At 33.7% G+C, this 1,132,711-nt stretch overlaps 66 protein-coding genes and 5 long non-coding RNA genes across 121 annotated transcripts; 34 read left to right on the top strand and 37 right to left on the bottom strand.

The window, feature by feature from the left end:
• Positions 1-27,133: 27,133 nt before the first annotated feature.
• On the bottom strand, positions 27,134-139,359 carry LOC111427851 (26S proteasome non-ATPase regulatory subunit 1-like). Its single transcript, XM_023063193.2, has 11 exons — positions 139,264-139,359; positions 139,090-139,207; positions 138,868-139,037; positions 137,957-138,809; positions 137,653-137,905; positions 137,413-137,601; positions 136,068-136,283; positions 135,044-135,108; positions 28,028-28,709; positions 27,359-27,974; positions 27,134-27,307 (listed from the first exon to the last, which is right to left on the bottom strand). Exons 1-11 carry the CDS (start codon positions 139,280-139,282, stop codon positions 27,237-27,239), a joined length of 3,252 nt encoding a protein of 1,083 aa, XP_022918961.2. The 5' UTR covers positions 139,283-139,359; the 3' UTR covers positions 27,134-27,236.
• LOC111427853 (5-hydroxytryptamine receptor 2A) lies at positions 37,991-74,488 on the top strand. The gene is made up of 7 exons (XM_023063195.2): positions 37,991-38,172; positions 54,723-55,359; positions 66,598-66,822; positions 67,059-67,347; positions 67,789-68,016; positions 70,268-70,567; positions 71,303-74,488. The coding sequence occupies exons 2-7, from the start codon at positions 54,864-54,866 to the stop codon at positions 71,505-71,507; spliced, it is 1,743 nt and encodes a 580-aa protein (XP_022918963.1). The 5' UTR covers positions 37,991-38,172; positions 54,723-54,863; the 3' UTR covers positions 71,508-74,488.
• LOC111427852 (5-hydroxytryptamine receptor 2B) lies at positions 87,769-124,426 on the top strand. The gene is made up of 5 exons (XM_023063194.2): positions 87,769-88,348; positions 117,752-117,984; positions 118,040-118,250; positions 121,911-122,187; positions 122,561-124,426. Exons 1-5 carry the CDS (start codon positions 88,078-88,080, stop codon positions 123,606-123,608), a joined length of 2,040 nt encoding a protein of 679 aa, XP_022918962.2. The 5' UTR covers positions 87,769-88,077; the 3' UTR covers positions 123,609-124,426.
• A 291-nt stretch (positions 139,360-139,650) lies between the features above and the next one.
• LOC111427754 (zinc finger CCCH domain-containing protein 10-like) lies at positions 139,651-143,268 on the bottom strand. The gene is made up of 8 exons (XM_023063027.2): positions 142,863-143,268; positions 141,646-141,853; positions 141,282-141,577; positions 141,039-141,228; positions 140,918-140,981; positions 140,722-140,859; positions 140,467-140,629; positions 139,651-140,413 (listed from the first exon to the last, which is right to left on the bottom strand). Exons 2-8 carry the CDS (start codon positions 141,831-141,833, stop codon positions 139,737-139,739), a joined length of 1,716 nt encoding a protein of 571 aa, XP_022918795.2. The 5' UTR covers positions 141,834-141,853; positions 142,863-143,268; the 3' UTR covers positions 139,651-139,736.
• LOC111427757 (Cuticle-tanning hormone bursicon) lies at positions 142,151-147,150 on the top strand. Its single transcript, XM_071196360.1, has 6 exons — positions 142,151-142,281; positions 142,343-142,467; positions 142,529-142,682; positions 146,192-146,310; positions 146,373-146,498; positions 146,939-147,150. Exons 1-6 carry the CDS (start codon positions 142,161-142,163, stop codon positions 147,077-147,079), a joined length of 786 nt encoding a protein of 261 aa, XP_071052461.1. The 5' UTR covers positions 142,151-142,160; the 3' UTR covers positions 147,080-147,150.
• Positions 147,151-147,937: 787 nt separating this feature from the next.
• On the top strand, positions 147,938-154,467 carry LOC111427773 (zinc finger MYND domain-containing protein 11). Of its 4 annotated transcripts, XM_023063074.2 has the most exons (11): positions 148,064-148,155; positions 151,806-151,995; positions 152,057-152,132; positions 152,192-152,383; positions 152,444-152,632; positions 152,692-152,905; positions 152,985-153,566; positions 153,633-153,735; positions 153,792-153,906; positions 153,974-154,141; positions 154,204-154,467. In XM_023063074.2, the coding sequence occupies exons 2-11, from the start codon at positions 151,808-151,810 to the stop codon at positions 154,324-154,326; spliced, it is 1,950 nt and encodes a 649-aa protein (XP_022918842.1). In that variant the 5' UTR covers positions 148,064-148,155; positions 151,806-151,807; the 3' UTR covers positions 154,327-154,467. The 4 variants fall into 4 exon arrangements, with proteins under 4 accessions (XP_022918840.1, XP_022918842.1, XP_022918839.1 ...); XM_023063072.2 differs by lacking the exon at positions 148,064-148,155 and adding an exon at positions 147,938-148,025 and having other exon boundaries at positions 152,192-152,632; XM_023063071.2 differs by having other exon boundaries at positions 152,192-152,632.
• Positions 154,468-157,053: 2,586 nt separating this feature from the next.
• On the bottom strand, positions 157,054-158,101 carry LOC111427774 (Ssu72 CTD phosphatase). Its single transcript, XM_023063075.2, has 3 exons — positions 157,621-158,101; positions 157,301-157,559; positions 157,054-157,242 (listed from the first exon to the last, which is right to left on the bottom strand). Exons 1-3 carry the CDS (start codon positions 157,860-157,862, stop codon positions 157,141-157,143), a joined length of 603 nt encoding a protein of 200 aa, XP_022918843.1. The 5' UTR covers positions 157,863-158,101; the 3' UTR covers positions 157,054-157,140.
• Positions 158,102-158,231: 130 nt separating this feature from the next.
• LOC111427942 (D-2-hydroxyglutaric acid dehydrogenase) lies at positions 158,232-178,278 on the bottom strand. Of its 5 annotated transcripts, none has more exons than XM_023063314.2 (7): positions 177,820-178,276; positions 164,408-164,588; positions 163,680-163,830; positions 163,358-163,555; positions 163,113-163,306; positions 158,931-159,555; positions 158,232-158,510 (listed from the first exon to the last, which is right to left on the bottom strand). In XM_023063314.2, exons 2-7 carry the CDS (start codon positions 164,567-164,569, stop codon positions 158,257-158,259), a joined length of 1,584 nt encoding a protein of 527 aa, XP_022919082.1. In that variant the 5' UTR covers positions 164,570-164,588; positions 177,820-178,276; the 3' UTR covers positions 158,232-158,256. The 5 variants fall into 5 exon arrangements, with proteins under 5 accessions (XP_022919082.1, XP_022919081.1, XP_022919083.1 ...); XM_023063313.2 differs by having other exon boundaries at positions 177,798-178,276; XM_023063315.2 differs by lacking the exon at positions 177,820-178,276 and adding an exon at positions 177,441-177,730.
• On the top strand, positions 171,444-173,393 carry LOC139430267 (uncharacterized). The gene is made up of 2 exons (XR_011640730.1): positions 171,444-171,778; positions 172,804-173,393. It is a non-coding gene; the product is annotated as an uncharacterized lncRNA (long non-coding RNA).
• A 10,132-nt stretch (positions 178,279-188,410) lies between the features above and the next one.
• Positions 188,411-192,485, top strand: LOC139430266 (uncharacterized). Its single transcript, XR_011640729.1, has 3 exons — positions 188,411-189,768; positions 189,829-190,656; positions 191,528-192,485. It is a non-coding gene; the product is annotated as an uncharacterized lncRNA (long non-coding RNA).
• A 10,965-nt stretch (positions 192,486-203,450) lies between these two features.
• On the top strand, positions 203,451-222,990 carry LOC111427941 (polyhomeotic-proximal chromatin protein-like). Of its 6 annotated transcripts, none has more exons than XM_023063304.2 (13): positions 203,451-203,887; positions 217,758-218,940; positions 219,180-219,326; positions 219,488-219,671; positions 219,732-219,901; positions 220,020-220,443; positions 220,505-220,707; positions 220,788-221,052; positions 221,188-221,253; positions 221,459-221,800; positions 221,860-222,004; positions 222,064-222,232; positions 222,289-222,990. In XM_023063304.2, exons 1-13 carry the CDS (start codon positions 203,853-203,855, stop codon positions 222,496-222,498), a joined length of 3,543 nt encoding a protein of 1,180 aa, XP_022919072.1. In that variant the 5' UTR covers positions 203,451-203,852; the 3' UTR covers positions 222,499-222,990. The 6 variants fall into 6 exon arrangements, with proteins under 6 accessions (XP_022919072.1, XP_022919074.1, XP_022919075.1 ...); XM_023063306.2 differs by having other exon boundaries at positions 222,067-222,232; XM_023063307.2 differs by having other exon boundaries at positions 220,035-220,443.
• Positions 222,991-225,593: 2,603 nt separating this feature from the next.
• Positions 225,594-232,611, bottom strand: LOC111427667 (Serine-arginine repetitive matrix 1). The gene is made up of 8 exons (XM_023062891.2): positions 232,242-232,611; positions 231,995-232,084; positions 231,672-231,794; positions 231,435-231,605; positions 228,966-229,321; positions 228,393-228,911; positions 228,007-228,225; positions 225,594-227,143 (listed from the first exon to the last, which is right to left on the bottom strand). The coding sequence occupies exons 1-8, from the start codon at positions 232,251-232,253 to the stop codon at positions 225,745-225,747; spliced, it is 2,889 nt and encodes a 962-aa protein (XP_022918659.2). The 5' UTR covers positions 232,254-232,611; the 3' UTR covers positions 225,594-225,744.
• Positions 232,612-232,923: 312 nt separating this feature from the next.
• On the bottom strand, positions 232,924-247,641 carry LOC111427864 (pruning defect 1). The gene is made up of 6 exons (XM_023063209.2): positions 247,443-247,641; positions 244,851-247,187; positions 236,354-236,889; positions 236,080-236,299; positions 235,789-236,010; positions 232,924-235,727 (listed from the first exon to the last, which is right to left on the bottom strand). The coding sequence occupies exons 2-6, from the start codon at positions 247,179-247,181 to the stop codon at positions 235,500-235,502; spliced, it is 3,537 nt and encodes a 1,178-aa protein (XP_022918977.2). The 5' UTR covers positions 247,182-247,187; positions 247,443-247,641; the 3' UTR covers positions 232,924-235,499.
• An 81-nt stretch (positions 247,642-247,722) lies between these two features.
• On the bottom strand, positions 247,723-249,731 carry LOC111427866 (jumonji domain containing 4). Of its 3 annotated transcripts, none has more exons than XM_023063215.2 (3): positions 249,649-249,731; positions 249,046-249,585; positions 247,723-248,957 (listed from the first exon to the last, which is right to left on the bottom strand). In XM_023063215.2, exons 2-3 carry the CDS (start codon positions 249,537-249,539, stop codon positions 248,339-248,341), a joined length of 1,113 nt encoding a protein of 370 aa, XP_022918983.2. In that variant the 5' UTR covers positions 249,540-249,585; positions 249,649-249,731; the 3' UTR covers positions 247,723-248,338. The 3 variants fall into 3 exon arrangements, with proteins under 3 accessions (XP_022918983.2, XP_022918981.2, XP_022918982.2); XM_023063213.2 differs by having other exon boundaries at positions 247,723-248,993; XM_023063214.2 differs by having other exon boundaries at positions 247,723-248,993; positions 249,640-249,713.
• A 262-nt stretch (positions 249,732-249,993) lies between these two features.
• On the top strand, positions 249,994-258,127 carry LOC111427865 (golgi glycoprotein 1). 2 transcript variants are annotated; one of them, XM_023063210.2, is made up of 6 exons: positions 249,994-251,136; positions 254,164-255,249; positions 255,333-255,518; positions 257,010-257,559; positions 257,616-257,725; positions 257,781-258,127. In XM_023063210.2, the coding sequence occupies exons 1-6, from the start codon at positions 249,994-249,996 to the stop codon at positions 257,940-257,942; spliced, it is 3,237 nt and encodes a 1,078-aa protein (XP_022918978.2). In that variant the 3' UTR covers positions 257,943-258,127. The 2 variants fall into 2 exon arrangements, with proteins under 2 accessions (XP_022918978.2, XP_022918979.2); XM_023063211.2 differs by having other exon boundaries at positions 254,164-255,243.
• A 49-nt stretch (positions 258,128-258,176) lies between these two features.
• On the top strand, positions 258,177-264,863 carry LOC111427797 (CTD small phosphatase herzog). Its single transcript, XM_023063101.2, has 4 exons — positions 258,177-258,394; positions 263,414-263,673; positions 263,732-264,067; positions 264,247-264,863. The coding sequence occupies exons 1-4, from the start codon at positions 258,322-258,324 to the stop codon at positions 264,442-264,444; spliced, it is 867 nt and encodes a 288-aa protein (XP_022918869.1). The 5' UTR covers positions 258,177-258,321; the 3' UTR covers positions 264,445-264,863.
• Positions 264,864-270,796: 5,933 nt separating this feature from the next.
• On the bottom strand, positions 270,797-281,353 carry LOC111427812 (Amyotrophic lateral sclerosis 2). 2 transcript variants are annotated; one of them, XM_023063131.2, is made up of 4 exons: positions 280,003-281,353; positions 273,770-275,697; positions 271,583-272,475; positions 270,797-271,528 (listed from the first exon to the last, which is right to left on the bottom strand). In XM_023063131.2, exons 1-4 carry the CDS (start codon positions 281,252-281,254, stop codon positions 271,138-271,140), a joined length of 4,464 nt encoding a protein of 1,487 aa, XP_022918899.1. In that variant the 5' UTR covers positions 281,255-281,353; the 3' UTR covers positions 270,797-271,137. The 2 variants fall into 2 exon arrangements, with proteins under 2 accessions (XP_022918899.1, XP_022918898.1); XM_023063130.2 differs by having other exon boundaries at positions 279,988-281,353.
• A 377-nt stretch (positions 281,354-281,730) lies between these two features.
• LOC111427925 (inosine triphosphate pyrophosphatase) lies at positions 281,731-282,584 on the top strand. The gene has a single exon (XM_023063285.2). The coding sequence runs from the start codon at positions 281,958-281,960 to the stop codon at positions 282,537-282,539; it is 582 nt and encodes a 193-aa protein (XP_022919053.1). The 5' UTR covers positions 281,731-281,957; the 3' UTR covers positions 282,540-282,584.
• An 84-nt stretch (positions 282,585-282,668) lies between these two features.
• On the top strand, positions 282,669-294,448 carry LOC111427924 (myosin-VIIa-like). The gene is made up of 7 exons (XM_023063284.2): positions 282,669-283,323; positions 283,384-283,644; positions 283,699-283,883; positions 284,993-286,439; positions 286,496-287,299; positions 289,399-292,773; positions 294,024-294,448. The coding sequence occupies exons 1-7, from the start codon at positions 283,306-283,308 to the stop codon at positions 294,228-294,230; spliced, it is 6,297 nt and encodes a 2,098-aa protein (XP_022919052.2). The 5' UTR covers positions 282,669-283,305; the 3' UTR covers positions 294,231-294,448.
• Positions 288,651-289,287, bottom strand: LOC139429927 (uncharacterized). Its single transcript, XR_011640524.1, has 2 exons — positions 289,022-289,287; positions 288,651-288,970 (listed from the first exon to the last, which is right to left on the bottom strand). It is a non-coding gene; the product is annotated as an uncharacterized lncRNA (long non-coding RNA).
• On the bottom strand, positions 294,435-295,889 carry LOC111427711 (Alpha-methylacyl-CoA racemase). The gene is made up of 2 exons (XM_023062956.2): positions 295,675-295,889; positions 294,435-295,504 (listed from the first exon to the last, which is right to left on the bottom strand). The coding sequence occupies exons 1-2, from the start codon at positions 295,795-295,797 to the stop codon at positions 294,473-294,475; spliced, it is 1,155 nt and encodes a 384-aa protein (XP_022918724.2). The 5' UTR covers positions 295,798-295,889; the 3' UTR covers positions 294,435-294,472.
• A 231-nt stretch (positions 295,890-296,120) lies between these two features.
• LOC111427712 (RAS oncogene family member RabX6) lies at positions 296,121-297,431 on the top strand. The gene is made up of 4 exons (XM_023062957.2): positions 296,121-296,210; positions 296,263-296,460; positions 296,516-296,760; positions 296,811-297,431. Exons 2-4 carry the CDS (start codon positions 296,281-296,283, stop codon positions 297,007-297,009), a joined length of 624 nt encoding a protein of 207 aa, XP_022918725.1. The 5' UTR covers positions 296,121-296,210; positions 296,263-296,280; the 3' UTR covers positions 297,010-297,431.
• Positions 297,432-300,182: 2,751 nt separating this feature from the next.
• On the bottom strand, positions 300,183-301,848 carry LOC111427710 (Nfs1 cysteine desulfurase). Its single transcript, XM_023062955.2, has 3 exons — positions 301,684-301,848; positions 301,548-301,624; positions 300,183-301,498 (listed from the first exon to the last, which is right to left on the bottom strand). The coding sequence occupies exons 1-3, from the start codon at positions 301,784-301,786 to the stop codon at positions 300,332-300,334; spliced, it is 1,347 nt and encodes a 448-aa protein (XP_022918723.2). The 5' UTR covers positions 301,787-301,848; the 3' UTR covers positions 300,183-300,331.
• A 1,376-nt stretch (positions 301,849-303,224) lies between these two features.
• Positions 303,225-431,427, bottom strand: LOC111427891 (uncharacterized). Of its 2 annotated transcripts, none has more exons than XM_023063249.2 (11): positions 431,112-431,427; positions 406,348-407,054; positions 402,281-402,455; positions 368,990-369,125; positions 346,712-347,037; positions 312,141-312,273; positions 308,431-308,581; positions 308,294-308,363; positions 306,558-306,819; positions 305,018-305,093; positions 303,225-304,728 (listed from the first exon to the last, which is right to left on the bottom strand). In XM_023063249.2, exons 2-11 carry the CDS (start codon positions 407,049-407,051, stop codon positions 304,491-304,493), a joined length of 2,271 nt encoding a protein of 756 aa, XP_022919017.1. In that variant the 5' UTR covers positions 407,052-407,054; positions 431,112-431,427; the 3' UTR covers positions 303,225-304,490. The 2 variants fall into 2 exon arrangements, with proteins under 2 accessions (XP_022919017.1, XP_071052453.1); XM_071196352.1 differs by lacking the exon at positions 431,112-431,427 and adding an exon at positions 419,258-419,374.
• LOC111427892 (uncharacterized) lies at positions 323,389-324,545 on the bottom strand. The gene is made up of 2 exons (XR_002708009.2): positions 324,329-324,545; positions 323,389-324,272 (listed from the first exon to the last, which is right to left on the bottom strand). It is a non-coding gene; the product is annotated as an uncharacterized lncRNA (long non-coding RNA).
• Positions 431,428-448,904: 17,477 nt separating the features above from the next.
• On the top strand, positions 448,905-449,985 carry LOC111428037 (E3 ubiquitin-protein ligase MARCHF3-like). Of its 2 annotated transcripts, none has more exons than XM_023063436.2 (2): positions 448,905-449,155; positions 449,207-449,985. In XM_023063436.2, exon 2 carries the CDS (start codon positions 449,248-449,250, stop codon positions 449,950-449,952), a length of 705 nt encoding a protein of 234 aa, XP_022919204.1. In that variant the 5' UTR covers positions 448,905-449,155; positions 449,207-449,247; the 3' UTR covers positions 449,953-449,985. The 2 variants fall into 2 exon arrangements, with proteins under 2 accessions (XP_022919204.1, XP_071052454.1); XM_071196353.1 differs by having other exon boundaries at positions 449,211-449,985.
• Positions 449,986-450,343: 358 nt separating this feature from the next.
• Positions 450,344-457,882, top strand: LOC111427704 (homocysteine S-methyltransferase-like). Of its 2 annotated transcripts, none has more exons than XM_023062946.2 (6): positions 450,344-450,564; positions 455,501-455,722; positions 456,502-456,663; positions 456,797-457,056; positions 457,310-457,527; positions 457,589-457,882. In XM_023062946.2, exons 2-6 carry the CDS (start codon positions 455,509-455,511, stop codon positions 457,812-457,814), a joined length of 1,080 nt encoding a protein of 359 aa, XP_022918714.1. In that variant the 5' UTR covers positions 450,344-450,564; positions 455,501-455,508; the 3' UTR covers positions 457,815-457,882. The 2 variants fall into 2 exon arrangements, with proteins under 2 accessions (XP_022918714.1, XP_022918715.1); XM_023062947.2 differs by lacking the exon at positions 450,344-450,564 and adding an exon at positions 450,656-450,741.
• On the bottom strand, positions 457,870-458,444 carry LOC111427706 (mediator complex subunit 11). Its single transcript, XM_023062949.2, has 2 exons — positions 458,299-458,444; positions 457,870-458,242 (listed from the first exon to the last, which is right to left on the bottom strand). The coding sequence occupies exons 1-2, from the start codon at positions 458,372-458,374 to the stop codon at positions 457,893-457,895; spliced, it is 426 nt and encodes a 141-aa protein (XP_022918717.1). The 5' UTR covers positions 458,375-458,444; the 3' UTR covers positions 457,870-457,892.
• A 624-nt stretch (positions 458,445-459,068) lies between these two features.
• LOC111427705 (homocysteine S-methyltransferase-like) lies at positions 459,069-460,396 on the bottom strand. The gene is made up of 4 exons (XM_023062948.2): positions 460,095-460,396; positions 459,619-460,040; positions 459,347-459,558; positions 459,069-459,296 (listed from the first exon to the last, which is right to left on the bottom strand). The coding sequence occupies exons 1-4, from the start codon at positions 460,264-460,266 to the stop codon at positions 459,143-459,145; spliced, it is 960 nt and encodes a 319-aa protein (XP_022918716.2). The 5' UTR covers positions 460,267-460,396; the 3' UTR covers positions 459,069-459,142.
• A 241-nt stretch (positions 460,397-460,637) lies between these two features.
• On the top strand, positions 460,638-467,463 carry LOC111427702 (Rho-type guanine nucleotide exchange factor). Of its 2 annotated transcripts, none has more exons than XM_023062943.2 (9): positions 460,638-460,883; positions 461,441-461,514; positions 461,569-461,843; positions 461,897-462,112; positions 462,169-462,367; positions 462,420-462,641; positions 464,127-464,357; positions 464,420-466,235; positions 467,309-467,463. In XM_023062943.2, the coding sequence occupies exons 2-9, from the start codon at positions 461,452-461,454 to the stop codon at positions 467,368-467,370; spliced, it is 3,084 nt and encodes a 1,027-aa protein (XP_022918711.2). In that variant the 5' UTR covers positions 460,638-460,883; positions 461,441-461,451; the 3' UTR covers positions 467,371-467,463. The 2 variants fall into 2 exon arrangements, with proteins under 2 accessions (XP_022918711.2, XP_022918712.2); XM_023062944.2 differs by lacking the exon at positions 460,638-460,883 and adding an exon at positions 460,924-461,315.
• A 1,236-nt stretch (positions 467,464-468,699) lies between these two features.
• LOC111427750 (uncharacterized) lies at positions 468,700-480,614 on the bottom strand. The gene is made up of 7 exons (XM_023063016.2): positions 480,364-480,614; positions 474,952-475,004; positions 474,673-474,878; positions 474,446-474,617; positions 474,201-474,391; positions 473,874-474,143; positions 468,700-473,539 (listed from the first exon to the last, which is right to left on the bottom strand). Exons 1-7 carry the CDS (start codon positions 480,398-480,400, stop codon positions 471,502-471,504), a joined length of 2,967 nt encoding a protein of 988 aa, XP_022918784.2. The 5' UTR covers positions 480,401-480,614; the 3' UTR covers positions 468,700-471,501.
• On the top strand, positions 478,933-571,829 carry LOC111427738 (Schwannomin interacting protein 1). Of its 3 annotated transcripts, none has more exons than XM_071196351.1 (10): positions 478,933-479,050; positions 498,147-498,195; positions 554,452-554,917; positions 555,196-556,223; positions 556,295-556,568; positions 557,857-557,954; positions 566,935-567,046; positions 567,105-567,418; positions 570,185-570,459; positions 570,521-571,829. In XM_071196351.1, exons 3-10 carry the CDS (start codon positions 554,461-554,463, stop codon positions 570,675-570,677), a joined length of 2,715 nt encoding a protein of 904 aa, XP_071052452.1. In that variant the 5' UTR covers positions 478,933-479,050; positions 498,147-498,195; positions 554,452-554,460; the 3' UTR covers positions 570,678-571,829. The 3 variants fall into 3 exon arrangements, with proteins under 3 accessions (XP_071052452.1, XP_022918765.1, XP_022918764.1); XM_023062997.2 differs by having other exon boundaries at positions 478,933-479,041; XM_023062996.2 differs by lacking the exons at positions 478,933-479,050; positions 498,147-498,195 and adding an exon at positions 538,715-538,900.
• On the top strand, positions 499,945-500,940 carry LOC111427787 (insulin-like growth factor-binding protein complex acid labile subunit). Its single transcript, XM_023063089.2, has one exon. It carries the CDS (start codon positions 499,945-499,947, stop codon positions 500,938-500,940), a length of 996 nt encoding a protein of 331 aa, XP_022918857.2.
• LOC111427788 (leucine-rich repeat-containing protein 4C-like) lies at positions 501,899-502,932 on the top strand. The gene has a single exon (XM_023063090.2). It carries the CDS (start codon positions 501,918-501,920, stop codon positions 502,911-502,913), a length of 996 nt encoding a protein of 331 aa, XP_022918858.2. The 5' UTR covers positions 501,899-501,917; the 3' UTR covers positions 502,914-502,932.
• A 1,474-nt stretch (positions 571,830-573,303) lies between the features above and the next one.
• On the bottom strand, positions 573,304-575,422 carry LOC111427904 (growth hormone-inducible transmembrane protein-like). 2 transcript variants are annotated; one of them, XM_023063262.2, is made up of 8 exons: positions 575,164-575,422; positions 574,778-574,983; positions 574,616-574,727; positions 574,424-574,565; positions 574,151-574,366; positions 573,826-574,091; positions 573,688-573,768; positions 573,304-573,621 (listed from the first exon to the last, which is right to left on the bottom strand). In XM_023063262.2, the coding sequence occupies exons 2-8, from the start codon at positions 574,956-574,958 to the stop codon at positions 573,618-573,620; spliced, it is 1,002 nt and encodes a 333-aa protein (XP_022919030.1). In that variant the 5' UTR covers positions 574,959-574,983; positions 575,164-575,422; the 3' UTR covers positions 573,304-573,617. The 2 variants fall into 2 exon arrangements, with proteins under 2 accessions (XP_022919030.1, XP_071052605.1); XM_071196504.1 differs by lacking the exon at positions 575,164-575,422 and adding an exon at positions 575,112-575,128 and having other exon boundaries at positions 573,304-573,768.
• A 424-nt stretch (positions 575,423-575,846) lies between these two features.
• Positions 575,847-577,605, top strand: LOC111427880 (Autophagy-related 4a). Its single transcript, XM_023063237.2, has 5 exons — positions 575,847-576,075; positions 576,124-576,469; positions 576,611-576,690; positions 576,750-577,090; positions 577,293-577,605. Exons 1-5 carry the CDS (start codon positions 575,973-575,975, stop codon positions 577,497-577,499), a joined length of 1,077 nt encoding a protein of 358 aa, XP_022919005.1. The 5' UTR covers positions 575,847-575,972; the 3' UTR covers positions 577,500-577,605.
• Positions 577,606-580,907: 3,302 nt separating this feature from the next.
• On the bottom strand, positions 580,908-582,818 carry LOC111427970 (protein phosphatase 1L). The gene has a single exon (XM_023063351.2). It carries the CDS (start codon positions 582,601-582,603, stop codon positions 581,182-581,184), a length of 1,422 nt encoding a protein of 473 aa, XP_022919119.2. The 5' UTR covers positions 582,604-582,818; the 3' UTR covers positions 580,908-581,181.
• A 283-nt stretch (positions 582,819-583,101) lies between these two features.
• On the top strand, positions 583,102-595,063 carry LOC111428061 (dedicator of cytokinesis protein Ziz). The gene is made up of 10 exons (XM_023063467.2): positions 583,102-583,378; positions 584,537-584,653; positions 584,719-586,094; positions 586,146-586,336; positions 586,394-586,647; positions 588,869-589,198; positions 589,250-591,904; positions 591,957-592,719; positions 592,777-593,068; positions 593,128-595,063. The coding sequence occupies exons 1-10, from the start codon at positions 583,280-583,282 to the stop codon at positions 593,360-593,362; spliced, it is 6,312 nt and encodes a 2,103-aa protein (XP_022919235.2). The 5' UTR covers positions 583,102-583,279; the 3' UTR covers positions 593,363-595,063.
• A 454-nt stretch (positions 595,064-595,517) lies between these two features.
• Positions 595,518-596,425, top strand: LOC139429969 (venom allergen 5-like). The gene has a single exon (XM_071196475.1). It carries the CDS (start codon positions 595,532-595,534, stop codon positions 596,381-596,383), a length of 852 nt encoding a protein of 283 aa, XP_071052576.1. The 5' UTR covers positions 595,518-595,531; the 3' UTR covers positions 596,384-596,425.
• LOC111428030 (transmembrane protein 164) lies at positions 596,415-644,712 on the bottom strand. Its single transcript, XM_023063424.2, has 7 exons — positions 644,552-644,712; positions 603,095-603,492; positions 602,230-602,580; positions 601,629-601,745; positions 598,765-598,843; positions 598,600-598,700; positions 596,415-598,404 (listed from the first exon to the last, which is right to left on the bottom strand). The coding sequence occupies exons 3-7, from the start codon at positions 602,539-602,541 to the stop codon at positions 598,159-598,161; spliced, it is 855 nt and encodes a 284-aa protein (XP_022919192.1). The 5' UTR covers positions 602,542-602,580; positions 603,095-603,492; positions 644,552-644,712; the 3' UTR covers positions 596,415-598,158.
• On the top strand, positions 643,700-752,118 carry LOC111427854 (neuroligin-4, X-linked-like). Of its 2 annotated transcripts, XM_023063197.2 has the most exons (11): positions 643,700-643,955; positions 718,298-718,610; positions 722,488-722,683; positions 722,732-723,052; positions 732,549-732,701; positions 740,796-740,996; positions 741,281-741,443; positions 741,497-741,980; positions 743,913-744,189; positions 750,320-750,466; positions 750,588-752,118. In XM_023063197.2, exons 3-11 carry the CDS (start codon positions 722,563-722,565, stop codon positions 751,199-751,201), a joined length of 2,481 nt encoding a protein of 826 aa, XP_022918965.1. In that variant the 5' UTR covers positions 643,700-643,955; positions 718,298-718,610; positions 722,488-722,562; the 3' UTR covers positions 751,202-752,118. The 2 variants fall into 2 exon arrangements, with proteins under 2 accessions (XP_022918965.1, XP_071052575.1); XM_071196474.1 differs by lacking the exon at positions 718,298-718,610.
• Positions 680,441-683,476, bottom strand: LOC139429971 (uncharacterized). The gene has a single exon (XM_071196479.1). The coding sequence runs from the start codon at positions 683,474-683,476 to the stop codon at positions 680,441-680,443; it is 3,036 nt and encodes a 1,011-aa protein (XP_071052580.1).
• Positions 687,155-691,777, top strand: LOC139430249 (uncharacterized). Its single transcript, XM_071196941.1, has 2 exons — positions 687,155-687,857; positions 687,917-691,777. The coding sequence occupies exons 1-2, from the start codon at positions 687,299-687,301 to the stop codon at positions 691,129-691,131; spliced, it is 3,774 nt and encodes a 1,257-aa protein (XP_071053042.1). The 5' UTR covers positions 687,155-687,298; the 3' UTR covers positions 691,132-691,777.
• On the bottom strand, positions 692,037-697,788 carry LOC139430071 (uncharacterized). 3 transcript variants are annotated; one of them, XM_071196692.1, is made up of 3 exons: positions 697,371-697,788; positions 697,230-697,310; positions 692,037-697,169 (listed from the first exon to the last, which is right to left on the bottom strand). In XM_071196692.1, exon 3 carries the CDS (start codon positions 693,837-693,839, stop codon positions 692,679-692,681), a length of 1,161 nt encoding a protein of 386 aa, XP_071052793.1. In that variant the 5' UTR covers positions 693,840-697,169; positions 697,230-697,310; positions 697,371-697,788; the 3' UTR covers positions 692,037-692,678. The 3 variants fall into 3 exon arrangements, with proteins under 3 accessions (XP_071052793.1, XP_071052794.1, XP_071052792.1); XM_071196693.1 differs by lacking the exon at positions 697,230-697,310; XM_071196691.1 differs by having other exon boundaries at positions 692,037-697,310.
• Positions 699,107-700,369, bottom strand: LOC139429973 (uncharacterized). Its single transcript, XM_071196480.1, has one exon. It carries the CDS (start codon positions 700,367-700,369, stop codon positions 699,107-699,109), a length of 1,263 nt encoding a protein of 420 aa, XP_071052581.1.
• A 2,644-nt stretch (positions 752,119-754,762) lies between the features above and the next one.
• On the top strand, positions 754,763-797,757 carry LOC111427807 (miles to go). 9 transcript variants are annotated; one of them, XM_023063117.2, is made up of 8 exons: positions 754,763-755,157; positions 760,304-760,708; positions 784,885-785,066; positions 792,465-792,929; positions 793,485-794,284; positions 794,347-795,251; positions 795,308-796,095; positions 796,148-797,757. In XM_023063117.2, exons 2-8 carry the CDS (start codon positions 760,330-760,332, stop codon positions 796,490-796,492), a joined length of 3,864 nt encoding a protein of 1,287 aa, XP_022918885.1. In that variant the 5' UTR covers positions 754,763-755,157; positions 760,304-760,329; the 3' UTR covers positions 796,493-797,757. The 9 variants fall into 9 exon arrangements, with proteins under 9 accessions (XP_022918885.1, XP_022918884.1, XP_022918886.1 ...); XM_023063116.2 differs by lacking the exon at positions 754,763-755,157 and adding an exon at positions 755,507-755,540; XM_023063118.2 differs by lacking the exons at positions 754,763-755,157; positions 760,304-760,708 and adding exons at positions 764,059-764,227; positions 778,930-779,291.
• Positions 797,758-797,778: 21 nt separating this feature from the next.
• LOC111427806 (eyes shut) lies at positions 797,779-807,518 on the bottom strand. 2 transcript variants are annotated; one of them, XM_023063113.2, is made up of 10 exons: positions 807,393-807,518; positions 803,556-803,871; positions 803,272-803,502; positions 803,046-803,159; positions 802,604-802,772; positions 801,738-802,554; positions 801,016-801,680; positions 800,178-800,963; positions 799,959-800,122; positions 797,779-799,381 (listed from the first exon to the last, which is right to left on the bottom strand). In XM_023063113.2, the coding sequence occupies exons 2-10, from the start codon at positions 803,830-803,832 to the stop codon at positions 798,072-798,074; spliced, it is 4,533 nt and encodes a 1,510-aa protein (XP_022918881.2). In that variant the 5' UTR covers positions 803,833-803,871; positions 807,393-807,518; the 3' UTR covers positions 797,779-798,071. The 2 variants fall into 2 exon arrangements, with proteins under 2 accessions (XP_022918881.2, XP_022918882.2); XM_023063114.2 differs by lacking the exon at positions 807,393-807,518 and having other exon boundaries at positions 803,556-804,375.
• Positions 807,519-807,536: 18 nt separating this feature from the next.
• Positions 807,537-809,330, top strand: LOC111427809 (MKRN2 opposite strand protein). Of its 3 annotated transcripts, none has more exons than XM_023063123.2 (4): positions 807,537-807,649; positions 808,487-808,618; positions 808,675-808,752; positions 808,803-809,330. In XM_023063123.2, exons 1-4 carry the CDS (start codon positions 807,552-807,554, stop codon positions 809,236-809,238), a joined length of 744 nt encoding a protein of 247 aa, XP_022918891.1. In that variant the 5' UTR covers positions 807,537-807,551; the 3' UTR covers positions 809,239-809,330. The 3 variants fall into 3 exon arrangements, with proteins under 3 accessions (XP_022918891.1, XP_022918892.1, XP_071052729.1); XM_023063124.2 differs by lacking the exon at positions 807,537-807,649 and adding an exon at positions 807,656-807,805; XM_071196628.1 differs by lacking the exon at positions 807,537-807,649 and adding an exon at positions 807,993-808,373.
• Positions 809,331-810,127: 797 nt separating this feature from the next.
• LOC111427708 (U2 small nuclear ribonucleoprotein auxiliary factor 35 kDa subunit-related protein 2) lies at positions 810,128-811,846 on the top strand. Its single transcript, XM_023062953.2, has 4 exons — positions 810,128-810,229; positions 810,336-810,427; positions 810,479-811,451; positions 811,509-811,846. Exons 1-4 carry the CDS (start codon positions 810,222-810,224, stop codon positions 811,798-811,800), a joined length of 1,365 nt encoding a protein of 454 aa, XP_022918721.2. The 5' UTR covers positions 810,128-810,221; the 3' UTR covers positions 811,801-811,846.
• LOC111427707 (Stork-head domain-containing protein knockout) lies at positions 811,837-862,297 on the bottom strand. 2 transcript variants are annotated; one of them, XM_023062952.2, is made up of 7 exons: positions 861,934-862,297; positions 816,743-816,886; positions 816,260-816,455; positions 815,629-815,887; positions 813,869-814,275; positions 813,657-813,811; positions 811,837-813,605 (listed from the first exon to the last, which is right to left on the bottom strand). In XM_023062952.2, the coding sequence occupies exons 2-7, from the start codon at positions 816,872-816,874 to the stop codon at positions 812,157-812,159; spliced, it is 2,598 nt and encodes an 865-aa protein (XP_022918720.1). In that variant the 5' UTR covers positions 816,875-816,886; positions 861,934-862,297; the 3' UTR covers positions 811,837-812,156. The 2 variants fall into 2 exon arrangements, with proteins under 2 accessions (XP_022918720.1, XP_022918719.1); XM_023062951.2 differs by lacking the exon at positions 861,934-862,297 and adding an exon at positions 820,042-820,158.
• LOC139430321 (uncharacterized) lies at positions 824,159-826,898 on the top strand. Of its 2 annotated transcripts, XR_011640818.1 has the most exons (6): positions 824,159-825,104; positions 825,662-826,097; positions 826,150-826,381; positions 826,468-826,572; positions 826,636-826,697; positions 826,760-826,898. It is a non-coding gene; the product is annotated as an uncharacterized lncRNA (long non-coding RNA). The 2 variants fall into 2 exon arrangements; XR_011640817.1 differs by having other exon boundaries at positions 826,636-826,898.
• A 4,605-nt stretch (positions 862,298-866,902) lies between the features above and the next one.
• LOC111428051 (Ten-Eleven Translocation (TET) family protein) lies at positions 866,903-890,896 on the bottom strand. 3 transcript variants are annotated; one of them, XM_023063456.2, is made up of 9 exons: positions 890,566-890,896; positions 887,863-888,555; positions 886,894-887,808; positions 875,563-875,634; positions 873,478-873,615; positions 872,734-872,803; positions 870,200-871,537; positions 869,995-870,134; positions 866,903-869,929 (listed from the first exon to the last, which is right to left on the bottom strand). In XM_023063456.2, the coding sequence occupies exons 2-9, from the start codon at positions 888,214-888,216 to the stop codon at positions 868,073-868,075; spliced, it is 4,884 nt and encodes a 1,627-aa protein (XP_022919224.2). In that variant the 5' UTR covers positions 888,217-888,555; positions 890,566-890,896; the 3' UTR covers positions 866,903-868,072. The 3 variants fall into 3 exon arrangements, with proteins under 3 accessions (XP_022919224.2, XP_022919223.2, XP_071053156.1); XM_023063455.2 differs by having other exon boundaries at positions 886,894-888,555; XM_071197055.1 differs by lacking the exon at positions 875,563-875,634 and having other exon boundaries at positions 886,894-888,555.
• A 1,132-nt stretch (positions 890,897-892,028) lies between these two features.
• LOC111428052 (E3 ubiquitin-protein ligase MARCHF1) lies at positions 892,029-893,908 on the top strand. The gene is made up of 4 exons (XM_023063457.2): positions 892,029-892,616; positions 892,677-892,821; positions 893,062-893,182; positions 893,236-893,908. Exons 1-4 carry the CDS (start codon positions 892,233-892,235, stop codon positions 893,726-893,728), a joined length of 1,143 nt encoding a protein of 380 aa, XP_022919225.2. The 5' UTR covers positions 892,029-892,232; the 3' UTR covers positions 893,729-893,908.
• A 3,104-nt stretch (positions 893,909-897,012) lies between these two features.
• On the bottom strand, positions 897,013-898,284 carry LOC111427748 (charged multivesicular body protein 1). 2 transcript variants are annotated; one of them, XM_023063015.2, is made up of 4 exons: positions 898,148-898,284; positions 898,015-898,091; positions 897,475-897,940; positions 897,013-897,418 (listed from the first exon to the last, which is right to left on the bottom strand). In XM_023063015.2, exons 2-4 carry the CDS (start codon positions 898,034-898,036, stop codon positions 897,295-897,297), a joined length of 612 nt encoding a protein of 203 aa, XP_022918783.1. In that variant the 5' UTR covers positions 898,037-898,091; positions 898,148-898,284; the 3' UTR covers positions 897,013-897,294. The 2 variants fall into 2 exon arrangements, with proteins under 2 accessions (XP_022918783.1, XP_022918782.1); XM_023063014.2 differs by having other exon boundaries at positions 898,015-898,284.
• Positions 898,285-898,778: 494 nt separating this feature from the next.
• On the bottom strand, positions 898,779-903,301 carry LOC111427789 (uncharacterized). Its single transcript, XM_023063092.2, has 3 exons — positions 903,189-903,301; positions 899,770-900,458; positions 898,779-899,236 (listed from the first exon to the last, which is right to left on the bottom strand). The coding sequence occupies exons 1-3, from the start codon at positions 903,204-903,206 to the stop codon at positions 899,074-899,076; spliced, it is 870 nt and encodes a 289-aa protein (XP_022918860.2). The 5' UTR covers positions 903,207-903,301; the 3' UTR covers positions 898,779-899,073.
• A 1,374-nt stretch (positions 903,302-904,675) lies between these two features.
• Positions 904,676-908,831, bottom strand: LOC111427906 (cGMP-dependent protein kinase, isozyme 1-like). The gene is made up of 3 exons (XM_023063265.2): positions 907,426-908,831; positions 907,267-907,360; positions 904,676-907,212 (listed from the first exon to the last, which is right to left on the bottom strand). The coding sequence occupies exons 1-3, from the start codon at positions 907,487-907,489 to the stop codon at positions 905,481-905,483; spliced, it is 1,890 nt and encodes a 629-aa protein (XP_022919033.2). The 5' UTR covers positions 907,490-908,831; the 3' UTR covers positions 904,676-905,480.
• A 214-nt stretch (positions 908,832-909,045) lies between these two features.
• On the bottom strand, positions 909,046-913,638 carry LOC111427905 (Tsr1 ribosome assembly factor). The gene is made up of 6 exons (XM_023063263.2): positions 913,449-913,638; positions 913,124-913,397; positions 912,884-913,070; positions 911,774-912,829; positions 909,652-909,912; positions 909,046-909,601 (listed from the first exon to the last, which is right to left on the bottom strand). Exons 1-6 carry the CDS (start codon positions 913,558-913,560, stop codon positions 909,116-909,118), a joined length of 2,376 nt encoding a protein of 791 aa, XP_022919031.2. The 5' UTR covers positions 913,561-913,638; the 3' UTR covers positions 909,046-909,115.
• Positions 913,639-913,744: 106 nt separating this feature from the next.
• Positions 913,745-958,723, top strand: LOC111427790 (midasin). The gene is made up of 16 exons (XM_071196646.1): positions 913,745-914,051; positions 914,234-914,454; positions 914,507-914,737; positions 914,793-915,318; positions 916,692-920,269; positions 920,720-922,058; positions 923,516-923,644; positions 946,758-946,908; positions 947,100-947,326; positions 947,379-949,489; positions 949,854-950,397; positions 950,447-952,767; positions 952,827-952,989; positions 953,816-955,783; positions 956,960-957,745; positions 957,799-958,723. The coding sequence occupies exons 1-16, from the start codon at positions 913,953-913,955 to the stop codon at positions 958,663-958,665; spliced, it is 15,261 nt and encodes a 5,086-aa protein (XP_071052747.1). The 5' UTR covers positions 913,745-913,952; the 3' UTR covers positions 958,666-958,723.
• Positions 923,696-941,208, bottom strand: LOC111427742 (uncharacterized). Of its 2 annotated transcripts, none has more exons than XM_071196648.1 (7): positions 939,955-941,208; positions 934,012-934,210; positions 929,813-930,144; positions 928,442-928,752; positions 926,443-926,625; positions 924,866-925,087; positions 923,696-924,683 (listed from the first exon to the last, which is right to left on the bottom strand). In XM_071196648.1, exons 1-7 carry the CDS (start codon positions 939,962-939,964, stop codon positions 924,570-924,572), a joined length of 1,371 nt encoding a protein of 456 aa, XP_071052749.1. In that variant the 5' UTR covers positions 939,965-941,208; the 3' UTR covers positions 923,696-924,569. The 2 variants fall into 2 exon arrangements, with proteins under 2 accessions (XP_071052749.1, XP_022918773.1); XM_023063005.2 differs by having other exon boundaries at positions 924,596-924,683; positions 924,849-925,087.
• Positions 958,658-967,933, bottom strand: LOC111427791 (uncharacterized). Of its 2 annotated transcripts, none has more exons than XM_023063094.2 (4): positions 967,522-967,933; positions 963,083-967,463; positions 960,608-961,474; positions 958,658-959,256 (listed from the first exon to the last, which is right to left on the bottom strand). In XM_023063094.2, the coding sequence occupies exons 1-4, from the start codon at positions 967,821-967,823 to the stop codon at positions 958,720-958,722; spliced, it is 6,087 nt and encodes a 2,028-aa protein (XP_022918862.2). In that variant the 5' UTR covers positions 967,824-967,933; the 3' UTR covers positions 958,658-958,719. The 2 variants fall into 2 exon arrangements, with proteins under 2 accessions (XP_022918862.2, XP_071052748.1); XM_071196647.1 differs by having other exon boundaries at positions 960,608-961,477.
• A 2,194-nt stretch (positions 967,934-970,127) lies between these two features.
• Positions 970,128-999,576, bottom strand: LOC111427884 (interleukin-1 receptor accessory protein-like 1). Its single transcript, XM_023063240.2, has 6 exons — positions 999,142-999,576; positions 983,279-983,460; positions 978,972-979,073; positions 978,321-978,417; positions 971,144-971,268; positions 970,128-971,087 (listed from the first exon to the last, which is right to left on the bottom strand). The coding sequence occupies exons 1-6, from the start codon at positions 999,333-999,335 to the stop codon at positions 970,456-970,458; spliced, it is 1,332 nt and encodes a 443-aa protein (XP_022919008.1). The 5' UTR covers positions 999,336-999,576; the 3' UTR covers positions 970,128-970,455.
• A 4,026-nt stretch (positions 999,577-1,003,602) lies between these two features.
• LOC111427961 (uncharacterized) lies at positions 1,003,603-1,004,767 on the bottom strand. The gene is made up of 4 exons (XM_071196649.1): positions 1,004,705-1,004,767; positions 1,004,379-1,004,643; positions 1,004,015-1,004,321; positions 1,003,603-1,003,961 (listed from the first exon to the last, which is right to left on the bottom strand). The coding sequence occupies exons 2-4, from the start codon at positions 1,004,636-1,004,638 to the stop codon at positions 1,003,689-1,003,691; spliced, it is 840 nt and encodes a 279-aa protein (XP_071052750.1). The 5' UTR covers positions 1,004,639-1,004,643; positions 1,004,705-1,004,767; the 3' UTR covers positions 1,003,603-1,003,688.
• Positions 1,004,768-1,009,151: 4,384 nt separating this feature from the next.
• On the top strand, positions 1,009,152-1,058,585 carry LOC111427713 (acetylcholinesterase-like). 2 transcript variants are annotated; one of them, XM_071196349.1, is made up of 4 exons: positions 1,009,152-1,009,232; positions 1,044,650-1,044,797; positions 1,047,397-1,049,244; positions 1,052,918-1,058,585. In XM_071196349.1, the coding sequence occupies exons 3-4, from the start codon at positions 1,047,423-1,047,425 to the stop codon at positions 1,053,046-1,053,048; spliced, it is 1,953 nt and encodes a 650-aa protein (XP_071052450.1). In that variant the 5' UTR covers positions 1,009,152-1,009,232; positions 1,044,650-1,044,797; positions 1,047,397-1,047,422; the 3' UTR covers positions 1,053,049-1,058,585. The 2 variants fall into 2 exon arrangements, with proteins under 2 accessions (XP_071052450.1, XP_022918728.1); XM_023062960.2 differs by lacking the exon at positions 1,009,152-1,009,232 and adding an exon at positions 1,043,295-1,043,392.
• Positions 1,009,167-1,026,382, top strand: LOC111427714 (peroxin 14). Its single transcript, XM_023062962.2, has 4 exons — positions 1,009,167-1,009,232; positions 1,025,123-1,025,346; positions 1,025,411-1,025,934; positions 1,026,028-1,026,382. Exons 2-4 carry the CDS (start codon positions 1,025,290-1,025,292, stop codon positions 1,026,233-1,026,235), a joined length of 789 nt encoding a protein of 262 aa, XP_022918730.1. The 5' UTR covers positions 1,009,167-1,009,232; positions 1,025,123-1,025,289; the 3' UTR covers positions 1,026,236-1,026,382.
• On the bottom strand, positions 1,057,323-1,062,488 carry LOC111427715 (stromelysin-2-like). Of its 2 annotated transcripts, XM_023062964.2 has the most exons (5): positions 1,062,289-1,062,488; positions 1,062,140-1,062,235; positions 1,061,865-1,062,079; positions 1,061,612-1,061,804; positions 1,057,323-1,058,179 (listed from the first exon to the last, which is right to left on the bottom strand). In XM_023062964.2, exons 1-5 carry the CDS (start codon positions 1,062,464-1,062,466, stop codon positions 1,058,172-1,058,174), a joined length of 690 nt encoding a protein of 229 aa, XP_022918732.1. In that variant the 5' UTR covers positions 1,062,467-1,062,488; the 3' UTR covers positions 1,057,323-1,058,171. The 2 variants fall into 2 exon arrangements, with proteins under 2 accessions (XP_022918732.1, XP_022918731.1); XM_023062963.2 differs by lacking the exon at positions 1,057,323-1,058,179 and having other exon boundaries at positions 1,061,541-1,061,804.
• A 110-nt stretch (positions 1,062,489-1,062,598) lies between these two features.
• On the top strand, positions 1,062,599-1,063,708 carry LOC111428058 (matrix metalloproteinase-19-like). Its single transcript, XM_023063464.2, has 5 exons — positions 1,062,599-1,062,822; positions 1,062,876-1,062,981; positions 1,063,040-1,063,147; positions 1,063,200-1,063,414; positions 1,063,465-1,063,708. Exons 1-5 carry the CDS (start codon positions 1,062,751-1,062,753, stop codon positions 1,063,681-1,063,683), a joined length of 720 nt encoding a protein of 239 aa, XP_022919232.1. The 5' UTR covers positions 1,062,599-1,062,750; the 3' UTR covers positions 1,063,684-1,063,708.
• Positions 1,063,706-1,067,817, bottom strand: LOC111428057 (Tryptophan 2,3-dioxygenase vermilion). The gene is made up of 7 exons (XM_023063463.2): positions 1,067,706-1,067,817; positions 1,067,473-1,067,633; positions 1,067,291-1,067,421; positions 1,066,867-1,067,058; positions 1,066,645-1,066,812; positions 1,064,107-1,064,356; positions 1,063,706-1,064,050 (listed from the first exon to the last, which is right to left on the bottom strand). The coding sequence occupies exons 1-7, from the start codon at positions 1,067,726-1,067,728 to the stop codon at positions 1,063,770-1,063,772; spliced, it is 1,206 nt and encodes a 401-aa protein (XP_022919231.1). The 5' UTR covers positions 1,067,729-1,067,817; the 3' UTR covers positions 1,063,706-1,063,769.
• Positions 1,067,818-1,068,403: 586 nt separating this feature from the next.
• LOC111427950 (tRNA-guanine transglycosylase) lies at positions 1,068,404-1,069,881 on the top strand. Its single transcript, XM_023063324.1, has 5 exons — positions 1,068,404-1,068,590; positions 1,068,640-1,068,729; positions 1,068,787-1,069,241; positions 1,069,296-1,069,464; positions 1,069,514-1,069,881. The coding sequence occupies exons 1-5, from the start codon at positions 1,068,441-1,068,443 to the stop codon at positions 1,069,853-1,069,855; spliced, it is 1,206 nt and encodes a 401-aa protein (XP_022919092.1). The 5' UTR covers positions 1,068,404-1,068,440; the 3' UTR covers positions 1,069,856-1,069,881.
• LOC111427951 (coiled-coil domain-containing protein 25) lies at positions 1,069,869-1,070,885 on the bottom strand. The gene is made up of 4 exons (XM_023063325.2): positions 1,070,710-1,070,885; positions 1,070,556-1,070,647; positions 1,070,248-1,070,506; positions 1,069,869-1,070,178 (listed from the first exon to the last, which is right to left on the bottom strand). Exons 1-4 carry the CDS (start codon positions 1,070,780-1,070,782, stop codon positions 1,069,979-1,069,981), a joined length of 624 nt encoding a protein of 207 aa, XP_022919093.1. The 5' UTR covers positions 1,070,783-1,070,885; the 3' UTR covers positions 1,069,869-1,069,978.
• Positions 1,070,886-1,071,049: 164 nt separating this feature from the next.
• On the top strand, positions 1,071,050-1,072,527 carry LOC111427972 (Bystin). The gene is made up of 3 exons (XM_023063354.2): positions 1,071,050-1,071,245; positions 1,071,298-1,072,211; positions 1,072,272-1,072,527. Exons 1-3 carry the CDS (start codon positions 1,071,111-1,071,113, stop codon positions 1,072,492-1,072,494), a joined length of 1,272 nt encoding a protein of 423 aa, XP_022919122.2. The 5' UTR covers positions 1,071,050-1,071,110; the 3' UTR covers positions 1,072,495-1,072,527.
• Positions 1,072,528-1,075,906: 3,379 nt separating this feature from the next.
• On the bottom strand, positions 1,075,907-1,119,466 carry LOC111427877 (basic helix-loop-helix family member taiman). 5 transcript variants are annotated; one of them, XM_023063232.2, is made up of 13 exons: positions 1,118,977-1,119,466; positions 1,098,694-1,098,798; positions 1,090,037-1,090,222; positions 1,089,122-1,089,976; positions 1,082,237-1,083,017; positions 1,080,953-1,081,825; positions 1,080,479-1,080,892; positions 1,080,216-1,080,422; positions 1,079,925-1,080,156; positions 1,079,087-1,079,275; positions 1,078,102-1,078,278; positions 1,077,642-1,077,721; positions 1,075,907-1,076,858 (listed from the first exon to the last, which is right to left on the bottom strand). In XM_023063232.2, exons 1-13 carry the CDS (start codon positions 1,119,051-1,119,053, stop codon positions 1,076,778-1,076,780), a joined length of 4,257 nt encoding a protein of 1,418 aa, XP_022919000.1. In that variant the 5' UTR covers positions 1,119,054-1,119,466; the 3' UTR covers positions 1,075,907-1,076,777. The 5 variants fall into 5 exon arrangements, with proteins under 5 accessions (XP_022919000.1, XP_071052856.1, XP_071052857.1 ...); XM_071196755.1 differs by having other exon boundaries at positions 1,078,090-1,078,278; XM_071196756.1 differs by lacking the exon at positions 1,077,642-1,077,721.
• Between the last annotated feature and the right edge of the window lie 13,245 nt (positions 1,119,467-1,132,711).

Genomic DNA, 1,132,711 nt, shown 5'->3' on the forward strand with positions numbered 1-1,132,711 from the left:
CGTAATGGTAGCTTAGCCTCCCCCAACGGATACAACAGTTGCTAATTGCGAATAATCTGCAGGGTTTTGTAATTACGATTTCGTCTGGATTGCTCTTTTACATTTTAATTTTTTTTCTCATAGAATTTGTAAAAAATAAAAAAAAACGTGAAAGAGGGGTAAAAAGACATTCCGCGGTTTGAAATAAATAATCTTGCAAACAATATAAGGGAAACGATGGGATTTTTGCGGTCGTTCATTCCGACAATGGGGAGAAGACATACGACACAATATAAACGTAATTTCACGTCGTTCCCCGAAAATTTGTCGTCCCCGCGTGAATCCCATCCTTTTTCAGAGATAAATGATTCTTTGGCTAACTAGAGTATTGTCGCGGAGTCAGCCGTAATAATTTAAACGGGGCAACGATTTCCGAATGGTTTTATCGACTTCCGGGCTTTTCGACGGATGGAACGCCCTAGTATTTGTGTGTAATTCACACATCATCTTTTTAAACAGGGTCGGAATAAAATGAATTTTAAATAAAAACTAAATCAAATCAATATTATTAAATTTTAATCATCTTCGATTAATATGAATTAAATTAAATTAATGAAATTACTAAATTTATTTTTTTGTTGTTTTATTATATTAGTTCAAAGATTTTTTTGATACGGTCCTGTTTATAGCAACCCCTAACCACCCAGGGATAGTTCATAATAGATGAGAGTGCCTATAATAGCCACTTGTGTCAATGGAGCTTGACACCGAGTCGTACATCGAATTTTCTTCACTTCCTCCTATTTTTATATTGGAACTAATAAAATAAATTTTCGTTTCAAATTGAGGTAAATTTTATTTAAAAGATTCTATCATCTAAAGTATTGTCCATCCAAGGATTTATGCGAAATCTGATAAAGCTCGTTGTCCAAAGGTGCGAAACCCTTTCTTTTGGTACCCAGATCGGATCCTACGATAAATACCAGGGTACATTTACTAAAGATGTGCACTTATATCAAAATGATTCCCCCGTATTCGAATAAGAGTTTCGTGTATGCGGAACAAGGTTGGGGTGTTTACCCCTTCCGTGAACTACTACTTCCCGGTAGGACATTCTGGTTTGTCAAGAGTTTTTTGAAACCCTTGACTTTGTTTGGTCAACGACCCACGACTGTTCAACCCTTTTTAATTTTTTTCTTTCTTCTAAAACTTTCTTTTATTCTTTTCTCAACAATAAAAATAACGTTCTTTAACGATGTTTCTTTTTTTACTATTGACACTAAACAGGAAATTCCAAATAATTTGATCAAACCGTTTTTACTATCAAAAAAAATTTTAAGGAAACACTTACGATACAAGTTTTCAAGAATTTATCATACGTAGATACGCGATTTTTTATTATGATTCTTTTTTGATAAGCAATTTCCTGTTCGGTTTATTTATTGTACCCGATGTTTGTTGGTGTCACGGTGGAATATTCCCGGCGGTGGTCCGTTTGGTATGACGAAGTGGAAGTCACGCGAGGAGCCGAATACCAAGCGCAAAACAAACGGAATAAATCAGGCGACAATAAAACAGCGGGAGAGTCGCAATTTCCAGAAATGTAATGTACCGTTAATGGTCGTCTTGGCAATATATCAATCGCAGTACCGCGTTCGGCCGCCTCCATCGAAAATAAGCCCCAACAACAATAACAACAACGACCCCCAAAACAACGATCATTAACTTAGACCAACGATTCTGACTACATGCGGTTAGATAGATTGTCTTAGTTTTGTTATTGAGAAATATTAAAACAACTTCATTTATTCTTTTGATAAATGTATTAGATTTGTATCAATACTGTTCTGTATAATGATTTATTAAAATGTTTATCATCTGTAGTATCTAAAAAGTCAATTATGAACATATCCAACTCAGTTAGCAACCTCACTTTTCGAATACAATTTAGAAAAGTTGAAACCTGTTTTATTTGTTCCACTTCATAACCACTTTTAAGTCAACTATGCAGGAAAATGTGCATAAGTACCCTTGTACAGCTTGGTAGCATTCAAGACTATTCAAAAAAGCAGATCTAATGACAACTATAATTACGAATCAGTACGGAAGAGGAAAATGACTTGGACATGTAGAAGAACATTTTTCGACTGCATAAGCGATCGAGTTTTGTGGTATATGGTATAGGATAGGTAGTAGGAGACATCTATTGGAATTCGAATCTTCTCCCCCGATTGACACGTTGAGTCTAGGTGAGATACAGTATGTTTTGACTGATCTGATTTGAACATAGGTAACATTTTGGTTGACATATTGTATAATCAATACAAATCATTGTGATTCTCTTCAATTAGTATTAACACGAAGTTATTTCCGTCCATCGCTGATGCCATAACAACGAAATTATAGGATGCGCATGCAAAGATTGAGAGTAGTTAAGTTTGATAATAATTTTGTATGGATGAGTATTGTTGGCTTGAATATAAATGTATTGTGTTTTGATGTCTGCAGAAAAGTGATGTAGAAAAAGTGATTGTGTTGAAATATACTGTATTATTAATGTAACTTTGTTGATAACCCGATTTTACATATTTTACTCATATCAGACATCATTATTATTAGTTCAAACAAGTTTTATAATGTTCCCTTCTAGTGCTTTTTTCAACGATATTTTCTTATTTCAGAATTTTTGTCAAAAATTCTCTTCTAGTTTTTGTCTTTTTGCTTTGCTGAATATGCCTTTTTCTTTTAACAAAAATTGCTCAATTAATGTGATCGTGAGTTCAAATTAGGTGTTAGAGATTTTATTGACCGTAAGTTTAACTGTTTTTAATTTTATTTATAAAAATATTTTAGTGTGATTTTCAAATATGTAGATTCGGCTAATTATTAATAGCCGAAACCGGTACCGAGGAAATTTTATAATAAAGACAAAGAAAAAAGTTTTCTGTTTTATTGAAATTTTATTTAACTCATATTTTGTCTCATATTACAGCTCATTCTGTCTTCATTGTTAATCCAAGAATTCTTTTATTAATCTTGATATAAACGTTCACCAATAATCTATTAAATTTAATGATATTTGACAGATAATTTGTTAACTTTTTTCTGTAATTGTTTGTAAATGGAGGAAAAAGACTTGAGTAAGCAACCAAATTGTATAAAAATACTTAGTTGAACGATCCAGTAGCCGAGAATTTATGATAATGTATCGCGAGTCGATATATCAAAAACCGACCGAAGCCAAGGATCTCGCTGGGTTGTTTTTACGGTCACGGCTGGTCGCAGTGCATAAATATTAATTCACTTAAGCGTTTCACTGTTTATGGGCTGTAAATTCTGTAACAGGAACAGGGCAGGTCGTGCCAAGACCCCATAAAGACGGGACCGGCAGCGGTAGAGAGCGGGGTGGGTTGGGCCCTAAACGTCCAGAACCTTATTAATTTCAAACCGAAAGGTCTGAACGATCCGAACAAACAATACGAGAAATCGTCGGTTAAATCGGGTACTATTTTCTCTTTTTTTTTGTCTTTCGTCTTGCGAAGCAAATTTGTTTGGTCAAAAATTGAGTTTGGACTTTATCTCTCTCATTCTCCTCTTTTCTTCGGCATCTTTTCGAGCTTGCGGAGACGTGTGGTGTTTCAAGGGGGCGTTCGGGTCCCATAAATCTCGCACTACGGACAAGTTAGAATGTAAATCGTCGGCTCCGGTGTTCGTGTGCAACCTTTATCGTTGAGGCTCCGAGAGTGCCGAGCTACGGTCCTCCCGTATCTCGGCGATCGTGTAACCGGTTTGTTAACAAATTGAAGATTGATTTCGTCCTAATGCCCGGGTGATTTATAATTTCACACATTTCCAGAGGTGAGAGATATTCATAAGAAGATATATGGCCCAACAACTAAGAACTAAGAACCTAACACGCCAACCCATAGCGTAGTCTTTGGGTGGTATCGAAATTAATTTTCTTTCAAGGTGTTGACCTACGACCATTTTTTAAAATCTTTTATAATGCAGATTTAAATTGATTTGTTTCAAAACACCATTAATCACGGAATTTAAAAAAAAATGCGACTAAAAAAGATTCCCGACAGTAATATGCTATCTGTCATCTTTACTAAACTGCTAATAATAGGTGCTGAGAGAGGACCCCATCACTCGGCGGCCATCAAAGAGAATAGGAATAGGTCCATCGTTTTGCAGGGTTGATGAAAAACCTAAAAGGCGAAACATCCTGTAAAACGGGACACGCCGTCAGTCGAGGGTTTCGAGGGAGGCCCCTCTTCTTCTTTTCCAGGCACAGAGATGGCAGCGAGATAACCGCTCTCCTAAACCCATACAGAAGTGTATGGTCTATTTATAGGCATTGTCAATGCTCTCCGCTGTTCATTTTAATGTATTTGTTTTTCTGCCATGAGAGCAGAGGGATCGAGGCTAACGGATGGTGATGGAGTTGGACGAGGACGGCGCGAGGACTCTTAAAAGTATCGGGTTACCACGGCGGACAGCTGTTTTTAGTGCGTGGAAGTAATTTTCGAAGGCCTACGCGAAGTTTGGAATGGAAGGAAGTTTTGATAGGGCGTTACCGAATAAATCATTTGACGACAGCGTAATCTGTTGCAATTGATGCAGTTAACGCTATGTTGTGACACAACGTCCGATGATCTTCGGTGTGTTGGTGTTGAAGGGAATTTTTTTGGTTACTTTTTATTTCGATCCGGTGTAATTTTGTTATTAACGTTGCATAATTTCGATTAATGTCTGATATAAAAGGGTTGACGTGATAAATTGTTGGCTTAAATGAACGCCTATAATCTGTAATCGTAAAAAAATCTTCATGTATATTACGAATAAAATTAAAATTTTTAATAAATTTTTTTTTTGGGTTTCATAACCAATTTAATTTATAGTTTAAAATGTTTAGATTGATTATTTTTTTACTTTTAAATGATTTAATTGATGTACAATAAATTAAGCAATACTATTGAAAGATTGTATGATAGACTGAAAAGACTTGTAAAATGTGAAACGAATTTTGCAGAATTTAAAATGTTGCATTATGCTGCTGAAGCACAGTTGCAACTAAAACATAATCATAATTTCAGCCATTAACGCAATCAGAAATCATATTCCGCCCATAATTATATGTCATATAGGATGACAGGGTTCAGATACGAACATTGGGAGATGCAAATCCATTTAGTAAGACGATAGTTTATTTTTGCAGTTTTTTGAACATTTCAAAAATCATTTGAAAATCCAATAATTTTACTTTTAGATAATCCGTTCGAACTTATTACAATACTGGTATACATATTCCCATATCTATTTATGAAATGGTGAAATTGGTGGAAAAAGTATATCCAAAAACTTGCACTACATCAAACATTGAAAAAGATGTTGAAGTAAGCGGTCTTTAATGTTAATGAAAATATTTTTGCCGACCATGAGCTTTTACCAGCGTACGGCAACAAAAGACGACAATAAATAATATCAACATTCATGGAAGTCAACTCTGGATCTTCATCAACGTCAATTGCTGGTCCATAGAATAAATTGCGCATCTCTGTCACTTCGAAATACTACGTCTCAGTAGTGATCACTAACCAGATTATAGTAGTAGAATCCCATTATCTGTTTATCGAAGTTATTCCTCTCTAATTTTTTTAAACCATTTACGCGAATTATAAATTAAAAAGAAACCGAAATAAGCTATGCCTTCAAAGAGGGGTTTCGTCCAATAGGAATTTTATTGCATTCCAAAGAGGACGTCGCGCCTTTATTTTACCTACATAAAGAAATAAAGGCGCGACGTCCTGTCTGGAACACACATAGTACTTTAAATATTTTGAAATTTATTGTACTTCTTTAAGCTTGATTAATTACAAATAATCATCACCGTGTTTCTTGTAGCTGGATTTATCTGTTGGATAAATTAACACCAGGAAGTTAAAGTAATCCTTAATTATTTTATTTTACAGACCTCATTAATGTATTAACTAATAAACAACAAATTTAGTTTAATTTTCTTTAAAAACATTCTAATAATTGTTATATAAAAAATAATTAACTAAATTTATGTATTTTTATCTACATAGTTTTATAATTTTTTATAAATAAATGTATTACTATATATTTTTATCAATACTATTTAATTTTATTCTATTATTGTGTTTTAATAGATTGTTTGAATAAAATATTGGTCGATTTTACAGGATGTGGTTACCGATTGAAATTTTTTCTTCATTTTTTTTTATATGAGTGTAATTGAAACGCAATCCGATTTGTAACGAATTGGCAGGACGCATGCGCGTTTCACTTCCGTCCCGGTATCAAATAACGAAAACGTATCGTATAACATCTTCTCTCCATTGTCCTGGTCTTTTAATTCTTTTTAACACGTTCCTCCGTCGACTACGCGCGGCTATTGTTACAAAAAACTTTTTATATATTTTTTTTAAGTGACTCCAACTCAAACATCTTTTTCTCCGGCTTTTCATTCTTTATCCATCTTCACCGAAAAATTATAATTACGACGCGGTAAACACCGTCTTAGGACTACAAGGTTTAGATAACCATTTTAAGAGAGTAGTTAGATAAGAATCGGAGAACTGAAGAGGAGGTCTATAAAAATTCTTCAAACGATGCTCTTCTCGTGTGTTCACCGGTTGTTCTTTTTTCTCCTTTTTTTCTTTCTCGGTGAGGTGAAGCGGTCGAAAAAGAACTTTGAGGGTCCTCCGATAATTAGCCTGTCAATGAAGATTAGGTTCATCGTTTTTGTTCGCTCTCCGGTTCGTTTCACAATCGTGGCTCCCCTTCAACTATTTAATTTTTGCTCTCGCTACCTTTACTTTCAGTTAAGTTACGGTTTTAGTTTAGTTAAGAAACACAACACGAATATAATTATTAATTTATAACGACGCGACCAGTAATTGTAAGTAATTTCTTCACGGCTATTACTTACCCGATTAGGGTGCAGAGCGCGCAAGTTCGCACACGCACACGCGAAAACAAGACGGCTCGGTTAATTTCAATCAGATGGCGTCTTGGTCATAACTCACGGACGGTAATGATTTCCCACATACTGTCCGGAATTAATTCCATTTACGATTCAACCAACAAGAGCGGTAAATCATTTCTAAAGTTTTCTTTTTCCATCGTCGTTTCAACACTAATAGTCATCGTTGTGTTATATGTGATCATAAATTTTGAATTAACAAGCACACAAAAATGTTAAGTTAAAATAAAATAACTCATACTATAAATATTATCTATTTAATACATCAGTATATTTAAATATAAATGTTAGCGGGGTATTCCCCGAGGTGTCTATGTCGCAGGCAAATGGTTATTTCAGGTTGATAGCTTTTTCCTAGTCAGACACTGCGTAGGCAAACAGTAGTTCGTTACAATTTTATCATTAAATGTCTAGGCAAATACTATTGGACAAGACAAATAGTATCTGTCTAAACTTGTTTTAGGCAAATACCATTTTTTCGATACAACAATGCAATATAGAGTAGGTACCTGTTCACAATAAAATAAAGTAGTAGAGATTATTAAGATAAGTAGCATATAGAATGCTTGGGCTTTAATTTACGTTAGCCAGAAATATGTTTTAAAAGATTTACTCGATATATGCATTTGTTATTGATAATTAATCTGTGGACTATTTGTTATTGTGTTATGAATAGTCGCAATTGTATAATATAAAAATGTTAATGGAGAGTTGTTGGAAAAATATTAAAAAGTATTTTAATACATGTTAATTTTATTATCATATGCAATTACATACTTTGCATTCTGCTATTTGCCTGAAAATATTTTAGCCATACGCTATTTGTCTAGGAAAGTAGAATTTAGACTGAAATAAATGGAATAAAACTATTTGCCTAGACAGATAGTATCTGGGCAAACTTCATTTTAGAGGACGTATTGTAGCATCGCTTATACACTGACATTACAGCAGAATTATCATCCTCAAGAGGTGCTAATATAGCATGATGATCTGACAGATGGGGGTTTAATACTAAAATAAATTGTCAATACATTTTTGTAACGTAGTCATTATACGAGTCAGCTGATTAACTTTTTGTTTCAAGTTAAAAGATTGCAATAAGTCTCTCAATCTTTTAGTTATATTATTATTTTCTAGAAAATTTACATTAAAGTCACCAATTAACATGATACTATTTTTGTTTCTTATGACAACAGTAAGAGCATTTTTCAATTTGCAGATGAAATTGTTAAAATTACCAGACGGTGATCTGTACACATTTAAAATCACAGTTCGTAAATTCGTCAATTTAATTCCTACTGTTTCAATATTTTTTTCTTCGTAAAACGTAATTAGATTATCCAAGGAAATATGTTTTAAATCGTTATAAACGTATATTGCGACCCCACCCCTCTCAAAGAAGGATCTACTAAACGATGTTGCAAGGGAGTAATTATTTAATGCTAGTAGATTACGTTTATCTTTTCTTAACCAATGTTCCCTTATATATAAAATTTTTATATCATGTTGTTATAATACAATTTCGAAGCTATCTATCTTTTTTTCAATACCTTGAATGTTTATACATAAAACATTGTGACGTGTTATGTCTTCATCTCTTGAGTTGATTTCTGAATTTTTAGAAAAAATGACTTATTAATGTACCAATTGGCCAAATCGTTGGACTTTTTAATTGATCAACCAAATGAAATGGAACGCCCACCTTAAAGGAGCTGTATATGTCGGGTCTCTTCGACTTCATTAAGTCACATTTGACGTCGTTAAATCCTTTCTCATTTAGGTATCGAGTAATATCATCTACCGAAGTGTCCTTATTTAATTTTGATATATATAAATAAGAGTACTTGATTATAGCTAGTACTCTTATATAGATAGCACTAGATATCACTATGTTGTATATTTTAGAGCTGTTTAAACAATTTAACAATTTAAAGTCCCCATATTAATCCATTATATCGAAGTTTAACTGTATGTCATAAATAAAATAAAATACATTCTGATAAAGATGTTCAAGTCACAATACTTCAACTAAATTTTTAAGATGTTATTAGATTAACAGATGTTAAAGAATTATTGCTGTTGAGGAAGGTTATCGATTTCGAAAGTCATGTTGTTACTTCGAATATATTTATTACATTTACAGTAATTTTGATACAAACCATGATGGTAATAATTTTTAAATTCGATTTATAAGTAAGATATAATAATTGATATTTTCTTGTTAGTAATTTTGAAGTACATGATGGGTTTGATGATTCGACTGACGTATTCCGGTGCCAAAGAAGCGTGTAACCGTATTCGAAGAGTGCGGAGCCTCGATTAAACGATAGAACCCCACGGGTAATTTATGGCCCCACACCCTTTCCGATTCTATTACGATAATTTTAACACCTGTAGTTAGCTGGGGCCCGTTTTAAGCGACTGTGGACCTTAATTATACCTCGGCTTAAACGTGTAATTGCGGCCGCGATCGTTTGGTCGCGCTCCGGCGCTCTTGTCCATTAAACGATTTAACGCGGCCAGTCCTCGACTCCCCTTTAAATAAAGGGGGCGCCCGGTGGGCCGCCGATCCGATAACCCATCGTGTTTATCGATTGCTACGTTATCGAAACTTCACCATCTCTACCGGTAGCAGAACGATTGTTTTTTGCCACTGTACAACGATATTTGTAATAAATGGTCCTACAGCTGTTCACCACACGATGATAACCATCAACAACATTCTTTAGCTACTCGCCTTTTAAGGTTTTTTAACATTAGTATTGTTGAAGATTTGATTAATGCTAGTCGTATATGATATAATAACGAGACCCAACACTGGGGAACCTGTGTATTGATTAAATTCCCCCAATGCAACGACGTCAGTCGCGGTGTTGGGTTACACCCCCGACGCGTTTAAATTCAAATGGTATTAATTCGTCGTGCCAAAATAATAACGGAACGCGATGTAATCGGATCGCATCTCGGTTGAAAGCACCATCCCTAGGCGATGTTACTGCGCAATACAAAATTTATGCCATTTCACAACCGTAATTGTTTTTATTTTCTCTTTGTCATTGTTGCTTGTATTTGGGGGAAATTTTTTTCGAATAATCGAAAATTTCATTTACATTTCATTATGATTAAGCTGAAATGTGGCAATCGATCATCGTCGTCGAATTCTTAATAAGCTCCCATGGGTGCTTCATTACCCACCAATTCAATTACTATTCGCGAAAACTCCTCCCGGCCAATTACAATATTCCCAGGTTGATAATTTATGGAGCCATGCGTCACGCATTTATGCATATTTGGCGTGGTGGTACACGGTCGCTCGCCAATGTCCAACTGCTCACGAAACGTCTGTGGTTCTTTGGTCCGTTTCTTCACCGGTATGGAGTCCCCCATGATCATATGCAAACGACCTGCCATAAACAAAGGAGAGGCGTGTAGTGACAACCAATTATAACACGTTCCTGCTTTAATAATCTATAACCCGTCGTTAGTTTTTTGGAGCCCTACCTGCTTCTTACTACTCCCATAATTCGAAAATTCGCTCCCTAACGATTATTTCATTTTAAAAAATGCGTTGTATAATAACACTTTCACTATGTTAACAAAGAACATAAACGAAAAAGGTGTGAATGTAAGACTTATTGTATTGTCATTGTTGATATTGTCGTTTCTGTTAAACCCCCGTCCATATATAAACATTTTTGTAAGTATACTCGCGACGAAGGAAGAAACATCTTGCACGTTGTTTAATTTATTGCCGTAATTCCTAGTTGGTGTTCCTGTCAGCGTTGGCCCGAAGGCACTTCTTAACGATTCCTCGGGGGCCGAGACGCGACGGGAATTGATGGCTAACAGGCGTTTTTGCGAAAGCGCGACTTAAACGGGCAAACGTTTAATTTCGGCGTTATTACATCCGCAATAAACCGGTCCCCCTTCTGTGTAAGAATATTATTAATCGCCATTCGGGCAGAAAATCGAATTACTATCCAGGAAAGTCAACGATGACTGCTGCCAACCTGCCGTTCCTAATGAATGAACATTTTTGATCGGTAGCAGTCTGGTGGTCAAATGTTAACTACTTAAATAGACTATTAAGTTTTATTTCTTTATTTAAATATGTTACCGTTATAATAAATTTCAAAAAATATACTAAAATTAAATTTATTAATACAAAAATGATAATTGAATTAAAGAAATATAAATATAATCTAGAAAATTTATTACTATTGTTTAAATAATTATTAATTTATTTTACTTTTATCAATTTTAATCGATTTTATGTGATTACAAATAATTTTACATTTTTCAAGACGTTAGCTTTAATATTTAAATCAATTTTATTTCAGTTGATTTGAAATCGACTTTAAGGCGAGTTGCTCCGCTTTGGATAATCTTTGGATAGTTCCTAACACTCATATATTCTATGTGAACCTAAAAAATTTTAAGAAAATTAATAATTAAAGAAAATGTTCTTAGTTTTTAAGAAAATTTTGATGAATTATTCAACAAAAAAACACTTTTTTTAAATTATTTATATAATTTTTCAGATCCAAATAATAAACAACATCACTATTTATATCTGTAACAAATTTCAGGAATATTAGTCGAGTTGTTTTTGAGATATCGTGTCTAAGAGTTGTAAAAACGTAGTTTTGAAAAAATTCCGTTTAAAATTATGTATAGTAAAAACTGAATTTTTACAATTTCCAATAACTTGCCTGCTAGTCCGCAAATTCAGGACCATACAATAAACCAGCAGCTTTTCTTTCTGTGCTTTCCGAGCTTCTGTACTGAGAGCAAAATATTCTTGAACGAAGATTAATTACTCTTGGCTCAAGCATATCATATTCTTGTATATCTGTTACTCGCATTATCCGAATTCGGACATTGTCCGAAATTTTTTTCTCAAGAATTCAAAGTAATTTTTCAAAACGGCTTGTTGCATTAAAAAGAGGATACTTTAATTAATAATTGGTGATATTTCCACAAAGATCCTTCAAGAAATTAATTTTATAGCGAATTTTGAAAATTATCGCTGAAAATTGCAACACCGAAAATTTTATCAAAACTTCAAATATTGTTTTCTCAAAAACTAAAAGTTATTTTTCAAAACGTGTTGGTTCATTGGAAAGAGGACATTCTTATTAACACTTTGGGAAATTTCCATACTCATATTCTAAGAAGTGGATTTTATACGAATTTTTAAAACTTAATCGGCGAAAATTGAAAAATTCGAAAAATTGTCGATCATTTCAAAAATTTATTTCTCAAGAACTGAAAGTGATTTTTCAAAACGGCTTTTTGCATTAAAAAGAGGATCCTTTAATTAATAATAGAAAGTGATAACAGCGACAGTTCTGTTAGTAATGAATGTGATGATGAATTACTAGCGAAGAGAAGGAAACTAGACGAAACTGCAACAAGAGATTTTATATATCGTAATGTTACAATGAGGTTGCTCAAGACAAACCTGATATAAATAAAGTTGTATTCAATGAAAAAAGTCCTGTTGGTGTTGAATTTGATTATTATCTACAGTGTCCAAAAAGTACCAGTAACATTTTTTTCGAGAACTGCTAATCGCTCTTTTATTAGCACAAAGGTGACATAAACGTATATCGGATGCCGGTACAAAAGCACATCCTAAATGAAAAAGTTCAGCGCACTCAAAGCAAGATGCTTCTTCATTATATTCCTCATTGCAGACTGAACAAACTCTGCGATGTTCTTCCATTACCAAAACTGGTGGTAAATTTTCACTGGTGTCTTCTTCTGCTACATTCTCTATTTTTGATTCGACATTTTGGTTAATTTTACGTAAATGCTCTTCAAGTTCTTCACTTATAATGTAAGCATGACTTCACGAGTCCATTTTTTTGTGCAATTCCAAACAATGCTTCGGGCTTCTTTACAACACGTTGGGAGCAACCTTGAAATACTCACAACGCGTTGTGGATACATTTTGGTTTTAGTTCTATGTTTCAGTATTAACTCAAATAACCATTTAAAGTTATTGTAGGTGTCTTTCTATGAAGATAGATATTGTGTATCGAAATCTAAGAATATCTATCGAAGATGAAATCGTTTCATCAGCAGCAGAAGAAGAAGTTTAGTTAAGTTGTCTAAACAGTGCTCACATCCTTGACATGAAATTTTGGTGCAAAGCCAATTTCAAAGTATCGTGGTTGTTATCATTATTTGAGGCTTTCTTTCAAGTATCACTTTGTTTTGAGTTTAGCTTTTGTTTATTTGGGACCAAAAAAAAGTAAAATTAATATATTAATAAATAATTTTAATTCTAAATCCATTTAGGTTGAATAAGAAACTTTTTATCAATAAGTAAATATTCAATAATCTTGAATATATCCAATTAATCACCCTTCAAAGAAAATCATATTACACCAAGACAGGTTTTATTAGTAATACAACACCAAAATAGACACGGTGTGTATTGAAAATCCCTTTTCCGGGTAAACCGTAGCAAAACGCACTTTTGTACCTCGATGTTTCACCCACAATGGGGTCGGTGCCACACCATCATAGTATAGTAGGGTCGGTGTTCCATTATAAACGACACGCGTACTATTTGTTAAAGCCGCACGTGCCACAGTCAGAAAGCGCCGCCGCCATTTTGTAACCAAGGTAACTCTTAATTTGGCGAGCTCGTTAATCGGAAACGAACCTGCGAAAGGAGGGCGAATTTTAATTTAACTAATATTTTGTTTGTCTACGTTTATTTGTGGGTAACTAGAAATAAATAATTAGAAAAAAAAGTTGTTTTGTTTGTTTAAGAAAGGGATAGAAAAAGAAAAATTAAAACTTGTGCTCTTCTTCGAAAAAAACTCTTCCATACGACACAAACGACACGTATCCAGTTACATTATTGACGCCTAATTATTCACCCAAGACGGAAAACAGCCATTTAACGCGAAGACCGAACATTCCGGGATAGGAAAGATTCCGATCTTTGGGTCCGGAGAGCCGTTCTTGTTCTCTTATTTTCGAGTCCAGCTCGACGGGGAGCTATTGTGGCGTTTATTTACACCCTCGCACCCCTAATAAATTATACGCAGATTTTATCTCCAAATTGTATTCGTGTGCCCAAACCTTGTTGTTCTTCTTTTCACTCATCCTTTCCCCTTTCTTTCCTCCTCCCACCACAACTTATCCTTCTTCCACTTTTAAACTTTATCCTTTCTAAAAACGTAATCACGAAACCGTCGAACGTAAAATTCATTTTCCGCTATTTACCAACTTGGTAGCAAATGGGTTGTTGGTATGATCAATAGCGTGAAATACCACGGGTTTTGCTGATTATAATCTGGTCGAGAATGTCCAGGTTTGTTAAAAGGTGCCATTTAGATTAGCCGACGAGATATTCAGACGCGCGGCTTCGACTTCGTTGCAATTAAAACGGAAACACCTTAACGATTCGCTTACTATTAATAATAATTGATTAGGTCGGTCGCCGTATTTATCTTTCTGTTACTACCGAGCATACGGAGGCATTTGTATGCGTTGCCCGTAATTAAAAGGAGTAAATGTAAAGCAGCCACACTACAGTGACCATCAAACTATTTCATCTTAATGATTAGTTTTGACGTAAACCAACTTATTTTTGCTTTCTCTCTGTAAAGACAAGATGAGATAAACTAAAATGATATGAAACTAGAAAATGTTAACTCTATTTAAGATTATTACATTCGTTTAATATTCTTGGCAAATTTTAGATATATTTCTAGTATATTGTTGACTACATTGAGGTTGGAAAAAATTTTGCGCTTTAAATCTGCATAGTGATGAGCAAGATTGTAGATAGTTCTTATTAAGTCTTCATCATATCTTTGGAGTATATCTTATAACTTGATAGATGCATTAGTCTTTAACTAGTCTCATGTCAAGTCTGAATCCAGATTAAGCTATAAAATTCCCATCATCTTTGCATAAAATTTTTGCCATATTGATATCAAGTCGATGTTGTACATAGTTAATAATTAATTTTCTATCGGATCTGCATTATCAACGTTCCAAAAATTTCCACAAATTATTTTCTAAATCTACATCAATTTTTTGAGGAGTACATCAAACTGTTATTATACCTCCTCACTTGATAAATGCAGTAAGCCTCCATCACTCAATTTATATCGAGATATCTATATCGAGATAACTCCGTGTATATGTACATCATCTTTGCGTAGTGTTCTAATACTTTAAAAGTACTTAACAGTCACTTTGGTTATCAAAAGTTGCTTTGCCTTAATTTATAAGTATTCATTTGAGATACCTCTAGCATATACACTTATACAGGGTGATATATGGGAAGATGATCCTTTTAGAATGGCTAATACACAGCTGCAAGTAGTAATAAAGAGATGCTGGAGTATATTCGCTTCAAGGTGGCTAGTACGGAATGGTGACTCTATCATTGTCATTTCAGATTCACAGGAAACATTGCAAATTAAAAGCTGTCAAGTGCCATAAACCGAACGTGTGTTAGAAACAATTTTCGTTTTGATTTTAAATTCCAAAATGATTTCGACGTGCGTACACGAGGGTTGTTTGAAGAAGTACTCGAATACAGTACTGACAATGAGCGATGAAGCTCATTTCCAATTAAACGGTTTTGTAAATGAACAAGTCCTATGCTCAGTGAAGTTGAATCGTTATGTGGAGCACATTCCTTCGAGCAGAAGTTGAAGGACTTCAAGTAAACATAGGAAAGGTTTATTTTCAACAAGATGGTGCCATTGTGCACACTACCAGAGCATGGAAGTTGTGAGAACGATGTTCTCTGAATTCTCCTGAACGTGAAAATGGAGGTGAAAATGCATTGCAGAAGAACTGCTTTGATTGAACGAGTTCTGTTTGCCAAAGTCGTAAACAATTTCCGTCATCGACTTGAAATGTGTATTCAAGAGTATGGTCATTACATTAAATTCAAAAAAGATCCTTTGTTATAGAACGACGTCATTTTGAATTGGTGGTAGGCTTCGTTAATAAATTATGGATCTCCAAATACTCAAATGAGAAAATTTTTTAGATAATTGACTTCTTGAATAACTTTGGTAACGTCGAATCCATCTGAGAATATCCCATTTGAAAAGCAGCTGTTTCATAACTTGGAAATATGGGTGATTAATGCACTAACTCTCTTAATGTGAAAATTTGAAAAGTTGTATGGTTCATGATTTAGTTGTAGGCTTTAGAAAGAAAGATTGTAATCTTTTGTTCAAAAATTTGAAGGCCAGCATATTGATCACATTTATTATCTAACATATAAGTCACATATGTCATGTTATCTAAAACATTTATTAAATTTTATGCTTTTATGTAAATACATTTTCAATTTTATTCAAAATTGAGTATTGCAACAGCAAATGCAATCAGAAAAACAATTATACTGAAATCAAGATATTATTCATATTGTTTCAGTGAAAATCTCGCATCTGAGCTTAAAGCATCTGTTGGGTTGGGTTGAGTTAACTATAAGAAGATGGAAAAAGAAAAATACTAGAAAATAAAGAAACATATAAACTAGTACTCGGGGACCTACTCTCAAATTTGGTTCCTTCATTCTTTGAGCCACAAGAGGTCTTATCAAACCCATTGTCTAAGAAATTTAAAACGAGAGATTTTTTGACAAACTTGAAATCACAAATACAAGCCATAATACTTTGCCATAGATATGTTATCGGTCAAAATCAATTTCAGCCAGAACTAGTTTTCCACCATCTCAAATCGTCGTTGTTCGAACCTGATGACACAAGTTATCAAAATTTAGGTTCTATATCAAGATGCTAATGAGATTTTATTGTTATAACTATCTGTACGTAATAACTTATTAAATAACTTTTACAAATCAAATTTTTTACAATATAAATAAATAATGTTTCTCTGAATTTATTTAAAAGAAATTGTTGAGAACCTCTGTATAGATTGGTCCGTAGGGCAGACCCAGCCATTTATGCAAACTGTTAAGCGCGCCGGAGATGATGCCGGTGTATCTATCTTGTGTTTTTCACCTCGGGGGGTAGTCTGACTAACAGCATCTTGTTAGGTACCTTATTTATCACCTGGCTGTCTCGCTCACGCTTTTGCTTCATCCGGATCGGTTCATCTCGCTCCGGGTCGTACCACACACTTCGCTAACAAGCGGTTATTTATTTAATTATTTATTTATTCTATAATACCTGCGTTTTCCCACCTCCGGCCTTTATTTACGATGCCACACGCAGCCAGGAATCCCGATTGAAAAACCGAACCCTGATATATTTATTGACGCTCGACGGATATCTATGGTGATTGGAATCCGTGCACCTTAATAGGTTATGTGAAGCCATGAGTTATTTTACAAATGGATTCTGGATGAAAGCATTTTTTGTTAATTTAGGTTTTATTTTTCAATGTTTACTTGTTTTCCACAAATTAAAGAAAAAAGGTAAAAACTTCCAATTAAGATACATAAAGAAAATTAAAATAACAAGATCATAAAAATCTGCATATCCGTAACGAGACGGATATTATACCTATACAGAGAACAAACAAACGGTTCGAAAAAAAAGGAATGTTTTATGTTCTCGTTAGTCTCTCGAAGACTTCAAATCGTAATAATTACTTCTATGGCCCCAAGTATTTATGACCGGGTTCGGTGATTACACGGCACGTATAGAAGAACCGGAGGGTCTTAACAGGTCTGTCTAATTGCGGGTATATCAGCAAAATTTATATATACCGGCGTTCGCGTTTGCGTTATTTAGCCGCGTTACCGTCGAGGAATTATATTAATTGGAAACGAACCAAGAACCTGCCGCGCCGTTGGTAAACGTGCCCCTCTTGGCCACTTTATTGCGTAATTACATTTAACAGCCGAACGCGAAACGAAAACTAACAATAACGGGAATAATGAAGGCGTCTCTTAGTAGTTGCTCAACACCCAGAAGAACAGGTGGCCGTAAGCTAAACTATATCCTAGTTGAAAATAATGGTTAAGAAAGGCCCCCGAAGCGGTATCCGTTTATAAAAAGAAACTCCATTTACATACAATTTCGGTTTGGTGACTTGTCGACGCCCAAAAGGAAGGATTCCATTTGAAAGATCGTTCGACCTTCAACGAGCGGACCTGTTGACACTTCAACGCTGTTTAAACGTTTTTTAAAACCTTGTCGAATTCGGCATTTACATTCGCATTTACATCACGCGTTTGTATGCTAACGAGAACAACTTGTTGGTTGAACAAGAAAAAAGTAATTCGAAAGGTGTATATGCGCTCGGTGTTTCTTAAGTATGTTAGTAAGGTGGTTTTTTGGTAACGAGGAATGTTACCTCGTCATCATAACGTGTCTACGGCATTTATTTGCAATCGATCGTGAGGAATAAATCATCTTTAACAGACCTTTTATTAATTATCAAGGAGTGAAACACCGGTACCTCATAAATTACAAGGAATTGATGTTGTAACACGTGGTTACCGTCACTTCTATACTCCACATTCCTTCATCTCGAGTGTCTTTCAACCAGAAAATTGGTATCCAAACCTTTATTTCCTATCTCGTTTTAACTAATAACATACCAACAACACACACCTTACCAATTAATTCTTTGTTTCTCTTTGTTTTTTGAGAATTTTATTATGATTCATCATAATAAAATGATCATCATATTACATCAATATAATTAAGTTTTATGTATTTTGTTTTTATAAAAGTAATGAATGAAATGTGCGTTGTGGGGCGTGACTATGTAAATGTAATGGAAGGAGTGTAAAAGTGGGGAAACAATTAATTCGGCACGTTAACCAGTTTTAACGGTAAGAACTGCTGCAATGTTTTACGGTCGGACCTCCGCGGTAATTGCCACTTGAGGGCAGCCGAAGGAAAGAAAAGGGGGCGAAAGAGAGAACGGGGTTTCGCCCCCCGCGGCTGTGGGAGGTGTTTAAACATGTGTTCAAATAAAATCTCATTGTTTCATGCCGGAGTCCGCCTTGAAACCGTGGGGGGCTATGTTATGAAATATAGCCACTCGTATCCGGCCGTATATACTTTGTTCAACGTTTTAAACATGCAAAGGGACACACTTTAACCGACCCCTACATTTTTTAAATCAACATATGTTTAAAGATTTAAACAGTACTAAACTTTCAAAACTAAATATTCTTAAAGTTGGTGGAAGTAGGAAGGCGGTTCTTTTATGTATAGATAAACAAAAGTGGTATCGTGCATGAAGATCATTCCATAAATAATTTTCGTAAATGAAAATTTAAATTATATACCAACCACCGAACCGTCTGTGCGGGGTCCGAAAAAAGAACGATTAATGTAATGTAAAGACAAGATTAAAGATAGCTATCTGGCGGGAACTTATAACTCAAAACTTTAATAAGAAAACGGTCCCGACTCTCGGTTAATGGGGCTTTGCAGACCGTGCTTTTCTAAGTGCGGGAAATCACGGAAAACAGAGATTTATTAAGTAGACGAACGACGCTACGCCGTTCGACTCAAGCTACCGTTTCGAACTCTGCTCGGTTTTTAAAATTAACTTCCCGTCATACGTCACACTTTATTACCACTAATATTCATTACTAAACATCTTCAACCGCACATCTTTCAAGACATTAAGATACATAATAATATAATTTACAAAAAGCCATTCTAAAATTCTTTATGTTATGTATACGTAACTTTTAATATTAAAAAATTTAATTGTTTATTGAAAATATTTACTAACACAACTGATATAGTTTCAAGAGACACAATTTGTCATTAATTTTAATAACAATACAGTCTCTACATTATTAATAATCTTGTTATGTTACCAACAAAGTTGAAAAAAAATATTCAATTCTTTCATATATGATATGTTGAGAGTACAACATGACCCATTACAGGGTGTAGTTCTGAGATTAATCTTTAGAATTATACTGCACAACATAGTGTACATTTCCAAAATGAGCTAATTGAAATACTTGATTTTGAACATTTCCTGTTTTCTAAATGGGGAATGCGATGCAGATATAAAATCGAAAGTTGTTCTGATACCAAACGTTTTTCCTTATTTTATTTATGTCCATGTATTTGCATTTAATGGCAATAATAGGACCGAGAAATAGATAAATATAATTTGGCACTAAACCAACATGAACCCAGTTTAGTTATGAATCTGAAGAAAATATCCAAAACAAGATAACATTACGCGGATCACAAGTTAGACGGTTTAGTAATTTCAACTAATAATAAGATAATGGAAAATAAAATTATCATGTTGTATGTAAAGTGTTCATATGCACTAAAATGTTATTTGTGTGGTGCAACATTTGGCACATTTTATAATACAGAGGAGATGTTTCAACTATATGTTCAAGAGTTCAGTATTAACTACACATAGATTGTATAGCAACAAACGTTTACAGGTAATTTCCTATTTACTTCCTTAGCTGATATCTTCCATATCATTAAAGATAGCGAAAAACTAAATGCACCATTTGAAAGCTTGATTTTTTTTTCTATGTAAAACCGTCTACCGATAAGTTGATACTAAAATAGCTCTGGTAATAGGTACTTAAAATAGCTCATAATTACCAAAAGTGGCTAAAACGAGTGAATTTAGTAGTTTTTGGCCAAAAACTAACTAGTGCAAACGTACGACCGCGTGTTATACACCATTACAAAGAGCAGAGAATTTGCGATAAGATAGATATGGTTGTAAAGTTTTCTCCTGGTCATATAAGAAAGTTATCGACCCGAACAAGGTTTAAAAGTGGCTAAAACGTGTGAATTTAGTAGTTTTCGGTCAAAAACTAACTTGTGCAAACGTACGACAGCGTGTTATACACCATTAGAAAGAGCAGAAAATTTGCGATAAGATAGATATGGTTGTAGAGTTTTCTCCTGGTCATATAAGAAAGCTATCGACCCGAACATAGTTTAAAAGTGGCTAAATCGTGTGAATTTTGTAGTTTTTGACCAAAAACCAATTTGTGCAAACGAACGACCGCGTGTTATACACCATTAGAAAGAGCAGAGAATTTGCGATAAGATAGATATGGTTGTAGAGTTTTCTCCTGGTCATATAAGAAAGTTATCGACCCGAACAAGGTTTAAAAGTGGCTAAAACGTGTGAATTTAGTAGTTTTTGGCCAAAAACGTACTTGTGCCAAAACGAACGACCACGTGTTATACACCATTAGAAAAAGCAGAGAATTTGCGATAAGATAGATATCGATGTAGATTTCTTTCCTGGTCACATACGAAAGTTATCGACCCAAACAAAGTTTAAAAGTGGCTAAAACGTGCGTTTAGTAATTTTTGGCCAAAAACGTGTTTGTGCAAGCGCGTGATCGCCGCTAGAAAGAGCAGAAAATTTTCGATAAGATAGATATACTTCTATAGTTTTCTGCTTATCGAATAACGAAGTTGTTTAGAGCAAGAGCAATTAAGCGTTTCTGCGTATAATGATGTATATTAAGGGTAATTTAAGCATGACGCCGATGGATATTGACGACGAAAACCTATTAAGATAATTGAAGGAGCGCTCTTTCTGACTGTGATAACAGTTTTTTAAAATTCGGTTTGATAACAATTTCACAGCGGCTTGAAATTTGGTAATTTTGAGCTATTTTAAGTACAGACCGGTGTTCTTCATTTTTTTATTGATCTTAGCATCAACTTATCGGCAGACGGTTTTAGATAGAGAAAGAATCAAGCTTTCAAATGGTGCATTTAGTTTTTCGCTATCTCTAATAATAAGGAAGATATCTGCTACGAAAGTAGATAGGAAATTTAGCAGATAGGAGATTTTTAGACTCCTCTAGGTGAAACAGTCTCTAATTTCCAGATATTTGTGATAAATACGCAAGATCGGCTCCAACATATCACAAATAATTGCAAATTAGAGAGAGAGATAGAGAAAAATAAGTCTAAACCCAGACTGTTTGCCAGAGAGTACGTTAAATCTATTTGTTATGAAAGTGGCGGATCTTCAAAAGTGTCTTCCTATTCTCCTCTTAAAAGGAGAAGAATAAAAGCAATGAGTTCAAAAATGAAAGAATAAAGAAATCTAAAACAATTCAAAATGTGAATTATAAATTGAAGAAACATCTTAAAAAAAAAACATCTGTGTGTTTGTAACACACCCAGATGTACCTCCCTAAGGGATAATTTCAATATAAACAAGTACTAAACGTATAAAACCCCAAGGATTTTATCACCAGAATCAAACGGCTTAATGCCAGAGCGCTGTACAAGAAAACGTAACGCGATCCCCTGGTAATTGTATAGCGCTATATTCTTATCGTTCGATTTATAATAGAGCTCGGTATTCACTCTCTTCGTTCGTCTTTTTAGTTTCAATTTAACACGCTATTTATAATTTAAGGTATTATGACATTTTCTTACGCATTTTCGTTCTAATTTTATATTTAATAAATAATTTTCTATCGGATTAATAAAATTACTCCCTGAATCGAATTTGTATGCAAGAGATGAGTTTTCGTTGACCATCACCACACCTTATCATTACTCGCGTTACCGTACGAAAAAGGAGCATGAAATTTATGCGTTGTTTTGAAATATGAAAACGGTCATTACGAAAATGCGACCGCGGCCGGCCATCGCTAAAGCGATCATTAAACGGACCCTCAATTAACATATTCCGGGCATAAATCTTCGATCGTTAGAGATGGGGTCCCTTCGATCGTTCGAATAACCTCTCTGTGCCGCCTCCAAGCGAGAACTTATAATCAATTTCTCACATAAAACGCTGTAATAACGCAGGTCTATGATTAATCCGGATGCTTGATCATATTCAGGTGATCGAATACGAAAGATGATCAAAATGAACGAAAACGAAATGATATCTAGATTCTAAATGTTCTTAAAACTTAAGCGGTATAAAAAATTTTTTTTTGTATGTAATAAACTCGACGAACACTTCCACGTTAACGGTAAATATACGATCCAGGAAAGCTAAAGCAGTAAAACCGAAAAGTTACTGAACTTAATTACAGTTTATATTGGCTCCTTCCACTCAGCGCAGTTAGATGATGCGAAATCGTCTCTATAATCTCTTCTAAATCGTTACTAATTGTACCAACACTCGTGGATTAATAGGAATCATGACATGTGTGAAATATCGAACCAATAATATTCAATTTATAATCAATAACTTAGTGTGAAGAGTGGTCGATTGACTATTTCTTGTGTTTATGTGTGGTAACAGAAACGATAAATTTAAAGACTTTTTAGAATCGATCAATATTATATGTTATTTTTTTTCTGATTTATTGCATTTTGTTACCATAAGTTAATTTATTGAAGGTTTTCTGGTAAATTACTCAACTTTAATTCAAGAATTGGATTTCCATAATAATTAGCAATATATTATCTGTGTCAACATCAAGTTTAGTTAAAAGGATAATCTTTTCAAAAATAAATCGTTTTTTATGGATAGTTTAAACTCGAGGTGGCGAATACGCTAGTGTTTAGTGAGAATCTGAATCACCGAGGTTATTACTCAGCGTGTATCATGCCAAAGATAAGATTTTATCTTGATACCCTAATTTTTTGCAAAATCGCCTAATCTAGGAGCATTTCTGATTCACCATCGAAAAGCAGTTCCAGCATAACGATATGATGTGATGGATCTATCTTTTACTCTAGAAAGTTATTCTTGGTGGTAGTGACCATCCAATGTCAACGTTGTTGGTTGCAAGACCAGAATATTACCAAAAATGTTAGATGAAGTATTTAAGATTGCAGCAGTATGTGCAAAAACGACTGAAATATGTTAAGGATTAAGTTGGGTTGATAAGGTGATGTGGTGTTTATAAATAGAAGTCCTGATTTACTAATGGAAAACTAATACATCAGGTATAACGTTAATATTGAGTAAGAAGTAAGCTGCCAAAGTTGTGAATTTTGTCCACAAGCAACGAATTCTTCTCAATATGTTGGGTAAACAATATTACTCCCGATGCACTATCAAAGAACTAGCAGATGAGGGGTCCCAAGTGCACACAATAACAGCAGTTATTCTATATTTGGCAATGAAATACAAAAGTTAGTCGTTTCAGAAAAATTAGCTCATATTGCTTGACATTATAAGAAGTAAATTCTACAAATTATTACTTTTATCACTTTTTCATGCGTTTATTGCTTTACTTTTCAGTGATTGTAGCTTTTATTTCTTGCATCACATGACAGTATTTGTTTATCTGCTAGACATCTGAAAAAAAGCTCAATTTTGAGTGTTGTAGCGTGCTTGATGGACAATTTCTTTTTTCTAACAAAAAAGGCTGAATTGAAAAAAGGTTAACACTACCCCAGAAATGGAACAAAATGATTAGCTATCAAAGAGATATTAACAGATATTATTCTTTAGAGCAAAGCTTTTCTGAAAAAATTTGGAACTCAAGAGTAGACTTGCGCACCAATAGAGCTATTCCTTCTTTACCTGCTAACCCGGACGTTTTACTTTCCTTCTTCTGCATCTGATCGTTCTGTGATTGTTAACATTTTCATATTCTGATAATTGTTTAATATCTGGTTTTCAGCCCACCCAAACTGTTTCCACACATTGGCCTTTCTGGACACTTATTTTGAAAAGTCAACTTTTTTGACACCGTGATTACTTGATAAAATTTTGAAACTGAGTTTTTCGGGTTGCCAGAAAATTCAAAAATATTTCATTTCTATAAGTTCTATCAATTTTATCTCATTAATCTAATTTTGTCGATGAAAATGTTAGATTGACCAGAAAAAATGGAATCAAAACTTGTTAGAATCAACAGGGAATAATACATGCGTGACGTAAACATTTTCATTTAGTTAAAAAAAGTGCCTTAATTTAGCGTTTTTTAGCAGTCGAGTAACAATACGTTTTTTTTTGCTGAAAAAAGCGATGAACCCAAACTATATAATTGGAAAAAAAATGTTGTTCAAAATAAAATATTCGATGGAGTATTATGTGAAAAATTTGTTATTTACAAAATCGTTACATACTTAATAATTAAAAATATCACAGATATTAAGTAACATATATCTAAAAGTTACGGATTTTCTCGTATTTTATGTCTCATTACGAAATAATGCAAAACCCATAAATCATAAACTATTTTTATATTCAAACTAAAATTCCAATTACTATTTCTGGATTGAATCATATCCTGGGATTATAAGAACCAAGAAATCCATTTCCTTCCGTAATTCCAATTCAAAAATTTTGTCGGTTTCGATAACCGATAAAATTCATTGTAAATCTAAAATAATAGGTGTTGGAGGTAATTTGATAATCTCACTACTATAACGATTTAACCCACTCCCACTTTTTTATTACTAAAAAAAGTCATCGTTGTCGTTTATTAACCAAGAGCCGATACCTTCTTCGTCTTCGTCGTCACCATCCTTGGGTTCCTCTTATAACTCCTTATAACTTGTTCGTGCATCTTGTTTATGGGCAATTTCCCGAACGCAACGACCTGTTGTTGTTGAACGCGAAAGGGGACGCCCTGAAATTGAGTTTGAGGCGTCTCTTGGACGACTCTCCGGTATCTGTTTAAATAGCCGCCGATCGACGTCTTTTTTCCGATGGAGCGTAATTTCGTTTTTAAGCCGCGACGAAAACTACCACTAAACCGATTTTTTCTTTTTTGTTTTCGTCCCCCACATCCTTCGGCCGTTATTAACCCGAACCCGGATCGTAATATGTTTAATTACGTATGATGGCGTCGATGAAAGTGTTAAAGTGCGCGCTTCGATGATGTTGATGGTACCGGAGATGCGTTTACGGCAAATTTGCAGTTTATATATTTTAATCGAAACCGTTTACCCCGTGGCCAAAACCGTAACGGTTTTAATACTTACTTATTTTAAAGGGTAGTTTTCGGGTTTTATAAAATGGTTTTTAAAATTGGAAATCTTACAAAAAATTCTCTCCATTTTTGAGTTAATGTCTTTTGAGCCCAAGAGTTTTATGTCTATTTGAAAATTGATGAGATATTTTATCAAAATATTGACATAATTATGTATAGTCGAAGTCTATACACATTACGTCGTAATTAGTTTGAGATTTACGGTTTTAATTTAATGAGTGGTTTTATGGGTAATCAAAAGTGGCGCTTTATGAAACCAGTCGGTTCATCCGAAATTGAATCTTCGTCGTCTAATCGACTCTCAAAATTGCATTTACCCCCGGCGGTGATCTTCTGCAATTAAACTTTCTAATAACCAGGTACCCATAGGCTTTAAGGTGTCGTGCCTATTAAGATGACGCCACGCACACCACGTCGACTTGCAAGGTTTGCGAAAGCGGGACTTTACAACGATTCAATTAATTTTAACGTTATTGAATAGATCCAACTATATTTGATTATCCACTTAATCTTCTTACTTACACAAAAAAAAGGAGATAAAAAAATGTAATTAACAAGCTGGAAGGTTGAGTGGTTGGGTTTATATGTGGAAGCATCATCGAAGAAGAACAAAGGCAAACATTGTCTTGAAAGAAAACGGTCGTGAAGAGGAGAAGAGGGCGCAACGGCCGCATCTGGCCGAAGACAAACCGTTTTAACACCGTGCCCGCTATTAATCATAATCAATTCCGGGCAGCGGCTACTCATTATGGGCTGTTATAGATCCCTGATAGTCCACTACGGCCAACACCTTCTGACAGGACCTTCTTTTTCTCTAACCATCGTTACAAGAAATCCCTTTTTAGTTATAAATATCAAAATTTAATACCAAATTATTTTTTTTTAAATTTCTAAATACTTTTAGTAAGATTACTTAAAAGTTTAATTTTAACATTTATGGGGGTGTGTGTGGTCATGACTTGTATATCAGAGTCAAGAATGCGGATGTTCCTGCCGTTTCCTTCTTCCATTTTCTCAGAATGTTAGATAACGAAGGACTTCGAGTTAATTGCCATGTCTACGATAAAATTAATCGCGATTTACGTTCATCGGATTTAATAGGAAACGAGACGCTTAAATAATATTTGTATTAAATAATAATAAAGAAAAGGGAGGAAATTAGCTATGTTTATTAATGCCATTTACACACAACTTACTTAGTTTTAATAATTAATTTGATTTGTATACTTTCACAAATTGAAAAAATATGACAATCATATAGACAACCCAAATTACACCGAATAAAATTTTCAAGGAATAATATTTTTATTATAACACAAATAATACATAAAAGGAAATAATTTTATCTCAAACAACATAAACAAAAAAGTAAATAAACTATATAATTGTTTAGTCTTCAACCCATTCGAAAGGTTCTGGTGGATCAGGTTCTTTTTCCTCGTTACTTTTCGGCCCAAAAGCTGTAAATTTTAAAATTTTATTATCTCAAAAATAAAGCTAAAAAAAAATACCTTCAACAGGTTCCACAAGTTCTTCTTCCCCCGGATTCATATTTCTCACCATAACAATTCCGCCGATAGAAAAATCTTTCAACGCTACATATTGACCACCTTCAGGATTTGAAATAACTTTTAATTGTTGTCTCATTACTCTAGCCGGATTACTTAAAATTTCGAAGATAGGATCTGGTTCTTTTTTCTTTTCCTCTTTGGAATCGTCTTTAATTTCTTTTTTATCGTCTGATTTTTTATCACTAAGTTTAATTTCTGATTTATTTTCCATTTTATTCTCAACTTTATTTTCTGTTTTATTTTCAATTTTTTCTTGAGGCTTACTTGGAGTTTTAGGTGGTGTTTTCAGCGGTGTTTTTACTTTTTCTTGTGATTTACCATCTTGTATTTTAACATTTTGTATTTTAGAATCTTGTATTTTAACATTTTGTATTTTAGCATCTTGTATTTTAGTATCTTGAATTTTAGCATCTTGTATTTTCACATCTTGTATTTTAACAATACCTTTATCTTGAATTACATCCGGCAATTTATTCTTTATACTTGATACAAAAACTTGCTTTTTTGTGTCATCAATCACCACTTTCTCAACTTTTTTATCATCTTTCTCCGGATCCTAAACAAACAACAAAATATAGAAAACAAAAATTAATCCCCAACAATACTAACCACATCCATCTTTTCATCTCGATGTCTTCCATGTTCTCTTCTTCTTTGTCTCGCAGCGATGCTTAAAACGGCCGATGCAATCTTTTCGCGTTCCTCTCGTTTTTTCTCTTCTAATGGTGGAGGATAAGCAAACATAGACGGTTTCGCATTTGATTTAAAAGTTAATTTCGGCATTTGTAATTTTGCATTCAATGCGATCAAACAAGTTGGTGTAAAAGCTAAGGCTAAACAGTGAGCCAACGGAAACCAGTACCAATATTGTGTGAAAACCAACGCTCCAACAACTCCCATCATATTTGTATGTCCAGTTCTCGATTGTAACGATAAAGTTACATTTCTTCCACCGGCGTCGATAATCCCTTGTGCTAAAATTGCGCCGAATTTCGCCATAACGTCGTCGTGTTTATTGGAAATTACCGTGGAGTAAGATTGACGGAAAAATGATGCTTTAGAACAGGTTTGATCTGTTTGTTGGATTAAAATCATTGCAGACGCGATTAAAGCTCCTTGTCTTACGAAGTTGATTGCGTCAAACATTATCATTGGTTCTAATAAATTGAGGGCTTCACGAAGTCCTGTTCCTGCACAAGCTATTCCTAAAGCCATTGCTGCTCCATAACGAACGTGAGGATTGTAACTTTCTGCCAGTAATGATACTACACTTGGACAGTGATCAGGAGTTCTGAAAGAGAAAAGATTTAATTGATTTGATTTATTGTATTGTGTTTTAATTTTTAAATACTGCATACAAAAATGTTCAAAAAATCATATCGACTAAGTTTTTAAGAATCATGATATGATATGTATGTTAAATTGAAGCTTAAAGATTCTAGTTTATGATGTGATATAAAAACTATAAGATAATATTATTGAAATTTCCTGGAAAAAACTATTCATGAAGAAATTGACAAATTTATGAATCAAAAATAAAGAAAAATTCAAAAAATCGTATCGACTGGGTTTTTAAGAATTATGATATGATATGTATGTTGAATTGTAGCTTAAAGATTCTAGTTTATGATGTGATATGAAAACTATAACATAATATTATTGAAATTTCCAGGAAAACATGGTTAAAGAAGAAATTGATAAATTTATGAATCAAAAATAAAGCGAAATTTTCAAAAAATCATATCGACTGTGTTTTATGATTTATGATATGAAATTGAATGTTAAATTGTAGCTTAAAGATTCTAGACTATGATGTAAGATAAAAACTATAAGATAATATCATTGAAATTTCTAGGAAAAAAGTATTAAAGAAGAAATTGACAAATTTATGAATCAAAAATAAAGCGAAATTTTCAAAAAATCATATCGACTGTGTTTTTATGATTTATGATATGATATATATGTTAAATTAAAGCTTAATGTTTCTAGTTTGTGATATAATATAAAAACTATAAGATAGTTTTATTGAAATTTTTAGGAAAAAATGGTTAAAGAAGAAATTGACAAATCTATGAATCATAAAGCGAAATATTCAAAAAATCATATCGACTGTAAGTTTAAGAATTATGATATGATACGCGTGTTAAATTGTAGCTTAAAGATTCTAGACTATGATGTAAGATAAAAACTATAAGATAATATTATTGAAATTTCCAGGAAAAAAGTATTAAAGAAGAAATTGACAAACTTATGAATCAAAAATTAATCCAAATTTTCAAAAAATCATATCGACTGTGTTTTTAAGAATTATGATATGATATGTATATTAAATTAAAGCTTAATGTTTATAGTTTGTGACATAATATAAAAACTATAAGATAATATTATTGAAATTTGCAGCAAACAATTACTAAAGAAGAAATTGATGAATCAAAAATAAAGCGAAATTTTAAAAAAATCATATCGACTTTGTTTTTATGATTTATGATATGATATATATGTTAAAATAAAGCTTAATGTTTCTAGTTTGTAATATAATATAAAAACTATAAGATAGTGTTATTGAAATTTCCAGGAAAAAATGGTTAAAGAAGAAATTGACAAATTTATGAATCATAAAGCGAAATAAAGCGAAATTTTCAAAAAATCATATCGACTGTATTTTTAAGAATTATGATATGATATGTATGTTAAATTGTAGCTTAAAGATTGTAGTTTATGATGTGATATAAAAACTATAAGCCAATATCATTGAAATTTCCTTGTAAAAATTATCAAAGAAGAAATTAACAAATTTATGAATAAAAATAAAGCTAAATATTCAGAAAAATCATATCGATAGTGTTGTTAAGAGTCATGATACGATATGTACATTAAATTGTAGCTAAAAAATCTAGTTTATGATGTGATATAAAAACTATGAAATAATATTATTAAATTTACAGGAAAAAATCATTAAAGAAAAAATTTTCCACTGTTTGAACTTTTTTTAGTTTATACACACAATTTTTATAATGATAAAAGTAGTTACCTAAATTCCTTTGTTAAATTTATGCTTAAAAGAGGTCTCTGAAGATACAACGTTAGGTGCCCTTTTTAAATCGGAAGCAACTCAAGCTTTTCAGTGAGAGATGGCGCAACTTACACTAAAGCTTTAAAGCAGCAATTTAACAGAGTATCTCCAAAAAAGGATGTCATTAAAAGAATTACTGCGGGGAAAACTTAATTACATCGAGAATTTGGTTGTGTTAATTCATTTTAGTTTAGGATAATGCCATAAGGTTTGAGTGTAAGTTAATTGAACTTGAGTTTTTCTCTTTGTTTAAAAGCTACTTACTTAAATATAATAAAGTCCTTGTTTACCATAATTTTTTTTTGTTTTTTTATTAAATCAAGAATTACAGTTCAAATTAGCAAAAACACAAAGGTCTTATAATCCTTATTAAAATGGAAAATCCTTGTTAAAAGACTTCAGGAAGTTTAAGGATAACTTTTTATTAAAACAACTTTAACAACTAAACTTTTTATCGTAAATTTTCAGTCGTTATCTTTGATTACGGCGCGTGCACTTAAACAAACGAAATGAAACTGTTACGTATGTTGAAATACACGCGCCGTCGAGCGTGGTGAACACCAGACAAAATTGCAACTTTGCAATATCCTTCGTGTGCAGATGGCATCCCTCGACCGGAAGCTCCAATTCGACTATGTCTTCCTAAAATTGAGCTTTCCAATTGAATTTTACTACTCCTAATTAGAAACTTTGTTTTCAATTTAAATTCTAAAATTTGTTTCTTCTATCAATTTAATTTATTTTTCTTTTTGAAAACTTTGTTTTCCTTCAATAAGGGTTACAATGTGATGATTATAATAAATGTTGTTACGGGTCTGATGAAGTTCCGTTTTGTTTTTGAAACTACACGCTCGTAAATAAAACACATTGGCGATGATTGATAGTCTTTGAAACGTGCGAGGACATTTTCGCATCGTCATCGCAACTAAAACGGCGCCTTTACAACGATAAATTTACCACAACATGAATATTGCAGTTATAGTGTTAAGATAAATAAATTATCCGTAAAGAGTTTATCCAAGTCGACAACATAAATTGTTGAAGATTTGAGTTATTTTAGCGGAAGTTTGTTATCAACAGAGTATTCAAAACCATCGTCTCAAATTTACTACACCACCATAGATCCTGCTACATATAATCAATAGATCTTATCGAAGAGGAGAGAGAACATATGACCTAATTTAAGTAAAGTTGGCTTCACAAACTAAAGCTTCTACCAAGCTATCGGAAGCTCCATTCACAAGCGATCCCGTATCATAGTTTTGACTCCCACATTCACTAGCGATCAAACTTTTTGAACAAATTGGAAGAAATTTAAAACAGGTTAAAAAAACACTCTAAATTTAGAAGTTGCTATTTTTAAAATGAGTGTGGTTAAAAACTGTCAAAATGAAATTCTCGTGTAAATTTGTTAGTTTAGGATCCGATTGTGTTAGGTGGGTCTATTTTTGAAAAGACCATGTGTGATATATCAGTGTGGATGTTAAGTGTTTGGTGGAGAAGAAACCTAAAGAGTTAAAGTAACTGGACAGGGTGTTATTTTAGATTTTAACACATATCTAAAGGATTTATTATTGGTGGAGAATAGTTTTTTTTTTACAATTCTCTTTGAGTAAGATTAATAAGTTAAGAAAAAAAATTAAAGGCGTTTTTTGTTTCAACTACAAGACAAATCGCTTATTATTACCAAATCAACACTCACACAACATCCGTAATTTAACAGTATTTCTGTTGAATCGATTCATTATTTTTTTTTTAATATTTACGACTCCACATTTTAAATATTTATAACTTCACGTAATCCCATAAAATATAACATCAATATTTATAGATTAAAACATTGGGGTTATTGTAAAAGTCTATTTTACGATTAATGCCCAATTTTAAAAACATAATACTTAAATTATATTGCTTAGATGTATTTCATTATGTTTTATTGCGTCATTAATAAATTTGGGTTGAATGAAAGGCGGGGATGGTTAAAATTATTAATAAAATCATTCCGATGAGAATCATCCTTTTTGGTGGAAAGACGTCAGACGGAAGAAATAGACCGGTATAAGTTTAAGTGCAATTTAAATTACGTTAAATTTTCCAATATCCCGTCGTGACAGACGAAAATGGGCTTCGTTAAGGTCGAAAGGTTATTACATACTTCTGGCGTCATTCCTAAACACGCCAAGCGAATTTACTGGCTCGTAAAAAGGCGGACGCATTTTATTTATACAACCCCATAGAGTGCCATAAGACCGAATATAAGAGTGTGTTATTTTACCCTGTATATAGGGAAATGACCCAATATCGACATATCCACTTAATCTTTACCGCATTATTTATTATTTTTATAGGGATAGGGTGATTTTTATTCAGATTTTTTCAAGGATAGAAAAAAGCATTCCTCTCATTTTTCATCTCCCCTTTTTATATGTAGGCCATTCCTCGGTTTTAATTAATCCGTTGTCGAGTATTAAATAGGTCAAGACGCCACAAACCAGCATAAACTTGCTGCTTCTTGATTAAACGTCTCAATATGACGTCTAATCAACGCGTTTACATCTTGTTGAAACCTGTTCGATCTATCGACATTAAATTAATGAATTTTTTTTCGATATAAAAGTTATTCTATTCTTAAATTATTAAAAAAAATTGTTTATTATTAATTAAGCGAAAATATTTGTCATAACACAAATTTTATTTGATCCATTTTCAATTTGAAACTAATTTTCCTAAGTGGAATATCCGTTTGTATGTATTTTCAAAACTTTTTCAATAGAGAACAGGGTTATTCACCAGTTTGGAGGAGGGACGATTTATCCGATTGTCAGGGGGTATTTTGTGTAATTGACGTGGAAGTATGTGACACCGTTGTCATCGGCACGTGCGCGCCCATAATCGAACTCGTACCCAACAGTTGGAGCTTCTATTCCACCCTCAGCTGCCTAACTCCCATGAAGTTATGACGACGACGACGACGGCACGTCGCGATGACAGCAATCATGGAGTTCTCGTGTCGGTTTTCGGAAAAGTGCGTGACCGAGTGGAGCAGGGTTCTCGATGGGTGACATCAACCGAATAACATGAAGAATGTGGTCAAATATTAATATTTCAAGGAGTCTATTTTTAATAAAATTCTATATCTTTGAAATGTAACCATTTAATTGTATTTAACATAAATTTGTTTCCATAAAGTTAACGTCTCGATACTTTAATCAAATTTTCCAAGAATAAAACATCCAGAAACGATCCATTAGCAGTGTTAATCTTCGGAACATGGTATTCCAAATCAATTAAAATACGAGTTAAGAAAATACGAATTATCGTAATCTTCTTCTGCGTCGTATTCTCATAACTGAGAAGTCGTGATTCTATGTTTATGAACATTCTTTTACTTTATTCCTCTATAATTGGCGATTTTGCCACCTAATTGGCGATTTTCCCCTTGGTTTTCTGCCTTTTACTTTTCCTTGGACAATTAATTTTTCCAGGTTATTTCCATCTTCCGTGGCATATTCCCCCCTATTTAAAAGGAGTTCTGTACTAAACTTGTGTACTTTTCAAGTCTTTCATAAAAAAGGAGAATTATGGACGTTTTCATTGTGTCACTCTATAGAAAATTTAAAAATACTCATGAGTATGCTAAAAACATATCGTATCTGAGTAGCACAAAGAACGAGTGTAACATTTCCGGTGCCAGACAAGTTTTAGTATTTTACGTCACTTTGATGTGTCCCAATAATGCTAAGTATACCTCAGTTCATGTCCAAACTGAACTAATTAACATCTGCGGTCAGGTTATAGAAATACAAATAGGTGTTGAAAAGAGTATTTCCTATCAAAATTCGCTATATAGAAAAAAACCATATCATATTAATCATTAAAAAGGTTTGACGACCAATCGCGATCGGAAACACACTACGTAATTTCTGAATAAACATGCAAGAATTGAGGGGGCAACAAAAATTAAAATGAAACAGTGCATTGCAAACTTCTATTGTGCATCATATAGACTGAATTTAGTTATTAATGGGGTATGCTCAGTTCTGCAAATTCAAAATTGTTCTTTAAGGAAATTGTGCAATTATTCAAGAAAGTGTCTTAGGAAGATGGTAGCAAGTTTAGCTTTCTTATGCGAAATACGACGGTTGCCAGATCAGCTATATTGATTGAAAAATGAAACTTATTGTTGCCATGGTCATAACAGTGCCAATGCTTTTGACGGTGGTGGCGTAAGTTTTCTTGACGATGAAGATGACAAAAGAATCGATGAAGTAGTTCTTAAAGAAACGGCCGCTAGTATGAAATTTGTTTTGCAAGCATATATCAAGTTAAATAGTGAAATCTGCATTGTTCAATCAACTCCTACAGCAGATATTAACTCTCCGGATGAATATTACAATAAAATTCTTTTCGCTATGAGCTTTCAGAATCCGAAATTTTTAACATGTCCGCATTCAATATATTTTATGACATAATCTGCCTAATAATTTGATTCGGTACTAAACCGTTGTGAAGAAGCATATAATATATATTGATTACAATATTGATAAGGGAAGCAAATTCCAACAGATTTAACACTTTATGACGCTTTCAAGGAAACTGAATTTTTACAGCAATGGGGCTCTTATTGCTTTTATGACTTTTTTTTATGATCGGCAATGATTTGTTCCGTTAAAAGAAGTTTAAGCATCTTAAGGAACGCTATGACGTAGCACCAGTCAACTGTTAAAAATAATAAATATGTTTAATAGTGATTTTGCGAAAACCCGGATTCCGGATATCCAGCATATCTATCCGGCTATTACACTGCCACATTATTGCGATATTTGAATAAAAATGAAATTAATAAGAAAGCTGATAAGATATGTCAACTTATTTGGATCCAAGATACACTAATGAACTTTTTTGATGCTGATTTAACTAACGAAGCAACTCTAAAAAGAGGATACTTTAATTAATAATTGGCGATATTTCCACAAGGATCCTTCAAGAAATGAATCTTATAGCGAATTTTGAAAATTATCTATGAAAATTGCAACATCGAAAATTTTATCAAAACTTTAAATATTGTTTTCTCAAAAACTAAAAGTTATTTTTCAAAACGTGTTGGTTCATTGGAAAGAGGACACTTTTATTAACACTTTGGGAAATGTTCATACTCATATTCCAAGAAGTGGATTTTATACAAATTTTTAAATTTAATATGTGAAAATTGCAAAATTCGAAAAAATTGTCGATTATTTCAAAAATTTATTTCTCAAGAACCAAAAGTGATTTTTCAAAACGGCTTTTTGCATTAAAAAGAGGATACTTTAATTAATAATTGGTGACATTTTCACAAGGATCCTTCAAGAAATGAATTTTATAGCAAATTTTGAAAATTATCGATGAAAATTGCAACATTGAAAATTTTATCAAAACTTCAAATATTGTTTTCTCAAAAACTAAAAGTTATTTTTGAAAACGTGTTGGTTCATTGGAAAGAGGACACTTTTATTAACACTTTGGAAAATTTTCATACCCATATTCCAAGAACTGGATTTTATATGAATTCTTAAAACTTAATCGGTGGAAATTGAAAAATTCGAAAAAAATGGCAATCATTTCAAAAATTTATTTCTCAAGAACTGATAGTGATTTTTCAAAACGGCTTTTTGCATTAAGAAGAGGATACTTTAATTAATAATAGAAAGTGATAACAGCGACAGTTCTGTTAGTAATGAATGTGATGATGAATTACAAGCGAAGAGAAGGAAACTAGACAAAACTGCAACAAGATATTTTATATCTCGTAGTGGGATTGGTACAATGAGGTTGCTAAAGACAAACCTGATATAAATAAAGTTGTATTCAAAGAAAAAAGTCCTATTGGGGTTGAACTTGATTATTATCTGTAGTGTCCAACACCTAAAAGAGATACTAATTCATGTGAATGGTTGAGTACTAAGTAATAGGTTTTTAATATCCGGCCAAAGCCGAATATTTGGTAACTATTCGGTATCCGGCCCTTTTTAAAAAATGGCCGCATACCGGATAGTTGCCGGATATCTATTCCACCACTAGTTTTAACTATTAAAAGAAATTAATATCTATTCATTCGGGTTCTACCCATGGTAAATATAAAGGATAAGCAAACATTTTGTGAAGACAAAAGTAGAAATAGATAGTTGATTAGAAAACAAACATTCTTACCAAAATGTTCATTTAAAGAAGTCAGATAAGACTTACATACAAGAAAATGAAGATAGATGTATTAATAGAGATAGAAGTTTTAATAGAAATAGAAATTTTAATAGAGATAGACGTTTTAATAGAAACAAAAACAATAATAGAAGTTAGACAAAATTTTGACATAATTTGTTACATACATACTGAAAAGTTATTTTTCGAAATATTACACTGCAAAAAGATGTACTTGATACAGACAAATTTGATATTCTTAACAAACTTACACTAACTGTCATCCGAAAAGCTCGTACGAAAGTCTTCTTGTAACTGTGAGATGAATAATTTTAAAACTTAGTAGTCTACTATTTTTGTAAGATAAAATTTATGTTACGATTTATGTGTAAATGAAATCTTTTAAAGGAAAAAAGAAGGTATAAAACCAAAATGTATCATTAAAAATCTAAGTGTTAAAGTATTTTATGTTAAAACAACAAAGGAAAATCTGGTCGATATTTTAATATGACAAGATGTGAATGTTTTTTTAGTTCGTGAGTAATTAAAAAAAGTGACATGGAGGTGTTTAAAAAGGTCTGGTTGTTTGAACTGATTCAACAAGCAACTGGTTGCTTCGTTTTGGTTCCCCCGGTGCATGAAAAGCTTTTGTAATGAAGTTCGAGAGTGGATGGAACATTTCTCTTCAGTTTTATTTCTCTAGTGTTTATGTTGCCTCTTCGAGGTGAGTACATAAAAATAATCACAAAAGAAAAAAAAAAGATGATAAAATTTGCTGGTATTTAGTAATTATAGTTTTGTCATCATAAAATAAAACGGTCTTGGTGGCAACAAGTCCAATAATTAGATAATTCGTTTACTGTTGTTAATAACTACTAACAATGTTATTGTAGTCATGTTTTCTCTTTATCTTATCACGTTTTGTGGTTGTTTAACATTACTTTTTTCACACAGAAATTGCGCTAATTAATTTCCGTTTGTTAAAACACAAATTTTACATAAATTTCAATATTAATCAGAAAATTGAAAACAACTCTTATCTATATTCATTTATTTTAGCTGTCTAAACTTTTAGATTTTATTTCAGTTTTTTTCAGTATTTCAGATATAAAACCACCACAGTATAGAAAGTTGAGAAAAAGTTTTTTGGGTGTAAGATAAAGTTGGCTTTTTCCCGATCTTTCGCAAAACTCGTCCAAGAATAACGTGGGCTTTTTTCAAGGATTGCACCTGCATTCACACGCGAGTTTATCTCTCACCACTAACGGCCGCGATGTGCGCCGCCGACAAACTTAACAACCGACGCCAGTCTGACGCTGGCATCGTTGGCGTCTGGACCGGACGACAGACGCGTCGTTTCACGGCGTCGATTTCGCGAGCGAAAAGTTTCACACCGAACGAAAGATTGCGGAAAGTGATCTTGTAAATCTGAGTGTTACCGAACTTTCTTCATTTCAGAAAACTTTCAATGTAATTCCGCATTAAAATTTTTTTTAACCCCAAGGCAAGTAAATTTTAGTAATTTTTTGAAAAAGTTTTTTGTTTTTTGAAAATTTATCTTACGTAAACCTTTTCACCTGCGTATTCTCATTGTTGAATATTATTAATTATTGTGTATAAACTCCATGGTGAAGTTAAAGTTATGATTATGTGGTAAATATTTTAATACGAAATTTATAAGAAATATTACTTACAAAGAGTTTTAGTTAGTTGAAAGATTTTGTTGTATAAAACTAAAACCCACTATAAAGTTTTAACTAGTTTTATTAAAATTACAATGGAACTATGAAACCGACTAACTGATTAAATTTAATCCTGAAACAAGTTGAAATGTATTCATTCATTCATTTGCCGAGTATTTTCAGTTAAATTAAATTTTCTTGTCTAATATTTCCTATTTCTATAATATCATATTTCCACAATCACCACCATAAAAATACAAAAAGAAAAAATTAAATTGAAACTATTGATTGAATCCAAACATTTATTGCATCTCTCACATACACTGAAAATGCGGTTAAAACTAAATTAGAGACACACGAAGACGTGTACTAGAAGTCTATCCAATTTCTTGATGGAGATACCCCGAGGACCTCAAAGTATAACTTAATTTCGAATCGGTACAGCACTTCCGCGAAGTTTGTATAACACGAAACGACAACAACTCGAACGAGAGTAATGGGATTCCAAAGTCGCGTTCGATTTATTACACAAGATATTCGATCATTACCCCGAGCAATTACCTATTAACCAGTCAACTAAACTGTATATAGAAGGGGAAATTAGCGGAAGACTAAAACGAAAATTGATGTACAAATTATAAATGAGTATAGCGGGAATGCGATTTTAAATATAAATGGATTTTATTTGATCTTGAATGACTAAGAATGGGCTATCTGGGGAAATTTGGGGGACAAAAAGTAATTAAAAGTGCCATAAAAACTTGTTGCCTTGTGTTGTTTTGGGGAGTTTATTACAGGAATTGTTCGTTCTTTTTTAGGGGAAAAACGTTTTAGCACTTTTAACACATACATTTATTATTAACACTTTGAAATAAAAAATCAAATTACAACAATATCTCTTAATTAGTAGTTTTAAAGTGTTCTATGCGATCAAGACTGCCATCTTAATTGATGATGAATCAAATCATCCTGAAGATTTATAACACAAAAACATATAAAATGTATTTTTATGGAAAAACATATTAATAAAATTACGTTATTGCCCTTAGACCATAAAACTGATTGTAATTATTATTTTTTGATACCAATATTGTTTCATGAATATTAGCAAAGAATTCTCTAAGTTGTTGAAAAATCAATCTTTTCTTCATCTTGATGAAACTATAACAATTCATGATAATGCTAACATTCCTGTTATTCAGGAGCAGAGAAATTGTATATCATAGCAATAATAATAATAATAATGTTTATTGTCTCAAAAACAAATATTTACATAAATATATACATTCATGACAAATATAGACATCAAGACAAACGGATCAATTTATCGCGATATCTTGCAAAAGACCCAACTGGTAACAGTGTATACAGTGACACAATAAAGTCTATATACAGCCCGGACAATGATAATATCTCAGCTCCCGAAATGTATTCAATGAAATTTTTGAACAAAACATGTAAGAAGTCCATATTATTTACATATTTTACATAAAAACTATATAAGTTATTATTAATCAAGGGGAACACTAAACATAATCATATCTATAACTCAAAAAAGTCTACATACAGTCCTAAAAAAAAGTCTATCAGTGTCCGTTATAGCTCAATAAAAATATACAACTCTCTAGCGCTGAATAACAAATAAAACTAGAATAACACTAGACCTAGAACTAGAATAATACGGGTTTAGCCGGCTTGAGAGACGTGCGGCTAAACCCGAATGTTTCTAGTTTTCGGTCTAGTGTTAGTTCTAATTTTGCACTAGCACTGCCACTAAATCTAACACCAGACCTAGAACTAGAATAATTCGGGTTTAGCAGTCTTGAGAGACGAGAAGAGAAATCTGCTCCGACACTAGTGGACTTAGAATAAGTTAAAGCATTCCGGACCTCAGCATCTATAATCAAGCTGAATAAAAAGGAAAGCACGTTGGTAGATGCAAGGCGTCATCTCATCATAGCGATGTAGCTCAAGAAGTTACTGTGATAAAGTTCTAGCTGGTATTAACTTACGATTTGCCTGTTAAGGTTCTTTGAGAAACGCTCATATAGGTATTCCTAATTGATTCTCACGCAGTCTGAGGTTGAATCGAAGCTATCACCTCACAGAATAGAATTTGTAAATAATTGGACATTTTAAAGAGTTTTTACTGTTCTTGGGCTGCCATAATGGATGTCACCTGTACTAATTCCAGTATTGTCGAAACTGGATTCAAGTAAATGATTAATGTGGATAGAACCAATGAGCGTAAATTAGCAATTGATGGCTTTCAAAATAGGGGCGCTCATGCACAACTTTACTATGACCTGTAAATAAAGCAATCCTTCATAAATAGTGTGAATAAACCAAATATATGTGATAAGCAACTGGGCCGAACTCCTTTGTTAAAACCAGAAACTTGCCTACAGTAAGTTTAACATAGACACACTAGTTTTAAGAAACGCTAACAAGTCCAATTGAATCTACCGCAGTGCTGATATTAGTATATATTTCCCGTTTACTATGATTCTAATAATAATGTTCCTATAATGGCACAGGAATTAGCCACACCATAAATGTAAAAGAGGTTTAGACAGTACAAGGATCAAGGGGTTACCTGGTCTTGTATAGTAACGGGTGTGAACGCGGACGACGACTGCCAACATCGATCTTAGTGAAGACTCCTGTGACTGAATTCAATCAAACAAATAACTCCATTGCTCTGAAGAAGGACTTGAATAAAACGGTGTCAAAAGCTTGAGGAAGGCACAGTCTATGCTGCTAAAACTTCCTTGATCTGATTAAATTGAACTGATCCATATAAAAACCATTAGTAGCCGACATAAAATAGTGTTTCGTCGTTTTCTGGTGGTTTGTTAAAGATAATATCAGCGAAGTCGATATTTCTTAAATCTTTATCTAATTGTTTACTTCATTCTCGCGACTTTAGACATAAATAATCTTGGATAAACACGAATTTCTGCTTACAATGGTGGATGAATACCAAGAATATGAATCGGATATCGCCTGTTCCTTCATGGATACGATACAGAGAATATAGGTAATATACGTTACAAGACTTAAATGGACGATGATGACACGAAAATATTTAAGGTTTTATTAAATGTTGAACAGCGTGCCGATGATTTTAAAATTCGGTATTCTATTGTGTTACGTATAATAGACAATTTAATTAATAGATATTTTGACACAAAAATAGATGAGTTATTAGGGGCTTGTAATCCGTCGAGACAGCAAATCTGTCAACCCGGTGTAGCTGTGCGAGAGAATTTCGAACTCCCTTCTCATTTGGAAGTGCATATTTTACCAATACACGAAGAGCTCTCCTTCTCGATTTAGTATCTCCTAGAACAATGCTTCAGTTGGTAGCTCTCTCAAAATAATGATGAACACTTAACTGAAATGGCATATTGTATCTAAATACCTATATTGCGATGTAAATTATTAGGCTACTTCGTGAAGAGGATGTTATTATTGAATTATTTTCAGGAGAATGAAACGAAAAGAATGAAATGTTTAAACACAACATTATACAACATTGCACAACACATACAGCACTGTAATGAAAGAAGTTTCTTGTAATTAAAAAAGAACTTCATAATAAATTAGGATTAAGAATTAACATTTTGATAGAAAATGTAAGTTATAAAGCATGATCTGAATAAAATTGTTAACATTTAAAATTTATCTATAAATAGTTTCAATTCTGTGTTTTTCTTTGGTAAAAAAATAAACTTTGATCTTTCCCCCTTGTTAAGATTGCACATTTTATTTTATTTTATTTTTTTATACGTTGGCTGCTCTTAGGAGAGTAGTAGTGGGGAGACGCCATCGCGCGGCGAAAAGCAGTCAAGAACGAACCGTGTTCGCATGTTGTGACAAGCATTTTGTATTAGCAACCTTTCTACTTAAATAAAGTTAATTATTTTACGAATAACAAAAGCATCATTAAAACCATGGTCCTTCGAGCCGGATGTCAACAGTAAAAACAATTTCGTCGATTCAGTGCATTTATTTCACAATAACAAGGTGTTTGTCATCATTCAATGGTTCGTGCAGATGTTCGTTCGTCATAACGGCGCCAAAACCAAAAATCAATAACGGTCAAGCTGTTTGAGTTCTGCGAAGATTCAAGGCACATTCACGAAGGTTTCCGAGTATTCCAATGTGAGTGGCAAGGAGGATTCACGAAGGTTTCCGAGTATTCTTACGTGAGCCTGCAACAAAATAAAACATAACAATTTCCATTTACCAAGTAAGTCATCCCTTATTTCCTTATTTGTGTACAAGTTTCGATAAACATGACGGATAAGGAAACAAAGGCAAACGAATTAAGCGGTTTAATCCGACGTCGTGCTTCTTTAAAAAATAAATTAACAACATTTGAGAAGTTTTTAAAGAGAGCGCAAACACAAGAAATCACAGAAAATTACACAATCGAATTATGTTCACGTATCGAGACATTCACGTCAATAATAAATCAATATGAAATCATTCAAAACAACATCGATGAGTTACACGAGGATTCAGAGGTTCAATTAGATGAGCGCGAACAATTCGAAAATACTTATTATAAATTGTTGTCTGAAGCAAAAGTTCATCATAAAAATAGCCAAATATCTGATTCAACTAATATCATTAGTGGCTGTTCACCTGTTTCATTTCAAAAATCAAATAGTATTAAATTACCTCAAATTAAACTTCCACAATTTGGAGGAAAATATGAAGATTGGCTTGAATATAGAGACACATTTGAGTCATTAATACACGCGAATTTGGAGATTGGTGAAATAGAAAAATTTCATTATCTCAGAGCATCTTTACACGACAAAGCTGCCCAAATCATAAATTCAATTGAATTCTCGGCCACTAATTATAACATTGCATGGGATTTGTTGTGCGAAAGGTACAACAACAAACGTCTTTTGGTTCATAATCATTTAAAATCTATATTTGGTATAAACACTATTGCAAAGGAATCTGCTATAGAAATTCGTACATTAATCGACGATATGTCAAAGCATATGAGGTCTTTAACTTCATTAGATCAGCCCACTAAGCATTGGGACACACTTATTATACACATTATATCAGCCAAATTGGATCATAAAACAGCTCGAGAATGGGAGGAATGCAAATATCAAAGTGAATTTCCTACTTTAGAAGAGTTCAAACAATTTCTGAAAGGTAAAGCTGAATTATTGGAAACTTTACAATTAAATCAGCCACAGAAACCAAAGGAAATTAAAAGGGTCATGTTAGTAACAAAGAACAAATGTTCTGCTTGCCAACAAGAACATCAAATTTATCAATGTTCAAAATTCATAGAAATGCCGATCAACAAGAGAATTGAACATATCAAGAAAATGAAATTTTGCAATAATTGTTTAAAACCAGGCCATTTCAACGCCAATTGTAATTATGGTTCATGTAAGAAATGTAATGCACGGCACAACACGTTATTGCATTTTGACAAACCAGCTAAAAGTGAATTAGCAACTACATTATCATCAAGAGTACAGTCGTCTGAAAATTTACTATCCACAGTAATATTACAAATAGCCGACAAACGAGGATTTTTTCACAGATGTCGAGCATTATTAGATTCTGGTTCGCAATCAAATTTTATAAGTAACCGCTTAGCACGTAAATTAAAATTGACTAAAACACAGATAAACATCGCAATAAAAGGAATAAACCAAAAGTCAAGTAATATCACTGAACAATGCAAAACAATAATAAGTTCTTGTAATAGTTCATTCAAAGCGGAAATTTCATGTTTAATAGTTCCACAAATATGCGACGCATTGCCAAACAAATTCTTTGATGTTTTAAATATACCAGTACATTTACCTCTAGCTGATCCTACTTTTAATAGACCTGGCGATATAGATTTGTTAATTGGTGCAAATATTTTCTGGAAATCATTATGCGTTGGTCAAGTATCTCTGGGAAAAGGTGAGGCAAATTCAGCTTCAGATTCACAAACGATTACATGTAATTTTTCCTACGAGAGGGATATACAACAACAATTACAACAATTTTGGGAATTGGAAAATTTTGAAAATACACGAAAACTTACCAAAGAAGAACAATTTTGCGAACAGCACTACATCGACACTACGATTCGCAATAAAAATGGACGATTCGTCGTTAAAATTCCATTCAAGGATTCGTTAGACAAACTAGGTAATTCTTACAACATGGCATTAAATAGATTTACTGATTTAGAACGTAAATTAAATGGAGATGCTTCTCTTAGAAAAGCATACAACCAATTCATGCTTGAGTACGAAAACTTAGGTCACATGATTAAGATAAACAAACCAGAAGAAGCAGATTATTCTTATTACATGCCACATCATTGCGTTCAAAAGGCAGACAGCTTAACTACTAAACATAGAGTGGTTTTCGATGCATCAGCTAGTACTTCAAGTGGTTATAGCATAAATGATCTTCAAATGATAGGTCCTGTGATTCAGGCAGATTTGTTTTCTATTTTGATTAGATTTCGCCAACATAAGATTGCAGTGACTGCTGACGTCTCAAAAATGTATAGGCAGATACTTATTGATCCCAGTCAAAGATCATTACAAAGAATTTTATGGCGAGATGGTGCAGATAAAGATGTTTCAGTTTACGAATTAAATACCGTTACATATGGAACAGCAGCGGCATCTTACTTAGCTATTAGATCTTTATTACAAACGGCTCTTGAGAATGAAAACTTACGAGAGGCGTCATTGAGAATTAAAAGAGACTTTTATGTCGATGATTTGATAACAGGTTTCGATTCTGTAGAAGAAGCCACAAAGATTTGCGAACAAATAACAAACATTTTAAGATCTTACGGTTTCGAATTGGCAAAATGGAATAGCAATATAATGAAAAGGTTTAGTGATATACATACCTTGGATTCCACGTCAAATATTATTTCTTTGGGAAACGATCAAGTTACGAAAACGCTTGGTCTGTTTTGGGCACATGAAAGAGATAATTTATCTTACAAAATAAAACTTAAGCACTATAAAGACGTAAATAAGAGAACGATATTATCTATCATTGGTCAAATATTCGATCCTCTTGGTCTACTTAGTCCTATTACAGTCAAAGCCAAAATAATCCTTCAGAAACTATGGGAAGCAAAGGTTACTTGGGATGAATCACTTCCCATGGAAATTTATTCAGATTGGGTAGGATTTTGTGCCACATTAAAGGCTATTGAAAATATTGAAATTCCTAGATTTATATTAGGAGAATGCATACAAAAAATTCAAATTCATGGGTTTGCAGATGCTTCCGAGAAAGCATATGGTTGTACTAGATTACTTTGTGCAAAATCAAAAGTTGCACCACTGAAACTAACCACTATTCCTAGATTGGAATTATGTGCATGTTTACATTTAGCGAAAATGTTAACCATTGTGAGGGGGTCACTGACTTTGGATTTACATAAAATTTATCTATGGACAGATTCAAAAATCGTATTGGCGTGGTTGAATGCAAATGCAAGCACTCTAAAAACATTTGTAGCAAACAGAATAATTGAGATTCAAGCTGTTACAAGTTTGGAACAATGGCATCATGTTAAATCTAAAGACAATCCAGCTGATTTATTGACGAGAGGATTAAATGGAAACGAACTAAAGGACTTAAAATTATGGTGGAATGGACCGCGTTGGTTAGAATTCGATAGTCAAGCATGGCCATTGCAGACGAAAGATAACATTGACAATTTACCAGAATTAAAAGTTCAGTCTCATACCGTTCTTGTAGGCAATGTAGAAGAATTTTTAATATTTCAGAGATTTTCAAACTTACGAACATTACTCAGAGTAATTTCCTATGTGAAACGATTCATATATAATTGTCAAAAAATTGCAGATGATCGCATGAAAAATAATATTTCCATAGAAGAGTTGAATGCAACTATGAATACATTACTGAGAATAGCTCAACGAGAAATGTTTAGCGATGAGATCGAACAATTGCAAAAACGAGATGAAATCCATATCAAGAGCAATTTGTTGGGATTAAATCCATTCATTGATAATGAACAAATTCTAAGGGTTGGAGGTAGATTGCAGAAATCTGATTTCGCATATGAAAAGAAACATCCAGCACTTTTACACAGCAAACATGCATTCACAAAGTTGATCTTTCAAACTGAACACTTAAACTTGTGTCACGCTGGTCCTCAGTTGTTACTAGCTAGCACCAGAGAAAAATATTGGACAATTGGTGGACGCAATTTGGCAAAGCAAACAGTTAGAAAATGTATAACTTGTTTCAAAGCATCACCTTCCACATCTACGCCAATTATGGGGCAATTGCCTAAAACGAGAATAACTACATCTTTTCCGTTTGAAATAGTGGGTATAGATTATGGAGGTCCATTTTCTATTAAAAATAAAGAAGGCAGAGGAGCAAAGGTTTCAAAATGTTATTTGTGTTTATTTATATGTTTTACGACAAAGGCGGTTCACCTTGAATTGGTAACGGACTTAAGTACAAATGCTTTCATCTCCACATTAAAAAGATTTATCGCACGCAGAGGCAAACCCAAGATTATATACTCTGATAATGGTACTAATTTTCGTGGCGCTTATAATGAGCTGAAGGGTTTGAGGGATTTTCTTAAATTGAGTTCAGATGAATTGTCAAAAGAGATGACAAATCAATTTATAAGTTGGCAATTCATACCTCCTCATTCACCGCATTTTGGTGGTATTTGGGAGGCGGGAGTTAAATCGGTGAAGGGTCACTTGAGAAGAATTATGGGTAATACAATTTTAACATTTGAACATATGTACACGATACTTACGCAAGTCGAATCCATCCTTAACTCTAGACCCCTTTCTCCTCTTTCCGAAGATCCATCTGATGATAATCCGTTAACGCCGGCTCATTTTTTGATTGGAAGAAGTTTTACATCTATTCCTGAAACGGATATTACAAATATTAATACTTCAAGACTTACCATTCATAAACGTATTGAGCAGATCCGACAGCACTTTTGGCAACGTTGGTCAAAAGAATATATTGGAGAACTACAGCAACGCTTAAAATGGAAGAAAAATGGTTCAAGACTAATCAATATTGGAAGAATGGTACTACTAAAAGAGGACAACCTACCACCCCTTCAGTGGAAACTTGGAAGAATAGTGACAACGCATCCTGGAGCAGATGAAGTGGTGAGAGTGGTATCAGTGAGATTGTCTAGTGGTTCAGTTGTAAAGCGTTGTGTTTCGAAGATTTGTGTTTTACCTGTGGACTAAAAAGGAACAATTTGATTAATTTAGTAGAATATACAGTTTGTACTTACCTTATATCAATCGTTTGGTTTTGTATATTTGAAAGTCTTAACCCTTTCAAAGGGGGGACGTTTATGTTAAGATTGCACATTTTATTTTATTTTATTTTTTTATACGTTGGCTTAGGAGAGTAGTAGTGGGGAGACGCCATCGCGCGGCGAAAAGCAGTCAAGAACGAACCGTGTTCGCATGTTGTGACAAGCATTTTGTATTAGCAACCTTTCTACTTAAATAAAGTTAATTATTTTACGAATAACAAAAGCATCATTAAAACCACCCCTTGTGGATAACGTTCGAGTACCAAGAGGAAATCGCATATTCGATTCGTTTCAGAGTAGCTCTTATTTCAGAATAAAAATTGGGTACACGTCATCTAATATATTTTATTTGTGATATTTCTTTTATTATGAAAATAATTTCTGTATAAATCTTATTACTAACGTAAGATACAACCGTCTTACGACGGAACCCGAAACTTTCTAGAGCTATCTAACCAAACACGACCCTAAATTCCAATTTAGATGAAAGGCTACTTCATTATTCATTATTAAAAAGCACGACTACGCGTTCTGTATCTGTTTCTTTCATAATAAATTAATGACGAAGATGTTTTTTTATCTGATGGGACACCAAAATTGATGCACAACAAAATAAATTTTTGTTTTGATATAATCGGTTGGAATGATGCATTGCGGTTATTAAATAAAAGTGCAGAAACAGCATCTGGTATGATAATTCCACTACAATCAGAGCGCATCAAATTAAAATCAAGGTCTGGTCAAACAATATTATATTTTTAGATCAGTAAAGCCCACTATATTGCGGCAATACCAATATAGCACTGCTCATATTGAACACATTCACGATGTCGTATAATAACGAATAATTTGTTTACACTGTGAGATACCGTCAAATATTTGATCGGCTTATTTATAGAAGGTTGTGACGCGCGGTTTGGAGTAGCTATCAACTATTTAAACTTTCCAACTTTTCTTTATTCAATATTTTGAGTTTAAACAAAATGAAAACAAATAGATAATAAATTATTTAGGAATAATCTTATAGATAAACATAAAATTTTTATTCATAAGGTACTTAAGGATTAATTGAATTAATATGGTATGGAGGGATCACTCTTGAGATGTTTCCATCAACGGGGAATCTTATTAGAGGTCGTAATCAGGTACTGCACGTATTAGGTGATGGTACCTAATAATTGTCAATCTAGAAGGGAGACGAAAGCGGATCGAATTTGCTACAAAATTGCATCCCAAGTTCGGTTTCAAATTTTTCTTTACAAAAGTTGAAAGACAAAAATGCAAATTGTTTTAAAAAGTTGTGTGACACGGAAGTTAAAGTTTCTCTACTAGAATTTTGTTTCCTTTTTTTTTTTCGTTTTATTCGTTTTTCTTGTTTTCGTCGACTTTTCCGGTAGAAAAAATCTCGGTTATCCCTATATCCGCGTGTATTCCCTGGTGATTATTAAACACCTTTTAGAAGAAAAAGTAATAAATTTCATGGGGATTTCAAAGGAAATTTATCGGGAAAAGAAAAAAAGTTTTTAAACGAATTTTTAACGAGAACAAAAACTTATTTAGATCTTAAAAATGTTAAAATAAAAAATTAGCGATAAATTAAAGAAGCTATAATCATTAACTACACGGTTTCAATTACAGCGACAACGATTAAACGGTTACAATGGCCAATTACTGTTAGTTACTGGATCCGTTGCAGACTGTCTAAGGAATTGATGGAATATGATTAAAATTCGTCGTAATACGTTCGGAGGAAGCGATCGTTAAGGGAAAATGGGATTTGAACCCGACGATCGGTTACAAGTCCGCATGTTGCCGGAGCAGAATCTGCATTAATTTTCCTCTGGGAGTAATTAATACTTCAACACGTTCATAATTGAATAAAATTGTTTGTTTGAATAATTGAAAAGCAAAAATAGGTTGAGAGCGCGGTTCTTGACACAACAAACGAAACGTCGACACAACACCGAATCGTTTGGATTTTATTGAAAATTATGTGGTGGTACGATATAATTGAAAAACAATGAACGTTCAAACTCGTCATTCGATAGAGTGCATTAATTTACGTTTCCAAAAACGCTTTTATGTGGTGGCTAATAGAATTAAAATGAATTAAAATGCCGTTTGACTTGGTCCTAATGATGAATCGTTGTAAATATTATGGTATCTCGGGCACCCAGAATACCTTGGCAAAATACCAAAACGTTATAAAAAAAAAATTGAAATGAATTCTTAACATTCTCATAGTTTGTAGATAATGGTTTAGAGTAAGAACCGCGTAGTTTAACATAATAATCATTAGCGGAACGATTTTGTATGGCGAAAACGAATTTAACTGTGAATAACCGATCGCGTTTGAAAACAAATAGTTTCGTTCGAAATTTGCTGCCGAATAAACAAACCGCATCGTTGAGTTTTAGTGCTTTATCGACACTACAACTCGACTTCGTTTTTTGATTCTTCCAACTTTACAATTAAACCCCCGACCCAGCTTCCGACCGGAAAACCCTATTAATTTCGCGTGCGGCAGAGAACTATTACATTTCGGCGAGAGAGATCCCCCATAGAATCAAATCCACCCGCTTTCCCCTTTAACTATGTATTTACTAGGAATAATTGCTATTGATTCGTTTGTGCCATTCCGAACTGTAATTATTGTTGACGTGATAATGAACTGTTTATTCTAGATCAATCTTGATAACGACTTTTTCTGCTCGTGTTGTCTAAATTGGTTGATAAAAATTTAATAAAGCGTAAAAATTACAATGTATTTATTAATAATAATCAAATGTTGACCTTTTTTTTGTAGGTATTATTCATACACAATGTGTTATAAAATTTATTAAGCCACTTGGTAACATTACGTCAGCATTAATTAAGGGATAAACGGATGTAGTAAGTTCTTGTTAAAATGTTACTATACAAAGGATGAGAACGCAAGATTAAAGCTTTTTTAAACGGATTGTGCATCAATTCTAGTCAATCCATAATTTACGATATTCAACTCATTCGTATCCATTTCAACCTTTCCTTCATTCAAAAACAGTCAATCCTGCTGATGCCTATAGTTACGACGATAGTTTATGACTTAATCGATTTTCAAAATTTTGATCATTATTTATGCATCTGAGAGCAAAAGTGAAAAAAGCAATATAATTTGCTACAACTTTTGTTCTAAAAGTTTTTTTGTAATATGCTCGGTTTCCAGAGTGTTACCATTAACAACTTGAAAAGGCAATAATTCATCAAATTTTCATATTTTCGTCTTTTTTTCGATATTGACGCATCTCAGATCAAATGTGCAAGAGAGCAATATTGTTAGGAATAAAATTTGTTACAACTTTTACTCTAACAGTGTTTTCATAACATGCTCCGTTTCACAAATGATACCATACCATTAACAACTACTAAAATAACGAAATTCATACAATTTTCATATTTTCGTATTTTTCTCGATATCTATGCATCTGAGAGCAAAAGTGCAAGAGAGCAATATTGTTAGGAATGAAATTTGCTACAACTTTTACTCCAAAAGTTTTTTTGTAACATGCTCCGTTCCCAAATGTTACCATTAATAACTAGTAAAATAACGAAATTCATCAAATTTTCATATTTTTGTCGATATTGACGCATTTGAGAGCAAATGTGCAACAGAGCAATATTGTTAGGAATAAAAATTGCTACAACTTTTACTGCAAAAGTTTTTTTGTAACATGCTCCGTTTCCCAAATGTTACTATTAATAACTGGTAAAATAACGAAATTCATCAAATTTTCATATTTTTGTCGATATTGACGCATCTGAGAACAAATGTGCAACAGAGCAATATTGTTAGGATTAAAAATTGCTACAACTTTTACTGCAAAAGTTTTTTTGTAACATGCTCCGTTCCCAAATGTTACCATTAATAACTAGTAAAATAACGAAATTCATCAAATTTTCATATTTTTGTCGATATTGACGCATTTGAGAGCAAATGTGCAACAGAGCAATATTGTTAGGAATAAAAATTGCTACAACTTTTACTGCAAAAGTTTTTTTGTAACATACTCCGTTTCCCAAATGTTACTATTAATAACTGGTAAAATAACGAAATTCATCAAATTTTCATATTTTTGTCGATATTGACGCATCTGAGAACAAATGTGCAACAGAGCAATATTGTTAGGATTAAAAATTGCTACAACTTTTACTGCAAAAGTTTTTTTGTAACATGCTCCGTTCCCAAATGTTACTATTAATAACTAGTAAAATAACGAAATTCTTCAAGTTTTCATATTTTCGTATTTTTCTCGATATCTATGCATCTGAGAGCAAAAGTGCAAGAGAGCAATATTGTTAGGAATGAAATTTGCTACAACTTTTACTCCAAAAGTTTTTTTGTAACATGCTCCGTTCCCAAATGTTACCATTAATAACTAGTAAAATAACGAAATTCATAAAATTTTCATATTTTTGTCGATATTGACGCATTTGAGAGCAAATGTGCAACAGAGCAATATTGTTAGGAATAAAAATTGCTACAACTTTTACTGCAAAAGTTTTTTTGTAACATGCTCCGTTTCCCAAATGTTACTATTAATAACTGGTAAAATAACGAAATTCATCAAATTTTCATATTTTTGTCGATATTGACGCATCTGAGAACAAATGTGCAACAGAGCAATATTGTTAGGATTAAAAATTGCTACAACTTTTACTGCAAAAGTTTTTTTGTAACATGCTCCGTTTCCCAAATGTTACCATTAATAACTAGTAAAATAACGATATTCATCAAATTTTCATATTTTTGTCGATATTGACGCATCTGAGAGCAAATGTGCAAGAGAGCAATATTGGTAGGAATAAAAATTGCTACATCGTTTACTTCAAAAGTTTTTTTGTAACATGCTCCGTTTCCCAAATGTTACCATTAATAACTAGTAAAATAACGAAATTCATCAAATTTTCATATTTTCATATTTTTGTCGATATTGACGCATCTGAGAGCAAATGTGCAAGAGAGCAATATTGTTAGGAATAAAATTTGCTACAACTTGTACTCTAAAAGTGTTTTCGTAACAGGCTTCGTTTCACAAATGATACCATACCATTAACAACTAATAAAATAACGAAATTCATAAAATTATAGCATCAGACATCTATGCATCTGAGAGCAAAAGTGCAGTATTGTTAGGATTTATTTGCTACAATTTCTACTCACTTTTACGTCCGATTCGAAATCTCCTTGGAATTCCGCTAAAACGCCAAAATAATACGAAATTAAACGAAAATAACACAAAAATGACCTTCTTTAGATGGTCATAACTTGTAAACGATGTACTTGATTATCAAGATCTATACGTCATTCAATTCGCCATAGTTTCTTTTATCAAAATTAAGTAGGTTTACAGTAAGTTTAGTCTTGTTGTAGATAATCTTTTTGTTATTTATGATTCGACATGATTTCATTTAGATTTTTTTATAGAATTAGAATTTTTCTTTATTTGTTTTCTGGAGATTTTGCCTCCTCCCTCGTTCTTTAATTTTTATACTTCAAGCCAAAAATGAAAAACATAAAGAAAACAAAACTAATTCATCCACTTTACTTAAAGTTTCAAAAAACCCAGATGAATCTCTAAAGCGTATTTACTACGTAAGTTTCAAGTAGGTCGCTGCAGTTTTTAGTTTCCTATACAAAACCGCCACCATTGCAATCAAAATTTTTTTATCTGTTTCTTTTGTTCTCACAAAAGTTGTAAAATTTATTTCTTCTAGTAGCAATTCGGGGAATAACCGATGAAGAGCCTCTAGAGTCTCTCGTCGCCGATTCCAATTTTAAACCTATACGGATCGATTTTATTTATTTTTTTTTAAAACCTTCTTCAACTACAAAACATAGCGTTAATTTACTTCTTGATATCATTTTTTGATGCAATAAATTATGCACTAAAAACTGCTCCAGATCCACAAATTGTTATAAACGTATGTATGTGTTATGTAGATACACAAAACACATCTCTGTCATAACTATTACATCTAGAATAGTATTTCCCTAAAGATTCATATTTTGCCTTAGAAATCCCATTTCAGTAGTATAAACAGTACGTTCACTAATTGAATTCAGAAAGGGCGTATAGTAGGTGAAGGGGAAACCCTTCGCACTTATGGGATCACGTTTTGTCTACAGATGGATACCCGGTTTCGTAGGCACGCAGTTTGCTATCAAATCCGCATTATCCCAACGATATCGGCGCGTACGCCCCTCAAGAACAACGCTTCTGGGATCATCCCAGTTTGTCTAAATTGGAAATCGGTGTGAACGCAACGCGGCGTCCTCTCTTTTTCTCCAATCCGTGTGATCGATAACCTTTTAGAGGTGTCGTTGTCGTGAAATAAGAAAGTTCACCAAACCAATCTTTCTTCTTCTTTTTTCCCCTTTTGCCCTGCCGGCCATAATTAATAATTATCTCCGGCTCTTTGTCTTCGAAGATGGGGGTGGTCTTTTGGGGTCACCGAGAAACCTGAGACTTGCCGGAAGGCCTCTTGTAAGTGCACTTCTTTGCTTTGAGTGTAATCCTTCGCGTTTATTGTCCCTTCTCGTCCAAGGCGTCCTTGGACGTTATCCGTGATGATTAAAACGTAATGTAAGCATTCAATTAAGGGTTTATCTTCGCCTCGTCGAGATTATGTTTCCTTTTTTGGTTCCGTATTGGCTGAGATCATCGTACGTTGATGACTACATTTCGGGGTAAATGTTTTATGTATTCTATGGGGACGGGGATTTAGTTACAACGGGAATGTTTAGCGCGCGAAATGAATCGAAAGAAAATATTTTCGTTCAACATCAATCTCGACGGAGTAATCTATTATCTTTTAATTAAAAATTGGATTTCCGTCTCGAGTATATTGATTTTATCCTGTCTCTGTTTCATATCCTGTCGAGTACAAAAGTTTCAAGATGATAACACAAACTAAAAATTGATACTATATTTTATTTGTTATATGTTTTTTTATTAACACAATTTTATTCTTCTTTTACAGTTATGGTATTTTTAAATCATACATTTTTAATGAATCTAGCCTCGATGGACGTAATAAGAAAGATGGGGAAATTATTATTATTGAACGAGGAGATGATACATCTACTAAAACAACGGTATAAAATCATGGCAAAGTAAAACCATGAACGAATCAGTTCTGCAGAGCGTAGTTGGTAATTGGACAGAATGCGCCTGGAACTCGATGGACCCTGCTCACTTCCGGAATATTACAAGTATAGTGGAACTGTGTGGTGGACTTCCCTCAGGACGAGTGTGCGGTTCATCGTCATTCTTATGTGTCGAGTGCCCCTCAAAGGTCATCAAGTTAAATCAAATTGTTTTTTACAATTTAACCAATTTGACGCGTCTCGAATACGGTTCTTGTAATTGTTCGATGTGCGATTCGGACAATGTTACAGTTTACGACGCGGACGCGTACAATACATACGATTGGAGCTTCCTCATTGTCGTGGTGTTTATCTTTGCGGGTGGTTTGGGGAATATTCTGGTTTGTCTTGCTGTACTGTTGGATCGGCGGTTACAAAACTTTACCAATTACTTCTTGCTATCCCTGGCGATTGCTGATTTATTGGTCAGTTTGTTTGTTATGCCAATGGGTGTTATACCTGGATTTTTACGTAAGTATAAACCGTGTTTAATAACTAATTTAAAAAGTTCTCCATCAATATGCTGTTGGGTTAAAGTTCAGAAAACCCATTAACTTCTACACTAAACGTTATATCCCTATTAAATAGCCTCTACTAGTGGAAGGTTTTATTTAGCCGTCAGGTTTATCGAACATTCTCAAGGGCCACGTATCCCTGGACCGTTTATTATTCGAAATTATCCTACCGTTGTGGGTACTTTACATACACGAGTTTCACACAAGTAGTCTCTAAAATGCATTTTTCTTGAGAACATACTTTTATGTCGCAAAGTAAAATTTAAATGTGGTTGTATACTTTGAACGATTTCTTATTCAAGATTTTATCTTAAAAAAATTTCAAATTCTTTTAAATAAATGATTCACATCTTAAGGGTACCGGGTGAAAAAAATAACAGGTAATCTGAAGTAATCCGCTCCGGTCGAAAGGCACTTTAGGCACTCGGTTCTACCTATGCAGAGCAAACCCACCAAGGCGAAACCCTTAAACACACAAACTCTCGAATAGATGGCGTTCCATCAGGCGTTGCTGCTAAGGTATTCAGCGGGGTTCCCGAAACCTCCGAAATCTGGAAAATTGCGAACGCGAACTAAAGGAGCGGAAGAATAAGAAAAAGACGACAACGAACAAAATCCCAAATGACGTGACCTTCGACCGGTTTTATTGCAAAACGTTTTTTATATCAAACCCACTTATTTAGTTAGTAAAAAAGTACGGATGAGTACGGATGGTTTGGTGGTTAATGAGCAAAAAATGTTTTGGGATGACAAAAAGAAAGGTACCCTTCAAAAGTTTCATTCGCGCTGTGAAGAAGAAGAGAAGGGCATTATTCAATATCATCAGCCGCGAGGAATCGACGACGAGCAAACACTTTAGAAATAAATTTCGCGTGCACCTCATAGTGAAAGGAAAATAAATAAGCCTGGTGGATACGATGCTCGTCTCTCTTTCGCTCGAAATGGCGAATTTCGCAATGAATAGAATCTGAGATTAAATATGCCATATCAGATCGAATACAATGTCCTTATGCTGCTTTGTTGGCTATAGTACACGTAATTACACTTGTGATTATATTTGGTTAGATTTACTGTAGGCTTATTCAATATTGTTGTATACCTACATAAATGTAAGTACTTAAATGTAATACTTTAAAAATAGTCGAGTTGTAATTACATTTGAATTAAGTTTATAATCTAAATCTATTACTAAAATAAATAATTGTTAGGTGGATGTTGATCGCAACTTTATGGACTTTGTACCATCCATAAAATTTCCTCCCAAAATAGAGTACTGTATTAAATTGATGTATACGAATTAATTAAAGTAAATCATCCAAAATCATTTTCAATTTGCGTGCGTCTGAAAACGTACGGCTGAAACTTTTTAATTCTAGGTTTAGTGTTAGTTCTAGTTTTAGTTCAATGAAAAATATATAACAATCTAACACTGAATTACAACTAAAACAAGAACTAACACTACCATTAAAACTAACACTACACTTAGAACTAGAATCATTCGACTTTAGCCGTGTTAAGAGACGTACGGCTAAACCCGAATGTTTCTAGTTCTTGGTCTAGTGTTAGTTCTACTTTTAGATCAATGAAAAATATAAAACAATCTAACACTGAATTACAACTAAATCCAGAACTAACACTAGACCAAGTTCTCTAGTTCTAGGTCTAGTGTTAGTTCCAGTTTTAGCGCTAACATTTATATTTAAATATACTGACAGTCTGTTATATCGAGGTTTTAATGCATTTAAAAAAAAATGTAAGCACTAAAATAAGAATGGAGAAAAAATCTTTTTCGTGTTATTTTAACTTTTCACAAATTGCCAATATTCGTGAAACGGTTTCATAAACAAGAGTACCGAAAAAAAGTTAAAAAAAATATACATCCAAAAAAACACCTCTTTAAACTAAAAGTACAAATCGACGTACATATATACCATGTATTTTTTCTCTCTGTATTAATTCGGTGTGTTATTCAGCACAACTATTTTTATTTTCAATTTTTTTGTTGTTTTTATATGGCTCTATAAAATTCAACAGTTAATTTACACCGTCTATTCATCAAACCTAATTATTTTATATTTTTTGTAAAAGACGGCTTTTTAATTTTATCCCCTTTTTTTTTAAATGAAAAATGTATTCAAATATCGAAAAAATTTTATTATGCAGGAAAGTTTTAAATTGAAATTTAACATCCTTATTTCGCGAAATGATTTCTACACCTGTTACCAACCATTACGGAAACGTGGCAAAGTCTTTGGAAGGCTCTTAGCTGCTGATCCTTTCGGAATTCATGATTTATGCGATTTGGCGCTATCCGCACTTTACGATTCCGTTCGCGTCGAATCCTATTTTTGTTTCAAAACGAACCCGAAAAGTTTGTCTCGGGATTAACAATCCACGAAATCGATCTCCTTCGCCATTAAGACAACGAAATCTTTCGACTTCGACGTTGGTATTTTCGTACCAATTAAGGCACGATTTTCTAAAGATAGAATTTCCTACGAGATTTCAACTTATTAATATAAAAAAAAAATGAAAGCAAAAAGTAAACGGAAAAGTTTCTCAAGTGAGTTTGGGTTAAATTTAAATTTCAATATTCTCCCAGTAATAAATCGAAATGAAATAAACTTGACGCGATATCCGGTTGTTAAAGTGCGGGTTTCAAGAAAAAATTCAAGCTGGTGGCGCCGGTAATAAATTTTCATTGTTGGCTAAGTTTCAGAAACGAAAAATTTTCACTGAAAACTTGTTAAGTTACAAATTGCTTATACCCAAGATTTATTTAATCTTAAAACATCTTAAAAATTTATATTATTTATTTTATTTAGAAATGATATTGGAACCACTTTAGCGAGTTTAACCTTGTTTAAAATACGATAATATGTTATTAAACATTGCCTAATTTTGAAGCGGTACATTTCCATTAATAATAATTCGAGGTCGTCCCCTCAAAAGCTGTTAATGCAAAGCCACAAACTTAGAGTAAAGCTTTGTTTAAGCTCTAATAGAAGAGGCATGGACATGGAAGATAATGTATGGTAAGCCGTATTCGGTTATCTAAAACGAAGGTCGAATCTGTAACCGAACGACGTGTAACCATCGAGAACTTTCGAAAAGGTCGGAAGTATCGGTTTCGGAAGGAATTTATTTGGTGACATCAAGAATTTAATTAGAATTTAAATCCAAAAAATAATTTTATAAATCGTGAAGGTTTCTTAAAGATATCTAAGACAGAGATTATATATAAAATTTTTGAAAAACATGTTAACCTTGTTAAGTGATAAATGTGTAGGTTGAGCTTAAACATTATTTACTTGAAAACTAAAAGTGCTATTTCAAAACGGAATAAAATAAATTAATAGATATGATTTAGATGAAATTTGTGCTATTTTCTAAAATTAGACTGCCGAAGAATATACTAGCTTGTGTTATAATAACTCCTTCTACCTGCAGATTTATCATTTTCTTTATTCGACATGACCATCTAGTTAGTTTTTCCTGATTTTTACTCCGAAATTTTGCAGCTTTTTTATTCCAACATTTCAAGTTATTTTGTAGGCTTCCTCTCAACACACAGCATCACATCATCGATAAAGACACATAGCTAAACCTGCAACCTCATCTTTTCTCTTGTTCTTCTCAAAATCTCATCCAATCTGACTATAATCAGTAGCGGACATAACACTCTTCCTTATCTCACTCTATCTATAGTAGTGTATTAAAGTGATTACTCAGTAACCAATGTGAAATAAGTTATATACGACGGATTAAAAATAGGAAAAGTTTATAAATATGGTGGTTAAATGTATATGTACTATCAAATCACACACCCAGATCCTTAACCTCTTTAACACAAGTTAACTGCAGGTTGTCCAAGGTTCAATTATGGCCGATCCAATTACGTTTACGAGAAAAAGTATATAACACTTGTAATGTTTAAATTGCTATAAATTCTGAGTAATTAAAGATTTACTTTTAATTGGAACACGTTTATTTTATAAGTTGATGTGTTCGTATTTGAAAAGTGACATCTTTATTTTAATGTAATAAACGACATTAAATAAGAACTTTATGGACGTGTTTTCTCGGTTAACTAGGAATTCGAACTACTTTAAATAGTTCGAATAGCTACTTCATATAAAAAAATATACAATGAACTTCAGAAATGTGATTTAGGTCAATTGTGAAGTACTTAGCCTCAGTTTTGTAGCTTCAATATCTTAACGGCTAGGTTATTTGCCTTATTATGATTGAAACAATGATGTACTTATTTGTATTAACTTTAACTTATCTTACTTTTTGGTCTTTTTGTCTCTTTAGCACCTATATTGTCACAATCTTTCTTTTCCGGTTGTTTTCTCATTCTTACAATTCAAAATACCAACGTATAGCTTATCACAAAGTTAAATACCATTACTCAGCGTTCCCAGCGAATAAACAAAATTTGGGTATTCTGGTGTTCCTAACATTAAAACATTTTTAACATCATATAGTTGCTAGTTAGTTCTTTGTGGGTCATCTTTAGCTAAAGATATCATCAGTTTCATACGAATAGTTGAAAATCTCACTATATGAAGCATCATAAAGTTGCTAAGATGGTTACAAAAAGTATTTCTAATACTATAGCATCACTAGCATCGCTTACCAAGGTATTGCTTTGGCTCTAATTTTTTAATTTGAGCCTTGTATTTCCCACAAAATTAAACATACTTTCATCGATAGTAAAAAATTGTAAATGAATTTATGAAAACAGTTTGTATGATTTTTTATTTCCGTATCAGATTTATGATAGTCAAATCTGTCATTATAAAAATGAAACGAAATAAAAAAGGAAAGGCAAGAAAACGTCTCAACGCCTTGTTGTTGCAACGTTATAAGATCAGAACATCTATCACGATGGGTAACGAATCCGCGTGTAAGAGGTGGATTATAAATTATTCAACCAGAAGTAGACCTGGCATATTCCCAAGTCGACGCCTATGCCTACGCGTCGAAGAAGAATGGAACAAAAACAATATTCGAAGCGTATCTTTTTTTGTATTCCAACTCCGGGCATACATCATCTAGCGACAAGTCTCGCTACTGTTTCGCCCATCAGCTAAAACGATATCGACGTTTTCAACGAATGCAAAATACAAAACACCCACATCAACAGCATTGTCTCACCTAACAGTGAAAGTGGATGAATAACCAGCATTCATGAAGTTATAATTACTTATTTTGTTGTTCTTTTAATCCGGCAATTTGAAAACTTTTAATTAAACTGTATTAGTTAAGTATATTCTTTGAAGCTTTTGACCTCGTTTTTTTAGCAATTTATCTTCGCTTTGTTTCCCTTTCCGGAATAACTCTTTACACCGCCATCCCTGATAAATCACCGATCTCGACGCTATTTAGCCCGCGATCGTACAAACAGTGCGGTATTTTTATCGAATTGCGTAAATCTTTAATCGGGAGTCGTAAAATTCGCGGCCATAGACTCCGTGTTTACAAGGAGCCGTTCCTCGTAAATTCGCTTTAATTGAGTGCAACCAGATTTTAATCTTTTTCTAGTTTGTGGATCGAGTTAACATCCGAATCAAGTGCTACAATAGAAGATAATTCATAAATTATTAAGGAAAACATTAAAAATAACAATTTAAATTTTAAACTTTTTATGTAATCTATATCTTGCATGGGAAATGTGGTGTAGAGGTGCATACTGTAGGTGCTTTATTTTAACGTGTTCATCGGATAAACCACAAAGCTTTGTGTACCTACCGCTCCTGCACATCAAAATTGGCTTTATACCTTGCCCATCCGAGACAAAGTCACCAACAAAATTACTTTTTACATTTTCTATCTACCAAAAGCGTTCATTCGACGTTGGCGATTACATTTCAGAAAATCGATAAACAACATTTTGCAAATATGTTTTAGTTCCTCGACCTTTCATAACAATCAAATTAAACCCGAAGCTATTGATTTTCGTTTAAGAAAATTATACGATATCGATACTGTTTACTCAAGAAAACGTTGGATGATCGAATGAGTTATAAAATACAAACATACTAATTAAAATGTTGTTTGTTAACTTTTTTAGTATTGCCTCGTTCAAAATTATATAATTACAGAACCACATTGTATACTTGCGATGGTTTTATGTTGGCTATGAATAGGTTTGCTTTTATGCGCACCGTTAAATTGCAGTATACAAGCGGCTTTTCGACCGTACGAACTTTGTATACAACACGTAACAAAGCTTTGCATCGGCGCTTTCAATGTTTATTTTGATGCGCGCGAATACATTGTTTTGCACGATGGTATTTTAATCAAGTTTTAATTTAATCCGTTACTAAGCGTTCATAGTATACATAAAATTCACCTGCTGTTTTTACCCACATAATAAATTGAATAAATAAAAAGAATATATAAAATGAAAGCTACAAATTTTACAGCTTTATACTGTTCGTATATTGTATTATTTTAAAATCATAATCTCTTTAAATGTATTCTGAGTGATGAGTGTTAAAAATCTTTTTGCCAAACAAATCCGAATTGATTTTTTGATGATTTAACATTTTTGTGCTTGTTCAATTTTCTTAATTAAAGAGTTTCATTACATCATTTTGATTGCTGCCTGTGATTGACTAATAAATTTTAGATCGAGTAATTGGAACACTGTATGGAAATGGCGTAAGAGTCTACTTACATTATAGTTGTCAATCATTTATACACTTAATGATCAACTTCAGAGTTTGACGATTTTAGTTCATATCTTGGACGTTTTTGATTTTAATTCTCCACAAGTCATTGTTATAACTAAATACAACTGGGTCTGTAACATACATCAAGACTAGTGATGGAATGAATATCTGGCAACTACCCGATATCCGGCCATTTTTAAAATCCGACCGGATATCGGATATTAAAAATCTATTACTTAGTACTCCACCATTCACAGGAATTAGTATCTTTTAAAAATTCGGGAGAAAACTGAACGAAATATGCACCAGATGTGGAAATAAGAAATCATAAGAGATTTTCCTCAGAAACTTCAATGATAAAACCTTTACATCAGCTCATTCTACTATTCGTCCAGCCAATCATAGAATTTTTCTCCACTGACAACAGTGCATCTAAAGTCTTCAAAAATCCATCGTTCTTAACGCAACTTACATGAGTTAGCGTATGCTACTTTATAAATGGTGTCAAAATAATTTTGAGTATTTTTTGAAATCGGTGATAGCTATATTTTCTTGTTTCACTGTTTTGAATATCATTTACTACATCTATTCCTAGAAGTGTCACAGCGTTATTTCCTGGAACTATTGGATTGATTTTCAAAGTACTGCGTTGTAACTCGCCAGTTCATCAGATATGTCTATTGATGATATTCCTGAATTGTAGTCGACAATAGCGGCTGGTTTATGAACATTATCATTGCGCCTCTACTCCGATTGTTTCGTTAGCATAATTGTTGTTTCAATTTTATGTAATCTGTCCCCTTCGGATTTCATTATTACTAAAGTACCACATTTTTAGTAGCAACTCGAAGGAATTATTATTTCTTGTATCTCTTTAAAGTGTATATTGTGATATGGTGATTCATTTGAGAGATGAAGATTAATTTTAAAATATGTTGAAAGAAGTTATTTATGGTAAGGGCTGATCTTCAGAGAAAATGCTCAAGAGTTAAATATAGTGATAGATTAATTTAAAAATTCTGCCAAACATGTTATTGTGCACACAAATCTACTGATAAATACATGAGGAGTTCATAAGAATTAAACAATTTTGTTATTTTGTTACATAAAAAAACCATTAATAATTTTTATTAGATTTTTTGTTAGTTTGTGAATTGTACTTTGTCCGATTGCAATGTGTCATTTGGCGTAGTATAATACGATTGGGAATCGATTAATCAATCGCCAATTATCCATTGCGACAATGTTGACGATCAGAACAACACACATGGTTAAATGCAGTTTCACGCCGAAACGACCGTACGCTAGATTATGAAAACCAAAAATAAAACTAGATAAAAAAACCGGTACGGTTTCGACGGAACGGAATGCTTTAATTTTAACAATTGTTTGTTATCAGTCGAGCTGCAGCTGACGCGTATTCCATTAACCCGGAAGAGTCCTCCGAGTTTCTCCCCTTAATGGAAACTTGGTAATTTAGGGTACACTTTGGTACGCCAAGCGCTTATACGAACAGGTTCTAGAGGTGATATTTAAAGAAAACAGTAAATTTTCATTGGAAACCGTCCAAAACAAACGATGTGTGTCGCGAATTTTATTTTTACATTTTAGAATTTGAACGGTGAACGTCAGCTTTGATGTGTAAATTACCATTACAGGTGGCAAATAGTAATATTAAGGACGGCGACCTTTTGATAATTATATTTACTTCACCAGAGGGAATAGGAATATTTTAAAACGCTTAGAATGCAGATCAGCAAATTCTTAACCTAATTAAACAGACTTTTTCCCCTTTAGTTTTTTCTTATTTCGGTCGACCGGGTGCGGTAATTGAATCTGAAGCTTCTTCCTCAACGAAATAACTTCCAAATTGGACTCGTTGCACCTCGTCTAATATAGTTAAAATTTTGTTCTTAACCCTTCGAAGTAACAGCGACTCTTTATCGGTATTCCATCTTCATTTATAAGCGAGAAACATTTCCTTCACAGTTCCTTCTATTTAACGGGAAAAAGGTAATAAACGACTCTGAAAGTTCTGGTTTTATTACTTCGAGATGATTTTATTCCGGAAATAAGAATTTTTTTTTCTTCGTTGCATTCAATTTGAATTATCCGGGTTAAGCTTTTAGTTTAGTTTTCTTTAAGTAGGTATTTATTTTTAGATTTGTTAAAAATAAAGATATTCTATTTATAACAAAAATCGTTAAGTTAATGTAGATATCTTGGAAGGTATAAAAATCCGACAAATGATGAATAGTACTATCCAGGACATCAAAGACATGGAAACTAATAAAATCGAAATTGATCAAAAATGAAACTAGATAAATCTTATAACACACTTGTGATTATAAATTTGAAATTGACTTTGTTAGCAAAATGTTTGCTGGCTGCTCTATGTGAATAACAACTAGTGATGGAACGGATAGTGGGTTAATAGATAATAGATACTCATATTCCAAGAAATGGATTTTATACGAATTTTTAAAACTTAATCGGCGAAAATTGCAAAATCCGAAAAAATTCGATCATTTCAAAAATTTATTTCTAAAGAACTAAAAGTGAATTTTCAAAACGGCTTGTTGCATTAAAAAGAGGATACTTTAATTAATAATTGGTGATATTTCCACAAGGATCCTTCAAGAAATCAATTTTATAGCGAATTTTGAAAATTAGCGATGAAAATTGCAACATCGAAAATTGTATCAAAACTTCAAATATTGTTTTCTCAAAAACTAAAAGTTATTTTTCAAAACGTGTTGGTTCATTGATAAGAGGACACTGTTATTAACACATTGGAAAATTTTCATACTCATATTCCAAGAAATGGATTTTATACGAATTTTTAAAACTTAATCGGCGAGAATTGCAAAATTCGAAAAAATTCGATCTTTTCAAAATTTTTTTTCTAAAGAACTAAAAGTGATTTTTCAAAACGGCTTGTTGCATTAAAAAGAGGATACTTTAATTAATAATTGGTGATATATCCACAAGAATCCTTCAAGAAATCAATTTTATAGCGAATTTTGAAAATTATCGATGAAAATTGCAACATCGAAAATTTTATCAAAACTTTAAATATTATTTTCTCAAAAACTAAAAGTTATTTTTCAAAACGTGTTGGTTCATTGATAAGAGGACACTGTTATTAACACATTGGAAAATTTTCATACTCATATTCCAAGAAATGGATTTTATACGAATTTTTAAAACTTAATCGGTGAGAATTGCAAAATTCGAAAAAATTCGATCTTTTCAAAATTTTTTTTCTAAAGAACTAAAAGTGATTTTTCAAAACGGCTTGTTGCATTAAAAAGAGGATACTTTAATTAATAATTGGTGATATTTCCACAAGGATCCTTCAAGAAATCAATTTTATAGCGAATTTTGAAAATTATCGATGAAAATTGCAACATCGAAAATTTTATCAAAACTTTAAATATTATTTTCTCAAAAACTAAAAGTTATTTTTCAAAACGTGTTGGTTCATTGATAAGAGGACACTGTTATTAACACATTGGAAAATTTTCATACTCATATTCCAAGAAATGGATTTTATACGAATTTTTAAAACTTAATCGGCGAGAATTGCAAAATTCGAAAAAATTCGATCTTTTCAAAATTTTTTTTCTAAAGAACTAAAAGTGATTTTTCAAAACGGCTTGTTGCATTAAAAAGAGGATACTTTAATTAATAATTGGTGATATTTCCACAAGGATCCATCAAGAAATTAGTTTTATAGCGAATTTTGAAAATTATCGATGAAAATTGCAACATCGAAAATTTTATCAAAACTTTAAATATTATTTTCTCAAAAACTAAAAGTTATTTTTCAAAACGTGTTGGTTCATTGATAAGAGGACACTGTTATTAACACATTGGAAAATTTTCATACTCATATTCCAAGAAATGGATTTTATACGAATTTTTAAAACTTAATCAGCGAAAATTACAATATTCGAAAAAATTGTCGATTATTTCAAAAATTTATATTATAATTTGAATTTATATAATAAAACTAAACCTGGTTTATTTGGATTAACACCTCAATAAGTTGAAAACTCTTAAGATTATTTGAACTCTTCTTCATCGAAATCCAATGAAACGTAAAACTTAACTGGATGGTTCGTGGAAACTTCAAAAAAGAATCGTTTGTTAGTCGTAAAAGACGAGGTTAAGCGTGATAAACGTTTATTATCCTTTTATTATCACGAGGATAATAAAAATCTGTCGACAATCCGGGCTGGGAAAATTATACTTTTTTTGAGGGTTCTCTGTAAACAGAAGCATCAAGGTCTTGTTTACAAAGAAACGAACCGAATTCCTGAACCTTTTCGCTTAAGGCCGCCTTTGTTCGTTAATAATTAAGTTTTCATCGCTTATAGAAGGCTAAAAAAGAAAATAAAAAGGGATATTGAATTATTAATGAATCTGTTTAAAACTGTGGTGATGGTCTACATTAAATAGATGGTTTAAAATTGTTATTTGCATAATTAATGTTTCAATCGTTTCAGGGTATTGGCCGTTTGGAGAAGTTTGGTGCAACATCTACGTAACTTGCGATGTTTTAGCCTGTTCATCCTCAATAATGCACATGTGTTTTATAAGTCTGGACCGGTATTTGGGTATCCGTAATCCTTTGAAAACCAGGCATCGATACACCATACGAACCGTAGTACTCAGAATCGCCTTGGTTTGGCTCCTTTCGATGTTAGTTTCAAGTTCCATCACAGTATTAGGTAAGAAAAAAAACTCTTTGATGTTATAATCTATTACGTAAACTTTATTTTCCGCGTTATTTCAAACTTGTACTTATTTTCAAAATGATAAATCGTTCTGATTTGTCAAGTTAAATTACCCGATTTGTATTCGGCTCGAGAAATAAGTGTTTTGTTAAAAGTAGTCGCGTTGAACGACGATAACGTAGCGTTAACATTTACAGATCGTTAATATTCCTCCAAAATTTATTTTTCAGGTATAACAAACCCTAAAAATATCATGCCAGAACCGGAGCAGTGTGTCATCAACAACAGGCTGTTTTTTGTGTTCGGATCGTTGGTCGCTTTTTACGTTCCGATGGTGGTAATGGTCGTAACCTATGCCCTTACCGTACAATTGTTAAGGAAGAAGGCTCGGTTCGCTGCCGAACATCCAGAAGCCGATCAATTTCGACGACTCGGTGGTCGGTTTCCATCGAAAACCGATAGGTCAACTACTATTGCCACTCATCATACATTATGGAGAACAGCAGGAGTATCAGATAGGTAAAAATATTTTCTTTTTCGATATTAAATATTTCAATACTCAACGAACTAATAAAATAAATAAATATCCAAATAATTTTAAAAAATTGAGACACATCTGGTTGTTAATGTTAAATCTATCGACTAAAATGCATCGATAATACACTTTAACACCCACAATACAAATAAACCTAAGATATCCTCAAAGTCATTTATTTCCTTAGAATTAAAACATTTTCCGCTTACTTAAGCTCATTCATAATTTATCCACCTAACCCTTTTGCTAGAAGTTTTAACCTCTTTACGAACCAGAGATAAATGTTTGAATTTGGATTCACGCCAAATAGAATTCGTAATAAAATCGTTTACCGTAATTCCCCGTTCGTATAAAGCTTTAGGAAAAGATAATACTACCAAAAATAATACCCAATTCCAAGTACTTTGTTACAATACATTTTCCAGAGGTTCCAATAAGATGCGCATCAGTAGTTCGCATACACAATTATCGTACGTGAACGGAGGAAATGCGGCTAACAGTACACCCGGTGGTGGTGGTGGTGGCGGCATCGGTGGGGGACACCGGGATAAAAGCACACAAACGCCGGAAAACATAGCCAAAGAAACGAGGAACTTCCGGTTGCGCTCGCTCAAACTGCAATTGAACAGCGTTCCAAGCAATTTGAATTTCAGGTAAGTGCGGTCGTTACGTCACTTTTTACTGCTTTTACACCACCTGAAGACGTTGTAATTGTATGACCTAGGGGTTTCTCTTCATGATTCGACGAGATGCGGTTTCCCTAAAAATGGGATATATTTTTCCTCTTACATTTTTGAAGATCTCTCTATTCGCATTCTCAATGCAGTAAGTACGTGTTCAACTTGGACGGTTGCCCGGAATGATAAGCGATCAGGGAATTATTCAACACTTCTTGTTATACCAGAAAATGAACATAAATGAATTGGGCTTAAATGAACTAGCTGAGTTATAAACTTTCGTGTAACTTGTGAAATAATCTATTTCAAAGATCATTCAAAAGTTTTAATGGTTTAAACGTGTTTAAAAGTCTTTTTTGTTTTATAAAGAAAACAATAACATTGTTACGAAAAAAAGTTGAGGAGCGTCAAGGTGGTGGCGGTCACGTCACGGGTATCTTATTACGAGTTTACCTCGGCACTTTTAAGATCGACGAAGGGCGGAATATATCACGGTGAGTAAGTTGCTCTTGAGGATACCGTCACGGAGACGTCCTCAATGATGAGTGCTCGTAGCTTGAAGGCGAAAAAGAGTAACGAAGATGCGCAAGCACAAAGTTATAAAAATTTAAATTAAAAAAAGAACTCCATAAAATAAGAATTTAAATAAAGTTATAAGTAGTTTCGAAATTTGGTGGTTTTGAAATGGAGTGTGGTTTTTTGGGGGGGAGAAGTGTTGGAGTGCTTTACAAGGAAGAAGCATTAAATCGTTGATGTCGTGCGTTGAAAGGATATATACAGATAACAAGGGGATCTTTTTTATTAAAAGACACAAAACCTGTCACACCAAGTGATGATAACGCAACCTTGCTTCTCTGATTAATCGATTTGAAACGAAACACGACAATTTCCCAACCTTAACTGTTCGTGGTTTTCGTCCCTCATTCAGTTTTTACCCATTTCCTTGAAAACGAAGCCATTCCGTATTCTTTTCCTGCTCTTATTAATAAATCACGTGATTCCCGAGAAACGGCTTATTGGGCCGTAAAGTGCGGAAAGCAAAATTCCAGGACACGGCAACGTTCCACTCGAGTCGTTTTCCCGTTCATATTATTTATTTTTTCTTCTTTCATCCTTTTTCTCTCGGCCGTCGCGTAGGAGATCTTTTAAAGGACGACGATTTTCACTCGACGATATCCCATTTGCACGGCATAACTAGGAAGCCCCGGTTTATGCAAATCCAGGGGTTAAATTCATGGCGCATATACGAACAGAATAATAGCTATGATCTCTCTCTCACTCACCCGACGAGTCTTAGTGATATGATGCCTGAAAATCCTGAAACGACGTCCACAACGACGAATCAACAGCTGTAAGCTATAAACTGTGTTTACATATGTCAAGAGGGAGATTACAATTTAATTTTTGCAGTTGTATTTATTTATTATTACTTCATATTTTTAAATTAAATGGAAACCTTTTTTTAAATACAGTTAAACCTCGATATGACGGATTAATATGGGAGAGAGAGTGTCTAGCTAACACTAGACCTAGAACTAGAATCATTCGGGTTTAGCCGAACGTCTCTTAAGACGGCTAAACCTGTCGTGTAGTTCTAGTTTTATTTCAATGAAACGTATACAACAATCAAACGCTGAATAACAACTAAAACTAGAACTAACACTAGCAATACAACTAACACTAGACCTACAACTAGAAACATTTGGGTTTAGTCGTCTTAAGATATGTACAGTTAGTGCTAGTTCTAGTTTTAGTTCAATACAAATATATAACAATCGTCCTTGATTTATTTATTGACATCGTATAGACAGTTCGGGGAATACCCCGAGTTTATCTATGAACATGGAATAGAGCAACTTGGGGAATACCCCGAATTAGATTCTATCTATCTGCTCTAACATTTATATTTAAACATACTGATTTGTTAAATACGCTTAGGGGTCCATTTTATCGAAGTTTTACTGCTATTAAGTTTTCAATTTTATTTAATAGATAATTTATTCCCTTCTCAAATTTAGTGACCCAACGAAAACCACAAACGATGCTCTAGGACCCATTATCGTTCTCTCATTAACATCGATCGTCAGTCTGAACTAATTGCATTAACATTCGGAGTCTCCACGATGAATTTTAACACTAATTACTCAACAATTCTCCTCCATCATTAATATTAATTATTAGTAATAATTAATAATATTCTAATGATTCTATTTCTATTAAATTTCAGATTGTTAGCTGGGAGGGTTCGAAGAAAACATATAGCAGCTAACGCAGTTGCAACAGAACAAAAAGCTTCGAAAGTATTAGGTTTAGTATTTTTCACTTTTGTTTTATGCTGGTCACCATTTTTCATATTGAATATTATCAATGCTTCGTGCGGAAACGAGTGTAAGATACCAAATCACGTGGAGGTCTTCTGTTTATGGTTGGGTTATGTTAGTTCGACCATCAATCCGATTATTTACACGATATTTAACAGGACGTTTAGAGCTGCGTTTATTCGATTATTACTATGCAAGTGTCAAAGGTAAGTTGAGAAAAATTTAAATTAAAATTCCTTAATTTAAATTGAAATTGTTAAGATCCTTTTGTAAGTTACTGTACACGTTATACGTAATTTCCAAGAGATATAATTGATTGGATTAGTTCCTAAATGGAGCGTTTTGACCTTGGAGGCAATGACACCATAATCAATGGGACGTCAAGGGGCTAATTTATGGCGCGCGTAGAACCCTGGCCGAACTTCGAAATAACTCAACAGTAGACCAGGAGCTACGCGCGTACTTTGATTTATGCGACAAAAAGTGGAATTTTGGGAATCTAAATATATTTATCGTCAAAATAAATGTCAAACGAATTAAAATACCCCCAAAGGAATTTCAACTTTCAACGCGTTTTTTTAAACTGAATGTGATATTTTCCACCCGCATCGCGGCGTGTTTGAATCCATTATTCGGGTCTTTTCCTTCCTCCGTCCAATATTTTATGGTCGCAAAAAAAATGTCGGGGATAAACGTCTAACATAGTTTTCCGGAAGGGATGCAAAATTTACTCAAATTACCCACATAAAACCCCTCTCCCGTTGAGAAAACCGACGGAGAAAGAGCTAAATCGACGTGTGTGTGTCGAAGGTTAAAAGTAAATCGTTCGAATTGAGTCAACGTTGTTGGATTATGGTCGGGCACTTTGGCAATAACCTGAGAGACTTTGTGAAGTTTGTGTTTGCACCGTAGGGGTCATTTGTTGTCTTTTTTGGTTTCAGATTATCGAGACCGGTAAGGTACCGTTCAGTAAACGAAAACAGGAGCGCCGCCAGTTTGTGCACTCCGTCTGCCCTTCCGTTAGCTATAAGTTTACAGGGAACGCCGCTGTTAACACCATCAACCGAGTCTTCTTACGTTGTAACAAGAACACCTTCTTGTACTTTTAGAGAAACGTCGGATTCTTACGACGATCACGACTGTTAATTTCCTTTTTGTATATGTTTTTTATTTAATTAATTAATTTTCTAATTAATTTATTATTTTTTTACGAAGCCAAAAAAGAACTTATTCTAGTGAGAAAGACCTGTTACTTTGTAGGTAGTATATAAAAATAGTATTATTTATTTATTTTTAAATATTTAATAAATTATTAAGTATTTATTCCTACTCTAGCCAAGTCAGTATCTGTTCTTCGTTCCAATAATTTAGTGGAACGATAATAATTGTTTTCCTTTTACGAATTTAATGTACAATTGACAATCCCTGGAATCAACTAATTACCTAAGCGAAAACCCAAAGATACCAATCGATACGTTGTTATTAAAACGTGAAATCAGTCAAAATTAGAATTATACATTTTTTCATTTCAGGAATCTCATCAATTTTAAAAAGTAACAACATTTGTATAAATTGAAAAACTGTTATTTTCTTATAAATTAAATATATTATTTATTACCGTAATTTCTTGATAGCACGCAACGTTGCACCAACATGGAAACTGATTGAACTCATGCACGAGATTATCTTAATGTATTAAATCATAACAATAATCAATTTTTAAATCATCACCTTTTGTAATATTTTTTTACTAAGTTATCAGATAATCAATCCGATTTGTAAATCTTTTGAGATAATAAATCTTATTTTGTAAGCACAAACTGATAGAATAACTTCCCTTCTTAATCTATTACGTGAAAATAATGGAATTGGTTAGAACTAATTGTAAGACTAGAATCTTCAGGTTTTGCCCTGCATCTATTACAGCACTGTTTAACGTTCCAGATTCCATGTTGCAAAATTCTTCAGAAAGTTTCGAAACTTATTTCTGAAGAGGGTTGTAATGGCATACGCTAAACAGTTTTTGAATAAAGCATAAAAACCTCTGACTTATAGAAATGGATAATACCTTGATAAACGCATGTTGGCAAGCAGCTTCCAACACCATAAAACCTTTTTGATCACAACGTTCTCCTTATCCATCATGTTCTCCACGTACTTGCTTTCAAGCTAAATAAAGCTTGATACTCAAATTGCAACAAAAATTTCGAAACGCCAACAGTGTTGTAGTAACTATAACTTCATAATTAAACGCAGTTTTGAAGACCTGATTACTTAAAATTCTAAATCATGCAGTTTTGAAAGATTGAATTTCCAAGGAACTGTTCGAATCAGATAACGAAGCTTTAGATGTTGGAATAAATTTCGAGACTTCATCATCAAAGTTTTCGTGATGTTCGTAACATTATTTTGATTTTAAAGCACAACCTCATTCCTTTAGTTTAGCCAAACTAAAGGAATCTTGACATTTTTCTTTTGCTTGACCACGTAGAATATGAGGAGCCAGTATTGAACTTTATTTCTTCTCAACATATTCTTACTTTTCCATTTATTGAAATATAGTAGAGTTACAAATAATTTTTGAGTTAGTCGGTTAGTGGTATCTCGAATTTTGTACCTAGCAAAAAAATCCAAATAGGCGATGGTTAGGTTGGGTTGGACAAAAGTCCAATTGTGTATCAGCACTAAAAAGTTGGTGTTGTTAGCAAAATTAGCAAAATGACAGTAAAACTATCATTTTCTTGAAATAATTTCATTTTTTGATTATGCAAATACCAAGAACGTTTTTCCATCAATGTTTGGACAGGATTTCTTGGTAATTTGTTTTTAATGGCTAACTGCCCACACAAATGTACTTGGATTTCCAACGAAGCGATTTAAATAACCTGTTGAGTCATGTAATCATGCACATCGACGTTTTATCCCATTCCAGCATTCAAGTTCGGTTCAATATATTAACAAAGTATTTCCTGAAAAGTGAACATATGACATAATGGACCAGTTGCTTGCAAGGCTTAAACTCCTTAGAATTTTTTTTATACAAATTGTTAAAATAAAGTTTGTACGTTGGTGTACGAAGTCGTATCTTAATATGTTCCACATACGAAACAAATTTTTTAGACCGCTTTTCTCAAAAAAGAAAATTTTGTGTGGGAAGATGTTAGGCCAGATATGAGGATAAAATTAACTAGCTTTTGACCTGATTTAGGAGCGGCTTTACAGCCACCAGATAAACTCCCGTTAACTAAATAAATGGTTGGTATAAATCAAATACGCAATTCTTTTCAGTTTAAGAATCGATATCTCAATAACCATTGAATGAAAAGAATTGTGGTAAAGTTTATTAACTTTTTATTGAGATTTGTGATTTTTGAAATTTTTGAATATACGGTTATCCATCTCGTGATAAAATCGATGCCATCGATGTTAATGAATCAAGTTAAACAACTCCAAATTAAAAGTCAATCATGTCGATTCGAGCGAAATGCTTAATGAATAGTTAAGTACTGAACGTTTATTTTTGGTGCCACAATATCGATTTACCTTTATACTTTTCAATAGAACTTTATTACTACTTAATTGCAAAAATAGCTTGATTATAAGATTTATAGAAACACGTTCAAAAATGATTACTATTTGGAATGGTTTCTGTTGGCACAAACTTACACACATTCGTTATTAATATTATAATTACTATTATTATGACAGCGAATTTAAAAATACTTTTGTGATCTATATTTAAATAATCTTCATATATATCATTAATAAATATAAATCGTTGCTTCAAATTTGGACTGATTTCACGTTTTAACGATAACGAACATAATTCATCAAGCACATTTGTGATTTCCTTTTAACAAAATATATTTTAAAGAAATGTACCTACTTAGATATATTTACTATTAAAAATGAAACGTCGTGTCGTAGTATTTAGTTAAAAAATAATAACTTATTGATGGCCAAAAAAGAGATTATACAGCAATAATTACCTGATAGTCATATAATTCCATATGCAGTGTTTAGATCAAGAGAAATATTTAAGGAAAAAGTGTTTACTTTTGTACCATACCTCTCACATACACACCACGTGTCTACGTGAATAATAAAGTTGTTCGTTAAGTTGTCTAGTTGAACGTCTCTCATTAAACCCTTCCAACTACTCAAAAATCCCTCTTCTAGTTATCATAGGAAAGTTTTACGAACTTTCGTAGAGTTTGAGTAAAGGTAAGTGTGTTACATATATTTATAATGTAAACGAAAAGTTTCCAAAATTACCAAATATTAAATTACTGTAATTATATACGTTATAGCTATAATTAATTACGAACATTTATAATGAACGGTAAACAAACACAAATTGTTGACACAATTTCAGAAATTTTCGGTAATAACTTTCAACGTTTGTTTTACAATCGCTGAAACCGTTGTAAACCAACATGAAACAACGAAATGTACACAACACATACAACAATGAACACATTCGATGATCTCGAATTAGCCACCGTTGTAGCAGCAATTCGCAATGCATGTAACAGATCAATATACAATTTTTTCCCGTCCACTTAAACCACCACGATCTCATTAAGACCAAGGGGTAAAGGGTGCAAACTCGTGCCGCAATTTTCCTCCCAGTTTTCGGTCCGACTGTTTTGCAGACAACTCAAGCATTTCCGGAAACGCTCAATTAACCAGAACATCCCCCTTCCAACCTCTTTTGAAACTCGCTTTGTATGTGGTGCCTTGTACGAACACACAACAACGTCTGTTTCGAAATGTGACAAGATGCAACCCGCGTTCGCTCGCGCGTGATAACGGTGATGAGCACGTAATTGGGGATTGTTTGGGGAACGTTCCAGATAGAAAACTTTTTGGAAGGGGGAAATGAAAATTAGCTAAACAACCCCCACCTATTTTACGTTTGGAGAGATAACGAGATGTACAGTATTCTGTTTGGGTTAAATTAATCGATGAAACTAACGCCATCTGGTAATGAAAGGATGTAAAATGAGACTGATTGGGAAAATCAATATTTATGTGTAGAAGGAAGCCCCATCTAGTATTGAGAAGATTTGTGATTAAAAATTTGATTAATCAATACTTACACAATATTAGCTCCCTCTAGTATCAAGAAGATTTAGTGGAGTTTAACTCCATCTAGTATTCAAAAGACTTACTCTAAAGATTTTTAGTAACTGAGTATAATCAATAATCATTATCAAAAGCTTCCTTTTTAGTTTCGATATGGTGATGTTGTTAATAAAGTGCTGCTTTCTATGATTAAAAAGTTGAAATACGAAATAATTTTTTGATTTCTTTTTTGATTTACGACCTAGATTCATTTAAGTGGTGGCATGTTACCGGACAATTAAAATCCGTTTAAACCCCCCCATTTTCCAATGTGGATTTATTTGCATGTCGCGTGACGAAACGCTCGTTCAGATACAAGATTTAACGGTGTTGGAATTAGCGATTTAATTACAGATATTCATCGAGGACTATGTCATAAATATGCAGATACAGAAGGAGAACGATTTGATTCGTAAGGAAGGTTCTGACACCTGATGGCGGGGTCAACAATACAAACATGGGGTAGGTGTTTTGTGACTGCCGGGGGCTTGTTCAAATAAGCGAGCAACAGTCGGTATTTGCCGTTAGCATGCCAATGCAGTATACGAAACTCGATCGATTTACGGCTTGAACTAGAAAGGATCAAAAGAGAAACCTAAAGCTTCAATTTGAGAGGAAATAGATTAAAAATGAAACCACCATAAAAAAAGCGATTTTTTTTCGGTGGCGAACAAATAAGGATATAAAGTATATTTTTTTACAAAACCCTCCGGAACAATTTTCTTTTCAAAACACCTAATTTCAAAAACGCCATTTCACTCTCTCCGTTTCGGACAAAAAATGAGAAGGGAAAACGCAGTTTCAATAAAACCAACCCAACTTTTACGACCACATAAATTATCTCTAAAGGCCGTAAAGCGGAATGTTCCGGTTAATACCGTTAGCAACTTTGTACATTACCAAAAAAAAATGGAAAATAAGATGAGAGACATACATTAATTTGTTAATTTTGAGGTGATCTTTCGTCGCCCGAAATGATTCGTCAGCGTGGTTCAAAACTTCGAGAGCTTGTCAGAACATGCACGTACATGTACGACCGTGACCTGCACGGACGGACGTGTCAAGAGTCTCCGGGTGCTGCTGCTGATGCCGGCAAAAAAAAATCCTCACGTCCCCCGAACACCACTCCATTCGCGCAAACCGAAAGCCCCAGTTATACGAAGCCACAAGAGCTTTGAAAATCCCAATATAGTCTCCAGTCAGTTGTGACCAGCATTAATCTAAATTTACAGTAATAACTGAAAAGACGAAAAATCTGTTGTGTACATTTCGTTATTTATCTTTACGATGGGTTTTTTTCTTTGATACTTTGTACATTTTTTTTTGTATTTTGGGTGAGTGTATACGAATGAGATATGTGTTAAACATGTCTGTTAGACCGTTTAAAAGTTTTAGTACGATTGTAAATCATTGTGGAAACGCGATTTCGAGTCGCAAATACGATCGGGTCGTTCTTAAGCTCCTCGTTTTAAATATTTTGATTAGACCCGGTAAACATTACCAGTTGAGCAAACAAACCCGCGTTTTCTCAATGGACACTTTGAAACCGTATTTTTTTACGTATCTTACGATCTTGTTTAGATTTAAAGGCCAAATCGTTCTTTTCGTTCAAGTTATTCTCAGTATAGTTCAAGGAGTTCTAAAATTACGTGACAATTTCTATGTTTAAACATGAACGATTTTAAAAATAACTTTTTATGGTAGAAAAGAAATTAAAACTATACACGGACAATCGATATATTGTTAGGAAACGGGTCGTGAAGATTAAGGTTAAGTTTCGATTCGCGCGGTCGACCTCCTTAAATAAGTTATTGTAGGCGAATCGAACCGTCTTAAACGGTCGACTATTTAACCGAATTAACCGCGGGAATCCACGATTCATTTTATAAATAGACATGGGTATACTTTAAGTTTCCCTCCTTGGTGAGCGCGTTAATAATAGAATAAAGAATGAACCGGTGCAACTCGAATCGATCTTTTCGTAAATAAAACATTAATATACCAGCTTGACCGTGACATCATACTAAAACAAATTTGTACTTGAAATATTTCAAAATCAAATTACATATCTCATAAAAATATCTTCCATTATCCTTTAATATAGCATCTTAATCTGAGGAAATTACAGTGTTTTACTCTGATTTCGATAAAACATCACATATTAGCTTATTAAGCTTTTACGTAAAGAAAAATCCTCTTATATCCAATAAGGTTAATTAATTCTACTTTGAAATCTTTATTCATATATATATTTCAATTCATTAATATAACGTTTGTAAAACATACTTAATATTCTAGTAAGGTACTAAATATAACTTTTTGCAAATGAAACTGTCGCAAAACTTGCCTATAATTAACGGGTACCGAGAGAGGTAAACACACAGGCACGCTACCACAGGATAAGTAAATAAAACAACCAACGGATTTGGTGTTCCCACTCCTTCGTGGAATTAATTATCTTGGACAAGTTCGAACTTGTAGATTAGTTGAAGCCACTCTGAATGTACACCCAATGTGTAGTGTGTGTGTGTGAGCCGTGTTACACGCGAGCAAGTTTTGCATATTTACCGTTCTGTTTCGCTTGACTCAACTTGACTAGACGAAACGTTCTTTGACTGTAAACCCTAAATTGGATTCGATACTGTTTATACGTGCAAACATAGGACTTTAAAATCAACAGTATAGAATTCCCAGAAAATCATCATCTTGTTAAATTCATTAAAATCGAATCAGTTTATTGCTCCAAATCTGCCATTACAAAAAAATAAGCAAAAATCTGGTTTCGTAGCCGAAGGGTAAGGAATAGAAGGTTTCTGGTTGACAAATCTAGTCACGTAGCGGTTTGAGCTTTTTGGAAAATGGGACGCAATACATCTGTGAGTCCGTTTGTTCTGTGGAACGAGAGAGAAAAAGTTCAAGGTCCGTTCGGAGATGTTATAAAGTTTCGGGAAAGGGGATTTTTGCTGCACAAGAATTTTGCGCTTTTCGTATCGGTACAAAAAAATGAGGTTAAACTCCGCAGGCGATACAACGGCCCAGCAGAACCCGGTGATGGACGGAACTTTTTTACACCCCAATCTGCACCGTCATTGCCAGTTTGGAACCTTGGACACGAAAAAGCTCACGTGAACTCCCCAGGGAATAGATTTTGTTGCGGATTGTTCTCGGAAAATTCAATTTAAAAAAATTTTAAAACATTTAAAAGTTATTAGTATTAAAATTTGTTTCACATTCCATTTTTAAATTTACTACTTTGATTTATTTTAAACCTTTCGCTACATTACTTTTAGGATTTAGGATTACTGTCGATTTCGTAACATACTGTACAAATAACTGTTATACGGGAATAAATAAAATCTGATCCTGTTTTATTTATTATTTTTGATAAAAAAAATCTAAACCCCTCTCAATTTCGTTTTCTTTCGACGCACGTCAATCTAAATTTTAAACCTTGACGAATAATAATACATCAGCCCCCATTGACAAGCGTATAATTGATTGTTGCGTATCACCCTTATAAAAAAATTTAAAAAAATCCCTCTCGACTACAGGAAGAAAGCGGGAGGTAGAAGAAAAAATCTTATTTTGCACCGTACAAAATGTCGAAATTCACTTCTTATTACCATAAATGAAATATTAATGTCGGCGTTAATGTAGAGTGGCGATATGCAAATTATGCAGTCGAGAAGAGTACTACTATGAAGGCAACATCGATCGTATGTTCACCTCACCCTAAATTCTAAAACTCCCCGGAGAGTTTAGGTGAGCCATTTTGCGACAACCTGCAATGTTGTAATCCGGTTATGCGGAGGAAATGGAGCTAAAGTAGCAGCTATACGGATGGGAAAGCTTTAGAATTCGTGAGATATATTTAAAACAGTGAATATAGGCGTTGTATGGGCCGAGTAAACTTCCATACCAAACGGAACTGCTTTATTTATTGTAGCCGGTTTTGCTTCAACCTCCCCAATTAACGAAAGCCGAGTGTTGTTTTGTATTTTGTCAGTTAAATATTCAGTTTACATGTGTGGATATTGTTCTTGTGCAAATCCACCTCAATGTGTTTGCATGGTGTTTTGAATAAACAATTTGTTTTAACTGTAAAATTAAACAAAAATTAACAAGAAATATTAATAAAAATAATCAATAATAAAAACAGTTTTGGAATGATTATAAGTGATAAGGTAAGAGTAAATTTTAACTTCTAACCGACGACTCGACTGTAATTACTTAGGGTTACATTAACGTCAGTTGCCAGGTCGATAAACCGAAGGGTTTTTGCTTGTCAAACGCACTCCTATTAATATAGACCGATTCTAAAGATTGAATTTCTATTTTTAACTGCATAGAATATTAAAAAATAATTCAAGAGTGCTACAAAACATTTTCTTTGATTATTGCTAGACCACGTAGACCAATATTTTTTCCAGATATGAAAAAAATGGTTTTGAGCATATGGTTAAAGAATGTTGTTTCGGATTAGCAACCACTGAAGTCAGAAAAGTTGTTTTAGAAATTGGAATTTGAATAGACATATCTATCAGGTGACCATTTTGCACCAGCTGATGTTTAATGATAATGCCTCTGAACAAGAAATATCTAAAAATTTCTGTCTAAAATTATGGAACGTTTTTCAGTAATAATTCAGGAACCGTAGCGTCGAGAAAATTCGGTAACATTCAAGTCTTTCGTTACTAAAAAATTGCCTAGCGTTGCTGTCGTTGGGAAGTGAGTCAAAAAGTTTGAAGAAACCAGTACAACAATGTAGAAACAAAATGCATGACGACCAAGGTAATCAACGGAAATAAATGTGGAGAGTGTAAATCTTACTTTAAATATGCCTAGGTCATCATTACTCCGCATTTCTCCGAAGACTAAATACTGTTGGAAAAACATTTTATACTGCTAACAGCAGACTAATGATTTTTTGCGAAAGATTAAGCACTGGTAGAGGATGACTAGGTAGTGTTTGCAAACATATTACTACTATATACTACTAGATACTGTGCAATACACTATTCTGCTTAAAGAACACCAGATAGTGCCTAAAATATACTAAATCCGAATAAGAAAGAGTAGACACTACTTAACAAAGACTACACAGTTTAAAGATTGAAAAAAGCACACTGCTCAAAGAAAATTTGAGTTGATCTATCAAAGATATTTAATGATTTCGGTAATTTTCCAAGCCGTTATCAAGCGTGTTGGTGGTCCATACTTTTAATCTTGTCATTAATAGGCTTGTCTTCGTTAACCAGCTAATTGTGGGCTGTTCACAGTGCCAACATATTGTTTTCGAGAGAAGCTCAAAAACCGAATAAGTGGTAACAAACCTTATGTAGAACTTTTCTGAATATAGCCGCAGAACATCGTTCCATTAAGGTCATACACATCCAAAACATCTAATCTCTAGAGGAGGTGCCAAAATTCTTTTGGATATTTCTTGTGGGGTTATCTCAAATCTGAAGTTTGCGCCAATAAACCGATTCAGGCCCATTGAAAAGATCCGCCACAATATGGTAGCCATCATGAAGTAGAAAGCGAAAACAAAGCTTTAAAAAAAATGTTGAAATGGTTATCTGATTAAATAAAAAATAAGTTTTGATAATTTTTGCATCACCTGTTTATTACTACCGCACCTCAATGCATCTTGCGTGATGAAAACATGTGTCAACAGCATATGGTGTGTTATTAAGGTGCCAATATTTCGCGGCATCCAGATAAAATATTTATGACATCTATATAAATGATAATCAGGAACAGTAGTGCTTCCTCTATCTGTCTTGCCAGAAACTTCATGATATTATTTCAAATCGAAAAGACACGTGATTACTAACTTTTTTAGTTTTATTTGATTTTATTAAAGTTACCAATACAATTTGTAATGATTTTATATTAAGAAATTAGTTTGTAACTGATAAAAAGTAAAAAGTAACAACCTAATAACCCAATTTAATTAAAAAAAGAATCGTTAATAAAACATTTTTCCTAGAAACCATTCACATTTTCGCGCAAGACCTACCTTAAAACCGAATTATTCCCCTAGAGAATCCAACATCGCGTGTCCCCCTTTGAAGCGACTACCCCAATTTCGTTCAAACCTCATCCACTACAGCGTCCGTCACACGAAATTCAATTAGGGTCGGTCCACAAATCCATTTTTTTTTCGCTTGGCTAATTTTTACCTCTTGTTAGTTACAGTATATTTTTGTGTGTATCCGTGCAATAGGATGACACAACCATTGAGTTATGCCTTTAAAAAATAATCCCGTCACGCAAAAAAAGAACTGTCACATGGGACATAAACCTAACGCGTGGGCTTTTTAATGTCGTTTTTACCGGTGGGATTGGGCGTCGTGTTGTTGCACCCACTGGAAAAGAATAGTAACCATCGACCTGCTCCTATTCGAAAGACGACAAAAAAAATTGAGGAGAGAGAAATTGGATCGAAGGGATCCCGTTTTCTCTTTTTCCATTTATTTCGTTTTTTATCGCGTTCAAAACGTATAAAATAAATAAAAAAGGACGCGGATGATTTTCTTTTCGAGAGGAAAAAGACTGATTTCATTTTCTTTCTAGGTGTTTGTTTTTCTGATATTAGGTACTTTAGAAATTGAGCCCGAGAAAAAGTTTTTTTTAATCAAATTTCTTTGTTATTTGTGATACCGAAACGCCCTATTTTTTTTCTTTTTGGTTTATTGATGATGGCAACACAGACAAAGACTAATTTATTGGAAAGTGCACCGTCGAAAGCTAAACGCTGAATTAACAATGTTATCGATCGATTTTGGTCTATTTAAAACTGCGAGTCAAGCTAAAACAAATACATTTTAATACTATAAAACAATTTTCTTTTAATTATTTATCTTGCATCTCAACTTTTTTATTTATTTTTTCAGTTATACGTATTCAAGTCTAATCCTAAATAGATTTATACTCGAGAGTACGAAATATTTGCAATCCATCACGAATTCTATCCATTTTTCACACGTCCACGAATGTAAAGTTCGACACGGGAATATTTAATAGCTCGCATTCCGTTCGTAGAAGTTGAATAAGAATAATATTAAATTTATCTCTTACAATTCAAAGATTCGAACAATTCGGGATTAATCGAAGAATGTTTATTCTAGAAATTATATTTGATCTTAAATTTAAAAAGTAGGGGGTTGAAATGAAATTTTAGTAATTCATGATAAATTTGAGGTGCGTTGAATCAAATTAAATTATCTCTTACAGTCCAAAGAATATGATTCTATGGAGTCAATTAAAAATTTAATTAAATGAAAACGGAAAAATGGGAACCAATTTATCTTTTAAAAAAATAGAAGAGAAAAGATTTCACCGTTACAGTTATGAGTCTTACATCTCATATTATATTAGATTTCATCGTGCATCCAAACATACTAATGGAAGATAAGATCTCATGCAATTCAAGCACCTTTTACGAACTCTTGAGGAAATAAGTCTACGACTAGGAATAAAACAATCTTTATAAGTAGTTCCTGCACTCAATATGGTCATATATTTTAATCAATTGGTGTAATTTTTATGTTACTCGTTTTAAACTAATGGATTATTTGAATGGGAATTTATTTATTCACGATAGATTCGTAAGTTCTACACGTTTTGTGCATTAGTATCAGTGGTACACGTTTTCCAAATCTAGTTTTCCGGCTTAGCGTGTACCTAAATATAAAGTAAATACAGAATGAAGAATTAACATTCCAGCAAATATTTCAACGTAAAGCTAATTTGGAGCATTAATCAAAGATTGACATATCATTAATGGGACACTCTTTGTTAAGGGATAAGATCTAGGTATCGCCAACTATTATCAAGGAGCAACTTTTAGTCAAACAAGGATTGGTTTCACAATTTAAGAACTTCATTGGTATCATTTTTACGAAAGATCTAAAATAAACATGCGTTATGTCAGATTACGATGTTGCGATTAGAAAACTACCTGAAAAGAATTACACCAAAAATGAATTCAGATCATTTTTCAGGAAATCCAATAAGTGTAAAAAAAAAGATTTCTAAGCTAATGGCTAAAGCAGACTGGCACTTTTTTTAGTTGATAAAGATGTTCCCATACAAAAGACATAATTTTAGCCACAAAAGATATACTTTTCAAATGGTGCTCAATAAATTCTTTCAAGATCCTCACATAGTATCTTCAATTATAGAATATGGTTGTGTGAATGAAATTTTAGCTGGATTCTGGAAAAGATGTCGTTTCAAAATGTAGGAGCAAAACTGAGAAGAAGCACTTAAGCCAAGAATACACCCAACAGTGTTGTTTATACATTTTGAGTTCTACTCAAGCACAGTGCAACTTATTTCTGAGTAGCTCTGCTTTGATCACTCCATCAACTCTAAAGGATTCATCATTTTCTGTCTTCTTATTCCTACGTTATCCATGAGCTGAACCGCCTTGATGTCATCATTTTAGTGTTATGGCTATTACCAAATTTAATAATAGAATGTTGAGTAGTGTCCATCTTCAAATTTTTATAGAGATAATTATTACGAATATGCCAGGAAGCATTAACATCATTCCTCAGTACTTTATTTGAGATGCGTTGGATTACATTTATTTTCAACTAAGCAGTACAACCACGTAATTATTGTATACATACTTGTACTTTTGTTCAGCCAGTACATTTTTTATAGAATACACCCACCCAGTTGATCTACATTTTGTCTCACATGAGCTTTCCATCGGAGTCTAGTATTAAGCGTAAAATCTAGGCTGTATTGATATATTGAACCTTAGATCCCTGTATTCATACATAGTAGACTTCGATTCGTTAAGCACTATTTTCATTTTGTTGGTCCAAGCTATATTAGCTACATCTGGAGTATTTTTACCACTAGTTATTAAAGCTGTGTAATTGGCAAAGGTGGCGATTACTTTGTTATCATCCAATTTTGGCTTTTCCGTAACCTATACCTCAGCTTAGCAAAATGGCTTATGAAAAAGTTAATTAGACTAGATAGAGTACCAGCAAATGTTTTTTGCATTAATATACTACACTCTATATTTAATGCAAAAGTGATTGAAATTTCAGCACTATGTATCTCTTATCGATTAAATGCAAATAATAAAATTGTAATATAAAACAATAATCGCTTACTGTCACGTTTATACCATATTTTAGAGTGACATCGTATAATAATATGATCGACCTGTATTCTAAGCTCTGACAGGGAGGCATTCTTGTATAATTCATGAATTCCGATAACGGCAGTTTGGAAAATTCAATTATACGGTACTCAAGCTTCCGGGGCTCGCGGTAACATAATAACCATCCGCTGCAGCGGATCGACATCGGGTCGAGTGCCTCCGAAAAGGAACCCAAAAATTCCCATCTACGATTCTCCTGCTCAACAACAAAATCCACTAGTACCATTTTACCATTTTCTTTTCTCTTTTTTAGAACTTTTTCGGTTGTCTCAACCTCGTTTTCTAAAACCCCGGATACCATTATTATTTCCGCTAGAAAACTTTAGTTCTTTCAAATCATATTGTACCTGAATAAACTTATTTGAAAAGAAATTCGCTGGTTAGAGATAATTAAAGAAATGTTTTATATTCGATTAAAGCTCGTTTATCATAATAATGTGTTAGAGAGGGGTTCGGTCAATTTTCGGAAAAAGAGATAATCGGAAGTAATCGCCATGCAGATAACGTTCGCAGTGGGGCCACTTTGCGGCCAAATAATGAGGACGACGAAGCACACGTCGAATGCCGATCAATCATCAACTGCTTCGTAACCACAGTCTCTCTCGCATTCATTTATGAGAGCCGTTTTAGCAAACTCGACGCAAGTCGCGAGCTTTTTAGCACCCACACGAGGCCCTGCCACAGATCGATTATTATAGGTAAAAGCTCTATACAACTCTCCTCATCTCTCTCTCGTTCTGTTTGCACACACGTCAACGTTAAGCGGACTTCGAACGTGTATAATCTTCATTGAGAGAAGCAAAAAATAGAATTACCGAGGGAGAAAATAGGCAAAAAGAAAAATTTTCAAGGAAAAAACTTTAAATCGAAAAAAGATACATGGCGCCACCATGATCGAAATGATCAACGTCGGGAATAAAAGCTCGAAAGAAAACGAGTAGCAGGAGGGTTCCAATTCATCAATCAAAGTCGATTCGCGTCTGATGATATGTCAATTCGAGGGAACGATGGCGTAAAGGGGGGCCTCCCGATTGTTAGTAAACAGGTGCCGCAACGTCTTGGAAAAATGCGAATTGTGTTATTTTAAGAATGTGTTCGATGTGTGTGAAGTGATATGAAGTTTCCTCTTTAGAAATATCTAAACAACATTTCTAAAGGGGAAATAAGAAAAATATAAAGATATAAATGTAATAAGGAAAGATAAACTGTCAGAAAATAATCTAACCAAAATTTATACTAAAAATAATTGCAATTTTTAAGATTATTAACATTTCATGAAAGTTATGTACTGCTCATTAGACAAAGTTTCTTTTCTTTCTGGACAAGAAGTATTTTAGAGAAAAGGTCCGTAATAAATTGCACACAGTAAATTTGCCGGAAAGTTAATTTTCGCCCGGGAACGACCGCCTCTTGTGTTTTTAGTTTCTCTTTTCCGGTTTGACACGTCCCCTAGGGGTACATTAGCGCACCCCAAAAAACTCCGGAACTTTTATCCCAATTTATAGTTAGAAAATAAAAAGAAACTTTAGGGCCACATTAAACCCAACATTACATCATCAAATAGCAACAAATTTTTTCCTTATTATTAGAATAAAAGTAAATAAATACAGATTCTTACAAACAGATTGTATGCCTGTATTGCGTCAATAACATGACCTTTTTGCAGAAACTCTATTATCAGTATCGGTGTTGTAGTCGTTTTGTACTTCTCTTTCACTGTACTCTGTTAATGACCGTGTTTTTGACTCTTTGGAAAAACTTCTGTGTTAATATTGATAATTGTATTTTTCTGCAGAAACTTCTTTGCCAGAGTACTTGTTTTTCTGCATAAATTTCTATCGTAGTTTTTCAGTAAGTCAGTGTCGGAGTTAAAAATTTTTTTACACACGTGTTTTATGTCAATGGCAGTGTGTTTGACCTTGTGCAGAAACATCTGCGTTAGTTTATGTCAGAGTTGTTTGTTAGTGTTTTTTAGATCTTCTCTTTCTATAATATTTCTATTAGTGATAGTAATCTGACCAATTTACACAAACCTGTGTAACTTTGTTAGTGGCATTCTGACAATGTTTTAAACTTTTTGCAGAAACTTCTTTGTATAAGTACTTATTTTTGTAACACACTTTTCTTGCGCAATTTCTTTCCCTAGCACTAACTTCTATGACAAAATTAGTGTTCTATCTTTTTAACAAAAACTTGTGTATCGGTTTTCAGTGTTCTTATCTTTATGCAAAAACATTGCAGTTGGAAACTAACCAATAGTAAGTACTTGTTCTTTAATAATTAAGGTTTACAGAAATAATCGGTTTTAAAATTGGAGAACGTAAAACCAGATTAAGTGGCACTTCCGATTAAACGTTTTGATGCAAATTTCTGATTGTTTTTCATGGTTATAAAAACTATAAGACATATTATTTAAACCCTTTGATTTTTGAGTTATCGTGTTTACACACATACATAAATACACACAGAGACAACGCTAAAAATAGTTAAAATAGATTCAGGGCCACTCAAAACGAATAACTTAAAAATAATAACTTAAATTGTGGCACGATTAGAATAATGTTTCTTTGTATGCTTCGTATAAGCGAGATTAAAATTTTATATCTAGCTTGTAAGTAATACGTAAAACATGAAATGTTGAGAAACGCTGATCTAAAACGAAACAAAACAATAAACACACAAAAAATTTGAAATACGCAAACATACAAAGGCCCTCGTGTCTACGATATCATATCTACATTTTTCACGTTTCAAATTTCATTTTTCTAACAGTATATATTCATTTTCATTTAAACAAGTAGGTACTCCCTTTTATATGTTTTCCGTTAAAATACTTTTTTATTTTGGTTTAAAAAAAATATAAACCTTTGTATATTTAAACGTCGTTATTGCGTGGGTTTGTCCGGTTCGTTCTTTTATGAATGGCGTATTCTTAACCTATACCACGAAAACGACGTCGACGTCGAAACCGCGTGGCGTCGTCGTCGTGGTAGCCCATTTCCGTCGCGTTTTCAAAGGGGAACTTTTCGCTTTTCGTAGGGACGCACGCGCCATAATTTACTCTTAGCGGCGTCGGTATCTGAGCGTCCCAAACACACGCCGTGCCGTCGCGACACCGCTCGGACGTCCAAAACAACTCGTCGTCGTTGTCGACGTCGAAAAGGCGCGAATTCAAAAAGTCGCGTGTTCCAAGTTAGACCATCCCAATAGAGAAAAAATATAAATAAAGCCAAAACTGACCAAGAAAAAAGTGTGCAAACATGTCTTCTAATAACTTTATGTTAACTAAAGATGTAAAAATAAATCATGTAACGAGTGTTACTTAATTTTAATAAAATTAACTTTCAAAATTAGAAAATTAAGGAACTTGAGTGTGATAAATTTTTTTCTTCTTGAAACATGAATGAAAGTGTACAAGAAACTACGATAGTATATAGGGTAGTTGAAAAAGAAGAAATTGATCAGGAAGAACAATTTAATAATTGGTGGGCTCTACTGGCTTTGGGTCTTGTGTTGGCAACTGCAGCAGGAAATATTTTGGTTTGTTTGGCGATAACTTGGGAGAGAAGACTTCAAAATGTCACTAATTATTTTTTGATGTCATTGGCAATCACCGATTTAATGGTAGCAATCTTGGTAATGCCCTTGGGGATTTTAACATTAGTACGCGGTAAGTAATAACACTAAACATTTTATTATTTATTATAAAAAAAGAAATCTGGAAAATATGCCCTTGTAAAAGTCATCACGCTTTTTAAAATAACCACTACAATTCGATAATTATGCAAAAGAATTTATTTTTTTATTACGAAGGCGAGTTTTAAAACTAAAAGTACTTTTCAGAGAGAATTTTTGAAATTTCTAACATGAAACTATGGGAACGTTTGCGCGATAGTATAATGTGATAATGAGTTAACGCTTATTTGAAAACTTCCTTATTTCGAAGAAAAAAATTTGTTAATATTACAATTAATTATTTACGTTCAATACGACTATATATAACACGGAGTAATTGTTGTAAAACACCAGCATAATGTCTAAATAGCTGATCATCCGATATTTGATATATATCCGTTAATTACCAACATATATTAATCGGCTTTGTTTCTCATATATCAATTATTTCACCTACCGTTTCAATATATTCGAAAAGGTCAATTTGTTATTAACATTTATTATTATTCACAGATATGATATTTTTGCCTAGATATTTAATACTGTGTTGCTAAATAATATCCATTAAAAATTACCACTTTAAAAGATTGGGTAATTAATTTAATGACAGCTATTATTGTCCTTTGTCAGCAAAGTGGATTCCATAATTACAATTTCATAACACTTTTACGTAACGGTCCATTAACTGAAAATCATTTCTCTGTTTTTAGCAGAAAACAAAAATTGAGAGGGAATAAAATTGCAAAAAAACCTTTAAATTCTTGAAAATCTAAAAATTATGAATTTTAGCTCAGATTGTATCATATCAAAACGAACCAACCGGTTCAAGTGCAATTTTATAATTTGACTGTAGGAACTGATTGTCAAAAAAATGATTGTTTTGAACATCACAGTTGTAACGCATCCTACTTCTCCTATCTTGATGAAAGATCTCTCCTTGGTGAACACTTACTATACCAAGATTACTTGGAACAAGCATCTCAAATCTAAATATGACTGAAACTGTTCTTATCGAAACCCTTTGCGATTACCACAAAACAGTTCATCAAGATATACACAAAATATGTTGGATAATTTTGTAACACAATGATTCTAAACTAATGAATCAGTCTACAGAACTAGTACTTAATATTAAACTGCTCGAGTGATGCCTGGTAGGAGTCAGTTTCGATGAATACATCTTTTCTTGTTTTTGTTTTATGTGGATCTAGCTTTTACTATTGGATGTGTTTCACATTCTACAATCTATTCAAGCAAATATCAGAGTCATGAACTCCCAATAAGATGATCCATTGAAATCTATACCTTTTTACGTGGATAAAATAAGTTATTTTGAAAAAACCGTGGATGATTTATGTGATAGAAGTAAACGAGTTTAATCAAACATTAACAAGCAAAACGTGGGGGTGATAAGAGGAGAGAGGGGTTATAATATTTGAAACAGTATTCCAGGGGAACTAATCTAATTTTGTAAGCTTTCTTGAGAGAAAACATGATTGGCTACCAGAATTGCCTTTATTTCTTTATCTAGGTAAAATAAAGGCGCGACGTCCAGTCTAGAACACACATCAGCACCTTTTTAATCTATTTTTTTAAGTTATTTTCTAATATAAATTATATATTTAATGATTCATAAACGTAACCTATTATAAGCCATAATTATTTTATGGACGATTTAAAGACGCGAGTTTTTGTAAATTTCTAACCGCACGGTGTCGAGATAAGCGTTTGATTACACAAACACACGAAGGGATAGTTTGCCCTGGAATTACAACGGGACAAGTTAAATCCAAATTAAATTAGATATCAGGGATTAGGACCGTCCGGATTACTAACAAATCGAAAACCTGCGTGACTAGTCATACTTCATTATCGTCAACATCACAAAACCCCTTACAAAATTAACTTCAACGTTGTTATCCGTCCAAATTTATGTGACGTTATTTTTATGTAATAAAATAAATATTGTCGTTATAAAAATTGAATTAAAATCAATGAATCTTTAACTTTGTATCTTGATACAAGTAGATATTAAAAGATCGTTTAGCAACGTCATCGAATGCCCAATAAGGTCCTCGTCTTCGAGACTTATAGCACCACTTCAGTTTACGATTAAACTGTAAAATTTTAATCGATGCCAAGATGTAAAACGTGACTCGAACGGAATTGCTCGATGTAGAGATTGTAACAAGAAAATCGGCGACATCCACTTCGTACTTCCTTAATTTAATTACGCAACTTTAACAAGCACCACCACCATCAAATCCAGGTGTTTTAAGAACAGCTTTTTTAACACTAAGAAATGAAACATTAAGAATTATTTCTTTTATGGATTAAATTTAGCTGGTTGAGAATAAATTCTTAAAAAGGTGCAATAAAAATGTTTAGATGTTTTTGAGTTTAAGTGTATTCAAATGTGCGTTAAGGAAATTTTTAGAAAGTTATAATCGTAAATTTTTATGGTAAGTAAGGGTTTTTTTAAGACTCAAGTTTATAACTGATTATTTTTTTACTTCAGGGGTTATTTAGTCGCCAAAATGTTCTCTCTTTAGATTTTCAAAATCGAAAATATTTTCACAATACACCCGTTTTACACGTTTAGTGTGTTTTACGGTTCATGCATGCAAATATAAATTCGAACATTTTATGATTTTATAGCTCAAACATGCACAGATACGAGCGTATGTTATGTTATTTCGAAAACAGAATCGTTAAGCAAATAATGTAAATATTAGATACACTCATAAAATGGAACAGAAAAAACGGTATACATCCAAAAACTGTATTTATATCGAGTAGATTAATAATAAATAATATACAACAAAAACTAGTGAAATAAAATTTCTCGGTTCGTCAACACAATTATAATAAATGACCGTAAATCATCAACAACACGTTTGCAACAATGTAACCCAATTATGTGGATGTACATTTACGACAAGTTAATTAAAATTACAAAGCGAACTGACGACAAACATTTTTACTGAAATTAAACAAAAGTTCAAATTGTAATTAACTACGAATTTATACACATTCTTTATTGTAACATTAACAATAATTGTTTTTATGGATAAATAAAGTTTAGTTAGATGAAAAGTGGCGCCTAATTCGTGTCAACACGTGCACCGTTCACGCACCGATTGTCACGATTAGATTAGGTTATGTGCGGCAAAAGGCTTATTGTATACCGGGGACCGATAATTCCGTTGAAATATAATAGGGGGATCGGCGTTGCACCACGGGATATCGCACGCGTTATTCGGCTTTGATAGAGGCGCGAACAACAATTGCAGCAAGAATGAAATTCAATCGATATAGCCTCACGTATTATATTAACAATACACAATAAGCTCCTTGATTAAGATATTGATTTTCTATTATTTTCCAAATAACTTTATTGTTTTAATTGAATGCGTATAAAATTACTCAAAGTGGGTTACTATTACAACAAATTACTAACAAAGTTGTTAATTTTAAATCTAATAACATCACCGTTCTTTGAGGTTTAGTTTTTGTCATGCTTGGAAAATGGCTGAAGTTAAAGGAGGTAGAATATGAGAGGAGATGCAGGGGGAGCGAATAGTATTACAGCGAGATGGGTGCTGAGGAGATGGAGACGAGAGAGAAGGTTGTGGCACTTGTGGCAGTGTATACGGATGGGACAAAGGAAAAGGAAGGTGTTTTGCGGCAATGATAGTAATGTTGGATGATAATGCAAGCTGAGCTGATATCATCGAATTAAGAATAGAATGGATGGAGAGAAGAGGCACCGATATGCTGTGGTCAACGGCAACATAACAGCGGTGAGCAGTACAAGCAGGAGTGAATGACTTAGCGAAATTGTTTGAAAGTGCAAGAAAGAGTGGCAGGATAGTGGAATTGATTTGGAAGAATAGGGCATAAGAAGGTATGAAGAGCTGGCTAGGTGAGGTGTCGTTGAAGGGAAGGTAGGAATACATCTCTGCATAAGTATGTGTAAAGGAGGGAGATTATGAAAGATGTGAGGGAAGCGTGGAAAGCTAGGTGGGTGAAATCGGACAAGGGAAGGGGTGCATATGGATTTATAAAAGAGGTGTGGATGGGTGAAGTGGCATTTGTCCAGCAAGGGCATTCAGCTAATGTCAAGGCATATCCTTTTAGTGTGAATCTTAGAAGGTTTAGGTTAACAAGTACGAATAGGGTGTGTGCGTGTGTGTGTGGACTGGGCGAGGATTGCAGCATATTCTGCAAAAGTGTATTGATAGCATAATTGGAACTGGTTAGGTATGGTGTATGATGATTCTGAAGTGTACGGCGACATGATTATGGCTTATGGAGTTGCAACAAAGGGGATTTGCAATATGGAACTTGCGCTCGATCCTCTGCATCTTCAAGAACACCGTAACAAGAAGAGTTTTCACCGGAGATAGTATTCGACAAAAAGCTTTGTTTTTTTATGAGAAATCAAAATGATAAAGACTAATTATAAAAAAATCCTGGTGAATGCCGTTTTGCGAGAAGATGATGACTTTGAAGACAAGTTCTTAAATGCAGAGGTGAAGAAGATGCTACAAAATCGCTAAAAAAATTTCACAGAACAAAATATTGAAGAATAAACGAAACAATCGGTACTGAATTCTAATTCAGTATTTCAATGTGCTTAAAATTCTCTAAAAGTTTAAAAATAATGTACTTTGCAACTAAGAACTATACTTAGACATTTAACCAATGTTCTTGTAGTAATTAGATTTGTAATTAGACTACCGATTTTAGAACGAGTTGCAACTTGCAATATATGTAGGGACGCTGAATTTACCAATGCTTGTTTGTTGTCACTAGCCTGCGCACTGTGTTTGTTCATGCGCCCGTGAAACAATTTGAGGTAAATTGATATATTAATAATGAATTAATTGAATTAATTGCTAAATACGATTTTTAGGATATCCGTTGTCAACGTTTCAATTAAATTGAATTCTGATTTCATAATCTATACTGTAGCAAAAACCGATCCAACCTCAATATGGAAACTTCCTAGTTATTAGAATAAATGGCATAGGTTAGAATAATGTTGAAACGGTTTATTTTTTTAAGCATTTTTAATGCATTTGACATTCTACAAGGAATTGTAAAGTGTCTAAAAACTAGCACTCACTGTGTTGACGTTATGTAAATGCGATGCCAATCTTTACACGACCGATGCCAGCTCTAAATTTACGTTTGAGGAACCTTTAAAAATTAATATGTCGAATATTAACATGAACGAAGAATTATCACACAATTTTTTTGAATAAAAGTTACAAAAAACAACATAAGGCTCTTTTGTAGAAGCTAAAGCCTAAAGGAAAATTTACTTCTTATTAGATTTTCCGTTCAGAATTAATAATACAGTGTGACATTCCTATTTCGATTCGATTCTGCGGATACGTGGGTTGATACTCTTAAAATAAACGGGATCGTACGGTCTCCCGAGCGCCACCTTTTTAGAGAGGTTAGATCCTCTTTCGCTTCAAAGTAGCTTTTAAAGTTACAGTTGGATTTTAGTGGTACGAAAATTGTATTTCAGGGTTTATTGAGTCAAATGCAATCATAAACATATGAAATAAGGCTACGTAGTAAAATAAAGTAACAAATTTAATTCAATGAATGGTTTATAATACAAATTGAAAATTATAACTGAAATAGACAGTAAACTCTATTTATCTCGATTGAATCTCCTGCATCGAAGAGAAAGTTTAAGAACATTTTTGAAACAATAAACATTATATTCGTCTGCACCAGACATGCTGCAAGTTGCTGAGAACGATATAGTTTTATTATGTTTACTTAGTCGCACAATTTCAGCTCTACAGCCTTTAGGCAGATCAGTATTGGGATAATTAAAAACCTATTTCCATCAGGAGACTAATCAGTTCATTCAATAAAAAAATCAACTGCATGAATTCGTGCTGCAACACCTGCAACTGCTTTTGACGGCTTTAGAGGTAGCGAAATTTATGCATTTAATTGAAATGTTTCGCCAGATACCGTATACATATCAGATACTGACATCAGCGAACCTCGTGAATCTCAAGAACTCATACACGATTATCTCAGATGTCTGGATCAGACCAAAATAAAACATCGCCAAATTCGATTCGACAGAGAATCTCGAAATCTTTTGATCAATCCTGAACTTTTAAAAGATATTAGCATTGTTGATATTGCTGATGACACACTTGCATAAAGTCTAAATAGCAGTCTAAGTAGTAATTTTTATTTCCCTACTTAAAACTGTATTTCAAACGTACAAAAGAATCTTTGACATTATCAAAATCATTAAATCATTAAAATCTTATGCTTTCACGTCATTTTTCCTATTATTAACCTTGAAACACATGCAATCAGAGAAAGTTGCGTGTGTCACACAACCCCATGCTTCATACGCTATGCGAAACATTAATACCTATTAAAAAAAAGATTTAAACCTCCTATTTATTTATTAATGCGTTGTATAAAACATTCGATATAAAATTGAACTAGAAAATAAGTTAGCGGTATAGTATCTGTGCTTGCCAAAGCAAATTCTGTTTCGTCGTTATTGATTTCCTGCTACGTTACCTAAATACACGTAGATATAAGCTCGAGTACATTGAACAACTGTTGGAATGTCAAGTTACGCACGTATATGCCTCCATTACAAGCGCTAATGTGTGTTTCTGCTCGCTAAATTATGTTTGCATTACCACAAGCACGAAGAACTGTTTTTCTTAATCTTCTTGTATACAAAATCATATCGAAGTTAACGTTTTTTTTATGTACTCGAGTTTCTTGAAGATGAAATTTGGACGAAACTATACGACAAAAGTTTTATGAGTTCTTGCTAGAGAACAACGAAATGAAACCGGAGAATAACTAACACGAAGATAATCTCGCTCGTAAAGTAGCGACATAAAAAAATAGTCTTATCTTGCATGTACTCTCGAATCCGGTGACAATACCGAGACATAAACTTTTGTTAACAAGAAATCGATTCCCTCCAAAGAAAGTTATGAATCTTAAAATATCCCGCCCAATTAGTTTTCCCGAGATTAATTGATGTTGTGTACAAAAGACAAGAGGGGGACGAAAATCTAATAAAATAAAATTTTTTTGACAAACAAGCCTTAATTTTATTAAAATCATCTCGGCGTTAAATATCGTTATCGTTACGTCGGTTCGCATTTTATTTTTTAAAGGAAAAAAATATTAATGAAAACCTGAAAGAACATATCAGTCCGGGAAAAATGTAAACCGACGGCTTGTTAAAATTAAAAGCAAATGCGAGCCGTAAACTATTTATATTAATATTAAAAAGCATATGTAACCATCTGTCAAATATTTACGGCTACCGAGTTTTTCTCGGTCTCGTTGGGACGTGTGTTTACTTTTAACGAAAATAGAAATGGCAGTCGAAGATGTTCCTAGTCATCGTAATTTGCCAGTCCTTTTTGTATTATCCTTTTTTTTGCTTATAAAAATATTTTTGGTCGTTAGTTTGGATTCATTATTGCTCTTTGTGTCTTTTTTTAAATCTTTCAAACAATACCCGGACTTATTTAAAAATATTTCATTCTAAGAAATGCGGATTGATAAAATTTATTATAATTGGAGAATTCATTGATTTATTATTTTTCGCTATTTAAAAAATGTTTTACAACTACAACATAAATTAAAACTAGAACTAACATTAAACCTAGAAATAGAAACTTCAAGTTTGAACTTGTTTCTGAAGAAGATTGCAACATGGCATCCGAAACGTTAAACACATATTCAAGATACACAAAAAATAATAAAAGTTGTTTAAAATATCTAAGATTTTTGAGAATCAATATCATTAGTCCTGAATTTAATGAAAATCATTATTTAGGCTTAATGATGACGATAACACAGAATGTAACACAATAAGGGGTTGGAAATGTGTGCGACCGCGTCCTTTTAATGTTCCAGGTTATTATTGTTAGGGAATAATGGTCGCAGGGAAACGTGTTCAGGCCGGTGTAAATTAATAATACCGGCCGAGATATATCGATCGGAGTCTAGGGCGAAATTACGACCTATAGTTCCGCATTGTCGGCCGAACTTAAGATTTACGACACAGCGATGGGAGGACAGGTGTGGTGACAGCAGGTCCTATCGTAAAGAGTAAACTTTCTACGCGATACCTGTTAAATTATTTGGGTGAGTAGCCAAAGTTTTTAGACCATAGCCGTAACTAATAAGGTCCAATAATTTTTTCGTAATTCTTTTACCAAAAAGAAGAATTCTTCAGTGATATCGTAAGACAAGAAAACGTTAGGTTTGAAGCAGCAATTGACAAGAAGAGTTATAAGAAAAAAAAGCAAAACATAAACTCAATTGCATTAATACTCTTCGTAGCATCGATTCTAGCAGATGGTCGATTACTTCTTGAGGTATTTTGTGCTAAGGAATCTGTAATTTGTGCTGTAGAGCTTGGAGAGTAATTCCTTAGTTTCTTCCTCACATTATCTCAAACATGCTCGATGGGCAAAAGATCAGGAAGTCAGAAGCTATGGCAGTAAAAGGAGGTGGAGCAAAAGTGTGTGTTCTAACTAGTAAAGAAATGGAAGAATATGAGGTTCTGACACCTCATCCACATATCGCTAAAGATTCACGTTGTCTTGGAGGAATACCAAACGAGACCTACTCCCACAAGTTATAGCACCCCATATCATAATCCCCATAGTTTGGTACATCTCATCTATAACAGAAAATTTAACATTGCCATATTCTCCATTCAATACTTAAGGCTACCGCCCTGACAGCTTTGATTTTGCGGATTCATCAACAATATATCTGATGTTAAAAATCGGTCTTTTGCTATATCTCAAAGATGGCGGTCTTTCACTGTCATATCTTCATATTCTTCTGCGTCACTCCATTTAACTTCTGCAACGTTTTTCGCCCTTCCTAATCAATACCTGATAATCAGCGCATGATGCATTGTATGATTTGTATTAAATTCACTTATTTGGCGATATTTTCAATTCTAAGCTTTGTCACACCTTTGAATCACTGATTTGCTGGAAACAGGAAAGGGCGAGGAGTTACTACCGTATTATTAAACATTTTATAATCTTAGATTATGAAATTCGATATTTTACCCTAACATTCTATTTTTGTTATCATCTAACAGAGAGAGGGAATTATAATTAAAAATTAACTTCACTAAAACTTTAATAAACCAACACGACTTCGTCTATATCCCTTCCTATTAATTAAATAACAACGTAGACCCTTCGCCATTCGGAATTACTAACTAAATGAAGGTCTGGCGAGACGTTTCGGAAGTTGTGGCTTTTATTTCTTTACAGTTTCATCCCAACACAACTATCGATTACCCCGAAAAGTTCGTCTCGTAAAAAGATTCATTAATTTCTGGACACGACTAGAATAATAATATCTCACCGAGAACGCAACGTGGAACACGTGCGATAAATCCGCAATAACGAACATAATGATATCCTGAGGTCATCAATATATGACAAAGGATCGGATTGCAAACGGAATACACAATAGCAGTAATTGTCCGGCTGAAATGATTTCAATGAAGGTATATAATTTTGTTGGCAATAATGAAAAACAATATATTTAAAAAAGGAGATACTAAAAAGTAACCTTCTGTTTGCAAAGTCAAGTTTACAAATAAGTTTTTAGAATGAAAGTCGTGTTCAAACAAGTCCTGACGTCATCGCGACGCACGGCTCGCCAATTTTAGCCAAACTCTTTATTGGGAGTCGTGCCTCAGGTCAAGATAGATCAACTAAAATGTTTCGGTCACGCAAGGAACTGTCTTCGTTTCTATAATTAGACTATTGTTTAATCTCTAAGGAAATTAATTGGTTCAGATAAAGGTAAAAGAAAAAAATTAATTAATGAAAAAATTGTGCATGTCAACATCCATTAAATCCGTTTATTCCTATCCTGTAATTGATTTTTGATTATCTATCAGGGACAAATCAACAAGGATTAGGATCGTAATGATGCCAAACCCAAGTTCGATTATCTCGACGTATCATCCCTTTAGCTCTCTCTCACATTTCGGATTAAAGCGACAGATTACCGCAACTCTTCCGTGGTTCAAAATCGCTAGATAATCTGATAATTGCCCACCTGATGGACAGCCCCAATGACGCAATTAGACGCCAACGTCCTTACGTAAACACTAATTAAGTTTATTAAACGAAAACGTATCGATTACTTCCCCCCACATCCCCATCATTCTCAAAAATGATAAATAGTATAAAATACGGAAGCAATTTGAAATAAATCGAAGGAAAAAAATGTAAACTAATTTTTTTCTATGAGGATCGATGAAAACTGCTCGGATATAATCAATGTTGAGAAGGACATGAAGCAAATTGATATTACACGGAGGAGGGAATTACCGTTCTGACCGGAAATAGAGTCGGATGCGGTCGGATTTTAATCTCCGGCCGTGGTAAAACTCGTCTTGCGACCTAGAAATATTCTGATTTATTACCAAAAGAAAATGCAAAGAGAAGGTCATTATCTGTATGAGAAGTTGTTGAGATAAACGGAATTGGAAAGTATTGATTACAAAAAAATTAATTTGATAAATAATGATTTTGTTGACAAATATTAAATTATTTACGGCTTCCGGTGATATTCATGGATCAGTTCCCAACACGTGCCCCTTTCGATCAATAACTTCCCAAACATTTACTATGCAATACCGTAAAGTACACGCACTGAGAACACTTGCGAACAATCGTCGGACGTGTTTACTATAGTATTAAATTTATAACCTCAATTTAATGGGCAATTAATCCCGAAAATTTAAAATATTATTAAGTAATGAAAGCTTTTATATTCCATTTAAAAATGATTTTGAGGAATTTCGCGTTAAAAATTTAAAAGCTTTCAAAGGGATTTCGAATAATTTTTATTTTTCTTAAAATTTCTGACATTCTTTCTACGTAAATTTCTTCCACTAAACTTACCCCGAATGAAGTCGGATACTTCCTATCCAAATCCAGGCGTTCAATCGAGCGCTTTCACCATCCTCCCAGGTCCTGAATACCAAGTGAACACCATTCAGCCTCTCAAACTTTTCATCCCGGTCCAGAGTCCTCCTTCCAAAAAGCGCGCGTCGAAAAAAAGGGATCGCGTCGGAGTCGTCGGATGTGGTTTGATAAATGAACCTTCCGGTTTGCATATTATTCCGAAAGCTTGCAGCGAGCTTTCTTCCCATCCCGGTTTAATTGTCGTCGTCGTCGCGGTGATTAGCGTTGCATTCTTGTTGGATGGACGTCCGTTTCTAACGGATTGTATGCGTCGTTGTCCCTTTTGTTGAGCTTTTTGAAAATGGTCCTCTCTGTCTCGACGTTGTCGCCTCTTCATAATGTAGTAGTGTACAACGAATGTAGAATGACGAGCTTTACGAGCAAAGCGTTGGGCTGTAAAGCTTCGGCTAAATGGACTCTCCCGGAATGTGTTATTCGATGACGAAGTACTCGAATTTTTGATTAACTTTTTCGACTTTTTCAAAGTTGTTATGACTCGCATCTATATGTTTGTATGAATAGGACTCAAAATTAAATTGGATTCTATAACGGCGAATTTGAAAGTTAGTTGGAAAGTTTTATTGCAAATATTTATGTATATCCACTAAAATTTTTTTATGGGTTACTAAAAAGTTAGTTGATATAAATTTGTGTAACTTTTTGAGTTCGACACATTTTATTAATATTTTTCATGCTTAGATCCTATGGATTTAGGTTTAATATAGTTAGTGTCTAAAATAACAAGAAAATCTATTTTGAAGTGACACGATAAGATCCTTTGGGTTTATCTGATGCCACGGTGTGGGTAAAATCGATAGGTTCCTATCCGTGGTGGCGATATCCTATTTGCAATATATTGGTCGAAGCTGCCGTATTCGCCACCATATACAGTAGATAGAGAGAGTCAATTGCTGTACACATGAACATTGTCGTTTTTGTTTCCGTGTTATTCGCGAGATTGTTTCGCATCCTTGCTCGGTGTATTTACTCGGGTTATACACGTTATAAGGGTCGGTTGTTGCAATTTGGATGGTTGTTCTCTATGCGGATCCCACAATGTTATAGAAATAATTAAACGGGTAACGCCACCATCCCGTAGGTACACGCGGGTTCGCTTCCGGCTAAATGCTTTTAAATCGCCAGTACAAGGAAGATGAATGTACTGATTACATTCCATCCCTTCAGCTACACGGTAATATATCGAATAGCCTGGTGGTATCTCCGCTATTTCAATCTTTTCATGTAACAATAACAATATCTTGCAGAAAATGTAATCAACAAACAACCTAATAATGAACGCTTTTATATTCATAATCGTTATTTTTACGATGTTTTTTATATTCTTTATTCCTCGTATATTTTCAAATATGAATCGTTTGATCATAACCGCGATTTTGATGGTAACGATGACATTCGTGTTGATATCACATTCTGAATAGATATAATATATGACCCTGTCGCTTTGGAGCCGATTACGATTAGAGGATAATTTATGTTTGGAACACGACGTCAATAAACCTGGTTGATATTCCATTTCGTTTATAACGAACATATTTAATCGAAAACTATTGAATAGTTAATAACAAAACAATAAATCAATTCTATTACTGTTATACTTTTTGTAAGGAAATATTGATCAAATGATTTCTTAATTGGCATGTCGATATAGGACAAAGATAACAATTAATTAATTAACAGTTGTGATTTACTTCGCGGAAGCTTAACAGGTGTTAGAGGTGTTGTAGTTCTAAGTCTAGTGTTAGTTCCGTGGAAGCTGAAACAACAAATTCTGCTATCAGATATCCCATTAAAATCTTTAAAAAGAGATTTGAAGCCATGTTTTACGCTAGAAATTATTTTCTCATGGTATTTACCGTCGTAGGGTTGCAAAAGATGTTGAAATGTTTTTCTGAAAGTACGAAAAAGTTAAACTGAAAAACTGGAATTCCCAAAACACCAGTTTTCTGGTAAATGCATTCAACTCCAGCTTTCTCTCCCTTGAAGTTGCAAATTAAACTTTTTCTGTAAGGTCCACAAGAAACATTCAAGTGCAAAAGTAAGATGTCATATTGTTCTATTAATACATAGTTAAAAGTAGTTTTGCTGGTTTGCAACACTTTATTGAATGTTGCAACGTTTGGTGAATCTGTGAGCATTGAATTTTTACATACATAATGATTTTTGCAACTTTTCAGTTTGCTAGAATGTATTTACATGAAAAATTGCATTAATTGCATTAATTTATTAATGCTACATACCTATCATAAACTCCAATGCAATATATTTTTAAAAATCCTTTCATTTGAAAATAGCGGAGTTTGAGTAGCGATATCAAGGCAGTTGTGAACCTACAATGCTTGCAGACTTTTGTTGATGGAAAAACTTCAGAGTAGAAACTTATTTGCAAAACACAAAGTCAAAAAAATCTCTTTTTGAAGTAAGCATTACTCTGGGTTCTGTTTCAAACTGTATTTATTCCGTGCTTCAAATTCAGACATTTTTTTACAAAAAGCAATAAGTCCAAAAAATAATATTTTCAAAACAAAACAAGTCCAGGTTTTATTTCCAATATACACAAGTCCCTTACTCATGGTTTAGTCGTTCTGCTCATGGCAGCAAAAATGGTGTCACAAGATCTAAAACGATGACGAATAAACTAGAAAAAGTGAACATTTTCAAAATACCTGAAATGGCTATCGAAAAAACCTTTTATTTATAAAATTTGATCGTAAATACTCATCGTCAGAGAAATTATTGGTCGACTGATTAAAGTTATTAAGTTTTAATTGAAGAAATGAGGTGATAACATTCGTGCAACCAAATATTAATTAAAATTATTTGCTTTAAACTTTAATATCCCCCCAAAATAGCTAATTATAAAGGATTTAACAGTTAAAACCACTACACCCAGTTATCCCCACTATTCCAATTCCCAAATATAAACACACGCATCCTCTCTCAACGTGAAAAGGACGCGTGATATCAACAGAGAATGTAGAAATGTAAGTCTGTTTCAAACCATACCAAGTTAGAGGTACTTAAAAATCCTTATACATGTCCCGTGATGCATTCGGAAATGACTACGAAACGAGTGGCAGACCCAGGCGCACCCGTTCAAAATGCATTCAGTGAGCATTCATTGAATTCCCACGTTCCGAAAGGAAAGCCGGAATTGAAACGCTTTTGAGAATGACGACGACGAATTTGTGACGTCCCTTTTTGCATAAAATCATTACATGCCCGATTTTACATTATAAGTATATTTAAATTTGTTAATTTGATTTTAATTCGTATAATAAACAAGCTTAATCAACATCGTCGTTTTGAATTTTCCTTCAACTACTAAACCGAAGGTTAACCATGTTTTGACGTAAAAGCGTTTGATCGCGCAATAATAATTTGAAAGGATCCGACGGTGAGGTGGGAAAAACACTTTGGATAGGTTGTTGTTTGAGTCCAAAAAGGTGATCCGTTCGCGAAATTCCCAACCGCGTAACGAACGACGGCAACGAGATCGGTGTAAAGTTAAACAAACAAATTTTGCAGCAGATTTATTCGATCTCGTTTATGGAGGATTACAGAAACGCGGGATGTTTATTATTTTGCGTTTGTGTAAAATGATTAACCAGAAAATTTTTAAATTTAATAAAAATAGTAATAATAAATCAATTATTATTAAAAAATTTTGTTTCTAAAACGTTTTATCTGGTATATTCGTAAAGTGTTATGTTATAAAATAATATGAATGAAATTTTGACAATGTAAGTTATAGATGTGACATAAATCGCAGCGTGTATCTGAATCTTAAACGTTTAATGTCCATACGTAACCGCCAGCTTTTATCTATTTATTGCCCATTTGTTGTTGGCGCGTGCAGAAACTGGTGGTGTTTGTATTAAGGTTTTCCGTGAATTATTACCGGGTGGTTATTCACTCTTTTACTCGCCCCAAGAAACAAATTCCAAGAGGGATTTAGTTCTACTTTTCTAGGTGATATATTATGTAAAAAATAAAATATTTTCGAAAGTTTATAAACTCGGTATTAGCACAAAAACTTAAAAATTATTTAAATTTAGGTATTTCTTATTTTTTGTATCAAGGTATACTAATTATAAATCCTCTTATGTGTACACGGGTTGAACGTCGTAGTTGTCAGACATTGTACGCGGTTTAACGTCAAGGTTCAAAGCAATCATTAAATACGATGAATAATGAAACAGGCCACTTTGTGCCTCTTTTGCCTTTGTTGGCCGTCACGCCACTTTTCTTCGTCATCAGGAGCTGCGTTCGAAAATGAAGGATTTTTTAAATACCCGTATTCTGCAATTTTCTACCTTCGCGATTATAATGAAAAGCTTAATTTGCAAATTTTTACAGGGAAAAATCTTAACAAAACAAATTAAGATAAAAAGAAGCATGCAAAAATTTTAAATATAAACTTCTTAGATGATGGTTTTGAAATTTTTGCGTGTTTATCCGAAAGGAAAACAATAATGGCTTAGCACAATAGAGTTGTTTCCGCGTATCCGTTAATGTGAACGCCGCAATAGCGTTGCTTCCTTAATGACCTCTGACACGGAAAGGAAACATTGGCCCTACTCTTATCATCAATCAATACATGTTTTCTACGATAGCAGTAGAAAAGCAAAAAAATTATTTTTCAAATGGATCGAAAAGACATCCCGACCACTTCCAATCTAAATGCAAATGCTTAAATGAGGTGGGAATTTTAAACGAACTCCTTAATGCTCCTTAATATCGTTGAATTTTATGTGTACCTACCTTACATTATATCTTCAAAGTTAATAGACCATGTAATTAGCGTTAATTACTTGCAAAAAAATTAGTCGACTCACCTGAAAAAGAAAAAGAAAAGATAATTAACTTTTTACTTAAATAATTTAAAATATCGTCGGTGGTGTTTCGATGATCAACTTTTGATCGACAATTGTATTATAGTCGTGGGAATACCCTAGGCACTCGAAATATCGATTTTAAATTAGGTTGAAAGGACGTTCCATAAATAAATGACGAACAACGTATGGATCGGTTTTGGTGTATGATAGCGTTTTCTGTATGAACGAGAAACGAACGGACACGTCCAAATTTTGAAATGTACACAACCGTTTTGGCAACACCGTTCCATATCCTCTCATTTCCAAAAATTGCCACACCACCACACAATAATGTACATACCATTTAATATATTATTCAATTTAAATTCAAATATAAACAACATAATTTTATTATTATAATATACAACATAACAGTCACATTATACTTTTTAAGTAATAACTCTCAATTATTCATAAAACGTTAATAAGCAGCCAGCTGTGAATTGATCCCTGGAAAGAGTGTAAACAACGGAACGTCCAAAGAATAAATCCCAGGGATTACGTTTAATGAACCGTTCGCGAACAAATCTAACATATCCCAAAGCTGTCCGCAAAACTGAGGGTCTGGTTCCGAAGCTACCAATTTCGGGTCATTTTTCCTCCTCACCTTAGCAGAAATTGGGTTGATGTTGGATGAACCGATTGACATTTTCCGATTGAAACCGACGCGAGGCTAATAGAAAACCGCTGACAAAATGCCCTTCGCCAAACAGACACCACGGCTTCCAAATTAAATATAAATTCAACCCCGAATTAAACCGATTTAATCGAGGACCCAACGGATCAGCTTTATTACTGGCAAATGGAAACGGTACCGAAAATAGAAGATCGATACGTTTTAAATTGGAAATATTTTCAATGCATTAAGATTTTAATTTAAAAAAATCAATAAGTGGTAAAATAAATAAGTTAGCGAATATTTACAGTTGATTAACACATTTTGCAGTGGGCCGCAAGCTAAATTTAAAATAGACAATGTATAACATGGCCTAATTAAGCCGAGGTTGCTACAATAGATATTATATCACAAAATTGATACCATACGAATTGCAGCGTCTCGACTATAGGCGATCTCGCAACTCAAGCTTAATTTATTGGGGAGATTGTACAACATATCCTAATTAACCAGAGGTCGCTACAATTGCGGCCGAGGCGCTACAATTGATACAAATTTGAAAACCCATTTTGGAGTGTCTAGGCCGTAATTAAGTTTAGAACAGGAAATCTCTAACATGTTTAAGCCGATTAATATTATATCGATACAAAATTGAATAACACATATCGACCGCAAACGACCTTGGTTAAACTTAGGTTGAAGAATATATGACTTCGTTGAAATAAGCCAAGGTCATTTGTGGTCCAGGCGGTACAATTAATACAATAACACCTATTTCGATGATTTGATCGCAAACGATCTCTACTTATGACAATGTCAATTGTTTCTAAGAATAAGTAACAAATTGATATTTACAAAGAATTAAACTGCTTTTAGTGATGTATGGATGATGAAATTGACACCAATCCTACCACACCATACGGTGACAGTACATAGACACAACACATAACCAGTTGATTGATTAACAACTCATTCATTGACAGCTCAATTTTGTAAGTTGAACATTTCTTTGAGAGTCAAACTATTTTACTTGACCAGAATACGCTGAGCGTAAAGATTCACAGCATCATCAAGGTTTTTGCCAGATTCTTCATAAATAAGAAGAAAAGTACAATCTCGTGAGGAATTGACAGCATTACAAGAAAAAATCCTGAGCATAAACAATATTAAGAAACTCAGACTTAATTTTTTGCCCCTATTAGTAATACTCTTCTTCTTCCCTTCTCTTTAGAGCATTGGGTCTTTTGTTCTTGACAAGATCTGCATCTGAAATATCTTCTGAGGAGTTGACTGCCAGCAGAGACTTTGGTGGCCTGATGATTCTAGGCGAATTATATGTAAACTTAATTTTCGGCAATCTCTTAGGTGGCATTTTATGGCTTCCACATGTCAGAATGTCCTGAGCTTTTGATGTCGGAATTCTTAATTCTGTCAAATCGGAGCTCTGCTACTTTTATCATGCTCTTAGTTAACGCCATAAGTGACACTTTACTATTCATAGGCATACATTTGTTCGACGATGTAGTATCTTGTAGGCAGGCTGAGGTTGCGAATGCTTTATTGATTAGACAACATTAGGTCTTTGCTCAGTCGTAAGTGCTTGAGATGTACACACGCAAGTAAGAAAATTCTTATATCTTGTTGGCACCCTTGCTACCACCCAGCATTTAGTTTTTGAAGTATCGTTGTTTATGCAGGTCATCCTCTGAGTTAACGATTACCCTAGCGCCATCGGTGTGACATATTATGCAAATTTTCTGCGATATTCAAATGATTAAAAATTATTTTAAACAATTTCAAACGCTTAAAAAATTATGAAGTTCCAATGTTAGATTTTAAATATTTTTAAAATACCAAATAAAATTTGACCAGTTCTTAAAGAATTTTAAACCAAAAAGCAATTAATTTCCACAACTTAATTGTTTTCGCTTCACAAGGATATCACATCGATAATACAATTTTGTTTCGTTTAAAGTTTAACATCAACGATCTCCCTCTTCTGGCTGAGAATGAGGTTAAGCCTCTTAATTAAGGCTTGAACTTTGAAGTTGTTATTCTAAAATCACAATTATTTTGATTATAGTTTATATTGTAATCCAAGATAGTAATTCTTTTTTTAAACGATTATTTATTGTAAAACCTAAATAATTATTTTTTATATAAAATGACTCATACTTTCGGAATTATTATTTATACGTTCCCTTTGAAAGCATTTTTTCTTTTTTAAGGCGTCAAAATTAACGTCGGTGTTGAAATTTTTGTTTATCGATAAGCCATTACGCTTATAAACGATTTGGCCGCGCAAAAGCGCAATCGGTAAAACGGTTTATAATACGTTACATTTACAGGGAAATCTGCCAGCAGTTTATTTTCAGTGCCCCATACTTTTCAGCTAATTACACATTTACGATAACGGTTGTATACAATTTGGTCTATTCGTAGACTGCATCAATTAAACGACTTTTTCTCAAATATAATCTAAAATTAATTTTTTGTTTATTCAAAAAACTCTACACTTTATTGAGTCACACATTTTTTCTTTTATTTTCTCTTTTATATATGTGTGGTGTTTATCCCAGCTTCCGATCACCTCCACTCGATTGAATAGCAGTTTATCTTCCCAAAGAATTCGTTGACACCCCTCCGTATTCGATGATATAGCTTCACTCACGACATTTCTCGCCACGAAAAGCAATTTCGATATAGTAGGGTTAGGTGAGAATTTTCTAGCGAACACGTGTGGTTTCCACACCATCCTCCACACATGTTGGCATCTCCCGCAGAGATCTTACGAGTTGAGTGAATCACGCGATCTTACAATCTCTTCTTAGAAGTTGATCCCCTCAAATGCTTTACTTCCGATCTAACCCTTGTTAGTGAAAAATCTTTTATGCTCGTCTTTTTTTATCTTGATGCTTGAATAACTTGAAACGATTTTTACTTTTATTCACTTCACCTATTTTTGCGGTCCTTTTTTTATGATGAAAGCAAGATTGCTAAAAATACCCAACCTTCTAGAACTTCTCAACACTTTAATTCGTGTAAAAAGGTGAATTCTGCGCTTTGGGTCAAGAGGTTTGAGACGAAGCGAGGACAAATTCTCGGTTCGTGAACGAGAGTAAGGTTTAAGGGTTTCAATTTAATTAAGAATCCTATGCGTTCTCTTCAGTTCTCTTAACTTGTTCTTGGTTTTGGTACCAAATGTAATCATGGTTTTGATTTAATCCAATCCTTTTATAAAAATGTTTTTAATTCGAAAAATCTTTTCTTAAAAATGAGTTCTCTTTTAAACATTTCCTATTCAATTAACTTGGTTAGTACCTATTAGATAAATAGAAAAATCTTTCAAAAGAACTCTTATCGTAAATCACCAGTTGACAAATACGGGACGATAACAAATAATTACTTTGGCTTTCAACGGCGACGATGCCGGAAACTTTGAATAGTTCCAATAACGTTCCCTTTACCCGGGCCTTCAGAAGAAAATCGATTCGTAACTTCCGTCGTTGAAATGTTCAACTTTTGAGTTTCGTCGAGTTCGTTTTCCCGGTTTTCGCGACACACAACGCAATTAAGACGGTTTAACGAACACTCTCCAACCAAATAAATCGCAACCGCAGATTGTATCCGCGCACTCGGATATTGAAGTTCGCACCCCGGGAACTTGCCGAGTACATTTATCTTTTGGATTAAGTCTTGAGTCAAGTTTGTTTTCGCCAAAATTTAATTGGCCGGATATCGCATAATGGGAAGCGGAAATTATATTTGAACAATATAATGTCCTATTAAAATATTATATTATAAATAATTTATCGCAAGAATTTCTTTAAACATATTCTTTTTGCTATTCAAGTTCATATTTTCGTGTAATTCCGATCTGGCTTGTTTCAAAGGACGACTTAAACAAATATTAGGACCCTGAGAGCATTAACAGTTCCGGTTTCGTTTGATCCTGCGAGCTAGAACGAAAGCTATGGCATATATATGGGCTTCATTTACGTTTGTGGACACTTCCGGGGCGAGTCTAGAAGCTTAAAGCGGCTTTTTTATTCTTACAAAAAAAAACGCAAATTCAAGAAAAAAGTATTTAACGACTTAAATATATACTATACTTTGAAATAATAGGAAACTTCCGACACTAAAAATGATGATTTAGCTCACAACTTCTTTATACTAATATTGCAAATTTATAAAATATAGATTATTAAAAATAGAGAAAGCTTTGCCTTAGCACCACAAAGCTATCATCAAAATCAACAAAGTCAGATTCTGCAATTCATCACTTAGATTCCTTTCTTCTCTCTCAAATCCAAAATCACCAAATCAAAGGATTTTGCCATAATTTTGATATTATGCCATCATTTAAAAAAGAAAAACATAAAATGGTGGCAATTCAAATCGATTTCTGGGCATAATCTTAAAAATGTTATCAAGCCCACTCAAGGCATATAATTCTAATAGGAATTGATGTTGGATAAAACAATACGCCAAATGATTTATGATGTAAGAAGATATAAAATGATGATTGATGAATACTTGAAAGCTAATGTTAGAAAGAAGATCTTACTAGCAGCTGAATAGAAAAAATTACAGAGAATGCAAGAACAAAGAAAAAGCTTTATGGATTATCAGCTAAAAAGCAATTTATATTAATTAGTTTTAACACTAACTACACCAATGGAGAATAATGGTTTTTTAGTCACTGTTAAAAATTAGAAAATGTTAGTATAATTTGTTCATTGTGTTTGATTAAACATTTAATTGAACGCTTACTTTAACCCATTTCGTCCTAACTGTGAGTAAATGCGAGTGTGCGCTAAATACACTACTTGGATGAAATGGATTAATCAAACAGCCAGTAAGTACATTTTCGCGTAATTATACAATTCTCCATCAACACGAAGCAGCAAACCAACTAAACCTTTTCAAATTTTTGTATCAAAGAGATAAAAGTAAATATTGTTACAAATTGGTGTCAAAATATTATTGCCAATAACACAAATATGCACGAAGAAATCATTAAATTTAACTTTATCTTGACCAAACTAGAATTGATTGTAAATGAATTAAAACAGCAGTTTACATCCCTTCACTTTTAATGTCGTTATGACGACGTATTCAGTTGCTATCGTGAAACAGGCGTTAAATAGGCGTCGCCGGGTATGAAACGGGCCCAATAAAGCCGTAATCCGTCATAAACTAGGCGCGTTAATGTAGTTGCAAACAAGATTATCGCACTGTTAGTCGGTGCGTTGCTTGGGATATATGAGCAAGTGAAATTTCATTACGGCGACACGAGCACGTCGCGATGCCGTCGCTGGTGAGGAAAATAATGGAACGGCCCACACACCATCACACTCGCAGCAATGTCCCTTCACATCCTCTTTCTACCATTTTACTAACTAACTTTATGGTTTTGTACGAAATTTTGAAACCGAAAGTTTTAAAACCGGAAATTTACTCAATCACAAAACTAAATTAAACATGTTTTAACAATCGATAAAGTATTTAACGTATTTAACGTCTTGGTTTCATGACATTAATTTTTAAGCACCTACAGTAAAACCTCGATATAACGAATATCGTTAGAACCGACTTCGGATATAACGTACAAAATATTTAAAGTTAGACTGTTGTATATTTTTCATTGAACCAAAACTAGAAGTAACACTAAACCTAGAAACATTCTATCTAAATCTAGGGTTAGTTCTAGTTTTAGATATTATTCAATGCTAGATTATTGTATATTTTTATTCAACTAAAAGTATAACTAACAGTAGACCTAGAAACAGATACAGTCGGGTTTACCCGTACGACTCTTAAGATGGTTAAATCCGAACGTTTCTAGTTCTAGTTCTAGGTCTATATAGTGTTAGTTCTATTGCTAGTGTTAGTTGAAAATGATGAATTCAAAATATTAAATACTAAATAACGATATCTCAATTAGTTTTTGACATACAGATTAACTACCCTAACATTTATATTTGTAGCAAGGTTACAATCAAAAAATTATAACTCCGAAATTTGAAGATTTGAAGAAATGGTTGAAGACCATCATTAAATGCTAAATAAATTTGCTGTAAATTGCTTTTTATTTCAAGACAATATCTCAATTAGTTTTTGAGATACATAAAGATTAATTATCCCCATATTTATGTTCGAGGTTATGTAACGTTGCAATCAAAAAAAAGCATAACTCTGAAATTTGAAGATTCGAAGAAATAATCTTTAAAACATTAAATACCAGATAAATTTGCTTTAAATTGCTTTTTATTTCATAAAGATATATCAATTAGTTTTTGACATACAGATTAATTACCCTAACATTTATATTTGTAGCAAGGTTGCAATCAACAAATCATAACTCCGAAATTTGAAGATTCGAAGAAATGGACTTCAAAACATTAAATGCTAAATAAATTTGCTGTAAATTGCTTTTTATTTCAAGACGATATTTCAATTAGTTTTTGAGATACATAAAGATTAATTATCCCCATATTTATGTTCGAGGTTATGTAACGTTGCAATCAAAAAAAAGCATAACTCTGAAATTTGAAGATTCGAAGAAATAATCTTTAAAACATTAAATACCAGATAAATTTGCTTTAAATTGCTTTTTATTTCATAAAGATATATCAATTAGTTTTTGACATAGAGATTAATTACCCTAACATTTATATTTGTAGCAAGGTTACAATCAAAAAATCATAACTCCGAAATTTGAAGATTCGAAGAAATGGACTTCAAAACATTAAATGCTAAATAAATTTGCTGTAAATTGCTTTTTATTTCAAGACGATATCTCAATTAGTTTTTGAGATACATAAAGATTAATTACCCCAATATTTATGTCCGAGGTTATACGAGGTTGTAATCAAAAAATCGCAACTCCGAAATTTGAAGATTTGAAGAAATGACCTTCAATATATCACATCTTCATTAAATTTGCTTTAAACTGCTTTTCATTTCATAACGATATCTCAATTATTGGTTATCATTGGTTTATGTTTAAGGTTATGTAACGTTGCAATCTCAAAAATGTTTTAACAAATTTTCCACGTATTAATCCGTTATATCGAGCTTTTAACGCATTCGTTTTACACCTTGCTTTCATGACGTTAACTTTTAAGTACTTGTACTCACTTAATATTCATTGCTCTTGATGCTGTGAAATTATAAAGTGCTATGACGACACAGTGTCCATTTTCTATTAATTTATAACTTTACTGAGAACGTAAAGCTAAACTAAAAGCGTGGCTTCGAGGCAACAAGTTTAAAAACTTTTCGATGCACTTTTTAAAGTAATTCCATAAAATTTGATACTTTAAAAATGTCATGTTCTTTAAACGACTTTGAATATATTTTCGTGTTTATTCTAACTCAAACAATTTTTTTTTTGGAAAATATTTAATTGGAAAATTTCCATTTTATTGCGTATTATTCCTCTTTTATTATTATTAAATCTTTAATACCATCGAAACGGTTCGCTTGTTCTAATCCAAATTGAATATCGACCGTCCGATTTCAATTATTCGGGATTTCGTCAACCGGCGACGACGAAACGAAGATTTCATAAGTTCGACTTAATGCACCTATTCCGTCCGTTTCTATTTTCGCTGCACTTTCCCGAATGTTTTAACGCCCACAATACGATTGTTACCTCCCTCATATTTGACGTCTGTCGCTCCATTAGGTATTAATGCGGCCCCTTAAACGATTTTACCATCGCACGCGTTTCCATTTATACGTATCATGAACGCGACGAAAATTAAAAATGCATTTTCGATCTTGAAATAGACCGATAACCGTTCGATCGGAAAAACCATGGTCGTTATCGAGGAAAACCTCAAGGGTGCATATTTCAATGCGTCCTTCGACTGGGTCGCCAATTGCTTCCAACGGATCATAAATTGTAATATTGTATACGTAGAAGGCTAATTCTATATGTACTCGAATCAAATCATGTAATATTTAATATTACGTGTTATATCCGGTTCCACGTGCTGGCGGTTCTTTATATAGAAAAATAAAATAAAAATAACTTTCTATGGGAAAACTAGCAGGTTTTTGTGCTCGGTAACTAGTTTAATATTTAAATTGAACTAAAAAAAAATCACTAATATCTTAAAGGTCGTTTTATCGTAGATTTATCTTAGTCATGTTTTTTAGTTCTTACATCGCGGTTAAGCGATCATTTTTAACCACCCTTGTTACTTTTTTGTCCTATTGGGACTCCCCTATTCCCAAACCTTATTCGTTTCTTAACAGCCCCCCTGAAAAAGCATTTAAGGTCCCCTAGCAAGACGAAATTTCAATATTGTGTTTCTTCGAGTTTTTGACCGCACGACTTCACTTCGAAATTAAAGTGGGGAGTTCCATATTTTAACAATTTCAATTTTCCCATTTGCACGGGACGAACAATCCATTATTGATAACTTACTTTACAGTTCCGTTTTTTTTTGTTTTTCAAGTTATTTAACATTTAATGGAAGTTTCCAAACAAAAATTGATGTCTTTTTAAATTCTCATGATTCCGCTTAACGTAAAAAACCGCAAATGAATTTTAAAAATTCATTAGAAACATTGATCGAAAAATATATAAAAAAAAGGGCAGAGTATCATTTTTTATTTCCTGGGCGGCGTGAAAATACAAATTAGAAAAACATTTTTAGTTCACTAACGAGAATTGCTTGTTTGGTTTAAAAATAAAAATAAAAAAGCACATCCCCGTGAAGTGTGGAATTTATCATTCAAGTCGAGTTGAACGCCAGCTGCACTTCTATTAGCGAAAACGAGCTCGCTTTTCGTCGTTTACATTCACACCGAAAATAAATACTTCTCCGGTTGCGGTCGCGTAAATCTAGAATGGCACCACGAACGTACGTAAAATACGAACTAGGAAAGTAGGAACTAGGAAAGTACGAACTAGCAAAGTACGAATCACGAAACGAAGGTTCTTGTGGGTTAGTTTCCCCCTTTAGTAATAAATGACGTCGATCCATCCCAACGACTGGCAACAATAAAATTTAATTAAACAAAAACCAGGGAAAAGTCGGATTACTGGGAATATCCTAGCGGAGATTGTATAAAAAGGCATTTAATATTAATTGCAATTTCGTCCGAGGTAAAACTACCAAGGTCGGCTTCAACGTAAACTAGAACTTTCATAAAAGCTGTCTTAATTTATCCTCTTAATGAAAAATGGCATATAATTTAAGATTTTCAATACTAAATTTTAATGATCATTAAAATACTGATTTTATTTTAATTATAATAACGTTTTATGAAAAATCCGATTTAAAGGTTAAAAGTAATTAAAAGTAATAAAATACAGTGAGCAGTAAGATAAATTACATAACATTAAAAAAATCAAATTGCCTTGTTCAATCATATTACTGGTTAACCATCTGATTAGCTAAAGAAGTGGAATAGTGGCTAGAACTACTATTTACAGATTTAAGGAATATGCTATAAACTGTTCCGATATGTCCTACCAATGCCTCTTTGGCCGTCTCTGACACATGCTGGGTACCAGCTAATGTGGAACGCCCTAGATAGGTCAAAAAACAGACCACAGCAGGCAAAATGAGCATAGAGGCGTCCTGTGTGGACTTATTAGTCCTAAAGCCAAATTGTTGATTATTATTTTCCTTTACAGAACCTAAAAAAATATCGAAAACTTCACCTAAATCAGTTTTGTTCCTCTGAAATGCCAGGTCGTTTTATAAAGTTCGTTTTATTTCTATAGAAAGAGAGTAAGAACTAGTTTCGTTACATATACAAGAGAGATTTCAATCTTTTCTGTGAACTCTTCAAGTTATGTATACATAGTTAGGTATTTCTGGGTAATCATATATAACATTAAGTTATAACTGACGATAAAATTAGAAATCAAGTTTTAAATTATTTACATGTTCTAAATAAAGTTTTGATACTGAACTTTTGTAATATTATTAAAGGAGTTTGAAGGTTAATACGTTCCTCAAACTTCGTCAACTATAGCTAATAGCTTATAGATACTTTCCTTTCCGGAGATAGTTAACACAACGGAAACTGTTTTAAGAGCACGTATATTGCAAAGTTTTAAAAGGTTCCGAACTCACCTCGATTTTGGAACCACAACAATGGTTAGATAGATAGATCATTTCGTGATAGAATTCTGAGATTAATTCGATCACGTTTTTTTATAAAAATTACTTAAAAACTTTTCCTCGCTTAAACCATTAATATAATTGGGTAAATTCTCAATTTTAAATCAATCAATGAACATTTCATTTTAATCTATGAAAATTAGTCGTCAAGAAATTTATACGAAAGTTACCGTGCTAGATGGATTCGAAGTTTTATTAAAAACTTTCTACATCTTTTTAGTGAATCGAAAGCGAGCTAGGTCGTTTCCGAGTTCAGCACGGAACAAGTTTGAACCGGATCGGATTTTAGTTTCCAAGAAAACCGCACGATATGCTCGCTCATTCTTTTTATATCAATATCAAGCGCATCTAGCGAGTGGAAAACAAAACAAATTTCATGCTGGTGAAAAGTTTTCCTAAACAAAATGTAATCGAATCTTCAAGCAGGTAAATATTATATTAAAACCTGTTTAAATTGTTTAACTAAACAAATAATTTGGTTTAACTTGCAAGTTTCTCACGTGTAATTAAAATCGTCTTGAGGGTTAATCACGGCGGAGAAGTTGCGGGAAAGAAGTTTTAGAGTTCTTAGACAATCGGAGCTTTTCTGCACAGATGTTACTCTTCCCACCTGAGTCGCATCAGTAAATTTAACCAACTGCACTTGCAAAGTTTGTGCTAAGTAGCTAGGAGTCGTCGTTATTTGATCTTCTCCTGAAGGGAAATCTTGTCCAAATCGTTCTTTCCCTTTATTACCTACGTATAATTAAGGAAAACTTGAGCATTCTGCATAAAACGTATTAAGTTTTCCAACAAACTGAAAAACTAATCTTTAATTCATGAAACTTGATTATCTAATCAAAATTTATGTCATTTTTTCGGACAACCAAAAATAACTTCAAACAAATTGATGCTGCAAAATGATTAAGTTTAATTGAGTTTCCATGTTAGATTTTTTTTAAACCCCAACAAAAAATACTCGGAAATGTCATTTTTAGTTGCAAATCAGGTCGGAAAAAAAACGTTATTTTGTCCCGTTGGATTTGATTGATGCGACTCATGAAATTTCAAGCGCGCTTGGGACGAAGAGATCAATTTGTCCAATTTCCTACCTCTAATTCAACAGACGTATGACCTCACGTTGTGATCTGCGCAGATTTAATATTTATTTATTAAAAATATCTAAGCAAATCTTAAAAAACCAAGAAAATTATAAATGTATTAATAATTTAAAATAATCAATTAATAACTGAATACGAAAAATAGAACAAGAATCAAAAGCCAAATTATAAGTTGCGTCAAGTACACTAATATAGGTTACAAAATGGGAAATCATAAGCCACACTGATGATGTAAGAATGATGATGGCTCAACCTAAAAACACGCGCAGAATAATTCAACATGGAAATTTCTACTCAAAAAACACAATCAAAATTCATTTCCATAGCTCTGACATGATGCAAATTGGAGATCGGTGAAAACTAGATCCAACAGCTCATGCAGTTTAAATATGTTGGAGTGAAATGAAGATGAAGTGAAGTCACAGGTAACCAAAGGCGCAGCAATATCTGGTTGCCTACGGGACATCATATGGCAGAATGAACACATGACGGTAAAAAGCAAAGTAATGATCTATAAAAACTGTGTAAGACCAACCGCTGAATACACACAGCCGAGACAAGAGTCAAAAGATCATCAACCAAACAAATCATGAGAGCCACAAAGCCCAACTCAACCCAACCCTTATATAGACGTGACACGGTAATAAACGAGAGGATCTGCGAGATGTGCGAGTGTAGTCAGATGAACAAGATCGAGGAGAAGATACTGGAGGAATCATATTGAAAGGATGGGTGAGATAAGATTGGCAAAGAAAATCCAAACGCAAAAACCAGACACCAAGCGACTCCCAGAACACCACATAAACGCTGGCAGGACGTCATCACAAGATAACAGCTCATAGGAACTGATGTGGGAAGAGAAGAGTGGAAGGAAGAGGAGGAATGGAAAAACAGGGCTAAGCTAAGAATTAAATAAAAAATCTTTGAATATAATAATTTATTCAAAAAAAAAAAAACAGATTTTTTAATATAATAAAATATCCTCCCTTCGGTGTCATTCTAAAAGGATTACGTTCCTCTCGTGACAGAGTAAAAACTAATTGCCAGATGTAATAAGTGCTGTTCCACGAACCGGGGCACTTTCATTAAAGTGGGCTCTCGCAATAAAGGGAGGAAAATCCGACAGTTTCAAACGTGGAATATGGCGCCGTCAAAGAACTAATGAAATTAATTACAACCACGCGCCCACGTCGTAATTGAAATTTGGAAATTGGACAACAGCGAACGCGGTTTAGAACCGCGGAGTATCGTCGGATAAATAACAACAGATCGGATTGTTCAAAGCAAAACACTTCGCATTTGAGTACCATATAAAGTTCAATATCGCAAATTATATTTTCATCATTTTCATATGCAATAATAATAATAGTAACAATAAAAATAAATTAGATGCAGACTCGTAAATAAAATAGATCTGTAAATAAAACGATGAATTTTTTGCAATGAAAAATGCATATTTTCCAGTTAAAATGTGCGGCGAACGGTCAACGGTTGATTAATGAACTGTAAAAATCATGAAACGATCGTCAACAACCGCGCGCTCGTTAGTTTCACTGCAATAATAAATATTACCATTTTCCTATTTTTTTTTCAGGTTATTTCCCGTTACCATCGATTTATTGCCTCGCATGGATTTGTTTGGATGTACTTTTCTGTACGGCGTCAATCATGCATCTTTGCACGATCAGCGTGGATAGATACCTCTCATTGAGGTACCCAATGAAGTTCGGGCGAAATAAATCAAGAAGACGAGTCACCCTTAAAATTGTTTTTGTGTGGTTACTTTCAATCGCTATGAGTTTACCACTAAGCTTAATGTATTCAAAAGTAAGTTTAGATAATATCAAATAATGCAATATTTAAAACATCTTTTATTTTTCAGGATCAAGACTCTGTATTAATTCAAGGCGAGTGCCAAATTCCTGACGCAACATACAAATTTATAGGCTCAATAGTTTGTTTTTACATCCCACTGGTGGTGATGTTGCTCACTTATGCGTTAACTGTTCGACTTTTGGCGAAGCAAAGGCAAAATTTGGGAGCTCCCGATTGGTCCAGTGGTTGGTTGGGAGGACCCTCGACTACCGGTTTAGGTAATTAAAAACTTTTTAACTCGCTATTACACCCGCGATGCCAATAAATCAACTAACGACATCAATAACCGACCGCGGCGGGTGCTTTTTTCACAACGAGTTCGGGGTCGTGTTTATGCACAACACACTCACTCTCTGAATCTAGTAGTCGCTAGTGATTGATGATGATTGCCCCCGAGCGACCATTTTGCTATATCACACTGTATAGGTATTGTGATTTCAGTTTACAAACTCGAACAAATAAATTTCAACATTATTTTATAGCATCAAAAAACAATATTATAAAATAAATCGGGATAATTATGGAACATTTTAATTTACAAACAAACAAATATTCGAATCGTCATAATTGCGTCATCTAAAAGCAACATCGCCACAATTATTACAAGGTGTAAATGTGAATTTCAATTTTACAATTGCAAATTACTGAATGTGTAATTGCGAAAAGGTCGAACGATGGTTTAACTATTTCATTATTGCAGTTTGGAAGTTGTATAATAAATTAATGAATAATTCTCAGTTTGAAAATTAATTCTCATTAAAATTTTTAATGTGTTAAAGAATAAATAAAAGAGAATAGAAGTAAAATTTTTGTTATTTTATGAGTAACTCGATGACAAACAACAATCATTTTTAATATGGCATATAGAAAGCTATATGATAATAGCAAAAATCAAATTCTCATTATAGATGACTAGAAATTGCTTATAGAAGAACAGATACTATTTGCAGAAAACTAGATACTGCTTGTAGAAGCTTAGATACTAGATGCAAAAGACTAGATACTGCTAGCAGAAGACTAGATACTGCTTGCAGGAGACTTAATAGTAGTCCATATATATAGTAGTCTAAATTATTTATATCCACAACTAGATACTGCTTGGAGTTAGGATAGAAAACTAAATTCTCGTTCTAGAAAATTAGATATTATTTGCAGAAGACTAGATACTGCTTGATGGAAACTATATACTGCTTCCAGAAGAATACTTAATGCAAATGAAAAACTGGATACTCTTAATAGGAGATTAGATATTGTTTACAAACGACTACACACTGCTTTTGGAAGACTAGATGCAATTAAAAGAAGGATTTATAAATTTACAAAAAGTAAAGCAGCGATGAGCGACAATTAGACTTCCTTTTTATAACTTTTGCTCCGAAGTCAACATTATGCGCATCACTGAGTGCTCCCTGACTAATGAGGCAACAGAAATCCATAAATAAGCTATATTTTCGAGAAAGTATTGAATGATACCTGCAATATGCAACTAGTTTGATGGATTTGTACCAGAAATTATAACTGTAGACATTGGTAAAATATTAGAAATTTGTGTAATTAAAGCAAGTTATTAAAATCGTTAAACCAATACTACGTATTTCACCTCCTATGATTATAGTAGAAACGGAAGGAAAGTAACCAACACCGGTAATAGATTATCGAATCATTGAATGTAATTACGGTATCGCAACAGCGAGGTGTACTATACATAGAAGCGTACGGACAACGATGCGATAATGCAAGATATCTATGTTTAATTGATGTTTGCGAGCTTGCTGGCAAAACTAAACAACGCAACATAAATTTGGCAATTATGGTACAGTCTATTTCAAAGATTTGAAATTGAAAGCCATATAAGATTTTCTAGACATAACCATATTCTATAATAATTTCATAACTAAGAATATCATAGGATGAAACAAACTGAGTTTTAAACCTAAAACGGATAATATGATTTCCACTTTTCCAGATACCTTATATACTTGAATACGATATAACACTTAACTCTCATTATGCATTAAATCTAATAAACACCAAAAACATAGTAGTGCAAATTCTTAATTTGAACATTATTTTTTGCAAAAATCCAATTAGAAAAAGCCTTAAACATCAAAGCATCCAAGTTTCATTTTTAGACCTAACATCCGCGCTGCTATTGCTGATCCACTTTCGTGGTGGTCTTTTTGCGATCTATATCCAAACTTCCAAGAATTACCGAAGTAATATCCAATCCGTCAATCGCGAACTCTTCCCCAGTCTCTACCAGTTCCTCTTCATTCATCTCCGTGCAATTTCCACTTACAATAGCCCCCCTTTGGTTTTCCACTTCGCGAACTTTCTCATCGCGGTCCGCCGATCGATAAGAAACTCTGGACGACTTGAAAAGGCTCTTTTGATCGATACAACTAGGGAATGCAAGTTTTCCTTGGCGAGGCCCAAAGTAAAATCCTTGCCTATTAAGTATAAAGCCTGAGGATAAGTTGAAGTTGCACATAACAGCCGAATTTAATCAAGATGAAATCTCTTCTGCTGATCTGAATTTTCTCTCCGTCGTTTCAACGAAACGAGTGCATTCTCTGAATGAGAGTGGCATCTCACTATCTATATGTATGTTCTCGTAACGAAGGAGAACAGTGGTAAGAAAAAGTGATGTGACGAGTTGTAGTACTATTTGCGAAATTGTGTTCAAAACATGTTATTAGAGAGCGGGGATTTTCGGTGAAGTTTATTTTGTTAATCAATCGGGCTATTTTCAGGTGTAGCACCAGCTCCTCGGGTAGCTGATTTTGCCAACGTTTATTTACTTTTCAATAGACGGCTGACTTGAATTGTTACGTACACACGTATAAGTGAATTTGTTTGTACGTTAAACGTACACTAAACCGTGCGTCAACATCGTCAATTTGACGAATGATAATCATAAAATATCATTTAACGACTGCTTTGTAGTTTTTGTTATTCTCCTATTATACATTTACGTTTGTTTTAACACCAAACACAATTTAAATACTTATAAATTACTCAGATCAATTTATCTTAACTAGGTTTTTTTAGAAATCGTTTAAAAATAGATCGAACGATATAAATCACGTTAAATCCTTCATCAAACTTTCTTTTTTACTCTCTTTCAGTATCCAAAGTAACAAAAAAAGATTCGGTAACGTCGGTATCTTCGCCCCCTTCAACTTAATATCTAAACTTTACCACCCCACAGTCATTGTTTTCATTTTCTAAAGTAACCCGAAGTGAAACTTTCGCACAGCAACAGATAAAGAGATAATAAAAGCTCGCCGACTTCTGACGGGTTGAAGCCTATCTAAACGCAATTTTCAACATCAAACTCCTCCCACGTTTCGTTCCGAAACGAAACCGCGTTGTAACTAAACCGTCGTTTATCAATCGCGTAACATCCAACAAACGAAAAGGCAAAGTTCGAGCGTCGCGACGCTAAAAAAGTTACTGGCAAAACAAAAACAAACTCAATCGTCGACTGGTACCTGCTATGTTGGTGTTGTTATAAATCATCACGTTAGCGTCATCTTTTTTTGTCGGAACCGCCAAATGATTGCCCACAAATCCGCGCCATTTACTAACGGTGATATACGATATAAGCCAGAACAGAAAAATATTGTATAACATTTTTCTAAGGGGGAAAAAATAATACCGTTGTACAAAAGAGTATAAGAAGTGTACGAAGTTACAAATCTCTTATATAAGATTGTAAAAACTTTTATGAATACTTCAATTATTTCAAATAATGATATGAAAAAAACTTGAATAAAACTTGAAAATAAAGCTTGAAAAGAAAAGCTTAAAAAACAGTCATGTTTCTCTTGAAACGTGATAATGTCTGGTTTTAAGAAAATTCCTATTTGTTACAGAACGTCGCTGCACGTGGCGCCGTCTCTTGCACGCTACTCGACGTCCCGCAACGCCTCAACACGGTCATTCTGCAGCATCAACGGATACCGATTTAACCACAATCGATACACACGAATTGTGGATACAGGAGATGGAACCGGCACCTTGCACAATGTCAGCTTTGGGTCAGTTTGGTGCTGAAATGCTTAAACTTTCTCGTGGACTCGAAGCTGCATCTACACACAATTCCAAACAAAATCATCAACTTAATGACAACAATAAAAGTAGCAAAATCGAGTGAGTATTATTACCTTACAGTCCTTTTTTTGTGGAATCTTGTTCTGAATATGAAGATGTTAATTAAACGGGATCGCTTAATAACGAAGCAAGGTGCAGAACTAAAGAAAAAACGCATTAAGCTCGCGGTTGAGGGGGTCTTTTGGGTCGTATTTAGCCCAGTTTTGTGCCACACGATGCTAACGAAGCAAAAGGGGTTCGGGGGCGCGTTAATGGAAGCTTCGCGCTTGTGGGATTACTCGTTCCGTTTTTTCGTCTCTTTCTCTCACTCTAAGATGCAACAAGTGTGCTCACAAGTTCTCCCTAAGCGATCGTTAGAAACTTTTCACTTCGTGCACATCAATACCATAATTTGTTTCAATGTTTGTTTTAGATCAAACGAACCAACAGAGAGCGTTTCAGATTCAGCATCTCCACTTCTTAGTAATAGAAATTCTCCATCTTCTTGGTTAACGAGACGAAGAAGAGCGTCAACTTTTCATGAAGGTGATCAAAGAGATGAGAGTCCCCAACCTAAATGGAGAAAAAGGGGTTCTAGCTTCCACGAGATTAGATACACTCCACCTGAATCATCTTCAATGTCAATCCCATCCGAAATTAGTACTTTACCTCTTCCTCCTCCATGTACTTGTCCTTATTTTGGGGAGAAACAATCAGATAAATCACCCCCACCACCTCCGACGGAGGTAAAAATAATTCCGACCATCGGAAATAGTTTGCCGGTTGAAAATACACCATCACCGGTTCAACCTCAAAGGATAAATTTAGATATAGAAAAATCTTCGATGTCTCCACTTAAGAGATCAATTATTAATAGAAATAGAGATCATTCACCTAATAACATTGTAGTTACTTGGGAATCAAGGAAGAGTCATCGTAGGGGATCTAGTTTTGGAAGTACCAAAACTTCATTGAGTACTTCTCAAAACCAAAGAACTCCTTTATTGCTACGAAGAGCGGCAACTGTTAAACACAACGGCCACGCAGCTCATAATTTAGATAAATCGAAAAACCCCTCATCTCCATGTTTACTACAAAGATATAATTGTAATAGTAGTAGAACAGCAGGAAACGTACGACCTCATCACAGCAGAAACTCAAGCGTCATCTCAAGAAACTCGTCAAGACACGGCAGGATAATTCGTCTCGAACAGAAAGCGACGAAAGTGCTCGGTGTAGTGTTCTTCACGTTCGTTATCCTTTGGGCGCCGTTTTTCGTGTTAAACTTACTTCCGGTGTTTTGCCCAAAATGTGAGAAACACATCGGAAATTGGGTGATGCAGTTTGTTACGTGGTTAGGTTACGCCAGTTCGATGGTAAACCCAATTTTCTACACTATTTTCAATAAAGTCTTCAGACAAGCTTTCAAGAAGGTGCTTCTTTGCAGGTATAGAAACCAAACGTGGCGACCACACAGGTGACAAATCTAAGTTATTTAAAAAAAACCTGATAAGAGCTAATTTATAATAATAAATGTCAATCATCACTGTGTAGTTATAAGTCAACTAGGAATTCCTAATTTATTTTTGTACATATAAATACATATAATAAGTAGAAATGTAAATGTTAAACGAGTAAATACCGATATATATCTCTATCATTTACTCTCCACGTGAATTAATGTATTTGTATTTGAATTCCCTACTGGCCTACAATTAAATATGAAAACGTGGGCTAAATTGAATAGTTGTATAACTCTATTGTTCATATATACAGGATATTTAAAATTTCCTAAATGGGTATTTCGATTAATGGTTTTTATTAAAAAATGGAATTTATTTATACGCATTAAATAAATAACGAAGCTATGCGATTAATTTAAAAACGTAATAATATATAAACGTATTTGACAATGTACGTTTAGTATTTTTAACGTATTTATTTAAAACCTACATTGTTTAATACAATAATGAAATACAATATAATCCCTAAAAATTTCCAATTTATTATATAGAATATTTATTTTATTACAAAATTAATAAATTTATATAATTTATAAACATTCGTATTATAATTAAAAATCATTATTCGATATACTTGAAATAGTCGATAATGCACTGAAACTTGTGATATATTTGTAAGTGTAAGAACTCATATAAATAGGCGTGGTGAGTCGCGCCAAAATAAAAAAAGGGGAAAAACAATGCTTCATTAATATTAATCTGTTTATATACCCGTGTAGTGAAAACTGTAAAGGCTCCGGTGTTCGAGAGCAAAATAAACAATTGTGTATATAGAACGGTTATTTTCTTATCTTCTTTTACTCCCCCATAGTTATAACCCAAAGGCGTCGAAAACAAACGGGACTAAAACGAGAGACATCCGAGTACGACAAAAACGCTCCGCCCCCCATTACAGAAACAATTCCGGAAAACTGCGATTACCGTCTCGTTTCTTTCCTCCTTCGGTCCGGAAAATTGTTTCCAAACCGTATGACGTGGATCATCGTTAAACCGAGTACCCGGACCGAATGCAATTTGCCTAATTAAACGCAAGATGTAACTTGCAACCACAGTCTTTGCTAAGTTCAAACTTGCTCCCAATTCTACTATCTGGTTTGCGGAGGTTTAGATGTTTCGTTTGCGTAAAGGCAGAAAGTAAGAAGGTAGAGCTTTATGATCCTCTCGGATACGTTGTTGGGTTTCGATAATAATTCGGTCTCCGGGGCGGGGGTCATAAATAAATTACCATTAATATTAGCCACTTTATAGGGGCTTATAAATATGCAGTGATTTGATAATGGAAACAGGGGCTCCCCCGCATCACTGAAGAGGATGTATCCGCTGCGGACCGTCGAGCGCGAAAGCTTTGATGAATTATCCGGTGTAATTAGCTTCCGGTTCAGCAGGAAGCTTAAAATATTTGATTGGTTTAATAAAATTCATTTATCACTGCACACAATTATGAACACAAAAAAAAATTTAGTTTTTTTAAATATAGCAAAATCTCGTTATAATGGATTAAAACACCGCTGCGTTCTATATTTGTTAGTTCTACTTTTAGTTCAATAAAAATGTACAACAATCTAGCATTGAATAACAAGTAAAACTAGAACTAACACTAGACCCAGAACTAGAAAGTTGCGGGCTAAACCCGAATGTTTCTAGGTGTTAGTTCCAGTTTTAGTTCAATGAAAAATATATAACAATCTAACGCGTTCTAACTAGATCCGTTATATCGCGGTTTTACTGTATTTTCTTTGATGTATCCAAATACATTTTCCTTTTTACAACCTGTTTTATACCTTCTATTATGGCTCGACTCAACCCTGAAGAATATTTCAACTCAAATGCAGTTTTGTTACGATGAAAACCCGAAACGTGGCGGAAACCCTGCTTTCGTTTCCTTTATAATCGTCCGGTTTGTTTGAAGGGGGTGTCGTTCAAAGGTAGCCCCGTAATTCGAGCGTAGGACCCTCGACGTCGTAACCTTTGACCTGTTTTAAACGTTCACCATCGACCTAATGAAATTAAACATTCCAAAAAGCCCGGAAGGAAAGCCGAAATGATAAAATAAATTGCCAAGATTACAACGATTTAATTACTCGAATTTGCTTTTACTTACTCTTGCTAACCGGTCGTTTCCAAAGAACATTTACTTTTACTTTAATGAGCAAGCAATTTATCAATCATTAATTAATTATTTAATGTTTAACTTTGAAGGAATATTAGAATTTATAATTCCACGTAATCTAATACGTAGCATCCATAAAGCTTGTACGTGGTTATGCGTTACCATATGAATTATACAAACGTGGTAAAATACGATTATGGTCCCTACATGACTAATGTGTTATAAAACGTATGGGGTAGTTCCGTTAAGAATTATTTATCCAGATTACACATTTAGATAAAAACTCAATTAAGTTAATTTACACCAAAAATCTCCCACATCATTTTATAATAAAGACATACACCGTGATTATCGGATTTTCTCCTGAAATCAAATTTGAAGCTCACCGTTTCGAGTTAATTACCGCAAACAGTATCAGTGCCTTTGCGGGATCCCTAGTGTCCTCTAATTAACTGCATGTGAAGATGCGGTGTAAATGGGGGGTAAACAATCGAGCCGTAGTACGGCGTATTGATTATCTCGAGTCGTACTTCCGGACGACGTCGGAGCCATTAACCAATCTGGGCGCCCCCCTCTCTTAACTTGCATCCCTTTTAACTCCCTTTTGTCTATGCCCACAGCATGAACCCCCTACTTTCGGCAGGGTGAACTAATGAAGGGCGTCGCGACATGTTCCAGATTACCATTAGGAGATTTTAGAATTAATAACTATAAATCAAAAGGAATTTTAAGATAAAAACGAACCGAAAGGTTTTGAAGGTAACCTTGACAAATTGGCGTAATAAGTAGAGGGTGACATTAGGGCGCCGGAATTGGGGCTGATGTTGCTTCAACGACATCAACCCCACACGTGCCGAATACCAAAGTCCCGTCTCCCAGAACGACAGGGTAAATTCCATTTTCCCGCGGGGAAAAGGGTGCACGTGTGCCAAGGAGGATCGCGTACGTGTCTTAATTTCCCAGGTACAATAAGGACTCTCGCGAGAGGACCCAACGAGACGTAACCCGATTTGGCTGAATATTTAAGTGAAGATTTAGATGTGGAAACAACCATCTCTACTGAGAGTGTATTTTCTTGAAACAAAAAGAGATACACTATAACCTAAATTTGTAGTAGTTAAACCCTTTAAATTATAATTTTAATTAAGCTCACAAGTCGAAATGGCAAAATGTAAGCATTAAATCATATCTAACGTTTGAGTTACTCTGACGTTACTAAAACTAGTGTAGATAGGATTACACTATAAAATATCATCACCTTTCTTTAATATGATAACACTTGGCAGACTATCTTCAGATATCATTAGAAATGTTGCAATATTTCTAGCATTCTGCTATTTCCTATTTTCTTTGAGTGTTCGCTTAGATCTTGTAACATGTTTTCCAGTTCCTCTATGTCTAAACTGATCAGTACCGACATTTTCCCAATCCAATTATTTAAATACATTTTCTTGGGCAAAATCTGTTTAAAACAAATTGGTAAAGTGTACACCAAAAAGGAATCTTCCTTTGTATGGAAAAATTACAATATTTATAAAAAATGAAGCAAACTGCAAATCGAAATCTTCGAAGGAAAACGCTTTTTATTCAAATCCCATTCCACGGTAGGTGGTGTCAGCGAACGTGCATTACAAACAGGCAAATATTGATATACAAGGAAGAGGTATGGAAAGTCGAACTCCAGACTTTCGGGCCTCTGTCCGATTAAAGGACGCATATATCCCGCCCCAGGGGACGGTACCCTATGGGATATCAAATATTTAGGAAAATCGAGCGAGGTCGTTCCAGTTTCGGTTCAAAAAGGAACTATTAGATGTGAAAGTCTTTTTTAAAATAAACTAAAATACAGAGATATCTAAAGGATTACATCGAATATTATGATTAGATATTAAAATGTAGTTGATAGTCAATTATAATTTAGTATGTTGTAAGTTCCAGTCAATTTAACAGTTGTTTTAGAAGTTTGAGTGCCAGCGCCTCCACCAAAGTTGTTCGCTTGTCGAAGACACCGCATGCCTAATAGCCCCGTACAAGTTTAGCGGACCGTGTAAGCTCACATTCAGTATTAAACGGAGCCCCTTGCACTTAACTCCCGAGCGCGGAATAACTCAGGTAACGATGGGAAAGTGGCGAAGTGGCAATCTGTCTTCATTACCGTAATAAATTTGACACGGCCAGTCCCGTGGGGCTATTGTGCGGTAGACTGCAACGCCATGGAACCAGTAATTTAACAGACAATGAGACCGGCGTTGTACAAACGCCGGATGCCGAATGCCCTGTGTTATTTTTTTTATAATTCTGCGTTTACCCCCAAAACCCAACAGAATTCACATAATAGAAACGGGTAATAATAAATCTAGTAGTACTTTGACGGGAATGTTTCACCCATTTGTTATCGTTGTTATTGACATTCCAAAAAAATCCTAAAAAATATTAATCAATTTTTACAGTTTGTTCAACATTCTAATCAAAATTATCCAAGGCATAAGTTCCGCCATAAATTATCCTCATACCAAAACCCTTGGCGAACCTAATTAAATTAATTCCCACCTCCTTCTGACAGGGTGAAAATTGCATTTATACATGTGACCTTTAAAGTTTAACGTTGAAAATGTCGGAGTCGGGTTGGAGAATGGAAATTTTCGTTCACCATCAGCAACTTTCCTTTCTCTTTACAAAACCATCCTTCCTCACAAATTAGGAAATATTTTTAAAGTGTGAACGAAGTTCTTCTCGACAACGTCCACCAATCCCTCGTGAGTTGAATTTCTGAAAGTAGATTTCTGTAGGTTCGCAGTCGTTGACTTCGGACCACAGCTCATTTAAATTAGCAGTGGGACCGGTTCCTACAACTTAACTTCGTCCCGAGCTCCGTTAGAACAAAGGAAGTGTATTCTATCAAGGTATTTGGTGGAATGTCTTTGTTAGGAAGTCGTCTAAGAAATTGCTCCGCGGAAACGGAAGCACAATCAGTTGAGAGAGTTTATGTTACAAAATAATACAAAACAATAAGATTCAAGTCGCTATCAATATCATTGTCATCTAAAACCAACTAAAAATCTTCTTAAAGTGCACAATTTTCGACTTTAGAAACTTTATCCGTTTGTTCTCGTGTAGACGTTCATATGTCGCATATGCTTGATAAAAGCTCGTGTTTATAGAGAAACTTGACTATGAAATTGCTTGCAAAGCCAAAAGTTGTATGGCGTAACCGTTATTCGAAAGAAAACTTACAGAGCGAATACATTCCCGAAACGGTTTCTGATTTTGCTGATCCAATCGAAAAATCAATTGGAAAAATAACAACAAACCAGAGCTTTATTTTTCCATTTCCTCACTAATGGGATCACCGCGTAAACCATTGTATTGAGTTCGTTTTCGACTTCCTGTGAAGATAATAGAGCCCCGATAACCGTCAAAACACCGTTAATTGCACGCAATTAGCGCTCGGCACGGTCCATTGCGAAACCACCGCAGCCCTTGATTAATACATCGCGAATTTGTTTATGTAATTGAGGGGTAAAATTCGTTTATGACGTGGGAGGGTATCCGTTTTGAAAAATCCCAAAGCGACAATCCATTTTACAACCGCCCCCACGAGGAAAACGGGGAATAAAGATAATTGATGAGATGGATGGAACTTTATATAAGGGTGCAAAATTAGTTGAGGAAACAGTTCGATCTATATTTTAAAGCGGAAATTCCAACACCCACAGCTTATTTCAAAACAAAAAGGGTAACTATGGATTACCGTAACTTGTTGTATTGGATTAGTTGTAGCCTTTGTGCCCTCTCGAATAGGGGAAGGGATTCGGTGGTCGAGTTAATAAATTCTCTTGCTCTAAATCGATTCGGTGAATTATTGCTTCGCGTAGAACTAGGTGTCGGTGGAGCTTTTTGCAAAGGGGGTGTAACAATTTGCCTCTCTATCCGTTTCGTATATGTAAATTGTAAAGTTCGAAACTAGAACGGAACTTGTAGAGAATTACGATTCTCTGAATCAGAAGTTTTTTTTGTAACTTAATTAAAATTATCCTTTTAAACACAAGTAAAATGGTATGGGAAAAAACTTTACAAAAATAAGTAAAAGTTAAAAGCCTTTTTTAGAAATAAAATCGAATCTAAAGCACGAATAAACGTTATTTTTACGGCCCATTAGCTTTCTCTGATGCCTGTTCAAGTTAGAAGACGACGACGAAAACGACAGACATTAAGGGCCGAAATTAGCGAAGAACGTGCGAGAGAAAAAACGTGGGGCGTAAGGGGTAGCGGGTATAATCCGGTAATTTTCATTTTCCTTCGCGTCGAGTGGGCCAGGACGCAATCTCGTCTCGACTTTTTCGACTCAATTGGAAATCCTCCGGCCGTCAGATCCGGCCTCAATTGAGCCGAGGGCCAATTTCTCACCAGGCTTCAAGCTTTAGACCTGACAACTCAGACGGCCTTTTTGTTTTACAACCCTGAGAAACCGGCAATTAAGACCAGTTTTCGTTAAGGATGTTTGTGAAATCAATGTTACTGTTTATTTTTCTTGTCACTTATAAACGAAAAAAAAATTATCTTGGTTAAAAAATTGTTATTAGTCTACAGATCCACCTAGATCTGAACGAGATATGTTAGTTGCCGCAAAACGACGTGTTCATTCAAGAACGGAATTACAATTACACTAAGTTACAACTATGTACATCCACCGCCTGATTTACACTCCACGTATGTTTAGTAGGGGAATAGTGTCATCACCCATACAACTTTGGAAACACTCAACTTATGGTAACTGATAATTCATGATAATTTATGTAAAATTTCTCTCACTGTAATTTCAACTCGTTCCTGATGTAATAAGTCTAGTGAAGGTATCGCTAGAACTTCGGTGCTGGACTTTTTTTTCTGGCAGTATATATTTTTTTGGCAGCTAATACGTGTGCCATCTTCTATATTATGCCTTCCTCCCAAGGCTCATGAGATCCAAGGATCATGACCAGCCAAGATGTTCCACAAGATTTGCCCCAATACATACCATTGTAGAAAATCTATTTACTAGTAAAGGAGTTCTTCTAGTAATGACTTCTTTAATTTTTTTAATTTTTCATGTCTTTCTAATTGCTCTTGATTTCTTCTATTATTCAGAGTTATCTTCGTAATTCAGGTTCCAAATCTCCTGCTTCGCCATGGTTTCATTTCTATTTCAATGACTGTCATTTCCCTATCATTGTATTAAGAACATTTCGTATCCTTTCCACAATTCAGATGGCATTTCTAATATGCTTTGCTAAATGTTGACATCTGAATGCTTGCCAAAAAACAATGGGTTGAGAAGAAGAAATTCTAAAAACATTCCTACTTAACGGCAATTATAATGCAATAACAATAACCAATGGATTCTGTATTTTTGCATTATTCACGTTTATTGATTGTTCAAAAACTCCAGCTCAAACTTTAGACACTAAATGTTAACGATTTTTTGTTGATAGCAGTTTTAACACTACATCTAAAAAGTAAATATACTAATTTCAAAAATTATATATTCTGGCGGAGGTGCCAGTTTAAAAACATTATTATAACTTTTCATTTACATTTCACAAAAGAATTCAACAAATCTAAATTACAAATATGGGGCCAGTACATATCCTATTTACACGAATTATTTTTTTCAAATTTGCACTTTTATTACAAATTTATTGCTATAAACACCTAGCACATTTATATATTTTAGAATCGTTAATCGTATATTATAAATATATATTTCGTGCCAGATTTTAGTTTTAATACCAAAATAAACGTTCCCCGTTTATTACCCATATACAGATCCCCACCCGGTTTTCATCTCTCGCAGGAATAAACGCCATTTTAAATAACTGGCAAATGTAATTTAAACTTTAATACCATTTCAATTCGCTGTGTCACCGTTGCTCGACTCGCATTTTAAAGCCTAGCATTCTGGAAACAATACAACCAAAGCCAACAAAAGCGCAACCTTTCGACCATTCAACCTCAACCGACAATAATAATGATTATTATTAAGGTAGTTTGATATATCGACCAGAAAATCTTCGAAACGCGTTTATTGTAAAGATGGGATGATTTTCGAGATTATTTTTCAATCTTAGTTTAAAAATAACTATTTGCTGCCTTACAATGTAATAGACTATTACCATCGCGAATACGTCGCTTCATTGATTTAATTTGTCAGCGTAAATGTGTCGATTATGGGTGTGTTCTACCTCGAAGCGAACTGAGGTTAATGGGTCGAAATGTTCCACCACGCGATTGATGAATAACATACTAAATTACAATTGGTCATCGATTGATATTTCAGGTTCACGTAAGCATAAATAATTTCTATTCGCCACGGTAGACGTTTCCTAATTAACAATCTGTCGAGTCACAACATATAAATCTTTTTATTAATAAAATATGATGTGGTGGTTTTAACGAATGGTATCTCATCGTTACGTGCCTCGTAAATAGTGATAATACAGGAATTTCGCTTTCAGCGTACGAGGTACGTGGAAAAATTGCAATATTTGTGCGTCGGGAGCGCCGTTGAAAGGTTTTCCGGTCATAGCACGTACGGTAAAGCCCGGTTATGAGCGAACCCAACGAGAACGCCTTTTATTATGGCGTCGCATTGATGCATTGATTTTCTCGTTTGTACACAAGCTGGAACGACTTTAATGGTGCCGTTTTAAAACTTTATACCATAACAAAAAAAATAAATGAATTCATACAAAAACATGACATTAAGATGAAAGGAGAAAGCTATGAGATACGTTTCGATTTATCCTCAACTTATTGAATCCGATATAGCTAAAAGCATATAGACCTAAAGTCCATGTTATATGGGGAGTATGAAATATTACGGTACCTATATTAAAGTAGGATAAAAAGTTCGATACAGGTTTTAAATAAAAACTCCGATGTAAACTTTATTTCATTTCATAGCCAGACCATTTTTTTTATTCTTTTTTAACCCCAGACGTTTTGATTTATGTTTTTCTCTTAAAATCAAACGAGTCCCATTCACGATAAAAATAACTCCTTACCTTTTAACTTCATTGACATAAAAAGAAATACAATAAAGGAAAGGAATGAAAAAATTAAAGATTACTTGCAAAATAACACACCGACGTTTTCTTAACCATTTCTAACGATTAATAGCCACCACCGCATAGCATATTTGCAGTGGCGGACGTTGGCACGAACCCTCTCTCTTTCCACTAACTGGCCGTCTGTCTCCGAATGACACCCAATTTATTCCCTTCAACGCTACACCAGTCACTTTGCCCTAGGGTGGGTGTGACTGCTTCACCTTCCGTAAATTCGTTTCCGGCCCCATACACTGTTAATATTGTCACGGGGGTGATCGATATCGAACCGACATACTTTTCAACATAATTTTTACATTATTCGACACGCTTAAAACAATTCAACAATAAAATATTGATCATAAATGAAACAAAATGAATTGAAAAAGGTATAAAAGTGTGTGCTAGAAAATTTCATATAACCCAGTAATTTAAAAATTTTTCGAATTCCCCCTCTCTCTATAGTACCGACAGTAAAATAGATGTTCTCGATTAGATTACGTAGCAGGGGGTATTGCGTTTTTACGTTTGGGGTTCGGATCTCGAACAGGTGACGGTTTAAAAAATGACCGGCAATAAAACCCGGAGCGCCATAAAAGCGGAAAAGGAACGCTTTTGGAATGCAGGATGACCCGTCGTCGTTCGGCGGTGCTAGCAACAGCAGGAAGAGAAGAGAGATTGATGTTGAACGCAGCACTCGATTTTAAAACCGTTAAAATCCGGACCGGCGGTTTTGCCCACGGTTAAATTGTTAAAAATCGTCGATTTAAATGAAAAAGGACACCCCAAGGTCAAATTGCCACCATCCCCCGGAAAGCGGTAAATTTAAATTTGTTGTTTTCTCGTGGGATATTTATGGTCAGAATTGGGTTTGCTCGGTGACAAATTAAGACGTCGTTGCGAACGAAAGGGTCCACCACCTGGAAGTGACACTGCGTCCGAGCGCTAAAATTGACAATTAACCGCGAAATTAGAAATTATCGCACTCGGATGAGGACGACCGGCCTCATTACTTCGCCCCGGTTAGGAAAGTAGATTTCCGCTTGTCGATTTTCCGAGTGGTGCTCGGGGAAAAATCTTAATTAATAGTTTCATCCACCGTTTCCCAGGAAAAAAGGCCAATTCAACTCGAAAATGAAGCTGGAGCTTCCCGAACGAAAGTACCGTCATTAAATCGTCATTCGGAATTAATCTGGAACCAAAGGGTTTTAATTACGCTTCACCGCAGTTAAATATTCAATAATCGATTTTTTTAAATTTTTTTAAAAATAAAGTTTAAGAAAAATATTCCATAAATCGTTTTAAAATTTTATTATTATAGTATCGATCGTAAATACGGTGATATTTTAATAGGCCCATTACGACCTGCGATAAATCTTGAATTATAGTAGCAATTTAAGGATAACGCTGTGACGTACGGCCACTTTGGCTAGGCTGGGTTAAATCGTGCTATTTTCGTACTCACTAATCAGATTAAACTTCCATAACGTTAATTGATTGAAACGGTTTACCTACCCGAAGTTAATTACAAAGACAAAGTATAGAAATATATCTCTTCTCTTGAGATACTTTTAGATCTTGTATTACATTAACCGCTCTAAACAACATTAAAAATAAAAGTATGAAACACCTAGCACTCATCCCTTTCCTGTAAAGGGTTGCAAGCAAGTAAAAGATTACATCAGCACAACCTCCGAGAAGCTTTTAACGCAAGAGCATGATTAAGAAGCATCCAGAATTATTTAAAAGCTCGAAATGACAAATCCCGTACCCATCCCCGTTTAATTATCTCTAAAAACCATCCGTATCAAAAAACTTCTATTTTTAGATTCAATTTCCTTTTTACCTCCACATAACATTTCTCAATTTATAACCAGTGGAAACAAATCCCGCAAACTTTATGTTGTTTTTTCGGGAAACACACGAGTTTAATTAAACCTCTTGTAGGCGGACAAAAACGCACTTACCTTTAAAGGTAATAATTAAAAATGCACAACTTCAACGTGACCGTAGCGCCGTTACACACGCGAGGTCAAAGTGGAGAGTTAATTAAATAAACGCTAACCGCACGAAAGTTTATTCCTTTTAAATACCATAACGGTGGCGTTAAAAGGGTTAACGAGTTCCGTTCGAATCGCGATCAATTTTTTTTTAATATTAAAAAAAATCATATTGAAATGGTTTCAAAAGGAACTCACCTGAATAAGAGAAACCCTAAGGCGGTCACTGCAGCTCTGCGAACGTCGTCGTTTACATCGGACACCTGTAGAAGATGAAATTAAATTTTTGAAAGAAATCATACAAATATAAATATCGCGAATTTCTTATTCATCTTATAAAAAAATGTCGAAAATAAATTCTGTTGGCCTTGTGTTATATTATAACCTTTTCGCTAAAAGTTTTGCATTCAAGTTTTGCACACCACGTCAAGCGCCATAAATGGGATTTGAGGTTTAATTTCGGACGAATTCATAACGGGCATTAAAATGAGGCGGCGAGACAGGACGAAAGGGAGACGATGAGGCATCGGCCCCGCGTTACAAAAGGTCACGAGTTCAATTCCCCGCACAGACATCAGATTTTTCATCTCGAATCCCCCACGCGTTTTAGAAATGGGTCGGGATAGAGCCGACCTCATAGCAAACTAAAAACAATTTCCTCCCTCCTCTACCTCTCTTTACCGAGAAGCATGTGGGCTTATTTCGACGAAATTGCCTCTATTGGGGCCTACAAAAGTTGGCAGACGTCATCAGGGAGGATTGAAATATTTATATCTACAAAGGTTTAGTTTGCTTTGTACAGTTTATTCAATTTTAAATATCTAAATGAATTCAACTAGTTTTGAAATCCCTAGAAACATGAAATTATGAGAATTTAAAAAGAAAAAAGGTTCTACGTTCTCGTAAAAGCTTCAAGTACGTCGTTTCCCTTACGACCTCATTCGTTACCGTCCATTGGATAATGCCCCAAAACAAATAACGTTTTCACCAACGGCACCCACAAAGCTACTTGCGCTGATAGAAGCAAATAAAAATGCGACTCCTGGGTGTAGTAAAGCTCTCCGATAGCGACTATAGGTCATCATCTTTTCCGCGAAATGCACAATTTCCCCATTCCCAAGGACGATAACCAACGGATTCAATTTAGTTCCACCAAATAGAAATAACCTCATCACCTTTTATAGGTTCACCAACATTTTATTGATCAAAAAAATACACTTACCGCAACGTGCAAAAGCTTCCTTATTGCTTGATTATGACCGGTTCCACAATAAGCCATTGCCAAAGTATACATTCCGGATCTTCGCAAAATTGGATCTTTATCAGATGTTAATTGAGCTATTAATGGATCTGCTTCTTCTAATCTTCCAAAAACTGTAAATGCTATTCCAACAGCTAAGCCACGAAGTATTTTTTCATGTTGACTTTCTTGGGCATACTGTAAAAAAAATTAAATTAATACTGCATAATTTTAGGTTTCAACTAGAATATCCTGAATAAGAATCTAATTTCAGAAAGACACTGGCAATATAACTATTTAGTAATTCGATGTGTAGAATAACTAAAAATCTATGTGGATTCGAGTTGAAAACCATTGTGGAATTGAAATCTAGCTCAATTCAATACTGGATAGAAACATGACAACTAACTTAGTTATTGGATTGGATTTTCCACTAGATTCTCTACAATATGCTGATATAAAAACATTGATCAAATTAATCCTGCGCTATTTTTTCATAATAATTTGTTAATAATAATAATCAATATTAGTCAATTATCATGATGACGACTTGAAGTTACCTCAACATCATTCCTAAGCCCAGTGAGCAAGATTACTTTCTTTCGAAGTCATTTCGACCAATTAGTCTTTACTAATTAAACTCCAAAACAAGTCAAGTCAAAAGTTAAATTAAACTGTTAAAATTATTTGATCACAAGGTAATTTAACTCAAAACTGCTTAGTTTTAAAGCAAACCATAAAGCAACTTAGCTACAAAATGACTTGATCACAAAGCAACTCAACCTCAACGTACCTCAACCGCAAGTAACCTAACTAAAACCAAGTCAAACCAACACTAAAGTAAGTCAACCTCAAAATTATCAAACCCTTATAATCTAAACTTTATACAAAATAAATCAAATCAACCCAACCTAACCACAACGCAACTCAGCCACAAAGTAATTCTAAAGCAAGCTAACCAATTCCTAAAGCAACTTCACCACGAAATAATTCAAGTCCAATAAAAAGAGTCCCAAGCACATAGCAAGATCCCAACCCCAAAACCAAAGCCAATTTCAAAAATATTCAATTTCAAAATAATCCAACTCTAAAACAAGCTAATAAAACCATAAAGAAGCCTAAGTCCAAGGTAAGCTAACCCAACAATTCAATTTGAAAGCCCAACCCAACCCCAAATGTAAAATAACTTAAACAGTAATTCTAAATGAAACCGATCCTAGCCCAAAGCAGCATATAGCATAGTAATAATAATGAAATATTGTAAAATATTCATATAACTAACTAGTATGAAATCATTAGCATTAAATAATTATTTGTGTTATCTTACCGCAACCATATCTTCAATCGCAGAACCATTTTTAGAACCTAACATCACCATTCCCATTGCAATACCAGCAGCTTCACCAGTTGTTGCATCGTCTTGATATAAATTAAATTTTAATTGTTCATAAACATCTTGCCTATGGGTTCCCATAGCAGCTAAACCTAACCCTAAGCAACCACCATGACGAACCATCTAAAAAAAATAAATTAACAAAAAAATTTTTTTTTAATAGATTACTTTCACCTCATTTTGAGCATCTTTTAATTGTCCAAGTAAGTAATCGATGATTTTAGCGCCGTGATTAGCATGGATTAACCCCAAAGCATATAATCCGCCTCCCTCTGAATATCCAGAAGTTGGACCTACCTCCTTTGGGAGATAACTTTGCATTAAAGACAAAGCTTCTTGTTCGTGACCGCGGTGAATAACACCCAAAGAAGCTGTTGCTGAGAGTTTAGACCAATTAGTTGCGCGTGACAGCCATTCTAGATTATCTCTAAAGAAATACAATAAGGAGTTAGGAATAAGAGACAAAAATAAGAAATACCTTAAAAATTGATCGCTTGTGGTTCCACTATGCATAAAAGCATTCGCAATAATTGTCGCAGTATGGCAAATGCTAACACGTACGCTATCTTTTGTTTGTTTCAAAATTAATAAATCTGATTTATTTGAACGAATCAAAAATTGTAAATGTAACTCTATAGAAATTTCCCCAGCAAGAATATTGTGAAGTTTCTCCAATTTCAACTGATGTAATCTTTCTTCTTCATTCAAATTGTCTATAGACCTCTTCACCTGGCTAGTCCCAACATCATCAAGAGCAGCTTCAAGAACCGCCTCAGGAAGTTTAGGTCTTACGCTCTCTTCCAAAACAGACGGAACCGGAGCCGTAGCTCTTAAACTTTCCAAAACCCGCCCCAAAAATTGTTGAGTCGCGGAATCGTAAAGATCAAATGCAATTTGATAACCCATAAGTTCATTTTGTTCTTCAGATTGAATTAATCTTGCTAAGATTTCAGCGACGGAAACTGGATCTTCCAAAAAAATTAAACACTGACACATATTTACGTAATCAGGTGTGTCTAAACCTCTGTAGAGACCGACTAATGAACGAAGAACAGTGTTTCTAAATCCCCTATTTGGAATTAAACTCATAACGATTTGATAAGCGTATCCTAGCATGGCGGGTACATCATCTGCTTGAGTAATTGCTAATTCAAAAATATCTAATCTTCGTGTTTCTAAAGCCAAACCTACGGCTTGTTTATATTGACCATCTTGAAGGCATCGTTGAAACATTCGGTTTACGATCGATTCTAATCGAGGATCAATTTGTTTCGGTATTTTACCATCGAATAAAGATAATCGATGTTGAGTATAATGATCAATACATTTTGCTAAATGATTTTAGAGAAAAATAAGTTTTATTAAAAGAAGTGGGATATTTTATTTTACCAATAGTCGTTTCAACGTATTCCGTGCCAGAATTAACATCAAATAAATCACCCGCTCCTAAAGCGTAAGTTAAAGAATCTTCAAACGAACCCAAATGATAATAAACTTTGCTAGCTACCAACGCGGCCAATTGATGTTGTTGAAAGTGTTTGTCTTCGTGGAGAATTTCACTGAATTAAGAATAAATTTAAAAATTAAATCAAAAAATTAAAATAAAATTACATTTTATCGATAGATTCAGAAATTTCCGGCCAAAATTGATCAACAATCGTATTCAAACGTTTTAAAGCAAACACTTTTAATTCGGGTCTTGGTTCTTCTAACAATGAAATGATACCAGCTAGAAAATAGGAAAATATAATTTTAAATAATAACAAATTGAGCAGGGTGTCTCACAAGCTGACGTAATATTCATTTCTGCAATATGAAACGAGTTAACTCAATAAAATCTGTTGAATTTGTTGAAAACCGTTTGTTGCAATTTCAAATTAATTGACGGTTTCGTTGTGTCAAATATATTCAATTGTCAAAAATTTGTTAATGCTTCTTAAAACGGGTCCATTTGAAATAGAAAAAAAACAAATAAAATGTGTAATAAAAATAGGAATTATGATTAGGAATGAAAACATTCAACAGCATAAATAATAATTTAATTGTACTTCTCATCTCTTAAACTTACTGACATATTCAATTAAATCAATATTCCATACATATATAATTAAGCTAAATAAAAGAGAATTGCAAAAATAAATAAGGCTATTAATAACCATACAATCACAAGAACTAACTAAACTAACCCCTAATTAAAAGAAATTAAAGAAAACATTTTATATACAAGTCCAAAACCGTAAATCGAAAAACTCATAATTTCAGTGAGACAACGCGTGGTTCATACTCTGCGTCATAATCGGATAAGAAACCATCGGTTGCGTTGCATTTGACATAGCTATAGGTTGCGAGGTATTAATCGCGGTCATTTGACTTCCTCTATGCATCTCCAACTGTTGAGTCGCACCCAAGTTTTGTTGGGCGGCTGCTAATAACTGTTGGTTCGTACTGGCCAACGCAAGCTGTTGAGGAACGCTGGCGACGGCTAATTGCTGTGGAGTATTCGCCAAAGCTAACTGCTGCGCCTGCGACGTCAACTGTTGGTTGGTATTAGATGCCAAAGTGTTCGCCAATGCTATTTGTTGAGCTTGGGTATTGAGTTGTTGATTAGCCAATTGTTGGGAGGTATTTGCTAAAGTTAACTGTTGATTGCTTCCAGTCAACGCGATCTGTTGACTACCATTAGCAATTGCGATTTGTTGACCTTGCGAAGTTAATTGTTGGGGTGCATTTCCAAGAGCCAACTGTTGATTTGCCATATGTTGGGCTTGAGACGTAAGTTGTTGAGTTGTCGTTGCCAAGGCTAATTGTTGAGCTTGAGAAGTTAGCTGAGGTTGGGCTTGTTGGGCGAGATTATTTGCAAGGTTTTGTTGGGCTATTGCTAATTGGGCTTGGGAACTATTCGCCAAAGCCAATTGATTCGATTGATTCGTCGTTACTAATCAAAATAATCAAATTAAATTAATAAAAATAAAAAAAAAATTTTTTTACCAAGTATTTGTTGACTGGGTGCTAAAATTTGAGCCGGAGGAGCGATGCTAACCGCTGGACAACCGGAAATTGAAACTGAATTTCCAGAAACTGGATTGCAAGTAGTTACTGTTGCTAATGAAACCGGAACTGTGGCGACACTTGCTGTGACAGTTCTTATTACCTTGAATAAAACAAAATTTTTTATTAAAAGATTGTGATTACATTGATTCTCATTAAGAAATCAAAGAGAAACTTTTTAACTTATAAACTTACTTGAGGAGTTGTATTTTGTGACAAAGAATTAGCTAGAGTAACAGCTGGTCCTGCAACAGAAGCATTCCTCTTAGTGGTGACTCTCAAAGTAGCGTTTTGATCCAATAAAAATTCATTAGTAGCCGTCAAATCAGACACCTGTAAGACAAAAAGAAATTTAAAAAATAAATTCTCTTAAAATTGGGTTAAAAAGAACCTTTCGTTTTAGTTGAGCTATTTCTTTATGAAGCATACTATTTTCTTCTTCCAGCATAATAGTCCTTTATAATAAAAAATAAATTTTATAAATCCTTTTTAAGTTTTCTTGAATAACATACCGTGCATCGATTCTACTTAACATCCCAGGTGGTGGATTTCCTGCAAAATAACCTCTAAATCCAATTCTCCTGTGATGAATTTCTGTAGATATACCATTATCCAATACATCTTGATGAGAAAGAAATCTTCGCTTAGGTGGGGTTGGTCCAAAGTTGCAATCATCCACAATTATTCGGTTTCTACTAAAATCTATATTTTTTTTTGTTAATAATATTAAGTTTATAAATAATTTATTTAATTACCATTTGGATTAAAGCGTATGACTTGAGGCTCATGTCCACTAACATTATTCCCAGTGCTCCTAATTTGATTATTAGAATTGTTCCTAATTAACTCCATAATCTCATTATCTTCCTCTTCTTTTGTAATGTGTCTATATTTACAAACAGGGCGCCGACATGCACCTTTTCTAAACATATTACAAACCGGCAACAAACCAGGAAGCTGACTTTTTCTTGAAGCCTCAGCTAAAATTTGATTGGACATGTCTCCAGTTTTCTTGTATTCTTCAACTTCCTCTCTTGTACAATGAATAAACCTAATTTTACAATAAAAACTCACATTTTCAACGAACATAATTATAAAATTTTTTTTATTATTACTTACTTGCAGTTGGGTCTAGGACATGTAGCATTTTGAAAATCGTGACAGAAATTCAAAGACCGCACCTCAGTTTCATGCTTGTACTTGCAGAATTTTCTGTTACAAGTTCCCCTGGAAAAATCTCTACAAATACTGTCCTGACTTGAATCGTTTGAAGGTTCCGTTTTGACATCGTCCGAAGTATCGGACATTGTACGAGGGTGTCGTCGTCCTAAAAGGGTGCACATAAAACTATAATCGTGTTTCAACAGCAGGTGGTCAAAAGAACGAAATATTGATCTTAATTTAAGATAGAATGTTAATCTTGAAAAATAATTACTTAGGTAGGAATTACAATATATTATTTCTACAATGTATGCATAAAATATTAATTGAAACAGATTAAGTAAATTTTAAAAAAAGGTTGCATCAAATAAGGAGAATATGAATTTTACTCAAAACTGTTTTCTTTTTCTTGCGGGTATAAAAACAAGTTGCGAACTGAACGAGTTTTGCAGTATAACAGCGACTCTGCTAAAATGAAGACCTTCTTGAAAATCCTGGCGCTTAACTTTTTATTTAATAAAATACAAGCTTATAACGCTTTACCCGGCGATGAAACTTGTGAAACATTAAATTCGGAAATAAACATTGTAAAAGGTAAATTTTATGCAGCCATAGTTTATATTTTCCCCGTTATTGTTATTAATTCTTTTTTTAGAGGAATATGATGAATTAGGAAGACTTGTAAGGAGTTGTAGCGCTGAAATTGGAGTAAATAAATGTGAAGGATCTTGTAATAGTCAAGTTCAGCCATCTGTGATAACACCAACAGGATTTTTAAAGGTAATTTTTTTTCTAATATAAAAAAAAAATTGTATTACACCAATTTCTGACTTATTTCTAGGAGTGTTACTGCTGCCGTGAAAGTTTCCTTCGTGAAAAAGTAATAACATTAACTCATTGTTATAACCCAGATGGATTAAGAATTATGGATCAAGAACTTCAAACGATGAACGTTAAATTAAGAGAACCGGCAGATTGTAAATGTTATAAATGTGGTGATTTTACTCGATAAGTTGCAGTCGAAAAAAGTACAAAAATAATCATAAAAAAACAAATTTTAAAATGAAATTTTATCTTGTTTCGTGTTGGTGTCTAACTTAAAAAAACTAAAATGTTCTTAATTTATTTTTAATTTTAAATAAAAACCAGCCCAGAACTAAATTCAAAATGCTCACCTTTGTTTTTATTTCTAATCTCAATTTTCTCGCTTCCTTTTCACCTCCACCCAAAAAAATGATACAAAATCCAAATAACGCAGAAATTATTCTGTGGGTAAATTATATTTTTCGTGGATATTCTTAAACGATGTCGTCTCCAACTCTGCCAAATAACCAAGTACCACTTGAGTAAAATCCTTCGCTTCGTTATAGTCGTGTAGGAGTTGCATTTCTGCGCTCAAATCTAGAGCTTTTTCACCTTCCGCAGACCTCAGAACTAATTCCTCGGTAAGTTTTCGATCTTTCTCAAGCAACTCGTTATGTAAATCTTCAAGGCAGTATGTATCAAGTTCTTCTAGCTGGTGTGAATTTAGATGTGTTTGTTTATTCTTCGTATTAGATGATTGATTTTGTACATTATTTACTGAGGAATCCATTTAAACAATTAAACATTATTGAATGAAACTGTAAAAAAATGAAAAAATAAGTTGGAATTTGAATATCTAATCACATTGGTAAAAAAATGAATAAATTATAGATAGTATTAACTGGATTATAAACTAATCATTAATTTATCTAATCCTTACTTAATTTTGGTCTTAATTGAAATATAATTATTATAACTTGATTGGAATTTGCTGTAACCCACCCCTACACATTAACTCATTAACTGTCATATGCACAGAAACGCAATATGATTGCCTTGATTAACTGTCAGTGTTAACTCATATATCCACCAAATCATCCATCATCGGTTTCAAAACTCAGGTTTTTTCAATTTACGGATTAAAATGGTTTATTTTAAAGATCGATATATCAAGAGCAACAATCATTTATTATTTCTACGTAACAGTTATGAGTTTGAAATGTTTGACGGAGCGGTTTCAATAAAATTGCATGTTAAATTTAAAAAAACATCCGATTATCGAAGTTACCGGCAAATTCTCCGACAAATTTTAAAGTTTGGAGAACTTGATATACTTAGAATACTGCGCATATTTTAGCTTTTTCGGTATTCTATTTATTTACGCAGAAAACAGAGGCGTTACTCTGTTATAAAAAATTCCAGTTAGGAATTAGAAAAACGTCAATAATTCATTTTAATTTAACAAACATTCCCAACGTATTCTTATACATCACAGATTTTGAATTCAGGTTATTTCATTAATCATTAATATAAAGTCTTTAATTATAGCAGTGAATTAGCAAAATTAGCAATGAATGGAAGAGACTTGGTACGAGTTGAAGCATTCGTGTATCTTGGTAGTATTGTTGGAAAAGAAAAATGGGCAGAGGAGGATATGAAGAAACGAATACAGAGAGCAAATGGGGCCTTCGTGAAATTGTACGGCAATGCCTAATAATATAGATTCTTATGTTGAGGTGGTCTGAGTCTCTTTTTCGGCATCTTGTGCGACTTTTGAGGCTTCTTTCATGAGTTGATAAAGTTCTCGATTGGTGCGGCTTAAAATCACTATATCATAATTGATGAACATCATATCATTTTGCATTCCTGGCTTCCGTATAACGATCGGTAGGAACCAGTTCGAATGATTCATTAGGTCGGTCGGTATTTTTCGTACCAACCCGATTTAAATTTTCAAATTTATTTTGGTTTGGTAGTCATTGTTCGCCGTTACAATTGTATTTAAAATAATACAAAACATGTGAAAATTAATAAATTTAATTACTTAATTAGGGGTACGTACAAATAGATAATAGTAAGCCAGTAACTTTTCAATAGTTACCTATCTGTAGTATTTATCTATGCTATTCAGATTTGCGATGGTAACCAACGTTCTCGATATAGCATATGAACGTTGAAACTATAAAAGTATTTGAAAAGAAATTCAACTTGCAATGAATAATTCTGATACTGCAATAACATCCAGTCCTACTTTAGATGTATCACACAAGGAATTCCTTGCTTTTAGGGAAGGTATGATTAATTGCCTAAATGAATACTACCAAACAAAAACCATGGCTTAGGCAAAATTGAGTCTAAAGTGATTTAGTATTGCATCTAATGGCCAAATTTATGTAGAGCAACTAAAAAAATAGAGGATACTAATTACCAAAATTAATGACCTTGAGAAGTGCAGAACACTAACTGTCAATAATTCAATGTATTTAATATCTCTTTCAATATTTTTATTCTTAATCTGAGTTTTTTTTATTATTAGTGAATTTTAGAATAAAATCCATCTTCCAGAACAAATTAACACCCTTCCAACAACTCTCTACTAAACTGAACACCGTTCGCAAAAAGCTTAAATGTTGTGTGTGCAAACTGGGGCATTTTTAGCAATACACACATTAAGATACAGGAGGTATTAACAGTAATTTCTAACTATTTAAGGGAAAAATATGAAATATGATTAAATAAAAAAAATTATTGCACAAATAATATAACAGAAATGTTATGTCAAAAACTGTAAAGTGAATCAAAATTTACTGTACTGCTATCATCTTGCACTTAAGTAGTAATTAATTTTTAAATTTATATTAAGATTTTTTTAGAATGCCCTATTTAATCAATTAAAAAAGTATATATTTATAACTTTATCAATAGAATATTTATATATATGAGATAAAAGATTATTTTATTCATTCATCAAATTACTTAAACTAGTAAATTTTCTACATACCAACATTTAATATATCAACCACAAATTATTAATACAATATTCTCTTCAATACTTACCTTATGGAAATATCACTTCAAAATACCTGTTTATAAAAATACAAGAAAAAGCCGGTTTAAAATATTTTTCTCGACCAAAATTGAATTCATTCAACAAGTAAAGTTCAATGCAAACGGATAAAATCGCTGCAAAAATGATTGTTTATTAGAAAAAGCTAAAAACTGTAAAAAAATCTTTCTGTACACAAAACGAGTAAATATGCAAAAGCACTTTAAGAATGCAGGAAGCTGATATAATAAAACAAAATACAAGGCTCCATGTGGAGTGAACAGAAAATTAATACCAGGATATAAGTGGTTGAGTAGTAAAAGCCACATTGGACCCCCTCACGTTTAAACACGCAATAGCTTTATCTAAAAACGTTTTTCCTCGCACGATAAAAAAAAATATTTTACACAAACTTATTCTTTTTGGGTGTATATAAAAGATTGTTTCTCCCAAAAGCGTTTCTATACGGTTATAACCTTCAAAGAAAATGTGTCTATCAACATTAAAGAAAGGTATTTATTTAAATTATTAACTTTGAAGTATTTAAATTTAAAAACATCTTAGGACTACCAAATTTTGGAGGATACATCTTATTGTACACAATTTTATTAACGGCAACCTGTTTAAATCCCCGAATTAAAACCGTTGAAGCAGCTGGGACAACGGATGAGTGTCAATTAACGCCGGTAATACACGTTTTACAATATCCAGGGTGTATTCACAAACCAATTCCAAGTTATGCATGTATAGGACGTTGTGCGTCTTATTTACAGGTATAGTTCTAATTAAATTAACATGCAATTTGAAGCGAATAACTTTACTTACTTATTTATAGGTGTCTGGAAGTAAAATCTGGCAGATGGAAAGGTCGTGTATGTGTTGTCAGGAATCAGGGGAACGTGAAGCTTCCGTTTCACTGTTTTGTCCAAAAGCTAAACCTGGTGAGAAGAAATTTAAAAAGGTCAGTTTTTATCAGTATGCAAAGGATAACATGATGTTTTCTGTACATAACCTATATCTGATTTTTAATTTTTTCTACTTACGTTCGTTTTGAGGTGATTTTAAGACGATTTTTATTAATTAAAATCCCGTTTACGTATTGAGAGTAAAATACGATCACAAACAAGAGTTGAAAGCCATTTTATAAATCATTCCGGAATTGAGTGTGCCGGTAAAATCGGTTTCTGTAATCAATTTTTACAAGAATTTAATTGATTAAAATTAAAATATTTATTTTATTATTAATTAATTTATTTTTAAAAATCGATTTAAATTATTTTAAAGATTAATTAGATTTGCCCGTTCGTTTTTATGTGTTAATTTTACGTCGTACGTTCGTTGTAAAACTTGTTATTGATTGTGGCGGGATTTTCAAATTCAAATTCTTCTATATTCTTTTAGGTGACCACAAAAGCCCCTTTAGAATGTATGTGCAGACCTTGTATTGGATTTGAAGAAAGTGCAGTTATACCACAAGAAATAGCAGGATATACGGACGAAGGACCTTTATCAAACCATTTCTTAAAATCAACAACTCAATAATAAACATTAAAATAGACTATTTATTTATTATTATTTATTTATTTTTAAGCTAAAAATATTTATGAATAGGATGAAATTTTGTGTGCTTTGATTGTTTTAAACTTTTGAATACAATTTTGTGAATGTTATTGACGTTTTAAGCTGTTAATGTGATAATAATAACGCCAAATTTATGTAATTTATTTTTTTATTTGTTTTATTATCAAAAATAGAATGTTTGTGGTCAGATTTATAAATTATATAAGTATAGGTGTTCGCTTAAAGCGTGGATATTAATTTGTTTGTTCATTTAATTAATTTATATTTTGTATTATTAAATAAGATTATCGTCGGTGTATGTATTTAAAATAAATGAATTGAAATAAAAGAATTATTCAAATATAAAATTGACTTTTATGCTTTTTCTTAATAACGACTTTTTGAACGGTCTATATAAAGCTTAAATTATAAAGAATCCAACGTTATAATTAAAATAAATAAAATCAATTTGTGTTTACAATCAAAATTATTAATAACAACGTAATAATAAACAAATAATTAACGTTTAAGATAATAAATATTGTAGTTTCGTACTTTATAGACACCTGTATAAAAAAAGACTGGTTATTTTAAACTAAAAACAAACAAGAATTAAAATTACATAATTTATTATTTAATTTATTACAAATACGTGAAACTATGAATATTTTTAACGATTAACTTAGGTACTAATGAATATTCAAAAATAATTTACAAAATAATATGACACACGAGAAAAGAAACTAAAAAAAAACGGTCAGTGTGTCATTAGAGTTGTGTTTATTGATGTTAGAAGAGTAGTTTCGATTTTTCATACTGAATTAATGTTTAATGTAAAGTTCAAATAATAGTTATGTAAAGTTTAATGTTCTGTTGACTCGATGGGCCCCACAAAAATCTGATTTCTAATCGCACCGCCGTTCGATAAGTAAGTGTTGGTTAAGTTGACTAAAACCTGATGAATATTACCCAAAATCAACAAGAAATCGGATAAATCTGTGGGTGATTTTTGTACGATAAACACCTTAACAACTAATTCGAGGATTGTCGGTAACCAGGTAATTAGAAAACTCAAAATAATCCTTTTATTTTGTTGTGTTTCTTTGGTTATGTTATCCATTGAGAAAAATTTTATAAAAACACTAATAACCAACAAAAAACAAACAACAAATATTACAAATAAGTAAGATCTTAAATAAACACTTTCCTTTTTACATTTTTGATAAAAATCTGTTACAACCATCGGTTTAAAATGATTAAAATCATATGTTTCACTTCCCATTTCAATGCTCATATTATTAACTATTTTCATTACATTATTTATAACTGAATCAAACTCTTTTATAGTTGTTTTATTAAACGAATCAACATTAGGTATTCCCTCATCTATTTTCATGGGATAATCACTTACATTTCTCTTAAAATCTTTCAAATCGATCATAACAAATAAAGGTGAGGTTAGGATAATCGGAGCCCCTAAAGCTAGTAAAACTATTAAAATCGTTTTTAACATATTTTTGTAATCTTTTTTAGGTACATGAGTCGAATTAAAAGTATCTGTACTCATGGTAGATAAAGAAGTAGCTGATTCAGTTCGATTATTTTTGGTTATTTGGTAACATTTAATCGTGTTGTAAACCAAAAAGGTTATTCCATGTAAAAAGGAGTACACAATTAGTAAATATTTATAAAACACTGTTTTGCAATCATGAATTTCTTGATCCCCAGTGATATTTAATTTAGAATCATTTAAATTATCTAAATTTCTTTTAAAATATGTCACTTCTTCTTGGCTTTCATTAAATTTCTTCATATTACCTTCCTTTTGAATCTTCATAATCTCATGGATGTAAGCATCATGGTCATTTAAGCCATTAATTTCCAAAAAATTATTAATGTTCCCAATATTGTCACTATTGATTGAATTTGGTGATGAAATTGATGCATAAATATATAAAGTTCCAAGTAAAATCGTTGAAATAGCATGTAAAATTGAAAATTTTTTGTTTGAACATTTATATTTTTTATAAAACACCACTAAGAAATAAATTACAACTAAAGACGCTATCACTATTTGAGTTGAACCGATTGAAATAAAAATTTTATTCATTTTATTATTTAAAATTGATTAAAAGCGGTGGTTTAAACTTTAAAAGATCGTTTGGAACTGGTTTTGTTTTATGTTTTTGTGGTTGGTTTATGGGAATTGAGAACCCCTATGACTTAGAGTTAACTGTTTATGTTTGTTGATAAGAAGGTATTGAAATTTACGGTTGTTTGGCGATAAAGCATGATTGAGAGAGTTAACTTTAATAACTTGGGTTACTTAACGCAAAATTGTTAAAGGTAAAAAAGGTTAAGTAAGTTAATGATGATGATGATTTTAATAAATGCAATAAGCATGTAATTACAAAGTTCGAACCTCTTTTTATTTGTTCATATTTCTTGAATAATGATTGCACAAACAAAGGTGGTGTCCAATTTATGTTGCGCTTCGCTATTTATAAAGAAATAGATATACGCGAAATAATGAAAAATCTAACACTATACAGGTGTTTTATAATATATGCGCAGGACTTCAGAATGTGATAGCTTGTTCAAAAGTTTGAAAAAAAGTTTCTATCAACCTACCCTCTAAAATACACCATTTTCGAGAATTTGCGAATATCTCCGGAACCGTTTATCGCACAGAAAACAGCTTTTGTAAGCATTTTCTACTCATGATAAGTTAAGTTTTGTGTGAGAAAAAAAACTTTTAAAGTCATAATTGGCAAAGATTTTGAAGGGGTAGTGGATGTTTTTCTCCTCAACTTCTTACGCCACTGGAAAAAGTACGGTTTTGAGACGCCCATTTGAACCGCCATCCAAAGAGTACAATTTGGATATGGTAGGGATACAAAAGTTGCCTTTTTAAAATTCACCAAACCGTCGAGTGAGATAGGTTTAAGTTGTGAGCAATTTTTCAGGTACTTGTGGTCGGATTTTCATCGTTTTCGTTGAGGACAGCCTCTTCTACTTGGGGATTTGTAAGTTGATAGAAACTTTTTTTCAAATTTTTGGATAAACTATCACATCCTGAAGACCTGCATATATTATGAAATACACGGTATTATAAGCAGTGTTATCTACCATTTAATTTGAACACCCATGCAAATGCCGACACCAGTCAAGATGTTCTTCACGCTGTCTGCCCTTTTAATGTTTTGTAGAAAACCACATTGGCGAGTTATCTGATTTCGAAAAAGGTGTTATGGTCGGGTATCACAGAAATGGCCGATCCATAAGGAGCACATTTAGTGCATTGAATTAGACAGAATAGACAGTAGCTATGTTATTGAAAAGTGAAAGGTGATCGTCGGAAAGTTCAAGTCGACAGACCTACAAAACTGGGAAGTCCAGACGTACCCAATTGATGGATCCGATCCCACATACGCCAAGAGCCTCAACACGCATCTGGGAGTGTTGTTTCGATAAATACCATCCATAAGGAGGCATATCCTTGGTTTTAATGGTCACGCATAAGCCTGTGTTCGCTTAGTTTATGTTCACCACCTCTTTCAATTCATTGCAAACGCAACGATGATACCTTCTGCACAATTTTAGATAACAATGTAATTCCTACGTTATGATAATTTTACGAAGATTACCTTTAGGACGACAACGCTAGCTGGTCTGTTGCGAGGCCCACCATCGATTCATACATCATGATGAATGGAATGGTTTCTTATAGCACCGATCTGGGGTGCGAGAACCTTTGGGACGAATTAAGGGGTGCAACAACTGACCAAAATCATGCATTCGTCAAACCGAGGAGCTGTGTATTGTGTCTGCCACTTTTCTCAATTTTTATATACTGTGTTGCTGAATTAGTATAGTATGTACGCGGGTGATTAATTTCCGTTTAAAAACTTCTGCCATTTTCTGTCTCATCCCACTATTTTTTAAGATATTCACAATTGTAGTCAGTTCATTTTTTTTCTAATTAATTAGAATTGCCAACCATGTCCTTGGAATGTCCAATATTATAAAAATCTTGCCAGTTCTAGTAATTGGCAAGAGTCACTGTAATTTCTTTTAAATCAATATAAAATCAATTTTGATTGACTGCCTACACATCAGAAATTTCAATATGTGTTGTGAGAGAAAATTTTCTAGGATGACTTCTCTCCAACAAAAATGACATGTCGAGATTTAACCCATGTGATATTTTTTATGGAGCTAACTCAAATCGAAAGTCTTTAACCAACGTCTGAAACATGCTGCATTTTGAAACATGCTGTATAAAATTTTGCAAATCATAAACAATAACTCCTACAATTATTTTTATTTTACAATGTTTTATTTTCTTTATCAATGAGTTAATAAAAAGGCATTCGTTCATCGCTTTTGTTGAATGTTGATAATAAAATTATTTATAATATTAATATCAAAATATCACTCTCAGTTCAAGTAATTATATAGAGACCTACATGTTCTATAACATATTTATTTAGAAATATATTAAAGATTACTTCCTAAATAAAGTTATATACTTTCATTCATACAGATAATTTTCAACTAATTCAGATCTAAAATAAAAAGTCAGTTCTAAAATCGTTTAAACCATAGTGTAATTTTTTGTACTTATAAAAATATTTATCTTGACATATCTTATTCTTAATAAGAACATACATTTTTACCTTTTTATCATAAAAATTGTGTTTTTTAGAAATGCCAATTAGAAGAAGAGCAAACCCGTCAATAGTCCAACTGGTTTGGAATTGTATCAAAAATCAAACTGAACAGCAAGAGTTAGTAGACTTTTCAAAAATAACTCATTACCTTGAATCAGAGTTGAGATGTACTCAAGAAGCAGCAGAAAACCACGTTTTAGACCTCGTTTTAGACGGTTTAATTTTGTAAGATCTCTCAAAAAAAAAAATTTCAATTTACACTTAATTCCAAAATTCTTTTCCACAGAGAAAACACAAGGGTTCATCATGCAGATGGAAAATCAACTTCAATTCAGGGTTATAAAATACCTTATGGACAAACAGTAAGATTTAAATTAGAACTAAAAATAAACTAACACTATATTAATTTATATATTTTTAGGTTTCCAATGAAAATAAAGATTGGTATTGTATAGAGTGTCATTTAGCTGGTTTTGTTGAAGAATGTTTAAAATGCCATAGGGTTTTTCACCCCGATTGTTTAATTAAAAAGCCGCCTGTTGTAGTCGCCCTAAAGTTCCTTAATGACACATCCACTCCACCGATTCTCAAAGATATCTCTTTAACTGATCCGGTAAGTGTTTTTAAAGAAAATGGAAGTATTTCCGACCCTGTTCCTCTTGAATTAATAAAGAACGACGTCGATAATAACCGCAACGATGAAAAAACGAGTTCATACTTAAATTTAGACAACAATGTTAATGGAAACTTAGAAACGTTATGTTCCATTTGTAAAATTAAAAAGGAAGAAGATCTTTGTCCGTTAGATAAAAAAGATTTAAATTATCTTTTTGGGTTTATTTTAGATAGGATTAAGTCGTGGGTAAGATTTATTTAAAATAATTAATTGAAATTTTTTTGAGTAATTAGTCTTTGGTTTAGCTCCCTGTTAATTTAACTCACAAAATGGATCCAGAACAACAACAAGAATTATGTCCAAGCCAACAACTCGAGTGGAGATCAAAACAACTTTGGTTTGCACCTATATCAATGGCCGATTTACAAAAAAAAGTTAATAATAGAGAATATAGTAGCATAAGTGAATTTCAAGCTGATGTTCTAATGATAAGACATAATATAGCGATTTTTCATGGGTGTAAGTATAGATAATTTTATTAAATGTAATAAAATAACGTATTTTTATGTAAATTTGAATTAAAAAAAATGTTTTTAAGTGGAGTCCCAGGAATATGGAGCAGCTGAATTAATGTTAAGAGATTGTTGTCATGAATTATCTGAATTATGCGTTTGTTCGGATTGTTATCGTCACAGCAACGAAAAATTACATACAAGTTGGTTTTGTTTTCCTTGTAAAAATCCTCACAGATTAGTTTGGGCCAAACAAAAAGGTTACCCACATTGGCCAGCTAAAATCATTCGCGAAACTGATACGCTTTATGACGTTAGATTTTTCGGCGGAAAATATGAACGATCGATTTTATCAAAAAATAGCGTTAAACCGATCGATACCCCGATGGATAAGTTGCAAATTAAACACAATGCGGGGTTTAAAAAGGCGCTGGATGAGTTACATTTACATCAAAGTTTATTAGCAGATGAGTCTGCTATTGAAAAATTGTTGGTGGAGGGGAAATGGGCAAAAGAAAAAAAGAAAAGGAGGAGTAATGGATCTCCTAAAACGGAAAGGAAGAGTTTGGCACCCAAAAAACCTTTGATACAGATTAAAAGTGATATTTATGAGTTTCCTGATGGAAGTGACGGCGTAATAGAACCTCCACCACAATTTAAAAGGAAATGTAAATGAAATTATAAATAAATTCGTAAAAGGTTAATAATTTATTAATATTTTTAATTTGTTTTAGCAAATGCAAATAAAATCATTAAAAAATCGAAAAAACCAGACATAAATGAAGTTGTTTGCGTTCGAGACGAAGATGATCATTTAACTTCTTCATCATTTCCAAGGTAATATTTAAAACCTTTTCTTATAAAGGAACCACTAAAAAAGAATATTTTTTTAGTACTGAAACCAGAGTTGATCAAGTAACAAGTTCTACAGAATGCATACCAAGTGACGATCATTCAGAGCGCCAAATGCATGAATTAGATAAACCCTACAGTGATGTATTAGAAAAAGTATTTAAAATATATTTAACTTTAAATATATTTAATTTATTTCTTAATAACTTTATTCGTTTTTTAGATGAGACGAAAATTAGAAGCAGCTAAAGACAAAAACGACTTAATTTTAACCGCAATGAACTCAACAAGGGAAGAAATCGATAGGATTGAAGCTGAACATGCGGAACAAATTCGAAAATTAACGTTGGAACATGAAGCGCAAATTTCAGAAACCAAAAGAAAACAATGGGTATCAAATTTTGGCGTTAATTGATTTAATGTGTACATTTCTAAATCAGATTATTTTTTTAGTGCTATAATTGTCAACAAGATGCAATTTATCATTGTTGTTGGAATACCGCATATTGTTCACCGGCGTGTCAACAGCATCATTGGCAAGCAGAGCACAAGAAAGTTTGTAGACGTAAGCGATAAAATATTTTGTAACATATAAGTTTATGTTAAAGTAGTTAAAATCAGCTAAGAAAAAAATGGATAAATCACTTTTTTTGTAATACCTACGTAGATCTCTTTAATTTTGTCGTTTAACGTTAACTAATACAGTTTTGATTTATATTTTCGTTTTTTTTTGTGTTTTGATGTATTAAGGATGTGAATAAATTTAAATTGATATAAGTGATTTGAATGGAGAATTAAAGATGATTTTTTTATATTAAACATTGTTGTTTTATTTGTTACTAATTATGTTTTTACGTTCGATAGGAAGGTTCGTACTAATAGAATATTAAGTGTGGAGCAACAGTGTTTCTATAATATTTTGTCATATTTTCAACAATAATGATGATATACAGGGTCTGTCAGGACCAGCTGAGTATGTATATGGCAAACTACTTTTTGTGAAAATTATCATACAGGTTTACCCGAAGTGCTCGTTTCAGCTAAAATATTTTCAGTTTTCTAAATTTTCGAAAAAACTGAAATAATTCAAAAATAAGGGCAAATAAGGTACACTCTAGACATATGATGACTTATATCAAATTACATTAAAAATTGGAGATCTCGAAAATTCAATAAAAATTGGTATATTCTATTTAAAATAACGTTAAGTAAAGTTGGGGTCCATTTCCGGTATAACCGGAAGTTGTAGAAAAGTGACAATATTTTAGCTGCAACGAGCACCTCGGAGATAAACGCTATATACAAATTTTCAGAAAAAAAGTGCCAGGAGTTTGCCACAAACATAAATACTCAGCTCGTCGTGACAGACCCTGTATGTATGTTGTGACAGTTAAAATCAAACATACTGTACATGTGTCCCACGTAAGTGGCAAAGTACATAAATGGCATTATAAAGCCGATACACAGTTCTTCCTTTGGTTTTTACTTAGACAAAACTTGTAGGAAATTTACCACACTATAAACAAAAAATATTTTTATATATACGGAGTGTTCCATAACGACGTACCGAAATAAATATACATTATTTTAAATGGAATGATATAGATAGTTTTGATAAGATATATTGATACTTAACGCTTTTAGTTTTTGAGTTAGAAGTTTTAATTAGAAGCTTTTTTTTAGCAATTAACACTGTATTCTTTAAATCAGAATTTCTTAGCGACTGATCGAGCTAGAAAGTTAAAATTAATATTATTAATTAATAAATAATTATTCTTAAATAGAGATACATCGGTATATCTTATACAGGTGTTCAAAAATTTAACTACTGTTTTACCATATTCAATTGCAAAAAAGTGGAACATTTTAAATGGAACACCCATATTTCACTAGCTTATCAGATAGAGAATTTAATTCTCTACAAATCTTCAATACATGTCCCTATACCTATCAGTTGGAGTTTTTGAGATATTGTGGAATTAATCAAAATCATGCATTCACGGAAAAAGTTTATTTCTCTTTCCGTGTCGAATCTATTCTTCCGTGAGAAACGAGTTATGAACGGCGCGGCGGACCGGCCGAGGGTGGGGCCGATTACCTGGGTCTGATTTACGATCTGCTATTGGATGACTTTAAACAGTTCCCGTGCGGTTATTATAAACATTTCGAAAAAAATTTATTAGAAAAATCGCTGCAGAATAATGTATGCTTGAATCGTATAATGCTCTGATCCGGAAGATACGGGACACCTGTATAGCGTTATGTCCAACAATAAGTAAAAAGAAAATTACGAATGCCGATGAAACGACAATATATCTAAATATGCCCCACAATTACTACTACTTGAAAGAAAAGACCATTCCGAAATTAGAGTAGTTCCCGAAAGTCGAAGAAGTCTTAGTCAGGGAGCAACAAAAACGAAGTAAAAAAGTAAAAAAAACTCAAATTGTATGGCATGACAAAATCTCCTAAAGTAAGATAGCTAGCAAAAAGTATTAAGATACAAATGTTTTAGTGTTTTTTTTAAATCTATTACAATAAAGACAAAGTAAGTACACAGGGTCAGTCAAAAAGTTATGACGAAACCAAGTTGTGTTTTCTTTAATGGAACACTCTGTATATTATTCCATATTTCGGTTCATCTCGAAATTCTAAACAAAATTCATTTAGCACATCGTAAACCTAAACATTTTCGAGATATTGAACTTTGAAAATCACTCTTATAAATTACACAAAATATTTTTGTCGATTATGTTCAAAATTCATCAAGGTAACTTTGATAGTTTCTTATCTCCATAGCAACGTAGTGACATAACACATGTCAAAAATAGTTTAAATAATTTGCGCCCAAAGATAAATTACGTCACTAATTAGATAAATTTGTAAACTTTTAAAAACTTAATATCTGGAAAACGATTAAGTTAAGGTCTATAATGTGTTACATGAATTTTGTTTAAAATTTCGAGATGAACTGAAATATGGAATAATATACAGGTGTTCCATTAAAGAAAACGTAATTTTGTTTCGTCATAACTTTTTGACTGATCCTGTATATTTAATTTGTCTTTATTGTAGTAGATTTTAAAAAATACTAAAACTTTTGTAGCTTAACATTTTTCGCTAGCTATCTTACTTTAGGAGATAACTGACTGTTTCCATACTAACCATATTAAGTTATCTTCTGTTTTGCATAATATGTAATAAATATTGGCTTCAATATTTTATAACTAAATGATGGTCATTTTTAAAATGTTGAAAGTAAAATAGTTGAGTGTAAATTAAGTTAATTGTTTAAAAGGGATCAATTTTTTGTCATGTATTTATTTTAAACTTCATTTTTCTTAAAATATACGGGACCTCCACTTTTTCAATTAATTACTTTTTAAAAATCTAATTAAACACAATGCTATGAAGAATAGGCCTTTGGCACTTCTCCTCAAAATTATGGAGAACTTCTTCGATATCATTATCCAGATCTTCACTTTGCGACAACTACAAAAAAAATTAATTTTAATGTTTTTCACAAAAATTATATTTCTAACTTAATTACCATTGAACATAAATCACTAATTAGAAAAGCTCCAATTGTAGCTTCCTCCAAATTGTCCTGAATATCAATATTGATAACATGAACAATAGAATTATCAACAGCTTCCTTGGAATCCATGTATTCCAAAACTTGATCGTAAACTCTTTCTTCGCAAGTTATAAGGACATCAAATTTATCGCTGCTTTCTTGAAAACGCTCTGGTTTTAGTTTTATCCTTCTATTTCTATCCAAGGTATGTAATAAACCATTTTGGGTATATCTATGTTAATTGCAAAAAAAAAATTTTAAATAAATTTAATGGACCAATTTAATTGACATACAAAGTTTTATCCTTAGCTAATAAATCCGAGTAAATCTCATCATATGATACCCCAAAATCATAAACATTAGGTTTATCAGCTGCTGAACCTGGCAATTTAACTTTATCTCCCGTACCAAAGGATTTCACATAAAAACCTTTTTTTGCTAGAAACGCATGAGCTTCCATACTTCTGTTCATGTTACTCGAACATATTACCGCCAGTTTTAAGTTAGTTATATATTTTTCCGAAGGCATTGTCATTAAAAACCGTTTATAAAGAAATTTGGAGGAGCTACTATAACATAACCTTATTTCTGAAAAAATTTAGTGCTATAATACGAAGCGAGTAGGTATATTTTTGTAGGATGTAAAGTTGTGTTTCGAAATGTAATAATTAATAATAAATAAACAGATCTTTTAGGTTATTTAGAACATTTCTCTTAAAAAATATGTAAGATTTGACAAGTTCAAGTGTATATAAAATATAAACGTCAATTGTCAAAAACACACATTGTTTGGGATTGCCATCTATTAGCAAGTAGCAGCACTAATAACTCAATGATTTTAAATTTAAACAATTATTATTATTTTAAAATGTTTATTTCAACAAAATAAAAAAATATAACAATATTTATTTCTTCTAATAAGTTTATTTTTATTGTGGAAGAACCTTGTAAGGATTTAAGATATTATTAGGATCCAAAACTTTCTTTAAATCCTTCATAAGAGAAATGGCAGCCTCTGATTTTGAGTAATGGATATATTTAGGCTTGCGAAAACCAACTCCATGCTCAGCACTAACACTGCCTTTACGAGCGGAAGTGAACTCATAAACGTACGGCTCAATTTTCTTTAAAATTTCCTGAGAAAATTCTTTCAGACAAATATTTAAATGAATATTTCCATCACCTGTTAACAAAATTAAAAAAAACAAGAGTAATTAAGTTAATTAAGACGTTATGGGGTTTTATAAGGAAGCAATTTATATAATGATTAATGAACGAAAACGCCCCTTTGATTTTCTTTTAGTTCCCTTTTTGGTTTTTTGATTATTACATTTTATAATTCGACGTATAAATTGTGGAATCTAAACCCCCTGACGTTTCGTCGTTTATTATTCTGAGTATTCCAAATGGAGAAATGGAAAGGGAATGAAAAAGGGGGAGAAACCCCAACACCACACCCTACTGGCACAATTTTCAAATGGCAACCACCCCAACGGTTGTAGTAAATCAAATTAACCCACCCCAAATATCGTGATTTTCTTTTTTCTATCCTTTATTCTTTTTTTTGTTTTATATAAAATTAAAATAAAAATTAAATTCTTACCAACATGTCCATATCCGCAAATTCTAAAAACTTCAGGATCTTTTAATCGTTCCCGTAAATCTTCCACGATAGCATAAAATTCTTTAACAGGATATGATAAATCATATTTAAAAACGTATCCATCACACAATAACCCTTCAGTTATTCTTTCTCTTAAAGCCCAAATTGATTTCATTTTAGAATCTTCATTAGTAACGGTTCCGTTTAAAACAATTCCTTCGTTCATGACTTTTTCTAAAAATAAATTCATTTTTTCTTCGTCATGAGCCAAATTACTTCCTTGGGTTTCGATTAAAATATAAAATGGGTAAATCCCAATTGGCGATTTCATCCCGTAGTAAGTTGAAACAACGTCCAATGATTTTTCGTCGATTAATTCAAATGATGAAAGAATTTCGCCTAAATTACTTTTCGCCATTTTAAAAGTTTTTAAAATATCTTCAAAACTGTTAACACCGAGATATGCTACGTTTAAAGCTTTCGGTTTCGGTGGACATTGAATAGCTATTTTGGTTATAAATCCCAATGTTCCTTCTGAGCCAATAAAAAGATGTTTTAAATGATAACCGGTGTTATCTTTTTTTAACGTCGATAATAAGTCGAGGATTTCTCCGTTTGCTTTTACCTGAATTAGAAAAAAAAATGTTAAAAAACGATTAAAAAGAAATAAAATTAAATTTAAATCGATTAAAATGAATAGTGGTATTTTTCGATACCAAACCCAATAATCATGGTGATCAGAGAGCAGAGGAGGTACTTCCTCTGAAAGAAATGGACGTGTCTAATGGGTACCTTCGAGGTCTTCGGCGATTGTCGGGTTGAGAGAGAAAGGAATCAAGCGAGCGTAGTGTATGGGTAAAAGAACGTTCAAACGATTGGAGCGTGGAGATGGGGTATAAGAAGAGGAAATCGCTGAGGAGGACGCTGACCCCAAAAGGTTTCTTAACAAAAATAAAATGAAGATTGGATAGAAAGTATAAAGAAATAAGATGGATTAAAATATAAATAGTCTTTGTATAAAAGTTTATTAGTACTTTTACTTTCTTAGATCTTAGAAGATTTTTTGCATTTCTTATTAATATGGAACTAGCTCTGATGTAGGGTAAATGCAACCGAAATCGTTGACTTTGAATGTAAAGTTATAAGTAGAGTTAAGTTAAGACGTACAAGCATAATATTTTTCTTTCGTGCAACAAAATCGTTTCTAAAAAGTGAAGAAAATGGTAATCAGAAATGGTGATGAACGTTCCATCACACATATTATATAATTTTTTGATATCAGAGACATAAATTATTTTGGTCTTATTTCTGCCATAGTGACTTTTTCGTTAATCTCAGTTTTCCAATAAATTTTCTGACATTACCTTATTGGTTTCAACACTTTTCCTACCACTTTCTCTTTTTTATGAACATTTGCATCTAAAAACTGTGTTTTGCTATGTTTTGTATTCAATTTTTGACATGTCTCTCTTTCTTTTTTTTTATTATATGTTGTTCTGGATCTTCCTGGTTTAATTTGTATTAGGTATTCAAGCATTAAACAGACATTGATACAAATTTATCTAAAAATTCTGCACATTTAGAAGTTTTGAGTACTTTATCTTCTAGATGCAGGTCGCTTTCTATCAGCACATAATTGTATAGAGATTTAAGTTTCAATTTGCAAATTACTTTGCAGAAAGATTCAAATATTTAATTTTATATAAATATAAATTCTAGCTTGCATAAAGATTTTGGAACCAGTTTGAATGAAGATTTTTGTACCTAATTGTAACAATTTCCAAGTCTCATTTTGAAAAATTAATTTCAAGAAGAGTGTGACCAAGTCTTATAAAGAAACTGTGATAAAAGTGTTATATGTATTGTCAAAACTAATATTTGACGAAATAGATTACACGAAGCGACTTTGCTTGAATCGCAAAATGTATTCTGCTTTGAAGATATAACATTACTATGCTGAAATAACCCGTCAGTAAATATTAAAAGAATTTCTTGGAAAATCTGATGATAATAATTACTCAACACGCAATAAATTCTGTATTTGGGAATTGGGAGTGAATTCATCTTGTTGATTCGTTATCTGATAGATAGATCTTAGGTCCAAAAATTAACTCGTACTAGGCAGATTAATGGAAGAGTGTCGCAACTTTCACATCGATGGCGACCTGTAGCTTTATACATATATCTTGCAGTGGAATTTTGAATGATACTTTTGATTTTACGTTCAAGCATGAACTTAGACTTAATGCAACCAAGTCAGCTATGAGTTTGGAAATAAATGTGATACTTTGATTAAACATGTTGGGGATTGAGGTTGGGAGACTTCCGATACCATTAGTTGCTAAGACCAGGAATTTAAGTTTAATCATGGATAACAAATTTGGATAAAAAAACTAATGTCAAAATATGTCATTTCTATTGTACATTCACTAAAACTGTACGATCATGGAAAAATTCTAAGGACTTCAACTATTAAAATAATTAGACGTCGAAACGATAAGCCTTTAGAAAATTAGATAATGCCTTTAAGATTGCGACTAAAGGCATTATCTAATTTTCGTATGGTTATGGACAAACTTGTAAGTTGTTCTTCCAGTATTACGAAAATCATAAAATTTTCTTTTTTAAAAATCTCTCTTATTGAATAATTCGATTTTTACCAAAAATTTCCTTACCTATATTTGGTAGCCTCGCAAAGTAACTTGATTGTTATCATGATCACAACAGCAAAGTACATTTTTTATAATAAAACAGCATCAAATTTTTTGGCATAAGAACCGTTGAACTAGCTGTTGAAAGGCACAAAAGTTTGCAAAAAACATATTTTGCAAACACGAATCAAAAATGTAGACAATTTTGGTTACTTTTCCAAATCGACAACATTAATATAATTTAGATCGCACACAACATATGCTAATTGGTGATGATTAAAGTACAACGAACGATCACTAACTTTGGTATTATTGTTTCTATAATTGAGTGTGAATAAAGTAATGAATAATATATTATTTGGATTGCGGAGCACCAAAACATTCATCTTTTATTAAAAAATGTGGCTGGAAATAGCTCCATGAAAGTGGAGGAAGTAGAAGAAATCGTAATCGTGGTACACAAAGTTTGCTAAACTATGCAGAATAGACAAAATTACAAAATTGTATTTGTTGCAGAGATATCCTTATTTATAAGGTTCAGAAAAAAACGTCAAAATTAAATTAAGGTGCCTAAATTCTAAAATTATTTTTGTTCCTTGCCATGTTCCTTACTTTTTCTTGGCCGTCTTCCAATTATTCCTATTTGCATCAATTTTTTGAGGATTCTCTCTTCTGGTATTCTGTTTATTTTCTATTTTACTCACTAACGGTATTTGATCTAAGTCATATTTTATGGTTTCGTTTCTAATTTGATCCTTTCTAGTTTGTCATTTTTGATTTATGTTTATCTTTCATCGGCCATGTTTCGGCTCCATAAGGGTCGGTGTACATATGGTTTTATAGGTTTATTGATTCTTATTTTCATTTTACCTATAATTGTGTTATTGATTGTCCATCATTCCATTTTTGCTAATTTATTTGTACATTTATTTTCATTTTCTTCCCCTTTCGTTATGTGAATAATCTTGGTTTCTCCCACATTTATTAGCATTACTTCTAAGTAGGCTTGCCAGATGTTAATTTTTCCATTTTTGTACCTGCTATTAGCAAGTTCTTGAGGACGATGAGAAATGAAACAGCAGCAGGAGTAGAAAATATGCCCGAAAACTTTAATTTGGAGAAAGATATACAACAAAGACTGCTATACCATATATACATATATACCTATATATTATATTATATGAAATATTAATTCATGGTTTTAATCAATTCATGATTTTAAGAAAAATGGAGAAATATAATGAAACATAATGATCTAAAATTTGTTTAAAAGTAGTTTTGTGAACTCGGGACATTTTACATCAATCAAAAATTTACAAGAAAATCAGTACATAAAATCAATAAAAATATTAATTATTTGTTTAAGTTACTCCTCAAAACATTTATGATCAATTCTTAAGAGTAAGACTTGCATTTCTTTGTAGATTTTGCAATTTGTTTTTGCATAATCAGCAGTTAACATGTATTGCATTTTTTCTATTCAACGTAAATAATATAAAAGTACAAATCACGTTTTTTTATTAATACTTACCACTTCCAATCCAAGAACACTCCCATGTAAATTTCCATACCTCAGCAATCTTAATCCACCAGCATTCGTAGAAACATTTCCTCCAATATGACAAGAACCTTTCGCGCCTAAATCCAACGGCATCATAAATCCTTTTTCATTAACGTAATTTTCAACGTTTTCAAGAATACAACCAGCTTCAAGAACGGCAATCCCTAAATCAATAACATTTCTTTACATAAGTTACATTTAAAATTATTTTTTACCAGAAATGTCATCAAGTGAAGATATAGTATTCATTAAACTCGTTGTGATGATAACTTCATCAAAAACGGGGACCGAGCCGCCCACTAAACCTGTATTGCCCCCCTGGGGACACACCGCCAGTTTATTTGCATTGCAAAACGATAGAATTTTCGATACCTCGATCGTTGACTTTGGTTTGAGGACACATTGACTATAACCTTTGATTAAAAAAATACATAAATCAACTTGAAAAGAAAAGTCTTAAATGTTAATGTTATGAGATGGAGAATAATGAATGATGATGAGAAAAAGATGATACAATTTTCAATATTTAGTGCGTACCTCTCACAGATTTTATCCAATCTACATTAAAACCACTACATTCCTCGCTATCAGTTATAACTCGATGATCTCCTAAAAGCCGTTTAAAAAAATCTATGTGATCTTTATCTAATTTAGTGTAGTTCCCACGTTTCACATCTTTATAACGATCCTAAAAGAAAAAAAAATTGTTTGAAAGAATTTGCTGATGATATGTCTAGAAGTTATCAACAAAAGAATCTGTATATCTCAGATTTCATTCTTCTTATTAAATTTCAATTTCTTTTTAATTATATTTCTAATTTTATATTAAATTTTTATTTATAAAATAAATAATTATTGTGGGTGTGAAATATGAAAAGCCCCCTTGTAAAGGTGTTCGATACTAAACGACGAGGAGAGAAAATGGAGGGGTTTGAATAGAATTAAAACGGAAGCGAATTAATACAACTCCCCTTCTCGTTCGAAAAGTTGACCACTTATGCCCCACGGAGCATGAGGGAGAAAGAGAAAGACAAAAACTGTAAGATGGCTAAGAGATAGAAAGAGAAACGAAAAAAAAGTCACCACCTCTCTTCGTTATAGTTATATCTCAACCTTTCTTTGTATGTTTTTCAGAGTTTAAAAGGGGAGTAAAGTGTAAAGAGAGTGTGAGGAAAAAGGGGATGTCGGGTTTTGGTGGGAGGGAAATTGAAGCGAAACAGATTTAACTAATGGGGAGTTGAGAGAGAGAAGTTACCCAACCTTACCTTCGTTAGCTCGGGGACACCTGTTGATACATGCCTGACGAACGTTTGCTGGCGATGCGAAGTTATTATTAGACGATGCGATAGGAATGATGATAACGATGCCACTAGCGACGGCGTTGGTAGCGATGATGATGATAAAATTCTTGTGGCGAGGTTGTTCATTATTGCGAATTAGATGTGTCTAATTGTAAGTAGAAAAGAATTGTTAGAAACGGTTAAATATAAAAGAATCGTACAATATATAACGGAAAGCGTTTAAAAAATTATTTGATATGGTTAAAAAAGAAACACTTTCTCCAACAAAGCTTAAAATCTGTTTTTGAAACAACTTGATTCTTACCTAAATGTTCTAGAAAAAATTAACTTTTTTGTTATATATAAAACAAACTTCGTACTTTGGTGCGAACAAAATAATGCTTTTTATAACAATGCGTCCGTTCGTGACCAACGTGGCTCTATTTATACTAGTTTTTGATAAAAATTTGTTATATATAGATACGTCATTTTGTACAGGTGTACTAAAATTAAACACATAACTTATTTGAATTGGCTTCGAGTTATTTTTCAATCCTTAGGAATCTACAATTTATTGAAACTACTCGACTACAACTTAAAATTTTGAATTCCTTATCAAAACGGAGTTAGAATATAACGAGACAGGGAGTAAGTATCTATCAGAGTTAAAAAAGGTGCCCATAAAAGGTGATGTGGAAGATTTTTGTCTTAGAATACATAATGTTTTTTATCATCAACAACTTATTATACAATTTCTGCAAGAAGATTCTTTTGGGCATATAAAAACGTTTCATACAAAAACGTCCTGATATTATAAATAAATAACATGATAAAGATAACCAACGTATGAAATCTCAAACACAGAGTGGTTTAAGCTTTAAGTTGAACTCGAGATGTAGATGATGATCTCGATGATCATAGAAACATATATCATTTATTGTAATCTTCAGTACGATTGTTGGTATTCCTGCTCTTGTTCTGACCAGAATTTGAAGTATGTTTTATATCTTCCATTATTTTCAACAACTTTTTGGTATTTTTGGTTACAAGTGTTCTTAGTTATTGTCTTGTAATCATGTAAAGTTATCTTTAAAAAATAGATTGACTCATCAAATTTATGGCATTTATAGTATTTCTTGTATATACGTGTGATATTCTACTAGAAACATGTAGAAACCTCAAAAGCTGATGACTCATTTTCTAAGAATAAACGTGTGTTTCTTTGATAATCATGAGTGACTTAAAAAAGTATTTCAATAATTCAAGTATTTAATAAAATATAAAGTCAATAGTGATATCGAAATATTTAACATTATTACTCAAATATATGTAGTTGTGGAACTAACAACAATAATTTATTTCTTTCTCTAGAAGATGAACACGATTTACTTCAATTAGAATGTAATTCCTTTCATGCTCGTAAAATTATTTTCCACTGCTCCCTGAAACCTCTCCGAATTTCTTGGAAAATTAGTTTTAATCTTTAACATTACCCTCATATCCGCTGATATTATCAAACCATGATGTAATAGATGTTAATCGTGACTTAGTTTGAAGTTACGTCAATTAAAAATGAGTTTTATAAGATTTTAACAGCACATGCATTGACAGATATCGCTAAGTATTTAACCGATAGTTAATGGACTCAAGACTTCATTGAGATTTTAATAAAGACAAGTTAATAAACGAATGCTAATCTATGCCTCATCTAGCGTTAACCGAATGTTAACTCTAAGTTAAGGTAGTATTAAAACAAAAATGGATTCCATAAAGCTCATCGGCAAACAGTATCACCGTAACTAGAACAACCTCACCAGATCGATTAGTTAACTTCACGTTACTTCAAACGAATAGCGGTATTAAAACTGAAATCGTAATTAAATATTGTAAAAAATTAAATCAAAGATATCCCAAGTGACGTTATATTCAGATCAAATTAATTTAAAAAACATTAAATCGCACACTAATTAACACCGAGGTACGCTAATCGAGTGTTAACTATGAATTATCGTCGAGATACATCAAAAATGGGTTTATAAAATTTTAACGTCATATTAACCTTAATCGCTTTCGTAATAAAGCATTATAAACGCGATAATTAATTAAATATTGATTTTTTACATATCATTAACGTCACAATCAATCAAGAACTGATATTATCAAAACATGATTTTGTACTAATATGAAGGTTGACATCATCATCATTAATAGACTTTGTTTTGCGTCTGTGCATTTAAAAATGTGTTCTATAAAATTATTATTCACCATTAACCTTCTATTAACTTCAGCAGATTTCTACAAACATTAATAGTATCTAGTAACTTTAACTGATCATTTATCGATCGTGATTAATTATTTTTCAAATATGAGTTAAACGATAGCTTATCAAATATGGCCTTAAAACCCAGCATTTTCGATGTATTATTCAAAATGGGTACTATTTTAATCGAATCTAATCAAAATTAGCATGATTTTAATCGAACGTTAATCGATAGCTGTCGCTATTTGAACTTAAACACGCTTTTATAATACTTAGTTATCGTAAAGTCACGATAGCCTCAAAATTCGAAATCCCGACCACATCTCAAAATTCATCAATATTTGAAACAAAACGATTTTCATAAAAAATAGAATATCTAAATCTTTAATTAACCTTTTATATAATCTTAGGCTTAAGACAATATGTACTTTCATTTATCCCAATGTGATGAACACAAAATTTTAGTCAAATAATTTGTCATAATTGAAAGGTTTTGTATCCGAATGAAAAGAGGTTGGAGTTAATTTGAAAGTCGCAACTTCAACCTGTTGCTGCCACCTCTGGCAGTAATGTAAGTTTCAATAGAATCAAAAACCACTACTTTGTACTAAGCACCTCTGTTATGGATAATTATGTAAGATAGGTTGATTTGTTAAAAGTAATGTCCAACATTTTATCGATAATGTTACTATTAGTAAGTGATGAGTAACAGATTGAGCAAAAAGAATTTTGGTCTTACAAAAAGATTCGTTATACTCAAATTACCAATTTGGAATTATGTTTGCAAGGATTTCGACCAAATTTAGTACCAATCCACAGGAAAAAAATTATTATCCCTAAAAATCTTGGTTATTGTTATTAACTTTATTTTTGAATGACAGATAATAAATCGCTAAAAAGTTTAATAAGCAGCAATTTTGAGTCCATTTTGAAGCATCCAATTTTATATGTAGATATCGATTTCTGTACCGAGTATTTAGTATTATGCTCTTAACAAAACGAGTTTTGAAAAAAAATTACAGTTGTTTTGCAGGCAATCAATAATCACTGCAAAAACGGCGGTAGTTTGAATTTTTCATATGCTTCAAGTGAAATACTCAAGCGGCAGGAAAAGAAGATGAATTACAAATACCTAAAGCTAGGTATTACTCTATCCTTCAAATTTTTGTCTAGTATGGAGGTCCAGTATGTAAAAAGTTTGAACTCATATACAAGCTCGTCTAACGAAGGCAAAATTATTTTTGGATTGTTGTAAAGAATTAACTTCAGCCATTTCATTTTGTGATACGCGAGGATTGCAATCCAAATTTTGTCAGACGGTTTTTGGCTAACTCAATCATATTGGTTTTGCTACAAGTTAATACAAAGTAATTGAAATCGAATGTCATCTTCCAAAGTTTCTCAGGCACATCTTAAATAACAACCAGGACACTATTTACCTTGAAAAACTAAACCTTATAGTAAGTCATCTAATCCTTTCTTCTTGCTTTGAGGTAATCTTTCTATCAACGTTATTTTAGTAAAAGAGTGCAAATTAATTGAAAGTTCGGAATAATTATTTTGGAAAAAGCAAATAGTGCTTCAACTTAAGTAAAGTTTGGCAAGATTCAGAAAGTTAGAAGTGACGTGATATAATAAATAACTTTGACGTTATCTTTTAGCGTTATCTGTATGATTTATCGGAAAGAAGCTAATCATTAAGTCCCAAAGGTTAATGATATTCTTTACTTCAACCCATGATTCTAACCTAATCACGTTAGGATTAGGTTGGGTTGATTTGGGATGTCATTAAGTTTTTGGGTCATCAAAGAATTGTTTTGGCATTTAATATTGGATTCTATTAATTCGCAGGTTATTAATTGTATGTTGTTTAGGAGATGTTATACATTACAATACAAGTTACATAAAATAGTATAGTAACCTGAATTGTGTGAAGAAATAACTACACTACACGTAACATCCAAAATGTCAAAAATTATGTTAATAACATCGGAAATTTTATGTATTATTTATTGCTCATTGTGTAGTAGCCCGCCTAAAAGCAGTTTTTCTGCATAACGGAAACACATTTCAATCTATATACCTGTTGCGTACGGCGCCAGCGCCATTGCACATCACTTGTAAAAGCATTTCGTATAAAGATGGAGCAAGATTTTTGGAGTTTCCATATTTTCATGAAAAAATTACATGAATGCTAAATAGATATTATAAACTACAATGCAATATGTGCTCAAAAAATCTATTTTCTACATTCCTATTTATGCTTTTTCCGGAAAGCATGGCTCAGTTAACGATGATCTTGGAGAACGCTTTCACCAGGAAATTTGAGAAGCGACATTAAGGCTGGCGCCACACTTGACAGAAATTGCGTCGCGCTAATTTAGTCGCGTAAATTTCGACACAAAAATTGTCGGCGAAATATACATAGTTTTTATACTATACAGGATGTACAACACAGAAAGATTTATAAATGTAGTGCAGAAATGTATATTTACTTGTAATGTCTTGTAATTGACAGGTTAATAAGACATCATCAAAATTGGGTCCATCTCGTCTTCTACACACAAAATCAAACAAACAGCAAAATCATAAAAACTAAGAATAGCATTGAGTTGAGTGTGAGATATCATAATTTTATACTGTAAACGCAGTGGAAATAGAATATATTATATATTTTTGTTGCTTAGCTATGAAACTAAAAAACTTAGGATTTCTCAGTATGTAAATGAGATTCGTATCCTAGATGAGATATATGACTTTGTTTCCTAATGTTGCTGAGCATGAAGTTAATCGAGTTTTATGAGAGAAAATTTGCATGTTTTTTTAATGTTCTAATTATATGGTAACGTGCCTAGAACTTACAAAATCCTAAAACTAATAACAGACCAAAGTAGACAAATACAAGTATATACATATAGAAGAAATGAAGTTGTTTATTTATGATCAAAATCAGTGTTACAATGTTTCGTGCAACCTTGGTGGTCTTTATTAGGAACGACGCCAGTCAGAGGATTATGATTTAAGGAGTGAAGTGAAATGGATCATATTATGACCTAGGAAAGAATTTTTCTTTGAAGCAGCAAAAACTTATACTAAAGTATCTTAAGACGTAATATCTAGTAGTATCTTTTAATCCATTCATAAACTTCTCCCCAAACAAAGCAAAATCAAGAAGCTTTTAATCCCCCCATCATTCGGTCATACGTCATAACGCGCTGACGTACGCGCGATTACGAGACCTCCGGTTGGAAGATTACGATATTCGCTTATTATTCGAGGGAAGATCAAAGCGGCGCGGCGGTCTCTAGCGATCGAGTCGCCCGCGGACGGCCGAGGCCAGAGGGGCGCAAGCGCCAACGCATGCGTACCGAGGCAAATCGGCGCCGTTCGTATCATTGGCCTCGCGCGCGAATGCGCTAATCTATCATCGCGGGCACCCGCGAAGGGACGAGGCGTGGGGGATGGAGGGGAACGCGTATCCCCCGCTACCGCCCCCGTTACATGCAAATTGGAACGTGACGACGTGGAGGGGTTGTAGCGTATGTTCCCCGCGCCCAATTAAATTGTGAATTCCGGTACGATGATCGTTTCGTTTTGTTTTTTTGTTTCTCCCCCACCTTTTCAAGCAGTATCTTGATGCATATATAATAATTCAAAAATAATTAAAATGTGGATATAAGTACTTTTAGAGAATTTAGGCCATAAGATAACATAAAACATTACTTTTTCGTACATGTTTTATTTGATCCAGATGTTTTGAATTCGAATTTGATTTAAATGAAAACTTTCATAGACGTGGAACAATGCGATTTGTTTCCTAGTAATTTGCATTCGACTACGTAAGATTCCATTGAATGCATGAGAATGCACTAATTTGCATATACTAAAATCTTGTTGTACAGGAAGATTGGGATCAGATTAAAATCGTCTCATTAAAACCCCACATTCATGGATTACTGGTTTAAACTAGTTATTTTTCGTCGCTTTCTTCATTCTGCTCAAGTTTTGGCAAAAACTTCCACAAGGAAAGGGTACAAATCAAAAATTGCTAATGTCAATGAAAAGAACACGTTCTGCCATTTCTTGTAGGATAAGCCCTATTATGTGAAGGAGCACATGTTAAGAGTAAAAACAAGTTGGAGAAGACCCTAAGTCTTCAAGTTGAAAAGAAGGATTACATAAACCGACATAATTCCATCATTGTTATTGGTTTGCCAAACAAGAAATTTAGGAACACTTGTAAAAACAAAGTGAAAAAGCTTGATTTCGTAAAGTTGAAAAAAATTGGATTGCTATTAATTAAATTTTTGATCTTGCTAAATAAATTGCGTAAATCCTAAATCAAAACATCATTTTGCCCAATTCTTTTTCAGGTTCAAAAAGTTCTTAAATACTTAATTGTTTCATTTAATGCCTAATTAAAGCGATAACTTATCGTCTTTATTATTTCCGTGATAAGTAATCAGTGAGAATGCGCAGCCAGGCGACTTCAACGTGATCGGCGTTGACGAAATCAACTCGTCCGAGATTAATTCCGGCAGCGACCTCTCATCGAAACGAAAACAAACATCCAATCAGCCTGGGAACGAGAAGGAATTGCGCAGAAGCAACGATGGACACGCCATACTCAAAGCGCACTAGATGTTACATAATAGCCCCAACTATTCGGATTGGGGCCGTCCCCTCCTCTCCCCACCACACCGCTCTTTACGTTGAATAAAAACCGAATCGCTTCATCTCTTTTTGACTGTTACCGGTGAATGGGTGGTGTGATAAAGAGGAAACGTGAGGTTTCTTTTTTTTCTTTCGACGTCGGAGGCTTCGAGAGCGAACGACCTGAAAGCTCCGCCTGCCTTCTTTGATGCTATTGGAAGCGTGCACGACCAATGGGGGAACGGGGATTAACCTCGCGTCGAGGGATCGTTCTACATGGGAAGCTCCCAGTTGCGTTTCCTACCTAAACAGTAGAACTGTAAATGTTAAAAAAGTTTTGAACGTGAATTTCGGTTCTTTTCGAAAGTATAAAACGGTCTCACTCGGTTGTGAGTGTATTCGGTATGTTTCTCCAAGGAGTTTAAACGATTCGAGGAGAATCGGTGAGTTTACGTCAATCTATTAACCGTCCTAAACCCGTACGGCCATTAAAAAAAAATTGTAAATGACAGGCGGACGAGTCCATTCAGACCCCACCGGGTGTGGTCGCTAAAACAGACGCCGCCACGATCCGTTTCGCTTTTTTTTTTGTTTTACTTTTGTTTTGTTTGTTTACTCCTCGTTTACTTGCAATTGTTGCCCGAAAACCGAACGCAGTCGACTTGGATATTTCGCACAGTCGAATGCGATTTGCGGAGACGTCCATTTTGTAACGGATCCGATTTCGTCCGTTGATTAGCGATCGTCGGCGCGCATGTCTACCTACCTACTATACTAAATACGGGTCGACTCGAAAACGAAAATCGCTTGCGCGATTTAATAACGGTAGAGTAGGTAGGTGTTCTGACTGCCGCCGTGTATGTATTATAAACCGTTCGCCAACCGCGACCAACGTTACATTTGCCTCTTCCGGCGCCGCGCACGCAGCTCGATTCGATCTAACCTAACGCCCGGCTGTTGGGTCTGACCGCTTGCCTATACCTTTAGGGGGACCACCACCGATCCGTTTGCGACGTTGCCACATCTAAAAAAATACCCCACCATCATCATTATAACCTTTATTTATCCCGGGAAACTAGATTTTTTTTTCTTTCTTTTTTTGTATATATGTTTTTTATTTCTTTTCTGTCCTAGGAGGAAATGCACGCTAGATTTACATTAATTTACATTGATTTATACTGTTGTTTAGTTTTTAATTAAAATTCTGAATTGATAATGGTTTTAACGTTGTTTTATATATACAGGTGTTTCATTAAAAGTTTTTTGAGGATTTAACATTAGAACTTATAAAATAAGTTTTGTTGTAGATTTGCATATATTAGTTTGGTAATATAAACAAAAATGTTAAAATACTGGAATATTCTGCTGAGAAGGAATAGTTGTAAAGCGCTTATTTGCTTCATCCAATTTTTTCTTAATTTCATTTCAACATCATAAGCGTTAGATGATACTGTTATCTTAATTGCAGCAATGAGAAGTAAGCTACAAATACATCCTCAAAAATTCCAATATAGTAAAACCTCGATATAACAAGTAAAACTATTAGCACTAGAACTAACAATAGACCTAGAACTAGAAACTTTGGGATTTAGCCGCACGTCCCTCAAGGCGGCCAAACCCGAATGATTCTAGTTCTAGGTCTTGTGTTACTTCTAGTTTTACACTCGCACTATCACTAGAACTAACACAAGACATAGAACTAGAATCATTCGGGTTTAGCCGTCTTGAGAGACGTACGGCTAAACCCGAATGTTTCTAGTTCTAGGTCTTGTGTTAGTTCCACTCAGTTCAATAAAAATATACAACAATGCACCACCGAATATCAACTAAAACTAAAATTAACACTAGACCTAGAACTAGAAAGTTTCTGGTTTAGCCGTGCATCTTCAGATATTTGGAAGAGGATACAAAGGAATAACCAACAAATCAAAACCAAGCCTACTAAGGTGAAACTAACAAAAATATAGATCCATCAATCATTCTGTATGTACATCATTTTTGTAAATTGTTCATTATTACAATTCTGTTGTAAAGAATATAAAATGATGTTTTCTTTTATTCTATGCCATATTTTTTTAGTATCCATAAATACCCGTAATCCAACAAGAACCCTTTAAAACATAGTGGTTACATAAAGAGCTCACTTAATTATAATTTTTGTTCTATCCACACGTGTACCTAAACCGAAAGTTCGCAGTTTGTGCACATCTGCCTAAATAGCTTAAGTACTTTGACAAACTCAATTTTTTGTAAGAAGTCTGCTCCGTAAATTTAGGTGAAATATGGTTTGTCTAAATTAAGGTCTGATAAATCTTATGCCTCGTGTAATAAAATTTCTTCTGATGGAGGTTCGGAAATAAAACGAAGATAAACAAAAATATATACTTTATGGTCATGAAAGAGTGTAACTTATTTCATGATTATTGGTACGTACCTCAAAAGCTAGGCTGATTTCACAACATCCGTTGTAATTACTATAAAAATCTAAAAAGAAGTGAGCTTAATTTTGAGAAATTGTCCAAAATCTGACTATACATGGAATTGACGGAAAAGAAGTTCATCTAAAGAAGAGTCAATCGATGAGAGTAATACTAATATGATGATCATACTAAGCCATAGAATAGTAAGAAGTAAGAGAATAGTAAGTCTCGAAAATAATATTCAAATGAAGTGATAATTTTCTGATAATAAGTCTCAAAAATGACACCACATCTAATATTCAAATAAAGTGATGTGAACCTCAACATTTTCTGATGCAAAGTAATATTTTACTTTAAGCTGCTGAGAACCTTATACAGCAATTGAACAACAACGTAAACACCAAAGCGATGTGCCCGGTGTTGTATTACAAAAAAAACTTATCGTACCAGATGAACCTGCACAAAATGCAAAATTGGGCGGTGTGTATACTCTTGCTAGTATTAGCAAGAGAAATTACTTTTCTATCATAAAAAGATGTCATAAATAGATTGCCTTTCTTTTACTTTCTTAAGTATGAAGTATGTTAAGGGAAAGTATTGTAATCATACAAAAATTGACATCGACATTTTAATATATTTTGATGACCTCTGAATGCTAGTACTTTATCCTGCAGTTGGATGTAGACCTCTTTACTTGTTGAAATAATTTACTAATGATTGAATACTAAATTTTGAAATCGTGTAATTCGGCTTTGAAATCTTAATGGAAATTTTGAGTGTCCCTGTATATATATATGTACAGGGTGGGCAAATTTAGGTGATATTGTAGGCTATCTCAGAAACTATAAGAGATACGAAAAAAGGAGGGTTTTTTCGAAACTAATCCAATCCCGCAAACACCACTCCTCTATCTTCTTTTGTTTTTAAGTTATAGCCAAAAAGTCAAATTTTTGTGATTTCAAAAAATGCTCATATTTCGTTTATTTTTGAATTTACAGAAATGGGATTAATACGTTCTTAAGACACTTTTTAAGTAGAATATATTGATATTGAAAAATTTTAAACATACTTGACGATTTTTGAGATACAACACAAAGTTGTATTTTTTTTAAATACACACTACTTATTTATGATGTTAAAAGAGCATATTTTTAGCTTTCAAATGATGTATTTGCGGAAAAATGTGCGTTATTTTAACTTAAAAACAAAAGAAGATAGAGGTTTGGTCTTTGCGGGATTGGATTAGACTCTTTTTTCGTATCTCTTATAGTTTCTGAGATAGCCTATAATAACACCCAAATTTACCCACCCTGTACGCGTGTAAATACGATAACTCATGGTTATTACTAAAATTTTAGATTCGTATCAATTTTTGGACAAAATCCGTCAACCGGAAGTGGCACTTAACCTTAACACATATTGAATCTGTTTCATACAAACTTATACTTTAAATTCAAATATATGGTTAATATATGGATATATACAAATCGCTTAACCGGAAGTGCTACTTTATCTGATCACATAGTTAGCTTTTTCACACAAGCTGGGACTTTAATTTGAGATCAAATGTTATATAAAGTTTAATAATGTGAAAAGTGTAGGCCTCACTCCAGTTAATTTTGTCCACTGTTACTTTCACGGTGAAAATGTTGCACTTTATAAAATTAATAATATAAAAATGTTGGAGATAAAAATAGTCGAACAATTTAGATGACGTAGAGAAAATGTGGCTCATTTTCTCTACGAATTACACATTATAAAAGTGATAAATTACCATTAAAAATATGTTTAAAATATCCAATCTATTCTATCCTATTCCAAATTGTCTTGTGTTTCTATAAATAAGCAAACATGGATAAGATTAAAATCGGGTGGTCGGAATTTTTGTGTCCTTGTTGTGTCGCATATTGCCGCCATCTAGTGGCGAGTAGATAATCGAACCTTTATATAGTCTGCATAGATTTAATTAAACGAGATTTAACCAAGGCGATATGCACATATATAAATAAATATAATACATTAACATATTGCTAAAAATAGTCATGATGGATATAGTGGTTCTCAAAACTTGCTTTATCTTTATATACTTCGTTACCTGACAAATTGGAATTGTTTCGTTTTATTAATTTAAAATAATATTCAAACGTAGCGAAAATTGCGGAAATCGTCATACTGTTGAATAATTATCGAGATAAAATTAAGATATATGATTTTCATTAAGTGTATTAACAATTTGTCTTCCTATATATGGCAGCTATAGATCACTCTAATATTTCATCGGACTGTTGCAACTCTAAGGGCCGCTCGTAAACAACAACCATTCGGCTTTATAAACAAAAGCTAGAAACTATAAAGATGACTGTGTAATATTATGAGCTGTTAGGAAGTGTTCGCGAAGAAGCACTTAAGTTTAGCATGATGGCCTTGATCGCTCACCTTGTCTCTTGCAACCGCAAGATTTTATATCTCCGGTTACAACTTTTAGTAATAAGGTCCTTTCAATCCGTTACTAATTTATGACACTTAAATCAATCACTAAAAGCGATATTATTTTAACGATATAAGTGCAACACTTTAATTTTATATTTCAAAACTTCACAATGTGAACAATGTTATCGTCTGTTTCACTATGCATTAGGGATTATAATATAGGCTAATTATCTCATGTGTAGCTATTATCTCTTCCTTCCTGCCCGTCATTAATACAGTAAAACTGTTTTAAAACATACCTCCTTTGTATTGATTTTATGATTAACTTCAAGAAATAATAAGCGTTTTCTTGGTTTGAACAAATATTCAATCTAATCGAGTCCAACATGTTTCAATTTGTCTATGATTTAATTGGATGGAGTTAAATTAGGAACTATATATATCAGTTTCAGAAATATCCAGTTTAAAACACTTTGTTATATTCTAGTAGTTTATCCTGTAAACAACAAATTCTTTATTTATTTTATTGGTTGCATACAGTGTACAAATTGGAAATATTTGTACAACATCGTTTCAAAATGTATCATCGATTTCCAAAGTAATAGTATTCTTTCAACTAACTTCATGGGAATGTGTCGTCTCAACAATTCTAATTATATATAGAGTAGAGCAGTCTACATTCAGCTTTCTTATATTTTTATTTTTACACAAATAAATATATCTACAAATCATCTATAAACATACCTATGTCTATTTATTGTAGTTTTCCTAATATTGGGGAATTTATCAAAACATGCACGGAATGCCAGAAAAAGTTTGGTTTATTTATTAGAAGACCATGGAATTTTGACAGTTTTTACTAAAAAAGTTATTACGAACCAGTTACGTGGGACACCTGTATATATATAATCTTAATTTTCAGTATCTGATTACTATATCAGATATCTAATTACTGCAAATATAAAATAAATAATAAAAATGTATACATTGGAACAAATTAATATATACATATATTAATTTGTTATTAAAGATTGATGATAATGTTAAATTAAAGCCTTTTTGGGATACATACCTAAAATTATGGCACAACACAAATCTAATTTTTACTATGTAACAATAAATTAATTAAAAAGCTCAAATTTTTATGTAAACACAATTTTAAAAATTTACTCAACTTTTGTATAACTTAAATCCACATTTTAAACTTTAAATTCTACTTTAATTACTTTTTAAGCTTTCGTTTAACTGAGCTTACCGTAAAAATATAAGGAACGAACTGAAAACGTGGCATACACAATATGACACTGAATACATTAAAAAAAATCTTATAAAGCTTATTTTTATATCTCTTGCATAATAATGTGTTATCTTATCCTCTAATGCTAAACAAACAAGTTTATTAAATGCATTTGTTAAATATACAGTGCAATTTATATTTATTAGTTGCTATTGATCAAGTACTTGTTCGTGTTAAAACAACTGAATACACCAAAAACAAAAGAATGAATAAAAAAAAAAAAGAATGAAACAAAAAAAAAAGAAAGAAAAGGAGGGAAATGTTAAATCATTGTAGTTCAAAGAATAGATATAATACTTATAAGATTATACGAACAAATTGATTCTCAAACACCAACCACCCTCAGGTTTCCGTTCATCGCCTTTTTCTTTGAAAACGAGTGGGTTCTTATCCGGACATAAGATCCGGGAATCCAGAAAAATGTTATATCCAAAAAGAGAGAGAACGCGTTGCTTAGGCAACCGTACCGACCGTCAGCTGTTTCGCAGCGTCACCAGGCCACCGCCACCCGCGATAAGATAACCACAGCACGACAACCTTCGATATTACACCACGCACACACTCACTTTATTTATAATCCTTGCGCACGCCCATTCCTTTGCGCTTCTCAATCATCGTCCGTTGTTAAAATAAAAACTCGTTTCATCTCAATGATAGTTAACAATTACTCGCTTCCATTTCCAATAAAACTTAATGTAACTATTTGGTGAAAAATGGTAAGAACTTTGTTTTCGAGTAGAGCACGACGCGTTGCCAGCTGAATTAATACCAACCGAAAGACGGACGAAACGAAAACGGTTTCGATTCACTATCGTTCTCTTTCCCTCGCACTGTGTCATGCGGCCACGTTCTGAAAAAAGATGGAAGTATTGGAGTTTTTGCTCGGTGTGAGCGAGATGGCTGGATCATTTTGTGGATGTATGCTGAGCCGCGTGGGTTGAAAGTGAGGGGGAAAACGGCCGTCGGTTTCGATCGATCTCTTCTCGTCATGTTGGTTGGCGAGGAAATCCAACAGATATTTGGAGGAAGCAAAGAGGATGACGATGACGACGACATCGAACGTCGTCGGTTGCTTCGGTTCCTCTTCCGCGGTCGGTGTCGGAGGAAATTGATGTCTGTCTGCGGTGCTCATCGGCGAGACGACGGATTCGTTTTTTGTGAACGTTTTCGGTGTAAATTGGGGAAGTAATTGGAGCGAGTTAACGTGAAATTAAAAGATAATTGGCGGGAGCTTATCGGTATTACGTTGGGAAGTTGTCTGATTTTTGATGCTTTTTTTCAATGAATCTATTTTCAAGCGATCACATCAAATAGTAAATTAAAAAATTGTCTTAATCTACACATTCTTAAATTAACTTTTTAAATTTAATCATTCCTTAACCAGAGGTTAACTGACCATTAATCATTCTTGAAGCGATAAAAACATTCTTTCAACCAATTTCGTTTTATCCAAAATTGAGAATTTGAAAAATTCTTAGAAATTCTAAATATCGATCTGGCTTTATCTATCACGATAAAGAAATGATTTATAACATAAATTAAAGCTTAAAATCGCCGTTTTAAAACGATGTATTAAGATGGATATGTTGGCTATGTGAAATGTGTATGAAATTGTGAAAAATGAAACACACTACTTGGGTTGATTTATGATTTATTTATTTGTTAGAAAATTTCACAAAAAAATAAAATCTATGGATCAATATGAATTAACCACTTTCATGATTCCTAAAGACACCATTTCAAGTTTGTTTTATTTGAAATATTTTGCTTTCGTAACTCCCATATGCCAAAGATTGGATTTAAATCCCGACTCTGCACAAGATGGGAAAGCATCTTAGAACGAGATCTCAATAAAATATCATTTAGAATACCGACTTCATTACATGACATAGTCCCTCAAACAATTATATGCCCACAATCGAGTTTGACAATGGCAAATTGTCCTTGTGGAATTCGGTAGTTGATTTATGCCGAACCATTTGTCGTCCATCAGACCCGAAGATGTTGAATTTATTATCGTCCGTGTATAAAATTGTTACAAAACGTTGTCGGCGTTAAAACATCAAATGGTTGTCTTCCAATTTTTTTGCACAATTTATATAAAGATATATTTTGTGATGTGTATTTAGAATGTTTTTTTGCCAATTGCTGCCTTTAATCCCAATGATTGATAATTTTGATCATACTGTATATAAATATTATTGTCCTAGAAAGGTTTGATATGCAAAAAATCGTTATTTTAGCTGTTATGAAAACCCAGCAATATTTATCTTGGATTCGAACTTTTTTTTAATGTATTTGAATACAAATACATCCCATATTTTGGATTGTTTTTGTTATGCATTAGAAGGAAGGCAAGGAACAAATTTTTATGATTTTTATGAAATCAATAATAAATGCACTTCACATACCCAAACAAAGACAAATTATGGAAATAATAACCATGCTTTTAGATGAATGATTTGAATAAAATCCCAAAACGAGAAACTTATTCGATCGCGTTAGCAACTCAAAGGATTATTCCCGTCAGAGTGAAACCAGAAAATTAAAAAAGTTTATTTTCTATAACTCAAACCCAACTCAACGGAAAAGTAAGTACGTTATTCCAGGAATAGTATCAAGGACAAATTACGTGAACTAATTTATCATTGCCAAAATGTCGTTACTTTATTCAAACTTCTTCAAGTCCAAGTGCTTCAAGTACAAGTTCTTAGAAGTGGCGATACAAATTAAAACTACTCGTGGGTAACTTATAGCAACGTACGGTTATAACCAGAACTTTCCAAATATCTTGAGATCCAGGTTTATTTCATAGCTTAAACAACATTAAATATAATGTTTAGATTCCAACCTATAGACGAGATTTTGATGAATGTTGTAGCTTTATGAGACGTTAAGGTTAGTCTTGAATCGCTGAATGTATCGGACAAACTGATAGGCTTTTAAGAGTTTGAATCTCGGATAAGGAAAAATCAACGGAATCATTATTTATAAGCGGCGACGATAACGAATGAAGCGTATTGATTTGAATTGTGTTCTCACAAAGGAATTGTTGTGATGGATTTGATTTTGTAACGAATGAATTCGAGTATCTATTGACAAATCTTTGCTTTAAGTCATTATGAGGCGTATAATGTCGATTGAATTGTGTGTATCAATTGATTTTACAAAAATAATTTTAACAAATGAATAGATCTTCTCTACCGATTTCGATCTTTATGTATCAGCATCAGGAGAAATACCCCTCTTTGTCTTTGTCCTTTATGAAATACATTTCGTTATGTCTGCATCACGTATGAGCAAGTATCAGAAATTCTTCATTGGTTGCTAAACTCCTGGCGATGATACGTAAACGTCGAAATTAGCAGAGTTCTACATAATGTTACTACATAACAATATCGTGTATTTAGCCATCATTTTTTTGCTATATACATAAATACACATAATAAGCTGGGCTTTTAAGTTACTGTCATTATCGCCGACAACGTGCGATGGACAACATTTTAAGTGGGATTACTATAATTATTATGTAGCTTTATGAGTTGAATCCTCTTTGGGGTGGAGATATCATGTATTGCTAATAATTGGTCAAAAAATTGATTTGATTAAATCGTTCAGCGTAACTCCAAAATTAAAGTACTTATTTAGCCTGCACGTTTTCGTCTACATTCAAAACCCTTTTACTTCATGGCAGATATGCCCAAATATTTGTGTTGACAGTTCGTCTTTTTATATTGAGTTAAAATTATAATAGAAGTGGTTATTATGATGTTTATCGTCGTTTCAAGAACAAGACACCACTGATTTAGACAAGTTTGGCAGGTGTTAGTGTGAGGATATTTTATAGATTTATAAATAAATCTAGATCACTAGCTATCTGGATAGGAGTTAACATTTCTGTTTGATACCAAAACGGGTTGTGCTTGTCAAGTTTTATTGCGACTTTTATTAGACTTGAGTGTGTCATAATCACCAGAAACACATTTTTGCCTCCTTGACATTCATGCGTTTGCTGGTAAAATGAAACCGAGGTCGCTTGCGGCCGAGGCAGTAGCTTCGATCACGATTCATTTTTAAGTTTTTTCATTTTATGGCCTAGACTTGAGTGTGTCAAAATCAGCAGAAATACAATTTCCCTGTTTTGACTTACAATAGTTACTTGTATTACAAAATGACGATGTTTTATTTTCACTTACTAGTAGAATGATCGAGTAGCTCGATCACGATTCATTTTTAAGTTTTTTTCGATTGAATAGCCTTAGGCTTCACTATCTCATAATCGGTAGAAATAATTTTTTGCTGTTTCAACATTCAATAGTTACTTGTATTACAGGATAACGATGTTGCCGAGGTTGCTTGCGGCTGAGGCGCTACTTCGATCGCAAGATGTAGAGGGTGTCCAAATTTCAATGGGTTCGCAGGGTATCTCAGTTATTATGAAAGATAGAAAGTTGCGGCTTTCGCGAACCTGAGCTATTTTTTTGTGAAACTTACAATGGCGCAAACGAAATTTTCATAACCCTCTTCGTTTTTGATATACAGGCAGTGTTTCAAAATATACGATTTTCAGACTCCTCCTGTATCTCGGCTATCCGGAAACGTAAAAACGGGTTCTAATAGATTTTTTCACGTAGAATCCAATGGTGCACGTAGAATTTTTCTAGTCATCACGGTTTTTGAGTTATAAAGAGTTAAGTATTTTAGAAGTTGAGTATTCAGTATTTGAGTTGTGTTTATAACTCAAAAACGGTGATGACTAGAAAAATTCTACGTGCATCATTGGATTCCACGTGAAAAAATCTATTAGAACTTGTTTTTACTTTTTTACTAAGTTTCCGGATAGCCGAGATACAGGAGGTGTCTGAAAATCGTAAATTTCAAACACTGTATATCAAAAACGAAGAGGGGTATGAAAATTTGGTTTACGCCATTGTAAGTTTCACAAAAAAGTAGCTCAGGTTCGTGAAAGCCGCAAGTTTCTATCTTTCATAATAACTGAGATACCCTGCAAACCCATCGAAATTTGGACACCCTGTACATTGTAGCACCAAACACTATAATTTTTATATCTTACCAAAAACTAGAATCAATACTGAAAATCACCATCCTATGTAATGACTACATCAAATTGTGTTTTTCAGCAATTACAGAAGACAAATTTTGTCTTAAGTCTTTTTAATACCAATTATGTGTCATTTATGCAATATTAAACTCTTATTTTATTAAAAATTGATGCTATCAATGTTGATATTCCGTTGGGGTTACATTAAATCTAAATGCTGTTAAAGCACTTTTTGCTAAAACGTTTTCCACTTTTCAACTAATAGATCATCATCAGGGTAAAAAATAATAAATATTTTTGAATAAAAATTAGTTTTTATATATCTTGTTGCTACATTAAACATGACTTTATGTATTTAAGTATTTTTGAATCCTAATCTATTTTAAATGATTAAAACTTCCATACATTACACTAATCGTTTCTAAATAGGTGCCTAATTACTCTTAAATTCTTTAATTGTACAACCCATAAAAGCTAATAATATTCAAAACTTATTATGATATTATAACATCAGCTTGTTATGATGGTAGGTATTAAATAACGTTATTTTCTTCCACAAAGAAATAAAATACGAGTTTATATTATGCATACCTACATAAGTAGATATATCGAAATGTAATCATCTACAGAATAGATTACAGAAACCGTGTGCATAAATAAAATTCCATCGTTAACAACTTGCGTAAATTGCCTTTCCAATAATCTTCCGGTCATACGGGTAATAAATACGGATACGGTTTCTTACATATTTTAGTCACACACTTCCGCAACCCACGCGAAACACTCCTCGTTTTTTATTCCCCTCCCTTCGTGTTATTCCTTCCCCCTTTTCATACTTTTTTTTCTTATACTCCAACTCCTAATAAACTCTTAACGAGCAAAGGAACTTTCTATAGACCGAAAGACATTAGGTACAATCCCATTTTCGCTACCAATTAATTACTATTTCAAAAAAAAATTCAACAATTTATCTATTTTATTTTTGCTACTATTTAATGCACTTATTTAATTCTTACGGCATGCGTTGGTGGTTGATTAAGGAGAGGGAAAAACGAATAATAGTATAGGTAGGTTGTAAAAGAGAAGAGAAACACCGGCTTGGGATTCTCTCTAAAATACGAATTGGTGGGGCCCGTGACGTCGGAAACAGCTGAACACGGCAAAATCCATACTCGGGATCCCCCCGCAAACCCTTTGTTTTGCGCAGGCGCAGAGTAGGATCAAGCTCCAAGTACTGCTGCTGGAACTACGATCGTAAACACGATGAATTTCGCCAATTTCCATCCCGTAACGAAGAGGAGCTTTTTGGATTTGCAGATATAATGAGTGGATTAAAATCGGTTAAAATAAACTGCGCATACTGTATTTACTACATATGGAAGAGACGAAAAGATGAAGATAAAAAGACTTAATTAGTTTGTTTTTATACATCCTACTTTAAAGTTAACCATATTTTGAGTAAACAATTTTTTTTTAGAATCATTATACGTATATTTTTTTTACATCTTATCTTATAATTTTTTATATTATATAATATAATATGGTTTTGCTAACAAGCAATTAAAATCCCTGGTTAAGGGCGTTTCCAGTTAACATTCTCCTCCAAAGGCAGTAGGTACTTCAAAGGATTAATTAAAGCTGAAAAGCTTTTCTAACCCACAAGTAAATATAAATAAATGCTTGTTTCGCCATGATTCATGAATATGATTATTACTACAGCATTGACATTATAAAGGTCATTAATTTTTGTCTCTCGTTATACAAAACCAATTAAAATTTACACCTAACAAGCAATTAGAGATGCTTTAAACGGTTCCAACCCAATTAACAAATACATTATAAGGACATATAATGTTTTTAAGAAGTTTGTATTTCTTATTTTATTTTATAATGTATTATTATCAATAAAAAATTATTTTTTAAAGTAACTCAAGATTATGACTCATTTTTAAGTTTTTTAGATTTATGATAGCCTTAGTAATATGACTTACTTGCAAGTAATTAAAATACGTATATTTACTCCCTAAAGCTGACATTTCAAAGAATTAATTAACGACAAAATATATCTAAGCTCGATTTATAAACGCCAAGGGTTTAATTACTTCCATCCATCTTTGTTTCATACCACTCATTGTTTCTTGGACAATTTTTTCGCATTCTTTTTAAGCATTTTATTTTATACAGTTTTTAAAATTTCTTTCTAGATTATTTACGTTCAGATAGCGTAACATTATTCAAAACAACGCAATAAATTTAAGTAGAGTCAAGAAAAAATGTACTTGGAAACGGCAGATTTACTATACATATACACTTGTGCTGTGAAAACGATGTTGTGATAAACACGTGACCCGTTTTCAACGGTTCACCTACCCGCAGACACGTTTTTTAAGTTCGTGAAGACGTTCTTCTGACGTAAACGTTAGAAAGTGAAGTAGACTTTCACAAAAATCCCAAATTAAAAGTGCAATTTAATAATACACAGTTGGGTTTTAAAAATCATAACGACGATGTTTTTTGTATACTTATAAGAAATTATTTATGGTACATTAAGTCTGTATTAAATTTACTTTAAAATTTTTCAGATTTCGTTCTTAAGATATATTTTAAATTTTTATTCTTAAAATCAGCAACGGTCTAGCATGCAGAGTTTGATTTAATAAATCATAACAACGATGTTCTTTGAAATTAAGAAATCACTTATGGCATACTAATTCCGTATTAAATTTGCTTTAAAATGTGCCTTATTTCATCACGATATCTTAATTTGTTCTTGAGACTATCTAAAAATCAATTTTTAAAATAAAAATAGATATGCTGAGTTGAGGTTAAAAAATGATAACAACGAGGTTCATAGAAATTAAGAAATTATTTATGGCACATTAAATCTCGATTAAATTTGCTTTAAAATGTTGATTGTTTCATCGTTATGTGTCAATTCGTTCTTAAGATAGGTAGTTTTAGATTGGTATTCTTAAATTCCATAACAATCTAACCTGCAGAATTGAGTTTAAAAAATCATAACAACGATGTTTTTTGAAATTGAGAAATTATTTATGGCATACTAATTCTGTATCAAATTTGTTTTAAAATGCACCTTATTTCATCATAATATCTCAATGCGTTCTTGAGATACGACTATCTAAAAATCAATTTTAAAAATAAAAATAGAAATGCAGAGTTGAGGTTACAAAAAGATAACAACGAGGTTCATAGAAATTAAGAAATTATTTATGGCACATTAAATCTCGATTAAATTTGCTTTAAAATGTTGATTGTTTCATCGTCATATCTCAATTCGTTCTTAAGATAGGATGTTTTAGATTGGTATTCTTAAATTCGATAACAACCTAACCTGCAGAATTGAACTTAAAAAATCATATCAACGATGTTCTTTAAAATTAAGAAATCATTTATAGCATACTAATTCTGTATCAAATTTGTTTTAAAATGTATCTTATTTCATCATGATATCTCAATGCGTTCTTGAGATACGACTATTTAAAAATCAATTTTTAAAATATAAATAGCGATGCAGAGATGAGGCTAAAAAGTGATAACAACGAGGTTCATAGAAATTAAGAAATTATTTATGGCACTTTAAATCTCGATTAAATTTGCTTTAAAATGTTGATTGTTTCATCGTGATATCTCAATTTGTTCTTAAGATAGGATGTTTTAGATTGGTATTCTTAAATTTCATAACAATCTAAGTTGCAGAAGTGAGTTTAAAAAATCATAACAACGACGTTTTTTGAAATTAAGAAATTGTTTATGACAGACTGATTCTGTATTAAATTTGCTTTAGTATGTAGCTTATTTCATCATGATATCTCAATGAGTTCTTGAGATACGACTATCTAAAAATCAATTTTTAAAATAAAAATAGAGATGCAGAGTTGAGGTTAAAAAATGATAGCAACGAGGTTCATAGAAATTGAGAAGTTATTTATGGCACATTAAATCTGGATTAAATTTGCTTTAAAATGTTGATTGTTTCATCGTGATATTTCAATTCGTTCTTAAGATAGGATGTTTTAGATTGGTATTCTTAAATTCCATAACAACCTAACCTGCAGAATTGAGCTTAAAAAATCATAACAACGATGTTCTTTGAAATTAAGAAATCATTTATGGCAGACTGATTCTGTATTAAATTTGCTTTAATGTGTGCCTTATTTCATCATAATACCTCGATTCGTTCTTGAAATACGACTATTTAAAAATCAATTTTTAAAATAAAAATAGAGATGCAGAGTTGAGGCTAAAAAATGATAACAACGAGGTTCATAGAAATTAAGAAATTATTTATGGCACTTTAAATCTCGATTAAATTTGCTTTAAAATGTTGATTTTTTCATCGTGATATCTCAATTCGTTCTTAAGATAGGATGTTTAGATTAGTATTCTTAAATTCCATAACAATCTAACCTGCAGAATTGAGTTTAAAAAATCATAACAACGATGTTCTTTGAAATTAAGAAATTGTTTATGACAGACTGATTCTGTATTAAATTTGCTTTAGTATGCAGCTTATTTCATCATGATATCTCAATGAGTTCTTGAGATACGACTATCTAAAAATCAATTTTTAAAATAAAAATAGAGATGCAGAGTTGAGGTTAAAAAATGATAACAACGAGGTTCATAGAAATTGAGAAGTTATTTATGGCACATTAAATCTCGACTAAATTTGCTTTAAAATGTTGATTGTTTTATCGTGATATCTCAATTCGTTCTTAAGATAGGATTTTTTGAATTGGTATTCTTAAATTCCATAACAATCTAAGTTGTAGAATTGAGTTTAAAAAATCATAACCACGATGTTCTTTGAAATTAAGAAATCATTTATAGCAGACTAATTCTGTATTAAATTTGCTTTAAAACGCGCCTTATTTCATCTTGATATCTCAATTCGTTCTTGAGATATGACTATCTAAAAATCAATTTTTAAAATAAAAATAGACATGCAGAGTTGAGGTTAAAAAATGATAACAACGAGGTTCATAGAAATTAAGAAATTATTTATGGCACTTTAAATCTCGATTAAATTTGCTTTAAAATGTTGATTGTTTCATCGTGATATCTCAATTTGTTCGTAAGATAGGATGTTTTAGATTGGTATTCTTAAATTTCATAACAATCTAACCTGCAGAATTGAGTTTAAAAAATCATAACAACGATGTTTTTTGAAATTGAAAAATTATTTATGGCATACTAATTTTGTATCAAATTTGCGTTAAAATGCACCTTATTTCATCATGATATCTCAATGCGTTCTTGAGATACGACTATCTAAAAATCAATTTTTAAAATAAAAAGAGAAATGCAGAGTTGAGGCTAAAAAATGATAACAACGAGGTTTAGAGAAATTAAGAAATTATTTATGGCACATTAAATCTCTATTAAATTTCATCGTGATATCTCAATTCGTTCTTGAGATATGACTATGTATATGCAGGTTCTCAGCAAGTTTTATAGTTGCTAACCAATTTGTCTTAGAAAAAAATTTCAAAATCATCGAGGATCATTCAAAACCAAGAACACTTAATAAAACGCTTACATAACACTTATTTTGCTTGTCTCGTCAGTTTTAAAATGCTAGCCACTATTCCGTTACCATTGAGACAGAATTATAACGCTGTAAATATGTAGATATTTTGCAAGCTCAGTCTGTTGCAATCTAAAAAAGTTGAAAAGATAAAAGTAATGCTGGTAACATGCTGGTAATAGTACGATTGCATCGAGATGTGAAATCGAAACAAACAGTGTCGAAATAAAAAGGAAATTTTTTTTGTTTCATTATTACATTTTACATAATTCAAGTCGCTCAATATGCTGATTAAAGATGTGATGATGCAAGTCTGTAAAATATGCTGTAAATGCAAAATTGAAAGATTGAAAATGATATCACAATGAAAATAAAGTTGATGTTTATATTAAAGTATGGTTACATCATTATAAGAGTTGACTCCATTTCAAAGTTGGAAACTTCTTTGCTTCCAGCTACTGTGGAGTTCTCTTCCGCCCAACCGGACTCACTTCTTCGCGAAGCGCCACTTGTCGCGCAAACTTTCAACTTTCTCTTTGCCCCCATTTAAACGTCGCCGTTCCGTCTCTGTCCAACCACTTTACGAGCAACCGACGTTCCTGCTCTTCGGTTGTACTATTATGAGTTCGGAAACCAGCACCAGCAGCAAACGAACGGCGGACGACGCGCCGCCGAAAAAGCGAGAGCGCACGTTTTGCCCAAGTTGAAGGACGAAAATGTCTACTACCAGTCCTGAAAGAGTCGACGACGGATTTTCGGCTGTGCTGTGTGAAACCAACAGAGTGTGTTGTTCTGTGCCGGTTCGTCTCTTCTCGTCGGGTGGGACGGCGACATAAAAGAAATACGCGATAAAGTGGAAGGGAGATGGATATATAGAAAAACGGAGCACTCTCTCTAATTAGTAGCGGGGCGAAGGTCCGGGTAACCCGAAGGATTTTATTAATGCTCGCGCAAAGCCTCCTCCTCTGATGCTGGGTTACTGCCTCTGCCTGGGCCCGGGTACCATTTGTGGCCTTCCCCTTCACAACCGAGAGAGGATAATCTCCTGGCGAGATCTCTTCGCCACGCTGCCGGGAAACAGAGAGGGAAAATCTACGAACCGGACCCGACAGCACCAACGACAAACAACAGCCGAAGCACATGCAAATAACTTTCCCCGGGAACGAAACTTTTCGCCGGAAACTTCAAGCTACGTTTCATTCGTAGTATTCTCTCCCCCACCATTTTTCCTTTTTTTTCGGCACTTCCGGAAACCCATTACGATTACAGTAAATTACAACCAACTTGGACGACTCTGAGATTTTCCTCTTTTTATTTGATGTAAACTCTACGACTCCCCACGGAACATCCGGAGTTAGAGAGACCGCGTGTATAAAGCCGCGGACCACCAATTTATCACGTCGTCTGCGAATGTCAACGATTTCTATCTCTTTTTTCCTATCTATCTCTTTTTCCCTATCTTTTTTTCCTCTTATCCTACTTCTTTACCAGTTTGGCGTCCTGATTGTCAACGATAGAACCAGAAAAAGAAGTAGTCCGTATAAGAATGTAAGCATGTCGATCGTCTAACCAAAAAAAAAAAAGAACAAAATTAAAAATAAAATCAGACGAGAAGATTTAAACAGACCAGAAGGTAAAAAGGTAGACTTGAAGAAAAGATAAACCTCAAAGTGAAGGTAAACCCAAAAATACGTTAACACATGATTTGCTCATTAGCGCCGTCGTTGCTCTTTCAGTAAATACACGTGGTAATGACCACAGCAGGTAGAACCCGTTTGAACCAGAAGAAGAAGCAACCATCCAGCGGTTTCTGTTTGTGTCGATTGAGTCACTTTAGTTTTTTTCCACTATTATTTTTATCTAAATTATTACACTTCCCAGATGGTGGTTAAAGATGATTGTTACAGTCACTTTTTTTACTATGTTTATTGGATATTTATTTAAATCTTATTGAAGTTTTTTATTTAGCATAAGACATATAATTAATGATATATATAGCATTACTTATATGAATGGTAACTTGCAGATTTACTTTTTTCAGTATACCAGTCCTTGTATCAAACTTATATAGTTGCATTGAAGCCAATTATCTTAATGTAGACTTGATGTAGGCTTGTAGTGATGCAGTTTTGATATAAATTTAAATTCATGAAGAGTTTTTGCAAGGTGGAAAAGGAAGCTTAATGCATCCATCACGTCAAAAAGCATGTTGTAGATTGAATGCAGAATTTAAAAAGTGGATGCAAATACTGTAAGAACTGTATGGTAGAATTTATGTAATCTTGAACGAGTTTTGATGCACTCCTAGCTGCAGAAATGATGAAAATTGTTTGCAATGATGATCCCGATGGTGATTTGATGACTCATGTAGACCTCATCTAAACTCCTAGATACTGCATTGATGCAGACCCAATTTATTTCATCATCGATTATGCTTTAAAAATGAATTACTGATAAACTTTAAAAATACCTTTTTAGCCATACCCAAAATCGGAGTACCCCCGGAGTAGGCGAATATCGAATCCGAAAGAATGTCATTATTTGCTTTACAATAACAGAGTGAGGTAAAGAGGGGTGAAAGAATCTTTTGGTCACTAAAAGTAAAAAGTATACTATATTATTATAAAAATTATATCACTCACAAGTTTTTCTTAAAGAATTATTTCAAATTTTGGAGATAGATATCTTGTTTGATGCGCAGTTAAATAAAATTAACATTTTCATTGATTTAACCACAAAATTGAGTTCGCTACAAACATTAATGACTTAATAAGCTTAATAAATATTGGGAACATCCATAATATAAGGACAAAGTTGAAGAAGATTCAATTGCGAATTGGGTTGAACCCAAGATTGAGGTTAGATTATTTCTATGTTTGGAACTAGATTGTGTTCAACTTAAGATTAATGTTTTTATGCATGATATTATTGCTACCGAGCTGAGGAGAGCGGTCCCTCTCGTCACCGCGACCTATAAGATGTATTGTAACTTTAGGAACAGGACAAGAATTTTAGGAACAAGAATCTTGAGAGTGTCCTTAGAACTTCTTTGATTTTGTTTTGCGACGGAGTTATCATACTGTTCGATTGTCTGTCACCTGGAAGTTCTTTCTAGCGTAAGGCTACCTTTGAGACCTCCCAACTGATGATTACTTGTTTTAGGTGGCTTTTTTGTAGTCCAAAACCTTGTTGGGGTCCAATGAAGGACGTTTTCGTTGCGTCTTTGGCCACTTTGTCCGCCTTCTCATTGTCCTCAATGTTTCTGTAACCTTAAACCCATCCTAGAATAACATCATTGCATCTAGCGAGTTCTCTCAGGTTACTGGTACACTCTCTAATCAGTGCGGAGTCACACGTTTAGGCTTGAATTGTTTTCAGAACGGCCCTATTGTCTGTGAAAATATTTATGGATGCACCTTTCTGTCATTTTTGTAGGTTCAAAGTGGTGCAGAAATTTATAGCAAGTACTTCTACTTGGAAAATGGTTATCTCCGAGCTGAGGGGCAATTTAATGCGGCTATTTGGTCCACTAATGCCCACGCCTACTCCGGATCCAACAAGCTTTGAAGCATCCGTGTATACAATGGAGGATTTCAAGATGACCTCTGAGGTTACCCATGGACGAATTATACTAAATATTGTAAACATTACTAATATTCGGAATTTGGCTTTATAGTTACTAAAAACATTAAGATGTAAAATTTCAATTAAATCGCTTAATCGGAAGTGATCAAATATTTATTGTTTTCTCTCTTTTTTTGGCTGCTTCCTCTATGTTGTTCTCCCAAATCTTACGAGGTCTTCCTCTAGGCCTTTTTTCTTCTATCCTCATCTCCATGATTCTCTTTGGGTATCTGTCATTGCTTGTCCTTCTCAGGTGTCTGTACCACTCAAGTTCTTTTTTCCCTATTATTTGTGCTATGAGATCCTGCTCTAGTTCTGCTCTTATACTTCTGTTTCGCACCCTATCACATCTCGTTTTTCTTACCACCAGTCATAAGTATCTTATTACTGACGTAGTTACTTTTGATCAATGTTTCTCTGATATCGTCCATGATTCGGCTCTGTATGTTAGGGTTGGCATATATATGGCATAATACTCCCTCCCTATTACAGTTTTGTTAATTTATTAGTACATTCTATTGGCTTTATTAATTCTGTTTCTTATTTCCTTATCAATGCGGCAATCTTTGCTGATTTGTATGCCTAGATACAATACTCGTACGTTTCAACTCTTTCTATTATCTTTCCATCGATTATCATTTCTGTAATTGTTGCATTTTGCTTATTCGTTATGCACATAACGAATAAGCAAAAATATATTTTGCTTTTATCCAGATTCAACGTCATTCCTTTAAGACTGTTTTTCCATATTTCTATGTTTTCTTGTAAATGAAGTTTTCTGCATATAATAAATACCTTGTTGTTATTGGGTTTAGGCTTAGGTATCCTAAGTTACCTAAGTCACCTAATCAAAACACGCCTTCAGGTCGAAGAACGCTAAAAAGAATTCTTTGTCCATATTCAGTGTCTTATCTATTAACATTCAAATTGTGTATATGCCGCTTGTCCGTCTTGTAATTTCTGCTCCAATTCCTCTCTGAAACGCTTTTCTATTATTCTGGTGTACATTTTAGTACCATTGAGGAGATGATTACTAATTTTTCTAAATTTGTATAATTTTTTTTTATTTTCAAGATTAAGTTTTCTTTCGCATAGCAAAAATTCTTATAACGGAACTTTCTATAAGAATAATAAATTAGAAAATTAATATAATATGAGAATATATTGTAACTTAACCCATTGTTTTAAAATATACAGTATATAATTCACGCTCTATTGTTATATTCTGTATGTTATACCGTTTTTAATGAAGTACTGCTACAACTCGATGCTCTATTAACCCGAATATAATAGCGTTCTAGTATGTATTATACAGGATGAAATAATAATTTGCACTCCATCTAATTAAATGTTTTAAAAACTATCAAATGAAGTTTTCAAGAAACTCAACATCACTATTAATTTACTGCGAGTTTGTACTTGTATTAACAATGTTGTCCGTGTCGTGCCCAAAAACAATGTAAACCATCATCGCGTCTAATATATTAGAATAGCCATAGAACAAAAGATAGTCATTTATCTTCGTAGGCAAATGTACTCTACTCTCAAAGGTATACGTAGAGCCTCTTCGTGCGATGTGTTTTGTTGTGGTCCTTCCCTCACGTTCCCTCCCTCCTGCTCCATTACGAGGCCCCGAGTAAAAATAAATTCAGCTCTCCCCCAGCGACATTCCGTTTTAAGGACGTTGCGTTGGTCGACAGTTTTGCTATTAAAAAAACGAAGAAGAAAAATGTAGCTAGCGACCCTCTTTCATGATAAAAAAAATGTTTTAAAAGCACAAACTATCTCATTGTCTTAAAGATTGTATAATAGAGAGGGTAACGGGAGATGCGAACAAAAGTAAATGAAAGAAAAAAATAACTATTGGGAATGTCAACTTTCTTTTTGAAGAAAGAACGTTACACAGATGACCTTGTGCAGATTCTTTTGCAAAAACGGGATTTGACGAGAACCGTCATGCAGAGAGAGTTTAGGGTAAGGAAGATTTTCATCCATTTCGTAGCCGCGGGGTAACCTACCTGCGCCCCCCTATTGTTAAGTTTCTAAAAGAAGAAGAGGAGAATCGACCGGCTTTTTGAACGACCTCCTCGTGTATGTGCTCAACTAATTCGGCCGCTTCCTTTATTCTTCTTTGGAAACTGGCTGGTTGGGGCGAGAACATTTACGACGTTTCAAACGAAATCATTAGCACTGTGGTTGAAAAATTTCCTGGAATTGTCAAAAAAAACATAATTCAAAAAAGAAATCAATTCGCTGAAATTATTAAAATAAATCAATACGATGTGAAAAATTTTCTTTGTGGAAAACCACAATTTCCACACGGAAATAAGAGATAATTAGACAAATTCGAGACGTGTCATTAGGGCGGAAGTGGCAAACCCGGCGTCGACGGAACAAAGAAAAGAAGGATGATGATAGAAAGAAAAAGACAACGGATATGGCCGAACGCACGATATCAACATGCAAGAACCGTCCGGCCCCTTGGGAAATAAACTTTCGGTTATTGAGTTTTTGACATGCGAGATAGGTGCGAGCGAAACGGCCGTATTAGGCTGCGGGTTAGAGGAAAAAAGACGGGGTTACTTATCGACCCTTTATGTATGCCATGGATGGGGCAATGGGCATTTTGGAATACTATATATGAAAATACGTTCGTTGTCGGAATGGAGAAAATGTGATTGTCGCTGAATGAAATGAAGGTGTAAAAATTTTTTTAACCACAAAACTTTTTTTATTTGAATATATCATATAACGAGAAAATAAGTTATTTGATGACACAACAGAAAGCGTTTTGTGTGATAAGTTTTTTATATTCATTTGTATCCAGCTTACAAAAGTGGTTATAAGATATGGGTTCATTTTTTATGTTGTTTACTTCCTGCTAAAATTTATATCTAAAGTTTCAAATACTTACGATGTGTAGGTGGGAGAAGGGATGTGGAAAAAATGGGAAAACGATTTGTTGTTTTTGTTTCTTACTGTTTGTTTTTTCCTTTCTGTTTTATACATTATAGCTCAACTTTTTTTTTCCTTCTGTATTTTTTACCACACTTTCCGCAATAAGTCATTTTTACTAGCAGAAATTTTGGCGGTGCGATTTTCATGTATTTTAGTTCGAAGTACTCATCACTGTTCCAATCATAATTCTCGGTTTCTAGAACGTACAGTATAATTCTCATCGTTTAATACTCCTCCTTGTTGGTTCAGCAGTGAACCTTTGTTGCTTCAAATAATCAACTAAGATATTGGCAGAACTCACCATTTATATCCCTTGAAACACCTTTATTTAGAATTTCCCTAAAAACCCTTTTAGGATCTAAACTAACAATACCAGTTGCAAAAAACAAATTTACCAACTTGAACGGACGAAAAAACCCAAAATGCAAACGTTGAGTGTGGTTAGTAGATTTTTTTGGCAGACAAACACTATTTCGATTCTTCTATTCAATTAATACTTAATTCAATCCATGATTACCACATTTTTCCGCTTGTATTTAACGTGCCTTCTTATATTAATGCATAAAAAGGCGAGCCACAACGTTCGGAATACTTAGTTCCACGACGAAATGACATTTTTTGGAAACGGTAACTGTCTAAATAACTTTTGTCCACGTATCCTATTTAAGTGCTTGATTATTAGTGGGGAAATCCAAATCTCCACAACAGCTAGCAGTTTTTATGAGTTTATGTTGCTGTAATTCTAACAGCTACTGTCCTCTTTGTTACTAACGTGAGTACGTGGTTGTAATGCACGTGTGCTCATCGGTAATTCAAATATGTTCGACCTTGATATAGTGAGCTATCTCACCTCTGGAGATCAATTTCATCCCAAATGATTATCCAGAAATGAATAATTTGTTGCCTGAACTCTACAAGACCTTCAAGTTTAGTTTTATAAAGTGGGTTTAAGTATCCCCAATAATAAAAATAGTTTTCAGGATTAAGATTCTCTAACCACGGAAGCTATTTTTCCTCTATCAACCCATGATTCTGGATTTGCGGGAAGGCAGGCTTAACCGCCCGATAGAATTTGTCCTAGTCGTGCTGCCCTGATTCCACTCATGCGAATCTGAATATCTCCAAGAATGGATAACCTTAACCCTAGGATACTTAGCCAGTAAAATAACTATAGTAACTAAATGCTCGCCGGGCCTGAGAGGCCTGGTTTATGCATCCTAGGGTTAATGTTTGGAGGACCACGCAATCGCATAGAATGTATTTCGCCGATTCCTCCTCCTCACCGCAGCCTCTGCAAATGTCGGTGTCACTTACTCCCATGTTCAATAAGTGCTTCTGTAGATGCTAGTGTCCAGTGATTAGACCTATGACCAAACGTAGGTTCTTTCTGGACAGCCTCATAAATAAATCTCTTCGTTTAGGGTCAGGATACATCAGAGCCTCCTTGGCTTGGCGACATCCTGGTGTCCTGTCCCTGTAAGTTAGAAACGTGTTTCCTCTTTTTGAAGCTCTATTAAAGACCTTATTGTTAGGGCGATGAATGGTTCTGGCGATTCCGGAGGTTCGCCTGCATCTTTCCTTAACAGTTTGTCCACCATGTCATGAAGCTTATTTCCCGAATGACTCTTTGTCCAGCAGATCGTAATTTCATTGCTAGCGGCTGCCTCACAAAGATTGTTATGGCAGTCCTCAAGCAACGAGGATGAACAGTGATAGCGCCCGAGCGAGAGGAGAGCTTGTCTGCAATCAGAATATATTATAATTTTTTTGTTACTAATTTTCTTGGAAATTTCCTCAGCCGCCAGCTCTTGGAGAGTGGTGGGCCAAATTCCCACCGGTTTAGAAAATTTTATTGTTGGTTCGACAGAATACACCGAAGCACCAGAGAAAGTTTCCCTACGAGATCCATCCACCCATAATTGGAGGACAGTTTCGTCATGCATCGATTGTTCTCCTATCTTTATTTCATACGGTTGTTTCAAGATAAACCGCGTTGGAATTGTATCTACCCTGCCATTCAGGAGCGGCTGTTTGCTATATGCCTCCTCCCATAGCTGGTTAGTCGATTTTCCACGAACCCATGATCCAAGAAATATCACATATAGGTAACAACGAATATTTAGACCAAATTGAACAAGAGTTTTGTCTTGTCACTATACCTGACCACACCTTTGTGATCTTTGAGCACGGTTTTCACGCATCCAGTATAGACTTACATCAGTCGAATACTTTGAACTATGCCGATTTACGTTCCCACATAATTTAAAGGTTACTTAAGTCAAAATATAACTTGTTAAGAAAATTCCCGTCAGTGGCAACTTTTTCCATCATTACCATACAGACCATAACAGTAGAGTCATAACAGTACTACTTCGGAGTCTCTTTTCGCAAAACACCGTTTTCTCACAACAGATTTTTGCACCGTTAAAATTAATGTCAAAATTTAAATTTGGTTACTCTAGCCATCCAATTAGCAAGTTTTTATTAAAAGTTAAACCTGCATATATCCTGTAATCTTTCTAAATGGTTTTCAATAAATTTTGCTCAGCCCGTATCCTTATTTTCAATCCGACCAAACAAGAATAGATCCTAAAAGAGAAACATATCGAAGACTTTAAATCGTTAAACCAACATTATCGAGCCAACCCAACAAGTGCCCGAGAATCCCGAGATAGATACTATGTGGCATCCCGCATACATAGCGAATAGATACATAGCCCACAATAAGCCATCATTCCTCAATGTCTATAGTTAAACGTCGAACGCGTCGAAGGGTCGTATGTAAATGCCACTAGGTGGCGCCAGCGCTCCTCCTCGTCTCCCCACACACATAGTACCCAGCACATTATTTATACATCTCGCGAGACGGTTGCGTGCAGCAGTAGGCCGTGGGTCCCCCGTTTCACGGCCTACTCGTCGTCGTACCTACGGCGGCGACTCTTCGTTCATTGGGCAGGGACGAACGGATCCGTTTCGGATCGATAGCAGCGCCATGGATGGGGTCTCTATGGCGGAGGCAACACGTAATCTCGCCACCAGAGGGCGATACGAAATGACGAGAACATAGGAGGGAACGGGAGGCGGGCAACCCTTATAAACGCTGAGCTGGGGCTCTTCTCTCTCTCCTCTGCGTAGACGCTCCGCGGAGCTGTGCGTATTTGAAAAAGAGATTTGGGTGGCTTCCCTATTGCCCCGGAGTCTCGGATTTTGTATTACCCGTTCCGAAAACGTCGGCGCACGCGCCCTGAGTGGCAGTCTCTCTTCCATCGGGGGAGACCCTTTTCTTCTTCCTCTTTTTTAACAACACCGGTTTGGTCGACACGGGATGCACGATCGCGGTTGGTCCTGGCCTCACGTTCGCCTCTCTATTGTTTTGAGCGATTGTTAAAACGACGTTTTCTAGAATACAATGGTGGAGAGGATTTGAGGAGAGGTTAATAACTTTATCTTCTCTTTTGTATGGCGGTAGACCTCTTAAGTATCTTGAAACATCAATCAAAAGTTTTCCCTTACTTTAAGTAGTAGACTTTGTACTTGAACAAACTTTTTTTCGCAATTTTACGATTACAATTCCATATTACGACTTAAAGAGCAGTTCAAACATCAGTCTGACTTAATTTAAACATAAAATTAATATGTTATTGGTTTATAAAGTTATCCAAAAGATGTTTCTAGTTGTTAGTTCTTATTAGGCCAGTTTTCGTTCAAGAGTTAATAATTCTGCACCTTTCTGCGCATACATATTGCTGATTAAATGTATGTGCAGAAATGTTCAGAATTGTTTCTGAACTGCAGAACTCTTAAACCAAAACAGGGCTATTATTTCTACTTTTCAATATTACATCCTCAACATTGGGATGTAGCCTAACCAAGAAAAAAGGATTAAGTACACAAGTACACATACAATTTCTTTTGCATCATTATACATATGATCAACATAATGATATGTTTCTAGACCTCTTGGTTGTTATATCGATTGGATGTAATTTTTTAATAAAGAGTTTGGTCGATGTTTGGTTGATTTATTTCGCGTTGCGGAAGGGTTAGGGTTCCCCATAAGCGTGGTCTGGATAGCCCTTTGTCTGGCGCGTTTCCTACGCATCGTGTACGCCCTCCTGCACGCGCGACGATCCCTCTTCGTTGGTAGAGGGGTCGAGAGGACGAAACGAGAACCCGTCTCTCTTTCTCTCGTTTTGTGTGTGTGTGTGTATGTGTGTCGGTGATTTGTGAGTGACCGAAGAGATAATGCCCTTTCTCGACGCAGGTGCCTCCATTTAGAGATCACGTTGGGATAGGTCAATTTTATTTAGGAAGTGAGCGACCCCGGATCGTCGATTATTCGGGCTATCGGACCTTTTTTTTTACTCTCCCGGATTTGGAGACTGCGTGACGTCATCTTTTCTCCCCCTTCTCGTCTTTCACCCCCTATCGGATAGTTTATCATCTTTGTTCGTTTCGCTCGTTTTAATTAAGGAAAATTGGAATTGTAAAGAGGATTTATTTGAAGAGATCATCTATTCTCTCTTATTCTCTTATTGTTTCTTTTTTTATATGAATGAAGGTAATCGATTATATTTAGATGACTTTGATGTATCGATTCGTGTACATGTTGAAATCGCATGTGGGGCTTTCTTGAGAAGACCTCGTCTTGGTTATAATAGAAATAGAAAGTCGTGTGGGTTTGGTTCGCCTACAGCATTAACAAAACCCGTAAAAAAAACTTTAAACTTTATAGGCCATTTGATACCTATAGAGAAAACATTCAAAGTAAATAAATAGTTTTATAAAAATAAACAGGACAAGTTTAATAAAAAATCGACTCAACTTTTCGATTAATCCCAACCTTATCAGTTTTTATTTACCCATTATTGTTTATATAAGATTTTATTTATTTAGCTTTTTGAATTCATTGAAAGCCATCTCAAGTTGTTAATGACAAAAACGATCGTTTGTTATTAAAGTTGGTATTTGTAAAATAAATAGGAATTGGAATTCGTAAAATAAACGGAAAAGATCGATGCACACATTAGAGGAAAAGGGGGGAAAGAAGAGACCCTAGAAACATAAACAAGGATTATCCTTTTTGGGATTACTCTCACAAAACGGTCGTAATCCTATAAGCGATCTCGTTACGTCAACGTTCATCAAAGTATTGATGAAACAACACCTTTATTTTTACTTTTGGGACTTGTCCCCCCTTTTTACTTCAATCATCATTTTTGTTTACAAATATCGCCAAACATTAATTTTACAAATCGAAATAAAATTACCCCAGCATAAAAGAAATTCGTTATAAGTTAAGGGTTATGATAAAATCCAGATGAGGGGGGACGAAAAAAGGAAGTAAAAGACCTAATGGATACTTTGTGGAGAAAATAATTAGGTTTGTTAACCGGTGAACCCTTAAAAAGGGCAAGAATGAGAATAACAAGATGTTTTCTTACGAGAAAATCAATATCGTCGTTAGATTAAATACAATTCGGATGGATTTAAGTTAATGGCTTGTTACTTCCTAGATAAGTCATGTAGTATTATGGACTTTAGGAACTAATTTGTAATATTGACACCACTATCCGAAGTTTTCAACTCCATACCATTAATAAAGTAAGTTGGCTACTAAACACGGAGTATGGAGAACGCAATATGACACTTGGCACAGTCAAAGATGCAAATTCTAGAGATGGGAAATCATTTATGAATGAAGTAAACTGCTGTGGACTCTGTGGTTGTAATCCTGAGGCACAACTGAAGTCTGAATACTTGAATCGAAAAAGAAAGTTATAGATCTTGTAATTATAGCAATCACGAAGATACGAGCATGATGCATTTAACTTGAAAAGATTAATCTCATGATGTAAAGATGTTCCGTAATCACCATAGAATCAGTTATTGAGTAGCATGAACCAAGATCCCATATCAGAACATATAGAACATGTTCAGGGATCTTGCTAAAGTTGGGAAGAATGACACGTCCGATTGACAATGATTTAAGTCATTACCCTCTTCTTTCTTAATTACAGAGTTAATGTAGTATACGTTTTCATATACTTAGAATCTTAGAGGAAACAGAAGAAAGTCTTATTATTTTATACAATGGCTCTGCAAAGATAAATCTGCAATCTTTCACCAGAAAAAAACTTAACAAATTTCTACTTATTTAAAAATTTCCTCAGAGCCTCCAAAGCTCCTGCTACTAAACAAGAAATATGAAGTATGGAGAACGCAATATGACACTTGGCACAGTCAAAGATGCAAATTCTAAGGATGGGAAATCATTTATGAATGAAGTAAACTGCTGTGAACTCTGTAGTTGTGATCTTGAAGCACAAGTGAAGTCTGCATATGTACTTGAATCGAAAAAGAAAGTTACAGATCTTGTAATTATAGCAATCACGAAGATACGAGGCAAAGAAAAGCAGCAAGTATGGTGATGTAATAGAGTAGCATGAACCAGGATCCCATATCAAAACATATAGAACATGTTCAGGGATCTTGCTGAAGTTGGGAAGAATGACACGTCTGATTGACAATGATTTAAACCATTATTCTCTTCTTTCTTAAATACAGGATTAATATAGACACGTTTTCATATACTTAGAATCTTAGAAGTTCAAAAATAACTTCAAAAGAAAAACTACCAGCGAACACAATAGTAAATTCATCGAAAAATGCTGTACATACAAAATTTCTAAATTGTGGTATGCAATTTACAAAAATTTTAATAATAAACACTTAACGATAAAGAACATCTATCTAGTGATACTTCATTCTAAGTCCTTCATCTTCACCTAGCTGCAACTATCTTGAATGTTTCTTTTGTATATTCTTAAGCAATTTCTCTTATTCTACGTTCTCAGCTCTTCCTCCTAAAGACCTACAATCCTCCAACAGTCTATCTCACACCACGATGCAGTTGTAAAAAAAGTTTGCTCTTTGTCGTATCTTCTGCATACGCAATATATAGTTTCGTTGACCACTCTTGTATAGCTGTTTACATATCTGATTTTCATACTATGGCACATTCTCTATTCCATCTATAAATCCCTCGAAGTGTGTAGAATTCCTCTTGACGTGATGCTTCAAAATTATTTCTGACACTCAATGTGGACATTGATGAGTCCTTTGATATTCGTTTAGAGACATTTTAAACCTGACATTCATCAACAAAAGCTTCTGGCAGAACATCAACTATCACAGCTGCCCAAATCTTATTAAATATTGTCAACAGCTTACATCGATTAAGTCTTGCACTCATTTGAGTAACCAAAATTAATTTGCCAACTTAAGCAGGAAGTCTTCCTGGATACCTACTTTCGGTGTAAATGGAATTTAACCATTATAGAGAGGGATATCATTCTTTAAGCTCCAAACAGGAAGCCATATTAAATGTGCAAAAGTGGAAATTGTCATCAATTCAATAAAAATCAATATTAATCAGAGTATAATCAAGTAATCACAACTATTCTGCATTATATAGGAGTAATAATTAGGTTAGTTTAGAAAAAACATTAAAGCGTTTTAATGAGATGTGGGTAACTTAATGCTGGTAACATCAATATGGCTTCAAAGTTGTCTGTGATAGATTCTTGATGCCACCCGAGCATTTTATAGAATAGAACCGCTTATGAATTAATGCAACTCCGCTAGATGGCGGTGTCAATTGCTGTCGTTCTTGCTTTAATTAACCAACTAATTAGTTACGTACATTTTTAAACAATGTCTCAAAGTATATTTGGACTAATCTTATATTTTAACGTATTTTGGGCTATTTAAGAAAAAATGTAATAATCTCAGCATTATTTTTTTTTAATGCTCACGTGTTATTTAATTAAGACATTAAACGAATGGCTTTATCATATTGATATAAAAATAACTATTTTTTCCGTTAAATCTTGTTAACTCGTAAATTGAAAGCAACCAGCGCCATCTGCCGAGACACATAATCAATACATTCCTATAGAGCAAATTTTTCTTAATTTATTAAGACAAATGTGATTAAAATCAATTCATACTCTCCAGATAATTTATGATTAGTTCTTATACAAGTGTTTAAACTTGGCAAATTAATTTGCAACACAATCTCGTTTTAAAATTTTCTTCACCTAATAATAACATCGAAAAAAACTTTTAGAGCGAAGTTGATTTCGTAAAATCAACCTTAATCCAAAAGTTGACGTCATCAAACTATTTGAATGCAAGATTTGGCGATAATCAACGATAAAGTCAAAGATTTATAATTTAATATATGATAATAAGAATACACAACAATAAAGCGTTAAATCTTAAACTTTTATGGCCTGACCCTATCGCCATCTTTTGTCGGAATGTAAAATGCCTCAGGATTACAAATTAAAATTTACGACCAGACACCTCTCAGATGCACGCCCGCATCGAAAAAACCCAATCTCAAACACCCCAACCATCAAATCTTCCCAAAACAACCAATCCCAAATCGACGATTTCAAGGTTGAACCGTTTGTAACTTTATCGGCGTCAACGCATTTCCCTTCGATTTTTAGTTAATCTCAACCCCTCGGACCCTTCAAAATTTAATTATACCGCTCGGACGCCATATTGAAAAATAAATCTCCTTTTTTTCGAGAGCGTCCCCTATATTTAAACGGTCTTAAAAATAAGGTAGCGTGCGAAATCGGTATGGACGCCCGCTTGATTTCCATTGCACACAACGGTTTCCCGGCTCCTTTCTTCTTTTAAAGTTGGCGTGGGCCGCGGCGACCAATCGCTGTAAGAGGGGGGCGAAGCAACCTTATTGGACGGAAAACGAAGGACAACCGGTTTAACAAACGCCGTCTGTCGGAGGTGAAATGCGCACGCGCAATCGACAAGTTGTCGACTCCGCTCTCTCTACATCGCGGTCTGAAACTAGCCTCGACACACGCGCTTTTAACCATCGTCGCATCGCGAACACTCAGTATAGTGCGTGCGTTTCGCGCAGTTCGCAGAATATTAACGTTTTTTTTTCACACAACCGAAAAAATCGCATTGAAAAAAAAAGTGGGTGATTTTGAGTGTGTTTTAAAAGTGTTTATAAAAAGTATTATTTCAATCCGGTTTTTTCTATTCTATCTCGTTTCATTTTTGGTTTGGTTTTTTTATGGTTTTTGTCCTCGGAGGGTGTATGTACCGATTTTGTTTCTTATTTATGGTTTAGCGTGCGATGGAACGAAGGTCTTTTGGTTTCTTTACAAAAAGGTTTGTTTTGTTTTTTTTTTGTTTTAATTTGGAGTTGTTTTGAATTTCTCGGGGGTCGTTTAATTAATTTTATTTTTTGGTAAAATTAAGTTGTATAATAGTGGACGCTGCGTGGAGAGGAAAATAGTTCGTGGGGTACGTTTTTTTTTGTAATCACACACCAACAAAACGCTTTCTCCATCCCCTTCCATGTTATAACAAAAAAAATGGCGGTCGTAGACATGCGTTAAAATTTCGGATCGGCCACCATCTTACATGCTCTATGTGTACTTCCCCCACTACTGATAGAGATACCCCCATGTTATTAGTGACACTTTTAGATTATCAGTCCTTCCATTCTTTTATATTTTTCTGTCTTTTTGCTTTTTTTTTATATATTTGCCAAACAAAAAAGAATACAAGTAAATTTTTTGTTATTTATATAAGAAAAAGTTTCTTTACCTGCTTTTTTCTTCTTTTTGTACTTAGTAGTTGTAAAAAATGAAAGTGTTCTTAGAATAATTACACACTAAGTCCCAAAAAAAAAAAAAAATGAGAGGAAGAAAGAAAAATGTTTCTCTCTTTGTCATTTCATTTTACTAGACTGAGCTCGTCTTTGGAGATTCGAGGATATCGCTTGTGGATTGTGTTCGAGCAGTTCCCCTTTAAGGTCGTGCTACTTCGCGTCGTGGACCAGCGCGTAGATTTGGCAACGTTGCCCATCGTTTCGTTCGTAGGCTGTTGCGGCGGCGGCGACGACGACGACGACGCCTGTGGGCATTAAACTTACGGACCCGTAATTTTATGTTTTGTTTACGTTTCGCGATCGCGTTCTCGACACTGACCCCGACGACGACTACGACGACGCGATTGTCACACATATACTGTATTACTATCCTTTTCTAGCACATTTCTTCTTATACACACCTATTATTATTACAACATCTTCAGGTATCTTCAACAATACAATTTTGACATCAATTTATATATATTCATATAATTTTGACATCAATTTATATATATTTGTATAAGTTTGACATTAATTTATATATATTTGTATAATGTTGACATCAATTTATCTAATTATGACATAAATTTATGTATATTCATATAATTTTTGACATTAATTTATATATATTTTTATAATTTTGACATCAATTTATATATATTTGTATAATGTTGACATCAATTTATATATATTTATGTAATTTTGACATCAATTTATATATATTTATATAATTTTGACATCAATTTGTATATATTTATATAATTTTGACATCAATTTATATATATTTATATAATTTTAACATCAATCTATATATATTTGTATAATGTTGACATCAATTTATATATATTTATGTAATTTTGACATCAATTTATATAGTTATATAATTTTGATATTAATTTATGTATACTCATATAATTTTGGTATTAATTTATATATACTCATATAATTTTGACTCAATTTATATATATTTATATAATTTTAACATCAATCTATATATATTTATATAATTTTAACATGTATTTATACAATTTTGACATCAATTTATATATATTTATATAATTTTGACATCATTTTATATATATTTATATAATTTTAACATCAATCTATATATAGTTATTTAAATTTGACATCAATTTATATGTATTCATATAATTTTGACATTAATTTATGTATATTTGTATAATTTTGACATCAATTTATATATATTTGTATAATGTTGACATCAATTTATATATATTTATGTAATTTTGACATCAATTTATATAGTTATATAATTTTGACATCAATTTATATATATTTAAATAATTTTCATATCTATTTATATATATTTATATAACCATGACTTCAATTTCAAAAATTCAATAAGCGAACTCACCAAATGAAACTGCTTTTCATCTTTTTGGAAGCCTGTTTACAAGATATTTACTTTTTGCATTCGATGCCAAATTTGTCTGATTTATTTGACCATGTATTGGGCGAACGTATCTAGCTTTGGTTCCTCAACTATGATATTTGTAGCTGGCTTATAACAATTTTGCCAATTTTTGATACCACCAAAGCGAATTTATCCTCTTTCAAATGTTACCTTCGTTCGATTTTTATCAAAACGCACAAACTTTAATGTTTCCATGAAACAATATTATCTAATGGTATTCAAAGAAGTAATGGGCCCTATTTTTTAACCCATAAAAACTATGTGATGATGATGGTTTGCCAATATACGGGTGGTTCTAAACCTATACGCATAAACTTGGGGAATAATTCCTAAAAAATAAAAAAGAAATTATATATATTATGCGTATAAGTTGAGAATCACCCTGTATATCCCTAAACTTTTCTCGAAGTAAACTCCAATCTTTTCCCAAAATTTTTCGTGCTTCAATTTGCTTACATTTAATGGTGTATTACATAAAATAGTTGTCAAATTCCATCGAAAGTTTTTTTTTTCTTTCGGCATATCCAATTGGACCAAGTACATCGTTGAAAAAAATGTCAATATTTTCCTGCTCATTGTTTGCTTCAGAATTTGTCAGCAACCTCATTATCTTGCATTCACAATGTCTTCTTCTTTTTCTTCAAGGTTTGACGAGTTTAATTCATCCAACTCATCTTCTTTGCTCATTATGAGCTACATCAATCTGAGAGCTCTCTTCACTTATATAATTGGACAAAGTTGTAAAATCTTCTTTAGTAATAATAATTGATGCAATGGCAATTGTTAGGAAATTAGATTGTTCCTTTTCCATCATTTTCAAAGTTTGGAAATGATATTCTTCTAGATACATCTAGAGGCATTAACACTTCAAGTTTACTATATCTGGCTCCTCAAGGTATTGTGCAATACTCTAATGATACTCATTGGCTATTAAGTTTCAGTTGCATTACTAGATTACTTACTTGCGTGTTCTTTATTACATTCCAACATGAACAAATTGGTAAAGATGTGCTAGATTAATTAAATGTATATAGACACCAGTATCATGAGGGATGTTCCGTATAGAGAATTAGGGATTACATCCACCTTGATCATAGTTTGATAATATCCTGTATTCGTTATTAATATTCTCTAGCCGAGATTGTCTCAAGACACCAGTCCTAAGACGTGGTTAATTAAGCGTGACATAGATAATATTTCATTGAGGAGCGCGTGATAGACAATTTTGAATGGATTTAATACGATTTTATGCTGCTTTAGACTATGATTAGTTACGCTTCTTTGCTGGTTCCTTGAGGATCTCAAACTTTCTTTGAGATCCTGTTTCTAATTCATATCATCCTGATATTTGATATTTCTTTTATATAATTTCAATGTATATAATGATTAATAAATTACGTTTCTTTAATAAGTGGAAAAAGATTAAATTTTTCTTGCATCACAGTTAATTTTACAAAACGATGTAGGCTCACTTATGATATAATAATGATTCGTAAAAAAAATAAAAAGGGGAATTAAAAAAATGATGGTTATCTGGTAACCTCTGGTATTCACGGAGTAATTGCTTCCTAGAAGCACTGGAGGCGGTGCAAGTTCGACTTTCGACTCGCGTTCTTTTTCAAAGATTTACTGTTCCCCGAGCTATTCAGGGTCTACTAGTTTTTGTCCACGGTAATAATAATAACGGGGATAGTTCTTACAGCATCGACAGATAAACCATTTCGCTCTTTCTATATTATCTACTCTCTAATAGTTTGATAAACATATTACAATACAACCTCGATATAACGAACTTCGAATATAACAGACAAAATTGATTGTTTTATATTTTTATTCAACTAAAAGTTGAAGTAATATTTGTTTCTAGTTCTAGGTCTAGTGTTAGTTCTAGTTTTAATTGTAATTCAGCGCCAGATTGTTGCCTATCTTTCTTGAACTAAAAGTAGAACCAACACTAGACCTAGAACTAGACACATTCGGGTTTAGCCGTCTTAAGAGACGCACGGCTAAACTCGAATGTTGCTAGTTCTAGATCTACTGACAGTGCTAGACAGCGCTAGTTAACGCTAGATGTCACTGTTGCATATGTAAAAGTAGAACTAACACTAGAGCTAGAACTAGAAACATTCGGGTTTAGCCGTCTTGGGAGACGTGCGGCTAAACCCGAATGTTTCTAGTTCTAGGTCTAGTTAATAGTTTTAACTATTATTTAGCGCTGACGTCACAAACGGGCCTTCGAGCTGTGCACCTGTTCCAAAGATGTAGCAGTCCTCTTAGATTCTACCGTCCTTATTATACAAATAACGGACGTTTGGACTTAACGGACACTCCCTTTTCCGTATTAATCCATTATATCGATGTTGTACTCCATTAATATAAAAAAAATACTTATCTAAGTGTATAAACTTACTTTGAATTTAATAGTAAAGTTATTTTCGATGGAATTTTCCAACGAATTCGGTTAAAAAAAAATCATATCGCGTCTGGGTTTTGATTGATGATTAACTGTTTACGTTTTGGTATTTAAGGTGCAATCATTTTGAAACGAAATTATTACGAATTCATTAATTTGATTACGCCGGTTGCAAATTACTAAATTGGTGAAATTTTAAACCATTTTTTTTTTAATTGGGTATGAATCGAGTGGAAATGAAACTTTTCTCATTGATAAAGTTTGTAGAATCCAATCAAAGATCAACATGGCTTTTCACAATAACACGAAAAACTAACAATTCCCGTGTAAATACACCGGGTGGAGTTTGTTTTACCGGAACCGAGTAAATACAACCGCACCGCTACAACATTCTTCTCTACGCTTTACATTCTTGACTTCTTAATAAGTTGAAAGAATGGAAATTGAATAATAGGGTTGACACAATCTCTTTATTCCTCCGACGCGGAGGTTTGCTTCGTGCATACATAAACAAAGTACGTAAACATGGATAGATTAGAACAAGAAAGGTAAAGGCTAAATAGTGTATATGACTGGATATAGGTTTAGAGAGACAAATCTGTCACTTAAATTTACCATATATGAGAGATACACGAAGAATTGTTTTTGAAATAATAAATATAATAAGATAAATGTGAACACGGGGTTAAACGTAAATCAATATAATTGACAAGTTGAAATGTTGTCTGTTCATTTAATGTTTAAAGATAATCGTGGTTGAATAAATTGAATCGCGATCACTATATTTATTAGAATTATGTATGTATTAATTGGATTAATAAGTATGTTTTATATACCTTATGTTAATCTAACGATGAAATTATTAATATAAATTATTTTATAAAAACTTAGTTTTTATTGATGTGGTTGAAGAATTTTCAAGAATCCGTCGCCTGTTAACTTCGTTGTTGTGATTTCCTCTTTAAGCTTTTTTCCATTATAAAAATGGTTATAACTTAAAATGATTTATTAGTCCAAAAACTAAAATATTTATCATCATCCTTTTTTTGACCCCCTGTATATTAAAAATTCTTTCTTTAACATCATTCTTCCAAAAACTTTTTTTAATCCCTTTTTTACCATTCCTCTTTCACATTCCTTCCCCCCTTTCTCATCTCTTTCCTTCTTTTCAATCTTCTCTTAAACTTTCCGTTCTTTCTCTCTTCTTTTCGTCCCATTTCGATTTCGACCAGTCATTGACAAAATGGATGGTATCCTGTTTCGAAAAGGGGGTTATTGTCAGGGGACCGTGACGCGGGGCCAAAAACGGGCTCGACCCTCTTCTCTATCGCTCGGTCTCTCTATCTGGCCATGCCGCGTTTTCGGGCGGGGGGCCCCCCTAGTTTTGGTAACAAAGGGGGAGGGAGTCACGCGGAGCCGCGCGCTTGCTATTACCGTTTTGTGCTGGGTCGTGTTCTGCCCCCGAGGGGGCCCCCTCCGCAATTCTCCTATGTAGCCCTCCAGGTCTCGTACCTGGCCCCGGGCCGGGTGCGTCCGACAGGAAAATAACGAGGGTGAAATTCGGGCCTGCCTGGGGTCGTCGACGATGGGGGAGGGATCGAAAGAGAGAGAGGACCCTTTTGAACCTCTGCTTTGGGGTTCGCTTTATTTCTCTCTCTCTTTTAGATGAGGGGCCAGGTCTACCCTAGGAAATTACGTGGAAGCGGCCATGACGCTGGGGAGAGGTTGTTGGTTAGAAAAAAGAAGGAAAAAAAAATAGGGAGAAGAGGAGAAAGGGAGGAAAATGCATTGAATTACGATCTGAGATTGGGTACATTTATTGAGGGTTAGAAGAACTATTTTTTAATTTTTTTTTGAGAAAATATTTTTTTTGTAAATTGGTATTGTTGGTATTAAAGGTAAAGGATTATAAAAATAGTACGAATCGTAAAAATAAGCATTTTATCACGTAAACACTTCTCGTGTTTCATGTATCAATTAAGGCTGATAAGGCAATAAAATTCTTGAGGATATTGATTCGAATAGCAAGAAATAATAAGCATGTTTACGGTTTAAAAAGAAGCGGTACAAAAAATATTGATAAACATTTTATTTTAGAATATTTTTAACTTGATTTAATTAATTTAAGTTACATTGATTGAGAAGTTCTTGATAAAGTTCCACTTTTCCAACTCTAAATCTGGGTGATATAAAATGAAAATAACCCAACTTCCTGAAATTATTAAAACTTTATAGAAGATGAAGTAATCTTTCTAAGCACTTGGCAATCAAATCGTATTAAAATAAAATGTGTTTTATATAAAGCTATGATGTATAACCAAATTTTAAATATGATATTTTCAAAATGACTAACAAAGAATAAATCATTGCAGGTAATCTGATGTTTCTGATCGATCTATGATGGAATTTTGTTGAGATAAAATGTTTCTTATGTAAAATTATAATGATATACCGAATTTAAAGTTTATAGCTAAATTTTATGGCGAATAATTTTAAAATAATTAAGTAAAAGAACGAAATTCGCAAATCATGGTAGGTAATCTGATCTTTCTGATTGATTTATAATGAAATCTTATTAAGATAAAATGTTTCTTATGTAAAATTATGATGATATAAATAATTTAAAGTTTATAACTTAACTTTACATCGAATAATTCCAAAATAACTAAGTAAAAGAACGAAATAAGTAAATCATTGCAGGTAATCTGATCTTTCTGATCGATTTACAATCAAATCTTACTAAAATAAAATGATTCTTATGTAAAATTATAGCGATATACCGAATTTAAAGTTATATCATAATTTTACATCGAATAATTCCAAAATAACGAAGTAAAAGAACAAAATTAGTAAATTATTGCAGGTAATCTGATCTTTCTGATGGATTTACAATCAAATCAAATTAAGATAAAATGTTTCCTATGTAAAATTATGATGATATGCTAAATTTAAAGTTTATAACTAAACTTTACGTGGAATGATTTCTAAATAACCAACTTTAAGACTAAAATTTGCAAATCATCGCAGGTAAACTGGTATTTCTGGTTGATTTACAATTATAATTTATTATGATAAAATGTTTCTTATGTAAAATTATGATGATGTACCGGATTTAAAGTTTATAACCTAACTTTACATCGAAAAATTGCAAAATAACTAAGTACAAGAACAAAATAATTAAGTCATTGTAGGTAATCTGATCTTTCTGATCAATTTATAATCAAATCTAATTAAGATAAAATGTTTCTTATGTAAAATTATGATGATATGCTAAATTTAAAGTTTATAACTAAATTTTACGTGGAATGATTGCTAAATAACTAACTTTAAGACTAAAATTTGCAAATCATCGTAGGTAAACTGGTATTTCTGATTGATTTACAATTATAATTTATTATGAAAAAATGTTTCTTATGTAAAATTATGATGATGTACCGAATTTAAAGTTTATAACCTAATTTTACATCGAATAATTGCAAAATAACTAAGTACAAGAACGAAATTAGTAAATCATTGTAGGTAATCTGATCTTTCTGATCAATTTACAAACCAGTTTTATTAAAATAAAATGTTTCTTATGTAAAATTATGATGATATGCTAAATTTAAAGTTTATAACTAAATTTTACGTGGAATGATTGCTAAATAACTAACTTTAAGACTAAAATTTGCAAATCATCGTAGGTAAACTGGTATTTCTGATTGATTTACAATTATAATTTATTATGAAAAAATGTTTCTTATGTAAAATTATGATGATGTACCGAATTTAAAGTTTATAACCTAATTTTACATCGAATAATTGCAAAATAACTAAGTACAAGAACGAAATTAGTAAATCATTGTAGGTAATCTGATCTTTCTGATCAATTTACAATTAAACTTACTGAGATAAAATGTTTCTTATGTAAAATTATGATGATATGCTGAATGTTAAGTTTATAACCAAATGTTATGTCGAATAATTTCAAAATAACTAACTAAAGGGACATAATTAGAAAATCATTGTAATGGTAATCTGATCTTTCTGATCATATAAATTGATCAGATTTAACTAAGATAAAATGTTTCTTACATGAAGTTATGATGGTATACCAAATTTAAAGTTTATAACCTAACTTCACATCGAATAATTCCAAAATAACTAAGTACAAGAGCAAAATTAATAAATCATTGTAGGTAATCTGATGTTTCTGATCGATTTACAATCAAATCATACTGAGATAAAATGTTTCTTACATAAAATTATGGTGATATACTGAATTTAAAGTTTGTAAGCAAATGTTATGTCGAATAATTTCAAAATAACTAACTAAAGGAAAAAAATGATTAAATCATTGTAGGTAATCTGATCTTTCTGATCAATTTATAATCAAATCTAGCTAAGATAAAATGTTTCTTACATGAAGTTATGATGATATATCGAATTTAAAGTTTATAACCTAACTTTATATCGAATAATTCCAAAATAACTAAGTACAAGAACAAAATTAGTAAATCATTGTGGGTAATCTGATATTTCTGATCGATTTACAATCAAATCTAACTAAGATAAAATATTTCTTACATGAAGTTATGAAGATGCACCAAATTTAAAGTTTATACTGAAATTCTACATCAAATGATTTCAAATTGACAAAATAAAGGAGCGAAATAACCAATTTTTTAATCAAATCTTAAAAAAAATTAAAAAGTTTCTTATATAAAATTACAATGATATATCGAATTTCAAGTTTACAACCAAACTTTACATCGAATATGTTCAAAACAACAAAGCTAAGTATCAAAAGGAGTAAATCATTGCAAATAATCTGATCTTTCTGGTTGATTTAATTCAGATAAAATGCCTTACAACAATATTATGTATTGGTATTCATGTATTGGTTCAAAATGGCAAAGTTAAAGAAGTAATCTAATAAATCATTGTGCGCTATCTGGTTTTTTTAATCGATTTATATCAAAATATATCAAGATAACAACATAGCATTTATTTTAATAAAATTTTATTGTAAATAAATTTAAGATTTAATTCTTTTTAAGTTTTGAATTACAAAAATGTTATCAAAAAAAAATGAAAACATTCTTCATCAATAATTATAGTTATTTATTTCATAAAAAAAAACCTACAACAACTTCAATTACGCTGTTTAATAATTATTTCTCATAAGATATTTTTAGCATGCAATACAAAGAATGACGACATTCATTACATTCTTAATCAAAGAATGCAACTACTTACAAAGTAACAACCAACATTTTCTTATACTAAACTTTTAAACATTTCAAATCGTTTCCTAAAACTTTTAACTTTAGTTTTTTTTTTAAATATATTTTGAAATCGATTGGTAAAAGTAATTTCGAAAAAACACAAAAACTTTCCAGACCACTCTTTTCCTTTTCTATACAAACACTCAAAAGTATCTTGACCGTGCCGAAAAGCCAGAAAGAGTAAAAACGACGTACGTCTTTTCAAAAATAAAACGGCTTATTCTCGGTATGGTGTCTCCTTTTTTTCTTTTCTCTTTTGATGAATGTACAAAGGGATGTTACGATTAGATACGGATCATTATTTTTAATTTTGCTACCTGACGTGCTTCTTCGTCTTAGAAACCGGAGATTAAAACTGCATCGATCGAACGTAGTTGAGATTAATTTTATTAATTTTTAATAAATTTAATTGAAGGCTTTTCGTTTATCCTTTAATGTAGAGGGGGCTACGTTATAAGAAAGAAAAGAGTTCTAAGTGGTTTTCGTTCGATTCCCGGTTCTTCTCCGACGGTTAAAATCTATTCCAAGGGAAGTTATAGAAAAAAATAGAAATTCAATTTTAATTTGCCGTTTAATTAACAGAGATTTAAAGATAAATATTTTTTGTTGTAGAATATGTTGTGATGGTTGAATTATTTATTATTAAGTTGTTTTAGAGTTTAATCGCGAAACATCCTGTATGCAACGTGCAATAGGCTTCAAGGTTGAAATACATTAAAATTACCGTCCTAAGAAAACAAATCCGCTTCCTCTGTAAACTTTAAAAAGGACCCCGTTAAAGATAAATAATACTTAAACAAACCACATTTTCAAAATAAATTTTGAGGGATTTCATTTTTGAGATAAAATACGTTTTAGATTTTTCAAAAATTAAAGTTAGTTTTCATTATTTTCTAGGTTTTAGATAAAATTGTGATCTTGAAGAACCCTCTTAAATTTCATGATGTTTTATTTCATTTTATGTTCTCTTTATAATTGGTTGCAATAAAATTTTGATGTATAAATAAAATTGGATTTGATTTCTATATTCTAAAAATAAAAATTTCAATTCCACAATAACTCTTTACATTTTTTTTAATACATAGCTCATAGATAGAATCAAACTCGGATTATTCCCCAAGTTACTCTATTCAATAAGCTCGATAAACTCGGGGTTTTCCCCGAGTTGTCTATACGATGTATAAATTAAGGACGGTAGTTCTAGTTTTAGTTGTTATTTAGTGCTAGATTGTTGTATATTTTCATTGAACTAACCTAGCACTAACACTAGACCTAGAATTAGAAACATTCGGCTTTAGCCGTCTTAAGAGACGTACGGCTAAACCCGAATGTTTCTAGTTCTAGGTCTAGTATTAGTTCTAATGCTAGGGTTAGTTCTTGTTTTAGTAGTTATTTAGCGTTAGATTGTTGTATATTTTCATTGTATTAAAACTAGAACTACTGTTAGTTCTAAGTCTGAAGACGCACGGCTAAACCCGAAACTTTCTAGATCTAGGTCTAGTGTTAGTTCTAGTTTTAAATGCTATTCAGCGTTAGATTGTTGTTAAATAATGAGTTAATATCATATAAAGCACTAAAATTGTAGTAAATCATAAGACGTAATCCATATTAGCAAATGTTTTGTCAAAACAGAATTCAGAATGACGCATGACGATAGTCTGAGAACTGTCTTTGGACACCATTCAATACAACAACTTTATGACACAAATCATATGATCTGTTCAGAAGAGAACTAGAACCAAAAACAATAAACTTGGTCGTCATCAGGGTTCAGTACAAAATGCTGCTCAGTTCTGCACCTCAACCTGTTTGAAACTTGTTTAGATTACCGTTAAGTTGGCCGATGGTACCACAAAAAGCTGCAACTCTGCTTATTAATACCACAACATACATGCATACCAATCTAGAAGAAGGATAAACTCCTGTTTATGCATCCTGAAACACATTTTATGCACATCAGACTGAAAATCTCGCTTAGATCTTATTTTAAACAAGGAGGCTAATAGAAAGCGAGGAGACTACCAAAATTACAGAGTACAAGAACAGTTAGTTTTCGATCCATGATTTTCACCAGAGTGATTCAGCCAGGCATAGACGAAAAATGTGAGTCAATCTATAACAGAAAAGGAAAAAATTAAATACTAATACATACCACGAAGACCAACAATTTGATAATTTACCAGTAAATTGGATATAATGATGTTGGCATCAACATGACGGCGCAATTGCGTTTTTTTGTTCAAGAGTGAATTCATCTAACACATTCTTAGCAAGGCTTTTTACTGCATTTGGCTTTTCTTTCAATCACTATTACTTTGTTGTTAAAAGTTTTGAGTAACACCTTGCACTTTTCAATTACAAGGTTGAATTTACCAATTTAATGTTTTGTTATTGTGTTAGCGCGCAATCATTAATATGTGTAAAAAGGATGTAATTAGAGTAACGAACGGTAATATTGAAAAATGATCGAGTTGGGAAGTCATTAATCTTGAATTAGCGTTATCTGATATATAACTTGGATGGATTAAGTTTTATACAACCTGGAAACGCAATCTACTTCTAATATTGAGTCTATTTGCTTTTATGGTACACATAATAATGCAAAACTTTAGCGTCGGAAGAAAAAATAATTAATTGATTCATCTTATAAAAGATACATCTATACTCAATCTTATGATTAAAAAGGAAGGAATTTGAAGCTCATATTTAGGACCTTCATGGACGCTTGTCGGCCAATTATCATGTACGAAACATCATAATACCAAGGAAATGATTACCGTGTTTATTAACATAGACCGATTCGTCTACCTAGGAGTGTAAATGTGTAAACATTTTTATGCATAGATAATAGCATATTGACGTCTTTCTGGTTACTTCTTACTTCACTTTTTTAATGTAAAAAATCATTCTGTGCAAACATGTTGTCCACTTCTATTTTTATGTTTAACCGTATTGCAATAGTTATTTTTTTTAATGAAAAACATTAATAGAAATAGTGAGGTACATACAAACGATACATATTTTCTGTAAGTTTCCAACATTCTCAACGACTTCCCTTGTTTTCGTGTTTTTATCTTTGTAGTTGGTATTAATCAAGGATGCATAATGTCCAGGAGGTAGTCCGTCTCATAATTTATCATAACAAAAATCTTTCTTTCGCTTTTTCCAAGCATTTCATGCAAGCTTTTAATTCGAGTTGCTTCTTATTGCTGGGTCAAAAGAATATGAACTTTAATCGTTTTCTGACCCACATAAAACCTCCAACATTTTTGTGCAAACCTAATTATCACAACATTTTCTGACCACTTGGTTATTTACCACAAATTGTCAATATGTTTGATTGGATTGTTTCTTATCTTTCTGCACAATTTTCGGCAAAGTCCAACATGTTATTAAACTTTGTATTTTCAATATTTCTTGATTCCACAATTTCTATTTCAAGTTTTAAAAGCAGTTTTATTGTGGTGCTTTAATCTGCATAATAAAGAACCCATTTTTAATTTCTAAGTAAATGCATCTGCAATCTCTTCCAACCTAACATTTCATTTTTTTCCTGAGTTGTCAAAAAAAATTGTATTCGATCATAAAATTATGGCTAATTAAATCAGCCAAAAAATAGTTGTGGGAACTATTTTTAAATTATCAATTATCAGCCATGTTGGAATGGGATTTGCAAAAATTAGTGAATTTTGTTACTGATTTAAAAAAACAAGATTATACAAACATTATGTAATATTCGATTGACGTTTATCCCTGTTAATTAAAGAACTCTCGACATACATGTTTTTGAAGGCTATAAAAAGATTCAAATGAAATTTGTTTTTAATCTTAGAAAAAATTAAAAAAGTATAATTATATATCAGGCAAATTATAGAATAAATTATTTTGCTATTAATGTCATTCATATTTTAATCTTGTCTAATTACTCTAATAGGTGTAATTAACCTGCTAAATTTATGTTGTATGATTACTTACTAAAAAAAAATATTTAATCCTATTTAGACTGTCTTATAATCTTTTATTACGTCTTCACACCGGTGATAAATACAGATTACAACAAGTTATCGCTGAATTCTACGTATTTTTCGAAGTTACATCTTCAGGAATTCTTTCCTCACCGTGGATTATCATATTTATCATAAATGTGTTATTTAATAGTAATAGACTTAAATAGATGGCGGTAAAAAGAATTCAAAAACCCAATTTAATTCATTTCCTTCTATTTTTTTGACTACAATTTAACTCATTTTTTTTTTAATTTGTTACAGATCTCAACATTACGATAACTTGCAAGCTGACCAACAAAAACAGCCGCTAAAAGACACAACAAACACCACCTCGCCATCTAAACAACACAAATTAAATAATAACGAGGAACATCCGCAAGAACAACAGCCGGAATCAACTCTAAGAGAAGGCGACAACCAACAACAACAACAGCAAGGCAGCCGTTCGCTGCAGTGTTTGGAGACTTTGGCCCAAAAAGCCGGGATCCATGATTTATCTATAGACGATTGTAAGTACGATGCGGCCAACACCCTGTTGAATTTGGACAGGGCGTTTGATACGAATAGAAATCATCAACAGGAAGTAAACAATATGAGCGAGATAAAGAATCAACAGATTGTGGATGCAAATAACCAGGCTCAAGCTCAGGCTCAAGCGCAAGCTCAAGCGCAGGCTCAAGCTCAAGCCCAAGCTCAAGCTCAGGCCCAAGCGCAAGTTGTTCAACAACAACAGGCGGCGATGCAACAAGTTGCGCTTCAACAAAGCGCTGATCAACAGACGTTAGTTCCGGCTCAAAGTCCTCAACATTTACAACAAGTTGCTGTTGCTTCTTCCGGCGGTCAATGCATTCAAGCGAATGTTTCGATGGGACCTCCTCAACATACTGTTTCGATGCATCAACAAGTTGCTCCTGGCGGTCAAGTTATACAAACTCAAGGAGCTCAGGTTCTTACTGCGGCAGCTCCACAATCCAATAGTACCACGATTACGACAATGTCGCCGTTGCAGCAAGCTCAAGCGACGAGTCATGCCCAACAAATCAGCACGGATTGGGGACACTCAAGAGTTCAAGTTATACAACAACCTTTACAGAATTCCCCGTATGTTCAACAGTTTTATAACGCCCAAGGACAGTTGTTGTTGCCTGGAAATATACAGTTACATCCAGGAATTAATCCTCAACAAATACAAGTTATAACAAAACCGTTACAACAGAATCAATTGCCGCATATGTTAACTACCACCCAAGGAAAACAAGTTCTGCAAGGAAGTAATACAGCTTTTCCTGGGTATACAACAATACCCACAATTCCTACAACGCAAAACCAACAAACCTTGGTTTTTGGACAAGTTGGTGTTATCGGATCTCAACCTAATATTATTCCTTCACATTCTGCACCTGGTAATGTTATTGCTCCTCAGAAACAACAAGAAATGCATAAGGTAAATAGATATCTAATTGAAAAAGGATTTTTTTTAGAGGTCTGAAAATTATTGTGTTGATCTCTAAGTAAAATTCTTGATTAATATTAATACGAAATTTATTAGGCTTAATCAAGAGTTCTGCAGTTCCAAATGGTTCTGAACCTTTCTGCGCAGAAAGATTTAGAACTACAGAACAGGCCTATTGCTTAATTTTTAATTTTTCCGTTAAAATTAAAGAAAAATTTGCTTTCATTTAGGTCATGGGTGGTCAAAAAGTGATTCAAAAAGTGGCTAGCAATGGAGGTGCGGTAACTGTGGCCCCGCAGCAACAGGGGCAATGTGTACAAGTCTCGCAAGCAATGATAGGAACTCAACCTACCGCTCAAATAATAAGTCCACTTCAAGTATGTTGTTAATAATACTTATTATTCTTTGCGTTTTAAATTTTCAAACCGCTTCGAATTCATTGCTAGTACACTTTACTTAATTCTTAAAAATGAAACGGACGTTTTTGAAAATTTAAGTTATTTACTTAGAAATCTTAACATTTGATTTTTGTTAATAGCCCAATGGACAACCAATGCAATTTACTCCATGGCAATTTCCTCAAGTATGGACAACAAATGCCATACAATCATCGACTTTATTGCCAAATCCGATTTTTATAAGAGGAACTCAACCAGATGGAACACCCGGGATGTTAATACAACAAAGTCCTCAAGCCACGACGATTCAAACACAACAAAATCGTAATATTAAAAAATAAAATAAAACAAATTGAGATTGATTGATTACTTTGTTTAATATAGCTGTCGCAACTGGTGCAATGCCACAAATTGGAGCTAAACCACGTCCAACAACCGAAAACATCCAACCAAAGCAAGCAATAAACCGACCGTTAAGCATTTTGCCATCGAACACCGCAAATATCAGACCCGCCAGTTCGGTATCAACCCAAACAATAGGCGCACAAGCTCAGGTAACAAAACCAAAACCATCTCATATTCACTCATAAACGAGTTAATATTTTTTTTTATATTTATTTATTATGGCATACCAAACGTATTTAATTTCCCTTTGAACTCTCTCTTCAATAGTTTTGCGTTTCCCAGGTTGGAATGGCCGCGAAACCTGCTGCTAAAGTACGAACGAAAGCTCCCGGAATTCGTACTCCACCCGCTCCGAAAGCGGACGCCGCGAATCAAACCCAAATAAAACCATACTCAAATCTCCAACACCACATCGTTTCAAATAAGATGTTGGTAATGAATAATCCCGCCACTTCAATAGCCATGACACCCGGTTCTCCCGTTGCAACGGATAAAACGCAACAGGTTGTCCAAAAAACGACCACCGTCACTCAACAACAAGCCCACACTCAACCGCAAACTCAACAAACCGTTTTAATGCAACAAGCGTTCCAACAACAACAATTACATCAAATGCAATTTCAACAGCAACAGCAGCAACAACAACAACAAGCCGGACAACCTACGCATATTCAACCTAAACCAATCATGGGTAAGAAAAAATAAATAAAAATAAATTAAACAGTTTATTTTGAAATTTATTTTATTTAAAGCTATGTCAGCTATTCAAGGAATTCAACAACAACAAATTATTGCTGGTGATCGTCCAATTATGCCCGTCGTTTCAATGTCTGCACAGCAAGGGACTCAACAAATCCAACAAACACTTTCTGGACAAATGCCTCAAGGATTAACACTTCAACCGAATTTAGCAGTTACTCAACAAATGCCAATGGGAGTTCAACAAATCCATTCGGTAAGATATTTTTTTTTCTGAATTAAATTTTGTTTAATTAATTTTATCTTATTTAATTAAAATGTTTCATTCCCAATTAGTTAGCACAAATGACACAATCAGGAGCGATTATTGGTCAACTTCAAACTCAACAAACACTTCCGCAAGTAGCCGCGAATCAATCGCAACTCCAACAGCTCCAACAAAACGGACAGACGATAACGATATCTCCTCCACAACAAGTTCAATTACCAGCTCCAGTTCCTAATTTAAAAGAAGATGCTTCCGGGGAAACCCCCGTCGATTCAGTTCAAAATATTACATCTGCAACGATAGTTGAGGCACCAAAAGAAAATGGAATTGAAGGTAAGTTTTTTGATGTAATAAAAAGTGATTGCGAAGAAGAGGGGTGATAGTAGTTATGGTTAGATGAAGAAGGGTAAAATTATTTAAGTGATTAGTAAAGTTTTTAGGGTGTTATTTTTTTGTATATGTTCACAGTTGTGAGTGCCCCCTTCAAAACAACCAATACTGCTGTTGCCTTTCGTTTAGAATACAAATCTCCAGGTATGTACTTAAAAAAATAAAAGAAAAAGTCAACAAGATATCAAGGAATCAATCTCCAAGTTGAATTGGTTAACAAAGCGTCTTAGGTTTCGTTAAACTCATTGGAAATTTTCTTTTATTTCAAATGACTCATAAAAAATTTTCTCCCCATCTAGTAAACAAACTAAAACGTCTAAAGTTTGTTTTCGAATCATTTCTTTTCCAGCACCCGGTCAACAACTAACTGATCTAAAAGCGGAAAATGTGAACGTAGTTGAACCTGCAACGAATTCCGCAACTATTCAACCAACTCCAATTCCTGGAACAGTACCAACGCAACCAGCTACAAGTTCCCAAGAAAATACGCTTCCCGTTGCTGCGACTGCCGAAGAAGTTAAAGAAAGGTGTCCTCCGAAAGCGATGGTTAAACCGCAAGTTTTAACTCACGTTATCGAAGATTTCGTTATTCAAGAATCTTCGGAACCATTTCCAGTTGTTCGAAATACTCTGTTAAGTGATCTCAAACCCAACGCTGTTAATGTTGATAAAGACGGAGATGAACCATCAAGTAAGACAATTTATTGATTACTTTTTGAAAAAAATATTAAAAATAATTGTTTTAATTAGGAAAAAAACGCGCTTCTGGATCACCAACAAACGAACAATTATTAGCAAAAGGCGATTATGGAAAATGCGAAACGTGTGGAATTGTAGATTTAAAAGTGAAATTTAAGAAGAATAATCGTTTTTGTTCTGTATCATGCGCTAAAGGGTAAATAATCAATGAAAATCCCATAAAAATTCAATGAAAAATAATTTTATTCTTTTAAGTAGGGTTAAAAATAAAAAAGAAGGTAAAAAAGGTAAATGGAAAGATGAATCAATGGATGTTGATGGTGAATCAGGAGCATCAGGAGCTGAAAGCAGTTTAAGTCCGAATGATGCAGCTTCAACAGAAGCTGAAGATAATACACCCAAAATTGATCCAATGAAATGGACTGTACGTTTAATTCTTTAATTCTAAAATGTTACGAATATAAAATGATTTTTTTTTAGGTTCAAGAAGTATCTGATTTTATTAGCAACCTCCCAGGTTGTTCTGATTATGCTGAAGATTTTATAAATCACGAAATAGACGGACAAGCTTTGATGCTTTTGAAAGAGGATCATCTGATGAACGCAATGGCGATGAAACTAGGGCCTGCGCTTAAAATAGTAGCGAAAATCGATGATATGAGGGTGGATAAGGAACCACCAAAACAGTAAGAATTTGAAATTTAAGTTAAATTATAAAAAATAAGACTAAGAAAATGTTTGTATAAAGAGTATATAAAAAAGAATTTTATATTATAAGACTGTTTTTTTAGTTTCGTATGCTTTACGCTGATCTTTAGTTTTAATTACGAAAAAATTTATAAATAGATAAAAAAATTGTTGAGGAAACAACGTTATTTTATGTACATATTGTACATATTAAAAGAAAGGGTAGGAGTGTAAATAGAATTTAAAAAAAATCAGATTAATTTTTAATAAATTGACTTGGAGTATGTTTACATGTTTTAAAAAAATTATAATAATATAAAATTTCGCGCGTATTTCTTTTGGAGTGTTCAGTTTGTTTCGTTACGCTGATTGTGCAATTTATTTTCTTAAATTATTTTCACACATATCTCATATTTGTTATTAAAAAAATTCTCTTTTGTAAAATACTACTGCCATATAAAACGATAATAAAAATTTGTAATTTTTTATAATTAATTTATTGTTTTCATTTAATACCTTCTTTTAGGCTTCTATATACTGGGAATTTCATATAACTTTTTGTTTCAGGTAAATAGCTTTTTCCTAGGCAGATAGTATCTGCCTATAGCAAATAGTTTTATTCCATTTATTTCAGTCTAAATTCTACTTTTCTAGGCAAATAGCATATGGCTAAAATATTTTCAGGCAAATAGCTCTTTAAACCAACCCAACCCCAGGAATGTCTTATTTTTTTAAGAGAGGCCTGCACTTTACTGTCATTGTTTTCTGGGCAAGGGATGTCAAAATGCCAGTGCCAGCCTACGAAATAACAGTGCAGTACAAAAAGGTGTACTTGTTTCAAAAATAAGATGATTGATAACTTGATTGTCAAAACAAGTAAATTATTGAATTTTGTATTTAAGTCTTCAAGAAATAAATCGTTTGATACGCAAATAATTTGACTCGTTTGACACTTATTAGTGACTTTAAGAACAGTAGGCTGATAACGATAGGAACTACTTTATTTTATTGTGAACAGGTACCTACTCTATATTGCATTGTTGTATCGAAAAAATGGTATTTGCCTAAAACAAGCTTAGACAGATACTATTTGTCTTGTCCAATAGTATTTGCCTAGACATTTAATGATAAAACTGTAATGAACTACTGTTTGCCTAGGCAGGCAGTATCTGACTAGGAAAAAGCTATCTACCTGAAATAACCATTTGGATGCGACATATGCACTTGCACTGTCCCACATAAAATAACGCTGAATAATTACTAAAACAAGAATTAACTGTAGCATTAGAACTAACACTAACCTTTTTTGGAAAAAAATGCCCTCAAAAACTTTTATATCAAAAAATGAGAAAACCACTCCTGATTTTAAGGTACCTAAACGCCTTACTCTTTTGTTTGTTCAAATGTTTCGGAAATTTTATCGCCAAACCATTCAAGGCATATTATACCAAAAGACTTAACTTTACCACAAATTACAACATTGCTGATTGTATAGAAAATTCACATTGAATGGTTTCTGGAGGACAATCTGGCCAAATGTTGTGCAATCTGAGAATTTGCAGAATTTCATCCAGGCTACCAGTAACTTTAGGGCGGTCGTTACCGGAAGATGATTCAACTGTCAGATATTGAAGAGCTACCTTGAGTCACAATCATGAATGCAGTGACAGTTATGAAAATAACGAAAACATTTTTCCAACTATGTTACTTTTCAAAACAGTTAAAAATGTTTAGAAATGGGAGAGACACAAATATGTTGATAGAAAAGGATCCTATAACACAACAAAGATGAAAGGCTCAACGTGAGATCCGTAATGCCTTAGCACCATACAAACTTTTGCAACAGAGACTCTAAAATGATTATCTTAGAAATAAATCTAAACTTCAAATCAGTTCCAAATTTATGAATTCTCTATATTTTCAGACAATGCAGCTGAGAACTAAATATAACAGCTTATTTTTATAACTAAATACTAAAATAGTGTATACATCATTAATAAAATATACATATAATAATATATTTAGAATAAATATATCTTAAAACTCAACATCTTATTCCTTGGAACCCAACCCTTTCAAAATGACCAGCAAATAGCAATCGTCTTAGGGAAGGTTATGGCGCGAATTGCTTCGCTTTGGACAATCCGAGATTCGTTACAAAGGTTAGAATTACTTGGGAATACATTTAAATTGTTCCTAACATTCATATTTTCTATGTGAACCTAAGAATTTTAAGAATATTAATAATTACAAATAATACAATGTTTTTAAGAAAATTTTGATGCATTATTCAACAACAAAACACTTTTTTAAAATAATTAATATAATTTTTTAGGTTCAAATAGAAAACAACCTCACTATTTATAGCTGCAAAAAATTTCAAGAATATTGGTCGAGTAGTTTTTGAGATATCATGTCTAAGACTTAATTATTTATAGAGTGTAATAGTAGTTGCCTACCCATGCGTGACGTCACAAACGGGCCATCAAGCTATGCACTCATTCCCAAGATGTAGCAGTCGTCTTATATTCTATAAAAATTGCCTTTTAATATAATTTATATAATTTTTTAGGTTCACATAGAAAACAACCTCACTATTTATATTTGTAACAAATTTTAGGAATATTGGTCGAGTAGTTTTTGAGATATCATGTCCAAGACTTGCTAATTTATAGAGTGTAATAGTAGTTGCCTACCAATATGTGACGTCACAAACGGGCCATCGACCTATACACCTATTCCCAGGATGTAGTAATCGTCTTAGATTCTATCGCTCTTGGATTAGACTACAAAACATTAAAAATGGAGACTTAAATTTATATTAACATTTTAATGTTAAACTTAGGTTTCTGATACAATGTTTAAAATAAAATATAACGTTGAAATTTTATTTATTCCTTTATTAATAATTCAATCGCGATAATTGCTATCAATTGTATGTATATAAAATCCAGAAGATTACTCTTTTTTGTTTGTCTAAATTCATTTGTCTTGCAGATAATAAAATTTGTTTGACCACATTGAAATAACTTTATTATATTCATACGGAATGAATGACAAAGAAAAAAGGAAAACAATATAATACACAATTCACACCATATTTTCTAAAGATTATCCTCTATTAAATCAATTTGAACAAAAAAATCATAATTCAGAACGAAAAAAATTAATTTTTAAATTAATCAATATCTTTGTTTTTTTTTGTTAACTAAGTCCATATTATCTTTTTTATTTCTATTTGTGTCAATTTCATTCAGATTTGTCACTAGAATCATGCCTCTTCATGGACTTAAGCGCTTTTTCGCGCAACTTTTTTTCATCCTCATTAAGTATCTCGGGATCGCTATTATCCGAGTCGTCACTTTCAACTTTCTTCTTCTTATGCTTCTTGTGTTTCTTCGAATGCTTTTTCTTTTTCTTATGCTTCTTATCTTTCTTCCTCTTTTTCGAATCGATTTCATTATCGCTTTCGCTTTCAGTCTTTGCTTTCGACTTCTTTCTTTTCTTTTTTCTCGCCGTATCATCGTCCGAATCGGAACTAGTCTCTTTTTTATGTTTCTTTTTATCTTTATCGCGCTTTTCAATTTTCTCAACTTCCGAATCACTAGACGTGTCTCGATGTTTTTTCGATTTTTTCGGTTCATCACTATCACTCGAATTTTCAACTCGGCGGGATTTTTTAGTTTTTTCTTCTTCAGTACTTGAAGATCTTTGTTTACGTTTATACTTTTTATCGGTTCCCGAATCGGAACTTGCGTGACGTTTCTTTCTTGGTTTTTCTTCACTACTATCGCGTTTAGATCGTTTCGATTCTTTTTTATCATCCTTTTTCTTTGAATATTCCCGATCACTATCACTTGAACTCGGCGAACGTTTTCTCGGACGTTTCTTTGTCCGTAATTTTTTTCTCGAATCTTTACTTTTTACTTCTTCTTCACTTTCCGAACTTGATGAATTTGTTTCTGATTCACTTTTCGGTCTTTTTTTGCTCACTTTAACTTCTTTTTCTTTATTAATATCTTTTTTTATTTTTTTAACATCCTCTTTATTACCTTCTTTTTTATTTGGCGGGAATTCGTTTGCCTTTATGAACGGTGATGGTGTTCTTGATAAACTCCTTGAATACCTGGGAGGTGCATGAGGTGGAATTTGATGCATCTTAGGGCTGCTACTTCTCGATTTCGATTTTTTCTTATCCTTTTTCGATTCATTTACATGATCCGACTTCCGTTTATTAGTTTCAACTTCAACGCGAGCTGTATTTCTATCGGTTTTAGTTCTATCAACTTTTCTTTGTTCTATCTCTTCATTTTTCCTAGTTTCAGGAAGCTTCCTTGATGGTGGGGCTGGTTCAATTATAGGCTCTTTCTTCTCTTCCTTTCGTGGTGGAACTCGTTCTTCACGAGATTGTTCTGGTTTTGGTGGGTCGCGACGTTCACTTTGTTGCCTTCGTGGACTTATACTCGGTTTTCTTGGTCTTGAGCGTCCTCTTGGTGGTGGAGATCGTTTTCTTGCGCTGCCTCGACTGTCTCTTGGTGATCGTCTTCTTGACCTTGAACGTTTATCTCGGCTTCTTGATCTTCTTCTATCTCTGGACGGTGGTCTTCTATAAGTTTGACGATTATCTCTTGATCTTGAACGGCGAAGACTAAACAAACAAATTTGATTTTCAGAAAAATTAAATATTTGAATGGGTTGGAATCAAAATGATAGTTTTAATGTAATGTATAAGTAATCATATTATCAGAGAGACTAGTTTTAATGCAAAACTGTTAAAACAAGTTAAATATAATAAATGGGGTAGAACTCAATCATGTTGTTCTCCAATTATTTCAAGAAATCTTGAGAGATTGATGTTAAACCAAGACAGGTAACATTTGAAAAGTCGAAATGATACATTTTGAGAAGTCATCAGCAACCAAAACATAGACAACAAAGGCTGGAGACCAAGCCATGTGACTGAATTTAGGTAGTAGTGTTTCTTGGACAGCCTCAGCCATTTTTGTGCGCTTGAGAATTTGAACGATTCCCAAAAATCTATGCTAACACCAACATGTTCCTAAAACAATTCGTTCTAGTGCCATTTGCACAGACATAGCTTCTCCACCTAACAACTCTCGTTATCCCCTCCTATCCCCATCTTTAAACTCAAAAATGGGCTCCTCATTTGCAAATCCTCATTTTTCATTTTGAAAAATAATGAAAATTTATTAAATTTACTCACTCTCATGATTGGATATGCGAAACACCACATTTTTTGACATATTTTGGTGTTGCTATTGGGGGTACGGGAAGATAGGAGTCGGAGCTTCAAGCCCAAATCGAACACGACACCAATCGCTCGGAGCGGCACATAGAAGCTCCGAACGCTAAATCGAAAATATGTATAATGTAATTAATTATGATTAATTAATTAATTAAATGATCAATTCAAATTAAGATTTTAAAGCGGATGTTAATTAATTATTTTAATGTTAATAAAATTTTTGTTTTAATTAAATTTATTGTTACCGGTCTCGACTTCTTCTTCTGCTAACGCTTCTTCGTCTTCTACTTGGACTTCTTCTGCTTCGACTGCGACGTCCTCTTCTTCTGCTCAAGCTCCTTCTGCGGCTGTAGCTTCTCCTTCGCCTTGAAGGGCTGTAGCGGCCTCTTGAGGGGCTTCTGCGAGATCTTGAGGGGCTGCGACGTCGGCGACTCGGGCTTCTTTTTGAACGAGACACACTCCTCCTAAAATACGTTGAAACGTGCTGTTATCATAAAAAAATTAATATAAAAAACAATTAATTTCTTTAAAAAGAAATGTCTAAAAAAGTTAAATAAAAAATGTTCTTAACCCTTTTTCTTCCGTAATTTACCCACTCTAAAGAAACGAATAAATCAAATTTGCTTTTTACCTTCGAGATAAACTTCTTTTACGACTATTACTCCTCCTTTTTGAAAGACTTCGTCTCCTCCTCGAGCTATCCCGCCGATCCCGACTTTTTCTGGCATCCCGTTTCGGACTTTTTGAGGGTGACCGTTTCCCGCGTCGTTTGTCCACTTCGGCTTCGCTGTCGGAACTTTCTTTGTTCGTCCGGTAGTGGCGCTTCTTCTGAACGCTGTCTTCTTTCTTGTGAATTTCGAAATTCGCCTTCGATCCCGAGCTGGAACGAGAACGCCGTTGTTTTTCGGCTGCGCCTCCTCCGACCCCTTTGGACACCGACCGCGACTTCCGCTCCTTAGACGCCGACTTCCTCGAGTTGCTTGAAGATCTAGATCCTCTTGATCTCGACCTCGACTTGCTGAGTGAACCGCTCTTGCTCCTCGAACGAGATCTCGACTTCGAATGGGATGCTGATTTCGATTTTAAGGTGTCGTTTCCGGCCATTGACATCAGCTTCGCTTGAAGTTTCGATACTTGTTGAGGGGGATCCCTAATTAAAATAGATACGTAATGTTTCAATAAAAATTGTGTTAAAATATCTTACTTGTGAGTGATTGCATTTCTTTTATGTGGTCCATCGCGTTCTTTGTCGCTATTTTCGCCGTTTCGATCCCGTTTTTCACTTGGACTAACGTTCCCGTTGTCCTTGTTATTGTAGTCGTTCAATTTGGAGACGGATCGGCTTCGCGAACGTTTGTCCTTGCGTTCTTTGGATCGATCGCTATCCCTGGACGTTTTATTTTCTGGAGACTTCCTCCGTTGTCTAGATCTGGACCTCGAACGGCGAGATCTTGATCTTGAACGACGCGAACGGGATCGTTCACGTTCTCGGTATTTTTTGTCCTTTTCTGGTTTTGCTTTTTCTTTTTCACGTTCTTTAGAAGATTCTTCTAATTCTTGCTATATGGGCGAAAATTTAAATAATATTTAGGATTAATCAACAATTTTGGAATTGTTTTTAAACCAGTTACAATTATGAACAAGAATTAAATATAACTGGTGTTAAGTTAGGCATTACATTACAGGTTTATACTAAAAATTTAAAATCTTTAAGGTTCATTACTACCAAATCAATTCTATCAATTAATTAAAGAAATAAATTAAATAAGATACAGTTTAACTTATCTAACCAACCTCTACATATATAATAGATAGATATGGATAGGCATTTAGGGTTGCGTCTCTTTATCCAGAGATTCTCAAGGTAATGATAGAAGAAGATGGCTATACCAACCAAATCATATTCAACGTAAATGAAACTGGTGTAATCTGGAAAAAAATGCCTAAAAGTACATTTATAGCGCGTGAAGAGAAAACTTTTCCAGGTTTTAAAATCGCCAAAGATCAATTGACAGTGTTGGTTGGCGCGAAATCAGCTGGTGACTATAAATTAAAACCTCTTTTAGCTTATCGCTCACCAAATCTAAGAGCTTTAAAAAATAAATCTAAAACTGGGTTGCCCGTGATTTGAAAGTGGAATGCTAAAGCTTCTCTTTTTGCAGACTGGTTTGGTCATCACTTTATACCTGAAGTCGAACGTTATTGCCAATTAAAAGAAATCCCATTTAAAGTGATGTTAATAATCGAGTCAGTCGCCTGTAACTCTAATTAATTTCGACCCACGTGTGAAAGTTGTGTTTTTGTCACCAAATACAACCTGCTTGCTTCAACTGATGGACCAGGGATTAAAACATTTAAAGCTTACTACACAAGAGACGCAGAGAAAAAATTGTGTCCATTTTTTTTCACCACTACAACTCAGGAAGAATCAATTTGATCGCCAGATCCTGATCAAATTGGTAATATGATTGAACAAATGGTCGATCTTGCCAGACAATTAAATTTAGAGGTGGATGGTGATGACGTTCAAAAACTGCTGGATTCAGACAATCAGGAGCTGACAATTGATAAGCTTGTAGAAATGCGTGAGCAAGAAGAAAAGCAGAAGATCAAAAGACGGTTGCAAACTTGACAGAAGGCCTCAGTTCAATTGAAAAAGGTTTACAAATTTTAGAAAAAATGGACTCCAACGAGATGCATATTTCTACTACAAAATGGGGAATAAAAAATTTATTAACGTGCTACGAGATTTTGCGTAAGAAGAAAAAAAATTCATCTCGTCAGACAACATTAATAGATCTTTTGAAGCCTTTTACATCAAAATAACTTCCGTTTACTTTTTTGCAATATGTATATAATAATATAATTTATTGTATGTATTATCTAACAGTTTATTAAACATTTTTCTTCTAAATTATTGTTTTCTTTAGTCTCTGGTCCCAATTGAACATAACTTGTATGTATTTATATGCAAAATTGGACCCTGACTTACGCGAATTCGACTTACATGGTTATTTCTCAGTCCCACCTATAGCGACCTATAAGATCTATTATAACTCTAGCCTTTCAAAAGTTTAGGGCAAATGTAGGTCCTTAATGAACCTTAATATTGCTCCAAGGTCTTGTTCCTTTATGTTGGTAGGTGTCAAAAGAGCTTTACCGAAAATTTGGTATCTTATGGCCCCTCTTGCTGTAACCTGAAACCCACCATAGAGTAACATCATTGCCTCTGGCGAGTTCTCTGAGGTTGCTGGTACTCAATTGCCTTTAAGGAGGCCCAACTGTCTGTGAAAATGTTTATGGATGCACCTTTCTGTGCCTTTTGTAGGTTCAAAGCAGTGCAGAAGTGTATAGCAAGAACTTCTGCTTGAAAAATGGTTATGTCCGATCTGTGGAACAATTTAATGTGGCTATTTGGTCCACTGATGCCTATGCCTACTCTGGATTTAACTCTTTAGTAAGTCTGGGGTATTACTGTACTCATAATCTATATATAAACATTACCAAAATTAGCATGATAAAATGCTACATTGAAAACAAAATACTTTATCTCTAAAATTCATAATATTATATGTTGCCCTATGTCTTAGATTTAACCTAATTCACTTATTATAGTTAATGATAATATAAATGCAATAATAACTATGGCTAACTTCACACCACTAAAACATACTCTTTTCTTGGTAATTTCTTCTTTACGAAGTTCAAGGAGACAATCAGGAATTCCTGTTGGATTTTCTTGTGCTGAAATGAGTAAAGCCCAAAGTTCAGCCATAAATTCTCTGGCATTTTTGCCATGAAGAAAGCCTGTTAGATTAATTTGAATCTTTTTGGGGTCAGGATACTGTAAAGAAAGAAAATAAATTAATAATAATGATTTTGTTGTAGAAAACAAGGTTTAATAGTTTACCTTCTCATCAAGTTGATTATAAACAAAATCAACAACAACATCATCATCAATCTTTAAAATTTCTGTAATCTTCTCTTGAATCCATGGTTTTATTACATCCAGTTTAATTTTGGACATATCAACCTAATTAATATTAAAAAAAAACAATAAATTAATAATTTGCGCATGAGTTTATTTATTAATAGTTTTGAATAAAATATCCAAAGCTAAAGATCTTATTGGACATGGTATATTGCCAAAAGTACCACAATATAAAAATATTCGGAGCTATAAGTAGCTTCAATAGTAATATAAAAAATATGTAAGATAAGAAAAATTTTTACCCTCTGACTAAGACAATCACTAAACTTCATTTGCTTAAGTAATTTCTTCTCTTTATCGCTAAAGCGATTATCTTGCTCTGTAGTAGTTCCCTAAAAAAGTAATAGAAATCATTAAAGTGCATTGATAATGTAATAAATAATTAATTTAAAAGCTTTTTTTTAATCTTTCGTTCTGACAGATCATCGAGCGCGAAGAAACCACATTTCTATTTTTAAAACGTAACCTAACACCCGTAACTCGACTTACCGTGTACATCATCTTGGGGAGCGGTTTCTGTTCAACGTTTTAAATCGAAATGGGGCTCCAGGGCCCCGGTTGTAGGATTTTTATTGAACGGAACGAACAGCTAAAGAAATGCCGGCACCGCAGCAAACAATTCACGCACAAAACACCATCGCGTCCGGTGGGTGTCGCGAGCATATTAGGACTTTCGCATAGTTTTAAATAGATTTTAGCCGAACACTGTTAATTGAAAAAACGCATGAAGGGCATCGTTTTTATCCCTTTTTCTACACCTGGTTGAACACGCGCACTTAATGTCTAGTTAAAAATCCATGTTGGGTTTCTAACAAAATGGCGTGGCGTCTGCACTATCGATAATAATGTAACCTGCTTTACCATCTTATTTTTTAAAAAAGCTTTGTTGGTTTTATATACAGAGTGAGTCAAATCTTTTGTCAAAAAATTATAACACGTTATTTTAAAAGAAAATTAGTTTCACACTAAATAAATAAATTTCTTATAGTATATAACCCGTTTTTTTTATTATAGATAAGTAACTATAATTGTAAAATAATTGTTTATTCAAAAAATGTTTTGTTGATTAAAAATATACAGAATGTTCAATAAAAAAAGGAATTTATAAGAAAAATTAATTTATATAGATGTTAAAAATATCTTAATGGAATAAATATAATAAAAAGAAATATTTTTGATATATTTTTTATTATTTTCAACAAAATACAGCAGTTATACCATGGATATGCAACAATAAAAAGCACCTGTGTTGTTTTTTTATATGAAATTGATTCAATATCATTTTGTTTATAATAACGAACGCGTACAGAACAAAAAGCATTTTTTATTTAGGAAAATAGAGTTGTAAAAAAATCACAATCGTTTTCTATCTTAAGGTTAGCACAAAAATAAAGCTTGAACAGATTATTCTAACTTAACTAATTAGCTTTGATAAGTTATATTTTTTTTTCTACGTCTTATATCGAAAGCGTCGCTTTTCTTAAATAAGATATTGCTAAAAATGCATCTCCTGCAACTCTCGGATGCGCTTCATCATCCAAATAACTTTTGGGCAAACATTGTAACACTTCATTAAACATGATAAACCCGCAGTTGAGTCGCCAATTCTATTGATCATGGACAACCATGAAACCCACATTCTCTTGAATGTTATAACGTTGGCTTTATCATCTTACACCAGCCATACAACTGCTGTTGGATAAGATTATGCCTTAAAAAATTGAGAATTAACAATGGAAAGCATGGCTGTTAAGTACTTAAGGCTGTTATTGATAAGTGTATTTGAAAACTTTTTTGATTACAGCTCAAGTAATGTTTGATCTTTATAATTATAAAATTATAGTTTTAATGCCAACATTAATACGTTTCCTTCCAAATAAACAGCTTTCGATTAAAGACGTAGAAAAATTGCTATGTTATAAACTTTTATTCCAAATTATTTAATATTAATTGTTGTTATAACATCCAGGATTTAAAAACGAATTCAAAAATACATATTAAATTTAATTTAATACTTATTGATGAATCAAGGCGGTTAAGCCATGCACTTTGTAATGCCTGAGTTCCATATTATAGCCGTGGCCTAAAATGGAACATAAGAATTTTACTATTAGAGCTCCTTGAGAATCACTTTTATCATCTCCTGATATTAGGGGATTGTTGCTATTGATACAGTTGTTTTACGCGTTTTCCCTGACCAACAGCTGGCCCTTAGGTATGTTACTACCATCTTGTGATTAAACTAACCAAGACAATCAAGAATACAACTGTTGGTATTAAATAGGATGTTAAACTAATTTTGCCCATTCTGCAGACCCACTTAACTGTCAAAGTATTAGTCTACAATGCCCTCAATGCTTTAGATCTGTCTTAAATCCTTTGGCTGTATGGATTAATGTAAATTAGTTATGATGATGTTTTTTATTTGTATTTATTCTTTCATCTTCAATCCCCTGCTTGCAAAATTTCCTCAAGTTAGTGTCTTGAACCCATCCATTGGTATGATATTGTATCTTGTTACAAGAATTCTATTGTTGTAATCTTGAAAGTTTCATTCAGTAATTTATAATCTTATTTGTTTCACTTTTATCAAACTTAGCTATGTTGTCAAATTATTTTAAATTATGAAATCAGCATTAGACAATTACAAATATTGTTATTATCTTTCAATAATTAATCCTGGATTTTCTTTCAAGTGAATACTCAACACTGAATTACTTATATCTCTCAATACAATCATCAACATGAGAAAACTGATAATATATGAATAAAAGAGATTAATAAATTAATAATTTAGAGACTGACAAAAAAATTATTGAGATCTAAATAAAAATATCCTCAAAATCCCTTTCTATTTAATTAATTAATTGCGTTAAATTAATTAATCATTGATTCAAAATATCACAAATACGTATTAATATTGTGCTTAAACAAATTAAATTGCACAATAAACGGGATAAAATTGCTTTAAAATTCGGTATGTATCATAATTAATAAATAAATTAAACGGTAAACACACCAAAAAATTAGCTAACACGCGAAAATTAAAATTAATTTAGCTACAATTCCTTTAAAATTGGACTACATCTTATAAATACATTCCCCTTCATTTTAATCGTTAATGTTTAAGTTTATAATCGTTATATCATTACATTTTTTTAACTTTTAGTTAGATTAAATAAATACACATGCTTCTTATTAATTAATTACTACCGGTATTCAAGTTAAATTTTTGTCATGATCATTATTATAGTTATTAAATATCATTAGTTATTGTTAAATGGTAACATACTAATTTTACAATTATTGTTTGTTTCATCTAAAGTTAATGCAGGAATTTCTATCTGGTACATTTAAACAAAATAATTTACAATAACAAATTTGAGCTTTAAAATTAATTAAAATTAATCACTTCAAAATAATCATAAAAACCCGATTAAAAAAAGCGTATTTCATCATTAAATCATATTTTTTTTTTTTAATTTTACACAACATATGGAAATCTAAATAGTTTATATCCTCTATCACAATGGTTTTTGAGTTATCTCTGTCACTCTCATAAATACAGTTAAATATGTATACAAATACGTTTAGAAATATGTTTACAAATACATAATAATTATATAAATACTTGGACTAGACTTCTTTTCAAATATGTACCATCATTATATCTCAAATAAATCTCATAAAAAAGATCTTAAATAATGAATTAAAAAGAAAAATTAAGATTAAAAAAAAGCTTTGCGTTTAAAACACTTGGAGATAAGCTACTTTTATAGCATTATATGTATCCACACACCTTCTACTTATCGAATCTGTTTCGGGAATCGTACTTAATGGAAAACTATCCCCAGATTCATTATGATACGCCCACAACATTTCTAGCGTTGAAATAAAATTTTCCAACTCAGAATTACTAGAAAAATATAATATCCAATCCCCACCACATTCATGTACTTCTCTACATGAAAATTCCTATAAAAATTAAATAAATTAATAAAAAAGGTAATTAAATACATCGCAAAAAAATACTTACTAGAATGCACCAACTCTGTTCAGCCGAAGGCAATCTAAATGCTGTTATATCAGAAATAGCCGCACAAGAAAGCGCTTGAGCACCTTTAATCGGTTCATGCATTCCTTTTGAAATTGCCGAACTTATGTTACATGGAAATGCTTCTCTTACTGCCAAAATATGTTCGCTGGTGAGTAATAGGGAACATGATTGGGCTAAATGACGTTCTTTTGCGGTATAAGTCTGTAAAAACATAATAAGTAATAAAAAAATTAATTAATAATTAGAATTTAATTCTTTTTTGTGTTTTACCCCACTTGCAGCATGTACTAAAGCTTGTAACCAATCACTTGCAACATATTCGTCTGGTGCGGCTAAATGTAAAGTAGTCCCCCCAATATTTAATTGGAAAGTATGTGGTCTGGGATAATTATGAATCCTTCTAGCACCTTGACAAGCACCGTTAATTAATGGTAACACCCTCATTGGAACTCTATGCGAAGGAGATGATAACATATACAGAACACCCGCTCTTAAAATTAATAAAACTTAATAACACCAAAGTATATTTTTATCAAATTAATACTTTAAAATAAAATACGCTGTTTCCCACCGAGATTCATTCTCCGAAATCTTAAACATTAACGGTCCCTCTTTATTCGGCCCCATTGGTGTATCATTCGTTTCCATATTATATTCTTGCAATTTTATGATACTATAATAAAAATATTCTTCATCCTTATCAACCGAAGTTTGCTTACAAATCGACTGGCGTAAATTAACCATATCCCGCATGGTTAATTGTTTAACAGCAGCCAGATTCGGTTTATTTTTATCACGACGCATCGCCATTTCCATTTGCCCGATAATTTCACCAGTCAAATTCCCACATCCAGTCGTTATAATACATTGCATATCATTATCGTAATTTGAAAGATGAATTGTTTGCGCGTTTGGACCAATTAAAATCGTATTTAATTCAGTGTATGGTAGAACAAAGTGATTGCAAAGTAAGGAATTTGTGGGTTTTGAGCTGCTTATGTAAAGTGTGGTGTTTGTAAGAATTAAAAGAACCGGTTTTGATTCTCCAAATGTTGTATATGCACTTGCAACAGGAAAAACCTTAAAAAAATGTTTGTTAATTAAAATTTGTTTAAAATTTTACTACATATTTATGTATATATTTATTAATAATAAATTTATGGATTTAAAAGTGGCTGAATCCCGATTCTAGCTGGACAAAATTATTTTATGGGGTTCACAATGGCTAGAATATCTTTAAAAAAATATATGAAGAAAAAAGTAAGCGTTTTAGTTCTCAGAACAGAATTTTGACTGGATTTTGAGGTTTTCACATATTTTTTAGGGGAAAATTAGTATAAAATAAAATGGAAAGATAAAATAAATGCCAATTTAGTTTCTAGTAAAAGGAAGAACTATTTTTTTTAATGCATAATCCGAATCATCTTCCGCTTCGCTATGCTGCTCATCAACTATATCCTCTTCCATTGAATCCGTGATCAGTTCCCTTGCCTCAGGACTAAGCTCCTTCAATGGGACACTCTGTAACGTTCTAAGGCCTGTAACAACAGGATCTGATGATATTAAAATCATGTGAACTAAGTGTTAACTATTTAAACACACTCCTCTGAATGGCTAAACAACTCTTTATTATCCAACGGTTACACTTAATCCAACGGTTTTTTAAACTACTCTACTCTAAACCTTATGACTACATATGTGCCAGTTTTTAAATATACACACCACAAGAACCTCCCCACGCCATCTATCGTACAAAAACCGCACCACACATAAAAGAACGCTAACACTCGGCCACCCTGATGTTAATCGCGCACCCGCGCGATGTTATACTTCATAATCATTTAAATATGTGGGTTTTCTTCGTATTCGTCGAGTTGTAGATTCCTCTCCGATTTCTATCTTTGAAGCACTGCGACAAGGCGGATCGTCTTGCTCCTTCTCACTCTCATCTGAGGGTGATTCTTCCTCGGTTTCATCATCCGACTCCTCATGATTTTGGTATATTTTTAATTGCGATACATGGGCAGTTGTGGCAAACTTTCGCTGGTCTTCTACGTCCAAGGTTGCCACTCGATATGTGTCGCTTGGCAGTACGGCGATCACTTCTAACGGCCCTCGGTACTTATCTTGTAGCTTTGTCGGTTCGCCATCTCCCGGCTTCGCGACACGCTTCATAAATACTATGTCACCAACGTTAAATTTTAAACCTGAATATCTTTTTCGGTCATATCGTTCTTTATATCGAATTTGTTCTTTTTCGATCACATCGCGCACTTCACGTTGTACAGTTTCAGATGGTATCCACTCGTTCTGCGCGTCTTTAGCTAATGTTTTTAATTTAGCGGATCCAAATTTTGGCAAATACCCGTAAAGTACTTCGTACGGCGTCTTACCAGTGGTTTTGTTTACCGCAAGATTTAAATTCTGCTCTATTTGAATTAGATTCGTATCCCATCGGTCCTCTTCTTCTTTTTCAGTCATTAAACACGGAATTAATGTTCGGTTTACTCGTTCCACTTGACCGTTCGCACTTGGCCATTGAGACGAATTTAGCGTTTGTTTAATACCACACTCCGTCATGAATTTCCGAAAATTGTCCGATGTAAAACTTGTTCCCCGGTCACAGATAATTTGATCTGGAATCCCGAATTGATCAATGAACTTTTTCAATACACGAATTGTCGAAACAGTCTTTGTATCACGAACCGCATACAACTTAACAAACTTAGTCAACGCGTCCACGACCACCAGTATGTGTACATTTCCCTTCTTGCTACGAATTAATGGTCCTAGGTGATCAATGTGAATGCGTCCAAACGGACGCTGAGATACAGGTATTGGATGTAGTTCTCCCGGTTTCTTCCCACTTGGAATCTTTGATAACAAACATTCAACACAAGCTCGAATATGACGTTTCACGTATGATCTCATGCCTCCAAACCAATAATACTTTTGAATGCTCGCCATCGTTCTATCCACTCCGAAATGTCCTTGTCCATCATGGTGTTGTACCACAATACTTTTCCGGACACTTTTCGGTACAACGTAGAGTTTTCTCTCTATTTTTCCCACCTTCACGTTTCGTACTAATCTAGAGTTATCAATCTCATACAATTTTACTTCTTCTTCTTCTTGTCGTATACGTTTAGGCTTTTTAAGAAGTTCAATTATTCTTTTCAGTTTCGGATCACTGTATTGTATCAATAAAACATAATCTTCTCGACTCAAAACATTAAGTACGTCCAGTCTATCATAAATATCTATCAGTGTTTCTGATGCTTTTTCAACCGGCGCCCTTGAGAGTGCGTCCACATGCGACATTCTTTCACCAGGTCGATATTTGAGCTCAAGGTCGTACTCCTGAAGCAACCCAAACCAACGGGCAATTTGTGGATCTTGACTCTTTTTCACGTTAAGGTATACAATCGCTTGGCAATCGGTAAACACCGTAAAAGGAATACCAATCAATAGATTACGCAATCTATCCACGCAAACCACCACCGCCATTAACTCCAATTTAGTAGAATGGTATTTTTGCTCCACTTCAGAGGTCTTACGGCTTACGTAATAGATCGGATGTAGCTTTCCGTCCTCTTGCTCTTGAAGAAGAACTCCAGCCAGACCAAGTGCACTGGCGTCGGTGTGTAATTCTGTTCGATTTGCATTTACTCTGTACAGCTTTAGGACTGGTTCACTAATTAACGCCTGTTTCAAATCACAAAATGACTTCTCCTGTTCATCATTCCACTGAAAAACAGTACTTTTCTTTGTCAAATCACTCAGCGGTCTTGCTCTCACTGAATAATTGTTCACAAAACGACGGAAGAACGACGTAAGCCCCAGAAACCTACGGACATCGTGTACACTGATGGGACGAGGAAATTCCTTTACCGCCTTTACTTTGTTTTCACTAGGTCGTAATCCCTCACTGGACAGGATGAATCCCAAATACTCCACTCTTTTCCTACCAAATTCACATTTCGATATTTTCAACGTTAACCCCGCTCCCCGAAGTTTATCAAACACTAATTTCAATCTCTCAAACATCTGTTCCCAATCGTACGCAGGTATGATTATGTCGTCTAAGTACGACATCGCCACTCGATTTCGCAGCGGTCCCAACACTTTATTCATCAATCGGGAAAACTCGTACGGTCCGTTCGTCAAACCAAATATCATTCGTTCGAACTGACCAGTACAATCCGGTGTGATAAACGCAGTTTTCGGTTTTGCTGCTTCACTAAGGGGTAGTTGCAGATAGCCCTGTGCCAGATCCAACGTCGTAAATAATTTGGCATTCTGTAAATTTTCTAAATGTTCGTCCAAACTGGCTATCGGAAAGTTTTTCTTTATCGTCTGTTGGTTCAACCTCCGATAATCCACCACTAGACGCGGTTCACCCGTTTTCTTTTTAACTAATAAGACCGGACTCGCGTAAGGAGAATCGGTCTCCGTCACGATTCCATTTATTTTCCATTCATTTACAATATCTGCGATAGTTTTCCTCTCGTCAATGTTTGCGCGATATGGTTTCGATCTTACCGGCACCCCCGAATCGTCAATATCCACAGTAATCGCATTTGTGCATCCTAGTTCCGACACATTCAACGCAAAACAGTCACGATATTCGTTGCACAAATCCACCAATTTGTCAATCACTTCGTCCTTTGTTTCACTGTCTACCCGGAGCATATCCACTGTTATGGGTTCCTTCGACGGTATTTGTTCCGAAATAGTGTTTATATCACGCACAATCCCAACCACGTCGTCCTTCATAAATTGTTTCGGATTCTCACTTTTGTTTTTCATTGGTACAAGTACATCAATGTTCGCTACCTTTGCTTTGATTAGCTGCATTGAATTGTTAGACACAATAACGTCCTCAGCAGCCACCACACATTCGCGTCGCGATCGATCAAGTTCGCTGATTTCACTAAACGGCAACGAATCATCCCAACCAAACACGAGACTGTCTTTAATTCGAGCGTAAGCTAACTCCGGAGCTTCCGTAAAAGATCGACCAATTATCACCGGCACGGATTGAGCGTTCTCTGGAACCACAAAAATGTCCACGTTATTTACGAACACTTCGTCCACCATTACCCGTGCGATTATCTTCTCGCTGCACTTTACTGGTTTTCCCTCTCCGAATCCCGTAAGCTCAATATTTGTTTTCTGCCGATTTTTCTCATCAACCAAGTGAGCTTGAATTGTACAAACGGCGCTCCCTGGATCGACTAAGGCCACATACTTTTTCTCGTTCAATAGGATTCGCTTAAAGTACTTTTCAATACCGCTATTGTATGTCGTTGTTGTATCTTCTATTACACGAACATCCCTTCTATCACTATCTTCTTTTCTCCATCTGCAATCTTTACGTTGATGCCCTGGTTTGTTGCACAAAAAGCATACTGCTTCTCGTTTTAGACATTGTGATGCCATATGTCCCAACCCTCCACATCGGAAACATTTTATACCTTCTGACTTGTTTCTACGTTGATCTTGCTCACCTTCGTTTTCCCCTACGCTTTTCCGCAACATTGTACCTTGTGATTTTGTATTTTTATTTCCTGTGGTTGATTCTCTTTTTTCGTGAACTTCCTTTCTCTTTTCAATTAATCGTTCACTATTTACGATATCCTGGTACAATTCATCTAAATCGCCGTAAGACTTAACGCATAAATTACCGGCAATCACTCTCGAATAAAGACCTCGTAAGATCTCCTCTTTTATCTCGTTATTGTTTAATTGTAATGCTCTGCATAATTTATATTTATCATGATAATACGACATCACGGACTCGTTTTGTTTTTGAATTCGTTTTCGCATACGGTCCCATTTTTCTCCCGTACTAGTAGGTTCGATGAACGTTTTCTCAAATTTTACCCTGAAGTCATCCCAATTTCGGATATCGCCGCTTCGTGCGTTATACCAATCGCGTGCAGGTCCTACGAGATGGTTTCTCGCCGTTTCGATTTTAATACATTCCGGCCACTTATACATCGAAGCACTATTTTCGATACCTCTTATCCATTCTGCGGCGCACAACAAATCAACATCTCCATCGAACGTTGAAATGGTTTTATTTAAGTCAGGCATTATTTGGAATTGCTCTGGTTTACTACTTGCAAGTTCGGCTTTTCTGGTATTAGTCTCGGCTCGCATTTCTCGCAAACATTCGGTCAGTGCGATCAACACGTTCTGCATATTTCCGCCGTCTATTCCAGTTGAACTTTCCGCCATGGTCGAAGTTCCTGCTTTGTTTAAATTGAAACAAAAGCCCCCTGTTTCTGCTTTATTCGGTTCGGTGTTGTTTGACGGCAACTCACTATGTGGATCACTCATAAGTCCAGAATAATCTTGGACGTGGAATCTGTCCAGCGAAAATCACTTCACGGTAGATCCAGACGTTTGGGCACTTCACTTCACAGTAGGTGGTCCAGACTTTTGGGCACTTCACAGTAGATCCAGACTTTTGTGCACTTAACTTCACAGTAGGTCCAGACTTTTGTGCACTTCACTTCACAGTAGGTCCAGACTTTTGGTCACTTCACAGTAGAACTTATCCCTATCCCACTTCTGATATGTTAACTATTTAAACACACTCCTCTGAATGGCTAAACAACTCTTTATTATCCAACGGTTACACTTAATCCAACGGTTTTTTAAACTACTCTACTCTAAACCTTATGACTACATATGTGCCAGTTTTTAAATATACACACCACAAGAACCTCCCCACGCCATCTATCGTACAAAAACCGCACCACACATAAAAGAACGCTAACATAAGTCTTCTAAGTCTATATAAGGACTTTCTAGTGTGGTGGGCTCTAAATCGCCTCATGTCTTTATTCTTTGCCTCCTGCCTCCTGTCTTTTAAAAGCTGCCTTTAGGAACAAGGGCACGTTTGATGGCTAAAGAGCCATGTAAAAGGACTTTATGTTGGCTGGGGGCCATCCTGTATCAGCCATATAGCTCCACAAACAGTTTGGCACTATCATAGGTAAATGTGTTCTTTTTTCTTGTCATTGTTATAGTGAATAATTTGAGGAAGTTGTTTTATAAATACTTGAAGAATAGTTTCAAATCTAGATATTAATCGCTTATCAACTCCTGTAGCTGCAGCAGCTTAATCTGCATGCTTAAAAAATCGACGGGGCACGTTCTCGCTTCCTTGAACTACTTTGTCCACAGTGTGCGCTGGAAGGCTTCCTGTACCAGCCATTAAAGACCTCAAAATCTTCCGAGATATCAAGCTTTGCGTAAATTATCTTTATTCTTGCAATTTTAGTTCTCTATATTGTATCCGCCATCTTGATATTTGAAAAGTTAATAATTCTGACCCCAGATTTGTAATCAGCACCCCAAAAGATCCCACCAATACCAAGTTTTATAAAAAAATCAAGAGAAAATGAAAAACTGTTATCAGTTTTAATTGAGGAGTTTTTGTTATATCTTAATTTATGGTTCATTATGGCCCTCCTACTTTGAATATATTATTAATTACATCATAACACAGAAATTCTCAAGATTTGAAGTCAATATCATCTAATGAAAAAAAGTTGCGCGTTAAAATATAAAGAATTTTTCAATTTCCACGAAGCAAAATCACACTCTCCTATATTTGAGTAGTGTGATCTTACCTTAATCGTAGCACGGGAGACGCGATTAAGGATTTTGTACAACAGGCAATAGACTGTTATGAGACTACGTTCGTTCTACGACCTCAGCAAGGCCTTTGATTATGTGAACCATAATTTATTAATAAAGAAGCTGAGTAGATATAACTATGGTGACAGTTGTATCAAAGAATAACCAGAAATGACACTGACGTCGATTCGGTTAATGTTGGCGGCACCTCGTTTTAAAATCCGCCATCTTATCGCGAGTTACCAAAGGCGCAGAATACAACGGCAGTATCCCGCCAAATCTTTACCACCAATACCAGCACATCTTGGCAACTCGCTATAATATGGCGCTAAATTCGGCCAATGTCACTTCTGGTTATTATATGGTAGTATAAAGATGATTCAATCGTACTTTGGTGGCAGAAGACAAATAGTCTGTTGTAATGATAGCTATTCTACATCAGAGTGCATTTCTATTGGACTTCCACAAGCATTAGTGTTGGGGCCTCTGCTTTTCCTCATTTACATAAATGACTTGCCTGCTTTAATATCTAAGTCTTCAATCATATTCTATGCTGACGACACTACTTTAATCAGCAGACATAAAATCCTCATTGATGCTGTTACAGTAAATCGGGCGTCGCGGTCTGAGGCTAAGGAGTGGTTTGCGTGCAACGGCCTAAATCTGAATTCCAACAAAACAGCTGAAGCTGTCTTTACACTGAGAGGCGTTCAGCCAAATCTGATGGGTGGGCAGCATGTAACTATACTTTGCAGCAACATTTTTGTGTTGCGCGTTTTGGGTGGCAATGTGTCGAGAACTGCTTACTTTGCACTGTGTCAATCGCTATTATCATATTCTCTGTCCGCCTGGGGGAACTGCTCGGGTTGGTCTATGGTTTTTCGACTGCAGCGACGTGCCATTCGTGTCATATGTGGTCTGAAGTATCGAGACAAGTGCCGTGAATTCTTTATAGATCAGAAAATACTAACATTTTCCCCGCTATTTATATTAGAGTGTCTGTTGTACTTGCACAACAATGTAGATAAATATACTGCTCACAGAGATATACACAGCTACAGAACCCATAACAATCATAAGCTAAAACCTAAATTTTGCAGACTCTCTAAGTTTTTACTGCGCCAAAGTTTTACAATAAATTAGCTTTAACTTTGGATGCACAAAGAAATATTGTTATTATTATTGTCTTTTTTTACTTTTGCCCACCTAGAATCGGGATTCAGACCAGTGTGCGGTGTTTGACAGAGTAAATAGAGGGAAGTTATGTGAGGAGATGGGGAGAAGAAATAAACAAAAGGTTTTGGACAACAAAGGGATTAAAGCAGAAATGTCTGCAGACTCATAACTGTGTAATTGCGTGTACTAGAAGCTTAATAATAAATTTTTACCTTAAGTAACATTTCTGATTGATCCCTTAAAATTTCTCTCCCAACTTTTGAAAGAACCAAACCATCAGATAAATTACAATTATTTTTAATTCTTCCTTTAACAATTTCATCTTCAATTTCTTGATCAATACTTTCATTAACATCACTTGTAACGCGTACCCCTTTAATGTAAAGGGCCAAACAACGCCTGGACGATTTAATTTTATTCTGCACCTTCAAATCCATCATTTTCTTAATTGTCACGTTCCTTAAGAACCGATTAATAAGCGAACTTTTCGACGAAGACGGTCTTAAATTCGGCAAACTTTTACTTTGAAGATCATCGCCTCTCTCGTTACTTAAATCGAATTTAAAATTTTGTATCGCATAATGATTAGGTTTCGAAATTTTCCTTTTCGGCGAGTTTAAATGTTTCGTTGAATTTTCGGAAAAATCCGAAACGGTTTCGTTATCGGACCAATCAAGTTTTGTCGACGACGCGTACTTATTTGGGGTAATTTTGATTTTTTCTTTTTCAATTTCGTCGGTTGTTGTAATTTTTTCCGCGACGGGAGTTGGGGGATCAATATGTTCGAAATCTTCGATTAAATTTTCTTTGGCTTTGCGTTTAAATATGTTAAATTCTTTAAGAATCATTTGATAAATAGTGGACGATTTCGGTTTTTGTTGTTCGAAAGATTTTTGAAAGTTGTCGTATTCGTACGAATAACTGATCCCTTTGTGTTCATAAACGTTGCTATCGCAAAGAATTACGTTTGAGGGTAAACCCTCTTGTGGGTAATTTGGGTAAAAACCTTCACTTTTTGTTAATTTTAAGTTGGTTTTAGCTAATTCTAAGTTAAGGTTGCCGATTTTTTTGATTGGGGCTGGAGCTTCGGTGGTTTCGTAATTATTGCTGTTACGCCTACTTTTAATTGCTCCATTAACTGAAGAAGAATAAACAGTTACATCTTCTTGCCCTTCAGGGACACCACGCTCCGCTAAAGGAACTGATGATGAAAAGTTTAAAATGTTTTTTAAGCTCCCAAATATGTTTCCATCCAATAAATTAGTTTCAGATTTTTTCTTTTTTAACCCATTGTTTTCCTCAACGATGTTCGTATCAATATATTTTTTATTCGTCTTTTTTAAACAACTCGCTTTTGGTAATTTATGAGATGGTTCTTTTTTAATAACATTTTGAGATTCACTCCCTGATGAATCTTCTTCATCGATCGAGCTTTCGTTCGAGCTTGAAGACGTCGAAGAAAACCGCGAAGTATGAGTATAAATGTCGGATTTAATTTCGCGATCATTTGTTGATTCGTAATAAGGGGCATCGCCTTCAGCAGCCCAACTATAACGACCCTTAACAACGTCTGGTTTTCGACGAAACCCTCTTTGAAAGAAATTCATTGAAATATCGGGTTCAATCGTTATAAAACCATGATTAATATGAATATCATCGATTTTCGTGCTGTTTAATATATCCTCGTGAAAGGAAACGCGTTTTTTTGGCGTATCCGATTTCAATTTCTTTTTGCGTTGGCGACGAAACACAATTTGTTCTTGTTCGGAATTAACGGTGATTTCTTGTAAAGGGGGTAAATCGGAAACGTCTGGTTTTATCTCATTGTTTGGATTATTATTTAAAGAAATTTTTAAATTTTCGTTTACTTCTTCTGATAAAGATACATGCATATCATCAACTTTATCAGGATCTGCTGCAATTTTATTTTGAATGGTGTAATCTAAGAGTTCATAACTGTTTAGAGAAATATTCATAAGATCCTCTGTTTTATCAGAAACGCCACGACACTTCACAACATCTTCCATTTGAAGCTCATCTTCCTCATTCTTTTTGCGATTCAAATAATATTCTTTGTAAGAGTTACTACACATCTCATTTAACCATAATTTTTCATCTAACGCTATTGAGTTCCTTAATAAATGCCTATCAATCTCTTCAATCAAACTATTTGGTACAGAAGATGATAAATTACTATTACTACTACTTTTATTAATATTCTGATTTACAACATCACTTTTCGTCATGGCAAAATAAGATTTTGTGTCCTCAATTTTATTACCTTCCTCCTTCTCTGGTTTACCTTTATCTGTTTTTTCTGAGTTATCATCACTATCGATAGATGGGGCACTGGCAGACATAACGGAAGTAAGTTCACTTTCGCTATCAAAAAGTTGTACCCCGGAATCCCCAGGCGATGTAATACTTGAATTTGCCGACATTGTACTTGATGTCATGAGATGATCTTTTTTTAAATCTTCCACAAACGGTTTGCACTTTTTAAAATTAATTTCCATTACGCGTTCCAACGTTTCACTTTCCATTATTAGCTACAACAAAACCATTAAAGAAAAACAGAATTTATTGATTTGTTTTTGTCCTTAATGAAATTTTATGTGTATGCGTCCCTTGTGAAACTATTTAATGAATCATTCTTTTTAGCATTGATTTTCAAGGGTGCAAATTAAAAATTTCCTGTGTTATTATTAATATTGCGGTGACGAAAATGGTAATAAAGAAAAGGATTGACGTCGGTGTAGTTTGATGAGGTGGAAATTGTTGATTTTAACGAGTCAAGTACTTACTTATCAGGTGAATTTTTGTTGCCTTATGTTAGAAAAACACTGATTACAGTTTGAAGCGGTTTAAAGGTGCATTGCACTGGGGAATAGTAGGTTTTTATGCCAATTGAACACAACAAAAATTGCACATTTTGACAGATCGAACGCATGCGCAGTTAGGTTAGAAATTTTAGTATCGATTATTTAAAATTTTATAACTAAATTATATTCGACCGTTTAATATTACGTTTATATGATTATATTTTACAGAAAGGATTAGATGGGAGTGAAAATTAAAAATAAATTTTAAATTTAAAAACATACTTTCAAATTATTTTTAACTTAAAGTGGCGACATCTTACGTTCTTACACATCATTTTTTGACACAAATTCAAATTTATAAATGTATAGTATATTAATATTTATGAATTATTATAAAATTAAACTTTAAAATAGTAATAGGGTTTCACTGAATTCAATGAAAATTGTATTGTTGACAGTTCACGCGCATGCGTAATAAAGTTATATATTTTGTTATCGATTTTTAAGCTAATAAATTTATTATTAGCTGTTTATTAATTAATTATACTTTAAATTGTTGCTCTTCTTATTTCTTTCAAGTGGTTTGACTTGAATGATTTAAGTTTTTCAGACATATTTGAAAAAAGAAGTATAAAGATGTTCCTCTTGGGATAAGTTTCAGATTTTTGTAAGCCAGTACCTCACAGAGGGTCTGAAATAGGGGGACGGCCTAACCCCCTATTATAACACTCTTACTCTCAACATATGCCTGGAAAATGTTACAAGAAATTTAACAATAGTCAACCTCAGAGAAACATTAAGTGTAATGCCCTGTAATTTGTCTCTTTAATCATGTTTCATTTGATATTTCTGATACATCAAATCGTTAACACATTCTATTAATTAACCCATACTTTAATATTTTCAACCAATTCAAAAATACAGTCATTCTTATTATTAATAAATCTAACAAAACCATTTTGAATAAATAACTCAAAAATCTCCAAAATACATTTAAGATCAAAAATTGCATGATTTTCCCCTAATGAATAACAATCAAATAGAATTATTTCAACGTTATTTTTCAATAAATTAATCCTTTTACCAGCAATGTAACTCAACATTTCATAAAATCCCTGTAAATCGATACCAAACGATGCTTTTAACATTACTTGACAGTGATCCTCAAAGTTTTCCATTTCTTTACAATCCTCAATTTCTTTTCGAACGTTATTTAAGTTATCACATAAAGATTTCCACATCATTTTTATATTGCATCCATTTACCCAATTATGATTAATCGAAATGCTGTCTTTTAAATTCCAAACTTGATGATACCATCCTGATGGAATGAAAATCGCTTCTGATGATTCTTGAATTATTTCGTAATATTTGCAATTTTTTAAATCAACTTTTTCTAAATCGTATGGTAAATTTCCTAGGTTATCTAAAAGTTTTAATTCTTCACCAGGTGGAAATAACAACCATTTCTTTTGGCCGAATATATTGGTAGACCAGCTGTAAGATGAAAAGACATCTTGATGAAATGGTGTCCTTAAAATAATATAAATACAATCTTTATAATTATTTAATATGGATATTTTACCATGTATTTTTAGGTCCAATATAAACAAATCTATAATCATCTTTTAAACATTCGCAGAAATACTCATTTAACCAATCAGAAGCAAAATAAATAGGAACTCTATAAAAATTATCATCTGGTTTTTGATTTTTTAAATGCCAATCTTTTAAATACAATAAATCATCTTTTGCTTTTGCCCAGCTGTTTAAATAGTCTCGAAGGGTTGCACACTCAGTTTTCTGACTATTATAATGAGGTATTTTGCAATTATATATCATAACTGGTGAATCTCCATATTTTTCCTCCAAATAAGAAAAATTTATACCATCGTCATTAATCCAATCTTTTATACAATCCCAATTCGAAATGTTCTTAATTACAACTGGATTATTATTTAATAAGTATCGATTAAAGAAACTGTTATACGAATAATCGTTATTAACAACATCAATCTTGATGTTTTCAGTAATATTTTCACTTCCTAAATTAATTTCAAGTTTGAAGTTTCCCTCCATTTAAATTTCGGAGCTACCAACTTAAATCTTAGAACAATAAATTTCTCTAGACACAAAAAGTAAATTAAAGGTTACGTTCGTTCACATTCATTTTATTTACTTATCATACTTGTCCAGTTGCTTACAACATCGATACGCGGTTTGTGGTATTGAATATTTCCTGTTATCAATATCTTATAGTGATAATTTTAACGGCTCAACACTCCTACGCATATTCCACAAATAACACCCGGTTAAAGTGATTGGAAAACGTGTTTATTAAACCCGAGTTTGTTTACCTTGTACTTTTTTTTAGGCGCTGTGTATAATTTATTAATAGTTTCCAATTTAAAGTGTTCAGTTGGGTGTGTGCTGACTTTTTAAAGTTAAACGATGTGATTTGAAGTTTACTTGTCAAAAAAATAACCTCCAAAGTTGACAATTAAGAATATAACCTCAAAAATAAATTAAAAAAATGAAATTTTTAATAAATTTTTGCTTAGTATTAGTTTTAATTACTTGTAGTAGAGTTAATGGTGATGTATCGTCGATAATAATGAAACAACCTTCATGTATTGTTATCAAACAATTTTGTTCCACACAAAAAGCTAATGATTTTCAAATTATTGAATGCATACTTTCAGACCCAAGCAATGTTAATCGGCTGGATAGTGAATGCCAGCATGTTGTTTGGGAACAAATTAGTGAGATAATCAGCAATAAATATGTACGCGAATTTTTGTCACCATTATGTGAAAATGATCACTCTTTTCAATGCGAACATACCGACACCAGTTCAGAAATATCTTACTTAAAATGCGCTATTAATGTTAAAAACGAAATCAGCGTTAAAGACTGTGTAAATACTATAACGCGATTCGAAAATATAGCGTTTGATGATTTAAAATGGATTTCAAATTTTCTTAAGCATTGTAACACAGCTGTTGAGAAGTTTAAGTGTGGTCGCTTAACTGGGGATAGTTCTTCTCAAGGTGAAACTTTGAGTTGTTTACAAAATTATTATAGAGAAATTGATTCTGAATGTCAGAGAGAAATTATGGAATTATCTGAAATACAATCAGATAACATTAAATTAGACCGACAACTTTATATGGCTTGTGCTACCGATCACATGCATTATTGTTCTCTGTATTCACCTGGTAGTGGAAAAGTATTTAAGTGTCTTATGCAACATTATAACGATCATTTAGACGAAAAATGTCGCAATCACTTATTAAAGCGACAAAAATTAATTATGGAAGATTATCGCCTTAGCAAAGGTTTGATGCGAACTTGTAAAGATGATATCAAAAAGTACCATTGTCGGAGGCAAACGTCTGAGGATAAAAGTATTCGATTAGCTCAAGTTTTGTTGTGTCTTGAAAATGTTATGAAGAATGGTACCAAGATTGATAACGATTGCGAAAACGAAATGAAGGATCACCGACGGATTTTAATGGAAGATTTTAGATTATCACCAGAGATTGTTGATGGTTGTTCTTTGGATATTAAAAAGTTTTGTAACAATTTGGAAGTTGGAGGGAAAACGTTACATTGTCTTATGGAACATGCTCGAGTGAAAAATACCAAAAAAATTAGGGATTCTTGTCAAAGAGCGGTAAATTTTATTTTAACCTCACTTTTTTAAATATACAGGGTGATTCACATAAGAACCGACACAAAGCACATGTAGAAAACAATAAATTAAGATGATTTAACACAACTTATCTCTATACTAAGTTATACCCCTGAGGAGTTACAGGCCTTCAAAGTTGGGTCTTAAATTTTTAATACATTAAGCTAGAAAAACCAAATTTGGTATATGTTATAAGTGTACCAAGGGTATTAATTGGTAGCAAGTTGAGACCAATTAAGGTATTTCAAAGGATTGATTAAGGGTGATGGTCCCCTAAATTTTGACAGATTTTTTTAACCTTTTGGTGGATTTAATACATTATTACTTCATTTCATGTGGAATTTAATTCTAAAACTTTTTTTGCTCTAAAAAACATTGTCGTTTTCATAAAAAACTCAAATAACTAAAGACGCTTATTTCGTTAATGCTACTCAAAATCATCGAAAATTCAATAGTCGGCTGTGAAATTGTATGTCAAACTTGACAAATAGGTTATAAAACCTTGTCGTCAAATAGTTATTTAAGTTTTTTTATGAAAACGACAAAATTTTTTAGAAGAAAAGTTTTAGAATTAAATTCCACATGAAATTAAATAGTAATGTATTAAATTCGCCAAAAAGTTAAAAAAAATCTGTCAAAAGTTAGGGTACCACCACCCTTTGAAATGCTTCAATTAAGTTCAATTTGCTACCAATTAATACCCTTGGTACACTCATAACGAATACCAAATTTGGTTTTTCTAGTTTAATGTATTACGAAAATATTTATAAAACGTAAGAGCCAACTTTGAAGGCCTATAACTCTTCAGGTGTACAACTTAGTATAGAGGTAAGTTACGTTAAATCATTTTAATTTATTATTCTTTACATGTCCCTGCTCTGTGTCGGTGCTTATGTGAATCACCGTGTATATAATTTTTAATTTCTTCTTCCCAACTCTTTTTCTTATCCTTATTCTTTGCTTCAAATATCTTTTTTACTATTGTGTTATGTTCCATTCTAATTATGTGGGTGTACCAGTTTAGTTACTTTCTCTCTATTTTGCTGATTATCTCCTCTTGATCTACATTCCTTATCTTATCACACTTTGTCTTCCCCACTATTTTCCTTAAAAATGTCATTTCCTTTGCTGTGATCTTTCCTTCTTGTTTATCTTGGAGTGTCCATGATTCACTGGCATATGTTAATATTGGGACTGCCACTGAGTTGTAACTTTCAATTTTATCTTTTTATCTATCTCCTTCTTCCCAAAAATTGTTTGTTTTCGTTATTCTTGCATTTATGTCTAAATCTATCATTCCGTCTTATGATATTATACTGCCCAAGTACTTATGATACTTCTTCTATCTTTTGTTCCTTAATAAATATTTCTTTCAGGTTATATCTTATTTCCTTTTTATTTATTATTACGATTTTACATTTATTTACATTCAATTCTAGGCCCATCTTTTCAATTTCTTCTGTCCATATTTCAACCAACTTCCTTTCCTTTTTATGGTTCTCTGCTATCAGCACTACCTATGTCGTCAGCATATAGTAAATTATCTATTTTTACTGGTTCCAAACTTTTATAATCTATTACTGTTTGATATTTATGTGTTCTTGTATTTTTTTAACAATCTGTCCATTAATATTATAAATAACAAGGGGCTTAGGCTATCGCCTTGTTTTATTCCCTTGCTTATTTCAAAAGTTTGTGACGTTCCTTGACTTTCTTGTACCGGTTTTCAATTATTTTTGTTAGTTTTTGTGGTACCATTAGTTGTTCTAGGCACTTCCATATAATACTACAGTTAACCATGTCAAAAGCTGCTTTTAGATGCAAGAATATTAGGTATAGTTCACTGCTTGTTCATCTTCTAGTTGATTTTCCACAACTCTTCTTAACCTTTTTTGTATTATCTTTGTGTATAATTTGTAACTTGTAGATGATAGACATATGGCTCTGTAATTTTCACAGTTCGAGTAGCTTCCTTTTTTATGTATTAGTAAGATGATATTATCTTCCTAATCTTTCGGAATTGTTTCCGACTCCCATGCGGTTTTCATCTTCATTATTACCTCTCCTAATTCTTCCATTATTATCTCTTCAGTTGCTATGTCTGTAGCGTCTTCCTTTATCTCATCTTCTCTTCCATCCTCTATTGTTTGTGTCCATTTTCTATCTTTACACTTTTCTGCATAAAAATCTTTATTAAAATTCTTTTATCTCGTTGTTTTTATCTTTGACGGCTTTCATTTCTTTCTTTTGATCTCCCTTCAGTTTTCTTATTTGATTCCAGAATTTCCTGTTATTCGATTCGTATGATGTTTCACTTAAGTTTGTTCCGAACTCTTTCTAACTTACCATATTCTTAGCTACATCTCTGTTCATTCTATAGTTTACTCTATCCTCTTCCGTATTCATTTTTATGTATTTCTTCCATGACTCTTTCTTCTTCTTGATTGCCTGTCGGACCTCTTCATTCCATCAGTGTGTTCTCTTTGTCTGATTATTATATTTTCTCATTCCACACATCTCCATAGCTTTATTTCGCATTATCTCTTTAAAAATTCTCCACCTTTCATCGCTTCTCTTTCGATTTCTATATTATTAATAGTTGCCATGACTACTCTGGTTGGTTCCCATGGTTCAGCACTCTTTGTCCATTTCTATTCATCACTGCTTCTCCCTGATCCTCATATTCTCGCATTCCAGTCTCCCATTATATAATTACTTCCTCTCCTTATTCTCTGGATATATCGAAGGTTTTCTGCAAAATTCAGTAAAAACTTCACAATTATTTTGTTGTATTGTAAATGAGCTTTAACTCCTTTCCTCTTGAGTTCCCTTAGTTCCGTCATTAAATAATATCTCCCTCTCTGAATTTTCTTAGAGTAGTTCTCATCTATCCATATGTTCGTTTATTTCAACTCTTTAACATTTTTTAGGATCCTTCTACCTTCTTTTGTTAGCTTTACTAATATCTCCGATATTCCTCATCAAGTTAATCACCTCTATTAATTTCAGTTAGAAAAATTAATAAAAGAAACTGATGCAGCTGAAGATTGGCGTGTAGATCCAGTATTACACGACGCTTGTATTACTGTCGTAAAAGTGGCGTGCAATGGTATAAAAGCTGGAGAAGCAAGGGTTATGACTTGTTTACTAGATAACATTGGAAACGAAGTAATGACCGATGAATGTGAAGACGCGCTATTTCAAATACAATATTTCGTCGCAAGAGATTTTAAATTAGACCCACAACTATACAAAGCATGTCGCGATGATGCAAATCGATTTTGTCACGCAGGAAAAGAATGGGAAGATCCAACAAATCATCCAGAAAGTGGACCTTTAGTTTTGCCCTGTTTGTATCGTTACGCTTATGGACCCAATAAAGACATGAAATTGAAACCAAAATGTTTTGAACAAGTAAAACGAGTAATGAGACAAAGAGCACTAAACGTTGATTTACACCCGGAAATCGAAGAAAACTGTTTGGAGGATTTAGCGATGCATTGTTTTGAAAAAACCGGAAAAGGTGAAGAGTTGCAATGTTTACAATTAAATTTAGAAAAAGTTAGCGATGTTTGTAAAAAAACTATCGAAGAATTCACCGAAGATGAAGCACAACACATTGAATTAAATCCATATATAATGAAAAATTGTAAAAACGAAATGAATCAACTTTGCGACTCCGAACTCGGGAATGAAGATGGTGATGTTATGAGTTGTTTGATTTCACACAAAAACGAAATGACAATCAAACGTAACAACAAATGCAAAATTAGTATAGAACATTTTCAAATTATTTCGCTTAAAGATTACCGATTTTCATACAAATTTAAAATGGCCTGTAAACGTTTTGCATTACAATTTTGTCAGAACGAAAAATCTAAAGCTGGTGTTGTAACGTGTTTAAGCGAAAAGGTTCTTAACGACACCATGATGGGCATTAAAAGCGAAATCCAAAAGGATTGCAGACAACAATTACGCGCACAACTTTTTTTACAAAGAGAAAGTATCAACAACGACCCAAAGTTATATTCGGCTTGTAAAGACGACGTTAAAAAATTTTGTGGAAATGTGCCTGCTGATTCGGCACAGGTAAAGGTTTGTTTTTGTTTGTAATTGTCAAAATATTACTGTTATTTTGTTTTAAATGGATTTATTAATATTAATCGTATTTAAAAAAGGTTTTAGAATGTCTTCAATCAACCCAAGATAAATTATCAGAAACTTGTCAAGTCGAATTATTTAAAATTAAACGTGAAGAAATCGCGGATAACACCGTTGATTACGCTTTAGTTACAAACTGTGAGGATTCTATCGATCAATTTTGTCCCAAAACTGAACGAGAACATGTTTTGGATTGTTTAAAAGTAATTAATTTAATATTTCCTTTGTCCAGAAATAAGTGTCCCATATCGGTTGTCGTTTTGAAAACACTTATTAATGGTTAAATTTTTCACTGCCATTAAAAAGTTTTGTAATTTTTCCTACAGTATATAAGTTTTTAATCCAAAAAAACGCGACTTTTCTAGATCTCACATAAAGATTCGGATAAAGAAAATAATGGGAGAGAGGGAAAACATTTTGACAAGAAACGGTCGTAAAAGACCAAACTTAAGTCCCAACACAAGGCAAAGCGCAGATGCTAGCAGCTAGTTTAAATGCAAAAGCTCATATTAAACCACACATTCTTCCTGGTGACAATGAGTTTAATGAAGCTTCAAATAGAACTGGGTTCAAAATCAAAATGTTATGTCAGTTCTGATACAAACGTTTTAGATTTAGGATTTTTTAATGCCGTAATTAAATCTTCTTGTAAATTATAGGAGATAATATAAAAACTACTTTGCAGCAACAGTAATGTCCTCATCACTAATACCTCGACAAACTCTTTTATTATACCAAGCTTGAGATCATTGCATCATCTGTAATGCTTGCCATACCTATGGTCGACTATTTCATGTGCTGAAAAAAGCCTTATGATTTGTTATGACACTTCGTCATTCCTGGCTCTGCTTCTTCTGTGATACTTAGGTTCAGCCGTCTTCCCATACCTTTGAAGGTCTTCCTATCGGTCCTTTTGTGTATGTTTTGTCATCTCATGTACATTTTGTCAAGCACGACTGATTCATTCTTTATACATCATGTTCCTTCTATTCGTCTCTGCCGGAATCGTCTGACGATGTCCAGCGTGTTGCATGTTCTCTGATTTATATGTTTCTCTTACTATGTTATTAGAATATATCTGGATATTATGCGTAGGGTTTGCATTTCATTTCTCAGCTGTATCGGCTCTGAGAAAAAAATCCTCCTCTTTTATCTCGATCCTAAGCCTGGATAAACGAGGAAGGTTTTGAGGTTAGGCCAATCACATGCCTCATGGAAAGCAAAGACAAGAGCTCATAGCACGCAGCGACAAGCATCGGAACTGAAAAAGAATGAGACAAATCATTCCAATATTTTTCTTCTCTGGTTCTACAGCCCTGGGTCAGAATATCCTTCCAGCCTTCCCTGTCTCGCGCTCTTCTTTGCCATGCTCTTATTCCCATTAATCCCTTTCTGTTTAAAAAGCCTTTTCCGAATTGAGTTCGGATACTTTGAATAAGGTTTTCCTTTCGCACCAACAGTTCTTGGCAGAAACCTTGGCAGAATGAAAGTAGATGGATGCAATAATTAGCAAAGTGCGGCAAATATAAATAAAGATAATTTTGATTTTGGGCTCTATCAACATGTAAAAAACATCAATTCAGTTTCAATACTTAAATGACTCTTATTTTTGGACAAAAAAAATCGATATTAGACACTTATTTCTGGACGGAGAGAGTAATTTCTTATAAATATATTTAAAACCTTATTTTTAGAAAAACAGAGATGAAAAAGGTTTCAATAAAAAGTGTCGTACAATAGTGATTCATCGAATGATCGAACAAAACTCCGATTACCGCTTAAATCCAGGTTTACACGAAAATTGTCAAGACGACATCAAAAAATATTGCAGTGAAATCGTAGCTCGTCAGAGTCCCGATCACGAATTAAATGGCAAGGTGATTGGATGTTTGAGAGATTCATTTCGACGATCAAGATTATCGAATCGTTGCGAAAAAGAAATGACAGATGTGTTACGACAACAAGCCCTCGATTTACGATTAAATCCTTTATTAAGGGTTGTTTGCAAAAATGAATTGAGCACAATCTGTCAAATTGATGAAGACGATAGTCGCGGAACAGCCGAGGAATGCTTAAAAAACGCATTGTTGAAGAAGCAAATTCACACGAAAGAGTGCCAAGATGAAATTGTTTATATGATTGAAGAAAGTCAAGCGGATATTAATGCGGATCCTTTACTACATGAAGCTTGTGCTTTGGATTTATTGAAATATTGTAGTGAAATTCCACAAGGAAGTGGACGACGTAAGAAATTGTTGATTAAAAATTAAACTAAATAAGTTTTTTTTTATATTTTGCAGATATAAAATGTTTAAAATATGTTTTGGCTGATCCTAAAAATAAACCATTAACGGATGAATGTGCAAATATGTTTAAAACAAGAATTGAAATGTATAAACAAATTGATTATGTAATTATTATTATTTCTTGTATTTTATTAGTGTGTGATTTTTTTGGGATTTTAGGCTGCACCTGAGAATTTAGTACAGCTATACAGTCAGGTGGCTTTATCTCCAGCAAAACATTACTTCCTCTTTTTAATCTTTTTGGTTATATCATCAATGTTGATGATTGGAATTTTTTGCGGAAGAGTTACAAAACGTCATATGCTTCTTAAAAATAAATGATGTTCGATTTACAGGAAAATAAGGATTAAAAACCACACCAAAGGAGCAGCACTATAACAAGAAATAAAAATATATATATTATTTTATATAAAATAAATAAATATCAAGAATAAAATGTGATAGTCGTTGTAAAAACTACGAAATAAATCGTAATTTTCTAACAATAAAGAAAAATTTGTTTTGAATTTGGCGGTTAAATTGTTATTGAGATCCGTGTTGGTAAGTTAGAGATCAGTATACAATATGGTGGGCAAAAGTAAAAACAGCTCCTGCCATTTTGCTGCACTGGTGCTTTAAATTTAACGTATTTTAAATTGCGTTAAGAACGTTAAACGTGTTTAGTGGATAAAACGGACGCTGAAAAGAAGCAAATGTTTAAATGGACGCATCGTCCATTATTACGCAAGTGTCAAGGGAAGACGAACAATTGAACAGCTACCCTCCCGAAAAAGGTAAATAATCAAGTGACAGACGGATACTAAAGTTGTCTTACGTTTAAGTTAAAATAGAAACTTTTTACACCTGTTAACGATTTAAACAACGATTCGTTTCATTTCTTTTAAGAAATTTTTATTTTAGAGGCGATTAATTTTTGGATGCAATTTAATTTCGGTTTATTATAGTTATTTAAAGTAGGCGTGTGTCTCTGCTGAATTCAAAGGTAAACAAGCGAACGACGACGACGCTTCGTAGTAGCTAACCTTGAATGCGACCCTGAGAATAGGAAAATACTATTTTATAATAGTAGTTTTAGTAAAGTTCCTTTTGTATATTAAGGAGAATACATTATATGTTCGAAAAAAAGAAAGAATTATGCAAATGGTTTTTTATAAACGTTCCACACCTGTATATGTGGTGACCTCTTTTGAAGACTCTGTCATCTGGTTGAATGTGCTTTCACATTTTTAGAATTTATTACATTTTACTAACGAAACGCATTTGTTTCTAAAATCTTTTCATTTGTTTAAAAAAAATTGACTTTTTATCTAAACATTTGATTTTTACTTTTGCTACTTTTTTGTTTTAATATGTTTCGGGAATTGTTCTTAATTTCTGGTTGAATCTGGACTATTTTTTATCGTGATTTTTTTTTAGAAATTACAAAAACCGCAAGTTCTATGTTTTTGTTGCCTTTTTAATAACATTTTTTTTAATTTAAGAATCATTTAATAATAGCAAAAAATTATAATAAATTTACGAAAAAACAATAAATAAATTATTTGAAAAAAAAATGTATTTAGATTGAAAACTATTGTTATAAATACGAATGTTATCTTATCAAGTTTCGTGTGGCATTTTTATTTTTCTCTAAAGAAATTATTAAAAATCAAACGAATACAGATAAATAAATTAATCAACTATTCTTTTTTTTTTTTCGATTAATGAATTAATAAAAAAATTATCAAATCGAAACGGAATAAGGATTATTTTAACTCGTAAATGTTATCGTTTACAACATTGTTATTGCGAATTTTGTATTTGTTTCAATAATATTCTTTTCAAAATATTTAACTTTATAAATTCGAATGGAAACTATTTAACCAAGTAAAGTCGATAAGGAAATATTGATTTGTGAAAGCGTGAAAATAACGTTTTTACTTTGAATTGATAATGGAATATAGTTTTTATCTATAAAGTTATTGTTACAAATCTTAAATATTGAGTTATCAATAAGATATAGCGTATTCCATATTCAGTAATGCAGCCGAAGATTACTTCTAATATATTTCTAAAGATGTCTCTGCTCTCAATAACTATTGCAATGAGATGTCAACCTTTGTGTCCACAAAAAATAGTTCAAGCCAGTTCATCAACTGCTTCAATGTCTACCATGAAAGTATCACCAAGATCCAAAGAAACAATTTTTATTATCATTTGCCTCCTTTTCTAGATGATTGTTAGCATCAATGTCTATAAGATCTATTATAGCTTGAACCCTCCAAATGTTTAGGGCAAATGTATGAACCTTAGTATTGCTCCAAGATCTTGTTACTTTATATCGTACTTTAGGTGTAGGCGTACTTTACCTAAAATTTTGTGTCTTAGGTGGCATTTGGCGATGCATTAACACAGTATATGTTTAGCAGTCTCTGATTCGTCGTTACAAAGTCGACAAGTTTGATCCTCAGCTTGTCCAATGTAGAAGAGATGGTATTTTAGAGGCGCATTTTGGTTTCCACAAAAAATAGTTCATCTGCTGCTTCGATGTCAACCATGAAAACATCACCGAGATCCAGAGAACATTTTTGACATTCTTCAATGTGGTTAGTTTTCATGCCCATGGGTCAGATCATTTGTTTGACAACATCATAATAGCTAGCTCATTATGATTTATCTCTTTTCGTAGATGATGTGATGAAAAAGCAATTTGTAGGAAAAGTAAAAGTCCAGAAAAAGCCAATATGAAAAAATATATTATAACTAATCTGAAGAGAAAATTAATCGCGCACATATGTGTTTTTTTTAAGGGGGATTAAAAGAACATAATTTATTGATCCCATACAAATACAAAAAGTTTGCACAAGTAACAAAATACAGAGATAACACAAATTATAATCTAAAATCAATGTTTAACTACCAACAAGGAGTGGCACCGCAAAATAATCGTTCACTTTGCGTCCAATTCCTTAATAGATTTCTTATTAGTTTTTTGGCTTAAATTTGAAACCATTATTAATATCTTGTATTCAGAATCAACGCGAATTTTTGTATCATTCAATTTATGTTTCAATACTCGTTTGGCCATTTCACACATTACTTGTATCAAATTATTATAAAATCAAAAAGCTTGACTAAGATTGCATAATAATGTTCAAAACCTGACGAGCTGTGGAGTTATTGATTCTAAGACCGAACTAATTTAAAATCAATTATTTTGTTAAATTATAAATTTTGGGAATCTATAACAGGTGTGGAACATATCGTTGAGGTTATTCGTATTGCTCTTCTACAATTTTCGGTATTTTAAAATGCAATTGGAACGTCTAGTTATTATGGAGTCATTAAATAGTTTCGTCGAAAGGGAACTCTGCTGCTTGACCAAAGAGAATGTCTTATAAGTACCTTAAAGTGTACTGCCCTGCGCGAAAAAAGCAATGATAGCGAAGTGCAGAACGGAGTGCCCCTGTAAGCCCTTATACAACCTGTCGTTTATCGAGGAGACGAAAAGCCTTCGTATCATCTTTAATGGGATGTGTGAGAACGAAATACGTTACATCAATTGTAACGAAAATACCATGTCATTAGCAGAACTAAGGTCATGTGATTGTAATGGACAGGCCATATAGAACGACAGCCAGATAGATGTGTATCGAGGAAAATTGTGAATGCCAAACCACAGGAAGATATAAACTGAGATGTGAGGAGAAATAACAGGACGCGACCAAGGTTGGATTTAGACGGTAGAGGAAAGCTGCACGAAATAAGGATGAGTGAAGGAGGAACCTTTAGGTGGCAAGGATCCGAAGATGGTTGTAGCGCCACATACGATGTTTATGCTCAATATATATCATATATAGATACCTAAATTGATTATCTTTAGACATCATATTTATATTCGCCCAAACACAATACAACATATTTAAGAATGTGTAGACCTCTGCTATAGATGGTTAACCTAGCTGCTTTCTTGATGTGCTAATTGGTTTGGCGATAAAACAAGCAAAACTGAGATATCAAATAAATGTCATATATTATGTGTTTCTAGAAATGGGCATAATATGAGAGACAACTCAATTATAATGAAAATTTGAAACCTCATTCTTCGCATTAACTTTGTTGGAAGTTTTGTGTCAAATAGAAAATGTGATAAATGCAAAACCAGTTGTATGTAAGGAAACGGGCGTTGTTTTGAATTGGACCCCCTTGTGCATACTCCCAAGCATAACCTCTTGTCACATCAACCAGCCTAAGGATTTACCAAAGGCCAGGACATCACTCAGAGGTAAGTTCCAGATATCATCTATGGTCGGTCATGCCTCCCCGAGGATCCTCATTCTGAGGTCTGTCAGAGAGGGGCACTCACATAAGATGTGTCGACAGAGAGGAGAGTTAGCAAGCTTCAAGTGTCCCGTGAGGAGACCTGTGGCTAATCGGAGGGCGTTTTTTCCAAGCTCTATGAAAAACTAAGCTGTGATTTTTGAAGGATATTTTAACAAATCCTTAGCAAGATAGCAGCCCGCGGTTTTCTCCCACGCGTTTAGGAACTTTTTGTGGGTAATGTGCTTGATCATGTTGATATGAGTAGCTAAAGAACTCTAACATAGGGATTTCTGCTGGGAGTACGCTTTGCCAGTCTGTGCGCGTGTTTGCTACCCGTAGAGCCGGAATGCCCCTTGATCCATTGGATAGTGACACGATTATATTTCGTGGCCTCCTCCAGTGCTAGGTGAGAGTCCATTATTAGTGCAGACGTTATCCTAACGCTGCTTAACGCTAAAACAGATTGCCTACTGTTTGTATAAATAGTAAAAACTAGTTATTACAGCTTGTAAGTTTTCTAGAGATGATATCAATCGAAACACAATTGAAAACAGTAGTAGTTTTAGTTTTGTTATCATTCAGGGAATGAACTCAATCTTAAGTGATACTTTATAATAAAAAGGAGTCCTAATGGGATGTAATTGTTTATAAGAGTTCAATTTTAATTTATATTATTATATATACTTAAAAAAATGAATAATAGAATAAAATCAATCAAAAATCATTTATTTGGTGAAAAGCAGAATGATCCTTTTTTGCGGGTTAATCGGGAGATTTTTCCTAATAGTAAGCGCAAATAACACCTACGCCATCGACAATCAGAGGGCAGTTACCGCCCAGTTAAATAGTATGGTTGACTTTATTGACAAATAAGAAAAAGCGCAAAGTACCTTACTTTGTGCCTTTTCATGGCTAATACATGAATAGTCTATTACACAAATACAATGCGAGATCTGGTAGCATCTGGACAAATGGTAGCATACTGAAAATATCCTTCCTGAATCTTCGAGGAAAATGGTTAGAAACATTCTTAAAGTGGTGGGTAGGAAAAATTTCTTCTTCGTCGGTAGTAATATTGTTAGTCTAGCAAGTCTAAACCATTACCCAGATTTTTCTGATCTTTTTAAAACCGTTGTCTTACCACTTAAGTCAGCTTAGAGACTGTCTCTGTTTTCTAGATGATGAATATTGCAACTATTATAATAGATTTAAGCATCTACCCGCCATTAGATGGCGGTAGTTTGTAATTTACCTCATATTATGAGGTTGATTGATTAAAAAAAAAAAACACGATAATTAAATAAAATTCTTGAAGATCACGCGTATCCATGAATTTTAGAGATGAAAATAAATATATTATTTTATGATGAACAAAAATAGAATAGCGTAAAATAAAATAAACAAGTTTCGTATTACTTCGATTTTATTTTTATGTATCCGTTTTTTTTTAAAATTTGAAATATGTTTTATTTTAATTCCTTTGTTCTCAGGCACAATCTCTAGAGATGAAAGCGATTTATCAGAGGGTAAAGTTCAAACCCTCAAGAAAAAGAGAGGATTCTTTCAAACCATTTTATGCTGTTGGGGTCGTGACAAAAAGGAACCAACTCATCCGCATTTATTCGATTTCGATGCGAGATCGATTGGCGGACCACCACGGTATTTATTGCCGGCTGTCCGACACCAAGATATGCACAAAAAGTGTATGGTTATAGATTTAGATGAAACACTTGTACATAGCAGTTTCAAAGTAAGAAAATTATTTTTTGTTGATTATTTTTTTTATTATCGTTTGTTTTTGAATTTAGCCAATAAGTAATGCGGATTTTGTGGTACCAGTAGAAATAGATGGAACTGTACACCAGGTGTACGTATTAAAAAGGCCGTACGTGGATGATTTTTTAAAAAGGATGGGAGAATTGTACGAATGCGTTCTGTTTACGGCGTCGTTAGCAAAATACGCGGATCCGGTCGCTGATTTGCTGGACAAGTGGGGGGTTTTTAGGACTAGACTGTTTAGGGAAAGTTGTGTCTTCCATCGAGGAAATTACGTCAAGGACCTGAATAAACTTGGACGAGAATTGCAGCAAATTGTTATCGTTGATAATTCACCTGCTTCCTATATATTCCATCCAGACAATGCGGTAAGTAAACAAAATCACAAGTTTATAAATAACTCAAAAGTGTTCTTTTTACGTGTTTTAACTCGATAAAATTCAAGTCGGGTTGTTGAGATTTCGCGTATTTTTGAGACGTAAAAAGGAATGGAAATATCTTTCTATTTTGAGATGATGGGTTTTAAAAGAAATATGTTGTTATTTAGGTACCAGTGGCATCCTGGTTTGACGATATGTCCGATTCAGAACTATTAGATTTAATACCATTTTTTGAAAGACTAAGCAAAATGGATAACGTGTATACAGTGTTGTGCAACTCAAACCATCCGTACAATAGCAGCGTGCCCCAATTGACGACGATAAACGGACCGATGTCTGGCCAACAATCACCATCAAATACGTAGCACAAAAATCGAGTTACAAAAAGGACCCAAAAAAATAGATCGCTGTTCGTACAAAACGTTGTAAAGATTCTGTTTTTTGTCGTTAAATCTTTTTACGCGATCGACAACGTTTTCGATTATTAAGTTTTTTTTTTTCACCCCAAGAAAACAATTTGAAACTAATTAAATTAATTAAAAAACTAATTAATTTAAAACAAAAAAAAAATGTTCTAAATACAAAAAAATAAATAAATTTTTAATCTGTGATGTTAAGATTAGTTCTACTTAAAAAAAAACGAAAAAATAAAAAAAAAATGGTAAAAAAGAATTGGAGTTGAAAAAAAGTGTTTAGAATGTTTTTTTTTTTCGGTTTCATTGTGGTTTTTGCTTTGAAGATATAAAAAAAATAAAAATGATACCATAAGAAAGAAAAAATCCATATTTTTTCATCCAAAATAGAAAAATTTATAGTTAGATTTATATCTAAAGTGCAGTTCTATTTCAAGCTGTATTCCTAAGTTGCATTTTTATTTTCAAATTTTATCCTCACTAATCAATAAAAAGGAAACAAAAAGAAAATTTAAACTGAAAATCAAAATTTAAATATCAATTTATAATAACAGGTTTCGGTTCAATGATCATCCTCACGACTATGACTTTCAGCAAAAAATGCATATTTTTTAACTATTAATTAACCCAATTTTTGATTGCTTTTTATAAATATTTATTTTCCACAACAAAAAAAAACAACATTTTTTTTATAATTAATTCATTATTATACAGGATATCGCAAAAAATTTCAAATATATATTTGATTTTCATCAATATTGAGTATTTAATGATAGTACGAAATTGTTCAAGGTCATTTATTAACATTTTCCTCAAAATTCTTGAATTATTATTTTTGAAATATTCTGTATACCAAAATAAAACTCAAAAAAACTTTTTGACGTTAAACAATCATATCTCTGTCGAGGTGATTCACAAATTTGGGAACAACAAAAAAGTTTTCCCAATTAAAAAAAAAAAAGATTAACAGTGGCCTTAAAGAATGAAAATATCATGACATAAAGACATACTGAGCTTTCAACATTTTGATTGTACACGATTTACTGTAGAAGAAAAACAAAATAAAACGATGGATGAGATCATTTTTTACACACGGATTTTTCACGGCGCATTATTTGCCTTTAATGTTAGTTTTTTTTGGTCAACATTTACCAAAAAGAAAATGATTGAACAAAAATATAATCAGGGTGTTCAGGATAATCATAAATTACCATATTGGATCATTTAGAAAAGGTAAAAAATACAGAGATTTATTTAAATGAAACATTTGTTGTAAAATGAATGATTTTTTTTGAACAGGAATTATCTGTATTTTTTACCGCATTTAATTTTCATATCATCCATTATAATTATCCGGGACACCTCTACATATTGTCTTTAAAGAAATACGCCACAAACTATTTTTATTTATCATCCGATATTTTTATATTAAATATAAATAATAATTATTAAATTTTTTTAAAAAAATTCAAACACGACTTGATTATCTTCCGAAATAGTTAGAATAACTTGTATTATCAATTTTTAGGCTAGATTTCAACCCGCAAGTTGCTTATTTATTGAGATAAAGCTATCGTGTTTGGATTTATTTTAAAGGAATTTTAATTTTGACGAAATAAATTGTTTTCTTTTTTTGATTTTATTATAAGCAGAAATGATCAAAATAAGTGTACCATGTAGGTATTAAAACAACGTTTAAAAATGTAATATGTTGAAATTTTTACTCAAATTGTCTGGGAAAAGCTATTTATTTGTTAAATCCAACTAAAAAGTTCTCTTCTCTTAGGTGTTGTGGCTAAACCACTTCCATAACATGATTTTGAGTTTGAAGATTCTCGTACTCCCGAAATGTTATTGATGTGGTCCATATTTGATGTGTAAAAATATTTTTTTATCTGAAATACAAAATGTGAAATGCAACAATGATGAATGAAATTTTCCGTTTTGTAATAATGAGTATTTTCTAGTCAATTGTGAATTATTAAAATATTAATAAAATCTGATATCCTATAGTTGTGGTAAAACATAAACTCATCTTACACTTTTGATATTGGCCGATAGTATCTTCCTTTTTCGACATTATTGATCAATTATACTTTTTTTTTGTAGAGATTCTGCTATTTCCATCTGAAATTTTTGCAAATTAGTGACAATTTTAGTTTGTATAAAGTACTCTTAAGTCCTAGTACGTTCTCCTTATCTCGTTGTTTAGTCCTTTCATATATTTGTTGGCGATTCTAAAATATATACAAAAAATGTCAGCTTTCGTTATTTTTTTAAGTCTTAAATTTCACCATGTTAGTCTAAATCATTAAGACTTACCATTTCGAATGCATTCCATTTCTTGCTAATTACATTGGGAAATTTATTTAATTGTGATAAATAGATAAAAACGCGATGAGTTCATGATATTATTATTATTATTACACTCATAATTGCAACTGTTTCCTCTTTTTGATGTTTTTCATAAATTTTACACCTTTCGAAACTTTACGTTTTGAACAACTGATTCGAACCGGCAAATAAACATTTTTACAGCATCTAATTTGAGGATACAAACACAATACACTGTGCTCACACAACTGCTTTTAACATTTTTGCAATTAGGAACAATCTGGGAATAATCAAAATATACTTCATGTGTCTAAAATCAGTCTATGAGTGTTAATGTTTTTTTTTTGACATTTTTTTTTTTTTTATGGTTTGATGTTGACTAATTTACGCTGAGCAATTAAAGATAATATTTTCCTTGCAACCCTATTTTTGCGCATTTTAAAACGTTACCAACAAGATGGTTGAAATACAACGGTATAAGTAAGTCTTCATTATAAGTCATCAAAAGCTGTAAACTTTTGGCATAATGTTTTCATGTTTCCCATGTAAAGCCAGTCTTACATCTAGTCATGTTTTTCGGCAGATGATCAATTTTTGATTTAAAACAAACTATGTTTCACAATAATAATTTTTCTGTACCCAGAAAACAATGGTGAATTTCGCGAACAACTCTAAAAATATTTTTTGTTTTTAATTTTCAGACAGAAAATTTATTGTTATGTTAGATTTTTCGAGAATCATTGTTGGGAATCAAAATTCTTACTCAAAGCCCCTTGATATAATTTAGATTAATTGATGAAGTCTAAATCTTATGTGTTTAATGGGCTTTCCAATGATATATAAGTGTTTCAACTATTGTACGAATTATGGTTTGACTATGCCGTGATATTCCTCATCTATTCAAAGTTCAAAAAGTCGTATTAACATAGCCATATAGTGGCCAAATTGGAAAACTTATAACATATTCAAACTTATTGCATGTAATGTATTCTGCATTCACATGCTTATAACTCGTTCAACTTCTTTTATATCAAATATCACATTATAAAATATTCTGAGTGAATGAACCTCAACAGATGATTTAGGTATTGCAATTATTGATGTCAACAATGTTTTCATTGCTTACATCCTTATCAAGTGTTAAGCTTCTGAAGAAAAAAATTAATTTATGATAATGTTCTAGATGTAGCATTACAATTTTCACAACTACAATAACGAATTGTTTTATAAACAGACATTACAGAAATTATTGTAAATTTTTTAATTTTACAAAAACTTCATAAAAGAAAATGGACCAACTCAATGATGTAAATGAAATAGTCAAGGTTAAAAGCGAAAAGCTTTTTCGAATAATTACAGTTACCTCATTAGTATTTCTACATTTTCCACAATTAAGTTTTAAAGAAAACCATAGAAAGATAACGTTCATTACTTACAATGATAAATTGAAAGCGGTAAATTTAAAAAATATAAATAAATTAATAATATTTATTCTGCAATCATCAGCCAGAAACAAAAATATCAAGATATCATTCAATAAAGTAAGTTTCTACCGTAGAAATGATCATGGCATAATTTTGAGATTATTTCTTGGTTTCCATTACAATTAATATGTTATTATATTGCAAATTTTAAACGTTGTTTTAAACACCATTCTACGTACAAAAAAGTTATAAACATATTGGATAATAAATAAAGACATTGAATTAATTCGAACATTTTTTAAAGATAATATTGCAACATAATTATAACAAATTTATTGATAAATAATAATAATAATTTTATTATAAAATATATATCGATATAAGTTTGTAAAAGAAACATCACATTTAGAATTGGTAAGAATTTTTTTTTAATAATTATAACGACGCTTTTTTAATTTTTATTATTGTTTTTTTTTTTTATTAATTTGTTAGATTGATTTTATACTAATTATTGAAACGGTGTAAAGTTGATCTTGATATTTTTTTGTATGTAAAATCCTAGAATGTAAAATAATGTTTGCATTTGTTGGAAAAAAATTAATATAGTTTCAAGTACAAATATGTGTTACAACAAAGTTTATCTTTTTTATTAAGCTTATTCATTAATTTATTATTAAATAAATTAAAAAGAAAGATAAATGTTGTTGCTCGAGTAGATCACGTTATTATTATATTGGTTTTTATTTAAAGAATAATTATTGTACAGTAGACATTAAAAAACTATGTTAATTAAAAAAAGAAACGCAATAAGAAGTAATATATTTTATTAATTATATGTTCCATATACGCATAGAGATTGTTTAAAAAAAATAAATCTATACAAATGTGTATATAGTTATGTTGATAATTTATCACCTTTTTTTTGTATATTTTTTTTAATATCTTTTTTCTCTATTTTTTCTTTTGGAGGAGGAGTAGGTTTGAAATATTCTGCAAATATTCTACATAATACCTCACATTTTTTTATAATATCTATAAAAAAAGAGGATATCTTATTTATATATATCTAAATAAGTTTTTAACTATGGTTAAAAACGTTGAGATTTGCTTGTTAGAAAAAAAAACCGTATTAAAAAATAATTTGTAGCGCGGATTACTAACAAAGAAAACACACACACAACAATGAAAAATTCGTAAAAAGTACCTAAAAATATTTCGATAAAACAGAAAACTTTAACCCCAAAAACGACTTGTATTGGACCAAATAATTACGTAACAAATTTACTATAAAAATAAACCAGAATTAATTAATTAAAATAATTGACAAAACATATTTTGAGACATTACTATCTACGTAATTTTTTATAAGCCTTATAAATAATTAACACATAAATGACTATTAAAAAAATACTAAATAAATTGGAAGAAATTAGTAATTGGGTCAAAAAAAAGCGAAATACTTAATGTTTTGATGTGAGGTGTTTTTCTGTTTTGTCTACTATTATTTAATAAATATGTACTAATTTACTTTGTTTAAATCAAACGTATTTTTATTTATCGCGAGTATTTTGTAAATTAAAAATAACCTTGTACAATATTAAGTGTTTTTCGTATGTAATTTGTCTTTGTGAAAGAACATTAATATGCCTTTGATGATTTGTAAATAAAAAAAATTGCCTGTCATTTATTATCCTGTGAAATGGTGTATTATTACTTGTTATAAGTAATAAATTTATAATAAATCTGCATTCCTTAAAAAAAAACTTTTCATTATAGATAATTTACCTAATAAACATCTTCATTTAGTACGTAGTAGTCTCATCATCTGCATCATTGATACATGATATGTAATTAGCATGACTAAGTATCTCACGACACCTGTTTTACATTTAGAGTAAAGAAATTACAGAAAAACCTATTTAATGTTGTGATTGATGAGTATATTTAAATATAAATATTAGCGCTCATAGATACAATCCAACTCGGGTTATTCCCCAAGTTGCTCTATTCTATGTTTATATATAAATTCGGGGTATTCCCCGAGTTGTCTATGCGATGTATACATCAAGGATGGTAATTCTAGTTTTAATTGTTAATCAGCGCCAGATTGTAGTACATTTTTATTGTAGTAAAACTAGAATTATAGTTCTGGTGACAATTTTAGTTCTAGTAATAGTGTTTGTGTAAAACTGGAACTAACACTAAACCTAGAACTAGAAACATTCGGGTTTAGCCGCACGTCTCAAGACGGCTAAACCGGAATGTTTCTAGATCTAGTGTTAGTTCTAGTTTTATTTGTTATTCAGCATTAGATTGTGGAACTGGAACAAGATTTGTTATATTATGAACCTTATTAAGTCTCAAACTAACAACATCACAAAACATGAATAGAATAAATTAAGCATTTTCTAATTCAAAGTGTGAAATAGTAATTGCTTACCTATGCGTGACGTCACGAACGGGCCTTCGAGCTGTGCACCTGTTTATATGTGTATATATATATATATATATGCAAAAACTGCAAAATTAACATAAATGAGTTCAAATCCTTTTTAGTACATTTTATTTAAACATAAATAATAAATTACATACATAAAAATAAAATCAAATAAAATGATAACAATTAGAATAATACAAAATATTAATATAAATGAATATTTAAGAAATTAATATCACAAATTTAATACCTAATTATATAATTAATCTATGAACACTGGCAGATACGTTTAAATTTTTGTTGTTACTCTTAATTTTTCTTTTAAACAAATTCAGTTCTCGACCACATACACATAATTTTTCTTCATACACATTTTATTTACAGAAAAAAAATCAAATTTGATATGTTTTCGCCTTTTTTTAATTTAAATTTATTTTTGTTGACTAATTTTCAGGTAACCGAAATTTTTTCCAAAAGTATTTGTTGATAGCACGCTTGTAACGTGGTAAACATCAAGGCTAACTCGCCGATACTCGCATTCGGATCGTGAAAATCTTCGATAAATTTTAATTCCGATCCTAATTGCGGTATTCTCGCTCTGACAACGACGTAAAGAAAGGCCGGAAATAAATCGTCCATATTCCATTTATAATGATCTCCCAATTTTCTTTGAACAGCATCCGTCATTTTCTCAAATGTATTTCGAATCACGTTTAATTTTTCAATTGGTGAAAATGTTGTTTTTAATAATTGCAATGTTTCAATCGCTTCTACAAAATGTTGATCTTTTACTCTTGGTATTGGTGAAAGTGGTTCTTGAGTTTCGGAATTTAAGAATTTCCTACAACAAAAACATTTTAATTTTTATTAAGATTTTTTAAATAAAATCTCTTACTGATTAACACTTAAAAACGCCATAAGTGTATAATCTGGTTGTTTATTCCATTCGATTAATCTTTTCCAATACTGAGCATCGCAGCTTTTACATTTTAAAGTATAAAGTGTGAATAGAGATGAATGTACTCGTGGTAAAATAATAGGGTAAAGTAATGATTGGCAACTAACAACATTTTCTTCAATGGCGTTTCCATTAACAATAACTTGTTCTTCATAACTAGGAAGAGCTGGGAATAATAACCGTACAATATCAAATAATCTTTCAGTTATTGATCTTAATTCATTTACAGCGTGTACTAATAATAATGCGTGTGGTCTTAATCCACCATAACTCGTTGTATAAGCAACAGTTAAGTCACTTAAAAGTGACCCTAAAGGATGATAGGAACATTCAAAAGCTTTATTTACATATTGTTTAATCAATTGAAAACTATTCGAATCGATACTTTCCCTTCCATATTGAGGAATAGTATCCAAATTATTTACAGAATTTTCGATTCCGCGATCCGATTTATTTTTAACACTAACTTGGAACGAATTTGAAATAACAACAGCAACATTTTGCCAAATTTTTTGCGTATCGGGTGTTTTTTTAACGTTGGCTTCGGTCGTTCCAAGAATTTGATGGCAATATCTAAAGAGGGATTTCCATTTTTGATCGACAGGAGTACAAAAAGTACTGAACGTTTTCGGCGGTGAAACTTCGATCTCTTTCGATAACGAAAGAACTCCATTTGAAATTTTTATCCCTTCGTTCCAAGAACCGGTTAGGTTACCTTCTAGAGTGTGACCAGAAGTTAGTGTTAAAATTCCTTTTCCACCCAAAATTCCGGTTCCTTTAAAATCACCCTCGTAAAATGTTCCATCTTCTAATATCATTAAACCATTACCCTATAAAAATTAATTTATTAAAGTATTGTATTTCAAAGCGGAAATTGTTTAATAATGAAAATGGGTTGAAATGTATTATAAAGTTGTAAGGATTTGATTAGATTTTATTAAAAAAAAATATAAGAAAAGAGAAGCATTTTTTGATGAGGAAATATACTGTGGTGTTTTTCTGCAAGAGTATCTTTCTATGTTTGGAATTCTCATCAGGCGTTTAAATGTTTACTCGCTTTTTTCTCAATAGTTCTTTTCCGTCCTCTCCATGCTCCGTGGAGGTTTGAGTCAAGAGCTAACATCCAATTGCTCTATGAGGCTTCCTTAGCTTGTGGCCAACACAAGGCCATTTCCTCTTCTTGACTTGTTGGGTTGTGCTCTCTTACAAGTCCTTTTTGACTTGCTGATTCTGCTTCATCTTGCAGTCTTTTAAGTTTTCCTCCATGTCATAAAATCCTTGTAAGAGTAGGCAAGTGTTTGCAAACTCAAGATCCTCAAATCTATGTAGCATCCCCCACGAAATGCAATTTCACCTTCTTTCTGTAACTTTTTTCATCACTTTATCCAATACTAGGAGGAACAGTATGGGTGATAGAATACATCCTTATCTCATCCCAGAATTTGCTTGCTTAGATCGGTACGTTTTCGAGTATACATCATTCGATACTCATACTCCACATACATCTCTTGATAATACATACATTGATGATCTTCAGAGAGTCAAGTATGATGAGGAATGATGCGGAGTGTATTGATACTTTCTTGTCCTCTATTTAGAATCTTGGGAAAATGATTTTTCCACCTCTTGAGCTGGTCTTCTTGTGTTGTCAACAGTTGTTCATCCCTACCTCTTAGAAGTCTACTCTTATTGAAGGCAGCATTTTTGTAATGCTATATAGGTCATTGGCATCAGTTCTTGCTGCAGCAAGCTCTGCTCTATGTGCTTGTTTGTCTATTACTTCTCATCATTTCCCATACTTTTCTTTACTACAGCGTCGGTTGCAGTATACTCTGCCTGTACTTAAGCTTTTTGCTGTCTTGCTAATATTTAATCCTGTTTTTATCTCCTTTCTACAACTAATTAGATCCCACGTATTCTCAGACATCCAAACATTCTTAAGGTTATTTCTGAAGCCAAAAACAGTATATGTTCTTGATTTGGACCCAAGTAACTTCACTTGGTAGAATATGCTGAATCGAACCTGCTTTCTTAAATAAGTGTGTAATGCAAGACTACCATTTTATTTATACCACTTAAATATACATTTCTCAACTATATCCTATTTATTAAGTTATATCTTACCGTAAGAACATCTTGATTAAAAATTCCTTCATAATAAACCCCTTCTGATGTAACGATTAGTCCTTTTCCATGTTTTTTATTATCCAACCAAGTCCCCAAATATTTATCACCAGTAACGATATCGTGCATAACCCCATAACCATTTTTTGTGCCCAAAATCCAACCTCCAATGTAAATCGAAGCTGAGGATGCGGTAAAATTGCCTTGTTTTAAAGAACCATGTCCGTGGGGTTGACCATCTTTAAAATAACCTTTATAAACATCACCGTTTGTATATTTTAAAATTCCAAAGCCGTTTTGTTGATTATCTTTCCATTGTCCTTCGTAAACGCCTATATTTGGAAGGGTAATTTTACCAAATCCGTGCATTTGGTTGTTATTAAATTGTCCTGTGTAAATTTTTCCATCAATCCAGGTAAGTTTTCCGGAGCCGTGCATTTTAGCGTTTAACCACCTTCCAGTATAATTAGCATCTTTGTAATATCCGTTTTTCGTAAATGTATAAGAAGCTGTTCTTAGTGAAGGTGGTTGATGGGCGTTTGATTTTCCTAGTGCATTTTTAATCGCTTGTTGTAAAGTATGAAACCATTGAATTTTATCTTCAGCTTGAATTGTGTAAAGCTCGATCGTTTCTTCCGGCATTTTTAATGAAATTTGAAACTGTCCGTTTGATAAATCTTGTTGTGGTTCAACCCAAATTGTTTTTAAATCATGTCTAACTATCCAAGAACCGTTAATGTGAACAAAACAGTCATTTAAAAGTATGAACCAGTGCGAAGAAAATAAACCCGCGTTATGAAGGTTTATTGGAAACGATCGACTTTCTCGAATTAATCTACGTTCGGGTTTTTTTAAATTTTCTACGGTTTTACCGAAATTATTCCAAAATTCATTTGTACGATTAGCATCGTTTAATAGTTCCTCTTGTTCTTCAACGAAACTATTCCATTTATTATAAATATCATGATATTGCTGTTTATTCGTGTTATTGATCATATTCGAAAATAATTCTAAATAATAACTTAATTTATTGTAAGGATTCATGAGTATTGTGTTAATGAGCATTTCATCGTTTTTTTTATCTTTCTTAAATGAGTTATTTCCATCGATACTTTTATATAAACCTAAGGGAATATCTAAAATTCTCGATATGTATTTACATCCACTTATACTTAATACGTTATATAACGAATTTAAATAGTTTTTATAAATAAATAAATGTTCTTCAACGTATTTAAACATAACAACATCACATTCGCTTATTTTATTATTGCAATAATCCGCTAAAGTTTTTACATTAGCCGCATTAAAATGTAATAATTCCATATAAGTTGTACATAAATTTTCGTACAACATTGTTGAATCAGAACAATTTTTCTTTTGCAAAATTTTTATAAAACCACTTTGTATTGCTAACATTTGCTCTAAATGCTCTTGTTCTTTTAACAAATACGGTACCATAAACTCATTGTTATTAAAAATTTCATTTAACCCCGTTATATTCAACGTAGAAAACAATTTATTCGGTATAAAATATTCATTGTTTTCGAAATTATTCATGTTTTGCATTTTTTTATTTATATCATTTGTACTAATATCAGACGTTTGAAGTTTTACGAGTTTTGCTGCCGTCTTCCCAGTATAAAATAACTCGTTATTGTACGTTAAAACGGACGTATGATATGAACCGCAACATAAATCTTTTACACGTTCCGACGATTGAACGTTATTAAACATTTTCGGTGAACTTTGATCCATATCCGAATCAACCGTTACCTGATTAAAATCGTTTCGACCCCACAAAAAAGCTCGACCATCTAAAGTTAAAACGGCTGCGTGGTAACTTTGTACCGATATCTTAATAGCCCCTATATTTGATAGTTTTGTTATTATCATTGGACGTTCTCTCTTTATAATATCACCAAGACCTACAAATTGTTTTAATAAAAATAAATATCTATACAGGCAGGATGTTTTTGTAAGTTGTGGCATAATTTTAATCACAAATACTAGAGTAAAATTTGTCACGTGGTGAAAATAATCATATGAACGCAATCATATGGTTGTGGTTCTTACATGCCTCTGATATTGAGTGTGGATATGGGTTTGGCGTAAAGGGTTAAGAAAATGTTTAAAAACTTGTTAATTTTAAGGCCCATACTTAGGATACTTAGCCATTTATACAGGGTTTATACAATATTTACTAAACCGATTGAAACTGTTATAAAAGTTGTTTGACTCACCACTTTCTATTACGTAAAATTATTTTCACTTATACAGACTGTTCCATTTAGGCGTAATGGAGAGTATATAAATTTTATATACTGTTACTTATATACAGTGAATAATCATTATTCACTGGTAATTAACTTAACAGACTAATAATTATTTGAAACGTCAAAATTTCAAAAAACGTCAATTTAATTTAATTTTTTTAGGACTTTCTAAAGGTTTGATTTTAATAAAACGTAAACAAATTCCTTTTTTCATATGATTTAAGCATAAATTAATTAATTTTCATAAAAAAACATGACGCTTTATAAAATTGACATTTAATTTTGACAAATTGTTGTGAAGTTGGTTACAGTTGGTAACATTAAATTTGTGTCACATTGACGTTTAAACTTTATTCAAAAATTTATTTAAAAAATAGTATATTATTATATGATATAATGAGCGCTATTATTCACTAATGTTAAGTTTATGTCACGAGCGTAGCGATTAAGTGTATGACAGATAGTAGTCAAAGCCAGTAGGTAGAGGATAGTATATAGGGTTTTTCAATTCTTCAAGTTTTCTTTAAATTCTATATATTAGTAAAACTTCTAAAGTTAGACATACTTATCATTAATTAAAGAGAACTTGATGGGCAATTTAACCAGCACGCAATATACAGGCGTTCTATTTAAAAAACTTATGAAAAAGCCATTTGAAAGTAGCATCAAAAGTAGCTAAACTTTATGAACACGCTGTATCTAATAGGTTTGGATACTATCCTCTTTTATTTGTATGGCTTTAACTATTATCTGACATACACTTAATATCTTAGGAACTATGAACGCTATGAGTTAGTAACATATACGGTTGTATAATAATAGTATATTAAAAAAAAAGTTTGAAGTGAGACACGCTTGAAATGCACGAATTCAAGTCGAAAAACGAGTAACGAAGCCACCTGTTTTTTAATGAATGAGTGCTTTAAGTCTTATGAAATGTGTTTTTATGCTATTTTTTGTAATTCGCGTTTTTACCCTTTTTTTAACAAAAATAAAATAAATTTTGAGAATGTAGGGAAATAGGTATGTAGCAGTTGGTAACACCGTAACATTTGAAAATAGAAATTTGAATTGACAATTAGAAACTGTCAAAACACAAAATGTATTTACCTGAAAAAAATGGTTCATGTACACCTCCCAAAATAAGAGAAGTTGCTCAGAGTTCAATGTCCTCATCTTGTATTCGATGCTAAGAATGTGTTTAAACATCCATAGACAAAAATTGTCACATTGACAACTAGAAAAATTAATGACACAATGTCACCAACTTGAACTGGTTCCATAAAATGTTACTAAAATCTCATAACAGCACCCGTTTGAGTACTGTAATAGCTTTCATTACCGTTTCAAATTACAAAATAGTATATTATTATTCACTAAGGTTAAGTTTATGTCACGAGCGTAGCGAGTGGAATAATTAACCTGAGTGAATAATAGCTCATTACATATATATTATACTTATATATATATATTATACTTATAAATTTATTTTTTAAATAAATTTTTGAATAAAGTTTAAACGTCAAATTCAATGTTACCAACTTCACACCAATTTGTCAAAATTAAATGTCAATTTTATGAAACGTCGTTTTTTTTAGAAAATTTAATTAATTTATGCTTAAATCATACGAAAAAAGGAATTTGTTTAGGTTTTTTTCACGTTTCAAATAATTATTATTAGTCTGTCAAGTTGACTACCCGTGAATAATGATTATTATTCGCCGCTATTATTCACTCCGTGAAAACTCTTTGTTTTAGAAAACTCATTCATAAGGTGTATATTATAAGGTATACTCTGTTTTTAAACCAGGAGGAGTAAACGCGAAAGTCAGATTTACACTAGGAAAAATCACCAGAAAATATCACTAGATATTTTGGCGGTAAATTTAAATTAATAATTATTATTATTTATTTATTTACTTATTATTGTATTTATTTTCGTTTGTTATCATCAACACTAAACATACAAATTAACATTGAAGTTATGAGTGTATTTATTTCAAAATATAATAAAGAAGGGTTTAAGAACACAAAATTTACAATAATGACACGAAACTGTCGAATTCTCAATAACCTAACCTTCAAATTCAAAATTGCCTGTGTGTGAACCTTCCTCGCATTCAACCAATCACGTGCAAGGTCAATCTGGTGACAAATTTAAAATACTCCTCCTGGTTTAAAAACAGAGTATAATTGCCAAAGAAAACTTCATGGTATAATGAATGTTTGTAAACAAAACTAACTTTACCTCACATTCCTTCACGCTATAATTGACATTACAAAAGAAAACTTCACGCTATAATTGCCATTACAAATTGCCAAAGAATACTTCATGGTATAATTAATGTTTGTAAACAAAACTAACCTTACCGAACATTCCTTCACGCTATAATTGACATTACAAAAGAAAACTTCACGCTATAATTGCCATTACTAATTGCCAAAGAATACTTCATGGTATAATTAATGTTTGTAAACAAAACTAACCTTACCTCACATTCCTTCACGCTATAATTGACATTACAAAAGAAAACTTCACGCTATAATTGCCATTACTAATTGCCAAAGAATACTTCATGGTATAATGAATGTTTGTAAACAAAACTAACCTTACCTAATATTCAGCGTCTGAAGACACAGGGTTAAACCCGAAACTTAAAAATATACAACTTAGCGCTGAATAATAATTAAAACTAGAACTAACACTTGCACTAGAACTATACTCTGTTTTTAAACCAGGAGGAGTAAACGCGAAAGTCAGATTTACACTGGAAAAAATCACCAGAAAATATCACTAGATATTTTGGCGGTAAATTTAAATTAATAATTATTATTTATTTATTTACTTATTATTGTATTTATTTTCGTTTGTTATCGTCAACACTATACATACAAATTAACATTGAAGTTATGAGTGTATTTATTTCAAAATATAATAAAAAAGGGTTTAAGAACACAAAATATACAATAATGACACGAAACTGTCGAATTATCAATTACCTAACCTTCAAATTCAAAATCAAAATTCAAAATTGCCTGTGTGTGAACCTTCCTCGCATTCAACCAATCACGTGCAAGGTTGCTTGTAGATTTAGACAAAAAATTTTTACTGGAATCATCATCATTTTTACTCTAGTATTTGTGATTACAGTTATGCCACGACTTACCAAAACAGCCTGTACATTAAAATCGATTCACTACAAAGATACATTAAAAGCATTACAAAAGCTGTATGAATTTATATATACAAGCTATTTTAATTCCTTAACACATAGTTGTTAACTTAAAAATCAAGAGTGTTAAAGTATTAGAACCAAGGACGGTAGAATCTATTCAGCTCTAGACTGCTGTATGTTTTTATTGAACTAAAAATAGAATTAACACTGGAACTAGAAACCTTTGGGTTTAGCCATATGTTTTTTAAGATAACTAAACCTGATTGTTTCTAGTTCTAGGTCTAGTGTTAGTTCTAACATTTGCTAACACATAGCAATCCTCTTATGACCCCTCGTCACTATGGTTTATCATGGACCACTGCGAGACATCGCCATTGTGTAGAGGGGTGATGGCGTGAAGTGACCATAAGTAGTGGATAATGGTGATGGCTTTGGAAGCGGTCGGACACCACACATCAAAGGGCGCCATCATGCGCAGCTCACTGCGCAGTGGCATGTCCACAGAGTTGGCCATCATTGCTTAACCATTTCATGAGCCATAGTGAAGAGGGGCCATTAGATTCTACCATCCTTTGATTAGAAGCAATTAAAAATATTTTAAACATGCAAAAATAGATGGCTAAAGATGAAACAAACCAAAATAAAACCCAAATAAAATAATCACATCAAAGATGAGCTAAAAATGTTAAAACTTTTTAATAATATTTTATCAATATTGTTAAAAAAAAACAAATCAGCACACCAAGAAAATGATTCAGCCACATACCCAAGAAACGCATACCTAACTGTCCATGAATAATATTGCCCCAAGTCCAAATTTCGCAATTAATAAGATTAAATCCATTCTTCACGATTGAATTACATCGTTCCTCCAAACCTTGTTCAGATAAATCCTTTTCGGACGTTCCTTGACTTAGAGACCACACAAATTCATCTTTGGAGGTTACCCTTGGTAAATGGATCTCCTCGACGTTTTCAGGAACTTCATTATTATCAGAACTACCACTCATATGCCTTGATAAAGTGACCACTTTATCTCCGACGGTTTTAACACCTTCATAAACTAAAGAAGCCATATTACTAACATTTTCTTTAATTATTCGGGTAGGTTTTTCGGTACATTCAACTAAATATTCTTCTCCGGCTGAGGACATCCATGAAAATTGTCGTGTTAAAAATTCCCTTGCGGCTTCTGTGTTACGAAAAATTATATTTCTTTCACTTTTATCATTATTATCGTTATTTTCTGTAGAACCAGAGTTATTTATGCATTGTTTAGTGTCATTTGAACAGGTACTATCACTTTTACTGCTGGTGGAAGTTGTTTCAATATCGTAACTGGCTGGAATTGGGATTCCTGATGGACAACTTTCTGAATAAGAATTTGGGGAAGTGGGAGAAGTGAGTTGTGAGGAACATATACAATTTGGACAAGTTGAAATTAATATTTCTTCGCCAACACCTATCGTTTCATCATTGTGTTGCTTACTAACTATTGCAATAGCAAAATCACTTCCTGTTTTAGCACTATAAACATATCTTTCTTCAAAAAAGGTAACGCGTTTTGGGGTATCACTATTTATTCCAATTTGATGCATATTTCCAGACGCCCAAAGTTGTCCATTATCTGTTATGTATAAATTTCCGTATAAACCTACAGATAGTTTTTCTACTTTCATTTTAAATTTTGTTCCGATACTTCCATGAGGACATGGTTTAGAATCTTCTATTAATAAGATTTCTTTTATAATTTCTAAATTATCTGTGTACTTTAAAACTTTTCCTGACAAATCAACACCAAATAATTCACTGTTTGAACAATCTATATCTTTTAAGAGTACCCCATCAACTTTTACCACACTTAATTGTTCTTGCTCAAGTTCGTTGGTTTTTATAAACCCATGATAAAGATTATTGGCGGTTGTTAAAATATAAATATGATTACTTATGCTAGTTATTTTTTTAATTTTTTCTGGTATCTCATTTCGTAACTGTAGTTTGTTCGATAAATTCCATAAAAAAAATCTGGACATTTTCACAATACACACCTTTTTTTAAACTGTAAATAAATAAAGTATTAAAATTTTATATAAAAAAACCCATTATTGAATTTTGTGAATCAACCTCCCAGAAACCAGCTGATTGTCATTTCTGAGGAAAAGGCGGTTTATTCAAAAATATTATTTTTAATTACAAAAATTTAAAGTTAAGAATTTAAACCTCATTTATAATATTACTAAAAAATGGACACAAATACATTTTTATTTAAATTTATTAATTTTTAAAGACGTTATAATTTTAAATTTGACAGCCGACAAATTGCACATAACCCAAAACAATTTTTTATTCAAAAATATTATTTTTAATTACAAAAATTGAAAGTTACAATTTAAAGCTCATTTATAATATTATTAAAATATTGATACAAGCACGTATTTATTAAAATTTATTAATTTTAAAAAATTTTATTTTAAATTTGACAGTTGACAAATTGCACATAACCTAAAACTATTTTTTATTCAAAAATATTATTTGTAATTACAAAAATTTAAAGTTAGAATTTAAATCTCATTTATAATATTATTAAAAAATAGATACAAATACGTATTTATTACAATTTATTAATTTTTAAAAATTATTTTAAATTTGACAGTTGACAAATTGCACATAACCTCAAACTATTTTGGCACAAAATTCAACATATCTTATAAATGTTTTTTGTACACGTGCTGATAAATGAACCTTTTAAAAATGGCAAAAACGATATCCTTTGTAACTGGAAACGCTAAAAAATTAGAAGAATTAAACGCAATCTTAGGCGAATCCTTTCCATACAAAATAATAAGCGCAAACGTTGATTTACCAGAGCTCCAAGGTGAAATAGAAACAATTTCAATAAATAAGTGTAAAGAAGCTTATAAACATGTGAAAGGACCAGTAATTGTTGAAGATACATGTTTGTGCTTTAATGCTTTAAAAGGATTACCAGGTCCGTATATAAAATGGTTTTTGGGAAACTTAGGTCCCGATGGTTTATATAAATTATTAGCCGGGTATGAAGATAAAAGTGCTGAAGCAGTTTGTACATTTGCTTTTCACCCGGGGGGTGAAAATGATGAGGTAATGCTATTTCAAGGAAGAACCAAAGGGGAAATAGTTGACCCAAGGGGACCAAGAGATTTTGGATGGGATCCTTGTTTTCTACCTGTTGGGTACAATGTAACTTATGCCGAAATGCCAAAAAGCGAAAAAAATAAAATATCTCATAGATATAGAGCTTTAAAAGAATTACAAGATTATTTATTGAAAATAGTTTAAGTTAAAAGATGTAATGGGTGTTAAATAAATTTAACTTATGATTTATTTTAATATTATAAATGAAATGTTGACCTCTAATAATAATAATTTAAAACTATGAATGCCCCAGATTAGATATTTCTATCTTATTAACAATTAGGTTGCTCATATCATAATTGAGTTTCATTGTTTTCTCTGTTCTGATGTTTATTTCCTTTTCTTGTATTCTCTGATCACCCAATTCCATCCATTTAGTTCTTAAAATCTAGTTCTCAATTATTATAGTATTACAATTTTCTTCTACTTGCTTATTATTACAACAAAAGTTGTAATAATAATAATTGATTAAAATTTTCAGAACCAAGTTTCAGGTTCTAGTTTTAGGTCTAGTGTTAGTTTTAATTGTTATTCAGTGCTAAATTGTAGTATATTGACCACTAGAAGAACCCATCATTATTATTATGTCTATAATGTATTATGATAGTATTATGGTTGATTATAAGATTTTTGTATATTATACAAAAAAATCTAGAACAAAATTATTCTGACAACTATCAGATATGTTTTCTGGCTTACCTCAAACCTATTAATAAAAAAACCCGATATTTTTATAAGTAATTAGTTCAATTAAGATAAAAGCCAAACTATTACTCACAAAAAATGAGAAATATTTATTGATAACTGATAATAGAAGATAAGCTACACAGATATCCAGTGAACATTTTGTGTGAGAGTGTAAAACAGCAGGTGAAATAATGGATTCCTTGTGAAAAAAAAAATAAAAATCATGAGTAACGTAGGGGTGGTACGTAAAATTAATTTTTTTTATAAAGAAAGTATTAATTATTGTTTTTGTGTAATACAGGGTGATTTCATATGGATCAACCCGACCACCGATGGGGAATTTGATGTCCCATCGGGTGGAAAAGTGGTTGCGATCGAATCCAAAAGGATTCGCATCAAAACCGATTCGGGATCCGAGATTTATATAGGAAAAGAGCAAGTTTTTAAACCGATACATATCACATCAATCAAAGTCGTTGAGGATATGATCAATTTGGGAGATTTACAAGAATATTCAATTTTAAGAAATTTGTATCTTAGATATATGGATAATTTGATTTATGTAATTTTTAATTTTTGAATTACTTATTTAATCTTAATTATTTTTTGTTTATAGACTTATACAGGTTCTATGTTAGTTGCTATTAATCCATACAAAATTTTACCGATTTATTCAAACGCTATTATTAAGGAATATAGGGATAAAAGAATCGGAGAGTTACCACCACATATTTTTGCTATTGGTGATAACACTTACACGGATATGAGAGCTACGAATAAAAACCAATGTGTTGTAATTAGGTGAGTTATTTGAAATTTTATTTTCTTTTTGAAATCATCGATTCCTGTTGATAAAATATCATAAAAGCTAATTCATTTAATTCCTTTTGATTCACCTACGACGTCAATTTAATAAAAAACCATTTACTGATAGCAGCATTTATTAAATCCGGATCTTTATCAACTTTTTTTTTTGTGATGGTGCCATATCAATTTTAATCTTATACGTTGAATGCGATTCTTGGAATATTAATAAAAAAGATTAATGACGCTTCTAAAAACAAATTAGTACAAAAAAAATTTAATAACTTAAAATTTTAATATTAACATTTCATTTATGGTTATTTTTATTTATAAACTAAGTTAATTCTTTTTTCTGATTCATAATCTTTTTATTTATACTATGTATTTAAAATTTAACATTTTACGATTAATCCTAAAAAATTGTTTTAAACGTCGTAAACTCAATTACAATCCTAATCTAATCATTTTATTCCATTCTAATTGTAAGTGGAATTTATCTATTAAAAAAATACTTAGCGCACTAAAACATATTTACACGGTTTTTTAATTTATTTTTTATCATGTTTTTAAAGATTTGGGTTGTTTGTCTTTTATGATGGCTGAACTTGGAACTTCCTAGTTTTAGACCTAGTATTGGTTTTAATTTTACCTCAATAGAAATATACACAGAATGAAAAAATATAACAATTTAACACTTAATTACAACTAAAATCAGAACTAGCACTAGTATTAGAACTAACACTAGACCTAGACTACAGAATCATTCAGCTTTAACTATCTTAAGAGACGTACGGCTATATTCGAATGTTTCTAGTTCTTGGTCTAGTGTTAGTTCTCCTTTTATTTCAATGAAAAATATAAAACAATCTAACACTGAATTATAACTAAAACCAGAACTAACATTAAAACTAACACTAGACCTAGAACTAGAATCATTTGGCTTTAGCCGTCTTAAGAGACGTACGGCTAAACCCAAATGTTTCTAGTTCTAGATCTAGTGTTAGTTCTACTTTTAATTCAATAACAATATACAAAAATTTAGCGCTGAATAACAATTATTTTTTTAAAATTTAATTAATTTAACTTAATTTTTGTTTTATTTTAAGTGGTGAAAGTGGCGCTGGAAAAACAGAAAGTACAAAATTAATTTTACAATATTTAGCGGCGATAAGTGGGAAACATTCGTGGATAGAACAACAAATTTTAGAAACGAATCCGATTTTAGAAGCATTTGGAAATGCGAAAACAGTCCGTAACGATAACTCTTCGAGATTTGGGAAATACATCGATATCAACTTTAATAAAAACGGTGCGATTGAAGGCGCAAGAATCGAACAATATCTTCTTGAGAAAAGTCGAATTGTTTCACAAAATCCGGGCGAAAGAAATTATCATATTTTTTATAGCATGTTGGCCGGTTTAAATAAGGATGAAAAGAAAACTTTGGAATTAGGAGATCCGAGTCAATACGTTTATTTAAATGCGGGGAAAACTTTAACTGCCGCCGGTAGAAATGAAGTTGAGGAATTCGGTGATATAAAAGCGGCTTTTAAAGTGTTAAACTTCACCGATAAAGATTCTTGGGATATTTTTCAACTTTTAGCGACCATTTTACATTTAGGAAATTTAAAATATAAATCAGTTACCGTAAGCAACATGGATGCTACTGAAATTTCAGATAATTCAGCGTTAAATAGGATTGCTTTATTTTTGGGCACAAACAAATTCGATTTATCAGAAGCTTTAACTCATAAATCAATCTTTGCTCATGGTGAAAGAGTCACAAAAACTTTATCTAAAGATCAAGCTCTCGAAGCTCGCGACGCTTTCGTTAAAGGAATTTACGGCAAAATGTTTATTTATTTAGTCGAAAAAATAAACGTTGCAATTTACCAACCAAAATTAGCCAAAAAAAGTTCGATCGGTGTTTTAGATATTTTCGGATTTGAAAATTTCGACATGAATAGCTTCGAACAATTGTGTATTAATTACGCCAACGAAAACTTACAACAATTTTTCGTCCAACACATTTTCAAATTAGAACAAGAATATTACACCAAAGAAGGGATTAATTGGAAACACATAGTTTTCGTGGATAACCAAGACATTTTAGACATAATCGGTATGAAACCGATGAACATGATGGCTTTAATCGATGAGGAATCAAAATTTCCGAAAGGAACCGACTTTACGATGCTCGCTAAATTAAATGCGACGCATTCGAACAAACCGAAATTATACATCAAGTCAAAATCGGATTTAGAACCGAATTTTGGGATTCAACATTTCGCCGGGAAAGTGCAATATCACGTCCCGGGTTTCTTAGAAAAAAATCGCGACTCTTTTAATCAAGATTTAAAAGAAATCGTTCAGCAAAGTTCGAATGAATTTTTAAAAAAAGTTTTCGATTCCGATTTTAAAGAGGATTTAAAAACAAAGAAAACCTTATCGTCGCAATTTCGATTTTCTTTGGATGCTTTAATGAAAACGTTGAATTCTTGCAGCCCATTTTTTGTACGATGCATTAAACCCAACGAAAATAAACAATCACATGTAAGTTATTCATACTTTATAAATAGAAGTTAAGTGTTTTATTTATTTTGTTTTAGGAATTTGATCGTACGTTATGTTGTCGGCAATTAAGATATTCTGGTATGATGGAAACCGCAAAAATTCGACAAGCCGGTTATCCAATTCGTCATGATTACTTCGATTTCGTAAATAGATTCCGTTATCTCGCCGTAAACGTTTCCCCGGCTCATATTGGCGATCCTCGCGAATCAGCAAAAAAAATTTGCACAACAATATTCAAAGATAACCAAGATTACCAATTAGGAAAAACTAAAGTTTTTCTAAAACACCCCGATAACGAATACTTAGAACAAGAACGCACAAAAATCCTCAGCAAATACATAATAACTTTACAAAGACACATTCGAGGATTCATTTGTCGAAGACGATACCAAAACTTAAAAAAAGCAGCGTTGATCGTGCAAAAACATTGGCGTGCTCGAGGATATCGTTCGCGTTATTTGAAGATGAAGAATGGTTATCAACGTTTGCAAGCGGTTATCGTACAAAGACAATTAAGGCATCAATTTCAATTTAAAAGGCAAATTATTACGCGGATTCAAACACATTGTAGGGGATATTTGGCACGGCAGAAAAAACCAATGGGTAAAATTTATGGAATCATCGTTCATAGACGAGTTGAAGAGGCGCAATTACGGAAAGCTGGGGAGAAAAATTATAAACACATCGCTGAAGTTAACATGCAAAAACGACTGGCGGAAGTCGATAGAAGTTATTTGGTGAAAGAAGAAGATTTACAAGAAAATTATGCTAAGGACAGTGAATTTGTTGCAAACGTATTTAAATTTTTGGATGGCTCACCTACGGGAGATAAAAATTTGGTAAGAATTGAAGATAAATGGTTTACAGTTCATCTATAACATTAAAACATATGACGCATATAATAATTTATTTAATATTTTCAAAATTGAATTGCTGAATAATAAATTAAAAGATTTATATTAGAAAATATTTTTAAGTTAGAAATGGTTATTTTTATTGAATAGTAGATAGGTACTTAATTTAATTATCCAGCTTACAATTAGTTACCACTTGAAATTTTTTATTATCCTCCTTTAGAAATTACTTTGATTAGTTGTTTGTTGAAAAATGTTGCAGCTAGAAATTACACTTCATCCCTTCCTCTTTAAATCTGTCCATCTTATTACATCACGTTCTAACAGTATTCTTGACCAAGAATGCTTTGAGAATGCGTCATTCTACCATGATCTTGGGCACATTGATAATAACTTGTTTATAAGCCTGATTTGACATTAATTTTAATATCATCGTGCATATCTCTCGTGTTTGAAGTTGGAAGCAATTGTTTGATCAATTTTGTAGAACATTTCCAGTATTTTCTCATTTACTAATCATTGCCAACACTTCATAAATGTTTTGACGTTTGTCTTGAAGCTAACTAATACTTTTTATAACGAATAAGAGTATTTCAGCTACTGAATTTGGAATTTGCAGAGTTAATAGTTAATTAGAGGTGTCTGCTTTTGTTGAGTTTATGAAAACCTGCCAATATGAGATGTTCCTTTGTCATTATGTACAAAGATATCTTTTTGAAAGGACCTGCTTTGGCAGATACAAGCTTTGCAAAATTGAGACCTTCCATATAATTGATTGATTATATCATTCCTTGTGCCCAGTTTATTATAACTGTCATCAATACCTTCTAATACAATATCAAGTACACACCTCGAATCTCCGAATCTTATTGTGTCTACTTCCAGAACTTCTACACAAAATGTTGAACTAATAGCTGCTGAGGTTTCTGCAGTAATCTTCCATTTGATTCTAGTGTTTTGACTTAGCCTATGTTGCGGCTTAACATTGCATAATTAAAAAAAGAATTGTTGAAGCCTCAGAGTTGTCTCAGTTATGTTGAGGTCCATAGTCTAGCAAATTCTGAGAATCGTCTTGGATGATTACTTAAGACATGATTATCTATTCTTGCTATTTTCTTTCTTCAATTTCATCATGTTCTGTCTGTTATAATCTTCTTGAAAATAGTCTTGGATCATTAGTTAAGACTTTACTTTCTATTCCTTTCTGATGTTCCTCTTCTATTACATACTTGTATCTCAACAACCGTAAATGATTTTTTAGAACAGGTACTTTTAATGAAGAGTAAATACTTCACCACATAATTCCTAAAAGTTCTATATTAATGAATAAAGAGACTGATATTCCACATTGTTTATTATTTATCAAGACACTGAACATCTTATAAATTTTAACATTAAATACTTATATCTCAAGAACTAAAAGAGATTTTTCAAAACAGATACTTTTATCGAAAAGTAGATACTTTGTTCAATATCTTCTGCAAATTTCATATTAATTCTCCTTGAAATCGATTTTCCACAATTTTTTATTGATTGATATTAACTCCAAAACCATAAATTTGAAGTCAATATAACAACTGTATGTATATCTCAAACACTAAATGTTATTCCTTTTAGCCTTCAGAATACCTTTTAGTTTTGTTCCACCTCACATCACTAAAATACGTGATTAATAAAAACATTAAAAATAATTTTATTGAAACTTACTAATCATTAAATAATAACTTGAGTCACTTTTTATTATGTTCCGATTCATTGATAAATAAAATCATGGGAATCCACTATTAATCTTTTATTTAAAAAAGAAGTTGTTGAAAACTATTCCAATTAATTTTACGATATAAAACAACATAAATCTATTTCGACAGAATCATTTCACCGTGAACTCTAGGACGGTAATAACACAAAAACGCTTAAATCTATGTTAACTTTATCAGATAATACGTAAAGTCTAAGGATTCTTTTGTTGAATTTCGATAAAAAATAGCCGTGTTATCTTATGCGTTAATCTACAGATTACATTTTTGCTTATTTAGTCATTTTCCGTTTAATTGGTGTACTAAAATTTTTTTTTTTTAATTTAGAAAGAGAAAAAAGAAATTTTCCCTCCAAAAGATGATGATGAACCAGAAGAAAAAGAAGATCTCTCCGCTTATAGTTTCAATAAATTTGCGGCTACCTATTTCAGAAAGAACGTTAATCACTTCTATTCTAAAAAACCGTTAAAAGAATCAATTTTGGAATTGCCTACACCCGATGATGTCTTAGCCGCTCAAGCACTTTGGATAACTATTTTACGTTTTACCGGTGATTTAACCGAACCCCGTGAGGCTATAGAAAAAGATTACGATTCGATAATGAATAAAGTTACGGAAACTTTAAGTAGAGGATTTACAAATCGCAAAGAATTCCAAGAAATTATGCGTCAAGAACAAGCTTACGCGCAAAAAAGTAAAGCGGAACGACAGAGATACATTAATTTAACATTAAAAAGAAAAAATCAATTATTAGAGGATGTCAAAAAAGGGTTGGTTGAAGATACATTTGCTAGTAATTATTATAACGATTGGGTTAATAATCGAAGGACAACGAATATGGAAAAAGTACATTTTATAATTGGACATGGTATTTTAAGACCTGATTTGAGAGATGAAATTTTCTGCCAAATTTGTAAATTATTAACGAATAACCCATCGAAACCATCATATGCTAGAGGATGGATTTTATTAGCGCTTTGTGTTGGTTGTTTCACACCAACAGAAAAATTAACAAATTATTTAAGAAGTTTCATTAACGATGGTCCACCTGGTTATGCACCATATTGCGAAGGAAGATTAAATAGATCTTTTAAGAATGGAGCAAGAACTCAACCACCAAGCTGGTTGGAATTACATTCAACTAAAAATAAAGATCCAATTATTTTAGAAATTACATTCATGGACAGAAAATCAATGACGGTTGAAGTTGATTCAGCAACAACGTCAGAAGAAATTTGTAAACAGATCGCGTCTAATTTAGGAATAAAAGATACGTTCGGATTTTCACTTTTCATAACGTTATACGATAAAGTAATGTCTTTGGGAAGTGAAAACGATCATATTATGGATGCAATTTCACAATGTGAACAATATGCTAGGGAACAAGGTAAACAAGAAAGAATTGCGCCATGGAAATTATTTTATCGCAAAGAAATATTTACACCATGGCACGATCCGCGTGTAGATCCAATCGCAACTGATTTAATTTACGAACAAGTTATTCGCGGCATGAAATTTGGCGAATACAGATGTCCGAATGAAGCTGACGTTGCAACATTGATAGCCCAACAATATTACATTGAAAATGGGGCGCAAATGAACCCGACAGTTTTACACACAAGAATTGGCGAATACACACCGACTTATATTGTACAAAAAGGTGATTTTAGCGAATGGGAAAAGAAAATTATTGATGCTTTTAATCGAAGTATTTGTGTAAAAGAAAAGAAACCACCAATTAAAGCTAAAGAAGATATCGTTAAATATTCAAAACATGTTTGGCCAATACTTTTCAGCAAATTTTACGAAGCTATTAAAATTTCAGGTCCAGATTTACCTAAAGATAATATGATAATTGCTGTAAATTGGACTGGGGTTTATTTAATCGATGATCAAGAACAAATTCTTTTAGAATTAACATTCGCTGATATAGCCTACGTTAATTACCAACAAAACACTAAATTCCAATTACATAACATAACTTTTAGCACAATTAGAAACGAAGAATACGTTTTTCAAAGTCCAGATGCTGAAAGTTTATATAACTTATTAATCTATTTACTCGATGGGTTGAAAAAACGATCAATTTATGTAGTCGCAACTCAAGATTACAAACACCCAGGTGATGCCGAATCATTCTTATCATACAAAAAGGGTGATTTAATTATTCTTAAAAATAATTTAACCGGAGAAAAATTATTATCGTCAACGTGGGGTTTCGGCGAATGCAATGGCAAAACTGGCGATTTCGTCACTGAACATATTTACATTTTACCAACTCTTCATAAACCACCATCTGACATATTACAAGCGTTCAAAAAAGACGGCGCATTTATCAAACGCCCAACACAACAAGAAAGTTCAACAATTCGAGGAATGAAACTTTACACATTATCAAATTACGCAAACGAGCACTTTAGAAGCAGCAGAAGACTGACGGTAAATAAAAATTCGATTATCAATCCGGTTAGAAGAACATCTAAAGAAGAACTTTGGAGATACACAAACCAACCGATTCATTTACCTCATTTACAAAAAGTTTTAGATAACGAAACCTTATCAAAACAAGCTGTAGAAGCTTTTAATGCAATCTTAAAATACATGGGTGATGCCCCTGCTCCGAAAACAAAAGTTTGTAATGAATTTACTGATATTATTTTCCAAGGGGCCTTCACACACGAATTATTACGCGATGAAATTTATTGTCAAATATTAAGACAATTAACGTTCAACAGATTAACTTCGAGCGAAGAAAAAGGTTGGGAATTGCTTTATTTAGCAACTGGTTTATTCGGTTGTAGTTCATCTTTAATGCCAGAAATGGTTAAATTCATTCAATCGAGACAACATCCATTTGCTGAAGCTTGTTTACAACGCTTACAAAGAACTGGCAAAATTGGCCAAAGAAAATATCCACCTTACACAGTTGAAGTTGATGCTATCCAACATAGAAGCTTACAAATTTACCATAAAGTGTATTTCCCTGACGATTCAGACGAAGCGTTTGAAGTTGATTCATTAACGAGAGCTTCCGATTTATGTAAAGCGATAGCTGATAGATTAGGACTAATTTCACACGATGGTTTTAGTTTATTCGTTATGATTTCTGATAAAGTATTTTCAATTCCCGAAGAATATTTCTTCTACGATTTCTTGCACGAATTGGTTAGCTGGGTTAAAGAAACGAAACCAACTTGGAATAGTGCAGCACCCATCCAAGCCCAATACCAAGTATTTTTCATGAAAAAATTATGGATGAATACAGTTCCAGGAAAAGATCCATCAGGCGATGAAATTTTCCATTACTACCAAGAACTTCCCAAGTACATTCGTGGTTATCATAAATGCACCAAACAAGATGCGGTTAAATTAGCCGCTTTAATAATAAGAGTGCGTTACATGGCAAATTTGACCGACGCGATGAACGCTATTTCAACCGATTTAAAAGAAATCGTTCCTATCGATTTGATAAAAGCACAAAGTTCGTCGGAATGGAAAAAACAAATTGGTAATGCTTATAGCACCGATGGTAAAATGACTGTCGAACAAGCTAAACTTAAATTTTTACAAACGATTTATCAATGGCCTACATTTGGATCAACGTTCTTTGAAGTTAAGCAATCTTCAGAACCAACTTATCCTGAAATTGTTAATATTGCTATTAACAAGAATGGATTAAATATTATTCATCCACAAACTAAGGTAATAAAATTTTTTATTAAATATAGCATAATAAGTAACTTTGATGTAATGGGTGTCCAGATAAGGGTACGATAAGTATTTGGTTTGGGGAAAAAAATCAATAAATAAAGTAACATGAAATTCTTGATATCTCGGAAAATGAGGTGATGAGCTATATCTTTGACAAGATCATTTGATAGCTTGGATAATACTGCATCGTTTTATATGAATTAGTATATCATACGCTTCTGCATTAGTATACATGTACATAACCTAGCCCTCCTCGTCTCAATCACCTCCCTCATCCATCTTTTGCCCTTACCCCCTTCTCCCAAAATTTACTTCCTGTCCATCGCCTTCTCCCTCAGCTCACTACACCTTTTCAGCATGTGTTTCAGCGTCTCTCAATCTTTTCCACAAAGTCTACACTACCTCTCCACATCGTCCACCCAGTACCTGTTCCTTCTCTCCTCATTGCCACAGCGGAATCTGACCACCAATCTCTTCCCTTCATTATCTCCCTCCATCAATAGATACTTTGGGAGTTACTCTGTCACTACCTTAGCATACCTTACATTATATGTCCCGTCCCATATCACTCAACTTCTTTCTTGCTTCTGTATGTCCCTGTCTCTATCCCTCAGTTCTCTACACTCTTCTGTTGTCGATCCCAGTCTCCTATAACATCCCTATCTTCCTGCCCAGATATCAGCCCCTTCTCCTTAATTTCCCTCCAACACTCTCCCAGGATCCCGCAATGCGGTCTTCCTTCTATCCTTTCCTCGTACTACACTGGTCTTCTCCCAGCCTCTATCCTTACTGCATCCACCTTAACCACCTCCCTTACTACATCCCCTGGAGTCGTCCTCACCAACTCTAGTACCCATCTCCAATACCTTGTTTGTACATCCTCCAGCAATCTTTGGTCTTTCCATCCCCATACTTCTGCGCTATACATCATTGTGCTCCTCATCAAGTCTTCAAACATAATCTTTTTTTTCCCACATCCCTCCCAAAAGTCCCCCCATCCCCAAACCTATCCCATCGCTCTGTACGCTCTTTTTGCAATCGCCCTCACATGCGACCCGCATTAGTAAATGATATGTTAAATGACATTAGCAGTCGAATTGAATCGTTGGCTATTTCTCTTGCCCTCTTTGCTGATAAAGATTTTTTTTCAAACCATTGTTGAGATATAGCCGCTTCGTACCCTTATCGATACACCCTGTATATAAAAGCCATAACTAACTTTATTTCATCAATTTTTTTAGGACATTTTGGTAACTCACGATTTTAGCGAACTAAATAATTGGTCATCAGGAAACACTTATTTCCATCTCACCGTTGGAAACGTAATGAGACAGAGAAAATTCCTTTGCGAAACTTCGCAAGGATATAAAATGGATGATTTGATAACTTCGTACGCTGATTTTATAAGTAACAGCTCTAAGAAGCCAGAGAAATCATTTATATTTTAATTTTATCATTTATTTTTTTGATTTTAAAGTATTTTATTAAAATCTTTATTGTTTGGGTGTTATTTAATTTTAGTAGGAAAAGAAAAATCATTACAAACAGACGTAAAGGTAAAAATAAAGTTTGTTTGGGGTTATTTTAATTTTAAATAACATTCTATTTTTGTAATCATAATATTTATCGGTAATTCATAAGAAAATAAAATATTCAAAAATAAAAATCTTTTATTAAAACAATAATATACTCATATTTTTGATGCAATATGATTATAAACAATTCCATCACGTTGAAATTGCAGAACCTCATCACTACTAAAATTCAATGATTTCAAAATTTCTTGAGTATGCTCTCCTAACTTTGCAGGCGGATTTACGCAAGTAGAAACACCTGGGGTCCTACTTAATTTAGGCGCAGGATTTGGAACCATCCTATTCATTTCTTTACACATAACAAAAGATTTTTGTTCTTTATTATGTTGATGAAGTGGGGCTTCATCAATTGTTAAGATAGGAAAAACACACGCATCCATACTATCAAAAATTTCACACCATTCCTTTTGGGTTTTCCTTTTAAATTTTTCGGTAAATAACTTTCTTAATTCTGGGATATTCCCAAATTGAGGAGCCTCGTCGTCGGATAATCCCAATCCTTTAATTAATTCAGCATAAAATTGTGGCTCCAAAGCACCAACAGACATGTATTTTCCGTCTTTGGTTAAATAATTTTCATAGAAATGAACACCGCCGTCCAAAACATTTTCACCTCGGGGATTCCCCCAAATTGGGAGATTTTGAGACCTGTACAAAAAGCTTCCTAAATAAGCCGTTCCTTCAACCATATTCGCATCAACAACTTGTCCAAGTCCCGATTTTGATCGCTCAACTAACGCCAAAAGAATTCCAACTGCGCACATTAATCCACCACCGCCAAAATCAGCGGCTAAATTTACCGGAAACATCGGATTTTCACCTTTTCGTCCAAACATTGATAAAAGCCCGGATATTGCAACGTAATTTATATCGTGACCAGCTCTTTTATGGTAATAACCTTTTTGCCCAAATCCGGTTAATCTTGCATAAACTAATTTGGGATTTCCTTTTAAAAGAACTTCAGGGCCTAAACCAAGAGATTCCATGACACCAGCTCTAAATGGTTCCAAAACTACATCAGCTTTTAAACAAAGCTTTTTGGCTATTTCCCGTCCTGTGTCATTTTTTAAATTTAAAGCTATCGATTTTTTTCCGTGGCCAAGAGATGTATCTAACGTTCCACCAATCTAAATAAAATAATTAAATGATAGAAAATTATTTTTAGGTTATATATCATTTTTGGTTTGTTTATAGTTTCGTCACCATGGTAACTAATTTGACGTTTATGTGATCTTATTTTCTAGCAGATTTAAGGTAATGTGATTCTAACCTCAATTTTTTATAGTAAATCACTTACTTTATCAATTCTGATGACTGTTGCTCCAAAATCAGAGAGTAACATCCCACAAAATGGGGCTGGAGCTAAACCAGCAAATTCGATTACTTTTAAACCGTTCAAAGCCATCCTAGAAAATGCCATGATAATAATTTAGAAATGAAGTGTTTGATAATGTTTCAGTTAATAACAGAATAAATGGACTCTTGAACTGTATAAATGTTTATCAACATGATGCAGCAACTTTTTTGAGATAAAAAATCAAAATATCAATTTATTTTGAAATAAAACCATGAAAAAAAATGATAATTTAAGGTTTAATATTGAGAATTTAATGATATAAAATAAATGATATATGTATAAAGTAGAGATTTAGATATAGAGTAATAAGAATTTTATTAATCTAGATATGCAACTCATATCACACATTATACTTCTCACTTTATTTCATTCATGAATCATAATTATATCATTGCAACTGGAAGTTTTAATCTAAATCAACTCAAACAGTTAAAAAGATATGTTTATATCTATAAATACATTTAACAAGGCTATATGTGACTATATTCAGATTAGATTTGACATCTCAATAAATATTTTGTTTTCTAGACCTTTAAAAAAAATTTCATGGCTACCATAAAAGTCCCCGAACAAAAAGTGATATTATGCGGTGAATATGGTGTTGGGAAAAGTTCGATTTTTCGTCGATTTACGAACAATACTTTTGTGACAGCAACGGATCGACAATCTACTCTTGGTTTGGACCATTTCGATAAAGTCTATAAAGTCACTGAAAGAGATATTAGGGTGAAATTGATCATTTTAGTATCATTTTTTTTATTTATAAATGTGCTATTTTTAGTTGCAATTATGGGATACCGGCGGAATGGAAAGAGTAGCCTCAGTTACATCAAGTTATTATAAATTTGCAGAGGCTGCTATTCTTGTATTCGCCCTTGACAATCCCACTTCTTTTCATATTTTATCCCAACATTTATTGGATATTGTTACTTACGCAGAAAATGCAAAAATTTTTCTGTGTGGAAACAAATTGGATTTGGTCAATCAAGTACCACAAGTTTCTGATGCTGATATTGATGCATTTTGGTAAAAAAATAATCATAACATTAAAATCAATACAAAAAATATCATTTTAGTGAGCAATGTCATAACTTAATAAGTAAAACATACAAAACATCTTGCAAGACTGGCGAGGGAATTGAAGAAATGTTATCGGATATAGCAACTCAATTAGTCCAAACAAATCGTTCCAAATTGGAACTCCAATCAATGGAAGCTCATGGTTTTAAGGTTTCAAACACAGAGGAACCCAGCGAAGATTCATGTTTATGTTGATTTTATGTTTTTATTAATACTCATTTCGCACAATTATTATTAATCATTGGCATTTACTTTTAATTATAATCACATATACATTTATTATTGTTTGCTAAAAATGAAAAACGTCCAATTACTGTGATTGTGTTAAAAATGAAAAGTATCTTGTTTTAAATTTAAACTAGTCTTAAGAAATAGAAGCTATAACTACTTCATACTGTGCCAAAAAAAAAAAATAAATAAAAAGGCTTTCTATTTTATTTGCTTGGAAAGGGATAATTATTGATGGGACGTCAAAAAATAAATTTTTTTAATCTTTATTCTCACTACATTCATAACAATACCAAAAAAATAATATAATGTTTTTTGTATCTCTAAGATTTAAGATCCTATGTATAGATTTAAATCTTAATAATAATAATATAAAATAATTGACACAAGTCTTCCTATTTAATGTTGTGACCATTGACTAGTTTTTAAATCACCTCTTGGATTATTTCCCATTCTTGTTACATGCTGGGTACAACCTTGGCTTAATCAGTCAAAAGATCTACAACATTACCTGATAAAGCATCAAAATATTTTTGTTAGTTCTTCCATAACCATAGTGTTGCTTTGCATCAATTGGAACCATTTTGATTCAGACCAATCTACTTTTCCCATAATTTCATGTTTTTGAAAGTATTGGAAAACATCTCTATTAATGCTATTAAGATGCCTTGCTGTTATTGAGTAATGTAAAGGTATTTCTAATTGATTAGTATTAACAACAGATTAGTACTTCACCATTCACAGGGATAAATATCTTTTTTAGGTGTTGAACACTACAGATAATAATCAAGTTATACTGTAAAGGTACTTTTTTCATATTTCATTCATCATCTGATCATTAATACGTTCAATGAACAATTTTATTCCAATCTAATTTACTACGAGTGTCTTAAAACTAGGGGTCTTACTCAGTAGAAGTTCTTTAGCTCCAGCACTAAACGTGCATAATCTTGCACTCAAACAACTACCTAAGATTTCGTTCTCTTGAGTCTTCTCGTCTGGTTGGTATTGTTGAGGAGCTGGATGGCCTCAATATTCACCTGGTCTAAGAGCCGCTGTTCATGGCTCTTGGCAAATTTGTTGATCGTCTGGCTGACAGTGTTCATCCCCAGGTCCCGGTGGATGTCACTACTTCGAAAGTACCAGGGTGCATCAACGATGTTCCTTAACACTTTATTCTGGAATCTCTGGATGATTTGGACGTTTCTTTCGCTGGCACATCCCCATTGATGAATCTCATATGTCCATATCGGTTTCAGGATCTGTTGATACATAAGTAATTTATTATACATATGTTGACAGAGTGGATTTCCTCCTCAACAGCCAATACATTTTCTTATATCTGATTCCGAGCTCTTCCCGTTTGTATTTGATATGAGCCTTCCAGCGAAGTTTTACATCCAAGGTTAATCCCAGATATTTTGCTGTGTTCTCATATAGTATCTGTTTATCATCTACTCTGATTGGTCTACCGATTTATTCTTATCTAAGTGAATTCTTCATTTTTTGGTCTGTACTCTATTTGCTACTTTTTCATGATTATTGCCTATGGCTAGGATCATCATCGTTTTATAATTTAGGGATGACACTAGTGTACAAGAGGTACAGGACTGGCCCAAGTACACTTCCTTGTGGCACGCCTGCATTAATATCTTTTAAATAAGCATCTTCTTGTTTCATTCTAAATGCTCGTTCTGATATAGGTATACGAGTCTAGCAGCTGTGCATACTGTTTGTGCAAGAGTTGGTTCAGTTTGTATTTGAGTCCCTCAAGATTTAGCCTTTTTAATAGTATCTTCTTAAATAATTTTGATTATTATTATATATTTGAATCTGAAGGCTGCATACATGTCAGTTTGACTATAGCTTTCTTTGGTAGATGTTTTAAAATTTCACCTGTAATTAGGTCAAAACCAGGAGCTTTCTTCGGGTCGATATTTTCCTCCCTTGGAGTACTGAAGGTTATTTCCACAGCATCCTGATTTTGTATTATCAGTTCTAATTGCTCTTCTCCTGCGTTAGTTTTAAATGTGTTCGCTAAGTGCAAATCTATTTGCTTTTTGCTCATTATTTCTAGCCGAGATTCCATATTTATTTCTAATTGGTGGATTTTGGGTGATTGGTATCTTTCCATAGTGAGCATTATTCTTGATAACCCTTTTCAGCTATTGGGTGGCTAGTTTAGTTTTATTTTCTGGAGCTCTAGTTTGGTGCCATTTGCGATACTCTTGAATTAGATCTCTTATTTCTTTAGGGTAGTTAATGCTCTTTGTTCTTGCGTTTAATTTAGGGGTATTGTCCTATGCTGCCTGTTAGATACAGTTAACCAGTTAACTCGATATCCTTATCACCTGTTCTTTGGATTTAAGTCTAACTACGAGGTTAATTTTGTCTTTTAGGATGATTTGGAAACGATACATGTTTTTCAGTTTTTTCTAGTTTTCTTCTCTTCGCTTGTAATTCATCATCACCTTCATCACTAATAGAACTGTCGCTGTTATCAATTTCAGTTTGTGATACAAGTCCTTCCAATAAAAGCCATCTTCTTGCTTTGTTCGTTAAAACTGTATCAAAAAAGTTCATTTTGTATCTTGGAGTCACATAAATTGCTAAATAATATTATTTGTGATTTGAGCACATCCTATTATCAGCTCTTCCTAATTTCATTTTACTTCAAATATCGCAGTAATGTTATAATTGTCGTTCCATCACTAATTAGTATCATTTTGACAAACACCCACAAGCTTTTTCAGTTTCTTTGAAACAGTATCAAAAACGTCAAAATCAATTAACTTAATTCTTCTATAACCGCTAAGTATCTTAGCGTTGTTTTTAATCAATTTGAACCATTTTAATTTAGACCAATCAACTTTTCCTATAATTTCATGTTTTGGAAAGTTCTGGAAAACATCTCTTTTAATGCTATTAACATGTCTTCCTTGCTGTTATTGAGTAACGTAAAGGCATTTTTAAATGATTAGTACCATTTTGAAACACTACCAAAAGGAACATCTCTCTTAATGCTGTTAAGAGATATTAGGGTGAAATTCATCATTTCAATGAGTTACTATAAATTTGCGGAGGCTGCTTTTCTTGTCTTCGCCCTTAATAATTATTGATGGGACGAATTTTTGATGGGATAATTTTTTGAAATCTTTATTTTCACTACATTCATAACAATACCAAAAAAATAATATAATGTTTTTTGTATCTCTAAGATTTAATATCCTATGTATAGATTAAAATCTTAATAATAATAATATAAAATAATCGAGATAAGTCTTCCTATTTAATGTTGTGACCATTGGATAGTTTTTAAATCAACTCCCTCTTGGACCATTTCCCATAATGGACTCATTTCCCTCAATCTTGTTACATGTTGGATACATTTATTAGCTGTATAATCGATCTCTTCCATTGTAGTAAAACGACCGATTCCAAACCTAATAGAACTATGTGCTAAATCTTCGTCAGCTCCGATAGCTCTCAATACATAAGAAGGTTCTAAAGAAGCTGAGGTACAAGCGGATCCACTCGATAAAGCGACATCTTTTAAAGCCATTAAAAGAGACTCTCCTTCAACGTAAGCGAAAGATAAATTTATACAACCGTGATAGGTATAATTAGGATCACCGTTTCGTATAACATGGCTTAATTTTCCATAAATTTGATCTAATAATCTTTGACTTAATTTTCCGATCCATCGATGATCATATTCCATTTCTCTTTGTGATATTGCACAAGCTTCTCCAATTCCAACAGCTAAAGGAGCTGGTACAGTTCCACTTCGAAGTCCTCTTTCTTGTCCACCTCCACTTTGAAGAGCTTCTAATCGTACTCTAGGTCTACGACGAACATACAAAGCTCCTACACCTTTTGGACCATAAATTTTATGTCCACTAATCGACATTAAATCAATATTCATTTCGTTTACGTTTAAAGGTACTTTTCCTACAGCTTGAGCTGCATCGGTATGGAAAAAAATTTTTCGTTCTCTACACATTTTTCCTATATCACTTATAGGTTGTTTAACTCCAATTTCATTGTTAACTGCCATTACAGAAACTAATGAGGTATCTGGAGTCATTGCTTCTTCTAAATCGGAAAGTGAGATTATCCCATTCTGTGCTACTGGAAGGTAGGTTATTTTAAAACCTTCCGATTCTAATGCTCTACATGAATCTAAGACGCATTTATGTTCAGTTTGGGTTGTAATAACATGTTTCTTTTTAGCACCGTAAAAACGAGCGACACCTTTTAAAGCAATGTTATTACTTTCAGTTGCTCCGGATGTGAAAATTATTTCTTTGGGATCAGCCCCGATTATATTAGCAACTTGTTCTCTAGCTTTTTCAACAGCTTCTTCAGTTTCCCAACCGTAAGCGTGAGTTCTTGAGTGTGGATTACCATAATATGCGGTCATATAAGGGAGCATAACATCTAAAACTCTAGGATCCTAAAATATCATCATTAACAAATTTTTAGAAATCAATCGATTAATTTACCATAGGAGTTGTAGCTTGGACATCTAAATACAAAGGTCGTCCCACAAAATCTTTCTTTTGCGATTTGAATTTCGATTCTAATAAATTTTGAAAAAAAATTAGAAACCTAACCTTAAATAAAGATATTTTTACTCACCAGTCGTTTGATATCGAACGACAGTCATTGTCGGAGTACATTTTTGATTAATTAAAACGTTTTTAAGATGGTGATTATTAATTTTTATTAAATTTCTATACATTTTGCCGATTATTTTGAGAATATTTTAAAACGTACCATAACAATCTGACAATGATCACAAAATGTCAAATTGTGGTAAATTAGAAAACTGTAATACTTAATGATATAAAGTGTGTTGCCTATATAAATATCTTTAAATTAATAAAATGTGGTATGTTTATATGCAAAGACCAAAAGATCGGTAGAATCCAAGGTCCGTTGACTAAACATACTGTATAAGGTTATCCAACTCCATATGAACGCTGTTGTTATGAACGTATCCTCCCGCAAAGGCCTTGCTGTGACGTCAATGGAAGAATTAACATTTCTATGTTTTGATTTATACAGTGTATTTCACTTAAGAAGCAACATACAAAAATATAAAAGAAATTAAAATTAAAAAAATATTAAAATATAAAGTCAAATATTAACAGTTATAATTTTATTGTTAGGTTATCCAACTTGACTCGGTTAACATGGTGATTAAGATCCAAATATTGCAGGTGCTTGTCAAAATTGAAATTGATTTTAAGTTTTTTTAAGAGAACATTCTTATTTAATTGGTTTAAAAGGCTGTAATTAACTCAAAATTGGTTTATCTAGGATATTATAAATAAGGTAAGTGGGTTAAATCAAAGAGAGATATTTTTAATTTATTTCTCTTAATTAGAATCGATTTAAATTAACTACAATAAACGAATTTGTTATGAATGCGAGATAATCGTAAAGAATTCGAATTGTTTTAAAATTAATAAAAATTAGGTTAGAAGTGATAAAAAAATCGGAATAAAATTTTATTATTTTAAGGTTATCCAACTTGATTCGGTTACCATGGTGATTAAGATCCAAATATTGCAGTTGCTTGTCAAAATTGACGTTGAATTTAAGTTTTTTTAGAGAAAAACACATAATTAATTGGATTTAAAGGTTGTAGTAAATTCAAAATGGGTAAATGGATGAAATTAATGAACTAGAAACATTCGGGTTGGGTTGGGTTGTCAATGTCAACTTTAATTTTATTATTATATTCGTAATCTTCATAAAATAACCTTTAAAGTGAGTCCAAACTTGACGCATTTATCTCAAATAACCAAAAAGTTCGAACTTTCAACTTTTAATTTTGACATATTTGTCAACTTTATAAAAAATCCTTTAAAATGAGTCCAAACTCGACATATTTAACTTTAATATTAATGGAAATACAATCACTTCCGGTTTGAAACGTCAACATCACTTTTGACATATTTGTCATCTTCATTAAAAAAACCTTTAAAATGAGTCCAAATATTATCTCAAAAAAAGTTAGAATAAAAAACGTTAAACCCGAAGTTAGCAACAATGAAGATAGCAATTTAATTTTTAAATATTAATACCAACCTTAATTTTGAATTTTTTTTATTATATTTTTGTTTTGTGAATATTAGGAAGATATGAGGTAATTTAAAAAATAACATTTAAAATATGCATATAAAATTTTATTGAAACTTAATAAAACCAAATCGATAATAAAACCTTAATATCCGATAGACAATTCGAACATTCATACAGCAATTACATTTTTGTTGTATTCCCCATGTATTTCTTGTTTATTTATAAACATACACGAAAGTATTGCTTTAAAACCCTATCATCTATGATATGTTATTATTAACATTACACCTACATTTATTTTACCTTTATTTCATTTCATTTATTTACAAACGTTTCGTTTTTTTTTCTACGTTACATTATGTGTTCGAGACATTTAGAAATTGGTAAGAAATTGGTCCTATTTTCCCATTTCTTATTAGATATTTTTTACGCTTTAACTTCAGAATTTATTCGTCTGAAGTGTATAACTGAGAGGCAAAGAATTAGAAAGTAAACAAAAATATCTTATTGTTAAGTAACTTTCTTTTATAACTTTTACAATTTTATATTTTCTTTGCGGATTGATGCGTTTTAGATCTCTTAATTCGTTATAACATTTAATAGTGTGCGTTTGAGATCTAAAAACCATCCATTTTTTAATCCATTTTTAATCCAATTTTAATTCATTTTTAGTGCTTATTAATTATTACGATTACAAAACTTATTTACATTAAAAATAATTTTTTTTCGGGTTTATTTACAGGAAATATACAAATTTATGCATTTCTTTAATTTTAAATACTGTAATAGTTTTACATTAATTCCGTATTGTTTTCATGCATAGCAGTTTTTTATTCATACTATTATTATTTTACACTTGCGGATTTAGCTATCTTTTTATTATAACATTTCCTATTTCAAACATTTATTTTTTTTAAGAGCGTATAATCCCCTACGTGCTGATTATTAAAATTGGTATAAAATTAAGTAAATAGTTTCATTTTTTTTCTACCTTTTCTCCCTTATTGTAAAATATTAATATTTTAACTATCTTCAACGATTTCATAATTTTAATACAAGCTTCTTTCATCATAATAACTTCGTGGAATTGAATTCAGTAGATTTAGGAATTTTAAATGTGCGTTTGTTTAAAAAAAGTTTATATTTTTACGAGATAAAAAATAAAATGTATTGTCACACGCAATTTTTTATTAATTAAATTAAATTCTTTAACTTTTTTATCTTAAATTTACATATACAAATTACAGCACCATCGATACTTTCATCGACACATCAAAATAAACTATATCATTACTCGTAACGTAGTTATACAACAGTCTGAGTATTATTTTGTCTCCAATTTTATTGAACATTAATCAAACTTGATCCTGAGATGTGCAATTGTTGACTTTCGGTCTGGGCATCATGACATCCTCGTATGGTGGTACTTTCGCCTTCCTAAATTCATCTCTAACGCGTTCCACCTCTTCCAATACTCTTAGAAAATTCAAACCTGCGAGTTTTTTTAGTTCATCAACACTCCACTTTCCTGTTCCTATTAATTCGGCAAAAAGAGTTGGATATGCCGCAACGTCTTCTAAACCTTGCGGAACACTAAAATTCGAAATCAAATCATTAGTTACTAATTAAATAATTAATTAAAATTAAGCGAAATAAATTATTCAAGTTAGAAGACATCCATAACTCAACATTTGTAACTTGAAAGTTTCCTTGTTTTAGGGATTCAGGGACACACATTTATTAAGAACATTCAAACTTAGGATAAATCAGCAAAGGGGGACCTCTTAAATCAAAACTGAAACAAACGACCTCGTTTCGTAATTTCTAATTAATGATTAACGTGTTTGTCCCGGTCTCATTGTATCTTCAAATTAATACTCACAAGTTTATTCCATCGTATCCAGCCCCGAGACCAACATTATCCACCCCCGCCACTTCCCTGATGTGATTTATGTGTGCTAGAAGGAACAAAAAAAGTATTAATTATCCTATTTATTTAAAACGAAGGGTAAAAATGCGCGCATTTAAAATTACGAAACGGGATGAGAAATGGCGTAAATGGATTTGAAACTTCCGAAGGGAGTTAAGTGTGGTAATGGATAACTTTCGCACCCCACACCGGATACACACCCGTAAACTAATGCACTCCACTAGCGGTTCTCTATGCCGCGTAACGAGCGAAAATCAAGGGATGTAATTTAGTCGCTCCATTGGGGCGTACAGTGCATGAAAAGCAGGTATAGTACACGACTAGTTCTCAATTTAAACTGACAACTATGACTTTAACAATAGGATGTCTACCTAATAGTAAGTACAATAAATTTAACCCCCATTAAGATCGATTTCTATACATTATCATAAAACATGATTAGCAAAATCATTTTGGAATATAGCAAAATTATTTAGTGTATGTCGAAGCAACAAAAAAAAGTTAGTAGTTGTTCTTTTGATGACTGGAAGTCAGAGCTGGAAGAATGTGCGACGAGAAGATAGAGTTTGAGAACATTTTTTCGATATCCATGTATCTGGGAGCAAAAGCGCAAGAGAGCAATATTGTTAAGAATAAAATTTGCTACAGTTCTTGTTCTAAAAGTTTTTTTGTAATATGTTCCGTTTCCAAAGTGCTACCATTAACTTGCAAAATAACGAAATTCATCAAATTTTCATATTTTTGTATTTTTCTCGATATCTATGTATCTGATAGCAAAAGTGCAAGAGAGCAATATTATTAAGAATTAAATTTGCAACATCTTTTGTTCTAAAAATTTTTTTGTAATATTATCCGTTTCCAAAGTGTTACCATTAACTTGTAAAATAACGAAATTCATCAAATTTTCACATTTTCGTATTTTTCTCGATATATATGTATCTAAGAGCAAAAGTGCAAGAAAGCAATATTGTTAAGAATAAAATTTGCTACAGCTTTTGTTCTAAAAGTTTTTTTATAATATGTTCCGTTTCCAAAGTGTCACCATTAACTTGCAAAATAACGAAATTCATTAAATTTTCACATTTTCGTATTTTTCTCGATATCTATGTATCTGAGAGTAAAAGTGTAAGAGAGCAATATTATTAAGAATCAAATTTGCTACAGCTTTTGTTCTAAAAGTTTTTTTGTAATATGTTCCGTTTCGTAAGTGTTACCATTAACTTGTAAAATAACGAAATTCATAAAATTTTCATATTTTTGTATTTTTCTCGCTTTCTACCTATCTGAGAGTAAAAGTGCAAGAGAGCAATATTGTTAACAATAAAATTTGCAATAGCTTTTGTTATTCTGTATGCAATAATTTAAGTTCGAGCAAATCGCCAGATGCATTTTTTATACAGTTCTACTTTTTACTTTTCTTTTTCTGCTACCAGTGTTGTTCCCTCCCAAAAAATGACACTTAATAATAAATATTCAAATTTTTTGAACTTACCAACGGCATCTGCAACAGTAGCAACATCTTTACAGGTCAAGAAATGCGAGTAAAAGTTGACCATAACCACGCCTCTGTTCAGGGCGAGCTTTCTAAGCGTTTCGTCCGGAACATTTCTGGTCGAGTTGCAAAGGGCATGAGCTGAGGAATGGCTGAATATAACTGGGGCTTTCGAGACGTCCAAAGCGTCCCGCATCGTACCAACTGACACGTGGGACAAGTCCACTATCATTCCCAGACGGTTCATTTCTTTCACGACACTCTGCAAAATCAATCGAAAACAGACGTGACGTTTATTACATTCCACAAAATTTTTCTAATAAAAAAGAATATTTTAATTTAAAATGAAAATAAAAAGATTCAAAAATTTATAAGAGGAATTCGTCGATAACGTTTTATAAATAGAACGGTCCGACAGTTTAATACATAAATGAATAACAAAGCTGTGTATCGATTTAGTTCGGGAGATGACTCGTAGCCGTTGAAAATTGGTTTGAATAAGGAATTGGGTGATAGCTTCTTAGTCGACTGACGTCTGATTTGCAAAATTGGAATACAAGTCTGGTGTCCAGTTGTAAATTGTTGGAAATACTGGAAATGGAATTAGTTGCACGGTTGGTGGTTAGTGGATTGTGAGCCGCTACTGTTTGGCGTTGATAATAAATCACTAGGAAACCTTTGCTGTTATTAATCTTGATTACAACCCGTCGCCTCGCCGTGACATCGTTCATTTGCACCCGTCATCATCGATGATGACCTTCTGACGCGGACCACTGATGGATTACGAATACTGTTTTCACAATGTAATTTCTTTTGACCCATATATCACATTATTGTTTTTGCAACAACCTTATTGATAAAACTTTTCCTCTATAAAAATCGAGATTTTTTTTTGTTAAGAACTGTAAGTAATAAAAATTGATTTCTTTTCGTGTCCGCTGTCGCCGGTATTAATTTAATATCCGGAAAAAGGCGAAATAAGGGGAACGAAACGACGTGACAGTCATGACAATGCGGCAAAAGAACGACAGAAATACCCCCTTCACTAACCAGAACAGCAGCCGCACAGTTTAGTCCGGAAATTAATGGGCCGAACGATAAAAAGCTCGACGTTTATAGTAAATTTAGCCAATTATCATTTCCGTCGATCCGAGTACCGGATTTTATGACTGCATTTCGCGGTTTAGGACTCTAAATTAAGAGACTTATTTCATCTGGCGTTCGTTAACTGTCGTCATCAATCTGAAAAACTTTATGGATTTACCTGCTTTTCCACTTAATTTATTTCAACTACCCAAGTTTGATCACAATTTTGGTTTAATAATTAAAATTAGAAAAGAAGACTTTTCCTGTCTCTTTCCATGGGACAGTTATTGCTCGGGGAAATCTCGAAATTGCCGCTAATCCTTCCGGAATCTGAGCTTTTGTTTCTTCGCATTGTTTCGCGAAATTAATAACCGAAAGATTTGCATAATTTTCAAAAGGGGGAAGTTCCCGGTGGGCCAATTATTTTTAATAACGGCGTCGCCGGAGCTTTGTTCGCGGTGACAAGACGTCGACCGACGCGCACCACCACCCTCAGTTGCAGCATTCAATTGTGCGAAAGCCAATTAGTTTCGTCCCACTAAAAAGGTAGTTTCAAAATGAAAAACGTCCACCTCTTTAAAAATTTTCGTTTAAATTTATACGATAAAATTAGTTTAGTCGTAATTAATTTATTTACAACATTAATTTACCTTTCCAAAGTTTGTTAGCCCTCCGTGTTCTGGTTTTCGTCCGGGCATGTCAGCATAGGAACAGTCAGCCCTATAATGAAAATACTATTTAACAAGAACCGAAACTACACGGTATAATGGACTTAAGATGAGCTTACCAGGGGGTGTTACATGTTGACGTCAACGTTAGGTATCGCACCCCAACGTGATATAACGTTCGTAAAACGGCCAAACTTCCGGCTAGAGAGTGTCCCCCTTCGACGCCAATTAATGAACACAATTGGTTTTTCTCGTACGCCGTCCGTATATCTGGAAATTAGAGGAAGCAATTTAGTTTTCTCCTCGTGGCGTTCACTTCATCGTCATCGCAGTGTTTCCACACGTCTACGTCTGCAGGGATACCGACAAGAAATAATTAAGTTTTGTTTCGGTGTGGGAATTCGTTTATATTACAAAAATTAAGTTTATTATTTTGGATACGTGATCTTGATAAAATTTTGGATTATTTCATTTAATGAAAAAGGCGAGTATTAATATTGAAGTATAAGGATTTTGTTGTGGACCATGGTGGATTTCGCATCTTCATCACGAACAGACCAGCGATATGAGTTGCTTTTTAAACGATATATTGTTTTAAGGCAGAATGTTTTAGCAAAAGTGTACTTCGAACGTTCTGATTCGTATTTAAACATCTTTGGAATTAGTTAAGAAGAGGCTTATCATATAATAACATGACTTTGATTACGTTTAGTATTGGTTGTGTGTAAGATCGTGCATGCTTCGTTAGCACAGTATGAGCCAAGAGTTGTTTTTACAAATGGATGGCACATTTTATGATGAGACTTGCTTTTTAGATATTAATTTAGTTGATGGCAGAATGTCTTTGCATCACTGGAATATGCTGGAACGTTATGGTTATGTAAACCAATAGCTGTTTTGTTTTCTAAAACAATAGCAGAACTATTACGGTTCCTTAACTTCAATCCAGTAAGAACAATAATAACTGTAAATTTAAACATTTTTATGGCATCGACTTCAGCCCATATCATTCTGATCGGGTTTTCTGTATTTTGTTGTTTTTCATTGTCGTCTCTAACTCGTTTATTTGTTTACTTTACAATAATATTTGCGATATTGTCAGATATAAAAAGTCTAAAAGGATCCAATATAGAACATACACTTTTTTTGGCACGATAGATTTCTTTACGAACCAACTCACTTGCTTTATTCCTAATTTGTATGAATTGTACCGATTCATCCTCAATTTCATCCTTACTAAATTTACAGATACTGTGTGAGGCGCTTTACTACATGGTTCGTCCGGAAGTAACTCGCGATAGGTGTAATAACTACATGGATCAAATTTTCATTTTTTCGTATTTTTCTTGATACCTATGTATCTGAAAGCAAAAGTGCAAGAGAGCAACATTGTTAAGAATAAAATTTGCTACACCTTTTGTTCTAAAATTTTTTTTATAATATTATCTGTTTCCAAAATGTTACCATAACTTGTAAAATAACGAAATTCATCAAATTTTCGTATTTTCGTATTTTTCTCGGTATCTATTTACAGGAGAGGAAAAATGCAAGAGAGCAATATTGTTAAGAATTAAATTTGCAACAGCTTTTGTCTCGAAAGTTTTTTTGTAATATGATCCGTTTCCAAAATGTTACCATTAACTTGTAAAATAACGAAATTCATCAAATTTTCATATTTTTCTCCATATCTATGTTTCTGAGAGCAAAAATGTAAGAGAGCAACATTGTTAAGAATAAAATTTGCTACACCTTTTGTTCTAAAAATTTTTTGATAATATTATCCGTTTCCAAAATGTTACCATAACTTGTAAAATAACGAAATTCATCAAATTTTTGTTTTTTCGTATTTTTCTCGGTATCTATCTATCTGAGAGGAAAAATGCGAGAGAGCAATATTGTTAAGAATTACATACAACAGCTTTTGTTCTAAACGTTTTTTTGTAATATCATCCGTTTCTCAGGTGTTACCATTAACTTGCAAAATATCGAAATTCATCAAAGTTTTACATTCTCGTATTTTTCTACATATCTATGTTTCTGAGAGCAAAAATGTAAGAGAGCAACATTGTTAAGAATAAAATTTGCTACAGCTTTTGTTCTAAAAAATTTTTTGTAATATGAATTGTTTCCAAAATGTTACCATTAACTTGTAAAATAACGAAATTCATCAAATTTTCATATTTTCGTATTTTTCTCGCTTTCTACGTATCTGAGAGTAAAAGTGCAAGAGAGCAATATTGTTAAGAATAAAATTTGCCACAGCTTTTGTTCTAAAAGTTTTTTTGTAATATGTTCCGTTTCCAAAATGTTACCATAACTTGTAAAATAACGAAATTCATCAAATTTTCGTTTTTTCGTATTTTTCTCGGTATCTATTTATCTGAGAGGAAAAATGCGAGAGAGCAATATTGTTAAGAATTAAATTTGCAACAGCTTTTGTTCTAAAAGTTTTTTTGTAATATCATCCGTTTCTCAGGTGTTATCATTAACTTGCAAAATATCGAAATTCATCAAAGTTTCACATTTTCGTACTTTTCTCAATATCTATGTATCTGGAAGCAAAAGTGTAAGAGAGCAATATTATTAAGAATTAAATTTGCAACATCTTTTGTTCTAAAATTTTTTTTGTAATATTATCCGTTTCCAAAATGTTACCATTAACTTGTAAAATAACGAAATTCTTCAAGTTTTCATATTTTTGTATTTTCCTCGATATCTATGTATCTGAGAGCAAAAGTGTAAGAGAGCAATATTATTAAAAATTAAATTTGCAACATCTTTTGTTCTAAAAATTTTTTTGTAATATTATCCGTTTCCAAAATGTTACCATAACTTGTAAAATAACGAAATTCATCAAATTTTCACATTTTCGTATTTTTCTCGATATCTATGTATCTGAGAGCAAAAGTGTAAGAGAGCAATATTATTAAGAATTAAATTTGCCACAACTTTCGTTATGAAAGCTTTTTGTAATATCATTCATTTCTCGAGTAGTAATTAACTTGCAAAATAACGAAATTCATCCAATTTTCGTATTTTTCTCGATATCTCCGCATCTGACAGCAAAAGTGCAAGAGAGCAATATTATTAAGAATAAAATTTGCTATAGCTTTCGTTCCAAAAGTTTTTTCGTAATATGATCCGTTTCCCGCATATTACCATTACGAGAACTAATAATAACAAATAAAATTGATTAAATGTTGCTAATTCTTGCCAAAAGTTTATACCACTCTTAGAATTTTTAAATTTTCAATAATTACCTCTTATCGAACTCATAAAATGTTTAATATTGTCGACATTAATAATACAAAATAATATGTTAAGCAATACCCCTGGCTTTAACGTGTTGACAATAAATTAGAGGTGACATTACGGAAGATTCCCATCCGAAATTTAATCATAACGTCGTAAACAATTTAAAGCACAAAAATTCTCGGTTGTCCTGGGGAGTATACGATGCGACATAAATAACTAGGGCTTGGCAGAAAGGTCGCCCGTCGACAAAAGGTACTCAGTCGCTCGTCTAAAATTTCCACGCGTTGTAAATTTTTTTAACATTATGAGTAGCACGTAGTTTTTAGATAACCATTTCAAACAAAAACATTTTAATGAATTCAACACCTATAAATAAATAAATGAATAAATAAAAATGTAATAAAAAATATTGGTGAAAATTTTGTGTCAATAAAATTACATAACAATTTTGTGAAAAACATTTTAATGAATTCAATACCCATAAATAAATAAATGAATAAATAAAAATGTAATAAAAAATATTGGTAAAATTATTCTTTTAAACATAATCTATTTATTGCGATAAATAACTTACCTTGTGACGAAGTACATAAAGTTAACGATGGATTGTACATTTCTGTAAGTCTTCTAATAACATCGATTTGTTCCAATGTTAATTGAACGGCGTCTTTAAATTGAGAATCACACGGAACGTAAGCTGCCCAAAACTGTGAACAAAGAAAATGTTAAAAATCAGAATGATTTGGGAAATTAAATTAATTGATCGGATGTTAAAATACGAAAGCAGTGAAAACCTTTTTTTATTCAACCGAAGGGATTTATTTCCCTTCCGCTGGCTATCAGAATGAGAGGAAAGGTCCTTTTGTGTCGATCCGATCGGACAGCGGAAAAATCTTGTCCGTGATACGGCACTTGAGCCGGATTGATTCCCAAATTCGGTTCGGTTCACTTGATTTGTGCGATACGATTCATTACGGAGTTTCCTATTGACTTTTCTAGATCTAGTCCTACTTTTGCTTAACGAAATCGTTCTGTACCAACCTGAACCAACCGCAATTTAATAGATCTAAACCCGATTTCAACATGGTAATTGGCAAAACTTTGCTGGTTTCGATTTTTATCAGAAAATAAGGCAAAAATAAGAAAAATAAGTGTTGAATCACGTTAAATCAAGAAGTAAAGGAGAGTTTACAATATTAAATAGAAAAGTAAATAAATGTATTTGAGTAAACAACATGGGTGTGTTGACAGATTTGTTATTATAGTATTAAATTTTTAGTTGGCAAACAACCGGACTCGCTTGAAAACGGTGAAACCGTTTCCACGTTGTACGATGAAATATTTGTTTATCCCAAAAGTATTTATGCTTTCCCTACCTACATTACGTTAAAGTTGTGGTATAAATCAAAACATCTTTACAAATCCTAACCTTTACAAAAATAGAGATTTTATGATCCAAAATCGATTATATTTTTAATTCGTTTACGATGTTAAAAATCGTTTACATATTTTTCTCGATATCTATGTATCCGAGAGCAAAAGTGCAAGAAAGCAATATTGTTAAGAATAAAATTTGCTACAACTTTTGTCCCGAAAGTTTTTTTGTAATATGATTCGTTTCCAAAATGTTACCATTAACTTGTAAAATAACAAAATTCATTAAATTTTTATATTTTCCTCGATATTTATGTATCTGAGAGTAAAACTGCAAGAGAGCAATATTGCTAAGAATACTATTTGCCACAGTTTTTGTTCTAAAAGTTTTTTTGTAATATGATCCATTTCCAAAGCGTTACCATTAACTTGTAAAATAACGAAATTCATCAAATTTTCATATTTTTGTATTTTTCTGGCTTTCTACGTATCTGAGAGTAAAAGTGCAAGAGAGCAATATTGTTAAGAATAAAATTTGCTACAGCTTTTGTTCTAAAAGTTTTTTTGTAATATCATCCGTTTCTCAGGTGTTATCATTAACTTGCAAAATATCGAAATTCATCAAAGTTTCACATTTTCGTACTTTTCTCAATATCTATGTATCTGGGAGCAAAAGTGTAAGAGAGCAATATTGTTAAGAATAAAATTTGTTACAGCCTTTGTTCTAAAAATTTTTTTGTAATATGATCCGTTTCCAAAATGTTATCATTAACTTGTAAAATAACGAAATTCTTCAAGTTTTCATATTTTTGTATTTTTCTCGATATCTATGTATCTGAGAGCAAAAGTGCAAGAGAGCAATATTGTTAAGAATAAAATTTGCTACAGCTTTTGTCCCGAAAGTTTTTTTGTAATATGATCCGTTTCCAAAATGTTACCATTAACTTGTAAAATAACGAAAAACATTAAATTTTCATATTTTTGTATTTTTCTCGATATCTATGTATCTGAGAGTAAAAGTGTAAGAGAGCAATATTGTTAAGAATAAAATTTGCTAGAGCTTTTGTTCTAAAAGCTTTTTTGTCATATGTTCAGTTTCTAAAGTGTTACCATTAACTTCTAAAATAACGAAATTCATCAAATTTTCATATTTTCGTATTTTTCTCGCTCTCTACGTATCTGAGAGTAAAAGTGTGAGAGAGCAATACTGTTAAGAATAAAATTTGCTACAGCTTTTGTTCTTAAAGTTTTTTTGTAATATAAACTGTTTCCAAAATGTTACCATTAACTTATAAAATAACGAAATTCATCAAATTTTCATATTTTCGTATTTTTCTCGCTTTCTACGTATCTGAGAGTAAAAGTACAAGAGAGCAATATTGTTAACAATAAAATTTGCAATAGCTTTTGTTCTAAAAGTTTTTTTGTAATATGTTCCGTTTCCAAAGTGTTACCATCAACTTGTAAAATAACGAAATTCGTCAAATTTTCATATTTTCGTATTTTTCTCGATATCTATGTATCTAGAAGCAAAAGTGCAAGAGAGCAATATTGTTAAGAATAAAATTTACGATGAAATATTTATTTATCCCCAAAGTATTTATGCTTGCCCTTTAAAGACCAATTTTATCCTTTACAAAAATACACATTTTATAGATTTTATGATCAAAGTCGATTGTATTTTTAATTCGTTTACGATAGATTGCGAATAAAAATCCCAAATTGGTGTAAATTCGGGAGTACATTTCGATGGCAAATGTTATTGTGAAAGCATTGCGATTGTATTAGGAGCGAGGAGCACGGGTTTTGGTATATTGTGAATTATTGGAACTAGAACTCGTGCAATTCCCGACGGAAAGCTGGTTAAATTTTCGCCCGCTTTTCAATTGTGCGACAGCGAAACACAACGCAAATCGGCCGGACACGCGTACACATGAAAAACCTATTCAATTTGCCCGAAAATAAAGTTGATCTTTCGAAAGCATTATTGTGTTGTCACGTTTACTGCCAAAAAGAATTGGGTGATTTACGTCAATTGAAAGGTTTTGAAAAAAAAAATGAATTAAATTAATCAATAAACATTGGGTGAGAATATTTTACTAATTAACTAAAAATGTTTAAAAAATATAGATGTAAACGTGTAATTTGACCAGAGTGACATTGATGAATGGGTCAATCCATCAATTTGTACACTGTTAGTAACACATAAACAAAGCTAAATAAAAGATTTTTTTTTAATTTCAATATGCAGTACCAGGAGGTTCAGCGTTAATTCTACGTCACGAACGGGCCTTCGAACACTATCTTCTCCCTATTAGTCCGTTATATCTAGGTTTTACTGTATTTTTAACTACTATTCCAATTAAATTATCAATTGTAACATAATTTCGCTCCATTTTAATTAGATTTTGAGAGTAAAGTTACGATTTCATACGGTTTTCCGGCAGTAATTTCTCTCCGGGTTAATGCATTAGTCAGAGAGGGCGAGAAATTCCTTCGGTTGCTCTGCCGAGCGATGGCGCACCATAATGCAATTGCGGAGTTAAATCCACTACTTTGCGATTAGACGACGAGGCGGTTCTCTTTCCTCCTCGGCGTCGTTGGGTTTAAGGCGAAAATATTAACCCCCCTCGACTTAAAAGTTAAATGTAACGGCATTTGTCTGGAAAACCGAAGACACGCTCTAAAACCGCTCTCAAAGTTCTCCGAACACAGTTCGGTTCGTCGCGACTCCTCGGTTGGGAAAAAGTTAGTTCTCGTCGCGTGTTTGCGTTCCAATAAAAGAAACTGATACGAAAGAGCGTCGAAAATCGACAAAGTTTTCTTTCTACCCCGATCTCATCCATTTGTTCCAACCCGTTGTCGAACAACGACAAAGCTAACCTTAAAATAGTTTTCTTCTAATGCTACTTTGAATATCGAATTTCAAATCGATATCTAAAAAAATATTATTTGACATTAAGTTTTTTAAACCTTGATATTCATCATCATAGTGCAATCTTTACTATTATTAAAATTTGGTGCCATGCATTTAAAGGTTTTCTTAGAAATCATGTACTCTTCTAAGGTGTTATCTCCTCCATTCTTGGAGTGAGTTAAGGGTTGTAACAATTACTCTGAAACTCCTGGTTCGTCAGTTGTGTTAATATTTATGATAATCTTCGTTAAATTTGTCCATTTCTCAATGAGGTTATTTCCTGAGGTCATTAGGCCAAAGCTCTCATGAATTTGTTTGGTCCAAATAATGAGTTCTTAAAACATTAGGTTCCATCATCAAGGAACATTCTGATATTAAATGCACCAATAACTTATTTTGCAGTTTGCAAACTTTTTGACGGAGAGAACTAATACTAGATTGAGAACTAGAAACATTTAGCCGCACACCTAGCAAGATGGCAAAAGATTAATAATTTCCTAGAAAAATATTAGAAAATTGAGAATTACATCAAAATTGTAAAATTTTCTCTTAAAAGTAAATAGTTTAGTCAGCATGCAATATACGCTAACCCAATTTAATATAAAGCTTGAAAGTTTTATCTCAACCCATCCCCAGGGCAATATATCCCCTCCAGTACATAAATGATAAAAGTCCAAGTTATTTTCCATGGGAAAAGTATCGGCATTTCCTGGCACACAGTTTATAACCTTGAAAGAAATTCCATCGGTCACTCGGCGCCGTCACTTTTTTCATCCTCCTCGATATATTGATCGTGTGTGGGTAAAATGGGTTTTCGAGGTACGCGGCTTTCCATCCCGCGGACTTTTCAACTTGTGGCACGTTCCTTACGTACATTTCCCCAGGCTTATTGAATAACTTCCGAGTCCGCGGTCCGAGCTTCCAAACGTCAATCCTCCTATATGTGTAGACGCCCTTAGTTTCCTTTACTCCGGACTTTTTCGCTGCTTTTGAGGAATAATCGCCGGGTTCATAACGGTTTGGTTCCATGCAAACTACCTAATTAGCGAGGACCGGCCGTTATTTTAAAAGGTAGCGTGACATTTAATATTTCTCCTGTAGGCAAAAGGTATAAAATGAATACAACTACTACTGGAATACTGCGGGAAATAAACGGAAGCCGGACGGCTTGATGCGGCTCGCCGAAAAGTTAATTAAAATGCAGATTCATTTTCATGCCAACTTAAAATTCATGGAGGAAAGGCAATATTTTCCAATCTGCAACCGTGTATTATCTACAATCGCTCGCGTGCGTGCGCTTTAATTTAAACATTCAACTCAACGGTGTATTAAATGACCACCGCCTATTCGTAGAATTTATTGACAAACAAAACCAAGGAAAAAGTTTCAGTAAACAATTTTATATCCAAACACTTTACTTAATCGAAAGAGTTTTGATTCTATTTACGATTAGATCAATCATAATCTTAATGAAATCTCAGATAGAGTATAGATACTATATGCATCTATTTCAGCAAATAAACAATTACTCTCTTTGTTAACTAAGCAAACAATTGATTACTGTTGTAACGTGCGTTTGAAATTTGCCTCGTTAGCACAATTAGAGTAGGAAAGCGATGTCGTTCGGTAGTACTGAAATTGCTCAATTAAAATAGGTCATATTGCTGAGACACGAATTCTGTGCAAAAATCGCGCGCGGTCCAAAATTGCATAAATTGATTTTCAACGTTGTTACGGTGCTGACTCAGATTTGGGACTGGACTCCCTCCATACGATGAAATTGGGTTACATTCTCCAATTATTCTCCCTACCCCGTCATCAATTGACACGTTTAGTAAGCCTCCTTCCAATTACTACGACAGTTTAATTCCATTACACCCGGTTGTCACTTTCCGTTTTAATTACAGATACAGCCTGACCCATCTGCCGCCTGTCCGGACACGAACGATTCCGCGAACATAAATTGTGACGTCCCGATATATGTATAGAAGTAGATTTATTACCGGGAATAATTTGCTTTGGGTTTGCTACGAAGCGTATTCAAGTTAATTAGCTACGTCAAGAAAATCTTTTCGCTGATATTCATGAACCGAGGCAATTTCTTCCGATAAAAATAACAAAGAAAAAATGCACGTGACAGCTTAATTTAGGGCTTCATTAGAGCTTTTTCGAAATTCCTTTAATTATCGCCGATCCCGTGGGGGTTTGGCCACCGTGTCTTTAAATGCAATGCAAATTTTATTTTCCTTAATTACCATATTGCCGCCTGAACGAGGACTAAGGAATTTATACATTCATTACGTTTTTCCAATTGCAAAATCTTCTTACAGTTTACTTGCTTTTAAGAGAGAATTTACGTCACTATTTACACTTACTATGTTGTTAAAACGATTTAAAATGTTTATAAACAAACATTGTTTGCACAGCTCCTCTTTATCTTATACATCGCAGATATGTTAGAAATAAGATCTAAAAAGTACGGCTACGCCAATTGCGGGTTCTTGCAATAAGATGTGGATCGTTTGAAAAATCATAGGAGATCTTGACAGCCGACCTAGACAGTCTAGGAAGGCACTTCTGGAAATAGCGCCTTCAACCAAACGCCAACAAAAATTAGCTGATTTTTTGCAAGTCGGTTTGGATAAATTTGCAGGTACTTGGGACTTCGCTGGGCAATTACTTCTTTTATAGTAAGCATATTGATGTCTTGATGTAACAAATGCGCCAAGGTTCGTTACATATTTGTCGATGAACTTTAGACTAAAATAGCTGCAGCTGTAAAATGTTTGATTTTCTAGCGGTGCTCCATAATTGAATACCGTATTCCCAAACAGGTTTCAGTATGGCAGTATATATAAGCAACTTATTGTGTAGGCTGAGTTATATGAGTTTCTATTCATAAACCAGTACATTTTCTTGTATAACAGTATTAGTTGAAGCCGTTTCGTCCATATATGTTTTTCCAGGTGATGATCCAGGTAAAGTCCCAGGTATTTGACTTCATTTTGAATAGGAAATGAAGCATTATTTAATGTAACAGTAGAACAGATTCCCTTTTTTAGAGTGAATGTGATATGAGTGGATTTATTTTTACTTGCCACTGTTCAAGCCATTTTTCCAGCATCAATAGGTGATATTGTAGGTTTTGGGATGCCATATCAGGAGATATATGAGTAGCCATAACTACAGTGTCGTCCGCGTATGTAGCAATTACAGTGTTGTTTGTTGTAGGTATGTCGGCTGTGTATAGAAGGTATACGATAGATTAGGCCCCAAAATACTACCTTGAGGAACTCCAGCATGTAACTAATATTTTTTGGCTTTTTTGGCCTTTAGGGCATCTCTAGCTGATCTCACTACTCTGAGCACTTGTTTTATAGTACCATGCTGTTTTCTAAACCCAAATTGATAATTAGGAATTAACTTTTTATTTACTATGATGCTCTGAAGGTTCTTTTCAATAAGAGCTTTTCGAACACTTTTGAAAGCAATGGAAGTAAACTTATTGGGCGGTAGGAAGTCACGTCGCTCCTGATTTTAGTTGGTTTCAGCACCGTAGTTATCTAGGACACCTATCATTGGTCATTGTGTTGTTAATTGTCTAGTGGCAATCACGGTACTCACTCAATCTTTCCATCAAGCAACAAATCAAAGCTTTATAAGAATCCGCTTTTAGAACCAAAACGCAACATATTAAAATACTTTTCTTCCTGTTTTCGTGTTTTTGGATTTGCCTCTATATCATTTTCATTAAATCACGAACCCAAGAACTGTTTTGGTATATCCATGTTTCATTTAGAAATATATCAATAAAATGGTCATTTCTTCCATAACAACAATATGTATTTTGTTGTATGTCTTTCTTAAAGTCAACTTCTTTTCCCACGTGTTTTTATATCCTGTAAATCTTTCCCCTTATTCGTCTCGAACCTGACTTAATTTAATCACAAAAATTAATTAATCTTCAATTCAAAAACGGAACATAACCAATTTTAAACGTCAAATTGACATTTCTAGTGATTTTTTGTTTAACCAACTTCACGTTATTTATGAAAAAATATTAAAATATTAAAAATACTTACATATTAAAATAATAATTAACTTAAATATGTTAAATTAAATAATATTTAATCATAAAATACTTGTTGTATAAAATCGATTCAAGATTTGAGTTTGAAAATTTTTACGCATGCGCGTAGTAAACTAACGACACGTGTTTAATACAAAATTAAACAATATAATACATAAAAGTATAAAAATAAATTAATAATTAAAAAGTTATTATTTTATTTTATAAAATTATGTTATAAAAAATAAAATTATATAGTCAACCAACCAATTACATTACAGAAAGTTTGAGTTTGCGCAGTCGTATCTCCACTATTGATTCATAGGTGGCACACTGTTCGAACGTCAGTTGGTAAAGATTTGACCGTTTACTACGAGCGAGGTCATTTACCTAAATCGTAACCCCGCGGATGATGTTGTGCACCGAGTGTTTATTTATAATGTAACGTGAAACCTTGTGCTTACGTTTTAAAAGAATAATTCCTCGTTTATTTGACCCCCGTATGTTCGATACGACGATTTCCAACGTTCGCAATTTTTGTGGTAGGCGTTCGACGACGACGCCCGGTTGACGTAATGAACGAAACCGAATGGCTTCAGTTGGTACGTTCACAATCTTCCGTTCTGCGCAAGTTCGATCAAGTAAGCTTGGAAACTTTTGTAGTCGAGTTGATTTGGAGTTACGAAAAAAATTTTTTGAAACCGATCGATTTGCAAATGGTTGAATGGTTTTTGGAGGAACACCAGTTGAAACGCGAAGAATGTTTGCACACTCTTAATGATGTTGTATTTGTTGAAATGGACCAAGAAGAAAACGAGACGAAAACTGAAAAGCATACGACGGATGACTTATGTAAGTCCATAAGAAACGTTTCTCAAATACAACAAAACATATCTTCTAAACATATTTGCGATTGGTTACCAGTGGTTAAATTAACTGATGGATTAAAATTTGTTATTAAACCAGTTTTTGTTAAATTAATTGACGTTTTACATCCAAGTCAAAAAAAGTCATCGGTTAAAATTACGGTTAAATCGAATTTTGGAGTGGACGAGACTGTTGTTCACGTGTCCAAGTCGATATTAAAAGCGCATCCTAACATTCTTAAAAAAAGTGTAGTTAACGTTGATGATGTGTTACTTTGGAAACTCTATCAAGTTCCAATGAAAGACAAATTTATGTCCTCGTTAAATTTGCAACACGTGGACTTGGCGTCCAATTTCGCCACCAACAACGACGTTACCCAAAACGCAAGGTTCCTTCGTAGTAGTATTTTATCTAATGTGCCATGGTCTTCTGAGTTGGGATTACTTTTGCGAAAACCGATAGATGCCCGACCGCTAACGCGAATTGAAAGAAACGAGAGGTTTTTGAATAGACCAGACACTCCAACATCAATACCATTTAAAAGTTATCCAATCACATATTCGAAATCTTCGCCGGATAAATATCATATGTATAGATTTGGAAATCGTCGAAGTAGCACGAGTTGTGCAAAAACAATTTTTGGAAATAGCTTGATTGTTAACGGGAATGTACTATCAAACATTAAAGGATATAAATTTTCACTACGAGACGTCCGCGTCGTTATAAAGAAAGAGGAAGAAGAGGCTGTGAGAAAACACATTATGTCAATATCAACAAAATGAAGACGAAATGTTATTAAATTAATAAATTGTAGATGACTCATGTTGAGTACTATGTGAATATTATGTATATCTACTGAATACAGTAGGTTCTTTTTTAGTTATATACTAGTTACGTTGATGTATTTGGATGATTCCATCGCCAAAGATGTATAAGTTATTTTTTTAGATTAATCGAAATAGATTTTTTTATGTTGTGTATTTAATTTAATATTTGTTTTTATACTGGTTAAAATGAGAGAGTTGTAATCTTCCAATATTTTTATATTACAAATTAAAATCCGTCAAAAATAGAGTAATTTGTTATTATTTAGTTGCCAGATTACCCTGTTATTATTTTAATTAAAAATTTGTGTTTGTGTATTTAATAAAGTTAAAATTAATTAAAAAATTTATATTTCACAAGTAGTATAGCTTATATGTTTATAACAAAAAAGAATGATGAAGTAAAATAATGTAATTACTTCGATAATATTGAAAAAGTGTATAACATAACTTCTTAGCGTGGGATTTTTTTTAAACACTCATTAACACAGAATGTGACGGTCAATATTTTTAAGTTTTTAAACACGTTCTTCTTTCTAGTCGTTCTCTCATTACTGAGAATTCTGATCAATACGGTGTGACCACACCACAAAATAACCAGAAGTGACACTAGCGGTATCCCGCCAAATTTGACGCTATATTATTGCTAGGAAGCAATGTATTGCTGCTATTGGTGGTAAATTCAGTTGTCTCTGTTTAAGTTGTCTCTCTCATTCATTGTGCGTTCATCGCGCCAATGGTCAAGGTTTTTATATAGGAGGTTGTCTTGGTTCCTATACTGCACTGCTTTGAGTTTAATTTGTGGGCTTTCGGGCATGAGCGGGAGTGTTTCGTGACGTAAGTGCCGGCGGATTGCGCGCGCAACCTCAAAACCATGTGGATGTTCCGAGTGTTTTGTTTAGTGAGAGTTGAAGTGTCTTCACTAGTATTAACATAAATCAATTAGTACTTTAGTTTCTGTCAGTTATTTTATGATAAGTGAATTTATATCAAAAATTAAGTTAAATAATGTTCCGTTTTCCCACCGTAGTTAATTATATGCTAAACTGTTGCGCAGTATGGTTGCGTATAAACCTAGACACTCCCTTATATAAAAACCTTGGCCTATGGTATGGAGGTGTTCATGCATTCCCATCTTGCGAAGAACCCTCTTCCACTTATTAATAATCTTCATTATTTCTTTTTAATATTAATACTGCCAAGGTTGCCAAGACGAAACCTTATTCTACATTTTGATGTAGTATCCTGCCATTGTTATCACTAGCATTGATGCATTCCCGAAGATTTCTGATGTATTTAGTTGTAGGCATGTTTCAGCAAGGCCTTAATATGCCTCTAAAGGAAGTAGTTACGAAGCGTTAAATCGGATGCCTTAGGGGCCAAGGGAACAAAGTGAGGTTATCCGTACTAACACGTCCAACACAGCGATGTCGAAGTTCACTTACGAACATGAATATTGTCAATACGTAGAAATAGCACCAACAAGTATAACTGCAGTAATAAGTGCCATTCAACTTCGACGAATTTTTTTTAATTATCACAAATAAACGTAGAGTTTTAGTACCCGGGAATAGCGCCGAATACATAGAATAACTGTTCGGCGTTAAGAATTGCAGGTGCTGCGTCAGTCTGCAATAGAATGTTGGTACGGTTTACATGTAATTGTCGTCGCAAAATCTTCCACACCATTTACTGTGGCACTCCAACTTCACAGATTATTTGAGAAAATTCTTTGTTTACAAAGCGGTTCGTAAATTTAATGAGTTTGTAGTTAGAGTTTGCAACTACTTTAATTGCAATACAGGAATCCTTATGAATTCTACAACGTCTTATTTGAGTTTAAACGTGAAAATTTAAGTTCTTTTTTTGCTTTTGAACATTGATCAAACACTCGTAAACACTGCAAATTTTTAAAACATCGATATCCAATGTCGATATAACACTACTACTAATGGAAACCTGACGACGTGAAAGAGATTCGTTTTTGATTCAAACTGGCATTAAATTCGAAATATAATTTAGAGATTGAATCGCTGTTTTAGTCACTTTTTAATATTTTTTGTGCAAGTTTAATTCTTTTAACTCAATAATCCCACATTTTGCAGCGGTGGGATTTCTTCAATTTATTCTTTGTTTAATTAATTTTAAAATGTTATGCTGAATAGATCTGTATCCAATTACATTATTTTTGTTCATTTTCTGCTCTATTTCTTTTCTTATTTTCCTTTTTCTCTTCCGCTTCACTTTAAAACTTTCTTGTTTAATACAAATTGCAACTCTACACGAAATTCGGCTACTTGAATATAGGGGCTCTTTTCCAGCTATTAAAACTTTAAATTTCCAAGATAAGTTTGATGTTCTTACGATTTTGGTTGACGTAATCAACAGTTTTTGGCTGTTGATGGTTTTATTTTGAATTATATATAATTGAATAATTGATTTTATCCACTTATAAATCTTTTCTACCCGATTTAAATAAATTATATTTTAGAGGTGTTCTGGGCATTCTAATGCAGTCAATGGTGATGGTATAACGAGCCAAATGCTTTTAATAAGTTCTTTAGTCATATATGCACCACATTATAAACTTTAGTGTTGAGAACTATGTTTTCCTTGATTAATAGAAGAGTGCTCTTATCACATCTGTCCCATAATCTGGAAAGTTACGTCATTTTCAAGCAATTAGTATCTTACCAGTTCTCTCTTATTACCATTAAATTTCTAACTATAATTTTGACTAAGTTATTGGTCGTTGTCTTTGGAAGTTTAGAATATCTTAGAGGAGATCATTTATATACGATGATTAAATTTAAAATAAAATAGCCATTCAAAGACTTTATATACTATATGTATCATCTCGAATTATTCAGGTTTCTAAATACATTGCTTTATTTATCTTTGCTATTTCCTCTGAGCGCAGACCACAACAAAACAATGTTATAAATATAGACGTTACGAATCCACTTTTATCAGAGGTCAATGCGATTGCACATGTGTAATAACTCCAAACTTTTAGTTTATCTATGTTTTGTTCTAAAGTAGTAAAAATACAAGAAAATAAAGTCTTAACATCGTGGTTTCATATAAATTTGTAATGAAAATAGTTTATAATATTTTTTCTATGGTTGTCGGTGTGCTATGATATCTGTTAATGAAGTTCGTAATAAATTTATTTTCGTATTTGTTATTGTGATTACATAAAACCACAAAAATGAAATGCAAAAATAAGAATAGGCAAATAAATAATTATTTAATTAATCTATATCTAATTAATCAAGCTTGATGATAATTTAAATTTTTCCATCAAATACATATTTTGGCAATGTTGCAGAGAGTGTCACATTAATGTACCGGAGTCTGCTAACTAGTCAATGTTGCTATAAATCAGCCCCTAGAGATGCCATGGAAAGCCTCTATCAATGAGTACCGGTACAGGAATTTTGGTAAAATGCAGCTACACGAGCAATTCGAATGGTTTGCCGATGTTTTTCTAGATACGAAAATAAAACATAAAACCTTTATGAATGAGTACCGATACTGGAATTTAGATGCCATGGAAAACTTTTCGTCTTGACAATTGCCAATTTCGGTAAAACGCAGCTAGACGAGCAATTTGAATGGTTTGCCGATGTTTTTCTAGATACGAAAATAAAACATAAAACCTTTATGAATGAGTACCGATACAGGAATAGAGTTGCCATGGAAAGCCTTCCGTCTTGTCAATTGCCAATTTCGGTAAATCGCAGCTACACGAGCAATTCGAGTGGTTTGCCGATGTTTTTCTAAATATGCGAAAATAAAACGTAAAACCTCTATCAATGAGTACCGGTACTGGAATAGAGATGCCATGGAAAGTTTTCCGTCTGTTGGGTTTTGAATGGGATTAATAATGGAGAGAATCTGCGATGGAGTGGAACTAAATAAAAAAAGACTTCATGAGATGGGAGATTTTTTGCTACATTTTTCTCTAACATTTTCTGTACTGTACATCACCTTGGGTTTTAATTTGAAATCAGCTGCTGCATTCTAATAACAGTGTGAGATGCTCCTTTGAAATTTTATAGTCAAGACAAGACTATTCATTAGCTGCTACAAACGCGCATGACGGCAACTTTTTTCACTTTTACCTTGAAACTATGATTTTTTCTTTATTTGTTTTTTCTTAATTTTACTGGAAATTTATACTTGTAACATTAAACGACAGAAAAATGAAACAATACCCTTTACTATAATAGGTCTATAGTGATATTTTACTTCCTTAGATAATCAGGATTTCAATTAGAAAATATTATGGTTTTTATATCGTCCGTTGTCTTGAAAGAAAAGGGTGGACAGTTTGAAACAATATGAAATTTGAATGGTACCGGGGGGTAAAGTTTCCGTCCCTCGACATTGGCTGTTTTAATTAAAGCTTTGCCAAGATTGGCGGCCGGAAGACGTGATTAAAACTTTGTCCACGTAGCGACGACTACTTTTCGACTGGCTGCTCTTTTCCTAGACGACATCCGAAGAATATTAATTTAAACGCTAAATTGACGTTGAAAACCGTTTTTCTTGATGTTTACTTTTGACTTTATAATAATTAAGAGCGTTTACAATAATATTTCGATTTTTTAATATTTGTATTATTAAAAAATGTTTAATTAATTCGATTTGAGAAGATAAATATTTTTAGTATTATAATTCAAACATGAAACAATTTTTGCTGGAATTTAATTTAAGGTGCACGTAATTTTTTTTTGCTGTGCCACGTTGCTCCTTCATAAATCTTGGAAGTAATTTCGGGGTAGACGGGACTAATTGCTCAAATGGTTATATATGGTGCGTATTTATCGCTTAAGGTTGAATTAAATTTGACTTTTTTCTTTAAACAAATTTATTATTGCAATGTCATTTTTATTAAGACTTTATTAAGTCGGTTGAGTTAAATCTAGATTCAACATCAAACAAGTTTACAACTCGGTAAAAAACCTTAGGGAATTAAGTAAAACAGAGTTCTTTTTAACTTTTCCCCAACATCAAATTAAACTAAGGAGCTGGATCGATTGAGTTTTAATCACGCTCCTCTTTCTTTTCTTTTTCTCGATTTTTATCCCTCGACTTTTTTTCATTACAAATTCAAGCGGTTCAATATAAACCTTATATCAAAGAGCTTTAACAAACAATTTTTTATCTCAATCGATATTTTCCACTTTAATCAAGTTTTTATTGACTCACATACAGAATAATTAATAATGGGGATGAAATAATGTGTCTACAATGCTGGCTTTAATTAATGCACATTGATGTGTATTGGGAATGGATATTCCAAAATGGGTCCTTTAGTCGTTTACTTATCTGCAACGTCCATCAATTAACCGAACTCTGATGAATTGCAGAACAGACTAGCATTAATGCCAGATGGTGGTATGATCGATACGGAAATAACATCGTAGTGTCCTGCAGCGGAGATTGCATAAGATGAGATTGACCAATATCCCAATTGTGATAAATTCAATGGGATTAGGGTCAAACTATTTAAGGGTTAATTAACTTGGTTCAATACATCCAATAATTATTATTGAAAAGGAATCGTTTTAGATAGAAAAAATTGAAATTTATTTATTATGACGTGACATTATCAACCACAACATTAAAAGGGACATAAACTTGTGGTCCTCTAATCGCAAGGGTTACCCTCGTCAAAAGTTAACTCCGATATAAACTCTATACTAAGACGAGGATAGCGATTCACAAGCGGAAATACGTAAAAGGTTATCTAAAAGTCTGATAAAAACGTATAGTACTAGAATGTAGGTATCGCAGGTTCTGTATTTGAATCGGTCTGCATTTATAGGGAACGTCGAACAGAAAGGAACGGAAAAGCTGATGGCGTATCGTTAAATCGATTTATTATGGCCCTTTGAGCGCTCAATTTTATCGAAACGCCGATGTACGGATTATGTATGTTTTCAAGTGGATATGCATCGAATATTAGAGGATATACGCATATTGTATTTTTTGTTTATAGTGAGAATAAAACACTCTTGTTTTTAATTAGTTAACGCGAATCTAATTAAATCGAAATGAATATTTATGTATAGTACAAGTTGTTTGGTAAAATGCAATCTGGAAAATGGATTCAGTTGGTGGTTCAAGTCTGCGAGACTTTCTAACTTTTCCGCGCGCGGCTTTTTGTAATTTATACCGTCGCATTACGGAGGGCCGTATACGTTCGAGAATAATAAATCTTCGCTCGCGAGGGAAAAGTGCGTCGAAAGGCGACCGAATCGCGACACCGGCATTTATTTCCACCGTATTTACTTTGGTCGGAGGAAGGACGAAAGACGCCTTCGCTTCCGAAGTGGACTAGCGGGGCTCGAATACTGTATTCAAATTGCACAACTTTTGATTTATCTTCGGTGAAGCCGCTGTGTGCATTTAAAAGTCAAATGAGTTTCCCGAACCGAGAGACCACATTACGTCGGGTACTCTTTTTCCGTTTAATTTGTGTTAACACAAAAAATGAACTTCTTTCAAAGATTATTAAGTTTAGGTAAAGTGAAATTGTAGGTTCATAAACATCGTGTAGACGAGGAAGTTTTGGGACGAGAAGCTACTTTGGACGTGCAACGGCAGGCAAGTTAAACCCGCTATCTTGGGTCCGCAGGACGACCTAGAATGGAAAATTAGCGAAGTCTTCGAATCTTGTAGAGAGATAATGCGTCCGCAGCCGGTGTTGCACTTGCAAATTTAACGACACAGCAAGATTTACTTTCATTTTAATGGGCTCGGCTGCAGTACTCGGCTTATTGTGTTGTGGCAAACTTCTTGCACTTATACTTACTCACCCTTTCGAGAGATTAAGTTCTATGAATGTCGCGATTATTATTTTACGTTGCTTTAGACACTATAATTGAATACAATCAGGGAATCGCTTTAAACTACACAATTTTAATCACGACACGAAATGGGTTACCTTAAAACTTGCGATGAAGATAAACATTTTTCAAGAAACTATATTTATAGTTGAATTTATTTAGGATTACGTATATCCTAGAAGTATCATCAATTACTCTTCTACCCTATAAAAACTAAAACTTCTAAAAGTGCCTTTTCCGCGCACAGCTTCCAATTTTACCCAACACTTCGACCAATTTGTCAGAGTTTACACAGACGCCAGAAACGATTGCTGCCAATTTCTTACACTCAATTTAATCTGCGATTTTTACTTAGAAAAAAACCTTTCTACCTTCGTCAATGTTATACCATATAAGTCAAATAAGATTTTTTAGGTCAGTTTAAATGACATTTATGTTTTATTAGGTGCATTATATACATGATGCAATATCCAACAACGAAACATTCCACGTGGTGTTCCTAATGACCGTAAGTAAGTAGTAAATGTTTTCTTAACTCGACAACTAAAAGTACCTAGTTTGTCTTTCCCATAGTGTGTTTCTTGTGTTGAGTTGAAATGAGGGTTGGTGGTCGGTTTAAATTTCCGTCCTGGCTGGAGAGGTATTTGAGTTAATGACTTCCACACGAAACTAAATACGAAACAAAGACAACTCTGCCGGGACACTAATGTCTTCCACATAATTATCGTTTAATCGTCATTGTCAAATAACAGGACATTGCGTTGTCGTCAAATAGGTCTTGTGGAGCAATCAAATTTGATAATTTTAGGAAATTAGAGCAGCAACGAAATGTCGGTCGGATAATTGGGCGAACGATGTCGTTCGGAACTTTGCGCGCACGTTCGCTAACTGGTAGCCGTAAGGGAAACTAGTTTTACAGCGGTTTAGCATATGTCGGAGTCGTAAACCTGCTCTTTGATACTTTAATGGCACCACCGCGTGTCGACCCCAACTGTACCACCCACCGAGTTTAAACCGCTTTTTACTTTATTCTGTTTGCGTTACGTGAGAACTGCTCCAGAAAATGAAACCCGCGCGGTAATACTTCCGAGAAAATACTTGTCTTTAATCTGGCATTACGTCGGATTCTGATTAAAACTGGGGACGTCCCCAACAGCGAAATTCGCTCTCTCGCGTTTTAATAGTTCCACGTTCTATTGTTCAGATTCTCTTCCAAATCGTATTTAGAAACTACAGTACAGTCGTTAAATCTAATTGTTAATTCATAGATAGAAAATCTAGTATAAAGGAAAATTAAACATTCTCAAATTGTTATAAGAATGTAATACAAATATGTTAAATTGCTAGTCTACACACACACAGATTTTGGATCGTTAAAAGCTATGTATAGGCACAAATAAATAATGTACTTGTTGTGGAAAATTTTGCTACTACAGGTAGAGTTGTTTAACTTAATTTCTACCATACAAACGAATTAGTGGATTAGGTTGACTGAGTTCGCATAAGAGCTAGTAGACTTCATCAAGCTTTGATAGATTGCAGAATGTGATGAGGAGGTCGAAGAATCATTATCAATAACCATGGAATCGATTTTGTACTAGTAAAGATCGGTTTAAAACTTTATCAATCAAGCAATCAAATTCATTGAAGGTTAGGTTGGGTTGAGTTGGATGGAGTTGGGTTGGGTTGGGTTGAATATCAGGGCATAAGATACCAAATAAACAGAGGAGTTCCGCAAGGATCCATTCTGGGTCCTATCCTCTGGAACATCTACTTCGACCAACTGCTAGAAGAAAGAGACAGCCTGGACTCTGGAAAACTGGTGGCTTACGCAGACGACCTCGCGATAGCGGTTAGTGGATGGAAGATAGAAGAATTGCAAAGGAAGCCACAACACATAATAAACAATGGAAAACAAATGGGACTAGAAATTGCACAGCAAAAGACCGAGGCGATACTCCTTAACAGTAGGAAGAGCAAAACTAAGGTTACAATAAGAGTCAAGGGAACAACCTCGGAATAATGATAGGCAAAAATCTGTCATGGAACGAACATATAGAATAGAAAGTGCCAAGTTTGCACTAATCTGAAAAAGGTTATGCTTTTGACGAAATGAAACAGGTTGACGAACGCGAAATAGTTTGCGCCGAAGACAAAATTGGAATCATTCAAAGTTCTGTCAATGTGGAGAGTATAATTCCCTTAAGTTTGCTTGCCGTTTTCGAACTATCTGGTTCTCATCAGCACGATTTCTTCACAAAACTAAGATCTCTTTTCACTTTGAGTTTTAGTTCTTTGTCTTTTGAGAAAATTTTGGAAAAATGTAGTATTCAGAAAAAGACGTTTGAAGGTGACCAATACGAAAATTTATTTTAAACTAAAACTAGAACTAATAGTAGTACTATTACTAGAACTAACACTAGAAATTTTCGGATTAAGCCGTGCGCCTTTTAAAGAAGTGTTTGACGTTTCGGATGCGATGTTGCAACCTTCTTCAGAAACAAGTTCGAAGTTGTTTTTGCTGTTTTAAGCACGCTCGTCTTGTCGAATTTCTTCTGCTTTCACTGCAGGTATTCTGCGAATAGCAGAATATATATTCCAATATATATTCCAATGATTCATACTTCTTAATCTGTTATCCAGACTTCTTTGGAATTCACGTTCAGCCTTTTCCATGGTTATGATGTCTATTTTGTCCCAGTCTTCATTTGCCATTGAGTTGGAAGGTGAGAGGTGGAGTCGTAGTAACCTCTCAGTTATTTGCTATAGATCTTTAAAGGTTTTGTGAATTCTTTCTCGTATCAGCGCCTGTTCTGTCTTAATGAAGATCCTACATACCGCAGCGGTGTTGATATGGTGCTTCACTCTGAGGAAGGCTGGCGTTACCTTTTTTTCTCTGCATCTTCGTAGGAAAGCCAAGCTACTTAATAGTATGAAAATTTATATTTGTCTACAGTTGTATTTATTGCTCTAAAAAGGGAATTCACGATCTTTGTATAATATAATGTAATATTTGAACTAGCTAAAGAGCCAATCAATTGAACGATTTGATTTCGAAATTTTTAAGGTAATAATTCAATATGGTTTTGATCATCTCTGTTTTACATATTTCCCCAAATACATTTAAATATTGATGGTATAATAACTTTATTGTAGTATAACAATATATTTGATGAGTTAGTTTGATTGTTGGTATTCATAAACAAATCTGCATATGAAAAATTAAACCACTTTCAATTGTAATGCAAACGGGTTTATAGATAAATTTTAATGGTGCAATGCCAATATAGTATACACGGATGCTGATCTAATAAAACCGCAAATTAATTCGGGCAATATATGCGGAATTTGCATGGGAAGTTTATACAACTATGCGTATCGTATTAAATCGCGCTCAATTTCCTGGAGATAATTCCATTGCACACGCCGGCTGCCGCAGCATTCGCCGTAGTTGGATGCTTTGAGGTCGCTTATTGTACACGCTAGGCGGTTGGTAAGGATAGTTTCTGTGCTGGGATTACCCGGAAGTAGGTTTGTTAGACAGGTCCCACTTAATCTTTTCAAAATATCCCATTAAATATTCAATTTTTTCTTTCAATTACACGCGGCGGTTACACATGTTTTTAATAACTTTTTAAACTTTCGCGGAGAAAAGTTATTACGAGTTCGTTACCCGTAAAATTTGAAATACGTATAAAGTTGAAAGTAACTGCCACGAGCAAACAACCCAAATCTATCATCACACAACTGACACACAACCGGAGGCCAATTTTCTTTTTCTTTTTTTTATTTGAGGGTAACATTATCTCATCCAAAGAACGGATCGCTTCTTTTCAAATTGATTGCAATTTCTCGTGCAGGCGATGTACAATTTGCCGATTCAATGCTGGCGGTGAAAAATTGTTCAGTGCCTTTAATATTAATCGTGTTATTTCGACGAAACGAATGAATAATGATGTATTGATTTTAGGAAAATCCCCGGATTTCAATTCCTCTATGTAAACCAAATAATTATTTTATTTGGTGATTTACAAATTTACGTTTCAATCTTTTATATACTAGATTAAATAAAGTTCACACATATTTATTTTAAAATGGTCTATATTAAATTAAAATAAGGATAAATATAGTTTTAATTAAAACTAAAATACATCATTTTATTTCGAATTTATTTTGGATTTAATATTTTGTTGTAACAGATTGGGTAAATCCTTTTCAAATTTTCGATCGAAAACTCTATGAATAAAAGAAGTCGGTTTTTGGTATAAAATATCTTTTCCAACTAAATTCCGATTTTTCCCTTTTCAAATCCAGACTACAATTTAATTATCTCAAATTCTCCTTTTCGCCTTCGTCCTTCATGCGATGGACGAAACACGTCGAAATCGTAATATAGAGTATTTCGCGCGAAAATTCCCCGGGGATTTTTAAAGTAGTTAAAATTCAGGCGGCATCGCTGCACCACGGACCGGCGACATGATTTTCCCTTTTTTTCCACCTACCCATTTAGTTCCGCATCGGTTAATAAATTACTTTTATTCTTGATTAGTGTGGATAAATTGATTTGCTGGGTGAGCAAAATTTTATTCATTTTTTTGTATCTGGAAAAAGCGATAAAACGATTTCTCATACATATTCATTTCGGTTTCAGTGTACTACGACAACGCGACTAAAAAAAAACCGAAAATTTATTTCCTTGAAAGATTACTTTTAATGAATCCCTTTTCCCTGCTTGGGGATTCTCGTAAGGGGATAGTGAACAGACGGTCCTCCTGATATACTGTTTTCATTAGTTATTTTGTGAACCTATTATTTTACGGGTTTAAGACATTATTTCAAATTTGCATATATTTTCGAAATATACACTAAAACCTCGATACAACGGATTAATGGAGCGGATTAACGAACATTCGGATTTCTCAAGACGGCTAAATCCTAATGTTTTTGGTTCTAGGTCTAGTGTTAGTTCTAGATTTACATTAAAACTGCTATTAGAACTTACACTATATCTAGAACAATCAAGCAATCAACTTCATTGAAGGTTAGGTTGGGTTGAGTTGGGTGGAGTTGGGTTGGGTTGGGTTGGGTTGAATACCAGGGCATAAGATACCAAATAAACAGAGGAGTTCCGCGAGGATCCATTCTGGGTCGTATACTCTGGAATATCTACTTCGACCAACTGCTAGAAGAAAGAGACAGCCTGGACGAAGGAAAACTGGTGGCTTACGCAGACGACCTCGCGATAGCGGTGAGTGGATGGAAGATGGAAGAGTTGCAAAGGAAGCCACAACACATAATAAACAATGGAAAACAAATGGGACTAGAAATTGCACAGCAAAAGACCGAGGCGATACTCTCTAACAGTAGGAAGACCAAAACTGAGGTTACAATAAGAGTCAAGGGAACAACCTCGGAATAATGATAGGCAAAAATCTGTCATGGAACGAACATATAGAATAGAAAGTGCCAAGTTTGCACTAATCTGGAAAAGGCTATGCTTTTGACGAAGTGAAACAGTTTGACGAATGCGAAATAGTTTGCACCGAAGACAAAATTGGAATCATTCAAAGTTCTGTCAATGTGGAGAGTGTAATTCCTTTAAGTTTGCTTGCCGTTTTCGAACTATCTGGTTGCCGAAACAGCTGTAAGATGCTGAAACAGCTTAACGCAAAACTCCACAAAACTAAGATCTCTTTTCACTTTGAGTTTTAGTTCTTTGTCTTTTGAGAAAATTTTGGAAAAATGTAGTATTCAGAAAAATACGTTTGAAGGTGATCAATACGAAAATTTATTTTAAACTAAAACTAGAACTAATAGTAGTACTATCACTAGAACTAACACTAGAAACTTTTGGATTAAGCCGTGCGTCTTTTAAAAAAGTGATTGACGTTTCGGATGCCATGTTGCAACCTTCTTCAGAAACAAGTTCGGAGTGTTTTTGCTGTTTTAAGCACGTTCGTCTTGTCGAATTTCTTCTGCTTTCACTGCAGGTATTTTGCGAATAGCCGTTTCCACTTCACAGATGATTTCTTCTCTGGGAACCTTCCAGAGTTTTGTGAATTCTTTCTCGTTTCAGCGCCTGTTCTGTCTTAATCAAGATCCTACATACAGCAGCGGTGTTGATATGGTACTTCACTCTGAGGAAGGTTGGCGTTACCTATATTTCTCTGCATCTTCGTAGGAAAGCCAAGCTACTTAATAGTATGAAAATTTATATTTGTCTACAGTTGTATTTATTGCTCTAAAAAGGCAATTCACGATCTTTGTATAATATAATGTAATATTTGAACTAGCTAAAGAGCCAATCAATTGAACGATTTGATTTCGAAATTTTTAAGGTCCTCCTGATATACTGTTTTCATTAGTTATTTTGTGAACCTATTATTTTACGGGTTTAAGACATTATTTCAAATTTGCATATATTTTCGAAATATACACTAAAACCTCAATACAACAGATTAATGAAGCGGATTAACGAACATTCGGATTTCTCAAGACGGCTAAATCCTAATGTTTTTGGTTCTAGGTCTAGTGTTAGTTCTAGATTTACATTAAAACTGCTATTAGAACTTACACTATATCTAGAACTAGAATCATTTAGGTTTATCCGTCTTGATAGGCGTGCAGCTAAAGTCAAATGTTTCTAGGTCTAGTGTTAGTTCTTGATTTACATTAACATTGTTACTAGAACTAACATCATACCTTGAACTAGAATCATTTGGATTTAGCCGTCTTCAGAGACGTGCGGCTAAACCCGAATGTTTCTAATTCTAGGTCTAGTCTTACTTCTAGTTCTACACTAACACTGTCACTAGAACTAACACTAGACCTAGAACTAGAAACATTTGGATTTAGCCGTCTTGAGAGACGTCCGGCTAAATTCCAATGATTCCAGTTGTAGGTCTAATGTTAGTTTTAGTTGTATACTAATATTGTTAATAGAACTAACACTTGGCCTAGAATTAGAAACATTCGGGTTTAGCCATACGTCTCTTAAGACGGCTAAACCCGAATGTTTCTAGTTCTAGGTTTAGTGTTAGTTCTAGTTTTAGTTCAATGAAAGATATACAACAATCTAACACTGAATAACGACTAAAACAAGAGCTAACACTAGCTTAGAACTATAAACATTCGCGGTGTCCGTAAAAGTATGATATTCCTCGATATAACGAGGTTCGTTATATTGAGGTTTTTATCCTGCAAAATTTTACAAATAAATAAAAGTAAGTTTAACCTAAAATTTTTGTCTATAAAAATATTTACATTTTTAAAATAGTCCCAATGTGGCAATAAAAAGAAACGCAAACTTTATTTTTATGCATTTGCATAATTATACTTTTATATTTTAGGGTTCTAAATTTCCAACACGCGCGATGATACTAACTTTTTAAGTAAATAAAAAATAAAAATGTTATAGAAATTTAATTCTAGTTTTTTCTTAATCTATTTTTTCGCATAAAAAAAAAACGTTAAAGCTTTTTATATAAACCGTTTTAATATTTTCGTTATACGATGCAGGTACGATGTTTTCCACCGCAACAAATTTGCGTAGTTCCAACCCAAATTACCATAATTTCGTGGTTAATTTGTTCTTTTTTATACAAAAAATAACATGCTCCTTTTAATATTATAGAAAATAGGACATGTTATGCGCAGCGTAAAAAACTCGTTGCATATTTATTAAATATTTAAAATCATTGTTTATTTAATTTTTGGTATTCATCTGGATGCTATGTAATAATATCTAAACGTTTTTTAATATTTGGTTTAGTGATTTTCTTAAAACTTTATCAATCTAAGTCAAGAACCTTTCATGCCACTGATAAAGTGAGCGGATAGCGTCTATGAATATCATTTGCAATTTGTGCTTTGACCACCTCCTTTTGTTATCTGAGTTAATACAATTACTAGAATACCTACTATCATGATAGTAATTACCCCTACTGCTGATAATAATCTCTAATCTAATTTTGGTATTAGCTTTGAGTCGATCGCAGACTAATAAACTCCTTCAAAAGCTGGAGGGAACCCTTTGATTAAATGGGTACCGAAAGCAACATTGCAAAGAAGCAGAAAAAGACAGATATTGGAAAAAGATTTTGCTTTGACTTATTTGGCTTCATGTAATATTTTTTCAATTAGAATTTTAGTTCTGAATTTTTTTTGACATTTAGAAAAGTAACCAAAAAGGATACTTTTTGGAATAATTCTGCCTTCTTATTAGTTTCTTTTTTTCGGTTTTGTTTTATTTATTTGCCTTTTTCTGATATCACTTTCTTATCATTCCTGATATTTTAAAAATTTTGTGCCAAACACGGCAAAGTGAGTAAAAAAGGAAAAATGAAGCCAAACTTTGATTTGAATCTTTTTATCCCAATAAATATTGTATTATTTTTGCTTATCTTCTTTCTGTTTTCGTTCTGGCTTCATTATAAAGTTAAGGCAGAAAGGAAATAAAAAGTTTCCAAACTCACTCTGAGCTTTCGTTGGCTATGCTCAATACACTTCAATTAAAATTGGAGAATTAAACCTTTCCGTATCTTATATAAAGGTATTAGAAGAGAACAAAGTGTTTAATCCAATATTTTCGAACTTTTTATAACCCCTTTTATCCTTTTCAACCGTATATTAAATAGTAAAACTTAGCTGGTACAAACGATGAAAGTCAAAATTCTTTTCGGGAAATTTTCATTTTACGTCTTTGTTTACATCGAGCAACCCCTTTCGCGAAAATTTACTCTTATTCGAACATTTAAGCGTTTGCCACCGCATTAAACTCTACTCGAAGAGCAACCTTCCATTAGAAGCCCTTATCTATTTTTAACGAGACGCAGTAAAAGCCAATCCATTCCGAAAAACCCCTCTAGCTCTTAACCAAATTACCATTACTTTGCTTGAGTAATTAAAGAAAAAAAATTATTTTTTTTTATTAACGTATTCCTTGATTTTAAGTTTTAAGAAAAGGATAACTTAATTAATTTTAACAAACCTTAAAAGTTAATAAAGAACAAATTCCGATACTTTTAGTGTTAGCTTAAAAATAAAGTAAAAACATGTTTTGAAAACATCGCGAAACTTTATATTCTAGCAGTAATTATTATCAAAACTTTTAGGAAAATGAAAATCTTGAAATATATTTCTATTACTTAGTTTACTTGGTTTATTAATACGAACAATGAAATGTATGAAACTATATATAGTGGTTTAATCCAAACGATTCTCTTTGTAATTGTGGTGTTACGTAATTAGGGGGACGATATCACGGAGGATTTTGAATTCACTTGGAAATCTAGAGAATTTGATTAATTAATTAAGCGTCGGTCGTCATAGTCCGATGTTCGTGCCGAGTCTCGAAGCAGTTACTTTAATTATTCGATGTGATATCGATTTTAGTTTCAGAGTGAAATGCTTTAATTTGCGGACAACTATAAATTTTTTTAACGATGAAACTTGTTAACGGAAAATTGAAAATTAATGGATCTAATACTTAGATTATTAAAAAATTCGGTTAATTACAATTAAGTTCTTTTATCGGGTTTAGTCGGTGTCTCGTAAGTATTTTCTTGAATTTCTTCTCCGTAAAAGAGATTATTTCCAATTAATTGCAGTCCTCGGAAGAAATGGTATCGCAAAAAAGTAATTTGCAGTTTAATTAGTGGCGCTCGAGGCGCTGCATGGATGGCGCTGGTTCTTCTCCGAGCTCCTGTTTCAGATTTTCAGTCGGTTTATTTTTTAGAGCCCGCTCTTTCTTAGTAATTAAATTGAAAACTTCTTAACGGTGCTCTACATCGACAAGTAAATATTTACATCTTTCAGGTATAATATCTTCGTGTTTCAGTGAGTATTTCTGAAACAATATGTATATCCATTTCATAAATACAGTTTCCATTCGTCAGAATTTAATCCGTTTCCTAATGAACCATTTCTCGTCGTAACTCCCCATATTTCGTACTAATCCCTGACCCGAGGACATCCTCTATCTGTTCTCCGATAATAAATCATTAAAAGAACCGTTGTCCGAGACCCACAAATGTTGTATATTCTGATAACGAATCCGGGTAGAAGCTGTGTTGAGAGAGGGGCGATTGTCTACTGTATCCAGCGCTAGTACAATAGGTCGAAAAGGCCACCACGTCCATTGAAAGTGGTGGGTTGAATCTCAGAGTAAAATAGCGTACGGTGGTGGGCGAAAAGTACGTCCGTAGCATATAATGGAAGTCCATATTTAAGGCGAGGTGTGCTGCGTACTATCAATTTACGACTACCATGAATCCCGGTTACATGTCCCACAGTGGATCCGCCGTGCTTGAATTCATCTGGCGCCCGCGGCTACTGCTCCGGAGGTAGAATTTATTTTATCTGCCTTTGATACTCGTAAAATAGGGACGATATGCCGCGAAATGCGTCATATTTTAGTCCCTTTGGAGTATATACTCCGATAGTCGCGAACACCGATGTCGGATTAAAGGCGTTGACACATATTTTCGATCCACTTTGAACTACGTGTCGAAACGCAAATATCACGGATATCTCCGCTGCAATAACGGAAGGCAACCCGTTTGTGATGCACGCTTTTAAAGTAAAATATTTGCTTACATTCTCAATCATAAAATACATCTTTCCAGCCACAAACATGTTCATTTTCATCAAAAGAACTTTGTATGAAATCTTAGTTTGTGATTACATTTTTAAATTAATTTGCATAATACAGGAGAAAACCTGTGGAGATATACAATACAATCCGCATTAAATGAAATAACAAAAGCTTTGTCGAGGGATAAACTGAGGTTGTTATCGTTTCATCGTGTCATGAGGGACGGACATAATACAGGATTTTAGTTGAAAATGTAAAGATATCACATATACCTGGGGTTGCTTTCATATTTGATAACTTTAATACTTTAAATCTTATTCTACTCAAACGTAGAGACAGAATTAACCCACATATGACTTAATTTCTTGTTTTGTATTATATGATTTAGCTTGTATCTAAATGTCATTGATCTTTTTGTATAAACTATTATGTAGTGTAAAAGACCTTAAAACAAGCTTTGATTTGTCGTGGACTACACTTGAAGAAGATTTGATATCATGCTTCTTAAGAATGAACATAATACTCACGAATATCACTATTGTAGTTTACACCCAGAAACCTAAACTAAGCAAGATTAAGGTTTGAATGCGTAAAAATATATCTTTTTAAGCAGCAAAGATGCTCTGCAGGCGAGGTAAACCATAATATCCAGAAAACTGAGTAGACCTACCAGAGCCAAGTAGGTCTACTCAGTTTTCTTGATCTTAATGGACTCGCTTGGCAATGAAATGGCAAATGTGCAAGATACGAACAAAAATTGGGAGTATTAGCTGCTAATGTTTTAGAAGTAAACTGTGTCCCGGTAGTACACATACTAAATATCTTCATTTTTCTGTTGCTTACCAACGTAATTCACTGTTTTCGTAATTTTTGTTGCACCAAACAATTAGGCTTCTATTTATATTCTCGAACTTAACAGCATGCCGGATCAACTAACAAAGTTCATCCGTTAGATTCCCATCCATCCCAACATTGCGGCAATTTAATTCATCAATATGAGTTATAACAGCTTTTAGGCTATGATAAATTTGAATGAGGGATTGCCATCTGTCAATTTACGTCTCCATGGAGTGGCCAATAATTGCCAGTTATATATAACTCACACAGCTCATTCATCAGATTCCCATCTCATCCAACATTGTCACCTCGAAAATCTATATGGTAATTTGTATCGTAAGACACAATTTTATGAAGATATTGAAATTTCTTTGATTCATCGTAACCATTTAATACATTCTGTATAGCTTGAATGAGGGATAGCTGAGACTGTCCCAAGTGTCATACTTGTGCAAGGTATATTCCAGAGTTATAAATTCCAACATTCTGCTTTATCCTCATGCTGGGTGATGGAATTGATAGTTTTAGAGTGCCTAGTTTACAGAAAACAATATCATGTTGAAAATACAAGATACAATTTTTTGTTACTATTTCACTGTGTTGTATCTCCTACATTTTATCACTTGGTATTTATATTATTCTGCTTTTTCTTGGCTGTTTTTGATCACATTTATGGAAGAGCTTCGCATCTCTTTCTGATTTGGATTTGCTTTGTTACTCAAGTCTTTGTTGAAAGATGTGTTGCTAATTGCCGGTAATCCATTGCTTTGGTTCTTCGCTCTGGGTTAACTTATGAATCTGCTTTGAAGGTAGGAAATTTTTTCACTCCACCTATTTTGATGTTACACTTGGGGATGTGTTAGTTTCTGATAGGATCTTTGAATTGCATAGTGAAATCTGATATGGTATCTATCGGGGTGTATAATACCTTCTCGAATCTACTTTGCTATCTTTTTCATCGGAGACATAAGAATTTTCGAAATTTCTTTTTGTAACTCTACAAGTAAATTTATCGTTTCCCTTCTATTTCACAAATCACCTCATGGAGTGGAAAATTTATATTCACCATTGCCACATGTTTCGAAATATGGTACATTTTGCAAAAAAGTGAAAGCTTTTAAAACATGATTCGCCACATTTCTTCCGCACAATGGAATTATTCGACAGAATAATGCAATAACCAAGTTAAGTGCTTTATTGAATGAGTCGCAAAAAATGGTTAACCGCTTTATCGTTAATTGATTGGCATGGTTAAAATTATAAATAGAGTGGTCGATGTTTTACTTCGATCGATACACCGACATTGCAAGTTTTAACATCATGTTCTAGATTTCTTAAAGAATGATTTAATAGAAAATCTTTTCTATTGATTTTTTTAAATTTTGATTTATTAATAGTATCCTTAGTAAAACATTTGAATTTAATAATCAGTTTTGATTTAATGCTAATTATATTTCGTGGAAAATGAATGGTGTGCATGGTCGAGCGCACGCTCGATCGACCTAAATACACAGCCCTCTGGCAATGACAAAACTTAATTTAGTACGACCCTACGTCTTGCCTTCTCTGCAGAAACCGCCACCGGCGCCTCCACCATAAAACTGACAACCAATGTTGGTAATTTATTAATTGCAAGTAGAAAACGATTTGAGAAATCACAAGTTTTTTCTATCTACAATCTAAGAGAAGGGTCAAGGACGACATGGACCTAAAACCCCTAGGACTCAGGTGGCAGCCATCGCGCTGACTGCGGAAAATGCGGGATTACTTCCAAATTAGACCTTTTCTACCGTTTCTCTGTCGAGGACAGGTGTTTTTATGGCGGCGACATTGTTTGGGGATCTTGAGGAATCCTTTCTCCGTTCGTCGTTTTCTTTTTTCGCGTTTTTTCGGATGGTATACAACCATGTGTTCTTGAAAAGGAGAAAAATTTTTCACGAAATTGTTGAGTTAGAATTTCATGATAAATGAAATTCTTAATCTTTTTAAATTGAAATGTATTTACAAATTCATTCATTCAAAACATTTCATTCAAAACTTGTTGTCATTTATCGTGTACGCAAACAAACCTTATATTTCTGCCACTTTCCTCTTTCACCGATCTTGAAAAGCTTGCGTAAATTATGTAAACACGTTTTCGCATTCCAAGATATGTAAAAGGACGAAAAGGAATACATTTATTTTCTTTATGAATACGTGACTAATGCAGGTCGTTTCTCGTGCGCAAAAAGACGGCAAGGATGGTAATATAATACGGACGCTCTCTGGCGTATACTACACCTTTCCAAGAAAAGCAAATTTCTTTTGGGATCCAGCCCGGGAATGAATGGGTGAAGTGTAAATACATCAGCCACTCTGCATGCATAAATAGGATTTTCTTATCTCAGATTTTTCATTCACTTTTACAACAACAAACAAATTAGAACAATAATTCTATTCAAAAATTTCAAGTTGTAAAAAGAAATACTTTAATCCAATCTGTGGATACAAATTTAGTAAAGCTCCTGAATGGATAACCAATAAGACCGTTGTTCGTTCTTTTTCTTGATTTAGAAACGAAGGCGACGTTTACAGATTGTCTCAACACCCAACTGAAACGCCCCCTAACGATGTAACTGATAAATTGCACAAAGGGATCGCTGTCTTTTCCGCTTCAGCGAATATCATCGTTCGAATTACGCCCGGATACATGAAAAAGCTCACCCTGGCGTGGTGCAAGCGCCCAGTCTGCATAATGGGGCTGCATTCAACCCACCCTTAGTTTTCACTCCCTGTTTTTCGTCCTTCTGCTTCTTCTCCTCATCCTACTCGCCTACCTTTTTTCCTTTCTTTTTTTGCTCATCAACAAAAGGGGGTTGAATACAATGTGCCTCCATTTCCTTATACACGTTAATAGACGGATCGATCTCTCTTGTATAACAACACAGGAATACAATAGTGATTTCTCCTTAAGAATGTATCGATGTTTCATAACTAAAGAATTCAAATTATTTTATATTTTGAAATAATGATAATAATGATCATTTGAAAACTTTGGAATTTTGGGTCAAATACTTGCAATTTTCGATTATGGATGAACGAGATGAATTCGACAACTTCCTCTAGTAGAACCGCTTCCAGTTTTGAACTACACTGCTCACTCAAAGTCCAGTACTGACCACAAAATCGATAACGCGGTCTTTCTATGGCATATAAAGGGGATGCGGAACTCGCATCAGATTAGGATTATCTCGTGTAATATAAAACTGTATTTTATATAGTTTTTAATTTTTTTAATTATCGGATGGTGGATACATCCAACAATAAGTTTACCCGATAAACTTTGTAGTATATTAAGGGATCATTTCTTGCACGCCATCATCAATCATCCCTTGACTATAGAGAACTGCCCTAGATTAAACTTTTTTTGTAACCAACAACTTCATTTTGGACTAATGTCGATTAATATACAGCGTCGTTTCTGATGTCAGGAGGTACTTAGCAATAAACCAATTTGAATGGATAGGATTTTACCATAATGAGTTACGGCCAGTATAGCGTGTACTCGGCCATTACAGACGACGTAAACCAACAATGGATGCCGTAAAATCACGTGCTACAGTTCGGATTGCACAAACAGCTTTGCCGACGGGGACTAGAATCAACACTAATTTACATACTTAGAGGGGTGCTCATTAAAATAGCAATACGTTGTTGCTACATCTGACGTTGTATATCTGATTTATAGCGACATCGGTCGGTCAATGCATTACATATCTCCATATGTAATGACCTTTGATGATCTTCATTAACTTGGAATATAATCACCATATATTATTTTGAGTTTTCATTTTAATCTTGCCGTTATTAATGTAAATATGGAGATTTATATAGGAAGTAATAAATATTATTAGGAACTATTTAATTTGGTACTGCATGACAATTTATTGTAAATCGGAAAATTTATTGTTGGTGCTAATTACTATGTGCAAAATTGCAAATTACCTTTATGAAATATAGATTTTCTATTTATAAAATGTGATAAATTGAATTTAAATTTATTAAAACAATTTTGGGAATACACTTCAATATAGAGATATCAAGGGCGATGTTGTTGGATTAAGATATGTTATTGGCTAATTGGATGCTATAGACGAGAGATATCATGAAAGAGAGATCATGAATGTAGAAGGAGTATCAGAAAGGATATTGATAGATGGTAGGAAAGATATTGTGAGAGGGTAAGGCAATCTTGAGATGTATCATCGATTATGTTGAGATATTGCAGAAATAATTTTGATACTATAAACGATGTACAAAATTCTCGTTAATATTTGGGGTTATCAGGGTTGATGTTGAAAACTATCAGTATCGACGATGATACGGAAGATGTGCGAGGTTCGGCTAGTCTTGTGAAATGTTGGGAGATATGTCAGAAACGGTGTAGATTGATGGCAAATGTGGAGAGGTGTCAGAGACGGTAGTGACAGATTTCAGATGATGGGGTAAATTGTGGAGGTGATATTTGGGGTGATAATTAGAAATATCAAAAATATTGTAAAGAATTATTGTGAGAGATGCCCAGCATGATATAGAGGGATATCAAAGAAGGCCAAGAATGGTATTGGAAGATATCAGGGCCAATGTTTGAAGATATCAGGGTTGATATTGAGAGTTACCACAGATAATGTTTGATAACATAAAAAATTCTGCTGACAGATGTAGAAGAACATGTTGAAGTGGTATGTTATATTCGATTTTGGTACCACTATTGGTTTTGAGGTTTCAGTGACGTCTTTTTAAGCATATGTTGAGAGATATCAGAGACAATATTCTGTAATATAAGATCGTGTTAATAGACAGTAAATAAAATGTAGACAGTTATCAGAATAGTATGGAGAGAAATATCAGAGACAGTGTAGAAAACCAAACAAGGTATTGAGAAAGTCCAGCGACGAGGATATTGACATCAGACATGATGAAATCAAGGATCATGTTGACAGATGATGGGAAAGATATTGAAGGAGATCAGGATAAAGTGGAGGAACAATTGGACGCCGCAGATGATTTTGGGGATACTAGGTATACTGTTTGGAGATACTTAGGAAGATGATGGAAGATATCAGGAATGATATTGGAAAAAAAGGGACAATATTGAGATGTTGTTTGCAATGCTAATTCTAGATATCAAGAACGATATTGATTGGTGATGGAGAAAATGTTGAAGTGGGCCAGAGATGTTAAGGATTGTGCTGTGAGAAGTCAGTCACGATTTGAGGAATGTCATAGATAATCTTAGAAAAGACCAAAGATGATATTGGAAGATATAAGGAACGATGTTTATCAATAACAATGTTTATAGATATAATGACAATGTTGGCAATGTTAATTAAAATGTTAAACGGGATGAAGATAATGATATCAAATTACTGACGATGCCTAGAGACGATGTTCGAAGATAACGTTTAAAGATCCGTAATTTATGTTGTGAGATATCAGAGACAATATTGAAGGAAACTATGATAATGTTGAGGAAACACAGTGACGATGTTTTAAGATATAAAGATCAATGTTTAGAGAAAACGATTTTTATATACGATCGTAAAGAAGTTAGAAAAATTATAATTGTTATGAAATATTATTATAGATGTAAATGTTATAATTCCTATTTTGGATTTAATTCATTTTGTATTAGATATTTACGTTTGAGATATTACTATCGGGATTTGATTAATAGTTACCAAACAAACTCGTCGAAATGCTAATTGGAGACCAAAACGGGTTTCAGCGTGTATTGAATTTCGTTAAGGTCAACTCGTTGTTTACTTGTTCATGTAATCAATCATTGTATTAGTTTTGGGACAGCGAAATTAACCTAATCGCAACTGATACTCCAAAATTGTTAATCGTATTGGTCGAATAAACATTGAAAAGTTAATTGCAGATAATTTTAAGAGTTCAAATTTTACAACCAAAATCGGTTTAAGGTAATTTTATTATTTGTTAATTTAATTTCTACGAGGGTGGATTCATTGGGCCGTTTTACTGATGAGTTTCAACTCATGACGATTGAAACTGGAGTTTGGATATTTCATTTGCATGCATTGAATTGAGAGGAATTTGTTAAATTTCAAGCTGGTCGCGTTGACCAGCAGGTTTTATTTTTTTTTCCTGCGGCTATTCCCATCGTCTCTTTTCGAACCCATTGGTGCATGAATTGCTACGTTATTCCAAAACTGTTAGCGGTTAAAGCTGAAAGAGTTTTGATATTACGAATCTGGTGTTGTTGCTTTTTTTGACAGCTCAAACACAAAAATATACATTTTAATGTGACTTTTAAAGATTACAACATATTAAAAAATTAATTATAACATTTTTTTACTAAAAGTATCCTCATCTACGTAATAGCGTTTTTGGCTAACTGCCCCCGGTAATTAGAATTGTTTGAATCAAAGTCAAAACTGTGTTTTGTACATCGTAATCGTAGATTTTATTTCTACGGGAGTAGTTTTAAAGGGTGATTTTTATCAAATTCGTTGGCATCGTATAGAATCCCAGTGGCGCAGCAAGCTCGCGATAAGGGAATATAGGCCGAGTAAACACGGGTGTGTTATCCTTATAAAAGATAAGGACATAATCTGGCAGGCAATATGAATAGTATATCACTTCACTTGAGTTGTTCTTATACTTTTCATGGAAAGTTATTTCACCCTGCTGTTCATTTTGTAAGATCCCCCCGCGTATTGTTATGAATAACAAGTACGTGAAGTAAAAATGAAGTCATAAATAACATCTTCAAAATAAATAAAATAAAAATTACTTACTTGAGCAGAAACGTGACCTTGTTTCAGTCTAGGAAGATCAGTATGACTCCAAGCACTCGTAGACCATGGCGAAATATTTCTCAAATCCTCACCGAATTTGAAGTCTTTGAGTCTGTTGTGGAGGAATTTTCTGATATTCCACGGCAGATCATTATGGCCGTCGATAAGAGGCACTTCTTGTAATAATCTTGCTGCGAATTCCAACCTTTCATCTAAAGATGCAGTAGAACTGATTTTGAGAGCGATTGGTACTCCAACGCCAGCAGCAGCCGCAAGAAGTAAAACTGTCGCAATAATCCACCAATGTTTTGCCGAAAGGTCTATTCCTGAAAGAACGAGAAAAGAAGAACACTACACGTTAATAAGATGGTCCGGATGGAGTTCTCGAAATCGTCGAATTGCTTGCCGAGGTAAAACGGTCGAGCTTGGGTTAATGTCGTTTCTAGAGGGGAGTTTAACGACCAGAAAAATACGTACGGAAATTGCTAAGTGTTCTTACGTTATCATAAGGGGGAGATAAAAATTGTAAAAATAAAGATTAAAAATATGTTTTTTCTAGGTTTTGTATTGCAAATTCTCAAAATTATGGTGAGACGCGTGCAATGCACATGTCGACACATGTTCTGTTTCCTCATGGAATAATTAATCAAGTTCAAATTTTCGAGCTGTGCTGCGGCGCTTAAGCAAAAGCTCTTCGGAGTTTCCGCGCGACTATGCGACGACCTTATAATCCAAACACACATAATCCGAACCGGTGGGTGCATTTGGAACTTGGTTGAAGCCCCCGTCTCCGTCGGCTGCGTCGTGTTATTTCCGCTAACAATTAGTTGGGCGCCGAACTGGGTTAAACCGGGAGCAGTAAGGGCGTCGTCCGTCAGACAAGAACTCGAAACACAAGGTAATAACTCCGTTTCCGCTTCCTACGGGCGTTCCAGGTGTACCGAATATAATTCACGTCGAACTTTGCTTTACAAACGTTTATTATAATCAGCTTTAGTAAAATACTCCTTTAACATTTCACTTTTTGATATTGTTAAATGAAATATTTTATGAGCTTTTTACAGTTTTATTGAGGGTCCTGTATTGTACATTTTCCCACATAAATTTTATTATATGTCAAAATCTGCACTTAACCCTCAATAATATCGTTTCGTTTTGGTCGGATAGAAAGAGAAAGAAATGTACTGAGCAGAGGCCGAGAAGTATTTACTCTTCGGTAAATGTTTGTCCCAAACAGCAGTAACGGCAAACCTTCGGGTCCATGAAAGGATTTGAAAGGCTTGTAAGTAATTGCCATTTCCACGGGGTGGCGAGTGGGCACCCGTTTGCCGTTTCGCACACGCCAACCGGAAATTTGAACGTTGAACTCGTTCCACCCCGGGGGTGAGAGAGTCGTTTATCAAAATCGCAACGAGAAAAATTCCACACGCCACCAGTTAAAATGCGCGCGTGGTAAAGGAATATTGCGTGCATTTATTAAACGTGTCACAACGAGTCGGGGTTATGTTGGTCGCGTTTTATAGAGATTATTGACGAATGAACAGACACCACTCAAACGCACCTCTTTAAACAGTATCCGCAATTATCACCACAGGATTGGACGTTTTTAATAAAACTGCCAATGCAATCAATTTTTTATTATGTCCATTCTCCATTTTTTTTTCTAATTGTAATCCAATTAAGCCGTTTTATAAAAGAGACAAATCCATTAAGACAAGAGATTAATTATAACCATCTTAATAATTAACGAATTTGTTCGGGCTGCTTGCTCTCGCTACGCGCTAGCTAAAGCTCTCTCCAAAGATACAAGATTAGTTATTCACTACACGTCCTGCAAATGCCGCAAGGGTCGTTTCGCCAATTAAGACCGTCGGACTTTACCTTTATTATTCAGGACACTTAGACGGGACACCAACGTTTCTACGGTCGGTTTAAAATAGACTTAAATTTTCTCTTCAAAGAAACTATTAACAAAAAGACTTTACAAGTATTCGTTCGTGTCAAATTAAGTTATCTTTATTCAACGGACAACGAAATAAGAAAAAGAAAATTTTATTTTAATATGTATGAATCTGTGTTTGGAATTGCAAAAAGAAAGAATAATTTGTATAACAGTGCCGGAGGGGCTTTAATCGCCTCGGCAACAATTTCTCGGTTTCGATAAATTGCAATGCTTAGTCTTATCTTTTCTTTTTCAGGAACCGATAGAATACTATTACATACATTCCAGTTGCATCTACAAGTATGACCAACGCAGGTATAGTATGTCTTTGCTTAATACTAAAACAAATTGAGACTTCTATTAGATGTTGGAGAAAACATTCTTTTTAATAGATCAATATATGATTCAATTGTGAATCGGAAACTTCCAATGGCTCTTGATTTCATCCTTATTCGTGCTTTTTGAGTTATTGTCTAAGTTTTCCCAATATTCCAAAGGACCTGGTTGCCAGTTAGGGATTCCAGTTGCCAGTCTAGCTTTTGTGTTTTTGTTTTAAAGTGTCGGGTCATTTTGCGTTCAGCAAATCACTATTCATTTTTTTCAGTATAAAACTCTCTCTATTTTACTATTTCACAGTTACGTTCTTGGGTGTAACACTACCTACATATCTAGAACCCAATATGACGTCTTATCTGCTACTATCTTTCCAGATTTTGTTTTCTTAGATCTTTTGCATCTATACATCCGCTAGCACAATTACTGGGTTCCCCATTAAATATATATCTGGATCACATATCAACATATACAACAGTTCCACAGACGATGTTTTAAGCTAGACCGTTCTCATCATGCCATCTTCTATCCTTCCATTAAGTTGTTACCCATATTTCTTAATAAGCACTTTTTGGATTCAAAATTGCTTTATTCGCCTAAATTGTCGGAAATCATACTGATCTTGATTGAAACCCTTGTTCGCTATCAACATTTATAATCTCTCATCCGGGACCAATTGTCTTTGTAGAGGTGGTAGTCAGCCATATATACTATATTTCCTGTAGGTAACAATTTTACTATGCTTTCCTCCATCAATTCTCTCTCATTTCCTCATACAGACCCCACAATCTTACACTTAGTTTTTCTGCCCCCGCTCTAAGTTTGGATTATTATGTGGGATGGCAGTAAGTAAAAATGTTGTGAATCTACTTGTTAATGTAGTGGTTAGTCGCATGGAGATTGATTTTTGATGTTTTGAGGTTGGTCAACATTTCCGGGCGTATGTATTAAGTTAGTTCTAGTTGAGGTTAACGTCACAGTGTTATATGACCTAAATCGATGGGTTGGTTTGGCGAAAGGTAACAGAACAGCTGCATGAGTCAGCTAAACGCATCATAATCTATTTGGAACTAGAGCAATTAGCGATGGCAACCTTCCTGCCATATTGCACGTACATGACATTTAATTTGAAGGATTATGGGCTGTGTGAAGGATGTGTTTCCTTGCATTGGAAAGAACTTCAAGACACAAGCAGGCGAAGAGTATGATAACTTCGTCGCAAAAGAAAATTTTATGTCTCAGCAAAGGGGACCTAAGGTTGCACTCAGATTTCCTGACTGACATAAAGGAACAAGACCTTGGAGCAATACTAAGGTTTATCAAGGACCTAGATTTGCCCTAAACCTTTAGAGACCTTAAGTTACTACAGATCTTATAGGTTGCGGTGACGAGAGGGGTCGCACCTCTAAAGCGGGAAATTAATTAATGATGGGATTATCTGCTTCATATCTAGTGGTAATATGGACTTTAATTATCAAGACTAGTTGGACACTTTACCTGGAAGGCTCTGGCAGATCTATAGAGTGAGATTTAAAGAAACGGTAACAAACATTTCTAACATTTTGATGACTAGCGTTATTTCAAGGCAATTTCTAGGTAATTTTAGGCACCATTTAACACGTTATAAAACCTTCCTTTTACAAATCTTTGAAAAATCCAAAAGCCTGTGTGAAGCTCAGAGGCATATCCCTGATTCCAACTAACATTCCGCCTATTTTGTTTGAAATAACCGATACATAATCAATAGATAAGATATGCATATTAAAGCACTTACATTGTTTTGGGATTCAAGTATTAAACATGCAACTGTAAATATTTTATCAGTTACTAATGCAACGAGAGTTTGATTTCCAGTAATTATTTATTAACCGTCAGGTTAACTGCTACATAAACCAGCGTGAAATCGTAAATCGTCCATTACAGATGCTCCATTAGCTAAGAGCAACCATCACTAATCAGCCACTAACTGTACTGGAAAGGTAATATTAGTGGTAAACTCGATAAATCTTGTTTAATTGTTCATACAAATAAACTCTGTTTAAGAACTAATTTTATTCTAATTAACAATAAATAACAATTATAAAGTTAGGGAACCCAACTCTAATTGAAAAAATGGGGCTGTTTCTTTTCTTTTTTTTTTCGTTTTAACGGAGGCGGTTGACGATAATAAAAAGTTAGTGGCGGAAACGTTGAGTGTAACGAGATTAGATCTGGCTCGCGATTGTTTTACGGGTGTTAAGGATGGAGACATAAAAGCTCGGTGAGCTTTAAAGTCTCCCCTTCAGGTTGGGCGGGTGTGACATTGTCACGCTATAAACTCGACTCACAATTTTAACCCGGTTCACTTATCTTTAACGGTTATTGCAACCTAGTGCTTAACGACCTCATTAACTTGTTAGTGAGACTGCGCGATATAGGGAAATTTGAACTCTTATCAGTGTGCAGTTTTAAGTTTTTACATTTCATTCACATGCCAAGTTTCCCCTTTTAAATGAAACGTTTTCGGTGAGATCGTCGAAATCAGTGCGTGTAACTATGAAGGCGTCAAACGGTATAAGATCAATGTTTGCTCAGTTTAGAAGGCCGTTATCACGTTATACGCAAGTGAACGCACGAGTACTGCAGTGAATTGAATTTCCTTGAATATAACCTCTGTCTGGCGTTTACGATCGACTTGAGTTTCCTTTTCGCATCACACTGCCGTTGAAATTCACAAGGGGGGTGCCGGATTTTCGGCAAAGGAACTCCGTTTAATATTGGCGTCTGCGGTGGCATATGTTTGGAATGTTGAAATGATATTTGGGGTATTTCGACCCTCTTCACATTTTTCTATGGAACAACCACTAAAATTGTACTCAAATATCAGTTTAATACTTGTTTTTGTCGTAATTTCTCGAAGTACGCATAATTTGCATACTGGTGTGGTAATCAGATGCACTTGATTAGGCACAAATTGTTATTGGACGAGATCCGGCTCTAGGGTAAACGTTAATTGCGTCTGTACGGACCATCCCCAAGACAAGATCTGTCTCTAATACAGGCGACCCCAATTCTCCTTGTAATATTTCCAGGTAATTAGTACCTCAGGTCGAGAGATTATCGCGCGCGATAAGCGCATGTAAATTAGGCGAACTCCCTCTCGCCAACAGATTCTAATTATCGATGTAAATGGGGCGCTAGCGAAACGATGGTAGTTAACACTTTTTGGTTGGTATACGACATTTTATCGGCAACGGTAACTTGCAGTCAACAGGGTGCGCGTTAATCAACCAGCATAAACATGAAGCACTTAAAACTGTGGAATATTTATTACGTAACCGTCACCCACTTTCTCAGTATATCTAATTAGGTAAATGTTTACATTTAATCTCGACCGGATAGGGTATTATTTCCTTTAAGACGCGAGAGTTTCCTTCTCGTTCGCTCTCCAACTTTTCCTTGTTGTTGACGATGCTTTGAGCTAGAAAATTATCGTGAAAAATTAATTTCCTCCAAGGCGATGTCCTCGGAAGTGCGCTTTGTTGGATATTTTCCAATGTAACTCCAATGTTTCGTCAATATGTTTACTTCAAACGTTATTCTATTGTTTTTTTTTCTTTTGTTTGTGCTGAATTTTTAGTATTAAACACGTGATTTTTAAGACACCGTTCTCTTAATCTCGTAAAATCGAAGTAACTGTAAGAGTTCAATGCGATGGGTTCACGTTTCTTGGTAATTGACCCATTATCGTAAATTCGTCGATCAAGAAAATTTACGATATCCAATTGTAGTATATCTTTTCGAGAAAATCCCTAAAAAATCGCGATGTAAACTTTTTATTTAGGACTCTATTACACCGCCAATAATGCGGAGTAGAACGTTACGAAAATTACCTCGATCCAGGCAACAGTGTCGAAAATGGCTTTTTCACTGCCACCGAGATCATTTCATTGCGGTAATTCACTTTCGAGTTGGGTGTTGGAAACGGGACCTGCCACCGTTCAATAGGTCCTCGTCACAGCAATTGTCCGGGACTGCTGCTGTCGCAGCAAGGAATATTGTTAACAGTGTGCGCAGCCAGCTTCGATTATTTGTACGGGCATAATTGGTGCTGTCGGATTGCGGTCACCGACATTTGATGACAGGTATGCAAAATTAACCGCGTATTTAGCCACCGTCGTCATGCTTTACGCTTAGCAACATCGGTTACACCCTATACCATACAAGTAGGGAGCGTAGACAGCGTAGGCAGCTTGTCGTGATTAATGGCAAACGCGTTTGTTACCTCAAAAGGCGTTGCCTTAAGGTAATAATTGCACCAACGTTACATACATACATCTAGGTATAACATAGTATGGAAGTGTGTGTAAGCACTTATCTCTCGATTTAGGTAGATTGATTGGTCGGCACTTGATGTATCGAGTATGCCATACTGGTTGACGCGATAACCGCCTTCGTGGTGTATGTGTTGAGAATCATGTTGTCCCTCGAGGAGGTAATGTCAAGATACCTAATCTTCTATGACATGGGGATAACCTTTGATCTACATCTAATTTCAATGAAATAGTAATAACAATGGTTAATTTTAATATTATATTGCAAAATTATGATAGAAATTTGGATGTGTTAATCGGGATTTTATATCTGAACCTCATTTATATGTTGAACAACACAACCGGTAAATTCTGTATAAATTTCTTAAAGGGGTGCTATATGTGTCACTTCTACTCTAAATTAGCATCGGCCCTTCGGGCTCATAATCGCGTTCATTAAAATCCCGTGGGTGCTGTAATAAAGAATTAATGCCAATTAGAGTTTCCGTTAACGTTTGTCTAGTTTCTGCCAACCCCGTTCTCTCCACCTCTGAAAACCAGCGGCATCCGCCACCGTTTTCTGGGTCGTGCCGTATAAATTTCACAAATTGGGAGCTAAAGCGGCAGCTGGCGTCGAACCAAAATGATAATTATTTTATATGTAGGTTACCGGTAGGGTCGTTTCAGTATCGATCTCGTACGCCCCTTAGATAGGTTAAGATTTATCGTTGGTGGCGGTTACCTACTAATTTGTATTCAGTTTGTGGTTGGGGTGCCAGAGGTTACCGTTTCACTTGGAATTAACCCTACTGTACACAACAAAAACTTTTTAAAGTTACACAAATAAATTAATTTATGAACCTTAGTTTCGTATATCAAATTCTAATCCACAAATTCAGCGACAAATGCGAGAATAAATACGAGTTTGATTTTGAAGTCGTTGATGGTGAGTTAACGTTGGAAACTTTTCCTAGCACGAAACCAAGGATTAATCTGTACGAACGAAGAAACAGAGGGAAGTATCGGAAATGATACCACGTCATGCCACTACGTCTAAACAACACCGATCCAAGAACAAATGTTGAAAGTTCGTGAGCCTGTTAAGGTGGTAAAGTGATATTTATTACAATCGATAAGAAAAATGTAACACTAACGTGTTTTTAAGTGTGATGATATCTTCTACTTTGTAATCATGTCTCAACAAGAAAATAGAACAAAAAGTGGTGTTAATTTCACTGCAGAACCACAATTTATTTCCTAGGTTACGGGTTTATTGTTGAACCTTCAATCCCGTTTCATTTCCTTTAATCACTCCTACAATAGACGATGTGGGTTCATGTTACAAACACGACAGCACGACGTCTTTTGTGCGACAATGTTGAATAGACCTTCGTCTACTTATTGATCAATCTTAATTTGTAGGAACCACTTAAATTATTTATGTTAAATGAAAATTGTAAATTTTGTGATTTTAATTATTTAAATACAGTAAAACCTCGATATAACGATATATTTTAGCTAAAATTCCGTTATATGAAAAATTATTAGCCGTAGAGTCTCGTCAGACGGCTAAACCAATTCTAGGTCTAGTGTTAGTTCTAGTAGTAGGTTTAGTGTTAGTTCAATAAAAATATGCAATCAATCTAGCGCTCAATTAGAATTTAAACTAGAACTAACACTAGACCTAGAACTAGAAACATTCGGGTTTAGCCGTCTTTAGAGACGTGCGGCTAATTCAATAAAAATATACAATCAATCTAGCGCTTTGAGTCAAAGAACCACGTCAAGCTCTGAATAAACCTGAAAATACAGCTGACATAGCTGTAAATGTCCCAAGTGAAATTAGACGTGAATGATTTTTCGTATCTGGAGCAGTGATGATCCAGAAAAATAGCGATTCCTGGAATTCCTTTTAATATTTGTTCCATTGTAAGTTGCCATATTGCCGGCACACTCGATATTCTAAACATTAATCGGTTTACTCTGTATAGTCCTTTATGTGTATTGAGAGTCAGTAATTCTCGATATTCCTCTTTTACTTCCAAATTTAAGTATGCTTTTTGTATATCTATTTTGGTAAATTTAACTCCTCCTGCCATTTGTGAGAATAACTCGTCCACTGTCGGTAATGGGTGTTCGTCTACTATTATTTTAGGATTTAATGTAACTTTGAAATCTCCGCAAATACGTACTTTACCGTTTGCCTTTATTACAGGGACTATTGGAGTGGCCCAATTTGAAATACCAATCTTTTCTAAAACTCCTTGTTGTATCACTGATTCCAATTCTTCTTCTACCAAAGGTTGTAAAGCAAAAGGTATTGGTCTCGCTTTGAAAAAAACTGGTTCTGCTCCTTCTATAAGAGTAATAGCAGCTTGAATGTTTTTTATTTTCCCTAAACCTTTTTCAAATAAAGTATTGTATTTTCGTAGTAATTTTAAAAGGTATTTTTCATTTTTTTACGTGATTTAATTAATTTTACTGCTAGCCAAATCGTTCAAAATGATATTTAACGTACTATCGGCCAAACCTTATTTACTACATGGCGTAAGGGACAGAAAACAAATCCCCCGCACGGTCGCTTTGCCGAGTACGGCCGAAGAATCGAAGACTGGAGGGGCGTACTCATTTTCTCTCGAACCTTTGCTCTAGCCTTGTCGTCTCTTCAAACCTGAAGTGCCGGGCGCCCGATGCCAGCTTAAAGTCGAGCGCGCCTTGGATTCGAAGAAAAATACACAATTTCGTTTTTACAATTCAAATAACTGTACCAATGTTATGACGTAGTCGATTTTAAAAATTCATAAAATAGTCAAATATATTCATTAAAATAAAATAATTGAACTTTAATAAGTGAAAAAAATTGTTTCTTAATTTTAAATACGTTTCTGTACTGTATATCTTCGTAAAGTTAAAGAATTTAGTTAAAATTCGATGTAAAAATCGTCTCTTAATTTCCATTAGTAATATTTTTTTTCTAATCTCATTTAAAATAGCATTTTAACCGTTTAATATTATAGAAAGTCTCAATAATTTCAAGCCATTTACGACCATTAATGCGTTTACGCACCGTTTCTTCACATTTTTTTGCGTATTTTTGACATAAGGCTTTTGCGAATTTTTTTTTCTTGAGTTGATATATTTTTTTTGTAATAAGTCTTAAAATTTTACAATAATTTCTCACCTTCATCGTAAATGGGTAAACAATAAACTTTTTATTTTTTGTACACTTTAGTAATGTTAAAAAATTTATTACCTTATTCACAAAAGGTAATATAAAATTTCTGTTGAAACTACCTGTAAACTGAATTTTATAGATTGTTATTTATGAGCATGATAATATTCCATATTATAATGAAAAACCATTTGATTTTGAGTATATAATTCATTTATTTACAAAGAAAATTTTATTAATAATAAAACATTTTATTATATATATATTTATTATTATTTATGTTATTTATTATTATAATAAATATTTAAAAAGAAAGTATTAAAAATATATTAAAAATAGTTTATTGTAATTATTATTGTAACGTTTCCTTTTGATTGAAAATTATTATCTGTCAAAATTTTACGGAATTCCTTAATTAAATCATTCATAATAAAATACAACAATGAAATGAAAATAAATATTTTTTCATTTTCGTTTAGAGTTTGTCAGCTGTTACCATCCAATTCTGGGAAACATCCCCGTCTCTTTAAATGTCGCGCGGTAAGATTTTACAAAGGGTTTGCGATGGTCATAAAAAAATGAGATAACGCAATTACCTAGAATTTTAATTTTTTGATGGTATTTATTCTTTTAAGTTTCGTTTGGACATCACTTTGCTTTTGGCGATCGTGAGCGGTTGTTGATAGTGTTTTGCTATTTTTTGCTGAGCGTTTTCTTCTTTATATTTGATTTTGATAGTCTTACGACTGCGTTATTTTTATATTAAGATAGTATTAATTTATTGTTATTTTTCGTAGCGGTTTCTTGTTTTTTTTTGCTTTTGATAGTGTTACATTAGAGTATTAAGGTAGTGATAATTTAGTGTTAAGTATTCACGATGAAGGTATTAGGTCAACCGGAAAGTAGTTTTGCGCAAAGACTGCGAATATGTGCTCTGGCCGAGGCCGGAATACCCATTCATCAAATTTGCAACCAAGTGAATTTGTCGGTAAGATTGAATAATTTTGAATAATATGATTATACAGTAAGCTTAATTCCGATTTTATCATCTACCAATTACAATTATTTTGACAATGTAAATACACAATAGTTTAACTTTTAATAAAATAATTTTGTGCTTTTGATCTGCCCATCAATTTTGTTTTTAGAAGGCAATAAAATCTGTGTGAATTTGCAGTAAAATTTGCCCGATTTTAAATGAAACTTGGATGTATTTTAAGGAGCTCTATAATAATCATTTTGATTTGCCAAGAATAATGGAATACATTAATCAAAAGGATTACTTGAATTATTTTTGAAAACATGAAATTCTTTGTGGTTCTATTTTTCGCTTTGTTGGTAGAGATGGACAGTAAACAAATGGATAAGGCGAGGCGCTTTGAATGGCGAGAGGGGTTTAAAGAGCACACGAGTAGTGCCAAGAAAAACAACTGCCGATGAAGTTGAGCGAATTGTCAGTTATGCTCGTATGCACCCAACTTGCCCATCAAGAGCTATCCGGCAGGAATTAATAGTCGACTGCTCCCTTCAAACCATTCGAAACCGTTTAAACGAGAATGGTATTTTAAAGTAATACATAGAAAATAGCAGAATGACTAAACAATTTTAATAATTTTATAGGTTTGCGGGCTAGAATACCGGCAGAAAAAATTCAGCTGTCACCCCAGAATGCCCAGCACGGATTGAGATTTTGTGAAGAAAATATAAACCGGGATTGGCGAGGTGTCATATTTTCCGATGAAAAGACGTTTTTGTCATCCCAAAATTCGAAACAGCGAGTTTGGCGTCGTAGTGGGACGAGATATGACGCAGAAAATGTCGTTACGATGGCAACTAGTGGACGAGTCTCACTTGGTAAGCTCTAGAACCTTGTAACTACTCTATGATGATGATATCTGACGAATTACTACAATTACCACAATAACTGTTTATCAGGTGTATGGGGTTGGATCAGCGATGCCGGGCCTGGAGCGTTGGTTAAAGTTTCGCCTCCAACATTTACTGCTCGGCATTATGTTGGGGTTTTGGAAGAAATTTTTATTCCAAGTGTGAGGGCAGTATATCCTGAGGATGAGGTGGAGGTTCTAACATTTGTACAAGACAACAGCCCCATCCATACCGCTCGGTTAGTCGAGGAGTGGTTTCAAGACAATAATAACGTAGAACGATTAAAATGGCCTCCACGCTCGCCCGATTTAAATCCCATTGAAGAGGTGTGGGGTTATATGGTACGCGGGTGGGAATTTGACGAACGATGAGCTATTTTAGAAGAATACGTTATGCGGAAATGGGATAGTCTTCGTAGCGGGGATTTATGTCAGCGATTGGTTGGCTCAATGACATCCCGATTAGAAGAATGTCAAAATAATAACGGGTTATACACCCATTATTAAATTTTGACATAACAAATTTTATTCATTATTAAGTAGGTATAATTTTTATACCTACTGAACCAAGTGAGAAACAATAAGCGCATACCTGGCTGTGGTCCTCAAGACGAAAAAGATAAAACTCTTCATCGCGCGGGATGAAGAGTCCCTTCCAAAGCCGGTAAGTTGAGACAACCTTAATAAAATTAATATTAACTATCAATATTTTTTTTCTTGCAATTGAATCCTGGATATAACGACTTCCGCAGAAATCCGGGTGGTCCGGGAGAAGAGAAGGGGGGTTTTTAGTGGGTAGCAGGTGCTAATTAATTGTAGTCCCACACTCCCGGCCGAAATACGATTTTTCCGACCCACGAACTATAGGCGCCATCAGTAGGTCGGGGTGCGTAAGGCATTTTCCCCTCCTCTGCGCAAAAAATAAATAATAAAATATTTTATTATTAATAAAATTTTCTTTGAAAATAAATGAATTATATACTCAAAATCAAATGGTTTTTCATTATAATATGGAATATTATCGTGCGCATAAATAACAATCTATAAAATTCAGTTTACAGGTAGTTTCAACAGAAATTTTATATTACTTTATGTGAATAAGGTAATAAATTTTTTAACATTACTAAAGTATACAAAAAATAAAAAGTTTATTGTTTACCCATTTACGATGAAGGTGAGAAATTATTGTAAAATTTTAAGACTTATTACAAAAAAAATATATCAACTCAAGAAAAAAAAATTCGCAAAAGCCTTATGTCAAAAATACGCAAAAAAATGTGAAGAAACGGTGCGTAAACGCATTAATGGTCGTAAATGGCTTGAAATTATTGAGACTTTCTATAATATTAAACGGTTAAAATGCCATTTTAAATGAGATTAGAAAAAAAATATTACTAATGGAAATTAAGAGACGATTTTTACATCGAATTTTAACTAAATTCTTTAACTTTACGAAGATATACAGTACAGAAACGTATTTAAAATTAAGAAACAATTTTTTTCACTTATTAAAGTTCAATTATTTTATTTTAATGAATATATTTGACTATTTTATGAATTTTTAAAATCGACTACGTCATAACATTGGTACAGTTATTTGAATTGTAAAAACGAAATTGTGTATTTTTGTTCGAATCCAAGGCGCGCTCGACTTTAAGCTGGCATCTGGCGCCCGGCACTTCAGGGTTGAAGAGACGACAAGGCTAGAGCAAAGGTTCGAGAGAAAATGAGTACGCCCCTCCAGTCTTCGATTCTTCGGCCGTACTCGGCAAAGCGACCGTGCGGGGGATTTGTTTTCTGTCCCTTACGCCATGTAGTAAATAAGGTTTGGCCGATAGTACGTATCCATTTAATTCCATGCTGTACTTTAACTCTGGCATATCCCTTTGCATTTAACGTAGTCTTACAATAAGAAATGAGTCTTAACTTAACTCATTTCTTATTATAAGATTAATGTGTAATATTTTTATTGAACGAAAAGTAGACCTAGAACTAGAATCATTTGGGTTTAGCCGTCTTTAAAGACTTGCGGCTAAACCAGAATGATTCTAGTTCTAGGTCTAGTGTTAGTTCTAGTGACGGTGCTAGGTAGCACTAATTAGCACTAGATAGCGCTATGTTGTGTATTTTTTTACGAATGTTACTAGTTCTAGGTCTAGTGTTAGTTCTACTTTTCGTTTAATAAAAATATACAACATTCTAGCACTAAATAATAATTAAAACTAGAACTACCGTCATTGATTTATACATCATGTGGAGAACGCGGGGAATACCCCGAGTTTATCTATGAACATGGAATAGACCAACTTGAGGAATAACCCGAGTTGTTAAATAGATAATATTAATAGTGTGACTTAAATATTTTCTTCGTTATATCAAGATTTTACTGCATTAAAAAATTTTATTATTTTTATCTCAACTTGAAAAAAGAAATCGTGTTTGCTCTTTTAGTCATTAAACACTGAAAATTTCGATTATCGTTCGATGTGCTTTTGAGTGTCCTTTGTAAGTGCGATAAAAACTGTTCATCTCTTTGATGTCATCGCAAGTCGGACGAGTAATGAGGATGCACGACTACAACTTTGATGGTAGATCGGTGCGATATGGAACGCTAAAAGGGTGGCACCGTCAAGCGTATCGCTAGGGCTGGCTTAATTGGAACGTTCTCGCATATTGAAGGGTAGTTATGTTCTCGTATAACTAATGGGGGTGGTACGAAGGGAAGCAGACTATGAATTAGTTAAGTGTAGAAATTTGTACGGTTCTGTATCCATTAGTGTTTCCGGTTATCTGACTTTATAGATAGGCGATAATCGTTGTGAAATTTCAAAATGGAGATGTATGTAAATTTATTTACAATTTATTAACGAGTTTAAATTTGCTTTTGGCTTTATGCTTGACATATTCTAATTTATAACGATCACAATTTAAAGTGAGGAGTAATATTTTACTTTCGAAAAAGTTTTCATAAAACCCACTGTTCTTCACGCCCTTCTGAAACTTGAAATTTAATTCAAAACTCAAAGATAAAGGGAACTTTTCCAATTAAACGAATGTCCTAACGCATCGATGCCGTTGCGGAAAATTCACTTTTGCAAACCGATGCAAATTGATAAAGTTATAATTATAAGTCAGGTCATAAATTGCCCGATCACACCGTTGGGTTTGAATCCTAAGAGGGTGGAGGTAATAATGGGGTAAATAACGACGAATAATTTTGGGTTGCGACGACACGGTCGCCCTAAATTTCTATTTCTCAGATAATTCGTATTTAGTATCCCTTCGTTGAGAGAAACCGTCGTGTATTAGAAGGGCTACAATTATCTGCTTAGAAATTCATTAAACGATCCGGGGTTGAAGCTCATTCGAGAGACTGCGTTGGTTCGTTCGGTTTATCGGGTTAATACGCGTAATCCGGTGCAAATTTCACCGCTATGGGGTTTCAGGAATCACGCTTCCTTCACACCGTTGATAAACAAGAAAATTAACTGCATTCGTGATTATTAAAAAATAAAATAATTAATGAAAAACTTTTTAAAAATTCTTTTTGAGAAGGTAATTTTACCTTTACATCACTATTCCAATACAGTTTTAAAAGAGACTGGAGAGCGCTTTTAGCGGTTGTATATTAAAAAGTAGCTGAACTGAAGGCTGACTGGGGAGAGTGCAAAGTTTTATCGCGCGCGTAGTCGAAAAAGCTCACCGCAGTCGCGCACCTTAATTTCACTTTGTCTCGAAATTTTGCGACACGAAAAAATTTTAACTCCATCCATTATTCATGGGGGGTGGTCCGGGATTCGTCTTAAAACACGGCATCTCAAGCTCTCCACCGATTTTATCTCGATACACCGCAGAATAGGCCGCAATAAAACATAAATAAAACAAAAACACTGCACTCTGGTGACACCGGAAAATACTTTATTCTCTTGTCCGTCGTCACGCTTCCGGAATATAAAAATGTCTACGTTCGTGTTCGTTCTTCTGGTCGGTATGAAATAACAAAATACAACGTGACCGAGATTTCCAAGAATCCGCACGAAATATGTTCTATTCTAATTATACCTACAACGACATTTCGTCGAAAAATATTCCGTGAAATATTCGTCACCTCTATCTTTTTTAAAAAGTTTTTATTCAAAATTTATTCAATGCTAATGTCCGTTTAACTTAAACTATAATTTTCTTGGTACTGTAAGTTATTATTCGAGGTGCTATAAAAACGTCGTTTTTATTTACCTCGAAAAAAGTGCTAAAGCTCACGAACTCTTCGGGTGAGATGCAGTCGTCACGACGTTTCTCGGAAGTTTTAGTATAAAAATTTAACAACCTCACGGCATTTTGCTACTGCGAATAACTTAATTAGAAGGGACAATAACTTGAAGAGTTTTTATAGGGTACCTTAAGAATATGACAGAATGTTTAGTGGAAAGATTTTGAAATGAATTAATTAGAATTTTTGTTATAATAAAAAAAATAATTAACATTAATTAGCTGAGTACAAAATGCCAAAATACGATTACAACAGATTCTTTTTTACAGGGGAAGGTTGCCCAATTTAGACCCCTACGATGTTCAAGGCTTGCTAAAGTATCTGCGCAAGTAAGAATTATAGCAAGTTAAATTGGTCCAAATCTAAACCGGTCCAAAATAGCCAATGGCAGAATTTTTCAGTGCATAACCTCTCCTTTATAAAAGAAGTAGATTTAAAAAAATCCAATATTACAATATCAAAAAGTAACTAGTGGGTAGAAGTCAGAAAGCTTGTTTTTGATTTTCAGGAAAACTCATGGTAAAATGTGGTTTTCAAAAAGTTATTTTGAAAAGAAATTACCATCATAACAAGGAATCATAGCTGATGATAAAAATTTAACATGATCTTAAAACCTGCTACTACTGCAACGATTTAAGAGACTGGGGTATCTAAACTCAAATTTATTTTTTTGAGTGGCTGAAATATTTCCACAAAAATGTCAACTGCAATAAGGATTACACAGTAAAAATTTGCAAGCATGTGATTTTACCAGAGCAAACAGAAACATTACTTCTATTACTAAACAGTGTTGCAACCTTAGACGTAACATTTTCTGGGAAAGCGGCTATACTGTGGAAATTGCAGAAGTTGCTTCTTTAGCTTGTTACAAGTTCAACCTGTAATTAAGTATAAAGTTATTATTTTTGTTTTTTTTTAATCTTGCTAGAGTTGATCACGACATCTGTTATTCAATGTTGAGTTTTTTTTTGATGGTAGAGATCTTTTATTGGTGGTGGTTCGGCTCGTACGCGTGCGTCAATGCATTTATTTCAGGTGTTAATTCCAATTTCAGTCTCTTCTGTCATTGCACCTGTTGATGTATAGACGTGGTTGATACAGACGCCTTAATTTGGCCACATTGTGAGTTGAGCGAAAATTTAGTATAACTTCAGCTCGTGGTTCGTTGATTTACGGATATAATAAGGTTGATTAATTATTCGATCGTTGATCGAACCCTTCATGCTTCCTCCATTACAACTGTTGGTAAGGTTTTTTTTATATAATAAACGAGTGTAATGTTCACACATTTTAGTCTGTGGACTTTTCTTTGTGACGGAAGAAGGGGTTGCCGTGAGATTTCGTAAGGACTTTTTCTTTGGACATTATTTCTTAGTCCCTTCGTTGGATTTTCTTGTAGTATTTCTCTAGAATTTATCCTATGACTAGGTATATCTTTACAGATGACCAGTTTGCGCCAAGTGATGGTGATAGAAGTTGTGTGGGTTTATTTTATTTTTGTAACCATGTTTGGTCGATCAATAAGAAGTCAACCATGTTTTCCCATGAAATTAAAACATTTATGTCTAGTTCTTTGATAACTCCAAAGAATATCTTAGTCCAATATCTTACTTCATATTCAGGTATTTCGTTATTTTCATTCAGCAGTTTTTTGTGGACATGCAGAATGCATTTGATAATTCAATAAAGTTCAATACCAATATTTCTTTTTTGTTCCGTGCTAACAAAAAGTCTATTTTTAGAATAGTCAATCTACGTTATACAATCCTTCCTGCATATGCGTGATAACGAAATCTAGAAACGTGGTTTCTCGGAAACTCGAAGCCGACACAAAGGTGCATTCTCTATAACTTAATTTTCAGCTTAAAATAAAGTAACTACACGTAATTTCAATTATGCTATCAATGTTTGGATTACTTTGTATAACATGGTGGAAATTTGGAAATAAAACCGTTTATTTCTTTTTTTTTTGATATACAATGAGAGTGTGGAACTTTGTGAAAACCTTTACAGCTTTCATACCTGGGCGACAAACCCGGATCCCCAGAAAATTGCCTGGAGGAGAAAAATTGTATTGACGTCCAGATTTTCTACAAAAAAGAGGGTTTCAACTTAAAGTGTCTGAATAAAATTGAAAAATTCGCCGTGTATTAACACGTTCTCATTCGTTTCAAAATACTTTGTGAAGTCTATTAAAAATAAATTCTTTGGAGTCAATTACAAATTGAATGTGGTGATATCGGATGATTTCTAAAACTATGTTACCTGTAAACCAGGAAACTGCCAAAACTATTTAGACGAAAACTCATAACTTGATCATCACTTTGTTTTCGAGTACGGTTTCTATCGACAATTAATATCGAACTATTTCCTGTTAGGTCACCGAGAAATGTTAACTGACCCGGAAATTTCATGGAGAATAACGTGGTTTGTTTCCGACTCCTTCCTCCCGGTTGATAAGCGGTTTAATTCCGACCACCATTAAGACAACAATATTAAAACTCGTTCTTTTGGTGTCCACGAGACGAATTTCGTTGTTGCCTCATCTCCTTCCGTTCGTGTATTTATTCTGAAATGGAACCCGTAACTCACGGTGAATATCGTCGTTGTTCTTCCTTCATGGTACATGAGAATTGCCCTTCTGGTTAATTGCAAGGGTCCCGATTTCATTACGTCTTTTGATAATGAAGCCGGGTATGAAATTGGTCATGAGAACCCGTTTTATGGAAACTCATTGCGACAAAGAAACGAATTAAAAGAGTGTTTAATTGAATTATAAAAAGAATTCATTTTATGAAAGTCGCAACAAAATAACTCTTTTCCATAAAGATAAGTAATTTTAAAAATATTAGAAGTTAACGATTCGAGGCTAATTATAAAATTATTTTTCTGAAGACAAATTAACAATAGCTTTTAGCGGCCGGTTCAACCGATGGCGATTTGGGAGGCAGCCGCAGCCGGGTTTTCAGAACATTTTTCATTCCTCCACCATTAATATCCGCGGCAGCGAGCTTTTGTTCCCTCTCCCGCACCCTCCATCGACCTTCCCTTAAGTACTTCCTTCCGTGTATACACTTGTAACGGATTATTCATCATTGTTTTTGTGACGTTCTCGAAGATGTGACTCGCGAAATGTCGTCACCAACGCAATTTCGATTTTGCGTTTTCCAACCCTTATTTATCATCCAACAAACGACGCCGAAGAATTACTAATTTTCGTAAATGCATTCGCCCATACATCTTCTTGTAAAATGTCATCCTCAGTGACGGTATAATTAATTGACTCAAGTTAGAAAATTTCCCCAATTTATTTTTACATAAATTATTCAAAGAAAAAAAATATAAAATTAATTTAATGTATGGATTTTAGAGTTTTCTGCTACAAAACGATGTGGGTTTCTGGTGAAAATTAACGCGAGAAAAGTTTTGTTCGTTCTGTTTGGTAAGGGCCAATGCGGAAAACCCTCGAAATAAAAAAAAGTGGTGCTAATGCTTTTACAATTTCCCCTGCATGCTGCCGCGTTGGTTCTTGTATTGAAAATGGTGCATTATTAAATCGTCATAATCAAAATACGATCATGTATTGGAGTATTTTTGAAAAAACAGAAACGATAACGTTTTATGTGATTATAAAATATGGAAGACCTCTTTAAAATATAATGTTAAATATGGTGAATATTTATGCAAAAAATAAATTTTAACAAATTACCTTACTGTTCGTATAATATCCGTTTTAAATACGTACCGTTACAAATAAATAGCTATAATTTTTCCTTAAGCGGGAAAATGTACTAAAAAAAATGTACTGGGTTTAAATGGTGTACGCTTATTTATGGGACAGAAATAATACCTGATAGTTGTACGCAAATGGAAGAGTTACAGAGACAGGAATAATTTGATTGAAGATTGGCAAATAATATATATATGATGTTTATAATAAATTTTTGAGAAATAAAGTTTTCGTGGTCTTAGAAAGATGTTGAACATAGTGGTGATTGAAAAAGCCGAAAGAGGAAATAGATGGAAAGACACCGCTGAAGCCCACCTGCTTGGCAGATATGGCAAGGAAGCTACTGGAACTTTTATTTAGAAAAACAAAACATAAGCTGAAGATCGAGCCTTGTGTGAAGTCAGTAATGTGATTTTGTCGGGTGGGTTAATATACAAAGTCATGGAGGATTTGTTTTTTGAATCATCACTATCAGCGGATTATCTAGGCATAGTCTTTAACCTAGTTTAGTGAGACACTACATATTTGTTCTTCAACTACTAGTGATTTACCACACGTCCCTCAAAATACCAATCAAATTGATCTGAAGTATCTAGAAATCTCTCTTTACCTTTCTTAATATAATTCACATTTTCTCCATCTTATTTTTTGTTTTAAATGTCTGGTTGATTTCAATCTCTCTACGTTCCTTACATTCTATAAGTTCTTCAATCTCTTTTGTACTCCCTGTCTTCTGATAATTGATAAGGCTAATTAACTTTTATTTCTAGCAAATTCTGCCTCCGATGTAATTATGATTGACTTATAAAATGCGATCTGACCGATAACTCATCTTTTGATAGCTTTTTCTACCGCTATTTATCTTATTTGATCATTGTTGTTATACCACTTTGAAATTGTTTTCTTTTTCCTTAGTATGTGATATAATCTTTGATATAGCAGATTTTTGTTGAGTTTTAATACCTGCTAGACACATTTTTCAATCTTTTTTAAGTTCTCTATTGCCTCTTTTTTATTTCTTTTGGAAAAAGTTAGATTAGTTACTTAATTTGACAGAAAGTTATCCTCACACCAACGATTAACTATTTCAACCCACTCTAGATTCTTTTACAAAGGATTAATCATGCATTAGCATAACATATATTTATGTTTACACTAAATCTCAATTTTTTCTATCTTTGGTAAGGGATTTTTTAAAGTTTTATCAGTTTTCATAAAAACCGAAAACATCAAAAACTGTGAGCAATAAGTTTAAAAACATATTGAATGTTTTATTCGATGTGATCAGTTTATATATTTAATTCTGCATTTCTTATTTTAATTTTCTTCATTTTTATTCCAACATTTGTAAATAATTTTATTACATTAAAAATCAATTCATGTTAATAAACAAAAACAAATATACACGCTGGGCTTTATACATAATTTCAGTTGGGTGTGAAAATTGTAATTATGAAGCGTGCAATTAACAAATTATATTTTGTTAATCAAATACATTGGATTAGGGGTTAATTAAATAGAAATTAACCTTTCCAAAATTATAACGAAACATATCACTATTATTGACAAATATTTAATTAAACTTTTGTCGAAACAGTTTTACTTGATTAATTATAATTTAATTAATGTAATACGACTAATATAAATTAAGAAAATGTTTTTTCCCATTTTTCTCTTGTAATGCTTTCGAATCGACGACAATAGGAACATCGAGGGGACATTCGAATAACTGTTATTACGGGAATAAATGGCGCACACATGTTACACAAAGCGTTGCAACGACAATTGGTACAACAATAGGCCTTTGCGAAACGACCAATCCCAAGGGAGGTTTTATTAAAAAATTCTACAACCGGAAATACTCCCAATTCAACATCCGGCTCGGAACAGTGGCAAAAGTCGAACGTGCGCCGATAATGAAATTTATATTTTTTAATTAAGGTCGGAGGGGAAAGTTACCCAACAAAACGGCCGCCCGGTTTTTAATTAGACCTTACCCAGTGCGTACTGGTGATCTTAAGGTTTTACTTTTCACCGCTGACGGGGAAAAATACAAGCTGTATTATGCGGAATTACTGAATTTATGGCCATCATTTTGTGCACCCTACCCTAATTTAAGAAGGGACTCTTCGATCTCCATGAAAAAAAAGTTTAAGGGAATGAAAAATTTTCTTGGTTGTATTAGCATTTGTAGGATATTACAAGAAACTTTTGCTTGGGGTCATTACTTTCATTTTAAACTTGAAATCCTTCATTATGTCATTTTACAAACAAAACATTACGATTATAAATTTCTCTTCGAAATATTGAGATAAATGACAATCGTACATTAAACCAAGTGAATCTCTTCCAATCGGAATTCTCTCGCATAAATAAACATTAATTGGGACATAATGTAGTTTTAGTCGACAGTGACTAATAGGGCGAATCTCGACGGAAATGACGGATGACGCTCTTCGGAAATAAGCGGAATTTATTAGGTACGAGGCGAACTGACGGGCTCGAAATCCCGTAAATAAAGGGAGCGGATAGGGGGAGGAAGACTCGCGACGCTTCCACCTGATTGCGTCGGATTTTCGTGATGAACTTCGATGTGAGGCATAAATCAAAATAAAAGAGGCTAATAATAAAGGTGAGGAAAAAAACAACTCACTGGAAGACGTCGAGCTTGAACTTGCAGCGGAAGCCGACCTGTAATAAGGTGGAGTTCCCGCCTCCGGTTTGGTAGTGATTGGTGTTGAAGCCCCTAATCGACGCGTAACGTCTGGAGCTGGCGGGAAACGTTCTTCCTGAAAACAATAAAAATAACAAAGTATATAACTTTTTTTGTGTCTATATAGATTAATTACTACTACAATAAAATCTTGATGTAACAGATTAATATGGGGAAGGCGGTGTTCGTTATAGCCAAAAGTACGTTATATGAATAATTTAACACTGAATAACTACTAAAACTAGAACTAACACTAGCATTAGAACTAACACTTGATCTAGAACTAGAAACGTTCGGGTTTAGCCGTCTTAAGAGACGTACAGCTAAACTAAATGTTCAATAAAAATATACATCATAGCGCTATCTAGTGCTTATTAGTGCTACCTAGCACTGTCACTAGAACTAATACTAGACCTACAACTAGAATCATTCGGGTTTAGCCGCACGTCTCTAAAGACGGCTAAACCCGAATGACTCTAGTTCTAGGTCTAGTGTTAGTTCAATAAAAATATACAACATAGCGCTATTTAGTGTTAATTAGGCCTACCTAGCATTGTCACTAGAACTAACACTAGACTTAGAACTAGAATCATTCGGGTTTAACCGCACGTCTCTAAAGACGGCTAAACCCGAATGTATCTAGTTCTAGATCTAGTGTTAGCTCTAGATTTAGTTTAATAAAAATATACAACATAACGCTATCTAGTGTTAATTAGTGCTATCTAGCACTATTACTATACTCTGTTTTTAAACCAGGAGGAGTATTTTAAATTTGTCACCAGATTGACCTTGCACGTGATTGGTTGAATGCGAGGAAGGTTCACACACAGGCAATTTTGAATTTTGATTTTGAATTTGAAGGTTAGGTAATTGATAATTCGACAGTTTCGTGTCATTATTGTATATTTTGTGTTCTTAAACCCTTTTTTATTATATTTTGAAATAAATACACTCATAACTTCAATGTTAATTTGTATGTATAGTGTTGACGATAACAAACGAAAATAAATACAATAATAAGTAAATAAATAAATAATAATTATTAATTTAAATTTACCGCCAAAATATCTAGTGATTTTTCCCAGTGTAAATCTGACTTTCGCGTTTACTCCTCCTGGTTTAAAAACAGAGTATAGTTCTCATATATATACTATCTCCTATATCGCTGACTAAGGCAGCAAAAGAGTGTAAACACTAGAGTGCAGATATATATATATTTGTCTCTGTCGTGCCCCCGTCTACACAAGAGACATGCGTGAACACGTGGTGAGTACGCTTTTATCTTATTGGACGGTGAATTAAAAATTAATAGCAGCTGATGACCTTGATGTTTATAAAACACCAAATAAATGTTTGACATTAACATAACCTAAAATCTAAATATTTAGTTATGTATATTATAGGTTTCATGTGTATAAAACATAATTATTAACATATTTTAGGACTAAGCAATTTAAAATGTAATTATTATTTGTTAAGAAAGTGAAGAAAATTTGTTAAAAGTAAAGAATATAATGTTTAATGAACAACCTACATACATAAAGTTGATATTTAAAGCAATATTCAACGTCAATTTCACACAAAAGTACATATATTCTAATTTATTTGATGCATCTACGATAATTTATAATTAAAGTCAACTATCTACAATAATTGCATTTCAAAGCTGCATAAAATACGCGCGAAACACTTCAAACTCTTTAAAATTTACGATTCGCGCAAGCGCCTTCGCGACATGGGGGCACGACAAAGACAAAACATATATCATTCCGTCTGCTTTTGACGGAAACGCTCGCCACTCATTGCTTAGATAGGGAGTCAGCGATATAGGAGATAGTATATATATGATAGTTCTAGTGCAAGTGTTAATTCTAGTTTTAATTGTTATTCAGCGCTAAGTTGTATATTTTTAAGTTTCGGGTTTAGCCCTGTGTCTTCAGACGCTGAATGTTAGGTAAGGTTAGTTTTGTTTACAAACATTAATTATACCATGAAGTATTCTTTGGCAATTAGTAATGGCAATTATAGCGTGAAGTTTTCTTTTGTAATGTCAATTATAGCGTAAAGGAATGTTCGGTAAGGTTAGTTCTGTTTACAAACATTAATTATACCATGAAGTATTCTTTGGCAATTTGTAATGGTAATTATAGCGTGAAGTTTTCTTTTGTAATGTCAATTATAGCGTGAAGGAATGTGAGGTAAGGTTAGTTTTGTTTACAAACATTAATTATACCATGAAGTTTTCTTTGGCAATTAGTAATGGCAATTATAGCGTGAAGTTTTCTTTTGTAATGTCAATTATAGCGTGAAGGAATGTTAGGTAAGGTTAGTTTTGTTTACAAACATTAATTATACCTTGAAGTTTTCTTTGGCAATTATACTCTGTTTTTAAACCAGGAGGAGTATTTTAAATTTGTCACCAGATTGACCTTGCACGTGATTGGTTGAATGCGAGGAAGGTTCACACACAGGCAATTTTGAATTTTGATTTTGAATTTGAAGGTTAGGTTATTGACAATTCGACAGTTTCGTGTCATTTTTTGAAATAAATACACTCATAACTTCAATGTTAATTTGTATGTTTAGTGTTGACGATAACAAACGAAAATAAATACAATAATAAGTAAATAAATAAATAATAATAATTATTAATTTAAATTTACCGCCAAAATATCTAGTGATATTTTCTGGTAATTTTTCCTAGTGTAAATCTGACTTTCGCGTTTACTCCTCCTGGTTTAAAAACAGAGGAACTAACACTAGACATAGAACTAGAATTATTCGGGTTTAACCGCAGGTCTCTAAAGACGACTAAACCCGGATGTTTCTAGTTATAGGTTTAGTGTTAGTTTCACTTTTAGTTCAATAAAAGTATAATACGAGCAATGTATGAGCACTAACATTGGTAAACGTATGAAAAAAGTAAAATATGTAAATATTTATTCATAAATTCACAATATTTAATCGAGCTTGTCATAACCTGGCTGTGACGGTCAATTATAGTCATCAGCGTGTTAATCCATAGAGCTCCAGCCTTAATCAACACTCGAAGTTGATTGACGTTTCAATGCTGTCCATCAGTGGTAATTTAAAAATCGATAATTTCAATTGGGCTGGTAGCGCGAATTCAGAGCGCCATCTGCGCACACATTCATTACCTTAAAGGAAGAACCTTTCCGGTCCAACATTACCCCCTAATCCTACTCGTTTTACTAGAAAATTCAATTTACACATAAATGTTCCAACTTTCTCAATCATTTTCAAATAAATTCTACATTTACATTTACTATTACATGGAGATCGAAAAGTGTTATTCGAAAAATATTGACTATCCATATTTAAAATGGCTCGTTTTCGCATAAAACGAAATGCATAATATAGGAAACACAGAACGTTTTAGCTGCTGCATTTGAAAGTCGTAAAGGTGCTGAAATCTGAATAGTGTTTGATCTCGTCTTGATACGCCTTTTGAGTCCGAAATAAGCGGAACTCTACGGTACGAACGAAAAGAGAGCGAGAGGGGGGAAATAAAAAGAAGAAAAGGGTGCGAGAGGTGCACCGAAAGCTTACAATGCTATCTAAATTTAAACGCCTTTCATGTTACGTCATGAGGAAAGTCGGGTTTTGCGAGCCACGTTACTTTGAAGGTGATGTATACATTTTCTTCTGCAGGTAGACAGTTATTGATGTGTATGTGGCGTTAGGTGCGAATATTCCGGCAGGAAATAACTCTAGTTTTTCAAAAACAACCAATAAGATTTCAAGAATACAGAAAGAATTTAAAACTTGATTGATAAATCGTTTAATCACTCGAGATGTTAAAACATATTGAACCAAAAAACTGAAAGTACAAAAGTATATCATTTTTATGAAATAGTACCGAGTGCTTCTAAATTTATGACGAAAGGACGGGGGTGGTAAGTGATTTTGTTGCGAAACGAATTGCCACTCGACGTTTTCGTATTTCGCCACCGGGCTGCATCACGCCAAAAGCAGCGCGTACAAAGCTCCAGGGGAGCCACCCTAAAATAAATACAAACCGACCAAAGATTGTGTGGACACATACTGCGTATATTTACAAGAGTAATTCCGCATAGTACATCGACAAATGTTTTACCTCTGGGAACAAGCGAAATGTGTAAAGCACAATTTATTGCATGCTTGATGGCCCATTTTCAACACTGCCATTTTAATTTTAAGTATTTCTTTTTGAAGTTTTTGCACTGTGTTTTGCATTTTTCGGAGAAGTGGCTCGTCTGTCGAGGATTATTCTAGGCCTAGCTAAATATGGATATTGGTATAATACGTTATAGTTGATAAAATTATAGTTGCAAAATTAGCTCGTTGAATCGTGGAATTGTTCCATCAATACTAACTAGTTTCCTTCTAGGTGATAGAATGGTGGAAAATTGTTGTTAGATCAACGTCTCTATCATGTTTATCGATTAAAGTATTTGCATCACATCTTGCATCTTTCTTTGCAACGGGTTAGCGTATGCTGGAAATTGTGACAAGACGTAAGTATCACATAATTGTGTTCTGATATAGCTTCCTTAGATAGAAATGTGCTTTCTTTATATAATCATTAATCTGCCCACGATATCTAAAGCTATTATCAAGTGTTAGACCGAAGTTACTTCACACTATCCACGCGCTGCAAAGGTGTATCTCCCAATTTATGATCAACATTAACATTAACCCGAGCAGTCCCCATAGGACTTCCAAAGCATATCCACATGGATTTATCAGGGTTATCTTTAATTGGTGGCAATTTTTTTGGATAATTTGTAAATCCTTATTTAAACTTAGCTCCAATATCATCAGCATACATATTAATGTTGGAAGAAGTTAACCTGGCAGCGAATCTAGAGTGCAAAAGAAGCGTCCCCAAGACAGAAGCCTGCGGAATACCAGAACCAACAATAATTTCTTGCGATACTCGATCACCAACTCTTACTTTTTGTGTTCTACCTATTAAATAGTTATCTATTAGTGCCACAGTCCCAATAACTCCAGTATACGACAAAGTAATGTATGATCAATGGTGTCGAATGCCTTAGAGAAGTCCAAGAGTACCACCGCTGTTAGCATACCCTCATCAGCACCACCCAAAACATCATCGTTGCAGTTGTAGTACAACTATGATCTGCACGAAAACCGGATTGCTGAACTGGTAACAAGCTGTTCTGTTCAAAGAAATTGATATTTCATGATTTTTTCTAAGATCTTAGACATAGTTGGCAAAATACCGATTGGACGCAAATCTCCATAACCAACTGGATTCTTTTTCTTTAGTAATGGAAGTGTAACAGCCTGTTTCCACTGATCAGGAAAAATATTTTCAACATTATAGTCTCAATAATGAGACCATAAAATATTTTAGTATTACACAAGATTTCTAACCGACTTGGTAACTGTATTTATTCACATGCTTTATCTAAAACATTAAATAAAAACATTTACATGATTTGCCATCTCAAAAATGTTGTATCGCTTCACGCAACGATGACAGCGTATTATAATTTTTAATCTCTTGTGACTTACGCGCTACTTTGTTGGGGTCATTCGCCACATGCAACTATTGTTACGTGCTCGAATGAGGTGTGTTCGGGTTTTAGCATGATTATCTTTTGGCCGGAACATAATGGTGCTTAAACGGAATAAATTACTTCAGTATAAAGTTTTATAATCGTTTACTTTACGAATTAAGTATTTTTCGTTATTTAAAAACTTAAATTCCTTCAACTTCAAACGATCATAACATTGAAAAGATGAAATAAATTAAATTAAATTGTTGATTTGTTAAGCTGAAAAGTTAATGTTCAGTTACCATCTGATTTAAAATTACACAAAGTTAATGTTGTTATTAATGTAGCAATTAGTAAATAACGGTGATAACTATATTTGAAATATATGGAAGGTGGGGGTACCTTCCGTATTTGCGCTTGTCCAAATTATACGGTTAATTAAGCAATCATTTTATCAATTAGCAGACGTTGAGCTCATCGCGCAAATTGTTAATTGCGTCATGCACGTTCGCTTCGTGTACCGTTTTTATAATAATTATTTACGTCAACTTAATTGAGCGTTCATTCGCAATGGGGAAAACCAACAAGCTTCGAATTTGTGTTTAAAATTAATATTGTTCGTTTAATACGATTTTAACAGGTTTTAATTCAAATCTGAGCGAGTGTTAAACATAATTAGTGAAAATTATGAACTTAGACAGAAATATTTGTTGTGGAAATTAATCAACAATGTGTTTATAACGAGTGTGTGTTAATTAAACTGGGAGGGATGTTACAGCAAAAAATTCAATTTTGATAAAGAATAAAGGGGGGAAAGTTTTTTGACATGTGACGTTGTAAAAGAAACTTTCAAGAGGTACTGAAAAAGACAGCATAATTAAATGTCACGGCGCCTTTGGTAATTAAATCCCAGCGACTTATTCAATCGCTTGCCCTAATTATGTCATGATCCGGCTTTTACAAGAAGCCACGAGAACTTATTTTACTTAATCGAACTGTTCAGATTGTTGTTAAGATTCTTCTTTTGATTTAAGATCTAGTTTTAAATTTGCAAAGTTACCAGGTAATAACAAAAATATTACATTGAGAAACGGAAATTTCCATTTCCAGGTCGTAAATAAAGGCGTATCTAAATTACGTTTGTAGATATATTGCAATCCCACCTCGCGAACGTTCAACTTATCTTTTCTATATATAATAACTAGTTATAAGACATTTTGTATGTAGAACCTTATAGTTTATGTTTTGAGTTGGTTCAATAAAAGCGAGAAAACATCAAATGGTAAAATTCATGACATCGACGCTGTTTCCAGATCGAAAAAAGAAAGAAGAAAGTGTGATAACAATCCCTTATACGACGAACAGGGTGGAACGGTGATACATCATTCCTATTAAGTGTGTGTGGTGTTTGTAGGGAGAGAAGTTTCCCTTCGGAACCCATAAATATCAATCAAGGGTAAAACGGTGCCATTTTTTATTCTTATAACTCAATTATCAGCAACGTGATAGGATACTAAGTTATCCCTGACAACCCTCGTCTACCTTGGAATAAAGTCTCGGAATGAGATTTTTTGCGGGCGGCATCTACCGTTTAAATATGAATAAAGCGAGGCGGCGAATAAATTGGCCCGTTAACAAAATTAATTGGAAATATTGTCACAGGCATTTTTCAATAAGCCTGTGCAAACAAGGTGATCAAGTTCCAGCGTTTTCTTTAAAGGGGAGAGGGTTACCTCATAAATTATTGAAGACTATCTGAATGTCATTTTAGGAAATAAAGGTGAATGATGGTGATGTTCATGAAAATTAATAAGAAAATTATCGTTATCTTATTTGAGTACGAAAATAATAAAATCTTGTGGGTGTATCGCATTTCGAAGACAAAACAAAAGACCACAAACTAGAACAGACAAATCCTTGCTAAGAAGGAATCTAAAGACGTCGGAGTTGGATGAACTTCATTCCAAAGTTTCAACCAGAGGAAAGATGTATTTGTACGACGCGGTTCGCGATCCCTAACTATCCACAAGGACAATGGAATTAAGGCGTAAGATGGAAAGATACGGGTTTGAGAAGTAGAACGAACTAAAATAATGAACGTGATTTATTTCTGGTACTCATGATCTTCCTCAATAATTCAACGAGCAATTATCTTATAACAACCTTCACGTAAATCATCCTCTCTAGAGATGTGCACTTTCCACTATCTAATCCGAATAGTTTCGTATAGTTTGGTGCATCACTTAGGTATTCCATAGATATCTGAATAGAGATTATAACTTCATTAACTTTGATTTTAATAAATTTAATTTTGTATATGTTAACTTATATTAAAATATACTTATGATGGAGTAATACGAGAAAGGGAGTGTCCGTTATAGCCAAAAGTTCGTTATATAAAAAAATTTTAATTTGCAGTATCTAGTGTTAATTAGTATTACCTAGCACTATCACTAGAACTAACACTAGACCTAGAATCATTTGGGTTTAGCCGCACGTCTCTAAAGACAGCTAAACCCAAATGATTCTAGTTCTAAATCTAGTGTTAGTTCTAGTTTTAGTTCAATAAAAATATACAACTTAGCGCTATCCTAGAATTAATTAGTGCTATCTAGCACTGTCACTAGAACTAACACTAGACCTAGAACTAGAATCATTTGGGTTTAGCCGTCTTTAGAGACGTGGGGCTAAACCCAAATGATTCTAGTTCTAAGTCTAGTGTTAGTTGTACTTTTAATTCTGCCTTGTTATATCGAGCTTTAACTGCATTAATAAATTTTTAGCTTAATTTATAAAGACACAAAGTTTTTTCATCATCTTAAATTCAAGCTTATTTCTAATCTTTTACTCATTTAGTATTAAAATTCTTTCTATTAAAAATACCGTTATAAAAATTTAAACTTAAAATATAGGTGAAAGTCTCCGTAAGCTGTCAATTTCAAGAACCCGCTGGGGAGCTTTTACTGAATAATTAACACAACGTAATATAGGGGGCGTCAAACAGGTTTCCTTTGGCTAGGGCCATTTCCAAAGGTTTCCCTCCTATAAATTCCCGAATCTCAAAGGGCCCAATTTGAACCAGACCATAAAGCAATATTTCGAGTACTCGTTTTGTTATTTTAATACATATAGGGTTGTTTCAATTTTATTGTTTCGGCGTAAGACGAAAGCTCATCGTAAATCGACTTTATTGTCGAGCACCACAATCAAACGGAATACGTTTCGGTTCCCGTTTCGACCAATAAACTAAATCACGTGTTTTACGAGCTTCTATGTATTATTTTTTTTCTGGTACGCGTTCGTCCCGCGTTAAATTCGCAAATGTAATGTTCGATAACGTGCAGTATTTCGATGGTAAAAAAATACATTCTATTTCAAATTAACCAAAATTGTCCTTTTTTTCAAATAAACTAGATAAAAATAAAGTCATCACAACTATTTATTATCTCCATTATTGCATTCATATAATCTGTTCATCAAACAAGCTTAGCTATATTGAAAAACTCGTTGGGAGTGTAAAAGAGGAATTTAAAATATCTTTCCATTTTTGTTGTGTATTCCAGATTTATTGCTAGTTTTGCATTCATTTCATGCACAACATACCGAATGATGTATTTTCGCAATATTCGTTCAAACATTTTCGAATAACTGCGAGATAAAAATGTAGTGGTGAGTATTGTGTAATTTTCGCATCGTTTTATTCGTTCTCGATAAAAATGGGCCAATAAATTGTAGGTATATTGATTCCGTGAAAACGTTCTTTACGGTAAGTAAATTCTATCGCTGCGTTGAAATAAAATAAAAAAATTAGCTAAATGTTTCCCTAAAATTATATTTTAGAACGAAACCGTTTAAACAAGCGAGAATTTATTTTGTTTAGGGAACCGCAACTACAATGTCGACTTAACGTCGAAAATTAAATTTAAATTGTAGAACCTACATCCTCAGGACCGGATTAATGTCATGAACATGAAACTTCCCCGGAAGTTAACAAAATTAGTAAAGCTGTTTCGAAACTAAGGCCATAAAACAACGCTGTTTCTTCTGTACGAGGAACAATATCCACGTTAACATTATCTTTAATAATATGAAAGAGAAAAACAGTGAAATCACTTATTAAACACTTAGTTGCACATTAGTCAAGAAGGTAGATCAAAAACGACATGATGGGTCGATATAGTATGTTTGAGGAGTATTATATATAGATCTAATCACAGTGGCAGGTTAGCATAAACAGCAAATTTATGTAGTCGTGATTCATGAATGTTACAATATATATAATCTTGTGACAAGCCACCGCTGATGAAACGAAGTACAACCACATAGTGAGTTCATTAAACACCAATAGGGGGCAGAAGTGTTACTAATGGTCAAGTGCAATAAATTAAAAGATGAACTGGTTCGCCTTTTGAGTCTACAGCAGAACTAAACGACAAAAAGATATTGGAGACATAAAACCATTACAGTTCCTGAACTAATTTTGCGAACGATGGCTGGCGATCTCAATGTCGCAATAGGTTTTGGATGACTAAGTATAAATAAACGATGTCCTTTGCGATGTCATGGCTATCCTCAGCTTGTCACTAATGCAAGCAGGTAAACAACTTCCAGACGCATTTACGTGACAAATCGATCAGCTGCAGCAGAATATCTAGCACAGCCACATCATCTGGTAGATAGACATTTCTACTATCTTCCTAGGATTACTGTACATTGAATCAGAACTGTATCAGGTAATAATATCAGATGATTCCTAAAAGTCGAAAGGATTTTTTTGACCGTCTTGATGGCAAAAAAAGTCTGGCGAGAGCAAATCACCAAAGTCTATGTCTTTTGTCACAAACCTGTCAAAATAGATGTCAATTCTGCTTACACCTATAGACAATATTCTTGTCGATTCGATCTTGAAAAACAAGCACCTAAAGTTTCGGTCATTAGTGATTACCCAACGTTTATTACAGCAAGAGAGCATCGATGCATCTCACTTATGCATGGAATGGAAAGAATAACAATTCTATACATACTTGAAAGATCTGTTGCTGAGATAACTAGAAGAAAAACTCAAATTCTTTAGCTAGAGCAAATCTGTTGGCATGCCTCGCGTTAAATTCACACACAATATCATGAAATACTTCTCACTTGGTAATCGGTGCTTTGATGGCAAAGAAGAATTAATGGCAAAACTTTACATCTAATAAACTAGCTATTAATTTACCTGAATAACTTAAATTGTGAAATTGTTCGTGAAACAGGTTGTAGTAAGCAAAATGCTCGTAGTGAATTATAATCTCATTTACATTAATATTGAATAAACATAATTATTCGAATTCCTTTTATCCTAGCTGTGGAAACTTTTAAACATTAACATTCAATGCAAACAATGGATCGAACTTTCGGTGAGATGCAAAATTAATTCTAAAGTTACATATATTCGTATGCAACTCTCGAGCACCGCGGATGCTGTCACTCAGAATAAATGAATAGCCTCGAAACAAAGTTACGACGTGCCAAGAGGAACGGTTGAAATTTAAAACGCTACCGTGGTTTACATGAAAACGGTAAAGTGTGAAAATGCCCAAACTCTACAGTTTGCTGAATATATATCAAACGGGGAGAAAAAGTTAAATTGACAATTTAAATCTGGAAACTAATTCTGTATTGTACGTTTTGAAAGATTAAAAAAATAATAAAATTTTATTTAATTTTTGGAAACGAAATCTCTCAACTCAATTTCCTCGTACTAAAAGCAACAATTTGTACGTATTTCGTCAAAGAATACAGCTCGTCTACTCTGGAAAGTTCTCCAACGTGACAAACCGAGACAATTTATCCGTTGCGAGTCTCTCTGTCTTTTTTCTCTGTATTTCTTTCCTTTTTTGTCAAGTTTCCTTCGGACGATAAAACCATTTCTTTAGTCCTTCAATCGTCTCTTTTACTATTTTACTTCTGACGGAAGTGTTTACAACTACAAATCTTGTCATAAACTAATTCGATTGCTATCGTGAAATGTCCTTTCAGAATATTGTCCTAGACTTTAGTCTCAAACTTTATGCATTTGCATCCATCTTATTTTCTAAAAGTCTTATTTTAGCAATTTCTGAAGAAGGATAACTAAATCTTTTCTAGGTGGCGCTCCGGACGAGTGCATTAACGTTGAGTGGAGGTTCTCAGTACGGGTTCGAGGCTTGCTGATAGCGATTGCCGGTCGGGGCTTTGTTGTAAGAGTAATGAGACTACAATGGCTGTTGTCTCTTTCGACAAAGGTGGATGCATTTTCGAGATTGAGTGGGGCAGCCGACTTCTCATGTTTATTCATCATTGCGGTAACGATATTAAGTGTAAGTGTTTGATGGGGTATTAATAATTCAAGATTCATTAACAAGAGGATTAAAAAATGTTTGTTTATACGAAGCTGTGTAACAGTAGTGTGTTTCGAAAGTTTTGGAGGTTACTGGGAAGCTCGGTTAGTAATGATCACTAAAACTCGTAAAGAATGAATTACGAGCAATCGCAACAAACGTTCAGTTTCCGTGGCAAAGTTTCGCTTCCGCTACAGTGTCTTTTAAAAACCGCGCGCCAGCCAGCCAGCTTTAAGTTCCCGCTATTATTTCGCGTTTAAGTATTCCGCTGGTCTGGTGTTTGTGACAATTTGCCACCGAAACTTTCTGTACTGCAAAGAGGAAACGCGGAAATTGCGCATGCGAAAATGGCTTCCGGATGATTTATCGTTTGTTTTGTCTGGGTAACTTGAAAGATTTGTTTTTGACTTGGTAAAACACAATGATTTATTATTGTCTAGTAGTTTCTTTTTAGGGCGCAATTTAATTTGGTTTCGATGTTCAATAGTTCTAAAACTAAAGCTTGACTTACGAGCTGATGAAAGTACTCCTCAAAGAAAGATCGATGACTGGAACGTGACATGGCGTCGTACGACAAAGTCTAGTTTCGACGGAAAGGTAATTTTCCCCAAGTTTCCCAACTTTCTCAGCTTATAATTTGCGGACTTTTCTTTGAAATATACCTGCAGACATTCAGCCGTGAGTAATAAGGAAAAAAGAAGCTTAAGACCGAGAGCGAGAAAATTCCTGCAACCTGTCATTCTCAGAGTTGAACAAGATGAAACTTTTAAAACTAATCCTAACAGTTTCTGTGTTAACGGGACAAAAGATAAATCTTTTGATTACTTAAAAAGTTACACAAAATATTTAAAAATTTACTTGGCGTTGATATAAATCAAGATGATATGTTAAAGTTATCTAAATCAGATGTGGTGCTATGAATACAAAGCGATACAGTTGAAATCGAAATAGAAAAAAGTAGAAAGAGCTATAGTCTATAAATAAAGATAGACTGTTTAAAACTTAACCCAGTTCTCGACGTCTTGTTCCACTATACATTAGGTCACCTAGGGGAAACCGGATGTTTACAAATCAGCGTTCTCTCATTTGAAATTCTGATTCTACGGGAGTTTACCAATTGTTCCGCACACCGATTGGTGAATTACGAGTGAGAGAGCTCCGGTAATGTTCCATGAATAGAATTTTAAACTTAGAAATTCACCTTTTCATTATTTTTTTTATTACCTATTATTGATTTTTTAAAGATATGGAAATCAAAATCCATAGATTCGCCCGAAGTTTCGACCGGGGCTTTACATATTTTTAAAATTCTATTTTTCGCTTTGGTGGAAGAGCCAAGAAGGGAAATATGCTTTATCTCTTGGTTGCCTTTGTGGAGTCCACCCCTTGTCGTTACTAGCAGCAGGGAACTTGAAATATAGGGCGGCAACAGCACGTATTCTATGTGTATGTGTGTGGACGAATGCACATCGAATGCGGATGAGCAAAAAGCCAGTTCAGACATTCTGTAGGATGCATTTATGCAAGTCCCGGATGTTCACGTTGAGTAACCGTTATAATGGAATATTTTGTTGGAGATTCCAAAAGAGCTTAGATTCCTTTCCTTCTCTGAACAATGTTCAAACATTTTGTAATCATTTTTATTACTTCCTTTAAACTTTTATACCAGATAATCGCTCCTTTAGGAGTTGCCTGGTAAACTTCATAACTAGGCGAACTCTTTTAGAACTCGGTCCCGTATTGTCCATAGAAAATTCAAAAGACAATGCGGAAACTCTAAATAAACTCTGGCTTTTCTGGCCGGAAACGTTGGCATCCTCACGCGGATTGTCGCAGTCTTCCCAACTCTTTTGTCCTTGAGTTTCTTGAAAGCCCCCTTTCGAACGATTTAATTCCATACAACGATCTCGTGTATAATTGCGACGACGGCCGCGTAGGGCTCACTTCGTAGTCGCAGGAGGATTGGGAGAATGGGATTAATCCTGGTGTACATTTGGTTGCTTGGCTCGCCGCATCGTGCTGCACCACTCTCGCTCTCTCCTGCAGAAATGAAATACCTACGCCATTATGTTGCGTCAACCTCGTCGGGGATTTGCATGTCCAAATTGCGGCTGTCTTATGTAAAGTGCTTATTTTCACGTACACACCAATAATTAATCCGTTATAATGGACTTGTGTTAAAATCCTCTCTAAAAGGATTTTTTCTTGTCATTTTCTAACTTTATGAAAATATATAAAATTATTCTGAATATCATAAATATTTTTGCAGCAAGTAATCCGCTAGAGAGTGTATAAAACAAAAGTGTCTGCGTCTTTTCCTGAAAACACCGCAGCCATAACGACGTCATAACGTAACTTTACCACTTTACCATCTCAGCACGATTAAGTACGACCTCCCCCTCCTGCGAGCGATATAAACACACTTATGAGAGGGTACTTTAAGCCAATACTGCCCTCAAGGGAAAATGTATTTTCACACGTCTTGCTTAGGGACATTTCTATATGACATCAAGTTTTTCTTGTTCGCCTCTTTCCCTATCCCTTTTCTGATGACTTAACAAGTAGTTTAAACCCCAAGATTAACCCTCCGGGTTTCACGTTTACAATTTCCGGGAGTATAGTTAAAATGAGGTACCAATAACTCCTTTACGATCGATAAAAAGGGAGCAAATGGGATCTAATTCAATGCTATTTAGTTGATGTGGAATAATTGGTCGTGAAATCATTCCATAACTCAGGATCCATAAAGACACCAGGAGGTAAAGCTTAGGGAAGACGTACTAACAATTTTAAGACCACCTCGTATACTTTCGAGGGCGTTTTTCTTTTGCTTTCGCGTAATATTTGCTTCTCCTAATTGTGCACCGTTGAAGAGGGAGTGTTTTTATGAACTTTAAACTTTATACGTGAGGTACTTTACGTTACCTCTTCGTATATTTCCCCAATGTAAAATGTAATTAAGAGAGAGACGGGAGGTTTTTCCTCCCATAGTCTCTATCTACATTACCATTCAGATGAACTGTAGTACCTCTATCCGAGTCTCTCTTCCCCACCACTTGTACCGACTACCACCGTTGACTTAATGATTAATGTAAACTTGGGGCGTAAAGCAAATATTGTCACTACCTGTCAATATGATGAAGTGTAAGGATGGTTAGGTTCCTATTCAAATTGTTAACTTACAGGAATTTTAGTATTATTGTGAACGAAATCATTTATTTATTATTCAGTGAAAATTAAAATAATTTGTTTAATATCTCGCAGAGGTCGAATTAAGTGTTTATTTCTTGGAAACTTCGAAAAAAAAATTATGGTAAAGCTCGGTGGCTTCTTTCTTGTGAAAATCTCTCAACAAGAACAAGAAACGCTTGGTTCTTATCTCAGAAAGTTGCTCTAGTAAGGTCACTTATAAAAAAGGCACTAGTTTTATATAAAATGGGGAGATGTTAAATCACATCTAAAATAAAGAAAGGATTTTAATAATAACAGATCAATTTGTAAATGTAACCTAAAACGTTTTCATCGAAAATGACTGTTGAAAGTTCATTTATAACACTCGCCAAAGTTTAGCCCAATTTTAGTATTGCGGTTTTACCGGTCGTGCAAATTTTACTTTGTAATTCATGGAATAAATCAATTTGGCGAATTTGCGGCTTGCCAAAACCAATAAATATTTACTCGCCGTATGATTTCGTTCATTCACATTGGTGATTGAATTTTTAATTAAGCTCATTATACGATCATTCAATTAATTTTCTCATTTTAGTTTTTAGTAAACTAAATGATTAAGAATACTAAAATAAAAGTACTTTTGATTTTGATGATGAATACTTTTAAATCGTTTGTAAGATAACACGATTCAGGGCATCTAAAAGCAAAAGTACATGTAACATCTCTCGGTTATTTGCCACAAAACAGAGTAAGCAGTAATTCCATGTCGCCGAGGGCGAATTTATCGTGTATAACGAGATGGCCACGGCCGAGACTTGCGAAATCTGATGTCTCTTTTTCTTTCTTTTTCGGTATAAAGCCCACAAACGTACAAAACCGCACAGAGTAAACGTTATATAGTACACATATTACAAATTAATAGATGTAATAGATGTGTAATAATTCGAAATGACGATGAAGTTTGTTTAAACGAAACATTTAGAGTGGAGTGATACTGGGAAGTTATCAAATGTGTATTCAAGTTCGATTTCTAGCAACCAAAACGTTTCGAGTTTCGATTGGGTTGCAAAGTTAACGGCCATTAGATAACTAGAGTTCCACCCAAGAAACTTCAATGTTTGTAAATTACCTTATTACATTTCACGAATGTGTTAAGTAAACGAAACTCATTCGAATAAATTTTCTTTTAAAAGTTTTGATTACTGATATGGATAGAGTTATTCTCAACAATGTTGCTAATGTACTTCATGTTATTAATGTTGTTTGGATCATTTGAACAGGATGTAGGTGGATAAAAGTTATATCTTCTAAGACACCTACAAACGGCTTCTTGAAAATAAATTTGTGCTTTCCTGGAATCAATGTTCTCGAAAGCTAACATTGCATCAGGACCATATCTCCACATCGCGTATTTCCACATTTTGAATTGTTTCATGATTTGAATGATCTAAATCAAAGTCAAGTAACTCCTTTGTAACTACAATTATAGTATTTGCAATGGTAACGGCTCCGCTTTTAACATGCTGCATCTTTGCCTTATTTTTAATTTTGGAACACATATCCGAGGATTAAGCAGTGAATATTGACTCACCCTATATAATTACTTTACGGTTATATGCTTCAATATTGCTTGTAGTCTGTCAGACTGCACATCCATGTTTCGGGTTAAGATTTAAGAATTCCTCCACAAGTAGTAACAAAATCAAGATCAACTTCCCAGATTTATTGCCAAATGCATTTTGTGTTGTCATGTTACCATTTTCTTTGCCGAACTATTAAATGCCTGTTTCAGGGTTTGTTTTTATTACTTAAGAAAAGGTTTTAGTCTTTCCCTTTTTTCGGCAACTGTGTTAAGTTCAACATCAATACCATATAATTTTACTTTTCTTCAATTCTAGATATTTTCAACCACTTAAGCTATCTTTATCTAAAGCCTATCTAAATCCTTTGAATCAATTGGTGGTCGTATTACTTCGTTGTCCAATTAGTTTGAGTCTAAAATCATCAAATTTTGATATCTCTCCAGGCTTCTGGAACTGGAAATAAGTTATAAGTACTACTTTGGTCCAAAGTTTGAGCTTGATCAGCCGGAGTAATAGATTCTTCGACAAAAGTTTAGCCGAGCCCGCTTGCCGTTGACATGTATTTACAAATTTTATATTGACATGCTATAAATTGTTAAGCTTCGGCTGCAAGCGGCTTCGGCTAAACCGACGTACATTTTCCATGCTAAGCTTAATTGAGAATGCTTGTGGCCGAGCTGGTTCAATATGCTTACCAATTCTGTGTTGATATCGTGTGAATTGTTGGCCACTGCTTATTCAAGCAAAATGTTACATTCTATATTGTGAGTTTAGTAAGTCCATTTGCAGCCGAAGCATTGTAATATGGCATTAAAGTGGCCATATTACAAAGTTTTAGGTTGGTGTGGTATCATCACATCCGATTTATCAACTACTCCCATTTTCATATTATATTCTATAACTTCTCAGGTAATAAACATTCATCAAGGATTAAGGCAATCCTATTTGGGTTGTGTGTATAATTACCACAATGCGTTATCATTGCAACTGTTTAAAATTTAAAAACCAAGGAAATGCTGTAAAGATTCTTCATTAATTTCTTATTGATAATTGTTAATAAGTGTTAATAAATCATTTTTTTTAATTACTTTTTTTTTGAAAGAGCAAGTAGTTTTTGAAAGATCTAGAATTAAAAGGAACGAATTGTACAAGCAGAAATAATTGTCAAAGTCTCATTTCCTAGAAGTAGTTTTACACTTTCTACGGCGAAAAGACGGTCGTCCATCAGAAGTCGCAAGACACAATCTTAATGAAGCTAATTACCACCGTCTTCACCTCTTTGTCGCACCTTGACAGTTAATGGAAATGGTCTCATTAAATGTAGGTCTTCGTGCCTGCACTGAATTATATAATCTGATTATTGTAATGAAAACATCGCTTTGATCTGATTGGAATTGTTAAATTTGGTTTATTACTATAAATTTAGTGAGAACAAATGTCGGTTTTGTTGTAATTTTACGAGTGTTAGGGTCACGCAATACGCATCATTGTGGTTGACCCTCGAACGCGTTCGAAGCTCTTACTTTCATCGCTGTGGTAATAAAATCCGGGTACGTGCTCGGCCGTACGAAGAACTCGGATCGAATTAAATAATAATTCTTCCCGTGCGTTTACTTTTATGGACGGTTTTACACCGGGACCCGTTACAAAGATATTCTATTCAGGAACGCGGTGTTCCAGTGGAACGTTAGCAATATAAACCCAACTTGATTTACGACCAGGTACTTAGACGGCGAATTGCTCATAACGTGTATGTTTTTTGAAAGGTGATTTTGTCTCGAAATATCGTTTAAAAGAATTTTAAATAATTAGTTTTTTTTAATTTTTAAATAAACAGTTAAGAAGCAACACTAAAAGTTTACTTCAACAGGTTAAAACCGCTGAAATTTAATTTAAAAATAGTTTAAGAACCATCTAAAAAAAGCAATTTCCTTAAAAAGCAAAAAAATTCTCTTTCAATGAAAGTTAACAGCTTAGTTAGTGAAAAGCTCTTTTACGGAAATTAAGTTTTTTCAAGGTTGAAATAGTTTAATAAATTTTCAGATTACTTTAAATTTTTAAACTACAACAAAGAATATTTTTTACTGCATAACAATGCATTCCCACTATTACATACACTTTTTATGTGATATTTTCATTCGTTTTTGAAAGATACATGATGAAAAACACAAACCTTAATTATGTTTGGAATGGAGTTTTATGTTTTGTTTGTTCGCTCGCATTCATTTTTTATCATAAATAATAGGTATCGCAACAAATGTGTTTTACAAAATAATTGTGAAGTAACTATTTTTAATTTGTTCTCGCAAGAGAAATCTTTTTGAACTAAAACTCGTCGTTATTCCCTTGTATTTTTTTATCTGTCCTGGTTAATCTCGCTTTAATTAAAGCTAGTAGAGCTTGTTTACCATTCGGGTACCGTAGAGTACTCGAACAGTGTGGCGAAGGTACAAAGTGACCTAGCAATTTCATCATATTTACCCAATTGTTTATTTTTTAAACATAAAATTATGAAGTTCTCGTAAAACTGAATTTAAATTATTCTAGAATGCTTTTTTGTGATTTTGCCATCTTTGATGCTTTATTAATATAATGAATAAATGTTGTGATTTATTGCCGACCGTAAAATTCACATTTCGTGCTACAGCTTGACATAATTCTGCGAAAAGTTTCATGTACAGTCGACAAACGTAAATATCACACCTGTCTGGTTATTTTACGCGAGGTTTGTTGGTCGATACTGTACGGCCACAATAAATATCATATGCCGTTGTAATTTCAGATATCCAGGACTATTTCGCATACCTTTTTTTTATGCGGATAAAATACAAAAAAAGCAACCAGCTATTTGTTCTAGTAAATGGGAAAATTTTTGTTTTAGAATACTACGTATTTGTTGTAATCAAATCTGAGACTAATTATAAACTTTATTCAACTTTGAATTCGATTCGATTCTAAACATTGATTAAAAGTTTTAAGGGGTACCGCGGTTTCATTTTATTCTGAGTCGAAATGAAAACTTTTGGTTTTAGAACACATTTCTTTATTGTATCGGCAAGAAGTGCAGCGTTAACGCGCCGGATAACAATGGCTATGGCAAGTACAGGTCGTACTATTTGCTCAACTAACGAACTGCAACTTCTCTTCGCGTCGCAGAGACTCGATTCATTATCGCTCGGATCCAGACAAGTGAAAAATCTCATTTCGACGAAAGGAACAAGCACGGGATGCTACTCGACTACGAGAGAAAACTTATTCCCGGGGAAATGAAGTCAAAACTGGTCTGGGCCAATTTACTGACGACGAACTTAAACCAGCTTGGACGTATCGGAGATCTAAATTGAAAATAAATTCTGGCGACCGCGACATTTTGTGCCCTTAAGTACCGTAGTGCAGCGGGGTGTGCTAATTTAAAATCAATACCGCTGTAAATACAATTTACCAGTATCATCATTTGCACCCGGAAGCGTCACGAGTTTCAACCCTTTTCCCAAACCTATTAATGTTAACAGCACAATAAAACATAACCTACATACCAACAATAATCATGATTTTAACTTAAAATAAAAAATAAAACTTGTTAAATATTATTTTCTTCTTAATAATTTTTCATTTAATGTTAAAAAATTAACCGATTATCGCCCATGATCGGTTTCCCAAAACAGTTGAATTCAACGTGATAAAAAGATAGATGAGGGCGAATTGGAAACGTGTGGAAGATGTCATTTAATAGACCAAAACAGAGTATTGGTGAATCTACTCAAAGGAATGCAAACAATGCTGACCAAAACCAAAACACTATACTTGCACAGCTCTTGAGCCATTGATTGTTTTGACCATCAACCCAGTCTAAATATTCCACAAAATCTTGGTCGATAGCCTTTTTGTCTCCGTAATGCTCTCGGCGATCTCCGCGATCGAAGTAGGCGATGCTTTGACTTATTCGAAGTCCCCTTGCGTGGGTTCTGATGGTATCGGTCTCAACCTTCTTCTTCCTATCCTGGATATAGTGCTTCCTCCCTTAACTCATATCTTCAAATTTTCTTTTGAGCGGTCTTTATTTCCCTCTGTCTGGAAGGTTGCTCATGTCGTTCCCATACCCAAATTGAAGTCCTCTTCATGTAACACTGATTTCCGTCCGATTTCAATTTTATCCGTACTATCAAAAGCTCTTGAACGCTTAGTTTATTTACAAGTCCAAGGATTTCTAGAGAGGTTTAATTTACACAATGAGTTGCAATCGGGTTTTCGCAGTGGGCATAGTACAACTACTGCTCTCATTAAAGTTACTGATGATATTAGGTATGCCTGCGACAACAGATGTGTTACTGTGCTGGTACTGCTCGATTTCAGCAAGGCTTTTGATTCTGTCGACCACAGCCTTCTTTTAGCGTCTCTTTCTGCCTACGGATTCACTCCCCCCTGTGTTTCTTGGTTTCAATCCTACCTTTCCCATCACTCCTTGTGCGTACGCGCTAACTCTTCAATTTCTTCTGCTTGTGCAATCAAATGTGGTGTTCCTCAGGGCAGTGTATTGCGTCCGTTACTTTTTTCTTTGTTCGTTAATAGTGTTACTAATTATATCTCGTGTAATTATCATTTGTATGCCGACGACCTGCAGATATATACTACTACTACTGTTGCTGAATTTCCGGCAGCTATTGTGCGACTTAATAACGATCTATCTAACGTCTTGAACTGGTCTCGGAGATACGGACTTAAGTTGAACTCAGTTAAAACGCAAGCTATTGTGTTTGGAACTCGTCAATTACTTGGTAAGATTAATCCATCTGCCTGCAGTGATCTGATGCTGGATGGTAATGTCATACGGTTTACTAACACAGTTAAAAATCTTGGAGTCCTTATGGATTCTGCACTGTCTAGGAAACCGCAAATTCAACATGTTTGCAGAAAAGTCTATGCTTGCTTCCACTCTTTAAAAAGACTTCGCTGCTCTCTTCCTCCTGTGGTGCGTCGTAATCTTTGTTACTCTCTTATATTTCCTCACTTCGACTATGCGGACGCGGTTTATCCCGATCTCTCGGTGACTCTTCTGAGTAAATTGCAGCGGCTACAAAATAATTGTATCCGGTTCATATTTGACCTAAATAGATTTGAGCATGTAACGCCGTATCGCAATTACATTCAGATGTTAACCTGTGAGAGACGTAGATCCTTTCGTTTATTAACCATTTTATTTAAAATCCTTCATAACTGCACCCCAAAGTACTTATCAGATAGGTTCCAGCAATTATCAACTCATGAGCTTGCTACTCGTTCACGTTCTGATACTATTCTTACATTTCCCGTTCATAGTACTGAAATTTATCATAGATCATTTACAGTACAGTCGATTGTGCTGTGGAATGGACTGCCTTCTGAAATTCGTAATATTTCTAGAATTACTAATTTTAGACATGTTTTAAAGAGCCACTTGCTTGCCCTTCAACTGGCTGTTTCCTGATTCTTTGTTCTTTGTCTTTCTCTTTTTTTTCCTCTCTTCAACTGCTCTCACTTGTTGGCAACTGATATCCGGCAGATTCTTTTAGTTTCTTTTAGTCGCTCTCTATCTCTCTTTTTGTGTCTTTTCTTTATTTTTCTCTTTGTTTTTCTTTTCTTGCTTAATCTTATTTGGTGATGTTAATAATATCTAATTATCACTACTTGCCATATTCAGCAAATACTATTTTTATTTTTGTTTGTTCTGTTGGGTCATTTGGCAGAGATCGCTTGTGCGATAAAATGATCCATTTGCTGATACTGTTTAAGTTAAGTGTATCTTATGTAATTTTGTATTTTTGTCTGTGGCAATAAATGATAAATAAATAAATAAATAATGCTGCGATTTCGCCTATAATGGTCTAAATGCTTGTCTAAATAATCCATCGTCATCAGCAGATACTTAATGGCAACTACAACTATCATTGAATTAAGTTTTGAAACAAAAAATTGATAAGCCACTTACGTTCTTCACAAAAATTTGTTCAGCTCAGAAAAGAGACACGAAGTCTGTGACAGAGAATTGAAATCGATAAGTGCTAAACATTTTGCCAAACCATTTTAGACGGAGATTTTTTAGTTTCCATCAACCATCGAATCCATTAACGAAAAGGAATTGGAAGACATTTCAGTATCAACGAGTCAAATCGAAAAAAAACTTGAAGGGACATATCGATGAGGAAGAAGCTTGGAGAAAAATCAATAACAACCTAAGTCTAGAATTTTGTATCGTAATTTAATCCATTAATTCTTTGCATAGTTAATAATTAAAAATGGACATGGATTTCATTGATTAAATAGTTAATATAATTTCTAAAGGAACGAATTTATGAATCATTCTAAAGTAATCTTTTACCCCGAAGCTTTTACGTAATGCTACGTGTGTAAATATTACATCTGGAAGGTGCACTGGTTGAAAAGCAAAATATTGTATAGTGCGAGACGTAAAAATCTCGCCGCGTAAAATGTTACACTTTAAAATCGCAAGCTGCACGATTTCGGTTTTCCTGTCACTTCCATCTCGGCTATTCAACAAAATTTTTATCCAAGGGGATTAAATGAACGTTATTGTGTAAATAACATAGTGATTCAATTTGGTAAATTGCTAGAACGTTTAGGTTTATGTTTGAAAGGATATGAACCATAAGTTATTACATCCTTAAACTATTGGGCTGTAAAGACAAAGCACACAACCCCATAGATAAACACATATATAGTGATTTAATGGAACGAATAAAACGGTTTGTACAAAAGGGTTGAATAGTTAGCTCGTTGAGTTACGCTTTCGGTACCAATTTAACAGTGTGAATTACCTCTCGAAATTCACCTGTCAGCGCAATTAACTAATGGTCCAGGGTGTTTAGCTGAACTAAGCCAAATCGAATTCAATTTGAAGGATGTCATATTCTGGAGCGTTATCTGTTCCAATAGAGTCGTACGGGAACGCTATTGTGTATTTAATTTAATTATACGAATGGAGAAAGAACACCGCTGCATGCTGGCGTAACAAAATTAATTAACTGGCTTCTACATCGGAAATCGTGATTGCAATAGTAAATGACATTTACGATACTACTACGAACTGTCGACATTGAATTGATATTCGAAAATAAAAACTTTTGATGATTTACTAAAATAAAGCACTGATTTGGTGTTATAATTTCCAACGAAGGGATGACATAACAAAGGAGTTTACGCAAAACCGCCTCTCGTAAAGGGCAACAAATAGCGGCCATTTATCTCCGAGTAGTTGCCTCTCCTCGAAATTTCTAACTCAGTTTAAATCCCAAAGTGGAACTATCAAATTGAGATCACCCTACATCTTCTTGTCTCCTCCCATACATAGAGCGTGAAGAGTAAGTGCTTATTGATTATCGTGCAAACAGGTATCCAACGTTCGCAGCACTAAGCAGAAAAGGAGATTTTGGAACGTGGTGGTCGCTTTCAACACTCGAGCGTGCTAGAACAAGTCTCTGTCCGAATTGTTAAATGCTGCGGAAAGTTCGGACGCAGTTAACTGAAGTTGATGGGAATACGAAAACCTTGTCTCGTTCATTTCGGTAATTACTAAAGCTGTAATTAATTAACACAACGTTGCGGTTTTATTCATTTATAGAAATTAAAATATATTAAATTTTTTATATGCAATAAAATCTATAAATTAAAACTAGAACTAACACTAGACCTAGAACTAAAAAGTTTCGGGTTTATCCATACGTCTTCAGACGCATTAGTTCTAGGTCTAGTGTTAATTCTAGTTTTAATTCGATAAAACATACGTCGATCTAACTAGCATTAGAACTAACACTAGACCTAGAACTAGAAACATTCGGGTTTAGCCGTCTTAAGAGACGTGCGGTTAAACGAACGAATAACGAATGTATCTAATTGTAGGTCAAGTGTTAGACTTTTAGTTCAATAAAAATATACTACAATATAGCACTGAATAACAAATAAAACTAGAACTAACACTAGACCTAGAACTAGAAACATTCGAACTTAGACCTAGAACTTTCTATAGTTTTTGTTCGTTACAAATATACAACATAACGCAATATTGTGTTAATTAGTGCTAGTTAGCACTGTCACTAGAACTAACACTAGACCTAGAACTAGAATCATTCGGGTTTAGCCGTCTTTAAAGACGTGCGGCTAAACCCGAATGATTCTAGTTCCAGGTCTAGTGTTAGTTCTAGTTATAGTGCAATGAAATATACAACAATCTAGCACTGAATAACAATTAAAACTAGAACTAACACTGGACCTAGAATTAGAAAGTTTCGGGTTTAGCCGTACATCTTCAGACGCACGGCTAAACCCAAATGTTTTTAGGTAACTTGTTTTTCAGTTCTTATATTCTCTTATATTCTGTTCTTATATATTATTAATCGTTTATAATAGAAAAAATATAAAATTAAAAAAGAGTCATAAAATTTCCATAACAAATAAAACGTAAAATTCAAATTGAAGTAAATTTATTGAGAGTTGATTAAAATTAATAATTGAAAAATTAAACAAACAAAATTTGGTTTTCGACTAATTACGTTTACAGTTGATTTAACACAGCCGAACTCAATTCGATGTCGTGGTTAACAAAAATCAACAAATAACCGAAAGTACTCACACCCCCGCATTCAAAACAAACTGTATCCCCCTTAATCGTCGCGGTAATCCAAACGCAATGTTTACATTATTATTTTGCCCGTATTTTCATCACGTCGCGTCGTCCAACACTCTATTTCATTTCATAATACACCCACGAGAATTTCGGTCAAAACCGCCTCCCGTTCAAAACACCTACACATACCGTGTTTACAATCGTTTCACAATTTATTGAATAACCTGAATATGAAACGGCAAATAAGCAAATATTGTTTCTATAGTGCAATATTACTACTTCAATCTATATTTATTTAGACTTCAAACACTTTTAAGAATATTGCAAAAATATAGAAAATTACATTGATCATAATATATTCATAAGATCACATCAAATACGTTATTTTTACGTGGGCAAGGACAATATATCAGATCGTTGTACGTGCATGTACATATTCTTGCGTGATTTATGTGTCACATGTGGCAAGTTCGCGCCGTGTATAATATATCGTCGGTCGATTTAAGGGAGTTTGTCTATCGTGTACGCAACGTCACGTTAGATGTACACCGTCAGTTTATCTCGGCTCACCACAAACCATTATCATTCATTTGTGTCACATCCACCTGACAATATCGTGCATTATTCAACCGTGTTATTGAGATATACACATTTTTATGCGTCAACATAATTCAGGATGCCATCGTAGGTATTTCGAGTATTTCGAAGTTTTCAAACAGTGAACAAAGAGAATCGTTCGGAAAATGACCCCAAATCGAATTTGACCCGTTCAAGCGTGAAGAAAGCACTTCTAAAATCAGGACGACGCAAATTGTAAAACTATTCATAGAGTTTTAGATTTTCGGTTTCATGCGAAGATCTCTTGAATGACTTCGGCTAAAAGCTTAGCGAAAGGGTTTCCTGCATGAGTTTTCACTACCTTTCATGGATGATCATGGTGAATTATTTCAACAAGTAAAAATCATCGCTTTTGAATTTGGATTAAAAGTATGTACAACATTTTATTTCACTTTGAAATTATCCTAAATAAGGTTACTTTTTGTAGGAAATGGTACGAAAAGGTTGAAAAACAATGTTTTTTCGAACACTCCTATTTTCAAATTTGTACCGTAGGGTGGGTCCATGCATAATAAATCTTCCTTGACCAAACCAAAGAGAACCGGGGTTATATTTTATTAACGGAGCATCTTGTACACTTGCTACGTTTGCAAACAAAATCCTTTTAAATTTTATTATTCACGAATTGGTAAGAATTTTAAATCTCGATCGGAAATAAACTACAACATCGGTTGGAAATGTCTTTTCGTTTTCTCGAAACAAATTTTATTAAATACAAATTTGCACTATGATTATGCAAGCTCATCTAAGTACTCATCTAGGTTTAAGATTACAAGTAAATAGCTTTCCGTGTAAAATAATTACTCTATTACATTCTATTTTATTATACGGCGAGCAGTGAAGCTCGCGTACGAGTTAATTATATATGAGGGTGTTCATGAATATTCCAGTTTGCTAATAAGTTTATTTTCCGGGAAAATTTTAATCTTCAAGGGGCTCGTTCAATTTATTACACCATTGAAAGTTCGTCGATTCATCGTTGACTTCTTTTTTGTGCATTTTGTTAATTTTAGCCTAAAATAGGTTATTAAATAAACGGGGTTGTTTTACTATACTAAATGTTTTTTTGAAATATCGTTGTAAAATGGATTAAATAGTCACTTGGCATTAATTTGGGATTCACAATATCGTGTAATTACCCAGAAAGTTTCACTGTAAAGGTAAATGTTGGATAGTGTACGGTTATTATAGGAAACTCCGATTTCATCTCAACTACAAACCGCCTTACTTAATGTTAGCGAAACTAAATTAATGACAACGATTTGTAACAATCTCAACTACACCTATAAATGTAATTTGGTTGTTTTTTAATGATAAAAATATTAAATATGTTAAATATTAATACATAATTATTGAAACATTCTGCAGTTTGAAGCAGTCGATGAGTGTTATGATATTATTTCTGTGCTCTAAACATCATTTAAGCTTAGTGCGTGTCACATTACTCATTCTCTAAGGAGAATTGTCGTCTTCAATGCCTTCTTATCAATTCGTTTCTGCTGACAACTCTTGAGGATGTCTAAGCACACAAAATAATGGTATCTGCTCCATAAATTACTAATTTGATCACGAAGTGAGATATTGAGGTGAAATCACTTTTTAATTTTCTTAAATATTAAACTTAATAACGCAGAAAAAAACAACAGATGACAGCAGAAACAAAGAAGACTAAACAGAGGATGAGGGTGAGGAGATGAAAGTCTTGAAATCTATGTTGAATGTGATACTGCGAGATAGGCAAACTAACACCTCTATCAGAGAAAGATGTAACGCACAGGATGTAGTAAAATGGACAAAAGTAAGAAAAAAATGGTGATCTTGATATTTTGGAGAAATCAGCAATAATATGCTAGAATGTGGCTATCCCATGTACTGTGCTCATTTCTAATTTATTGATAGCAATTATCGAATCCATATAGTTGTCGTCAAAGTGATACATATTTTCAAAGACCAAGCAGTTTGGAGTCCCATATTATATTCAACTGAGTTCCTTTTGCATCGGTTACGTAGAGTGGAAGAAACACAAACACTAAAGCACAATCCAAAAATAGAATCCGATCCACCTACTTTTACCTTACAAAGGTATTTGATGGAAAAGAGGGCATCTTAGCTCCTTCAAGAGTATTTGAGGTTCGTAAGTGAAATACTTAGATTTCTCAATAATACTCCCTTTGGTGTTTTTTTTGTAATGTTCATTAAAATAAATTAATTGTGCGTTTAAATGGCAATTTTCTTATAATTTGTGAATTAGACTGACATTTGCTCCACAGGCCACATTATCCTTGGTAGCTTTAATTTCCTTTGGCACATACGATACCATATTACTCCCCTTTTGATATTCGAGGAATTGATTTTTATGGAATTGATGTTATAATTAACATTCTCTATATGTATTGCCTCTGAAGGTAATAATAGGTCGGTGAGGCTTCGTACCACTTTTAAAACAAATGGAATCCTCCAAACACTAAACCTCACACAACAAGTCTAAATCACGGTCGCTTTTAACTAACAACAACAGTTTGTGTTGGTTTCGAAGTATTTGCTTAATTCGAGAACGTAACGGTAGCTTTTAGATGTTAACGAACAAAGGTTGTTGTCTCTTTGTGCTGATTTGGTTGGGGAAAATGCAATACACACTCGTTGCTATCAATCACACTAAATATTAATTTATGTGTAATCTCAAATCCAACAGAATTAAATGGCACTAAATTACTGTTTATTACACTATACTTAGGTTTAACTTTATAAACTCGAGTTTTCAAGTATGTGAGATACGATCAACGAAGAGGTCAATCAATACCACGTCTACCAATTCGTTATCCAGAAAATACCTATTTAGATAAATGAGTGTAGACAAATGGTTGACTTCAAATAGGTTTGTCAGCGCAAGTACAATTTCATTTGGACTACGATTTTCGAGCATCAATTCAATATATTCTATTATTCTTATTTACAATCTCACACAATGTATAGGTTTAACTTTATTTATCATGTACTTGTTTAGTTCTGCGTGAGGATGTATATGGATCTTTAATAAAGCACTGCATTGTTTCATTTAAAGTTTTGTTGTCATTCATAACAGTATTTAGCCGACCTCTCCGGTATCCATCTTTTCAAAACATGTCATATGTCTTTATGTTGTACTGGATGTTATATTCACATCAACGAAATAACTTGTTATCACCTTTTTTGCCTATCGGTGATATAGCTCAGATATCTTTTCATTGTGGTCTCATTGTGGTGAGTATTCACCTCTGTTGTGCAGATCTTATACTCTTATGCTGTTCAGCTCTTATTTCTTTAGCACCATCAGATTTACTTTAGCGTTCGCCTTCGAGAATAGTAATTAGGTTAGAAAGCATGAACTCTGCAAGAGAAATAAATGTCAAGATGGTTTCTGTGGTTACAAAGAGATCTGTTTTGAATAAGAGTCTTGATGTCATTACGGTAGTTTTCTTGTATAAACCTAGTGTCTTTATCTATAAATGGTCATTAATAAGCGGCATTAATAAGCATTACAGTTAATGCACAAGCACCCAATATATTTTTGGCAATGATAATATTTCACTATGGATTTTCAATAATTCAAAGAATTATTCTGGCATCAGTTAAATTTTAAAATAATCTCACCCAGAATAAAAAGTCTTTAATGTTTTCAAGAATAAAATTCATATACTTAATTCTCTTTTTAATTTACTGGAAGTACAAGACATAAAAATGATTAAGAAAATCTTGTATAACTTTTGTATAAAATGTATAATTGAACATGGTGAATGTTTTTGTTGGAACTCAACGCGAGGAAATGGCATTTACATTTCTCTTTACTCTGCGGGAATTACTGCATTTGACGTGCGCACCGTGTAAATTCAACTAAATGTTACATTATTTCGTATATTACATACAATGTTCTTACGTTTAATTATTTTAACGACTTTTTGAAAAAGCTTTAATTAAAAAATGTCATATGTTTTCAATTAAGTTATAATTCTATTTAATTGTTGATTTACGTCATCTCATCTTGTGAAAGTCATAGTGATCTGTATTTAATCTCGGTGTTTTGCAGTCAAAGGGTCAGGGTATAGAATGGCAGCAAAACCGGGGCATCGCCGGGACGCCTACAAATTACACTGCAGCTGCGGGGCTCTTCCTACTGTTTTTGCCCGCATCGAAATGCTAATGTAATTTGGTATTGACCGAGATTAAACTCCGCGTAATTCCGTTTTAGTTAAATTACTACGAGTGAATGCAAGTCAGATACGTGTCCTAATTCAATCTATTTAAATAATCAAAATTTTATTATCAACTAAAAATTATTTCAATAATTTCTTTTTTCTTTGATGATTAATGAATACTAATATCTTTGAAATGTATTGTATTCTCCTTGCACGCAAAATTTTCATTACTGTCGTTTTTCAATCATAAATAAAATACGACTTACGAAGTGCAGCACGAAGGAGCTTGAGTTAAGCTACTTGGCAAAATAATCACGTCCTTTTTCTCTGCATAACGAAACCTGACGGGCTCAAATAGGGCTAAAGAGGCGGGTACGGAGGCCGTCTAAGGAATATTAATGGGGAGATTTTGAATTGTTAATATTTACTGGACGTGCTTTCCTTGGGTTAACCTAATTTCACTTATACCCCAAAAACGGAGACTGTCGTAATAGATTCATAATAACACCAGATCTTAGATATCTATGAATAATTTAAATTTTAATAAAGATTTTTTTGCGACGTTGTATTTTTAGTCAAGATAAAATAGCTACCATTGTATATATAGTTGATGAATGTAAATGTAGCTCGCAACATGTTCCAAGTGATGTAGCACTTTCCAAGATTAAAATTAATAGGGAAAGTGTCAAATGCACCCCATCCTTTCCAGTTTCTCACACTGCAGATGTTACTTTCTTACTACTAACAATAAGTACACTACTACCAAACTAATTAACTAACTGTGGTTTGGTTATTTATGAACCTACCAAAGATGATGTTAATTGTACGAGTAATCTTGGAAAACTTTGAATAAATTACTGTAATCATTACTACTTTATAATAACAACAATATTAACATAAAGTTCGTCCCATATGTCTCGCGCAATACATCAACCTTTATCCTAGAAGCCACCATTATCTACAGCAAAGGCACATTCGTGCGATACTGTTGTAGCAAATTGCATTTTCGCCAACGGACCGGCTGTCTCATTGCAATTTACCAACGGTTCTCTGTGTATGTTGAAATGAACGTATATCTAACGTCTGCCCCACTTCTAACCTTGTTGACATCAATGAGAAATCAACTTTGTATAATAAAGTTTGTTGGATATTATGTCCTATTTTAAGGAAAGGAGGAAATACAGTCAAACCTCGATATAACGGACTAATACAAGGAAATTAGAAGGTAAAAAATGTTTAATTTGCTCTATAAACTGTTTTAGGTTAATGGAAAAATATACAACAATCTAGCGCAGAATTACAACTACAACTAGAACTAACACTAGCATTAGAACTAATACTAGACCAGGAACTAGAAACATACGGATTTAGCCGTCTTAAGAGACGTACGGCTAAACCCGAATGTTTCTAGTTCCGGGTCTAGTGTTAGTTCTAGTTTTAGGATAATGAAAAAATATACAACAATCTAGCGCTGAATAACACAACGGCTTATGTGTCTTCAGAATTTTCGGGGAATACCCTGAGTTTATCTATGAACATGGAATAGATCAACTTGAGAAATAACCCGAGTTGGATTCTATCTATAAGCACTAACATTTATTTTTAAATATACTGATGTATTAAATAGATAATATTAATAGTATAGTTTAAAAATATTTTGTCCGTTATATCCGAAGTCGAAGTTTTACTGTATATCCTTTTCTTTTCTGGGGATATAAAGAAAAGAGATAGTGTTTTGTTGACTTTTACGTGATCGTAAAAGTGCGTAAAAGGATGAAAAAGAAAAGGAAAGAAAGGTAGTTGCATCGATTTTATGGTGGCTTTTACGAGGTCGAATATCCGAAAAACTTCACCGGCTCCGATATAATTCTCGTTGTCGAGGTTAGGCCATTGCCCTATATTTATTGGTATAGAATCGTCAGCACACGCCCGATTTGAATTCGAACGCACGGTAGGTTTGCACCATTAGAGTACAATGGTTTGAGCATTTACCGACACCGCTCAAATGGATTGTAAACTTCTGCATTTACGCAACCGGCGGAACGCATTAAAATCATCGTCGTGGTACGTTTATAGTTTTCAATACAATTTTTTTTTGTTGAAATTCCGAAATTAATCGAACGGATTTTGCGATTTTCTACCACTTTTTTTTCTAAACAACCGACACGTTCTATCGGTGTGGTATTTTAATGGAGTAATAAATTCCGTGTCAATTACGAGAGAGGTGCAAAATAATTTTTGATTAAATTCCTCTTCCAGCGCATGTGGTTCTATGGTTAGACCATACATCACTTTGAACAATGTATATTCTATCCTTTACGTTTCCTCTCATTGTCGTGTTTTCCCGTTAAACCTATACCTAACATACCGAAACGTATTAACTTGAAATAAAGTGGAACCATCACGTCGGATGAAACGGAATTTAGTATGTGAATATATCCGAAATACAAAGTTAACTCAAAAAGAGTTAAATAACGTTATCTTATAAAATGGTTGTTAAGATTGACATAAATAGATGTGAAGTAAGAAAAGTTGTTCTAAAATAGCATTTGTAAGGATTTTTATCATTGCATCGTATTTCTTGTCGCTGCAGATAATGCTGTCCCCATAAACAAAGCGAAAAGGCGGCGACCGTGTTGCGAGATCGGGCCAAAATAAATTCGAGATTGACTAGAAGTGTGCCGTTTCGCTGTCGTCGTCGTTGCTACGTAGTACTAGTTTAATTCGGTTCGCATTGATCTACAATACTGCAGCAGAACAGAACGGAGCATCGCGGACGCAGAAGCCCCAACCAACCTACATTCAATGCCAGTCGACAGCAGTCCATTGCAATATTCAACCTCTCACTTTGTCGTTGGCTTCATTGACGCGTATATGAATTCTCTCGCCCAGCCCCCAACCCCTCTCAGACAATGAGAACGAATCATTGTTCTGATGGGCAATGGCTGATTGTTCTGGTAATTAAACGAATAGACTGCTGAGCATGTTATTTTGGAACGGACAACAAAACGAGATAATAAATTAAAAAACATTCGATTTTGATAAATACAAATAATTCTTAAATAAATATTAATAACAAACGTATTTATTACGCAAACGTTGATGTTATTGGATGAAATAAATTCCATTTTACTGATTTATAGTTTAAGAGGGGTTGGATAAACGTTTGTAGGTGACACATACCGGTAAACAGGTGGTATACCCCGGGGCGTATATCACGTGATCGCAGGCACATTGACAGTCCCTCATCTGTTCGGACAGTTCGAATATCAATTCTGGATCGTCCATTTCCGGTGTGTCGATACCGTCGCCAGCGGCTCTTCTTTTACCACCACTACGTAACTGATTACCATTCGATCTGAAATGAAAAATTAAAATATTACAAAAAAAATAAAACGAAATAAAACGATATCAAACAACGAGTTTAATTGAACAAGAATTTACGTAACGTTTAATAAAAAGAAATAAAAATTTCAATCATTGCAGAAGATTGAAATGTTAATTACGGTAATTTGAACAGCGAAAAAAGAAATGATGAAACCGTCGTTGGAGAGAGATGGATTATTATATTATGCGGTAAAATGAGGTCGTTTCTGCATAGGTTGTTTCGAAAATTACCTGGATCTGTAATAGATACGTTGCGGGATTTTGAGTCCCACAAAAAAAGCACTTTTGAATTGCAATGCGGGGGATTTCCGCTAACGCGGACGGAAGGCTAAAAACAAGATCGGCTGAAATATAGCCGGATATACTTGTCGCTTTGAAACGGCCCGGTCGTCGTCCTCCGGTCATAAATCTCGCCCTCTCCAAACTTTGATCGTCGATAGTTCGGTTTTTGAACGTGTCCGGACCTTTTTTTTACCATTTATTTCTTTTCCTCGTTTTCTGATCTGTCTGTCATCGTGACAGAAGAAACGATAACAACACAGGTTGTATAATGAACAGTTAAAAACACTTTAAAAAGAGTTATTAATTAAAATAGTCAGTTTATTTAAATTGGATCCCTTCAAAATTTGGCGGAGGCGCCGGTTCCTTAATAATTGATCTCATTTTCTTGTTAATTATCAATTAATAGATCTGTTGCCCTTCGTGGAAACAGACTTATTAACTTTCCATAGTGAAGGAAAAGTAAACTATTTAATCGTTACTTTGAATATATAATGGAGGTGCTCTCTTTCTTTAATAACTGAGGGGTTGGTGATAACGTCACACTCACTAGGAAAGAGAAAGGAGTAAGAAAAGTAGAAGTTGGTCATTTTAGTACTCAGTCCGACATAAACACTTTTGAAATAGTCGAAAACTTAACTATGAAAACGTCTGACTATGATCTCCTTCATAATGCATCAAAAACATCAACATGATGCTGTTTTATATCACCTGGGTTGCATTAATTTGTTTTAATGTATTTTTGTCCTGGTGCTATCTTTGCAAAAATCATCATTGCATAAAATTTGACTTGGAGCGTTCTTAGATGTTGCTAAATCAATGCTGGCACAATATAATTTTCTAAAACAGTTATGGAAATACGAGAAAGTACAACTATCAAGAGATTATGGATTGCGGAAAAGAAAGATAAGACGGAAAATTAAGTGGAGGTGCGTTCATGATGGGTCTCACTAGATGTAGACTAGAAAAAGGAATGCAGATGATCAGATGTTGCAAGTGTTTGAACCATAGACACTTAACAACATCTTGTAACTGATCGAATTGCAACGGGTTCTGCAATAAGTATGGAAAGGCTAAACAAAAACGTTAGTAATGCCAAAATGAAGATACAAGAATCTTACTTTTAAGATGTCGCACAAGGTTGAGGTAATACATGAACACATGAACAGAACTATGAAGCTGCTGGATCTGATAGATAAAAAGGCAAGTGATGAAGCAGTCGATATAATCATAATGTTTGAACCTAATAGAAAGTAATTAAAAGCAAAAATCTTTAATCAGATTATTAAACAGAACTAATTTTGATAATGTCTCAGTTAGACATTTATAAGATATAAAGGCTACATAAACTTCAACAGTCTTTTTGTCATTTCAATCACAATTCTGTGAGATCTAACCTGAATTTCTTTTCTATGTCATATTTTTAGAGTTCAATTCTGATGATTCAGAGATCGTATTACCATCAGATCTTATGATGTAGAAAATTGCTATCATTCGAAATGAGAAAATAATATTGTGACGTTTATTATTTCCTCTGGCTTTTGAAAAGAAAGTGCGTTTGCAAGTCGGGGGTTTAATTTGAGTGATAAATGAGATAACTCTCAGAAAACTTAGACGGTAATTAATCAATATAACTCTTAAACGGTGATGCAAACAGGACTAAAAAAAAACAGATGATTCAGAAAATTAATTTTAGCTTACAACATGAGGCACTTTCTAAACATTTTCGGCTGCTAATTATACGCGAAGGGTGAACTTCGCTTTAACAACTCCCAGGTTATCTAAGTGTTTACAATACATGATGAAATTACTTTAACAAAAATAAAGAAATACGGTTTAATTAGAATCAACAACAATTCGTTTTGTTCGTTTCGTTTCCATATATTTCATTGAATTGAAAATAACAGTAAGTTTAATTATAAATACGATACGATATGGATTTGAGAATTGCCTCATAATTGTTTCTAATAATTCCCTCTTATTAATTATGGTTACGATGTCTTCCCTTGAGTGTAATGCAGTTAGCGCAAATAACACGCATGCAGCCGCATTGTGTACGCTAATTAGTGGGGATTCCGATAGCCAATTGATATTATTAATGGCTAAGCAGGGTGGTTGATAGAATTAATTATGTTTATATTTACACTATTAGTAACGTTTTAACTCTCAGTTTCATGGCGTTACACAACATGTATTTTAACACGAATTATCTAATCATTGAAAATCACGTAATCAGTAAAGTTCTAAATCTAACCTTTTTCTTTCTATTTATTTATTCTGATTAAACGTACTCTCATTAAAGTATCAATGTACCCACAGGAATATTACGATCATTGGAAGTTGAGCAGTAGCAATGATGGAAATCCCCAAGTGAAGCGTATTTCGAGCAAAACGTCCGATTGCAATCCCAATTAACGTAGCTTAACTCTAACAGTTGCCACTAATACTCTTTCATTCCGTGTTCGTTCGTTCGTTAGATCGAAAGCATTGCGGTTTAATTAATTAAAATAAACCAAAAAGTTTTATTCGTTTTCAAAAATCCAACAAGAATGACTTGGGGAATTATATATATGCGGAGATTCTATTTATTAATCTAAATATTCTAAATAAAGGAAAAATTTGAAAGAAGGAACTTATTGATTAGCTAAAATTATATGTTATCATATTAAAATTTTTATGACGTTTTCGTTTCGTTTTGGACCGAGGGTGAGATAAGGGAAAGGGATACAGTGATAATGCAGGAAGGATTTTATGGGGCGAAACGTTGACATCCCACAGGACCAATATTTTATTCGCTCTTCGGCATACCCTCATATACCATATACCCACACATACACTCATACGAAACACGTCCTTCGGATAAGACTGTAATTTTTTTAAAAGATAAATTAGGGGATTCGAAGGAAATGTCGATGGTATTACATCTTACATCGCGGGAATACAAAATTTCTTTTTACCACCTCCACAACTACTGTTGTACGTGAAACTCCAAAGTCTAAGGTAAAACCTGACCGCGAAACATTTTCTTAAAGCTAACGCCACCTGCATGTTGACTTGGTCGCAATTTTCCTTCCCAATCTAGTTTCACCAGGTAATCGATAATGTAAGTCGTTTCGAAGTTTGCACATAGAATATTCAAGTTGCCGCATGCAGTTCGTGAGATGGTGCAACGCTCCCACTGTTGAATCTTTGAATTCTCCGCCTTATCTTACCTATAATAACTAAACTCTAAACGGCTCCGGAATATGTATGGAAAATGCAATCAATAATGTCTTTGTAACAAATCACACATGATTCTAAGCTTATTTTGACAAATCTGCTTGTAGCTATAATCTTAGATTCGTATGGAGTAGAACGTGTATAATTGATCACATTAAGCAACTTAATTGCAAATGATCCAATAGGATTATATGGACGAACTCGGAGATGATCGCTCTTATAATTGAATTACTCCAACAACTTAATTCCAATCAATTTGTTCACAGATTACCTCGAAGATAATTGATTAGTAAATGATACATTTATTAAGTATATATTTTTTAAGTCTTTATAAATGGAGAAAAATATCTAGTATGTTCACTTACCTTTCACTCATAGCCCTCTTGAAACTTTGCGCCCTCTTAAATCCGTAATCGTCGCACTTAAAGTCCTTTTCGTAACCGAAAGTCTTTACCACCGCGCAATTTTCTGGTACGTAACCATCATAAAACGTGTTATTCGGACCACGATGGATGTTAATAATTTCTGGGGATTGTATTCTTTTCAGGGACGGTCCTCTATCCAAACGTTGTTGTGTGCGTTGCTGTCCACCATCATTTTGTTTTAATTTTCCACCCTTTCTATCCAGGCTGTACTGACTGGAATTGGACGCGTCCAATTTCGTAAGAGAGCAAAAACCCCTATTTGTCAGCGCAATATTCTGTTCGCTAGTATAACGTGGCTTCAAACGATGGTGTTGTGGATACGAACAGTTACAGACCAGCTCAAATTCCTCGTTTCGAACGTATTTATTAGCGTTCGTTTCGGTTTGTTGGTGAACATCGTAACCCGTTTGATGTCCGCTACGATCATAAGTTGTGTTCAACAAGAGTTCCTCACTATTATTAACATGTTGTTTACAACTTCCTGCGTAATCAGAGTGCTGGCTTGTTGAATGGCTAAGACTCAATTCGCTTGCAGGTATTATTGTTCCTAAGTTTTGGTAATCCCCGAAATCGTTATCGTTCGGTGTTGTTACTTGAGTGTATTTCGACGACTTCATAACTCTAGTTGCTAACTCATGACTCATCTCCTAAAAACAAAAAATTTTAATTAATACACCAAAAAATCTTATCTATTTAGATATTTTCCACTTTATAAAATCTCCACATCTCACTGAAGTGGAGCTTCAATGAGACCATTAAAGTACATGGTCAAAATGAACCAGATACCGTTAGAGATAACTACTCGGATAAGACTGAATCCTTAACGCATATTCTCTCTCCATAGAAACCCGGGCTCCAAAAACTGAGAGAATAGAGATATTAGAGGCACGATGTGGTAGAGAAACGATTATCCGAAAACGATAAAGAGCGGTCCACCGAGAACGATTCGCTGCAAACTGCAAACTCGTTGATGTTTTTCGGATTTTTCTAAAAAGTTTAAACCTAAAATCACGAAGTCGAATTTGAGAAAAATGACTTTTAAACATTTTATGGTATTATTCTCGAATTATAGCTTCATCTTTTGTAAGGTGGAGTTCCATTTCCAAGACGAGATTGCGAATCTACTTCGGACTATGATTTATTTAGAACGACTTCCCCTTTGGATAAGGGTCGAAAAATACCGTTTCTAACGCGTCGAGAAAACTTACTGGGCGATAAGTGACGTCGTCTTTCACTGGCTCGAAAAGTAATATTCGCGAAATTAAAACCTATACGAATCCCGCAAAAGGAAATAGTCGTACGTTTTAAATGGAGCCCCCAGCAAACGGCCGTCGCCTCTCGTCTCGAAGATCCGCTTTTCTTTGTGATAGATGTGATGTTTCTTGGCAGTGCATCCGCACCCGAACTTCAAGTTGAGGAAATGCCACGTTCTTCGGAGAAATAATTCGTAAACCGCGGAAGTTATGAGAAATTCAATTTTCAAGATAAGGTTTTTGCAGAACTCCACTGGTTTGCTTCCTCTAAGGTATTTGCCGTGAGTTTTGCAAAAGTGGATATTACCTGAGCTCCCATCAAAGGCAATTTAAATGTTTGCTTTTGCAAAACAGCCGTACATTTTTCGTGTATATCTCATTTCCTATTCCATACCGAACGGTTTTCGCCAAGAGAAAACTGTCTTGTCATCTTAGCGAATATCCACTTTAAAAACTACTCAACGACAACGAAATGGTTTCATATGCTACACCCGAGTTGCAATATATCAGATTAAGAAAATCTTTATTAAATACAAAATCATTTCGTTTCTATCAAAATAATTAATATATTTATTTTATATTTACAAAACCCAAGAAGGAAAGTAGAAACCTTTGGGATTTACCGAATGAACAAGAAAATAATCGAGTAGAAACGAAATTCACGAGGGCGCGCAAATAAACGTTAATTACAAATGAAGAAAAAAAGCCTCGGGCTTTAAAGTGAATTTAAATACAAATTTAAATACGTAATGAAATGGAGAGGCGAAAAATACTCGAATTTAAAATGTGCTAATGACAAAGTATTCTGAAACCGTTAAAATGCTTTTTCGCGTTTTAAAAGATAAATGTAATCTAAATATTTTGTGGATTGCGATTTCGATTCGATGTTTTATCATTTAGCTGACTCAATCGATCAGTTTCATTGTGACATAAATCATTTTTAAAAATTTAAACATACTATATCTCATTTCCTATTCTGTGCCTTAAAAATTTTAATACATAATTTATTAAAAAGGCAAAGTAGGTAATTTAAAAATTTTTTTTGAAGTGACTCATTATGATTTCTGATGAAATAACCATCAACGAAGTACTACATTCGATGTTCTGCTTCGGTAAATTATGAATTCATCTTTTGAATATAGCCAAATTTTCATGTTCGCGGAGATTGAGATTCCGGTGCTTTTTAGGATGCAGCACATCTCGCGGATAGTTTCTATCGAAAGTTCGCCACCGCACGTACCATCCTTGAAAGTTTGAGAGCAACTGCAGCGGAGCTTTTACGTGCGCACTACGGCTGTAACAAGAATTCCTGAAAAAGAAGCTCGCATAACGCGAAAACCGTAACAAGTTTTTAAAGGGAGTCTATTAACTTTTTGAACGAAATTTATAATGTTAAATTTGTTTTATAATTAGTTAACCATTCATAACTTTATATACAATTTTCAATCAGTGCGTATATGATAATATTATTCATTATTATTCAATATGGTAGATTTAAAATAACAGACAAAATTAAACCAGGGGAGTTCATATATTGTTTGCAGGCTAATGGTGCTGACATAAAGAGGTTTATTGGTCATATTCACTCAAACATGTGAAACAGAACACGTTTATTTATACCACAAAAATAGTGGAATTGCCGCCTGTATATACGGGGCGTTTATCATTACCAATTCCTCTGAAAATTTTAATTGTAAACAAGTGGCACCATATTTTAAATTTTCCAAAAATACAATACCTGTTGGCTTTTAATTAATTTTGAATAATAAATACATCCGGCGTCGAGTCGCAACGTCATATGATATATGCGTTTAATATTCCTAGGTGCCCATTGTTATCCTATAACAACGAATTTTATTTCCATGATATTTATTGGACACTTTTCAAAATACACCAATATTTATTGCAACCTATTTGTACACCAGCAATTAGTCGCGGTGATGTAAATCGTGATATACATTGCTGATCATCATGTATTATTTATGTTTTTGCTGTGTTAGTTTAACCACCGATTTATTTTCATTTCAATTGTACATAGAATGAACATTTGTTAGGAAAGTATAATCCTTTATTCAACGATTACAATTTAATATTCTAAAAATTATTCAAAAGGATTTCCCCGATTTTGCACCACAGGACACATGTATAATTCATTACCAAAGCACTCTAACCTTCAAGATGGTCATGCAAATTCACGATGCAAGGTTGAGCGCGCATCTTTCGGACGACGAACACCATTGCGGCCAGTTCCGGGCCGTTGAAACTTTAAACTCGGCCATTTATTAGACGTGCCGCATTTTATTTCGGTAACACGAACGTCGGACGGGTCCCAAAAACAAACTAAAAGCGAGATTTATTAAATAAACCGGAATATTTGCATATTAAATTGTTCTGTACCCGCCCGTTCGGGCAATTTTAAATTTCTCTTTTACCGAGAGCAAGTTTAGCGGGCGTTAGTTTAACTCATTTTGCGTGCTGGATATATTGCGGCTTAACAAGATGCATGGATACAGTTCACCGTTACAAATTGAAAAAGCGAACCGTTGTAAGCTGAACATAAATCACGGTTTTTATAAGAACAAAAAGAGACATTAACTTGGACTTGGCTTTCTTATGAGGGATTTGAAAAATTACTTTTAGTTTTTAATAATTTTTTAAATTAATATTAATTCGTTTCGTTTTTTGATTAATAGTCACTAGAAATTGTATCGATCAAAAACAACATCCAAACAAGAATCACCCACGATTACAATCAAAAAAATTTTTGATTAGTCAACAAAATAATGTGGTATAAATTACCATTTTTTATCCAAATTGGCAAAATACAAGAGCATGATACTGACCTCAAGTAAAATGAAGACCAAAAGAACAGAGATAATGGAATTTGTCCAAATGTAAAAGTCATCAAATCTTCACCATAAACGTACTGTTTTGCATCACAATTCAGTATTATACCATATTGAATGACAAATCAAAACGTTGACAAATCGGCAGTTAAAAATATTCCTTCCTGGTTAGCAATTACTGAAACTCAGGCGACTACTACGTGTAAACCTGAAGTGAGCTCATGTCTGCCAGTTATGAAACCACAGGAACTCCATTGGCATGTTGCAATACCGCATATCGCTGTATACACCGCATAATGTTGAATGTAGATCACTACAGATAATTCCATAAATTATTTTATCAGCAATTTTTTCAATGATCATAAATATGTAAACTAGTGAAAACTTGTTGTTTGAAATTTTTCAAAACACTTCGAAGTATATCAACGTGCAACCTGAAAACGTCCTCTCTTCAGATTTCAGAGTTATAATTTATTTATCAATTTAGAGCATATCAAACAACCTTCTTAATATAGTAGGAAGTTATTTGAGCTAACGATTCGTAGAATACCACGGGAGTAAATATAAGATCAACAGCGGAGACCCACAAGAATCGATACTAGGCCCTCTCCTATGGAACGTGTACTTCGACCAGCTGCTTGAAAAAGAACAGCGAGACAGCCTTGATGAAGGTAAGCTAGTAGCATACGCAGACGATCTGGCGATTGTGATAAGCGGCTGGAAGATAGAGGAGCTACAACTGAAGACACAACAAATAATAGAGAGGGTGCTCAAAAGCAGAAAAGAGATAGATATCAATGTCAAAGAGCTACGCTCTGACTCAGTTTATGCACAGACACGGATGTTTCAGACAATACTTGCACAAATTTAAAAGGTTAGGTTGGGCTGGCAATGAAGAGGTGTGAAAATTTTGTCGTTGAAGTTTTCACACCTCTTCACTACCAGCCCAACCCAACCTAACCCAACTCAAATCAACCCAACCTTAGTCATTGAAGTTTTCAGACCTCTTAACTACCAGCCCAACTCAACCTAACCAAACCCATACTAACCCAACCCAACCAATGGTACTTTTCTGCAATACCAGCTTTACCTACAACCTCAGATCAACAACCAAAGACCAAAATCAATTTTATTACTTTCAAAAAGAAACATGTTCTGTTTCTTTATGCGATTTGAATGAATAATCAATGCGATAACTGTAAAAGTAAAAAAAATACAGTATAGTGTCAAAAAAAATTCAAGATAAGCTGCAGAAAAATTTAGTGAAACTACTGGAAAGAACTTAAATTTGATTACTGATTTCAGTTTTATGCTGTTAAACGTTCCGAGCAAACTCTTTCGACGTTCAAATTTAATTGGGAAAGTTCTTTAAACTGAAAATCATCTTTATCAGATTTATTTTAGTTTTTAAGATAATTTTACTTGTTATATTTGTTATTATGAAATTTAATATTTATGTAACCAAACCAAAGTTTTAATACAACTTGAAATGTTACGAAACAAGTTGTAAAACTTTACACATGAAGGAGATAAAAACGATGGCGATAAAGATAAGTATATCTCACGGGAACACTCTATCATAAACAAATTTACCAACATTGTTTTATCCGGAAAACACCTGTATACTTTTAGAATTTCTTTTTTTTTTACATTGCATGTTTATAAATTGCATTATAAGCTGAGTTTATTTAGAGTCTATTCCAGTCCATTCGCAGATTACCCATGCAATATTTTACAGATCCCTCACGAAGTTAATGGCATGGCAAAACGACCTACTTCGTCGCATATATGCCTCGCTTATCTCTGTATTCTAGGATGCATCATTTCCCAGTAAAATCAATTTGGTATAAAATAAGACTAATAATCCCAACAAAAAAGTTTATCCTAACTTTATCCTTTGTCCTCGTAAGTCTAGTTTCATCAATACAGTAGATGAGAAATCTAGAATCCTTTGAGACCCTTACACTAAAGGGTTAACCCTTTTAATTGGATTATTTCGTAATCATTCGTTATCAGTTTCTGTTCCATTTTAGCGATAGATCTTGATATAGGAATTGAATTAATTAATTTTCTGTTGAGGGTAACTTTATGTTTTGTTTTTTAAAATATAATAATATAGGTATCCAATTTTTGTTTTACGATCTTCGGGCGTATAGCAATAAACCCTCGACAGGTACGGGTTTAGCCAAGTGCCTACCCTTTTTCCCTCGATACAGTAAAAAATTTACAACCAACTTATAGGGAATTGATTTGGAATTTTTTATAAACACTTTTTTCTTTTTGATTTTCGTCAATTTAGCAGAAATTGAAGGACTCCCCCGAAAATACGATCCCAATTTTATATCGAAGAAAATCATGATTCAAAATGAAAATGTGAAACATAAAAGTAAATAAGTTTCTTAATGAAACTTTAACAACATCATTATTTCGTGGAGCAGATTCAATTATCTCGCCCACACCATGTTTACGTAAAATGTGGGTTTGTTAAAAGATAAATACGACCCCTGACACTTTAAGCACATCTCCATTAGGAAACTCCGCGGATGCAACATGCCACACAAGTTTATGGAACGCGTAAACCGTGGAGAAGACGTTCGTCTGGGTCATTGACCGTGTCCACCGCAATATCAGGCACAAAGTTCTACGTCTTTATCCAAGGGCTCGATCTTATTAAGCCTTTCAGTAGGTACGTCAAACTCGACGGCTCCAACCGGGGCTAACTAACTTTAATTAATGGAACTTTCAAAATTTCGACCTCCATCCTACGCGAAAGCAGTGCCCCATTCAACTCTTCTTGACGTCTCAGACAGTAATTTTATTCAAAACGTGACGTTACTGACCTGTATGAAATGTGTTCTTATTTTTAACCATATTTGAACTTTATTATAAAAAATAGATTTAAAAATGTTTTTCTAGGTCATTTTATTTCAATAAGTTTATGAATTATTAATTTTAATTCATTAAAAATGTTAAGAAGAAAATTAGGGTGGATTTTATACTTTTAGTGCTAGTAGTCGATTATGTATTCCGTTTGGGTTGGGTAATTTAGATTAGATTATTATTTCAGTCTTATATGGTATTATACAAATTAAATTATAAGATGCGATAAAGTTGAAACATAAAAAAAGTTGTAAAATTTTCAACACATTCAAGTTTGTATTACTTTTTTTTATTTCTTTTAAAAAGTTTCATATCTTAATAAAGCTTTTAGGAGCTTTGGAGACATTTTTTTTCTTTAATCTCACTTTCAACAAAGGTCAAATCAAATAGGTGATTTTTAAAAATTTATATAATATGAACTGGTAATTCTGGAAGCTTCCTGGAACGTTCCTTTATATCCTTAAAAAGTTTCGTGTCACAATTCCTAACCGATTTGGAGAAAACAATTTTTTTCAATTTAAAACTTGTTTGAAATCTTTCAAAACTCTTCGAAGTATATCAACATAGAACCTGAAAACGTCCTCTCTTGGAACCAAGCAGAAAAATTACCATTGGGTTGGGTTGGTTTGGGTTGGGTTGGGTTGGGTTAGGCTGGTAGTGAAAATGTAAACTGAACGTGAAGTAAACATCAACTTTTAGCCAGCAGTGTTATCCCCGCAGTGATGTAAGCGATGCCAACGTGGAGTCGTGCTTTGAAACATAAAAATTATGCAAATATGTTAACAGAGAATTGGCCATTGGAGTTGTATGAGTCCCTGAAGTTTTCACACCTCTTCATCAGCTCAACCTAACCTAACCCAACCCAACCATTTTATTCTGATATTGCAAAAAAATTACCATTGGTTGGGTTAGGTTGGGTTGGGTTGGGCTGGTAGTGACGGTAGGTGTAGCTACGGAAGCCGTTGGAGCATTGGCTGGGTGCCCTCCGTACGACCTTTTAGTGTGGGAGCTGTCAAGGAACTGGGAGACAAAGAGAGAGAACCAGACGACAAGCAATGAAGAAATGTTTAGAAGATGGCAGAAAAGATGGGAAGAATACAAAGGATGGGCAAGCCATTTCATAAAGGATGTGCGAAGATGGAGAGACAACGGTCCAGAAACAAATTATTACGGCACACAGGCTATCGTAGGACATGGAGCCTTCGGAAGTTATTTGGAAAAAATAAAGAAAATAGAGTCGAATGAGTGTTGGTATGGATGTGGAGTTGACGATACGCCAGAACACACAATCTTTTATTGAAAAAAGTTTTCTGCTTTGCGTGAGAATATCGAGCAAAGGATAGGGAAGTCAATTAACATCGAGACCATTGCGGAGACCCTTCTGGAGACGGAGGAGATGGGAAAGGCGATTATGGAGCTGCTAACTGGAATGTAGAGGACGAAGGAGGAAGATGAGAGGAGACCAATGGGTTGAGAGAATGGAGAAAAATAATTGCCAACTGTTTCGCAGGCAGCCTAAAGTAATTCTAGGCGATCCCAAGCAGTTTTTAGTGCGGTAGGCCTGGCCAAGAACACCTAAGCCAGGATCTTTTCCATGCGCCATATCCGATCGTGGCTCAGTAAAAAAGATTTTCTCCTCCTCTGCGACAAAAAAAAAGGTAGTTTTCACATCTCTTCACTACCAGCCCAACCCAACCTTAATCGTTGAAGTTTCATATCTCAAATCCTAACCATTTTGGAAAAAACAATTTTTTTGTTTAACCTTACTTTCAACGAACATCAAATAAAAAAAGTGATTTGTAAAGATTTGTATAAAATAAACTGGTGACCCTAGAAGCTTATAATTTGGTACAATCTAACCTCAAATATTTCTGTATAACCTTATAAGACTTTATATCTTAATTCCTAATCGTTTTGGAGAAAAGTTTAATGTTTAGATAGAAACATTTAAATTGTGTAATTGGATTGATTAGATATCCTATGTGACTGATTAGAACGGAGAGCAATTATTCCGCATAACTTAAAACCATCCCGATTAGTTCTCCCGCCAGGAATAATCTGGATAACCGGAACGAGAATTGAACAGTTAATTTCGTAGATGGGATAACAGTGTCCCGCGATATTTCGGCGATGCGGTCCCCGACTCCTACAACTGCTACATTTAATTTCATTATAGATAATAGAGTTTAATTACTTTGCGGAAGAGGACACTTTCTAATTACGGTCAAGGATATAATTGGCCATTTCCGTCGTCGACGGCTTCGTGCGGGCACAACCCTTCTACCAGATTTGTTCAGGGCGTGTTAATTTGGCACAGCTTTTGTTCAGGACTTTTCGTGTACGCCTTAAATTTCTTCTCGGGTGACGATTAAAACCGGGCGAAATTAAATTGTTAGAAAGAAATATGAGAGGATTTAGAAAATTTTGAAATTCATTTAATATTAAAGTGATTAATTATACAAATTTTCTTTAAAGTTGTTTATCAAATAAGTAATTTGTGAAATGGATAATGTTCTTAGTGAATAGCCACAGTTTCAATAATGGGTACAGTTTTTGCACAATTAATCAAACCATAAAATCTCGGTTATAACCCGTTTGGGACCGGTTCATAATGAACCTTATATAGATAAAAGTTCATCTGGCACCCGCACACATTTCTCCCATTGTCTGGAGGCCATTTCGAGCTTCCCGTGCAGCCGTTTATTTCCAAAGCCATGCGGCAGTGGTGAATGATAAATAATTTACGCTCTTCCAGTTTTAGTTCGGCGCAAACCACAGCTTCTCCTGCCGCCGGCTTCTTTTGTACTTTGGCATAATGGTCCGAACATTAGCGCCCCGTTCACCTATAAGACCCACGTTATTCGCGCAAAGCGGCCGAAAATTATCACGAGTAAAACACAAAGCTCTCAACACACACAAATTTCATCAATTAACCGAACGAAAGCTTCATTCACAGAACAAACGATCCTCTCAAAACGACTACTAACCCGAAAATTGCATAAATAGATTTATACACCTCGGATTAAATATTTATTTAGTGAAGTTTTATTCGAAATAAATATAAAAACTTCGTAACATAACTCAAGTTGTGATCGTCTTAAAATATGTTTCCGGTTCTTTGAATCGATTTCACGTACTTGAAATCTTTATTGCCCCCAAAAAGTTAGACCAACACAACAAGAAAACCGACTCGTTATTGTTGCGAGTTCAGTTTTCCTTGCTGTACACATTTTAGTTTTCGGCATCGTTTTTATAAAGCTGTGGTGGGCGACCGGCCAATATAATAAGAAGTATTAATCTTACGTAGAATTGGCAATGAATAGGGGTGCTCGCTTTAACTCTCACCCCCGCCGTTACAAAATCTCCCTTGAAACTTTTAAATTGCCGCATCGCGTTTTCAAGATCGATATCTGTACCTAGTATTACATTTTCCCGTTAGCGAGGCTTTGCAGCTTTAATTCCAAAGCGATTTTCGAGCTGTATTTTTTTTTTGCAGTTGTTACAACGATCTACCCTCGGGACTATAAATTGCCGTTTACTAAATTAGACGAAACGTTAGGTATTTTCAATTTTTGGCATGCCAACCATTCTTATTGTGTGAGACTTGATTTTAATACACACCATTTAGACTTTAGTATGTTGTCAATATGCAATATGTAACAAATAATATGTATCTATAGAAAATTTTACTCATTTTGGTGCTTGTACTTGTTGATTCTTCAGTTATCAATCTTATATCGTGCACTGCGTGTGAAAATAATGTCAAAAGTTACAAAAGTTTGAAATGTTGATAACACACTGAGGTTGTTAACACAATGAGTAAAAATCCTCAAAGTTAGAAATTATTGTGACGCCACTTAATACTAAATTATTTCGAACAGCTTTGAATTCAAACATTTTATAGTACATGAACTAATAACTCTACTAATTTTTAAGAATTTATATAAAACAAACTGCTAATACGGGAAGCTTGTAACTTGGTGCCAGCTAACCTCAAACGTTCCTGTATATCCTTAAAAAGTTTCATTTCTTAATTGTTTGCCGTTTTGGAGAAAACCATTTTTTTCTTTAACCTCACTCTCAACAAACTTCAAATCAAATAAATTGTCTCAAAAACTTATATGAGATATCCTGGTAACTCTAGAAGTTTATAACTTGATACAACCTAACCTAACCTCAAACGATCCTGTATATCCTTAAAAAGTTTAATTTCTTAATTGTTAACCGTTTTGGAGAAAGCCATATTTTCTTTAACCTCACTTCAACATACGTCAAATAAAATAGGTGATTTTTAAAAATGTATATAAAATGAACTGTTAATCCTGGAGGCTTGTAACTTGGTACACCCTAAACTCAAACGTTCCTCTATATTCTTAAAAAGTTTCATTTCTTAATTGTTAACCGTTTTGGAGAAAACCATATTTTCTTTAACCTCACTTCAACAAACGTCAAATAAAATAAGTGATTTTTAAAAATGTATATAAAATGAACTGTTAATCTTGGAAGCTTGTAACTTGGTACACCCTAACCTCAAACGTTTCTCTATATCCTGAAAAAGTTGCATTTCTTAATTACCAACTGTTTTGGAGAAAACTATTTTTTTCGTTAACCTAACTTTCAACAAACATCAAATCAAATAGGTGATTTTTAAAAACTTATATAAAATGAACTGGCAATCCTGGAAGCTTGTAACATGGTATAACCTAACCTCAAACGTTCCTGTATATCCTTAAAAAGTTTCATTTCTTAATTGTTTGCCGTTTTGGAGAAAACCATTTTTTTCTTTAACCTCACTTTCAACAAACTTCAAATCAAATAAATTATCTTAAAACCTTATATTAGATATCCTGGTAACTTTAGAAGTTTATAACTTGATACAACCTAACCTCAAACGATCCTGTATATCCTTAAAAAGTTACATTTCTTAATTGTTAACCGTTTTGGAGAAAACCATATTTTCTTTAACCTCACTTCAACAAACGTCAAATCAAATAGGTGATTTTTAAAAATGTATATAAAATGAACTGTTAATCCTGGAAGCTTGTAACTTGGTACACCCTAAACTCAAACGTTCCTCTATATTCTTAAAAAGTTTCATTTCTTAATTGTTAACCGTTTTGGAGAAAACCATATTTTCTTTAACCTCACTTCAACAAACGTCAAATAAAATAGGTGATTTTTAAAAATGTATATAAAATGAACTGTTAATCCTGGAAGCTTATAACTTGGTGCACCCTAACCTCAAACGATCCTGTATATCCTTAAAAAGTTTCATTTCTTAATCGTTAACCGTTTTGGAGAAAATCATATTTTTTTTAACCTCACTTCAATAAACGTCAAATCAAATAGGTGATTTTTAAAAATGTATATAAAATGAACTGTTAATCCTGGAAGCTTGTAACATGGTACACCTTAACCTCAAACGCTCCTCTATATCCTTAAAAAGTTTCATTTCTTAATTATTAACCGTTTTGGAGAAAACTATTTTTTTCGTTAACCTCACTTTCAACAAACATCGAATCAAATAGGTGATTTTTAAAAACTTATATAAAACGAACTGGTAAGCTTGAAAGCTTACTATTCAGCATAACCTAACCTCAAATGATCCTACATACCCTTAAAAAGTTTTGTATCTTCATTCGTAACCGTTTTGGAGAAAACAACTTTTTCCTGAAACTGATTTTCAACAAAATCAAATTGAAAAGGAAAAAAAAATATCTATGTACTTTTTAACAGGGTTTAAGTTTAAAAATAGTAGTGACTAGTTTCGGCTTTATGCCAACCTCAGAGACTACAAGACTTAAAATTTTTAACATTAAGAAAATTAAATTAATTAATAATCAAGATTTAGGTAAAATTAAAATTACTTACATGTCAAAACATCGCTACGCGATTAAAACATCAAATTTGGTGTTTGAAACAACTTCTTACACAGGTATATTAAACAATAAGATTAATTTAAATAAATAAAATAAAATAAACTACAAACAAGTTTACATGTTAAAAGTCTCGAACGTTCTGAATCTAAATATAAATTGAAATAGAGGGTAGGAATACAAAAACAAGTTTTTGTGAGTTAAAAACCACAAAATTTTTTTTAAACGGACAATCTCGAGAAACGGAAAATAACAAGAGAAATGATGAATAAATTCGTTTTTGACCTCAATCGCATCAAAATGATTAATCGCTACCTACGCGTATACAAGTTATTGATTATTTATTGAAAGTGCTACCCTTTTTTTTGGGATTCAATTTGTATTGCGGGACAAATTATCACAAATCCATTTGGGGAATTGGAACAAATATTGTTCCCGTTCAAATTATTTTCATTTGGTTCAGCCAATCGTCGATATCCACTTCAGACTAAGCACTTCTGTTCGCCCACTCGCCGGTCTATTTCGTTTTTTTTTTACTTTTTCACTTCAACCCGCTTTATTTAATCTCTTTTAGACCTCTGGGTACACATTCGACGCCCTCTTCCGGTTCTTAAGGCGCGACCCTTTCCGCAGCCCGAGGAAATTCAACTTTATCGCTTTAATTTGTGAAATCCGGATTAAAACGTAATCCGACGATTCCGCCACGGCACATTGTTTCCGAATTGAAAGAAACAAATAGAAGAAAGAAAACGTTGGAAGGAAGAGTGACAACCAGATCGAACTCTTCTTTGGAACATAAGCCTCGAGCTGTTACCCGTTTCTACCAGGGTAAAAGTAATGCCTGATTTTTCCGAAGTTTTATTCCAAGTCGGACGTTTGTTTTACAAGTTTCAGGAAATAGTTTTGTTGACTGCCAAGTGGATTGCTAGCGATGCGATCTTTGGCGATAACGTTCTGTTTCGAGTCGGAAAAGTTGTGGGAGAAATTATGGTGCGGGGTAAGTGTACCTTTAATCTGGGCGTTAAAAGTTTCTCCAAGCTCCTCGCCCTAATACGGTTTTGGTAATTTTGCCCTTAGAAGGGGTTAAACCGTGCGACTTCGTGGGGTTAAAATGAAAGTGCCCTAAAAGCTTGTTTATAACTAATTTTTAAACCCAATATACTTAAAAATTAAAAAGTAAACCATTAAGAATAACACAAACAATTTAGATTATTTCGGGTTACACAGTCGTTAATCATCTTACTTTTTTGGATTACAGCGAGAACACGCCATCCGTCTTCCGGTTACAATGACCCGTTTTGGATGGTGGAAAAATACGAATGTACCGTGTGAAGTCATAAATCATGTACAGGTCGCGTAGTTAGCCTCGGAGAGTGTAACGCTGTCCGGAGCTAATCGAACTTCTGTGTAATTATCATACACACACGCTTAACAACTTAATACCAAACAGTTCGAAATATTACCACTAATGATGTTGTGCGAGCGGTTCAAACTCCATAGTAAATGCAATTGCAAATGAGCTCTCATGCGTTCTGTTTTGTTCGCCAATAATTAACAATATGAGCAAATTTGTAATTATTTGTTTCTAAATCTTCTGGCTGTTTAAAAAGTTTCAAAAGTTTTATATATTATATTATAGTGAATATACAGAAATATATTTCCATAGAAACCAGGTTGTACCTACTTACTTTGTCGCACATAAAATCCAACATGACAATATAATTTGATATTACAGTAAAACTTTGATATAACGGATCAATACGGGGAACGCAGTGTCCGTTCTAGCTCAATAAAAATATACAACAAGTGCTGAATAACAAATAAAACTAGACTAACACTAGACTAGATTATAGATAATGCTACTATTTTTACAGTAGCATTATCATTAGAACTAACACAAGACCTAGAACTAAAATCATTCAGGTTTAGCCGTCTTGAAAGACGTACGGCTAAATCCGAATGTTTCTAGTTCTAGGTCTTGTGTTAATTCTAGTTTTGCACTATCAGTAGAACTAACATAAGACCTAGAACTAGAATCATTCGGGTTTAGCAGTGCATCTCTTAAGATGGCCGAAAACTCAGGGTTGTCATAAGCATGTCACCTTTTTCAAAGCAAAACTTTTTCTATGTAAAACTACCCAATGTACTATTAAGCTATGTTGCATTTTATGTGGAACGATGCAAAAGCACAGTAGTTTTATAACTATGGTTACTGCATTCATATTTTGCGAGTTATATGAAATTCCCGGTATATAATGTTTGATATTTTTATATCCATGCATAATATTTTTTATTTATATCTATCCCAAGAGAAATAGCAATCCCAATCGTAATTCCACTACTAAATTATTTCGCACATAGCTCGAATTCGGTTTTAAACAACTATCTGTCGCACAATCTCCGCTTCGAGTTAATTTGAATTATGTATAACTTGTAAACACGGAGGACAGCTTAACGTGACATGAAAGATTTATTATCTCTCATCCAAAGGGCGTATGGGACCTACCCGGATTTTTTTTATTTACCAGCAAGGATAGTCCCCAGAGACCGGAAATTGACCTAGGGCAAATTAAAAGCTCCCGTTCTTCGTGTTTTCTTCCGAGGGCAAACAAGCTTCGGGTACTTGATTGAATTGTTTTTTTTTTCTTTTCTATTAATTATTTAAGACACTTTCTTTAAATGGATTTTTTTGAAGTGTTTCACAAATAAACTTAGAGTTTTAGATGTTTTAATGAATACTTTTTTAATCAATAAAAACAAAAATAGAAAGTAAAGGGAAAATAACATGAAACGCAAACAAAAAATAAAAATTGGCGACGATATAAAATACACACATGATTCGGGTTGTAGACTCTCGGAAAATGGGTGAATCGGTAGTAGTAAAAAAAAAGAGAAAATAAAATTGTTTCGAACCGCGACGCCGGCATTGTTCGGCGGTGTTATTTCGAAAATAAAGCGAGATCGGGTCAATAAACAACTTTGGCGGTTTCTACGTGTATACACGCGTCTAGTTTACGCGGTGCAGATAGAGAATCCCGAGGTAGGATGAAAAATAACGTGAGTCCGCTTGGTTAAAAAAAGACGAGACGTAGCCGGAATACGATGTTATCGATTCGCGATATTTCAAGCGCGAGTTGTACCACGGCATTCCCTGTGCTCAGACATGCATTTTATTAACCCGACCGTGTTCGGAATCGAGTTTTAGCCTCACACACCAAAATAATAGGGACGCCACCGTGGCTAGGTGAGAAAATATCGACATGCCGTGCAACCTATAACATATGACCCTAATAAGAGATTTTCCACCGAGTTCTACTTTCACATTTTTCAAACTGAAATCGATTGTAAATCTTCAGGAGAGCATTATTTTTTTGGATGGATTTGTATTCACTTTACAATTTCATTATTAATAAATGTTAATTATCTTGTCCATCCATGGGATTAGTTAAGAAAAAGTAGATAAAATAATCATAAAAATATTCTAAAGATTATGCATTAAGAAAATTTCTGGGAAAGGATTCTTTAATATTTAAGATACATTTAATGATTCAAACTTCCCCTTGCTATATTTATTTTAACATTATCTCTTAAAATAACGTAGATTAGCGAAATGTTGTGCAACAAATTTTTACAGAAAAAAAAAAACAGAAATTGAAAAAGCAGTACAATAATGCCTAAACTAATACTCTGCAAATCTTAAGGCTGAGAAAGTTTATTCACCTTCATACCAATCCCGTAATATGAGTCAGGCTAAAGACAATAGGTGAAGTAGTCCAGAGAAAGAACGCCTGTCAAGGGTGTGTCAGGATAAGATTCTTAGCCGAACTCCTCAAAAGCCACAGACGTGTGCCAGAGCTTACCATCTGTAACACGTCTAAGCAGAACCACCATCTCTGGATCTCAACTCTGCAGATCCCTGCATGAGTTCCATCCGATTAAATTAGGGTCGAGTTAACACTAAAGCTATATTGAGACAATGTGAGTTGTTTCCAATAATGGACTAAAAAAACCTTGGAATTTTATATCCGGAGTACTCTGGCTTTGTTTTTAGGTGACTTAATGACCATTAAGCCTTTGTTACTGCCTGGGATCAAGCAGTTATTGATACTACTCTGGCCTTAATACGTAGCTTCTTTGCAATTCACAATTGGTAGGTTTCTGAATGGTGTAAATACAGGGGGTTGGTGCAAATCATCTAAACTTGTCCCAAGATGTGTTGTGTTGTTGAGAAATGTGCAATTACTTTATCCGATTTCTTAAGAATTCCTATCCCTTTTTAGTAGCCTTAGCAGAGCTCTAGAAAACTCTAGAGAAGATTACGACTGAAACTGCTTTGAAAATAAACTAACAGTGTTTAAAAGAGACATTCCTTGGAAAACTAGATTGCTTTGGAGGAAATTTTGTGAATAAGCCGCTTCCAACAGTGAGGTGTTTCTATGCCCAAATCTTATTTTGTGCTTACTTAAGGTGCAATGGCGTGTTAGATTCAGCATCAGTGGAGTGGCCTTTAACCTGATCTGACTAATTCTACAAGCGCCCTCCAACTTCCAAGACTTATTACATGCTTCTAATCACGGCCGAAGACGTTTTGCAATTGTAGCCGAAAGTTTTTAGGTTTCCCGATTGACGCGGTGCTACGGCCATCCGGAATTGTTTTATAATGATCTGGCACGAATTCAAGGAGGTCGTATATGACCAGTCCTAACTCTGTTTGTCAGAGCCTCATTTGTTAAAGCACTAGAAGGTGAGGTTGACTTGAGTAAGAGAAGCTATGTAGACTATATAGGCTAATTTACCATATTAAGAAACTTGCATGTATATATGTTATAGGTGCCATGTGGATTATTCCCAGTATGGTCATAGTGAACCTGCTGAACCTATGACCTATAAAATTACACATTCGAGGACTGGCGTTTGTTACCATGTTACAACTAAGTGAAGTACGATTCTTGAATAGAAAAGTTGCCGGTAAAACATTTGCTACAATGTAATATTGACTACACACAACAAAATATATTTTTACAAAAGGCAATAGGCACTCACCATGACCCACAATTATAGATAGAAACAACACCTTTAAAATCGACACTAATGTTTCAAACAGATGTATTGACCAAGGCATAGAAGTTTTCTCTGATAAGCTACAACTTAGTCATCTTTATCACTTACAGCAAAGCAAGAGAAAATCATTACTATAAAGTTATTGCTAACTATATCGTCAGCTTCAAGTTCAGGTAAGACCTATACGATTTTTACCGATAATAACCAATTTGCATACAGTTTTTACCATATCAGATCTTGCCATTGTTTTATCTCGTTGACATAGACTTTGATATTTGAACATTTGATTGCTCGAGAAATAATCACGCCGATTATTTGTTTGAGGCGACAATTGTACTTATTGAGATCATCAAATATCAAGTATACCAACAATATTTACATTAGAGAGAATCACATGTTGCCAATTAGTCATTATTTTGACAATCCTACTTTGCAAGACTTCAGATTGCGAGCATTTAAAAAAATGTAAACACGAAAATTGTCTAAATTACACATCTGAACTGTCTTAGTCTTTGATAACTCCTCAACTAGCAGTAGGTTGATGAAACTGAGTGCTGGCAGGTTGCACAAAGGATCCTCGGAGGTCCTAGAGTTCCCACGGCTAATTTTTCAAAAATATCCTACATGATTTGCTTTAAGTAAAACTTAGTAAACAATTGTATTAACTAAGTATTCCAAATTTAGTAAGATTTTCTTTGGATAAATTGAGATCCGATTCAGGTATGATGTGTTGCATAATCTTGCCTTGGAGTTATACAATGTTTAAGTTTAGAATACTAATCCGATGTATCAATTTCAACATTGTTAGCACGACAACGGTATCGGATTACCGCCATCGCCGCTTTAATCCCAATTAAACATTTTACTTTTTCTGTACGACATTGATTCAAACTGCAAATAAAAATGTATTATATGTACTTACCTTAAAGTCTAGTGTTTCATGCAAACAAAGTTTTATTTCATAGTAAAATATTTTCAATGTAAACATTTTTTCTTAAATTTCTTATTCGTATATATCAACTAGTGGCAGTTGATGGAACAATATTACGATACACAAAATCGATTATATTTAGAGATAGATTCAAGCTTTCCAACGCTGTATTTAGTTTTACGCTCTCTCAAAATAACCAAGATATCAGCAAAACTAGGGAAAAAGTTTTTAGCTGGATGGTTGTGCAACAGCAGCAATTCTTTCAATAAATATGGAGAGTAGGGAAAAATTGTATGTACAAAAGAGTGGAAATTTTACGTTTGCACCTTTTATTTTTACTCTGTAATGGATAGGAACTGACTAAAAAGATTCCATACAAGAACGATAGCAACATATCAATAAGCAATATTAAAGATTGAATAACGCGTAGAAATAAATAAATTATTTTGTTTTTGAACTATTATTTATTTTTCATTTCATCTTTAAAAAATTAAGTTATCTTGGAAAGTTGTTTTTAAGAGTACCTCGAGGACGAAACCTATTGACATTTTCATAAAAAGCGAAGGAGTGTGCAAATATTTACTTCGTCGTCGTCGGCTCGCCCTATATTGTGGCGGTAATCTTCTTACCTCAACGTAACCATATCTCCCGTTCCCCATCCATATGTGTGTGTAGCTACCTCTATGGGTATCAATTTCAAAAAGCTTTTAGCTCCACCACCCTGATATATCGCGGTAGGTTTTCCTAAGTGTGGAAAAATGCGCTCACCGCGCGGATATTGGACGCATTATTTTTAACTGCCATATACCAAAAAGCAAAAAATACAAAAAAAAATCTTTGAAATGTGTCGACTCCCGAGCCTCACGGGGCTGAAACGGTGCTTCAGCGCATGTAAATTTACGCTGAAATAATGGCAAACTGGTGCGATGCTTTCCTCACTCGGAATTCTACGGGGAGGATTGAAGGAAATCAATGGCCTCGACCGACTTTTGCAATCCCAATAGTGAAGCAACTGCATTTCAATAAAATATACCTTCGTGAACGATATAAACTAAGTGACAGAAAAATGATAATAAAAAAACCACGAATGATAGATTATCTTAGTTCAATTTTAGAACTGAAACTAGAACATTAAAGCACGCGATCGATCGTTACTGAAAGGCGCTTTAAAAACAAAAGAGACGCTCAGGTTAACGTTTTAATGATGAATGGTCCGAGGGTGCGATTTGCCGAGTTGATTTATTATGACTAATGCGGACCTGCACACATTTTCCGACGTTTAACTTGCCATATATCTCCTCTTTCACCTTTCGTCGTTTCACCTATCGACCATCGGCTTTTAAAAACCGCAACCTAAAACCCTACCCGGTACCTTGCACCATCTGGAGTTTGATTCGCTCTTTTTCTAAACTTTATTTGCGACCCAATTCGTTTTCTGCAAAGGGTGTTTACTCGAATAACGTTTTGAAAACAAGTCCTTTTTATTAATCATTAAAATACTTTCTGAAATGAGATTTAAAATTAAACTGTATTACAAAACTATAATATTAGAGAAGTTCTTAACTTTAATATGTAATATAAGTTCGGTGGCTTTTAATATTCCGCATTATTTATGAACATAGCAGGTAGTTAGAGGTGGGAAAATGTGAAAGCAATATTTAACGCGTTATCCCAGAACTTTCGTAACACTAACAAAAAAATATATTAAAGTTAGGATTCAGTTGCGATTTTACCTTGGAGAAGAAAAGTTCGCACGCTCCCCAAAGGACACCAATAATAGGAGAAAAACTTTTTTAATTGGCCAATTTCTGTTATTAACCGTCAAAGTTTCCTTTCCATAATAATTTGGTATGCCTTAATTACAGCGTTTCTTATTCCTGGAGGAAATTTATTATATAAAGAAAAAACCTTGGGGGTTGTCCGTGCAAATAACCCATCCAAAAGACACACTGCATATCTGAGCAACGTGTATTTTCATAATGACCGTTTTTTTTATAAAGCGGAAGCCCTTCGTGCGTTTTGGTTCAGCAAATTGCCTCGTAAATCAGTGTTAATCTCCGGGCAATTTAAGATAAAAACAAGGCGGTCGCGGTGGCTAACCGAGAGCTTGCCTTCGCGCAACTAAGAAATCTCAATTAAAAGTGTTCATAAACTTGAATTATGCTCCTTTTGTTAACAACAGAATGGAATTTTATTTTAAAAAATGTATTTAAAAAAATTATTTATCGGTGATAAATTGATATCGATACGAATGTATGGAAACTTTTTCGTGCTAGATTTTGACAGATTCAAGGCGGTGTAAATCATTTCAAAAGAAAATGAGTTCGATACACAATCGGGTCTAAAGTCAGTCAGTGAATAAAATCGGAAAGGACGCTCAAGCTTCATTCAACTGTGAATAAAACGTGGTGGAAGCTTTTTATGATAAGGGAAACACCTGTTTTATCGGTTCCTGCATTATAAAATACCTTATATCAAGTGCTTCGTCAGCACAATACATTATTATGTATTGTGGCGTCTGTATAGATCAATATCGTAACCTGAAAAAATCCCCCATCTTATTTCTAATATAACATCTATTACTAGATAGTTTAATGTCTCTATCATCCCGATTTAATATCTCATTACCTTAAATATTCATCGAAAAGTTTCGATTTTAATATAGCTTACCTATGCGAAGAGAGCCCTCGATTTTTAAAACTTTCAATTAGAGAGAGTTTTACGTTCATCGTATTTTGACCGTAACAAGAGAACCTCTTAACCGATTTCGATGAACAATAGAAAGCTTAATAAAACGAGTATAACTAGAAATGATTTGTATGTCAATCGAAAGCTTGGATTTCGTCTAATAAGGATGTGATTTTGATAACAATGTTGATTAAAACATAAAACAAATTAATTAAACACATCAATTATCTCTCTTATTTGGCCAATTTTAGTCATCAACATCGCGATCGCAAGTATGATCCATAACGAATACGAAGTAAATCAAATTAATGTCAAAATGCAAATCCGGTGGCATTCTGAGGGCTGTACAAGGTTGATGAGAAAGAATTACAAAATCGAAATATTTTACAAAGAATCTGCATATTACTTATGTCCAATAATCGATATTAAGATCAAGACCATAACGCCAGAATAACAAGGAAGAACCATACATGGGCATATAGGTAAACACAGCTTACAAAAGGATTCCAACAACAATTTCACTACAAAGATCCACAAAGGAAAGTAAGTATCCCGAGATAGTTATACAATCATCTGAATCATAAATCTGAAGCTTGAAAATAGAGAAAAAAGCGAAAATGCTAACATCTGAAACGTTGAAATATTATCTGTGAAGCTGCAGGACTGGAAGGAAGAATCATACCTGTAGAAATCTACAGCAACGAAGAACCAAACAAACTGGGGAGGAAAGAAAACAGACTCATAGACTGAAAAGAGAGAGGCCATAAACGATGAACTGAGAATGAGGCACGGAGAACCCTCAAGAGAATTACGAAATAGATGGCAATCGAAAAAAAGGCTGAAAGAATTGGCCAAGACTAAATATTAGGTAGTGCCAGATGGAAGAAAATACTAAAATTCTCATCATCAACTATAGAAGCGGAAGAATGGCGGAAGCTTTTAGAACAGGTTAAGATTCACAGAAAGTTATCATGTTACTGATGGTGATGATGATGAATTGAGCCGAATTAATAAAAAAAAATCGTACTTTACATCATCCTTGATTTTTTTGTTAATATCAATATATTTTATTGACTTTTTAAGTAGGCAATTAATGTTTTATTGTTTTTTTAGTGGATTTTTGGTTATGAAGTACTCTCAACACTATTATGGCTTGAGCATTACAGAATGAAAGAAATTAGCATATCGATTTGCTCGTAACGTTGTGTGAAGTGTCATCAAGCAATTCACTAAACAAGCAAACTTTTTCCCTTTCTTTGAAAATTGGCTCTTTCCCAGTTCAGTGGAGAAAAAAGTTTATGCTACCAATTTTTAAACCAAACAACTTGGAATTACTTCCTTAAATTATATTTTTAACTGTATTATTTGGTCCAATCAGAGAGATGAGATCTAGAACCATTTTAGCAAAGCATATAATTACAATATTTTAATGGGCTTTGATGTTTCTCAAGTACTCTTATGGCTATTAAAATCGTTTCTACCAAGGATATCAACTTCATCCCGTTCTATTTCTAGAATACAGATTTCTCATCGAAATATGGAGCACTTTCGCAGTACAACCTAAGCTTTATTATAGGAAATTGTAAACAATTTTTTACGATTTGTTCAGAAAACTCATCGCTGTACAATTATAATTTCTAGTATCACGAAAATAATTAGTTAAAACATCAGATAAATACATTTTGAGGTATTCTGTCTCATTTCAAATTAATGTAGTATAATTTTTAATATTCTTTTCCTATCATAATGATACATATTTTTCAAAATTTACCTAAATATTTCTGGTATGGCTAAATCTATATTGTTGGATAATTATGAAAAGATCGTTTTAATAAGATACTCGCCTATCAAGTGGTCAATTTATGGTCCGTCTGGTTTTAAGTAATGCTCCTGATGATTTATGAAGGTCTTAAATTAAACTTTAGAAACAATTAAAATTTATAACAAATTGCGCCAACTTCAAATCCTACCACTAACTGCTCAAAAAATACTTTGATTAAAAAACAATTCAAATTTGGCATCGATAACGATTAACTTTATATCCAATGTAATTTATAGAAGGGGGGTACTATATTCGGACGTTTACGTTTGGAGCCACCAAAGCTTACCCTAAAAATGTACAAGAAAAGTTAAAGAATACTAAACTTGTCTAAAACAATTTGAAGATCTTTCTCCTACTACCATATCGTTACTTGATGCGATAAAATATTTAATTAAAGTATGGCACATTAACATAAAAGCAAAAACAAAGAATTACTACAACGAATGGGAGAAAGATGATATATCCCATTGTTTGCATTAAAAAATTTGGGCCTCAATACAGAAAGTATAACAAAGTAATACAAAAAGTGTTTACTAACTGCAATTTTATTCTCCTCCGCTTTGAAGTTTTAGTTAGTGTTTGTTAATAATTTATATTCCGATATAGTATGCTAAATAATGTAGTTATTAATCAAAGCATGCAGATTCAGAAAACTTTGTAAATTAGTTTTAAAAAACGTATCTAATTAATGCACTAAAAGTTACTTTATTGATACATTTATAAATAAACCGCAAATAATTTAACGAAAATTTTGCACTTTAATTAAAACCAATATAATAATGACTAATAATTACTCTTGAACCGATATTTGGATGTCGCAATTACCTGTATATTAGGTATGCGGTATACATACTGTCACCGTAATATTGATGTGCATCGCAAACACGTGGTTCCAAACATGTATCTATCTATCTAACTATCTATATTTGGATTTGTCGGAATAACATCGTTTATATGCAAACATCAAACGTTTATTGCAATAATTATTTTTGCTTTTGCATCTAGCAATCGATGATATAAACATTGTGTAAAATAAAATAAAAGGGAATGAAAAACTTTTTAATTTAAAACTCATTTTTGTATTGTTTCTTAACAATTCGGTGTTGCTGCGCACACATATTTTTTGGTTAATTAACCCTTAAAAATTGAACCAGCAAACTGTTAAATTAATTCCGCAAAAATATCCGAACGAAGCAGATATTTTCCTATTTTGAAAATTCATTGTTGCAAAACAAAAAATTATACCAATTTGCCACCAAATGTTTCAAAACTTTTCCCTTGTTATATATAAAAAATATGAACTAAATTGTTTTGTTTTTAAATCTTTCAAAAAATAAAATAATTTACCTTAATTTATTTTTAAACTTCCTCACAAAAACACTCGATGCAAAACATTCGATTTCTTTATTTATTTCTTATTCAAGTCAAACTAAATTAATTGTTTCATCTATGGGGAAAATTTTCACACAATCACAACGAATTTAATTTTCAATATTAATTTTTTCAACTTTAACAGTAATCTTAAAACTCCGAATGTAAAAACTTTGAAAATCTTTCAACGTCATTTTTATTATAAACGTCCAAATTCGCGCGCTCTGTCGTCTTTGACGCAACTTTTCGCGTAAAAGCTGCAAACCTCCACTGTTGCACCGCGGCTAACACCGAGGCTACTGACTCGAAAAGCACCGGCCAGCTTTCGCCTGAAGAGCAGAGCTTTCCCACACTCTCCCGTTTTTGGGGGACGCAAGCGCCCTATAACACAACCTCCTTCTCTTGGGTTAGAAGCTTTGACCTGTTTAGGTTGACACCTTCGTGTACATCTTTGCAAAAGTGGCTCATCAACTTGGTTACTTTTCATTTTTTTTTGTTAGGATTCTCCTAATTAATAAGATAATCTAAAGATAGCATCACATTTTTTAGTTGAAGAGATTTTGTTTATATCTTATGATTTTCTTTTCTGAATAAATGTACTTTTTAAACTAACCTGAAAAGCTGGTTAAAGAAAATTGGAAACGAATTTCTTGTTTTTGCTGCTTGTTCTTCGTTCTCGTTTGTGCGGTTTTCGAACGGTTCTGCTAAAATTAATTTGCTCGCTCGATTGTTCTTTATTCAAATTTATGCATGGATTTGTCGAGTGGGCGGTAAAGACCCCATCGTTGTGGGTTTCTCTTAAAAACCCCGCACGTCGTCGAGTGTTTGTGTTTGCGTTTTCGTTAACGCGACCCGTTTAAATTTTATTGTTCCAAGTTAATTTGTTCTGCCTTTTCTGGAAATGTTTGATGTGGCCCTTTATTGCTTGGATGATTCTATTATGTTGTATTGAATGATATAAATTTTAATCCTACATTTTATTAACATCAATAAATTTAGCCCGGCACAAAGAAATGCTTGATAATGAAGATAAAGCTCCAACATTTAGTCCACTTAAGAAACTAAAAGAAGTAGCACAAATTGAAATACTTCTTTCATTACACATTCTCGCTTTTTACAAAAACTCTCTCTATCTGCCCTTCTAAATAATGTTATGTACACGATGCTGACCCTAATGAGTACCCTGTTACCACAAATTTCGCAGCCGATAACGTCCTGTATAACTTACGGTTTATAACCTCCATCTAGAGAATGTCGTATTTTACGAGAACCAGATAAACATCATGTATAAATGTTTTGGTTCACATAAAATCATTAATAAAAAAGTGTTAAAAGCCGCATCTTTTATTCATCGGTGTACTTCCTTTCCGCGAATGTAACCGGGTCAAGTTTAGCATTTGGACCGTGGACGAAGTCGATGAAATCGTAACGGACTTGATAAAAAATGCAGGTTTATTCGATCGTTTAGGTCCGGTCGTAAAGGCTGGATTTGTCCTAAAGGCGGTGAGTTATGTCGCAATAAGTAAATCGAGGTAAAACTTTTGCGGTGTGACGCGAATTGGATATAATGGTGGAGGTGCCGGAGTCTTAGCCACAAATCGATAAAAGCAATGAAGACGACATCGAATAAATAACGAGAAAGAGATGTTGTGTTCGTGAGTCAATCGAATTCACGCACGTCACAAATATACTTCTTTAAAGGTGGCACGTAGAAAACCGTTTTTTCATTGTCTTACAATCTCTTTTTTAACTCTCGTTTTGTACAAGATGATTCAAAGCTATAAGTAAAAAAATTGTGATTTTTGAACCAGTTACTTAAAACTTCGCTCACTATCATATTTATAAAGAAAATCTTAGTATTATATCTAAAAAAGTCTGTAATGACACCCATGGGAATATGCCACTGCAATTGAGGAGACTTGTCCAAGTATCATTGTAAAAAAAGCCTTGATGACAGTAGGATTAAAAGTGCAAAAAAGTTTTATGTAACAACTGGCGCTTTGAAGACATCTGACGCCAAGGCCTGCGAAGCAGTATTTGATGATGAGTATAGTGTATAAATGTAGTGCTGGTCATATTTGGAAAAAAGTTGGAGATCAGATTGAGAAAGCACAAGGAAATAATTAAATTCTTCCAGATACAACTACGCTAGGTAGAAGAATCTTTTCAAGAATATAACATGATCTAGCAGTCAGAAAAAATACATATTTTGATTAGAAAAACTGAGAAGTGGCTTTTTACTTTCAACTAATACACAACTACATGAGCTATATCCAAAGGCTGAATCTATATGGATGCAATTAACTTTGCTTTTCCACAACATGACTCCATCTTTTCTATCATTCCTTTCAGGCCTCTAAAAGTTTTCTTCAGTTCATTTCTAACTATGTTATACTTGTTTTTGAGATGTTGTTGATGAGGATAATTTTGGCCCCTCATCTCTGCCTTCTCCTCAGTCCACTAGCCGTAACTTTTCCACCTTGTTTTCTTCGCAAATGTTCTTTTCTCTTTCGACCGGTGTTCTAACGTGATAAAGATGTCCTGGTGATAACTTACTTTCTCTTGTGCGCTGATGTTTCACTCAATAGATGGCTTTCCCTGCTTTACATTGACGAATGCTAAGTAAAATGCATTCTGTCCATTAGCAAGACACTCTTCCTTCACCCAGTCGATTTATAATTAAAGTCTTCGACTAATTAAACTCTACTAAACCTTAGTATGGCAGAATTCCTCTATCGGCTTATTCCGAGAGTAATAAGTTTTATCTTATGATAGCCGTTCCACCTCCAGATTATAATGAACGTCTATATCTACTTATGTAATAGCTGATTCGTCTATTCCTGTATTTAATATCGCTGGTATACTGTTGGTGTCATCTTGTGATTTTGAAATTTTACATCTTTTCGTGCAGAGCTCCAAACACTTATCTCACCATTCTCCTGAATCCAAATTCACCTTTGACTACTTTCTTCTCTTTACTTCTGGTTGTTATGATCTTACTTAATCCATCTCTGTGTTTTGTTGCCATCCTTCTCAATGAAATTTATAGATAGCGCATACCTCAGGAGTTGTTGAAACTAGGTTTTTGGTACACATAAATAAATATCAACCTGAAATGTTAGTATTACCTATTCTCCATTATTTGAATCACCCTGTACATACAAGTAGTGAATAAAATATTTTTTTTATTATAGTTAATACATGTTGCTCCATTAGATTGGACGGTTTATGGTTATTACTGTGCACTCTAGCGAGTAATGTATATATTTTTCGAAGGGTACGTAAGGAACTAAGCGCGTCAGTATAAATAAAGTAGATTACAGTAGCGGGAGCATGCCCCGAAGCGGTGACTTTTATTTAGATCCAGAACATATATTATCCGGGCACGGCGGATACCGCACTAATGTGACCAGGCGAAGTGATTTATAAACAAGCAACCCTTTAGAGCCCCAGAGCGGAGAAGTGTGTAATGTTCAGGTGAAACTCGCGTTTTCAAATATATACGTGATGCATACTCCCTAGTAATATTTCATAATCATTTCAGTTTATATATAGTGCACGCAAAGGCAACATATTCTGCGGATTAAAATCTATTGTGGTTTTACATCTCTTTTTTTATTTCAATTATTACGTATCTACAAGATGTTTCAAATTAATATGACGACATTCCATTTCTATATAATGTACACTTCATTTTCTCGTTCCACACCCAATATCCTCAAAGCTTTTGAAGTCAATTTTGTTTATTTAAAAAAAATAGTTAATTTAAACTAATTAAATACGTTCGGTTAATTATCAAACTACACCGTAAGCGGCTCCGTTATAATCTCATTCCTGTAATAACATGCTACAAACCCGATTCAGTACGCTTGATTAAGGAATCTCAATAGGACGTTAGACACATAATTAATTTCCCTAATAATACGTTTAATTGATACATTATTAAAACGAAATTTCTTTTGTAAATAAATATAAACGCCCTGTAGTATACGAAAACTCTTCACATGACCATAGGATTTAGGGAGTGCCAACGTAAAGGGTTTGTTGGGCAACAGCTGAACCCTTGTTGGACAAGCTCCCGATTAGTTTATTCAGTTCACCTGCACCACAGCTCTTTACCTCTAACACTTTGATCATTTTATACTTAGACGGCTTTTTAACTGCACGGTTCTGTTTGGTTAAATTAATGTTAGATGATTAATTTCAAAAGGGACTAAAAAATATAAAATGAAAACTAATTTATTTAACCAGTTTTTTTATGGCTTAAAACATACGATATCAGCACAAAAAAAGAACTTATTTACGATCATAGTAAATTTTATTTCGTCAGCAGTAGCATCGGCGCGGTCCTATTTGTATTATTTCTGCACGGAATGACACAGAATCACTCATCCGTCACGCGATTTATGTAACCTATAAATCAAATCCCCACCCGTGACCCATAGTACAAGTTTCGAAAAGCTTCAAAGTTTTACTTCTAAATTTTGGAACGTTTCGAAGACGTTTTACGATGCAATCAAGGTATGTTGTGAATGCATTACGGTCGGGAGGAAAATGGCCAAGAGGTCATGAAATTCTGTTTTATGCACCTCATAAAATATACTGCAACCCAAAAGTTTTCCCCATCGGGCTACGGTATCATATATGATGGTAACCTTGAAAATACATTACTTTATCAAGAAAAAAATTTAATACTACAACATTATAATGTAACAACTTAAAATATAGAAGTTAAAAAAACTATTAAAACACCTACGTACAATATAACACATTGTGGACACATCAAAATCGCTTTTGGAGCATTGATATTTGTCGATTCGAAAGCCGTTTCGGATAATCGAACGAGCTCGAAACAAATTGGCTCTAAGCTCTCTGGCGTGCAACTAAACAAATCAGTCGGGGGTGGTTCGTCGATTGAAATTCGATCGCAATCACGTTTTCCGGTCATATAAACGTCCTGAAATTCGTTATAAAAGGGTACCCGGATTCTAGCTCTAAAGGGAAACCTTGAAACTGATAAATTATGCACTTTGGGTGCTTGCCCGGAATACGAGGGATCATTTGTTTAATTGTACCTACAAGAGAATTAAAATTTACGAATAATCTAAAGTTGCAATTGGAAAAAAAAGCTTTAAGAAAATTTAGCTGAATTCGTTCTGGAAACGTAGAGATTTTTCGGTTTAATGCATCAAAATCCAATTCGTTCGAGGTGGCTCCTTAATCTCCCTCTCCCCTCCTACACCACGATTCCTTTATATCGTTTGCAGCTCGAACTCGAGCACCTAAAGGCATCGTTTATCGCTTTCACATGATCACGAGTACAAAAGAAAGATTAAGCGCCCAATACACTTAAGCAAATGGGCGTCCAGAAAAAAGATTACGACCGCAAACTGTAATTCGATTTTCGAATGGGGAAAAATTTATATATCTATTACATAACTACTGGGTAGTGCAATGCATAATTCAAATCTATAGTTGAATGCTAATCTAGTAAAGCCGGACGTTTAAGCCGCGCGCGTTGCTAAAGCAGAATGTGGATAACTTTCTGGAATAATTTAGTTGTGACGGATTATTCAGGTGCGGAAGCTTCCACAAGGATTTAAAATTTTATGTTGTATGAAAATACAACAACTTGTATTTATGAATTGTTATTTATGAATTATTAAATGAGATATGAAAGATTAAGTTTGTTTAATGTGTAGTGGTTGTTTATAACAAAACAGGAGATGTCAAAGACAGGTTTTAATTAAAATTTGTTTTTATGATGTTTTCTTTTGACAAAGCAAAGTAGGAGTTATTAATTAGAAATTATACATAAAATAATAGAGTTGATGTACTTTACTCGTAATGCTATATTAAAATTTCTATAATGATTTAGACGGATTGTCATCTTTAAAGAGCAATGAGGTTACCGTTATGTTATAAACTCTCGTATATTAATTAGATCGCTGCTGCAAGCAAAACCTATACACTCCAACGGCGAAAAATCTTCTGAATTCATAACTTCAAAGGTAAGTAGTTGCAAGCAAAAATGTAATGAAATTAAAGTACTGAACTTATCCGATATAAAAGCAGCTGTATAAGTAAGTCTTACAGTATATATTTTCGATATGATATCTAGTTGATTACCAGGACTCATAAATTTAGTTCTTTCATCATTGACATTAGATAGATTAGAAAGAAAATTTAAACGGCTTTTGTAAATGTGCAATGTGCGAAGAAACTCAAAGCTGAGTAATCTTTAGAATTGTTTCCTTTACGTTTCGCCATAGTTAATAGTCATATTAACTATTATACTACTATTATATTTATTCACTGCAATTTAGATCTTGAAGACAATAATAGATAATCAGAAAACGATAATCAATTTAGCTTTGTAACTTTACTAATAGAAATGGAACTACAGGCATAATGACACGTGGTCTGATATGATATGATGAAACAATACGTTCAGAAGAATTTAACCTTGGAAGCGGCAACCACCTCCACACCAAGTGTCCGTTAGAACGGCTTCCATGGAAATGCATCATATTGATATCGAAAGGTGACCGAGCTAAAAGGATAATGATAGGCCTTTGTCAAAGGTATTTCAGAATCAGGACCTACGAACCCCTCTTATCTTGATATCTTAATGTCTCAGGTAAAGAATGTAACAGTGTTTTGAGAAGCCAAAATCGTAGAAAAAATCTGCTTTCAGATTATCGAAGTCTGAAAAAGATGATAGAGTATTTTATTCATGTGACGTATTCTCTGTTCGAGAAGAGCTGAGAGTGATCCAGTGCAATCTACATCACAGTGCAATCTACATGTTATGATAAACGCTATAACACTAGTCCAAGAACCTTGGATTTTTAAATCCGAAATAAATACCTTAATTACTACCAGGAAGTAATCCGTTACTAATTTGGCCTTGGTGTCACATGCTGACCCGAGACCACAACCTTTCAAGGAAGATTTTAACCTCTAGCGGAGCTATAAGCACGAGATTAAATTCCGACTGAAGCTGCTATAAAAGCAACCAATCCAGTTAAAAAAAAATATTCATCGCAGAAAAAGAGAGGATTAAGGAGATTTTGTGAAAAAGTCACATCTGCTATCTTAATGATAGCATTCAATATTTTCATTCGTTCCAAGATTTATATTTTGTGCCAAAACTTTTTAACATGAAGTCATTGATTTATCTTACATCTCTTCATTTTAATATAAACATGTTGGTTTATTCTCTGTTGGGCACTCTAATAACTCCAACTTTTCATTTTTAAACCACAGTGAATTCACGTTCAGCCTTCCCTGTTTTTATCTTATCAATCTCTTCCAGGTCTGTTTGAGATTGAATTGGAAAGCGAGATGTTTTACCTCAAATATATTTGAATGGAGTGTTTTGAAATCGAGGTTGAATCATAAAAATTATCTTTCAATATGGAAATTGGAGGCTTAAAAGATTCGGGAAAAACCAAAACCGCTTTTTTTAAATCGAAATATTTCGAGTCCTATTTTTATTATTTTTTTTCTTTTGTTTTATTACAATCCACATTTGACAAAATTATTCGCCTAAATAAACTACGAGGCATATTTTTACCAATATATATTGTAAAATAAACGATATCGACCGAAACAATACAGCTCTGTTTTCCACAAAATAATAAAGTTAAAAGCCAAACCTTGTTCGGTATTTTTCTATCAAGGAAGGTATTTAAACTTTATTTTTATTTGTATAGTAACAACACCGGAAAATTTTCTGTTTTCTTTTCACAATATCGCGCGAAATCTATGACATTATTTCTACAAGCTTTAAAATTTATCAATACATATTTTTTTTCTGAAAATGCTGAATGTGTAAGCGAATGCAATGAATGAATGTGCAATTTCTGTACATTTTAACAATAAAGTGATTTTTACAAATGACCAACATCGACTGGAAGTATCCTGGAAGGTGGACGTGCGACTTGAATGTTAAGCGGCAATCTAAGGGACATAAGATCACGTCCGAGATGTCACAGAGAAAAATTGAATTCTTTTGTACTGTCCGTTGTAAAATTTACCCCCATGGGTGGAGTGCTGCAACACTTTCTCGATCCTCTCTACTCCGAAGAATGAGATATGTCCAAACGTGATATAAGAACGTGAAATAACACTTCTGACACTCAGAATTATTCAATTAAATCTCAATATAACGGACTAATACGGCTTAAGACCTATAACAGAAACATTCGGGTTTAGTCGTCTTAAGAGACGTACGGCTAAACCCGAATATTTCTAGTTCGAGGTCTAGTGTTAGTTCTAGTTTTAGTTCAATGAAAAATACACAACAAGCTAACGCTGGATAACAACTAACACTAGCATTAGAACTAACACTGGACCTAGAGCTAAAAATATTTGGGCATTAGAACTAACATTACACATAGAACTAGAAACCTTTTGAAAAATATATATGAATAAAGTAATAATGCATAATGTAAAGAAATTTTAAAGTGTTATTAGGTTGAGATTGCGTTGAACGAAAACGTGTAACTCTCCCACAGGGATGGAATACAATAATTTATACCCTACACACACACATTCTCGTACAACTCCCACTCGGTGGTTCGATTTCACCCTATTATTGATTACGTTCATAAATTTTCGTAAACGCCCCGAAGTTGCATATAATTCATATCTCACGCGTAATTTTTCTTCCGCGAGTGTGCAAATATATATTTTTTGACACCTTTGCATCTCGTTAAATTTTTTATTCGTTCAGTTTTTCGTTGTTTGTTGAGTAAATTTCCATCAAACAGTTTCAATAAAACGTCAAATTATTAAATACCGAATTTGACTAAATTATTTAAAATATCTCTTTCAAAACGATGAGGATCAATAGTAATTTTCAACCGTTTGAATATTTGGTGCGGCGCAGAGTACATTATTACATAATCAGGCTCGTGGGTAATGTATATATGCGTATTGATTTTCGAAAAGCCGCCTGTATGGGAAACTGAGGATGAAAATTACATTTTTGACTCATTGTTTAGCAGGCAATTGTGTTAATATTTCGAAATGGTACCATTTCAGCCAACGGCGATTTCATGGTAAACGTTTCAGCGACAGCTCCCCAACGAAAACAAAGCGGGAACTAACACAATTATTTTAATGAAACTAAATGTTTCGATATATTGAATTTTTTATAAACAGCGTTATAAATTTTTTTTTAAATAATAATGTAAAGTAAACTCTCTTATTATACAAACATAGGAATATTTTATAACCCAAGGTTTGCATATAAATATTCGCATAAACCACCGTTGAATAAAAGATCCATTTTTATTAGACTTTTATATCGTAATAGTGTTCATATAAATTTTATGACTACCCAAGATCCCCACAAACTGGAACAATACCTTCATCACAACTTATTTTTATCTAAATCCACAAACAATAACCTACAAAAACAAAATGAGCAATAATGGATTAAAACTAGAGACACTGCCATGAGTTATTATAACCCAATAGTGAACAAAAACCTAGAAACAATCCTAGAATTCCAACAGCTTTTTATATCGCAGTGCAAACGAAAATGGCTTGAATGTGAACGTTTCGCAACAAGACGTGATAAGGTTGAACGAGGTGGGCCCGTTATCAATACGTGATGCGATTAGAAAAGTAAAGTCGAGCAATTTCAGTTCATTTCAGACTAGAGAGGTTGTTCGCCTGTTAATGCCCTCATAATTACCTACATTTAAGGTGATTCAAACACCAGACTCATCTTTATTAATCGAAAATCGATTGGAATTAAAAAGACCTCTTCAATTAAATAATTTCTTTTATGGTTTATATTATTTCTCAATGAAAATTTGAACTATTGTATGAAATGCTTTGTCATCGTTTGCGACGTAGCATCAGATCAATGTCAGAGCTTTCAGCTTTAGGAATTTCTCATTAAGCTCTCCGGGTATAGTACATTTTAATAGGAGACTTAAAAAGGGAACAAAGTTTAAGCTCGAGTTATCCCTGGGACGTTCATATTATCCTACATCTAAACTAATTTCTCAGAACACATACAAACAGGTAGTCAAAATATCCTTACAACCATTTAATAAATGAAACGAAAGTGTATATTAAAGTTGTAGTCTGCAGATTCTTTTAAATTATACTCCGTTTCCGAGTTCGCTGCTTCAACTCAATCTTAGGAAAGTACTCCTAGAAGTTGTCGGTTGTTCCGGAAGCATTTTAAATTACATTTACGTAGACTAAAAAGTGAAACAATATAGGATGTTATTTTATATTGAAATGAATTGAAAGAATTTAATTTAATAATTTTATCAGCATTATCATTTTTGAAAAAAATCTTAAAAATTCTACCAAATCTTATAAACATCGACTCATAAATTAGCAATTTGTAAATTTCAAGTTGAGTTATTGAAGAACCAACAATTAAAAATTAAAACAAACGATTTGAAACGTAACTCAAAAGCTATAGATTTCAGTTTCAACCTTAATCAACCATCTATAATTCATCACCTATCTATAGTTCCCTTGAGATGAGATAAATCCGACGACTGCCGAATGAAGACGTACGCTATCTCTGGACTCTATGGGGTGGTAAATTGTTTACCCATGCGTTGGAGTATCGATCAAGTTGGAAGCCGCGATGGTCCGAAGCGCACATGATGCTGGCGGGGTTGGCCTGGCTCTCTACTCACATCGGGAACAGATAATTCTACAGCCCTCCTGACGACCAGTTTACCACTGATCTGACCGAACTACCACCGGATTACCATATCTGGCGTTGGATACGACCCCCTATGCCGAGTTATCCAATGTCAATCTACTCCGTTGGTTATACCACGTTCTAATTGTGTTTCGAATTAACGAAATAAAAGAATATAACGTTTTAAATAAAATAATTAAATTAAAATATGATGAGGGTTTTACATTTTAGCTTTTCGTATAATTAAATTTTCTCGACATCACTGGACGTAATTTAGTCCTTGGGGTGCAATTTTGTAGAAATTTATTTTCTGTGACAATCACTGAGATTGTGCTACGGTGCACAGTAAATATCTGAAGTAAAACGAAAAAAATAATAATAAAGGACGCGCTGTTCACTTGGTTTCATATAATTTTTAAAATCTGTTAATTGCTAAAAGCTTTTAAATTAACATCGTTCGTACGTTTCTATTAACACGGAGAGCGTACATAATCTGCCGTCGACAATACGTCGTAATTTTAACGCGAATTCGTATAAATTAAATGTGTCACAGTTTACCAATGTGCGCGCTTTGTTTCACAAATAAAACATTACTCATTCATCGAGATGTATGTATATGCATTGAATTAAACAATAGACATCACAGTTTCAAATTTAGTTGCTATTGTTGAAAACTTTTCCATTTTGTTGTGATTTCCATTAAATCTAATGGAAGTTATTATAAGATAAATGTATGCGAAATCGACGTAACGGTTGAAATTCCGACCCGCACCTAACCCATAAAGCGCGTATTGGAAAAACGTCATCCGAAAATCCAGTAATACCGCAACACACAAAAATCGAACAACAACGGTGGTGGACGGCGCGGCGCATGATGAATGGCCGGTCCGCAAAAATTACAAAATTTCCACCAGTTGGTAATTTAATTAATCACGTGTCTGGAGTGTACCTGATGTGCTCGCATAGATGGGGTACACGTCGGCGTCGGTAATGAACGGAATAAACCGTTGATATATTGCCAAAGGGGGCTAAACCCATTTACTCGGATGGAACAATTTAAAATTCTCTTTAACGGGAACCTATCGAATCAAATGACAAATCTGACATTACCACTATTAAATTATTACCGCATTCGATCGCTTTATAACCTTTGACCCATAACATCCACTCCAGATTTCCCTTTAGTAATATTATAACTCAATAATACTATTCTAAATTCAAAAGTTAATCACCCGGTAATATTAAACCTGGTAGGCCCGTTCGTGACGTCACGTATAGGTAGGCAACTAATATTTCACTCTTTATATTAGCAAATGCTTAATTTATTCTATTCGTGTTTTGTAATATTGTTAGTTTGGGACTAAGGTTCATAATATAAAATAAAGATCTTGATCAAAAACATACAAATAACAAAAAAGTATCGCATCTTTTGTAACATTGAAAATAAGAGCAAGATCTTGACGAATGTTTTTAAGTAACTACTGCCATGTCTCAGCAAGGCGACGACTTAAATCTACCATATATTGTGATATCTTACAATATACACTGTGTGTCATTAATAATGGGAAATATTTTAACTGGAGATACTACGAATCAAATAATGACCAAAAATAGCCTTATTCAAAATAGCACCGTTTTCGAGATAAAAGTCCTCAAAGTTCCTAAAATTTCTCATTATTAACGAAACACCCTGTATAGATGAACATACACAGAGGCCATCTTCTCATTTTCCTATTGCAATACATTTAATCGACTTGGTTCATCTTTTCTAGCTTATTTCTCTTCCATCAAACATGAGCCAGTGCAGTAAAAGCATAAACCTGTCACAATTCATGCAGACATTATCGTATCAAACATATGTCTGGCAGTTGGATAGTTGATCCTTTTTACAGCCGAAAGAATCAAAGTTTGCAAACAGAGCCTGTAGTGCTTCTTTAATATACTGTTATATTACTATATTTAGTATCACTACAGGCTGATTTTTTTACTAGTATCAAGTTGAGACGGGATTTCTCTTCTTTCAAGTCTGCCTTAAATACTCCAATATGAAGAATTTGACTAAAAAAGGCAGTTACCCAACATGGCATAAAAAAATAAGAAACACCTACACAAAAACATGTTGTTATCCCCATTGGTATTATAAGCTACAAAAAAGTCTGGCTTAAATAACCTAAAGTTTAATACGGAACATAAACCTCTCCCTAGAAATCCAATATATTGTTTTTCCGACGTGGGACAGTAGAACGTAGGATTTTCATCTGGACAGGAAAATTCTGCGTTACCCTATCTACGAAAAACCCAAGGGGATGAAAAAAAATGGACCGGGAACGTGGGTGTGGAAAAGATAGATGAAAAACAGACGTGTGTGACCGCACTCGAAATACAAGATATATTTTAGCAAGACCTCATTTGTTGTTCCGTTATATCTTATTATCGTGGGCGAATAAAAAGTTCATTGGTTCCTTGAAAAAGTTTCGTTGGAAAATTTGTTTTCTGTTAGGGATTGTCCTGATCGATTTTGCGAACAAAAAATAAATGAGATTTTTTTATGGGTTTTCGATATAAATCCTGTCCTTTTATAGCTTTCGTCAAAAATTACATGTTACGTTCAATTTTATGGTTCCATTTTGGTAACGCAATTTAAACAGACCCTTTATCAAAATATATATTTTCTTAAATTAGTAATTTTAAATCAAAGGTTTTATAACGACATACATTTGAAGTTGTAGGAGATCGGTAAACATTACAAGCACGTTTTAACGATGAAAAAACGTTTTGTTTACATAAAAACCTGCTCCATTTCACATTCAAATCCATAATAAGTGTGGAAAACGCATAACATACACGTTTTAATTCCAATATGACGCTCACGTTTTTACCGTTTTTCCGGTACTCGATTGGTTGTACCGTGCTTTGAATCGTTTGCGTGCTTTGTGGTTTGTAGATACAGGAACGGAATTAATTGCGATTTATGGTGGCAGTGTGTATACGAGAAATTCAAAATTATTACTGGTTTAATTTATTTCCCATCGTGTTTTAATTTAAACCACTTTTTTTCTGGATATTTATTATAACAGCGTTAATCATTCTTGTGTTGCTAAAATCATATACAATGTCCTTCCTGGATTTTCCATTCACTAACCAATTATCTGATTTTACACTGTATGAGGTAATCATTAAAAGCGGTTTCATAATAGCCAACGAACTGAAAATTTATAATGCCCGTAAATTACAAAGAAATTTTTTTGGTGAACACAATTCACAAAAAGAAATCTTTTTGTGCATTGTTGGAATTAATGTAAAACAAGAAATACAAATTATTTCTTATACAGAGAACATACTAGTGGAACTTATGTTAAAGGAAATGCAATTTGGCACAATGAAGCTTGAGAGTTGGGGCCGGAAGTAACGATGTATCGCTGTACGGGTAGCAGCAGCTACACCATAAGGGATAATCTACAATATCTGTTGCCCTTAACGACCGGCCGTTCCGGACGTTTCCGATCCTTTTTCAAAATCGTCCAGAGTGGCTCCTGAGGAGCAATAGAATCGCAATCGATACTTCGATTCGCACACGAAACTGCCGTCGTAACGCAAGGACGTGTCAGATTGAAAAAATAATAAGTGATCTTGCTGGATTTAATCTAGGTCATAGAAGAGGATAAGGGTCACGACGTATTCAGGTTAAGGGGTATAATTTTATTTTATTTTCTTCACCAATATTTACAAAAATCCCCAAATGTTCGATTTGATTTGCAAAACTAATTTTCAACCGACCCACAAACAACGTTCTTTTCTAACACGTTGACACTATATCAATCCTAATGGGACGTGCCATTGCAGTTCGCGGTTTGCAGCTCGACGCAATTCGTCTCCGTCGAAATATTTGCATGTGAGACTAGTAGGTAGTACAGCGACCTGCAACATCGGCGGACAGTTTCGCCGATTAACGAGGTGCAGGCAATAGGAAATGCCCGCTAACAAGAACGGAACATATGCGCATTATTAATGGCGCGTTTCAACAAATGTTCCGTACCTCGCGTCCATTTTACCATTAACGCGACGGTGGTTTGCGGCTACCGTAACGGGCACGTTAATGTCATCCACCGCCCCAAATAATTATCTATCGTACTCAAAGGATATGTGGAATAGCGTCCCAGTCTCGCTACAGAAACTCAGACGAGATTATATGTATTCAAGTGAGATTCCTAAGCCGATGAACCAAATTACTATTTCGAAATCCTAGATAATACTTACATTATAAGTTTAGATCAATGTCTAATTAACTTATTGTAAAGTGTATTTGAAATCTCGGACGTGGAATTTTAGGTACTTGTTGGTCGTAATTACCATGATTAACAATTTATCTTGTGAATTATCTGGGATCGTAGAGTGTCTTGAAGAATTTTTCAGTTACTCAGGTTCTGCAGACTCTGTCAAATCTGGAGTGTTTGAAATGGCTCTAACACACTCTGACTTTCTACTGTTCACCTACTCTGCAATCTGGCTTGCTAAATAGTCTAAAATAATTCTGAAATAGAGAGTGTAGAGTAATTTTGAGGTTTGAACTAGTTATTATAAGATAGATGTAAAATCCAGGATGCTTTGGAGTATATTTGAGGCACTCTGGAAACTCTAGAAACACACTCTGAAGCCTCACGAATACCTTTGAACCACTATATAGCAACTTTGAGCTACTCTGAAAAGTCAGGAATTGTTCAGAAGGAGTGTGGTTAATGTACAGAAACTGCGACCTAGTCTGAAATGTTTGAAACGAGTCTAAACAAATATAAAGTAACACTGACCTAATCTTGGGATACCGGAGTAACTCCTTTATTTCATAATTTGGTGCCTTCACTTTAGTGTTACAGAATATCATTGACATTCGAGATAATTTGGCGTACATTATGTTTTTAAAAGTGTTTTACATGTTTTACAGAAAGTTTGGAATGATTATATCACACTCTAGCGTAACTCTTAGCTACTCTGGAGGATTTAAGATAATTGTTGTCCAGTATAGTGTCACTCTGAATTGAGACAGTACCATCCAGTGATGCTCTGACCTATTCTACAGTAAGTATAAGGAACCTACAACAATTTTGAATGACCTTGATCCGTTACCTATACAATATTACCTCTACGTTGCGCTGTAGACCCTGGAGTGACTCTGAAAAGTAGTTCTTATCTATATTAAAAACTTCCTGGTATTAAGTATTTGTGAACTGTAGTAAGAAGGAAATAATGATCTTCTGCGGGATGGGTAAGAAGCAGTTCATAATAACGTCAAGATGCTAAAAGTAGCAGTTTAACAGTAGAAAGCCCATGACAGGAGCAACGACGAGTTCCATGAAGATTATAATTGCTAATAACTGATGCCACGAATGATAATTTTTAAACATCTTTCACTCCTCCAAAAATAGACATACATATGGCCGAAGTAAACCGTGAGGATCCACAAAGGGACCGCTGGGGCCTAAGTGCTTTGGTTACACCACCTGTTGTTTAACCAACCTCACTTGCTCTTGGAACTACATACATACATACATCTGATGCCACTTCAAGTACTTAATAGAATACACTCATCGCATTTGAAAACATAAATAGTCACGATCACGTATTTATAAACCTGATCCTTGTATGAAGGCACTTTAGGATATCACTTCGGGATGATTCCTGCTCACTCTACAATCAGTCTCTGATAAAAGTCCAAGTATGTCCCCACCCAGCCTTTGAACGAATCATCTTAGGAAGGCTTCACGCCTTATCCTAGGGGAGAGGTGTTGCTTTTTGTCTCCTTTGTTTGAGAGTCAAAAATCAGTATACAGTCTTGAGATGCGAATTTCTTAAAGTGAAATTTAAAATATAATATGTGAGAGTTAAAATATGATTGATATCTTGAATTTTTCTTAAAGGATTGACGTTCAAAAAATCGTGATATCTTTAGTATCCTCTCCTTTATAGTGCGTAATAAATAGTTCAATCAATATAAGTGGGTGTGATAGTGAAATAAATTTGCTCGAAGTCGTTTGAATAGACGAACGGTTAAAATGGGAGGAGTGGGTCGTTAATTCTGCACGCCGAGGAGGTAATTGATTGGTCGTTTTGTAAATAAAAATTTGCCTGCAATGGCTAGGAGGGTTTTAAGTACTTTTTCTAGACTTTCTAGATTTACCACCCGCATAAATTTTCTGTGAAACACAACCCAATTAATTGCGGGTAGAAGTTGCCTATTCAGAATTATTCTAAAGACTAATACAACTTATTTCTTTAATATTATGAAAAGATTTTCTTTCCATAAAAGTATTGATAAATCATTATCGATAAGAAATATTTTGAAGTCACGTCGTCGAGTGCCACAACAAAGTTCCTAAACAATCATATATTTTATTCAATAACTCCGAGATTGCAATCTTTACGATCTTTCCCACTGGTGGCGCGGTAACGAATTGCGGTAATAAACATTCTCCACGGCCCCTCATAACTCCTTCCTGTGTACCCGAGATGGTGGCAGAGTCGACTTCGAAATATCGTACTCATTGGGGGGTTGTAAAAGAATATGACGTATTTATAATTGACCACATCTCGAATAGTTCACCAATACTTTCCATCAGATTCTGATTCGTGTAATGGTTCTTATACGACTCCCTTTTTGGCCATAATAAAGGATTCTCTTTTATCATCACCATAAGATCTTACCATCTAACTAGGTCAAAACATACTTTATTTTACTAATAGTTATTAATAAAGAATTAATTTTCAAATATTGCTTCTTATTAACCAATAAAATCTAACGATCTCCCGAGGACATAAAACTGATTAAAGTTGTAAACTGAAACTAGTTAATTTTCGTACGATATTTGCTATGTGCGAAGTTTTCGTGTACCATCAAATAGCAGCGGGTTGTCTGGCAGATCGTAATTCATCTACAAATCCTGTATATTCCCTAAATTCGTATAGAGAGGAACCCCGTGGAGGTACACGTGTGTACTTTCCGCTATGTATGCAATAAATTGGATGGTAGCGCCGTTGTGATATTCCTCGTTGCACTAAATAAACATATGCTAATTATATGCATTGCGACGGTATCATGTTAATAAGAGAGGGATTCGAATTTTGTTTACGAAAACGATAGGCATGAAATTCCGTTTTGGTGAGGATTCAATTCCATTGTACTACTCAACCAACCTTCCATGGAGAGGTAATTAATCAGGCTTTAAACCAATAACTGTTTAGATCTCGAATTACTTGACGCTATAGAACTATAAGATCCTATTAATACTAGTATTCGAATGTAATTTCACGAATACGTCCATCCTATTACGCAGCACAAACCGTATGTAATAAACGTAATAATTGATTATAAGTATACATATATTATTATAAGATAGTGAAGGGAAACGTCAAAATGATGAAATTGTCGAAATTATGTCTGTCGTTAGTCTGAAAGACGACAAAGAACACAATGGTATCAAAACTTCGATTGATGCAAAACAAAGTCCGTCCGTGGCGGATGGTTCATATGGAGTAACAAATGTGCAAGTAGAATCTGATAAATCCAGACCAGCTACGGCAACATTTTCGGCCAGTTCGATCGTATGCAGGATATGTCAGACTCATTCCGCCGATGAGATCCTCATTTCACCATGCAACTGTAAAGGGACGTTAGCTTACGTTCATTTGCCATGTTTAGAAAGATGGTTGAACCAAGTAAGTAGGACATATTGCGAATTATGCATGTTTCGATACAATTCGATTCAAACCCAACGATACGGATTATGCGAGAGTTTAAGAATTTGGATTCGCCATCCTCGCAACAGAAATCACGTTCAATCGGATTGTGTCATCGCAGCACTTCTTACAACAGTCACAATCGGTCTTATAGCCGTTTGTATTATGGGAATGCAGTATTTTGTGCTTGAAGCGAAAAAATTGGGTATTAATCAGATCTGGACTAAGGGATTCGTGTCTGTATTTTTATGTATCATTTTACTTGGATATGTTATCACCTTGTATTTAATGATCAAAGATCAATTTTTACCCTGGTACCATTGGTGGAAGACTACTGTTGATGTAAAATTACTTTTAAATCCTTCTGTAACAATGATTGAAAAGCATTCGACAAACACGTAATAAGTATTATTAATAAATTTATTTTGTTTTTAATTATTTGTTATTTTTAATCGAATAAATTTTAATAACAAATTTATCTATTTCTTAATACTTCAGTTATTTTCGTTTGAAACAACAAGTTCAAAGTTCAATTATAGTCTGTGTTTGCAAGGCCAATAAAGATTAAGAAACAACAATATAAACAGGTATGTCTAGGTGCGAATACGAACTATTTTTAAAACAATCGGTTTTAACCCAATCTATTTGTATTTCGCTAAAAATAAATAACTTAGTAACAAATATATAAATTATTTATGAAATTTCTTTAAAAAATCATTCCTCCAATAATCTAATGTACGCATCAAAAATGTTTAAAGAGATGAACGCAAACACGTCGATTTATTATTAGACCAGAAACTGATAGTAACCCGACGAGTTCGTGTACGCAGCACAGTTTATCGGAGAGACACATTGTGTCATCTATTTAGTTCAACTTTTAAAACGTTTGCGAAGTATCATCAATCAATCGAATCAATTGCAAATACAGTATTTTAAGTGATTTTCTTAGAACATCGCGACGCTTTAACGGTTCGATTTTAAAGTCGGATTTGAAAGCAGCGAAACGAACAGCACGTGAGTTAATTTGAATTGTAAAAATCTTATTCTTCCATTATTTTATTTGTCCTACTCAGCATAGCGCAGTCGTTTAAGTTTCGTTTCGCGATAACACCTCGCGAAAATATTTAGAGTTAAAAATAAACCCGGTTGCATCCGAGTAGTGAATTCCTTGCGCTTTAACCTTAATCAAGAGTACGTACAATTTCGATAAGGTTTATTAAATCACATTTTTAATTCAAATTATCTTATTAATATAATAATAAATCAAATTTTCAATAACAAATTCGATGAAACATTCCACAACATTTTTTATTATACCCTTAAATATTATATACAAATCAATCGAAAATAATTCCTGTTGAATAATTCAATACTTTTATGTTTTCAAAGTTTTTCACTTTGATTGCTAAAATTTTATTACAAAAAATTTCTCTATACAAAACTGATTGGAAATATGAGTACTGTGACCAATCCAATTTTATTTTGTACGAAACAAACGTAAAAAAACATTCATACAAAAGTCCATTTCGAAAGATAACATGTTAATTTAAAAAATGCTTCCAACAAATCCATACGTAACGGGATTTATCGTTGTACATCCCCAGTTGAAAACTCTCCGAGAATCCCGAGGGACGTTTTTATCTCCCACAAACAAAAAACGTTGTGGTCAGAAAACCACTACAGCAACACGAATGTGTACAGGTGTTTTTTCTGTTTCTTCTTGGTCCATTTAAATTAATTGTTCGATTTGTTGAATCAAATTCCCCTTTATTGTGTGTTACCCCATTTACTCTTCACCATCAGCACGTTAATTAGGTGTAGAAGACTTGAAATATGCTCGGAAATGCGGCCTCGTACCCAACCAATTTAATAAAAGGGGGCCTGGCTGAACTTGATTAGCACTCACACCGGGTCCAATAAAAACAAAGCGCCCCCCAATTAAGGTGTTTATGCAGGAATAGATTACGCGGTCGTCCTACGAGCTTTACGGCCACTTTCGGCAATTTACATACATACGAGGTTTGCATATTTAAGTTTTCACAAAGTACAAAGTACGAATCGCATAAATGTCGGCGCTTCTCAAAGTTATAACCGGTATTAGATTTTCGAATGAGCTGCTACCTCTCAAGCTTTATGCATTGTATGCAAGTCAGGAAGATTCCTACAATATATTCATGTACGATGTTATAATCTTATTTAAAAAATATACTGTGTTACTATGAATGAAGTAGAAATAATATACAAAAATAAATTTGTTTGAATAATTAAATAAGCTACATTGTACAACATTCCACTGTACATGGGAAAAATTTGGGGAGAAATATAACGTTAAAGGTATACATGTTGACTTGTTTCCATGTTCCATGTTACATGTTTCCTTCTATGAAGTGGAAATCTAGGGCTTTCCTTGACTTTCACCTAAATTAACACGAATGACGATTGTCTTTTTGAATATTTAAGATATGCACTATATTGTCTTCTTCAACACAGTAAATCTCTTTTGGGTGGGTTAACAAAATTAGAAGTTGTGCAAAAATGTAAACACTTCTTGTTGATTGTCCATTCTGTATCTTAATCGAAAGTAATACCTCATTGGTATTTGGGTTGGGTTGGGTTTACGTCGAGGTTGTAAGCCAACCTGCTTGTTGAATGCTTGGGTTATTTATTTATTTATCTGGTAGAAATCTTTCTTTTTTCTTTAAATTCTTTTTGTCGCATATCCTTTCTATGCTACAACAAAGCTTGGATTACTCACCTCTTCTGTTATGGATGGTAATGGGATGAAACCTGTTGTTATCAGAAAACTAATTCGTCTAAATTTTAACGAACAGATTGCCAAAGTTTCAACGTAGATTTGGAACAATTGATTCAACTCTTAGTTCCATTAAAAACTGAGGAACAATTACACCAAGATGTTGAATTACTTGCCAAGATAATACAGCATGCAATATTTGTTTACGATACTACATTACATCTGCAAATTACATCTATAAACCAAATTAATACTAAAGCAACAAAACAGAGCGAATATATTTCCTTACAACATACTCAGTATCTACGCAAACACAGCAAAATAGCTGAAAATAACACTTAAGGCAAAACTACGTTTATACAATCCACAATATAACAACATTCTTATATTTCTTTAGTTTCTGTTCTTATCGGTTTCATTTTATTTGGTTCTATGACACGTTTTCTTTAATCTAGAAAGTATTCTTATAAAAAACACGTATGAAGCTTTGCAGCTATAGTTTTAGATAAAATCATATTGGCAGAAAATTAAATTAGGAGCTTTTGTAACATTTTGTCATGAATATGCTTCCCATCATTCTCAAGAAGTCATTATCTTGTCGCGGTTGTCAATGCTTGCTGTGGTGAAGTATGCTTGTGGTTGAGGAAAATTGCTATTTCATCTTTATTGATTAATTCCTTTATATCCCAAGTTACAGGTATTATGTACCAAATTTTTGGCCATAATTTGTAAATGATATACTATGTGTAAAGATCACTTTAGAAAATTTTGTATCCTTATACAGGTGCATATACACTTTCCTTTTTTCTCAAGATACTGTTATTTACAAAATTATATTTTTATATTGACAATTCACAAATCTTCATCTTCCTTTCTGGCATCCATAGAGATTTTTAAAAAATTGGTTGATATTTCAAGGTATTATCACTTATGCCATTTTTTGTATATCTGAGTTCGGGAGAATATTGGCAGAGCTGAGCGATCTCTTTTCCTCTATTAGGAGCATCGTATTGTAAAAGGAAAGATAATATAAATACATGTATATGGTAAATAAATATACCCAGTAATTTTAACACATCTGTACTTTTAAATCGAATAAATAGATAGAAAGTAGTCGTCCGTGATCCGGATTCGCTTAGCACTTTACGAAGCACTCCACTTCCATACAAATTGCCAGCAAGAAGGAAGTACCTCTTCTATACACACGATATTGCGTTAAGCTGAAATAAGGATCCAAGGCCCAAGCTACTATGGAGATCAAAGCTTCGGTGCTCTGATTGGGTTGGAACGTTTACGCGGCGGAATATAAACGACCGCTTTAGGCCGGATCGCTTTTCAATTTCAACGGAAACGACACAAGGCAAAGAAAAAATTTCGTAACGAATACATTAGCAAATAAATGCGACATTTTCATCTTTGTATAATTATTATCGGTTTAAAGGGGATATTGTTTAACGCGTATGTGTTCTCTCCCCCTCGGTAAATTATCATATTGTAATTTTGTCTGTCAACAAGTGAAACGGGCGCGTCGTTTCATGTAAACTACATCGACTTCCGGAACGTTCAAAGTTATTCGGGTCTATATAATTTAACACTTGGTTCTCTAAACTCAACAACAATAATAATACGTAATTGTTAGTTTCGAAACATTCAAAAACTAACGGGTCATCAAACTAATTAATTTATGTTGATACAAACACGAAAGGAGTTTTTAGAGCAGAAAATTATATTATACAGTGAATTTTAGCTAAAATGCAATATAAAAAAGTATATTTTCATAGAAACCAGGGCGGCCTACTTACTTTGTCCCACATAAAATGCAACATATCTAAATGTTTCTTGTTCTAGGTCTAATGTTAGTTCTAGTGACAGTAGTAGGTAGCTCTAGTTAATATAACATATCACCAATGCCCACTTTAACACCTCTTGATTAATTTATCCGATAGATAAATTCGCGTTCTTATCAAATGAGAGAGCTTAAAACCACCGTAACCATGGTAATTATCTCCCTTAGTTAGTTTATCTGGAGGATGGTAAAAGTGGACCTAAGTTGCATATTTTTACTGAACTAAAATTAGAACTAACACAAGACCTAAAACTAGAATCATTCGGGTTTAGCCGTCTTGAGAGACGTGCGGCTAAACCCGAATGATTCTAGTTCTAGGTCTTGTGTTAGTTCTAGTATTGCACTAGCACTATCGCTAGAACTAACACAACACTTAGAACTAGAATCATTCGGGTTTTTGAGTCGTTTGAAATTTTAAAGGATTTATATTTAATATATACATATTGGTAGAAATCTGTTTAATAAATTTATTATTTAATTTTATATTTAAATTAGATTAACAGGTGTGAAAATTTCCCAATAATATGAGAGGATTATTTTTTATGAAATCAGTTCCGTTGCGTCGGAAACACGTGTGTCCTTAGTTACCCATAAAATTGCAATTAATTAACCAAATAAATATTCTACAATTTTAATTAAGCTCGTATCAATAATTTATAAAACCTGTTAGTTACACGAAATGCATTTATTTATTGTAAGCGAATTAACTCGTTTAAATAAATTCATTCGAATCAATATCTTTTTTATTACAACAGCATTTTTTAATTCTCTTTTAATACAAATAAAGTGTCTATATACTATTCTAATATTGATTTTTATTTATTCATTACTGTTTGTACAATTAAATAAATTTTAGTTTCCATAAATATTATTGTGATGAAGTTGAAGCTATTATTCGAAACGCAGTGTTTTGAATAATTTGAAAATGAGGTCATTTAACCTTGTATTTTTCAAATAAACAAATTACAAAACAAGATAATTACGGCTCAGTTGTATCGTCTAAATTTATTTATATAAAAAGAACTCCATGATAACGACTCCAATTAATGTTAAGGAAATATACTCAATTAGACAAAGAAAAATGTATATTCCAGAAATGCAAATCTTATTATAATAACATATTTCCTCTTGTTTACCACAAAAAGCAAAGTTTATCGTTACCAAGTTCAATAACTCACTGACATTTAAAAGATAACCGAAAAACACAAAAAATAAAATAAATAAAAAATACAACGTTATCTCACATTTTTAGTTATTTGTCTCGACACAGTCTGCGTATAATATCATGTTTTAAAACATATTTAAAGAAATCTCTTTCAAATTAAATTCATTCGGCGACATGTTCCTTACAGGACACAAGATGCCTCCGGGAGTTGGTAGTTCCGCGCATAAGAAAATTGAAGAACCACCAAGCGAACTAAAACGAGAAGACATCATTATTCTTGATGGTGGATTTGCATCGCAATTAAGTTGTCATGTTGATAAACCAATCGATGGTGATGTTTTATGGAGTGCTAGGTTCTTAGCTACCGATCCAGAAGCTGTTATTGAAGCACATTTGGATTTTTTGAGAGGTATGTCTTATTTTTGATTAATAATATTATACAATTCAATCGTTTTTGTTGGCATCTGGTGTTACAAGCAGTATCAATCCAGCCGATCCATACATTAATAATATTTATGGTAATCAGCATGTAGCCCGCTTAATTCATCCATAGATGCCCACGTAATCAAAGAGGTTTATTGAGACTAAAGGAAAACTCTTGAGTGAGTAATGTCCATCAAGATCAACCAAGGATCGTTACAGGAATGTATCAAATAACACGACTAGTACAAAAATAGTAAGACTTAATTAAGTAACGCGATAGTTAGCAGTTCAAGAAATGCTGAAAAAGTTAAAGTCGCAAATTTATAATATAGATCTAGAACACCTAGGGAGCAAGTACACACAGCACACCAATATGCACATACTACTACAACGAATACTCAACCAGAGATTTTCAGAATCTAAACAAAAGCAAGACACATTGGTATCCTCTGAGCTAGCACAACAAGCCAAACTTTTGTCACGAGATTAAATGATGCAGCTTTGGAACCTCACAACTATAGATGGAGTAAACCAAGACGTAGACCAGAAACAGATCTAATTTTTTGTCCGGAAGATCCTTAATCTAATCATAGTAAAACTGATATATCGACTGCGTGGCCATACTTAACCTAAATTTACAAATAACATTGCAAAAAAGAACGAAACAAAACTAATCTATTAATAATTAAATAATTGTCACAGTATTGTTTATTATTAATTCATACATAGGTGTTAATATTGCTTTCTGGGGCGATTGTGTTTCAGCCGGATCGAACCTGATAATGACCAACACGTACCAGGCGAGCGTCGGGGGATTTGTGCAACATATGAAAATGACCGAACCGGAAGCTTACGAGTTAATCAAGAAATCCGTTGAATTAGCCAAAACTGCCGTGAGGAAATTTCAATTGGAATATCCCGAATGTCGTAAGTATTACGATTTCAATTTACGAAGGATTATAAAGTGTTAATAACTTTATTAACTAAGATTAAATTAGTTTTAAACTGATTTAAACGAACTTTCGAAATGAATTTCATTTATTTTTCCTCTTTATTTTAGCGCAGCCTTTAATAGTCGGTTCGGTGGGACCTTATGGTGCGTCTTTACACGACGCGTCCGAATATACGGGATCTTACGCTAAAACAACGTCGGTAGAAACCATGAGAGATTGGCACAGACCTCGAATAGAAGCTCTAATCGAGGCCGGTGTGGATTTATTAGCGTTGGAGACTATTCCTTGCAGGATTGAAGCGGAGATGCTGTTGGATCTGATAAAGGAATTTCCGAATGTCAAGGCTTGGCTCGCATTCAGTTGCGCGGTGAGTGTGTTACACAAAGTAAGGGTTTGGAAAGATGGGTATACTGGGACGTAAAATAGGGTAGCGAGAGAGAATAGGGATAAGAGGTATACGGTAAAACAGCAAATAGACTATGATAGGTTTCGAAGTAAATGGGGTGACAGGTTATCGTGTATTCGATGCATGCACACTTCATAAAGATCTGTGCTACACAATATTTTGTTTAGTTTTACACACAAAAAATCCGTTTAAAAAAATGTTACATTCATTTTAGCAAGACGGAAAATCAATAGCTAATGGTGAAAACTTCCAAGAAACCGCCCGAAAGTGTTACGATTTAAATCCAAGACAACTGGTGGCGGTTGGAGCAAACTGTCTAGCGCCGAGACTTGTTGAATCATTATTCAAAGATATAAATAAAGGACGAAGACATAAACCTTTACCTCTCATCGTGTATCCGAATAGCGGCGAGAGTTACAACGTGAACCAAGGGTAATTATTTTTCATTTAGGTTTCTTAGATAAGAGTTCTTATATTTATTTTATTTGTATAGATGGATTAACAGAGATAAATGCGAACCGGTAGAGCAATATATTCCTCTTTGGTTGGATATTGGAATAAGATGGGTTGGAGGATGTTGCAGGACCTATGCAACTGATATCATGATGATAAGGAATCAAGCAAAAAGATGGCAGCAAAAAAGACTGGTGCTTACTAATGCAAATCTTAATGAACAAATTCAAATTGGGTTCAACAAAGAATTAACTTGCTCAAATTAACGATCTCTATAGCTTTTATTATAAACTCAAATTAAATCTAAAATAAAACTCTAAATTATCTTAAAAAACTTTATTTATTTAAGTTGAGGAAGCTGAAGCAGGAACAGTAACAACACCTCCATTTCCATTAGAACCACTTTGCGCTTGTCGCGAAGTCGGTCTCCCTTGCATATGTTTAAGTTTTATACGATCCAACTCATTTACTCTAGATCTTGCATGTTCCAATCTATGCCAAGCCATTTGTAACACTTTTTGTGAAGAGTAACCAGATCCTTCATGAGGTTGACCAGTTGAAACTTGTGTTAAATAATTAATTTGCTCGGTTAATTTATTTTCAACGTTCCCCAATGTCTTTAAAAATGTATGCGTGTGGTTTTCTGCTTGTTTCAAACTCGATTTATCTTTGCTTAACTCCAGAAAAACTTGTCCTTAAAAAGTGAGGTTAGTTTTCTTATTTAAAGTTTTTTATGCCATTTAGTCTTACCGGCGCTATGTAAACAAGTTATTATATCTTTTTCTATAGCATCTAACGTATGAATTCGCTCCACAGCAGCGGACATAGTAAATATTTGTAATAATCTAAATGATTAGAAGACGGCTTTTATTGACAGAAGTGATAATAACAGCTGTGAAGATAACTGTAATACCAACGTCAAAAAATTATTTAAATTAAAATTATATTTATAAATTAAAATATATAGAAGAAATTGTAGCAATCAAAAAGAAAGGAATAATAGAACTTTATTGTTTTAGAATATTTTTTAGCTTCAATATCGAATTAATTTTCTAATGTAAGAAAAAAACAAGTGTGAAGTTAACGCCAAAAGCTTAAAGTTTAAACTTCATTTTTGAACAAATCAAACTAAACTTTTTGCTTATTTTGGTTTAATTTATAAGAAATTATAAAAATTGTAAACTATCTTTTACATAGGGTGACATCATTTCAAAAGCATTTCTGATGCAATTATACATGGTAATTTTTTAAAAGCTAATATACTTCACTGTCTATTAAAGCTTTTATTCCATTATTATAGCATTAAAAAAATGATAAATAAACTGGTATAAAGTAAACTAAAAAAGCTTTTTTCATAGGGTACATAAAATCTCTTAAAGTATAATATGTGATCTAATTTTTCAAGGTGATTTTGTTTGAAAGCTAATCAGCTGCCTATTAAAGCTCCTGTTTGATTATTATAGGATGCTTTTAAAAGAAGAAATGATTGTTTGTAAAAGAAAAAAAAAAGAAATTTGAAATTAATATTAATAAACAAAATAAACTTTATTGTAGAATAAAAATATACTATTAATATATAGAGCAATAAAAAAATTCATTTCTTTTTGGAATATTTCTCAACTTCAACTCGAATAGCAGAAATATCAGAATCATACACCCTACAACAACCACCAATCCACTTCACACCCAAATCTAACCATTTCGAGACATAATCAGCTGGTTTTAAACAATTTTCACGCCCAAACCACCTAAATGAAATAATAATAATAAACTTGATTTTAATTTAGTTCCAACAAACCCTTTCTCTTTGGAATAATCTTCACCACTATTTGCATAAACGATTAAGGGAATTGCGATACTTTTATCACTGTGAACCTCGCTTAAAAGTTCTTCAACAAATACAGGAGAAACGCAATTAGTTCCTATAGCTACTAATTGATCGGGATTTAAATTATAGCAGTATAAAACGGTTTCTTTAAAATTTTCACCTGAAGCTAAACAAGTTCCATTCTAAAAATTAATAAAATTGAGAAGTTTTGATTTTTTGGGATCAATTAGTAATAAAAAAACCTTGCAATTAAAAGATAACCAAGCTTTTATATCTGGATATTCTTTTAAAAGCTCTAAAAGCACTTCCGCTTCAATTTTACAAGGTATAGTTTCAAAAGCTAATAAATCCACACCACTATCAATTAAAGCTTCTATTCTACCGTTATGGTACTCTTTTAAGATCTCTTTACTTATTGTATCACGATAAGTTCCTGTATATTCAGATCCATCATGTAGCGAAGCTCCATAAGGTCCAACAGACCCAGCTATTAAAGGTAATTTACAATAAGGGTTTTCTAAAATATAATTATCCCTAGCAGTCTTGGCAAGTCCAACAGCCTCTCTTATTAAATTAAGACTTTCTTCTTTAGATAATTTCAAATGGTTCTTAAATCCTTCAACACTAGCTTGATAAGTATTAGTTCCAATTATATTTGATCCAGCTAAAAAAGAAATAAATACATCATAATATAAGAACATTAAGTATTAGAATTTACCACGTAAGAAATCAAGGTGTGTTTCAATAACCGCTTCTTTATTTGTAGTCAATAAGCGGGCACTCCACAAGGCATCATCATCAAGAGATTTATCGATGTGTTTTGCAATTTGGGTTCCAAAACCCCCATCGAGGATTTTAATCTCGTCTACGTCGTAAATACCTTCTAACATAATTACGTAAATTAATAACGATGAAATTGTAAGTTTTTGTTGACAATATCGGTGGAATGTTCAATAAATTACTAAATATATGTGGTAACGTTGCATTTCAAATACTTCGTCTGACAGTTTTGATGTGAATGATGTGAAGTAGGAAATGTCATCTTATTTATTTAATAGATTTGAAATAAATTCGATTTCAAAATTTATTTTAATTTGTTATTAAGTATATCAACATATTTATTTATTTAAATTAATTTCAATTAATTAATTTTGTTGAAAATTAAAGGCAACTTCATGTTTATTAGGTTACATTATCTGTCATGTTTGAAGTGAAGTAGGAAATTTAATGATTTTAATGTTTTAAACAACATTAATTTTTATATTATATAATAATATCCGGTTTAATTTTTGGTTAAATTTTCAGTTAAGTGATTCAATTAAGTAATTTGAGCATTATTTGTAGTTTTTAGGTACATATTTGATTATGGTAAATACAGCTAATATCACGTTTATTGGGTTAATTGATGTTTTTGTAATCTATTCTCGTAATAAATTTTAGTTTATTTTCATTTTTACGAGAAACTTTATGGGTTTTGTTGTAAAAAGGTATCAATGAACTTATTTATGTAAGTATTAAAGACAATATAACCATGTAAATTACGTCGTTAACCCAAAATGTGAACTTATTTATAGGAACATTACTTGATTGTAAATTTATCTTTTCATCCTATTATTTTTTTTTATATCAACATTTGGGCGGTGCTCATTATCTGTTTAATATTCTAACACATTTCAAGGATTTTTTAATACTTTACCCAAAAAAATCAGTATTAATAATTTATAAAAAAATCTATTTATATCAACTCATTGTATACATTTTGGGTTCTTCAGGAACATCTATTTATAACTTGAAATATACATTGTTGTAGTCTTTTTGTTCTTTTAACATTTTTTTGTCTATATTCGTGTATCGAAAGAAGAGAAATCCTCCAAAAAATTATGAATTATTTGGCAAATATCCAAACAAATACGGAGATGCCTTTGCCAAGAATGTGATGGTAGGCAAAAATTACTTTAGGGACGGATCATGGCCAAAATTTCTTGTCATGGCTAACCTTTTAATAGCTTTAGTGTAACGACAATTATTTAAATGTTTTTCTCACATACAAATCATCCGTTCCAGTGTCAATCAAGATGAGTGGAGAACCTTTAGTTGTCCAGGCCATTTATTCATTTAAGGGGACAAATAACGATGAGGTGAGTCATCTAAACATATTTGGTTTTTATTATTTTGTGTGATTTTGTTTTTAGTTATGCTTTAAAAAGGGAGATAAAATTACAATTACACAGAAAGAAGATGGAGGTTGGTGGGAAGGAACTTTAGGTGGTAAAACAGGATGGTTTCCAAGTAATTATGTTAAAGAATGTCGAGATGTTTCCGGTCCACCTCCTTTAACAACAATAACTCAGCAAAAACAATATCGAGAGGTTGTTCTTAAAGATGTTGTTGATTCAGAAAAAGCTCATGTTACAGAACTTCAGGGATTAGTTAATAACTTTTTGAATCCTTTAGAAAAAAGTGGAATGTGTGTTTTATCTTTTTGTTATTAATTATATTTTATTAATTTAAATATTGTAGTTTATCACCAGATGAATTTCAACAATTAATTAGTAACTTATATGAAATTGTTGATACTCATCAACAGTTGCTTAATACACTTGAGGAAGAACTTAAACTCAACCATGAAGCTAGAGTTGGTCATATTTTTCTTACAAGAGCGCCTAAAATTAAATCTGTACATCAAACATATTGTTCATTACATCCTCGAGCAGTTTGTATATTGGATAAATATAAGTAATTCTTTTAATTTATATTTTAACATAATTTTATACTTTAATAATTATTTTTAGAGATGAATTAACAAAATTTATGGAATCATGTAATGCAGCAGCACCAGGTATTTTAGTATTAACAACAGGTTTAAGTAAACCATTTAGAAGACTGGATAAATACTCTGGTATGTTACAAGAATTAGAAAGACATGTCGAAGAAAGTCACCCTGATAGAGGTGATACTCAACGATCTGTTGTTGTTTATAAAGAAATCGCTGTAAGGATTATTATTATAAACAAAAAAAAATATTTATTTTATTTTTTTTAAGGCAACTTGTGAAGCTACACGGCGACAAAAAGAATTAGAGCTTCAAATTGTAACAGGTCCTGTTCGAGGTTGGGAAGGGCAGAGTCTTTCAACACTTGGTGATATCATTTATATGGGTTCTGTGGCGATTGGTCCACAACACCATGATAGATATTTAGTATTATTTCCTAGTACACTATTAATGTTATCTGTCAGTAAACGATTGAGTGCTTTTATTTATGAGGTAAGAATTGATTTCGTTTTAAGAAATAATTTAATTTAAAGATGAGTAGGGCAACCAAAAATATGCTCCAAAAATAGTAGTTTAAGCGCTTAAAAAAATGTTCTATAAAAATCAAAATATGCTCTATAAAAAATTGGAATTAAATATTAAAAAATGGATATCTTTTAAATCTGTAGGTGAGGTTAAACAAAGTAAATGATAACTAATATCTATTGAGATTTAGAAAATATTGAAGAAAATACAAAAAACAAATTGTTATACTGAAGTTATAGGTGCAAATTTAAATGCTTTAGTGCTTCACTAACGTTATTTCTGTAGATCCTTTACTCAAACATGTAGACATTTCTTTCAAAATAGAGAAACCATGTTTTTTTTTAAATAACCGTACCCATTTATGATCAGCAAACGGCTCAAATTTTCCATAGTGCTTCGTCGTGCATGCTTTGATTTTCCGTTTCTTGTTGACTCTGCAGTATTTTTGTTTTTAAAGCGGCTTTTTTGGCATTTTCTGCGCATTGTTGGTTAACAAATCCAATCAATTTGAATCGTGGATCTAGAAATGTCGAAACAGTTAATACATTGTACATTTCTATATTATCAAATCCACTAATCAGCTGAGATTTTTATGATTATTTCTTGTATGATAGTCAATTCGCTAAAAAGATTACGAAAGAACCTGTGGGATAGTTTTCTACCCTTATAATTTTAGCAATTTTTTCAAATGGTTTTAGAATCTTGCATAATTTATGACACATTTTCCATTCATCTGAACTTAACAGAGAAATATCTGCATCCAATATTGCTATGGTACTTTTAATGGCATTTTCTAATTCGACAAATCAGCTCAACATATAATAAGTCGAATTCCGGCGTTTTTCCGGAATTTTCTTGAAAATGTTTCATTTGCAATAGTGCTGCTTTTAAAGTGGGGTTTATTTTTGATATCAACAGGGAAATATGAGATGTTTCCAAACAATTTTGCAACACTAAATTTATTGAGTGAGCAAAATATCCAAAATAGTTCAGTTTTAGTTCAGCTGTAATAGCATTTTTAATATTCAATACATTGTCAGAAGATCTGCTATATTCCAATCTGAAATTATGTTTCTAATTTCAATGGTTAAGTTTTTACTTGTATGGTGTCCTTCCATTATTTTACAATCTAGTAAAATCGTTTTTAATTCAAAGTTTTAATTTATCATATGCGCTGTAAAAGATATATAACTTTTGGTGTTTATGGAGGTCCAACAGTCATAAGTATCTACAGCTTGTTACCATTTCTTGGCATTTTAAATAGCATTTTTCGAATAAATTTGGAATTAGCTCATATGGTTTATTTAGTGATTTTACAATCAGAATCCTGGTAACTGCTAAGAAAAGAACTGGTGGTGACAGTGATTTTAAAATCACCAGTGAAAACTAACCGGTATCGATATATCGCTCATCACTAAATTGTATTTGTATCTGTTGTCTTTTTTTTAATAGGGAAAACTACCATTAACTGGAATTGTTGTAACAAGATTAGAAGATAACGATCAATTTAAAAATGCTTTTGAAATAAACGGACCAATGATTGAAAAAAGAATTGCAGTTTGTCAAAGTCGCGATGAAGCAAATCATTGGGTAGAATTATTAAGGAAACATATGCCCAACAGATCGAACAGTATTCATCAAAAACCGCTATCAACCCACGTGGAAGTTGTGCAACAACCTCACGTAAGATTTCAAAAATAATTTTATTTTATTTTTTAATATTAAATCAAATTTAATTGAAATAGTTAAATCAAAGGGGTTACAGCACAAGAACTTCAATTCTTATATACTCACCACAAATCAATTTTAAACCTACTTATCCCCCTCGGAATTATCCAAGCGCAGCACCATACGCCGGTTTAACAGAATTTTATCATAAATTAATCAAATCAAAAATTATCAATAAAAACGTAGTTAAATTTTTGCTTTATTCGGAATATAACAACGTTAATTTGGATGGCGTTAAAAGAAGACAACATCGAACTGAGTTCGTTATAAAACCTCATTCAAGAAAACGTGATAATATTATAAAATGTAGCACAGACACAGATTCGGATAATTCATCAAAAAATTGTTCGAATTATTCAGAAAATAAAAAAATTTCCCGCCAAAATGCAATCGATGAAACATCTTCTTCATCGGATGACGATGATGACTCAAATGAAAGTAATCCTTTCGGTTACATACGTTATTATAACCCACAAACATGTTCGGAGCAAGTTCGGTATGAAAGCGTAATCGATTACGAAAATATTTCACCCCCAAAAAAAGAAATAAAATTAAAATCAAAACCAAGCATTGTGTTAACATCAACAGCAAACGTCCAATTAATAAAACAAACATCGGAAACTTCAGATGCAAGTTCTTGTTTATTACAAAAACCATTTACGGGGTGCGAAGATTTAGTTAATATGGATAGTAGCTTTGAAATTGATCACAATTTACAAAAGCCGTATTTTCCAACGACCCGACAAAGTTGTCCCACGAAAATGGTTGGAAACAAATTTAGTTCATCGAGTTTAACAACAATTTATATTCCAACATATCAATCGAATAGTGAAAATAATATTAGTAACATAAATTATAATAACGAAAATAAAAAAAAATCGTCCTGTGAAAGCGAAAGTACCACAACGACTCATTCAAGCAGTATTGATATCCCCGTTAATGTCGCACCACTACCTGATGCTATGTTAGCGGAATTATTGTATAGTGATAAAACGGAATCGGAAATTGAAAGCGATCGTACCGAATCGACGGTTATAAAACCACCGGTTATGTTTCAAAACGATGAAAGACTATCAATTCAAAAAACGAATGCTAATTTTCGTACTCACAGTATTAATTCCGACAAACCAAAACCAAAACGAAGATCAACCATTCATTTAAGCGGAAAAGATAGTAATAATTTATTAAGACGATGTGTTTCCTATAAATATTTAGAGATGTCCTCGCGCGAAGATACCAGACAAAGTCAAACTTGCTGTTGTTGTCAAAGTCCGAGATCTTCTGATTCGGGTATGGCAGGAAGTTGCACCTTAAATTCACCGGATATAGCCCCACATCACGAAATCGAAGACACAAACAGCATGGATATGTCAGTTTTGTTTGAAAAATATAATCGATTTTCAAATCCAAGAAATATGTTATCATTAAGCGAAATTGAAGCGAGAACTTACGAATCTGAATGTCAATGCACATCCCCTTTTGGGTCAACGCCAAGAACTTCTTGTCAACCTTCAATCTCTGGAAATACTTACTCAGATTCGCAACATGATTCTGCAAGGACTTCCGTTACTTCAACTAGCGTTGAATTAAGAAATTTAACGACGAATCAATGGAATAACGAGGACAACAAAGATCTTTATAAACCGAAAAAATCGAAATCTTTAACTAATATGTTTGAAGTACAAAACGTGGGGTTAAGTGTAAAAGAAAATGAGGAAGAAGCTGGAAAACAAAAATTATATAAATCGGGGTTGTACGCTCATTGGTGGATGAAAGCTAAGATTCCGATTGAAGTTGTTAAAGGAATTTATGAAGAATCAGCAACAGGCAAGGGTGCGCAACGTGTGGATTTCATGTTTTTTTTGGCTTTGATGTGCTTGGAGATTAAAAATTAACCTACAAAAATTTAATTTTAACTAGTTTAGAGTGCAACCCTTGCCTGTTTATTTTTTACTTTCACCCCTAATTTCATTTATCATTTTATGTTAACCTTTTAACGCGCACATTTCATTTACAGTACCTCCATATAACGAACCTTGATATAAAGGACAAAATATGAGTATATTATAAAAGTTAGCCCTCATAAATAGAATCCAATTCGGGTTATTTTTCAAGTTCTATTCCATGTTTATAAATAAACTCAGGGTATTCCCCTGAGAGTTGTTTATACGACGTATAAATCAAGGACGGTAGTTCTAGTTTTAATTGTTATTCAGTGCTAGATTATTGTATATTTTTATTGAACTAACACTAGATCTAGAATCAGAATCACTCGAGTGTAGCCGTCTTGAGAGACGTGTGGTTAAACCCGAATGATTCTAGTTCTAGTTCTAAAAATGCAAAACTAGAATTAACACTAGACCTAGAATCATTCGGGTTTAGCCGCACGTCTTTCAAGACGGCTAAACCAGCATGATTCTAGTTCTAGGTATAGTGTTAGATCTAGCAACAGTGCTAGTGTAAAACTAGAAATAACACTAGACCTAGAACTAGAAAGTTTCGGGATTAGCCGTCTTAAGAGACGCACGGCTAAACTCGATCGAGATCTTTATTTTATATTATGAACCTTAAGTTCCAAATTAACAACATTACAAAACACGAATAGAATAAATTAAGCATTTGCTAATTCAAAGTATGAAATAGTAGTTGCTATGCGTGACGTCACGAACGGGCCTTCGAGCTGTGCATCTTTTCCTGGGATGTACCAGTCCTCTTAGTAAGATTTTACTGTCCTTGGTAGCCCTCCGAATCTGCGTGCATTAAAATTATTCATTCATTCGTTATATTGAGGTTTTACTGTACTTCAAATTTTATTTTAAATAATAAAAGAAACCCATAAAACAATTTTCGAATAATCTCAACAATCAATTTTTTTTTTTAATTTAATTTTGTAATTTTAATTTTAGCCATCACCCCTGGTATCGACAAGAGGCACGAACAATCGCCACGGAGGCCCCCCGAACAATAACGAGTCCCGGTTAATATCGACACCCCCTTCTCACGGTTCGTTTATCAATAATAATAACAACAATAAAGATTGGTCTGCGAGTTGTTTACGACCGGCGCCCCCTTTAAGTCCTTGTTTAGCATTTGGATCGGCTCCATACGATCCCCATCATCGCGCAAATCGTAAAACCACCAATTACAAAGAGGATGCTCTTATTCTCGATGTAATCGAAGCTTATTGTTGTACAGGAAAACAAAGAAATACTGTTAATTCAGGTAAGGATGAGATATTTTTATGGTTTATAACTTAAATTTTAAAAACAAAGAGAAAATGAATTTATTGTTTATTCTTTTTTGTTAATCTTTTGGATGGTGATTAAATCACGCAGTGGAGCTGTTGACAGGTGGTAACGTACAGATGCATGATAAAATTGCACGTAATCAGTTGCACTCGTGTAATAGCGTTGTTGATTTGGAGAGTTCAACGCCCGCGTTCGCCCCTTTGCTCCATCCGAGGAGTTATAGACCGCACGCGCCTCGTGCATCCACGTGGTGTTGTGGCAATATTGTTATTAAACAATTGCGCAAAACGCAACATTTAGAATAAAATCTCCTCAAATCAGTAGATATAAAAAAGTGTTCTTTATTGTGTGTTTTTTATAAAAAAAATTAAAATGTGCCTTCAATATTAAATTTATACCATTTATGATCAGTATTTGATATTAGTAAACAAGATAATTGTAAACTGTGATGATTGTGGCTTTTGGTTTTTCTTTTTTCAATTTATATTGTGTGGTAGATCTCACTTTAAATAATTACCAACAGTTTTTTTTATATTATTACAACGATTGTTTTACAGTTAAATATAATCAGATGCAAAGAAGTAGCGAAGTCGAAAGAAATTTGTTCGAGGTCGTGCAGATTTTGCAGGGTCAAGTGAAGAATTTAGAAAATAATTTATCCACGTTAACGTCTCAATTAACGGAAGAAAAAATTGCGAGATGTACTCTTCAGTTGATTGTGAAGAATTTTCTTTCCAACCATAATACAAAAGATAGTGATAAAATTGAATGGCCCGCTGGTATAGAAAATAATTTATTAACGTAAGTTTTAAAAAAATTAAATTAAGTATAATTTTTGTGTATTAGAACAAAAAAAATTATAACGGATTTAAAAAAAAATAACGAATTGTGTTCACTAATCAATATTAGAAACTTTACAATAATTATTGTTATTATAAAAATATATTTCTACAGAGGCTTTTTTGAGATTTATGTTATTAATTATTATTAATTTAAATGTATTAGGAATAGTTTTATTTAAAGGCTGAAGAATTAATAAATTCTAAGTATACGTATTTAAATATTTTTTTTTATTTTATTTGTTAACTAAGAAGACATTGAATAATGTGATAAAACCAATTAATAAGTAAGTAATAAGAATGATTGTTTATATAATAAACAATTTTTATTTTATACATAATAACTTAAATATTTAATTTAATTATCACTAATATTGCTGTTTTATCAATTTCCGTTTTAAACATCTTATTTTATTAACTTGTAATTACCTAAAATAATTTAGTGATGAAATAATTTAAATTTTAAGTACATGGAATGATTTTTTTTGATATAATTGCATTTCAAACTTTTCTCTCACAATTTCCACAACCAATATTTTAATTAAAAATTAATTTTAATTTATTCATTTAAAGGAAGATAGTTATGGAAGGCAAAATGTATAAGTAAGAAAATAGAGGGTGAAACATAGATTTAAATCTGTTATCATCCACCCCTAGTAGCATTTTTGATTTGTTGTTCTACAAGATGAGTCACAAATCCTTCAATAATTGTGTTAATAATATTTCAAATTATAACTCAACCCTGCTTAATAGATTTTGACGATTTCATGTTTAAATTGTTTCTTGTACGAAACTATTTGATTTTTTTGGGACATTCTTTAGATGTTCAAATTATGGTACTGCAATCAATGGAGGATTGGATTGAATACGGAGAATACTAGGCTTTAGCAAGAAAAGCTCTCTAGACATCCCAAAGAAGATAGAGATGAAGAAAGAAATCACATACCTAGTGATCTTAACGCCGAAAAGCAAGCAGCTAAGAGGCTAGGCATTGCGAGAAGAACGACAAATAAGCTCTGCTTCGTGATAAGAGCACAGTCACTCCAACAACAACAGAGGTTAAAATAACAGAAGCTATAATATCGTCGCAGTTCACATATGGAGTGGAAATTTTGAAGAATCACAAAAATGTGAAGAAATTGGAAATAGAATTCTGCGTTCAGCAATGAATACTTGATATTACATCCGGAACGCAGAGATGTTGGAAGCTATAGAGAAAAGGGCATTGTGCTATATGCTAGAAGAAAGAAAATCCAAGTTGTTGAAGAGGTTGAAAGAAAACTCCAAAAAAGGTCCACACAGTAAGAGTAAGATGAAAATAGAAGAAGTGTGGTCCTCAAGAGAGGCCGGAAATGGAGGCGTATAAAAACGCATGATAAAAGTCTAATGCTTCAATGCTAACATTGAAAATTTCAGGTCAAATTAAAAATTTTGATGAACGCAATTCTAGTCGGGAAGTGTCACAAGTCACACTAGCTTGTGTCTTCAAGTTGAAGCGGGTCCACCTCGTCTGTGGGTCCACGTAAACAATTAATTAAGCAGTTGTTAACGGTGGGATAACAGAACAGACATCAAACATAAACAAAGGACCACGTGGCACATGCTGGTTTACTTGCCGCTGATGGCAGTGGGTGTGAGTGAGTCACGTGACCTGCTAGCCTCCGCTACCTGGCTACCAAAATAGAACATGTCCAATTTCACTAGCCGCTGACAAATAGACGGGTGGCGGCGACAGTGTCGAATTTTATGCTCACACCAAGCTGATTGATGGCTGACAGCAACTCGTCTGCAAGCGATTTCGGTGAAGTGAGAATAAATTAGAGTGTTATGCACTTGATTTTCTTTTCCAGGCATAAAATGAGCAATATCATCTAATATAGATGAAAATACTTGAACTAGGGATCATTTAGGAGAAAGATAAAATTTAAGTACTGGCCGCCGCTGACTTGGTTTTCTGGTGACTAAAACATAAGCACCACCATGTTTGGATATTCACTCCTCGAGGGCGTTTGAAGTTACTTAACGCAAAAACAACATTGTGGAACATTCTGGAGTTTCTCTTGGAAGTTGTTGAATAGGTAGTAAATCATGTATAATAATCAGGGCCTGGACAGTTCAGGAAAGTGACTCACAAACGCCTTCCACTGCAGCCTTAATGTTGAGTGATGAAAAACGAAGCGTATGGAGGTACCCATAAATAATACTCTACGAAATTATTTACTCACTGAAGATCTATCAATCTACTTGCGTTCTCGAAAAATCAACTTGGGATGTTGCTATCATTTCAGAGCTTTGGACGATCTTCTTAGACTATTTTTGTAGCCGTTTCATGTGCTAGCAACTTTTTAATTACAAGTTTGTAAGACAAATACAAACATCTACAGAGTTACATACCTTCCCATAATGGATCCATCATGTATGTAAATACCATGCTATATAACGTTAATATATCGCTTCAATTTATTGAGTAGGGTTGAAGATTTTAATTTATTCTTAGCGAGTTGCAAAATCTTGGAGTTAACGGTTGTGACGATTTAAATAAATTGTATATTTCACCCCAGCATGAACATATTGTTTTATCATTACCTAATTTATCCTAAAATCAGGTTTCGCCCCTAACAATAAATCAATTGTAGTCTCAAACCACTAAAATAATTCAGTACAATTAAAAATTTCCTATTTCTTCATGACTCATCATGTACAACAACAACAAAAATTAATCTAATCTAAAAATAAATAAATACAGTTATATAAAAATCGTTTAAAATAAGCAAAAACAATTATTTTAAAAGATTTTTTAGCCTAATTAATTATTTAACATAGAACCAACCCAACTCATTTTTTTCCTCATTTATATTTACATGTATTACAATAATGTAAGTATAATTTACGTACTTAGGCCCTACGTAATTATATCTACCAAGAAAAAAAAATGTAGCCCCAATTTTCCACAAAATCATAAAAAATAATTGAAGTATCACAGAAAATAAAGCAAAAAAGAAACATTAAAAATTAGCAATCTTCATTTCGAATAGTAACTTTTTGTTGAGCCATCATATATTTAGCATACATTTGTCTAGCTTGATTTAAAACTTTTACAACGTTATGTTTACGAACCATTTTATCAAAATGCATAGCCATTTCATTGTAATCCATGGCTTTTCCAATTATATGATCACGATGTTGCAATAAAACGGTAATACATAAAAACATTAAAAACGGATTACCACCACCAAATTCAGTGGGTGGTGGTAAAAACGTACTTCGTGGTACTTCAGTAACTTCTTCACAAGAACTTGTTAGATTTGGAAGATCAGTTTTTAAGAAATCACTTAAATCTTCATTTAAATTGGTGTTTTCTGATGATTTCATTTCAGTTTCAATTTTTTTATTCTTCTCATTATGAATTTTTTTATTAATATTAATTGAATGATTTAATATTTTAATTGGTGTTATCGTTTTATTCGATGAAACTTCATCAACCATTTGTCCCAACTCCGAATCAAATTCTAATTCAGATTGTTCATCTGGAGTATGAATAGAAGGATTAATTTGTTTCACCGTATTCGGACTTGATTCATGAAGTGGATTTTGCCATATAAAAATATCATCCCGACTTTTTTTAGTATTATCTTTTAAAATATTTGGATTTGAATCAATTTGGTCGGAACTTTTTTTAATGTTAATTTCAATCGATTTCGTTTCGTTACAATCGCTCGACGGGGATTCAGATTCTAACAAACGCTCGTTATAACCGTTTCCGAATACCTGACGATCTAAATTTTCTAATTCAATCCGTAATTCTCTCGTAACTGAAGTTGTCATTGGAAAATATTCTTGTGAATCATCGGGGCTGCATTCATCGAATGTGTCGTCGTTTGATGTTGATGAGGGTTTTTCGAAATTTGTTGAGGTTTTTTCGTAACTTGAAGATTCGGATTCTTCAAAACTTGATTTTGTTAACATAATTTTTGGTTTATCTAATTCGGAATATGTGTTTATTTTTGTTAATTTATCTGATATTTTGTTTTTATTAACTGCTGCGAAATTTAAAAATTCGTTAAAGTTTTTAACCATTTTTCCTTTTGGTTTATTATCACCTTTATCATCTTTAACAGTATCTAAACCATCTAATGAAGAAAAAATATTTATTTTGTTATTAGTGATTTTTTCTTTTAATTCTTTAAAATGTCCATTTCTTTTTGTTGTTTTTATTAAATTAGTCATGCTTGATGATAAACTATTACTTCTCGTTTTTTCCAACATTATTTGCGAGTTTAATTTGTTATTATTTAAAATTATTGAATCTGATTTTTGCTCCAAAGGAGAAACAGACCGAGGTCTTAATTCCAATTTTCCTGATAAACTATTATTATCGCAACTATCAATGTTTTTAAGTGATTTTGGTGGTGAACGTTTTAATAAACTAGCATCATCTAAGCTTTGATGCTTTGGTTTAGTGTCATAAATATTTTTAATCCTCCCAATAGTTTCATCCAAACTATGATTTTGCCGTTTTACGGCAGTGCTTTTTTTACTTGAATAACTAGCTAAAGAGATTGACGAACTTTGTCGCCTTAAAGCGCAAACTTTTGTGTACGCATTTTCTCTTGGTGTTTTTACCATTGGACTAATAGGCGGAGTGACCGAGGGTAAATGAAATTTAGAATCGAACAATTTTAATTCTTTTTCTGGGGGATCTGGCGGAAGAGAACTCCACAACACCTCCAACATCCTCAACGAATCATCAAAAGCAAATTCGCGCTTCATTTCAAGTAATAACCAACGATAGCAAAATAGTAAATCATCAGCTTGATGAATTTTTAAATAATTATAGAACTCAGAGTCGTAGTATAAAAGCCCCTCAGCTAAATGAGTGAATTTTTGTGTCATTGCAATACCATCTATCATAAAATTGGTGCTTAATCTTGACATAAGTGCACAAAAGCAAATGTAAGCATGAGCTTCATCACCCATTGTGACTAATAATGGAGAAGCTAAATCACTCATTCCTTGGCAGTAACTTACTTTTGGATGATTTAATGCGTATCTATAAAATTAAAATATATTAAATAACAAGTTTTCAACATTTGACTTTTTATGTCAAAGTTGGACATAACCTCAATTATTATTTTTATTATTTTATCTAAAAATATATTTTTTTTAAGAATAAAGCTAAATGTAGATAAAACAATCCGGATTATTATATTTATTGCATTTTTTACAATCTAATTAAAAAAAAAATTAAGAATTTTAAAAAAATTGCGCCATCTTTCGGAATTAATCAATACTAATTTGAATTTGACATTAATGTAAATAAAAATTGAGGTTATGTATTAGTAAAAGTAATTATCAACGTTATTTTTTAAATAAAAACTACTTACGTAGTTAGAATATTAAATAAAGACGCTATATTTTGATTATCATCACTTCCTGCATAAAATGGATGATGTCTATCAGTTCTCAAAACATCTTTTTTAACCATTCCCGTTGTATAAGCTAATTCTCCAACAACTGGGCCTGCAGCAATAGCAGCTTTCCAAGTTTCTTTTAATTGTACATATTCCAAGGCTTTTTTGCGAATGTAATCCATTCGTTCTTTTCCAGTCATTCCATCAGGATACACATTTAATATATGTTTCCAAACCACTTTTCTATAAAATTAAATAAAAACAAAATATAGTTTTAGTATTAAGGAGTAAATAATTTACCTTAAACTTGGATCAATTCCTCCAAAATAAATAAACGATCTTAATTCTTTGATATGAACAATTTGTCCCAAAGGGTCCAAAAACTTACGAAATTCAGCGTCGGAAAGTGGTGGTCTTGTTGGTTGAATGGAAATGTTGCCATCTTCCCCAAAATTAAAAGCTCTTTGTACCATATTTAAGGTTTTTCCCACCTAAACAATAAACATTTAATTATTAAACTCTCATTTATTTATACCTATTAATACTTGATTGAATATTCCATGTAATCTTGGTGCAGTTTTATTTTCTTGTAATCTTATTTGAGTAATAATTGGTGTTTTAACTTCCCATTCATCAGGACATTCCTCGAAAGATTTTAAGTCGACTCGTAAGCACAAGCAAGGTTCGGTGGCAGTCACCATAGAAGAATTGTGAGCTCTAAAACAATAATTTTTTCTTTATACATAAAAAATTTACATTAATTAAAACTTACTTTATAAATGCTGATTCCAATTCCCAATCGGTAAGTAATGGCATGTAAGTCTCACAGCCGTTAACATCTTGAGCCTTATAACTAATTGCAAATTCCCCTTTTAAATCAAACGCTTTAGCTAAAATACTTTGTAAAACTTCGAAAGATGTTATTTGAGGATCTACACTAAATTTTCTAAATTCAGGTTGCAGGGATCCTTCACATTTCTATGTAATAACAAAAATTAAAAGGGAAGTGAGGTTAGGATAAATAAAAACATCTAAAATATTATATTCTTACCTTTACTTTAACTCGAACAGCTTCTCGACTGTAGCCAAACGTTGCAGACATTTCTAATAAAATATTAATAAAAACAAAATTATTAAAGTTTTTATCCAACCAGGAAATCAATTGCGGATGTGGTTTGCGAATACATAACTACTTTTAAACGGCTTGTGTCGTTGCACTTTCATTCAACATCATCGGATTAATTTTAAACTTTTATAAATAAAACATTCTTTAGCAATTTGACACTTCACAATGTTGATTAAATGTCAAATGGCAGGGATGGAAACTAACGAAACGTCAAATTTTCTAGTGGAAAATTAAAATGTCACCAAAAAGTTTTATCATTCAAGTATCGCTTTCCTTAAAAACATTTTCACGAATTCATGCGGTTTTATGATTTCGTTATGAGATTAAAAGCGGTTTTACTAAGCTCGGATGCGGTTTACGTATTTACGCAGGAAACTGGTGATTTCTATTGTTAATGATGAAACTCTGAATTTCACCAGAATTGGAGCATATAAAATTATTATTACTTTTACGAAATTTATATGTTTAAATTAACTTTATTTCTTATTTCATTAAATTTTATTTGGTCATTAAAATAGACGTTTAATTTTATTGATTTTAAATTCCTAATACATACGTATCTTTATATGGGCTGAGAAGCAAAAGATCTGGTGCTAAATGATAAGCATGATAACACCTTAATGAAAGGATGCGAAGTGCCCTTAACGAAACTAAGATGAACAACAATGGAAGATGGGAAGGAGAAATACGAAGCTGACTACAAAGGGGTAAAAACATAACAAAAGCCATAAACATCCTTCTTTGGTCAAAAAAGATCTCAAAGCAAAGAAAACAACAACTATATTCCACTATCTTCATCCTCGTGGTGCTGTCCGGATGCGAAACCTGGTAATTACATAAACAAATACAGAATCAGCAGCTGGCAGTTGATATTGATTTCTGGAGAAGAGCAGCTGGCAAGACTAAACTAGATCGAGTGTGAAATATCGACATACGAGAGATGATGGGGCGCAAACAACGATAGTCGACGAAGTCCAAAGAAGACAACTCCAATATCCTCGTTCAAAGAGAAGAATTCCGAAGAAATCGATGTAATGGAGTCTAACAGAAAGAAGAAGTATTGGACGCCCAAAAACGGGATGAGCATCGGGGATAAAGAAGGCGATGTTCGAAAGATATCTGGCATCAGGGTACTGGGAGGACCGTAAAAGCTGTAAATTTGCAATTGGACGGCGGAAAAAGCTATAAACTGAAATTATATATATTTTGTTGTGGTCGATCCGAGGCAGACTGCCGACAGGAGACTACGACAACGCTCTGAAGATGCCTGGTGATATCTTGGCGAAATGTCTGCCCCTTTCCAAAGGGAACCAACAGGAAGAACGGATGAAATCTCGGATCGACCACAACAATACATATATATGTATACATATAAATTCATAATTAATAAAATCATCGTATTTGTTTAATTGTTCTGTGTAAATAGTATAATAAAGTAAATATTTGGTTTTAATTTTTCATCCACCTGCAAAATTAATTATTGGAAATATTATAAAAAAATCATCTATGGACATAATCTGTACACATTTTTAATTGAATGTATTTTACGAATACACAATATCTGAGTTTAATTTTGTTTTAATTCCATTCACGTATTCAATTTTAAATCAATTAAAATTTATTTCAATGTTGATTTTTTTTATATTCTGTATGTGGATGATGTATCTATATTAATTAAAATTGAATCGAAATATTGTGGTATTTATTTGCATGGAATATGTAGGTAATTAATAAAATATATTCTTTCTACTTTAGTAGAAATTTCAGTTCACGATCTATTAATTTCTTTTAAATCTGATATTCTATCATTACCATTTAACGCATTATTTAATTGGCTAAAGTTACAATGATGTTGCGTTATGAATAATAAATAATAATGGTTATTAAATAATAAATAGTTTCTACAGTGATTATTAACTTTGTTGATTAGAGCTAATTCAAGTGCTATTATTCGTATGAAGCGAAAGGGAATTAGGTGGTTATTATGAAAGTGCAATCAATAGTTTCGAAGAAATAATGATCGAACTATTTAAGATAAAATTATTCACCATAAAGATAATAAATTAAAAACCAAAATGAAATCAGAAGGAGTTATTATACTATATTATATAACATTATGATGTTATAACTGCAATAGGCTTTTTTGATTTGTCTGGAGCGTTTGATACAATTGATTATAAACATCTTACAAGAAAATTCAATTACGAAAAAGTATGTCATACTTTAACTCTTAACCAAAACGTTTTGACAATAGGTCCATTTTGACATAGGTCCATTTTACATAGGTTTTCACATAGGCATTTTGAAATCGCAACAATTGCATCTAAACAGTTAAATTGGCATGGGCATGTGATGCTTGAAAACCGATCCCCAAAAAGAGCTCTTGAATATGGATATCAACATAGAAGAAGGAGAGCTGGATCAAGTATATGCTGGATTCAAGAATTATGACTGATCGAACCTTACCGGAAAAGAAGTGGAAGAATAGAGAAGAAGAAAAATATACAACAATCTAACGCTGAATAACAACTAAGACTCGAACTAACACAAGAATTATTTTGATCACCCCTGGATTATATATATCAACATTTAGGATAAAACTGAGAGTAATACAACTGCGAGTATTCAGGAAGCGAAGTTGAGCTTTTCAGTAGTACATGTAATATATAAAAATGTTTTGAAACATGATTTCAATTCAATGAGGATAAAAGGTGGTAGATGTATCACATCGAAAATTGATTGAATGCTTGATCTATCTAGCAACAACATCAAGGCTAGACAATGTGTTCTATGTCAGTTTTAAGTAAGTTTTTGGACAACTTAAGTGAGGGCATCTTGGAAGGCTACCTAAAGAATTTTACTTTATTTGAAAGAGACACGTGAAAAAGGAATAAAATTCGTAATAGGTTCAGAAGAACTGACTTTTCCACAGTAGCAAATCGGTTTTCGTAGGGTTACTAACTGCGGATGTTGAATATGTAGTAGCAGCAACATTTGTTCTTATGTCATAAGAAAGTGTGAAGTTGTGTCAAGGCATTTTGAAAATGCACCAGATTTGCGTTTTTGTAGATGATTTGGGTTTTTATAACCAAAGGAGACTCAAAGCGAGGGAGTGTATTTGGAATTGTTGTAATTTTGTGGTTAGTACTATGTAGCAAATTCAATATGTAATTTCAACCCAACTCAACCTCATTTAAATACACAACAGAAATGTCAAAAAATTAAATTAAGCAACAAAGTTCAAGTACCAACCTGTTATTTACAAAGCTTTACAACTTAAACCAAATAATACAAAAACATTTACATCTTACAAAAATGGGAACGTTGCCATACAGCAACAGCGAACCTTTGAAACCGAACATCAACAATAACATCATATTCGGTATAAAATCGCCATAAGTATTCATGGTTGAGAAAAGTTTAGAAACAGCTTTTAGTTGCCAAAAAACATAAACGTATCTCCCACAATTGACATTAATGGTAGTAAAGCCTTTTATATAATGTTAACATCATCCTTTCTAAGAAGGAAGAAGCTTATTAATGTCAAACATAACTGATGTACACAAATTGGTCATGTCGCTTGAACAAAGAAGAAAAATTATAGTTTATATGAGATTTAGGATTAACCAGTTTCAGTGCGACTCTTAACCAGTTAGAATTTAAAAGTTAAAAGTAACTTTAATTAGAAGAATATGAAAGAAGTGAAAATATGATCTGTCAATTAACTGAAATATAATTAATACGTAAATAACTTTCTACTGCCATTAAATATTTTTTGCGCACAACCTGAAAGAAAGTAGCGCGCGCAACCCCCTTGATATAACAAAATAAGATAGGTTCTACCCCAATATAAACGTGGGGAAAGCGCTCGGGAGCTTTCAGTGGCTTTCGCGCCGCGATATCGCGTCGAACCCTCTTCAAAGTTCACGTTTTCAACATCGACGAGCTTTTCGACGAAACACGAAAAGGAGCGGCACCTGCTTTCCAACACCCGACCACTTCCGGCACCTACTTTGTATGTCTGGTACACACTTTTCTACTCTTTTTATCTTTTATTTTCTTTTATACTCTTTTTTTTTATTTCCGGTATCCGTTTCTTCAGTTTTATCTTTATTATTTTTTCATTTTTGTCGGCGTGTATAAAGAAACAGAGCATGTAGTTTTATTTTTTATTTTATTATTTTTCGAAATAGGTGATAAATTAAAAAAAAATCGTATTAGAACTAATTGGGAAATAAACTAGATTTTAAATGGTATTCTTTTTTGAAAAGTGGAAGCGTTCGTTTCTCCACTTCTTCAATTCGATCGATCGATTCTTTAATTACACGGATAGAGACCCGGAAGACCTCCGAGTCAGAAGAGGAGGTCTATTAATTCAGGGGAACGTTAAAATTGGGTCGCCAATAATAAAAGTAGACGTTGTTCGGTTTTCGAATTACTCGAATAAAGATAGGAACTGAAAGGAATGGAAGAGGGGTGGAAAGGAAAAAAAATTAAAAATATTCAATGGCGTGCAATTTAATAAATCTGGACCAAACCACCGATAATTCACGTTATTGATTTTCAAACGAAATAATTTTGACGTCGACGATTTCAATCAATTCACCCCATTCAAATCGCGCTAGTTAATTGTTTGCTGTAGCCTCTCTACACTGTTTTGCTATTTATCTAGTTCTAGCGTTTAATGTGAATCTAATACTAAATATATAACATACAGGGTGTAAACTGCAATTGAAATTTATTATAAATTGATGCAATGGTTAATTGGATTATTTTTTTACCAAAAAAAATATCGTAAAGAAAACTTGATTATAATCAAATTCTTTTTTGTTGACTTTTTCACCTTTTTAATTAACGTATTGAATGACGTCGACGTTTTAAACGCAATCAAGTGGAGTTTTGTACTCGCCAAGCTTTCGCCGGCAAAAAATCACTAAACGGGTTGCTTTGAAAAAATCATTCGTTAATTCTCAATTGATTGACGTTTTGGAAAACACGTCAAAAGCGTAATTTCATATTTACAATTTTTAATATACAACTTTTAATTTGCAATTTCAAATTTATTATTACTCGGGTATTCCCCGAGTTGTCAATACGATACATAAATCTAAATCTAGGACAGTAGTTCTAGTTTTAATTTTCATTCAGTGCTAGTTTTTGTATATTTTTATTGAATTAAAAGTAGAATTAACTAATAAAGAACATAACGTTATGGATAGACGTCCGAATTTGGATGTAAATTATTCATTCAAACAGTTTAAAGTGCAAATTAAAAATTCATAACCCGTATTAATGCGTTATATCGAAATTTTGAGTATTAATAAATGTTTTACTTACTTTTCGATTTATAAAAATTGCTTTTAAATTTTCCCATTTTAACTTTTTTAGATCACCCAAACACAAAAAATATTTTCTTCGGTAAATTTTCGTAGTCACCCCACGTATTTTCAGTTTACAGAGCTGTCATGTCGCATGAATATCCTTATCCGTACGTGGGACGTCTGGGCACATCGTCGACGATTATCCTGAAAATGTTCATGCATGGTCGAACTGAACTCATGCTGTATATCAATACGACCCTGATATGTAAATATTTAACGTATTTATGAGTCCTCTTTTTGTACTATTCGGCTTTGACATACATTTCACATCACTTGGTTTTAAAGCGATAAGAAAGGAATTTTTAAAATTATTGCAATTATTATCTGGAACACGTGGTTTTTTATTTCGCTCGAGTTTTTAATTAGGAATTGTTTAAAGTTGAAGTTGACTAAGTAAATGTGACTTATTAGTCCTTGAAGAAAAAAAAAGTCACTTGGTAACAATTTTTTATCTTAAAATATTCCATGAAATGAATATTCCATTTATTTTTGAATTACCTCAATGCTTTACATTTTCAAATAAATATTCTAAATTGAAATAGTTTGTGTACAGGTTCTAGTTAAATATGGTTTTATTCATTTTAAGGTAGATGTAGAGTAAAACAGAGCAGCAGATGTTGGAATATTCTAACATCTGCTGAGTACAGTTCATGCATAATTACTAACCGCTCCTCGCACTCTGCCAAAAATCCAATAATCCGTTAATTAATGCACCGAATGCCCCCCAATAAGGCATTCAAAAGTTTTAATCCTTTTAAACAAATTACAACTTCTTTAAGAGAATCCCATTAAAAAGTTTTGTAGCTGTACCAAAAAGTTGCTTGTCTCGGTACAATATTCCACAGCGGAGGATTTTTTAACAACCATCACCTGCATATTGAACAGTATAAAGCGAGTATGTGCATGCGTGCCTTACTTAACATCATTCTACTATTTTCTTCTAAATTTATGCCGTTTTTATCTTGTACTAGATTTTATTTATTTTTTTAAGCTTGATGTAATAGACTTGGAGTTGATGGGAAAGCTACAATAATGAAAAGTCATTTCCTCATAAGGGTAATGGACCTTCGTGCTGAAAAGCAACTTGCCCGGTTACGATGTTCGCCCAGAGTAAATGCAATAAAACTGCGCATAATAAATGATCATTAATTAAACGATCGATAAGATTCGAAATTGGTAAAGAAAGGGCGTTGAACACGATTATATGTTATTTCTTAGGAGTATAAATTCATTATATTATTAATTTTCATAAATAAATCTAGAATAGTTTCATTTCAAAATTTTCCATTGAAGAGATTGTTGTTGAAACTCGTTCATATTCATAAATAAATATGTCAACGTCTAAAATTCTTTCATTTAAAAGTTTTCCATTGAGGTTGTTATAAAAACTCGTTGAAAAAATTAAATTGATTTTAAATCACTGTATCTCAATAAGTTATGATTCTTATTATCTTCTTTATCAAAAAATACATACTTTTCTTAAATATATTTGGAAGTTTGATCTTGTTTTGTTACGACATCAAAATTATACGATTTTATAAAGATGGAGTAAAAATCAGTATTTAACTACTCCACACTTCATCTTTTTAGTTGTTACACCTTCAAAAAGGTATGGAGATGAGATGAGTAGAAGCTACAAGCAGAACTTAATCTATTTTGAACTCAATTGGAAACCCTAGAAGATACAGCTAAGTTCTGAACAAGACACGTCAAATTTTAGGTAGGATGGGATTAGAAATGTTCAAGTCTTTAACTTATAAAATGCTGTTGGTTAGCAATCGTTTATACAACAGGAGAGTGCTTCCTTGGCACCAGATTGTATAAAGACGTTTCTACGTATAAGAACATGCTCCTATATTTTTTGTCTTTTGCAAAACCCTATTTTAGACAGCAGTTGTACTTATATAGGAGTACTTCTGAGTACGCAATATCAGCGTTCATTGAAAATCAGCAACGAATTTTACTGTAAAGGTTACAGCCACACTTTCATGGGTAGAAAAGACTTAGGAGTATTCACACAAATTGGTTCGCATATCCCTCTCTCCCCACAGTTATAGGATGTTTCTGCCAATCTCACTGGAGTGATCCCAAATCTATAGATTATTCATTATTGGTTATACACTCCCGCATTTATCGTGGCATCGATCTATAAGTTGATTTTCTCTTGAGGTATTGTGATCCAATTACAATTTGTGCAGTAGAGCTCGTAAGATCGGTGGGTAATGCAGCAAGTTCTTGTATCTGCTTCCAATAATGTTGAAAAAGCTCGATAACCAAATATAGTGAGATCGGGTTGGTTATGATAACACATTGACATGAACCAATGCCTAGAATGTCTTGCAATGTTGGGACGATCATTATCCTGCTAGAAAGCTGGGTCTTTCAGTTTCTAAGTTGTTACACCTCAGACCATAATCCCCATAGTTTGGTGCAGATACAGCATATTGGTATTTGATCGTGTAATGTGGCCAATATTGGTATCTTTGTGAAATTATCATCATTCATTTATTTCTAAAGATATGGTTATCACAGCTAGAGTTTCGCCATTTGGAATGTGGACACTTTTAAGTATAATTCTGCCTTTTAGATATGATTCGTCTTCTATTTAAAATCATTTTGCTATGTTTAATATTTTTAAAATTTTTTCCTCTTTCCAGTTTAATATTTTGCTTATTTGTATCAATAAGTTTTAGTCTCATTTCTGCCTTGATTCAGCTTTCATGTTCCTGCTTCAGCTCTTGTCTTACATTCCCCATTCTTGTCTTACTTATGGATGATTTGCAAATTTTTGCGATATCTTGCATAAAAGAACTAGTATGTAATGCTACAGACAAATATAATATCTAAGAAAACATTTGGCTAATTATAATTTGTTAGACAAAAACTAAGTTTTTACTATTTCTTCAATGAATACTAAAATAATAACGTAGATAAAGCCTTTAACATGGGGCATTAAATCTTTGCAACGGACGCGTCACGGAAATGGCACCGCCATAAATACTGCCTCACTTTGCACCCCCGTCAGGCAAACGCCTGAGGGCGAAAACCTGGTTTGCATCAATTAAAATGGAATCCGGAAAATGGTCGATAAATTTTGTAAAAATACAGCCGAACGAAAGATAAATTACCTTTCCCTCAACATTCCAATTTTCTTGATTAGAACAAAAAAAAACAAATTGAAAGAGTATTTATAATGAATTTATTATTAGAACTCGAAACATATGTACCATGTTTTAGGTCAAGTTCTTTCTCTTCTATATTTAGAGCAAAATCGATGTTTTCATCGTACGTGATACAATCTTATGGATTTTATTTTGTGAAAATAATGAAATCAATTTTTGTAAACTTTAACATCATAGTTAATTTGCGATTATCAGTTAATTAGATTTCCGCGTGTCAGGTCATTATCTACATATTCCGTTCGAAGATAAGCTCATGTTAATTATATCGACAAACGTATTACAATGTGACACGACCAGTGCAAGGTTTTGTCGCATAACGTTCTATTGTTGATTAACATTTCAGTAAGATTATTATTGTCAGAATTATTATTTCCTTTAAAATAATGAAAGAAAACTCAAACAGCATTATCTAGTAAACAGAGGTAATGTCTTGTGTTTATGGTGGTTTCTGATTAGTTCCGCTTACTGCCCACGATGGTGCGATTATTAACTGATGTCCTCTCCAACTGAAGCAATATTACAGTGGTACTCCATCACCATTAACGCCAAATTACCCGAACGTTGTGTGTAATCCGTTGCAGACCTCCTAAACATTTGATAAGACAAATTGAACCACGTATTCAAGATAATTTAAAAGTTGCAAAAACTAATTTTTATGTGTGAAAAGCGATTTTACGGCATTAAAACTAAAAAGTCTTCCTGAAACTTTTCCATAATTCCTACCTCAAGGTTTATCGAGCGGTTGAGGTAATCTTCCATACAGCAGCGGTGAGCGAATCGATGAACTTTTTTAGATCGAAAATTTATGACTCTCCAGGAAGTTGCGGTGCGCCGATAGTTGAATGATAAATTTTAATAGGAAAAGAGACTTATATAAGGTGGTGCACCGGTGTGTGCAGTTTGCATCATCAAGAAGATCTAAATATTTAAACAAACGTACATCTAAACCGTTTTGATAAATTTGATAAATCGTTTACACGTTATCGAGCGTATTCCGGAAGACAATTTCGAAGAAACTGTTATCGACTACCACTTTCTGTCGTATCTCTTTCGTACCTCATTTGCGCTTTCGCGCTGACGAGTCACGTATTGCATCCTCGAGATTGCACCTTGTCGACGACGACGAGCGTCCTCACAAAAACACGTCAACCCCACCCAGCCTTCCCAATTCCCCACGGCCCCATCGTCGCCGTTTTCATATCGGGGGAACCACCGCTTTTAAAGCATCCACTAAACCACGTTTTAATTACTTTTTGTTGTCGCTTATTTGAAGTTTCGTTGAAATTTCTTTGATTTTAATATACTTCGTTACGTTAATAGTTTTATAAGGGTTTATAAACAGGAAGGTTCACATATCACCTCGACCCTAATTTAAAGTTAAGCAAACTTGGAAGATTCCAACCGCCACCGTCGGAGCATAAACGTAACGTGCCGGCAAATTAACAAAGAGACAAAAAGTGGTTAAAACTTTTGGGGTGTTGTCTTCGTCTATGGGGGTAATTTGTTGGAATCGACTTTTCCACATTTGACATGTCTGGATCGAATTTACCGGAGAAATCAAAAAGAAATTTCAGTGGATTTTTATTTCTCCCCCGTCGACGTCCCACTGTAATATGTGAGTTTACCGCCCTTTTCGTTCTTCGCCCATGAGGAATTTTACGTCGGCTTAATACCCTGCAGGACAATTTGGGGCTTGACAAGAGACGAGCTTCAGTGGTAGTCCAGGAATGCTTCCAGGCATCCCACACAGCTCTGATGTGAGTCCTTCTGCTCATTGCTGTACATAATTCGAAATTTATGAAATGCATACTTTGAATAGTGGATTATATTTATTGTTTTCAAAGGAAATGTTTGATTAAAAAACTTTTCTTTATACCATATAAATATTTATTATATAAGAAAAAGAAAATTTAGTGTTAATATTTAAAGAAATTTACGTCAGGCGAATTATTCTTCAAAGAATATCCTTTTTGTCGTAAAACGAAACAATGAGGGGCGTAGCCGTCTGAATTCAGATGGAGCGCTCGAAATTACGTTCTGCCCGTTTCGGGCCCTAATATTTTAATAGAGATCGCTGATGAACATCTTTGAGTTCAAAGAGGGCCGGAATCTCTCGGCGGAGTTAAGTAACCTTGGACGAGTAATGAGGGTAATTGCGATGGAAGAAGAAGAACTCCGCTTGGATATAAAAAGAAATTTCTAAAGAGATGAAACGAGTAAACTAATAATATTTCAAAACGAATGCAAAGAAGTGAAATGGACTTTTTTTGTAAACAAAATAAAAATCGAAATTTTTAAAGCTGTAATGGGATCTTTTGAGATGTGAGAAAAAAGGAATTTTATACAACAACAATTTAATGCCCGTCAAAAGTAAAGGGTACATAAAAAGCTCGAAAGCTTTGTGAACAGCAATGGGACAATTTAGAACTTTCAGATATCGAACAGCCGCGGATATTGCTCGTACGTTTCCAAGTAGAACGCAATCTGAAACGTTTGTAGGGGTCGCACACAACGTCCCTCTCACTTATCGTTTCGGACATCTGATTTACGTCTTGTTGTTAAAATCGTGCCGCATAAATTCAAACCGTTCACCTTTTGGCATTTCAATGATATAACCATTTGATGAAATTAAATAAAAATATTTTGATGAATTGGATTTGAAGGAAAATCTCACGTTTATCCGTATTTATTGGAAAAGTTGAGAGCGCTCACGTCCGAACCACTCGGAAAGAGCGGGTTTATTTTCCAGGTTAATCTGAACCTGGGGATAAAAGCGCCACTGCCGCATAGAAAAACTTCACAATGGGGGAGGGCTATATCCCAGTCGACCATTTAACTTTGCATGGCGGTAGCGTTGGAGGTTTGCACCCACCATATTTTACCTCAAGTGACTATAGAAATTGCGGTTTACATTCTTTAGCTTGGAAAAACATTCAGAACGTGAGTAACCCCAGGTTACGAAACAAAGACTCATTTCTATCCACGCAAAAAAAGTCTTTTTTTACCCTATTTTCTTTATAACTATTTTAAGATTGGAGTAAAAATAAGTTTTTTCGTTACTTGCTGATGTTAGTTTTATGATTTTCCTTGAATACGGTTTTAGTGAATTTTACACTATGGGCTCAAGTCTTAGATATGATATGAAATGATTCTTACATCAAATAAAAAGTCTTTTGAAGAGTAGCAGATAGAGAAAACTAGTAAATGAAACGGATAAGACACCAAGAGTAGATATGAAGTGGGATGGATTTCCGAAAATATACAAATAAGGTGAAGTCAAGATACAAAAAAGTAGCAGACAAAGATGTAACTGTTCCAAAATCTGTATTCTATGTCTAGAGTTTGTATAAAAGACTCTGCAGATAGAGAGAAGTAAATATTGGATTTCATCCTGAATAATGTGCGTGAAGGTCAAAAAAGAGTCGACGAATAACGAAATAATCAAAGTTACGCAAGAGATAAAGGAATCAGAAAGGACAATCAAACAAAATATATATTTGAAAAACTGACAGGGATATTCTCAAGGCTTTATTTGTGTCAATAAATGTCATAAATTTTTATCTATACCATTTTACTTACTACTACTTGAGCGAAGGAAGGTCGGACTTCCCCTCGTTCGTCTTCTATATCCATGACTCACTGCCCCCTTACCACTTCAGTACATCCTTCTTTCTCCTAACTGCATCTCGTTTTCTTATCATTCAGTCCACGATCGGAAACAAGACAATCCTCCTGTATTTTCGGCTTACAGTTTACTACTTACATGTTACCTGGACGAAGGGAGGAAGAGTCCCTCTTTCTTCTTTTATTACCATGACTCTCCTTGACATTTCACTGTAGTTTTTTCCCATCCTACGTTGTCTCTTCCTTTCTTAGTTTGGCTATCGGACAGAACAAACAGAGCGAAACACATTCCTTACATATTTTGGTCTTACTCTTAGCTATTTGCATTTTATCTGGAAGAGAGGAGGTTGGATCAAGTTACCATCATTATGTTGGCTGCTCCTCAACCCAACTCAATCCAAATAAACCCAACTCAACCCAACCCAACAAAACCCAGCCCAAACCAAACCCAACCCAACCCATCCAAACCCAATAAAACCCAACCCAAGCCGAAATTAAACCGCATTGGAATTCTGTTAATCATTGAAATTCCTTAGTAGTCATTTTAGCTTCAAGTGGCAATTGTTCAAAACGTTTTGATATTAATTGATACTAATTCATCGCTTACCTATAACTTGTATCTATCATCTTTATTTCTTTGTATGACATTGGCTATACGTTTAACTCTTATGTGGCGAACTCCTCACACCTTTTTTCTGCGAGCTGTTTTTCTGTTCATGAGAAAACCATTAAAAACAAAATTATAAAAAATTTTACAAGTCTAATTTTATAATATAATTTGTCATCTAAGTCAAGGGGTTAAAGAACAAAGAAAAACACATTTTCATAATTAAAACGATAAAGTTTACAACCCGCCAGTATTAATTACATCTTAAGAGAATTAAAAAAGAAGATCTTGGTAGTAGCAGCTGTTCGTGCACCGATTGCAAATTTCGTTAAGTGGACACTAATACTGAGCACGTGTTAATTAACTCCTCTCTTTACTACATCGCTCCCTGCGTTCTTGGAGTCTGTAACAGTTTACTTGTGCACTAACACTCGTAGTTTCAATGTTCCAACGATAGCGATATCGTAGTACAGCGGTAAAATAGTACGTTGTGCAATTCCAGTTTGGAAAACGGTCCCGTTAAAGGGAAACAAGGTTGAACCATAAGGAAAGCGACGCCTCCATAAATTTTCTGGCTCAAAAAAGAGGCGAACAACTTGGATTGTGATGCGGGCAGATGTCAGTTCGTCCCGTTAGGACTCCGAGAGATACACAATGGTGAAGGCAACGGGAACGTAACGTGTTACCGGACGATCAATTATTTAGTGTCCATTTCGGACGGTGGGATACCGGTCGTATATTTTATATATTTTTTGAAATGAACTTGGTTGATGTATAGCTTTCAGGATTGTTTTGTTGGGATTTTCTTTCACACACATTTCATCATATAACAAAGCAACTTCAGTAATAAACATTGTTTCTTTACAACGTGGAAAATAGATAATCATCGTGAAAAAGTAGACAATGGCAAAATAAAATTCAAATATTTATGAGAATCGATACGGTTTTGTAAACATACACGACACTTCGCAAGTATAAAATACGGTGTTAAGCTGAGAAAGAAGAAGAACTTATAACCGAACGAGGAAAAAGCACATCGTGCGGGTCAGAACCAATACACGTCAAGAAAAGTTTTAAAAGTAAATCGAAGTATTATAAGAACTCTTTCGACGGCCGCCGTCGCCGCCGGCTTTTAGGTAAAACTTCCTTTTGAAATTCGCCCGAGTTTTGTACCGCGCGACTTCTCGCTTCGAGTTTGACCGCAAGTCACGTCTGGAAAAAAACCTGAAACGTTGAAAACGCCGCTGATGTTGAAGGCAGAATGCTTCTGAAAACAAAATGGCAACCGTCTACCCGCAAAAGGAAGCAATTTCAATTCTTTGCAGGTCATAGATTAAAGCTAAATTGTTTCCGAGAATAATGAGACTTATGGGGTAAAGTGAAAATGGTAATTGAAAACGTTTGTGGTTGTTGAAGTCGTCGGTGTTTTCTAGTGAGGATGAGTGTTCTCAAAAATGAAGTGATAAAACTAATATTAAGTGAAATACCATTGAGAATTCTAATTCCCTTTGGCCTCTTTTCCCATGCATACATAAATAGTCACGCAGAATTGGAACCAAGCGTCCGGGCGTCGTCGAAAGGAGCAAAAACAAGCGCTAAAGGCTAAGATCGATAGTCGTTTTGCGAACGCGGTGCGATTTAAATGAGAAGAAAACGAACGGGGAGCCTTTATTATTCATGGAGGGTGATCGCCGTCGCCGCCGTTCTGGTCTCCGGCGTATTTTCTCTTCAAAAGCAGAATGTCGTATTTGGATTTGTGGTGTTTTTTTTTCTTTTCTTTTTCCGACCACGCCAACCAGAGATTCATTAGCCAAGTCACGCCGAGTGGAGTTTAAAATTTCGATATCGCCGAGAGGACTTTTGGTTGCAATTTGCGTGAAACCGTTTTCAGGGCTCAGCCCCAAATAGATTGGATTTGACTTTTGCGTATATAGCCAAACCAAAACCGAACCCTACCGTTCGAAACAGGGGACGACGACGACGACGCACCGCATAACGGTGGGAAATTACTTGTGGCCGGGATTATCTCGTTAAATTAAATGTTTAGGCTGGTTACGCCTTCGAACCATTATAGCCTATAGCGATTGAAAATGGAATTGATTCCGAAGGCGACGTACGACAATTGAACGAAGCCGAATCGAATACGAATCCTCCTCCCAGGGTGTACAGATTGAAAAGGATTTCACGCTGAAATGGAGAGACTTCGTCTTCGGGTAGAAAATTCATTAAATTTCTAACCCTAACATTTTCTTCAATAACGTCAATATAAATATGGTTATAATATTTTATCCCTGCCATAAATAATGCATTCACATAGGGATCCTCTTTTCACACCTCAAATAGCCAGGATGGTTACACATGCAACATTAATTTTATTTAGGCCTACTGAAGACAAATTGTATACGAGATGGCGCAGATGCTGTTAGTTTCACTTATTTTTGGTGTTGAAATACGAGCTGGCCGTAATAATAGCGTTTTTTGCCACATCAAGTATTTTTACATGTTCCCATAACTCCGGTTTAATCTTCCGTGGATAATTCCATCGCGCTTTTAAACGGTTAATGTAGATGTTACAGTCCCGCGAGGAGGAGCAGTAAATCCACGGGACTACTTAAAGCCCTCCAGGGGGATGCACTAAGGTCCTTTCTTGTCGGTCTCGCGAGGATTTACCACAAAAGATCGACTGTACCGGGTATTCGTGGAAGGATCGGGAGAAATTCGATAATCGAACCGTGGTCTTTTGTATCAAAACCCGCACTTCCTATCACAATGAAACCCAAACAACCCACTTATAATTAGAGTTTCTATCAGTATCTATGTAGTAATACCGTTATTGCATTATTAGTGTTTTAGTTTATAACACAAAGTGTAATCTAGTTATAATTCCGTTTAACGAACATTTCTAAATAATCAATATTTTTGTTGTCAATACAAAATACGCATTACAATAGCAAATATACTCATGTTTTATAACAATAGATAACTCTGTATTATTTGAAATATCCATTTCAATGCATTCGAAAGTTATCTTGCAAACCGGAAAGCTCATTTAATGAATAAAACATTCAGAAGCCAAGACTCTTATCGGTATAACTTCAAAGTCAATATTCAACATCAACATAGAAAAGTATAAATCTTTCATGGGTTCACTTCGAGAATGCGTCAAAATAGCTTTTAAGTGAAGAAATATTACAAAATAGACGGTAATATAGTTCTATGAACAAACAAAGCCATAAATACAAAACTCATCTGACCGTGATATAAGAAAGAAACTCAATGGAATTAATCATAATAAAAATGTCGAGTTGTATTGATATATAACGTAAGCGAAGTTTGCTCGCAATTTTTTCAGGTCTCAAATAGATTGACATGTCAATCTATTTGAGAGATAGTGTTTTTGTCTATACCACGAGAATTTTTAAATCGATTTCGATGAATGATGTCTCAATCGAAAGCTTAATACTGATTTAATATAACTTAAAAGGAGGAAAAAAACGAATACATCAATAATTTCCATAGAACCTCTTCGATGAAGGTAACAATGCGGCAAAAGATAAGAAAACTGAGCCAGATATAACACACTTTATCAGTGATTTTATTGTGTATGATAGGAATTGAGAATCGAACATGATTCCAAAACGAAGTAGTTGACCTTTTCTATACAACATAGTCAAGTTGCGACTACATTTAGAAATCATGGACGAAATAGTCCGAAATCTGACAGATTATGTGGCGAAAGAGATTCAACAAAATCTGACACTCTAGCGGAGAGATTAACAGCAGAAGCGCGCTAGCGAATGAAGCCATTACTAGACTAACAAATATATGGAGAAGTCGTGCAATCTCTTTGACAACGAAAATGAGACTGGCAAGGCGCCTGGTGTTCTCTATCGTTCTTTATGGATCAGAGTGCTGGTCGTTAAAAACCACGGACGAAAAGAAAATCGATGCCTTGAAGATCTTTTGTGGGAACAACACCTGAAATCACAAAAAGAAGCTGAAAACATTGTACAATTTTTTGGCAAAAGATCACGTGGAAGATCTTTACAAGGTACACCGACATTATCACAAATATCACGGTAAAATCTAGCGCGCACATTCAAGATGGCTGAGAACAGGAATGAATGGCGAAATGCTCTGGAGAGTAACTCATGTTAAGCACGATTCTAGAATATGAGATTCCAACTTAGAAGAAGAAGTTGTCATATAAAATGCTATAATAAGATCTTCAATTGCAGTATCACCAAACTATTTTACATGAAGATACTACAAAGGTTCTTTAATGGGAGTTTAGGGATTTGCAATGAATTTAGAACAGCAAGTTCAACATTAGATGTCCTATGCCAGTGTCTGTTGTGACGAAATATCCAATTATAATATCTTTAATGAATTTTTAATGAAGATAATCCAATGGATATCTAATGACAGTACCAATATTGGGTTTTCAAATATTTCAAATGGTAATAACACTATTAGCAGTGTTATTGGAATATGATAATGGAATGACATGATTCTATTGGATCTTTCGTTCTAGTATCTGGAGTGGCAAATCGTTCAATTGCTATTTAGAATAAAGGTATTCCAATGGATCTCCTAATGGATCTCTTAAAACTAGTCATCTACAAGGAGTATTCATCTGGCACTTTGACAGCAATATCTAGTCTTTCTCAGCAGTATCTACTCTTCTACAAGCGTAAGTAGTCTTGTATAAGCAGTATTAATTCTTCCATTACTAGTATCTACTATTCTGCTACAAGTTTCTAGTCATTTGTCAGCAGCATCTACTCCCACAAGCAATAAGTAATCTTCTGCAAGCAGTATCAAGTTTTGCGTTTCTAGTATCAAGTCTTCTGACAGCTTTACCTAGTCTTTTCTCAGTAGTATCTACTCCTATAAACAGTAAGTCTAGTGTCTGGAGCGGCAAGTCCTTTAATTGCTATTGAAGGCATCCCATATTGTAGTGGATTTATAACGGCAGTATTTGCAATAATAATATTTACAGTATCCAGTTCACTAATCTAGATTAAATTAGTAGTACAGATTTTCCAATAACACTCCAATGAAATTGGACTTTTAAAAATAATTCAATAATAATAACACAGAGAGCCTGTTATGATAGTATCTTTGAATTATGTCAGTATTTGCAGTGAGAAGATCTCCAATTGCAATACCTGCTATATTCGGTTTTCAATGCATCTGAATTAGATACTTTTGTAAACAGGCAATCGATTAGGATAGTTATCTCCATTTTATATAAAAAATTATTTCTAAAGTGATTTAAAGCAGGGCGAAAGCGCACCATTTAGGTAGTGTTTGAAAGAAATAGATATGCAAACTAATAAGCAGATACATAAACTGAATGATAAACTGTTGAAAAAGTTTAAGTTTTCGAATAATTCCACATGATGGAACGAACAGGTTGAATGTTCACATATAAAACCTATTTCGATTGCGTATCGCTGCTCGAAATCGTAAATGTGTCATCCAAAGAACAATAAAAATAAATTTATGGTCCAAGAAGGAGATATAAAATTAAAGAAGTATCCGACCAATATGATCGATCACCATCCTCCATTTCTTACCAAAAAACACGATAAGTTTATATGTAGATGAAATTACTTCCTTAGCTTCCGTTTCACGGGCTGTCACACTTAATTCCGGCGACAAATAGGTTAACGGGCACGAAGGTCGCAAGTATGAGACACTCCCATTCTCTCGCCTTGCGATTTTCTTCCGTCTCAAGAGATTCGCAAAATTGAATTCCGTATGATCGAATGTTCTGTATCTTGAATATAAATTGAGTTTAAGTCAATTGTATCTTCAATTTACAATTTTTTCTGGTAAAAAATTAGAATTTTTTAAAAAAGATTTTAATTAATTAGATTTTTAATAAATTCATTGCTGGTATAATATTATAAAAGAAGTATTATATTTTTAAATAATAGCATAAAAATGTTCTCTATGGAATAACAATTTGTATTTGAGAAAGCTTTGTTCAACGTACACTAAAGTTGAAATTCTGTGATCTGGTCGTTATGATAACAATATCGTTACGATGCCCTCGCGGCGAGAAAAATTCTTTAGGGTTACCGTTCTTTACTGCGGGGTTTAGATTTTTTTAGTTTTACGAAAAGCATACAGATGGTGCATTTACCGGCGTCTCCACCATTAAATCATCTCTATGTGCCAGTACAAAATTTCCCGAAGAGCCGGAAGCATTTAATATTTTATGGGAGGGTAAATTTTTTTCGTGAGGTAAAATTTTAGCGGATTCGCCGATAAAGTCAATTGTTCTTTTTTTACGTATTTCATTCAAGTTGTAAACTAGCTCAGCGGGAAAACAGCGTGGCGATTGCAGATTTTATCCTCAATTATAACTTTTCCGAGTTAAACTCGAATCTTATAATTTTCAGTCATTAAAACTTTTGTCATCAGTCGCGAACGGGACTTCCATCTAATTGGAGGACCTTAAAAAACCGTCAACAGAGATTCGGTACGCGCCTTTGAAAATTAACGGACGTCGCATCTCGCGATTTCCACTTTGAGGCCATCCAACTTCCTTTTGCCTTTTCATTTTATCTCTTTAAAGCTTTTCTTTAATTAAAAATATTTCTACTACTTAAAAATTCGATTAAACACAAATGATGTACTTAATTAAACGAAAAAAAAAAGGGGAACCAAAACGTTCAACAAAAAAGGTGTTGTTAGGGATGGTGATAAAGAAAACGTGGTTCATATAATGGATAGGAACTGTGTGAAAAAAGCATTACAATAGGAGGAGAGTAATTGTCGAAAATGTCGACGCGCAGGATGCCAGAAGAGAAAACGAAGCCTCACAAATGAAATGTCATTAGCACGATACCGTGAAATCTCTTCAGTTGAGGGTGACAGCGGACAGGATCGTTAGTGGGAATTGTCAACGCCCACACTTGTCCCGGTTAATAGATATTTAATTGGACTGTGGTACACTTCAATCTTTCCACATTCATAAAACATAAAACAAAAAATTTGATGAGACTTGTTTTAAAATATCGTTTGGATTCATTACCGTTTTACGAAGATAGCACTATAATAGCATCTATTAATCAAAATAACGATTCAATTTAACCTCCGGAAGCGATGAATGGTTACGTTGTAAGTGTTTCTCGCAAGTGCAATTCATTCAGGGCGGCGCGTACGGCCACCTTTTTTTTTCATGCATCCATTAGAGCACGAACCCGCCCTCGTCCTTCGCAAAAGCCCTTCCAATAAATTATGGTCGAACGACAGCAGTCGATGGATTCCCACCGCAAATTGACAAAAAAAAACTTGCTGCAGTAGGGAAAAATATGGGAACGGCATCTGGATGCAAATACACGAACGCCATACATCACAGACTTAGCGTCGGTGGAGACTTTACGTCCATCCAGCGCGGTGGGGTCGTGGGGTCAAGAGGGCACACCATGAATGGTGCCACCACTGAACTTCGGGGGTCAGCTTCAAAATGGCGAGGTTACCGCTAATCCAACGACGAACCGTATTATGCCATTGTCACAACCTGCTGTTACATTGGTTTTCGAGCTGTTCATTAATATATAACCGCAGATTAATTAAAAAGCATGTTTTTATCACCAATTCATTTTAGAACGTGAACCATCCTAGATTTAATAAGCTTCTACATGTAAATCCCCATGAAATATATTATTTCTCACCATCTAATACCTCTTTGTGATATCCGACAAACATTAATTATACAAAGCACTACATTGCGTTCCGCACGTAAATACCTTATTTAACAAGGGTTGGGTTGAACCCTTATGTCTTAATAGCCGTAAGAGGCTGTTCGGTAATATTATAATTTACAAGCTAGAAATTGCATAATTTCTAAAATGTCGTTTCAATCGATCGTTGTTGACCCAAAGAAATTATATGACATAAAATTATTAATGATTACATTACAAAAAGTTCCCATTACTTAGATTACTTCGTTTACTGCAATTATGGGAATCATAAAAGTTAAACCATTGTAAATGACTCAATATGTCAGTAACAAGTTTTGATGCAATTGGGTTGGAATGAGTTAGGGTTGGGTTGGCTTGGGTTATATCCAGCTTTTACTCTTTCCATATCCAACGGGAAGAGGTCTTGGCCAAGGAAGAAGTGGAGGAGGTCAAAAGGAAAAGTGGAGAGGTAGGTGGAGGAGAGACACCAGGAAGAGAAAATGGACCAAGAAGAGTCCATCTCAAAGAACTCTTGATTCATGGTTGTTTTAAGGCATATTTATACAACCATAAGAGAGTAGAAGGTGAAAAGTGGACGAGATGGACCAGGGAAAGGAAGCTTGTCAAAATCAGGATGAGACAAAGGAAAACAGCATGGCGATGATGTCTGGTAGCCGAGAGGGATGGTCCATCACGGAAATATGATTGATGAAGATCAAACAAGAAAGAAGGAGAAGAGGAAGACATTGTGATAAAAACTCGTAAGGGTGCTTCCGGAGGAGAGGAGGAAGAGTTTTTGTCGGTCGGCAACCCAAGAAGGAAGTCAGTTCGATTCTATCCGGCAACATGACAACTTAGACGGGTGTCTGTTATTATATAGAGGAGGAGTGAAGATTGAAATAATGGCTAGGGGGTTGCAAATACCTACTACTTTGGGCTTTGTTGGGTTGGGGTGTATTGTGTTGGGTTGGGTTGGGCTAAATTATCCAGCTTTTCATGTCCATCGAGAAACGACTCTAAACTCTGATTTTTAAACGTGAAGGATATCCTGTGAATGCTTTGTATTCTGAACCTCCAAATTTATTCCTAATATCATTAGGCATACTTAATTTTCACAATGAACACATCTTGGAATATACTTTAGGTGAGTTGTTATATTTAAAACTAATACAACACCTCCGGTTTATACAACACGTTTTGGATAGGGTGAAAATCTAAGTTATAATTCTTCAATTCGACCAAAACATCAAAAGATTGGTGTTATCTTCTTGTAAGTAACCTTAAGTGAGTATACTTAAATCGATTTTGCAAAGTGAGCAAAGTACGAGGATAGAAAAACTTAAACAGCTTTGTGATTTAAGATATTGATTTGAGAAAGTGAAGCAATTCTATAACTTGGTATTAGGTAACCAAGTTGATGGATGCTATGTTTGATCATACTGAGTAGGAACAATGTTGTCAGGTTGGTTCTAGAAGTCTTAAGAAGCCTAATAAAGGTCTATCTGCTCGGAACTTGAGTTGGGTTAAGTCTTTCTGATCTTTATTCCAATGATTCCAACCCATTCAAACTGAAATTATAAAATATCTGTAAGGCATTGGAGGGACTCTCCAAGATTAATATTTCATTACAGCGTTAATTTTACATGAATCTAATGAATCTGGAGGCATAAGAATGTTAATAAATGAAAATATTCGCTATTGATCACACGACAACCTCATAATAACTGATTATACAATCGGTTCATAAACATTTTATTTTTATTTATTTAAACAAGCAGATTTAAATTGATATAATCAACCTTGTATTTGAATATTTCGGTTTTAAACTTTATTAATTTTGAGTTATACACAGAACAATGACCTTACAAATTAAGCTAGTTCGTATTTAATCCAGTCACGTATTGTGTTTGTACGCTAACCCTTAGCGTATACAGAATATAACATGTCGAATGGCGTAAATTGGTAGTTCCACGACGCGTCAATCCGTCGAACAAGTAATTTAAATCGTCGCTAATATAATTTCAAAGCTTTTTGGTATGATTGTTACTTTCAGTTGAGTATTAGGTTATTTGGATACCCTAAAACATATGATTTGTCAAACTAGACTGTGTTGAAATATCATTTAGATTCCTTTCAGTGAGATTATTTGTAAAGTCGGCAATACTTTTTTATGGCCGAATATGAATCCTATCTTCTTTTCTTTTAATTTACGAGAATGGTTGAGCTTAGATCCTTGTAAAAGTACTGTCATACATAAAGTTAGTAAATGAGCTTGACGATGGTACGCTTTTACACGTTCGGCCACCCAAAGGGTTTATATGTGTGAATTGTTAGCACTTGCCCGACCTATTTTTCTTGGCACGGCGGCCATAAAATTAATTAGGGCCGTGACCTTTCACTCGCCCCTCGGTAGCAATTCCAAAATGGGGAAGTGAAGACAAAGAAAAAAAGAAAGAAATGAGAGAAACGGTTTCAATGATACCGGAATTGTTTCCTTTCTTTCTAACCTGTGTCTTAAATTATCTTTCCCTGGAAGTTTTTTTTGTATTCCCAATTGGGTTAAAAAATAAAGGTGATGTTTGAGTAAGAAAGAATACTAAAATCAAGTTTTTTCCTTTTTTTTCAGGGTAGTACTTACTACCAGATTTACTACATAAATCCTTTCGCCAACAGTGGTAAGTTAGAACTGTGAATTTTTTATGCATGTTCGTGAATAATGTAGCCGCCCCCCAAATTTGTAGTCCTATGCGAAATAGGGTCGCTACCCTCACATATACACGGTAGGATGATATTATTCAAATGATTCTACGCTTCAGGTATTTTAAATAAAATTTTGGTCGCAACGTTTTACATAATAACATTTTTAACCCACATTTTTAAAATTCTATATTTTTTTACATATTAAAAGCTAATCTACTTTCTTACTAAAAATTTTTGCGATAAACTTTGAAACTTAGGAGTAATCCTCGAGTATAAATCAACCAATTCCAATAATTCACATAGAGTCTACACAGTACGGCCCCTTAATACGGCTAAAAGCGTTTCCAATAAATTACAATAGATCGAAATGACGACTGAAATCTATTGAAACTGCTGCGCTTTTCAGTTTCTATTGACATTTCTAGAGTTTCTCCGGGTCTTTTCATTTATTTTAGTTTTCTACGCGAACATGTTTTCATTGAAACCATTTAAATACGTTTTTATCGTAATGGTACTTAGAATTGTAAAGGAGAAAAGAAGATTTCAGGCTAAACGTAAGTAAACTAACAAGTCACGTCGTTAAAAAAATTACGCTCAAATTTGAAAAGATTTATTCATGTAAATGAAAAAACAAATAATCATGACTTAAACGGATATTGAACTCGGTTGTTGTACTAAAACGTTTCATAAAAAGAATATTTTCTTTTAAAAGTATCTTTCTTAATCCCATAATCTCTGATCTTCGATATTACTCCCACTTGAGAATAATGTTACAGAAAATCCGCTGCAGCATCACTTTTTGAGCTTTTTAACTACTTTTACACAACTTCCGGTCGATACGGTCTAACTTGTACTTTAGAGACGAGGAAATCTAATTGAACAACACAATTCCCCTTCGGTCGAGGGTGCATTTTAAGCAGCACACAACGGCAGAGGAAAAGTTTGTGCGAGCGCTTCCGCTTCGAGTAACTATTTCATATTGAAATCGCTTTCGAGAAAATATTTAAATGCAAAATGGAATTTTCCAAATGTAAAGAGAGACGAACCAGAATTTTCCGATATTAACACCGAATAGAACTTCTTTGAGTGTAAATAATGAGATTAAGGACGATAGATCAAAGAGATTAGTACTAATATTATTAATACCTAAATAATAATGGTAGTTAGTGATCTCGTGTTTTCAATACATCATCTGCAATTGTGAGCAGAGTCATATAACAATTGTATCCCCACCAAAAGCTCGATCGATTAGCCGGATAACATTATATTCTTTATACAAAGAGTTGTTTGTGGATTATTTTTTTCAAAAACCTTTAATTTAACATAAATCTATTTCTGATTATTCCGATTTGAGATGGTTGAAAGTTTTAATTGAATACGTAATCGCGGTACGAGAACAACCGTTTTGATGCAAAACTCTCAACGAGTCTATGTGCTAATGAGTGCTGTTAAGAACACTTTAATTAAAGTTGTATGGAGAAAGGGATCAAATGCTAAACGGACTTCGTTAACACAATAAGATCAAAAACAAACGATTTTTTTAAAATTATTTATCTGTTTATGAAGTTCGTTTTAGAAAAATAAATACATCAAATATTTCTTGGAAAACGATAATAAACAATCATTATCAGTATTTTATCGACGAAAAGGTCATCTAAACATAATCTCTTTACGAGTATAAAATCTTGAATGTTTTTGTGTTATAATTCAGATTGAATGTCATCATGTTTCGATTAATTCTATTATCCGTCTTATTAAATGTATGTTTAAGTGATAAATGTAACGTTGATTTAAATGGTGTTAAAAAGAAATGGTCGCAAAGAGCTTTAAGTGAACCATTCGAAACGGAAGATGCGTTATCAAGTCTTCAAGATGCGTATAAAATCACAATTAAAGGTCAAGAAATACCCGTTCTTTGTAAAGGTACTGTAAAAGGTCTTGAGAAGTTATACGAACTTGATATGGATTTTAATGGAATCAAAGAAATTGAAGTGGGAGCGTTTGCTGATGTTGTGCATTTAAGAGATCTTCATTTGAACAAAAATAGATTGAAGCATATTAAAGCTGGTGTTTTCAACGAGTTAGGGATAAGTATTTTAAGACTGGGAGATAATGAAATTGAGTTAATTGATCAAACCGCTTTTGACGATATGCCTAATTTAAGAATAATTCATCTTAATAATAACAAAATATCAGCTATAAACAAGGAGTGGTTCAAGAATACACCAAACGTTCATCAACTTACTTTAGAAAACAATTTAATTACGAGTTTAGTAGAACACAACTTTAAAAACCTTCAGGGTAAACTTTTTTTTTATGATTTACCCGCTTGGTTAAATATAGATTTGAGTGGTAATAAAATCGCAACGATTGATCCTAAAGCTTTCGATGGGTTGGAAGAATTAGGGATATTATCGTTGGATAAAAATGAAATATCTGTATTACACGAAGACACTTTTAAAGATGTAGGACGTATATCGTGGATTAATTTAACATCGAACAAAATTAGATGTCTTCCGCAACATATGAAACATATTTTAAAAGCTGACGCAACATTCTTGGAAAATAATCCTTGGAATTGTACTTGTTTGGAGACTTTACAACAACAATTGAAATGGAGGCGACTTACAAGTAAAGTTAGTATCAGTAGCGATGTTTTAAAATGTAAAATTGATGATTTAAAATCAACGGTGAGAGATGTTTTAGCAGAACACGAATAAAGATTTGAAAAAATATTTTTAATAATTTTTTTATACCATTATATTAATTTGTAACAACAATTGTTTTCACAGGAAGTTTTTTTGATTTAACACGATTTTTGGTGTTATGTAGTTCAATCAATTGTGTAGATGTTATGTTTGCTGGAGACTCTGGAACGAACATGTTTCAGGGATGCAAAAGAATAGATTGCCAAAGATTGTCAAGCATCCAAAAGGACACGAGGTTAACTAGGCGTCCGCTTCACAAGAAATTCAGACAGAATAGTAAGAGTAAAACAAGCCTCTATGGATTCTGCAAAGAAGAAGACATGAAAAGTCTCAGGTTTGGGATATCCTTCTGCAAGACTAAGTATCATGGAATGCGCTGCTTGTAGCCGAACACCTGCACCAATTTCTGTGAAAGATGACGTAATCATTGGAAAAACATCTCGGTTTTCTTTTCATATATGTCTCGTTTTCTTGTAGTACTGCTCTCGTTCATTTACTCTTAAAATCGAAATTAAAGTTATTGCAGTTTATGCTTCAAGGATATATTTGACGAATTCAAACACATGATCTTCCAAATAACTAATTTCATAACCCCCCACAAACCTAAAACAAAGTATAACACTTTACAATGATAAAAACCATAATCATATAAATACCTCATATAAAAAATATCTTTAGCAAATAAAACGCCAATATCCGTTACCTTTTTCCTTGTGGGTTAATTCCTAAGGTTTTTAGCTTAAGTCAACCCTGGATCAAATGCTAAACGGACTTCATTAACACAATAAGACCAAAAACAAACGATTTTTTTTAAAATTATTTATCTGTTTATGAAGTTTGTTTTAGCAAAATAAGTGCATTAAATATTTCTTGGAAAACAATAATAAACAATCATTATCAGTATGTTATCAACGAAAAGGTCATCTAAAAATAATTTCTTTACGAGTATAAAATCTTGAATGTCTTTGTGTTAAAATTCAGATGTCATCATGTTTCGATTAATTCTATTATCCGTTTTATTAAATGTATGTTCAAGTGATAAATGTAACGTTGATTTAAATGGTGTTAAAAAGGAATGGTCGCAAAGAGGTTTAAGCAGACCTCTCGAAACGGATGATGCGTTATCAAGTCTTCAAGATGCATATAAAATCACAATTAAAGGTCAAGAAATACCCGTTCTTTGTAAAGGTACTGTAAAAGGTCTTGAGAAGTTATATGAACTTGATATGGCTTTTAATGGGATAAAAGAAATTGAAGTGGGAGCCTTTGCTGATGTTGTGAATTTAAGAGATCTTCATTTATATAAAAATAAATTGAAGCATATTAAAGCTGGTGTTTTCAACGAGTTAGGAATAAGTATTTTAAGACTGAGAGATAATGAAATTGAGTTAATTGATCAAACCGCTTTTGACGATATGCCTAATTTAAGAATAATTCATCTTAATAATAACAAAATATCAGCAATAAACAAGGAGTGGTTCAAGAATACACCAAACGTTCAGCTGCTTACTTTAGAAAATAATTTAATTACGAGTTTAGTAGAATACAACTTTAAAAATCTTCATGGTAAACATGTTTTGTATGATGAACCCGCTTGGTTAAATATAGATTTGAGTGGTAACAAAATCACAACGATTGATCCCAAAGCTTTCGATGGGTTGGAAGAATTAGGGATATTATCGTTGGATAGAAACGAAATATCTGTATTACACGAAGACACTTTCAAAGATTTAAGACGTATAATGTGGGTTACTTTAACATCAAATAAAATTAGATGTCTTCCGCAACATATAACACATGTTTTAAAAGCTGACGCAACATTCTTGGAAAATAATCCTTGGAATTGTACTTGTTTGGAGACTTTACAACAAAAATTGAAATTGAGACGACTTATGAGTAAAGTTAGTATCAATACCGATGTTTTAAAATGTAAAACTGATGATTTAAACTCAGCGGTGAGAAATGATTTAGATAAATACGAATAAAAAATTCAAAAAAAATTTATTAATTGTTTTTTTTATACCATTATATTAATTTGAAATTGTTTTGATTTTTTTTTTTGATTTTACATGATTTTTGCTATTATGTAGTTCAATTAATTGTGTAGATGTTATGTTTGCTGGAGACTCTGGAACATCTTTTAGCCATGCAAAGAAATAGATTGCCAAAGATTGCCAGGGATTGCAGGCCAGCATCTAAAAGGACGTGAAGATAACTAGGCGTGCGCATCACAAGAAATGCAGACAGAATAGTAAGAGTAGAACAAATCTCTATTGATTCTGCAAAGAAGAAGAAGAAGACATGGAAAGTCTCAGGTTTTGATATCCTTCTGCAAGACATAAGAGCATGTTTGTAAAAAAATTTATTCTTAACGATATTACTCTCTGGCACTTTTACTCTCAGATCAATAGATATTAAGAAAAATACACGAATATGAAAAGTATATGATTTTCGTTGTTTTAAGAACAATTAAAAGAAATGAATCTGCAATCAGAGACTTGGTATGTTTTGAAACAAAACTATAAGATCATTATCATAATGGATACTGTTAAGCAAAAAGTGAAAAAAAAAACGGTTCTGCTAATATAAATATAGGTATGGTACAAAAAAGAATGCCAGTAGATGAAAATAGATTCTGGAAATCAACTCTCAATTAACCAAAGAAAGAGATTAAAATTTCTGCAAAGTTGAATGATGGATGACATTAGAAGACATGCTTTGCATAATATAATGCTAATGAAAAGGCGGTAAAAGCCGTCTCTCAAGACCTTGTTAAGGTTATGGAAGATAAACGATATACACCTGACAATGTATGGAATGCAGATGACCACCTTCATCTGCAAACGAATACCGAGCAGAACGTACTTAGCCAAATCGCAGACTACTGCTGGTGGTTTTAAGGTTTCAAAACAAGCTATGCCAGTATTATTTTGATCCAATGCTTCGGGAGATTAAAACGCATCAGTAAACGGAGCAAGTTCAAAGAAGGTAGTATAGAAACTACCTATTCACTGGATAGCAAATAAGAAAATCTAGGTGTCATCTTTACAGAATGTTACAACAAATGTTTTGTCCAAAAACTCAGAAGTCATCAAAAGTCGTTCAAAACATTCCAGCATGTTTTGACCAAAATGAACGTCGAAACATCATCATTGTTGTAGAAGTCAAATGCATATATAGCAACTTTTATTAAAATAAACATCTTTTATTAATACTTTTTTACACTCATTCTTCAAGAGTGTAGCTATCGTGTAAAAACAGAATTAGATGTAGCTAATAAATGGAGAAATCAAACAAAGAAAATAGTAGGGGAAATGATGGTGTTATCGATTTTTTGTGTTTGATTTAGTTTTTTACGTGTGTTTGGTTGGTTTGAAACGATTGTACACTACTGGGTAGCAGTACGACGGTCGTAAATTTATTGTGTAAATTAAACGATAAAACGAAAGCGCACTTTAAAGTGGCTGTAAATCCCGAATTTGTAATTACACCTCTGCGAGATTAACAGAAAAGGACTGATTTACAGAGCTACCTTCGCCACGTACAGCTTCAATTAAGAGTTCATGGCGGGTTCCCGAACTTTTCGTGATTCATAAATTTTCAAATTCTCTTTACTAATATTTCGGTCGTATCGCTTATCTAAATTTTTGGCGTTTCACTCAGATTTAATGTTTTATAAACACAGTTGTGGGTTTGATAGTTTTTGCTCTTTGTGTTACAAGTCCATAATGTCAATTCGGAAAGTTGCTGTCTACAATGTCTAGTGCATTATGCATGAAACTTGCTAACAGGCACTGCCTTTCAGTTGCTAAGCAACGGGATCAGTTGCATGTCTGATGCACATTTGATGGGAGAATGGACCCTCGAAAAGGATGAAGGAGGGTGTGCTAAACTAAATTAGTTATATGTATAGGGGGAGAACGAGGGCGATAACTTCCCCTTTCTCATTCTGGTATTTTGTTTGAATTGCGAAAGGCCTTTTCTCACGTCTCACAGAAAAGGCGATCAATACTGGTTTCTTCAAAAAAAATGTTATGTGGTTGATTTTCTAGTATGTATTAAAATTGTATTGTTTAAATATTACCACACAAATATATTTATGAAAGGATATATCAATAAAGAGTTTTCAAGGCGAGCATCGACGTTGGATAATATTTTTCGGGGCCAGCCTATGCGTATAAAACTTTGATAACCCCATAAAATATAATAAGGCTTGCCGAAAGGTATAAACTTTATTATGTAACCATAAAAAGAGGCGATGGTGTACTAAACAAAAATAGGCAAAATGGCTGGTATTCATAGATTACATTTCCTTATCAGGAGTTTCATAAATAAAATTAATCTTCAATTTATAAACTTTAAGAAGATTCCTCTGAAGCTTTAACACGTCCCAAAGCGATACTTAATTATTCCGGAATTCCTCGTACAAATAGCTCGCGCTTATGCTTTCATAGTAATTAAAGCTAAGCTCGGGTGCAATCTAATCTCAATTCCGAAGATAAAGCTGACTTACGGTCGTAAGGCGTCTCATCAGCGGGGACTTTATTAATCCTGTGAAATTCGCGGAGGACAAACGTTCGCGTGGCGCATAATTAGGGAGTTGGATCGAAAATCGATGTTACCCGTCCTCGACAAGAACCCCTCGTTCAATTCGGGGTCCCCCTTTTCCAACTGATGACGTCACCACCACCAGCGAAGCCGCTCTGGGAACAACCCCTCCGTTATTGCCCGCCAGAATCGGGATTCCCTACGATAAAAGTTACCCTCCCTGTTGTGCCACAATTTGTGCAAAAGTTCAATAATTGCTTCTCGGACTCTCTCAAATATTGAAATAAACCGGGTCTAGAGAGTGCGCCACCGACCGTGATAGGGTTAAGTAACTTTGCTAATTTGTTTTAACCTTCTTTGATAGGGCAGTTTCGGATCTGTTCTCCCTCGTTTTCGTGAGTTCCCTAATTGATTTTGTCCTTTTTGATTTGTTTTGGGTTAAGGCCGAGAGTGCTATAAAAGCAATTCGAAATTGGAGTGTGGATCGCATATACAGACAAGAAAGAAGAGACCGAAATTAACTAAAAATTACTCAGGTGAATCCATTATGACACACTAAGACTCCTAATTACAATTTATCACGTTTTGTCGCTCGGTACTAACGAACTTCTTCTTACGCTAACGAACGTCTCACTTTCCTAATATAACTTGCACGCCGTATAGAATTTTAAATTGCCATAAGGGTATCTCTACTCTCCTTTCGCTTAAGCTTCGGGAATTGCGGTTAGAGCCGTGATTAATATGCATTATTTATATCTTAAACGTAATTAACGTTAGGTCGTTTCAAAAGTCTCTCTCGTCGGAAAAGTCAACTCTTGTCTTAAACTCGACCCTTTAACTAACTAACGTCTGTATTCAAGATGCAAAACCTAGGAATTAAGTTGCAAATCCGGTAAATACGTTTCTGTATGCATCAGAATAACTTCCTTGAACTTTTTGTGGCATAACAACTTCATAAAAGTAATACTACTTTTGTGGAACTCATTTTACATACTCTGATTGAGGTAAGAATTGATCTTAGTAATTATAATGATTATGTATAATGATGTTAAATAAGTTAGATAAGAATAGAATAAGAAAAACTGTAAGGTTTGGCACTTCGAAAGTAGTTAGGTTGCTGTTTTAAAACGCCAGACACGATGTCGATGATAAGAATTCTGAAAATAGTGGTATCTTTTTTCATGCATTAAATCAATGCCAACAATGTGTGAACAATGGTAATACTTGGAAATTGGAGCATGTTATAAAAAAACATTTAGAACAAAAGCTATAGCAAAATTTATTCTTAACAATATTGCTCTCTTATATTTTTCCTCTCAGATGCATAGATATCGAGAAAAATACAAGAATATGAAAATTTGATGAATTTCGTTGTTTCACTAGTTGTCAATTCGGAAAGCGAAGCATGATATCAAAAAACTTTTGGAATAATAGTTGTAGCAAATTTTATTCTTATCAATATTGTTCTCCTTCACTTTTGCTCTCAGATGCTTAAAGATCGAGAAAAATACGAAAATGTGAAAATTTGATGAATTTCGTTGTCAAAGAAAACTTCAAGGTATAATTAATGTTTGTAAACAAAACTAACCTTACCTAACATTCCTTCACGCTATAATTGACATTACAAAAGAAAACTTCACGCTATAATTGCCATTACTAATTGCCAAAGAAAACTTCATGGTATAATTAATGTTTGTAAACAAAACTAACCTTACCGAACATTCCTTCACGCTATAATTGACATTACAAAAGAAAACTTCACGCTATAATTGCCATTACAAATTGCCAAAGAATACTTCATGGTATAATTAATGTTTGTAAACAAAACTAACCTTACCTAACATTCAGCGTCTGAAGACACAGGGCTAAACCCGAAACTTAAAAATATACAACTTAGCGCTGAATAACAATTAAAACTAGAACTAACACTTGCACTAGAACTATACTCTGTTTTTAAACCAGGAGGAGTAAACGCGAAAGTCAGATTTACACTGGGAAAAATCACCAGAAAATATCACTAGATATTTTGGCGGTAAATTTAAATTAATAATTATTATTTATTTATTTACTTATTATTGTATTTATTTTCGTTTGTTATCGTCAACACTATACATACAAATTAACATTGAAGTTATGAGTGTATTTATTTCAAAATATAATAAAAAAGGGTTTAAGAACACAAAATATACAATAATGACACGAAACTGTCGAGTTATCAATTACCTAACCTTCAAATTCAAAATGAAAATTCAAAATTGCCTGTGTGTGAACCTTCCTCGCATTCAACCAATCACGTGCAAGGTCAATCTGGTGACAAATTTAAAATACTCCTCCTGGTTTAAAAACAGAGTAAAGTTCTCAATAGTAGCATCGGGAAGCAGAGCATGATATAAAAAAGTTTTTGGAACAATAGTTGTAGCAAATTTTATTCTTATCAATATTGCTCTTCGTCACTTTTGCTCGCAGATGCATAGATATCGAGAAAAATACAAGAAGATGATAATTTGTTAAATTTCGTTGTTTTACTAGTTGTCAATGGTAGCACTCGGGAAGCAGAGCATGATATCAAAAACCTTTTGGAGCAATAGTTGTAGCAAATTTTATTCTTAACAATATTGCTCTCTTACACTTTTGTTCTTAGATGCATAGGTATCGAGAAAAATACAAGAATATTAAAATTTGATGAATTTCGTTATTTTACTAGTTGTCAATGGTAGCACTCTGGAATCGGAGCATAGTATAAAAAAGCTTTTAGAATCAAAGTTTTAGCAAATTTTATTCTTAACAATATTGCTCTACTTCACTTTTGCTCTCAGATGTTGGCAGTTCCTGAGTGTTTTAGTAAATTATTGCAAGCAAGATTGTCATTTTGATTTACATTCATGGTTTATTATAGTAAAAAAAACCTTGCCGAGATTTTAAACATTAGATATTCCAGTGATTTATATTCAGGGATCGTTTAAAATGGTATAAAACTCTTAAAATCCTCAAAAAACCAAAATCTCCTAGATTTAAATGTTCCTCATTTTGAAGTAAATGTGCGGTTCCTTTCTTGTTACAAATCTTCCTGGACGTCTTGCAAGTGCAGGATTAAGCCTAGGTACGCCACAACGGATTACTTTGGGGAACTTGATAGAGGAGTTTGTAGGAAGGATTAAGAAACGGGGTTGTTTGAGAAATTTCGTTTCGAAACGACAAAGACAAAAACGATATTTTTTTAACTTCCCCATTTATCGTCATGAAAAGTTTCTAATTTTTTAGAATACATATTATAAAAACATTTAATAACTCAAGTATAATTAATACCTTAAACGATTTATTGTACAAACTAGTTTAAGCGAAGAAATTATGTTTTCACCTGCACCTGCATTCCATTAATTAATTATAATACCCTGCCCCCCATCGAATCGATTTTAAACTAGTGGAAAAGGTCAACGTACCACTGTTAGCTATGGTACAACAAAATATCCTTGACAACTTACTATGTATCAATCAAAACTTTTTTTTTACAACCACCGTAATCGTGACAAGTAAAATGCGTCGAGTTCCACTAAATATTGCAGTTGTGAATCGCGATTGGAGTGTTGAATAATTTGCGACCACGACACGTTGGTAATACGTCAAATAATTCGAATCGATTTGGCTCGTTTAATATTTAATCACGTGGATTCATTCGAAATTATATCACCCAGATTATGTGTATTCACCATGCAATTAATTTGAATACTAATTTTAATTTTATGTTGTTGATAGGTTTAAATTTTGAGTCAATATTAAAGCTAAACATTTTATATACATTTTATTTTAATCAGAAATGTTCACCAAGATATCACCAAAAGTTGTTATCCATCAAATTTGACGGATGACTCGGTAACAAGATTAACAACCACTATACGTCCCTTTAGGGTTAGAGTGAAGGGGTTAAACCGAGCGCGTTACAACGCCCTGTGGCCCATACGAATATAAAGTGAAGGAATCTTGTGAGAGTGCGAGAGAAGATACCAACTCGCAAGTTTTGTGGTTAATCTTGTTGTGCAATTCCGCGCTTGCCAAAACGTGTACGAACGTTTTAGTGTTCGCTATAACCGAGCGCGAGATAACGAATTTCGACTACGACGCGCGTGTACAAAGTTGCCACGACCTCTTTATTTCTATTTCTCGCGGGGAAAGCAGAAGAAGGACACGGAACCGAATAAGTTTTCCTGTAAATCCCCAAACGAGATTAACCCCAACCCCCTATACTCCGCCGGTCGATGAGAATTTGATTTCGACGAACTCGGTTAAAGCCTGGTTTTAACCATAAACGTGAAAATGTGGTGACGTATTTATTGGTGCTTCATTTAAATCTCGCTTTAAAACGATCCCAAATCATATAAACTACCAATAACCTTTTTAACCTTTAAACGAGCAAAACTTCAACATATATGGCACACAATTATAGAACGTCATGGAGTTTGCAATTGTCCCAGATCGCCTCTTTTGTCATAAAGTCGTTAAACCGAAATTATTCGGGACGTAGTTTGGGATGAGCCCAAAGATATAAAGTGGAACATTCATGGGGTGCGTTCACCTCCAAATTCGATTAGTGACTTTCTAGGTTCTTGGTTCAAAGTTTAACTTTCTCGGCTAATTGTTAAGGAGATTGACTTTGAATTGAATTTGCCTAAAATAAATCGACTCCTCGCATTACGTTGTTTATCATTTGGGAATAAAGTTTGTTATCGTTGCGAGATTTAAATGAGATTAGAATGTATATTGCGAAATGTTTCGTAAAGGATAAATCATCCCCTTTAAAATGCAGATCATCCTATAGTAATCTTACTCAGGTTTTAGACTAAATCTAAATCGATTTCAATTTCTAAAGACTTACTTTTAAAGTAAGAAGATTTAAAAGCGGATTTTGCTTATGAAAGCAGATATACAAACATTTTATTACAATTATTTGTAGAGAAATCAAGGTGATTTAGAACGTTTTCTTTATTAAACGGGAAAAGTTGCCATTTCGGAGCATATGGTACATATATAGTTAATTGGGTTTGGAAAGATTGGTGGAAAGCAGCACTGTGTGTTACAAGCGGGGCAATATGGTGTAGTGTAGAAACGTTTTATTATCGTTGTTTGTAATTGTACGTTAAATTCCGTTACATGTTCTTTCTAGCAAAATAAAATTAGAAATTAAAAAGAGTGCTTAATTAGTAAATTTGACTGTATTTAGCCAAGCTCTATGTTTAATAGAGACACATCATACACGTTATACGTTAGTTAAACTCATCCTTCGCAAACTTGCATACGATCGATATTCACTTTGTCGAGTCCGCTATTTAATATTTCAACCACAGACGGCCAAAGCATGGGTTCACTAAACCCAACTATTTAAAAATGCAGACTGTTTTCTCCAGTATTTTCTGGCGGAATCCCTCGAGTCTCAACAGTTCGATATGTTTCACTTATTATTTAAGCAAATGGTTTCTCTTTTGTTGGTTAGCTTGAATTGAAATGAATTTCAGAAAGTATATTTCATTAGTATAAAATCAATTTGAAAATATCTTTCCCATGGGTCATACGTGATTCGTGCTACTCTCTAAGAAATTAAATTTAGTGTAGATGGCCCAGTAAATAAACTAAACACTACAATCCAATCTATCTCGCTGTCGAAGACACGAGATGTTTACTTCTCTGGCACGGTAATTTATAAGTGCATTGCTAGATGGAATGGAAAAATTTTGATGTTCTGTAGAATAAATATTTGGAGCTTCGACTACAATTCAATCTGACATCAATAAAGATTATCAACCTGCTAATTCAAGTGAATTAAAAGTACAAAAACGGATTAAGATTCGAGTGTGATCGAGAACACTTAAAAATTAGCTAAGAAATCAGTGATTTGAAGAATTGTCTCCAAAGACAATTCGTTCTGAGACCCAACAATTTCCGCAAGACTGGAAGATCGATATCTGAGTTTATTGTATTCCAGTCACACTTTAAATGCAAGCTGCTAGCTGCAGTTTGGCTTCGTTTGACAACACTTGGCTTTTATTTAAACAATATTACGAATGTTAAACAATAGTGTTTAATCAGCAAAAACTTTAATCAAATTTTAACATCTCCAATTTCCTTTAATTAATTCTATTATTCATTACCCACGAATATCACTTGTATATTACCTATTTACATCTTATTCATGAGATTATTTCGACCATACCTAAAATTAAACCTGAAACCTACTTATTATTCAAGATCCCAAAACCTATTAATAACAAATTCTACTTTGCCTTCGGGCAGTACATTCAATGTAACGAACGATCGAGCGTTAGATGCACTCGTAGAGGGAAACTATTATTGGAATAGCCTTCCTTCGATTTACAATTCCTATCTATGTACCGATCTCTATTGTATTGGCCACTGTTTACAGGAAACGCCTACGATCTCAAACAGTCGATAAAGGACAAAAAAAATAAAGGAAGAGTCGTCGTTTCCCTTTGCTTTTTTTGGACGAAATTTTGTTTGTCCAGAGAAAGCACAATAAAAGACAAAGTGGAGTTTACGAGCCACCGTTAGTATTAAAGAGGATCCCAACCTCAAAGTAAACTCAAAGCAACTCTTCTTGCTCTGGTTTGATGGTCCTCTTAAAACGGTGTTTATAGATTTACTCAGTTTTTACTATCGCTATTTATGAATTTCTACTAACAATAAGATAATTTATTTCCAAAAATCTACTTTGTTTCAAATTTAATTGTGAATACATTTTCTCTCTTTCTCTTTCGCACAGTTGACGCTGTATTTGTAATGCTTACTGGACGTTGCCTGGTACCTACTCGTTATCCATTATTGAATTTCCGTCAATTTGCCACCCTTTGCCTACCTCATTAGTGCCAGACTTGACTGTGCACATAGTTCGTCAATGGGATTATGATACTTTGTTGTTATTTTGTATGCAAATTGAATCGAGGAAAATAAGTAATCAAACGGAATTCGAATTCAAACCAATTTATACATAGAAAATTAAATTAAAAAATAAATTTAACTATTTTCAAGTGTCATAACAATTACTAAGAAAATAACTTTGAATTGAAACTTTACGAGAGGCACTCGAACTGGGAACATAAACGACGACGTTGTAGAGGATGAGGGTACGACCCCTTAGTGATTATTATAACAAGGGAACTTCTGATACGTCAAAGCATCGTCGTCGAAGCTGAGGATTTTACTTGCTAGTAGTATTCTTAGTGACGTCACGTTCTCGTTAATTAACGACGAAATACGCGAGTTCTGGAACTACAATTGTTCGTACTCAAGACGGGTGAACTCGAAATTTGTCACTTTAGCTGCCATTTACTGGTAAAACTAACATCCCGCTTCACGACTTTCATTAGAATGTATATCTCGGGCTTTAATTATCTTACTATTTTACGATCCTTTTGATAATTAGAGGTTTCTCTAAACTTTACGTTTGTTTTAGCGTCACAAAAAGTTATAATAAATCTAAATCAAAAAAAAATAAATCCGGAAAATATTACCACAATTATAAAGGATAAAACGTGACGCAAACAGACTCGGTAATTATGGTGGAGGCGCCGGAGAGAAAAATACTTCACTGATCCGGGTCTGTGAAAAATGCCCACAAGTTTCGAGACGATAAAAATTAGGATTATATATCTCAAAGGATATAACTGGTCTTTTCTCGCATTCACCGTTTCACGTTGTGCACTATTATCACGGTCGGCGTCGTCCTTGCTATAAATTGAATTTTTACCGAGAACCCAGCCCGGTATTTTCAATTTCTAGAGGTGCACGCGTCCACTTTAAATGATAAAAAGGGCCGTCGCGACGCCCGCCGTCAATGATAAACGAGCGGGTTACCGAGTTGAATCGATGTTTAAACATGGACCTTAATAAATGATGATATATTACTTTACTCAGATTCTTAATATATCAGAAACTGTTTACGGAATTACAGGAAAACCTCGAATACTTTTAATGTATTCAAATTCGTACAGATATCCATATCGTCAATTTACGTAGCTTTATATTTAAGGTATAATCTAAGAAGATACAGTGATTGTTATTTACGCATCTGGGAGCAAAACTGAAAGAGAGCAATATTGTTAAGAATAAAATTTGCTACAACTTTTGATCTAAAAGTTTTTTTGTAAAATGCTCCGATTCCCGAGTGTACCATTAATTACTTGAAAAAAGCAACAAATTCATCAAATTTTCTTATTTTTACATTTTTCTCTATATTGACGCATCTGACAGCAAAAGTGCAACACAGCAATATTGTTACGAATAAAATTTGCTACAACTTTTGTTGTAAAAGTCTTTTTATAATATGCTCCGTTTTCCGAGTATTACCATTAACTTGAAAAAAGCAACAAATTCATCCAATTTTCATGTTTTCGTATTTTTCTTAATATTGATGCATTTGAAAGCAAAAGTGCAAGAGAACAATATTGTTAAGAATAAAATTTGTAATAACTATTGTTCCAAAAGTTTTTTTGTAATATGCTCTGTTTTCAGAATGGTACCATTAACTTAAAAAAAGCAACAAATTCATCAAATTTTCTTATTTTTACATTTTTCTCTATATTGACGCATCTGAGAGCAAAAGTGCAACACAGCAATATTGTTACGAATTAAATTTGCTACAACTTTTGTTGTAAAAGTCTTTTTATAATATGCTCCGTTTTCCGAGTATTACCATTAACTTGAAAAAAACAACAAATTCATCCAATTTTCATGTTTTCGTATTTTTCTTAATATTGATGCATTTGAAAGCAAAAGTGCAAGAGAACAATATTGTTAAGAATAAAATTTGTAATAACTATTGTTCCAAAAGTTTTTTTGTAATATGCTCTGTTTTCAGAATGGTACCATTAACTTAAAAAAAGCAACAAATTCATCAAATTTTCTTATTTTTACATTTTTCTCTATATTGACGCATCTGAGAGCAAAAGTGCAACACAGCAATATTGTTACGAATAAAATTTGCTACAACTTTTGTTGTAAAAGTCTTTTTATAATATGCTCCGTTTTCCAAGTATTAGCATTAACTTGAAAAAAGCAACAAATTCATCCAATTTTCATATTTTCGTATTTTGCTTGATATTGATGCATTTGAAAGCAAAAGTGCAAGAGAGCAATATTGTTAAGAATAAAATTTGTAATAACTATTGTTCCAAAAGTTTTTTTGTAATATGCTCTGTTTTCAGAATGGTACCATTAACTTGAAAAAACCAACATTCATCCAATTTTCTTATTTTTGCATTTTTCTCAATATTGACGCATCTGAGAGCAAAAGTGCAACACAGCAATATTGTTACGAATAAAATTTGCTACAACTTTTGTTCTAAAAGTTTTTTTATGACATGCTCCGTTTTCCGAGTATTACCATTAACTTGAAAAAAACAACAAATTCATCCGATTTTCATATTTTCGTATTTTTCTTGATATTGACTCATCTGAAAGTAAAAATGTAAGGGAGCAATATTGTTAAGAATAAAATTTGTGATAACTATTGTTCCAAAAGTTGTTTTGTAATATGCCACGTTTTTCGAGTATTACCATTAACAACTTGAAAAAGCAACAAATTCATCCAATGTTTATATTTTCGTATTTTTCTCAATATTGAAGCATCTCAGAACAAAACTGAAAGAGAGCAATACTGTTAAGAATCAAATTTGCTATAACTATTGTTCTGAAAATTTTTTTTGTAATATTTTCCGATGCCCCAATAACAACCATTAACAACTTGCAAATAACAACGAATTCATACAATTTTAACATTTAACTGTATTATGTAAATAAATAATATTAATAGTATTGAGGTTGTACTGTGTATCAGAAACTATTTAATGGAATTATTTACTCGGTAAATTAAAAATATTTCAGCGTTCAATTTTATTCTCATTTATCGATAAGAAATTTCGTTTTTTTTTTGTTGACCGATATCGAGAACACACGACGATAAAGGCGAATTCCTTGAAGCTTCCCGTCTTTGGGGCTTTTAAAAACGAACCGAAGAAATATGTGGAACAGATTGGCTGGTTTTCTTGGAAATTATTCCACATCACTGGGTTCCTTCTCGTAAAACCTATGGGACGTAGAGAAGGGACCTATTCCAAATAACGTAAAAAAAAAGCGAACGGGCACAGAAATGGTAAAGGCGCCGGTCTGGCGAGCAATTTTTCCGATTTATCTGTGTATAAAAAGACTAACTTTACGTTCTGATAACGTCTAGCTTATAAAATAAATCAAATACAACTCAAATTTATTTTTATTATTAATATTTAATTAGAACACGTCATTACAAGTAATTGGCTACTTCAAGTTATGTAAGTTACGTAAGTCAACAGGTTTATTTTAATACGAACGCCGAGAACATCCTTGACATGGTTTTCAGAAAATTTTCAGCATACAAAATCTAGGTCGGTGTATATTAAACAGAAAAACTACTACAACTTTTTTTTCTTCAAAAAGTAATTAATATTCTTACTTTAATAACTTTTGAATCTAATACAACAAAAATATAGCTTTCTAGGTTTTCTTAATAACCATTTTACGTGGCTGGGATACTAAACGACTTGGATAATAAGAAGGTAACCACCTTCGGGGCTTGGAAAATAATACTTTCTAAGGCGAGCAAAGAAAGTGGTGCGATTGCATATTGGATTTCATAGAGAAGCCCCAAAAGAGTCGACGCCGCGGGTATAATGAGATCTCGGCGGATCTTTTTGCGACCCCGTAATGTTAAAATATCGCCCCGTTAAATCTTCCTAGAGGAAATTATTTCGAGGCACAATTTCCACCAGCCAGAAGGGGGCATTTCGCATTCCATTCTTGGATGCTCATTAATAAAGCGAGCTTCTTCTCCTTTTTTCGCTTCTTCTACCACGTAGATTTTAGAAGCGGCTGGGTTTCATCCTGCGGTTTAGCAAAAGTGGAAAATAAAGGGAAAAAACGTGCGCGGAAGAAATTGTTTACCTGCGGGAAAAAAAGTAATGCAGCTTTGGGATTCTATTAAAATTCATTCCGGGATTAATTAAATATGGAATTGAATTCAATTTATATATATTTGAGAAAAACGTATGTTTTTATAAAAAGATTTGTTATCATAACTAAAATCTTCTTTTACGAGAAACTCCAGGTGGTAGTAAAGTTGAAAGGACAACCAAGCGTTACGAGTTTTAGTTCTGTGTGCCCCTTTTTGGCATCGTTGTCCTTACGATTGTCCCGTACACACAACTAGACACTTTCATCTGGAAACCGTCCGGCATTTCCTCAGTTTATCTGCATTCTAGCCTGCTACCTCCCTAATATATTCCATTCAAATTCACCGAGAGCAAAGTAGACCCATGCCGGACGCTTTTGTTTCCCGCAATTGTTTGCCCTTCATTTAATGCGCTTTAATTAAAATAACTGCGTGGAATTTCGAAAAGGTTTTAGAGATAAGGGTGTTTCTAAATTGTGCTCTCAGATTTTAGATTAAACCACGACCATTTTTTTTGTTGGACCGAAACAGTTTGATTCATTTTTTTGTAGTTTATGTAATGGTTAACGTTTTCAATTCAACTTCCTGTCACGATCAGCTATGCCCTGCATAATTTTACATAATTTTCGGAAATGAAATTCTATTTAAATTGAAGTACAGCTTCAGATGTCTCTGTGTAAACGCCTCGAAAATCCCCTAGAGACTACTAATCCTTAATACCTGCCAAGAGAAGAAAACAATCCAAGCCGCTTATATTTATCTCAACAATGAGTCGGCTTATGAATTATTCTACGGTTATATCCCTCTTAATTATTACAACGTTTTACCCTTTATTTTCAAGTTTTTGCTTTTTTATAAATAAATTTTTCTTTAGAACGTTTCCACTCAAGTGTAAAGAAAGTATTGATTACCTCAGTAATTTTGCGGCACACAACCCTACAGAAATGGGTTAATGTGCTTACATAATATTTTACGTTGTACGTGAGGTTTTCCCTTGGGTACAATATTAAGAGGGAGGAAAACTCTGTACCACCCAGAGAACGGACGAAAATTACTTTTGCCCGACTTTCTTAAATAACTTTATAATTATTATTCCTAAAAGAGAAATTTTTTTAATATTTTTTAATTTATTTTAAAACCCAAATTGCATACATTTTTTAATTTGTCTTAAATATATCTTTTCAAAATGTTTTACTTTCATTATATTCTAATCTAAGAAATAAAATTATCAACTTATGTTGAATCTCTTAATCTTTTGAATTAAGATCATTTACATCACGTTATGACGAACTCTGTTTTAATACTGTTAAAGCCTTGTATTCAGATGGTCGGAAACTATTGCGATGCTATTTACGGAATTAATCTTCATAAAGCATAGTTTAACAGAGTTGAGTTGAGTTGTTGAAGTTGGGTTGGTTTGTTTTGGAGTTTGCGCTTTCCTACTATTTGTAAACGATACCATTCAACTTTTAGGATTTTATATAAGTTAGGTTTGGTTGTTTTTCAAATATCGTTTGATGCCATATTGAAAGAACCCTCAGCCTTTCCATTCCAACCTTGTTCCAGTAATTTGAGGATTGCTCGTATGCATATACAAGGTTAATCAATATTCACTCCTCAGGATACGTGTTTTACCAAAAGTGAATCCCAAATGCATTTTCAAAAAGGAAAAAAGAAAAAACATCGTGATAGTGACAGAATAACGTAGATAAAACTTCCAGACAAGCTTAGAGAAGCCTGGAGGAGATAAAAGGGTCTGAAAACTAAAATAAAAGGTAAAGCAGAATATAAAGTAGCCAGTAGTAGCGATCAGGGTGAGAACCACATCATGGTCAAAAATTAGAGAATATGATATCTCTTCACCTCCTTTATATAAGTATTATATGGGAGAAGTTCAAGAAGAAAGTGACAAATTATGTGATGGAAGTGGCAGAAAGTTCGGAAGTATTAATGTGTAATTAAGCGCTATAGGTTCCTGCAGTTGCAATTGCTAACTGCATGATGTATCACTTCAACACGTACTTTATATACCAGTCAACCTCAAAAACTTACATGACAGCAACAAGACAAGATGTTAAAAATTCTTTCATCACCACAAATTTGTTACAAGAAATAGCCGTCATACCCAAACCTCTCTTTAAAGATGTTATTGAAGATACAATTTGTATCCATAACCTGGAACAAACTGGTCTAAAACCTGGACTAAGAGAATCCTTTTATTATAGTAAAATCAGGAAAGACGTTGATCATGGAGTTCATATTTTCTGCCAAGAATAATGAATGATGAAATTTTCGGTAATTTTTGCGAGAATACTTTTCCTGGTTTTCACAAAAACGTGCAACCTGTATACTCAAACAGAATTTGCAAACCGTTCCAATTTTTAAATAATAACGTTAAGTTTTGTTCCGTTCGTAATTGTTTAGCTTATAATTATTTAAATCTTTTCATCTAATGATTCATTCTGAAAAACTTCCATTGGAAATCTGTATTTATTAAATAAATGAGATAATATTCCAGTCATCAAGCATTTTGGCTTTCAATTAACGTTCAATTTGCTCATTCTACAGTAACGTTTTATTCTGGCTACTATGTTTTGTGTTTTGACCCCTTTTCTACTATAAAGGTTGATATTCCTTTGATACTCGGTAACATGTATTGATTGAAAAAGTACTAAAAATAATCAAAAAAATACAACACATTTTGAGCGAAGGTATATTTTTATAATCTGGGAAAAAATTTCGGATTGTTCAAGAACTCATTATTTTTGTGGGATAAAATAATACAATACAATAACATCGGTTGAAATATACCTTCACGTGATGTTTAGATACAACACTTAAGATAAAAAATACATATATTTTTTTTCTACCTAATTTTGTTTTCCAAAATTTCAAGTTATATATAAAGAGGTTTAACAGTAGAAGTAGACTAATACTTGATCTTTGTTAGTATAGGATGGTCCTCTTGCCAAGTAATTGTTATTTATCTTCATGTAGGAGAGCGCTTCAATTCAACCGAGTTAGATAAATAGTGCCAAATAAAGCGTTTGACCAAGACAATAAAGGAAAATTAAAATGGAAAGAGATAATAAATTTCTATCACACATTTTTCGTGTTTACAATAACTACTAAAACCTTATCGATATTACTTTAACTTACATAAAGATATTCATTTTATTTATAAAAGGGTTGAACGTATAAATTCCAATTTAGTTTCCAGTTTTACGCAGGTCAAAGGAGAGAGGGTTTGAATTGGGGCAGTCGAAATGGATGGAAAATTCTCGGGGGAGGTTCGCTTACTGTTGTAAATTACTACCGGTGTTTGCCTTATATTCTTCTTTAAACAACTTTTTTTTGTTTTCTTTTTTGTATGAAGGAGACTACGAAAACGTACTACGTCACGTAGTCGAGGTCGCTTTGTGGCATGTTTACCGACATATTTTAAATAAGAAATGTTCGCTCGGGAGTTGTTGGGGTATTTTATTTGACGCAAAAAGTTTCCTCTACCTAGGGAATTTATTAAAATTTTGATAATGTGTTAAAACAACACTACTTGTATGATTAAACGTAATAAATGTTTCATGAATTCTAAGAGTCGTTGAAACAGGAATGATCTATTTCGTTCGGATCAACGAACCGGAATTAAATGATTTATCTCGTCAATTCTCATCTGGTTTTTTTTTTATTTTATTTCGCTAAATTTTTGGTTGAGCGCACACGAAATTTAATCCATGGACTGTTGCGGTATTAACTCCGAGATAAATTCCTCTAACGGGTCAACTGTTCGAGGAGAGTTTTCGAAACAACTTCTATGTAATTCTTTCAGCGTCGCACTGTTTCAGCCGCGATTTCCGTTCGGGTCGTTTCGTTTTAACTCGATACAAAAAGGATGGGCGAAAAGGATGAAGATTGAAGGCCAACCAGGAGCGCATTTCGAAATTTGACCACGTAACACTTGAACGTGACGCGGCAAATTTCCCGTCGACCTGTATGTGCATTTTTGCTGATATATCGATTTTTTTTTGAGATGACTTCAGCAAACTACGAATTTGAAAAACCCGATGGAATTTTTTTTTCTGTTATACCATTATCGAAATCTAATAAAGATCGGGTTTATTGTATCCATGTAAAATAATTTCTTGTTAATCCAATAAAATCGAATACAAATTGTTATGGTTTTTATGATTTGAAAAATAAAAAAAATTACTGTAAAAAACAATTTAATACAGTTAAACCTAGATATAACGGACCTCGTTAAAACGGACTTCTCTTAAGACGAATAAACCCAAATCATTATAGTTCTAAGTCTAGTGTTAGTTCTAGTGGCAGTGCTAATGTAAAACTAGAATTAACACTAGACCTAGAACTAGAATCATTCGGGTTTAGCCGCACGTCTCTCAAGACGGCTAAACCCGAATGATTCTACGTCTAGGTCTAGTGTTAGTTCTAGTTTTGCACTAGCACTGTCACTAGAACTAACACTAGATTTTTAGAACTAGAATCATTCGGGTTTAGCCGCACGTCTCTCAAGACGGCTAAACCCGAATGATTCTAGGTCTAGTGTTAGTTCTAGTGGCAGTGTTAATGCAAAACTAGAACCAACACCAGATGTAGAACTAGAAACATTCGAGTTTAGCCGTACGTCTCTCAAGACGGCTAAACCCGAATGATTCTAGTTCTAAAAATCTAGTGTTATTTCTAGTGACAGTGCTAGTGCAAAACTAGAACTAACACTAGACATAGAACTAGAAACATTCAGGTTTAGTCGTCTTGAGAGATGTGCGGCTAAACCCGAATGATTCTAGTTCTAAGTCTAGTGTTAGTTCTAGTGACAGTACTAATGCAAAACTAGAATTAACACTAGACCTAGAACTAGAATCATACGGGTTTAGCCGTACGGCTCTCAAAACAATGTTAGTTCTAGCTTTAGTTGTTATTCAGCTTTAAATTGTTGTATATTTTTTATTAAATTAATACTAGAATTAACACAATTTTTCATATAACGAACTTTTAGCTATAACAGACGTATTAATCTGTTATATCGAGATTTAATAGTATTTTTTTCTTTTATTCGAATCATTTGATACGTTGGTCAGTCGTACTAATAGTAAAGAAAATCCGACTAATCAAGCTGATGGTTCAACTCGAGCTGAACGTGAAGGAGATAGCAGTAGGAAGCTCGTTAGCTGTTATCGCCTCGACGGGGTAGTTGTCACTGATAAGAGGAACTAGAAATCGCCCTCGACGTTGCGATAACCGTGTCACATAAAGCTTTCTGTCTTTTGAACGTTCAAATTTTCTTCTTGAAAGTGGTGAGAAATGTTTTCTGTGTGATTACTCGATTTTATATGTTTTTGACCACCTTTAACGTTTGTTTTTTATAACTCCAATTTCTTTTTTGATTTTATAACTTTTCCTTCTTATTACTTCGGTTGACATAAATTCGTATGAGTTTCGTTACGTTGTACGCAATTTTTACTACCAACACAGCCGTTGGTTTACGAGCGGTAAAAAAAAGTTATTTAAAATTTTTTTTTTACGAAGAATATGTTTTTGAGACTTATTCCCTTTAAAAAGGGTTATAATTTTTAGTTAACAAATAGCAATTACAACGAGCAACCATTTCCAGGTCGCAAAATAACTACCTCTAGTAAATCGTTATTTACGCGACACCTTTGCATTTATATTTGTTGTTAAGCGCATGTTTCAGTTTATCCACGGCCGTAATTCCTTACTTCTAATGGGTCGAAATGGTCTCTCGGCTTACGAAAAGCACCTCGATAATTGTGATATACTCGTTTCATTTGTAAAAGTAGCTAAAAAAATTGGTTGTTAATCTATTTTGGAAATAAAAATGATTTTGAACGAGACCCGGCGGTATCGTTAAGGGGTAAAACCATAAAACCCTTTTGTTTCTCGCATGATGTAAACCCATTTTAGCACCTTCTTTGTGTCGTAATTATGAGAGGAAATTTGAATTATTAAGGGTTCTAATAACCCTTTATAATCTCAAAGCCGCAATATTTTCAACAACCCTATCCGTTATCCTTTAATTTTCGCAAACAAAATCTAATTTGATTTTACACCCTAATTTCTTTCTTTGTGTTTCAAAAATGTTTTCGGAATCAAAATGTATTAGATATCTACTGAAAGAGACTTAAACTAAGAGACTATTTGCCATACGAAATAAACGACGACGAGAGACTTTGAAACGGACAACGTAGACGAGTAATTTGTACCCTTATTTATTTCCAGTGAACGAACCCTGACTTATTGAATTCGTTCTCGTTGGTACGAGTTTCAACCCTCCCGCGTAAAGACTGTAAGGAGTAAGGACTTAGCTACAACGCTTTGAAGTGTGCTGAAGCCTGTCGAGAACCCTTGAAATCGTAAAATAGAGGATCTCTTGGTTTTAGAAGTGAGAAAAGTAACACTATATCAATTTATTTCAAGAAAAATATCTTATTTATGGTACAAATACGGAGTGTGCGTTATAACCAAAAGTTCGTTATATGAAAAATTTTTAATTTGCATTTTAAGCAAACTAAAGTAGTAACAACGTTAGTGTAAAACTAGAACTAACACTATATCTAGAACTAGAAGCATTCGGGTTTAGCCGCACGTCTCTCAAGACGGCTAAACCCGAATGATTCTAGTTCTAGGGATAGTGTTAGTTCTATGTAGTAACACTGCTAGTGTAAAACCCGAATGATTCTAGTTCTAGGTGTAGTATTAATTCTAGTAACAGTGCTAATGTAAATCTAGAACTAACACTATACCTAGAACTAGAAACATTCGGGTTTAGCCGCACGTCTCTCAAGACGGCTGAACCCGAATGATTCTAGTTCTAGGGATAGTGTTAGTTCTAGTTTTACACTAGCACTGTTAGAACTAGAATCATCCAGCTTTAGCCGTCTTGAGAGACGTGCGGCTAAACCCGAATGTTTCTAGTTCTAGGTCTAGTGTTACTTCTAGTATTAGTTCCATAAAAATATATAACAATCCAACTCTGAATAACAACTAAAACAAGAACGAACACTAACATTAGAATTAACACTGCACCTAGAACTAGAAAGTCTGTTATATCAAGATTTTTCTATAATTTATTAATTTACATCAATTTTTATAAAAATAACAAAATCGATAAATAGAACTATTGATAACTTAAATAGGTTGAAAACAAGGGTTAATGATGCTGATAACACTTTAAGGCGTTTCTCTTGTCACTCACCCCCTCGTTCTTTTCCCCACTCGAATTCAGTTCGAAATAAATGATCCCAACCGAGTTTTTCACATCAACCTCTTTTCGCGCTCTCTTCACTTTCGACGTACAAAGAAAGAACTTTTCCGGATACTTTTATTCAATTAAACCCGCTTGAAATTGATGAGAGCGGCAATTTTCCATTATTTTTTTTTGTCACAATAAACAACGGCTACGAACAAAATTGAACTCTTTTTTCCCGTTTCATTTTCCACTCGCGAAACGATTTTCGGATTTTCATCCTGATGCGAAGAGAGAACTTCGTTAAATCGGATAACAATGTAGGCAAAAATTGTTGGTTTGCTCTAATGAAAGTGTTTTTTTTTTGTGTATTCGCTTCCATTTGCAAGTTCAAATTTATTACACTAAAATGTAAATTGTAATAAATTATTACATTAAAAGAAAATTAATGTTAATGGGGTTTTAAATTAAAAAAAAACACGAATTATTGTTATTGATTCACTAGGGATCCATAAAATACACCGTTTATAACAAACACATTAATATTAAACCTTGATAAATGATACACGAATTTATGATCATATGAAAAGGTAACATTTAGGTTTCCTTGAACGATCCTAATTTAATATTCATGTATCGATACACACCAAAATGCCTAGCGAAGCTTCGACGATATAATATTATAAATGGGCTTAGATGAGTTTGTACGATTTCAGGAATCGCACGTGCGAAGGTAACGGCATCCCCCAAAACCTTTATGAACCGTTAACTAACCGGTAATGTGTTCGTTATCACCATCACTTATCTTAATGGTTATTCGATTTGGTTTAAGATCGTTCTCTTTATGTTAACGAAACCATACTGTTTTAACAATGAAATAGTTTTACAAAAAACATTATAATGCAGTTCCATTTTTAATTATTTTAATTATAAAATTATATTAAGTATTTTAATTAAAAATGGTGGTTAATAAAAGGGACTAAAATATTGTGGCAAACATGCAACGTAAACTGGTATGCGTGAAATGGCCGAGTTGTCTGCAATTTAATTGCCTAAATGAAAACAGGACTCCATGTTCCCGAGGATTGTGAATTTTATCCCGCGGGATAATTCGTTACGTTGCGGTCGGGAAATACGCGAATGGCATTTAAATACATTTGACGTTGTAAATGGATTACATAAACCTATTAAAAACTAAAACACACATTTATTTTTTTTGACACTCTCTAAGTAAGAAAATGAGAATATAAATTTCGGTTTAATTTTGTAAAGCGAGGCAACACGAAGGGTGGACATTGATGAATGGTAAACATGACTTGGTACAAATAAAACCAGACCGGAAAACAGTAATTACCCTAAGCCGACGGGAGCTGATGATCAACGGGGTACTAATTAATGACCTAGCGATCTTAAGACAGAGCCGAATTATTCTAGTATTCTCCGTCCTCCTTCGTTACATCCAGATACACCCACAGTTTAATCGCTTAATTATACCCCACCGACAACAACTTTGGTATAAATAAGTTAGATGGGGAGAGATGAGAACCGCAGGCTAATGGATCTTATGAAATATGCAAACTAGGCTTCGGAGTTGATACGAAATGACTTATATTAAGATATCGTTTTAAAATTCGAGGATTCTAATTTGGGTTTTCAAAAAACTGTTGAATTTTGTGCTGCTTTACTCCGTTTATGCGAGATAGTTTTCAAAACTTGTGTAATTACGGTTCAACGAAATGGAAATTTTGTTTCGTAACTGGATTAATTCGAAATGGTAATTTCCAACGAGAAAATATTTTTAAATTTTATTTCAACTCTTACGAAGTATCATCATAATTATAACACAAGTGATGTACCTGGAATTTCATCAAATTTAAACGCTCCATCTTCATCCAGATGATATAAGGTCAATTTCAAAGTTAAGTTTTGCAGTTCAATATTTTCCTCTAATTATATTATTAAGGAAACATGAAAGTTAGTAAGGACGATCCAACACAAGTTTTGATTTTAAACAATTTTAACCTGCATTAACACTTGCTATATATGAAGAAAGAGGTGATATTGCCAGTTTAGCATGATAGAAAATATTACCTTTTTTAATCACTGTGTTACTAGCCACGTGATACTTCGCTATAACATCTAAACAACTTCATTTAGTACTATTTCTGTTCACATTTCTGTTTCTTTCAATATATATGATATCAACTGCTGTTTACTTACTTTACTTATGATTTGTAAGATTTACAAGTCTTCCCGAAATCCTCCTGTTAACTTCTGTAGATGGTTTAAGTGTAGTTCAAGTAAGTAATGTGGGCAATGGAGTGGCAGTTTAACTTTGAGGCAGAGAAAAACACAATGGAAATGCTGGCGATTATTCAAATTTTGATAATTGATAGGAAGCTCTCTATTGCGTACAGGAAAAAGAATAAATATTCAGGGATAGTGTTGGACCGCTTCTAATAAAGTCATAGAAGTATTCGATGATGTGTTGCCGAAGGATTGGAGCGAGGCTGCTTTTTGCAAAGTTTGTCTGATGGATTTAAACTATTGATTAACTACGACCTTTAGGTACGGCACAAATGCTTCCCATCCGATTTACCTTAATCAGAAAGATGCTTCTTTCTCTTTGACATCCTCTGAATCTTCTAATGCAAAGGCGTGCAATCCAAAATATTTGTGCATAACCTCATGCATTTCTCCACCCTACTTTTAAACATTGCTTTAATCGAGTGCAACATTTATTTTGCTCATTTTCTGCTTCTACATTAAAGTGGAAAGTTATTCTACACGATTTCAAAGTTAAAACTGAATGTACCTTCTTTCAAATGATCTTTAACACCAAACTATCTTATTTTGTAGTATTAATCATCGTTAAGGCTTTAGACAAATAGGTTTTAAACTGTAGTATGTAACTTATTATGCAAAACTTTGCAAGACTTTTTATGGAATTTAACTTTAGAACGAGTGAAAAAGAATTCAGAAAGAAGAAATTCTAACAGTCAACTAATTTCGAATTTACACATCCACAGTTTAGAAAGCATGTAGAAACTTTTACTGTTGAATTTTAGCTGAACGTAATTGCTTGTAATTAGAAGAGTTAATTTGAACTCACTAGTTCAAACGAAGTCAATTACCTTTTCGAATCTACGTCCGTTAGCAAGATTCAATAATCAAGCAATTAGATTGCAACTCTTGTACGAATGAAGTAGTATATTCAGTTTAATTACATCTCTTTTACTTAGCCTTAATTTATTAACTATTTACATTTTAGTGATGTTTCGATTTAAAATTAAAATTAAGCTTGATTTTTTTTGTATATCCAGCATACAACAAACGGGGAAAAGTTTAATATAGACGCCCGGCTAAGTTTACATTCAACAGAAGGCGGCGGTTGCATTTCGTCTCGGCTCTTCTCTTCGTGTCGGGATGCATACAAGATAGCGAGCTGGTTTTCATCACGTATTCACACTTTCATCACGCAATATATCCCAGAGGAAATGCCGCGCCGCCAACCATGCAGTTTTATCTCCTGACGAAAACTAGCGGCTCATCTGACCTCGCTTTAATGGATTTTGTAAGCCCAATTTCAGTTATTTATTCCTTCCCCCCCGCGTGTACGGAAGACTAGAAGCTAATATATGCAGATAATGGGAATCCTGCAGACCGACGGTAATCGCGTTAGGTTGCCGTCCGTCGAAGGAAGGATTTGCATTTTGGATTAAATTTTCTAAATACCCTATTAACGGACCTTCGAAAACCCATCATAATTGTGCTGTCTAGACATCTCTCATCCAGGAATTTACATTGTCTTTTTACCAAACTTTACATAAATCCCACTAAATATTTTCTCAACTATAAAGGTTGTCAAAGGTATCTCCAATAGTTTTCCAATGGTTTTTCGAAGAATACCACAGGGGAAAACAGGACGTTTTATGTCACTCTCAATTTAAATTTAAGATCCGTCTCTAAAATATTTACATTGCGTCGTGTGTCGCCTGAAATCTGTATACGTATACGCGAATTGAACGAACGGCGCTGTGCATACCTCTTCTCGCGGGAGAGAGATAGCAATAAATTTAAAATTGCTTTTCAATTTTCTTTCGAACTTCACATAAATTCGATACGAGCCGCCCGCTTTATTTTTCTTCCATTTCAGTTTTGGAATTGTTCCCCAAACTCGAACGTTTTCCCTCCGATGCCGATCGACTATTTCTCCCTTCGTTACGTTCTCATCTTTTTCGAAAAGCGTATACTTCAAAGGTCGCTCAGTGTTATCCCCTAAAAACTTATCTGGAGCTATCTCCTCGCTCATAAGGGAGGGATTATGATTGTATTAGACCTGAACGGCTTCAATCAAGGAGATAAAGACGAGGGGGGGATATTTATTTTGTCAATATATATATTTTCTTTTATTTCCACAATTCCATAAATTATTTTGATAACGAGTAATCATTTACGACGAGAGGGGGATTCTGCAGGCTTCATTATCTGAACATTTCAGTTAGGCCCTTAGGGACGTCAAAAGTCATTTCTAACTATTACAATGACCCCGTACCGACGACTTGAATTTACATTTGGCCATCTCGGTGTGCTAACAAAGTTCCAGGAAGTTCGGCCAATGGCCTCCCATTACCATCGTAGAACCAAGTAAGTGGAGAGAGCGACCCTTGAAAGACCTCTTCTGTGCTTAGCTGGGTCACGCTCAAGTTCTTGTGCTATTTCCGAACGATGTCTACTCTGTTATACGGTACATTACCTAGCTGGCGGTGAACCATTTCAAAAAATTAATTATTTAATCTAGCGGAAAAACGTTATTCCAATGGTGCATTTTACCAAACGAGAACTAGTTATCGAACGCCATTTACGGTAATGGTGTAGTGGTTAAAATTAATTTTCTGGTTGATTTAACGCTCAATAGTTGAATGTAAAAATTCATTAACCTCAATTCTAATTAGAGAGAGGTAATTCAATTTGTAATTTAATTGATTTTATTGAGTGAAAATTAAAAAATCTTTTAGAATTTTGTTAATCACAAAAAATCGAATTCTTTCAAGATATCCTATTAAAATTTTGGCGATTTTCTAAAAAGATTCGTGCAGATCACTCAGTTTATTTGCACGACTTCACAAAGTATCTCTTTTCAGCGTATGTGGAAAAAGAACTACTGAGAACAATTACTACTTCCAAAGCTTATTCTTTTGACTGATTTGATCACAAAGTTATCAAGTATAAAAGATAAAGATTTATACGTGCCCGATACTTACTACATTGACTTCTGGAATCATCTAATAGAGACTTGGGTTTTCAAAGAACCATAACGTAGTTCAAAATGTTCCGGTTATGCTGAGTTCTGGAATATCCTAGCACAAATTTAAGTTCACTTACAAAATCCAAGAAAGTTCATAACAACGTCCACTTCGTGACGTTCAATGTCAATGTTACTCTTAGTTCTGGAATCCCACAATCATGGAATTTTGTATTTAAATAATTTTTCATTTACACATGAATTCCAGGCTAAGTTCTGTAATATAATGCGCTCAGCTTGAGTTTTCTCAAAGACTCAATTTGCGATTTCAGAAATAGTGTGACAAACAGTTTGGTGCAACTCTTTTGTCGTGGCATGATCATCTTTTTGTCTTAAACACCTATTATCTCTAAATTGACACTGCCTTGTCGACCAAATCTGAGGACTAAAAGCTTTTAGTTTTAGGCTTTTCTGCTCTCCCGTCGTTTTTGATATTCCCTATTTATGCTGATTCTCTGGTTGCAGCGTGATCTTGGTGTTTTTGATACTTTGTTAATAATAATGATGCCCAAAATGGCTTTTTCCCGAAAATTATCCTTTGTTTGTTTTTAATTAAACCACTACAAATCACAAATGTTCCATTCAAATAAACTCTACTCGTCTACCACAGTTTAAGTAAACTTTACAAAGAGTTAATTAGATTTCAATTACAAACGCAACCGGATAATTGGAAAATTAAACTAGTGGTTGGTCGTATTGTTGATTTTTAATTGTTCACAAGGAAGGAGTAAATTAACAATGTTCATTAGCCGGGAAAGCTTTCTTCAACGTCGACGTTTCATAAAATCAAATTAAAATGCTGACGGGATAATTGCTCTAAAGATTTTTAATTAATTTTTGCGGGGATTTTTAATTAAATCAATTTAGATATAACTATTTATCGAATTTTAATATTGTGATTATGGTAAAATAAAAATTTAGCTATAACGAAATTTAATAGAAAAGTTTTAATGAACGCACGAAAAAACTTTTAAAGGATCAACTTCTTTAGACTTGATATAGAGTTTACTACTTAGTTGCGATTGTAAAGTCTCAACTTAAAGGAGATCGATACGAAAAGCTTGTTGTCCTACATTAGTTTTATCGCATTTCGTTTGTTGCAAATGCCTCATCCTAGCGAGAAGAAGTAACTTATTCAAACTTGCCAAGTGTTCGTTCGTCTTTTCGAATGCGACGTGGACAAAACTTTGAGAGACGAGCCTCCCGCTTGAAACGTACCTGAAAAGTTTCGAATTATATCTGCAAACACAGCTCGGGGATTTCCAACTTTTATTTTTTACGTTTTTTCAACTTCCCGGGAAAGATTTTTTTTATCAGACACGTAACCTGGTTATAGAGTTTTACTCTTATCTCTTCTTGTTTACATTTTAATGCAAACATCGTCATTTCAAAACGAAAACAAATTTGCATCTAGCAAATTCAATTTCTTTCAGTTAAAAATATAATAATTAAAATAAAATTTATCTTCGTCAAAGTATTATATTGCATATGTTGAAACATTTGAAACTTTGGGCAGCATATTTTGTTGCCTTCAAAAAGTTAGGGTGTAATTTATCATCTCAACTATAACCCTGAAAGTTCATATTTTAAAAAACAAATCGCGTTCATAAATTCTCTTCGGAAGCTGAACCTCGTCTTGGCAAAAAAAGCGTCTCGGTCATAAACTTGTAACGTTGAAGATATGCATGGACAGGTATAAATTGCGATATTTCTGTGAGCGTAAATCAAAAATATCGGTGTTAGTTCATTTCGTAAAGGTATAAAGAAGAAATGCAAAATTTTTACGGCGGTGTAGTCGAAATGGCACCTGGGGCACCCATAAAATCACAGACACGTATGCAAGAAAAACTTTATTTTCATGGCGAAACGAAAACCTAGTATTAGATCCAACGTATCTCTTTTCTTTTTATGGGGCCAAAAAGGGTTATTTCGTATAAGGGTTATGCTGATGGAGGATTTAACTTGGAAAACCTCAAAAAATCTTTAAAGAAAAGATATTTCAACTTACTTAACGAAAAAAAAAAACTTTCGATATTTGTTTCTCCGTCTGAACATAATAAAAATAAGTAGTCATAAACGTACCTATAAAAACCGAGGAGGTAACGTAAAGGCAAAGTTTATTTTCCCAGTGAAATGAGACCACCCGGACGTATTATGAAAGGCACAAGACGACGTATTTTTTACCACTTACAACATGCGGAGGGGTGCGCAACATTAGAAGCGCTCGTTTTATGCCAATTTATATCGCAGTAAACGATTTTGTGCTCATTGAAAGGCCGCTTTTTGCCTCGCCAAAGTGCCACTTTGCGTTTACAATTACGACCCGAAAATCGAATTTATAAAAGCTTTGGGGAAAATGTCCAAACGTATAAAATATTCAAAGCAAATTGAAAATGAAAATTTAAAGAAAAATTATTGAGTGCTTATTTATAAGAATTAAGATGAGTTATAGGTCAAAAAGAAAGTAAGGTATAGATTTTATACATTTCCAAGAATAAATTAGTGTAACTTTTACTTACTACTTTTCGTCATTAAGACTTTTGCTTCAATGTTCAATAATATCTTGATAAGTTGATACTTAATTGGGAGGAGCTGTAAGTTTTGCGATATTGATTGAAATACCTACATCAAACATAAAATGCATTTCATACTCTAATATCAAGATAAAGGAAAATGCCTATTTTATTAGTGATGAGAAAGATTAAGTCATCTGGTGAAGACGATCAATTCCAAATTAGCTTATGCACAAATGCTGAACCTGTGCCATAATCGTTTGTTATCAAATACTTGCAGTAGAGTTGAATTAGGATCAATATTTACAACTTACTCAAAAATATAGAACTGGAAATTATGATCATACTGATCATACTTCGATCATACTTTTTAGTCAGCTTCGTTGACTCCTAAGAAACTGTGTTTTGAGCAGAAACGTCTATGACTGCAACTCGAAACTTTATGTTTCCAATGTTTGTCTTTGCATGAAATAGAAATAATAAGCCGTTTACAGGGTTAACGCTTTTGACGTGAATTTTATTACTTCACTCAATAAGTTCTATAAGCAAAATGTAAGAAAATTGATTTGTTACTGAAGTCCTGTTGTAACTATTGAACAAGTGGAAAAACTATACAATGTTGATTTAAAAGCAAAATGTTAAATAACGTCAGCGATTTTGAGCAGGAAAAATGAAAGTACAAAAGGTTGAGAGAGAATGGTAATATTTTTTATAATGAAGGATGTTCAGGTTGTGCCTTAGCATGTTGAAACACTACAAAGAACGACGACAATGTCGAATATCATATCAATGTAAAAAAAAGATTATATTTTGAATCATATTTCCCTTTATTTTTAGGCCAATGTTCAATGTTATAAGTTTAAAACACAAAAAAATACTCAAGCTTTTATCTTTCATCGTATTTATTAAAGTTTCTAACATAATTACTTAAAGTAATTGAGTGGAAGCGATAATTTTAATCTAATTAAATACTTGTATATAATGAAATATTCCTTAGCTTCCTCATTTTAAAGAGCTTTCCCCCATTCATATCCTAAATCTTCATCATCTCCACCGTTAGAGTCAACCTCGGCAATAAAGGTATATTATTTAAAAAAAAATTGGCAGTTTTTTATAACAAATACCTTTTGTGCTAAATATAGTGTTAACATAGAGTACATTATAAATAATATTCCTTTATTTTGAAATTTGTACACGCCTAGCGCCACCTAACGTGGAAAAGCTGCACTAAAAGGGAAAGCTCTCCCATCTCTCTCAAAGAATTTCTACTGAAGGATTTCCTCGCACCATCTAGCGGGGAATCGTAAAAGCGCCTAACTGAAAACCAAAGCTTTCCCACTAAATCTCATCCAACGGAAACTGCTTTTCAAAGAAAATCTTTTTAGCTACATAAAGGACATCTTTTATAAAACTTCTAAACTTTGATTTCCCATCGATTCTTTTAATGATACTTAATCAATAAATTTTTGATATCTCCCGGCGCCTCCACCATTTTTGAAAATACAAAATCTTACTAATTTAACGTAATTAATTAAATGTGGTATTAATTTTTTTATTAACAATAAATCGTGATATAGCACGACAATTTATGATAATTAGATTCTCATGCAATTTAAATTAAAAAAATGTAAATACCTTGAACTTAGTTCTGTAAGATTAGGATCTTGTTATTATATAGGGTGAGATTTTACCCAGGGGTTTATACGGGCAGGGTTGAGAAAGTACAAGGGTAAGGATTGTTTGACCTCGTTACAGTACAGCCCAACTGCGTTTCAGAGGGAACAAATCGATGAATTGCGTCACGTTGGGGAGCGTGGTTTCATTCAGATTGTATTGTCGTGTCAAAATCCGATTTTTTCTAACAAATATGTCAAACGTTTCGTGAATAAAATCATTTTTAATAATATTATTGCTTATATCACGAAACGTTTTGTTTTCGTAAATTAATATCATCATTAATCACACAAATTGATGTATAGATACATTTCAATATTTTAGTTTGAAAATAAATCGTTCCATTCCATTAATATTATGAATGAACTCATTTTAACCGATTAATTTATATTACAACCACTTACATTAGTTTAATTTCCATTTTTTAAACTTTATTTTTAAGGAAATAAATTATTAAAAAGAAAACAACACTATAAATCGTTTTATCTTTAAACCATCTCTAAAACAGACTTTTACACTGAAAACCTTTTAGTGTTTCGTATGCCAGATATACACAGAATCCCGACAAATAACTGTAAAATGGATTTATTTTGTACACGGTAAAGTGCACATAGTAGATTTTTAATTCCATTAATAAATTTCAATATTCGTTTAAAATTAATCTAATACAACGCAATTTGTTATAGTATTTAATCGCGAATAAACTTGTTATTTTATAATTAGATTTTTCTATTCTATTCTGTAGGAAATAAAAAAAAGATACCGTCATCAATCACGGTCGTCGTAAACACCGTTTTAATAAAGATTCGTGTATAAATGTATAAAAGAAGTGGAACAAGAGGAAAGAAGAAGTCCGTGCACTTTAGTACGAGGGGGAAAAAAGGTATAAAAAGTGCAAGCGATCCATTTTCAAAATTAAATTAAAATGGCACTAACATGTGTTACACAACGTCTGCTATGCAAAGCAGCGCTTGTATTCACTCCGTGAGGTTGGCAAACATCTACTGTTGTTCTGCTGGGATTTCTCACGAGATGGCTGAATCGACCGAAAACAAATTTCTCTTCAACAAAACGTCATTTTTAATATTTTTGTTTTATTAAGATTAAAATCTATTTTATCATTGTACGCTATTCGTTTGTTGAAAACCAAAACCTGGACGACGATTTCGTTTTATTTCTGTCGCAGAAGAAACGCACGTATCAGGTTAAATGTGTATCCAATGTATCCAGATAGTAAATTGTAACTTACGACTTGCGGCTTACCCTGGGTCCTTTCATTTCAACCTTAAAGCCCCCAGGACTCTGCGGTCCCCCCTTTTATTAGACCCACGCCCGTGCTACGAGAGCTTTATTCCGGGCATTCAAATTGTCTCATTGGGTCTAATATGGGTTACGTATAACAACGTCGATTCGGATACTACAATTACATAAAAGGAAACTGTAGAACACCTGTTCGTCTATCAAATTTCAAAATTAATTCGAACTTTTTTTGCTGTTCAAAAATATTATATCATAAATATAAATGGACATTACGCATGCATTAAAAAAACTACGTGCTACAAATATGCTGAATACAATGGCGAGTAAAGCCCCGCGGGTTTATTGTTGATTCCATGTTTTCTCTCTTGCTCATTCGTCGATGCAAAAAGCGCAAGCACACAAAGCTGGTTCTCCGTTCTGAAACACAAACAAAACCGCGTTGCGTATTCGCCAATGGACGTAAATCATAGCGGTGGGCATTAGCCATGACACGTAGTCGGTGTGTGTCATAGTACATGACCTATTTATCAGTACGCCCGCGAAATATTACACCGCACATTGTTTGCACGCCGAGCGTAATTTCCTACGTTCGGACTGCATAGTTCATACCAAAAAAAATAGGGTTGTATGTTTTGTGGTGATTGTGTCAGATTGGATTGATTATAAAACAAAAATTAAGGGTAAATTAAATAAAAACCAACATAGTCTGCTAAAAATAATATCGAATGACGTTCATATTATTGATTTAGCTAAATGGTGCCATCTACAGTATTCTAGTTATTATTAATCACTTTCAAACTTGTTTGTCCTTAATGCAGTGTTAATAACAGTAAGGAAGCTAGTCCAATAACGAGATTGGAAAGTAGGCTGCGAGTTTAATACTATAATTGGATTGAAATGTCAACTGCCTATGTAGATATTGAAGTGGATCTAATTATACTTTTTTAGTACTACTATTTAGTAGTGAATCTAGTAAGAATTCTTATCCAATAGTTGGTTATATCGTTAGTTCTATTTATTTATTAATCTCTGGAATAAACGAATACCGCGGAAATTAGTTTTAAAATATTCCATAAATATATTATCAAATGCTACAAATCGAAAATGGAAAACAAAAAACATAGAAGAATTAAAAAATAAATTAGACGCCTTGCACATAGCAATTGAAATCACGAAAGATAGTCCTTTAAAAGAACTATACAAAATATTAAAAACGGAGTACATCAAAAAATAAATCAAGCAAAGATGAATGCTTATGGAAAGTATATAAAGCAGTCTGATAACAAAATATTTTCAAACTTGTCAAACAAGAAACTGGAAAATCCAGGAAAACACCAGCAAAGGATTTAGCATTAAATGTCGAAGACTTAAACCTTTTCTTCTCTCAAATCGGGGCTGTATCGAAACACTCTTCGACCAGCTGTGTTAGCAAACACCTATGTTTTGTCATAAACAAATGTCTAGAGGAGGGAGTTTTTTCGGAAGAGCTCAAGCTGGCGAAGATACCACCTATATATAAGAAAGGTGGTAAAGGTTTATGCAATACCTATAGACCAATGTCTATTTTACCAACCATATCAAAAATATTCGACACTGTAGTAAATAAAAAAACAGTAGACTATCTCAACGATAACAAATTGCTTACAATCCGTCAACATGGGTACTCAGCGTAATAAAAGCTATAATCCACGGTTTTGATCAACAAAAGTTCACTTTAATTGCATTCTGCGACATAACCAAAGCCTACGATTCGGCGAACCATTCAATATTATTGGGCAAACTACAAAAATATGGATTAAGAGAAAATGCATTGAAGTTTCTAGCATCATATTTGCAAGGAAGAAAACAATCAGTTTTTTGGCGAGGTCAACAATCAACTTGGAGAGGAGTGGCCCCAGGGTTCGATCTTGGAACCATTACTATTCCTCATATATATTAATGATATGCCAGAAAGTATCCCAACAGAGTTAATTTGTCTTTATGCGGATGACACATCTTTCGTTACAAGAAGTGGTGACATCAAGATGCTTGAAGAAAAAACAAAACAAAACATTGAAAAGGCAGAGCACTGGTTTTCCATAAACAAATTAAAACTAAATAAAGAAAAGACAAATATACTCACCTTTTACACAAAACAAAATGATGAGGTAACCGATAAATCCATAAAGTTCCTTGGGAAACGTTTAAATGGACCCAACACATATCCGACTTAAAAAGACGACTATCAAATGCCTTATATTGTGTTAAGACTATACGTTGCAACCTACCAGCAGAGACACTGCGTAGCGCATACTTTGCATATTTCCACAGTATAGCGACGTATGGGATTATTGCGTGAGGTGCATAAAGAGAAATGGAAGCTATTTTTATAATACAAAAAAAGGCAATTCGTATACTAGCTGGGCTAAGAAATCATGAGAGCTGCAGAACTCACTTCAAAAAATTAAAAATACTCACAGTATATTCACAACAAAAAAGATTCGTTACTAAACAATGCAGACAATAATTCCGTTTCACAGAGTGGCAAAAAAACAAAAAACTTACCACTGAATATTTGTGTAAGGAGAAATACGTAATGTTGTATTACTTAATGTAATACAATTTGTATTCTTCCTGTTATAAGTTCTGCAATAAGCTTATCTATCATGCACGATAAACCAATGTAGCCGAGAGTCAAATGCTAAGAGCTTTCATTGATTAACTTTATGATCCAACAAGACAAAACTTGTAAATATTCTTTTATTTTCCCCACAAATTATATTCCTATTTAATGTTGCAAGGTTGTGGAGATACAAGAAAAAACCAATCTAATCGAATAATGGAACTGAAAAGCAGACTACTTATGCAGTTATTGAACATGATTTCTGAATGCAAAGGAGTGCATTAAGTGAAATCTAGTCCAAACTACATTAAAAAGGTTTCTGTCAGTCGAATTGTTTGACACAGAAAATTAAAGTCCAAATCCCATTACTATACTTGAATCAACTGGATCCACCACTCTTTATGATGTCAAATGCAAAGTGATCGGATGAGATTAATGTGCAGGATGTCAAACATTATTAACATTAATATGGTCATTCAAGCCTACATGTTAAAGACTTCAAAAGTTTGTTTGAGTTTGAGAAAACAATATTAGTAGCTGAGGTGCACTGAGGTTATCATTTAGGATGAAAATTTAGCAATAGCAGGGAAGTAGGGACAGATCAAAGTGCAGGTCCGGGTACTATATCCACTGTTGTTGACAATATAAGTGCACAAGTAAATAATAGGATAACATTTCCAATTACCTAAAACAAAGTTGAAGCAAAATACGCAGCTTTTGCGATGTGTTATACTCATCGGTCTAAAGATTTGCTTGTAAGCAAAGACAACTTCTCCTTTTGAAAACTTCTGTTCCTTTATGTTATCTTTTTCGATGGAGATTGCGGTCACATGAGCCAGCATATCTTGAAAGCAATCAATCGTAATTCCAATAAATTTGAGATTTATGTTGTTATTTGGTGACATCCCTATAATTTAGAAATTGGTCATAAATTTGATTGGGAAGGCAATGCGGAACATTTCAAGTTATCTTTTGTGGTTCAAATATTACCATTTTGTATTAAATCCGATTTTCTAAACTGGAATGTTTCCAGAATAATATAAAATACATAAACATATTGCATTGTTTTCGAAAGTTAAAAAGTTAGAAGTTGGACTGAATAACAATTTTAGTTGCGAGATGAAGAAGAGAACGAAATTAAAATATTCGGTCGGTGGAAACCGAGCAAAATGAAACATAAACCTGCCAGCTCGGCGCCGAACCGTCGGAAGAGAGGCCAGTAATGTTCGCACGAGGGGCTAGAACAGCCACTATTCTAATTCTATTGGGATCCTACAAACATCGGTTTCCGACTTTCCCAATATCCTTCGACACAATAATATCATAATGGAATTAAGATTAATCAAGATTTTCCACATAAAAATCTATTTATATCGTCCATTACTTAGATTTCAAGATTTCAAGTGGAAAAGCAAACAGTTCATATCAGCAACACGTGGGGGTTAACATATAACTTTTATTTTTGATTTTATCAATTAAAAAAGAACATTTTGTATCACTTTAAAAAAAAAAGTTAAAATTGTATGTATATTTTTTTAATTACGAAAGAATTTCGATATATCTGTGGTTTATACAAAATTAAAACGTGGTGAAGGTTGCGCACGCCTGGCCCCGGTTTGGCGTCGCGACGGCGGCGTCGGTCTCATCGGGGCTCCGTCAAACGTGGCGCGAACCGATAGCATGGGCGTCGCCATCCTGTAAAACGCAACCGCTCCTGCGTTATCCTGCACCTATACAGGTGGATTCGTCGCAGGACAACAGTTCGAAACAGGACGTCCCGACGCCCGGACGTCACCCTTTAAATTTATTACGGTAACATTTAGTTTAGTTGCGCGAATTATGGATATCAACATGGAAATCGGTGAGTAGTGACTCTTTACTAGCTCTTTCCGGCTCATACGTTATCTATTTATTTTTTATTGTTTGTTTTCGGTCGAAGATTAAGTTAATGCAAAAAAGTTATGATCTATTTTCATTTCGAAATCCACGCACGATTTGTGTTTCATATGTAATGAATCAAATGATTCAAATCGGGCCGTTTTGGAGGTTATATCATGTGATAACCGCGTTCGTGTACTAAACGATTTATTCTTATATCATAAAATTTATGGTTCTTATCAGCTTGCAATCTGAAATTTCCTATTCAAATTACTTCGCTTCCTGGCAAATATATATTTCTATTTTTAGTTTGTTGCATACTAAAAAAAATTTGATTGCGTAATCAATAGAATGCTAAGAAACTTATTAATTATAAATGTGTAAAATTTAATATATAACTTTTCTATATGTAAAACAGCAAGAAAATTAACTGATCATATCATCCACATCCATTGCACTTATGTTCCATAAATAATCATAAAGATTAAAATGTTGCGTTACGTGACAACTTTACAAGCTGACAAATTTTATAATTGCTTTAAAAACGGAACCAACCTAATTAAAATTCAACTTTTCCTTCGTTATGTTATACGTCTAAAAGCTTTCTATGCGCAAAGCTGAAACTTAATGAAATACTTGTTAAACATGTGTGCCGTATATCATCGTAAACTTAGACAAAGGTGCCCTTATAGAGCAACACACAACTAAAATACCCTTACACATACACCAAACTATGGATTAGTAGTAGGCGACCACTTTGTGGTAAGCCGAAACCTGCCAAAATGAACGACATCCGAATTGTTGATTTAACACTTCAATGAACATCCCTAAGCGGATCACCAAAACTAACCGAGAAACTAAATTTCAAACATGAACTGAAATAGAAATTGGGTATTTATGAAAATTTAATAGGCGAATACTTAATTTAATACGAAATTGGTATAAATTTGTTTCTAATAGTTCTAAGAACAAGGAATTATAACATTTGGTATAATGAGATAGGTCATATGTTACTTGGAGTGACAGGTGATCCTTGTTCAAGGTAATGTAGCTGATGTTGTAACTGTCACTATGACATCTTTGTATTAAGACTAACATGAGGAATGAATCTAAATTATTTAAACATAAACCTTAAAACATCAAGATAGATAACTAATGCATTTCGTTTTAATATTTATCGCTGCATATCGTCTTTTCATATTTATTATGCATTATATACATCCATTCCATTATTCAATATACACATTAAATATTTACATTAATGCATCTACCTTAATGAAACCATTAAGAGCAGAGCACAAATACATATAGGTATGTGTACATTTGTAGTTATTCTATTTGACCATTAAAGGCAATTACTACCCACTTTAGTGACTACCTCGTATGCGTTATATCATTGATTGATCAAAGACAGTATCATTATGCCATAACATCGATTTAATATTCATGAAACTCAAAATTTTACGAAATATTTCCCATTTTGTTAGGTAAATCACGTTGAAGTTCATGCCAACCACAAATCATTAAATTAAACGTCACAAATTTAATCTTTAATAAATTTCAAACTGTGCACATCGCGAAACTTAACGCTTCCATCTCGTTCATCGGAGCGGTTTAGCTGCTGGCGGTGGGCTGGTTGCGAAACTGTCGACGGCCGAAATCTCGTGATTTATATCACCCCGTCCGGAAAGATATACGACTCCGTATTAATGGCGGTAATTATATGAGTAGTAGTAGGAAGTGTGTAATTCTAGAGCCGCGGTAACATTTCACCACCGCGCCGCTCGCTCCGCCACCGACGGCCACGTTACCTGTCCCAATTAGCACGTGACTTATGTATCGTCGCCGTTTTACCTCTACCAAAACGTCCGTTTTCAGCTCGGCACGTTTCATAATCCCGGTGCATAATTAAAAGTAATTGTACCTCTCTTGGTATTAAGTTACGTCCAGTTTTGCAAAACGTTATGCTATAAAGAAACGTTTTGAATTAATTTTTCACTTTTACACTGGATTTATCTCAATATCAAAATTATTCATTTTGAAGTTTAATTGCGTTGTTATTAAATTGGCCAAAAATACAACTCTTAGTTAAGTGTATTGTTTTTATTACACACCGCTGGTTTCATCAGTTAGGTCATCTTCAGGAGTCGTGTCATAACTTATATTAAAATATAGAAGTATAGCAAAATCTCAGACCATGAAACCAGAATATTCTGATTGAATTGAGATCCATGACTCAGTACCAAAAATCAAATTATCACTTAAGAATGATGCCAAAGTGATGGAAACATATTGATGCTACTTAGCTTATCTGCTAAAAGTTTAGCATAGGAGTATATAAACCTATTCGAATCTTACAGAATACCAAAATATGATCACAAATATCCTAGGGGACCATAGTAGCTCAGTCGAAGCTAAATCTATAAAGTACTCTAACAATGGTACCATAAAAGCACTATCAGGGCCAGCAGCAAACATATTGATGTTAAAGGTATTACAACGAATTAGTAACAAACTTCTTTACAACGTCTAGGGTTGCAAAATGGCCAAAATATATAAACGTATCCCAACCGTTACACTGCGCAAATAAATACTGCAATTCCACTAAGAAATACTGAAAAATACTTAATTAATTGAATGAACTGATTGAGGTGGTTAGGGAGGCGACGTTGAAGAAGGAGAGTGGGCGACAGTTAAACTGGGAAGGAACGAATAGGGATAGGGAATGCAGAGAGGCGAAGAATGCTCGAAGGATATTGAGAGCCAGGAGAAAATAAAAAGAAATACAAAGAAACTGGGAAGATTAGGAAGTTGAAAGAGGAAAATGATGTATGGAGATACTTAAAGAGGATGAGGGAGGGAAGAGAGGAAGTCAGCAAAGATATACAAATGACGGAATGGAAAACCTACTTCATGGGATGGAAAGAAGATAACACTCATAGAAGTGAAAGCGGTCTTGAGGGGACTGAAGAGGGGAAAGGCGCCAGGAGAGGATGAGATCCAGAATGAGGCATAGATCGAAGCGACAGAGAAGGTGAAGAAGAAGCTATGGAAGGTAATAAACGACGTATAGAGAGGGAAGGGTAGAAGCAGTATGTCCATTAGAGTATCCAGTATTGCTTCTCCTAAAGAATATAAAGCCTATACTGAAGAATACTAACTTTTAAATTATCAACCAAAAACAATAGTTAGGAGTAAAACAACAGGGCGCATTTAACCCATTCAAAAATCAAGTGTAACATAATTTTCAGCAACCAGAACTTTGTGTCACTCCACTTTTTTCTTGTCATTCATCTTCCTGGCAATGTCCAGGATGCGTATTTGAAGATCGCTTAGATCGTTAAGTTAAAGCAGGACACGTAGAATTTATGTGGCAAAAATGTTTACCTTTAGCATATTAATTTAACAATTTGTTTCATTCTGCCATGTAATGTAATGGCCAGTAATATTTTATCGGCTAATGATTGGGTCATTCGTAATGTTTGTTGTTAAATAAACCAGTTTTTTTGGAATCAGTATATATCTTTATTGAAACAGAGTTTCTCTACAGCCATAAAAGAAAGCTCATCATTTTTAGATCCATATAATAAAAATGTGTTGATTGAGTAAATCAATCACCAGTTTTATGTCATTATGTTCTTCCCAAAAATATACCGAATTACTGGAACCACTCCATAAAAATTGTCATTACGCAATAAAAGATGTGTCATATTGAGCAGAAAATGAAACAAATTGAAAACTTCTTCATTGAAGAGGTCAAAAAATGTAAATAACCTCAATTATGTAAAAGTTTGTAAATTATATCAATTTCAATTCCTTTTATTTCGAAAAAGTTTTAAGATTTTTAAAGGAAGCTTATAACGTCGACGATTGTCAACTGGAAAAAATCTTAAGTTTCCATTTACGGCTTTTTATTTATTAAACCATCTTTTCAGGAGAATCCTTTTTCTCCTCAACTCCACAATGGACAAAAAACGTTACCTTTAAAACCTTTTTTCACTCACTCTACTTTAAAAGAAGGCTTATTTTATTCTAAAAAAAAATTTTACTTTGTAACAAGTGGGTCATAATGTGTCATTTGAGCATATTTTAAATTAGAAAATAATGAATGTTTCATGAACGACGTTACGGCTTCCGCGACCTATCGATTTAAACCCGATAAAATTTATGAAGCGGAGCGTATAAAAATAGTGTTACCTTGTAACCAAATAATAACTTGATTTTTATTTAAAATTTAAATGAAAAAGAATACTTTTCGGAATAAAATAAAGGGTATTCATAATAAATGAAATGAGTCTCGTAAATATCATGCGAACAAAATATTATATAGAACTTGCGTGAAAACGAGTATATAGGTGGGAACTTTATGACAGACCCGGATTTAGCTTCTCTCCATTGTATGACAAAAGGAACCATACCGAAAACGTACGCGGAAAGCTGTGTTATCAGCGTACATCATATGAAAACCCTAATTCTGTTGATGACATAAATTGTATTCATGTCACTTCTACCTAATACCGTAATGCTTTTATGAAATTCCCCTTGGTTTTATCGAATAATGGTATTTATAACAAAAACGAAATTGTTACTGGGACAATAAAGTCTACTTCATGGAAACTACGTGCGTGTTACGCTACAGCCAACGAGTATTTTTGGTTTTATCGATAGTCGTAGTTGAGCTAAATTTTAAAACGTTGTAAATATTTACGGGTATAGCAAACAAAACCCAGGTTTTCGATCCAAAACTGATTCTTTATAAAAATATCGGCCTCCTATAAAATTAAGATTATTTTTATAGTTTTCCTATTAAAGTTGTAATTCCACAAATTTGAGTTATCACACGATTCCCTATTTCGCGATACTACTTTAAAGTTTTCTTGTGGTCACACACCAATCAGCGAACCTACATCAATGTTTAAAAGAAGTACCGAGTCTATTTTCAACTTCTTTACAGGAGCCTTCCTACAAACGCAATAACATCTCAATCGAATTACAACTTTCGTACAAAAGCACAAACATGTCAGTGCAAAGAAAGTTTTTATTAAGTTCTAACAGCGAGCGGACCACTTTGTCCCTACCGAAACAACAAATAATGCGAAAGACACACCTTGCAAAAAAGAATTTCTTTGTAAATCAATGTGATTAAGAACAAAATTAAAACGGTTTTAATTAAATTTTATGTTATGCTTCATTAGTCATTCACTCTAAAGGAATTTGTGTTATTAATAAACATTATTACAGAAAATCCTCGGTATAACTGATTAATACGAGGAAGGAAGTATCTGTTTTAGCCAAAAGTCCATTATTTGAATAATTTTAATGCACACAATTTCCGACAACTATTCACAATTTTGCGTTCAGTCCACGTGGCTTTATATTTATACCAAGGATGGTAGAATCTAAGAGGACTGTTAAATCGCACAGCTCGATCGTGACGTCAATGCTGAATAACAATTAAAACTAGAACTAACACTAGACCTAGAACTATTCTGAAAACACACGGCTAAACCCAAAACTTTCTAGTTGCAGGTCTAGTGTTAGTTCTAGTTTTACGATAGCACTGTTACTAGAACTAACACTATACCCAGAACTAAAATCATTCTGGTTTAGCCGTCTTGAGAGACGTGCGACTAAGCATGAATGATTCTAGTCTAAATCTTGTGTTAGTTTTAGTGACAGTGCTAATGCAAAACTAGAATTAACTAGTTTTATTGTATTATTAAACACCAAAATTATTAAAAAAAAAATTGTAATTTAATTCTAGAACAATTCATGATGATAATTTTTTTCTTTAAAGGCATTTTGATGTTTGATATTCCATGTGTGCCACATCAAGCATAAATCACGGAGTGCATTATTCGTTTCGAGGCAGACAGGAATTGAATTTGAAGCTGAAATTGTGCCTTCTTTCAAGCCGTTTCGTTCCTCTCGAACGTGCGCAACACGTCTTCGTGATAAATTACATCCATGTGCGACGTGCCTTAAATCGATCGATGCAGTTACGATCGCCGTTTATCGATGATTCTTATTTATTTATTTTTTTGCAACAAAATATTTTCATATAACTTCACGCAGAACATTTACGCCTCTGCAGAGGATAAAGTTATAATTTGAATAAAACTTGTTACAAACATGTAAAAGCAAAAGTTTCAAAATTATTAAAGATCAAATATATACAACGAAATGTAATGAAATTCGTATTAATCTCATATAGTATTCAAAATCATGTGCATTTTGATTTTAGATTAAAACAATAATTGTTTATAGAAGTGATGTTTGTATAAATGTGTCGCAACAATGCAGATTGTTTGTCGTTTCAATTCGCACTGGCGAGATTCGAATTTTAATTTGAAATTGAGCAAATCGATATTATAAAATAACGAAAACGCCGACGGTGAAACGAGAGAAATAATTAATTCTCGTTTTCACGTTTTTGTTTTACTGCGAAAAGTTAACAAAGTACGCAATAAAAAAAAGTTGCCCCCCTGCGTTTAATCGTAGTTGCCCCCGCGCATCCATTAACAAGTTGTTTAACCGTTGAACCCGTAATTTCATCCAAGCAGCTAACGAGACCATAAAAACCCGAAGGTGACAGATCGATTTCTCATTTTCCAACGAGAAAAGTAAAGAAGAAATTGCCCCCAACTACTTCCAAGTTATAATCGATGCTTTTTACTCTATTTTACGATATGAACTCATTTTTGTTGAATAACTTATACTTTGGGGAAGGAGAAAATTATCTGCCAAAGCTTTTATTATGACGTCCGCTATGTTCAATCCTTGGGAAATCTTTCCCTCGAAATTGCTTAATATAAAATTCCCTTCTTCTTGTTCCCCATCCCCGTTTGGGTGGGAGGTAAAGGAATCGTTGTTTCCAACCGAGCTTTGAGATTCGGCGGAAAGAGGAAATAAAGGAAACGACTCGCGTTTTCTCCGGCTTCGAATCGCTTTTCCACTCCATTTCGTCTTGTTGCGTTAAAATTTATAAGAGGTGTCGATGTTCGCTGACCCACTCATACCGACCCCCCCAATCCGTTCACGAAGAATGTATTTATATTAAACGAACCAAAAGTAAATCTTGATAGAGGGGCGCGTTAAAGCTTTCTATAAGCTTTTACCTAATACACTTTCTGTCAAAGTGATTAATGGACTTTGCCTATACCAGAATCAGATAAATCGTAGCGCCAATGTTAGAAATGGAAAACGTTACAAGAGTCGCACAAGTTCACGTTCTTGCATGTGAAATGTCTTAGAGAAATGATTGAATAGAATAATTTTTGTGTTGAAGTCAGATTATATCAGTCACGAAAATATTCAATGAAAATATTACTTGAAACTCAAATAAATGTTATGCATAAAAATCAAAATGTTCGTTTATAAATTATTTATAAATGAATTTAATCGAAAGTGGGTCACGTTGAGTATAGTTTCGACAAAGTTTATTGGTGATTTTTACGATCTTAAGGTTATTTTGGTTTATTTTAGTGTTTTGAAATAGATTGAAATCACAGAAAAGAGAAATCGTTTCGATGAACACAAAATTTCATGTTTTCCTGCAACCATGCCAACCAGTTTCATCATAACGTGTCGAAAAATGTGCAGTTTTTCACCTTGTGTAAATGGTTTACTGTATATTTGTCACATATAAGAATTAGTGTTGAAAAATACTTCTAAGATAAAAAAGCTATTGAAAAATTTTGATTTTGACCAGCGTATGTACAGGATGTAAAAAACTGCAAAGCTTTTGCTGCTAAGATTATGGATAAAGATATTGGACCTGAACAAATTCAAAGAATACCTAGATTCTACATCTAACAGCCGCATGACGCAGATAAGTTAACGCAAAATCTGGAAGACTAGCCGAGCAACCAGCGAGGACTTGACAGCACAATAAAGATGGGAAGAATATAGACCAACTCAGTTAACAACTGGCTCAGAAGATGTAGGGCCATAACATTATTATAAACAATTTCTAAATAAATATCTTTTGCAACGACGAGTGTTTTCCTTATGAAACATTATTGGCATCATAAACTATACCGTAATTACAACGACAACATCGTACGTTGTTGTATGGTATCCATACTTAATCTCAAAAACGATGCTCTTACTTCTGTATTACTTTCTGAGCTTCCTTATCTTTAATTCTGGTAGAAAAGACTGATTTTCTCAACAGTCATATATTAGAACCTACACTGTTTAACGAATTTTCCTCTATTTAACCTCTAACTAGTCATCAACTATAACTGCTTGTTAATCAATGCTATCTAGCGTGTTTTCTACCTCTTCAAGTTTTAGTCTGTGTTTTCGATGTTTATTGTCGTTTTGAATTGAACTCATTGACAAAAGTACCGATGAGTGGTGATCAATCAAAAATTCGTTTATTTTTATATCGATCTATAGTAATGTTGAGTGTTGCTTCTAAAAAGTTAAAGATACGAACATAAATGTTATTTTCTTTGTTGAATTATCCACCTATTGATAACTTTTTATATTAACCAGAAATACCTGAATGTAAATGTAGTTGAAAGCAAAAGGATACATGAAGAAGTTGTCGTATCACAGCCTCTTGAAATATGCAGTTTAATTTCTGTTTCCTGGAAGAGTCTCGTACAAAATTCAGTCGGGTGGCCAAGATGGCGATCCGGAAAAGGAAATAAGTTTATTTTAATTTTATTCGCAGGAGCATGCTCCTTCGTGTTCCTCAGGGTATGGTCTCAATGGACTCAGAGGCCGTGGAATTCATTTCTATATTTAATTTGATACTCGGCTATTCCGGAGAGAAAGAGGGAGTTTCTCTCCACCCTTTAACTCCTCTTCTCATCCCCCGAGTTTCTCTATATCTTCCTAGCATCTCGTTCGTTTTCGTGACGACTCCTCCACCTCGTTGGAAACCACTTCTACATTAATACAGGACGAATTCGCGGTGAGCGCGTGATAAACAACCTTAGTTTTACCTGTTTGTGTTGTTAACGCTACCAAAATGGGTTCGTGGTGGTTTAGAAAGCGGAAGGTAAAATTATTGTTGTTTCCTTTGGTTTAGTTTAGTTTCATCTGCTTTATTCGTAATAGTAGACGTAAATGTAATCTAAATGGAAAATCAATACTCGTTAGGATTAAAATAACTTTTTTCTTGTCATTATCCTTCATTTTACCATCGCATAAAATATTAATATCCCATACTTTACTACTGTATTTGCCTGTTATTTTTTATCTAATGCACTATTTACTTTTTTTTTGGGTTAGATGCAATATCGTCGATGTCATAGAATAAAAATGTCTGCATCAATCACGTTGGGGAAGGATTTAGTCCCTAGATAGTGGTTGATATCGAAGACGAGGCAGGTTATTTAGTAAAAATCTTTAGGGGAGCCGAAAAAAGATAGCAAAAGGTGGCAAAAACCCCTCAAGTGTTACTACTTGACACTTTTTGTGATACATCGCCGGGAGAGATCAATAAACCCCGACGAGAAATAAAAGCTAACGTGGGGGGACGACGACGTCGTAGTAAAGAATAACGTATGGACTTTTGGGACATTCGAATGGAAATTCGACGAATATTTGAATATATTTATATTTTTTTATTTGAATATTTGGATTTACGAGAAATTATTTAAACATGTCACGTAAACGATTTTCTTTTCGTTTTTTTTTTTAATAAAAATATAAAATTAAAATAAAATTAGAATTATTCTTAATTTATTTTAAAATTAGATTTTTTAGATAATAGATAAGTAAACGCGTAAAACTATTTCAGTACAGTTGATTATTACGTAAACTACCATTAAATTGTGCGACTTGCATAGCGAAACGTGACCAGCACTTGAAACACTACGAATACTACTAACTTTTAATGGAAGTGTAGTAGAAGAGGGCATAGTTTGTACCTCCAAATGCCTTTTCAAATAATAAATGCGCTGCGAAGCCGACCAAAAAGTATGACCACAATCACGTTCAAATATCAAAAAGTTTTCAGGGGGTTTTACAGAACCATAAAGTTATTAATAAAACTTTATTTTAAATTTGTTATTTTAAAATATAACATGAAGATATTTATAAAGATAATTTCCGCAACGTTATAAAATATTACTTTAGAAACTTTTTTAAGTTCTTTCCATTAGTACTTTTACCCCTTTTTTAACCAAACTCCTTAACTGCACTTAACTCGAACGCATTAATATTATAGTACCTTTTACCTTAACTTTCTTCCTTACGTATTCCAAGTTTATTTTATTAACACACTCACTAAGAAATTCAAACCAAATTAAAATTTTAATAAAATCTAAGAAAAACAATTTGTGCAAACCTGACCACAAATACTTTAACGTATTTTATAATACCATTAAGTGTTATCCCCTTTCGGGATGTAACCCACAACTTGCCCATCCCACGGGAAATCACGCTGATAGCGAGGGGGTTCTATTGAGATCTATGTCGTTGTCGTTTCCTAAGCAGCAACTCCGAAGAGGAAGCATTACGCACATTCTGATCATAGAGAAGGAGTTCGCAATGTGTTCCAACCATCTCACGAACTTCAACAACAACAACAGTGGGTGGTCGTAAAAGCTCTCTATACGGTAGTGAGAGCTTTTGTTAGTTTTACGATTATTATGTGCAAGTGATTCGCGCATCTCGTTTGGGTTTCAACATAATAAAAAATTTTATCAAAATTATTTAAGCTTTATCTTGGGAACTTCTTTTATGGTTTTATTAATCTTTTCTTGGTTATTACTAGAATTCGAACAAGTCGTACCAATTCGCGTTATTGCCAAGAATCGTCGGTCCAACAGAGCACGCAGAATGGAAATGAATGGGGTTATCGTGTTTTTAGAATTGCGCTCACGACCTTTTTCTGCGGCTCGGAGGTCACCGCCGTCGAGTTCGAACTACCGGAAATTGAAACGGAAACGTCTCTTGAAGTACAATTTCTGGGAAATTTTCTTCGTTCCGGAATCGGAGTTGTCCGCTATGGTAAAAGATGAAAAGGGTTAGATAATTCGGTTTATAAGAATTGCAATTCTTTTTTATTCAAGTTCGATGAACTTTCTTTTATAAACTTGTTTCTTAAGTCATTACTTAAGATAAAATTTTTAGTTAATATGCAAAAACTTATAAAGTAATAACCACATCAATAAACCCTTATCGTTCGGTAAGCTACTTTTTAGTTCTTGATAAATGACTTTTATCGTTGCAAAACCTTTACATCGGTTTTACCAGGTCGCTGGATTGTATTTTTAACACGCCCCAACTATGGGATACAAGCCAAGTAATAGATTTTCCATGTAAATATGACTTGCAATTTCTTCCATTCAGATACCCCACAGTGCTTTTTTTGGGGTGTGATAAATGTGTTTTCTACTCGATGCGGACTTGGATTCTCGCCACGTCTACTTTCCGGTCACCCATTTTTGGCCATCATTTCGATCTACATTTAAATATATTCTAAGAAAACCAAACTTTATTAAATCTTTTTTAAAAGTAATAATATTGCGTGTGAGTTTGTATGAAATGGATATGAAGGGGTTATTTCCATCGAGGGAGTTTATTAGTTGGCACAGGGGAACATTCTCACGCAGTTGCATTTGCAAATTAAATGAGAGATTAATGCAGGAATTACGTGCGTTTGCCGTTATATCGATGAGATCGCCATTGAAATTTCCTGCAACTTGTGGACATCACATTGTAGTTTTAACGAAAAGAAAAATTATTTTTAAACAACTACAGTTAGCCGTCTTAAGAGACGTGCGGCTAAAGCCGAATGTTTCTAGTTCTAAATCTAGTCTTAGTTCTAGTTTTTTTCAATGATAAATACACAACAAACAAGCACTGAATAATAAGTAAAACTGTAACTAACGCTAGCATTAGAACTAACACTAGATCTACAACTAGAACCATTCGGGTTTAGCCGTCTTAAGAGACGTGCGGCTAAACCAAATGTTTCTAGTTCTAGATATAGTGTTAGTTCTAGTTTTTTTTCAATGATAAATATACAACAATCAAGCATTACAGAATAAGTAAAACTGTAACTAACGCTAGCATTAGAACTAACATTAGATCTACAACTAGTACCATTCGGGTTTAGCCGCACGTCTCTTAAGACGGCTAAACCCGAATGGTTCTAGTTGTAGATCTAGTGTTAATTCCACTTTTAATTCAATAAAAATATACAACAATATAGTGAGATCAATTATATCGAGCTTTTTCAGTATACATATAAAAAATAAAAAATTTGAGTTGTAACATTTTCTTCATAGAGTTTTCCTCGCACCATATGTGCTTGTTTATTTTATCTTCTAGTTTTACAACTCAGCCACCGGACCACGTCGTTTCTAGATCGTTAAAGTAGAGCAAAATAAACGTCCAAGGTTAAGCTGGTTCGCGCTTTATGTGTAAATTCCTAGGATGCCGATGTAATGAAGCTTTTTTTATGAACCGCGCGCGTTGCTCAGCGGAAGCGCTGAAGCGTTCTCTCAAGTGATTAATCGCTTTAGAGAATTTTAATTAAATTTTACCACTCTCCAAAGTGGAATCTCTCAACCGATATTTAATTATAATTATTTTGAATTTGAAGAAACAATTTTTTTGTAAATCTTCAATAAGAATCGTTTTATTTCCGTCGGAAGATTTGCGGTTATTACGCAGGACGTTTGGCGCGGTTCCAAATTAATCCTAACAATGGAAAAGCGTGCGCGAGCAAAAGAAGATGCCAAACAAAAAGCCGTTCGACGGCGAAAACCCCTCTCGCAAAGAATAAAACTGCTAAAGAATTCATGATGGTACGTTTTTCCCTTAAACATTCCGTCGGGGTTCTCGATGACGAAAAAAAAGAGATCGAGATGACCTACATCCGTTCCCGTTCAGTGGAACACAGAGGAAAATTAATGACTCCGAAACGGAGAACGGCCGTGTATTAGAGATAAACTGTGTTAAATAAAGGACAAGGCTGGACGTCGACACGACCAGAAGTTATGATGGAAAGTTATACGTGATCCTGTTAATTAATTTAACGAAAATTTTTACATACGAAAAATATTATTTTTCACGTGAAATCCGCCGTCTACAAGGATTTTAGAAGACACAACGGATGCCGTATCTTAGCTTCGATGTATGTAGGACGCTCGTGTATGGAAGGAGGTATTGATTTAGAAAATCCCTTTCGCTGGTTTATTTATAGTAACTATTCGATGGGAAAAGTGTTTTTTTGTTCATGTGGATGAAAGAATAAATAGATCGGTTTAAATTGTAACACGTCGATCAACTTGAAGAATTACACTGAAACTTTTTATTTTATAAGGAGTTAAATATATACAGTGTATCAAAAGTAAGACTTCATTAATTCCTGTAATTCTAGGATTTGTTATCAAAAAAGAGGTTATCTTTAAACTAGATTTTTATGTATCATCGCATTATATATCTAGATTTGTCCTCTAACCCTTCTAAAACTATTTAAAATTGGTGATTAATTAGAAAAAATTAAATTACTCACGTCAAGTCCTAAAAAATGTAGATCGTCATAGAACCAAACACGTTGAAATGGTTCTATGACGATCTACATTTTTTAGGACTTGACGTGAGTAAAATGGAAAAAGAAATTTTGGTTTAATTACGATGTTTTCGATTTTGTTTTGTTATTTCATTTAATTAAGGTTTTGACTGATGATGAAGTAAAACTTCGAAACCGGTATCAATAAATATTTAAACAGCAAGTATAAGAAGTAATTTAATTTTTTCTAATTAATCACCAATTTTAAATATTATCTAAGAGCTTGCAACATGGATTCAAATAAGACTTCTAAAACTAGTTCTTCTATTTTATTTTTTCCAGAAAATCAACACCTTGTATTGTAACTTAAGTCCACCTTAGTATTGTTCCAAGGTCTTATATTTCTTTATGTCAGTAGGTGTCAGGCAAGGAGTTATCATGCTCTTTGCCTGTCTGTGTCCTGGAAGTTCTTTTCAGCGCAGGCTACCTATGACTCCACCCATGTGTTAATCAACTGTTTTAAGTTGCTTTTTTGTTGTCCACAGCTGCCTGTTTGGCAAGCTTGTCCGTCTTTTTATTTCCTAGAGTAAATTCATTACCTAGACACTAACTGCGTTGGTTAATTATTCCTCCCATTACCACCTGCATATTGACCTATCAACATTATTGGCCGTTTTAATGTTCCTGCAGGTTAATCTTCGATTAGTTGCTGCATATCCAATTCTTCTTCAACCTTACCATACAAGCTGCCTTAATATCAAATTGATGTAATTTAAGACGTTATATTTAGCAACACTTTACTATAGTATACAAACTAATGCATGATTTTCCTCATGCGATTTCATTTTTTATACCATTGCGTTTTTCCAAATGTCAGAACTATCAGAAAAGCTTATGCAGAGTAACCTCTCACAAAGTAATAGAAGTAAACAACCTTTCTGGCATAATCCTCTGGATTCTGCTTTACAATATCCCTTAAAATATTTGTAACCAAGTAAGATTTCCTGCACACCCTTGGTTCTAAACTTGGTTTTTCGAAACCATCCTGATAAGAAACACCAAGCGTTGGGGTCACAAATACTCTTAAAATGTTAACATCGTGACTCTCTGTTGTTTGATTGGTTCCTCATAGTTCAGAATGTGCACTCCTGTGTTGCAGACTTCTGCTTAATGAAATGATGGAAGGTTATTTTGGTTTCATCTTATTCCTGCAAAACCGTCAAACATAAAAAAGCGGTTACACTACACACCAATTATTTGAGTAACTGAGTAATTTAATGACCAGGTACAAAGAAAATTCTTAGAATAAAAACCTGATTGGAATAGCAGCTTTGTTGTATTCTGTAACACGAGTGAGAAATCAATTTTATCTCATTGGTGCACAAAAATCTATTACCAATGTTAAAGCAATCTACTTTTGGTAGCCGAGCATCCACCAATGAACAAAAAAACTGTTGCAAGTACAATATTAATTAATTATGTTTTTTTTTTATTTTTATGGGTTAGTATTTGTGGAATTACCCTATTTTATTGCTCGTTTTATACACTTTCAAGTAGTAAATATACACAGTTGATAAAAAAAAATCCAAACAAACAAACTCATTGTCTGTATACAACCACTGTAATAAAACTCTTACTGTAATCCGTTTTAAACGAGTTGTATATCACTCGATAGTAATTTTCGCGTGGATTAACCAGTAGAAACTTCTTTTTTTCAAACAAAACAGCTTTAATTTCCACTGTGTCGAGAGTATTTATATTTGCATATATAAATTCTAAGTTATAAAATATTAAGCTTTGTATCTGAAATTTTACAAACAAATTACATAAACCTTTTCAATTTAAACTCGTACATTTTTATCAAATTTATTACCACGAATCGGATTATCTCCAAATTGAAATTTCGACCACAATTAAACACTCCCCAATCGAAATGTATCAAATTGAATTGAATTCACACGAAATCATAATTGTATCAATATCGAAGGGATTATTTTAATTCATTTTTCGCGTTTGAGAGTTGTTAATTTTGTATTTTTTGTTTGTTTCAGAATTCAAATATGCGTCTAAAAAACGTGGACGGTCCGCTATCCGTCCACAATGGTAACTCGGCGTTATTAAATTCACCAAAACGTATCAACACCGTTCAAAATAGTAACGTTTCGACAACCTTAACAACAATAACAAGCGGACAATACAACGCGAACGTAAATTCGAATGTAAATCAGTATATAGTGAACGATAATTCGAATGTGCTCATTACTAATACCAAGGGGGATACAAATCTCCTTAACAACATCGGTATCAACGAAGATACAAGAGTGCAATGGTGCAACGCTGCACATGCTCAAATCCGGACCGAGATCGCGAACAACGTGAACGACAACCGGAAACGACAACATCAACTGTTCAATATCAACAACACGCTGGCTGTCTCATTGGAAAATACGAGGAGAGCTACGGCCTCTTCAATCTGTTCAGAATCTTCACCAGATGATAGCCTTTTAGACTATGAAGGTAAGCTATTATTAAATTAATGATTAAGTACATACATTATGTTTAATGTTCGTTGTTTTCCGTTCCAACAATGAATAATTTAATATTCACAACCACGACACTAACTACAATTTTACGATATACCTCAAGAATATATTATGAGAAACCGTACATAACGTTGTTAATGGTAATGCCCTTCTTGTGTACATTCCCGACGTTTATTTCCCCCTAACGGCCCACTTCCATCTAGGTTAATTAACTATAAGACCATATTATTCTCTAAAATGAATCATTTTCAGATGCACATCAAAGCTGCTCATCTGTAGACACTTCCCCGCAAGAAGAAGACAGAGGTTTTGATGTATCCGACTCTGAATCGATATCGGACGATATTAATTTGAGTCAAAACGAAACAAACTTTCAGCGTAGGGGAATCGTAAATCCGAATTATCCCGGATTTCAACATTTAGCGCATACTTTAGAGTACGGAATAAAAGCTTCATCTGACACTGATTTAACGGACGACGATTTCGATTGTGAGGCAGAATCAAAATACGTTGTAGATTCTAATAACGCTAATAATAACAACAACAACAATAATAATAACGATGAAGAAGAAACGGAATATCATGGGGATAAAATTGATAGTGTAAACCGATTGGATAGTGTGGAAAATATCCAAAAAGTTTTTTATGATAAAACGGTTTTGAACATTCCCTTAGAATCCCAATCAGGTGAACCAAGCACTTCAAACTCAAATCAAATCAGTGATGACGACGATAACTCCCCAAAAATAGAAATTAAAGAAGAAGAAAAAGTTTATAATAAAGATAATGGAATTATCGGTGATTTAGAGAAAGAAATCGTTCAAGAACTTGATCGTATCGGAATCGGTCCAGATTCGCCAATAGAAAGAGTTGTAAAAGAAGAGCTTGAAGAAGCCGTCGAAAGATTATCTTTAGCTAAAGATTTAGAACCAACAGCTTCAAAATATAATTACGAACCAAACGTGGAAGAACCGTTTAATAAGGAACCACCAAAAATGTTAACCGTACTCCCAAATAATTTCGAACATAACCTAACAATCAAAGATATAAAAATTCTTCAAGAAGATAATTTTAAGATGAAACTTTCAGACGCATTCCTATCCGAAGTACAAGATCTAATACCACCCGTGGATCAAGAGATGTTCGCCGACACGAATTTGAACGAGGAAAAAGACGTTATGGAGGTCGACCTCGACAAGTCTAAAATGTTTAATAACGACCTCGTGAAAGGAGACGCGATTTGGGAAAATGAGGAACGTGCTTTGCGTGGAAAGCACCAGGTAATATTGATTTGTCAACTCGCCACCGAATTTCATACCAAAAGAAAATATCTTTAAAATTTTTATTTTAGAAATTTTCATTAAATCAAAACGAAGAACTAGAAAAGTTTTGTAAAGAAGACAAAACGAAAGATGAACCGGAAAAAGACGAAGATAGCGCCATTCCGCGTAAAAAGGAGAAAGTGGAAGTTACCTTCCGGAAGAAAAGAGACTACAACCAACAGATTGGGAGTCTTATCACTATTCCCAGGAGGGAGTTGGGCTGCAGCAGGGGGCGCGAAAATTTAAACAGGAGATCCGTTCCCCTGGCCAGGGAAAAGAAAAGAACCAACCCAGAGCTTTTAGGTAAGTTCCATCTAACTAACGGTCTACCAGGAGACAACTCACATACCCCGTTAAAAGTTACAACTTCAGTATAATTAAGATGAAAAATGAACCTGGTTCTCCTATAAATGTATAATTATCTCGTCTGCAGATTTCTCATTTTACGGTTAACGTTTTAATTACTTACTTCTGATTTCTCAAGTTTTCTTCTTGCTGCGGTTTATAGAGATAAATATCGTTTTTTTTAGTAATTATCTTTCTTGACATAAAATTGCTTTAAAACAATTATTTGTTAAGTGAATTAGTTCAACTTGTATAAAAAGTTGCATACTATTTAGACGTTTCATTTAAATCTTAAGTATTAACGTAAATGAAGATAAGGGACTGCTACATCCCGAGAACAGCTCAACGGCCCGTTCGTGACGTCACGCATGGGTAGGCAACTACTATTTCACACTTTGAATTACCAAATCTATTCGTGTTTTGTAATGATGTTAGTTTGAGACTTAATAAGGTTTATAACCTTTTTATTCTATTGACAATATCTACATGGATCCCTTTGGTAACTTTGGAATCTTTTGGTTGAGACTCTGTAGCAAGGAGATAACGTTTTAAGTCATAAATAAAGCATCTTCCCAAGCAAATAGTACACTTTGTATTATTCATTAAACTTTTTCACCATTTTCAGTGCGGCCGCAATATTGTCTTGGAAATTTCTTTCATCTTTTATGTTAGTGTCATCACATAAACAAAAATGTCAGTTACATAATCAATTTCTTCAGGAAATATTTCACATTCTTGCATATACATCTGAAGAGCTCAGTATGGACGTTAAATTCAGCACGTTGTCTAAATTATTCAGGTCTATTTCGCTGCTGAAACAATTTTTAGCACAAAAATTCACCTTGTAGAAACAAATAATCGGAGTAAAATTAGGCACAGAGCGATAAAACCGATAAAACTATAATCAAAATGTCTTTTGGGAACAATATCACTAACTACAAGTGCCAATTGAGTTAACTGATTATCTCAACAACACGGCAAAACGGAGCCTGTAACATATCCGTTTAATTATGCAAGATAATTATCACGTCGTCGCAAACTCGACCTAAAGGGATATTATCCTTAGAGGATTATTAACCTAACCCTTTAAATTTCCCCAGATGATAATACAAATTTTAAAAAATAGAAAATTCCAAAAAAATTTGGTACCCAGGTGGTACAAAGTTTTTTTTATTTTTCGTTTTACCTCGTTCGAAAAAGATCGTTTTATCAAAATGTTCTGACAGTTCTCTTTGTTCTTATACAGGGAGCTTCGACGTGTACAATATCGAAACGGCGATGCCGAAAATTGATTTAGAAGCAATCGAGCTGCACCTGAGGGCTGCCAGGGAAGAGGAAAGAAGGGTAAGTTCAAAGCGAAACGTGGTAAATGCGATTCGGTGCGGGACTGTTACAGATTATTGAATTTCAATTTGAGAAAGGCAACGTCACCCTGCAAATGGGAAATTACTCTGTGCGGTGGCTAATTGATATTGCTTCGCGAATACTTTTAATTTAAACGGAAATTAACTTGTCATCAAATTTATCTTATTGAACGAATAAATCGGTGTGCAAAAAATAAAAACTATCTCTCATATAAAACTTATCTGGTTGCAATCATTCGCAGCGATATATATTTTTCTTTGTTAAAAGAAAACTTTCCTTCATCTCTCAACAATAAGAAAACTTTTTAGAAACTTTCCAGTTTCAACCGACACCCACCGCTGAAGCCTTATTTAACAAACTTGTATTAACTTGAAAAAAAAGTTATGCGATAACTTTTTACACGTCACCCATAATCACACCGTTCTTATCGAATTCCAAATATTAAGTAAAATAAAAATTTCAATTAAAACCAATCTATTTTCGTGTAAACTGTAAAAACCGCACCCACATTATCGAAAATAGACTGTGACAGGCTGCTAATTGCAGTTCGTTTTCAGAGGTCGAATCACAACGATAAAAAAAATGGAAAAAAATAACCATATCTCTTTTAACTTCAACTATGACCTACTAAATATCAAATAATGGCCATCTGGTAAACGGTTACATTCGATATCCACGTGCTGTAATCTCTTTTCCAGACAGAGAGTAAATTGTGCAGCGAACGGAAAAAAAATCTTTTCGAAGAGGTTGTAGGGAGTTACTCTGAATGATACTGGAGTGTTGATGAAACTGAATTATAAACGACGATGAAACGTTTTAGAGGTCAGATCTATGCGTATGTGAACCGAGCGCAAACTTATTTCGTAAAGTGACGTCATTGTGATCTTATTCACCAATTTCCGCGAGGTACGCTTGGGGTTTTTCAGTGATGTACTGTTTCTAGTCAACAACAGAGTTATTTAAAGAATATTTTTTCTTTTGTGATATTACGTATTTGTGAGTTTTAAGATTAAAATGGATTTTAAAAATAAGGAGTCTTTAAAAAATAAGGTAAGAAAAAATAAATTTTTTAAATTTTCTTTTAAAGACTCCGTACGATTCCATACAGTAATTCAATAGAGCTGGTTTCATTAAACATAAGGAAGGTCAGGAACTCCCTTGACCTTTACTTGAGTATCAATTATAACGTTTTGACAATCAAAAAGATTAACCTTAACTAGTTGTGTGGGGTCAAATAAGTCCTAGTGAGTATTAACCTGTAGCGCACCTCCAACCCTCACTAATATAAGCATGCATGTATTGCATATTACCCACTTGGGATCTACTTGTGCCATAAGTCTGGTTAAATGAATACTTGAGCTTGGTATGGTATATACTGTGCATTCGGGCCTATTTGACCCCAAGCAACTAATTACAGGTTAATTAAACTATGAAATACATTGTTCTAAGAGGAACCCCGTTGCTCGTCTTAATCAAAGTATTAATACTGCTTTAACTCAATTGATTTTATTAAGAAGTAAATAGTCTTAGAATACTGTTTGCAGAAGTATAGCTTTATGTATCCACTCTATAATTAATAAGATTCCAACAATGTATTATATACATAAAAAGTATTACACATTAGTCATATTTGATATATATAGTGAGGTGGTTAACCTATTGGTGACTAACAAACATGGCGAAACATTACTCGCAATAAGACAATACATATTGAATTGTACTGCGTGTAATCAGTTGTGGTGAGCCATTCAAAACAATTGGGAGCAATTACTTGCTATTAGGCTTTCAGTTCATTGTTTTTAGTTGACTTTTTAAATGTATGACGTTATTAAACTTTATATATAGAATATTAACATAAATATACTAAATATACATGCCATTTGCTACAAAGATACGTAACACTTTGCATAAAAAGTGTTTTTTTCTAAAAAACATTGTTTTGTAGAATTTGTGGCTACAATTTTACACCACCCACGTTACTCTAACCACTATTATACACGTTTTCATATTTTATGAATCATCTAATAAGGTATTATTCAAATACCTGTCAAGCTAATTTCAAATAATTGAGAATAACTTCATTTTAAACATAGTTTAATCTTTCGCTAAGAAAAGAGATAGAATACAACTTTACAAATTGAAACTTGTTCATGAATGACTTAAGCTTATCAACAACAGAAAAGTGAGATGTACGTTTACATCGTAAACTTAGAAACACATGTTTAGAAATTACGATAACAAATCAATAACTACCATGTTTCCCAATCATTACGCATGCTCCATTTGAGCATATACGCACCTCATCTAATATAAGCCATGCTTTACAATCAGATTGTTGACAGTGGTAAATATATCGACCAATATGCTAGAGATAAGGTGCCCACAAAATGAAAATTCTTCCTTTATTTGATATGATCCTAACATCAATTTTATTCTACGACGCACAGTCTTATTAGAAAGTGAGGCAGACTCTAACCGTTTAACTTAATTTTTTCCGAAAGCACAATAGTTCGCAATTCTTACAAGGTGATACAAGCTTTTCCCAGATAATTTGGTCCTTTCCATATTTAGGTGTTCTGAAACTCAAAAAAAACAGCTTTATGTGTACTCTCGCAGCTTCTGGAACGAAGTTACTTTTTTGGCTCTTTTTAAGCTTCAAGTTCCTTTTTTAACAAATTCTAATGGTTTTTCCAAGAAGATATTTTTCATAGATTTGTTCCAGAAATACATACTATTCAATAAAACATATAAAATGCAGACGAATCAGAAGTTCGATAAGTAAGATCTTCTAGTAGTGGAAGAAAATGAAGTTGTAATACTATAAACTAAGTTGTGTATAATCAAAATCAAGTTGTTATGAAGTAGAACCAATTTGAAGTGATGTCAGAAAAGAGCAAAGATACAACCTTTGCTTTATTAAATCATCTTAGGTTGATCTTAGATTCAATCCACTATTTTATAACTTGCAACATAACGAAAAGTGAATACCATTTACGAAAATTGTTGGCTATTCAACCTGACCCAGATGTTCAGCTGCAGATACAGGAAAATATGCATTACCTTTTTGACATAAAGGACTTTAAACATAAAAAAAATCTTAGAGATACCATATCTAAGCTCGGCTTTCAAAGTGTGACGTAGTATTAAAGTATCAAAAAGATTATCTTCCATTTACTTGAAATATGAAAAACCTCTAGATGGACCCAAACCACTTCGCATTGAAAACTTTCAAAAGTACTTCCTAAAAGAAATCCAGACGACAACGTTATAAGTCTACTTGTTTTAGTAACAATTTGTTACAAACGAGCTATAATCACCTGACCATGTTAGAAACATAACATAACCGTGTTTTGAAGATAAATAGAATGTCAAAATTGTACGTTACAGCTTTACAAAGCTCTATGCGTTCAGTTGGTGAAAGAAGTATGATCTGAGTATTCCAAAAACTCAGAAAATACTCATTTTCATCTCATAGATTACCTGAGTTAACAAACTATCGTTACCGAATTATTCGAATCCATTTACACACCAGGAAGGAGAGAGTAAGTTGTACAGTTTCGACACATTGAACTTTTCAATACTTCAGGATGCGGTACGATTGGCGCAACATCGAATACTGCAAGATAATCAATGACAGTTGTGCAAGAGTTGGTGGATAATTGTGTTGGCTAATAACACTGAATGATTTAAATCACAGAATTCAAGATGAACAAAATGTTTTTTTGTTACTGAATGTTTGAAAAATGATTTTTATATATTTAAATTAATATTTGTTAAGTTTTGGCAGAAACATTTTTAATTTAGAGCTAACTTAATTGCCGTCTACAATATGCATAAAGTATAATATCCATAAAGTTTTTTCATACGAAGAAAATAATATAAACAAATTACACAGCACGTAAAGTACTCCTTCTTGATGTTGACTTTCTTTGCGAACATTCTTCATTCGAAATGTCATATTCTTTTCGCTTTTCTTGCACTTTTACTTCAGGTATTTTATTCGTAGGATCCTTCCCACTAAGAATTTGCCTTTTCATCTCCATAATATTATTTTCTTTTTGCTTATTATACTCGTACAGTAATTTTCTAATTTTTTCATCATCAATTGATTGCCGTGACAAACCAATACCAACAGGAACCGGATTCGGAGGGATTTTTAACGAAGCATCTTTAAGTTGAGGTTCTTTTTTAATATTCACCGGGGTCGTTTTGATTTTTCTCAAATCTCGATAATAAGGTAATTGTAACCTATCTATCCATATATCTTTACATTTATGCGGTTCGCTTGATGTGCACATCTTAAATCGTTTCTTATGCAGTTTTGAAATTTCTTCTTGTTTCAGCAGCGGAATTGCTGGTTTTCTCAGAAACTCCTCATACATTCTCACTGCTCGAACTGCTAATTTCTTGATATAAACCGGGATTCTTAAGATGTTTAGTAGGAGAGACGACATTTCAAGAATTTTGTGTCAATATGACAAATTAAAAAATTGTTATTACTTTGTTGATCATTTTTAATCACAATAAAAGTTTAGGTTGTCGTAGATGATATTATCTTTCGCAAAACACGATTAAGATTTACTTCGAATCAAAAATTATTATATAAAATTTTTAATTTAAAAAACAATAAAATAAAATAAAACGTGTTATAATCACCTCGCATGTTTTTATGATAACATAAAAACCGGGTGATAATTCCGGCTTCTTTACCTAAATACAATATGTAAAAGCATAAGCGCAAAAGCATAATTAAACGATTAACCGATATCTTATCAGAAAAGGTTTTGATAAAAATATCCACAGCTAACACCACATTCCCAACGCACTGTGCAACACATAAACAATCAACACGTTTTTCGTTATATTTATAGCAAAAAGTACAAGAAAAGTTTGAAAGTTTAACGTGAAGTGATTTAAAAAAAATGATGCGTGAATACATTTTAGATGATAAAAACCCAGAACATCAAAATTTAAAGTTAACCCCAATGTTTTCAGATTTATTTATGGTAAACCTTTTTTCATCCTCAATTAATAATAATTACCCTATTCTATGTAAATGAAAACGAAACCAACTTTCTAAAAAAACACAATTCTATTATGTATCACATTAGAAAATTCTGCAACAAACCTCGATTCTGTGTTCTGGTCTGAGGAACACAGTATGAATCATCGTTTTCTGCTGTACTTCGCGTTGTGGTGTATTTTTCGCCACGTCTAGCGGTAAAAAAATTTTTTCTCTTTTTAACAAAACACAAAAAAAAATCATCAAAATACAGTAGTTAGTACAGTTAACTTCTTCCTGTCTCAAGACTGACGCGGTCGTTAGCTTTCGTTCTTCGTTAATGGTTAGTTGGTTCGCGTTGTTTATTCCGATAACGTTGTCTATGGTGTTTCCGTTTTGAAATTGATAAAATAATGTCCACGTTGAAACGAAAACGACATTACAAGAAGGATACTTGTTATTTAAAAGATTTGTATACTTTAACTTTTGATAATCATGAATCGTTGGAAAGTTTAGGAGAAATCGTAAGTAAATTAACAATTTATTTTTGTTTTAATATAATTAATTATAAATCAATTAAATTTTTGAAAATCTTTATTTGTAAGTCGTAGATAATGATTTTAATAGAGTTAAAGTTCAGATATAGTTATCATATGAACGGTTGTCCATTATTGTAGAGTATTTTTTCTGCAATTTTTTGTGGATCATCTCATTAGACTAATATTTAAATAAAGGCAGAATTGAAAAAGATTTAAAGGTGAAGAGTCTAAACGAAAATAATGAGGTTAGCCAATCTGGAAGTTCAAAAATCAATTGTATCATCATTATAAAGAAGAATCTTACATACGGTATAATTTTATCATAAATTAAATGAAACTCACAGGATTAGAAAAAGAATAACACAAGAAAGCTATGCCAATCAAGTGGACGTTCTTAGCAATCTTCCAGCCCTCCTCTTTTATGTCCAGTATCTTTCTTGCTTTTACAGTCTCTTTCCAGTCTTCCTTCCGTTTTTCAAGTCTCTGTTCAAGTTCTTCTATTACCAGTCTCTTTCTAGTGTAGTTCTTGTCCTTTCTCGCCTTTACAGTGTTTTTCCGTTCTTTCTCCATTCTCTCTCCTTTCTGCCCAGCCTCCTTCGTGTATTTCCAATCTATATTCAGTGTTCTCTCCTCGTTCTACACTAAGTTCAATCTCTTTCTAGTATTACCATCCTCTTGCCAGTTTATTTCCCCTCTATTTACTCCCTTTCTTGCCTAAACAGCATCTTTCCAACCTCTTATCATAGTTAGCAGTCTCCTTTCCTCTTACTAATTTCCTGTCTATGTTAGTTTTTTATCAGGTTTCGTGTTTTCTCCAGCCTACCTTCTTCCAGCTATCTCTGCTTCCTGTGTTAGACTTTTGCATCTATTAACAGTCTTCTTCTGGTTTGTCTAGTATTATTCTTGCCTCCAGAGTCTTTTTCCACTTCACCCCCTCTTCTCTGCCCAGCCTTTTTCTACTGTTTCTAGTCTTTCTGCTTTTACAAGTTTCCTTCTTGGGTTTTTCAGTTTTTGTTCAATTCCTTTCTTCTATCGCCATTTTCGGGCATGATCATGCAAAGCAGAATGAAAAGATCACTCTTTATGGATATTATTCATCATTAAAGTACCCGGCATATTTTATAAATCGCACTTAACCCAACGAAACGGAAAATTTTAAAAATTACGGATCAGATAAAAAATAGATAAAATTTCTTCGATGATCCATGCAAGGATGATAAAGCTGATCCCTCCTCCCACTCTGAGGGTAAATCACGAATAATTTTTAAATTTTACATGGAAACATTCTTAATTCGAAGGAATTTAAATTTGACGGCTGGTGTTATTAGAATTCAAAAGCAATGTTTTAATAGACGCACGGCATAACCCGGAAGTTTCTAGTTTTAATTTAATTTCTGGAAAAATTCGTGTTGTCGAATATTCGAATAATCAAATTACACTTGACGCGCTGTCGAGATCTGTACAAGTATGTCGCTACTAATCGATAAGTGCATCAAACTGGTCACCACTTCAAACATTTAATTTAATTGAGTGGTAAATAACAAGGTTATGCAGCGAAAACAAAAACTATTTATTATATAGCGTTGATTTCTAACTACAATTAAAAAGTTCCATTTCAAATTTAAAAGTTGTCCCACGCCCATGACAAAACCAACTTTGCAAAAATTGAAAGAGGCCAAAAGTCTCATTTGTCTGTACAAATCTCTTCACTCATCTCCTTGTCTTGTCTTTCTAGTTTTGTTTAATCTCTTTCTAATTGCCAATTTCTTTTTTTCTTTCCAATCTCTGCTCAGTTTCTGTTACGAATCCCCTTCCAGACTCTCTCTTGCTTAAAAGAACATGGGACGGTTTCTATGCTAAATTTAGTCCCTTTCTACTATTATTAATTTTCTGCTAGACTTTCTATTTTCTGTTTTGTAGCTTTCGTATTTATCCAGCCTTTTTCCACCTCTGTGTTGTCTTTTTCTTTTCTAATGAGTTTCTTCTATATCGTATCTTCGTATCTTCCAATCGAGCATGTTTGGGAGCTTTTGGAACGAAAGATGCGTAAATCACAGTTGCGAAAACACTGAAATCTGCGTTAGTCGTATCTTGAGCTGAAATAACAGCAAAAAGACAACAAACTTAGTTGCTTCAATGCCACGACGCTTGCGTGCTGTTATAGAAGCTCACATGTATTTATTTTGAGTTAAAAACTACTGTGTATGTATACTTTTGTCCTATTAATTTTTGTATTATTTTTTTAAATTAGCTGTTGTAGTAGCTGTTGAGCGATTTGTGTTTTGTTCTTTTTTGTAATATATAAGTATCTCTAATCACACTGTAATATTAATTTTTTGTTATCTTATTGCGTTGTACAAGAACCTCATAATTCAATGCTGTATGTAGACTTTTGTCCGCCACTGTAGGTATTAAACCAAAATCACATTGTATAATTGATTGTTTATAATTCTCTAATACAATAATTGGTATTAAAGTTTCTATGGCATAATCAATTATTATTATCTTAATAACTTTTTTTTTATTATTAATTAACTTTATATTCAATATCATTACGCTAACTTCACATCAACAAACTTTCTTTTTAGGTTAAATTTTGACATTTAACATAACCATTTAAATAAATTTAGGTTATCTTAACTTTTAAAATAATAATTTTTAACTTTTTTTAATAAATAATTCTATCAAATCTTTTTTATTTATTTAATTTTACATCAGACAACCAAACAAGCTTTTGGCCCGCATTCACATTTCAAGAGAAGGGACAGGTGTTTCAAAAATAATCCCTTCTCACTCCTCACTATAGACTTCCGATACTTTTACCTTGTTTACCTTAAAGACCTCACGTGCGCTTAACGTTTTCACTCCTTACAACTCACAAAAGTGACCTTTGTTTATTTATTTATATTTTTTAACTGATACCACCGTGAGTTTCGTTCTCGTTTTCGTCACGTTTTAAATATCACCGAGTAGTGTTAAGTGAGACAACGTTTCAACGCATCAATCACGGTTTTTTTAAACTATCAAAGAAAAATTATTTAAAAAAATGTTTGAAGATTTGTTTACTTCTTTAAAAAAACAATCGAAAAAGTTTACTTTGAATTTTGGCGGGTTAAAACAAAAATTAAGTAACAAAGATGCGAAATGTCATTTTATTGTAACGACAAAAAAGAGAAAGGAGAAGGAGTTTGAGTACCTTGAAAACGACTTCTTGTCACCGAGGGCTTGTTCTTTGAATTTTAACGATAACAATTCGGTTAACATAAATATGGAATGGGTGCCGTTTGTGCCACCTTCTTTGGATGAACATAACATTTTAGATAGATTCATGAAAGTTATTACTATTAATGATGATGATGAAGTAATAAATATTTTCTTTTATGATTTTAAAATAATTCGCGTTTTTTTAAACTTTCAGAGAAGAACTGATCGAGAGGAGATTCGTCGAAGGCTTGCAATGGGATCGGAAGATGAGTATTATAATGATAGGCCGGGAAGAAAACCCAGCTTACAATCTCGTTTACAAAGTGGTAATAATTAAACTAGTGTAATTAACTTTAATAACTCATCAAATTGTGTTATTTATAGGTATGAACCTTCAAATTTGTTTTATGAACGATACTATGTCAGATACAGAGAGTCCAAGTTCTGATTCTGAGTGTACGATGACGAATCCTAAACAACAAAAATCAAAAACGATTATTAATGCGAATCAAAACGTTGATGAGGAGAAAATTCCACCTCCAATAAGACCAGCAACTCTTTCAATTGGTCAACCTTTACTTCAACCCATCACCCAACCTATGACAGAAACTGATTTTTTTGCTCGACAGGCTCGGTTACAAACTGAGGCTAGAATGGCTTTGGCTCAAGCTAAAGAAATGGCTCGAATGCAAATGGAGGTAACTAAATTTAATTAAAAAATCATCAAGAAATTAACCCATTATTGGACAAGAGTTGAAAAAATTTACCTTTCAATATTTTTTTTATTAAAATGCATATCTGGACCTCAGAACCAAAGAGTATTAAGTGACACTTTTTAAATTTTACAGTAAGATTTTGAATAATGATGTTTTCAAACCAATTACTCTTGTAATGGGAGAGCTTGGGTTATTATTTTCCCAGTTATAATTTTGGAAGATAACTAAAGCTGATAATAACCAACCTATCTTATTATCTTGTTACTTAATACTCTATTTTGTGAGTTAACACTGTTTAGCTCCTACTCATTTATAGATATGTGGGACTTGATACTTAATTATTGTTAAAAACCCATGGTAGAACAATGCAAATTTGTAGAACAAAAACTAATTCATATCATTTATAAGTAATTAGTAAAGAGTAACAAAAGGCAAAAAACACTAAAAATATAAAGAAAGATTGTAAAAACTATCAATCTTAAAGGTCAAGTAACAAACAATTAAAATAAAAATCATTGCATTTTTGGGTCGTCTTTCTTGAGGTTACCATGTGGAAGATTTGTAAAGTATTCATGGAATCTTTTAGGTACCCATGTTAGTGATTTTTGCAAATCATTATACTTTTTAGTTGAGATAGGTTTTAGTGTCTCTCTTAATTTTTTCAGCAGCAATAAGTTAACATTGGGAATAATTTCCTTAGAATTAACAGTACTTTTCTCTTTGCGTCTCTTCTCTTTTAGTGGCTCTATTGAAATCAACTTGTTTAAAATTTTCTTGATTCAAATCTGTTTTAAAATATGATACTCCAGGTTTTTCTCTTAAAAATTTCACAAGAACCACCTTAGATATGAAAAAGTTTTGATTATTTATAGTTTTTTTATTATTGTAAAAGTAAGTCCGTTTTAAAAAATAACTTTTAGTTTTTGAGAAAACAATATTTGAAGTTTTGATAAAATTTTCGATATTGCAATTTTCATCGATAGTTTTCAAAATTCGCTATAAAATTAATTTCTTGAAGGATCCTTGTGGAAATCACCAATTATTAATTAAAGTATCATCTTTTCAATGCAACAAGCCGTTTTGAAAAATCACTTTCAGTTCTTGAGTCATAAATTATTGAAATGACAGAAAATTTTTTCGATTTTTGCAATTTTCGCCTATTAAGTTTTAAAAATTCGTATAAAATCCAGTTCTTGGAATATCAGTATGAAAATTTCCCAAAGTGTTAATAAAAGTGTCTTCTTTGCAATGAGCTAACCCGTTTTGAAAAATAGCTTTTAGTTTTTGAGAAAATAATATTTGAAGTTTTGATAAAGTTTCGATATTGCAATTTTCATCTATAGTTTTCAAAATTCACTATAAAATTAATTTCTTGAAGGATCCTTGTGGAAATATCACCAATTATTAATTAAAGTATCCTCTTTTTAATGCAACAAGCCGTTTTGAAAAATCGCTTTTAGTTTTTGAGAAAAAAAATTTTGAAATGATCGCCAATTTTTCGAATTTTACAAAATTTGCCGATTAAGTTTTAAAAATTCCTATAAAATCCATTTCTTGGAATATGAGTATGAAAATTTACCAAAATGTTAATAAAAGCGTCCTCTTTCCAATGAACCAATCCGTTTTGAAAAATAACTTTTAGTTTTTGAGAAAACAATATTTGAAGTTTTGATAAGATTTCGATATTGCAATTTTCATCGATAGTTTTCAAAATTCGCTATAAAATTAATTTCTTGAGGGATCCTTGTGGAAATATCCGGTATCCGACTTTTCGCAAAATCATTATCCGTTCACCACTAGTATTTATGTTCTATACATTTTAGGGAAAGCTTCAGCAAAAGAATCAAAAGATAGCACGTAATCATCTGATGATTTCTATTTTGTGATGGTCAGTTATCGCTTCAATTTTTTCCATAGACTCTTTTACATTTAAATTAATGTATTTTAGAATACATGAAGGCATTTCATTTCCACCTCGTCCACCTATAGATTCATCCCAGGTGAAGCAATATCCTATTTTCTCTGTTGCATCATAGTTTTAAAGAATAGAAACTCTGAGCATTCGTTAATAGAGGAGTGGGTAAGCATTTTTGTGAATCTACCGACAATATTTTGGTGTTCTTCTCGGTTTTGTAAGCCTCTATCCTGTTGCTTTAATTTATACCGATTATCTGCATCAAGAAAATGTGTGTCGTAGTTAGTTTGTAGTAATACACGACATTCTTCCAAAGACGCAGATTCTTTGAGTTTGATAACATATCCATCACAGATCATCTCTAATTGGAGAATAATAGCAACGTCAATTTCATCATCAGTAATATTTTCCACTTCCTGTAAGGTTAGGGGCCTTTTAGAATCATTTTCCAACATATTTTCACACATTTTGAAGTTAGGAAAACGAAATCGGTATTTATTTAGATCTTTGTCAAATGTATTTACTATTTTATAACAATTGTTAAAAGTTGGGGTAGGAAATTTTCTTTTAGTTTGCAACAAGGGGGTTTTTACTAGAAACTTTTTTTTTAGAAAAATTAAATTTACATCAATATGAACCTAAAAGATAATAGGTAGTTTATAATAGATGCGACAAAATTCAAAAATTGTTAGTGCAGAACACCTAAAAATCACCAAAATTTACATTTTTTTTTTATATTATTTATTATTATATTAAACTTCATAGTTTATTTGAATTACCACCAAATAATTGAAACTCTAAAGTACCAGCAATTAATTTTTTCCTACTTATAGATTGAGAGGCAAAAACAAAAAAAGAGTCCCATAACGGAAATGGTTCGTCATAGTTTAGAAAAGGTTGGAATTCCATTTCCAGAAGATCGAAGAAGATTGTCAAGACAAATTTTAACCGAAATGAACGTGGCTCAATTACAAGTAATCGTAAACGATTTACATACTCAAATTGAGACCCTAAACGAAAACTTGGTTAAGTTTTTAATGGAAAGAGATGATTTGCACATGGAACAAGATTCCATGTTGGTTGATATTGAGGATTTAACCAGATATTTGTAAGTTAATAAAAATAAATTGCTTGATTACATATTTTTTTAATAAATTTTTGTTTTTTAGGGGTGCTAAAGAGCAATCATTAAAAGATCAAAACCAATCAACAATACAAAATAATAATATCCCACCTCCATCGCCGGCTCCATCTTCTCCATTAGCGGCTTTAAATAGTAGCATGAAACCACATCTACATAGGATAGCTAGTTTAGTAAAAAAATAAATAATTCCAAAAAAAATCATTAATCAATTAACATTAATGTTGAATGTATATAATTATTTTATTTGTTTCGTTATAAGTTTTTGATACTCTTCGTTATTTATTTCATTTCATTTCATCTACTTTTAATGTTAATTTAAAAAAGAAAACAATATGTCATTATTCATAAATTTTATGATATAAAAATGAAATTGCGAGAAAAAATTAATTAAAAAAAATAATTAAAACATTAAATATAAAAAAAAATGAATGTTATCATCCAACTTTGCCGTGTTGTGCTCAATAAATTTCAAATTTACATATCACAATAGCTTGATTTAGAAAAGAAAATTGTGAATGTAAAGAAAAATTAATGATTGTGTGGATTGTCTTTTAATATTGTAGACAATTCTTTAAAAAAAAGTAATCATGCGAATCATAACTAACGTTTTTAAGTTTTTGATTTTGAATCATGATGACTCATTAAGTGGTATCCTTGTAAATAGTACTCAAAATAATTATTGTACACTATTTATGATTATAAAAAAACCTAATTTTTAATCAAACCCTTATTTTTCGGTATCCATTATTAAAAAGATGTAATTTTATAATAGTATTTTTTGCCATGTGTAGATACAAAAAAAAATAATAGGTATTTATTCGCTTAAAATAAACATTTAGAAATTCTTAAACCGAAAAAATTAAAAAAATAGAAAGAAAATTAATAAAAAAAAAAATTTGGGCGTTATTCATTAATACATATAAAAATTGTATTATAGTTGTGTATAGAAACCATAAAAATTCAAATTGTAAAACTATATCATCAATGCTAATTAATCTTAAATCATATTTTATTACAAAGTGTTTTTGTGATTTCTAAAACACATATTTGTGCCATTTAATTTTTGTACTTTTATTTTAAATGTTCCTGATTTCGATTAGTTTCTTTTTTAAGATTTAGACGATGTTTCTGAAGTAATCTCAATGAATTTTCCGTTAAGACTGCACTTTCCCAAAGATTTAAATGAAAAAAAAATATTAATCCTAAACCTCTCTTTTATATTTATTCTCATGAAAAAACCGTATTTATTGTGTATAAGTGAAAGAATCACTTGTGAAATTAAGAAAAAATGGAACGCTTAATTATAATAAAGAAAAATCTTACATGCTGTAAAATTTATTTTTTTTTAATCTTTGAAAAAAGTTTACCCAGCTTTACGTAGTAAAGTATCCATCATGTGAATGCTCATTGTAACATTAATAATAATAATATATTTATTGAGCTTTCAAATGTTTTGCAAAATAAGTTGAACAGACAAAACACCCTCAAAGTTAAATGTTTTTCGTTTTCAAGTTATTTTGATTTTAATTTTGTTTGGCAAATATCATTGTGTATCAGTAATTCAATTTTTGATCATCCCCTATTACAACAAATAACAATCTATTTGGAGCTTTTTGAATGAACATTGGTTGAGATGTGGGGTTATAAAAAGTATGGTGAAATTTGCCAAAAGGTAAATATGTTATATGGCTTTTTGTGGCATTTTTTTCATCCGTTAAAGCTCTTACTGCTGTTTTTTGTTGGTGGAAAATATCTTTCGCAGCCGATGAATTCTTCCAAATTAAGATACCATATAATGCCCTACCATGAAAATTCGCAAAGTACATAGGCCTAGCTGTCTCATATCCAGCTATTGCTCTAATACGCCTGATAGTAAAAATCGCAACAGCTAGAGATCTTTGAAGATACTCAACATGAGCTACATTCTTAGATAATTCAGAACTTCCATGCAATGTGGAGTTTTTTGCATGACCACCCCTACATTTTTAAATAGCAACCTCTGTCGAGTTTTCCTTAAAGGTAATGAAAAAAGAAACAACCCCATAAACCAAAACCCGATATCTTAATTCTTTCAAGAATTATGAGGGATTGTCTACCAAATGGGAATTGAACGAAGGTGACTTCGAAAGAAAATTGGAATTCTGTGGAATTCCTTTCGAAGAAGAACGGGAAGTTCTTTGCATAAAATTATAACCTTTGATAAGACATGGGTGCATCATTACATTCCCGAAATAAAGCGTGCAAGAATGGAGTCGAGAAAGAAATACGATGCAACCTCTGTGAAGGCCAAAATTCGATTATTTGCAAGGAAAGTGTTGGTAACGGTTTTTTGGGACTGAAGGGGTTTCCTACTGGTAGATTTATTACATGGAAGCCAGACCTTCAACGAAACCTACCACGGCGATCAAGTTAAGCTGCTCTCTTCTTCACGACAGCGCCAGGCCCCACACAACAGCAAAAACAAATGGAAATGAACTAGACTTGTCACTACCTTTCAAAGAAGCACTTGGAAGCAAGCGATTTGAGACCAATGATGAAGAGGAAACATTCGTGTGCAAGTGATGAAAAGATTACCATAACAGTGAGGAAACTGTATAATAAAAGTAGGATTTTATATAGAAAAATACTTTGTATAAATACAGTTTCCTGTAAAATTTTGTTTATACAAAAATATTTAATAGCCAAACTGAATAACAATGACCAAAATATACAAAAAGGCAATATAACAAGGTCCAAGGAAGCTGCAAAGAATCCTGGATTAAATAAAACTTGCTTTTATATCCAGTAAATTCTTATTTAAACACAAAATGATATATTAACTTATTTATTTACAATTACAGAAGAATTAGAAGGTTCTAGTTTGACATGGAAATCTTTTATAGTTAACATAGTGAATAATCTAGTTCAAGAAGTCAGAAATGTTTTAGAAGTAGAAAGAAATTTGTATGTATAAAATAATCTATATCTAAGATGTAACCAATATATAATCTATATACAATCTTAAATTAAAAGCAAAATGAAAACAATTTGTATCATAAACAGTGTTGTTATTTTTTAATAGGCAACAACTCTTAATTATACAAAAGTAGTGAACTTAAAATTTCCGCGCCATTTAAAATATGTTAACTAGAATAAAAATTAATGGTTAAAATAATATCTAAATTATTAGTAAATGGGGAAATTAATTTTTACTTCTTTCGTTGTCCGCCACCAGCCAAAATAGTCGCCATTCTTATAAAAATGTTTAAAGTATCCAAATAAATCGCAATTGCACTAAAACAAAAAAAAGATGATTTAAAATATTTTTCCTAATTTTAAATATATACTTACGCATTGACTGGATCATATGGTCGTACTCCATACAAAGCAGCCGAAGCAGGATGAGTTTCAGCTTGTTTTATAATGCGTTGAGTATCATAAAGCAAGAAACCAGAGAACAATAACAACCCTCCATAAAGAGAAATCGAATAAAGGCCTGCTCCTATAGCTGTAGTTGGTGGTAAAAACATTGTGGCTAATGAAGATACAAAAACTACTCCCAACCCCATCGCTAAGGGACCTCCCATCATTAAGAATTTTTCACTTGGCGCACAAACCTTTAAAAAATTATAATTTATTTAAAAAAATACGTTTTAATTAACATGAATTAATTTACAGCTATTGTGCTTAAACCACCAACAATTCCAGCAGTATACCAAGCTGCCCGGATAAGAATTGGACCACCTAAGAAACATAATGGGGCCACCATAGCACCCATAACACTAGAATGCAAGATCCAAGCAATTTGTTTTGCTCCAAAACCTTCTTTGTATTCTATCCCTTGAGCTAACATTCCTGTACCAATTATAGCAGCAAGACTTATTGCAATTCCCTAATATAAAAAGAAATAATATTAAGGAGGATGGATTTCAATTTTATTTTTAATTACCATAAATCCGTTATTTGCAACTAATCTTAAAATAGCTGGGCTCCTAAATGCTGCAACAGCACTGGCTGCTGTTATTGCCAACGATCCCCCAAAATACATGTAAGTTGTTGTTATCCTATCTTTTACATATTGGGGCCAGAAACTTAAAAAAAAATCATCTATAAATGCTCAATTTATTAACATAAAGCTTACGTTGATTTCTCTAAAGCTCCCGCTTGGTCAGATAATCCTAAACCATAAAAACAAAGGGCACCTAATCCCACAACAGCGCCACCAGCCAAAGCACCTTTTCCAATATTAAAAGCTAAAAAAAAATCATAATTTAAATTTTGAAATTATTTTGAATGTAATTACCTGAATCTGTAGCTGGTGCCATGGCTTTTTCTCGTAAAGTTGGTCTTCTGGTCGCCCTTTCAAAGCTCTCCCTAGAATCCCTAGCATAATTCCTTACGAAACTTTTAACCGGTAATTTCCTGATGGTGCTAGCTCGTACACCAGGGGAGCAACACATTCGACTTAATAACATAGATGCCATGTTGATAGTTTAAGAATAACTGAGTCTAAAAAAAATTGTTAGAAATTCACTTTGTTGGGGATTAATTGCTTTTGGTTCTCCTAGATCGAAAGGATTTTATGATGAAACATTATGCAATTGGCCGCGGAAGATTTTTTTTTTTGGGGGGCTTACTTATTAATTTGTTGATCGAAAAATGAAAAACGCTTCAACTGTTGACATTTACCTTATAAATAAATGGCAAAAAAAGCTGCCTTGACTGTCACTGAAGTATTATTTTTCGGTGAGGTTATGTTCACTTTACCGGAACTTCAGATTTTTTTTTAATAAATTGTAAATTAATAAAAATTGTACGTGGAAAACACGAAATAATTTAGAAATTAAAGGTGTCACGAATATTGTATTGATAAATTACGACTTATTACGTTTATTCAAAATTTTGACATTACAATGACATGTAACGAAAATTCTAGTAAATTAAAAGATGGCGTTACTAACGTTTAACCGGGAAATTCAAATTCAGGTTTTGTAAAGAGCCATCTTTTGATCGGTTTAGTTTATTATATTCAAATACAAATTTATAATTGAAATTATGGATAAATTGAATATAATTATGGATAATAATTTAACTTATGGAGGTACGTTAAGTATCCAATAAGTAATAAAAGAAAACGTCAAAATGATTTCCAAAAATCTCGATTTTGTTAAATTTTGGTTATATGAAGTTTAAATTGTCAAAATTGATAAGTACACGTCTTAGGAAAAATAAAAAAAAAAGTAATTGTTAAATTTTAGTTTAATAATTTCAAAGATATAGTGAAAAATTCTCATTTTCTGAAAATAATAAAAAGGCGGGAAATTTTGAAATGACTGACAGTCAAACGCCTAACTGTTGTGATGGGATAAAATGGCGAAGTATGATATGGAGACAAAAACAAACCAAGTCATAGTCATGTTCTCGAATCTTGTTGCTTTTTTATATTTTTAGTTAGGAGAATCCTGTGGCATTTATGTTCTTCTACACCGCCCATTACAATGGAAGGTTATTACGCAGATGAAGCGGCTTCAGAATTCACTGATATACCAGCTACGGACACCCCAGTATGGATTTTAGGGGTTAAATACAATGCTTTACATGGTAAATATCAACTAACGATTAAATTCGTAAAATAACCGCTTGTTTAAGATGCTGCACAAATTAAAAAAGACATTTGTACAAAAATTTGGGTAACCTACCGGAAAGGCTTTGTTCCTATTGGTGATACGGAAGGAATTACATCCGATAAAGGATGGGGTTGTATGTTGAGGTGTGGTCAAATGGTTTTGGCACAAGCTCTCGTTAATTTACATCTAGGAAGGGATTGGACGTGGAGTCCTGAAACAAAAACTGCAGAATATTTACAGATTATACATCGATTGGAGGATAGAAGACAAGCTCCATTTTCCATTCATCAAATTGCCCAAATGGGTGTTTCGGAGGGAAAAGCTATAGGACAATGGTTTGGACCTAACACTGTGGCTCAAGTTTTAAAGTAAATAATGTTATTATAGTTTTAAATTTAAAAAAATTATTTGTTTATTTAAACATAACCTGAAAAACTGTCAAAAAAAGTGTTTCAAATCCGCCATCTGTTGACATAAAATTAAATTAAAAAATAATTTATCTTTTTCAGAAAACTAGTAAAATACGATGATTGGACATCATTAGAAATTCATGTTGCCCTTGATAATTTATTGATCATAAATGATATTCGTAAAAATTCAAAAAAAATTATTTAAAAATAAAGATTTATAAATTTGTTTTTTTATTAGGTGAATTATGTAAAACTGGTGGAATATCGTGGAAACCTCTACTTCTGCTAGTGCCTTTACGCTTAGGACTAAATGAAATCAACCCAATTTATATAAAAGCTTTACAGAATTGTTTCAAATTCCACCAAAGTTTAGGTATAATCGGAGGAAAACCAAATATGGCTTTATGGTTTATGGGTTTTATGGGTAACGAAGTGTTTTGTCTTGATCCTCATACAACACAAAAATCAGGAACTATTGGAAAGAAAGAGACTGAAGATGAGATATTAGTTGATTTAACTTATCATTGTAGAAAAGCGCCAAGAATGAATATATTAACGATGGATCCAAGTATAGCTTTAGTAAGTTTTTCTTTTTTAACTGTTTCATACACTGTGTTAATTAATTATCATACCCAACATTATCATTGCAAGTATGCAACCAAATACGCAAATCGGGTATTGCAATACCAATAATGTGATATTGGTTGCATACTTGCAAATAATGACGTTGGGTAGGATAATTAAATAACACACTGTACTTATAATTATGTTGTTTTTTTAGTGTTTCTTTTGTAAAACTGAAAAGGATTTTAATGATCTTTGTGATAATATTAAGGAACACGTTGTTACATCCGATAACCAAATGCTTTTTGAAATTATATTAAATAAACCAACGGCTTATTTTTCGGAATCATTTGCTGAATCACCGAAACATTCGCCGAATCTAACAAAACACAGCGAGGATTCCGATGAATTCGAAGTACTTTAAATAAAATTAAGAAAAAAAAGTCACTCGCTAATATTAAATAGGTCCTTTTTATCATTTTCTTCCTTATATATTTTTTTTTAATAAATAAATACAATATTTGCCTATAGCTGTTTTAAATTTTGTTTATATATTATAAATGTATGTTTTTTTTTCTTTGCAGTGTGTAATTTGTTAATAGTACATAAAATGATTACATGGTAATCTCTCTTGTATCACGTTGTATTTAAAAAGTCTCAATGGGTTTGTCAACTGTTATTGTATTACCTAAAACTCAATATTATCTTATTTGTATGTTGTGGATTTCGTTTTCTTTCAAAAATAAAATCGAACAATTTTGCAACACAACGCTTTTATACTGAAATTGTATGATATTAAGTCAAATTATTAAAAAAATATAGACAATTTTCAAACATATAATTTAAATTTTCCTTAAAAATCATTTAAATCTGTACCTGAAAGCTAAAGGGACATAAGTCCAAAATGACTTTATCCACAGATTCAGATTTTACAACAAAATATATAGGGCGTCATTTAAAAAATTGGTCGTGACCTTCATATAACCTTGAAAATAAGGTCAAGGTCAAAAATGTTATCGTGATACAAGGTCTATAGAACATAAGGTTACCTAATTCCCTATGCCTCTGTAGTATCGATTATTACCCCGCAGATTGACGTCACTGGTTCGATACAGTCGGAAAGATAGCCTATACTGTGGTACGGTCTATATAAAATATTTAAACCTCGCATCGTGTTGTGTTGTTCATAGAACCAGCTACGTCACTGACCCACCTTGCCCCTCAGAGGAGGAGAATCGGCATTGGGTTGCCTTATGTCCTATAGACCTTGATCGTCATATGGTTTCCCCCTTCACACAGAACAACTTGTTTGCTTGTCTCACGTTAAATGGACCTGTAATTGGAAGTCCAGACCTACATTTTGTCTTTAAAGCAGCCAACGCAGAAAATCCGGCTTCGCAAAGGTAGAATATTGAAAATGGCAATAATATACAAAATGTTCTTGTTTTCAGTTCATATTCTCTCTAAATTTCGCCGCATGCAGTAAAGTCTATGAAAATTTTTCTTCTGCAGTTGAAAGACATTCGGGAGTAGTTCATAATTCCTAACCCACTCGTAACTTGCTACCAATTTGTCGTCAGCAAGAAAATACTTTTTAAAATTCTGTGCCAACATAACTATTTAAATAACATTTTATTGTTACAAAAACAACTTTCACCCTGTTCGTCTTCCTTGTATGTTTTGACATACCCATTCATATTTGCAAACTTTCTACAAAAAGCACTAACTTTATCACTGGAGTTGTAGATTCAAGATTGTTATTTGTCGAATATGTCAACCAAGTAACTCAATTTCATCACAAATAAAGCATCTCGAAACTTTTCGGCTTCCGGGCAATTTTCCTCTTCTAAAAAAGTGGCAATTTCCTCTTTTAACTCATAAACTCGTAGAAATTTCTCACGTGAAGCCATAAAATAGCAACGTCGAATGTTCTGCACCTATATCTTTGGAAAGTGCATTAAAGATTCTTAATTTTAGCAGTCCCATTTTTATATCATTTACTAGAGTTACAACCGTTGTTAGCACAATGTTGAGACCAGGACCCATTTCTTTGGAAGCCAGAGCCGCTCTGTGGATCATACAATAGGTTCAGACAAATTGCGGAGATTTTTGTTTCACAAGTGCTTGTACACTTTGGACTCTTCCAGACACTGTACCATCGATGCATATTCCAACGCAATTCTCTATGTTTGCCTCATTAATAAAATCATTTAAAGTATCAAACAAAGCGAGTGCTGTAAAGGAATGTTACGAAAGGTTAGTTCTGTTTACAAACATTAATTATAGCGTGAAGTTTTCTTTAGTAATTAGTAATGCCAATCATAGCGTGAAGTTTTCTTTTGAAATGCCAATTAAACCGTGAAGGAATGTTACTTAAGGTTAGTTCTGTTTACAAACATTAATTATAGCGTGAAGTTTTCTTTAGTAATTAGTTATGCCAATTATAGCGTGAAGTTTTCTTTTGAAATGCCAATTACACCGTGAAGGAATGTTAAGTAAGGTTAGTTCTGTTTACAAACATTAATTATAGCGTGAAGTTTTCTTTTGAAATGCCAATTAAACCGTGAAGGAATGTTACGTAAGGTTAGTTCTGTTTACAAACATTAATTATAGCGTGAAGTTTTCTTTAGTAATTAGTAATGCCAATCATAGCGTGAAGTTTTCTTTTGAACTGTCAATTAAACCGTGAAGGAATGTTACCTTAGGTTAGTTCTGTTTACAAACATTAATTAATGTTTGTAGATACGTTCACAGGCGGTACTGAAGATATTCCAGACATGTTTCAGACACATTGTAGCGAAATGTTTCAAATGAAATGTTTCTGCTACATATTTTAATGATATTTCATAAATATTTCTACTGAAATGTATTTGATACATATCTGTCACGTATATGAAACGTAGTTCTAAGATGTTTCATTTAATTCACTGTACGTTAAAATTGAAATGTTTCACAGAGGTTTCTTGTTTACTGGGGTTGCTTTAAGTTTTATAGGTTTGCTGAAAAGTAGTTCTTCTACTGCTGATATACCATCAAAAAATTGGACATAGGCAATTAAATGAGCGTCTTTATTCCTCGTCAAGCTGATCGAAAACAATTTGTCACGCAACTTTTCGGCTATATCACCAATTCGGGGGACAACAGTATCATTTGAAAGAGGTATGGATTGCAATTGTTTGGCAAAATTATCTCCAAACATAGTTTCTACAATCTCCATTACAGCTGGAAGAATAAGGTCTTCACCAATGGTGTGAGCCTTTTTGCATCTGGCTATTTTGTACTATTTTGATGTCTGCTGCCAAAATTTTCAACGTATAATATACGTCGTATTTTATTATTATATGGAAAGGTATTGAAAATTGGGCCCCGAATACTGAAAGGTTGAGAAACGCTGTCCTAAAGTAATCCTGATATTCTGCAGGAACCTGTTTTTAGTAGACAAATATAATTCCTCGTTGTCTCCTAACTTTTCGTATATTTTTCTTCCAATTATCTCATACCTAATTCGTTTTTTACACTTTAATTTGGGTTTTGTGGTTAAATCACTTTCTATATCTGAGTCAGATGAGGAATATAACACTAATTTGACAAACGTTGCTTCATCATTAGTTTCCATGATTATCAGAATAAAATGTTGAGAAGACAGAAATAAATTTTTGACTCAATATGTCAATAACTTTTCAATTATTTTTCAAAACACAATTTTGGCGTCTAGATTAATTTTGCACTAAAAACGGGTTTTAGAGCATTCTTATTTGAGCATTAATTCAGTTTTGTTAAAAGTGGACTTACACCCCTTTAGCTCTCAAGTACAAAATAAAAAAAAAAGCAGTAAATTTCGAATGAAATATATTTTCCCCCTTTTACAATGGTAAACATTCACAACTCAACAAAGATATAAATAACAAACCTTGTATATAATATTAAAAATACTCTTCATCCCTTTAACATAGTTTTAAAAATGTGATCCTCTTTAATGGTCGAGTTAATTAATCTTGGTCTTCTTTGGCACCGCCTCAAAATAATTAAATAATCTTAAACCTAAATAGTGAACATTCCCATTTAATTTTTCTTTATTAAATATAATACAAAAAATGTAACTTAACCTAATTCTGACCATCCAAAACCGAATTATCTTTAAAATTAATAACAATCACACTAATATTATCCAACGAACCGCGATAAAACGATTGTAATGTAATACTTTTAGCGCCAAAATCTGACTCGTTTAATCGTTCTTTAACAAACGCTACAGCTTCTTCATTCGAGAATGTATCCCATAAACCGTCTGAAGCTAAAATAACAAATTGTGGCTTATGATATGATAAATCGAAAGTTAAAATATCTGGGTCTGCTATAACCAATTTTTTATCTTTTAAAGGATAATCGCCGAGTGCACGAGAAGTTGCTAAAATGCCAGCTACTCGCCATACTCCATTAAAACTAACAAATCCGCCCGCTTCTTTAATACGTTTACGTTCTCGCATTTGTTGTGGTTTATGATCGAAAGATAAAGGAATTGCGTTTCCCTTTGAATCACACATGACACCCCGGGAATCACCAACATTACCTACAATTAATTTGAAACCTTCTAAAATAGCTATTAAAGCTGTTGTTCCAGCAACATCCATAGATTTTTTTGCTGTTTCTACCAATAATTGATCGGCAGCTAAAACTTCATCGGTTATTAATTTTGCATAATCAATTGTACCAAAACGATCAAAATAATCAGTTGGTTTAGATTTTTTTAATACTTCTAATTTGCTAGGTTTAATTTCTCTAGAAATTGGTCGGATGTTGTCTAATTTATTTAATAATTCAGGATCGGTAATTTCTTTAGCACCCTTTATACATTCATCGGTTGTTGAGGAAGTTTTTCGAAAGCTTTTTCTCCTTTCTTGTAAATTTGGAGTAACAGGTTTTTCAGGATCTTTCTTTTCTTCCTCGCAAACCTCACTTTTGACTACTTTAACTGGATCCCCTTTAATTAATCCTTTAATCTCAACAATTTTATTATGTAAATTTTGAATGAGTTTATCTTTAGCATAATTTGCAGCAAATTCGCCACCATGACCATCAAAAACAGCAAACAATGAGACACCCGTTTTATTAATATCATTATTTATAACAAATCTATCTTCCATTTTTGGACGTCGGCCCTGAACTGCATAAGCGGCAACCGGACCATTCTTCAATTCCCAACTTGATTTTTCAACGTCGCCTATTGCGAATAGATTCAGCTTTTGAATCCTGGACTTCTCAGTCTTCCCCAATGTGTATTGAAGGCGCCCTAATAAATTAGCACTCCATAGTTGGACCGTTTGTACGTACATAACCAAAACGAACACAACCAATCCAAATACAAAAATCTCCGGTTTTAATACGTAGATTTTTAACATTTTCCACAAGTACGAAGCACAAGTTAATGGGGACAAATTAACCGGCAAACCCCATGCTATACGTGACATTATTTTCATATGGGATACGTACGTTTGATAGATTATTTTATCATCTAATTCGTCTTCCATTTTCCAAGGGGAAAAATTTGTTAGAAATCGTTTTTCATTAAGTTTTTTTACTCGTTCGAATTTGACATATTTTTAGTTTTTTAGGTTATGTCGGGGTTTTTGAGGTTAAATTTAGAATTTAGCTAAAAATATAAATAACTTTTCACCAAAAAAATTGTCATCAATTTAAATAGACAAATTAAATAAAAAATTAATAAATAAATCAAAAGGAAAGCATTTTTAAATAATTTGATAACAAAAATAGACTTTATCCGATAGATGGCGTATAAAAAAATTTTAAAAGTATAAAATTGTAATTAACTTCACAATCGATTTATTTATTTTTAAAAAAATAATAAATTTATTAATATAAAGTTTTTTCATAATTTCGTTTTATTTAAAATATTTTATAAATAGATTCATTATCCAAAAATAAACATCACAAAAAGGAGCACAATTAAATGCACGGAACGCGAAGGTTCCGTCTAGTTACTTTCGTTTTCAAAAACAGGTTTTGCTTCTATCTTCAATTACATGTCAAATGTCAAACTGTGTGTCATTCGAGCGTGTTGTTTACTATTATTTGTTAAAAACCCAAAGTAACCATGGGTGTATTCCCATTTATCGATGTAAAGAGGTCGCGGTGTGAACACTGAAAAAAGGGGCCCGAGAGAAATCAGTGGTTAAATAGGGGGAAATGAGTGAGAGAAGGTTCGCCCGAAACCTGGGCAAACCTGGGACCGCGGCACAACTTCGCGAAACGGTCTCGCAAGTTGTACGCGAGACAACCGCACAAGTAAGTTTTTTTACGTTAATCTCGATTGTTATTTACAGATTTAGACGAGACACAAGTGGTTAATTTAAAAGCGAACAAGGTTACATACATTTAAAGCTGATGTATGCCATTTGAAAGTTTTTTTTTAAATGTATGTGTTGATTAGGTTTTAAAATAAAGGTCGAACGAGTTTTGCGTTTTGCGCGCGATTTGGCATCGATTTAGAAAGTAGGGGGAGATTTACGTGGAAATTTAATTGATGAAAAAAGTTAAAAATTTATGGAATGTCAAAATAAAATTAGTTTCAGGTTATGTTATAAAAATGTCGTAATTTTTATAACTATTGGTAAAATAATAATTATCTATAAGGAAAAATAGGGCAGTACCACACCTTTTTGTATTTCCTAGAAAATAAATATTGAATTTGTACATGTTATAGCAAATTCCCTTTTTTAATTTTCAAGTTAGTGATATTACAGCAACTCATAGCAAGTAAATATTACAAACCCAACATGTTTATGGTTTGGCAATAAAATTGCTGTAAATTTTGTGTGTACACAAAATCACAGCTGAACAAGTATTGGTGAAAGTTGTTTTTAATGTAAATGATGCCCACACATTGTGTTTGTTATTTACTTCTCAAATTCCCATGAAGTCTCTATAAATGATAAGCTATTGAATCATCTGTATCTGGGTATTATTTGAGGATCTCTATGGCTTTAGTTACCTTATCAAATCTGCTATATCCTGTGATACTTGGTGTAAATTGATATCTATTCAATGCACGAAACAAGAAACGCATATTTGGGTGCTTTTTGACACTATCTGCAATAATAAAAACGAAATATTAGCCAAAATAAAAAATCGTCAAATATTTATTTAGAAAGTAGCATTGAAAAAGTTCGTGTTGTGTCGAATGGGGCCGTTACCCTCAATCGAATAGAAATAATAAACTATGTAAAAATAGAAGGATTGGTAACATTTTCGGATCTTAAAATTGTTTAATTTTTGCAATAATTAATAATAAAATTAAAAATCCCCACTATAAAAGCTTTGGTGACGTTTACGAAGTTTTCGCGTAAGATCAAGAAGACACAAACGTGCATCGTTCGGATCTCTTTTTAATGCAGGTTGAAAAATAAGTTCAGCAATAGAAAGCTAAACTGAATATGTTTTCAGAGTAAACCACATTTGGTAGAACCAATTGATTTTGAGAACTTTGTATTAAAAAATAAAACAGTTTTACAAAATGATTCTCAACGAGAGCTCTTATTATATCCAGCCGATGATATTTCAGTAAGTTTTTTAAGTTCAAAATTTGTTTTCGAGCAAATTAAATTTATTTATAAATGTTTTAATAGCAAGTGGTACTTCCACGTCGTTATCGTACAACAAATCCAACTGTACCCACGCGACAAGAAACGGAAGACTGTAACCTTTTAACGAAACAATGCATAAATAATTACTCATCGAATTGGAATTTGGTTCATTATAAATATAGCGCTTATTCGGGTTCATACGCGGATCTCCCAAAAAATTCATTAAACTCGGATAATTTGAAAGAAGAAATATATGAAATCGATATAGAAAATGATGCCCCCGAAGATTTTTTATCGCAAACTGATAGTATAACTAAAGAAGGTTATTTAATGAAAGGGCCTGAAATTGGTTCGGATAAAATCTTAATTAATATCGGATCAAAAAGTTTTAAAAGGCGTTATTGTCATCTACGACAAGAAGTCGATGGAACTTACATTTTAGAGATGTTTAAAGATGAACGAAAAGGCGAAGCGAAATTAACGATTGTTATGGATTTGTGTACGGAAGTTGTTAAAAATGGTAAAAGGGGAAGGTTTTGCTTTGAGTTGAGAATGACTGATGGTCAAAAATCGTACGTTTTGGCGGCGGATAATGAGTCGGAATTTAAAGATTGGTTAGCTAAGTTAGTTTCGGTTCTTCAACAAAATAAAGCGCAAGAAGAAAAACGAGCTGGATCTTTAGAAAGGGATCGAAATTCACCAGTTCAATCACAAACTCAACCACAACCTTACGGAACATTAAAAGGTTTAGAACACAGCATGAATCCTCAATTAATTAAATACGCACGTGAAACTGACACAAGTATAGCTATGTCAAGGCGAGAAAATCGTTCAAAACTTTTTACTTTATACCCTCATTTAATAATGAATAAACCACCACCTTCTCACGATCAAATCGAACCATATCGAGAAGTTTTTGGTCACAGAGTTTTATTAAAATGTGAAACGATTTCTTTTAAACTCCAAGCGCCTTTAGATGAAAGAGATCCATCTCAAATCGAACCATATTACACAACTTTATGTCTTTATGACGCTAAAAACGGACGCAAATTGACTGAAAATTTTCATTTTGACGCCAACACCAATTCAGCTCGTGGTATCTTTACTTCTTGTTTAGCTTCGGGGGATTGTAAAGGAATCGATTTAAACATTGATTTACCATCGAATTTACCCAGAGAGTGGTTGTTGTACCCCCGACAAGCTTTAATGTCGATTACAAACGCTCACCCTGATATTTTTTTGGTTGTTCGAATCGAAAAAGTTTTACAGGGTGGGATATATCAAGCTGCGGAACCTTACATTAAAGTCAATAAGGATCCTAAAGCTGCTATGAAAGTTTATAGGAGTGTTATAGCGAGTTGTCAGAGATTAGGATCTTATCGAATGCCGTTTGCTTGGTCTGCAAAACCACTATTTCGGTAAATAAAAAATTATTAGAAATAAAAAAAATTATTAAAAATATTTTTTAGGTTGTACAGTAACGAATTAGATACAACACCAGATTTCCCAGCGATATACCGCCAAGAAAATAATAAATTAACCGACGAAGAACTTTTAAAACTTCTCGCTGAATATCGAAAACCGGATAAGTTCAGTAAATTAACTGTGATACCCGGAAGTTTACGGATTAAAATCGAACCATTAAGCGAATTTCCTGAAAGTAAAATTAATCAAATATTGTATAAATAACATTTTTAATTTTCCTGTTTTGTTTTAGATTGTTTAACAACTTCGTTATCTCCTTTAAAACCATTTCCGATTCCGGCAACGAACGAACCAACGATTGAGATAACCGAATTCGAAAGCCTCTCAGAAAAAGACGTTCATCCTTACACAAGCTTTATAAATCACCTTTACGTTTATCCTCATACTTTAAATTTTGACACACAAAAAATGTTTACTAGGGCGCGAAATATTGCGTGCGTTGTTGAATTGAGAGATAAAGATACTGCAAATGCAGTAGGATTACCGGTAATTTAATTTAATTTTTATTTTTAACCCTTAATCGGACATTAATAACATTATTACCACCCCATATACGGGTATTTGAGCATTCTACGCGGCCAATTTTTTTTTATTACTTAGGTTGCTGGCAAAGGTTTTTAAACGATATAAAGGATATTATAATAGTTTATTTTATGATAAATATGGTTGAGGAAGGAAAAAATAACAAATTAATCTTCTTTAGAAATAACTTCCTCCTTCTTCATCATTTTTTGGTGGAAGAACCATTGGGGTTTGCTGTGCTAATGAGAGAAGTCTGTTGAATATATCTCTATTAAAGGACTCTAGAAAATTTTCTTGAAAAGTTTTGGCAATATGTCCTAAAATGCTTGTTGCGCGCTTCTGCTGTCTCCTCAGATAGTTGACCAATAGGTACTAATGCATTTTTTATTATGATTGCTCCGCGAATTAATATCTTGTGTATTGTCGGTGTCATTGGATGCCAAGGGTACAATTCGACATATAAACGAGCAGTCTCCAGTGCATATTTGTCGTATTTTTCCACATCTATCAAGAATCTGCTTGAAATCCGCTTTCCAGTATGATTTTCAACCTATAAATGAACTTGTAACTGATGCCTGTAATCTCTGAAGCTAATTTCGGATTCTCATAAAATCTGTTCGTATTTCTTTGCGAAATTTGGCTTGTATTTCTATTTTCCTCTCTTTCCATTTCTTTCTTCTTTTCTGGTTTTCTTTCTCTGAGAATGCTTTCGAAAAACAAAACATAAGTTTTTGCATGTAAAATTGACAGCCCAAATTCAATAGCTTCGCGTGAAATTTTTTTTGTTATTCAGTTGGTTGAAATCTTTGGAAGTCGCACCACAAATGTAGCAACGACTTATACAGGGTGTTTCGGTGACTCGGGGAACAAATGTAACCACATGTACTAGAGTGAAAATGATGACGATTCATGTAAAAAAAATTAGTAAAAGTCCTCAAATTGCAAAGGTAAATATTATAAACACTATTTATGGTAAAGCGTTGAAAAAATTCTTGCCATCAATATCAACCTCAGTTGCGATTAAAGAGTTTATGGAATTTTGGACGTATTTCATTATTCTCTTTGATTATTCTAATTGGGCGGCAGAATCGTGGAGAGGATTTTATCATAGTACTCTTTCAGAGTCTTTGCCACAAACTAATCGTACAGGTACAAAGCACCTCTGAAAAATATTTTTGCCCAAATTCAATAGCTTCAAATGAAATTAGTTTTTTGTTATTTAGTTGGTTAAAGTCTTTGGATGTCGCACCATAAATGTAGCAACGAATTATAGATGTGCCAGTAGATGCGTTGCAGACTTTTCCGTCAACCATTGTCATTATGAACAGATGTTTGTCGAAAAACTTCTTTCCATCAATATCAACCTCAGTTGCGGTTAAAGACTTTAAGATATTTTGGACGTATTTCAGTATTTTCTTTGACAAAACGAAATCAAATTTAGCGGCAGAATCGTGGAGAAGCAGGTGTTGGATTTTCTCATAGTATTCTTTCAAGGTCTTTGCCACAAACTAATCGCACAGGTACTAAGCAGCTCTGAAAAATATTTGCATCTGAATCAGCTTCCTCGTCAAATTTTTGCTTGAACTGTGATTGCTGTGATCTATTGCATCCCGATTTACATATAATTTTTAATGTATCCCTTTCTTGATCTACTATTATTCTCTTTAAAGAATTCAGATAAGCGTTTAACGGTAATATCGACTAAAGGTTGCAGTTGGATTTTGACGCTGTGTGCGTTTCCAGGGGCGGATAACACTCTTTTTTTGCTTGCTGTATAACATTATAACACTCACACAATTCTGTCTTCTAAAGTGGAACGTAGCTCCTCTGTTTTTCTTTACTCCTTTCACTCGACTCTCCAAATGATTTTCGACGTCGACCTGGCCTATATTGCGTAACCATGGGAATTTCGAATGTTCCAACCAGAGGTGATTATTTTTGAGAAAAACGTCTTTCTTTTTATGGCCCATCCTGATTTCACTTCAGATTTAGCAAAAGTTGGTCTTTTAAACAATTTAGTTTTTGTTCTAAATTTGGCCTGCTTGGCTTTTCTAATTTTGTGGGATTCACTTTTGGCCGCCTAGAATTCTGAATTACCCCTATGTGGAAATATCGCCTGAAAATCACTTATTTTGTTTTGCCGCGCCCTGGATAACCTTTTTTAATAACTTTATTGTTTTTGTAGTACATTTATGGACGTCCAGGTCAAAATGTTTTAGTGTCCCAAGTTTCTTGTGCAGTCCTTCATCATAATACAATTCCAACTTGGTACGAAGAAATTAAAATCCGATTACCGATCCATTTACACAATAATCATCATTTATTGTTTACGTTTTATCACATTTCTTGCGATATCGCCAAGAAAAAGGATAATGGAGTTGAAAGTATTGTAGGATACGCTTGGTTACCACTCTTACAGAAGGGAAAATTGAATGTTGAAATTCAACATATTCCGGTTGCTGCGCAATTATTACCCGGATATTTATCAATACATCCATTTGGATTAGGAAAAGGGGTAAGAATAAAAAAAATTAAATTATAATGATTATAATTTAATTTGTTTTAGAATGCTGGACCTGAAATAACGTGGATAGATTCGCAACGTTCAATATTCACCGTTGAATTTAATTTGCATTCAACTGTAAACACACGGGACCAACACCTTTATAATCTCTTCATATTAGCTGAAAGATTATTAAATCCAAAACCTTCATCATTACCTCAAGAAAGTGAAACTTGCAAAATAATAAAAGCTTTACACGCGATTCATTTAACAACTTTAATAACATTTTTACCAACACTTTTGAATCAACTTTTTACGTTATTGGTAGCAACGAATAGCGACGAAATCGGATTAAATATAATTCGAGTTTTAATTAATTTGGTTAATATGGTTTATGAGGCGAAACGTAAAGAAGTACTTCAATCGTACGTAAAGTATGTTTTTGTAACACCTGAGTGTAAAAAATCTGTTTCTGTACATGAAGAAATGTGCAAACATTTACCGGTTATTTTAAACCCGACCAATACAGATTTTTTGGTTGTTAATAAATTTATGCATCACTCGTTATTCTTTTTCGATGTTATCGTAAAAAGTATGGCACAACATTTATTGACAACTGAAAGAATTAAAATGCATCGAAACGAACGTTTCTCAAAAGATTATTTGGATAGAATCGAAAATATGGTTAAAATATTAACTTCGTACATTTTAAATAAATTTAAAGATATGCCAGAAGAAACTCAAGAGTTGAATAAAAGTATTGGAACCTTTTTAAAGAAATGTTTGTCTTTAATGGACCGTGGATTTGTTTTTAAATTAATAAATTCTTACATGGATAAATTTAATCCTGGGGATTCCCGCGTACTTCAAGAATACAAATTTGTTTTTCTCGAAATTATTTGTAGCCACGAACATTATATAGCGTTTAATTTACCGATTCAACACACGAGATTATCACCGAAAAATCGATCACCTGATTTTTTACAAGAATTTTGCCTTTCAGAAGATTTTTGTAAACATCATTTTATAGTGGCTTTATTATTGCAAGAAGTAAAAACGTCGTTGAATGAAATATCTCATGTAAGAAAGGTTGCTTTAACAACTTTAAGAGATTTATTAGCAAAACATGAAATGGATGATCGTTATCAAAAAAATGGGCAAATGAGTCGAATCGCATTGATTTACGTGCCATGGTTAGGGATTGTTTTAGAAAATTTAACTCGATTTCAAGTTAACGAGAAATTAGATGATCAATTTGGGGGAAGTGCGATAAATCGGATTTCAACAAGTAGTTCTTATTTATTTTCGAATCGTTGTAGTACAGTTTCAAGTAGTAACGAAGTCGTTTCAAGACAAAATCGTTATACTTTTCACCAAGATAGTCCGATGCATTTAAAAAATTTAACGTTTTACGACGAAATCGCCGGACAAAACAATATTTCGAACGGATTTAGTTCTTTAAGTTTAGAATCGGACGTTTCAACGTTATCCGGTGATAACCAATCAGTTGTGTCTCAAGAAACGACGATCGTTCGTGGAGAAAGTCACGAATTAAAAAATGGCGATGTAAAAACTCACAGGAGGGGAGTAAGCGCAACTCAATCATCTCATTTTCATCGTTATGATAAATTAAATCACGCCGAAGTGAAAGATATTTTAATAATATTTTTATTTGTCGTAAAGTATTTAGGGGATTCCCAATTAATTTCTTGGTGGCAAAAATGCGCCGAAATGGATGTTGTAAATTTTTTCTCATCGTTACAAATTAGTTTGCATTGTTTTAAATACGTTGGGAAGAAAAATGTGGCCGTTGTTAAAACAACGAATTCAGATAATATTAAAAATCGATCTGCTAAAGCGCATACTTTACCCGCGAGGATGAATCCATCCGATATTAATCATGAAACCACTGGAACTTTAATTATACATACTCGCGAAAAAGAGAGCTTGGTTCACTCTGAAAACGAAGTTTTAAAGAAACAACAAGCAATTTTAGAACAACATTTAACGAACGAAATTGGGTTAATTGTTTTAGATTGCCTTGGGTTGTATTGTATGAATTTTCGGAATAACTTGTTGGTTAATGATGGGAATAATCCGACGATGAAAAAAATCTTCGATATTTATATTACCTTTGTGCAAATTGGTCAAAGTGAGAATTTATTTAAACACGTTTTTGCGGGAATGCGCGCTTTTATTAACAATTACTCCGTCGTTTTATTTAAGGGAAGCGCCGGATTATGCGGACGTTTATGTTACGAATTATTAAAATGTTGTAACAGCCGTTTAGCGTCAGTTCGACAAGAATCATGCGCGATGCTTTACCTTCTAATGAGAAGCAATTTCGAATTCACCGGAAGAAAAGGTTTAACTCGCATGCATTTACAAGTTATCATATCAGTCTCTCAAATGTTAGGGAACGTCGTCGGTTTAAATAACGCAAGATTCCAAGAAAGTTTGTCGCTGATTAATAGTTATGCTACAAGCGATAAAGCAATGAAAGGAACTGGGTTTCCCGTCGAGGTTAAAGATTTAACTAAAAGAGTTCGGACGGTTTTAATGGCAACAGCCCAAATGCGGGAACATCATCATGATCCGGAAATGTTGGTTGATTTACAACATAGTTTAGCTAATTCTTATGCTTCTACTCCGGAATTACGACATACTTGGTTGGATTCAATGACTAAAAATCATGTTAAAGATAAAAATTATTCAGAGGTAAATTTTTCTAATACTGCAAATCGATATAACGGATTTAATTATTTTTTAGGCTGCCTGTTGTCAATTACACATAGCCGCTTTAATGGCTGAATATTTAAAATTAAAAAATATTCAAAATTGGGGAGCGGAAGCCTTCACAAACATATCATCGAATATAACGAAAGATGAACGCGGTTTAAAATTGGATGCTGGCGTTCAAGATATTCAATACACCGAATACTTACTATTAGAACAATTAGAAGCTTGTGTAGGTTACATAGATAAATCAGAACGTTACGAATTACTCGGGGAATTATATCGGTTAATAATTCCAATTTACGAGAAAAAGCGTAATTACGAATACTTAAAAATTTCGTATCAAAATTTGGCTCAAAATTACGGAAAAATTCTCGATGCGAATAAATCGGGAAAACGACTTTTAGGGCGATTTTATCGCGTTGGATTTTTCGGTCAAATGTACTTTGAAGACGACAGTGGGGTTGAGTACGTTTATAAAGAACCGAAAGTGACCACTTTGAGCGAAATTTCAGAAAGACTTTATAAACAGTATTGTGAGAAATTCGGGCAAGATGTTGTTAAAATGATTCAAGATTCGAATACAATCGTTCAATCGGATTTAGATCAACGATACGCTTACATTCAAGTTACTCACGTTACCCCTTATTTTGAAAAGGACGAACTTGAGGAGCGACAAACCGAATTTGAACAAAATCATGATATATCTCATTTTATGTTTGAAACACCATTTACTAAAGATGGTAAAAGTCAAGGAAATCCTGAGGAACAATGGAAAAGAAGAACAATTTTAAAGAGTAATTAATTTTATTTTTATTTAACAAATTTTTAATAAGTTTTATGTTGTTTTTTAGCTGAGTATTCGTTTCCTTATGTTAAAAAACGCGTTCAAGTAATTAATAGAAAAATAACTGAATTAACTCCAATCGAAGTAGCAATTGATGAAATGCAAACGAGAGTATCTGAATTAGAAGAAGTTGTATTTACTCAACCCACGGACGCTAAGAAATTGCAATTAAGACTTCAGGGAAGCGTCTGCGTTCAAGTTAATGCAGGCCCGATGGCTTACGCTTCCGTTTTTCTGGATACAAGTCAATCAGGTTTGTATCCCGAAGATAAAGTGGAGGAATTAAAAGATATTTATCGGTAAGTTAAAATAATTTTTGATTTTAAATCAAGAAAATAAATTATTTTCTTAAAATTAGGAAATTTCTCGAAATTTGTTATGCTGCTTTGCAAATAAATAGCAAAATAATTTCTCAAGAGCAGCAAGAATACCAGGATATGTTACGCCAGAATTACAAGAGGCTCTGTATGTCATTATCAACCATGTTTGGGGAGTCTTTATGGCCTCACGATGACACGGGAAGTTTTAAAAGGAATAGTATGGCACTTTTTAGTGCTATAAGTGGGACATCTCATAATTCGAGTACAGCATAAACTCATTTACATTTTTTACATAGATTTATGATAATTTATGATATACTTAGGAGTGTTTAACAAATTTTTGGACATTCTATGTGGTTTAATAGTCATTTCATTTGTGATTACAATTGCTTAGAGTTAAAAGAATAATTAAAAAAAGAGTTAGGACAATTTTATTTTTATTACAAAAAAATAGATCTTAATTTTTATAGTAGTTTTATCACTTATTTTTTGATCTGAGCTTTTTGCAATTAATTATTTACATTATTTTTTGCTTTTGCATTAATTCCAATTAATTTATGGGGGGTGTGATTGTATATATGATTTACCTCCACCGACTTATCAAGATTGTGGGTTTAGATACCAGTTTTATTTATAAAAATGCGTATCATACATAATAATAATTAAAATTTGGATATTATTTTGGTCGCAAATTGGCTAATAAATATAGATTAATAAAATATCCGTACTGAAATTTGATAATATTAAAGATAATTTATTACAGTAGACAATAAGCGGCCAAAAAACAATTAAAACAATGGAAATAATCATTAATCTCTGAACTAATAGTCTGAATCGACAAGTTACCTTCCATGAAAGTTACAAGTACACGTAAAATACTAGTTAAAAAAAACACCGTACACACGTGATGCCTTTTATCTTCACAAAAGAAAAAGTAAAAACAAAAATGACTGCAACACAACGTTAATTAAAAAATCGTAATAAACGTATTACATAGAGCTTGGTGAAAATGATAGTTTTATACGTTTTATAAAGAAACGCCTCCTTCACGAGACTGGTACGAGCTCAATTTTGAGTAGTAAATCATCCCAGATAATCGAAACTTATATTCGTTTAAAATTTGTTTTAATAGGTGGATTATTTGGAATATTCTGTATAATAATAATAACTGAAACAATAAAGAAATTAATCAATTAATTAACTTAATGGAAGGAAAAATGGTAATTTTATTTGTAAAAATTATGTGTCATAAAATTGATGTTTTAACAATTATAAAAAAAAAGCTAATCATTATAATATCGCTTATTGCCATAATATGTGGGACTCATTAAAAATGTAGTTGAGAATATATAAAAAAGATTTTATTATTAATTTTTAATGTTTTATTCTAGGTTATATTTTATGAATGTATTTATTTTTTTTATTCAGCAACTTTTTGTTTGTGTCATTCGTAATTCTGCTATAACAATTAATAATTAATTTATTACCTCAATTTGTTTACGTAATTTTTAGCTGTCTAAATCTAAATTTGCTTTTTTTTTTCTAATCAGCAAATTGGTAATTTTTCAAAAACGTTATTCTTCGTATGGGCTGTGAAAAGAAAGTTTTTGTTGTATTTGTGTGTGTTTTTAAAAATTTTTTCTCTCCCAAATTAAAACATTCGTTTTATTTTAATTAATTAATTGTAAATATGTATTTAAATTGTACAGCTTTTTGCGCGTATTTTTTTTTTGCATTTAACAAAAAACTGTTCGATTTATTTTTTTGCTCTCCGATAGCAGAATTTCCAGTTCGAACATTACCTCACCAATTTTCAGTATACATTATTATATCTTTTAATTAATTAATTTAGTTTATTAATTTTTATTTAAATTTTCAAATCGAATATCAAGTTGTATAGCTGTAATATTTTATCGTTTTTTTTGGACACTCTGTATAATATATAAATTGCAATAAATGTTACTATTTACAATTTTTAGGTATCTTTCTACCTTATTTTCATTATTAATAATAATAAATACAATATTTCCTATATAATATAAGTCTGGAGATCGATGCCACTAAGCTAAGTAGTAAATAGCTATCTACAGTGTGTTAATTAATTATCGTACCCGACGTCATTATTGCAAGTATGCAACCATTATCGCAAATCGCGTATTGCAATACCAATACTGTGATATCTCACCACTTATTTACAAAAATATTGCCGTCTTGTTGTCTTTGGAGTTGCAAAAATGGCAGTAAGAAGGACTTTCGAGTCTTCAGAGCACCACGAGAAAAAAAGAAAGGAATTTGGCCTAATGTTTTGGTTTGTAGTTTTAAATTTCCCCATTGACCGCCATCTATTAAAATCTATTACGACTAAAGAAAAAACTTTATGAGTTTTTTGATTATAATAAAATTTATGACAACAAAAAAATATTGTCAAAATTAAGTTAAAATATGATAAATTTAATAAAACTCTTCACATTTTCTACATTAATCAATATTGTTTACGATCAAACAGATTTTTGTAAAGCAAGATGTGATTTAAAAATTAACAATTGTTGTCGTTACAATTCGGTGGCGAAATCTTGTCAAGAATCATTTAAATCGATTCCGTTAAGTAACGAGACGTTAAGAAATTTTGTAATGAAACTGAATGTGATGCGAAACAACGTTGCGGGAGGTCTTCATGAACGTGACGAATTTAAGGGCGTCCAAGCCTCAAATATGCACATGGTAAGTTATAGTTTTGAACTACAATATTCGTCGAATTGTTGGGCGACTCAATGTAGAGTTCATTTGAGTCGGTGTAAAGCGGTTGCGGATGGTTTGGTTGCCGAAACGATTTTTCATCGAGCTTTAAAAGATAACGAACCGGAAGATGAACAAATTTTATTTGATAGTTTGGATTATTTCTTTTTTCAAGCGCGCGATTATATTAATATAAGCGAATATTTGGAAAATAATTTGGCGATTAAAGAAATTTTAAGAGGACCAGTTCAGTATGTTGGATGTACAGCGGTTGTTTTTTTGGAATTTAATATCCGCGTTGCGCTGGTTGTTTGCCATTATTTTCCTACGGTGAGGAAAATTGGTGAAAAAGTTTTCGAGAAAGGAGTACCTTGTAGTAAATGTGATCTAGATTTGAAATGTAGCACTCAAGCCAAGTATCAACATCTTTGTGGGAGAACAAGACCGATGTTTGAAGATATTTGGTATCCGTTGTTTCCACCTATTACAAATGCTGCAAGAGGGAATCGAAAAAATACACCAATTTTAATTGTATTATTTTTAATATCAATTAATTAATTATATTGTATAAAATATAAATAAGACAACATTTAAACTTTTTGAAAACAATTTTATTTCTCTTTATTATTTAGTTACATTGTAGTGAGTTTTCATAACATGTGAGCTAACTACTTGTCAGTATTTTTCCTGCTTTTCATCATTTCAAAATACTTTTTATGTATTGCTATAACATTTCATTCATTTTGTCGCATTTTTCTTTTAATTCTTACGTAAAGTAAATCGTTATTAACGTTCATTAAAACGTTAATTAATTACTTTTGTTAATTCTAATACTCAATATCTTTATTGCAAAATATATATTTTATTTTCCTTTGCAAATCTTAAAATAATTATACAAAAAAAAACTTCTTTTAGCAATATTAATGTACAAAGTTAAGCTAATTGTGTAATTTGTTTCATTTTTTTTTTGTTTTTTTTTTCTTGAGTTGGATTTAAACAATTTAAAGTGTAAAACTGAAAATTTTGTTTTTGAATACTCTATTTTCTTTTTAGCAATTTCTAGTCTATTTTTTGTATCAATCAGTAGTCCGCTATTATTTTAATTTAATTATAGAATGTCTATGTTTTCTTTTGAAAAACCTCTAGTTTCATAAAAAGTTGTGAGGCAAACTGTGAAAAGTTGTTTTATATCTTTATTCTTTGCAAAATGCGACTAGATTCGTTATATTTTAAGAATTAAAGAAACTTAATTTGGGTATTCATAAATTTTTAAATAAATTAGATTTATGTATACCCGATTCTACTAAGTATGTTTTTTTTTATTCTTATTCTTTTAATTATAAAGCTTCGTGGCGCGTTATTTAAATATAATACATACTTTTAAATAATACAGTATAACCTCAATATAACGGACTTCGTTAGAATGGTCTATATTTTTATTGAACTAAAAATAGAGACGCATGGTTAAACCCGAATGTTTCCAGTTCTAGGAATAGTCTAATGCTAGTGTTAGTTTTTATTTTAGTTGTTATTCAGCGTTATTTTATTGTATATTTTTCATTGAACTAAAACTAGAACTAACACTAGACCTAGAAGTAGAAAGTTTCGGGTTTAGCCGTGCGTCTGAAGATGGAAGGTTCTAGGTCTAGTGACTGTGCTAGTGTAAAACTAGAACTAACACTAGACCTAGAACTAGAATCATTCGGGTTTAGCCGTCTTGAGAGACGTGCGGCTAAACCCGAATGCTTCTAGTTCTAACTCTAGTATTAATTTTAATTTTGCACTAGCACTGTTACTAGACCTAGAATTACACTTATGGCTAAAACGGACACTCTCTTCCGCGTATTAACCCTTTAAATTGAGGTTTTACTTTACTTTTAATAAGATTAAAAAAAATATAATGTTATTTAAAGTTTAAAACTTTTCAGGTAGATTCAAATTGTTTTGATTACAATATTTTCACTAATAAAAACAAAATAAATAAATTATTTACAGGATCTTAAAAAAATCCTCATTAAAAACATAAAATTTGTATACAATCTTGTATTTTTTTGTTGCTGTACATCCTATTAATTAATAACCCTTAAAGTTATTATTTTTTGTTCATTTAAAACGATGTTCAATTACTTTAATATAAAGTGCTCGAGTTTCCGTTTCATATAATATGTATAATCTTATTATCCTTGTTTCCGCTCGTTTTGTTCGCCGATTGAGAAAAGAAAAAAGAAACAGCATCGTTATTGACTCCAGTAACGCGTTTACCTGTTATGTTATTGACTGGGCTAGGAAAAATTTAAATTGCCGCTTTCAAATTTTTGTTATACTTTTCTTTCTTAATCATTGTGTTGATGTGAGTGATCACCGTTTGTATTTGGCGCGTAAACTTCGCAGCACAGGGTTTTCTTTACTTTGGTCGGCCAAAATTGTGTTAGAAAAAACGTCGATATCAAACAGAATGCTTTACATATCAACGGGCATAAAATTGCCTGGTGTACAACAGCCGCAATCCTATAATAAGGTCCTTCAAACGGATCCAGTATTGCTGGACAGAGCATGTGATTTAAATTTACTTCAGTTGGCTGAAACGATAAAAAAAAGAAAAAGATTACTAAAATTATTATTAATGGTGACTAATTCTAACTAATTTAAGCGGAAGCTTTATAATCGTCGCCGTTGAATTATAAATGAGATGGAGGGGTTATCTTGAATACGAAATTTCAAAGTTTCAAAACTTTTCTAAAAGTTAAAAGCTATGTCATTCACGAAATACTTACAGCGGCGATTGTCTGTAGAATAACGAAATGATATACAATATTTATGTTGTAGCTGAGAACGTTCCAACTAAAATCCGAAAGCTCTTCTACATTGTAAACCCCTAAAAAAACAAAAAAGAAAAGAATAAGTTTCATTTTAATCTTAATACTTTATTCTAGGCGTACCTCCGAGTCGTAAAAGATAATAAGGCACTACGAACATCATTCCGTGCTGAATCCAGTAAATTGCCGCTTCCAGTGGCAACTGAAACGGAAAATTCACGTGATGACCGAGGACATCGTAAATTTAGTTCGGGAAAAAAGTTTATATGAACATGTAATAGGGTGATACATTCTGAAAAGGATCGTCGCGTCAAATTTTCTTGGAGACCTTCCAACTATACTAAAGGGAACCACGTCCTCGTTTCCTTTGCGGATATTTACGTTCTGATTTTTCAAGAGGAAGACAAACTTTCCCAATCAATAACAACATCGTGAATTATGGAAAGAGGGTAAAAGTTCTTTTTGTGTTACAGATACAAATCTGTTAGCTATAAATCAGTTAATAACAGAACCGTATTGTTTTGTCATGTGCAATGTTACGCAGTCTAGTTGGATATTATAAATCAACATCAACTACAGTTAGTGTAATTAATGGTTTCATCCCATATGCCGCATCGATTGGAAAATATTACAATATTTAGTGTATTCAATTCATAACGAATTATAATTTAATTGGTTATTTTAGGAATGCCTTGAGAACAATAAAAAAGTCAAACATCGTTAAAACTTTCAATTGGAGAAATTTCTGAATTCGAATAGAATGGAATAAAAAGTTGCAATAACTTGAAGGCTGCTTGAGAAGTTTGTGTAGTGTAGGAACGAAGAGATATTTCGGACGCAAAGATTGCGAGAAATCAATGAGAACCAGTTGAATCAGAGTTAATAATGAAAAATTAAATGCGTTCGTTTCATTTAAGTGATGGGAAAGATTTAGAAGTTCATAGGTTCACATGCTTTTATGAGTGAAATTAAAAATACTTTATTGTTTACTCCTTTGGTTTCTTGTCATCGATTAACTCAAGGTCACAGCAATGATTACTCTACCGAATCATTATTAGCAAAGAAAAATAGTGCTACCAGCCAAAACGATCGATGCCAACCCAACCTAACTCATTACAACCCAACCCAACCCATGTCGCCTGAACCTCATTTGTTGATTCAACATGACGTTTTTCTGCTACTCGATACTCTCAAATGAATATAATTTGTGATCTGATTGTCATAGTGAAAAAATGCAACCAAGTGCAAGTATATGGTTAACCCTGCGGCGACTATAATGGCTGCACACTGTATACTATAGCTTTCAACAAATGAGATTCTGGCTACATGGTTTGGGTTCGGTTGTGTTAGGTTGGGTTGGGTTGGCAAGGTTTTTCATTTGAGGTATCGGGCAACCATTTTGCAACTATAGTGTTTGAGGTTGATTTTGGATTTTGAAATGATTCTGGATGACCAAAATGTTATGTCATCAAGGGTACGTAGAATTGTAGGAATTACTTTGGCAGTAATTAAATCCTAAAGAGTGTTTCACGTGAGGAAGTTAAATGCTATACCTAGGTACTTCGTTGATGTTGATGATATGAAGAAGCGTGCTCCCTCTTAGTCAAAATCTGATTAATGGTAGTGTGAGTCAAATCTTACTCTGCCCTGATCACTCGATCTGTCCACCACAAGGATAATCTCTACGCACAAGGGCTAAATTCTACGCGCAATATTACATTAAGTTGTTATTGATTATTTTTAGACGCGCTAGGAAAAATTATTGCACGAAGTACTTGATACAACCGTATTGAGTGCAAACTTGTAGAAATAGCGCTTAAGTATTTACCTACCTCTTTAGATGCTGCATCTCAAGTGTTTTAATTTACATACCACATATTGACGAGAAAAACAGGGGCGTAAGTATCGTATTCAAACGAAGTTTTTGATATGGAGACACACTCACCAATATCAAAGGCGAAATTTGTAAGATTCTTTTGTGAGAAAGAAAATAATAACACATTTAAAGTAAAATATGTGTAACAGATATGCACAAACTGAACCAAAAAGGAGAAGAAAGGTGACAGAGGCCTTGACGTAGGTTAAATATGAACTAGGACACAAGTCCGCATACAAATGCGCTCTATAAAAACCACTGATGAAGATCATCGCTCACCATTTGTAACATTTCCAGAAGGCACCCGCACCCTGGAACAGATGAGGGTGCAATTCAAGCAATTTGGTGAAACAAGAACTTACTACACAGAGTAGTCGGATAAAGGTAAAAAAATCCAATTTCAAAGGCGCAGTGATAACACATCTTAAGAATCTTAGCTAAAAATAATCCGATGAAATAAAGTACGAGCTAACACTAAAGACGTTCAAACGATAATATAAGCTGTAAGTGTCACTTTTCAATTCTTAATTCTATAAGATTCTGATAAGTATTTCTTTCAAATTTAGACTTTATTTTCAGCAGTAATCGATGCTCAAAGTCAACCTTTGTTACTGCTAAGAGGAACAAAGCTTGGTCTCGATAACTGGTTATACACATTTCCACAAATAGAAGGATTCTGACATAATTTCAATGTCAAACCACCGTTAGATCATTATCGGTGTAGGTATTCAAAAGATCGGAAACACCTAAAGTGCAATTCTAGAAATTCTGGGAAAATGTTGGAGAGAGAAGAAAAATATAATATAAATAATCCGATTCGAATACGAGTTTTCAGAAAAATATGCTGTTTGACTTAAACTCCAGCTGCTACACATTTGCGTGATAGATGAAATATTCCAAAAAATATTCTATTGCGTCATTCAGACTGCGGAGAAAAATGCTTTGATGTCGTGTTAAATGCCGTTGTATTTGCCAATCAATTATTTCCGAAACCCAAACCCAACCCACTCCCATTTACATGACTTATTTTATTGGTATGCATATCTTTTATTTATAATTAAATAATTATTTTATGAATAAACATCGAGACAATAAAATTGTTTTCACTTACAATTCGTGAATCCGTCTCCGGAAACAAGAAAGCTAACAATGGTCCATTCAGCAGGTTAAGATGAAACCTGAATACAGCCGTCACCATTTTATTTGGAGATGCAGCTAATAAGTAGATCTGAAAACAATAATTAATTAAAATAAAAATGGGTTATGCATGGGTACAAATCGATTTATCTAGGAATTCATAATGGATGAAAGAAAGTTGTACGTCATCGCGGAAGGTCATCGGCGAGTTAATAACCATTGCCACTGACGCAAGTCATAAAATTATATGTGGAATCGATAGTTTCGAAAGTATTTTGTATCTTTTATGATGGAGTAGTAAAAAGAAAATTAAATTATGAAATTGATTGATTTTGATGATGGAAAGATACTTTGATGGGATTCAACGCATTGCAGGAACTGCCCAAAATCGGCACTCCTCAGTGACCGGCATAAGTAAAACCGCGTCGAATGAAAAGCATTGAATCAATACCCCCACCAGGCATAGCATATAAGCCAATGCAGATAATCTAAATCTACTTTTAATGACTACCTAATTTCAGTGCCAAAATTTAAAATTATATATTCCTATACAAAAATTATTTAAGCAAAATTACCTGTATTGCAGTAGCAACGTGACAGGGATTCAGCAGGTATATCACAGTGCTCGATGAGAACTTATAGCCTATTTCCATGCCCCAAATTAGGGACATGAGGACGAGAAGCGTCCTACGTCCACCTCTGTCTCTCCTGACATAGGCGGCTTCGGGTAAAGTTATCCTTGCGAATGCCCATCGAATCCCGGCCGCTGCCATCACCAAGACGATTGCCGTTTCCAAACGTCGCCACGTGGGATTTAGGAAATTCGCACATTCCGGACCTGCGTTTCTCGGCACCGTTTTATTCACACCGCTATAGGCCCAATCCATTTCTTTTTGGTACTTGATTTATCACTATTATTTTGGTTTCTAAAATAAATAAGTAATAAAAAAAATGTTGATCATATCGTTATCCTATAACAAATGAATACTACGTGTAATTATCTGCCATAAAAAATATTTTTGAATTATTAACGCAAAAAAGAAAATTTGATTCAAAAATGAACTAATAACATGTTGATTGCCGCGTGAACTACCCACGAAATATACGAGGAAAAGGGGGTACAAGTTAACGATGTAGAAAAAAAGTAATCGATTCGACAAGTTTACCCTCAAGCTTACGATAACCGTAAGGGTAGTGGTAAGATTGAACGATACGTTCCCACTTTCCCTTAGGTCCGCGACTTATTACCTACCTTTCCAGATTTCAAATAAAAAACTACCATCAAAACGCACGCGAAACCTTATTTCTCTTTCTACGAAATAACTAGATTAATTACCGTAACAAAAATTCTAAGGTTTCTAAGCTTTACAACAAAATAAAAGAAACGTCACTCAAAAAACTCTAAATTAAACTAATTATTACAGCAAAATTAATTCTTACCGAGTAGTAATTCACCATTTCTTATAATCACATTTAGGTGAGGACAGCCGTTAAAATTATTAATTGTTCCCCGTCATTTCTCTGCTAGATCTCGTACCGACCGAAAGCTCCCGTGAGCTTTCGCGAAAACATGGTCGCTGCACCGCGCGAATAAAGCTTGTTGCACTAGCGTCGAACGTTGAGCAATTGAGCCGGTTGATATGCAGACTTTGGCGCAGACTGCTCGACTTGCTGCATAGCACCAAGAGGTAGAGCTTCACGCGGACTGCCGCCTATTGAACGACGAGAGCTTTACGCGAAAGGGGATCCGAGGGAGACCCCTTTTGGATGAATTCAGCGAAAGCTCCAAAATTGCAGAGATTCACCCTTCGATTTTTCATAACAACATCTGGTGACATCTGCAAAAATCAAGAATTAACTTTTGAATGAGTAGAGATCTATACTTTTTATTTCGTTACAGGAATTAGTGATTTTGGAAAATTTGCGTTTTAGATTCTATGGGAATTATCGATTGAAATGTGTAGGTTTCAGTATGTTTATGGTGGAGTAGTTCTGCGTTTCATTACAAGGGGGCTCTATGTGTATAAAACATTTTCGTTTATGATATTTATTTAAAAAATAAGTTTTAAGAACATTTAGCTTTAATAAATAGAATAATGGAATGAATACATCAAGATTTTTATATTTTGCCAGATAAATAGTTTGAAGTTGATATTCCAATCTAAAGAAACACGGTAAAGCTTGCATTTATAATCGTTTATACTTACTACTACATCATTAAGTTTCGAGATTATTTACAAACACATGAGGTTGATATGGTCGTAGATGAGGTTTTTTGGAAGAATTGGTAATGATCCAGTTTTATCCGGAGTTTTGAATCGAGATGTTTGCCCCATGCATCTTAAAGATAATCATCAAATGTTTTATCAAACTGGTTATCTAGTACAACCTTTTTGCAACATTTTCAGGTCTCTAGTGAGATAATTGTCTCAGACTACCAGGATTTTGACTGCCAGCTGTACTCTTGCAGCTAGGTATTTGCCACAAGCAACATTTGCTTTGGAATACACATTCCAACTCATACCTTGGAATTTTGAAAGTTACTTATACAAAAATTTTTAAATATAGGTCACTCACTGTTGTTTGTAGTAATTACCAAAATCAACGTGTATGGGAATGAATAAAGCAAGGAGAAAGAGTTTGCAATACCTGTATAAATTTTATTTATATAAATTGATATTTACAGAAATAATTTGTAGACGAAGTTAATTGTACGTAAACTTCAGCTTGGCGAAGCACCAGGTACATTTGATATGTTTTTCAGATTTTCCTGTAATGATATATGGTCTCGGATGCGAAAAGAGGCGTATCGTGGATAAACAACTTTACGAGAACGACTGATAAATTCCGCGTACTCTGCCTTGACAAGAAATAATTTTTTTGTAAACATCACTTGTCGAAAATAAGGACTATTTAGGTCTAAAATTTTAATCTTAAGATAAATCTTCTATAAACTACTTTAAAGCAAAATAAAATACAACGAATTGTTCAGATTATTTTTACCACAGCAGAAAGCATGGGATACTCTTAGAAGGCATTCTGTTAGTTTAAAGATTTCTCTTAGCGATTTTTTGTCATATTATCTCATCATATCTCATTATATATTTTTCTCATGTTATGCCAAGAAGAGGTGAATCAAGTTTTAATAAATTGTTTAAGATAATACCAAGGAAGCTGATTTGAGAACTTTCAAAGCTCTCTCTGCAATCTTTTTGATGTTTCAAACTTTTTTGGCGGCAGAGTCTTCTTTAAGCATTATTCTCATTTTCATTGTGATGTTCTATATGATCTACATCGCATGTGGCAAAATGGTGTAATTCATGTGAAACATAGAGTTTAGTTGCTACAGCTCCTTTTTCGGCGCGTTCTATATCTAAACACAAGGATTATTCTGATAATGGCTAAAACAATAAAAAACCTTCCCAGAACAGCTGGAATGAAAATGGGAATCACATTAGTCCATGCCGACAACCTCAGCAACACCAAGAATACCAAATACTTAGTAACATCCAAGGAACCGATAAGATGTAAGCTGAAAATCGATTCCAAGATTGTCGAACAGGTGAGTCGCTTCAAATATTTATTTGGGGCAGAAATAAAGAGTTACAGAAACCTTTTAAACGGAGTGAGAGAATATAACACGATAATAACAGCCATCACAGCATACGTGGTAAAAAGAAGACCAGGTACAAACAGGACCCTACAAATGATGAGAACAGTCGAAATGAAAACACTAAGAAATATACAAGGCAAAACTCTGCACGAGAGAATACGGAACGAAGATGTCAGACAACAATGGAGTACAGAGCATAGGTAGATGGGTGAGACAAAGACGAAGATTTTGGGACAAACATATTAAAAGAATGGAAGACTATAGACTCGTTGAAAACGCCAAAATTAATAACCCAGTAAGAAGAAAAACACCACCAAAACGATGGCGAAAATGTTGGACCTCATCTTCCGGGGAGGATGTGGTGACATTGAGCAGGAAGTAGCCTACCAATATGGATATTTGGAGTTCTACCTACTTTTTTCTGCTATCATTACTGGAATCAGTGTTGCATTTCCTTATTAGTACTTCTGCTACTGTTATTCTTAGCAGGATCTTATTTTCTGATCAATTTTTTTGCGATTCATTGTCTTCTTATTCGTCTTGACCATCATTCGTATGCTGCGTATATGCTTTTAGTAGTGTTATTTCGTCATTGCTGCTGTCTGTTTTCATGGATTTGTTGAAATCATTTTGTGTTGCTCACACAGAGGTGTTTAGCCAATTTGCCTTTTAGCCAATTAGCCCTTTAGCCATACATTTGCACAAATTATATTTACTACCTTTGCTGGTATCATCGAGTTCCCGGCAGTCATCACAATTTCTTTGTCCACTTTCATTTGTTTCGTTTTATTTTTATTTGCTTCGACTATTTAAAAAATCAAAAATGTTAATAAAATCTATCGAATTGATTGGTACAGTTGTTTTAATAATTTTCCTTTTAGCTATACATTACCATGCCGTGGTTATTCATTATACACCCCTCCATCAAAACGGTACTCGGCACAAAATTGGCCTCGTTTAGGCCGACATTCATGGAATTTAATACATATATCAATTGTAATTCAATTTGAGAAGCGTGGGACCTCTGGCGCGGTCAGCCGCGCCACAATTTCCGAACCTGGTCGGTGGGGAAAGGGGGTGATGGTGAGGCGAAAATCATGCATAATCCTGGGATAACTCATTTACCAGAGGGCGCGGTCGTCTCTGCCTATTTGTCAGCACGACCCCCGCGGGGTTTCCCCGGTTCCGGAACGGAGAGAACCCTAGGCCCGGCTGACTTATTAGACGAATTAGGAGACAAATCATACGGGAATTTGATAATCTATCAATGAACCATTGAAATTCAAGCTGACCCTTTTGGTAATGAAAAATTTCGACGTTCAATTTTTAGTCGAATTTTTCTTTTTAGGATTGTTTTGACAGTTTCAATTTGATGAAAACAATTCTTTAAAGAGAGAGAAAATGGGTGCGTGGCACCCGGAGTCCATTAAACTTTTTCAGAGGTCCTCTAATTACGGGAACAATTAGCAAAGCGCCATTCCGACGCGCCAACCGCCTCTTCCCCTCCATTGGGGGGTATTAAAGCCAACTAAAACAGAACGCCGAAACCCCGACGAAAGTACACACGCGAACAATTATCGCGAATACTGCACGGCTGACCACTGCCGACGGGGCCAACGCGGTAGAGGTCGCTGCAAAGTCCCAATTAGCGTCATTAAACCGCCGTGTACGTGAGAAAATTCCGAACACCCCATTTCCCCAATTACGTTTAGTCGAATTGTAGCATCCAAAGGATTTCGATTATTGAAAAGAAAACTCAAACATGTTTTTTTTTTATTTAAATCAAAAAGAGAATTACAGAAAGATCAATAAGTTTTAATAGGGAGAAAATAAAAGGTGTTTTACCCAACTGATATATGGAGGATAATGTTGGAAGTAAGAAGAGTTTTCCTTCGGGGTTTTCCTGCTAATGTATTCGGGAACTGTCTCGATAATAGAAAACAACATCCCTGCGGTAATTCCAGTTGGTACGATCCTTTTATTCCAGTCCTAACGCCGGAAAACGTGGGTTTCTTCGCCAAAGAGGAAAAAAAAAGAAACAAAAATTAAACTCGACGATCTTTTCCGGGGGTTGTACAATGTAATTTGAACCTTTCCCTCTCGCATTTAGATATCTTAATGTCGTCCGTATCTAACTGTTTAAGAGTGAAAGATGTTCATCTCAAAAATATTCTTGAAAGAGACGAAAATATCTAAAAGAGATATTCCTTTCGTTTTATATTTTAACTTTTTCTATTTTTATCTTGGATACGTAGGTATTACGGGTGGGTTATCTTTTGTACTGGGGAGGCGAAATTAAGCCGATTTTAATTACGATTACGTGTGCGGGCGAGTCGCGAAAATCAGAACAATTAACGAGTTCCGGTTGAGGGGAATGAATTCGTTGAAACGATCTCGCAGTTCGGCTGAAAATCATCCCTCCGAATTCTACCGGTGTTAATTTTCCGACGACCTTTTCTGAATGATGCTCCTAATGTATGCAAGAACTTTTTAATTAATATTGTGTTCGGGTTATGACTGAAGTTTGGCGCTGTCGTCGTTCAACTTAAATGGAGCCGAATCTAATCGTCTCGGTAAATTATGGGATGACTTATAATTTTTTAAATTCAGAAATTAAAATTTCAATTTTTTTTTTAAGTTGAGATGTGAAAAAGATTTTAAGGGGGTTTTCTTTGTTAGCTTTTTAAACAATAATTTTTCATAAAGTCTTATTAAAGTCTTATTGAAACGTTCGAGTTTAGCCGCACATCTCTCAAGACGGCTAAACCTGAATGATTCTAGTTCTAGGCTTATTATTATTATTGCTGCCGGGCTGAGGAGGGCGGCCCCTCTCGTTCCCGCGACCTATAAGATCTATTGTAACTTTAGCCCTCCAAAGGTTTAGGGCAAATGTAGGTCCTTAATGAACCTTAGTATTGTCCTGAGGTCTTGAACCTTTATGTCGGTAGGTAACAGGGGAGTTTTACCGAAGACGTTGTGCCTTAGACGGCCTCTGGCGACGCAATTGCAGAGTATATGTTCAGCAGTTTCTGACTCGTCGTTGCATAGTCGACAAGTTTGATCCTCAGCTTGTCCAATGTGGAAGAGGTGGTATTTTAGGGGCACATGGCCGGTCAGGTAGCCTGAGAGCGTTCTTAGATCCCCTTTGCTGAGGCATAAAACCTCTTCGGTTTTGTTTTGCGACGGAGTTATCATACTCTTCGCTTGTCTGTGACCTGGAAGTTCTTTCCAGCGTAAGGCTATCTTTGAAGCCTCCCAGTTGTTGATTATTTGTTTTAGGTGGCTTTTTTGTAGTCCACATCCAGGTTGGGGTCCAATGAAGGGCGTGTTTGCTGCCTCTTTGGCCAGCTTGTCGGCCTTCTCATTGCCCTCAATGTTGCTGTGACCTGGAACCCACCATAGGTCACAGCAACATTGAGTGCAATGAGAAGATTTCTAGGCTTAGTGTTAGTTCTAGTGTTAGTGTAAAACTAGAACTAACACTAGACCTAGAACTAGAAATATTTTGGTTTAGCCGTGCGTCTGAAGACGTACGGCTAAACCCGAAGCTTTCTAGTTCTAGGTCTAGTGTTAGTTCTAGTTTTAATTGTTATTCAGAGCTAGATTGCTGTACTTTTTTGTTGATCTAAAAGTAGAACCAATACTAAACCTAGAACTAGAAACATTCAGGTTTAGCCGTCTTAAGAGACGAACAGCTAAATCCGAATGTTTCTAGTTCTAAGTTTAGTGTTAGTTCTAGTGCTAGTATTAACTTTAGTTACAGTTGTTATTCAGAGTTAGATTGTTGTATATTTTTCATTCAACTAAAACTAGAACTAACATAAGACCTAGAACTAGAATCACTCGAGTTTAGCCGCACGTCTCTCAAGACGGCTAAACCCGAATGATTCTAGTTCTAGGTCTAGTGTTAGTTATAGTAAATAGTGCTAGTGCAAAACTAGAACTAACACCAGACCTACAATTAACACTTTACCTAGAACTAGAATCATTCGGGTTTAGCCATCTTGAGAGACGTGCGGCTATACCCGAATGCTTCTAATTCTAGGTCTAGTGTTAGTGTAAAACTAGAACTAGTACTAAACCTAGAAGTAGAAAGTTTCGGGTTTATCCGTGCGTCTTTCCGGTGAATTATGGGCTATCTTGTAATTTTTCAAATTTAGAAATTAAACATAACTTTCTTTGAAGTAGAAATATGAAAAAGATTTTCTTTGTTAGCTTTTTAAACAATAATTTTTCGTAAAGTCTTATTAAATGCTTCTTTTTAATTTAGATCTTTCCTCCGAGAGATGAAATAAAATTTCCCTTGTTAAACGGACTCAAGTTGTTTTTCAAGATTGCTGCTGTGTCGTTTTTGTATTGCAAAATTTCCAAGTGGAATGAGACGCCGCTTACTCACCCCGTAAATTTGCATAATAGCCATGAATATGAATATTTCATTTCGCTTTCAAAATAGCTCCGGGTTTTTGTGGCAGGTTCTCTTTACTTAATTGATCGTTTGGCATAGTTTAAGGAAAAACCTGGACTTGGTTCGCTGAGATGGGGCCACGCATTTAACATAATGGGTAGTTGATTCGCCCTTCGCGTCCCTAAGACCAGCGCAAGATTAACTGCAGTTTGGATAATTTCAACCTCGTGCTGAGAAGTTGTTCGTGCCCGAACTTTGGCTGGAGTTCGTTGGTAAAAATTCCATACTCGGCAAGTTTTTAAATTAACACCGACAAACAAATACCTGCGGCCGACCCGGTGGAAAACTTCTTCCGGAAATATTCCGCTTTCGGCGCATCTCTCCGCCCCTACTTTGGGGAATATTTTCCAATAAATTTGCCCTTAAAGCTTTTAGAGTTTATAAGAAGTGATACCAACGAAAGATAATTTAATTTTTCTCTTCGAGGATGCCCTTCCCTTTACAATAGCAGGACGAAAATGTTATTGGTTTTCTTCAAGCCTTTAACAAAATAATTTCGGTTTAAATCTCAAGAAAAAGTTTACGAAACGAAGTGTATTCAACTCTGGTTAGTGTTTATCCATTTCCTTGTCCTTTACAGTAGATTTTCTGGGCACTTAAGGGATTTAGCTCTGGTGAAAAAACAAGCTGAGGGTTGTTTGCTTTTTCTTGGTTTCGGGAATAGAAAGAAACGATTCAAGTACAACTTCAAGAAAAAGAGGCAAAGAAATTGATTGATGATATTTGCTAATTAACTTTAAGTATTTATTATTATTTTTTTTTGTTATATGGAAAGAAATCAATTTTACAAACATATTCGTGACACCACATACAAATATTCAAATATTTATACCCTCTCACCTTTTGCAGTCGTTTGTATCAAACATTTTTTTTTGAGATAAAGAAAGAAAAGGGGGCGAATATTGTTTATGATTACGGAGGGTTGAGAGAAGAGGCGTTGAATCCGGTGGACGCGTCATCCTGGGACCCCATTGTTTATCTTGACACTCGATTAGGCCTTCGCCCCCTTTTGCGATAAACAAATGCGACGCGTCTTGTCATCCGAGTGAAACGAGGCGTGCCATTTTTTATCCTTTTTCCGCGTTCGAGCGACGTTCGAAACGTTCGCTCGTTTATCCAACGCGAATAGATTTCGATTGTTCAACGCAAGGCCCCCCGGCGAGCTCGCAAGCGACACACACAGGAAAAACATGAATTTCCATAAAACAGCGTCGCGGTTAAAACTCTTAAGCGGATTAATTAAAAATTCAAATTTTCTAACGCGCCACAAGAAAAACCGTCGGTGTTTTTGCGTGGACAAAAAACAAAGTTGTAATCGAATTACCGAAAATTAACGGCGGAAGCGAATCGTCGCCCCTCTTTTAACACGATTAAGACGAATTTTTGTCGCTCGCCGTCGTTATGCAAATGTACGTTTAACTCCGGAACAAATTATGCAGGTAAAGGTGTTCATTTAATAAGCGCCTCCCGTAGACCAACCTGATGTAAAACCACCACAAACGATGGGTGGTTTCCAAAATTTTTCATCTAACTAAACGGTCGATACGCTCAATTTACTATGCTAATTTTACACTTTTTTTGCAAAGTCAGAAAAAACATTTTTAACGCTATGTGTGTTGTAGTTGAAAATATATAAGAATTTACAAATGTTTATTATTTGACACTAAATCTTCATAAAATTTGCTTTAAAATGTTCTTTATATCATGATGATATCACCATTCGTTCTTGAGATACGATCTTTTTAAATTTATATGTCATATCTTTAACAATAAAAAATGCAGAGTTGGGTTTAAAAAATCATATCAACGACGTTTATGGAAAATAAGAAATTATTTATGGCACATTAAATCTTTATCAAATTTTCTTCAAAATATTCTTTATTTTATGATGATATCTCGATTCGGTTTCTGAGATACGATCTTTTTAAATTTATGTTATATCTTTAACAATAAAAAATGCAGAGTTGGGTTTAAAAAATCGTAACAACGATATTTCTTATTTTTATAAAATCTTCAACAAATTTGCTGGACTTAACAGTTCCATTTTATGTACATATAAGTTTAAAACAAATTAAATTTACTTATTAATATTTGTTATTACAACAAATACAACAAACGCAAATAGATGCACACAATTCAATTTATGTTTTATTGTTAGTTGTTAATTTATGTTTTCGAAGTTTCGAAACCACTGTTTATATTTATTGTTGATCATCTTTTACGGTCAACTTGTCAAATTACAGCGTTGATTAATTTTTTATGGGATGTTTACAAAATAACTCAACGGACTTAATTGAATATCAATTATTCCGATATTACTATTTAGCCTGAAAACCTTCCGAGGTCAAATGGTCTGGCAAAATAAACACGTGCCGACATGATATTCATAATTTAGCTTAATTAAAACCGGCTCAAAACCGCAATAAAATTAAATGTAAATACGCGGCTGTGTTTCGTTAATTACACGCGTCCGCCGTTGTATTATTTAATATTTTTAATTGCGTCCAGTGCGCAAATAGAACTTGCGCACACCTCGTCGTCTACGTTTTTCTGTGCTGGAAAATTTGCAGACACGTTTACCTACATGTACTGCTGCATCTTTAATTTCGGCTAATTGACCGAAGTAAACCTGGTGCGGTTTGCGTCCCCTTGTAGCTCCGTTGCTACCCTAAACCCTTTCAAGAACCTTTTGCGTTGGTTAGCGTCGCTTTGGGAAATCATTCCGGTGAAAATCAGGCTCGTTCAAGCGTGTTTATATGCACGATAATCTACCTAAAGGATTAAAAGTAGCTGGAATTAAAATTAAAATGGCTAAATAACATTTCAATAAGAAATCATTTTTTTAAGAAGACGATGAAGTTAATCGGTCGAACTGAAAACAGTTAAGTAAACTGGTCGAGAGAAATGGACGTCATTGTCCAGAGTAAGTAGATTACTCTTGCGAGCGCTATTCATCGACAAAAATATCTTTTCACTTTCGTCCTTATCGTTGGCCTTTGTTGGACTGCAGATAGAAAGTTTCATTTGCCGTCTACAAAAGGAAACAATCCGCGCGCGCCCGGAGCCTTTGTACCCAACGAAACCAAAGCCCTTCTTAATTTTCGCACAATACCAAATAAATCCGACTTCTTTGGGCTTTTAGAGGACGCGGTCGCTTGTCACTAATTTCATTTTCAACAAGTAATTGGCAGGTATCGTAAATTATATTTCTAAATTTTAGTACGAAATTCCAACCGAAATTTGATTCATACTAAATTGGAAGACATTCATTTCCTTTTCCAGAAAATCTCTCTCCGGTACCATAAAACATATTTCGACCGCAATCTATAGATCGAGAACTTAGTAAAGCCGAGACTTGCACTAACTAGATTTCCTACGGAAGTTAAATGCGGTCTCACCCATAGCCACCATCGTCCGGAAGAAAACCATGCAAAAGAAAAGGCGTCTTCTTCGGTTCGCAAAAACCTCGCGATAACTCAATAATTCGGTGACGTCGTCGCCGGGGCGCCTCTCTAATGGGACCCCGGAGGGTGCGGCCTCCGGGATATTGCATTATGAGAAAGAGTTATTTCTGCTGAACATTGCGGAATATTGCGGCCACAAATGTCTCATCCTACAGAAACTGTCATATCAGCAAAATTACGTTTTGAATACATTGAAGTAAAAAAGAATGACTCTTTAACAATACAAGCTTTGTAAATTAAAATTTTGAATAAAAAATAATTAATATCCTCTCTCGATGTGAATTTCAATTTCACATAAAACGTACGAACAACCCAATTAATAAATTGTTTCGAGTGACATTTTGGCGCAGTAATTTTTTACTATTTCGTTGATTTCGTGTCGCAATCCTTGGTAACGATAAATCCGCTAAAATATCGTTTGATTGACCAAAATTGTCAGTAGCGTACGTGCCGCTAGGCTCTCTAACCATATTGGCGTATTATTTTAATTGGACAAAGCTCAGCCTGCCATAATTAAATCGACAATCAGATGAGGCAGTTATGTTTCAATAATTCCTAGTATTCCGTACAATATAAAGCGACGAAATCCACAAAAGAAAACATACATTTCAAAAATCAAAGGGAAACCCTCGTTTGTAAATATGAGTGTTATGTAACGGCAACTCGAAATAATTACTCGTCTCGTCTCGTTCCAGTTTTTCTTTTTTTTGCTCTCCATCTCGACAGCACTGATATTAGCGAAAAATTGCGGTACGTTTTGGACAGACCGTTTGTATATCGCTAAGTTTAATTACGAAGTGGTCGTTAAAAGTGTGGATTCACACCGTAAACGTATTTTCCAACTTTTTCTCTCTTTCTAGCACTAATCGCATTCGCGAGTTTTTCCGGTCGAGGAGTGTGAGAAAATCCTTTTCGCAAACCTCCGAAAAAAAGAAAGGACCATGGTGTAAAGCAGATTGACGAATTAAAGTGACGAACGCTCGGTTTGGGGCCGTAATCAATCTTTATCGCGTTGATTACATCAGTGGCGAGAAATCGTTTTTCGAGGTAGTAATATAATTTTGCTTGTGAAGCTATGGGATTTAGTAGCCCTTCTTCTTCTTGAATAGGAAACGTTGAATAGACTTTCTTTTTAAACCAGCTGGGATTTTCACAACGTTTTTTCAACGAAAATATTTTTATCTTCTTTTATAATTTTTATAACTTTATCCTTTACCACTTCACATACATACAAAATTATTTGCTAAAAAAAAATTATTTAGTAAAATATATTAAGTGCTCTTCTCTAAAGATTTATATGAGATGGAAATATTCATTATCTCACGTTATGTGCCATCTCGCGCAGAGACAGGGTACTCTTGAGTTTAGGCCGCGAGTTAAAACGCAAATGTATAGGGCGCCCTAAGCTATGAATTTTGAACAGCTTGACATCCAGGTGGGTAGTATCTAGTGGTGATGGAACCGCACTGACTGCCGACGGTTAATGGAAAGCGCCATGCATATTTATGGGGGCCTGAGGGCGCCTTAAAACACCGTGTCGTAGAGGCCACCACCCCGCGGTATCCACGAATTAATTATAAATGACATGCACATCTATAGTACAGTAGTTTTAGAAGCTTTATATCAAAACACAATAAAAAAAACAATTATTGAAATTATTTAAGAATTTTTAACAAGTTTTATCTTTATATGTTGGGCGCCAAAGTAAAGTACTTAGAAAGTAATCAGATAAACGAAGTGCGTTTGCAGAAGAGTAAGGTGCCAAAGTAAAGTATTTGGAACGGATCATTTGAATGGACGTGGATAAAGAAATGCCTTAAGATATCAAGACTGAGGTTGGGATTTTTTATCACATCTTGTTATATGACATAATTGGTATAAATTATTGTTGAGACACCTTCAGAATTCTGTCAAAACTGTTATCGGCTATATTTAAGTTCTGCTGCTTGTGGAATGCTGGTGATAACTTAATCTAAAGAATCAGCTAAGTCTTTTGGAAGGATATAATACGTTGTAATTTTGAACTTGTCATTATCTAATATTCTGGAATGATGCATAGAAGAAGAAGGTTAAAGGGGTTTTTGTGTAAAAGCAGAAAATTAACACTTTACACCAATTTTCCTAAGTCTGCTTTCTTTATTGTATATAACAATAATTTATTGTCTTCAGAAGATTACAACATTAAAAAGAAAAGAACAACATTAACCATAACTAATGTAAATCTTACCCCTAACTCCCCTTCCAAGATTTATATATCACACTATATTATACTATTATACTACTCATTATATTTAGCACTGATGTTCTCCTAGGCTTTATAAAATATGTTGATGAACCTCAACTTGATGATTCAAAATTCAGTGAATTAGCTCCAATTAATCTATTGTAGTGAATAGACATCTTCAACGACATGGTACGAATTAGATAAAATCGATTGCTTGTCCTTGCTATGTTGGAAGTACAATAGCTATCATTTGCGCTCTGACAACATTAAAGCAGTTTAGGTAGTAAGTTGAGGAATTTGATCTGAAAATTTAATGCCAACTCAAACAGCAACACAGAATTATAACAAATTTTAAGAAAATTTCTAACGGGAAATTTAATATTAAGTTAAAGAAGTTTAATTTGTGTCCTAACAACGTTAAAGAACAATTTTAAACTTTTATTACAGAAGTTTTGCACAAAGCCAATGTTGGAGTGATGTTGAAGAATGTATGGGCTGCAGTTCGGTGAAGCAGGAGACGATGTAGAGAAATGTTAAGATGTTGAAGTACCCAATACTGAAATCCAAAACTGAATTCAAGAATTGCAAGTTGTAATGACGGTATTGGAGAAACCCAGGGACGCTGTTAGTAAATATTAGGGATGGCATTGAAGATAACAAACGGTTTCAAATGAAGATTTTTGTAGGCATAGCTTGGATGCATTAGAATTGACTTTGAATCCTAACAACATTGAAGAAACTTCATCAAACCGCAAAATTAGAAGCAAAAGATTACCATCGAGCTAAAGAACTTTGTTAAAATTATACACAACCCAGCAACTTCATCAAACTCTCAATTTGATGATTATGAAATTTCATTCAAACTTGATTGGAAAGTTTGATTTTTTAAAAAACCCAACCAATAAAATATTCTAACTCTCATAAAACAATTTCATTTAAATTTTAGATTTAAATTTTGTGTTAAGAAAAAAAAACTTTACTGAAACTACACCAAAAGTTTAATTTTCTGCAAATAATTTAGCATCGTCTTAAGAAATTTAAGTTAAAGCGGTTAAATTTCAAGAATTTTCCCGAAACTTGCAGCTTTATCAACAATATTTAACATCACTCAAAGAAACTTCAGCAACTCTTTAAATTTTTAATGAAAGTTTCATTATAATATAAGAAACTTTAATATTATCTCAAAAAGTTCAATGCCCACTTGAGCCAATTTTATTATAACCTTAGTTTCGAATAAGAGTAATTAAAGAATTTTTATTAAAATCCAAGTCCTAGAAACTTTTTGTGTCTATTTTATAGAATTTTATCTCGATGGATAAGAAGCAAGTTGATATTAGCAAAGCTGGCTTACTTATAATTGGAAAAAATGCTGAAAAATATTTCTTTATAAAGATAAATCATTTCAGACAGAACGACTTCCAATTAAAGTGAAAATAATACTGAGTATTTCATTGGTAATATAATATGTTTGTGGAGTTTCTAAAACATTAATCAAAAAGTGAAGTAATAAACTGGTGGAAAATAGTAGTTGGGTGAAGATGTGGAAAGTAGAAGAAAGAAAAGCGAGAGGAGTTTTCTACCTAAACGCAAATAGGGGCATTAACATCGTTTCGCCAGCACTGTTGCAAGTTATAAAAGTTCGTACCCACGCCCAAGTTCTCTCGTTCGGAAGCTCCCTCTACTTGCCGCGAAATGAAATTGTTAGGAAATTCAATTTTTAATTTGCATTAGACCGGCAAACTGGCCGGAAATACGGCCGACGCTCGTCGAGATAAATTACGATGCTGAAGGGAGGCTCTACATCTCTCCACGTGTGATATATTCACGATACAGACGGGGGTGGCCCGGAACGGCATAAATATTTATGGGTGCATGAAAAATAGATAGTTTGAACGGTGAACCTTGATAAGGGGTACGGCAGATCCGGAATTAGATTGCCAAATCTATTAAGGAGAAAGGTTGATTGTTAAAACGGGATATCAAAAAATCTATAAATCAGAAATAATCTATCAAAAGTTGATGTATTTATGGAATGTGAGAATAAAAAGTTACAATTTATACCAATATATGCGGATTTATTTGATACCATGAGTTATTGCATCAACAAATGCTTATTCTGCATTTTGATGAGCTATAATATCAATATACATCTATTCAAGCAGCTAGGATCTACCAACTTGTTGGCAACATAAGCTATCGCATTGCCAAATGCTAATTCTGTATTCTGAACTCTGCCAAAGTGTTGGCAGAATCAGCTATTGCATTAACAAAGGCCTATTTTGTGTTCTAGAGCTATGATATCAACAAACACATATTCAGCCATCTAGAAGCATATCCCTTTTTGACCCTATTCAGTAATGCATCCAAGAATTAGTAGAAGTAGCTGATTGTCTTTTTCTTCCTTCATGGCATCTCTCATGGCACTTAATTTTGCCAAATCTATTATGGAGAAAGGTTGATTGTTAAAATGGGATATCAAAAAAATCTATAAACCAGAAATAATCCATCAAAAGTTGATGTATTTATGGATTGAAAGAATAAAAAGTTACAATTAATACCAATATATGCGGAATTACATAATTAAATTTGGTGACTATTATTTGTAATTTAAATCCATAAATTTAATTTACGTTACTAAACGGAATTACCGCATTGATATAACAATTGTAATAACCAGTTCCTGTGATTGCGGCCAACATACGCACGGCGACGTTTCGAACAATATGCGAGGCGTACATCATTGGAAAAATCGGAATATAAACGTAACTCGATGTATTTGTTAATGCGCGAATAAATCCGCGCAACTACAATTTTGTAACGTCAACGCATAAACGAGAACGTACCGAATGAAATATTATGAAATAACTAAAATAATATTTTATAATTTAGTTTTTCGTACATTTCGTAGGATTTAATAATAATTGATGTTGATTATCCGATTGCGTTCAAAATCGAACCAATACTCCCTCTCACATCAACTCATCTCGTTCATTCTGTATCCTCTCTTTTCCACTTTCTCGTAATTGGAACGGGAGTTGAACTAGCGCGCTTGCACTGGGACCTGAGATTGACAAAAAGGACGAAGGCCGAATTATCTCGAGGGCTATTTGCCGTACCGCTATTTCTCACGTATACGCCGTTTCGGCGTTATTACGGCTTTGCAACTCGTTCGAAACCCAAAACGACGACCGTCGTGGGTAAGATATGTCGTGACTGAGATAAATTCGTTGTATTTCCCCTCTGGACACAACCAGGTCGGGTGAAAAATTTAAAGGCACCGTTCATATTCCGACAAAATTACCTGATGTTTGTCTTCTTTTCTTTTTTATTTAAAGCTCAAGATTGAAACGATTAACATACATAAAAGCTCTTTTATTTCTTTTCATACAATTGTAGCAAATGGGGATATAATTCTTTTTCGGGTAAAATTGATAGAATATGCCAGCGGGGAAGTGGATCACCCTTCCCCTGCTGCGGAAAATTTTTATTGATGGCGTCTTTGTAAGCGACAATTCAAATATGTTGGGAGCGTGGTATTGATATCCGAGGAAAGGGCAGAGAATAGATGACTGATTTAGTCATACAATTGAGTTTCGTCTCTGTATAAGAGAGAGAGCTGGACTATTGCCAATGCGACGTACTATAGGAAAATATGGTTTGCATTTTTATAAGGAAATCTGAAAGATATTGGGTTCGAATATTTTATATAATATTATAAAAAATTTTAATGATTTAATGATAGATATTACCAAATAGCTTCATATACACAAAGCATGCAAAAAGAGTGTATTCTACAAAACTCTTCTTATAGACACTAATTTTCGTAATGTTTGAAATTCCTGAGCATCATAACAATTGATAGCGGTCAACGAATTTAAAAGTACATTTTGATAACATTAGAACGCTTCTATTAGTAGTACTAAATTTGTAGTTACAATTTTTTCACTGTTTTGCATGAATAATTTTGTATGACGGGGTGGTACTTAGTAAATTTTTTCTGTCAGAAACCTTTCTCAATATTCTGTGATAGTCACCAACATGAGAATACATATGTTTGGATCTTTGACTCTCTTCTTGTTAGTTCTCAAAAGAGTATCATTTTCTTTTCCTCTCTTTGCAAACATTGCTTTTTCAGCTTTTTCATATTCCAGGTTATGCCATGCGTCTATTAAAACACTGTCTTTATAAAGCATCAAAATCAATTAACGTAGAGGTAGATTCAACCAACTAGTTGATTTACCGTATATGCTGTCTATTACTTCTACCCTTTTTTGCCTAGTTGCATAATCCTCGGTGTGTACCTATTCCTTTGGAATATGTCTTTTAGAAGTCGTTGTTTCTTGTTGAAACTTTTCTAATCGGATAATGTTGTACCACTTTGGAAAAGAGTGGGAATTTCGAACAGTTTTTGCGGTCGGTTGGGTTCGGTTGAGTTGGTCTCCATGAGCTATTGCATCAACAATCACCTATTCTGTATTCTAAAGTCTGCCTAGTTGTTCGCAGCATGAGCTATTGCATCAAAAAACGCCTATTCTGTATTCTAAAGTCTGCCAACCTATTGGCAGCATGAGCTATGATATTAATAGACATCGATTCAGCCAGCTAGTATCTGCTAACTTATAGGTAGCATGAGCTATCATGAACAAATGCTTATTCTGCATTTTTAAATCTGTCAACTTGTTGGCAACATTAGCTATGATATTAATAGACATCTATTCAGCTAGGATCTGCCAACTTGTTGGTAGCATGAGCTGTTGCAATACGAAACGTCTTAAATAAATCGAAATATCTTTAATTTTCATATTTTGTTGCTTTACATATTATATTTCTGACCACTAGGAGTCAAAAGTTTTCTAAGTTTTCATAAGTCTTGAATGATTGTACCATCCCATGCATTTCATACTTTAATCTATAAGGAAACACTTCTCACTTGAAACTTTACCAGATGCCGTTATTTCTTTTTTTGAGATTTATTCTTTTATAACAATATTAGAGACACTACTAACTCACTTACTTCAACCACAGAGGTACGAAGAATATAATTTCAATTTGCTGAAGCTAACAATCTAGATCAACGTTCCGCAAACTTTTTTAGGTAACGACCCAAAAATATCAATAAAATTTTAATGTGACCCATAAGAAGTTAAATCTATTATTAAATATAATACTTATGATGATAATAGATATTTATGCGACCCATTTTTCAACCCAATGATTGCGATTCGCTGATCTAGATCATGGTTGGCCAATTTACCAACCTGAGAAAAAATAATAAAAATGAAGAAAAATCTGAAAAGTGCAAAGAAAAGGAAGAAAAAACATACATTACACAAAAAGACTTGCGAATCACTAGAAGACGACAAAAATGTTTGCTGTATGTTGTGTAAAAATGCCTGTTTTATTTCTTTTTTTGTGTAGATGCGGTCGTTAATAATTAAATTTAAACTTGTTTGACATAATTTCGTTTTATGATTAAAACCTTACAAACTGTTGCCTGTTTTACCTTAACATGACTCACTTCTCCTGCTCTCCCCCACATCTATTCAGGCAGGTAGGATCTACTAACTTGTTGGCACCATGAGCTATTGTATCAATAAACGCTTATTCGGCATTCTAAAATCTGCCAACTTATTGGCACCATCACCTATAATATCATAAGACATACATTCAGCCACCTAGAAGCTATCAACTAGTAGCTGATTGTCTTTTCTGATTGAGCAATAACTCCCATCAGTTCTGCATTGGGCTAAAAAATGATTATGTTCTCATTTTTTGAAGTATGATTATATATAATTAAAAACAAATCGTGATCATTTTACAAATGTTGCTTTTGCAAATATATTGTTAATGTTGTTTTAAAATATTAATTAAAATTGAAATTAAAAAATGATGTTTTTATGTCTGATATACATAAAATTTTAACTTTATTCATGTTTGGATAGTCTTCACAAAAAACGTAGTCCTCTGACGGAGTCACTTTAGATAAACACACCAAACTACCAGAAACTGCCGTCAGAGACATTTGTAACTGTTACATATTCAGTTTGGGCACCGCGGTTGGTTTTTACCAACGACAAAAAGCGGTATGGTCAAAGTAAGGGGTCGCCACGTACGCGACTCTCCGCATGAATATGCAGGGGGTACAGTTTCGGAACTTGCCGCGAAGTTCCACGGGCGAGCCTTTCGCCGAATTAATAAAGCCCCGTTTTCATTAGGTTTGATTTATTCCCAATTTGTCGGCGTCGTTCTTTAATTAGTTCGTAATTCGCCAGGGCGGGTCGGCAAATTCGGGCGAAGGCGCCGGGTAAATAACGCAAGGCCCGGTTATTAATTGAGAAATTTGAGGAATTAACGTGGGCGAAAGTGGTATAATTAATTTTCGACCAATACCCGCGGATAATTTTACCAAATTACGCGTGAGCGTGTTATGGTAAAAAAAAAGTCGCCAATTTAGGTTGAAATTTTCGAAATATCGCTCGGCCAGTGACAGAGTTCTAATTTAATGTAGGGAGCACGAGTAACAGCGCACCCCCTGGCGGACGTTCGGGTATCGTCAGCGCACCGCTGTGCCTCTGTTTAATATATCATTCGCCGGGGGCGCTGATGTATGGTCCCGCGCGAGGTATAAAACATAAATCAAAACCTTGACGTAACAAGATACTAAATAAATGAGCGTAGATATCTCCTGTTATTGCCCGCGTTCTTCCGTGTCATCTATACACTAAAACCCATACGTTCAAAAATGTTACTACAAAAATAACGTTATTGATCTCTTTTCAACCGCCAAACTTGCGCTCTACCAGGCGTGAAGACGGTTTTCACGACGATCTGGGTATACATATCCTTAAGGAACTCACACCCTTTCCAAAAGCCGTCTCCCTAAAGACCTCATCCACACGAATTCCTGATTCAAATCCCAGAAATATCGAATTGCGTAGTATCTATTCCGGTTGTTATTTAACAGTACTTTTTATCAAAACGAATTTATTTTCCGGTAAGCTCGAAAATAACTCGACCAAAAAATCCTAACAAATGATCACAGATTGACCGGTTTAGCGTATTCGATGTGCAGATGCTATTCATTCCTCTTTCACACTATGTGATGTTATTTTCAGTCGATAATTAAGCTTTAGCTTTTGCGCTTTGATACCAAAAAAAAAGTGTGTATATCAAAAAATGTAATCCGCTGCAATATCCAAAAAGAATTAGCTTATTCAAGTAATAAAAAGAAAATAATCATAACAGTAACATAGCAATTACATATATCATCGTTTTCTCTCGCCTCTCTGAATTGTTTTCGGGATTACGTAATTGCGGTCGTAGGCCGTAACTGTAACGGCTGCGAAACTGAAATTCCAACCGTATTTTTGTCGAAATTAAAATGAGGCGAGCCCGGGGGGATGAAAATTCTTTACTTTATAACGCCTCGACATTAAGCCCTCGGAGCCTATACGTTATCCTATGCTAATGTTGTACGTTAAAATGTTATTGCGTGCCCGTTAGGACGTTTCGGGTACGGGTCTAAAGCGGATGAATCTCAGCAATCCCACCTCATCCAGGTCCCGGAATATTTCGCTATACCACCAGCAGCTCGTAGTGCACTCTACCATGTAATGTTATCGTGTGGAATTCTACTTTATTGCATTTTTCTTGGTAACTTGTAAACGTATTGAAATAAAAATTATGCATAGTTTGTGTGTTTATTATAATAATAGTAAACATTTACATTGTTTATATTTCAAAACAAAATGAGTTAATATATTTAGTAAATTTTGAGTTTTATAAAGATTATTGGAATTATTCATGATATACAACTTTTCCTATTACATTAAATAACGTGGAGAGATAAGTATATAGTAAAAAATCGATATTTTATTTAATAAATAATTTTTCTAATATCAATAAAATAATAATCTTTGTTTTGAATGTGTTTGCACCTAAGCTTTTGACGTGATCGGGTAATAAGTTATAAAAATGTATGCCGTAATAGTTGATTCCATCTCTCACCCTCTCCGTCCTAGCATAATCAATCATCAATTGATTCGCTCTGCGAGTGTTATAAACATGGTAGTTGCCATTAGTTTTGTAATTATTAGCATTGCTTTTGACACACATACATCAAACATGTCAAAATATAAAGACAAGGAAATGTCAATATTTTGAAATGCAGAAACTCATTTCTGTAGCGTTGTCTATACCCAATGCCACTCATCACTTTGAGGCACCTCCTTTGAATTTTAAATAATAAAGTGGTAAGAGTCGAATGACCCCAACATAACATGGCATATGATATATGACAGTTGAAGTGGCCATAATATGCAAGTAATAGTACTTGCGGAGAAACAATTCCAACTAAATTACGCAACAAAAATATACTGCGATTTAAAGTCTTGTTGAGACTAGTTGTGTGGTCCTTCCACGTCAAGCGTCAATACGTCAATACACGTCAATAGAGGCCGTTTTAGCTGACAAATTTCTCAAGGTGAAGTTTACCATTTAAGTTTTTGTTTCATTTATACTTAAACGATTATGGGAAAACCATGTCAAGACATTATAGGTGGACTCATCGACTTTTTGCTTCAAATCAGCTTCTGATGTCGCACTACTAAGAGTACACGTATCATCAGCAAATAAAATAAGTTTACTACTATTAGGTACATAAAATGGCAAGTCGTTTATAAAAATGAGAAAAAGAATGGGACTCAATACTGAACCTTGAGGAACACCATATTTTATTGGTAGTTTAGCAGACGCTAGATTCTTATACTTTACGGATTGTTGCCGATTTGTCAGATAGGATTTTATTAGGTTTACACTTTCCGTGCCCTGTGTGATACACAGTGAAATGCCTTGGTTAAGTCATAGAACTGCGCCTGTGCATATGATTTATCCTCAAAAAAATCCTGAACATAACCCGCCAGACAGTTCATTGCAGATGTAGTAGAGCAGTTCTTCCTAAAACCAAACTGCGCCCGGTCCAAGAGGTTTCCACATTCAAGAAAATCAATTATTTGATTTTTTAATACTATTTCGAATATTTTGCCTATGATAGCAATTATAGATATAGGTCTTTAAAACGTCATCGTGCTTCTTAAACACAGGAACAATCTTAGAAATTTTTAGGCAATCCGGAAAAATATTAGAGGATATACATTTGTTTATGAGTTTACATAATGGTATACAGATAATATGCTTTATTGTTTTTATTAATTTGCTATTAAGTGAGTAACAATCTTGACTACTATTATTTTTCAGTTTTCCCATGATATCTCTAATTTCATTGCAAGTTACCTCTCTAAAGTTAAAAGTTTTCCGCCGGATATCGGTAATGTTGAAATAAATATCCTCAACAACATTACTGAAAAAATTATTGAAAACATCCACACTCAGGGAATCCGATTCCAGAAACGCACGGCTAAATCCGAATGTTTCTACTTCTAGGTCTAGTGTTAGTTCTAGTGTTAATGTTAGCTTTAGCTTTAATTGTTATTCAGCGCTAGATTGTTGTATATTTTTATATAATTAAAATGATGTATTCAAACAGTTTTTCATTCAAATTTTCCAATCCCAATATGAATGCGTTATATCGAGGTTTTACTGTATTTTGAAATCCATCTATTATAGCGCCATCTGTTAAAATCTATTACTAGGAGTACTATTTACCGTCAGCGCGGAATATCATCATAAAAGTTTATACATCAAAGCGTTTTAGTATATGCAACAAAATGAAATTACGTAAGCTACAATAATAGTATTAAATTTTTTTTTCAAACAAAATATATCTGCTTTGTTACCTATATTATTATTTAAAAAAAAATCTTTTTACATGTTGTTAATAAAATGAAATAATCTTCTTTATGAATATGATTATCGATACGAAAGGGACATCAAATTATTTATCGTCAATATTAATTGAATTTATTATTAAGTTAGAAATGTGTATATAACAAGCCGATTTACACAGCATTCCTGTACAAAATAGATTAGCTGCGTTAAATCAAACAACGGTAGGAGTTCTGTAATAAAGAGAAGGAACCATCTCGTCGATTCGCAGTAAACAAAGGGAAAACGGGACGCGACGAGGCGAGCGAGCACCGAATGAAACGCAATTATTCACCCTCTCCGAACGACGCGCTATAAAACGGCCATAAAACAAAAAAGTGCGCACAACAATTTCGACATACGTCTTGCCCGACGATAAATCCCGCGTCCTTCTCCGACGGCGATCTCGGTTTTATGGTCCATGTTATTTTTTACTTTCATATTCTTCAGCGTGTCTTCATCGAGTACCGAACGTATACTTTCTGGAAAGCTATTCAATTATAGATGAGCTGAAAGGTATAACAAAAAAAGGAACAAAAAGGTAAAGTGAACCAGTTTCACTAAAACATAATAATATAGAATACTGAAATAAAGGTGGTTTTAGTCCAAGGTTTCCATATCTTTAAGCCGGTTAGAAATTCGTAGGGTGGCAAAACCTAAACAATCCGGACGTACATTTGGGCTTTAGGGAAAGCTTAGACGGTTAAGCTCCGTTTCGCGCAAGCACGAGCAGGTATATGCATTAATTTCGGCTCTTGTTTCAACCGCGCCACTGGATTACATCGATCGCTTCGCATACGCGAATACAATCGCTAATGGATCCAGAGATTCTTCTTCTGGGCAAACAATTGACTAACGGGCGTCGTCGTCTGTTCGTGTAATGCACCAACGCCTACTAAGGTAATGGCATGGCTTTTGTGCAGCTCGATATAAACATATCAGCTTAGCAACAGTGCTTCTAACGCAGCGCTGTGCCGATCGCTATGAATATGCAAGTTTGGTGCGAATTGCCAAAATAGAGATGCGAATATACATGAGTAAAGGTCTAGGTCCTAGATGAAGGGGTAACGTTTAGACGTTAATTATGTTCGGGGTTTCACCGAACTGTGTGAAATTAAATTTCTCTTATATCTACTCTTTCGATTAGATTGCACTAAAAAAACACTCCAAAAATCGCGTATTGCAATACCAATACTGTGATATTGGTTGCATAGTTGCAATGATGACGTCGGTCGGGTTACGATAATTAGTTAACACACCGTATTTATGTACAGGGTGTCCAAATTTCCATGGGTTTGCAGGGTATCTCAGTTATTATGAAAGGTAGAAAGTTGCGGCTTTCGCGAACCTGAGTTACTTTTTTGTGAAACTTACAATGGCGCAAACCAAATCTTATAGCCCTCTTCGTTTTTGATATACAGGGAGTGTTTCAAAATTTACGATTCTCAAACACCTCCTGTATCTCAGCTATCCGGAAACGTAAAAACGGGTTCTAATAGATTTTTTCACGTAGAATCCAATGATGCACGTAGAATTTTTCTAGTCATCACGGTTTTTGAGTTATAAAGAGTTAAGTAGTTTAGAAGTTGAGTATTCAGTATTTGAGTTGTGTTTATAACTCAAAGACCGTGATGACTAGAAAAATTCTACGTGCACCATTGGATTCCACGTGAAAAAATCTATTAGAACCCGTTTTTTCTTTTTTACTAAGTTTCCGGATAGCCGAGATACAGGAGGTGTCTGAAAATCGTAAATGTCAAACACTGCCTGTATATCAAAAACGAAGATGGCTATGAAAATTGGGTTTGCGATATTGTAAGTTTCACAAAAAAGTAGCTCAGGTTCGCGAAAGCCGCAACTTTCTATCTTTCATAATAACTGAGATACCCTGCAAACCCATCGAAATTTGGACACCCTGTACATAAGTAATTAATTAAGATTATTTTCAAACTCACTTTTATTTAATTGGGAGAATAATTATATTTGCAACCTGACGTTGAGGAATTGAGGAGGAAATAATTACTTAGTACCTCTCAAATAAACTTCATCAATATTTGAGGTGGAATCGTAGAACGTTGTTAGATGGAACATGTAGATATTACAATCCCGATATTCCAGCACTGGTGTAGAGGATGTAGTGACGTGGGTATCGACCGAGTGCAGGTACACGTTCTGATTTCACTTAAGCGTACCCAAGTTTCGTATTTCTCGACTAGACGTCCGAACAAAACCTGCTGCATATTGAATTCTCGTTGGTGCGGTTTCTGGGAATTCTGCGCTTGAAGCCGCGTTCAGATTTTCAGGCCAAAACGACGTATAGCAATCGCATAAATTTCGTTTTTCCATCACATATATTTTTAAATTTACTATTACATAACATCAACAATAATAAATAATTGTAGTGCGCAGACGTGAATTTATTGGATTGTCTTCTTAAAGTTGGGTTAACGTTGTTGAATCAATTAGTAGAGAACACAAAAACCCATTAGTTCCCGATTAAAACCTCTACAAACGAATTTACAAGGGAAAGAGTACACGACCGGTAACTTCAGTAATTAACCTCTAATTAATTCAGCACCAGCTGAAACATTCATCGTTGACGCGGTTTTGGGAAATTGGCTAACGTCTGTACTACAACGTGAGGTCGAGCACGCAGAAGATCGAATCCGTAAATCCGCAGTGTTACATCCGGTCGACGGCGATCCATAATTTTCGACGTCATTTGTTTTAGTCGCGGAAGCGTTCGATTGGCGTCAACGCGTCAACAGAGACGGATTAAGGTCCTGTTCCGCGCGGTCAGCGCCAATTTGTTTGGGGGCCCGATGATGGAAACTCGAACGGATAATGCGGGGGCGCAAATTGAGGTCGGCCCATTTTGGGGCCACACGATCGACGGACCGTGGATCAATTAACTCGTCAGTTTGACATGATGAAAAGCCGTTAAGAAAAAACCCTTAACTAATCTAAATATCGTGTTTAATACGTTATCCGTTACGGCAAAGAGGTAAGGAAATCTAATGTACTCGAGTAAATTCCAGTTCGACGATCAAAGTACGTAGGCAAATTGAATTTGTTCAATCAATAGTGGGTATTGGGTATGGTGTGTGAGGTTCTATCAACAAAATCGTTGGGGAAATATTGCAATTACTTTAATGTAATGAAGTATTTGTAGAAGTGCACTGTATAACTATATTTTGGTTATAGCTTGTGCTTGGTTCTTCACTCATCGTCCTTTTGATTAATAACGTTCCCTTTATGCTTATGTAATCAAACAGGTATACAAAAAAGAGAAAATACTACTAAAGAAAATTTGCAACCTATGTGAAAAATCATTTTGAATTTTCGTCTAGAGCTTTCTTTCATATTGTTTCAATTCAAAACTCTGAATATTGAATTCTTTGTTCTTAAGAGAGATCTATGTAGGATATTTATCATTTAAAAACAACCACAACATGTTATTTTGAATTTCGAAACCTAGGAAACCTTGGATAACGGATAATATTAAGTTGTTACAAAATTTGAGAGATAAAGCTAAAAATAATCTAAACGTAGCAAGGAAACATCTCATTGGGAATATTACAAACAATTGAGAAATTACAAGACAAAGGTTTGTCTTAACATTTTGACAACCATTAAAATATTTCATAGAATCAAAGCTTTCGTTCCATGCTTTTGCCAAGATCAATAAATTAATTTGACAATTAATAATTTTGCCAAAACCAAAAATATCTGTGTAAATTTAGTCATGGTGTAAAAGACAGCAGAAAGACAGAATGTAAAAGAACTTATTTCGCAGATTATGGTGTATCTCATTGTTCATGTCTCCAACCTCTACCGTTCATAACTGACTAAATCATTCAAAGCATATCTGTCACGCGTATTAGACTATGCAAGGAATAAAATTTTATTGATTACGTACTTATCTTGTTTATTGGAATTAACGATAAGATCCTCTAAAAAGTTTAAGGACAACTAATTTCATCGTTATCCATAATCACGAAAATGATTAATTCTATATGTAGTACGAAAGCCACAAAAAATAAATAAGTAAAACCGAATGAGCCATTAAAACAAAGCATTAACGCAAAAAGTTTAAAGTTAAATCATGATTCTATAAACGGGGGTGTTTTATTAGCTTTGGATTTCAATGTACAACATTAACTTTTTACTTTTTAATTTAATCCAAACATCCATTAACAAAGTATAGTATCACATGATGCTTCCATTACGTTTCGGGGAAAACCTAAAACAAATTACCAATTTTCCTGGGTAGTTTTCCGAAAACTGCCTCTAGTTCGTGCGTTAACATGACCACTGCCGCTGGATATATTTATCCGGGTCCATTTCGAGGGTGGAACGGAATCGTTTCCTTTTGCCCTTTCAGGCAACGTAGAACTTGGGGTTGATTAATGCCATTAGAGACAGGGATGGGCCGAACGGCGAAAAACGACGCCGAAGAACAACAACAAGTACGGAGAGGACGCGCTGCGAAAAAGAATTAGCGTTGCGCGGTCGGCCGAGGGTAAAAATACCTACACTTAGGGGGCCAGGAAGTCGTCGCCGGAGTCGGGGAGCTGCAGGAATGCCTCCGGCGTTTTAAGTGCCCGGGCACGGCAGGAATCCTATACTTCCGTCGGCGTGAGGGGTAAGGGGATGGGAAACGTTTGCCGACTTGGTTTAGTTGCACGTAAGGGACGCACAACCAGAAAACTTGCGGCGCTAAATATCCCTACAGAGTATGGTTTAGAGGGCTCTTTGCAACTGTAAAAGTTGCCCGCAATCAAAGTTCTAGCGGTGCCGTTAGTATTCAGGGTCGGAAGGCGAGGTGAGATGGTGGTCTACACTTTACGTATAACGGGGTTGTACGAGAGGTGCAGTTTAAAAACTATAACCTCAGCGAAGTTTTACGTTCAAATGGTGAACATTATGAAATCGGATTCAACTTTTGGAAATAATAAAAAATGATTCGGTTAGGTTTTAGTACATTTTTTCGTTTTAAATCTTAAAGGTTGAAAGCACGAGTGACGTTGCGCGCCCCATTTCCCATACGAAATTTAAGGCGACACGTCTTGTCAATCCTGACATGCATATTTAAGGGCCACCAAAGCCCGGAAAGTAGGTGCCCTACAGGGACTCTTCTCATAGAAATTTAAACGCGACTACAAAACCGCACAAATCAAGACGGATTCGGTTAGCACAGGCGATAAGCGAGAGCGATTTGTCCCTGGGGCCGCGCGTCAACTACGTTTGCATATTTAATAGTTTGCATCCTGCATTGTTTGGTCGCAACTACATCATTAATACTAATAACTATGTATTGGATATATATCCCAAAAGGCTATTTTATTGTTTTCATCCTTTAATGGTTTTCCATAGAAAATCGCTTAGTTAACTGCGCACATAAAATGGGTCCTCTTAAAAATTACGTAATTCGCTAAAAGCAAGTCGTGACGGTCGGGCGTCGTTGGGGCGTCGTTAACACCCCCGATTGCGACATCGGCAATCGGCGAGAGGCGCACGTACGCCCCGGTTAATGCCGTTATCCTTCGGGACGATACTTAATCCCCTGAGGCGGTGCAAACACTCCCCGAGAAAGGCCTATTCGGCGTCGTTTAGCGGAACAAAACGACGACCCGATGGCGCTCGCGTCTGACGCCCGGTGATTGCAAACTCCTTCCTACGACACATTTGCCCTCGTTCTCCTTATAATCAACGGATTGAAACTAGACTAGAATAGGTTCAATAGAAATAGGTAATTTCGTATTAAAATGTTTTAAAAAGTTTTCATTCCTATTAGTGTAAAGGGATTATCCAATTATCTTTGTGTGTGTATAGGATCGTATGAATTAATCCTATGTTTAGCTAGGACCTTGTCTGAAATGACTGAATTTGACCTATTAAATGTTTATGGGATATAATTAATTTTGCTTATGTATTTAAAGTGTTTAGTATTAATTAAAATTGTAATGAAAATTTATAGAGTTATTTAGTGTCTAAATAGTTATTTTATTTTTGAAAACACAGCTCTAATTTTCTTTGTCTTACAAACAATCAAAAGTTTTCAAGAAAACAATATCCTATCATGCTCCTATTCATGTCGAGGTCTTTTCCTATCTACCTCCCACGTATTCTGCAGTAGACAGGATGGTAGCGAGCGGGTACTCCCCGCGCCGACAAATTACTGTTTGCCAGTTTTTAACTTTTCCCAACGGGGGACACTACTTACCTCAAGACCTGGCGGCGACATCGCGTCGAGGTCGACCGAGTTTGCGCTTGTCCTGCATTTGACAACCGGACAGATTGGTCCGGGTCAAACGATACATTTTTTTCTTCCGCCCGTCGCTCGTCCTTCGTCAAGGATACGACCGAGACGTGCCGTTTTCCCCACTATAGAAGAGGACGCCGACCGACGTCGCGACGTGGCCGCTACTTATCTTGATTGCCGATCGCTCGGGTTCGCTGACAGGTTCGCTTAGCCACCCTCCTCGTCAGATTTCTGATAATCCTCGACGGCCACTTTTGTTCCCTTAATGACTTCAGTGAAGAGAGAACTCCTGTAAACCGTTTGAAACTTGTCTATTTTTAGAACCTAGGAGGCCATCAGAAATGGTGGAGGCGCCGGTTTTAACATTAAAGTTAAAATTAATCATAACAATTTAATATGAATAAAACAGAAACTAATAACATAGTTTTATATATCAGCAAATATCGACCTTACCATACATCACATTTAATTTCTCAATTGTTATTCCAGACAATTGCAATTTTACATTATTAATATTATTGGCTTTTCCATTGTAAATTTTACGTATTTACAAAAGTGTTTGGCATATCCACAAATATTTCTCCATTATTACAAATCATATCTATAATTACTTTAACACTAATCTGCTTTAAAATATAATGTTCACCTTTGGAGAGAGGATATGGAAACTTGACCATCTATCGCAGCTAGTTATGACTAAAATCCTTTTCCTTGATTTTGGTCTGGATAACTAGTAATAGTGTAGCTCGTGGACGATATATCAGGTTTGTGGAGTAATTCGAAAATCCTCTTTCTTATCTATCTTCTCGCTGATCTATGACACACGATTTGGAACAAATAAAACATCTATTCAGAAAGATTTCTGAGTGCATTCATGAAGATGGTATCTTCATAACACTCAGAATTTTGCAAGAAATAAGTCTTTAATACAGTCATAAAAGTTGATTTTCAAAATGAGGTACCATACGTTGTAACTGTTTAGCGGACTGAAAAACTGTTGCTTATTTTAGATTAATGGACAGATGGTTACAGATGTAGCAGAAAAGAACAACTTATTGCTTTGGCGAGGTTGGAAGGCCTTTCAGAACAAGAGCAAACTATTTGGAACAACTGATCAAAGAATTAGTCAAAGATGACTATCGAGAGTTGATGGAGAAAATCACTGGAAGCTTATGAAAAAGGTTGATAAGAGCAATATAAAAGCAGCTTTACAGTTAAGCCAGCATTTATGGTATTTGCGATGATGTTGACCATGAAACCAAAATAAAAATGATTATGAACCTAAGCAATGAAAATGATCCAATCCGTACCAAACATTACATCTCATCGTAGGAGGAACTTTGAAGTTACAAACAAAAATAACAATCTGGTACAATTCTTTTAAGTAAATAGCTCCTCTCATAAGTGAATTGCCTTCTCCTAACATTGAGAGATATTTCTCTTCTCAATAAGACTATAGACATATCCAAGATATTCTTTAAAACACTATTCAGAATTTCGTATACAGATCTTATAATCTTGTTGCTCATTAAAATAATCGATACAATAAACACATTAAATTAAAAATATTTCACTCTAAAAGCTGTATTTACCTTAAGCTTTAAACTCTAAGACTGTTTCCTTTGTAACACTGTTTTCATAAATTCTCTAGTTATTTTCATATTTAAACAGCATGCAGCACAACGTTAAGTAGATTCATTTTTTTTTGTCGTTTCCAGTTTTTTTGCCGAATCATTGGATTAGCCATAGTCTAATATGTTATTTTCTATAAATTCAAGAACTAATAATAGAAGAGTGAAAGTTTTATTTTCTGTAAAACAATCTTGTAGTTTTTGTAGTTGAAATTCAACAAAACGTACTTTTGCATACTCAAATAGAACGCGTTAAAATGCAAAACAATCCATCGGTGCGGAGGAGCCTCGGCAAATTGCTCTAAGGTAAAACCGGTACCGTATTATATTTTTCATTTTTACGACGATTCCTGGAGCGAATTCTTCCGAACGGGAGGGCCGGAAATAAAAATCCCGTTCACCTCCGAGTCCGTGAGACGCGTAAAGTCGATTACAAAGGGGGTTGGAATAGATATCGGCCTCGAGGATTGTATTCACGTCGCACGCTCCGGCTCGAATTCCATTACTTTTTTGCCGTGGCCCCAACACGTTCATGGGAGCTGCTTTAGTCGTCCTGCGGCTCTTGCGGGATCGTCCTGGTGGCCCTCGAATACCTCCGTAACGCAATTAATGTCTAGCTCTCGTTTTCGTAAATTGACCAAATTAAATCAGGAAATTTCCGGTTCTAGATAGCAAAAATCAAACAAAAAATTAAAGGAGAAAATAAAAATGTTCAAGGTCTGCTTCGAATTTGAAAATACAGTAAAATCTAGATATAACTGACTAATACTGGGAATAAAGTGTCCGTTATAGCTAACATTCCTTTATATGACAATGTTAGTCTAAAACTAGAACTAACTCTAGACCTAGAACTAGAAACATTGGGATTTAGCCGAACGTCTCTTAAGACGGCTAAACCCGAATGATTCTAGTTCTAGATCTAGTGTTAGTTCTAGTAACAGTGCTAGAGTAAAACTAGAACTAACACTAGACCTAGAACTAGAAACATTCGGATTTAGCCGAACGTTTCTTAAGACGGCTAAACCCGAATGATTCTAGTTCTAGATCTAGTGTTAGTTCTAGTAGCAGTGCTAATGTAAAACTAGAACTAATACTAGATCCGCAACAAGAAAGTTTCGGGTTAAGGCGTGCTTCAGACGCATTAAATAATTTTCTTTAAAATGGATTTTAGATTTTTAAAGAATAAATTGTTTGTTGAATATTATACGGTAGGTATACGAATAGTAAACAAGGAAGGAGGTGGAAACCTCCCCCTAAAAGGGAACGCATGTCGTTAATACTAAATTATTATGTTCGATATAAACTGAAATTTCGTCCCACGGGTGGGCAAAATCCCGTGTGCGCTTTAGAATGGGGGTTTGTTTCGACCCCGTTAGACCGTGAAATGCGATTATGCATTATTGCTCACAGGTAAACTTTATAAACAGGGACCGACATCGTTTTGTAAAATATAAAACAAACAACCTATATAATACATAAATATCGTTTTGCTTCTTTTATTTTCGGCTTATTTTAATTTTTAATAATTGAACGTATTAAACGCAAATTAAAGTGAAAGATCAAAAAAGAATACAAAGAAAATAACGGTAATAAAACAAAGTGGAATATTTTATATCCAAAAAGGAAGGAAGGTATTTCCATAAAATTATGAGACCTGTCGTGAAAAATTTATGTGCGACCGGAAAAAAATGGAAAGGAAAGAGATTTGTTGAGTGATAAAAGAAAAATCTGATCTTATTTGTTTTACGAGTTTTGTTTAAAGAGGCTATTTTTTTGCATTTATCGATTTTATGAAGTAAACGTGTTATTGTGTCACGTTGTAACGCTGGACACGTAACGAGGGTTAGCAACAGCCCAGCAAACTTAGATAACGTCGCTCAAAATTAAGAACTTTTCAGTAGAATTAAGGAGAGGAAGACACTTGCGATTTCTACCAGAATTTTAAGCAATAAAATCGACTTAAAAATTTCTTTGTTCCAGAATTTTACGTCCATTTTTTAGATTTCAATCATATCTTTTTTACGATTTTCAACTAACTTATTAATGCACGTTAGAAGGGTATGATAAGCTCTCAAGAAAATGAAAACATGTGAACCGTCGAAGTTACTCGAAGCTTTATGATCAATAAAATGCTTTAGTCCGTCGCGAACATTTTACGGTGGGCGTAAAATATATTTATTTGCCAAAGTTATGTCTCCGTTGTTAAAGGCAGATCTATAAAATGGGATCAGGTGTAATAAAACGTTAGTAGATGATTTTGATTTCATTTGCAAAATCATTTCTAGTTAACTATAATAAGTTCACAATATCGTATTAAAAAATTTTTAACGAGAAAGTAAAGATCAATTATTTACAATACGCTATTTTTCCAATATTCGAGGGTGCGAAATGAAAGATAAAAAAGGCGTCAGTTTTGAAAAGCTAACGCCATGTAATCTGGACGTTGCAGACGTGACATGGTCTAAAAAAAAGTTTATTTGATTTGGGCCTGCCTGCATCGAGTGCACGGCAATCCTTCGCTGATTTAGACTTATCGGATTTAGCACCAGAGTCCATTGTAACACTATAAACAGAGCATATATCTTACTTAAAATGTACAGGGTGTGACGATCGATGCAATGGCCGCGTCGAAAATAAATACTCGTTGAAAATAACTCGAAGTTTGTTTTTGGTTTTGTCTAGTCTTATTGGAAAGAAAACTGCAAATGCTATTATCGGTTTATCACAAGACCGTAAAGCGTCCGACTTGTCACCCACTCAACGGGAAACGCGATCCCATTAAATCCCGTCGCATTTTATTGCAGACCGCCTAACCATGAGGTTGCACTTTTACGGTCACCTCTTCGATATTGGCTATCGGATGTGGTTATAAAAATTTAAACGCGCACATCTCAAAATCGAAATTGAACCGATCCTGTTGATCAGGTTCGGAGTGAACTCGTGACGTAATTTCCACTACCGGCGAAGTATAAGAATTTCATTTCTTCTCTTCGCCGAAGCTCTTTTTAATTTCACTTTTCATGATTTCTCAAACTTTTTCTCGGCTCTCCACGAACGAACTATGAAAACTTTTCCAGATGCACGTAATGACGCGATACTTGAGTTATTCGCTGCAATAAAGTAGAAGGGTAATGATGTGGCCATCTACCGCAGGGTTGTAATTTGGTAACATCTTGCTTTCAACTTCTTTTTCTACTATTTTTACACTTTACTGGATGCATTTCATCAAATCCATGCAAAAACTAATAACTATTACATAGCTGTATTTTTTATTATACACGTATTATCTTTATTATTCCGATATATGGAGAAAATATAATATCAACAACTAATCAAGGTTCAATTAACAATCACAAAAGATTTATTCAAGAACCAATTAAGCTTGAACTAATTATTCAAGAACAACAGTCAATAAGCTATCCATTTCGTTTCACTTAATAATTAACTAATTGAAGCTCTTTGACCAATGTGCTAACTGTTCACGAGTTGTCAATTTAGTTGGTTTTGTCGGAAACCTGTCCATGTTCTATTACAACTTTTTCTCTAACGTTGTAACGTATAGCAGAGAGTCGTTTAAGGTTCAATCGCTCTTTGTTTTTCTCTGCTTTCAATCAATGCTTTGGTTGCTGTTATTCAGTTTTTAGATATTATATTACAAGTTCTGATATCTTTTTCTCCTGAAAATCATTTTCCCTCTTTCCAAATATTAGCATATTTAGTTGCTTTTATTGCTGCGATATGAATTCGCTATTGTTATAGTTCTTGCTTTGTCCAAAATATAAGATTATACATGACTTTCCATATATGAATGAAAAAGGAGTTGAGGTAATGGAGAAAATCGCTTCAGAATTCAAGACATGATTAATTTTGAAAATGCAATTAATTCAAGAAATCATTCTGAGTTTATTTGAAGGAGTTAAGGGATAATTTGTGTATCAAATTAAAGCTAAAAATCCATAATTTAAGAATATTTATGGTTTTCCATATGTTCATGACAAAGTTGTTGAGATAATGGACAAATTGCTTCGCAATTCTTGTTATGATTGATTTTATGAATCGAAGTAATTCAAAAAATATTTTTGACTTTATTTGAAAGAGTTAAGGGATGGTCTTTGAATCAAATTAAAGCTAAAAGTCCATAATTTAAGAATATTTATGGTTTTCCATATGTTTATGAGAAAGTTAAAGCTTCAATGAAAGAAAGATTTAAAAATGTTCTTGCATACTTAAAAATGTTATGAATTTGTTTAACCAATCAACCTTAAGCTTTAAAAATTAATAAAGTTGGTTTGATGAAATTGACCTTAATGAAAAATGATAGTTTTTATTCTCTTAATTTTTTTTTGCTAACTTCATCTTTATCGCCATTTATCTTGGTCGAATATTGTAGAAGTTTTAAGAGGAGCATGTGACCGACAGAATTCCCAAAAAAAGCTGAGAATACTTTCGACCCTTAGGGACACCAACAAAAAAAAATTACGTGTTTACGCACATACATTTCGGACTGAATCGTCGGGAGACACTCAGGTACCCTTTTGCGTTACGCAGAGAATGTTTCCTTTCCTTTCCTTTGTCTTCGTTTCGAAGAAAAACTCATCTGGGTGCGATCCGATAAACCCAACGCCTCGGTTAAAGATAAAAACAAAATATTATAACAAAAGGGGCCGCAAAACGTAATTTTAGGGTAGTTACGTAGCTTTCAGGGTGTAAAAACACGAAGGGGTTAGGTTTAAAGGAAGAAGAGGGTAGTACGATTTAAGTGGAGTTTGGAAAGTGGGTGTGGCAAAACGGGGTAAGGGGCTTGTGAAAGTCGGTGTCAAGAGGGAAGAAGCCTTGCGCTATCGACGGATTAATCGCCCTATGAAATACGGCTACTTCCGGCGTCTCAGTACCATATTCATCACAATCCGCGGGGAAAATTGCCAGATTCTATCTTACCGGGTACTTACGGACCCTTTCAACTGCTCGGATTATTAAAAGATCTTTTCTTCCGACTTTTCCAACGAAGACTTACTTCTCTTTCTACACAGTGGGCGAAAACCAACTTTAGTTCTCATTCAAAAAGTATATTGTCCAAAATTTTATTCAATATTTTAAACATAGTAAATCATAAACGATTATAATTAATATAAATTTAATAAACGTGTATTATAAGCGACGATCCGTTGCAGAAAAATGTGAACACGGTATCGCACTTATTTAGCGTTCCCTAAACGATTGCGAAGGCAACAACGTTTTCAATTAAAACGCAGTGTCTGAGCGAGATGGAAAACGGGCCCCGTTTGACAAATGTGCGAAATTTAAATGCAGGCGGCGATGCGCGCACTGGGATTCGTAATTAAAATTTCAAATGAGGCAGAAAACCGCCCGTAAAAAAAGTCCGGGCGTGTACAAATGGCCGGTCCGAATTTATATAAATAAGGCCGAAACGGCCGGAGATAAATTAATTTGCTCACTGCTCTCCGAAAAAATCGACTTTTTTCAATCGCTTTTTGTTAAATTTAGTGGATCAGTTTATCAAAAATATGTTATTTTTCATGTTAATATCGTATCGTTTCATGTTTATTTCAATGTAGTCTTAAAATTGAAATTTTGTGAAGCGTTATAAAGCTGGAACGACGGGCGTCGTCGGAGTTGTAACGCAACGAAGCAAGGATTTGTCGCCGATACGTGAGGCCATGGCTACTGCAAGCTTTAATTAATTTTTCAGAATGTTGCCGCTGGTGCAGTTTCTATGCATACATATTTTCTTTCGCCGTGTTTCACCAGAAGGGCGCCAGCTGCTCTGATACGTCGTTTCGCGATTCGGGCTGTAAGCCGCTTTAATGAGAAACTAAGCCCTCGCCCCCTCACGTCGGACGTAGCAGATTTTAAGGCTACGGTCGAGCAAAAATTAGTATGATTCATTTTAACCGAGATTTTTTTTCTAATTTAAACCCCGCATAATATGTTTCTGCAAAATTATTCATTTAAAAGGTTTTGAAATTTTTATGAGTTATAATTTAAACATAAATGACATTGCGGTGTTTCATTGATTTCGAAACGTAATAGTAAATTGACAATGGGCAACCTCGTAACTCCGCGTTTAAGCCCTAAAACGTACTTACACCCACGAAATAGCCCCATCATCGGCGAAATAATTGAAATTTACCGAACGTAATGCGGTGCGGATCGGCTTGGATCACACAAGTGATTAATATTTCGACAATAAAGTCCGGTATGGTAGCAGCAGAATCCCGGAACTGTTTCAACTGCATTAGCTAGACATAAATACTCCATCTTTATGAAGCCATTGTTAACCAAGTGTGGATGGTATGACATCGTAAATACAATCGAAACTAGAACGTATTGAACTTGATTTACTACCCAAAAATATTGGATACTAAATAAATATTTTTTTGTTGATATCGATTTGTTTCGGAACATTTGAACATAGCTTTCAGCGAAAATATAGAGGTATTATACAGTTGCGTTCGTGCACGTTCATCAAAATGTTGAATAGAGAAAACCGGAAATTGATAAATATCTTTATTTATAGTTGTTTTGTTTTTAAAATTTAAATACATAAAAATCCCCTATTTTTTTAGGCTAATATAATTTTGTCAACAAAACCGTTTTAATTCAGTTACAAATAATCCGTTTATGTTATCATATCATTCAAAGTAAAATAATAATCCTCCTATTCTAGCCCGTCACAATCTATTCATAATAACGTGAACATTAATAGATACAGGTTAACAATACCCGGGTTAAATCCCTTTTTGTTAGGACATTGAATGTCCTTCCTGGGTTTACTATAAGCCGATTTAATTATCGATCACAAAATCCTCGATCGCCTCATCGAGTATATCACTATTTTGGCCTTTTTGCCCAAACTAAATATAGTATATAGAGTATAAAATTAAATCGAGTAAAAGAAATGCCTAACTTCTGACTTTACTAAATGTTTGCACAACATCGGTTTCGAATATTAACTATTACTTATCAGCAACCCAACAATCAATATTTTTCAAAACGGGTTGGTTCATTGGAAAGACGACACTTCTATTAGCACTTTGGGAAAGTTTCATACTCAACTTAATCATTTCAAAATTTTATTTCTCAAAAACCAAAAGCGATTTCTCAAAATGGCTTTTTGCATTAAAAAGAGAATACTTTAATTAATAATTGGTGATATTACATCAATTAATTTTTTATGTGCAAAAATTGTTGTTTAACTTGTTCTAAAATATTGCTCAACGACGTGTTTTAAATTTATAGTTTATCTCTTAAATCTATTGATTCTTCTTGCAGAGAAAAATTTAATTCCGTGATGTCACATTCAAAGGATGCAGTCACGCATGAAGGTATTTCTAAGACATCCAGATCGTTGAAACAAACGTTTTCATGTTTTCTTTTAATGTTAAAAAAAAATAACTTTTACAGATTCTTCAAAATTTATTCAAATTTTTAAATTAACAGAAATCTTGTCCGTGTAATGTTGCTTGGTTTATTTTAATAATAAATCATTGATATATTTATTCTTCCAAACGTTGTCTTATTCAATTGAATATCAAATTTACTTTGTTGGGGTTCAATTTCAATAAATTCTGCTGTTGCTGGAAGCAATAAAATTTAAGACGGGAAGTGGGTTTATTTTCAGTTATAACCTCCTTTATTGGAGGTAATATTAAGTTTTATACGACGGTATAAGGATATCCTCCTTTCAAAATTAAATGAGAAACGTTGTAAAAGGTTTTTCAATATTTTTAGAATTAGATGTTTTGAAATATATTAAATGAAATTTATTTTTTTAATATTTAATGTTCTCCAAGCCTTTGTGTGATATATAAAATCTCTTGTTGCAGTTTCGTCTAGTTTTCTTCTTTTCGCTTATAATTCATCACATCCATTACTAACAGAACTGTCGCTGTTATCATTTTCGATTATTAATTAAAGTATCCTCTTCTTAATGCAAAAAGCCGTTCTGAATAATCGCTTTTAGTTTTTGAGAAATAAAATTTTGAAATGATCGACAATTTTTTCGAATTTTGCAATTTTCGTCGATTAATTTTTAAAAATTCGTATAAAATCCAGTTCTTGGAATATGAGTATGAAAATTTCCCAAAGTGTTAATAAATGTGTCTTCTTTCCAATGAAAAACCCCGTTTTGAAAAATAACTTTTAGTTTTTGAGAAAACAATATTTGAAGTTTTGATAAAATTTTCGATGTTGCAATTTTCATCGATAATTTACAAAATTCGCTATAAAATTAATTTCTTGAAAAATCCTTGTGGAAATATCACTAATTATTAATTAAAGTATCCTCTTTTTAATGCAACAAGCGAGAGAGCTTGAGAGCTTGAGAAATAAATTTTTGAAATGATCGATAATTTTTTCGAACTTTGCAATTTTCGTCGATTAAGTTTTAAAAATTCGTATAAAATCCAGTTCTTGGAATATGAGTATGACAATTTTTCCCAAAGTGTTAATAAGAGTGTCCTCTTTCCAATGAGCCAACACGTTTTGAAAAATAACTTTTAGTTTTTGAGAAAACAATATTTGAAGTTTTGATAAAATTTTCGATGTTGCAATTTTCATCGATAACTTTCGAAATTCGCTATAAAATTCATTTCTTGAAGGATCCTTGTGGAAATATCACCAATTATTAATCAAAGTATCCTCTTTTTAGAGTTGCTTCGTTAGTTAAATCAGCATTAAAAAAGTTCATTTTGTATCTTGGATCCAAATAAGTTGACATATCATATCAGCTTTCTTATTAATTTCATTTTTATTCAAATATCGCAATAATTTGGCAATGTAGGGTATCACCTCAGAAATGTACCAGAAATTATAACCATAATGGCCGAATAGATATGCCGGATATCCGGCCGAAGGGGATGCCGAATATCCGGTATCCGGCTTTTCGCAAAATCACTATCCATTCCATCACTAAGTAGTTGACACTTATTCAATGGTAAAAGATAATTTTAGAATAAAATAAAAATGACTTTCTTAAAACGGTTAAAAAGAAAATTGTCGACTTTTTTCGTCATTATCAGGTTGGGTAGTGTGAAAGGGAACTTGCTCGCGCAAGTTCGACGCCGCAACCGCAGATTTATTGCCCGGTTGGTTTCGAAAAAGCGCCCGACCGACGATAACTTGTTTTCGTGCCAATAAATAAAAATCACCGCCCGGGCTTTTATCAATAATCTTGACGGGTATTTGTTTTCCGCGCGGCGGCGTATTCGGATAATGGATTAAATAATAATAGAGAACTCCCAAAAAAAAGCGAGTTTATATGTTATAAAATGTTAGGTTCGGGACTATTTTTACTATAATTCTGACAAAAAGGAAAATTCGGTGGAAATTGCAAATAATAAAATGTACAATTATAAACCCCTCTGCGATATACTATAAATATTCTCGCCCCAAATGGTTATCGATTAATTTTTAGATTGAAATTTTGTTTTTAATCGAAAGATTAAAATTTTAAACTTTCATAGTCTGTTTAAATGCGAATACATTTATATATATTATTAATAATCCAATTATTTTTTATCTTTTACGTTGATATGTTAGTTGAATTCAAATTCATAATCAGTTTAGTTACACAGTTGAAATTAGAACAATATTGTTGCTTCGAAATTGTTTCGAAATTGAACAACGAGGTATATGTACTTGTCGAAACACGTACCAGATTGATTTCTATATCCTAGATATCCAATCCAAGAACTAATCAACAATAATAGATTCACAAAACATATTACATCCATCGATTACAAAACATAAAAGGCACAAATTCATGTCTATTCCACAGTCTATTTGGACGAAACCCCAACTTTCTCATTTCCTCTTGCTTCACTGGACGTTGTAAACTTGTACTCAGAGTAAGTTGATGTGTAAATGACGGGCGAGGAATCATCCTCAAGGCATCTCTGAGATTTTCGAGCACTTTGCGTCATTTACGTTTGAGTGTATAAAATAGCCCGAACCTCTACTGGATTGAAAACCGGAAGCGCTATTGTCCACGGCGAATTGGGAACGAATTGGGAGCGAATTGGGTCCAGCGGTATTCGTGGACGAAACAAAGCCGCAGAAATTGTTTATTGACGGACGCGGTCGGTCGTTTTCACCGGAAAAAAGAAACCGCTAAAAGTCGTAAAACTCGTTGAGATGTGGCCGGGAAATGTATAAACCTGTCATTGGAGATATTGGATATTTTAGATTGCGGAAACTCTCCAAGATATTAATCAATAAATCTAACAATATCTTTTTTTCTGCTACTAATACTAAAATGTTACAAAATTGATTTAGAAAAAAGCTTTGAAGTATCATAATTACTATACCTATCATTGGCTTCTTCCATGGTAATACCTTCAATTACAGAGTCGACCACTTCAGTTTCAGCGGACTTGAGAAGCCAACCAACCCCTTTTTCCTTCTTTCTCTTGATGAAGTAGTAGGTAGTGCCGCACTGTAGAAGCAAGAGCATCAGCAGCAGCAGCAGGGCCACCACCTTCGCGTCCCGAAATCGATTTCCAAGCCTTTCGGTTCTGCTGTACACGGGAGTTTGCCGTCCTCAGTCACGGATAGAGCGTCGGGGTGACAACGTCGGCGTTACGACGCTTTTCAACATTATTCCCGCGGTTTTCGAGTTTGAAACTTTATATGTACGTGCAAGCATCATAAAATAAACTCCGGAAAAACACAAAAAAAAGTAGTGCCATATTTATCAATTAAAACATTTAGTGCATTTTTTTGAATAAACTCGAAATTGAATTGTTAAAGTGGTTTTTGTAAAACTATTTGAATGGAGTGAAACTCAGCGGCTAACGGTAAGTGGGTTTATAATCATTTTTATTGGTATTTTTCGATTGAAATCGAAAGAATGGATGAGGTTTCGTCGAACAATTCCGTCACGGCATATCGATTCGATATTGTTAATGGCTTGTGTGACATTTCCGATAGGTGTTCTACATCCACAAATTGATTTGGTGCGGTGATTGATTTGAACTGAGAGAATCTATTGGCATTGACATTGTTCTATAGGTTGGTATAATAGGGTTAACATACTTCAAAAGATGTCACAATATCGGAGGTACAATATCGTTTAATTAATTATAATAACAAGTATTTCGGAAAATAATGTCACTACAAAATAATAAATTTAAATACGAATCTTTAACTGAACCAACAATATATAAAAAGGAGATTTACATGTATTAGAAAAGTTTTCTTGTACCTATAGGAATGCTTTTTTCCATCTTTTTTTTAATAGAAAGATATCCACTCTAATGAGGTACCTATACTTACTTCTTTCACAAACCAACCTTTGCAAAAGTTACATAGAAAGATGAAGGTGGTTTTATAAAAGAATCGACAATAGGTAGGTCAGAAAAGAGAGTGTATGTGTACTTTGTAAGGTGCTCACCGTTACGGAACGCGGTTACAGCAATTTTAGAAGGCTTTTGTCCACTTTGCGGGGTCACCTCCATCGGATTCTGGGGGGTGAAATAATAACATAGAGACCCCTAATATGCGCAGGTCAACGTTATTTTACATTGTCCGGGTTCTTGGCGTACCACTTCAAAGAAACACGTTCCGACACGTGTACGCTCTCACTGTAACTATTTTTACTGTAGGTAATTTTAGCTTGCGTTTATATAAAATTTTAACACAAGGTTTAATCGATGTGTGATTTTTGTGTTGTCTACATACAGATACTGTTTGCGATCCTAGTTAAATCTAGAAATCACGATTAAATTTCAACTATGCATTTAATTGACTAAAATTATTTAAAAATTACATTAAAGAGAATGTCTAAAAATATCAAAAAATAATAGTGATTTTATTTAAAGAATTAGAAGTTTTTTTCAAATCGAATTTTTTCATTCAAAAGGGGAAGCTTTTATTGATATTTTGTGATAATTTCATAGAAACTTTCCATGAAACTGTCTAGCTACGAATTTTTTAATTTTTATTAATAATAGTTACCAGAAATTTTGATTAAGTTAAAAAATTCATATTTCTAATATTAAATGTGATTTGATAATGAAAACTAGAAGCTTTTGTTGATAATTGATGATAATTTCATACCGCTGTTTCAAAAAATGAATATGTTACGAATTTTTGCATTTAAATCAAGAAAACTTAAACCTTACAAAAATTTCAATTAAATTAATCAAAGTATGATTTCTTGATTGAAAAGTATAAACTTGTAATGAGAATTTATGATAATTCCGTAGAAATTTTCCAAAAAGTTGGCTTGTTACGAATTTTTGAATTTTTATTAATAAATCCTAAAAATTATACAACTTATATAATCGGAGCTAGATGAAAAATTCATATCTCAAAATCAAAATGTGACAATTAATTAAATTTTATTGATAACTGATCTATCCAAGTTTTCTATGAAATCGATTTCTCAGGAATTTTTTAATTTATATCAAGAAAACTTAAGTTTACAGTGAAAAGCGGTTTATATCAATTTTGTTAACTTTCTTTTCCAAATATCCCATGTAATGTTCAATTTGGAGATTAGATAAATCTGGATATTCAATTCATTTCATATCTTAGCTATTTTATTCCTGACTCTATCTTTCTCTTTGTTCAGAATTAATTTTTCTCTTCATTCTAGATTTTCTGTCATCTTCCAGATTATGGCTTAATTCTAAATTCATTCTTTTTGGCTTCTTTCTTTCTTCATTTTTCTAGCCCCCTCAGTACTTTGTTCTCATTGTTTTTGCTTCTTTCTTCTCTCAAAAGTTATCTTAATTTTCTTACTTCTTTCTTTGTTTTCTCTTTGTTCTCTCTTCTGGCTTCTTCTGTCTTATTTTCAGCTTCTTTCCTTCTGCATTCGTTTAGTTTACTTCATCTGTCTTAATAAATATAGCAACATTTGCAACATATGATTTTTTGTGCTCTACTGGGTCAGCTTTACGAAATTTATAAATTAAGATAGTTAATGATGTTGTTGCATTCATGTTGTATCAATAGAATTCAGTGTTTTTCAAAGATTTCTTTATAATATTTATGTGGTAGAGCGCAATTTTGGCAAATGCTACTACAGCTGTATCGAACAACATTAAAAACACAAAAGTAGTTATCCCAGCAGTGTCAAATTTGCATATTGGCTGTATACAATCTGCTGAGATCGCTTTATTGAGACATTGTGAGTTAATTGGTACGATTTTGGTACGACAAAAATGTATGTGCTCAAGATGCTGTTGATTGCCTGCTGAATTTCATTTGACCATGAAGGATGGTTAGGATTAAGGAAACTTTTGCATCTACTAAGACATTGCTTCTCATGTTGTCGTTTATGACAACATAATCTTTGCTCCTGAAACTCGTATTGTTAACATTTCTCTTAAACAAATTTTGTTTTCTAGAACCTGGGAAGAATTTTGTCCTCGATTTCAAATGCTCTTCAAAGTTTAGTTTATTTACAAACGCAAAGTTATCTCAAGGAGTATAATATAAGGATATAACAACTAGCACCGGGTGCCCCCTAATAGCGATGTTTCAAAGTTTTATATTATGCTATATAACCTTACCTTAATTGCTGGTAAAAAAAAGCCACTACATTTAGTACTCAACTTTTACTTTTAGTGAAGTTAACTCGTTTATTGCTACAAACCTATTACTTAAAAGATTTTGGTACTATTAGAAAGTTTGGTATGGTAGATTTAGAAATTTTTAGAAATAAACATGTAACGTTTTTTTTTTATTTACTGAATAGTTTTGTAAATAATTAAAGTTAATTTCATGCAAATCTTGCAAGGAATTCACTTACCATGAATTTTGAAAGTTATACCAGGAAATTTAAAAGATTATCAACAATTTCGGCAATTAAAAATTTATATCTAATAAATTTATGTTAAATACTTAAAGTTATATTTGAAATTAGACTTCTTCGTTGACAAATGGACATTTTCCCTTAATTTGATTTTCACAAATTTGTAAATATTGGAAAGACTAGGAAAATATGTCTATGATTTTTGAAATTTATTTTTTTCATTGATAATTCCATAGGTACACATCTCGATTTAGCAGGTTAAAATTAAGCACAGCCGATTGCAGTTAGTTAAGACTAGGTGTAATCTGTTTATTGGCGGCTAAAACATAGTCAGTTGCATTCGACTAAAACTAGGTCAAATACTGGGGGTTAAATTAGCTACAACATTCAGAGTATTAGTTTATTTTGTAACTTTTGCGAGGTGATCATTTAATTCCATAGTCAAAGGATGTAATCTTAAGAGGTGTCTACATTTTAGCCCAACATTTTTACAGTTCTTGTCTTTTATGGAAGTCATGTGCATATTTTGTTCGTCTTTATTAGTGCATGTCTTGTGACTTTCCAAGTATATGATCATGTTTTATAACATGCTTTGTTATAAACTGGTTATTTTATTTTTGGTCTAACCTTGCCAACAAGTAATTTTGTAAAAAAAAACTTTGCAGAGAGTATTCGTTTAGACATCAAGAAGGATAAAGGTAATCCAAAAACTACCTGGTTTGATAGAGTCTAATTGGTAGACGCTTGAGAGATATACCCTTATTATTATTACGTCCTGCCTATTGTTTGTAGGTAGGTATTATTATAGTATAAATGAGTTTCTTGTAGCTTACAACGTGAATGTTAATTTATAATATCATTTACATATAGTTGATGTATAACTTGTTCCAGTCTATGTTGATTTTGAATTAAGTAAACTCAATTTAATTTACACACTATGAGTTATAGGGAACAAATTTTTTTTATTTTCATTGATTGTGACACAGTTGACTCGCAGTTATAGTTTTTCGATGCAAATGTAATGCGAAAAGCTATTATATGGGATAACAAACGAGGTTATTGAAATTTAAACAATCCGGCTTATTGATACGCGCACTCTATTTTTATTATTTGCGCGATTTAATAAAACTAAATTAGTTACGGTCAATATACAGATTTTATTTTAACCAAAACTGAAAACTCTAAACATTCATATTTACAAATATTCGTAGTCATTTTAATCGTAAAAACATTCTACATTATTTATCGCAAAAATTTTATAAAATCGACTCGTTGAAACTAGAAGTTTTTAAGAGTTGATGAGTTCCACTGACGTCAAATACATGCATTTCACTGTAGGTATACGTTTCGAATGGCAATTGAAACGCAAGGTTTCTGTTTCAATTTAAAACTACCAATTCGAAACTGTTTCCATCGCGGCCCCGCCAATGTCTAACCCCGCTCATTCCCTATTTATACGCCGGTCCGGGTTGATTTATACGACACGAAGGCCGTTATTAGTTCGAGAACTCGGTTCCGGAGGGCCGCTTAATAATTTAAACGTCATCTACTAGGGGGTGCGGTAAATTCCCCGTACCAACCTTTGTCTTTCGTTCGCGTGACGAAACCGACACGTGTCCGAAAACTGACAGCTTTCGTCGAAAAAGACGTACTTACTTACCTCTAAAGTAGTAAGAAGATTCGGGTCGCTTTACGATTTCCCTTGGCTTTTACTGGTAAACGTGGTAAAAGCTCGAAATTGAGCTTTAAGCTTTAGGGGGTACAACTTTGCGTACTCTCTCTCGTGGTAGGTTGCAACTCGTACATCTAAACTTTGACACATTTGCGAGACCTCTTCAAGTAACATTGCTGTTGCGGTTGAACGTTGACGGGCTGTCATTATTTAGAAAGATCTAAAATAGCTAAGTGTGTCTAATAATTTAACTTTCAATAAAATTAAAGGAGGGATTTAATTACACGCAAATTCTCCTCAATACTCCAACATCGTAAAGTACATAAAACCAGAAAGTGCTTTCCTTCAAAAACGTTTATAAAATGGGTGGAACCCAATCCTGCGATGAAATGTATACAACCCTCTCCGCAAACGTTTTCAGTATATTTGAAAAGATGTGAGATGAGATTGCTTTCAGAATAAGCACCATCAAGAATCTTAAGACACTTAAACTCATGCAATCACATTTTCAAATACAATAAAACATTTAAACAAAAAAATGTCTCTAAAAGTAGTTGTTTACTCCAGCTTTATTTAAAAAAATTAAATGAATGAAAACTCCTTTGTGCGTTAATTAGAGTTGGAATACTATTTTGTTTTTAAATTTTTTTTTCGAGCCGACATTAACGACTCGTATTTATTCTGAAAATGTCTACAAGCTAAACAACGAAACAGTATACGCAAAACAGCGTTAGCACGGTAATTTGCGCGACAGTAGGGTCGTTCCCTTGTTGATCTCAACGGTAATTAACCTCGAATAATCATTCTTTAGACCGTACCAAGACGCACAAGAGGTAGTTTAATGCAAGGCCGGTGATTTAATCCAGTCTTAACGCGCGAATTCGCTCTAAAAATAAATAGGACACAACGACAACGACCTGAAACTTAAACTTTTTTCTAATAAAATGATGAAATCCGGTTAGCAACATGATTACTATACAGAAACCTTATCGCCTCCTTAATTAAAATCGAGCTTCGGAAATCCGGTAACGTAGTATAGAGTTAGGAATCGGTGAGGTTTTAGAGGTCGACGCGGCGTTAGCTTTGTTTTATCCTTTTAGTGCCGAGAGTCGATCCATTTTAGGGCGAACGCGAGCATTCGATAATTTATTAAAAAACTTTTGTCCGTTTCCCGCCGGGAAATGAAAGGGATAGATAACATAATTCCCGGTAGTTTTAAAACAGTCGTAAAGCAACGAAAATCCGCGAATATTAAAACGAAGTTTTTGTGACACAATTTTTTGTATCACAAGTAAATAATATAATATTAATTTTTAAACTAGAATAATGCAATCATATTTAGCATCGGAAAGCGATTAATGCCGGAGGGCCCTTCTCCCTGAATTCGTGCAATAAATCGGGTTAATCAGCAGTACGAAAATTCAACTGTATCTGTTTGGACGAAATTTACAACTCGTTACCGGCGACCAGAGTTCGTTTGCAAATGCACAAACGCTGTCCGCTGTCAAATGCAATTATATATGAACCTTTTTAATCGCAGAAAACATACTAAACATTTACGTTTATGGAGAATCCTGATAATCTACTACCTAACGTTTCAAACCAAAAAATGTTTCTTTGTTTTTATACGTTTCAACTCATCATTCATTTTTTCGTTCTAATATTATTGATGATACCGTGGAAATGCGAAAATAATTCAGTTATTTATTATTCAGTAATTTTATTATAAAAAACCAAACAATTTTTTTTATTTTATTTTGGTTTTGCCTCTTTATATATCTCATTTAGTTTAGTTGTGCCACTTTCACGAGGTGATTTTAATATTTATAAATATTTTAAAATATATGGTGTTTTTTGTTTCGCTATTGGATTACCACCGGTGGATTAAAAAATACGCAAGTTTTGAAATGAATAGAATAAATATGGTTCTTCGGTAGTCTTGTCAGGCATAAAAATAATTGTCTCGGGGAGTTTGAAATTGTAAAATACTTTTTTCAACTATGGAGTTTTTTCTACTAATTAAGTAAATTTTGCAAGAAACGAATGGAGAAACTTTTTCGTTGTTTGGGCGATCCTGAATTTCAGTGTGGCGAGGATTTTGGAGAAGATTGCACTATGGTATAAAAAACGGTTAATTATGTTATCGATCGAAACTTGCTAAAAGCTCGCAACTGGATTAAATTCCTGTCCAAAATACAGGAAATTGTAACGGTTATAACAGAATAGCAAAAAAGTTTTCGGCTGTTATAGGAGTATAGGGTTACTCAATACCGAAATAACAAACAAGATATATTTTCAGGGATAAGCACGCAATAGCAGGATAAATACTAAATAATTTAATACACTTATAATTTCTAACATAAGTGTATTGATGTATTAACTACCTGTTTTAAGTGGCATTTTTTGTAGTCCACAGTCCGGTTGTGGTCCAATAAAGGGCGTCCTCGCTGCCTCTTTGAAGAAGCTGTTCGCCTTTTCATTGCCCACAATATCTTTATGACCTGGAACCCACCATAGAGTAATTTCATTGCCCCTGACGAGTTTTCTCAGCCCGTAAAGATGCCCGTTATCTAGATTCAAAACGGTACAGAAGTTTATGGCAAGAACTTCAGTTTGAAAAATGGTTGTATCCGAGCTTAGGGACAACTTTATGCGGCTATTTGGTCCACTAATACACTAATTATTTTTGAAGCATCGGTGTACCAGGCAAAGACTACTCTTTTGAATGAGGTTCACCTTTCAAACATGACCTTATATGGCTAGTCGAAATTATATTCTGTCGGTATATGATCCGTTTAGTGATTTAGACATGGGTTCCTGAGAATTTCGAGATGTCCTCTGAGGTTGTCGTGCATCAAGCTGAGTGAAGAGCCTTCAGTGATAAGACACTTAAAGCTGCCTCCTTTTGTATACACAGATGAAGTGGTGTGAGACCGAGTAAATTCGGACAAGATCTCATTGCACCCGTTATATTAAAACATGCTGCCGCTGGATTTGTACCAGCTGTTGTTACACTGTCTTGTGACTCGTTTGTGGCAACCAAACCAATGAAACATAGGCGACCATAGGTCTAATAATTGCCACATAGGTCCATTCGTTGTTTAAGACCCCAGTTCCTGGGCGCCTGTGAAAGATCTGATTAATGGCCTTTTTCATCATCTTAACAATGTGTGAATTCCAGTTTGTTTTACTCTCTTGCTCTCTTTTACTCTCTTTAATGTTTGATGTAGTGCTTTAATGAGTTTATTTACCGAATAGGTTTATATTTTGACGATTATCTTATTATTATTATTAAAAAGAAATCATTTTACTTACCCGGTTTAGGTATGAAGTTCTTCGCACTGGCACGCCGTTCACTGAGCATGTAGCAGAGAGTATATGATACAATGATGCACAGGGGTTTTCAACAATGAAAAGCTGTTTAGTTCGATTATACAAACAGTAAACATTCGAGTTGTTTACGCGTTCGATTGAATTATATTGGGCAGACTAATATGTAGTAGCTTTTAATTAGTGAATAAATCTTGTACTGATTCTTTGTCAAATCACCTACACGCATCTTAAAAGATAAATTCAACAAATCAGCGAAAAGATCTGTGATGTTTCGTTATCGTTTCAACAATAAATATGAAGAACACTTATAATCGATACATTTTAGTTGTATATGTAATGTTTGATACAAAAAATAAACACAAAATTGAGCGTTAATTAAATGTGGCGAATGATTCGATTACAAGATTCCAATAAAACAGTCTTTGCGTGTTATTGCACATTTATTTAATTATTCATTTCAATTTTTATAATTATTTTTATAATTATATTGAGATGATGTTAAGATCCAACAAAAATAATGTGAAAAAGAAATTTCATGTTTACTCCTTTATTATTAACATTTCCCAACATAAAATAATGTATACTTATGTTATTGATAAACAAATTTTAATCTGGAATATTAACAATAACCTATTCTACTACATGCTTTTTCTTCTTGAATTTTTTCTTTTCGGGTGGATGAAAACAGACAAAGAGTAATAGTAAAGAGAACAATAGCTAAGCATAGTGGAATGAAACGATGCACCAACGCGCCAATACAATAAGCCAAGAGGAGGGTTGTTCGTTGTATGTACTGGGTGCAGTGTTGGTACTTGCACGGTTCGTAGAAACGTCTCTAGTATATTTCACCATATGAAACACGCACACGACCGTGCTTCTGGTGGATATTGACTAATACCACTTCATCAATGGTATAGGTGCCCCAATGGCGTGTTTGCATCGTCCACAGACGACGCCATCGGCATCGTCGTTACAGGCCCGATTCCGGTATAATTTGATTAGTACCGGTTCGATGTACCGAACCCGAGTTCCGTGGCTTCTCTGAGAAATTACGTTGTAGTGTCTCTAGTAATTTAAACACGTTAAGGGTGCGCCCTTGTCTGCGGTCCGATTAAATTGAAATTTCCTTTATCCAGTCGCTTATAATGCAAACGGACGTCTTATTTTTCTCTCACCTTTAACAGCGTTTTTATTATGATTGATGGCCCGTTTTTATTCGGCGCCAAAGGCCGTTCAGGTCGATATTAAAAAGGAACGTTCGGACGGTTGAGAAAAAGTTGTTTGCGGCCGGGGATCGTCCATTAATTACTTTTTGATATCGGCGCGGCGAAAAGTGAGAGCGCATTTTCCGAAGGTTAATTACGAAAATCGGCCGAGCTTTGGGCCTCAGGCGCTTTATGAGACGGGGTTTCGGCTCACTACTGGGTGCGATGGTATCGTTCGCCCGGCGAGTTAATTAATTTTTGTTGTAGGGATTTTAATTAAAATTCTAGTGGCCAGACCCCTGGTCTCTCGATATTATCACCTTTCCTGTATGAAACGAAAACATTTATCTTGTTATTAAAAACGTTATAACATTCGTTTAATCAAGTAATATCAAAAGGAAACATTGAAATGATTTACGATTTAAGTAATTTAACCTCGTTTTAACCTATTAATTTGGCTTCGTGCTACGCAGTTGAAATTATTGAATAACCCTCGTATAAAAACAACGTCTCCCCATCATCCATTACGGCGCTTATCAAGCTTAAATTAAAGCGAATTTCGAGAATTACGAGGGGCTCGTGCGCGCTGGAGCTTTATTAATACGGGGTGGTGCTGCGCTGGTGTTGTGTGCCCATGGCGAGCCTCCTCTGCCATTAACGCAAGATGTCGCCGGCGGCGCGCAAAAAGCTATGCTTTTTGTTCGACGAACGATTTTCCGTAATGGCAAATTCGTGTCTCGAATGTAAATACTCTCAGATAGGGTCACCTCAACTGGCCGCAGATGTCGTTCGGGCAGATAAGCGGACTCCACCGCGTGTTCTAGACTATGCTTTATTGAGTTAATATCGTTGGAACCGCGGGAACTGTCTCATTCATACCAACTTTACATACGAAATAACCGGCGCCTCCACCAAAAATTCAAAACTCCATTATTACGTGTTACAATGAAATTTTTTACCTTGTTTTAAACTAAATTAAATTTGAAAATGAGAATGTTGGTGTAGAATTGAATAAAATGGTCGTTGTTAAATTTAAAAATAATTGAGCTCTTCAAAATCAGCCGTCCTTCACAAATCGTATTATACAAAACGATAAAAATGGACTTTCCGCCTAAAACGGTAAACTTTTTATTATAACTGCACCTTTTCCTCTCCGGCGGGGGAAACTTCGGTGCCGTTTCCCATCTTATAAATCACGGTGGACAAGGAAAAAAGGGCGAAGTGTCAGGTATAAGGGCGGCCGGGCGCGCGAAATATTCCTGGAAAGTAATTTCGAGGGCGCAATTCAATTATCTTTTTCATTTCCAGACCAAAGTTTTTTTTTCGACGAAAAAACGAGCCCACGATGTTTCGACAAAAAATCAACCCTTCAAGGCAACTTTTCGACCAGTGAAAGTGGTCCAAATCAGTTAATTGCTTATTAGGAAACCAGCACTACAAAAAAAATTCTTCCCTAAATCTCGGTCCGGTTTCGATCAAATCGAATTACCCCGTTTCTTGTTAATTAACTGCTACGGTTAATGCATCTCAACGGCTAATTAGCAATTACGAATCCCATTCGGAGTGTCGAATAACATAACCTTATTTACGACCGATGTTACATTAATCCTGAAACGATCCGATATTCAACGGATAAGCGATTTTGGGGTGACGACGCGACATATCATTGAGCAATAACTAGAAGACCGCGGTAATAGCAGTGGCTGGCGTCCCGATCGTAAGTTCTTTACGCCTGCCAATTTAGCAATTCGTCTCACGAAATGCTGAAACGCGGCTAATTCGACCAATTAATCTTGCTCAGTAAACTGTCTTTCCACCGCATTTCTCTCCAAATAGCAGCAATACCCCATCGAAACTCCGGTTTCCAGCTTCATTCTCAGCTCGGTGAGCTAAAGTGGCTTCACACCTGCAATAGAAATCCATTCCAAACGTTCATAGTTGACACTTTCCACATTCATATCATCAAGTTTCACATTCCATGTGATATTCATACATTCCGGGTTGGTGTTTGGTGGTGTGTTTCATATTTGAGGTATTTTCCACATATTAAATTGCTGTTGTAAATTAAATTGATAACGTTTTGGTTTATTTTACGTTTTGCAGAAATATTAAAAAATTGATATTTTTGTTGATGCTTTTTTGTGTTTACTTCATGAAAATGTACGGATGTAAAGTTCCATGAATAATTCACCATTTTTTTACGAGAGCAAATATTGAAAGAGACCTTCAATGATCGTTAAATTCTATTCCATCAATTATTTAACACGGAATTATTCCGGATGATTGTACAAGTTTTATTACCAAATTTTATTGGTTTTTTATTATATCTGAAAACTCTTTCCCTAATAGTTGTTGATTTATCAACGAATCTGATTCCGATGGACGAGCTGCTGTCACCGCCCGACCATTTCGCATTCATAAGTTACGGGCCATCATAAATTCCTACCGGTATATATAGATCTTCAGCTCTCAATAATAATGTAACATGTGCCCGAGCATGTGTCTCCTGTCGTTGACACGTGATATATGATCGTCTGGCTTGGACGAGCTGTCTACTCCACGCCAGTATGAGAATTTCGTATGCACCAAGCGAACGGATGGTGTCAATACACACCCTCGACGTGATAAAGGACTTTAACGGACAATCTCTTATCTACAGAAAAAGTTGTGGTTCTCGATCATTATTGAATATAACAGAAAAAAAATAAAGAAATTTTTAAATCTTGAGTGTCAGATATTTTGATTTTGGTTTGGTGAAGAAAATTATGTTTCCTTCTCATCATACAACTGAAATCCCAGTGCTTAAGACGGTTTAGACATCTTAAGAAACGTACTGCTAAACCAGAATATTTCTAAAACAAGAGCTAACATTAGCACTAGAGCTAACACTAGACCTAGAACTAGAAACATTTGGGTTGGGTTGGGTTTGGGTTGGGTTGGGTTGGGTTGGGTTGGAACCGAACTAACATTAGACATAGGTTTAGTGTTAATTCCACTTTAAGTTCAACAACAATATACAACAATCTAGCTGTTTTACACTGTTACTAGAACTAACACTAGTCCTAGAACTAGAATCGTTCGGGTTTAGCCGCACGTCTCTTAAGACGGCTAAACCTGAATGATTCTAATTCTAAGTATAGCGTTAACTCTACTAACAATGTAAAACTAGAACTAACACTAGATCTTGAACTAGAAAGTTTCGGGTTTACCCGTGCGTCTTCAGAATGTTTCTAGTTCTAGGTCTAGTGTTAGTTCTAGTTTTATTTGTTAATTTATTTGTTATTTTATTATATTTTATTATTAGCACTAGGTCTAGTGTTAGTTTCACTTTTGGTTCAACAAAAATATACAACAATCTAATGCTGAATAACAAATAAAACTAGAACTAACACTAAACCTAAATTAGAGTCTAAATTAGAGAGAAGAATTAAAAACGTGACCTAGAACTTTTTTCTAGGTAACGTTTCTATCCGAATGTTTCTAGTTCTTAGTCGTTAGTTTGTGAGCAGCCACTTGTTGATAGAAAGAACATTATATTTCGACATCTGCATATAAAACTGGTTCTCATAAAACAATTTCTTAAAGCTTTGGCCAACTAAAGAGGATTGTTTCAAGTATCTCTTCTCGACAGTTCCTAGTCTGATTATTGATTCCATTAAGATTTGATGATCGTGAATGCTCAAAGAAAGATGGATGGTGAAAAATAAGTAAATTAAAAAGTTTATAGCTTTCCCAGGAAAAAGTTTTAGCAATTTATCACCTAGAATTAAATGAAACATGTAAAAAAGTTAAATGTACGATGTAACTTGACTTGTACGTAACAAGTTCGTATCATCTAAAATAGTCGTGGCAGTTAAAGCGTGTTTATTGAGTTTTATATTATTTATTATTTTAGATAATACATAAAAGCAAAAAGTTTTAAAATAATAGTAGTTTGAAATACAAACAAAATTTAGAACGCGACCGAGTTCCCAATTGCGTCCATACGCTACGGAAGCACTTCTCGTCGAGGGCAAATACAAATGTCCCCCGGAAATTCGCGTCGAAACTTTTCGAACGGTTCGGGATAAACGACGGTAATATGTCGCATTTGCCGCCCCCCCGGACGGTTTCGTCAATTCCCCTCTTCTTCTACATCCTAGAATCGATAACACCGTGAGGGCGCTTTTGGCGTTAGATAGACTTATCGCGACTTTCCGCGTCGAACGTCAAATCCGCAGTTTCACCGTTTCATCCGCATACATTCGGTCTTATCGAAAAACTAGCTGAAGATAAGGGGTTGCTAATTCTCATGTTCGCACCATTGAAATTGATTGTCTATGACCATTGAAACTATTTTGGTTAGAATCGGGTATAACGCAAAATCCACATGGAGATTCGAACTTGTGACCGCTCGGTGCGATGTTTATAGATCAAACAGTTGGCAGGACGAGGCAAAGAGCGACCAAATGACTACCCTGCCGGATACCGTGGAACGGTTTCGAAGTGGGAACAGAGTGGCCCATTCATCTCGTCGGCCGCGGGGCAAACAATAACTTCGACGGCCTCGTGAATAATACAGCGGGTCGCCGCGGAGTTTTGGCTATGGTTTGTTCAAACGAATCAATTATTCATGGGCTCGATGATTGTACGGGGTTTCAGTTTTAATTAAGGGCCATAAAAACCATTTACCAAACGATTACACTGTCGACCAACAATAACCAGAAAACTTTAAAATTTGAATTCACTTAGAAGATATTCATGGAGTGATAATAGTAACAGATGTTTGAGATGTTCTTGATAATCTCGATGGAACTGCATTGAAAATCATTCATCCTTACCTGACCTATATATCGGAGAGACAGGTTGCACTGCAATACAGCCATTATTAATCGGAAAGCACCATGGGATGATGCGTTTCAATAAGGATTCAATGTCGATCGTATCCTCGTTTACGGCCCGTTATGATCAAACCGACTTTGCTTGTTATAAGTTAGATACGGGTTTATCTCATCTTTCAGAAAATGCTGATACTAACGATGAATACGGTCGTAAAACAATTCGGGCTTGTTTTTGGACTGGATCGTCCTCTTCGATGGTAACCAATTTTCGTGGTCAGAATTCGGCGAATTTATGGTATCAGTGATATAGTGGGTCGTTAGTGCGGACCGCGGCCTAATGGGGGCTAAATCACGTATTATGCCCACACCGGAAATCGGCTTAAATTAATTTCTGGGCGGTCAGGCTCCGGAACGCCGCTGCCTGGCGCCGTCAGACGTAAATTTTACCCCTGACCCGACATCAAGACGTGCCCAAGAGTGCTGCTCGACCATGCGAATATAATAATTAACTTCCAGTTCGGTTCCGACAGATTCTGTATATGACATTTTAAGAAATTTTTTCAAATAATCATTTTTGAAGAGTAATTTGAATGATGGATTACAGGAGTATAACTCAAAACGATTCCACTCGAATTGGTAATAGCAAAGTTAACGAGGTATTAGGAATGGATAACTCGACAACTAACATTTGATATCAATGTCGTTTACAATCGGCCCGGGTTCGGATTAACTGTGCTAATGTACCATTTGGATTGTAATGCCACCTGGCCGCGTTTTGCATTCGCATCGATATTCCCGAGTACTTCGAAAGGGAATAACATGGCGTAATCCTTGGAGGTGGTTCCGAAGTTGCAAAACCGCCAACCAACGCAAACGACGGTAATTCCCTAAACGGATTTCTCGTAATTTTTCTTTTCAAATAGACACATTACCGGGCAGCGGCGTTTAGATTTTTCCGAAACCAAACAAAGCGCTTTGACGGAGAAGGGAAAAGCCTCGGGCTTCCTTCATTTCGACCCGTCTGAATGCGCCAAATGAAGTAGACGGTTAGGTTCCGGGGCGTCGTCGCAGTCGTCGTCTAAGGACGGGGAATGCGGACTTTATACAAACGGCACAATTTACGGAGAGGACTTGGTGGAGTCGGTTCATTTTAAATTCCGCGGTTTTCCCGGGGATCGGGGCAAAAAAGGTAGCGTGGATAGAGGGCGCACGTAGCTAATTTGCCCCTGACCGTATACAAGAGGGAGATCTTGGACTAAATTGGACGACATACACCTGCCCAATGAATAAGCTTCTGGAAAAACTTGTTTGCCGCATTCTTGCTTTTCAGCAATTACAACGTGTACCAACGCTACGGGGAAAATTCATTTTCTCTTTCTCAAAGGCTAGCTTTTTATTGCTACGTTTAATACTCGCCGAGAGACTTTAACTCCAATTGTTTCAGTTAAGTTAAAGATTAACATAAAACTCCCATCTATTCCTTTATTCCTCACAAAAAAAGTAACAAGATTATAAAAAATAATTATATTAAATCAAAAAAGGAGTTTTTGAATTGAATTTATTTATTTTTTTTTTTTAAGAGATTTTGACACGATAAAAACTCCATTTCGGTACCAGAGGGTCTTAAAAACCTCGAACGCAATAAAAACCCACACCTTATTCCCGAGGGCGGCGCAAAGAAGTTTCGATTGCGGCGTTGGGAGAAAATAAACAAATAAAGTAAACAAGGGTTTTCGGTATCCTTCGGGACGAGCTTAGCAATCTGGAAGGGCCTTCGGCCCTTTTCCCCTGTCTGTCCATTTTTAGGAACGAGACGACTTTTTTAACCCCTGCGACAAAAACAGTTGATAGACAACAAAAAAGAACAATTCGTTTAACAAAAACGACTAAAAATATGCAAATAACCCGCGCTTCCACCATCCACAAACTAATACGGAACCCGGCGGCTCAACCAAGTTTTAATCTAAACAATAAAACTTTACCCATAACGACCGAGCCTGTGGTAGTTTTCAGTTTTCAAGGAGGCCACAAGAATAGGATAGTTACAAAGACTTCTTTTATTTTCGTTTTTCTCCACCTGATTCAATTCCATATTTCGAAGAGTTTAATTGCTAAAGAAACTTTCTGGTGTGGAAACGTGTAGCGTTAAAGTCCCAAACGTCTTCGGCAGTAAATCATGGCTTTTTTCTGGGGGATAGTAGCTAAAGCGCCACGTTTCTTCCCGGAGGAAAATCTGTGTAAATCATTGAAGGGTCGCTTGACGTTTCCGATCCCGTGGGAGACCCTTGCGGACGTCGGGAAAAACGAGCGGATCGGATCCGATTTAGTGGTTACCTAAAAACCTTCAACTTACGATTTATCGTCGCTTGAGATTAAAATTTGTTTAAAAATTACCAACAGATTTATTGCATTTTATTCATAAAATAATATCTTATTTTAAGATTATTTTGTGAGATCAAATTTAATAACGAAGAGACGTTTTATAATGTTTGGGTTCAAGTGGTAACTTGAGAGTTTAATATATGGAAAGTAGAGTAAAACCTCAATATAACGGAGCTCGTTAAAACGGAATTATTCCCCAAGTTGCTTTATTCCATGATCATAAGTAAATTCGGGGTATTCCCCGAGTTGTCTAAACGATGTATAAATCAAGGACGGTAGTTCTAGTCTTAATTGTTATTCAGCGCTAGATTGTTATATATTTTTATTGAACGAAAAGTAGAACTAACACTAGACCTAGAACTAGAAACGTTTGGATGTAGCCGTACGTCTTTTAAGACGGGTAAACCCGAATGTGTCTAGTTCTATATCTAGTGTTAGTTCTAATGCAAGTGTTAGTTGTAGTTTTAGTTGTTATTGAGCGTTAGACTATTGTATATTTATTTCATTGAACTAAAACTAGAACTAACACTAGACCTAGAACTAGAAAGTTTCCGGTTTAACCGTGCGTCTTCAGACCTTGATTATAACATGAACACCTTCACAACAGCACATTTTAGACTAAGACTTGACTTTTAGTCAAGTAGTTTCAAACAATAATACCAACAACGCAAACATAGCTCAGCAAAATATGGCAGTAGAGCACATCTTGCATCTAATTTTAACTCATAAAAAGCTGGTGAAAAGCCGGGAGCTCGGAATAAGATGTATTGGCCCTATATGGACATATGACATCAAGTTATGGGGTTGCACTATCAAAGTAACATAGCTATAATTCAAAATTTTCAGAACAAAATGCTAAGAAACTGTTGATGCATCTTGGTACATTTGGAACATCGACCACTATCAGGACCGAAATCATCAGGAAATGTTCTCAGGGATTTGATTATAAGGAATGGCTACATCGTCATGTTAACATTGAAGTCATCTAGTTATTTGATAATACTGAGATTAAATGAAGACTTGAGAGAAAAAAAAAACATTTAAATTTGTGATTTTATTTATATAGATTTCAAAAGATTTTAATGTTGATGAGTGCTTTTATAAGCCTTTGTATTAATTTACTTGAGACAGGAAATCCGATCATCTTTTCCTTTGAAATTCAAATTACGTAATAGAAATGAGAACCGTCCGCTTCCAACGATTTGCAACCGAATCTATTCAGTGATATCCTTATTCTAATTATAACTTTAAGAAGATTATATTTCTCGGGGACAAAACTAATGAGACAAACAAAGTTGGCTCCGGAATCTTTGTACGGCCATTCGATATGACGGGTTTGAGTTTTGACGGATTGCTACGCCAGCCTCAATTACCGTTCGCGCTCGTTCGTCCATTTGGGCTCGGAGCTTCGCAAATTGGACCTGAAAACGCGGCCCGGGAAACGATAATAGAGAATAATCGGGTTACACGAGCATACAAAAAAAAACGAACGTGTTCGTTGTTGCATTTCGTTGCTTTTCACCTGGAATTTTAAAATTGTGACATTTCGTTCGATATACAGAAAAAGGGAATGTAGCGTTTCGACGAGGTATCTTTCTCGAGCACACGTAATGTGCCACTCTCTGATTTCTAGACGTTCTTATTGAAACGTTTCGTATCCCGCGGGAGAGTCCGGAGAACGTGCTCATCCGGTATTCAGGCTTGCGTTTCATGGAAATACGTCTTCGGACGTGTACATACGAAATTATCCTTTCCAATATTTCATAAAAGTAGCGAACCCCGTTTCGGCTTTTATCATACCACCGCCTCACGTTATTTGAAATATTAAGTAACAATTTCTGGATACCCGAAATCTTGAAATTTTAAATAACCTCTCTATACTAGCATTACTAGCTCAAGCTTATTTATGGAATATATGCAAAATGAAAACGTATCGTTTTGGTGCAAATTAAGTTAGCAATCAAGTGCTGAATAACGATTATAAATCATTTCATGTTTCAATCGAATAAACTCGATTCGAATCCGTGCTACAAACATCGCCGCGTCCGAATTGATGGCTCACCCATCCATCAATCATTTCCGGTAACTGCTTTTAATTAATTACCATTATAACATACGCATACCGAATTGATGTGTAAATAATGCCAAATCATAAATAATTCAACGCTTTACGTACTAAAACCAGAACATAAATAATGTTTATCTTCATAATTTTCTTTTGGGTTACATCATCAACGCGGATTTTAATGAATACTCGGGTTATTGGGTAGTAAAAAAATGGGGGATCCACTTTATAGACGTTTTAAGTAAACGACCAACAGCTTTTCGTGGCGCTTCCAAAGTACCGCGTCCTTAACCATTGAGACTCTTTGTAACGTGGAATTTTATAACGTTCGCTTCTTTTTATACTTTGCAGTGGTGGTCGTCGGCTTCGGCTCTTGGGACACGACATAAAAGCCCACGGCGTCATAAACATCCTCCCTGGGACACAAATCCCATCCTAGCCGAAGGGGACTTACGCTTCACAAGATGTGGCTTTTTGATAATCACTTCACAAAAGCCCCATCGACATCGCTATAACCCTTCTATATATAAAAAAATTACTTTAAATATACTTCTTAGATTAAGATCTTTCTTTTTTCTGGGTGGAAAAAATAAGGTAATGAAATAAGATGTTCGTCCGGTTTAACAACCCGTGATATTGCATCCGCTCCAATGATGGTGCACGGTAAACATCCTGTCCTTGCTTCGGGCACCCTCCACAGAATGTAATGCGTAGCCTGGGCTTTATTAAATTCTGAATATTACACTGAACTGCGCTGGCGCAGCCCGAAAACCAGCAAAATCGGTCCCCCAAAACTGGCAGCGAAAGCTTCAAATTGCCCGGTCGTATAAACGGACACACCGACAAAGCTTACTTCGCATCAAATTAAAATCTTTGTCGTCGGTTACAATTTCATACGATGCACATCGGATTACGTAGATGAAACGCATTCCCCGTTTCCATAATCTCCGTATTTACACAGACAAACCTGTATCTATACCTTTGAGAATATTACACTGTTATTACACTATGCATTCATAATAGAACACTATCTAAATGTATGTACTCAACTTGATATGGAAAATAGCATTTTCATAACAAATTTAAAATACAGTAAAATCTCAATACAACGGACAAAATATCTTTATTTCATAGTATTAATATTAAAACTAGAACTAACACTATACTTAGAACTAGAAACATTCGGGTTTAGCCTCACGTCTCCTAAGATGGCTAAACACGAATGATTCTAGCTCTAGGTGTAGTGTTAGATCTAGTTTTAGTTAGTTCGTACCGAACAGATGCAGTAATTTGAGATTACACCTCCTCCCAGAAATATGCGCAAAATTTGGATAGAATTTTTCTATAGGTCCGAAGGAATAAATAATATTGGTCTGAAGACGCACGGCGAAACTCGAAACTTTCTAGTTCTAGTTTTAATTGTTATTCAGTGCTAGATTTGTTGTATATTTTTATTGAATTAAAAGTAGCACTAACTAATATAGAACGCAACAGTGTGGATAGCTGTTCGAATTTTTGTGCACTAAAATTATTCTTTAAACTTTTGTCTATAACGGATACTCCCTTACCCGTATTATCCCATTAAATCAAGATTTTACTGTATTCATTTATATTATAAATTCTTTTCTACTAGACATACTAATAAAGAACGGTTTCTCTTCCCTTCGCAATAAATTAAACAAGAACAGTAATATTTTAACGAGCGAAAGACTGGGTGAAGGGGGCTCCGGGAAATCCCCCCATTGTGCAAGGCTCGTTCTTTATCCCGGTCGCGACAAAAGAACGGCCCGCACTATCTTACGTTCTCATTGTCGCGTCCGTAGGCGCTTCCGGGTTGGCACCCCCCACGGGGTGCATCCCCAAAAGTATTATAGAGAATGCAAATTTATATCTGAAAATAAGCGCCGGTAATTGATCGGCCGCCCAATAAAAATGGATTTATGGACGTGCCCTATCTGGATCGCATTATTCATGGCGAGGCTGACGCGGACAGCGACATCCAGTGGGCGGGGGGTTACGTCCACCGCGATGCCGCCCCCCAACTGAAATGCGGAAATGACCGGGGGGGAAGTGATTGCCGGAGTGTAGCCCACTTTTCAGATTGTCGCCGTTCGAGTTTGGCACTTAAATGTTCGATTTCCAGTTCGAAGTATTGATTCCGTCCCTCCGGGTTTCAACCGCCAATTAAGAATTGAAAAAGAATAGTTTGCGAATGTTTGCTCTTCCTTTTTAATAGAATTCTTTTCGGGTGTACGTTTTAAATTAACTTTAATTTCCTTGTTTATTTCAAGAATGGAGCAAATTGTAAATTTTGTACCGAAGTGAATTGTTTGAATTACTCTGAACATGGAGTAACGGCATTTCAGTAAATTTCAGTGAATTTCCGTTGATGTGCCGTACAGTGAATTTAATCTGCGTTGTTTAGGAACCTTTGGACCGGCTGAATACGTTCAGCAATGGAATAATAATGGTCGGTTACGTCGAGAACAGTTCTTGCATGATATTATTTCCAGTCATAATCTGAAACTTTATATTGTATCCGTAACGAACAATATGTTTGGTAACGCATCATAGCTTGTTTACTATAATTAGGTACAAAAAGTCTATTAACCGAGTAAGTTACTCTATTGTATGACATGAAACATCTACTCCCAATTGAAACAGGTCGTTTATGCGGTCAACCCCAATGCAATTTACCCCAACAAGCTGGCTTCAGATTACCGGCTCTTCCGATAGGTGTCCCACATAGCGAGTTATTAGCGGGTTGTGCACATTACTAACGCTTGGAGTTCAATATGGCACCAAAAGGTCGAAGTGCTTACCCGAATTCCAAATATTTAAGGGTCCAAAATTTCGAATATTCCCGATTCTTTACATTATATCAGAGATGTTTGGTGTGGCACAAAGTCGGCCAATTTTTTTGAAATTTTACGATCCCCAACGGGGCAACTGTTCAATATACTCCCGATGCTGCGACATGATTATGCTATGGACGGAGGCGGACTAGGTCCAGTCATACAATAAACGGAAATGGCGATTTAAATGCAAATTTCGGTTCGGTGAATTTATGATCGATCTGTTTATCCGGTGCCGTTTTGTTTCCTCGTTTTTTTTTTTCGTTTCACGGCGTTCCCGGTTGGCCGTCGCGAAATCGAAATTCAAATAGTCCGGGAGACAGCGAATAGTTTCGCATCGCCGACCCGTAGTTTATTCAAACGTTATTTTCCCCCCTTTTCCCGTTCACAAGAACACGTTACATTGTATTTTTCAACCCACATTTAACAAACTTGACAGATACGAAAATGTATTATGATTTACAAAATTTTCTATACTCTGTTTTTAAACCAGGAGGAGTAAACGCGAAAGTCAGATTTACACTAGGAAAAATCACCAGAAAAGATCACTAGATATTTTGGCGGTAAATTTAAATTAATAATTATTATTATTTATTTATTTACTTATTATTGTATTTATTTTCGTTTGTTATCGTCAACACTAAACATACAAATTAACATTGAAGTTATGAGTGTATTTATTTCAAAATATAATAAAGAAGGGTTTAAGAACACAAAATTTACAATAATGACACGAAACTGTCGAATCGTCAATAACCTAACCTTCAAATTCAAAATCAAAATTCAAAATTGCCTGTGTGTGAACCTTCCTCGCATTCAACCTATCACGTGCAAGGTCAATCTGGTGACAAATTTAAAATACTCCTCCTGGTTTAAAAACAAGGTATAATTGCCAAAGAAAACTTCAAGGTATAATTAATGTTTGTAAACAAAACTAACCTTACCTAACATTCCTTCACGCTATAATTGACATTACAAAAGAAAACTTCACGCTATAATTGCCATTACTAATTGCCAAAGAAAACTTCATGGTATAATTAATGTTTGTAAACAAAACTAACCTTACCTCACATTCCTTCACGCTATAATTGACATTACAAAAGAAAACTTCACGCTATAATTGCCATTACTAATTGCCAAAGAATACTTCATGGTATAATTAATGTTTGTAAACAAAACTAACCTTACCTCACATTCCTTCACGCTATAATTGACATTACAAAAGAAAACTTCACGCTATAATTGCCATTACAAATTGCCAAAGAAAACTTCATGGTATAATTAATGTTTGTAAACAAAACTAACCTTACCGAACATTCCTTCACGCTATAATTGACATTACAAAAGAGAACTTCACGCTATAATGGCCATTACTAATTGCCAAAGAATACTTCATGGTATAATTAATGTTTGTAAACAAAACTAACCTTACCTAACATTCAGCGTCTGAAGACACAGGGCTAAACCCGAAACTTAAAAATATACAACTTAGCGCTGAATAACAATTAAAACTAGAACTAACACTTGCACTAGAACTATACTCTGTTTTTAAACCAGGAGGAGTAAACGCGAAAGTCAGATTTACACTGGGAAAAATCACCAGAAAATATCACTAGATATTTTGGCGGTAAATTTAAATTAATAATTATTATTTATTTATTTACTTATTATTGTATTTATTTTCGTTTGTTATCGTCAACACTATACATACAAATTAACATTGAAGTTATGAGTGTATTTATTTCAAAATATAATAAAAAAGGGTTTAAGAACACAAAATATACAATAATGACACGAAACTGTCGAATTATCAATTACCTAACCTTCAAATTCAAAATTCAAAATTGCCTGTGTGTGAACCTTCCTCGCATTCAACTAATCACGTGCAAGGTCAATCTGGTGACAAATTTAAAATACTCCTCCTGGTTTAAAAACAGAGTGTAGTAGTATTTTAAAAATGTTTTTAAAATTTAAATCGATGTAGCGTCAATAGTTATTTCTTGAAAACCAAACTAACTACACAAGAAGTCAGATCATGAAATTTTTTCAAATATAGCTTTAGAACGCAAAATAAGAAATAAGATCCTCTGCCAAACGTCATTTTTAGTGTAGCAGTAGACATAATAAGTTTGATTTTCATCGTTTAAGAGAAATATAATGCCCAAAATAAAATTCCCTGCACGAAAAAGGGTGGATGAACGAGGAAGCCTTCTAACTGCGGATTGAAAACCTATGGAACTGGTGTGGAATATTAAACATCGAAATTCGGATATTTCAATGTTTCAAGATCTGTTTATACACCTTTATCGATATTTGTTTAGTACAGGATTTAATTAGATGGCTAGTCATTATTATGCCTTGCAACAGTTTTCAACCCAACCTCAAGAACAGACAAAACAGGCTGGGGTTCCTTTTCTTTGCATGTAAAATTGGATTGGGGTATTCCAAGATTGGAAATGAAATTGGATTGGGTTGGTTTTAATGATTCATTTCTAAATGGCGTTATCCATAAAATCTGCTCAGGGTGATTCATACTTGATGAGGTTGGAATGATTGTATATGAAATGAAAATCTTGGAGATTGTCTACTGCGTCGCAAATTTTTTTTATCCATGCTGAGGTTGGAGTAAGATATTCTACGAAGAATGATTCAATTCATGATATAGTTTCATTTGCCAAAACAATCAAATCAGATTGATATATCCTTGAATTGATAGTAGGGTTGGATTGAGACACGTTCTTCAAAGTTTGAGGTAAATCCTTAGACTAAGGATTCAAATCTGAATGAGCTTATATTGTGAATAAGATCTTCATAATAAGATCTAGTTAAAAGATTTAAGAATTCTACTTGTTTATGGAAATTTAGATAGAAACTTATTGTGAATAATAACCAGAAGATATAATACTTTAAAACTGGTCTAGAGAGAAAGAAACTATCTTATAACTCCAAAATTCGAAACACTTAAAAGATAAACTTGTCTAAGAACAAACTAAGTACCGTATTATTATTCCTGCAAAGAAACTGACTACAAAAGATATTTAAACAATACTTGGTTTTCTAAAATCTTGCGAGTATCTCTGTTGAACCTAGTTTAATTGTTTGTTCAAATAACAACAGAAGCAGACAATCCGTGGAAGAGAATGCACGCGGAACCTCGTGACAGATGCAGTGTCTCTTGTGTATATACAGAGTGAATTTATTCGTTTGCTGACAATAGATCCCGCGATGCACGCGTATTATCGTCAACGGTTTGCGGGTTGCAAATTGCACAATAACGGCGTTGGCGTCGCGATGTCATTTGTTAAAACCTCCACCTCTGACTCCTCTTCAGAGTTACGCGACAACCTCCTAGCTTTCCTCTTTGCCCGTCCATTTCATTGCTCCATTAGTTCTAATCTCAACCGCGGGGCTTTGTGCGCTACGAGTTTACAACCGAAAGTTTCGCGGACGATTTGTCAACGCCGCAACCGAAAATTTAAATGCATGGTAATTTGTTACTGCTGCCCGTTATGCTCTTTTGTTGCTGTGTTTGTCCTCGTTTTTTTTCGCTGGTTTGTTAGTTTCGACCGAAAAAAGAGGACTCATACGAGTTGGAGTATTGAAATCAGGGAAAAAAGAATTGAAAACGAACGCCGCTTTGTGAATAATCTCGAAATCGAATTCGCGGCGTTGCCGTCGTTCTCGCATTCGCCGACTACTCTGTGTCGGTTCGTTTACGTTCGAGTTTTGCAAACGATGTCCGGCACCGTTACCCGCGACAAAGCTCATTTTCTGGCCTGCCCCCTACCATGCAAATCGTTAATTGTGTCACAAAACAACGTCCGTCCGACAGGGAATCCTGTAACAATTACCCTGAACACCAATGGAATAAATATCCTGTCGAACCCAAATGTTTGCAATATGTAAACGAATACATGCTAACAATAGATAAATTGTACCTCTGTGTTAGTGTTATTTCTACGATATACACAAATACACATCGTTTATATACAGTGAGTTTTACTTAAAATGCAATATACAAAAATATAGTTCCATAGAAACCAGGGCGTATCTACTTACTTTGTCCCACATAAAATGTAACATTTTTTAATTTTTCTAGTTCTAGGTCTCATGTTAGTTCTAGTGACATAAGATATCACTATGTTGCATATTTTTATTGAACTAAAACTAGAACTAACACTACAACTAATACAAGACCTAGAACTAGAATCATTCGGGTTTAGCCGAACTAAATCCGGCTGTCCGAATGTTCTAGTTCTCGGTCTATAGTAGTTCAAATTTTTATTGAACGAAAAGTAGAACACTAGACCTAGAACCAGAAACATTCGTGTTTAGCCGTGCATCTCTTAGACGTCCGAAAACTCTACGTTATCATGGACTTTACCTTTTCCAAGCAAAAGTTTTCCTTTGCATAACTACTCAATGCCTGTACTAATTAAGCTATGTTGCATTTCTGCATTCATATATTGCGAGTTATACGAAATTCCCAGTAAAACCAAAAAGAAGAGGAGAGAACAAGATTTTTTTATCAAAACCCTTTATATTGATTATGTTCCCGATGCTTCCGGCAGAATAAATAACTCGACAGTAAATCAAACATTTACAGTTTGGCGGGGTGCCAAAGAAACCCCTAAGGAAGATGCGGCCGGCTTTTTACGAGCAACAAACCTGCACGTTTTTGTTTTACGGCCTCACCATCGCTGTGATGGATTTTTTACGTCGATTTAAGAGTCTCCGAGGCCCATGGCGATTTACGATCGTACTGTGTTTAAAGCATGAGATCTCCTTTAATCATAGTGACATGCCATTAAGACACATTTTCAAAACCAAATACAAACAACCAATTGTTCATGGAAAAAAAAGTTTATCACTAGAAAATCGTAAGATTGTGTAAGAGTATGCTCAAATAAGATGAAAGGCCGCGAAGGAAACGTGTTTCATACCTTAACGATGAAGAGGATCTCGTGTATCACAAAGGCTACCTTGTCGAGGCGTTTAAGAAACTACACTTTAAAATGGAAGTCGGGTTAAGGAACGTCTTATATTTTACATGAACCACTCCTGCTAAGAACCCTGAACGCTACAGGAGGCATCGTTCTCTCTCGATATTTCGAGAGGAGTATGCTTGGAAATCTCGGAGTTGGGCCGCTCAATTATCGAGAATGTCTAATTTTACCAGGAAAGGGTTCTCCGGATTTATTACAAACCCTTGAGCGTTGTTAATTTAACGTTTATCTAACTCGCAAGGGTTAACGCAAATTGTTCTTTAATTTTCAAAGAGCTTATCATTTGAGTAATTGATACAAACGAGATTGTAATACATAAAATAAATAGTGATCAATAGAATATGTAGGTTAGGATAATGTTAGCTCGTTCATTTTCTTTAGTTAATCCCCTAGCGTACGTACATTGAATATTTAGATCGATTTTCGTATGTCGTGTGGTGTGTGCTTTCCGTGGAACAAAGAATGGGTTAAAATATAGCCGACAGCGTCGCATTCGAACGAAAGAGTAAATAAAGCCCTCCGCGTTGCAGACTGAATAGATGCGAACGATGTATTATTTTAATGGATTTCGAAGCCGCATCCATCCTACATTTTTTTATGGAAAAAAGCTCTCAAACTGTCACAACTTCTTAATAAAATTTTAGTCAGAAACTTTCTCTTTGAAACACGACTTTTTCCTTTAGTTTAAAAGGTGATGCCAAAGTCTTAACGTCGACACTAATTGTAACGGAAAATTGGGTCTTGTGTAAAAAAGACATTCATCAGGTCTTAAATCAAAGAATCCGATATCGACTTCCGCTTAATGCGTTCTCTCCCAAACTTTTATAGTCACCGTGTTCGTGCCAAACATCGCCGTGAGCATCTTATTAGGTCGTAAATTATCTTTGTTTTCGAACTGAGCAGATTCCTCGCTTCACAGGGGGAAATTGCTTTTATTAAGTAAAGACTCTTTCCAACGGTGATACCGCTGTTTCCAGTTTATGACTTTCTTCGTAGATAAATTCATCATAAACTATTTGATTTATCGTTTTGTACCTTATTACTTTTCTTTTCTCTAGTTTATTCAGTAAAAGTGGTTAATATCTTAGATATTTTTAGGTAGATTTGTCAGGAAGGTGTGAACCTGTCAAAAAGCCATAAGAAGATTCCAAGCATTGGTGTCACGTCCGTAATCACGCCGTACAATGCATACGGCGCGACACGTTCATTTCACGGGACGTGAACAGGGGCGTCGCGACGCGGACGGACGACCGAAATGAGTTTGGAAGTGTTCGGGAAAAAGGCCGACCAGTGGCGCCGCGGCGCCTTCAAACATCTACAGTTCGGTCACGAAATCGCCGACTGCGCCGCGACGCGTCCTATTGAATTTGGCGAATGGCACAGTAGCGTTGCGACGCTTCCTCAACAGCGACGTTTATTTTAGAACTCTCTTCGCACTCGAACATTCGGAAATTAAACTGAATGATAAATGTACATTTAGAATAAACTTTTAACATGATATTCTTTTCAATTTTTTTCTTATTATAAACAAAACATATTTGAATACAATAAAACTTCGATGTATCGGACCATATTTTTAAGACATATTTTTAAAATATTTAAATATTAATGTTAGAGCTCGTAGATAGAATCCATCTCGGGTTCATGTTCATAGATAAACCCAGGGTATTCCCCGATTTGTCCATATGATGTGTAAATCAAGGACGATAATTCTAGTTTTAATTGTTATTCAGCGTTAGATTCTTGTATATTTTTCATTGAACTAAAACTAGAACTAATACTAGACCTAGAACTAGAAACATTCGGATTTAGCCGAACGTCTTTTAAGACGACTAAATCCGAATGTTTCTAGTTCTCGGTCTAGTGCTAGTTTTAGTGGCAGTGGTAAGTAGCGCTAGTTAGCATAAGATATTACTATGTTGTATATTTTTATTCAACTAAAACTAGAACGAGAACTAAAAACATTCGGGTTTAGTCGTGAAAAAACTTTCAGTTGTCAATGTCAACTTTAATTTTATTATTATATTCGTAATCTTCACAAAATAACCTTTAAAGTGAGTCCAAACATGACGCATTCATCTCAAAAAAAACAAAAAGTTCGAACTTTCAACTTTTAATTTTGGCATATTTGTCAACTTCATAAAAAATCCTTTAAAATGAGTCCAAACTCGACATATTTAACTTTGATATTAATGAAGATAGAATCACTTCCGGTTTGAAACGTCAACATCAATTTTGACATATTTGTCTTTTTCATTAAAACACCTTTAAAATGAGTCCAAAGATGACGCACTTATCTCAAAAAACAAAAAGTTTGAATAAAAAACATTAAACCCGAAGTTAGCAACAATGAAGATAGCAATTTAAATATTAATACCAACCTTATTTTATTTTTTTTTTTATTATATTTTTGTTTTTGTGACAAATATTAAGACGCTTAAGTTGCTTATATCTCTAGTAATATTGGAATTATACGTATCATGTTTGGACTCATTTTAAAGGATTCTTTACGATGATTACAAATATGTCAAAATTGACGTTGACATTCTTAACCGGAAGTTAACCATAGCTTCATTAATATTGAAGATAAATATGTCGTGTTTGTACTCATTTTAAAGGATTTTTAATGAAGATTACAAATATGTCAAAGTTGAGGTTGACATTTTAAACCTGAAGTTAGTTATCACATAATAGAAGGTTTATAACTGAAGTTAATCTAATCAATTCGTCTAAAAGTATAAAATCAAATTCTAGATAATTTTCTTCCAAAATTTTTACACGCTTTTGGCTATAACGGAAACTCCTTTCACGTTATTAATCCGTTTTATCGAAGTTCTGCTGTATAAGAAAAGTTAAAAGAAATATTCAGCAGATTTTCAGCACATATTGAATTTAGTGTATCAAAGTGACACGTTTTTTTTTGCACCTTGGGGGTAGTTTTTTTTATATAAGAAAGGAAAAGACTCCTTCGAATCCAGTTTAAAATATGCTACGTGACCCTTTGACAAAGCGGGTAATCAACTGTATCCCTTAAGGAAGAGGTACGCGTCCGGATCGCGGAAAGAGATATTGAATGGATAGCTGGAGGTTGCAGCTGAACGTGGAACAGGTCAACCGATTCCTGACCATCTGCCTCCAGGACTTTGCCTGCGAGAGATTTGTTCCGACCCGGTGGATATTTAAATGGGAATATTGAATCAGGATGTGAAGGATTTGATAAAAAGTGAAAATAAATAACTACTATAAACATTTTAAATCTTTCGTAATTTTATTATTTCGCTATATTTTGTCGTGGACTGTATATTGATGTTGTCTCCGAGGATTCCCAGCCGTTGTTTTAAGCGATTTTTTCGCCGTCGTATCTTGCCTTTCTCTTCTGAGTAATGTGAGGGTAGGCCACGGAAAATGTGGGTGATATTTTATCACGGAAGGTCGCTTTCTCGAAACTCAGCCTCTGGTTTTGATTTACTCCTAGTCGCAAGGTGTACGGTATAAGCTATTTCAAGGGATATTTATAAGAAATTGCTCCATCTTGGTATTACGCACGGTGTCATATTCGGTTCAAACTGTATTTTAGCGTAGGCAATTTAAATTTACCACTGCATATTTTATCACAATTGATTGCGTAGCCGCCGGTTTGAAAGTCATCATTAATACAATCGATTGTAAAAATGCATTTGATTAACTATTAATCGGGAGGTTGCATAAAACGGGAACTCGTAAAATCGTCACAGCCTATCGAATCGACCGTCCATTCGAACATATTCAACCGCTGAATATTCAGTGTTCCAACGAAAACCGGGTTTTTGTGGGCAATGCAGACAGTTTTGAACGTCACGTTCGAAAATTTATCAGACCTCGCTTCATTATCGCCGTCCAGCTACAAACTTCCGTTCGACAGATTTATTATTATAATTCGCGCAACGGCAAATCGTCCAAAATCAGACCAAATTATACGATCGGATCGTTCAATCGAGTGTCGACTGAAGCTCGTGACGTGCAAGTTACGATCAGTAATTTCCCGTTCAATTATTCAGAACCAAACCTTCTCGGTCATAATTAAACAATTTATGAACTTCAGGAATTAATTATCTAAAAGAGAACCTGTTTTTGACCCAAAAATCGGTTTAAAGTTTAATAATCTGGTGAAAACGAATTTGAATAGAAATATTCGTGGAAAATAAATTGCCCGCGTCCATCGTGAATACACGATAAGGGGGGTGAAAAAAATTCCTAACCGAAACGAAAATGGAAAGCAAAGGCGGGTGCGTTCGATCGCAATCCGCTGATCCCCATTTGTATATGCATATGTCCCAAGTCTTTGACGTACCGACAGCTCCACACGAATCATCTACATCAAAAGGGTAACTCGCGTTGAAAAAATCCCGTCCGCACCAAAAACCAACCTTATTTTTCTCATACATAAAACCCAACCAAATCAGACACATTTTCACGCGTTCGAATAAAAACTTTGTTGTTCTTTGACCGAAAGCGATGTTGCGAAAATTGGTTGTTTTAAGACGACGGGCATTTGATGGAAGACGGTCGACGTTGAAGGTAAACAATCGAATGGCACCCGTAAAAAGTTTGTAGGAGACGATGGTGCGAGGCGCTATATTAGGACCATAAAGGGCGCTGGTAATTTCGCTAAAAGGGAATCCAATTACTGTGAGTAACTTTGTCCTGTAATGTAAGAAATTTCGTCGCTACCGTCTCACAGAAGTTTTATACGGACACTACCTTTAAACCTTCACCTAAAGTTCTTCTTTTCTTTTCCCAATTTATCCTCACACAAGAAATAACTTCATATATCAGAATCACTTTAAACTTAAAAGGTGTTATGTTACAAATCAAATCAAAAATTGTTAACATAAAACAATGAAAGTGGGTAGATTCTATTTCATTCAAGATATGTGTCCTTTCCAAATCTAGTTACAGTCGGAAGGCACGAGATGTATAACCTATCTATTCTAATTCCGTGATAATTTGTTAATAATGAATTATCATCATTATCAGCATCTTCATCTCTAGAATTTTCATTCACGACGTTTTCATTGAATCAGGAACCTGTAATCAATACAATGCAATTTCTGCCTCCTTTTTGCACTTTGGACTTTATCTAGTATAATGGCAAACATTTTCTGGTATCTGGAATATAAGTACTCTGTTGTGTAATTTTGGATTTTATTTTATAGTCCATCGTCCATGATCTGTGCCGTATAATTGCTGTCTATTTCCAAGAAATTGGATTTTTTGACAACTGCAAAGACTTCTCCTTTGCGTTATCTTAAATTCTGCAATCTGTACACTCTAATATTTGGGCATTTTCTTAGAATTTTGAATCTACGAGCAATGTATTGCTATTTCATACCTCGTTTTGTATTTTGAAATAATTGCAGTATAATTCAAAGCTTGGTCAAACCTGCAATCTGTCCAGCATAAATCCATACTTCTTTTAGGAGTCGAAAAAATTTTGATACCTCTACATGATATGTGGACCAACGCTATGTTGCAGTGTGATGAAAGGGAAATATGTGTAAGGTATCACTAGGTTGAGATAGTTTAGGTATACACCAGAAGAGCTTTCCAATATGACAAACAAACACAAATGAGCAAACCAAGCAACGCACTCTGGTGCAAAGTCAATGTCAGACAGTGATACCACCAGCAGGCCATGATTAGTCGTTTCAAACACAACCCTGAAGTCGATCAAAATTATGTATGAATCGTATCTGAATTATAAAGTACTCTAATGTCCAAAAACGTACCGTTTCCGTGCTACAACCGTTTAAAAACAGATTTGTTTAGTTACATAAGTTAGAAGCACCCTACGTCATGTAACTAAGCGTCGGATGAGGTGATGTCAAGTAATGTCTCCTACCTCTCGGAGCTGAGGTCTCATTCACATGGCTTTTAGTGTTAAAGCAACATAGTTGAGTGCAGGTTTGCAGAATACACCGAACTGATCCTTCTGTGTGGCGAAGATCGAGGTAATGGATAGCTCGTCGCCTTTATTAAGATCGTTATCGACAACGTCCGACTCCATCGTATATCTTTTTCGTCACAATTACGAAAAGGCTTCGAGCAGAATGGTTAGTTTTACTACCTGCATGAATGTCTGATGCTCCAAGGAGATGCCGCATTCCCGATTTGGAAGAGGCCATATTGCATCACGTTGAAGAAAACATGTCAACGAGTACACGAGCGATTCCGCGTGCAATAGATGTTGCTCCCAGCACCGTCTGGAATGTTCGGCATGAACAACAACTACAACCATACCAATTTCATTATTTTTCATTGTCATTATTCAAACGGCTGTAGAACAAAAATGGTACGTTTCCGGACATGGATTCCAATTCAAAATATTATCTACTCAGTCCCCTCTACAACTCCTAAAAGTTTTAAGGAGAGTTTTAGAGCCCTCTGTATATTGAATGCACTTCAAAATACAAATAGAAGTTTAAAACCACAATGATACCTAATGTGTTGTATGTATGTAATATCAATATTACGAAATTTTATCCTCTTAAAGCAAATTTAATTCATCAAAAAAAAAAATAAATAAAAAGAAATGTGATCATGAACCACGATGATACTGCAGGGATAGTCGGTTCCAGATTATCCCCAAGAGATGTAATTGAATCTCGCGGACGCAGTATTTTAAACGCTCGGTTAATGTGGATCCAATTAAGACTCCTGGATGTAATAGTCTGGAGGAAGTAATTTCTTTAAAATGAGATTGCGCTTGCAACCTTAATCGTTCCTCAGAAATTGTCTAATAATTGTCTTTCGTCTTCTGCAATTCACTAACGAGATTTTAAGTAGCGCCTCAAGAAAACGGATTTATCGTTAAATACTTTTAGGTGCTAAATAAAAAGCTTCCTTAACAGATTTACTTTTTTTCAAAATTTTTTTTATAAACAAATTAATTAGATATCGTGTTGAGATTTTGTAAAAGATGTGTTAATAATGATTATGTCGAATGAAAGGCAGGTCTTCGTGTTCATCGTCAACAAAGCGGTGATATCTGCGTCGTCGTCGTCGTTAATCGAATTCGCAAATTTCCGCTGGTTCGGTTGTCGTCGTCGGAGATCGCTGGTGTGGCGTAAATTTGTGGAGATGTGGACAGATGGCACATCGGCGTCATCGCCGCCGAGGCATCTCTTCTAAACCCCTGAAGGAGCGTCGAACTATTTGCCGCATAATTGAAAATAAACGTTGTTCGCGAGTAATCAACGGGAATTATGTGATAACAATCGAATCAGAATTTAATCCGGACGTCCAGGTCAAATAATGAATTTTGGACCGGCTCCGGGGGATGTTTGTTCATTAAGCGTAATATTCGAGGACCGGACGAAAGCACCACGCGAATCCGGTGGAACGCCTTCAGAATTTTTAACAATTAATTCGTACACGTTTAATTGCAGTTAAGTTTTAATTAAAAGTATTCCCTTTCGTAACACTCGTAACGTAGGGGCGCGCCCTTTCTAGACCCAATTCGGGGTAGATTGGAAAATAAATTACTTCTCCGGTAAGTCCCTTGACATAAACTTCCTTCGGGAAAATACCCATGGATTTTGAAACAGTATTTACATTGTTTTACAAGCGAATTATGAATAATTAGATGATACAAATTTATTATTTTTTATGTACACTTTAATTTTATTATTATATTACGATCTAAATAACATGAGTAAAAACAATTTTGTTTATTAAAATAGACAATGAAAATTTCTACCGTAGAAACCTCGTTCTCGTATTGTAGTCGAGAAGTCCCTTTTGTTCGTGTGTCTTAATTAGCAGTTTCGGTACGGTTCCGAGAAAAACTTCGCAGCAAATATTTCCATTTTGTTAATTATACTAGATTCCCCTTCGTGAGGACGCGCAATTTATTTAATAGAGCTAACTTTTAATTTAACAGAGGTGGAATCAACCTCCGAAAGAGTGATTCGTGGTATCCAACACAAAACTCATCTTAATCCATACAAAAATTGATTAAATCAAAATTTTTAACTTTGATTTTTGTATAGCACAGGTTATATGTTGTTGACAACCCCTCTTTGAAGTTTCCTAGGGTAAATTTTCGACTAGAATAAGATAAAGCCGTGCACACGGTGCTTACAAAGCAAGCTCGAAGCACTTAAAGTCGACGGTAGTTAGTTAGACGTCAGCATGCGGCATCTACAGACGACACCAGGCAATTAAAAGCAAATACATACAGATACTCAACACATTCTCTATGTGTGCATATTCTCCCCTAGATTACATATCCATTACATAACTTAATATTACTATCTTAATAATAGTGATGTTCAATTAAATAAATGAGATGTTAATTATTTTTTTAACTAAGTTGGTGCATCACGTCGACTCAAATGCAAACACTTTGTATACAAATCTCATAGTACATTTCGTTAGTTTTCCATCTTCAAGCAGTAACCATCCATCAAAGTGTGAGTAACGCTATGTCCCCGGCGTATTTCGTAACTCTCTCGAAGGCAAGAATTTTGTACTCGTTGCAGTCTACTCTTGTCCACTTTATGTAAAAGTAAATCTTAAACAACACTGAAGTAGTTCAAGTTGTCGAACACTAACTTTAAAAATAAAGATTTTGAATTATATATTTCGTCTTCATTTGCTTCGCGTGGGGACAATCCTCAACTCTATGAAGGTATAAGTTATTGTAAGTTATTCTAATTCTTCATCATTAACTTATTGTTAGTTTAATTTGCTGAAGTAAGGGAATTCAAAGTTCGGTAATCTCAGCATGATATGACATACAAGCTCTCTAATAATATTTGTTCTAAAAAAGGAGTAATTTGTCTAAACAGGAATATTTACAACAATAGAAAGAGCAAACTAAAATTGGATTTTAAATTTACTCTGAATGCTTTGATAACAGAGTTGTTGACTGCGCTGAGGTTGAGTAATAAGTTCTGGAAATAATGAAGATGTTATTAATCGAAAATTGGTATTTAATCGTCTGGGCGGTCATAAATTTACCGTTAGATGAACAGTAATCAGTTGCTACCGCAATATTGATTAGTGTTTACATAATCGGAGAACTCCCACGGTTTGAAACACTTAATGTGTTTATTTCCAAAGCATGTATGATATCAATTCACCTATAAACGGGTTAAATATCGCAAAAATTGATTGAGTTTCCTTTCAATAAGCCTAGTGCCATAAGGATCAACCCAAGTCAGAATCAAGTTATTCTATTTAAAACCGATTTTCACAACTCCTCCAACCATTTACTTTTTATGCCAACATTGAGATAATTTAACAACATTGTACATCACACTATAATAAAGTTGCAATGGTGGGGAAGTGCTCCCTCTTGCTGAAAGTAAATCTCATCGTCATCACCAAATTGAAATTTGTTGATTATCTCTCACCAGTGACAGCTTCGTTAAAAAAATATGGTCCTATAATGAACATTAACTAATTGGGGGCTAATTTTGCATAGGTTTTGGACGTGGTTGGTCACTTTCTGCCAAGGTATCTGATTATTTATTTTTATCTGGTGGGCGCTGGTTAACAACAAAATCTTGGTTTTACGTTTCCATAAACTTTATTATTAATTACACTTAAACTATACATATAAATTGCGATTAGTTGTGGCGAGAGTTATATAGGGAGCCTTGCTCCGCGTAAATTGAAGGGGTACTGTTTCGGTGTGTGTTAAATCGAAGGCTGAATAACTGATACGAGTTGAGCTCGCAGGCTCCTTCTTTATTTTAGGTCATAACTAAAAACCCTTACCTAAACACCGAAATACCCCAACGCATTCCCACACTTAACTCCACCCAATAAATAATGCGATAAAAGACTCTAATATTGCGACTCGAGACACTTCAAATCTAGACTAAACAAATGAGGCGATACAAATAAATCCAATATAAATGAACTAATATAATATAAACCTATCAAATCTAATATAAATTAACCAATATAATATAAAATCTAACATGCTCCCCGCCTTGAAAGAACTACCTTTCAACAAATAAAAACACAAATTAACAATAATGACTCAACATCAAAATGTATGAAAAAAAATCGAAAAATTAAATTTACACGACTGAGTGATTAATCGCGCGCACACACAATTCACGCAATCACATCAATGAAACCCAAGACTGCTATTCTATTGGTAGTGGACACATCAGGCCCTTTTGATGATCCTATTTGGTGTGCGTAGCGTGCAATTGTATAATTCGGCCCTTAAGACACTTTAAGGCAGGCAAATTATCTTTCTTCATTGACACCAATCGGCCCAACCTTAAGTTAGCGTCACCCGTAGACCAGTCGTAGTACCTCTGCAGCTCAGACAAATATGCTTTGGACCACCTGGTCCAAAAATGTTGTTGAATCTGCTGGACGCGATGGAACTGCGATAAGCGGTCTTCATTGTTGCGACTCAAACCTGGATCTGGTGGGAAAGTAAGTTTCCCACCAATTAGAAAATGTGCCGGGGTTGATAGAGTCGTATGGTTGGGATCGGTGGATAATGGGGTTAATAGCCGGGAATTAAGGATGGCCTCAATCTGAACAAGTAATGTATACAAATTTTCGTACGTAAACGAGGCATTGCCGGTAACCCGACGTAAATGAATTTTTACTGACTTAACACCGCCTTCCCATAATCCACCAAGGTGTGGCAAGTTAGGGGGAGTATTCAACCAACTATTAGAAGCGTTTTCAATCGGTGTTTTGAGTTCGCTAGAGTTATCAATCAAGAACAGACTTAGCTCCTGTAATTCGCGATTACCACCCACGAACTTAGTTCCGCTATCAGAGAACATTCGATTCGGTTTCCCGCGCCTAGCTGAAAGTCGCCAAAGAGCGGCAATAAAACACTCTTTACTAAGTTCGGTTGGATTGATTAAACAGGCACGGTACATTTTAGGTATCTCCACGGTAGCTACGTGCGCGTATTCCCGAAACCGTTTCAAGGCACTGAACAAGTCAGGCTGTAATATGGGTCCCACCATCTGACAATTATTAAGCGAATATCCCATTGACGTAGGACATGATGCATCGAAAACGATCCTTGTGATGGCACTATTTTCATTTAACACTCCGTGGTGTGTTATGTAACAACCCTCGCGCGTATCAACAATCTTTCTCATTTGACCAAACTCCAAATACCCTCGCATAAATGCATGATATTGCTCACCGAATTCACGATTTTGTTTGCATTTCCGCTCGATACCCATTAAACGATTTTCCGCGGCTTTATACGATTCGCCCAACCAATCTAAACCTTTCTTTAGCGGTGTCGAAACAATGAATCGTCCGTCTTCTGCACGTTTAGTGGTTTTATAAAAATGATTTTCGCAAAATGTTTCATTTTTCGATGAGTGAACTAACCCTTCAAACTCCTCGACTTCCCGAAACCGCGCCAACTGCTTATTTATTACGGAATTGTCATCCTTATAAATTAAATTGCACCGCACCGAATGTGCCGCGCTCGCTTGTATCGGCCCCGAAACGATCCACCCCAAACGGGTGTTTTGCATGATAGGCCCTTTTGCAAGTTTGATTTGCCCAACGCATAACAAATTCCAAAAATAATCAGCCCCGACCAGCATATCTATCTTATCGGGTTTATTGAACAATGGATCCGCCAAGCGAATGTGTGTAGGTATTTTTAAAGTGTTTGCGTTTATTTCAAAATTGGGTAAATCATTCGCGATTGTTGCTATAACCAAGCAATTAACCTTAAGTGAAAAATCCGTGCAGTGTGAATGTATTCGCAATGAACAAGAACTCGTTATTGTTGACTGTGTTTGATTTATTGTTGCTACATTAACGTTTGTTGCTGTTCTAGACAATCTTAACCGCTTGCAAGCTTCTACCGAAAGAAACCTACTTTGACTGCCCGGATCCAAGAGTGCGCGTAATGAATGTTTTTTGTTATGTCTATCGAATGCGTGAACAGTTACGGTGGAGAGTAAGATGTTTGAATGATTTGCATGCTGTGCGAAATTTAGACTGTGTGCTTGGGTGGATGTCGTTGGTTGTGGTGGTGAATCTGAGCGATCGTGCGTCAAATGAAGTAAGGTATGATGACGAGAATTGCACCGTTTACAAGAGCTCGAACGGCATTGTTTAACAAAATGTCCCGACCGAAGACAATTCATACACACCTTTAATTGTTTGACCCGGTCTATACGGCCCTGAACCGTAAGTTTAGTGAAATTTGAACATTCCTGTATGTAATGTTCTCCATTGCAGTTTACACAACGCTTAACACCCGAATTAGCAACCAAAAACGTTTTTGATTTCGGTTTTGATTTATCGATTATCCGCTTACCCGAACCGTTTTCCAAAGTTTCCAATAAATCAGCGCGTTCTTTCAAAAAACCTAACAAATTTTCTAAATTCGCTTTCTTTAAACCGGACCTTTTTCTTTCCCACTCCCGATTGGAATCAGCGTCCAATTTCGACACGGCTAAATAAATAAGTGGCGTGTCCCAATTATCCGTAGGTTCATTCAATGCAGCTAACGCGCGCAGATGTTTACGAAAGTCGTCAATAAAACTTCGAATCTGCTGTGGATTATCACCCGAAACCCCTTCAATTTCGAACAATGCCTTAACGTGATTATGAATTAATATCCGCGGGTTATCATAACGCTCGCGAATCAACCCCCAAGCGACTTCATAGTTAGAATTTGTCAATTCTAAGCTTTCGATAACCTGACGAGCATTACCGGTCAGTGCCGACAGTAAGTAATGAAATTTTTGAATGTCGTTGATCATTGGGTTGTTATGAATTAATGATTCGAAAATGTCTCTAAACCCTAGCCATGCGTCGTAACCACCGTCAAACTTTGGTAAATCTATAACCGGTAGCTTTACATGTTGATCCGGGGAAGGTCCTACAATGAACGACGAATCGGCGCATATATTTCTATTTGTCAAAATTCGCTTAGCTTTAGCCGTATTTGCGTAAAAACTCGCCTCGAATGTCTCCCTCTCCGCGTTTTGTGACTCGCCATCAACGCTTAACAAATCTATTTCACCCTGAATTTCCTCGAACTCATCGATAAGATTAATTGCCCGATTGTATCTTTGTTCTAACTCTAACGAAAGTTCCTGATTAATACCGCTTTCTCTGATATTTGATTCAAATTTTATTACAAATTTCGCAAAATTCGTGAGTTTGCCCTTGACAATACCTCGTTTTTTAGTTAAATTTTCTGACTGACTCATGATCGCGATTGATAAGTTTCAGATTGAGAACGATAAAGGAGAAAGCAAAGGGACTTACGGTACTTGTTTCAATGGCGTTGGTCGCTTCCAGTACGTGATGGACGAATTTCTTCTATCTCGAATTTGTTGGGAGTTGCATGAAGTAGAAATTCGGTCTTCGAACACTCCTGGCAAATGTTCTCCAAAAAGCTGCGTAACTGGCGGGCCAACGTTGTCGAATTTAATTTAATTTAATTTTACACGCCGCATCAAGGAACCGAAGACACTTAAATCTTCTTATATTTCCCTATCCGGCTCGAAGGACCATTTATGATTATTTATTTTTATCTGGTGGGCGCTGGTTAACAACAAAATCTTGGTTTTACGTTTCCATAAACTTTATTATTAATTACACTTAAACTATACATATAAATTGCGATTAGTTGTGGCGAGAGTTATATAGGGAGCCTTGCTCCGCGTAAATTGAAGGGGTACTGTTTCGGTGTGTGTTAAATCGAAGGCTGAATAACTGATACGAGTTGAGCTCGCAGGCTCCTTCTTTATTTTAGGTCATAACTAAAAACCCTTACCTAAACACCGAAATACCCCAACGCATTCCCACACTTAACTCCACCCAATAAATAATGCGATAAAGGACTCTAATATTGCGACTCGAGACACTTCAAATCTAGACTAAACAAATGAGGCGATACAAATAAATCCAATATAAATGAACTAATATAATATAAACCTATCAAATCTAATATAAATTAACCAATATAATATAAAATCTAACAGTATCGCTTGATGGATATTCTTTGTTTCATAGCGAATTACTAATCCAATGCCAAAATACAAATTTGTCTTAGAAATAAATATTTGCAAAATGATTTTAGGTTTAAATTTACTACATACGTTAAAGTTAATGTGATTCAGTATTAGTTTTTGGATTTATTTGATAAGGCAAACGTTAGAGGTGGTCGTAGCAACTAGATTTCGAAACTTAATTTTCTAGTTCTCGCCGGTTTATCTTCAATTTCCAACGACGTACACACAGTCGGCGAGGGGTGGTTTATCTCTGAAGGGGGGTGCAGATAGCGGCGTCGCCGGGATAATTTAAAGTTAATTTACATCGTCCGCGCAACGAAGCCGCCGCGTCTAAACATACGGGAAGTTGGCCGCCGCTCTGTGGTAAACTTCGCGACGAACTTTGTTTGTACCTGGTGCTTCGACGGACTTTTCTCCACCGCGCACAAAGGTACCTCTTAGATTTCGGTAATTGAACACCGGGGAACCGTTTTGTTCCGGTTTAGAAGCCCGAAATTTATTATCCTGCCACCCCACCTTATTTGTCTTTAAAATTATTTTCAATCCCCACGTCAAATTAAAGGAGAAGACTCGAAATTTACATTACAGCGTAAACATCGTGCTTTTCGATAAACGGAAAGAAATTGGAATTTTTTGGTCAGGGTTATATTCAAATGGAAATAACTCCTGAGCGCAAAGCACTCAAGGATGGGGTTAGATCGATAAGTTCATCCTTTTCCTTACCAAGAGAATTCTGATATAAGCGATGGGATCGTATATTTTCGTATTTATCTCCGATACCTAACCCATATCACATCCAAAACATTTCCTACTGAGATATAAAAAACAATATTAAAACACCATTAATTTATTTTAAACACAATTTATTCCCGTTTCAAATTTACGATATTTACTGGGAAATCGTGGCGTGGGGTGTAGAAACTGAATTTATATGCCTCGCTCTATCCTACAAAAATAGAACGAATTCGTTGTTCATCGGAGGCGATTCATTTTATTCGAGAGACAATGGGGTGCATTTAGTGTTCGCCACCGATGGCTAGTTTACGATTAGTCGGTAAATCATGAAATCAATTGCAATTAAAGCAATGAAACAGTTGAGATCTGTAAGGGAAATTCAATTCGAGCAGACACCGCAACGGAAACGATATCCTCTCAAATGCGCGTTTCACTCTTGTTACCCCCCCGAAGCGATAATTAATTAGACCATAGAGGTGCTCTTGAGGATGAAATACAATCCAGGTTGTCGACGTAATGCTTCGGGGGGATTATTGTTATTACCTTGCATTATTACAATTAAACGATAATAGCGAGAAAGATAAAATTGAAAAAATTTATTAAACATTTATAATATGATGAGTGTGTTTCTACTCAATTCCATCGACATGGCTCATTTTTTGAACAAAAGCAAATTACGCGCCGTAAAAAGGGCGTAGGCGATTTTGTTTGCGCACCGGTAAAAATACCTTTGAGCAAATTCTTTGTCGACGCCGACATAACCCTCCCCCACAGATGACATCAAAGAACCGTTGCACAAAAAACACGTCCCCAACGGGGCACGATGTGCTAGCGTAAAAAAACAGCCTTTAGCGACCATCAAACCGTCCCGTAGCCGTACGTATGCGTGAAAATTAAATGTTCCACGGCAATTTAGGGCGCCGACTGGTGGTAAAAACACACGTCTGAATTCCTATCTCTGTCTACAGTTGCGAAGTCCCCATCGCATCGTCGTCGACATCTTTCATCTGCGTATGGAAATTTTTCCTTAGTTATTATGCACCGTGTGGCCCCTCTTTTCGGAGAAGAATTAGGTCCCACGGCTATTCTTTCTGGAATTACAATAGGGATTTACTTTTTTTGATGTTTTCTTTCTTATACAAAAGAATTTTAGGGTGGTGAATTACATGGTTAAAAAAATATTTTTAATATCTTGCTATATTAATAAGAAAAATGATTGTTATTTCAAGTTGATTTCAAATTCGTATACAATCTCAAGTAGTAAGTTATTAGTAAGTTTGTTTTAGTAACAAGTTTTTAGTAACAAAGTTTTGCTAGTGTAAAACTAGAACTAACACAATATCTAGAATTAGAAACATTCGGATTTAGCCGCACGTCTCTTAAGACGGCTAAATCCGAATGATTCCAGTTCTAGGTATAGTGTTAGTTTTAGTAACAGTTCTAGTGTAAAACTAGAACTAATACTAAACCTAGAACTAGAAACATTCGGATTTAGCCGCACGTCTCTCAAGACGGCTAAATCCGAATGATTCTAGTTCTAGGTATAGTGTTAGTTCTAGTAACAGTTCTAGTGTAAAACTAGAACTAACACTATATCTAGAACTAGAAACATTCGAGTTTAGCCGCACATCTCTCAAGACGGCTAAACCCGAATGATTCTACTTCTAGATATAGTGTTAGCTCAAATAACAGTGCTAGTGTAAAACTAGAACTAACACTAGACCTATGTATGGTATGTATGTATGGATTGGGGAGTGCATGCAAAACCGCACGACATACTTAGGCCCCATTGGGCCCCTTGTGCATCCTCCCATTACACGCTCTGGTCACATCAACCAGAGTAGATAAAAGCCGATTCTAGAACCTCCTCTCAGAACCTCAGGTCAAGGTCAAGGCCAAGGTCACGTTGAGTGACCATGACCTTGACCTTGCCCTGAGGTTCTGGGAGGAGGTTCCAGAATCGGCTATTGCAAAGGGGGTCGTTGACCAGTAACCTAGACCTAAACAATGACCTTTACTTTGAGCTCACCTCAGGTCAAGATCACGTTTAGTGACCATGACCTTGATCAGTAACCTTGACCTGAACAATGACCTTTACTTTGACCTCAATGGAGACCTTGAAGTCAACCTTAATTGTGACCATGACGTTGACCTTGTACGTGACCTGAAATGAAGGTTACACGACGTGAGTTCATTGAAAACCCCACTTCGGAGGAGGTATGCTTTAAATAGCAGATAGAAAATCGTGTTCAACAGTATTGAAGTAAGAGTGTTGTGAACATGTTGACCTGCGACGTGTGTTACAAAGAGTTTACTAGACCAGATAATCTTGTGAGACATCAACGCACAGCATGTATTGGGAAACGTCGAAAGGTGGAAGAGGATCAACAAGGAGATGTTATAGTGTGTGAAATATGTGATGAACACGTAACCAGACAATGTTATTCCTCACATCTGCGCAGCAACAAACATAAACAGAAAGCCTTCGTAATAATAGATGATGGTGTAGAAAAAATAGATTCGATATTTGGAGATAAAATATGTAGTTTTAGAGTGAGCGATCATGAACGGAAGTACGTAGACATGAAGGAATTCAGTAACCGAATTAGAGAAAAAGTTATCAGTTTGATACAGTCCGTGAGGAATGTAAATGGTAGTTTAAAAGTGAATACGGAAATTTTTGGATTGTATTTCATAAATACGAAGGAAGAAGTGGAAATCAAATCATTCAACACAAAAAATAAAATTATAACAGTAGCCGTAGACTTGTACCAAACATACGAGGACTTTATGGACGAGATTATGGTGAAAATGTCGGAATTCCAAGAACGGGACTCAGGTAAGAGTATAAGAATAGAAAAGTAGTAAAATGCGAAACTAAAGGCGTTAATACTGCAGGTTGGACCTTGTTGGAAATATTATATCTTGAAGTGAACTGTAACAAGTTTAATCCTACAAGAGCATCGAGCTACATCGACTTACCGACATCCATAAAAGGGAAGAGAGCGGTAATAAACGTGCAAAATAACGATAATAAGTGCTTTGCTTGGGCACTGATATCCGCGCTGTACCAACCCACAGGTTTACCGCAAAGAATATCATCATACCCAGATTATAGGGAAACAGAATTAAAGTTTGACTGCGTAACATTCCCAGTACCCATCAGAGACATACCAAAATTTGAGGAAGAAAATAACATTTCAATTAACGTCTATGGTATAAATTCTTGGTATAATGGAGAGAAAATGGTAGATGATATTGTAACTGTATGTATATGTAAACAGAAACGGGAGCGTCATGTAAACTTATTAGTAGTCAGCGACAATTTCGGGAATAACCACTATTGTTGGATAAAAAACTTATCTCGACTGATAAATACACAATCATCGACTCATGAACATCAAAGATATATTTGTGAGGGTTGTTTGCAATACTTTTCAACTGAAGACAAGTTGGTACGACATCAGATGGATGACTGTAAAAAAGTGAAAGCAACAGTACCAAGCGAACAAATAAAAGTGAATAAGTTCGGACATCTAGAAAAGGAAAATGTTTTACAATTTGAAGGATTTGAAAAAAAAATGAAAGTTCCGTTTGTGGTGTACGCCGATTTCGAGGCGATTCTGAAACCCTTAACGCCCGAAGAAGGAAAAGTTTACGATGATAATAAACCATATACGGCCCGATGTTTTGAACACGAACCATACGCGTTTGCGTACTACATTAAGTGTGCTTACGATGATAACTTATCGAAATTCCGAATATACCGAGGGCGAAACGCTGCTCTGGAATTTATTATAAGATTGGAGAAGGATGTAATAGAGATCTATAAACAACATTTGAGGCAAACAAAGGATATGATACCGCTAAGCTGTCTGGACCAATTTGTACATGAACTGAGTTCCGTATGTCACATTTGTGATAAACCAATAAACAAAGAAGAGAAAGTGTGTGATCACGATCACTTGACAGGATTGTATAGGGGTCCTGCGCATTCCGTCTGCAATATAAATTATAAATTACCGATGTTTATCCCTGTGTTTTTCCACAACCTGTCGAATTACGATGCCCACATGTTTGTGAAAAGTATTGCCCTAAACAAGGAGGAAGTAGAGGTGATAGCACAAAACAAAGAAAAATATATTTCTTTTTCCAAAAAAATAGTTGTCGGAGAAACAACCGATAACAAGGGAAAGAAACGCAAAGTGTTTATGAAAATAAGATTCGTCGACTCGTTTAGATTTATGGCGAGTTCTTTGGAAAAGTTGGTTTCATATTTGGATGATAAGGATTGTGTGGAAGTGAAAAAAAAATTCAAAGACTCTGAAGAATTTAGATTGATGCGCCAGAAAGGTGTATTTCCATATTCGTTCGTAGATTCGTTTGAAAAGTTGGAGTATAGTAAATTGCCTGATCATACACAGTTTTACGACATATTGAGTTCAAGTAATATTTCAAAGGAACAATACTCTAGAGCACAGACTGTATGGAATAAATTTAAGTGTACAACGTTGGGAGAATACAGTGACCTGTATTTGACGTCAGATGTGTTAATGTTGACTGACGTCTTTGAAAATTTCAGGACAATATCTTTGGAGAATTACAATCTGGATCCTTGCCATTATTATACTGCGCCCGGGTTTGGGTGGGATGCTCTGTTAAAAATGACAGGTGTAAAATTAGAATTGTTATCAGACATTGACATGTTACACTTTTTTAAGAAAGGAATTAGAGGCGGTCTCTGTATGTGTGTAAAACGATCTGCAATAGCAAACAACAAGTTCCTTGACGATTTTAACCCGGAAAAACCATCATCATATATTCTATACTTGGACGCTACCAATTTGTATGGGTATGCAATGAGTTGTAAATTACCAACAGGCGGTTTTCGATGGTTGTCGAACCAAGAAATAGCAGATATAGATGTGGAGTGTTTAGATGATGAACACCTTGGTTATGTCTTTGAAGTGGATTTGGAGTATCCCGAAAGGTTACACAACCAGCATGATGATCTACCGTTTTGTCCCGAAAACATAATCGCTCCCGGATCGAAGCATCCTAAGTTGATTGCGAACTTACAAAATAAATCGAAATACATAATTCACTATGTAAACCTACGTGAATGTGTGAAAAAAGGTCTTAAGCTAACCAAAATACACCGTGCATTGCAATTTCAACAATCGCCGTGGATGAAACCATATATCGATTTTAACTCTGAGAAACGAATGAATGCTACGAATGAATTTGGGAAAAATCATTATAAACAAATGAATAATATCGTGTATGGGAAAACGATGGAAAATGTTGAAAATAGAGTCGATATACGATTAGTGTCACATTGGGAGAATCGTTACAGGAGACCCGGTGCAGAAGCTCTTATCGCAAAGCCGACTTTCAAGTCATCGAAAATTTTCTGCCATAATTTGGCAGCCATTGAAATGCAGAAGGTGGAGGTCAAATATAACAAACCTCTGTATGTAGGGTTTAGCGTACTGGAATTGTCGAAAGCGGTCATTTATAACTTTTTTTATAATTTTTTAAAAGAGAAATATGGTGAAAACGTATTATTGTTATATACAGATACGGATTCGTTAATTCTCGAAATATTTACTGAGAATGTATACCAGGATATCAAAGAAAATATAGAGATGTTCGATACCTCTAATTACAAGTTAAACAACAGACATAATATTCCTCCAGGGCCGCCGATAGTTGGAAAAATGAAAGATGAGTACCCAAATACGATATTAACATCGTTTTATGGTACAGGAGCTAAAGCTTATTGTATTAACACTTTGGAAGGAGTTGTCAAGCGTGCCAAGGGTGTGAAAAAGTATGTTATCGATAAAAACTTAAGTGTTTCAGAATATAAACGGATTATCGAAGATGGAGGTTCTGTGCGAAAAAAGATGTATGTCTTTCGCTCCTCCTATCACACGATGTATACAGAACTAAAGAATAAAGTGGCGCTCTCTGCACATGACGATAAACGTTACGTGATGGAGGATGGATGTCATACGTTAGCTTGGGGAAACTATCTTATTGAAGATCTACGCAGGGAAGATCTTTTGGACAACTTATTGGAGTTGTTAAACGTAAACATGTATGGCTAGTTAAATTGCGATCAGTTAATTTGTAAAAAAAAAAAAAAAAATACTTGCTTGTATCACAAAACTTGTATATAAAGTAGAAAGTAGGTTGTTAAAAAGGTTACTTGAAATAAAATCAACGAAATTAAAAAAAAAAGTTTTTTATTTTCTTAGTGTAAAAATTATAATACATCCTTTTTTGCAATCCAAGAATTATGAGAGCTATCCATTCCCAACCATTTCACTCGGACTTTATTTCCTTTTCGACGAAGAACTTTTTCAATTAAAAATACATCCGGGTGTTTCACACGTTGTAATTCTTCGTCGTAAAATGCTCCAAGAATGGGTTCTCCTCTACCATCTTTAATAAGGTAAGTCCTGGGATTAGTATTTTGAACTGTCGCTATGGTGAAAATTTCATTGGACCAAGTTGGTTGGTAACCTTTAGCAAAAGCGTGTCTGTACTTGCTAATTCGCACGTGTTCCCCCACATTAAATTTATGGTGGTTGGGGTCGACAACTTTAATGGAATTGTATACAGTATTTAACAGAGCAGATTCATTTCGTCGATTAACAGCTGAAGGTTTCATGTGAATGGTGCGATGTATTGTGTTGTTGTAAGATTTTAGTAATTTGGGTAGTAAGTCTAACCAGCGATAATTTCCTTGCATACTAAATTCTTTCCACATTTTATTTTTTAGGGTTCTATTAAACCATTCGATAATCGAGCTTTTTAAAGTGGAATAGGTGCTGTAATGATTAATGTTAAGTTGTTCCATTAATTTTTGAAAATCGCTATTGTAAAACTCTTTCCCATTATCGGTTTGTAAGTTGCTCGGAGTAATATTCTTTTTACTATGCAAAATGTCCTTCATAGCTTGAGTAACCTCTTTCCCAGTTTTGGTTTTGAGTGGTAAGGCCCATGCGTATTTTGAAAAAGCGTTGATAACAGTCAGTATATACTTGTAACCTTTATTGACCGACGCATATGGGATCATTTCAACCAAATCAGCTTGATAAAGATCCAATAGTCCGTGAAGCAGAACGCGGCGTCGCCGATAATGTCGTCTCGCAGGTGCATGTAGTTCGTTAACGAGATCTCGCTTAACACTAACCATTACTCTACAACCCCTTCAATCAACAACTCTACAAGAAAAGGTAGTCCTCCTATCGGTGCATTATTTTTACACTTAATGGTATCTCCGCGTTTGAGTTGGACTCCCTGGAGCGACTTAATAACGATATCGTTAACAAGTAACTGAACATGAGCGGACTTTACAACATCTTTTATCATACCTTCGTAGAAAGAATTGATGTAATCCGTAATTCCACTTTTGTTTGTGATTTTATAAAGTTTTGTTTTTGGATCAACATCTCCATCACCACGTAAAGTTAAAATAAATGTTGATGAAGGTTGTAGAACTTCGGATCTTGCTATGTGGTTCTGTATAACATGGTGGTGAACATGCTTACCAAATTTATCGATAGATGTAGAACCATGTTCACCAAAACGGTTTAAAGGCATATTGGCTTCTGAAGCGTCACAGAAACAGAAAAAAGTTTATATACCCTTAACGAATGACTTGCGCTTCCCGTAATTCCTCTATGAGGGATATAATTTCGTTATGATGAGCAGTATGACCTGCTGCTTCGGAAGCAAGTAGTAAACGCAACCGATCAACTAATTCGTTCACGTCGTCCCAGTATTCGTACTCTTTAATTGCAGCAGGTACTAACAACTTATTTAAGTGACCTGATCCAGTTTTAGGTTTTGGCCAATATCGAGCCCAGTACACATTTGGTCTTTGACCCAAGGAAATTGGTTTGATTATGTTCACAAACTTTTCATTTTCATCATCAGTTATGATACTTTTTGAAGCGTCATAATCTCTTTTATGTACATTCGAACGTTGTAAGATATCTTTGTAATTTCTCGCATCTGGTAAAGTAAATTTACCCGGTTTATTTTTGAATAACAACTCGTATAACCCCGGTGTTCCTGTATACGTAAATTCACCCACCAAAATGTTTTTCCCGTCAAACGTTATTGGTTGATTTGCGATATACAATCCATCGGTAAGTGCACGAACACCGTAAGTTTGATCGAACTCGTTATTTACATCTACTGTTAAACCCGTAACATAGGTACGTGGTAAGGGGTCCAGCTGTCCTAAAGCTTCTCGAATAACTGTCTGTTCCATCATTCCCTCCATATTCTCTTTCATGCGCGCCAACTGCTCCCTAGCGTCCCGCTCGTAGACATCTAAAGATGTGTCTGACTCACGAACAGAAACCTCAGGTGTAGTATCTCGACCCTCGAACACCTCTTCGTCGCTGAGAAATTGCGGACTCCGTGCGAGTTCCGGTGAAACATCCATGCTAGCTCCCGGTTTAATGGGTGTTGACGTAACTCTACGTTTAGGTTTCACTCTAGGAGTTTCCAGTTTAAGTCCTTTAGAAGGTTTCTGCAAGTCAGCCAGTAAGGCTGAGATATCTGGTGACTGCTCCTTTTTCGGGGTAAATAAATCACGTTTTATCCCGAATTTATTGTCGAGCGCTAATAAATTGACAGTTTGTAATTTTTTGGAAATATCTGTCAGAGGTTCTTTCAGTGGAGCGAGTTGAGCTTCGGCAATGGACTGCTTCTGTTTTATATCTCCTTTCAAAGTGCGTATTTTATGTTTAACATCTTCTCGCGCAGCTATTAACTGTTGTGCAACATTACGATTCATAGTTCAACGTGATAGTGTAATGATCGCACAGAGACTGAGCATGCAGTCGTAAAGTCAATGGTTTTACAGTATAATGTACTCATCGAAACCTTTCCGATAGCGTCCGTTATTTTTATCGCAATCTAAATCAATAACTAATATACCGTGCGGTGTATCCCAACAAGTTCGACAAATTCTGACAAAATCATCCCACGTAATGTCCCCTAGCAAATGATCGTTGTAAATATGTTTCAAGTTAGTGAGATCTTGTTTAAATAAAACTAAAAGGTTGCAATTGTCACGTAAAAGCTGCTTGGAAATGGCGCTATAACTTTGAGCGAGTAAAAAAGTATCAACGTTTCTATGACGACCGTATGAAAAATATTCCTTGATAATCTGTTGCTCTGTAGGAGCAATATCATCAAAAATAATAATTGAATATTCTTTCACCTTTGACGGTGGTAGAAATCGTCCGACATCTGAGTACTCATAATAGCCGCAAGAGCGGATAGGTTTAAGTAATTGTCGTAGAAATTCGTATTTGATTTGGTAGAGTGAATTAGAGCACAAATATACATTCAAAAAGCGCAACCCGTTGAGAGCTGTCAATAAAGTTAACATTACGTTTGTTTTTCCGGCACCCGAAGAACCAATTATCAAACCACGTTTACATTCCCCACCAAATAATTCGCTATGTCGTTTAAATTTATTTGCAGCGAAGTCGTTATGAAGATTACAGATTGGTAGTGTTAAAGGTTGGCTAACAAACTTAACGTCTTCAACCATGCTGACGGGTGATACTTGAACGGGAGATTAACAAGAAATGAAGTCGTAGTAGAAAACAATGTTTATTTTATCATAAAATGTAGCATACAAAAAATTTCAGCAGATTATTTATTATCATTGTTTCAAAATAATGGTTTACAACACTTTAACTATATAAACTGTTAACATTGAGTTTGAAAGTTATTTAAAGCGTGCGTAATATTACACAATATTTATTTTACAATAAGACGTGGTATACATAAATTTACAAAATTATTTATTATCATGATTTCAAAAGTATCTGTATGGTTGATGTAGTAGAACCACCAGTGGGTTATTCACATACAGATGTTATGTGATTAAACAAAATAAAGCAGTGTAAGTCACAGTACAATTTACACTACTTAGTATTAAATTAACAATAAGTAGATACGGTAAATATTCAAATAAGTAATTAATAATACATATTAACAAAAGCATGGGAGCGGTAACAATAAGTAGATACGGTAAATATTCAAATAAATAATTAATAATACATATAAACAAAAGCATGGGAGCGGAAAAGGTGAAAAGGAAGCGAACTTGTTGTCATATCATCAATTCGAACGATTTTCAGTATCATACAAGGATGGTGTACAAATTTGAAAAAACCACCTACAACATATTAGTTGCTGAGACATCCCTCCGACAATTCCTCAGTACTTTGATCCTCCTCAAGTTGTGGTTTAAAACAGACTCGAAACAAAGACACACGACAACACATCGCACACCAATATTTTTTATTTAAAATAATAGTCTGCAATCGTTCAGAAGATGCATACTTTATTTTCGAGCGCAATTTCACACGACAATCCAGTTGTAAAACGTTCGTTATACTAATATGGTGTAGGCGGCGTCGACAACGATAGCAAAGGTTGCCCAAATGTGATTCATAAAAAACATACCTTGCTTGATACTGAAGACCCACTCCGAAAGTTGAACTCCAATCAACCGGAGAACCGTGGAACAACTTATGTACGGTGCCTTGCGACATTTTCTTTCCAAAGCGTTCCACGGTGGGGAAGCAAACCTCCCCAAGATTGATTCGATCGCCCTTTCGGGATATTCGACGCCAGAAGCATATGTCCCAGCTGTACATTACGTTTAGTAGTAGAGTCTTTGGTAAAACATCTACTAACCGCAACGTACGGTCTTTACGGGAAATCGTCGAATTAACGCTCTCCATAGCCAACTCCTGCAACGTTAACACTGCAAGAGACAAAAAAACTGAACGAGCTTCAAAAAAAAACGCTATTAACCGTTGTCAGGCAGCAGCCTGAGAAGGGACTTATACAGGTTAATTTTGGTGTTGTACATGTTAAGGATGTTTGAAGAAGCAGCAAAGCAGACGGTGGGATTCTGGTTTACTGCATTCAACGCGTTCACGAAGTGGCGCTTATGATGTTCCAAAGTCGTCACTTTGGTTTGCAATTGAGGTTTCAAGCCCAAGATGAAAAAATCCTCTTGGGACAAAAGACTGCTTGCCAAGTTGGTTGTTGAATGCAGAAACGCATCAACCCATGGGTCGGGATGTGCGGTATTTACAGCTGGAAGATTTTGCCTCTGCGGGATAGTAGGGATAGGTAAAGGTGGTGGGAACACCACATTTTGTGGTGGGATAGTTGTGATAGTTGGCGGGCTGTCACGGATGTCGATGGTCACCTCTGGTGGAGATGTAACCACCGTTGCAGGTCTGGTTACTGTAGCGAGTGTAGGTACTCTTCGTGTGTTACGGGGAGGTTTGGCTAATGCGTTGCGCAGCAATCTACAGGAGTCTTGTGAAGCAGGAGAAGGGTTTGGGCGGGTAGTTTGTTTCACGCAACCCCTTGACAACAAGTTGACGCGTTTTTTTATACGGCGGGATGTGTACCGTATGGGTCCACTCGAGAAGACAGGCGAAACACATATCCTATCGGAGGGTTGGGATACGTCTCCCGTCGCTGGTACAGACGGTGCCGCAAGCACCTGGTTTTCAGCAGGTGCTTGACTTGTGACATCCGTATGTACAATATCTGGAAGTGGTTGTACCACGTCGGCCTGATTGGTAGCAGGTTCAGGTGGCACAACAACTTCCTGATATGTTCCTTCTTCTCGTATCTCCATACTGATGCGAGTTAAGCCGTAGGACGACAAGGTTGGACTGGTGGTAACAATCGCACCATTGTCGTTCCCTGGCTGTGACCGGAGCTCATTCATTATTTGCTCGTACAGTGGTGGGTCTGTAGTGAAATCCTGCATGGTACGACTCAAACCGTCAAAGTTGCCGCTGCAATATAATGGTAACGACGGTAGGCTTGACTCAACAACATTCGTACTGTCGTTATTGCGTGGCAGCACGGCAACCAGTGGGTCGGTCATACCATCGGTATTATCGCTTGCACGAGCGTGGCTGTTACCAATTAAGTGAAGCATAATGGGAAAGACTTCAAGGAATCAAAAGGGTTACAAAAAATTTGGATTATTTTATTAAAATTATACGTTCGCTCACGTCTGACAAGTTTGCAATCCGCTGAAGAACCACTTTTCTCAGCGTATAACAATTAATGTCTGAAATCATCACAAACATACATGAAGAAAACCGATAAAAATTGTATTGATGTAACTTACTTTTCAAATGGTTTTCTATCACGTCTGACAGGTTTGCAATGCGCTGAAGAACCACTTTTCTCAGCGTATAACAATTAATACCTGAAATCATCACAAACATACATGAAGAAAACCGATAAAAATTGTATTGATGTAACTTACTTTTCAAATGGTTTTCTAGCAGAAGGCGATTTCTTCGTGGTCGGAAAAACACAGTTTTTAACAAAATCTGTTATTATTGTAAACACACTTTTTAAGGAATTATCGTCTTTTGTACACTACTATATCACTCAGCGACTGCTGTACACGGAGTGAGGAGTAACCCACTTTCCACTACCTTTAAGTACGGGTTAGTGAACAGGTATTTGTCCGGTCAACTGTCTGGGAATGCGAGGTCGTTTAGGTCTTCTCCTTGTTATCGCCTGTGACTGAAGGGGAGGTCATACTGTCTGGGAATGCGAGGTTGTCCAGGTTTTCTCCTTGTTATCGCCTGTGGCCCAAGGGGAGGTCATACTGTCTGAGAATGCGAGGTCGTTCGGACCTTATCTTCGCCCGTGACTCAAGGGGGGTTACAATCCCCCCTCCCCCCTCCCCCTCCCCTCCCCCTCCCCTGCCCCACCCCTGCCCCACCCCCCCGCGCGGGCGGTCGCGCGAAGCGCGGTACGGAGCGGAGCGAAGCGGAGCGTAGTTGAGCCCGCGCGGGGGGGTGGGGCAGGGGAGGGGGAGGGGAGGGGGAGGGGGGAGGGGGGAGGGGGAGGGGGAAGGGGAGGTGAAGAGGTTTCTTTAAATAAAACTCATCAATATGGATAAAAAAATAACATTTATTTCTTTTCTAACGTACATTTAATACAATGCATTTTAGGTGGTGGTGGTCCATCGAAATGAGTTTCCGCACAATCATTATTATAATGTTCAAGACACGGTAACTTCATTTGTAACATTTTCGATTGCTGGTAGGCGAACGGTAGTTGGGTCCAAATTCTTCGTAATTCCATAGATGGTACTTTATCGAAATAATACTGTGTTGGTAAATATTTTAAATCACGAGCTGGAATGTTCGCAAATGAGGCATCTTGTTCATATTTTTTCATTACGCTGTACACTTTCTTGGCAGATGTAAGTGGCCAACACCCAAACACAGTGAACACTTGTTCCATCGCAACCAGCTCTTAACTATCCCCCATTACGACTTGTCTCTGCTTTATAGTCACCGACTGTCTTTCGCATCCTTGTTTTGCACCCCCTCTTCGACAACTTCTTGTAAGTGGCGTACATTGGAAAGAGCGCACATACTTCTTCGTCGCGAGTGAAAAGCACAGCTCGGTATACCCATCTCAAGTTTATAGATACTACCTTCCAACGCAAATATCGGCGCGGAAATAATATGTCTTAAAAATTTAATTTTTTCAGGTCCTTTAACATACACTTTCTTGACATTCCGACACAGATATTTGACTATGGCGTCGAATTCCATTGGATGGACAAAACCAACTTTCCAGTCGATGCAATGATGATGTGTCATTAACCAGTTTGCAGTATTCCTATATTTAGATGGTAATGAAGCTATACTGCTACTCGGTTGAAAAACGTGGTGGGTTATGCATTTGTTACTATCACATGATGCTAATTCTTTAGGTACGAACTGATCTTCGTTGACCATGAAACCTTGTATATCGAGAATTATGTATTGAGTTTTATTTGAATACATCTTGCTTCCGTACATCAACACGATTATCCATACTATGCAGCCGTAGAAATCTGTCGCACAACTTATACTCTACGACTTTTTTTTGTTTACGCTGAATATAGAAGTCTCACATTTCGGATGATGAGCTACGGGTGCGATGCGGCTCAGGATCCGATCCAACTACACACTACCAACCCTTCTTTCCCCATACTCAAGTCATTTGTTTGACGATTTTTGTTAGTGGAGAATATTGAAACGCCTTATCATGTAAAACTAAACAGTATGCTGTGGTACCATCAGGAATCGGATTTTTTGTCGTAAATTCTATCCGTATTTCTACCCCACTTTTGTGTAGCGCTTCTGCTTGATATGTACAATCAATTCCAATCAGTGGATAATTTTCAATAAATTGTTTCGGAGTGAGTAATGGTTCTCCTTCCTTCCCATAGTAGGACTTTTGAAAGCGTGTATACATGTCATATAACACTGCGACACGATTACTATCAAAGTCCACGTTCAGATTATCGTATGGGTAGCGTTCACCGTTTAGGAATACCGTCAAATTGGTGAGTTTTACATTATCAAAGGTTGCCATGTTCGCCAACTGTTTTCCTTTCTTCTTTGTTTGAAACCCAATTATTATAAATCTAGGTGTTTCCAACTGCGGAGCTGTTTTCACAGCCCATGAATGCTTTGTTGTTTGAGGTAAAGAAGGATATTCATGTACTTCCCAACTGCGAAAAGGTATTTGCAGATCAATATTTCGTCCTGCTATTTTTGTTAGAGCTAATTGTTCTCGTAAGCCTACGGCTAGATGGGGCATTCTCCACACAACTTTATCGATTTTTAACTGTAACGGTTCTTCTACCGTATTCACAAGCACATCATTATCATCATTATTACGAATTAACACTAGCTCTTGTCTCACATTCATCACAATTGTTTTAAAATCTTCAGCAAACCCTATTAATGTCTTTAGCGGTACACTCAATCCAAAATTTCCATTTTTATCCATTATTGCATCCGTTACAGGGGATGTTGGGACCACTTGACCTAGCAGATCCTCGCCCATGTTCCAACCTGCGTTCGCCAACTTTATTATATCGTGAGGGGTATACGAAAAGTATCCTTTCATACATGATGTTAACCCCACGTTTCTCACTCCATCTATTTGAACACCATTTATAAGATAGCGAATATCACTGAACATAAACGCTACAGGATTATTTATCAATTTTGCAGTTGCACTAGCATCTTTTGTTGCTTTACCACTCGCATCCAGTTTACGTACGCTCCCTTCCACATACAAAAAACTTTCATGAGGCAATGTGTAATTGTCTATTTCGGGTATGCCTATACGAATTTCATCATTGTTACCGAAGCTAGTAGAACCAAACGGTTGATGGGAATGATATTCGTAACTTACAATCGAGTTATCTACTTTTATTTTCTCCGTGACGTTTAAGGACTCCATTTATAGTAGTTGAAAACCTAAGTTGCTTAAATACTGACGATTGACGCGTGTTAACTGGGTAGTTGATTTTCGCTTACTGTTAGGTTTTACATCCTTTCGTACCGTTTTATACATTACTCTATCACCCAGATTTTCCTGTGCTTTTCTTCGAACGTCGTACACTATACCCATATTAAATACCCTACTACTCACACCGATTTCAAGTGCACTCTCACGGTCACTTCTTCGTCTCTGAAGTTTACCAACTGACCGTCCTGATCAAGTATGCGTACTATTAATGTACTAATCACGTTCGTTGTAACAGGTAAGTAAATCGGTTGTTGCGGAGCTTCTATTATTTTAAAACCAGCCGGTACGTTCGGGAAGAAATGATACAACACGTGCATGGGTTGTCCATTCGTATACGATCCGGAGCTCAAATTACAATAAATTTGTAATGCATTCGTTTTATTTATATTCACGATATGATCCGATTCTGTTATCGTGTTTTTAGGTATAACTTTAGGGTTAAAACCAAGTAAGGAACCGATTGAATTATCGCTAGCAAAATTTATTCGCCGGTTTGTTTTTATCTCAGCACGTTGCGTATTATTATTACCTCTTATGCGTATCTGTGTACCCGGTGTAGTCACGCTGAGAATATTCCTCGCTGTTAATGTTTTTTTAACGTATTCGTTAATATCGTTAATATCGTATGTTCCTAGCGGTATTTCAATATTCTCTGTAAAATTTCCCATATGATCTTCATATTGTAAAATATTGTTTGTTGAATCGATATTAGGTAACGTATTGAACGTTTCGAAATTTAAAAGAGCTAACTCGTATGTACCGAGTTCATTCAAATAAATCGGTGGGTTAAAGTTACAAGACAACTCCGACCCCCTTCCGGTGAGCGTAAATGTATAACTTGTATGTATTGTATCTTGTTCCATTGTTGTTCTCAAGACTAATCTTACACGGATACTTCCTTGGTATTTAAACTATCTAAGAAATGCAGACACAATTGTCCACAATTTGTTTGATCTTCTTTTTGATATCGTCGATAATTATACCTCACAATATTTCTCCCCCCATCCGATATAAAATACTTCTCCACTTCAATCGGTGGTCGTAAATCTCCATAACTGTCAAAGTAGTTAACATTTACACCATCCTTGTTGTAAGCTGTCCAGTGAGTACCGGGACCCGTACGATTATCAAGATTTATTATCCCACTCTCTCGTTTTCGGATTTTCTTCGGTAAATTGTTTCTCATGTACACCCCACGAAAGTTTAACAGATCAAGCGCTCGTGCATATCGCCTTAACTCTACATCCGTTAAAGAATGTTGGGGTATTTTTATTAGTTTTTTGCTACAGTTTTATAACCACAACCCTTTTTATATGGATTAATAAACATTCCTGTACCAATTTTGTTCGCCCTCTTGGTGCGTTTTAGTCGCTTTGATTTTCGTGATACCGTTTTCATGACTAGTCCGCAACCTCGCTTATATGGTTTAATATACAAACCGCTGCCGATCGCTTTTGGTTCCATAGCCCGATTGTGACGTTGGGCTTCTTGTAACTGCTCCCTTGCTATTTTTGCTTCGTTTACGGTTTTTGCAATAGCTGCTGCACCTCCGCCTAAAGAACCGAGAGCACCCAAAGCTGCAAGTATTAAGGGTAAAAAACCTCCCGTCTTGGGAATCTTGATTATTTTTCCGCGCGGTTTAAGTATTCTACCTTGATAAGGTTTCAACAGATTGTAACCCACTTGTACATCTCCCTTTGTATTCGTACTGTTGGTCTGTGCAATCGCTCGCCGCACTAAGTTCATTGCCTGCGTAAACGACAATTTACCGCCACGTTTCAACTTCTGACGAGTTGTCCCTCTACGTCTTAGGGCACGAATTTGCATTCCCATACCCATTATTGTTTTTCCTTTCATTATCGTTGACACTAACGCCGACGATAGTCGCTCTCCTAAGCTTGCGTCTTTACTTCTCAACCGCTCTTTCGCTGTCTTATACAACTCTTTATCGGCTATGTGTCGCTCAGCTAAATTCGATGTCGCTGCGTAGGCAATATCATGCGTTTTACAGGCGTCGTCTAATTTATTCACTCCCTGATCTCCACGAACTAATCTCTTTACCAATTTGGTTCCCGGACCGCAATAATTATAACCTGGCAAATGTAGTTCTATCGGAAGCTTATTGATTAATGTATTCACAATACCTCGACCAGACCGTTTGCTTGATCGATGCATACTGTTTCACTGTCCTAACATTCATACCATTATATTTAATAGCTTTCGCACATTATTCGGTGAATATTGGATGGTTAATAATACGCTCACATTTGAAAAAAAATTTTATTTATTTTAAGTCATTACATATTTAAATCTTTCATGAAAAATCTTATTTCTAAATTCGCTGCTTAAGTACAGGTGTAACATATCATTTACATAACTTATTCTATTCTTAAATCTAAGACGATCTAAATACATTTCCTCCCAATTACACTTTCGTGATTGTCTATACGCATAAGTCCATGCATACATTCTATGCATCTCATTTTTACTCTCATCAATCCGCACCTTACCCATGTCTTTATTGATTGTGAAATAATTTAAACAAATCTACATCCAACAAGATTTTATCGAAATTGTACAACATCACTTCCTTACTTATACATATTTGTTCAGAACACGATTCATTGAGCATCGTTAACATATTACGTTTCACATCTCCATCCATTGCAGCTAACGCGTTTATAACACTATCATAATATGCTTTGTAATTCACAGTTCTCAATAATCTCAGTCGAGTTGCTACTAAATCTGCTACGTTCCAAAGCTCATGCAACGATTCATATGCAATATATACATATTCTCCACCCCTCTCCAACTTTAAAATCTTGCAAACGTTTTCCATCCAATCGCACGATATACTGACACCACACAACACTATCTGCGACGGAGACTGATTAGCAAAACTGTTTGTGATTGTTGACTTATACATAATAATGTTGTGCCAATCGTTTTCCGTTAATGTTAAACATTGACCTTTTCCCATTAACCTTACCACTGGTTCAAAATGTAAGTCAGCACTTAATCCTATTGCCACACATTTCGTGCGGCTCTTATTTAGTGCATACACTGTTTCCGAAAATAGAGGACCTCTACTTGCTCTTACTGTACTGTCCGACATGTTGGTTAAGCTCTCCATGTTATCTATTCTCGAAACTACTTCATTATTACCGTTAACACTTTGCGTCATAATAAAAGGGCTTAAGTCTGCAAACGAATCTTTTCCATCAGCGACCGCTTGCATATTGTTACCACACTCTATAACTGTATTAAACTTTTCTTGTTTTAACACCTCTTCAGATGCCACGGGTGTCAACGAGGGTTTTATCACCTTTGGACTTATGTTCGCTTTTTTGGACACCGCCTGTTGAACCTCGAGACTTCTCTTCGGTGCTTTTGTATATTGTTGTCTGGAACCCACTAAGTATATATAACATTAATACTTCTGCTGTAAGACAAGTGTTTATGGACTTACTTGTTCTGCGTTGTTATGTCACCACTACGTCGGATGATTTCAATGAAACTAATCTTTTATGAACCTGACTTGCTATTTATACACATCATTTTAGGTGGGGACGTCACGGTCACAATTAAGGTTGACTTCAAGTTCTCCGTTGAGGTCAAAGTAAAGGTCATTGTTCAGGTCAAGGTTACTGATCAATGTCATAGTCACTCAACGTGATCTTGACCTGAGGTGAGCTCAAAGTAAATCCAACCCGGTCATGCTCCACTCCTCCGGGAGCACCCGAGAAGAGCCATCACTCGACTTGAGTACACCAAAAAAAAAAACATCATGAACTGCTAACTCGGGGGCGTCGAGTTGACACCATAAATAATACGTTAAAAAGATATGCAATTGTTTATCATTTATTAAAGACGAGTTCAATAAATTAAATGAAATTTAATTCGGTTGTTTTTCTTTTCCATTTTATATATTAGGATTAGGAATGTGATACATTTAAATTGAATAAAAAAAAGTCAGTACTATAAAAATTAATTTATTTAAATTTTAAATTTTAACATTAATCTAAATCCATTTTTAAAAATTTTAAAATTAATTTAACATTTTCAATTGCACAACTGCTTTCCGATTTATAATGATATGCGCAAGAATTTTGACTCAACGAAAGCAAAGGGCAATATATATTATGTTGTAAATTAATAATCACTGGCTTTACCGATGATAATAGGTCTCTCAATACCTTTTCTTTTTGAGATCCCTTTACAAACACCACCTCCACTCCGCATGTATGCTGTTCCAGAATGTCTTTCAGTTGATTATAGGGCACATATCCATTCTCGTAATGCAAATGGTGTAAGTTATTCTCCTCCCAACGCACTTGTCGACATTCTCGCTTATTGAGTCTTTCATAACTTATATCAGGTTGAAATATGAAATGGGAAATCGACTCACCATCACCGATAGCCAATTCTTTAACTCGAAATCCCGAAGATAAAGTAAACCCTTGCATATCGATGACTTTAATTGGATTTCTCGATGCCATTATATTTAAGCGATGTAAACTGCTTAAAATAGGAGCTACAAGTTCCTCAATTTCTTTATGTTCACAACACTCTTACTTCAATACTGTTGAACACGATTTTCTATCTGCTATTTAAAGCATACCTCCTCCGAAGTGGGGTTTTCAATGGCCTCACGTCGTGTAACCTTCATTTCAGGTCACGTACACGGTCAATGTAATGGTCACAATTAAGGTTGACTTCAAGGTCTCCGTTGAGATCAAAGTAAAGGTCATTGTTCAGGTCAAGGTTACTGATCAAGGTCATGGTCACTAAACGTGATCTTGACCTGAGGTGAGCTCAAAGTAAAGGTCATTGTTTAGGTCAAGGTTACTGGTCAACGACCCCCTTTGCAATAGCCGATTCTGGAACCTCCTCCCAGAACCTCAGGGCAAGGTCAAGGTCATGGTCACTCAACGTGACCTTGGCCTTGACCTTGACCTGAGGTTCTGAGAGGAGGTTCTAGAATCGGCTTTTATCTACTACTAACCAGCCTAAGGATTTATCAAAGGCTAGGACAGCTCCTAGAGGTGCATTCCTGATGTCATCTGTGGTTGGCCATTCCTCCCCGAAGGTCCTCATTCTGAGGTCGGTCAGAGAGGGGCAATCACACAAGATGTGTTTAACCGTCTCGTCATCCTGTTCACAGGCTCGACAGAGAGGAGAGTCAGCAAGCTTCATGTTTTGAAGGTGCTTATTTACTTTGCAGTGTTTACTTTACACTAGACCTAGAACTAGAAAGTTTCCGGTTTAGCCGTGCGTCTTCAGACAAACATTAGATCTAGAATTAAAAACATTCAGATTTAGCCGTACGTCTCTTAAGACGGCTAAACCCGAATGTTTCTAGTTCTAGGTATAGTGTTAGTTCCAGTTTTAGTTCAAGGAAAAGTATACAACAATCTAACGCTGAATAACAACTAAAACTTGAACTAACACTGACATTAGAAGTAACACTCAAGTCTTAAGAGACGCATGGCTATACCCGAATGATTCCTGTTCAAAGGTTAGTGTTAGTTCTAGTTCTTATTCAGCGTTAGATTGTCTTCTCTAAACTAAAATTTTCCCGTATTAGTCCTTTGTATCGAGATTTTACTATAATAGGAAACGAACAAGAAGAACCTTTTATACCTAACACAAATTAAGTTAATAAATCTTGATTATCACTTACAATTAGTTAATTAAGAAGAGAAATAATATAAATAAGATATTCTTTTATCCAATTAATCAAAGATCCAATTTTAATTAAAATTATCTCAATGCAATACTTTTACAATAATTAATACCCTCTCCATCTTTTCCGTCCTCATCATTCAACTAAACCCCTCAGTAATTAACTGAAAGTCGAAAAGATACATCGTTTCGAATCCGGAGTCGATCACACGGTCAGCAATCAATTACAAGCCAAACGGAAGAATTCTATTAATGTTCAGCGGGGTCTCTTTTTCCGTTTCTTACACTTTCCCAAGAACTTTTTCTCTCCTTAACCTGGCCCCCTTCCCCATTTACGGGGTAAATCCCCTTTCTAGCGCGTCATCGCATTCCCTTTCCGAGATTAATTCATCGCACGGACGTTAAAGCTGAATTAAATTAAGCGTACGTCGTAACGTGGATGTATCTGAGCATTGGGGGGGACTGGAAACCCGGGGGCGGCGGCAGGAAGCGTCACCTGCATAATTCAGTAGTAAATAACGTGAACCCGGCGGCGGCAAGTTTTCCGCAGGACAACATTCGTCCTCCGTACATTCGGTTTAAAGTTTTCTGAGGAAATTCTTATTTTAAGGGGACAATTATCGTAAATTTTTTGATTAAAAAAAACAAACAACGCTATAAATTTTGATGGTACAAGTTAAAACATGAACAGTAGGCATTTCCATATGTGCGTAGTGTGAGCGCAAACGTGCTGATTAACGCAGAAAAAAAAACAGCTAGCGGGCGCAATAACGTAGAACCTTCATCATCAAACGGGTTGCGCGCAATCGGTAAAAGCATATTTTGCAATATAACCGATCGAAACGAAACCGACACTAGACGTAAATTGATAATAACGCGTCGACATGCTCGAACCTGAACGTTATCGAGAGGCTTCGGCTTCGCCAATAAATAATTTGTAGGTGCAATTACACCGTTTTTTTCTTTTTTAATACCACTCGTAGCTCTTCGCTTAGCACACCGGTTGGGCAAATTAATCCTCGATACCAGATCGAACACGCAAACTTATTTGAAAGTTACGGATGAATTTAGAGTTTATTTAACGCATCAATAGGATTATACAGAAATCCTTTGCTTTATAGTTAATCAAGAGTTCAACACATGAAAAGTATATTTAATACACTTTAAATAATCAGTGTTTAATAATACAAGGTTTAAACCCAAGTGGGATAAAGATGCTTAAGTCATCAACTAAGCTAAAGTAATTATTGTGGAGGAGATTCTTAAAATCTGATCTGCACAAAACATCGCTACAAAGTTTTGAACTTGTTTTGGGTTATGTTGGGGTTGGTGTGTAACTTTTCCTGTTGTTTGCTTGTAAAGCAAAAAGAATCAAAACTATATAGATATTGGGTGATAAGAATATCACGATTCAAAGGATTCCCTCAGATACCTGTTGGTGTGGGCGGCTAAAGGAGAGATACAAGAGATGTTTGCTATTTTAAGTATTGTGATAATGATGAATAAGCATAGATGGATTGAGAAACGAAAAATTGAACCAGTTACGTATTGACGAATGTGAATCATAAGGTATGTCCACACCAAAGAAACACAGGGGAACACTTTATTTCTGTGGCATGGTGATGATGATTTACAGGCACCAGTGGCTGCAATTATTATTGTTTTGTAAAAACAGAAGAAGTTCGTAAATGTTAGACTACTAGGCAGACTACATTTAATGGCAGAATCCAGTATCGACAATGGAAATATAAAGAAATTTTGTCGTAGGCAAACCATTTGCCGATAAAATATGTTCCAGCACGAGATTTACGATAGCCATTAAATTTATTCTTTTCTCTGTAATACTGGGCCACTACATATTTTATTTTTCTATTTACTCCACCCACAAACCTTGTTTTTTGTAATGATCTTTAAAATCTGTATCCCGTGGGTTGCACAAACACTCGGCATTTTTGTATATCTCAATAAAATGTATAATATATTCGGTAGACCATTTTCAGCTTTTAACAGATGTTTACGCTGTAAAAGTCGCTACTCGGCACTCAAGTTTCCGAAACAAGTTACACAGCGTCCGAAACAAACTAGTTTACAGCTGTTTCTAAATTTCCTAATGATATTTATCGCTAAATACGTAAACAAGCAATTTGTTGGAACATTTGTTTCTGCAACCATAAACAATAAGGAACGCCCAGAAACTTTGCGATACAAGTTCCAGGAACAAGCAACATAAACACAATGTTCCTTTCGGTGTAGACGTAGCTATAGAATATGCACTCTGCTCCCTGTTCTGTATAGGCTTGGTTTAGAGCTTGTCTTGTGACGGTGGTAGTACATACAACGTGGACCACATTCTTCAGGTGTATGTATTATGCAATCGAGGGAAAATGGGTACTATATCAATATGGTGCAGTTTGGAGCGTTTTAGCGTTGGTGCAATATATTATGCGTTTGTAGCAAAAGCTCAGAAACTCAAACTCAAACTTCAAAATGTAAAATCTGTTTCACTCGGCATATAAGTGCAGATCCACATCTGCGATGTATTGGTTAGGAAGGGTTCTTATCAATGGTATATTGCAAAAGGTTAAATACAGCAATTTGGTGGATCTTGGTCACTACAACGTCTTTACATTAACCTCCTTATCATGGTTGCTCCAAAAACTCAAAAGTATTGTTACATGGGATTAAAGTTAATCAAAGTTAATTTGATGATAAGTTAATTTATAGTAGTTTGATTACTAAATTCAAGGACAGATCAACCTGAAAGCAATCTGCAAGACTTTAATTTTTATAAAAAGCAGACACTAAAGCAAAATTATCATCAAATACAGAAGCTAGAAAAAGAATAAATGGATTTCAACGAGAACAAGCGATCCATGCAGATTCGTTAAAGTTTCAACCTTCAATTTATCTTATTAGCATAAAATAAGGTCAGAATATCGGCATACTATAAAGATTGAAGAATGACAGTGTTGGAAAGAGCAATTTCTCGTTGGTATATCTGAGGTTGGCAGACATCCCGATGCGGACAGATTGAAAAACGACGCGCCGCGAAAAATTAGTGAAGGAATCGATTCGCTAATGCCAAGCTATCACTCAGAGTGAAAGAGAAGGGGGAGTTTTACTAAGCCCCAGCAATATTTTCCCCGGCTATAAGTTATTACCACGGGATTCGAAGCCCCATTTTGCTTTCAGCCGTTGCGATCATAACCAATTTATGGAGCTAATTGAAAATTTCAATGATTTATACCGAGTTTACAGCTTCGCGACCAATACTGTTTAAAAGTGTATTTTTTATTATATCTTTAGAAAGGGCTTAATGAATAAGGTGTCAAATCAATGTTTTCGTGGGTTATCTGTTCGGTTCTGGATTTTAGAAATAAACCGTGGTGGTATAATAAGAGCGTTAAGAATAGAAGGAGAATTCTATGAGAATTTCAAAGAAAGTATATCCCTTTCTTTTCTCAATATCCTACGGGACCTTCGCCGGGTTTCGTCGGTTTGAGTTGTTTTGTGGTTGCTAAAAAGGCACGACGACGCAAACCGAAGAATACGGTGGCGCGCGGTTCGGAGATTTTACTTTAACAACGAATACACGACATCCACAGAAATCGATTTTAATTGAAAAACTCCTCTCCTCGTTTTTTTCTTCTCTTTATTATTATTTTTACGACGCGTAGAAATTCAATTGGGGAACCAGTCAATTACCTGGCTCGTCGTTTTTATTGCTTCAAAGGTCCCTTGCGTGACGTACTGTAAATTCCTGGAAGAAAAAAAATATTCTTGGGTCGTGGCGTGGAAAAATAAACGGTAATTTATATTGCGTCGGTTTTATCGACCACAGAAAAAAAGACGACGTAGTTTGAAGAGAATTACATCACTAAAATATGCGGAATATTATTTTATGGTTATTTAAGCAACGAGATTTTCCCGCATACCAAAAAAAACTTATTAAATTTATCAAATGGACAACGCAATGTCGAATTTCCAATTTTAACTTTCATCGTTAACACGTTTTTCGACAGTTAAGTCGGTTTTCGTAAATTTGTCAATGTCATTCGCACAACTGTACGAAACATGGTGAAACAGGGTGAAATAGAGTAACGAAGTTGTGAATTCTTTTGGAAAAGGTTACAAAATAGGTGCGTTTTGAAAACGACAAACAAATCACAAATTCCGAAAACGTTTTGGCACTAAAGCGGCAATTTGTGAATACCGCATTGTTTGCGCATCGGCGCTCTCTCTACGTAAATTAAATCTAGCTACTGTGCCACCTAATCCCAGTTCATAAACTGCACAAATAATTTCTCTACGCGACTAATATCTATGTGTGTAGTTGGTATCGTAAATGTTAACTTTGTGTTGTTATACTAAACTGATTTAAAAAAAGATATAATTTAAATAGTATTAAGCAATTTAAGAAAAGTTTTTAAGACTGGTATTTTTAATAATCGCTGAAACTGTTGAATAATTAAAAGCTTCCAAGTAAATATTAAATCTTCACGGTAAGCGGGGTCGGTGAATTTTTAATAATAAGGATTACGAGCTTGGTTAAAACGGTAACGGTTATTTTTAGGCAATTAAAAATGGCCAACAAATTAATTTTTTATCGAAAGTTATTAGAACCGAGTAATTAATAAAGGTTAAAATATAAACGTTGGTGGCACGCAAACCTCAAGTGGAGTAAAGGAGTGCTTGTAAAGGTAGGAGTGGGTTATTGGCTGTAGTTAAGAATGTGACCCGACCGCATTGCAGCTTGCAGAAAGCTCGATTTTAAATGAAAGTGAAAATATTGAGGTTTCAATATACAGTAAAACCTCTATATGAAGGACGGTTTTTCTAGTTTTAATTGTTATTCAACACTAGATTGTTGTAGACTTTTATTGAACTAAACGATGGTTTCTAGTTCTAGATCTAGTGTTAACTCTGATGATAATGTTAATTCTAGTTCTTAGTCAACGTTAGATTGTTGTATATATTTCATTGAACTAAAACTAGAACTAAGAGCTAAACCCGAATGTTTATAGTAGTAGATCTAGTGTTAGTTCTAGTTTTAATTATTAAACACGCTCAACGTCTTTCTACATCAGTTTTAGTTCTGACGATATAGTTGATTTTATTAAGAAAAATTATCCAATATTGACACTTTATGATTTATGCTTTATCACTGGAAACTGGTAATAGATAAATCTGAAATAAGTGTGGATTATGATTTCATGATGCATTAGGAATATCTTTTATGCATAACGTCTTTCTCCATCAGTTTTAGTTCTTACGATCTACATAGTTGATTTTGTTAAGAAAAATCGTCCAATTTTGACATATTGTGATTTATGCTATATCACTAGAAACTGGTGATAGATAAATATGAAATAAGTGTGGATTATGATTTCCTGATGCATTAGGAATGTTTTTTATTCATAACGTCTTTCTTCATCAATTTTAGTACTTACGTTATACCTAGTTGATTTTGTTAAGAAAAATCGTCCAATTTGGACATATTGTGATTTATGCTATATCACTAGAAACTGGTGATAGATAAATATGAAATAAGTGTGGATTATGATTTCTTGATGCATTAGGAATATTTTTTATTCATAACGTCTTTCTCCATCAGTTTTAGTTCTGATGATATACATAGTTGATTTTATTAGAATTATCCAATATTGACACTTTATGATTTATGCTTTATCACTGGAAACTGATAATAGATAAATCTGAAATAAGTGTGGATTATGATTTCATGATGCATTAGGAATATCTTTTATGCATAACGTCTTTCTCCATCAGTTTTAGTTCTTACGATCTACATAGTTGATTTTGTTAAGAAAAATCGTCCAATTTTGACATATTGTGATTTATGCTATATCACTAGAAACTGGTGATACATAAATATCAAATAAGTGTGGATTACGATATCCTGATGCATTAGGAATGTTTTTTATTCATAACGTCTTTCTTCATCAGTTTTAGTACTTACGTTATACCTAGTTGATTTTGTTAAGAAAAATCGTCCAATTTTGACATATTGTGATTTATACTATATCACTAGAAACTGGTGATAGATAAATATGAAATAAGTGTGGATTATGATTTCTTGATGCATTAGGAATATTTTTTATTCATAACGTCTTTCTGCATCAGTTTTAGTTCTGATGATATACATAGTTGATTTTATTAGAATTATCCAATATTGACACTTTATGATTTATGCTTTATCACTGAAAACTGATAATAGATAAATCTGAAATAACTGTGGATTATGATTTCATGATGCATTAGGAATATCTTTTATGCATAACGTCTTTCTCCATCAGTTTTAGTTCTTACGATCTACATAGTTGATTTTGTTAAGAAAAATCATCCAATTTTGACATATTGTGATTTATGCTATATCACTAGAAACTGGTGATAGATAAATATGAAATAAGTGTGGATTATGATTTCCTGATGCATTAGGAATGTTTTTTATTCATAACGTCTTTCTTCATCAGTTTTAGTACTTACGTTATACCTAGTTGATTTTGTTAAGAAAAATCGTCCAATTTGGACATATTGTGATTTATGCTATATCACTAAAAACTGGTGATAGATAAATATGAAATAAGTGTGGATTATGATTTCTTGATGCATTAGGAACATTTTTTATTCATAACGTCTTTCTCCATCAGTTTTAGTTCTTATGATATACATATTTGATTTTATTAAGAAAGATTGTCCAGTTTTGACATATTGTGATTTATGCAGTATCACTACAAACTGGTGATAGATTAATAGGACATAAGTGTAGATTATGATTTATTGATGCATTAGGAATAATTTGTATTCAAAACGTCTTTCTCCATCAGTTTTAGTACTGAAGTTATAATTGATTTTATTATGAAAAAGCAACCTATTTTGATATTTTCGTGATTTATGATATTACTTGGAGCAGAGGAACAAAGGAACAGTTGTAAGTAGCACTAGAAAGTTTCGGGTTTATCCGTAGATTTTTCAGAGTTTATATATATATTCTCATAAAAATACGATATTTAAATAAGTTGAACAATAAATAGGGATGTAGAAAGTTGAACAACGTCGTAAAGCTGTTCTCTCAACGAAATGTCGCGACACAATTTAATATATTGTTTAGGGGGCTACTGTAAATATTCATTGTACTCGCAGAAATATGGATATTCAAGCCCCCCCGGCAATCTAGCTACTTCTCTTGGCAGGGGGATTTCAAACTTTAAAAGGGAATTTACTGCACCGATATATCTCTCGCAGTGTGAACGTAAAACGTAAACGGTCGTCCAACTGCATCGAGCTTTTCCACTTGACAATACGATTTTTCTTCTTTTGAATTTTAAAAAATCCTATTTTAAAAGTACTCAACAAAAAATCTTAAAAAATCGAATTCATTTAATCGTGCATAAATTTAATGAAAAGCTAAACATGATCACATTGGAAAATATTAAAAACTCAATTTGTACACAAATTAAACGCGGAATACGTGGTATTTACGGGTAAAATTGTTTTGAGTGGATGAACAAATACAATTGACAAAAAAAAGTGCATTTTAATGGCTAGTAAATCCGTTTTTGTCAACCGGTCACGCCATTTATTCTCACCATCGCGCTACAACAAGATCACTTTACACTGAATTTAAAATATTTCTGTTAAATATCGATTTCATGCATACGCTATTTAGTTTCAAATGTAGTCAAAACCGCTTTTAGTTTAGTGGTTATATTTCCCTCCACAACGAGATTGTAAATTTTCGATTAGTGGTTATTTAACCGCAAATTATTTAAAATACTAGGTGAAAATCGTTTTACAACTATCGATACCGAGTGGAAATAGAGGATATTCACGAAAGTATTAGTTTTGGGTGTTAAGAGTGGGTAATAAATCGTTGATTCGACGACCCTTATGTAAGGCAATCCAATTCGCTTTGAACATAAAACGAGACAATTTTACTTCGTCACGGTGTTATAAAACGAAAAGGGGTAGCTTTGTGTTTAGTACTCTGCGGGGAAATTGTGAATCTAATGCCTTAAAACTTTCCTAAACTTTTCATTCTTGTCGGTTACAATGTTTTTTTTATTACATTTTTAATGATTATCTATGTGTATATGGAACTTCATCAGTTTATACGCCTACAAGATTATCTAACGACCTTAAAAAAATTGTAATTCAAGTTAGTAAGATTTGTAAACATGAGCTCGTTGTCGTTAGGTTAACGAGGGACCGTGTTTCATTTGCATTTTGTACCCCATTACGAAAGAGGGTCAGCTTTCGACGGTTCGAAGGCAAATTTAAAATTCCCGAAAATATTTATCTCTTTCCTGTCCGAGTTTGGCGCTGGCGAGATTATCTTCGAGAATCCGACTTTCTCGTCGAGTTTCTAGTCCATCGATCAACGTCGTGCCAGTATCAATTCCTCCCTGGTGCTCCGATTCGAGAATAATGCAAAATAGAGAGCCGGAAGGACCGCCGACACTTCTTACGAAAGCACCACCCGCAAACTGTTCTGAAAAACTTCATTTCTTGTCTTCGAGAAACTGCTATCCATCTTCTTGTGACAACCTCAAACAAACTCACGTTCCTGTTGCGTATCATTATTTCGTATTTACTTATTATTTTGTCATTTTATCATATTTTCATTATAAATTATAATACACTTAATGGTTGTTTTAATTTTTTTGTAATGAAATTTATATTAGCATATTTTCTTATGGTATTTTGTGATAAGTTAATTCTAATTAAACAACCTCAAATGGAATTTTGAAAGTATCGATGAATTCCAGTAATGTTTATCACTTAGCCTACTACTGGTATATCGTTTGAGAATTCTAAGAAATGTATTGACAGCAACTCTTGTGGAATGAGACATATCACGAGAAAGTAAGTTTAGAGAACAAGAAGACAGTTTAGCTTATTTTATGCCACTTGTTTCGTTGGGTTTCATTTTCTTCCACTTGGCTCTCTTTGTAGCTACACAAATGTTAACATAGCCTCCTTACTGTTGTTGAAGATAGTAATGCTACCAAAATTCTCCTGCAACTTTACTACTCTTAGATCAGTCAACGAGAATAATCGACATTTTAACTGAGCATGAATAACTGGTTATAGCTCATGGTCAAATGATGTTGAAATAGGCCAAATTTGTTTCTTCATGCAATACAGATAATTTTTCACTAAATCTTCATGTAGCATGATCAATATCATAAATTTACTGCAAGGAGACATAAATTGTGCTCAATTCAGATTTAAAGTTTTCTTCTTTTGAAGGTCCTATATTTTGATTGTACTCAATATAAGAATGACCCGAAGGTAAAAATGTGTGAACCTAAGGGTTATAATAAATTTGAAGAAGTAGGATCCAATTTTGAGACATCCTTGTGTAAATTGTCTTTACATCACACATATTTTATTGTATTTATCGTTATTCACTTCATATACCTTCACAATCACCAGATATGAACCTCATTTACTTCCTTGGTTATTATAGCATTGGCTGCAATAACATTTTTGCCCACACCATCATATTAGGTAAGTTAGAAGTGTAATTTAAAAGTGCTGTGGCTTGTATGGAAACCTTTTTGATGCAGTGTGTAAAAACATTCCTTCTTTGGTTCAACATAGTACTCATCATGCCAAAATCTGATACATAACTTCTTCTTGTTTTAGATCTGTTGGTCTAAATTCTTACTCAAAGTGGGTTTTGTGATGTACACTTTAAGTTGATATAGTATCTTACCATATCTAATATACTACGTCCTTTTATGATGTCTCTATTTTTTAATTCGGTATCTTTTAGTGATACTCTTAATTTGTTCGTATCTTCACTTAACTGTATTCCTTATGTTATGATGGGTCTTATGCAAGTTTTATAAATTGTTATCCTGATGTAATTTCGCATGTATTGATTTGACTAAACGATCTCTTTTAAGCATAGTGACTAGAAATGTCACTTTATTGGTCTGGTTTCTTAACTCTTTACTTATTGTCATGACTTTTGTTTTATCGAGAAAGAATCTAAAGAGCTATCTTTGCTGACCATTATCCGTTTCTCTCATAATTGCTGCAGCGTCTACGTTCTATATTCTTGCTCATTCTGTAGGCCAAATTCAACGACGACATCTACTGTATAATTTTGTTCAATATCAGATTAAACAGGAATAGGGTTAAGCAGTTCCATTGCCTAATCCTGCTTAATCATTAGCATAATATTTAGGATTAGGATTTGGATTACTTGTTTGATGTCTTCTAGGCATACTTTATCGAAACCTTCGTCATATCAATGATAATAAATTGTAAACTGTTTTCATATCGTGCCTTTGCTGGGTGGTTATTTTTCATTAAGTAATGGCTGAAAATGAATTAATTGTTTAAATTGTGTTATTGGATTTCTTTATCCGTCTGCTATCTCACCTAAAGCTATAAGTACTTAACCGTATAGAAAAATATCTTTGAAACTTGAATCTGTCACAGATGATAAACGTAATCATTTGTTTTGATTACCACAGAAATTTTCAATTAATGGGAATCCTCGGTCGCAGCGGTAGTAATCGGAATCGAAATGAATTTTAATTAAAATTGCCAATATCCCCGTTATTAAACGCGGTGCGCAAAACAAATACGAAACTCAGTCGCTGTGGTCGGTCAAGAGCTGAACGGCGAAAATGGCGTCGTTTAATTGGTTTCTTCGGGAGGAGTCCTTTTTTAAATCGAGAGAATTAACAGATCCACCGGCACCGACAAATTTAATTAGCAAAACTTTATTAAGTTTTGTGAAGTAAGTTATTTCGGATTGTTTTATTCGGCAAATTTTGCGGCTATTAACAAAGCGTTTTACGCGAAATTGATGACGTGCACAATCCGATATTGTTTACTTTTCGATTAAAACGTGTAACGTTTATTACAGTGTAAGAGAGGTATTTTAATTTGAATGACTAGCAAATATTTATTTATTTACTTCATAAATTGTACAGTTGGTTTATTTAATACAATAACCATTATGTGATTAATACAGATTCCTATTTATGTTATAAATAGATTTTTCTCTTTTAATTAATTTGAAATACTCGAAATACCTTCTCCTATTATTAGAAAACTCACTCAACTATGAAGACATAGACGCGATTTATCGTGAATTGAACTCGATTTCTGATCTAAAGATGCTTGTTCATCTGAAGTAAATTCAACATCAGCAAAGTTAGAAATTTCGAGGTTTCTCTCCTTTGCAGTAGACGATTCTCGTTGCCAGGTTAATTTTGGATTATTCGCATCTGGAAAACCAGCGTTTGCCGGTAGCTAATGAGCGGATAATTTACGTGGCTGCACACCTTAATACGCTTAACGTCGGTTCTCCAAACGTGTTCAGTTAAGTTCGTACGGCAAGCCACCATCTGCTGAATATGGGGTTCCAATATTTCAAACCACGAATTATTTCCTTAATAAATATCTAAAAATTGTATATAGTTAAGATATTTTCTTAGAATTTCCTTTAAATTAAAATTTTAAACCGTCTCTAGTTTTGTGTTTGCTGTTCGAGATCGTTGGTAAAGTTTTGCGTCGTTCTTCTCAAAGGGTTCTATTAAGTGTCGGCGCTTTTAACTAGCCAAAGAGTACGTAAGTCTAACGTTGCAAAGTCAACACGGACCCTTTTTATTGCTATACTTAAGACGGTCCTGTTATTTGAACGACGTCATCTCCTCTTCGTCGAGTTGTTCTATAACTCCTTTTGCTTGAAATTTTAAGTAGAAACGAACTAATCTGGTGAACGTGTTTAAAAGCACGTCACAAGTTATTAATTATTAGATTTTAATTAAAACGTTTAACTTTGCCCTAAAATTACATTAATTTCGTAAAATTTTATAAAATAATCTATTTAAAGTAGAGTGAGCGTGAGCTTTCGAGATGCCAACCGTTGCAAAACCAGGCATAAAAAAGCTGCTGTAAAACGCAAAAACTCCCAAATTGACCTAATTGAATCCGAATAGCATTTTATGCCGCAAAGTTAGAAAAAAATCAACGTTGTTTTTAACGGTCACGTTCAAGTTAATCGTTTTTAACGTTCACTGATTTAACAAGAGAATTCCTTAAAGTTCTTTTATTTTTATTAGCCATTAAATTAAAAAAGATCCATTAAATCTAATTAAGATTAAGATCGTTTTTTTTTGTTTTTAGATCCTAAAATTGCTTCTGGAATTGGAATTACGATGCTTTGGGAAAAGTTGATGGCATCGATGAAATCAGAGACGCCGCGAATGGCGAGGTTCGGCATCTCTTCTTGTCACCAAGAAAAGAAAATTCTTGGAGTTTATTGCCGACATTCTGGAATTAACGCTGCCCTATCGGACGTCAACAGCTAAAGTGGGAACTCGGCCACATCGCGAATAGTTTTAGGTGTTTGAAAACGCCATTTACTTCATCACTTTAATAGGAAATCGTCTAATAGAACTTTTCGAATAAGCGTTTAAGAAGAACAATAAAAAATAGGGTATAAATACTTTTGAACGTAATTAAATTTGGTTGTGTTGTTGTTATTTACGTGACATCGTTATGTCAAGCTCAGTGTATTTACTACGTGATTTTCCCATGAAACGCTAAACAAATCCCGTACAAGCTTACACTGTCAATACGCGGATTTTCGGACAAGCTGAAATCATTTAACATTTTTTGAAAAACAACTTCGATAATGAATTCATTCCGAGGTACTTCATTAACAATCGCTATAATTAACAGCATATTTTTGCATACAAACCGAAACTACATAGTCAAACGCAATTATACCTGTTAATACACGCTAATATAATCAACTAATTTAGTAATTCTCGTGTTTGATATTCAGCATTTAACATGTCAATTACCATCAAATAGGTCGCTCTGGGTTGTACTATTATGCACAATGTTTGCAGTACACTTGAATAAGTGACAGGTACGATAGGTGATGACTTGAATAATAATGTGTGTAATAATAACATTGTATTCCTTTTAATTACAAAAATTATTAAGATCATTTTTTGAATCAAATCACAAAGTAAATTGTTTACTATTTAATGAAAATTTCGTATTATAGCGAAGGTATGAATTTTTGAAATGCTTTGAAACTTTTATTATTTTAGTTAAAATGAAAATTAAAAATTCATTTCTATGAAATTTTCACATCTTGTAAAAGAAAATGTTTACATTTTAATGAAAGTTGAATGATCGTTTTTTGAAATCCCGTTTTGTTTGGAATGTTTAGAATTAAATAAAAATAAATATAAAATTGAAGTATAATAAAATTAGCTTTGCTGAAAACCTTGTTGAATTTCATAGAATCAATTTAAAATAAAGCTAACAAATAACAAATCAAGTTTACTACAAAATTTTGATTCAAAAAGTGATTCGTTGACTTTTGTTGCAATATTGGTGGTAATTGTAAATACTACAAAATATTGCAACATTCTTTCTCTGTTTTGTGATAAAATAAGGTCTGATGACACCTTATTTCGAAACTCCACACCATATACATCACTTACTGGCGTGTAAAAGATGATCATGGACTTTATTAGGGTTGTTGTCTGCCCAATAAAGATTACTGCAGCTATTCACGAACTTACGAAATAAAAATTGAGAATTCTACGAAAAACAGAGTTTTTTTCTCTTGACTCTTTTAATAGATGAAGTTTGTTATCGGCAATGAGTTCCGAATTTTACTGACTGTCCAATGTCTCATATCAAAGAGAAGACAGAAGAAACCGTTTGAATTCTTATAGATCTGTTATCTATTGCATCTTTGTTTTTCATCATGTTGAATATCATGTTGGATATTCATCACCACTATTAGAGTACGTCGTTCCAAGTTCCAAGTTTCCAAAAAAATGTTACAATTACAGATGAAGCTTGCATCCGTTCGTCTACATTTTCCTTCGGTACTCGGTGTTTGTGCGATCTAAGCTTTATCTACGCAACGAAAATTCACTTAGGGCCGGTTGTACAATATACCGATATATCTGTCTGATAACTATCCGACCGATAAACTTATCGGAAGGATAAAGATATTCGCTGTTGTACAAACTGTTTTTGTCGGAAGGATTGCTATCTGGCAAATAAGACTCGGTTGGTAGTACTTTTTCCCCATATCTAGTAATTTGTGCCGTAGATTGGTATCGTATACGTTTTTCTTTGTAAATTGTGCAATTAGCATTTGTATGATACTAGTAAAAGCAGCGAGTCTGAAAACGAATTTTTAGTTAATGTTTTTAAGTAAAAGGAAAGAAAAAGAAATTAAAGAACGACGTAACCACATGGCGCAGTGGGATGAAACGGATTTTTTTAGACGGTTTCGGTTAACAAAAAAAGTTAAGGGGGTAGAACTGTAACGGACTAAAAAATATAGTTTCTTATGGATTTTTTTAAAGAAAAACAATTTGATATAACAGATATCTGTTATATTACATATGAAGAATGATTGTCGAAGAGTGCAAAAATAAAAAAAAACATTTATAATCTTCGATATACAATATACAATACTTCAAAATGGTCGTCTTCAAAAAAAATCATGGCGTCCTTGGTTGACAGCAAATTGGTCGACTGATTCATGTAAAACCGAAAACCCAAGAATGATTTAATGGCAAATATAATTACCTACAACTGTACGTAGGGAAATTCAAAAATTTTCAAAAATAAAGAAATTATTGACAAATTAAGTATTGTGCAAAATTTTGCAAATTTCGATATACAAAAAAAAAAGAAATAAGTATAGATCTGTTTGATCAAATGAAAAACGGCTACGTACAGTTGAAGACAAACGGTTTTTCTACAAAATGAAACTTTGTTCATATCAATTTAATGGTTAGATTTTTTGATTAACTGTCAACAAGGTCGAAAAAAGGTGTTTAAAGAAAAACGTATTTAAAGTTATTTTAAATAACGTATAATTTACAATGAAAAATAGATTCACTTATTGCTATTCAGCAATCCCTGGGCCATATAGAAGTTTCTCAACGTCTATAATTATATTTTGATCGTCATAACTGGTCATAACGGTCACGCATACGACCTTGACAAGTATTTCGTCGCGGCTGTTGTTCGGCTTTCTTGGCAGTAATCATAAACAGTTTGGCCAATCTCCACTCCCAATTGATCTAAGACACCCAGCAGAGCGACATACCCATCATTGAATAATATTGTGCCCAGATTTGCAGCAATTTTGACAAATAAAATGGAACCCGATGATAGAAATTTTTTCAAGAGCTGAAGAATTGCATAAAAAAAACTATATAAATCATATTGGTAATGGCGATTCAAAAACGTATGGCCAAATAGTAAAACAGATTTCACCAGAGAGGAATGCAGTCCCAATAAAAGTTATAGACGTTGTTCTCGTTGTACATAAGCGTGAATCGAGCTAATACACTCATGATATACTCAATTATCTCGCATTTTAATTGAACCCTGTTAAAATTGACAAAATTAGTACACGTACACCATCAATTACCCGAAAATTAACTTAAAAAGATGATGCCAGATTGATTATGCCATGATATGATTATCATTAGTGGATATTAGACTCTAACGAGTATCTACTAATCAATATAAAGTAATTATTACTTATTCAATATCCAATACAATGTTATAACTGTTTTCTTTTTTTTATTTTAACATATTATTTTAATCAAAAATGCTAATCGAGTTTTAAAATTGTTTAAAGTTGCCTTTTTGATTATATTTCCTAATTTTGCAGAAAAATATTTGAAAATAACAAAAATCTTTATGACAGACGATAATAAATCGCACAATTTTGTAAAAATTTTTTGTGTTAAATTAATCCACTTCCGGTTTGGATGTGTCCAAGTTTACGGTCTAGCACTTTTATTACCAAAGCGATATTGGTTTTTATTGGTCATACCGAGTCATAAAAGAACGTTTATTGCCTTTGGGCACGGAAAAATCGACCTTGCATTACTCCTACAAAACGCGCCAACAAAATACCACTATTCATCCGAGTTGACGATTCCGACTTAGCAATTAGCGTTTACGTTTACGACCTCCCCGTAGCCGCCACCCTCGTTCCTCCCCTGTAAACGATATCAAAACCGTCAACTCATACTTTCTCCAACATGGAAACAGCTCGAAAATTCGAACGTTTTCCCGAGAGGAGAAGAAGAAGTTTACCGGATTCTTCAAGTCATTTGCGACTCCGGAAACTTCCCTAATTGGAATTAATCTACTTACGCTTACGAAAATTTTACAGCGCGTTCATTAATCCACTCGGAGTCTTCGTTACCCTAATTGCAACCTTGAGCTTGGTTTAAACATAAAGATCGTTATCAAAACTTTAAAGTAATGTATGTTTATTGAGTATATTTATTTTTAAAATTATTTTTTAGGTGATCAATTAAATCAATAACAGAGGTAGCCAGTAATAGGCCGAGTAATGCACCACCATCTCAGCCATTCTTATCATGCCTCCGAGACATGTCTGCGATGGTAGACTTTCGATTTTGCTATTGTTCACCACGTTATTCATCATCTCAGTAATTGGAGGACCTCGATATAGTTCAAGAATTGTTCAAGTGGAAACAGGTAAAATAAAATTTTTGATTTTCTTCTTTTTTGATTGTCGTTTTTTAGGTGATATTCGTGGTATAATACTCGAGTTGAACTCGAGACACTTGGAACCGGTGGAAGTGTTCCGGGGAGTACCGTACGCAGCACCACCTCTTGGACCTTTACGATATAGCCCTCCAAGGCCTCCTTTATCCTGGGACGGTACCAGATTGGCCGACACCTTCGGTGCCGTTTGTCCTCAGAAATTTCCCGATATCACCAACAAAACCGCTGCTTTACTACACATGCCCAAAGGACGATTTCATTACTTGAAAAAACTCGTTCCTTTATTAGTCAATCAATCAGAGGATTGCTTATTTTTAAATATTTACGTACCGGGAAGTGGTGAGTACATTTTTTTTAATAAAAATTTGTTCAGATATTACCCATTAAATTAATATCCCTGTGATAAAAACTAGTAATGCATCGGGGATGACGCTAAGTGAAACTCATAAAAGCATGCATGTTAAAATATGCAAATTAATACATCAAAGCAATTTTTTTTTTGATTTTAGTACGAGAGAGTTAGTCCATTAATAAAACTCTTACTCGGTAATCCAAAAAGAATTTTATAGGAATCCCTGAAAGTGTTTGCGTAGTAAAGTAGGGATTAACGCATAGTGCCTCATGTTTATTTGTGCCCACAAAGTAATCCAACGGAAAGTTTACGTTCACTACTTTAATTTTTCGATCGATTTTCGGTTTAATAATGATTTTTATAGCTCAAAAACTTTTACTACATAAATTCCCCTCGAATTTATAATCAAATTTTAAAAATTCATAAAAAAAACGGGTTTAAAGTGTAACTAAATCGATTTCCGTTTTAGTAATAATCGTTGCAACGTTTCCGTAAAACCTCCATCAGCATAAATTCGTTCCGGATTCGCTCGGGTTTCGGTTTACATAAACATGCCAAAAAGGAATCGTAGATGAACCGTATACAGAGCCCCGTAATTGAAATAGTTTCTAAGATCGTTATCACGCCCGTAGTTTACTACAGTCACAAATTTACTTTATCCGAGCGATTGTACCCGGTTATCTATCTAACTTTCTTCTTTACCTCCTCTAACCACCCACGTTATAAAAGAAGTTATTTTAAATTTTGAAATTTTAAAAGTGTGCTCAATAGTAAATTAAATTTAATTTGTAATGAAAAATGAAATTGCCTCTTGCGTCGTACCCAGTCGACATTCTAATTTGTTTTTGATAAATGGTTCTCCGTTTCTTGGACAAGCTCCTAATGGTTGTTACGAAAATTTTAAGTGATTTATACTCTTAATAATGTATAAGAAAGCGAGCCGCAATGAAGTGATCTTTATACCTCAAATTTTTGCTTGACCGTTTTGTAAATTCAAACGGATGGATAAAAGTTTTAGTTAAGGAAAGTTTCGTGCGCCCGCCTCGTCATATTAAAACATCATTTCCGCGGAGAAAACCCGGAGTTAACAGCTGCCGGAAATATAAATTTGCATTTAGATTTACCAATTTATATTTTTGCTTACAAATCTACACCAACAGGAAAATAAACTGAATCGTACAATTTATCGAATTTAAATTGCATCGTTCATCGGACTGCGCGTTTTCCGTTGATCTGTTGCACTAACACAAAACACAAAAGCCGTCGAACCGAAATAACAACAGCGAAAGAGACAAAACGTTGCTATTATGTCCGTCGATTGATACCCAGTTTTCTGTTTTTTTTCAATGATAAACAACCGCGCGGTCGAAACTGAACATCCAAACATTTTTTTCCCATATCACAATATCACCACTGTATCAGTTCAGTGACGAATTCGAAAACTATTTTCTTTGCCAACAAAAAACTTTTTATTTTATTTTTTTTTTCAAATTTTCTCAACACAAGTAAATAAACAAAGAGAGATGTAGAAATCACCGAAACAAGACGAATGACACGTCTAAAAACTAAAGCCATCTTGGTAAAAGTTAAGTAGTCTTCCCCGCTTTTCCGTCTGCCTCTTCGCTTTTAAAGACAAAATTAACGACTTTCGTAGAAGGACTGAATAGTAAAGTGAGACCCCAAGCCGGGAGACAAAAATCGCGTAAGTTCCTGCAGATTTTCCCGCTATGCACTTCGACAGTACGTGATCTGCGTGCGATGACGATCCATTACTCTTGAAACGTGACTATTTTTTTAAATAATTAATTCTCACCAAATCAGATATCATTCGCATATATCATTTTTATGTGAAATTAAATGTTTTGTAACTTAGTGTAATATAGTGCCGTATTATAATATATTTAATTCTATATACTGGATATTCGGCATCCCCTTCGGCCGGATATCCGGTTATTCGGCATATCTTCCGACCATTATGGTTATAATTTCTGGTGCATTTCTGAAGTGATGCCGCATTATTGCGATATTTGAATAAATATGAAATTAATAAGAAACCTGATAAGATGATGAATTCTACAAACTTTCCATCTGAAATTTCGAGTTCTTTTGTACCAACAAGCAAACGGTTGTGAAAATTCCTCTCAAGGTATAGGAGGACCTAGAACCTTCTTCTGTTCATTCTTCTCCGTCTAATATAATATATCATGATGGTTTCGTCGTTGGTGTAACTATCTTCTGCAATTAACAAAACAACTATTGTTGACGGTTCTGCATCCATGACTAAACTGAGCAAACTACAGATTGGTGACCCGAGTTCCAACCAGTTTGGTTCCTTTTTAGTAGCTCCATATGCAGACCGCTTTAGTGTTTCTCCACACCAAATCGTCAAATTATTTACCATATTGTTGACAATAAACTCAACAGAATTATGGAAGTGAAGACTGAACAGAACAAAAATATAAGCACGGCGACATGCGCATTCTATAATTCATAAATTTTTGAATATCTTCATCCAATCGACCAGTAACCGGCTAGTCAATAATGATATGCAACGTAATCGGCAATTTTTGACTAATGTTTTGCCTTAATTTGTTATGAAAAATCAATAGATGTGATATGATAGAGTTATTTTGACAATTTCAGTAAAAGAACATTTAAAAACTTGCTCGTCGTTGTCAAAGTAAGACCGAGTGAGCAGTCTGGTATCGCTGCAACATTGCGGATAGAGACCAATAAAAATGCAGTTAAGAAACATTCAGGCATGTCTAAAGTATGTCCAAAAACGAAGTGATTATGTCAAATGCGTTGAAAATCATCCGGTTAACTACAAAGGCTTCCTTGTAAAGAAACTTTTCCCGTCTCTACGCAATAAATATGTAAATATTCCCAAAGAGCCAAAGAATAAGTCTGCACTAGCCGTCAATACGCAACAATGTAGTTAAGCCCAAAAATTACAAGCTCTAATATCCCAAAAGACGCAGAATTAAACCAGCAACAAAAGAATTCCAAAATGCACACCCTGGGTTCTTTAAAACACCATGAATTAAGCAAATTAAGTAGCATTATTAAAAGCAACGTCGGTTGAAGTCGAAGCCCTCCAAATAAATCGATAAAGAAAGCACATTTTAGAGAATATTTTGCAACATGTTACCAATTTATAGCTGCAGGCAATTATAATGCTAAATATCTCCATTGGTGATCATGAGAGGAATAAACCTGTAAAAAGCTTTTGAAGAAGATAAGTTATGGGTATTATCCACACGACAACCCACTTATTGGTCTTCCGATATGACAAAAATGCCGAATCTGATAGATTCTAAAAATATCTTAATAGATAAAAATAATATAGAGTGCAAACGATCATTTTTCGTATTTGAAGGTGTTTCTTTTTAAAGACCCTCAAGATAACCTAATTACATTGCTCAAGATGGAGCGGTCTTCCGGACGTTTGAAACTGACTTTCTCATTAAATCTTTGAAGTTTTCCACCGGCGAACTTATGCATAAACCAATTTAACTTTGCGTGCAGTTAATGAACGGCAAGACTCGCCCGGAAGTGTACGACGATCTTTTATTGGTCTTCTTATTTTTTAAAGGTGATTCAAGTTGTAATGTGTCGCTACAACCCGATTCTTTCTTTTTATGGTATTTCTAGTCGTATTCGGTGTAGGGACGATTTGTGTTTGGATTGTAGAATGATACAAATAGGAAGAGACAAACGAAAACGTCTGCGATAAATTCACGAGGCAATTAGCCAAAACTATTCGTATATGTCTTGTTCAATCTGGGGTAGGTCCCATGCCAAGGAAGTTTATTACACAGTCGGCGGCAGATAGGGGCGAAAGTTAGTTTTGTCGAGATGAGATCAAGTAGTTTGATGTCTGAGCGGGGACATAATGGGGGAGATGTGCAATTAAGCCGGAGATTTAGGCCGCGTCTGCCAAGTTACGTAGTCGAAATTATGATTTAGTCTGGCCTTAGTCAAAATTAATTCTACTCGGATTACTTTTCCTCCCACTTACTTTCTCTTTAACTGTAAGTCCACTTAAATGAATATAATCTTTTCTCACTTAAAGTTATTAATAAAAGACAATTATTAAAAAATGCTCTTAATGTTCTATTTTTTGATAAAATACATTTATACTTTAGAACCAGTTGTACTTTGATCTGCGTTTTCTACGTATTGCTGGCTAAAATAAGTTTTTATAATATATCTAATTGCAACGTAAATTCCATGGTAATTTACAATTAATAATATCGATAAGATAATTAGATTGGATAATAAAAATGTTTTGGTTGCTCTATAAAAGTCTTCATAACATCCTTTACTATATGGAGTACAGGGATCTTTTATGTCACAACAACTCTTCGGAAAATTAGTTTCTGTATAAGTGGTATTAGCACTATCAACTCCACAACAATGATATCGATGATGCATAGCATCCACTTGCCATTTAAAGTGGTAATCGTTTTTTTTATACCATTTCTCGATACAAAGCTTCGTTTGTTTTCTCAATTCGTCGTAATCTACGTACTCAGTAATCGTTATTACAAATAACCAAGTATAATTCGCCAGGGATAAAATTAATAATACTAAATATATAAAATGTAATCGTTTGCTTTTATTTTTTATACCATAAAATGCGCTAATTGTTGTGATAAACATACTGACAAAAGCCGAAGAATACAGGAACAACACGAACGATTTATAAACGATCGACCAACTGTGAAATCCAGAATCATCCACCATCGAAAATTTGTAATGAAAATCGAGCCCAGAATTTGGATAAATCATTACTATTAATATAAAAGCTAAGCTACAAAAGAAACTCAACAGATTCGATAATGTTAATGATGTATCTAATAGTTGAATTTTAAACATAGCTTCTTATTGATTTCAATAAAATTGTGGTTATTTTTTATAATTTTTGACGTAACTGACATTAATCAATTTTACGTTATATATGAGGCACCCAGTGAAGTTTCATTTAGTTCTCTATGCTGGGCTTATTCTGGGTGAGGTTGAAAAGATGTTACGCAGGTGATCCGCAAAGGTATTGTCTTCGTTAGGTATTATTTGAATTAATTATTAATGAATAATTTTGATCATAACGTGATGTAACTGGTTAAAGGATAGGGTTTGGATATAATCAACCAATTTGTATTTCACGTTTACATTGAGTATACTGTCTAAGGATTCAACCGCACGTGAACGAACATTCTCGAAATTATCGTCGACGTCGCGACGTTCATATATGCAAATCGATCAGCGGGCAATTCGCGTGGCAATTCGAGTTAATACGACCGCCTCTCTGCCTACGTTAGACCCTAATTGCGCCAGTTAATGTTTGTCGCCCTAAATTGCGTACACTCGCAATTATCCCGGGCATAATCGCGTTCAACCCCGCTGGGGACGGTTACGGAATGCGTTGCAACTCCGTCGACAAGGTCGAAAGCTTCGTCGAAAGCTCCAAAGTCGAAAAGCTCTCGACGGCAACAGGTGCGATTAATCTCGGGGGTAAGGTGGTGACGCGTGTAACGCATTTTATACGCGACAGAAGGCAGACATAATTGCGCCTTATAATTTTTATTTCTTGATCCCTTTGGATTTTTAATTGCCCTACAAATACGATTTTCAGTAATTAGAGGTGTTTCTTTCTTCTTTGATAAAAACCTCGCGGGCGAGTGATTTATTCGAAAAGATCGTAAGCGCCCAATTAAAAAACTTGAGTTTCTGAAGCCCCGTTTTCTCGAATGAATAATAGCTGATTAATTAAACGAGTTCCTTTTTCGAAGACCTCTTCACTTGATAGCGTTTTATTTAATAAAACGACATTATCTTCAATTGTGCATTATAAAATCTTATAAAACAAACATTTCGATTAAACATCAAAGGGATATCATTAATTTATATAGCAGTACACAAACAATCGTTTATACAACATAGACACGGTCAATTAGCTCTACAGCCGAAGGGAAATATACGGAATTGAATGCAACTTTAAAACCGATTTCAATATAACGTTAATTTGGTGTTCGCACACATTACGAGTCAATAAATAATACCCGAAACGGTCTCGGTATTGAGAGCTATAATGTCGATAAATCAAGGGGAATGCGATAAATAATATCGCGGCAGACCGGTGTCAATGCAATTATTCCGCTTAATTTCGAAAGGGCGAGCTGTATAAAACTCAACGGGTTGTTGTAATGCGTATAACCGTCGAAACATTTCGCAGCTCGAAACCGACCTGAAAAACACCTGGAAACTCGACACGTACCGAATTTGCATAATTTACGGTTGAAATTGACAGCTACATTTTGGATGAGCTTATACTGGATTAAAAAAACCGCAATTCCACGCGAATCTAGTTCGACAAATTACAAAAAAGGGACATTGTTGCCCTGAAAATTTTGACAACACGAAATTGAACATGGAAATATAAAAACACGCTTGCTACTTTTCAGTTTTTCAAGCGCAATTTTCAATTTAAAATCGGACACAAAAAAAGAATTACCAAGAAGTAATAATTTCGTTAAATAATCCATAGAAAGAAGATTTAAAAATAATTTGAGATAGACCGGTTTGTGTGAGTTCATTGTCTCGTAACGGTTTTTTCGATTGTGGTCTATTGTCCTAGAAACCACAGAAACAAAGATTAATCCATTGTCAATAGGGTTTAATCCGTCTGAAATGCTTGGGGTGCCCGCCCCGTCCCAATCTAATTCGATCCCTGTTGTGTGCCCGTTTTAATTTCGATCTCCAGACGTCGCCACAAAAGGACCCGACACCGATTCTATTCGTCGACGGCATTTTGTCCTATTTTCTACTGGCAACGCCATCAAAAAGAAAACCAACCAACTCACAAAACCGAACATCACACATACACACAAAACCACCGCCGAAGGAGACCTTAAATTCTCGTGGACCGTCAATTGTACGTCAAAAGAACGCAAAAAGAACCGGTCAAAGTGTGAGATCTCGAGTGAGAGACGAAGACGATGTGAAGCTTGCAATTTTCGCAAACATTAGCACGGATCGACGATTTTACGGAAAGGAAAAACATTAGATGGTAGACGATGCGTGAAAAGGAATAGGTGGACTCAGTTTGACGTGCCAATGGAGAGGAATGATCGATTCGGTGCCGTTATTTAATCTTGGGATGCTTCAAAAGACGGATTTTGCGACCTTAATTTGACAAGACATAGTCTAGATTTATATGGAAAACTTTTTGACTCACCATAAAAATCTAAAAACCTTAATAAATTATGTTTAAAATACTGAAAAAAGAGTTATTACAAAAATAAATGGTCGTTATTTGTATATGTATTTATTTTCAATAGTTGGCGTTACATGTGTTGAAACCAAATAACATGGATAATATGGACAAGGTGTATCATATTTCGGAACCCAATGGTATTCATTATATTTACAAACAATTACAGCTCGACTGATTCTAATTTAACAAACATATTGTGTTTATTCACACCTAAACCTTTTGTTCAAACGTCTGGATTACTCCATATATAAATTATTTCAATAACCCTATTCATAACAGCATCCCTGATCAAATTATCTCAACATTTGAAATCATTTTTTTTTTACTTTCAACCCCAATTTTCTTACAACCTTACAATTTTTACTTTACCGGTTCAATAAAAATTTGCAACAACCTGGACCCGATTAACAACTAGAACTAACACTGTCACTAGAACTAACAGTATAACTCGAACTTGAAACATTCGGGTTTAGCCGAACGTCTCAAGACGGCTAAATCCGAATGATTCTAGGTCCAAATATAGTGTTAGCTCTAGTAACAGTGCTAGTGTAAACCTAGAACTAACACTAGATCTAGAACTAGAAACATTCGGGTTTAGCCGCACGTCTTCAAGACGGCTAAATCCGAATGATTCTAGTTCTAGTATTAATTCTAATAACAGTGCTAGTACAAAACTAGAACTAACACTAGACTTAGCGCCAGACAGATTCGAGTTTAGCCTAATTTTACACTAGCACTGTCATTAGATCTAACACTATACCTAGAGTAATCTCTAGGTATTGTTGTATACTCTAGGTATATCTAACGCTGAACTAACACTAGAGTAGCAGTGTGTCACATATTTTACTCCAAAATATGTTTGTATTTTGTTGCAAACATTTCTGTTATTTTTTAATATTTTCAAATCGATTAATAAAATTAATATAGTATTTCGTTTGCTTAAAGTTTTAAGTAAATTTGTTGGATTATTCATTGTACCATATAATTGATATGACCTTAATCCACGAATTATTCATTTCTTTCCTTTTTACATCGTCTAATCGCAGTAATCAATTCACCTATAACCTTAATACACTGTACAACCCCGTTCATCTATATCTTGTCAAAACATAAATTCTCGCTGCAATGAAAAGATTGAAAAAGCCCACCTTCTCGCATCGTTAATCATCGTAAGTCGATGGATTTTTAAACTTCGCCCGTGAATAAACCATAGAGGTATGCCCAGCTGCACCCCGCGCCGCCCACGGATTTGGGTCTCAGGCACCGCCCCTGAAACTCCCTAGAGAACCCCGTTGGATTTGCGGGGTAGCTCGAGTCATAGGAATAATTTATGGCGCGTCTGGGTCGTAATCCTTTATGGAAGTGCGCCTGCAGAGGTGTACACAAAGTTTTCGAACGTGTGCAGTCCTGCAAAGCGGTATCCCAGCAGCAACGGCAGGCGCTTTCTATCTTCTTCACGGATCCCCGACGGTCCGTGATGGAGGCCCCCACTTTTATTCTATCGCAATTCTATTAGAACGCGATCGAAACCTTCAGCTTGGTCCGGCACACAAGGGAAATGCAAGAACATAATTCTTTACGTAACAATTGAAATATGAACCGAAAATTGAAGAAAATTATAAATCACTTATATAATACACATTTTCTTTTTGAAATGTGAAGTTAAAAACAAAAACATCTTTTTGAGATGAATTCCATTGTTCATAAATAAACGAGGATTTCGTCGTATGTTATGGTTTGCGACGCGATACCAGGACGGTTTTGGAGATGGAGGTTTTGAGAATAAAGCAAACGTTGATGACAGGTCGAGGAAAACCTCCTCGCAATTGCATTGTTGTAAGCGCGCGTCCAGGCATCGCGAGAAACCGTATTTCGCCGCGAATTAAACCGCGTCGGTTTCGCTGTTCTTGGCGGATCAAGAACGTGGCCCGCCCGACCTCTACGAAGGAACCAACATTATTAATGGGGCGCACGTCTTGCACCTCGCAGACAGCTCGCCGAGCGCGTAAATTTCTAAAGACCCTTGTCCTAGATGACCATGATTAATGTTGTAGACGCAAAAGACCCTAATTGTGCACCTACAATAGAGGTTGTGAGTTTTTTTTTAAGAAATAGGTAGTATTTTTTAATGATCAATTTAGATAGATGTTATTTTCAATCTTACAATTTCTTTGACAATTTGAACGTAATCGTTTTTATTTCAGGAAATCGAGGTTTGGAAGCTCCCTACGCCGTTCTCGTGTTCGTGCACGGAGAAAGTTTCGAGTGGGGATCGGGTAATCCGTACGACGGAAGCGTTTTGGCCTCCTACGGTCACGTCATAGTGGTCACACTGAATTTCCGGCTCGGTCTACTCGGTAAGTTGCACCGGAAATATTATTTCTACACCTGCCACTGAAATCGCGATCTTTCCTTCACGTCAACGTTTATAGCTGAAAAGAAAATTGAATCGTACAAAATTAAACTTTTTTTTTATTTCTGTAGTTTTAAGTAAAATAAAAATTGGAGAAAATAGTTAATGTTTAAATGTTTCCTGACGTGATGTTCTATTGTGTTGATAATTAAACGATTTTACCACTATGCCGACGTTGATAGATTCAAAAGTGCAGAAATGGACAACAATTAGTTGTGGTTTGATCAATAATCGGCCCGCATCTGGGCCCAATTAGGGCGAGTTCCAATTGTTCCTATGTAGCCATCGACTGTCGTCGGCACTCGGGTTTAATGCAATTGCGAATTCCTGCGCGAGCAGGAAGGGAACTCAAAGAGGGAAGCGTCGCGGCGTCGATCGGTTGAAGTACGCGAAGCCCTTCGAAGCGTCACAACGCAGGTAAAATCTCCGGGCGCGGTGCCGCCTCGGATTTGCAGGCGCCATTGTTCGCTCCGCGGGCCACTTGTGCAGAGAGGAGTAAATTCAATTTGCCTTAATTGCAATTGCACCCTGGCGGCGCAAATGTGGCCCTCAGCGCACATATATTTCAAGAGACGACGACGACCCTTTTTATTTCTATCTCTCCCGAGAACGTCCTTTTTTCTTTCACTTTAACTTTCTCCTTTTTTTATCTTTTTTATAGCAGTTATTTGTTTCTAGATTGAACTGATTTAGCGCTCGTGTTCCTTCGGATTTGGAGCGCAGTTAAACTTTACGCCCTAGCACCGGAAGATAGTGTGCCGAAAGTGCCTTTCAACTTCCTAATACGCCATTAGGTCGTAGTGAAAAGTTTACTCTGAAAGCATAATGCTCCCGTACGTATAATCGTATACAACAAAGGCAGGCAGGCGACCGTCTCTTTCGATATTCGGGACTCGAAGCTGCTACGTTGCATTAAAATTGATACCTCCACCCTCACAGCTTGTGCAAGTTTCAACTATATAAACTTTCTCAGTTTAATATACCTTCAGTTTCTATTTATTTCTAAACAAATTAATGCATTAATAATCTATTTTAAAATAAAATTAACTATGATATTATATTATGTTGATAATATAGCAGGAATTACTATTCCTAGAAGTTACAGACTGCTTAATAAGGAAATCCAATAACTAGTTTATGAACTTTAAACAAACATTTTTGGAACTCAGACTATCATCTTGAAAAGTAAATTAAGTACTTCTTTAGAAAAACACAATAATTATGCCGACTATGCTTTATGTAAGAAATGCCATAAAAATCTACTGATATCTAGAAAATATCGTTAAGGTTTGGATTGCCCGATCAAATTTTCTTGCAGTAAGCATAAGAAAAGTCTGTTACAAACAATTTATGACCTTAATATTAGCTTAATTGAATGTCTTAAACCTTACTAGAAGTAAAACTATATCCCAAAAAGTCTGTAAAGCGCCGATAAAATGATAATCAAGAAGAATATGGAACAAATGAGGTTTTTTTTTACAAAACGCAACAAGTCACACGAAGTGTTTTTTGAGAAAAACAGAACAGTTTACACAATCTTCTTCTAAGCAATGACATAACTGATCGTCGTCATCATGTTATGCAGTAAAGGTGAAACTGCCCAGCTCTCACTCTATGTACTTTGAGATCGCACAATGATTCATTTTTAACTTTATAATAACTACTTGCAATCCATGAGATTCTACGATAGGGTACCTGCAGAAATCTGTTTGTGCAGATCTACAAGATTAGAAACGTTAAACAAACTAGTGTTTAGGCATAACAAGATAATTTCTTACTTTGTATCTTATTTGAAAGTGGTGAGGTTTCTTGGTAATGGAGTTTTTGCGTTCACGATATCTCTAATGCACTTCTAGTAAATCAGATAATCGTACATCCTGCATCGTTATCGTTATAAACTGTCTTTTTGGTGTTTATGAATATTTGTTTTGGAATATCGTTACATTGAAATTTCTTGTTATTGGGATGTACACACGTTTTGTCAATCCACCTTTCTAAGTGTAGGTCTTTTGGTTCGTACCTTAAATGAAATCCACAATCAAAACGTATAAAAAGATGTTAGCAGTAAGATTTACCTTGCTTTCTTCTTTTCTAACCTCACTTTTCCTTTAATACGTTACCGTTTTCACCAAAAACTTCTCTCACTAATATTCCATCCATTATTGTAACACAGATCGATGTTCCTTATGACTATTTCGTCGTCTTATCACTGGTTTGATTAAAAACAACACAAATTGTCAACAAGAGCGTGGCAAGCACATGAACTCTGTAACTTCAGCCGAAACTCATATTATATGGACAAGTTGCAGTTTGATTCAGTAAACACAGTGGACATGTTACGCTTTTGAAACTAACATTAATTTGACGTGTACAATATAACGGGAGTTGTATTTGACGATGTATAATATTCTACTGCTGACATAGCTCGTAATACCATCTACAAGCCAATTTCTTAAAATGTGGACATTGTTTTGTAAAAACGCTCCTTAAATCATCGAGAGCTTATTTGAAGCCAAAAAGAAAGATTCATCGATCTTTCAGAAAATAAGTGAAAACTCGATGTCATTACTTGAGTTATTCAAGATTTAATAGATTAATCTTGAGAAATAATGAAGTTGAGTTCTACTTAAGTGAGTAGCACTCAAGTGCGGTACTTAGTCGAATTATTAACCTGACGGAGAGCTTTAGTTGCAATTTAAACACCTTTAATGACATTTATATCAACAATTACGTGATGTTATAAAAAAAGCGATCTTTAATCACGACAAAGAGTCAAAACATCTAAATCAACTACAGATATAAATAAATATTTTTAGTTACTACCATACAAATAATTTTAATTACTTATTAATTCCAATCGTTGTAGAGTAACTTTATTCCCCAAACTCCAGAATAAATCACCCCTTATATAAATAACTAAATTTTAATAAAATCATTCCCACATTTCATTTATTCCAGCTTTTCCACTTGACCTTATTTTCTATATATATATGTGTGTATGCACTCGAAGAGACCGCAATATATTTACAACGTGCACGTGTATATAGAGTAGTACGCCGAGGGAAATTGCATTTTCATGTTCGAATTCGACGCGCGGCGCCGGGTTTTCCGGCGCCTCCGCCATTTTTCAAAACGGTAGCGACGCAGTACGCTTAATTATCCAACCCGGAAACGGGGGTTAATATTTAGCGGGTGCGGGCACTCGCCGGTCATTACATCCGTTTTTAATGAATTCCTCGTTAGACAAAGCGCCGGGCGTTGAATAATGCGCGGGACCGCCACCGTGTGGTGCGGCGCCGACGCCTCGCGCCACGACGACGGCGTTTAGCGCGCGGGCGCCCTCTAATGGCAAATCGATATTCGCGATTCACACCGTATCAAACTCAAACATAAAATCAACCAGGAAATCTCGAATCTAGAAGATAATAAGTAAAATTTAAATGGATCAAATTTAATAATAACATTGATTTAATGGGATTTAATTTCCAAAAAACATTTAGCGGTGTGGAGTGCTAAATTATCCACAAATTCCTCTGCGGTTTTCTAATTATATACACACCTAACATCAATTTGCAAACATATCCCAACATTTAATTGACCTTCCCTAATTACCCAATATTTGCTGTACTGGATTTAATTGAGTGCAAATAAAATGAAAATCAAACATCAATTGAAGAACGTTTTTTAATTTTAAACAGCTCCAAGTTTTTTATTTCGCCCAAGAAACAAAAGCTTTAGAAAATCCGAGTTATACTCGCTCTCCAATTTTATGATAAAGACAATTTGCACAACGTTGAATAAACTTAAGCACAGCCAGTCGGTTCTTTTCTTATAATTTTCTCGTCTGGAGAACACCAAAACGAAATATCCAAACGCATTTATCAGATTTCTAAAGAAATTTTAAATATCCACTTAAAATCTACCTAAAAAGAATGTTATGTCGTTCGGAAAATTAATACAGTAAAACCTCGATATTACGGACTAATAATCTAATATGGGGAAGGGAGTGTCCGTTATAACCAAAAGTTCGTTATATGAAACATTTTTAATTTGCACTTAAAAAAACGTTGAATATTAACTAACACTAGAATTAGAATTAACACTATATCTGAAACTAGAAAGCTTCGGCTTTATCCGTGAGTCTGTTTAGACGACTAAACCCGAATGTATCTAGTTCTAGGTGTAGTGTTGGTTCTAGTTTTAGTTTGATGAAAATTTGCAACAACCTAACACTAGCTCTGTCACTAGAACATTAGCAGACCTAAAACTAGAAACATTCGGGTTTAGCCGTCTTGAGAGACGTGCGGCTAAACCCGAATGTTTCTAGTTCTAAGTCTAGTGTTAGTCCTAATTCTAGTTCAATAACTAACATACAACAATCTAACGCTAAATAACAACTAAAACTAGAAATAACACCAGCATTAGAGCTAACACTATACCTATAATATAATAATATATTTCTAGTTCTAGATCTAGTATTAGTTCCACATTTCGGTCAATAAAAATACACAACAATTAAAACTATAATATTTTCTAACTTAGTATATTGTCCTTTATATCGAGGTTTTACTATATTATTAAAATAGTTAATTAAATAATTTTGAATTGAATTAATTTACTGAACACAAACACCAACTACTTATTGCCTGTATCAGATTTCCAATTCTCGCGGGTTAGGCGCGAGTAGATGTAATTAAAACTTGAAGTTTGTAGCCGTTTGAGACGGGAGTTTCTCGGCGGCTGTAATGAGAAAATCCGGTGAAAATTGTACCCGTAAAATATGCAAACGAGATCGACACAGCTTTCAAATTCGACATTAAGCGCGATCGAACCTCCGTTCGGTCGGTACCCCTCGGCAATTCGACGTTGTGGAAATTGGGCCAACTTCGGCCTGGAAACTGTGTGCTCAAAACATTTGGGCGGAACCCCCCTTTTAACTCAAATTAGTACATCCTCGTTGCCCCATTAATATTACCTTCATATCGTTTTCTTTGTAATAAGAGATCTTCTTTTGCACGGATTTAAACCTAAGCTAATAACTTAATATAACTTAATAAGCACATGTCCCCAGGACATTCGGTGTTAATTACTAACTTCTCGCTGACTCCATTCTATCAAGGGTTTACGAATCAATCCCTTACAAACTGACAGGTCTCATTAAGTCGCTATACACACCCAGGATTCCTTTGATTGTCACTTGTTTACTTCAAGATCCCTCTCTCTTAGTCAGAATCTATGGAGGAAAGCTTTAGGTATATCTCTGATTTTGACATGAAATGTTTGCAAATACAAAGCTTACATTATTAACTCATCTAACCAAGTTGGGCCATAGTATATTTCGAAATCAAACATATTGAAGTAAACTAACGAACTTGTACTTGTACGTACGTGCAAAGAGCCCGTTTAAATTAATCGCTTGGTTAATTGACTGTCAGTAGGGTTTTAATTGAGACGCTCCGTTGGGTCATCTTAGAAATTGCAGCTTTTACGACCTAAAATTAAACATTTATTAGTATGGAAGCTAAATTAACCGCGCTTTAATTACTTTCGCTTGTACTTTATGAACGCTTTCTATTCTCTTTTTGTCATTTTCACTTTAAAATCTTGTCGTTAACTCATTTTGCTCGCTGAATACGGAGGTGACTACGTGGTAATTTCAAATTCCATCCGTCGACTGGTCATTACAAGTTGGCAATTGGTCCGGTTCTATCCCGGGACGAAGCCCTTCGTTGTTCCATCATAATTGGAGATCTGTACTGCCTAACATAACTACAACAGTAACTGGTTCAATAACTTGCTTTGGGTACTCTGCCCACCTACTTATCGAAAGGAACGGGATGAGATATTTCGGTGCTGATTGCCTTGCGAAACAATTGAATTACCATCAAAAGACGTGACCAGAAAGAAGTTAAATTTTCTTTGAAAAGGAATGGATTCACTGCTAAATTTATTCCTTTTTTTATTTTCCTTTAAGGTTTTGGTTTAACACAATAATTTTCATTTCGAAATTTAATCTAAACCAATTTTCCAATTTAACTCTTATCAAGGTTGAGTTGAAAATCCCTTCCAAATTCCGTTCTAAAACTTACGGTTTTTCCCTCGGAACTCCTTCGTCTAATTGCAGATCAAACGCGTACCCGGGGTTGAAAATTGGCCTCCCTAGGGCGCAGTTTACCCCGCCGCCGACGTTTTCTCCTCCGACTGACTTTCGAACAGTCTTAAAAACCCTAAACAACCCTTTCGTTCGTCGACCACGCGCACATCTCTGAATCCCTGACGCGAAAATTGAACGGGGATTAAAAGCACCCGGTGGTGTTGTCTAACCGCCCTCTCTCTTAGATCCCGTTTACACCGAACCAACCGTGAACAGTCGTAAATTGAACTACTTTACTACTAGACACTACGAAGCTTGGGCGTCTAGAACATCACTAGGTTAGATGGAAATATCTCTCCCTTCAGGTTTCTACTAAAACATAAATTTTATCGAAAAACTAAAATTTTATGCACAAAAAAAGTTCTGTGTAATCAATAGCTTTCAGATGAGATTGTTGAGTTGTAAACGATGATATAAGGAATTATTCACTAAGTCGAAGTTGTGGTGGGGTTGGAATAGCTCGATAAATACAGAGGGCTACTTAGCAGTGACACCGACACGTACGAAGCGCACCCTAACGGCATATAAAGGAAACCCCACCTCTAGCTAAAGGCAATGGAAGGAACGTCTTACTATAAACATACTGCTAGCGTAAATTAGCTCAAGATGGGGATAGAAATTTTCCCTCGAACTAATTTCAGTTTAATATCTGGCAGGGGGGCCACATAATGGATATTGGTGATATATTTCGCGAAATCGGGTATAATTTAATCAGATAAGGGCAATTCGTTACCGGGCAATATGTCTTGAGGAGGCGCCGCGACGCCCCGGCCAGGGAACCCTAACGGTGACGCCCCACCCTTTTCCCTAGGAGATTTATCGCGCGGCCGCGGAATTCCAAGTAGATGTAGATTGCGTCCGTACGCGAGAAAGATGTAATTTGCACTTTGGCAGTAAATCTCGCGAAATTAAAACGTTTTCGATGCGGGGACGTGCTCGCCGTTATTGGTCGCTCTAAACGGAATTGCCGAGCTCCATCAATTTTCATTTCGAATTGAAGGGAAACAGCCACAAAACGAACCAATTCTCGCTTGTTTGGAATTCGAAAAAAATTTAAACCCATAATCAAATACAGTAAAACTACAATATAACAAACTTCAGATATAACGAACAAAATATTTTTCAGTCATATTTTAGTATTTAATATTGCAATATTTAATACATCAGTATAGTTAAACATAAATGTTAACGCTCATGATAGAATTCAACTCGGGTTATTTCCCAAGTCGTTCTATTCCATGTTCATAGATAATTTGGGGTAATCCCCGAGTTGTCTATATGATGTGTATATGATGTTTGATAGTATTAATATAAAACTAGAAAGAAACGTCTTGAGAGACGGCTAAACCCGAATGATTCTACTTCTAGGTATAGTGTTAGCTTTAGTAACAATGGCAGTGTAAAACTAGAACTAACACTATACCTAAAACTAGAATCATTCGGATTTAGCCGAACGTCTCTCAAGACGGCTAAACCCGAATGATTCTAGTTCTAGCTATACTGTTACTTCTAACAGTACTAGTGTAAAACTAGAATTAAAACCAGACCTAGTCTTTAGACACAAGGCTAAAAACCTAAAAGCCTAAACTAACAATAACATTCCATGTATTAATCCGTTACATCAAACTTTTACTAAAAGAGGTTTTTATAAAACCTAAAATTAACTAAAAACTACACTCAACCTCACTTAATTCTTAATATGTTTAAAACAATTCAATAAAGTCTTCTCCACCGTTAAAAAGGCTCTTAGCAAGTTTTTAATTTGCTTTTGCATTCGAGAAACAGCCATCAACTGAGACGGTAACACAGTTTTTTTCTCGTAAAAGTTCTCTTTAAAGTCGCATTTTCGCTTATGACTTTTAAACTTTCATCTTATTCTTTTAGGATTCCTTCGTACCAGACCGACGTACGATAAATCGTCAAATACAGGAGGTAATTTAGGAATACAAGATATAGCAGCCGCTTTGAACTGGGTTAAGAAAAACATCGCGGCTTTTGGAGGTGATACAAATCGCGTAACATTACTTGGTCACGATACAGGAGCGGCTCTTGTAAATTTACTTTTTGTATCGCCAACGTCTAAAGGTAAGGTGTAAAAATCTCTACCTTACATTTTAACCATTTGTCTTGTGAACCGTTACCCTAATAAAGTAGTAATGCCCCTATTCGTTATCTCATTTCCCAGTTGGACCTTTCCTAACTCGAGAGCTTTTACCGCAGCATAAATAATTTATGGTTCGTCGAAGCGCAAGTTGATTTGTGAAGTTAGATCGTAAAGCGAAACGTAAAGTGAAACGTAATTACTTGGGCTTCGGAAAAACTATCGAGAGACCAATGTTTGTGTAACCGGTTTGTTTTGGTTTCCGCAGGACTTTTTCATCGCGTTGTATTGCTGAGCGGTACCGCTTTGAGTCCTTGGGCCACTCTCCACAATCCCGAAGCACTCAGGATTTCTGTCGGCCAACAAACTGGTTGTTTATCGACCACCGCACCAAACGAGGAAGAGGATATTGCACCTTGTCTACGATCTAGGTAACAAAGTTTTTTTTGTTAATAACTTTAAATAATATCCAACAATTTTCAAGACCTCTTCAAGCTTTATTGGAAGCTCGTTTAGAAACTGTAAGATTTATGCCTAGAATTGCACCATCACTGCCAGTAGATGCTGATAGTTCTGACCCAGCATTTTCAATGGAGCATAGTGAAAACTTTATCAAGTGCGAGTTAATGTTAGGTACAACCACAACTGAAAGTTACGCGGATTTCAGCGAAAGCGATATTCAATACGGTTTCGAGGAAGATCAACGAAACCGCGTCTTGAGAACGTACATAAGAAACGCTTACGTATATCATTTAAACGAAATTTTCTCAGCGGTTAGAAACGAGTACACGGATTGGGATAGACCGATACAGCATCCGATAAATATCAGGGATTCAACGATGGAAGCTCTCAGCGATGGACACACCGTCTCCCCATTGATTAGGGTTGGATATCTCCACGCCAGAAGAGGGGCAAAGACGTATTTCTTCCACTTCGGTTATCAGACGAAGGACAGCGACTATCCCCAGGTAAGAGAGATCGATTTATCGACGGTATAAAAAAAGGGAAAAGGTCCGGTCGGGTTGCAATTTGTCACTGGCGCCGGTCAAAGTGCACTCGGGAACGCATTAGACTGGGTGTGCCAACCCCTCGCAAACCTCTCCCACCTTACGAATAATACGTTATTTCCGTTCGGTAAATTTACTTCTAGCTTGCGGACCAATATTGGGTTCCGTATAATTAAGTTCCAAAATTCAATTGGACCCGAACTGCGGAAAGACGCTATTCCGTTGAAAAGTGAACGTTTGCTCCGTAGGAAATTCCATCGTACGTTTCTTGCGGTGACGTTTTCTACTTCCGTTTGTTTTCAACATTATGTTTGTTTTAAATCAAGCTAATACTTTGTACACAAGTTTTTAATCAAATGTATTTGTATAGGGTATTCTATGTATAACGAATTGGAAAAAACAAATATACTGAATAATAACTAAAACTAGAGGTAATATTAGTATTTGAACTAATACTAGACTTTGAACTAGAAACGTTCGGATTTAGCCGTCTTAAGACGCACGTTAAACCCGAATATTTCTAGTTGTAGGTCTATGCTAGTTCTAGTTTTAGTTCAATAAAAATATACAACAATCTAACGCTGAATAACAACTGAAACCAGAGTTAAAACTAGCATTAGAACTAACACTATACCTAGAACTAGAATCATTCGGGTTTAGCCGTCTTGAGAGACGTGTGGCTAAACCCGAATGTTTCCAGTTCTAGGTCTAGTGTTAGTTCAAGTTTTAATTGTTATTCAGCGCTAAATTGTTGTATATGTTTATTGAACTAAACTCTACTCTTTCAAGACGGCTAAACGCGATTCTATATTAGTTCTAGTGAGAGTGTTAGTGCAAAACTAGAACTAACACTACAGCTAGAACTAGAATCATTCGGGTTTAGCCGTCTTGAGAGACGTGCGTCTAAACCCGAATATTTCTAGTTCTAGATCTAGTATTAGTTCTAGTAACAATGCTAGTGCAAAACTAGAACTAACACTAGACCTAGAACTAGAATCATTCGGGTTTAGCCGTCTTGAAAGACGTACGGCTAAACCCGAACGATTCTAGTTATAGGTCTAGTGTTAGTTCTAATTTCTAGAACTAAAAAGTTTCAGGTTTAACCGTGCGTTTTCAGACGCACTGCTAAACAATTTAATGCAAATTTCTGCCAAGATTTAAGTTTCTACTATAAAGAGTTGAGTTACATTAACATACATATTAACATTAAATACTACTATTTGAGGTTGATATATTTCAAATTATAAATTATATAAATAAATTTTTAATTCATTGTTACTCTATATCCGATTAGTACTGAACTATTTAATAGAATTTATAGGATTTGTATTGTAGTTAATTACCAAACTAAATCACCTCATTAAAATTCACTTTTAAAAATTACTTTCAAAATTAATTACAACAATCAAAGTGTATTTTTACCTAATTACATGGGAATAATTATTTATTTAAATCATCGAAAATGTATATAAATTAATTAAAGTATCTCTATGACAAAATAGTTTAATCTGATGTTTACGACCAGACCAAAATTCTAGAAAGGTCATAATCCTTTTTAATTTAATGTAAAACATTTAAAACGAATTGGTTTCAATCATTAATTCAGGATTAATTAAATTGCCAATTATCAAAATGAGCAAATATAGAATAAATACGCTATAATTTGACATTAGCTTTACAGTCATAGGTCGTTTATTTAATTGCACGCCGCCTAAATCGTGCAAAGCAATTTGCAAAATTGTTTTGATAATTTTGAAATAGAACGCCAACGTAATAATTAATTTCTCCGGTTGGAACCATTTTCGTTTCAAATTCCAAACAATTATCTCCATTCTCATTAGCCTTTAATATTCATAATCCTCACATTTACATACTTTTTTTGGTTATTTTTAGCGTTTAGGTAGTGTTCGAGGTGAAGATGTCACATATATCCTAGGTCTTCCTTTAGTTGGAGGAATGCCATTCTTCCCACATAATTACACAAAACAAGATATGGGCGTTGCGGAAGCTGTATTGAATTTTTTCAGTAACTTTGCAAAAAGTGGTGACCCAAACGGACCGGGTCAACAAAAGGAAATCCCCGATTACGGCACTGTTCGTGAAAAGACTAGGTATAAAGGTCTTGTATGGGAACCGTATGAAGTTGGGACACAATACTACCTCAGTATAGGTAAGTTTATACCGGGAAAGTCTTTATTTATGAAGTTTGTTGAAGTTACAGAGCGACAACTGCCCCCCGGGCTTCGTCAGTTTTAATGCATAATATCCTAGCTGAAATTACAACGTTAGGCTTTTGTTCCGTTGACTTGTAGCTCGAAAGGAAGTTGGCTAAAGTTTCTCATAAGGTGTGGTTTTGATTTGCATTTAATTACGTTACCTGGTGTAGGAGTATAAATAACTCAACGCAACAAATAAACTTATCAAAAATGTTTTAAATTTGTAATGAAATTTGTTACTTACTAAATAAAACAAAATTTGTATTATTTAAATTTTATAAAACAAAAAAGAATGTAAATAAATAAAACAATAAGCGGGTACATAAAAAATTTACAACAAAATTTTGGCCAACTTTGCAATTATCAATATTTTTTTAATAAATGGGAAAGTTTGGTTGGTAAATACTCAAAATAAACATTTTTAATTTCAATTATTCCGAGTTCCTATTCCGGAATTAAATTGGCCAAGTCCCGACACGGCTAAAAATCAATAATTGGTTGATGAGAACATGAAGCGCGTTTCTGCGTGACATGAATTCGCCTGTTGTAACTCCCTTAATACGTAAATGTTTATAATTTCCGATTTTTATCATCCCCTGTGAATAACGAATACCAAATTGTAAAACAACTCCCCTTTTTTTGTTAAAAATTTTCAAAATCACGTTCAGTTTGATTAAAAATAAATATTATTCTTTAAATATTTACAATCCCCCATCGGCTTCAAGCTTTATAGTAACTTGACAACATCGAAAATTTCGAAGAGGTTGCATACTTCGTCTGCGCAAACCCCACGGAACAGCGACACGTCTCCTCACTCCCTAATGTTTATTTTATGAGTTTAAAAAGTTGGCGCGCGAGCTGTGGCTGCAGAAGTTCCTCCGTTTGTTTCATACAAATTCCGATTCGTGTAGTAACGTGACATCTGGTACGTTGCCTAGAACAAGTTATCAAAAACTACCCCCAGAAAGATTTAGTGCTACACGCCATTTGAAGATTTGCGCTGGCGATTGAACTTTTATGAGTGATATCAGTCCGTCGTGACAGTTTATGGATCGTAAACGACGCGCTCGTTTTCTGAAACGCCACAGAAACTATACGGCTTACAACGTTGTAGAAAACATACTTTACCATCTTAGTGTCTATGTATCCTTTTACTTCTATTTAACAACTTTGTAAGTCAACGAAGTTTGTGTTATATCAAACACCCCAACCTAATATCTATCAACTCTAAATGAGCCGGTTTGTAAGTAAATTGGAATAAAAATAACCGAAATTAAGTAAGATCGTTGTTTGAAAACTTGCCAAGGGAGTCTTAATTAAAAAGACTCGAGAACAAAGGTCATTACCGCTCCCGAATTTTATTAGAAAATTCTAAATTTGCCTTCTCTCTTTCGTTTTAGGGAGTCGCTCTAAAATGTTCTACCTTTACACCTCTTTCTTTCTTTCTCGAAGTTTACGCTTTCATTAATCTAGTAAATAGCTGACAGGTAGACTAATAAACCGCAAACGCGGGCGAGTAAAATTCAGCGTTATAACCAAAATTGCCCGCAAATGCAAACGTTATTTCCACAACAAAGTCACCTTTGTGTGCTATAAATATTCACAATAACTTTGGAGCAGCTTCGGCTATAGTTGGGCGAAATCGTCGCGTTATGGTGTGGTGGTGGCAACAAAGAGGCTTAACGTATTACCACTCGCTATGCTGGAGTTGCTAAGCTCCTCTTACAGATTTGCTTCTTAATACAAACGATACCCACAAGAAACCAATCCTCTATTTCTTAGTATATGAATCTAACGTATTCTTTGTATATCTAAGCTTTTAAATTTAACAAGAAACAAATATTATTTTAAAAATTCAACATTTTAATACAGTAAATAAAGAAAAGCATAAGCATGATTTACACTCACGTCACCTTATCCGTTTCCTCTTGGTACAATTCACCAATTCAAGAGAGACAATAACCTACTTGAAATTTGTCATCTCACAAAAGCGTCTTATGTGTATCTGTCCAGATGGGAATCGCAAATATTTAACATTATACGATGTAGCGACTTCATCCACGGGATTCTGAACCCCTTTTGATTTACAACACGATCCTCTAAACTCTGGAGTAGGGTCGAGGTCCAATTTTTTCCGGCATATTTACGCCCTGCCACCGATAACGTGTTCTCTAAAATGAATGCCTACGTTTTATGGGTCCCTGGATGTTCAACGAATAAAGGCTTTTTTTTTTATTTCCAAACTATGTCTGGTAATAACAGAACAGTTTGGATTAATTTTAGATAAAATTACATCAATATTCATGAAAAACTTTCTGTTGAAACATAAAGAAGAATAATTATCGGATTGAGAGAAATCTTGAAAACTAAACGATTCCTTTTTTTGAATTTCGAGACCCAAAACTTTATTTTAAAGATATATTGATGACCATAGTTATCAATTTACAAACATGAGAAGGAAGTAAATAGTTGCTTGCTTTGCTGACTTGCCCTATGTGGTCTGTATGCTGAAATTGTGTAGTATATCGATTTACTATTATAATATATTCGGCTTGTCTAATGTTTGTCAAGTTTATAATGAAATAATTTAACCCTATTATAAACTTTGGGCGCTATTTCAAACAATAAATTAACGGATGTGTTTCATTGCATACCAGTCCATGTGTTGAACTCTGTTTATTTAAACATAAACACCCCAAAATGTCTAAACAGCTTCCATAAAAAATTGTTTTAGATTTGTCAGCACAATTGTCTCCTTTCATTCTTAACTAATCATATTGTTTAGTCATAGAAAAAACTCCTTTCTAAATTTAATGGCACTGAATCCCTAATAAACTAGGCTAAAAAAAGGAAAGCATCATAAAAATATAACACAATTAACACCAGCTGACTACATTGAGCAAAAAATAAAAGTTGCAAGATGTTACAGCAAAAAGCGCACAATTACAAACTATGGCAATGCCACCAGCAAGCCCTCTAGTTCAGAAATTGTTATAGAAACTTTAAAATCCAACATATAGTCTTATTTTAGTTTTAAACTGCTTAGCATCTAAATCCAAGGTACGCTCAAGCAGCACTTATTATTTCTAGCGTGATAATTGGACCGCGTTATGCATCACTTGATTAAGCGCCAAATGAATAATGTTGAGAAAAACGGGATTTTCGTTTTCATCTCTCTAAAAATATAAGACTTTTCAGAATAGACAGACTCAAACTATTGAAAATTGTTTGGTTTTATCACAGAACACTGATGACAGCTATCACAAGCACAAAAGCCGGTTGGTCACTCTTTACGTTTTACGATTATACAGGTGTTTCTGTAATCACTAAAACTATAACATCTCTCATCTTATCCATTTTACAAACAAGTTTCTTAATATTTGTTTTTGTTTTGTTCAAAAAAGATCACATATCGAAGTCGAAATCAGATTATTAGTCACTAATTTACTTAATTAAAGTTTAAAAAGTTGTAAAATGAAATTAAGGACGAAGTGTTACAAGATAAGATGAGAGATGTTAATCTATTTGTAGACTAACACAGTCTTCAGAGTCTCTGAAGATGGCCAAGGGCCGAAACTAGTTAGACTTAAACTCTATATAAAATAAAAGACATAAACTTTTAATTTTATACTAACATCTAGAAAACGACACTGGCCCGAAATTGTAGGTTCATCTATTTTTTCTATTGTAGAATTTCTTGGTCGGACTTGAAATCGTATAACGTGATTGGCGCTTAACAAATAGTATTTTACGTCTCTCGATATTCTGCATTTTTTCTAAGATAAGTTACACCTTTACCTACTAGACAGCATGAAAATCTCTAAAAACGATCAAATGTCGCTTAGTCAAGTGATGTATAACGCGGTCCAATTGTGTTTGTCGCTTATTTTACAATATGAGGTTGGATTATTTTTAATGTATTGTAGCAATCCTAAAGTATGTATACTCAGAACAGTCAAGATATTCAAACAATCAAGCTTTGCAACATTTCAAACCAGTCATGACTCTCAATCATCTCCTTTGCATTCGAAAAACCTAGGCAGTGTGAGCAGAGTGACCCCAACAATGAATGGCGTAGATCACCTGTGGATCGAAGTATCTGTAATACTAATAAGTGATAATCAAAGTGTCAAACGGTACCATATTTATCAGATTTCTATTTGCAAAAATTGAAATATTTGACTTCTTGACCAAGCTTAACACACGAGCCTCCCACGTTAGCTTAGAATCAAGTATCACTCCTAGATATTTAACCATCTGAGTGATATTTGGCGCAATTCCTCGTAGAGCAAACGTCAATGACTCAGTTTTGGACGCGTTCACCGCAAGATTATTAGATTCAAACTAAGATGTTTTCAAAATAATATCGTTCAAGTGGCTATCTTAGGGAACAATGCACATACTAAGCCTTTCAAAGAAATATTCGGCAACTCTTCCCAGCATATCTTGCAAAATTTCAGCGATGACGACTTCAATCGCCACCTTCAGAGTTCCAAGGGTCGAATTTTGTATACCTCAGCTTTGACGTATCGCCACAAAAAAAAGTCACTTGGGTTGAAATCGAGGGAGCGAATAGGCTAAGGAACATCCTCCCGATAAGAGATCAGACAACCGGGAAAGAGATGTTGCAGAATTTCGTATGAACGATGGCAGTATGGGTCGTGACTCCATCTTGCTGAAACCAGAAGGCTTCTGTGTAATGTTTCTCTCTATTCTCTTCCATTTTCGTTCACGGTAACAGTTAATCTTTCGGATTCAAAAAGATAAGGCCCCATAGATAAGGACACAGCGCACCAAATTGTTAGTTTGGGATTGGGTCAAAATTTGGAAATTTTAACTCGACCGATTTATCATAAACTGAAGTCAATATTTCGTAAATTGCTAAAAAATAAAGTTTCTGGAGTATAAAGTTTAATAGAAGTTTTCATTTGGTTACGAAATTTCTGCCCGAAAATGTAATTAGTTTGAAATGTACCTAAACCGTCCGCGTGCGTAAATTTCGTTTTAACCATCAGATACAATTATACGAAACAGGCGGGGCGCGTGTACACTGTTGCAGTTATACGAACACCCGGAAACAGAATGCCAACCAACCCAACTATGTGGTTTAGGGGAGACCACCCTATTCCAAAAGAGAAGTCGTAACAACCGCTGCAACAAAACGCCGCGACGGTCGTGCGTTCAGATTCTATCTAGAACGGACTTTTTACTTTGCAACTGTCCCTCTAGCGTTTCCCAAAATTTCTACAATTACCGTTAGTTTCGGAGATAAATGAACGCGTAAATAAATCCGTGAATATTCCACATTATTCCGGGTACTCACTTTATTTTTTAATTTAAAAAAGCAATTTGATAACTAATAGCGTTGATATAATTTGAATACATTATTATTATTATTTTGTGTTCAATAAATGTATCGAAATGTTATTATTTCGTTTGAATAACTTCATAGATATTACATATTAATTAATATTATTGCTGGCTAATTCACCAAATACTAATTTCTATGTATTAAACTCGAATCCATATTATAATTAAAGTAACACAACGGGTCGCAGGTTTAGGTTGACCCCAGAACGACATCCACTATCGTAAATCAACACCGCCGTTGACTTATTACTCGAATGCGGCGAGCGGGTTTGGTCGTCGTCGTCGTCAAAAATAAAAACCGCAGAAAAGCGTGATAGTAAAGCCACGGCTCGGAGGTTATGAAAAAAATCCGAACGATACACGAGGGCGTATACACACGTGGAGGCATATGCGAAAGAGCGGTTACGGCATCTACCCGGTGATATACGCCTCGTGAAAAAAAAAACACAAAAAAAGAAAAAAATAAAAATCCTGCTTGCGTTTCATCGTTAGTCGTGCATCACCTCCTCTTTTTTCTTTCTTTTTCCGGTTGTTGTTGTTATTCAAGGCGGATTTCCCTCGCAAAAGGTCGCCAATTTACGAGATTTGTCTGGTGGACGCGGTTAATTTCGCTGTTTATCTCGATTTCCAGGTTAACCGGACAAGTTCAAAACAATTATTTTTTATTTTTCAAAATAAATTAGCACAAATTAACTCACTTTTTTTTCTGTTTAGCTTTGAAACCAAAAATGAAAAGTCATTACAGAGGTCATAAGATGGCCGTTTGGTTAAACTTAATCCCTCAGCTACATCAACCGGGTGACGACGATGTCAGCATGCGACACCATCATTTCCACGAGAGAGAACCCCATTACTACGCCGGTAATTGCCACCCCTTATGAATGTTTACCGCGCCATTTTCGGTATACGCTCGCTATCGGTCTTCATAAACGTCTAATCTCGGCTAGTTCGTTGTTACATGATCTTTGTATTACGTACACAGGGCAAGTCCGGGCGGAATCCTTCACGAGACTTCCGCCTCCATTGCATCCGGCTTCCATGACTGATCACCACTCGATAGGAGACGGAACCGAGTGTATCCCGAACACAACAGATGATGAAGAATTGATCGCAGAGGTCGCATCAACGGAGGAAATAGACGAAGAGGGAGAATTATTTCAAAAATTAGCTACGAGGCATTATTATAGTTACACAGCCGCTTTGGGTGTTACAGTGGGTGTTGGATGTCTATTATTGGTGTTGAATATGCTTATTTTCGCCGGGATTTATTATCAAAGAGATAGAGACAGAAGGAGACAAAGTAATCAAAATAATAGGATGTCCAGGTCGAATTCGACGCCTTCAACAGAGAATATTGCGTTATCACAAAGACCGAACACTCCATGCGGGTCGTTACGAAGATCACCAATTTTAAACAGAAAAGAAAACCAAGAATATCCCCCAAGTTACACGATCGTTAAAAATTACCCCGATATTCAAAATATCGAGCAAAAAAGAGATAAAGGAGATAAACCTCCCCCACCAATGAGAACATCGAGCAACCCCCCAGGCGGAACCGTTAAAAAAAGAGTCCAAATCCAAGAAATATCCGTATAGCAATCACAGAATGAGTGTGAACACTCACCCCATAATCAAATATCTTCAAAATATGACACTACCTTAGATGGTGATATCCTAGATACTTGTGATTTAGTTTCAGTGCAATTATAGGGACATGAATGTTTGGTGGTCTACATAGAAGAATAATATAAAATTTTTCTTAAAAAAAACTACCATAATAAACGTTGTGTGATAACTCAATGTGGTTATGTTTTGGATATTTTTGTATCTATTGTAAATAGTATAAGTGTATATATAACTATATAAAGGCAACTTTCACCATTATTAACGAAAATATACAATCGAACGTTATCATAAATATAATAGTCAAATTTTTTCCCAAACATAAATAATATATTCCTTTATTGCTCAAAATATCAAAAAAATAAATAAATAAATGAATAAACTTAAACCAAAAATAATAATAATAATAAACATTCGTCCAATTTTTCTAAAAATATCACTCAAAACGCTAATAAAACGAAAATCAAACAAACGCATAATAAAAACAACCTAATCATTTTTTTTCTTATTTTAGATCTAAATCGAAACCTTGTATGAACTAAACAATAAAAATAAAAACACGAATCGATGATCGAAATTTATTAATTGAATAAGAATCTTTATTAAAAAAAAATAATAAAGACAAGCAGAACTCGAAATCGGTTTTCTACTGCCATATTTTCCTATTACAAATAGTTGTTTGTATATTTTATTCCCGAGTTTACTAGAATGTTGTCAATCTTAAAAAAAAAACAATAATGGACCGAAAACGTAATGTATGTTATGTATGTTATATGTTGAACATGAAAGTGTCGTTGATAAATGATTTCTTTTGTTAAGTTTTTGTAAAACCTTGTATATAATGATCAAATCGAAAAAATCTGTAAATAAAACGTATTTATAACAAAGAATTTATGTTTTTTCAATTCTCATTGATTTCATTAGACATTTTCCTTAAATTCGGAAAAGCTAAAACTCAGTGTAAGTACTTAAATATACTTTCTGATGTTGTTTCAGTACCAGCAAAATTTAAGATTTTTTATTGCAACTAAAAGGAACTTTTTACCTAAAATTGTTAGAGTTTGAGCTACTCATATCCAATAATCATTAATCTAGACTGTAATTTTCTTGCTTTAAATCGGCCAGAAAATGAAATAAACCAATTTTCATTATGGAATGATGTCCTACACCATTTTTCAGACTAAAGATGCAGTTTTGTATAAACAGAGTTATCCATACATTACACACAAGGTCTGAACTTCTGCAACTATAATTTTTGCACAACTGCTTCTTTTGTGTAATTTGTTCGCTGGTATATGGAGACTTACATAATTCACCTCAATGGGCTAACCTCAAAGATGATATTAAGAGGCTATTATATTAAAAAATGTATATATGTTGTTTTGTTGTTTATTTGTAGTTGAAAATACCTCATGTCATTTTCTATTACCAAATATTATGCCTTATATTGCAAATACAATACTGCAAATATTGACATTTAGTTACCACTTCCGATATTCTTCCATGAGTTTCCTGAACACAAAGTCAATATCTTAATACAATAGGTAAGACAATATCTTTAAAGAAATGGGTTGTTAGGCTTTAATCTTCATAATTTCGGAAGAAGGAACATTTGCTAAAGATATCCAGAAAAGGACGTACCAAGGTCGAAAAAGCGTTCGTATGCTAAACGAACACTTTTTGTTATAGTCAGTAGAGAGAAATCCAGAGAAAAGCAGGAAACAACTTGAAACGATAGAAATGAACTTTCTAAGAAGAGCATGCAATGTATCAAGTCTGCAACATGTCGTTAATCAGAAAATTAAACGACGATCTGGGAATATACGACAATTGATGTAGTGAAACCCAAACAGGTGTCATGCTATGGGCATGTGAAAAGAGCTTTTGGATATGTGTCTCAACATAGATGAAAGAGAGGTAGGCCAAATAGTATATCTTGGATTCAAGAGATCAGACAGACTATGATCGATCGAGCTTTACCGAAAAAGGAGTAGAAGAATAAAGAATAAGAAAAATATACAAGAATTTAATGCTGAATAACGATTAAAACTAGAACTAACACCTAAAACTAGAAAGTTTCGGGTTTAGCCGTGCATCTTCAGAGAATTTTCGTTTCCTATCCAGGACTGCTGTTCAGATAGTACAATCTAGTACCAAGCATTAATCACTGGTAGTGATCCCGTCAAATATTGATAGCAGCAATATCAGTGCTTATAGTGTCTCTCTCAGCCCATTGGTAAGACATATCGGAGCAGTTTTGAGCATATTGCTCAAACGTATAAGTGGTAATTTTGGCCACTTTCTCTATATGCAAATGCAAAGGAGATATGCTAACCAGAACATCCATTGCTAGAGTTGGCATTGTGCTTATCGCACCACAGATTACCAATCCAGCTACTCGTTGAATTCGTGAAGGTTTACTGAAAACTGAAGTCTGTCGGGGTTTCCTATACCACGCTACCGCTTCATATGTGATCATAGAAGTAGTATAGAAACGCCGATTCTAGACAGGAAGTTGCTCCTCCGCTCCTCCGTGACGTCATCCGCAGAATGTAAAAGTATAGGGAGGGGTATCAACCTAAAGCTGAGGAGAAGAAAAATAAGTTGGTATTGGAAAACTAACTAGATCTGGTGACTTATAAAAAAGTAGCTAGAAAAATTCGCGCCACCTAGCAGTTGGTAGTGGAACTAAACCACTACCAACCAGGTAGACTGTTACTCTTTTTAAAAAGCGGAGGTGCAACTTCCTGTCTAGAATCGGTGTTTCTATACTACTCATAGATCTAACCACAGTCACATAAAGCTAGTACAATCTTTTTTCAACAAAGATTACGACAAGTCCACAACGATAATATAACTTTGTGTAAAACTCCCTGTTGATGTCCATTCCATGAGAGGGTTTTGTGAAGGATTACTCCTAAATATTTGATTACCTCAAAAGGTGCTCAAAATGGCTAAATCCGAGTGATTCTAGTTCTAGGTATAGTATTACTGCTATTAATAGTACTAGTGTAAAACTAGAACTAACACTAGATCTAGAACTAGAAAATAAAATCATTCGGATTTAGCCGTCTTGAAGACGTGCGGCTAAATCTGGGTGTATTGATACTTCTAGTAACAGTGCTGGTGTAAAACTGCAACTAATACTAGACCTACAACTGGAAAGTTTGTAGTTTTAGTGTTAGTTCTAGTTCTAGCTCAATGAAAAATATACAACAAAATTTGGTTGTCCGGCTAAGTTCATTCTAACGAATTTTGTTATATCGAGGTTTTACTGTTATAGCAGAATATTTTTAAAGCTCGATTCTATGTTCTACTCCATCTATGATGAAATAGCAAAACTAAAGGTCTTTAATTCTAGAAATCTACATTAAAATGATTACAGATATCGTTAAAAATTAGACAGTCGTCTAGAATTCGAACAGGATGTAGAAGTTATTCAGGTGGGGAAAAGAATTTTTTAACGCCCCCTGACGTCTCTTCGGCGCATCTTTCGCGCATGCAACGGTGAGACTTCTCTCTACCGATCAATAACAAACATGGTGCTCGAGCACAGGTTGTCGGTTCCGGTTTAGTTCTAGATTTTTTTTATTGCAATCTCCCACGTAACCGAAATAAAAAACAATATTAATAACAATTAACAACGATAGAAAAAGAAAGTTCTTCGGCCCATTTAAAAATCGCGAGGCGTCGCGACGCCGATACGTTACCGCGTCGCGTTTACGTTTACTTTGACGTGTTTCCACCACACATGTGGGCGGTTTACCTGTCAAAAGTGACAGAAGTATACTTTTTCACATATGTTTTCAACTTTGGCCGTCTAGATTATTATAAGAGACTTTTTTTATGGAAAAGTTTTTTAAGAGGTGTTAAGGCTGATATTTAAAGGACTGATTTCAATAAAAACCTATTGAACGACAATTTTTTTGGTAAGTTTTAAATGTTTAGGTGTTCATCAACAATATTTTTTGTATTAATGATTAATTTAAATTCCATTTACGATTTAGATAAAATAAATTAATTATTCGAAAAGTATGCGATTACTTAACGTAGGAGTATTGATAAATAGAAAGAAACATATTAACATGTGGAAAAAATAATTTGATTTGTAAGTAATACTTATGGCATTTAAGAAAAACGCAAAATACGAAGAAAAATTAATTTGTACCTTATCTTTATCGCTAATACACGCATGCTCAATGAATCATATACATAAATGCACATGTTAGTTCTGCTAGTTTTGTTTAAAATCAGTCGTTCTCCAATATTTCTTCTTGTTAACCAGTTACATAAATGTTTCCCAGAAATGAAGGTAATAATATATTGTCGTTTTTCTAATAACCTAAGATAAAATGAATATTTAAATATTGAAAATGGTTTAAATAATTTTCTAAGAACTTTTTAAAATTTAAATCTATGATTCAACACGTTGCTGGTGAATTAATCACCAAAAAAACATCTCATTGAAGCTATAAACACCTTTCATGGTGGCTATTTAACGGCGTTTACTTTATTATTCTCGGCCTTGAAGGTCGCATTGCAAGCCTTTGTTCTCACAACCAACAAGCCGCAATTCTTCTATATCCCGTCGACGACGGTTTAAAACTTGCCGCCGACAACTACGACCACGTAGACAAAAGAAGGTTGAAGGACAAATCGTTCAAGAGACATCACTATTCCGGGAAACTCAACACACCAAGAAATTGCGTTATTTTATCAAAATCCGATAATATACGTCAACCACTTTGCTAAACCATTAAAAGGTGAAAAATAATCTATCGCCGTCGAGTGTTGTATATACAGTTTTGTATGTGTGTGTGTTCCTAGAAAGGCTATTACGAAAGCATTTAATGAATATTAATTGATGGTTGGCTTCGCGGATGCGGCCGGTTATTAATGTACGGTGTCCAAAATAGACAAAGCAAGTACTAGGCCGGTAAATATTAGCTTTATAAAGCTCCAACCAGGAGACGAAGAATAGTTTGCGTTTCTACTTGCTCGTGTTTGCTTGAAACGGACCCCAAATGCTAACAATTGCGAAAAGAGTAGAGTCCATTCAACTTTTCTTCTCTTTTTACATTTCCATTTCCACCTCCTCCTTTCTTCATGTACGCCGAGCCTCATTCACACACGTGTCCGGTGTATTTTAAACTTTAACGGACGTTGAACAACAACACCAGTCAATGAAAAGAAATAAAAGAGAGATAGCGACAGTGGAAAAAGAAAGATGGACATTTTCGTTTTGGAACCTCGTTATGATTTCGTTCACATCCCCGGAGTTTAGAGAATGAGTTTTGGTTGCCAGGAACTGTTTTGCCAACTGAAAGTATAGTGGAAACAATGCGACCCTGCGTTCTTATCGCACGTCACGTCACTTTATCGTGCGAACCCAGAGAGTGAGTTGACGTACGGCAGCACATTGTACTCAGCATGCACCAGCACACGCGGTGATTCATGCGTGGCTGTTATTTTAATTGTTTTGCGAAAGTTGGTCGATGCTGGCTGCTTTGTAGAGCAAACGTCATTCAAAAACCACCATGATTGATGGAAAACCGCAATTGTTCAAAAGAGGAATACTACACAAATCGCTTAATATTACAGAGTCATTTGATAACAAATTAAGTTCTTTTATAAAAACACGAATTATTTAATCCATTCTTTTCTAATCATATTCAATAGATTCGTTGTGGTTCTACAGAACTGCGTTTTTGTAATAATTCAAAACCACTCAAGTGTAATCCTTTTAAAAACTTCACGCTCACAAGTATATCACACCGATTTAGATGCATTTTTGAATAATTGTAGAAGGAATCAAAATATACGCCGATAGCTTTCGTTTTTTTTTTTAAAGTTTACTTCATCACATTGCATAGTAAAAGATCTGCGCAGCATTTAATTGCAAGATTAGGTTGTCATCTCAGCATAAAAATTAGATCGCACTAAATTATACACTGCACTACCTAACGGAGAAGTTAGAATCTAAAAGTTATCAAAAATACCAGATGGAAGATGAAAAGTGACTCACTACAATAATCAACGAACAACACAAGTAGAAGATATATTCTTGTAGAATCTAGAAAGATACCAGAAAGACAGCAATGCAGGCTAAGAACTCAGGAATTCAGAAAATAGCAGATAACGAGAATGACAGATAAAGGCAAAAAGAAAGAATCTTGAAGCAAGTCAGAATTTCCAAAATGAGAGAAAAGAAAGAAAAAAGAAAACAAATCGTCTACAATAGAGAGGGAGTGAGCAGCAAGTTAGAAGAGTATAAAAATTAGTAATATTGATGGAACCAAAAAAACTCTACAAGAAGAAGATAAAATTTCGAACAAAACCAGAAAGAAATATGCCAAAATAAGTTAAAAACGTAAAAAGGAGACTTCAACATTCGCTTCAGCATTTCATCTTCATTTTTCGCCAATCTTCGCCAATACTGAGGCTTCACAGTACTTCGTGTTCGATACAGTTTTTCGCTTATATTAACTTGTGGTTGGAAGAAAGAACAACATGGATATAAGCGAGAAGCTAGAAATGCTACAAGGGACCAGAATAAAGGCAGTAAATTTGAAAGAGCCGGAAAGAACAGAAATAAATCCGATTGGAAAGGAAGAAACCGAGAAACAAGTTATAAATGTAGAATGAGATGAAAAACTAGGATGAAAAAAGGAGAAACCAGAAATAAACTAGAATCATAGTATTAAAGAAAAAACTGGGATGAGGAAAAGAAAGAAGCGTAAAGGAAGTCATGATTAAAGACATCACAAATATTTCACAAGACTCTTTACGTACTCTAACATTTATGCTACTTTGAAATATATAATTTAATAGAGGACTTAAAAGTAAACAAAGATTAGTGAATCACAACGTCAATAATGCTTCAAAATCAAAGGTAACAATAAGCAACAAAGATAAAACTGTGATTGCGCTTCAAGCTGCACTAACTCTCCTAAAGCATCAACCTCAAAATGTCCGTTCTTATAAACTATCGATTTTTCTTTATCCTCTCTTCTCAAGTTTTTATGTTAAGAATAACCTAAAGTGAACCTAAGAAAACCTACCTTACTACTACCTTACCTTTCCAGTTGTTCATACATACAGAAATAGCTTTATCTTGGAAGTACGTTCTATGTTGGCGTGTTTAATACAGTTTCTATTTGAGCTCTCCCTAAGAGGTGTAGTGTATCATATAAGTTTGAATAAGCTAAAGCATCAAATTTTGAACTTTATGTTCTGTTATGAATAATTTCGTAACAAACGGTTGGGTTTAGACCATTATAAACATATAACTTATGTGAAACATTACATATTAGTATTTTTATTCGAAATGTTTCTCATCATGCCTTGAAACTGTTTTTGCCGCACAATGAGTTCTCTCAAATTCTAAAGCATTCTAGACGATTCTGAAACAAAATCAAAAGCAATATTAGCCTCTCTGATGCAGATGATGTGTGGGTTGTTCTCAAATGTGTCCTTGAGATACAACACTCCAAACAATTGAAATGGTGATGTAAGAAGTTGATGTAGAGCGAATTGTTCAAAATGTTGGTTGATCAAAATGATGCATTTTTATGGAATATATCAAGAAAATGAAAAGTCATTGGTTTATCTGATACTATATTAATCTATCAAGCATAGCTGATGAACTTCCCAGAATTTTTTAAAAGTTACCAACATTTATAAACGTTGAACTTGAAGTAATTTCAAAAATGATTACAAATAGCAAGATAGAGACTGATTCTGGGCAGTTGTAGTTAGTAGTAAATGAAATGATTTTGTTTATTGATAATAAAAAGCAATTTGAAAAATGTCTTAATGATATAATCAAAATGTGTAGTTTTAAAACTTTGGAAAGCAATGAATTGGATTTTCCAACTTGTAATATACGCGTCAAACAAGGTCGTCACTGACAGCAAACACATGTACAACGAATCACGTAAACCTAATAAATGTCCCACTCTCTAATAGCAGATGTGACTTTAATAGGCGCCACTAATTGATATATCAGCTGTGCGTCTCCTCTTGCCTTTTTTATACGAACACCAAAGCACATGAACGCGCCAAAAAGGGGTTTAAAATTTCTTGATTTTCAAGCTTTTACATTAACGTTTTAACTAAACCTTAAACGAACATGAAATAAAACTAATAAATAACAAGGAGAAGTAGGTACTTTTAAGATTGCTTTTAAGTACGAATCGTTTTACAACGACCGGTCAAAATCCGGTCGACTTGCACAAAGAAACAGAAGAATGTGGTAACCTCGTCGGTCGGCCTTGGCAATTTCTTACGGTAGGCCCGGAGAAACCCAAGATATAAAGAGGTCGAGTCTCATTTTATCTCGGGGAGATTTGCAAAAAATAACAATTTTTTCGTTCTTACTTATTTTCATAACACAAAATAATAATCTAGATATTCAAACATCGAACTTTAACCTCTACGAATAAAACCGGATCTAACAGAAATAGAACCTTCCACGTCTACTTAGACGATGATCCGTAATAAATCAAACATTGAGAAGGTATACCACTTTAAACGTCGATCGACTGCATCCTGGAGATGATTTATGCCCGGCGTATGGGATGTCCCATGGTTACAGCATCGTAAATTCACTCGTTCTCTACTCTGTTACAAAAGGAAGAAAGGTTTTATACCAAGAGTACATAAAACCGATGGGATTCGGAATAACCTTGTCCCGTTTTGAGTTACGGATAGTGTAACTGTGAAGAAGAATTGATTATTTAATGTAATTTTTAATACAATTTAACATTCTATTACAAAGATAATATCATAAAAAATTTGTAATCTTAACCATTTCCTTATTACAAACTATCTCGTAGATAGGTAATTAGAAATTGTGCAATTTTGAAGAGGAATCCGGAAAGTCGTTGAAACCATTGACGTTGTGGTGAAAGGAGTACTGCAAATCGAGTTTGTTCGGTCCATCTTGAGATGAGCCTCTGAAAATGTCAGTGGCGCAAGGATGTTTGCGAGGATTCTTCTACGATGTTGAAAGATGCTGCAATACATTTCATTTATATAAAAAAAAATCAATCAAATCAAATCTCTTTGTTCCAGATATTTCCGCATCTTCCTATAGCCACATGGTGAAAGTTAAGGAAGACCTGGATATGGCAGAGCCGGCTCAGCCTTATAGCCGAAGCGGAAGATCCTACCATTCGCATTATCACGCGCATTACGGACCTTCCAGACATCATCATTGTTACACATCCAGTGATGTTGATGGAAATTCTAATAGAAACGGCGGTGGGTCAACTTCCCCAGCGAGTTTTTGTATCGGACCGGGATTTCAACCACAAAACTCAACGATTCAAGGAGTTAGCGGAAATAGAGGAAACGAAAGCGGAAGTAGCTCTTCCTACTCGAGTGGGAATCAGACTCACGAACACATCGTCCATTTTCATGTTAATCCAGGTGTCATTATCAATTTTCAAATCGGCGATAACGTTCAAGTACTTAGAGGTAAGTTATTTTTTTTTTAAAGATAAGAATTGTTTTACTTTATTTCTAAAACACGTTTCAAACGACATATATAGTTCAGGAAACCGCACCACGTCGCATTACACGGTTAATTAAAATTAAATGCTCCGGCACTGACCGCATTCTTGGGATTAACGGAGCTCTAGAGTCTCCAATACCACGTCATGAGATGTCATTTTACTGAGAATCGATCCGAAAAATTCTTTTTAGTTTATCGTATCAAGTACGTTAAAGTTATTGTTTACGTAGTTAATTCAATGAAATCGTATGAATGAAACTAAAACGACTTACACCGTTATCTAAAAGAGATAAAATACTTGTTTATATGGGTCAAATATCATTTTTTATATTACTTTCTACTATCTTGTTAGAAAATTATCAATAAAGGCTAACTCTAGGAATTTTAAGATTAAAATATACATCATTTATATTTTATTATTATAATCATTTAATAAATAATGAAGATAGAGATTGAAACAACTCGACCACTATTATACAGTTTTTATCATAAAGCGTAATAAACTTTTATTTCTAAATATAGAAAAGATGTAATGTATGTTTTGCAGTAACTGTCTTGGGTTATGATTACCAGATGCTATCCTTCAGTTCGTGTAGGAGATTTAACGCATTTTTGCACTCACGATATCATCTTAAAATTCATTTGAAAATAAGACTACTTTTTACAGTAAAACCTCGATATAACGAACCTCGTTAGAATAGATTAGTTGTTATTCAGCTTTAGATAGTTGTATATTTTCCATTGTAGTAAAATTAGAACTAACACTAGACCTAGAATTAGAATCATTCGGGTTTAGGCGTCTTGAGAGACGTGCGGCTAAACCCGCATGTTTCTAGGTCTAGGTATGGTGTTAGTTCTAGTTTTACACTAACACTGCCACTAGAACTAGCACTAGACCTAGAATTAGAAACATTCAGGTTTAACCGTCTTAAGAGACGTGCGGCTAAACCCGAATGATTCTAGTTGTAGGTATAGCGTTAGTTCTAGTAACAATGTAAAACAGCTAGTGTAAAACTAGAACTAACACTAGACCTAGAACTAACATTAGACCTAGAACTAGAAACATTCGGTTTTAGCCGTCTTAAGAGACGTGCGACTAAACCCGAATGATTCTAGTTCTAGGTATAATGTTAGTTCCAGTTTTACGTTAACACTGTCACTAGAACTAGCACTAGACCTAGAACTAGAAACATTCGAGTTTAGCCGTCTTAAGAGACGTACGGCTAAACCCGAATGATTCTAGTTGTAGGTATAGCGTTAGTTCTAGTAACAATGTAAAACAGCTAGTGTAAAACTAGAACTAACACTAGACCTAGAACTAACATTAGACCTAGAACTAGAAACATTCGGTTTTAGCCGTCTTAAGAGACGTGCGGCTAAACCCGAATGATTCTAGTTCTAGGTCTAATGTAGTTCTAGTTTTACGCTAACACTGTTACTAGAACTGGCACTAGACCGGGAACTAGAAACATTCCGGTTTAGCCGTCTTAAGAAACGTGCGGCTAAACCCGAATGATTCTAGTTCTAGGTATAGTGTTAGTTCTAGTTTTACACAAACACTATCACTAGAACTAGCACTAGACCTAGAACTAGAAACATTCGAGTTTAGCCGTCTTAAGAGACGTACGGCTAAACCCGAATGATTCTAGTTGTAGGTATAGCGTTAGTTCTAGTAACAGTGTAAAACAGATAGTGTAAAACTAGAACCAACACTAGACCTAGAACTAGAAACATTGTGTACTCTGTTATTTTATTTTATTTTTTCCTAAACATTTCATTAATTAGAAGAGCAAAATTTGATAGTAGAAATAGTAACATTGCGTGGGAACATCCGGAAAAGATTTCACGACACTCTTCCTTTTCCAAATGATAAGAATTCACGTGCTCACCGTAAACATAAAAATTGAAATTGATAATATTTTATTTTTCCTTTTCCGTTGCAAATTCGAAGCCAATTTTTCATCCTTTTGAATAACCATACCGCCTCAGCCAGATAACGCAAGCTCTTTGAAACCGTCGAATCAATTAAGCTGCTCCGATTGGGCGAGCGGTCGAGAGCCTATTAATAAAAGGGACCGTCACAAAAGCGTATTGACCTCTGACGATGGCAACTACACGAATCGACGAACGGTAAACGTTTTGTTTGATGATGGTGATGGGAACTCCTTCTTTTTACGAGAGTGCTGCGGTTTTTTTCTGAAATTCTCTTAAAAGAAACATTTTTTTCTGGTTGACGATGCTTGGCTACGTTTGGCTTTAATCCAGAAGACGTTTCGGAAGTTCGAATTTGAATACGCCACGTCGCTGCTCCTATTTATTACACCACGCTATGTTTATTTTTATTGTAGTTTATTTTTTGTCGACTCGCTGATTTTATAGGCGACATGCTCGTGAACAATTCCGAACGATCGTGCTCGAAATATTAACTGCTTCGTCTACTACGTTCGATGTTTTATGCAGATATAAGATAGTTCGAAACGGTCATCATGGTTAATCTAGCTTTCTTGGCAAGTTATATTGTAGAAAATATATGTATATTAATGCAAGAATGTATGTATGTAGAAATTAAAGATAAAACCTTTCGAGATTTACTACTGAGATGAGAAAAACCTAAATAGCTGTCAGAGTAAAGTATTTCTGAATTGTTTGAAGAGAACACCATGTATAACAATTGCACACAAAACATGTCCAAACTTAATTGTTTGTGGAACAACTTGTTACATACATTCATCGTTGCTTCCTGCCAAGGACGCTTAAGTTTCTTCATTGATTCAGGACCAGAATTTAAATGTAACCGCAATGTACCCTAATCTGTTGACTACTCTACCCACAAATTCTATTAACTATTAAAAACTTTGAAATGACCACTTAGGGAGTGAGTATTTTAGTCCTCCTGTATATAACGGCCACCCAGAAACTTAATACTAGGAATATTCGTAACAACTATATCGTTAACAAGTTTGAAACTACTAGATCGATTTATATGAAATACAAACCAAAACCTAACCAGTTAATGTAACTTTGTGCAGATCCTAACCACATTGTAATAAGATCTCCCGATCTCAAGTTCTACCATTAACAACAAGATTAGTTTAAAAGCTCGCTGAGTTCAAAGTTGTGTATTTAAAGAAATTAATACAAACTTTTTAGCTGCATTGAAAATTATAGTTGAGTAAAATTCCTGTGGCCGTTCTTAACTTGGTTGACCTGCAGGACGCCGGCATCAGTTGGAGTTCGTGTAATTCCGGCTGATCTCGACTCAATTTTGCTACGTGCGTCGCAGTATAGAGATCTGCGAGACAGTGGTTGCGCCGAGTTGTTTTAGAACGTATCAAAAACATCGTAAGTCTCTCCTCTCATCTAAGTGAAACATTAAAAAATAGAACAAAGTGAGTGAGAAACTTTTGATACAAAAAATACAATAAAATTATAAAACAAATAAAGACTTGTAGATTTTGTTGTGCGCGCTGGAATGCACCTGAGTAAGTAGGCGCTTAGAAAGCCACTTTTAAACGGAAAAACAATCATTTCCTGCTGATGATGTAAAAATAAGAAAAATACATTAAATATTTTTCTGGCCATTAAATAAAAATAAAGAGAAACTTTAAATTTTCTTAAAGAGAAACGTAACATCTACGGTATTTAACATTCCTGCGAACCGAGAATGTTATCCTAACGGTTCTAACAGCGAAGATAACCTTGAATGGATACCCCAAGGCGCGACAAGTCGTTCTTTTTTTCAATCTATACGTAACCTAACATAATTTTGCACAAAAAACAAACATAATCATTATCTATACTCTACAATCACCACTAATTCATACTCTACATCAACAAATCGAGAAGAAAACCGTCGAATTCCAGCGTAATCGCCGTGTTTACACTTTCGAGTTGTTTCTTTCCACCCACCGTTTAAAGTAAACAAGATATATAACGATGCGGACACATTTAATTTTATATGTAGTTGACTTACTTTGAGATGGGAAAATAATTTGTGTAAAGAGGAGTCAAATTCGTCCTCTCAAAATTAGTTCGCGTCCGCATCGCGTAGTAGATTTAGCGTTTCATACGCAACTGGTGAAGAGAAAATGTAAACACAGCATAAGCTCTCGCGTTAAACTAAACTAAGTTTACAGAAGTCACTATTAATAGATGACCCTGGTAACTAAAAACTCAAACCAGCGGGGCGCTAAAAATGGGGCCTCTAAAAACTTTGCGAAAACTACAGGATGTTCCATTAATTTGATATCACATCAAATTAATTTCAAAAAAAAAACTTTATTAAGGAATTAGAAGCTTTATTAAACTATAACTAGAACTAACACTAGCACTATCACTAGAACTAGGAACTTTTGCATTAAGACGTGCGATTTTTGAAAAAATGTTTAATTTTCGGATGATACTTCGAACTTGCTTCTGAAGAAGTTTACAACATGGTATCCGAAACGTGAAAGATTTTTTCAAAAAAGAACTACTTATTACAGTAAAACCTCGATATAACGGACCTCGATAGAATGGACTAGTTGTTATTCAGCGTTAGCTAGTTCTATATTTTCCATTTAAATAAGTAGTTTTACTTGTTATTCAGTGCTAGATTCTTGTATATTTTTATTGAACTAACACTAGACCTAGAATTAGAAACATTCGATTTTAGCCGTCTTAAGAGACGTTCGGCTAAATCCGAATGTTTCTAGTTCTCGGTTTAGTGTTAGTTCTAGTGATAGTGGTAGTGTTAGTTCTAGTTTTACTTTAATTAAAACCGACAGTGAAAGCCTTCCTATTCTACTTATATTGAATAAGTTTTTTCTTAGTAATACTTAATATCAAATAAAATAAACGTGTATATTTTTTCTACGAATTATTATATCATTCATAAATGTGACTAAAATACCCAAAAATTCGTACCTATTTAAATATTTTGTTGTTAACGATGAGTAATTATAAAAAGATAAAATTAATCGTTTTAAAACATAAACAAATCTAATTATAGCATAACCACATTTAATAAAACAGGAAATCTTTGAAAGCGTCGAGTTTCACGTACTTGGTGGATTTTCCGCGTATACAGTCTCGGGTTTTGTAACGAACCTTTCTACGCGGTGGTGAAAGTAAATGGAATTTGCAGACATATCTCGCCGGGTCGACGGTCGGAGGACGTTAGACAGTCCATGTAAATCGTATGAAAATAACGTTCGAAGCGGTTTTATTTTTATACGGATTCGTTTTCGCGACTTTCACTCGCGTCTTTCGATATCCAATAAAATTTTAAAAAAGTACTATAATATATGAAATCAATAATATATATAGAAACGTATAAGGGACGGACGTTGTTTAAAATCCCATCTTGAAAAACACAAACAATTTACATACGACGGTGTCACCTAAACGTTTATTAATGTAACCTTTTCGAAATTTAAAGGTCGTGTCTTTTAATAATAGAGATGCCGGTCATCGAAACAATTTTATCTATAAGATTATTTTAAAATGTCGTATTAAAATATTTAAAAATAATGTTTTGTTAGGTAAGGTAAAAAAATTTGTATTCAAAATGTAATAAACAAAAACAATTTATTTTGTTGAACGCTTAAGAGTTTGATATATCAAATAAATTAAACCTAAAAGGTTCTATTTTAAGATGGGTTGGTTTCATGTGAAATTATTCCAGGTACTATTTTTAAGAGTTATACATTTAACAATTTATATCTTTACACAAACAATTTTATCAAAAAGTATTTGATTAAATCTTAGTCTTGTAATCAAATCGATTTTAGTTTTAGCGCTTTTAGCACTTTAACTTACATGCAATCCTTGATGGATTGCAGAGGGATGTTGGTCAGAATCACTTTGTTGGAGACGTAATAAGATGATGAAACGCATAACCTTGTTATCGAATCTCTGTAAGATGTTAATGTTGGAGGTACTGGTGGTAAAAGATAATTGAGTTCAGTGCACTCAATGTGATTAAGGGGGGAATTACATTTACATATCCAAAAATAAGTGCATTTTCAAGATTTTTTTCACTAATATGCAATTATCTATGGACAGAGACACATTTTGGAGTGTATTTTGGGCTTGCTTGCCGATGACAATATTTAATGAATTCATTATTTTTTTCATTAACATTCTTAATTATCTGATTAGTAAGTCGTCTTGAGTTACATATACTTATTACACATAATGTTTCTTTAGATCTTTATCCAGACTTAGGGATCATAACAATTTGAGTCACTTGCCATTTGATGAGAAAATAGTTTATTCGTGGTGTACCAATAAAGTCGAATCTTATAAGCTTATAGCATTTTTCATACAGTTCTTGTAGAACTTTGCCAGAGATCAAGTGAAAACCAGGTGTTTTTATGTGATTCATTTCATTCTGACTTGCTTGACGTCCATAATTTTATGTTTACAGTGATTAAAATCCAATTGGATTGGTGTATGTAGGAAAAGATAGTTATTTCCTTTTCTTCATCAGTAGATATTCAATAGATAACTCTAATTGAAAGAGGTTGGATGCATTATCCACATGTTTTAAGGAAGCTTCTGCTATTTCTTCATTGCTTCTTGACCAACTACTGTCTATACTTTTGATTAGAGTAGTGTGATGATTCTTTAATTCATCTATTAACGTCACTTTTTAAGTATTCTTAAAGTCCTTGAAGCTAGAAAGCTCTTAGAAATTGCAAACTAAACTGTCTCTTCATATATGTATATGTATAATGGCGAATATCTAATACGATTTGAATGTTTTTTACTATACGTTTTCAGTTGCACATTATTGATAACATTTGTAATGAAGCTGAAGTAGATGACTAGATACTACAAATGCAAGAATTGTTATTGTTAATAGAAGATTGGGAACTGCTTAAAAAGTTATTTGAAGACTAAATACTGGTTGCAGAAGATTCTATATTAATGGCAGAAGACTAGGATTGCTTCTAGAAAGTTAGATACTGCTGGAAAAGAACTAGATTCTGCTTGTGAAGATTGAAAATTGCTGGTAGAAAGCTTATAGTTCATTTCTTAATAATATCATAACTAATACCAAATACTAGACATTAAGGTCACTACTAATACTAGATATTATTTACAGAAGGTTAGATATTGCCAATAAAAATTAAATACTGTTTGCATAAGATTATTATATTGATGGCAGAAGACTAGATATTGCTTCTAGAAGACTATATTGCTGGCAGAAGACTATATAATGTTTGCAGAAGATTAGATACTATTAGAACTCTTGAACCAGCTTATAGAGGTTGTAGTGGAGGACGCTTGAGAGTAACTTTCTGGGCCCTGCTTATAAGTCAAAGCTAAAAGGTGATGTTTTTAAATATTAATTCAAATTGTTCAAAATTATCATGAATTTGATTAGAAATGTTTTAAATCTCTAAGAATTACTCAAAATTACGAAGTGTTAAATAACATAAAATCTCTTTAGAATGGATTAGAAAATATTGTATATATAGTAACATTGATGACATTCTATTCATAATACTTAATGAGAAATCTTAAAAACTATTGGATTTGCCATTAATTTGAAAAAAGTGTCTTCATTTATCTTTCGTTATGGTAAATAAATAACGAAAATATCTTGGGTAATCAAAAAGGATAGTTCGTCTCAGATCAATTGCCGGTTACAACATAATTATCCCATTCTCGGTAAAAATCCTACGCTCCGCGTTAATTTCGGTCCGTTCTCCCGCAACGGGTTGTTGTATAATCGGGCATTTGCAGTCGGGTTCTTTGGTTGCAAAACGTCTCTGTTGCACTGCCGCCGCGGCTGAAAGCTGTTGCTTGGCTGCTGCTATTGCTGTTGCTGCTGGCAACGGTCACAAACGAACGAATCGAGGTTTCCCAACGCGGGACACTGTTTATCGCGGTTTTTTCTTTCCGTTTCTATCGCCCGCAGAGTGAATGGCCCCGGAGATGAATGGACACCTATACTTTCGCCTCGAAACGGGCCTATTAACATTATTATTGTGCACGCTGTATCGGTTTTCAACGATCTCTTCTTGCATCAGACCGAAAGATCGATGAAAGACCAGGTTAACTGTTTTTGAAATGTTCAGACTCAATTGTTACGTCAATATCACACCAAAATAAAAAATTACGTCTTTTAGTAAAAAATTGAAAGTTATGGTACTTTTTTTCATACAAGTTTTATGTTAAAAAAATTTGTCGACCCTCGGATTCTACAAGGTTAACTTCATCCTCCAGAAAGAGTAAAGAAAACCCGGGGATCCACATGTGTTATTGATGTAGGCACCGTGTTAACGGCCCGTTGACCGACCCGCGATGTCAGAAAGATCGAGGACAACAACGAAGTCGTTTTACTCTCCACTCTATGCCCGGACGAAAATAAAAATTTAAAAACCCGGACAACCTGTTTTTGTGTCTATTTTCTTTTATTACTTTCAAGTAATCCAACTAAAAAATATCAAAAACTCTATTAAAAAATCTCGTTTTATATCAACATCCAAGTTGAATTCAATTGATCGAAGTGGAATCGGAAGAGATTGTTCTAGTTAAAACTTGAGTGTTTGAGCCGCTTTGGGTTCGTGCTGGAAATACAAACAAAATGTCCAGTGTTTACGGCTTCGCGTATATTTTCGGAGACGCAGATGTTGCTGACCAGAAAAGCTCACGTCAATATTGAAGAAAACCGGGTACTTTTTTCATAATTTTAATCCGTTTTATGATTTCACTCTATTTTCGTATATCTCAGACGAACATTTTTAAATCTCTTCCACGTTTGATCATTTCATCTCAATTAATTATGCATCTATCTATCATCGTCAACGTTGATGATTTTGATCCCACACTAAATAATATATAAGAAAAAGAAGGAAGATAGATTGAAAAATGTTTTAATACCTAAAATGTATATTTTACATTCATCTACAAGAACCGTGGGAAACCTGGTAGTGTGATTATACTCATTAGTTGCTTAGTAATTTTTAATTACAGCGCATAATTTGAGACTGCGGTATTGCACAGATGGCAGTTTAAATTGAAAATTACGTAACAGCAACGGAGTTTGAAGTCAATTTTATCGTTTATTAGAACTATTTATTAGACTACTTTCTATAAAAAAATAATCCGTGCGATAACTTAATCTATCGGAAAGTAAACGTTAATATAAACGTAAATGGACGCGCTCGATCTAGTCGTTTTTATTGTTTATGTTTTTAGAATGTTTAAAAAATTAAAGCACATTTAGTGTGTAGTTAAGCAATAACGAAACGAAAACTACTATTCCAAAGTAAATAATTACGGTGTTAATCACATAATTGCCGTATACGTTAAAAAGAACTTTCTTTCTTTTTGTTACCAGTTCCTGTCTACGTCTTTCCTTGAAAAACACTCATCATCAGACATATTACATCAGAATGTAATTAATTATTGAAAAGGTCAGGTCTCGTGACGGTTGTAGTGGTTTAATAATCAGATTTGGAGACATTTCATTTCAAATGTATTCTGCAATAGAAATCAAAAAAAATCAAGGATATATTATAATTCTACAAAATTATTCATGATAATTTTCATTTTATTATTTTTCTCCTGAATTAATTTCAAAATTACCAATAAAGCTTGGTTAACGTTAATTTAATTATCTTTGTTAAGACGGTGTCGAAGTGTTTTTCAGACGTAAATGATAAAAATGCGATTATTTCTCAGAACAACAAGTCAATGATATTACTTGATAACATAAAAATAAATGTGTAAATGCTGATGTAATTGGATAACGTAATGTTAGAAATAAACAAAAAATAGCTAAGGATATTTGCAATAGCTGAAATATTCTTTTCCGAACAAAGTTGGTTTGATTGATGATTGGATTTCATCAGTTCCGTCGACTCCTAAAAGTTGTTCCCCATCGAAAGTTGAAATCGTAGCTGAAATTAACAAGCAAATATGGCCGGATATATTCTATGTATTCGTAGACTGATTTCGTTGCTTGTTCTAATGAGAGCCACTGTATTTTGTCATCAGTTTTCAGATAACCAAATTATTACAATTCATTTAACACAATTCGTAACTAACTACAATAACTTGCCTATGTTACTTGTCGTATTGTTGTTGCATATTCAGTAGTTTCCAACATTCGCCCGGTTTAAATCACTTGATTTAGAACACAATTTGAATCAAGTATTTTTTATATTAATCAATGATTATTAAGAAAAAAAATAAAATAAAGAAATCGCGATTTTTCCCCACCCTGGTTCCCAACAATCAATTCACATAAACAGCAACGATTATTCTATCTTTATGAAACTCTAGAGACTACCAGTTCAAAGAGATACAGAATTAGCTAGATTTGACGTTAGTGACAAAGATCTTGAATTTAATCCAGATAATAGCAATGAACAAGGAATGATCATATTATATAGTGATAGTCTGGTGAAGAACCACATCTGAGAAAGTGAGATGGAATCGGCATAAATTCAAATCTAATGCAAACAATCCAATTAGTTTGTTTATATTTTGTGGCCTTTGGGTATGATGCTGATTCATCCAATGTGGATTTTCCTGCGATCAATATCGACAGTGTTATTTATTAATAGTACAGTTATCTGTAAAAATAAACCTCTTAATAAAATTTATGTTGTTGTTTATCCATCATAATTTCGCAAAATTGAAACTTGCTTTCCTTCAACATGCGAGATACCTAACCCACACTTACATTGTAATTAAAAGATAATTGCCGTATAGAGTAGTAACAATTTTTGGTGTCTTCTAACACATGTAACTTTTTATTCTCGTTAGTTCTACTCTTCCTTGAGCCAGATTTAGAAACATTCTTCACATAACCCGATTTTCTAAAACGTTTCAAAGTTTTACTCAAAACGGATTGAGTAATTCGTTCCCTATTTGAGTATTCTTCGTTAAAAGGAACACATATTTCTAGTCTTATACCTTACTCAATAATCATTAGAGTTGTTATCCTCTATGTTTCAATTAAAATGACAATTTGATGTTAATGTAGTTTTGGAATGATTTTTTCAAAATAATAATGCTTAAATAGATTTACAAGAAACTGTGATATCAAAAATATTCACTTCAATCATAGGTCTGGGACAAGAGGTGATAAACAGCATATACTTGATTTTTCAGCAAACAATAAAGCTTTTATCATATTGTATTGATTGCGCAAATTCTAAACCAGTATCGATTTTGATTAGAAAATTGTAATTGAAATGACTTTAAATAATTCTAAACTTTATTTAACAAATCCTTTTATAATAACATTTGTACAACAACATTTAATACTTGTTATTTTCCTTCAATACGGTACAGAAAACGGTTATCTTCCGTACAACAAGCGTTGGTCGTGCAAGAAAAGGAATTTAGGTGGCCACAACACGTTTGACATATGTCGTTGTGGTGATTCTTTTCACTAACCTAACCACTATTTTAGTGGTGTGGCTTTTTAGGTCACTATTGTCGCGTGGAACAATGTCCATACTCAAGAAGAGTTGTTGATGCGATTGTTGGGAAAAGCACGAAAGCTATTGGTAATTAGTAACTGGCCATAACCCAGCCGATTTACAGCTGGTTTCTCGCGAGTTATGTTAATGAAAATGTGCCTCTCTTTCCTGGAAGAACTATACTTTGTGTATACGTAGTTTTCCTTTTCAATTCGTAACGGGTAATAAAAAAAAAATTATTTTTTTTCGAAAAAAATCTGTTTGCAATTAAACAAAATGTTTCAACGACGACACACTTTCTGTTTAATCTCTCGTTAACGAAGGCTGAACCTATCATAATTGGACGACCAATTTGGTGTGGCAAATTTAATTGGGGTTCGAAAAATTATACATCTCGTCTGAATGCAACCATTAATTATTAATGCCAATTAAAAGTTTGGTTAAAAATAAATAATCCTTTTCTAACAGATATTGGGAAAAAACTTTCACTACTATTTTCAACGTGAAAACACGCGTCATTGTATTGGATCAACAATCCATAGTTCCTGTTTGGATTAATGAGTCTTCAAAAAAAAATTATCAAATACAGGAAAAAAATATTTTTATGAATTTCAAGTACCGTTAATTTACGATGTAAAAATAAATCGGGTGGGCAACAGGATCGAGGGGAAAAATCACCGTCTTTTCTTTAGCATGCGAGACAACCGAGTATTTCAAGCACGCAATTGCAATTTTACAGTTACGCAGGTCGGCCCCGTGTGGGATTCCTTAGTAATTCTGGTTAAAACTGTGAGTTACTTCAGACTGCGTGAGAGAGTTTTTCTTTAAAAAAATTAAAGCGCCAAGTTAATTTTAAAAATTTGTTATAAAACTATTATGATAAACAATGACTATCAATTCTAGGAATTCCAATAATGTGTATAAAGTTGTTTGTGTAAAAGCGTGATGATGTTACCGATCAAAGTACACAATATAGTTATCTATTAATTTGATAAATATTATGAACACTTCAAAGAATTGTTTAATAAAAAAATATATCCATCAACGTTTGAGAATCAATTTCTAAAACTTCAATATAACTATCCTCGTTTAGACGAACTTTGGATATAACTGACAATATATTTTTAAGTCATAATAATTAACAATCGGGTTTAGCCGTTCGTCTATTAAGACTGCTAACCCCGAATGATTACAATTCTAAGTATAGTATTAGTTCTAGTAATAGTGCTAGTGTAAAACTAGAACTAACAGTACACCTAGAACTAGAATCATTCGGGTTTAGCCGTCTTGAGAGACGTGCGGCTAAACCCGAATATTTCTAGTTCTAGATCTAGTATTAGTTCTAGTAACAATGCTAGTGCAAAACTAGAACTATCACTAGACCTAGAACTAGAATCATTCGGGTTTAGCCGTCTTGAAAGACGTACGGCTAAACCCGAACGATTCTAGTTATAGGTCTAGTTTAGTTTTTTTTACATTAGCACTGTTACTAGAATTAACACTATACCTAGAACTAGAATCTAGATCTAGTGTTAGTTCTAGTTTTACACTAGCACTGTTACTAGAATTAACACTATACCTAAAACTAGAATCATTCGGGTTTAGCCGTCTTAAGAGACGTGCGGCTAAATCCGAATGATTCTAGTTCTAGGTATAGTGTTAGTTCTAATTTTACGCTAGTACCATTACTAGAACTAACACTATACCTAGAACTAGAATCATTCAGGTTTAGCCGTCTTGAGAGACGTGCGGCTAAATCCGAATGATTCTAGTTCTAGGAATAGTGTTAGTTCTAGTAATGGTACTAGCGTAAAATTAGAACTTTTAGGTTTAGCCGTCTTGAGAGACGTGCGGCTAAATCCGAATGATTCCAGTTCTAGGTATAGTGTTAGTTCTAGTAATGGTACTAGTGTAAAATTAGAACTAACACTATACCAAGAATGATTCTAGTTTTAGGTATAATGTTAGTTTTCCCCGTATTAATCCGTTTTGACTCTACTTCGGCTTATTAGAGTGAATTGATAACGATATCTCTTGGTTTAAAATTTTATCGAGTTACATAAAGCAATATCGAAGAGTATCAAATTTTCTTTTATAATGAAACATAATGACTTTGTGTAAAGTTATTGCTGTGTATTATTATTGTTGATGAAAAGAAACGGTTTTTGCTTTCAAGGTCGTAATACTCGGTACGATCATTAAGCTTTTGCGATTTTTTTTCATTCCTGTCGGTCTTGTTTATAAACCTTTCGCTGGTAAAGTTCAGATTACACCAACCGTTTTTTGTACCTTTAATTATCACCCACAAGGACGCGGTGTTTATAAACATAATCCGCTTGTTCACGGTTTTTGTAGGTGGATTATAGAATGTATTAATAAACTTTCACAAAATATTTTTTTAATCATTGAAAGATCTTAATTAATTCTGATTAATAAGTTAAAACAAAAGGAAATAATTAATAGTCATTAATTTAAACGAGCTATAATTACAAGAGGAGTCATAAGAAAGTAAGAAAGATGTTAGAATTACAAAGGACAACAAGGACGTATCCTCATTTTCCACACAATTCTCAATAATAGATGATGGAGTAGTTGCAAAATTGATTTGCGCGCGCACATTTGAGAATTGAATAAAAACGGATGGCAAATAATACGTATTATCTTCGTTCGCGAGGAGAAAGTCCAATTGCAAAATTACAATTTGTGCTATATGGGCCATAAAACAACGTTACGATTCTCCACGCAAAAGATACGGAGACAAATCAAAAGGTAGATGAAGAAAATTCTTTGCAATTAAATTTCTAATCGAATGTTGTGTTAATACATGTTTGGTACGACTCAAACAAATAACAATTAAGATTATTATACGGTTGAATTTAATAATAAATTTATTTTTATAAGGTTTCTTTTTTAAATGATTATTTGGGTCGATGGTAATACGAAGAGGTGGCCTTTCCGATGTAATTGCTTTTAAAGGCCGTCCTTTCTAACTCGTAAGTTATAAGAAGCGCATCTTATGAAGGACGTAATGACATCACTTTAAAATAGTTAAATTTTGAAACAAAAATTTTTGATCATTAAATAAAAATTAGAGTTGATTTAAAAAGCAATAAACGGCTAAAATTAAACCGGGAAACCAATTCGACAAGGCATCGGTTTTGTTTTCCTTGAAAATATATATTTGGATGGCATTTCCGCAAAATCGTAACAAAACGATATTTTAGTGAAGGTTAATTGTAAACATATCGCATTACTTTTGGGCTATTAAAAGTAAAATGATTTGAAAAAAAATAATTGAATTTAGTTTTATTTAAAAATACATTAAATTTTCTGCTTGTAATTTCGTCCGTGGACACTTCCTGTTTGCTTTAGTTCATCTACATCTATAAAAAAATTATCCTTGCGTAACATTTAAAAATAGGCTAATTGATAATCCAACGGGACGACGACAGTTTTTGTTGAGCAATAATCGTTTTTATAAAATCCCCTTTTTGTTTCGTTGTGATATGGGTTCAAAAGGTTACATATTTTAATGTCAGCGAATTGATAACAAATTTTAAAATAACTTCTTGTTTTGTATTAAGTAAAGAAGGAAATTGAAAAAAAAAATATATAACTATCGCAGAAATTAATATGTAACGCTCAAATCGCAACTCATGCATTACTTAAGTAATTACAACTTTGAAAATTACTAACATCTGCTTAGTTACTTAATTTAGGAACGATTTTTTTCAAATTATGAGGAATGACTACGTAAATACGACAATTTGAGATAATGTAGAAATATTCATTAACAATAGTTCCAAAATGTTCTTTGATGAAATTCAATGTATTCTCATACGATTCTAAATTACATATCTACATAATTTTTAGAAGCTTTCCTGAAGATGAGAGGTACAGCTCGAAATCTGCTTTTTATAAAATTGTTTTTTACTGGAATGATAAACTGAAGGAGCTAAAATGGAAATGAGGTTTTGTGATATTGATAGAAGAAGCTATTATGGTCATTTTTATTTAATTATTAAACACATTGACATTATTTTGATGTTTTGTATAAGGAGATTTGATCTAAAATCCCTACAGTTGTATGTGCCAAGAACGAAGGATGAAGCTAGCGATTCTTATCAAAGGATGCAGCCATTGCACGAATTACTATTCATGTAAAGTCCGAATTAATTGGGGGATATTAGAAGTTAGGGGCTAACTTCGTATAAATGTTTTGCTACACCAACGTTTCTTCAAATCAACTTTTTATAACCTTGGTAAAATCACGGATAATAAAAAAATAAACGATTAATTTGATTTTGGAAATCAATCATTTTTGATTATAGCTTATTACAACGACATGCAACATTGAGAACAAATCCTGCAATATTGCGATATCTCTACTTCTATTGATGAAGAACGAATTTCGGCGATAATTATATGGACATATCATTACACTATACACTACCATTACTTTTGGCAACCTGGATACATCACTGACATATCTAAGATGGCTGTAATTAACCTGAACTACGTACTTAGATATCTACGACGATTAACTTGAAATATGCACCTGGCGTAAGCCAGTTTACTCATTGCAATACCGAACCTTAATGGACGTAATGATTCCAATGATATAGATATGTCTGCTCTTTTTATAATAAATTGGATGGTGTACTTGATTTAGCAGTGCTTAAAACAGTGGGAGGTTCTTTAAAATGTTCGTTACACAACATTTTAGACTCTGTAGACGATACTGACCCTGCACCTTTACGAAACCTCTAGAAAGAGGAGGCCAGGGCAACCTATAGCGTCATTGGAAAGAGAAAGACTGCTTATAATTTTCAACATTTAATTCCATCTCTTTGGAAGGAATCATCTGTACGAATTTATAGGGAGATATCTATGTTGTTGGCTATGCTCTTTCTTCATAAAAAGCTATGTAATCTCCATCTAACGCGGCTTTATTTGAGGATTTTGATTATTCTGCTTCACACAACATATTTCGGATATTGATAAAGGAGGCTAAATGTATCATGTATGATCATTTCAACATGACTAACCTAAATAACTTTGGAATTTATGCTTCATTACTATTGTTCATAAAATCTTATCTATTACATCAACTAGCTATGTGATGGTACTTGACTTTAAGTGTTTCACACGACTCCAATACTGCCGTTATTTTTGTCGTTCATCTCAAATCTCAATGATATTACCTAGATATTGAACTGTGATTATGAGCGCCTTCAGAAAGACCTTATTCAAGTAGGTACAAGTTTGATGCCTTTTACCGTTCATTATTTGATATACCAAACCTTTTATGGTATTAATGAATATTCTTAATTGAATATTAGAGAGATTATTATCTGTGCATACAACATACTTTCTGCTCAATGCTCTGACTATCATGTTGAAGAAGTCAAGCTAGCCCGAGTAAAATAGTTAGCATTAGGAGTACTAATAACACATGTTTTATCAAGCTAGGCTCTGACGAACTAGATTAGGGGTGGGTTATTAGCATTTTGGGAGCCTAATATCCAGGATAAATCCCATAGAATTGAATAATAACTGTCAGATCCTCTACTTTATCGGTAAAGGACGCTGAGTTGCAGAAAGCTTCGGTTTATCCATTCCCTATATATTTCAGCTCAAATAAGACGATGGGTTGCATTACCTACTTGCATCTGCACTAGATCTTGATAAAACAATCCTGGATATCCGAAATAACGTGTCCTCGGAGAATGCGAGAAATGGTCTAGAATGTGAGAAGGTATGACACTTACCCGTTCGGCTTCCTTTATAACTTGTGTTAATCCAACTCAGGTTCGTGTCGTAGTCCCGTATCGTAACCGTATTGTATGTCCCGTCATGTTATTTTTTTTTTGATTCCTTCGGTACAGTGGTGAAAGTTACTATTAATTATCTCATTACAGAAATTTGACTTCTTGCTTACTGTTTATGTAACCTTTTTTGATTTACTCAACATTTAAGTTTCACCTGTTTAATTTTCTTCGCTTCACGTTACTTTAAATTTTTCTCGAAAGAACTTATCATTCGATTAAAGTTTTATTTTTATTTTTAGATCGTAGTTTATAGTATCTATAAACTTAAATATATTGTGTAGAAAAAAAATATTTATCGAAATGCTGTTCTTTAAAGTAAAAAAATTTTGAATTTACACATTAAATTCAAAAACTTACTATAAAATTTTAGAAACATCCTTTCATTCACACTGTTGTTAGCACGGTTAATATAAATAAAAAAAGTTTCCTTCGGAAATTTACTAAATAACAAAAATATTATTGCTTTGTGGGGATCCATTTACAAGGTTTTCTCGACTTTTGTATAATGTGCAAAAACGGTTTGAGTTTGGAATCATTACGAGGGGTGGACTAGAAAAAAAAATCTGGAGTGTCTTGAACATTCCGGAACATTCGAATCATTATTATCCCATAAGTTATAGGCGCAGTGCATTCCATAGAATCCCCGCTCCACCAAGTCAACCGTATACTTTATTGCCGGCGCTCGTTCGGGTGCACTAACTTTTCAAAAGTGCGCGCGCACTGTGTGTCCTACTATTCTCCGTAACCAGCCAGTGACCGGCAACTCAGAAACGTTCCTACTTTCGTCCGTGGTACACGTATACTTCGGTATCGAAAAGAAAAAAAAATAGTACGAATCCCCTTTCACCCCACAATCAAAAAAGTTTTAATTTTGGTTTCTCTTTTTGAAAAATTTAAATTCATTGGTCTTCCTTACTTTATCAGCTGCAAATCCCGGTACCGCGCCTCGTGGATATAAATAAAGTTAAATTTTTTTTAATTAAAAAAAATAGTATCAAGTGGTGCTTGAGATATGTGTCTTCTTCCATGTGCTAAGGATATATCTTAAATTAAACCGAAAGTGTTTTCGCGAAGGAAAGTTTTTAACGGACGTGGTGTTCCCGGAGGGATGGTCGCAAGTCAAAGCGTAGTACAGCAGGAACAACTTCCTCCTGCACAAAATGACATGTACTGTTCGGCGATGTCCCAACATTACCACGGACCGGGAGAATACTACGAAGGAACTTATTATGTTCATGGACCACCTCCTGATCTCGCAGGAGCAGGACTACGTCTCCACGACTATTGTAAGTTTTATAACCAATTAAAACGAATCTTCAAAAAAGATAAACGAAAAAGAAATTAATTCTCTACGTCGTCGACTTCAATCAAAACCAATTAAATCTTTGAAATCTCATTTATTCCCTTTTCCTTCGCCACTTCGCGGTTATTGAACTCGCAGTCTACGTTCTACGTGGAGTCGTTTGTCTTTCCCATTTTCACTTTTTAAATAGTCCCGAACGTAACACCATCGTTTTTTTATGGTAATAATGAAAAAGACGCGGTACCGCGGGAATTCACGTTAGCATAATTAGGTACATTACCTTATTAAGTATTGTATGGGAAATTAAACTTTGATGTGGTAATTAGAATAATTGACATAATTTCTTATTAATAACATGTTAAAAATAACTTAGGACATTTTTCCAAAACCTTTTAGATGGGATAATTAGTGAAACAATACTTGAAAGATGTAAAGCTAGAATGGATAAAAGAAAAGAAATAATTTTATTAGAAACTAAGTCAGTTCCGGTTGCGGATTGCTCATGCCAAAACCAAAAACCTCTCTTCTCGAGTTTTCCAATCAACGGCATCGCACGTTCTCCAATGCGCAGCGGCGCCGGCTGTTCACCGAGTGTTCCCCTACTTTCTAAAAACTTTTCAAATGCCGTCTCTAAATAAAATTTCTCTATAGCAAACCGAACAGAATTTATAAAACGAAACAGCTTTACTTTAACAGTTAGCCCCCTCCCTCCGTTTACAGAAGATGAATCTAACCGCTAACTAAACAGCTGACTGACTCACTTTGTGCATGACGAAAGTTTATGTTTCTGGGTAAATTCCTGGTTTGCCAAAACCACGCCGGGAAAACTATACCCAGAGAAGATTGGTGTTGAGACTGGATTTTTTGAAATACTGGGAATTGCAAATGGGAGGAGAGGGATTCGAAATGTGGGACAGGACAACACAAAGACTGTTTACACGCGGGATATCGGGAACCAGGTCGGAACGACTGAAATAAAACTACTGCCAACCGTACGTGTCTACGCTAAATATAGATAAAGTGGGCTATGTATAGAAGGTTTTAAAAATAGATGCACCGGAAGGGAATGTATGGATAACATCGAGTGGTTGTTTTGACTTTGAGAATATACTCTGAATCTTTCAGAAATTTTCAGTTTTTAATTTAAATTAAAACAATCATATTCGCATAACAAATAGGATTGGAGGTAGTATTGTAACTTTATTTTTTGCAACATCATTATCAATTTTGTAGTTTTAATTTAAACTGCAGGAGTAATTTAGCTCGGTATCTAAGTAGCATCATGTAATAGGCAAACAAGTTGCTTCAGAGTTACTCGATTAGCTAGGATACATAGGAAGACGATTTCGTGTTTATACGCTAATTATGTCTTTAATTCGTTTTCGCCATCAGCATTTCGCAATAAATATTTCAGTTGTTACAAACAATTCTATAAAATTTTTACCACACCTGTTAGACGTACTTTAGAAGTAGGAAAATTTTAACAGTACATAAGTGTATATTGATCTAGATGTAGCCATAGGATCCTACTATGAGGTGGTTTCCAATAACGTTGTAACTATGGCTGTGAAACAGACATTTTATTGCAAAAAGAAAATGACATATTCCGCCTGTTACTGTCCCAAACGATCACATGTTTAACACCTCATTACATCTTATTGCCAATTAACAGCATCAGTAAATTTCTTAAGCTAGGGCATAACCATATAAGTTTTTCATTCATAAAATAACCTCGTTGTACTTTTGTTGCACTGAGAGTACATTAAGAAGAGTTCTTAGATCATCAGAATGTTTACTGCTTCCGTTGTCTATTAACTCTAACGGATTTTGACAGCTTATCCACGTTGTAGACATCTATCACACATACAGTTCTTTAACATAGCGTCCTTTGCCCACTAAGTAGAGGATAGGATAGCTGTGTCCTAGATCAATCTTGGATACTAAACACTTCCCTAACAACTCCATCAAAAGAGCTACCCCTAACACAGTTCTTCTTTATCTTGCTATATTAGCTCATCAGACTACATCAACTCATTGAACTGCATTAGGAGAATAATGTATATCTAGGTGGACTGTTTCAGGAAACAGATATAGCAGATATTTGCTAAGACTGCCGCCCATCGAAAAAACCGAAATCTCTCTCTTTCTTAGATGTTACTTAGATTTTACACCAATGGAAGGTGTCAATGTCAAAGCGGATATACATACATTCCTTAACGGAAAATGTCAAGTAACAACAACTCCTGCTCCAAGCTGTGAAGGAAGTCAGCAATTTATTGTGTCAAACTAGATACACGAGCACAATTCCACCGACACCTTTGTGATTACTAGGTCATCAAGTTGTTAATGGCGTTTGCTCTATTGAGCAAGAGTACATCAATCGAAACACAATGGACTTCAACACCTCCACCAAGAAGTTTGGACAACAATTTATATCAATGGAAGATGTCAATGTTCAAGTGGATATATTTTAATTAATGGAAGATGTCAAATTAAAACACTTTCATGTCCACCAGGTCAAGAATATGCTAATGGTAGATGGCTTATACAAGCACAGTTCCACCAACATCGTTATATTTACCAGGTACTAGTACTACAACTACAAATTGCTTGCATTAGAATTGATAGAGTTCAAATTGTGTATAAAACAATACCAACAATTGTAATTCCATTAAATACGGACTAAATAGTTGTAATATTGCGAGTTTGCATCCATATAATTAATATTTATTTTTTCATATACTTCAAATTGGGGATTTTTTCAGATCGTTGATGCATTTCTAAATAATTTCCATTTTGCTTAATGATCCACAGTGGTTCATTTCATATTTTTCCTCTTGAACTTGATTCTGGTCTTGATATTATTGAAACTGTTTGCAAAAAGCAATATCTCTTATAGAGTTATAGTATAAAATTCAAGGTTTTTGAGTTTTTCCAGATAATCTATCCGTTCAATTATGTTGATACAAAACAGTGTTGAAATTCTCTTGTTACTTATCTCTCTTCCAGTTGCTGATACAGTTGCTGTGTCTACAAATAAGAGTACTTTAGCACATCAAGCTGGAAAAATACCACACCTGATTGGTTAAAAATACTTTTTATCAATAACAATTTCGTATTTTTAGATATCAGAATAAGTTAGATTATGAATACTAATTTAAAACTAATTGAAAATACTTGTGATTCTTCTAATTGGGCTACCTTATACTTAAATAGACTGAGAAACTAGCCAATAGAATTAATTTCAGCTACAGCAATAGAATAAATAAAACTTATTCTTAAAATTATATCTTACACATTTCTTATAATTTATTTCTTTTGGCTAGAGTACCTGATCGTGATACAACGCAAATAACATCAAATACATGGTGTTTATTCAATTTGTATTGAATATTTGCTACGTTTCTAAATGTTTTCGAATAATTATATACCCGTAATGAATTAAAAAAATTTTTTCTCTTGGCATCCATTTAGAATTGGAAGGTAATCTTTGGTATTTTAACGCTGGTACATGTAAGCGATAATTACCGGCGTTTGGCATTTGCTCGGAATGTTTCTATATAAACATTCTATTGGCATTCGAGGAATTTATAGAACTTCAGATAACGAAATATATTCCGAAAGATTTGCTGGCAACGGAATAAGTTAATCTTGTAAATAAGACTGGAAAATGAAACCAAACATCGATTCTATTATAAATACCTAATTCTTACTAAACAGTTAAAAGCGCTATTATATCACATTTATCATATTATTTACGCGGTTGATATTTATTGACGTCGTATTCATTTTTAGAAACAGATTAACTGATAACATTTTCATTATCACAATTAAATATTCAGTGGTATTTAATAATAAAAGATTTTTTTTGTAATGTATTTAGTATTTTGGAATATCCTCAATGATAATCATTTATATGGTCGTAAATACACCATAATGAGAAAAGAAGTGTGGTAAAGATTATTATTGCTGGAAGTTCTGGCGAGGTTCCATCAGAAGGATCGATCTACCCGGGACGACGACGATGAGAGCTCGTCGACGAAGACGACCTTGGATAAGTCGTTGTCCCCTGCTGTTGACCTTCCTCCTCGCGCTTCGTCCCGCTCCGTCCGAGGTCTATTGGCCTCCTTACCTTTGCGCGGCGGACTGAATTCCACCGAGAGATCCGAAGCCTAAAGAAGAAGAAGAAGAACAACACGAAGAACTCAAGACAACTCCTCCTTCCTTTTCTTCCTTCACTCGATTCTTTTTCTTATTGTACTTCTTTATTCTCATCTTTACTTAATCTTTTTAACTTGACCAGTACTCTCTAAGAAAAGAAAGAAGTATGTATAGGTGGTCATAACGCCTTCTTAGTCTTCTTAGGAGTGGGTGTAGGAGTGGACAACGTCTTTCTGTGTGGTGTTGTTTAAGAAGGAATGTGTCGCCGCTGGTTAGTATTCATAAAAATTGTCGGCGTTGTGTAGCGGTTTTCCATTTGAAATGTTCACATTCCAAGCGAATGAGTCACGAATTCGCATTCCAATTTCTGCATAACAGCAACGGCAGCAGGAACTAGTGCATCGTTTCAAACTCTCCCATTTATACTTCGCTCGGTGACATCATTCTAAATGTCGTCAACGGAGGAGTCCGCGAGATGCTCGGCGTTGGCCAAACAGCCTATAATTTAAACCGACACACTCTCCTCTTTAAATTATCTCAAAACATTCTCGGCTGTCTGTGTCAAGTGTGTGCATATTAATTCTGACGCTCCTCAAGTTCGAGGAAAACAATTCTGACGTCTTAATTTAAAACTTGAAATAAAATTTTCGAATAAAATGCTGAAAGGAAAAACGGTTTTTTTTAATCGGTGATTTGTTCATGATTTCCTTCAACAGGTACAATTTCCTGCAGAAGATTACGAGCAAAAAGTGCTTAGGACAGCGTGAGAATTGCGTTCAAAGTAGTTTCGTTCTCAGGTTTATTGTGCATACGCACCTCCGTGTGAACAATCTGAGTATTAATATTATTATTATATGGAACAAAAACGCCCTCTTTAAGTTGATGTGAACGGCCTTAACTTTAATTTTAATCATTTCCAAATATTTATTTGGTTAATTCCGCGCTCCTTTTATTACCTACTCTAAAACAATAAAATTTTTATTTTTAACATAAATAATTACCTTTAACTTAATGCTGATTGAAATCGATCAATCAACAAACGAGGAATCGTTATCTTATAAAGATAAACTCGGTGTCATATAAGTTTGTTTGCACGGAAAATAAACAAATTGCAAATAAATTGTAACTAAATAATCATAACCAGTTCATTCACCTTATTTTAAGCACAAATTGATGACGATAACAAAAAAAAATATGCAAATATAAAATGTTTCGTCTAAAATGTTGTCAATGCTATGTGTCAAGTTTTCTGTTAGTTTATGTCATGTTTCTGTTTATCAGGAATATAAAAGAAACATCTTAGGATTTAAAATAACTAAATTAACGAAGAAAACTTAATGAAAATATATCAAGATTTTTTTCTGGGTAATTGTTTGTTAATCAATTTAAATTGAGGAAAAAAAATTTTTTTGTAGGTCCCGTAACAGTTCCAATGGTATCAACGAATTCATCCCCACCAGTGGCAATGCCAGTTCAAGTTCCTCCAGGACACATGGTGCAACAGATCGTTGATGAAAACGGTACCTTGCGTCACGTCATCATCTCAACCCAACATCCACCAGGAGTGCTATTACCACCACACAACGCACCTCATTATGTAAGTAACGAATTTTAATTAACAAAAGATATTTCGGTGTCTAAATTTAGTTATTTGTTGCAAACAAATAGTTTTTGAAAAATTAATTATTCAACGTATACATATTCATACAAAATACAGCTAACTAAATATGAATCTGAATGCTATTCAAACAAGTTATTATTGTACTAGAATATTTTTTGCATATGAATGAGTTTCTTTTACATATTTGTGTAGTACAGTAAAATCTTGACATAACGGACAAAATATTTTAAATCGTACTATTAATATTATCTATTTAATACATAGTATATTTCAATATCAACGTTAACGCTCATAAGTAGATAGAATCCAACTCTGTTTATTCTTCAAGTTGCTCTATTTCATGTTCATAGATAAACTCGGGGTATTCCCCTAGTTGTCTATACGATGTATAAATCAAGGACGGTAGTTCTAGAAACTCGAATGATTCTAGGTCTAGTGTTAGTTCTAGTTTTACACTTCCACTAGTCTTAAAACTAAAAACATTTGGGTTTAGCCACACGTCTCTCAAGACGGCTAAATCCGAATGATTCTTGTTCTAGGTATAGTGTTAGATCTAGTAACAGTGCTAGTGTAAAAGTAGAACTAACACTAGCCCTAGAACTAGAAACATTCGGGTTTAGTCATCAAAAATTTGATACCGTGCAGGGTGTGTATTGCAGAAAACTGCAACTTCTAAATTCTCCTTGTCAGTTTTTCATGTTTTATTACCAAATCGAAGATGTAACAAAATTTAAAATCATTTGTAACCAATTACTACTAATAGTATCCGAACGTCCATTCCATTACAGATCCATTACGTTTATCCATTACGTCTCGTTCCCTTGTAATCGTGAAACCGTTTAGAGTAGATGTGCGTATTTGTGCATCGGACAACGTCATTTATCATATTTAGGCCGATAATCGCTTAAAAGGTATTTATTTCCTCCATTAATGTTTCTTGTTTTTGTTGTAAGTCCAGGTAGAACTTTTACGATAATTTTAACTTTCGAAGGTCACTTAGGTGTTTTTAACATTTCAATGTCTGGTCATCTTAATTTATTACTTATTATTTTCAAATTTGCTCTTCTCTTCATAGAACATGTTATCGCTGTTTGTATCCGGTTTTTTGACACTCAATTCCGAGTATCATCATCATTCTGGTTAATTTCTTCTAAAAAAGTCTAAAAGTTTATCTCTACAATTATCTCATTCTCGGATATTCTGAATAAACATGTATTCAAACTATTCAATGTTAGTTTCAAGTTAAAAGTAATCAATTAAAGTCGATTAAAAGTAAATATTTTTGTCTAAAAAGGAAAAATGATTTATGATAACAGTGATTTCGCCACACAAAACTAGATTGTTTTTGTTTATAAGTTGTGAAATTTTCTTCCGACTTTCTATGAATCGATAAAATTTGTTAAAAATTGAACAAAAAATTAAATTTCACATTAAATTTGTCACTAATCAATGAATGGCACCCAATAGCTATTAATTACTCCTAATACCTTTCGTTTTTAGTTGCGTTGCGTTACTCCAATGACGCTTTTAAAGGCTTTTATTACCATTTCAATAATTCCCAGTATATCCCAAAGGCTCTCATTCAAAATACTTCTTTATTACATCTTTATCATTTTTTTTTCAATAAATAAATTTTTCAAGTCATACATATATGATATAACATACTAAAATTCTAATGATTTCTGTTAAAATGTCACAAGAATGACTCAGATACCAGTGGCTTGGGTTAACTTGATTCTAATTAATGATTCACATCATCGTTGTCGCCGAGTCTGTCCTATTGGCCAACACAGTCATTTGTACCGTATGGCATCGTGAATGGAATTATTAGGTTTCTTTCTGGATTGAGAAAATGAGTCATAATTTGTTATTGCAGAAGAAGCTTTCTTCAACGTTATATAACTGGGGATTTTCAAGACTTTATTTCAGGCTAAATTAATTATGGAAGCAAGATGTGTTGAATCACCGAGTTAAAAAAGTTTAGAAGCAAGCAACAAGTGACTAAGATCTTTTTTTAATCACTAGGAAGTTTTAGTTTACTACTTTTTGTGTTAACATCCTGCTGCCATAAGTTCCGTTTGGTCAGTAATCTCATCGTGTGGAGCTTTTCAAGATAACGAACATTATCAGTAATCGCATCCGGTTCCTGCTATAAACAGATACCTTGAGACGACCAACTTTTGCAAAACCCGTTTCTCTTATCGTTTCCAGACGACGACGCGACGTGCAAAACGTGACTGAACGAAAAAAAAAAAAAGAACGTATTGCTTTCAACTTTTCACTCCGATCCACGCTTTTAATTTAACAACGCCAATCGATCTACCTCCAACTCTAACCTCCTCCCGGGTTTATCTCACCGGGAACGTAAACATTTACTTCTACTATCTGAAAGGGTTTTACGTGGCATATGTAATTACGTTTGCATCGTTTCAACGTGAATCACGCTCAAAGTTCGTTTCTCTTTCTCTTTTTATCTACACTAATCGTATACTCGACGCCAAAATGGCGAATAAAAAGGAAAGAAAAGAATGCACTTCCGGCGTTCGTTTACAAAGATTAGACGAAAAGTTCTTGGAATCGACCGGGTTGTTGGAATTTGAAACCGAGGTGCCCTTAGGCAAGGCCACCTTTGCCGAGGCCCGGATGGTATGCGTTTGAGAGCAAAGAAGAGCCGCCGTCGCGCCGCCTTCCTCCACGACCAGTTACGGCAGCTTGAAGAAGAAAAGACCACCTCTAACGAAGACCGAGTCGATGGTGGTCAAAAACATCACCTTCTTCTTGCTAAACCGCCTCCTCTGGGTCGGTATCGGCGAAAAGGTCAATAAACCCAACGAGTTAATTGGACGGAAAGAGAGATCAAAGAGTCTTGTTCTTTACTCAATCCAAACTTAATTTTCTTTTTACTTTTCTATTTACTGAATGCGATGTCACCATTGGGTTTTTTCTAAGTGAGATGATAAAAATAATGTATGATGTCACAATTATTTTTATAGTAGTATTTTTTATAATTGTTATCTTAAATCGTAAGAAGACGCCGACCCGGTTTGGTCATTGAAAAGTGCAATTCCAATTTAACTGCGAATGTTCACGGTGAATGAAATTCGTCACGCGAGTTATTTATATTTTATCACTTCCTTTGTTGGTAGATTAACCAACTCGCACTATTATCGCGTCCTACGCAAGGCTTATATCAAGGTCATCGTTAATCCAAGAGGCGTCAATATACAATGTATCCTAATTTTAGAATACAGAAGATGTATTTTAATTAATGAATCTTATAAATTTTTTTAATACTTTTCATCACGCCCATTAACCATGACTTAATATCTTATTATTCAAATTTAACACTGAATTAGAATATAAAGACTTTTAAACTTGAAACATTGTGATAAGAAGTAAATTAATAAAGTAAAAACACTTAAAACCAATCCCATCAGCTTATAAATAAGCTTACTTTTAAAGTTTGTCCTTTCAAATTAACAAATAAATGGTGCGATCTTTATAAATTTTAATCCTGCGGATAATTAAAGTTCTAAAATTTTTAATTAAAATGAAACTTGAGGTGTTTTTCTCCTTTTGACTTACAATAAACTCTAGGTTAGCGTCTTTGGTGAAATTCCTCAACCGTGGTTGATGACAGATTATATTATACAAACTCCTTTACATATACAAACTTTCTTTTTACCACAAACAACTCCTGAAAAGTTTTTTTGCGATTCTATCGAAATATCGAAATGTTAAAAAAATTACTTTCAAACACCCACAGCATCAACACTAAAATAAAAATGCTTAAATATGTATTGACTATTAGAATATTTAAATCTTCACCATGAAGCAGCCCTCTACGTCCATTGTTGGATATAGGCCTCCCCTATTCTGTTCCATTCCATTCTATTTTGTGCTGTCTGAATCCAATTGTTGATCATTCTCTTGCCGTCTGCATTTTTGTAGATGTTATAAATAAGTTTGGTGTATCACAATCGACTCTGTCTTCTTGAACTGCTTGCAAAATTGCCATCAACTCGATAAACACAGAATTACTAATAAGTAAACATTACAATAATTATGAAAACGTTAAAATTATCTTCTGTTGTTACGCAAATGAAACACAAAAAACTATACAACAACTACAAAAAAAGCCTAAATAACTTGTACTAAATAAATTAAACTAAAAAATCTTACATAACCTCACTAAACAATGACTTTTGTCATAAAGACGTTTCGGGTTTCATGCGAATATAGTCGTAATTTAGAATAAAGGCGGGAAAATGCTTAATTTTGAAATTGTAGTTGATTGTGGACAACTTTTTTCACATTTTTGTTGTATTCAATAAATTACATTTATTAAAACGAAACCAAAATGTCTATAAAACTGCAAAATTGATACTTTTAGAGATGATTTTTGAAAACGACACTAAACGTGTAATACATATTTATGGTAATAGATGGCAACATTTTACGATCAAATTGAGTCATAAAAATGTAGTTTGGCAATAACTTTATTAATATAAACATACAAAATCTTTATGTTTGATTTAAATTAAAATGTAACTTCAAATATACCATTAAATAAATTATTTAGGTTGGTATTACTTGATATATTGCAGATTTAATATTGAAAGTTCCTCATCGAACAGTTTGAAACGGTGAAATTGATATTACTGCGTTGAAATTACTAAGAAGCGCTTATTAATTTCAAAGCCGATGTTAAAGTTGTTTATATACCATTTCTGTGTGAACTGCGATATTAAAAATGAAATTCATATAAAATGGAAACGTTCGAATTGACAGCTCTTTTAAACATAATTTAATTTGGGCATCTTTATTGTGTTTCAAAAAAAATTTAATATTCATTTTATATAATATATTGCGGTTATAAAGTCTTTCTTTAATATTTTCGTTGATATCTAAAATATTATCTTTTATAAGAAATTTTTGTTTTGAGTTATGAGATGAACTGTCAAAGTAATAAGGTTATGTATAAACGTCAGTAACTTATGAAATACATCCTAAACGTGTAATAACGATAAAACAGGATATGTTGTCTTATAACAACTGTTATTAATCAATACAAAGCTGCTCGAACATAATATGATGTTTTTGGCGACGAAACAGAGAAAATATAACGGAAAAAGGGATTTTAAAAAGGCATTTCAAGAACGTGTCCATCCACGAACTGTCAAAATGATAGTAACTGTCAACATTGCAACAAGAAATTACATTTTTAGGACAAACAAGGATTAATAAATACTTCTGAACTTTATTCGTTTTGGGAGTGGTACTATTATTAATACAAACCTTATATATATTTTAGAGACCACTATATCGACATTTGAAGAGGAGTATTGAATGGACTTGGACATCATTGAAAAGATCAAATTTATATGTATAAAATACAGCAGTAGTTCAGTACTATCCAAATTTACCACGTGCTCGCAGTAATGCATTAGAAATAGGAGCTGGGGCGATATTATACCATGTAATGGATACAAGCCATTCACTACATCCAGTGGCATATTTGCCTAAAATGCTTTTATAAACCATTGTAAATAATGTGTAATGAAAGCTGAAAGTGCACAAAAACGGCTAGTAATCATCTTTAAGATGGGCGATATTATTAAATAGTTAGATTATAAGATAAATCGTTAGGCGTTATCGCAATTATCAAGATACTCAACATATAACAACTTATGTAAAAGAACTTATAGTATACAGATTAAGTTCTAAAATGATATGTATTGATACAGTAGGTAACACACATTGTTAAAGACTGCAGGCAAACTACAATAACTGTTACTACTTTATTGAGTCCGTTTCAAGAGAAATGTTTACAATAACAATAAAAACACGCCTTAAACATATAATAACAAATCAAACAATAAAACAGTATATTTGTGCTATAACAAGTGTCATAATCAACACAGTAATCCACCCATAATACCACAATAAAAGCGGATCTAATTAACCTTTAAACTTTCTTCTTGGATATCGAAATCAATTTTAGTGATAAACGTTCCAAAAATACACTCGGACATTTCAAACTAAAAAAAAAACCTGACGAAAAAGGCTTGACATTCAATAAACACCAGATTGCCCGGTTCTTATCGTTTTTGGAATTCGCTGTATTGGTCGAACGTTTTGTTGTCACAATACGACTGTAACACCGCCCGCGGCTAAACCCACAACTTGAGATAAGAGAGTCGTTTCGTTGGCGCTTTTTCGTTGACGTTGCGATCGTCCACATCGATATTTCCGTCGCATATGTTTATTGTGTTCGGTGAACGAGAATCTGGTATTTCCTTATAGTTAATCGATTCATTTTTATAAAAGAGTAGTTGTAGTAATGTCGTCTGAAAATGAAGAAGAAAATAAGACTCCAAAAGTTGTGATTAAAGTTAGTTTGGAAGCACACCCAATGGTAAAAGTTTTGTTTATAAATGTTTTCTTTTTTAAATTATTTTTCCTTTTTCATATCTATAAATTCAGTAAAACCTTGATTAATACTAGCACTAGAGTTAACACTAGAACTAGAAAAAAATACAATCTAATGATGAATAACAATTAAAATTAGAACTGTCCTTGATTTATATATCATATACACAATTCGGGGAACACCCGAGTTTATCTATAAACTGTATTGTTGGGTTAATTTTGTTCCACACTGTTTGATTTAAAATAATGCTTATATTCATCGGAATTAATGGCATAACCTCGCGTAGGATGTCTTTTAAATATTGTAATCGATGCGATATGCTTTTATGTGTTTTTTTATGGTTGTCGTTTTTGGGTCACTGTTCGCAAGGCATTAAAAACATCAGCTGATATTAAAACAGCCATAAAATTCGCCATTCTTTAAAAGTTATAACATAACGTAGAGAATGTCTCTTTCTATTCAAAGAATCTTAAATACAACATTGTTACCGATTTTGAATGTACTGTTATTGCAAAACCGGTGTTTATAAAATTTTGTTACATTGTTATATTCACACGTCCAATATGTTTACAAACTTTATTGGTTTTCTTGTTCTTGAAACGACTTTGAAACGTTTTGGATAAAAAGATATTTTAAAATTAATTTTATAAAAATAACCCGCTATGGTAATGTGTCTATTTTAAGATGAAAACATGACTGTCAAGGTTAAATCAAGATTTTTTTTTAAATAGCCTCTAGGTATTTAAAAAAAAAACAATTTTTAATTTTTTTAATTAAAAATCTTATTTATAATTGTATACTGCGTACTTCTGAAGCCTATATTTATTATCCTTGCTTGACCGGTTTCGGTTTAATAAATACTAGTCATCAGGAGTGCTACATTAAGAACAAAAAAAAGATTATTGAGTAACAAATAAAATTAATTATATAATTTTTTATAGGGTACAGCACCACCAAATGGTACGAATCAAGGTCCACAACCGTTAATGTACCCTCACCATCACGGGGTACACTTTCCACCACCTCACTTTCACTCAAACATCCCCCCCGGGCATTTACCCCACGGTCCTGCCAACGCCCCGAACGCCGGGCACTCGCCGCCGCCGAGCCACGCCTATTATAAGGACGAAAGGACACATCGGCAACATAATAAGCTCAGGAAAAAATTGCATGACAAGCAACAGAAGGGTGGTATCGTCACGGGTGGTGGTAATGGGGATGCCGGTGGCCCTAATAGTCTCTCTCCCATGAAAGATTTGGTGAACGGTCTCACCAGATCCCACAAAGAAAAAGGAATGAACAGTGTTGGTACATCTGAAGATGGCGAAGAAAGTAGTAGCGTTCAAGATGAAGAAGATTCAATACATATTATTACCGATATTTTATCGTCAGTACAAGCACCGAAGGTAAATGAAAATAAAGTACAAATAATCTTATGAAATCTCGATAATTTTTTATAACATTTGTCCCTCGGATATTACTACAACATAAATTGTGCAAGAAATGCGTTTTGAAATGTTACAATTTAACCTATTGTAACTTACTGTCCAATTATCTACGTTACTAATTGGTTTTAATAAACTCGATCTGGGACGACGGACGTCGGTGTTGTTGCCTTTTACTTGACGACGGCCTTTCGCTTGCGCAATCGAAGGCGGTGGCGGCGACGGACGTCGTCTTTCGGTTCGTTCACCGGGCGTCGTTTCGAAATCGACGACGATTTCACCAGACGGCGCTCCGATACGTATCTTATACACTGTTTTGTGTTCTCACGTCGGCGTGTTCTCTCGCGGGAAGATTCTGCTCGCAATCTCTTTACCGACCTCGTCGCTTGCGAAACGCAGCCTTCCCACGGGAAAAATTTTAAATCAAGATGATTGCTTTTGATTTAAATCTTAACAACAAACACTTTAAATTTAAATACACATTTATGATTATATAGATATTTTTATTATTTTTAGGTATCAGAATTGACGTCTCGAAGTGCCTTATTACAATGGGCACCGCCGTTACGCCTTTCGGAGGCGTCTAGTAACGATAGCCATGAACAAGAACTGAACGAAGAAGATTTACGTTACGAAGTCCTTTTAAGTAGCGATAAAAGCAAAGAGCAAATGAAATACAAGTCAATTTACAGTGGTGATTCTCTTTCGTGTCGCATCCAAGATCTGAAACCTGGCCAAGAGTACTCGGTATGCTTACAGGTGCACCTTGAAGAATTGCAAGGTTCCGCGACGGAACCCATCAAGTTTACGACACCACCGTGCGAACCTGATCAGCCGCAACCTCCGAAGTTAGTGTCGCGTTCAAAGAATAGTTTACAATTAAGGTGGAATCATGTTAACGAAAACGGATCGCAGATTATCCATTATATTTTGGAATACGATGAGGGTAAAAATGGGGAGTTTATTGAGATTCATAAAAGTAAAGGAAAACATCATAATCATCATCTCCAAAAGTTGCAACCATCGACGAGTTATAAATTTAGGTTGGCGGTTTTGAATGAAATTGGTAAGAGTCTTTATTCGGACGTTGTAGCTTATACAACGGCAGAAAATGCGCCATCGCAACCCGCACCTCCCACATTAAAAGACTCGACTGAAAGCACTTTGCATTTACAATGGCAGAAAAGGCCTGAAGATCACAACTTTGTCTTACAAATTAACGAACAGAAATATGGATTTTTAACTGTTTATAATGGAACGGATTCTGAATATGTTTGTAATAATAAATTAAGAAGGTTTAGTGATTATGTTTTTAGGTAAACTAATAAATTTTGTTTCTTATAACCCCATGTTTATTTATTTTTATTTTATTTATTAGATTACGTTCTAAAAATGAAGGTGGTGATTCTCCGTGGTCATCTGAAGTTACATTCCGAACTCTGCCTGATAGGCCTTCAAAACCAATTAAACCGGCAGTGAAAGGTCGAATCCATGCGCATTGTTTCCGACTTAAATGGGAACCAGTTTCGGATACGGGTGGCGCCGAGGTTACCGAATACATCTTGGAATTAAACTCTGGCAGCGGATATCGAAGGGTCTACACTGGAATAGAAACGGAAGCAATTTGCGATAATTTAGCACCTGGAACAACATACCAACTCAGAGTATGTTGCAAAAGCATAGGTGGGCACAGTGATTATTCGGATCCATGCACGGTCACAACCGAAGCGATCACTCCATCGATTTGCCAAGGTCTTAAATTGGTTGGAAAACCTCGAGCTACAAGCTTAGGATTGAGATGGAATGAACCGGATTATTACGGTGGCGCACCAATCTTAGAATACGAAGTCTTCACCATCAATTCAGACTCTAGTCCGAACCTAGTCTGCAAAACGAAGGAGTGCGAAATTGTTGTAACAGATCTGAGGCCTGGTACTGAATATACTTTTAGTGTCAGGGCAGTAAATAGAGTTGGCCCTGGTCCGTTTTCGGAATATACAAATATATGTAGTGGGGCAGCACCTCCAAATTGGCCTGAAAATGTTGTAGTCATCAGCGAATCACCAAAACATGTTATTGTGTCTTGGAGCGAACCTAGAGATAATGGGGCGACTATTAAAGAATACAAATTAGAAATGAGTCCAGGTTTATCAAAATCCCCCATGCAATCATGTAGCAGTGAATCAAAAGAGTCTTTAACTGGTAGAGATTTACGAAATATACCTAACGATGATCAATTCCAAATGGTTTATCAAGGACCCGCCTTGAGCAGTGATATCAAAAGTAAGTTTAAAAAAAAATTTTTAATAATTTAAATCTTATAATAAATTTAATTTTAGATTTAACACCGTCCACAATATACTTTTTCCGCGTACAAGCGTGTAACAGCGCAGGATGTAGTCCTTTCTGTCCAATTGTAGAAGCTAAAACTCCCCCTGCGCCACCTTCCCTAATTTCAACACCAAAATCAATGGTAACCCCGACAAGCATTCACTTGTGTTGGCAAGAACCCGAATGTTACGGATGTCCCGTTATTTATTATAACATCGAATTAGGCGAGCAAAGTTACAGAACGGAAGGATCCGAATCCGAATTTACCATTGAAGATCTAACGCCTAATACAGTGTACAAAGTAAAATTGCAAGCAATTAGTTCCGTGGGTATAGGTCCATTTACGACCGTGAAATTAATGACCGCGCGATTGCCGCCAAGCCCACCAAAACTTGAATGCATTGGGACTAGTTACAATTACCTGAAATTGAAATGGGGCGATGGAAAGAATCAAGATTATACGACGTATTATTTAGAAATGGCTAATAATAGAACGAACGAGTTTCAGAGGATATTTAAAGGAACTTCTCTTACCTTCAAGGTTACTAAATTACAAGAAATTACCATATATCGGTTTAGAATAAGTGCTAAAAACGATGCTGGAAAAGGAGAGTTTTCTGATGTTTATGAATTTAAAACCATCATTGCCCCACCTGCTGCTGTTCGAACACCGAAAGTTATTGAAGTTGAACAAAGACAATGCGTCTTGGAATGGAATGTTTCGAAAAATAATACGAACGATAAAATTATTTATATTGTGCAGCTCACCAAATTAAGAGAGCAAGATTATAAAGAAGTAAGTTGTAACTTTATTTTTTAATATGATGTTATTATTTATTACTTTATAGGTATATAGAGGTTCAGAAATAACCTGTACTTTAGATCATTTAGATCCTGGTACAGATTACAGCGTTCGCGTTCTTCCGGTTCGTATGACGTCAACCGGGGAATTACTTGGTCCTCATTCATCCGACGCTACGTTTAAAACGGTAGCAATCGAACCGTTGGTATCTTCAAGGTCTCAGTCGTCCACAGGCGGAAGTCCGTTGCATACCAGACATAAAGCACACACCACGTGGCCGTACGTTAACTTTAAAACCATAACAAAACAACAAAAGGTGTTCCTTATGGCGGTATTGGTAACCATATTCAGCATTTTGGTCTCTATGGTTATCGGTAAGATGGCGATCTGAAGAGAAAACGCGCTCTCTTGGTGCAATTAATTATATATCTTTTCTCTCTCTATCTCACATACACACGCAGAAAAAAAAACACACTCTCTATTATCCTATTCAATTACATTTAGGTCATAAATTTACTATATTATCGTAAAAGTAATCGATGAAAACAAAAATGAATTAAAAAAAAGAACAAAAATTTATTAAAAAATAAAAATTAAGTGAAAGAAGAAAGAAATAGTGAAAACGTTTAAGAAAAGTATATTATTTTTATTGCGTTTTTTTTAATAGCGGGGGATTTTTTTTTGGTTTTTGATAATGGAAAGAGATAAAGAAGAAAATGAAACGAAAAAGGAGAAAGAACGCTCCCTTGTCTTAAGTATTATTATTAAACAGGGCTTACTATTATATATATATATATATAAATATATTTTATCAATATATAAAAATTTATATATATTATACGAAATGAATATAACGTTTATATACATATATATGCCTTCATCGCGAATCTTTAATTCGTAAATATATTGTATATGTATATAGACGATTATATTAGAGGACCAAAGCGCTTTGTTTTGGTATTTTTATATGTGGTTTTCCGTACTCTGTTTTCTCGGTGCTAAGTGATGTGATGCGGCGCCGTGGCCCCTCCAAACCATATGGGGGAACGAGCGCTGTTTGCTAATATGATAATATTGTATTTTTGTTATTCCAGTCAGATGTATATTAAATATTAAACGAAAAAAAAAATTAAATAATAAAAAAAAACATATATCTTATATGTGGTTGATGGTTAAATTATTATGTTATATAAAATAAATGAATTTTACTATTATCTAATTGAGATGTAAGTGGCTGGATTTGTATTTGTACCTAGATAATTAAAACAAAAATTATTACTGTTCCATGTATGCGAAAAAAAATCTATTTACTATTTAAAAAAAAAAATGTAAACAAATTGATAAATTAACGCAATTATTAATTGATAAGGAATTGATATGTTTATATGTATACACAGATATGGGAATTAATTAAAATGGGCGAGTATATATAAAAAGATAATGTTATTATAAACGCATATATGAGGATCTGTATAACTATGGTGTTAAAAGTGTAGTTATAACGATGCAATCTAATCAACTTCATTAATTTTTATTATTCAGTTGGATATAGTGGGAAATTGTATTTCGTGCTCATGCACAAAATTCAAACAGAGATATATTAATATATAGGTATATATACACATATATAAATATAAATAAATGAATTATATTTTATGTACTACAACAAAGTTTCTTATTTCAACCATCTTTATTTTTCCAATAACATCAAATTTTTTAATTATTTTAAAAAGAAATTTATTATCTTAACAGAAATATTACATAAAACAATTTTTGTACTTGTCACACTCTTCTACATAATTAACAAAGAAAAAGACTTTTTTAACAAAAATTAATTGTGCTAACATCTAATATTGTGGAATACCAATAATCCAGGAATCCAGTAAAGTCTCGAATTATCGGAAGTCTACTTATTTTGACTAGATACATTAAATGGCAGTGTTTTTGATTTACTTAAATTAGACTAGAAATCATACCAAGTTGCACATCTCAATATTTTCACCCTTATATTTACTGAAATCTTTAATATTAACATCTTTCCCATATCCAAATTCAATGATACACCCTTCAAAATAATTCGCAAATATCCCCTGATATTTTTGTGATATTTCTTTTGGTAATCCGCCTAAATAAAAAACTTTATCGTCTACATTCAAGGTACCATTGTAATGCTCAATTTCTATATTAATTTCTTTTTGGTCTAATTTTAAAACAAAAGGTTCAAAATTTACTTCCAAACTGTGCCACAATCCATCCGATATTTTTGGGAAATCCAAAACTTGTAAGATTTCGTCGTAATTTCCGATGGAATACACTATTTTTAAGTGACCATTTTCAATTCCAATTCCTAAATAACTTTGCGATTTTTCCGTCCATAAAATTAATCCGTTTTGAGAAACAGTCGTAAAATTTAAATAAAAATTTGTGCTAAACGAATTTAGGTCCCTTTTTTTATCTAACCCTTTACTGATTATAATATAACTGTTTTTTGAGAACATCGGGGTTTTAACTGAGATTGTGGTTTCGCAAAACGCGCCTGAGTAACCAATTGTACAAGCGCATCTATTTTCAAGGCATTTTCCGTTATTCTCACAATGTTTTTCTTCGCATGATGGTATCTCTTCACATTTTTCTCCGTAATATGGATCAGGACAAGAACAATGTGGATTTAAATTAGGATCTAACCAACAAGATCCATTATTTTCGCAATAATCTCCTCCGCATGGAGTTCCATCGCAATCAACAATATTTCTTGAAGATTTTATGGTTGTTGAAGTTAACGGAATTCGTTGGGAATTTATAAAAAAGTTTCTGATACATCCCATAAACGGAATTGGATACGAAATCGTCGCTTCATTAGGAAGTATTGATAAGTCTGGAAGTCCACCCAAATAAATCGTCTCCCCAGACAAATTTAATAGATCCCCATTATTTAAGATAGCCGTTGTTACAATTCCATCAACGAATAAATACGTTTTTCTCCCATACATTCCTACATTTATTTTATGCCAATTTCCCAGAACTAAGAGTTTATTACTTCGCAACGAAATTAAATCGCTCGTTAAGATTCGATGTCGACTCGGTAATAAACGAATCTCCAAGACACTACCATGAAGAAAAATCGAAATAAAATCTCTTTTCCCAATAAATAAAACTAATCCACGATCACTTAACGGTCTCAATTCAAAATCAATATTGAATTTAATCAATTCGAAAACAACTGGATCTAACGTTAAATAAGATCTTATTCCGGAGAATCCAACATCGCTGATTATTGTTTCTAATTGAATAAAAGAAATAAATTAATAAAATACAATAAAATCTCGATATAACGGACCTTGTTAGTTCTAGTTTTACACTCACACTGTCACTAGAACTAATACTGTGACTAGAACTAACACTAGACCTAGAACTAGAATCATTCGGGTTTAGCCGTCTTATATTACTTCTAGTTTTACTCTAACATTGTCACTAGAACTAACTCTAGACCGAGAACTAGAATCATTCGGGTTTAGCCGCACGTCTCTCAAGACGGCTAAACCCGATTGATTCTAGTTCTAGTGTTAGTTCTAATTTTACATTAACACTGTCACTAGAACTGACATTAGACCTAGAACTAGAATCTTTCGGGTTCAGCCGCACGTCGCTCAAGACGGCTAAACCTGAATGATTCTACTCCCAGGTCTAGTATTAGTTCTAGTTTTACACTAACACTGTCACTAGAACTAGAAACACTCAGATTTAGCCGTTTTCAGAGACGTAGGCCTAAACCCGAATGTCTTTTGGCTATAACGGATACTCCCTTCCCCGTATTAATCCGTTATATCGAAATTCTACTATAATTATATTAAACTAACCATTTTGACAAAATTTTCCTGTTCTTCCTAAAGGACAATCACATTCATACTCTGCAATTAAAGGTACGCAACTTGATTCCATCCAACAATTCGATCTTAACGTGTTACATGGATTATATTTTGTCGAGCACATTGGCCCGAAAAAACTATCTTGGCACAAACACCTAAAATTAAAATTTAAAATAAATCATTTCTTCTCATTTAATTTTTAAATTTTACGTAAATGTTCCTCCATGATATAAACAAGCCCCACCATTCTGACAAATCTTCTCATAACACTCAGTAGTCCCACATTGCCCCAAAGCCCTTCCAAACGCATACTTAGATTCAGCTAATGGAATAACAAAACCCCCCGATTTAAATTCAACGTCGTAAATGCACCCAGCGAATCCTGAATGAAGTGGTAAATCGTGAGGAAGCGATGTGAAATTTTTCGAATCATGTCCGCCTAAGTATAGAATTGGAACAACGTCGAGTTGGACTAAATTTCCGGGTGATCTTCCGGTGATATTTCCAAGATTTTCAACGAACAACCAAGCTCGTCTTCCAATTCGCCCAATATGGATTAAATGCGACCCCATTTCCGCGTTGATCGGTTTTGATGTGAAAATTCTTCTTGGACCAGAACCCAAATTCCACGTTAACATAATATAACCTTTAACAAAACTCACCGCCATATGATCCGAATGGAAATTGTGTTGACCTCTTTGCCCAAGAAACATTAAAATCGAGATTTGGTCCATTGTGGCTGGCGAAAAACGAAATTTTATTTCTAATTTGTTAGAAACCGTCGTTGGGAGAGGGTAAGCGATAAACGAAGAATATCCGTAGATTGAAGATGAAAAGTAGGGTTTTGTAATTTCTAAATCGCTTTCGCAAAAATGTCCGTGTTTTCCAAACGGGCATAAACAAATATAACCACTTCCTGTGAATGGTAAACATGTTGCTCCATATTGACAAGGATTATTATCGCAGATTGATGTTTCACACATTTTTCCAACGAATCTTTAAAAATGTTTTTTGTTAAATAAAAAAAAAATTACTTTAGAGATTTTACCCATTTTTGCAATGACAATACCAATCTTCCCCTTTAGCTGAGCAACTAGCACCATTTCCACACGGATTTGATAAACAAGCAAGTGAGGAACATTCAGTAACTCCAACTCCATCATCTGCGTCTTTAAAAATTAACATTTCTTTCCCAGAAATTTCCAATTTTCTTATACACCCAATAAATCCTTCATAACCGAACCCATCGATTTGGGAATTTTCAGGGATCCCTCCGAAATGTACCAATAAATTTTTCTTCGCAAAAGGATCCATTAAAGCAATTTGATCTCCACTCATAATTAATGTATCGTTAATGTTAATAAAAGCTTCACAATGTTTATTATCTTTACTGAATTTTAATTCAGTTTTAATATCCATGTCATATCCGTTATTAACCGGGACTTCAACTTCGCTTAAAAGCATCGTTTGGAACCCACAAGAAAATTTAAATTTTAAATGACCCTCTTCTAAGTAAAGTGCGATATAAGAATTTTCTATATTGGTGTAAAAAATTAATCCTGATGTAGCTAGCGTTTTAACCTTGAATGAAATCGAAGCTTGGGATTGATTGAATAATCGGTGAGTCAGAAATGATTTTCCATTAAACGCCGCGTTACGTATACCAAGGTGTTTTTCACATAATAATCCATCTGTATCAAAAGGACAAACGCACTAAAAGATTTAAAAAAGTTATAAAAATGTTGCTAAAATTTAAATAAAATTGATTACTTTATAACCATCCATAACAAAAGTACAAGTTCCACCGTTTAAACATTTATTTTCACTTTTTGTACAATCTAAAAATGGTTTAAACGTAGTGGTTATTTCGTGACCAATTGTTGTTATTTCTGTCTCAGATAAACCGCTTTCAGTTACATAACTTGGTTCGTCAGTTAAAAACGTCGACAATAAAAATGTCGATGTTTTTCCGTATGAAGTTGTTTCAACTAAATCAGTTACTGTTACACGTCCTGGAAAAGTTGAAAAAACGGTCGACGTAATTGGAACAAATTCGCTACTGGTTTCTTCGTGGTCACCAATCGACGTCATCCCATCTTTACCCGTCGTCGTCGTATCTAATTGAAAATAAGTCGTATCAGTTTCAGTCACATTTAAAATAGTCGTTATCTCAGTTGAAAATAGCTTAGTAGTCGATCTTTCAGTTAGAGTTGAGGTTGTATTAGAAATCGTTGATAAAGAAATAGGCGTTTCTGTTGGAATCGAAGTAATAAACGTTGATTCCGTCGAAAAAGTAGAAAACGTTGATTCAGAAGATGATTTTGTTGAAGATTCGGTTTGAGTAAAATTCGTTAAATCTATAAGATTAGTTGTTGAATTTGGCATCTCAGTAAAAACCGTTGAAGTCGTCGTAAATGTAATAGGAATCTCTGTTGTTGTAAAATCTATTATCGTTGGTCTTATATAAGTGCAATCTAATGAGTTGTCTTCTAAGATAAGACACTCGCAGTATAAACCAGTTAGTTTTGGCGGACAAGAACACGTAAATGTATCTATACCATCAATACAACTTCCACCATTCATACATCTAAAAAAAAATAAACATAATAAATGCAGAATCGTTAAATAAGTGTTACCTTGGTCCTAATTGGCACTCATCATATTGATATTGACACCACTCCCCATGAAAATCAGGCACGCAATAACACATTGGATGCCCGGCTTCCATAAGACATAAAGCATCATTCCTGCAAGGATTGTCTTCGCAAACCATGATAACATCATCACAATTCCTCCCAGTAAATCCTAATAAAAATAATATAAACAAAAAAAATTTTAAACTAACCAAGTTATTCATCGTTGAAAATCTAAACTTTACTGATGATTCGTTTTTTTTTGGTGAAAACTAGAAATGTTATGACACAATTGGAATTGGTGAATTAAATTGTATTGTGATTTTTTTTGGGAAAAGAACCTTCCAATGGAATTACGTAACAACTAATTGAATTAATTGAAATTCAAATTCTATGAAATTGAAGATTCGATTGTGCGTTTACATTTTCTTTTCTTCCTACTTACCAAATGTACAGGCACATGAGTAATCAGCGTGAAGGTCGATGCAAACGGCGCCGTGTTGACATGGTGAAGACATGCATTCATCTATTTCGTGGTCGCATAAAAAGCCATTCCAACCTAAATCCAATTTATATTACCAAAAACTAAGTTATTTCGTGAAACAAAAATACAAACTAATAGTGATTCTAAATAATATTTCTAATTCCTTTTTTTTGCTTCGCTTTGTTACCTGCTGGACATTCACAACTAAAACTTTCTCCAGGTCCTTCAACGCAAACACCGCCATTGGCACATCTCGTTTCATTGGTAGAATCACAAACCGAGATATCAATTTCACAATAAGTACCTAAATATCCTGGTAAACAATTACAAGTGTACCCATTGGTGATATCAAAACAAGTTCCGTTATTTAAACATGGGTTACTTTCGCATTCATTGAAATCTTCTTGGCAAACTTCACCTAAATTTGTTATTTATTAATAAATTTTAGAAAATATTAAAATTAATAATTACCAACAAATCCCGCTGGACATGAACAATTAAAACTTGCGATTCCATCATAGCAAACTCCACCGTTTAGACACGGTGAGGACCAACATTCATCCCAATTCGTTTGGCATTGAACCCCTGTGTATCCATCGATGCAATAACAAGAATACGAAGTGTTAAGGCCGTCCATACAAACTCCATGCATGCAAGGGTTGCTTAAACAAGCAAAACCGGCGTAAACACCCCAATAAATGGTAAATGATGATAAAATGCATAATTTTATGCTACCGATAAACTTCATTCCGCATTCTTATTAAACTGAATATTTTAAAGATGGTATCTATAAAGATAAAGAAAAAATTTTTTGTAAAAAATGCAAATTTATTTTTTATTAGGTCAAAAACTTTCTACGCAAAATCCTTTAATCCTTTCCTTTCTTTGTTCCTCTTTTAAAACAATACGTTATGACATTAGCACACATACTTCAGCAATACTTCTTCTTACAAACGACGTAATTAGGTCGGATATCCGTTCTAATCGCGCTCGCTTAATGGCGTTCGTTCTTTTAAACGAAATATTTCTTTTTCGTTTGCAATGAAATTCAAAGGCCGCTTCGGTTATAAATAATCACGGTCGTTGGTCGCGATAATCGCTTTTGCGTTGCGATTTTCCGCCATCTGTTTATTTAACTGTACTATTCGATTCACTTCGACATTATTCAGGTTAATATCTCTCTACATATAATAAGCTCTTATAACCACGTCGCGGTTCGTAGAGCAAATTTTCCTTTAACGCGAGAAAGAGCATCTGCCTCAATCAAAAGAAAACCCCCGTTAAACGATGCGATTGTTTGCCAACGAAGAACAAAAGAGACAAACTCAAACGCTAATCGACGTTAACTGTTAATGTACACGGCGCGGTAATTAGGGTTTTAAATAAAAGACGTGTTAGTAACACTTTTGGCTTCTCGTGTAGATTTAATTTTGTTTAATGTTTTTAAACAGTTACATTTTTGTTATTAAAGTGGATTTCTTGGTGTCGTTTTAAAAATGTAGAATAAAAACGGAAGTGGGACACAAGAAGGTTTATTACAAATTAGACGGGGTCTTAGAATATATTTTACTTTTAATTAACTTTACGTTCGAGTTGAGTTTCCTGGTTACTGTAAATTGCACGAGTGCATAACGAATTGAAAATAGATAGGATCTTTGATAATTATTGTTAATTGAATGCAATAAGAATAAGGGAATGAGACATTGACAAGAAATAAAAATTAGAATATATATCATGATTTAAAATTTAACAGTAATTTCTATATCTTCCAATATCTTATGACCAATTTTTTCATTTTTGTATAGATACATTCAAAGTGGTTATAATTTGTTGGGTTACGTTGTATAACTTATGATATACTCTTAGAATTCCCTATAACAAAATTTGTATATTAGTTAATAAGAAGTTAATATAGCCGAAACCTGAAATTCGTTTCTTTTGCGCTTGAAGACCTTCTGCTAGGTCTTGTATAACCTATAACCTTTCAATTTGTAAGGTAATCATTTCAGAAATATTTAAATGTTTTTGGCTTTCTGGTTTCAGAACTCCTCCACTTTTTTTATTCCACATCACAGCGTATGATAGTCTTGTAATACTGTTTCTGATACTCTCGTTTAAGATCCACAAATTTTTTTGATTTGTTATTTGCTGAAGAAGACGTTGGAAGGTATTTATGCATATCAAGTATTGCGAGAGTTTCTGCAGAATTACTGTTTTTTGATAGCTTCTATTACTTTGCTTTTCGGCAATAGTAATTAGAGAGATGTAATCTGTAAAATCATTCCTTGGTAATTTACAGCTTTGGAGAAATACCTGATATATTTTAGCCATGACAAGTTCTAGTCTTAAATACTTCGTTTCAGATTTTTCTTGAGTATAATGACAGTAGTGCTCTGGAAAGCTGAAAACATAATCTTTTTCTAAATGATTTTTTTTGTAGAGCAATATCTCCAAATTTATTTGATATGGAGAAAGTGGTTCAAAACATAATTTTCCACACAGCGAATTTATTTTTTTTGTCGAGAAGATTACATATTCAAATATTACTCCTTATAAAGTTACAACTTCGTTATAGTGTCCTGTTACATTTTACAGCTTCTCCTTGTGGCTACATATTGATGACGTGATGATCCAAGTGGTGAAGTATCAGGTTTGTACAACTGAAGCCGAGGTCGCTTGCGGGAGAGGCATTACAATCCATATCCTTTAAAATAAAATGTGATCAAGACAGCGCCTCGGCCGCAAGCGACCTTGGCTTTATTTTCCCAACCGGTGCTGAACTGATGATATGCCAGATTTGAAAATTTGTAACCGAGATCGCTTGCGGGATTACAATCCCGATCCTTTAAGATAAAAAGCGATCAAGGAAATGCCTCAACCCCAAATAACATAACTCTTAACTGATGAGAAACTGGGAAATGCCGTATTTGTATAATTATAACCGAGGTTGCTTACAGCCGAGGCATTATAATCCAAATCTTTTAAGATAAAACGCAATAAAGATAGATTGAGGTTGAAATGGTCTTTTTGAGAAGTAAAGTTGAAAATTTATCCATTTTTCACTTTTTTCAAAGCTAGCTTATCACAATATTTTTATTAACTTGCAATTCCAGTCTTGTGGGAAAAGTTGTATGGTAGGGCAAATATTGCTTATATTTGGGTTTATCTTAAAATGGTTCAGATGGATTCAGAAAAGCAGATCTGTTGAAAAAAACGGATAGGTAGCACAATGTATACGCAGATAGCTAACGTGCGTTTGCATTTTTTAGTTAGCATACATAAAGCCATGCGAACATCAAGCTCTTTTTTACGTATGGTATTTCGCAAGTTTGCAGCTTTCTTGCAGTTTTATCCTTGCTACTTCTCAATTTATCACAAGACTCCTTGTATTTTTCGTTTCTAATTCGCTGGAATAGCTTTTAGGCATTTTTGTTGAGCCAATTAAATTATTGCATTGATATGCCTTTTTTCCTTCGACAATTAAGTTTGCCAAACAGATTACAGATTCAATAATTTCTCTTTCGCCGATAAATCCATACTTTCGCTAACTATACCCTTGTATATGTAATCGTTCATTGCATACTGCACGTTGGAGTCAGCAAGTAAAAGTTTATACGATACCACCATACACAGTGTATTTTTCCTTTACTGTTATCAAAGAAGGTATCAAAAATGTAGTTAATTGATGTCATGGTCTCAGATGTAGAGAGTCTGCAGAGATTGTCTTCTAGATTGTCAATGAGTAAGCTGACCAGGATTACAGAAAATCTTGCGTAGTACATAACTGATCTAATCGTTGTTTATAATTATTATTATCAAAAATGCCAAAATGCAAACCATAAGCCATACTAAGAGACATGACGTACTCTAATGATATACTTACACTGATATGAAGTTTAGAACACTCCGAATTACCTGTATGGCACATTTTTTGGGATTTCCCAAATATTTTCAACTATAAATTTTCTATGAAATAACTATGATACAATCATAATATCCAACATTATAAATCGATAATAACTCAATGTTCAACACTAAACATTTTTGAAATGAAAATGAAATAAAATGTTTTTAATAAAAACAGATTTAAAGTTTTAATCTATTGAATAAATGATACAGATAGGGAAAATTTTATATTTAAAAAAAATATATTCTTTAGGAAAATATTGATCAAATTAACCATTCTATCCCCACCATGCATTAATTAACAACGAATCCTTAAAAAATACTTTCAATATTCTAACTCATTGTATCGAAATAATATTAATTTCCAAAATAAAAATGTAATAAATTTTTTTTTCTACTTACATTTTTTTATTGGCAAAAGTAACCCACTACCTGCACACTTTACACACGTTCTTTTGCCCTTTGAAAAGGAGCCGGTAGGACGCCAATACGTCCCACAGGAAGTGGTACACTTCGGCGTTTCCATAGCTACGCGTAAACAACAACCAGAAACAGGTACAAATGTGTTTGACCGCACCGGGTACCCGACTTTCCATCGTGAGACGAGACTCGTGCTGTTCGTGCTGCTCAGTCAACTTGAGTCAGTCAATCTTTCGCAGGTGAGCGAAACGAACGCTTTTTAAAAGTTTCTTATTGTTAGTCGAGGTCGCTATGTAGAAACTACATACTATAACATAAACAAAACAATTAGTTTTTAAAAAATAAAAATGATCAAGTAAAAAAATTAGTTTATGTATTAAAAATTAACTTTTTAGGTAAGTAAAAGAAATTATTATTAAGTAATTTGGTACAAAAATAATAATTGTTAAAATAAAGATTTTCTAAATATAGCTAACTACGGTATTTGTCATAATTAAATTGTTTACAACTTCAATTTTTTTACGTTTAAATTTCAAAATCCGAAAGGATAATCTTTTTCAATCCAATATCTCGTGACATTCAATTAAGCAAAACTGTATTTTTTGCTTCTCCCCCCAAATCATCAATTATCACAACAAATTAACATCTAAAAAAAAATATTTATACAAGCAATTTGTATCACATGATCAAAATTTATCCAATTTTAATTTAATTAATCACGTTTCTTTTGGGTGATTGCAATCCATGTCCTACATCCGTACCAGCATACAAAAATTTCTCTCACAAGCTTTAATTTGTGCTCGAGAGATTTCCCGCAAACGAGAAACTTTAGTTTCACTGGCGATTGTAAGTCTTGATTTGTTGAGAGATTTCGCAAAAAAGACTACACACGCGCGCTTCTTTCGAAAACGCCTTTTTAAAGATTCCCATCGCTCTCGATGTATTATTGTCTATTATTCGAAAGTACGTTCATTAGAATGTTTAAAACTAAAAAAATTTGTCTTGTGTGAATTAGTTCTAAACAAAAGCAGAACAATCAACTTGTTTATTATTATTTATTTACTTTTTTTGTTTAGGCAGAAAATGGATCCTGGTATTGTGTGTTTTCAACATTGTGGACCAAAAATTTTTTGCTTCTCGTTACCTGATAATTGCCCAGTTTGTAGGTCTGATTTAACCAAAGCTGATTTTTCTTTATTACCATTTCGGTAAGTTTTAAAACTTTGGTATTACAGTTTGTGTTTAATTAATCAATTTTTTTTAGAGTACCTTATCCTTTTGTTAGAGCATCTCAACATGCTTGTTCTGTTGTGATAAAACCAACATCAGGAGATTTTTTGAAGTACTGTTAAACAAATTTGACTTAAAATATATTAAAATTCTTGGTTTTAGTGATTATTACAACTCAATGGATCTTCATATTGGTGTAACAACCTCATCTGGTACTATCGTAGAATTTGATAAAAACGGGCTTAGAAGGCATAGAAGTACCCATTGGGGGCAATGTCTTTTACTGGGACAAGCGAGTACACCTTGGATGGAACATTGGGATAACACCCTTCTGCAAATTTGTAAACAAAAATGTTGGTTGGCGAGGAATTACAGCGAAGATAGACATAATTGTTACAGTTTCGTGCTTACATTTCTACAATCTTTAGATTATGGAAATCTTAGTAAAGCCGCTTCGAGTAGGACAACTTTTTGCGAAAAGTTTATCGTACCAAGAACCACATCCGCTGGAAAATATATATCTTTGTATCGAAAATTAAAAGATCAAGGGTTTTATGTCCACAGACCAGTAAAATTAGTTAATGAGAAACAAAAATAGATCTTTTTATGTAATATAAAATATTTTAGATAATTGTTCTTATTTTATGTAAATAATTATTAATTAAATAAAGATTTATTTGAAATTGAAAATTTTTATCTAACCTCAAAAATAATTGAAGTGTAAAGTAACTTTACTAAAGTTGTCAATTTGCTATTGTGGTGCCATCTCTTATGAAATGGTAATAATTTCGCATAACAGCTTTACTTTACAGCTTCGTCCTAGCTCATCTACCGCTTCATTGCTAGCAACCCCAGAGTGATTTGAGAGCCAGATCAGAGAAACTCTATTATCACAACTCAATGAGAGTGGCTTGACTGTCTGAGAAAAATCGTACTGTCATGTTCTTCACCCCTCTCTGAAAAAGGATTTTAGCACTATTTAGCACCCATGTTAATAGCAAATACTTCCTCCTGGAATACAGTCTATCATCTATAACCTTACCCTACATTGATCATTCACTTAGATGAACAAACATCACAAGTTATACACATACTTTATATTACGAAAAGCCCATCACCTTAAACATCATCAAACATAAAAGTATCTTTGCATTTTTACATAAATAACTTACCTAATAAATAAATAGACTTTAAAATGAAATTTAAACCTTTCGTCAAACTGTCACGAATTTAAATTGTCACTTTTTTATGGTGCCATCTGTGTTATAAAACTGAAACTAATTTAAACTTATCTAAAAAAGAAATTAAAGAATATTCAGTATAAAATAACAAAGATTTTTACGTATAAAATCCTCTATATCACATTAAAATGATAATTTTATTTTGAAACACCTTAATAACAAATTAATAATATATTTAAATTTTCCAGTTCTGCCATCTATTTAACGTTACGACAACTAATCGTAATGGCAGAGTAAACTAAAAAAGGTTAACCTTAACCTCAAATTCCAAACATTTTCAGGTGCAAATTCAAATAAATCTCATTTAATAATCATTTCAGCCAATTCCCATCACATAAAAATGGGAAAGTAGGTATCCTTTTTAATAAAAACATCATACTATCAAAAACATAAATTAGTTCGTAAGTATCACTGTCTAGAACATTGGGTTATGTTTTCTTAATAATTCACTTAGACACGCCGAATGGAGAAAATTAGTTAAGAAATTGCGAAGAAAACGCATTAGAAGCGTTCGTGCTCAAGAACGCGACGCTATCGAAGAAGCTGGTAGGTTTTAAGTTGTCAATAAAAATCGTTTGTAAGTTAAAAATGTCTTAGAACGTGTACGTAGAGAAAAATCTCCTACATACCAAGCGTGGTTAGAGGAACAAAAAGTTTTAGAAGAGCACAGAGTACAAGAGGAGGAGCGATTGAAGAAAGAAGAAAATGAGAAATGGTTGAGAGCTGAAGCGGAGGGCAAGAAAAAGTGGGAATTTTTAAGTAGAAAACTTGCTAATGCCAGAGAGGAAAGATCCAGACAACAAGCCTTAATTAAAGCTGAATGGGAAGCTGAGAGGCAAAAGTTAAAAGAGATTGAAGAGCAAAAATTAAAAGAACTGGAAGAAAAAATTGCTAGAGATAAAGTTTTAAGAGAAGAAATTGATCATTATATTGAAAATGGTGGTGAATTACCCGAACAATTTGTTGGATCTCTAGAAACAAATCCCAATAAGGAGTTGTGTCCTTTCTTTAAAAAGACTGCGACATGTCGCTTCGGAGATGGCTGTTCAAGAAATCATATAAGACCAAAAATAAGTTGTTGTTTATTATTTCGTAATTTTTATACACATATTAGTTTAAACCAAACTGAAAACGAACATGGAAGCGATATTTTGGAGTATGACACAAAAGAAATCTATAATCACTTTAAAGAATTTTTTTATGATGTCTTACCAGAAGCAGAGAAATATGGAAGAGTTAAATATTTCCGAGTTTGTTGCAACAAAGAGCTTCACCTCCGTGGAAACGTTTATATTGAATACAGCAATCCAAGGGAGGCCATTAAAGCTTATAGATCACTTCAGGGAAGATGGTATGGTGGTAAACAATTAAATGTTGAATTTTGTAATATAGCCTCATGGAAATCGGCTATTTGTGGATTATTTTTTAAAAGATCTTGTCCAAAAGGAAGTGCATGCAATTTTTTGCACATTTTTAGAAACCCAGGGGATTATTATGCGCATATTGATAAAGAAAGGGATGAAAAGAATCGATATCAATATGAAAATAAAAACGAAAACAGCTTTAATATGTTAGTTATTTAATAAGATTAATTTTTTTTTTGTAACTTGTGATTTTAAATTTTTAGAGATGACTCATCAAGGAATTGGAGATGGTCAGAATCCCCCGAGAGATTTAATTACCAAGAAATTGTAAATAATGGAGAGCATAAGAGGAAATATAGATCTCGATCGAAAAGTAGGCAAAGATTAAAATCAAGAAGACGTTCAAAATCGAAATCGAGAAGTAAAGAAAGATCGAGAAAGTATTCAAAATCAAATTTAGATAGACATTCAAGTTCTAGATCTCATAAATCTTATCAAAACGATAAAGAAAGTCGGAAGAAAAAACTAAGGAAAAGAGACAAATCGAAATCATAATTTAGTTAAAATAATTTTAATGAAATAAAACAAAAATGAATATACATACTTTATTTGCTTTGTTTTTAATCCTAATATTTCGTTTTATACATATAATGCACTATTACAAAATTATATATTACATAGCTCAAACAAACAAAAAACACGTAAAAGAGATTATAAAATACGTTTATTGCCCAGTTTTTTTTTGTTAATTTTTAAGATTCTAAAATCTACTTAAGTAAACTTAATTTTTTACGCCAAAAACTTTTCGCGTTCAAAAAGTCGGGTAAAAAATTATTTTTTGAGAAGATTAAGATATACTTAGATAAGAAAATTCACAATTAAGTAGTAATTAATTTTAAGAAAACAAAAACTTAAACAAGTCCAAAATCTGTATGAACAACATCGCAATTATTCTGTTTTTCATTTGCAGCCATATTAAGTTCGACCAAAGTATCGATACTATTAATACTAACGCCTTTAAGAATTTTTTGAGCTGCTAAACTGGTAAAATTAAAACTTAAATCGCTTAAACTCGGAAATTGGTGCTCTTTTTGTCGCGTTAACGTTTTATCTCGCTCGTCGTCTTTAAAAATATTAGGTTCTGAACCTAAAATATTTTTTTCCGCTATAGATTGATAAGATTTATTGAGAGACGTTTTCGATTCGGTTAAATTTTTCGTTGGACTTGATACAGCGTCGAAACTATTCCTTGTAAACTCCCTAAAACTATTATTTATCGGGGAATCGGGATTCGACTTAGAATTGTATTCGTTGTTTGAGGTAGCAGGCACGTTTTTGATTAAATTTTTATAACTGAAACCATCCCTAGGCATTTGAAGCGACAATTTCCGATTGTTCATCTCCTCCGTTTTCGATACATCAGTGATATTCGTTGCAGAATTATTTTTGCTTGTATCTTTTAAATTTGTATTTTTCGTTTTTATTTCTTCCCCATTAATCGTGTATTTTGAAGGCTCTTGTTGGCCGTTTATTATAACTAAATTCGGATTTGAATTGGAATTTTGTCCGTTTTCAAATGTTATCACAGACCTAACGGGAGAGTTTTGTACATAAATTTTCGTATTCGATCCTGTCCCATTGCTAATCATAGCGTTTGTATTAATGTTTGAGATATTAGTGCCGTTTTGTTTCGTTGTAACTTGAAGTGTAAAAGAATTGCTGTGGGAAAGATTCGTTGCGTTTACCACGGGGGTTATTCTTTTTGAAGTTGAGGAAGGTGTAGGTCTCTTCTTTTCGTTGTAATTACTATTTTTAATCACCGTTTTTTGTGATTCTAAACTCGATGGGCCACTTGTTGCTGAATTTTCCGTTTTGCCACTTTTTTGCGATTCGATACTTGATGGTCCGCTATTATCAACACTTAAATTACCAATCAATTTTTCTTCGTTGCTATGACTAGTTTTTAACGATTCCAAACTACTACTCGTTTTTGAAGATTCCAAAACGCGTCTCCTCATTGTTTCAACTTTCGTTAATTCATTTGGTTTTGATGGCGATTGTTTTTCTTTTTCGCTTTCGAGTGGAGGTTGATGAATTTTCGGGGAAAGACTTGCATGGCTTGTTTTCCTTGAACTATCTCTACTTTTTGAATGATTCGGCGTTCTTAACAAAGAACGCGATAAACTTCCCGATGCGTAAGAACCGTTCGGTCTAAAAGTTGGGGATTGATCCCTAGATTCATTAAATGAAGCAACATAAGTTGAATCGTTCGATAATTGACGCCTGTGACGACGAGGTAGAGTTGCTGATTTGGAAGACGCTGTTTCTGTATAATAATATGGAAGAGATACTGTTGAGTCCTAAAAAGAAATCGATTAATTAAAGAAATACTTTAATTACAATTATTTTACCTCCTTTGTTGAAACTGTTTGAGTACCAACGTTATGCAAATGAATAGCTTTTGAATTAAACCACTCCGTAGGCGGAAATTGAGCACTAAAAGTTCCAATTTGACATTGTGATCTTTTCGACCTTCTAAACAATCTGAACAACAACGATTCTTTTTCTACAAATAAAAAAATTAATAAAAAATTCTCTTTATTTATACTTGAAAAAGTTATACTTGGTGTTTGAGCTGAATCTGAACTATTAGGATACTCTGTACTGCTGCTGCTATCAGTGTAATGCCTAGCTATGGTTCTTGTTGAAGCGGACCTACGAAGTCTTCGAGCTGTCCCCCAAAGACGAAAAGATCCCCTTCGATCGGGACTTTTCGGCGCAGGAAATGACGCGGATCTTCTTTTGCCACTTCGAGCGATGATAATTTTATCGCTCGAGTTTCCACCACATATAACATCCGCTAAATTGGTCTGGATACATTGGTGGGTGACGTCACCATCGCGAATGGTCGTCATCTCACCATGGACTAGTACTAAGGCTTCCTCTGTGGACATTAACATTGTTTTGCCAGACACGCTAACATCATCTTGTTTTCGACGACCTCTCGAATGACTTCGCGATCTTCTACGTCTACAAAGAAAATTAATTAGATTTTATCAAAACGCGTTTTAATAAATAAACTTTAAAATAATCATGCTGCTTAAAAGAGAAAAACAAGCACACAAATTTTAAAAGGCCAAAAACGACTGAACACACTCAACGAACCTATTTTGAATATGGATTGGATTCATAGCGGTATATCTATAAAAAAGATCGAGATAAATTTGCATGGGAAAAACGCAATAATAAATAGAGTTCGATAATCGATTATCATGGGACCAAGTCGGAAATCGATTATGGAAGGTCGTAAAGAAGAGAAACTTACTAAACACGTATACGTTTTGAACGTCTTTCAACATCTGCAGTACGTGAAAGTTTTACGATACCCCATTATGAATTAACGCATTTATTACATCCCTAACAATAGCAGGTAAAATTGCAATTGTCATAAACGTATAAGTGCTGTTTTTGAAAACATTTTGAATTTTAAAACTTATAGTGTGGCGAAAAACTATGTGTTGTTATTGAAATTGGGGGGATTACATAATTTAGCTATTGTTTGGACATTATTTATAGTTATATTACTTTTAGTTTTAACATTAAATATGTGAAGAGGTGATTTGTTGTAAAGAAAAATTAAAATTTGAATATTATGAGTGAAACGACAAAATTTTGCACGTCAATGTCAAATTGACAGATATAAAAATTAATAAATACATTTTTTATAAATTTTTAAATAAATTAATTAAGTTTTTGATCTAAACAATACCTCTTTTGATAACATCCAAGAGATTTCCATAAAACTACTAATTAAATTGATATTTTAAGTTAACTTTTATATTGACCTTGAAGTTAGAATGAATTTTTGTAATTTAATTTTTTAATTTTTTTGTTAAATTGATAATTTTTTATAAAAAACATTTAAACGTTATTTTATAAACCAATTTGGTGCAAATTCCACACTAAATTGTTTTTTTTTAAAGAAATAAAAATGATTTAATTAGATTACTATTAAAGAAAGATGGAACGAATTATCATTAAAAGCAACCCACAATTCCGTAAATTAAAGGATAACTTTTTAATTTAAATTTTCGTAATTATTAATTATAGATTTAATTTTAGATTAAATTACAACTTTTTTAATAATTAAATATAATACTTTCATAAATTGCAAAAAAAAGTGGATTTTTTTTTAACGTTGGTATTAACTCAATTATGAAAGAAAAATGACAGGTTTAAGTTTTAAGAAGTTGATTTTAAATCTTCTTAAGCAATTTTAACTGGGTCTAAATAATTTAATAAGAATTTTAAAACGGTAAATTTTTTCTCCTATTTAAAAATATTTTTTTGTTTCCTTAATTTTTTTAGAGATATAAAACTTACTCTGGCGTGACGATAAAGTAACCTCTTGACGTGTGATAGAGCTTCCTTTCGGTGGATAATTGCACCAAAGTATCGTACAAGATTCGTTCTGTGGGCGGAGACACGTGCGGGAAGGCCATCATCAGAGATTCCCGGATGGTTTCGACGCCCGCGGGCCTTCCTTGGCTCGATAACCGAAGAACTACCGCGCAGACCGCTTCCGGTAGAGGCGTCCATTGTGTTTGCGGTACCGATAGAACGTTACAATCCTCAACGTCCTCTGTAACAACACCATCGCACAATGAATGCTTTACGTAACGTTTAAGCAATCGAGATTAATTTCTACATCTCACGGACAAAATTACACACGTCTCGATGGAAGGAAACACAAACCAGACGTTATCGCGCCAAGCAAAAACACTTTTGATTCTTCCAACAAACAGTTATCGACCGGGAAAAGATAATAAGATGCGTGATAAATACCCCGTACTGTTAAAACCATTTCCTCTTTAAGCGGACTCACTAAAAGCTAATTTCTCACGGCGTGGCGCGTTAACGTGTGGAAATTAGAGGTAAATTTTCTAAAACGGTAAATTTACCAGGAAAGTCCAGTTAGGTTTTAACAAAAAAAATACGTCCAATTGTAACTTACCTACTGATACAATTTGGTATCCCGCGGGAGGTTGAAGAACTCTTCTTGCCCAAGCTCCTCTTAAAACTTCTAGGGCACACGGTTCAGAACCAACCAGTAAAGCTCCGGGATTTACGTAACCTTTATAAATAAGACTTTTTGTGGCTCCATTCAGTGCACTATTCCACCAACAAATCGAGTTGGCAGAAAGTAATCCCTGTAAAAGTTTAAAAGTTAAGAATTTGTTGCTTATTTTTCCACGTATAATTTTTCGTTGAGAAAGAAATTACAATGTTATTGAGGAAATACAAAGTTTAGATTTAGAAGTGTTTTTCGGTTGGTTACAACTTTGTGTGAATAGATCGACCGAAAACAAGCGTAAAGTAAAACGGAAGGGGAATTTTATTCTTTCTTTTTGGCGTCGAGACGACGAGGTTGAAGTTTCGAAGTCTGGATTTATTCCAAGTTGTTCTCATGATTGTGTATAGAAACAAATTTTTTTACCTGAAATAATAAGTAGCCACTTTCATACATCCAAAAATCTCCTGGATCTCCCTGACATCCCTCCTTTCTTAATACAATAGCCAAACATCTCCTTAAGATCACTCGACAATCCGGTCTGGCGGTTGTCATCATTAAGTGATCATCCTGTAATAAGAAAAGAGATGAATTATCCGCTATACCAAGCGATAAAACGTAATAAAACGCTTTGACGAGTTAAAAGGAAACATTCTCTCCATCTCGATTCGAACGGTTTCTTTCCTCGCTGACCGTTTTCTAACTGGTTATAAAATTAATTCTTTAACGTTATTATGAGGTACTTAACAAACAATTTTAATATTTTCTTTGACTTAACATTTGAATAATAATTCCATTTAATAAAACTTTTAAAAATAGTACTATTAATCGAGGGATAGAAACGAACAGAAGAAAGTTTGATAAATAAAAAATTGTAATTCTAATCTAAATTGACACACGTGTTTAATAATCTTTATGTTTGAGATGAAAGGATCGGAACACAAAAATTCTTTTGTCCTCACGCGCCGATGTGTGCTCAATCAATTTCGGGTACCGTGACAATAGGAAAAACTTTCTCCTTTTCGCGAATCTTCCTTTCTAACGAACTCGAAATAACGACGAGAAGTTACGAGTATATGTAGGATGAAGGAACGTTTCGTTTTCCTTCTATTGAGAAGGCACCTGTGGAGGTTGGTGTAACAATATAAGATTTGCATAGAGACTGCAACCGCATCAAGGATGTGTTGACGCGGTAAGGTCGAGATGAATGGAGTTGTGAACAGGAATTCTTGCAAGATATAAGAAATAGTGGGCGAATGTCTCTCCGTTTCTCCATAAGGAAGAACAAGTTAACAATCTACCGTACGAAATTATTCCAAGATTGAAATGATGTAAGATGAGATTCTATAAATAAAAATAGAATTATGTGCTTTCTTAATAGGTCGGAGAAAGGAAAATATAATTATAAATTATTTGAACATTGTCGTTTGTCATTCAAATAAACAAGTTTGGTTGTTTGAAGAGTAGGTAATTTTTTTCAATAAACCTATCGATAATAATTTATTGTCTGGTTTTGCGATTGCACGCCGGTTACCCACTGTTAGTGAGATGTTAATGCAAATGGAAACTTTCTAAAATAAATTATCCGCTATATTTATAATGCGACCGGCAAAAGCAGATTGGCAACGCTAATATTGGCGCCTGGGCAAAATGCTCTTTGTACAACTTTTTACATATTGACACTTTAAAAAAACACTTTTCAGATCTCGTTAAGTTACTATTTCATTCGATTAACAAGTGAAGGGAGATTTCGATACATTTTATTCGATTTGTTACAAAATTTCTGAATTGCAAGTACAAAAGATCTCAATGGTTTCTTATTTTGATTGAAACTTTAATAGATCTTTTAATTTATTAATATATAAGAACATGAAGCATTAAATAACTAAAGTAAGCAAATTAATACTTTTATGGCCACAACAAGTGTAACACTTTTCTTAAGATCTTGCTTAACTACATTATTCAAGACATCTCTTAGCAAAACGTATGAATTTCAACTAGAAGAAGAAGTTTGTTAAACTCTATGATGAATAAAGAACAGAGTTCTTTTTATGGAAATTGGAACTTAGAATTTCTTAATGCTTCTCTGAACAATTATTTTCTGATCGATGAGTAAATCTCAGCAACTGCATTTTGTTAAAACTGTTTATTGTAACTTTTTAGGTTAGAAGCAATTATTGAAACTCCATAGAATGCAACATTTCCAGAAAAAGAGCAACCCATAAATATCATTCACTAAGTGAAAAGATGGACTACAAGTGACTAAACGTAATCTGTTGGACCTCGCTTGTTATCATCATATTTGAATTACTTTTAATGGGCTGTAGCAACTCTAAAGTGCAATTACCGATTCAGATATTGCACAAAACTACTCCACTGTTCTTGTATTGAACACTACATTTCTGCACTGAAGCAACAGCGAGATGATTATCAAGAAATGTTGGAGCTAACTATTACTTTATTACTTGATTGGCAGCATTTCGAAGAAAGTGAATGGCAAAAACAATTTAGGCACTCAAGGTTTACCTATTTCAAGATCAATTTCAGTTATCTGATGAGGAGAAGAAGAAAAGCTGTCAGGTCCTGCAATAACAGCAAAAACGCCCAAAAATAAAGAAAAACAAATAAGAAATCGTTATGTATTGTGGATGAACAAGTGATGCTGTGGAAGTAAATCAACTTGTGATGGAAGAAATCCAATTTGTGGTACAACAATATCAAGTTGTGATAGTAAAAAACCATATAGCAGAAAACTCTCTCTCTTTTTCTAAACCTTTGGCATTACTGAACATAGGTCTCATAGCCCATCTTTTTCTGTTTCGAGCTTCCTGAACGTAAGTTTTCTTAAATTTTATTGATTGTGTAACGGGTGTGACATGATAACGTCACGGGTGTGACACAACCCATGTTCTGATATAACAAATATGTCAATTAAATGTTGTAATCTTTACGTATTAAGTCCCAAAATGATTTTTACACAAAATTTGTCCTTGTAATTCAAGAATGATTTTATATATTTAAATAATTATGACTCTTAATAGGGAAAAAAAATCTTATAATTGATGGTGTAGGATAACTTATATGCAAAGTTCACCGCTTACATTGACATTTATACAACATGATTATTTACTATGTAAGCTGATATTTAGCACCTTACACCTTCATCAACCGGTGGATATATAACCGTTACTACGTAAAGAATGTTAATTATTTTTTCTTTTATTTATTACGTTTTCTTTTATAATAATAAAAAAATAATAATAAAACAGTTACGGGAAGTCAAAACGCCGCTTCACAGTCCGGTAGAAAGGATAAAAACCGAAGAACGTTTCCTAGTTTTGCTGCAACGTTTGTTGCAATCTCCTCCTCAACTTCACTCTTTATATTCGTTTCTTTTTGTCGATCCGCCTACTCGCGCCGCAATTCGCATTTGCACGCACTGAAATTCTTAACGATTAGATTTTCTCGTTAAAAGCGTTATATAAAGGTAACCCACAACTACCTGCTCTTAAAAGGCACCAATTACGGCCACTAAGTCAATCGTTTTTCACTTCTAAATCTTTGCCGATTGATCTGAACGTACTTATTACGGAGGAATGATTTTTTTTTGTAACCGGAGGCGTAAATAACAAAAAAATATGAACTTTCCAAATCACGTTCATCAATTTAGAATTAAACAAACAATAAAAAAATTCAATGAATTAAAAATAGATTAAAAAACTTACTGTAATAACCACATCGTAACGTTTCATATCTTAACTTGTGGAGATCACTTCGTAAAGTAAACCGAGTTTTCAATTAAGAAACTGAAAAAAAAAATTATAACAATGGTCCAATTGGAAAAGAAGATGCGTTCATAATTGAAGAATTTTTTCTCAACCGGCTTTCTTTAATATTTATGTTGGGGTTTTATAATCGAACGAATAGGTTAATTGCACATTGTTTGAAACACGCACTCGCAACGTTCGAAGTACGAACCGATTCTAAAGTATTTTTACTGAAAGCCGTCGTAAAATACTCGCAAAACTTATTATTCTCACGTATTGAAACGGCGGCAACAACGGTGGTTAACGACGACGACCACTTCGCCTACTCGTCGACGGTGAACTTAAAAACTCAAACACAACACAACGGACCAACAGCGCGAGGTTTTCCTAATTTACATATACGAACCACAACGGAGGTGCTAATAAACTTAAATCGTAAAAGTGCCGACTTGGGAACCTTGTAACTTAACTTGTTAATCGAATTACAAATTCATAATAATAATTTTTTGATTTTTATTATTCAAAGAATTAAATTTAACTTAAAATAATAAAAAAGATTGCAATAAAAATGAACGGTCGATGAACGTAATTGTACTTGAATCCGTTAATTTATTAGATAGTTGCGTAACGGATTACGTTTTGTATTAGCCTTGGGGCCGTTTAAATATTGATTTGCGTACGGCACGGATGTGTTTGCAATTCTAATTGACTGAACGACGACAGTCACTAGGAATCAGTTAGATAAGAGATCTTAATTGTTCCCTCGGAGGAGTGGAATGTAAATATTTGGTTCGATTTGATGTGGTAATTGCAAAAATCAATTTGGTTTCGATTAAAATGGGAACATTGAGTTAACACATCGTGTTTTCGACTTCTTTCATTCAAGTGATTATTATAAGAAAAAAAATCATGAGAAGTTTCCAACTTTTCTTCTACAATTTATTATAATTACAGTTTACTCGCCATTCAATAAGAAATAATTGAACATCTTGATTCCCAGTCTCACATAAAGAGTATTATAACTTATTATTATTAATTGTGGTTTACTCGTCTTTATAACTGTGTACTAATTTGCAAGAGAAATTACAGTATAATCTCGATATAACGGACTAATTTTTAATTTGCACTTTACAGACTCTGAAGAACCTAAACCTGAAAAAGCTCGAAAAACTAAGACTTCGTTATATGAATAATTTTAATCCATACAAATTCGGACAAACAATCTACGTGGCTTTATATTTATACAAAGGATGGTAAAATCTAAGAGGACTGCTACATCCCGGGAATAGGTGCACAGCTCAAAGGCCCGTTTGTGACGTCAGCGATGAATAATAATTAAAACTAGAACTAACACTAGACCTAGAACTAGAAAGTTTCGGAATGTTTCTAGTTCTAGGTCTAGTTTTAGTTCAATAAAGGTATGTAACATAGCGACATCTAGTGCTAACTAGCGCTACCTAGCACTGTCACTAGAACTAACACTATACCTAGAATTAAAATCTTGGTCTAGTGCTAGTTCTAATAACAGTGCTATTATAAAACTAGAACTAACACTAGACCAAGAACTAGAAACATTCGGATTTAGCCTTCTTCAGAAACGTTTTTAGTTCTAGATATAGTGTTAGTTCTCGTTTTAATTCAATGAAAGATATACAATACGTATTCTTAATCATTTTATGACATTTAGTAACAAAATAGTAATATTAAACAAAGTTATAAACCATAATAAATGATTGAAACCATCGTTTCAAAATATAATGAAACCGGGGAAAATGTGAAGAAGACTCGATATCTCAACACAAACAATCTTGACAGAATCAATTACCGAGTAGCAACCGCAAGATCAATTGTTGTCTTGGATAAGTGAAGAGCACAAGAATAATGACGACTAATTTATGATTAGTGCGCGTGGGGAAAGGATTAAGAAGTTATACCGATAAATTTAACATCATCATGGTAGCGATCATTAAGTGAAAGCATTTTCACAAGTACATTCAAAAGTGTGTTAAACGTGTGTTGTGGTCATTAAAAAAATCGAAATGTATCTACAATTTATTGCAAGTTTATGGGGGATTAATACGATTTCGTTGCGATAAAGTATGTAATTTAATGTTTTGGAAACGTTAACAATATTTTAAACACCTCATAAGAAAATCTTAACGTTCAATCTGACAGTTGTTTAAATGTATTATTCAAAAAGTGTTAAGGATAGATAACAGAATGGATTTGTCGTGTACGCTTAATTGTTTATAAACATTTTATTTTTTAGTTTTTTGTATCTGTATAGAGAGATTTTTATACTGCTTTTTATTTGTGGGTTCGATGGTCAGGTAGAATATTTTAGTAGAAGGTCATTTCAAAAACGTGGGTGTTTATAATCTCATCGTTTAAAAATCTCGTTTCAAATTTCAATTATTAAGTATGAAACGCGTGACAAATAACAGCGAAGAGAAAAATAAAAAAAACACGTTACCGTTAATTGTTCGTTATTAAACTTACGTAATGACCATTACGATTTTGCAATGAGTCACGATTTATTTTAAAATCTGTTTTTTACGCAATCTACTAAAAGGAGATTGCCCAAAAAAAATTAAAGTTAAACGAGACTTTTCGCCAACACTTTCGGTAATAAATTCGAATTAATTTGCTTTAATTTTATACCATTACCCAATAAAAATTAACATATCAACGATAATTATTCTCAATTAGACCATCTCGAAAACGATAAAAAAATAAATTTTCTTTCTCCTCACAAAATACAAAGAGTACTTATACTTATAAGCGAAAGCCATTATACTCGTGAAACTAATAAGATTTTTATCGACATTTGCGCTTTCCAGGTGAATGTATCAGAGGTGTATCCAACGATTGAAAAGTGCGAAATACTTGACATTCGCAAATCTTATTTGTGGAACGTGTTTCGCACCTCTATTCAGAAATTTTAATATTAAAGTGTATTATTTATCAACTTTATCATAAACTAGGATGTTTGAGCTTTATTTTGAGACATACATCGCTTTCTATCTTCTAAAATTAAAGCAGTTACAAATTTTTAAAGTTCTTGTTGCTGTTTAAGAAATTGGGAAATTTTAATTATTGAGCTCTTCAAAAATTATTTTTCTCAAAACTTTTATAATCAAACACTATTGTTTGTTAAGTCTATCAGAAACAACAATATTTCAGCTTCAATTTAAGATATAAATCGTCTCTCTTGTCCGAGAAATAATGAAGATGTGACTTTCTAAACTTCCTGTTGCTTTTTAAAAAATCGAGAAAAACTTAATTTTAGGAATTTTCTTCAAAAAACTATTTTTCTCAAAACTTTCATCATCAAACACTACCGTTTGTTAAATCTATCAGAAATAACAATGTTTCAGCTTCAATTTAAGATATAAATGGTTTCCCGTGCTTGAGAAATAATGAAGATGTGACTTTCTAAAGTTCTTGTTGATTTTTAAACGATCGAGAAAAACTTAATTTTAGGAACTTTTTTCAAAAAACTATTTTTCTCAAAACTTTTATCATCAAACACTACTGTTTGTTAAATCTATCAGAAACAACAATGTTTCAGCTTCAATTTAAGATATAAATCGTCTCCCTTGCCCGAGAAATAATGAAGATGCGACTTTCTAAAGTTCTTGTTGCTTTTTAAAAAATCGTGAAAAACTTAATTTTAGGAGCTTTCCTTAAAAAATGATTTTTCTTAAAACTTCTATCATCAAACACTACTGTTTGGTAAATCTATCAGAAACAACAATGTTTCAGCTTCAATTTAAGATATAAATCGTCTTACTTGCCCAAGAAATAATTAAGATATGACTTTTTAAAAAAGCGAGAAAAACTTAATTTTAGGAAATTTCTTCAAAAAACTATTTTTCTCAAAACTTTTATTATCAAACACTACTGTTTATTAAATCTATCAGAAACAAAAATTTTTCAGCTTCAATTTAAGATATAAATCGTCTTCATTGCCGGAGAAATAATGAAAATGTGACGTTCTAAAGTTCCTGTTACTTTTTAAAAAATCGAGAAAATCTTAATTTTAGGAACATTCTTTAAAAACCTATTTTTCTCAAAACTTATCATCAAACACTACTGTTTGTTAAATCTATCAAAAACAAGAATGTTTCAGTTTCAATTTAAGATATAAATCGTTTCCTGTACCCCAGAAATAATGAAAATATGATTTTTTAAAGTTCATTCGCGAATCTTATTAGTAGAACGTGTTTCGCACCTCTACCCATATATATAAAAAAATCATAAGTAATTTCCGTTTAAAACATAAAATTTTTAATTATATATATTCATTTTCCACCTTAACATGTAATTAATTTAAAAATTTAAGTTTCTTTAATTTCCTATAGGAAGTATTAAGTTTAAATTGAAGGGAATCCAAGTGAAAATTGCTTATAACGGACCACACCATAACTATAATCTGAGTTTGCGATCTCTTTAATAAAATAATTACGTGCCCGCGATTTCGCGTAAGAAAACCCCGTACGTTTCTCAAATTGATTAAATAAAGATAATACGCGCGCCTCTAATGGCTATGATTTTTTTAACACCGAACGTCAATTTCTACCACTTTCCCTAAAGACACAAACATACACACTGAAACTCTCGAACCGCCTTCTCAAAACTACACACATATTTAATAGCGTAACATGTTTGTTTAATAGATTTAATCGAAAAAATTGTTGAGTGAAAATTGCTGGGAACGTTTGTAATGGGTGCGTCCCTTGGGAATTCTTTTTAATAATAACTAATTATTTAATAACTAATTATTAATTGCAAACGAATTTTCTATGTATACGTGATGTATGTGCGGAAATGACTTTTTATTCTTTTCAGTATTTTTTTTTCGTTTCATTCCGCATTTGTGCCATCATCATGTGAAAGTAAATAAAGACAAAGTGAGGCGACGACCTTTTCTTACTGTACGAAGTCGTAGGGGAGAAACCGGAAGCAAGTGCGTGGTGATTTCTTGCGTGAAGGACATAAGACGTTGTCATAATCATCAAGTAAGTACCGGTTTCATTCGGTAATTTTCTATTTGTTTGCTGTGTTCCTACTGTTTTCACAACATAAAACTTGATTCCAAAGACTCTGCTAAATAACAATGGGTCTATTAAATTTTTGGATTAATTATATTACGAGCAAAACGCTTTTTGGATGTTTATCGGCTTGATTATTTCATGATGATTTTGGCTAAGGTTGAAAATTCTAATTCTAATTTATTATGATTCATTGACTATAGACATTCATTATTCAAAAGAAATCTAGTAAACAAATTATATGATAATTCGAATGTAAATTTATTTCTGAAACAGTTCCAAGACCTTGATATGTGATAATGGGACGACACTAAAGTGTTATGGGTTGCCTGAAATTCAAAGATATGTAGACAATTTTATACTTTTCCTTCGTTGAACTGGTTAGAAATGTCAACCTGTGTACTGATGATGTCATAATATTCATTTGATATTGTCTCATTATTTAGGAATGTTCCGATTAAGTTAATACTACTTCATATGAATTGGTATAAAAAATTTTAGAATGCTTTCTGTTTTAATTTTAGGGTACAAAAAGGGACTCATCCGCAAAAATGAATGACCTAAATCTGCAACTGCAAGGAAATGATATGAATTTTATCATAACAAAGTCAATAACATCGGTTTTTGTCCAAATCGCAAAACTATACACAGAGTAGTTGCTACTGGAGAAAAAAAGATGACGGAAAAATGATAAAAGATAGATTAATATTTGCAGACATTACATAAGAAGTTAAAAATTGGTTAACAAGAGAAGAAAAGTTAACGTCTTCACGACTTCGAAAACGTGGACATAAAATCTTCGTTTTTAACCGACTATTTCATCGGTACTCAATTATCACGCCCCGGTTGAAGTCACGAAATTTCGTAAACCTTCGTTCCCTTCGATAACGGACGATATTAAATTAATGATTAAATTACCAGGCAACGTGCTTGGCAAATTCCGTGTTAATAAATCATCAGGTAAACGAAATTACTTTGATTTTAGCAAAGTTTGGTAACCAATTCTTTCTAGTTACAGATCTTAGGAGATTAATGATAAAGCTTTTTTCATGGGTTGTTCCATAACGTGCTTGACGTTTGATCATTTTGAGATTCTTTTTTCACACAGTCCTATCGAAGATAATTAGTTTTTGAGAACGATGTCGGATGAAGGTGCTCTCTTTTTGAACCATTTGCCATCAAACGGGTTGTATGAGAATGTGGGACGTATCTATTGTATATGCGCTTCATTTCTACCAAATTGTGTAAGCAAGTTATTAACTCACTACATTAGATATTTCCTTATCCTGGGAACCTGGAAGAAACTTATTAAATTTTCATTACTTGACAGATGAGCTGTAAACGAAGCAGTAACTTCTACTTCACGATTCATATGTCCAACCTTATATTTGCTGGAGATGACTCAATATGAAAAACTAACTGGAGTTAATACTCTGTAAGAATTACGTGAGATTATTCACACCAGATATTATCTAATAAATTTAATTATATCTTACAGATTAAGTTACGGAACTCCAATTCTTCAGTGCAGTAATTGAGAACCACTGAATTACAGTTATTGTACGAAAACGAATACAAAGAAAAAAATAAAAATTAAATAAAATTGTATAATTGTGGTTCAGATTCGTGCCGGAAATATGTAAGGAGAGGACGCCCGAGGATCTAAAATATAAGCAAATGGCGAAGTCGTGGTCCGAGCATTCTGAAATTTCCCTCTATCTCGCTACTTTACCAGATTACAGATAGTGCGGCCGCTAAGAAGGTAAGTGCATACATTTAGCTTGGGTTTTGAAATGACCGCATCTCGTTAGTCGTGGTGGGCCGTGAGATGATCCTGCTGCTTTCTAAACTGATTACCCACGTAATGATGACGTTTGTTTATCGCTGCACGCGCAAATTATCGCACCTGCTGCGTTTCTAGAAAGACTTCTAATAATTTACCTCAAGCTATTCACATTTTAACAACTATGCATTAAATGAGAATAGAAAATTTTGCTAGTGCATCTTCAAACGCTAACACTGTCACTAGACCCAACACTGTTTTAGTGTAAAACTAGAACTAACACTAAACCTAGAACTAGAAACATTCCGATTTAGCCGTCTTAAGAGACGCACGGCTAAACCCAAATGTTTCTAGTTCTAGGTCTAGTGTTACTTCTAATGCTAGTGTCAGTTGTTGTTTTAGTTATTATTCAATGCTAGACTGTTGTATGTTTTTATTAAACTTTAGCCGCACGTCTCTCAAGACGGCTAAACCCGAATGATTCTAGTTCTACGTCTTGTGTTAGTTCTAGTGATAGGCAAAACTCGAACTAACACTAATTAGTTGTACGTCTAATGAAGTTGGTGGAAGTTCGTTCTAACGAAGTTCGTTATATCGTAGTTTTATTGTATATTTACTTATTATTCTAATTAATGTTCTAATTCTAATGGAAAAATTAGAAAAGGTCTCTGACCAAGAACGTCTCGTCGAAGTGTTACAAATTGGTCGGCGACCGTAGATGGAAGATTTCCTTTTTTGTTCTTGATGGACACGGGCTGGTGACCGTGCGTCGATATTTATAAAATAAACGTTAAAAGCGCGAGAAAAAGTTTAAGTGGATAAAACGAAATTTTGATTTAATCTCTCAATTAAGTCGAGAATGTCTTCGGTTCGTTTAGAAAGCCTCCGAGAATCGGATTTATAAATACTCCGGCGATTAGCGTTATTTTTGCTATTTGTACGATCTGAACTGTTTGGCATTTCTTGCGAATCAGATAGTAGGCGGGCGAATTCCGCCGAGGTCAGCAAATTCTGTGGTGCTTTCTCTATACCCCCGGGCCGAAACCATTAAACTATTTCGCTGAAAACGATCATTTTTCGTTGTGGTAGTTTTCTTGGTTTCTCGTTTCCCAGCGAAAGGGTATCACGCAGAGATATTTATAGTTTATCCTTACATCGTTTACGATTATATAAAACGCTATATAGGGAATTGTCACGTTGTCTTCTACGATAAAACCTCATAATTACCTTTTACCATCAATGGATCGTCCGGTTAACAGGACCGTTGCTTCCAAACCAAAAACTATCCACCATAGATGGCACCAAAAGAATAATAATGTAATTTTATTTTTCTAAACGTAACCTTAATACTTGAAACTTACAGTTCAAATTAAATACTTGATCGTTAACCTAAATATTAAAATCGCAATAAAACTCGTACACTATTATGTTCATACCAAGAAATAAAATTTTAATAACCAACACTATAAATTGTTAAATTGAAGAACCGTCCATATTCTCACGTGTTAGAGTACTTATATCTTTATAATAAAATTTGTATGCCAATGAAAGTCATTTTAAGATTCTAAATTAACTATTAGTAACCTTTAATTATTTTGAGTTTATGAGTTATTTTAAGATGTTTCTTGATAAATAAATGGAAATTAACTGAAATACTTAAATTATTTAAAATGTGCTTTAGTTAGAAAGTACAAAATTGTTGTTCTAAGAACACGCAGAGTCGTCGTTGTTGCAAGTTGGTTACAAATCAGCCACCATTTAGATATAGTAGCTTGTTTGTTGAGCTTTTGCTTGTTATATTATTGTTGTCTGGTCTCATTATTTAAATTAATACTCACGCGAATGCGGAGGAAAGAAAGTGGACGCCTGCAAATATGGCTAATGTGTAGTTTGAAAGTTGTAAGGCGGACGCCATTATGTCCATTTTCGTTCGAATTCCCATTGTAGATGCGCATCTTATTGAATATGATTGCCAAATATTAGAGGTTTAAATCAAATCGATTATCCTTTCACAATTTTCAATTTAGCTCCTTTAACAACGCATACAATTTTTATAACCAATTATCGTAAATTGTAAATTATTAGTCTTCGTGAACAACATTTCTCCAAGTCTTATTGAATCATAACTCTCGTTACATAACAATTCATCTTGACTCAATCAATAAATCAGTATTACGTTCTCGTATTTCTCTTGAATAGTTAATTAGATCCTTGTTGTTATTCTTTGATTCCCCGCTGGATATTACCTTATGATCAACCGGTATTTCATAAAATACGACTTCGTGAAGTGTATAGACGCACCCTGAAGCTTATAATGAGGTCAAACCTTCTCTGCGCGTCCGATCTCTCCCTATAGGAATAAGCACGCGTGTAGAAACTTCTTGCTCTTCTTAATAGCGTCACATTTGAAACAGTAATTGTATTTTAATGCCATTAAAACCGAGCACAACGCCACTATTAAAACAGAATGGGTATCCATTATTCATGGTTTTATACATTAGTTGGCGCCTTCAATTTAAATCTGTCGGGTTATTTTTTGCATCGACAACCTGTCACAAGAAAGCTTGAAGACCTTGCGTATAAGGAAAAAGGGAAACGCGATGACAAATTCTTGCATGTGTTACATTCTAATACATTTCAAGATAAACACAAAGACAACGTCAATGAAACGAACAATTTAGACAACAAAAGAAACTAATTAAAACACATGCAGTTGTTTGTCAGACGTTATTATGCAATTAAAGATTGTTTATCGAGCGAAGTACAAATTCAATTATTTCCGTTAAGAGAAGTAAATGGGTTTTAATGGGTATGTTAATTTTTTCTTTCGTCAATTAGGTCGAGATTGAATCAATTTACGGACGGACGCGTGCGCAATTGGGTAAATTTCCGTTTTCGGGCTTTCGAAGACAGTAGGCCAAGACGATAAGTTCGTTTTGTGTCTCTAATTTAAACGCACGTTTTAGGAAAACTGGTTTGTAGAACGACTACAGATAAGGCTAAAAGGAAATAGACGACAACTCAGTATAAAAAGGGAGACGGAAATTGGCATGTAGGCCAACAGTGTTGTAGTTTCAATTACTATCAATGCAACAGTTAAATGAAAAACAATGTTATTCTCGAATAATCAGTTTACTATATCAGTATTTAATTTATTAAATGTCTTAAAACAAAATAGGCTTTATTAGAAATCTTAACAAGCACTTTGTATTCTTGAATCATTTACTTAAACGACATTTAAACAAGACATCTCAGACAAGACAAATCATTGCATTCAGAAATGCATCTTTTGTCTGAAAACAGGAATTAGGAGAAACTGGATTTACTTAACCAGCAACTTTTGGCAGAATTGTGCACTTTAATTGTGAACTTTAGGCATCGCTCAGGGAGTTTCAAGCCAATCTTCAAAGCAATCTTTGACAAAAACCTTCAATTATTCTCTGCACAACAAATCAAGCTGCTTAACAAGGTGCTTAAGCAAAAATCAGAAGTACCGAAGTACCGCAATTGGCTGAATCTAACTGGTTTAAATCTAAGCTGGTCCCATAATTAGCATTTCCAAAACCTTGTCCACACTTGGTTTGGCATATTGCACACTTACGTATTTCATGACGGTCTTCTTTTGGTGCACTTAGAAGATAGCGGGTTGTTATGGGGAAACAACACTACATGCTATTTCATGCTGCTACTTCTGGATAGGGTTAGCCGAAAATGCACAGAGCTACATTAGGTGTTATTTGTACATTATGTCAGATACTTGAAACACAAACTGGAGCTCAAATCTCATTGCAACCAGATACTTGAAACTTTTTGCAATCTGATTTTTAAACTGAAACCTAAATTTCAATGCATTTTAGCGCTGGGGAACCTTTCAAACTACTTTCTAAATCTGTTCTCAAAAAGAAAACTTATAACTACAACCAGATATTGAATCTTTTTGCAAATTGATATTAAGCTAGGACATCATGCCATATATATTTCTGAATGCCAAAACGATTTAATCTGAGGACTCTAACTCCCCTTGCCCTCTCGACTACAAGGGAACCTGCCGGAAGTTGGTCAAGAAGACAAGATTAGGCAAAGCGGTCATCTAGTAAATAAGCTATTAGAAGAGCTGTGGGAAAGTTGGCGAATATCCAAAAAACCTATTACTTTTGAGTGAATTTTTAGGGTTGCTATCCATTTTGTGCAAAAATGTGTCAGAAATAATCAAAATTTTCAACATTAGTTAAAAATTAAACACAAATTTGGATCAAAATAGAGCTTGTAGAAACCATATAAAACATTAAAAATAGTAACTATTCTTACTAATTATAATTGTTTTTATAACTAACTTTGTTTTTACTTCGTCCTTGCTGATAACAAATTTATTTTTACTTTTAAATAACGCAAAGACGTTTTTTCCTTTATAAAAAATCTCAAATATTTTTTAATAACTCCTTACTTAGAATTGAAATAAATATAGAAAACCTTCTAAAGTGAATGGAATCGTCATAATACCTCTAATATAACATATAGATTTTCCCTCTTTTAATGATCACGTTCCTGGTAACGTTTTCCAGTTACATCCCACTAATTGGCTATTTCATTCATGTTTCGAACTTAAATGTTACGTGTTCGCGGTTGTTCTCACGAATTCTCGTCCTGTTAACATTTCGATTCGCGCGGCGCATAAAATAGTATAAAACGAAATGAAATTTGAAAAAAAAAAACTCCTCCACGTCTAATTTGAATAAACCCAATCGTGATGATGATTTGCACGAATTTGTTCAGAATACGAATTCCCCGGTGACGTAACAACCTCCCATTCATTGTCGTTGGGTAATCGTTGTCGTTTTGAGTACAAACTTAAAACGCTATCTATCCCGGACAATAAGCGTTAATTAAACGGTGCCGCGAGGTTGGAATTTTTGCGTACGCACCTGTTTGAAAATACTCTCTCAAGGAGTTACTTTTTTTAAGTCGAGGTTTAATGATTGGTAGTGAAGTGATAAATTAATGACGACAATTTAGTTTGTACAATTACTATTTCGTGTTGTGTGTTTAGGTAGGAAACGGAACGGTTCGCGAGATCATTTGCATAAACTCTTTAAATACACCTGTAATCCTACCATTAATCACTTTAAAGGTGTTAGTTCTTGGCGTCACGCATTGGTGCGCGCATATCTTCCGTGCGTTCGAGCTTAGATGAATTACCTGTTTCGTCTTTCATTCATAGACATGGATTAATTTCATCTAAACTTTATATCCGTCATTAAAAATAAATAAATAAAAATTATGATAAAATAAAATATAACTATAACAATCTCAAACATTTATTTCTATTTGAATTGATCAATTAGTCAACGTTTTAAGTTGTGATGACCATTTCGGGATGATGATGGTCGTTAGAAAGTTAACGTGAGCCTTTGAGCAACGTTTTATTTACGGTACGGATCGCGCGCGAGGGAAAAATTGAACCAAATTCGTCTCGTAGAAGTAAAGGTATCCCGAGAGATTTCCCATGACCTAGATCTTCAAAACGACATCGTCGCAAATAAGAGAAAGAAAACTACTCTACGATATTTCCTTCATTTCAGAGTTCTTTTTAATCGAACCGTCAGCTACACCGCGTCGTCTTCGTTGTCGTAGGGCTAAGAGCAATTACGGAACGTCCACAGTTATAGAATCCAAAGATTTAACTGACTGGCGCAACGGCCGCTACTAACGGTGTCTCTAATAATGTCGAGCCGCTCCTTTCACGCGACTTTAAACCTCCGATTCGCAAGACTTCGAGGAATCTCTACTGGAAAACTATGCCGCAAAATCGGCACTCACGAATAAATTCGATTTGGACACGAAACGTTTAAAGAAAATATTGCCCAATCTAAGAATGGTTTAATTTTAAAGGTTATATAAGAGATTTTTATCGCGCATATGATGTAATAATACGAATGTTGTGATGTGATAATGATCCAGAAAAGGCGAGGCATCGAAAAGAATTCCAGTATCTCTTCATTCATAAAGAATTCTTAATATAAGAGGACGTGAATTTCTTTGTTGATACAGGAAAGAGAATAAAAAGCGAGGTTAAAAATAAAAATATAAAAAGGGGGTTCTAGAAATGGGTCTTGAAAGGAGAGAATGTGACATTGAAAAGGCTGAGTCATGAAAAAAGATACTTGAAATAATGAGTGGTTCTAGTTTGTATTTATTTAGATAAAAATAAACTAGAAAAAGAATTTTGTTGTAATTGAATTCAAAAACCTAACTCAAAATTCTATTACAACTATGTTAGTAACAGTAAGCGATTCAATCCCAAAAAAGTAAAACCGAATAAACGGTTACACAGTATATTAAACGGTTACTTTTTGGGTGTGAGTAGATTGCTAATGGAAATTGTAGAGATTTTTTGCTTCATTCATTTAACTAATAGTTTAAATTTTGTTTGTTCATCGTGCCAAAAAATTGGAAATAGATTTCATTGCTTCTTCAGCGAGATTTTCGGGTTAGGTTGGGTCTTTTCAATGCTGATCACGTTGTCTTCACTTTTTGAATGCAAAGCAAAAATCTTCTCTGACCATAGCATGAATGATGCTGTGATTTTTCAAAATGTAGAAGCTTTTTTCTGTTGCAACATGTTATCAGCAACAAAAAACGTAAAAGTGGGAAATTTTAAGAGAATTAGTCTTATTAGTTCTATTGCTCCACATTTTCCTGCCTTCCATTACTTTTTCCTTAACACTTCTCTTCCACGTATTTCTTGGGCGCTTACATCTCAACTGCTCCATGGGGCTGCTCGATACGCTTGAGAATCTTGAGTTTGCACACGACATTTGCCTACTTTCACAGACATAGTGACTTTGTAACATGGAGATAAAGCTGAGAAAACTGAAAGATGCAGCAGGATTAAATTTAATGTTCAAAAAACAAAGGAAATCCTCAATTCTGTGGTCGAAGCTAAGTTAACAGTGAATTGGAGCAACTTGAACCAAATTCAAACATTCGTGTACCTTGCTAGAATTGTTGGCAAATATAGAGTGTTAGAGGAGGATGTGAAAAAACGAATACAAAGAGCAAATATTACATGAAGCAACTGTACCCTATCTGGCAAAACAAGAATATTTAAAAAGAAAACAAAGTATCGCTTGTTCAACTGCAACGTAAAGTCAGAGGAACATATTACAAGTGTTTATTAAGCAATATCTGCGACGCGTTATAAACGTGAGGTGGCCCAATCAAACCGCACCCTCTTGGCGCCTCGGATCTTCGAGCTGGTGGAAACTTCTGTTCTTCGGTCAAGAGTGTGAGACTATTCTAGCCCCGAACTACCCACTAAAACCCTTCTCTCTTTTTCCATGCTAACGAATAATAATAACTCTACCTTTAATTTTTTCGTTTTCTGCTTTTCTCCTGGCTTATTCCTCTCTCTTCATCTCTTCTATTTTATTCCCATTCCATTCACTTCCATTTTAGGCAGGTTTTTCTTTTTGAATTACAGTACAACTCTACCTTCTCTCAATCCTTCAGTCCTGAGCGTGACACTTACACTTTTTCTTTCGTTTTTCTTTCTATTTCCCTCCATTCCCCTACATTTTGTGTAGGCAGTATTGGGCGATGTTGGTTATTAGCAATACAAAATATTCGATTAACTGTTTGAAAACTCAACGCAACCTAACCTAACGCAACAAAAATCAACCCAACCCAGATGAGCCCAGTTGATTCCAGGGGCCCAGTTGATACTGGGTACGGCTGTAGCGAGCCCGCGGTACTCTAGGCGGAGGAGCATACCGCCAGGTGAAGATTTTAGGCTTCTCCAGAATACCACCTACCGGATAGGTATAAAACGGAGCGCAAGGTAGACACTGGACATCACCAAAAAGGTTCATGGATGCAAATCCTAATGGCTCGGATGGCTCCGCCGGCCAAAGAACATCGCAGATCACGCGCAAGAGAAAGGAGTCAAACCCGCGTCATTACATAGACTCACTGATACGAGGACCTGTAAGGATTAGCAAATTTATTACCCCAATTTGTAAGTCTTGGAACGAATACTTTAGCAATCACTAACATTTTTGGAATTTTTCGTATGGCCATGATGTCAAAATCGATGTATGTTAATCGTAGTAAGTATTTGATTAATAAATTTGAATTACATATATCAAATGTCTTCCATCACATCATTCTTCCATCGTTTCTTTAGTCTTCACTCCTCTGCCTCCCTTCATCCTTTTCAGATATCTGCACCATCTATGAGTTTGTCCAATTCGTGGTTCATTTTTATTCTCCACTTTCCAGCACCATCTTGTAGTGGTATATCCATATATCTTCCATAAAATTTATGGACCGATACCATCAACTGCTGTTTACATAGCTGCCTAAATTTCCAAAGAAGAGCTTTTATTCAACCATGTCCATAGTAGGACAGTTGCACCAAATTGATCATCAGCTATAGTTGCAAATTGTAGAGTTACTCCACATAAAATAAAGTTTTTGAAGCATGTACAATTAAGAACAGAATTTGGAACAATATCTGTTGATTAAAGCTATTGTACGACCAAGAAAATCCAGGTTTGCACAATCTTTCAATATGTTCACCATGTTATTATTAGTAATATGCAACGATTTAAAAGCGGGAAGTTTCAAGATAACGTGACATTGAAAAAGCTTTTTTTTGTGTAAGAACATATATTGTCTGATACAATGAAAAAATGCTTAACCCAACCCATATTGATATACGTTTCGAAATAAAATACCATTACAATATTTTAATATTTAATAAAAATCAATTCTAACTGTACTTGAATGAATAAAATTTTTCTGAACTTATCGATAGAATGAATGATTAAAATCTCAAAGACAATATATTACAATGAACCGTAGCTGTGGCCGGACATATTCACGTTGCATAATTGTAGACCGTTAGACGGACGATCGGAAAGATAAATCACGCAGGTGGCACGTTTAAACACAGTTGGTCGACATTCTTAGGAAAACTTACGTAAACACAATATTCAAGCACACTTTCAATAAAATCAAAATCTGAAAGAGATCGAAATGTAATAATGATCGATATTGCGACAAGAATCTCCGTCTATCGTGAAACGGATGTTGTTGTCGTCGTTGCCGCCCATCGAGCTTTCTCGATCTTCCCGTGTAGATCTTGAGCCCGTTGCATAAGCCGCAAAACCGCACAAAGATAAGGCATTGTCAGAATGTCGAGGATCGTGAGCTCGCTGTTAGATCAAGGCGCGATAATGTAATGGCTCCTGCACAGGTTGGTATTTTTTAGCGATACCACTATTAAATCTCTTCTGGGAAATTTTATCAATTCATCGAGGAAATAAACGAAATTGACGGATTTAAGCTATAAGTCTTCTTTTTAATTACCATTTTGTTTTCACGGTCGATGAAGAGGGGTGCATAATTTTGAAACAAACCCATAAGAATGAAAACATTTCTTTACGGGTGGTAAGTTCGAATTATACCACATTTTTCTATGTGGGAAAGTGTTGCGATGGGATCTCTCAGCATAAAAAGATGAGAAAAGATTCATTAACTCGGCTATTTAAATACTGGGAGATAAAAATAAATATAAAAGAAAACAACATAAATCAGGATTAACCGTTATTATATTTAAAGATAAAAAGTTCTTAAGTAGTAAAACGAGACTTCATTGAAGAGAGGTGCCACTTTCATTCGAAGGTGATTCTTTTCTCTCTTTGTTTTTCTTCAATTTCCCGTGCGCAAACTAATTATTAAAACAGTTCTCCGCGGCTGTTGTATATTAATAACCCAATTAAGATACTCGCCACGTTTTGTTTTGCGTTTGTTGGGCGCCGAACGCGCCCAGAAACGCGCTCGAAATGCGTGCGCCTCCGGGCTAACCCATTAATAACCTCATTAAAAATGGGCGGCAATGAGAGAGACCTCGCAAGGCTGACTGGATTTTACTCTCAGAATCGTATACTCACCAACAAACATCTTGCAACACATTCAATGAAATTGTAATTATCTTGATGTTTGCTAATCTAAATTTAAAACTCAATCTAAAAACGATCAATAAATTAAATCTGAAAAAGTATTTTTATGATTAATTAAATTTTTAGAGCATGATTTTTATTGAAAACTATACTACGAATAAGAGAGTTGAACAGGTGCAGTGACCGAACAACACCTTCGTACACACAGTTCGATGTGTGTGGAACGACCAACTGCGAATAACTTGAATCCGAAGTATGCAGAATGCGTGGGTATAGCCGTTAGAGTAAATTAAAAAAAAAAACTTCACTTGAGTCTACCTAGTAGAGCTTTTACAAAACGGCCATCGTCGTCGTTGTCGTACTCTGAACAATCGAGATGTAGACGCAGAGACGTCGAGACGCAAGAGACGTCACGACCGGTACGACCAGAAGTTATTGTTGCGTAGGGCGCGGTCGGGAGGTCATTAATGAGGCACTGTATCATATACATTGTTGCACCGAAGATACGGCGCCCACTCGACCAGATATATGGACGTGTTCCGAGGAAAGTTACTGTTGCCGACACTGGCCGTATGTTATTCTCAAGTCGAACTGTTAAAACGGCTTTCTACGTATTGCACTGACCAATAATATGATATATGTTCGATTTGGATCAGAACACTTTTCTTTTTCAAAAAGACTGTGATTTCTAAATCCTGCATGAATCAATTTAGAAATAAAAAATAAAATTCTACATCATCATTACATAACTAAAAAAATCTCTTTTCAATAGGTTTCAGTCATTAACAATAATTTCTCGAGGAAAACCTTTACCGTCATCTCTTATATGGAATCCGGAGATGAAAATCTCAATCGTTCGCGTAATTATTACCGGCCATAGCACCGATCGGACTTTCAATTGCCATTTGCGGCTAAGATGAGGTCCAATAGAAGCGAGGGTTTTCTTCAAAAGTGCTTCTCTCGGGTCGGCGAAAGTGTCTCCGCCGCTCGGCTTTTTCCCATATAAGCCAGGAAACGTTTCGTATTTTATCGGTTTGCGCAGACCGCGTGTCAATCGAATTTCCGAATTAATTGCGGTTTCCATCGCGCCTCCGCGCCAATTACGGCGCCGAAGGCGATGGTTTCCCTCAACGGTACACTGAAAGTTGTCCTAACGCTGCCGAATGAGACCATTAGACCTTATCGCGTGGGTCCATTACGTTCGACTTTCGCTGGATCTTCGGAATTATGAGACACGCAATCATTGAAGATATAGAGAAATTTTCGTCGAGGATGCAACAGAAATTCTAAACATTATTGTTTTTTTTTTTGGCAAGAAAAAAAATATAGGTGAAAGAGAGATAGGAATCTGTAGGATGATGATGATTTCATCAACAGACTATGTAAGTAACCTTGATGGCCTTGATGATATTTTTAGAATTATCTATATCGAGGGAGATGGTTACATTCAGGTAGAATGGTTCTTGATGTAGAAAAATATTTCTCACATTTAGATTGAAATGTCTTACGACGATTAAAAAACGTTTATGACATGACATAATCATACATAGATCTCACATAACAAATCTTATTTTAGAAATCGTTATACTTTCCGAGTATTTCTTATTACATTCAAATTTGTTACCAATCAGCCTCATAACTTTATAGATATGTTATGAACTTTTCTAAGATTCGGAAGAAACTTAAAGGGGTTTGGCTGATAATGTTGCTGCGAATGCAATTTCTTGGCACACCTTCTACAGTGCAAACGGTTTCATTGAAGTGCAAAATTGCGCAATTTTACTGCTAGTAATAGAGAATTAATAGCTACCTTAGATGCGTCTGTATTGGTTATAAAATGATTTTATCGAAATGATTGTAATGTGATTTGTACAAATTCAATATTTGTTTAAATACTTGCTTGTCATGTCTATGGAATGTTGATGACTAATCAAATAAGAAATTCTAAGAAGCTATATCAAACCGATAAGATGATACCTAATCGGTGTGTTGTCTGTATGTGGAACTTTCTGCCATTAATGCATATGATAAAACAAAAAAGTCCTTGATGTATCCACCAAATATCTTTATATTATGTTAGCTTGAAAAAGTAAGGTCGAAACAACAAAATTTTCGAAATGTGGAAGTTATTTCTGCCGCATTATATCATTTTGAGTATAATGCAAAAATTAACAGAGTGTCAGTAAGTGTCAGGTAAACCTTTCCGAAAATTTTGTGTCTTACACGATTTCTGGCGACGCAGTCACACAGAATATGTGCAACATTCGTTGCAAAGTCGACAAGTTTGATTCTCAGCTTATTCAGTGTTGGGTTGGGTTGGGTCAGGAAACCTGAAAGTGATCTTAGGTCCCCTTTACTGAGGTATAAAACCTCTTTGGTTTTCTTTTTCTGCGACGGAGTTATCATACTCTTCGCCTGTTTGTGTCCTGGAATTTCTTTCCAGTGCAAGGCTACCTTTGAGTCCTACCATGTATTAATCATCTACTTTAAGTGTCTTTTTTGTAGACCACAGCCGGGTTGGGGTCCAATAAAGGGCGTCCTCGCTGTCTCTTCTGACCTGGAACCCACCATAGAGTAACTTCATTGCCCCTGGCAAGTTTTCTCAGGTTGCCGGCACATTCTTTGATCCTTTAGGACTTCTTCTTAGCCTTCTTGTTTCCATTGTTGGATATATATCCTCATCTATTATTTCCCTGCTACAGTCTTGATGTCGTCGATCGATCTCGCTTGTGGTCTTCCTACATTTCTTTTGGTTTCCCTAGGTCTCTAGAAGATGATCTTATAACTTCACCGTTCTGCATGATTTCTAGCCAAATGTCCTACCTATTATCATTTGAGGTCCGCCGTTCTCTCCAAGACGTCTGTTATTTTCGTTTTTGCCCGAATATCTGTACATCGCATCTTTTCTCTCAAGGTAATTCCTAGGATTGCACGTTCCACGGCACTTTGAGTTTGTCATTCTTAGTTTCGTTGCAGATTTTTTAGTAATCGCCATTGTTTCTAGACTGTATGTATCAACGGGAGGACCTTGCGTTTTAGATATACCTTTATCTTTAAGGATATAACTCAATTTGCCAAATGCAGCCCATGATAGTTGTGTTCTACGTTTGAGTTCGGCAGTTTGGTTTGATCTTTTCCCAGTTTGCTTGTGTGCCCAAGGTATATGTATTGTTCCACATTTCCTACTACGATCTTGTCTTTGGACACCTCTTGCTGACTTTTGGTTATAATTTTTGTTTTATGTAGATTGAGCTCCTCATGGGTTTGAGCTCCTTAATGTCGGTAGGTATTAGAACTATATTATGGCCCACGTTTTTGGGTGATTACAACAAGACTTAACGCATATCAACATGGTTGTTTAGTGGTACACTATAGTATCTAGCTAGCGTTTTTACTACAAAACTTATTTGACGAGTTCTTGAAGTTAACGTAAGCTTCCTTTTATGGATTTTATGGCAGAAAACATTCTTTCAAGTATTGTATTGTGACTCCCATATCTTTTGAGGTTATTGAAGTTGGTTATAGAATATGTGAATTTACCCAAAAAACTTTAAACATAAATTCACAATCTATAAAATAAAACTAATCATGTTTATTGCCTTGTAAGATATAAATATTGTATTAAGATTTCTCTAATACATAAGAAATTTACGTCCAAAAGATATATGTGGATATAATTTCAAAGGAAAGCGTTTTCTAATATAAGAAAATAATGAATACACAGTTTAGTAGGGATAATAAAATCCATTCACCTCTTGCCCCTCCGTTTTATTCCAAAGTGATCAGCGGCATTACTCTCCATTGTGGACGTTGTTACCCAACCCAAGGCCGAGTTATGTAGACCAACGCGTCGCGCGGGCTTCGGTCGAAAGATTTTACTTTTAGAACGAGCAGAATGAATTAATTACGCGGCCATTGTTGCGCTTCGGGCGCGCCTCCGGTTACAAAAGAGGAGATCTGAAAGGAGGATAAAGACTCTCCATTAAAAAGTCGCGGGGGAGATGAAAATCAGGTTCGAAAGAAGCCGATTAACCGAGAGTAGTAGTCATTGATCCCGGCTATTTAATTCCAAATCGTTATTTGACCAAAAAAAAAACTAAATTTTGGTTAAAATAGAAATTGACTGCTAATTTCTCCCACAAACTAGGGTACTTAATTTCAAGTCTTGTGACGATTGTGATCGGTAACTAGTGCGGAAACATTTGTAAGTTGAATAAAATTTCGGGTTTCTTTCCGCGAAGTTCGTTTTGGTAAACCGCAGCGTCAAAAATCGGCATGAAATCGTCGGTTAAGAGAAAGAGATACTACGGTTTTATCTCAACCGCACCGCATCTCTTTTATGCGCGCGAACGTTGCAATTAAATTCTTTTGCGAATTTGAGAGCCCTCTTTCACCTCTCTCAAAACGACCGACGCGCAACCTCAAGAAATAGCTATGAAGGTCACTTCGCGACGTCGGAGAAATTGTTCTCGGCACGTTTACGCCGTGGCCACTTTCTAATGTGGGGGAGTCGTAATTTCTAATTGATTCAAATTCTATTATATGGCGTGTTTCGAGTAGCACCTCAATTTTTGCACTATTTAATCGCCAACTTTTTTTGTTCCGTTTTATTAGTTAAAGGTTATTAACCAAAAATATCTGACACTTTCTGTAACTGAAAACCGGGTTGGATTGCTTTCTATTTACACGTAGTAACTCGATATTAAATTCTGTGGTTTTAAAAGCTCTCCTCTGCATAGTGCGAGAACGTATGTTTGTTTGAGATAATTATCGCTGACAGCGGTAGTTATGTAGATCATAACGGGTACGCGAGAGAACCGTAATTTTGTTTGATAGGATAAGGTTAATCCCCCAACCATCATGATACTTTAAACGACACTCCTGTAAATTAAGAGTTTCTATTTACGCTTTCGAATCGGTTATAAACCTATTAATGACATTAAAAAAATCAATCTAGTATTTCTTTTTTGTTGAACAAAAAAAATCTAAAAAACAAAAAATTTGAAGTGGATCATTAAAATGATTCATCTTGTTGAGTCAACATTCAACTTACGTCAGTAACGATACGTGTTTTTGTCGATTCCAACAGACATCTACGTCTACTCACGTCTACCAGCCTTTTTGCTCAATAATAGTAATTTAACGACACGAGACGCAGTGCATCTCATCTCGTAATTGTTTTCTTACTAGAAAACCAAAGCAAACTCGGCACCTTTCTTATTTTGAGCTTAAAAATGATTCGAAATGAAACGGGATAGTTTTTCTTTGTATCGAATGTATTTACTGTATCGGATTGCTATTTATATACTTGATATGTGTTTTCTCCGCGAACAAATCGTCTCCGAAGCGTTTACCACTAAAAATGGGGGGAAAGTCAAAGAATGTAACCGATAGAAATGATACGAACCAAGTTCGATGTGTCATTTGTCATTCATAGAGAAAACTGACAAAAGGCTATAAGACCACAAAAAAGAAAAGAAATAAGGAACTTGTGTTTTCTAAACTAATTTGTCGCACGATTTACAGGCGTGGATAAATTATGAATTATGACCCGCGTATACAATAACTTCATAAATATCAGGAACGATATTTTTTTATAATTTTCGCTCGACTTTATGAGGAATAAAGTTCGCGTAGGACAAAGACACACTTAGCATTTATGGCTTAAAGGTCGCATGGAGAAAGTACATGGTACATGAAAAATATGGAAATTATACGTAAACAAATCCGACCGCGTGTTTTAAAATCTTACACGACACACACAAGGTTTCTAGGTTAGCTAAATATAATAGGCGTAGTTGTTTTATTAGGACAAGGATTTTACATTTATTTTACCAATTGTTTAGGAGACAAATTGTTTAAAAATAAGGATAAAGCAATTATTTTAGATTCATTTACATGAAATTTCATGTCTTAAACACCGACATAAACAAGGCGTGGGAGATTCTTTAAGCAACTTCCAGGTACCCTACCTCTTTATATAAGAGAAATTTACATAAGCAATTATTGTTAACGGTAGCTTGTGTATGTGAAAACTGACCTGTCTAGGATCATGAATATGTATTCCTTTGTGTTATACACTTCATATCGTTACAGGTGCAATTTAATCATAACCAATTTCCTTTTGATCTCAAATAAAACCATTAAATCATATTCAAAAATTGTCGAAAAAAATTACTTCTCTTATATTTGTAATTTAAATTAGTCATTTTATCTTTCAGACATTATTATTATTGCTACCAGGGTGAGGGGAGCGACCCCTCTCATCACCGCGACCTATAAGATCTATTGTAACTTAAGCCCTCCAAAAGTTTAGGACAAATGTAGGTCCTTGATAAACCTTAGTATTGCTCTAAAGTCTTGTGCAAAAAAATTTCTGAAGTTATAGTGGCCTAACTCTAATTTGCAAGAAACTATCTGGAATTATATTGCAAAAACTCTAAAGCTCAGAAACTTGTCTGGCATCACACTGACAAAAGTCTAAATACACTGATCTAACTCTAAATTACAAGCAAATATCTCAAATCATACTGGAAAAACTCTACACTACAAGAATTAGTACGGAATTACAGCGGCCAAACTCTAGATTTAAAAAAATCTAGTCTGGAATTACACTGGTAAAGATTTAAACTGTAAGATAATGTCTGAAACTTTCTGGAATTACACTGCAAAAATTCTAAAGCTCATTAATCTGTCTGGCATCGCAGTTACAAAAGTATCAATTAGAAGAATAAGTCTGGAATGACACTGCCCCCACTCTAAATTTGATGGAAAAGTCTAGAATGATACTTGTAAAGCTTTAAGCTATAAGAAAAAGTCAGAAGTTACACTGGCCTATTATGATGATTATTATTGCTTGAGTGTGTAGTAATCTATTGTTAAATTGAATATCACACTTCGTCCAATCATCCCTGCTACTAAATATGACCTTATACACTGGTCTTACTATATTTCAGAAATGGTTCTTGGAAGGAAAAACTTACAGATGAAGAATTTTATGAAGACTTATACATATTTAGCGGTAGTGAAGGGGTTAAAGAAAAACAAAAAAAAATCTTTCTTTTTTATTTAGCATTCTCTTTAGCCTTAGGAAAAGAATGTCTCGATCACACCATCAAATCAATGGTTAAAAGTCAAAACCGTTTCAAACGAGAGGTGTTTATTGTGTAAATGGCAAAGTAATTCCCGTCTATTCACGTTGAAAACGAAAAAAAAAAGATTTAGACATTAAGCACTCGATGGAGCTTGTACAAATACCAACTAACATCACATCTAAGAAGTCCTCTTTATCAAAACGGAGAGAAAGGACTTTTCAAGGTTATGTGAGAGTCGCCGCCACGCTGTCGTCGTTGTCTTCATCGTGTCTTCTTCGGGTTGTGTTATTCGCGACCGCCGCGGCTTGTTAATTGAGTAAATAACCGTGCGAGGTGTGTACAAATTGAAATAGCACCGTCGTAATTGCGGGTTAGGTATCGCGCGGCTCGTGTCAGGAAAAATATGAATGGAAGTAATGTGGCGTGCGTTACATAATTAATTAGCTGCCTAATAATGTCGGGTTTAAACTTTCCGGAAAGTTGTAAAACAAAACGAAATCGCGAAAACTTGAAAATTCACGCTTGATGCTTCCCTTGACATTTCAGCTCGATAATAAAACAATAACAGCCGCAAATAGTAATATAATTATGGGAGGGAATTTTAATTGCTAAAGTACTGTTACTTCACAAGAAGTTAAGTTTAAACATTAAAAAGTTAATGTTTATTTTTATCTGTTTTAAAATTATTGTCAACGACGAAATACCGTTATGAAGAAAAACCTAATTGAGATTTACTTACTAAAAACATTTTCAAAGGTAGACCAAACATAATCCTTTCTTGTATTGGTCGTCGTCGTGTACGTTGAACTTGAAGCTTGGTTACGATTTGGTTTTCTCTTAGTGAACAACGCGATGAGTCACGATTACATTATAATCTTACCACATATTACTACAACTATCGGTTTTGTTCTTCTATTTAAATTAAATGAATATTATTACAGTAAATAAAATGCAATAATATGGGGAAGGGAGTGTCCGTTATAGACAAATGTCCATTATATGAAAAAATATTTAATTTGTATTTTAAAAGTGCTAACTAACTAAAACTGCAATTAACACTAGCATTAGAACTAACACTATATATAGAACTAGAATCATTCGGGTTTAGCCGTCTTGAGAGACGTTTGGCTAAACCCGAATGTTTCTAGTTCTAAGTATAGTGTTAGTTCTAGTGTTACCTTAACACTGTTACTAGAACTAACACTATACATAGAACTAGAATCATTCGGGTTTAGCCGTCTTGAGAGACGTTCGGCTAAACCCGAATGTTTCTAGTTCTAGGTATAGTGTTAGTTCTAGTTCTACACTAGCACTAACACTAGAAACACTAGAACTAACACTATGCTTAGAATTAGAACCATTCGGGTTTAGTCGTCTTAAGAGACTTTCGGCTAAACCCGAATATCTCTAGTTCTAAGTATAGTGTTAGTTCTAGTAACAGCGTTAAAGTTCTAGTTTTACTTTAACACTGTTACTAGAACTAACACTATACTTAGAACTAGAATCATTCGGGTTTAGCCGTCTTGAGAGGCATGGTGCTAATCGTGGTATTACTATATCTTAATCTGAAACGGTCGTATTACTTTAAATTTTCCATTTTTTAAATTTGTTTCATGTCTTATTATGATAATAATTAGCATACAACCTCATTCTACTTATCAAGTTGTCAGAAAATATAAAATCAATCTTATACAGTGTCCGCCAAAAAGTCAGCAACACCCGTTTTATTTCTGTTCCATTGCATCTACATTTCTGAAATTTAGTTTATATAGGAGGTTCATACCGACCTTTCGATCTAAAGTATTTTCAAGATGGTGACCACTTCCGATATCCCGGAAGTAGACCACAACTTCGTTATTTTAAATGGAATGCTATAGTTTTTATTGCACCTTTTAATTATATGCGCAAAAGTAAGTTGACTTTGATAAAAGTTATTAGTACCTAGCGCTTTTCGTTTTCGAGTTATTTTGATTTTAAATTTTTCTTGGCAATTTTCACCATGCTTTTTAAAACTCCATATCTCAGCCAATATTTATTCAAGAAAGCTCTAAGTTGGTAAGATTACTCTTCAGATGATATCAAATAGATTGTCGTTTATTGTATCAGAGAAAGTTGTATCAGTTTAGCCGTCTTGAGAGACTTTCGGCTAAACCCGAATGTTTCTAGTTCTAAAACTAGAACTAACACTATACTTAGAACTAGAATCATTCGGATTTAGCCGTCTTGAGAGACATGCGGCTAATCGAAGTATTACTGTATCTTAATCTGAAACGATTGTATTTCTTTAAATTTTCTTTTTTAAATTAAAAACAAGCATTTTACGCAATTCTTAATCATTTGCATAACAAAACATACCTAAATCACCCAAGACAATGGAGTAACTATATCGGATAAGATCGAGTTACTTAAACTTCTTAAGAAATCCAATCCATTGTCTTTTTCAAAGCATGCACTTGACGCGTTCTCGGTGTATATTTACATTTAATCTATTTAGTTTCAGTGTAAAAACCATTACTCGATTACTAATCCATTTTAGCGAACTACGAATTTCATTAAACTCCTCAAAATTTATTAGGAATACTTTATTATAAAAGAGTTTTAAAAGCAGTAACCAAACCAGTTGTGGATTTTATAGCATAACTTTGCGAACGCGTACGACCTCAAAAACTCGTATTTCTCGTCGTCACGAAAGATGTATGGAGTCGTCATTATCATTAACAGTCTCTCGGCGTTATATAATTATGTTATACCAACGGGTAATTGTTGGGGTTATGTTTTTGTGAACGAGTAAACAAGCAATAACGCAAGCCTTATAGGTTTATTTTTAATTAACGTAGATAAAACGTATCATATTGGTATAGATCGTATACCAAAACAGGATGAAAGTAGGGGCCATCTGGTTTCATGGTCTGGTTTATGTACAAATAACATCTATCCCTTTTTAGACTCTATTTTACGACATCCTCCTTCAAGATGTGTTATAATCAATTATTTTATACTTTATTTTAGAAATATGATATTTTTGATGATCAAACTTTGTAAATGTTGTATTTGTAAATGTAAAAGAACTGAGATCGTGTTAAAGAAGTTGAGAACTATCCTGAGGCATCTTGGACAAGTTCCCACAGCTATTTGCATCAGAGTGAGGTCGGTCGAGTAATTTGAAAACGCTCATGAAGTCGCTCGAATTTTTCCGCACGACCCGTTTCCATAAAAGGATGGCTCGGGAAGTCGTTTTATCATATCTTAAAGCGGCGGCCTATGCAAATGCCCACAACGCACGCCTTGAACTAAACGCTTTCTCCCATATGCAGTACCTCTAAATTTTTCTCATAGCTCAACGCTTATGAATAACTAATTCGCGTACACGTCAGGACGCGAATTGTATATCAACCTGAAGTTTAAATTTACTATGTTCGTTTATTTATTTATCCTTTTTTATGTCCCCTCGAGGTGGAATTAAATCGTATATTTCTCGTAGGTCTAATATTAAAGTGGTCGTTTTAACTCGCGCTTTCTATATAATCCGCGACTATTGTAGTGCTTTATTAATACAATTTGTTGTCGCTAAGATGACTCGAAAGAATTAAGCCGCTCCGGTTAGCTTAAGTTGATATTTCTTCTTATAACAGAGAAAGTCGTTCGAAACGTCTTTTGATCTCCGTTGTGGATCATTAATCGCGTTTAGGAACGCTAATTACCGCCGTTTCGTTGCAATCGGTGTCTGTGTTCGAGGCGAGGATAATCGTTAAAACGTAACACGTCTATCGGACAAGGTCGATACAATAATAGACTATAAACGTTTATAATAACCAATCATTTACCTAACTCCACTACTGAATAATTAACAACCAAGAGTTTTTAATTTTTCAATTTGATTTATTTAATACTAATCCTAATACTAATCAAAATAAAATGTGTCTTAAAAACTGAATCCGTTAACTTTGTCACCTTGGGAACATTCTTATAAGTGCTATATTTCGTTTTATGACGAACGTTTGAGGTAACACACTTACTAAAACAAAGAGCAATTTTTCAAAGGCATTAAAAGAATATTGAAAAGTTTGTATTAACCGGATTCCCAGATCTCACGATTCGCAACGGGGGGAATTTTAAAATCGTTGGTTCGGATTTCAAATGGCACTGCAAAAGATAATTGTGGTGTAGACATAAAAAAATAAGTTTTGGATTACATTGATGTTTTGTTGATCTCATCAATAAATTAGATACCACGATTTTGTATGTAACTACATCAAGATGTTAATTAAACAATAATTTGCGATCAAAGCTACATTTGATTCAAATAAATCAGTAAAAAATTTGCTGAATGGTTTGTTCAGCACAAAGAAATAAAAAACTGTTTATCTAATGTACTCTAGTAATACAGATGAGTATGATATTATTGCATAAAATGTTGTGGTGTTGTCCAATAATTAATTTGCCTTAGTCGTTGGAAAAAGTCTGTTTTGGTCTAAGGTAAATGTATTTAGCATGTTCTGAGGAAATGTGAAAAACCCATTGAACATTGGGAGAGCAATGAAGGAAACATTTTTCAAATTGCTCGGAAATAAACTAAAGTTCTAAACGAACTATCTAAAAGCTCTCTTTGAATTCAAAAGCATAGCCACAGAAGAACCAAAAGTGGCAGCTTGTTCGGGTTGTTGATGTTTTATAATTGCAACTCATTCATCTGTGTTGTGGCATTTTGTAGATATTACTCCGCAAATAAAGATTTACAAGTTTGGAAATTTGTGCAATGGTTTGTGGAAGTTATTTTGTACAAAAAAATCGGTGTACAAACACAAATCATTTATTAAAATGAGTTATAGAAATTAATTTATGAATGAAGCAACCCTGAACTCGGACTTGGGCAAAAAAGAAAAGAGTTGAAGTGTGTGTACAGCACGATCGTTCATGATTTAATAAACAACACTTGGAAATCAAAAGCAAAGAGTGAATTGCTAAGAAGCTTGTGTGAGTAAACTTATCAAGAGTGAATAACATCAGAATATACACCCAAACACAACCCTAATCAGAAGATACATAGATAGACCTATTGATATTATGCATTTTAGCACAATTTTTGCCCCACACTCTCTCTTGTTTTGTACAAAACATTTTCATATTCAATGTACTGGTTTGTCTATGTTGTGTAGACAGCAACCATCTCTATCATGAAACGCAATCATTGACAACAATCTTTCACGAAACAAGATTAATAGTCTTATAAATTATTTTCTTGGCCCTAGCCCCGAAACTACATTTGCATCTCATTAGGAGCAATTTCAAACATTTTAACGAGTATCTGAAGACCCAACCCAACTCAACTCAACTCAACTCAACCCAACCCAACCCAACCCAACCCAACCCAACCCAACTCTTTGTTAGTTTCTTTGACACCGTCAAAAACAATTTTGTAACCCAGTAGTAGAATCATGAAGACCCAACCCAATTCAACCCACCCTTTGTTAGCTTTTTGGACACCGTACCAGTAGTGCCAACGAACGTTATCGAACACCATCATCACATCTGCATCCTTCCTCGAAATAAATCCGCTTTGGCTGTCGATCACTAACTCTTCTTTCTTCTAACGGGCTTTGCCTAAATTAATTGTACCAATTTCGGGTAGCAAAGAAATCGATCTATAAGTCAGTTTCGATGGATTCCTTCTAGAAATACCACAATTTCTGCCACATTTCAACCAGTTAGAAACCTATCACTTCATATCTCAGTTCTATACACCTTCTTCTTCGTTTCCTTCCAATGTACAATTTCCTAACTGTTGTTCTAGAAACCAAAACAACTCTTACTTTTTCTATTATTATCTTGCACATAATACCGTAGAGATGTGGAAACAGCAAGAAGAAGCCGGCTAACTTTGCAAAGAAAACGCATTGTAACGAGCAAGCTTTTAAAAGTTAAAAGTCTCAGAAAACTAAGTAGATATCATAAATGCCGGATTAGGACAAACCAAGAAATCATCAATACCATACCTAACGCATGCATAAAAGAGATTTCCAAAAAATGACCAAAGAAATCAGAAATTTCTAATATTTGTTTTATTTGACAATATGAATGTCGCAAATTATCAAGTTTTTTTCAATTCAATTTAGAATTAAGTATTCTATGTATGTTTGTAGAAACAAAAAGAAGTTGAAACTTTTATTTATAAAATCACTGATGTAGTTAGAAGCACTCAAAGAATTCCCTTAAAACTTTACCCAAGTAAAGGCACTGCATGTGGCACAATCTCACGATCTAATTTATCGCTTGTATCTCGGCGCGCAAGAAGGAGAGTCCGAGGAGTCAAGGCAAAAACGTGAATAAACTAAATTTAACCCGGCGAGCTCGTTATTAATCGTTGCGATTTTTTATTGCAACTACGTAATTATGCAACGAGGATAGGGAAGCACGCGAATTTCGCGTGCGAAATGGTAATAAATATAGTAGGAGTGGCGCGCACCGGGAGTAATGTTCAACAAGATTTTTCTCTCAGGACGTTTCTGTTAACAGGAAATTCCGTAAACACAATTCCATGCCTATCTTCTTTTTTTAATTAAAAGAAGAAAAAGGAAAACCACCAACATACAAGTTACACGGTAAGTAACTATTGTTGTTTTGCATAAACACGTACAGTCAATTAACGGAAGAAAGCCCAGGTGAGTATTTTCATTCAAATGAGAAGTTGATTTTAACAAAAAGGACTACGTGACTACGCATTAAACGAATCAAAAAAAAAAACCTTGATTTTTCTTGATAAATTTTAATAATGATTACCATTTACGGGTTGCTTTCCGATTCGACGTTATCTTTACGTTGTTTTCCAGCTATCGTTACTATTATTACCGCGAGCAACACGGCCATTTATCACGTGTAAATCGAAGCCGGTCGGTTGCTGCACCATGATAAAGTGGGTTATATTGCGACCAGTGTCATAAATCGAATGACGAATGGCCCAAGTCTATTGCAAATACCAAGGACTAACGTGTACTAAAAATTATCCCCCTTTTATTATTCTCCCTCTCGTACATTTAAAACGACAATCATCCCCCAATTTCAATTAATCCAATTCAAAAAGGCATTTCGATATGACTCATCGGGCTCATCCACAATCGATTCTCACTATGTGTTAACAAATTGGGTCTTTTTTCGACTAGCTTTTCCTACACAAAACATGCGATGGACGTTGACAGATCGAAAAACGCGTTGATTTTGGAGGAGTTGCTATGGTTACCGGCGATTCTGTGTGCATTACGAATTGAATTGAAAAGCTCCCCTTTTGATTTGGTGAAGAAGCTTTCGTTTGAGATATATTTTATTGGGACTACAGTAAAACCTTGATATCATTTTATCCTAATATAAAGTACGGTTGTTTTAGTTTTTATTGTTATTCATCGCTAGAGTGTTACATATTTTTGTTGAAGTAATACTAGAATCATCACTAGACCTAGAACTAGAAACATTCGGGTTTAACCGTCTTGAGAACCGTCTCGAATGATTATTTTGCAAATCTTTTGTTAATAATTATTATCATAATAAGATATGGAACAATCCGTAAACCAAAGATAAGCTTTTAAAAGTTAAAAGGCTAAACTAAGAAGTAGAAATAATAAATGTCGGATTAGGAAAAACCAAGATATCATGAATACCATACCTAACTATATATATAGCACTAGTAAGAAGTTTCATATAGAACTAGCGCAAAATAGCATACAACCTCAATCTACTTATCAAGTTGTCAGAAAATATAAAATCAATCTTATATACAGGGTGAGTCAGAAAGAATGGGAAATCCGAATACCGGAGATACTAGACACGAAAAATTAGATCATTTAACCTAACATCTCTTATACAAATCTCAGCGGTTTTCGAGGCACAGGACGGTGAAAGTTAAATTCGAAATTTCTTGATAATTTTGAAGCTTTTTGTACTATTAGCATAAAATTTGGTAATTATATGTTTTCAAGCATGAGAAATACGAATTTTGTTGAAACTTGTTTTGTTATTGCTCGTAGAGGGCCCTAGATACACACTGCTGAATTTAACTTTCAACACCCTGTGCATTGAAAACCACCGACATTTGTATAAGAGATGTTAGATTAAATCGTCATATTTTGGTGTCTAGTGTCTCCGGTATTCGGATTTTCCATTCTTTCTGACTCACCCTGTATATTATACCAACTTAGAGCTTTAACAGTGTTATGCTAATGCCACTACTACACAGTTAGCCAACTTCTTCTTGCTGGTTGCACATCTCTAGGGTATTATGTGCAAGATAATAATGGAAAAAGTAAGAGTTGTTTTGGTTTCTAGAACAACAGCCAGGAAATGTGGTGAAAGGTGTAGATAGAACTGTGATATAAAGTGATAGAGTTCTGACTGGTTGAAATGTGGCAGAAATTGTGGTGTTGTTAGCAGGAATCCATCGAAAGTGACTTATAGATCGATTTCTTTGCTAACGGAAATTGGCACAATTAATTTAGGCAAAGCCCGTTAGAAGAAAGAAGACATGTGATCAACAGCCAAAACGGATTTATTTTGTGGAAAGATGCAGGGGAAGCTGTTGTAAAAGTGATAGATATACTTGATGGATCTTGAAATAAATGGGTGTGTTCGTACACTGAGGGAAATTATTCTTGACTCTCAAGAAAAATTTATTCTTGAACGTATTTCTTAAAAACAAGTATAAGATACTCTTAACACAAAAATATTTTTTTGTTTTAAGAATAGAAATATTATCGAATATCAATTTTTTGTATCAAAAAATCCATTCTTGCGTCAATAATTTATAACACTCAAATGAAGAATTATACAAGATTGTTGTTACATGAATAAGTTTTCTAAAAAGAAAGATACGTTATTCAAGACTTAAGAAATCTATTCTCGATACGAAAATGAGGTTGTTGACGTTGACGACACTAAGATACTCTTTTTCAAGATTATTGATTTACTTTTACTAAGATTCGTTTTCTTGAGAATCAAGAATATTTGTATACATATTTGGATTTGTCTGTTTTGAAGGTTTATAAATAACTTTACTTTTTGCAATTTGAACCAGCAATTCTCGAGTTATTCGAATTTTTCTAGAAAAATTTGCTCCAGCGGACATTTGTTCAAAAAATCATAGAACACTCAATTTTTGAGATATCAATTTAGGATTCAGAACATGCTTAAACAACATGATGGAGTATGTTTTGGTGCCGAGAACGGCTGTCTAGATCGTTTGGTCACTTTACTATGATACGTTAACTTTTCGAAATTTGGAAGCACCATAACTTCATTTTTTTAAATGGCACCCCCCATATTTTATTACTTAGTCGTCTTCGGCGTCTCATTTTACATCTTTTATATTCCATATGTCCTATGCCTAACATTAATAGTTTGAGAAATAATTAGGGTTTTTTGAAAAATGCTCATATCATATGGATATTAACCTAGTGTGCCATGGAAAACAAATGTTTAATGACTTATTGATAAACGTCAAAGTCTAATTTAGGTTTTTTGATGCTTGTGAGTCTAAAACCAGTTAAAATGGATATTAATAACGTAAATAATGTCTATACAAATGAAGAAATCCATAATTTATTTTTGTGCATGAAAAGTGCGACAAAGTTCTTAGTAGAACTTGCAGAATGTTTAATGAAAATTATCCACATTTATCTCCGATGACAAAAGGTAAATTTAGAGGAATAGAAGCAAATTTTTTGCATTTTGGACGAATTAATCACGTGTTAAACTGACCAAAAAATGTAGTAGATAATGCAACGGAAGAGGTGAATACCTTGGCTTATTTCGAGCCCAGTCCCAACGCCTCAATTCGAGCTGCCAAAGAAGATCTGGGAATCATATTACGAACTTTGTCGCTCTTTTCATGCAAAAAAATAAATTAAGAATTTCTTGATTTGTGTAAATATTACTTTCGTTATTGTTATCGATTTTAACTTGTTTCAGTACTAATATTAAGGGACATAACAGATAATTATTAGCTCACATGCATCAAGTGACGTAAACAAGTGAGTCTTTGACAAGAACTCATTGAGAAGGCTTGTTTTTCATGGCACACTAGGCTAAATATCCATATGATATGTGTGCATTTTTCAAAAAACCCTAATTATCTCCCAAACTATTAATATTAGGTGTGGGTCATATGGGATATAAAAGATGTAGAATGAGACACAGAAGACGACTAAAAAATAAAATATGGGGGGTGCCATTTAAAAAAATGAAGTTATGGTACTTCCAAATTTTGAAAAGTTAACGTGCCATAGTAAAGTGATCAAACGTTCTAGACCGCAGTTCTCGGCACCAAAACATACTCCATCATGTTGCTTAAGCATGTTCTCAATACTAAATTGATATCCCAAAAATTGAGTGTTTTCTGATTTTTTGAACAAATGTCTGCTGGAGCAGATTTTTCTAGAAAAATTCGAATAACTCGAGAACGACCGAATCAAATTGCAAAAAGTAAAGTTATTTATAAACCTTGAAAACAAACAAATCCAAATATGTAAAAATATACAGGGTGTTCCATTTAAAAAAATAAATTTGGTGGCGACTTCCGGTATAACCGGAAGTACAAGAAATCTGAAAATATTTTAGACGAAGAGATCGTAATTGATAATACTTAAGTCTGAATTCTCAAATTTTTATTTTCGCCAGAACCCCAGAAACGTCTAATGACCGGTCTCGGTGAGACACCCTGTATAAGAGTATGATAAGCTTGAGTCAAGAGTAATAATCTTCGTTCAAGAATATATTTCTCTCTGTGTAGATGTGATTATGGTGTTCAATAACATACGTTGGCACTGTTGATACGGTTAAAGAAACGAACAAAGGGTTGGGTTGGGTTGGGTTTGGGTTCGGTTTGGGTTGGGTTGGGTATTCATCAACCCGAATGTTTCAAGTACACTACACTAGCACTGTTAATAGAATTAACACTATATCTAGAACTAGAATCGTTCGGGTTTAGCCGTCTTTAGAGACGTGCGGCTAAACCCGAATGTTTTTAGTTCAAGATATAGTGTTACTTCTTGTTCTACACTAGCACTATAAATAGAACTAACACTATACCTAGAACTAGAATCGTTCGGGTTTAGCCGTCTTTAGAGACATGCGGCTAAACCCGAATGTTTTTAGTTCAAGATATAGTGTTACTTCTAGTTCTACACTAGCACTATAGATAGAACTAACACTATACATAGAACTAGAATCATTCGGGTTTAGCCGTCTTGAGAGATGTGCGGCTAAACCCGAATGTTTCTAGTTCTAGGTCTAATGTTAGTTCTAATGACAATGCTAAAAAGCGTTAGTTACCACTAGATGTCGCTATATTGCATACTTTTATTGAACTAAAACTAGAACTAACACTAGACCTAGAACCAGAAAGTTTCTAGTTTCTAGAATGTTTCTAGTTCTAGGGCTAGTGTTAGTTCTAGTTTTAATTATTATTCAGCGCTGACGTCACGAACGAGCCTTTCAGTTATGCACTTGTTCGCGGGATGTGGCAGTCCTCTTAGATTTTACCATCCTTGGTATAAATTATAAATCTACGTAGATTGAACGCAACGTTGTGGATAGCTGTCCGAATTTGTGTGGATTAAAATTATTCATATAACGAACTTTTGAGTATAACGGACACTCCCTCACTGTCGGTATTACGATAATAGATTAGATCAAATTCTAATAAACTTAATAAACAAAAACGTGGGTGATATTTTTCTCAAAAAATGATCCTTATTAAGTTATTCGTCCTTGATTAATGATTACAACGGACACCTACATAATCTTAGTAAAACGTCTGCAACATCCTCTTTGACTTTCTATATTATACGAGGCGGTTCACTCATTTAGTTGTTGCGTTTCGATGCCTATATACGTCTCTTCGTTACTTTCCTAATCTTTTTGTTCGTCGTCGTCCGCAAAAACGGCCCCCAACAAGCTCGAAAGTTTGCTTTTACCGCGAGACGATGATGACGACCACGACATCGTCCGAATGAAAAACAAAATTATTTCGGTCATATTTACATTCTCTAGAAAATCGTTTTTTTTGTGGCGTAATTTTTAAAATGGACTTCGATTTTCCCCTAATTTAATCAAATTGATTTTAAACTTTCTACTAGTCCGCCAACGCGGCGCGTCAATAACTAATAAACTGTTAATTATTTCTTTACAAACATCGAAAATCGTTTGCTTCCTGCGTGTTATTGTTCGACATCGTTCATGTGCTCGATTGGGATCGTGGCGATTCTCTACGGATATTAACTTTTTTTTTTATGGGATATCAACTTTCATCTAAAGATAATAACGCTCAGCTTCTAGTTTTTATTATCAATTTTGTTGGTCGTATATGAAAAAGGAAATGAATGCGAATTGGGTGGGGAAATAAATGTAAAACGAAGAGAAATCGGGTAAAAACAAAGTTTTTCAAAATCATTTTTGACATATTGATTGGTATCAATTTGAAATCAATAAAAAAATTTAGCTTTAAAATTTATTAAATTTAATATAATTTATTATAAAATAAGTGTTGTTGAGGTAACATTTGATTACAACTTTAAAAGTAAATGTAATGTCCAGGGAAAGTTTTTAATTTACCATAATGCGTTTGAGAGTGGTTGGGTTCGAGTAACGGGTTTTCTTTTCGTTTTAAAAAGAAAAGCGGAGCGGAATCGTTAAAATCCGAAGAACGATACCGGAGTTTCTATTCAGCCTAAAGGTATATCTGAATGTAATTTTCGATTTCCACGGTCCGTAAATATCTTACGAAGAAGGAAATCTTCTTCGACCTCAGGTCAAAAGCTCAACCTCTTCTTAACTATTCACTGTATTCACTTCTTAACGAAAACGTTTCGCGCTTTATTATTACCAACAAAAGGGGATTTATCTCCCATCATTTTGTTATTACTTAACACTCGATTCCGGATGGAAAATGGGCTTCTGCAATTTGAAACCGGCAGTTTCAAGATGAAACCATTGTGTTATCGTTCAGTTCAGAATCGTTTCCCTGTTATTGTGTTGGGGGAAACCTAATGGAACACGCTGACCTTTTAACACACATATCTTCAGATGAGAATTTACAATGTTTTTTTTTGTTTTTGCACAATTCCATTCTATGCAAAATTCCCTATCTCTCTCCCACCCAATTAAAAAGGACTTCTGTGTGAAAATTTCGCAGACCGAGAAACATAAAAGTTGATTGGTGGCGTTGATAAAACCCCCATAGTTTAAGTAAATTATACGTCATAGAGGAATTTTTGTAAAATTTATCACCGCCATTGTTTTGTCTTCCACAAACTGCCAAGTTTGATATATTTTTCTCTTTACATCTTTGATTTATAACCATGCAATCAGTATTGCAACAGGTGCGTTTCTCTATAAACACTTTCGATTCTTAGAACTAAGTATACTTAAGTGTTCTTTTTTGTTACATGAATAAATGTATTTTGTAACTTAAAAAAAATTAAAGTTTCTCCTAATTAAATAAATTTAACGTTTGATTAGAAGAAAATAAGTGACAGTTTTATGTTGGTCAATAACATCTTGGGTGCAGTCACCGGTAACCGACTTTTGCCGGGCAAAATGATTTACTCTAAATACATATAATACGGAGCACATCTGATTACCCATACCGTAAGTAAAACGATGTCTTTGAGGTCAGTTTTCTTCGACTGTCACGAACGACGGAAGAAAGACGGATATCGGAAAATTACGTATTCGTGCCACACAGTTCGGTCAAAGATGGTTTAAGTCTAGATTTGTGCCGTATTCAGAATGTAAATTTTGCGATTAGTATAACGGCACATCGAAAGAACCTCTCATGAGGAGGACTCTCTCTGCGTTAGACTTTATACACGGCAACAAAATCGTTGACCCACGACGACGACTCGACCCGCTCCTTTTCTATTGTTACTCTTTTTTTTTTCGTTGTTCTTGTCGTGTTACCCTAACCACAGAACATAATATAGTGTAATAATATCCGAGATTCTCGTAGGAAATATTACTTCCTCCAACTCAATATAACTCAAGAGAATTTATGGGGAACTTAAAAGAAAAGAATTTGACCACATAATATCGATTTTTTATGTATTTCAATTATGCGTTAGCAATTTTATAGTAAATGACTTAAATTATATTGCTTAACAAGACCTTTGTTCCTTTTTTTTTTATTTATAACTGGTTGCTTTTGAGATATATTTTCCTCTCTCCCGCATTTATGGAGATTTATAACATTTACGTAATCTATTTGGTGTTTTGACTCTTAATCTTCAATATAATACACCTTGAAGTAGTTAAAGTCTTGATTACTCTTTCTGTGATAAAAGAAGTGTTCGATTTATATATTTCCTGAAATCTTGTTATTATATTGGTATCTTGTTATTTATTTCCAAAAATATCGATGTGGCCACATAATGAAAAGTAAAAAAGTTTCTAAAGTTGCACCACTAAGAAGAAAGTGTTATCTAAAGAAAAAAAACTCGTCAAAATACAAATACTGAAACTTCCCAGTTGGCAAAGAACCTTGCCAAGATTGTCTCCTTTTACAGATAAAACAAAATTATATGTCAGATTCTACATATTTTGTGGAGTCAATTAAAAGAATAAAGCTTGATCCACCCTGATAAGTTTCGATGTGGAATCTCTATTTACCAGAGTGCCTATCAAAGTTACCATGGGTGGTCTTCTCTAGACGCTCATTTCGGAGGGCTTACTGAAGTATACAAGGTGTTTCGGTGACTTGGGGAACAAATTTAACCACATATACTAGAGTGAAAATGACGACGATTCATGTACAAAAAAATTAGTAAAAGTCTTCAAATTTCAAAGATACAGGCCATCAAAGTTAGGAAATTTTAACACATTTTTCCAAATATATTAAATACTATTTACAGTAGAACGCTGAAGTTTGGTACAGTATAATCCAATGTAATGTAAAATCGTTAGGTAATTTATGGTTTGGATCGGTCCGCGGGAACAATGCTATACAGGCTGTTCCTAAGGTTTGTTTGCTCAGAACTTTTTTATTCTATCATAACCCTACATTTATTTTTGCAGTTTCTGATAGTAAATTTAGTTTAGAAACTTTTATTACTCTTAGATAATATTGATAAAAATCACCGTTTTCGTGTTAAATGCAAAACTGTTGGGTTCCGATTTCAATAATAGCACAAAAAAAAAGAAATCTAAGTTTTTGAACGTTTCCTTTAGTATTTTTTATATTTGTCTTGTTATTTTATGTACTTTTTTATTATTCCTGTTAGTGTTGTCGTTTTTTGTTTATTTTTTGTTGATTTTTAATTTATTGTTTTTGGATTCTTTTATTAAACCAACTAAAACAAATTAAAAATGTGATTTAGCTAAATCTACACTTTTACATGTTGCATACATAATAGTTATGACAGCTCAGTTCGATTTTCACTTGTCATTGCCAATTCAGATTATTTATTTAGTTATTCTTTTTAGTGTTATTGAATTCGGAGCCTAACATTTTTGCATTTAATACGAAAACGGTGGTTTCTATCAATATTCTCTAAGATTGATAAAAGTTTCTAAACTAAAACTGCTCTTAGAAACTGCAAAAATAAATGTAGTGTTATGATAGAATAAAAAAGTTCTGAGCAAACAAACTTTCGGAACAGCCTGTATAGCATTGTTCCCGCGTACCGATCCAGCTCAAAAATTGCCTAAAGATTTTGCGTGATATTAGTTTACACTGTACCAAATTTCAAAGCTTTACCATAAATAGTGTTTAAGATATTTAGAAAAATGTGTTAAAATTTCCTAACTTGGATGGCCTGTATCTTTGCAATTTGAGGACTTTTACCAATTTTTTTTTACATGAATCGTCATCATTTTCACTCTAGTACATGTGGTTACATTTGTTCCCCGAGTCACCGAAACACCCTGTATTCTAGGACTAGTGGAATACTATTTATCATGAACATATTTCGGCTATGGGATTACCTTTGTCACCGGTAATCGCCAATTTCTTCATGGAGATTGCGAAGAGTCTGCGGAAACCAAAGCTAAGATTTCGTTACTTGGATAATACCTATGTTTTCAACAACATAAATTTTATAAGGGTCCTAGATAATACCAACAGAAACCCTAAAAAATTTACATTGACAAGTATTATAGAAAAAACGAACTATATCTGATCTGGCAGTATGGAACACCATGATTAAATTTACTATGGAAACGGAAGCTGCAAAACAGTTGGGATTCCCTGATGTTTTGGTTGCTAGAAAGACAGATGTGGGCATGGAATTAGGAGTGTATTGGAAGAAAATGCATACAAAGAACAGAGATTTACAAGCTTCATCCCATCACCATTTACAACGGAGGAACTCAATAATCCAAGTCTTGTTCCAGCGAGCAGAAAGGATATGTAACGGAAAGAATTTCAAGAAAGTGGTTCTGTACTCTAGAAAAACGGCTACATTCTGAGGTATATCTAGCTAGCCACCAAACGACGAAAGCTGATTAGTTTAACCAGATGTTAAAAAATTTTTAATCAAAATTTATGTTTAATACTATTCCATTTAAAACAACAAAGTTGTAGTCCACTTCTGGTAGACCAGAAGTCATTGCAAAAAAATCTTTACATACAGCTTTATATTGATTGAGAGAAAAAGACTTAAAAGTAAACAATCAACATGTCAAGCCTATACAGAATACTCAACGGACTAAAAATGTTTCAATCTGGATTCCAAAACACTTTATGGTGAGGATTTTTGAAGCTGGAGCTAGTCAAGTTCGACGGAGTGAGTGTAAATTTGTATTTGTAAGAGTATTGAATACTTTGTATCTTTATCCAGGTACATAAGGAACGTTTTCACCTCAAATCGCCGAGGTTGCTTGCGGGCGAGGCTCTAGAATCCTTCAAAGCTGATGATTTCGTATAGATATATCAAATCTAGCGCCTCGCCCGCAAGCGACCTCGGCGGAGTGAGGGAAATTGTTTTTTATAAGAGAGTGGAATTCTTTGTATCTTCATAAAGATATACAAGAAACGATTTCATCTCAAATCGCTGAATTTACTTGAGGGCGAGGTGTTAGAATCATTCAATGATGGAATGAGGGAATTGGTCATACGAATGATTTTATTAGTTTTCTGTAAATTCAATAATTTCTAGCCCATTATTCAATTGAAGTACAAGTTATCTATTTGTTATGTTGAGTGCAACTTCTAATCAGAGCACTTAAAACAGCAGCAACCATAGCAATTAACTCGCCGTTAAATTAACAAGAAAATAGCAAATTGTAATATTTCAATTATAAGCCTTACTTGCTGATTGGAACTATTATACATATAACATTGAAACACGAAAACGAAATTTAAGGTTTGGGGTACCGACTTGGTATCATTAACAAGCGATTTGTTATGCAGATAGATAGATTGTAATTTAGATAAAATTTCTGGAACTAACTGACATAATGTTTCTGACACTTGATAAGGGTGTTTCAATGATACTCATATTTTCCAATGTTTTTGATCTGCTTAGGTAATTCTTCAATTCATAAATTTGCATCACCGAATAGTGATGAATAGTATCTTTGACATGTACCTCTGGGGAAATGTGTACTACACTTTGGGAAACACTGCTTTATGTGGATGATTTCTCAAGCTATAACTTGATTTATATAAATATAGGATGACAAAAGTCTCGTTATTTGTCTTTCATTTGAGATCAAAAGCTTGTGAACCAAAGAATAAAAAAGGAATTATAATTTGTTGTGTTATTAATTCACTATAAAACAAAAGCATCAACTAAAATGAAATTATATCATTAATAGTGTGGCTTGAATTGTGGTTTTTAATTCTATTTTCTTATCATTTGTATTATTTTAATTATTGATGTTTTTATATGAACCTAAATAAACTTAAAGTAAAAGCTCGTTCGAAAAACAGGTGAAGATCTCGCGGCAAAAAAGGATTAACTCTTTAACGTACCACTTACCTAGATATACATATAGCGAATTTAAACGTTGCTTCGGAATCCAAATGTGAAGGTTTTACATCTAAAATTGGTCACTTTATAGTCAATAAATCGACTTGCTCCTTTTTTTCGTATCAAATTTTTAACAACATAAAATAAAAAAGTTTTTTAAAGATTTTTTTATTTTTCACTTGAATCATAGAATTGTCCACAAAAAAGTTTTCAACTCTCAATCAAATTTAAGAAAAAAAAATTATTTTTGTTTGTATCATTTTATTTATAAAGCTTTTTGTTTTTAACGTAAGTTATACACGAGATATATCTATTAAGAAGGGGGAAATTTGTATGGCGACAGTGTTACCACCGCGACGGACCGTCTGTTACTGACTGGATGCACGGCATTTTTGTGAGAGTAAAAACCGGTTGCGTTCGGGAGATTTCGCGGACGTCGGTGGAGGTTTCACCGGTGGACGCCCGAGGAGCAAAAAGAGGAGACCCCCTCCGCCATACTCCTCTTCCTCCAGTTTTATCCTTCCTATCAACCTCTCATCTTCTTTTCGTCTCTCAGAGAACCGGACATATTTTTGACGATTTTGACCTCAAGATCCAACAACGATGATGCAATATAGTTAAACTTGTATTCACAAAATACTTTTAAGTCACTATTAATATTAGCGATTTGTATATATGTTGCTATTTAGCATTAAATTGTTGTATATCTTTCATTGAACTAAAACTAGAACTAACACTAGACCTAGAACTAGAAACATTCGGGTTTAGCTGTGCGTCCTCAGATGAAACTTATATAGTTCTAGATAAAGTGTTAGTTCTAGTTTTACACTAGCACTGTTACTAGAATTAACACTATACCTAGAATTAGAATCATTCGGGTTTAGCCGTCTTGAAAGACGTGCGGCTAAACCCGAATGATTCTAGTTCTAGGTATAGTGTTAGTTTTAGTTTTACACTAGCACTGTTACTAGAATTAACACTATACCTAGAATTAGAATCATTCGGGTTTAGCCGTCTTAAAAGACGTGCGGCTAAACCCAAATCATTCTAGTTCTAGGTATAGTGTTACTTCTAGTTTTACACTAGCACTGTTACTAGAATTAACACTATACCTAGAACTAGAATCATTCGGGTTTAGCCGTCTTAAAAGACGTGCGGCTAAACCCAAATCATTCTAGTTCTAGGTATAGTGTTACTTCTAGTTTTACACTAGCACTGTTACTAGAATTAACACTATACCTAGAACTAGAATCATTCGGGTTTAGCCGTCTTGAAAGACATGCGGCTAAACCCAAATGATTCTAGTTCTAGGTATAGTGTTAGTTCTAATTTTACACTAGCACTGTTACTAGAAGTAACACTATCCCTACAACTAGAATCATTCGGGTTTAGCCGTCTTGAAAGACATGCGGCTAAACCCAAATGATTCTAGTTCTAGGTATAGTGTTAGTTCTAGTAACAGTGTTAGTGTAAAACTAGAACTAACACTATCCCTAGAACTAGAATCATTCGGGTTTAGTCGTCTTGAAAGACGTGCAGCTAAACCCGAACGTTACTTACAACGGATTAAACGGAAGTAACGACGATAAAGTAACGAACGGTCCCCGATTAAAAACGGGGACTTTATAAGGTTAACTTTTATTATTTCATTTCCCAGTTCATAGAAATGATTTTTTCATAAACTTTAAGGTCTGTTTCCGGTAGAAAAATGAATTCCAAATCGAAAATAAAGAGTAACTTTTTGTCGTATTATCTTTCGTTTTTGAGATATTCCCCTTTAAAACAATCAAATTCGACGTTTTTTGCAAAAATTAAGAATTCCAAGATGAATATCTCAAGAATGAAGGGTGATATAAAAAAATGTTATTCTTCTATTTCGATTTAGAAATCATTTTTCTATATGATTAGTGCATAATATTACCTATAAAAGTGATTGTTATTAAACACCATTCGAAAAAGTGATTAAAAATGGGGACTTTATAAGGTTAACTTTTATTATTTCATTTCCCAATTCATAGAAATGATTTTTGCATAAACTTTAAGGTCTGTTTCCGGTAGAAAAATGAATTCCAAATCGAAAATAAAGAATAACTTTTTATCGTATTATCGTTCGTTTTTGAGATATTCCCGTTTAAGGCAATCAAATTCGACGTTTTTTGCAAAAATTAAGAATTCCAAGGCGAATATCTCAAGAACGAAGGGTGATATGAAAAAATGTTATTCTTCTATTTCGATTCGACTTTATCGTCGAATCGGAACCGAACGTTACTTTACTTACATTTTCACCATAGATTTATTTCAAATAACTTATAGACATAACATTTAAAAATACCGATTAAGAAATATGATAAGAATGTTAATTAGTTAAAATAAATTGTAAATAACTTACGAAATATTTTAAGAATATCTTAAAGTTCTTTTGAAACCCATGAAATTCTTAAATTAACTTTAAAGGTTTTAGGTAAAACTTGTTATGTTCGTGACATATTTTATATTTAAAGTGTTATTATCAGGACCTGATTTAAAAAATTAATTTTAAAAGGAGAAACGTATATTTGATAGTTTTTATTTTAAATCCGCCTCTGATTATTACCTAATTACATTTTCAATAATATTTACTCCCAATCATGAATAATTTATTCACTTATACTAATTAAGCTCTCACCGAAACGCATCTTACGCAACAAAATTTCCACATTAAGCCTAAATGTATAATTCAAAAACCTAAACTAAAATGATTACCTAACTAAAAAATGAAAAATAAAACAACAAAACTATAAAAGCAGAAAGATCCTTATTATTATTCTTGTCAACTCTATCATTTAATCATCATCAAGGAGCACACAAGGTGCATAACAAGTCGAACGTTATCTCTATATTGAGTTGTTTATCGCAATGCGGGTTGAATATTTATCTCTTGTGTTATCTTTCTTGTAGTAGCATTCGTACAAAGTATAATTTTACCCGTGTGCCCACAAATAATGTTTATAGACGGTGTATAGCGCTTTCTTCCTGTTTCTATCGCTTAATTGAGTTTTCGCTTGACAATCTCCTAGCAGTTACTCCGCTACATCGGCTTTTGCCAGGTTATTAAAAAGCGACGCCGTTTCATTTGTAACGAAAACGTTTACAACGCCCATTGCCAGATAACTAAATAAATTACGTTGAAACGTCTCGGGGACACGTTGCTATATTGGATAAAGTTACAACTTTACCTTGTCACCACGCCTTGCACCATAAATTATAGATGTCCAAATGTGTATAATAACAGAGAAAACCTTTGAAAACAGGTGGAATACATTTAATTACGATAGTTTAACAAGTTACACCTCAAGGTTTTTTTTATAATAAATGATTGAAATGATGATATTACTCTCAACAAAAAAACAACATAATAAATTAACATTTAATTAAATAATTAAATTTTTGACGAGGTCCTTTTCCATTTTTTATGGTCTAATAGCTTTTGCAAAAAAAATATCTTATATTACTTATTGGTAATACCAAGAGACAATAATTTTTTGACAAAATCTAAATGTGCAATTAATAATTTGCATATTAGAGGGTGTCAAAAAGATTGCAGAAGAGGATCTGCGGAAGAACAGTCATGTTGTAACCCTTCAAATGATTTTCTGCAAAACCAGAAGTTTCGGCTACATTTTCTGTGAGTACTTACTGTTCAACGTCGACAACAACGTTACATAGGATGGTGTTTAGTAATGAATCCGATTCTGTTTGAGGATGTATGATGAAATTTCGCAATGTTGAAATTTCCGTAGGTATTTGAATGTTTCAAAGATCTTGCAAAGAGCTTTCAGGATGACAGAAAGCTTTTTAAGGTGATAATTCAAGATGTTATTGATGATCGACTCATTATCTTATTAGTTTTTGATGTTATTCTTGGCACATATTTGTTTTGTATAAAATTGAGGATTATACAATGGTTAAATAAAAGATTATTACGTTATATAATATATATTAAATAGTATTCACAAGACTACACATATTTTCTCTTAATTCTAAATCAAAAAGTATAAATAATAAAAGAAAATCATGAATAGAGAACATAAGAACACATATCTAAAACAATACGAGGTTCGAAATGCGCCCTAAAGACTATATTTTTTAAAAATATAGTCTTCGGCAGAAAAAAGTCTTTTTCTAGATTAATAAAATAAAAAATATCGAAACCGATTTGGTTCAATAATGTACAAATATTGCTCAAATTGTTAGTTGCAAAAATATATGTACAAATACATTTTCTTTAAATCTATTTTTCCTCTCGATACTACTCTTAATTTAAAAAGTTATTTGGTTGCAAAATGAACTTGAAAATTTCTTAAACGATTTGAATAAATAAATACCAAGGTGAGAAAACTATTGTAATAGATATAATAAATACTGTGCACATAGTAACTACTATAATCTATCAGAAAAAAATAATTCAAAAAAAAAGAAAAAAAAATAACAGCTTTATACACGAAGTGCTTATAAAAAAACAAGACTAATAAAGTTGAAATGTTTACGACCTAATACAAATCACTTTTTAAAAATATTTGGCATCATCTCGTTCTTTTTTTTTATATTAACATTATAATAAATTTATTATCCTCATCTCGTTTTAATTTATTTTTTTTAAAAACGATTGTTAAATTAATATACAATCATTTATGGTACACACGATTTTGTCAAAAATATATATCTAAACTCTACTTGGAGTGGGGATACTTCAAATACATGTTCTATACACTATTATATTAATATATTTATATATAATATATTTTTATGTAGAAATGTTTTTTTTGTTTCAAACAATCTTTCATCTTAATTTTAAATATTTTTTTCATTTTTTCTCCCATAAAGACATCGCCGTCGAAATAGAACTCGAAATTCGATTCTCTTAAAAAATAGAATATTTTCGCAAAAAGGTAACTGCAATCTCATTAAATAATAAATTAGCATAAAAAAACAAACAAAACTACTGGTACGTATATATATAAAATAAAAAATAAACAAACCTTATTATCTAAACAATTTCACACTTTTGGTGCTCTCGTAAAGTCCATTATATAAAAAAAAACAACACTTATTTATTAGGAATAAATTAAAAAATGGCAGTTTTCACTCTTTTCGGGAGTAATTCTTTTAAAAATATTATTATAGCGCGAGCGGAATTATAAATTAACTAATAAATACCTTAAAATTTAACTTATATTTAGATTAACTAGCTGACTGTGAACGGATAATCCGCCCTATAAATTTGTAACGATGAAAATATCAAATTAAAAAAATATAATTGCTATTTTCTAGTTGATCAATTTAATGTAAATTGACTGTAATACAATTTTGATCAACTTGAATTAAAAATTTAGGAAACAAATTTGTTATTACTTCATGGATAAACGATAAAATAATAGCGTTTATAAGTTCATTGAGACACATTTATTATTATAATTTTTTTTTAGATTTTCTCATCGTTACAGTAACAAAAATGAATTGAAAAAATTTTCGCTTGGGCCAGGAATCATTCTTTGTACTGTAAATGGTTGTGTTCTTTTTTTTTCTCTTTTTCCTTGGGTAAAATTCTTTACATACAACGAGATCAATATAGGCACTATTGATTGATAATCTATGCATGTACAAAAAGGATTACAACGCTATTGCTAATACTGTTCGATAATAAATATACTTTTTAATATATACTTTCTAATACACACCGTTTATTATTAATAGTAATTTATATTATCGTAAAAATTCTCGTGTACTGGTGGTTATCCTTTTTGGTTATTTTTGTTTTTCAGGTTCAGCTTTTAGTTGGATAAAAGAATTTTTCGTCGCCGTAAAGGAAACGAGTTCAAAGTGAACAATGAAATTGCATAATATGAGTGTTGAAGATTAAATAGCAACATTACTTAAACCACCACACTCAACACAACATTCTTAGCCTTACAATTTCAATGTTCCAATGTATCAAATAAGAAGAAGCTTTACAAAGAAATCGTTATATATACAATTTTATAATATTAATTTTTTAAATTTGCATTCAGACATGTTAATATAAATTTAAATTTTATCATCAAAATGATTGTTGCTCTTGTATAAAATGACCTTTGTGACTAAGCAGGGATTTTTTAATTTAAAATTATTTTCACAACCCCAACAGCCCTACTTCCGCTAAACTCTGTCTTTGTTTTAACCGCGTCTTCTCCTCCCAACGATCGCGACCGTGTTTCGGTTGATTCAAATTTCTGTGTTGATAAAACACTAATGATATTCTGGTGGGTGACAATCTATTCGGTTTCTTTAATGCCGTGGTGGCGTGCATTTCATGTTTGGCACATTCGAAAAGCACGCTACCATGAGTTAAAGCGATAGCTACACCACCCACCTCCAAATCGGCAAAAGACTCCAAGTTATCTATTACATCCACCACCTTTCCCAAAGTTTCCGGTTGTTGCGGTTGTTGTTGCACCTCAGATACTTGATCCCAAGTTATTGGATGATGATAATTGTGATCTTGATGATGATAATGGTGGTGGTGGGTGTTGGGGTTAATATTTTGGTTATTATTGAAGTAGTGAATTGGCGGAAGTGGTTTTGGAGAGTACATAAATGGATGGTGATAATTTTGCGATGAGTTTATATTGACCAGAGGAGAATGAGCTGGTTGATGATGGTTGTATGATGGATGAATGTGGGGAATTGGTGAGGTGGGTAATTTTATTGGGTAAGGATTCGCTTTGATGGGTGTACTTGTGGAAAAGAGATGGCCATTATAAATACTGCTGTTGTTTCTATTAGTAGTATTTAAAATCCCTGTACTATAATCGATTATATTATAAGCAGTAGTATTCGTAGAGTTTATTACTGAATGACTGCTCCTAATACCTGAGCTATCTTGTACTTTGTGTGAAAAGTTACTTTGTGCTTGGTGATTAATTACGTCAAATCTGTTGAACGTCTCGTTTTTAGGATATGCGATATTCAAGGCAGTGATCGCGTTATTCGGAATAAATAATACTGGGGCCTTCGCCATGGGCACGATGGGCGAATCTAATCGACTACTAGATACATAGTTGCTTTGCAAAACCCGATCGTTTTCGTGCTGTTGAGTTTCTGAAAACGATGATACATAACCTGATGAGGACGACGAAGACCTTGAGGTATTGTCTTTTTTAACGGGCGTATTAGGATTGTCATCATCCTTCTTTTTACGACGCCGACAAGGCTGAAGGGGAACTGTCCGCATTCTCACTTCACACTGGTATTTATTTAGAATTTCAACACTACCATTTTTATATTTAATTTCTTGATCTTCTTTAGAACCAAATTCATCTGTACTATCGATCGTGTATAAAGGCAAAACGTGTAATTGTTCATCTTCTGGCTTAGCTATACTTCTTTCTTTTGTTAATGTAACAACTGCTGTTAAACCGTTCATCATATTGTGAGTATCCTTGTGGGCGTGAGCACAAAAATCAACGCACGCTGTAACACCCGAGAATGGTTTTCCTTCTTGAGAACCCAACCTACAGTCGGAAGCGTTTTGTTCGTGTACACATTGATTTTTAAATGATTCGGGTGCCACGGTTTTGTAAAGAGGTGTTAAAGAAGTACTTAATTGTTGTAATTTCATTTCTACGTGTTGTTCTTCGGTTTCTTCCGTTAATCTAAATTTCCTCGCGTTTTTTGATTTGGCAAATTTACAACCGTTGTAATACATACTCCATGAGCACCCAAAAGAAAAACTAGCACCGCAGGTTTTTGGATCTAAACCTTGGCAACCGCAATTTCTTTGTCCATTAGTCGCACATCTTCTTGTTGTTGGTAAACCGAATTTATTCAACTTTTCTGTTAATGTCGCATATAAACCATCCGCGTCTACTTGGGTTACTCCTTCCCAAGCAACGATACATACAATTATAAAAGCTGATTTGCACACATGTCCCTGACGATGTTTTACTACTATTAAATATTTTTCTTCATAATTCGATCTTCTAATAATCTGCAAAAAAATAAAAAAGGAAGTCTTAGTAAATTAATTCGAAAATTAACAATGTTATTTCATACCCATTTGGCTAATGGACAGCCTTGAGGAGTTTTCCCTTCTTTGCCTGTATATCGGACTTTTTCTATTCTAATCGCTTTTCCATGTACCCCAGCTCTTGTCTCAAAATCTTTTCTTAAATTGATTAAACTGTTAGAACATCCTGTACGAAAAAATTAATATATTAATTTACCAAATCTCAAAATTCACCTAAAATATTTTATATACCTAAATGTGTATAATAACTTCCTGGTTCTGGAGGTAATTGTCCCGATGGAAAACAATTACACATCGGAATTTCAATTTTAGTTGAATCATCTTCTGATTTATTACGTTGTTGTACTGGCTGTACAGATTGTTGAAGATGATTAATGTTTGATTGTTGCTGGACCTGATTAAAATGTTGCTGATGTTGGTGACCACCTTGATAACTATTTTGATATTGATTGTGTTGTGGAAAACCATATTGTTCATGTTGTAGATGTGGTATTGAATACGCCATATTCGTAGGCGAATAATTTTTTACAAGTAACCTATGCGTAGTTAATCTATTTGGAGTTACGTTCGGAGGTAGGTAATTTCCAGGGATTTGATTCCCCAGATACGGAACGCCACCACCGTCATCCATTATGTAAGGAAGATGACGATGGTGGCTATACCATAAAAAATGACCGGTAGATTTGTTTTCTGTATCACCCATTTGGGCTTCCTCTCCTACTTTTCTTTCTCCTGTGATCTGTTTATTCAATATCATCGTTTTTATGCGCGAATTCAATTCAACTCTATTATTGGCCTGCGCCGAAGAATAATGATCGTTTAAGTTCTCCGATTGTTCGTGATCTGTTTGAGAATGCATTTTACCCGGATCCTGACTGTGATGTTGCTGTATATGCGGTTCCCACATCATATTTTCTGCCCCAAGCGGCCATTCCTGAGTTTGATGTTGAATACTTTGAGTATCTCCGCTGAACTGGTTGCCTGGGTACCCACTAGAGTTGTGTGAAGCTAGCTGCGGACTGCTGCTCACTTGTGTGTACCCAGGCTTCTCGTTTCCCGAATTCGCATTTACATAAATCGGATTCGCGTTCGAACTCGGACTGTAACAACTTGTAGTTCCGTTCGATTGGAAATTTTGAGTATTACTCTGTTGTGGCGCGTTTACAACGCTATTCACCGAACTAGGTCTTGATTGATTGTCCATCGCACCACCCGTTGGTGTTGACGGCGCCACATAAGACTGATTACTCATGTATTCCTGATACTGACCCGATATGTTACTTCTTGGAGTTGAAGGCTGTTGAGGAGTTTGCGGCACCGGACTGGGCGTATGCGAATAACTACCATTTGTACGCGGTGTTAATTGAGGATGTTCGGTGGCGCTTGGAGGTCTTGGATTAGTTAGAACTTGTACAGCACCAGTGTAAAAAGTATTTGTCTCAAATCCCGGTTGTTGATACGTTGTTTGATAGAGACCATTTGGATATTGTTGTCCGTATGGTTCTAAAGTTGGAACTGCAGGTTGAGCAGGTGGTGGTATTTGCTGTATGAATTGTCCTTGAGGCCAAGCTAATTTAAAAAAAAATTAATTAATTAAAAAATCAAGGGTAACATTTTTGTTATATATATTTTCAACAAAGCATTTCATTCTAATGTCTCAATCATATCTGGGGTTTTTGAAACTGTGTTTCAATATAAACTTGAAATCTTATGTGAGTCTTTCAACTCACATAAAAGAACCTGCGTGGTGAACCTAGAAAGGACCTAGTAAACCTAGTAGAAAGAACTTAGTGTGGATACAAAAGTGGCCGAGATATACAGGATTAAGCTTAATATCACAGTTATGCTATGTCAAGAGGACTTTTTGGCGTTCAATATATATAAATATACAAGCAAGCAATAATGCAGAAGTAATAAAAAGGGAAAAATTGACAAGGAAAAGATATCGTTGCTCTTTTATGGTAATGCTGATAGCAATCCACTGAAAGATCGCATCTACAACCTCGTAGTACACTATTCATCACAGCAACAATTTTCTCTGACATTTTTATAAGCTTTGCGCCAGAAGAATAAAAATACTATAAAAACATATTGAAGTTGCATATCTATTCTCCTATTAGATAATACGCTTATACATCCAGCTCCAATCAGCTGATGAATGCTAATGCGCATCATATTTGTAGCTGCATACACTTTTATCACTAGATCTTGAATGATACAATGGATCAAGGCGTAATCAGTGCCTTTAAAATAAGCTATCGCCGCAGATATTTAATTGACATTATGGTGATTATTGGGAATGAGTAGGATATAAAAAGTGATGACCAGGGCAATATGCAAACTTCAAAGGTAGATTCCTGAACATGATTTTAGCGATATGAATTAGTGTTAAACCTGCACCGACATGGTATAACAACGCTTCCAGCTCAATCAGGATAGAATTAAAACCACTCGTTAATTTTACCGAACATCAAATAATTTTCTGCTGTAATCTGTTTTACCGGATTTATTTCGATTAATTTATAAGTTTCAAAATCTTCATGAATCCCGCATCTTCGGATATTCCATTTTGTGATTATCTCTTTTTTCATTACATACGCCATCTCCACCACAGCTTTAATAAGATAAAAGTTTGTGATTTTTGTAATAACATAGAATGAAATGCATACTGTTGTGGTACAGTAAGTGTTCTATACGCAATAATACGTGACCATTTCAATGCTTCTTTCCCTGTAGGAAAATATATGTATATCCCTATTACTTACTTTGGGTTGTCTCTGCTTGCCAAACTGGGGTTGTAAACCTAGTTGGATCCGCGTAGAAAGGCATTGGGGCCTGAAAAAAGAAAAAACGTAATAACCGATTATAGGATTAGAGAAGAAAAAATCCGAATAGAGTTTGTGAATAAAATTGCATCATAATAGAAAATCCCGATGTAAGTTTACGGTTATGAATGTCATAACAATGAAACAAGTGTTTGTGTGTGTGGAGGCAACGACCCGTATGAAGTGGGAGGGTGACCAAATAAATAAAACAAAGCCAAAGGTCGCACCCTTGAAAAGTTGCGGGTCCCCGCGGACGGGCCCCCGATTTAACAAACAGCGGGTCGGTCTTTTTCGCCCTTTTACCCTTCTCAGACTGTGCGGACCTACCCCAATCCGGGGCGTTATCTTCCCCATTCTGGATCCCCCACGAACCCAGACATGACCACACTCCGACTCACCTTCCCTATTTAATCTCAATTTGTCAAGTGTCGGAGGGATAACTCGGCATCATTTTAACACTACAATTTAGCCCCCAGTTAATCGGTACCACGCTCCCTTTATTAAAATGACCACCCGGTATCTCAACGAACATAAACGTTTATTCTTCTTTTACTGTTTGTTTATTATTTTTAGTTTTATCGGTCAAATCGGAATTAAAACAATTTATCTTCTACAATAACACTGATAATAAAAGATAACTTTTTTTTGTTATTAAAGAATGGTGTTGATTTTATGTGTACTTACCATTGGTTGTTGTTGGACGGCTTGTTCTGGTTTTAGCATATGGACAGGCTGAGGACTTGGTCGAGATGCTGGCACACTGCTCTCTGGAACTGATGTGTTAGAAAGGGCAACAGACGCTGGCTTTCTTCCTCGATAGCTCTGAAACGCACCAACAAAAGAATTTGAAAATCATCGTCATTAGGGACTTTCGATAAGTTAAAAAAAAAGACAAGCATATCCCTCTTTACGCCCGGAAATTATGCTTATTCACGTCCACGATGGTCTCTTGCCCTCATTTCAATTTTTAACACGTGTCACTAAGAATTTTTATTAATACTAACTTTTCCCTGGAGAATGAAGTTTATCGGAAGAAGTAATGATCACAACTAAATATTAGGGAAGCTAGTTCAGGTAAAATTTTCCTTGGTTGAACTCAAATTATTAAGATGCTTATGGTACATGATCTTCATTGACGTTTGAATAGAACAGAAACCCATTCAAGAATGAAATATTATCTCGATCGCAATTCTTTAGGAATTCCCCCTATATAAGTTCTTTTACCTGACTCAAAATATTTTTGTATTGAATCACATTTTTTTTTGATAAATGATGATTTAATATTTTTATATTATGGATTATCGGGAAAAAAATAAATTATCGTCAGGTTTGTTGATTGAGAGTAAAGCAAATAATGATATCTTTTTGGTCCATATCTACTCTTCATAGAAGATAAAACTTAAATTTCTACCAAAAGTGGAACCATAAAATAGAAAATAAAATAAAAAAACTTTTGTAATACGAGATTATTAAAATTTAGGTCAATAGCCTGAAGATAAAGATTACCATCACTATATAAAATATTATGGTAAATATAAAGTAAAAAAAGGTAAATAAAAACTGGTTTTTAATAAATACATAAATAATATAAAAAGTGGTTTGTATTTTAGATTTTGATACGAGATGGAGTCCCAAAAAAATTCTAAAAATAATATGTATAATGCGACCAACGCGTAGCCGAATTTTCAACAAATTCCTTTGGATTCAACATTCCATTCATTTTAAATTGTATATAGGTAAACATAACATTGCGACTCCACATCTGAAAACATACATACCAATATCTTCACTTAAAGTTTCGATTTTTATTGAACCGACCGCGAAAAAACCTCGTCTGACACAACATATATTACTGTGGCAACTAAAACACAGTAGTGTACGTGCTTTCAACGTAATAAATTAATGTGAATAAAGTGAACGCTCGGTCCGGTTTGGCTTTCCCGCTTCCACTGCATAACATTTGTTTTGGACGTACGTCTTTTATACGAATGCACGCCTACGATTTTAAACGAACAACCGCGAACGACGCCGGCGTTTGTTTTCTTATACTTCTTTTATTATCGACGGCATTTGTTATCGACAAAATTTCATAGGCAACTTTTGTTTCAATCCCTAAAGCTCTGTATAAGAAGTTGCCTATAACAACCAATTTTTAAACATTTTTTTAAAAAAATAATTTTAATTAAATTAAAATCTGTATAACAAAAATATTTATAAAAATAATAATTAAATTAAGATTGATTCATTAAATTCGAATTAAAAACGAATTAAAATATATCTAGAGTATTAACGCGAACATAATATTTTGCGCGCGCTGTACTCGGGGCAATTGCAAATTTCGCTGGAATTGTGGAGCATGCGCCACTAAAAAATCAATAGGGAGTACATTCATGGCTAAAATTTCAGGTTCTCGTAGTGGATTCACGTGAATATTTTGAGTTTGGTATTTTCAGCGACACAAAAACCGCAAATAAACACCCCCCACCATACAAAATTAAATTTATGTCCCCAAATACAAAAAAAATCGGTAAAACCACTCGTATACTATGATTAATTAATAAAAACACAGTGATTAAATGGAATATTCTCAAATAATCAACCCCTTTGTGTTCATTGATCACGCTAGTACCCGTTAAAACCGTATGACTCATTAAGATTTAATGAGTCATACTATTATTGTTGACACACAAAAAAATCACACAAAGAATAAATTCTACATGAAATTTAGTGCAAAAAAGACTTCCTTTTTTTATAAAGAAGCCAACCTACCCCTGAGCCTCTCCCTTTGCCCCGGCCTCTCCTAGATTCTCCACGTATAAAACTTTGGTCTCCATAAAGGTTCTAAAACAAAAACAAAAAATAAAAATAAATAAAATCATTTTATAAATTGATCCAAAACTACTTTATTAAAAACTTGAAATATTAATAGAATTTAAAATCGGTGGCCATTTTAGATAGTAGGCTTTAGGGCCTTAAATTTTTTTTTTGAACCGGAGGTGAGGATAAATTTATTTCCACAAGACACGTCGGCACGCAGTTCTTGTTGCGGGCGTTAAAAGTCGTCGGAGTTTTGGACGCGGGGCGTCTAAATTTAGCTGGCAAATAGGAAATTTTGGGGGGCCGTACGTATTAACGAATAAACGCGCGGCGTCGCCGGCGACGTATTAGTGGACGCCGACCGACGCTGCCCAAAATAGATAAGCCACACTTTAGCGACTATGGACGTCCCTCTGCCATTTGTAACCTTGACATTGCATTTGATTTAGAAAAAAAAAAATATATATTATACGAAGGGGAATCGTCGCGGGACAATAAAGGGATTTATTCTGTCTATTCATTTCCTGGTTTGGTCATAAAAAATTGTACGGATTTTAAGAAGGTTATAAAAGAATCTTTAGGGACAGTTTGAAACCTTTGTGCGGGTTATAATCAGTTTAAAATATAGTTTATTACAAACATTTTTCATAAAAATTCTTTTAAGATATAAAGATGTTGAAATAAATTCGTGAAGATTATAACTATTATAACGTTAAAATCGGTATCTTACAAAAAGACTTACATAAGGAAGATTTTTAATTTATACATATCAAGCCAAGTGCAGAGTTTTGATCCCATCCTTATAATTAAATGAAGTTGTGATGGCAACACTTATTATTTTGCACAGTCGCGGTTAACTAATCTTGTAGTCTACATGAAAAAACCGAACATGTCATGTTAATATGATATTCTCTGTATTGCATATAAAATTGCATAGAAATCAGAGCCTAAATAGAATCCGAACTTCAAATTTGATTGAACTATGACTGAAATCTGTTAAAAATCCCTTACAACAGCGAACGCAAAAAAATATATTGCTTCTGAAGTTGGCTAAATTATTTAAAAATATGAGATTTTACTTATTTTCGTACTCTGTATTGCTATAGAATACACAGACACCGATTTATAATGTTTCATTTTAAAGCTAACAGACTCGTAAGATAAACATACTGGCACCATCTTTGTTCGAACGAAGTTGGAACAAAGGATATGATAATAATGAATAGAATGGCTCTGGATCTAGATTGGTCTTTTCTCATGATTACTTAAGTGGCCTTTCTTTTTGAAGTTTTTGAAATAAGTCTAAAAGCATTTTGATATTTTCACAATTTCAGAAAAAATATATGTAGCGGGATTCCTTAAGTCAATGTATGGCAGTTTTAAAAAAACATACAACTTTCTCGCCCTGATATAGAAATAACGTTTGTTTTTGTAGTCTGCAAAAGCTAACTTATAAAGGGAGTTGTCGTGGCGTTAACAATGGCCTGATATTTATGTTGATTATCACTGTATCAGAAGGTTATTATACAGTGCTTCCCAAAAGTAACAAACAAATTCGTTAAAACAATTAAAAACGGTTTATGGAAAAATCGCTGAGGCGGGTCTAAGGATTTAAATTTTTTGATATAGATTTTAAATTTTTCGTGCAATCAAAATTAATATTAGCTACATAAGAAAATTTTCGAGAAAAATTGCCTTAGATTTATGATTGTCCATTAATTCAAGGTAGAAAAATAGCAGTAACCATGGTAACCAGTTGTTTCAGATATTTTATTAAGGGCCGGTTGTACCAACTCCCGATAAATTTATCCGATAGATAAATTGGCGCACTTAGGACCGGTTGTACCACCTCCCGATAAGTTTATCCCATAGATAAATTGGCGCACTTAGGCTCGTTACTACCATCTTCTGGTTATGCTATCTAAGGGATTATTACCACAGTTACGGCTATTTTGCGCGTTCTGATTGGCTAGTAGATGGGTTTATCTATAAGATAAATTTAACTAAAAGATGGTAGTAATGGACCTTAGCCAATGAGAGCGTTTAAAACCGCTGTAACCATGGTAATTATCCGCTAGATAGTTTATCGGGAGGTGGTACAACCGGCCCTTAGCCAATGAGAGCGCTTAAAACCGCTGTATCCACGGTAATTATCCGTTAGATAGTTTATCGGGAGGTGGTACAACCGGCCCTTAGACAATGATTAATTTTTGATATCTGAAACAGTTTTATAGTTTACTTTAACGGTTTTACCGAATTTATCCGTTACTTTTGGGAAACCTGTATAGCAATGTACTTTATATTAGTATTCATTGTATGCATTGTAGTTACATCAACCAGTTTAGGGCATTGCCAATAGTCAAGATATAGTTCAGAGCTGCCTCCATGATTCCAAACAAGATAAAGTTTAAGGACCTTCAAATTAGATCAGTTACAAAAAAAATGTATTTTACTGTTTCATCTTCCATTCAGCTTGGTTAAAAGATCAATAGGCATAAACGGCTAAGATAAATAGCTGGTAGCACACGGCGTATTGTGTAGATGCTTATTTTTCTCACGGTATTTAATTATGTATCATATGATTAAGTGTATACTATTTCTTCTAAATCCTATTTAGTCATTTATGTTTCTTCAACCAAGTGATATCTTAAAACTTCATTTGATAACTGCCAACTGTTGTCGCACTTGGGGTGTTTTTTGGCAAATCATAAGTTAATGAAGTTATTGTTATATTAGTTAACTCAATATGTTAATGACACTGTCAATATCTATAAGACAAGGATCAAGCCGATGATCAAGGTCATTATTACATTTTTTGCATCCCTACAAATTAAAGGCCATTTATTTATTCCTCTAACTCGTCCCATGCTCAGCTTAGGTCTTATCTCCCTTGTTTTCGCTTTTTTAATCTTAACGAGTGGTTTCAAAATATTCACTCGAGTATGCAGCAAAAATAATTTTACAAACATCTCTAAATGTGAATTTGATCTCACAAACATCAGCAAGTGTGCTTGGTTAGGTATACATTGCATATATGATCCATTCTAAATCACCTAATTTGTAAGGAGCAAACTGCTTATGGAAGTAGTAAAGTGCAAAAATCTATTGTTGTCTAGTTGTTATCACATGGTACTACCGCATCGGCTATCTACTGCTTCAAGTTTCTACTTTGTATCTTTTTACTATTTTCAGGTTTTATAATGTTTTTGTTCGGTCACGTTTTCAGCACTATTCATTATATGGGAATACTAAACCGCATTATTTGTCATCCTAATTAAGCAATGGGAAAATCAACGCCGATTCTTAAGTATCTAACGTACAGAGATGGTGTTTATTATCAAATTTGCAGGTAGCTTTAAGTTCCGGTCAGACCTTTCAATCTCGCTTCTATTTTCAAAGTGCCCAGATTTTTTGATACATTTTCTTATTGGACGCGTTTCCATTCAGTTAACAAAACGGAATAACTTTCTATCAGTTGTTCTATTTTGAATTGGAAATGATTGGCTAAAAGTTTTTCTGAAAAGACATTAAGATATTGCCTATTCGTACTTCACTTCGGGTTATGAAGAAATCAATTTCTTCTTCTGACCAAATCTACATAGAATATTAATGAAAGTAGTAAAAGAGTAGAAAAAGTAAAATTTGCTTTGACGCCTTAAATACTTTTAGTATTTATTTAAATATGCAATAAAATGTTTTTATAGAGGTCGATGAACTTTTGATACTAATACCGTTTATTTCTTGAGTAAATGTCACCTTAAATTAGTTTTAAAACCCAAAATTATATTTTAAAATAGAAATAAATAAGGGGAAGAACTATTTTTTTTGTATTCTTCCTGACGCCATCAGTCGTTGAGGCGTTTGTCAAATCCAGCAGTAAATTTAAAGCGCCAGCTGTGATTTGAAAAATCAGAGTGCACAAAACTAAAAATACCGAACGTGCGACCTCTCTCTCCCTTTTCTTTTTTTTTTTTTCGCATCGTTCTCTCTTGGTTACTTTTACTTTGCTGTTTCCGTGCCGTCGCGACGGTTTTTGTACGCCATTTAAGGGAGTTAGCGCCCTGGCGGCCATGTATCCGGTAGCTCAAGACCAGGTGTGCCTCAGCATCGGGACGTCCTTTGGGAAAGGACGTCCAGCCCATCCCAGAAACACACTCCAATTCCTTCCCATTTTTTTTTATTATAAGGGGTGTGGTTCACGCGGATTCCTCGACGGTAGTATTTACCATAAATAGATGCATTTGAAAAACACCTCTAAAATGGAGTATGTGTATTAGTGCACACATGTGAGGGATCCTACGACAGATGCGAAGACTCCGCCCTAGATGTATCTTTATATCCTAAGATGAAATCTTTGCTTACTTTTAAAAATACTTTTGTAAATACTTTTATAATTATTTTTAGAAAGGATTGAATAAAATTGTCAAGATTTAAAAAAAGAATGAAAGGTTTTGGATTAGATATTAGGATAAAGATTTGTGAAATGTGTTTCCTTTCCCCAAAACAATGTGGTGTTAATAGCGGTTACCTTACGAGGTTTACATCGCACGATGGGGGCCCAAAAACCGAGGGGGGAGAGGAAAAGGAGGAGTTTGAAGGGGATCAGACGGCGAGCGGTCGACGACGACAGAGCGAAAACATGACAGTGATCCATTATGGGTTGCGGGGGCGGGTGAAGTTGCGTGAGGTAAGGGCCAACAGACGGATAGCCGCCGCAATGGTCAGCCGGGGTCGTTAGGGCGACTAGACGGGGCCCAGACGGGCCCCCAGACACGGGGTCCCAAACGAGCTCTACTACTCCGGAGGATATCTCAGCGTACTTTTCCCCCGGAAAACACGGCCCCTTCTATTCTTGTTTACCCGCACGATTTCCAAGGGAAAAGGGACCAAAACAATCTTGGTATATAGGTTACTGGAATTGCATAACATTGATATTCTGTTAACAAAAAAAGGTCTTTGTAATAAAGTTGTTAAGATAAAAACAAAGTTTACGTGATAAAATGACGGAGACAAACCGTTTAATTTAGGAAATAGATTGTTAAATCTAACAGAGTTCAACTTGCATCCGACTGGCTACTTCCTCTGTACCGGCATTCTCTCATCGTTAAATTGTATAATGTAGCCGATTTAAAAAATTGCCGTGCAATTCAATTTGCGAGCTTCAAACGCGTCGAAGAAAGATTTTTTTCTTGTTGAAAAATTCCGAGAGAGAGACGTAAAAAATGTTTACACGTTCAAAAGGGATGGTGGTGTTTTAATGGCTGGCGGATGCAGACACACACATGCCGAAGATCTACATCCGGTCACCTTTGACCCTGGAAACCTGAGGACGTATAAACCGAACGAACGGCAGCAACAGCAGTCGTCGAGACTATTTACACTGTGCTACCGGCTTCGGGCGTATAAATACGTATCCGTTTACCTAAACTTTCTGGTAGAAAAAAAAATAAAAATAGAAAAAAAAATCGTTCTTTCGAACCAGTCAACCTCCGGCGAAAATAATCCAATCAATTTAAAACAATCGCGAGCGTAATCTGTGCCGCTCAAACCATTCTGCGTCACATCCTTTTTAAAGTCAGTATGCTGGTTATATCAACATTCACTTCACACATTTTAAATCTCACTAAAAATCCCCAAATAAAATCATCAAAAATAATACATAAAAAACAACCCCACGATTATCATCATATTTCTTTAAGGGGGAAGAATAAAAAGAAAACAAATCGATAAAAATACTCTTGTTATGATACTTCCGCTTCGGTAGTATGAAGTAGGTGGTCGCCTTTGTGGATGAGGAGAGTGAAAAGTGGCCCGTGCTAAAGTTCCCCCAAGGAAAAAGGAGACCCCTCATGGCAAAATTTTTTAAATAGCCACACGCCCGATTCTCACCCCTTTTCGCTTCTCCTTTCCCACCTGTGAAATGGTCGCGTGCGGCTACTGCGTGGGCGATTAGGTTAGGGTAGGTTCGAAGATGCGGCCCCTGTTTTGTGACAGTGATTTAACAATTGGATGCCGACAGGAACCCTGGGGTTCCCCATCCAAGAAGGGGTCCTTGACAAGCCTTATTGTAATAACCCCAAAAAGCGACACTTAATACACTCGTAAAAGGAAAATATTTAGAAAATTAAACCAGTAAAAAAAAATCGTCAAAAGAATTAAAAATGTATCTTCTTAACAAGACTCTTTAATCTCCGGAATTACACTCTATCCCAAGGGAATCAACCTCTCCGCGTTTCTCCAACAAAGGGAAACAACCATCAGGAGGAGTCATTTACGTTCCCAACTCACGTACACCTTCATCGCTAACCACGTTTGTTTTCGCACAGTCCTATCGATCTGCTCGAACTTTAAAGCTGCTGCTCATAGTTTTCCTCTCCCTCCGCGACGTCCCTATCCGACAAACTTTTCGTTCTCTCAATCCCCTCTTTCTCCTCCTCAAGTTGGAGGTGCGTCGTTGTCGTTCTCGCAGGATTCACTAACCTACGCACCGGTGCTGCCACCAAAACGCCGCCCTCGTTCAACGACGCTCGCCGACTCCAACTTCATCGTCCGTCCGTCAATCGATAAGAATACGAGCGAGCGGTGCAATGATGAGTCACGCGGACGCCTCTCCCCGCGTCCCAAACCGTCCCGACGCCACCACCAAAACCCTCCCCGATGCAACGCAGACATTGCTCTTCTTTCAGTTCGTACCAGGATTCGAAAAAATCAATCGTCGAAGAGAGAGAGAAAAAGAGAACCGTGTTTCGAGAAGGGTGTAAATGTCAAATGTTGCCGAATTTCAATCGGATTTAGTCGTTGTTTTAAAATCAAGGGGGCTTGAAATGTATTCTTTAAAGAACGAGCATTTTTTTATTTCTTTTTTAAACACTCATTTGTTATTATAGACAAAATTTATCAAAATATGAAGTTGTGTTGATATCAATCATGTTAAACATTGCTTCATGTTATGTATATTATAAGAAGAACCTTACGAACCTTGAAGATGCACGGCTAAACCCGAAACTTTCTAGTTTTAGGTCTAGTTTTACTTCAATACAAATTTGCGACAACCTGGCGCTGATTAACAACTAGAATACTAGCACTGTCACTAGAACAAACAGTAGACCTAGAACTAGAAACATTCGGGTTTAGCCGAACGTCTCTCAAGACGGCTAAACCCGAATGATTCTAGTTCTAGGTATAGTGTTAGTTCTAGTAACAGTGCTAGTGTAAAACTAGAACTAACACTAGACCTAGAACTAGAAACATTCGGGTTTAGCCACACGTCTCTCAAGACGGCTAAACCCAAATGATTCTAGTTCCAGATATAGTGTTAGTTCCAGTAACATTTGGGTTTAGCCGTCTTGAGAGACGTGTGGCTAAACTTTCTAATTCTAGGTCTAGTGTTAGTTCTAGTTTTAGTTCAATGGAAAATATATAATGTAAAGCTGAATAATAACTAAAATTAGAACTAACAGTAGCATTAGAACTAACACTAGACCTAGAAGAACTAGAAACATTCGGATTTAGCCATACATCTTTTAAGATGGCTAAACCCGAATGTTTCTAATTCTAGGTCTACTGTTTGTACTAGAGACAGTGCTAGTGTTCAACTTTTAATGTCCACTTTTAGTTCAATAAAAATATAGGCTGAATAATAATTAAAACTAGAATTAACACTAGACCTAGAACAAAACTTATCAAAATAATGAATTTCTGTTGATACAAATCATGTTAAACATTGGTTGATGTTATGTATATTATTAAACCGTCTTGATGTTTGGTAATTGGTGTTCGTAATCTTATAGAAACCACCTACAAGCTTCCAAGCACCTATAAGCGTCGTGTTTATTTAATTATGCCAACGACCGTTTACACTCGAAGCTTGAAGATGGCTCGGCAAGCCCGTCCGTTGTTACACGAACGGGCGACAGCTGGTGGCAGCACGCGACTTTATCTATGTCAATTGTGACTTGTTATTTCATCTGCCGCTCCGCGTACTTTGCTTTTTCTTTCTTGTTTTTTCGATCACAAAGATTGAATGCAACCGCCGCGTCACCGTTCGTTCACCAAAAAAAAAGAAGAAAGAATTCCTCATCATCACGACAGCAAATTAATTTATTCGCCCTCAATTTCGTTAATGAGGAAATTATCCTATCAAAGTTGTTTTCTCACCCCTTCTTTTTAATAATCCGGGGGACGCGAATTGCCTCTGGTTGATATTAAAAAAAAATTATCTTCCCCAATCTCGTTTACCCTCGAAATATCCAATACTGGAGTATAAAGATTGAGAGCAATTCGGGCCAAGTGCGCGATCAACTTTCTACCTGTGGTGTGCTCTTTTCCCGTAAGACATATGCCGCAACCCTTTTATGTTTCACGTTTGTTTTTTTGTGCCTTTTCTTTTAGGGTATACGATTACATCGGTGAGTGATATATCATCGTTTTAAAAAGACTCCGCCCGACACCCGAACAACACATGTTCCCGGGAACGTGGAATAATATAATAAAGATTAATTAACCGAGATTAATATTTATTTATAGCAAAAAACGTTTTAGACATTTCCAGGTGGGATAAACAGTTGGGTTGCGCAAAATCCATAGAAAATTGTTTCAATTTAAAATAATCAACATGTATTAATAACGGTAATAATAAATCCTCTCCATTAACAATACCTGCCATTAAAATTTCCTTAAAACGTTAACGAAGCCCGCATCTCCATAAATTTACATCGAGACAGCTTGCCTCTAACGGTTTTGCCGACGGATTTGCCCTCTCAAAGGTCTGATTCCGGTATACAAAAAGAAATGACTTTTCTCATGGTTGGACCAAGGGCTTCGGTTCTCATACTCAGAGCCCGAAACCTACTCAAACAGGTTTTCCTACTCTATTTGACAGATCTCTCTGTTTACGACCACTATCCGGCCATTCTATGCTAAACTATGCCGAAGTGCATCTTATTCACCACACTAGTCCCTAGAGAAACGAAGAGACAGATTTGGACCGGTCTATCCTACGGGGTCATAAGGTCGTTTGAGAATGCCTCGTCATAACAATTCGAACGAAAAGAAAAATTATGGTCGAGTTCGTTAGAACGCAATGTAAAATTACTCAGTTTTTCACTGCGACGTTATTTCTATATAGCTTCCTGTCTGTCGGGCGACGACTGTTGAAGTTGACCAAATAAGAATAAAAAGTAGTTGGTTTATATCCCAGTTTTTATTTAAAAATATTTCGTATTGTAATCTATTTATTTTAGTAGATAGTGTTTCATTTTTTTTATTCTTCGTTTTCCGGTTTTATTCGCGGTAAATCGAACCTATATTGTCACAAGGGCATAACAAAGCTTCGGTCGCCAAGGGCTGTATTTACTTGGTCCGCTCTACACAAACAGCTGGCAAAAGTTTATTCTCCAGGCGCAGCTGTTGGATTTGGTTCTTATACCTGGCAGCGCCATATAATATGGCATATGTTATGCCCAGCAAAAGTGGTTGTCAGTTACAGATACTCACAGTTCAACTTGAAGCATATAGTTCTTTTCAAAGTAATAAAAATAAAATTATTTTATCATAAAATGTCTATTTTTGTATTATGGTAATTCAAAGAAATTTTTTAAATACTATTTTGTTTCATTATAATTAATTTGCTTGGTGCCTCAATTTTCCTTGTACAATGACCTCGTTTCCCTTAACAAAGATATACTATTATATTTCCTATACCGCCATATGTCGCATCAGTTCATTTCTTCGTACAGAGATCGATAATGAACGGTGGTGAAGCCCTAAGCTGGGTTACGTTACGCGGAATTCATTTGCACTTCCTCTTCGAGGGTAGTAGAATTCAAAGCGAAAATAGAAAACTTAAAAAGAATCCAATGTATCGCGTAATTTAAATAGGAATACATACAAAAATTCTCATTCGCAATTCCATTCTTTAAACTTTCTATTCATAAAATTTTACATTCATACAAAATTTTAATTATCTAAATTTATTTTTCCCGTTTGTGAAATTACCTACATAAATTTTGTTGCCATCCCGAGAGTCCCTAAAAATCTATTATTCCCATTATATACGGTTAGACGCGGTGCGAATTTATCGGGAGCATTAATCCCGGGGCGTCTATGGCGGCGCGATGGCGTTGCGACGTTGCCATGTCGTTGTTTATACGCCAACCCTGATCCAACCTACCCTAAGCGCGTACATGGACCGACCCAATTACGGCAGCGCCGACGTGTGCGTGTCGCAAGGGGGTAGTGCGGTGTTGTGAGGTGGCGGGGGCGGGGTGAAAAGGGGATTATAAACTGGTACACACACGGAGAGAACGCGTGCGATGCTGCGGAGAATTAAAAAAAAATTCAAAAGCAACCGAGGAACTAATTCCGTTTTGTTGCCGCCACCGCTTCCACCACCTCCAACACACACTACCACCGTTGACTCATTGTAATTAAAACGTGTCAGACTTCGCATTTACGAGCGTTAGGTTCTAATTTATAGTAAAATTCCGGTGAATTAATGATTTCATTCCGGAGGTAGATAATTCGTTCGAAATTATACCCAAGAGATATGCAAAAATCTGTGTCATAACCAAAAATTAATTGTAATATGATAATAAGTTTGCAGATATGTTATCATTTCTCACGAAAGTATAGTAAAATTTCGATATAACGGTTTGTTATAGCCAAAAGTTAAACGTGGGAACGTCTGAAGATGCACGGCTAAACCCGAAACTTTCTAGTTCTAGGTCTACTGTTAGTTCTGGTAACAGTGCTAGTGTAAAACTTCTGCCGAACGTCTCCCAAGATAGCTAAATCCAAATGTTCCTAGTTTTAGGTCTAGTGTTAGTTCTAGTGACAGTGTTAGTGTAAAACTAGAACTAACATTATACCTAGAACTAAAAACATTCGGGTTTAGCCGCACGTCTCTCAAGACGGCTAAACCCGAATGATTCTAGTTCTATGTATAGTGTTAGTTCCAGTAACAGTGATAGTGTAAACTAGTTTAGTTACTATCTAGCACTGAGTATCAATTAAAATTAGAATTACCGTCCTTGATTTATACATAGTATAGACATCTCGGGGAATACCCCAAGTTTATCTATGATAGATAATATTAATTAAACTTGACTTAAAAAAATTTTGTCCGTCATATCGGAATTTAACTGTATTTATATTTATAATAATAATATAGTTATAGCGGTGCTAAAAATTTAAATCTAATAATTTTAATTGAAATAATAGATACAAAATGATAGATTTGAAATGAAGAATTTCGCTTGCTAATAGAGATATAAACGCACTCACCTTTTTTTCGGTTAATTTTTCACAGCGCCGTTGCTTACAGATCTGATGGCTCTTGTCGTTTCTACAAGGCGCACAATCGCCACAGTTGTCCTTCCGTTGGCATCCGATACACTCGCCACACCGTTTCCGTTTCTTCTTCACCTGTTTTCCTTCGTGGACGCCGCCCATGTCCATGTCCACGTCCAGCGCGCTATTCTGCATGGCATGGTGGGCCTTAAAGTTAGCGGTACTTGAAACGGCGGCTACTTGGCCGGAATTTTCCACCCCCAGGTCCATATTGCTGGAGGCGCCGTCGCTTTCCGCGGAACTTTCGAGGCTTGAGGCGCGGATTTTTCTTCGCTCCTTTTTTCTGAAGTCGTTTCTCGTCGGCGAGTTCGCGGTGGCATCGATTCCGTTCAATTTCTTGTCGAGTCCGTTGTAGATGCCGTTATCGAGCATGGTAGGCATGGGGTTTTGGAAGTGATTGGGGTGGAGGTTTTGGATTTTCAGGCCGGTATCCTGCGGGACCAAAGTGGCGAGGTTGGAGGTGAGCTTTAGTTCCGGTTCGGACTTTATCACAGTGACCACCGTTGGGGATCCGAGGAGTTGGCTATTTTGAATGAGGGCGGTCCCATTTTGGGGTTGGAAGATACCTCCGGTATTGAGGGTGGTGATGTTTGTGGGGTGTGTATACAGCTGGATGTGACGCTCGTCCAGGAATTGTTGCTGTATCGACGGTATTTCCCGGGCCTGGATCGGTGCGGGCACTAAGGGGTAGTTCCTCGGGTTCACAGCACTTAGAGTATGGAAGTTCGAGTTGAGTGTGGTGAGGGTTGGACTGGAGGACGACGGTGACAGCGGCGTCAGGTTCGTGAGCGTCGTCAGCGTCGGCTGATCACTGGTGGTTGCGGGTTCGTTATAGCTCTGAAACTGGGACTGAAACGATGGTAACTTTGAGGGACCATTCTGCGTTAAGGTGTCGGCTATTACCGTTGCAGGTCCGAAGCCGTGTTGACTCGTTGAATCCACCGGTTTTGACTCCCACGGACGATATTGTGGTTGCGAGGTTATTATTAGGTGACCGTTTTCGGTGCGGTCCAATAATCGCGTTTCCGTATAATAGTCCCAGTTGGAAATGTCCAGGAGCCGGGTATCGCCCAGAAATCGGTCCGTGGCGAATCCGGTGGTGTCCATTTCGTTCGAAAACGTGGAGAACGGTGGCAGATTTGATCCTGGAGGGTCTTGCACCGTGGAACTTGGCGTGGCTGGGGTTGGTGGGTAGTTAGGAGCCAGGCTGTATCCGGAACCCAGCGCTTCCGGATCCTGGCTTAATGTCTCGCTCATAGTGTCATCGCCTGCGGCCGCTCATCTTCCACCAGGCCATCTTGTCCCGATGATACACTATAGCTTTAAATTTTCTCAATTTATTGTCATCTTCACTTCCTCTCGTACACTTATTTTCATTCGTATATTGTTCGTTCGGTTTATGTGCCAAGCGTTCAAAGGTTTGCGTTTTGTACTCTGCGGAATTTGTACTATTGGGTTGCTTTGTATAAAAAATAATCGCGACGTTTCTTTTATAGGTTTAGTTTATTTGATAGTTTCTATTTTTTGTTTTGTTTGCGCTTTATAGAATCTTCTCTTACGCTATTCGTACGTTTTGTTTTATTTTTACAAAAATATCTGAAACGGAACGAAATACAAAACGGTCAGGAAGTTTTATCCTTTCATACTTGCAATGCCATGCACTAATTCTCTATATCACTTTAACGCTTCAGTGGCCATAATTGTTGATTTTAGTTATTTTAAAAAATATGATCACTGTAATTCAAAAATACTACACACAGCAAAATAACTTTAAATCTACTACGCTACAAACATTACAAGCTAAATGAATTTTGCATACATTGTCTTTGAAAGTACTACATTTTCTACTTCATGCAATTTGATTCTAAACTCTAAAATGTTTCCTTTTATCGCTAAGAAACTGATAATATTTTAGTTTAATATTTTAGCATCATAAAATTATTATAATAATGTTTATTTGTCCTTTCCGTATTCAACAACACGTCCCCAAACAATAACAATAACAATAGATCAAAATTAGAGCTCCTACATTACTCCAGGGGCATAACTAAAGCACGGAACCAACTTTGTCCCGCAGTTTCGTCATCATTATAACAACCATTATCGCTCTTACACGTGAGTAAGTTTGTCGCCACAGGAAGAAGAAGAAATCTTCTTCCGGCCTTTACGTACGTGCGAGTTCGGTTCGTACAGAAGTTCGAGCGAACGTTATTGGAGCGCCGGAGCTTTCAGCGAAAGCTCGAATCGACCGGGAAGGCGCGCTTGCGCCTTATCACCTCCGGGACATGACCGTGACCTTTCAGCTAACTAGGAAATGCGTTACGCAGAATTCGAGTTTTCACCCGAAAGCTCTACCCCCTCGGCGGTGAGCTTTCGCACCTTCGACCCGAACCCAATGAATTATCGATGCAAGAAACCCTCAGACACGCGAGTTTACAAAGAATTCTTAAATTATTACTTATTTAGAAACAAATTAATAATATTTAAATATTTTATAATTATTTTTGGAACATTATTCTTTTTATACATATAACTTTGATTTCGATTCGGCTTTATATACACACACATGCGTATTGCCGGGTGCAATGTGTATGCAGTAAGGGATGCGATGAGTCATTCACTCGGGGTTAGATACAGTGCCGCCAATAGATTTTACACACGGCACTTTTATACGTGCAAGTTTTATGTCCCTGCGTGAATGCGCTCCGCAGCTTTTGCGAACTCGGTGACCACATTATACAAAATCGATTTCATTGTGTTCAAGAAAAATATTGTAATTTTATCGCTCATATATTGAATAATAAAATAACAATTTAAAGCATCAAAATCTATAAATTATTTGTTAATATTGTTAAAATTTGTTTATGCACGAATCATATTAATAAATTAATGAAGTTATTCGTTAAATTTCAGATCAAATTAAAAGTTAAAGGTTAAAAGGAAACAGTTTTTCTAAAATACATTAAAGTTTAAATTAAACAATATTAATTTTGTTATTTCTACAAGCATCTACAAAGCAGTACTAATTAATTTCTGAAAATCATCAATAATAAAGATAATAATATTAAAGATTCATGCAAGAAAAAGCTGCAAATTAGAAATAAAAATAAAGCTGAAAACTAAAGAAGAAAAGGAAAGCTTTTGTTTGGATCTCATCATCTTAAAAGCTCCTCACGTACGGTAAAAGTTCAGTGCACGTCGGTGTTGGGATACGATTCAATTCGTCAACACGGAACAATCGCGAACGAAATGGAAATTTCATCCCGCCACCAGCGAAAAGCTCCGAGCTTTTGGTAAACAAATATTCGGGCGTTCGATTAATGAAAGTGAAACTATCGCTCTCGCTGGCCCCGAAGCCCGCGGGGTGCGAAAAGCTTTCGGGATTCACTTTCAATTTCAATCGGGTTAATTTCGAATTATCATCGTTTCGAAAACGTAAACAATTTTTTTTCTTCAATGAAAATCTTTATGATGATGAGATCGAAAGCTTTCCTTTTTCATTTGGACCCGATGAATAAATATTATTTTTTTGACGTGGTGGTTATTTCTACTAAAAGCTCAAGACAAGCAATATTTTCGCTTTTTAATGAATCATAATTTATTTACCTTGATTTTCTTCGTATTGGCGAACGTATACCGGGAGTGTCGTCGTATGTACGGTCGTCGGTGGGTGAGGAAGAGTCGGTTCGAACAAAACGTGCACTTCAAAAATAAAAAAACACGCACACCACCGCACGCATAAAGTATTTTAGAGACTGACTGACGCTACGCACCGAGTTTCTTTCGTGCATAGCGGCTCCAGCTGCCGAGCTTTGCGCCAATCAGCAACTTGCATTCGATTCAGCTTTCGGGCCTGGAAGGGAGACCATTTCGAATTGCACAACTACCGTACGGCCGAGGAAGAGGCAGCGCTTGACGCTATTCTCCTTTAGAAAAGGACATAAGAAGCCACGTTAAAAGGCACTGTGTAACACGGGAAGCCTTCTTCGCGCCACCATAACGCACCTAGCCATTTATATACTTCTGCTTATTTAGTTATAACATCTTTTAAATTTCTACAAAAAAAATTGTGTTATTAATTCTAATTCAATATTATTCTTATAATTCTAATTAAGACTCCAACAAATTTATCCCAGTTAATTTTTGTTTTAACATCTCTTCCAAGAAACAAATCAATCCATTCATTCTTTATAGTTTAAAAGGACTTCTTCGCACGTGCCCAAAACGTACCATTCTTTCATCTTCAACCCCTCCAAGAAAAAAAATCCACCCTCTTAGTTTTTAATCTTCCTTCCATGGAGATTGTCCAAGATCCGATCAGCTGTCGTCATAACCAAAATGATGGTCACCACGGTAACATTTCTTTTTCTGGCATTTTTCTAAGGCGCGCTTAAGAAATGGCCGTTACGAACGCGAAAAGGGCCCAAGGGCGCAAAACCTCTCGGGTCGTCGGTTCAAGGTTTAATGACCTTATTGTAATTTTGTTCCTTTTTTTGTACCTACCTAAGGCCCTTTGTCAATCAGACGTTGCTGCCTCGCCAGGAAAGAACAGCTGTGTGATAGCAGCGTCTGGCTTGTGCCATCACTTTAATTCTGAAAAGTGTGTCTGTATATTCATTCGATTCGATCAAAAGGGCACAAAAAATTATTCTTATAACTGGAAAAGGTGGTGAATAGAAGAATGGATGAGTTATGTATAAATATTGGCCGAGGAAAAATAATTAAATCTCCATGTTTATTTATCCTCTTACTTATGTGCGAAGTACATAAAGATAATGATTTAAAAATTGTTAGAGCTAAAAAAGAAGGAAAAAAGGGGTTAATTCAAAAATTTTTAGGTTAATTTTTTAAATTTAAATATATAAAAATAAATAAGTCTTATCACATACAAAAACGATAATAAATCTATTTCTACTTACATTCTGAGATAAAATCAGATAAATATTATAAAACAATAACTTTTAATCTTAAAACTCTTCAAATTGTCATTAACGCCAAATAAATTGAAATAATTTAAATTTCAGAACTACCAACCTTTAGTGATAAAACTAAAACTTGCGTTAAAACTTCCTACGCTACCTTTAGCATTGTTTTGACATTTGTGTTTTTTAGGATTAAATACCTTTAGAAACTAATTGCATAAGTGTATATTTTTAACTGTAGATTGATAATTCACTTACACCAATGTGTGGGCCACGGTTTCGCGACTTTTGCGCCGTGCGAAGTGTGGAATTAGACAGAGATTGGTACACTTAAACGTTTTTTTTCCTCGTATGTACTTAGAACCAACAACAAAAACAAATCAAAATACAGCAATGCCCGAACATTTCATAAATGTTAAACAAAGCGAAATGCAACAACAACAACAACAACCGCCGCCACCACCTGGGTTAATGTACGATCAAGGGAAGATTGTCGATTATACACGTTTTGGGTCCAGTTCGAACATCTCGAACGCTAACAGTGATATTTGTCGGATATGCCATTGCGAGGCCGACAGTGGAAATCCTTTATTATCGCCGTGTTATTGTGCTGGTAGTCTTAAATATGTCCATCAAGCTTGTCTCCAACAGTGGTTAGCTGCTTCCGATACCAGGTCTTGTGAATTGTGTAAATTTAATTTTATTTTACATACGAAAATAAAACCAATTGCAGAAGTAAGTATTAATAAGATTAAATGCGAATTCAGGGTGTGGCTAATTCTTGTTTTATTTTAGTGGAGAAGACTTGAGATGACTGGAGTTGAAAAACGTAGATTACTCTGTGCCATCTTATTTCATTTTGTAGCAGCTGTTTGTGTTATTTGGTCTCTTTTTGTACTTATAGACAGAGCTGCAGAAGAAGTTCAAAAAGGTGTAATAGGTAAAAGTCGCTTAAATAAGTTATTTTATAAAGATTTTTTTATTTATTTGTAATTAAGGTGTATTGTTAAAGCAAAATGAAATTATTTTAAAACTCAAGGTTAAATTTTTTGTTAACTAATCAGTACAAGAATACTTGACGGGTACTTGTTAAATTCTTTAAATATTTTTAATGATAACAAAATTATCATACAAAAAGTAGATATTATTTTAATTCCTAAAATTATATTTTTAATTTTAGCTTGGCCTTTTTGGACGAAATTAGTAGTAGTGGGTGTTGGTTTTACAGGAGGAGCTGTATTTATGTATATACAATGCAGACAGTACTTACAATTATTTTCAAGGTGGAAAGCTCATAATAGGTAAAAAAGAATTTCGTTTATATAAATTAATTTTATTACAATGTTTTTTAAAGAATTATTTTGGTACAAAACGCTCCAGAGAAAGTCATATCTCCGCCATCGCCAAATTTTAACGTTACCATTAATCCAAATCGCGTTGAACCTTCTTCACAAGTTATTGCAAACGTTGAATGCAACGTACCGCCACCGAGAGTTAGCAATCCGGTTGAATCGAGTTACATGTTTGATGGTGGCTCAAAAATGTACGTTCAAACGATTAGTTCAAATTCGAGTTTAAGCAACTCGGATAGTAGCAAGAGGTCCTCTAAAAAATCCGGACTGTTTGTTAAAGACAAAATGGATTCGGTTAGTATAGGTCGAAATTCGTGTGATGCACTCGAATTAAACATACAGGAAATTTTGGCTCTCGACATTGAGTACAGCAAAAGGCACTCGTCCGTGTCGGGTTTAGCTCATTGTTCGAAAGATATCGAAAAAATTAAGAATAAAGGGGTGTTCAAGTCGTTGCCTAATTTAAGTGCCAGCAGTGAAAACTTATTAGTATAAGTAATATCTACATAACAACATGGTCTTCATTAAATATTTCTTATTAAATGTTATATTCATTGTGATTTATTTATTTTATGTTTCTATTTGTATAATTATATGCTTTGTTGTGTTTATTAATGTACTGAGTATTAATTTAGTGATGTTTTAAAATTTATCAATAAATAATTTTGTTATAAATCTATTTAGTTTATCAAAAATTCCCCCACACTAGTGTATTTATACCAAGGACTGTAGAATCAAAGGCCCGTTCGTGACGTCACGCATAAACACTAGAAACTAGGGTTGTAACGAATGTTTGCATTCCCAACTTTGAATGCGAAAGATTTGATGAAATATATAAGTTCACACATGTTCATGCGACTGAGAGACGCCATTGTCCGAACGATCGTGTTTAGTAGTAGAGATTAGAGAGATACCAGAACAGTATTTAGTATTTTGAGTGTTCTCTATTGCTTCTATTCTATACTCGTTTGGAGATTAATTGTATGACAATTTGATCAAATTGTGATAAACATGAGGCCAATGTCGAGTGGTATATGGAACTACTTTAATCCCAGAATAATAACCCACGTAAAATGTACGTATTAATAATCCCCAAACCATTGTTTCATTTAAGAAGTTAGCACCTAGCGCTTTGTCGCGTTAGAAGTGCTTTCCCCCAGTCTTCCTTTACTACGGAAATGTGCCGACAATTTGCTTTGATTTCGCATCTAGCTTTTGTAGGTGCGAGATTAGAGCACTGTACGTAAAATTTACGTGTACTTAGTAATTACGTTTGTACATGAGACGTATATTTGACATGGCGTTAATAATAAGCAGACGGATATAACGGAGCAATTTTGAGAGGTGTTGGTTTGTATGTCCCTGCATATTCTGGTCGCCCTAAGGCTTTGTTTAATATAAAGCGTTTCTCTACAGAACTGAGAAGAACCATTAAATAAAATGATAACCTGAACACCAATATTCTCTGTATTATACAAGGAGTTCAGAACTAAATATTTTATGGCGCTCAACTGATTAAGTGTTGGTTGTTAATCACTATTTTATATTTTGGCGTGATTTTCGTAGATATTTTATCTATTTTAGTGATGTGAGTGACAATAAAGAAGATAAAGTAACCCGCAACAACACAATGGATAACTGTTTTACCAGTATTCTTTGGCCATGAAACTACTAAATAAACTATACAATCTAACAATAGTTGTCACCCTTCGTAAAAGTATAAGTCAGAAATACCGATGGAGTTACTGGAGAGTATGTGCCTCAATAGAAAGACCAGGAGATGGCCTCTTTGTGTTTGCTACAATAGTCTCAACATTGTAGCAGTTGATTCCTATGCTGTATATAACCGTAATGCAATAAAAAAGGACAGAAACCATTATCAAGGCAAGAAATTGTTCTGAAACTTTAAGAACAACTTACTTCACCATGGCAACAAGAAAGGCTACAAAATTGCCCCTCCCTGTCATGGAAATTGAATTTTTACAAGATGAGCCTATTGAGAATCACAGGAAAACCATTAAGGGAAAGAGAAAAGAAATTACTGCAGTTTATGTCCTACAGTGAAGAAGAGAATGACCACAACAATTTGTTATTTATTGTGTGGTGAACATCAAATAAAAATATGTATGAGTTGTAGCCAAGGAAATAAATGATTTATCTTCATTTATTTGCTTGTTCTTGGACGTTTAATAAAAAAGTCTTAACGCTATCGAAAAACGCTTCGGTTAAGACAATTTTGGGATTCGTCTGATAAAAAACCAATAGAACTTGATAAATTGGTTGCAGAGATGATTATTGGTCAAAATTTACCCTTTAATTTTGCGGAAGGTGTGTTTTTTAAACGTTTACAGCAGGCAACGTCACCCAAGTATAAATTAAGACGTCGCCAATTTTGTATGGACCTTGTGTATGATGAATTTGAAAAGCTAACATTCACTCCAGATATTTGGTCTGATCCCAGCGCAGGCGTTTCACTTCTAAGCCTAGCTCATGGAATAACAGAAGATTTAAAAAAGTTGACACGGTAATATAATGTGAACCGATGCACGGCAGTCACACAGGTGATGTTATACTTGATGAAAAGGTTTAATGTTTTATTCACGATAGAGAATCAAACATGATTAGAGCTATAAATCTGTCTCACATTGCTCAATTCACCAACTTCAATTATACATCAAATCAGGTTTATTCGAAAATGCAACCCATTTTAATCATTCTATACTGGAGAAAGAAACTACATAAAATTCAAACCAAAAGACTTGGCCGATACTCCACACTAGCGTATATTCAAGACCGTCCAATGAGGTATGTATTAGTATGTATTACTATTTTTATTAGTTAGGGTATATTTTTGTCAGATTTCTCGAAAATAAAAGATTCTATTGTTTTTTATTTAAGTACTAACAATAGAATATCAGTATTGGTATCTTCTGAAGACTGGGAAATTATGAAAAAATATATAAATATATTGAAACCAGTTGAAGAACTAACTAAAGAATTAAATAATGCCAATTCCAACATTTCATCCATCATCCCTCTAATATACGTAATTAAATCATCACTACAAGAGTAAGAGCAAAGACACGAAATTGCTCAAATCAAGGAAATCGACAGAAAGTTAATTTCAGAAGTAAACTTAAAGTTTGCGCATATAGTAAATAATAACTTATTCTCAGTTGCTACATATATGGATCCTTGTTACAAATATACATTTTTTAATGAAATAGTTCAGGAACAAATCGAAATTATTACTATTTTAGCCAATTACTATGACTTACGTTCATCAGAATTTAGTAATGAGAATGAACCGCCTTTGAAAAAAATTAAAAATTATGATACATCAACTGCCACTTCAAAATCAGATCATTTCCATATTCAGAACGTTTTGAAAAATTTATTGGGCTCAAGTAGTGAGGAAAACGATGAAGAGGAAATGATTATGAATGCTACAAAGTTGAAGTCTCTTTTAGTCGACTATAATAAGCAGAAAAATCTACAGCTTTCAGAAAATCCCTTGTTATGGTGGTACAACAATAGATTAAAGTACAAAGAGCTTATTCCTATAGTTTATCAATTTTTGTTGGCTCCTCCAGCAACTGTAGCTAGTGAATAACTGTTTAGTGATATAGTTTGACTATTAATTTGTTAAGTAGCAAAGTTAGTTACCTACAAAACATTTAATAAAATACTATATGAAGTAAAACTTATCTTTTGTTTTTGAATTTTGTTAAATGTTTCTCTCACTTCTTTTTAATAATCATTTAAATAAAAAAATCATATTGATTTAAAAAGCTTTAATCAAAAAATGTTTACTTATACAGAAAAATACAAGATTTTGTTAATATTACAAAATAATCCATAATATATTTAAAACTTAAAATTAATACATTTTTAAAATCATTAATAACATTTTAACATCTTTTTGATTCCATTATTTACATCTACTACCATAGATTGACACGTTCTATTAAAGCCTCAAGCTGTTTTCTTGGCTTTTTAACATTTTTTGTGTTCCTATTTATAGCCTTACACATAACATTTTGCTGAAACTGATTAAATTACTATTCGGCTTGTCTCAATCGTGCTAATCTTTGTGTTAATTCATCTTGTTCCTGAGACATAGCCGTAGCACTGCTTACACTTGATGCTGGTAAACCTTGAGGTAATTCCAAATTCAATTCCAAACTAAAAAAAAGTATGATTATTATTAAAATTAAACAATTTTTTTTAATTATAATTACCCAGCTTCATCAGCAACTTCTTGCATTAAGCTATCAACTTCATTTTGAGGAATCGTTGTTGTAGTGGTTTGAGACATAGCATTCTCCATAACACCAGATTGAACATCAAGATCTTCAAACTGTTGTTCAAATTTATCCATTAAACTAGATACTTTTTCTAGATTCATACTGTTCATTGCAGCATCCATTGCTTTAACCACACCGGCCATTGAACTGGTGACTTTTCGTGTTGTTAAAGCTGATTGTACTCTACTAGCCACAGCATCAACTCTAGCCGACATTCTTAAGTAATTAATAGATTGATTTTTTTGTCGAATAGCGTTTTCAGCGTGTATTCGCGCGACTTCATGGTTTCCTTTCTGTATAGCCTGTTTTGTTTTCGCTTTCTCTTGCTTCTCCTCTTTGACACATCGTTTTGAGTTTCTTTCCAACTCTTTCACGGCGAATTTTAAATTGAAAAGGTGTTCTAATACAATATTAAGGAATGACTCATCTTTCTTTCTAAATTGTTTCGTACGATTTTACAATAAAAAAGGATACTTTCCATGGCCGAGGCTGACATTTCGTTACCCGTCTTGACCTCTTATCCTTCAATATTATTGAAGGCCCCACTGCAACTAAAGAAAAAGGTCACAATTTTTGTGACAATTTTAATAAAAAAATTTTAACACACTTCTTTACAGTGTTTAACACAAACTGTCAAATTTGACAGAACCAGAACGTCGTCCTTCTAAGTGGTGTGGTTAGAAAACTATAACGTTATTAATGAACTAGTTTTAGAAGATGTTTTGTCGTCACTTTAATCTGAAGCTTTTAATTATTACTCATTTTAATGATAATAACTCAGATAAGGATTATGATTCATTTCATTTTTAATCCTTAAATAAAATTAATTTGTTTTTTGTTTTCGATTATAGATGGCAGCAAAATGATGAATCGCCTTATTTTAAAGAATAATTTAAAAATGGTATTATTTCTTAATATTTTAAAGTCAATAAATTAAAGAAGAATTTTGATTCATCGTTTTCATTATTTTTAAACAGTTTTTAATAAAACTAAATCTTTTTCATTGTAATGTGGTGTTGTTATAGTAGATGGCAGTAGTTACCGGCTGTTAAGTGTCAAATTTTATTATTTATTTATAGTAAGTAATTTTCTTTAATATTATTAATAAATATATAGATGTGTTATTCTTAATAATAAACTCATAGTTATAAATATATTAATTATTAAATTAACATATTTCATAAGTTAATATCGCTTTTATTTTTTAGAAATGTTTTAGGTTAAAAGCAATGAAGATGTTTTTATTATCAAAGTGATTTATTTATTTACATTAAAATAAACAAAGAGAAATTATTAAGATACATTACGTATATAATTATGTAAAAATTAAAAAATATATATATTAATATAATATAAAACCTTATAAAAGTAACAACAACAAAGAACTAACAACAGGGAGGATAATATAAAAGGATTTTCTTAAAAAAGAGTATATAAATACAAATTGGGACTTTGTTAACAATCTCAAAACGTAAATATTTGGCACCTACTTTGTACAAATACAAAAATTTTATTACAAATAAGATTTAATCATTATTTTCTATCCTCTGTTGTATGTTTCTTTGATGTGTATCCTCCTTTAGGGTCTGAAAAATAATCAAACATGTGCAGCTTGCCCTTTTTATCAAGATATCCATATTGGCCTGTCACATATCCGTTTTGGTCGCGCTCTTCTACTCTAAATTGACGATTGTGCCTATAAAAAGTAATATTGGGATGTTTTAAAATTGTTATATAACACCTACATAAAAATTACATAACAAGATGAAAGTAAATTTTACCTGATATTTGAGATATCCAGAAAATGTATATTTATAAAAAGTTGTAATATTTTATGATGATATTGAGACTTAGTGAAAGTTTAATTTCATCAGTTGTGTGAGTTTTACACCTTTCATTTTCAATAGGTGCAGTTATTGATACGTATGTAATTACAGCTCGTGCAAACCTGTTAGTATAAGCAATTGACTGTGAGATTGATGATTAAAGAAAAATATAAAAAATTGTGTGTTGGTTTTAAATCAACCAACCGCAACTAATTTAATTTCAATTACTTCCTATTAGCAAAAAAACAATTTAAATACCTCCTTTTACATTCCAATGAAATTCCAATTCTTCACATTTTCTGAGTGAAATTCTTAGTCATCACCTCACACCAATTTCTTTTTGTTAATACGTAATTTAATTAATAAATGATAATGGTTGTTAACAAAGAACATAAATGATTACCCTTTTCCTGTATCATAACCAAACTTGTAACTGTTTGGACCTTTGTGACCGTGCATATGAAATTGTACCCTTTCACCGGGAAATCGAACCCCCAATGAATGTGTAAATGACGTCGTTATATCTTCGACGTCATCAAAATGATCACTAGCCTCCGCAATCGGTTCTTGCGGAGATTCGTTTTTATCATTTTTTTCATCGTTTATGTCAACTACCTTTTCCTCCTCGATTTGTTTCTTATTCTCCGCTTTTGAGAATCTCTCGAACGTTTTTCTTCTTTGTTCCAAGTCATCGAAATTATTCGTTCTGGATAATTCTGGTCCTTTTGGATTTGAAAGTTTTAGTTTTTCGTGAACGTCTTTGTTGTATTTTTTCGGATGACTATTAGTTGGTTGTTCGACATCTAAATCAGATGGATAATAATAGGTTTCTTCGTTGTTTGGGTTCCATAATTCTGGGTTTGGAGGTTGTAATTCTTGGGAAGGTGTAGGATATTCATAAAACACAACAGGAACGTTATTGTAATTATTTGGAGGTTGCAAATTTGAAGAAATTTCCGGGTTATAAAACGGTACAGGATCTTGTAACTTTGGAAGCTGTAATGTGTAATAAATTGGGATTGGTTGTGGGCGATCTCGGTTTTGTTGTTGATTTTGAGCGGTTGCTGTTGAGAGAACTGCAACTAAAGTTAACTGAAATAAAAAAAATTAACATAAATTATGAAGTACTCGGTATAATTTAAATTTAATTAAGAGTCTGTACAATTTATTATACACTACAATTACCATATTAAATCGAGATTATTTATGACCAGCTGAAGATAATCGCGATTAAATGCAAGATTAAATCGAGAAAAAATAAAGAAAAGATCGAACTTCCTCAAGTTAACCTGAATATTACGTAATTTCCGGAAGGAAGTGAGAAATGCGGTGAAAGTCACAAAGAGTTTTGAGCCGGATTCGGCAAGTTCAGTGCTAAAAGGAAATGTTGTACGCTCGCTTATTTTTCAAACCAGTGAAAGTGAATGGATTCGTTAATCTCAAGTTTTTAACGTTAATCTTGAACTATTATGACACAACCGAGTTGGCATTTTATCAAATTACGAGTTAAAGAACATAAAAGCGAATAATGTTACTTATATTAGCAACATTTTTTATTTTATAAATTATTTATTAGGGATAAGTAGACATGATTGCACCTGTTGGTTTGTCATTGTCCTCTGGACAATGATCGTAAATGTAATTTGCAATTTTTTTAGTCGTCTCGTGACCTTAGGACGTCTTTGTGTTATAATCTACGTTTTGTTCGTTTACAAATTATCCTAACGCGCAGATTCTAAACAAATTGCATTGATTATTATTGAAAAACGTGGCAAGTACGAAAGGTGATTATTAAAGATTTACGTGTTTTCTAAAATAATTGTTCAAACTACGTTTAAAATCTCTGTTAATTTTTTTAAATTATACTTTATAATTTATGTATTTTTGGTTCAATATAAACTGTTTTTATACATAATGTTTTCTCTGTTGGTTTTGATTTTTGAGTTGTGATATCAAATATAGAAATCGCTTATTTTGTCATTGTATTGGTTTATGTATTAGTATATTTGGACTATTATGAACAATTTTTATGGATAATGTGTCTTCCATCAGTTTTAATATTTCAGTTATCATCGATATTATAGATCAAAATCACCTATTTTGTAGTTTTGAAGATTTTTCCTTTATATATTATGGAAAATAGGCATACCAAGGTTTGAAATGGTAATGGATTATGTATTTCCGATTTATTATGAACAACTTTTATGTGCAGCTTTATCTTCATCAGTTGTAGTTTTTAAATTATGAATGATGTTAAATACAAAAATCGTCCATTTCGTAGTTTTTGCAAATGTTGAGGTATACTTGTTTAGGTATGTATTGGTTTATGTATTGGATTTTGTATATTTCGGCTATTATAAACAATTTTTATGGATAACGTGTCTTCCATCTGCTTTAACATTTGAGTTATCAACGATATTAATGATCAAAATCACCTATGTCGTAGTTTTGAAGATTTTTCCTTTATATTTGGAAAATAGGCATACCAAAGTTTGAAATAGTAATGGATTATGTATTTTTGATTTATTATGAACAACTTTTATATGCAACCTTATCTCCATCAGTTGTAATTTTTAAATTATGATTGATGTTAAATACAAAAATCGTCAATTTTGTTATTTTTGCAATTCTTGAATCACACTTAAAGAATGGCTATACTTATACATGTATTGGTTATAGATTTTGCATATTTGCTGTGTTATGAACAATTTTTATGTATAACGTGTTTTCCATCGGTTTTAAATTTAGAGTTAGAACCGTTATTAATAATAGCCTATTTTGGCATATTAAGGTTTTTTACTGATATTTGGGAAATGATATTTATGATCTTTTATGAACAACTTTTATGTACAACCTTGATTCCATTACTTGTAATTTTTAAGTTGCATAAATGCAAAAAACATCCATTTTGAGGTTTAGGTAATTTTTGCTTTGTACCTGAAATATGGCTACACCTACGTTAGAATTTTCTCCATCGATTTTGAAGTAATGCTTTCAAATAAGGAATGATGTTAAACATAAAAATCGTGCATTTGGGAAATTTTTCCTTTATACCCAAAAACTATCACAGCTGGGTTCTAAGTACAAATGAATTAAGTAACTTCGAAGCTTTATGAATCATTTTTATGTATAATTTTTGCTTCCATCTGATTTAATTTTTGCCTTGCAATTAAATCAATGTTAGAAGCAAAGATTTATTTTGCAGATTTTTCATTTTAACATGGAAAATGTGCATATCAGGCATATGTGGGTTTGAAATGTTAATGGATTATGTATTTTTACTTTATTATGAACAATTTTTATGCATAACATTTTCTCAACATTTCTTAAAATTTTCTTCAAAGCTTTATAATTAATGTTAACCACAAAAATCAGATATCTTCGCAATTTTTGCATTATACTTAGAAAATGGTTACAACTAGTTTTGAATTGATTATGGAATTAACCTCCTTTATGTATAATCTGTATTAATTTTTGAGATATGATAAATATTAAAAAAATTTTATCATTTTTGTCAATTTGGCTATCTTAGCTTTGTTTATGTAAAATTAATTAAATCAATAAAATCTTGATGCAAAACATTAACATCTAAAAACAACTCTTTAGATACTTTTTACAAAAACACACCCATTTACAATGATCATTATCCTTGTATTTGATGGTAAAAACATAATTCCCATTAGAAAGAACCAAGGATAAGCCTCAATACTAATACAATAAATTACTATTCGACGTTTACTTGTAGTAATCAAGAAAATGTTTACAACCATACATTAAATAACTTTTATGATACAAGAAAAAAAAGTTACTAATTCAACTTACATATCCAATTGCTGTCATCTTAAACAAAAATCTTCAGCAAAACCACTTTATTCAAACTTCTCTTTTCGAGATAAACTTGCAAGTGTACCGGTGGCAGGTGTGTAACACAATCTTATATACTCGGATTCATTTCTCCCGCGGTTAAAATACGTCATCTCAAGTTCAATAGACAACAGTTACCACCACTACTGGTATAATAACGATTTACCATAGTAGTGCGGCAATTGATTTATTCGAGATTTAATTGAGTGTATTTGATCTGAAGATTATTTGAGAAATTGTTACGTAATCGCGAAACACGTAAGAAAAGTGATTACATTAACTTTTTTTATTAAAGACAATAACAATATCGTAAATAAATGAAAAGCGTGGGATTAATGGCGATAATATGACTTGATTTCCTTTGATTTTCTTTGACAATGAAAAATGAAAGGATTCATCCAGTTTTGAAATTGTTATTGAAAGGATGATATGTTTCGAATTGGATAAAAGAACCGATTGTTACTCGGCTTTCTAAAAAGTGTAGAAACACTTTCTTTTTTTTTTACTCTTATTTTGGAAAATGTTAATGACAAATTTATTATTTTACATAACGATTTTATTTTTAAAAGTAATTTCTTACGACTTAAAGGTCAAAAGATGTTTTCGTACAACATATTTTTTTTTTAGTGCGGGTAAATTGAAAAATAATTATGGCATTCCTACTAACTATAAATTTATCCTTGAGGAATAAATCTTAAATTAATAATCGTTGATTGATTCCTGTTTACATATCTATAAGATTCTGTGCGCGTTTCTTGAATAAACGACGTTGTGATGAGTGGCAAAGCAAATTTGGTAGCCTGAACCTTGAAATTGTCGTTCATTGTTCACTTATAATTAAAGTTAAAAGTTTAAATACGCAATTGTATTTTATAAGTGGGATTTTAATCATTACATTCTATATCTAGACATAAAAAGGAAATTATTTAAAAATAAAGAGTTTTTTTGTTATCCAAACGCCAGCAAAATCCAAGATAATTTTTTAATCCCTTCACAGCTAAATGAAATTAAAAAAAATTGTAAATATATAAATTACAATGAAAGTGACGTCTTTCAATAGAATGAGATAACCTTTTTATGACTTTAAATTCTCTAGATTAGATCTTAATGATAATATTCTTATGATTTAAAAAAAACTTAGAATTTGGGTAATTAATAAAAATAAAGTACCACTTGAATATTAAAGAAAAACAAATCTTTTTGCGTATTATATAAACGTGTTTATGAAATAACTTGTATGGCTTTTCCTTTATAGAATAGAACCTTGTTTGTTGCGCTTATTTTGATCATAACGGGCTGCCGTAGTATTCACAAGAACATGTCAAACGCACCTGTGTAAGTGTGTGGGTTTGATGCAAGGTTATACCAATTTTACAGGTGAAAAGACTTCTTATGCAATCAGCTACATAATTGTATTAATTTTGCTATTAAATGAAACAAAAAAATAAAATTTCCTGATTTTAATTTATTTATAAAAAAAAACGATACAGTAAAACTTCGATATATAGCCAAAACTTCGTTATATGAAAAATTTGCACTTTAAAGTGTTTGAATGAATAATTAGAACTAACAGTAGACCTAGAAAATATATACAAGGTAGTTAATATACAACAATCTAGCGCTGAATAACAATTAACGCTAGAAGACGCACGGCTAAACCCGAAACTTTTTAGTTCTAGGTATAGTGTTAGTTCTAGTATTAGTTCTAGTTCTACACTAGCACTGTTACTAGAACTAGCACTATACCTAGAACTAGAATCATTCGGGTTTAGCCGTCTTGAGAGACGTTCGGCTAAACCTGAACGTTTCTAGCTAGGTCTACTGTTTGTTCTAGTGACAATACTAGTGTTAGATCTAGTTGTTGATCTGCGCCAGGTTGTTGCAAATTTGTATTGTACAAAAACTAGAAGTAACACTAGAGCTAGAACTAGAAATATTTGGCTCGGCTAAACCCGAAACTTTCTAGTTCTAGATCTAGAAGCCGTCTTGAGAGACGTGCGGCTAAACCCGAATGTTTCTAGTTCTAGGTATAGTGTTAGTTCTAATTCCGCACTAGCACTGTTACTCCTACTAAAACTCTATCTAGAACTAGAATCATTCGGGTTTAGCCGTCTTGAGAGACATTTGGCTAAACCCGATTGTTTCTAGTTCTATTTTTAGTGTTAGTTTTCCTTTTAATAACAATATCATGACTTAAAAATGTTTTGTTCATTATATCGAGTTTTTACTATAATAACAAACTTTTAAATATTAAAAGTTTTCGGCCCAATCACCATTTTCATCCGGAGGAACATAACTATCTTTACAAACATCAAAGTTTCTTACATCTAAGCTATGAGTTAATTGCGGTACAAATGGCGCTCTCATCTTCTCACTATGTAAATTAATCCAACTAAATCCGGCGAAAAATCGTTGCGTTTTAATTTCATCTGGTGAAGATAATCTTTCGATGGGTTTCTGGGCGCATAAATTTTTGATAACATCGACGCTTTCAATGGAAAAGTATTTTGGGAAATCAATCGATTTAATGCCTTTTAAAATCGCCTCGTAAGTTTTTAAATGGGTCGAATCGTTCGTTTCAAACGGAGTTTTTCCGGATAATAATTCGAAAATTAAAACTCCGAGTGCCCAGAAATCAATTGATTTGTCGTGGCCTGTGTTTAAAATGATTTCCGGCGCTAAATATTCCGGCGTTCCGGCGAAAGTGAATGTTTTAGACATGGTTAATTTCTTGCTAAAACCAAAGTCGGTTAATTTTACGTAACCTTTTGTATCGATGAGTAAATTTTCAGGTTTTAAATCTCTATAAATGCAATTTCTTTTATGTAAATAATCGAAAGCTTCGATAACGCATGCTGTGTAAAATTTTACTGAACTTTCCGGAAATTGTTTATTTTTTTGTTTTTGAAGTAGCGTATACAAATCACCTCCCATACAAGGTTCCAATAAAAAGTAAAGATATTTTTTGTCTTTAAATGTTTTTAACATTCGCACAATAAAATTATTTTTAAGACTAAGTTGTATGTTTTTTTCGTTAAAAACATTTTCGAATTGTTGAAATTCAACAACATCGGCTTTATTAATATATTTTAAAGCAAAAAATTCTTTTTTATTGTTTTTGTTAAAAACGATATCGACTTTTCCAAATCCACCTTTTCCAATTGTTTCAACTTTCTCGAAATCATTCAGCGTTAAATTTCGAACTTTTTCTTCGATGGGTAAATTTTCTAATGTTAAAGAAGATGAATTTTGATTCCCACCTGAATTATTTGCAAAATATTTTTGGAAAATTGCTTTTGTTAGAGTGTAAAATTCAGCTCCGTTATCTTTAGCTGTTATGGTATTCGAAATAATTTCTTTTTGTATTAAACTTTTTTCGCCGAAAAAATCGCCGCGGTGATAATCACGAATTTTTCCAAGTTTATTTTTCGTTGAAACTGCCCAACCATGATTTAACATGTAAAACTTTTTTATTTCATTTTCTTCGTCTACGATAACCGTATCGGGGAGAATACTTTCTTTCTCAAAAAGTGTCATCAATTTTATTAAGTTCTCAATTGAAAGGTTGTTAAATTCGGGCACTTTTTGTAAATATGTTAACATCTCGTTTTCTTGGCCGGAAGAATGATGGACTAAAATTGTTTGGAACGTAAATCGATCGATAACCCAAACGGAAGATTTCCCAACGCTTCTTATAGTAAATGGTCGCTTTGATTTATAAAACATTGCTAATTCTCCGATTACTCTCTGATCGCTAAATATGCCGATCTTTTTTCCATTTTGAATCACGTTGTAGATTCCTTTTGAAGAAATAAACATTTCGTTGCCTTCGGCGCGCTCAAAAAATAAATTTTCTTGGTCGTTTAATTCTTTTGAATGCATTGAATCGATTATTGTGTCTAAAACTTGCGGGTGGTGAGCAAATAAAACCGTTTTTAGGAGGTTATTATTAGAAAAAGCACTTTTTATGTTTTTGATTTCCCTAAAAAAATTTATTAAATTATTAACTAAAATTAGTTATGGCAAAAAGACTTACTCTTCAGTTTTTTCATGTTTTTGAATATTATCAAAATCACTTAAATTAACCATTTTTGTTCCAGTATAAATCCCTTCACGTCTCCCATTTGTTTCTATAATTTAAATTTATACAATATAAGCCTCGATATAATTACAAAATTAAATTAAAATTTTTTACCATCATTTCGATTATTTTCCCCGGTTTCATTTAAATTATAACTTGGACTTTTAAAGCACGGCATTTTATCTGAGCAAATTGCACAATGAAACTATGTTTAATTTGCACTTTGCAAAACAGAAAAAGGTTAAGAAAATATTTGTTATCAGGTATCTGATAATAGTAATCTTCACGATATTCCTCTTCGAATCTAAATAATACTACCGTAATCTCAAAAAAAGTCAGATACATTTTAAATTTAACGTAGGTTTTATGATAGTTTAAATTAGCCTGATATATAGGGGGTCTCAAAAAAATGTTGTTTAAACATTAACATTTTAAATAAATTTCAAAAGTAAATCGGAAAGACAAAAAGGGGTTTGGACAGAGAGCAAGGAGGTTGGAAAAAGACCAAAAAAGGAGAAAGAGACTGGATAGAAATTGGAAAAAGAAGAATAAGACTGTGCAGAAAGACTGGGAGAAAGAACTAGAAGAAATTGGAAGAAGTAAACTGAACAAAGTCTGGAAAGAGAAAATAAAATAGACATTGGAAATATAGAAAGGAGATTTGGCAGATAAGATGGACACTGAAAGGAGACCAGAAATGGAAGAAACAGACTGGAAGAATTAGAAATGAAGCAAACTAGAAGAAATTACTAGTCATTTTTCTAGACATTGAAAAAATAGGAAGAAAACTGGACAGAAAGGATGGAGACTGGAACATTTTCGTTAAAGTACGCCTGACACCTAGTGTCATTCTAGACTTTTTCATCAAATCTAGAGTTGGGGCAGTGTAATTCCAGACTTGTTCTTCTTATTGAGACTTTTCTAACTGTGATGCCAGGCAGGTTTTTGAACTTTAAATTTTTTGTAGTATAATTCCAGAAAGTTTCTTGCAATTTAGAGTTAGGCCAGTGTATCTTCAGACATTTTCCTGCAGTTTAAACCTTTACCAGTGTAATTCCAGACTTTTTCTTCAAATCTAGAGTTTGGCCACTGTAATTCCGTACTAATTCTTGAAGTTTAGAGTTTTGCCAGTATGTTTCCAGATATTTTCTTGCAATTTAGAACTTGATCAGTATCATACCACGCTTATTCTTGTAATTTAGACTTTTATCAGTGTGATGCCAGACAGGTTCCTGAGCTTTAGCAGTATAATTCCAGCTAGTTTCTTGCAATTCAGACATTTTTTTGTACTTTAAAGCTTTGCCAATGTAATTCGAAACGTTTTCTTTAAATCTAGAGTTTGGCCAGTGTAATTCCATACTAATTCTTGCCGTTTAGAGTTGTTCCTTTCAAATCATGTAAATGAATCTGTACAAATGTGATGATCTAAGACTAATACTAAAATTGCTAAAATATTAGTTAAAAATATAATATATAACATAACAGAAAAAAAATGTCTCTAAAATAATACAACTAAATAAGCGACATAATTCTGAACACCTGTATTTTAAAATTTTTATTAGATATAAAAAACGATTGACCTTCAATTCAAAACATTAGCTTTTAATCTTTTTATTGTATTATTAAATGTAAAATTTTTATTAATCTGTTTTAAAAAAAACATTCAACTTTCCAAACGAAATTAGTTTTAGGTTATTTAAACAGGAAAATTACAAATTTAAATCAAACAAACCATACAAATTTATTCTTTATAATTAAATTAAATCAAATATAATTTCCATATAATTTTATTTTTACAAAAAAATTACATAATTTCCGTCATTTCAACGTTATTTTCATCCTTTTCTTTCATCCAACGTTGACTACAATCCTGATATTTCCATTTTGGAAAAACTCTCTTATACAACGTCATCAAAACGGTATCTTGAGATTTCAATTGGTGTTTAAAAACGCATTTCATATGTCCGTGCGTTCCCAAAGGTTCCTTAATATGCCCTTCCCGTCCGTATTTCGTATGCAATTTGCAAGGTTTAAAATAAGTTATATCTTCCCGATTAAAAAACATAAATCTAACAACAGCGGAGCGTTTATGAATTTTAAATGGGTAACCAGATAAAACAATTCGTTTTAAAATAATTCGATCCGGATTGCAAGATAAAACACTTCCGGTGGCTATTAACGTTAAATTTCCATCGGTTTCTTTGTAACAAAGAACTGGTGATGGTGGAAATTGGATAGGGGCAAAAAATGTTGCAACCGCTGTTGAGTTAGGATGAAAAAATCTTTCAAACTGCAAAAAAATGTTTTAATATTAATAAAATAAAATAAATAAATAATTACTTTGTGTTTATTTCCATTTGTGTGTTGACTAAAAATGGGTTGCACCATAAACCTTCTATAACCACATTGAAAAATGAATCGTTCCTTTGATTTTATCGGTTCATCATATAATCCGGTTCTTTTTAAAACAACGTTTACAACGGACATATTTGTTTCATGGGGGAGTAAGCCAAAAAGAATTATGGGGGATTCAAGATCTTCTAAGGATTGCCATAAATCCCATGGGACATTTTTTACGTGAATTGTTACAAATTTTTGAATCTAAAAGATTACAAATTGTTAACAACATATTTTTTTGGAGTTATAGTAAAACCTCGATATCACGGACCTCGTTCCTAGATAAACTTGGGGTATTCCACGAGTTATCTATACCAGTGTTCCGTAAACTTTTTATGTTCAAGGTACATCTTTGAGTATACTTATATTGGCTGCTCTCATGTCGTCGATCGTCCTCAAGCGTTCTCTTTTTTTATTTAATCGTAGTGAGAGCATAAGTACATAGTTCGTATCCGACGATAATTAATTAACACACATTGTCATCATTGCGAATATGCAACTAATATCACAGTATTGGTATTGCAATACGCAAATCACAAGTATGGTTGCATACTTGCAAAGATGACGTCAGGTACGATAATTAATTAACACACTGTAGGTCGTGGCGAACGGTAAGAGAATTGCAATAGCACGCTTTGAAAGCAGTGGATACTAATATTTTATATGTAGCCAAAAATATGCTAGTTCCATTTCGGAAAATTTTAGTTTTAATGTTTGATTTGTCTTTAGCTCCATGAGTTTTTCCTGGGTAATGCTATCTGTGAATCGATTTCGTACCCACTGCATAGGTTGCAGGTCATACTTAAGAAAATAACAGTTCATGTTTTTCTGCTAACTTCAAGTGTTTCACTATCAAAGTGTGTCACTTTTCCGCGACATAGCCATCGTACTTCTGTATGAAACAGAAGTGACTGATAATCTGCTCCCATTTCCTGACACATTGCTTTCAACAGACGAGAGTTCAGAGGTGGCGACTTTATCTAATTGACAATTTTGACAACTTCTTGTAAGACAGATAACAATTCATTAGGCAGAGATTTCATGAGTGCTTCCCTGTGTAAAAAGCAATGTAAATTTTTAATATTAGGATTTTTTCAGAAGCCCTGTTTACAAATCCCTTAATTTTTCCTGTCATAGCTGCTGCCCCGTCTATGCAAATGCTTATACAATTGTGGGATTCCAAATTATGCTCACTGAACTACTGGTCTGTTACCTCTTCCTACCAGAACCGGGTAGTGGCAGACAAAAAGTGTACCACACATTTGAGATGAGATGCGCGTGACCACTAATATCAGTAGATTCGCGACTTGTAGCGCAAAAACTCCACTAAGTCTTAATTTTTCAATTAAGGTTGATTCAATGTCGCAAGAAATATCATTAATGCGACGTGAGATCGTATCTGCTGATGCAGGTATCATTTTCGATTGCCTTAGCGGCAGTAAGGCAGTCCCACTCCTATCGCAACGAAGCTTCTTGCTCGTATAACTCTCAGTTATGTATAGGTGTATTAATATCATAACTTTCTAACAAAACTTGACATTTTTCCGCGGCACACACTTTGCAGAACACTGGTCTATACAATATGCATAGTTTTAGTTATGATTCAGTGCTAAATTATTGTATACTTTTATTGAATTAAAAGTGGAACTAACACTAGATCTAGGAACATTCGGGTTTAGCAGTCTTAAGAGACCCAAAGCTAATCTGGAATGTTTCTAACTAGTGTTTATAGTTAACACTAAGACGCACAGCTAAACCCGACTATTTCTAGTTCTAGTATTAGTTATAGTTTTACACTGGCACAGTTACTGGAACTAACACTATACCTAGAATCATTCAGGTTTAGCAGTCTTGAGAGACATACAGCCGAATGTTTCTAGTTCTAGCTTTAGTGCTTGTTCTTAAATTTGTGTGGATTAAAATTATTCATTCAAACAGTTTAAAATGCAAATTAAAATTTTTTCATATAACAGTCTTTTAGTTATAACAAACACTCCCTTCCCCATATTAATCTGTCATATCAAGGTTTTACTATATAACAAAATTCTTTTAAATTGTAACTTACATCTTTAATTTCCCTATCTTTAACATTACTTAAAATCGTTTTCTTCGCTTGATCAAAATTTTTAAATTTAAAAATTTTGCTATAATCCTCAGGAAGATTTTCATGTGGATCCCAAGGTGAGGTTCTAAAACTTTCTAAACCTCTATATCGTTCGAAACGTTTTCTTGCTGCAATATCCATTGGGGTATCAACTTCATCAGGAAACATTAAATCGGATTTGGCAGCTTTTAATTTTTCATAATCAGCCTTTTCAGCTTTTAGATCAAACTGTTCGTCGTATTCTTTATCGTTTAGAGGTATCTCAGAAACAGTCATGGTATCAAAATTATCTTCTTCAGCGTCGGAATATTCAGAAATTTCTTCGGACATTGCATCCATGTAGTTAGAATCGTTTTGATCATCTTCACTTAAATCATCATCATCTGATTTTAATTCGGCTTCTTCATCTGGAATCCAAGCGGCTTGATAATTTGACCAACCTTTTGGGACTTTTTTAATCATTCTTTTCTGATTAAGTTCTTTTTCTTCATGTAATATCTCATCAATTTCATGGATTGTTTCCATCATTTGTTCTGATTCAGTTTCTGGTCGGTCTTGGTTAATTTCTTGGATTTGTAATTGTTGTGAATCCGCTTTTTGTAAGATCAATGTGTTTGTTGATGATGATTTAGTATCAAAAGGATTTGGAGGGGCATCAATTTGCGTTATTTGATAATGACCTAATCCTGGAATGTAAACTAGATCATTCGCAGAAAGAGGAGTCCCTCGCAAAAACCCAGATACTTTTAAAGTCCCTTTGCCATCTTGTTCATCAATAAAATTATAATTTTCAACTAATAAGTGAGGTCTTCTATCTCGATAAGTAACACCTTTTTGCTTTTGACTCCCAATTTTTCTTAAAACATTCAAGGCATCACTATTTTTATCTAATGTTACAACTTTTTCATTTGGAAACCATTTATTAATTTCGTTTTGAATCGTTATTTTTCGATCATTTCGTTTTTTTTGCGGAATTGTTTCTAAATCTGTGACAATAATTACCGGTGTTGGAAGACCCTAAACAAATAAAGCATTAAGTTTATTAATTAATCAATATTATTAAAAATAAACCTGTCCAAAACTTGATAATAACAATCTCGAGCCATATTTATCAATTACCTCCGAACTAAATTCAATGCCAGCAGCTGCAGAAACTACAAAAACCACCGTATTAGATACTTTAAGGGCATCCAAAACGCCAAATTCGTTATCTGGGTTTGGTAAAATAAAAGTAAATTTTTGTTTGAAACGTGGAATCCTAAAAAAATAAAATTGTTATAAAAAGAACAAATTAAAAAGTGATTTTGTTACGTGAGATGGGTTGTTTTTAATTTAGTTTCTAATATAATATTTTCAGGATCACTTTCTTTTAATTTACTTAAAACAGGAATAGGATCATAATCTCTATTTAACGAAAGTATGCAGACTAAATGTGGACATGAATTTCCATCAAGATTTCCCAATCGTTTATTAATCAAAACTTCCTCTCGTTTATTTTTACGAATTTGCGTTGCTTGTAGTCTTCTTTGTTCCCTATTTAATTCATTTTTCTTTTTCTTCGTAAGATTTTTAACAGATGTTCGTCCTTATTAAATAAATTGTATTAATGTAAAATTTTTAAAACAGTCAGTTTTACCTTTATTTGCGAGATCAATTGCCCCTTTTGATCGATGAGCCCCATGCTTATGAGGTTTATTGATTTGCTTAAAGGCGCCAGGCCTATGTACTTGCACTTTTTCGTTACTCATTTAAAGAAATTCGAAAATTATACATTGAAAATACCGCACGTGGATCAATCTTAACTTGCCTATTAAAAGTGAGGTTATGTTTTAGTAATAAATATTTGAAAGTAAAAGTCCCTAAATTTTATTTACTTTTATATGCGATAAACGAGAGAGTACTTTAAATTTAATTATTAAAAATATGTAGTTTTGTATAAAAATGTTTTTTATATGATATACGTAAAAATTATGGATAAAATATGTTTGGTTTTGTAAAAATTATAATTTGTTATTTTTTGTTGAGTTGGTTGACATGATTAAAAACAAACCTAACCTATCTTTTATCAATATTCAATACGGCGCTGGACATGTGGTTATTAAGTTTATTTGTGTTAATATGTGATGACAACTTGTAAATTATGGATAATAAAGTAATGGACTGCTTTGCCGAGAATTGTGGCAAATTTGCCACGTTAAATAGGAAATTTGGTGAAGTTTTGAACAAATTTGATTTGAAGGTAGGTTTTGTGTTAAAAATGGAACTAAAACTTAATATAAATTGTACAAAATTGTTATTATTACCGAATAATTATGATAAAAGATATTAATTTGTTTATAATAACTTTTTGTACAATTTATTGGTGTATATTGGGTTGTATATACGGATGAAACCCAACATACATCTTTTTTGATATTTTAGAATTTGTCCAAGCATGAAATAAATCATATTAAACAAATACTTCTAAAGTATTTATTACACCCTGATGCAACAATTTTTGTGGCGAAAAATTTTCCGCAAGATCTTCCAGATTTGCTTACAAAAGCTATAAACATTGAGGAGGTTCAATTAAACAATGAAAATCATATTAGAAATTGTTTAATTCTTTCAAAATTACTCGATGTACACCCTGATGTTGAGAGGTTTGTTTCACATCAAAAATAAGAATTATTTAATTAATTATGATTGTTTTAGTTTTGTTATAAAATATTTTGAAAAAAATCCATCACCTTTTATTTCTTTAAACAATACACAACAACCAAAAAAACAAAGAACTAATAAAGAATTTATTGTTCTTAATGATAAAGAAATAATTTGCATGGTTTATAGTTTTTTGAAAAAGATGCCTGATTATTTTAAGAGAAAATGGTGTTGGTCTGAGTTTATAGAAAAATATGAAAATAATGTTGATGAAACAGTAAAATGGTGAGATTATTTTCATTATTTAATTATTAATATTTAGAAGTTTTATTTGTTTTAGGATTTTTTGTAATTGTTTAGCAATTATAACAAATATGACAGAAATCACATTAAGAAAGTTTATTTTGACTAAATTAACAGAAACTCAAGCTAATCAATGTTCAATTAAATATCTAACTAATAACTCGTTAGAGAAAGATATAACTTCAATAACTTTTAATAATTTTGATGATTTTATAACACCTAAAGTAACATCATTAACTAATATAAACGGTATATATTTACCAGTTATTGGAGAACCAATTGAAAGTGTACAAAAAATCGTTGAAGTTGATTCAACTAACGACAATTTAAAAAAAATTGCTTTGGGAATTGTTTCCAATAAACGCATTAACTTAATTGGACCCGTTGGATCGGGAAAAACGGCATTAATTGAATATTTAGCGTCGAAAACTGGAAGAATTTTAGGCGAAAGTTTTATTAAAATACAACTTGGAGATCAATCAGATAGCAAAATGTTATTGGGAACTTATAGATGTACAGATATTCCTGGGGAATTTATTTGGCAACCTGGCGTGTTAACACAAGTAATGTTATATTATGTAAAACTATTTTTCCTGAAACTATTATGTAATCATCAAATTAAAATTTGACACCATGACAATCGATAACAACGCGTTGTGGTTTTTTGAATAATTCTTTTTTAATCAAATTGTCATTATATTTAGTGGTTCTTTAACTTTTCAATACACGCGCTCAAACTATGAGTGTTACACATTAGCACTGTCACTAAAAGTATTACTAGACCTAGAACTAGAAATATATAGTGGCTTCTTACTAAAAAATATTCAAACTAAAACACCTAGGAAAAAGAGTAAATTGATTTTTAGTAATCTGTTAATTGCATATTCAAAAAATAAACACAAAATACAAAAATTTATTCACTGTAATAAAAAAATATATAAAAATAAACTAAAAGAGTACAAAAACTATGGCACAAGCCAAAAAATTGGAAACAATTTCGTGTAGATGCTTTTACAATAGATAAGGGGGAATTCCCTATTAATTTTTTTGTATTATTCCCGTGGAAATCTAGCTTTTTATTCGAAATGTCTAGACAAAAAGGCCAAACAACTATTGAAATTAGAAAATTAGTTCAAACATTTCCAGGAAGGAAAATCAGTACAAGAAATTGCAAAAATTATAGACAGAAGCCATTCTACGGTGCACAATATAATAAAGCGTTTCATTATCCACAATCGGGTGGCAAACAAGCGAAAGGGCGCTCATAATAAAATTTTTATTGAATTGATTGAACGATATTTAATAAGAAAAATGAAAGCGGATCCATTTCTTAGCGCACCAAAGCTGGCCATTATTGCTGAGAATGAACTAGGGAAAAAAGCTAGTGGATCAGCCATCAGAAACATGCTCCATAATGCTAATTTACACGGTAGAAAGGCGAGAAGAAAACCGTTCAAAATGCGTATCTCAATGTTTTAAAAACCAGTTTACCTCATAACGTGGCTAAACTATCTCTTGGAAGCGACTAACGATTCTACCAAGACAATGATCCAAAACGCAAGGCGTACAAAGTACGTTCTTGGCTCTTATATAATTGTCTTCATGTAATCACTAGAAACAATACTAGGCCTAGAACTAGAAACATTCAGATTTAGACGTCTTGAGAAATGTTCTGCTAAACCCGAATGTTTCTAATTCTAGGTTTAATGTTTTTTCTAGTGATTTAATACAAAAACAGTAAATAATGTAAATAAATAATGGAAGGTTAAACAACAATTTTAATAGTTTCAGGAAAAATTTAATACTATCCACATCTGCAAAGTTGACTTGTTAGACTCAGAATTTAAGAAAAAACTCATTGTTCCTCGTCTACAATTAACAACTTTCCAGATTTTGATGTAACAAACGATTTTTTATTATTTTTTTATTTATTTAGGCCGTTATGGACGGTAGTTGGTTATTATTAGAAGACATTGATTCCGCTAGTATCGATATAGCATCATTGTTAAGCGGTTTGTTAGAGAATGGTTACTTAACAGTACCCGGGTACAGAGATTATGTACCAATTAAGCAAGGATTTCAATTATTTGTCACTCAACGATTACTACCAAGCGTTTCCGGTTACCAACGAATAACAACACCATCAACAGTTTTATTAGAAAAACATTTATTAAACATAAATATCCAACCTTTAAGTTTAGAGGAATTAGAATACATCATAAAAACTTTGCATCCAACCTTAAAAACAATTTCAACTAGAATTATTAATATTTTTAAATATTTAAACGATAACGTTAATTTGAATTCAACCGATAGAAATTGTCGCTGTATAACAACGAGAGATTTATTTAAATGGTGTTCGAGAGCTGTTGTTAATTTTGATGTAACGAGCCCAACCAGCGGTTTAAAACTACTTCAAGATGCTTTAGACGTGTTTTGTTATTCATATTCCAACATTGACGATAGAAATAAATTGGCTCAATCGATTTGTTCTGAATTAGGAATTATAACAGAGAAAGTTAATTATTTTTTTAATCAATACAAACCGAATTTAAACGTTTCAACAAAATCGATTAATTGCGGGCGAGCAAAGCTTAAAGTCATCAATAACTTAACCGAACGAAAAGTTAATTTTTGTTTCACAAGAATGGCATCGTGCTTATTAGAACGAATAATGTGTTGTATATCAGCAAACGAACCAGTTTTATTAGTAGGAGAAACCGGAACCGGTAAAACATCAACCGTTCAATATTTAGCACGAATGTTAGGTCAAAAATTAATTGTAATTAACATGAATCAACAATCGGATTCGTCAGATTTATTCGGTGGGTTTAAACCGACGGAAATTAAATTTATAATTGGACCGGTAAAGAGTGAATTTGAAAATTTATTTCATTCCTTTTACAACGCGAATGAAAATGAAAAGTTTTTGGGTCATATTAATCACTGTTTTAGCAAAGAACGCTATAACGATTTAGTTGTTTTAATGAAAACTTGTTGTAAATCAGCGCTAAAAAAGTTTGAAAACGGCGAACAAATAAATACGGGGTCTAAAAGAAAACACACAAAAAAGAATAAGAAATCGAATTTAAACGATGATATTAAAATAAAATGGGACAATTTTATGAAAAAAATTGAAAAATTAGAACAACAACTTAAACATAAAAACGCTTTAGCGTTTACTTTCGTTGAAGGTAGTTTAGTGAAAGCTATAGAAAATGGTTATTGGGTGTTATTAGACGAAATTAATTTAGCTTCCGTTGAAACGTTGGATTGTTTGTCGGGTCTTTTAGAAGGAAAACATAGCTCGATTAGTTTATTAGAGAGGGGCGATAAAAAACCAATTAAACGACATGATAATTTCACTTTATTCGCATGTATGAATCCGTCAACTGATGTGGGGAAAAAAAATTTACCCGCCGGATTAAGAAATCGATTTACCGAACTATTCGTCGATGAATTAACTGACGAAAAAGATCTTCTTATGTTAGTAAATAGTTACTTAGAAACTTTATCAACAAGTACTAAAACCGAAAATATCGTTAAATTTTATTCGAAAGTTCGTAAAGAAGCTCAAATGATTTTATGCGATGGATTAGGACATAAACCACATTTTTCTTTACGTTCCCTTTGCAGAGCTTTAATGATAGGCTCTAAAAATCCGTGTGGGACCGTTTTAAGAAGTCTCTACGAAGCTTTTTGTTTAAGTTTTTTGACCCAACTCGATTTATCTTCTTACAAAATCGTCGAAAGAATGATCTCCAAGTACATCGTGGGCTCAGAAAATCAATTAAAAAGCGTTATAAAACAACCAATTCCAAAACCGATTTCACAAAGAGAAACTTACAATTTTTTACAATTTGAGGGATATTGGATAAGTCAAGGGGATTTAGAAGTGGAAGTCCCCGAAAATTACATTTTAACACCATCAGTTAGAAAAAATTTAAAAGATTTAACTCGAATTGTTTCAATCGGGCAACTCCCCATTTTATTACAAGGTGATACATCGGTTGGTAAAACTAGTTTAATCGGGTATTTAGCGAAATCAAGCGGAAATAAATGCGTTAGAATCAACAACCACGAACACACCGACTTGCAAGAGTATATCGGTTCGTATGTTGCGGATGTTTCCGGTAAATTGGTGTTCAGAGAGGGTGTTTTGGTAGAGGCGATGCGAAACGGTCACTGGATAATACTAGACGAGTTAAATTTAGCCCCTTCAGATGTCCTGGAAGCTTTAAATCGGGTTTTAGACGACAACCGTGAACTATTTATACCCGAAACCCAACAAGTTGTAAAAGCTCACCATAAATTTATGCTATTTGCAACACAAAATCCACCAGGTACTTACGGCGGAAGGAAAATGTTATCACGAGCTTTCAGAAATAGATTCGTCGAATTACATTTTAATGAGATTCCCGCCGCCGAATTAGAAACGATTTTACAACAACGTTGTTCTTTAGCTCCATCTTACGCTAAAAAGATAATAAATGTTATGAAAGATTTACAAACAAGAAGAAGAGGTTCGGCTGCTTTCGCTGGAAAATATGGTTTTATAACGTTAAGAGATTTATTTAGGTGGGGTGAGCGGTATAGATTGGCCGAAAAATCGGATAAATTATACGATTGGGATCAACATTTAGCTGATGAAGGTTATTTAGTACTAGCTGGAAAAGTGAGAAAATTAGAGGAAAAATTAGAAATTATTGAGGTGTTAAAAAAGTATTTAAAACGAGATGTTATCCCAAATAATTTATTCACATTATCAGATAAAACTTCAACTGTAACGAAAGAAATCTTAAAAAAGCTTTACGAAAATAACGAAAAATACAATAACATAGTTTGGACGTATAATATGCGTCAAATGGCAGTTTTAGTTTCAAAAGCTTTACAATTTTATGAACCCGTTTTAATAGTCGGAGAAACCGGATGTGGAAAAACGACCATTTGCGATGTAATCGCCCGAATTAACAACCAAAAATTAATGACAATAAATTGCCATATGCACACGGAAAGTAGTGATTTTATCGGCGGATTAAGACCAGTAAGAGATCACACCGACGATGTTAATAAATTATTCGAATGGATCGACGGACCCTTAATCGAAGCAATGAAAGAAGGATGTTTATTTTTAACGGACGAAATATCTTTAGCCGATGATAGCGTTTTAGAACGATTAAATTCGCTTCTAGAACCAGAAAGATCGCTGCTATTAGCCGAAAAGGGAATCGATATCAACAATCAAGCCAATTCCGAATTGATAATTGCCCATCGCGATTTCTATTTCATCGGAACGATGAATCCGGGCGGTGATTATGGAAAGAAGGAACTTTCCCCGGCTTTACGAAATCGATTCACCGAAATTTGGAGCGAACCCTGCTCAAATCGGCAAGATTTTATTAACATAATCAATCATAATGTGAAAACCAACGTTTTAGAAACTTATAATATTGGTTTTGGAGAGCTAATCATGGATTTTATTGATTGGTTTCAAAAAGAAGATATAGGAAAACAGTTCGTATTTTTATTAATATAGTATAACCTTGATATAGCAGATCTCGTTATAACGAACTTCGGATATAACGTACAAAATATTTTTAAGTCACTATTAATATTATCTATCCTACTAACAGTGCTAGTGTAAAACTAGAACTAACACTAGACATAGAACTAGAAATATTCAGGTTTAGCCCAACGTCTCTCAAGACTGCTAAACCCCTCTCAAACTAACAACACGAATTGAATAAACTAAGCATTTGCTAATTCAAAGCGTGAAATAGTAGTATATGTGACGTCACGAACGGGCCTTTGAGCGGTGCACCTCTTAGATTCTACCGTCCTTGGTATAAATATCCGAATTGATGTGCATTAAAATTATTTATATTATATTCTGTTATATCGAGGTTTTACTACACCCAAATTATTTTTTTTATTTCTTTTAATACCTTTATTATTTTTTTTTAGATTTTCATTAACAATTCGTGACGTTTTAACCTGGGTGAACTTTATAAACGCTTGTTCAAATAAAATATCGATTAAAGATTTATATTTAAATGGAGCTTACATAACAATTTTAGATAGTATAGGTTCAGGTGTTCTTAATATTGAAAACAAAGATGTTATTGCAAATATTAAATCAAAATCACGACAATTTTTATTAAACACATTAAAAAAATATAATATTAAACCTGACTTAAAAACTAATGTAAATATCAACGATGATGATCAATTTAAAATTGGCCCATTTTCGATTCAAATCGGATTCGCTGAAACTCCGGAAACATATTTTTCTTTTCAAGCACCAACAACGTTTTATAACGCGTTAAGAGTTGTTAGAGGGATGCAATTAAATAAACCGATATTATTGGAAGGTAGTCCCGGTGTTGGAAAAACTAGTTTAGTAACAGCTTTAGCAAATGCAACACAAAATAAACTTTATCGAGTTAATTTATCAGATCAAACTGACATTTCTGATTTATTTGGTGCTGATTTACCCGTGGAAGGTGGAAAAAGTGGCCAATTTTCTTGGAGAGATGGACCCTTACTTCAAGCTTTAAAGAAAGGTCATTGGGTTTTATTGGACGAATTAAATTTGGCTTCCCAATCAGTACTGGAAGGTTTAAATGCTTGTTTAGATCATAGAGGAGAGATTTTTATCCCCGAATTAGGAAAAACTTTTGTTGTAAAAGAAGGAACGAAATTTTTTGGATGTCAAAATCCAATAAGACAAGGTGGATCTAGAAGAGGTCTCCCAAAATCATTTTTGAATCGTTTTACACAAGTTTACGTTGAATCGCTCACTTTAAATGATTATCAAATAATTCTAAAATCGCAATTTCCCCAAATTGAGGAAATATTAATAGAAACCATGGTTAGGTTTAATACTGAATTAGCAAAAGTATTAAACAGACATTTATTTGGACACTTAGGCGGCCCTTGGGAATATAACTTAAGGGATTTAACTAGATGGTGCGAAATTATAACTGAAGATTTTAAAGAAACCGGAAAATTCGAACCCGAGAAATTTATTAATTTGATTTACGCGAATAGATTACGAAAAGAAGAAGATAGAAATTTAATGAGAGAGTTATTCCAATCTTTTTTTAAAACAAATCCAAATTTAGAACATGGAATTGTTTATGTTACCTTTGATAAGATTTTTATTGGTGATACATGGATGAACCGCGAAATTTTCAATTTTAATTTATCTGAAAAAGATTCGAATTTATTGGTGTTGAGAGGTCAAATGAAAAATTTGAGGGATTTATGTTATTGTGTTAAAATGAATTGGCTAGCTATTCTGGTAAGTTTTATTTCACCATACATTCAGCCATAGATTTAAGAATGAAAAATAAAAGTGAAAATTTTCTTAATCTTTTTATGTGAAATGTCTCCAAAAAATGTAATGACAATGCAATTTTACTGTACCAAACTAGGAATAATTATTTCATGCCAAAAAGAATGTTTTATTACAAACTAGTGTCGCAATGCGAACACGAAAACTTTAGTTTAGCTAATTACGTCAGAGTTGCTGAGGTATTCCCCGAAGATCGGAAGCGCGGAACTTGAGGAATAATTTGTCTGTCAATTATTTATACCCGATAACCTAAATTTCCATGTTAACAGAAATAATGAGTCTTCAAATGGATTATGACATTAATTAAAAGGAAATTGAAAAGTTGAGAAGGAGGTTATTACAAAAGCTGGGTAATTTTCTTATTTGTGTCATATTTGTGATGCTGGGCTAAGAAGTAAACCCTTATTTAATACTGTGTCTCCAAGGTTAATTCGGACACCACTACTTTTGGATTGGTTAGGTATTGACTACCCCAATTTCTTACAAATACTAGGCGGATTTTTGTCTCTTCCAGCAAAGCGCCCTTAATCTCAGGTTTTACTGGAAATTTCATGTTTCCTAACCTTGGCATGTAAATAGTTCCACAATATTTGGGTGGGATTTATGTCTAGGGTTTGGAGGTTTGAGATTCTCACTACATAAGAATAATTATACATTATTTTGGATCGTTATCTTGATAGAGTCTGAAAAATAGTTTATCCATTATTCCTTCAATCAAGTGTAAAGATCTTAGTCGAGCAACTAAATACAACCCCGACACCATCACATGATCTACCATTATGCTTTACAGTTCTTTATAGGTCTCAGTTTTTTTAGATGCAGCTTTCTCTTTAACCATACATATGGCTTACCGTCTCACAAGTAAAGATACCTTACCACCTGACCAGTCTGTAGAGATGTTAGGGTGTCTAAACATTGCGCGAAAATTTAATCCGATGTTCTGGTTCCTTTTACTAATCAGTGGTTTTCCTCTTCCTTCCTACCTTCCTACCATTTAAATCTCAATCATGAAGCATATTTCTGATGGTTGGTATCCTGATTTTTTTCCTAATGAGTACATGAGAAGTGTTGCAGTTGCTGTTCATCGATTGTCTGTACTGCCGTTATCATTTTTGCCCACCAATTTGTAATTCTGTGTTCCATGATACGTGACAGATACTTCGCGCAGCTTGGATCAGGTTATGATCACTTCATTGCTATTAATATTCGAGCTACATCTATACCTGAGGTTACCCCTAACCGCCTATTATTGTTGATTATTGATTTTTAATAAATCTAACGAACCCAAAAGCCGTACAGATTAATTCATTACATTATAGAAAATGATTAAGAAAATTTTTCATTTCCAAATCTATGGTTAACTTCACACACGTTCGATTTTTTTATAATAAAGTTTTATTCAGGTTGGAGGTACTGGAAGTGGAAAATCAAGTCTCGTGCGAACTTTAGCTGGATTGGCTGGAAAAACATTACTCACTTTACCTGTTACGTCAGCTATGGACACTTCGGATCTACTAGGCGGCTTCGAACAGGTATGATTTTTTATCTTTTAATAAATTAGGTGTAACATATAAAAAACAGAATCTGATTTATGCTGAATTCTTTATTATTCTACAAAATAATCTCTCAGTACATTTCCATATAAGTATTCATTTTTTGTACACGTTCATAATTATCTATACAAAATTAGATACATTTAATACATACTTAATATTTTATTATATCAGATCAGTTCTTTAGCATCACAAAAAGAAAAGAAATTAAAATTATTTTAGACGAACAATTATTATTATTTAGGTACATATAGTCAATTCCTATTTCCATTTCGCTGGGTGTCTCGTTACAATACTTGTATTTTTAGGAACGTTCCAATTTTATTTACGATTCATAGATTTTAAGATTTTTTAAGTACTATATTAGTTTTAGTGGACACTTCTTAAGTTACCCTTCTTATTCGTTTAGGCAGTGATTTAAAAAATTTATCTTAGTCTTTTTAAACATGTTTTTTTAACTATCATTTTGAGCAATCTTTCACGTTTATTTCTTTTTAACCCACTATTACTCCTACCTCAGATTTTCTTTCGCTAATTTATACACAAATTTGTGCGATTAGCTAATGATATCAATACGTGTAATTCAAATGTGACTTTTTGTATCTACTCAACTTTTAATTTATAATTCCCTTGATTGGTCGATATTTTTAAAAAATATTTCTTCCTTTTTTTTAAAAAGATTTATTTATAGAAGCCAATTCGTTACTTCATTTCAGGATCGAATTTGAACTATAACATATGATTTTCATGCACTACTTTTAAGATAGAGACAAATGGACACTAGGAGAAGGTGTTATTATGCTTAAATGACTACGTGTTGTTGGTGCTTCCTCGTTTCGGGCTCATGTTGTCTCGTGTCGGTTTGATCCACCTCTTAGATTAAAGTGGACTTGTCCCAATCGGGCTACCCATTATCACTGGGTGATCCCAAATCTGGGCTTGAATAATGGACTGTTGGCGTTGGCAACAATGTACCATTTATCGGTTCTATTGTCCATGGACTCAAATCGGTGTCTCCCTAAAATAAGGAATGAAAAGAAATTATTGGTTTGATCTATGATATTCTTTGTAGTATGTGCTAGTTTTTAGCAGTTTTGGATTTTTAAATAAATTCATTGTTTGAATGTTGTGGATTTTAAAATGTACAAAATAAAGAATAATGTGTCATGCTCACACCACTTACATATAATATTTAATTACCATAGAGCTATCGGGGTGGGCGGGAATCGGAAGGGGCGTCTTGAGGAGCGATATGTCGGCTTGTCTGGGGGGATCAGGCGGCGGGGGGACGTTTGAATTGCCCAGCCAGTGGGGTAGCCATCCGCAGCAAAGGTCCAGGGCTGCCCTTCGAAGTCCCCTATGTAGAACCAGGAAGAGTGTAGGGTTCACGATGGCGTGAACGTATGATATGTGCAGCGTTATCTGAAACAACGGAACGAAAAGGGTGGTCGTACGTTATCTTTCTGGGCTTCTTTTATTCCACATCGTAAAGGATCCTCTCCCTGCAGGTACAGGATCCGGGCGGATCGTTCTTAGGACGACGCGTTTATCCGATTACTGTCACTATTGGCCTACTCTTAACGGGTTTTACCAACAACGGGATTTTTTCGGACCCTCGTAAAATTAACGAGTTTTTTTCTTTTTGTGATGATAAAGAATAAATGACTTTTTGTTTTTATGGTACTTAAGTACTATTTATTCATTTTAAGATTTATTTAAATATTTTCTTGTATAAGTAAATGCTTTTTTATCGATCGTAGCATCTAGAAGCCGAAAACCCTAAGGCTGATATACTAAACCGCTACTATCTATTTAAATGAGAATGACTTTTTATAGCAAAGTCTACTAAGATAGGTTTTGCAGAAAAAAAATAATATGCCCCAGGATAGTTTATTTTATATTGTGCAACGTGTCTACTTCAATTTACCGAGTGTTGCCGAAGGCTTGGTGATAGTCGTTCTTTTCAAACGCCCATTACGTACGCAAACATCCTCGCGACCCAAATGCTCGACTCATCCAGACGAAGGCGACTATGGGCCCCCCCATTAAAATTTATGGCTCAGATTACGGCATTAGCCCGCTAGAAAGTATCGGCATAAATCATTTTCTGGACGAGTTAAGATCGTGCGTTTACCCTCAAAATCCGAAATGACGCTCTTAAAAGGGTTGTCGGTTTCACCCTCGAATATGTCATCGGCCACGTATTCATTTGTTTGCGACTAGGCACCAGGGATTGCTCGTTTTTTTATAACGGCTTGACTCTCTTGAACTTGTGCGCGTGGAATAAAAAATACAGGGAGCGGCGGCGTTGGGTATGGAACGTGACCGGTTTTCATGAATATGGAAATACGGCCTGGATGTACGTTTTTAACATTTGAGTTCGCTTTTATTTGTTTTTCTGGATGATTCTTTGAAATATGTATTGAACGTTTATATTAAATTAAAATGAAACTTATCATATGAGTTGCCAATTCGTTTCGGGTGGTTCATAATTTCATGTTCGGGAGGTCTTAGTGAGAGCATAAACACTTGGAATCAAACTTCGATCGTCGTTTCCGAGTTCAGGTGTTTTCCAGGAGAATTTAATAAGTTCTATAGCGCCATTGTGTCTGTGGAGTTTTAGGGTACCGCGAGGGTGGCTTCGTAAATCGAAATTTCGTCTCTGATCGGCAGATGTTATAAATGGTGTTTTGGAGATTTGACAAATTTTACCCTTGGGCGTTCGATGATGAATATAGGAACTTTTTTGTGGTATCGTTTTTGGACCGATTTCTTACCTCGTGTCCTAATGGGTTTCCAAGGACCGGGTGGTTTACTAACGTGACGAAAAACAGTGGTCCCCAAAATAATACGTAAGCAGCCGTTATAATAACGAACATTTTCACTCGTTGGACTCCGTCTCTTTCCATTCTGTCTAAATATTCGCGCATTTTTCTGTGTTCTTCTAAAGCACCTGATACCTGTAAGGAACAGAGAAGAGAAATGTATAAATCTGGAATGATATGTTGTTTGATAAAAATATTTCTGCTTTGGTGTACTTTTTCCTTATAAATTTAAAGCTATCTCACGGACGGTTTTTGTTCCCTACTTTTCCCCTTTAAATTTATGCTGTAATTTCGCATAATTTATGCGATAGGGGAATGAAATATCCTGCGAAATTTGTTTTGGAACTTTTCCTACTTATAAGTCTTGAAATCTGAGCTGAGCGCGGACGGCACAATTGAACCGTTGCGTTCAACTGTCAACTGTTTCGATACTAAATTTACATTCGAACAAAGCGGACCCGTGTTACACGTTTCGCGCGTCCGCTCGGAAACCGCCTTCGTTCCTTGCCTTTTAGACGATACGGACGTGGTGATTTAAATCGATTTCGGGTACGAACCCGATTAATTCTCTTACACGCGAATCGGAGGCGGCCGCCTCCTGTACCGGAATCAATATGGGATGAAATACGTTCATTCGGGCCTTGGATGAGCATATGATTTACGCGATTTATCCCCGGTTTGCGCTCTAAATGTTCGTAGCTTACACTCGAATCGTAAACGTTGATGGTTTGATATATTGGTGATTTACCAGTCCTTTCAAAAGTTACAACCGATTTATTACTTTTTTCCAAACATCAAATATTAACTCAATGATTGATGTGTTTTGATTTAAAATGTCCTAGTAACGGTGCTTGTGTAAAACTAACACTATACCTAGAACTAGGAACATTCGGGTTTAGCCAAGCGTCTCTTAAGACGGCTAAACCCGAATGATTCTAGTTCTAGGTATAGTGTTAGTTTTAGTAACAGTGCCAGTGTAAAACTAGAACTAACACTAGACCTAGAACTAGAAACATTCGGGTTTAGTGTTAGTTCTAGTTGTTATTTAGCGTTAGATTTTAGTATATTTTTCTTGAACTAAATGTAGAACTAACATTAGACTTATAACTAGAAATATTCGGGTTTCGCCGTCTTAAGGGACGCTTGGCTAAACCCGAATGTTTCAAGTTCTGGGTCTTGTATTAGTTGTAGTGCTAATGTTAGTTCTAGTTTTATTTATTATTCACCGTTAGATTGTTGTATACTTTTCATTGTACTAATAACTAGAGCTAACACTAGAACTAGACAGTTTCGTGTTTAGCGGTGCATCTTCAGATTATGAATAAAATTTTGCAGATTATTAATTAAAAATTTTGCATACAACGAACACTCCCTTCCCTGTATTAATCTATGTTTTACTGTATTTTTGTTTAGCGAGGTTTATAACTTAGGATGAAGTGTTAAGCAAGGTTCTCCCCGATGTAATTAAGTACGTAGTCATCATACCTGTTCACCTGACAGAAGTTACGTGAAATATTTTAATATTATGCAGGTTTAATCGTCCACCCTCCGGTTCTGCCACCCCGTATTAAGTTCCTGCAGGCCTCTAAATTATGTTTCATTCATTAAGTAAAGTGGAAGGGGTCTTGGAGCTCTGGTTTACGCCCCGCCGACGTCGACGCCGTTTACGTTTACACTTTACACGTTTAACCAACTGAACGACTTGGTCCACGTCGGACCGTTTAGTGTTTTACCCTGTATTGCGGGTTTTAGTTTCTAGAAAAGAGAGAAACTCAACGCGCCACTAAAACGCTTTTCTTTTTAAAATTTAATTAAAACGTGGTTAATAACAGTTAGCTTGTAAAAGGTTTTTTTGATAAAAATCTTGTAACCTGGTTCTATTTTTAGTTACTATTTTTGAGAAATCAATCAATAACGTATCAATAGTATTTTTTTATTGCATTTTGCTTACCCGTTCACCGTTGACGTTGGTCTGGTGAGATGCACTAGTGTCGTTTCCGATGGGTCCCCCGGGTATAGTGGGGACTCTTCCACCACCCGTCACGTTAACGAGCGTAGTAACCAGGCCTGCGACCCGTACGGCCTCCACGTTCGCTTTCGTCAAGTCCCTGTGGAGCTTTCGCAAGTGGAATAGCGTCAAGAGGACACACACTATATTTACGGCGATCCAGAGCGCGTTCAGGATGTAGTGTCGCAGAGGGCCGTGAATCAAAGGGCAAGAGGGTGCTCTGTGACCCGGTTCGCCCGGCGCGGCCAAAGCACCTAAGACACAAAAAAAGAAAGGTGAGAGAATCCCTAATAAGTTTCACAATTTCGTCGCGAGAATAGAGATGAGAACGGAAGGAACAAAAGGTGCAAGTGTTATAACGGGGAAAATTTTTACGTACGGTCTTTTTAAAAGACTGAAAAAAACATGCGGAATAATTCACGGCTGACAAGCTAAAATTCCGCTGGATTCTCGTGCCAAAAACAAGAAATCCAATTTGTGACAACCGCGTAATCCTCGGACGCTTCCATTAAAACAAAATGAAAATAAGGGCGCGTCGCGGGTTTCAGGATTTTCGCTCCCATTGCTGATTGTATCAGTTAACAAACTTATTAACTCTGTAGTTTAATTTTGGACCGAGTTTCGAGTTTTGCTTTTTCGTGCGGGAAAACGTCAACTTTTTCAGAGCTCGGGTCGTTTAAGCACTTGAGGCGTTTCAATTAAGCCCGCGGAGGGTTTAAAGCGGCCTCACGACGACCACTCACCTCGTCAGGGCAATTGTGCCGTTGGCTGTTTGCTAACACGCGAAGTCGGCTCGTGTCCTTCCCCAAAAAAGCCCTCCAGAAATCCTCAAGTTTGATTTTAAACCCCACATCGTTAAAACGAAACGCTTTACAACTTCGTTATCGCCGTGAAATTGGATTATTTACAAGTTTGTTAGAATCTCGTGGCTTTCGCATTTATAATTTAATATTTTGAAAGTTTAAAAAACTGAAACACTTTGAAAGCTCGCGATTTTAACTTTGATACATTTGTAGAAGTTCAGTTGTGTGTGGAGATCGGTTTTGCGATAAAGTCCACCGCAGGTTCCTGGCATCGAATCCGGTTGAAAATTTATACCATCCGGACCAGTAAATTTCAAAACGATCCTTGGCATTCATCCGCAGATATATAATAAAATACCTGTGTTACTCGACCTTACCCAGTAAATTCGCACTATGTCTACCTAGTTGAAATGATAGATTCCCGACAACAATCTAGCATTCCTTAAGCACTCTCGACCTTATTAGCATTCGACAAGCCCTAAGTGCACATGCTCTTCGTTGCCACACGTACCCGATAGGAACGTCGGACCTAAATTGATGGTAATAGAGGCGAACCAAATCATGAAGGTGCCGAATAGAACACACTGCGGCGAATCCATCAAGAGAGGCGCCTCCGCATATTCGGAATCGTCGCTTTCGTCGTCTGGAAATATCGGGGAGTCGTTCAAGACTGTCGTCAACATGTTAACTGTGGCGACGGTCACTAACAGTAGAAATGCTGTCTCAACCAGCGAGCACTTGTGCACTGGTTGACAGTGCAATATAGACATTCCTAAGGGTAATAATAGGGCGGCCCTCGCACAGTCCACAACTCCCTGATGAAACAGTAACCCTTGGGACCACCTGGAACAAAACGAAAAAGAAATATTTTCTAGGTAGTTTTGTACAAACAGAAAAGAATAAAAAGTAAAGAAAACTGGAGTTGAAAAATAATCCCTGTACTGGATTATTATCCCGGTTAACAATAAACCAGCATTATCATCAGCTGGGACCAGTGATTAGTAGCTTACGAGTTATCTGCGAGTAATTACGAATGCCCCACCCCCCCGTAGTTCTGTTTATGGCTACGGTACGCGATTACATATGTAACGGGAACACATAACGTTTCCATCGCACAATTTCTCTATCCCTATGTTATTCTTCAATCTATAGGTGCAACTTTCCGTTGTGATTAAAGACTCTCGAGCGTTGTACGGACGCAAAATTCGGCGGCGTTTCTCTAGGATTTTGTATAATTGAGCAAGTCATGAATATGCATAGCACGCTCATCGTACCAAGCTACGTCCGACCCGGATTTACTCGACATCGGACGATGTTTCCCGGGCGTACAAGGGATATAAACGATGATTGAAGATTGAAAAACATGAGATACTTTAATCAACAAGCTGCATTATTATCCAACAACTTAGGACAGTGTATATTTACTTCTCATAATTACATTTTAGTGGTTGGGTAATTTAATTTATAACAATTGAACGTTGGCACCGCCCGTTGCCAGAATCAATAGCGGCTGTTTTTCGGGCGCCTTCTTTGATCTAGTCGCGAGAGAGGAATTTCGACCTAATTTTCAGGTCTGTGCTGAATGAATTTCAGTCCGTTGATCATAAGATCGAAATTAATCCTCTCGAGAGTGCGATGGGGCGTCGCGAGAGAGGTCGTATCGTTGGCGAACACCTAATGAGCGGTGCCGATTTTCGGCATACTCCAAATCCTTCGAGTGTCGCAAAACTTTCTCGCAGAATACCATCTAATTGATATTGACGTTACTCGATGTTTGTTCTATGCGAGTAATATGATTGGGGGAGAGAGATGGAATCGATGCTGTCGGGATTTGCGGTCGTCCCGATGGGCACTTTTTCCTGTTTGTGAAGTTTGGTTGGTTGGCGGTTAAGGGGTTGTTGTTCTTTTTAGTTACCGAAATAGAAGATCGATATGGGCTTTTGGTCGTCTTGAAATAGGAACAAACTATCTTGTAAGTTCGACCCTGAGTAAAAAGCTGGACCGGCTAAAATGCAAGTTTAGAAGAACATTCGGGAACAACAGGAGATTAACTTTCACGCTAAAATTGCTTTTAAATTCTCAAAAAGAAACAGTAATAAAGTAACTCAGATAGTATATTTAAAAGTAGCTTCAACAATTCGTAATCGGCTTAAAGTATAACATTCACATAAGTCTTTAAAATCCTTCTTTTAACTAACCGAGTAGATGTATGTGCGCAATTGCTTTAAACGGTGATTTTAACCGTGTCTTTGTTGACTTTATTTATGACTACAATGAAGTAGTTGAGGGGAAAAGGGTTTTAAGGGAAACGTATAGAAGGCGTAAATCCAAAGTCAAACGAATACGTCGACCTTTACAAAGGATTGTGGGGGAACATCCATTTCACCGGGTAATTTAACTAAAGCAGGCACGCCGTAAGAGGCTCTTCCCTTAAATACAGCATCTTCCCTCTTATTTTTCGCACCCCAACCTAATTTCGGCGCTCCGTTTTTAAGGGCTCGACGTTGAATAAAGGGAGTAGTTTAAAGAATGTACACGACCAAAAAGTACTATAAATCTCCACGTCAGAGTGCTGAACTCAATTAAAGTTCCATGCAAATAGAGTTGGTGATATCAAAAATTAAGCTCTGACCTTCTTACAGAAAGTGCTTTTCTCACTGAACCCATTAGTGTCTCCCTATCAGCTGACGTTGTTTCCGGTGATTACCCATCTCGGACACGAGTCGTTTATCACCGACATTGATGAAATAGTTTCGAGTATACCGGATTAAACGTTTCATACAAAATAACGAAAGAAGATTGCGAAAGAAAGAATACAAGAATCGTGGCTTTCTCGGTCAATCGTCTATGATTGCGATCGCGCGGGAACGAATTCCTTCGGGAACATACCCGTAAATGTTTCTACAATTGAGTCCATTGGTTCAACTCTTCTTTCCTTTTAGAAATATGGGTACAGCGAACTGCACTTCACTTGAACGCACGGAGCGTAAACACACATTTTACCGCTAAAATTGCTCACTGCCTTTGGGGAATACGAGAAAAATTTTTGGTAGTAATTCGTATTTTATGTAGTCGGATGGAATATTCATCATAAAATTACCAATTCCAACGTTGACTTGTAAATTTTAAAAGATTTACATAGAGAAAGTACAGCAAAACCTCGATATAACGAATTAATACGAGGAAGGGAGTGTCCGTTATAGAAGTAGAAACATTCGGGGTTAGCCACGTGTCGCTTAAGATGGCTAAATCCGAGTGTTTCTAGTTCTAGGTTTAGTGTTAGTTCTAGTAACAGTGCTAGTGTAAAACTAGAACTAACACTAGACCTAGAACTAGAAAGTTTGAAAAAGTCTGAAGACGCACGGCTAAACCCGAATGTTTCTAGTTCTAGGTCTAGTGTTAGTTCTAGTTTTAATTCAATAAAAATATACAACAATCTGAATAACAATTCAAACTAGAACTGTCATCCTTGATTTATATATCGTAAATATATTGTTATAGTGTTATAACTCGGGGAATACCCCTAGTTTCTCTATAAATATGGAATGGGGCAACTTGGGGAATAACCCGAGTTGGATTCTATCAATGACCGTTAACATTTATATTTAAATATGCTGTACGTTATAAACTGAAGTCCGTTATGTCGAAATTTTACTATACAAAGACAACATTAATTAAAGGAGTTATTATTCAGTTTTAGTACAATATGGTTATGTTGTTTCAACATGGTGTAGAATACATAAAGGAAAAGGGGGGAAAACACATACACATTCATACGTTAGTTTTACTGTAAAAGTTTAGGGGGAAAATTGCGAAAGTATACGGCCTCGTAGATTCGTGGATAAATCGCATTGAGATCTGAAATGGCCTCTGTGGGAATGTTCGAAACCGTACGGTCTCGAAAATCTCATACAACAGAGACAGATAAGCCTCCTTGAAATCTTTGCGATCCCCACGCTATGTGTATAGGTGACATTTTGTAACGTGTTCACGCTGGCATCAGAGATTCCCAAACAATAAATTTTACTATTCGTTGAATGTCACGGAAACGGAAATCTCATGATAGTTATTTTTGCTACGTTGTCCGCAAAATATTTCGTCGGTTTGAATATTGACGTTATTAACTCGATTGCTTTTAATCGCGGTCAATATACGCAATCGGAATTAAACTACGCTTTGATATCTAGTACACATGTCGCTATAACAGCGGCCACCCAGTAATTACGGGCCGATATCGGTAGAATTGTTGGCAGCTCTGACAGGCCTGATAAACTTCCCTAATTCAATTACTTAGCTTGTGTGATGATAGAACGATATTCAGGGAGGGTTATTAAAGGGAGCAAGGAGAATTGCGAAACGAATCTTTATAAAATGACAATCAATTTGAAAAACGATGCGTGATGGGTCGTTAGTTTCGAATAAGCGACGACACAGGAAAATTAATAGGATGTTACGTTAATCGTAAATGGCGAAGAACAGTGCGGAAGAAAGATAGAGGGCTTTCTGTATTCCGCGAATTTCACAGGCTCGCGCGGTCCAATTAGCGCATCTGGGGCTTGCATAATTCATCTACGCGACGTGACAAGCAGGTAAATCGGCGAAAAACGTCCATGTTTTATACGATATACGTGTGCAGACTCTCCCTTGGTATCGATCTTTTTATTTCATGCAAATAATATAATCAAATAAGTAAATTAAATTAAAACTCACCGTCTAAGTTGTCGATTAGCAAGAATTACAGCCATGAGCCCAATATTTGCAGCCATTCCCATACTTCCTAATGCAAAAATTAATGCTGCTTCGGCGGTTCCACCAGGATGGCACTGAAAAACTCTTGTAGCGTTGGATGTAGCGTTTGCGGCCATGCTCCCAAATCGTAAGTTGGCCCCAATCATGGCCACAGCCGATCCTGGAACGGAAGCGAGAAATAATGATGTGAGTTTCGAGTTATAGTTAAGACGTTGCCCGCGATTAGACCCCGGCTATGGTGTTTGAACCGGTGGCATGAATATGGATAAGAAGGAAGTGCGAACTCGGAAACGAGGTCGCCCACTTTGCGGGTATTAATTTATTACAAACCGTGCCAAAACTAATTAGCGTCGCGTTGGCATCGGACGCTTTACGTCGGCGTTTCCTACTTTTTTCTGTTTCCACGAAGGGCTGTTATAAAGTTTCCGGTTCTAATCCCGGTTAGGAGATTGTCGCCGGTTTTAAGGATTAAGGTTTAAGAAAAAACCGCGAAGGACGTGTTCAAGCACGTTGCGGTGGCAACTAATTATCGCTTAAAATTCCCTTTTTCCCTTTTTTGTTTTTGAAACACCGACAAATGACCCACTTAGCTAAAACAAATGGATCCCATCCTTGATTAATAACGATTTTTTTTGTGTCACAGTTACAAACTAAACATGTTTAAACTCGATACTAACAAGCTTTCAAAAAAAAAGAGTCGGGTCACAATTAAAACCGTATTCCAATCCCTTCATACCCCGTTTATTTATGACAAACAATTTAAAGATTAGATCTATATTTTAACTCATTTTAGGTTTAAATTGTGGGTCAAATTGTGTATCATTTATAAAGATGTTATTAATGTAATTAAATTGAAGAGCCAATTTTGAATTGAAAAAGTAAAATAAAACAAAACTGCCTTAAACGATTATAATTTCAATTTTAATGCAACCCATTGTTGTTCGTGACAACAAAAATGACAGGGTTCCTGGTGAATTTGCATCTTTCGGAATGGGACAACTCATGGCTTCTTTTAACTCCATTCTTTGTATTCTGTTCAATTGAAAAATTAGGTTATGTGAATGTAATCATTTTAATCGATTTGGACCACAACATCTCTATAAAGTCAATGAGAGTTTAATAACAACTATAGCAAATGTTATTCTTGTACCCATTTTCTTTTTATAACTCAAGTTTACTTTTCTTCGCGGCTATCCTTGAATGTGTAAGGTAGGACAACAATAAAAGGAAAATAAAACGTTATGAGCTTGCTGAACTTTATTTTTATAACTGACAAAAACTGCTTTTTGGGTTGAATGGATTCATAACGTTTCCAAGTCGAAACAAAAATACAGAAAAGGTTCACGACTATGGACTCAACGTGGGATCGTTTGTTTGTTATCTTTGATATCTCAAGTAACAAATGTTATTCCTCTTTTATATGTTTTACCGGGTAAGAATTCGTCAGGTCCATTTTGAGGTTGGTTTACGCCGGACGAGATCTGGCAATAGATCTCACCGTAAGCTGCTGCAACTACTCGGTTAAACGCTTTTTCTTCGTCGACCCAGATTCATATCGCTTACAGAGGGAAAGAGAGCCGGAGGCGGTGTCCCGCACAATTCCTTGACCCAGTAAGTGCGTTTTATACGTTCGGGAAATGAATGGATCCGGCACAATAACCCGTCGTCTACACCGAGCACCGCGACGCCCGCCACCGCCTTTATCATCGAAGCCAACGCGAGAAAGAAAAGGGGGCCGGAAAGATGTTCCGGCTTTACGGTTGCTGATGGCGGTGTAAGGGGAATGAAAAAAGTCGTCTGGAATGGCCTGGATGGTTGAGAATGTCGCGAATGCAAATTGCCGGTCCCACTTTAAAACCCCTCGCGCAGTGCCCTCGGGGGCGGCTTGTGATAGGGGAAATCCGATTATAGAGCGGCCAACAAAAATTCGCCAAAAGGTCCAATCGAATTTTTCAATTTATTGGGCAACTATTGTTTGGCTTTGTTTATTTTTTTTTTGGTTGGTTTGGTATTTCTCTAATCTTATAACGGCGTTGTTAACAATAAATTCTTTGTTTTTGTATAAACAAAGTCTAATTTATTAAATTCGTGATAATTAGAGTGCGCCAATTAAAAAGGAAATTTTGTAACTTTATTATTTGTGTTGAAAAAGACATCACAAATTTGAATAGATAACATAATTATAAATGAGCAATAAATAACATAATAACATTATGCAGATATAAAGGAAGTAATTAGTGAAATTCGTGTTGCAATTTAACTAGTATTCCAAAGAGGTATTTCGAATAAAAGTAGTTTAATGTTGAATTTGTAATGTTTCAAATTAGTACTAAAAATAATATTTTGGTAAAAATAACTCAAGATTATTTATTACGTGGCAGTGTTAATATATATAACGTAAATTAGAAGAATAATAGAGCACTTCGTAATAAATTTTTTGGCTAATGTAGCTTTTATTAACATTTGTAGGTGTTTTTAATTATAAAATGAAAATGTACAAGTTTCGTGTTTTAGTGGTAAAAAGTATAATCAATTTATTGGACCCAGTTCTTACTTTTTTGCACTAGGTCTGAAAAAGTTGTTGCGAATGTGTGTGTGTAATCCGTGTGCCAAGCGGGCTTATCTGATTTATTAAATGACATAAATCATACGATAAATATCGACAATGCATGTAGCCTCAAAATTACGAAATTACTCAGTTCGAATGCGCTAGAAATGACATTTCATTTCATGCTGTATTATGTATTATGTTACCGATTGTTTAACAGTATGTACGTTTATGAAATACTTTATTGTACATGTAGTCTGTATATGTAATACAAGCCTAATACGAAATTGTTCAAAATGATTATAAAGGCTTAATTTGAAGTGTGTGGAGTTTAAAAACACTGTGTATGAGATTAGAGAAAGTATCAGGAACTGGTGTGGCACGATTTGATTGACATTTTGAATCTGAATGTTTATAATTAAACAATTTTAATTTAAATCAACAATTTCTGGATTATTTTTTCGCCGTGTCATATGATAATGTTTTATAGCTTATAAATAAGTTGATCTTGATATTTTGTTGCACCAAACACACTGTAAAAATTAACTTAACCTCTTGTTGGTTGTTGTTAGGTTTGGCTTGATTCCGAAACGTTGCAAGGAATTCAAAAAAATCGTTGTTGTCTTACAACCATAGTTTTACACCTCAATACTCGCATTGAGGAAGTTAATGTAATCCATCTCTATTACTTCTTTTATATCAAAATCATTTGTGTGTCATATAATATCTGGTTTAGAATTATCCAGATTCGTTGTCAATCGGTTTGTCCGTTTAGAGCTTGGTTTATAATTGACATCTACATCTACTTCCAATTTTTTTAAAAATAAAATATTTGTTTGTAGCCATTCTTTATTATTGATTTAGCCATTCTGTCTTTTTTTAAGATTCCACCGCGATTTATATTCAGCTTTTGAAAATCGATAATTTTCTAACATTGTTGTTTCTGACATATCGTTTTCTGGTTTCATAATATTTGTATCTCTTTTCTCATCATGAATATGTATGGAAACTCGTACTTATCACAATTCAAAAAATTGTATGTAAAGATTTTATTTTTTCGTTCTAAGACTACGGGCCAAATAAATGGCTTACTACAAATGTTTGATTTTGACAAATTTTGCGGCCTTTTTAGAGCGACAATTTGTCTTTATAATTATTGCTTATTTTTTAACACAATATTTACAAGCAACTTGCTCTTGTGCTCGTCTATTGTTGTTAATTTTCAGAGTTCAAAATCCTCAATTTGTTCTTTTTTCTCACTCTAAGGTTAATTTTCTTTTAGGCGTTGAATTAGTTGAACAAATTGTGTATCATTTCAAATTCGATCCCAATTTTAGGCAAAATCAATTCTTTTATTTACTCTCCAATTAACTTTTTTTGGGCTAACTGGGTTATAAAATCCACTACAGCCATCGCAACCCCACTTGAATTGTTACAAAGACTTCTGTTTGTTGTTGAAATTGATTTCCTACGAATAGTTTGATTTGGACATGTTCCTTTGTGACTGACATGAACGTTTTGTTAGTTTAGGTTCTACAAATAAAGATATGGCTTCTTCAGGTGATAACCGATTGTGAGCATTCTTCGAAGGCTTTTTATACTTGTTTACTAGACACTTGTAATAATTTTTCCTATAAAACGCTTAAAATCACCCGCTGGTATAAAATCAATAAATAACCAGTACAAGCCCAAACTTTATTCATAATAACTTTCTTGTATAGTTTTCACTTTGAAATTTGATCGATTTATCAACTCTTACGATACATCTCAAACTGTGATGCTTTTCTGGTTTCGTTATCATATTCAAAGTTTTTTTTTGGTAATAATTTTTGGAATTGTTTTATTTAATAGCTTACATTTTATATCAAGGAAATGAAGTGTAGACGTAAGAAACCTTTTTGGATAATCTACAAGGCGATGATATCTTATCTCTGTTTGCTAGCACATCTCGTGAACTCAATATCTCTACGAGACGCTGAGATAGACGTAATGGCGCCGGGCGTCTCCCTGCTGCAGCTTAACTTCCTGCAGCATTAGCGGCATAGTATCCTTCGCCCTATTACAACCCCCCAGTAATGGGGGGCACTTATATTATTTAAATAGGGGTCCGGTCGATGTCGCGCTTCGAAAGTAGTACTAATGCGCCCCAAAATTGGTTTGATCGGATCGATGTATTCGCGTTTCGTAACGGCCTGTGAACAGGGTGCTGTAAATGTAAATCAAATTTACAACGTCCACTGACAGTAATTGTGTTTTGCACCATCGTTCCGTCTGACAAGTCGTGAATATACGGCACGGTGGCGGAACTCTTCGCGTTGACGATTTTTGCAAAAGAGCTACGTGACACTTTCCAAATTCCAGACATCACGACAACCGGAATATCTCTGTATTTTCTCTCATTGCTTTTGTGAATTGGACGATAGACTACGTTGTTATTTATTGTGAGAACGGTTTCCTATTCATTATCGGAGCAGCACCTCTGAATAAAATGTGAGACCCGCGAGAATAATTTAGCAGTAAATAAATAACTGGTGGTTTGGTCAGGTTTTGGTCAATGGAGCGATAACAAAAATTTATTGGATTTGGATTTAATTGAAATTGAAATGAGTACCGATTTGGGAATTGATGAATGCATTTTTAATGGTGTATACTTTATGCTGCGCCATTTTAATCAGAATAAAAAAAGATTAAAGAAAATAAAGTTTAGATCGAATCTATATTGACCCAATTTTTGAAATATCTGTTATTTAGATAAAACTTTCTACGGAATGTTTGTTCAACTAGACAATTTAGTACTCTACTTGAAGCTATTTCCAAGTTTCTAAAACAATCATCGGATGCGCTAATTCACACAAGATAGCCTCAAGTGGAATACAGCAAAATCGTTGATACGCTTGTCTAGATTTATTGAAGTATGTGAGAATGCATACACGTCTCCTCCATAGAGTTACCATCCCCCTATCAAATATTCCTGGCTAGGGTGTTCTTTGTGGAAATTTACGAGCAATAAAGCAGTATAATACCGCTGGAATGCGTACGGAATATAAAATTGTTTGGTGAAAATTTTGGAAAAATTCCCAAATTAACTCGCCGTAAAGGGGAATGTAATCTAAAAGGAAACGTTCGCGAATTCTTTGTCGGACAGTGTACGAGATCGTTATGTACAAATTACACCGTAATCCCAAAAAACACATTACCAAAGGTCGTAATCGCGTAACGGCCAACAAAATAACTGCGAGAATCTGAGTTAATGCTTCTGATGCTATACTCAAACTCTCGAAATATAAGACCCATAAAATATTATGTTACTATGTTCTATATTTAACAAGTTTATTTTACAAAATTCATTTACTTACCCGCTGCCATAATGTAAATTATTAACGATAACTTCCAAATCCACAAAATTTCGTAATAAGCCAATTTCGTTATTAATATTAATGTTTATTAAGCTACGTACACCCACCAAAACATAGTATGTAAATGATAGTTCCTTTTAGGGATGAATAATTAATCTTCGTTTAAAGCGATTCCGGTTTCTATTCATGTTTATTTACGGAACCGAATCAGAATCAATAATGGTGTTTAATTAAACTATTTTTAGTATTTATTGATCATTTCTATAATCGGGTGAACAATGTTCAGGTTTGTTTCTGCCGTCGGGTCCTTTGACATCCACTCTCGACGAACGAATTAAACTTCTAAGAGGAAAACACTTGTCCTGTTACAATCGTTCTAAAGCTCGACCTAAATAACCCAAATGCAATCTGCAGGATTGAAACCTTTTCTGAGGATTTGCATTGTGCCGGATTGCTTCAATTTAATTTTACGGTTGAGAAAAGGTGGAAGGTCACGATTTTAAAGAGATTTTTATTCTTTCATCATTATACGTTTTTTTTTTTAGATTGAAATAATTATTTTATGAATTTAAATATAATTTAAGTTTTGTAGTTGTAAATAGGTAGGGTTAAACTTCATGGTACCACTACGAGTAAAGTGAAGTAGTTTCTAACGAGTTTTGCTACAAATGCAACCTAAATTTTAATTAGAAATTTTGGTAAAGTGGTCGAGATAAATTTTTTAGATTTCGAATTTTTAAGGGAATCATAAATTTATCTCGAAGCCATAAAACATTCGCGCTTCGCGTTGTTTTTCTTAACTCGTCGCTTAGACGTTTGTTCCTTTAGGAAAAGATAAATTACATTTCGTCGGGCATTTTTGGTGTGCAGCGGCGATTTACTCAGCCCTAAGTGAAGTTTTAAAGCTGACGGGATAAGATAAGCTCCCAATCAATCATCTTCTATTAAGCTTAAAATACAACTTTTACGAAGCCAACTCAAATCCCTACTTACAATTTGATACGCTTATATAATAATTTATTTCATTTATGACTACATATTATTTCATTTTTAAGTTACATTTTTTAGAAAACTTTATTATTACACAAGTTAATTAATATAATGAACACCAAATTTTAATTGGCGAACGAAAGGCGTTCGAAAACTGACTTTTATACAAGTTTTATCACTTTCAAACTATGGGGTGACTGTCGTCGTCTTTTCTGAGCGTTTAAAACGACCGAGAGGAAACGTTTGGTGCTTTCGAGTCGAGTTACGCGGGTCTACTGCAGGGATGCTGTAATCTGCACCCGTATCACGGTTCTGACTTTCCCCAGTGGTGCCACACTAAAGGAACCGCGCACGTTTATAATACCCATCGTGTGATCATTAGATTTTTCATATTTCTTTTTCATTCTTAATATCATCTAACAGATTATCAAGAAGTGCAACGAATATAAAAAGGAAATCTTCTTATTTATCTATTTGGTTTTTCTTTGATAAAATTTTAACGGTTTTAATTAGTTTTCAGTTACTCCAGTTGATTTTTAAACTTCATATTACGATCTAAAATATGGAAACGTTTCGGATATCGATTTTCAAAATGTGTGGTGATAAAAATTGTAAATGTATCCGATTTATCAACAATCATTCATCAATTCTTTTCAGAACCAAAATAAACGTATATTCCTAACAATAATCGATGATTCGTACCATTTGATGATAATTCATCAATCAGAATAAATTGTGAAAAATTTATCAAGAAGTAATCAAAAATTGCCAATTTTTAAACATAACCCCGTCATGTCTTGTATAAAAATTGCGTTGTACTTTGAAGTTTTCCGTCTTTTGAAGTTTCCCAACGGAGTTTCGTAGCAAATCGACCAACAAAGATAGCTCTTCTTTTCACTTTGCCCTAATACTTTACTATTAGTGCAATAATAATAGTTTTCTGTTCCACGTTTGCAAAAATATTTGTCTTGAAAACTGCTTTTAAAGTCTACCTTGTCAGTAACTTGGAATATGGTTTCTGCATTGTTCTGCAGGGACAATATCGGAGCAAGGCTTTGAGGTCATTCATCATCATCAAATTTAAATAAAAGTGAAGGAGGGTGGTTCTAAGAACACTTTGACTTCATGTCTAAGCCCAAATAAACGTGTAAAAACTTCGAGACAGCTATCGCAACTCAGTATGCAGGAATGAGGTTTTGTAAAAACTGATGGATTTCTTAACGACAATTTTGTTTCTTAACAAATTTATCTAATTTAAATGCATCTCGTCGCTACCAATTGTCTTTTCTCTTTGATCTTGGTATGGTAAACGAAAAATTGGAAATGGAAGTTAAGGTGCCTCAACTTGGCGAAATGAAGACCCGGGAAGGATATTCAAATGAGATTGTAAATGTAGATCCCATATGAGACATCTGAGTATAATACTGTAGTCGATGAAATAAGTGCTGAACGGTATTCCGTGGAATTCTGCAATGTGAATAGAAAAAAAAATTTTTTAATTTAATGTGTAGTTTAAAGATTTTATACCTCACGGATTTGAAATGGAAGATAAGGCGCTTAATATCCCGTTATCAGACTAATAGGATTTTATTGCAGTAATGGAAATAGATGTTATTAAAGCAATTAAAGGATAAATTGAAGTTAAAATAATTAGTGCAAGTAATTCTACAAATGTAATTCTAAAGATTTATAGTGATATACTTCATATTAATCTGAAACCACTATATGTAGGAAGATTCGTCAAAAGATCTACCACTAGATCTGTTCAACAGTTCAGATCTGCAGTTTTATCTGATAAAGTCAAGGCCGCTTGAGGCCGAAGCACTGCAATATCTGTAGCAATATGATGACCAGTTTCAGATAGAATGTTGGATAAGATTAGTTTTGTTTATAAATGTCCACGGAAGGAATGTTGCAAAAAGTCAGCTTTGTTTTGAAACCCTAATTATAGCATGCAGAAACATTCGGATTTAGCCGTACGTCTCTTAAGACGAAAACTCAGAGTTATCATAAGGACGACACCTTTTCCAAGCAAAACTTTTCCTTTGCAAAACTACCCAATGCCTCTACTATTAAGCTATGTTGCATTTTAAGTGGAACAGTGCAAGTGGATAGTAGTTTCGTAACTATGATTACTGCATTCATATTATTGCAAGTTATATGAAATTCCCGGTATACGATGAATTTATTGATGAGGATAATAAAAGTATTGAAGGAATAGGAACACTTGATGAAAAATAATCTATCCGTATTTGTGAAACAATACCGACAGCAAATGGATTTAAGAAAACAAATTAAGAAACAAGTCTCGGAACTTCCGAAACAAGATATTATGGAGTATATCTCCGTGGGTCACTTCCGTACACATAGTTACCACACAAAAAGATAGCTGATTGAAACACCGGAGGAGAACAGATTATAGAAAATTGAGCTAAAACTGATTGAAGTACGCAATTCGAAACATATTAGATGTATTGAACAAGCTGGATCGTAGCCAATATTTTATTAAGCTACTACTAAAGATTTATAAAGAACGCATCCCGCAGAATATCCGGTACTTACAATCGTTAAAAGAACTACTGGTAATTGTGTTATAACACAATTTAGACGGTATCTGTCAAGTAAATAATTTCCAATATAAAGAAGCGAGATTGTATTATAACCACAGTAAAACTTCTATGTAACGAACCTCGTTAGAACGGACTTCGGATATAACGGACAAAATATTTTTAAATAATACTATTAACATTATCTATTTAATATATAAATATATTTAAATATAAATGTTAGCGTTCATAGATAGAATCCAACTCGGGTTATTCCCCAAGTTGATCTATTCCCTGTTGATAGATAAACTCGGGGTATTCCCAGAGTTGTCTGCACGATGAATAAATCAACGACGGTAGTTCTAGTTTTAGTTGGTATTCAGCAGTAGATTGTTGTATATTTTTCTTGAACTAAAAGTGGAACTAACACTAGACCTAGAACTTCTGAAGCGTCCGTTTGAAGACGCACGGCTCAACCTGAAACTTTCTAGTTCTAGGTCTAGTATTAGTTCTAGCTTTTATTGTTATTCAGCGCTGACGATGATTCTCTTAGACGCCATCTAAGGCAGTCCTCTTAGTTAGGCAAGGTATAATTGAGTCCTATATCAAATTGTCATCTGAAGAATTCATGTGTTGGTATCTCTATCAGCATTAATATTAATAGCTGATCCATGTAATTAATTCATTTGTGTATTCTCTTAAATAATATGATCAACGCATCTTTTTCAATTTTTACTGGTAACATTTTGGGTTGCTTCCCAAAAAAGCTTTTTTAACATCTACCAATTTAAATGCGGTATTTTTGGAAGCCACTTCATTTTTATTTGAGCCCATATCAATGCGATCCGATTTAACTTCGCTTGGAATGGTGGTAGCCGCAATACAATTTTATTTTTCTTTTTTTTTTTAACGCATCGCATACATAAATCATGGTTAGCTTTATGTGCTTTTATCAAAGCCAATAACTCAGATCGTACCATGTTTTCTTCATGTACAATATTTTTTAATGCAAGATAGGTTTTTTTCAACCAAGAACATATTATAATAATTCTTCAAATGTAATTAAATTGAAAATGATGTAAGTTAATCTTTCTAAAATGATAAATTTAATAGTATCTTTATTTATACCAGATTAGATTAGATTAGATTATCAAAATTAATCGTGTTACAATTAACTATTATGTACATGTTAATTACACGATTTACTAATCTTCCAAATTTAATAATTAATTAAGCGGGTTTGATTGATTGGTTATTTCCCCCCAATAAAGTACTTGAAATTTCTCTCACGTTAATACATTAACGCGTTAATTCAATGTAAACCCTTAAAGTCTCGTTTAAAGTGAATTACACGATCTGTTACATAGTAGATCCACAGTAGTGTTGTGGTAGTTACCCCTATATATTCATCCTCCGGACAAATTTCCATAACACTCCCGGTCAGTACCATCAATCACGAATCCCAACGCGGCGGGTCGAGGCTGGAAAATTTATTAAACTGGGTGACAATGGCAGACGCACAAAGGCTCTATTGTTGGTATCCAGTATTAACTAATGTACGGAGGGTCGCAAGTTTCGAACCGACCTGTATATGGAGGAAATCTATCATGATGGTGATTTTCAAGTTGTTCTCCTGTATTGTTTTTTTTCGTCGTCTTCGTCTCTCTCCTACGTTCTTCTCTTACCGTGACCGACGCCCGACAAAAACGCTTCAAAGGACGACACACCCTATTTTTAGACTCGCGGAAAAGCCCGGGAGGAGGATCGGGGCAAAAAGCGAAGACGGATGACTCGACTTGTGCCCGTAAAAAGGCTGGAAATTACTACTGCAAGGCCAGCATGGCGTTCACGGAGAATTGTGGGGAAATTAACCCGTTAAATTTCCCAAATGGTTATTATTACATTATTTTATTTAATTTTCTTTGATGTTTAAAGAAATGTATAAACGTTTTTATTTAACACAAATTGTAATAGGATTTATTTAAAATCTAATTATATCCAATTAATTTATTCTACCTGCTAATGATTAATAAACGAATAGTTATTTGATTTTCACGTGTCGGTTTTCGCACAACGTGAATGCGGGATTGTTTTTGACAGAGAAACAAGAACGAGCGCAATACCGAATACATTATAGTATGTTTATACAAGAGAATAAATTTTCACCCAACAAAGAGAATTGTAACTGCAACGCAACCCAATAACAGCAAAAGCGATCGTTACGTTTAATTATTTAAAACAACTATCTAGTGTGTAAATATTTTATATTCAAAAAACTATTTTCTATTTCACCGATTTGTGACTTATTTACATTTTAGCGTTTTTGATTCCAACATGGTATTAACCTTTTAAATAATTCATTGACTATTCAATACAACTATTTTTGTATGTTTGTTTATATCAATATATTTTTATAATAATTTAATATCTACTAATATTTATTAGTTATAACAATGCATTTTTTGGATCACAAACCATAGTTTATTGGATAACTACATATTTTATATCTACACTTGAAAGAGAGCATCATATTAATTGTGAATTCACATCAAAAGTTTAAAGCAGAGACAAGTATTTTTTCTAGAACGTTTCCAGTTTTAAGGTGGCCATAACTAGTGTAGTCTTACTATTTCGATTCCATGCTTTTGAACATCGTATATTTATATTAAAGAAAGATGTAATCATTTTATGAAGCGATAAAGGTATCATAATGATGGTGAACTGCAAATTTTAAAGAAAACATAGATGTTGGTGAAGAAAATGATGCTCATAATATTTCTGGTGATAGCAATTTCAGTTTGGCAGTCTCGGCTGGGTTTGTAGTTGCTCATTTTGTAGACCTAATGTTGTGCAGTACGATTTCAATCATATTGAGATTGCGCTCTTTGTATAAAATATTTCGCACAGTTCTATAGTTACGATATACTAACAGAGCCATTGATTTATTACTTCTGTTTGCATAGTTCAATTTTTTAGTAGATCTTAGAAATTCACAAAATTCCTTACTGATTGCGCCACTTTCAACTTGACAAATTTCGTTTTCTTTTTAAAAAAGTTAAGAATATTTATACTAAAATTTCAACTTTAACTCTACGTAATGATTTCAGCTTCAAGCTCACGAGAGGACTTTTAAAAGCGTGAGCGATTGTTACCTCTTTTCTAGAGAAATAATTAGAGCTTTTTACAAAGAATAGTTCTTTTATGTATTTCTAGCTTTGTATTAACTTATAAATAACTTTAATGATGTATTATTTCTTTTATTTACAGACTGATTATACTCGTCATTTAGAAGATCTTTTCAAACAAACTGAATCCCTTCTAAATACGACAATCCACTCATCTTTGCTGTCACATGAAGGATTTTCGTCGAGGAAATTACTGAAAGCGTTGGAGAAGTGTCGCGAAATACCGGGATTGGGTGCGTATAACATTTATTTCTGCTCTTTTAGGGGATATATATAGTCTCCTCAAATTTCACTACCACCATCATAAATCACTTTCAAACGTGCTCGATTTACCCACGCTTGTCTTCAGTGAATTACGATGCTTTGTAAAAATGTTAAATTTTCCTCCTTTTTATAAAGGATGTTTTGTGTCTCTTCTCCATAGCCGTGGAAAAACACACGATGGCAGAAGAAACTAAACTTTTTATAAAGAAGATTGAATACCTGATGGCGTTATGGAAAGAAATAGAAAATAATCGTTTGCCAGAGAAAGGAGAGGAAAAAATAAGGGAATTACGAAAGAAAGGAAACCAATTACTATCTTGCGTTAACAATGAAGGCGGTTTGAATGCTGGGGGAAAATTTGAGTGGGTCGATTCCGTTTTGATTAAAGTATAAAAAAAAGAAATATTTTATAATTAACACTTAACTTAATTTTTTTTAGTCTTTAATAAATGGGTATTGGTTGTTAATAGATAACGTAAATTTATGTAGTCCGGCTGTTTTGGATCGTTTAAATGGACTTTTAGAACCAAACGGCGTTCTTACAATCAGCGAACGTGGTATTGATCCCGAAGGAAAAATGATTGAAATCAAACCGCATAAAGATTTCAGATTATTTTTTACGATGAATCCGAAAAACGGCGAAATTTCGCGTGCTATGAGAAATCGCGGAATCGAATTGTTCCTTTTAAATCACGATTACATCGAGAGTCAAAACACCCTCGATATTAAATCGTTAATATTTTCAAATGGAATCGAAAACAACTTCGTTATCAATACATTAATCGAAATGCATAAATACATTTCCGATTTAATTGTTGGAGAGAAACCGACAACGATTGATTTGTTACAGTCAGCATTTTTAATTTCACAACAGATCAATCGTGGAATTAATGTTAACGAAGCCGTAACATGTTCTATTATGGATATTTATTATAAAATGCGGTCGGAATATGAATTTAACATAAACGATGCTGGAAACAAAATAAAAATAAGAATTAATGAAATCATGTCGGGGTATAACAAAGAAAATGAATTTTTCAATAAAAATTGCAGTTTAAAAATCGGCGATATCAATTTAAACTCAAACGTAGCGAAAATTAAACAAGAAATTTCTTGTTTTGGGAATTATTTGGAAAGGAATGATAAACGATTTTTTGTTGTTAATTGTTATTATTTAAACCATTTTTATTCAATGTCCACTTTTAATGATTTGGAATTGCGTCATTTATTCGTTAAAAATTGTTTTAAAAATAACCTCACCGATATTTTTTATGAAAATTTAAAAACTATGGCGAATAAGCTCCCTCTTGATGATTCTTGGATTTCTTTTAAAGACCACAACAATTTTTATTTGATGTTGTATTATTTAACATCGAAATTTATAGTTGAACAACCACCAAGGAAGGATTTAAAAGTAGCATTAAAATTTATCCAAAACAATAAACGCAAATTTTCCATTAATGACACAGATAATATAATCATAAAAAAAATTGCGATTTTATTAAACGAGTTTGATTCTTTCGTGTTAAACGTATTAAAAAAGAATCTTATTAAAATACCGAATGATAATTTCATGGAATTTTTATCTGGAGTCGAATGGAGAAAATATATTTATCCGGAGATTTTAAAAACTCTAACTTACAACAACGAAACCGATTCTAACAACTTCATTTTACTTTACGTTCATTACAAATGGTTTGCGAAATATTGCGTTTCTAAAATAACCGAAATTTTACCAAAAGAAACGTCAGATGAATTAATTACAAACGTTGAAAAGATAAATTCTTTACTTCCAAATCATTTTTCGAATTTACAAAAGATAGGAAAGCGTTATAAGAAATTAATTCCGGCTCCTCCGCCGATTATTAACGAAAAACATTTAGAAATTGTTTTAAATTTCGATCAAATCGATGATATATTTAATTTTTATAAAACATCCAACGACAAAATAAAAATAATCGACGTATTACACACAAATAATGAAATTTATTACAAATTATGTTCGTTAAAATACAAATTAACCTCTAAAAATATTACAGAAGAACCCGAAGAATTAAAATATCTTAAAGAGAAATCGAAAGAAATCGTCTTAGCTACTGATAAAAGTGTTTATAAAAAGTTTGACACACAATTTTTACTTTTTTTGGATTATTTTGGATTACTTAACGTTTATAAAAGAAGAAACGATTATTATCAATTAGAAAATATTGATTTAATTACAATTCCCCATAATTTAAGAGGAGTTTTAAAACGATACCAAGAATCGGGTGATGAAAAATTACTATTTGAAATAAATAGATCGATTACTTACTATTTATTAAACAGCATTTGTAGAAACAAATTAAGCGAAAATGATAACGAAATTAACAAACAATTAAGTTTATATTCTCCAATTTTATCTTCGTTATTAACTAAATTTTTAATAAACGAAGATTCTTCTATACAAGTTAAATTGGAAGAATACAAAGATTCTTATAATTTGTATAATAAATTTATGGTTGTCCTTTGGAGTTATTTTGGTGATTTATCTGCGAAAACTTTTGATTTTATGTAAGTAAATTAAATTAGTACAAAAATAATTTATGCATTTAGAAATAAGGGTCAAATTAAAAATGCTTTTTGACTGAATAAATATTTGCATGAATTTCAAGCGCTCCTGCGGATTTTGAAATGATATTCCAATGCCAATTTTAATGGTTTCGACATTAAAAAGTTGAAAGCGATTTTTTTTGCAAAAACCCACTAATTTCAAAATACTACAAAACCTTCAGCATAAAGTACTATTTCTGGTTACCAATTTCGGGTCTCAATAGTAGTTATACTTTTAATGGGTTTTATCTGACACATTTCTATTAGTACATAAAGTAAATCATTAATTAAAAGTATATTTTTTTATTAATTTTCCTTTTTTTAGTGTCTCAGACCAAAAATACATTTTAAATTCATTTAAATCGTTTTTAAAAGATTTCTCAAAATCGTTACGAATTCCATTTAATCAAAACGATTACAAAGAAATGATAGATTTTTGTATCAACACGATATCTACATCATACCACAAAACCGATGACGAATTAAAAATTTTAATCCAACTCTTACAATGTTCTTTAAAAAGCGTCATCGATTTAAACGATTCGTTCGATGCAACAGATAAATTGGGGCATCTTAGCGATTCGTTTATTTATTTAAATTATTTGAAAGCGTTATTAAACAGTAAATTACCACCGATTGATTCACAATTAAAACGAGAGATTAAAAGAAAATATTTATTGAATGAAATTGAAAATATTGAGTGTTTGGAATATTCTTATAAATGTCAAGGAGAAATTTATACAAATGATGAGTACCCAATTATTGAATGTTTTAAGAAAAAACAAGAAGATTTAAAGCGCAAACAAGTTGAGTTGGAGGAATATTTAGCTGTGAGACCTTCAAACTTAAATTATAGAAGTATTTTTCAGGTAAAGTTTGCTTTTTTATTGATTTTTTTTATGAATAATTTATTTGCAGGTTGTACAACATGCATTCTCAACAATTCTTTCAAGCAAAAATATTCTGGAATACTGCGAAAAGTTAAATAATTCTATAAAGGCACTTCGTAAGTCTCTCGAGACGGGAGAATACTTAAATGCGCTTGAAAAAGGTTTGGTTACAACAGGTGTTTCATCAAATATTGAAAGATTTTGCAAAGTTTTGGGTAAAAATAGATCCACATATCCAGACGTTATTGAACCTCTTTATTCTAACGTATTAGAATTGTTGTATGGGATTAAATTAAAAGAAGATTTAGTTAAAAAACTTTACATGAAATGTAGCCATGAAAGAAAAGGATTAAATCTCGAAAAATCGCTCCAAAATTTAGTTGCATTTCCAATCTTAAATGATAAACAAACTAATTTTATTCAAGTGACTAATTTGTATTTAAACGAAAATGTATTAAATTTTTGCTCAGAAAAATTATTTAAATATCTCAAATGTGGTATCTTAGAAATTTATAATTATGCGATTATTTCATCGAAATTTAAAGTTAAAAATGATAATTTAGCGATTTACTTTGAAAAATTAATAAAACAATTTATTGGTGTTTGGAATAAACACCAAGAAATGATCGAGAAGGAACGAAATGAATCTCAAACTTTATACAAGTTTAAATCATCAGAGAATAAAACCGAGGAAGAAATAATCCAAGAAGAATTTGATGAGCTATTTCCAAGTTATCACGATGACGATTTCAAAGAATTCCAAAAACACAGCTTAGATCATATTCATAAAGAAAAAGAAGTCACAATTAAAGAAGACGTTATAAAATTAGACGATGTTAAATACGTTTATGAATTACAAAAGAATTTCTTTGATATTTTAACAAAAACGAATTGGATTGAGTCGAATAAACCAGAAGATAATTTTGACCATGTAACCCCATTAATTGAAAAATATAAATTATTTAAAGTGTTATTAGATAATTGTGTTAATTCAATAGATTACAATTTAGATCAAAAATTACTTGGAAGCTTAACAGTTTTAATTAATTATGCGAAAAATTTCGGAAATTCTCATCATAACAAAAAAAATTATAATTTTTATCACGATTCAAACATAGAGGAAATAAAGAAATCTCTCCACATACTAAAAGAATTACAAATTGAAATTAATAAGTATTTAAACGAATGGCCAGAACATCCAACTTTACAAAAATTAAATACAATAATAAATCGGATTTATAATTTCGACGTAAACAGTTCCATTTCAAGATTTTTAACTGGTTTCGAAATTTTATTAACCGAATGTAACGAATGGGAACAAAACGCCCATTCTGGAGTCAGTTTGCAATCTTCAATAACAAACGTAACCGATCAAATAATAACTTGGCGTAAATTAGAATTAAATATGTGGAAAAATTCCCTTAATATTGTATACAAAAAATTGAATTTACCAATTGGAAAATGGTGGTGTTTCATATACAACGTAATCGACCAATTTGAAACCAATAATATTTCCGAAATCGAATTTATCGATGCGATTCAAAAATTTTTAACGCAATCGAATATTGCAGAGTTTCAAAATAGATTGGGTTTATTAAAATCGTTTCATTGTCAATGTGTGGTAATTAAAAAATCGAGAATTCTTCAAAATATTTTGTGGAATATTTATAGTTATTATTCCCAATTCTTAAATGGAGTTATTTTAAAAATTAAAGATTTAAGAAACCCAATAGAACAAAAATTAAGGGGTTACGTTAAAATCGTTCGATGGAAAGACATTTCTTATTGGGCTGTTAAAGACACTTTAATCAAAACGCACAAAATTATCCACAAACACATGAAAGAATACGAAACAGTTTTGCAACAACCAGTTCACCCATTTTTAACATTATCTGTTGAAAAAAATAATGTTCAAGGCGTTTGGGATCAACCACAAAAAGAAATTGCCCAAATTAATTACGATATTTATATTTCTTCGAGTCAAGATGATAAAAACATCAATAAATATTTCTCAAAATCAAAATTGATTAGTCATAAAATAATTTCCTCTTTGCCATATCCAAAATTAATTGAAAACATGGAAGAATTTATTGATGAAGTTTTAAAATCGAGTATACACTTACAAAATTTAGAGGTTGATAAAACTCTTACACAATCAAAACAGAAATCTCAAGCGAAAGGAATATTACAACAAAAACGACGGGGTTTAGCCGATTTATTTAAAGCTCTATCAAAAATGGGGTTGTCTTATAAAAAAGGAATTCTTGAAGGCGACTTAGGCGATAATTTGAAAAGATTTAAATTGAATCCTATTGATTTAGAGTTATTATTGAAGAATAAGTCTCAAAGGTAAGAATTTTATTTAAAATTCATTTTTTGTAATAAATTTGTAATTGTTTTTTTTCAAGTTTGGTGGATGAAAACATTTTAAAATCATGGTCATCTAGTGAAATTTACTACACTAAGTCGTTGATTCGCTTAGATTTACTTCAAAACCTTTTAATTAATCCTTCAAAAGAATTAGGTCCTCAAGAAATTGAAAGATGTAAAGGGTATCCAATCAATTTAATGGTAAGTAAATTAAAAATGTATATATTATTAAATTTGAGCTATTAGAATTAATTTATATTAAGAGTGAAACCAAGGATTTGTAACAAAAACATACTGAAATCTATTGATTTTAATTGTGACTTTAGTTCGTTAATGAAATTAGAAACCAAGGATGGTAGAATCTAAGAGGACTGCTACATCCTGGAAACAGGTGCACAGCTCGACGGCCCGTTCGTGACGTCACGCTTGGTTAGGCAACTACTATTTCACACTATGAATTAGCAAATGCTTAATTTATTTTATTCCTGCTTTGTGATGTTGTTAGTTCTACTTTCAGTTCAATAAAACTACTGATACTGACGTCATTTTCTGAGTTACAAAGGTCTTTTTAGATTCTACCGTTTTTGAGCATAAGCAATTTATTTATTTTAAGTTTATTAATTTTTGAATATTTGAAAATAGTTTAAAACAAAAAATATTAATTAATACATTAGAATTAAGAATGCTCTGAATTTTGCCTTAGAAAACTTTCTTAAAGACTTCTTTATTCCTCTCTCACTTTGCTAATTATAAAGTTTTTTTTCCCTGGTTTCAACTTTTTGCAAACCAGTAGATGATGATGAACTTCTTAATGTTTTCACATTCCCTAAATGTTTCTTCATCAATTAATTCTGATCGCAAGGTTATTGCTTCTTCTAAACATTGTAAGCTAATCTGCAACTTTAGTTTTAGAAAAAGTTCACACTGACTGTTTAATAATAACCACTGATTTAATGATGATAAAATTTCAATAAATTTCATTGATAGCTCACATTTCATGATTACTACTTACTATGTTTTTTTTTAGAATAATATTTTAGACCAGAAAGAAAAATTAATTGATTCCGCAAACGATTTAACGCAACTAAAAACCTACCAAAATTATTTTAAAGAATTTTCTGCCTCAAAAACCTTCATTAAACTTGAAAATCTAATCAACTTAATTGAGAGTTTAAAAAATGCTGTAATAATTATTGAGGAGTACAAGATCATCTTAAATACTTGCCCAGAAAAAGATGGGTTTGAAACAAACACACCGCTTTTAAACGACCCTAAAAATTGCTTGTGCTATAAAAACGACGAAATTTGGACAAAATCATTTTTATTATTAAATCAAATCTTGGAGGAAATCGAAATTATTTGTAAAAATATTCCTGAAGAAATCCAAAATGATGAAATTAACACAATGTATTTTCCCATGAATAATTTAAACGATCTAATAATCAAAGTTACAAATCTGGCGGATAAATTAAACGAATTATTAAATTTATTTGGGGATACATCATTTTCTGAGAGTTTAAAATGGATTACTTCTAAAGTTATTAATAATAAAGAAGAATTAACTCCAATAACGTCGAATTTTAATGAAATAGATAACAAAGACTTAGATTTATTCAAAAATCGAAATGAAAAATTAATCACAAAAGTACTCCTTTCGATTCAGACTTTATTAAAAAATCTCGACGTCATCGATCAACCGGAAAATTACGAAGAAATTTTACAAACAAATCATTTAAATCTTTTAACAACAGAAGGAATATTTAATTCTATATCTTTATTGAACACCAAAGAAATCATTAAAATTATTACAAAAATTAACAAAGATCTCCAACAAAGACGCCTGTTTAATTTTCAAGATACATTAAAAAAATCTTTGCCAATTCTCGACCAATTTGTTCTTCTTCAACAATTTCTTTTCACCCAACAAGTATCAACATATCGAATATCATCAAAAATAAATTCAATATTATTAAATATTTTTACTGAATTAATTACAAAAGGTTTTTGCATTCCCCCTGAATTTTCCGATGAATTTTCCAAAGAAGGATCATCTCAACAATCATCAGGAATGGGCTTAGGTGATGGTGAAGGCGAAAAAGACGTTTCTGATAAAATCGAATCTGAAGATCAATTAGAAGACGCCAAACCAGAGGGACAAGAAAATAACCAAGAAAATGAAGATAAAGATTGTAAAGAAGAAGAAGGTGGAATTGAAATGTCCGAAGATTTTAACAGTAAATTACAAGATGTCGAAAAAAAAGATGATGAAGAAAATGATGATGCCTCTGATAATGACTCAGACGCTGATGAGCAAATGGGAGAAACCGAAACGGGGGCTGATCAATTAGATAAAGAGATTTGGGGCTCCGATGAAGAAGATGAAAAAGATGAGCAAGAAAACGGTAAAGAATCAAAAGATGAAAAAGGAAACGGCGGAGAAAATTTAAACGAAGAAGAAATCGGCTCAAAAGAAAACGAATCCGACGAAAAAAGATCAAACCAACCTCAAGACATTCCTTTAGACAAAGAATTAAACGAAGAAGACTACGACGACGAACAAATTGATCCATACCATCAAAATCAACAGGAACCTCAAGAACCAGAACCAATGGATTTACCTGATGATTTTAATCTTGAAGAGGGCGAAGAAAAAGAAGAAGAAACTCAAGAAGAAAATCCGTTTGATATCGACGAAATGAAAGATAAATTTCCGGATGAAATTTCGGAAGATATTCCAGAAAAATCGGAAGAAGAAAAAGTTGACGATGATAAAGACCAAGATGATTCTGATGGGGCAGAAGAAAATCTCGAAAATAGTGATCAAAAGGATATTGAAGATAAAAATGAAAATGAAAACGAAAATGACATTAAAGAAAATGAAAATGAAAGTAACGCCGAAAATATTCCATCGGAAGGTTTAGATCAAAATTCGAAAATTGAAGAAAATCAACAAGCTATGGATGTTGATGATAAAGAAAATCAATCAAGTGATAAAGTAAGTACTATTTTATTTATTTAATACATCAGTAGGTATATTTAAATATAAATGTTAGCGCTTAAAGATAGAATTCAACTTGGGTTATTCCCCAAGTTGCTCTATTTCATGTTCTTAGATAAATTCGGGGTATTCCCCGAGTTGTCTATGTGATGTATAAATCAAGGTGGGTAGTTCTAGTTTTAGTTGTTATTCAGCGTTAAATTGTTGCATATTTTTATTGAACTAAAAGTAGAACTAATACTAGACCTAGAACTACCTAGTCTCTTAAAACGGCCAAAATGATTCTAGTTCTAGGTCCAGTGTTAGTTCTAATAATAGTATTAGTACTAGTTGTAGGTATTATCCAGCGTTAGATTGTTGTACACTTTTCATAAGAGTAAAACTAGAACTAACACTATACCTAGAAATAGAATCATTCGGGTTTACCCGTCTTGAGAGACGTGCGGCTAAACCTCAATGTTTCTAGTTCTAGGTATACCTAGTGTTAGTTCTAGTAACAGTGGTAGTGTAAAACTAGAAGACCTAGAGCGAACTAGAATCATTCGGGTTTAGCCGCACGTCTCGCGAGACGGCTAAACCCGAATGTTTCTAGTTCTAGGTCTAGTGTTAGTTCTACTTTTACACTAGCACTGTTACTAAAACTAACACTATAGCTAGAACTAGAATCATTCTGGTTTAGCCGTCTTGAGAGACGTGCGGCTAAACCCGAATATTTCTAGTTCTAGATCTATTGTTAGTTCTACTTTTACATTAGCACTGTTACTAGAACTAATACTATACCTAGAACTAAAATCATTTGGGTTTAGCCGTCTTGAAAGACGTGCGGCTAAATCCGAATGTTTCTAGTTGTAGGTCTAGTGTTAGTTCTACTTTTACACTAGCACTGTTACTAGAACTAACATTATACCTAGAACCAGAAACATATGGGTTTACCCATCTTGTGAGACGTGCGGCTAAACTAAACCCAAATGCTTCTAGATCTAGGTCTAGTGTAGGTTCGAGTTTTAAATGTTATTTAGCGCTAGATTGTTTTTTTTTTATTGAACTAATAGTAGAACTAATACTAAACCTAGGACTAGAAACATTTTGGTTTAGCCATCTTAAGAAATGTACGGTATTTACTTTTGTTACCAAAATATTTTAATAAAATAAATTTAAAAAAAATTGTTTTAGATCGCTACAAATGAAACTAAAAATAATACTAATCAAGAATCAACAGAAACTACCGAACAAGAAAATCAAAACGATTCTGAAGGTCAAGGACAATGTCAAAATGATCAAAACGAAGGTGGACATCAAGATACTTCCGTTAGTCAAAAATTATCAAACGTTAACGAGCAAAGAAATATTGAAAATAATAAAAGAATGGGAGAATCCGATTCAAATAGAAGCTTAGGTGACACAAATTTACCCGTTAAGAAAAAATTAAAAACAATTCATGCTGATGATAAACAAGATAAACAAGATGACTACAATAACGAAGAAGATAACAAAAACTCTGACATTTATCAGCATATTAAAGAAAGCCAAAAGTCGAAAACGCAAATTTTAGATGCTGCTACAAAAGAACAAGTTGATGAGCAAAAAGTTCATAATGATGACAAACATGAAGATAAAGATGATAATTTAGAATCAACTCAAAATTTACCTGATGATGATGAGATGGAAATTGATTCTGAAGAAACAAATGTAAACGAGAATCAATCCGAAAATGTTAATAATAAAGAAGATAAATCAATAAATAAAAATAATCAACATCCTGAAGGCGAAGTTCTACAAGAAGTTGATAAAGTTGAAGTTGAAGGGGATGTGACTCAAACTATGACGGTTCCAAGAGGTAATGAAACATTTTTCAATCAAAATCTAAGTGATTTATCAACAAAAACAGCTAATTTACGTCATGATGAATTATTAAATCTTCGACAACACATTGAAGAAGAATTGTCAACTTGGGTTCAGGTAAATACAAAATCATTTTTTTATAAATAATCTTTTATAAATACATTTTTTAGCCCCCCACAAACGAAACAGCCCAAAAAACATGGGAAGAAATTTCCGCAGTTACCTCATCTTTAGCTCACCATTTAGCCGAACAATTACGATTAGTTCTTGAACCAACCCAAGCGTCACGTTTGAAAGGCGATTTTAAAACTGGAAAACGTATAAACATGCGAAAAATAATTCCTTACATAGCATCTCAATTTCGAAAAGATAAAATTTGGTTAAGACGTACAAAACCGGCGAAAAGAGATTATCAAATTGTTTTAGCGATCGACGATTCTTCAAGTATGGCCGATAATCATTCGAAGGAATTAGCATTTGAAAGTGTAGCTTTAATATCGAGAGCGTTGAATTTATTGGAATCGGGAGAATTATCAATTCTTAGTTTTGGTGAGACCACTCAAATATTACACAAATTAAGCGACCCCTTCACTGAGAGAACAGGAGGGTGTTTGTTACAAAAGTTTCAATTTGCTGAAAAGAAAACTTACGTTGGACAAATGTTGAATTTTGCCACGGAAATGTTAAATACAAGTCCTGGAAAATCAAGTGCGTTAAATGCGAAATTAATCGTCGTTGTAAGCGATGGTCGGGGAATATTTTCTGAAGGAGAATCGTTGGTTTATAGCGCAATACGAAACGCGAAGTTATCAAACGTTTTTACGATATTTATAATTGTTGATAATCCGGATAATAATTCTTCAATACTTGATATAAGAAGGGCTGTATTTAAAAGTGACAACTCAATTGATGTCCAATCGTATATGGATAGTTTTCCATTTCCTTTTTATATAGTTTTAAGGGATATTAATTCTTTACCAAGTGTTTTAAGTGATGCTTTAAGACAATGGTTTGAGATGGTGTCAAATATAGATTAATAAGATTTCTTTTATTCCACATAAATTTAATAAAAAATTAAGATAATAAGAAAATTAATTTAATAACTGCTTAATTCCATCAAATAACGTTTCCTTTGAAGCTGGAAATGATTCCATTAAATACTCCCAATCGTTTGTATTCAAACACAAAATATTACTTGAAACAACCGTTTCAACAGATTTTACATGAGCCTCTTTTAAAAAACCCTGTTTCACGCCAAAACTAGCACCGGCTTTTAAAACTTTTTGATGTTCCTTTCTACCAATTAATCTCTTCCACACTCTAACTTCTCCATCAACAATAAAGTACATTGTGTTGTCCACATCCCCTTTTTGAATTATATATTGTCCTGGTAAATAAACTTCTAGTTTCATATGTGTCACCAACTGCTTTATAAAGTCTATATGCGTTTTAGCGAATAAAACGTGATTCAATAGATGGTTTCCGTATAATTGAAACATTATGTCTTGTCTTAAATAATAAGGTGCTTGCGTAATAAGCACTGGGATACAATGCCCAGAATAACCAACCCATAATTGTAATAAATAAACACTTACTTTATCAATTAATGATATTGATACGTGGGTACTCTACAAAAATAAAAATAAATTTTTTTTTAATGTAATAAAATCTCGATATAACGAACTAATATGGGGACGGGAGTGTCTTTTATAGCCAAAAGTACGTTATATGATTCTAGCTCTAGAATAGGTATAGTGTTAGTTCTAGTGACAGTGTGTGTAAAATTAAAATCGAAACTTTTTAAGTCTAGTGTTAGATCTAGTTTTAGTTCAATAAAAATATACAGCATAGTGATATCAAGCGCTACCTAGCACTTTCACTAGAACTAACACTAGACCTAGAACTAGAAACCTTCGGGTTTAGCCTAGCGTCTCAAGACGGCTAAACCCGAATGTTCCTAGTTCTAGTTTTGCACTAGCACTGTTATTAGAACTAACACTATATCTAGCACTAGAATCATTCGGGTTTAGCCGTCTTGAGAGACGTGCGGCTAAACCCGAATGATTCTAGTTCTAGGTATAGTGTTAGTTCTAGTTTTGCACTAGCACTGTTATTAGAACTAACACTATATCTAGAACTAGAATCATTCGGGTTTAGCCGTCTTGAGAGACGTGCGGCTAAACCCGAATATTTCTAGTTCTTGATATAGTGTTAATTCTAGTTTTGCACTAGCACTGTTATTAGAACTAACACTATACCTAGAACTAAAATCATTCGGGTTCAGCCGTCTTGAGAGACGTGCGGCTAAACCCGAATGTTTCTAGTTCTTGATATAGTGTTAGTTCTAGTTTTGCACTAGCACTGTTATTAGAACCAACACTATATCTAGAACTAGAATCATTCGGGTTTAGCCGTCTTGAGAGACGTGCGGCTAAACCCGAATGATTCCAGTTCTAGGTATAGTGTTAGTTCTAGTTTTGCACTAGCACTGTTATTAGAACTAACACTATACCTAGAACTAGAATCATTCGGGTTTAGCCGTCTTGAGAGACGTGCGGCTAAACCCGAATAATTCTAGTTCTAGGTATAGTGTTAGTTCTAGTTTTGCACTAGCACTGTTATTAGAATTAACACTATACCTAAAACTAAAATCATTCCGGAGGGATTAGACGTCTCTCAAGACGGCTAAACCTGAATATTTCTAGAACTAGAAACATTCGAGCAAAGACGATAGAATCTAAGAGGAGTGCTACATTCCAAGAAGAAGTGCAGAGCTCAAAGGCCCGTTCGTGACGTCAGCGCGTCTCTTAAGATGAATAAAACTGAATAACAAATAAAACTAGAATTGACTTAAGGAATACCTCGAGTTGGATTCTATCTATAGGCACTAACATTTATATTTAAATATACTAATGTATTAAATAGATAATATTAATACTTAAAGGTCTATTATATCGAGATTTTACTATATTTTATTACCTGCAAATATATTCTTAAATTTTCCGCCATTTCCCCAAAACGATTCCCAGTATATTTCCCAACAGATAATAATGTGGCAAATTCCGATTGTAAAGCAATCATAAGTATTTGAAATATAAAAACCATTACAACCGTTACAAGTAATTCAGTTACAGTGGACGGTGTTTGATCTCGAATTCCGGTCGATGTAAATGTACTGATAACGTATTGATATGTAACACGAAAATTTAATCCAACATCCACTGAAAGTATCTGTTGCTCATTTTGATCTATCGTTATTATGGGACATACACGACTCGGACATGCAATTACAAACCATATACAACTCATAAAATGTATTAAAAGGGATAAAACGTAAACCAGGAAAGTCCATTTTAACGATTTGCTCACCGTTAATTTATTTTTGCAAATGTTATAATAATTAATCATGTGAATGAATTTTAGACTTCGATTTAACATGTAAAATTGTTTATAATACGGCGTAATATAAGCGGATCCGAAAGCAGATGCGACGATATCAATTGGTGCGCATGTTATTAAGTCGGTGGCGAAACCATCGAATTTTAAAAAATACCTTTTTATTATTAACCGAAAAGATTTTACCCTCAATCCGGTTTCGTGGTCAGTGTATGTTAAAAAGAACGAAAATACCATTTTTGATAAAAATATAAAATCGATAAAATATAGAGTTAGAATTTGTCGGAGTTTTAAATCTTGTATGATTATCCAAGCGATTGTAAATATCGAACTAAGAGGTGCGAAGTGCATCATTAATAAATATTCGTACCAACCGAACCATTTACTTGATGGATTTATCATAAATTTATCCATTTTTCCTTTTTTCATATTTGTTTTGTCATCAGGACGCTGCTAAAACATATTTAAGTAGACTACAAGTAAACATTATAATACAGTTTTGATTTCAACATTTTATAACTGATAACTTGTATAAAGCAATTGAAACTCAATACGTCAGTCATTTTAATAAGATATGGATAAAATTTACTTTAATCGCGTACACTGCTCCCTATTTATCATTTCAAAACAAAACTGACATATCCAACAAAAAAATAATGACGCGACGTCCAGTCTACATAGAACACTCTAAATCGCTCTAAAAAAATTGAGAGACATAACTTTGAAAAGCTGATAATGGAATTTGAGTTTAACATTTCATTAACAGAACTGTTCAGGGAGGCGAATAAGATATGCAGAGGGAAGAAGCGGGAATACCAGAACAACCGAATACTGAACATGAAAGCGATTTTAAAGCCAATGATATTAGTAGTGCATATAAGTTTGTTAAACGGTTGTGACAAGGATATAAACCCCACACAGCTATATGCAGAGACGAAACGGAGAAGATATTGAGCGAAAGAACACCTAGAAAAGTTACTTCCAGAACAAACCAAGAAGAGGAGAAGACCACGGATACATATCCATCGATGAAGTTCAAGACGTAATTACGGCGCATAAAAACGGGAAGGCGCCAGGGATCGATGGCATACCAGCGGAATGTGCTGAAGGTTGAGGGTGAGGAGTTGGCAAGGAGAATTTATACACTGCTGCAGAGGGTTTGGGAAAAACAACGCTTGCACCCTTTTTAACCTGGTGCTGGAATATGTAATAAGAAAAATGAGGTTGAAAGGACAGGCTTGCTAGTCAATAAATCAGTGCAGTGACTGCAATACTAACTTATACAGCAGAAACCAGATTCGAGACACCCAAAACAAAACGAATGTTAGATACTACAAAAATGAAAAAGCTGCGTAAAAAAGGAAGTAAGAACATTAGACAAACATACAGGATAGATAACATCAATGACTGGATATTAAACAAAAAGTCAAAATCCTGCGCATCTATTAAACCTTTCAAAGCATTAAATAGGGATGTAATGAAGATTATGGCAAACAGGCAATTATGCTGACATATAATAATATATAATATGAATTAGGCTAGATACGCATTTGTGACCAGGTCGTAGTGACCATCAAGTTCTCAACTATCGTATTGCGTGCATTTCACGACAAACAGCCACAATTCTATTATGATTATGGAATTTCGGTGGTCGCTGAAATGCTAATACGCATCAATCACAATGATGCATCGGTGAAATTAACGGCATTGCTTACAAAATCGATTCAACTAATTGTTTGTTAACCTTATTACACTTTGTGTTTGCTTCATAAGGTCTTTTTCGTTCTGACATAAAATTTTCCTTTAGAATATAAATATCCATTCTGCACAAGGATTTGTAAGGATCATGACTTTTAGACAGTATTTATTTGGTTGCAAATGTTAAGAGAATATGTTAAAAAGCAATTTGAACAATTTCTATTCGGAGTTGTCTAATTGGATACAAAATAAGTTTGAGTAGCAGACCAAGTTTCAATCGCCTTATCCAAAATTATATTAATAAAATCCACGTAATAGTAACATTATCAACCTTATAATTAAAAAAATGAATTTTCTTACCGAAATAACAAACTTTTTTAAAGATTTCTTAGTCGCCTTTTTAACCGACGTAATAAACTCAACATTCATCATTTGTATAGTTTTGAGATTAGTTTTAATTTGAGGATATTTTTGTAAAATTTCGCACAAGATTTTCCCATTCATCACCAATAATTCGACATGAACCAATGCTGTAGCTGTTATGGTTTGTCTTATTTTCGTTTTATTAAAACAACCAAACATTCCGCCCGATTCTAAAATTTTCAATTTCATATCGGCAACGGAGATTTTCACCAATCCTTTATAAACAATGTAGATATCGTTTTGCACTTGATTACAACGGATTATATCCGCGTCCTTTTTAAAATGAACTTCTTTGCATAAACTGGTTAGAAATCGAATATCGGCCGCATCCGCGTCTGCGAATAATTGTGCGGAACTCAACATATTTCTATACATGTAATTACCAATTTCTCGCGTCATCATTGGAAAGAATGTCGATAAAATCTCGTTTGCATCACACCCTTGAGTTTTTGTGTATAAATTTTCGTAATGATCGGTTACTTCTTTTATTATTGTGTCAGTTAATAATTTATCCCTCATGAATTTTATCATTACGTTTACGTTGTGTTGGTATTCAACTAACTTTACGTTTCCTTTAATTGAAAGTGCGATTATTTTTAAGAGAATGTACCATCGAAGTCCTACTAAAGATGCGACGAAAAAATTATAAATAATTAATTCGCCGTAAGTTCGCATTATAAATAATCCCGAACTAGAACATGAAAACATCGTTACAATTTGATAAAATGCAGCAACGATCATATTCGTGTGAGATGCATCTTTCCCAAAATCCGAATGAGCAATCCAAGAATTGTTTGCGCAGGCATAATTACCAAATTTATCAAATCGACAAGTCGAGTGTTCTAAAATACAACTTAAAACTCCTAATATCACCAAAACAACAATAATATGTTTTAGACGATTCATCATTTGTGATTTTACTTCAAAAGATCTTTCTTCAATGTATGAAATCCCGCAATAAATGCGATATATTCCCCATGGTCTTGTACATAACATTAAAAAATGAGAAACATACGCTTCGATATCACGATGAAATAATTGATTAAGTTTTACTATGGTAAATGGAACATTTGTGTATAGATCTAACGCAAAAGCATGGGTTAGATAATGCAAAGATGTCGATAAAGGATGAGTAATTAAAATCCCATTTTTGTTGTAATAATGGCAATGCATACGGAGGTAAGTGTCGATTATGAATATTGTGAAATAAAACAATTCGAAGTATTGCGAAACTTTGATTGCGTTACAATATTTGTATAAAAAGAAAACGTATAAAACGTTTAATCCGATTATTGTGCAACGAATACTTTCCCAGATTGTGTAAAATTTATTCGTGGGGGAGATCGATTGTGGCAAAAAAAAGTATCTGATACATTTCCATTTTCCTAATTTCAAATAAGGTCCCATTACGTTTAGATCAATTGGGCTGTCATCGAATTTTTCGTTCGTTTCGTACACGAAGTATTCCCCTTTACCGTAAGATTTTTTAGAAGAAACCATTTCGGGTAATCTTCCTTTTCTTCTCATCAAAATCATATCGTAAGATTTTCGATGATCTTCAAGCGATCGAATGTAATGTTTATACAACATCATGTTAGTATTTTTTAATTGCGCCAAAATTTTGTTGTATGGAATTACGGCTACTTCAACGTAAGTAATCGCGGTTATTTTAATAAACGTTCTAACTCCAAGTGTTAATCCTAATAAAGGAAAAACATCGTGTGGTTTAAGAATTGTTGATAACCCGTGATATTCATCTGTGGGGATTGTTGATTCACCGCGAGCATATCCTCGTAAAATAATTTGTATGTGAGATGCGTGCGATAATTCTCGACATAAAACAGTTCCAGGTGGGGCGATGTGAAGGCGAATTGTTGGGGCGATGTTCCATAAAACTTCTTCGGTTATGTATTTAAACAAAACCGATTTATTTAATGTGTCGATTATTCTAGCGTATAAAACGGAGTTCTTTATATTTTCTGGGGCGTCGTTTAAAAATCCTCTAGATCCGGCTAATTCTAATCGTTGGGAGTAATCCCAATGGCATTGAGTGAAACTATAAATCATTTTTTTTATGTCAGAAGGAATTTCATATAAACCAATGAAATATCTTATCCTTGTTAAGTACTCCAAATAATTCGTGTTTTGCATCATTTGAACAACAGCACAAGCGGCTAATTCGGAAAATGTAAAACTATGCACCCAATACCCAATAAAACTGACCACAACCTCGCAAGCCATCTCCAAAGCAACATAAGAAATATACATACTATCCGTGAGACTCATAAATATCGACACCGCGTAAGATAGGCTACTTAAAAATGGACTTGGCTGATATTTTTCAGGGATTATAATATTGTATTGTTGTTCTTCTAAAAAGCTGTTGTATTTATACCAACCATACCTCAAACAATCCAAAGGGCAAGCCGCCGCGTACAAAATCGCACTTGCCAAATAAATCAAATAAACCGTAATTAAACAGTACCGAAACAATTTTAATCTTAGCGGATTCAACCATAAATTTCTTTCGGCCAGTTGCATCGCAGTAAACAATCTTTGCACCTTTAAAACTCGATTTAAATGCAATTTAGGCATCAACTCACTGTTCGTTTTAACCATGGCAGCAAATAGTTCAATGGGAAATGAGGAAACAATATCGAGCATCGTTGAAACTTTTTTCAATTTGTGCAAAACGATTTTTTTACAACCGGTTATAACCCGCTGATCTTTTCTTATAGCCGTTGTTAATTCGATGTATAAACCATAAATGTAAAATATATCCAAAATATACAAAGCCCCGCTACTCGCTATCGAAAATTCTTTGGCAAAAAATACTAAATATGGCACCAAAATGCATTGAATCGTAGCCGCGATTAAAACGAGATAAAACGAGAATTTCCTAAAACTACTATTTTCATCTAAAATACAAGGGAAATGCGATGTTAAACAAATCACATCCACTTTTAATTCGACGTCATCACTCAAAACGTATAAATCTAAATATCTCGATGTGTGGGCCGGATTTTGCATGTAAGCCATAAAATCTTTGTGTTTGCGCATTTTTGTGTTTTGTAATATAAGGTCCCAATGTAATTTAAACCAATGTAACGTTGTTATTCCTTGTCGACTTCTTATTTTTAATAATTTCGGGTCTTGTAATAATCGGGCGTGAGCGATTCTACGTTTCATGCATTTTCTTAATGACAAAGCCGATTTTTTATACTGCGCAATAGTTCGGGATAAATTTCTGAAATCTAACGAAGAAATTTCGCAATAAGTTTGACACCGAATCGTTACCGGACTTTGTAACGGTAATAAGCTGCAAATTTCGCCAATTATCGTTCCGCTTGAAAACGAAATCATCGGCGAATTCTCATTTTGGGTTAAAACTTGTATTACTCCGGCTGAAACGTAAAACATTTTCGTTTTTAAGCGACCTCTTTGTACCAAAACGTCGCCGGGTAAATAAATTTCTGGTTGCATTCCTAAGCAAAGCGAACGTTTGAAGTTGAAATCGGCGTCTTTAAAAAAATGCGAATGATCTAAGCTTTCCCAAAACATGTCTAAAGTTACTTCTTTTTGTAAAGCTAACGGAAGTACTTTGAATATTGTGGGGATCGTTATCATCGATCGTCGAACTTCCCAAAATTTGTTGTAATGATCTATAGTTCGTTTAATTGTTGGGGCATTTATTTTCCAATCGTTTAATGTACCAACAATAATATTTAATCTCGATGAAAATCCGATTTGTTGTTTAAACATTCTTATGTATTGAGCGGTTAAATCGCCAAAAAATATCATCATATGTAATAAATATCCCACCATCATTGTTATATTTTGGGCGAGATAATCATAAATGCTTTCATTTGCTATATTTCCGGCCCAATTATGCATGAAGCAACACCCGATTATATTTATACAAATAATTAACCAATGCACGGGATTTTTATTGTCAAAATGGTAATTACCCAAATTTAACTCCCACGATTTCGCCAAAACATCTTTAAGAGTATACCACACACTTGCCATTATCATTACAAAAACGATAAAGAAGTACATCTGACCAAGAACAACAACAACCAATTGGTTACCAGTTGGTTGATTCCTCAATATAAAATACAAATAACCCACGTATTGAAGCCGTAATAAAACTTTTAATTTGAAATAATCAGCTCCCGGTGAATAACTTGGCCCAATCGAAGTTCTAAGTAAAATGCAATAAATTTCGTAATATGGCAAAATGCTGATTATATCGATTGTAAGGAGTAAAAGATTTCTCGATTTATGAAGTCTTGAACTCCGATGAACTTTCATACATCTACAAAAAAAATAATATTAAATATAATATTAAATAAAAATTATTTTTTGATTTAAACCTGTGCATTATGGCCAAACATACATCTACGAAATAAAACATTTCAAAAACGTAAAAAGGAAAAAGAAAAATCCAGGTCTTTTCGTGTTTGATAAAGATTAAAAAATAAAGTACTGCCACTATATTCACAAGGATCCCGAAACACAAAAAAACTCTCCAAAATAATTTAAACTGCAAAAATATGCAGTTTTTCCAATTTCTTCTCGCATCGTAATAAGATACTTCTCCTTCGGTCTCATCGTCATCTAATTCTTGTATTATAATATCGGTCAAAGATCTTCTTCTTGTACGATGCATCATCATTTGTCACAACCTTAATAAGAAAATAATTCTTTTATATAAATATCAAAAAAAGTTTGATTTAAGATATCTCCATACGTTTCGGCAGTCTAAAAAAATTGTTATTTTAAGATTCATTTAAATAACATGACATAAAATGTCAATGATGATAATCGAATGTTAAATTTGACATTCAATACATTGTTTATACAAAATACGAAAATACAAGACTATTTAGCCGTGTAGCCTACATACCGAGTCTAATGATAATAGTACTAGGCTAATAAACTTAGCGGCTTCCTTTGACATGGTGTTTCGAACAAAATGAAGGAAGCTGGTACCTCCAGACGGTTCAAGAATTCTGCAGTTCCAAACAGTTCTGAACCTTTCTGCGCATACATCGTCGTTAATATCACGATAGATATTCTTCTCGCAAAGCAGCGTACGTAAATTCGCAGTGGTATTGGAGATACAGGAAAGCTTAGGCGCGACGTATTGGAAATTCTTGAACTCGGCTGTTTCACAAACTGGCGTAATTCAACATACGTCAGCTTATGAGAATATTTTCAAAAAAAAATTCGTTATGGCATACTGACGTATCTAAACTATGCAAGTTCAGACAAGTCATTGCATGCACATGCGCATGAATGTGGAGTCTGGCAGTGTGTACTTAATTCTTGGTGGGGTGAGTTTAACCAAAATTGATGTCTTAGTTTTGTGGAAAGACGGCTCAAAAAATGTTCTTGCATCGAAAGTATTGATGTTTCGTGGTTGCCTTAAAAAAGGAACCAAAGTAAAAATGTTTTACAACAAGAAGTGATGAGGACGATGCTTTAACTCAGTAGAATCCAGGGTAGTACCTTTAGCTCGGATTATCTGCAAATTAAAATGTTACCCACCATGGAGAAAATTAAATTAAGAATGCGCCCGGTATTTCAGTGCAAAACAAAGTGGATCATGAATCGGTGGAACCAGCACAGCAGGAATTAGAGAAGCGCGAACAACGAGAACATCGACTAATAGAGCAAGAACAAAAAGATCAAGAATCGGCAGCACAGGAACAAGCACAACAAACATCAGAGAAGTGGGAACAAGCACAGCAAGAACCGACAGAAGAGGAATCTGATAGTTGCATTCAATTTGGTGACGGCTACGATTCAGATGCGGATGCAGTCAACTGAATAAGAGGTATTTACTTCTTGTTTTCGTTGTCTGAGATTACTGTGTCATGCCCATTTTATGACAAATCCCAATTGTGACAGTTACATAAAAAGAGTAAAAAAAAAGTAAAATTGAAAAGGTTACTAAACATGATCATAACCCGGAGCAAAATGCAGTAGAGGGGGATGCAAGAGAAGGACAAATCTCAAAGAATGTACGTTTTAATAAACAAAAAAATGCGAAGACTAAGAAATTTAGGTAAGGAATACTCAACAGTAAAGGAAGGGAAACTTGTACCTTGTAGGAGAATGAAATCAAGATGTAACAGCACCATTTCCATGAAGTTGGGAAAGGTTTGTTCAACAATAGAAGAGGCGCAAAGACTTGAATTGTTTACTGGGTATTATAAACTGCCAGACATAAATCGAAAACGAGAATTTATTGTGAGAAACACGCAAGTTACTAACACAAAGCAAAAAAAGACGAAATGTGAGAACTGTTAAATATTATTTCCTGATAAACCAAACTCGTGTTCCTGTTTGCAAGAAGTTTTGTTTGAATACTTTGGATATTTCAGAACGGACAGTGAGAACAGCCTTAGATAAGTAAGCGAGGTTGGAATTGTTGAAATGGATAAAAGAGGTGGAAATCTGAAAGCGTTAGTGCTGGTAAAATTGAGATACGTCAGTTTGTGATATTAACGACGACATATTGCATAGTACTTAGTATTAAGTAGTCAGAAGAAAAATTTCGAACGTCAAGAAAAAGGCTAGACCTAAAGTTGATAAATACAACATATAGGAGATCCTAACAGAAACAAAGCTTGCAAAGAGTGTCGAGAACAAATGGGTGGTGTGCAGGAGTGTTATCCAGAATGCTGCAGAAGAGTTATAAATTATTATAAATGCAGATTACAGTTTGCTGATTTTTTAGGTTGACAAATTATTAATCTGAACAAAACCCACTCTCAAATTGCATAAAACAATATCCAATGATCATCAACACCAAAATTATCTTAAAACTTGCTATTAAAAAAAACAGTGATTAATTAATCTTTCTATGAATAATCTTCAGATTGTAGATGTACAAGAATAAATAAAGAACCAAATTCAAAATTTTTGATACATATCGTTTGTTTCAGAAAATACAAGTTAAAGAAAAACCATACAAATTTTAATTAGATTTATTACAAGAATTTTATTACGTACTTTTGATAAATGTACAGTATTTAGTGATTATTGAATATAACCTACAAATAACATAACATATACTTATATTGTATATCAAAAAAAAATACAATTATATTAAATAAAAACAGGAAAGTTCGAGACGAAGCTATTTCTCACAGATAGTTTTGTTTATTTATTTTATACTCCTATCTTTTTTATTTCATTAAAACTTTTACAGTTATCCAAGAATAGAATAAATATTTACACTACATTGAGAGCAGATCAGTTGACTGGCAACTTTATTTTTTATCATCAGTCTTAACTCTTTATGACGGGTTATTGCAATAACTTCTTCGAATAGGCGGCAATTTAAGTCTAAGATTTAACCAAAACTTGCTCTCTTCTTGCCTTCTTCTCCACTGGATTACATTCATTTTATTAACTAAAGTTTCCAAAGTTTCCCCAATGGAATTTTTCACCATTTCACATTTTGGCAATTCTTTCAAAACGATGCAAGTATGTTTTCTTCCTAAATGTTCTATATTTTTTAACGCAGCATAAAGACTTTTCGCCGTCCAATTTTCTTGCATAGTAGTTGGCGATAACACCGTAATGACGGCGTAACTATTGGTGATATCTTCTTCAATCGAAGCACATTTATTTTCAATGTAATTTGGCAACTTAATCATTTTACAATTGTAATGGAAATTAGTTGTTAACACGTTCATCAACATAAAAACGAAGGTTTCATCATCATCTGATGAATAAACTATTAAAACGTCGGTGATGTATGGAACATAATCTTCAAGTATTGAATGATCTTTTATGTAAACTCTCGCTGCTAAACCAAAACTTTTATACAAGATTAAGAAGGTTAGAATGATTAGAGATGCGATTATTGTTAATAATAAGATGTTTTTTAGAGGTACGGGGTTTGGATTTAAATAATATGGTGTATCTGAAAAAAGAAAAGATATTTTAGAAGATATTTAAAAAAAATAAAGAATGACTTACATTTGCTGATGGTCACTGCGATTGTTTCTACTTTTCCTGGTGTTGTAATTCGGCACGTATAAGTATCGAAATCTTCTTCATTGATTGAATCTATTATTAAATAGGAACCAATTGTAAAATTATCTCTGCAACAAAAAAAAAATTCATTAATAACTTAAAATAAATCTTTCCACAATTTTTATAGTAGCTCTAACTTTTATCGTTATTTTTTCTTTTAATTGCTTTAATTGTAACTGTAGGAAAAATTGTAGGTATCTCGCGGTGTAGCATTAACAAAAGGAAACCGAACAATGGGATAAAGAAAATCGGCGGCTTCGAGAGCACCAGGAATCGACGTTCCGTTTCTTCTTTCTCATGGTCTGTCCGGGACCGGGAGGCATTTACGGTTCGCGGTGCGCCGTTTTTGTTGTCGATCGCGGCGAAGAGCAACCATTACCGGACCCGTCCTCGGGAATCGCGACTAATTATCTATAATTACGCTTTTTGCTTTGGTCGCAAGCTCGCGTGCACTTACGCGGACGCAACCAACAAACGGGACGCACACGATGACGATTAAACAACAGATATAACCAAGAACACTTTCAAAAAGTATTTTTTTTTAATATTAAACAGTAATTTAAGTATATGGTATCACCTTGATAAATAATAACGGACCTCGGATTTTCCGAGTTTTCTATATGATGTATAAATCAAGGACGGTAGTTCTAGTTTTAATTGTTATTCAGTGCTACATTGTTTTTTATTGAACAAAAAGTAGAACTAACACTATACCTAGAACTAGAATCATTCGGGTTTAGCCGTCTTAAGAGACGTGCGGCTAAACCCGAATGATTCTAGATCTAGGTATAGTGTTAGTTCTAGTGAGAGTATTAATTGGACCGTGTTATGCATCACTTGACTAAGCGACAAATGAACAATGTTGAAAAAAACGGGATTTTCGTTTTCATCTCTCTAAAAATATAAGACTTCTCAGAATAGTCAGGCTCAATCATTGAAAATTGTTTGGTGCCTGTCTATTTTTATCACAGAACACTGATGACAGCCATCACAAGCACTGAATCCGCTTGGTCAGTCGTTTTACGATTATACAGGTGTTTCTGTAAGTCGTGGCATAAATTTAATCACAAATACTAAAGTCAAAATTAATGCAGTTTCGTGAAAAATTTTTGAAGAAAATTATCTAGTTTGATTTTGTACTTTTCAACTGGTTTTTATTTTATATAGAATTTAAGTCTAACTAATTTCGGCCATCTTCAGGAACTCTACAAATAGATTAACATCCCTCATCCTACCCATTTTACAAACAAGTTTCTTACTATTTTTTTTCTTTTGTTAAAAAAGATCACATATCAAAGTCGAAATCAGATTATTAGTTACTAATTTACAAAACTAAAGTTTAAAAAGTTGTAAAATGAAATTAAGGACGAGGTGTTACAAGTTTTCAGGTTAATATTTAAGAGCGTTCTTTTTTAACAAAAGAAATATCAAGAAACTTGGGAAAAATTCAAGAATCATGATGTGGCTTAAAAAACCCAAAAAACACGTTAAAAATAAAAAGAAAATGCGGAAAGCGACTAACACTAGATTAACTTCAGTTATAAAACTTCTATTATATGATAACTAACTTCAGGTTTAAAATGTCAACCTCAATTTTGACATGTTTGCAATCTTCATTAAAAATCCTTTAAAATGAGTACAAACACGACATATTTATCTTCAATATTAATGAAGTTATGGTCAACTTCCGGTTAAGAATGTCAACGTCAATTTTGACATATTAGTAATCATCAAAATGATACGTTTAATTCCAATATTACTCGAGATATAAGAACTTCCGGTTTGAAATGTCAATCAATGTCGTTTTGACATATTCTTAATTTTTATAAAATGTCTCAATATTTGTCACAAAAACAAAAATATAATAAAAAAAAATCAAAAATTAAGGTTGGTATTAATATTTAAAAATTAAATTGCTATCTTCGTTGTTGCTAACTTCGGGTTTAATGTTTTTTTATTCTAACTTTTTTGTTTTTTGAGATAAGTGCGTCATCTTTGGACTCATTTTAAAGGTTTTTTTCATGCTGTCTGGTAGGTGTAAGGTATACACCTACCAGACAGCATGAAAATCTCTAAAAACGATAAAATCGCTTAGTCAAGTGATGTAGTATAACGCGGTCCAATTCTAGTTTTAGTTAGGTTGTTGTACATTTTATTGCAGATCTTACTGTATATAAATTAATTAAAACATAATTTGTAGCATAAAAGTCTTAATGAAATAATCGATTTTACTGTTAAACAATCTGCTAACTGAATCACTCATTCGTTAAGTCGTTTCTTCTTCAAGGAAAACGCGTTTGATCGGTGGTTTTTCCTGGTTTCGATTAAGTAAATACAGAAATGACTCGACCGTTTTCATCAAATCATCGACTGCCTGCCTTTAGGCTTTAACAATAGAATTGACGGTTTAATACATGATTTCCGCGGTAATTTACTCTTTAGGCGATTATTACATCACAAAGAGAAATCTTTTTGGGCGTAATCAATACCGCGGTCGATTGAAATAATAAAATCTTGACCTAAATCATTAATTCTTTAAAGTAAATCGTTAATCCATGAATTAATTCGTTAAAAAAAGTTTTAAAAAGGAGAAACGGGATTCCTAAAAGCCTAAAAACAGAAACAGTTTCCAAGTAGAGCGACTTTATGGAAGGAGCCCTAGGGGAGAAACAATTTGGTACTACTAAGAAGTGGAAAATTGAGTTCGATTTTGGGTTCGTAGAAGGTCGGTAGCCATCGCGTGATCGCGCAGTAAAAACGCCCTAATTGTCACCGACCCTTTTTTTTAAACGAAAAAATATTAAAAGAATCCCGCATGACGACTTATTCTTTCGAATTTTGGAAGGGAGGGCAAACGCGTGACTGATTAACGTAATGAGCGACGTTTTGTCTTAATACGTCCGGTAATTGTTTCCTTTTGTAACCGTGTTCTACGAACGTTCCGGTCTCTTCGTTCTCTTTCTCGTACGAGGATGGCGGCGTTTTCGAAAGGTGTGGTAATTACAACCGGCACGATTGTTAATAATGGTAAAACGGGAGCGGGGTCCGACACGACGTTAATGAGGGCTTTTAAGTGAAACCGATGATTGCGAGGTGATCGACAGGCTCGAGCATAATCCTTCAACATGTCAACAGCAAAATTTATTTTCGATTTTAAACAATTTTAAGTTTATCTTTTTTTAACCTTTTAACAATAATAATCTTTATTGCACAGCTATTGTAGAGCCATAACAACACTATCTTAGTTTTAATCAGAAAAATGGAGTAACGAATCACGATAAAACTTATTCTACAAAAAAGGTTGTGATTCACGATGATTTTTGTTTCTATTAAAAAATGTTTCTAAGGTGTGGCCAAAAGTTATTGAACTTGAATCATTCAATTAGTGGAATTCACTACAATGAATTACGATTAATTAATACTTGAGCAATACTGTTTAGTGGGAAACCATAAAAGAATTAATTTATGAAGTTTGGACTTACTACAAGTAGTTAGTTGACGAGAAAACAACCCACGAGCTTAATTATCCAAGTTACACAAAAAAAGCCTTTAAACTTTTTAAGCTTATGAGGGATTATAAGGGATAGAGAATGTGTGGCGGTACTTGAGTCACCCCATTTCTTTCAAAAATTAGGTCGAACCGATTAAAAATTCATCCTTGAGCTAATTAATAGTAAATACAATAAATTTTTGCGTTGTCATACTAATTTAAAACATTTCGTCATGATGCTAATTAAAGGGAAGCATTATTAAAATCTTTTTCCAAATTTAAAAATAAATCTGCTTTTACACTAGCCATTATAATCGAATCCTCTGAAAGATTAATCACGACCCAAAAAATACAACAATGTAAAATCGGGTAAAAAGGGATAACTGGGCACAATGAAACCACATCACTGATATTTATTTTGTATCTAGCGTAGCTCTACCACCGGGAAGCAATTAACGGGAATTGTAACCATCAGTAACAGATACTTTTTCGAATATAAAATTGTGATAAATTGTTTATTTTGGAATTACTACCATTTTGCTGGATAAAAATAATTTCCGGGTTTAGTAGAAATCAAATTTTATATAGATTATTGGTGAATCCAACCATATTTAAGAACACTTCTTAACCCAACCCAACCTCAATGCTGTATGATTTCATTCCTAAGACTTTAGAACAACTATACTGAGAGAGCGCGTCATTTTAGATTAGCGATGGAACGGATAGTGATTTTGCGAAAAGCGAGATACCGGATGTTCGGGATCCCCTTCGGCCGGATATCCGATTATTCGGTATATTAAATTTACATACTAAGAAGAAATGAATTTTATACGAATTTTTAAAGCTTAATCGGCGAAAATTGCAAAATTCGAAAAAATTGTCGATCATTTCTAACATTTATTGCTAAAAAACTAAAAGCGATTTTTCAAAACGGCTTGTTGCATTAAAAAGAGGATACTTTAATTAATAATTAGTGATATTTCCAAAAGGATCCTTCAAGAAATTAATTTTATAGCGAATTTAGAAAATTATCGATGAAAATTGCAACATCGAAAATGTTATCAAAACTTCAAATATTGTTTTCTCAAAAACTAAAAGCTATTTTTCAAAACGGGTTGGTTCATTGGAAAGAGGACACTCTTATTAACACCTTGGGAAATTTTCATACTCATATTCCAAGAAATGGATTTTATACGAATTTTTAAAGCTTAATCGGCGAAAATTGTAAAATTTCGAAAATAATGTCAATCATTTCAAGAATTTATTTCTCAAAAACTAAAAGCTATTTGTCAAAACGGCTTGTTGCATTAAAAAGAGGATACTTTAATTAATAATTGGTGATATTTCCACAAGGATCCTTCAAGAAATTAATTTTATAGCGAATTTAGAAAATTATCGATGAAAATTGCAACATCGAAAATGTTATCAAAACTTCAAATATTGTTTTCTCAAAAACTAAAAGCTATTTTTCAAAACGGGTTGGTTCATTGGAAAGAGGACACTTTTATTAACACTTTGGGAAATTTTCATACTCATATTCCAAGAAATGGATTTTATACGAATTTTTAAAGCTTAATCGGCGAAAATTGTAAAATTTGGAAAATAATGTCAATCATTTCAAGAATTTATTTCTCAAAAACTAAAAGCGATTTTTCAAAACGGCTTGTTGCATTAAAAAGAGGATACTTTAATTAATAATTGGTGATATTTCCACAAGGATCCTTCAGGAAATTAATTTTATAGCGAATTTAGAAAATTATCGATGAAAATTGCAACATCGAAAATGTTATCAAAACTTCAAATATTGTTTTCTCAAAAACTAAAAGCTATTTTTCAAAAGGGGTTGGTTCATTGGAAAGAGGACACTCTTATTAACACCTTGGGAAATTTTCATACTCATATTCCAAGAAATGGATTTTATACGAATTTTTAAAGCTTAATCGGCGAAAATTGCAAAACTCGAAAAAATTATCGATCATTTCAAACATTTATTTCTAAAAAACTAAAAGCGATTTTTCAAAACAGCTTGTTGCATGAAAAAGAGGATACTTTAATTAATAATTGGTGATATTTTCACAAGGATCCTTCAAGAAATTAATTTTATAGCGAATTTAGAAAATTATCGATGAAAATTGCAACATCGAAAATGTTATCAAAACTTCAAATATTGTTTTCTCAAATACTAATAGCTATTTTTCAAAACGGGTTGGTTCATTGGAAAGAGGACACTCTTATTAACACCTTGGGAAATTTTCATACTCATATTCCAAGAAATGGATTTTATACGAATTTTTAAAGCTTAATCGGCGAAAATTGCAAAACTCGAAAAAATTATCGATCATTTCAAACATTTATTTCTAAAAAACTAAAAGCAATTTTTCAAAACAGCTTTTTGCATGAAAAAGAGGATACTTTAATTAATATTTGGTGATATTTTCACAAGGATCGTTCAAGAAATTAATTTTATAGCGAATTTTAAAAATTATCGATTAAAATTGCAACAACGAAAATTTTATCAAAACTACAAATATTGTTTTCTCAAAAATTAAAAGCATGTGAGGTATCTGAGTATCTAAGTATCTGAGGATTAAATTGCTGTTAGTTTTTGAAAGTGACTGACCAGACCACTTAAATGAATGCGTATTAATTCTGAAAGTAAATATGAAGTTAATGAGAACGAAAATTGAATTGTAAATATGAAGCAATCCAACACTAATAAAAAATATACCTAGGGCAAAAACTCATTGCTTAGGTCCCAATTGCAAAAACTGCTTAATTTTTGCTTATATGTATTCATTTTGATCCTAAGCAAAATATAGAATAGAAGCTGCATGAGGAAATTAGCACCTATTAGAACCCTTTCAAGATCTTTGCCAAAACTTGGCAATCTGATACTGAAGTTGTTTTGAACTTACAAGTTTACGTAAGATAACAGCTAGATGAACCGTCATGTATAAGTAGTAATGAGTCAGAAAATATATTGAGATTTGTAGAACATACCCAACCCAAACGTTAGTAAGAGGAAATCCCTAAAAATAAAGAAATCTCTAGCAATGGTATCAGTTCTGGGGCAAAGAACTTAAAAAATTGCCATAAAACTGCTTAAACTTGAAGCCATAGATTTTTATAACATCACTAATGGTAAAGTTGATGTATCAGCTACTTATAACATAGGCAGAAATAGTAGAAAATAGCAACAAAATATTTTAAGTTGATGTCATCAACGTTCCTGAAAGTGAATAGCAAATTGTTTCACTTTGCTGTATACGCAAAACATTATTTGTTTGCAACAATCCAGCCATTATTATAGGATTATATATTTGAAATTTTAATCGAAATTCCTCGTGATAATAAAGCAAGTATTGTGATTAAACATTATTCACACGATATTTTGTGACAATAAAATTCGAGTACTAATAATATAATAAAAATTTCTGTGAAACGGTTAACGCGGCGCCGTCGCTGTTTGAAAAATCGATGCGCTTCCCAGAATCCGTTTCGCACGGCATCGTTCGATGCATAATCATCCGGCGGCTTCCCAGTTTCCTGGAATTCGCACAGGAAGTTTTGTTCAAAGCGTATCAGCTACAATTTCCCGATTGATGAGAAGCGATTTTTAACAAATCTTACCTGCTCACTGCATCTATCCTAATATTATTTCCACTGGGTATTGATCCATTTTTGAGCCAAACTACTTGACTTTCAGCATCTGGTAGATTCACTTTATCTGAAATAAAACAAGATAATTAAAATAAAGAAAAAAACAAACAAACAAGAATCCATAAGTTTATTTTAACGAGCGATGACAAAACGTTTGCATGTTTGTTCGTTAATTGTGGATAATACAGGATTCTAATGGAACCAAATTGGCTGATTACTGCATTTCTAACGTAAATAGATGTGTATAGATATAGATGACTTCCGTCCTCATTAAGTTATTACTAATTACCTTAAAGATAACACTTAAAAAGGCTTTTTTTTTAATAATTTAGCTTAATAATAATAATTTTAATAAATTATTTTATTTTTTATTCTTTAAATTGTATCTTAATGTATAAATATATGATTCAAAAAGGTTATGGACCCTTGATATACATGTGGTTACTTTGATTTTTTTGTTTGCGTCCTTTTGTTAGAAAGTTGGGAACCATTAATATCTATGACAGCTGATTCTATCGAAATTGATGATGCTTTAGATTTCTAAGAATGACTCCAACACGCGTTTTCTTCTGACCGGTGATGATGATGACTAGAAATTATTAATGGACATTTTCAACTTACCTACGAAAGCTTCGCAGAACAATCTAACGTAATTTCCAATCCGTGCGGTTACATCTTTTGAAACGTATGTTATTTTTGGATCATCTGGTGTAAATCCTGGTTCTATAAAAAAAAGAAATAGTTTCAAATTTAGGGCTACAATATTTTTTTTGTTGTTGTTGAAATTCATTTAACAATTGAATAACCCCGTTGAGAGAGCTTTGATCTTCGTCAGAGTTATATAACTTTGTTGGAGTGCTCACCAACGACAAGCTTTTGATGAATTTATGGTTATAATGAATTAATCGATTCTCCACGAATTTTGATTAATATGTAAATTCCCAATTTAAAAATTCTATAACAAGATATATATTGTTTAACAAATCTGAAATAAAAATAAAAGAGGAAATGAACATCGTGTTTCTATAATAAAAGGGACATTGCAAGTAAACATAGAGCATTTTTATTACTCTACAATATCATTACTAATGAAACGTTGTTTTTCTTTTTATAATTCTCGCTCAAATGAAAGAGTAAAAAAAACTTTACAATGATACATCGAATAAAGAAAGTAATTTCCGTTTAAATTTTAATATAATTAAAGGAAAGATTTAAATGCAAATCTAAGAGGTCGGATAACGCCCTCCGCTTTAGAATTCGAAGAAGAACGCATTTTGCAGGACGACAACGACCACGTCGATTCGTTTCGAGTTGAGAGGGACTGACCCCGCGTCACCCCTCGCCTTAGCACAAAGGGGATTCCGGGAACGCAGCCGCGATATACGTATTCATCGCGTTCCAAGTACGGGGTCCATATCCACGACCGTGCAAAATCGGACGAGAATCGGCGTTTACGCCTTGTCCCTGTCTTATTTTCATTTTCCTTTTTTTCCCTTTGGTTTCCTTTTGTTCGAATTCGCCGCGCCGAGGCGCCATTGTCGCCGCACGTCCTAAAACAATCGATGACGAATGTCGGGGAGCGAACTCGAAGCCAACTTTTCCGGCTGAAATCGTAAAGTTATTTATGTTTATGCTCGCTTCACACTCTTTCTATATGTATGTAGTATGTGTGCGTGTGAGTGTGCGTACAAGCGAAAGTGAACGTTGAATGCATTTGAGTATGACTTGATTGACGTGTTGTGGTAATAAGTTACACGAATGCAATAGTAGATAAACTTCAGTTAAATGTATTTGTTTGGAACAACACTTTTTAGATATCTTTATGCAACTTTTTAATTCCTTAATATAGTAATTTTGGTTTTACCACATGTCTCTCAAGACGGCTAATCCCGAACGATTCTAGTTATAGGTATAGGGATTAGCCGCATGTCTCTCAAGGCAGCTCTATCCCATAATGTTCCCATCGACTTCCCTATTGATTCCTTAAAAAACTTATTCATCACTACCTAATCATCCCACCACTCCCTTCATCTCCTAAGTAGATTAGCACGAAACTAGATTCAAGAACCAAGATTCTAGCAAAGATATTCCCGGACAGAAAGACTACGCTCGATAGCCCTTTTAGGCCAACTTTTTTTTATATATATGTTACAGTTGCAGCATTCATTCCGTGAATGTACTAGATGTTATGGTAACACTTGGGAATTGGAGCGTCTTCCAAAAAAACTTTTAGAATAATAGTTGTAGTAAATTTTATTCCTAACAATATTACTCTCTTGTACTTTTGCTCTGATATGTATAGATATCGAGATAAACACGAAAATATGCAAATTTGATGAGTTTCCTTGTTTTACTAGATATTATGGAAACACTTGGGAATTGGAGCATATTACAAAAAAACTTTTACAACAATAGTTGTAGCAAATTTTATTCTTGACAATATTGCTCTCTTTCACTTTTGCTCTCTCATGCATACATATCGAGATAAACACGAAAATATGCAAATTTGATTAATTTCGTTGTTTTATTAGATGTTATGTTAACACTTGGGAATTAAAGCATACTATAGAAAAGCTTTTAGAACAATAGTTGTAGTAAATTTTATTCTTAACAGTATTACTCTCTTGCACTTTTGCTATCAAATGCATAGATTTCGAGATAAACACGAAAATATGCAAATTTGATGAATTTCGTTGTTTTAGTAGATGTTATGGTATCACTTGGGAATTGGAGCATATTACAAAAAAACTTTTAGAACAATATTTGTAGCAAATTTTATTCTTAACAATATTGCTCTCTTGAGCTTTTGCTCTCATATGAATAAATATCGAGAAAAACACGAAAATATGTAAATTTGATGAATTTCGTAGTTTTATTAGATGTTATGTTAACACTTGGGAATTAAAGCATCCTATAGAAAAACTTTTAGAACAATAGTTGTAGTAAATTTTATTCTTAACAATATTGCTCTCTTACACTTTTGCTATCAAATGTATAGATTTCGAGATAAACAGGAAAATAGGCAAATTTGATGAATTTCGTTGTTTTACTAGATGTTATGATAACACTTGGGAATTGGAGCATGATATAAAAAAACTATTAGAACAAAAGTTGTCACAAATTTTATTCTTATTAATATTGCTTTGTTCCACTTTTGCGCTCAAATGCATAGATATCGAGATAAACACGAAAATATGCAAATTTGATGAATTTCGTTGTTTCATTAGATGTTATGGTAACACTTGGGAATTGGAGCATAGTTGATGTATACAATTACTAATGACGCCCAGTTAAAGCTTAAAGTACGTTTGCTAGTATATTACATAACGAACTATACTTACTTACTTACTACTTGCATCACATGCAATCCCTTCCATTAAAAAAAGTAGTTTATGTACACATTCACTAGTAAATGTATACACTCTATGACTGATAAATACTTTCACTAAAACGTTACGTTAATGTATACATTAACTGGCTAATGTGTACATTAACTGAAATGCACGCTTTACCTGTGACATATACATTTATTATTTTTATATATATATTTTTTTATGTTGTAAATATTATTTGTAGGCGTGAATAAATTTTGTTTTCGTTCTCTCAATTCTTTCATACAAACAACTAACCAGCGCAATACAACCAAAAACTCATAAAACAAGTTAAGGCAACTTTTTCGTCAAGTAAAAGAAGATACCACAAGTGGTCAATTGTTAGCTTTGTTCTATCTTTTCTGCTACACTACCAAGGTCTAGTTTTTAAATTGACATGGTATTAATGTAGCGCCTCGGCTTACCCACTCTTGATATCGTTGTAAAGCGATTAATTTTTATATCGATATGGTGTTGATGTAGCGCCTCGCCCGCAAGCGACTTCGGCTTAATCACACTTGATATAGTCATAAACCGGTCGATTTTTGTTTAGGTATGGTATCAATGTAGCGCCTCGCCCGCAAACGACCTCGGCTAAATCATTCTTGATATGGTTTAATCAGTGTCCAACCGATATTGAGACATAACCTGAAATTTTACCACCTCCTTATTTGGTTCTTTTAAAATCTTCTGATATGTACTGAAATTTTTGTATCTCTTAAAAGAATATAAAAATGGGTGTGTGAATGTTCAAAACGTTAAACAGTAAATTTCTCGGCTGCAATATGTCGTTCAAGTGACACCTTGATTCCAAAAAAAAAATGTCATTCTTTTTGTATGGCGGTAGACATTACACGACGGGACTCCATCGGAAATAGTCATCTGGTGTGTCCTCCTGACCATCTGCGCGTTTGTCACCGTACCAGGTGTAAGAGACCATATAGCGGGGGCAACAAAGCCCGAATCGCCTCTCCACTCAACTCGCCACACACGCAATTCTCGCTCGGTTGCCGGCCGTGTAATGGGCCAACGAGTGCGCACAGGTGGTCGCAAAATATTGCCACATTCGCATACAATCCCAAAGAGTCGCGGACACGATGGCTTTCTCTTTTTACCACCGCGGGAGACACGTGTGCACGCGATTTTCTATCGGTGTTGTAGTTATTCCCTAATCCATATTCAGACGCGGTGCCAAATTGATTTTAGCACAAAGCATTGTCGGTCCTATTTGGAACATGATGGGGAGGTTCGTTAAAATTGTACACATAGCAAGTTTCCTAAATGGAAAATCAATAAGACAATTTGTCCCGCGGACTGGTTTTATTATCGGGACCCACGTGTTTCCGGTAGAAAAATTCTTCTGGTCGAGAGTACATATCCACCTTAATACTAAACCGTGGGTGATACCTACGACAACAGCTGCAACTAACTCAACGGGACCCATACCAGAAACGCGTTCTTTTACTTTCAAGCAGACAATGGATCATGTCGGTTTTATATCACCTACAGATTTACATTGTGTATATCGATCGAATTTTGATAGACTAATCTACTTACCAAATACTTCTAATTGAATCGGATGTATAATAATATCCGTATCGTTCTTTAGAACGCAAGTGTAATTTCCCTTATCACCCCCGTTAACATTGTGCGTGTAGATCGTTTGATTAGCGCTATTAGGATAAATGATGAAGGTAGATAAATTTCCTGGCCAAGGGTGAGGCACGCCATCTTTCAACCTGGAACAAAACAAAATGCAACGTCATCAATGTGTTTTAATCTTATTTTCATTTCGATAAAATTACATCTGCCCCGCTTTTACAAAGGCAGCTGCAATTAAATCGAAAATCTATTAGACACTATAATAATGTTGGATTTTTTACCCTTTAATTTTCTATTGAGAGTATAATATATCAGGGTACAAAACGTAATGGAATTTCCTTATTAAACACTCGGTTTACGGTTAATTGGTTTAACAATTAGATACGCGTGGGGCAGATGGTCTTCCTAGAAAATTGTTTCATTCATCAGTTCAAATGAAATTGTTTTGGGAGTTCATTGAAGCAAAGGGAACTCCGGGAAATGATTAAATAATGACTAAATTTCATATAATTATAATTCATAATTATAAATTTATTTTATCTACGTAACAATAATGCAATAAAAGTTATTACACAATGTGAAAGACAAAAATATAAAATGAAAGTGAAAAATGACAAAACATATATATTTTGACCTCGTATGGGAGTACATATTAGTCATTTATCTTGAAGTTACGACAACATCAACGTTCATTAAATACAGTAAAACTTCAATATAACGGACAAATACGGAGAAGGGAGTGTACGTTATATGTAAGAAATTTAATGTGCAGTTTATGCACATAATTTTGGCTTTTTCCCAAACTTTTCACAATAATAACGGTTACACCTCACTCTTTTGGTTTAACAACAGATTTTACAAAAACAACTAATATGAGAAAAAAACAAATATTCCATAACTAGAAACATTAAAGTTATGGATTTCATGTGTACTGCGCCATAAGAGATAACTTATCTTGTAGCTATAAAGAAATATATCATGAAAATAATGATATACAGTAGTGGTGGAAAGGATATCCGGCAACTATCCGGTATCCGGCCTACCCGGCCATTTTTTAAAAATCAACCCGTTTTGAAATATAACTTTTAGTTTTTGAGAAAACAATATTTGAAGTTTTGATAAAATTTTCGGTGTTGCAATTTTCATCGATAATGTTCAAAATTCGCTATAAAATTAACTTCTTGAAGGATCCTTGTGGAAATATCACCAATTATTAATTAAAGTATCCTCTTTTTAATGCAACAAGCCGTTTTGAAAAATCTCTTTTAGTTTTTGAGAAATAAATGTTTGAAATGATCGACAATTTTTTCGAATATTGCAATTTTCTCCGATTTAGCTTTAAAAATTCGTATAAAATCCAGTTCTTGGAATATGACTATGAAAATTTCCTAAAGTGTTAATAAAAGTGTCCTCTTTCCAATGAACCAACCCGTTTTGAAATATAACTTTTAGTTTTTGAGAAAACAATATTTGAAGTTTTGGTAAAATTTTCGATGTTGCAATTTTCATCGATAATTTTCAAAATTCGCTATAAAATTAATTTCTTGAAGGAACCTTGTGGAAATGTCACCAATTATTAATTAAAGTATCCTCTTTTTAATGCAACAAGCCGTTTTGAATAATCGCTTTTAGTTTATGAGAAATAAATTTTTGAAAAAAAACGACAATTTTTTCAAATATCGCAATAATATGGCAATGTAGGGTATCACTTAAGAAATGTACCAGAAATTATAACCATAATAGTCGGATAAATTTCTCAAGAGGTGGTAAAAGTGGACCTTAGAGACATAGTGAGCTCGACGCAGCTTATTATGTCTTCATGAGGAGAATAATGAGACTTGGAGTATTTCAGGTCATGACCTAGTATCCAAAATCTTGGAGTAAATTGCACTTAACTTGAGAATATATTTCTTTGTGATCTTTCTTATAATCCATTCTGAAATTACGGTGATATAAGACTATTTATTATATGACCTTTAATATTTTAGAAGTGTATTTATTTGATCCTATTTTTCCTCTAAAATATTTAGCAATATATAGTTATGCAGATAAATTTGAAATATTACTACCTACAAAGTTATAATACTAGATCCTGGAATACGTTCGGATATATTCCAATAATTTATTTAACTTTGTTACAAAATCCAGGATACGCAGTAAAACAAGAGCGCAATTTAATACTTTTCGACCCACTCCATAAGGTTACCAGGAAACTACATCAAACACAATAACCAAAATTGGAAAACTGAAAAATATTTGATTGAATTACACATTTTCACATTGTTCAAGTCAAACATTTAATCAAATTCCAAACAGAGCTCGCGTGTAGCGAAGTGCTTCGTGCCGAGCTATATTTACCCTCATAATTTAAAACCAATAATTATTTGCGCCTCCAATACAAAAATAACTTGTATTTGTACTTTTGCAACAAACAAATTCATCTTTTAAAACACACCTATTCAGAGATGCCACAGATCTTGAGAATAACAATACTCTAAATATTTATGATGTAGAGCGGATGTATTCTGTCAAGTAAAAGGAATTTATCATCAAGAAAGTTGTTGCGGATCTTATCATTATTTCCAATAAAGAAAGTAAACTTTTATGAATTTCTCCGAGAGTGACGAATTTGTTTTTTTGGCACAGAGATTACCAAATCAATTTTATATTTGTCATAACATAACACAGGCCAGAAAACTACTATTTAAAGTATCAAGCATATTATAATAACACTCTGATTTAAACAATTCCTTCTCGTAGGATGTCATAGTTCTGGAATTTTGATAACTTCCTTTTGACACAATGAAAATTTGTGACTAAGTAGAAGAATGTATGTTAACGTAAACCTGTATAACAAGAATCATAAGAGATAAAGAAAAAATTCTTGCGGTGTTTAATTTGGACTGTTTTGAAAGAAACAATTCCAGACTTAAAGATTTTCATTATTTGTGATAAATGGTACGAATGCAGCTGACTATATTATGTTAATGTTAAGGTGTGTCCAAACATAGCGCGTTCGCAGGACACAATTCTGACGGGCAAGTTTGGACATGCACTTCATCCCTGAGGTTAAACAATATTGCGAATCTAAACAATCTCCATCGACTGATATGCTTCTTGTTAGCAATACATCACCGAGCGATTTTAGCCGACATGTTAATGTTGTACTTCAACCGTTAGACCAATGGTCGTCAAAACATTTAGAGTATTACAAATGTGGTTTATTTGCACAACTAAATGAGACTGAACGAACAGATCTGAGCTAATCTTTAAGAAAATGTTCATCATACAGATCGAAGTAAAGGATGCGTATAAAAAATATTCAAGAATATTATTAAAAAAAATTGTAATTACTACATCAAACAGGATATCCTGGTTCATCCGGTGTACAAAAAGTTTGTAAAATCCGTTAGGCGGATATGAATTTCAAAACAACGAACTCGGCAAGTACAAAACGGTTCCGGGAAGTACGTTTAAATTAATTTTAATTTTCAATTAATCCTTTTTTTTCGCTGGAACCGCGAGAGGGCGTGGACCCACTCCGATTCACGAACCAGATTTACCTCTTTCAGGCGACTACAGACGACTTTTAAGATTTATTACCCACTCATAAATTACATACCTTATTGTTGGTCGAAAGCTTTTCTGTATTAAGATCTTTATCAGCGCGTATGACCCAAAGGGATTTTTATGCGATCAAAAAAACAAAACTAAATTTTAATATTATACGTTTTATTTCATTTTGTTGAACACCTTTACTAAGACCACCTGTGTGAACATCCTGTCTCCACTACACCACACCTACCCATTTCCTTTCTCTAATCAGTTAAGACGTCTCACGTTCCACAAGCCTTGCGTCCGTTCTCGCAAGCATTTGTAGACTCATCGATCGACATATCTTTCGTATGAAATCTAACTTTAACAAACAAAGAACCAGGTGGTGAAGAGGTCGAGAAGGTTACTAATTAAATTCGCTATATTTTTTTCTTAGAACCCCGAAGGTTGTTCCAACAACGTTGACGTTAGTCGATGCCTTATCTAGAACGAATTTCGCAACATCATTTTCATGGAAATCATCGTTGTTGGTCACATTTCAATGAAGTAACTCCGATTACCATAAAGAGTCTTCCGCGATCTTGCGCGTCGTCGTCGAAACCATTACAATGTAAAAGTAGAGCACAGCTACATACCGTTCTAAGAAAAATGGCATCAGTGGCACTCGGTTAGTTGGCGAACAACGCCGTTGTACTGCTTTGACGTTTCCAACGAGAAATTACAAAGAAAATCGCGATTTTTGCGTAAGAGGCCACTTTAGGTATGCGAACTCTCCGGTGGCGCGTTCGCTTGCATTTCTTAGAAAATCGTTACGTAGGCGTTGTCATCGTCGTGAAAACGATTACGAACTCATCTATTTCCCCATACATTTCAACATTCTTTTTCTAAATTGTCGTTTTCTTTTAATTTCCTTCGGTAACAATATTCAATGCAGGTGTTCTTTAACGTGGGTTTAAAAATACAAAGAGGAAACGGAAATTCTAAATGTCAAAGTCATGTTTCCTGTCTTTAGAATATAACTCCTTTGCGTTTCACTCTCTGTTATTATACTCTATTTATTAGATGTGAAATTATGAATGTAAAATTTTTGATGTTATTTATAACTGTAATATAACCACCTCCTTTTTGTTTTTGTTGTGTTAATCGAATTTGATTAGTTCTTAGGAAACTAAAATCGTTAACGGTCCGTTAACAGTTCGGTTTTCTTCCTACAAACGAATCCTTGCTTTTCAACTCCATTGTCTTCTTCTTCTTCGGATACCTTGATCTTCGTAAGGTCTTCTGAGAACGATTACGTGCATAGTAGTACATCTCGGGCCATTAGCTTCACCGTACCAAAAGGTGATCCTCGTGCTCCGCGGGCAGCTCGATTTAAATTGATTTTTTTGAATAAGCCGGTCTTGATAGAAAGTGGTTAATTGAAAAGCTGTGGGATTTTTTTTGTAAAGTAACAATAAGAAACCCGACCTTGATTCATAATGAGCCTTCACATCTCATCTTATTAATTTCGATTTCACAGTAGCTGTTCAATGAAGAATGACGCCGATGACGTGTGATCCATGATCGAGTTGGGTTTGAGGAGTAAATACCTTTGCCGTCAGCAAACGTTTACGTTCCCGATGGCGGCTTTAAACACAAAGCGAACAATGTTTGATGAAGGGTAGAAATTCCCACAGGCATAAACTCCATGGTTTGTTCTTCACAAATATTGATTTATTAGATATAAACCAAGTCCGTCTTATTGAAACGGTGACCAATTATTTTGTAATATTTGTTAAATCCAGAAAATTATCATGTCAAAACACGTTCTAAAAACGTCTAAACCCCACCTAACACTCTCCAAGAATGAAAAAAAAAGTAACAAAAACATCAACCCTCGTCACAATAGTACAATAGGGGTTAAAATCTAACACTGTTCGGGTTCTTGTTTCCAAGAACCTTCTTCTCATTCGGAACTACCGCTTTGAAGTAACGAAAAAAAGAAGAGGGTGAATAATGAACTGTGACAGGTAGTAAACGCGCTTGGAACGCTATTGTGTTTCCCATCGGAGATAAAATCGAACCGAATCTATTCAAAAAGAAATTTAGAGCGGGATAATTTCAATTTCGCAACGTCGATAAAGATGGATTCCACGAAATAAGTCTTCTCAATTTACTTCTTCGCCTTCGTTACGAATAGGTACGGCGCCTGAACCAGACGGCATCTTTTTCTGAATGAAACCGAGATCCCGGTTCATGATACGGTCCACGTGACCTTCGAGACTCCTTAAGCCGTGTTCCCACACGATGACCGCCAAGATATGAGGAAATACCTGCTTCTTCTTCTTCTTCTTCTCCGCATCGTTAAAGAAACCCTAGAGAGACCACCGGTTAGATATGATGCCTGCTGCTATTTCCGTTGGATATGATAGAGCGATCTCCAACCGAGGAAGGATCAATTAATCTGTTGGGATATTTATGGTTTCAAACTGTCAGGGTGGATGAAGAACGTTCCTCTTGTCGAACATTACAAAGAATTCTTCGTGGAAGAAAACGTAATATATCATTGCAGCGGTTTAAGCAGTATTAAATCATCAAATTTCTTAGTTTTTGATATATTAATTTCTTTTAAACTGTTTTCAAATTCTTAAGAGTGTAAGGAATTTGCTAATGTATTTTGAAATAGTTTCTTGAATGGGAATTCCGAGACAAGTTAATAATATATGCGAAACGTACCGCCATTGGCACAGACGCGGCGTCTGAAAACGTGAAAGTTTTAACAAAATACTTCCATCGAACGGCAGCGTCGATGGATGAGATACGGGATGAGATGTCCCTTTCGAAAGGAGGATACATTTGCATGCAAATCGTTGCTTCTTTTTGATATGCGACACGCGCGTTCAACGTCTTTGCAATAAACGCGTCTCTTCAGAATGTCTGTATACAACGCTGTGATATAACAAAACCCGAAGAAGACACTTTACAAGATCGTTTTGTTGGGGTGACGATTTTAATGCTGCGTTAACGACTGGTTTTATAACGATACGGAGTAAAATTTGATGGATTTTAGGGATCGATTTTGGAGATCGATTTTCCATCGTCCTTCTGGGTATTTGAAAATTAACCAGACTGCAAAATTGGTCCGAAGAAACGTGTAGGCACTTCTCTTGTTCCAACAGGTAGTAATTTGACCTTTTTTGCATCGTTGATTTACGACGACTTCTTCTTTCATCTGATGATTGCCCAAAAAAAAGTGCAACAACTTTTTTTCGTTCCTAGAAGGTTGTCTTGGAATGATTTTTATCTAATTATTTTTTTTAAATTTTAAGTATCTAATTGTGATATTAATATCGCGATTTTGTAGCGGAATTTCCATTCAGAAATTTGCTAATTAAAAAAAAATAAACAAATTCTTGGTTCTCTCAAGAATGAAAAGGGGTTTAAGGCTGTTAAAAGATCAAAAGGAACCGGTGGTGGTACTGGTGACCGCAAAAAAATTAAAATAACATCACTATGGTGGGTTGGAGTTTTAGCAAAACGAAACAGGATAACAGCTCGTAGGACAAGCAGAAAGAGATCCGAAAGACCAAGCCGCGCGCGCGCTCGCTATAAATTGCCGGGTCCTCGACGGCTCACTTTTAACAACCAGTTTCTCACGATCTGAAAACTGCGCCCGGACAACGTAGACGAAGAATAACCGCTATCGTCGGTCGCTAAGTGCTCGTCCCAAGCCTTTTTCAGCAACCGCCGCGGCTTCGTACCGCACCGCTTAGGCTCTGTTCATAGTTGAAATGAAACAGGATCGTTTCAATTTAAAACGTCCATTTAAACTTGATTAATTAAGAAATGTAGTCCGATTTTCTAACAACCGTCTTCGAGTTAATAGGAATGTATGTGAGATGTTGCAAATTCACAGTTCCCACAGGTGCTTAAATTTTATTTATTGGTTTTACTTTAAATTGTAGGTATTCATATGAATGTCACGTTATAAATCCTTCAACAGAAACGACAACATCATTTACATAATCGACACTACCAGTAAAAGTGAAAGTTACATTATTTATAAGAATTTGCTATTTTTAGTTGATTTGATGTTATGTTGACATTGTTTATAATCTATTTAGAATAATTTAGCCGAGATGCATGCCTAATCCAGAATGTTTTTAGTTCTAGGTTTAGTATTAGTTTTACACTAACACTGTCATTAGAACTGACACTAGACTTAAAACTAGAAACATTCGGGTTTAGCCGAATGTCTCTCAAGACGGCTAAACCCAAATGTTTCTAAATTTAGGTCTAGTGTTGATTCTAGTTTTATACTAATACTATCACTAAAACCAACACTAGACCTAGAACTAGAGTCATTCTGGTTTAGCCGTCTTGAGAGACGTGCGGCTAAACCCAAATGTTTCTAGTTCTAGGTCTAGTGTTGGTTTTGGTGCTAGAACTAAAACTAGAACTAACACTAGACCTAGAACTAGAAACATTCGGGTTTAGCCACACGTCTCTCAAGACGGCTAAACGCGAATGTTTCTGGTTCTAGGTCTGTTGGTTTTAGTGATCTAGGTCTAGTATTCGTTTTGGTGCTAGAACTAAAACTAGAACTAACACTAGACCTAGAACTAGAAACATTCAGGTTTAGCCACACGTCTCTTAGGACGGCTAAACCCGAATGATTCTGGTTCTAGGTCTAGTATTAGTTTTACACTAACACTGTCATTAGAACTAACACTAGACCTAAAACTAGAAACATTCGGGTTTAGCCGAACGTCTCTCAAGAAAGCTAAACCCGAATGTTTCTAGGTTTAGGTCTAGTGTTGATTCTAGTTTTATATTAAAACTATCACTAAAATCAACACTAGACCTAGAACTAGAATCATTCGGGTTAAGCCGTCTTGAAAGACTTGCGGCTAAACCCGAATGTTTCTAGTTCTAGATCTAGTGTTGGTTTTGGTGCTAGAACTAAAACTAGAACTAACACTAGACCTAGAACTAGAAACATTCGGGTTTAGCCACACGTCTCTCAGGACGGCTAAAGCCGAATGATTCTGGTTCTAGGTCTGTTGGTTTTGGTGTTAGAACTAAAACTAGAACTAACACTAGACCTAGAACTAGAAACATTCGGGTTTAGCCACACGTCTCTTAGGACGGCTAAACCGGAATGATTCTGGTTCTAGGTCTAGTATTAGTTTTACACTAACACTCATTAGAACTAACACTAGACCTAAAACTAGAAACATTCGGGTTTAGCCGAACGTCTCTCAAGACGGCTAAACCCGAATGTTTCTAGGTTTAGGTCTAGTGTTGATTCTAGTTTTATATTAAAACTATCACTAAAACCAACACTAGACCTAGAACTAGAAACATTCGTGTTTAGCCGTCTTGAGAGACGTTCGGCTAAACACAAATGTTTCTAGTTCTAGTGTTAGTTCCCGTCCTGATTTTAGTTCTAGTCTTGTTATTAGGTGCATTTGCTAATTCAAAGTATGAAACAGTAGTTGCCTACCCATGCGTGACGTCACGAACGGGTCGTCGAGCTGTACACCTATTCCAAGGATGTAGCAGTCCTCTTAGGTTCTATCAACCTTGATAAACATTTATTTAATTCCAAATATTTTATTATAACATTTACTAGAAGTATTTTTTAGATCAGCTTTATTAAATTATCATTTTAATTTAACTTAAAGAATATCAAAAAAACTTTCAAATTACTTTTCAAGGTTAAATCCTACACATCTTCAGCTAAACCACCAATATTGCTTTTTTTTCCTATTCATAGATTAAAAAAAGAACGAGAATGAATAAGATATTAGTGGAAAGCTTCAAGGTTATTACAAGTATTGACGTTGTTGTGGGTATTTTAGGAATTACGTACAAGAAATGGGTTTTAACCGGATAGGGTATGGTTTCTAACATATTTTTAAATAATTTATTAAACGCTTTTTTTTGCATAATTCTTTTTATCGCTTAGATCCTGTTATGAACGAGGCTTTAAGTGTCCAGTTCCAGCTTTCCTAGCTTTATTACAAGAACCATGACGACCGAACGGTACCTGTAGACGAGATGTCGCCGCAAGACGAAGAGCGCAGCGCATTTTTCTATCCTTCCATAGAACATCAATTTTCGGTCATTGACAGTCGTGATAACAGACTTCGAAAACAATGAGACGATTAAAAACGTAACGAAAAGGTCAAACACCTATTCTATCTCACCATTTACAACTTTACATGAGTAACTAATCTTAAAAGAAATAATTATACTAAACAGAGAATAAGCTCAACCATTGTTCTTCATAAAAATAATCTTTTTTTTTTTCTTGGAAACATTGTGGGCGTGATTCGAGGTCTAAACAATTTAGGTTAAAAATCGATGTCGATATAAGAAAATGTAAATGTAAGCACTAAAATAACTCTACTACCGAAAGATGCTGATGATTCATCGGAATCTTATTAATCTCAAATTACGCAACAACGATGAGATTGAAAGTTGCGGCTTATTGCAGAAAAACTTTCCGTCTCCTATTAAAGAAAGACGCGAGAATAATTGCACCTGTTGCGGAAAAGACGATTTGTTATGCAGATTTTCGTGACGCATAACAAGAACTTTGAAATGTGACGCCTTCGGGAGTTTAGAAAATTCAAGTAACACGCAAATTTATAATAATAATAACGATGAGCTTTTAAATACATTTGTGTTACCTTAAGGTGTGTTTAAGGTTAAGAACGTAATTTTAAACAAGTTACTAATTATATGTTGTTAGGTTAAACGTATTTTGCATAATTTAAATCTTAATTGATACATTTTGAAGTTGGTTAAGTAAAAACTAAGTATATTTGATTTTTATCAAACTTCTCATTAAGTTTATCTTATCTAAATATTAAGTTGGTACATTTTCCGGAACAAATTTGCGGTAGCAATATCTAAAAATTAAAATAAATATTGATAGAAACTAGAAAATAAAATGATAAATGACTTAGTTACTCAGAATAAATTCCAAAACGAAAAAAATGTATGACCAAGGAAATTTTTTTTCCTTCTAAGAAAATCCGGCCAAACGAAAACGGCACGTGAAAATATTTCGCACTATCATCAATAATTTATGAGTTCATTAAACTTTAGTTTAGCCATAAAAGATGACGAATATTAATAGGACAAACTAAAAACGGAATCGATTAGTCATAACTATCAAACTGTTCATCACACTTTGCGTTTGAATTAGAAATGAACCAACACATCAAACGAACGGTTGATATTATCCGGAAATATATGTGGGGAACGTTCTATTAAGCAATATCCTGTAAGATTCTAAGTAACTTATGGCTTGACATCGCGCAAGTGTCCATAACACTACGTTATTATTATTTAACATTGATATTTTCGTCACGTACATCACTTGGCGACATCTTCAACGATTTGTGAATACGAAATATTTTACATCTCCTATGGTCAATATTATTTTTACACTACAGAAAATTAAAATTTTTAAATTGTGCGTGGTGATTTTTTTAAAATAAAAGGATTTATTCGAGCTTTGCAAAAAGAAAAAAGTAAGATTTATCGCGATGGAACAGGTAATAACACGTCTGGGTTAAAAAGAATGCATTATAATATAACGAAACTGGCTAAAATTTCGGTAGGAACCGGTTCTTTGTTGGCCTCAGGTAATGATGGATGTAAAACAAGTCCCTATGGAAGATAAGAGAAGGTTTTTAAAAAATTATACCTGAAAATATTTTAGCCTAAGCAAAAATTTTTACTTAAAAGTTTTAGTCACTTTTAATTTACACAAAAAATGTTTAAATGGGGGTTTTTTGATAAATTTTTTTAAGAATTAAGTTTATCTATTTAAATAATACAATATTAGAAATATTTTCGAAAAATGTACTTCAAAATTGACATAATTATTAGCATATTTAACATAACGGAAATGTTATTTATCCATAATTGTTGTTTTATTATTATTTTTCAATAACAAATTCTAACTCCAAACTCTATCTACTATGAAATTGAATTGGTTTTAAAGATAAATTTGAACCACTTTTGCCATCTTCTTATTCAGCAAACCTGAAAGAGGATTATTGAGATGCTTACAGTTATTTTGCCAATTTTCTTGGAATTTGGCCCTTTCTCAATACATTTCCTAGAAATTAGGATTTATTTAAAAAGTTTCTTCTCCAGTTCACCATTTATAATATAAAAAAATACATTTTAAGTGACATTTTGAATACAAAATTATATTCCTAACATCTAATACCATACTTCTAAATTGAAAGTTAACAAAAAAGTGAGAAAGTCGAGTGAAGGCCACACTCCGGTTAATTTGAAAACGATTTCGACCAAATCTAACTTTTTAAACATATACTTAATTTTTCTAAATTTTATTGTTGATATCTTATCATGTAAAATCATTTAAAATGGATACAAATATGATTAGATTAACCTTAATAATAACTTAAAACTTTTGATGGCTCATTTTGGTTCTGTCTAAATAAATTAGAAATAGTGAAAAAATAAATGTGCTTGGGTTAGGCCATAAAAACAAATATTGCTTCATAAATTATTTACTTTATTTCCTACATTTGCCAAAGAATGAATGAGGTTCGATAAGTTCTTCTTTCAATTATAGTCCAAGTGGAAATGAAATTGAAAATAAAGCAACTGGAGAATATGACAGTGCCTTTGACGTTGACTTCGTTTTTAATCAACGTCTTCAAGCATTATACCTTCATATATTGTACGTGTCATTCGATTATTCACATTGATATCAAATTCTGAGAAGGAAGCGGACATAATAACATGTTGGATCTAATCCAACATGTTATTAGATTGAAAAGTATGCATGAAAGCAGAAAATCATTATATAGATTATTAGTACTAAATTGAATATTAATTGGAACATTGAGAAGCAAAATTTTAAATTTTGCGTAAATTATTTTTAATTATTTCCAACTATGCCAAATGATATGTTTTGCTTATATTGAACAACTAAACTTTGGCCAGGAGGGCGTGTTTGGGGTCATTTTAAATGGTTATTGACGAAGATTTCATATTTCTTGGTATGTAATTAACTTGTTTTTGATTTGAAATCTTATAAATAAATAACACTATTTTCTACAAAAATATTTCCTTATTCATTCGCATTTTGTATCTTTCTCTTCTATACTTTTTTACACTTGGAGCGAATTCTATTACCTCAACAATACTTGACACCTTTTTCCCCTTTTTGAAAAGGAAGTGGTTTTACATGAAGCTGTTGAAGATGTCGCCGTTGTTGTAGCTTCATAACGTTCATATTCAACTTTATAAAGTTCATGTCCTAACTGGAATAAAATATCTTTCCGTGAAATATTTTCAACTTTCGTTTCATTGTATACAACCCAACTTGAATGTGTTTATTTTGATAAACTCGAGGATATTGTAAAATAAATTTTCTGTCGCTTCCAGTAAAAGATTAAATGAGCTTCAAAACGACAAACTCACTCAATGAAAGTAATGCCGATCTCGTTTTGTCTTTGGTATCGTTTCTCGATGCTCGTATCGGCTAAGTTTTCAAGAAAAAACTTAAGATCCAATCTTGTGGTAATTTTGCAATAAATTGAGCAAAATCCGAAGATTTGTGTTTATTACCAAGAAGCTGTGAAATGATACCCCGGATTTACAAGGTGTACAGAGGAGATCTTTGATTTTGGCCAAAATTGTATGCATTGTGTTGTCATTTGTACAGCTTGAATAACTGGAATAGATGGTTTTTTATTTCCAATATGTAGCTAAATGTAGCCAATATGATTTTTTGGTTCTCTCCATAACATTGGCAATATATCCTGGATAAAACGCTAACTTGGAGACCGCACATCGAAGGTAAGATAAATAAGGCACGCATTGCGTTCGCTTAGTGCAGAAGGGCCGTTGGGACCTAGTGGGGTTTAACACCCAAAATATCCCTGTGGATATACACTGCAGTGATACGTCCAATGTTAACTTAAGGCGCCGTAAACTGGTGGCCAAGAGTTAGAAATAAAACGATTGTTTTGCAACTACAAAAATTGCAACGTCTGGCTTGTCTTTACGTTACAGGCTTGATATTAACCACACCAACAGTAGCAATGGAGAATGTGCTGTGCCTTCCTCCTCTCAATTATCACGTTGAGGAGGCGGTGATAGCAACAATGATCCAGATTCGCATGGGTGGAATCAAGGCAGTACAAGCAGGACAAATTCTAGCCTTTGCCTCCAAGGTATTATGACTGGAAGGACCTTAATGCTGACCAAAAGAGGGAGGTAAGTACAAGAGATCTGCTGAGGTCAAAGTGCTGCGAGCGGTGCAGCCTGCCGTTCCGCGAATCCAAAATCCAGAATCAACATTGGCAATAAAAACGAAAAGTATACTTTTTCACCAAGTGAAAACCACTTCTACAACTTTGTTCTGGACACATTGCAAAACAGTAATAGTATTGCAATCTTCAGTTGGTTATTATTTTGCCACTTTTACTGCTTTTACCTACTTTTAAACACAATCACAACGTTTTGTGAAAATCACCAGTTTTTTTTAAATTCATCTTTACTTTTTGGCAGTGTCAGTTTAAAAAGTCCAAAATCCAGAATCAATTTTGACAAACGGGTCAAAGATACAGATTCAAAGCATCAAATTACGTTGAGAGTCGTTCTCATCTGGTCAAGTCCAAAAGTTTATCGAAATTTGTAAACTTGTAAAATTAATATAACTATATAATAGTAGTATAATATAATAAATGTTACTATTTACTATTAAGCAGTTATAGAAGTGGCATAAAATTGATTTATTATTATTTATTTTTGCTATTAATGTTAATACTCATGTATTTTTGTTAACACATTCATTCAAATATTCTAAGCATTTACATTTATAATTTTATTCATAATTTTTTTTATTTTTAAATATTGCTTTTTATCAATTTCTTTACACCAACATATTTTTTTTACTAATTTCATTAATTATAAATTAAATTTTCTCTTTACAAATAAAATTTGTTTTAATATTGTTTTTGTGTTCAATAAACTACTCCACCAAATTGCAGCAATCACACGGAGTGTTTGGACAAGTGCCCAAAACAAAATTTGTGTTTGACCCCATCCAATTAGTCGGTTCATTTAATTTTAGTAATCAAAATAATGTATTAATAACAAATTATATTATTACGAGGAGTGCAGCTGTGTATTTGTTATTAAACATTATTCCAGGAAACCTAAAAATATTTCTAATTTTATAAAAATTAAAAACCTTATCGTTTTATATATTTTAACGTTCGAAAACACTTTCGTTTTATCTATTAATAGATAGTTTTATTACGTAATAAGATGTTTCTTAGAATACATCGGTGTAATTACCTAAAAATACGAGGTATAACTCAGGCATTACATGCTTCTGGTTACTAATGACTTTAAAAAGTCATTTAAAAAGATGTTTTTAAACTAACTAGGTCACCTCACGGTGTTTACTACCATTTTTTCTGGGAAACGCGTGTTCGATTAAATTATTCTCGTTTGATTTTAATTGCGTTTTTTTTTTAAATTAAAAATTAAAATCCATTGCCGTTTAATGACAACGTTTCAAAGGTTGAATAATTATAATTTTCATTATAACTGATAGAAATAGTGAATTAGTTTTTGTTTATGAAATTCCAAGAAAATTTTCGGTTGAATTTTCCGATTTCTCGGAAATGCCACGCTTTGAAATTTATGTAAGGACATGGTTCGTTTATTTTAAGAGTAAGAAAAAGAAAGTAATAACCAAAACGAGCGCTAGTGTATACCCTGTTTTACCTAGAATCTCCTGGATTTCTGTAAATATTTACGTTTGTTCGATTTAGCAAGAAAATAATTATATATAACTATGTTGGTGGTATACTTAAAGGAAATTTACATGAAAAACAGTTTATTTATTAGTTGTAATTGCATTTATTTTGTTGGGACTCAGAAAAAATGTTTTCTAATAACATTTCTAATAAAAACCACAAAATTTCCGTGGTTAATGAATCATAAATTTCTTGAAATTAAATTTCAAATAAAGCAACTTTTTATTACAACGGCCTATTTCATTTTAAGCACATCCCACAAAGCAAATTTAATATTTTCAATTTTTATATAGCAATAATTGTAAATATTTCATGATTCACTTCGACATTTCAAATTGTGATGTAACAAAAAGATAATGTAAAAAATAACTAAAAAAAATTAACCACGTAAACGATAATTTTATTGTTAAGATAAAAATAAATATTTTAAAAACAAAAAAAAATTTATCTCACCATTCAATACTTCTATATCCAAAAGCACAACAATGAAGAGCTTTAAATTTTCCGGAAATAGCATATTGTAAATTTGGAGCTTCTTTTGTAAATTGCATTAAATCACTGTGTGTTTTAAATAAATGTGAAGTACAATAATCTTCGGCGAATACTAAACACAACACAATACTCAAAATTAATATTTTTAACAACATTTTGTTTAGTGGTCTGTCACCGCGTTAAAAAATATTTTAAACTAAATTAAAATTAAGTATTAAGAAACATCTTTTTGATAATTAATTCCAATTCTAGTCCGAATTAGTAAAAATCACACTTTCAAATAATCACACCTTTTTTCTCTCAATTTATTAAGAATAAGTAAACGCGGCGAAACGTGTTAAAACTCTTTGAGACAAGTCGACCACACCAAACGAGCGCCAACGAGAGAATGATTCAAATGTCGCTTATGGTTCCCCACTTCGAAATCGTCTGAAATCTCACCTGCGCAGTTCGTAGTTCGTTGCAAAGATTGACGTTTCTTTAATTCTTGGAAAATTAAATTTTCAGTTTAAAAGATAAATTTATTTCCTTATATAAGTATATTTAATTCGTTATGGTGAACCAATGTTTCAAAATGTTCGTTGAAGTCCCGACCGCCATGTTTATTTTACATTGATATCAGTTATCAGCAATTTCCAAGTATCACTTTAAGCATGTTTACTCAGTGTTTTTAATGTAAACCTTGGTTAGTAAAAATTCTTATAATATAATAAACCTATGTCATTGTTTTAATCACTTTTTTGAAGAATAGTTCAAATAAAATTATGGTAATCTTCAAATATAGAGATTTACTGTATCTAGATCACGTATTAACCTGATGTGGTCTAACTAGTTGGTTGAAACTAGAAACTTAATCTTTGTAGTGGTCATTAAAACAACAACATAATTATATGCATCAATAATGAAAGCATAAAACGCATCATTTGTAACTAATTACGTGTTAAGATAACAAGTTAGAAAGTCATAAAGTTGAATAATGTGGCATAATGACAAGATAAAACGCCTAATAATGAAAAAAACCTGATATCTATCAAATGAAGAATGTCAAAAATTACCAATTGATTTATATTTAATATGGCAAGTTGGATTAGCCACACACTAAAGAAGCCTCATGGAGAATTTGAAATATCAGCGCTCGATTGGAACCCCAAGAAGCACGGAAACGAGATCGCCCAAGATAAACTTCTATTGTTTTTGTCAACATAAGAAAAGGATACAGGGATAAATACAAGTTTAACTTAAAACAGAAGATGTATGGTTCTCATTGATTAATCTGAGATGGCTTGCGGCCAAAAAAAGCAATCTTCTTGTCACAATTTGCTTTTGATGGAATTTTGACGTTGATTTCTTTTATTAATTCATAACTCTGCAAAAGGTGATGTTATTCTTTTGACCAATTGATGCATAATTACACCATTAGTCGAAAAACTAGGAGATGGTCTTTAAGATACGAGTAAGGAATGCTTGATGGTCTAAATGTCTGGATACTCTACGGGTGCAAAAAACTTATAAAATATAAGCAGACGATTATTTCTACACTAGGTTCATTTATTGATTCATTCAATGGCGCTACAGCCCAAGTGGGGCCTTGGCCTGTTTCCAACGGAGCGTTCTCCACTAGGCCAATTTCAGGAGCATCTCACTGTTTTCATCGACTGAATCCTTTCAACGTTTTCTCGACTGACTTCTTTTCCTCCACCATTCTTTCTAGCTCGTCTGAATATTCGCACAGTCAAATTCATTGCCGTCCTCAGAGAGGTTGGTTCCTAGATTTTTGAAGTTCCTTCTCTATATTACAAGTCGCCACCGTTAGATCCTGTTCTATTGGCACGTTTCCACGTGATTGCATCATGACATTTATTTTGATGCCGTTGATTCGTAGTCTTGCCTCTCGTGCTGTCGTATCGAATTTAGCTAAGACTTCTTTAGCAACCTGATGTGATCACGCCATTTTGTTAATATTGTCGGCGTAAGCTACTATGTTTGACGATTTAAAGAGTAGCATCGCTTTGGTATTAACTCGGATTATTCTTATGTTGTACTCCAGAGCCAAGGTAGAAAGTGTAGTTGATCCAACCCAACCCAACCCAACTCAAGGCAAGCCAACTCAACCCAAGCCAACCTAACCCAACTCAACCCAAGACAACCCTATTTTTTCTTTATACAGGAGGAAAAAGCTCTACCAGCCAACCCGACTCTTCGTCGAAGTGAAGGGCTCTCACCCTCTAAAAAGCTCCTGTAGATCACTGCAGCCTTGCGGGAATATGCTTACGCGTTTAAGACTTGCTGTATCGACTTTCCTTTCACAAATACATATTCTCTTTTTCTCTCTTCGCATCTCTCCGCCGTATCCAATCTTCTCCAGCTTTATAGTTCAGGCAACATAACTTTCTTCCTACTACATTCCTTGACTTCGTATCCTCTTTTTTCCATAATTGTTGGTGCTTCCTCTTTGCTACTGATGATTCCTCAAAGTTGGTTTGATCTCACGTTATTTAGTGGAAAACTCATAACAAAGACAACTGTTAGCTTTTTGATAACGTTTCTCTTACCCAACGCACACAGATGGAGTGGTGCTACACTTCTTTCTGGACCTTGCTGGCCCCTCGTTTTCTTCTGTTTACACACGGCCTTCTCGGACTCGGAATGGCTAGAGCACCGAAAAAATTAATGAACAAGCCGCAAGCTTTTTGATTAAAAAGGTGTGCCGGAGACCCCTTTTTCCTTCCTTACTGGCTTTCTTGTCTTTATATTCCACTCTCCAGGGTCCTACTATTTTTGTCTTTCGTCTCTCTCTCTTTGATCTCTATTTCTTGCTTTACGTCTTTCGCAAGTGTATCTGAATTCTCCTCACTCTCAAGCATAATTCCAATTTTAACTCTTTTCTCATTTCTTTCCATCTATCACAGTGGTAGAAGGTGTGTTCCACATCGTCCACTTGTCGGCATACACATAGTTCATTTTCAGCTCTTACTTAAGTATAGATGTGCCTTAAAACAGCCATGGCTATTCAAGAACTGTGTCATAGAGTAGATTACTTCTCCCCATGTACTTGTCAGCCATAGTACTATATCGGGCAATACTCTTTTTGACCAACTTGCTTTCCCAGTGTTTTCTCTGCATCTATTTGCATATTCCCTCTTCTTCCGTAAGTGATTTTTTTGTTTTAACCATTAGGTCGATAGGTGAATCTCCCAGAACAAGTAGTGCCTCTGTGGATATTGTTCTGCACGCACTGATTGCTCTAAATAGTATTTGTCTTTGAATTCTCGTTAGCTTAATCACGTGTTCTTTCACCTTTAGAGCGTTACACCATTAACACCATGCACTTACGGTTTTCCTTTTATCGGCGCTTGGTCCGTATGTTGACCAACCCAAGACAACCCAAGCCAACCCAACCTGGTCGTCTCTCTACTACTTCCTTTTGGCTTTTTAAACTGTTTTTGTTTCAATGAGATATGATGCTTTTTACATAATGATGCTTTTGTATTTTGGAATCTAGACACTAACCCGTCAAGAATGATAGTTTGACATCATATTTATTTATTTAAGAGGAATTATAAATAAACAGGAAAAAATGATAAGATGTTCTAGATAAACATCATTTGGTCAACAATCATTGATGAGCAACGTTAAGTAATAACGCAACATCACCCGAGTCAAGGTCGAGTAACTGCGTTAACTGTACCTTAAATTTTTCTTGTGTAAAACTAAATGTTATTCTAAATTAGAAACTTTTAACTGTAATTTGTTAACAAAATTTCTCTGAGTTCTTAGAAGTAAAATCTTTTCGTATTTTACAGTTTTGCATTAAACGTTATTCGATTCATTTTATTTATTTGAAAGTGAAAAATATGAATGTCAAGAATATAAAAGAATGTCTTTGGAAAGATTTAAACGTTGTAGTGACATCATGTTTTAGTAGTAATTCTACGTCTGAAAATGAGTCATATTTTTGTATAAAAAGAATTTTACGTGTACAAACAAGAATATATTTCCTCGAAATTATCACATTATTTTCTTGTTGGTAATTATTTTTCCTCCGTGTTATGTGGATATTTTTTTCTCTATTGCATTTATATCAAAATCTTTTTATTCAATTTTGGTTTGGGTTTTTACTCCATCTGCTAATAAAAGATGTGAAACATTTGTGTAAATATTTCATCTAATTTATATTTATGCGAATGATTCCCGGTATGTCACTTTTACCCGCAAAAACATAAATATAGCGTATTCAACCACGCATTGCCAGAGTTACTCAGAATTGAAACTGCACTTTCCTATAATTTATGGTTTCAGGGAACGTATTTTCCTAGCACAACATTGCACGCCACAATAATTCATTATTTTGCGTCAAAAATCTTTGTTGGCTTTGTTGCTTTGTAAATTTATAGCAAATATGTTTAATATAAATGCGTGTGATATAGGCTACCCATTATACTTCATTTTATTGTTTATTTAAAATACTTGTAATCTTTTATCAATTTCAACAAGTTTATTATCTACAATTAATTTCGTTGAATATTAGCATCACAAGTTATAAGAGCATCAATAAATCCATCAGGTAAACCACCATCTCCGCCGTCTCCACCTTCTCCACCTTCTCCACCTTCGTCTCCCGGCGCTAACATTGAATTGATATAATCTTGTATAAGAGGACTCAATGCTTCATCGATGTCTTCAGGTTGTTGATTAACCCAAGCTGGGACTAAATAATTGTTGAAAAGATCGGTGAAAATTGCACTGTGCTCATCATCATTGAACCAACCAGATATCTCAGCCTAAAATAAATCATGATTTTTATAAAACCAAAAAAAATGGGAAATTTACTTACATGAGATGAACCAATATTAACTAAAATCGATAAATTTTGAATTTCAAGAGGGTCACTCAATGAAAGAAAAACGCTAAGCCTCAATGAAAGATCTCCCATTTTCCAATTTAAGTTGCCATCACCATGAACGTGCATTCCGTCGACAATCATTTCTAAATCGTACAAAGTGTTAAGATCAAAATTTTGAAATACAAAGTTGATGTCTAATTGATAACCCATTGGTATCATAGAAACAGTTCCGGTGATTTCCGGTGCGTAAAAACTTGTTAATCCAGTGAAGGTTAAATCATGAACGTGGGCGTAACCACTGCGTAAAAAAGATTTATATCATTAAAAACAAAAAAATTAAGTTTGTTAAACTTACCTTGCACCAGTAAAGTTGAGGTTATCAACATTTAAATAAAAATCGTCAACAGATACTGTTTTAACGGATGAAAAATTAAATTCTGGCAAACCATTCTCTAAGTTGTATCTGATACAATTTAAAGTTTCATTTATGGTGTCTTCAAAGGCTCTTTGATGAACACGTAACAAATCATCACGTCCTTTCAATTTATGGCCCAATTTTAATTCGGATGAATATCCAAATGCTAAGATGGCGAAGAAAATAAGAACGGAACGCATCTTTTCTAAAAAAACAAATTATTTAAATGAAAAAAAAAAATTAAAATTTTTTTGAATTAAACTTACTTAGTTGAGTGGTATTCACTTAATGACGATCGTAACTTGCTGAGGGGGTAATTTATAAATAACGCATAACTTATAAAACGAGAGATAATATTTTTTTAATACAATTAGATGATTATTTTTCAAGTGGTTTAAACAAAGAACGTTTTATTACAAGTACTTATTGTAATCAGATGAAAAAAAAATAAGTACTTAGAGATTTCATTTGAGAATAATTATTATTGGTACTTTTAATTTTTTATTGTAATAACACGTTTTTAGCACGAATTTATGTTATGGAGTTAAAATTTGTTCATTTATATGGGAAATTTAAATAGTTGCTCTATTTTTTACTATTTAGTTGCAGTGCAGAAATCTACATGAATTTGGATTACTAATTATAATGTCAAATTGTAATAACTAATACTCATTTTCTATTTGCAAGAAAAACTATGTTTCTCGTTATTAGATCATCTCTTGATTGAACTAAATTAATCTTGTGAATAACTATCATAGTCCACTCATTGTCAGTGGATAGCTATTGGGTTTTATAATATATTGTTGTTATATTAACGACATAACGTCAATACATGTTTCATCATATCTATTATATAGAAGGTCGCTAATAACTACCATAACTTAATATAGCTTATAATATACAATTTGTCCCATAATTGTTTATTTCTAGTTTATATCTCTACAACTTATGATGATAAAGCATCATAAAGCCGATCAATCTGATCGGTTGAAATCATGCAGTCAATGGCAAATCAGCTTCTGTTTAGAAATGCCATATGGATATAGAATGATACGAATACCATCAATATTTAATGCTACATATATTGCCAGGAGTTGCTTACCACACATTGCTTGCAGGTTCCCCCCACGTTTTATGCTTATGTATCGCTTATGTAAAAATACCGACTAAAAAGAAAGTAATTCTTCTACAATATTGGCAGATTTTCAACATGCAGAATACAGTGTTACTGAAGATGCGTAATATAGTATGCCGATGGCCTCATTGTAAGTACTCATAGCCGGAAACGCTCAGTATTCCTTCGAGTAGTAATGGAAAGGATAGTGATTTTGCGAAAAACCGGATGCCGGATATTTGGCATCCATCAATTTTGGTGCATTTCTGAACATACATTGCCACATTATTGCGATATTTGAATAAAAATGAAATTAATAAGAAAGCTGATAAAATATGTCAACTTATTTGGATCCAAGATACAAAATGAACTTTTTTGATACTGATTTACAAGCAACTCTAAAAAGAGGATACTTTAATTAATAATTGGCGATATTTCCACAAGGATCCTTCAAGAAATGAATTTTATAGCGAATTTTGGAAGTTATCGATGAAAATTGCAACATCGAAAATTTTATCAAAACTTCAAATATTGTGTTCTCAAAAACTAAAAGTTATTTTTCAAAACGGGTTTGTTCATTGGAAAGAGAACACTCTTATTAATAATTTGGGAAACTTTCATACTCATATTCCAAGAAATGGATTTTACACGAATTTTTAAAGCTTAATCGGCGAAAATTGTAAAATTCGAAAAAATTGTCGATCATTTCTAACATTTATTTCCAAAAAACTAAAAGCGATTTTTCAAAACGGCTTGTTGCATTAAAAAGAGGATACTTTAATTAATAATTGATGATATTTCCACAAGGGTCCTTCAAGAAATTAATTTTATAGCGAATCTAGAAAATTATCGATGAAAATTGCAACATCGAAAATGTTATCAAAACTTCAAATATTGTTTTCTCAAAAACTAGAAGTTATTTTTCAAAACGGGTTGGTTCATTGGAAAGAAGACACTTTTATTAACACTTTGGGAAATTTTCATACTGATATTTCAAGAACTGGATTTTATACGAGTTTTTAAAGCTTATTCGGCGAAAATTGCCAAATTCGAAAAAATTGTCGACCATTTTAAAAATTTATTTCTCAAAAACTAAAAGCGATTTTTCAAAACGGCTTGTTGCGTTAAAAAGAGGATACTTTAATTAATAATTGGTGTTATTTCCACAAAGATCCTTTCAGAAATGAATTTTATAGCGAATTTAGAAAATTATCGATGAAAATTGCAACATCGAAAATGTTAGCAAAATTTCAAATATTGTTTTCTCAAAATCTAAAAGTTATTTTTCAAAACGTGTTGGTTCATTGGAAAGAGGACACTCTTATTAACACTTTGGGACATTTTTATACTCATATTCCAAGAACTGGATTTTATACGAATTTTTAAAACTTAAACGGCGAAAATTGCAAAATTCGAAAAAATTGTCGATCATTTCAAAAATTTATTTCTCAAAAACTAAACGCGATTTTTCGAAACGGTTTTTTGCATTAAAAAGAGGATACTTTAATTAATAATTGAAAGTGATAACAGCGACAGTTCTGTTAGTAATGAATGTGATGATGAATTATAAGCTAAGAGAAGAAAACTATACGAAACTGCAACAAGAGATTTTATATATCGTATTGGGATTGTAACAATGAGGTTGCTAATGACAAACCTGATATAAATAAAGTTGTATTCAATGAAAAAACTCCTATTGAGGTTGAACTTGATTATTGTCTGCAGTGTCTAACACCTAAAACAGATACTAATTCCTTAGTGGAGAAATTTTATTAGAAAGATCGCTTCAGAATAATGTATCCAACAACCGTATAATGCTCTGATGCGGAAGATACGGATCTATTATTACTAAGCTCTTAGCGATAGAACACAAGCGACTGCTACTAATTTAATATTTCTCAGAAAGGTTCAGAACTGTTCAGAACTCTTGAACCAAAACAGGCCTAATAACTCCATTGCGCTTTCTGCGCATACATATTGTACAATATACAATATGTATGCGCAGAAAAGTTCAGAACTGTTCAAAACAACAAAACTCTTGAATCAAACACTGATTCATTCGGCGTTAGAATGCTAGTAGATGTGCAAGCAAGTTTGCAGTGCAACAGTGGAGCTGGATGATAAAAAGTCTCAAGTGTGCCCAGGGCTTAAAACCGTACGAAATAAAATCATTAATAGATTCCAGTATTTTAGAGAGATAGGCAACTAAACATACGTACCTGTATATTTTGTAGTCTTATCGAAAAAATATTAACTGTAAGAAAAGTGAAATTGAATATAACTAATTAATTAAGTACTGCAAAATGATTGAATATATTCATTTTATTGTAAAAATTGTTCATTTCGTATAGTCATTTATTAATGAGTTATGACGCTCTCGAGATTTTTTATAGTTTCATTATCACCTCAGAGTCTGGGTCGCTTCATAATAAACCATCAAATCGCTGTCGTAAAAAGTATTAGAATTTATGCCGAAATTAATCAACACTTCCACTTGAGCAGCTTCATTTAAAATTCTCCAATCTGTGAAAATGTGTCAATAAGATTTAAATCATATCTATAACATCAGCTGTGCCATATCTGTATCTGCTTATATTATGTTTATTCTCATAAAGCTTGTAATTCTCCCAAACGAGTTCCATGGGATTGAATTAACAAGCAGATGGTGGTAATCAAATCACTTTACTCTTAGTTAATTTTTAACACTCCAATAATCGTATGTCATCTAAGAGATGACGTACACAGTCTGTCTGGACTAACCAGTTAATACTTTTGCTTGCAATGAATAGGCAAATATCTTACTGCAGTGTTAAGTAATCAACTAGGCAGCTTTTTTTTTAGTCTTCAATCGTAATTTTTAGCCACACTGGGCTATTTATAACAATTTGAATAATAACATTTATAGAGTACCATGAATAACGCGAATGACCAATCGATTTCCGCTGTTATTTTCCGCATGCGGATCATGTTTATAACTTGGCGTGCGCCTGAGTGAAATGGCAGAGTTTTATTTTACAAAGCGTTACTCATGGAATGAATAACTATAACACTAATAAACCAGAAATACACCTAAACCGAAACTTTTAGAACTAAAACAGATTTATTTTAAATCCGAAATACGCCCTCTATTCAATAAAACCTACATTCACCCCCTCCCAAAACAGCACAGATTTCTCGATTCCCGGCTCCTCCACCATTTCTGCAACATCAAATTTTAATTTTAAAGCACCATCTAGCGATGTACAAGTATGATAGAGGTTTGTAGGGGTTACCTTTGAGCTACTACCCCCTATCGTTCCCCAGGTGAGTTGTTCGGTATGGGAAAAGCAAAGCCAGGGGTGGTAGTGACGTAATAGGCGTCGGGACGCAAAGACTCCGGACGGCGACGATCTCCGCAAAACCCCAGCAGTGCAACTCCAGACGGTTGTGACGAGTGCACGCAATCCGCTGTTATCGTCGCCGCCGGCCGCTAACACTCTCTCTCTCTCTCTCTTCTTCTGATGACATGTATGAGCGTGTTCATCTTCTACGTTGACATTCGTGACGAAGAAACTCTTTGACTAATTGAAGATAAGGCGCAAAATTATAACGCGTGTGAAAAAAAAAATTAAGAAAGATTTGTGTCCGCTGAAAGAAATTTTTTATTGAAAACAGAAGAAAAAGGGGTGATCGGTTTTTTGGTAAGTTAAAAAGAATGTTATTTATTTTTTCACAAAAATTATTGATTTTGAAGATTTCGATTTGTTCGTTTCTATTCGGATAAACAGAGGTACTTTTCGACGGTAACCTCGTAAAATTTGCATACGCTAATAAATTTGGTGCACGGTTCCAGAGTGCGGTGTGTTCGTATGTAAATCGGTCGGCGTTTAGCATTTTTCTTCGGTGGTGGTGCACCACCGCCGTAATTTATTCCCCAACACTAATTTTTTTTTCATTATTTTCGCCGAGTCCCCAACTTTCCATTTTTCCTTCTGTTTCTAAATATAAATTTCCCCGATAAAATCGATATACGACGAAGTAAAAGTGTGTAATACCATTCCATGAAATACGATCTTTATTACACCAGAATTATTTTGTATCCCGTGCATTTACACTGGTCCCGTACAGGAAATCATATTATTTAAAGCCGGGTTCGAGAACGGGTTATATTGGGTTTTGATTTAACTATTAATCGATTCCGGAGAGGTCGTAATAAATTTTGAAAACGGAAATAGAGACAAAACCGAAGTTTAAATTATTTTCAACACTAAAAGTCTTTATCTGAATATTCTAATAATAAATTAAACGAAATCTATATTAAATCAAAACTGAAATGATGAAATATTTCACTACAAATACTATAACTAACTAAAAAACCTTACAAATTCTAATGTTATTCATGGAATTTCCCGGTCTCTTTTTGATGGAAATAATTTCTGCGAATTATAGAGTTCATTTAAGTTCCTTGAATTTACGGCAAATAGAAACCGAAACATTCTTGGTATGAAATGAGTATATTAACCCTCTGACAGTCACGTCGTAGAAACTTATACGGGTGATTGCATCGCGGTCTTTATACCGTATACTAAAATTTGCTGAATTTAGAGAATATAAATTTATATATAAAATAAGTTATGTATTGCATTATTTATGCCTTTGGTTCTGATCAAGAGGTTTATGGCAGAGTTGGTATTTTGGTTCGTTAGGATGAAACTCAAATCAGTTAGAAAGTTACGTCACCTAGCCGAGGTACCTAATGGTTTCCTGGAATTGTATATAACATGTAAATTGGACATCTTCTAGTTATCCATTAGGTTGAATATGATGCACATTGTTGATTAAATCAGTTTTTTGTTCTATTGTACTTCAAAATTATCGTGACTCGAAGAATGTAAATCATCAGCCCTATTTTTTGGCAACCTAAGACACTGAAGACATCTTCATGATGTTTTCACTCCAATCAGAAAAAGATTTTCAAACATAGCAAGCATTTTTTTGCTGTCCCAATCACTTTTGTGATTTGACTGACTTTCAAAGAAACCTCAAAATCGTCGATGTTCATGAATAAAATCGTCCATAACTCCAAAAGTGAACGGATTGGAGAGAAGCGTCCTATAAATAAATTGTTTATAATAAACCACAAAAAGTTAATCCATCACCAGATACAGCGTGGTTATTATAATTTTCTTGTTAAAAACTATAAAAACCAAAACAAGAAAATCGTTGACTTTCGTAAATAAAATTGTCCATAACTCGAAAACTAGACGTATTGGAGGAAAGTGTCTTATAAATAAATTGTTTATAATAAACCACAAAAAGTTAATCCATCATCAGATTCAACGTGATTATTATAATTTTTTTATTAAAAACTATAAAAACCGAAACATCAAAATTGTTGATTTTTGTAAATAAACTCGTCCATAACACTAAAACCAAGCGTATTGGAGAAAAGTATCTTATAAATAAATTGTTTATAATAAATCATAAAAAGTTAATCCATTACCAAATTTAGCGTGATTATTATAACTTTTTTGTTAGAAACTATAAAGACCGAAACATCAGAATCGTTGATTTTCGTAAATAAAATCGTCCATAATTCGAAAACTAAACATATTGGAGAAAAGGGTCTTGTAAATAAATTGTTTATAATAAACCACAAAAAGTTAATCCATCCCCAGATTCAGCGTGATTATAATTTTTTTTTGTTAGAATCTTTAAAGACCGAAACATCAAAATCGTTGATTTTCGTAAATAAAATCGTCCATAACTCGAAAACTGAACGTATTGGGAAAAAGTGTCTTATAAATAAATTGTTTATAATAAACTACAAAAAGTTAATCCGTCACCAGATTCAGCGTGATTATAATATTTTTTTTGTTAGAATGTTTAAAGACCGAAACATCACAATCGTTGATTTTCGTAAATAAAATCGTCCATAATTCGAAAACTAAACGTATTGGAGAAAAGTGTCTTATAAATAAATTGTTTATAATAAACCACAAGAAGTTAATCCATTCCCAGATTCAGCGTGATTATAATATTTTTTTTGTTAGAATCTTTAAAGACCGAAACATCAAAATCGTTGATTTTCGTAAATAAAATCGTCCATAATTCGAAAACTAAACCTATTGGAGAAAATGGTCTTTTAAATAAATTGTTTATAATAAACCACAAAAAGTTAATCCATCCCCAGATTCAGCGTGATTATAATGTTTTTTTTGTTAGAATCTTTAAAGACCGAAACATCTAAATCGTTGATTTTCGTAAATAAAATCGTCCATAACTCGAAAACTGAACGTATTGGGAAAAAGTGTCTTATAAATAAATTGTTTATAATAAACTACAAAAATATATTATAATAAAAGTTAATCCGTCACCAGATTCAGCGTGATTATAATTTTTTTTTTGTTAGAATGTTTAAAGACCGAAACATCAAAATCGTTGATTTTCGTAAATAAAATCGTCCATAATTCGAAAACTAAACGTATTGGAGAAAAGTGTCTTATAAATAAATTGTTTATAATAAACCACAAGAAGTTAATCCATTCCCAGATTCAGCGTGATTTTACTACTTTTTTTGTTAGAATCTTTAATGACGGAAACATCAAAATCGTTGATTTTCGTTAATAAAGTCGTCCATAACTCAAAAAGTCAACAGATTGGAGAAAAGTGTCTTATAAATAAATTGTTTATAATAAACCACAAAAAGTTAATCCATCCCCAGATTCAGCGTGATTATAATTTTTTTTTTGTTAGAATCTTTAAAGACGGAAACATCAAAATCGTTGATTTTCGTAAATAAAATCGTCCATAATTCGAAAACTAAACGTATTGGAGAAAACTGTTTTATAAATAAATTGTTTATAATAAACCACAAAAAGTTAATCCATTACCAGAATAAGCGTGGTTAGAATAATTTTTTTGTTAGAAACTTTAAAAACCAAAACATCAAAATCGTTGATTTTCGTAAATAAAATCATCTATAATTCGAAAACTAAACGTATTGGAGAAAAGTGTTTTGTAAATAAATTGTTTATAATAAACCACAAAAAGTTAATCCATCCCCAGATTCAGCGTGATTATAAAATTTTTTTTTTGTTAGAATCTTTAAAGACCGAAACATCAAAAACGTCGATTTTCGTAAATAAAATTGTTCATAATTCGAAAACTAAACGTATTGGAGAAAAGGGTCTTATAAATAAATTGTTTATAATAAACCACAAAAAGTTAATCCATCCCCAGATTCAGCGTGATTATAATGTTTTTTTTGTTAGAATCTTTAAAGACCGAAACATCTAAATCGTTGATTTTCGTAAATAAAATCGTCCATAACTCGAAAACTGAACGTATTGGGAAAAAGTGTCTTATAAATAAATTGTTTATAAGAAACCACAAAAAGTTAATCCATCCCCAGATTCAGCGTGATTATAATATTTTTTTGTTAGAATCTTTAAAGACCGAAACATCAAAATCGTTGATTTTCGTAAATAAAATCGTCCATAATTCGAAAACTAAACGTATTGGAGAAAAGTGTCTTATAAATAAATTGTTTATAGTAAACCACAAAAAGTTAATCCATCCCCAGATTCAGCGTGATTATACTATTTTTTTTGTTAGAATCTTTAATGACGGAAACATCAAAATCGTTGATTTTCGTTAATAAAGTCGTCCATAACTCAAAAAGTCAACGGATTGGAGAAAAGTGTCTTATAAATAAATTGTTTATAATAAACCACAAAAAGTTAATCCATTACCAGAATCAGCGTGGTTAGAATAATTTTTTTGTTAGAAACTATAAAAACCAAAACATCAAAATCGTTGATTTTCGTAAATAAAATCGTCTATAAATCGAAAACTAAACGTATTGGAGAAAAGTGTTTTATAAATAAATTGTTTATAATAAACCACAAAAAGTTAATCCATCCCCAGATTCAGCGTGATTATAATAATTTTTTTGTTAGAAACTATAAAAACCGAAACATCAAAATCGTTGATTTTCATTAACAAAGTCGACCATAACTTCAAAACTAAACGTATTGGAGAAAAGAGTCTTATAAATAAATGTTTATAATAAACCAAAAAGTATTAATCCATCGGCAGATTCAGCTTCGATCATATCTTTTGACACAAATAAAAGAAATCTCGTTTGATACATTTATTACAGCCCCTTTAGGTCCAGAAAACGTTTTGATTACATTTCCTGTTGTATTTACTACCTTCTTACTAGTGTAAAAATGATCTTCCTCATCTTATAATGATCCACTCTGCTATCATCACTGAGTGATGATTGCAAATTTGTAGTCTCACATAACACGATATCATTTTCAGTATTTACATCAATGTTTCATTGTCGATAATTCATGCGTAAATGTTGCTTCTGCATCTGACATGTTACTCAACTCTGAAGCTGATAGGTTATTTGATTCTGTACCTATTAATTATATGGTTGAATCTCGGGTATTGTAATCTCGGGAAATCCCTGTTATAGGTTACCTTTTACCCGGTAGATTTAGTTCCAAAATAAATTTTACATTCAAATTTGCTATTTATTATGTAACTTACTTTCATTGTGTTTTGGCGATAGCGACGTTCACATTATTGGAATCAATTTTGCTCTCAAGCTTTCCTGAAGATAACAAGTAACCCCGAAAAATGTTTTTAATTAAAGTTTCTATATTAACCAAATTTTGCTATTATTATTCGATTAACTTTGTTTACGCTTATAAAATCTTTATACAGATTGTTTTTGTTTTTATACTTTATTAAAATGACCTAAATTTACTTTTAAGTGTTAATAATTAACGAATAAAATAAAATTATCGCAGTTAAATGTGATTGAAAACTAAATAATGCAGTGGTATTAACGCAGAGCTGCGTTATCAAAATCCCGGTATAATTATAAATAAAATTACGAGTTCCCCGTTAAATTATGTAAAATACTACAAAATGTAACGTAGTATTCAACAAAGTCCATGTAACGGTAAAATTATAATTATAATGTCTACTTTATTATTATTTCTATTCTATAATTTAGTTAAATATACATTGAGTCACGGAAAAAGTAAGTCTATAACTTTCTTATTTATAGGTCTATCCATAAATCAATACTTCCTTTGCAATACGAAATAATAGGTATTAGACGTACTTGTGGAGATATAATGATATATTTGTATCGATTTTTACGTTCTTCAAAGACTTGATCAGCAAACCTCTTTAAAAAGATCCTGTTTAAGAAGACTATCTGTAATCTCGGAAAAGTCTTTTTTTCCCTCTTTCTCTCTAAGCTGGAGGAAAAACTAATATCGCTGCTGTCGTCTCGGAAGTTCTCTTAATACTCGACGAAAGTGCATTTCGTTGCCGCAGGCAGCTTTTTCCTACAAACACGGACTTTAACGCGACTTTTTGACGTTTAAGTGCGCGAACTGTCCGTTCTACCCCCGCGTAAAATTAAGTTATACGACGTAGAAATCTCGCCCAAAGAAATTCTCTAAAGGTTTAAATAACTAGTACATGTTATCGTAAACCCTAAGGGGGCCATTTCATGCGAAATTCTCTTTAAGTCATCACCCATTTAGACTTTCCTAAGCGTGTAAGAATCGTCCAGAATTGTCGGGTCAGGAGAGTAATACAATTTTCTAAGCTCTTTCAACCGGATTTTGCAGACGCCCCCTTAAGGCTTCGGGTAGTATTACGGATCAAGTCGGGAACGCCACCGCAGACTGGGTCAACGAAAGACCAATAAGCCCAACGTAATTGACGTACAAGCTAATTTATGACGTCGTCTGATGACGTCATTGGCCTGTCGTGAGTCTAGTACAGAAGGTGATCGTATCGCTCTCTCGCAACGATTTAATAATGAAATACGAGGTCAACCAAAGGGCTTTCCTTTACTATTATAAAAGACCTTTCAGCTCATTGAATATCCAAAAATAGATCCTATTTGTTCCTTTAATAAAAATCACCAAGTCTTCTATTTACGTTTCTCTTTGACATGGTAAACTCAATAGATTCGGATTGCCTCCGTTAGATTTTCGTCCAATTTTCCAACCAACTGAATCTAAACTCGTCTACAGAAAATATATCATCGATTGTATCTCAGTTCATTATTGTTGTAGAAATAACAAGACTTTTATTTTCTTTATTATTAATGGTAGTTCCTGTTTTAGTTGTTTTTCAGTGGTAAGTTGTTGTATATTTCTCATTGAAATAAAACTTGAACTAACACTAGATCTGGAACTAGAAACATTCGTATTTAGCCTTGCGTCTCTTAAGACGGCTAAATCCGAATGTTTCTAGTTCTAGGTCTAGTGTTAGTTCCAGTTTTAATTGTAATTCAGCACCAGATTATTGCCCATTTTTCTTGAATTAAAACTAGAACCAACACTAGACCTAGAACTAGAAACTTTCGGTCTCAGACGCACGGTTAAACCCGAAACTTTCTAGTTATAGATCTAGTGTTAGTTCTAGTTTTACACTAGCACTGTTACTAGAATTAACAGTATATTTAGAACTAGAATCATTCGGGTTTAGCCGTCTTGAGAGACGTGCGGCTAAATCCGAATGTTTCTAGTTCTAGATATAGTCTTAGTTCTAGTTTTACAGTGGCACTGTTAGTAGAACTAATATAATACCTAGATCTAGAATCATTCGGGTTTAGCCGCACGTCTCTAAAGACGGCTGAATGAACCCGAATGATTCTAGTTCTGGGTGTAGTCTTAGTTCTAATAACAGTGCTAGTGTAAAAGTAGAGCTAACACTAGACCAAGAACTAGAATCATTCGGGTTTAGCCGTCTTGAGAGACGTGCGGCTAAACCCGAATGTTTCTAGTTCTAGGTCTAGTGTTGATTTTAGTTTTAGTTCAAGAAAAATTGGCAACAATCTGGCGCGTGGTTTATTATAAACAATTTATTTATAAGACACTTCTTTCCAATACGTTTAGTTTTCAAGTTATGGACGATTTTACTTACGAAAATCCACGATTTTGATGTTTCGGTTTTTATAGTTTCTAACAAAAAAATTATAATAATCACGCTAAATCTGGTAATGGATTAACTTTTTGTGGTTTATTATAAACAAATTATTTATAAGACACTTTTCTCCAATCTGTTGATTTTTGGAGTTATAGACGACTTTATTAACGAAAATTAACGATTTTGATGTTTCGGTCTTTAAAGATTCTAACAAAAAAAATATTATAATCACGCTGAATCTGGGGTTGGATTAACTTTTTGTGGTTTATTATAAACAATTTATTTATAAGACCCTTTTCTCCAATACGTTTACTTTTCGAGTTATGGACGATTTTATTTTCGAAAATCAATGATTTTGATGTTTTGGTTTTTATAGTTTCTAACAAAAAAATTATTCTAACCACGCTGATTCTGGTAATGGATTAACTTTTTGTGGATTATTATAAACAATTTATTTATCAGGTACTTCTCTCCAATACGTTTAGTTTTCGAGTTATGGACGATTTTATTTACGAAAATCAACGATTTTGATGTTTCGGTTTTTATAGTTTCTAACAAAAAAATTATAATAATCACACTAAATCTGGTAATGGATTAACTTTTTGTGGTTTATTATAAACAAATTATTTATAAGACACTTTTCTCCAATCTGTTGACTTTTGGAGTCATAGACGACTTTATTAACGAAAATCAACGATTTTGATGTTTCGGTCTTTAAAGATTCTAACAAAAAAAATATTATAATCACGCTGAATCTGGGGTTGGATTAACTTTTTGTGGTTTATTATAAACAATTTATTTATAAGACCCTTTTCTCCAATACGTTTACTTTTCGAGTTATGGACGATTTTATTTTCGAAAATCAATGATTTTGATGTTTTGGTTTTTATAGTTTCTAACAAAAAAATTATTCTAACCACGCTGATTCTGGTAATGGATTAACTTTTTGTGGTTTATTATAAACAATTTATTTATAAGACCCTTTTCTCCAATACGTTTACTTTTCGAGTTATGGACGATTTTATTTTCGAAAATCAATGATTTTGATGTTTTGATTTTTTTAGTTTTTAACAAAAAAATTATTCTAACCACGCTGATTCTGGGGTTGGATTAACTTTTTGTGGTTTATTATAAACAATTTATTTATAAGACCCTTTTCTCCAATACGTTTACTTTTCGAGTTATGGACGATTTTATTTACGAAAATCAACGATTTTGATGTTTCGGTTTTTATAGTTTCTAACAAAAAAATTATAACAACCACGTTAAATCTGGTAATGGAGTAACTTTTTGTGGTTTATTATAAACAATTTATTTATAAGATACTTTTCTCTAATCCGTTGACTTTTGTAGTTATGGACGACTTTATTAACGAAAATCAACGATTTTAATGTTTCGGTCTTTAAAGATTCTAACAAAAAAAATATTATAATCACGCTGAATCTGGGGTTGTATTAACTTTTTGTGGTTTATTATAAACAATTTATTTATAAGACCTTTTTCTCCAATACGTTTTTTTCGAGTTATGGACGATTTTATTTTCGAAAATCAACGATTTTGATGTTTCAGTTTTTATAGTTTCTAACAAAAAAATTATAATAACCACGTTAAATATGGTAATGGATTAACATTTTGTGGTTTATTATAAACAATTTATTTATAAGACACTTTTCTCTAATCCGTTGACTTTTGTAATTATGGACGACTTTATTAACGAAAATCAACGATTTTAATGTTTCGGTCTTTAAAGATTTTAACAAAAAAAATATTATAATCACGCTGATTCTGGTAATGGATTAACTTTTTGTGGTTTATTATAAACAATTTATTTATAAGATACTTCTCTCCAATACGTTTAGTTTTCGAGTTATGGACGATTTTATTTACGAAAATCAACGATTTTGATGTTTCGGTCTTTAAAGAATCTAACAAAAAAAATATTATAATCACGCTGAATCTGGGGATGGATTAACTTTTTATGGTTTATTATAGACAATTTACTTATAAAAAACTTTTCTCCAATACGTTTAGTTATCCTTATAATTTATTTATAAGACGCTTCTCTCCAATCCGTTGACTTTTGGAGTTATGGACGATTTTATTTACGAAAATCAACGATTTTGATGTTTGGCTTTTATAGTTTCTAACAAAAAAATTATTATTAAGCCGTCTTTAGAGACGTGCGGCTAAACCCGAATGATTCTAGTTCTGGGTGTAGTCTTAGTTCTAATAATAGTGCTAGTATAAAAGTAGAGCTGACACTAGACCAAGAACTAGAATCATTCGAGTTTAGCCGTCTTTAGAGACGTGCGGCTAAACCCAAATGTTTCTAGTTCTAGGTCTAGTCTTAGTTCTACCTTTACACTAGCACTATTGTTAGAACTAAGACTATACCTAGAACTAGAATCATTCGGGTTTAGCCGTCTTGAAAGACGTGTAGCTAAATCAGAATGCTTCTAGTTCTACTTCTAGTGTAACAAACACTCCCTTCCTCGTATTAATCCGTTATTTCGTGGTTTTGCTATATTTATATTGATAGAGTTGAAGTTTATACTAAGGTGTGATTTAAGAGGAAAAAATGCGTGAACAAAGCAACATAATCCTCCGACTATATCGATTGCTTCCGGTTGCCATGGCGAAAAAAATCCCTCGCTCTCGCAAAAGAAGCAGGTACCGAGTCGATTTTTGGGATGCTCATTAAAAATGCACACCGGCTCGTTTCATTATTAAGGTATCTTCGCGACCCAGATAATTGATTCGAAAAGGTAAAATTTATTGCCCGTCACGCAAATGATGAATATCTTTTTCCATGGTTCGACTTTTGTACGAGAAGTCCCTTTCAGGCGCACTTAAATTCCAGGAATTCAATACCCGCGTTCTTTATCGCGAAAAAACTCATCAAAACTCATCTTTCATAAAAATAACGATGGGTTTTTAATTGAAAATGTTTTGCATTTGTTTGTTTAATTATTAAATGATTACATGAAATGTCCAATTAAAAATGTTTTTGTTTATGTAATAACGCAAAGTTATAAAGAGATTTTTGAGTAATCACGTGCTGTGGAAAAATGTTTTGTTTATTTTACCGAGAAATTGGTATCATAGTAGAAACCAAAGCTTGGATTGTCGGTTAAAGTGCAAAGTTCATCGGGTCGCCAGTGCATCACTGTATATCTGCAATCTGATTATCGACTGGTGGGCCGCTGGATCCGCAATACGCTACCTGCTGGCGGCGGGCCGCTATTTTTACGCCGCGGCGCCGTCAGTAGAGGGAAACTGGGCCAATTAGTATGCTAGGAAACGGGGGGTGGTAGTCCGATCGTCGTTCTACCTCGACAACCCTTACTTCCTCACCACCCTAGAGAGTTCCTGTTTTTTTCCTCGCGGACTCGTTACTTTTAATTGCCTGTCGCGTTGCCGTTATATTTCTCAACGAGTATTTCAGAATCGCAAAACTGTATGCGTTACGTTAATTAGCATACTTTGGCAAAAAGATTTTTTAATTTTCAAGATTAATTTAAGGGGAAGAAAATTTGATTAAAATTACCAAATAAATTTCGGATGATGGTTTATTTTAAACCCTTGTAAAATGTTCAATGGCTTACGTAAACTGCGAAACCTCTTAAGCAAATCCTCTCTGATAGTTTTCGCGGGTTGTCTACGAGTTTCCCTTCTCCTTCAGAAATTATATTGCGTAAACTTTACTGCTTATACAGCCGGGGCAGCCCTTAACGGGATCGGGTTTACGGCGACAGGAAACGCGTTTCGCTATAAAAATCCTCAATATCGCCCGACCGTAACGGCACGTTGTGTTTCGCGAATATTATTCGAAATCGCTAATAAACCGCGCGTCACAGCACATATTTTAATAGCAACGCACGAGAATATTTGCGCAATAGGGCTCTAAGCCAGAACAATGACGGTTATGGCTTTGTCTGGCTGCGCGATCAACTTGTTTCCGAGCAATATTAATATTAACGCGGCCCCGAATGAAGGTTCTTTGTTCGAAACATTTACGAAAAAATTCGGGACCAACGTATACAAAGCGCCCCGGCGGTGGCGTGTGGCGTTAATTAACTGTATACGAACCGGTATCGTTGTTATTGTTGTACCTACCCCTCGCATCACTTCATCCCCGGGTATTGTTTACTAGCTTTACCTTCCGTTTGGTCATCGAATTCGCTACAAACGATCGACAATAGATTCAACATCAACCCAGTTCATCACCATGTTTACATTCTTGAAATTAAATTGAACTGTGACAAATTAATGCCAATTTGTATGACTCAATTAAATTATTATATGATTTGTTATCTAATTTCATATAGATTCTAATTCGATAGATAAGCTTTTTTAAGTTAAATTATATAGTTTGAAATAGCCTTGTTCCTCTTCCATCATTTTCTTCAATACCATTTTTTAACATCATGCAACATTATCTATTAATTGCCGGTGAATTTTCCGAGCATTTCTTGCTTGTTTATATGTTGTTGAATCACTTTCCAGATTCTGTCACTATCCGGGACATTTTCCAACCCAATCTGCCATGTCATTATTACTTTTTTTAACTCACCTCCATCATATATGAATATCTTCCATGATATCTATTTCCATCATCCCTGAACTGAACATTTTCTGACATATTTCTGAACAGATCAGATTTCTTAACATCGTTTCTAATAAATTCAGACATCATGCATAGGCTGCATCAAAGCTGATGCAGCCCACGAATGTAACTCAACTCAACCCAATCTGCCACATCATTACTGCTTTTCTTAACTCACCTTCATCATGCAGAGTGTTTCATAATATATACGCAGGACTTCAGGATGTGATAGCTTGTCCAGAAATTTGAAAAAAAGGTTTTGCACCATTTTCGAGATCCAGTGTGTTGAAATTTAATAAAAAAAAATCGTTTTCTACTCATAATAAGCTAAGTTTTGTGCGAGAAAAATTTTTTTTTAAATCATAATTGGTGAAGATTTTGAAGGGGTAGTGGTTGTTTTTCTCCCCAACTTCTACGCCACTGGAAAAACTACGGTTTTGAGACGCTCATTTGAATCGTCAATGTTTTCTACACAAAAAAGGTACTGTAAGTCATAAGCTCTAAAGTTGACCGTTTTCTAGAAAAATCAACTTTTATGTTGAATAACATGGTCAATTTTTTGAAATAAAAATTTTATTTTACAATTAAACAAAATTTATGTAAACGTAAAAACAAGTAACAAAAGCAAGCGTTAACTTCATAATTGCAAAATAAAAAAAATGAGAAAATGATACAAAAGTTATCTTTTCAAAATTCTTCAAACTGGTAGGTACTTCAAACACTTCAAAATTGAAGTTTTAAAAGGAATACTGCTGATAATGGGCGGCCTATGGATGTTGCAAATCCCCAAGTAGAAGATGGTGTCCTCAACGAAATTGATGAAAATCCGACCACAAGTGCCAGAAAAATTGCTCACAGCTTAAACCTATCTCACTACCATATCCAAAGAGTACAAGCCTTATAGCCAAGATTGGCTTTTTGTACATGGAGGCAAGACAAAATAGCTCAAAATCCTGAGCTTGGAGCCGAAGTTCTGTTTACCGATGAAGCATCTTTCTCGAAGGATGGTATTTTCAATTTTCACAATAATCACATATGGACAGAAGCAAATCCACATGAAATTGCAGAAGGCCATCATAAGCAACAATTTTCCGTAAATGTTTGGGCTGCCTTCGTCGGTGATCATTTGATAGGCTCACATTTTTACCGAACAGATTAACTGGTGCAGATTATCGACAATTTCTAGAAGAAGTACTGCCGGAACTGCTGGAAGATGTACCACTTCAAGTAAGACAAAACATGTACTTTATGCATGATGGAGCTCCGGCCCACTTTAGTTTGGTTGCTCGAATACCCAGACCGTTGGATCGGTCGAGGAAGTCCTGCGCATATATTATGAAACAACGTGTATATAAATATCTTCCATATTTTTCTAACATATTTCTGAACAGGTCAACTTTCTGAACCTCGTTTCTAATATTTTCTGACATCGTCAGTGGGCTGCATCAGCAGCCTCCTTGACATAATTCCAAACACTTTGCAACAGTTTCATAGTCTTCTTCTACATCTTCTCCATCATTTATCCACTGCTCATTGATATCCCTTCTCATATATATCTATATATCTAAACATCATCCCTAATATAATCCAAAATCGTCCTTTGCCATCAAAATGGTCCTTGAAATCTCTTAATAACTTTTAAGATCATTCAATCAATATCTTGGATATGCATAATTATACTGTCCAATATCGCTTAACATCATTCCTAATATAATAGTAGTACATTATTTTAAGAAAATTTTTGGACAATTGAATATTTAGGCTTAATTAAGTCTCTCAATTAAACACATATGCCTCATTAGGCTGACACCGTTGATTTTAAACTCAGTAGTAGCGTTTTAAAAACTCAGTCCGAGAAGAAAATGTTGATTAGGGAGCTTAGGAACCGTCTTCGTTGCCTGCCATATTTTGTAGTATGAAATATCATGTACATTGTCGGTTATGACATAATTCAAAAAGTCTTATAGACTAGCTTGATAGACAGAGAAGCTGTGTAGACAACATTAGTTATCGATGCAAAAAAGGACGAATTTCGGCAAAATTAATACCTTTCTTGTAGATGAAAAAGAGCTTTGTGCGAAAGCTCCATTAGAAAGATCTTTGGTATCGTATTGATTCGATTATTGGTTTAATCAATGTTGTAAGGATTTCTGAAAAAATGAAGATTATCCATATGGTAGATTTTATTTGGAATACTTCTCTGATCAGGTTCTTGGATTTCGTGCGTAGTGAAATGGCTGATAAAAACTGTAGTTCATACTTGAGAAACCCAACCCAACCCAACCACATAACACATGATATTTAGCAGGGTTGAGTTCCTTTTCCTTTTCTTTTTGGTTTTTTTATCAGATAACTAAAGGATTCGATGGACATTCAAATTTCTATGCATGTCATTGGTGGGGATTTTTTTAGCACATTAACTGTATAAACAGAAAGGATTTCATACTGATCTAGGTGTCATGGTGTTGTACTAAATCCAGAGAGACCAATAACCGTTTGTCAATGACAGTGTTGTCCAGAAAATCCCCTTTTTCTGATACTGTCAGAAACATTGGTATCATTTCGAATTCTGCTTTGATTTGATGTCCAATACTGTGGAGATTTGCAAAAGGACTGGAATAACATCTTCTGGTTTCAAAGCGACAATATTGATGTCATCTTTTTCGCTGTGATAACTAAACAACTTGTGATAAAATAATAATAAATAAAAATTTTATGTTAAACAAGTATAATTTGTTGTATCGTTAGGTTAGATATAATAATACCTTATAATTATAATTAAATAATTGACCATTATATGATACAATTTCCTGGTGTCGAAATATTTCCTGGAGAACACACCGGATGTCCGGTTTGTGCCATTAAAAGAGGGTGGAATCGATATCGAAACATAAACCTCGTAAATTCACGATTCGTGCTGCGCCTATAATAACGGTGAAGTAACTTGGAGGAAAGGGGTGGTTCGTCAGTTTTAAAGAGGGCTTTTTGCCAAAAGCACGCCAATTTTCCCGCGAGAGCCTTGAGTGCACTTTATATTTATGGTGCTAATCTGAACCGGCTTTAGTTGTACCGTACGGCCCCATGAATATGACCGAGGAGATAATTACGCCAAGCTGACCGCAAAAGTCCTAAAATGGCCGCCCCAAACGTTCCCCCTTACAATAATTACCAAAACCTCCCCCAAATTTCGATTCTCCCCTAAATGTTCCCGAACGATGTTTTTTCACCTTGTTTTTATTGGAACTTTTAAGAGTTTTCTTGAAGTGGAAGTACTTTTTTCTCCTGAAAGGGTGGAAATGGGAAAGAACATTTTCGCCGTGATTACCCAGCATACATACAATTTTGAAAGGTGAAATAAGTTGTCGAAATTCAAAAGATTTCGAAGTGTGCGAAAGTTCGCGGCCAATTATCGATTTTTCGACGACTTCCAGCGACATTTCCAACCCGAAGGCAAGGAGGTAGCTGGAAGTTGTCGAAACGACGTGGTGCCGTGGAACGGGCGACTTGCATAAATTCCATATAACTTGTGTTCAGAGTTTGAATATGAAACTCGTGGGGACACGTGGACGAGGGCAAATAGGCTTCCCGTAGCAGCAAACTTTGACGATTATCGCGCCGGCGTATCTGCTAAAACGCGTGAGCCCCTGTAATTTCAGCGCGGTAGCTCCGTTACAAGGCGAAAATTAACTTATTGGCTGCAAACGCCATGTGCCACCACCACACTACTCTATCGATTTAACTATAAGGTCCTATAATTAGATCGAAGGCTACAGAAACACTTATTTACTAGTTTCTTTTCTAATTTACTTTCCATTTCTTTTCAATAATGGAGTTTTAAAAGCGAAATGTCATTTTGACATTTCCAATGTCTATTTGACGTTTAAAATATATTTTTTGACGTTTGAAAAAATTTTTTTGACGTTTATTGTAAGAAATAAAATTTGTTTATATTTTAATTTTAATAAAGATTTTAAAAGAATTATTAACGGGTCACGTAGAGTTCTTTCTTTTTAGGCTCGTGCGCGTAAATCTGATAGACAACCCACCAAGCAGACCTCTCCATAACCTCTACGAGATAACATTTTGACTAATCATCCAACGAGTGTTAGTTTTTGCTTGTCACGAGTAAGCAAAGTGTCTTTCACATCAATAAATCGTTGTTGGATCTGAAAAAAATCACCATGAATGAATCCGTGGGTACTGAAAATAATATGGAACCGCCAATACGCGAAGAACTGGTAAGTAAATATAACGCTATCATAGTCATAGCTGTGTTGTTATTATTATGTTATTACAAAACAGGTTCAAACTGCAATAAAGTTTCTTCAAAATCCGAACGTTTTAAACACTCCTTTAGAACAAAAACAAAAGTTTTTGCAGAAGAAAGGTTTGAGTCAAAAGGAAGTTCAATTGGCATGTGAAAGGTCAGGAGCTTATGATAATCAAAATAAACAACAAATGATGCAACAATCTGTTGTACCAATGCCCTATCCTCCACAACAACTAGCACCTTTAAGTACATTTGATAAAATAAAAGAAATTGTCCATAATATAGCTTTAGTAAGCATAGTTGCTTATGCTATTTATAAGTTCTATGAAAAATTCATCAAACCATTCCTATTTGGTGATAAAAAGAAAACTATTGAAGAAACAGTGGAAGATTTATCAAAACAAGTAAATTCATGTGTGATTGATCTCAAAGAGGGGTTAGCAAGTGTTAAAACTGAAGTGGATAAAATCAATCAAATCTCGGAGAGCAATACTCAAAGACAACTCCAACAGCTTCAATCTGATGTTGCAACAGTAAAAGGTCTACTTTTATCCAGGTACTACTACATATGATATTAGTATTAAAAAAATAGTAAGTTAACGTTTTAAAATGGTCATGGAAAATTGAAATTGTTTCTTTTTTCTTTCAGGAAGCAATTTCCCTCAGTAGCTAATAGCCCTGTAGTACCGCCTTCCATTCCCGCTTGGCAATTGGGAAGCGTTTCAACTCAAGAGGAACAGGCCGATCAAGACCCCAAATCGGATGGATCTGAATTGATTGAACTCGGTTCAGGATCTACACCTTCGGAACCGGAACAGGAAACCAAAAATAGTGATAGTAGCTTAGAAATTATGTAAAAGGTTACCAAAAAATATCGACTGTAATTTATTTACCTTCCTTTTTTTACGTTTTATTTTAATATTAATTTACATGTATTTTAAAAATATATCGATTTAGGTATTTTAAGTTTTAGAAGGTTTATAATAAACAATAAGAATTGGGAATTTGAGTTTTTATTTGTAATAGTTTGTATTTTGTGTATATTGGGTTGTCTATCTACTGGTAAGTTAAAGAACAAAATCAAATAGCTTTTTTTATATTCAAATAGTAAGTAAAAATAATTACTTATGTGATAAAGTTTAACTTTTTCTTGCTAACGGGAATCCTTACTGAAAATCAGCTTTAATCAATAAGTTGCCTCAACTTTTCTTTTTTTAACATTTTATTAAAGCAATTGATCATTTTTTTCAAAAAAGTTTAGCTTTGCCGAAATTCGCAGTTTAAGTGGAAATTAATTTGATAGATTGGGGTTATGATGAAAAATGAAAAGTTAAGTTATAACTTCCACCCAGGATCCAGGCGCAAGTAATACATCCATGAAGTCGATGTATCGCTGTTCTACTTGACAAAGTTGATAAATCGCTTTTAAGATGTCCCTCCTCTTAGAAACGATGTGATCAATCTCTAAACGTAGTTCCAGTATGTTTTTATGGGACGAAATGCAAGTTGGGCATTTGGATCAACAAAGTATTTATATGTGGATAATAATTTCCATAATGTAGATAAGGTGTAAAGAAATCTATATACCTTGGAAGACAGGTAAATGAAAATAACAAAATGACTTAATTTCTTCAGTCATCACGTATGCGTCAGAAATGCGTCTTGTTGGGTTGCTTTTAAAGAAAGATGCTTCGCCAGATATACAGGGGTGTTCGGGAAAACGGAATATATAAAGGATGGATGACAGGTAACCAACAAAGCAAATGTTCCGCCAAACAATTTTTGGAACTCGCAAGAGAGGCAGACTTAGAAGCAGATATAAATACCAGGTGAAAGAAAGTCTAAAAATACTGGTAGTTAGAAAGTGGAAGGCCAAAGCACGAGATAGAATAGAGTGGAAGCTGATCCTAGAACAGGCCAAAACCCACCAGGGGTTGTGGTGCTAATGATGATGATGAAATGATGTAAAAATGTATGATAATTACAGCGAAAATGGGAATATTTGATTTTGGTGTTTTATTTAAAGTAAATTGAAGAAACGAGAAATAAAATTGATATGGAAAGAGTAAAGTAACTGTCATATGAAACTACAAGTAGAATAGACAATGTGAAATTATAACTGAAAGTCACGAAGGTCGTAAAAATCATTGTGGAATCAATGAAAAGGTTTGCATACAACTACAACTGAAAGTACCTAGATCAACAGGTAACGAAGTTTATTTATGCCTGTGATGTGGCATAAACTCAGTGCGCAAAAATATGACAGAATACTTTTCTGCCAAGAAAATTATTAAAAAAAAAAACATAATTTCGTCCAGATAACTCCGAAGTGAAGGAGACATTAGTTTTGTCGAATATCCATAATTTAAAATAAAACAAACCATAAATTTCTCTTTTATGTATTACAAATGTGAACTAGAATATAAAGTTTTGTTTACAGCAATACGTAATACTTCAATGTTTGACGATTACGTAGTCATCGAACGAGCTACATAAACCGTTTAAACAGATCGGAATGAACGTCATCAGGGGACAAGGCACGTGGAAATGCGGTTCTGGAATTGAAATTGGCCATGGAATTTGTGCTGTTGCCTCGTCGTTCACGTGCAGAGTACCCGGAGGATATTAGCAAGGGGGTAATATGTCAAAGAGAAGTTCCAATTGTCCAAACATCGCGGAACTCGAGAACGGGAATTACGTTAGGAAAAAAAACGACAAGAAGAAGAAAACAAAAGGAAGAGTTTTTCGCCGCCGGTCAAAATTGCGACCCACCCCTCATTCTCTTAGTTCTCCCAACCCCTCCCGACCGGTGGATCTTTTCAATGGGACCAGGTTTCGAATATCCAGGATGTAACTGAAGAACTCCCAGCGAGTGTGCCGCCTTCAGCTTAATGATGTACAGCCGCCGGGACGTCGAGTGTTTTTCTCTAAACCCTACGAACGAAGGAGACGAGCATTGTGCTCTTCGCCTCTTAAAGTTCACCACTCCACGAACGACGACGACGTTATATTATATTTGAGAGAGAAAAAACTCGTAAGAAAAATGAAACGAGGAGACTTTAAAATTCAATCCGCACTTGGTAAATAATCGCGTCGAAACTGCGCCAGATTTCGAAATATAATAAACGTCAAATCTGAGTTAGGTTTTCCCTCGAAGAGTTTTAAAGTGACATTAATATTTATAAACCCTAATATGCCTCTTTCGTCGATTACCCCGATAACTTATGTGGGAATTAAATGGATGCGAAAACTTTCATCTCAACTTCAATTTATGTAATATATTAGCAATACAAAACGATAATCTAATATTAAGAGGTATTTACACGTTTGCATTAACATTCATGATAATAAATTTCAGTTCTATCGCGATTCATTCTAGAACGAAATTTTCAGGTATCACCAAAACCGGTCCCATTTTCGCTTGGCTCTTTGTGCCAGAGAACATCCACGTTCAGGCGATATCACATTTAACGCGATAAAGTAATTTTAAGGCGCGACGCAAGTGCCAGGCCGTTTTCACTGAAACGGATTCCGACATTCGCGAACGCAAAATTACATGCGAAACCCAACCCAACCGTCTCGAGACGAATACAGGAAAAATGCCCCCGTAACGTCACGTTGCATTTTTAAACCACGACTTTTCACAACGAGAGAGGAATACTTTTCTCGTTCAAGAAGAAAATTTCGTACACAATTTTTGTTAGATTGTAACAATACATGTTGCTACAAAGAAAATCTTTTTTACATCATGTCATTAAAAGTAGTTATCAAAACATTTCTGCTCGTTACTCTGATGACGGAAAGAAATTTTGGAACTTTTGTAAACTTAATTGGAAGTATTTCCCTGGATACAGCAAAATTTGAATGAATAAGTACATCTTGTAAAAGATGTAGTAGTTAATTTGTCGGTCCACGAAACTGATATTAGATTGGGAAGAATTGAGCTATCAGCGATCGCAGAATATTACCATACGGAACGCAATAGAGTATGCAGTGTTGTTATTTGTTTTGAAGAGTAAATTTCCTGGATATATACCCGGGGATTTACCCATGATGGGTATTTATAAAATTTAATTTAAATTGAGTTGATGGCAGTTTTGCAAGCACTTCAAGAATGCAGAGTCGATTATCGATGTACCAAACTTATTTATAACATCTACAAGAATGCTACAATGGCGGTAAAGTTGCATGAAAGTACTGAAGAGAGTAGAAGTAGTAAACTATTGATTGTGAGTAAAACGAGGCGATACACTATTGAACCCAAATTGTTCATGATAGTCCTCAGAGTGCATTTAAACAACTGGATTGGACCCAAAAAGGCATAAACATTGATTGCAAATGTTTAATATGATATAGTTCTTATATCGGATAGCCTTGGAGTGATTAAACTAATGCTGAACGACTTAAAGGAGGTGTGTGCAAGAGTCGGGCTAAATATCAACGAGGAGAAATCAAAATTTATGATCAATCTTGTTCCCAACTCTAACATCAACATTGGGGATAATGAGATTGAGAAGGTTGACAGCTATGTATATCTTGGCTATGAGGTTCGTGTATCGAGAGATAATCAAACAAGCGAACTAAACAGAAGGATCACACTCGTATGGGCAACCTACACGAGAAACTTAGAGATATTTTCAGGAGAAAAAGGCTTTCAATCAATGCGTGTTTCCGGTTATGACATAAGGCTCCGAAACATTAACATTAACGGTAGCCACTGCCACCGACTGTCCAAGTAACGCAAAAATAGATGGAGAGGTCGATCCTGGGTCTAACTCTGAGGGACCACATACGAAACGAAGACCTATGAAGAAGAACTGGCGTAAATGATGTGGTCAACATTGTGGAAAAGCTTAAGTGGACCTGGGCGGGTCATGTCGCGCGAATGAAGAATGAGCAGTGGACAAAACGGTTGCTTAAGTGTTGACCACGAGCAAACAGACTAAGTAGACGTCAAAAGAATGACCAACAATTGGATTCAGACAGCACGGAATAGAATCGAATGGAACAGAACAGGGGAGGTCTATATCCAACAATGGTCGCAGAGGGCTGCTTCATGATAATAATCATAATAACTTCATCTAATCTAAATTACGATTCTAATCTAATGATAATACGTCTTTGATTATTGACAATTCCTCGTCGTCAACGTCCTCATCATCTTCCTCTTAATTTTTTTTTGAATCTGATATAACAACATCAATAGAGAGGGTGATATGGAGGTCAACTGTACCTAGAAGATACCATTGAAATACTGAAACCATTGAATATTTCAAGTTTTTCATCATACTTTAGCAACTAACTGATTGTAGTATTTGGTAATTCCTCAAAGACTATATTAACAGCTATTGCAGTTCCAAGTTTTGCAAATGCTCAAGCATTATTGGAACTATCAACCTATAGCACTATCCTCTAATTAATAAATTATGAGTTAATTATTGTCATGGTTAACTATTTCCACCCTAAATAACTGATAATGATTGTTGATACAAAATTGTAAGAAAATTTGAAGTTTGAAAAGAGAAGGCTTTAACGTAATTTTCCCTAGTGGCCCCATTCGGGTTTCGCTTAATCGCTAATCGATGTCAGTCATAAATTCCGGGGGCCGCGGCCTCGATCAATTCTTTACACACGTAACCTCCTCCTCAAGGTTAAAGGGAAATGCACCCGCCTCGTCGTCATCGTCGGAACAAGTTCTAGGCCATTGCAATTGCCGTCGTCGTTGTCGTCTGTCCGCAGCTGGTCTTCAGCACATGTTCACGGCGGGGGCTAGCGGCGTTGCGGTGGCCCCCCTGTTTACGCTACCGCCTCAGCCGCCGTCATCGATCTGATCCACCCCGGATCTCCTCCCCGCCCCTTTTCCACCTTGAGTTTCACCTCTTCGGACGACCTATCCTCTTTCGGTAAATCGTTTACGCAATAAAACGAAAAAAAATTAGCTGTAGCATGTTTATAGTAGCTACATTTGTATGTGCATATATTTAGTTAGTTAAATAATCGTTAGTTCATTTAGTGTGCCATTTGAATAAATACGATGGTTAGGTAGTTAAAACAACACAGTTTGCGTTACATTATCCGGTTCTATCGCCGTTTTGACTCGTAATTACAAGACGTAAGGGGATTTCGGAGCTAAATTACCTTCCTTGTACAAACAGAAGCGTTGGATACACGTTTAGACCAAAATGGGTACCATCCCTCACGTTCGGCAAAATTCGCCACCACCTCTATTTACATACGTACGGTTGTGCCACCTGTGCGACATTCGGCACGTATCCACGTGCCGCAGCACGTGTTTATATTGAACATGGGAATAATAAAAAAGGTGTGGTATTTGCAAAGTAAGCTCACAAAATGAGTTACAAGGTGAAATAAAGGAAATAAGAGATAATTAAAAGAAGAAAACGATCTAGTTAGCCATTTCTCACTTAAAATCAATTTTTAATTAACACTAAATCACCGGTAGGAAGAAGTCCGTTCAAATCTCGGCCCATTACGTTCGAGCTCAGAGTACTAAGTTCGCTGATCAATCCGCAAGAGAAAGAGAGGTTGTGAACGATCGTGTTGGAAAGGGATGGACGTCAAGGTCAGTACAGAAGGGTAGACGATGGTGGTGGAGGTGGTGGCGGGCGTCGCGACGCCGGCAAAGTATATTAATCGTATATCGTGCACGGCACCTTTTCTCTCTGCCCGGTACGGGACTGTCCCGCGTAAATGATGTCCTTCCCGTTTCCTTTCGCTAACGAACTGTTTTGATATGCTGGGACGATAGCGTGCACGATCGTCCGGGACTTCGCCCCGCGATCGTAAGTCTTTCACGACTACTAGAACTGGGCCACGTACCACTTCTTGTTTTATTAGATTTATTAGAATAAATTTGAATGCGAGGTATCTGTTACATAACTCACTATGTCCAAGTTTTGTTCATATCAGATTTTATACTATAGAAATTTTTTAAACATCTTCTCTTCTGACTTACTACATATACAGTGTGTATCAAAATTATACAGTTAGACTTCAAACAATCATTTTCGTAAGTTATTGTTTTAAAAGAGGCAAAAGTAAAAAAGCGGCGGGTGAATGTCGAGAAGTTTGCTAACACCTTGAGAATTGTGGTATAAAGGCATCTGAAAGAGTCGGCAGACGTCGTAACAATACTCATGATGTTGACATTGTTGTTGCTATGATGTTATCAGGACAAGAAGGATTACTGCTCTGCTTCTTGTACCACAAAAGAGTATGGAGGGCTCTCCATATTGAAGTCGTTTACACATATCCTGGAAGACTTTGAATTTTGCTGACTTTTGTAATTGACAATCAACACACAAAGGAAATTATTCAGATATTGTAATTACATTAACAAAGTAGGAGGGACAAAGTATGACTGTGAAGTGCGCTGTAAAGGAGCTATTGATGGTGATAAATGAGCTGGGTTTCGAGATGTCATAGAAACAACTAAGTATTCTGGAATACAAATAGTTAAATCAAGAGTTATTGTGTTAAAATACCTTGAATTTACGGTATGCAAAGACCTTGAGAAGACCACATACAATATAATAATAATAATAATGCTTTTATTAATACGTCGCAAAAAAGAAAGAAAATAAGAATACATTCTTAGAAAATAGACTTATTTTCTGGACAAGGTTCAGTTTGGTTATTAACAAACTGCTCTTCCACTTAATCCAGAATATATAGAAAATATATACAGGTGTCCCGAAACTCAACATCAAGCGGGCACTGGGTGAGAGGCCAACCCATACCTGCTCTGATAAAAATAAGACAAAAATTCCATGTCTCTTACAATTAGTTAAGTGGTAATAGACATATTTTTGAAAATGTTACAAATGTGCCAAATCTTTAGATACTAGGGTCAGAAATGTTCGCAATTTAATAGTATTTTTTTTAATAATGTATTCCTTATTAACCATGCTACTATAGAAGTCACAAATCAAACAACAAAAGTCGTTAGCTTTGCAGAAAAGCATATTAGTTTAATTGAGTTAAGGTTGAAAAAATTTATGTCTATTATGTTTGACACAAGATTACTAAAAAAAAGACTAGTACAACACCCTTGGCAAGTTATTTTAAAAGATTGCCTGTTTAGTCAAGTTTCCAAAATGGTACAACACTTGCCATTTTTCTTTTTCTAAAAAATATTATTGCCTGTTTTTCTGCAAAAAGCGCGTTATTTAAAAAATTCTTACATTCGTATGTTTTTTTGTATTTCATCCAAAATAATTTACCAACGTTGTTAGAAGATGTGCCACTCAATATCTAGAGAGAAATGCGATTTCAACAAGATGGTTGCCCAGCCATTATGCTTGTCCTGTACGGGATTGAATACAGAGTATCCCGAAAGATGGATTGGGCGTCTTGGTTCGATTATGTGGCTTCCTCATTCTCTGGGCCTAAATCCCTTTGATCTTTTATTAGGATTGCATAAAAGAAACAATGTATTAAAATCCGATTGAAAATCTTGCCGAACTGCGCCACAATATTTATACAGCAACAGAAGAAATAAATGCAAGCAAAGAGACTTGTACAACTAGTAAAAAGATCTTTTTGCGCGCGATGCAATAAAATTAATAATTCCTTTTGTTTAATTTTGTCTTTAGGAACGATTTTTAACATTTTCAAAAATATGTCTACTCGATCAAAGAAGACTACTTAGGATTTCATCCATTACAAACTAAACGCACTATCTAATTTTTGATTGGACATGGACAAACTCGTGGTTTTTGAGTTTGCTGGATGTAAAATAATGAATGCAAAAAAATCGGTTATGCCATACAGACTTAAAATGAGACAATGTTCTTCGACACACAATCACACAAACTGAATTTAGTCATTAATGCTCAGTTTAGAAAATTCATTACGAAACTTGCAAAAAAAATATAAGGTCTTTGAAGATCTTGTTATGAATGCAAAGTAAGCGCTTCGTCAAGGTGTTAGCATAAATTTTCTTGATGTTGAGAAGCACGCAGGAAGCAGATAGATATATAACGCTTTAGTTTGCAACGGTGCATCAAGAAATTAGCAAGGCAAGGTAAGCAACTAACAACCGATTAAACCCTTTATGATGTTTCCAAAGAAATTGATTTTTTCTGCCAGATGAAGCAATAACTATTTTTATAATCTTTTGATAAAGTTTCGTCAAGCACTTTTTCCATTGAAAGTAGTTTTGGCACATTGAGGAAAATGAAGACAAAGTCAAGTCTACAATTATGTACTGCCCAGCGAATGAGTGGAATAACAGAATTTTCCGATAAATCAACAAATTATGGTGTCCTTTTCTCTACTTAACTTCTAATTTCAGAGCTTTTGGGTCAAATATTGATTTTTAACATTTTTTGTTAATTTCCAAGAATTTTCCTATGATTAAATATTTTATCTTTATATTTTGCCAATATGAGGGAAAATAAAAGAATATGGAGTGATGATATATATATATTTTTTTTGTTTGGCAATTTTTATTAGGTGAGTACCATAAAACACAAAACCCCAACCGTCGCTTTGAGTCGAACAATGGACTTTATATGTTGAATTTTAATGCCTCGCATTTCCATTTTGAAATTCGCATGAAAGCAGCAGGCTCCCGTTCTGGCGAATCCAATAAACTGCCGCTCTCATGGATGCATAGGATGTTCGAAAATAAAAATGGTGAAATTAAATTTTCTTTCAAAAATCTCTATTTCACCAAAAAAAGAAAAAATCATCAATCGATTACGTTGCGCTAGTAATAATTGGCCCCTATACGGTTGATTGCGGTAATTATAAGAGAGTAAACTACGGATCGATTTAAGCTGACCTTTTTGCCGGTCGTATTTTTGAGGGCGGCCAAAAGCGTTTATTTCCTTCCAGGGATAAGACGAGGATGCTTTCAACGTTTTAGATCGTAGATACCGCTCACGTCGAACGAAGCTTTAAAACGGGTGCTTCAAGTCCGCCGCGCGAAGATGAGATAGGACACGAAACCCCGTCTGAGGTTTAAGGGTACGACGCGAAAGGGAGCGTTAAAAGTCCCCAAAAAGCCGGTTTACTTTTCGCGTTTACGGCTAGGTTAATTTTAATAAAGGGGAGCGCGAATGACTCCAAGATCGTTCGTAATTGCATCTTCGGTAAATAAATCGTCGAATAACGGCGGCGAGGACAATCGATGGAAGAGAAACTTGAAATTATTTAATACCCAAGAGGTGAGGTTTGACTCGAGATTCATCAATCTTCGGGGAGGAAATTTTAGTCCGCGACCGTAAAAATATGTCATATTTCATGGCTCATTAAGTCTGAAACGACTTCAGAGTTGTTCCTTCCTGTAAAATATTTTATGGAACGTAGGTCGCTTTTCCCCCAACTTTTTGAGGGTAATGATATACAAAAACGGTCTAGAACTTTTCCTATTTCTTTCTATTTAAAATATATATTTTAGATCTATATACAGGGTGATTCACATAACAACCGACACAGAGCAGGGACATGTAGAGGACAATAAATTAAGATGATTTAACGCAATTTATCTCTATACTAAATTGTACCCCTGAGGAGTTATAGGCCTTCAAAGTTGGGTCTTAAATTTTTAAATCATTGAATATCTTCGTAATACATTAAGCTAGAAAAACCAAATTTGGTATACGTTATGAGTGTACTGAAGGTATTAATTGGTAGCAAATTGAGACCAATTATGGCATTTCAAAGGATTGATTAAGGGTGATGGTCTCCTAAATTTTGACAGATTTTTTTAACCTTTTAGTGGATTTAACACATTATTGCCTCATTTCATGTGGAATTTAATTCTAAAACTTTTTTTACTCTTATTATTTTTTAAAAAACATTGTCGTTTTCATAAAACACTCAAATAACTAAAGACACGTATTTTGTTAATGCTACTTAACATCATCGAAAATTCAGTAGTCGGCTGTGAAATTGTACGTCAAACTTGACAAATAGGTTATAAAACCTTGTTGTCAAATAATTTTATAACCTATTTGTCAAGTTTGACGTACAATTTCATAGCCGACTACTGAATTTTCGCTTATTTTAAGTAACATTACGAAATAAGTGTCTTTAGTTATTTAAGTTTTTTATGAAAACGACAAAGTTTTTTAAAAAATATTAAGAGTAAAAAAAGTTTTAGAATTAAATTCCACATGAAATGAAGTAGTAATGTATAAAATCCGTCAACAGGTTAAAAAGATCTGTCAAAATTTAAGATACCATCACCCTTAATCAACACTTTGAAATGCCTCAATTGAGTTCAATTTGCTACCAATTAATACTCTTGGTACACTCATAACGTATACCAACTTTGGTTTTTCTAGCTTAATTTATTACGAAGATATTGAACTTTTTAAAAATTTAAGAGCCAAGTTTGAAGTCATAACTTGAAGTTATAACTCCTTAGGTGTACAACTTAGTATAGAGGTAAGTTACTTTAAATCATCTTAATTTATTGTCCTCTACATGTCCCTGCTCTGTGTCGGTTCTTATGTGAATCACTCTGTATAATAAAACCTTGGTATAATATTGGATTAATACGGCGAAGAGAATGTCCGTTATAGCCAATAGTCCATTATATGAATAATTTTAATCCACTCAAATTCAGACAGCTATCCATATCGTTGCACTCTAAGGATTGCTACCACAGAATCATGATATTTTCTGCTGCTATATCTCGAGTACAGGTGCATAGCTTAGCAATTCTGCTGATTTTCCCGCTTGATAAGGATACTGGTGGCGGCTCAGTGGACCGGATACCAAGGGCACCGTACGGATATACCGTTCCAGAACTTTTTCAAGGGTTTTCAACAGAAATGACGTTAGGCTGATGGGTCGAAAAGCATTATTAGTAGGGACCGAACGGCCTGCTTTGGGCATATAAGATACCCTTACCTAGGTCTATTCTTCCGGTACATATTTCCAGGCGACACTCGCTCTGAAAATTTTTACCAAAATTGGCAACAACAGTGATCTTCCTTGCTGTAACAAAGCCGGAAAGATATTGTCTTCTCCAGGCGATTTGAACGGCTTAAACGTTTGAATCGCCTGATCCACGGATGTGCAAGTAACGACTTTTCTAGCCACACTCCAATCCGTATTTGAGGGGCGCTTTGCCTTGCAGGAATAGCTCGCTGTGGCATTATCAGCCCTCATCATCAAGCTTCCTGGGAAGTGAATCTGCATGAGAAGCTCTAACATGGCTCTGCTGGGTGCTTTCACTCCCTCACAGAACCTCCTCCAAGACTCTCTTTTTGCCTTACGTATGTTTTTGGTGTAATTCGTTAGAGTTTGTTTATATTTCTCCCATTCACCTTAAGTCTTGGCCCGGTTAAAAAGCCTCCGGACCTCTTGTCTTTCGGAGCTAAGAGATTCGTTCCATCAGGGTGTGCCCCGATTATTACTTATCACCTTCAATGGACTGCTGCTGTGATAGGCAGAACGAATTGCTACAGAGATCTGCTCCGTGGCCATTTCAATCAGATCACAGTGCTACGGGGATTACGGTACATACAGTTCGATTTCATCCCTAGGAGGTTATCGTGGAGCTCAATATAATGTCAAGTACCTCTGCTCTATTTACTAAAACTAGAACTAACTCAGTTCTAGTTTGCTTGGTTGTAGTTTATTTTAATAACAAAAAATTGTGATTAATTTCATAATTAATTAAAACTTCATTGAACATATTAAAATACCAACATTAAATTAACACGATTTTTTTTTTCATGATTTTTTTTTAATAGGTAATAAACACGCTTCATACATATTTTACGTGCGTAAACGTTCCATTCACAGTCGCGTGTTTGTTATAATTTATTCATTGACGAATGCAAATCGTGTTGTATTACGTAAAGGTAAATTTTTAACGCTACGTGATTAAATCGTGTATTATTTACGCAATAACGGTGATTAAAAACGCGCATATTAAATTACGAAATTTTTTCCCGTCCCCTTGGGATTTGTAACTTATTTTCGTAACTTGCATTTTTCCCCTTATTTTCTGCGCGTCAACGGGCCGACCCGAGCGGAAGTAAAGAAGGTCGGTTTTCAAAGATATAATTCCCGGAACCCTACTAAATTACCAGAGTCGCAAACAAGGTCTTGCGATGCAAAATTACACCTGCAACGTCGCTACTGCCGGTTTAATAAAGCTCTTATTCTGCGCTTCTAACATTCTGGCGCATTGACGCTTTTCATTTTCGTTTTCAATTTTTTTTTGTTTTTTCTTTCATTATCGCGAAACGAATCTAATATCCTACTCAAAAATCCCTCGGTGAAAAAGAAGGCAACAACGAAAAAAAAGCAATTGACGGCTTTTAAGGAAACAAAAGCGGGTCAAGTGTTCAACGCGTTTTTGTTTTAATAACCACCGGCATTTTAACCGGAAATGAGAAATCTAAAGTGGTCATGGATTTCGTTGAAAATACGTTATGCACTGAAATTGAAATGAAACTTTTAGATACCAAGTTTGCACGTTTATAATTTTTTAAACAACCAAAACGTTTATTTGTTTTATTTTTTTCTTGTTAAAAGCTGTTCTACTCAAGATATACAACTAATTTACTTAAAAGCACACTCGAGGCAAGTTGAATCCGTTTACTGAAAAACGAAGCCAACGATACCAAAGTTAGCTTTCCAACTCAATTACGGTTATTTATGTGTAACGTTATCGCGTCGCTTCCAATTCAATTATTTATTAGTACAAGTTTATTGTTTTTTTTTTTGTAACAGGATGGATTTTGGGGATGAGGTAAATTCTGCTGGCGACAAACTGAAAAGTCCGGCTGACGAGGGCCGATAAGGGTTGCTTATCTACGAGACCGGAATTGAGTCGTCGGCAATGGCAACCTTTCTAAACTCGTTTTCCGCTATCGGCTGCTGCAACTAAATCGGAAATCCGGCAACCGTGATATCTTCATTATTGGACTCATATTCTCCGCTTCCGTTTCGAACTCACAAAAAATTTTCGTTGAAAAAAATATAGTTCGAAAAATCTTTATCGAAAACGCTTTACAATGGATGAAAATAAAGGATGGAATGTTGAGATGGGGAGAGTGGTGGTGAACGTGTATTAAATTATTCAGGGCTAATTGCAAACTTGACACGGTCGGATTCTATTTTGGGTCACTTTATTTCGAGGATTGTTTCTATTTTTGGCATTCTGCGACGAAAATGATTTTAACAGGTTTACATATTTTACTTTAAAAGTTTTTTTTTAATCATATTTTAACGTTTTCAAACAAATTTCTTGTGAAAAATTGAATAACGCAAAAAGACTTGAACGAAGAAATAAGCTGTAAAAAGCATCTCTTACGAAAATAAAAGGCAAGTTCCGGATGTCTTGAAAACTTTTGAATATTTCCGAGTACAGTTTCCGAGCATACCACAGCAACGCTGCCACTCCCAAACGTTAATCCTAAGCGGGGTAAGGGAGGAAATTGCTGCAGAATTCGCAACGGTCGTTTGAAAAATTGCCAAGACCGTGCGAGAATCGAAAACTTGCACAAATTTATTGATTACAACATGAACTTATTAGACATCAATTATTAAGTTGAAAAATTTGGTAAAAAAGAAATGGTGGATGCGCCTGGATGAAGCCTCATTTTAGATTCTTCCGCTATTTTAAGTTATATTTTAAATTAAGTCTGTTAGGTCACGTGAGGTTAATCTTCTGTCTCACGTACAGCCTTCGAGGAGTCTCGTCGTAAAACCTGCATACATTATTCAGTTTGGCCCGTCAACGGACCTGGGTGCACCCTTGCCCTGCCCTCGATGGAATCTTAATGTATTCCGGGATTGGCTCGACATTGCCCTACCCAATCCGGAAGGAATTTACTTTATAAGAACCTTTCACAATCTGTTCTGAATATCACACATAAAATTTTTAATTTCTTTAGTATAATTTTGTTAATAAATAAACTAATTTGGAAAAAATTTTTATTTTCCATATAAATATGTATAAAAAACTAATTTGTTATTGTATATAAAAAATAAATTAAACTATCCCGCGTTTTTCACGTATTCGTTTTTACACGGTTTATTGATTTGACACGTTTGTGATCAAAAGAAACAATTTTTAACTCGATTCTATATAAAAATCCACCTTAATTGATAGATATAGTTGATATTTTGCTATGTGGCAGTTTTATTTCAATATTTCAAACAGTTCATGCATTGAACATGTGTCACGCGAGCTTTGATTGTGTACGATGACATATTTATGTTATAAGGTCGACGTAAACCGAAAATTGTGGCTGTGTTTTCAATAAATCTGCTTTAAATGTGCGTAAATAAAGCTTATGCATCAATAAAGATATAGGAGATTCCCTCATATGCATAAAGATGCACTCATTACACATTGTTTTATTGCTACTAACGACAAAGAAAGAAAATTCATCCCGGCAGAGAAACATTATATTATTATATTAAAGAATTTACCATAAACTTATAGATTTTGATTAAAAATTCATTTTTGAGCACATTTTTTATGCTTAATTTGGTGATAATGAATTCTTTTGAACCGATAGTTTCTTTAAATCAGGTTAAATCTGTTCGTCTGGATTCATTCACTTCTAATACTTGTATTGATACAGTATAAATCCCATTAGTCCTTGTATATCCTCCGGCCACATAAACCAGTCGAAGAAAGTTCCGAAGACCAGAATGTAGCTCAAAGACGAGTCCTCGATTTTCTTGTAGTCTTAACTCGCATTTCCCTAAGTAGTGAATCACGAACTTGAATCACGCTTTTGTAGACCATGCTGTAATGAGATTAAACTTATATTTCTTCGTACATAAAATGACGCAACAATGTGTAATATAACTAAGTTATATTAAATCTATACGTTTTCTGAAATTATATGAAATGGAAAAAATCTGATAGTTTAAATATTTTTATACTTAATTTCATATAGTAATATATGAATGCAGTAACCATACTTACCAAACTACTGTGTACTTGCACTGTCGCACATAAAATGCAACATAGCTTAATAGTACAGGCAATGGGTGGAAAAGTTTTGCTTGATAAAAAGTTTTCGGCCGTTTTAAGAGACGCACGGTTAAACACGGATGTTTCTAGTTCTAGGTCTTGTGTTCTAGTGTTAGTTCTAATTTTGCACTAGCACTATCGTTAGAACTAACACAAGACCTAGAACTAGAATCATTCCTGTTTAGCCGTCTTGAGAGACGTGTGGCTAAATCCGAATGTTTCTAGTTCTAGGTCTAGTGTTAGTTCTAGTTTTGCACTAGCACTATCACTAGAATTAATACTAGACCTAGATCTTGAAACATTCGGATTTAGCTGCACGTCTCTCAAAACGGCTAAACCCGAATGATTCTAGTTCTAGGTCTTGTGTTAGTTCTAGTGATAGTGCTAGCGCAAAACTAGAACTAACAGTAGACCTAGAACTAGAAACATTCTTCGTTCTTTGGACGCACGGCTAAATCCGAAACTGGTACTTCTAGTTTTAATTCAATAAAAATATGCAGCACAGTGATATCTAGTGCTAATTAGCGCTACCTAGCACTGTCACTAGAACTAACATTTGACCTAGAACTAGAAACATTCAGGTTTAGCCGTCTTAAGAGACCTATAGCTAAATCCAAATGGTTCTGGTTCTAGGTCGTGTTAGTTCTACTTTTCGTTCAATACAAATATACCACAATCTAACGCTGAATAACAATTAAAACTAGAATTAATAATGCATTTTATGTGGGATAAAGTAAATAGGTACGCCCTGTTTTCTATGGAAATATATTTTAGTATATTGCATCTTAAGTGAAATTCACTGTATAGTGGCTACGTTATGTTCTATTGTCACGAGAAGTTAGTTAACGTAGAAAGTGTAAATGTTTCAAATGCGTTATTTACATTACTGCTATTAATATAATATTCCTCCATTTCTACCTCGCCCTTTTACTGAAACATCCACGTATACGAAGTAATATTCAGAATAAGCTTAATGCTTGTAACACAACATTGTAGGTATAGTTATTCTTATGATAATCGGGTGTTGTAATCTTATAAGCAATATTTTTCTAGTTGTTAATGTTGATGGTACCTAATATAGAAGATACAAAGGCAGAAAACTTCTCTTTCGACAGAGAATGTTCTTCAGCTATCCCAAAACCCTACGATGATAGAAAAACACTAATATTACCAAATTTTGTTATTAAAGAGATTTTGCAATACCAAAAGGAGTAAATTGAGTATGTACTTTTTAGCAACAATATTTGATGGACCTAAAATTAACCTAATTTACCAGTATCTCATTTAAGTTTTCTCTCTTTTTTTTAATTATTTTCTTTGTAGAAGATAGCACAATTTACTACAAATACTTCATTCTTATAAGAACTGTTCATGTTGCCAGCTTTCGTCAGTTTGTCAGCACACAGCTTTAAGTATTTTCGCAGAGAACATGTTTTACTAATTCCTCGTCGTGCTCGCAAGTATGTCAAAAAGAGTTGTCAATAATTCTCGGGTTGCACAATTTATTAAAGAAATTTTTATATTAATAATACAGGAAGTATTATTAGACATGTCTTCTAATCATGTACTAGTTTTGTAAGTGGCACCTTCCCTGCCCTTAGTAAAAAATTCAATATCTAGCGATTTAAAGTAACAAAAATTGAGGCGTTATCGGCACAAACATATCACAAATAAATGTCGTTTATGAAATTGAGATGATTGAGATGTGAAGGTTAGAGTGGGTTGAAGGCAGACTGCTATTGACAGACTATCAGCTATTGTCGATAATATGCGATGATATGCAGAGTAATGTTACTGATGTGTATCAATTTAAGATTTGGTTTGCAACAAATTATTTTTACGGCACACTTGTTGTGTCTCTGTGATAGTAGGGTTGCATAATTTCTTTATAGACTATTTTTAATTGTGTTGTTGTGGTCGATCCGAGATTTCATCAGTTCTTCCTGTTGGTTCCCTTTGGAAAGGAGAAGACGTTTCACCAAGATCTCATCTAACATCTTCTTTGTCGTAGTCTCCTATCGGCAAACTCTTGGTATTACTTTTGAATTTGTTGTTTTTAATTAATTTATTTATACTGTTTGATATTTATGAAGTTATTGGAACCAAATAATCCGTTTCCATTGTTACATTTACATCATTGAATTATTTGTTGTATTAAATTCCGAAAATAAAGCTTGTTTATGTCGATATAGTTTTTGATGTGTCGGTATTACTTAGAATGTTATTAATAAATAAACTTGTTTACGTTAATTAAGGTAAAAAATAAATAAAATCAGGTCAGTCACGTAAAATAGGGGTGATTTTAACGTCTAGCAGTTAATTTGAATAACCGCCTCGTTCTCTTCGGACGAGAGAAGAAGAGGCTCTCCGTGTAAAACACGGCTGTTAGTGATAAGTGAATTTTCGCGACGGAAATTTGCATTTTCCCGACGGCAGCAACCGAACTAATTACGGGCCGACTTAAGTTGGTTATTTACCCCTAACTTTTCCGTTATCTCGGTTCCTCAGTCAACGACGTCGGCAACGACTAATTTGACCGGCAATTATTCATCCCATGTTGCCGTAACCGGCGCCATTGGTGTCCTAATTGCGTCACCGACGACCCCCATTTGGCCCCCGCATACCCTCCGCAATGGGGGGAGGGCACTGCGCCAACGGAACAATTAGACAAGTAATTGGTCCCAGAAAGATTATCACGAAACAATCCAATCAAAAATTCTATAATTATGAAATATGGGCGTTTAAATAAAAAATTTGAAATCGAATTGCAATACAAATCGGTGTAGGTGACAATTTTTAAAATATTATTCCACGGTTGGAAAATATAACATAAAATGCCAATAACGAATAACGACCGGCAATTTTTATGAAGTTCGATGCATTCCAATCGTGCGAGATCATGGCATATTCAAAGCTATAGGGGGTTCCCGGAGGGTGGTTGGACATCCTTTTCCGATCGGAACGTCCCGAACACGTTGCGCAGGGTATAAATAATTGCAGAGTCGCCGGTGTACGGTTCTCTCAATTTATGCGAGTTTAATTACAACTGAATTATTGGGTCAACGTTCCTGTCGCGTTATCCACCCTACAGAAACCATTCTCTTTCTCTCTCTTTCTCACTTTCATGAAATTGTAGATAGTCACAAGTAGAATGCAAATTCTGCAAACCTTTACTTGACACTAACAAACAGAATACTATATTCAATCTTCTCAAACAATTTATCTAAGAAATAAAATTAGAATCATTATAGATTTGAGCATAATTAATTTAATTTCTATCTATTTTCAGAAAAGCTATGAAGTGGATGACGTTAACCTTGTAACCTCATAACCTCGTATTCAACTTAGATTGCGAAATCTTGGTGGAAACAAGCAAACAATAAACGGAGGAGCAATAATGCCACCCTGCGGCAAATCATCCTGTTGACATTTGTTACGTGAGTATGACACGTGGTAATAAACGCGTCGATCATTGGCGTCAACAGCCTAACGACTGTAATTCTGCATATCCTGCGCACAAGGCTAATTGCGTTTTATATCCGGAACGTTCGTTTTAGATAAGCACATTTGCGACGAGTTTTATTACCCCGTTCGTTTCGGGGCGCATGGGACGAGTTGATAACGCGCCCGCAGGACAATATGTATTTGCTAGTCGTGCACGGACACGTTTGCACGTTGGGTGTCGTGAATTTCAAAGGGCCATTGCCTGTTTTGCATAATAATCCTTTAAGTATGTTAGACTATGAGTATCATCTCTTTGTGTGACGACGTGCCGAAACAACAAAATTGAACTACTCGTTGTGGATCTATCTAAAAAGTTTCCCACTACTTTATCACTTCTTAAAACTTTTAGATTGAATCAACAAAAGTTCGTTTCGATATTTCTTTAGTTTTTTTAAATCCTTGAAATCCACTTTATATTTCAATCATATTACAGTAAAATCTTGATATAACGGATTAACACGGAGAAGGGAGTATCCATTATAGCCAAAAGTCCTCTATATGAATCATTTTAATGCACGTAAATTTGAACAACTATCTATATTGTTGCGTTCAGTCTACGTGGGTTTATATTTATACTAAGGATGGTAGAATCTAAGAAGATTGTTATATTCTGGGAACAGGTGCACAGCTCAAAGGACCGTTCGTGACGTCAGCGTTCAATTACAATTAGAACTAGAACTATAGTTCTAGGTCTAGTATTAGTTCTAGTTTTACACTAGCATTGTTACTGGAACTAAGAGTATACCTAGAACTAGAATCATTCGGGTTTAGCCGCACGTCTCTCAAGACGGCTAAACCCGAATGTTTCTAGTTCTAGGTCTAGTGTTAGTTCTACTTTTACACTAGCACTGTTAATACAACTAAGACAACAGTTAGAACTAAAATCGTTCGGGTTTTGCGCCTCTTAAGACGGCTAAACCCGAATGATTCTAGTTCTATACTGTTAGTTCTAGTAACAATGGTAGTGTAAAACTAGAACTAACACTAGATCTAGAACTAGAACCATTCGGGTGCGTCTTTAGAGATGAAAATTACAACATCGAAAATTTTATCAAAACTTAAAATATTGTTTTCTAAAAAACTAAAAGTTATTTTTCAAAACGGCTTTTTGCATTAAAAAGAGGATACTTTAATTAATAATTCGTGATATTACCACAAGGGTCCTTCAAAAAATGAATTTTATAGCGAATTTTGAAAATTATCGATGAAAATTGCAACATCGAAAATTTTATCAAAACTTCAAATGTTGTTTTCTCAAAAACTAAAAGTTATTTTTCAAAACGGCTTTTTGCATTAAAAAGAGGATACTTTAATTAATAATTCGTGAAATTTCTACAAGGATCCTTCAAGAACTGGATTTTATACGAATTTTTAAAACTTAATCGGCGAAAATTAAACAATTCGAAAAAATTGTCGTTCATTTCAAAAATTTATTTCTCAAGAACTGAAAGTGATTTTTCAAAACGGCTTTTTGCATTAAGAAGGGGATACTTTAATTAATAATCGAAAGTGATAACAGCGACAGTTCTGTTAGTAATGAATGTGATGATGAATTACATGCGAAGAGAAGAAAACTAGATGATTGGGCACAGGTTTCTAGCTCTGCCAGGTTGTTGAAAATTATTAAAAACGGATTGGGTTTTGTTTGATACTTGTCTAATGATTTTTATATCAAATTTATAATTTAATTTCCTGTCATGACAGACCTCAAAGATCATCTCGACAAAACATTTGCAAAAAACCTTTACAAATCGCAGATTAAATCACGTACTTTCCACGGTCTGAAAAGAATCCCAATCTTCTAGTTGAAACTTTCTAGTTCTAGATTTAGTGTTAGTTCTAGTTTTACTTCAATAAAAATATACAGCACAGTGATATCTAATTACCAATTAGCAGTACCTAGCACTGTCACTAGAACTAATACTAGACCTAGAACTAGAATCATTCGGGTTTAGCCATCTTAAGAGACGTACGGCTAAACCCGAATATTCCTAGTTCTAGATCTAGTGTAGGTTCTACTTTTAATAAGAATTGAAACTAGAGCTGCAGTCCTTGATTTATACATGGCATAGACAACTTGGGGAATAACACGACTTGGATACTATCTATGAGCGCTAATATTAATATTTAAATATATTGATACATTAATGAGATGATATATCAAGGTTTTACTGTATATTCATTTAAATTCGATTAAATAATTTAAAATTTCTATCAATATTCCTATTATCTCTTGTAAATGATGGTCATTTTCTAAAGGAAGGAAACCTTTCTCCTGAGCATTCCACGCAATAACCTAGTTCTCACATGAATGGATCCAGATAGCAACCATCCATTAGCTATTCCACGGCAGGACAATGCCGTTCCGTTCCTGGTTCCCGACTACGACGTCGCAATCACAATCAGAACATGTCGGTGCAAGCGCCCAATTATCCGTGCCTCGAAGGCATTGCCTAACGAGGGGTAGAAATTGTGAAATGTGACTTCATTAGACTAAACGTTGTTTTTTTCTCTTTTATTTTTTTCGTTTAGATCTAGAAGACTAACCGAGCAGAGTCATGAAAAGAGCACCGTGGACAACGTGCTTGCTGGTGGGGTTCCTCCTGCCGGCCTGCCAACCGAATCCGCATAAGGGTAGACATCATCCTCAAGAATCTCACGCGGAACCTTTCCATATGTCCAGAGATACGTTTGATCCTCACCGAGATTCTGAAGAATTTAGAAGAGAAACTCCAGAAGAGAAACGAGAATTTTCAAGGAGAGATTCAACAGATGATCCTTTAGTAATTCAAACTAAAAAGGGTAAAATTCGAGGAATGACAGTAACAGCAGCAACGGGAAAACCCGTAGATGCGTGGTTAGGGATACCATACGCCCAAAAACCATTAGCAAACCTAAGATTTCGTCATCCAAGACCAATAGAAAAATGGGATAACATTATGAACACTACGTCATTGCCGAATTCTTGTATGCAAATAATCGATACTGTTTTCGGAGACTTTCCCGGTGCAACCATGTGGAATCCTAACACACCAAGAAGTGAAGATTGCTTATATATCAATGTGGTGGTCCCTAAACCTCGACCAACAAATGCAGCTGTGTTATTATGGATTTTCGGGGGAGGTTTTTATTCGGGAACGAGTACTTTAGAGGTTTATGATCATAATATTATGGTTGCCGAAGAAAATATTATTTTAGTTACGATACAATATCGGGTGGCTTCCTTAGGATTTTTATATTTTGGTACTGCTGATGTTCCGGGAAATGCCGGAATGTTCGATCAATTAATGGCAATTCAATGGGTGCACGATAATATAGCGTTATTTGGAGGAAATCCGAATAATATTACCTTATTCGGTGAATCCGCCGGTGCCGTATCGGTGTCTTTACACCTTCTCTCGCCGTTATCACGAAATTTATTCTCCCAAGCGATAATGCAATCGGGTAGTGCGACAGCTCCCTGGGCAATCATATCGAGAGAAGAAAGTATCTTAAGAGGGTTGAGATTAGCCGAAGCTGTAAACTGTCCAAGTGATAGATCCGATTTGCAAGCGGTAATTGAGTGCTTAAGAAAGAAAGATTCAGCGCTTCTGGTTGATAACGAATGGGGCACTTTGGGAATATGCGAATTTCCTTTCGTACCCGTTATAGATGGCGCTTTCTTAGATGAACACCCGGTTAAAGCTATGTTGAATAAAAATTTTAAGAAAACAAATATCTTAATGGGATCTAATACAGAAGAAGGTTACTATTTTATTTTATATTATCTAACCGAATTAATTCGTAAAGAAGAAAATGTCTATGTTAGCCGACAAGAATTTATACGAGCTGTTGCTGAATTAAACCCATATTTTAATCCAATAGCTCGACAAGCAATCGTTTTTGAATACACCGATTGGTTAAATCCTGATGACACCATTAGCAATCGAGATGCACTCGACAAAATGGTAGGTGATTACCAATTTACATGCAACGTAAACGAGTTTGCATACAGATATGCAGAAACCGGTAACAACGTTTATATGTACTACTATAAGCATAGAACGGTGAATAATCCTTGGCCATCATGGACGGGAGTTATGCACGCGGACGAAATCAATTATGTCTTCGGCGAACCATTAAATCCAACAAAAATTTATACGGCACAAGAAGTCGATTTAAGTAAAAGAATCATGAGGTATTGGGCAAATTTTGCTAAAACCGGAAACCCTAGTTTATCACCAAACGGAGTTTGGACACCGACTTTTTGGCCAACCCACACCATTTCTGGCAGGGAATATCTTACGTTGGACGTTAACTCAACGGCAACCGGTCGAGGACCAAGATTAAAACAATGCGCGTTTTGGAAGAAATATCTACCTCAACTGACGCAATCAACAGGTAATTTTTAATACCTCTCTTTTTTCTTTTATTCTTTTTTTTATTCGTCGAAGGAAACAATTTCTTATTTGATATACGAGGCAAACTGTAAATTATCACGAATGGATTCTGCTCGCAATTTACGACCAGACCGTTGTTATTACCGACGCGTCGTTGTAACAGATGTTCTGCGAAGTAATAACTATCGTGAAATGGGCGATGATATCGGCCAAGTTTTTGATATATTTTCACACTCACTTTGAATATTAAACATTATTATTATTAGTTTAACGATAATTTATTTTTTAGTAACAATTAATCATTTTAGCTATTTATTTTGATAGAAATCACGTTTTTTACACAGTCCTGTTGGAATGAATAAATCTCGATGGGATAAGGAAGCTCAATTATGAAATATAAATGGGATAACCACTCCTAAAGTTTACACTTATGACGTCTAATCCAACTCAATATCTGAGTTACTACGAATTTCTGTTAATAGATTAAGTCAGACTCAAATTACGATGTTGAATCCAACATGTTCTAAACGTTATGTTACTCTAATCGAATATGAGCATACTTTTTTGAGTTTGGTGTAATATTTGGCAATGAAGACCATACGAGTTCTAAGATAATAAATTCTTGGAGCTCTTAGATTATGGTTAGAGGGTACATTGTAACTGCAACATTCGCAGTAGCCACAAATCTACTCATTCCCAACCTTGATATATTTACTCTACCACAAAATTTTTAAAAATTGTGTTTCTGTCATAGAATGTAAGATAATTTGGAATGTTCTGCACTGTATTTTTATACTTATCCTAACCACTGCCTCAATGTACAAATTCAAAACATGTACTTCATGCATAACTTCCAGTGTTACTATTAAAGTGGTACTTATTACAGTTATTACATTAAACATTGCAAATCTAGGCATTCATTTAATTTCTTTATTTAAAGCAACCAGGGTTTTGTTCCATAAATTTGTACTACATCCTCAGCCGCAAACAATAATTTCTTTTTAAAATCTAATCAATTTTGACACGATAATCCTTTAGTAAAACTAAAAATCGTTGTGTGTAAAATCTCGTATTTAATCATGTGATTGCGTGGGTACTGCTTTTGTCGAATGTCACGTTTGCCATTTATACTAGACGCCAAGGACGGCAACTGAACGGCACGTGCAATGTGTACTGTGCTATTACCGTTGTGTCTGAAAAGTCCCATACCCGTCTTTATCCCACTAATAAAATGTGGACGTACGTCTTTTTGTCGTATGGCGAAAAACATGGTGATTTAAAAAAGTTCTTCATCAACTTTTTTGTTGTAACAATGATTTTGAAGGATTTTGTCTTTTCAGGCTTAGCTGTAATCGATCAACGATTATACAAGCTTAATTAATAGACTTCATTTTAAACGTAGTTTCATTAATCAGCTTTTTTAAAATTACTTTAAATTTACTTTTTCGCATAAAAGAAGTATATAAAGCGAATATATTCAACCTCCAAGTTGTGATGGATATGGTGATTTTGCGAAAATCTGGATACCGGATATTCGGTATCCCCTTCGGCCGGATATCCGGTTATCCGGCATATCTATTCAGCCATTACGGTTATAATTTCTGGTATATTTCTGAAATGATGTAGGTACAAGCTACAAAATGAACTTTTTTGCAACATTGCAACATCGAAAATTTTTTCAAAACTTCAAATATTATTTTCTCAAAAACTAAAAGTTATTTTTTAAAACGCGTTGGTTCGTTGGAAAGAGGACGCTTTTATTAACACTTTGGGGAATTTTCATACTCATATTCCAAGAAGTTGATTTTATACGAATTTTTAAAACTTAATCGGCGAAAATTGCAAAATTCGAAAAAATTGTCGACCATTTCAAAAATTTATTTCTCAACAACTAAAAGTGATTTTTCAAGACGGCTTGTTGCATTAAAAAGAGGATACTTTAATTAATAATTGGTGATATTTCCACAAGGATCCTTCAAGAAATTAATTTTATAGCGAATTTTGAAAATTATCGATGAAAATTGCAACATCGAAAATTTTAACAAAACTTCAAATATTGTTTTCTCAAAAACTAAAAGTTGACTTTCAAAAGGGGTTGGTTCGTTGGAAAGAGGACACTTTTATTAACACTTTGAGGAATTTTCATACTCATATTCCAAGAAGTGGATTTTATACGAATTTTTAAAACAGATCAAACTAACAATTTAGGAGAAAATTTCAAGAGACAAAAAAGTTGCTCTCTATTCATTTCAGTTTTTAAATAGAAAAGTGTGGACGCATTAAGAGGTCTTATACAAAGTATTGTAGGGGTTGATTTTTTCATCCCCTTGTAATAACATTTTAGGATTACAAAAGTCATCAAAAGGTCATTTCATTAGCAACAGTTATCTGCCAAATTTCATCCTTCCAAATTCCTTCATAGTGGATTTGTTATTTAGATGCATCCTGTATATACGGATTTGTAGGCTTCTCGATTCAGTTCGATTGTTTTAGCATGATGGCTGTACATGCATATGCATGCAAATACAATAACTCAAAAACAGAATTAGCTACGGTAACTGAATTCGGTACATGGCTATTAATCAAAAATCGTAGATCCGAATCAACTTTTGAATTGAATTCGTCTAACCTGGTGTAGCACTTAAATACATATCGAACCTTTTTCATTTAAACTTGATCAAATTAAACTATTTTATGAAGACAAGCTAGAATAACAACATTGGCTATCACTTATAATTCGTCGTTGATGAATACTTGATGGACCATTTCCAGTCCTATCCTTGATACATAAATATGTAACTTGTGCATCATCGCCCGAGTAAATGGTGTCGATTACATTGGACCATTACAACAACATACTAAGTAGTGCTGGGTGATACTACAAATAACGTATCAATTATCAATACCATTAATAGATACTATTAGGTAATAAACAAAAATAAGTAGGTAACAAACCTATCAAGATATTAGATTTCGTTCTCCATGTCATCATTTTTTGTCACCAACCTACGACACAAATTACTAGATATGGGGAAAAAGTGCTACCAACCAAATTAAGCAATTGTCAACTAATAAAATACGACTTAGGAAGGTGAACCTCATAAAATATCTTCCTGGTGTTCCTATAATTTCGAAGAATAGTGGAGTAGAACTTGATTTAGATTCATTTTCCATCACGCAAAGGTTGTCATCAAGCAGGTATGGTTTCATTTCAACCTATTCAAAATGGTTGATTAACGGCAAGTTAATATCCGATTAATTAGATAAACCATGCCAGAAACGTCACTATACATAAACGTAGCTTTAATAAGGTAAAATTGGCGACACGTCAACTTAATCGAAAGCTAACATTGCACTTTAGCTAACCAAAAACGAAATTCTCAATTAACGTTATGTTAATTATGTTTTAACTTTAATTTTCAAGTTAATCTCTGATTAATTAAATAAACCATGTCAGAAACGTCACTATACATAAACTTAGCTTTAATAAGATAAAATTGGCGTCACGTCATCTTAATCGAAAGCTAACATTGCAGTTTAGCCAACGACAAAACGAAAATTCTCAATTAACGTTATGTTAAAGCTCGATTAACTTGGTAAAACTTACTACTAACTATGTTTTAACTTTAATTTTTAATGATTTCATTAATAATGAATTCTATAATTTATTTCAGCTGAACTACAAAAAGAATACAGCCCAAAAAATTGCACAAACGAAGCAAATGTGCTTAAATCGAATATCATCATCATCGGTGTCCCAGTCATCTTTCTGCTGACATCAATAAAAAATTCATTCGGAATCTAATTTTCGAATAATTTAAGAAGAAAAATTGGAGATAACCACGATGTAAAATCGATGTATTGAAGATATGTATGTAAAAATGATGGATGAAAATTGATTAAATACAAAATGTAGTGAAAAGCGATCGATTTTCGCCACCATATTGGTGGTGACGAGCTCTAAAGTAGAAAAATGATTTTCAAAAGAATCCTCCGAGCAGTTCAAAATGTAATCCCGCGCTTTTTTAATGAAGAATAAAAATATCAATAGTACCACGTAAGAAAAATGTAAAAGCTACAGTAGGGCTGGAAACAAAAATTACCCAAATATTAAAAAAATTACCTGAGGTAACTGCAATGCGATTTTGGAATTGTAAAATCGCTGCGAAATCTAATACTCAATGAAAAAATAAAAAAAAAACTATTTTTCCGCTACAAAGAAGGTGAGACGGGATAAATTAAATTAAAAAAAAAATGTGTGTAAGAAAATTGGACCAAACCAGTCCGGTGTGAAAAAAAATTTATGTAATTTTTAATAAGTAAATGTGCTATAGGCCTAAATTAAATGTAGTAGTAGTTGCCAAAAGAATAAGTAAAATAAAACTTAATAAAACATAAGGAGATAAAACTGTACAGTCACCTACCGGTTAGTTTATAAATATTCACTAATTAATTGTCAATTAATAAAAAAAAATGGTCGAAAATAAACCTTAAAAACACAAAACTTTATTTACATATCAAGAACAAGAATCGAAACCGAAAGGTGACTGAAAAAAAAAACGATACAGTTAGTGTACATTTCAAATCGATGAGATAAAAATTAATTTCAAAAACGAACCCCAAAAAGAAATATTCTTTTACGAATAAAAATCGATTTGATTATTAATATAATTATTAATGTAATTGTGACAGATAAAATGAAACAAAATGTTAACTAGCTCAGCTATTTACTTAAATCTTTGCTGCCTTACTCACGTGTAAAACAATTATTAGTGGAGACTCTATCTCTATCTCTCTCTCTATCTATCACTGATGAATCTAGCTGAATAATGGGGAGTAATAAAAAGTGTAAAATTTAGAATGAAACCAGGAGATTAATTAAAAAAAATATATTAATTTGAATCTAGTGCCTCCGCAAATTAGACTCAAATAATAGCGAGTAGCGCACAAACAGCACAATAAACGATGCGAAGGAGAAAATAAATAGAGTTAATTAAATAACAAATCGTAATACCTAATTGTAACCCCAAAAATGATTATTGTTAGATTATTATCTTTCAAGTATAATTCAGCTAACAAACTATAACTTCATCGCAATCAATTTATTTTCTTCCATCAACATTTATTAAATAAGAAAAACATATCTAATTCATACAGTGTGATTCAATATTTATATAATATCTCAAAAACGGTTTAAGATAACGAAATCTTTTTTCAGTAAAAAACTATTTAATTTTATGTGATTTATTTTTTATTTTATTTCGTTTCCACAAATCATTATTCCACGTTCTAAACACAGAAAGTGTTTGGATAGTTTACATAAATGTTTAGAATTCCTTTGCTTTTTGTTCGACGCGCAAACTGCATACCGCTTTGTTTTGTACGTCAATTTAAATTTGTTTTTTTATTAACAATAAATAATCACAGGTAAAAAGGTCAGAGGGAAAATAGTGTAGGAAAAATAAAAATTATGAACAGGCCCAGAAAAAATATGCCGATAAAAGCTGATTATTAGATAACAAGAAGGAATATGAAGAGAAGAAGCAATAACATGGCAACTTGCATAAGAAAATAACATGCGTAGAAGAAAAATATCTTAGGCAGAAAGATAACATTATTCCTAGATATAAAATATTTTGTACACAAGCTAAATAGCTTAGTCAGAGGTAAAATAATGCGAGGGTATCAGGAATAGGCGGAGAAGCAAAATATGGCTAAAAGCTAATCATTAGATAAAAAATGGTAATTTGCAAAAGAAAACATCATGCGCAGAAGCAAAACATCATAGACAGAAAGGTATTTAATCCCAGGCACAAAATATCTTGGACACAAAAAAATGTCTTGCTCAGACGGAAAGAATTGTGGTCGAAATAAATATCATGAATACGCATAGAAGAAAATATTATGCCCAGAAGCAAAATATCACATTATGCCCATACTATCATGGTTGAAAACTTGTTATTAGATGGAAAGCGAAACATCATGCGCGAAAGATAGTAATACATCATGATTGAAGACCGGTAATTGAAAAAGCGAAATATAAAAAGCAGAAGTAATATCGCGACAATTTGCAGAAAATAACATCATGCGCTAAAAGAGTATTGTTGTCGTGAACAAAATATCTTAGGTTGAATCAAAAAATCATACTAACAGATTCTATTCAATAAAACATTCGTACGCTGAAGCTAAATGTCATGGGTAAAAGCATTTTATTCCACACAGAAATGAAACGGCAGGAGCAAAAGTAATATCATGGCAACTTCTAGACGAAATATCATGCACAAAAGCGAAGTACCATAGCCAGTAAGAAAAAATTGTTCCCAGTAACAAGATATTTTGGACAGAAAGACAATATCGTGCTAAAAGGAAAACATTAGGAGTAAAAAAATATCATGAATACATCCAGAAATATTATATCATAGGCAGAAGGAAAAGCTTAGTTCGAGAAATAAATCATCTTGTGTAGAAGGAAAATACCCTGGTCATAGGAAAATATTTAGCATCTCATGCGCAATACTTAAATATTATATGCAGAAGGATGGCAATACTTCCAGAAACAAAATAACTTGCGCAGAAGCTTGCGTAGTTAAAATATTATGAACAAAGGAAATTATCATGGGTAAAACCCAATCATTACATGAATAGATGAATTATCAGGAACAGATATAATACCATAGCAATTTGAAGAAGAGAACTTCATGCGCAGAAGCAAAATATCATTGGCAATATTAAAACATTACTTAATAATATGGAGGGCTGAAAATATGCACAGAAACATATTTATTTTTATTACGATAAGTAAAAACAATCCATATTAGGCACAAATGCATTGGGAAGCCGTTTATGATGACACAAATGCCACTAACGATGATTTTGATGTATGATGAAACTTGTGGTAATCTGTTTTTGGCATATACTTCGCACCTCTGCTGGGTTGACATCTACATTTCAATAATACAATTCGTTTTCAAATCAATTTTATTTTTTGAGAAATATTTTTTACTGAATCAAGATTTCCATCATAGCGCTGGCAAACATTTTTAGTAAGTGTATGGTGTATTCCGCGCAGAACTGTTGCGCAAAGTTTCTTTGGCATGTTCAAACTTGTCGCGACATGACTTTAATACGTTTGGTATAAAATATATATTTTTTAACTAACTCAAAATTCTTATGAAATGATTTTTGACTTATTATGATACACTGTATGAAAAACTGGAATATTTTTTAAATTTTGAAATAGATAAGATTGCTCATTTGTCTTCCACTTAAATACAAGTTCATTTCAAAAAAATAATTAATGTTATATCAATTAAATAATTAAAATAAAATGTACCCAATATAACTCCATAAAAACCGCTTTTCCAAAGAATAATATTAAATATATAAATTTAAGTAAACACATAATCATGATAAGTTTATTTTATGATCTTTTTTTCTAAATTTTAATGTTTACATATCCAATCAAAACCGACTCAATTCTGAGACGACACGAATTTACAAGAACAAACAAAAAATAATACCTACTCCAAAATAAAGAAAAATCCTTCGCGAGTTAATTAAGATTTTCGGTTAAAATGTAAGTAAGAAAAGAACCCAAATGCAAAAATCTACTTAAACGAGCTATTATCGAGAATAAGAAAAAAAATTAAAAAAATCGTAACGGGAAATAAGAACAAACAAAAAAAAAGGTTAGTGGACTCATAAAGAAAAGGTTAGTGTTTTTAGCAACGACAGTTTTTCCTATAATAATTTTTCCCCACCGAAAAGCTAAATTGTGTACGTTTAGGAAATAAAAATAAACGCTAAACGTAAGTAGTAACGTCAATAAAGATCAATAAAATAATGATAGACATAAAACGATAAAAAGATTTAACCAAAAAAAAATAAAAATTAAAAAAAAACTAACAAAAACGACCAGTAATCTTGTACATTTTATAAGAGTAGTAGGTTTTTAATAAGTGCACACACACGAAATTAAAGAAAAAAATAATAAATAAATAAATAACACTCATACACGTGGCGTGTACGTCTTTGAGTAGGTATTAGATGGGAAATAAACGAAACGAGAACAAAAAAAAGTTACTTATAAAATAAATTTATTAAATAAATTAAATCGAAATAAATTAAATTTAAAGAAACGATCTGTATATGTAAACTGTATGTTTATAAACATGGTGAGCCATTAAAATGTGTTTAAATAAAAAAATCTTTATCTCTCTCAAAGGTATTAAGTAATTTTTTGAATACATTTTTGTGTATCACCATGTAATAAATTATTAAATAAATTAGCTAATTCCCCAAACAAAAAGATAATAATTTTAGCTTACTTCCTATCTTAAATACCTAAAAATACGTTCGGTGTTCCAAAAAAGCAAACGGACATATCAATAGAATATAGTTAAAATTAGATAATTTTAATGATAAACGGAGTTGCTCTCTGTGGATCTTCCATTAAAAATGAAAAAGAAAACAATGAAAATGTAACAAACAAGATAAATATTAACAAAAAAGAAATTAAATATAAATTCAATTGCTTGTATTATAAACCGCTATTTATAATTCAATTAAAGAAAAGAAAATGAACAATTGTAAGCCTAACGATACAGCGATTATATTAAAAAAAAATAATAATGTCCAAAGAAGAAAGGTGAAAAAGAAAAAAATTTGATAATATGAGTAAAGTTGAGTTCGATCGGTCTTAAGTATAATTATAGTACAATTTGTAAACTTACGGTTACAATTTAGTGTTTAAGTGTTAAGTTTTTTGCTTTTTAAAAAGAAAAAAAAGATGAAAAGAGAATGTAAATGAAAAAGGAGAGAAATTGTTATTTCCTTTTTTTATATCTTAAGATTTAATAAAAAAAAAACAAATTATATATTGCGTATTTTAAAAAAAAAATTAAATAAAATAAAAAAAAACTGTCGAAATCAGTGCGCTAAAATAAATAAAACAAAAAAATTAAATAAGTAAATTCATTGTTATGATCTGTTGAGATTAATTTTTAACGCAGCGCAATTTGCCGATAAGAGTTAGTTGTAAACGCGATTTTAGAATGGCCTATTGAAAAATAAAATAAATAAATAAAACTGAATATTTATTCTCGGTCGAATTTTTAGACACCGCAAATCTATACCTAACTAAAGTAAATACGAGGGCGAAAAAAATGCTTAGAAGAAAAGAAAGGAAATATATAAAAAGGTAAAACCGATAATGAATCTCATCTAACTAAAAGTAACATTATCAAACATTATTGTTGTGAGCCGTTGGCGTACTAAAAAAAAATAACTATTAAAGATAATAATTATGATACTGATTGACTAATAATAAATGCTTGTAAATATTATTGTGTTTTATTTAATTTTTTTTTTTGAGAAGAGAAATAAATCTTTCTGCCTAATGGTCTTTTCGCTGGCATAATTACAACAAAGAATTTAATAAATTTATTATTAATTATCAGATAAGTATTTATGAAAAAAGTTCGAATATTGTCTTGCTCTGATCAACTTATATCTGTGCAGCTTGTCTCTTTAAACATAATTTATGTATTTTTTCATAATTGTTTCTGTTGTCTAAAAATTTCTTCCGTAGTCTGTCTAGTCTTAGTCTTATAAGTTCAATACCAATCATTTCGTATAGGGTCTCGTTTCTTACGTTTTGCAATGGGTTGTTTGGCTGTCTAATCTTCTGGGAGATAATCCTCAAGCATTTTCTTTCCGCTTTGTCAATTATGTTTTTTTATTGATTTATTAAATCATTTTAATTCTTTTCAAATTTGACATAAAAGAATTTTTCATCTCGTAAAATTCCGTATCAACTATTAAGGCACATAGTTTATATTGCCAATAATAGATGAAAAAATACAAAATTTGCCTCACTAAGGGCCGGTTTATCAATGTCGAGTTAAATCTGTTAGATACGCAACTCATGGATAAACTTGCCTAACAGATAACCTCAGTGAACTGTTTATCCAGCAACTTTCTATTCGACAGGCAGCAACCTTCGAGATAGAACATAGATGGTACCCCTGAGTGTTAACATTAGAAACGGAAATGAAACGTAATTGGTTAAATTTGAATAATTGACTTTAGTTTATGAAGTTGATATAAACAGCAGATCGTGTTTTGGAGGTTATCATTCCTGTGTGCTTTCGGTATTGTGCTTTGTTTTCGAAAACCTTTTTTATAATGGAATTCCTACATGAATATTTATTAGACAGCGATAAAGATGAGGATATTGTCCAACTCTTAAATTATAAACGACGACCATATATTATAAAAGAAAGACAAAAGTCAAAACCACTTTAAGGAGTTGGACGACCACGTTTTTTTGTTAGAATTCGGGTAAAAAAGGATACAGTTTTGTCAATCTTGGTTAAATTAACAAGGGGACCACCAGACGTGTGACCCTCCGATTTTGAAAAAATTTGGTGTAAGGGTAGGAAATAATATTTAAACCTTATTGGTGAAGTACTATTATTAGACGCCTAGGCATTTTGGAGAAAATAAATTTTAAAAATTTTGAAATTTTAAGTTTCGTGAAGTGCGTCTAGTCAACCCTATTGGTTTTATGCTCGTGGCAACAGGTCCGGCAGCTGAGCTAGTTAAGGCGCTAGTTACAGACTCGATGCCCCGAGTTCGCGCCTCGGTAACGGCGTTTTTTTTTTTTTTAATTATAAATTTATTTTTACGTTAAGTCGTAATATGGTAAAGTACTGTGAGGTAATATAACACAAAAAACCTTTTTTCTACACCCACATGTATATGTATATGTTCTGTTTTCTGCACAATTGACATAACAAATTACTTTTGAGAAATACTACGAAAAACACCATCATTAATTGTAAATGGTAGAAGGGTTCTTGAATATATATATATATATATATATATATATATATATATATATATATATATATATATATATATATATATATTTCTGTACTTTCCTTAACTCTTATATGTTTACTCTTGGTATTTACACAAAGAATGCGTGTTTTTCGTAGTATTTCTCAAAAGTAATTTGTTATGTCAATTGTGCAGAAAACAGAACATATACATATACATGTGGGTGTAGAAAAAAGGTTTTTTGTGTTATATTACCTCACAGTACTTTACCATATTACGACTTAACGTAAAAATAAATTTATAATTAAAAAAAAAAAAAACGCCGTTACCGAGGCGCGAACTAGGGGCATCCAGTCTGTAACTAGCGCCTTAACTAGCTCAGCTGCCGGACCTGTTGCCACGAGCGTAAAACCAATAGGGTTGACTAGACGCACTTCACGAAACTTAAAATTTCAAAATTTTTAAAATTTATTTTCTCCAAAATGACTAGGCGTCTAATAATAGTACTTCACCAATAAGGTTTAAATATAATTTCCTACCCTTACACCAAATTTTTTCAAAATCGGAGGGTCACACGTCTGGTGGTCCCCTTGTAAGACGAGATTATACTATATTAGATGATAGATTATATATTTTTTTTAAATTACTAGATTATTATTTATTTTCTATAACATTTTTATATTCGTTTGCCAAATCCATCAGCAAGATCTTTTCTGCAGTACTAAAATTTGATGATCATTTCTTTCTCTTGCTTATCCATCACCACAATTATAAGCTTAATTTATTTTTTGACGTTATATTTTGATTTTATTGTTATTTCCTTTCACCAAGCAACCAAACTTGTGCTCACATTTTTTTGACAATATCTAATAGGTAAATCCTTAACCAGTACTTCAATCTGGTGTGTATCCAAATGTCATATTTATCTATAAGATTACCCTAAACTACGGGTGGATAAACGATTCGTCGACGTTATCTATCAGCTACAATTTTAATTCACAGATAAATCGTCTTAAGTAGATATTGATAAACCGGCCCTTAGACCCACTTTTACCACCTCTTGATAAATTTATCCGATAGATAAATCCAGCTCTTAGCCAATGAGAGTGCTTCAAACCGCCGTAACCATGGCAACTATCCTCTAGATAGTTTATCAGGAGGATGGTAAAAGTGGGCCTTAAATCTTTTAGATTCAATCCAGTTTGAATTTGACACACGGTTTTTGAAGTTACTGAATTATCGCCGTCGTTTTTGGGGATTTTCGTCGCGTTGAATACCATAACTGTAATATTGGTTGCACACTTTCCATGATAATTCGGATAAGTCGGATGTGATAATTAATTAACTTTATATCCGGTATAGAAACAACATAGGACTTTTATCTCCACAAAACGAATTGGAATTTTTGTTGGTCAAACTTTAAGTCATTTTCTTTAAGTCATTAAAGTACATTGATTTATTGTTAGTTAAAATCTTAATAAGAATTTATTAAATCATTTAATTTACAACGTATAAAGTTTTAATACCTTCAATATCATCATTCACTAAACATTTACTCTCTGTTGGATTATAAAACGGATACATAATGCTGTTTTTATCCATTGAATGACCCAAACCCAACGTATGTCCAATTTCGTGGAGAGCTATTTGATATAAATCAGCGATAGATTTATTGGACCAATCCAAATTTTCATTAAAATTAATATTTCCACCAAAAATCTTAAAATAATTATTAATTATTATATTAATTTAATAATTATTGTTTGTATTATTACTTACAGGGTATTGTGCCATTCCAAAAATTTTTTCTTTATCCATAGGACGAAAAGAAATATGTAATAAAGCATCCCTACTTTGTTCTACTTCCGAGAAACTTAAATCAATATGTTTTGCCCATTCATTAAAAGCGCGATAAACAGACGAATGAATTAAATGTTGTAAATCTTCGGGGTAATTTATTTTATATTTTATGTCGGTTATTCTCCATTTACTTCCTTTAAAAAAAATAAAAATTTAAAACAAAAATTAAAAATAATTAACATTTATTAAAATACCTTGAATACTGAACCTTTTAACCCTCATTTTTGATTTATCGCTACACCCACATCTATACATATCCATCATTTTAACCGTTTCATCATCTAATAAACCTTATAAGAAATCATTACTTTATTAATTCTATTTATTAAACATTTATATTTACCTGTGGTTTTGATTGAAGCAAATTTTTGAAATTTTTTCAAACACTCATCAAAATTTGATTCATCCTTCTCATTCATGTAACCAAAATAATGAAGATAATCAATACCATCGCTTTTATTCATTGCAAAAACGTTAGAAAGAGATAAAACTGTAAAATAAATTAGAATTTTTAAGTCCATAATGTTGATTCAACACCGGGTATTTACATACTGGATTTATCTGTTGATTTTATTAAAAGAAGGCAAAGGTCTGAGATTATTTATCTTTGTTTATATTAATGAAATTTTAATTCAACAATTAATTATTTATTCAGATTTGTTATTTACAAATTTAATAAAAATGGCTATTTACGCAAAGTGCACGAAACTTGTAATCTTATTTCCAAAAAAAATTAATACTTATTTATAAATACTCCTATTTGCACAATGTTTTATTAGTTTGTGGTTACATTTGGAAGCGAAAGATGGCTTTATTAATTTTGATAACGTTAATTTTTTTGCCTCAAATACATTGCCTTACTAACAAAGAGGCCACTGTAATTAAATTAAATAATTTAATAAATAACTTTAATTACTTTAATTACTTTAGGAATATTTACATCATTATAAGCACATAAAAAGTGCTAACCCATCTCCAAGTGAATTTACTGAAGGAATGAAAGATTTCCAAAATTATGCTCAAATCCCAGTTACAGGTAATTATTTAAATAAAAGAGATTTAACTAAGAAAAACGTTATTTAAAATTTTATTAGGTGTTCTTGATGCTGATACAAAAGAAATGATGAAAGCTGGGAGATGTTTTAATCCAAACCCTGAAGATGCAGATTCTGAAAATCGAGTTAGAAGATATGAATTATACAGTAAAGTATAAAAATTAAAAAAAAAATAATTTAATATTAACTAACATTTCAGAATATCTTTGGAATCGAAAAAAATTAACTTACAATATGAAATATCCCACCAATGTTACCAGCTCGATTATAGATGATGGTTTAAAACGAGCTTTTGAAATGTGGTCGAGACATTCAGGAATACAATTTGTAAAATCAGATCGAATGACTTCTCATTTAAAAATGGACTTCAATTATATTGATGAAATGTCAACACTTGGTTATGCTTATTATCCAGTAAATATAAAAATGATACAAAAAAAAAATAATAAACAAATGATTTTTAGCCTGTTGGAAAAATAGTTTTTACCAGCCGAAGACTATGGAGCAATAACAACCTTCCTGGACATAGTAATTTTTATCAAGTTGCTTTACACGAAATCGGTCATGCTTTGGGGTTGCGCCATTCCGATACAAAAGCTGCAATTATGTTTCCTATTCTACATAAATATTATCCGGAACTTCATTCAGATGATATTACTGGTATAAAAGCTTTATATCAATAAAATAAAATAAAAAATGAAAAAATAATTGTTTAATTATTTATTAATAATGTACGTATAAATAATTCTAATTATTTTATTCACAACATTTAAATTTTATTACTATTAATCGTACAATTTCCGTTGGTTATTTTATTATTTTCTTCCGGTAAATCTTTACTATAACCGCTATAACAAAGATTATTTTTAAAATCAGCCGTAAGTGGAGGAATAAACTCCCGAGGAATTAAAAATGTCGACAAATTAAACAAATCCAAAAATACTTTGTATCGATCACTTAACGTTGACCTTAAATATTGATATCCCGAAGAACCCCCAGTTCCTAATTGAGATGAACCCAACATTCTTTGTACCATTAAAACGTGATTATCTAAAAAAAAACAAATGTAACACCAATAAAAAAGTTATAATAATATAAAATAATACATCTCCATTTAGTAATTAATGAATCTATATCCATTAAAAGTGTTAAAATTTGGTGCGGTTGACTAAATCTTGGTTCATCTCTGTAAAAAGTGATCATAATTGCAGCTTGTAGAGCTTTATGGGAAAATCGACGTTCTCCTCTTGATATTAAACCGTCATGAATTAAAGGGTTAAAGATCGATTCGTAAACTTCACGACGTTTTTCTAAATCCATTAATCTGTATTTTTTGACCTTTTCTACTGTACATTCCTAAATAATTAAAATTGATTAAAATGAAATAAAAGTAAAATTCAAAAGTAATTGACAAAATCTTTTGTGAATTTCGTTCTTCTTGAAACAAAATATTAAATTTTGAAGCGAACTTCTTGTCATTTATATGATAATCTCAAAATCCTGACGGTTCAATTCTGAGCATTCCATGCAGAAAATTACTTGGGAAATGATTCAACAATCAACACCCCTTTTTTGGAGATCTGTGTTATCTTTTAATAAGCCAGTTATTGTTATTACCGTAGTAACGACATGAACAAAGGTAATCATTGTTAATTTAATGCGTATAAGTACGAAGGCTTCAAAAACTGACGAAGGAAAACTGACCAACCTTCTTGAAGGTGAAGCACCACATCGATTCCGCTGCAGCACGTAGAATCTTGATTAGGACAGAACAAGCACTACTACGAGAAAGAATCCACAAAACCTTCGATGATCTACAGAAAATACGACTCCACCTCTCACATTCCGATTTTATGTCCGGAGAAGACTGGGATAAAGTGGACAGACTAACAATGGAGAAGGCTGGACACCAGACAAGTGGAATGCCCAGCCACTTACAGGACCCAGCCACCTACAGGAAGATCAAGAAGGACCCCACAAACAGAATCGTAAGGAAAATGAAGGACCTGATAAAATCCACAAGAATTCCAGCAGAACAGCAAAAAGGATTGAAGATGAAGATTCATAAACCAGACGTCCCCCTCCGCTATCAACTCCCCAACATACTAGTTGGCGAAACATCTCACAAAGATTCTTTCTCCTTTTACAGGGAACACGGAATCATATGTCAGGGATTCTACACATTTTGTGGAAACGATAAAAGGTATAAAGCTAGATGCTGAATATATTTTGGTAGGTTTAGATGTTGAGTCTCTTTTTACCAGGGTACCAATTAAGGATGCTGTGGATGGCCTCAGCCAGAAGCTCATTCCCGAGGGATGGCCAGAATACGTATCAGATCTAGTGGAGTACTGTTTATCGTCGACGTATTTCAGCTGGAAAGGAGAATTTTACGAACAGTTCTTCATTATCGCCAGTTATAGCTAATTTCTACATGGAATTATCCGAAGAAGACGCTTTGAAGAAGAACCAGTGGAAACCAAAACTATAGCTCCGATATGTGGATGACACGTTTGTAATATGGCAACATGGTAAAAAACGGCGTCAAGAGTTCTTGGATCACTTGAACACTCAACATCCGATGATTAAGTTTACCATAGAAACAGAAACTGCCAAAAACCTTTCCTAGATGTGTTAGTCACCAGGACGACAAATGGGGATATGGAACTTGGTGTATATCGGAAGAAAACCCATACCAACAGGTATCTGCAAGCTTCGTCACATCATCATCCCCAACAGAAGAGATCCGTGATCCGTACTTTATTTCAACGAGCAGCGAGAATATGTGAAGGAGATAACTTGAAGCAAGAGCAACAATTTCTACGAGGCGTGCTGCAGAAGAACGGATACACTTCGAAGGACATCAACCGGACCATCAAGCAGCGAAAGCAGAAAGAGGACGCGGTAAGTACACAACCACTTGGATTTATCTGTCTTCCCTATGTTTCAGGTGTGACGGAACGAATTGCCAGGCACCTCAAGAAAAACGATATCGTGGTGCGATACGGGACGGTCAGCAAGATTCGGAACACACTCCCGATAGCCAAGGACAAACTAACTCCATTAAAAAGAGTGGAAGTCTACCGACGACAAATTGAAGAATTCATTCAGAACACATCCATGGCCACTGTTACCATAAGTCCTCGGCAACACTTTTGGCAAACCGTGGAGGCAACATTCTAGATGTCAAACGCCATGGGGCTGGCGTACGTTGAAGATTCCGTCCACACCAACATAGAAACCGCTAAGAAGATGCTTGGAAATTTCCAGAATAAAAATCTGTTGCCATCAACATCTACAGCACCGTTAGTATCGCCAATAAAGGAAGAGCAGATCTTTTTTGCCGCCAACCTTATCTTCCAACCACAAGTAACCAGAAATTTAAAATTACCGGAAATTCATGTTAATAATTGTGACAATGTTGGAGTTAATGTTAGTTTTTCATTTAAATAGAATTGTTGAGGCAGGAGGACAAATAAGATATCAATCTGATTGCTAGATAGCAGATGATGCATGCAGTGCAACATTAATGGAGAGACGAACAATTAATTAAGTCTCCTCTTGAACAAAACTTGAAAAGAAAAAATTTAATTTTGTCATTTACTTTTAAATCACCAATATTAAAAAAATTTATTAATATTTACGTTGGCTAATTTTTCATGTTCACTCAATAATTTTTCAACAGCTTTTTGATATTTTCCCCAAAAATTAAACCCGCTCAATTCCAAACCAGGAGATCTTTCCAACCACTTTTCAACCAAAACTACTAAAGACGGTTGTTTTTCAGAGTCCTCAATTCGTTTTACAGCTTCCTATTAAACTCAAAGTAATTTAAATTGATTTCATTTAAAATTTGGAAATCTTACGGGATCGTCTCCAAAAACTCTTTGATAATTTTGATTGTATTTAACGCGATTTTCTTGTTTCACGCCCAATTTATTTTCCAACAAACGAAACTGTAAACTTTGAAATCCTGAAGCTGGGCAGAGATATTCGCGAAAATCCATGAAATCCAATGGGGTCATCGTTTCTAATATCATCACTTGATCCACCAAAAGCTAAACAACATGTTTATTATTATGATTATTATAATGATAATCTCGTGTTATTGCATTATTGAGTTATTTATATTTTTTTGCGAATTGCGCCATAAATAAATAAGAGATTCTAATTTAAAGATTTCCAAACGTCATTAAAACACTCCGTGTTAGGTCGAATTAGGTCAAATTTTATCAAAAACATATTACGCAAAGTTCCGAAAAGTTGTTTTTTTTATAACTATTTTCTTACTTTTAATATGAGCACCACACGATTTAACCGTTTTAAAATTTCCAAAGTTTGAGATTCCTCCATCGGAACACTGAAGACGGATCTAATCGAATCCAATTCAAAAATTACTTGTTTAAACCATAATTCATAAGCTAAATAAAAATTTAAACTTTACTACTTATTAATTTTTTTGAAAATCTTACCTTGATGGGTAACTATAAAGAGATGCTCGTCGTGGACTGGTTTATTATGTACTTTACTTAACATTCTTTGGGCGCCCAAAACTTTATCCAACATAAGATATTCCCCATACAGCATTCCAGCTTCTTCGCCAAGCTGGGCACCATCCTGTTCGTCAGCATATCTAAACGGATTATGATGGATAAATTGGTTGAACATGAACATAAAGGTGAAGCAAATTGATCGATTAACTTACCTGTTTCCTATTGGACAACTCATGCTGACTCTGTAAGGCGTCTAATCTCTTAAAGAAGAAGAGAACTACTGCGAAAGAAACTTGGGCGGGTTCGATAACATGTATAATCGTTCAGGCTGACGTAATTTACTGCTGAAATTTAAGCCTTAGAAGCGTTGCGCGCTCGTGAGTGGATATCCTGTCTTGTAAGGATAGGAAATACTGCACTTTTACCACATAAAAAGAATTAAAGAATTTTTTTAATCAAGTTGTTTTTGTACGATTCTGATGCAATAAGATTATAACGAATGTTTGTTTACACTTTAAAACTTAAATATTAAATAATCTCAATTTTAATTAATTTAATTAATTAAATAATCTGGTTAAAATATAATTGAAAGCTAAAAATATTGATTTAAAATATACCCAAAATGATATAAATACACAATAATAATATGTAACAATTAAAAAAGTGATTAAAACTTTGTATTAATTTTGAATTCAAATATTAGTTTGATTTTGAATGGATAGATGGCACCATTTCAAACATTTATTTTATTATAACAAAAATATTTATAAATTGTAATAACTAAATAAATTTATATTTAATTATTTCATTTAGAATCTAATTCTTTATGATATATATAACATAATTTTAATTTAACCCAAACATATTTTTGAATTCACATCATAAACATTTATAAATAGATGGCGCTACTAAGAAATGTCAATTTGACGTTTAAAAAACGTGTTGATATGAGACCTAACCTCAAAATGTCTTCAACAACAAATCCTTTAATTTTTAACATAATTTCGGAATGTAAAACGACTAAAGGACGCGTAGCAAAAATGATTTTACCTCATAGCGAAGTCGATACACCCGTTTTTATGCCAGTGGGAACACAAGTAATTTTTTTTTAATTAATAAACAAAAAATTAATTTCTTTTACTTCAGGGTACTTTAAAAGGGTTATTACCGGAACAATTACACAATTTAGGAGTACAAATTATGTTAGCAAATACGTATCATTTAGGAACACATCCAGTAAATACAAAAATATACTTAACTTTTATATTTATATTAATTTCAATTTTTATTTAGGGTCCTGATATTTTAAAACAAGCTGGTGGTTTGCACAAATTTATGGGTTGGGATGGTGCCTTATTAACAGATTCGGGCGGTTTTCAAATGGTGTCGTTATTAAAATTGGCTGAAATCACTGAGGAAGGTGTTAAATTCCAATCTTTGAACGATACCAAATCTGAGGTTATGTTAACTCCTGAGCATTCAATTAAAATACAAAACGCGATCGGTGCTGATATAATCATGCAATTAGATGATGTTGTTAAAACAACCAACCCAGATAAAGAAAGAATAGCTGAATCAGTTGATAGAACAACAAGATGGTTAGATCGATGTTTAAGTGCTCACGAAAATCCTAATGAACAAAATATTTTCCCAATTGTACAAGGAACTTTATTTAGTGATCTTAGAACAAAAAGTGCGCAAGATTTGATTCAAAGGGATGTTAAAGGATATGCAATTGGTGGGTTGAGGTAAATTTTATTGCTTTAATATTAATTTTTTTATTAAATTAATTCATTTTAAAGTGGGGGTGAAAGTAAAGATGATTTTTGGAAAATGGTGTTGTTATCAACGAATATTTTACCTAAAGATAAACCTAGGTATTTAATGGGAGTTGGTTTTGCTGTAGATTTAGTCGTTTGTTGCGCTTTAGGTGTTGATATGTTTGATTGTGTTTTTCCAACAAGAACTGCTGTAAGTTTAAAAATTTATTAATATAAATTATTTATTAATTTAATTTTAGAGATTTGGTTGTGCTTTAACAATGACGGGCCAATTAAATTTGAAACAAAAACAATACAAAAAAGATATGAACCCAATTGATAAAGATTGTTCATGTACTACTTGTAAAACATATACAAGAGCTTATTTACATGGGATTGTAACAGCTTTACCTGTTGCTTGTAATTTATTAACAGTTCATAATGTTGCATTTCAATTAAGGTTAATGAAAAGCATTCGAGAAAGTATAAAAGAAAATAAATTTTCTATGTTTATTAAAAATTTTATGGATGGTTTATATCCTAATGGAGATTATCCCAATTGGATTAGAGATGCTTTGGAGGCTGTAAATGTTTCTTTATAAATAAATTAAAACGTTTTATTTTTAAATGATTGTTTTATTACATTTTTGATACACACAAAATGCATTGTTTATGACCTGAACATTAATATAATCTGCTTTAAACTTCAACTTATCATTTAAACATCACATAAATTCATCAGAATCATTGTTTTGGTCATATTTATCCATATTTTCAGGTTTCATCAGCGAAGTGTAACTTCTTAATTCCGCTTCTTCTTGTTTTTGTTTCATTTCATCCTTCTCCTTTTCTTTTTGTTGCCTTAAAAGTTTCTTTTTATCCTCACGTTCTAATCTATCGCGTTTTTCTCTTTCACTTCTAAAATCTAATAAAATTATCTTTAAGTATATAGGCAACCAAATACACAAATTACATTAAAATCGTTTTTATATACCTGGATGTTCTTCTTTCTTCGTTTTATTCAATCTATTCATTATTTCATTAATTCTTTTCGCAACTTTAATCTTTTTAACTTCTTTATCTTGGTGGAATCCTACCTGGCCAACTTCCATGCCTTGAGTTTTCTTTAAATTTGACCACATTGTATAAACTACCTCAATATCATTCATTTTATTACCCATAATACTATTTGCTTTAACCAATTGTGCGGCATCTTCGAGTACGGAACTTGGAATATCCTCAATAGTTTGGCCCTAAAATTGTTCTAATCAAAAAAATTTTTACTATTTAAGGGAAATTTACTGTGTTAAGTCTTAAATAAACGTGAGCTGAAGATAGTTTGTCCACGTGAAACCATACGTCTTCGGGCCAACCCCATTTTATCAGATCTTCGTCTAAAAACGATGGAATTTACGGTTAAAGAATTTTTTTGAGGTTATAATTTAAGTGGGCTTACTTTCGTACTTGTCTAATCCCATAAAAAGAGTAACAGGAGGTGTAACAACCTCGCTTTTAAAATAAAACACCATTTCTGAGTGAATATTTGTTTTAATTGCTAAATTGGTAATGTTAATCCATACGAAATGTTTTTCAAATAAAATTAACCTCAAAACGTCAAAATTACAACTAGCGCCATCTATACTTTTTATGTTAACTTATTAGCAACAAATTTTCTTAATTATTTATTTTTAATTATGTTTAAAATGTTGATTTATCTTAAAATAATTCATTTATTTAATGAATTAATTCCTCAATATTAGTTAATTAATTAATAAGTTAAAAAGATAACGTAGAAAGCTGTATATGATTTTGACGTTTCAACACGTGTATATTTAATAATTTTCGGAAAAGAAGAAAATGGGTAAAGCAAAGAAATTAAAACCATCCCAAATGGGTAAAAAGGTTTCATTGGAAGAACAACTCGATGACGATAAATTCGCGAAGCCTAAAAATCGAAATAAAATTAGGGTTCGAAAAGATGATCATGAAAAGGTTAGTTGAGGTTATGTTTTGTTTAATTAATTTAATTTTTAAAATTTTATAGTTTGTTGATGCAGATTTATCCAGGAAGATTCTTTCCGCGGCGCGGGAACAACAAATTGAGCTTGAAGAGGAAGCACAAAGTTTAGGAGAAAATGTAAATGAAGTTTTAACTCAATTGGATGATGATTCCGATGTTGAGTCAGAATGTGGACAACCACCAGATTCGGATAAATTTTACGAAGAGTTAGAGATTGATGAGGGTGATGAAAAAGCAATGGAAATATTTATGAGTAAAAATCCCATACCAAAAAGGACCTTAGCTGATATAATATTAGAAAAAATTACTGAAAAACAAACTGAATTAGATACAAAATTTAGTGATGCTGGTTCTTTACAAATACAAGATATTCACCCAAAAATTGTAACTTTATATGAAGGGGTTAGAGATGTTTTAAGGAAATATAGAAGTGGAAAATTACCTAAAGCTTTTAAAATAATTCCAACATTGCGAAATTGGGAACAAATTTTATACATAACCGACCCTCCAAGTTGGTCAGCAGCTGCTATGTATCAAGGAACACGAATTTTTGCATCCAATTTAAAAGAGAAAATGGCACAACGATTTTACAACTTAGTTTTATTACCGAGAATTCGAGACGATTTAGCTGAATATAAAAGATTAAACTTCCATTTGTACCAAGCGCTGAGAAAGGCTTTATATAAACCGGCTGGTTTTATGAAAGGATTTTTATTACCACTCTTAGAAAGTGGATCTTGCACTTTACGAGAAGCTATCATTGTTGGATCTGTTATTGCTAAAAATTCAATTCCAATATTACATTCATCAGCTGCTATATTAAAAATAGCTGAAATGGATTATACTGGAGCTAATTCTATTATGCTTAGGATATTTTTTGATAAAAAATATGCTTTACCTTATCGAGTTGTTGATGCTGTTGTATTTCATTTTTTGAGGTAAAAAATATCCCTAATTATTTAATTTTGATTTTTTGTTAACTTTTTTTTTGTTATTAGGTTTGAAAGAGATTCAAGGGAATTACCTGTTCTATGGCATCAAGCTTTTTTGACGTTTGTGCAGAGATATAAAGCTGATATTTCTAGTGAACAAAGAGATGCTCTTTTGCAGCTTCTTAAGAAACAATCTCATCCAACAATTACAGCTGAGATTAGGAGGGAATTGCAGAATGCTAAGTGTAGGGATGTTGAAGGGGAACAACAAGCTATGAATGTTGATTAAAATGTTTAGTTTATAAATAAAAGATTATGATAAGGTTTTCTAGTTTTATATCTTTTTACCTTTTTTCTCTTGTTTTTTTTGTAATTCAGAAAACACGTCAGTATCTTTCTTCCAGGTCTAGTGTTAGATCTAGTGCTAGTAATAATACAGTGAAAAGTTAATAGCAATGTAATACAAAAAAGAAATATGTATAATAAGTACAGTAATAAAACAAATTAACTTTGTTACTCCACAAATTGATCCTGCATATAATCAGACCATACATTGTAAGCTTTCTTGACTTCACACATTTTTTGAAGTGTCCCTCGTTCCATACTTTTGATTTCTTCTGGCAACTTGTTGAAAAATTCAACTTCCCAGAAATCAGTATGTGTGAAACTTTGCATTCTCATTAAATTTACTTATATTGTCATAAACATACATCAAGGCAAGGTCCCTTGAGTATTGGTTATAAGATTATCCAACTCGAACAAATTGGACGCACAGCTAAACCCAAATTTTTCTAATTCTAGGTCTAGTGTTAGTTCTAGTTTTAGTGCAATAAAATATACAACATAGTGATATCTAGCAACATCATGTTTGCAGTCAAGGACAGTAGAATCTAACAGGACTGCTACATCCATTGTATTTTTGTAGTCCACTACGGATTGGTTGCCCGCACTCTACGTCACACTATTTACCACGCCTGGTAACTGTCTGTGTTTTTAGAGGTTATATGATAGACATTAATACGTCTAAAAACATAAAACTTCAAAAATAATATAAATAAGTCTAGGATATAACCTCTAAAAACACAGCAAACGCATAGACCATAACAACAGATGGGCGTGGAAAATGATGTGACGTAGTTTGCGGGCTGGTTGTCACAACAATGGATGTAGCAGTCCTGTTAGATTCTACTGTCCTTGGTTTGCAGTCATTTTAATGTTTTTTTTTAAAATAAAGAATACATCATGAAATTGTCCATTTGTCTATTATATGACAACTAACTTCAGATTTAAAATGCCAACCTCAATTTTGACATAGTTGTAATCTTCATTAAAAATGTTTAAAATGAGTACAAACACAACATATTTAGCTTCAATATTAATGAAGTTATGGTCAACTTCCGGTTAGAAATATCAACGTCAATTTTCACATATTTGTAATTGTCGTCAAAAATCCTTTAAAATGAGCCTAAACATGATACGTTTAATTCCAATCTTCCAATATTAGTTGAGATATAAGCAACTTCCGGTTTGAAATGTCAATGTCATTTTGACATATTCTTAATTTTTTGATCTCTCTTAATATTTGTCACAAACACAAAAATATAATAAAAAATTAAGGTTGGTATTAACATTTAAAAATTAAATTGCTATCTTCATTGTTGCTAACTTCGGGTTTAACGTTTTTTTATTCAAACTTTTTTGGTTTTTGAGATAAGTGCGTCATCTTTGGACTCATTTTAAAGGTTTTTTAATGAAGATGACAAATATGTCAAAATTGACGTTGACGTTTCAAACCGGAAGTGATTGTATTTCCATTAATATTAAAGTTAAATGCGTCAAGTTTGGACTCACTTTAAAGGTTATTTTATGAAGATTACGAATATAATAATAAAATTAAAGTTGACTCGACAACTGAAAGTTTTTTTCACGACTAAACCCGAATGTTCTAGGTCTTGTGTTAATTCTAGTGATAGTGCTAGTCTAAAACTTAACTTAACTTTTAGCCGTGCGTCTTCAGACTTTTCTAAGTTCTTGTCTAAAACGCCCTAAACCTAAAACTTTCTAGGTCCAGTATTATTTCTAGTTTTAATTATTATTTAACCCCAAATCCTTGTACATTTTAATTGATCTAAAAATATTTTTTTTTAATTTAATCCACTTACCTTGCTTATAATTTCATCCATTTACTCATTTTGAATTAAATATAACCTTTAAATCAAATTAATTATGTGTTTTTCATTAAAAAAACTTAAATTCAACGTCAATTTTGACAAGCAACTGCAATATTTGGATCTTAATCACCATGGTAACCGAGTCAAGTTGGAAAACCTTAAAATAATAAAATTTTATTCCGATTTTTTTATCAATTCTAACCTAATTTTTATTAATTTTAAAACAATTCGAATTCTTTATGATTATCTCGCATTCATAACAAATTCGTTAATTGTAATTAATTTAAAATCGATTCTAATTAAGAGAAATTAAATTAAAAATATTTTTTTTTGATTTAATCCAGTTACTTTGTTTATAATTACCTAGATAAACCAATTTAGAGTTAAATACAGCCTTTTAAACCAATTAAATAAGATTTTTTTTTTCTTAAAAAAACTTAAATTCAATTTCAATTTTGACAAGCACCTGCAATATTTGGATCTTAATCACCATGGTAATCGCGTCAAGTTGGATAACCTAACAATAATAAAATTATAACCGTTAATATTTCGCTTTATATTTTAATAATTTTTTTTATTTTATTTTATATCTTTTTTTTATATTTTTGCGTGTTGCTTCTTAAGTGAAATACACTGTATAAATAAAAACATAGAAATGTTAACTCTTCCAATGACATCACAGCAAGGCCTTTGCGGGGGGGATACGTTCATAAGGAGTTGGATATCCTTATACAGTATGTTTACTCAACGAACCTTGCATGAAGATAGCTAAAATGTATGCATTTGGTACGGTATGTATACATTCTTTTTTGAATACATCTTTGCAGCTGTCAGTAGTTTTAAGATTGCATAAAGCTCTCACCGCCTTCTTCTGCAAACCAAAAATTCTTGGTTGCAACAGCATGAAAATTTGCAAAATAGTCTATTTTGGCCACTTCATAAGATGCAATTTTGCTGATACGTCTAATTGCAAAAATTGCTGACTTGAATTTTCATTTAGTTTCAGGCAGTTGTTCATGAACCATTCCTTTGACTGAGTTAAAGCAGCGAAGGACTTTAAAGTAATTGCTGATCAAAATCTTTTATTAATACGGAAGTATCATCTGCGTAAATGCATATACACGGACATTAAACAGTAGATGAACACGTCCTAGGTATAGTGTTTAGTTTTACACTAGCACTATTAACAGAACTAACACTATACCTAGAACTAGAATCATTCGGGTTTAGCCGTCTTGAGAGACGCATGGCTAAACCCAAATGTTTCTAGTTCTAATGCTAGTCTTAGTTGTTATTTAGCGTTAGATTGGTGGATATTTTATTGGACTTTTAGCAGTCTTAAGAGACGCACTGCTAAACCCGAATATTTCTAGTTCTAATATTAGTTCTAATGCTAGTTTTAGTTGTTATTCAGTTTTTGATCAAATGAAGCATTATAAAAACTAACTTTTATGTTTTATGCATAAATTGAATTGAGATTGCGTTAATTTTAAATCCATGTGAAAGGTAATAAATAATAATAAAACAAAATTAAAGTAGAAATTATACTTTTATTGTATTATATAGATATATTTCAAACTCCAATAATGTACAAAAAATATCTCGTGTAATTAAATAATGTTTTTGTCTGTCAATTTGTTCATATTTTCTTTCATTTTATTTTCATATTACTTTTTTTTTTAATTTAGTGGCTGGGTGTAATTGACAATAATCAAGTATAAGAACGCTATTACTAATAAAGTCTAGGAAATCCTAGTAACAGTAACATGGCGGGTTGCCTATCACATATGTCCAACAAAACGAGCTCTCCAAATAACATATTTTAAATTATGTATAAAATATTAACAGTTACTATTTCTTTTTTTTTTGCTTTTTCTTTTTGGTAATGCGTAGCATGAACACTCACTGAAAGGAAGACAACACTAAACACATTTCGAAATGAATTAACAGGCTTGTTTTTTTTTGTGGGCGCTCTTGCGTTTTTGTTATTTGTTTGGAATTTTGTATTCATTTTTTACTCTTTTTGTTTGTTAATAAAATATATAATTATATATACGCGCGTGTGTATATATACTTTTTTAAATTTACAATTTTTTTCGTGTGGTGTGTGTGTGTACGAATACAAACAAGATTCTTGCGCTCGTTCGGTCGCTCGCTCGCTCGCTTTTCGCTCTCTAAACTCACTTCCCTTTCTTTTTTTATTTTATTTACCTTTTTTTTGTTTTAATTATATGTACAATTGCACTCGGGCCCTTGTGCCTTCCTCGCTCCGCACTACCCTAACCAAAAACAAGCAACGTAGTAATGCACTTGATAGCTAACCTGTTTAGATTACAGCCTGCGGTACTTTTTTTTACCGTTGAGGTACCTAGTAGTATATATCTCTATTATTTACACGCGGTCACTCCGATAACAGTTTCTGTAGCAGCGAAGATCTCGAGTTATTGTGATCACCTTGTCGGGGGCCCTCCTCCATAGTAGTCTGGAAAAAAAATTAAATCATCATTATACGTTTTTATAAACATTTATATACAAATCATTTTACGTTGTCAAACCCAAAATTAGTACTAAATGAAGAGTGTTATTAATCAACAGGATTTATTTACAAATATATATTAATTTTCAAAAGCTGATATTTTTTTTTTAGATACAACTATTTATTTAATCACTGTACAACAAATAAGACGACTTATGCGTATTTCGGTAAATGTTGCTTATCATATTAACTAGTAGTCGAAATTAAGTGGTCTTTTAATAAGGAATTAAAGTGTTGACCAGTTGATAATGCACAACAAGATGCTTCTTCTAATCAGACATCACAAGTTTTCTTTCCAACCCATAGGGAAAATTTTCTTTCCAACCCATAGGGAAAATTTTCATTCAAATATGTGGATGAGAACTGATAGAAAAGTGATTAAGACAACAACGACTGTTGTGATTCTAAAACGTAGATTATTATTATTGATGGTAACAGTGATTTATTCAATACCAAGAAAAAAATACACACATCAAGAAGGGAATTGCGTAATTAACTGAATAATCAGTTCTGATTCAATAAATAGTTGTTCTTTTTGCTTATTAAATTTGAATTATTTACAAAACACAACTACAAAGTATAAAAAAGTTAGTCCCAAAGAAAAATTATTTTGATCACATTAACAACAAAACCCAGAGGGAAATAAAACATGCAAGCTAGTTAGCTGGATAGTTAGTTATTTTTTTTGCAAGCTAGGGAAGGAAAAAAGCGAACGCTCTTGGCTCTTACCCTGGAGGTCGCCGGCTGCGGAGACATTGAGCCCATATCTGACCCCATCGCAGCCCAAAGTTTCGGGCTCTCACTCGCACCTGCACGCAACAACGACATCATTGTACGCAATCCCTGCAGGTAAACGTAAACTACCCCTCAAAAGAATCTTATTTAAATAAATTGTTTAAGAAAACTTTGAATATTTATATAAATAAATTGAGTGTAGTTTACGTTTACACTGCCCCATTAAAAAAAATATATTTAGTAATGTACAAAAAAATAAACACAAGAAGAATTAAAAAAAAAATAACCCGGGGAAAAAAACGTATAATACAATAAGATGTTTGAACCCCTTTTTTGCTTCTTAACTTTATACAAATAATAAACACACTTATTATTATCCCCGTAACAAAAAAAAATGTACAAAAAAGACAAAGAAGAAAGCCCAAAAAAAAAAATTATTTACTTTTTTTATTACCTGTTGTAGGGAGATCATAATTCAGTCCACCTAAATCGAGGTCCTGAGTGACGTTCTGGGTAAGTATCTGCCCCTGGGGCCTGGTGTTCGAGGGCTGTGCCTGCGCCCTCGCCCCCACGACATTCCGCAGTTCTTGTCTAACATATTCCGACGTCGTACCACCGCTGGCCGATACACCTAAATAATCGCCAAAATTCAATTAATTTTCACAAATAATTCAAAAAAATTATATTTTTATTTATTAACAAGAATTAACTTATTAATAAATTCGGGAAACAACAAGCGAAAAATAATTTGTTTTAAAATTTAACGATAAAAGCGTGCTGGTGAAGCTTTTTTATAAAATTATTTGTTATAAACGGACACGATTTTGATGATAAACGATGATAAGAAAACATGATGATGATTATTAATTAATTAAGGTTTATTCAACATGCTTTTTAATTTTTTTTTGTTTACCCTTAAAGCTATTAAAATTAGACATAACACTAACATAGCAAGCACATAATATCATAAGCAGAACAACATATAAATATTTTTTTAAAGGTAAATGGTGAAAATGTGAAAGGATTTTATTGGGTTTTGGAACATTTATAGGAAATAGTTACCCCAGTGATGGTATTTTTTTAGCAACAGCAAAATGAGACGGTAACGAGCACATGTAAATAAAATGTTGATGAGTGTTTTTTTTTTGTTAGACACATTTGGGATGTACGACAAATAGTTTGGTGGTGCCACATGGGTGCGCTTAGTGAAAATTATTATTTTGCGATTTCAAATTATTCGTTAATTTTATTTTTGAGCAAAATATGAAGTTAAATTTTTTAAATCGCAAAATAATAACATAAATAGCTGAATGATTTTATTGTGTATTCCAAAAAACATTAGGAACGATGTATTTTTAATGGCTAAAGGTTTGGTGGTGTTTTTTAATGACGATACCCTTTGGGAGGGTTTGTTTTGTGGGGGACAGCCGATAACTTACCGGGTTGGAGGTGTGTAGGAACGCGGCCCCGGTCCGCACCATTGTACGGTAACTGTAAACCCGTCTGATCGTAACAGTACTGGGAGTCTTGTTGGTATATCATGGTGTGGTGCGGGGATTGTGGGATCGGGGGGTAAGAAGAGTGTGGGGGATGCTCCCTGCCGTAAGGCCGGGGGGAGCCCAGGCCACCTGCAACACACGCTACCCTCAGATTTAAAGATTCGGGAAATACCTTTTTGATCAACAATAATTATGTTATTCGCCACACTCCGTATGACGCAACTTTTTCTTTCTTGTTTGAAGGGGAATGACCACTCTCTTGATACAATTTTTTTTAACGTTAAAAAGGAGTTTAGAAAATCCACTTTGAATTATTTTCTATTAATAAAGAATTCTTTGTTCTTTTAATTATTTAAAGTGATTTTTTCTGAATGCCTTTTCTAGTACAATCGTATACCAAGTAAAAAAAGGGAGAAATACTTTTATAGAAAAATTACTCTAATAAGAAAAAAGTTCTACCATGCATTAAAAAATCGAAAATCGACCAAATGCACGACCTACACCTTCTCTGTCTACAGATGCATCGCATCTACGGGTAGCAAAAAAATTCAAACCATGCTCCAAGATGATTTTAGTTAAAAATAAAAAGAACCCTTTAAGAGTTATTAGGATTTAATTCATTTTAAAAAGAAAATCTATCACCTAGGCATATATCTTTAATTTTATACAAGTTTTTTTCCAAACAAAATCCTATTCTTATTATATTTTTTTTATTATTAAAACTAATATTAATGTTTATTTGATGTATAAATAAAGTAATTTATTCAATAAAATGTACCTGATAATTGAGTGGTGGCAGTGGGTGCACTGTTAGCTCTCTGTAATCTCAGGTACTGGTTCTGGTTGAATGAGGCGTTGGGGGAACCCGGTGGGAAAGTGTCGGCCGAATAGGGTGAATGTCGCGTCGATGCCGCCGCCCCCGGACTTCCCCCCATCGCTTGTTGTTGTTGCTGCTGCGAATGCTGAACAGGAAAACCGCCCCTCGTCGATGGACCAGACACAAAGTTTCCCTTCAAAAATAATAATCATCAAATGAGTATTTAATTAAAGAAATAAAAAATATACTTACTGTCAGCTGTGCATTGAGCATAGGATTTTGTTGCTGTTGCAACGTTAACCGATTTTGTTGCCAATTTGGATTAATATTCTGGTTCGACCCAGGTGGATAAACCTGTCTTGGGGATAATTGTTGGGTAAACGGCGGGTGAGGGGAAAGTCTGGCAGCATTATGTTGTTGGTAATTACCCACCGTTGATTGAGGAGGAAAGGCCCCTTGCTACAAAAAGCATTCATTTATTAAAAAATAAACAATTGATTGATTCGTCCACTTACTCTTTGTCGTTGCTGAGTTATTTGACCTCGGTAAGGCGGCGAAAGTTGCGAATCCGTAACGGAATTCGACCGTTGCAACGAAACATTTGGAGCGACCGTGTTGTTTAATAGCGAATCGATATTCTGCATACCCGGTTTCATCTCGACGGTGGCGTTGGACGGGATGACGAGGTGCTGTTGTTGTTGCTGCGTAAGTAGTCGCACTTTCTCCCGGTCGAACTGCTGCTGCTGTTGCTGGGAGGTGTGCATCGGCAGTTTTTGGTGCATAGGCAGTTGTTTGTTAATCAGCCCGCCCCCGGATACCGGAAATTGGGGAGCCGCCGGTCGCGTCGGCCTCTGTACAGGAGCCCTTTGGTAACCTGGTCTTGGAGGTTGAAAACCTGGTTGTTGTTGATTTGCATTTTGCGTTGTTAACTACATTTTAAAAAATTCGAATAAATTTAGTGCCTACTTAATACTTAATTTATAACTTACCACACTAGATGGATACGTAGGAGGAGCAACTGTAAGTGCAATATTAGGTGATGTAGGACTATTCATAGCTTCAATTTGCATTAAAGATTCCTGAATTTTATTAATGGCCATAACTTCGTGCTGTTGATACCCATTTGTGTTATTTTGTTGGGGCGCAGCATCGAGTAACGTTAAAATATCGTTACTACTATCCTGTTGAACGATATCGATGACTTGGTCTAAAAGTTGTGAAAGATACGGATCCGATCCGGAAGTTTGCTCCCACTGAACTCCATCTGGGCCGACAACCGCCGTGGTTACAGCATTAAACGGGCCGTTTTGCGAACGTTGCATACCGGAATTATCTGGTGACAGTATCTGATTGAGGTAGCCTGTGGTTGGTTGACGAACGGCCATTCGTTGTGATCCCCGTGCGGCGGCCGCAGCGACGATCATGGCGTTCGGATTTTGATGCGGTGACGTTTGCTGTTTCATCGCGTTTGTCGGGACGACTCTTCCGGTCTTATTGAGCGTATCCTGGGGAGTTGCGGTGATGATACTCGATGGTACCGGAGGGATGGGTTGAGGATTTGGTTGCGTCGCTAATAACTTCGCCAACATTTGATTCTTCTTACATAATTCTGTCGTTCCCGTTGACGAAACACCGTCCGAAGAGTTCCTCTTTTGGTCACGTTCTTCGTGCGGTCGTTTAACCCCGCGACCTTCGCCGCTGGTCGGTGATGGAAAACCCAAACTCTTCAACAAGGAATCTTCTTGGGATTGCGGTTCCGATTTTGGCTGTTCATCTTTTAACAGCTGCTGAAGAAGTTCACTTTGCGGTTTCAAACCTGCCCTTACGTCCCGATCGTCGTCATCGCTCGTTTCACTTAATAACTGTTGAAAAATCATATTATTTTAAGTGTGATTCAATAAGTAGTTGCGAAAAGACTGAGTGAATCACGGGGTTACTTTCACAGCTTTACAATAGCAAAGTGGGGGTGTAAAAATAGAGAGGGGAAGGGTCTATTGTGGAAATTGAGTGTGTTTAGGTCTTCAGGTAGTAACCCCCTTGTTATAGTTAACAATTGAAACATTCCAGAACTCAGCTGAGCGAGCTATTACTTCTATTTTTGTTCACAAAAAAGTGGGGGTGGGGAATAATAATAAACAAAACTATCGTGGAGGAGATATTAAATTTGTTTGTTTTTGTTTTAAAAATATCATTTACTAATCTCTTTTTTAATTTATATTAAATTGGGCAAATAGATTATTAGAATAAATATTTAACAAAAAAATAACCCTTACCTCTCTTAACATATAATTTCCTGAAGTATTGGGTTTATTATCGGAAGGTCCAGCTATTGAATTCGCCCTTCCTAAACTGTTCACTTTAGGACTGCCTTTATTTTCATTATCATCTTCGTCCTTCTGGTTAAGCAAGTCCTTCAAGATTTTATGCGTATTCTTATTACTCCTGCCGTTTTTATTATCCGAATCGGAAGATTCAACCGAATTCGGCGGCTTCGTAAGCAAATCTCTTAATTTTCCCGAATCCCCACCTCCAACCACCACCATAGGCGAAGGGTTATCCTCAAACAAAATAACTTTGGTCTCTTTTTGTTCGTCCATCGGGAAACTTTCACCCACAGGACTATAATTAAAGGTACTATACGCGGCCGGTGTTGGGGGATTAGGCGCGGGACTTTGTTGCTGTGTAACAACATATTGTGACATAGGGCTTTGGACGGTCGCTCCTCCGCCTCCGGGGCTGTACGCGGGAGCACTTGGAGGTCGCGACGATGGCGTCGACGCGGGTGTCAAACTTTGCCGGCATTCGTTACGGGTATCCGGCAGTGAAATATCGCCCCACACGGTTTGCAAGTCAAAGTTATACTCGTCGAGAACGAACGGGGTTAACATCGGAGGGTTTCCGGAAGAAGAAGTCATCGAAGTGGTTAGATACGCCGAAGAACTGCCGTTTCTACTTGTTCCGTTTACTACACTCGTCATTAATGGGCCTCCGAAACTGTTATTGTTGTTGTTTCCGCCACCACCAGGATCATTCGGTCTTGTTTGCTCATTATCACTATAAATAAAATAAGAACAAAATTAAAAATAAGCACAAAGAAATTATTTAAGATAAAAATTAAAACAATAAAAAAAGCTTACTAAAACGCTTTATTTTAAATCAATTAAGAATGAAAATTCGAAACGTAATTAAAACGTTTTGATTTAACGCGAAGCTTACAAAAAGGTTTTTAAGATACTAAAAACTAAAACGGGCTTCTACTTGCATTCAAACGCGGATTGATAACATTATCAAAACATATGATAGGGGAATAGCGGATGCGCACGCATTCGCTTTTGGTTCGTTATGTTTTTATTTAAGTGGATACTATGTCTAATCTAAAAAAATGCAGGTAAGATTCGTTGCGAAATTTAAAATATCGAAACATTTGTAATTAATACACGTGAAAATAACAAATAATTTCAAAGAATCAACGATTATAATTAAAATATAAACGCGTGTTTATGTTTATGTGTTACTAATAAAAATATTAAAAGGGTTATATGGGAAAAGGAGCTATTTGTTATGTTCAGTCTACGTGGCTTTATATTTATACCGGAAAAGAGGAAGAATCTAAGAGGACTGCTACATGCCGAGAATAGGTGCATAACTCGAGGGCCCGTTCGTGACGTAAGCGTTCTGCGGGGAGAGGAGGGTTCCATCCAATCGGAACAGATGGTATGTCCCAGACAGTACGTCGCGCCTTTATCTTACCTACATAAAGAAATAAGGCGCGACGTCCTGTTTGAGATGCACCATCTGTTCCGATTGGACGAAACCCCCGACACCCCGCAGAGCTTATTTCAGTTTCTCTTTAATTTGTAATTCCATTAAATCGCTCTTCAAAAATTAGAAAAAGCTAATAACGGAATCCGACAACCGACATTATTTGATATATTTGGGTCAAATCCGCGATTTTCCGTGAAACTGTATGAAATGTCAAAAAAATAAAATATGCCACTAATTAAGAACACATCAGGCTACCACCTGTTCAAAATTTTAATTTTTTCGTACGATAGTTTTCGAGAAAAAAAAATCGCAAAGTTGACAAAATTGCCGGTACTCTCAAAAATCGGGTACTTTTTTCATTTAACTCGTGATAAAAAGAAAACCGTGGATCCGAAAATTTTCAAATTAGCATATGTTACGTAGAAATGTTCAGTGATTACAACAAACTTTGTCGCAATTTTTTTTATCGGACGGTTGCGAAGATATAGATAACTAAAGTGAGGGGCTTTGACTTTTTGCACGGATAGTAGTGCTAACTAGCGCTACCTAGCACTGCCACTAGAACTAACATTAGATCTAGAACTAAAAACATTCCGGTTTAGCCGTAAGTCTCAAGACGGCTAAACCCGAATGATTCTAGTTCTAAGAATTGTGTTAGTTCTAGTGATAATCCTGGTATAAAACTAGAACTAGAAACATTCGGGACTAGCCGTCTTGAAAGACGTGCGGCTAAACCCGAATGTTTCTAATTCTAGGTATAATGTTAGTTCTAATTCTACACTACCAGTGTTAATAGAACTAACACTATATCTAGAACTAGAATCATTCGGCTTTAGCCGTCTTGAGAGACGTGCGGCTAAACCCGAATGTTTCTAGTTCTAGGTATAATGTTAATTTTAGTTCTATCACTGTTAATAGAACTAACACTATACCTAGAACTACAATCATTCGGGTTTAGCCGTCTTAAGGGACGTTCGGCTAAACCCGAACATTTCTAGTTCTAGGTCTAGTGTTAGTTCTATTTTTATTTCAATGAAAAATATACTCTAGGTCTAGGTCTCTAGGTCTATTGTTACTCCTGCTTTTAGTTCAATGAAAATATACAACAATAGCGCTGAATAATAATTAAAACTTTGTGTTATGAGTTTGGCAACCCATAACACGAAGTAGGCAACAATCAGAAGCCTAAGAATATGATTCAAACAACCAAATCAAAAACATTGAAAAACGTAACATTAAAATTTACAAGATGATGATAATTATGAAATTTTTAATTTTTTAATCATCAAAAATTTTTTTCATTCGATTAATTACTTTATGCGATTTGAAAGTAACTTCGAATTAATTTCGATTTTTACGCAAGATTTAAATTTAACTGACCACAGAATAATATTAATATATTTTAATAAGCTACTTTATATTTTCTAAACAAAACAATTTCATCGTAATGTTTACAAAACGTTGATACCTTGAATCGAGTTTAACCAATCAAAAAATTAAAACAATCGACTTTAAACAATCGAATTAAAACAAAGTATTGCGCAACGGACAATAAAACCGACTCGGCGACGAATGTCTTTCGTTCAAAACCGATCAAAATTGCTCAACTGTCAACGTTTCAGTAAACAGTCGTCACGATTTGAAATCGAAATACACACACACACATCTAGAGGACTAACAATAGTTGCACGATGCTTTTGTTCTTGTTTGTGTTCGGGTTACAACATATATCTACACGCGCGTAAATCGTTTTCCTTGTGCTCATAAGAAGCAAACGTGAGAAGAACTTATCAACAAAAATAAATCAGCTTTTTTCGTCGGGTTCTCGAAAGAGAACAAAAAACGTGCTTCCGGATGATTTGCTGCAATTTGGTTTGCTCCTGGTGTGTACGGACTGCGTCATATAACTGACCTACTAACCCAATTTCCGTTTCCCGGAATGCAAATATTAAAACGTATTTAAATCTATTAACTTGTATATTAAACGATTATTATGCGTTACACTCTGGGAATAATAAATAATTCTTGAATTGAATTTACATCATTGCATTTACTATTTATCATTAAATTGTTATCTTTTATAAATTGGTTACAAATTAATATGATTTCATTTTCCCGGTTTCATTCGTGTAATTGGTTGTTTTGTGCGAGCGCGCGTCCAATCTTTAAATAAAGTTGTTGCATATTTAACATTGACACATATAAAGGGTGAATCATTTGATTGACCCAAATAATCATTATTTTCATACGAAATGCAAGCATCGGACACGTACGCACATATTTAAAAAAATTCATAAATTTTAATAATTACATATATATATAGCGACAATAAGTGATTTTAATTAGTGTTTGTAAGTTATTAAGTTTTCAATCAATATATAATTGAAATAAATTTGTGATTTATTTGATAAATCTCCATTAATTTTAGATAATAACCTATTTATAAACGAGAATAGAAATAAAAACATTAATAACAATTAAATTAATTATAAGTGATATTAAATTATATAATTTTATAACATCCGGAGAGGTAGCAACCTAGCATGGTGTATACGAATCAGGAAAAATAATGAAATCAAACAAGTTTGACAAGCTCAAAAATTAACGGTTAAGCAGAATTATCAATATGATAGTCCTATTTATTTGGCCTATATTAGCCCGTTTTCTTTCTATAACAGTGTATCTGCCCTAGATAGTGCAATTGTGGTAAAGCGCGCAAAATTTTAATAATTTAGTACCGTTATGCAAGATTGTGGTGAACCAAGAGAATAGCTTCTAAAAAATAGTCTTTTTTTTTGGTCAAAAAAGAGTTATCTCAGAACCTGTGCAAGGAGATTCTATCAAGATCAACATAGATAAAGAATTCAGTTTCTTCATGAATAATTTTATTATGACATCGTTTTATTTAGACATCCTCATAAATATTAATGGCTGTTTTCTATTTATATTTGAAAAATTCTGTGTAATTGGTAGCTAATTGACGACCTATAATTAAACTCCCATTAAGGGCTGACCCGGCACGCTGGAGCAAAGCGTTTTGGTGGGCCAAAATTCAATACCTTTGAAATGCGTATCCTACAAAGTTGAAAATTTGTGTACATAATTTGTTTTTAATGCTGATTAAAATACGGTTGTTAATTTCACGAAATCGTTAATACGGTTGCAACAATTAGTCGTTAAAGGAGCGATTAATTATTTATAATACAACATCAAGAACAAAAAATGCTAAGTGCTAGTTTAATAATTTAAACGTCAATTATTGTATATATTAATTATTAAATTGTATTATTATATATTCTTTTTGTGCATCTTCACCAAGTTGTCCGATTGGTAATGCAGCAAATCGTGTGATATTTTGTGATATTCTTTTTAGAAGTCGTAAGAAACCGTAACACACTGAGAATAAAAGAGGTCATTGAGAACAACAAAAACATGAAGGTATTAAAGAGCGAAAGGGCAAGTGGAAAAGTGAGAGTGTGCCAACTAAAGAATGAAAGCGGAAAAATATAAAAACAAAGAGATAGCCGAAATCGATGAAAACTTTTATAGTGAACTTTATTTATCAACTAACCCTCAACCATCAAAGATACACCTTCAAGGAATAAAGAATGTAGGATCTAAAAACGTGCTTTAAGAACTGTAATGTCTGTGTCATTACAACGAATGAAATAAAGTACGCTTTGACGCAGATAAAGAACGAAAAAGCACCAAATGAAGATTGCACAAATTGTTTGCAAGAATTATGACGACCCGATTGATGGATGAAGTAGACGAAAATTAGGCAGGCTTCCGAAAGGGGTTCAGCACATTCAAACAATCCGTACATTAACAGAGAAGTGCGTGGAATATAACATCTTACTATATCTAGCTTTTATAGACTACAACAAAGCATTCAAGTCGATAGAGCTTTGGGAAAGTTTTACAGCCATGGATCTCGTAAAAAACAAAAAAAAATACCAAATGTTGAGTGAGGCAAGGAGATATAGTCTCTCAAAAATTAACTGAAATGTTGTGCAGATGACATCATACTCATCAGCGCAACTAAAGTAGCGTCGAAAAACAACAATCATGTCTCTAGACAATAACAGGATAGAAGTTGGAAATGACACACTGGAAAATGTATAAGAATACGTATACTTAGGTCACACATTAAAATTAGGCATAAAGAACCAAACGGCTAAAACAATGAGAAGAATCCGGCTAATATGGGCAGCCACTGGAAAGACTAAAAACAACACAAACAGCAATAGAACGTACAATGGCAGGAATAAGCTTAAAGAATAGAGTATCAACCGAGGAAATTAGAAGAAGAACAAAATGAAAGATGGGTTGGCCAAATAGCAAGATAAAAGGAAGTAAAGTGGTCGAAATGGATGTTAAATTGGAGGTCAAGAATGTACAAGAGGAGAAACCCAGGAGGTGGGTTGATCACATTAAGGAAAAAGTTGAGAAGATTTGCTACAACCAGTATAAGACCAAAACGAGTGGAAGATAAAAATGAGGTATATGCCCAAGAGTCCAGGATGACTAAATACTGAGAAAGAAGAAGAAAAAAGAAGATGCATAGATTCGTCTAGGAAAATAATTGAACTGTACTAAACGAAATAACCTTAATTAAGATGAAATTGAATTACAAAAAATCTAGCTGTTTGAAATTATACGCTTTATCTTGCACAATACGAAGTCATTTAATTTTTGTAATTGATGGAACATGCCAAAATATTTTTACAGAATAAATTGTATATATGAAATAAATCAAGAAAATCATTATACTAAAAAAAATGATGCGGCAGGAACATGTTATCAAAAGATCTTCAAATGACCGTTACCAACTGGTTCCTTTTCTATTGAACTTATTAGAGAAATAAGAAAGATATGTTGGAAGTTGCAAAACAAGGAAAGCTATTTCATCTTTTTTTCGGGTTTGTTGTATCAAGAATGTCCCAAAACCTAGAAGTGAATTGTACGCCATATTAAATATTTCTCTTGCAAATGCGTTTGTGATGTATTTAGCAATTCCGAAAAACCACCAACTGAAACATTTTAATTTATGACAAATTTAGCCTTGACTAATGTTCATTACTGCACACCAACATGTGGCAAAGTGTTTTGCAAATGTTGTGCCACATATGGTTATGGGCTAAGAAAAAGATAAATTAATAATTTGTTGTTTATGATCTCATATATTTTTGATTAATGTATTATTTCCGTGGTGGAGAAGAATACAAAACCATAGAGTTTATTTTGCTAGATTAAATTCCACATGTTTTGCACTGTGGTATTAAAAGTGATAAATTTACATATAAATGAAACATTGCAGAATCAATCATCTTAGAAGAGGATCATCAAGGTAGTAATAATTTTGTAATTAAATGAAGTGAAATTTAACTTACCCTATAATAGCATGTGTGGCCATAATAAAATCAGCTTCAGAAGAATGTGGACCGGCTTTAAATAATTTCGATTTAGTCTGCACGTTAACGTAATTGTCCTGAGATAATTTGAGCCGGTACGTAACACTAGTCCCTTGCCCGGCACTGAGCGTGTCCCTAAGGTGTTGCGTTAATTTCCTGAGGTCCTGTTGCGCGCACAGATCCTGCAGGATACGGCCCATCAGGTCTTTGTTAAGGAACTGCGTGTACGCGTTAACACCAGAAGTATCGATGCCGATAATCTTCCCGCTTGTATCTAATTTCGTGGTAAACTGTTCGATGGTGAAAATGGCTGCGCGATCCCTGTGCGTTATTCTGCTGGCGACGCAAAGTAAGCAAGGACCTCCGTCGCTTGGATCGTCCTCGGAACCCGTTGAATCTTGCGTCAATTGGGTACTCGAAATGGACATCACCTCGTAACGGTCGCGTTGTTGTTGCTGTTGCGATTGTTGAGATGATTTATCCTTCGATAAGACGTCGTCTTGATCGTCGGCTTTAATCAGCAAGCGACAGCTGAACGAACGCGATTTCGTCGACGTTTCAGAACTCCATCCGATGGACATCGGCAAACTTGAAACGAAACTCGTGTGGTCACCGGGGTGGATGAAATTGTAAATGGTCTCCCCGAGAATCTCTTTGTCCGTGAATTTAATGAATTTTTGCACGTTTTTCGTTACGTGTTCCACCTTTCCTTCACCGTTTACCACAAAGAGAAAACCGTCTAAAGCTTCCAGAAGAAGATGACCATACACGTCTGTTGATAAAATATTTGGTCGCGAGGATGAAACTTCACCTTGTTGTACAGGATCAGTCGATCTAAATCAAAAAATACAAAAATTAAATCAAAATAAAATGAAAAAATGTTAATTAACTAACCTGGAGGCAGATTCTCGTTGTTTAATACTCCTGATCTGATTGACGGTCTCTTGGAGGATGGCGCATTTATCGGGTTTCACGGACAAAGAGCTCATGTCCGCGAAGTTAGCGGATATCAGCTCAGCGAGCTCCTCTATGTAGATGTTCTCTTGCTCGCGCCGCCTCTTCTCATTGTTGCACTTGTTGCTATAACAGAAAAAACGCGTTACGTTGAAACAAAAATCGCAGACAGTCATTTTTAACGCGTATCAAAAAATGCGAGTGGAAGAAAGACGGCTTGCAGGAAGAGCAGCCGGAGGAGTTGGCGTGTTACAACCGACTGGCCATCAAACGAATCGTCATCGAAAGGCGACTTTTAGAAAACGCGTCGCGACAAAGACGACGAAATCGCTGCGGTCAGCATTTTTTGAAGGACTTTAGTTGTAAACCATCCATCTGTCACGTGAATTTAATCAAGAAGAAAAATTGCTTGATATAAAAAAAACTGCTTTAACAAAGGAAATAAAAATATTTTCATTAGTTTAATAATTTATTACCAATAAACAAAAAAAAAGAAACGTAATAACAAATTAAACGATTTCAGATTTTAATCTATCAAAACGATTACGTAATAATACAACACGAGGAAAAGTGATTCCGTGGTGACCTAGAAACATATTATATTGGGAACACTTCCACACAAAATAAAACAAAAAAACGTTAGATAGACAATATTTTACAACGAATAGTAAGTTTATTATTAGTCACGTATTCGTTACGTAATAATTTTTGTTACGGTAACCTAGTTGTAAATTTACGTAAACTAAAAAACTTTGAAACAATGTTGCGTTTTCTTTTTTTTTATCTTTAACATTAAAAGGGTACACGTATTACACATCCAGTATTGTCACTACCGGTGTTACGGTCATTAATCGTTCAGTCAGCCGTGTAACACCACCTTAAATGGTAATCGATACTGCTACATACATGCATACCATACAGTATTTAAACTCAAAATTTAACATGTTAAGGATTTCTTAGTACAGTAAAATATCGATATAACGGATTAATATGGAAAAGGGAGAGAATAACAACTAAAACTAGAACTAACACTAGCATTAGAACTAGAACAGTAAAACTAGAAACAACCCAACCCAACCCGAATGATTCTAGTTCAAGGTATAGTGTTAGTTCTAGTAGCAGTGCTAGTGTAAAACTAGAACTAACACTAGATCTAGAACTAGAAACATTCGGATTTAGCCGCACGTCTCTCAAGACGGCTAAATACGAATGGTTGTAGTTCTAGGTCTAATGTTTGTTCTAGTGACCGTTTTAGTGTAAAACTAGAGCTAACACTAGACCTAGAACTAGAAACATTCGGGTTTAGCCGTCTTTAGAGACGTACGGCTAAACCCGAATGATTCTAGTTCAAGGTATAGTGTTAGTTTTAGCAACAGTGCTAGTGTAAAACTAGAACTAACACTAGATCTAGAACTAGAACCATACGGGTTTAGCCGCACGTCTCTCAAGACGGCTAAATCCGAAGGATTCTAGTTCTAGGTCTAATGTTTGTACTAGTGACAATGTTTCTAGTTCTAGGTCTAGTGGTAGTTCTAGTTTTAGTTGAATAACAACTAAACCTGGAACTAACACAATCATTAGAACTAACACTAGACCTAGAACTAGAAAGATTCTGATTTAGCCGTCTTTAGAGACGTACGGCTAAACCAGAAAGTTTCTAGTTCTAAGTCTAGTGGTAAAAAAAGGGAGAGAATAACAACTAAAACTAGAACTAACACTAGCATTAGAACTAGAACACTAAAACTAGAAACAACCCAACCCAACCCGAATGATTCTAGTTCAAGGTATAGTGTTAGTTCTAGTAGCAGTGTTAGTGTAAAACTAGAACTAACACTAGATCTAGAACTAGAAACATTCGGATTTAGCCGCACGTCTCTCAAGACGGCTAAATACGAATGGTTGTAGTTCTAGGTCTAATGTTTGTTCTAGTGACCGTTTTAGTGTAAAACTAGAGCTAACACTAGACCTAGAACTAGAAACATTCGGGTTTAGCCGTCTTTACAGACGTACGGCTAAACCCGAGTGATTCTAGTTCAAGGTATAGTGTTAGTTTTAGCAACAGTGCTAGTGTAAAACTAGAACTAACACTAGATCTAGAACTAGAAACATTCGGGTTTAGCCGCACGTCTCTCAAGACGGCTAAATCCGAATGATTCTAATTCTAGGTCTAATGTTTGTTCTAGTGACAATGTTTCTAGTTCTAGGTCTAGTGGTAGTTCTAGTTTTAGTTGAATAACAACTGAACCTGGAACTAACACTAGACCTAGAACTAGAAACATTCTGATTTAGCCGTCTTTAGAGACGTACGGCTAAACCAGAAAGTTTCTAGTTCTAAGTCTAGTGGTACTTCTAGTTTTAGTTCAATAAAAATATAGAACAATCTAGCACTGAATAACAACTAACTTACTAGAAACATTCTGATTTAGCCTTCTTTATAGACGTACGGCTAAATAAGAATGTTTCTCCGTTATATTGAGGTTTTATTGTACTCATTTCTGCATAACGCAAAAATAATTTACTTCCAAGAAAAAATAATTTATCTCTTAATCTAAGATTTATTGAAAGTTTTCAAGAAGCCATAAAACATTTTAAAGAAGAATAATTTAAGCCAGATAAATCTTTTTGCTGATTTTACTTTTTTATAAAACAAATAAAAGCAAAACTTATTAATAAAAAATTGTTTTACGTTTTGTTATGGCGATAAAAGTGTTAAAGTTAAAAATGTCGTGTGTTGTTTCTTCCGGGAAAACTACGGTAACCCTGAAGTCACGTTAACGGCCTACATACGTCGTTGGAACATTCGTAAGTCTTCTCGACAAAGAAGAAGCAAAGAGAAGATCGCATTCGTCAGTGTATCCTCGTGCTGTGGAGACTTTTATCTCTCGTGAGAAGAAGAAGAAAGATAAAAATACTCGACGGCAACAACTAGGAAAAAGATTACGTCACGCGTTTAGATAGAAACGTTGCAAACTGAATAATTCGTTTCTTACCTAGAAGAACAAAGAAAAAAAAATACTTGTTGAGAATTTTTTTATCTACGACTTCTTAAATTAGCGGATTATAAATTGAGTTTCATATTTCTATTGGAAAAAAAAAAATAATAAAGTAAATTTTTTTTATATAAAACCCGATAATTCACTTAGCAGATAATCGCTTGTTATCTTCCAAAACAATTTGCATAAGATGGCGGTGTCGTTTTCTACGTCCACACAGATTACGATCGCAATTAAATCCTCCTCGCAAACCTCGTTTATCGATGAGAGAAACGATAGTTGACGCCGCATTTATTGGCCTCGTCCGCTATAATTAATTAACTCTCAAAGGTACTAATACCTTAATTACCTCGTTGTTATCCCGTTCTTATTTCAAATTTTCCATCTAAATTTATGTAAACATGAATTTCTCATTTTAAAACTTCACACCACTTCTTCTTCATCACCGATTGAACCGATACTGAATAACAGCAAAAACTAAAATGGAATTTGACAGGTGGATTAATGAAAAAAAAAAACGTTCGGCAGGTGGTCGTTGAAAATACCGAAACTATAGGTTTTAAAACGGTAGCGATAAAACCTGACGATAATAAAATGCCTCGCTAAAGGTGTCTCTGTGTGATTGTGTGTGTGTGTATGGTGAGATTTTTTTTTAAAGTATGTGTGAGTGAATGTGTGGAAATCGACTCTGCCTTTTAAACTAAACGATAGGTTGGTAGATAAAGCGTGACGTATGTAGTTACCGACAAACTAACGGTGTTTTGTATGACCGGTAACTATACATACACAGGAACGCACTACTATTACATTTAAATAGGATAGGGTTTTTGGGTTTTATGTAAGTACTCTATAATTGTATTTGGGTAGGTTGGTTGATTGATGCGGAAATAAAGTTCATTCAGAAAAAAAGTCATTGTTCAATACAAAAGTATAGTAAATTATACTAAAATTTAATAGTATAGTCTAAAATAGTAAATGAAAACGAAATATACACTGTGGCATTAAAACCATTTTTAATACTTTCGTGTCCTTATTTCGCTCAATAGCGCAACTAAATTATTATGATCGCGTTAAAAGAAACGAGTGACTTTAATACTTCGATACATAAAAAACTATAAAATTTATTTAAAATTGGTATAAAATGTAAAGTGGTATTAAAATCATAAGAAGAATGTCATTTATGGTACTAGAAAGGGTGCGATTATTATCAAAACTGCTTAATGTAATGAGGATGTTCTCTTCAAACGTTTCCATGATATTTAGGAACAATTATCTGCGAAGAATTGGTGATGCCGTACATTTTTGCAACCCCACGATATCAAAGAACAGTAACCAGAAAAATTGTCTTCAATAGGAATTAACTGGAGTACTCAACTTTCTCACATTAATGAACTAAATTAGTAAAAAAAAGTTAATTTGTTGTGTACGCAAAGTTTTAAAATGATTGAGTGTGCAGCCGCTGATAGCTGCTTATTAAGATGGAAGCAGAGACATGGAGTTAATTTTGCAAACATTTGTGGTGAAATATTATCAGCGTAAGTTGCTGCCACAAAGAGCTTTGTAAGCACATAAAAATGAAAAGATACGTAGCACTTCCTTCTTCAACGAATATACAAGGTAGACAAAATTCCAGACACTTTTCAGACAGTTTTCTAATTATTCTCTATTAGGTAGGCAACTCTAGTATGTGAAGTCGATAAAGAAGGAATTGACTATGTTGAAGTGCTTGGACGAATACTTACATCTTCAAAGAGTGGTTCATAAACGCATTTATCTCAAAAAGTTAAAGAACCATAAATTGGCAGAATGTCCAATTTTGGTCTTACATTAGACAATGTTGATCTCCTTCCAGGTAACGTAACATGTTTATGACACGGACTGATGATGCAAGGAGTAATGGAGAGATTAAAGAGGTGATATCAATGTAAACTGCTCTCAGAGATGTAATTTATGTGACTTCAAATGCATATCACGAAAATCCTAATTCATGAAATCTTGGCAAAATGTTTGACCAGACACTGAGAAAGAAGTAACAAATTACCTCATTCCCATCTATATTAGTAACTAAATCAAATGATAATATGGTACTATTGAATGATATATTAAAATTAGCAAAATTCCAATGATATCCAAATTATATAGAAGGTTGATGATTAAATGATAGATACAGTTATAAACACGGCAATAGTTAAGAACAGCTGACAGAAGAGTTAGAAGACGAAAATTACGGAAAATTGGCAGCGATTTCGTTAAAAAATCAAATGAAAAATCTTTATGCATAAAAAAATGATAAACAAGAAGAATGGTCAAGAAAAAGAAATATATCTCAAAAAAAAAGTTGTTATAAATTTCTTTCAGAGAATATGAACAAATTCTTTACCAAGTAGGATTCGACAACCTGAAAACACTCACGTACCTACATGATTTATCCAAGCAAAATGGAACAAGAAAGATAGAAATAAGTAGCAATTACGAAGAATATATCAAGATAAACTGGTGACGACTGACGTGCAGAAAAGGATAAACGATCAAAAGAATGCAAAGTGTAAGAGAAGAAGAGGAAAACTATCCGACTACAATTGGCCGCTGCGGGGTAGCTCGCCCACACATCCCTAAGATAAATTATATACCGGTACGTTCAATACACGACTATTAAGAGATGAGGATAGTATGGTAGAAATGAAAAACGCCATTGTAAAGATGAAAATTGTTAGATAATGCTTAATTAAGTAACCTATAATTTGCAGGCGATATAGTTGTGAATACGTGAAATAAGTTATTAATAAGAAAAACATCGATTCTAATTAGTTTACAATATTATACTTAAATTTCATTAAACATGGTAAACATTATAATTAGCTTTGGTTGAGAACTCGTCGTTAGTGTCACTTATGTTAAGTAATGTTATCGCAATTCAGGAAATTTGCATGTACTATTCGATATGCGCAAATTAAATTGATGAATAGAGTATACACTGTTAGCACATGGTTTTTCAAAGTTCTTCTACATAAAGTGACACACTGAAAGAATATGGGCACTTTTTAATATCGCATTCGCCTAATATTATAAAATATTATAAAATTAAGGCCACCTAAATATTTATTATTATTTATGAACTATATATGTTATTCACCCTCAATTTGCTTCTTTCCGAGATAGAAACATTAATATTTTAAATCGACCCTAAAGCACCGGATACACAAATTTAGGGATTATTATTCTAGAACACTCCAGACGTGCATTCCAGTGTTTCGTGTTTATTTTTTACAGTACCTGAGGCATATCGACGAACTCTTTGCAAACCTCTGGTGTAGTCTATTATCTCAAGATATTCAAATCACAAGTTATTAGTGCGAAAACCAAAGTAGGCAAAAAGATGGGACTTCAAATCAGAATTGAAAATTGAGGGAAAGTCGGAACAGAATCGAAAAAAGTTTAATATAATTTATATTTTATATATGTAGTCACATAAGATTTCTTCTTTTGAATAACCTTCTACACAAATATATTGGCTTCGTGTCGCGGAAAGAACCTTACTTAGAAGACGAGTCTGCTCCTAAATCGTGCTTTCTATTCAGTGCAAGAGTTTCTGGACTGTTAGTTGGAGAATATATGTATATAAGTGCGAATCTCATGAATTATTTATTAGTTCTTTTGCGTTGTTATTACAATTGTTTTTGTTTTTTTTTTCTTAATAACTACACACTGTTTTGCTTAGGTAACCTTCATCAAGCACGAGTAAAATAATAACAATATGGATAGTAAAACATTACATAAAAGCAAGAAATTTAAATCTTAGACTCAAATTTAAGAATTGCTTATAAAATTAAAAACATGTACTACAATAAGGAGATTTCAAATATGATAACATCAATAAAATCAGAAATGTTTTTGTTATTTTCTGGAAAATTGGGATTTCTGGAATTGTTATTTTTCATAATAAAAAGCAGCAAACATGTTTATGGATTTTTGTAAATTTCAAATTGAAGAGAATTTTTGATCAATTTAATTTAAACCGCATCATATTCTTCATCATCTATGCTAATAAAAAATAAAAAATTGATTTTATGTTTCTCTAAAAAGGTTTTTAAGTAATCATACTAAATTTTATTTTAATTCATTTAAATTTTTAAATATTTTATTCTTCATCATTTAAAGAAGAAAACACTGCAAGAAAATTATTTTTGACAATTTCATGAACATGATTTTCTTGAATTTTTATAATTAGGATTTGGGGAAAATTTTTGATCAATTTAATTTGAACCTCATCGAATCCATCATCTATAGCTGCAAATATGGAAAGAAAATTATTTTTGTCATAGTTTATTTCTCTGGAAAACAACTAATTCTGGAATTTTTGCAAATTTTAGGTTGAGCAGAATTTTTCAATTCCTTATCGCCTCTAAAATAGCTAGCTTGGAAAAAATATACTTTTGTCATTTCCTATTTTGAAATTTTTGCAAAGTTTGAGCTCGCCAGAATTTTTGATCAATTTAATTTGAACCTCATCGTATTCTTCATCTGTCCATAGTAGCAAATATAAAAAAAATGTTTATCAGTTCAAATTTTCATCCATTTCATGTTCATATTTCTTTTAAATTGTCAAAAATTCCATGAAAAAGCAACAAAAAGTGAAAAATCTCAATTTTCCACAAATTCTCGAATCAATCTCTTGGAGAAATTTACAAAATCAATGAATTACCATTACTTCATAATTATCCGTTGGCTTTGTATGAAATTATTCATTATCAGTAATCAAAGCATTACCCATTTCAAATCATTCAAATTGGCAGAAATAACATTAATAATAAATATGCAAAACTGCTATAATGGTTAATAAAAATAAAATCAGATTAGTCTTTTTAAAAAATTAAATAAAATGATTTGAATTATGACTTGAAAGTTAATAAGTAGTAACTTTTATAAGTTTAACAAAAAAATTCAAGGAAATTAACGAAATCTAATCTACTGATATCTTAATTCTTATATCTAAATAAAATCATTTTCGACAAAAATTTGTTGCTCTTCACCCAATTACATAAACGTAGTTCTTCAAAAATTCCCGTTTATTTTATGAATTATTTTTACCGAAAAAATAGCTGTTTCTTGTAAAACAACGTCTTTGTTTGGGGCAAAAACAAAGCGCGAAGACAATACAATAATGCTCTAAGAATCTTAGAACGTATTTAAACGGTGATTTGGAGTGTCGAAACAGTAGTTTCATAACGGAATTTAAATTTCCGAGATTGTTAATGATCAATGTGCTTCATAACAATTACGTTAACTGTCCGGATGATGAATGGTGATGAAAGGAATGACAAACCATTTTGTCAATAAATAACAATCACCACAGCTTTTTCTAATTATTTTTTTTTATTTATTGTTTATTTTTAATTGTTCCCGTTAAATTACTTCTTTAATAACTTTTTTATTAAGAAATTAATTAAATTTTTAAGTTAGATATTGTAATTCTAAATCATAAAATGCATAAATCCGGTTAAAATCATATTAAATTGTGTTATGTATTACTTAAATGTAGGAAATCATCTTTGTTTTATCTTAATTTTGAGATTCGTGTTAGAATTATAATCATATTTTACTTACATCTGTGCTTGAGGCTTAGTTTCGGATTTTTTCCTTTTCTTAGCGCCGCTGGCCAATGCGCTCATCTTGGCCCACACAGGGTCCTGCAGTTCACAAGGACCGAGGCTATAAAGAAACAAACATACAACATTATCAACACCGCAATACGTTTCATAATAAAATGTATTGAGCATATTAAACCGAAAAATACCTGCTCGACACCTTATCATCAACGAACATTTCACCGTACTACACTACGAACCCTGTCAATATTAGAGCGATAATTCTCTAGATAACGATCTTATCCTTACAAAGACGACGCCTGCCTTTTCGACAAGTAGAGAAAAACGAACAACTGTTTAGACGTTTGCACAATTTTATCTAAACGCGGATACCTACATAAAATTTTATAACTACTGCTACTGTTGTTTGCTCAGAGATAATCAGATTTAGAGATTTAAACTGTGATGTAATTTAAAATAAAGAAATAGTTTCCTTTTTGGCAGTAATTATAAAACGTACTCATTATGATAGATACACCGTGCGGTTTTTTTGATTTTACATGCGTTATAAACACTCAGATAACCGTAGCAGTCACTCGAAGGAGAACATCTGATTAGATTATCAGAAATATGTCCAGTAAGAATAATAAACCGTAACGAGACAAGAATGCACTTAAATTTCATAAAAATGTGATCTCGCCATGTTTCGATTTGTACCACTTTGTGTGTTAAAATTCGATACCAGCTTATGGTGCGAGAAGCTGTTTGGTAATTTTCACTTTAAACGTGACCGCGTCAATAATACCGTCGTGATCACGTGTTTTATTACAATGTATTTACGTCAGGAATTTCGATGTAATTTAATCCGCATTAAATGGTTTCGCATTTTATGAGAACGTTTGTGGTAATGTTTAAAATTAAAACTAAATTATTTCAATTAATTGAAAGAATTAAATCATTTTTATTTAATTTTTGGAATAATCACTACAAGAAGAACTAGAAAGTTTCGAGTTAAGCCGTCCATCTTCAGGTTCTAGGTATAGCGTTAGTTCTAGTAACAGTGTTAGTGTAAAATTAGAACTAACACTAAACCTAGAACTAGAAACATTCGGGTTTAGCCGCACGTCTCTCAAGACGGCTAAACCCGAATGATTCTAGTTCTAGGTCTAGTGTTAGTTGTAGTAACAATGTAAGTGTAAAACTAGAACTAACACTAGACCTAGAACTAGAAACATTCGGGTTTAGCCGCACGTCTCTCAAGACGGCTAAACCCGAATGATTCTAGTTTTAGGTCTAGTGTTAGTTCTAGTAACAATGTTAGTGTAAAATTAGAACTAACACTAGACCTAGAACTAGAAACATTCGGGTTTAGCCGCACGTCTCTCAAGACGGCTAAACCCGAATGATTCTAGTTCAAGGTATAGTGCTAGTTCTAGTAACAGTGTTAGTGTAAAACTGAAACTAACACTAGACCTAGAACTAGAAACATTCGGGTTTAGCCGCACGTCTCTCAAGACGGCTAAACCCGAATGATTCTAGTTCTAGGTCTAGTGTTAGTTCTAGTAACAATGTTAGTGTAAAACTAGAACTAACACTAGACCTAGAACTAGAAACATTCGGGTTTAGCCGCACGTCTCTCAAGACGGCTAAACCCGAATGATTCTAGTTCAAGGTATAGTGCTAGTTCTAGTAACAGTGTTAGTGTAAAACTAGAACTAAGACTAGTTCTAGGTCTAGGTTTTAATTGTTATTCAGTGTTAGATTGTTGTATATCTTTATTGAACTAAAAATAGAACTAACTAATAATCCATCATATCGTTATTTTACTGTACAACATTCTCTACATTCAATACTATGCATAAAATTTATTAATTTTTAACGATTCAATAATTAAAATAATTATAAGCTATTATAGCAAGCAATTTTAGATTTCAACATTCAAAGTAAAAACAAATTTAAAAACAAAATGATTTGCCCATATTTTTTAATTAACGTGGTTAGCAGTCCATTAGCTAATGAGTAAAGATTTTTTAATGAATTTTAAATGTTTTATTAAAATTGATCATCCATAAAGTAAATCCTGTATAATTTTTGAAGTAAAAAAAGATCATTGGAACCGATGTCAACTACAACCATAAAAAAAACTTTCTAATGGAAACAGTGCGGTTCGTTCGTATTCGAAATCGACATTTATTACGACATCCACACACCACACGCACGGACGAACGAAATAACGAACGAATCCAAGCAAAGAACGTCGGTTGGGAGGTTACCAAGAACACGCACGATTGCCATATTTCGATACAGTACGTAACGAGATGATTATACGGCGATTAGTAACGTCGCCGCTTATGAATATGTAATTAACCTTCCCCCTTATACCCGCATAGTTCCCCCATTATAACATACTACGCACACATAACGAAATAAAAAGTCATCATAAATAACCTCAACACGAAATCGAATCAAAGTCGATGAAATAAAAAAATAATGACGTCACGAAAATCTCCTTCGTAAAGTTGGCCAAGTTCCAACATCCTTCTCTCTCTCTTTAAAGTAAAAGTAACGTGTGTATAGAAATTGATTATTATTAATGGGACCGTTACGCTGCGCCGACTTAATTTATTGAGAACGGAGTGCCGAGCACTCCGCAATGGAAATGGAAATGTTGGTGGAGATTGAGATTGAGAAGACGCCGTCGTGGTAATCGTAGTAGTCGGTTTGTGGTCCAAGAACGAAGAACGGACGTCATCTGTCGGTCGGCGCGCAAAACGTTGTCGGCCGTCGGCTGCTTGACCCACTTTCTGCAAGAACTTGCACCTTGGTTCCGACCACGACGACGTTTAGTTAGATAAGTAGAATCGTTGCCGCCACCACCACAACTTCGGTCGCCGATTTGGGTTTGTACGCGCAAGTTCGTCACGACTCACGGTGTTTCAGAGTTGCTATTCGAGTGTAGGCGATGTTGTTGTACTCTATAGTGTCATTGAAATTCGCAATGGAGAAAGTAAAAGTTGAGTTTTACTTTGGTCTTGCAATTTTATGTTCAAAATGTGTTTCTCAGAAAATTATGCCAAAATGATTTGAACAACATTTTTTAACTGATTAGGTCCGACCAAGAAAAAGAAGTTGTTTTGTCATTTCACGTTTCTAAAGATTTTTGAGAACATATTCCTAATTACTAGTTCTGTAATATTTGTAAATTTACAACAACCACCAGTCTGAGTTACTACGAAATCTATTTCATGCATCTTAGGGTTGTTTCGAAGAAATGCAGAATGTATTTGATAAATGATATCCAACACGAAATGCATTCCCAGAAAAATAGGAATGCGAATTATGCAAAATGATAGACTGGCATACTTCAGTTTGTATTTTTTGTATTTTACACCACTTCGATCAACAATTCTAATGATAAGCTAATGAACATTGTTACATCTATAATGTCAATTAAAAGCAAGCCACTTATTTCTATTTGATATCAAAAACTTTTGCTACTTTTAAGATGCCGTCAAATACCGATTTATAATTTTGCCTTATTCTCAATACCTTTATGATATTGTGTTATGAGTGTTTTGTATTTTTATATTTGATGATTCAAAGTTTGAAAGAAGGTGTGTGTATCCATACACATTCTATTGAATACGCTGACAACGAACTGGTTAATATCTTTAGTGAGATGTACATTATATTGTCAAATGATTCTAAATGTGGTCGATACCTCATTTCAATGTTCAACCTCATTCCAATTCGATACCTCTTCTGACAACATTTCAGAAATGAAAATTAGATCAATGGTTCAATCAATACCTTTCCAAGTTCAAATTGCCATTAATCAAATTCAAAATGGAATTAAACAAAACCAATTTGCCAACTGTCATAATCAAATTGGCATTAATCAAAATCAAAATGACATTAATCAACATCAAAGTGGCATTCAATAATTTAACAAAACAATCTTTGATTCGTGATTAACGTTTTCGTGATGTTGTTAACTCAAAAGGTGACATCCTCCATGTTTAAAATAGAGGTGATGTGCTTTTTAATTACGGCTATAAACCTGTTATAGTTAGTTACATTAATTTTTGGAATATTGTTCCTAATTATATTTTCTAATTTTCGAATTCTGTACTCTGTTTGAGACAAATTTTCTCTTTGTAATTGCATTTTCGAAGTCGGCCTTTACACCTGCTTACAAAATTGATCAAGCGTGTTCACTTGGGTTTAGCATTGGACTTAGCTTTACAAGTTTATGATGAAGAAATTCTTGTTGGTTTTGTTTAATGCCATTTTGAGTTTGATTAGTGCCAATTTGAACTTGAAATGGTATAGTTGTTTAGATAAGTTTTGTTATTCAAATAATATTTCAAAATTTCTATCAACATTATTGTGATTGTCGTTTTCATTTCTTTAATTGCATATAAACATGCTTTACCAAGTGGAATTTAAAAAAATATATATATAAGAAAAACTCCACATCAACGAATTCACAGAATTCTTTATACATTCTATGTGCAAAATAAATCATTTAAAAAATGTAAATACTTGGTAACTACCAATTCCATTCTGCATGATTTTCGAACGTTCTTATGTAAAACATCAGCTTTATATTTATCAACCTTATCTATAATATTTCAAGATTACAGTATGTATTATCTTCTCCAACAGCAAAACATTTTTTCTAGTGATTTTTCTAATTGATTTCTTCCAATGTATTAACAATAAATGAATCAATGCAGAATATTTTTTATATATCTCACTTCAAGCCACTGTCCTTCTAATGTTCATTTAAGTTTTGCCAATGTACGTTTGGTAAGACTAGAAATATGAAGTAGGTGCCACAAACTTTTATGTTTTTTTTTCTTGGGCTTCATAATGTGCCGTTTGCAATGCACGTTGATAATTACATGTTCATGGACTATGTATGCATCTGATAGTATGAATAGACATAACTCCAAAAAATCTAATCGATGATATTTATCTAAATCTAGATTTATTCTCCTTGCTTCGGCGTTATCAAAGCGCAAATATTGAAAAATTGTATTAAACCTGCTTCTAGTTATGTTACATATGGAGCGTTAACAACTTCTTCATTCAATAAGAAGTAGAAAATCCAATACTTCGAAATTTTTACTTGAATTAGTATATTTTAGATGAACTACTGCATTAGCTCATTGGACCACGTGGTTGCTAATGTCATGTCTAAAGAATTGGCAAAAACTACTACAAATTGTGTCTAAGTATATGTCACTTCCGATTTGACAGATAATGCTTTCGACTATTTGTGTAAACAGGATAGATGGTATCTTATGTTTGCAGACACAGATTAAATAACTACTTCCAGAAATAGCAAAATCGTGCCATAGCTTTGTACTAACAGCACTACAAATTATACATTGCTGACATCATTAGATTCTGCGTCAAACGAAGTTATATTCTGATTATAGCAGAAAAATCACCTCCATCACCAATCTTTTTTTCTTCTTGAAACCATTGAAATAAAGAACACTTCCGCACTTTTATTAGTTAACTGAAATGTTTAGACTAAGTTCAATATAAAAGTAGGTTAATTGGGGTTACTAGAACCAATAAAAACGTTTAAAATAGTACAAATTTCAATTAAATCACATCGGAATTTATTACGTTACGATTTTATTAGTTGATTAATTTCAAAATAATATCACTTTCTGAATATTACTCTTTCAATTAAATAATTGATTACGGTTGAAAGTCCATCATCTGTCAAAATAGTGCGTGCTATAATCACACGTTCAAACAGCAACTATTTACACTAAGAACGATAAGAAACATCCGAACGTTTTTATTAGAAAAAGATCGCAATAAATGTTGTCACGTTTTTTCCCATTTTCTACGATTCCCAACTTAGATGTTATCTAAATCTGTTTAAATAGTAAACAACTACTTTCAGGAAGAAAGTTTTGTAGTGTTTATAATTAATTGATGTTGATGACTAAGGATTTCAATAAAATTGATTTAAACGAATTCGTACAAATTCTTTTGGTGAAGGTTTGTATATTTTCTTGGACGGTTACCAGAGAAATCGAGCGAAGAAGTGCGACCGTAAAACGATTTCGTTTGCTGTCGAGGTCTTCGACAAACAGGTAGCAAGAATGTTGCGTACAAAAGTAGCTTTCACCGGCAATGAAAATATAATAAATTGCGTAATTACTAGGTGTTGAGTTTAAAATCCAACCGGTAGTTAAAAATAAAACAAAGAAAACAAAAAAAACGGATAAGTAAAGAAACGTTTTATTGAGGTGTTAATACACAGAAAACACATTTCTCTAAATTGTTTTGAAAAGAAGAGAATCATATGAAGAGTCTGGAAAGAAGGGAAGTCTATTCCACTTTCGTTTAAAATTGAACGCTTCGCTGACGTGGTTGGCTCTAGGCAATCAATAACTGCCGCCGATGACGTTGTACTAGGTCCTGAATAATGCAGGGTTTCGTTTTCGAAACGACTCTTATGGTTTTAACCGTAAAAATTCCAACCTACTAATAATTAATGAATAAACCGGATGTAATTAAGAAAATCCAACATAAAAAATAACGAGCTATATCCGTTTTAGTCTTCTGTAAAACGAACTAAATCAATACTTTGAGAGAGACACGCAACAGGAAAAATTTCGTCCTGCGCCTTTCAACTAACTAAGAAATAGTACTTCATTAAAATAATTCCAATTCAATTAAAAAAAATTATCTAATCTCGTCGTAAAAAACGAAGGGAAAAGGGGTAAAAAAGATGAAGAGGAGGAGAAAGAGGGTGCACCCTTTTATGGTGTTCTATTTTTACCCCCTTTTTCATTGTTCCTTAGGTTCTCTAAAAAAAATGCGAAGTGTGCGCATAGATAGCATTTGGAGCTACCACCGCACCGTGTGGAATAATGAAGAAGTGGATGGAGAGTTTTATGAGTGCTGTGCGATGATGACCTACCACAATAAATACGAAGTTAATGTAGGCATTTGAAATGATAAGATTTTATTATTAATAAGTTAGTTTTGATTAAATTTTTAACACACATACATTACCATCAGGTAAACTCAAAGTGTATAAATAAAGATAATATTTACATTGAAAGAGAAACGATCCGTCGACAAAAGGCTCCGGGAAATCTCGAAATAAATCCGTCCTTTACAAATATACTATCGTTGACAGCGTTATCGCGGAGGGTTTTATTTGCTTAACAAACTGATGGCGATAAACAGGCGATCGCCAACGTTTTTCCGTTTTGTGTGCAGAACTCCAAGAGGCGTTGATATAGATATAAAAAAGAAGAAAAATGGCTGTTTCCGCATTCGCTATATATAGCTGATTATACCTACCGGTATGTGAAACATAAACACGAATAGAAGGTTGAAACTGTTATCGATAAAAGAAAATACAAGAACCTGAATAAATAATAAAGTTAATATAATCACGATGTGTGCGGAGAAGTCGACGAATTGTTTTGTGTCATATTAAAATATGAATTACGTAAACAACTGCCACATACGTTACGTTAAAATATTCAACTCGCATGTTTAAAGTTATACAATTAAAATTATTAATGATGTGTGTAAAATAACAATTACGAGGCGATGATAGTTATAATTTTTATCATCTATGTATTTTTTTTGATTTAATAAATAAAGTTTCAAGTACTACATAGATGTTTGTTATTGAGACCTTTTATGGATTACGAAAGTCCATTTAACGGTTTATTTCTATCTAGTCAATCTACGGTTTACAAGTCCGCGAAATTATATAATTTTCTATCAAGGAAAATATATACAATCATTGTGTTGTCTCATTTATGACCTAACAGTAAAACGATAGACGATAATTTATTGTTAATATTCTTACAGCAATAATTTAACATCGACAATAAAATTCTGAATCATTTCGGAATAATAACTTATCAACTTAATTGATAATGAATATATTTCTCCTTCAAACATTGTAAAGTATATTGGGGATTGTCGGTTTCCTGGGGGATATTGAATTACTATTAAGGGAACTAATCAGGCTTGTAAATATCGGGTTACGGTTCTAGTTTTTCTTGCCTTTTCTTGTTTGGACGAGCTTGATATAACGTAATTCAATACTTTTTTGGTTATGGGACCTTCGCTAATGATAAATAAAATTTTAAAAAATAAAATAATACGGTTTGTCCTAAAGTCTAAAATATCAATTTTGGTTTAATTTAGAAAGTGGGTGGTATCCCGCCTATAAAGATGAAAAAAATAGAATGCAAAAATTCAGAGTATCAAATTTTTTCTAAAAGAATCGAAAATACTGATTATTTTACCGCTGAAAAGGTTTTTATTAGATGATATTTTGAAATTATACTTTATATAACTTCTCGGTATAATGTCCGTAATCGAAGCAATTAATTAAAATTCATCGTGTAAAATCTGACATGACAAAAAGATTGGGTTTTATTGCAATTAAATTCTACAACCAGTTCTCTACAATTACAATTAATTGAAAAAAAAAGTAATTGCAGTTGTGTTTACATTTGTAAAGAATTTATCTCGAATTAGAAAATTTTCAATATTTTTTTTAGAAATTAAACACATTCTAATGCTCGGATTATTCACAATTTTATAACAATTTTGTCTTGAGCTTCATCAAGCAGTTCTTTGGAGTTTTAGACAATATCCATCAACTGTTTTCAAATTTAGACAGTATGGAACAAATTCTCTAGAGTTTAAACTATTTGTAAGAATTGTCTTGAAATAATATTAAAATAATATTAATTAACAGCCTATTATATGGAAAAATTTTAAGAGATCTGATAGAACGAGAATATGAAGCACATAAAGACCGCCACCAATAGAGAAACCTATTTACTCTTTATAGACCCCCAGAAAGCATATGATAACATTCCCATCTCTACACTACGGAAGGTTCTGGAAAAAACAGAAATTAATCACACTTTGAAGGAGAAAAACCTCACAGATACTGATTGCCAAGATCGTTCACAGCGGAGAAAGACCTTGGAAGTTGGATAAATAATTGAGAATTATTAAAAAAAAAATACTAAAATTACTAAATTGTTTTAACGTATTGTTACGTATTCAATAACACGTTCGCTGCAAAGCACATATTTCTATTTTCAATATCCCCTATCGAAGTCGATGTTGTATATCATCTATTCTTTCCCCATATCTATTAGTCCTATGAGACCCATAGCGGCTGATTAAGGTAATCTTTATGTTGGTCCTATGGGACCTACCTACGTGACAGCGAACCTGTTAACAATTACGTCTGTTTTTATGTACTTATCAGGTGTTTAGCTGCAATGCAGCAAGAATCCAAACACTTTCTTGAAGTTTTGACACTTTATAAATAATTGTTTAAAATCTTTGGACACAATTTAGACAACTTTCAATTATTATTTGGAAAACTAGACACTTTAGAAACTCCTTCTATATCTTGGTAACTTTGCAGGAAATTATTTCCAAAACTATTTGTGGAAAATGGAGTATTTCCAACAAATCTTCTCAAATTTCGACAATATACAACAACTTTTCTAAAAGATAAACCTATTAACAACAATTATCCTTAGCTTTAAACACTTTACAAACATTTGTTTATAATTTAGAATCTTTAAAGACAATTTAGACAATATGCAACAATTGTGGATACTTTAGAAACTTTAGAAATTGGAGTTTATATATTTTTTTTAATTTAGACAATTTACAACAACTTTTTAACAGATTATGACATTTCATCAAAATATTTCCAAGTTTTCAAGAAAATATCTGTGTTTCGACACTATTTATAAATAATTTCCATGAAATTAACTACTTAGCAAGTACTGCCTCTGGATTTGGACCCATTATAAAAAATTTGTTTAGAGCATACATAACACAGCAACTCCGTTTCTGACAGGAGCTTGGTAAAAAACACATCTGTTATGAAAACTATCAAGATGTTTCGAAATTGAACTTGAATATTGAAACCTTGAATGTGTTAAACGTACAATAGAATAATAGAAATAATAGAACAATTTGAAAGGATTGGCAGCTGTTCAAAAAACTGGTTCAACAACTTTAACAGTTGTTCTGGGCTTTGGAAAACTTTCAGTATTTATTTTTGAATGGCATCACTTAACAACAAATATTAGCTAAGAATTCTAACATTTCAGAGTTTAGACGGAGTTTTCACAGGTTTAAATACGTTATAACAATCTATCTGGAGTTTGAGTAAACCATGAAGTTGTAGCCAGAAAGTTATTTAATAGAAGTCGGAAGTTTATGTTAAGTTTAGACAATTTCTGGAAATTGTTTTTTAATGGTGCCAATCAACAACAATAGTCCTTCGATTTAGACAATTCATAACAATGAATCTACTATATAAAATTTTCTGCATTCCATGTCCAAGAAGTCTAACATATCGCAGTTTAGACAAGTAGGAGTTTTCTTAGTTCTTATTAAAATAATTTCAATACCATAAGTTTGTTGATAAATGTCTAAACTATAAAAAATTATTGCAAATTAACTAATTTAAAAAAAAAGTATTACCCATTATTTTCTTAATAACCTCTTTAGAATTTAAAATTATAAAAATTCCAACAAAAAATAACTTCGATAAAAACCAGTTGGATATTAGTCATTAATAAAGCCTTTATGAAACAATTAAAAAATCTCATTAAAATATTTGAAATTCCTCTTAAAATAACAAGAATATATCAATAAAAAAATACATTGTTATCATTATAATTATTTTAATGTTGAAATTTAAAACGATCAAGAACAAACTTCCCCAGTAACACGTAACCCGAGGCATGTATATTTCTCAAGTTGTAATAATCATTGCTGCCGCGACCGTGAACGAACGCGTAAATAAGACACGAACATATCGCAAGTCTGCAGCAACAGCCAAGAAGAAGAAGCAGAATAACAACAACAGCGGTTGCGTTTTGGGTCGGTCGGTTGAATGTTAGTTCTCGTCGGCGAAACCAGCCCGACAAGTATTTCTATCTCTTTTGCTCTAAGAGATGAGAAGAACATCGCGAACGTGGAAGCGATTCTGCTGAAATAATTAGGTCCAACCGACCAACAAACCAACCGACCAAGCGACCAAGAGTGTCCACGGTATCTTTTCATTTCGAATCCGTTCGTCGTTCGCCTTCGCCTTCGTCACGGAACCAACAAACCGCAACACGCCATACCGGAGCCTTTCGCTGTCTGACTGTCTATCTGGTCTGGGTGATGTCTTTCAGATTCTCGATTGCAACCGATTTGCGGTTCACTCGTAGCCTACTGAGCTGGTTGTTGTGTTGTTGTTATGCGTCTTGTATTCCCAGCTACCGTACTACTACCGGCTATGTCTTATTTGTGTATTGCGTGAATATAAAATCTTTTTTTTTTCGGCAAATTAAAATTTCAAATTTTATGAATCTCCTATTAGAAACAAAAAAAGAACTTCACCGAATTAGAAAAGGTTCCTTAATCTCAACCTGTTCTCAAAAAAGAAACACATACCATCTGCCCTCTTTGTAAAAATCCTTGGGACCACCTTACAACAGGTTCTCGTCTAAACTATAAAGAAGGGAATAGATCAGACCCCACGAATGATCCTCCTTCTTTTTTCTTTTTTTACCTACTTTTACTTTTTTCTAACCTTCGCCTTTTTTTAACACACACAGATGGCGGGCGATCGGGTCGGGTCGATGGATGAGGAGGAGACGAAGAAGAAGAAGAACAGCGGAACGAAGCATCTGCTGCCTCCGCGCGTCTTGCAATTACAACGTCCCTCCTCCACCACGTCCTCCTCTATTCCTCCTCCTAGTCTATTAATAAGCACGAAAACAGAAAAGAAGAAAAAATGAGCTGTGTCGAGTATGTTAATTGGCCGCTTTGCGTTGCGTCGTTGTTCTCAAAGTGTACTAATAGGTACTATTTGCGTTGCCTACTAATAAAACTGGCAACAATGCGCCAGTCTTCTGCTAATATAAGTCGCATAATTGTGCGCAAGGGACCAATTACTTTCCTCTCACTTGCGTGTCTTCAGTTACTTCGGTTGATAGACACGCTAACATCTAAATCGTCCTTATGAAATCTGCATAGAAATCGAGGCTAATTCTCCATTTTAATCCTCTTAAAGTCGACAATTACAAACATTTTAAGAAAGATTTTTTTTTCAAAAAGGAAAGGATAAAACAAATATAGTCATCATGTTCATTGTTATCCTTTTTAAAACCTTCGCTTATCTTATCGCACTTGGTGATTGCTAACCTTCCTCCGCGACAATAAACAAGGTTGAAACTGGAGGAGAGAGATACTATTGTTTTACAAGCGACCAGCTTGCAATCAATTTTATTAACAAATTAATGAGCATTTGATTAATTGTCGATGTTAACAAGGTGTTATTAAAGCAATTAATGAAAGCACATCGTAAAAAGGATATTGTAACATAGCAACTTATAAAGATAAAAAAATTGACAGCTAATTTGTTGCAAATTGGCTAAACCCGGGAGAAAGTGTTTAGAAATAACTTCTCGGAATTTATTTAAATTTCTAAACTGAAGAAAAATAAGTTGCAAAATATCGAAGGTTTTCTAGAGAAATGGTTTTAACAAATAAGTTGGGAGTTATAAAAATGTCAGTGTAATCGTTGGAAATTTTTTAAAATCCATTACAATTTTTTCAAAGTGACTTAACTTAAATAAATAAGCTCAAATAAATTATTACAAAATGCAATTGTCCAAACTCCACAAATTGTTTCAAAAATATTTTAAACAAATTAATGCCTTTGGTCCAATATGTATTGAATTTCTTAACTGGCGAAAATGTTAGTAAGGACTAGAAAAGAACATTATTGCATAATGTTTAAACAGTCTGAAATTGTTACAAGTTGTCCTAAATATTATTGACAACTTGATAAAGTGTTTAATCAAGAAATAAAGTTGCTGTAAATATTCGGCAACTTATAGTTTGTACAAATGGCTTATATTCAATAGAAATTAGTTGAATTATGTCAAAAAAGTTACTGTGGGTCCAACTCAAAGAGAATTATGATAAATTTTCAAAATAACAGTAACATCATTCCGACTTCTCTAAACACTGGCAAAATTAATCACAAAGTGTTTAAACTTGAAAAAAATAAGGAATATTTTGTAATATTTAGAGAAATTGAGACAACTTGTCTAAATCCTTCGGAAATTGCTACAAGAATGTCTAAACGCGAAGAAAATTATTTCTAAGTAAAATTGGAAAAAGCGTTTTAACTTATTGAAGTTTTGATTTGTCATAAATCTAGTATCTAGAGAAAATGTTGTAGAAGTTCAAGTTATTAGAATGTGTTTTCGAGCAAAACTTCCAAAATGGTCTGCAACTGTTACAAGTTGTCCAAAACTTGCCTGAAATCTTTATAACTAACTAGAGATTGTAGGTTGCAAAAGATTTAGACTTGGAATGTGTGAAAACATTAGTGAATTCCTGCACAATTGCTCCAAACATATGAAAACTCGATGTCTAAACACTAGCGAAATTGATCCAGTAATGATACAACTTGCCAAAAAAATCAGCGAAGACGTATAACTTGTCTAAATCTCAACGAAATTGTTTCAATAGAACATATAGAACCTAAACAGGAACAACATTATTTCAACAATGTCTAAACACTATAAACATTATTTCAAAGTGTCTAAAAATGATGGAGATTGTTTCTAACTGGTAAAGATACGGTAAAGATTGATTCAACGTGCTTTAATTCCATTAGATCTGCTGTAATTAAATGTTTAAATCCTACGAAAATGTTGAAATTAAATTATTTCGTATACAGAAAATGTTGCAATAACCAAGTTAATAAGAAATATTGGTGCAAAATATACAAACCGGTCTAAAATTGTTACAAATGATTTAAAATACCCGTGAAAGCTTTATTAATCATCGAAATACAAAGTTCTTGGAAGCATCTTAATACCAATATACTTGCTTGTTGATACAATACTATTCTAATCCCAGTGGTATTATTTCAGAAATGTCTAAAGACGAAGAGAACTATGTTTTAAATTGTCTAAATTCTAATAATTACGATAATGTCTAAATTCATACTTGTTTCTATTTTCTAAACTAGAGAAAATGATACAGTCGTTTTAGATTACTGGAAACGAAAAGTTACAAGATGTCTAAACTCGTATTGAATGGCTTTAAATTATGCAGGATACATTTATAAGGTGTAAACTTAAACTTTAGTTACTGCATAAATTCGAAAATATGATTAATTTTATCCAATCATTATAGTAGTTCTTGCAAAAAGTTTAAACTAAAACGAAATGGCACTAATTTGAGAAAACTTCAATTAAATAGTTGCAAATTGTCTAATCGTCAACGGAACTATCCCAAAGGTGTCAATCTACAATAGTCTTGTTGCGAGTAGTTCTGAAGTCCAATTAAATTGTTCCAAAACTAACTAAACTTGAAATAAACTAGTTGCTAATTGCCAAATTAACAGGTAATATGACACTAGTAGTGTAAATTCCAGTGATATTATTTCACAAATTGCTTCTAGTGTTGAAGATTTAAGTTACTACAAAAAAAATTATAAGATGTATAAACTTGTCTGAAAAGATTTCAAAGTTTCCAAAATTCTTTTATAATATATTGTTTTAGAGAAATTATTTAAAATATCGTTGTTTGTAATAATTTCCAGCTTGATTTCAACAAACAAAAAAATCCTAGAAGTTTTAATAATAGAAAAATACTGAAAATGAAACTGATAGTTGATGACTCACCTGTTCTAGTAAAATGTTAACGGTTAAGATATTTCGGTAAATTTTTCTGTGAAACACCGATGATAATTTTAAAAAATATTCATGCGTCATTTTTAGTCTTTAAAAATATTTCTAAAGAACATTGAATTAAGAATATTTGACGAGAACAAATTACCTAATTATTTCCTGAATAATAACCATATTTACATATTTTGTGCTGGTTTTTTAATGACTTTATATACTTTTTTTAATAACAAAAGATAATTCCGCTGTTGTTACTTCTCACCTAAGATTTTTACAATCTTCATTTTTTTTCCTTTTTAATTAACAACTAGTTTTTTTTTCATAATTAATAATTCATATTTATGTGTTGATTCTTTCTGAACAATGAATCCGACCACCATCGTAGCCTTGCAGACACTAAAGCAAATATTGAAAGGAAAGAGGAAAAATAGTAGCAGTAATTGCGCTTCCAACGAACGTTAATTTGAAATTTAAAGCTCGCGCAAATAATATTTGCTGTGAAGAAAATTACGCCATAAATGCTATTAGGGGTAATAACCGTTTCTTAATTGCAATTATTATAGCAAACGGCGATTATCAATAAATAATAAATAGAAGGTGCGTCTATTTATTTAAGCTCCCTTATTTTATGTATTTGATTAAGAGATTAATAAATAAATCAATTCATCAAATATTTTTTTTGTTTCATTATTATTAAGAAATCACGTACAGGAAGTGAGATGACGGTCACACAAAACTATTACACCTACTTCTTTTGTACAAAGTTCTTTTGTAGTTTCACGTCCGCTTTTTATATTTCGCCTCGGTTTTATAATAATTATTTATAATGGCGCCGACGACGACGACAAAATTATTGTACGAAAACCGACCGTGAACACGTGCAATTTGCCTCTTTTCTTTTTACCGTGGGGCCCTCCTCAACACTCTTCTTTGACAATGTTGGGCGAGCCGAAGAAGCAACAGTACCGCGTCCTAGAAAAAGAACGTTTTCCATTGGCTAACGGCTATCCGTGCGTGCACTGTACGTTAAAATAATAAATTTTCAACGCCGTTTCGTCGTCGTATAATTTATTGGATATGACAAGCCCGGGATACAACGTCTGCATAAGTTATTAAAACGCGGGGAGAGAGAGAGTCAAACCATGGGTGTGAAAATTTATTACTTTCGAATGAAAATTGAAAATTATCCACGTGCAGTTAAAAACAACTTTTTTCTAATTACAAATAAACTTTACAATTTCACAACGTTTTAATATTTAATAAACAAATATTTACAGCACGTACGAGTTTAGATAATGACACTAAAAACGGTTTCACTTCCTAGTTGTTTTAATCGATGATGAACGAAATTTCCAAAGAAAATTACATTTCGTAATACACTTTTTATTCTCGTCAAGACTCTTTTTTATGAAGGAACCCGGAAATCTGATAAATATCAAGGCGGGTACAAAACGCTTTATCTTGTCCCAATAACTCTCCTGGTTTACATTGTCCGGGGAAAAAGGGGAAAGTAAAACCCGCCCAGATCGGTATCTTGTTCCCGTCGCGTCGAGTTTACACCAAGCAAGAAAGTCCGCCGGGCCACAACCACAAAAAGCTCCCCCTATAAATTACGTCTGGTGGAATTATTATTCCAGTGCGGACTTCTACTCGCCTGTTGGCGATCGGGCCGCAGATTGTCCTGAAAAAATATTTAAATTGGTCGGTTCAGGTAGGAAAGGGACAAGATCAGGTCTAAATCTAGTCGCCCTAGGATAGAAAATCATTTCATTTGACATTGAATCTTATAAAAAGAAGAAAATATCAGTAATATGTTATGTTCAATTTTCCAACATGTTCCTGAGGATGGAATAACACGTCGAAATCGGCATCGTATTCCTAACTTATTTAAAACTTGTACCACAATGAAAATTGTAATATAAACAATGTTTCTGTTTTATCGAAAGCTTCCGAGATTGATAATTATCAGGTTACAAAATCAATGGAATTTGTTACGCGTTGTATCTATGTGCGCTTTTATAGCAGATAGATCTTTCTGTAAACATTTTCTACCTTAATTAAATATTGAAACATTCTGAAACAGTCTGTCAAAATTCTTTCAAAATAAGATATTTTGTTGAGAACAACTTCTTTGTGTTTCCTATGTGAGTAGTTATAGCAACACAAGTAGCGTAATATGTATCATGTTTGACGAACGAAACTTGATAGTGTTGAGTTGAAGTCATGGCATGAAGGTCACAAAAATAATTGCGAAGCTAATACGACTATTGTGCTGAAAAGATGCAAGTTGATGGCGTAAATTATATTGGTGACGTCGATACGATGACAATTAATGATTTGATTGATTTTGCACACAACGGAAAGGATTTTGTCAAAAAGAAAGAGGTAAATTTCACTTGAAGGGAAAAGCCATAAAAGATCTAAAAGGAATTTGAAAGCGACTTCAGTTTAATAGAAAATATTCAAGCAAAACTTCCAAAATGGTCTGCAATTGTTACAAGTTGTCCAAAACTTGCCTGAAATCTTTATAACTACCTAGAAATACGTATAACTTGTCTACTTGTCTAAATCTCAGCCAAATTGTTTCAAATGGTCCAACATTGTCGATACAATTAGTGCTGAAGATAAAAAAATGCCAGGTGAGATCCTGGCGAAACGTTTGTCCCTGTCCATAGGGAACCAACAGGAAGAACGGATGAAATCTCGGATTGAGCATAACAACACATACTTTTCCATTCATGAAGCACTACGCATTACCTCAATTACTGCTAAATCTCTATAAAATTTTATACAGAACCTAAAAACGAACATTATTTCAACAATGTCTAAACGCAATGAAGAATGTTTCAAAGTGTCTAAACATGATGATAATTAAAGGTTTGATTGATTTTGCACACAACGGAAAGGAATTCTTAGAAAGAAAGACGTAAAAAAGTAAATTTCACTGACAGGGAAAAGCTATAAAAGTTGTAAAAAGAATTTGAAAGCGATTTGTGAACATTCTTTTTGTTTTACAAAGATTATTTTAAAATTTCATTTATTTTTAACATATAATAGCAGTATATGAACCCTAAATATGTAAAACTTGAAAATAAAAACTCTTCTGATCTGATACTTGCTTTTGGTATTCCTTTTGATACTTTCGGAGAAGCCATTTTGTGCTGAATATTGGTTAAAACGGTCTAATTTATTCAACAATCATTTTGACTGGCACCCTAAAACCTACACCCACAAGAATACGAATTCTGTTCACATTTCTACCAGTTCTTGAAGATTTGCTTTCTCAAAATGATTTAATCTCAAAAAAACCATTCGCAAAACATTCTTTATAGGCTTACCAAACTTTTACAACAGTTTTGATGTATTGAGCCAATACCTAATAGTATATGCTTTCTAGAAATTGATTTTTAGATTACACCAGAACAAGCTGTCTCGTGGATAAAATCGCTAGGATTAACCAAACGATCCAACATAGATTCTGTGTCTTAAGTGTTATTAGATCGGACGCAACGTTGCCAACTCATTACTTAATATATACACCTCGTACTGTTAATTTTAGACTGTGTGCTAAACGCAACTTAGGTTCCTTAAATAATTACGCATAGTCAACATTCCGAACTCATTGGGTATCTTTTCTTGTTAGCATCCTCGATAGTACTTTATCTGAGTATGGTTTCATTCAGCCTTATTCAAGGTCTGATTTTTCTCCTATTTTTATGTTCATCGTACACTAATTTATCATGATTTTCTTTCATGACTATTAATAATGATGTATTTTTCCTTTGTTTAAATTTGCGTTAATGTTAATCACTTTTTCGCTTTTCTTTTTTTTTAGGTAAGTCAAAATCGGACATAAAATCAAAACATTAACGTTGTCATTAATGTCAATTAGTGTCTGAAATGCAAGAATTTTAGTAACTTTGGCCATAAAGATGGATAAGAATTTAAAGCAAAAGAATTTCTTTTGAGTAACTTCTTCATTAATAAATCTGGTGTTATCTAATCACTTTACGTCGAGCACTAAGTCTAATAAAAAATACATTTTACTACGCAATGTAGCTTATTGAGCAAGATATGAAACAAATAAGTGTAACTTATAATTTAACAGTTTGTTAACAGCGTAATTCTAGGTAACATTTACTTTTAGACGTTTTAGTTAACACAATTGTAATTTTCCAATCATGACGTTTGAAACACAATACTTCAATAGCAATAATAATAACCGTAATTTTAGGTAAGCGATATGCCTTTTGAATTACCATTTCTAATGCGATCTATAAAAGGAATTTTTTTAACAATGAGCCGAAAATAGAAAAATATCACTGATTGTGAGTCTGATCACAAATACGTCATTGTAATGACGTGGAGCTTACGAATAAAATATTTCACCATTCAAGGTTTCAGGTTTTTTTTTATTTGTCTAAATTAGGAAACAAATTTTTATATTCAAGAAATAAACTAGTAGTTTCGAATTGAATATGATGTGTTAAGAAATATGATCCTATCAACATGACTCATTTTAATGATTTTACGCAAATTCCTAACACTGGACATCATTAGGTATAATAATAAGTAGTTATCTTTTTTGGGTTAACCTAAGATCCAGCCAACTAATCAACACCCGATACTAATTGATGATTCACGATTTTCGATGAAGCCAAATAACTTGTTGATCTATTTATACTTGTTTAATTGGGCAGAGTGAGAATGAGAGAGAATTAAGCAAAAACTTACTTTCTGTTCTAACTTGTAACAAAATCACATTGCACCAAAATGCTTTGAAATCGATAAAACACATTTGTGAGCAACCCAAGAGTTCACCTAAGAATCTTCATTTACATAGTTTACAAAGTGCTTTATTAATAAGTCATCAATTAATGTGGCATAAATATATAATTCATTTCTGGATCACGCAAAGTAAGTAAATAAAATAATATACAAAATTAATTTATATTCGAAATAATTTGAAACGCTGTGTCTATTCTAATACTCTCTAAACTAACGTTCTTGTTAACACTAATAAGCATGTTTATGTTTCAATCTCCCTTCCTGACGTAGCCATTCCACTACCATATAAATTGCTCTTTCAATTTCGCCTCAACTTGACCGTTACCTAACAGCGAGTCGTGTCGCAACGTTGAACGACGACAAGATTATCAGCTGCACCAGGTCCAAGTCCGACGAAATGCGATTATTTACGTTGTCGTGAACGCAAATATAGTGTGGAGGAGGAGGAGAGTGTAAAAGAATTAAGAGGTTTTCACTTTTAAAATTATTGCTCATATTATGATTAACTCTCGCTTATTTTTCCATAAAAATCGTTGTCTTGATAAGGAAATGAAAAGTTAAAAAATTATTACTAAAAAAAGTAGTCATTACTTTTCTAGATAAGTTTTGCGGCAAGTCATGCGGTTGGAAGGCGGCCAAAAACTCCGAAACAAAACATCTATCTATCTATGTTGAAGTGTTTATCAATCGTAAAGGATCAACAAACTTTAAACCGGGATGAGATTTGAGAAACAAACATTAACGAGGAACGAAACAAAACGTACCGAGTGTAGAAATCTGGAAAGGAGGAAGTGTCCTCCTCGCAGATCGGGGTAAAATACATAGCGGTGTGCTCCAGCATGATCTTTTAAAACAAATCCTTCACAGAAGTTCGGTCAACAAGATTTCTTGATAAAAAATCCACTGTAATTATTATCCAAAAAAATTTCATGGCAACACTTCAAAAAATAATTCAATATAATCCGACAACTTTACACAAAATCACTTTATTATCATTTTTATCATCACTAAAAATAATAAACACTTGTAAATTTAAAAAAAAACACTAAAAAAAATCTGTTAAGTATTGATAGCACAAACGTTTTAAAGTTTAAAAAAGTTTTACTTAAAGTTTTTATTTATGTGTACTTTGGCGTGGCAAAAATGAGGAAAACTGGGCACACTTCGAAGTGTGTAACTGGGAGAGGAACGTATACAATGTGTGGAAATGTAGTCGCGATAGACGTTGTTCCTCGTTCGCGGTCTCAACCTCAATGGCAGAGCTTGGCGCTCGACGTAAAGCAGCCTCAACGGCGAATGAGGTTAGTGGGTCGCGCCGTGACGTAGACGGCAACGTTGCGAACGTTGCCGATTCGCGGTCGGACGCAAGGTTGCAACCGGCAGCGACCGGGTGGGACTCTATATAGTTTTTTTTTTTTATTTTATTATATTGGTATACGTAGTCGCTTTTCGTTTTCAGGACGATGAAATTTGCGGTGTTATTGATTTTATATCCAGCGAGGAAGAGGATACGTAAGCTTTCGTTGCGTGTGGTCGTGGTGGGAAAAGTTCATTTCGTGAATGAAAGAAAATTCTTGTGATATGATATTATGAATTGCATTTTCATTTGATAAAAATATTAGTCAGCACTACAACATATTGCACATAACACTAAAATGAACTAGATATATAGAAGGCCAAGTCCAAGAAATATCGAGATCAATTTAAGCGCCACATGGTGAAATCTATTATTACTCATATTTAAAAACCACATCAAATGAGCTAGAATTATTTATTATGGTATACACATAAAGGACTGGAACTTACAATTATATATAAATTAATAATAGAAAAACGTGTCTAACTTTTCTGCACACATAGAAAAGCGACATCTATTGTAATCTATTACCACTACAAACTCTATTCAATTTTTACGTAATGAGATATGATCTACAACGATGCATCAATCTCAACTTGATAGCATTGCAGCCGGAATGTTCGAAATTATAAATGTCCATCCATTCAATACAGCAAACCATGAAAATTATTAAATTTTGGTCAAATATACATTATCTCAACTATTTTTTCAAGTTTATGTTGTTTTAGAAGCTCAATTAACTGACGTTGTATACAAATTATAGAGAATGAAGCTGTTTGTGCCTAACCTTTATCAACATTTTTATAAAAATAAGGATATGTTGCAGTGATAACAGAGAAACGACATTACACTTTTATCATGCAGACAATGACGGATGCATTGCAACTGATAAAAGTAAGTACGATAAAGATAAGTTTTATGAGATGCAGTATCGCAAAACAAGATAAAGGTTTTATCAAAATGTATAAATGGCAGTACGGCTAGTCCATAACAGCAAGAGGTCAAGAAAGGTTGATTGCAGAAAATACTGAGCATACTGGTGGAACAAGAAAATTAGAAGGCAGAAATGAGCACATCATAAAATAGAAATGTTGGCGAAAAGCTAAACAAGAGTTAGAGCACACTTATAAGATGGCTAAAAAAGATCTTTGGTATAAAGTACGGTTCCAGAATAGATAAAATAGTAAAAAGTATATATGCAAAGAGTTACACCCATAAAGAACTTTTTGGGATAAGACCATAAATGCACTGAGGATAGTCACCAAGGAATAACTGGTGAAAATGGTAGAGGAGTGTCTATTACCTAAGAAAATCATTGCGTCCGCAGATTTCCAAGAATCAGCATTGAATGCAACACTATGGAATATATTTTAAGATATTATTCTGAAGCTAGACATGGAATGGGATATTGATTTGGTAACCTATGCAGATGATCTGACTATGGCGGAAACATTTAAGATAAAAACTAAAATCAAGGAAAAGGTTCCAGACAAGAATGGTCATCTCAAAGAATTTGCTGAAATCAAGCAGGGCAAAAACTGAGGGGAAACTTTAAGAGCTCGGCCAAACGGTCAATTATGAGTTAATGGTCAGGTATTCAGGAATTTTTATAGATAAGGAGATGAACAACCATGTCAAGATCCCACTACCATTACAAGGGAGTAAGAAAAGCATATAAAATGATCAACACGTTAATATGTGTTACGACCTATATCAGGGAGTCGAAATGTAGCAAATGTGGCAGTGTCGGCCTGGAGCTATGTGATTAAGATATTAGCACTATACGTAGCTGCTGCTAGTTGTTTAAACAGTAAGTTGACCAAAGGAGTGACATCAACACGTCAGATAGTGCCGTTAGTGTAAAGAGCTAGTTGCCGATTCATCAATAGAAAAAGTAGTCCATTTACAATTACGAGAAAGGTTCTATAGTTGAAGTTTGCCAAACTCTTAGCAGTCTTTTTATACTTAACGTGCAAAATTGGACAACAAGAAAATGGGGAAAGGTCGATCATCTATTTGATAACAGGTCATAAGGAGAAAATGACATATGTATAAGGAAAACCCAAGACGATAAATGCTGATTCTGTGATCAAATTGATATTTCTGATCCCACCGTATTTAAGGCAACCAATTTACTATATACGGATGTGCAGAAAAGGGATTAATATGGATAACGTGGACGAAATTCCACTAGAGTGAAAAAGTAACGTAAATAAGTTGAGATGGAGGACTTTGTAAAGAAAAGAACTTATTATAACAGCTATTTAAGCTTCCCTATTCTATTCAAGATGAGCAAAACCAAAGATAATAACAAGAAATTGTGAAGTCCGTGGTATAAAAAAGCCTCTACCCGACACTTTTGGACCGATCGAAATAGATAAGACGAGCATCTGTAGAACAGATTTTCAAATCTTTTCAAAAAAGAAGCTGTTGATGATGACCAAGAATAATTAAAATAAGAGAAATGAATAGATAAACTGTGAAGTTAAAAATTCATATTCAAAATATTCACAATCTCTTGCAATATCAACATGACATTGCTTTGTTAATGAATTGTGTTCATGTCAAACAGAAACAGTCATAAATTTCATTAGACAGCGATTTTTTTTAAAACACCCTGTATCTTCAACAATTTCTAAACTACACAATATTATACTAACAAATTGCTCCTATTAAAAGATTTTGCCACATCACATAAAAACCATAAGGTGTACTGAAATTAATATTATACAAAAATGTTGTTTTCAATGTAATACAAAATACAAATCGTTTTCAATGCTTGTTTTCTAAAAAGATCAAAAGGAATTTTACAGCCTTCGATTCTGCTTGCCATTTGTTGTAGCTTTGTCGTTTCGACGTGAAAGAAAAAAAATCAAAGGTAAGATTCAATTGTGATTTCCACGCGATTTATTGGCTGGCTATGTTACTGAACAAATAACAGCGAGGAAAAGAAAAGTGAGTTTGTTTGTAAAGAAGTACTGTTTGATGTTCAGAAATTGGGACAAAAAATGATTATAAATAAAGTATTTCTAATAATATAAAATATTATAATACTTCCTGGTACGGTATAATATTTACTATATAACAACATTTTTGTTTATGAGTGTATTTTGTGTTAAAAAAACATTTAACACACTCGAAATTCTTTACAACAAATCTAAAGAATTTTTAAACAACTCGTCGATAACGAATTTTTCAGAATTCAACGTAAAAAATGGAAAGCAAAAATTCCATTTGTAACAATATTTTAACAATTACATCATCTTTTCAATACATTAACGATCAAAACCAATTTTAGTTAACGATGACTTTCTGAAATCGTTTTATTTCTCCTTAAATAAACATTTAAAACACTCGGTACACTTGCCATAGAAGCAGTGAAAGCGCGATTTTATCGCAAACTGCACCAAGACCATCGGTTTATACACACAATGGCGTGCGGTGATTCGGACTTCGAGAATGCGTTCGTCATCTCGAAGAACGAGCGAAGAGCGAACGAGGAACGTCAGCACAACCAAGGCTACAGAACCAACAACGACGACTACTAAAAGAGCCAATCTCCTTCTCAGTTACGTCGTTTATAATTAACAGGGACTCGGTGCGTTTTTATATAATCGTTTGTCGGAAACGATTACAATGCTACAATATAATCACGAAACTTCGCAATCACAGTGTTATAACCTTCTTCATTCTTAAAAGTTTAACAAATTCTGAAAAGTAATCTTTTTTTTTTGTTTAGGTTTGTTATAGCAACTTGGTTCTAGATCTAGTGTTAGTTTTGCTTTTCGTTCAATAAAAATATACCACAATCTAACACTGAATAACAATTAAAACTAGAACTAACATTAGAACTAGAAACATTCGGATTTAGAAGCATGTCTTTCAAAACGGCTAAACCCGAATGATTTTAGTTCTAGATTTTGTGTTAGTTCTAGTGATAGTGTAAAACTAGAACTAACACTAGACCGAGAACTAGAAACATTCGGATTTAGCCACACGTCTCTTAAGACGGCTAAACCCGAATGATTCTAGTTCTAGGTCTTGTATTAGTTCTAGTGATAGTGCTAGTGTAAAACTAGAACAACCCGATATTTGAATATTTCTAGTTCTAGGTTTAGTGTTAATTCTAGTTTTAGTTCCATAAAAATATGTAACATAGCGATATTTTATGCTAAATAGCGCTACCTACCAGCCATCTCAAGAGAGGAACGGCTAAACGGAATGTTTCTAGTTCTAGGGTTAGCTTTAGTGTTAGTGTTAGTCTAGTTTTATTTGTTATTCAGACACTGCCTTCCCCGTATTAATCCGTTATATCGAGGTTTTACTGTAATGCCAAATTATATTTTTGCATTTTATGTGGGACAAAGTAAGTAAGTACGCCCTGGTTTACCATGAATGTTATTCGCAGTTATTCAAAAAAGAATAAAATTTATGTTAACGGTAACATTGACAACGATATATATGTTATCGTTTTTGTTTTGGTGATATTGATTAGTTACATGTACTTTATTAGATAATTAACGTCACGATATCAAAGAAATTAATGGTACAGCTATCGACTCAAATCCGCTGTCTAAACGATCATTAGCCGTGAGAGAGCTAATGAAAACCGTAACGCATGGTGGCGTATCGATAACATCTGGCCACTTCGCATTGATTTTGTAATAAATCCACGGCGAGAAGTTACGATTCGTTTAAATTCCTCCTACGCTTCAATGGTGACGGATTTTTTTTGCATTTCTCTTTACACCACGAGTCTTGTTTTTTTTCTTTTCGTTACGTTTCAAGTATTCGTTACGTGTAACACGAGCACTTTGTAACTGTCCTTGTTGCCCGACAGTGTCACGTTCCACTTTCTATTGATTCATAGATTTTTTCTGCAATGTCCACTTTTTGTACATGCTATACTAGAAATAATGAACCTTCATAATGAATCAGTCTGTATAAAAGGAAGTCATACCAAATACGGTCTTAAAGCATGTATCATACACAAAAGTATTCGATAAAGTAATTCCAATTAACGAAACAATTAATGCAACACATAATAATTATTGTACTTAAACATTAAACAGCCTTTTTGTTATTAAAAAGTAAAACCTTGTCTTGTCTCAGTTAAGTGAACAGAAGTCGCGTAAAAATGTAAATTACCTTACTGGTTAAGAACAACAACTCAACAGGTCTACTTGAAACGCGTCGTGGATTTAATTTCGTCACTAAACGCCCATTCTAGTGTATGTTAATTGGGCCGTTCAGTGCAACCGCTATTTGTGTTTACATAACAATCACAGCCGGGAAAGAACGAATGTGTAAGAAATTTCAAGTTCAAGACGCGAGAGATTTGTTCCGATCGTTTAACACTCGTTATAACAAAACCGTGCGCAAAATTCATTTGCGATTTCTAACGAGGGAACGTGCAACGATTTAAAAAAAAACCTTCAAAGCTCTTTCGTTCCTTGCAACGATCGTATTTTTAACATTTACTACTCGTCCATAAAGGAGAATTCGTATCTATATATAAAACAGTCGTTATTTTGGTAGTAAAATTGTTGAAAAGAATTTTGTATACCCTCCTCACTCATCCTAGGGTAAAATTTTGCACTACCCCCGTATAAAATACGTAAAGTATACGTCAAACGATGACGTCATCGCGGGTCGATACGCCAACTCCGCAGCGCCATCTATTGGATGCCGCCGCCCGATCGTGACGGATTCGCACGCGAAATTATGCCGTTGTTGTCGTAAAGTTTATTTATTTACGAGGCCGTTGGTACAGCAGTAGTAACCGATACGCCACAACGATTGAATCACTCAGAAATAAATAGACGTTTACCGTTGTTGTTATTTTTTATACATAGCAGCGTAACGACTCATTGTGTGGATATTTTTTCTTTTGTTAACGTGCTTAATGAACTGTTAATAAAAACTGGAATTTTTAAACTATTAAAATTATTATGAACCTAAATAAAACTTTTGTAGACCACTGTACAATTATTCACTCGTATGTACAATGTTAATAAAAAGTTTTAGATTGTATGATCGTTAAAATATAAGAGTTTTTGTACACGTTCAAATAACATTTTTTTGCTCAATAGCGTTTTTAAAAGTACTTTTTTGTATGGTTTTATAAAAGTACCTGCATCACGAGGGGGTAAAATAATGGTTGAAGCTATTATCCGGAGAGTTTGCAACATACAATCAAAAGCGTAGCGTCGCGGTGCCGCTGAACTTTTTCCCATAAGGTAATTTGCATGCGAAAATGTCGTCGACGCGTCGTCGTTGTAGCGAAAACCCGATCGATAACGACGTCGGTTATGTCACAGCAAAACCGGTAAACGAAACGACGAGCAGTAACACACCGGACGATATAAGCCCATCGCAACAGGAATACGAAAACGCGTTTTGGTTTCGCTTCGATGGTTTGCGTTCGTTCGTTCCTAAGCACGTATATATAATAGCAAGAAAACATTCTTATCGCAATATGTAAATCGAGCATCGACGATGAACATTTGTCTTTTACTTACGCCTTTTCGAACGGTCGTGTTATTCAAATATTATGATAACGTTCCAACTACATGTATGATTGTTATTTTTATCGCGAACAGATTTTATTTTCAGAATTAGAATAAGAAATTAAAGGTAAAACATACATATCGCCTCATTTATTTAAAATTACATTTAATTTAGCCTGTTACTGTTATCGTACTACTGGTTCAAATTGTCTTTTAACTAATGTACCTACTTGATTGATGTTACGTCAAAAGTGTTAAAAAGAAATAAACTACAAGAAATAAATGGGATGTGTGTTTTATCACAATAATAAGATCAAATGATCAAATGTTGTGATCAAGTTCAAAGATGAGGATTACTACGATTACTTCCATCTTTTCGGTGGTTTTTCTGCTATCTTTATCCCCACAGGTTAATTGCGTTTGTGTATTTTGGTTATTCTGTCTTCTGCCATGTACTCCTCATGTAGACTCAATTGGCGTTTCTTTTCTTATCCCCACCAGCCATCTCTCTCTTATTGCCTTGGTTGTAGGTCTTGTAAAGAAAGTGCTAAAATCGATCTGAGGGACTCCTTTTCTACCGTTCTTAGTTTTTGCTGTGTTGTATTGTAGCACTGGTCGACCTTGAATATTTTGACTTTATTACTTTCTACTTGAATGTATTTGTTTGTGCAAAATGTTTGCCTAAAGGTAAATTTCCACATGCACCAGTAAAAATGATCTTGGCAACAAATAATATAGTTTTGTGGAATCATAAAATTCCACACCACTGTAAGAAATGAAGCCTTAAGGATAGTTGAGATTAAAAAGATAAGTCAGGTTGGGTTGGATCGGGTTAATTCTTAAAACCTAAGTCACTTCCACTGATTCCTGATTGAGGTTCGTGGTGCCTTAAAAATGTCATTGAAGACCTACAACGAGAATACATGTGACTTCTGTGTGGATGAGTCCATTTGAAATAAATACCTTATTCAGGATATTCTACAAATTTGAAAGTCAACAACTTAATGATGAAGTTCATCATGGGGGGAAAACAAGGACAATAATCTAATGTTGATGTCCATATTTATTTGCGGAGTGTATGTATAATAAGCTGATTCTTCGAGCATGTACAAAAACTGCGCAGGCAAATAGAAATGATTACAACATTATTTTGCTTCTGTTTAATTGTGACATGCATTTTGTGGTATATTAGATATAAAGCAGGAATTGTATTGGCAAAATACTGAATTTTGTGTTATGTATTTGCAGAATGGCATCCTGAACGTCATCATTATTCCAATAAATGCCAAGCAAAACCCGGATGTTTCTAATTTTATTGAGTGATATATTTGGTATTTTATTATTAGCTTGGTTATAGGAAACTTGACATTTATTATTTTAATTTGTTCAACTTACGTTAAAAATTACTAAGAACATCGCCAGCATGTGTAAAACTTTTCACTCATTGACTGCGACCTTCTTAGCCAACACAAGTTATTGATTTTATAAAGCGTTAGAAATGACGGAGAGTTGGTGTACATCAATTGCCGCTATGCGAGCAATCTGAACAAACTGTGGATAAAATGTGCCAAATGGGCCATTGTACTCCACAGGTCGCCGAATTGTATTCTTGAGAGATCCTTTGAATCTTTTAAGGAAAACCTCGTTGATGTTTTTATCATTTGACATTTTAATTTGTTAACTTATTGAATTGAAAAGTTGATAAATGGTGGAAGGAAATCGACTTTCTTGTTGCGATTAATTAATTCAAGGTAGAAAGCGCTAGGTGTATATCTGGTTCCGTTGACTATTTCTTTTGTTGGATAGAAATAAAACAACACGGAGTGAAAGGCCACACCGTTTGAAATTGCTAAGGGCAAAAAGAAATTGAAAAAGAAAAAAAATCTACGAGAATTAAACCGTTGATGGAAGAATTTAAACCGTCTTAGACGTTCTTTTTTTACTTCGCTAATAAAATTAATTGCCGTAAACCGATTTGAAAAACAAAAAGGTACATTCGTTAACTCGGCTTATTTGTGATACAAATTAAAAAGAATAAATTCGTTTGAGGAGTAAACAATAAATCTGCTATCTTGTTTCAATTTAAATTGGCGGGTTGTTTATGTTTTTCTTCCAAGCCAGATTAACGATATTTTTATGTATGAGGAGAGTTGACCCAGCGACAATTGAAATTGAAATGAACCAACATTGTCACTAATTGAATGATCAAAAATGATAAATTGCTTAAATGTTTTGTAGTAATAAATTCTACAATAATTTATGATTTTTTATATGTTTCGTTGATGGTATTTAGGTTAGAAATAAAATAACGATAAATCATTCAAAGCGACCGTTTTAAAAGGTACTCATAGATTCTTGTGCATAATTACCAATCTGTACATCTACCTGCCAGGCTGTAATTACAACAGGCAAAAATTTTCCAACAGGTTATTATGTCTCAACATGCCAAGCCCGAAGTGAATATATCATTAGAATTTATCTCCTTGATGGTAATTCAAAACTTTAAAATCCATTTCTGGTAATATATTAATTGGAAACTTAAAGGTGGTTAGATTGGGAAACAATTTTTTTCGTATTATTTGATAAATCCGCCAGTGGTTTACCAACAATACCGATTGCGATGATGACGTAACAATTAAAATATCCGCAAGAAATAATTACATGGTGCGGCGCAAAAAGATATCGTTACAAAACGGGCGTAATAAAAGGTTTCGTGGAGCAATTACGAGTGGCTCGTTTTGGAGTAAAGAGAACGTACTAAGAGTTCTGACCGGTCTCAGACTTTAAAAGTAATAAAAAATACAATGGCCCCCACGTAATAAACAACGATAAAGCGGAACATAACTTTACAACCCACCAAAAAGTCGCCGACATAAAAAAAAGTTTGTTTTTATTTCTAACCGTTATTTTAATGGTGTTTATGGAATTAAAAGTAAATCCAAGATTCTCTTTGAAAAAAAATTGGAGATAAAGTTTCTAAAAACTCAATTAAAATCAAGTATAAGCACAATTAAACTTGGGACGAAAGTAACGCATCCACCCGTTCAAGTGGAATTACGACTCCAGAAATGGAATTTTAATTTCCAATTAGCCCGACTATAACTTTTATCGCGCGTCTGCTATAAGTGTACTAACACAGAGAGATAATTAGGTTCTATAATTGCACCGAATCAACGATTGCTATTAAATTGCTATGGAGCATTACTAAATACATCTTCTTTGTATCAAACAAGCGTTTGAAATTAACGTCGTTTTGTTTACAACTCTGTCTATGTATATCTGAATAAAAACACATTACCTTTGTTTGCTGAGATACATTAACTTGTGTGCTTACCTGTAACAAAAAAGAATAAGAATTAGATTTTTTTTGGCAATGACAAAGTTGCTATTATTTCGTTAATTACCAATTTGTACGTTGGCAAAATACAAAAGGTAATATATCCTACTGAGTAGGAATAATAATCTCCATCGAACTTGAGAGAAGGTTTTTCTTGCAATTATAAAACTGAACGAAGAAGGCCAAAAGCTCACCTCGAGAATACGAATTAATCAATTAGAAAACAAAACGTAAAAAAAACTATACAAATACCAGTCGTCGTAATCGAGCTGATGCCGCTAATGGAAAAACGGAAATTGAACGCGCGAGCACGCTCTATTCGATTGATTACGCCACTTATTTATTAGTAAAATAAACAAAATCGTATATTGCGTAATGGACCCGACAAAGTAGTCGAGAGGCTGCGTGCCGATAAATAATTAAACGCTGGCGTTAAAATGGCAGTCGATTAATTATAAATGCGTCACCCGTATAACTACCAGCACGGTTGTTGTAGTTCAGGTTGTAAATTTGAGTGTGACTCATAGTTTTTAAAAGAGAAAGAGATGTGCGTACAAATACAACTAAATACAAGCAGTAGTAAATAAGAAAAGTGACGTCACGGAAGCACGGGCGGCAGTCTTCTCCTCGGCGAAATCTCTTCTCTCGCATAGAAGACCACCCAAGAACTCAGAAACGGGCCACGTATCGGATAATTAAAGTGACACGTACTATAAACATGGTTCTTTAACAAAACCGGCACACACCATCGGGTTCAAACACGTAAACAAAACACTTTAATATTCGCCAATGTATCATAAAATCATTTTCATTATGGACACAAATTTAAATTCTTTTCAATTTGTAAAATGTTGAGTTTAGATTTGATTTTGTTACTTTGGTACACCATTTAGGCTAGATTTGTTATTTTATGTAATCTGGCTTGTTGCGCTGATGCTTTTGTAGTGGTGGAATTTTAGGAATCAATTTTTTTGTCAAAATTTACACAAATATCTTTCCATAACAGATTCGCCCAAGCAGAATCAATAACATTAAGCAGTCTGAAGTTATGGATTTGTTAATAACCAACACTGCACATTCTGTATTTCCGAATACAACAAGAGATAAGCTTGTTATTCTCCGAAATCCTCCGACTTGTTCACTTGCGATTTTTTTATGTTGAAATCTAAACGATAACTACCATGTGAATAAACCCGAAAGCTAAAACAAATGAAAGACTCCATTTTGAATTAATGTCCAAATCAAACACACACTCCAAATCTATGATATTTGGCCAATATCAAAAATGCTTAATATGAGGGTTTAGAAAAAATGCCATCACGATAAATTATAGGTAAGGAAATCCGAAATAGTACGAGTGTGTGTGAGCACTTGCCTCGTTTCGATCTTCTCTCGCCTCGAAGTCAGCTTTTCAGCATAAGTTAATGGAGGCAAACGCAGAGTTTCTTTCTTTAGATCACCTCGCAAAAAATCTCTCCGAGACGTTTGGGAGGACTGTGATAGTAACATAAAATCGATCGTCTTTGGATATAATTTAGATAGATTCCTCTTCACGCTTACTATCAAACTCCCAAAACAGTTGCTGTGGATAACATTTAACAATTACATCATAAGCGTTATTTTTTTAACTCTGACGTGATTTACCAGGGACTGTAACTGTTTTTTGGCAGAATCACTTCCATATACTTTGGTAGAGTATTCAAGACCATCTATCAAGACTACTATGACAGGAAGATCTTGCTTTATGCCTTTGTAAGTCCTTCAAAGAACCCTAGGTACAATCTGCCATTCATATGAGGTTGAAAAGATTTTTATGAACCTCAAAAACCTATCATTCGCCAAAAACTACAAACACTGTTATAATGAATAAACACTTTTTTGAAGGTAGTCAAATCTTCTAGATTAACACAAGATAAGCTCTCTCGTAAAACAACTAACTATAGACAGTTCATAACAAAAGCAAATTTATCTTTGTGAGTTTGTAATAGGCTTTGAAAGAAGAATTAGCTTTCCATCTATTAGCAGATTTGACTGGCTCTGCATAACAGTGCATAGCCCTATGATTACGCACGTACAGAGTTGAAATCTGGTACAGGAAAGTTGCAAAGAAGTCATTATAGTGGAACGCTGTGCAGTAAAAGCCTTTTGGTCCAATTTTGAATCGTTATAGTATCATTTAGATACATACTGGTTTTGTTTACTCAAGTATCCAGAAAAAATGAAGATTTTCTACAAACATCAAAATCGACGCTGTTTGCATTTTTGAAAGTAAGCACAAAAGTTTTGCTTTGCCAAGCTCAACATTTTTTTTTTGATATCTCCGTAGTCGCTGTCCAGATATTATATTTAACTTAGTCTAAAATTTGCAGTTGATAAGGAAACAGTTTTAACTTTAAGTAGCTCCATAAATAAAACGCAAACTAAGATATTCGTGCACAGTGGCAGTCAGTGAAGATCACCAATGAAGTGGAATGTGGCAAATCATACTGAAACCATCTCATAAATGCTGTGATAGCTCGTTTTGATTTGATGATCTAGCATTCTTTCAATACGAGTGAAACAATCTTCTAAAATCATAACGAAAAACACTTAACCTTTGGTAATTTCTCATTGATTTATCTTGTTGAAGTGCTTAAATAAGTATATTATCAAGTGTAGTCACCAATTTTATCGTCATCATAAGATTGCTTAGAGTCGAATTCCAAGAAATAAATCAACAGGTCTTCTTTAAATTTTAAAGTTTTTTTTAACTATTATTAACAATGTGGAAGTGTTTTGCGGTTGTGTCATTTTATAAAATTCTGATGCAATTATTACGAAATTATCTGGAGTTTGTTACATATTGCAAATTATACAAGAAAAATCGATTAAAACAAAACCATATGGTTGTTTAGTGTTTAAGAAAGTAAGGAAGACTTAAAACAACAAGATTAATAGTTTATATTGTTTACAACGAAACGATAAATGTTCGAAATTGATTTATAGTTTAGTTGGGTGGCTAAGAACAGTCCTGCGTGATAGCTACGCCATAGCCGATCCATATGAGCTCGAGAGATTTATTTATCTATTTACCGAAACGGGGTAACGGTATACTAAACAAACTCAGTTGCAGTATCCGACAGGCTACGCTTTACAGTGTGCAGTTTTAAAAGAAAACAGGCCGCGATTTATTTGTTGATGAAAATCCGATCGCAAAAACCGCTTGGCAACAATGTCGGCCGGATGTTGATACAATGGGAAAGCAACAGCAATCGTGCATTTTCATATCAAATAACCAACAATCTTTTTTTCTTTCT

The sequence above is a fragment of the Onthophagus taurus genome, chromosome 6 (assembly GCF_036711975.1).
Source record: "Onthophagus taurus isolate NC chromosome 6, IU_Otau_3.0, whole genome shotgun sequence".
NCBI classification, from domain to species: domain Eukaryota; kingdom Metazoa; phylum Arthropoda; class Insecta; order Coleoptera; family Scarabaeidae; genus Onthophagus; species Onthophagus taurus.

Excerpts from the sequence above, each read along its gene's own strand:
- LOC111428037 (XM_023063436.2), top strand. The coding sequence starts at position 449,248 with ATGTCTGTCGTTAGTCTGAAAGACGACAAAGAACACAATGGTATCAAA.
- LOC111427705 (XM_023062948.2), bottom strand. The coding sequence starts at position 460,266 with ATGTTAGAAGGTATTTACGACGTAGACGAGATTAAAATCCTCGATGGG. Across the intron at positions 460,041-460,094 it reads ACACCTTGATTTCTTACGTG|CTGGATCAAATATAATTGGA; the intron begins GTAAATTCTAAT and ends TTTCTTTTTTAG. Across the intron at positions 459,297-459,346 it reads GATTATTCCAAAGAGAAAGG|GTGGTTTGGGCGTGAAAATT; the intron begins GTTTGTTGGAAC and ends TATTTCATTTAG.
- LOC111427711 (XM_023062956.2), bottom strand. The coding sequence starts at position 295,797 with ATGGCATTTTCTAGGATGGCTTTGAACGGTTTAAAAGTAATCGAATTT. Across the intron at positions 295,505-295,674 it reads CAGTCATCAGAATTGATAAA|ATTGGTGGAACGTTAGATAC; the intron begins GTAAGTGATTTA and ends TATTTTATTTAG.
- LOC111427941 (XM_023063304.2), top strand. The coding sequence starts at position 203,853 with ATGGAACGAAGGTCTTTTGGTTTCTTTACAAAAAG. Across the intron at positions 218,941-219,179 it reads AACAACAAGAAATGCATAAG|GTCATGGGTGGTCAAAAAGT; the intron begins GTAAATAGATAT and ends GCTTTCATTTAG. Across the intron at positions 219,327-219,487 it reads AAATAATAAGTCCACTTCAA|CCCAATGGACAACCAATGCA; the intron begins GTATGTTGTTAA and ends TTTTGTTAATAG.
- LOC111427806 (XM_023063113.2), bottom strand. The coding sequence starts at position 803,832 with ATGAAGTTTATCGGTAGCATAAAATTATGCATTTTATCATCATTTACC. Across the intron at positions 802,773-803,045 it reads CTCATGTGCCTGTACATTTG|GATTTACTGGGAGGAATTGT; the intron begins GTAAGTAGGAAG and ends TATTTTTATTAG. Across the intron at positions 800,964-801,015 it reads TATTGTCATTGCAAAAATGG|ATTCGTTGGAAAAATGTGTG; the intron begins GTAAAATCTCTA and ends ACATTTTTAAAG.
- LOC111427714 (XM_023062962.2), top strand. The coding sequence starts at position 1,025,290 with ATGAATGAATCCGTGGGTACTGAAAATAATATGGAACCGCCAATACGC. Across the intron at positions 1,025,347-1,025,410 it reads CGCCAATACGCGAAGAACTG|GTTCAAACTGCAATAAAGTT; the intron begins GTAAGTAAATAT and ends ATTACAAAACAG. Across the intron at positions 1,025,935-1,026,027 it reads AAAGGTCTACTTTTATCCAG|GAAGCAATTTCCCTCAGTAG; the intron begins GTACTACTACAT and ends TTTTTCTTTCAG.
- LOC139430249 (XM_071196941.1), top strand. The coding sequence starts at position 687,299 with ATGTTGACCTGCGACGTGTGTTACAAAGAGTTTACTAGACCAGATAAT. Across the intron at positions 687,858-687,916 it reads ATTCCAAGAACGGGACTCAG|GTTGGACCTTGTTGGAAATA; the intron begins GTAAGAGTATAA and ends TTAATACTGCAG.
- LOC111427738 (XM_071196351.1), top strand. The coding sequence starts at position 554,461 with ATGCGTCTAAAAAACGTGGACGGTCCGCTATCCGTCCACAATGGTAAC. Across the intron at positions 556,224-556,294 it reads CTTTGCGTGGAAAGCACCAG|AAATTTTCATTAAATCAAAA; the intron begins GTAATATTGATT and ends TTTTTATTTTAG. Across the intron at positions 556,569-557,856 it reads AACCAACCCAGAGCTTTTAG|GGAGCTTCGACGTGTACAAT; the intron begins GTAAGTTCCATC and ends GTTCTTATACAG.
- LOC111428051 (XM_023063455.2), bottom strand. The coding sequence starts at position 888,216 with ATGAGCGAGACATTAAGCCAGGATCCGGAAGCGCTGGGTTCCGGATAC. Across the intron at positions 873,616-875,562 it reads GCAAAGGGAGAGGCTCAGGG|AGCTATCGAGGAAGAAAGCC; the intron begins GTAGGTTGGCTT and ends GGTGCGTTTCAG. Across the intron at positions 872,804-873,477 it reads CCGTCCAACAACAACCAATG|GCCCCAATGCCTTTCTACGC; the intron begins GTAAGTACACAT and ends TTCTTTTTTCAG.
- LOC111428030 (XM_023063424.2), bottom strand. The coding sequence starts at position 602,541 with ATGGATTGGGCCTATAGCGGTGTGAATAAAACGGTGCCGAGAAACGCA. Across the intron at positions 598,844-601,628 it reads CGGAGACGGATTCACGAATT|TTGCCACTGGAAGCGGCAAT; the intron begins GTAAGTGAAAAC and ends TTTCCGTTTCAG. Across the intron at positions 598,405-598,599 it reads TTCTACAGACAATCGCCGCT|CCAACTGAAGTAAATTTAAA; the intron begins GTAAGTATTTCG and ends TTATCGTTTCAG.
- LOC111427951 (XM_023063325.2), bottom strand. The coding sequence starts at position 1,070,782 with ATGGTGTTTTATTTTAAAAGCGAGGTTGTTACACCTCCTGTTACTCTT. Across the intron at positions 1,070,648-1,070,709 it reads GGGATTAGACAAGTACGAAA|ACGAAGATCTGATAAAATGG; the intron begins GTAAGCCCACTT and ends CATCGTTTTTAG. Across the intron at positions 1,070,507-1,070,555 it reads TTTATTTAAGACTTAACACA|GGCCAAACTATTGAGGATAT; the intron begins GTAAATTTCCCT and ends GAACAATTTTAG.
- LOC139429973 (XM_071196480.1), bottom strand. The coding sequence starts at position 700,369 with ATGGAGTCCTTAAACGTCACGGAGAAAATAAAAGTAGATAACTCGATT.
- LOC111427961 (XM_071196649.1), bottom strand. The coding sequence starts at position 1,004,638 with ATGCGTTCCGTTCTTATTTTCTTCGCCATCTTAGCATTTGGATATTCA. Across the intron at positions 1,004,322-1,004,378 it reads CTCAACTTTACTGGTGCAAG|TGGTTACGCCCACGTTCATG; the intron begins GTAAGTTTAACA and ends TTTTTTACGCAG. Across the intron at positions 1,003,962-1,004,014 it reads TTAATATTGGTTCATCTCAT|GCTGAGATATCTGGTTGGTT; the intron begins GTAAGTAAATTT and ends GATTTATTTTAG.
- LOC111427713 (XM_071196349.1), top strand. The coding sequence starts at position 1,047,423 with ATGAAAAGAGCACCGTGGACAACGTGCTTGCTGGTGGGGTTCCTCCTG. Across the intron at positions 1,049,245-1,052,917 it reads TCAACTGACGCAATCAACAG|CTGAACTACAAAAAGAATAC; the intron begins GTAATTTTTAAT and ends AATTTATTTCAG.
- LOC111427950 (XM_023063324.1), top strand. The coding sequence starts at position 1,068,441 with ATGAGACCTAACCTCAAAATGTCTTCAACAACAAATCCTTTAATTTTT. Across the intron at positions 1,068,730-1,068,786 it reads ATCATTTAGGAACACATCCA|GGTCCTGATATTTTAAAACA; the intron begins GTAAATACAAAA and ends ATTTTTATTTAG. Across the intron at positions 1,069,242-1,069,295 it reads TATGCAATTGGTGGGTTGAG|TGGGGGTGAAAGTAAAGATG; the intron begins GTAAATTTTATT and ends TTCATTTTAAAG.
- LOC111427748 (XM_023063015.2), bottom strand. The coding sequence starts at position 898,036 with ATGTCAGCCTCGGCCATGGAAA. Across the intron at positions 897,941-898,014 it reads GTCAGCCTCGGCCATGGAAA|AACACCTTTTCAATTTAAAA; the intron begins GTATCCTTTTTT and ends ATATTGTATTAG. Across the intron at positions 897,419-897,474 it reads GAAGTTGCTGATGAAGCTGG|TTTGGAATTGAATTTGGAAT; the intron begins GTAATTATAATT and ends ACTTTTTTTTAG.
- LOC111427750 (XM_023063016.2), bottom strand. The coding sequence starts at position 480,400 with ATGGGAAAATTTAAAAGCAATTTTTATAAATCGAAAA. Across the intron at positions 475,005-480,363 it reads CAATTTTTATAAATCGAAAA|AAATGTCTGCAACGTTTGGC; the intron begins GTAAGTAAAACA and ends ATATTTTATTAG. Across the intron at positions 473,540-473,873 it reads TTATTTAATATTCTAACTAC|ATACGCATTAAATCATCCAA; the intron begins GTAAGTAGTTTT and ends TTAATTTTATAG.
- LOC111428058 (XM_023063464.2), top strand. The coding sequence starts at position 1,062,751 with ATGGCTTTATTAATTTTGATAACGTTAATTTTTTTGCCTCAAATACAT. Across the intron at positions 1,062,982-1,063,039 it reads TGCTCAAATCCCAGTTACAG|GTGTTCTTGATGCTGATACA; the intron begins GTAATTATTTAA and ends AAATTTTATTAG. Across the intron at positions 1,063,148-1,063,199 it reads TAGAAGATATGAATTATACA|AATATCTTTGGAATCGAAAA; the intron begins GTAAAGTATAAA and ends CTAACATTTCAG.
- LOC111427707 (XM_023062951.2), bottom strand. The coding sequence starts at position 820,068 with ATGAAACGTTACGATGTGGTTATTACA. Across the intron at positions 815,888-816,259 it reads ATACCAAATTGTATCAGTAG|AGGACGTTGAGGATTGTAAC; the intron begins GTAAGTTACAAT and ends GTGTTGTTACAG. Across the intron at positions 813,812-813,868 it reads AGATTCAGCTCAAACACCAA|AAAAAGAATCGTTGTTGTTC; the intron begins GTATAACTTTTT and ends TTTTATTTGTAG.
- LOC111427884 (XM_023063240.2), bottom strand. The coding sequence starts at position 999,335 with ATGTTGTTAAAAATATTAATTTTGAGTATTGTGTTGTGTTTAGTATTC. Across the intron at positions 971,269-978,320 it reads AGGATAGATGCAGTGAGCAG|AGATAATTTTACAATTGGTT; the intron begins GTAAGATTTGTT and ends TTTTTGTTGCAG. Across the intron at positions 971,088-971,143 it reads CGCAGTGACCATCAGCAAAT|ATACACCATATTATTTAAAT; the intron begins GTAAGTCATTCT and ends TTCTTTTTTCAG.
- LOC111427877 (XM_071196755.1), bottom strand. The coding sequence starts at position 1,119,053 with ATGCTGGAGCACACCGCTATGTATTTTACCCCGATCTGCGAGGAGGAC. Across the intron at positions 1,098,799-1,118,976 it reads TTTCCAGATTTCTACACTCG|CCTCGGTCCTTGTGAACTGC; the intron begins GTACGTTTTGTT and ends GTTTCTTTATAG. Across the intron at positions 1,080,423-1,080,478 it reads TAACTCAGCAACGACAAAGA|CAAGGGGCCTTTCCTCCTCA; the intron begins GTAAGTGGACGA and ends TGCTTTTTGTAG.
- LOC111427852 (XM_023063194.2), top strand. The coding sequence starts at position 88,078 with ATGAATGAAAGTGTACAAGAAACTACGATAGTATATAGGGTAGTTGAA. Across the intron at positions 88,349-117,751 it reads GATTTTAACATTAGTACGCG|GTTATTTCCCGTTACCATCG; the intron begins GTAAGTAATAAC and ends TTTTTTTTTCAG. Across the intron at positions 122,188-122,560 it reads AATAAAAGTAGCAAAATCGA|ATCAAACGAACCAACAGAGA; the intron begins GTGAGTATTATT and ends TGTTTGTTTTAG.
- LOC111427972 (XM_023063354.2), top strand. The coding sequence starts at position 1,071,111 with ATGGGTAAAGCAAAGAAATTAAAACCATCCCAAATGGGTAAAAAGGTT. Across the intron at positions 1,071,246-1,071,297 it reads GAAAAGATGATCATGAAAAG|TTTGTTGATGCAGATTTATC; the intron begins GTTAGTTGAGGT and ends AAAATTTTATAG. Across the intron at positions 1,072,212-1,072,271 it reads GTTGTATTTCATTTTTTGAG|GTTTGAAAGAGATTCAAGGG; the intron begins GTAAAAAATATC and ends TTTTGTTATTAG.
- LOC111427708 (XM_023062953.2), top strand. Across the intron at positions 810,428-810,478 it reads CGACGCTATCGAAGAAGCTG|AACGTGTACGTAGAGAAAAA; the intron begins GTAGGTTTTAAG and ends AAAATGTCTTAG. Across the intron at positions 811,452-811,508 it reads AACGAAAACAGCTTTAATAT|AGATGACTCATCAAGGAATT; the intron begins GTTAGTTATTTA and ends TTAAATTTTTAG.
- LOC139430071 (XM_071196693.1), bottom strand. The coding sequence starts at position 693,839 with ATGAATCGTAATGTTGCACAACAGTTAATAGCTGCGCGAGAAGATGTT.
- LOC111427865 (XM_023063210.2), top strand. The coding sequence starts at position 249,994 with ATGAAATTTTTAATAAATTTTTGCTTAGTATTAGTTTTAATTACTTGT. Across the intron at positions 251,137-254,163 it reads GGGATTCTTGTCAAAGAGCG|TTAGAAAAATTAATAAAAGA; the intron begins GTAAATTTTATT and ends TATTAATTTCAG. Across the intron at positions 257,726-257,780 it reads TGTATAAACAAATTGATTAT|GCTGCACCTGAGAATTTAGT; the intron begins GTAATTATTATT and ends TTGGGATTTTAG.
- LOC111427773 (XM_023063072.2), top strand. The coding sequence starts at position 151,808 with ATGCCAATTAGAAGAAGAGCAAACCCGTCAATAGTCCAACTGGTTTGG. Across the intron at positions 152,133-152,191 it reads AAATACCTTATGGACAAACA|GTTTCCAATGAAAATAAAGA; the intron begins GTAAGATTTAAA and ends ATATATTTTTAG. Across the intron at positions 152,906-152,984 it reads TATAGCGATTTTTCATGGGT|TGGAGTCCCAGGAATATGGA; the intron begins GTAAGTATAGAT and ends AATGTTTTTAAG.
- LOC111428061 (XM_023063467.2), top strand. The coding sequence starts at position 583,280 with ATGAGTGAGAGAAGGTTCGCCCGAAACCTGGGCAAACCTGGGACCGCG. Across the intron at positions 586,095-586,145 it reads TCTGCAAAACCACTATTTCG|GTTGTACAGTAACGAATTAG; the intron begins GTAAATAAAAAA and ends AATATTTTTTAG. Across the intron at positions 592,720-592,776 it reads AAGAAGAACAATTTTAAAGA|CTGAGTATTCGTTTCCTTAT; the intron begins GTAATTAATTTT and ends GTTGTTTTTTAG.
- LOC111427853 (XM_023063195.2), top strand. The coding sequence starts at position 54,864 with ATGAACGAATCAGTTCTGCAGAGCGTAGTTGGTAATTGGACAGAATGC. Across the intron at positions 55,360-66,597 it reads TGTTATACCTGGATTTTTAC|GGTATTGGCCGTTTGGAGAA; the intron begins GTAAGTATAAAC and ends CAATCGTTTCAG. Across the intron at positions 66,823-67,058 it reads AAGTTCCATCACAGTATTAG|GTATAACAAACCCTAAAAAT; the intron begins GTAAGAAAAAAA and ends TTTATTTTTCAG.
- LOC111427851 (XM_023063193.2), bottom strand. Across the intron at positions 136,284-137,412 it reads CGATTGAAGATATGGTTGCG|TATGCCCAAGAAAGTCAACA; the intron begins GTAAGATAACAC and ends TTTTTTTTACAG. Across the intron at positions 27,975-28,027 it reads GAGATGAAAAGATGGATGTG|GATCCGGAGAAAGATGATAA; the intron begins GTTAGTATTGTT and ends TTGTTTGTTTAG.
- LOC111427742 (XM_071196648.1), bottom strand. Across the intron at positions 930,145-934,011 it reads GCTAATCGACAACTTAGACG|GTGGTCCCAAGGGTTACTGT; the intron begins GTGAGTTTTAAT and ends GTTTTGTTCCAG. Across the intron at positions 926,626-928,441 it reads CCAACGTCAACGGTGAACGG|GTATCAGGTGCTTTAGAAGA; the intron begins GTAAGCAAAATG and ends TGTTCCTTACAG.
- LOC111427787 (XM_023063089.2), top strand. The coding sequence starts at position 499,945 with ATGTTTCGATTAATTCTATTATCCGTCTTATTAAATGTATGTTTAAGT.
- LOC111427866 (XM_023063213.2), bottom strand. The coding sequence starts at position 249,539 with ATGGAGGGAAACTTCAAACTTGAAATTAATTTAGGAAGTGAAAATATT. Across the intron at positions 248,994-249,045 it reads ATTGGACCTAAAAATACATG|GACACCATTTCATCAAGATG; the intron begins GTAAAATATCCA and ends TATTATTTTAAG.
- LOC111427774 (XM_023063075.2), bottom strand. The coding sequence starts at position 157,862 with ATGACAATGCCTTCGGAAAAATATATAACTAACTTAAAACTGGCGGTA. Across the intron at positions 157,560-157,620 it reads TTAGCTAAGGATAAAACTTT|ATATACCCAAAATGGTTTAT; the intron begins GTATGTCAATTA and ends CAATTAACATAG. Across the intron at positions 157,243-157,300 it reads TTAGTGATTTATGTTCAATG|TTGTCGCAAAGTGAAGATCT; the intron begins GTAATTAAGTTA and ends TTTTTTTTGTAG.
- LOC111427757 (XM_071196360.1), top strand. The coding sequence starts at position 142,161 with ATGAAGACCTTCTTGAAAATCCTGGCGCTTAACTTTTTATTTAATAAA. Across the intron at positions 142,683-146,191 it reads TTGTAAATGTTATAAATGTG|CTGGGACAACGGATGAGTGT; the intron begins GTGATTTTACTC and ends CCGTTGAAGCAG. Across the intron at positions 146,311-146,372 it reads GTTGTGCGTCTTATTTACAG|GTGTCTGGAAGTAAAATCTG; the intron begins GTATAGTTCTAA and ends ACTTATTTATAG.
- LOC111427807 (XM_023063116.2), top strand. Across the intron at positions 760,709-784,884 it reads TAACGTTCAAGTACTTAGAG|GTCCCGTAACAGTTCCAATG; the intron begins GTAAGTTATTTT and ends ATTTTTTTGTAG. Across the intron at positions 794,285-794,346 it reads TTTAGTGATTATGTTTTTAG|ATTACGTTCTAAAAATGAAG; the intron begins GTAAACTAATAA and ends TTTATTTATTAG.
- LOC111427924 (XM_023063284.2), top strand. Across the intron at positions 283,645-283,698 it reads ATATGGATAATTTGATTTAT|ACTTATACAGGTTCTATGTT; the intron begins GTAATTTTTAAT and ends TTTTGTTTATAG. Across the intron at positions 286,440-286,495 it reads ACGAAAATAAACAATCACAT|GAATTTGATCGTACGTTATG; the intron begins GTAAGTTATTCA and ends ATTTTGTTTTAG.
- LOC111427790 (XM_071196646.1), top strand. The coding sequence starts at position 913,953 with ATGGATAATAAAGTAATGGACTGCTTTGCCGAGAATTGTGGCAAATTT. Across the intron at positions 947,327-947,378 it reads TCGATTCCGTTTTGATTAAA|TCTTTAATAAATGGGTATTG; the intron begins GTATAAAAAAAA and ends AATTTTTTTTAG. Across the intron at positions 955,784-956,959 it reads AAAATCAATCAAGTGATAAA|ATCGCTACAAATGAAACTAA; the intron begins GTAAGTACTATT and ends AAATTGTTTTAG.
- LOC111427854 (XM_023063197.2), top strand. The coding sequence starts at position 722,563 with ATGCCTCCGAGACATGTCTGCGATGGTAGACTTTCGATTTTGCTATTG. Across the intron at positions 722,684-722,731 it reads AATTGTTCAAGTGGAAACAG|GTGATATTCGTGGTATAATA; the intron begins GTAAAATAAAAT and ends GTCGTTTTTTAG. Across the intron at positions 723,053-732,548 it reads TATTTACGTACCGGGAAGTG|GAAATCGAGGTTTGGAAGCT; the intron begins GTGAGTACATTT and ends TTTTTATTTCAG.
- LOC111427906 (XM_023063265.2), bottom strand. The coding sequence starts at position 907,489 with ATGCCGTGCTTTAAAAGTCCAAGTTATAATTTAAATGAAACCGGGGAA. Across the intron at positions 907,361-907,425 it reads GGAAAATAATCGAAATGATG|AAACAAATGGGAGACGTGAA; the intron begins GTAAAAAATTTT and ends TTTAAATTATAG. Across the intron at positions 907,213-907,266 it reads AAACATGAAAAAACTGAAGA|GGAAATCAAAAACATAAAAA; the intron begins GTAAGTCTTTTT and ends AAATTTTTTTAG.
- LOC111427789 (XM_023063092.2), bottom strand. Across the intron at positions 899,237-899,769 it reads GGTTATGATACAGGAAAAGG|GCACAATCGTCAATTTAGAG; the intron begins GTAATCATTTAT and ends TACTTTTTATAG.
- LOC139429969 (XM_071196475.1), top strand. The coding sequence starts at position 595,532 with ATGATAAATTTAATAAAACTCTTCACATTTTCTACATTAATCAATATT.
- LOC111427710 (XM_023062955.2), bottom strand. The coding sequence starts at position 301,786 with ATGTATAGAAATTTAATAAAAATTAATAATCACCATCTTAAAAACGTT. Across the intron at positions 301,625-301,683 it reads CGTTCGATATCAAACGACTG|AATCGAAATTCAAATCGCAA; the intron begins GTGAGTAAAAAT and ends AAAATTTATTAG. Across the intron at positions 301,499-301,547 it reads TCCAAGCTACAACTCCTATG|GATCCTAGAGTTTTAGATGT; the intron begins GTAAATTAATCG and ends ATGATATTTTAG.
- LOC111427667 (XM_023062891.2), bottom strand. Across the intron at positions 231,795-231,994 it reads GTGATTGTCTTAGTCAGAGG|GTTGATATGTCCAAAATTAA; the intron begins GTAAAAATTTTT and ends AATATTAATTAG. Across the intron at positions 227,144-228,006 it reads AGAAGAAGAAGTCGAGACCG|TCTTCGCCGTTCAAGATCAA; the intron begins GTAACAATAAAT and ends TTGTTTGTTTAG.
- LOC111427891 (XM_023063249.2), bottom strand. The coding sequence starts at position 407,051 with ATGAGTCATGAGTTAGCAACTAGAGTTATGAAGTCGTCGAAATACACT. Across the intron at positions 308,582-312,140 it reads TTTATGTACTTCGTCACAAG|ATATACGGACGGCGTACGAG; the intron begins GTAAGTTATTTA and ends TCTAATTTCCAG. Across the intron at positions 304,729-305,017 it reads GGATACGATGGAATAAACTT|TGTTCCGCAAGGTTTAGAAG; the intron begins GTGAGTATTAAT and ends TTCGAATTTTAG.
- LOC111428052 (XM_023063457.2), top strand. The coding sequence starts at position 892,233 with ATGTACTTAGAACCAACAACAAAAACAAATCAAAATACAGCAATGCCC. Across the intron at positions 892,617-892,676 it reads AAATAAAACCAATTGCAGAA|TGGAGAAGACTTGAGATGAC; the intron begins GTAAGTATTAAT and ends GTTTTATTTTAG. Across the intron at positions 893,183-893,235 it reads AGGTGGAAAGCTCATAATAG|AATTATTTTGGTACAAAACG; the intron begins GTAAAAAAGAAT and ends TGTTTTTTAAAG.
- LOC111427791 (XM_071196647.1), bottom strand. The coding sequence starts at position 967,823 with ATGATGATGCATCGTACAAGAAGAAGATCTTTGACCGATATTATAATA. Across the intron at positions 961,478-963,082 it reads TAAAAAAGTTTGTTATTTCG|CAGCGTCCTGATGACAAAAC; the intron begins GTAAGAAAATTC and ends AATATGTTTTAG. Across the intron at positions 959,257-960,607 it reads ATTTAAGAATATATTTGCAG|AGTACCCACGTATCAATATC; the intron begins GTAATAAAATAT and ends TTATTTTTGTAG.
- LOC111427942 (XM_023063314.2), bottom strand. The coding sequence starts at position 164,569 with ATGAACAACCTCGCCACAAGAATTTTATCATCATCATCGCTACCAACG. Across the intron at positions 159,556-163,112 it reads GTGTTCTTGGATTGGAAGTG|GTAAAAGCAAACGGAGAAAT; the intron begins GTAAGTATTAAT and ends TTTCTAATTCAG. Across the intron at positions 158,511-158,930 it reads TTGCGGATATGGACATGTTG|GTGATGGAAATATTCATTTA; the intron begins GTAAGAATTTAA and ends TTTTGTTAACAG.
- LOC139429971 (XM_071196479.1), bottom strand. The coding sequence starts at position 683,476 with ATGAGTCAGTCAGAAAATTTAACTAAAAAACGAGGTATTGTCAAGGGC.
- LOC111427970 (XM_023063351.2), bottom strand. The coding sequence starts at position 582,603 with ATGGAAGACGAATTAGATGATAAAATAATCTATCAAACGTACGTATCC.
- LOC111427880 (XM_023063237.2), top strand. The coding sequence starts at position 575,973 with ATGGAAGGTTATTACGCAGATGAAGCGGCTTCAGAATTCACTGATATA. Across the intron at positions 576,470-576,610 it reads ACTGTGGCTCAAGTTTTAAA|AAAACTAGTAAAATACGATG; the intron begins GTAAATAATGTT and ends TATCTTTTTCAG. Across the intron at positions 576,691-576,749 it reads ATTGATCATAAATGATATTC|GTGAATTATGTAAAACTGGT; the intron begins GTAAAAATTCAA and ends TTTTTTTATTAG.
- LOC111427925 (XM_023063285.2), top strand. The coding sequence starts at position 281,958 with ATGAACCTTTTAAAAATGGCAAAAACGATATCCTTTGTAACTGGAAAC.
- LOC111427797 (XM_023063101.2), top strand. The coding sequence starts at position 258,322 with ATGGACGCATCGTCCATTATTACGCAAGTGTCAAGGGAAGACGAACAA. Across the intron at positions 258,395-263,413 it reads CAGCTACCCTCCCGAAAAAG|GCACAATCTCTAGAGATGAA; the intron begins GTAAATAATCAA and ends CTTTGTTCTCAG. Across the intron at positions 263,674-263,731 it reads TTGTACATAGCAGTTTCAAA|CCAATAAGTAATGCGGATTT; the intron begins GTAAGAAAATTA and ends TTTTGAATTTAG.
- LOC111427809 (XM_023063123.2), top strand. The coding sequence starts at position 807,552 with ATGTGTTTGACCGCACCGGGTACCCGACTTTCCATCGTGAGACGAGAC. Across the intron at positions 807,650-808,486 it reads AGTCAGTCAATCTTTCGCAG|GCAGAAAATGGATCCTGGTA; the intron begins GTGAGCGAAACG and ends TTTTTTGTTTAG. Across the intron at positions 808,753-808,802 it reads ACATCAGGAGATTTTTTGAA|TGATTATTACAACTCAATGG; the intron begins GTACTGTTAAAC and ends TCTTGGTTTTAG.
- LOC111427904 (XM_023063262.2), bottom strand. The coding sequence starts at position 574,958 with ATGGCATCTATGTTATTAAGTCGAATGTGTTGCTCCCCTGGTGTACGA. Across the intron at positions 574,566-574,615 it reads GGAGCTTTAGAGAAATCAAC|TTTCTGGCCCCAATATGTAA; the intron begins GTAAGCTTTATG and ends TTTTTTTTTAAG. Across the intron at positions 574,092-574,150 it reads GTGGTTTAAGCACAATAGCT|GTTTGTGCGCCAAGTGAAAA; the intron begins GTAAATTAATTC and ends AATTTTTTAAAG.
- LOC111427702 (XM_023062943.2), top strand. The coding sequence starts at position 461,452 with ATGAGTGGAGAACCTTTAGTTGTCCAGGCCATTTATTCATTTAAGGGG. Across the intron at positions 462,368-462,419 it reads TTGTTTATAAAGAAATCGCT|GCAACTTGTGAAGCTACACG; the intron begins GTAAGGATTATT and ends ATTTTTTTTAAG. Across the intron at positions 464,358-464,419 it reads AAGTTGTGCAACAACCTCAC|TTAAATCAAAGGGGTTACAG; the intron begins GTAAGATTTCAA and ends TAATTGAAATAG.
- LOC111427812 (XM_023063130.2), bottom strand. The coding sequence starts at position 281,254 with ATGTCCAGATTTTTTTTATGGAATTTATCGAACAAACTACAGTTACGA. Across the intron at positions 275,698-279,987 it reads GTTAGGTATGCGTTTCTTGG|GTCTTGGTGATATTATAAAG; the intron begins GTATGTGGCTGA and ends AACAATTTGTAG. Across the intron at positions 271,529-271,582 it reads GCGTTTTTAAGTGTTAATCA|GAAATTCTTAAATTCCGAAA; the intron begins GTAAGAGATTTT and ends TTTTTGTTGTAG.
- LOC111427712 (XM_023062957.2), top strand. The coding sequence starts at position 296,281 with ATGGCTACCATAAAAGTCCCCGAACAAAAAGTGATATTATGCGGTGAA. Across the intron at positions 296,461-296,515 it reads TCACTGAAAGAGATATTAGG|TTGCAATTATGGGATACCGG; the intron begins GTGAAATTGATC and ends TGCTATTTTTAG. Across the intron at positions 296,761-296,810 it reads GCTGATATTGATGCATTTTG|TGAGCAATGTCATAACTTAA; the intron begins GTAAAAAAATAA and ends ATATCATTTTAG.
- LOC111427754 (XM_023063027.2), bottom strand. The coding sequence starts at position 141,833 with ATGTCCGATACTTCGGACGATGTCAAAACGGAACCTTCAAACGATTCA. Across the intron at positions 141,578-141,645 it reads TGTCCTAGACCCAACTGCAA|GTTTATTCATTGTACAAGAG; the intron begins GTAAGTAATAAT and ends TTGTAAAATTAG. Across the intron at positions 140,414-140,466 it reads ACCCAGTCAACAAATACTTG|TAACGACGAATCAATCGAAT; the intron begins GTAAAAAAATTT and ends TATTTTGATTAG.
- LOC111427704 (XM_023062946.2), top strand. The coding sequence starts at position 455,509 with ATGCCTCCGGGAGTTGGTAGTTCCGCGCATAAGAAAATTGAAGAACCA. Across the intron at positions 456,664-456,796 it reads ATTGGAATATCCCGAATGTC|CGCAGCCTTTAATAGTCGGT; the intron begins GTAAGTATTACG and ends TCTTTATTTTAG. Across the intron at positions 457,057-457,309 it reads GGCTCGCATTCAGTTGCGCG|CAAGACGGAAAATCAATAGC; the intron begins GTGAGTGTGTTA and ends CATTCATTTTAG.
- LOC111427715 (XM_023062963.2), bottom strand. The coding sequence starts at position 1,062,466 with ATGGACTTAAAAATTCTAATTTATTTTACAGTTTTATCTCTTTCTAAC. Across the intron at positions 1,062,080-1,062,139 it reads TAAAAGGTTCAGTATTCAAG|GAAGTAAATGGAGAATAACC; the intron begins GTATTTTAATAA and ends TTTTTTTTAAAG. Across the intron at positions 1,061,805-1,061,864 it reads TTGGAATGGCACAATACCCT|ATTTTTGGTGGAAATATTAA; the intron begins GTAAGTAATAAT and ends AATTATTTTAAG.
- LOC111427864 (XM_023063209.2), bottom strand. The coding sequence starts at position 247,181 with ATGGAAAGTGAAACGTTGGAACGCGTAATGGAAATTAATTTTAAAAAG. Across the intron at positions 236,890-244,850 it reads AATCAGAAATGTTACTTAAG|GTTTTTCCTGTTGCAAGTGC; the intron begins GTAAAAATTTAT and ends CATTTTTTTAAG. Across the intron at positions 235,728-235,788 it reads AACAGAGTTGGTGCATTCTA|GAATTTTCATGTAGAGAAGT; the intron begins GTAAGTATTTTT and ends TAATTTTTATAG.
- LOC111427905 (XM_023063263.2), bottom strand. The coding sequence starts at position 913,560 with ATGAGTAACGAAAAAGTGCAAGTACATAGGCCTGGCGCCTTTAAGCAA. Across the intron at positions 912,830-912,883 it reads TATTATCAAGTTTTGGACAG|GGTCTTCCAACACCGGTAAT; the intron begins GTTTATTTTTAA and ends TTATTTGTTTAG. Across the intron at positions 909,913-911,773 it reads AAGATAGGGAAATTAAAGAT|ATTCAAAAATTTGTAACAAT; the intron begins GTAAGTTACAAT and ends GTAATCTTTTAG.
- LOC111428057 (XM_023063463.2), bottom strand. The coding sequence starts at position 1,067,728 with ATGAGTTGTCCAATAGGAAACAG. Across the intron at positions 1,067,059-1,067,290 it reads GTGTGGTGCTCATATTAAAA|CTTTTGGTGGATCAAGTGAT; the intron begins GTAAGAAAATAG and ends CATGTTGTTTAG. Across the intron at positions 1,066,813-1,066,866 it reads GAGTTTTTGGAGACGATCCC|GAAGCTGTAAAACGAATTGA; the intron begins GTAAGATTTCCA and ends TGAGTTTAATAG.
- LOC111427706 (XM_023062949.2), bottom strand. The coding sequence starts at position 458,374 with ATGTCCGCTGCTGTGGAGCGAATTCATACGTTAGATGCTATAGAAAAA. Across the intron at positions 458,243-458,298 it reads AACTTGTTTACATAGCGCCG|GACAAGTTTTTCTGGAGTTA; the intron begins GTAAGACTAAAT and ends TCACTTTTTAAG.
- LOC111427788 (XM_023063090.2), top strand. The coding sequence starts at position 501,918 with ATGTTTCGATTAATTCTATTATCCGTTTTATTAAATGTATGTTCAAGT.